Source organism: Lissotriton vulgaris, chromosome 1_1 (assembly GCF_964263255.1).
Source record: "Lissotriton vulgaris chromosome 1_1, aLisVul1.2, whole genome shotgun sequence".
In the NCBI taxonomy this organism is placed as follows: domain Eukaryota; kingdom Metazoa; phylum Chordata; class Amphibia; order Caudata; family Salamandridae; genus Lissotriton; species Lissotriton vulgaris.
The window spans coordinates 1917848190-1919001622 of NC_141685.1; the positions used below are offsets into that span (position 1 = coordinate 1917848190).

The following is a 1153433-nucleotide window of genomic DNA, read 5'->3' on the forward strand; positions in this document are numbered from 1 at the left end:
CCAGGCTGGAAGTTAAAATCCATTAATCAGCCCCTAATTCATTATTGTCAGTTGGGGCAGGGCAGGTGTTGTAACTAATTTTGCAACAATGAAAGCACTTAGCAAGTGCAAAAGATCACTAATCAGGGCGCACTAAGGAAGCAGGTGCCAGCTAAAAAAATATTCTGTGACACATTAATCAGCCCCAAATTAATTCAGGTCACTTGAGGCAGGGAAGGTGTGCTTTGCTTTGCCGAAAATAATGTACACTGGACAACCAGAGGGTGTGGTGATGAAACAGAGGGTGGCATGGGTGGGCCAGAGGGTGGCATGAGTAGTCAGAGAGTGGCAGTGGTGACAGAGAGTGGCAGTGATGAAGAAGAGTGTCCCAAACAGGTTGGACACGTAGAAACAACAAGTTCGCAAAACTTGCGACCCGACAGGTAAGTTCGCAAATTGCGAAATTGTAAAAACCCTCGCGAAATGGCAGAAACACGGGCGAACACAAAAAAAAAAAAGAATCCGCAAATTCGCGGGAATTCGCGGATTTTGCGGATTGCGAGTTTGCAAATCCGCAAATTCGCGGATTGCCAATCCGCAAAATCCGCTCATGACTAGTCAGGGAGGGCCAAAACAGACCACCAGATGTTGGAGGTTACAGTCGGAGGTTCTCAAAGACCCCATAGGAGGGGACTCACAAGCACAAGCCATGTCAACTTATTTCACAATAAGTTGGAAATCCACTGCCCGCAGGGCCGCATACTGGGAAGTCTTCAAAGCAGTTTTACGGGGAATGTGTATGGGACTCACTTGTGGGATGCGTCAGCAATTGCAAGCTGACCTACACGCACACAAACTGCGACTAGCTACACTTCAAAGGGAAGACCTGCAGTCTCCTACTATACAGAGGGCAGAACAGGACCTCATAGGCAGATCGAAGAACTATGGCTTAGACTCGAGAAATACACATTAAAGCAGTACTGCCAGAGACTACACAGAGAAGGGGACAAGCCAGGCTGACCCCTGGTATGGATACTCCGTAGGGAAGCCCCCACCAAAATGATACCATACCTCATAACCCCGGAGGGCACACGGGTAGTCAAACAGCAAAACATAGCAGATACATTCAAATCCTAGTTATAAACCATATATTCCCCAGACCCCAATGTCATACCGGCCAGATAGATCCCTTTTTAAGAAAGCCTGACCAACCTGTAATTAACAGTGGAAGGAAATGTCGAGTTGGAAGCTCCCCTGACACTCACGGTGTTGTGTCTAGCACTGACCATGCTCCCATGCTTCAAGTACCCTGAGGGAGAGGGGTTCACTGTAGAATTCTATCAAACTTTCCAAACAGAGGTGCTTGCTCACCTTTTAGATGGTTTTCACGAAGCCAACAAACAGAAATCATCCCACCGACCATGTGGGAAGGCGAAATATGCATGATTCTGATGCTGCGACAAGTGGCAACTCACCTGGTGGCATTTCGCCCAATAACGATTATAAAGGCCAATATAAATGTTTTAACCAAAGCATTAGCCAATCGGCTGCCCCCCGCTTATGGCCCAGCTAGTCCATGAGGACTAATGTGGATTCATCCCAGGCAGACACACCGGGATGAATATCAGGTGACTAACTCACATTCTACATGAAACAAGCAGTGTTCCAGCAGAAATGGCTATGGTCCCAGTCGAACTAGCCAAACCGTTCGACACAGGTGATTCGGGATACTTATTGGAGGTCCTCAAAATTACGGGCTTTGGGCCACTTTCCGTACTTGAATCAAGATCCCATATACAAGTCCCACTGCTAGAGTCTGTGTAGGTGGGACCAGATTGGGCAATTGGATATTGGGCCGTGGTATTAGACACAGTTGCCCCCTATCGCCACTACTGTTCGCTCTCGCAATTGAGCCCTTGGCTATCCAAGCGCAAAACCAGTTGAGACTGTACAGCATACATTTAGGCAACGTCCACCACGTCATCTCACTATATGCAGACGATGCCTCATTTTATGTCTCATCACCCGAATCACCATTCCGGAGCTACTGCACCTGATGGAGGAGTTCGTAAATGTGTCGGGCCTCCGTATTAACCACACCAATTCACTCGTGTTCCCTCCGGCTTCATTTATTGGGACCTCACCCGCCGGCCTCCCATCCCTGGGTCTGCCCTAGGCACTGACCTTATTCAGATGCTTGGGTATTCAAATTACGCACAATAAAAAATAACAGCTGCTACTCAATATGGGTAGAGTAGTGGAAGGTCTTAAAAAATCAATCTCTTTCTGGAACACGCTTCCACTCTCTCTAATGGGCAGGCTAGCCATTTCAAAAATGGTTCTACTACAAAACTCAACATGCCCCATACCTACCACTCTTTTCAGGCAGTGAAACTTGCTCCTTGTCTCACTTTTGTGGGCAGGAAGTTGCAGCACAGTGGCATTAACCACACTGAGTGGGCCCTACGAGAGAGGAGGGCTAGAGGTCCCACAACTTGATCTCTATTACTATGCAGCTCACCTCCAACATGTGGCCCGATGGCTGTAGGGGCCCCCAGTTGGCATACCTAATTGCTGGATTATGGGACGATGGCAGATCGTCTCCCTGAGTTGCTAATGGAGGGAACACAGTTCCCGCAGGAGGCCACCTACGTGGTGAGGCATACAGCCTTAGCCTGGCACCGATTCAAAGTAACGGTGCATGGCTGTGCTCCGTTTCATAGAGAACTCCCGGTGTAGAATGTAAAGCCAGTAAGACAAATGACACATAACATGTCCTTTCAGGAGTGGTAGGTGGGTGGCCGCAACCAATGGGGCTATCTCTACCCGGATGAACATTTCATATCATTTGAGGCTGCGTGTGCAGACTTTAATCTAGGCCGTGGCCAACTCCTACAACATACGGGACTGGCGGAGGTGGCCAGGCACTCCTGGCCCACTTACCCGGCGACCCCGCCATCCCACACTCTTGGGATCCTTCTCATGTGCGGTATGAGCAGGCACTTGATCACATTATTATACAAGGCCATGCGCCTAGATGCAAAAGATGCTCTTCAACAAGCCATGATAGCTTGAAATTGAGAACTAAATACCCCATTAGAGGAGATTGAATGAAAGCAAACCTGTGAGGAAACACATACCGTATCTAGTAATGTCCGTTTTAGAATCCTACATTACAATTTCTTACAAAGAACATACTTAACCCCCATAGATCTTCATTAGATAGACCCGGCTCAGCTGGACACATGTTCACGGTGCAACACCAGAGGAGCAGAATTCCTAAACATGGCCTGAGGTTGCAGCAATATACTCCTTCTGGCTCTCAATAGTTGAGAAACTGGAAAGGGTGACACACCTACACATCAAACTGATTCCCCAGTGTTGTCTACTAGGGCTGCTCAAATTACCCAGAAAGCACAAGATGACTTATAAATTTGGACAACTAGTGATGGTGCTAGTTAGATGCAGAGTATTCATCATGTGGCATTCCACACGCTCCCCGACATGTGACAAGTGGCATAGTGATGTAGCAGAGTGGGCACAGGCAGAGGAGGTGCATATGAGGTTAAGCAGGAGAGATGGAAAGCTAGAAGAAGACAATAACATTTGGAGAGCGCTAATAGATAATCTCCTAGCCCCCCATCTGAAGTAGAGTTCGATATGGAGTCGGATGTGGAGGCGGAAAAAATAAACTCAGAACAGCCCTGAGGGAGCGCAATGGGTGAAAATTCCAAATAGTTTAGATTAAAAACATATGAAAAAGGTTGGATCAGGGAAAACAATACACAAATGGTCAGAGAGGAAAGGGAAGACATTGAATAAAAGATTTACATTGGTTGACCATTCACAATAGGATTAAATTTAAATCCTTATGTTTAGTCTACAAGTCCTTAAACAACAGAGGTCCCCAATTTTTAAAGGACCAGTTGGTTCGATACCTGCCCCCTAGACAGCTCCGGTCCTCCAATCTCAATCAACTCATGGTCCCTCGGTCCAAAACAGTCTCATGGGGTGATCGTCGTTTCTTTACAGCGGCACCTAAACTATGGAACACCTTGCCCCAAGATATTAGATTAAGCCCATCACTCCTGCAGTTTCGCAAGAAACTAAAGACATGGTTGTTTAATCAATAATGGTTATCTCTGAATCTACTTGGACACTACAGGCCGCACTGATCAATAATTCTGCAAATCTCAGCGCCAAGACGCCCTCGGGTATAAGCCGCGCTTTATAAATGATAAACATAAACATAAACATAAACATTGAATATTCAGATACTAAAACACTACAAGGGCATGTACTTCTTATTATTACACTTGTACGTAGCACTGTGAGTTCATACATGTGTAACTTGCTTTCAACCTGCCAGTTGACTAAGTTAATAAATAAAAATGAAAATAAAGTTAATTTAAAAACATGCATATGTCTTGCACAGGGCTCCCAAAATCCTTAAGATGTGACTGAGCAAGAAATGCATCTCCTGGCTGCCAGGCACAAATATGTGTTATTGGATTATGTTAGGGCAAAAAGACCCCTTGCCTGCTTCTGCAGTGTGTCCTGGAAGACATCTGTGCGTGGCTCATCTTCTGGGTTGACTCTCTCACTGCCTCTGCCACAAGGTTTCAGGCAAAATCAGTTATTTGTGTCTGCCTCCATCTGGAATGGTGTTGTTGGTGTTGTTGTGTCTCAGACCTTGCAATAATAAAAACCTGACCTTGAAGCGGGTTCCTTTAAAGGAAAAAACACTTATTAATTCTGGACAATGACTGTAAAAACCGTTGAGGTAATCCATGTCAGCAATGTAGCTCCTGTGAACATTTCTTGTTCCAGCCAGCCCACCACCTCCAACTGGACACCGATCACGGCCGAAGAAACCGCCTCGACCATGAACAGTAGTCACTCGGGCCCCCACCAACCCCTGCCCCCCCTCACATCTACCACAGAGCCACTGCCGCCAATGCACGAGCTACAATTCACCATCAACACCACCTTCTAAACAGGCACCTTCCCAGATGACTGGAAGCGTGCAGAAGTCAGAACCCTGCTCAAGAAGCCCACAGCTGACCCCACCGACCTCAAGAACTATCGGCCCATCTCGCTCCTCCCCTTCGCAGCCAAATTTGCAGAGAAAACAATCATCAGGAAACTAACACGATTCATTGAAGAGAACGCCAACCTCGACCAGTCCCAATTCGGATTCTGAAGCAACCACAGCACAGAGACCGCCCAACTCGCCGCCACAGAAAACATCTGCACCCTCCTGGACCAAGGCCACTCCACAGCCCTCAGCAACCTATCAGCGGCCTTCAACACCATCTCCCACCGCACACTAGTAACCAGCCTACATGAGGCAGGCATACAAGGAACAGCCCAGGACTGGATTCGATTATTCCTCACCGCAAGAAGCCAAAGGATCAGACTCCTACGCTTCCTCTCCGACCCCACAAAAATCACCTGCGGAGTCCCACAGGGTTCATCACTGAGCCCCACCCTCTTCAGCATCTACATGGCCCCCCTCGCATCCAACTTCCGACCACACGGCATCAACATTGTATCCTACGCCGATGACACCCAGCTCATCCTCTCCCTCACCAAAGAACCCACCACTGCCAAACTCAATTTCCAGAAAAGAATGCAAGACGTCTCAGTCTGGATGACCAACAGCAGCTTGAAGCTCATGGGACAGCACCTGGTAGCCGACCGTATCTCGGAATCCCACCTAGCCCCTCAAACCAAGCAAAGAACCTCGGCATCGTACTCGACTCATCACTCAACATAAACCGACAGGTCAATGCCGTCACCTCCAGCTGCTTCAACACCCTCCGCATCTTCCGCAAGACCTTCACGTGGATCCCCTGAGTCAAGGAAGACAGTTACCCACACACTTGTCACCAGCAGACTGAACTATGGAAATGCATTCTACGCCGGCATCAACAAGACCCTACTTCGTAAACTCCAGACAATACAGAACACCGCTGCCAGACTCGTCCTCGGCTTCCCCGACATGAACACATCAGCCAACACCTACGAAGTCTCCACAGGCTCCCCATGGAGAAAAAAGAGTCACTTTCAAAAACCTCACTCACGCCTACAAATGCCTACACAATAATGGACCCAAATACCTCAACAACAGAATCAACTTCCAAGTACCCAAAAGAAACCTCTGATCTTCCAACATCGCACTGGCCAAAACCACACGCATCCACAGAGCCAGAGCAGGCGGAAGATCCTTCTCTCACATTGCAGCCAAGACCTGGAACGAGCTACCGCCAGACATCAGACGCACCCCCTCCCTGAACACCTTAAGGAAGACCCTCAAGACCTGTGTAAAGTTGATCACTACACAGAATAGGTTGATAAGTGTAGTTTATTAAAGGAACACAGGAGCAAGGTAGGGAACAACCTACACAGGACTTCTTCATCAGCAACTACCATAGTTGCTAGGGAGGGGAAACTAGGATACAATAGAACATAGGAAACATTCTGAAATGAATTAAAGGGGCAACATAACACATCTTCCCCTTTACAAACAAGGAAAGAAAAAGGAAAATAAAAAAAAACAATCAGCAAACAAAGTCTTCTAGCCACTTGGGTTTAGAGCAAATGCGTTTCCGGTTTGCAAATACATCACTGCTACAAGAAGGTATATTAACAGAAGTTGAATTGGAAACATGATTGGAAGGGAAGGGATCAAGTGTAGTAGAAGCACCAGAGGAAGGATCCAACACATCTATATTGGAAGCAGGGTCAACTACATCCACATTGGGAGGATTGGAGTTGGAGAAAAGGTTCTCAGATACACTAAAACCACCATGATCCTCACAAGCTATAGAAAGAGGAGTGGTAGTAGTAGAAAGTGAACATTTAGGAGAAATAACAGAGTCATTTGTCGAATTTTTTTTGCCTCTGTAGATTGCAATTCTTTTAAGATTCCACACTTTACCATCGCTAAGAAGGACAGCATTGCGAAGAATCTTCTTAACCATAAGGGGTTCAGAAAATTGAGAATCCCCCTTACGGACTTTCCAGGGCTTCTTCACTTTAACCCACATACCAATACTAACATCAGCAGTGCTAGAACAACATTTCTTATCAAAATTTTTCTTATACTCTAGGTGCTTATCAATGACATTAGTTCTAACTTTACTCATACATATGTCTAAACAGGATTTTTTGTGCAACCATTTGGGATTACATTTAGTTCTGGCAACACGACCTCTCATGATCTCGAAGGGTGACATTTTTAACGCATCATGAATATTGGTTCTATAGGACCAGACTGCTTTATAAGCTGAAGTTTCCCAATCCTCACCATTTTGCACAGCTATCTGTATGGCATTCTTCAGGACTCTGTTGAACCTTTCACAAAGTCCATTACCACTAGGGTTGTAAAGAGAGGTAGTCTTATGAATGATGCCAACACGCTCAAAGTAAGATTAAGTTAATTTGGATGTGAATTGAACGCCATTATCACTAATGACCTGGTTGGGGAGGCCTTCTTCAATAAAAACCCTGTCAATAAAATTTAAAACAGATGAAGAATCAATCTTGTCCACAATAGTGATATTAGGCCATCTAGAAAATACATCAATCATAGAGATTATGAATTTGTGATCCTCTCCAATTGGTCCCATAATGTCGATGGCAACAGTATGCCAAGGACCCTCTGGTACAAAAGGTTCACACATGTCGGGTTTGAGTGTGTTGAGTACTTTATCAGAATTGGAACAAGTGACACATTCTCGAACAATTCTCTCTGTAAGGACATCAATACCTGGCCACCAATACCATTGTTTAACATTTTGTTTGGTTTTTACAATGCCACAATGATCTTTGTGACATAAATCAATAATGCTATTTCTCAAAGATGAAGGAGGAATCGCTCTATCACCTCTAAAAATAGTGTCGTCACAGACAGTTAACTCATTTCTGACCTCCCAATAGGGCTTAAAATCAGATGACAAGTCTTTTTTTTCTGTCCAACCTTCCCGAATGAAGGAAATAACGGAAGTTAGAATTTTATCTTTAAGATAATTGTCCTTCCACAATTGTTTTTCAATACAAAAAGGGTTACTATCAAGAATATAAGCAACATGAAGAGAATCCCACTCATTCACCTCACATTCTTGTAAGTCAGTGGGCATCCGGGAGAGAAAATCAGCAATAACATTGCTTTTACCAGGTAGATATTCAATTTTGACGATAAAATCTTGTAACCGCATGGACATTCTCGCTATCCTAGCAGTAGCATTGTAAAGGCCTTCAGTGGAAAGGAGTTTGGTGAGGGGTTTGTGGTCTGACTGCACTATACATTCCTTTCCCCATACGAAACTGCGAAAATGCTCAAGAGCCCAAACAACAGCTAAGGTTTCTTTCTCAATAACAGAGAATTTACTCTCTGGAACGGAAAGTGCTCTTGATGCAAATGCAATAATGCGTTCTTTACCTGAGTTATCAATTTGGGATAAAACACTTCCCAGGCCTTTGTTGCTAGCATCAACTGTGACCACAGAGTTTAAATCTAAAGCAAAAGGGCATAACACAGGAGCATTAATAATATCTAGCTTGATACTGTTGAACTCATCTTCACAAGAGGGAGACCAATCAAATTTTACTTTGCTTTTTAAAAGTTGTCTAATGTTGAAAACCTTACTTGAGAAATTCTTAATAAATTTAGAATAGAATTCCACCATACCCAGGAAAGATCTTACATCATCTTTACTGGTGGGAGGAGTAGCATCTTTAATGGCATCAACCAATTTAGGTTTGGTTAAAACGCCATCACCACATAAAACATGTCCAAGATAAGTCACAGACTTGACTGCAAAATGGCATTTAGAAAATTCAATAGTTAAACCTTTTTCCTCAAGAATGCCTAAAACCTCCTCTAAAATGGCATTATGTTCATCTTTGTCTTTACCGTAAACCAGAATATTATCCTGAAAGAACTTAACTTTAGGATGTTTCCCAAATAGTTGGTGCATGATGCGCTGGAAAATGGCAGCCGCAGATGCCAAACCAAATGGCATGCGTTTAAATTGGAAACACCCCATGGGAGTGATAAACGCAGTAAGCTGTCTACTCTCAGTGTCTAGGGAAATCTGATGGTACGCTGAGGATAAATCTATTGTGGAAAAATACATAGCACCATTAACTAGAGACAACATTTCATTAATTTTAGGCAAGGGAAATTTGTCTACGACAATATTCTCGTTTAAGTGGCGGAGGTCCACGCAAAGACGGATTTTGCCATTGGCACGCCTTGCGATTACCACTGGCGAAATCCAATTAGAGAACTCTATTGGCTCAATAATGTCTTCTTTGACAAGTTTTTCTAATTCTTTTTCAACATCGCCACGAACCAGAATAGGAATATTTCTTGCTTCAAAAATTTTAGGGTCGGCATTATCTTTCAATACGATGTGGTGGGAAAAACCTTGCAAATTGCCGATTTTACCGCTAAAAACTTTAGGAAATTTTTTAAGCATGGAATCTCCAATCTCAGTTCCTTCATTAATAACTAAAACAGGGTCTGGACTGTTAGGATTTAGAACGATGTCTAAATCCCATTGATCTCTCCATCCTAGAACAGAAGGTCCAACTTTAGCAACATATAATTTGCACAAGGATTCTCTCCCTTTGAACTTGAATAATAAAGGTTTGTAACCAATTACATCGATCTTACCACCAGAAAATCCTTCAGCAGAGATGTCAGGAGAGTAAAGATCATTTCCTAAATAACGTACAAATTTAGAATTCCAAACATTTTCATTGATGATGGTATATGGGGAACCAGAGTCAGCATATATATCAATAGGGACCCCACCAATAAGCATACTACAAATAGGTTTCTTAAGGACATTCCTTTTGCCTGAGTCATTAATATTAAAAATGTAAACTTTCTCAAGAGGTTTAGGTATGCAGATATCATTCATAGAACAAGGTGTAATACTCTTCACACAATCATCATCAACATAACAATGCATAACTTTGTTACTTAAATCCTCTTCATCATCAGAAGATGAATCATAAACAATCTTAACTTTTTTACTTTTCAGTCTATTGCAAGCCCTGGAGTAATGTCCAATTAAACTGCAATTCGAACATTTCTCCTTCAATGCCGGACAAAGCTTGTAATTAGCTAAGTGCGAACTGCTTCCACAGCGAAAGCATTTTAGATTATCACTCTTTTTAAATTCAGTAGGTTTGTTTTTATATTGCATTTTTTGTTTATAGTTGGATTTGCCTTGAACTTTTGAAACAGTTTGATCACAAGTAGTTTTAGATTCAGAAATAGCCTTTTCCTCATTTTAATCGCTTTTGCCTTTCTAACAATGGCTAAAATATCTTTGAGGTCTGAATCTCCGTTTATCCAAAGTCTGTCCTGAATGGAAGGATCAGAAGCATGCATAACTACTTGTTCTCTAATAAATTGCTCTTGGAGATGGTCGAATTTACAATCTTCAGCTATTTTTTTAAGTTCGGCAATATAAACATCGATGTTTTCTCCAGGTCTTTGCTTTCTGTGAAAAAACTTATAACGAGTGATACCTATGCAAACCTTAGGAGAAAAATGACTGTCAAAGTCTTTTAGAATATCATCAAAAACATTAGAATCACCACTTCCACCATTTTTAGGCATTTCTTCATAAACTTTAAGGCCACCAGCGCCAAGTGAGTGTAAAAATAGTTTTTTCTTTCTTTCCGGTTTCATTTTACCATCTTCATCAATTGTGTCAATAAAGTTCATGAAATAAGCTTTCCATTGGAGCCATTTCATACATGGTTCTAAACCGGAAGGCCAAAAAGGTTGTGGCGATTGAATTGTAAAATTCTGTGAAGTCATTTTGAATAGTAACAGAAATCAGAAATAAATAAAATCTTACTTGAAGATTCTGGCTGGTGTAGAAGAATCTCTGGTGTAGAAGAATCTCTTAACAGAACGCTTCAAAATAATCAGAATGAAAATTAATAAGTTAAGATTAAAATTCGCTTTAACAGCAATTATGATAAAAACGAATGAATAATTTCGTTTTCAATAAATGCGCGCAATGTGTAGAAAAAGGCTATTCAAAAGCGTTACGAAAACGGAGCTTTGTTAATGAGGAGCGTTGTCAGCGCGTTGTCCACGTTGAGCGGAGATGATCCCTTTGCATGCAGCGTCAATGCGTGGAGGAGAGCGCTGTGTTTGATGACGTCACAGGAGGCAGGAAGAAGGAATCGGGTGAACGAGGAATGGAGAACGAGGCAGTCCAGAACGCGCTCCACTGAATTATCACGCGCTGAAGGTAACGGTCGCGTCTGTATTTTTTAAACGATGCATGCACAGAGAAAGTTACTTAAGCCTCCGATAATTAACAAAGTCAAAATGTACACAAGGCATAAGCGGGAAGGATTCAAAACGCTCAATGAAAAGGATTACTCACGAAGTTTTTGAAGGTTAAATTCCGAGAGCGTTTGTCAATGCCTCCAGAAGCTTCACTTACGAAGTGCTCATTAAAGTTTTTTTTTAAACGACGAAGAAGAAATTAGAGTGAATGAAGCTAGAAGCTTGATACGAATTTCCATCAAAATATCGTCGAAAAATTCTCTTGAAGTTTCCTTTTTAAATGGAGAGTTGTAGAAGAGAAAAATAAATTGTAGAATGGGTTCTTGAGATTCCTGGTGTTCCTTGAAGCCAAGTCGCCAAAATTGTAAAGTTGATCACTACACAGAATAGGTTGATAAGTGTAGTTTATTAAAGGAACACAGGAGCAAGGTAGGGAACAACCTACACAGGACTTCTTCATCAGCAACTACCATAGTTGCTAGGGAGGGGAAACTAGGATACAATAGAACATAGGAAACATTCTGAAATTAATTAAAGGGGCAACATAACAACCTGGCTCTTCGGCTAAACAGATCTGCAGACCATCCGCCTCAACGCCTTGAGACCCTCATGGGTGAGTAGCGCATTTACAATTCCCTGATTGATTGATTCACTTAATCTTGCATTTCCCAAGAGTGTCTGCTTTTTCTAGGATATTGTGTTTCTTTCATGTTTTTTCATACAACATGTATTCGCCTCTAGGTGTCTGTGTGAGATCCAGTTGCGGGTAGGTGTTTATAATCGGCCACCATTGAAACCACTTGAAATGTGCTTGAAGGCAGTGTGAGTTTCTCACAGTGCCTGTCAGTGGGTCTTAAGTGTTAAGATCATGTGCTCATCTAATCATTGATCTCTTTACAGAACATACAGAGCAGTAAGCATGTGTGGCAATTGAAATTGTGATTCTATGTGAAAATGTTCGAAGGAGATACACAGCTGTTAAAATCTTACCATGGCTAATGGAAAGGAAAACACACTGCTTAGAGGTGAGTAGGTGTATTCTGTGTGGGGGGGATGGAGGAGTGAAAGTGATGCAAGAAAGTACAAGCAGGAGTAAGTGGAAAAAGGGTGCTGAATAGAAAAGAGATGAGGTCCGGGATAAGCAGGTGGAGGATATGGGGAGAAAAGAGGTGTAAGTGTTAAACAAAGTAAGATGCTGCCAAGGATAGTCGTGAAAAGGAAAAGATAAGAGTGGTTGAGACTTTTAGAAGATCACTAACCCTTCTACAGAGCTTAGCAATGTTTCATTCACAGCTCCATATTTTCAGAATTTAAACATATTCAGTTCAGATATGTATTGGCAAAGCCATTGGGTCTTGTTTGTTAGGTGCATGTCCATTATTGTGTGATATGTCTGGATACAATATTGAAAGCTTAGAGAGAGACTAAAATAATGGGTGGTTGGCACATTATGGGACGTACAGTATATTAGATTACATGACTTAAGCCACGGCCTTTTGATATAGGACATGCCTCTTGGAAAGCATTCCTAATTTAACTTCTTACGGTATGCGCATTTCAGAGAACACCTCCTTTTTTCACCCCACTTAAAGCCCTGGTGGTGGCTATAGCAGGCAATTTATGGTAAGAGGCGTTTGTGACAGTGGATCGTGTTGCAGCTTCAGACGATTTAGTCTCTACCCCTGGGCCGTTTCTCCAAGAAGGCCTCTTTGATGTAGATACATTGCTGGTAGAGGACTCTTTCTCTCCTGCTCACTGTTCTGTGAAATGTCACTTGCAACAGACACACTCAGCTATAGACTTCACTTGCATTTCACATGATAATGCTAAACTTCGACTATTACGAACATCACGGGTGGAAATGACATCAGTGCACAAACTTGAATTATGTTAACAAACACTCTTCATGTGTTTTTATGCAACAGTGGTAAATGGAATAATCGCACAGCTTGTACAAAGCTGTGCGCCAATAGTCTTCTAATGGAGCATTTATAGCCCCACAGGTGTTCAGTGAACATATCTGCATTGTTGTGAACGTACTTGGACCCCCCTCTTCAACATCTGTGCATGCTCAATTTCCTTGTGCCTTTAGTGTAATATTACTGCAGTCAAATGTTAGGACAGATAGGACTGCATCATGGATGGTGCTGTATAAGGACCAAAAAACGTTGCATGTAGAGACAAGCCATGGATGACTACCCTACCTAGGATCAGGTTTGTGGAAAACTACTAAGCTATCACTCCTCCAGTGGCCAGAGTTTCATGACGATGCTTTGACAGGAGGTTTATCACTCTTCCTCTGGATGTCACCGAAACACTGTTTTCACTCCTCTACCATCGGGGGCATTGACCAAAACAGTGACACAATTCTGCCCCCCAATCATCCCAATTGTTGAGGACATCAGGTGAGCCAATATATTGGGCTCCCCCATTGTGTCCGAATCCACAATGACCAGCAGCTCAGTTTTGGTTAATGTAAGTTTACCTGTATGCCAGGTGCCATCGTGTTGATATGAGCTGATACCAAAATGTGTATGAATATGGGTATGGGTTGTTCTTTAGGTGCAAAGTTGTGATTTCTGGAGCCAAAATGCCTGCCAGGAGTCTTGCAGATGTTGTTTGCGGCAATAGCGTGAGCACATGTGTTGTGATGGCAGGAAACGGTTATCTAGGAAGTAGTATGTGTACTGGGCCACTGATGGTGATGGTTATCTGTTTCTAGCACTATATTGAGCATGCGCATGTGCAGTAATAATGGGCCAGATGTACAAAGCAGTTTATTATGGTCACAAACACTCCCATTCAGATCTTGCAGATGCAAAAATGCTTTTTGAAATGCACTTAACCCATTTTAGGAGCCTGTAACTTTTTTCTGACTCATGACGTGGGTTTAGGAATGGGTAAAAAATCGCTATTTTGAAGGGATGTTTATGAGACGTCACTGCCATCCCTATGTATCAATGGTTTAGGAGGAAAATAGGGCTCATAAACCATTGAAAAGTAACTGACCTATTAGTAACCCATTCGCAAGATGGAATGGGTGCCTTTTTGAGAAATACTTTAAATTTATTATCCAGCATGCACATACGTTTCTGATGTACTTGGATATATAAAGCCTGATTCATGAAGCAAAATTGCGCTCGCAATAGCTGCGACAATGCTATTGCGAGCGCAATTTACTAAATCGGTATTCACCACGAAAATTGCGAAATCGCAAACACAGAATAGCGAAATCACTAAAAGATTTGCAGAATCCCGGCAGTAGACCATTAGCGAATCGGAATTTGCGATAAACCACGGATTCTGCGAATAAAATAGCGATTTCGCAATACAATCGCAATCGGTAATCATGAAAATTCACAAATAGCGAAAAAACCCAAAATCGCAGTTAGCGAGGCGCAATTTAGGGACAACCCAAAGCAGGTGGTAACCATCAAAGCCATTGTAAAAAAAAAATTGAAAATCCGTTGCCCAATCAGTAACAGGTGCAGGCCTGACCAAACACACTTAAGGAGATGCAGCATCAGCATAAGGAGTCTCAGAATGCCAGGACTCTACATGGTGGTCAGGCGGCGAAGGCTACAGCGAGCAGCACGGAGGAGACGCAGAATCCAGGACAGGATATTCCGCCAGCGGGTCACCCTGCTGGGCCAAACCAGAGAGCAAATATACGCAAAGTACCGCCTGAATGGGCCGATGATCATCAAGCTAATTCAGGACCTTGACCCCCTGATGCAGCACCCAACAAGGCGGACCAATGCCGTGCCCACACATGTCCAGGTAATGTGTAGCCTGCACCTCCTGGCCTCTGGGAGCTTCCAGGGGATAGTTGCGGCTGCTGGGGGGATATCCCAGCCCACCATGTCCCACTGCCTACGGAGTTTCCTCGACGCAATACTGACCCAGCTACACCACCACATCAAATTTCCCACCAGACGACAGGACTTGGATGAGACCAAGCATCAATTCTACAATGTTGCGCATTTCCCACATGTGATAGGATGCATTGACTGTACCCACATCAACGTATGCCCACCAGCTGCAACAGAGTACATGTACCGCAATCGCAAGTCCTACCACTCCCTCAACATCCAGATGGTCTGCAATGCTAAGACATACATCACGGACATAGTGGCACAGTACCCGGGAAGTACACATGACTCCTTCATATTCCGGCACTGCGGCCTCCACACACGACTGGCCAGGGGAGACTTTGGTGAAGGACACCTACTTGGTAAGTACACTTTGCCCACAATGTTACACTGCGATTAAGTAGCTGCGCTGCACAGGCACTCACCCTCTGCTCCTCTCATTCAGGTGACAGTGGCTACGCCCTCCGTGAATACATCCTCACCCCATACCTCAACCCATACCTCAACCCTGCTAAACCATAGCAACGGCGTTACAATGTAGCACACATACGCACAAGGAATTGCATTGAGAGGACATTTGGGCTACTGAAGAGCAGATTCCGCATACTGGACAAGTCTGGTGGGGCCATGTACTACAGTCCTGATGTGTGCTGCCGCATTGTGGCTGTGTGTGCAATACTACACAACATTGCTACCAAGCGCCGGATACCTGTAGAGATCTCTGGCAGTGAGTCGGAAAGGGACGACCGGCCACCTGCACATGTGCATCATGCACGCAGGGAGAACCCAGCTGAAGGACACAGACGCCGCAACCACATCACAATGAACAGTTTCTAGTGCACCCACTCCCCTCACCCAACAAATCACATTTGCATGCCAATGGAAATAATGACAGGAGGCCGATGTATGATGCTAGAATAAATATTATTGTTGAGGCACAATAATAATGTTATGTTTCTATTCTTTAAATGCAAGCAGTATTGCGCCATACTGCTCCTAACAAAACACAGGACATGCTTGTATCATCAGCATGTCCCAGCCAATGTACATGAAACTCAAGTGCGCCTCAGGCGCGCAGCACCCAATTGCCTCTCTGGCTCTTCCTCTGGGACGGCACGTGTCCCTGCAGTGGGCCTGGTGCTGTGGCGTAACACCCCAACCTGTGAGGCAGACAGGCTGCTGACACTGGAGGTGCCCTCACTGGTGTCGTCCCCCCCGACATTGCCTGACCCAGTAGGATGGAGTGCCAGTACGGCAGTGGTGACCTGCTCCAACACTCGTGCAACATCCTCGCAGCATTGGACCATCTGCTGCTGCTGCGCCAGGGACCGTCGTGAGAGCTGGGAGGTGGCATTCCCAATTACATAGTTTGAGCGGGTATAGGCTGACAGCCGCGTAAGTAGCTGCCGGTGGCGGCGGCGGGCGGTGTTGCGCTGCGATATGAGCGCAGCAGTGTTGGCCTCCATGGCTGTCGTCATGCGCTCTATCCTGTCGGACACATTAGCCACATTGCGGCCAATGTTGTGGAGCTGCAGTTGGATCGCCCCTTGCCGTCGTGCCTGCAATTGGTGTATGCGTAGCATCCGGCGCTCTATGCTCAGGCCTGGCACGCGCACAGCCATCCCCCTCCTGCCACTGCGTGCTGTGTTCTGCTGGCGAGCCCTGCCATGCCTGCTCTGCTGGCTGGCCACAGTGGGTGTGCGCACTGTCACCGCAGTAGCTGCACCAGATGTAGAGGGTCCAGCTGGTGGTGGAGTTGTGGTTGTCAAAGGTGCAGCACCTGATGGTGGTGGCGCAGATGGTGTTGCCCTGGCTGCGGGGATAGGTGCTGCGCCTGATGGTGGTGGCGCAGATGGTGTTGCCCTGGCTGCGGGGACAGGTGCTGCCCCTGATGGTGGTGGCGCAGATGGTGTTGCCCTGGCTGCGGGGATAGGTGCAAAATGGAACTATATTTTTGGGGAGAAAAAAGTCCAGCCGGACAATTTATTACCCTGATACACCAATAATCATGAAACAATAAAACACAGAGTGTGATAGAAGCGGGACACCGGCCGGTGTCCGACTACCACACTAGGAGAACATACAACATGAAGAAAAATAGCAGGCAATAACAGGACATCTGATTAGAATAAATCATATACCAGACAATCTGTAAAATACACATATGCAGTGGAAAGTATAAATCAGCTTATGCATTTAGTGTAATAGTGTCGACGACGTTTCGAACCAAAGACAGTAAAGGTTCATCCTCAGAACAGAGGGTAGTTGCCTTAAAATTACACATTTGTAGAAGTGTTACTACAGTTATGTAGCACTCAATTTGTGAAAAACGAGTCTTTTGCTCAAGGGCAAAGACTCGTAAATGATTTACTTTGAAAAATGTCCAAAGTGGGCAGGATCCGAAATGGGTTGAATACGATATCCGGGTCTGGCAATGCAGTATACAAGTCCTCAATGGGGTTCTTGCTGGCACGGGGAATCGGCGCCATTTGAGATGTCATCAGTGATGTCATCAGTGATGTCACTAACCATGTCATGAATGATGTAATATGTGACATCATCAGCAGTGGATTGCGGGTGCGCGATATATAGTTAGTGGAACTAACTATATATGAAATTTCAATGGTTTTGTGTGAGTAAAATAAGGTTTTGAAAAGGCTAATCCCTAACTATATATGGTCTATAACCAATGGTTTTTTCAGTGAATTTTCAAGGTTTTGTAAATGCAAATTCCTAACTATATATGGCCTATAACCTATGGTTTTTTCAGTGAATTTCATTGGTTTTTTAATAGCAAATATCAAAAGCTGTAAAATGTCAAGTACGTGATAGATAAAAACTTTTTCGTGTTTATGCACGCTGATGTGCTTTGAACGCTGCCCCCCTCCCCTCTTTTCTCTTAGTAGTACTCTCTCTTTGCAGATAGTGAAGAGTAGTTAACGCAGGCCTTTACCCCCGTTGTAATCCGTCGTGCCTGCTTGTCTCTCCATTTGATTGATTGTTATCCAAGCATTTACTGTTTTACAATTGATTCTCTTTGGTTCATTCTCTATTTACAAACAAGCACAAAGTCGCAATACTCTGTTTAGTCTTTGCAGATAGTGAAAAATCGTAATAAAAGTAATCGAGCAAAATCAGTAGGCCACTAATTGGATCTCTTTTTTTTTTTCAAAACCAATTTTATTGAGCATAAAAGTATCAAGAATGTGGTATCTCCACACACCAAGATCACCACAACAGTATCAATGTAACGATGACATAGACAGTAAAGGATGAAGCAAATACCATATAAGCTCAGTTTTAGAAATGCCCCAGCAGCCTACTCTAACCCCCAACTACACCCCCCCCGTACCCAACAATCCCCCCCACCACACGTGTACAAAAGAGCAGCAATAAAAAGGAAATGCACAAAGAATAAGCAGGTAGAACGCAACCAGGGCTTTGCCGCATCAGGCCAGAAATGTCACTGTGCTCAAATGTCCTCCTCCTGCTCCGCCGGGGGGTCCAAGGACAGGCCACGGTAGTCGGCCCACCGCTTCCAAATCTTGAAATGTTTGCGCGGGCAGCCCCGCGCCTCGAAGACCGGCTTTTCCAGGCCCATAAAATAATCAAGCCCAGCCTTCCATGCAGACAGGGGGGGGCCCTTACGGATTTCCATGCCCGAGCCAGGTCGCATTTGGCCACAACCAGCCCCAGGAGCAACAGGTGACGCTTATATACGTTGCCCCCTACCCCTTCCATAATATGCAGCAGGCCCAGCCGGTGGGTACGAGGGAGATCCCAGCCCAGGACCTCAGCCAGGCAACTCCACACGCCCCTCCAAAACCCGGTCAGGCGACCACACGACCACACCGTATGCATCAGTGAGCCAGGCACTTCCCCACAGCGCAGGCATTCCGGTGACGCAATCAAGCCAGCCTTCCACAGACGCTCACGCGTATAATAAGCACGGTGCAAATATTTGAATTGGATCAGGCGGAGCCGAACCGCAACGGCGGTGCCGCGCGGGGATTCCAGCGCCTCCCTCCAATCTTCCTCATCAAGGGCACCCACGTCCATCTCCCACGCCTCCCGAAGGGAGCGGAGAGTGGAGGAGCAGTGGATAACAAGTGTCTGATAAATCCTAGAGACTTTCTTGTCTCCCAAGTCTCCCATAAAGACCTTCGCCTCAATCGGGCTGAACTCTGGCAGGGAGTCGAGGCCGGCAATGCTCGGGGCGAGGGCATGCCACAGCTGGAGGTAGCGGAAGAACTGGGACTGAGGCATCTGGAACTCCACTCGGAGCTCCTCGAAGGACTTGAGGGTGGCGCCGGACATGACCTGGCCCAGTTGTGTAACTCCAATAGCCTCCCAGCCCTCAAACCCAGCCAAGGCCGCCAGTTCCGGAAGCAGGCCATTGTGCCACAGCGGCGTTTCAGCTGTTAATTTGCCCCACCAACCCATGCGGCGCAGGGATTGCCGCCACACCGTAAAGACCACTTTAGTGACCGACAGCAATCCACGGCGTATGCGAGCCGAATAAAGAATAGTGTGAAGCGTGCGATCTCCCATGAGCAGTCGTTCCAGGGCATAGGCCGGATCCCCCCTGTCCCCATACCACCATTCATTGAGGACAAGTAGGTGAGACGCTTGGTAATAGGAGAGGAGGTCCGAGGTGGCCAAGCCACCACAGTATGTGGACAGAAAGCATGTCCTCAAGGCCACCCTGGCCGCACCACCATCCCACAGGAAGCGGCCCAGCACCGAGTTAACCTGGTGGAACCACTCCATGCCAATGGGGTGTGGGAAGTTCTGGAGTTGGTATAGCAGCCGCGGCAGCGCCACCATCTTAAAGATGGCCGACCTCCCAAAAATTGTGAGTGGCATTCTGGACCAAGTTTTAACGTCTGTCTGGACCCGTTCCCACACCGGCAAGACACCACGTGCCCAGGCCACAGCCCGCGAGTCCGAGAGGAAGACGCCTAGATATTTTAGGCCATCCGTCGCCACACGCAATTCGGCGGCCCATGGGTCAGCAACCACTCCGCCACCCAAGACCCACTGGGTCGATTTGTTCAGATTAAGGTGGAGCCCCGAGACCTCGCCAAACCCCCGCATGATCTCCAAAACCCGGGGACCCGAGCGCCGTAGATCAGTCAGGAATAGGAGAACATCATCTGCATACAATGCAATCCTATCCGCCAGGTCATTGTTCCAGACAAAGCCGCGTAGTCGGGCATCCGTACGTATCCGCGACGCCAGGGGCTCCATGGCGAGGGCAAAAAGGTAGGGGGATAGCGGGCAACCCTGTCGAGTACCACGACCGATGCGGAAGCGCCCAGAGACAGCGCCGGCCACGCGGACCGAAGCCGTAACATTAGTGTAGAGGAGACGAATATATGACAGGAAGACAGGCCCTAGATTAAGGCGGGCTAACAAGGCGAACAGATACGCCCAACTCACTGAATCGAAGGCTCGGTCCATGTCCGCAAGAAGGAGTGCCGCCTGTTCATCTCTAGTGCCCATGGCGTCAATCGCCGCCTGCGCCCGTCGGATGTTATGCCGGGTGGCCCTGTGTGGCATGAATCCGGCCTGGTCAGGGTGGACCAGGTCAGCAATGTGAGGCAAAAGGCGGTTCGCTAGGGCCTTCGCCAAGATCTTGGCCTCGATGTTGAGGAGGGAGATCGGCCTGTAAGAGTCGTGTCGGTCCGGCGCCCTGCCCGGCTTCAAGAATACCACTATCTCGGCATGACGCCAGTCCGGTGGCAACTCGCCCCGAGCCCGTGCCGCCTCCAGGGCACTGCGAAAGTGGGGTCCCAGCTGGACGTGGAACTTTTTGTAAAATTCACTAGGATAACCGCTCGGGCCGGGTGCCTTGCCAGTGTTCAATTGGCCCAGGGCCTCCCTGAGTTCCTCAGATGTAAGCGGGGCCTCCAAGGCGGTTCTGGTCTCGTCGGGGACTGCCTGCGGTAGCAGGTCATCCAAGTACGAGGCAATCTCATCTACCATCAAAGGATCACGAGGAGCGTATTGCGCCTCGTAGTAACGGGCAAAGCTTGCCGCCAGCAAATCTGGGTCGGTCATGACCGAGCCATCGTCTGCCGTGAGACCAGGCAGCACTAGGGGCTGGAAAGTCACCTGGCACAGCCTATGCAACATGATGCAGGACTTGTCGCCCCACTGGTACACCCTGCTGCGCGTGGCAAGCCACGCCAGTCGGGCCTCCTCGTACAGGACTGAGGCATACATCTGTTGGGCCTGCAAGAGCTGTCTCACGACGCCCTCATCACCCCCGAGTCGACTACGCTGCTCCAGCTCCTCAACGCGGGCCGCGGCAGTCACAATGGCCTCCCGATGTTTTCGCCGAGCTGCCACACACCAAGCTATATCAACGCCCCGGAGCGTAGGCTTCAGCGCCTCCCACACAACCAGTGCGTCGACATCCCCCATCAAATTCTCGCGCCAGAAGTGGTCAATCGCCTCGCGTAAATGGGTCACATACTCCGGCCGCTGCAGCTGCCAGGAGGACATACGCCAGCGAAAAGGTTGTCGTTTAGTGGGGAGGGTCACGGTGGCTAGGACAGGGGAATGGTCCGAGAGGCCTCTGGGGAGTATCACGGCATCCCTGACGCGACTCAGGCAGGCACCTGGCACAAACAAATAATCCAGTCTCGAAAAGGACCCATGCACCGCCGACACATACGTGAATGCACGCACCGCAGGGTGAAAATGCCGCCAAACATCAATCCAGCCCAGACCACTCACAGTCGCACACAATCTGGTGGGAGCGGCCGCGGGGGGGGGGTCAGACACAACAGGAGCTCGTCTCAGGCGATCTAGGCCCACATCCATAACCTCGTTCCAATCGCCCCCCACCATGGTCAGAACCTCCGGAATCTCGTCCCACAGCGCGAACAGCCGCTCGGACAAGGCCCACTGCAGGGGGGGAGGGGCGTACACACTACCAAAAACCACTGGCTCGGAACCCAGCAGGCCCTTGATAAAGACATACCGGCCCTGAGGATCAATCCATTGTTTCTCATGAACATAAGCCACCCTACGGTGTACCAGTATGGCCACCCCCCGCGACCCCCTCGTGAAGCCCGCATGATAAACCTGTTGATATCCAAACCTCTAAGGGCCTTAGAACCCAGCATGTGAGTCTCCTGGAGCAGAAGCACATCCACCATCTCCCTCTTCCCCCATCGCAGCACAGCCCCACGCTTGATTTTATCCAGGATACCCCTCACATTCTATGTCACAACCCGCAGAGTCTTTTGAGGAGACATAGTCACAGTATCAGCCATTATCATCACAAAGTCTAGAATCCGGCCCTCCGTCCCACCCTGGCGCAACCCGCAAATCAACAAAAATCAAAGCCTCAGACACGTGTGGTCCCACCCCCCCAGCCCATGCACTCAGCAACCCCCCCCCAACCCCGAACTCCCCCAACATTAGCAACACAAGAGCCACCCCCCACACCCACCACCCCAATACCTCAGAAAACTTTGAAGTATCTGTCGCGGCATGGAGAGACCCGGGTCCAAAACAGAGGACCCAGGGCCCGCCATACCAATGGATCCCAACAACCCAACCATGGCACACACACACCACCCCCCCCAACAACACTCACATCCGTGAGGGTCTGAGGCCCACAAACGGTACCCCCCGAGCCCCACAGTGTCCCCATGAAAAGCAACTGGAGTCCTCACATGGGAACCGACCGGCATACAAAAGACAGAATAGAACAGTCTCACCAGCCAAAGTAGGGCAACTCAACGTTCAGCAAAAAGAATCTAGTCCCAGCAATGTTCAGCTGCCCGCATCGGAGTGCTCCGAGTCCCTGGCACCACCCGACTGCGATGCACTGGCGGAGGCCGACCTCTTCTTAGAGCGAGACCTCCGATGGCGGCCCTTCCTGTTCGGGCGATCCGTCCGCTCTGGCGACGATCCCTGGGACCTGCCCGGGTCCAGTCCTGGCTGGGGGTGCGGCCGGAGTCGCACCGCTTCGTCGGTCCAGCGGAACACCTCCTCCGGTGAATCAAAGAAATGGGTCCGGGACTGATACACCACCCGCAGGCGGGCCGGATACAGGAGAGAGTATTGGAGCTTGAGTCCTCTCAGCTTAGCCTTAGCGTCCATGAAGGATTGTCTCTGCTGTTGCACCATCTTCGTGTAGTCCAGGAAAATCATGATGGTATGATTCTCGAAGGCGAGCGAGCCCTTGTTCCTCGCCTCCCGCAGGATAACATCCCGGTCATGGTAATTGAGCAGCCGGGCGATGACTGGCCGCGGGCGCTCACCCTCCGGCGGCCGCTGGGTCAGAGCTCTGTGGGCCCTCTCGATCACGAAGCACGTAGACAGTGCCCCTTCGGGGAGCCAGCTCTCCAGCCACTGGGTCAAGAACTTCTCCATGTTGTCCTTCTCGCACCGCTCCGGAAAGCCGATGAAGCGGAGGTTGTTTCTCCGCGCGCGCCCTTCGGCATCTTCCACATGGGCCGCCAGTGTCTTTTGAACTCCCTCCACCTCCGCCAAACGTTTCTTCAGGGCCCCAATGTCACCCTCGGTCGCTGTGATGCGGGTCTCAGCCCCGGTGATCCGCTCCACCGCGTTGCGGAGGTCCTGGCGCAGGAGCGTGACATCCGCCCCGACCGCCCCAATTTTAGCATCAAGCATGTCCCGGGACTGGGTGATGGCCGCCAGTATAGCTGCATTGTCCGGTCCAGGGCCACCGCTGCCCCCGGCCGCCCCAGAACCGCCACTCGGCCCGGTGAATTTGTCGATGGGGCCATGTTTAGGCGGGCCACCTCCTCTATCCCTGGTCATGGCACACGCCGGGCAGGGCGGACAACACCCCGGGACCGTTGGGCACTGTCGCAAGTCTTGGATGGAACGGCAGCAATGAAGTCACAGAGGAGATGGCGGGCCGGTCGGCACAGATCAGGTGTCGCGAAAATCGAGGTCCCGGCTTCACCCAGGTGGGACAGGCCTCGCCCACACTTGTCGCCACGAGCGGCCGTCCAAGGCTCAGAACTAAGCTGCAGCTCCGTGATCCGTGGGCCGCCGCAGCCAATGGGCCGGGCCAAGAGCGGTGCAGCGGATGCCACCACCGTCCGCCGGTCCGTCACCGGCCGCCTCGGAGCACAATGACCCCAGTCTCCAGCCGGCCACGGGGCCTCGCTGTGTCGTCGCCCCTCTCTGGTCACACAGGGGAAGAGTCGTCCTCTCGTAGAGTAGGAGCCAGTGGCGCCGTCCAGATCTCCAGGCGATCGTAGCTGTAAAGTTGAGCCAAGGGCGGCGCAGCGGATGCCACCTACACCCGCCAGATCGCAACCGCCACCAGGTGTCGCGAAACTCGAGGACCCCGGTCTCCGGCCGGCCACCAGGCCGCACGTCGCCGTCGCCTCCCTCCGATCACAGGAAGGGAAGAAATGCAGGATCGACACACCAAAGTAGACAGGAGACTTCGCCAGATCGATGCCAACCACTGGGTATCAACAGTGGGCTCGGGGGCCAGGATAAATGATCGGATTAGGTCCGGGCCGGCGGGAGCTCTACAAGGCTGCGACCGCCATCTTCGCCCGCCAAGCCACGCCCCCAATTGGATCTCTTTTTGACCTCGCTAAAATAGAAATATTATGAACAACCCTTCATGAGAAATACGAAAATAGTGAGATGAACTGAGCTCCACACCATGAGGGCTGCAAGACAGCTCGGCTCCGTCACCCACCCCGCCCAAAATAACGACAAACCCTATGCAAATATTAAAAATATAGACAACACACCAGCAAAGAAACAGGGTAAAACATTTTATTAAATAACTATTTACATAACTATTTTATACTTTTTATGGCCCGATCCGGCTAGCTCAATCGATCGAGCATGAAACTCATGCACTCTGATAGCAAGCGTTGCTACTGATGCTATGCAGACCAAAACTGGTTTTCAGTTTGTACATTTTTCTAGATTTTTCCATCCAAGGTTGGTTGACTTTGTAGAACGATGGCTTCAGATTTTCAACATACGGTGTGGTGGCGCGGACTGGGAGGGGGCGCTTCGCTCCTGCCCCCTCCCCAAGTAAGATTTTCATACGTGAAATTACGTTCATGGTTTTGGTCCCTGAGTTGCTTCAATGTCACTGCCATTCTCAAATGGCATAAGTTCTGGATGTTGGGTGCCATAGTTCAGAGTTCTGAGCAGCGCTTGTAACACTGTCTGAAGCTTATTTCCACCTACTGCAGCTTCACTATTCTCAAAGTAAGTGAGTGTGGTTTGTGGACCTGACTGCATTTGAAAACAATGTGATATGTTACCTTCCTAAACCGCTTGACGGAGGCCCCCGAGGGGCGGTGTAATGGCCATGGACTCGGAGAAGACGCTTGGCTCCGACCCCCTCCCCAAGTCTTATAGCACCGGTGTAGCCTGAGATCGCCCCCGACATAGGCGGCCGGCTCCCGGGGTCCGGCGGAACTTTTTGCCTTTTGATGACTCTTCTATTCTGGACCTTGTCCCACAATCCGTTTGACCTGAAAACACGCTGTAGTGGGGCGCCCCTTTACCGTTTTAGTTGCCATTCCGCCCGCTTTTGCTACACTGTGCCTCTTCCGCCATTCAGCTGTTTACCGCCCGCTCTTGCGACTACAACGTCTCGCTCACCATGTAGTTGAGTTGCTCCCGCTCTTGCGATGCAACGATAAGCGACTGCCACAGGACTCTCAAAATGGCGGCCGGCTCTTCAGATTTGGGCGTGGTCCACTAAAATGGCCCTGGGACACCTTGGAACTCGGACGCTTCCCTGATAGGGCTTGGGTCCCATTCTCGAAAGCGTCCCCTCAGCCGTGAAGATTCTACAAAAGTCTTGGGGGCCCCCGACTCCCGCAGGCTTCTGGTGGGGAGCGGCTGCCATGTTTGCTCGTGGAATGGCCACGACGGACCTACGAGATGGTAGTGCTCTCATGCTGACGCCAGCTTTAGTCTGAAACATCCAGAAACACTGTAGACTACCAATTCGATCAGTTCCGGTAGCGCCCCAACATGACCCGGTAGAGAAGAACTTGCCCTCCCCTCTTTGACTGATGGTTCTTGTTGCCTGTCCCCTCTGTTGTCATTTTACAGAACTTTTTGGACTGCTGAAAGGGGTTGTGTTCCGAACGCTGGTTGGTGGAGACATTTTGACTATATTCTTGACCTACATTGTCGCGTAATGCGTTATATGACACGCCGCGTTAGCGCACCCGGAAGTAATCCGGGGCGCGGGGCGCAGCGCGCAACGTAAGCATAACAGGTCATGTGACTGGTTAATAAAACTTTTTATTGGTTCATTTTACTTTTGTTATTTTAATAATGAAAAGCTTGGTCATATGACCTAAAAAATACGCTTTTTATTGATTTCGAACTTTTTTTTAAAAACATATATGTTATAATATTCCAGGCTAATGTACTTTCCCGGAAAATTTACAACTGTCCTGCAAGTAAAATATATTCCTTTTTCGAGAAAAAGGGCGTTTCTTCGTTCCATGACGGAGCCGTTGAGTAAAAGAGACTCGGCCTGCTGTCTTAGTCGCCGATACGCCTGATTATCAGATTCTTATCGATCACTTTATGTTGCAGAAGTGGAAAACACAACTGCCCTTGACCATTTATCTTTACTGCGTTCCTACATATTATACCTTTTATCCGTCATGTAATTGGACTACTTTATTTCACTTGCCTTTTACTGATTCGAAAACAGTGACTAAAAGTAAAAACTTTACCAATGTAAATACTACTACCATGTTTTGTTTTAAAAACCTTTATTGTGAAAATGTCAGTATACAAATACGGGCCTATAACCACTTGGGCCGGCCACGGAGCAAACTGGAATCGTATATGATGAGGAGACATTTACATTATAGAGGAACGTAACGAACGAGCCATTAGGTTGCAAGAACTAAGGTGTCTAACAGTTGCGGAATCGGTGGACGTACATTTTGTAATTAAAATACGACAGGGCCACTTACAAAAAAGTTATCTAGATATACATTTGCGTGCAAGTACCATGGGTGACGTTAATTCGAACTTTCAATAGTACAGTAATCAATAACACATCAGAACTTAATATCAATAGGGATGTCGAAATATTCAATCAATTCTCGTCCCCGCCCGCCATGAGCATCAAAACTGCATTCATATCTCGTGATATCAAGGTTGTTCAACCAGTACACAACAATGAGTTACGAGTCCCATTTATACCGGCGCCATTTTGGGCGAGGCCGGGCAGGTCCAAGATATAGTCAAAATGTCTCCACCAACCATCGGCCAGACCAGAACCCCTTTCGGCCCTTTATGCTACAAGATGGTGTCTTCCATTCAGAAAATATTGTTCGCAGCATTTTGAAAGGAAACATAAACAGCCGTTCTCCTAGTGAGTCTCACATTGTTACATTTAGGAAGAATGTTGAAGAGTAGTATGTGGAAAATCTGAAGCCATTTTTCTACAAACTCTCAATCAGCCTTGGATGGAAAAAAAAATCCTGAAGAATGTACAAACTGAAAACCAATTTTTGTCTGTATAGCATCAACAGCAACGCTTCAGTCAGCTTTGTGTCAAGCCGCCATTTTCATTCAATCAATAGCGTCCCCCTGCACACATTCAGGGACCTGGTCGTGTCTTCAGATGAAACGGATTGTAGGACAAGAAGCAGAAAGGAAAAGGAAAAAAGATCCGCCGGACCTCGGGAGCCGGCCGCCTATGTCATGTGCGACCTTTGGCCACACCAGGGCAATAGTGAAGCTGCAGCAGGTGCAAATAAGCTTCAGACAGTCTTACAAGCACTGCTCAGAACTCTCAACTATGGCACTCAACATCCAGGACTTGCCATTCGGATCTTGGCGCCTTGTGCTGGTTCCGACCTATTCACACATCGGTCCACTACTGACATCACCTCATAAGCCAACGGGGCACCCCACGCCGACTTTTGGCGCAGCATTGTAGGATGGCCACACCAGTGCTGCAACTTGCTGGACACCACCTCGGTGCCATCCGGATCTCGGCGCGTTCGAGTCACTGTACCGCAAGAGTGACCGCAACTCAGCTGGACACGCCGTCTTTCGGCGCAGCATTGTAGGATGGCCACACCAGTGCGGCAATTTGCTGGACACCACCTCGGTGCCATCCGGATCTCGGCGCGTTGTGCTGCCTTCGGCCTACTGTAGCCGCAAGTGCGGACGCAACTCAGTTGGACGGCGAGTGAAACGCTAAGGGGCGCCGCACTGCAGCCGAGGAGCCTCCATCTTGGGGGAGACGCACAGCCCCCACTGACTGACGCGACCTCACAGGCCAACGGGGCGCCCCACGCCGACTTTCGGCGCAGCATTGTAGGATAGCCACACCAGTGCAGCAACTTGCTGGACACTAACTCGGTGCCATCCGGATCTCGGCGCGTTGTGCTGCCTTCGGCCTATTCGCACATCGGTCCGCTACTGACGCCGCCTCACGTGCCAACGGATTTTCTGCGCTTTCTGTAGCCCTATGCCGCATAACAGGTCATGTGACTTGTTTATAAAACTTTTCATTGGTTCATTTTACTTTTGGTTTCCTAAAAATGGAAGGCTTGGTCATATGACCTAAAAATAACACTTTTCATTGGTTTAGAACATTTTTTTTTCCCAAACGATGAAAGCCCCACCTTGTTTCTGGATGATTCAGACTGAAGCTGGCGTCAGCATGAGAGCACCACCATCTCGTGGCTCCGTCGTGGTCATTCCGCGAGCAATCATGGCAGCCGCTCCCCACCGGAAGCCTGCAGGAGTCGAGGGCCCCCAAGACTTTTGTAGAATCTTCACGGCTGAAGGGACGCTTTCGAGAATGGAGCCCAAGCCCTAGCAGGCAAGCGTCTGAGTTCCAAGGTGTCCCAGGGCCATTTTAGTGGACCAGGCCCAAAACCGAAGAGCCGTCCGCCATTTTAAGAGTCATGTGGCAGCCGCCTATCGCTGCACTGCAAGAGTGGGAGCAACTCAACAACATGGTGAGCGAGACGCTGTAGCCGCAAGAGCGGGCGCAACTCAGCTGGATGGCCGCCACCTGGGGAGGCCCGTTCACGCCGCCTCCCCCACGCCCCCCCCCGGGCCGCCCCACGCCAATTTTCGGAGCAGCATTGTAGGATACCAAAACCAGTGCGGCAGTTTACTGGACATCACCTGGGTGCCATCAACATCTCAGCGCGTTCTGCTGCCTTGGGACTATTCGCACAACAGACCGCTACTGACGAGGCCTCCCTCCGCACCACCCTGGACGCCCCACGCTGTTTTTCTTTGCTGCATTGTAGGATCCCAAAAACCAGTGCGGCACCCAGGTGACATCACCTGGGTGCCGTCCAGAACTCAGCACGTTGTGCTGCCTTGGGACTATTCGCACAAAAGACAGCTTCTGACCATTGTTGCTTTTTTTTGTGAAAAATGTTTAAATGTTTTTACAGTTTTTGTTCCGTTCGTTATATTTAAAAGTTAATAAAGTTTTATAATCCTACTTTGTTGGAATGTTATATATTTTTTTAAAAACGGGTGAATGGGGCCTTGAATCGGGTTATTGTCATGTGTGGGCTTTGCAAGTGTACTGCTACAGGATCGGACATTTCAAACTCAAATGCACGTTCTTTTTCTTACCTTTCCGAAGCATGGAGCGCAATAGCAGGCAGAGAAAGGGTGATGCAAGTGTTGAACACTGCCTGGCCTGGAAGTTGCTGGCAGTGCCCCCCCCCCCCCCGCCCGCTCCTGAAAGAGGACACACACACACCGCCGCCCCGAGTACTTCACAGATCTTTAAAAGACCATGCGCTTGTTCATGAGGCTTTAATGGTTTATCACCCCTTCTAGAACCCCTATATCGACCCTCTGACGTTTCCTAGAAAAATTACCACGTAACACAATACCAAGCCCTGTCAGCTGAAACCCCCGAGGAATCGTGGGGCATATTATCAAGGGGGTTTATCTCCGCTTTTTTGACTTTAAAAGCCAAGAAAGCGGAGATAAAATTATCTCCCTATTACCAAGCTGTCGCTAACAACAGTTAGTGACAGCTAAAAGGAGATAGCGACCATCTTGGGCCCCGCTTTGCATGTCAGTGATATTTATCACTAATGACATGCAAAGTGGGCGTGCCAAGACTGGAAACAGTCCCTAACATCGCTATCTCCTATTACCAACTTTTGGAGATATTCGCGCTAAGCGCGAATATCTCCAAAAGCTAACACCTGACCTGAGCAGTTCTTAGCCATGTTATCCAATGGGAGGTGGATAACATGGCTAAGAGCATTTGCTCGATAATGCATGAATATCGCTGACTTTTCAGCGATATACATGCATTGCGGCCGTTTTTTATCGCATTTGCGATAAACCTTGCTAATAGCAAGGTTTATCTGAGATAAAAATCGCCGATGTGCGGCGATAATTTTTGTCTCTAAACAAGTTAGAGACAAAAATTATCGCTAGTTGTTGGTAATATGCCCCCGGGTTTTTGCTTGCAGAAATCGGGAGGCGGGAGACTAGCACTGAAATCCGTAGTCTCACGCCTGAATCGGGAGGGTTGGCATGTCTGGATTCTCTACAGCTGGGGCCATAAACTACATCCGCAGGGCTAGGTGATAGCCTGGGACCGGCCTGGCATCTAAAATGGCTGCCGTGCACGACAAAATTGTGGCATTGGAAAAAAGGCAAGATGGCGCAGACAATGTTTATCAATAAGGATTCATTTCTAACAAAATATTTTATCGCACTGACAAATTGGTGGTCAACACTTCCTGATTTCCATCGAATCGAACGTTAACAGACGTCACGCAGCAAAAAAAAAAAAAAGCTCACGCACAGCCGCTGGAAGACATGTATCAACATATATGAGCCTCCTCAGCCACCCTCAGAAAATATAAGGGATTAGGATACGTCTCCCGCACCCCCTTATACCTAGTAATTTAATTAAAACGAAGCACAAAATGGCGAATTCCCGTTTCGCTACCAGTTTGCGGCCCAGTTCGCGGCCCGGGAAGCGCTTCTACCGTGAAAAATAATTTTTTTTTATTTTCCCCACCGGACCCTTTAATAACCCCAACAACATTCCTAGGGGGTCAAGAGGGGTATAACTTGCCCCCTTTCATTAAATTTCCCCTTAGTTTTTCACCTCTTCTTCTCTCTCGATCCTACCGAGAGATAAGATGGCGGCCGCTCCGGACTGTTTAGAATGTTGACAGACACCGGGGAGCCAATCAGCTTCGCATCGCAAAGTTCCGTTTCGCGAAAAGTAAGCGGACCGGAGCGCAGCCCGGAGCGCTGTTACAGATATATATCTTGTTTTGAACGTTAATTTCTCAAAATCCACTGGAGCACATATATTGAGACCTAGCAAAGGCACATCGGGCTAACAGTCCCTACAATTTTGCCAAGTTTCGTGCAAATCCATTCAGCCGTTCGAGCTAAAAGTGAGGCCAAAGGCCCTATGGAAATTAACATGGGAAAAACACGTTTTGGGACCCCCCTTTTTTCTCGGCCCCCCCTTGACGAAACCCCCCCACATTTTCGGGGGCTGCTCAGAAACAAAATGTGCCATTTTCCTGAAAATTTCAGCCGATTCCGTCCACAAACGCCAAAGTTATTAGACATAGAATTTTCAAAAGTTCCATAGACAAAAAATCCTAACTATATATACCTACTGGCGACACGCCAGTAGGTAATATATATATATATATATATATATATATATATATATATATATATATATATATATATATATATATATATTCACTGAAAAAACCATAGGTTATAGACCATATATAGTTAGGAATTAGCATTTACAAAACCTTGAAAATTCACTAAAAAAACCATAGGTTATAGACCATATATAGTTAGGGATTAGCATTTACAAAACCTTAATTTACTCGCACAAAACCATTGAAATTCGCATATATATTTAGTTGCACTAACTATATATCGCGCACCCGCAATCCACTGCTGATGATGTCACATATTACATCATTCATGACATGGTCAGTGACCTCACTGATGACATCACTGATGACATCTCAAATGACATCACTGATGACATCACTGATGACATCTCAAATGATATCACTGATGACATCACTGATAACATCTCATTTGACATTACTGATCACATAACTGATGATATCATTTATGTGATAATACAATGAACATCTTCAGACTCTAATATAACCTTAGATACAATCAGTGTAAACAGACACTCACAGACTGTCACTTATCCATGGAGTTACTCACACACCTAGTCAGTCATGCAAAGAATCAATCACACCTCCATTTTCTCAACTATACAGTTATACACACCTTACTTATTGAAACATATACTAACACATATTTACTCTCGTATACAATCCCTGATAAATGTTCACAATGATCCATAAAGCCACTCACACATTCACTGGCTCTTATGCACAGTTATTTATATATGTCAACTCTCACATGTACTGTGTTTTACATATGTACTTACTTTGACATGTAGCACTGAGAAATCCATTCACTCACCAATACACTCATGCAGACAGTCAACCGCCCATACAGCTGTTTCCACATGCACTTTTGAACCCATACATATAGTGAATCAACTACTCACACATCTATGCACAGAGTCACACACCTCCCAGCCACCCACACACACACTCAGTCCGCCATACAAATACTTGGGCAACCAATCAATAACCCATATAGTTACTCATATAGCTACTGATCAACACATGCAGCAGTTTACAGAACAACAGACATAATGATGCACAAATTAAGACAGTTTAGTCACTAACCCATGCACTCAGTGAGACACATTAAATCACTCACTCATACAGTCAGTCATGCACCTACTAAATCCTTCATCCAGACACTTATACATCCACTCATTCTTCAATATGTAAGACATATTTTAACTTTACAGAAACATACAGTCACTGGGTGTTGTCATCAGTGATGTCATCGGTGATGTCATTTGAGATATCATCAGTGATGTCATCAGTGATGTCACTGACCATGTCATGAATGATGTAATATGTGACATCATCAGCAGTGGATTGCGGGTGCGCGATATATAGTTAGTGCAACTAACTATATATGCAAATTTCAATGGTTTTGTGCGAGTAAATTAAGGTTTTGTAAATGCTAATCCCTAACTATATATGGTCTATAACCTATGGTTTTTTTAGTGAATTTTCAAGGTTTTGTAAATGCTAATTCCTAACTATATATGGTCTATAACCTATGGTTTTTTCAGTGAATTTCAATGGTTTTTTAATAGCAAATATCAAAAGCTGTAAAATGTCAAGTACGTGGTAGGTAAAAACATTTTCGTATTTATGCATGCTGATGTGCTTTGAACGCTGCCCCCCCCTCCTCTTTTCTTTTAGGAGTATTCTCTCTTTGCAGATAGTGAAGGGTAGGTAACACAGGCCTTTGCCCCCGTTGTAATCCGTCGTGCCTGCTTCCCTCTCCATTTGATTGATTGTTATCCTAGCATTTATTGTTTTGGAATTGGTTCTCTTTGGTTCATTCTCTATTTACAAACAAGCACAGAGTCGCAATACTCTGTTTAGTCTTTGCAGATAGTGAAAAATCGTTAAAAAACTAAAGGAATCAAGCAAAATTAGTAGGCCACTAATGGGATCTCTTTTTGACCTCGCTAAAATAGAAACATTATGAACAACCCCTCATGACAAATACGAAACTAGTGAGAGGAACTGAGCTCGACACCATGATGGCTGCAAGACAGCTCGGCTCCGCCGCCCACCCCACCCAAAATAACGACAAACACTATGCAAATATTATAAATATATACAACACACCAGCAAAGTAACAGGGTAAAACATTTTATTAAATAACTATTTACATGGCAGCCTGCTGCAACATTGATCCAAACAAGCCTTTGTATTTTGGGCTCAAAATAAACCATCAATAGTAAGATTTTCATAGGTGAGTGTAGGTTCATGGTTTTCCATCCACAGACTAAAAGCCTGGAGTGGGAGTGAAAGAACAATAACTAGGTAAGAAGGAAGGCAGAGGTTGTGGGAAGGACTCTGGATATGGTATGTTACTTGGTCCCTGAGATGCTTCGATGTCACTGCCTTGCACAAATGGCTTTAAGTCCTGGATGTTGGGTGCCATAGTTAAGGGTTCTGAGCAGCGCTTGTAACACTGTCTGAAGCTTATTTGCACCTGCTGCAGCTTCACTATTCTCAAAGTAAATGGGGGCTGTTTGTGGACCTGACTGCATTGGAAAACAATGTGATGCAGTGCCTCCCTGAACCACTTGACGGAGGCCCCCGAGATAATTGCGCCTGCTCCACACCTTGTCCCACAATCCGTTTGACCTGAAGAAACGTCCTGCGGTGCCCTGGTCCGACCATCACATATACCTGCACCAGGAGACGGCGTGGGGTGCAGTAGAAGGGAGAGGCGGCGCGAACGAGCCTCCCCCACCTCCCCAGGTGGAGGTTTCTCAGCTACACCCCAACGCTTCACTCGACCAGCTGACTTGCGCCCACTCTTGCGACACAGTGCCTCACTCGGCCAGCTGAATTGCGCCTGCTCTTGCTATTACAACGTCCCACCCGCCATCCAACGGAATTGCACCCAATCTTGCGGTACAGTGACAGGCGGCTGCTACGGAGCTCACGAAATGGCGGTCGGCTCCACAGACTTGGGCCTGGCCTGCAAAGATGGCTCTGGGCAACCGTGGAACTCGGACGCTTGACTGCTAGGGCATGGGCCCCATTCCCAAAAGAGTCCCCTCAGCCTTGAAGATTCTACAACAGTCACCGGGACCCCCGACTCCCGTAGACTTCCGGTGGGGAGCGGCTGCCATGATTGCTCACGGAATGGCCACGACGTAGCCACGAGATGGTGGTGCTCTCATGCTGACGCCAGCTTCAGTCTAAAACATCCAGAAACACTGTAGACTACCAATTCGATCAGTTCCGGTGGAGCCCCAATGTGACCCGGTAGAGAAGAACTTGCCCTCCCCTCTTTGACTGATGGTTCTTGTTGCCTGTCTCTTCTCTTGTCATTTAACAGAACTTTTTTGACTGCTGAAAGGGGTTGTGTTCCGACCGCTGGTTGGTGGAGACATTTTGACTATATTCTGGACCTGCGTTGTCGCGTAATGCGTCATATGACAAGCCGCGTTAGCGCACCCGGAAGTGCTCCGGTGCGCGAGGCGCAGCTTCCCGGAAACGATCCAGAGCGCGGCGCGCAGCGCGTAACGTAAGCATAACAGGTCATGTGACTTGTTAATAAAAATTTTAATTGGCTCATTTTACTTTTGTTATTCTAATGATGAAAGGCTTGGTCATATGACCTAAAAATAACACTTTTCATTGCTTTCGAACATTTTTTTTCTCCCAAATGATGAAAGCCCCACCTTTTTTTTTCTCACTCTGACTTGTAAAGCAAAGGACCCAGATGCATTTACAGTTTATCACTAACAATGTTCCAGGCTAATGTATTTTCCCGGGAAATTTACAACTGTCCTGCAAGTAAAATATTCCTATTTCGAGAAAAAAGGGCATTTCTTCGTCCCATGAGGGAGCCGTTGAACAAAAGAGGCTCGGCCTTCTGTCTTAGTCGCTGATAGGCATGAATATCGGATTCTTATCGATCACTTTATGTTGCAGGAGTGGAAAACAAAACAGCCCTTGACCATTTATCTTTACTGCGTTCCTGCGTATTATACCTTTTAACCGTCATGTAATCGGGCTGCTTTATTTCACTTGCCTTTTACTGATTCGAAAACAGTGGCTATTATTCAAAACTTTACCAATCTAGGTACTACTACCATGTTTTGTTTTAAAAACCTTTATTGTGAAAATGTCAGTATACAAATACGGGCCTATAACCACGTGGGCCGGCCACGGAGCAAACTGGAATCGTATATGATGAGGGGACATTTACACTGTAGAAGAACGTAACGGGGGACCCATTAGGTTGCAAGAACTAAGGTGTCTAACAGTTGCGGAATCGGTGGACGTACATTTTATAATTAAAGTACGACAGGGCCAGTTACAATAAAATTATCTAGATATACATTTGCGGGCAAGTACCATGGGTGACGTTAATTCGAACTTTCAATAGTACAGTAATCAATAACACATCAGAACTTAATATCAATAGGGATGTCCAAATGTTCAATCAGTACTCGTCCCCGCCCGCCATGTGCTTCAAAACTGCATACGTATCTTGTGATATCAAGGTTGGGCAACAAGTACACAACAAGGAGTTACGAGTCCCATTTATACCGGCGCCATTTTGGGCAAGGCCGGGCAGGTCCAGGATATAGTCAAAATGTCTCCACCAACCAGCGGTCGGACCAGAATCCCTTTTGGCAGTCCAAAAAGGTTCAGTTAAATGACAACAGAAGAGATAGGCAACAAGAACAATCAGTCAAAAGAGGGGACGCTTTCGTGAATGAGGCCCATGCCCTAGCAGGCAAGTGTCCGAGTTCCAAGGTGTCCCAGGGCCATTTTAGTGGACCAGGCCCAAATCCAAAGAGCCGGCCAATTCAGCTGGATGGTGGGTGAGATGCTGTAGCCGCAAGAGCGGGCGTAACTCAGCTGGATGGCGGGTGAGGCACTGTACCGCAAGAGCGGGAGAAACTCAGCTGGATGGAGGGTGAGGCACTGTGCCGCAAGAGCAGGCGGAACTCAGCTGGAAGGCGAGTGAAACGCTAAGAGGCGCCCCACTGCAGATGAGGTGCCTCCACCTGGGGAGACGGGAGAGGCCCATTTGCGCCGCCTCCCCCCGACCCCCCCCCCCCCGGGCACCCCACGCCGTTTTTCGGCGCAGCATTGTAGGATGGCCACACCAGTGAAACTTGCTGGACACCACCTCGGTGCCATCCGGATCTCGGCGCGTTCGAGTCACTGTACCGCAAGAGTGGGCGAAATTCAGCTGGATGGCGGGTGAGTCACTGTACCGCAAGAGCGGGCGAAACTCAGCTGGATGGCGGGCGAGACGCTGTACCGCAAGAGCGGGCGAAACTCAGCTGGATGGAGGGTGAGGCACTGTGCCGCAAGAGGGGGCGGAACTCAGCTGGAAGGCGAGTGAAACGCTAAGAGGCGCCCCACTGCAGATGAGGTGCCTCCACCTGGGGAGGCGGGAGAGGCCCGTTTGCGCCGCCTCCCCCTCCCCCCCCGGGCACCCCACGCCGTCTTTCGGCGCAGCATTGTAGGATGGCCACACCAGTGAAACTTGCTGGACACCACCTCGGTGCCATCTGGATCTCGGCGCGTTGTGCTGCCTTCGGCCTACTGTAGCAGCAAGTGCGGGCGCAACTCTGCTGGACGGCGAGTGAAACGGTAAGGGGCACCGCACTGCACATGAGGTGCCTCCACCTGGGGAGGCGGGAGAGGCCAGTTCGCGCCGCCTCCCTCCCCCCCCCCCCGGGCACCCCACGCCGTCTTTCGGCGCAGCATTGTAGGATGGCCTGGCCACACCAGTGCGGCAACTTGCTGGACACCACCTCGGTGCCATCCGGATCTCGGCGCGTTGTGGTGCCTTCGGCCTATTCGCACATCGGTCCGCTACTGACGCCGCCTCACAGGCCAACGGATTTTGTAGGCTTTTTATAGCCCAAAGCCGCATAACAGGTCATGTGACTTGTTTATAAAAGTTTTCATGGGTTCATTTTACTTTTGGTTTCCTAATGATGAAATGCTTGATCATATGACCTAAAAATAACACTTTTCATTGGATTGAAACATTTTTTTTTCCCAAACGATGAAAGCCCCACCTTTTTTTTCTCACTCGGCAATCCAAAAAGGTTCCGTTAGATGACAACAGAGGGGACAGGCAACAAGAACCATCAGTCAAAAGAGGGGAGGGCAAGTTCTTCCCTACCGGGTCACGTTGGGGCTCCACCGGAAGTCATAGAATTGATAGTCTACAGTGTTTCTGGATGTTTCAGACTGAAGCTGGCGTCAGCATGAGAGCACCACCATCTTGTAGCTCCGTCGTGGCCATTCCACAAGCAATCATGGCAGCCGCTCCCCACCGGAAGCCTGCGGGAGTCCGGGGCCCGATGACTTTTGTAGAATCTTCAAGGCTGAGGGGACGCTTTCGAGAATGGGGCCCAAGGCCTAGCAGGCAAATGTCCGAGTTCAAATGTGTCCCAGGGCCATTTTAGTGGACCAGGCCCAAATCCGAAGAGCCGGCCGACATTTTAAGAGTCCTGAGGCAGCCGCCTATCGCTGCACCGCAAGAGTGGGCGCAATTCAACTAGATGGTGGGCGAGACGCTGTAGCCGCAAGAGCGGGCGCAACTCAACTGGATGGTGGGCGAGACGCTGTAGCCGCAAGAGCGGGCGGTAAACAGCTGAATGGCGGATGAGGCACAGTGCAGCAAAAGCGGGCGGAAAACCGCTGAATGGCAACTGAAACGGTAAAGGGGTGCCCCATTGCAGCAGAGGAGCCTCCACCTGGGGAGGCCCGTTCATGCCGCCTCCCCCCCCACCCCCGGGGCGCCCCATGCTGTTTTTCAGCGCAGCATTGTAGGATGCCAAGACCAGTGCGGCAAGTAAAGGACATCACCTGGGTGCCGTCCAGATCTCAGCGCGTTGTGCTGCCTTCGGACTATTCGCACAAAAGACCGCTACTGACGCCACCTCACAGCAGCCCATTGTTGCTTTGTTTAAAAAAATGTTTTTAACGTGTTTACTTTGTTGGAGCGTTGTATATATTTATAAGTTATTAAAGTGTTATAATCCTACTACTTTGTTGGAGTGCTATATATTTTTAATGTGACACATAATTGTGAAGACTTTGATGTACAAAAAGGTATCCCTGGAATCTTCCGCTTCAGGCTCGGTCCCACACACCCTTACAGTGAGAATCCCCTCCCCAATCACAATACAAGATCGTTATCAGATAGTAGGAACGCGTGTAGTGTGACGGATCTCATAGGGTGGGGGCCTTGATCTACTGTAACTCCTTTGAAGAGGGGTGATTCTTTACAGTTGGGGCCATAAACTACATCCGCAGGGCTAGGTGATAGCCTGGGACCGGCCTGGACAATAAGACACAGAGGAAGAGGAGTGTCAGAGGGTGCGGTAGTGAATAGGGTGAAAGGGAGGTGTCAGGCGGGCACAGGGTGTGATTCTCAGGGAAGAGCAGCGCAGATGGGGGGAGGTTTATGGCCCATGCATGAGAGAGAGAGCAGGAGTGAACAGTGCGTGGGGGAGATGCTTGCGAGGGTGGGGAGCCATGCTGTGGATCGGCGGCGTGCAGAGAGTGGGTCTGGTCAAGGCATCTAAAATGGCTGCTGTGCACGACAAAAGTGTGGCATTGGAAAAAAAGCAAGATGGCGCAGACAATGTTTATCAATACGGATTAATTTATAACATTTATTTTTAACAATATATTTACTTGCAGTGTCAAAATGGCGGTCAACACTTCCTGATTTCCTTCGAATCGAACGTTAACAGACGTCACGCAGCAAAAAAATAAAAATCCGTTCACGCGCAGCCGCTGGAAGACATGTATCAACATATATGAGCATCCTCAGCCACCCTCAGAAAACATAGGGGGTCAGGATACGTCTCCCGTACCCCCAGAGGGTGCGGTAGTGAATAGGGTGAAAGGGAGGTGTCGGGCGGGCACAGGGTGTGATTCTCAGGGAAGAGCAGTGCAGAGGGGGGGAGGTTTACGTCCCATGCATGAGAGAGAGAGCGGGGGTGACCAGTGCGTGGAGGAGATGCTTGCGAGGGTGGGGAGCCATGCTGAGGATCGGCGGCGTGCAGAGAGTAGGTCGGGTCAAAGCATCTAAAATGGCTGCCGTACACGACAAAAGTGTGGCATTGGAAAAAAGGCAAAATGGCGCAAACAATGTTTATCAATACGGATTATTTTATAACAATTATTTTTAACAATATATTTACTCGCAGTGACAAAATGGCGGTCAACACTTCCTGATTTCCTTCGAATCGAACGTTAACAGACGTCACGCAGCAAAAAAAATATTACGCTCACGCGCAGCCGCTGGAAGACATGTATCAACATATATGAGCATCCTCAGCCACCCTCAGAAAACATAGGGGGTCAGGATACGTCTCCCGTACCCCCTTATACCCATTTCTCACATTGTTTTTCCTCCATCTTGTAATTTATTTAAAACGAAACACAAAATGGCGAATTCCCGTTTCGCTACCGGTTCGCGAACCGGAAAGCGCTTCTACCGCGAAAAATCAATTTTTTTTTATTTGCCCCACGGGACCCTTTAATAACTCCAACATCATTCCTAGGGGGTCAAGAGGGGTCTACCTTGCCCCCTTTCATTAAATTCCCCCTTCGTTTTTCTCCTCCTCTTGTCTCTCGATCCTACCGAGAGACAAGATGGCGGCCGTTCCGGACTGTTTAGAATGTTGACAGACACCGGAGAGCCAATCAGGTTCGCTTCGCAAAGTTCCGTAACGCGAAAAGTAAGCGAACCGGATCGCTACCCGGGACGCTCTCACAGATATATCTGTTTTTTAAAACGTTAATTTCTCAAAATCCACTGGAGCACATATATTGAGACCCGATTCAGAAAAGGGGGTGGTGATGAACAGAGTGTCTGAATTAAGCAGACCACTCTTACCCATTCCAAAGATCAGGGCTTGATCCATCACCATTATTTATCTGAGCTGGGATGGTGCAGTGAGCTAAAAAACGGTGATGGATCAAACCCTGATCTCTTGACTGGGTAAGAGTATTCTGCTTAATTCAGAAACTCTGTCCATCACCACCCCCTTTTCTGAATCATATATTGAGACCCAGCAAAGGCACATCGGGCTAACAGTCCCTACAATTTTGCCAAGTTTCGTGTAAATCCATTCAGCCGTTCGAGCTAAAAGTGAGGCCAAACGCCCTATGGAAAAATGAATGGGAAAAACGCGTTTTGGGACCCCCCTTTTTTCTCAGCCCCCCCTTGACGAAACCCCCCCAAATTTTCAGGGGCTGCTCAGAAACAAAATGTGCCGATTCCGTCCACAAACGCCAAAGTTATTAGACATAGAATTTTCAAAAGTCCCATAGAGAAAAAATCCTAACTATATATACCTACTGGCGACCGCCAGTAGGTAATAGATATATATGTGTGTGTGTGTCTGTGATTTTACATTGTACAATTTTTTTCACTTTTTGTAAATTAACAAAATGTTAATCTTGTCATTTTTAAATGTAAACTGAACACACACATATATATATATATATATATATATATATATATATATATATATATATATTACCTACTGGCGGTCGCCAGTAGGTATATATAGTTAGGATTTTTTCCCTATGGGATTTCTGAAAATTCTATGTCTAATAACTTTGGCGTTTGTGGACGGAATCGGCTGAAATTTTCAGGAAAATGGCACATTTTGTTTCTGAGCAGCCCCTGAAAATTTGGTGGGGTTTCGTCAAGGGGGGGCTGAGAAAAAAGGGGGGTCCCAAAACACGTTTTTCCCATTCATTTTTCCATAGGGCCTTTGGCCTCACTTTTAGCTCGAACGGCTGAATGGATTTGCACGAAACTTGGCAAAATTGTAGGGACTGATAGCCCGATGTGCCTTTGCTAGGTCTCAATATATGTGCTTCAGTGGATTTTGAGAAATTAACGTTTAAATCAAGATATATATCTGTAACAGCGCTCCGGGCAGCGATCCGGTCCGCTTACTTTTCGCTTATCGGAACTTTGCGCGCAGAAAGCTGATTGGCTCTCCGGTGTCTGTCAACATTCTAAACAGTCCGGAGCGGCCGCCATCTTGTCTCTCGGTAGGATCGAGAGAGAAGAAGAGGTGAAAAACGAAGGGGGAATTTAATGAAAGGGGGCAAGGTATCCCTCTCTTGACCCCCTAGGAATGTTGTTGGGGTTATTAAAGGGTCCCGTGGGGAAAAGGAAAAAAAAATGATTTTTCACGGTAGAAGCGCTTCACGGGCCGCGAACTGGGCCGCAAACTGGTAGCGAAACGGGAATTCGCCATTTTGTGCTTCGTTAATTAAATTACTAGGTATAAGGGGGTGCGGGAGACGTATCCTAATCCCCTATGTTTCCTGAGGGTGGCTGAGGAGGCTGATATATGTTGATACATCTCTTCCAGCGGCTGTGCGTGAGCTTTTTTTTATTTTGCTGCGTGACAGTCCGGAGCGGCCGCCATCTTGTCTCTCGGTAGGATCGAGAGAGAAGAAGAGGTGAAAAACTAAGGGGGAATTTAATGAAAGGGGGCAAGGTATCCCCCTCTTGACCCCCTAGGAATGTTGTTGGGGTTATTAAAGGGTCCCGTGGGGAAAAGAAAAAAAAAAATGATTTTTCACGGTAGAAGCGCTTCACGGGCCGCGAACTGGGCCGCAAACTGGTAGCGAAACGGGAATTCGCCATTTTGTGCTTCGTTAATTAAATTACTAGGTATAAGGGGGTGCGGGAGACGTATCCTAATCCCCTATGTTTCCTGAGGGTGGCTGAGGAGGCTCATATATGTTGATACATCTCTTCCAGCGGCTGCGCCATCTTGCCTTTTTTCCAATGCCACAATTTTGTCGTGCACGGCATCCATTTTAGATGCCAGGCTGGTCCCAGGCTATCACCTACCCCTGCGGATGTAGTTTATGGCCCCAGCTGTAGAGAATTCAGACATGCCAACCCTCCCGATTCAGGCGTGTGACTACTGATTTCAGTGCTAGTCTCCCGCCTCCCGATTTCTGCAAGCAAAAACCCGGGGGCATATTACGAACAACTAGCGATAATTTTTGTCTCTAACTTGTTTAGAGACAAAAATTATCGCCGCACATCGGCGATTTTTATCGCAGATAAACCTTGCTATTATCGCAGAAAAGTCAGCGATATTCATGTATTATCGAGCAAATGCTCTTAGCCATGTTATCCACCTCCCATTGGATAACATGGCTAAGAACTGCTCAGGGCAGGTGTTAGATTTTGGAGATATCTCCAAAAGTTGGTAATAGAAGGTAGCGATGTTAGGGACTGTTTTCAGTCGCTAACATCTTGGCACGCCACTTTGCATGTCATTAGTGATAAGTATCACTGACATGCAAAGCGGGTCCCAAGATGGTCGCTATCTCCTTTTAGCTGTCACTAACTGGTGTTAGCGACAGCTTGGTAATAGGGAGATAATTTTATCTCCGCTTTCTTGGCTTTTTAAGCCAAAAAAGCGGAGATAAACCCCCTTGATAATATGCCCCACGATTCCTTGGGGGTTTCAGCTGACAGGGCTTGGTATTGTGTTACATGGTAATTTTTCCAGGAAACGTCAGAGGGTCGATGCAGGGGTTCTAGAAGAGGTGATAAACCATTTAAGCCTCATGAACAAGCGCATGGTCTTTTAAAGATTTGTGAAGTACTCGGAGCGGCGGTGTGTGTGTTTCCTCTTTCAGGAGCGGGCGGGGGGGCACTGCCAGCAACTTGCCAGGTCAGGTAGTGTTCAACACGTGCATCACCCTTTCTCTGCTTGCTATTGCGCTCCATGCTTCGGAAAGGTAAGAAAAAGAACGTGCATTTGAGTTTGAAATGTCCGATCCTGCAGCAGCACACTTCCAAAGCCCACACATGACAATAACCCGATTCAAGGCCCCATTCACCCGTTTTTAAAAAAATAGATAACACTCCAACAAAGTAAGGTTATAAAACTTTATTAACTATTAACTTTAACGAACGGAACAAAAACTAAAAACATTTAAACATTTCTCAACACAAAAAGCAACAATGGTTAGAAGCTGTCTTTTGTGCGAATAGTCCCAAGGCAGCACAACGTGCAGAGTTCTGGACGGCACCCAGGTGATGTCGCCTGGGTGCCGCACTGGTTTAGGGATCCTACAATGCTGCTCCGAAAATTGGCGTGGGGCGTCCCGGGTGGGGCGGGGGGAGGCCTCGTCAGTAGCGGTCTGTTGTGCGAATAGTCCCAAGGCAGCACAACGTGCAGAGTTCTGGACGGCACCCAGGTGATGTCGCCTGGGTGCCGCACTGGTTTAGGGATCCTACAATGCAGCACAGAAAAACAGCGTGGGGCGTCCCGGGTGGTGCGGGGGGAGGCCTCGTCAGTAGCGGTCTGTGTCCAGTGTCACATGGCTGACACAACATGTACGACAGGCACCCAGGTGATGTCCAGTAAACTGCCGCACTGGTTTTGGTATCCTACAATGCTGCTCCGAAAATTGGCATGCGGCGGCCCGGGGGGGGGGGCGTGGGGGAGGCGGCGTGAACGGGCCTCCCCAGGTGGCGGCCATCTAGCTGAGTTGCGCCCGCTCTTGCGGTTACAGCGTCTCGCTCACCATGTTGTTGAGTTGCTCCCACACTTGCAGTGCAGCGATAGGCGGCTGCCACATGGCTCTTAAAATGGCGGACGGCTCCTCGGTTTTGGGCCTGGTCCACTGAAATGGCCCTGGGACACTTTGGAACTCGGACGCTTGCCTGCTAGGGCTTGGGCTCCATTCTCGAAAAGCGTCCCCTCAGCCGTGAAGATTGTACAAAAGTCTTGGGGGCCCCCGACTCCCGCAGGCTTCCGGTGGGGAGCGGCTGCCATGATTGCTCGCGGAATGACCACGACGGAGCCACGAGATGGTGGTGCTCTCATGCTGACGCCAGCTTCAGTCTGAATGATCCAGAAACAAGGTGGGGCTTTCATCGTTTGGGAAAAAAAAATGTTCTAAACCAATGAAAAGTGTTATTTTTAGGTCATATGACCAAGCCTTCCATCTTTAGGAAACCAAAAGTAAAATGAACCAATGAAAAGTTTTATAAACAAGTCACATGACCTGTTATGCGACATAGGGCTACAAAAAGCGTAGAAAATCCGTTGGCACGTGAGGCGGCGTCAGTAGCGGACCGATGTGCGAATAGGCCGAAGGCAGCACAACGGGCCGAGATCCGGATGGTACCGAGGTGGTGTCCAGCAAATTGCCGCACTGGTGTGGCCATCCTACAATGCTGCGCCGAAAGACGGCGTGTCCAGCTGAGTTGCGGTCACTGTTGCGGTACAGTGACTCGAACGCGCCGAGATCCGGATGGCACCGAGGTGGTGTCCAGCAAATTGCCGCACTGGTGTGGCCATCCTACAATGCTGCGCCGAAAGACGGCGTGTCCAGCTGAGTTGCGGTCACTGTTGCGGTACAGTGACTCGAACGCGCCGAGATCCGGATGGCACCGAGGTGGTGTCCAGCAAATTGCCGCACTGGTGTGGCCATCCTACAATGCTGCGCCGAAAGACGGCGTGTCCAGCTGAGTTGCGGTCACTGTTGCGGTACAGTGACTCGAACGCGCCGAGATCCGGATGGCACCGAGGTGGTGTCCAGCAAATTGCCGCACTGGTGTGGCCATCCTACAATGCTGCGCCGAAAGACGGCGTGTCCAGCTGAGTTGCGGTCACTGTTGCGGTACAGTGAGTCGAACGCGCCGAGATCTGGATGGCCCCGATGTTGTGTCCAGCAAGTTGCCGCACTGGTGTGGCCATCCTACAATGCTGCGCCGAAAGTCGGCGTGGGGTGCCCCGTTGGCTTATGAGGTGATGTCAGTAGTGGACCGATGTGTGAATAGGTCGGAACCAGCACAAGGCGCCAAGATCCGAATGGCAAGTCCTGGATGTTGAGTGCCTCAGTTGAGAGTTCTGAGCAGTGCTTGTAAGACTGTCTGAAGCTTATTTGCACCTGCTGCAGCTTCACTAGGTCCGGCGGAACTTTTTGCCTTTTCCTTTCTGCTTCTTTTCCTACAATCCGTTTCATCTGAAGACACGATCAGGTCCCTGAATGTGTGCAGGGGGACGCTATTGATTGAATGAAAATGGCGGCTTGACACAAAGCTGACTCAAGCGTTACTGTTGGTGCTATACAGACAAAAATTGGTTTTCAGTTTGTACATTCTTCAAGTTTTTTTTTTCCATCCAAGTCTGATTGAGAGTTTGTAGAAAAATGGCTTCAGATTTTCCACATACTACTCTTCAACATTCTTCCTAAATGTACCAATGTGAAACTCACTAGGAGAACGGCTGTTTCTGTTTCCTTTCAAAATGCTGCCAACAATATTTTCTGAATGGAAGACACCATCTTGTAGCATAAAGGGCCGAAAGGGGTTCTGGTCTGGCCGATGGTTGGTGGAGACATTTTGACTATATCTTGGGCCTGCCCGGCCTCGCCCAAAATGGCGCCGGTATAAATGGGACTCGTAACTCCTTGCCCGCAAATGTATATCTAGAAAATGTTATTGTAAGTGGCCCTGTTCTATTTTAATTACAAAATGTATGTCCACCGATTCCGCAACTGTTAGACACCTTAGTTCTTGCAACCTAATGGCCCGCTCGTTACGTTCCTCTACAGTGTAAATGTCTCCTCATCATATACGATTTCAGTTTGCTCCGTGGCCGGCCCACGTGGTTATAGGCCCGTATTTGTATACTGACATTTTCACAATAAAGGTTTTTAAAACAAAACACGGTAGTAGTATTTACATTGGTAAAGTTTTTACTTTTAATCACTGTTTTCGAATCAGTAAAAGGCAAGTGAAATAAAGCAGTCCAATTACATGACGGATAAAAGGTATAATATGTAGGAACGCAGTAAAGATAAATGGTCAAGGGCAGTTGTGTTTTTCATTTCTGCAACATAAAGTGATCGATAAGAATCTGATAATCAGGCGTATCGGCGACTAAGACAGCAGGCCGAGTCTCTTTTACTCAACGGCTCCGTCATGGAACGAAGAAACGCCCTTTTTCTCGAAAAAGGAATATATTTTACTTGCAGGACAGTTGTAAATTTTCCGGGAAAGTACATTAGCCTGGAATATTATAACATATATGTTTTTAAAAAAATAATGTTCGAAAACAATAAAAAGCGTAATTTTTAGGTCATATGACCAAGCTTTTCATCATTAAAATAACAAAAGCAAAATGAACCAATGAAAAGTTTTATTAACAAGTCACATGACCTGTTATGCTTACGTTACGCGCTGCGCGCCGCGCCTCGGATCACTTCCGGGTGCGCTAACGCGGCGTGTCATATAACGCATTACGCGACAACGTAGGTCAAGAATATAGTCAAAATGTCTCCACTAACCAGCGTTCGGAACACAACCCCTTTCAGCAGTCCAAAAAGTTCTGTTAAATGACAACAGAGGGGACAGGCAAGAAGAACCATCAGTCAAAGAGGGGAGGGCAAGTTCTTCTCTTCCGGGTCATGTTGGGGCGCTACCGGAACTGATCGAATTGGTAGTCTAAAGTGTTTCTGGATGTTTCAGACTAAAGCTGGCGTCAGCATGAGAGCACTACCATCTCGTAGCTCCGTCGTGGCCATTCCACGAGCAATCATGGCAGCCGCTCCCCACGAGAAGCCTGCTGGAGTCGGAGGCCCCCAAGACTTTTGTAGAATCTTCACGGCTGAGGGGACGCTTTCGAGAATGGGACCCAAGCCCTATCAGGGAAGCGTCCGAGTTCAAAGGTGTCCCAGGGCCATTTTAGTGGACCAGGCCCAAAACCGAAGAGCCGGCCGCCATTTTGAGAGTCCTGTGGCAGCCGCCTATCGCTGCACCGCAAGAGCGGGAGCAACTCAACTACATGATGAGCGAGACGCTGTAGTCGCAAGAGCGGGCGGTAAACAGCAGAATGGCGGAAGAGGCACAGTGTAGCAAAAGCGGGCGGAATGGCAACTGAAACGGTAAAGGGGCGCCCCACTACAGCGTGTCTTCAGGTCAAACGGATTGTGGGACAAGGTCCAGAATTGAAGAGTCATCAAAAGGCAAAAAATTCCGCCAGACCCCGGGAGCCGGCCGCTTATGTCGGGGGCGATTTCAGGCTACACCAGTGCTATAAGACTTGGGGAGGGTGTCGGAGCCAAGCGTCTTCTCCGAGTCCATGGCCATCACACCGCCCCTCAGGGGCCTCCGTCAAGCTGTTTAGGAAGGTAACATATCACATTGTTTTCTAATGCAGTCAGGTCCACAAACGACACTCACTTACTTTGAGAATAGTGAAGCTGCAGTAGGTGGAAATAAGCTTCAGACAGTGTTACAAGCACTGCTCAGAACTCTTAACTATGGCACCCAACATCCAGAACTTATGCCATTTGAGAATGGCAGTGACATTGAAGCAATTCAGGGACCAAAACCATTAACGTACTTTCACGTATGAAAAACTTACTTGGGGAGGGGGCAGGAGCGAAGCGCCCCCTCCCAGTCCGCGCCACCACACCGTATGTTGAAAATCTGAAGCCATCGTTCTACAAAGTCAACCAACCTTGGATTGAAAAATCTAGAAAAATGTACAAACTGAAAACCAGTTTTGGTCTGCATAGCATCATCATGCTCGATCGATTGAGCTAGCCGGATCGGGCAATAAAAAGTATAAAATAGTTATGTAAATAGTTATTTAATAAAATGTTTTACCCTGTTTCTTTGCTGGTGTGTTGTCTATAATTTTTAATATTTGCATAGGGTTTGTCGTTATTTTGGGCGGGGTGGGTGACGGAGCCGAGCTGTCTTGCAGCCCTCATGGTGTGGAGCTCAGTTCATCTCACTATTTTCGTATTTCTCATGAAGGGTTGTTTATAATATTTCTATTTTAGCGAGGTCAAAAAGAGATCCAATTAGTGGCCTACTGATTTTGCTCGATTACTTTTATTTTTTTACACGATTTTTCACGATCTGCAAAGACTAAACAGAGTATTGCGACTTTGTGCTTGTTTGTAAATAGAGAATGAACCAAAGAGAATCAATTGTAAAACAGTAAATGCTTGGATAATAATCAATCAAATGGAGAGACAAGCAGGCAGGACGGATTACAACGGGGGTAAAGGCCTGCGTTAACTACTCTTCACTATGTGCAAAGAGAGAGTACTACTAAGAGAAAAGAGGGGAGGGGGGCAGCGTTCAAAGCACATCAGCGTGCATAAATACGAAAATGTTTTTATCTATCACGTACTTGACATTTTAAAGCTTTTCATATTTGCTATTAAAAAACCAATGAAATTCACAGAAAAAACCATAGGTTATAGCGGATATATAGTTAGGAATTTGCATTTACAAAACCTTGAAAATTCAATGAAAAAACCATTGGTTTTAGGCCATATATAGTTAGGGATTTGCATTTACAAAACCTTATTTTACTCGCATAAAACCATTGAAATTCCATATATAGTTATAAGCGCTAACTATATATCGCGCACCCGCAATCCACTGCTGATGATGTCACATATTACATCATTCATGACATGGTTAGTGACATCACTGATGACATCACTGATGACATCTCAAATGAGATGACATCACTGAAAACATCTCATTTGACATGACTGATAACATCACTGATGATATCATTCATGTGATAATACCATGAACCTCTTCAGACTCTAATATAACCTTAGATACAATCAGTGTAAACAGACAGTCACAGACTGTCACTCATCCATGGAGTTACTCACACACCTAGTCAGTTATGCCAAAAATCAATCACACCTCCATTTTCTCAACTATACAGTTATACACACCTTACTTATTCAAACATATACTAACACATATTTACTTTACTCTCTTATACAATCTCTGATACATGTTCACAATGATCCATACAGCCACTCACACATTCACTGGCTCTTATGCACAGTTATTTATAGATGTCAACTCTCACATGTACTGTGTTTTACATATGTACTTAATTTGACATGTAGCACCGAGATATCCATTCACTCACTAATACACTCATGCACAGTCAACCGCCCATACAGCTGTTTCCACATACACTTTTGAATCCATACATATAGTGAATCAACTACTCACACATCTATGTATAGAGTCACACACCTCCCAGCCACCCATACACACACACTCAGTTTCCCATACAAATACTTGGACAACCAATGAATAACCCATACAGTTACTCATATAGCTACTGATCAACATATGCAGCAGTTTGTAGAACAACAGATATAATGATGCACAAATTAAAACAGTTTAGTCACTAACCCATGCACTCAGTGAGACACATTTAATCACTCACTCATACAGTCAGTCATGCACCTACTAAATCCTTCATCCAGACACTTATACATCCACTCATTCTTCAATATGTAAGACATATTTTAACTTTACAGAAACATACAGTCACTGGATGTTGTCATCAGTGATGTCATTTGAGATGTCATCAGTGATGTCATCAGTGATGTCACTAACCATGTCATGAATGATGTAATATGTGACATCATCAGCAGTGGATTGCGGGTGCGCGATATATAGTTAGCGCTTATAACTATATATGGAATTTCAATGGTTTTATGCGAGTAAAATAAGGTTTTGTAAATGCAAATCCCTAACTATATATGGCCTAAAACCAATGGTTTTTTCATTGAATTTTCAAGGTTTTGTAAATGCAAATTCCTAACTATATATCCACTATAACCTATGGTTTTTTCTGTGAATATATATATATATATATATATATATATATATATATATATACATATATATACTAGCAGCCCGCCCCGGCATTGCCCGGGGCAGAAGGGGGCTGGGGGCAGAATCACAACAGGTGAGGCGCAGCAGAGCATACTTACAGTGTTTCCTTGCTCCCATTTTGTTGGTCCTAGCCGCTTCTGCCCACGCTCGTGTCCGCTTGTTCATTGCGCTCGTTTTCTTGGTCCTGGCCGCTTCTGCCGACTCTCCTGTCTGCTCTTACTCTGCGCTCCCCTAGGTATGTCGACGCTCCTCTACTCGCTCCGGACCTTGGAGGGTGTCGCTTCCGCTGTTTCTCTGCGCTCGTTTTCTAGGTCCTGGCCGCTTCTGCGGACTCTCCTGTCTGCTCTTACTCTGCGCTCCCCTGGGCATGTCGACGCTCCTTTACGTGCTCCGGACCTTGGAGGGTGTCGCTTAAGCATGGGCGAATTTTGCAAATCTCGCGTTCGCGAATTTTGCGGATTTGCGAACTCGCAATCCGCAAAATCCGCGAATTCTCGCGAATGTGCGGATTTTTTTTTTGTGTGTTTGCGCGGGTTTCTGCCAGTTCGCGAGGGTTTTGTACAATGTCGCAAATTGCGAACTTACCTGTCGGGTCGCAAGTTTCGCGAACTTGTTGTTTCTACGTGTCCAGCCTGTTTGGGACACTCTTCTTCATCACTGCCACTCTCTGTCACCACTGCCACTCTCTGACTACTCATGCCACCCTCTGGCCCACCCATGCCACCCTCTGTTTCATCACAGCACCCTCTGGTTGTCCAGGCAGTGTACATTATTGTGGCAACGCAAGCACACCTTCCCTGCTCAAGTGACCTGAAATAATTTGGGGCTGATTAATGTGTCACAGAATATTTTTTTAGCTGGCACCTGCTTCCTTAGTGCTTCCTGATTAGTGATCTTTTGCACTTGCTAAGTGCTTTCATTGTTGCAAAATTAGTTACAACACCTGCCATGCCCCAACTGACAATAATGAATTAGGGGCTGATTAATGGATTTGAACTTCCAGCCTGGCTCCTGCTTGTCTCCCTTAGCTGTAATTCAGGACCTTTGTGGCATATGTGTAACTATTCTGAGGTTCAGAGCAGGGTCACATAATAGTTGCAACTGGCAACTGAACTCTGGAGGGGCCCCTCAGGAAGCACTACAGGAAATGGCTACTAATGATGAGCCTGAACTTTTGAACCTGGTAAGTAGTTTCAGTTTTGCTAAGATCGTATTTCTGCAATTTTGCACTTATTCGCGGGGCGCGAAGTTGTACTGGGAAGCCGCGAACTCACGCGAACAGTGCGAGCAGTGCGAGCAAAATCCGCTGCTCGCGGATTTGCGGATTTTGCGGGAGATTCGCGAATCTCGCGGATTGCGAATTTACCGAAAATCCGCAAAATCCGCGAGCGAAACGGATTTTCCGCCCATGCTTAGTGTCGCTTCCATTCTCCTGTCCGCTCCTCGCAGGATGTTGCTTCCGGCTTCCGCGCTACCCCGTGATGTCAGCACGCATCAGCACGCACGTCGTTAGCTGGCGCTACTTCTAAGGGACTACTTTCCCTTAAAAATTACGTTTCCCTCCTAATATATATATTTTGGTTTTATATAGCCTATGTCCTTCTGCTTGCCCTGACGTTTTCAAAGATGTATTGGGTGTTTGGATTGGTGGTGTACTTTTCAAGTTTACCTGGCTCAAAGGACACAGTTCTCTCTTTATAATAGTAGTATAGATATATATATATATATATATATATATATATATATATATATATATATATATATATATATATCTATATATATATATATCTATATATATCTATATATATCTATATATATATATATATCTATATGTATATATATATATATATATATATATATATATATATACTACTATTATAAAGAGAGAACTGTGTCCTTTGAGCCAGGTAAACTTGAAAAGTACACCACCAATCCAAACACCCAATACATCTTTGAAATATATATATATATATATATATATATATATATATATATATATATATATATATATATATATATATATATATATATATATATATATATATATATACCAAAATTTGAAGGGTGCCAAACAAACTCCACATACCAATCTTGTGGTGCTGTATTATTTAAATCTGTTTCCAAAAACACACCATAGTATTTCTATGTAAAAACAAACATACATAAACTTCACTTCAAACACTGCACCTCACTCAGGTAGTAAAAGGGATATTTTAGCCGGTGTTCAAGAAAATAATTATCAGTTATGATTTAATTTTCATTAAAAACATGTACCTGTTCCTGTGGTAAGCCATACAGCATGCTGTACAGGGACAGAACCTCTGTAGTTAGCATCTCCAACTCCTCTGGCAAATAGTTTGTAGCCCTGTCTCCTGTTTTTCCAGGCCTTATAGCTCCTACAAGTAGGCAACAGCAACAATCGTTGAGGAGGTGTACCTAATGGCACTGTTAGGAGGCAAGTGAGATTTTTCAGAAAAGACTGTCTATGGAAAAGGGCACATCCATTGGCTTTCGTACTTTGCTTTCAAAGACATTAGCCAATGGTTGTGTCCGTCATGGAGTTTCAGACCTCTACCCGGTAAATTCAGCTTACTTCAATCTAATTCCAAATGTCCTAAGTAGTAAAGGTTTTAATTAAATCAGATCCTCCAAATATTGCAGGCCAACCTCCTTATGGGCAATCAAGGATGAATCAGAGACAGGTAAACATAACAGACATTTTTGGAATTTATTTTCGTTTACCTGGAGGGGATTATTTGGGGTATGACCCCACACTCCCACCCCAAAAGTGGCTGTGGATACCACTCTATCCTTGTATATATATACCATCTCCTTCAGAGGTCAGTTACCCAATTTATGGGAAAAGCTGGAAATTCCATGACTATTTCTACTCATCTTTGATCTAGCTTTTAGGACCTGCTGGGACCAGGTATTGTTTTTTGAGAATAAAATGCCCAAGTAACAGAAGGAATTTACTCTGGTTATCGGGGAGTCCCTAATGAAGAAAGGTCTGCAAATTTGTTTGTTTTTCCCACATGCCATAGTATACATTTTAGTTTTGTTAAAACCATTTTCTTAGCTATCATAAAGGCCCCAAAAGCATTCATCAACTTCTGCAGGCTGATATCCAAAATAATAACACAGGGTCATCGGCATATAATAACACAGGAATAGGGCTGCCAGCTACACTTGGTGCAGAGCCTGAAGAGCACCGTCTACTCCGTTAATACAAAGCGAGCACAGAAGGGGAGGCAATACACATCCCTGACTGATTCCTCTCCCGACCCTATAGGGAGTGGAGTATTCGACATGGTGGCTGTATGGGACCTTAGATGATAAAGTCCCAAACAGATGTGCAAGGAAGCAGAAGATCTCCTCCCAGGACAGCGAGGGAAATCAAATTTGTCCAGAGGATGGAGTGGTTGACCAAGTCGAAAGCACTGCTTAAATCGGCAAAGCATAAATAAAGGGATCCAGATACAGCCCCTTTCAATCAGAACTCCAGGTTTACATATTGCTTGACCATCCCAAGGCTCTTCCTAAATCCAAACTCTGCTTCTGATAAGATGGAGTTACTATGCACCCATTCCTCTAAACTCATTAGTAGTGTTTCATTCATCAGTTTTATTGATGAATCTAGATTGGAAATCAGGTGTCAACATTGGGAATATGAATTTTCACCCTTTTTAAGAGGGGGGAATCGTACATTTCGCTGCCACATTAAATACTTGTGTCAAAATGGAGCCCCATAAATCTCTGGCTGCTTTGAATGCATCAACTGGCCCCCCAGCTGGGCCTTCTCAAAACTAATATTTAAGGGGAGGGGATTCCTACTGTTATGTTTTATAGGGGACCCCAATATAGGCCTGATCATTCCCACAACCTTTCGCCTACATTCACCGTACCATTACACTACATAACAGGTTTTTTGTTTTGACCTATTACCTAGTTAAGCACTGCATAAGATGTTGTGTGGTTTTCCCCGAAAACTAGCCTCATTGATGATGCATGAAGATTGTCAAAATCACAGCAGGATTACCATCCTCTGCATAATAACTATGTATAAGGGTCATCCCTTCCATCATCCACAACCGACATGACACAGAAAGGTAGAATCCCGAGGGTACCTTTTGGGTATATATGCACCATATATTTGCCAGGCAAGTAGAGGAGAAAGACTTCCATGCTGAGACACTGAGGTTCCTGCACGCAGACACTCCAGCTCGCAGTGCTCTGACATCCCTCGTGGGGTGTCCGTCTCAAGACCAAGGCGGGGTCCCACAGTCTCTCACTTCAGTTAATAGGGTTGGCTTCAGCCTAGTGGGATTCTTGCTTTACACCTACATACATGATGGGTACACTTAGGTACATCTATTTTGGGTTGCTTCGTAGGTGTACACATTATTATTGTCATGTATTTACATGCTTGCATATATCAATAACTTTAGCACTATGGTAGAATCCATGGTGCTTAATATCGTTTATATCTGTGCCTGCCTTATGGTTGTTTCAGCACACCTATTTTACACTAGAATGATGCTAGTTCAATAAATACTTGTTGAAAACGTCCCCACCATTTATTTCTAAGTATCTCTCGGAGACAAAGTGAGCACGAGTGAGTGAGCAAAAAGTACTGTACTGTTTCCACGATCCCTGATGGGACAGAGATGTCATGTTCAATAGTTGCCAGGAACTATTCTCTCTTTGGTTAGAGGAGTTTTCAGTGGCACTGTGAGCTAGCTAGGTATACAGGCGAACATGCCCAGTGGGGGTGTCTGGAATCAGTCTGGACACCATTCACACAGTTTATGTTGTCTTAACGCACAGATCCTATATAGGTTTATAGGAATTATATGACATTGCGCCGCCAACGTTGTTTGGTACATATTTAACTGTCAAATCTGAGTGGTTGAGTTATGCTTTTCTCCGTGACCCCTACTCACATTATTCCAGAGACGCCTGGATTGGGAGAGGAAAATCCACCACAGCTGAGTAGGCATATGCACTGTATTTGCTGTAGGTTTATTTAAGCTTGAAGGACAAACAGTTCCTATTGTGCATAAAACCTTATCGCAGTTTCCTTGAAATATTTCAATAATGACTGACGAAGACAACACTGCGCAGGCACAACGTGAGAATGCAGTGGAGTAAGGAGTACAAGAAAGCGAAATAAACATTTCAGAAAATGCCAGAATCGCCCTTACTTTAAAACTAGCAGACTATGGATGTAACAGCTAGGGGTGGGACCGAATTGTTTGTGATTGAGATGCACAAATCCTATAGAACTGATGTATTCTATTCATGGGTTGGATTCCGTTGGAAATGGCCCTTTTGCAGGGTTACCCCTGTTATGTTTTCAATGCTTGTTTAAGTTTGTTTTTCTAGCTCCTAGCAACAAGGTTCTTTGTTGGAATCCTGGTTGTGGAGTCCAGCAGAGAAGCTTGGCTGTGTAGCTGAGGGGTTGGCTCTGAGGGTCGCTTGCTATATTCTTCATTAAATTCTTTTAACTTCATATTGACTCCTGTGTTCTCAAAAATGGCGACAATGATGGGATCCGCGTTATTGGAGTTATGAAGAGTAAGCTGTTTTGTCTTTAAGAAGCCAGAAAGCATTCTGAAGAAATTCTGGTATTTCAAAAATAATAAGAAAAATAAAAGAGGACCCTCAGAGTTTGCAACGTCTATTTTAAGGTCAGTGCGTCTCTCTTGATCAATAATATCTCCAATCTTGAAGCAGAAAAATCTACGAGGAGAAAAGATCTTTCTTGTCATCTTTTGAAAATTAACTGTTGCTGAATTTACCTGACGGAGTAACGTCACATCAAGTGTTGATCCAAGGCTGTGATTTCTTCTGGATACTGAGCGAGGAGCTTGGACACGAAATCTCGATGCCACTCGTGTTTCTGTCAAAGGTTGGTGCTGGAGATATTCTTAAGGCGTGATTAAGACATTTAATTACATTTTGGTGCGAGGCTATAGTCACTAGCATTAGCGGTTAAGAGCTCGCTCACAAACGCAAGACCTGTCGCGAGAAGAAGCGTGTTGTGACGTGGTAATACCTACGTATCACGTTTTGTTTACAATGAACATTTTGACGTAGGATACTAAGGAAGCTGCGTGATTGACGGCGCGGCACTGTTGCCTGGATGTTGCCTGGATACCAAGTCAACCCGAAGCGTGCAATTACAAAAAAGTGTGGGTAATTGCTTCAGTGTCCGGCGGGAAATCGGAGAGAACAGTTTTCCTTCATTACGTGGTGAAACCGTTTTCAGAAGAGAACAGTTTTCTTTATTTGGTTCTTTTCCATTTTAAAGCGTCTATTGATATAAACAATTAGTTTTATTTTTGGGAGTAACTACCACTGATGTTTATTCTGGTGACATGAGGAAGAACAATTGTATGAACAAGTTTTAATAGGAATTTATATAATTGAAATAAGTTCTTTTCTTCCTTTGCATATTTGTGTGTAATAAGAAAAAGAAAGATATTAATATTTACCCAATTATTTTTTTTTTTTATTTTTTTTTTAGTGCTGGCAAACCTTCTTTTATTGTGTTTGAGATCTAATTGTTTTAATTTTCCAAATGGCTACACAATCTTCCATTCCAACACCACCTACTTTTCCCCCTGAACCTGGCACTCCTTGTATGGATTGGGAAGATTGGAAGGAGGCTTTCATACCTTATTTGGAGGCAATAGGTGGTGATGTGTTTGTTTCAAAAAGGAAATTATCCATTTTAAAAGTCTGTCTTGGAGTTGAAGGCAGAAATGTGTTAAAAACGTTGCCAAATTACTGACACAGATAATGCTGACAATTCTTCAGATGATGATGAGGTGGATGTGTATGAGATGGCGTTAAATGCTTTGGCCGACAATTTCGGTAAGAAATTAAGCATTGTTGTAGCGAGACATACGTTTTTTTCACGTTCCCAAAAACAAGGTGAAAAAGTTGAACAATACGTAGCCGCGTTAAGGAAGTTATCCATTACTTGCAAGTTTAGAGATTTAAGGGATGACATTATCAGGGATCAGCTTATCAATAGGACTAATAACAAAAAAATACAAGAAAGTTATTAGATTTAAAAGATCCCACATTAGAAAAATCCATTGAGATTGCTAGACACATTGAAAATACTTCCAGGTATGTAAAGGAGTTATCTGAGAATGCTTTGAAAACTGAATCAAATATTAACAAAGTGTGTGCTGTAGACCCAAAGAAGATTAATAAAACTAATAGAGATGAAAACAACTCCTTTAAAAAAAGTACAGACACTGCTTACAAGAAAAATTGCTACAGGTGTGGCAGTAACAGACATAATTCTGATGCTATACAATGCCCAGCGACAAAGAGCCGTTGTTATAAGTGTAGAAAATGTGGCAATTTCCCTCGTGTGTGTAAAACTTACGACGTGTATGGTGTGAGGAGATCTGTAAACGCGATTCATGAGTCTGAAGTGGGGAACACTGGAAGTGCAGTGGATAATGAAAGTGATAGTGCCACTAAAGTCATGGTGATTGAAGATGTAAATAATGTACAAGACTGTACGGATGATGCGTATATTCCTCCTAAGTTTATGATATCTATTAATGATATAGATATACAAGTGTGGGCAGATTCATGTTCTCCCTTCACTATAATAGACAAAGACAGGTGGAGAACCTTAGGATCAATGATGTTGGTTACTTAAGATGTCAAGCCGATTGGTTATTGTGGAGTCAAATTGCCTGTTCTGGGATATTTTACAGCGACTATACAATTTAAAGGCCGCTCTACAACTGCTAAAATATATGTTGTACAATCTGGCAGAAGCTTGTTGGGCTGGAAGGAACAGAAAAGTTTAGGGATAATTTTAAATCTGAATCACCATTTACAAGTGTTATTGACTGAAACACAAGAAACAAACAAGTGGGTAAGGAACTTTACTAGTTTGTTCAAAGAGGAGTTGGGTTGCCTCAAGGGGTTCGAACACCGGATAATTATGAATAGAGATGCTAAACCAAGAGTACATAAAGTACGGTATGTGCCGATGGCATTAAGAGGTAAACTAAAGGAGTTACAGAGATTGTGTGATGCCAAAATTATTGAACCAATAGAAGCATCTGATTGGTTGAGTCCGATTGTAATCTCGCACAAACCTGATAATACAATTTGCATGTGTTTGGATTTGAGGAATTTAAATGAATCTATATGGATTAATAGACATCCTTTGCCCAAAGTAAATGTTGGCTAGTGTGGAATGAGGAAAATATTTTACGACGTTAGATTTATTGAGTGCCTACCAACAGGTACGGTTACATCCAGGTTCAAAACATTTGACATCCTTCATTACTCCGGAGGGTGCTTTTCAATTTGTAAGAATGCCATTCGGGCTGGAATGGGCATCTGCTGTTTTTCAGAGAATAATGCAAAAAATGTAAAGGGAATTAAGAACACATTGGTGTTGGTTTGGGTTAAAGATGTGGTTCAACATGATGAGATTCTAAAGTGTGCATTAACGAAACTAGAAGATGCTGGTCCACAGCCAAGCTTCTCTGCTGGACTCCACAACAGAGAAGCTTGGCTGTGGAGCTGAGTGGTTGGGTCTGAGGGTTGCTTGCTATATTCTTCATTAAATTCTTTTAACTTCAAATTGACTCCTGTGTTCTCAAAAACCCCCAACCATTTTGCTTCTTACTCCTTTGTTTTTCGTGACCTGTGGTTGTTGGATATAGGACTCTGGGCACTTTACCACTGCTGATCAGTGCTAAAGTGCATATGCTCTCTGTGGAAATTGATATTGTGATTGGCTATCCATGATTGGCATATTTGTATTACCAGTAGGTCCCTAGTAAAGTGCACTGAGTGTGCCAGGGCTGGTAATTCAAATGCTACTAGTGTGCTTGCAGCACTGTTTGTGCCACCCACATGAGTAGCCCTAAAATGATGTCTCAGGCCTCCCACTGCAGTGCCTATGTGTTGTTTTTTAACTGCCATGTCGACCTGGCCAGTGCACCCACTTGCCAGGCCTGACCCTTCCCTTTTCTTACACATTGGACACCCCTATGGTAGGCCCAAGGTTCCATCCTGGGCAGGGTGCAGTGTATGTGAAAGGTAGGACATGTACTAGTGTGGGTTACATGTCCTGATAGTGAAATACTGCCAATTTAATTTTTCACTATTGAAAGGCTATCTTGCCCATCGGCCAGAATGGGGAATGCTGTGTAACATGTTTAGCTGCATATCTTCCCATAGGAGTGAGATAGAAAATTGGAGTGTAGTATCCCTGAACTCAGAACTTAATAACACATCTTGTAGTAAACAACTCTGGTTTGAGAGTGGCAGGGGCTAGGGTGGCTCCTGGAGTCTGAGTGAGTCACCACTAGACTGAATAGACCTATCTGCATTTGGAGTGATGGGAGGAGTAGCACCTGGGCCTGAATAGGGCTGTGCCTGGCTTCCACAATGCTGGCTCCACCTCCTGTGGTGCTTCTGATGACTCTGGCCCACATTAACAACGGAGGAAGTTGTGCACTGGCAGAGTAAACCCAGAAATGGTTTGGACCGGGTCCAGGACCCTCACACATTGAGATCAAAGACGTCTGAGAGCTGAAACACCTGCATTTTAGACTACTTTGGAAATAAGGAGGAACCTTTGCTGAGGAAAAAAGCTGAAGAGCTGAAGGAGAAGTACTGCCCTTGCTGTGTGTTTGGGGTTCGCCTGCTGTTGCTATTTCTGTCAAAGGAAGGACAAGGGACTTTGTTTTGCTGCATACTGCGTACCCCTGCTTGACAAGGACTTTGCTGTGTGCTGTGTCCTGAAAAGAAAGTCTCCAAGGGCCCGAGAAGAGCTGGCCTCCTGTTGTGGAAACACAGGGATATATAAGTTTCCAACACTACTTCGTGATTAAGAGGAATCCCTGCCAAAGAAGATCAGCTGAAGAGACTGATGAGAAGTACTGCCCTTGCTGTGTGTCTGGGGCTGGCCTGCAGTTTGCTGTTTCTACTGAGGAGAGGACTAAAGGACTTTACTGTGAGCTGTGTCCCCTGCTTGAAGAAGGACTTTGCTGTGTGCTGTGTCCATCTGAAGAAAAGTCTCCAAGGTCCTGAGAAGAGCTGGCCTCCTGTTTCTGAAGTCCCAGGCAAAAAAAGGACTTCACCCCAGCTTCCCTGAACTTCCTTGCTGGGAGTTTCCGTCTGCAGGAGGGCCTGTAACTGTGTGCGAGGCCTTTTTGCTGAAAGGAGCTGGAAGCACGACGCAATGACAGAAGCGTGACGCAGCCGCAGCAGCCGCTGTTGCATCATTGAGGAAGCGTATCGTCGCTGCTGCTGATCGCCGCCGCAAAACTGGCGAAGCGTGTTGCAGTGTTGCAGTCACCGAGGGTGTCGCCGCATCACAGGGGAAGCTTGTCACAGGGCCTGGCTTGGCTCAGAAATCCACCAAGTTCTCTGCATGGCCGTCGGTCGGACGTGCACGCATGGCCTCCACATTGCTGCATCGCAGTAAAGACCCCATTTTCTCGCATCGCACTGCATCATCGCTACGCATGAAGGCGCCATCTTGTTGCATCGGAACTGGAGCAAAGGAAGAATTGACGCATCGCCCTCTCTTTGACGCTTTTGTTTGTTTTTTGTTACCCATCCATTTACTTTGTGAGTACAGTGTAGCATTTCATCATCTATAAGTTTATTTTGCAACAACCTTTCTAAAGACATTCTACTGAGTTTTGTATGTTGGAATTTTTGTCTTTTTTAGGTTAGATAAAGATATTTTATTTTTCTAAGCTGATGTGGTATCCATTTGTGGTGTTTTCACTGTGTTACTGTGAGTGTTGGTACAAATACTTTACACATAGCCTTTGGAATAAGCCTGTCTGCTCGTGACAATCTACCAAGGGGTTGAGCAGGGGTTATCTAAAGTGTGTAAATTCCTTACCCTGACTAGAAGCAAGGGTCCCTATTTGGACAAAGGTAACTACCTCTGCCAACTAGAGACCCCCATTTCTAACAGATTCCCAATAGCAGATGGAAGCACAAATACATTTCATTCTTACACTGAAGATGAAACACCAGAGGAATACTGTCCATTGAAGTTCCACTCACCTCACAGGAGCACATAAACTGGTTTAAAGGTGCACTCCCACATTCAAGAGATAAAGTAAAACTCTGTGCACTCTGCAGAGACGGAGCGATTTGGCCGGTCCTAGTAGCTTACACACCGCATCCAGACATTGACACAATGCCGGTAGCAGACTTATATCTGCTACACAAAAAAAAAATACAACTTTACAGAAACCTGACACAGGTCGTGATGAGAACACTCACACACCAGCCAACCAGAGCTACAGCAGCAGAACAGATTCAGGGATCTACAACTAAAATTACTCCACAAATGCTACACACAGTTATGGGTAAAATGCCCACTAGATGTGAGCAAATGCCATTCTGGATAGCTCAAAAAATAACACAGCTAGAGGCAGTATTTCCACACACAAGCCCTCATGATAAACACAGACAATCTGCATGTCAATGGGGATAGATACCCAGATAGAGGATTGTACATCTTGGGGGGTAGTTTTCACTGCCAAATATACCAGAACTCATGGCGTCCCTTTAATAGCAGTAAATCCAGATGTATTAAGACAAATATAGAAAGAGTATGGAGCAGAACCTGCTCTGAAATTAGGGATGAAATTAGTAGGTAATTTTGCCCAGGTATAAACTGTTTTATTAGCAAACATAAAACGGGAATCTGCAGCATTGACAATACACCAGCGCCTGAAGAATTTAACTCCTTTATAACAGGAGCGTTAATTACCTAAAAATATCGAAGATACCTATGCTGAATTAGGTAGAGATATTTCAGGAGCTAGAGAAACAAAACCTCAATTCATGGGTGGTCCTGAAAAGAGAAGACGGTCAGAACACAGGCCAGAAGACACACAGCATACTTCGGACTCTAATATCAGAAAAGAAGGGAAACCAAAATCAAAACCTCAATTTAAAAAGAAGAAGGTAGCAGGTTTTAAAGTTAGACATGCCCAGAATTCTGAGGACTCAACTTCTGAATGGGAATGGACTCTGGCAATGCTAGACAGCGCAGCAGAAGTTACAATAGCTTGCCAGAACCTGATGGAATTTCTGGTGACAGCGAAGTTGAATGAACACATCACGGTGGAAACACCTGATACAAGGGTAGATGTCCCACATCGGTTACATGAGATAACACTCCAATTGGAGGGGGACAAACCCAGAAAAATTAAAGGTCTCCTTTGGTAGAACCTTACTTTTGGCTTTGAAATCCTTTTGGCCCAAAAAGATAGGCCTCCTGTGATTTTTATGGAGTGCCCAAAGGTTGAAATGGTCATTTTACCAGCTTTTTCGACCTCGTTCCAATATACTTAAAACATACATATGTGCAGGAGTGGGCGGTAGCACTTGCTACAGCATCATATAGCAACCATGTAGGGCGGGATGCTGAGTCACCTCACCATGTCATCCCAGTAAAAACTACTCCAACCTTCAAAATCCCGAAAAAACGTACAATCCATATTGGGATTCCTAAATTTTGGCAGAACATACATTTTGGATTATGCAGAGAAAGTAACACCTTTCTACGATTTAATCTAACCTGATTTCTCAATTAGACACTGGACACAGGAACACACAGATATACTTTGTTGCTTGCAAACTAACATAATAGCTTCAAATCACCTACACACATGTGTAAATAACAAAAATTTGGTGATCCATGTAATCGCAGGTCAATCAGGGTACACTTACCTACCCTTCAATGAAGGCAAATCAGTACCCTTAGCATACAAATCACACTTGTACACAAACGCTGAAATGTGTTTTGCTTCAACAGAGAAAATTCAGACAGCAGTACAGACTCCCACAGTGAGAGAAAGAGCACTGGCTCAGGGGAAACTAATATTAGTAGTAACTCCAGTACTGGCCATGGAGGCTGTTATAAAGGCAAGCGTACCAAATGCTAAAGCATTACATCAGAGATGGATACAATGGGCTAATACTCTCACTGCAACAGATTTGATTCTACATTAAAAACACAAGCATTTCTGAAATACGAACAAGAATATTCTCTCCCAAATGAAATAATGCCACTAGACCAGTATGAACATATTATTTACACTGACTGTTCTGCTCAGCCTTCTATAGGAAGCAAACAGCAAAACAGCACCGCATGTGCGATTGGAAAAAGACGTATGCAGGATGGCAAGTTCCATGCTAGCAGTACAAAGACACAGTCTTTAGGAGATTGCAAAGCACAGCTGGCAGAATTAAAAGGCCTATTACTGGCACTAATACAAACTGATCATCAATTACCCATACTCATAGTGTGCGATTCGTTTTACTGTGTCCAGTCTTACATTGAAAATCTCCACTATTAGGTTCAAAATGGCTTTAAAGACACAAAAGGTTGCACAATAAAGCACAAAATGCTTTGGGAACAAGTGACAGAGTTGAAAAAGACTTGCTGAGCGCTCATGTGATACACTCGTTGAGTCATTAACGAGATGGCATTCATGTAGAAGGGAATACATTTGCTGACGAAGCCGCAGAGGGGGGAGTACGAACTGCCGCCATAGATGCAATCACTCATTCTAGTACGAGAATAGACGGACAGATAATGGTAGCTGTCAACGCTTCATGCAAAAACAGCACAGCCTTACTGAAAGGTTTTCCACTCAGGTAGTCCTACAACTTAGATGCAAGAAATATTCCACATGCTAAAATTCTAGAAGTGGTGGATAGAGTAATACCAAACATGGATCACAGGTTAGGTTTAATTCTAGCTGCATACAAGGGTCTGGGATCTGCAAACACAGAGGTTACTTCAACTGTTTCATTCCTAAATCAACACTATTGGTGGCCAGGTCTAACCAAACAGACGAAAGCATTTGTACTTAAGTGCGACATCTGTCAGCAGATGAAGGGTTCAACCCTAGAAAGCCCACCACAAAGACCATTACTGATATCGGACAGACCTTTCACTTGTGTCTATTTGGAACACTGTGACCCCTTACAATCTGAAGGGGCTTACAAGTACATTTTGGTGGCAGGGGATTCATGTTCTAGATTCCTGTGGGTTTGGCCTCAGCACTCAGCTGAGCTCAAACTGTTATAAAAGATTTGGAAGTCTTTATAGGGACATACGCAGTTGGCACATTACATTCTGGCCCTAGCTCCACGTTTAGCTCTCGGGCGTACAAGGAAGCCACAGGAAGTCTGGGTATTGCATTGCAATACTCCTCTCTGCACCATCCTGAGGGAAATTCGGTTGTGGAGAGGAAAATCTGTGACTTTAACAGGTTATTAGGTTGCGGTGGTTGTTGGGTCAATCACCTACATGTGTTCCAGAGAGCATTAAATAATATGCCAAGACGTTCCCTAGGAAGTGTCACCCCTTATGAGGTCCTAACTCGGGACGAGAATGTCTGTACCTGATCTCGATTATGAAAGCACAGTGGCGGGTGAAAAACCTTTTGATATCAATCAACGGTTGGCTGATTTACAGGATCTTTTGAATGAATTCCAGGCACAACAAAGCAACGTGCAAGTAAAACGCATCACCACTGGTGCAGTGAAATCAGTGACAGCAAGACCTATCTGGATACCAAAAGTCAGAGAAAAAATTGTGGACAAAAAAGAATTTGGGCCATCACACAGAAAGCTTGTACCTGTCCTGCCTGTTGAAGGAACAAGATCAATGCATCTTCCGCCTCTTGCCAGCAAAAAAGAGAAGAGATTTGTCTCAATTGATCTTATCAAACCACACTATGTCGCCGAACCTGAAAAGCAGGCCACGTAGGCTCCTAGGTAGCTGCAGCTTACCTCTTTCTACTATACAGGAAGTTCAGATAGAAAGATTTATAACATTGGAAGAGTATAGAATACGAAGTAATGGAGTTACCAACAATGAAATGGAACTCGTGCCTATTGAAACAGAACAAAAAAATTAATGTGAATTGCAAATATCAATTTGGCCTAACACCAACCTCTACATCAATATGCCTCTACAAGAGGCAATGCCAGTTCATCAAAACCTGCAGAGCTACCAAAGATAGATCGAACTGCATCTGACTACTTCATTGATTTCTACACCTTTTTTATGGATCCAAGAGAACCTGAGTCACCACCAGCTCCAGTTTCCCACAAAAACAACTTCATGGTTTTTAGAATTATAAAAAAAAGACATACCTTGTTTCACCATGGCTACAACTCTGGATAATAACAGGAATATTATTCCTACTATTTTGGATAGGTTTAGTGACTGTCTTTTCCTTGATTGTGAATGGACAGTATCTCCCAGAACGCTCTGCAGTATCAAATGTGAACTTGGTGCTGAAACCTCATACATCATCTCATCATGAACAAAAAGACCTGTCCTAGGTGAAAATTACAGTGGCTCCAGTTCCTGACAAAATAGTGTGGGACAGGGATAAATCTGATATATTTGGTCCCACACAACTTTTAACCCCTCCCATGCTGGCGACGAACCACAGCCGTCATGCCCCGCTTGTGCTGATGACGGCTGGGGTTCGTCCCGGCCCCGCCCTGTTCTTTTGTTTAACCGCACAGCAGTAAAATCGCGGCCACAGCGAAGGGGTTAAAAATACCACATGTATTTCAAATTTCTTTCAATGTACCACCAGTACATACTCTGATGATTGGTATTTTGAAACTGTGAATAATATGTTATCTGATTTAGAACTGTCTGCAACATTTTCAACAAATAAAATGTTTGATAATTCTTCTGGTTTGAACGAAATGTACTGTTATCAACACTATGGTCATCAGGTTTCAGGTTTTAAAGTCTTTATTTCGATTTAAAAAGAATCATAAAAGACGGATAATAACAATCATTAATTAATTGACAATAAATACACATACATTAAAAAGAATTAAACAGTTTGAAGACAGTCCTGAAACAAATTTTCTTTGGCGGAAATGGGATTACAGGTAGGTTCATACATAAGTTCATACAATCCAGGTTTAAACTATTGTTTTGCCCTGAGTATCCACGCCCAGCCCAGATATTTGGCTATACACGTTGTTATAATTTCAAGTGTGTTAGTTTTTAATACATAGATAGCCTCTTCTGATTTTCTTATGGGCAGGCACTGGAAAAGAGGTTTTAGCCATTTGGCCCTTGGCACATGATATCTGGGACAAGCAAACAGAAAATGGCCCTCTGTTTCCCTCTGGCCTGGGCACCATTTACAATGATCCGTGCAGTTTGAAAACCAGTTTTTCGTAAAGGTATTCAACGGCAGTGTGCCCACCCGGAACTGGTGGAAAAGTTTCCTATCTAAGAATTTGGTAACCGTGTCCCAATAATGTTCCCGTGTGGGGTCCAACTTAAAACAGAGGAACCTACCAGTGAGATTGGTAGAACAAGAGGCATTGATTCTGTTCAAACGGAGCGTGGACCAGTACAATTCTTTAAATGCCAATTTAGTTGGGAAAGTACTGGTGGCAGGGGAAATCCAAAGCTGCTCTAAACCCATATCCATCAGGATGGATTTTACCGTTCGGAACCAGGGAATTTTTTACGATCCCCTAATTGACCTAACTTCTACTACCCCGTTTGCAAATAGGATAAGGTCAGGCGAGGTCCAGAGGCGCCTCCAAAAGGCAACCAGTCTATATCTGGCCATCTCGTTAATTGGAGGACATCCTAAGTCCAAGCAAAGGGGAATGGAGGGGGACGACTGTGGCAAGCCTACCAAATTGCGGAGGAACTTGCACTGTATTTTGAACAGGCCCGTAAGGTCCTTATGGCCCCACAGATCTGCACCATATAGAATTGCAGGATTGATTTTTGCATCGTAAATTTTGAGAGCTGGTGTAACCCGCTTGGTAATGGATTTCCTTTGCTCACTGAGTAGGCAGCCAGTAAGTCGGGCAAGCTTAAGATGTTGGGCATCAACTTGTGTTTTCCATTTCAGGCGACTATCTAGCATAACCCCCAAGTATGTCATATTCTCTACTTGGTCCAGTTTGACTCCACCCATGCTAACTGTGCTCTGGACCGGGTAGTTCTTAGTTAGCACCATGAATTTGGTTTTCCCAACGTTCACCTTAAGATCGCTGATGACACAGAACTCCTCAAAACGGTCCAGGGCCCGCTGTAATCCACTGCGTGTTCTGGAGAGGAGTAAGGTGTCATCAGCAAAGATGAGCATTGGGAAACGCTGTCCTGCCAGCATAGGGGCATCGGTTGGGGTCGATTCAAAGAATTTTACCACTTGGTCAATGAACAATAAGAAAAGAGTGGGTGCCAATACGCAACCCTGGCGGACACCACGGGTAACTGGGAAGGGTTCTGTCACTTGGCCCTGCCCGCCCCATCTTACCCTCGCAAAGTTCTCCTCATGCAATTTAATTATCAAATCAAGCAGTTCTGCTGGCATTCCTAGAGTCTTCAAGACTCCCCACAGTTTTCCCCTCGGTACTAGATCGAAGGCGGACTTCAGATCGATGAACGCTGCGAAGATGGTACCACCGCCAAGCTGCACCACCTTCCAGTAGATCAGACAGAATCTGAACACCTGGTCGATGGTGCTGGTTCCCGATCTGAAGCCCGCCTGCATTGGGGATAAGATGTCCTCCATCTCGATCCAACCTTGGACCCTGCCCAGAACCATGCGAGCGATGAGTTTTTGCATAGAGTCAATAAGGCTAATCGGGCGGTAATTACCCGGATTAGACCTATTGCCCTTTTTATAAATCGGCAGGATCTCCGCCCCCTTCCAAGATTTGGGTATACTTGCACCTGCAGCTATAGAGTTTGCCACCGTGATAATGTACGGTATCCACAGGGCGGGATTAGCTTTAAACAAGTCGGCGGGTATAAGATCCATACCTGGAGCTTTCCCTCGCGTGGTAAGATTTAATGCGAGCTCGACCTCTCCTTCTGTGAAGATGATAGTCTCGCTTTGGGTGGTGGGGTGGAGTGTCATTTCTAAAGTACTAGGAGGCATGGAATTCACTGCACAGAACTGGGTTGCATAGAAGATCACCCATTCATTGGGGGGCACATGGTTTGTGGGGATGCGTCCGTCCGGATCCTTCCCCCACTTGACTATTTCCCAAAATTTGATGGGGTTATTGGACATGGAGGCCTCCAAGAGGTCTGACCAGTACTTATCCTCCCAGTCCCGTTTGGCTTCCCCTTGTATTTTCCTATAGGATGATCTGGCCGCTTTCACCAAACCCATATTCCGAGACTTAACTGCTTTAACCAAGGCAGTGTGTGCTTCCCTACATTTTTTGTTGTACCATTTATGAGGGCGAGTGGATGCTGTGTTGTTTCCCTGTCGGCGAGGTTGCGAAAGCAGGGTTTTTAAATCGTCAAAACAACGATTGTGAAGATTTATAATAAGGTCAGCTTTTCCGGGGTTATCCCCCAACTCTGCGTGGGTCAGCATTTTGTTATAAGTATTATTAACCACGCTAGTAACCTTATTTCTCAATATTTCATCCCCCTCAATTTTAGACCATTTTACCCTCTTCCTATCGTTTGTTAGGTAGGCGTCCCCCGTCTGAGCGGTACCGGGTTCCACTAGTCTCACAAGTCCTGGCAACTTTAGTTGCAAGGTCAGGGGGTTATGGTCACTTTCTGGACGGGGAGTTACCTCCATATCCACCATCAGGGACCAGTCTCCTACTTTCAACAGAATATAATCGATGCGGCTTCTTCTTAACCCGTTATCAAAGGTGCAGTTAGCTCCCTGGTCTGATTTTGTTCGACCGTTGCAGGCCCGAAAGCCACTGTTTAAACAAAAGGCCATCCAATTCACCGCTGCCTCTGTGGCAGGTACTGGCTTGATAGGCAACAGGTCGGGTATGCCCCATACTGCGTCCTCCGCAGAACCCCAACAGTCCCCTGGGTCTAGTAGAGGTTCAAAACAACAATTTAGGTCCCCTGCAAGCAGAATGACGTTGGTGTTATCAAGGCCTGCCAGAATAGAATCCAGTACCTCCAACAGGGGCGGCGTGCGGCCACCTGGCAGACCTCGTGCATATATGTTAAGCAGGATCAAGTCCCGATGGCCAGTCTTTCTCAGCCTAACAATGAGGAGATCCGGGTTTGGTACACTTATCTCCGTAATACAATATCCCAGGGATTGTTTCACCCAGATCAGTAGCCCCCCTGAGGCTCTCCCTTTGGCGTTCCCAATAGCACTTCGAGTAGCAGCTTTATGAAAATTTACATAGCCTTGCCTAAATATAGGATTGACAGCCCAAGTTTCCTGGAGTAAGATGATATCAAATTTATCCATGAACTCGAGCCAGTCTCCAGAATGGATGCGACTTTTAATCCCAGCAATGTTCCAGGACACTAGGGCAAGAGTTTCCGATGTAGGTACCAAGGTGGGGGCCACCACCTCAGAAGCTACAAACGTGTCCTGTCCTGCCCCAACATCCAGCCCATTTTCAGATCTCCCCACGAAACTATATTCAATAAGCGGCAAGGAGGTTCCCCCTGCCCTCGAGGGTGGTGTAACCCTCCCTGTTGGTGCTGAGACCCTCTTACACTCCTCTGCCATGATTGTAAGCTGGGTGGACGCCTGACCCTGCCTCTTACTCCCTACCCCAGGGTCAGCATTTTCTGCGGGTTCAGGTGTTTGGAATGATTTTTGGAGTCAATCAATGGCCTCCAGATCAGACAAGGGGCCAAAGCGGTTGAATAGTGGTGGAAAGATTGGGAGTTGCGGTGTCATGGGGTAGTTCCTAATGGTGGTTCGTCCCTGTTTGGGGGCCTTCTGGGTGTAGGCCTGTCTTTGAGGATAAAAATAAGAAAGGTCTAGTGTTTGGACATCCCCCTGCCTGGCAAACCTAGCTTCTCTACAGATTGTATCCACCACCCAGGAATCCCTGAAGGATATTAGAATGCAGTCACCCTCCAAATCCTTAGGACCCTGGCCCACCCAGTCAACCCTTCTTACAAATAAAATTTCTGTTGGCGAGGATGGAGGTAGGGGTCTGTTTTTATTCAACCAGAAGATGACCTTGTTACGCAGGTCATCATGAGTCTCCCTTTTACCGGATAGCAGTGGGGCTACACCGGTCAACACCATGGTATATGGTGTAGCCTCTATAGGGATGTCAACCCGAGGCGTAGGATGCCTGGGTTGTTTCCTTACCAAGGGATTTAGAGTACTTTGGTGGTTTGCTGAGGGCCTATGGGGGGGGAGGCTATGGGTGGCTGTACTAGGTTTTACCTGAGGGGGTGGTTTGGTTGATTGGCGTCTAGCGGGGGTTGGTCTATCCGGTTTAATCATAGGCTTCATCATATGAGAGCGTTGGGGCGGAGCCTCTGGTGCCTTGCTTGGGATATTTTTATGAGCACCACCTTTGTTCGAACTATCTATAACTGGCCCTGGTGGTTTGTGATTGCTGGAGTTATCAATAAGACTAGATGGAATATTAGTTGTTTTTGGGGCCGAAAGTGAGTGTTTACCCACCCCTGAATCTATGTCGGATAAAGACAATAATATGGCAGAATTCGCATTAACTACAGCCTCCAGAGAGTTTATTTTCAGTGTCATTAATCTAGTCCGCTCCAAGATAGGTGATAGAAGGTTTTTCATTAGAGCCTCGATCTTTGCCAACAGGGAATCATCGCTGCTTAGGCATGTTGGGCATGGGTTTGAGGAACCTAAGGAGATAAGGGAGGGGCATAAGGTGTTAGTCAGTATGTTAGTACATTGTTTTACACTGGGGTGGCCTGATCCCGATATAGGATTACCAACGGCGTCTTTAAGTTTGGGCATCTTGGATTCTCTCCCTCCCTTGTTACTAGTGTCTTGTTTTCTTTTCCTCGACCCCTTGTCTGTACCTATGAGATCTGTATAGACTGGATCGTTAGAATCTACATTGGGTGAATCAAGGTGTGAATCAACAGATTCCGAACTGTGTTTGGTGTTTTGGCTATCCTGAGTTTCTATTTCCCCTGATACTTCATGGTCGTCCAGGGGATGTTTTGGAGAGAGAGTAGTGTGAACAGGAGGATCAGTCCCCTCGCTATCCATGTGAACAATGGCTTCCGTGGTGTCTAGATGTATACAATTAAAAGCTGCATGTGCTTGTGCAGGTGGCACAGGGCTAGGAACCTTGGCCAACCTACCTAGTGAAGAGCGTTTTCCGCTGACTAAATCAATGGAAAGACGCTTCTCCACCATTGCTATTTCCTTTTCCAGGATACCCGTGGCTCGTGTAATAAAAGCGTCTAATGGACCTGATACCACTCCTGTGGGTGTTTGGATTTGGACATTGCGTGTTTTACCAGATCTTAAAACCATAATTTTCAGAATTAACACCAACTGCAATAGTCAGACCTAGACACGCTCTTTACACAAGTGGGGTAATAACTTAATAGTCCACACTGTTGATCAGTACGAAGTCTCGAAAGCCCAAACCAGCTCTGCGGCACAATATCGCCTATCTTACTTGTATCACAGCAAGCCAAGAGTTATGGGCCGGGGCCGTCCTCTGCCGTCCTCGAACGGCCCGCTCTTAGCCCGGTCTTCGCCCGAGCTGCGTCCCGCGCTGCGGGAGTACTAAGTCAATAAGTAGGTGACTGGGTGAAACAGGGGGGCGTGGCTGCGGGGAGAGCGGACCGGAAGTTGTCAAATGGTCTTGCAGGGACTCCTGGGCAATGGAGTCCCCTGCACGCTCGCAGCCCCGCTGACCACACTCACCCGGTAGCCTGCTGCAGATCCTTCCCGTGTCCCGGTGTCCTGATGCACGCATCATTTTTTGCATAAAACAAGTGCACCACATAATATTTTCGCATAATACATATGGGAACATTACTTAACACCACTGAAAGGTAGTTCACATATGTTTGCACAAAAGTTTGCTTATTTTTCTGGATTTAATACATCAGATCCATGCACATATTATTATATGCTTGCACCTTCATCTTCAAAGAAAAGTATGCTAACTAACACAAACAGATATATATTCAGCGTCCTTTATTTCCCAACTGTCTGGACAGGGTTTTGTCCTATGGAAAGACGCTATAGACATAAAACGGTCTGGGGGACTAAAGAAAGGCAGGTTCAGGGAACCGATGCACTATTTAGAGCATGCCTCATACCACAACAAATGATTTTCCTGAACAACACTGTGCAACAGACTTCCTGTCTTGGGTTAGCCAAGTGTAAGGATTTGAACATACCTTGCATTACTTCATGTTCACACTTCGGGGATTGGTAAAATTACACAGAAAATGGTGAGAGTACACTACATGACATTATGCAGGGCATTTCATACTTTTCACCAGACCCGAATTGGAAGGATGGTTAGTTTGGCCTATCGACACAAATAGGTGTCAGTCAAGATTCAGGGGACCACCGAAGGATTTAGTATTAATAGGCCTGTCTTCCGCTATGTACAACGAGAACATCCGGGGTTGGTGACATCATACAGTGTTGGGAAGTGTTAGATTTGGGGGTCTCTAGTTGGCAGAGGTAGGTACCTTTGACCAAGTAGATACCCTTGGGTCTAGTCAGGGTAAGGGGGTACACTCCTAAAATAACTCCTGCTCACCCCCTTGGTAGCTTGGCACGAGCAGACAGGCTTATCTCAGAGGCAGTGAGTAAAACATTTGTAAACACACCCAGTAACCCAGTGACAACACTACAGATGGACACCACACAAGTTGTAGTATAAAAATAAGTATATATATGTATTTATTTTTTTCACTCCTCATCTCACTGTGTCAAGTTTTTGTGCAACTTTTACAGCCGTACTCTCTACCTGTGGACCCCTTGGCTGACCACGCTTCACTTGGGTCGCCTGACCTCCTCCCCTTTAGTACCGGGGACATGGTGTAATCATTGGAGCGACTGCATCATTCTTAGGTTCCTTCCCCACCTCATTAGAGGGTGCCAGATGTTAGACCGCTTATCCTCTGCCCTCTCGTATTCCAGCCGAGCCATGATAAATGATGCTTTTAACCAGTCCTCACTTCTCTGGGGGAGGTGATCTTTCCATCTCCTACATATTTCCCTCCTTGCCAGTAGGATCAAGTAGAGTAAAAGCCCTTTTTCTTGCCATGTGGCTGTCTGATAAAATAGACCATCATCCCCAAATATAACCAGAGAAGGGTTAATTTTAACCCTGGTGCTAAAAAGTCCCGACAGTGCCAGTCCCACCTTCTTCCAGTATGATTCCAGCTCTTTACATTCAAAAACATATGAATGTCATCTGCTATACATTCCTGACACCTCGGGCATTTTTGTGGTGGTACGGGGGCAAATTTCCCGATTTTATAGGGGGTATAGTAGAACCTATTGACCACGAAAAAATTATTCTTTTTCAGACAGGCAGGCTTTATGTGTTTATATAATATCTTCAAAGATGGTTCAAGCATGCCCTCTGCCTGCGGTGCCATGGAGGAATTGTTCAGAGTTTTCACCCTTTAATAGATGTTGGTACCATACCGAGATTTTTTTTGTTATGGGTGTGGGGGATTGGCTGAGCCTTCCTAATTCCTCATTAGTTTTCATCTACCCCCGTTCCGCTGTATGCCAGGACACTAATTGAAGATATTTGATCCTTGATAAGTCTGTGCCTACCTTCGCCCTCAAGTACTCCCATGGGTGTATCCCTTCCTCATCCATTAACTCTTTCCATTTTGTGATCCCAGCTCTTTTAATAGGTATTGCCAGGGCATCTTTCAGGCAGTCCAGGGTACCGGGTGAATCCCAAACTGGAGCTAAATCTGAGTAGTACCCAATCCCACTGCTTACACTCACACTGTACCATATCTCTAAGGCAGTTTTTAATATCTTCAAACAAACTCACTTGAAGAATCTCAGAGATCCAAATTTATACATAAAGGCGTCATTTCCCCCTTCTACTCTTACCATCTCTCCCAGCAATTTGCCCCAGGATGAGTCATCCGGCTTAGTAAGTAGCATGCGTAAGCTCTTAAACTGAAAAGCGACTACATATAAGCTAATATCAGGGAGAGCTAACCCACCTTTTAACAATCTTCTTCTAAGTTTCTTCCAGGTCAGGCGCACCCCTTTGTCGCCCCACACAAAACTACCAATTTTGCTCTGTATCTATTGTATGTCTTTCATGGGGAATATTAGCGGTATTGTAGAAAACAAGTATAAAAGCTTGGGGAGAATAACCATTTTTACTAAATTCACTTTCCCTTAGATGGACAATGGGAGGTTCTTCCATCTGCTAAACAAACGGTCTATTTCCCTAGTTGTTCTGTGCAAATTTATCTTTGGGATCCGATCCAATTCCTTTACAATATATATTCCCAGATATCTAAATTCCAGACTCTCTGTGCCAGACCATTGATCCACGTTCCAACACATGACCTCAGTCTTGGATCTTTTCACCTCATACCCTGATAATACCCCGAACTCTGCTGTCAATTCCTCAATCCGAGGAATAGCTGTACCTGGGTCTCTCGTGTATAAAATCAGGTCATCCGCGTAAAGGGCCAGCTTAGAGCTATACTGGCCTGACTGGAATGGAGTTATTAAGGAATCAAGCCTGATTGCCTGAGCCAGGGGTTCAATATATAAATTGAACAGCAATGGACACCAACCTCGACATCTCACCCCCCTCAGTCTTTCCATGTTCCTGGTCCGACCACCATTTCATCTCCTTTCACCTTCATCTTCACACATCGTGTCTTTCCATTCGCACTAAGAACAAGATGGCTCGCAATTGGAAAAGGGCTAATCTTCCTGACTTCCATGCCTCTCTGGCATCCTTGGCACCATCGCCGCTATCCTCAGTAGAGCATCAGGCTGAGAAACTCGATGAATGGTTACGCCTGGCTAGCGATAAAGCTGCCCCCCTGAAAACAATCAAAACAATGCGCCCCCATGATGCTCAACGTTGGTACACGGACCAACTTAAAGCAGACAAACTCGCCCTGCGGCAAACAGAACGCCGTTGGCGTCGCCACTACGACCCTCACTTAAACTCATATACACTGAGTCCTTAAAAACCTATAAAAAATCTATTTTGGAAGACAAGACGGCCTACTTTTCACAAAAAATTCTGAATTCAAACAATAAAACGAAAGACATCTTTTCAATTGTAAATGAACTCTCCCTTCCAGACCGAGTCACCCCCCAACCTCAGCCGACACAAACTCTATGCGACTCACTCAATTCTTATTTTATAGAAAAAATAACAACCATAAAACATAATATCCCTACCCCTGCATCTCCTACGCCTCCTCCTCTGCCTCCCCCAAATACTAGCACCTTGACTAAATTCCCACAGATCTCTCTACAAGAATTTTCATCGCTTCTTCATAAAGTCAGTTCGGGATCCCCTAACGACTGCTGCCCCCCGCAGGTTCTTAAAGGAGCCCTTCTTGCTTGCCCGGGCCCCCCGCTAGCATTACTCAACAACTCTCTTGCTACCGGAGTGGTCCCATCCTCCTTCAAGCAAGCTGCCGTTTTACCAATTCTGAAGAAACCCAATGCAGACCCTACAATACTCAGCAATTACAGACCCATTTCCCTCCTCCCCTACTTAGGCAAGATTCTGGAAACTTACGTGACCCGCTGTTTGAGCTCTTTCATAGAGCAATCATCGTTTTTAGATCCTCAACAAGCTGGATTTAGACCCCTCCATTCCACCGAGGCGGTCATAGTGGCAGTCATGGACACCCTCAGGAAAGGAGCTGACAAAAACATCGCTCAAGCCCTTGTCCTATTGGATCTCTCTGCGGCATTCGACACGGTCGATCACACCATCTTGATCGACCGTGTCTCCAATGCCGGCATCCAAGGAGTGGCCCTTGACTGGCTCAAATCCTTCCTCCACCAGCGCTCACAGTCCGTCCACCTCTCCACTTTCTCCGCACCCTACACTCCCCTTCACTGTGGTGTCCCACAAGGCTCGGCACTATCCCCTCTTCTTTTTAATTTATATCTCCAACCACTGTTAGCCACCCTCCGCAACTTCCCGGTCACAATTTATAATTATGCCGATGATCTGCAGCTAATTTTCCCTGTCGATTCCCTCCCCTCTTCCCGCACCAACTTCCAGTCCACCATGCTAACCATAGCAGAGTGGATGTATCACAGCCACTTAAAGTTAAACCCCACCAAGACCGAGCTCGTCTTGGTGGGTGGCCCCAATCACCCATGGAATGCCTCCTTCTGGCCTACATCTCTGGGGACGGCACCCACTCCTGTGAGCTCCGTCAAAAGCCTGGGGGTGATCATCTCCCAAGATCTATCAATGAGACCCCACATCAACGCGGTAACTTCTGCCTGCTTCTTCCACCTCAGGCGAATTCGCAAGATCAGCAGGTTTCTTAACAAAGAAGCCCTGACCCAGGTTGTCATTGCGCTCATCACCTCCAGGCTTGACTACGCCAACATCTTGTACGCAGGAATTCCTGCATGTCACCTCCATCGACTTCAGTTGGTGCAGAATCAAGCTGCCCGCCTGATTTTCTGCCAGCCCAAACACCAGCACGTCACCCCCCTACTCCGTAGTCTGCATTGGCTCCCTGTCTCAAAACGCTGCATCTTCAAACTGGCATGTACCACCTTTAGGGCCCTCGAGGACGCAGCTCCTAGGTTCATCTCATCAGCCTTGTCCCGTCATATTCCTGCCAGAGCTCTTCGCTCAGCATCTTTGAATCTCCTTGAGGTCCCCAGATTTAAAAGAAAAAGGCACGGTGGCCTGAGCTTCTCTGTCTTGGCTCCCGCCACCTGGAACTCCCTACCCCTCTCTCTTCGTCTCTGCCCAAAGTACGATAGCTTTCGTACTCTCCTAAAAACTCTGCTCTTTCAAGCGGCATATGACTAATCCCCTTCCTGGATCACCGCAATCTTTATCAAGAGCGCCAAGAAACAGATGGTGATAGTGCGCTGTATAAATAATTTTAATAGAATAATAGACACCCCTGTCTGGTTCCTTGCTGAATGTTAAAGGCCGGTGTTAGTGTGCCATTTAAGAGAATCCTTGCAGATACACCTTTATAACAGTTCTTTAGATTATAAATAAATACTGGCCCAAACCCCATTATTTCCAGGACTTCCCACAGGTATTTCCAGCAGACTTTATGGAATGCCTTGGCCCCGTTCAAAGCTACCACGGCCAATGGATCCGATTTTCCCACTGCTAGATCTATATTCCCCAGCAGAAGGCGTGTTTGGTCTTCAATATGCCTACCAGCCACGAAGCCCTTCTGATTTTCATGTATTAATTTAGGTATTAGTTTGGCCAATCTCCTCACCAATATGCCCACAAAGATTTTATAGTCTGCATTTAGCAGGGAGATTGGTCTATATGAGTCTGCTCTTTGGAGGTCCTTCCCGGACTTCAAAATCAAAACAATGATAGCTTCCTTCCATGATTTCGGGACACTACCCATAGGTGAATATACAGAATTAAAAATGATTTCCAAGACAGGGCATAATTCATCCATTAAGTGTTTATATACTTCGCTAGGAAGAGCATCTGTGCCAGCAGCTTTTTTATTTTTTAATTTCTTTATCTGTGCTGCTATCTCTTATATAGTGATGGGCGCATCCAAACTATTTCTACCCTCTTCGGATAGTTTTGGCAGATTTCTACTGTCCAACCATGTGCGTAAGGCTTCAGTGGACGGATTTACATCCTCTCTATACAGATCTGAAAATAGGGAGAGGAGACAGCATTGCATGTCCTCTAATTTCCTCGAAGTTTCCCCATTGTTATTGATTATTAGCTCTTTAATATCATTCCTAACGCGGTCGGTTCTGGATTTCCAAGCTAATAACCCTCCTGCCTTTTCTCCGTATTCGAAATTGTCCACCCTACTTGCGTCCCACTGCGCTTTACACTTTGCATCTGAATTCCCTCTGTATAATTGTTTTGCCAGATCAAGATCCTGTTCAATCTGGAGAATCCCGATCTGTACTATGTGTATTAATCCTTTCCTGCTCCAGCTGACCAATTCTATTCTCAATCTCCTTCAATACCGCTGCCTCCATTCTGTTCTTAGCACAAATAATGGCGTGGAGCTTCCCCCTAAGCCCTGCCTTATAGGCATCCCAGATGTAGTCCAGAGTTGTAGACCCCATATTAAATAAAAAGAAATCTGAAGTGAAGGCCCGGATAGAATGTATTATCTCTGGGTTGGAGAGCATAGCCCTCTTTAGCGTCCATCTGGACTGCGTCTGGGATTGACTTTTCAAGTACACCAACTGTATAGGAGTATGGTCGGACAAGAGGCTGGGCTTCACCACTATCTTCTTGATGTCAATACTAGATTGTCTATCTACGAAAACATAATCAATCCTAGAGGCATGTTTGGACTTCTTGCTGTAAAATGTATACCCCTGGTGCGTACCCTGATTAACTCTCCATACATTCTCCAGGTCTAAATCATGCATCATGTTTCGCAGTGCACGCCGTATCTTTGGTGCCCCTATTAAGTTGCTCAAATTGGACCTGTCCTTAATGGGATCTAATAATACATTAAAATCCCCTCCCAGAATATAAGGTGGTGTCTCCAACATCAATATAGTTTATAATTTCAAGAGATAGGAGGGATCGTCCACATTGGGGCCATAGAAGGAAGCACATACTATATCAATATTATCCAATATCATTTTCGCTACTATCCGTCTACCAGAGGAATCTGTCTGGGCCCCCCTAAACGTGCAGGAAATACCATGTTTAACTAATATGGCCACTCCTCTGTTGTGAGCTGTCTGCTGAGATACCTTTATCCATTTGGTCTTAGAGAAAACAGACCGACTCTCCATTAAACTCAGGTGTGTCTCCTGTAATAGGCAGATATGTGCCCTCGACAACTCCAGATACTTAAGAATAAGCCTCTGCCTACGAGGGCACCGCATTCCATTGACATTCCAAGTCATAAAAATGGTCTGTTTACTCCCCGAACTTTGGTCCCCCATCATTCTTTCTATTTCCTAACAAGCATAATTTCCTAACTCTGGTGAGATGAGTATTCTTTTGGATTTTTTCCCTATGCTCCCCTCTTAAGTGCTCCCCCTGTAACCCCACCCCTTGCCAACCACCCCTGTGCCCTACCCCCCTTGAGGAGCCCTCCCTTCCAATAGGCTAAGCCTATCTGGCTAGGCTCCCTTGTCTGGATGTAACTTTATTTCCATTTTATTCAATATATGTGCTATCCTGAAATAACCATCTCTATATCTATATCGCGGCAGGAGAAGAGTAAAAAAAAAAATTAAAAAAAAAGATGAGCTAGGCTGAGCAAAACAGCGCTTCTATTCACTACCTTTTGATCCCTGTTCTTTCCTGATCTTCAAAATTAGGTTTTCTGCTTCTTCCCCTGAAACTAAGAGAAAACCCGCAAAAGCCCTCATGAAAGATTCCTTGAATGATGAGGTTGTCAAGACAGGTATGGCAGTCATAGCGGATATGGGGAGCGAGGAAACAAATGTAGACACTTTGAGTGTACACCCGGTTGCGAGACTATCAAACAACTACTCAGCACTGACAGACAGTAACTCTGAAGAGGGGGCTATCCCCCAACCATGCCACCCGCCTCTCGGGAAGCCCGAGATGCAGGGAAATCTAGCACATACCAGTACCAGTACCAGTAAACCAGGCATTACTAACTCCGATGTACCCTCTTCAACGTTGGCAGATATTCTCCTGACAATGAAAGAGGAAATAACTAACAGGTTTACCGTTTCTGAAAATAATCAAGCTGACCTGGCTAGTCGTTTCTTAACATCCGAAGCGAACCAGGCAGCTATCCAGGCATCGTGTCAAGATCTAGCAAAGAGACTGGACGATGTCACTTTAAGGACAGAAGCGTTGGAAAAGCAACTACCGTCAATAAGGGATTCTGTGCATGCCACGGATGAAGTAGTTGCGAAGGTAAGTGCACAAAATCAATAACTAAAAGATGACATCGAAAGGTTAGAGAACCATTCTAGATTAAACAACTTGAAAATACTCAATGTGCCAGAAGCTTTTGAAGGGACCGATCTGAAGGGGTTTGTGATATCGTTGATGAAGGGAACTGTTTTGAAAGGGGATGAGACAGTGGACCTAACACGGGAAATTCGGAGGGTACATCAAGACCCCTTTCGAAGGAATCCTGCAAGGCAAAAACCACGGAAAATTTTGGTAAATTTTCTGACTTACACTGTGAAAGAGCAGATTCTCTCGCCGGCCTTGAAAGAAAAATCAATTGGTTTCAACAGTTCTAACCCCTTCAGCTTTTGAATAAGGTCTGATATTTCTCATGTGACGGCTACCAGACAGTGGGAGCTCGGGAGAAGGCTGGATGAGCTGAACAGCTTGAGGGCAAGGGCACAATTAAAGTTTCCTGCACATTTAAGGGTGATGTGGAACAACCACATGCATGTGGTAGTATAAAAATAAGTATTAACACAAGACCACAAATGACAAAAATCCACAATACTGTACTTAAAAATGTTAGAATTAGCTTAGTTATCTTAAGATGTAAAATGTGCCACTTTGAGTTCAATATACCTTAGGATGCGTAACACTATAAAACGAAAGTGTTGCAGGGAAGGTGATGTGTTGGTTCCTTAGACGCAAGAACGGTGATGCGTCGAGTCCCTACTGATGCGTAGGGGATGCATCCGTTTCTTACTGTGCTTCCATGGCTATGCGACCAGCAGCGCCGTGATGCAATAAAGATCCGGTGCAATGAACAAAAATGACGTCTTCTCTTGGATGTGACACGATGCATGCACGCCTGACGGCTGTTCAGTGACTCAACGATTCTTCTGAGCCGCAACAGGCCCTGTGACACGCGTCCCGGTGATGCAGCAGCATCTGGTGTGATGTCGATTCTCTTCTCTGGCGATGCGAGGTGCTTTGGCGATGATGCCACAGCTGCTGCAGTGGTGACATGGTTCTCCGTTGAGGCGGCAGCATCTGATGCGACGTTGATCCTCTTCTCCGGCGATGTGACAACAGCGGCTGCGGCAGCGACACGCTTCTTCTTCGTGAGTCGTGCTTCCAGCTCCTTGCGACACACAGTCCCTCAGAAAGCCCAGCACATCTGCAGGCACTTCCATAGAACTCTTGGGGAACTGGTGATTGAAGTCTGTTGTCCCTGAGATTTCAGCAGGAGGTAAGCTCTATTACAAGTTGAATAAAAGTAGCACAAAGTCCTTTCTCCTCTCTTTGGCAGTCAGCCAACCATTGCAGGCCAATCCCTCACGCTTAGGGATAGTCTTTCCTAAGTCTGCCCTATTCCTCTCCTCAGCAAAGGTTTATTCTTGTTTCCCAAAAGTGATCTAAAGTTCTGGGGTCTGGGTCCCCATATTTATTCTCTTTGTTCTCTGAAGGCAGAAAGGCCTTTGCCTTGGCCACGCCAGTTCTGGTCAGTCCTGGAGCACTCTGTTGACATGACTCCTTCTTTCCTTCCACAGTGCAGGGCAGGGACATCAGACGCACCACAGGAGGTGGAGCCAGCATTGTGGAGGGAAGGCACAGCCCTATTCAGGTCCCAGGTGCACTCCTCCCACCCATATGCATGCAGATCTCACTGTTCAGGCCTGTGCTGACTCACCCTGTCTCCTAGAATCCCCCAACCCCTGTCACTCAAACTCCAGACAAGGAATACACAAACTAGCAGAGGCAGGCTTGGATAGTTAGGCAAGAAAATACCTACTTTCTAAAAGTGGTATTTTCAAACACAGAATGTTAAAACCAACTTCACTAAAAGATGTATTTTATCATTCTGAGTTCAAGCATACTAAACTCGAATTTCTACCTAATTCTCTGAGTCAGTTCGGATTATAAGATGTAATAATCAAACTGCTCATTCCGGCCTATGGGGAACAGGTAGCCTTGCAATAGTCAAAAACGAAAATGGCTGTAATTCACTATTAAGACATGCCACACACACCAGGGCTTGTCCTACTTTTTACCTACAATGCAACCTGTCCTTGGGCCTACCATAGGGGTGACTAACATGTAGAAAGGGGAAGGTTTAGGGACTGGCAAGTGGGTGCACTTGCTCAGTCAACATGGCAGTACCAGACTGCACACAGGCTCTGAAATGGCTAACCTGAGATACACTTTTAAAGGCTGCTTCCGTGGGTGGCACAACCAGTGCTGCAAGCCCACCAGCAGCATTTGGTTTACAATCCCTGGGCACACTCCGTGCACTGTACTAGGGTCTGACAAGTAAACCAAACCAGCCAATCATGGAGTCACTAATTCATACATCATTTTACAATAGGGAGAGCATATGTACGTTATCACTGATCAGCAGTGGTAAAGTGCCCAGAGTCATAAAACCAACAAAAACAGGTCAGACAAAATCCAGGAGGAAGGCAAAAAGTTATGGGATGACCCTTCAAAAAGGGCCAAGTCCAACAGGAAGTTATGCCTAAATTGGCTAAGAACTTCGACACTGTCTCAGTTGAAACAACACTTGTCCCTACTGTCAGATTACATGGATCTCAGGGATTTTTTACTAGGTCTCTGAAAGCCACGTCAGAAATGCTTCGAATATGCCACTTATAATGAAATTTGGAGAATCTCCCAACAGGAAGCTGCAATTAGATTGCGTGAAATTGACAGAATTAACTTGGAAAAGGCTTTGGAAAAGGCTTTGGCTGTGTTTGACAATGGTATGACCACACTAACATCCAGGATTCATTCACTGGGCAACATTGTATCTTCTGCTATAGATATAATGGAACAGGATCTATCCATTTTACAACACGGATAATCACAGTTACATTATATTATGTTATTAAGCTGGACGCTACAATCCCTGTGCTCTGGTATTATATCAACAGACTGTCTCTGTTCTCTGCATGTAATTTAACTGAAAAGCAGATAACAACGGCATAAAGAGATGCGAAATATACAATGCTGCGCATTGAAAAATCGATTTCTCCCTAGAACACCACCAGGTAGGCAGGTATGAAGCAATGGGTAGGGAATTGATCAATGAATCTTGGGAATTACCATATAGATTTAGATGCAGGAACGGGGACAGTGAAGTGTTTCTCAGCAGTAGAGATGGCGAGAATTCTTTGAGTGGATCTCTCATTTGCCAGGACATTATGATTCACGGGCCTGTAATGGTTCAGTAGCTATCTTATCCTGTCATTTAAAAGGTTCCCCAGCTACCGTGATTAATCCAGCATTTAGGCTGCTCTTGAATGGGAGTTACTTAATACTGAATGATCAAGGTTGTTGTTGAATGCTTCCAGGCATCACATATCTTGTCATTGTAATTTCCAGGATTACTTGTTGTATACAAGTATTTTTTCCACAGACCCGTACAATCAGGGAGGCGCCACTATGGCCTTCATTGAATGTTTCCTTTATACAGTTTGATACTCTGTGCCAAATGAAAGCCATGCTTTTGCAGAAAGATGTGTCCTTAAACTCAGCCCGAGAGAATTTTGATCTTCAGGTTGCCAGGTCCTCCATTGCACTGGCACAGGCACTGGTACGAATAAATTGCCCTTTCCATTTCGGAGAAATGGTACAACGTATCTTTAACATGTCTGATACGAAGGGTACAATACACCTTTTTAACACCATAGGTTCTGGACTGTTAAGCTCCTTTCAGACAGTCTTCGGAGGGATTTCAGCTTTCATACACTCCGTATTCGGGAGCTTTTTTGGAGGGCTTCCACTAATCCTGCTTCTGTTAGTGGGAATGCTGATTTCCTACTATGCAATGGATGTCCCAGCCACTCAGGAAATAGAATAGATGCTGTTGGAGCGGCGTTACTGTGATCACATGGTACTCCATCTTGGCCCACCTCGACTTTGGGATCCAAGCGAGTCTTGTTTTCTAATATTTCGGCCAGTCTGGATTGACTGTGTGCTGCCTGTTCTCCGCTGTCTATTCCGCAGACAAGAATGCGTGTTGGAGCTTTGTCTCACACTTCCATCGGTTGCACCACCGGAAGTGGATGCATTGCTGGACCCGTTAACAGCCCACATACTGCAGTGTACTCAGGGTATTTCAATGCTGATGTTGGCGTTCTTAGAGCCACCACGGGACTCTTCAGCTCCTATTGGATTTGATACTAGCTCTACCACAGGCACACAGGATCTGAAGAAGACAACAAACGTTGCCCCATCTGTGGGAACAGAGGAAGATCGTCTTTGCTCAATTGACCTGATCTGTGAGGTGTTACAGGGACTATTGTCTGCAAAGGAAAGCAGCAGTGATGTTGCATCTCCCACACAGGGCACATAAACATTTGGCTCTCCATGTGCTGGGAAAAAAAATCGCCTTTTTTCAAAACAACCAAATAGGATTTTTTTCCTTTTCTATACTATTACTGAGCTACATGACTTTCAGACGTACTCAGTGTCTCAGGCAATATATATAAACATATTTTGAAGGATTATTAGAATTTATTTTTGAAAGATTTTATGAACTTATAAGCATTTTGAAAAGCCTTTTAAAAAATGTTTACATGCTTGTTTAGAAGGGCATTCCCTTTTTAGTATGTTGTATGGTCGGATGAGGAGTGGGTATTATGTTTCATAGGGTACCCCAATACAAGCCTGAGTATTCTCCCAAGCTTTCCCCTACATTTACCATACCATTACACTACATAACCAGTTTTGTTGCTGACCTTTTACCTAGTTAAGCACAGCATAAAATGTTGTGTGGTTTTCCCCACAAACTAACCTCATTAATTATGCATGAAGATTCTCAGAATCACTGCAGGATTACCATCCTCTGCATAATTACTATGCATGAGGGTCATCCCTTCCATCATCCACGACTGACATGACACAGCAAGGTAGAATCTCCTGAGGGTACCCTTTGGGTATATATACACCATATATTTGCCAGGCAAGAAGAGGAGAAGGACTTCCATGCCAACACACGCGAGATGCTGAGGTTCCTGCACGCAGACACTCCAGCTCGCAGTAATCTAACATTCCTTGCAAGGTGTCCATCTCAAGACCAAGACGGAGTCCCGCAGTCTCTCACTTCAGGTAATGAGGTTGACTTTATCCTAGAGGGATTCTTGGCTTTACACCTACATACATGCTAGGTACACTTAGGTACATCTTGTTAGGGTTGCATTATAGGAGTACACGTTTTACTGTCATGTATTTTATATACTTGCCTGTATTAATTGTTTTAGCACAATGGTAGAAATCTACAATCCTTTTACTCTGCTAGTGCTTCTAATCATTTATATCTGTTTCTGTCTAATGGTTGTTTCAGCACACCTATTTTACACTAGAATGACGCTGGTTCAATAAATACTTCTTGAAAAACGCCCCCCCCGTTTATTCTGTGTGTCTCTCTGAGACAAAGTGAGCACAAGTGACTGAGCAAAAAGTATTGCACTGTTTCCACGATCCTGAGGGATCAGAGTTGTCATGTTCAATAGTTGCCAAGAACTATTCTCTCCTTGAAAAGAGGGGTTCTAGTGGCATCGTGAGCTAGCTGGTACACAGGCTAACGTACCCGGTGGGGGTGTCTAGAATCAGTCCGGACACCAATCCCACAGTTTATGTTGTCTACACACGCAGGTCCTATATAGGTTTATAGGAACTACACAACATGGCACCACCAACTTTGGTTTGGTACTTATTTAAGAGTCAAATCTGAGTAGTTCAGTCATACTATTCTCAGAGACCCCTACTCACATTTCCCCAGAGACGTCTGGAGTGGGAAGGGAACTATCAGCCACAGCTGAGTAGGCACATCCTATGTATTAGCTGTACGTTTATCAAGCTTGAAGGACACATTGTTCCTGTGGTACATAAAACCTTATCTCAGTTTCCTTGAAACTCTTCCTTGAGAAACCTTTTCAACCATGACTGAAGAAGGCGTCGTTGCTCCTGCACTTTGTGCGGGTGCAGGAGTTGAGGAAGGACTAGAAGTGGAAATCAACATTTCAGAAAATGTTAAGACTGTCTTTACCTAAAGAAACTAGCAGACTGTGGAGTCACAGCTAGGGGCGGGACAGTCACATTCGTTATTGAGGCACACAAATCATATAGAAAAGAGGCATTCTATTCATGGGTTATATTCTCACCAGCAAATCCACAATCAAAAACATTTCATTCTTACACTGAAGATAAAACACCAGAAGAATACTGTCTGTATGAGGACATTGAAGTTCCGCTCACCTACCAGGACCACATAAACGGGTTTGAAGGCGCCCTCCCCCACACAATAGACAAAGTAAAACTAGGTTCGCTCGGAAGAAAAGGAGACACTTGGCCAGTCCTTACAGCTTACACACCACATCCAGACATTGACTCAATGTAAGTAGCAGACTTACGGACACTTCATAAAGAAATAAGAAAACTTTACAGAAACCTGACACAGTTCATGATAAGAACACTCATACTTCAGCCAGGAAGAGCTACACAAACAGGACAAATTCAGGGATCTACAACTAAAATCACACTACAAACGCTATTCGCAGTTATGGGTAAAATGCACACTAAATGTGAGCAAATGCCATTCTGGATAGCTCAAAAAATAACACAGCTAGAGGCAGTATTTCCACACACCAGCCCTCAAGAAAAACACAGAATGCTAACAATCTGCTTGCCAATGATGATAGCTCCCCAGATAGAGGATTGTACCTATTGGGGTATAGTTTCTGCTGCCATATATACTAGAACTCATGGTACCCCGTCATTAGCAGTAATACCAGATGTATTAAGACAAATACAGAATGAGCATGGAGCTGAACCAGCTCTGAACTTAGGGATGAAATTATTAAGTGATTTTGCCCAGGTATCAGCTATCATACCAGCTAACATTAAAGGGGATGCAGCAGCAGTGACAATATGCCAATGCCTGAGGGATTTCACTCCTTTGCAACAGGAACGTGAATTACCTAAAATTATTGAAGGCACCTTTGCTGAATTATTTGGGAGCTAGAGCAACAAAACCTCAACTCATGGGTGGTCCTGAAAAGGATAACACCAAGCAAGCACCTGATTATTCCAAAAAGGAATGGGATAATAACAATAAAAAACAAAAGTATAGAGAGAATAGATCACAATCCAGGGGTGGGTCACCTAAACAGGAGCCCTCTGAAAGGAGGTACAACCTTAGGAACCGTGATAACATTTAAACACCTGACAGGTATCATGATACTGATACACATTCCTCCTGTTCCTTTCAGAGTTCATCAAGAAACTCTGAGCGATAAGGACGGTCAGAACACAGACAAGAAGAGCGTACTAAGTCCAGAGACATGATATGCACTTCAGAATTTACTTCTAAAAAAGCAGAGAAGCCAAAATCAAAACCTCAATTTAAAGAAGAAGAAAGTAGCAGGTCTTAGACATGCCCAGAATTCTGAGGACTCAACTTCTGAATAGGGAATGAGCTCTTATGATGCTAGATAGCGCTGCAGAATTAACAATAGCTCACCAGAAACTGATGGAAGTTCTGGATGACTTTCCCACATGGGTTACATGAGATAACACTCCAAATGGAGGGTGACAAACCCAGAAGAATTTAAGGTCTCTTTTGGGAGAACCTGACTTTTGGCTACGACATCTTTTTAGCTGAAAGAGATTGGCCACCTGTAATTGTTATGGATTGTCCAAAGAAACATTCATTTTACCGGCTTTTTTCAACCTTGTTCCAATATACTTAAAACACACATACGTGCAGGACTGGGCGGTAGCCCTTGCTCCAGCACTATATCACAACCATGTTGGGTGGGATGCTGAGTCACCTCCCCATACAATCCCAGTTAAAACTACTCCAACTCCGCAGAGACAATACCCAATAAAACAAGAAGCGAAAAAACAGGTCAGGCAACTCTTAGATAAACTTGAATACCAATTTGTAATTGAAAGTTGCACCTCTCCAATGAACAATCCTTAGTTTCCCGTAAGAAAACCCGATAATTCATACCGTCTAGTTTTAGACTACAGACATCTGAAAACATGTACAAAAACATTTGCAGTACAGAATGCACATGGTGCCACATCAATGAATAACATTGTGCCCAAAAAATACAAAATAACACTGGATATCTGAAATGGATTTTTCTGACTAAATATATCCCCTGAAAGCAGGTATTTGACAACATTCTCAGCGCTAGGCTAACAGAGTAAATTTTGTCCCCCCCCCCATTGTATAAGAATAGCCGTGGGTTGTTCTCAGCAAGGGTAACAGAGTTACTTCAGAACTCGGATGATGAGGCATTGTCCTATGTAGATGATATTTATCTGATTGAACCACATACGGGGCACACAGGAGACATTACCTCCGAGTAATCGCAGCCATTTAGTGCAATGGTCCCCTACCTATTGAGGCTTATGAGGCACCAATAAAGAAAACAACAAGTTTCGCTATTTGCAGAAACTTTTTTCTTCAAAAATTTGTAGGAACATTGTAGCCTTCACTACATTTCACTTTTTAGACTTAACAACATTTTGTTTAGTAATACGTGAGTAAGGTGGGGATTTGTGTACCCTGTTCTGAAGAAGGAGTTACGACCCCGAAACATGTTGACACACACAGGAGGTAATGTACATAGTACTGCTTGAGTACCTCTGACGACACCTTTTAATAGGAGCAGCCCGGGGGCTCATTAAAAAAAAATTCTGCCTACCCCACCAGCCAGTTCCTTTTTAACCATTCACTCACTTTATAACCTCACTACTCACGCACATATAAAACCCTCACATGCACCACACATAGTCATTAAGTAAGTGCTCCCACGTAGTCGTAGGTAGTAGCACGCCGCATCCTGTAGAGGGTGCGAAGACCCCAATGATGAAGCATGACACCAAGGGTCCTTTTGGTGTGTGAGGGGTATTTTACAAGCACTGAGTGCTCCCTACCACGTTAGGTAACACTCGTCACTATTCTAGGTGGATTGCTATTGTTTATGCGACATGCCACACACACCAGGGCATGTCCTACCTTTCACATACACTGCACCCTGCCCACAGGGGTACTTTGGGCCTACCTTAGTGGTGCCTGCTGTGTAAGAAAAGGGAAGGTTAGGGACTAGCAAGTGTGTGCATTGGCCAAGTCGAAATGGCAATTACAAAACTGCACTCAGGCTCTGCAATGGCAGGTCTGAGTTACCTCTTCAGGGCACTCACCTGGGTGGCACAATCAGTGCTGCAGGTCCACTGGTAGCATTTGATTTACAGGCCCTGGCACTCTCAGTTCACTTTACTAGGGACTAACAAGTAAATCAAATATCCAATCATGGAAACACCAATACATAACACGATTTACAAAGAGAGCATATGCACTTTAGCACTGATTAGCAGTGGTAAAGTGCCCAGAGTCCTAAAACCAACACAAACAGTCAGTAAATATAGGAGGAAGAAGCAAAAAGTTTGGGGATAACCCTGCAAAAAGGGCCATTTCCAACAGGTGCGATGCGACAAAATTTGGTCTTGGTTACAGTGCGACTACGGCAGTGCGGCGATTCAGTGAACTTCTGAGCCGCAATAGTCCTTGCCACGCGCTTCTCCGGGGATGCGACAAAGACCTCTGCGGCGGCAGCCCACTTCCCTGGTGATGCAATGCGCCGTGGTGGTGCGATGGCGACAGCGCCGGCACGCTTACTCAGCGATGCGATGACAACTGCTGCGGCGGCAACGCACTTCTTCTTTGTTTAATTGTGCTTAAAGCTCTCACAGACATGCAGTCTCTTAGGAGTCCCAGCACAACAGCAGGCACATCAATTCCCAGCAAGGGAATTCCGGGGGGAGTTGGTGGTGAATTCTTGTATCCCTGAGCCTTCAGGCAGGAGGCAAGCACAGTTCAAGCCCTTGGAGATTCTTCTTCAAGATGATGAAAGAACAGTCCTTTTTCACCTTTCTTTGGCAATGAAGCAACCACTGCAGGCCAACCCCCAATCAGCACACAGCACAGGGGAAGTCTCCTCCTTCAGTTTCCTGCTTTTTCTCATCAGTAAAGGTTTGTCTAGATTCCCAGAATTGATCTAAAGTTCTGGGGCCTGGGTCCCCCTTTTTATACACACAAATCCTTTGTCTCTGAAGGCAGAGAGTGTCTGTATCTAGTCCAAACCAGTTCTGGGTACATTCTACCAGTGCACAAGTTCTGCCTTTGTCAGTGTGGGCCAGGGTCATCAGATTCACCACAGGAGGTGGAGCCAGCATTGTGGAAGTCAGACACAGCCCTATTCAGGCCCAGGTGCTACTCCTCTGACTACTCATAATACAGAAAAGTCTATTCAGGCTTGTGCTGACTCACCCTGTCTCCTGGAGCCACCCCAGCCCCTGTCACTCACAAACCAGACATGGACTACAGAACCTGGCAGAGGCAGGCTTGGATGGTTAGGCAAGAAAATAGAAAATACCTACTTTCTAAAAGTGTTTTTTTCAAATACAGAATGTAAAAACCAACTTCACTAAACAATGTAGTTTATCATTCTAAGTTCAGGCATACTAAACTCGAATTTCTACCCAGTTCCCTGTGTCAGTTTGGATTATAAAATGTTATAATCAAACTGCACATTCTGGCCTATGGGAACAGGTAGCCTTGCAATAGGGAAAAATGAAATGGGCTGCAATTCACTATCAGGACATGCTACACACATCAGGGCATATCCTACCTTTAACATGCAATGCACCCAGCCCATGGGCCTTCCTTGGGGTGACTAATATGTAGAAAAAGGAAGGTTTAGGGACTGGCAAGTTGGTGCACTTGCCAAGTCAACATGGCAGCCCCAGGCTGCACACAGGATCTGCAATGGCAGGCCTGAGCCATAGGTTACAGGATGCTCCTGTGGGTGGCACAATCAGTGCTGCAAGCCCACCAGCCGCATTTTTGATTTACATGCCCTGGGCACACGCAGTGAACGGTTCTAGGGTCTGACAAGTAAACCAAATAAGCCAATCATGGAGTCACTAATCCATTACAATACTTTACATAAGGGAGCATTTGCACTTTGGCACTGAATAGCAGAGGCAAAGTGCCTAAAGCATCTAGACCAGCAAAAACATAGCAAAAACACAGGAGGCAACAGCAAAAAATGGAAGGGAGGCCCACGCCAATGGTGCCAGGTCTAACAGAATGTGTAAAGTATTTGTACCCAAACACACAGTAACATAGTGAAAACACCACAAATGGACACCACACCAGTTTAGAACAAAGTATCTTTCTAAAAACTAAACAAGACCAAAAACAACATAAATTCAACATACATGTATGAAGAATATGACTTTTAGAATAGTTACTTCAAAAATAGCACTATAGAACCTAAAGAGCTCTACCTGAGGCTATTACGACATCGTGACAGGTGCAAATCAAAAGTAAGGCGCTGACCGTGAGGTGCGCGGGCCGGCCACGGAGTCACACGGACTCCCAAACAACAGTAACTTAGAAAGGAAGTCAACAGGCGATGCACGGTGTTGTGGAGGTGAGGTGTCGGTGCTGAGGCGAAGGTGAGGAATCGAGTCCTCAAGAAGGAGAGGTGTTGAGGTCCAGGACAGGGAAGTTAGGCGAGATCGGCTGTGAGGCGCTGTGGCATTAAGGAGTTTGTGAAGTCACTCTCGTAGGTTATCATCTACCAATAATGGGATGCAGGCGTTGGCGGCGGGGGAGTGACCGCTGGCATCGGGAAGGTTGATAACTGCAGACTTTGAAAAGCAGTGGAGCTGCGGTACTGGCGGGGTGTTGCGTTGTGTTCTTCAGGAGCGATGTCCCTGGCCTCGTTGCAGGTTGCGTCGTCACTAATGGCGTCACTGACGGCATCTGAGTTATTTTTCTTCCTTTGCAGCACCAATCACACAATTCTCAGGGCCCAGGAACTGGAATTTGTGCCTTTTTGAGTGCAGGAGTCCACAGAGAGAAGTCCAGGTGCTGGTCAGTGGGTTGCAGGTGAAGTCTTTGTGAGCCTGAGACTTCAGAAGAGGAGACCAGTCCACACGACCTTGGAGATTCTTCTTCATGCAGGTTCACAGAAATGTTCCAGTCTTAGTCCTTTCCTTGGCAGAAGCAGCAGCTGCAGGCCAACCCAGCAAAGCACACAGAGCAATTGGGAGTACTCCTCCTTACAGCTTTCCAGCTTCTCCTTGGCAGAGGTTACTCTTGAGTCCAGAAGTCATTTAATTCTCTGGGGTTTTAAGGTCCAATACTTATACCCCATTTTCTATTGTTCTCTTTGTGGCAAGGGTCTCTGAACCCAGTCCAAACCAGTTCTGTCCTCTCTGGTGCAGCATGACCACACGAGATGGCGACAGCATTGTGCAAAGGAGACTTTGCCTATTCAGGTGCAAGTAAAACTCTACCCACCACTCTAAATGCAGCCAAGGTCTATACAGCCCAGCTACGAGTAACCCGGGAAAGGTATGACACACCTCAACCCCCCTTGTGGCTGTGTACAGTGAATGTACATCCCTAGCTCCTGTCACTCCAAAACCAGACAGTCAATCCACAAACAGCAGATGCACACAGAATGGGTTATTAAGAAACCTCTTACTTCCTTAAAGTGGCATTTTCAAACGCACAATTTAAAAATCATCTCCCTAAAAAGATGGGTTAGTTCAGAGAGTCTATACTCCATTTCTGTATTTTGCGCCAATGGAAAGTTATACTTGTAAGATGTTACCAAGCAACTCACATGTTAGCCAATGAGATAGATTGCCTTTCAATACTGAAAAAGAAAAACACAGTATTTCACTATCAGGACATGAAACCACAACTGGGGCATGTCGTAACTTTTACGTATACTGCACCCTGTCAATGGGGGTACATTGGGCCTACCTGAGGGGTGCCTTACATGGAAGAAAAGAGAAGGCTAGGGCCTGGCAAGTAGGTGCAATTGCCAGGTTGACAGGGCAGTTTAGAACTGTGTGTGTAGACTACAGTGACAGGTCTGAGACAGATTTATAGGGCTACTCATGTGGGTGGCACAATCAGTGCTATAGGCCCACTAGCAGCATTTGATTTCCAGGCGCTGGCACCCTTAGAGCACTCTACTAGGGACTTCCAAGAAAATCATTTATGCCAATCATGGATAACCAATCATAATAATAATAGACACAGGGAGCACTTGCAGTTTGAGACTGATTAGCAGTGGCAAAGTACCCAAAGTATCTAAGCCAGCAAAAACAAAATCCAGCATACCATCAAAAATACAGGAGGTAGAGGCAAAAAGTCTAGGGAAACCACGCCAAGGATGCCAAGTCTAACACTACTCCATTGACATAACCGTATCCTCAGTGCCCTGTGTAGGGTGACCAACCATCCGTAAATTTCACAGACCGCCCGTTATTTGGGCCTATTGTCCGTGAAGAATCACACGGACGCCTTTTGTCCGTAATTTCAGACTTTATTCATTTATTTCTATTTTAGGAGTTTTCTATAGCGCTGGCCAGACCCGTAGGTTTAGGAGTGCTTTACGACAGTCGTCATGCAAGAGTCATACAATCTAGCGAAAAGTATACATATTAGCTCAAGACGCTTTGAAAGTCTCAGAGCAAAGTACCACCTTGATGCATGGAGGTCAAGTAGTATTCAAGTTGTGAGCCTGTTGACTTGCATCAAGCCTCCTATAGGGAGGTGTGATATAGGCACCTCCCCTTGTGGAGGCGAGGAAGAAGAAGTCCCAATAGCTGAGAGCAGCAGTGTGCTGGCTTGTGAGCTTCGACAGCAGGTATCGGTTCGGGAGAGAACGATTGAGGAAGAGGTCTTTGAGCTGTCTCTTTAATTTTACAAAGGAGGTGATAGTCCTGATATGGACTGGAATGGAGTTCCAGATTTTTGGTGCATTTCCAGTGAAAGACCGGGCTGCGCTTTTTTATTTGCGTGTTTTGAAGGGATGATGAGTAGAGTAATGGTGCTCCTGTGGTTTCTTGCCTGGCCGGCTTTCTTCAGTTTGGAGGCTAGGTATTCTGACTTCCCTGTGTGCAGGGCTTTGTGTGTAAGGCAGGCAGTTCTGAAGCTGGCTCGCATTTCGACTGGTAGCCACTTTAGTTCTCTGTGTGCAGGTGAGATGTGATCGTATTTCTTAACTCCGGTGACCATTCTAGCTGCTGTTCTGAGGGGAGCCAAGTGGGGACCTGTGAGGATTGCATTCCTGTAATCGAGTCTAGACAGCACCAGCGATTGAGTCGCTTGTTTGAGGTCCTTGGGCGGAATGAAGGGTTTTATTTTGTTGAGTAGTTTCATGTTGAGGAAGGTGCTTTTTGCGGAGTTATTGATGTGTTTTGCCATGTCGAGTTTTGGGTCTAGGGTGATTCCCAGTGATTTGACAGAGTCAGCCAAGATGAGTTTGCCGTTGGGAGGATGAATAGCTTTTAGCCAGTCTAAGATTTGGGGGTTCTCTTCTTTGTTGGAAATGAGGAGGATTTCCGTTTTGTCTTGGTTGAGTTTTAGATGATTTATTGCTAGCCAGTGTTGGACTTCTCAGAGTGTTATTTAGTCTCTGAATGTCATCAATGGAGGAGGTTTCGAGGTAAATCTGGATGTCATCTACATAGCGGTGGAAGGCGATGTTGGCTTTTTTGAGTATGTTGGTGAGGGGTTCCATGTAGATATTGAAAAGTTACGGGGAGAAGTACTGATCCTTGGGGGACACCCCTGCTGACGGGGTGTAAATCAGACGTGAAGTTTTTGATTTTTATTCTTTGGGTGCGTTTGTGGAGGAAGGAGGAGAACCATTGTAAAACCATCTCATTCACACTTAACCCTTTCTTGAAGGACCTTGATGAGTCCATTATGGTCAACCATGTCGAAGGCTGCGGATAAGTCCAGGAGGATGAGTAAGCAGCATTGGTCCGTATCGAGTGACTTGTGGATATCGTCCATGACGTTGAGTATCACGGTCTCAGTGCTGCAGCCTTTTCTGAAGCCCGATTGGTGGAGGTCTAGAAGGTTGATGCTGTCCATGTGTTGTCAGTTGTAGGGGAATGCACCTTTCTAGGATTTTGGATAGGAGAGTGAGATTGGAGACGGGTATGAAGTTGTTCAGAACATTGGTGTCCAAGCCTGGTTTTTTCAGTAATGGTGTGGCTTGGCCGACTTTCAGGCAGTCTGGTATGTCTACGGTTCTTAGAGAGCTATTTATGATTTTGCTCCAGGGCGGGGCTAGGTAGAGTTTAAGTTTTTTGGCCATTTGGGTAGGAATAGGATCTAGGACGTGAGAAGAAGGTTTGGTGGAGGAGATTAGATTGACGATCTCCTTTTCGGAGATGGGGTTGAAGGATTTCCAGGGTTATGGGGGGTGTTTGGGTGTGGGGTCTTCTGTCCCTGGTGGAAGGATCTTGTGAGGGAGAATGAGGTTGTTGTCCAGTCAAAGCTCAAGCTTGGTGATTTTATCTTTAAAGAAGTTTTGCGAAGTTGTCACACTACTCTTTGGGGGCCTGACCTGGGGATGTAGGGGGCTTGGATGTTTGCTGCCTAATGAGTTTGAAGAGTTCTTTGGGCCTGTTTTTTGCGCTGTTTAGAGTGCTGCAGAAAACTGTGGATTTTTAGTTCTTTATGTGGTTTTTGTACTTCATGCAAACTGATTTGAGTTGACTGTGGAGGAGTTTGGAAGGGTTGTTCTGCCAGAGTCTTTCTGTAGCTCTAAGTTGTCACCTTTCAGCATTGATATCTGTGTTCAACCAGGATCTGGATGGAATGTTCCTGACTCTTTAGTTTCGATGGGGCAAATTGGTCCAGAATGGAAGCCATATTTGTGTTGTAAAGGGAGGTGAGTTCTGATGTGGAGAGATCCTCTGTGAGGATGGGAAAGAGAGAGCTTACCTTCCCTACTAGGTCAGCCAAGGGAATCTAATTTAGATTTCTCACCCATTTGGGGGGGGGGTCATGCATGAGGAATTGTTCTCGGGTCATTTGGTTGATGTGGAATAGGATGATGTGGTGGTCGAACCAGTCAACAGGCAGGATGTGGCCGATCGTGATTGTGTCTCTTCGGGCAATAATGGCATCTAGGATTGCTCCTCAGTTGTGTGTTTCCTCTGTTGTGTGTTGGGTGAGGTTGTTGGTGTGGAGGAGATCTTTCAGGGTTTGGATTAGCAAATTGTTTTTTTCATTGCAGTGTAGGTTGAGGTCCCCAGAATAAGGTTGTGTGCGTCACGGAGTGAGAAATTGGCAATCAGGTCATACAAGTGTTCGCCAAATATGTTGGTGGTGCATGGTGGATGGTAGAGATGACAGAGTAGTGATTTTTTGTCTCTTGTCTTGATGTTGGCAGTTAGGCAGTCAAAGGAGTTATAGTTGAAGGTGTTGGTTTCCGTATGGATATGTTGTTCTTGTGAATGATTGCTATGCCGCCTCCTCGTTTGTCCTTTCTGTCTTTATTAATGATTGTGAAGCCTGGTGGATCCTGCATATCCATGATTGGGTAAGAGAAATCATTTAGCCATGTCAAAGTGATGAACGTAATGTCTATGGTATGTGTGATGATTGATTCTGCTAGCTCGTTGCATGTTTGGTGGCTGATCTGCAGTTTATGAGCATGCAGTCGGTGGAGGTCTCCTCTTTTTTAGGATTCTTCATTAGGGGGGCCCTGGGGATGTTTATGAGGAAGGCAGGGGGTCTTGGGAATCTCGTAGGGGAGTAGTCTCTCCTGAATCCCGTGATCACCTGGATCATGGAGTTTAGGGTGGCAGTGGAGGAGGTGTCATATGAGGAGGCAGATCTGACGCTTCACTTGAGGACATTGCAGCTGTTGTTTTTTTGGGTCTCTGTGTCTGGTTCAAGAGGAGGATTGAGATCCAGGTAGGGCACAGAATCTTGGAATGCCTATATTGTGTTGAGCTAGGAAAGGTGGGGGTTAAGTGGAGGCTTTGGCTGGGCTTTCGGAGCATGGGAAGGTTCAGTGTGATTTTGCTAAGGCCTTGGATTATAGTTTCTAGCTGGGTGTCGAGCAGGGTGAGACGATGAGCTGTTTCCTCAGAGATGGGGTGGGGGAGTTCTGGGCGGAGTCGTCCTAAGAGTGGGAGAGTTTATGAGTTGTGGGACACCCCCGCGCCGCACGGCCACCAGCTGCTGCGTGTGCCCCAGTGCCTTGCCCTCTGCCTCGCTGCCTGCCTCGCTGCCGGTTGACCCTGCTGTTGTTCGTTTTTATATTGTTTTGATCGCCATTTGTGCCTGTTTCTTTTCTTTTTGTTATTCTGTGCCCGTGTTAGCGTTTTCCTTCCTGCTTGCTGTTGCTCGTTTTTGGTATTGTTTTGATCACCATTTGTGCCTGTTTCCATTTGTTACTTTGTGCCCGTGGTAGCATTTTCCTTCCTGTTTGCCCGCCTACCTCGCCGCCCTCCGTCTTCCCTCCCCGCTCCCCGCTCCCCGCTTCCCGCCACCACCGCTGACCCCGCCCCTTTTTTCCTTCTGTTCCCTCCCCGCTCCCGCCTCCCAGCTGCTCCGCCCACCCGCGCACTTCGCCTTATATGGCGACCGTGCGAACGCGCAGCGGTCACGCGCAGCGGGCGCGCCGATTGTGCGCCGAAGGCGCGCCAAAGGTAAGCCCGTCTGCGCCCGTCCGCGACCGGATCGCGACCAGCGCCAGGACCCCTGGCCCACGAAGATCCCGACCTACCCGCCTGTCGTACTCCGCCGCCACCCTCATCGCACTCAACACCGGCCGACTCCCAGAATGCCACCAAGCCACACCACGACGCACCCACGGACCTTTCAGCTGCCACGCCTGCAAATTCACCTGCATCCGGACCTGCCTCGCACTAGCACCCGCCAAGTCGAACACCAGCAGCACCCACCTCAAGTGCATCCTGCTCAACACCTGCTCCGTTCACAGACACGCCATCGAACTCTGGAACCTCCTAGACGCCACAGCCCCTGACGTTGCCTTCCTCACGGAGACCTGGATGAACGCCTCTTCAGCTCCCGACATCGCCATCGCTATCCCAGAGGGCTACAAGATCGTCCGGAGGGACCGCAACGCCAACCAGATGGGAGGAGGCATCGCCATCATCCACAGGAACACCATCCGTCTCACGACCAGCACCGACAACACCCTGACCAGCGCTGAACACCTGCATTTCCAGATCCACACCGACCCGAACACCACCCTCAGAGGCACCCTGATCTACCGACCCCCGGGACCACGCACACAATTCAGCGAGGACATCGCCGACTTCGTCAGCCCGCATGCCCTCCCCTCCGCTGACTACATCCTCCTGGGGGACCTCAACTTCCACCTGGAGAACAACAACGACCGCAACACCAGCACCCTGCTCGACAACCTCGCCAATCTTGGACTCAAGCAACTGGTGTCCACCCCCACCCACCTCGCCGGGCACACACTCGACGCAGTCTTCTCTTCCAGCACAGACATCGACTTCAGCCACGCCACAGAGCTTCAATGGACGGACCACAGCTGCGTCCACTTCACCTTCAAGAGAACGACGACCCACCACCACCAGCAACAGGCCGCCCGCAGAAGCTGGAACAAGATCACAGCAGACCAGCTCGCCACCTCCCTGAGCCAGCACCCTCCTGCCAGCTCAGCGAACCCCAGCCAGGCCGCCGACAACCTCACGAAGTGGATCAGCATCTGCGCGGACGAGCTCGCCCCGCTGAGGACCCCGCCCAGCAGACCCGGCAGCAAGAAAGCCCCGTGGTTCACCGACGAACTCAAGAGCTCCAAAAAGAACTGCCGAGCCCTCGAGAAAGTCTGGAGAAGGGAACCTACACCGGACAACAGGACCACCCTCAAGCTGGCCACTCGGAAGCACCACCAGCTGATCCGCGCCGCCAAGAAAACTGCATTCAAGGACGACTGGACAACAACGCACACAACAGCAAGGAACTCTTCAACATCGTGAAAGAGCTATCCAACCCCAGAGCAGGAAACAACGACATCACCCCATCGCAAGACCTCTGCAACTCCCTCGCTTCATACTTCCACAACAAGATCGCGGACATACACAACAGCTTCAACAACCAACCAACGCACACCATGACCGAACAACCACCCCCCACCACCACCCTCCACGCCTGGACCCCGATCAGCACCGAAGACACCATCCGCACGATGAACTCCATCCACTCCGGATCACCGACCGACCCCTGCCCTCACCACGTCTTCAACAAGGCCGACGCTGTCATCGCACCCCAACTGCGAGACATCATCAACACATCCTTCGACACCGCCACCTTCCCTGAGAGCTGGAAGCACGCCGAACTCAGCGCTCTACTCAAGAAACCAACAGCGGACCCCACCGAACTCAAGAACTACCGCCCCATCTCGCTCCTCCCGTTTCCAGCCAAAGTCATCGAGAAGACCGTCAACAAGCAGATGGCCGCCTTCCTCGAGACGAATGGATCCCTCGACCCCTCACAGTCCGGCTTCCGAGCCAATCACAGCACCGAGACCGCCCTCATCGCCGCCACCGATGACATCCGAGCCCTGATGGACAACGGAGAAACAGCGGCCCTCATCCTCCTAGACCTCTCCGCGGCATTCGACACTGTCTGCCACCGCACCCTAGTACAGCGCCTCAGCAACGTCGGAATCCAGGACAAGGCGCTGGAATGGATCATCTCCTTCCTCGACGGAAGAACTCAGAGAGTCCGCCTACCACCGTACAAGTCAGAGGCCTCCGAAGTCATCTGCGGCGTCCCTCAAGGATCCTCTCTGAGCCCCACCCTCTTCAACGTCTACATGAGCCCCCTCGCGGCCATCGCACGCCAACACAACCTCAGCATAATCTCCTACGCCGACGACACCCAGCTGATCCTCTCCCTGACCAACGACCCCGCCTCCGCCAGAGCCAACCTGCACGAAGGGATGAAAGAGGTAGCCGAGTGGATGACGACTAGCCGCCTGAAACTGAACTCTGACAAGACGGAGGTCCTCATCCTGGGCTCTTCACCCTCCGCCTGGGACGACTCCTGGTGGCCTCCCGCCCTGGGCACCGCACCCAAACCGACAGACCATGCACGCAACCTGGGCTTCATCCTGGACTCCTCCCTCTCCATGACCAGGCAAGTCAACAACGTCTCCTCGGCGTGCTTCAACATCCTACGCATGCTACGGAAGATCTTCTGGTGGATCCCCACCGAGACCAGGAAGACCGTCACCCAGGCCCTCGTCACCAGCCGACTGGACTACGGCAAGGCCCTCTACGCCGGCACCACCGCCAAGCTCCAGAAGAGACTCCAGCGGATCCAGAACGCCTCAGCCAGACTCATCCTCGACATCCCACGAACCAGCCACATCTCCGGACATCTGAGAGACCTTCACTGGCTCTCTGTCAACAAAAGAATCACCTTCCGCCTCCTCACCCACGCACACAAAGCCCAACACGACCAAGGCCCGAGCTACCTCAACAGCCGGATCAACTTCTACGCTCCCATACGCCACCTCCGATCAGCCAACCACGCCCTCGCCGCCGTCGCCCGCATCCGAAGAGCGACTACAGGAGGAAGGTCCTTCTCCTACCTGGACGCCAAGACCTGGAACTCCCTCCGACCGACCTCCGCCTGACCCAAGACCACCTCTCCTTCAGGAAGAAGCTGAAGACCTGGCTGTTCGAGCAGTAGCGGCACCCCCCCCCCCCTCCCCCAGCGCCTTGAGACCCTACGGGTATGTAGCGCGCTCTATAAGTGTCATTGATTGATTGATTGATTGATTGATCATTGCTAAGCTGCCTTTTGTTTTTTGTGTTGTCCATATTGGCTCTGTGGGTGTCCGTGGGCATAGGATGTGGCGGGTTGTGTTGTGGTGGTCGAGTCCTCATGTGTGTGGGAATAGAGAGGACATGGGGCGTCATAGGCTGTGGGTTGGAGTCGGTTGTTGTTCGCTGGAGGTGGTGATATTGTTGGGGTAGTGGAGGGGACGGTCAGCAAAGGGATGGAGAGCATTGTTTGTGGCGTCCCTCCGGTTAGTAATAGAGAGGGGGAGTGCATTGTGCCTGTTTTTAGCGTGGTGGGCGTAGGTGTGGTTGGTGCCTGAGGGGGAAAGGTCGGCGGTGTTGGTATAGGACGTGGGGTTGGTTTGTGGGCTCTCCTGTCTTGTCAGGCTGTCCAGGGGTAGGGAGTATGTCCGGCGGGGGATGCATGTGCCAGGGGGCGTTTCGTAACGAGGGGAAGAGGGAGTCAAATGCATAAGATTTTCATTACTGGCTTGAATCAGTACTGTACCGTTAGAGAAGAGGTATTACAGCTCTGCATAAGGCGGTTGGGCATTGAGATCGTCAGTTTGCAGCTATAGGGAGTGTTAGTTGTTTTAGATATGTGGAGTTGTGATCTGAGAATGGAGTTTCAGTTTTCGGGTCTTTCTATATGGAAAATGAGATCCATTTTTAGCAATCCTTTGAAGGAGCAGTGATAAATGTCAGTGAATAGTGTTTCTGGGTGTTCTCTGATCAGTCTGTGTTTGAAGTTTCTTCTCACTCTCAGTGAGAGGTTAGGGGGGAAATTGATAGAGAAGGAGGTCAGGCCATGTGGTTTTAGGTGGTTCGGTGTGGAGGGGCTGTTGTAGGTAGGAGTGGTAGATGGCATTCTGTCCAGTCAGATGTGAGGATTACTCCCTAAGGGGTTGGATAGTTACGTTACTGTGGGGGGAGTCAGGGGCTTTAACAGGAGGAGTGGGTCACATATGTCCTGGAGCAGCCATCTTGGTGACAGGTATTACGTGGTGTGGGGAGATGAAGTGAGGAGCGCCTTCCTTTCTTAGTGGTCTGTGATTTGCTGTTGACAAGCTCAGAGGGATGCTGGGACAGTGGGGATGGTGAGTGGGGTCGCCGACAGTACTCAGTTTAGTGATTATTAAGGTTGGAATCCACCATTTTTAGGACAGGCAGCAGGTTCATATGACCCATTTCTCATGATCTTGGGTCTGTGCTTCTTGTCGGAAAGTGGTGGTTCTTTATAGAGGAATCGTCAAAACTAACTTCTTGTTCTTGATGGGGGTGTGAGGGGGCCATTACTACCACTAGGGGGAGAAGAGATGTTTTCTGCTCCTTTAGAAACTTCTCTCCATTTGTCCTCTACTTCTTCACAATGGCCCCCATCTTTGGGTCTGGTGAGTAACCATCAAGTGGATAGCCCCAACAATGACTAATGGCTGTGGGCGGTTATTAGGAGTTTTGGTCTGGGTACAGAGTCGTGAGGCAGATTACCGCACCTCGCACTGTGTTTTATGCTCGCGCACTTGAGGTGGGTGAGCTTCACGTAGCTGCCGTCTTAGGGTCAACTGGACATTTCTATTGTAGTAAGAGGCCATTGATTGTTCAGCCTCCCAGTGATTTCCGGTTGTGGGTACTTCTATTTGCAACTAGTGCCAGCTTTGCTCCGGGAACAGTGTGGCGTGGCAGAGGGTCCCTTTCTCATTATCATCAAGTGGTTGATGATTATGCGACTGGTGATGGTGAAATGTACTGAACCGCCATCTTAAGGGCAGTCATACCTTACTGCGGAGGTTAGCGGGCATCAGGAGTTCAACCACCCCAGTGATTTGAGGTTGCAGGGGATCCTTGGGCAGCTCTTTGTGGCTTTGGTCTGGGTACAGCGTGGCGTGACAGAAATATCGGTCCCAGTTCTGAGTTTGCGCGTCAGTAGTGGGTGAAACTACACATAGTCGCCATCTTAGGGTCAGGCATCTGGGTTTATTATGCTGGCCCTTGTCTCTACATTTCAGTAGTCTGCGATTTAGGGGTGAGTGGCATTGGTGGAACTCAGTGGACGCTCCTTGGAAACTTTTTTTGTCTCTGGACCGGGTAAAGCGTGGTGTGACAGAGTATTGCTCCCAGTTCAAAGTCTAAAATAGAGCGTCAGTGGTGGGTGAAACTACACGGAGCCACCATCTTAGGGTCAGGCATCCGGGTTTATTCTTCTGGCCCTTCGATCTCTTCTTTTCAGTGGTCTGCGAGTTAGGTGTGGGTGGTGGTGGCGAAACTCCAGCGAAGACCGTCATTAGCTAACTTCCCCGGCTGTTTCGGTACTCAATGGCGTCATCTGCTTGTCCGTGAGAGTCCCGTGCAAGAGCCATGGCTGTGCATCACAAGGTTGCGGTCGATGATCGGTGTTGGCTCTGTGCCGGTCACTCCTTAGTCCAAGGGTTGCCATGTCAGGCTCTAGTTGGGCTCTCGCGGGTCCAGAGAGGGGCTGTCCTGGAATCGCCTAGGTTGGAACCCAATGCGGCGCTCACCTCCAAGGCATCCATTGCAGTCCTGGAGGTGTCACAGCGTGGATCGTCGCTTCCAGCTGAGGGTACGAGGTGATTCTGGCTTGTCCCTCCTAGGTAGAGTACCGGTGAGTCCTGGTTTTCATAAGGGCAATCCTGAACAACACCTTCTTGTGCGACAACTCAGCGCCCCACAGAGTCAATGTCACCAGGACCGGGAAAAGCTCCATAAAGGCAATGCTCCTCCCCCCACTCTTCCACTGCTCAGACCACTCCTCTGCACACAATCTGCCCTGCCAGTACAAGCCAAAACCATCACTGACCGCTGAGTCGGAAAACATTTGCACATCCAATGAAACGCACCGTCCCTGACCAGCGGTACCCCATTAACAGAGTGCAAAAAAGTCTTCCACATGTGCAGATGTTATGTTATGTTATGTTACATACATTTGTATTGCGCACAGCTGCCCCAGCTAAGGGGCGTCCTGGCGCATGGCAGGTAATATGCAACACCTACAGAGAACACAACAAAAAGAAAGAACAGAGGCGATTTATTAAAACAGAAACGTTTTTAAAGCTTTGCGAAAGACTAAAAGATCATCTAGCAACCGCATCTCTACTGGGAGCGAGTTCCAGAGCTCGGCCGCTCTGACCCGAAAGGATCGGCCACCGACCCGACACAGACTGTATCGGGGGATCACGGTAAGTGCTTGGCCCAAAGATCTCAGAGGCCGGGTAGGCACATACCAGGACAGAAGGTCCGCAAGAATTTGAGGACCCCACCCCTCAAAATCTTGAACGCCAAACACAGCACTTTAAACTGGATTCCTGCCCTGATCGGCAACCAATGCAGTGATCTCAATGTGCCGGAGACGGAACATGTTCGGGGTAAGCCAACAATGGCTCTCGCCGCGGCGTTCTGAACGCGTTGAAGGCGGGTAACCTCTGCCAGATTGGTCCCTACCAAAAGAGAGCTGGCATAGTCCAAGCGTGATAACACTGTAGCCTGGACTATCAGCTGCCTGGTGCGATGGTCAAAAAACTTCAGGACGGGACGCAGCGACCGTAGGATACAGAAGCAACAGGCCGCGGTTTTCTTCGTATGGCCCACAAAACTGAGGGAGGGATCCATCCATACTCCTAGGTTCTTTAATTCTGTGACCGGAAGGGGGGCCGGCCCCAGCTCCGACGGCCACCACCTGTCCCCCCATAATTCCGACCTCCTACCGACGATCATGATCTCCGTTTTCTTTGCGTTGAGCTGGAGACAGTTGCTCTTCATCCAGCTCGCCACCGCCCTAAGTCCACTCTGAAACCTGGTATCCTCCTTCAACCCCGCTGACAATCGTATATGGTGGTGTGGCAGATGATAACCCGCTAAAGCACACCTCAATCTCCTGCAGAAGGTCCTCCCCGCCCTGACCACCCTGCAAGCAAAATTGAGATGGCCTAACAGCACCTGGATATCCTTCAATGTTACCTTATGCTTAGCCAGTATTTCATCCAACAGCCTCAACATTTTTGTTTTCTTATCCACTGGTAGCTGCGCCTGCATTCTCACAGAGTCAATTTCAATGCCCAGGAACGACAAACTTGTACAGGGACCCATCGTTTTCTCTGGTGACAAAGTCACACCAAGCCCCCCCCATGAGTTCCTGAAGCATGGCCAACACTACCTGACACTCTGTGGAGCCCGGGGAACCAACAAAAAAGGAATCGTCCAAATACCAGCTCATGCCCACCGCGCTGAGTGAAACACCACTGTAAAAAGGAGCTGAAACACTCAAATAAAGAACAAGACATTGAACAACCCATCGGCAGCACTTTATCCACGTACCATTGCCCTTCAAACTGTATTCCTAAAAGGCTCCAATCATCAGGATGTACAGGAAGCAAGCGAAATGCAGATTTTATATCGCATTTTGCCATTTCAGCAGTTGCGCCCGCGGTCACCACTAGTGACATAGCAACGTCAACTGAGGAGTAAGACACCGAAGCAGCTTCCTCGTCAATGAAGTCATTGACTGAAGACCCTTCAGGCCACGAAAGGTGTTGAATTAGTCTGTACTGTCCAACTTCTTTTTTAGGTACTACCCCAATCGGAGAAACAATCAGGCCATCCGACGGCCAGTCACTAAAAGTGCTTGCCATCCGACCCTCCCGGACTTCCTTGTCTAATTTCTCTTGTACCACTGACTTGAGCTCAAATGCAGATTTCAAATTCTTAGCCCAACGCCTCTGCCGAGGACCCTTGTAGCCCAAATGAAACCGTTCCTCAAAACCTTCCAACAATACCTGTTCGGCATCCAAAGCCCCATAGTCCTTCAGAGCTACCGCCAATGCTGCCAATCTAATTGGTGTAGGAGCTCTTGGGCCCAGGCCCCTGTGGTCCCTTCCCACCTCTAGTACTCTGGAATTGCTGCGAAGCCCCCGCTGTGCTAGTAGCTGACTGTTGCCACCGGTGGCTCCCCTGTGGTTTGACTCCCCAGCACCTCCCAGGGTTGGTTTCCCTGGAAAGGGCCGGTATACTAAGGGTAAACCGCTGGCTGTAAAAATGGTTTTACCCCCCGCAGGCGCACCCATCGTGTGTTGCCATAAGTCAGCATCCAACTCCCCCCATTTTGCGTCCGGATCCCACGCCATCCGCTCTCTTAACTCTTCATCATACTGCGCCCACGCATAACCATTGCCTGTAATCTGCGCTTTCCGAATGACATCCATATATTTAAAAATGGCCACGCAGCACTCAGGAAACTTTTCGCAATATTCGCTGGCATAGATTAAAAACGCCGCTGTCCAATTCCCAATAGTCAATGGCACTTTAGGCCGCTTGGCCAACTCATGCTTGTCCTCTTTAGATCCTTCCTTAGACCGGACCTCCCTATGGAGCAGCTTCAGAATCTTAACATACTCCTCTTTCCAGATGCGCTCTTTAGTGGTTAACATCAAATGTGCCCCCAAAGGATTTGTCACGCCCATATAAGGCAACTTTTTAAACTTTAACTCTTTACTCTGCGCCTCCTTTCCCGTGACCTCTGGTTCAGTGTTCGTCCCACACTCCACCTTATTGCCTGCCACTGCCGCATCTCTAGTTCCCACACCCTGGTCTTTCACATATGTACCCCTATGGAGCTTACCACCCAGCTCCTCCCGAACATCCTCACCCCCTGTCCCCACAGACACCATCTTTGGTCTGGCCCATGGGACAGCTTTCTCACCTGATTCCAACAAGGCCGCCCGACCAGGCGCCGACCTCTATGCCACTTGCTCCACTGGGCCCACTGTCCGAGGAGTTCTTGTCACCGGGCAGAGCTCTCTTTCGGGTCCCAACGACACCGCCCTCCTGGGCTGCACCACCTCCGGTGCCTGTAAAACACTAGAACACAGATGAGAAGGCACCCCCCCTCCTCATTGTCCCTCAACTCCCCTTCCTCCAGACTATCCTCATCATAGTCCAAGACAATCGCTTCCTCTATCTGTAGAGGATCTGCTTCAACACCCACACTGCGGGCCTTAACTGACCCCACTTTGCATGTACCGCTATTGGTCCCTGAAAACCATCCTGGTGGGGGAGCCGACTGTACCCGCCGGTACACCCCCCTACGTTGACCTCCATAAAGTTCATGTCCAGTGGCCCTGAGGACCAACCCGTTCCTCTCGATGTTGGGGCCAGCGAGGTCGCGCCTGACCTTCATATGCTGGCCACGCCAAGATCCCCCGCTGGTACACAATGTGCAGAGCAAGGCTCCACCCTCCCTTGTCCTCGGCGCAAATGGGCCGCATTCCGCCCTACAGAGTCTGTGGTCCCACGCTGTTCCCTAGCCTGCAAAGAGAAAGGTTTGAATGGTGTGCTGGGCCGACCTGAAAAACCAGCTGCCCTACCTCCATGCCCGCCCCAAACAACATCTACTTCAGTACCTTCCATGCTATGACATGCGCACTGTGCCCGACCGGAACTTACCCGAGGGCGAATATGAGGGGAGGGGTCCTCCTCCAATTCGTCCCCACTGCATTCCAACATTGCCTGCGTGCTTGACCCGGGAACCACCGCTGCCTGGCCCCTCCTCCCCACCCCCTTTCTCTCCTCCATTGAGTCAAACCTTGCCACCACAGACCCCATTCCAGGACCTGCACCCACCAAATCCCTAGACACCTGAGGGGGCCTGACATACTCGCTGTGCCCACCCACCCAAAGCCCCTCACCCCTCCGCCCAGGCCAGAAAAATGTCGAGACCCTCCCACGCTCGATCTCCCGCTGCCGGGTCCAGCATTGTATCTGAAAGCCGGTAGGCCCTTGGCTCATTTACCTCCCCCTCTGAATCCTGACCTGCACCCCCCCCCAAAGGCTGTAACCCCACCACACCCACCAACCTGTGCCCACTCCCCCTTCCCCGGGGAGCCACCGCCCACTGAAAAAGCTCGACCCCTGGCCGTGGGAGACAGGGAAAAAAGAAGAGGGCTGACCGCATCCCTCCCACCCCGTGCCCCCAACCTGACCCCTCTCCCCCTTCCCTGTCCTCTTGCTCCTGTACAGCCAACGACACACCAGGGGAAACCCCCCCCCCCTCCGTGACCCATTCCCCTCCTCCACTCCTACCACTCGCCATCTCCCTCTGCCCCTTTCTGCTATGGGGGAGGAAAAATGACCTGGGGGTCACACTTCCCCCACCCTGCTCGAGCCCTCGACCTCCTGCACGGTCCCCAGCTGTGCTAACACACTGCGCTGCTCCCCTTCGCCACCAAAGCTCAGCTCCTGCTCCCCCTCAGTGTCACTGGCGCGCTACTGGCAGCTTTCAGAGACGCGGAGCGTCTCTTGCCGCCCCCCCCCCCGCAATTTGCTCCTCGCGCGGGGGTGGGTGGACGTTGCCCTCTGCCCTTGGCTCCACTCGACCGGCACGGCCGCAGCTGGCACTAACGAGACACTCCCGCCGGCTCCCAATGTTCGCCCCTCCCGCTTCCCCAGGCTCACCTCTGCAGGGCCTTCGCCGTCTTCCGCCGCAGTTTTCCACCCCGGGGCCGGATTTCGCGAACGCAGGTGGCCCTGATCCGCTGTCGGCACCAGTCTGAGTCTTTTCGGCGAGGTGCAGGCCACCACCTAGGCGGCCTCGCCGGGCGTGATGGCCCGGCAACATCGCCCTAGACCAGATCCAAGCCCCCCGCCTCACTCAGGAGGCGCAGGGCCTCCAGTACCTGCACGTCTTCAGCTGCCATGGCCCCCTGAAATACCTGCCTACGAGACAAAAAAGCACCACTACTACTCCGCTAACTTCCGCTCAACGCAACAATCCCTCACACGCCAAAAACCTAACCTACTGAATAAACTCTGTCCTAACGCTCCAGCCACCAGGTCACCAACGACAAAATGGTGGCTGGAGTCCGTAGCCCAACGCCTTTATACGTTGGGCTACATTGGGCTGGAAAAAACAAGCCCAATATAAAAAACCCGCCTAAGTCTGCCAACCCCCCCCGCCCCTCCCAAACAGCCCGGGGGGGGGACCTCCCTGTGGACGTCCACCCCCCCCCAAGCCTCCCGTGGGAAGAGGAAACATTGCGGGAATCTCCGAGAGCTGATGGGCTGACATTAAGAGACTCGCAGGGAGTGGGGCATAAAAGTCTGAAGTTATTGAACCAGAAGCAGTCACATTTTTCATCAGAAGTTCGCAAAGGGCACAGTTTGAGCTGCAATAACCAAGTCCGATGAGTAGAAAATGCCTGGTAGCTCACAGGGCCCTTACAAGCAGTGCTAGCGCGAGGCAGTGGTGTGCAGGCTAGCTGGGGGTTCTATTCTGCGGTACAGCTTCACAGTGCAGTGGGTAAAATACGGCAAATACTCACTTGGCTTTAATATGAGTCAAATGTTTGGTTTCCTATAATTGCATCAGTATTGATCCCATATTATTGAATGAACTAAACACCAATCTGTCGTAGGCGGCACTAACAAAATTAATATTTGGAAGTCTCTTTTGCAATACATATTTATTTCACGGGATGATTATATGTTGATAATTGTGCTGATGACACATTACGGTTTGATTTTTGAGCTACGTATGCAGATTTTACTGATCTGAAGCATTTATGGAGTTATTTAGCTGGAAGCGCATCTCCTTACTGTGACGGAGTTCCCTGAAGTGTGTTCCATCTACGGATTCGTGGTGATTATGAAGTGCTTGCTCCTTTTTTTCCGCTGAGCTTGTGGTGGACATAAGCCACCGGATTTGGAACCTGCTTGGTCAGTCAAACCAATCACAGCTTTACTGTTGCCAGCAGCAAAGTAAGTTACATTGATGGCAGATCTCCTTGCTTACACCAATAGATATTGGGTGCAAAACATCACGGTTGTCTTCATCTTGGGCTGAGCACGGTCTTAGGTTGGTCCTCAAGTTAACAGTTGTCACAAAGTTGAGCATTTTCAGTCTAGTGGAAACTGACCCTTAACAAGATAATCAGCGCTGACTGCCATCTGTTTCCAATTAACGCGACCGCGAGACGCGGGCGCGATAATTGGAAACAGATGGCGCTGCTGTTCGCTCCCGAGCACCCTAGGCCAGGGGAGAGAGAAGGTGGGACATGCACCCGCCTTGGGCCAATTGCCTGCTGTCTTTCTTAGAATGTCGCAAGCAAATGCCAATAGCGGGAGATTTTTAAAAAAGCCCACGCACGAGCATGTGTTTTGAGTTTCAAGCCCTTACTAAAAGCCTCGCAGGGCAGCGCATGTGCGCTGGCTCAGGCGAGCCCTAAAAACCATGAAGTGAACGAATATATGATTATACCACGATTTCAATTACCACGCATGGCTTTACCACGCGAATTTTACATCGCAAGTGGCTTTACCACGCTGGTATTTACAACGTAGGATTTTACTACGCGTAGAAACGTCTTACCTGCACGTCTTTCTCTATGAGCCCTTACTTCCATCCTCCATTGAAACAAGCGTCAAAACACGTATACCAAAATAAAAAAAGGACTGCTTTTTTTACGTACACGGCACGTCTTTGGGGGAGGCTCTTTCCTTTTTCTTTTAAATTTATGTTCGTTTTTTTTTAAAGTAACCTGCTTGTTATTTTTGGGGGGGAGACCCCCCCCAGCCCCCCTCCGGGCCCCCCCCCCTCTGCCCCCCCAAGCCCACGCAGAAAGACTTGAAGGAATACCACGTCTCCCCCCCAGCCCGTGGTAAAAACGTCGTGGAAGGCACCCTGCGTGGAAGGCACCCTGCGTGGTAAGTGTCACGTGGTAAACGTTAGTAGTGGTAATGCCTTCGTGGTAAATGATGTTTCCCGAAGTGCACAATTGTCTCAACCTAATATAAACGTATTTTGACTTGTACTTGTGTCGGTTCTCTATTTACTTTTGTAATATTGCGCAGCCTCCTCTGATGTGTCTGTAAAACGTACTTTTATCCCGATTTTTTGTACTGAATTTTGACCTTCAATCCTGAATTTTTACCCTTTGTCCTGAACTTTTACACTCACCATCCTGAAATTGCACCCACTCCAGTTGGTCACCCTAGCCCTGTGGCCCATTGGCGTACAGTGCTTGTGGTCCTTATTACTATTTGGGTGGAATAAAATGGGGTGTTTCCCAATAAATACCTCAATGTCAGGGACAAATATTTGTCATTTGTGAAAAATATATCCATACTCTCAGGTTTCAACGCGAAATTAAGGCATAACACGCAGGGTCGGGATCTATAACATCAAATTGGTATGGTTAATCTGTTTTCCCTAACCTCTAATTATTCTCAGCAGGTTTCACCTAATTCACGAGAAAATATGCAAAGGTGTGGTCATACTTCTCCCACAAAGTGAAGCCAACTCTGTATCGGTATAGTAGTAGGAGCTCATTTGTTTGTATTAGAGTTGCGTGAACAACGTAGATAAACAATACGATTGCAGCCGAGTAGTGAAAGTGTTGTGCATTGTGCGGAGCTCTGTTTTGAAGCGCACTCAGGACCCTTCTGTCTCTGCTGACGAGTGAATGAGCAGGCAGAGGTCGCCCCCTCTCCTCCGCCTCCTCCCCCGGCGCTTACCCAGCATACCAAGCGCTGGGGTTTAATACCAAGATGGCTGACAGCGGTATGGAGGAGTACGAGAAAGAGGCGAGCTGCGTCCCTGTGTTGCACCCCGAGGTGAGCGAGCTGGTGGCCCCCCGCCGCGTAATCCTTACCCTTGCCCTGTGACGGCAGCACCCGCTGGCAGGAGGGGCAATGTTTCATCCGGGTGTCATCACCCCGCGATTTTGGGTTAGGAGCTGCCGCAAGCTGCGAGGCTCTTGTGGGGGCGGAGGAGTCCTATGTGTGTGCCTCCGCTGCTGGGTGCAGGGCATGGTGTCAGGGCACCCATATAGCAGCCGGCCCTCCCTCACCTGGGGAGGAGCCGGGGACGAGGCCAGGTGACAGTTGTGTGTATGGGAATGAAAAAGGGCACCGAGTATCCGCTCAGCTGGTGTGCCCTCCATCCTTCCTGTCAGCTGTCCGCATCCATTGGCCTCCCCATCATGTGAGCTGAATTTCTTAAACGACAAGCCCAATCATCAATCCGAGGGGAAAATGCACTGCTTCCTTTGTGGTGGCTGTCCAAATAAAGTAAAAGATACGCGGTAGAGCTGTTGGACCCATGTTTATTTATGTCTGCGTTAGACCAAACAGTACATCCTCCTTTCTTCTGCACACAGTGGGGGATCTCACATTTTACAATCTGCTGCAAAAACGGAGTTTCGTACTGGACAATGATTCTAGTTGCGTTTCATATGTTTAACTTTTTTGGCCATGCCTTGTCGTTGTTCCCTGTGGCCTGTGAAAAAGGTGCGGGTGCTACTGACTCACAAACACAGATGACCCAGATTGTTTCCCATGTACTTGTATGCAGCCTTTGTTTATAGTAAAATGCCATAATGTGGTGCGATCACGACGCACTGCTACTCAAACCGATAGTCTTTTAAGTATTGTGTTGTTTTTGTACTTTTAGGACAGTGAAATGCAGCAGGTAGCCTGTAACGGGCTAAGGCAGTGCTAAATGCGTTGTTAGTAGTTCCTTTTTTTAAAAAAAATCTTTGCAATCATTTTACTGCTTCCCCCACCCATAACAATATTTTTCTCTTCTTACTCCTGACTCCTCCTAGGTAGAATAAAGATCAATCGCTGTACGGTGTTCATTACACTAGGGATGATTGTTTGGTGTTTTTTTTTTCCCATCGCATTCTGACTAGCTGTGTACTTCGGTTGCCATAACTATATCATATAGCTCCTTACCTGCCAATAAGGTGCGTGACTTATCATTAGTGCACATGCTACGAAGGTTTCACTGTACTGTTTAAAGGTAAGATGCTAAATTATGGTTTCAAAATAAAGGTAGAATTACACATCTCTATCAGAAATTCTGTATTATGCTTCCTTCTTTTTAGTTTTGATGCTGACCCAGGAATAGAGTGAGAGGGGTCGTACCACTTTCAACCCTATAAAACATTATGATCAACCATCCTTTTGTGTCATGATTCCTGAAGCCTGCTTCTGTTTATTTTTCTCTCCTGGGTCACGTGTCAGTATTCAAATATCCTACATTCATCTTCCGTGTTGCAATAATCTGTCTGTGCTGGATGTATTTTAGGTTTATCAAGTTTTCTTTTTGATATTTTTTTTTTCTTTGCGAGTCAAGCTTACATGCTTCTTATTCATTCTCTTTAATATTTCATGCATGACACCTAGAACATGACTTTCTCTGGAGGCTCTACTGCTCTTTTGTTACATTTTGGTGGTTTCATCTGACCGCCTCGGCTGTGTCTCTGTTCTTGGCATCTGGTGTCATTTCCAGGCAACTTTGTTTTGCCGTTCCTTCATTCTTTAAGTCTGCCTGATGTAATTTTATTCTGTTTTTAATATATCATAATCTTCAATAATCTTTTGAGCCTTAGCATAGCCTCTAATTGTGAAAGTGATACTTTGGATATGACCAGTAGCCATGTCTCCCTGTTTGTATGCGCCATTGTGAGGGGCCTCATGACGCTGAGAGCCTCCTCTTTACACCTCATCTTAGGATATGTTGCTGTCACCAGTGAACATAGGATGGGGGTAGTGCAACCAGGATTTAGAGAAAGGGGCCCCATGCTACAGTCTCAAATGATTGTACCATGTTCTCTAAATGTATCGTCTGCAATGGCATACTGATCAAACTGGTCCCTGCTCCGTCTTCTCTTGTGTCTCTTCTTGATTTCAACACAAATACTCTATGGGCCAAGTTCCCTGTGTTCTGTTTGTTCTTCAGCAGTTCCCAAATGCTCAGAGGTTTCTGGAGCTGACATTGGCAGCTCATCACCTTTTCCGCATGGCCCCCAGCATTGTGTGGGCTACGGATAAGCATTGTTTTTTTTTTACATACATGTGTAATATATATTTTTAAAACCCTCACTCATGGGCAATTTAAAGGCTCAATGGAGACACCACTGCTTCACTTGCAAAGGGGGATGGGGATTAAGTTGTGGTATCACCCTTCCTGCGGGCACAGCAGTGGGGCTGGGTGAATAGGTACAAATCGTACCCCTGACCTTGTGGAATGTAGGAATTATTATATAACCCCTCTGCCACTGGTAGGACAAGGGTAGAAATATCTTAAGCCCTTCAAGGGGCGGGGAAGGTACAGTGGCGCTCCAAGAAACTAATAACCGCTTCTAGTCAAACATAAAGAAGACAGGTTCTGAGACTCGAAATTTCAACAGAATTGTCATAATTCAAGATTCAAAATGTAGTGATTTTGCTATTATCATTTATAATATTTCTCCCGAAAAAACTCAAATTAGTTCATGGATAAACTTTAGTAATCACACGTTTCATGACTAATCAGTACATTGTTGCTTCCTCAGGGCCAAGTTTGTGTGAAAAAGATTATTGTCCCCAGAGATACATGAATGTGACATCCAGATTAGTGATGCAAAATTTATAAGTAGGTCCAGGAGTTAAGTCCTATGCAAAGTGTATGCGATTTCTTAATTACAATTTTGAGGTGAAATATATCCATATTTTGATAAGCGGCACACACGAGTTAGTGTTCAAATCAGTGGTGGTGAGCCGTAGGAGCTTGAAATGTGGTGTAAGTGGTAATTACATTCTGGGCACTTGTTCCTTATTTGAGAGCATCCAGATGTTCCTTCCCTTTCCCAGTCACTTTTCAAATTCCTAAGTAGAAGAAGCCTGCAACGAGGTTGGCAGAATTTGTGAGATTTACAGGGATCTTTAGAACTTTCACCAGCAGACTTGGCACTCCATTCTTCCCCTTTGAGTGGATCACCAGCAGGTACATATTGCTTGTTGTAGTGCTGCTTGTCTTGATTTGGGGAATTTCTTCTAGAAAATTGATTTGGTGATGCGGAACAGAGAACATCAGCCCTCATCCTCCTAGACCTGTCGGCCGCCTTCGACACGGTCTGCCACCGCACTCTAAAGACACGTCTCCAAGAATCCGGAATCCAAGAGCAGGCCCTCGACTGGACCACATCCTTCCTCTCCGGCAGTTCCCAGAGCGTCCGCCTCCCACCCTTCTGATCCGAAGCCACCAACATCATCTGCGGCGTCCCCCAGGGCTCATCACTCAGCCGGACGCTGTTCAACATCTACCTGGCCCCCCTCGCACAAGTGGCCCGACAGCACGACCTCAACATCATCTCCTACGCTGACGACACCCAGCTTGTCCTCTTCCCTCACCAAGGACCCGCACACGGCCAAAAGCAACATCCACGAGGGAATGAAGGCTGTCGCAGACTGGATGAAGAGCAGCCATCTGAAGCTGAACTCTGACAAGACGGAGGGCCCACCCCCTCAGCCTGGGACGACTCTGGTGGCCGACCAATCTAGGAGCAGCACCGACACCCACCGACCACGCACGCAACCTAGGATTCATCCTCGACTCCTCCCTCTCCATGTCGAAGCAGGTCAGCGCCGTTGCCTCCTCCTGCTACAACACCCTCCGCATGCTCCGGAGGATCAGCAAGTGGATCCCGACCGAAACCAGAAGAACAGTGACACAGGCCCTCGTCAGCAGCAGGTTCGACTATGGCAACGCACTCTACGCAGGCATCCCAGCCAAACACCTGCGTCGACTATAACGCATTCAAAATGCCTCTGCCCGATTTGATCCTCAACGTCCCCCGCCGCAGCCACACCACCCCGCACCTGAAAGACCTACACTGGCTCCCTGTCAACAAGAGGATCACTTTCAAGCTCCTCCCCCACGCACACAAAGCACTCCACAACACTAGACCAGCCTTCCTGAACAGCAGACTCCGCTTCTACACCCCCACCCACCAGCTCCGCTCCGCCAGCCTCGCCCCTGTCACCCGCATCCAACGAAAGACCTCCGGCGGTAGATATTTCTCCTACCTCGCTGCCAAGACCTGGAACACCCTCCTGACGCACCTATGGCAGACCTAAGATATACTCACCTTCAGAAGACTCCTCAAGAGCAGTATCGGCCCCCCTCCCCCCTGCCCCCCCTCAGCACCTTGAGACCCTCAAGGGTACGTAGTGCGCTTTACAAATTCTTTGATTGAAAATGAGTGCGGCAAGCCTTTGCAAAGCAAAAGGAGAGTAGATCTGCTGTGGATAAACCATAGCCCAAGGCATCAACACCTAGAAGTGTGGTTGAATTCTTTCTATCTGATCTACGAACCCAGCTAAAAGTCAAGCAAAACAAGGAAAGTAGACCGGGAGTGTAGGGTGGCTTTGAGACCAAAAACCATCAACAGTCTGCGTGTGTCACCATCGTCCTGTAAGTTGTGCCAGTAATTTCCAAGAATCCAGAAAATGGGGGGAGTGTGAAAAGCTTAGAGGATAATAGTGGAAACATTTAGGGCTTGGACAAAGCCGTGATATTGGAAAATATGGCCTGAATGCCTGAATTAATTTAATTGTGAGCAGAGCCAGACGTATTGAACTATTTCAGACCAGAATAATGGGTCTCTGAGCTGATAGTTAAACAAGTGGGGCTACCTGAGAAACAGAGGCCTCTGTTTTGGAGTGGTCTGGGTGTTACCACATTTGTTCCTGGCTAACGGGTATAAAGGGGCTACTATCAGACCACATGCCTGACCAACCAAGGCAACATATTTATAATAAGTCTCTTCTGCATGTCTGCTGAGGGAGATTGTGGAAGCAGTATCAACAAAGGGTATACTTTGACTACTTGTTTTTTAGAGACAAGTGTGGAGGATGTTAATCATAATGACGAGATCACAATTGCTCACCCTGGCTTTTGACACATTTTATCCTAATTCTCTAGTGTTGGGCGGTGGAGGAGGGGGGGTGGTGACAGGGTGGCGTGTGAGGCAGTAGCAGATTTATCCACCTTGATCATGTCTGTTAGTATTCTTGGAACTGACAACCGGTATCTCTTGAATTTATCTGGTTGAGCAGTCAGCAATGAAAACAATTCCATTCTTTCGGCAACCTATTTGATGGACACAAATACCGAGTCTCACACTGCTTTACAGAAAGGAAATACTTTGTTATCAATTTTAATAATTTCAAGAAGAACAATTTCATAATTTTTACACAGTCTCTTGGCTCGGCCCTAGGAGTAGAAGACTTCGATGTTAGCAGCTCCCCAAAGCAAAATTGATGCTAATGCACATATGGGCAAGGCTATATATTTAAGACTTTGTGCGATCCCACAAAAAGAGAATCTTCTGTAACAACTTGGCAGACTATGTCTATCACTGAGAAGCAACAAATCCGGTTTAGAATGAGTGAAAAAATGGGCTGCAAGTTACATCCAGTATAAATAGAGATCTGCACCTACTGGAGCATTTAAATGTACATGCAAGGACAAACGCATTAGCTTCCCCATGGAGTACAGATCTTTTTTTTTTCCCCCTCATTGGCAGATACATCAGATGTAGTAGCACCATAAGAAGTAAATAGAGAAGAGGATGAGGAGATAGAAGAGGAGGGCCCGCCAACACCACTCACTATATATAATTAAATCCACTCCCTCCCTGGTGTGTTTTTAGGGATAGCCGCGACCTTTTGATTTGACTAATATTAAACATTTAAAATGTTTACTTAGAATGAGCTTCACCATCCCTTTTCATCCATTTGTCTGTTGTCATTTACATGTTCCTTAGGCCCACTACAGCACAAAGCATAGGGCAGTGGGTCAGCCCACATCAGCAATTTGCTAACTTCTGTTTGAGTGATGACATTCTGCTCTTTGACGTGGAGCACATGTACACACAAAGTTGTTCTCTTTAGTGTCGGGGACTACTATAGCACTGTGTGCTTTTTGAAACCAACTTAAGGTTTTTTTGTTATGGCCAGGGCTGGCCGATTCCACAAAAATAAAGTTATACAAAAACAATGTTAGAACAAGCGTTGGCAAAGCCTAAAGATGTCTGTCAGAACCAGACTCATAGCCTTTGTCACTGTTAGCTGATCAAGGAATAATATTTGAGCTGATGGTTGTGTACAGGACTCCAGATTGGGTCTGAGCAACTGCAATCCATCTTATTTGGCTAGCTGAGTAAAAAGGGGGCACTGGCTCTGTCTAAGTAGTGATTATGGAAAACAACATTAATAAGAGGGGTTAAAAGAGTGAACCCCCTCCGCACCTGAACTGAAGCCCATGTCCTTGATTATTTCTGGACTCCTCCTTCTCCATCAAGAGGAAACATAAGCTGGTTTTGCAACTTCCACTAGGGTACATTATAAACTGCTGCTAACTTGCAACTTATCAATCAAAAAATGAGTAGGTGAAGTGGGAGAAAGTTGGGGCATTGGAGTAAGTATCATTAGGTTCAGTGAATACATCAAGAGTTCAGATCGGTCAAATGTCAGGAGTTCAGCACAAACTTGTAACCGTTTTTTGGTAGTCTGGAAGGAAAACCTAGTTGCCAAAAGCATTGATTTAAATTTTATGGTGGAGGTACAGCATGTAGAAACTCTCTACACCAATATACCCTAGGATGCAACTCTTAAAGTGGTGGAGGATTTATTGCATGCTGAAACCTAGTCATCTCCAACTTCAGTTAACTTTATCATTGAGTGTGCCACCATAGCAGTGAAAGGAACATTTCTTCCAGTTTGGAGACAACCTATACCACCAAATGCAAGGTACTTCCATGTGCCTGTGTCTTTATATGGCCCAGTTCGAAAAATAATGTATTCTTTGTAGCGAAAATCCCTACACTAAGAACATTTTGCTGTGATGTTGCTATATTGACGATATTCAAATCTTCTGGAATAGAGAGGCTAATATGTGTCCGAGCTTCACTACATGGATCTACTCTTTCAATCCTTACCTGCGTTTCGCAAAATAATTTCAGATAAGAACTCACTGTTTTTGGACTTCTGCATTACCATCAATAACGGTAGACTTTCTGCCACGACATACCAATAAGCCACAGATTGTAACACCCTTTTGTTGTATGATAGTCATCACCCCAGGCCCTGAGGGATAGCCTCCTCTATGGACAGTTCTCAGGCTATGCCACAACTCATCCGGTCACGCCTCCATGGTCATGTACTAACCAAGTTTCTTCAAGCAAATGTTGTCCGAAGGGGTTACAGGTTCTGAACGAGACATCTATCTTCATTGACGTCCCTAAATTTAGGGAGGGTTTCAGCTACATCGCCAACAACTGCTTCAGGCACTGGATGGTGCTTGGTGTAGAGACAGCTATTGAATACGTAAAAAAGCTAACCCAGGAAATAGCAGATATAAAAAAGGAAATACTGGAGGATAGTGCTCTCTCTAACGCAAGGGAAGCATTAGAGCGGGCGGAAAACGCTTTGGCTGAGTTTAATACAATAACTCTAAACCGGAAACTTGAAAAACTGGCAAAGCATGTTAGAAATTACGACAAAAAGTATACCTATCCTTACTTGGATGACGAGTACTATCCGCAAGATAGCCAGGGTTTCTTTTCAAACAGAAGTAGGCAGGGACCAAGGAGGTTTAATACCTTCTCGGATTACTCCTTTGGTAGTGGTTCTGACTCTGAGAGACCTTCCACGAGCCGTCAGGGGAACCCGGGCCAACAACAATTTTTAGGAGAAGGCTATCGCCAGTCAAACAGGGGTGGCGGTACGGAACAAAACTGGGACCGCCCAAGGGGATGGAACAGGGGCAGAAACACGCAACGAGGCAAACCACGGGTGCGATATTTCCCTTCAGAAACACACTGGGAGATCTCAACACTCAGGCAAACGTACAGCTGGTGAGAGGACTGACACCCACCACTGCAGACAACCTCATACCCCGGCAAACCCGTCTTTAAACCAAATTCACCAAACAAACGAAAATGATGCCCTGATACTAGGGGACTCTGCTGCTCAACAACAAAGTGATGAGAACCGCACCTTTGCACCTAACTCACTGCGTGTGGCCGGTGTTGTAGACATCTTGAATACCACTATAAGAACTCCAGTGGATGTTGCTATACCCAATCCTGAACTGAATGTTCTGACTATGGACCCCATTATCAATCTTTCAAGCTATACCATGTCTTTGGAAGAAAGGGAAGTATTGAGCAAAGGGCTGTTCTTTGTCCCTACCAGTATACCCGATTCCTTCACCATCAAACTTGAGATGCAAAAAATCTTTAGAAAGCTCAGACTTGAGTATTATTTCACCAAAAATGTGTCTAAACCTCTGACAGCGGCAACACCCTTCAATCCACATTCACTTTCACGCCTGGAGCATACTTGATGAGCTAACGAATACCGGCCTTTGAACAAATCGCCCCCCCAAGAAACAATGGAACTGCTGCAGGAATGGCATTACATAAAACACAATATCAGCAAGGATGAAAAACTGGCACTGAACACTCTACACCATTATCATCAAGGCGGCGGACAAAGGTGGGGCGGTAGTGGTGCAGAATGCCTCAGACTATGTGGACGAAATTGAACAACTGGGAGTGCGAGAAAGTTATCTCACCACACCAAGAGACCCCACGCTGTAGATCAAGTCCCTCATTGAAAAACTAACCGAGGATGGACTACAGAAAGGCTTCTTGAGCTCACCAGAGAAAGAGTTCTTGATTAAAACAGAACCATGAATCCCAAAGAGAGATGTGTGTGTGTATATATATATATATATATATATATTAGCAGCCCGCCCCAGCATTGCCTGGGGCAGAAGGGGGCTGAGGGCAGCATTTCCAGATTGCAGAAGGGGGCTGGGGGCAACATTTCATGCTTGGGTGCACTCCCGCGCCCGCCCGCCCCGACATTGTCCAGACCGCCTCCCTCCCGCCTCGCCTTTGCCTTACCCCGCCCGCCCAGACCGCCTCCCGCCTTTGCCTTACCTGAGCCGCCGCTCTTCCCCGCGCTCCGGACTTCACCGCCTCCTCGCTGCTAGTCAAAGCTCCTCCCCGCCTGTCGTCATCACGCACATTGCGAACATCGCTAGGTCGCGGCCAGCGCTGTAGGAGAGTAGGGTCTGCAATCCTATGATCACCCCAGATTTTTGCTTTTTGCTTCACTGGTTTACGACTTCTCTGGCTGTGGGCCTGCTAATCGGACCCACAGCCTTGCTGTTCTCTCACTAAATTGACACGTGTACCTTAGGTGCATTTACCAATTGGTACTGGGCCACCTTATCAGACCCTGTAACTCAGGGCTTAGGTGTACCCAGGGCCTACCAGGGGCTGCAGCATGTATTATGCCACCCCTCTAAATCTGACACAACTGGCTGCACGACAGCTGGGGCAAGGTGGTGTACACACCCCTTGCTGTAGATATAGTATACCTATATCTAACCCTAAAATGGACACCCGTATTTCTATCAGTCACTCCTATGGCAGGCCTTGACAATCCTGAAGGCAGAGTGCTTGGAATCGTGTGAGATGGTGCTCTGGCATGAGCTGAGCCCGTTTGCAGCTTGCGGAACCAAGTCCTAATAGCTGTTCCATGATAACGCATACCATATACTCTTAAGTGCATTATAATCCTCGTGGTTATTTGCCAACTCTGGTATCGCTTTATCAAAACATGTCGAGTAAGGTGTCATAGGAATTGGAATACTAACCCCTCGCCAATTCTGGCAACGGGGTTAGCATTCCACCCTTCTAGAGTGACACGACATGTATGTAACTGTGAACCCCGGTTAAAGTTAACTCAAGCCTCAGCATCACAAAATGGATGCTGCCACCACAGACACAAGTCTGACCTCCTGCTGCTGGGAGTCCTTCCAGCGAGGGAGGCTTGGACAAAGGGTTTCCTGTCAGGGGCGGTGCTAGCACCATCCCAGACAGGGTTTTGTGTATCCTGGGTAGGCAGGGCTTTAGAGGAAGGTGACTGCAAGTGGCACCCCGGTGCTCACTATGCATCTGCCGGCTAGAACCAGTTCCAGGGGCACACCAGCCCCTGAGCTGGGGAAAGTCCGGCATGGGAGAGGGGTGTAACCACCCCCCTTCCTGGTCCCACCCATGGGCAGGACCTAGTCGCGTGCCAGCCCCTTTTCCTAGTATAAAGATAGGAGAGGGCCCCCTTCCAAATTAGATCATCTTTGAATCCTGAAACTACTTTCTACGAAAGGAACTCAAGACTTCTTCTCAAGATTTCTCCCTTGTGACTAAGGAGTAGTCACCCTGCACTCGCAGGCACCATCTAAGAACACTGCGGTTTGCTGCACGTCCTTCCTCCGGAATCCGACCGACCAGCACGACGAGACCCGCTTCCCTGGCACCTCTGACCTCTACCTACATCGTCAGCTCAGCTGAGATCCGTGGGTGTGATGAGACCTCGAGGGACCGGCCATCTTCAGAACTGCACGACGCTTATCCAGCACGACCGCCGAGGGATCCTCGAGTGAGTGCTTTGGGGTTCGAGAAGCCCTAACCCTGAGCAGCTCCAGCACCGAAGTGCAGCCCCCCAGCATCCACCAGATCTGCGTGGGGCCCTTCTACTCTTTGCTGCTCACCGCGTTGTCCGGCTACTTGCCTGCTGGCTTGTGGCCCTCTTGATGACGCACCACGACGACAACACCGCTTATCTGGTTGCTCCAGACTGGCCCTTGCTCCCCTCCAACAGAGAAGCACCCCGGACCCTCCTGGTCCACTCCAGACGCCATTTTAAGTCCACCGCGTGGGCTTGCATTTGCCAAGACTTGTTGCCCAATCCTGGGTCCAGCGACGTCGACAGCAGATACCTTCATGGGACAGCTCGCACCTCCATCCTGGTCGCCGACAACGCCTCCTGGTCCGTGAGACTGCAGAGCCCAGCGTCGCCCACTCACCTGGTCGAGGTGACTCCATCCGGTGCCATCCTGGTGCCCATCTAATCACTGGCTAGTGATTCAGAACTTGGTCCCCTCTGCTTACAGGTGTCTTCCATCTTCGATCCAGGCTTGGATCACTTCGAACTTCAACACTGGTCGCCTGCCAGCAACTTCTTCTTTCAGGCTCCATAGACTGCAACGAGGATTCCCGACGTCTTTCCAGACCTATGCAGCCGCAGCCCCTGGGCTAGGTAACCTCAGCATTTCGGTGCTCCAGCATAGCATTACTATCCAAGGGTCCAGATCCTTTTTCGTTTCAGCTCTACCTAGTCTGATTCGTCCGATAACACTAACTTTACGAAATCTAGCATCCATAGACTTTGTCCCGCATCCCGCGTGAGAGTGCACACTCTGCACCCGATCTCCCTAGGCCTCCTGCTAGTAATCTGAAGGTTCAGTAGTCCAGTCCTAGCGATCCTAAAGCCTATTAGAGTAGTACTTACCTGCTAGTAATTTTGCATTCCACTTTTAGAGTATATGGTTTTTCGTGCCCCTCTGGCATTTGTGTAAATTGTGCGACTTTGAGTATTTTCATAAGAGTTTTGTATTGTGCTTAGCGCCCTGTCCTCAAAGAGTCCAGGGCTGTTGTGTTCTAAATAAATACTTTTATTTTCATAACAACTTGTGTGGTGTCCTTTCACTTGGTGTTCAAGGGGTATATGTGATGGTATAACAGCTGGCTTAACACGCCCTCTAGAGTCTAGCCTAAAGACTGCTCTTGTCCACGCTACTATGATAGCTGGTCTATGGTTGACTTACAACCAATCATCAATAAGGGTTGTTTGGGCTGATACACAGTGATCACTAGAATAGTGAGCACTGAATATCAGGCCAACTTCTCACAAGCGCTACGTCGCGGCCGGCGCTACTTTTAGGGGACTACTCTGTTTTTAAAGTTTAATTTTTTAATTTAAGTTTTATTTTATTTTATGCAGCCTATGTCCATCTACGCACCCTGAGGATTACAACAATGTATTGGGTGTGTGGATTGGCGCTGTGGTTCCCGAGTTTACCTTGCCAAAAGGTTTCTGTTCTCTCTTTATAATAGTAGTATATAGTAGTATAGATATACACCCTACCAAAGGTGCACAAACACCTGGAGGAGCCGCCAGGGAGGCCAATTAATTCATGGTTCGGATTTGGAACCCCTCAACCAATTCATTGACCATTTCCTGCAACCTTGGGTTACGGAGACTAAATCATACGTAAGAGACACAATGCACATTATCCAATTGCTGGAAGGCCAGGCGTTTGACATCCAAATACAACTACTCTGGACGTTTCATCCCTTTACATGTCGATACCACAGTCCAAGGCATTGGATGTAGTATGATCCACCTGGATAAACGCCCAAGGCCGCACTGGACACCGTCAGGTTTCCTGATTGCCATGTTAGAAATCACAATGAAGAAAAACTATTTCATATTCAAAAACCAGTTCTACTTCCAGTGTAAAAGAGTAGTGATGGGTGCCACTTGCGCACCTAGCCTGGCTAACATCTTCATGGACTACTATGAGGAGGAACACCTATACAGCCATGCAATCAGTTTATCGAGTCTATAGCAGTATGGAAACGATACATAGATAATGTGGTAATGATTTGGTCGGGCACAGAGGATGCACTCAAAGAATTTGGGCAATGGCTCAACAACAGAACAAGTGACATCCAGTTCACAATGACATACAACAGTGAAGCTATTGATTTCCTAGATCTCACATTCCGAGTTGATGAAGGCCTCTTGTACTGTGACCTATACCAGAAGCCCACAGAAAGAAATACGCTCCTCAAATATGAGTCACACCACCCACGCAACCTACAGGACCACTTACCTTACGGGCAATATCTCAGACTAAGGAGGAACTGTTTACGAAGGGAGGATTTCTTCAGGGAAACAGAAATCCTCACAAAATGACTAAAAGAGCGTGGTTATACAACAGGACTGCTATAACGCGCCTGGAAGCGGGCGTGGTATTGCCCCTGTGATCAACTACTGCAAACGAGAGAAAAAAAGATCAAGAATGAAAACATTGTATGTGTAACCACATTCAACTCCAAAAGCAATGATTATAAAAAAGATAATCAAAAAATATTGGAACCTGGTCGCCAACGAGTTGAACACCACTGAGCATCCCCGATTTGCCTTCAAAAGGGGCAGGAACATCAAAGATAATGTAGTCCAAGCCTACCTGGAGCCACCAAAGTTACCAGACTTGCGGAGCCAACTAGGACTTCCACCGATAACTGGGCACTGCAACACCGATAACTGGGCACTACAAATGTGGTTCATGCAAAGCGTGTCCATCAAGCATTGAGGGGGTAACATTGACATATAAGAATCTAACATACAAACTGCCACTGTTCACGAACTGTAACAGCATGAATGTGTTTTACATCATTCTCTGTCCCTGTAATTCACCATATATAGGGCAGACCACACAGAAGGTGAAGACAAGAATTCTCCAACACATTAGTAGAGTCAGGTGCAGGGAGCTCCCCTCGTGGAACACTTCATGACCCACAATCACCCCCCGCACCCCCAAAGAACATTAGATGGAGGATGGTTGAGAAAATCTGTCCTCACCCCTGAGGGGGCTCAATTTCCACGTCCCTAAATCTGAAGGAGTGCAGATGGATTCACTCCTTGAATTCAGTGGCGGCTGGCCTCAACGAATATGAGGAGACTGCAAAACAGACAGGCCTAGTATAGCCAATTGTACACTTTCGCATTCAGTAGTCCAGCAGGCAAAACCAGAAGTGGGGCACGTAACTATCCCAGTATGCTGCCTCATGGTAACTGCCCACATGTACATAACTGTCTGCATAAGGGTTAGCCAATCCCTGTATTCTGTGCTAACACTCACTAGTCACTCTGGAGCAGCATGTGATGCAATAAATCTTCCTGTATGTCATAATTGCTTTCATGTGCTATGTTAAACTTTCTACAAAACCTATTATTCCGTGCTGACAAGTTTTGGTGACTCTTGAACAACATGTTCCAATGAAATAACTGCTCTTGTGTACCATGGTGTGCCCTTTCCATAACTATTGATAAACACCATGACAATCATGCCATAGTCTTGAGCCCCATAATACTTTTTTAATGATTAAACTTCATTTATGTAATATTTTTTGAATAACTTAACACCCCTTTTTGTAGAATCATGCGAGCCACTTATTGTGTGCACCTTGCCCAGACTGGAGAGTAACTGTGGGATAACGCCATGTGAGTCACTGCCATCGTATAGGCTTGTTTGGACTATGTCATATATAAATACTCTAACACTGTTAAGAATAATCGTGCAGGCTTGTATGTATTACAATTCGCATTCACTCCAACACTATTAAGGATGATCTACAACATCTAACAATTACCCTTACGTGACCATACAGCGACTAATGTTCTTGCATATTTCTGTAAATATCTCTTGTCATTCTTATACATCCGGCTCCGCCGTGTGCAGGGACCGGAGGAGAGCAGAGCACACTGATTTCCAATTGAGCAGCGAGACTAGCCCCGTTGCTTATCAACCGGGGCTCCCGTGAACAAATGTAGTATGTACGCTGACTTCACGTCGGCGTGCTCTCGACATATAGGAGTCATCTATCACCTTGGAGACTCGCTGACGTTTCGCAGCGGCAGCACAGGACCGATGCCTGTTTGCCCCCTGTCACAAGACCGATTGATTCAACACAGACAAGATGAGCAACCACTGCCCCCTGGGAACGAGTCCTATCATCTAATTAGGTCACAACAGATCCCTTTAGTCATTCTGAATCGAATCACGGGCAGTTTCTAGAGGTAACGTTTAATGCTATGCACTTTGTTAAGTCAGCGCCTTAAGCCAACGCGCCTCTCAGCAATTTGAATGCCTAAATCCCCACTCTGTGCTGTATTGTATGCACTTGTACGCTGCTCACGATTTCCCGCATTTGCAACAGGACGCGTACACTCCACACGGCTATCCGTATTACCGGTTAACATTAAGCGCTTTGCTAGGCCATCACACCACGTCTGCACGGGTCATAGATGACCCAACACCAAACTAGTTGCTTTACCTTGCCACCATTGTAAGAATCCTAAACTGTACAACCTTCTATCCTATAGAGAAACAGACGTCTGGGTCCACCTTGATTTTACCGCCAGGGCGTCATGGCTTTTGTTGCCACCGCAGCTAAGGCCCTGTCCGGCTTACCTGGGGTGAGTTGTCCGCCCTGCCTTCCAAATCGTATCTCTCTTCTTATTAAACAACCAAACAAGTAAACACTTGCCTGTTTTCAGTTATAGGCGGTCTCTGTCCCCCCACCCTGTCCTGATGAAGACCCAGCGTGACTACAGAATGGAGCACACTATGGGTTGAAACGTCGACGATCACGCAAGGCCCAGATTGACCAAGGCTCTACACATCAAAAGGACCATTATCATTCAACAGAGTCATTGGTCTTACATAATTATCTGGCCTATCCCTCACATGTGGATAAAACTTTGACCACGCTGTATATATTGCACACTCATTGAGCACTGAGATGTGACATGATCACCTTTTTTTTATATGTAAATATTTCACTATATGTTGACAGCCTCTATCTGCTACATTTGTGAATATATATGAATGATTTAATTCTGATAAACAAAAAACTATAGACTGTATCTTGAGTCGCGTTTCACTTGTTTATAAAAAATGTGTTTCTTTGTCCAGGCGTTTGAGAAGCGGTTGCTATAAATTGAAATTAGGACACACAGTGCGCTGAAAAGTAACCGCCTTTAACCCGACAGAACCCCTTTTTTTTGCTTACTTATGTATACTCGGGTTCTGAGGGATACAGGGTCACCCCATTTTTTTTAAAACTGTGCCACAAATGCAGCACCACAGAAAATCTTGACCAGCAAGCCTTAGCCCGTACAGATAACCCGAAGGAGCGGCACTATCCATAATACACTGTCAGCCTACCACGCAAAAAGGCTGGGAATAAGCACCGTGCAGCACTCTTAGAATCACATCCCAGGCAACCGGATGATAAAAATCATGTGTGAGCACCCCTAAACCCAATTCTCATAACATTCAGAATATCATACACAAATGCTGGTTTGTCTCACAAACAGGTTCTCTCAATATCCATGTACCCGGTTTTGAATTTAAACGGACTAACAACTTATGGATATCCTAGTTCACACCAGACCGCGTAAACCTTCTATAACTGAGCAGCGCCATCTATGGGATCTTCCTCCTTTCACAAGTTACTACTCTTGTGGATCATGTAGAATTTGTCATCTAACAAAAGCTATCAAGGGTATAGTGTTAGACACAACTCATAACTGGACCTAAGGAACCACACTAATTGCAACACCAAAACATGTGTGTATATGACAACATGACAACATACACTTTTCATTTGGAGGGCTGTGGGAATGAGAGAGAAATTATGTAGGAACCAGTTTACACTCTCCCTTAAAAAGCAATAACTGGAGATTTGACCGGGGGGGGGCGAGGGGGGTATTTTCCAAAAAGAACGGGGTGGCCTCACAGATTCCCTGAGTGTCTTGCTTCATCATTTGCCATCCGGCGCTTGCAACATAGTACTATAGTGGGGGACAGCCATTTTTGGAGATCGAGGGACCATTCCAGGATTAGCTAGAGGAGTGGGGGGAGTCCAGACACCTAAAAACCCTGTGCGACTACCCATTTTTAAATTGGGTCATTTATTTATGGGTGGTGTACGGGTGAATAAAAATAAGTGTTGGACACTTAAGGAAACATTTTGCAGCTTGTGTCCTAGCGAGGTCAACCTGTTTCAGTCAAGAAGGACCCCTGCAGCCTCGCTAAGACAGGGCATCTCTGTTTAATTTATTGTGTCTTTGCCACCCCTCAACAGGTGTCTGACCTAGACTGTGGGCTGTGCCATGCAGCTACTACTAAGCGTGGGTGACATACTGTTTCATAGTCTTTGAATGTCACTTATAATTACTACTAAGCGTGGGTGACATACTGTTTCATAGTCTTTGAATGTCACTTATAATTACACTGAAATTCTGACAATGTCAACCAAAAGCAATCTGAAACCTTGGCAGCTATACATTGGTAAGTATAATAATAGACAAGATGGTCTAGTGCTGATTACCACTCAGGCAAAACACTGTGGGTAGAGTATTTGTACTTTAAGAAACCTTGTTAGGCCCCCCTATGCAGACATGTATATTATTGTGCCAACTTTAATATGGTACATATTTCAAATTTTATCTCTGGATACCTATTGATTACGTTGTAGGTAAAATGTGTTAGGCCTGACTAGGTATGGTGTGAGTCAATGATAAAAGATAGGCTTGATTGGTTCATTAGGATAGGTTATGTCAGATGAAATTTCACAGAATATTCTATTAGACAAAGGGGTAATGGTTACACATTTGACAAACCCTAGGTGTAGAAGATATGTACTGTGATAATCCTTGCTAGACCTATTAGGCAGACTTGCCAGGTAGGTATAGTGATTTGCCATGTTATTGTCACAAATAAGCATTCCTATTCTGCCTACACAGATCTATAGGTAGAGCGTCTTTGTCAGCATTTTTCTTTCTTTTCGAGTGTCATTCATGTTCTGCTTTCCAGGTGACTGAATACTACTTTGGGCAATGGGCAAGCCCATTTTTACCCTTGGCCGTTTTGCTCTCTGAGTGCCTGCATTTTGCCTGCTCAGGTGCACATCTGCCAGTAATTGAGTGCGCTTCATAGTCTGGCTTGTAACCAATTCTTTGAATTTTCCTTTTTCCTTTTATTAGACCCCTTTTTAGGTCTCGCCTGTCGATGCGCATCGAGCAAGCGAGACTATGGGGGCTCATCGACTCTTTATCCAACTTGCAAGGAATCGTGGCGATTCCTTGCAGTGCCCGTGACTTTTAAGCTCAATGCGCATGCGCATTGAGCTTAAAAGCGCGTGCACATGGCCCCAGCCGCCTGCCTTGCCTACTCTCCCGCCCCCTCACTTCTTGATTGCACGGCCGCTAGGCCGTGCCTCCCCTACTCCTCCTCCTACTCTCCTCCCCTCCCGTCTGTTCCCGCACTCCTCCCATACCCCCCTACTCCTCCTCCTACTCTCCTCCCCTCCCGTCTGTTCCCGCACTCCTCCCACACCCCCGCTCCGCCCCCTCACTCTCTCTGCCCGCCCGCTCTCCACTCCACGGCTTTCTTTTGGGCCTCCATAGCTACTGCCTCTCCCAGCCCCCAGCCTGCCCCGGTGTTGGCTGCATAAACACCGACCGTCTGTCTGCAACTTGAATAGAAAGAATCCCGAAAATGCTATTTTTTGTCCGCTATGCAAGGTACACGGGGCCTGTTTGTTTTGGATCTCCCCGGGCATTCCTTATCTGTCATTCATTCTTCCCCGCTCGGGGATTCCCGCGCTGAAGACGTCACAAGACTTCGCACCCACGGACACGCCTGGGCTTGTCCCGGCACCAGGGCTTGAAAAACACATTGCCACGGCCTGTTTCTTTATTTTTATATTCAGTAACTCGGACTCTGCTCTTTCTGTGTTCCAGTTCTGTAACGTGATGCGAAGAGCTGAACCGGGTCAACATTTATACAAGCACAAAACAGCACCCGCTTCCAATGTTAGAACCATATCCTATATCTGCATATGTCCCTAGTGGCTCCATGTCATGTATGACGCACTTCTCGAATTCCTGGGTTTCTGCACTTCGCACCCAGGCAATTTGAGCAACGCCATTAAAGCAATTTAAAAGGCTATTGTATGTAATGCACACGCAGACAGAGCCAATAGTTTTAGCTTTTGAAAAGTGAACAATTGTTTTATTTACCTTCGCTAAGGCAGCGTGTGCAAAAGCGATCACAAACATCCCTCACAGATCAGTTACAATACTGACAGCACTATCGACTGAGGGAAAACGTGCACCTCATAGGGATCATTTACAATACTGATAGCATCTCAAAACCCTCAGTACGAAGAGCAGACACATCTGGTGGCAGGAGACGTACTCAAAGAACAGATACAGCACTGGTAGGGAAAGTGCAAGCTTCCTTCACACACAACTCAGTTACAGTGCTGACAACCGTGGTACACATATCCTCTCACACAAAACAGATATGGAAGGAGTGCACACTTTTATTGCACTGTGAACATTCACAAGAAATACAGCAGTGTTTCAAGTACCCTCACACAACGAACAGAAACAGCACTGGTGGCAGGAGTGCACGTTTTCCTCACACAGAGACAGTTTACAACCATGTCCCCTCTTGTGCAAGTACCATCACGCAAGGAACAGATACAGCACTGGTATGAAAAGTGCACGTTTTTTTCACACACTAATCAGTTACAGTGCTGACAGCAGCGACACACATATTCTCTCACACAAAACAGACAGAGAACTGGAATGAGTGCAGACTTCCATAGCACAGCGAACATTAACAAGAATGACAGTAGTTTCAAGTACCTTCGCACAAAGAACAGACACAGCACTGGTGGCAGGAGCGCCAGTTTTCCACACACATAGATGGCTTACCACATTGGTACAAGCATACCCTCATACAAAGAACAGACACTACTGGTGGGAGGAGTGCAAGCTTCGCTCGCACATAAATATTTTACCACAGTGACCACACTGGCACAAGTATACCCTCACACAAAGAACAGATACAGCACTGGTGGCAAAGTGTAAGCTTCCCTCGCACATATATGGTTTACCACACTGACGATACTGGTACAAATATACCCTCATACAAAGAACAGACACAGCACTGGTGACAGGAGTGCAAGCTTCGCTCGCACATAAATATGTTTCCACAGTGCCCACACTGGCACAAGTATACCCTCACACAAAGAACAGATACAGCACTGGTGGCAAAGTGCAAGCTTCCCTCGCACATATGTTTTACCACACTGACGATACTGGTATAAGTATCCCCTCACGCAAAGAACCGGCAATGCATTGGTGGCAAAGTGCAAGCTTCCCCCACTCACCCTCAACCCCTCACCCTCACCCACCCTCAACCCCTCACCCACCCTCAACCCCTCACCCTCACCCACCCTCAACCCCTCACCCTCACCCTCAAACCTTCACCCTCAACCCCTCACTCACCCTCACTCTCACTCACCCTCACTCAGCCTCAACTACTCCCCCTCACCCTCACTCACCCTCAACCCCTCACCCTCAACCCCTCACCCTAACTCACCCTCACCCTCACTCACCCTCAACACCTCACTCACCCTCACCCTCACTCACCCTCAACACCTCACCCTCAACCTCAACCACTCACCCTCACTCACCCTCACTCACCCTCACTCACCCTCACTCACCCTCACCCACCCTCACTCACCCTCACTCACCCTCACTCACCCTCACTCACCCTCACTCACCCTCACCCACCCTCACCCACCCTCACCCACCCTCACCCACCCTCACCCACCCTCACCCACCCTCACTCACCCTCACTCACCCTCACCCTCACTCACCCACCCTCACCCTCACTCACCCTCAACACCTCACCCTCAACCTCAACCACTCACCCTCACTCACCCTCACTCACCCTCACTCACCCTCACTCACCCTCACTCACCCTCACCCACCCTCACTCACCCTCACTCACCCTCACTCACCCTCACTCACCCTCACTCACCCTCACTCACCCTCACTCACCCTCACTCACCCTCACTCACCCTCACCCACCCTCACCCACCCTCACCCACCCTCACCCACCCTCACCCACCCTCACTCACCCTCACTCACCCTCACCCTCACTCACCCACCCTCACCCTCACCCTCACTCACCCTCAACCCCTCACCCTCACACAGTGCAATAGGTCTCAGACCATTTCAGTTAGAGCTTTTAGAAATGTTTATGGCTTTTTTTATTTGTAATTCTTTAGCATTGGCTACAGGAAACAAAAATGCTAAACATTTACAAAAAAAACCCATAAACAATTCTAAAAACACTAACTCTAATGGTGCGAGACCTATTGCATTTCCAATGCTTGTTTTTGTTTCTTTCCTTCCCATCTTTTAAGACCATCCTGCAGCTCCCAAGAGAGTCCTAATGGGCAACTTGCCTGCTGGTCATTTATTTTATCTTCGGTGTGCTGCATCCAGTGCATCCTCTGTTTCTGCACTGGGCAGCCATCTTGTAGTGGTATTGTCTATTGTATATAGTTGTTGTACCGTTCCATGCGGGCCACTGTGTTCCAAAGCTATCTTGGATCAGTACAACAGTGACATACTATATACTTAAATGTTTGAAGATGGCAATCTAGTGCAATGTTTACTGAGTTGCTATCTTAAAATGTTTTTGCTCCTAGTTTACCATTGTTTTTCCTGCTCCAATATGGCCACTACTTTGCTTCTTAATGTGGCAGTAAATTTGGAACTTTAAAATAAAATATGCTCTTTACAATACCATAGCATGATGGCCATCTTTTACCATGTTCAATTTAATTTTACACCGAATTTAGGCAGTGATAGATTTTCTTTTTATCTACGTTTGTCTTTTTGGTTTATCTTTCATAAGCTTGTTGAATGTGTTTCTGTTTCATTGTGGTTGTGTATCAGTGGGTGGATACATGGGTTCACGAGTGCAAGGACGTGTGACACTGCATCAGTGACGACCTGTTGAGTGCCAAACTCTTTAGTGAATGAAAAAGCAACTTCACTTATAAGCTAGACTTGTTGACACTGTCAATGCTTTTTGGATAGTGTTTTTTTTGACAGTTCAATGAATAGAGTTAAGAGCCACCTCACTATGTTCCTGACCTACAATGTCGAATTTTGTTCAAGCTACTGTGCAGCGTTGGGGTCTGACCGTAACGATTTTATTAGACTTTTGTAGATTGACAGTTCACATTATTATTTAGCACAGTATATTTAGCACAGTAGTTCTTCTTTATAAATGCAGATTATCTCTTTACACCCGAATGTGAATGCTAAGATTAAACTTAAATGTAGAATGCCAATTTGTTTCCCTTGGCCAGGCAGGTCAATTTAGCAAATTAGTAAACCGGACGCAACCTATTTTAAGACTTTTTCCGGTTGCTTGAGTTTCCTTTCGTTTATACTATTAACATGATTACCCTGCTTGCCTGCAGCTTTTTAATTCAATTCAGTTTACGTTTCTAAAGCACCATTGTTTTCCCTAAACATTGCACAGTCTCTATGTCCCGTTAGTTGTCTCCATCTTGACATGCTGACAGAGGCTTAAGAACATCATACCAAAAGAAGTAGGGGAAACGATGTGCAGCACATATTCTCCGTAATCGCATTTAATTCGACAAATGGATGAGTAAATGCGAGACACAACATGTGAATTGTGAAAATATAGCTGCAACCTCCAAATGCTATGTAATGAAAGCAAAATAGATGTGCAGTAATACAAAAACTAAATTTATCGGAGCAAATGATTAAAAGAATAGCTATATTAAAAACTGTATTTGTAAGTGGAAAATGTTACACAGACTTCAACATTAGACACAGCACACTTATGCAGGTTTGATGTGTAATGGCGCTTGATCCATTCATAGCGAACATGTTGTACTCTATGCCTCCTCTAAAGAGCTTTGTGTCCACCTCTTTCAGCCATTGGCTTGAGATATTGGCAATTGCATTTTGGATGAGCCCACTGGAGCATTTTCTGCTCACCATATTTCTGTTGGCTATTTGGAAGTAGGTTTCCCCTTTCACTGCGTGAAGAACTATTTTACATCTGAAAAGTGCACACTTTAATCATTCATTTAATTGTCCATATATTGTATACCTAAAACATCCTCTTTTTTTTTTATTATTTTTTTTTTATTTGCACAACAGCTGTCTTTTTGGCTTTTGGTCGCTCTCAAGAACAACAGGCAAATTCTGTTGCCTTTGCCAGCATTTATCTATTACATTGCAAGATTGGAATAAAATGAGGCAGAATGGAAAGACCAGTTGAAAGGGCAAGGTTATGGAATATTTAATTAGGCAAGCAGTTTTATATTATGATAGCCTACTAAAATTCGGTAGAAATTTCATCATATGTAAGAAACAATATGTGTCTGCAAGTGGCAAATATGGCAGAGGATGGGGCTCTTCACATAGAATGTGGTATGCAGACCTATTTTATTCCTCTTGTGCGGAAAAAGGGGGTTCCCTTTATTCAATGTGGTTCGAACTTGTGCTTTTGAAATTTAAATTGTTCCTTCTGAAAAATAATAAAGTGATTTTTGTGTTTTGCTAACATTTGGTACAAAGGCATAGTTTTTACACGGACTGCTTTTAAAGTAGGGGTTCCTATAGAATTATACTCAAGACATATTGTTGGGCTCAAGGACAACAACTTTTCATGATTATTCAGTTCACTGGTCAAGTTAGCCCAACCCCCTGCAGCAGAGATCCTGTGGCTGTCAGTTTACAGTACCACATTATGAATCTGTGAAAAAGGAATTTTGCCACTAAAGCAAGATTTGTATCCGTGTGTTTAATTTGTTCAAACTTGTAGATATGGCTTATTAATTATAAGCCTTTACTATCAGGTCAGGCGCTCTAAGGAAATGTGGTGAGCTCAGCTTGCATCATTGACAGTGGTTCCACTACAACATTTTGCACTCATGAGGATACATATTATACCCCCCGAATGATTGCTGATTTTAAGCAAATCTACAAATAGGCCCAAAAGCAAGATTGATGATTGCTTACTTTCAAAATTAAATGTGCAGAACACATTTGCAACTTGAAAAATACACCTTTGTACAACTTGAAATACCATTTCTGTCGGGTATCATTTGGTAACACTTGTTTGATGCAAGTTTGTATTTTAAGAAACTAATACTAGATAACAACATTCTTAGCAATAATTAACCTCTAATGTAAATGCTCAAGGGAATTTGGCATTTAGATAGGGATGTATATTTTTTCCTTGACCGACTGTCGTCTCAGTGATAATATGCTACTGATGATGCTTTGTCTGCATCCTTGGCACACAGTGGGCATGTGAGAAAAGGAAGGTTGTAATCTTACCAGGTCAGATATGGAGGGATGAGAATACAATTAAAGAACAGAACCTTTGTTTACATGCACAGTCATGTAAGATTGACAACATATATCTTTCTTGTTTCAACCTACAAATATTTCTAGAATAACCAGTTGATATTTTCGCCCACACTGTTGTGTGTATTGTTGTTTTACTTCTTTTTCTTTAAATGAAGAATGCACAACCTTATTTCAGTGAGTTCACTTCAGCAGCTGAAGAACCGGATTTACCCACTTACTGGGCCTCGGCGGCGGAGGAACCGCCCAAGCCTTACATACCCTTCATACGTAGTAAGGAGACACGGGAGCCTTCATCTGCAGGAGGAACCCAGATTTATTCAAATAGCCCGGGCTATGGAACAGAGTCCCAAGCTCGTCAGAAACAAGACAGAGGAGGCTGCTTCTTTACTCCGCAGCTTACAAACCTTTTATACTTTTTCAACTCAGTCTTTTGGCCGTTATTTCATTGTTCAATCAGGGCAGTGTTTGCAGTTGATAACCAGATCCAGTTGATGATTGTAGATGGTGACCTGGTCAATGCTTGGTACACACATCATTGTTCATTCGGCTTGATCAAGGCTCAGTCTTTCAGGTCATTGTTTAATCAACTTGATCAAAGCTCGGTCTTTCAGGTCATTGTTTAATCACCCTGATCAAGGCCCAGCAGTCAGACCATTGTCCAGATAACCTGATCACGGTGTCAAGGATGTTTACCAGGCTGGGAGCAGGAGATGGAAAACAAATCATTTACACAGGGTGTGAGTGTCTCATGGCTTTCTGTTGAACTGCAAGAACAGGGGGTGTTGGGTGTGCAACAGTTCCTGGGCCGAGATGTAGGCTGCAAGATGGCTATTGTGTTAGTTAGATTTTCCTCCGGCATCAGCAGAAATGACCAGATGGGTTGTGTGGAAGTGTTTGACACGAGATGGAAATGAAAAAGCAGTGGAGTCTCGGTACAAATGATGCCGTTCAGAAGAACACTTTTCCTCAGACCTTCCTTTTGCCATTGAGTGGCAAATGCTTAAGAAATGTCAATGTTCATAAGACCATCGGTTTCTTGTTGGAGCATCAGCATCATATTGGTGTTGTGAATGTTAGAAGGGGGAGGCTTGATGTTCTGGACACACATTGTACAGAGCACTGGCAGACACTGAAAGCACAAACAGCAGGAGACCAGGACAGTTACTCCCAAGGCAAGGAAGATGAGGATCCTCCACCCCCACTGGGAAAGGAAGCCCCAGATCCAGCCTGTGAGGGACCAGTTGCCTTCATCCAGATGAATTTCGGAAAAAAGGCGATACAGACGTTGGATGGCATCGTACATTGTAGGTGCGTTGTCTGGGATGTACACGCAGCAGCTGGAGCCGTTCAATTTACACACACCACCATGATCAGCAAGGATGACATCTAGGACCATTCTGTTCTGAAGCGTTATGAGGCGGTCCGCCTGCAGCTCTGCCGTGATGTTGGAGAGGGCACCAGCTGTTATTGTGATGGTGGCTTCAAGGACCCTGGTCCGTCCTCGTACAGCCCGACTGTTGGCCATGGGGCCCCAGAAAGGAAGGAAACCTTTAAAGAAGTCCCCGGTTTCCTGGACTGCTCTATCCTCGGCTGATAGGACGCCCCTACGTGAGCAGCGCAGAGCGCCCTTCATTGACAGTTATAACCTTCATGGGTAGAATACGTTGGTAGAAGGAAGAAGGCCAGATAGCAGGTACCAGACCAGTTACGGGGGAGCCAAGCGTAGGCGGCAGTGCCACAGATGAAATAGGTGTTGGGGGATGCCACCAGCTTTGGAGGAGATGTGGAGTTTAAAGCTTTTGTGATATCACACGTACTGGTACCAACTTTCTTAGTCCCTAGGCCATGAATGCAGACACAGCCGTGCACATTTATGACATTCACAGTGTCTCGTTCATCAGGCAGTATCTTTCTTGTGCGGAATCTAGATAATGTTCGTGGATTAGTTGAGTTGAATACTACCATCTCACCGAGTTCATCTGGTGATAGTAGCGTTGTGGATGAGCTGGTCGGGCAAAATGTAGCATTGACTTGGCCAGACCTGTTCTGTCAGAAGTCATCCTGAAATGTTCCAAGGGCAGAATTGGCAGTACCATTGACAGTGTAGGCCTCCTGTAACAACATCCACCATGCAAGACAAGACCCAGAGATGGAAAAGGGATAGAGAATGAGACAGGGTGTATCCTGGAATGCGGCATCAGTCTACAAAACCAGCAGTTGGAAGTGTTCATGATCAGCTGTGATGATGCAACATTTGGATGAAGGTGTTATTGAAGAATTCTGCACGGCGGGGTAATTCGTGGGCTGGTAGAGTGAAATACTGGTGTTCTGCAGGAGTCAGGTTAGGAGTTGGTGAGGTAACAGGATGGTCGATTAGCAACAGCCAACCAAGGATATACAAGATGAGGGAGACGAACCATGCCACCACGGTGGCCATGAAACATTTACTATGTCTGAGACTGACATCTTTTTTCTGGATTTGGGTGTTTTGGACGGCTGCCATTGTGCTAAGCCAGGGACCTCTAGTGGCTGTCTGTGATTGGTGGTTGCTTCACTGGGTGCAGGTGCCAAGGGCCCTACGGCGTACCTTAGTCTGACACACCAGCACTACTCTCAGCCGGGGAAGATCACAGCCCTACAGCCTATAGGTACTTGGCGAAGTCAAGGGCAAGCCTTCCCTTGGGTACGCAAGTTGTATCAGTCGGAAGTAGGGACAGCATGGTCGGGAAACAATTGTTCTTGGTGTTGAGCAGAGTTAAGGGAGGGTTCCACCCTTCCTTTCAGTATGCTGTCACTCTCTGCTTCCGTGGATGTAGAATGCAGTCTGGCATCGCTAATGGGACAAACATCGGGACTGTTTCTGTCTCTCCTTGTACTTCCCTCACCCACTGATCATAGGGGAGGGGGAGAGGCACATGCCTGAAGTGCTACAAATTTACCCAATTCTTCCGACCTTCTACTTTCACTGTGGTGCGGGTGGCCAGTAACACCTGACTGATCTGTGTCCAGAGGGGCTCGAGGCTCTTAGCCAGTTGAAAATTTTTCACCAAGACCCAATCCCCAGGTTGGATGACGTGTCCTGGGCCCTCGCTTTTGTCAGGTATGGCCTCATGCACCTGGTGATAAGAGTGCGAAAGGTATTATTCAGACTGTACAGATAATCAGTTAATACAGGATATTTAACGTCAGACAGTTTCTTAGGCCGCGGGACACCCCATACATTGGCAGGCCTCCCGAACACAATTTCATGGGGTGATAGCCCTATTCTGGTGTGGGCCGTTGTTCTTGTGGACAGTAGGGCTAAGGGCATAGCATCAACCCAAGTGACACCTGTTTCGGCTACTATTTTGGCCATTTTCGTTTTTTAGGATGCCATTGTACACCTCCACTAGACCTGCTGACTGGGGGTGGTTATCTGCATGTAATTTTTGTTTTATACCCAATGCTGTACAGACATATTCCAGAATTTAACCCGTAAAGTGGGCCCCGTTGTCACTTCAGACCAAGCGGGGCAAACCGAATCGTGGGAGGTACTCTTTTAGTAGCACTTTGGCGGTAGTGATAGCGGTGCAGTCTTTGACGAGGTAGGCCTCCACCCATTGGCTGAAGGTACAGACCACCACTAGGACATGTTTCAAATTGTTACATCGGTCCATCTGGATGTAATCCATTTGGAGGACTTCAAAAGGGAAGGTAGGAGCAACTGTGCCTTTTCCTGGTTTATACATTAGGCAAATTATGCATGTTTTAACCAGCTTGTCAGCATATGCTGGCATCTCGGAGTTGTACCGTGTAGGTTCCAACAGTTTACATATCCCTTCTGCCCTGATGTGAGCAGGACAATGGAACATCGTAACTACTGGTAGCACGTGACTGTCGGGTAACATCCAATGTCTTTCCATAGTCGTATGGACCCAACAACCATCAATTCCCTCCTTTGCTAATTGCTTCTTCCACACCCTTAGTTCCTCAGGAGTAGTATGGGACTGAATATCAATCACACTCTGTACTGTATTTTCAACCATGCCCTCGTCTACCACCCACCTAGCTGGACCTCCTACATACATTCCTTCCCTTTTCCTAAGAGCTGTTTGTCTGGCCGTCTGGTCAGCCAGGGCATTGCCTTTCCCAACATCATCTGTCCCTTTCTTGTGGGTCTTACATTTTATAATGGCCACCTTTCTGGGGAGTGTCAGGGAGTCTAACAATCGGTGAATTAGGGGGCCATGTTGAATCTTGGTCCCATGGGAAGTAAGGGCATTCCTTTCTTTCCATAACCTCCCGAAGTTGTGGGCCACCCCGAAGGAATATTGGCTGTCAGTATAAATATTTGCCGTCATCCCTTTGCTTAACTCACAAGCTCTTGTGAGGGCCACTAATTCTGCTGCTTGAGCAGAGCACTGAGGAATCTGAGCTCTTTCTACTACTCGCCCTAATGTCGTGAGGGTGTAGGCGGCTGAGGTGTTACCATCTGGCGCTCTGAGACATGATCCGTCCACATACAGTGTACCTTCTGGTTCTGCTATCGAGGTGTCCTGTAAGTCAACCCGTCCCTTCGTCGTCTCCTCTGTCCTTAATATGCAGTCATGTGGGTCTAAGCGGGCATCCTGAGTATCCAGTGGGAGCAATGTGGCGGGGTTTAGTACAGTGCATCTTTTGATGTTAATGTGTCTGGCAAAGAGTGTCAGTTCATATCCTGTTAGTCGTGCGCTAGTGAGGTACTGTGTCTTGGTGTTATTAAGGAGGGTATCTACAGAATGGGGGACCAACAGAGTCAGGGGGGAGTTCATGACGATCCCCGCACTCTGACGGACCATGAGGGCGGCCGCCCGTAGGCATCCTGGGAGAGCCCGTGCAACAGGATCGAAGGTGGCTGAAAAATAGGCACATGGCCGATGGTGACCTCCGAACATCTGGGTCAAGACAGCGCATGCACAGCCGTCTGTCTCATGTAGAGAAATAAAAAATTGTTTGTTATAATCCGGAGTACCGAGGACTGGAGCAGTACACGGAGCATTTTTTTAAATCTTGGAAGGCCTGTGCATGCTCTTTAGTCCATGGAAAGGAACTGTCTGATATGTCTTTGAGGGCAAGAAGAGGTTTAACCATGTCCGAAAAATTGGAAATCCACTGTCTACAGTATGAGGTTAGGCATATGAAGGCTCACACCTGCTTTTGTGTTTGTGGGGCCTTCATAGCATTGATAATGAATACACGATCAGCGGTGAGCTGCCATTCCTCCTTCGAGAGGAGATGACCTAAATAGGTCACTGTTAGAACTGGGGTCTCTAGTTGGCAGAGGTAGGTACCACTGTCCAAATAGGGGCCCTTGCTTCTAGTCGGGGTAAGGAGGAAACCCTCTGAGAGAACCCCTGCTCACCATCTAGGTAGCTTGGCACGAGCAGTCAAGGCTAATCAGAAGGCAATGTGTAAAGTATTTGTACCAACACTCACAGTAACACAGTGAAAACACCACAAACTGACTCCACAACAGTTTAGAAAAATAAAGCTATTTAATCTAAACTACACAAGACCAAAACAACAAAAATCCAACATACACAGTTCAAGAATATGGTTGCAAAAGAGTTCTTAAGGTTGCGATAAAAATCCACAGTTGCATGGAAAGTTTAGTTGCGTCACGTTTCAGACACTGTACCTTTAGTTGCGACAAAGTTCCAAAAGCAGAAGCTGGTGCAGTAGAAAACAAGCGATGCGTTGCTCCTGAGACCTTGTGGAGGCGATGTGAGAGCCCTGCTGCAGCAGCGGGGGTATTGCGACGAATCCGGTCTGTATGGGGAGGAAGGCTACTTGTATGGATTCCGGTGCGTAGGTTCCGTAGGAAGTTTGTTCTCGCAAAGGCACGATGCGACTACCTCGTAGGGGCTGCGACATTCTCTGGGGCGACGATGCGCGATCCAGCGGCGATCTCCCTCTCTCGCAGCTCCTCGATGCGATGGTTCTGCGATGATGCTCGCAGTGACGTGATTCGGTCCGCAAGCGGTGCGGCGATCTCACCCAGCGATGACTTGCTCTGCGACGACACTCGCAGCGATGGTAATCTTCCAGCATCGGTCTGGTGCGACCCGCAAACGAAGGGTGCGACGGCTCTGGCAGCAGCAACAGGCGTTGCGACTATCTCGTCCTTCGTAGCGGTGGGAATTTCCTCGCACTGTCGAGGTTGCGCTCCGCAGCGATGCGATAACTTTTCTGTAGCAAAGTCTTTAAATCTTGGTTTCCAGCTTCCCAGCACAGGTACAACTTCCAAATGCACCACACATGGGCGACGCACTCCAGGAAGGACAGAACTCTCTCAGTAGAGCTCAGGGGAAGCTGGCGGTGAAGTCCTTTTTGTTACTAGGACTTCAGAACAAGGAGCCACCTGTTCTCAGGCCCTTGGAGATTCCTTCAAGCAAGGGGACACAGCACAAAGCAAAGTCCTTCTCCTCTCCTTGGCAGCAAAGCAACAGCAGGGCAATCCAGCAGAGCAACAGCAGGACAATCTTCCTTCTTCAGTTTCAGCTTTCTCCTTGGCAGAGGTTCCTTCTTGATTCCAGGATGATCTAATTTTCTGTTGTCAGGGGTCCTGTACTTATACCCCTAAAAGTCTTTGTTCTCTTTGTGCAAGTGGGCCCTGAGCCCGGTCTGAACCAGTTCTGGGTGTTTCTTGAGCACTTTGTTTTCCTGGCTTCTCCTTTCCTTTCAGAGTGAGGGACAGGGTCTTCAGCCGCCCAGCAGGAGGTGGAGCCAGCATTGTGGAAGGCAGGCACAGCCCTATTCAGGCCCAGGTGCTATCTCCTCCCACCACTCAAGTTGCAAATGCAGTCATTCAGCCTAGGGCTGACTCAGCCAGCCTCCTGGGGAATCCCCAGCCCCTGTCACTCTCAAACCAGATAGTCAATACACAAACAGGCCAAGGCACACAGGAAGGTCAGACAAGAGAACAGCAACTTTCTAAAAGTGCTGTTCTCAAACACAGGATTCAAAAACAACCTTTCCTAAAAGATGTGTTATTAAATTCTGAGTTCAGGGATACTAGACTCTTCTGTCCTATCTTGTTCCTATGGGAAGATCTGCTGGTAGCCACTGTAGCCAGCATCCCCTATGTTAGCCTATGGAGCAAGATAGCCTTACAATAGTGAAAAACGAAAATGACTGTCATTCACTACCAGAGCATGTCACCTGCACCAGTACATGGTCTACCTTTCACATACACTGCACCCTGCCCAGGGGAGTACCATGGGCCTTCCATAGGGGTGGCCAATGTGCACAAAAAGGGAAGGATTAGGCCTGGTCAGTGGGGACACTGACCAGGAGGACATGGCAGTTCACAGAGTGCACACAGGCACTGCAGTGGCAGGCCTGAGACACCATTTTGGGGCTACTCATGTGGGTGGCACAATCAGTGCTGCAGGCCCACTAGTAGCATTTGTCATCACCAGCCCTGACACACCCAGTGCACTTTACTAAGTACTTTGTGGTGATACAAATATGCCAATCATGTACATCCAATCATCATAACAATTTACACAGGGAGCACTTACTCTGGCACTGATCAGCAGTGGCAGAGTGTCCAAAGCATCTAAACCAGCAAAAACGAAATCCAGCACAGCATCAAAAATACAGGAGGTAGAGGCCAAAAATACAGGGGCAACCACGCCAAAGATGCCAGGTCTAACAGTCACCTTCTCTTGACAAAACTGAAGCTTTTACGAAGAGGCTTTGTGATTATGGAGGGCAAGGTGGCGTAGAAGAGTAGCTTCTTTACATGCTGGGCCAGAATTTGCAGCAAGGAGGAGGTCATCTACATATTGTAATAGTGTGGAATTATCAGGGAGTTCCAAGCAATGTAGTTGACTTTTTAGGGCTTGACTATAGATACTGGGGCTCTCAGTGAAACCTTGAGGGGCGCGGCAAATTCTAAAGCTCCGCCCACCAAGGGAGAAGCCAAAAAAATGTCTGCTGTCAGGATGTATAGGAATGCTGAAAAAGGCATTCTTCAGGTCTATGACAGAAAAGTGCGTGGCTCCAGAAGGGACCATTGTTAACAGGGCTGTAATGTCGGGGACAACAGGATATTGGGAGATTGTTATTAGGTTAAGGGCTCTCAGGTCAATCACAAATCTGTATATTTTAGGGGAGAGAGCGTTTCCATTGGTCTTTTTAAGAACGGGAATAATGGGACTGTTACAGATATTGCCACGTGTCTCCTCCACTACGCCCTTGTCCATTAATTCAGATATTATGGTTAAAAGGACCATTTCTCTTTCGGCGGGCAGTCGATACTGCTGGAGGTGTTGGAGAAGTGCACCTGGCTGGATGCGTACCACATGAGGGGATATGTTGAAACACCCTACATCAGTGTCTGATGATGTCCAGAGGGAGGAAGGTAAAGACTGCAACTTTGGTGGGAGGGGACCTGATGGATACATATAGGAAGCTGCGTTGGGGGAAATTGTTAGGGATACACCTTGGGGAATACATGATATGGTCGCATACAGAGGTTTCAGTAAATCCATGCCTAACCAGTTTTCACTGCAACCTGTAGTAAGGACCAAGGGAGCATCAACATGTGCAGGGCCAATATCGAGAGGAAGGGGTTCAGAGACAGGGCTGGTCAAAGGTTTTCCTGCAAAACCCACGGAGACATTCATATTGCCAGAAAGTGGTGCCTCCAGGACTGACAGACGTGCAATAGAAGACCTGGTGGCCCCAATATCCAAAAGAAAATTCTGATCGTTCCCCACAACTGACATTTGATTATGCGGGCCCCTTTGATCCACTGGAATTTGCACTCTGGTAATACCCCTTTCCTGGCTGTCCTATGATTGGTAGGACCTTGTTGCATCAACTTCGTCATAATCATCATTGTAATAAGTGCGTGTTGCTACGTACTCATCAAACCTATTGGCCGGGCGCTGCCGGATGGAAGTGTCATCCCTGGGCCTGCGTTCTTTATCCTGTAGATGGGGAGGGCCATGGTCCCTAGTCGGCCTCCCCTCCCTGGGAGCTTGAGGCCGAGTCTTCCCTGATCGGATGTTTTCAGCTAACACAGGACACTCATCTGTCCAATGGTCATACCCCTTACAATAAGCACACTGATCTGTTTGGAGGGCTCCTGTACGTTGAGGGCTGGGGGGTAGACTGGCGAGCCCTCGGAGGGGGTTGGGGTTGAGGGCTGAAATTCCCGCGGACATTGAGACCTCGGGAGGGTAAGCCTGCTGCAGAAGTGCCTTAGTCTTAAGATCCCTAACCTTCTTACTTTCCTTGTCTCTATCTTCATTCTACCTATTCTCGTGGTATTGTGCCATAGCCAAGATACCAGTCATAGTTTGGGCAGACCACGTACTTTCAACTTCCTTAAGCCTGGCGGAGATCTCAGCAAGTTTCTGACAAACTTATCGACAAATACTGGGCCAGAACCTGGGGTCCAGGGATCCAAACCACTATGTCCCTTGTATTCTGTCTCAAAACGGGTAAAGAAGTCGGCCACATTCTCATCTTTTCGCTGCCTGCAGGCGTTTATTTTATCCCAGTTAATGACAGTTTCCGGCAAAAGTGTTTTCATAAACATTATTTTACCGGGCAAAGTCAGGATGGCAGCTTCTGGTTTAGTCCCTCCTACCCTTCCATAGCCTCTAGGTCAGGCCATTTACCTCCCAGCGCTACTTCATGGTCAGTATGTCGAATTTTGTCCCAAATTTCAGTGGGGACAACTGTACCAAAAAGTAAATCTATATCCTCAAGAACGAGAGTACCTGCAGATATAATCTGACCTAATTCTCTGTAAAAGGCAGCCAGATTCTTCCGGGGATTTGGTAATTGTCCTTTTAACTGCATTACTTCTGACCTTTTCCAAGGAACATGAACCCAAAGCCTGCGCCAGTGTGCCTCAACAGCCCCTCGGCCATTATTTTGGGCATCGGTAAGTGCGTTAACAAAGACAGGGGCCGCCTCTCTCATTGGCATAGTTTTTTCTAGAGGGGTGTTGGGAAAAGCGGTCATATCACGGTAAGCCATTAAGGCAGACATAGCTCCAAACATCCTCTCTCCCTGAACATCGCCTCTTTTTATTTGCGACATAAGTCCATTAATCCGGTGGGTATCTGCATAAGCACATTCTCAAATCTTTGCATGACCAGGGTACACATGTATTCAGCCCATGTGGTCTGTTCCATAATCGTCCACTGGGAAAAGGTGGACCATATTTCTTTAAAGGCATAAATATTCCCGTTATTTATCCAACATTCACACTGTTGCCTCTGTAGGTCATTTTCTCGAAGGGACGAAAAGCTGACTGCAGAGCGCAAGGAGGCCAGTCGGGGGGAATTCAACAATTTATATAAATCCTGCTGAACTGTAGACCACGGGGAAGCAGGAAAAGGGCGGGTAGGGGTAAAGACGCAGGGGTTGGGCGGATAGAGACTTGTCATTCCCGCAGCAAGGACAGGGTTAGCAGGCATGGTCGGTTTCATAGGAAAAATCGGGAGGGATGGTGTGACAGGGAGAACAGTAAGAGTGGCAGTGGGGACAGGAGTGGGCTGTGGCGGGGGGACATGCGGGGTGTGAGGCGTCAGGGCAGGGTAAATTGGGCCATATGCAGGAGGGCTTTCTAGCATGGTATCAAGCAAGGAATCTCCTTCTCCCCGTTCTATATGGCCCTTTCCTTTCTCCTCACAAGCTGGATAACATTTTTGTACCCGGGCCCCATGCTCCCTATCGGCTATTTCTACTGATTTTGTCATTTGATTTTGTAAATTTTCTCTGGCGTGGTCGGCCATAGACATACGTTCTTGTTTTCTTTCTTGAACCTTCTGCTTTCTAGCTCTCAGCTCTATCTCTTTCTTCCAAAATCGGACAGATTCAAACATAGATGGGTGCATTTTTCTTTTCATTAATTGTTCCTCTAGGTCGGCGAGAACTTGGGAATTAAAGGAGCCATAAAGTTGCCACTGTAATTCCGCGCAACTTTGTTTCATATATTTTACCCAGAATGAGGAAAACATTCTGGCAGAGGGCCATGTTTAACATACATCATATGGCCAGGGGTCCCTTCTGGAGGAAGCGGACAAGCCGCCTCCAGCTGGGAGTCCTGCGTACACATACAACATAATCTCTTGAACTTACTACTAACTGGCATGCTTGAATACAGATAACAGACGCCAGCGGGTTTTAAAACTCACCTCGCTTGCTTGGCTTTTGCAAAAGCCAATAACAGCTTGGATTTTGCGAAAACCAATAACCAAATTATACAGACTTGGTGGGTGATCAGTCCACCCTTACCTTGTGGAGAAGTGTGGTTTAATGGTTAGAGTGGCAGACCCTGATGCAGAGGTCTAGCCCGGGACCAGGGTTCAATCCCCCGCCTCGGCGGGTCTTGGGCTCAAACATTCCACGGACCTGATAATTCTGGCCTCTGTGCTTATTCCAATCATGGAGTCCCACTCTGCAACTCTGGGCAATAGCTTGCTTAATCTCCACAACGGCCCCCACAATGCTAAGGATGCCTGGCCTCCACCTTGGGGGTGCCCAGGAGTGGACGCCTCACAGGGAAAGCCAGGATGGGTTCCACAGCGGTATTCGTACAATCGCCTTGATACCCTTGCGGGCGAGTAGTGCGCTTGTGGTAAATATTTGATTTACCGTCTTAATTTCTATGCAGGTAAGTACTTAAACAAAAATAACTCAATCGGAAAGAAAGAGGCAGAGTCCGTGGTGTTAGAGTTCTTAGGGGTTTTATTCCTTAAAAAGGAATGGTCATGGTACCAGATCGGATATCGGGTTCCTGCCACCACTGGGGTGCAGGAAGGGATAGAGCAATATTTTATTGACAATACATAGCTTATATACTTAAATCATATAATGAATACCAATACAGTAGGCGTAACAGCTGAGAGAAACAAGATAAGAGCACACACGTGGTAGCGATACGTAATTAGAAGGCGTGAACTAGGCTTGAACATAGAGGCGTGTGCTAGAAACGTCATATGTAAGTGTCACGAGTAGGTGGGTACTTAGCAGAATTTGGCAATGTCAGCAGAAATCTGAGGTCTGGATGCGCGCGCAGCTGCATGACGTGTGATTGACGTGAAACTGGAGGGTGCAGGGGACTTGACATTTACACTGGCGGAAAGAGACAGAAGTCTGGCATGTCAGATCAACTCGTACCTCTATCATATCTGGTATCTGATGTTTAGGAACCATATTATCTAGAAGGAAAAGGTCTCTGGGGCAGAAGCTATTCTATACTGACTGTGAGTGCGTGTATAAGCGTCTAAGTGTCTGCATGAGATGCGAGGGGGCATGGGCCTACCATGGTAACAGAGGCTATGAATTACTTGCACGGAGACAGTGAGGCCGGGCCCTTTGCTCTGCAGCTGGGGGGATGTTTACTTAAACTAGTAGGTAGGAATACATTTTCGAGGAGCGGAACAGATAATTCGAAGGTTGAATTCAGTCTTGGCAGGCAGCAGGCTGAGCTAAGCGCCGTTAGCCGCACAGGGAGTAAGGCAGAGGTCACGGGTACAGAGACAGCCCAGGCTGAGGCGTTCAGAATCAAAAGGCAGAAAAAGGCTCGATGGCAGAATTCAGGGCCTACTTCGCCAGAGCTGAAAAACGTGTAAAGTACACCACAAAAAGACGTTGGCATATCATACTTAGGAACGGAATATTCAACCCATTCAGGGTGGGTCTGAAAGAGGACATGTTAACGTTGGACGCAAATGTATTTGCGTCTTCATAGCTGGCACAGGAGGGAAGTTACATGCACTTTAAGCTGGTACATGGAGACGGTGGGGTACACGTTAGGGAACATTACTTGACCATAAAACTTATATTTCCTCATTCCCTCCTTGTTCCCTACGGACCCTTCATGATATATCGATCCTCATGAATCGGTCAGTCTGTTCTTGTAACATCATTTGCTCTTCCTTCTTCTTTTCGCGTTTTGAGTGAAAACTGGAATGTGCAATGCACGATGTGGCGCACAGACCACAAATCGCTGGCCCACACTGTAGGCACAGGCAGCAACTGAATACTATGACAAGGGCAATGCCTAGGAAGGATAGGATCTTCCATCCCCAAGCGGTCAACGTTGTCCAGAACCAACCGGACCAAGTCCAGGTGCCTGGATTCTGATGTATCAAACTTGCAATCTTATGAAGACGTGTAATAGCTTGGTATACCGTTGGCGCGTTTTCTGGAATGAAAACACAGCAACTTGACCCGATGACCTTACAAGCTCCGCCTCTATCTGCCAAGATGACGTCAATAACAAGACGATTCTGAAGAACAACAACCCGCATGGCGGACTGCTCCTCTGTTAAGTTGCCTAGAGCGGAGGTAGTTTCATTCACTACTGCTTCAAGTGTTCTAGTTAATCTACGTATTAGTTTACTATTTTGGACGGGGCCTGTGAAGAAAAAGAATCCTTTATTGAAATCTGTGTATTGCTCCCATGCCGTTTCAGTATAGTCGACAATCTGGAGATCTCTTCGGAGTCTATTCTTTACTAGATTTGTATTTCTGTGATAATCAGGAGGGGCTAGAAAAACAGGTGGCAGAAGGAATGCAATGTAACAGGTACCATCCCAATCTAGAGGTAAGCGTATGTATGCGGTATGGCCACAAACAAAGTAGGAATGACGAGTAGCTCTAAAGGAAGACTTGCCTTGATCACTGAATTCGACCACAGTAGTACATTTACTATGACCTAAGTGTACTGAACCCTTCTTTCTGACACATAAATCACCAGTGACTGGTAATACTGACATAGCAGGGAGAACTGGTGCAGCTTCGGATTCGACAGTAAGAATCATAAGGTTAATTGTATAATTACCTAATCCATATACTTCATTTTCTAGATCAGTTCCTATTCTAATGGGAAGTCCCTTCTTGTCAGGGTAACAGGCATTGAGCAGAACTAGGTTCAGGTTTCCCCAAATCCAATTCCCCTCGAAAACAGCAATATCAGGATCTAAAGAATTAATTAATCTAAACCATGCACCACAGGAGCCATTGTGAGTGAACGGGTACGGAAAGAGAGGCAGAACTCCCTTGTATTTCTGATAGGGAGGGAGTCGGCCGCATATCCAACAGTTTGTAGCATTGTTAGTCTGATGGGAGTGATGTAACATACTAATGAATGTATTGTTGCGCAGCGCAAGTCTGTAAGATAGTTCATGAGGAGGTAATTCACTAAAAGAATGTTCGGCAGTGACATTGTAAGCAGATTGTTCACGCTTGAAGATAGGGTAGTATATGGGAAGCAATATACTAGCAACAATAATCAGAAGACTTAGAAAAAACATAATCAATAGTGTCACTATACAGTGACTGCGGAGTGATTTACAATATGTACGTTTCTTGAGTTGTCTCTCTCTCTCTCTATCTCGATCTAGGGGATACATGTCAGAAACTATTTAACCGATTCACCTAGGGGAGGACTTAAACAATTAAACTGTCTGACTTGCTAGATCGAAGTTTTGTTCGATACTCCTCTTGGGGAGTTTTCTCTCTTTTTGGAACTTTGAAGTCTTTAGTATCGAGGCAGTCCTTTGAGGGGGTGGACGAGTCAGTTTCTGGCAACAGTTCATTACATTTTTTAATATGACTCGTGTGGATCCACCCCTTTCGGCCTTCCACTTTGATTGCGGTCCTCGTGGTAAGAAGGACGATCTTCGGCTCCTTCCAGCGGGGCTCCAGCGGGCTTTTCCTGTCGAAGTTGCGAATTAACACCGTATCCCCGGGACGAACATCGTGTGGCTTTACATCAGTGTTGTCGGGAAAGGCTGCAGCAACCTGTGAACGACATGATTGGAGTGCAGACATCAAGGAGGCAAGGTAATCTGTCAGCATGTTACAATCAACATCGGTTATTTTCTTAGGCATGGGCGTCCCCCACATATTCGGTGATCGGCCAAAGACCACTTCATACCGGGATAGTCCTGATCTCGAATGGGGGACCATTCTCATATAGAACAGTGCAACGGGCAGGGCGACTATCCAGTCGACCCCTTTCTCTTTACAGATTTTAGCAAGGCGTGTTTTCAGTGTCTGGTTATGCCTTTCTACAAGGCCAGCGGCCTCGGGATGTCGGACACAATGGAATCTCCACTGATATCCTAGCAGGAGGGAAACCTGTTTCATGAGCTCGGATGAGAATGGCTGTCAGTTATCTGAGTACACGATACGAGGCAAGCCGTACCGTGGGAAGAATTCTCGAACCAGCTGCCTGGCAGTGGTCGGAGCAGAGTAATCTGGGACTGGATATGCTTCGGTCCAACGGGAAAGTGCACAAACAACTACGAGGACGTACTTGAATCCTCGACAACGGTCCATCTGGATATAATCCATCTGGAGGACTTCAAAAGGGTGATCGGGAGGATGGAATCCACCTTGCTCTACAGGGACGCTTTTACCTGGATTGAACTGACAACAGATCATGCAAGTACGCACTTTCTGTTTTGCTGCTGCTCGTAAGTGTTTGTTGTACCAGAGATTCTGTAAACTGTCTAACATAGCTTTTTCTCCTAGATGTGCTGGACTATGTGCTGTATTTATTATGACTTGAACCATAGAGTCGGGGAGAAACCATGTAGATTTTCCCCTCGTCATCCAACCTTGATCTGTCTGAATCCCTCCTAGTTCAGTCCATTTCTTTATTTCATCTGGAGTAGCATGTGCCTGAATATCGATTACATCTAGCGTGGGATCCCTAACTGCCATACAATGTGTCGGTACTATGATCTTTGTCACGTCAGTTGTCTGGGTGTGAGTCAATGCTGTATGTTTTGCTGTTTGGTCTGCAGGTCGTTACCCTGGGAAACAGAATCTGTAACTTTAGTATGTGCTTTACACTTCATGATGGTCTGTCTCAGGCCTGTCTCAGTCTCTTATTAAGCAATTTATGAAAAAACGTAATATATATGCTTGAGTGTCAACTTTCTGATGTGCCAGGGCCTCCTTAATACTTTCAGGATTTTCCCCAGTCTGGACAAAATGATATATTCTATCTAGGTGATCAGTCATCCCTGAGAATAACACTAGTTAATCTGTAGCTTGTCGCAAGCGTAGTGATGCTATCAACATTCTATCGTCTTTGCCTGGTACTGGATCGTATCTGCAAACTGGAAGGGGTTCTTTGAGTATGTCGAGACGGGGTGATTGGAGTGTAGGGTGCTTCTGCATGTCCCTAAGGTGTAATCTGTGTGTTGCTGGCGGGGTCTGGAAACCCCCGGTCGCACCTCCTGAGGCGGAGGCTTGGGCATTATCCCTCTGTGGAGTCTGTATGTGTACTTGAACTTGTCTCTTAATAGGATCAGGCAAAAACGGATTTGGTATCTTAACCTTAGGTGTGGGAAGTGGTGGGGGTGGAGGGACAGGCTGTCGGACGGGGGAACTTTGTTGCGGTAATGGCGGGATATGGTCTTGAGGTGGGTTGCCATCTCCGTCACCGTCAGTAGGCGGAGCGCGTGAATTGGTGTAAGCGGGTGCTACATCATCTAGATAGGAATTCAGAAATATGTCTTTAGTAGTCCTGTGATTTACTTTAGTTGGAACCAATGGTGGCGGCAGATCTTTCGGTATTTCTGAAGTGGCTTCAGGCGAACCCTCGGCCACTAAGTACATGCCATTTACAAGATTGTTTCGTGCGCGGTCTACTTGTTCTGCTTTTACTCGGATTCCTTCATTAACTAATTCATTTTCTCGGACTTTATCCGACGCCTCTCTAAGTCTGTCTTCTTTTCGTAGTTCTTTCTCGGCTCGTTTATGTGATTCTTTACGCCATAATTCTATGGCATCTTTCTGTGATTGTCTGGCTTTCTTTCTCCATAGTGCTTCTTCTACTTTCAGGATGCACTCAGCATCCCACGTTCCTGTAACGGGCCATCTGTGTCTTTCTTCTAGGTGCTTAGTATAATCGGCCCATAAATCTAGATACAATATGGCGTCTATGCCATGCTTATGGTACATGAAATTTCCAGGCGTGTCCCTAGGGGGGATAGGAATTTCTTCCTCTAGTATCCCTTTCCTAGTTCCTATCTGCTTTAACTTATTGAAAAACGGCATCTTGTTTACTTAATACTGTATACTCAATCCTTGCTACTTAACTCTGAACACAACTAATTACACAAAAACACAATAATGCACATTAAACAATCACTCATACCACGACATTAATCACATGAAAGACATTTTGAACATATATCTCTACCCTAGATACTGGATGTACTGCTAAACAGCAGAGATACACTGTCGAAGACAGTGCAAGAACTTGAATAACTGATATACTGCTAAACAGTACAGATACACTGTCTAAAACAGTGCAGACCGCGTTTGTGTACCCAAACCCGTCTTTACCGGATACATAACAATGCACCCGTCTAGATACGTCCCAGCAATGGTACTCACCGGGAAGCACGGAATCGGAAGGCCTCGGAAAACTCGACTGGATTGGACCGGACTGGACTCGACTCGACTCGACACGTGGATACTTCGGAAACTGGTGGGCCTCTTGACACCTCGGACCTTGCTTCTTTCAGCTAGGCTCTGGTCGGGATCCTCCGCACTCCTCACCGCCTCGTCTGGGTGCTGATCGCAGTCTCCGTCACCTCCGTGGGCCTGAGGGAGATACAGGAAATCCTGCGGGTACGCGTAGTTCCGTCTTGACTGATGGCAGGGGGCAAAGCTTGCAACGCACCAACCGGCGCGTGGGGTGGGGGAGGGGTCCCTGTTCGGGCGCCAAAATAATGTGGTAAATATTTGATTTACCGTCTTAATTTCTATGCAGGTAAGTACTTAAACAAAAATAACTCAATCGGAAAGAAAGAGGCAGAGTCCGTGGTGTTAGAGTTCTTAGGGGTTTTATTCCTTAAAAAGGAATGGTCATGGTACCAGATCGGATATTGGGTTCCTGCCACCACTGGGGTGCAGGAAGGGATAGAGCAATATTTTATTGACAATACATAGCTTATATACTTAAATCATATAATGAATACCAATACAGTAGGCGTAACAGCTGAGAGAAACAAGATAAGAGCACACACGTGGTAGCGATACGTAATTAGAAGGCGTGAACTAGGCGTGAACATAGAGGCGTGTGCTAGAAACGTCATATGTAAGTGTCACGAGTAGGTGGGTACTTAGCAGAATTTGGCAATGTCAGCAGAAATCTGAGGTCTGGATGCGCGCGCAGCTGCATGACGTGTGATTGACGTGAAACTGGAGGGTGCAGGGGACTTGACATTTACACTGGCGGAAAGAGACAGAAGTCTGGCATGTCAGATCAACTCGTACCTCTATCATATCTGGTATCTGATGTTTAGGAACCATATTATCTAGAAGGAAAAGGTCTCTGGGGCAGAAGCTATTCTATACTGACTGTGAGTGCGTGTATAAGCGTCTAAGTGTCTGCATGAGATGCGAGGGGGCATGGGCCTACCATGGTAACAGAGGCTATGAATTACTTGCACGGAGACAGTGAGGCCGGGCCCTTTGCTCTGCAGCTGGGGGGATGTTTACTTAAACTAGTAGGTAGGAATACATTTTCGAGGAGCGGAACAGATAATTCGAAGGTTGAATTCAGTCTTGGCAGGCAGCAGGCTGAGCTAAGCGCCGTTAGCCGCACAGGGAGTAAGGCAGAGGTCACGGGTACAGAGACAGCCCAGGCTGAGGCGTTCAGAATCAAAAGGCAGAAAAAGGCTCGATGGCAGAATTCAGGGCCTACTTCGCCAGAGCTGAAAAACGTGTAAAGTACACCACAAAAAGACGTTGGCATATCATACTTAGGAACGGAATATTCAACCCATTCAGGGTGGGTCTGAAAGAGGACATGGTAACGTTGGACGCAAATGTATTTGCGTCTTCATAGCTGGCACAGGAGGGAAGTTACATGCACTTTAAGCTGGTACATGGAGACGGTGGGGTACACGTTAGGGAACATTACTTGACCATAAAACTTATATTTCCTCACGCTATACAAGTAGCAATTTACATTTACAAGGGTAGTTCTCTTCTGCAGACGTATGGCTGTGACCTGCTCCAGAAATTATTTCCTAGGGGACTCCAGCGAGAACTCGGTCATGTGGCCCATCCCGGGTGGGGAGGAACAGCGGGCGAGTCGTTCGGCTTACCGTATTTTAAGAATCACTCAGGTAGGGTACCTCCGTCGGAGTCTCTCTGTGCACCTCCTCACATCCACCGGGCCTGACCTTCGTGCTTGTGGAGTTCCTATTCGGGCGCCATTTAAAGAACCGGATTAACCCACTTACTAGGTCTCGGCGGCAGGGGAACCTCCCAAGCCTTCCATACCCTTCATACATAGTAAAAGGAGACACAGGAACCTTCGTCTGCAGGAGGAACCCAGATTTATTCAAATAGCCTGGGCTATGGAACAGAGTCCCAAGCTCATCAGAAAAAAGACAGAGGAGGCTGCTGCTTTACTCCGCAGCTTACAAGCCTTTTATACTTTTTCATCTCAGTCTTTTGGCTGTTATTTCATTGTTCAATCAGGGCAGTGTTCGCAGTTGATAACCAGAGCTAGATGACGTTTGCAGATGGTGACCTGGTCAAGGCTTGGTACACACATCATTGTTCACTCGGCTTGATCAATCCTCAGTCTTTCAGGTCATTGTTTAATCACCTTGATCAAAGCCCGGTCTTTCAGGTCATTGTTTAATCAACCTGATCAAGGCCCAGCAGTCAGACCATTATCCAGATAACCTGATCACGGTGTCAAGGATGTTTACCAGGCTAGCAGCAGGTGATGGAAAACAAATCATTTACACAAGGTGTGAGTGTCTCACGGCTTTCTGTTGAACTGCAAGAACGGATGGGGGGGGGGTGGGTTGGGTGTGCAACAGTTCCTGGGCAGAAATGCATGCTGCAAGATGGCTATTGTCGTGTTAGTTAGATTTTCCTCAGGCATCAGCAGAAACGGCCAGGTGGGTTGTGTGGAAGTGTTTGACACGAGATGGCAATGAAAAAGCAATGGAGTCTCAGTACAAATGATGCCGATCAGAATACCACTTTTCCTCACAACGAACACTTAATTTAATTCAAAGAAGGATACTGAATAAAAGAGTACAGAGCGTATATCTCAACATGGAGAACATAATATGCTTTTCTTTGGCCTTTAATGATCTCTTCTATTATCAGACACATCACTTGGTGTATGGGAAAATGGCAAAATTATGTCCATCCACCCTATTTAGTTTAGAGACTCTCATAGCAGAGAAAACATTCACCCAGACATAATGTAAATGGAGCCAGGAGAGACGAGATGTGAAGGATTCTCTCAATTTCTGGAATTACATTTTTAGAAAATGTATGCCTTCTAAAACATTAGACTTTTCTTAATACAAAGCCAGGAAGAGAGCCTAATCTTGTTTAAATCTGGTAGGTTAACTACACTAGAGGTAATCTTTTTATTGACCACAAAATACTTGGTTCTCCCATGATGTTTTAAAGCATTCTTCTCCACACAGCCCAAGTTTACGCTGTATAAAACTGCAAAAAATAGATGTTCTTGGGATTTTCATTAGCATAAATGATCTGGTCACCCACGAAAACCTGTGATTTATGGGAACTGGTGTGTGAAGAGGGATTGTGATTCTGTCTGATATTTAGGTCCTCAACTAAACAACCAGTCGATAAAATGGCATTCCACTTTTTATAGTGATATTAGTGTTTGAAAGCACCTCTTTCCAAAATGCACTATCACACTTCTTTGGGAAAATATCTAGTCACATCTTGTTACCATGTATTTATGTGAGTCGATTTGAGTTCCTTCTAATAGAGAAAAAGTAAAGTGTAGTGTCGCAAAACGTTTATGTTGGTGATCTTTGGCAAAAAGTGTCTCATAAATGGTAAAGAACTTGAAACTTGAGGTTGACTTCGTCATTGATACATTGGTGTAGTTTAACATAACCAAAACATTGAATCTTGTTCAAATTGCTGGTGTTAGAGAGAACTGTGGAGACTTTTTATATTGAAGAAGGTATTGTTGTATTAGTCTGTGGAATGTTTACTTAATGTCCCTTGATGGATGCGTACTAGAACCTGGCGGCTTGGTGATACGCTGGAGGTTTAGAAGTTGCAGTTTGATGTCGGTGAGCGATGGGCTCCTATGAATATGTATCTTCTCTGTCTCCTGCATGTCTGATATACTCCATATTGGCAAAAAGTGAAGGTCCTGGAGAAGGTACACCAACACAACAATAAAGGAACTGGGTGTGTTTTGTGCTGGGGGAATCTGGTGAGGTTAGGTAGATGAACTGTACCCAGCAAGAAACTTACTTGGAAAAGTAGGAGTGTTCCCATGTGAAAGAGAGAGGTAGAGAAGAAAATTAGGGAGAAGCCAATAGGCGTTGGAAGAGCTGTAGGCCCACTATGGTTGCACAGTAGGCCGGTATCGGCTGTTACATAGGAGAGCAATACTGGCCAGAGACGTCTGCGGCCATTTTGAAATCGGTTTGATGACAGCCAGCATTGGATTCATTGCACGTAATGGAACCGAACCCCAATCGTCTGAACCCAAACAATTGATTACCATGCTTTTTACCAAAATAATTTGTCTACGGTGTCTCCTGTTCAACTAGTGGTTAGAGACTACACTGCTCTTGAGGAAAACCTAATTTAGCAGAGTTATAAAGAAGAAAAAAAATTGGCAGCTTAAAGGACTGATGTCTATATCAAATATAGGGCAAAAAGTGTATTTATTACAAAATAGTCAAAATGCGATACAGAAACCAATGCATGAAATTCTAAGAAGACCCAGTTACAGAGGTACAGATGAATGCAAAATCATAAAACGCAATAATCTCTAGATGAGCAAAACCTAAGTAAAAATTCTAAGGGTCCGACTCCTAAATAGACAGCATCCCAATTTAAGGGCATAAGAGGAGCATGTCAAGTTGGCTATGATCAAAATAATAAAAAGAATCGCGCGAAAAATAAAAACCCAAATGTTTTTATAGACCAATCAAACACGCTATTAATAGATTCTGCAAATTGAGCACGGTATGACCATGGTTAGGGTTGTATTAGCAAATCAAAAACAACAATGTAATATTCTAAAACTTTAGTACTAACCCATTTCTTAGGGTAAGGGACATTTTTCGCCTGTTGCTTCAACAACTGCACTCCCAAGTTGTACAACACAAATGCAGCATTTTTAAAGAATGGGTTATAAAATTAGCACATATACACTAACCCAGCAGAAGTCCTTGAAAATGATACTTTGAGTACACAATGAAACTTTGTTTACAAAACACACTTTCTAACAATTTATACATTGCTAATACGTTTACATCATTCACTTGGTGCGCAGAAGAAACACCAGGCAAGATGGCTTTGCAGTAGGAATTGAACTGGAGCAAGCTGAGTAGAGCAGCTGAAACTACATCTGTTTTATAAATGGCGTATTACACGAAAATGTGGGATATTTATTCATAGAATTATTTACACTTCTAGGTGACCTAGGTAACTCGATCCTAGTGCTATTAGTGCTGATTAGCTTATCTGTTAAGACATTATGAATCACAACCTCCCACCACTAATTATCCCCCCCAAAAAAATTACGTGCTGTTTGCACATTTTGCATTTTTCAGAAACGCTACAACACACGCAAGGTGAAGGAAGGACTGCTGCTGACATCAGGTTTGGCAGTCGTCTTGGGGAGGCAGAGTTTATGGAGGAACATTTAAATAATGTAATATGCACACCGTCTTAGTTGATATTGTATCGGTAGCAAAAGACTTGCATGCACACTGGAGCAAAATGTCCAAAAGAGGAGCGACGACATCAATAGTGTGAAAACAAGTAACAAACACCCGCCCCCAGCATTTTGTGTGTCCAGGCATATGTTCTTCAACTAGTATACGATTATTTATTCATTACTTGTGACAAGGCCTGGTGCCACCACAGGAGAATCCACATCTTATTTTACTTCCTGTTCGAAGACCAGCTGTAGTTCTTTTTAATGTAGAACGGTGCTTTGGAGCAGGGTTAGATAGATGTGTGTAGTTCACGTAAAAATCGTTTTGTTGTTTGAGGTCTTGAGGGGTGCTACCCTCAATATACTCTTTAAATCTACCAAATTTGAGTGTAACCTGAAACTGCGGTGTTTAGTCAAATATTTGTTTATCTTTAGCAAACCGTGTTAATTATTTAAGGTTGCCCGACTGCCACTGCTTTGTAAACCAAAGCTACTATAATTGTACGCCCCAATTACAAAAAAATATATATATTTTTTAAGTACATTGGCAGTGGAGAGTATTGTCCCTTTCTGGCATGATCGCTTTTCCTTTATTTGCTCTCCTTAAAACAAGTGAGAACCATAAAGCAAATACATAAAACTCTTGATTCATGAACATTTTCTCTGAACTGCTACATTGTAACAGCCAAGAAATGAAACCTGACCAATGGTTAAATAGTTTGTATAGGTAGTCTCTACACTTTGAGCTTTCTTTGAAATGTTCAACTTTACGCAAGAGGTATTAAAAAGTCTGTGCATGGCGATGGCGTGGCGCTAAAAGGGACCCATGTTTACACGTCGTTGCTGGGTTCCGGGGCCAGCCAACCCGTGATCTTGTCATTCAGCCCTCCCAGTTCCCCTCTGGCCTGCACAGGTGATTGTGGAGTTGGCCCTTGCTCGGCCTGCCGTCGACCTTCCAAGATGACCACTGCCACCCGCTTGGGCGAAAACTGGAACCCAGCATCAGGTGAGGAGGGCATGCTGTTGATGGCGGGAAGCTTCTGTGGACCCTGCTAGGCTTCCGGTATTGATCTGTGGCGGCGAGGAGCTGCTTATGCCTTGCAGGAGTGCTTGCTGGTGGGACACTCTGAGGTGTCTGCAGCTCCTTTGATCATTGTGGCATCCATTCTTGGGTGGGCCAGAGTGGCGGGGCTATTATCCTGTCTGTAGCGTATTTCCCCTCGAGGAGACTGTTTAGACGGGTGAGGTGGTCAAACTACTGTGGGGTTTGCCCCCTTCTTGTGACATCCTACTAGGAGATGGTGGAAAGTGGCCGGAGTGTAAAGACTTTGCCTGGCAACTAGAGCCTGAAGGGTGAGGCTAGAAAGTTGGAAGGGCGGTTTCTTTTTATATCACACATACTTTTGGAGGCTTTGCCGCGGCCCTGATAGCAGCAGTGAGCCTCGGAGGTCTTTGGCTGCCTAGACCAGGGCGATCCTGTATTAACCAGTGCTCAGGTCAAGGACTAAAGGGGGCGCTCCATTAAGGATCTCGTGGGAAGTTCTCAACCGCTTGTGGAGCTCTCACCTCCTCCAGCAGATGATGCTGCCCTGGGAGGGAGTGGGGGCATGGACTCTCTAGCCATCCGAGGGGATATTCAAGAGATAGTGGCGGCCTTCACTAAGGAAATGGGCCTCATGAGGCAGGACTTTTTCGAATCTCTCAGTGAGCTTGATCATGTGGTGCAGTGCCTTGACACTGGAGTTGATTATTTTGAAATTTCAGTGCGGGTGACCCAATTGGATCAGAGAGGCCAATGGCTCACCAATAAAATGGAGGATAGAAAAAAATCGGGCCAGGAAAAAATAACATTTGGTTAAGGGGTATTCCTGAAACAGTCTCCGACTCAGACGTGATGGTTTAAGTCTTTTTCCTTGTTACTGAACCCCCCTCCAGCTTCGGTTGTTGAACTAGCTCTCACCCACAGGGTGTTCAGTGTTTTTCAGTACAAAAATAAGCTCACCCCCAATGTCCTTAACAGGGTCCGTCATTTCTGGCAGAAAGTGGATTTACTGTAGAGGGCTCACCAGCAGGACCAAATCGTTTTTCGGAGCTCCACCTTGCTGTTCTTTCAGGATATTTCCTGCCAGAAACCAGCAAAACTCAAATCTTTGAAAATAGTGACTGATTTCTTGCGAGCTCACAAAATATCTTACAGGTGGGGATTCCCTATCCTTTTTCTCATCAACTGCAATGATCGCCATGTTCCCTCCTCCACTAGACTGGAGGCCATGGACCTTTTTCAGCTGGGTGATGATCAACGCAAAGAAGGAGACCACCTTCAATCCCTGCAGTGATATGGCAATGCCAGCAAACCCATCGATCCAGATGCAAGTAGGCACAGTGAATGGTCCGGAGGCGGCTTAGTCCCCGTGAGCTACCTTCCCAGCGTGAAGACCAATGAGGTGGTGGTATGACTGACTGGGGGGGGGGGGGGGGGTTTGCTGAATGACTTCTCTTTGTCTGTAGGTGGCATTCGGGCACCTTTGTTTGGGAAATGTTGGTGGTGAGGATGGGGGTGTCTTCCTTTTGGTTAGTTGTTGGAGGGGGTTGGTTCCACTCTGCATTGGGGCTGCTTAATGGTGTGAGTGTGCTGTGGGTATGGGGAGTGAGGGAGGATTATAATGCATTGGGTCTTGGACCCGCCCCCTTGAGAGAGTTGGCCTGAATATGGAGGGCGATTAGTTCATGCCATTTTGGGGTTAGAAAAAGACCTCTGACATCTCCAGGCCATACAGGCGACTATATTGTTGTTCCACAGCTCTCTTCCCTTCCCCCCCCCCCCCCCCGCCCCCTGGGTTTGATTTCTTTTCATTTGTTATTATTTTTTTTCACAACCAATTTTATTGAGCATAAAAGTATTAAGAATGTGGTATCTTCACACACCAAGATCACCACAACAGTATCGATGTAATGATGACAGAGACAGTAATGAATGAATCAGGTGCCAATGAAGCTCAGCTTTAAAAATGCCCTAACAGCCTACTCTAAACCCCAACTACACCCCCCCGATTCATTTGTTATTGTTTGATGATTTTCAGCTTCCTGTTTCTTTTGACCTACATCAGGGATGCAGGGGAGACTTTGTATAATTAGCGGAATTGGAGTTTGCATGGTACACTGGGTCTAAAGTAGGTAGAGCACAGGACTTTTATCGGACCATTTCAGATGCAATGGAGGACATGCCAGGGACTCTGATTGTGCCAACCCTGAATGTCCAAGGGTTAAACTCGCCAGTGACCTGTAAATCCTTACTAAGTTGGCTACCTGTCAAGCAAATTGATGTGGACCTCCTACAAGAAACTCATCTCTTGGCAGAGCATATCCGGAGGTGTCGGTCTCGATATTTTACCCAACATTTTCACTCTAAAGCCCACATGAAGACGGTCAAAAGACATCCTTGAGGCTGGACACAGTTAAACACGACGGGGAGGGTCGCGTACTCCTGGTTCACGGTTTACTTCGGGATGGAGACATCACCTTGGTGTCGGTTTATAGCCCAAATGACTGCAAGGACCACTTCTACTCCTGGTTGTTCCCCTTCCTTTCTGCCTACTCGGGTGCCGAAATCCTTAACTTGAATGTAGCTCTCTACTCCGACCTGTATCAGTCCCACTCTGCATGGAAGACGTTTCAACTTCCAGCATCCCTGATACAGGGCCTCACAGACTTTCAGTTCCATGATATGTGGTGATTCTGTAATTCGGCCAACCGAGACTTTACATTCTATTCCCATGTCCATAAGTTCCACTTGCGGATTGACTATATTTCTGCCACCCATACTATCAGTTTGATGGTGGAATCTTCTGACATAGGGGCCCGAGTGTTGTCTGACCATTCCTGGGTTTATGCTACTCTGTTATTCTGCCTGTTGGTATCAGCCCCTGACAGGGTGTGGAGACTGAATGAGGTGGCCTTTTGAGAAAGAGTCCTTCGAGACCATATTCGGGACTGCCTTGAAAACTATAGAGAATGACATGGGGAGTGGTGACTCTTTGGAATGCTGTGAAAGCGGAGACTCTGGAAGTAATTCCTTAACCACAACAATGCATTTCTCTGTCTTGCTAGAGCTAGGCGACTAGAGCTGGAGGCTACTATTCACAAACTAGAACGTGAATTTAAGCGCTCTTGCAGTAGGAAGACCTATTGCGCTTTGCACACAGCCAGTGGGGAGCTGGAGGCATTACTAGCTAAGGACACTGCCCGGAAAAATTTGGTGATGAGGCAGTTGCACTTTGAATGGGAGGATAAAGCTGATGGGCTAATCGCCCATTAGCTGCGCATTCAAAGTTCCCAAAACCGTATAGCTCTGGTTAAGGATGAAGAGGGGCGGGGTTAAACAGAGACGCAGGGCTTCCTGCAGGCCTTTACAGATTATTATGCCCCTTTATATAGAGGAGATGCCCAAGAACCTTCCCTGGCAAGATCCCTGTCTTTCAGAGGTGCACTTTCTTGTGAGAAGACCTTGAATGTCCTATTACAGAGGTGGAGGTCCTACAGGCAGTAAAACTGCTCCCCAATAACAAAGCGCCGAGACCCAATGACTTTCTTAACACATTTTATAAGGCTTTCGCTGGACTTCTGTTGACTTATCTTATGAAGGTTTTTTGACTACCCCGGAGGTCACCCCAAGATGATGGATTCCACCTTGATCTTAATCGCGAAGCTTGGAAAAGTTCAATATGAGTCTGGTTCTTACTGCCCCATCGCTCTCCTTAATAGCGATGTTAAAATTTACGGCAAGCTTATATTCCAGAGATTTAATGATGTATGGAGGAATCTGATCTTTCCGTTTTATTTGTAGCCATCAGACAGGGGACAGAGCACTCTTGGCGATCAATGTGATTGATCTGGCAGAGACCACGAAGACCTGATCCTCCTTCTCTCTCTTGATGCAGAGAAGGTCTTTGGGTTGACTGGGCTTTCTTGACAAACTCTGGATGAAACAACATTGGGTTCCCCAGATAAAAAGTACGTCTAGCTAATTATGTGAAACAAACTACTAAGATTCGGATACATTCCAGGCTTTCTCAGTCGATTCCCACTGACCTGTGGGAAACGCCAGGGTTGCCCCTTCTCGCCCATGGTTTTTGCACTGATGCTGGAACCCTTGTTCGAACATATTCATTCCAATCTCTTCACTATGGGCCTGCACACAAAAATGGGCCAAGTAAAGATGGCCTTGTTTGCAGATCCACCTTTTGTTTTTTGTTTAATCCAGCAACTTCTTTGCCCACAATAGTCGAAGAGTTAGAACATTTTATGTGGTCTATGGCTTTAAAATTAACCATCACAAATCCCCGGTGATGTGTGTGGTTTGGAATGGGGACGAAAGCGAAGCAGTGGCACAGATATCATTTGACAGTCTCCCAGACTGGGATTGGGGACCTAGGTGTGGTTGTCTCCCAAGACTCGGCTCTTTATAGGTGCATTGTACCCCACTCTTCTAGACGCCTTGTTTAAAGATCTTCCTAGTTAGGGCATTTTAGACCGGTCATGGATGGGACGGATTAGCAGTGTCAAGATGAATTTCCCGTTTCCTGTATCGGTCTTGATACCTTCCGTTGGAGAGACCCCTGTCCATAATGCTTCTATCTGGAATAACAAACCACCCCATATAGCCAGAATCCTTCTTATGCGAGGCGCACTGAAGGCGTTTGGGAGTCCCTGATTTGGAAACTTCTATCCTGGCAGCGCAGTTGGTGCCGGTTTTTGCCTGGTGCTCCCCGGAGAACATACCATGGTCCCATCTGAAGCTGGACCGTACTCGACTCCCAGTGCATCACCGGTTATGATTGCTTCCCGACCCCAACCCGTGCGCTGCATCTTGGGGCCTTGTGCCTCATCAACTGAAGTGACACTGCACTACTGGGTAAGAGCAGCTAGGACACGCGGGGTGTTATATCTGGCATCCTTAGGGCTGTCTTCCCCTCCACTTTTTGCCTTTTACCTTCTGGTTTTGCAGATTTTTTTTTTTGGGCCTTAGGACTTTAGCACTGGTTATCAGTCGTAAAGTGTTCAAAGTGCATGTGCTTCGCCCCTAAATCTGATGACCTTGGTGTACATCTGATTGGCATATTTGTTGTTCTGGTAAGTCCCTTGTAATGTGGTATACCATATACACAGGACCTGTACTTCAAATGCTACTAGTGGACCTGCATCACTAATTGTACCACCCACATAAGTAGCCTTTAAAACCAGTCTCAGACCTGGGTCTGCCGTGCATATGTGTTTAGTTTACTGCCACTTTGACTTGGCATTTTAAAGCTAGTTGCTAAACTTCAAATTCTCCTTTTATAACATGAAATTCACTGCTATGGTAGGGTCTTTGTAGCTCTATGGGCAGGGTTCTATGTAAGTTAAAGGTAGGTCATTTACCTTTTTATCTTTTACATATCATGCTAGTGACAAACATCCTGTTTCAATTTTCACTATAATGAGGTCTACTCCTATCATAGGCTAGCATTGGAATTCCTTAATACACTTTCATGCTGTAATTCCTGATTAGAGAAGAGAGCTTTTTCGTGTTTCATATGTTTGAAGTGGTAATGATACATCCTCCTACTGGTGACGTTGGATTTAACATTACTGGTGGACATGTCTCTGTACTTTCTTCTGTGTGCCTGACAGCCTGTCTCCAAGACATGTCTGGAGTAGGTGACAGCTACACTTTGTGCATTCCCTCTAGACCGCCACTACACAGAAAGGATAGGTGTGTCTGAATACCTATCCACATACATATGCATTCTGATGGTCTTGCTGGGCAGGATCGAAGGGAGGGGCTAACACTTCATTCGAATAGGCTGTGTACTGTCCCCACTCAAAGGACCGATTACCTACCACAAATAGCCTGGCTGACAAGACTTGGTTGAAAGGAATATATGCAGTGGTAGAAGTTGGCGGGATCGGAAGGGCACGGCGTGCCCCTACTTTTTAAATTTAACGCAGTCCGTTCCCCTACTTCTTTATTTTAGACATGCGTCCCAGGATAGCAGGAATGGTTCGAATTAAAAAAAAAAAATAAATATTGCGTGATCGTCCAGCCCTGTGTGTTGCACATTAAGGAAGGCGTCTGCAGTTGCCAAGACCTCCTCCCCCTCTGTGTCTTGGGGCAGGGGCCTGTAGAAGCAATCAATCAGCACGCGAAAACGGCTACCTTTGGTGGCCCTGCTGCTAAGTGTGATTTACACCTTATTTAGTGAGGAGGCCCCATGCCTGCCCCCACTGTGACCAATAAAATGGTCACATCGGGATGCGTTTTAGGCACCACCCTTGACCTCATCTGCCCTTTATTTTCGGGCTCAAACAGACTGATGCCACAAGGAAAGGAAAAGCACTCCAGTGTAGAATTCCTGCCAGACTATGCCCAAACCATGGCGCTTTAAAAAAGAAGCATTTACAATATAATGGGTCTCGCATTTTCAAAACTTTGAGCTATTGGTATTGTAAATGACGAAACCTTTTTATTATTGCAGGTTTTTTAAACCTAAATAAAAGGCATGGTCATTTACAATGCCAATAGCTCAAAATCTCGCAAATGTGAGACCTATTGCATTGCAAATGCTTCTTGAAGTTGATCTTGGCGCAGAATAGAAATGAAGTGCCCGTGATACTGCTGACATTTCTACCAGCCAGAACGGATGCACTCAGGAATGGAAACCTCAGACCATTTGGAAAGTTGTCTGTGGGCCACCAAAGCTCTACAATGCCATATCAGAGACAGATAGAATAGGCAGCCACAGTTTTACCGGGTACATCTATATTTGCACTGTGCCCCCACATGCCACATTTGGAATATATGCCCAAGTTACTGCCCTTTTTGGAAGGTATGTTCAGCTCTCACTTATAAGGTGTGTTCCCAGGTCTTTTCTGTAGCATGTAGATGCTTGTAATATTGCCCAAATAAGGTGTGCCAGTGTGTGTATCTCCCATCTCATGTTATGCTTTGTCTTTTGTTTTCCCCAAACCACTTATTTTAGTCTTCCAGCCTGCTTGAACCCCTTTTGTGGAGCTCTCTCCTTGCCAACCTGTGTGTAGTCATCCCTCTAACTTCATTCTTCAGGCTTGAGAACTCACTTACTGACAACTGATCACATGGGAATACCTCTCTTCCTCTTACCAAACAGTGCATCAGCCGGTGCAATCTGTAAATATTTAATTTACTCTAACTGTATGTTTCCCATGTTCACCTGTCACTCACCACATATATAATGTCTTTGTATGTGAGCAACTAGCTGATACATTTAGTAAAACACATTTTGGCACTCTGGCCTGCATTGCACCAGGGAACCACACATTTAAATCAAAATACAGAGCAAAGTTATAGAAGCTGGCATTATATGCACAAGTACATCGATGAAGATAGTCCTGTATTTTTTCAAAGCTTTATTCGACAGCAGTCATAAAAGCATTTTGACCCTAACACTATACAATAAATACGAATCTAAAATACTTTCATAAAAACAAGTATTAAACAATTAATGCTGACGAAATTAATGTAAGAATATAAAATCATTCCATTACAATCTTTAGATTTGATAAAAAGAGCAACATTTGAGGTGTGTTTTAACAATTAAAAAACAATAGCTTTGTCAGTTTAAAATCATATGAATAAACTGCCGTTCAACTCTAGAGGGCCATCAGAATAGTCTACGTTTATGAAAGGTTTAAGGAGGTGTGTGGAGACTGATATTTAGTGAGGGTGTGGAAATGGGTCACACACTGAAATTCTTTGAGGACATTTTGGGTTGACTGCTCTTTATTCAAAGGTTCATATGCATAGTATTCCACTGATCCCATTAAGGTTGTAGTCCATGATTTTCCTGCTTGACCCACAACATTCACGTGATCTGTCTGCCCACTTGCAGCTATTAGGATCTGGGCCTAGATTACAGCTACATTGTGTCCATAGATTGTTGGGCCCCAACTTGGGTTGTGTGGAGTAAAATTCCCTTGAACCTGGGTGTTTATCTGCTAGTTACAAACCAGGAGAAAATGTACAGATCTGTATACGGACCCCTTGCAGTCACCGTGGAATATAGACAGGACCACTGGAATTATGCAACAATGATTAACCAAATTATGCAACTAGGTTGACTAAATTATGCAGCAAGAAAAGGCACGTTGGGTTATGCGGTGTAAAGCGGCACATTTTGTGGAAGTATTACTACATTATTATTTATTTTTGTGCATGTTAATACTTGGAAAAGGTTCCACCTCCTTCCTAACAGTGTAGCACTCAATTACTGAAATAGACAGAAGGTGACCAGTCAACTTCTGTGAAGCTCCCCACGTACGCCAACACGTCAGCGTGTTTTTTTAAAGTAAAATTTGATGCTTTCTTGATGGAAACAGAATTTTGTTTTGATAAAATCTGCAAGTTATGGATTATGTGCCTAATCCATAATTATGTGAAAAAAACACGCCTGCAGAATTGCATAGTTCAACCTGCCCGGGATATAAAGTAGAGGTCAACTAAATTACTACATAATCCGGTTAATTTATGCTGGCTATTGGAAGTAAGTGATTGTGCTGTTGTGGTGATTTCCCTCATAATTATGAATATGCTACACTTGCATAATTGACAATCTGCGGCATAATATACAGCTGTGACCCAAAACAATTTTGTTTCTAGCTCGCGCCGATGTGAGATTCATAAGAGACAGCACCCAATGTGGTATCGCAAAGTGTTAAACATATTAGAAAGCTCAACCAATCAACTTTAGTTACTGATTGCAGTATTTAGAGGATATTATAGTGGTACTAACGCAGAGAAATTTACACCCCAGCGGTATTCATTAGTGTTAAAATACCACCATGGGAAACGAATAATGTCACAGGATGCACTGTGATATACCGCATAATTTCTAATTTCAATTTAGACAAGTATGCTTTATAACCCGGAACTCCTTCGCCCTTCTACGCAGCTATTGCACCATAAGTCAGAGGAGTGACCTCTTCTGCTGTCCTTGTGGCACTGCTTACCTAATGCATCTTGGTCGCAGTTTGCGACACTCTTAGTCACCTTCACTTGCTTAGAGAGACCAGCAATAGCCTGTAATCAAATATATTTAAAGGTGGGCCGCCGGATAATATTGGTAACTAGTCCAGCTGCATTAGTATAAACAGTAAATGCACTCTGGGATCTGTAGTGCTAACATTAGCACTGCAAATTAGGTCTGCTTGTAAGTCCGTAGCGCATTGTGTCTAACAATTCCGGGTTGGTGGTAGCAGCCCGGCGCCATTATTTGAGAGACGCTGCATTACGGCAGACTGGACTACAATTGCTCACCTGATTTTTAACTTGTATTGTGATCTTGCTATGTGTTTTTAAACAGTTACTGTGTGACTGCAACGGTGTATCGGTTTGCGTGCAGGGCGGCTGACTCATAGCGCTATTTGCACCCTTACCTTAACAGCGGCCCCTCTGCCTTGGTCCATCGCGGCTTCTGCCGATTGTGTGGAGGGCGGCTCACCTACCGCGGCTCCTAGTGCCGGGCTGGTGGTGGGAACGGGCGCCATATTGGGAGGAGCCAGAGAGCGCAGGGACCTGTGGCAGCGGTCCAGTCGCTCGAGGCTCCCTCACATAAAACGTAATGTGGTGGAGGGAGCGCAGCGGACGAGCGCAGCGGGCGCGACGGAGGCGCGCCGGAGTCGCGCTAGAGTCAAGCTCGTCTGCGCTCGTCCGCGAGCGTCCGGGACTAGGGGCTAAGGACTCTGTGTGTCCTCTGGTGTATTCATCCGCTGAATTACTAGCGCTGAGACCTATCATGAAGTGCCCCCCCGTACCCCTCAACGCGGTGAAGCGGACATTTCGCCTAGGCATCAGTAATCCCATCAACCTAACTACGGACTCTGCCTCTACTTACGCGGTTTCGGCAAGCACGCCAGGTACCACTTGTAATTTTAGATGTGTTTATTTAAACACTCGTTCTATGACCAAACATCAGACAGATATCTTTCTGTTACTATCTGACACTAAACCGGATTTACTCCTGTTGACCGAAACATGGCTCACGCCGGATTCATTACCGGACATCTTGGCTGCCTTACCTGCTGATTATTATATTATCTCCGTGTTACGACCGGCAGGTAAAATTGGGGGCGGGGTGGCCATCATCTCCAATAAGAAACATCAACTTAGACAACTCCCTTCCTTGGATATTTCTAATGTGGAGAATATTGTTGCCAAATTGGATACTGTCAATGGGACACTTGTGGTGGTTTTACTATACCGCCCGCCCCAAACCATGGTTATGTTCCCTGCTACTCTTGCGGAGCAATTGGCCATGCTAGCTACTAATAATTCAAAACTGCTTCTGGTCGGGGATTTAAATCTTTGGTTTGATAACATCTTATCAGATCCCCAAGCAGCTGAGACTAGGGACCTTCTGAGTGATCTGAATTTAATACAACATATAGATACTCAGACCCATCAAAAGGGCCACAGTCTCGATCAACTTTGGTCATTGAATTTAGCTATTGATTTTATTGATATTAAACCTTGTAGCTGGTCTTACCATTTTACTATTAGTTTCTCATTTTGTGTTGAGAAAGCTCTTCAATTTAAGCTGAAGGCTACCAGTCTGACTCGGAAATGGTCCTCGTTGGACATGTCAGCTTTTTTAAATCTGTTAAAGTCTACTCTGCCAGAGCAGAGCTCAGATGTGGAGATAGCCGATTGTAGGCTTCAAGACTGGCTAAATTCGGCCATTAATGTTTGTGTTCCCCTCACTCGTTTTGATAACTCACGCGGCGCGGAGGCGCATAAATGGTTTACACCGGAGTTGAGGAAACTAAAACTTGAAGTGAGGCAGCAAGAAAGAACATGGCGCTCCAACTATTGTCCTCAAGCAAGGATCGCTTATTGTTCTACTCGCAAAGCCTACCAAAAAACGCTGCACACTCAAACTGCTTATTTCTCTTCTAAAATACTTAACGCCACCAACAAGTCGAAAGAAATTTTCAGGATTGTGACCGAGTTGTGCAATGATGAGAGAACTTCTCCTCCGGTTGTCCCCTCACAATTGCTCTGCAACTCGCTGAATGACTATTTTAATGACAAAATAGTGCTGATTAAGGACACTCTATCCAAGCTTCCAGTCTGTGCCCCGATAGACGACACTTTTTTAAACCCTTTTACCTTGCATTCCTTTCCCTTAATCACTCACCAAACCCTTCAAGACTTGCTCATTAGAGTTAAATCAGGATTTCCTCAGGATGCCTGCCCTCCCCAAGTAATGAGAGAAATTGGTCGGGCACTCCCAAGTAGCCTGATTCCATTGCTCAATAACTCCCTCGTGTCAGGGAATGTTCCTAATAGTTTTAAACAGGCCTTATTGATTCCTTTGAAAAAGAAACCTGGCATTGACTCCTCAGACCTTTCTAATTACAGACCAATATCGTTACTGCCTTACTTATCCAAAATATTGGAGGCGCATGTAACCAACTGCCTATCAAGTTTTGTGGAAGCCTCTGGGTATTTACAACCCAACCAGGCAGGCTTTCGGCCTGGTCACTCCACTGAGGCAGTGATATTGGCCGTTCAGAATACTCTAAGGTCTAATGCAGACAGGGACTTACACCAGGCTTTGGTGTTACTGGACCTGTCTGCGGCGTTCGACACGGTTGACTATACCATCTTGGTCAACCGTGTCGAACAGGCCGGTCTTCGGAACTCGGCCTTGGCCTGGCTCAAGTCCTTTATTTCTGGACGTACCCAATCGGTTCGACTAGGTTCCTTCACAGCCCCTAAAAAAATTTCCTTTTGTGGGGTCCCTCAAGGATCCTCCTTGTCCCCTTTATTATTTAATTTGTATATGCGCCCACTGTTATTCTCTCTACGAGAGTTTAAGGTTGATGTATATAACTATGCAGACGACCTGCAGCTGGTCTTTGTGCTAAACTCCCACAATGCTGCCGAGGAATTTCGAGCAACCATGTCTTTTATCCAGAGGTGGATGTCTCTAAACCACCTTAAGTTAAATCCGGGAAAAACGGAGCTCATTCTACCTGGGAAGAGTGAGATCAGTTGGAGTCCTAGTTTTTGGCCATCGGACATGGGCTCGCCCCCAAAAAAATCCCGCACAGTAAAAAGTTTGGGAGTGACTCTTAGTGAGGACCTTACCTTGGTGAGCCAAGTCGGAACTGTGGTCTCCTCGGGGTTTTTTCAATAGAGGAAGATCAGGAAAATAGCACATCTTCTTACAGGTCTGGCTTTAATTCAGACAGTCAGTGCTCTAGTCCTGTCCCACATTGATTTCTCTAATGGCCTCTATCTGGGGGCGCCTATTGGCCAACTTAAAAGATTGCAATACTTGCAAAATCAAGCTGCGAGACTTATCTGCAAAGTACCTAAGTGGGAATCAATCAGACATGGACTAGAGACCTTGCACTGGCTGCCTGTGGAACAGAGAGCCACTTTCAAGGTGGGTTGCATTGTGTTCAAGGCTCTGGAGGGCAAGGGTCCTATGTTCCTTAGATCACTACTGCGCAAATATACACCTTCGCGCAATCTGAGATCAATCCACAAAGATCTACTCGAGGTCCCTCGTTTCAAAAAGAAACGTCAGGGAGGCAGCAGTTTTCAATTTTTAGCCTCCTCATTGTGGAATTCCCTCCCTTTGACCCTGCGACATAGCAAGGACCTCCTTGCTTTTAGGAAGGCATTTAAAACTCTTCTTTTTTCCCAGGCCTATTGTAAAAAGTGATTGTATCTCTTTTATGCACTGTTATGTTTGATTCTCTCACCAGCGCCAAGAAGCCCCAGGGCGTATGCGCGCTTAACAAATAATAAATAACATAACATAACATTAAATATGATTGGTGGAATTTTAGTGCCGTTTTACCTGAAATTCACTATTATTTGTCATCATAAAATGTTATTGGTCTAATCAATGTGATCTTCCCCAGCCCAGGTGTGAAACAGAAATACATTGAAGCCGGAGTGTAATTTGCAAAAACCGCAGATAGATTATTGCGTAACATGTAGCATATACATAGCGCTTTTACCACTCGGTGTGTGTGGGGGTGCTGCAACACTTGCCCGCAGGCACGCCTGGCAGGCTGTGTGGTTGATAGGGTGTTATCCTTGTTTTGATCCCACGTGGGAAGTGCTTCCTTGTCATGCATGATGACCTCGTAGGTGTGGTTACCCAGTTATGGGAAGCAGGATTTAGCAGTGTGTCTAATGGATGAACAGTGGGAGAAATGTAGCTTAGCCAGTGCCTGTTTTTAGGTCTCGCGACCTATAGATGTGCGCAAGCGCATCGAGCGGAGCGAGAATTCAAGTGGCGAAAACATCGTGAAACCAAAGGGCTTTCAGCCCCGCGGTTTTCATGCAGTTCCCGTGTACATGCACGCGCATCGCATGCAAGTCCAGCCTCTCGCATTCCCAGGCTCTCCCGCCCCCATCCGGCATCAGGCTTCTCCTCCCCTAGCAGCACTCCTCCCACACCAGCAACTCCCCCCTCCCACACCACTCCCACACCAGCACCTCCCCCCCTCCCACACCAGCACCTCCCCTCTCTCTCCCCGCAACAGCACTCCTCCCACAACACAGCCTTGCCCTAGCAGCACTCCTCCCACACCAGCACCTCCCCCCTCCCACACCAGCACCTCCCCCCTCCCACACCAGCACCTCCCCCTCCCACACCAGCACCTCCCCTCTCTCTCCCCGCAACAGCACTCCTCCCACACCACACGGAGGATTCAGCAGCCGCTCTCACCAGCTTGTGGCTCTTGCAGGCAGTCTTCTCTAATCAGGCCCGGCCGATGCACCACGCTCCTGAGTCAGCCGTATTGCAGGCCTCACCCGGGCCTCATGTTGTCTGCCGCAGAGAGCTATCGGCACTCCGCATGTTCCACCCAATGCAGGGCGGCAGCAGATCCAGATCACGAGGGCGAGCCAGTCATCTCATCCCCAGTCGCCAGCAAACCGGTGGAGTTTCCGGGGTGCCGCACCAGGGGGCGCCCTCTCAGCCAGGCACTCAGAGTGAAGGCCAAGAGCCGGGTCGGCACTCCCAGGTTTGTGTGTGACCCCAGCCGCCGCCTCCCAAGCCACACCACACCGAGGATACAGCAGCCGCTCTCACCAGCTTGTGGCTGTTGCAGGCAGTCTCCTCTAATCAGGCCCGGCCGATGCACCACGCTCCTGATTCAGCCGTATTGCAGGCCTCACCCGGGCCTCATGTTGTCTGCCGCAGAGAGCTATCGGCACTTTGCAGGCAGTCTCCTCTAATCAGGCCCGGCCGATGCACCACGCTCCTGATTCAGCCGTAATATGTACAGTATCAAATCCCACTTTATCCAGGGTATGAATGCGCTGGTGAAATACACTGGATTTACAAGTGAAGATGCAATCACATGAGGTATCAGCTAGTAAAATGCAACTTTTCTTTACAGTAACACGCCACAAGACCCTAAAAGTAGACCGCAATCAGCTTTCACTAGAATAGTACATTTAAAAACAAGTATGCATGATGTTATGCAAAGCAACAGAAGCAAGCACTCCGGTAGCAGTGTGCTATCCCTGGGCCTTTGCAGCAATATTAATAAAAATTAAGCAAGTGTGGGAAGCGGACATGCGGGGATCATGACGAGTGGCGAAGCAAGTGACCCAGTAATAGTCTTTCAGACACGCAACGCCACTCACACACACGCAAGCCCACTATCACCCACGCAACGCCACTCACCCAAGCAACACCACTCACACATGCAACCCCACTCACCCACGCAACGCCACTCACCCACGCAACGCCACTCACCCACGCAACGCCACTCACCCACGCAACGCCACTCACCCACGCAACGCCACTCACCCACGCAACGCCACTCACCCACGCAACGCCACTCACACACACACAACGCCACTCACACATGCAACACCACTCACGTTGCCAATAGGTCTCGCAGTAGGAAAGTTGGAGCCATTACAATTGCAAATAACAATGCCTTTTATTTTTTTTTCATTTTAAAAACATAAAGGGCTTTGTAATTTACAAAACCAATAGCTCCAACTTTCCTACTGCGAGACCTATTGGCAACGCCAGTGCTTGTTATTCTATTGTTAAGTTTTGTTGTCATGAGTCAAATCCCTGCATGCACACCAAACTAAGGAGCATATTTACAAGGACCTTGCATCCAGTTTGCCCCACGGAATGTGGTAAATGCACAACGCAAATCTCCAAGTCATATTTATGAAGCTACTCCTAGCCACTTTGCATGGCTTTGAATGGTTTCATAAATATGGAGTAATGCGACACAGTGCAAATCGCCACTTTGCCGTCCTCTGCACAAGGGATGTGTTGCAGTGGGTGTTCCCATGCAGCTCCCATGGATTTTGATGCATTCCTAGATTGCATAAACCTATCAATGTATCAAAATCTTACGCCTCCCCAAGGGAGGCTCAACAAGGAGGAATATCTTTTTCTCCCAGTTGTTTTCTCTTTCTATGTGTGTAACACACATAGAGGAAAAAGCCTCTCAGGATTGTTTTTGTGCAGGAAGGCGACCCTTCCTGCACAAAAACAATCCTGCATGCAACAGGGTGCCTGCATTGGCGCTAGGCTGATGAAACTGCGCTAGCACAGGGGGGAAAAGACCGAAATGGACCGTATTGGATAAATACGGTGCACTCCTCCCCTTTCCCTGTGACGCAGGGCAGCATAGCAAAATATCTTGCTGCCCTGCCCTGTGCTACCATTTCCGTATATATACCTCTAAGTTCGCAAACTTCAGCCTTTCTGCTTCATGCACAAGCAGTTTTAACATGTGCTGCCTGCTTTGGGGCCACTGCAATTATGTAGCCTTGGATGACAAAATGATGTCGCAGTGTTGGCTAAATTATGCAGCAAAGAAAGGCTGCAGCGTAATGTGTGGTACATTTTCTGATACTTTATTATTTTGACTTTTTTACACATACTAAGATTAGATTAGATTGAAATATTTGTAACGCGCATGGCTGCCTCAAAGCAGGACGGAGTAGGGAGCAAGCGAGGAGTTAAAGTTGGAGAGAAAAGCCAGGTCTTTACAAACTGTCTGAAGACCTGGTAGGCAGGGTTGCTGCGGATGTGTAGAGGAAGAGTTCCATAAGGCGGGGGCCAGTCCCTTGAAGGAGCGACCGCCAGATCTGGTACTCGTATGCGTTGAATTCGTGTGAGTAGCAAGTTTGCTGAGTGCAACGCTGGCTGTGGGGAATAGAGGGCGCACAGGTCGTTTAGAATATCTGGGCCGATACCTGTGAGAATCTTGTGCATGCTACAGAGCGCCTTCGAAACGAACACGGTGTTCGAGGGGCAGCCAATGCAGGCGGAGGAGAAGGTTGGAAACACGGCTGTACTTGGGGAGGGCGAAGATGGCGCATTCTGCAGCGTTCTGGACCCGCTGTAGTCTGTTCAACACAGACTTATAAGAGCCCAAGATCAGCTTGTTGCAGTAGTCTAATCGTGCCAGTATAGAGGCTTGGATGATCAGCTGGCGCGTTTGGGCATCAAATAGACCAAGTATAGGTCTAAGGCTATGTAGTAGCCAGAAACATTTCCCAGCCACTGATTTGGCATGTGTCTCAAAGTTGAGATCTTTGTCAAGTATAATGCCCAGATTTTTCATTGAAGAATTAGGGGAAGGGGGTGCTCCAAGGTCCGGAGGCCACCATTCATTGTTTCAAAGATGGGAGTCTTTGCCAATCAGAAGAATAGCAGATTTAGCAGAGTTCAGCTGCAGTAAGTTGGCTGTCATCCACTCTGCAATGGCTAAAATGTCTTCTTTAAATTTAGCTCTATCCTGGCTAGGATTGTTAGACAGGGTGATCACCAATTGGGAGTCGTCAACGTATGACACCAGGGAGATTCCCTGTGCTTTGGCCTTCTATGCCAGAGGGCTCATATATATATTAACAAGCATTTACAATGCAATGGTCTCGGCATTATTAAAGGTAGAGCTATTGGCATTGCTCTTGACATTTTTTTTTTTAACATAAATAAATGGTATTGTCGTTTACAATGGCAATAGGTGAGCATTAGAGAGTAGTAGAGAGTATTTGCGGACACAGAGCCACACACACACACAGAGAGCCACACACACACAGAGAGCCACACACACACAGAGAGCCCCCCACACACAGAGAGCCCCCCACACACAGAGAGCCCCCCCCCACGGAGAGCCTCCCCCCCCCCCCCACGGAGAGCCCCCCCACACAGAGAGCCCCCCCACACAGAGAGCCCCCCCACACAGAGAGCCCCCCCACACACAGCGCCCCCCCACACACAGCGCCCCCCCCACACACAGCGCCCCCCCACACACAGCGCCCCACCCACACACAGCGCCCCACCCACACACAGCGCCCCACCCACACACAGCGCCCCACCCACACACAGCACCCCACCCACACACAGACAGAGCCACCCACAGACAGAGACACCCACAGACAGAGCCACCCACAGACAGAGCCACCCACCAAAAAAGCTACACGCACAGACACAGAGCCACCCACACAGCGCCACCTACCAAAAAAGCTACACACAGAAAGCCCCCCCACACACACAGAGCCCACCCACACACACAGAGCCCCCCCACACACACAGAGCCCCCCCACACACACAGAGCCCCCCCACACACACAGAGCCCCCCCACGCACACAGAGCCCCCCACACACACAGAGCCCCCCCACGCACACAGAGCCCCCCCACGCACACAGAGCCCCCCCACACACACAGAGCCCCCCCCACACAGAGCCCCCCTACACACACAGAGCCCCCCTACACACACAGAGCCCCCCTACACACACAGAGCCCCCCTACACACACAGAGCCCCCCTACACACACAGAGCCCCCCCTACACACACAGAGCCCCCCCTTACACACACAGAGCCCCCCTACACACACAGAGCCCCCCTACACACACAGAGCCCCCCTACACACACAGAGCCCCCCTACACACACAGAGCCCCCCTACACACACAGAGCCCCCCCTACACACACAGAGCCTCCCCCTACACACACAGAGCCCCCCCTACACACACAGAGCCCCCCCACACACAGCCCCCCCACACACAGAGCCCCACGCACAGAGCCCCCCCCCACACACACAGAGCCCCCCCCCACACACACAGAGCCCCCCCACACACACAGAGCCCCCCCACACACACAGAGCCCCCCACCACACACAGAGCCCCCCACACAGCCCTCCCCCCACGCAGCCCCCCCACACAGAGCCCCCCACACACACAGAGCCCCCCACACACACACATACACACACAGCCTCCCCCCCCCCCACACACACAGAGCCTCCCCCACCACACACACACAGAGCCCCCCCCCACCACACACACACAGAGCCCCCCCACCACACACACAGACCCCCCCCCCACACACACAGACCCCTCCCCCTCCCCCCCCCCCCCCCCCCACCACACACACACACATACACAGAATGCTGGACCTATATGTACCCCATGTGTGAGAACTATGAGGAAAAACACTGCAGTATGTAATGAGAAACATGGGAGTGAAAACTTAAAGCAGAAAGAATATGCTGCAGAAGACAAATGGGCACATATCTAAGCACGGTCCAAGCTGAAGAGCACTACTAATAACGAGATCACAAAGGCTCAAGGGGAGGGAAATAAACACGTGTACGAACCGAAAGAGGTCAAAAGCAACAGTAATAGTTGAATGTGGGTAACGGAGACGTACAAGGGCACATACCGTGTGTAATAATGAAGACTGATGTAGGTGGGGTTCCTGTTTAGGAAACGACCGAATATCGCTGTAGTAGCAGTCACGTGTCATATGGCGGATCCGAGGACAGAGAGTGCCTCCTTGATAAGGGCCCAATCGCGAATTCTGCCGGGGGAAGTAAAGATGTAATCAGCAAAACGCAAAAGGTATTATAAAAAATCAATAACACCCGGGGGTGGGTGGGGGTAGGGGGATGGAAGCAAAGTGTGTGGCCGCTTAGAAAGACAGAAAAGGGGGGGAGGGGTAGGCTGACCGCGTCGAGGTGGGGCCTAGTTGGGTTGGACTTGTCAGGGGTATGGAAACTGCGACTGTGCGGTCCAGGGGTGTCTGTCCTTGGGTGAAGATAAGAATGCGCAGGAGTCGAAAAGACAGATGGGGGTGAGGAATCTGCCATCGTGGTATGGGGCATAGGTGGCCGGACGTTATACTGAAATTGTAACTTCTATGGAGGTTTGGTCTCAAATAGAGACTGACTTGAAAATAAAGTGGCTCAGTGAGCCTACAGCATGCAAGGGGAGGACAATATGAAAAAGTTGAAGTCCCCTGGCATGGCTGACGAGAGTAGTGACGATGTTGGGCTTTGGCCTTGTATCACAGGATACCGGCTGCGCACAGGGGCAGGACAGCATGGTTGGTGGGAAGGTGCCGGGGCCAGTAGCAATGATGGAGCTGCGTGGGACTAGAGTGACGTGAGGGCAAGGCATGACCCCGTGTGATGCTGAATCTACACAGTGAGACTCCGACTTGAAATGAAAATAGCTAAGCGGGCCTACAACATGCAGGGGGAAGATAGTGTGATGAGACTGCAGCCCAAGTTGAGGGGCAGGCAGGGCAAAAGCCTCTGGCAGTGCTGGTGGGAGCAAAAACGGTGTTGGAATCTGGCTTGGAAGTGGGGCCATGAAGCACAGGATCCCGGCAGCACACGGGGGCAAGACAGTGTGGCATGAAGAATAGTGTGACGGGAGGCATGCGGGAAAAGTGGATGTTTATAGAATGCGAGGGCAAATGGGGTGAGGCTTGGTAGATTTCAAATTCTGGGCGGATGAAAACCCAAGTGATGAAGCGGCCCGCTTACCTGGAGCCGTAGAGTATCCGTGCCCCTTCCTTGCACTGCCTCTGGATGTAAGTGGAATCCATTGGTGGCGAGGCGGACCGGTATCTAAAGAAAGAAAAAAGCGCGCTCCAGAACATCTAACTGAACGAGAGACTCGTGGGGGCGTGACCCGTCACTCCGTGTATGCATCGGCTGGTCCGCCTGTGTGCATTGGAACGTACGTAATGCGGAACAAAAGCTTATGGGTTCATGGCGTCTGAGGTTACCCCACATGGCTAGGCTGAAACTGAAAAAAAGACTAGCACTCGGTGCATGCTGTGGAGCTCAGTGACCGGCCGGGAGATTGACCGGCGTTACTACATGCCGTAATACAGTGGATAATGGCCCCATGCAAATAGACAAGCTCAAAATAATGCTAGGCGGCAGCGTCCCATGGTGTTCGTGGGGGAATCAAATTGGTTCGAATAACGGGGAGGAAATACCGAGTGGGCATGTGCGTGCGCCGAAAGTTCTGTAACAAAAGACACACCGGCGTCATGTCATACCGTAGTATAAGCTATAAGAGTAAGGAAAGCCTTGTCCTGGTGGAGGGAGAAGGCACGAAAAACAGCACAAGCAGGATGCAGAGGCATTTCTGAATGCTCTTTCTAGATGCAATAACATGAAACCAGTACACATCTAATGCTGGCTTCATGACATGTTGCGTGTTGCGTGAAGCACATTAAAAAACGTAGGACTACAATTTTGCATTGACAGAGGGGCACAGAATAATGTATATAACAGTGCTCTCCAACATGTGGGACCTCCTGTCATAGAATTTAAACCCACATTTTATATTCAGAAATAGTTAGAAAAAGGGTGAAGTGTATAAGCGTTTTTGGACATTCTGTGATTGAAAATGTATCCCACATTGTAAATGTATTTTAACGTCATTAACTCTGGTATTGAATCTCAAAAATGTAAAGTCTCTTGCTATGTTTAACTGTGAATGTCACCTAATTGTATTATTGCTATATGTTTTTATCTGTGCTTTTATGGTATATTACCGAAATAAAGATTTTATGATGATGAATCTCAAATAAATGTGTATCCATTGTTTGTATTAAATAACATTATAAGCTGTAACTGGTCAGTGAAATGCCAAACATTCAAAAAATTGTTCTGGTTTGCTCTTTTTAGCCACACATCTGACGCAGTCCACTGACCCAATCCTCTGATTAATCCTGCCTCCTGATGCTCCACCCAGTTACCTCCTTTTTTTTTTTTCCCCCCACTTGGACCACTGGATACATGTGCACTTCAGAGAGCTGCTTTAAGTCACCTCATAATCGAAGGCACTTTTCGATATAAGTACTGGGTCTCTGACCACCTGTACTGCTTATTGCCCTGCTGCCTGCTGCTCTCCGACTCTACTGACGGAGGGCTGGACTCAAGACTTGTTGGTTTGCCTCCTGTTGCTTGAGACTCTGAGATATCAAAGTCTCTACCCCTGTGCCTGGCTCATTGGAAGTGGCTCAGATACTTTCAACATGGATTTCGATGCATCTCCTGTCTGTGTGTAACATAACTGTTGTGGTAGAAAAACTGGCACATGGCATCAGAACCAGCGCTTTGCCTCTAGACGTCGATGCAACGGACAACGTATCACCACCGCAGCAGCTTGGTGAGATCAACGCAACCCCCTCAACTTCCTCTCAGAATCTGGCGCATTGCTTGGCCCCTCTTGACTCTGGCACCCATCTTTGGAACTGCCAAATTGCCTGCACTGCATGGAGAAGACCGATGCATCTCGTTTGCAACCATTGAAAGTACTTTTTTCACTGGGACCTGAGTGGGTCCTGTAGCCGGCAGGTGCTTCATCGCGGTTGGCCTGAACTTTGCCCCTGTCCAGCTTCACCTAAAGTAGCACAACTTGCTTCTGTGTGCTTTACTGCATTTATTCCTTTAAAATTCAGTATCACAACCTCTTTTCATTGGATTTTGTCATTTTGGTCTTGTTTTATTTATAATCTAACCTATTTTTACAAAGCTGTATGGAGTCTTTCTGTGGTGTATTCATTGTGTTACTGTGTGAGTGTGTGTTGCAAAACATACATTATACATTGCCTCTTTTAGATAAGCTTGACTTATCTGTGCCATGTTACCAGATGATGAGCACAGGTTATCTTTTAGTGTGTATCCAGCTTACCTTGACTAGAGTGGTGGTTCCTGCCTGGCCTGGGTGCATACCTCACTCAGTCAACTATGAATCCCATTTCTAACATAGGGTTGCTACATATCCTTCCCTTCTGATACCAGTTTTAGGTAACCCGACCGCTCAGTCCCCCCCCCCCCCCCCCTCTTCTTCGGTCTTTGGAGGGAAATTATACATTATGTCTTGCCCAATTATATTACAGCGGGGCACCTAAAACAAGAGACCAGTGTGCCAATGATTTTCAGGTCCAACTTGCAGACCTTTATCGAGTCATGCAACTTTTACACTGGGCCCGTATTTCTACGGTGAGGGAAGGAGGGGTGCGGGAGATGACTGGTATTTAGGATACAGCTGTACCGTGCCTTGAATAGGCCTGTTGCTCTTTCAGATATGTCTTATGTGGAACATTGGTCCCAATCCCTATCTCTCACACTGACTGGTTTGGATTGGATTTTGATATGGGAGGGGGCAGCAAAGTTCTACCTCTCTCTGCAATGCAAGGTCAATTCCTTCAAGCTCATGTTACAGTGGAATCTCACCCCAGTCCATCTAAAAGCAGTATATGGCACAGCTGATGAATGCTGGAGTATTGCCAAGGGAACGTATTTGCATATGTGGTGGTAATGCCCGCTGGTACGGTCTTTTTGGGATCGGGCGTTTGTGCATAACCAACATCAGCGTTCCTAGGTCACCTCAGTCTGCTCTTTTAGGACACATTGATGGGGTGGACCTTGTCACGCCTTCTAAGGCAGAGGAAACGTTAATCAAACCTCTCTTCATGGTGGCTCGCCTTGTAGTAGCTCAGAGCTGGAGGAGCACTGCATCGCTAACTATACACCAGTGGTGGGTGTAGATCGGGTCCATTTATGCGATGGAACGATTGTCAGCTATCCTGAGTGACTGTGTATGCAGGTTTGAAAAAGTATGGACACCATTTATGGCCTGTTAAATGAGTCTTGATTCACCCGCCTCTTTTGCTGGGGCAAAGTCAAAGAAGGCTGTGACGGTGTTGGTCCGTGTCATGTCCAGCAGAGCCAAACATGTGACTAATCCTGCCCAACCATTCTTGCCCTTGAGCAGCTTCAGCTGGTTCTGAAAACTCTCTGTAGACCAGTTATTGTTTGGAATACATGCCTATCATTTTGCTCTTAAGCATTAAACTAAGCAATGAGAAGCAGTGTTCTATAAAGTACACTACATTTAATAAACCATTATAATAAAGGTCATACTGTCACAAAGAATAAGGTTGACAGTCAATTGTAAAAGGTATTGATTCTTAAACTCCTTTAGTTTATTGAAAATTGCAGCACCTGATGAGGTCTGACTTCGAAGAGTTTTAGCCTCCTGGTACCACTTTACACATCGAGCACATCATGTCACACCATGCAAAATACATTGAGACCATATTAAGAAAAGAGGCTTTGGATCAGCCCTCATCAGCCATTGACATGTTTGGGTGATCTCTCCCATTATCGTGGCCACTGGATTTAAGCAATTGTGCTTTGATTTTTTTTTGTATAATTATGGTTTTTCTGCATTTGTTATATAATTTGTTTCCTGCTGCCTATTCTGCAGATTTTAACAAAAAAACTTGTTTCTAGCTCAAACTGTTCAAATGTTACTAAAAATGCATCAACATATGTTGCTGCGACCTTTCTGTTGTTTATTCGCTATATTTGGGTGTTAAACGTGCCTGATAAGGTGCAACTAAGGACCACAGGTGCAACCAAGGACCACACAGCATTAACATTAACAAGTGTAAAAAATGATAAAATAATAAAGTAACTCTATCACCAAATGTGCTGCACTTTGCTTGCTGGATAATTTGCCATTTGCTGTCTCAATATTTCCTCAACCCTGCTGCATGATTTGACCCTCCACTGCCACTTAATTCCAGTGGCCCTGCCCATAATACATTGGCTATATGGGTTGTACGCAGACTTTAAGCTCAGTCCACAGCATTTTTCAAATGGTTACATTAGCATTTGCTTAGCATGAAAGTAAAAATAATGTTTAGGTTGTCTAACAAAAAATAACGATTTAGCCAATCCTATCTCCATACCACCTCTTCTACCCCTGCCACACTGTAGCTAAAGCACAAGGTAAAAGTAGATTCCTATAATAGTATTTAATGTGGTGCACAACTGCTTCATTGAGCCACACAAGAATGCAGCCCTCCCTGCCCACATACTTCTGCTCCTGACTCTGCCCACTGCCAACACGAGGCTCTAATGCATGGGAGCCCTGGTGCCATGGATAAGTTCTTGCCCCATCCCACATATTCCTCATGACCAGAAAAATCCAATGTGCATATCTGGTGGCTATATTGGATAGGTGCCCAGTACTGGTATCATAGCAGGCCTCTAGTTACTCATGTGGGAGGTGATCCAAAAGCCTGGTAGAGCCAGAACTAGTAAAGTGTAGGGGCCGGATGGCGGAGCCCTTCCAAGGTATGAGTAACTCCTCCAGGTCAAAGCAAAGTTCCTCAGATTTGTTGTTTGCCGTTCTGGCTTGGCCCGCAGAAGCTGCTCTGCAGTAAGCCAATCGGAAAGGTACTAAATGTAACATATTCCTAGTTCAGATAATAATTATGGCACTTTAATTAAATTGCCAATAACTGTAGAACATCAAACCAGGGAAACTGAGAGGTAGCTCAACATTAAGTCCTGCAAATTATTGACATATAATCAATTTGGAAAGAAGTGGCAATTAACATTTTGTTAGGAGGTTGTGGACAGTGAAATGCATCAACTGCTTGAAATTCCATTGATTCTCATATGTAACTTACCTACAGTACACAATAACACAATACAGTACCCAGCCTAGACATGTGAATTTTTAAGCTATTACATAAAATAAAGTGATGGCAGGTAGATTGATGGCAGAAGTGTCAGCGTGACTGCAGTTGTTCTAAGTTCCTGTTCTTTTGGGTTTACTGAGCCTCCAGAGTACTGGTACCATGGCTGGCTGTCTTCCCTCTGTTTCTCTTTTCAAGCAGTCCTGCTTGGCCCTTGCTGATTGTGGTATCTGAGCTCCCTCGGTGATGGTCTCCTTTCCTGAGGGACCCTGAGGATTAGCCAAGTATGGTTTTTAAGATTAAACACCCAATTTACAGGCTTCGTCATGAGCTATCCTGTTGGCTCTTGAAAGGTCATTGGATCTTTGCTCTCGTTTGTGAATTGGAGCTGGACACACAAACATAAACAATGCATAGATCATCAACAGTTAGAATTTTAAATGTTCAGTCCATAATGAGAGGTTGGTGGAGTTTTCATCAGTTTTTTTTATTTATTTTAAGGATTAGTATTTTTTGTCATCTTCATTCAGATTAGTCGGTTTACAGAAATATCAATAAAAAATTAATTCGTGACAGCATAAATCAACACATAGTGTTCCATAAAGGAAAGTGTCACTAAGCTAGCTAGGGAACTTAACTTACTCTAAATAGAACCAATAAAGAGTCAATTTCGGAAACGAGCATGAGTCAGAATATAAGAAGAACTTCCCATAAAGAGTTGTTTTGGACACTCAGTCGAATTCCCCACAGCTCAGTAGCAAGCACCAATAATAGAATGATCTTTGCAGTAGCATTGATCAGGGATAGGTTCTTTGGAGAAAAGGAAATAAAGTCACCTTTAGCAGAAGCTGTCGGCAGCAAAGCAAAAGATCACCTCTCTAGGAGAAGAGTTGCAAGGCAGAGGTGATGGATCTGGGTCTACTTCTAAGAATGCATCAAGTACACAATCCTCCTCCTCTCTCAGGCACAGTTATTGGGAATTAAGAGAGGGGAACCCATCAGTGGCGATTAATAGGTATTGATCCAAAATGCCTTGGATCTGATTTCGGAATTGTGACATTGCATTCTGGAATTGATTTGCATTAAACTTTGACATCTGATTTAAAGTAACTGTGGGATTCCCAATTTGGGTAGGAGCAATGAGCACCATTTGTGCTTGATTTTGCATGGGAGTCTTACCTTGAGAATTGTGCATTCATCCGCCAGCATTTTTAGGATTAAATTGACATTTCGTCCTAACAAGTGGTAACCTTTTTCATGAAAGCTATATCTGTTCGAGATCCCACACCTGCGGGAACACCTCTTCCACTACCATGGGGCATTAGCATCCCATTCTGATTTCCTGTAAAACCAGCCTGTGGAACAACCACTCCTTACATAATTCCCTTACTTCCTGCAAATTAAGGGTTCTGAAAACCTTTCATGGCTAATCGTGTCTGAGTCAACATTAATTTCTCCTTTATTTTCTTCTGCTTCATGTCCAGTTCATTGCTGCAATATTTTGCATAAAGCAAGATTTAATCTAGTGTTTTTGGCTGCCAGCAGATAACACTTTGTGAAATGTGAGCACTAATTTCAGGTTTTAATCCTAGGATAAACTGAGATACACAAATTCCTATATCCTTTTCTCTAGGATATTTATATCCACTGTGTCGTTAAAACACCTGGAACAACCTTTAGTAATACACATGAACTGTCTACCTCGGCTCTTGTTTGGTTCCCTTAATCTTTAACCAATCAGTGTATCTGGGGGGGACTTTTTCCTTACAAAAATGTAATTGCTGCTTCATATTTTTCCATCACCATGGGCGATTGTGCACCAGTTCCTCTCTTTCCTCTGGGTTTCTGCATTGGGCCACTGCACTGCTGCATTGTATTCTGCCCATAAATTAACTGGACCCACAATGTCGAGAAACTCATCCAAATCTCTCCCAACACCTTCGAAATCATTTTGAACCTCTCCACTTGTGAATACCACTGCACACGCTTGGCTCTCAATTTTGGAAAATTGTTCATAAATGCTGTCAAATCACTGCTGTTAAAGGGGACATGTACATAGGTACCTCAAACTACTTCCCTCAATGGCTATGCAGCCTCTCATCCAACCCATCCTGTGTCTTTTTGTGCTTCTTTGCCCAGCTATGTCCCAACTTTCCACATCCTTCCATGTGCGCATGCATTTTACTAGTTCAGTAATGTACAAATGCATTTCTGTAATTCACATGTTTTTCTGTTGCCTGATGATCCAACTCAACCCTGCCTATAGGTGCGATGCAGGTTCTTCTTTTTAAAGAGATCCATATCTTATTTCTTTACTACTTCTACCAAACTAACCCAGCAGCTCTCAGAGTGATCTCCCTACACATGTAGATTAATTCATACTCATGCCTTTGGTGCTGTTCTGGATGCTGAAACCTCAGTCAATCAACCCTTTATCAGCTATTCTAGATCTATTTTTAATCTGGGATTATCCAATGGTTTGTCTTTCTTGTATCTATATATTTTGGAGGCTTAGTACCTTCTGCCATTTCTGTAGTAATCTCTTCAAGTAATGCTGGTAAACCTCCATCCTCATTGCCAATCAAATCATTTGGAGCCAACAAAGTTGTAATGACTACGGTTCTTCCTCTATCTACTAGAGCCTGCACATGTTGTGGGGTCTCCAAAGAACTAGCTATCTATTTTGGGTTGTTGGTACATTTCCAACAACTGGTGTCGTTAAGACCCCTGAAATCCTCTGAATTTGGGCTGGTGCAGTAGGAACCACTCGTGGTACAACTGGATCAGTATCAAAGGGGACCACAGCTGTTGGTCTTCTCACAACTGGTGGGGCAATTTGTAAGATCTGGAAGAGCCATTTGACTGGAAGTGGATCTGATTCCACTGGAGCTGTTAATATTGTCTTTCCTGGGTCAGTATATTTTTCGAGTGGTGGTCAGGAAGTCAGCATCTGTTCCAATATTTCATCTCCTGAATCAGTATCGGACTCCTCCCCTTCTCGCTTAACCATGTCCTTATTCTTCTTCATATTTTCTGATGTAAGAACCGGATATAATCTGGTTACTTCAATAATACCTTTTCTCCATCATGCTGTTCTTCATCCAGTAGAGCATTTCCAAATTTTTACATTAATCTTCCTGTCCTTCTGTGATATTTTCCCTTCACAACCTTTTCCTAAGCTTTAAATGCCTCAAAGTGTATAGGCCGAGGTGGTGGCTTAATCTCATACAATTTTCCCTTCAAATGAGCTAGGATTCTGGTATTAAATGTCCCATATCTCAGAAAACATAAAGAACCCTCATTGTTTTGTAGTTCTCATTGTTTTGGCCATAGACATGAGTTGAATCTATCCTCTGAGTACACTCTGGAGGTGCAGTCTTCACTTTTCGGACCGGAATAGACAAATCTCCTTCACAAATTTCTTAAAATTCTTTAAGCATTTTATAAAGACAGTTGCATTTTCTAAATTGTCCCTTAAAAGCAAATGTTTTGATTCGGTTTGATATACGTCAAATATTTTGTTCACCAATTAAATGACAGCTTTAATTTCATGCAATTCTTTACCAAATCCAAATACCCAAATCAAATCAACCATGTCCAGTCACAGCACTGCACAGAAAAGACATATAGTCAATCACAGCACGTACCCCTATAATTTTTTTTATACATTCCCGCAGCATCTCACCCTCTTCCGTTTTCTTAGCTTCCACAGACTCTTTCAATCAACCTCTTAACTTATTTTTTACTCTCCTTCAGGAATATTAAGCATCACAATCACTCAAGAAAAATCTGCACATGCAAGTGACTTCTCGGCCAGCGAAAATTCACACAAATGAAGGCAGCTTTACCCATTTGTGCAGTTAGGTTCCACTAATATTAACCTAGATTAATCAAACACAACAGCTTGTCCCTACTGTTACCCGTGGAAGTGTTGGTACCTCACATTGCACATCAACTTTTCCTGCAAACAAGTTTGAACATTTGTTATTAACCTGGGATCTTTCTACTTCAATGAACCTGAAATCAACGTCTCCTCTTCAACAGCTCTTCAATATTTCTGATTAATCACTCAACCCACCTGAAAGAGAAAAGAGACCACCACTACACCTATAACTGCTTAATTTTCACCCTATTGATATTCACGCCTTCAAGACAGTCAATTGCCAAATCTCAACCGCTTTTCCACTCCGTCTGGATCTGAACATTGGAAACTGGAAACTGTAATCAAAGAATATTTTAAAATAGCTTGGGTACCAATTTTTAAAAGTTACATTCAGAGTGTGAACCAGAAACAGTGGGAGTCTAAGGATTAGCCAAGTATGATTTTAAGATTAAACACCCAACTTGTAGATGTCGTCCTTGGGAAATACTGGTGGCTCTTGAAAGGTCAATGGACTTTTGCCACTGGTTGTGAACTGGAGCTGGAACAAAAACATAAGCTAAGCATATATAATCGACTGTTAGAATTTTAAATGTTCAGTCAATGATTTGAGGTTGGTGAAGTTTTCAACAACTTTTATTTATTTTAAAGGATTAGTATTGTTTTGTCATCTTCAATCAGATTAAATGGTTTACACAAAATTCAATAAAACATTGATCAGAGACCGCATAAATCAATACACTGTGTTCCGTAAAGGAAAGTGTCACTAAGCTCGCTAGGGGACCTAACCTACTCTAATTAGAACCCATAAAGAGGCCTTTCGGAAAAGAGCAAGAGTTAGAATATAAGAAGAACTTCCCATAAGTAGTTGTTTTGAAAAAATGTGTTGCATGTAGAAAAGTTCTCATGAGAACCTTCTTACCTAAGCTAAAAGATGCGCTATAAGTTTCAGTGTTAAAATAAAGACTTGTCCGAGATGCAGAGGCATACTAGAAATAATTTTCTGATGAAGCACAAATAAAATGTCTAAATCAATATTTATTGTAACAGTCACAGCAAGTCTTATTGTATTAAGGTAGATACCTTAATGGGGCGAGGAAACTAAATAAAACACAAGTTTGAAGTTAGCATATAAGCAAGTTACTGGTGCTCAGCAAAATATTCTAAATAAGCATCAATTAAGCTGTGGGCAAGATTCAAGAGAAAAAGGCTTTGAGGCCTAACTAAAAGTACACATTCAAGAATGATGGCTTAGTCCAAAACGTTTTTTATACATATTATTCTATTTCCTATATATTAATTATTAATGCAATATTTTGCGTTTATTAATTATACATTTGAAGTATTCTTTCACGTAATGAAATGGACGTGTTGTGTACACGTGTCATTTTATATGTGATAAAATTTTGTGCAGCACTTTAAAGACTTTCTAAATTGCAATTCTAACATGGTCTGCTGGTCGAATTTTTATTTTCGAACTTATTTCCTCCACACATCAATGAAACTGAATACTGCTTTGGTCGTCCACTATCTGAAGTGTTTAGTTAGCTTGTGAAGTGTTGGTCCAAATAACAAAAAACACAAATATTTCCCATGAGGTGTTGACTTGTCTGTAATGAGCAGATTATCTGACCCATTTAATGAAATGGGTGAAACACTTGCTCTTCTCCCTCAACCCAAAGCACACCACTCTTTTTAACTCTAATATTGGGCTATGAGCTCATATTAGAATAGAAAGTGTGCAGGTCTATGTTTTTATCATACTAAACACCAGCTATTTCAGGAAAGAAAGGAACCATGAGAAAGGAACACCTAATTTACTTGTGTGTGCAAACTTGATTTGTTGCGGATATTTAATTCGACCACAGTCTATAACCATGTGTGCACTGGTGGGAAAAGACGTTCTTGGTTCTGGACAAGATTGGTCTGTGCGGTAATATTAGAGGACTTAGAGCATAGGCAATAGTTTGCTAACTGATAAAACAAGCTTTGGCAAAACCAATAGGTCTGCTTTAATGTACAAACCAATCCAAACATGTACATTCACAAATGCTCTCTGCATGCATTGTGAGCACAAATGTTGTTTATCACATTAATACCTGTCCTATCAGCTCTGCAAATGCTGGAGAAAAAGTAGCTAAAAAAATAAAATAGCTTTCTATGTAGAATCCAAATAGGTGAATAGGATCTGAATGTGACAAACCTAATTGAGTTTTTTTTTCAGATGTGAAATAATCCCTTCTACATTCTAATGAAAGTATTTCCTGGGGGGCATAATGATAAATAACCAGCAATGCAATGACCCATCTACCGGTTTGATCTGTCTGGACCGAACTTATTGTACACGTTATCCCTTTTTTTAAATTTTATTTTTTTAACTAAAATGGCAACTCCACGGGTATTCATCTCTTGATGGGAATAACAAAAACATTGGATCCATGGTATTTTAGAAAAAACAGATTCTGACTCTGTCCTATTCAAATGCGTTTTTTTTGCTATAGACAGACATGCGCGGGGGATAGTTCTAGATATTTAAATATTTAATCTTTGTCTTCATAAACACCTTAGACCATTCAAGTTCCAAGAGATAAATTGAATACTATGACCCCCCCCCCCCCCCCATCATTTTATCCTTATACAGTTTTGGTGCATCTTATCTGCGGTGAAATTGTATTTTGATTGATCAAACCCTAAGGGAGTCAGACAATTTGTGTGATGAGGAAATGTTTTTACCTATTGTACAACCCTCTGCCCCCTCTGTATTCCCCTACCCCTCCCCCTATCCATCTACTCCTCCCCGCACCCCAGTGCCCCCCTATATTGCCCTGCAGAATCCTACCCTCCCAATAGGTCGGCACCTATTCGGACCCCCCCCCCCCCCTCCCCCAAGTCTCCATGAGTGTATATATACAAATAATTCTAGTAAACATTCATGGTGGGGAAACCTATTCTCCTCCCTGCTATCATCCCCTACATCCCTCCCTGTTTCTCATTTTAAATCTTAGCAATGAGCATATCTGCTTCATTTGTGGACCGAATCATGTGCCTATGGTTATTCCACATTACTCCGAGTAGCCGGGAACCTTAATTGAGCCTTAGCCCCAAGACTGTTTAATTCTGATAATCTCTTCACCAACTCCCACTGTCTTTCAGCTATTATATGTGAAATATCGGAGAAGATACAGTTCATGCTTTTAAGGATGCTGATAATATCTGTTCCTTCACTGAGTAGGAGAGGAAATTGACCAATATTTTTCGTGGTTTCTGCCTTCCTGGGTTCCTTTTAAAGGGGTCTCGGTGTACCCTCTGGATTTTATTTTTTAGGTCCACATTCGAGAACCCCACTGAGACCTTAGGTTTCAATAGCAAGATTACAAAACCCTTTAGATCTTCTCCCTCCATCGCTTCTGGTATGTTCAAAAATTTCAAGTTGTTTTCACGTGAATGGTCCTCTAATCTCTCCACATCGTCTTTAACCTCTTTATTTTGCAGAGCTAACTTCTTGAGCTGAAGAGAGGAAGTCTCAATTACACTCTTCAACCTTGGAATCTCAGCCTCTATTGCTTCTGTTCTTGCAGTGACCTCTTCAAGTTTCTCTGCTAAAATCTCACATGAAGACTTAATAGCAGCCTGATTCGCCTCAAACTTAAAAACCTATTTGCCAACTCGGCTTGATTCGCCTCTGACACGTAAATCTGTCTGCCATTTCGTGTTTTAGAGCAAATAAAATGTCTACCAAAGAGTGAGAACGTAAGTTGGAGCAGGTGGCTGTACTTTAAGTCCGAGTCCCCTGAGTTTTTAGCGGAGAGCTAGGACTAATTTTACTTCCTAGGCTAGCTAAACTCTCATCCATTTGGATTGCCTGTAAAGCCATGTTTTTATCATTTTCAGACCCCTGGATGATGCCTGTTTCTCCACTGTTTTCAGAAGGTTAGACAAGAACGGATCCTGGACCTGATACGGGAATGGAAGATTCACCTAGATTTTTTGTATCCAGGCCCTTTCCTTGGTCCAACACCGAATATCTATTTGAGAGGGCTATGGCTGGATGAACTTTAAACTAGTGTCTGGTATCCCGGTGAGGTCCGTTGAATAAATCAGCACTGCCGGTTGTGAAATACTTTTGCCCTCTCAAGGATGCTTTTGCTTAACCTGTTGGGAAATACTGACGCCCTCACGAGGATGCTTTTGCTTAACCTGTTTAGTCCCTGGACTCTTTTATTTTTTTTGTTGTTGTTGTTTTTTTTTCTTTTTCTTGGGGTCCCTTGAGTAGGTACTGATATGAAGTCAACCAGAGCCTCAATACTTTGAGAGCTTGACTCAAGGTTTAACTCAAACTTGCTACCCGGTTTCCCACCCTCTTCTACTTCTTCAATGGACAAGGTGGGTAAATGTAATACCTTGGTAGTGGACATGGACATAACCTGATAGTAGGTTTTCAGTGAAAGGGTTATTTTTGATTTAGAGAAGATGTTGTTTTTTTTTTTATCACATACTTTCCCCTTACCTCTCTGGTTTCTGGGCTTAAATGGAGGAGTTGTTGGATTTTTACCCCCGACCTGCCTGGGCTGTTTTGCCAAAAGTTTTACCTCAGCCACCGGTAGGGATACAAGCTGCGATGAACTTGATTGTATAATCACGTTGTTGGAAGCCAAATGAGCAGCCCTAGCCCGCAGTGATACCTTGTAAGTTTAGGTGGAGATGTTCCCTCTTGCAATTCCACTCCCTTCTCCATACAGTCCAGCAGAACTTTGTAACATTGTCCTCTACCTTTTTTACTAACTCTGCTTTACTATTTAGCTCCTGATATAAACATGCATCCGGGTACAGAAACTCATTACCCCCCTCCCCGGCAGGAACCTACAGATTGCCCCCCTTCTGCCAGCACAGATGATCACACTGCATGACTTTGTGCTCCCCCCCCCTTGCTTCCTCTCCGACCTGATGTGGATATTGTGCGCTCTGTGTGCTCTGCAATCTGTAATTTCTCCCACCTGCCTTGGACAATGACCAGACGAAAGAACCACTTCGCCGCCACTTGGTGGCGGCTACCTTTCACCTCCAGCCCGAGCCCGGTATGCTGGAGCCAAGACCCGGTTTCGGTAAGCACCTGGATGGCAAAAAAACTAGAGCGCCGACTGTGCTAACGGCACAGTCCACTGCCGTACTCGCTACAGGCGCCTCCCGCATACCAGCTGCCAAAATGCTGAAACGCCGTCAGATGGAGAGGCGCCGATATGCCGGAGAAAACCAACCGCAAGATCGGGCATCCGCCGAAGAAGCGCCGCAAGTAAACACCATATAGGTTTTAGATGCACACTGTTTTTTCTGAATTTAGGGTTCAGGATGTGGGGCCATTAAGCCATTAAGCTTTCATACCCCCCGCCGTCAATCTGTAGGCCTTGGGGAGGAGCGTCCACAGCCGTTCACGCGGCGGCCGCCATGTTCCTCCGCCTCCTCTTCCTAGACTTTGAAGGAGAGAAGTTGATCTGTTTTTCTTACTATGGTCCGAATACAGACGATTCATCCTTCTTAGTTAAGTTGCAGGATAGGCTGATCTTGGTAAATCCCCCAATAATTTTAGGCGGAGATTTTAACGTTCGGCTGGATCCGGTAAAGGATGGATCAAATGTAAGCTGTGTTAATGGGACCCCAAGATCACGTAGGGTCATGAAAAATTTGCTATTGAACATCAATTTAGTAGATATAGGGAGAGCGAAGATAGTGGATGTGGATGGATTTAAATTTTACTGTAAAAAGAACCATCACTCTTCCAGAATCGATTATGCGCTGGTGAATAGGGAGAATACAGAGATTTTTACTAGTATATTTGTATACTCCTGTCATCTATCGGACCATGCACCCTTAGTATTTGTGTATTTTACAAGGATAATCTCTCAACAAGTCAGATGGACTCTAAATAGGTCAATGCTCTTGGTCCCGGAAATTAGCCAGGCAATTAAAAAATCCTCATGAATTCTTCCTTTTTAATCTTGGTTCTACTACAGTAGAAGTGTTTTGGGATGCCTATAAGGAAAATTTAAGGGGGCATATACGGAGCCTAATAAGCGCAAGGAATAAGATCAATGCATTAGAACTTCAGGCACTGGAGGGAAGAATCTCTTATGAAGAGGAAAGAAGTCATATTGTCCAGGGTGATTCTAGAGAGGTGGATGAGATAGAGGGAAAACTTGAGGAGGTAAGACGAGATCTACGGTCATATCTGGACCAGAAATGTAAGGCCCAGTGGAAGGTTCGCAATATGGAGACGTTTGAATATGGTGAAAGAGTTGGTGCCTTATTGGCATGGAAGACAAGAGTAGACGGGGCCAAAAACACCATTAGTCAGCTTATAATTGATAATGCCGAAACCAAATCCAGTGATGCAGACTTGTCTTCTGTCTTGGTTTGCGAACCTTTATAAGCAGGATATTGATCCCTCTTCAGAAGTTATAGGTTTGTAGTTGTCATGGAGGCTACCAGAGATCTTTTAGATTCTCCTATCTCAATGGAGGAGATTAAGGAGCAAAAAAAAAGGACAAAAACTAAGGAGGCAGCGGGTCTTGATGCCCTTCCTAGTGAAATGTATAAAATCTTGCTCGACGACCTTTTACCGGTACACCACACTTTATTCACAATGATATACAGCCCAGCAGGGAAGATCCCTAGCTTGTGGAAGGAGGCTACAATAGTTTTGTTATTGAAGCCTGGGAAGGACACTCTGTTACCTGACTCTTACAGACCAATCTCCCTGCTGAACGCAGATTACAAGATCTTCATGAGCATTTTGGCAGGGAGAGTGGGTAAATTAGCTCCAAGTCTGATTAACACCGACCATAAAGGCTATATGCCTGGAAGAGTCATACAGGAACAAATCCAACTGTTAATGGGCAATATCGATCTGGCCGAAAAAAGAGGGGGCTGCTTGGCAGTAGTGGCATTAGATGCCACTAAAGCCTTCGATCGAGTGTGTTGGAAGTATCTATGGGCGGTGTTGGGAGGGAATGGGTATGGGTCAGTCGTTTGTTCAGACCTTAAAGAATAGTTATTAAGGAGCATCTGCGAAGATTTTATTAAATGGCTCCTTGACCTCTAGCTTTGAAATGCAAGGGAGGATGAGACAGGGGTGTCCCCTGACTCCCCTCTTGTTCAATATCTATATTGAGCCCCTTGCGCAGGCAATTAGGCAGGATAACAACATAAGTCCTTTTAAGTCAGGAGATTATCAATCCAAAATTGCCCTGTATGCAGGTGATGTTATAATATATACTGCAAATCCCAACATCTCTATCCCGTACTTTGAAAATCTGTTGGCGGAGTTTGGTGCCATCTCAGGGTACATAGCAAAGTCCGATAAAACTGAGATTATGTGTTGGAACTCGGTGTATAGTCATGACCCAGTAAGTAAATAATTTAAATATTTAGGGATAAAGATTGTAAAGGATTTAAATAAAATACCGTTGATCAACTGGAAAAAGATTGAAAAAGATGTAGTCTTTCTCTTCGCCAGGTGGAAAAACGTCCCCTTATTGATTTATGGTAGGGTCAACCTGATGAAGATGTCGGTTCTACCTAAATTGACCTTTCTTTTTGGGGTGGTTCCTCTCACCTTTTTGCAGGAATGCATCAATAAGATCCAGGGGAAGATAAGTAGCTTTATTTGGGGGCAGAAAAGTGCCAGGCTATCTCGGAAGAAACTAAGAAGGAAGCTCTTGAAAGGAGGCCTGGCACTGCCAGATATAAATCTATATTTATTGGCCTTTCAATTTAAGGGCATAAGGATGCTACTAACTACATCGGTGGAAACTTCTTGGGGCATACTTTTGGGGAACTTGTAGTAGCAGAAGGTGGTAATGGACAGGATGGGTTTTTAGATAAGTTTAGGGGACCCAGATCTTTTAAGCGGGTACGCCTTAAGGTTTTAAAAGCTGCCTTGCAAACATAATATAAATTAAGGCATATTTGGGAAATAGGATATTTTTCCCCTTTTTCTCCAATCTGGGATTCACCAGGGACTCGCACCTGTCTGGGTGCTAGCTTAGCAACCTCGATCAGAAGAGCGGGTTTGGAGAAGTGGTCAGACTTTTTTGATGTCGATGGGGTCCTTCCTTGGGAGGTACTGTTAGGTAAAAAAGGTCCTGAATTTTCAAGATTTAAGTACTTTCAAATAAGGTCATGGTTTGAGGCTGAGGCTTGAGATACAGTTGGGAATTGGGAGTTTGAGCAGTTGTTCCAAGATGCCGGCTCAAGGAAAAAAGAGGTATCGTTGTGGTATACAAGTCTTTTAAACGCAGTAGATCATGAGGTTCCCCCACAGTCGGCAGTATGAAATTCTACTCCCCTTCTCCAAGATACTGAAAGCCTTTTTGAATTATCTATTAAGTTAATGTACAAATATATAAAACCTGGGAATATAAAGAAAAACTTTACCCAAGATAATTCATCAATATTGGCACAAATACTTCGATGGCTTCCATTTTCTAAATTGTTAATAATACTCCAAAATAGCCGTGAGTCTTTCGATTTACAAGCATTATGTAATTTGGACCAAGTAGTTTCATAATATGCTTGTTTGGCCTTCCAAATTTCGTTCCTATATCCTTTTTTCAATTTTCTAATTTGTTGTGCTATCACAAAATGTCGTTCCATTCGCTTTCCTATACATTGATCTTATTGTTTTATTAAGACTTCTTTTGAGGTATAATAAGCGATGGGAAAACCATCTGGGTTCCTGGAATTTAAGGTCATACCACCTGAGACTTTCAAATTAGAAAAATTAGACAAAAGCTCAGTACATAAACAAGGCCAAAGTTCTACCATAGGTTTACCTTCAGAATTTGCTTCTTGCACATCTACAATTCGACCAGCCAGCACTTCTAAGATGTCTTTTTCTATTTTATTATTCCATATAAGTCTTTTAAGGTTGAAAGCGGTGGACACTGTTTTAATTCTTCTCGATTCTGGCAAATAATCAAAAGAAAAAACAAAAGAAATAACTTGTGGATTATGATCGCTCTCAATCCTTGGTACTACATGATAGCTTTGGACTAACTTAACAAGTTTTTCCGAAATTATGCAATAATCGACTATGGAAGGGCTATCACTTTTACTAAATGTTGGTGTATTATCAGCATCTTTCAAAATATTTAAGTTCTATTTTATAAACTCAGTTAACCCATTCTAATAAAAGGTTTGAAGGTATATTCCGCTTTTTATATGAAAAAAGGTGCATGTTAAAATCCCCGGTAATGATCATTGAGTCTAAATGGTCATAGTATAACACTTTCACCGTTTCCCATAACTGTAAAAGTTGCATAGACCTGATCTTCTTCTTTTTTTGGTTTTTTCGAACTCAAATAGACATTTAGAAAAATAACGATTGTTTGGCAATTATTTTAACACACAGTAGCCATTTTACCTGTAGATCTATCTCAAAGTGTTTAACATCAAGATTCAAAGAAACATGTATAGAGAGGCCTCCACTAGGACGACTTATGAGGCCTCACGAATTGCCACGTTCAAATATTCTAAATAGCCAATAATAGTTTCACTGCACATATTCCAGGTTTCTTGTAGTATTAAAATATCAAAAGATTTCAGAAAACTCATTACATTAGAGTCTTCAAGAAGTGATTTAAAACCGTTTGTATTCCCAGAACAGTGTTTGAAAGGTTTTAATATTTTTTTCAGGGAAAGGCCGGCATCAATCTCTCTTTGTAGTATTTACCTTCGGTAGTATTGAAGGAAGCCAACTCCAATCCTCATTCGGATTGGGGGTAGTACTTAACTCTTCACATATTCGGGAACCTGACTGACCACTCCTGATCTTAATACCACGTAGCAGATTCAGCTCAGTTGATGGCCCTGAAGCACCTTTCAGCACTCTAACTGGTGAAGCCTGAGCTATTTTTTTGTCCGCCCTTTTTTAGGGCTAAACTACAAGGAGATTTAAGGAGATTTAGTAGGAATCAACAGAGTTGGTTATTGAGTCCTACGAATACTCCAGACTTTGATGCCCCATTTATCAAATGTATTATTATTAGCAATTATTTTGCTAACAATATCCTCACTTCGCCAGATAGTAACAGATGTTTCATTATTACAATCTTTATTAAACTCCACAGATTCCAGGTCATCTGATGTTACGCCCTTCAGCTCTGAGATTGCGTTAAATAACTTAAGGATATTTCCACGTTTCAGAATGTCATAAGTACCTCTTGTGGTGTACTGAGGGCAAAATTCTACTTTCCTCATTTTGACCAGACTATAAGGGATCTCTAGATCGTCCTTCACTCTAGAGTCTACCAGGACCCCTTCACAATAACAGGGTCCAAGACAGGCACTGCCTGTTGGCACAATGCAGGCCGCTCCTTTGATTTTTTGACTTGAGTGCAAGGGAGGTCAACATCAGCTTTTTTGGGGCCTTGTTGGTTAATAGTATTTACAATTTCCCAGTTGGGGGTAGTTTGCTCTCCGTGATGTTCAACCGATTCAACACAGGGCCTATCAAACATAATATCCCCTGTATGAGAAACCTTAGGCCACATACTAGCGTTAGCCTCGCCCTGCGTATAATTATTAATAGAATGACCATTTTGTTTATCCCTTAAGTCAGTGGTTCCCAAACTTTTTTGACACGTGGCTCCCTTGATCAAATTGGCAGTTGGCCGTGGCTCCTCCCCATTTTTTTACCGGTGGACAGGTGGGTGGGGATGTAAGCCCGACCTTGGGAGTACTTCCTGTTGTTTTCCTTAAATTAATTGGGATGCAATGAAGGTATTTAATCATATTTTTAACAAAATAAAAAGATAACCGTTGTAAAAGGGGAAAAACAAACTTTTGTTTTATGTGCTGATACGTTTACTCTCATCGAATGTAAATGCGTTGTGAACTCAGGCGTGGGAGGCTGTATTGAAGCCAGTGACCATACTGATGTTTCAGTAATATTTGAATGCCTTCCCCTTTCAGGGACCATCCGGGAGTTCTACTGGGTTTGGTCTAGAATAGTTTAGAAAAATTACGATGGCCCTGTCTGTAAACGCACTTTTGAAGATGTTTTTTAAACAAAATACACTTTCTTTTTATGTAATTGTAAATGCATATTCCTATTAAATATATGGAATATGCATTTGCAATGACATTTTTAAAAAGTGTATTTTGTTTAAAAAACATCTTCAAATATTCGTTTACAGACAGGGCCATTGGTATTTTTCTAATCTATTCTAGACCAAACCCAGTAGAACTCTCGGTTAATCTGGAGTAAAATTCCACCAAGTTAAGAAGGAGCCACTCTGTGTTATCATTGCATACTCGAGGAAAAATGCACACAACAGGCAAACACGCATGCCGAAATTAATTTAATACACCCCTGTCAACCCTCTCCCCCTGTCTGCCAGAACCCTGCCAGCCCTCTCCCCCCTGCCACCCTCTCCCCCTGCCTGCCAGAACCCTGCCAACCCTCTCCACCTGCCCCCGGATGTCTCCCGTCTCTTGTTTTATGCCTTGTGGCTGGCCCTGCGCTAGGATTGCCCGTTCTGCCCATGCTTGCTCCCTTCGTGACCTCACCTGCCCCCTCTACCCATGTCTGTCCCTTTTGTGTCTTGAGACTGTCACTTCTTTCCATGTCTGCTCCCTTTGTGTCCTCTGACTGCGTCTTCTATCCATGCTGCTCCCTTTGTGTCCATAGACTATCCTTCTGTCCATGCCTGCTCCCTTTGCGCCCTTAGTCTGCTCCTAGAGTTCATGCCTGCTTCCGACGTGCCCACAGACTACCCTTCTGTCCTTGCCTGCCCCATACCCCTGACTACCCCTACTGTCCATACCTGCCTCGTGCACTCCGACTGCTCCCTCTGTCCATGCCTGCCCCCGTGCCCTCACCTGCCTCTTCTGTGCATGCCTCCTTTCTTCGTGCACTCAGTCTGCTCCTTGTGTCCATGACTGTTCCATTTGTGCCCCCTGATTGACCCAACTGGTAATGCCTGCTCCCACTGTGCTTTCAGACTTCCCCTTCTGTCCATCCCAGCCCCCTTCCTGCTCTCAGACTACTTGATCTGTCCTTACCTTTCCTCCATATTTCAATGGCATCAATAAATAAAGTAAAGTGCAGCATTCCAGACACAAGGCATGCCTGTGCAACCAGTAAAGGTCAGAAAAGGTGAAATGATTTTAATGTTGAGGAGGTGCGTGGGAGTGAGCAGTGAGCAGTGATGAGGTGCTGATGCATTTGTGTTGCATGACTGCAGCTAGGTGAATTGATGGAGATGATCTACATAAAGAGTGAGAGCGGTGCATGAGGTCAAGGATTCCTTTGCACACCACTAATTGGAACTTATTCATAGTTTTATGAGATACAGTGAACCAGTTTGCTTGGTGCCTTTCGAGTTCAGGTGGGAGAGGGAGAAAGACATGAGAATGTATTTTCAAGACATTGAAAGGAGTAGTGGTTAAAATAAGGAAGATTTCACAGTACACCTGATGCTGAAAACTAGTGCCTTTTTAATTTTGAATATAGGTTGTATTGGTGTATCCTGCTAATTAAAAGTAACACACATTTTGGATGTGTGTGTTTGGCATGTTGATTCAGTTAAAATACATGGATGAAGACATTACTTGATACCGTTGGTATCAATGTTCTCTTTCAGTGTTTCAAAAATGTATATCTTATACCTTTTGCAAAAAATGAAAGCAGCTGAGGCATATCATATTAAAGGTCCGTGTTCCGGCTCTACAACCCTCTCATTCTATAATCCACTAAAAAAAATACAGTCGCGGCTCGCAACACCCATTGGACTTAAAGGGCTTCAGCCCCCGACCCCCCGCCCCTCCCCGTTGTGTGTGGCAGCCCAGGATGAGACAGCATCCCTGGTGCACACACAGCTGCACCCGAGCACTTCACAGGTCTTTTAAAGACCATTTACATGTTAATGAGGCCTTGCTGTTGTTTCACCCCTTCTAAAAGCCCCTGCAGCTCCACTCTGCATGTTGCCCACATCGTGCCGCGGCACCCCTGGCAACTTATAACAGCGCACCAGGGAGCCGCGGCGCACAGTTTGGGAACCACGGGTCTATAGTAAGCAAGGGTGACCAGGAACCGGTACACCTGCGTCAGTTGATGTAACTGAGTGTGAGAGTTCCTCACATGTCTACACAGTGGCGTAGCTAGACCTATAGAATGATGATGGATTAAACCCAGATCAGTTGACTGGGGTGAGTTCTTGCAATGTTCAACACTCCGTCCATCATCCCCTTTGGTTTTTCTTAGCTAGACCTATGGCGGCCCTGCATTTGCAGTCCCCCCCCCCCCCCCCCCCCCCCCCCCCCCCACCGCGATCGTGTGTAAGAGCTGGGGAGGGGTGCTGGCGATCTCTTCAATGGTCACACCGCCACGGCCGCAGGTAAGAGCAGGGTGGGTGTTGGCGATTTCTACCGTCCCCAAAACTCGTGCCACCCGGGCAGATTGCCCCCACCCCTCACACCCACCCTTGCTATGCCACTGTATCTACTAGAGCAGTGATCTACCAAGGATGGACTTTAAGTCCCTCATTACAAGTGGCAGAATTCACCCAGAACAATCACTTCCAGTGGAATTATGCCATTCGTAAATTATGAGTGTCCCGAGGTCTCTTGGCATACAATAATTGAGCCTGTAAATGCTGAATCTGACCATTCTGTGCTTGCAAACACCTGACTTTCTGTTTTGTGGGGTGGCGGACTGTAGGCCAGAGCAAATGCAGACCCCTACTAGACCCGTGCAGCAGTGCAGGAAGAACAGACTGTGCTCCTAGAACAGGATTAAGCTTGCCTCGAGCCCATTGACCCCCTCCCCCCATAAAACACCTGCCTGCCCCATCAGCCCTCATGGTGACACTTTCCACTTGTCTAAACAGGCAGAAAATATCACCTGTTTTCTCACTTGAAAGGGGAAAAGGTCCATGGAAATAGACCGTATTACTGGGTCCCTGTAGTTATTCCCCACTCGGGGTGAAAACATGTGCTTGCTGGGATTTAGTGCAGGGATAGCGGGCCCCTGGTAACCCTGCAACAAATTTCAGCACACTCATAATGAGTGCCTAAGAGCTATGAAGTTATTGTAAGATGGCAACTGTTGAACTTCAAAATACTTAAATAAATCAGTCGCCCAGAAAAGGGCCTACAGGCCGTAATGCCAGAAAAGGTGTCCTGAGATTCACACACTGTTATCTGAAAAAACAAGTGTGACTCAAAGGGCTTCAGCCCCGCGATTCCCCCGGACCCCCCCCCCCCCCCACCCCCCCCCCCCCCTCCCCCCCCACCCCGTCGTGTGTGGCAGCCCAGGATGAGAGCGCATCCCTGGTGCACACACAGCCGCACCCGAGCACTTCACAGGTCTTTTAAAGACCATTTACATGTTAATGAGGCCTTGTTGTTGTTTCATCCCTTCTAAGAGCCCCTGCAGCTCCACTCTGCATGTTGCCCACATCGTGCCGCGGCGCCCCTGGCAACTCATAACGGCGCACCAGGGAGCCGCGGCGCCCAGTTTGTGAACCACGGCCTTAAGTTGACTACAGAGACTTCTGCGAGTTAGAAAATCGAAAATAAGGCTTTTGTTTCAGATTCTTAGTTTTTTTTTATGGTTTGTAGTTACTTCCTCACTGGGGAGTTTTTTGTCCTGCAGAATTTTATTATGAGTTTTCCTTAACCTTTTTCTTGCCCTTTTAGATAAAATCCCAGGGTTTGCTGTTACACCCAAAACTTGGGTAACTTCCGGTGTCATTTTCACCTGAGAGTTTTTAATAACACTTGGCGGTTTATTTTACTCCAGGCAGTCACTTTTCATCTCATTAGATATCGAATGAAACTTGTTTTTACCACCTTTAACTGTGCTATTTATGCCTTCTTGTGATGTGGCTAGTTTGTCTTTAGCAACCCCCCCCACCATGAGCAGGATCATTTATAATATTTTGTCTACCAAGACGATTGCTGCGTTCTTTGTTACCTTGAACATTTCTAACAGCAGTTTTACTTCCTGTACTTTAGAGCTAACAATTGACGGTAAATCTGCGATTTTATCAATCAATTGTGCACAGGTGCAGGTTATTAATTGACATTATTTATCCTTTTGAACCTTAGTAATCAAGTTAGTCAGATGGAGATGCTTTTCATCAATTCCAACTACATGTGATGCCAAAGTGTTTAAAATGTCAACCTGCATGTCTAATTTGTCTGAATGAAAATTAAGGGCATTAGTAATAGAGTCCATAGTATGAAGTAAACAATCCCATGTTCCACACTCAGGACCAGAAACATTTTTCCTATGGTCCCGGATCTGGCCTGAAAATTCCCATCAAATTTGGTTAGCAAAGATAAATCCAGTGAGTTCAACTGATTATTTGTAACTATATTTGTGGATTTACTTTGCTCATTTACAATGGGGCCTTTTTCACCATTAACTACACCTGGAACCAATAATTTATTCATGAAAAAATTATTCTCCAAAATTATACATGACTGGTCCAGGTTTGTTGGATTGGCCATTTGGGCTGGATACTAGTTCAGCTGTTGCTAGTACCCGATCTTCAGAGATCTAATCTAATACAAAAACCTCCTCACTTATGTTCTGATCTAGACCTGAGGAGATATCAATGACCGATCCAGACTCTTTTTGACTTCCAGCTATCTGTTTTGCAGAACTCATCCTGTCTACTATGATGATGCCCATCGGCCCCCGTAAACTCAGTGCAACATACAACAGAATCATGCGAGTGAATTTGTGCTTTGTGAATTCGTGCTTTTGTCCTTGTCCGACCAGGGGATGGTAAACAAAGTTTGGACGTAGACGGTACCCCAGCTTTTTTATCCATGTCAACTCTTTTCACCTTTTTCACCTTTTCAACGTTATCAGAAATAATAATCCTATCGTGGCAGACAGCATCCTCCTTTGGTTCCTCTATTTCTATTGTGGACTCTATTGATACACAAGGGTGGGCACTTTTTTTACCTAATGGCAGGGAAGGCAAAGGAGGCGTTACACAGATATTATCAGACCCATAATTATTTCTTTGTTGTTTTTGAGACTGCTTTTGATGATACTTAACCCCTTCACTGCGGATGACGACCTGAGCTCGTCAGGTAAAGTTGCTTTTCAAAATTTGCCGCACACAGCGGGAAAAGCTGCCGTAGCGATGCGGTTAAAGAAAAAATTGTTAATGGATGGCTGAATAACATGAGTAACATGCAGTAAATTCTTAGTCTTGTCCTGAAATAGTGGAGGCACCAACCAATTTGGCAGGCTCATTCATATGCTCCTTTTTAAGATCCAATTTGGCTGCCTCCGCTGGCTCATTTGTATGCATTAAAGGAGCACAGACACCATTACTTTCTTCATTTTCTTGGCCTGGCTTAGTTTGGGCTGCAGCATCCACAATCTCCTCAGTCTTTTGCCGTTTTTTCTGTTTAGGCAGAGCCCCACGCTGAAGGCCTGATCTCATATCTACCGTCCACAGGCTAAGGTTTGCACTATATCAAAAAAAGAACAGGCACACGATCTTTACTTAGACTCCGCTCCGGGCTGCCCCCTCTTTATTTCTTGAAGTAGCCCACAATTTCAGCCAAGCTCAAGATTTTGGGACTTATCAAATAATTGAACCCGACAATGACAGAGCACAAACGTTCACTTTCACAGTTCCGGGGAAGCTCAACGGCTCAATGTCCCACTAATGAACGGACCCAGCAGTAGGTTTTGCTGATCCAGTTAGTGATCCTTTTTCCCTCTGCCGTTACCTCAGTTTTCTGCCGATAACTACTAACTTCCACTCCTTCCCCCACTTAGGTTCTTTGTCCACTAAAAATTGGAGGCTATAGATCCAATTCGGGCTGCACCGTGCCTGCTCAGATAGCCTAGTCAGCCTCAGATGTATGCAATATTATACAGTACTATTGCGTACAGTAATATTGGGGTCAGTACAAGCTTACAGGGCTCAGGGGACACAAAGGAACCAATGTGCCACATAGTCACCCCCCCCCCCCCCCGCACCCGCCCACACAGAGCTTACTGTTCTCACTCACAGGGGGCTGCACACCCCTTCTTCTCAGCGCCTCTCCTGTTCACAAGGTGCACTGGCTAGCACAGGGTAGCAGGGCTCACTTGATCACGGAGCGAGTGCACACGCCCTCCTCTCGTGTGTATCTCTCCTGCAGCTGCATGGACTCGACACACCCCGGCTCAGGGAGCAGCCTGCCCCCACCGCGTCATTCTCTTTGCGGCTCGCGGCTCCTCGCTGGTCTTCACACACGCTCCTTCACTACGGCCTCACAGAGCCTGCCACACCGCGTCTCTCTCCTCGCGGCTCGCGGCTCTCTGCTCCTCGCTGGTTTTCGCGGCTCGCACCCAGGCTTGCACCCAGGCTCGGACTCAAGCCACGGGTCTATGGGTGCAGGCTCAGCACCGGCTCGGAGCTTGTTGAACCGTTGAACACGCCGCTGCCGCCAGACGCGTCTTCACCTCACTTCTCTCTCACGTTTCCAACCGGAAGCGGAACTCCTAGCAGAGGATCCAGTCATTAGATTTAGCCTGGGAGAATGTCCTACACCTGTCTCAAAGGCAAAAAATCTTGGGATTACCTTTGGCTGACCTTTGATAGCCAAATCAACTGCCTTACCTCCAGTTTCTGGGCAATCCTTAAAATGATTAGGAAGATTTGTGCCTTCATTCCCCCTGAGGCCTTAAAAATAGTGGTGACTGCCCTTGCCATCTCCAGGTGGGATTACGGCAATGCACTATACTTGGGGATCCAAACTCAACTCTTGAAAAAGCTACGTCTGCAGAATGCAGCAGCAAGATTGATTCTTGATATCCCTAAACACGAGTCAGTCTCCCAGCAGCTTGGAGCGCTGCACTGGCTGCTGGTTAAGAAAAGAATAATATTTAAATCTTTGTGCATCACGTTCAAAGCGCTCCAGGGAAAGGGTCCCTCGTTCCTGACATCACGCATAAAATACTACATGCCGTCCAGGAACCTTCGACCTGCACAACAAAAACTGTTGCAAATCCCTAGGTTCAAAGAAGCACGCTGGGGAGGTTGGAGCTTCTTGTTGAGATCTGCCAAAACCTAGAACCTTCTTCCACCAACAATTAAAAACAGTCATGATCTGAAAGCATTCAGGAAGGCAGTTAAAACATGGTTATTTCAATCTGACATTTAGGGCTGCCTGCATTCTAGCCGCACATGGTCTCTGAGTCTTTAGCGCCAAGATGCCTCCGGGCATTCGTTGCGCTCTATAAATTTAAAAATCAAATCCCTCCAGACACGGGTACGGTGTGGGGTGGGTGAGGCATATCATTGCTCCCAGAGCTCTGGCCACTCCAGTGACATTGGATTCTGGTGGCACTTGCGGCAGAGCCTTGTTTTTCTTCTGCACGCACACCAGGGGAAATATCAACCTAATATAACACAATTGCTTCACCAACCTACAGGCCCTGGACAATACCGGGGGAATTTTAGGATCTGGAGGTTTAGTGCGATCCACCCTTTTTCTTGTTTTCTTTTAAAAGCCAAAATCTCAAAGCCGCATATTTCTGGCCCCTTTGGGGCGATTTTCTTAATCTTTGGCTTGTGTTGCTCCTGATGCCCAGACCTAGTTTCCAGGAGCATTTACATCAGGTCTCACCTGTGCTCTAAAGGGTCATATTTTGTGGGGAGATCCATTTTCTGGCTCCATGCTCCAACCTTGCCTGACTCCTGGTCTACGCTCTCTTTTTTGTTCCAGTGGGCCCTAGCTGTCCGAAACCAGGTGCCGTGTGACATGCTAATTATCAGATGCCGATTTTGTTGCTTGACCTGCTAAGGATAAGAAGAGCGAAATTGTACTTTAGGAAAGGTTTCGCCTAAATTTGCAAGACAGTGAAAACACTACAGACGTTCCAGTACGCGCTACAGACCTACATTGGAATGCCCACTTCTGTTCTAACTAGAAACAACTAGGGCTGGCTCTGATCAGTAAGGCTGAGCCTGATAAGCAAAACAGAGGAGAAATGCAAATACTGATACTGTAATTCATATGACAATTTGCCAACCAAATAAAGATTTCTATTCAAAACTGGGAGATGCTATTTAATAGCAGCTGGTCAACACCCCCACCAACTACGCCGGCCACACGCTCGATCCTATCTTCTCCTCCAGCAAGCACGTCTCCTTCAGTCACTCCACCGTACTCAACTGGACAGACCACAGCTGCGTCCATTTCAGCTTCGCTAAGAACACGGTCCACCACCACCCGAAGCAGGCTCCCCACAGGAACTGGAGCAAGATCACCGCCGACCAGCTCGCCACCTCCCTCAGCCAGAACCCACCCGTCAGAACAACGGACCCTAACACAGCAGCCTGCAACCTCACGCAGTGGCTGACCACAAGTGCCGACGACCTCGCCCCACTGAAGGACCCACTCACCAGACCCAGAAGCAAGAAGGCTCCCTGGTTCACAGACTAACTCAAGGACTCCAAGAAGGCCTGCCGCACCCTCTAAGACCTGGCTCCTCAACAAGACCACCGACAACATGACCGCCCTCAAACTCGCCACCCGCAGACATCACCAGCTCATCCGCACCACAAAGAAGAAATCTCTGAAGGAACGACTGGACAAGAACGCCCATGACAGCAAGGAGCTCTTCAACATCGTCAAGGAATTCTCCAACCCCAGCACCGGCAACAACGACATAACCCCCTCACAGGACCTCTGCGACTCCCTCGCCTCGTACTTCCACCGCAAGATCTCCGACATCCACAACAGTTTCAGCGCTCAACCCCCGCACCCACCGGTCGAACCTACGCACCCAGCCGCCATCCTCCAGACATGGACCGAGGTGACCCTCGAAGACACGACAAGCATGATGAACACCATCCACTCCGGATCGCCGACCGACCCGTGCCCCCACCACATCTTCAACAAAGCGGCCCCCACCATCGCACCCCATCTCCGAGACATCATCAACGCCTCCTTCAACACAGCCACCTTCCCTGAGAGCTGGAAGCACGCCGAGCTCAGCGCACTACTGAAGAAACCAACAGCGGACCCGACCGACCTCAAGAACTTCCGCCCCATCTCGCTCCTCCCCTTCCCGGCCAAAGCCATCGAAAAGGTCGTCAACAAGCAACTGGCCGCCTTCCTCGAGACGAATGGATCCCTCGACCCATCGCAGTCCGATTCAGAGCCAATCACAGCACCGAGACCGCCCTCATCGCAGCCACTGACGACATCCGAGCCCTGCTCGACAACAGTGAAACAGCGGCACTCATCCTCCTAGACCTCTCCGCTGCATTTGATACTGTTTGCCACCGCACCCTAGTCCAACGACTCAACGACACCGGCATCCAGGGGAAGGCCCTGGACTGGATCACCTCATTCCTCTCTGGAAGAACACAAAGAGTACGCCTCCTGCCGTTCCGCTCAGAGGCCACCGAAGTCATCTGCGGCGTCCCGCAAGGATCTTCGCTCAGCCCCTCTCTCTTCAACATCTACATGAAACCACTAGCTGCCATCGCCCGCAACCACAACCTGAACATCATTTCCTATGCCGATGACACCCAGCTGATCCTCTCCCTCACCAAAGACCCCGACACCGCCAAAGCGAACCTTCAAGAAGGGATGAAAGACGTCGCCGAATGGATGAACAGCAGCCGCCTAAAGCTGAACACGGACAAGACAGAAGTCCTCATCCTGGGAACATCCCCCTCCGCATGGTACGACTCCTGGTGGCCCCCAGCCCTAGGCACCGCACCCAAGCCAACAGACCACGCACGCAACTTGGGCATCATCCTGGACTCCTCCCTATCGATGACCAGGCAAGTCAACACCGTCTCCTCATCTTGCTTCCACACACTCCGCATGCTCCACAAGATCTTCCAATGGATTCCCACCGGGACAAGGAAGACGGTCACCCAGGCCCTCATCACCAGCAGACTGGACTATGGAAACACCCTCTACGCCGGAACAACAGCCAAGCTTCAGAAGAGACTCCAGCGCATCCAGAATGCCTCCGCCCGACTCATCCTGGACGTCCCCCGACGCAGCCACATCTCAAGCCACCTGAGAGACCTACACTGGCTCCCTGTCAACAAGAGGATCACGTTCAGACTCCTCACCCACGCACACAAATCCCTCCACGACCTGGGCCCTAGGTACCTCAACGACCGCCTGACCTTCTACACGCCCACCCGCCAGCTGCGATCGGCGAACCTCGCCCTCGCCGTCGTGCCTCGCATCCAGAGAGCCACCGCTGGAGGAAGATCCTTCTCCTACCTAGCAGCTAAGACATGGAACTCCCTGCCCGCCCACCTGCGACTGACCCAGGACCACCTCGCCTTCAGGAAACAGCTCAAGACCTGGCTGTTCGAGCAGTAGCAGACCCCCCTCCCCACGCGCCTTGAGATCCTTCCGGGTGAGTAGTGCGAGCTATAAATGCCATGATTGATTGATTGATTGAATAGCTGTTTATTCTACAAAATATATTGCAAGGTACAATGAATTTGATCTTAGTGCATAATGTCAGTGGAAAACAAGATAAAATCTCAACCATACAGTCTGATTGATTGATTAGCTTTATTCAATTTCAATGTTAAAAATCATAAAAGCGACAACAGTGTACAAATACACACCAATACATGTTATATCATAAAAGCTAACGTCTGTTAAAAAGAAAGATTAAATCAATAGAATTAATCAGCTAATCAATAAGCAACAGATAGAAGGAACAAATTAATTAAACGTAGGGGTAAAGTGGCCACTCGGTACAGGACCACTTCTGGCCGTCCAGTAGTTGCTCTGTTTTTTGGAGTTGCAACGGGGCATATAATGATCTAGGGTAGAATTGACTCAGACTCCAGATGGATATAGGCCCATCACCTATTTGTGGCTGCCAGGATTGGAGGTATGGGACGACATGGTTATTGCTAAATTTTACTAGTACCAAATCACCCACAATGTCTTTAGGGAGAGGTCCTAGCCAGCCCACCCTTCTAACGCTTAATATAGTACCATCTATATTGGGGGGCAGAGGTCTATTTTTGGTTAACCAGAACACTACCTTGTTTCTTAGGTCCTGCTGTCTTTCCTGTTTCCCCTTAGGGAGTTCTGGTATTCCTGAGAGGACCCACACAATAGGAGCGGCCTCAGGTGGCAAATGTAGGTGGTTGGTTTTATGTGATATGTTGACCTGATTGGCCGCTATTCTTTTTTTTGAAATGACGTTACTTTATTCAGCCCAGCTCTAGGGTAAGAGCTCCGTGGTGTTATGGCGGTTTTTGGAATATTTAAGGTTCTCATTTGTGGTGCAACTAATTGGTTGCGGGTGGTCTCGGTTTGTGTGAAGATATTCGATGTTTTCGTGGGGGCAGAGCACTGTAGTTGTACGGATCCTCCCATAGTTTTTATAAGTAGCGTATTAGCCTTTATAGCTTCCTCAATACCCAAGAGCCTGTCCACTAAGCTAGTCATTTTGTCAATCAACGGGGATATAATTGACCTTATCATGTTTTCAAGCGAGGCCAGTAAAGAAGCCTGGGTAGATGCTTTCTGTTTAGCAGTGCTAGGAGTATTGGGTAATGAGGGATTTGGGTTTAGTTTTTGTAGCTTGGTCTGACTACCCATTTGTTTGACCCCACCTCTCTTCCTTTTTACAGAGAGCGCCTTAGTGGAAACTGCAGATAATGGATGTGCTATTGGTCGTGACATAAGGGGAGTACCCTGTAGAATTTGTGTTAGTTGGGATGTACAGCTAGGCCCAGGACTAGTCATTGCTATAGGGGAGATGGGAGCTGTAATTTGCACTTTTTCTAATTCCAAATCCACTGGGGCGTAAGAGGATTTACACAAACTGTTTAATTCTTCCAGTAATGATATGGCTGTGGCTGTAACAGCGGTCTGTGGTGGTGAACGCATATTGAGAGAGCTAACCATGGGTGGGGATCGTTCCATTCTCTCTAAATTGCTTGCAATGGGCAATAATGCGTTCTTAATATAGTAGTCCATTGTTCCCCTAAGGAAGTCACTCTGGGAGGAAAGTTTTCTAGTGCCCCCCTTGCAAGTCATAGCGTGATTGCTTTTAAAAGTTAACACTAAATCGGTGAAAATAAAGAAAATCCGGGAATAGTCAGTAGGTATCTATACCTTTAGTCAGTATTCATCATTTCTTGGTGCAGAACCATGGGGGGTGACCCGACCCGGCCTCCTCTGGCCTATGATGGCCTTAGATGGTCCCGCCCTTGTCCCGGGCTTCTCCTGCGCACGTCCTCGCGGGACGAGGGACCTGACACGCCTCCTGGCGCGCTCTGTAGTGTCGTGGGCCCCAAAGGATCCTGGGGGATGTAGTCTCTCCAGAGACCAGCGTAGCAAAGCCCGGCCGGTCGTTTCAGCAGCAAGGGCGCAGAGTCAAGCCCGGCCATAGGTTCAAAGTAACCGGGACAACAAAGGTCAACAAAGCTCCCCGCAGCAAGGCTCCCCGCAGTAGCAGCGTCTGGGGGCACCAGGGACTCGGCCCCTGACGCGCTTTTATGCGCCTCCTGGCGCGCTCTGTAGTGTCGTGGGCTCCAAAGGATCCTGGGGGATGTAGTCTCTCCAGAGACCGGCGGAGCAAAGCCCGGCCGGTGGTTTCAGCAGCAAGGGGGCGAAGTCAAGCCCGGCCGTAGGTTCAAAGTAACCGGGACAACAAAGGTCAACAAAGCTCCCTGCAGCAAGGCTCCACGCAGTAGCAGCGTCTGGGGGCACCAAGGACTCGGCCCCTGACGCGCCTTTATGCGCCTCCTGGCGCGCTCTGTAGTGTCGTGGGCCCCAAAGGATCCTGGGGGATGTAGTCTCTCCAGAGACCGGCGGAGCAAAGCCCGGCCGGTCGTTTCAACAGCAAGGGGGCGGAGTCAAGCCCGGCCGTAGGTTCAAGGTAACCGGGACAACAAAGGTCAACAAAGCTCCCCGCAGCAAGGCTCCCCGCAGTAGCAGCGTCTGGGGGCATACAGTCATAAATCAGACATATCACAGTCATACCACGAACATTCACACATTCATACTAAGATACTTCTCACGGACTGGGGAATTAATACACCAGTGGGAGAAGTAGTAAGTCTGCTGTACACTGAAAGAAAAGTCAAATAAAGACAATACACTCCTTACAGTTAAATTAAATCAACTTTTTCAGTTTTTGACAAAAGTGGGTGTATAGGTATCAATCCCGGTGTAACACAGTTAAACACTAGGACAACCAAAAAGAGTGTATCCAAAGAAACAAATTCATAGTAGAAGGATCCTGCAGTCATTAAATGAAAATAAAAAGGAAAGAATATAAAAAGTTGTGTGTAAGAATGGTGTGACCTAAGAAGAGACACAGAATCTAATCATGAAATGTAGCCTGTGAGGGTACCTTTCTCATGGATGGTAGCGTGTCCTGGAAGGCAGGGGGATTAATGGAAACTGTCGAGGGACCTACATTGGAATCCAGGGTGCCTCCAGGTGTTGTAGTGCTCGCTAGTGTTCTTTCTGTTTAAAACCTGCGTACATATGTTCTTCTGTTTCTTCTTTTGCAGAGTGGTCTGGCTCTGAGGAGAATCCCCCCCCCCCCCCCCCGACTGCTAGGGATTCGAAACGCGTAGGCCCCTTTTCCCCTTGGTCTGCCTTTGGTTGTCCTAGTGTTATTAACTGTGTTACACCAGGTATGATAACTATACACCCACTTTTCTCAAAAACATTGAAAAAGTTGATTTAATTTAACTGTAAGGAGTGTATTGTCTTGATTTGAGTTTTCTTTCAGTGTACAGCAGACTTACTACTTCTCCCACTGGTGTATTAATCCCCCAGTCCGTGAGAAGTATCTTAGTATGAATGTGTGAATGTTTGTGGTATGACTGTGATATGTCTGATTTATGTCTGTATGGTTGAGATTTTATCTTGTTCTGTGTCCTTTTTAGGTTTCGCCTCGTCGAAAGCTGCGCACTGCGCAGCTTTTCGGCGCAGGCGAACTCTAATGTTAGAAACAGTGTGGCCTCAGTTCCGCCTCTGTCTTCCATTGGCTAGCTCCATAAATGGAGGCTAGCCATTGGAAGAGAGAGGCAACCGTCCTTCTGCGAGGCGAATTTTTCCCTTTTGCCTAAGTCAGTGCGGCGGTGGGCGGGGTTTATTTTTTCGCTCGTCGAGGTTTCATTTGGTCATTCCGCGGCCGACCGCCGCCGGAGGAAGTCCAGGTGAGTGCCTTTCTTGCCGTTCCCTCCCCCCTCCCGCTGTCCCTGTGCCTGCCCGCCCCCCTCCCGCTGTCCCTGTGCCTGCCCACCCCCCTCCCGCTGTCCGTGTGCCTACCCGCATAATCTTCTTGCACTATGACGTATACCTCGTGTTACAAGGTAACCATGATTGCCATGTTAACAGACGAAATGTCTTTAATGTTTTTTCTAACATATACCTGTCCCTGCGGTTAAGTTAGGGAACCGTAGACTAAGTTCAGGTGTCGGCCCTACCTCCGTGGCCCCTTCTGTGGCTTGTGCCCGTTCCTGACCCCCCCTCCCCCTGTCCGTGTTCCCGTTCCTGCCCCCCTCCCGCTGTACGTGTTCCCGTTCCTGCCCCCCCTCCCGCTGTTCGTGTTGCCGCCCCCTCCCGCTGTACGTGTTCCCGTTCCTGCCCCCCCTCCCGCTGTTCGTGTTGCCGCCCCCTCCCGCTGTCCGTACCCGCACCTCCTCCCGCTGTTCGTGTTCCCGTTCCTGCCCCCCCTTTTTTTGCTATGATTGTAAATAACGAGGGATACTAAACTGTAGGATACAATTCAATATCCTTTATATTTCGACCTTAGAAGGATGAAAGGCTGTGCTAGTGTTAGCAGATATCAGGAACGGGCATTTACCTTGTGAAGCCATCTTGCTGGAGACATTTTTAGTATACAATTAATCTGGCCACAACGAAGCAATCCTTTTCAATCCATAATAAAGCAGAAACCTTTGGCACTATAAAATCACAATTGAAATCGGTAAGCAATAGCATCATTAAAATCTTCTTGCACTTTGACGTGTACCTCGTGTTACAAGGTAACCATGATTGCCATGTCAACAGACGAAATGTCTTTAATGTTTTTTCTAACAACATACACCCGTCCCTGCGGTTAAGTTAGGGAACCGCAGACGAAGTTCAGGTGTCGGCCCTGCCTCCTTTGCCCCTTCTGTGGCTTCCTGTGTGTACGGATAAGTATTGTTTCAGGCTGAAAATAATCTGCCGCACATCTTCAGGATCTCTTGTACATGTCAGCTGAGCTGCGCTCAGGAGGGCCGGCCTCCGGCATGTGCGAGCCGGGCTCCCGCCCAGGGCGCAGGAGTCTGCCTACCACGTGGGGCCAATGAAACGTGTGTTTAAACTCTTTATTCTGAAGGGTGCTGGTGCCAAATTTGATTTTGCCCACGGCGCTCTTGGAGCAAAGGCTCAGACTGGATACCTATACAAGCAAGTTTTGGCAAAATGTGGAGGTCTGACTTTAATGTAAACACGGGCATGCACAGATTATTTTTCAATTGCCACTGAGCAAACCGGAAGTTTAGGGAAGTAAAAAATGTTAAGACTTAAGAGGCTGGTTGAGCAGTAACGTGGCACATATAGTGTGTGCACAGTGGTGCATATCTGTGTTTGCATACCTCAGCACATTAAAGCCAGACCTCTGTGGTTAGCTAGTGCTTGTTTGGTTTTCACGGCGAGACTCAGTCAGTTTATGGATCGCATGCTGCTTGTGGCGTACCTCCCAAACTCAGTCATGGCGCCCCCAAGCCCAATCTGGTCGGTGCTACGTGTTAGGGCGACCACGTGTCCGTAATGTTCACGGACTGTACACAAAATTTACACTAGGTATAATTTTTGCATTCTTGAAATCTATACTTTAGAGGCACTTCATCTTTATCATTAATTCAGATGTGCAATTCATGGCACCCTTGATTATACTCGGTGCAATGCATGTTTAAAATGAGTTACTCATTCGCAGTGGGGACCTCAGAGCACTGAATATACAGAAGTCACTTTTCTCTGCTGCACCAAACCGGATTCAATTCTATGGGCTGCTGGTTGTAATTCGCATTAACCAATAGAGGTTTCATAACATAAAATTGTGCATTTCCCACGGATTAGTTCAACTTTAATTTATTTTTCAGTTGAGGTGAGGTGTGTATTATTTTATATGTAGTTATTGGATGGTAAAAGTTCATTGAATAGTTGCCTCGCCTTTGATTTCGCCTCCGCAGTCACTGACCCGTTCCCATTGCAGTATTCATACTTTTTGGGTTTCGCCTGGCGTCCGCTGCACAGCAGCGTTCGCGCAGGCGAAAACCTTTGAGAAGAGTATGGTGCCTTTGTCAAGCCTCTCACTTCCATTGGCTAGCTCCATAAATGGAGGCTAGCCATTGGAAGTGAGATCTGTCCGTCATGGTCAGAGGCGATTCGTGGGCGTTCCGGCGATGTTTTTCTCATCCTGCCCCTTTTAGCACGTCATGCGGCGGTGGGCGGATGTTTTTTTAAAATGTTTTTGTTGGCCATTTTTAACGTGTCGTTTGCAGGTGTGGGTTGCGTGATGTCCAGCTGTCCGTTCCCGCTCCCCCCCCGCTGTCAGTGTGCCCGTTCCTGCCCCCCCTTCCGCTGTCCGTGTTCCCGTTCCTGCCCCCCCTCCCGCTGTCCGTCTTCCCGTTCCTGCCCCCCCTCCCGCTGTTCGTGTTCCCGTTCCTGCCCCCCCCTCCCGCTGTTCGTGTTCCCGTTCCTACCCCCCCTCCAGCTGTTCGTGTTCCCGCCCCCCCTCCCGCTGTCCGTTCCCACCCCCCTCCCGCTGCCCGTGTGGAGTGGAAGATGTGTACAGAGCTCACCCTCCCCATGAAGGCTCGTAATCTGCTGGGTGAGTACCTATCATGACCTACATTCACACGAACAAGTGTGAGTCCCCGGACACCGTCGGTGATAAGCTTTCTTATTGGCTACTCGGCACGTTCATTCAATCTATGTGTGCAACCACGACCATCTGGATAGTTGTATCATACCAAATACAAGGCTCTTATAATGGAGCACAAGAGAAGACTACTCATTGAAGCCCTTGGGGCTTCCCGTTCCATACTTAGGTAAGGACCAACGGTTTCTATAGAACCCGACATGGCCTATGCCCCAACCCATAACCGAACACCAGGCCAGGGCTAGACCACCTGCTGAATTCATTTTGCTTGGCCAAATAGGGACAAGTTAACGGTCCAGATTTGTACAATGAGCGTGCTCCAAACTGAAAGGCATCTGATTAAACTGTACAGGCCTGTGCTACTTCGTATTTCCTTCCTAGTTGAAAAGTTAACAACGCCACATGCACCAGATATAAGTAGTAGTCATCTGCATTAAAATGGTATTTGTTTCGAAATATGCCTGTTAGATTTAGAATATCTGTATTACGTGATGTATAGCCGTATTATGGGTTTTCTGCAGCTAATTTGGTCTCCCAGTACAAATCGGGTTTTACACCTCGTCTCCCTGGTTTACAAGATCCTATCGTTCTTTTTGTATTATGGTAAGTAAAAGAAGTGTAAGGATAGTTTGTGTTTTGTTGCTGATAATGAGGTTTTATAAGTTTGTTGGTTATGGCTGTATAAGGTTATGCCTTTCTCAAAATTGTGACCCTGGTGATCATGTCTTTGGGATACAAGGCATTTTTTCAGGAGACTAACAAAATAAACTAAGTGTTTTCTACATGCTCCTATTACATACAAAACAGCTGTTAAAATGTAGATGGCAGGGCCCTCTTTTTTGTAGCCAAAATGTAAAATAGCTTAATTGTGCATGGTGTCGTTTGCAGGGGTGGGTTGCGTGATGTCCCGCTCTGCACAAAAATAATTGCTCTGCCCGATTCATGCTTCCCGTCGACACTAACTCAATCACAGTTTGTCCAGTACTTTAAGTGCCATGATTATACACTCTGGCCATACCATCTCCACCCCTCCTCCTTACAGTTTTCTGTAGCCAACAATTAACTGCGCAAGCAGACCTATCAGATCGCTACATCTGCTCCCTATCTAGAAGTAACCAGTTCCTATAGCTGCAGGCTATCAACTCGCACTATCCAGCAGAAAGCAGTGTGAGTCTTCTAGGGAGAGCATGGTGTGTGGGAGAGCATGGTGTGTGGGAGAGCATGGTGTGTGAGGCAGCAGTGTGAGTCTTCTAGGGAGAGCATGGTGTGTGGGAGAGCATGGTGTGAGAGGCAGCAGTGTGTGAGAGACAGCAGTGTGAGAGACCTTTTATTTATGTTTTGGTTTTTGAAACATAAATAAAACACATTGTTATCTGCAATATCATTAGCTCAAACCCGCATAAATACGCGACCTATTGCATTGCAAATGCTATAGGTCTCACATTTGCGAGAGATTAAGCTATTGGCATTGGAAATGACAATGCCATTTATTGATTTATTTTCAAAACCAACACATGTCAATAGCTCAAACTTTTCAAAAGGCGAAACCTTTGCATTGTAAATGCTTGTTTCATTAGTGTCACACAATTTTCCACTGACATTATGCACTAAGGTCAAATTCATTGTACCTTGCAATATATTTTGTAGAATAAACAGCTATTAAATAGCATCTCCCAGTTTTGAATAGAAATCTTTATTTGGTTGACAAATTGTCATATGAATTACAGTTTCAGTATTGGCATTTCTCCTCTGTTTCACTTCTGTTATAAGGCGTTCCCGGGTGAGCACTAATCATTGCAGAGTCCCTTCTATGAATAACTTACTATGCGCAGATAGTGAGCTCTGCACAATGGTAGTCTCACATGCGCAGCCGCATTTACATTTGCTCACAAGTATCGGACCATTGCCCCTTACAATAGCTGTGAAGAAGTGGCATTATCTTAAAAGATAAACACTGTTGTTAACACACTCAGTCTAAATACTGTGAATTTACCATGAATAAGACTCTGGTAGTGAGATTCACAGTAAAAGTCCAAAAACCGGCTAGTTAGGCGGAAAATAAAGGTGGAGTAAATGGGCGGAACATTATCTCTAAAGGTGTGGTAATGTCAAGACAACTGGTTGTGAATGGTATTACTGAATTGTGGTGTGGCAGCAAAGCATCCAACAGTCTGTGAATGACTTCAGCAGAGAGACGGTTTTTATTTCTCCCAAATAGCAATTCAGCAGGGCTCCACTGTACTTGAACTGTAAAATGTTTTGAAACTGCTTTCACTGCTGCCCTAAATAAGATTTAAGCTTTTCCTTGTTGCTTGACACCACTAATGGACTTATAATGACATCTCTGATATCAGCTGGTAACTCTCCCACAGTGCTCCTGTTATAGGGAGTATAGCTGCTCGGAGGAAGGTAGTGATTAAAAGCATTAAGGATCACAAGTGGGGCCCTGAAGGTTGCCTTAGAAATTAGGATTTTTTGAAGGAATCCGTAATTTGAGTCCCAATTCTTCAAAATATTTTGCTTTTAGGCTCACCCTGCTTGCGGCAGGCACAGTCCTTAAGTGATCAATAAGTGGTAGTAAGGAGTTTTTATGGTTCAGGAATGTGTACTGATACTTGTTTAGCAAAGGGTATTTAGGGTTCAAAGAAGGGTAGCATTAAGGGATAGTTAGGGTTTGTAAGGTTTAGTGATGGTAGTGCTCTAAAGGGTTCTCAAAGTTCAGGTGAAAATAGCGCGAAGGGTAGCAAAAGGTTGTAAGGTTCAGGGATGGGTATTGTTAATGAGCAGGTAGTGTTTTCTTAGGGGTCAAGGAAAGATAATATCCAGGAGTAACAACGGTTTTTAGGGTTCAAAGATGGATAACATTAAGGGGTTTGTAGAGTTCAGGCAAGGGTAGTGTTAAGGTGTTTGTATGGTTCAGGTAAGGGTATCATTAAGGGGTAGTAAGCAATTTTAGGGTTCCGGAGGGCTTAGAGTTAAGAAGACAGTATGAGGTTTCTAGAGTTCAGGGAAGGGTAACTGTAAGGGTTAGTAAGGCTTCCTTGGGTTGAAGAAGGTGTCGTTTTTAGTGTTTGTATTGGAGTTTCAGAGTTGGCATGGAGTTTGTCTAGTTCAGGTAATGGTAGGTTTGGAGAGAATTAAGGGGTTTTAGGATTCAGTGAAGGGTAATTTAAAGTTACAGCATGTAACATAAATTAACTTAATATATATTAATATAGATTTAATTTACTTCAATTATTTTATATTAGTTTTTTAATCTTTAAAAATGAAATAAACTAAAATCACTAATTTGATCTTTTCGGAGCTAATCTTAAAAAAATATCTCCCCAGCTCATATAAAAAAACTAGGAATTTGGAAGAAAAAATACCATTCTCTCAAGGGTGTAATGTTAAGGAATCGTTAAAGTTGATAGAAAGGGAAGGTGGAGGTGGTTGGTACTGTAATAATACATTTCTCGTGACTGCCCTAACTTAACACGTCTACCCTGCTGCCTGAGAAGAATAAACACCATAATTATTTATTATCTAGGAGGCCTGTATCTTTTCAGTGGCATGTCCTTGATGTGTGGTCTCTGAGGTACTCCTGAAAGCTCTTTTTCTAGGTTGATTGCACAATGTTAGACAACAGCTGCACTATCGGGCCAGATCTAAACAGGCGACCACATATGCACACTTTTTGCCTAGTCTCTTTTCATCCTTTTTAGGTCGAGCCTAGCGCAGTGCGCATGCGCTGCTCTAAGGGAGGCTTATTGTAAGCACTCTAAACTTCTCTGTGTGGGTTTGACTCCTCCCACACATTGGATTGGCCTTTGCGTGTGTCTTTCAATAATGAAAGCTTGTAAATGGCCAAAGGCGGATGCATGTCCCACCTCCTTTCCAATGTGTCACTCCCACGGCGTTTTGCTCTCTGGAGCGAGCAACGGCACGCAGGGTGGCAGCTGCATTCCTGGTGGGTCAGGTTACGCGCAACGTGCCGTGGTTTCGCTTTTGCTTGTTTTATACAGTACTGTTGTTCGGCAGTGGGTTTTAACAGTCCGGTTCAATTCTAGGCGTGTTTCAAACATAGGGATGCAAAGTTTTGCGAGGTGAGAAAAGCTTATCTTTGAATTGCAAGCAAGCAGTGGAGCGGAGGAAGGGACAGAGAAGGATAGGCTACACATTTCACACACTATTGATTTGTAAGAGGAAGTTAAAGTTCTTCATATTGGCAGCACAGCACTTTACTGCTAACAGGCGGCTATCAGCGCATCTAGCTATTTATAGCCATCGTCATTCTTGCCATTGAGGAAGTGATTGTTTTTCACCAAATCGCAGCCCTTCATAGGACAAATTTGCTTCCGTCTCACTCCGTGCCTCTCACTCTCCTCCCTTCCCATGACTCGCACCACAGAAGGGCCTACACAATATGGCGTTCCCGCGGGCGTCCTAAGGTGTTTTTGTTTGCATACATCTTAAGCTCCATGCACTCTTTCCGTGACGTTTGCGGGTAACCTGTCGTGCCAGGTGGCTCAACATACAGCAAAGAATAGAAAGCCGTTCCAGGGAGTGTCCGAGCCATTCTTGTGTCTCATGTGGCAGTGTATTGCTGACGTGTTGCCTAACCTATTTATCTATTATGGCGCAAAACAACGTGTTGGACCACTGCAGCCGATTACACAGGAATGTGGAAACTGGCACTTAACTAAATGATCGATCATTGCGGCATGATCGCCCTCTTGTTCAAGCCCCACTGGAAGGGGAAAAGTTTGTTCCCTGTGTGATAAGACGGCCCCTCCATGTGCCTGAATGCACCCTGAGCTGGGTCTGTGGTGGACAGAGCAGAACGCAGTATTCTGGTTACTGGCGGCTGTGGTTTTAGAATTTGCATATTTGGGCGCTTGCTCACGTCAAATTTTGAGTAAATTGCTCTTAACTTAGAAACCTGCTCCCCTGACGCCACTACAGTTTCTCACTCGTCTTCCATTCTGAACCTACAAGTCTCAGGTTGCGTAGAACTATTGGCTTTTAACCCAGGATAATGTGCTGCATGGCTAAACAATTAGAACCCCAAAAGGTAAGACCTTTTGGCTATGCCAATGCTTGTTTTTTTTGCACTGTTTTATTTGTGGCCTCTTTTTTATTCCATATATTTACAGCGAAAGGAAGAAATTGTCAAAAAGACACGACACAAACCATGTGCTAATTCATTCACGCATTAATGTGAAACTTGTTGGCTTTGCTAATGCATGTTGTTGTTCTTATTACTATATAAATAGTGAGTAAGAAGAGGAAAAGTGAAGAAAAAGGGAGAGTGGGTGTTTGATTGTGGATACAGATATGAGTGGTAGGCAGAGTGAGATTGGACTAGGTGAGAGAATGGATAGTGAGGACCGGCTATATGTGGCAAGTGTTTGTGCATCTGTGTACCAGGTGGTGAAGCAAGAGAGTTGAAAGTCGCGAAAGGAGGCGGCCTAATCTGATTAGTAGGGACTGGAAGGAAAGGATAAATGGTATAGTGAAGAGCTGGTGTGTTAAGTCAGTGAGTTGCAGGCTTTAGAACTCAGCGGAGCAGGCAGAGGATGAAAGCAGTGAAGTGCATGTGGGAGTATTTCTGTTTTGAGATTTATAACACGATTTGTGCAATCTTTAATTTCAAATCCTCTTCAATCTTTGGTTCTGAGATAAGTGAATTGGTGTCTAGAATGTTTGACTAGGGAGCATTTAGATTCTGTTGCAATAGCGCAGTCTGGAGATCTGCCTTTGGCGATAATTTAATATCTAAATGCATTTGTTATTCAATAGAGTTCTCAAAATGACTTCTTTATCTTTCGCAGGAAATAAAGTCGCAGAGCCACTATACCCACGGTTACAGTGAATCTCTTGGACGCAAAAGCCACGTCGATGATTACAGCACCTGGGATATTGTTAAAGCTACACAGTAAATCTGTTTTAATATTTTTGAAACTGCACTGCATTTTCGATGCATCATTTAGATTTAACTTTACATTTTATGTGCCTGAGTTCTTTACCCAGGTTGAGGTCTATTAGTAAAACGTTTATATATTTTTTACATATGAGATTTATGCGTTACTGCTGTAGCATAGGCTGATCCTATTTGGATACTCAATGTGAACTAAGTTAATGTTTGGTAACTTTGTGTTATCTGGTGTTCAGTAAAAATATTGAATGGCACGGTCAATTTTTCTGTTCTATATGCAAACGGTGACTTCTATTGACAAATAGAATAGAAAAGCAGTTGTGCAATGCTAAGTTTGTTTTGCAATGAACCCCGCTCTGCATCACCCGGTGTAATAAAGAACCTCGATCGTTGAACGTTTCCCTCTTGTAAAATGTCAGTTTCAAACTCACTATTAAACTTTCATTTTAGATCGTCCCAACGGAGTAATGCGAAATGTTTACAGTTAACATATGTTTATATTTATTCTGATTATTCTTGATAAAGTAGCGTTATGTTAACTCCATAATTAATGTTTTACAGATGTGACATTTCGTCAGATGTGATAGTTCGTTAGGTGTGACATTTCTTTATGAGCATAAAACCTAGAACTTCTGTCTAGATGACATAGTTCATTGTACATCGCCGTTTCTCCTTTGTAAGAAAACGTGTTGCCTCTTAACCTTTGATGGCTATGGCCCCTTTTATTTGTAGTCTGTCTCCAAAGCCATTTTCCTATTTCTCTTCTCTCTACAACCACTCTTCAAATCTTTTATGATGCTTCACTGGAGAAAGTCTGTTTCTTTTAAATTTCATTGTTATTTTGCCGCCTCCTTTTGAAAATTACTGAGTTTTGCTAAATCGATTGGGATCTTATTTCTTTGTTTGACCTGAAGGGAGTTGCCAGTTCGTTGTGTAGAAAGGTGATCTATTTCAGAATGTTCTCTCCAGGCATAGTGCAATAGTGCGCATTAGAAAGGCTGACTAACACAATTTTCAGGATACTGAAATTCCTAACCTTTTAAGGAGCTATTGTGTAGTTCCTAGGAGTTCCACAGGACCTGCACGATTTGGATGGCCTAAACTGAGGGCTTGGTGTCCCAACTGCTTCCGGACACCCCCACAGCGTTTAGACCAGCTAGCTCCACAGGTGCACTACCACCTCCCTGTATCTTACAGTGGTGTAGGTAGTTTCTGGCAACCACTGAACATGACAATACTGATTGCTCAGGGATCATGGAAAACCGTAACAGTATGGCTTGCTTTCTCTCAGAAAACACACAGGATGGCGATTAGGACGTTTCAATAAGAATTTATTTGTCCAGCGACAGCCTTGTGTAAAACATATGTGCTACGACAATCAATATAAAGAAGCATACAAAAGAGATTGCTAATACCAATATAGTGAATAGTAGATACATTTCTACGATAGTGCTAATTAGATTAACAGAAACAGTTCAGATAAAAACAGTAGCACTTGCATATTCCTAACATGCACCCCCTAAGTAATTTTGCTAAAATGTGCTTAACCTGGATGGGTAGGTAGTGTTAGACCTGGCACCATTGGCGTGGGGCTCCCTTCCATTTTTGCTGTTGCCTTCTGTTTTTGCTGGTATTAAATGCTTTGGGCACTGTGCCACTGCTGTCCAGTGCCACAGTGCGAGTGCTCTCTATAGTAAATTAATGTATAAATTTGTGATTCCATGATTGCCTGGTTTGGTTTACCTGTCAGACCCTTGTACAGTGCACCAGGAATGCCCAGGGCATGTAAACCAAATGCTGCTGGTGGGCTTGCAGCACTGGTTGTGCCACCCACAGGAGCGGCCTGTAAAAGTGTGTCTAAGGTCTGCCATTGCAGAGCCTATGTGCAGTCTGGCACTGCCATGTTGACTGAGCACATGCACCCACTTGCCAGTCCCTAAACCTTCCCTTTTCTTCATATCAGACACCCCTATGGTAGGCCCAAGGGCAGGGTGCATTGTAAGTATAAGGTAGGACATGCCCTGGTGTGGCATGTCCTAATAGTGGATTACAGCCATTTTTGTTTTGAGCTATTGCAAGGCTATCTGTTCTCCATAGGCCAAAATGGGCAGTTCGATTAATACATCTTATAATCCTAACTGACTCGGGGAACATGATAGAAATTCGAGTTTGGTATGCCTGAACTCAGAATGATAAAATGCATCTTTTAGTAAAGTAGATTTTAACAATCTGTGTTTGAAAATACCACTTTTAGAAAGTAGGTATTTTCTTGTCTAACTATCCAAGCCTGCCTCTGCTAGGTTATGCTGTTGATTTGTGTATATTTCTGTCCATAACATATTTTGCTTGTACTTGATTTTTTCACTTTATCCCCATACATATATTTATTTATTGATTCATTCAATACAATATTTTTTCAGATAAATTTACTTCTCCGTGTGCTTTTTCCCCTTTTTTCCTTTATTTATCATTGATTGTTTCCATCAAAGAAAAGTCTTGTTGTTATCCTTTGGATACATTAGAGTTAGATCTTTGCTAACTAACTCAAAAATTGACTATAAGTGAATAGACAAACTAAATCCCTTGTAGACACCCTTTACTTCAATTATTTGGAAAAGCAGCACCCCCTGGTGCTCCACCCCGACAGTGTAGCCTTTGGGGAGGAGATTGGTGTCCAAGGTGGGTGGGGTCCCGCAGAGATGTCCCTTGTCTCTTTAGGAAACTGTGAGGTGGTCCCAGGGACCCAACTGCCCAACAACACTAAGAAATATGGGGAGTGGTTGACCATCAATGGCCATAAGCTGGAGGCTCTTATAGATACAGGAGCCAGTGTAACAGCTGTCAAGTGCCACCTGGTGTCTCAAGAGCAGATTGTCCCTCATGCATTTTGCTGAGTTGTTGCCGCCGACAACAAAGAGAGCCATTGTCCAATGTCTCAGGCTCCCTTTGAGAGGGGTGGTCTCTGGTACTCTTTAGGTAGCTGTGAGGCCCGCCATGCCTGTTGACTGTTTGTTGTTAAATGATTAGGAGAGCTCACCTTGGGGAAAGGTGGAGCGGAGAACTCATTTGGAGATGTTTGGTCTTCCTGACTTGGCGTGTGTGACCACCCAGTCAATGGCAGCCCGTAGGGATGCTCAAGAGGACCTGGAGCCTGAGAGGGAGGCCCAGGAACCTACCTTGGAGAGAGAAGTGGGCATGGGAAACTGGACCGAAGTACCCATGGTCCAGGAGGAGGTAGACCCTGAGGGGGGTGCCCTGGAGCCTACAGGGGAACAGGTAGCTGAACTGGGGGACCTGCCTGAGCTGACCCATTGGCAGCAGAAAGGAGGCCCCTCCAGGGAAGAATTCTGCCAGGAGCAGAAAGAATACCCTTCTCTTGAGGGTTTGCGGCAACAGGCTGCGTGCCAGGCATTATGTGATCAGTCTGGATCACATTGGATCTACTGGGAGAATGGTCTCCGGTATAGTGAGCCTAGGATTGCTGAGCCTTGGTCAACCCGTGTGCTGGTGGTACCCCAGCGCTTCAGAGCCTTCCTACTGCGGCTAGCTCATGAGGTTCCATTGGCAGGACATTTGGGGCACGACAAGATCTTTGAAAGGCTTGTCACCTACTTTCATTGGCCCCAAATGCGCAAGAACTCAGACACTCATTGCAGGACATGTCACTTGCCAGGCAAGTGGAGAGTGGAAGGAAGCAGAAGGCTTCTCTCCAGCCATTACCTGTGGTCAGCACCCCCTTTAAATGGATGGGTATTGTCATTGTGTGGCCACTGAACCCCAAGACAGCCATGGGCAACAGGTTCATCCTGGTCTTGGTGGATCATGCCACTCAATACCCTGAAGCCATACCTCTGAGGACAGTGACGGCCCCCATGGTGGGACGAGCACTGATTTTCACCAGAGTGGGATTCCCTAGAGAGTTCGTGTCTGACTGTGGAGCCAACTTAATTTCCAAGTATATGAAGTCCCTGTGGCAGGAGTGTGGGTTAACTTACAAGTTTACCACTCCTTACCACCCCCAAGGAAACGGGTTGGCTGAGAGATTCAACCGAACCCTGAAAGGCATGATTATGGGTCTTGAGGAACCTATAAGGCATAAGTGGGACGTCCTCTTACCATGCCTGTTGTTTGCAGACTGTGAGGTGCCACATACATCTCTAGGGTTCAGTCCCTTTGAGCTTCTCTATGGTCACGCAGTGAGAGGACCTCTGAGTCTGGTCAAGGAAGGCTGGGAGCAATCTCCCAGGAAACCTCCCCTGGATGTATATAGCCACATGCTGGCCTTCAGGATCCAGACTAGGCGTTTCAGGCAACTTGCTGAGGCGAATCTGGAAGCCAGCCAGGAGGAGATGAAGCGGTGGTACGACCATAATGCCACTCTGGTAGAGCTTCAGCCTGGTCAGAAAGTGTGGTTCATGGCCCAGTGGAACCCTGCACACTCCAGGATAAGTGGACCTGACCATTTGAGGTTGTGGAGCACAAAAGTCATGTTGCCTACTTGGTGGACTTGCGGTCTCCCAGGAACTCCTTGCGGGTCCTGCATGTCAACCGCCTGAAGCCCCACTTGGAGAGGTCCGAAGAACGCATGCTCCAAGCGACAGATTCTGGAATGGAGGAGGAGGAGACCGAGCCTCTGCCTAACCTGTCTGCGACAAAGCGCGATGGGTCAGTGGATGGTGTGAACCTCTCTTCCACCCTGACCCATGAGAATCAGAATGATTGGCGCCAGTTGCTGGGACAGGTTTCTGATCTGTTCTCCCTGGTGTCACAGATTGGTGCGTCCATGATGTGGACACATGAGACCGCTTACCTGTGAAGCACAAAACGTACAGGGTAACTGACTGGGTTAGAGCATGCATCAAAGAGGAGGTCTCAAAGATGCTTGCGTTAGGGGTGATTGAGTCCTCTAACAGTCCTTGGGCCAGTCCAGTGGTCTTGGTCCCAAAGGCTGCGGCATTGGATGCCACACCAGAACTCCGGTTCTGTGTGGACTACCGAGGGCTCAATTTAGTCACGAAGACTGACGCGCACCCTTTCCCAAGAGCTGATGAGCTCATTGATCGGCTAGGGGCTGCCCGGTACCTCAGCACGTTTGACTTAACGTCTGGGTACTGGCAGATCGCCTTGACTGATGGGGCAAAGGAGAGGTCCGCATTCTCCATCATCGGAGAAGCGTGCCTCAACAAGACGACCTCTTTATTTATTTGCACAAAAATGTCAACGCATCACCATCATTGTAATACTTTTGTTGCCCTGCATGTGGCATCTTCAGGTACATTGGCTCAAAGTGTCGCATTTTAAGATCTAAAGAGAGCTAAGCTAAACCTACCAGGATGTCTCTCTTTCAAGAGCATCTTCTTTAACCTATCTTTCTCTTGTCTTTCAAAGCACCTGAAACAGCAATTCCATCCCTTTGGAACAGGGGATCTGCCCTTTTTACAAGCAGCTTCAAGTTCCAAAAATCATGGAAAAGTGATATTCTGTACATTTTTCTTAGTACCCTTTGAAACAAAGTACTGTTGACTAACAATCTAGCATGGGCCAAATTAGACTCTGGCATGGAGGCACTTGATGTTCCCATTGATATTCTTTAGTTATCTCGTCTATATTCAAGTAGCTGCTGAGGAGTCAGGTTTGAAATTAAACCTGCTGTGTACCTTAGAAAATGTCTACTGAGCAGATGATTGTGGAGACTTAGTTGGCATCGAGTTTAATTTTTTCTCCAAAGAACCCGCATTATGTGATATTTTACGTCTACACTTTAAAAGGCGCTCGTGCTGTCTCAAAGAGACCTGTTGTATGTACTTTGGGAGCTTCAGCCTGCCCATCGAATTGCCATTTGCTGGCTCCAACATTGCTCTCCCATTCTTTCTCCCCATTTGTCCATGACATACATTTGTCATGCGGCTTCCTCTGTTTACTCCTCCCTGAGATTGGATCCCAATTACACAATCCCTTCACTATCCTTCATTTTATTGCCAATAAAAGAACTTCTTTTTTCTTTGTTTACCAACCCTCCTCAGGAGTGCTGGTGTTTTTTATTCGCTCTGAGCTGCCTTTTTTTTTTTTTTTTTTAAATTATTCCGTCCTGCTTTTCATTCGCTCCCATTATCGGCTAGGCGAGGGAAGTGCGAGGGCAATAGGTCACGGTGGGGGCATGGTTTCACCGTGGGAGTGTCACTAAATTACAACAGCTTTGTACTGGCGTCATAAGTTTGTTGTTTCATTGCGCACCGCATGGCTATACTACCATGAAATCCTGTGGGGTGTCACTTTCCGCTGTGAGTTGATTCCCTGTTCTTAGTTGTTGCTGTTCATTAAGGCAATTAGTAACTGCAAGGTAATGCGAGAGCTGATAATATCGACAGTGATTGCGCTCTGTTATCTGAAAACCAAATTAAATTTCCATTGCAATGCAATATCTGGCTAGCTGCAACTGCGGTGAAGGCTTTATTTATTAGGCAATGTTTGCTCGCTGCTGCCACCATGTGTTGCAAATTGTGAATTTCTTGTTACGAGCACCAAGCTGTGGCAGCGAGTGAGTGGCCTACATTTTCGGACAATAAATAATACTAAATCTATCATTTCTAGATATGTATAGATTGCCCTCTTGAATTTAGCGTCCATAGGTTTCAGGTGCTCCTAAACTATTGGCGTGTTCGTGTATCTGATGCATAGAAAATGAAGACTGACAATAATAAAGCATTGACTCATGACTGAGCCAATTTCATTTACAAGTGAGGTTTACGCTTTTAGTGTGCACTGAGATTGATGCCAGCCTTTGTAAGCAAACATTTCTGTATTTTCGATTTTTCAGGCTCACCTGAACATTGGAGAGGCGATTTAAAGTACGCATTCTCGAATATTCAATTGTAAATTACAATAAGGCCATGTGCAATTTGTAGAGTTTGTGTAGTGTCTATTTACTTGTTATCCCCCAACTGACTTTTTGATTGTAATGTACATTACATTGCTGTGTTTCGTTTGATACATGGCCCCGGGATTACAGAGTGGTAGGTTGAGGCTAAATGTGAAATAATGATCTTTGACGGTTGCTCTGTGTCCCGTTATTGAATATTTTTATGTAAAAAAAAAATGCTCCTTGGTGTACCTTGTCATGACTGGGCGTAGGAAGTGTGGGGGACGCGGGGGGACATATCCCTCCCCTCCCCCAGATTGACGGGGGACGAGGGACAAAGGAATTTCCCCTCTCCCTTCTGTTATTCACAGAGCCATTAGCACGCGAGGCGCTACCTAATGGCCCTGCACTTGACCTGCCTGGAGTCAAAGAGGCCACCCGCCCTCTGCCCTTTGTTATGCTGCAGGAAGGCTCAGCGGCGTTCTAGGAAGGGCAGAAAAGGAAAAAAAACGGTCTCTTTTCCTTCATGCCCAGAGAAGGCAAGGACAGTGTCCACTTTCCTTGATCTGTCTCTGGCAGCTGCCCTCTTCTCCTCTCTCTCTCTCTTTATTCCTCCATCTTTCTGTCTCTGTCTCACTCTTCCTTATGTGCTGATTTTTCTATTCCAAACAACAACCTCGGGACAGAGAGAAAAAAATAAATAAATACCTAAATAAACCAATACAGAGTAGTCAGAGGACAGGCAAGTTTGTTATTTACACCCACACACATTAGTGCCACTTTACATAGTTTACCAGTGAAAGGGCTACTTTATTGTTATCTTCTTTCTTTGAACAACATTGTTTTCCCAGGGTGGGGAAGTGCACCATTCCTAAAGGGACTGCAATACATGGTTAATGGATGGAGTGGAAACGTTTAATATAATCGTTTTCAACTGTTTTAATTATTTTAGCTTCTAAAATGTGTACCACAGCTCTGTGTTAGGGATGTGGTCTTTTTTAAACCAAACTGCTTATATTTTGTAAGGATATAAGCAATGGACTTTGAAATGGGCCCCTTCCTGGTCCTGTAGCAGAACTTTTCAGGCAAAATCATCTACTGATTTCTGAATAATGAGTTTAAAACCGTTAAGTTAACCATGTTGTTCCTGATTACATTTCACATGCTTTGCTTATTCTTGCATTCCCTATGAGTGTTTGCTTTTTTCTAGGGTGTTATTAATATTTTTCGGGCAGCATTTTACTTGTTGTCTAGTGCATAATTTGAATTTAGTTGTAGCACAATTGAGTTGTAGCTGAAGGCAGTGCCAGTTTTCTCTCTGTGGGGCAGTATGGTGTTCAGTGTGGGGGAGGATGTGGCACTCTGGCCAGAGCTGCTAAATTTGGAACTGGAGAACCATGTTCAACCTTCATGACCAGTCCACCAGACTACACTCCTGACAAAGCTCATTCCTATGCTACACCTTAGAAGGCCCTATAGACCTTAGAAGCTCTGGTATCTTAGCACCCGCAGGTGGACCTTAACAGTGGCAAGTGTGAGTTAACCTGGAAGGCCTGTCCTCCACAATCCATACTGCAGTTCACTTCCAATATTGCGCAGTGCTTAATTTGTAAACAAATAAGTGCTGGGGCCTTCGTGATGGGGCGACCACAGTTTGCACCACACATTTCCCCTGCCAGCGCTGCCAATAACAGAACTTACACAACTACTAACCATCACACTGCTACAAGTGTGAGAATTTAGACTCCCAAGCTTTAAAAATGGTTTGGGTGGCTGGTATTAGTTGTTTTAAACATGTATTAAATTAATAAATAACTGTTTTCCTGCTCATCTTTAAATGAGCAGCTGTTCCAAGTGCCGGTGCTGGCATATAAGTGCAGGTGCCGAGCGCCGGAAAGCACCGGCTCGAATTAAGCACTGGTCTTGCGGGCAGGCATACGAAGAAGCACACCCTAGATCGACAGTGACTGTCACTGAAGTCACAAGACCCTTGAGGCCAGTCCACCTCACCCATTGGTACCTCCATTGGCCTTTTTGAGCAGTAATAGTGCAACTTACTAGGGGTTGGCAATGCAGGATTTGCATGCACACCAAACTTAGAGGGTGATTATAATGGCGGAGGAACTGCCATGTCACCCCTTCGGTGGCAGTCCCACTGCCATCAGTGACTGCATCCCCGCCCACCATATTACAATGGCGGGCGGTTCCCTGACGGCCGGAAAGACCAACCGCCACGCACCCAATGGGCTCCTTGAACCCGCCAGTGCGGCAGAGGGGCTCGTGGTTCCATCAATGCTGGTGGTGCCTACCAGGCACTACTGTAGGAATTCTTCATCAAGGAGAAAGTCAAATTCAGCAAGGTTCAATCCTCCAAGCCTAAAGTCTGGAAAAGAGACCTGAAAAAACTCAACCCAAACTCCCTACCCCCGAAGAGTCATGACGTCCTACTCCCTCCGATTGGCGCCACGGACGTCCAATCCTCGACCGACCACTATCTCAACACCATGACCTCAATAATTGATGAGGCTGCACCCATGCAGCTAAAAAGAGTCTCCGCCAAAATCTCCAATCCATGGTATGACGGGAGTCTTAATGAGGAGATACGAACCATGCGGTTGGCAGAGCGCTCTTGGAGAATGGCCCCCTCTACACTGCACCTAAAAACTCTGAAGGAAAAGAGAAACGCCTACTTCAGGAAAATAAAGCGCTCAAAATCAGCCTTCTTCAGCCTTCAGCTTGACCAAGCAAAAAACCGCCCGAGAGAACTTTTTGAGCTAATCAGAACACAATCTAAGGAACAACCCCAACCACCCATCACTGTGCGCAAAGCACCCTCCTGTGAAGCCTTCGCTGCTTTCTTTACCCAAAAAACTGACAACATTAAGAGCGATCTCCTCATTGACGCAAGCCTTTACCCCAAACCCCACTGCACTGCATCCACTGAACCAAAAAACAATGCTACATGGTCATCCTTTGACACCTACTCTGAAGAGGAAATTGGCAAACTGCTCAGCACCTTAAAACCATCCAATCACCTCACGGACCCCCTCCCTGCTAACGCTGTCAAAGACTTCACCCCGCTGCTCCTCCCACTCTGGACTAAAATTATCAACAGCTCACTCCAACAAGGAACCATCCCTGACGCCCTCAAAGTCGGACAAGTGACTCCATTACTAAAGAAACCTACAGCCGACCCATCTGATCTAAACAATTACCGTCCCATTACCAATACTCCCACTCTCGCCAAACTCCTGGAAAAATGTGCACAACTACAACTGACCAAACACATTGATCAGTTTGATCTCCTCAACTCCCACCAATCAGGCTTCCGAGCAGGACACAGTACAGAAACCGCTATGACTCACATAATTGATGACGCCCTTCAAATCCTTGACCAAAATGATACCTGCCTCCTCATCCTTCTTGATCAGCATTTGACACCGTTAAACATGAGAATCTACTCGAACTATTAAACACAAGAATGGGTATATCTGGAAATGTTCTCAAGTGGTTCGCTTCCTTTCTACACAACAGGTCGCAGAAATTCAAGTGCAACAACCTTTTGTCCTCGCCAATACCTGTGTCGTTAGGCGTCCCCCAAGGATCCTCCCTATCCCCAACTTTGTTCAACCTAGTTATGGAACCTCTCACCACCTTGTTACAAACATCCAATGTATTCTTTCACATGTACGCCGATGACACCCAACTATATCTCAAAGTGCAATCCCCCAAAGACATTGTTCTCCTGAACTCAACGATCAGAAGCACCCAATCCTGGCTTGCCGATAATCATCTCAAACTCAATGCTTTGAAAACAGAGTTCCTTCTGATCACACCTCCTGCGTAGATCTCTACCACTCAAATTTGGTTTAAACACCTAACTGCACTCAATGTCCAACCAACCATCGTGGACTCAGCAAAATCTCTGGGCATAACACTCGACACCAATCTCGACATGCAGCAACACATCAGCAAGGCAACAAAGGGTGCAAACTATCAAATCAATACACTGAGGAAACTCAAACCCTTCCTCCCAGCCAAAGACCTCCAAACTGCAGTACAAGCACTAGTCACCCCTCGAATTGAATACGGCAGCACTGCCCTCTGCGGACTCCCTCTAACTACTACGGCACCCCTAATAGCTTCTCTAAACGCTGCAGTGAGACTCCTCACTGGGTCAAAAAAACACTCCCATATCTCCAATGACTTGAAAGCCCTGAACTGGCTGCCTTTTGAAGCCAGAATACATCTGAAAATCGCTTGCATGACACACAAGGCTGTTCACCTGAGCTCACCCGGTTACCTCGCCCAGAAGTTTACAATCTCTGGCGGCTCTAGAAACACTAGAGGCACAAATAATCTTCTGCTAAAATCTCGAAGATTCCTGAAGGAAAAAACCTATAAACGCTCCTTCTCAGGAATGGCACCCAGGATCTGGAACTCACTCCCTCCTGAAACTAGACTCATCCCCTCCATCACACTCTTTAGGAAAGAAGTAAAAGCCATCCTCATGGCTAAACACACTTGATCTATTAACATGAATTTTAAAAGTCTCTGCACCGATCTGTATTATCTATGATCCCTCGATTATTCGTATTACTTGCATTATTGAATTACCAGACTGTCTATGCTTACAACTACTTTTACTACTTGCATTATTGATGTACCTGTTTATTATGCTCCCCCATGTACATACCCCACCCCACCTATACCTACAACTGTGATGTACCTTATGGCCTGTTATTCGCCATCCTGGTGTTATTCTATGCTCTGTAAAGCGCTCTGATATCTGCAAGGATCTTGTTCGCGCTATATAAAACTTCTAAAATAAATAAATAAAATACGATATCCCTTACACGCCATAGAAAAGCTGGCAGAAAGGGACATTTGGGGGCTGTAGCAGGGCCCTTTCCCCTTAGCCCCCAGACATGGGACCTGGGGAGCACCTATGATACCCCCCTACATATCACTGCACTATGTGGCAGGCACTGCATTATGCCTGCCACGTAGTGCAGTGATATATTTAACATGTCCCTTTTTACATTATGGCGGATGATGCAGCCAGCAGCACCTACTGCAATGTAAAAGATAGGCGCTGCGAACGCCGGAGTGACGGCTGCATTGTAATGCCTATTGTGGGGCCGCCGCCTTGAAGGCCAGTGGTCCCATTTCCCGACTCGATGGCGGATGGACTGAAGTCCGCCTGTCATCGTTAACAGCCCCTAAGTTTACAAACTTAATGGTCTCTGCTTCATGCACAAACACTTTTAACACTTGCAGCCTGCTTTCGGGCCACCGGATTAATAAACCAATGGAGGCCAAAATGATGTTGCAGTGTTGACTAAATTATGCAACAATAAAAAGGCTGCAGTGTAATGTGGTACATTTGATGTTACTTTATTATTTTGACATATTTATACATACTAACAGCCTCTTCAAAGCTTTTGCCTCATTAGTACTTGTGTAACATACAAATGCAGTAGTAGGAAAGGTGACAGTCAACCTTTGGAAAGGCCCCTACACTTCACAGCAACATAAGTCACATTTCTTTAGTAATGTTTGATCCATTTGAGCTACAAAATTGTTTTGGGTGAAATCGTTAGATTATGCAGCAGATGGTGTATTATGTGGCAAATATGATCCGCCATACTTAAGTGGAAAAAATTTTTCCACTTAACTTAATTTTGCCCCAAACCCAAAAGTCGAGTTTAAGGACAATTTGTATTTTAAAATCAGTTCTACAATACAGGGCTACTTCTAAACTGACCGCAAGCTTCAGCAGTGCACACATGCAGGAGCACGAAGGACTGCTGGCCTCTAAACTGCAATTCCCTATTATATTCTAGGGACATAAAGATAGTTCTAATCCCCCTGGCCTATTACGTTTTAGGTTCTTATAGGAGAGGTCATGCCAATCATAGGGATACCCTAACTCATAGTGCACCCTAGTGTATGTAGGTAGTTTCACTGTATTTGTAAGTGACTCTTTCAAGATGGCACTGGGCCTGGTTAGGCAGAGGCCAGGGCCAGTCAGAGTCGGGTAGCACCTTTACCAGTCAGCAAAGAGTTGGGGAGTGCCGAGGGCGCAGGATGGCTTTGCAACACTAGAGAAGCACAAACTCAAAATGTAAAACATAACACCATGGTTGTCTGTGCTCTTTAGTAATCAGAATTCATTTCTATCCTAATTAACCCATTTTCCAACATTAGGACAAGGAAAGATTGGGGATAAAGGATAACGTTCTAGTCTATACCTTGAAGTTTTCATGCAGCTCTTTGATGGCGGTTAATAGCTCACTATTCAATGTTAGGATTTTAACTTCTAAACTGCAAATACCAAAAGAATCTCTCAGACAAAAGCAGTAACTCACCAACCTATTTACATGATATTCATTTCGTGATCTGCCTGGTACACGTTCTTTGCAGCAGGCATATTACCCCACTGTGGCTACCTTACCATGAGTCAAAACTTCCACTAGTGACTAGACAAACCTCTGATCTCTCTCAATAAAGAACATTAATCACCGAAGTTATCTTCACATTTTTATTGTTGCCTAAAAATTGCTGGAGACCAGGAATGCAGCAGCAGGTACTTTTCAAACATCCTATGTAACTGGTTATCATAGTCCTGATGCTTAAAATGGGCAATTGCATCACCCTCAACGTACACTAAATCACAGATAGTATCCCTCGTATGCTTACAAGGGTGGACATTAAATCTCCTACCCACAAGATAGTGATATGTTTTTAGAGGGTGCTCCGCACATGACCTCCATATTCTTCCAATGAATCCACCACAGAAGCCATATTCCACCACAATTATTGGTATTTTCATTAATCAATAGCCAGTCCCAATCTCCTCCACCTTCACATAGCCAAATATGGAACTAGGGACTGGGGCTCTCAAACGTTTTGATCATTAAGGACCGCATGCTGATATTAATTTTAGGTCACTCACTATACCTCCTCTCGCTCTACCTGCTGGGGAAGGGACTGCTGCCGTTTGAAATGACCGATACCCACTCAAAAATATTGGGCCAACTGCCCAGGTCTCCTGGAAACATAGGATATTCTGCTTCAAGACAATGGTTTTCCACTCTACATTGCCCAGCTTTTGACCAAGACCTGCTACGTTCCAAGGTGCTATTTTCAAATGTGAATTAGCTGCCCCTATTGACATTGCACCTTTCTGATTTACTGTTTCATGTCATTTGGCCAAGTGAGTATTTGACTCAGCCAGTCGGTCACAAGACTCCAGGTCTGCCCTTAATTTCAGGTCTGCTAATGCGTACATTGAGGGAGATGGGAAGGTGAAGCATAGCAGTAAACCTGCCAGCAGATTTGTGCAACAATGGTCTAATGGGGCTACAAAAATAGTCTAATAAGAGAGCAAAAATCTGTGTGTCTAGAGATGGGGCACTCAGAAGATCCCTTACCAGGTCCCCGGTCACCATCTGATCATTAAAGTTGACTATTGTACAATCTCCTGATGCTTCTTTAATTGAAGGACCTACCCCACTCTTCTTGCCATAATGATATGTCTATTTAGACCACCAACCCTTCTCACATGGGAAACATCCATTAGTACGCGGACCTTTCTTTGCGTACCATTACTGTACTAACGCATGCGATGTAACAACGCGTCTCCTTTAGTACGCGTGCTGTTACATCGTACTCAACGCATGCGTAGGGGGCGGGTGCCGCTTTTGGAGGTCGTCACAGCGGCAAGTTGCTCCCAGGGTCTGCTGCTTTTCTGGGTGCAGGCGAGGACGTAGGAAGCCCATGATGGAGGTAGCCGGAGGAAGCAGGAAGCAGGGAGGGGGAGAAGAATGGAACCACATGTGGAAAGAGGTAAGTGGGGCTGTGTAGATGCTGTGTAGGGTTGTGCACTTGTGCAGGGTTGTGCACTTGTGTAGGGTTGTACACTTGTGTATGGTTGTACTGTTTTAGGGTGGTGTCGTGCAGGGTAGTGTTTGGGAGTAGGGACGGTTGTGTAGGTGTAGAGTAGTGTATTTGGTATCGGGTATTGTAGGGGGTCGTGAAGGGTAGTGTTTGGGAATAGGAAACGGACAAGGGGTAGGGGCAGGGTTGTGCTAGGGGAGTGTTTTAGGGTTTAGGGCAGTGTTGTGGGGTTGGTGTAGTTTTTTTAGGGTTTAGGGTAGTGTCTGGGGTTGTGCAGAGTAGTGTTTCAGTGTAGGGACAGGTCTGAGGGTAGGGGCAGGGTCGTACTGGGGGTAATGTTACGGTTTAGGATAGTGTTGTGGGGTTAGTGTAGGGTAGTGTTTTAGTGTTTAGGGTAGTGTCTGGGGTTGTGCAGAGTAGTGTAGTGTAGGGCATCGTGAAGGGTAGTGTTTGTGAGTAGGGACAGGACCTGGGGTAGGGGCCCTGGTCGTGCTGGGGCTAGTGTTTTAGGGTTTAGGGTAGTGTTGTGGGTTTAGTGTAGTGTAGTGTAGGGTTTAGGGTAGTGTCGGGTGTTGTGCAGGGTAGTGTTTGGGGGTAGGGACAGGACTGGGGCTAGGTGCAGGGTCGTGTTGGGGGTAGTGTTTTAGGGTTTAGGGTAGTGTTGTGGGGTTAGTGTAGGGTTTTAGTGTTTAGGGTAGTGTTGTGGGGTTAGTGTAGTGTAGGGTTTAGGGTAGTGTCGGGGGTTGTGCAGGGTAGTGTTTGGGGGTAGGGACAGGACTGGGGCTAGTTGGGATAGTGTTTTAGGGTTGAGGGTAGTGTTGTAGTGTTAGTGTAGTTTACTGTTTTAGTGTAGTGTTGGGGTTGTGATGGGTAATGAAGGAGTGTAGGGCGCGGAGTAGGGGAATGTGTATGTTATTGCAGGGGGTAGTGGTTTAGGGTAGTGTAGTGGTGTTTCAGTAGGGTAGTGTTTTAGTTTTTTAGATGTGTAGGGTAGTGTATTTTCTATAGTGTTGTGTTTTACACTTTTTTTTTTTAAAACATGACCGTTTATTCCCCCATACCATTTTTATTACTACGCAAGTTTTTAATTCGCATACCATTTCATTGAAAGTGTTAATGAATGCAAAGTAACAACTTGCGTAGTAACGGTTATTGCTAACTAATAACTAACCCTGGGCGAAGAACTACGCTCCGTTCGCGGAGTTTGCGGAGTTTCGGCAACTCCGCGCTCCGCGGAGAACGCGAAGTTGTCGAATAGTCCGCAAACTGCTGCGTAGCTTAGTTCTCGCGCGCTCAATAGCATTTTCGCGTGCGCGAGGATGCTTGTCGTAAGATTGAGTTGCCGAACACGCAGAAACTGCGATCTGGCACAAAATAACTCGCGAACACGTTAGTAGTGACCGGAAATAAGGGGACGCGAGCGAGCGGGACAAACCTCATGGGTAACTTCGCGCGCTACACATCCCGAGCATGCAGGCAATCAATCAATCAATCAATCAGGATATTTGTATAGCGCGCTACTCACCCTGAGGGTCTCAAGGCGCTTGGGGGAGGGGGACCGCTACTGCTCGAACAGCCATGTCTTGAGTTGCTTCCTGAAGCAGAGGTGGTCTTGGGTCAGGCGGAGGTGGATGGGGAGGGAGTTCCAAGTCTTGGCTGCCACCATGGGAGGAAGATCCTTCTCCTACCTGGATCTTCGGATGCGTGGCACGGTGGCGAGGGCGTGGCTGGTCGATCGTAGCTGGCGGGTGGGAGTGTAGAAGATCAGGCGGTTGTTGAGGTACCAGGGGCCCAGGTCGTGGAGGGCCTTGTGTGCGTGGGTGAGGAGTTGGAACGTGATTCTCTTGCTGACGGGTAGCTAGTGAAGGTCTCTCAGGTGTCCGGAGATGTGGCTGTGTCGGGGGATGTCCAAGATGAGTCGTGCGGAGGCGTTCTGGATGTGTTCGAGTCTTTTCTGGAGTTTGGCTGTGGTTCCGGTATAGAGGGTGTTTCTGTAGTCCAGGCGGCTGGTGACGAGTGCCTGTGTGACCGTCTTCGTGGTTTCGGTGGCGAGCCATCGGAAGATCTTTTGGAGCATGCGTAGGATGTTGAAGCATGATGATGAGACGGAGTTGACTTGTCTGGTCATCGAGAGGGAGGAGTCCAGGATGAAGCCCAGGTTGCGTGCGTGGTCCGTTGGTTTGGGTGCGCTGCCCAGGGCAGGGGGCCACCAGGAGTCATCCCAGGCGGGAGGTGATGATCCAAGGATGAGGACTTCCGTCTTGTCTGAGTTCAGTTTCAGGCGGCTGTTCCTCATCCACTCGACTACGTCTTTCATCCCTTCGTGTAGGTTGGTTCTGGCGGTTCCTGGGTCGTTGGTGAGGGAGAGGATCAGCTGGGTGTTGTCGGCGTAGGAGATGATGTTGAGGTTGTGTTGGCGTACGATGGCTGCGAGGGGGCTCATGTAGACGTTGAAGAGGGTGGGGCTGAGTGATGATCCTTGTGGTACGCCGCATATGACTTCGGTGACCTTGGATCTGTACGGGGGGAGGCGGACTCTCTGGGTTCTTCCGGTGAGGAACGAGATGATCCACTCCAGTGCCTTCTCTTGGATTCCGATGTTGCTGAGGGGCTGCACTAGGGTGCGGTGGCAGACCGTATCGAATGCTGCGGAGAGGTCCAGGAGGATGAGGGCCGCTGTTTCCCAGTTGTCGAGCCGGGCTCGGATGTCGTCAGTGGCTGCGATGAGGGCGGTCTCGGTGCTGTGGTTGGCGCGGAAGCCGGACTGCGAGTGGTCGAGGCTGGTTGGGCGAGCGCAATTGGCGATCCACTGTGTGAGGTTGTTGGCTGCTTGGTTGGGATCCGTTGAGCTGTTGGGAGGGTTCTGGCTCAGTGAAGTGGTGAGCTGGTCGGTGGTGATCTTGTTCCAGTTCCTGCGGGGAACCTGTTGCGGGTGGTGGTGAGTCGTGGTCTTTCTGAAGCTGGAGTGGACGCAGCTGTGGTCTGTCCAGTGGAGTCCGGTGGAGTGGCTGAAGGAGATGTACTTGCTGGAGGAGACGACTGGGTCAAGCGTGTGTCTGGCGTAGTGGGTGGGGGTGTTCACCAGTTGCATGAGTCCGAGGTTGTCCAGGTTGTCCAGCAGGGTGGTGGTGGTGGTGGTGGTGGTGTCGTTGTTGTTCTCCAGGTGGAAGTTGAGGTCCCCTAGGAGGATGTAGTCAGCGGAGGAGAGGGCGTGCGGACTGATGAATTGTGTGCGAGGTCCTGGGGGTATGTAGATGAGGGTGCCTCTGAGTGTGGTCTTGGGGTCGGTGTGTATCTGGAAGTGAAGATGTTAAGCGGCTGTGAGGGTGTCGTCTGAGCTGGTCTTGATGCGGATGGTGTTCTTGTGGACGATGGCGATGCCTCCTCCTGTCTAGTTGACGCGGTCTCTCCGGGTGATCTTGTATCCGTCCGGGATGGCGACGGCGATGTCGGGCGCTGAGGAGGCGTTCATCCATGTTTCCGCGAGGAAGGCGACGTCTGGAGATGTGGTGTCGAGCAGGTTCCAGAGTTCCACGGCGCTCCCGAAGACAAAAAATGGCTCGCGAACGGGTCAAGCAAGCTACTACGCATGCTCGCGGAGCTATGCGTAGTTCGCGGAGTGCAAGTGCATCTTCGCGTAGCTCCGCGGAGTGCGGCTACGCGAACTACGCCCAGGCTTACTAATAACCACTTAGTAATAGCATGCAAAGTAATGACATGTGAAATAACATCTCATATTCTTCTCACATGCCTCGTTAACCTGTGTAATGCTTTGGCAAAAAAAGCTGCTCTGTTTCTCTCTGTCTGTCCCTCAACTTTGGGACATTTGCCAGAACTAGAACATATGGCGAGGCGGCTGCGGAGGAGATCTAATGATTGATACAGTTACCCACCTTGCCTCCCCACATTCGTAAAAACCTCCCCCTTCACTCTTTCCCTGTCATTTCCATTTATAATAGGTGGTCTGGTGTTCACCACTGCCCTGCCCACTGAAGCAACTTTTGGCGAAGGCGCTAGACTCATGGGAGGTTCGGTCATTTGTTGGGTGAGGTGGGCTCTGGGACCCTCTGTGAGCTAGGATGGATTGGATGGGTACTCAAGCACTCCTCTCCCCCTTCCACCTTTCCCCGCCCCCTGTAACAAGCGCTCACCCGGTGGAGTGGGATACTGACTTCGAAACCCCAAACCTGGCAGACTGACAACCCTTCCCTTAATAAGGTCAGATACACTCTCTTCAATCCCATCTGGCATTACCAGTTGGAGCAACAAGGAAACTACGTTTTCTAATCTTACACATAAATCAACGTTGCTATGCGGAGGTCTATCTTTTATAAACAGATTTGGGTCCTCGGTCTATAGCATTGGGTATTTTGGTAACTTTCAGTGTCTTTGTTTTTGCTCCACCCCATTTTTTTTTTTAACAATTGCTCTATTAGTGGGGAGGCCTGGCTCCATAGGGATTCGAAGAAAAACAACATGGCAGTAGGATGAGCCCTCTCATCCAACAGGCTCAGGTTGGCCCAAAAGTTCCTCCGGGGTTGGTGCTGTTAGATTCACACCTCCTGCCCTTCTACAGCAAAACGCGTTCTGTCAGTTCAATTTCTTGTGACAACTCCTTGACTGCCTTGTCAGAAATGAGTCAAGAGTGTTAACTATTTCGCTCCCTTGGCTGTTGAGAGGTCGCTTTTCTCTTGCCCATCGATGATCGGCTTGAAAGCTGTTCCCTGTAGCAGTTACATAGAGGGATGCAACTTAGAGGGGGGCCCAAGCCAGCCTCTTACAGGTGTTGGCGGGCCCGCCCTTGGACCCGGTGTGCGTCCACCACCGCAGAATGAAGATGCACTTTCATCACAAGAAGGGGCCGCAAGGTAGGCTGGGAGGAGTAGTTTTTCTTCTCTCCTGGACGCTCCAGCAAAACAGGTCAGCACCCCCACTGGCCCGAAACTTGCAGCGACTACACCGGTCCACGGGTTGAAGACGCGCTTTTCAATGTAACAAGGGGCCGCAAAGTAGGCTGGGAGTAGAAATTCTTCCTCTCTCTTGGACGTCCAGCAAAAGAGGCTGGCACTCCCACTGGCAGGAAACTTGCGGCAGGCGCATTCATTTTTGCAGGTATAGGGAGATTAAGTAATTTGCCCAGGATCACATAATGTTGAGCCGAGACTTGAACCTGGTTCCCCAGTTCCAAAGTGAGTAGCTCTGGCTGTTACGCCATATCTTCTCCCCTAAGTTCAGTTTACTAGAGCGCCTAAGTATTCTTATCCTCTTCTTCCCTCATAGTAGTCCCTACCCCCCTTTTATCTCCATTTGCTTCGGACTACCTAGTGCATACACATATTCCATAGGCTGTCCTACACTGTAGCCCTTTCTTAACCTGATAGTCGCCAGTAGTATTGAACTGTTCTGTGCCACCAGGGCAGCACTACAAACCTGGAACTATCCAAACTGAGTCTTCCTCCCCAAGCTACCATCCAATCAGAGCCCTCCTCGGCAATCTAAAGCTTGCCTAAGCTGTATCCAATGGGAGCAGACAAAGCGTTGGCCAATCAGGGCCTGAGAGTTCCTCGAGCTTGAGTGAAGGCAAACAAAAAGGAATACATACAGTACGTGGGAGTGCACATGCCACTCGATTATTTAATTTAACTTCAGTAATGCAACTTGCAGGTAGTAGGTTTCTCCCTGCCTCCTCGCATGTCAGTGAATGAGCAACTGGCCTGACGCACTAGAACTCAATTTTGAAGCATGTCACCAACTAGGTTTGTGAGTGAGGGTTCTTTTTACACTAGAGTAACTCTCTTGGCCTGTGTTATTTCTGTTTGGCTCCACTCTTTTGTTTCCGTTAGATAATACAAAAACACTCGCTGATCTTTCAGTACCAGGTTCCACTTTCTAATGTATGCTAGTGATCCAGCGCTCCTATAGAAAAACTGTCTCACAAACGCTACACAACACCTCAATACTCACCATTATCTATAAAACACTTCTACAGGCCCATAACACCAATGAGACAATTATTGAGCTGCTGAATCATGTGATTTAATTTATACTCTATTCACATATATTTACACTAATATGTACAACTGCAGTATATTCTTTATTCTCATGTTATAAAAACGATATTAAAAATAAATCAAACCACTATGGTTGATGGATCAACTAATGGAAACTAGACCATGAATGAACAAGACCAGCTTGTCATTTAAAATCTAATTTTATTAATTTTATTCTCATAAAGAAAGAGCATTTTTATGTTTAAGAAATCTTTATTCATAAGCAAAATGGAAAAACAGCATTAATTAAGGAAATTAAAATTAGAACTGGTATTTCAAAGCGAACTCAGAAACCTGAATCATTAGCAAAAATGATTGTTTCCATTCCCTAAATCTATTTCCCTGTCTAACTCGCACTTCACCTAAAAGGGAAGAAATTAATAGACTGCTGTCCTTACGTGCATCAAAAGTCCGACAGCATATCGCCTTCTCAGGAATCGGAATGTAAGAGCTTTTTCCCTACTCATGGTGTCAAGATTTATACCTTTTTCTCTAGCTAATCTCTAAATTTCACATTGTTTTAGGAATAAAAGTTCCTTATTGGCTGTTCCGTGTCACTCCACCGTTATGTCACATTAGTTTTTGACAAAGTCCGGGCCACATACAAGGCCCATTGTCTCTTGATATTCGCGTTTCTCTATTTCCTTAGAATCGTTACTTTAACTTGGGGCATAGGACACTCGCTTCCTAGCCTTGGCAACATTTCACGTTATTGTCCTTGGCTGGCCTCCGTCAACACATTCACCACGTCAAAAGGAAATGCTCTTTCAGTCACGTTGATATGGTAGCAAATCCTTCACAGCTGCGCATGTGCGAAGTGTCACTCTGGACAAGCTTTTCGTGTCTGCAGCTCTGTCAGCCATATTTTCGAATCCACTCTTAGGCCTCACTCCGGAAACTATTATTAAACAAACACAAGACATCAATTAATTAAAGAATTGAGACCCATTCTGTTACCCTCCCCCTTCGCTAATTAACAGGGCTAATTATGTTACCTAGCGAGCACATAAAGCAGCATTATATTCACCAATCCTTTTCGAAAATCTGGAACTCTTTGAGCTTTTACCACAAAAGACATGACATAGGCACACATAATAAGCACATGCCATTATTTAAAACTGCTGCATTGAATACTGACAAAGACAATAAACAGAATTAGTTTATTATTTTCTCTTTGCAAACAAATGCAACATAAAGCATATTAATCCCACGTGTAAACCCACGATGAATGCAACTTTAAACTAGGTTGATTAATGATTTCACCACAAACTTTGTTAATTTTGTTACATATATCAAGAGAGGTTAACTTTGCAAGTCAGAACAAAATTTTGTTCTTCATCTTGCTCCATCACTAGCATCCCCTCAAATCAATGTGAGACTGAACATGCCCTTGAACATTATATCATAAATGCTGTTTGTTTCCATCACATCTACTTTTAGATGCAAGCGAGCCAGCTGAATCTATTTAAAACAAAATTTTGCTTTGTATTCGACAAGTATTGGAATGCATTTATGTTCAACTAAATGCATTCCTCCTGAATCAAATAGTGGACATCTGATGTGACTGTTGTATCTTTCCCAACCCCAGCAACTATTAATCATGCCGGCTTCATTGTATATGTTGTTCTAGGACCAGAGTATCCGATTCTGCTCAAAGATCATTGGATCCGTGCAGGATTCTTACTATAACATCAGACTAAATGATTGTAGTTTGAATTTAATGTAGAAGTTGTCATACGCAGATACGTTTAAATTATGTTTTGCGGACTAATTCTGCGCCCCTATTTATAGAACTACCAATCTATGTATTGACTAATAAAAAGTGATCGAACCCAGTGATAATTAAATTACCTGCACATCTTATTTTAATGAAAGACGTTTATTTGTTGTGTTCTAAGATAAGACCTAGCACAGTTAACTTCTCTACAGCAGTTCAAATAAATTAATCAATGTAATTCTTAATCCAGTTATTCGTAATGAAATTAAATCGCAAACCAGCATGTGCCCCTTCTCGCTCTCTCTCTCTCTCTCTCTCTCTCTCTCTCTCTCTCTCTCTCTCTCTCACGTGCTCTCTCTCTCTCACACTTGTTCTCTCTCTCTCTCTCTCTCACACTTGTGCTCTCTCTCACACTTGTTCTCTCTCTCTCACACACACTCATTCTCTCTTTGTAGCAGAAAATAGATGCTGCTTGCTCTCTTTCTTGCTCTACTGAACTCCCTTTTCCAACCTCATCAGCTATTTCTGCTTGGGCAGCCACATAGACAATTTTAGTTGCCCTTTATTATCTAAGCTCAGTGTAACAATAATGTATTGCCATATTTGCTGAGAAACTCTATTCTCCAAAATCACAGGCTTGGCTAGACTTACATTACTACAGTATTTCTATATGAATTACAGAAGGTCGTTTTCTATCTGAAACTGTATGACTAGTTTTCTGCTCCCGTGCTTTTCTTTAAATCGTTCTCTAGTGCATAATATTGTCCACTAATATTAATTCCATTGAGATTTTTGGTTTTGCACTAAAAGGACAATTGGTTCCACTAAGTGGTATTTTTCAACCTTTAGTAGTCCGGTTCAGAGGAAAGTGTTGGCATTGCAGTGCTTTCATATGGCTGAGATACCCGCCACCCCCTCTCAACACAATCCCCAAATGAGGGAAACCGGAAACGGTTCTTGAAGTTTTTGGAAGTGGGAGGGAGTGACCCTCCCGGCCGTATTTATTAAAAACAAAAAATTAGAACATTTAAACATTAATGTACAATTTCATACCACACTGCGATGTTTGGCTAACCTTAACAGATTCTCTAATACAGAGGTTCTCCTAGCCGATCTAACATCCTACAAAACATTTACTTGAAATATTGAAATTGTACATCCTAACGTTTAAGGGCCAACGGCAAGGTCGTAACCGGTGTCAAGATCCCTAACCAGACATACCCCCCCCACTTGGGAGGGGCGACAGCACTGAGGCGTACTCACGTGCAACTACTACAATTTCCCTTGTCTTGACGGGGGCACTTATCAACTCAACGCCAGTTAAAGGTCGTTCGAAGACTCGTGTGAGGTATCTAGAAGGTATCGTAGACCTCCCCCCAACCCCACACAACTTACCGCATCTGCCGTCGCAGATGTCACTGGCCCCGGGAAATTCCCCAGGAGGGGGCTGTAACCCCTCCTACACAGGAAGGGGCCTTGACCGCCTTTCCTCTTCTTCCGGCGACCCATCCTTAGAAGGGACCGCCTCCCCGTTGAGGGGCCAAAGGCCACCTCCCCCGAGCGCTCCCATCCGTGTTGGGTGACGCCCACTCATAGGGATCTTCCAATTAGTGCTCACCGATCATGACCTTACCGCCTACCGCCTGACCGAAATAAATACGACAAGTGCTAACTAAACGAAACTACATTGGCCACTATGACCGAAAAACCTGTGTCTAAATGGACCTTAAATCCGACATACTTTAATCACCAACTTGTAACATTATACCAATCTTTATTACACATTAAATATCAACATAACACCAAAACAACCTGAAAACGAAATATAATAACTGATCAACTTTATTAAAACAACTAGCTGTCCCCAGGGGCTGGTGGGTGGGTCAAAATTGGCTCTTCGTTCCGTCTCGAGCTCACGTGCAGCGGGGAGGTGCAGCTTCAGAGCACAGGAACAAGAGGATGTCTTCTGGTCTTGCGTCTCTTTTTATCCATCTTCAGGGTGGGCGTAAACCCGCCCCTGCCTGCCCCGAGGGCGTGGCCGGCGGCGTCCGTGTCTAGGCCAGCCCACTCAAGGGCGGGAAAAAGCGCGCCCCGGCTACGCCGCTTCGGGCATACCAGCCGAGACGCGCCTCCCGCCCAAAAATGTCTTCCCGGGGGGATCGAGGCACTCTGCCATACGTTCGGGGGGACCGAGTGGTCGCCCCTTTCCATATGGCTGAGATACCCGCCACCCCCTCTCAACACAATCCCCAAATGAGGGAAACCGGAAACGGTTCTTGAAGTTTTTGGAAGTGGGAGGGAGTGACCCTCCCGGCCGTATTTATTAAAAACAAAAAATTAGAACATTTAAACATTAATGTACAATTTCATACCACACTGCGATGTTTGGCTAACCTTAACAGATTCTCTAATACAGAGGTTCTCCTAGCCGATCTAACATCCTACAAAACATTTACTTGAAATATTGAAATTGTACATCCTAACGTTTAAGGGCCAACGGCAAGGTCGTAACCGGTGTCAAGATCCCTAACCAGACATACCCCCCCCACTTGGGAGGGGCGACAGCACTGAGGCGTACTCACGTGCAACTACTACAATTTCCCTTGTCTTGACGGGGGCACTTATCAACTCAACGCCAGTTAAAGGTCGTTCGAAGACTCGTGTGAGGTATCTAGAAGGTATCGTAGACCTCCCCCCAACCCCACACAACTTACCGCATCTGCCGTCGCAGATGTCACTGGCCCCGGGAAATTCCCCAGGAGGGGGCTGTAACCCCTCCTACACAGGAAGGGGCCTTGACCGCCTTTCCTCTTCTTCCGGCGACCCATCCTTAGAAGGGACCGCCTCCCCGTTGAGGGGCCAAAGGCCACCTCCCCCGAGCGCTCCCATCCGTGTTGGGTGACGCCCACTCATAGGGATCTTCCAATTAGTGCTCACCGATCATGACCTTACCGCCACAGGCCGGATAGTTGACCGGCTATCCGGACCCCCCACAAAACTCCTACCTAAAGGTCATGTTTCAAAGATTTCAACCATGCTAAGAAGTCTCCTAAGAACAACTCATTCCCCTCCCAAGACAAATGCACACCATCCCCCGAATACATCCTGTCATCATTAATACAGCTATGAGAAATAGAATGCAATGTCCTGGAACGGAACAACCTACTCACTTTATTGTTAAGCTTCCTAACAGAGTGATTCAAAGCAGGTATAGAGATAGCCCCCCGCCACACCTTTCGTGGAATCAAATGGGACCATGCAATCGTGCACCCCGGAACTCTCCTCGCCAACCAACTTACCGTGGAAAGCATTGCCTCCAGGAGTAGTCGTCTACCGATGGTGACCAAATCATTGCCCCCAACATGCACTATAACTATAGACGGCGGTGACCTTGTCCGCCCTAACAAACCCTCAAAAAATGTTTGAAACTGGTCAATACAGAGACCGCCCCTTCCGTAGAAGGACATCCTGTACCCGTATTCCCCAGCTACGTGAATCATGTCACCTGCTTTGAATACGTCTGCGGCACGCCTCACGTATGAGTGGCCCACGACCCACACCTCCTTTTTCACAGCCGGTGATGTCTGACCGCTGGCCCGGTGTAAGGTCGACTGCATAGTCCGCCCCGCCTCGTAGGCTTGCGTAACTGAAACCAAACAAAAACAAGAAGCGTGAGTACAGAGTACATAATTACAGCTTCACAACATGTGCAACCGCACATATCTTTTATAACAATTGGAGGACCAACGCCCCATTCGTTTCACTTGCTCCACATTAAGACCCCTGGCTGTAGCTTCCGTAGCAGCCCCTATCCGAAAGGAATGGGTCCCAAATTCGCCCGGGTTCAAGCCCGCAGCGGCAACTGACATCGCAAGCACCCGCTGAAACTGAAATTTCGTCAGTGGGGTGGCGTCCGCGTGTCTTAACAAAGTCCCCCCCCATGATGCCACCCTTCGTGCTAGGTAATCCTCTAAACACTTTACCGGACATATGGAGGACCCTGGAATCCTGCGTATGATGACGCAGTCACCCATCCCATCCTGGTCAGTCTTAGACCTTACAAAGGAGACAGCCATTGTTTCTCCCCTGATCTGAACGTGTTCCCGGCACAAACCCCCCGCCACATCCAGTTTGTTCCTTGCAACTAGTTCGCCTACCCGCATTGCTCCGTGAAATGCTAGCGTAAACGCGGCTCGGAACAGCACTGCCTCAAACTGAGATGAACATGTGGCAGGAAGTGTAGCCAACAACTGGGACAATCTATCCAAACCTATCGGGCGCCTTTCATCTACTCTGCGACCCTCAAGGCGTTGCCACCCACGCAGCGCTTTCTGTACAACGAAGGACGCTGTTGGGTCCTGGATAGCGTGTGCTCTGGCAACAAAGGAAATGGCAGCACGATGCCTCTGGGCCGTAGCCACCGATTTCCCAGCCCTACGTAAGGACATCAGGAAATTCACCACCCATTCCTCATGACCCCAAAGTCGCTCTCTATCACTCCCCAAAAAGGCTAAATAGGCCCGAAACGCCCCTTCATATGCCTTCCTCGTCCTTGGTGCTAGACTCTCTCCCACGAGGTGACGAAGTTCGGGGCACCGAGAGACCAGAGAGCTTCGGTAAAGGGTGCCGGCTCCGGGTCCGCTGCGGGAAGGAAACCCGAAAAAGCCTGCATTTGAAAACGAGACAGTGCGTCAGCTGCCTGATTCATCACCCCTGGCACGTGTTTTGCTCTGAATAGCACGTTCAATTGCATACATAGTAAAACAATTTCTTTAAGCAGTCTTAAGATCAGTTTACAACGTGCTGCCTGACTATTGATGCACTCGACCACAGTCATATTGTCCGACCAAAATATGACCGAGTGATTTTTGAACCCATCGGGCCATGTTCTCAAGGCCACCAAGATGGGAAACAGTTTGAGGAAAGCAATATTACTCGTCAGACCCTTCTCATGCCACCAAGTCGGCCATCTTTGTGCCGACCATTTTGTGCCGAAAATGGCGCCAAAACCTATGCTTCCCGCCGAATCTGTCCATAGCCCCAGCTCCTCAGAAGAGACGGCTGGTTTGTTCCAGACGATTCTACCATTGAAATCCGCCAGGAATACTAACCAAATACGCATGTCCTGGCGGATCTCGGCCGATAGTCTCGTGCGATGATGGCCTTCTTTAAGGCCGACCATCGCTTGGGCAATTGAACGGGAAAAGGGGCGGGCCATTGGTATCACCCTCAGGGCAAAATTCAACTGTCCCACCACTTGCTGTAATTGTTGCAGCGTAACTTTTGATGCATTTATACACAGTTGCAGCGCAGCCCTGAACTTCAACACTTTCTCGGCTGGCAAACGGAAACACCCCTCAATGGAGTCCAACTCGATCCCCAGAAACTCGAGGCAAGTCGTAGGACCCACTGTTTTACCCGGCGCCAATGGCACGCCTAACTGTTTCATTAACACACAAAATTCGGCCAAGGCCCGGCCACATTCAAGACCCCCGGCTGCCCCCAGAAATAAGAAATCATCCAGGTAGTGCATTACATCTTGGAAACCCGTTTTCTTTGTGAAAACCCATTGTAGAAAACAACTGAATTTCTCGAAATAAGCACAGGATATAGAACACCCCATTGGCATACACCTATCCATGTAATAACAACCCTGAAACATGAAACCTAGGAGACGCTGGTCGTCTGGGTGTACCGGGAGCAATCGGAACGCTGACTCGATATCTGACTTCGCCATCAGCGCCCCGGGCCCCAGGCGATTCAAAATGGCTACGGCCTCATCGAAGGATGCGTACCGCACCGAACACACTTCTGGATCGATTGCCTCATTTACGGAAAGACCTCGTGGAGCTGATAAGTTATGAATTAGTCGGAACTCTCCAGGTTCTTTCTTGGGGACTACCCCTAAGGGAGAACAAACAAAATTCTGGACTGGGGGTACACTAAACGGGCCAGCGACCCGACCTCGAGTCACCTCTTTTCGGATCTTTTCCTGTACTACGGTTGTATGCTGCAGGACGGAAAGTTGGTTTTTACTCTTATCCACGCCCTGAAAGTCCCCTACCGGGATGCGGAAACCATACGAAAAAACCGTTTCGCAGCACCCCAGCAGAAGTACGATCCGGGTAGTCACTGAGCCAAGGGATCATTGCCAGGGTATCAATGGGAGTGGGTAAAGGCGCCCCTCGGACTATATTAGACCTGTTTGGCACCTCCTCTCCCCCCGTTATCACCCGCTCTGGCTCTGCACGAGGCCTCAGGATGGGACGACCCACAACCACTACATTCATGTTTGAATTTACACGATCCCTGCGGTCTCGTACATTTCCCTCTGTTGTAATTAAAACAGAAACCCTTTCTTCCGGTATTGCCGGTAGGTTTCGAGTGATCGTCGGCCCCCGAACCTGACCGAAAGGGCGTCCCCCCATATTGTCGTGAGGATTCACCCACATTACTTCCCACCAATGGCATTTTTAACATCCCTGACTCCTTCATTTTATCCCAGGTCAAGGCATCATAACAATCCCAGGTTAAACTTTTATTATGCTCCTTTTCCTTTCTGAACATATTATCACAACAAAACCAATGATTCCCCTGATGCGATGTCGAGTACCCCATGATTCGTGATTGGTAGATTGGGAACTCGGAAAGCAACTCAGGCCTACGTTCGCCCAGGATTGATGTAAAGATTCCCCAGGCATTGCCCCAATTGGCGATATTCTCATTCACTTTAAAGGCGGCCATTTTTGCGCGCCAAACACTCGGATGCATTAAGTCCTTCTGACTCTTTACATGCTCCACCTCATAATGATCAACAAGTAACGAAAAAATGTTCACATACTCCCCCGCCCAAATCTTTTCCTTAATTGCCAAAGGAACATGTTGCCCCAACTTTTCTCTCCGAGAGGGTGTTGACTCATCCCTCGCAATCGGCAATGGCCGCTTACCTGCACCTGACGCTGCCTCTGTGGTCGCAACCGTCCCTGGTGTCTTGTCCCCCACTGCAGCCGGCACGGGCACCTTGGCTGCTTCCCGCTTCTCACGCAATTGCTTAACCAGCTCCTGCGCTTCGACAGCCGTGGCGCCCTCGTTACCTTTTCCCAACCACGCTGCCAATTGTGCTGCCAACTCGGGCGGCATATCATACTCGGACACGGGGGTGATCGGATTCCCCTCCTCTGGCACGGGAGTTGGAGCCTCGAGCGGGGCACTGGGACCGGGGATCTCCTCTCCCGCTGCCCCCCTCCTGGGCCTCTTGTTTTTCCCTCCCGGGGCTGCTCCCGCCAAAGGACGTTTTGGACCCCTTTCCTCATTCATGTCCACCCGCTTCCTTAGCTCGGACATCTCCTTCATGAGAACACGCAGCATCTGGTCGGTATTCATGCGCTTTCCAACCTTCTTCGGCATTCTCCAACAAAATAACTGAAAAACAAACAAGAACGATTAAAACGCTCAAAATTGGCTCTTCGTTCCGTCTCGAGCTCACGTGCAGCGGGGAGGTGCAGCTTCAGAGCACAGGAACAAGAGGATGTCTTCTGGTCTTGCGTCTCTTTTTATCCATCTTCAGGGTGGGCGTAAACCCGCCCCTGCCTGCCCCGAGGGCGTGGCCGGCGGCGTCCGTGTCTAGGCCAGCCCACTCAAGGGCGGGAAAAAGCGCGCCCCGGCTACGCCGCTTCGGGCATACCAGCCGAGACGCGCCTCCCGCCCAAAAATGTCTTCCCGGGGGGATCGAGGCACTCTGCCATACATTCGGGGGGACCGAGTGGTCGCCCCTTTCCAGGTATGGCCAGCTACAAAACAGTGTCCTGTGTGTGTCATTTGGGGCCATTTTACGAAGTCATATGAAGCATGTTATGCTATCATGAGAATATCCTGTTTATAAGGCTTGATCCAAGGCTTCCCTATTTTAATGTTAAAGGTATTTATTTTTGGGTAATGACGCAAGTTATTTTTTGTTTTGCGATCCTTTGCATCAAATTTCATCCGATGATTTGTCCTGCTCTAGCACTAATGTGCTGTTTTTAATACTGCTTTGGAACTCATTTCAGAAAGTTACCTGCAAACTGGAACAGAGCGAATCATGTCTTACATTAAGAAACTGTAACCATGTATTTTCAAAGAATTTCCAAAATGCAGATGTACCTGAAAATCGACTTCTACATTTAGTCTACTTTTGCAAGTTCGTGCGGGATGGTGGTTCTTTAATTCATTGCCCTTCATTGTTACAAGCTGCTTATGGGTTGGATTGATGTGGAAACACCCTTTTCTGCTTTTTAGGTAGAGGTATCGGTGTGTATGCGTTGTCTGCGAGACCTGCTGTAATCACTCTATGGAGTGTAATCTGGCCTGCTTCTTGCAATTGGTTAATTTGTGCGTCGTTTTTGTTTCCTCGCTCCTTGTTAGTTAGCGCTCTGATACATAATTTCTGTTTTTTTGCGAGGCTCACCGACCAATTACAGTTCCCTTCCACTCGTAAATGTTGTGTTATTTGGGGACTAGTTGTTTATTTAATGCTTGTGTGTGGCACAGCGCATTTTCACTTTACTATAGCTAGCTGCAGCCCACTTTTATTTGTTTTTGCATAGCTCGCTTTCATTTTGAGTATGGCTGTGCTTGGCCGACTGCTTTTGTTTTCTTGTCAGATAGCTTCTGTCAACAGTGTGTCTTGACTGCAAATTGTATTTGGGCATTTATAGTGTGCCGCGTTTAATTATTAGCAGTCAATATGTAGTGTTTGTATTTTTCTTTTGTTATTAGCAGTCAACTCCGATTCAGACGAACAGCGCCTTCCCCCACCCCATGGTACCCTTTCCACCAGCAGAAGCTTAGTAGTAACACTCTGCTGACATGTGCACAGACCTTGTTACCACACAGTATTTCACATTTTTTGCTTCTAAATGAAATTCAGAAAGGAGGAACTCCCCTGGAGTAACATTACTAAACACTGCAGCGTGATTTTGCTTGGTGGTTGTTCCACTAAATGAACTCTGAACGCACTGATGACAAGTCTTTTTCATATAAGTGCTGGACAGTGGCCACATTTTTAAAAATCTCTGCTGTCTCAACTCTTAGATTTGTAAATACTGTATTTTGCTGTTCGCATCAGGAAGGACTCACAGGACCCAGCACATGGTTGCATACAGTTTGTGCTCAGCATGGAGTTGCATAAGCACAATTTTTGTGTTGGTCATTCTGTAGTAGGGGATCTCTGTGTATAGTCCTAATCTAGTGAATAGTTCCGCTCATGTGCGGGGACCCCGGAGCAATCAAAAAAATTCTCTTAAGCGGTCTTCTTTGTAGTACTGCATATACACTTAAGAGACAATGAAAGACAAATAATGCAGTCTATACATAAAAGGCTACACTCTCCAGTGCTTCAACTAGAAATGCAAGGATATTAAAAAAAAAAATCCCACTTTAGACCTGGCTGCCAGGTTTCACCATGTTAAACACTTCCCCCCCTTCACCAAATCCTTGGAATGTTAGAGAGGAAGGACAGGACGGACAAGCCCCCGTAGGCTGCCATTATGTGTCTTAAAAAGGGATACCGTGCCTTTAAGGAAACTTTCCAGAACACTCCTGGTATCCCAGAATGCACAGCAACCCCCTCCACTTTCAGTTCTTTTTTCTGGCTCCTGCTAGCAGGACCCTGGAGCATTGAGCTCTCCATTTTTTGGGTTTATTTTCTACTAATTGTGCACTTTTAAAAGTGTTAGAGTGTTCACTCTACGTGTTTTTGCCTGGTCTCATCTGTTTTGGCTTCTTTCATCAAATATGCCTGCATTATTTGATAAATGTCCTGAGTGCTCCAGAAAAAAGGCAAAATCGGATCCTCACAGGGTGTGCATCCTGTGCCTGCCTTCTCATGTTCCTGAGGAGTGTGATATCTGTCTGCAGTTCCCTAAAAGGACCCTCAAGGACAGGGAGAAGACCAGGCTCCAATGCTTGGAGCTGAGAAGGCAGCAAGGACAAGGTGGGTCTGGGCATGGAGGGGCTCCTTCCTCTGCCTGTGCGTCGGCCTCTGGTGGGCTCCCCAGTAAAGAAAAGGCCAGAAAACGCCACCGGTCTACATCGACGTCGATACCCACGACGTCGGCGTCTAAAGGAATGACCACAGTCTGTTCCCCGTCTCCCCGGGGCTCTGGGTCGAAGCGCTGTCGACGTTCGACTTAGAGGGGACTGACGTCTAGACCTCCGACGAGGTCGACGTCCAGGACTGGTTAGTCGTTGAGCTATCATTGACGTCGAAAGGGGTCAAGACGCCAGCGCTCGCCGTCGAGGCGACACCGCCTGTCACAATCTACCTCGTCACATAAGTCAGCGACGTCGAGACGAAGATCAGCGTCGAGACGGAGGTCGTTGACGCCAAGGAGATCCCCGTCGTCGAGGAGACGATCGACGTCGAGGCACCGCTTGTCGACGTCGAAGAGACGGCTATTGACGCCGAGCAGACGCTCGTCTGCGTCATGACGACGTTCGTCGACGTCAAAGAGACGTTCTTCGACGTCGAAAGGACGCTTAGCATCGAGGAGGAAGACCTAGACGTTCTAGGACTAGGACGGAGTCCTTTGCTTCAGCAAGCAAGCGGTCGCGGCAGCGACGTCGCTCTTCCACGAGGGGGAGGGTCTCTAGATCGCCCCCCTCTGGTCAGAAGAAGAAGAAAAGGAGAGTGGGACAGTCTCCGGGCTCAGAGTACTCTCAGGTCTACTCACCCTTCAAACCGAGGTCACCTACACCTCCTCCTTTACCTGTGGATCCTCCGTGTACCCCGACTCCTCCTCCACAATCTCCTACGCCTCCACCACCTCCGGTTCCTCCTCACTGCCCTCCTCCACCAGCTCCAGCGAGGTTTGTCTCTTTACCTCATTTGCCGACGCCGCCTACGGGGCTTCCACAGCCTAGGCTCACGGCTCGGCCTCCACAGCACCCTCCTTTCCGGCTCGCATACTGTCCAAGGCTGCGGAGATAGAGGTCTTGCTCAAGGCAGAGAGATAGGTCCAGGAGTCGCCATCGCTCATCTACAAGGTCCAGACGGCGCCATAGGAGAGACAGATCTAGATCCCACCACACGGACTCGTCCAGTGCCAGGGACTACTCGCCGACCCTGTCGGACTCCCCTCGGACGAAGGTGTCCCCGATAGACGACATTGTCTCCTTCCAGGAGGTGTTGCTGCGCATCACGCTCACTATGCCAATGCCCTTGACTTCCCTTATTTTCGAGACCCTTCACAAGAAGCAATTGTCTCGCCCATTGTTGCCTTTGGTGCCAGGGTGGTGGAAACAACCATGGAGCTCTTCCTCACCCATGCGGTTACTAAAGCAGCGCCTTCCAGGCTGCAGAAGAAGTATCGGGCCCCTGACACGGACCCTGCGTTTCTTAGCTTGGACCCTGCGCCGGATTTGGTGATTGTGACGGCGGCGAGGAAGCAGCACGCAACCACCCCGTAATCGATGGTGCCTCCTGACAAGGAGAGCTGCTGGATGGATTCCGCAGTCAGGAAGGTCTGTGGGACGGCAGCCACGTCTATGAATGCCGCGAGTGCCTCGGCCTTGTTGGGACGTTATGATCGGTCCCTCTGGGAGTCCTTAACACGGTTCGTGGAACGTCTTCCACGGGAGGATAGGGAAGATTTCCAAGAAATCCTTAACGAAGGACTGATGGTCTGCAACCAGGTGATCAGTGCAGCTGCGGATTCCTCCCCTCCTGGCAGCGCACAGATACTGCCATGGGGTCAACCTGAGGCGCCACGACTGGCTGCGTCTGACGTCCTTGAAGCCCGAGGCGCAGCAGAGGGTGGCCAATCTACCCTTCTCTGGTGAGACCCTGTTTGGAAACATGCAGATGAGGAGATAGCCCGTATGAGGGCCGAGGCGGAGACCTTGACGGCTGTCGGATTGGAAAAGCCGAATGAACAAAAGACCTTCCGCTTGTTCCAGAGATGGTACGGGGCGCAAGGTAGAGGGCAAGGTCGCCAGACTGGACAACAACAGCAGCAGTTCCAGCGGCACCCGTTCCAAAAGCGCCAGAGGGGCCGTGGTGGTCAGCAGGCTTCATCCGCGACCAAAGGCCTGGCTGGGTCTTGGCCCTGAGCTGTTACTTCCCCTTCATCCGTTACCCGCTCTGGTGGGGGGAAGCATTCAACATTACCTGGCAGAGTGGAGAAACATTACTCAGGACAAGTGGGTGCTGAATATTGTTTGCAATGGATACAGTCTTCGTTTCACCAGCCCGCCTCCAGCAATCCCACCTGTTGGCTCACAGTTCCAACTGCGCGAGCTCCAGGCGGAGGCAGATACCCTGTTAAGAAAAAGGGCGATAGAAGACTTCCCTCTGTCTCAAAGGGGAAAGGGTCTTTACTCGTGCTTCTTCCTAATACAGAAGAAGGATAAGAATGAGTTAAGGCCCATTCTGGATTTGCGACAAGCAAACAAGTGGATTCACAGGGAAAAGTTTTGCATGCTGTCTTTGCACCAGATCTATCCTCCGCTGCAGAGGGGAGACTGGCTGTGCGCGATAGATCTGCAAGATGCGTACTTCCATGTGCCCATTGCACGGAAACATCGGAAGTTCCTGCGCTTCCTAGTCGGCACCAATCACTATCAGTACACCGTACTACAGTTTGGATTGAAGTCTGCACCCAGGACTTTTTCAAAATGCATCGCTGTGGTAGCAGCGCACCTGAGAAAGAACAAGGTGTTTGTCTACCCGTACTTGGACGATTGGTAGCGCAGTTGAGGACGGCCGGCCTGCTGAACAGTCTGGGGTTACACATAAATCTGTCCAAGTCTGTCCCGATTCCTGTGCAGTGCCTGCAGTACTTGGGAGCCTCCATCAATACGTTATCGGCAAGCGTGTCTCCTTCAAAGGAGAGACACTTATCAATCCTTCGGAAGGCTCAGGCTCTCATAGCTGCTCCATCTACAACAGTGAGGACAGTGTCTTCTCTACTGGGATCGATGGCCTCTTGTATACTCCTCACTCCACATGCGTGCCTACACATGAGGCCGCTACAGGAATGATTGGAGGGCCAGTGGGACCAGAGGAAAGGGTGGTGGGACGACCGGATTCAGTTGTCTCTTCACGCCCAACAGTCCCTGAGATGGTGGTGCTCGGCAGAGAATCTACTCCGAGGGGTTCCTTTCCACAAGGATATCCCGACTTGGACTATCGTGATGGATGCGTCTCTCCTGGGCTGGCGAGCGCATTCAGACCATCTGCAGATCCAAGGACAGTGGTCTCCGGCGGAGTCCACGTATCACATCAATTTCTTGGAACTCAGAGATGTTCACTTGGCACTGAAGGCCTTTCTTCCATCCTTCCAGACCAACTCCTTGCTTGTACAGACGGACAATACAACCACGATGCATTACCTCAACAAGCAGGGGGGCACGAGATCGCGCACACTGTCGCAGGAGGCGCAGGCGTTCTGGCACTGGCTGCTAGCCAGAGGACTGACGATAATGGCGACTCATCTGCCCGGTGTACAGAATGTTCAGGCGGACACCCTCAGCAGGTTGCTGCAAGAAAACCACGAGTGGGTCATAAACGACGAGGTGCTCGAAGACATCTTCGCCGTGTGGGACACTCCAGACGTGGATCTGTTCACCAACGCCGAAAACAGCAAATGCAGCGACTTCGCCTCGAGGTATTACCAACCGGGGACTCTGGGGAACGCATTATGGATCAACTGGTCGAACAGCTTTCTGTACGCTTTACCACCCATTCCCCTGATTCCGGCGGTGCTCATCAAACTGGCCCAGTCCCGGGTGCGGATACTCCTCATTGCTCCGGAGTGGCCCAGGTAGTGGTGGTTCACAGACCTGCTTCATCGCTCGATTCTGCCTCATCGGCGGCTGCTGTGTCGGCCGGACCTTCTCATGAAGTTTGGGGGGCAGATGTTGCACCCCATCCTCTCGTCGTTGAGTTTGGCGGCATGGCTTCTGAGAGAGTGCAATATGGCCACTTAAATCTTCCTAAGGATTGCATGGACATATTGAAGGAGGATAAGAGGCCGTCTACTAGGACCTCTTATGCTTACAAATGGAAGAGATTCTGCATCCGGTGCATGTCTAAGAAATATGATCCTACCACCTGCAAGGAGGATGTCATCCTTCCATACCTTCTGCATCTGGCTCAGTCTAGCCTTAATTTCCATTCCATTAAGGTTCATCTGGCTGCCTTGACTGCTTACAGAAAATGCCCTTCACAGACATCCTTCTTCCAGATTCCTGTGATTAAGGATTTTTTGGAAGGATTGAAGCAGATGTTTCCTCCTGTTTGACTTCCTTCGCCGGCATGGGAACTGAATGGTGTGCTGTCCAGGCTGATGAGGGAACCTTTTGAGCCTATTCACAAGGCTTCGCTGCAGCACCTGTCTTGGAAGGCGGTGTTCCTCGTAGCCATTACATCGGCCAGCAGGGTGAGTGAGATTCAGGCGTTATGTTGCCAAGAACCTTGTACTTTGTTTCATGCTGCTAAGGTTGTTATCTGACTCACCCTAAGTTCCTTCTCAAGGTGATTTCTGATTTTCATGTTAATCAGACGATAACTTTACCAACTTTTTTCCAGAATCCTTCCACTCCAGCGGAAAGGTCTCTTCATTCCCTGGATGTTAGAAGGGTGTTGAAATTCTATCTGGATAATACCAAAGCCATTCGCAGGTCCGACCAATTGTTTGTCAACTATGGGTCGGTTAGGACTGGTCTGGCTACTTCGAAGCAATCTATCTCTAGGTGGATTGTGTCGTGTATCCAGCTTTGTTATCAGAAAGCGAATAAGACCTTCCGGGGTAAGCCTAAGGCTTATTCCACCAGGGGCAAAGTGGCCAGAACTGCTTTGCTTCGTAATGTTCCCATTGTAGAGATCTGCAAGGCTGCCACTTGGAAGTCGGTCCATACCTTTGCTAAACATTACTGTCTGGACTCTGATGCCGGGGCAGATGCTCAGGTCAGACAGGCTTCGCTGCAAAATCTGTTCGCATAATAGTGGTGTTGTCTTTTATTCCACCGCTGTTTTTGGATGGGCTTGCCATTCTATTCTCTAGATTATGACTATACACAGAGATCCCCTACTACAGAAGGAGTAGTTTCTTGCCTGTAACTCAAGTTCTGTAGTAGGGGTATCTCTGTCATAGTCCTAAGCGCCCGCCCTCCTCTCGGGTGGAGAAAGTGATGAAATGATGAGTGCTACAGGTCTAGCTGATACACCTCCAAAAAGAACTGAAAGTGGAGGGAGTTACTGTGCATTTTGGGATACCAGGAGAGTTCTGGAAAGTTTCCTTAAAGGCATGGTATCCCTTTTTAAGCCACATTATGGCAACCTATGGGGGGCTTGTCTGTCCTGTCCTTCCTCCAAGGATTTGGTGAAGGGGAAGTGTTCTCCATGGTGAAACCTGGCAGACCTGTCTAAAGTGGGATATTTTAGGAATATCCTTGCATTTCTAGTTGAAGTACTGGACAGTGTAGCCTTGCATGTATAGGCTGCATTATTTGTCTTTAATTTTCTCTTAAGTGTCTATGCAGTACGGCAAAGAAGAAAGTTTAAGAGATTTTTTTTTATTTGCTCCGGGGTCCCCGCACATGAGCGGGACTATTCACTAGACTATGACTATATCAGAGATACCCCTACTACAGAACTGGAGTTACAGGCAAGAAACTACTCCTTGTGTCATCCTTGCACCTACGGCATCCCTGCTCTCCCCACTCCTCATGGAGTGGACTCCTTCGGTTAAAATAGTAAACTGTATGTATGGCATTTATAATCTAAGTAAATTATTTTCATTGGGTTTGAAGAAAGAAGTATTATTGATCTAACTGTATTGTGCAGCTCCAAACAACTTGACCACTTGCCCACATGGGAAGAAAAACAAAACATGACTTTTCAGTTAAAAAAAAAACAAAAAAACATAGTATGAATCCGTCCTTATACTAAGAGTTGCAAATGCACATTTAAGTATTTTTTTATCTGTGAATATTTTAAATCGCCAAGTATTCAAATGGTTTAAGCTTGGATTTTTTTTCCTCAATTTGGGTTGTATTAATAAGCACAACTACCCAACATGTTTTTTCACAAATACAGTCTGCAACGGTTTAAGAGCATCTTGTCGCTGGAGCACTACCCATTAGTTTTAAATGTCCATGTCCTAGTACCTGGTGAAACTGCTCTGCCTGGCACAATTCATGCGTTTGCAATGGGGCTGCGGAGTACTGGTCAACCCTGATAAATGTGTATATACGTGAATACGCTCTCATCTGATGCTTTTTCCAAACCGGTACAATGGTAAATATAATAAAAGAAATGTAATATAATTACCAGTTTTTCTGAGTGTGGAGCAGATAGGAGCTGGGGATCCGGGTTCGAGTCTTGGCGCATCATCCTGTGATTCTGTGCAAATCGCTGAATCTCCCTGTGCCCCAGGGACAGCGCCTAGATACCCTCACGGGTGATGGGCCGCGCTCTATAAATGAAATAAAATAATTTATTATGCGGACATTGAAAACAGAATACATTTTCTCAGGAGGTCATATAATATTTATTTGGTTTTACAAACTTAAGTAAGGATAATTTTAACGGGAATATAATGACTCAAAAGCAAGGATAAACATTGTGTGCAGTAACCCTGTAAATGTAACCGCAAACTGCCACCTAATTCTAATCGGAGGTATGAATCGGAAGCTTGCAGCTTTCTAATGCTGTAACCTAGTCACACTTGGTATAGTTTTAAACTTGCATTTACATTAAGTCCACTCCCAAGCTGCACTTTGTATCAATCTTGTGTCTTCTAGCCTTAATCCAGTGCGTAATTTACATTTTCATGTGTTAAATGCAAATTTAGGACTACGAAGAAAGCGAGAACTGAGGTGAAGTTTAAACAAGCATTTGCAATGCAATAGGTCTTGCATTTATGCGAGTTTGAGCTATTGGCATTGTAAATGATTATGGCTTTTTTATGTTTTGGTTTTTAAAACCTAAATAAAAGGCTTTGTCATTTACAAAGCCAAAAACTTAAAGTCTTGCAAATACGATACCTATTGCATTCCAAATGCTTGTTTTTTAATTTTCCAATGTAATATGATTCTGGAAATGCTAGAAAAGAAATTGCCAATGCCACAAACCTCTTTCAGGTAGTCCTTGTGCTTCCTGAGGTAAGTTTACCTTTTCCATTTAAGTGAGTAAAATATATCACTAACATAAGTGCCTTGCTCTACCTCTCATAGAAAACACCCTTCATTAGAGAGCGCCATACTTTGGAATTGACTCTTGAACTGGTTTGGAGACTTATGCTCATACCTGGCACTTATACATTCCCATTCATTCAAGAGTCACATGTATTCCATTAAAAAAAATTGTTTAATGAGCAACAACATAAATAATGCGAGTCTTGTAGATTTTTGGGTAATTTCTGATTGTCTTTATGGCTAGAAGCAACTATTGGGTATAGTTCACATATATACGATTGCATATATATGAGTAACAATTGTGCTTTGTTTTTGACAAATTTTTGTTTGCAATGTTAAGCTTTTTTTTTTTTTTTTTTTTTTTAAAGGTATGGAATATATGAACGATGTAGAGAGCTGGTGGAGGCAGGATATGATGTCCGACAGCCAGACAAAGAAAATGTTACTCTCTTGCACTGGGCTGCAATTAACAATAGGATTGATCTTGTCAAGTAGGTATCATTTTTCATTAAAATGGCAAGGAAAAAAACTATATGAAATTAAGTATGCTGCTGGAGCATTTTCCAGTTTCATTTGGTTTTTCTATTTGTTCAAGTATTTGAGTATTTTATTGTGTGATATCATTTTATGTGACCTTGTATGAGGAACTCATTGGTGAAACCAACATAGACCTGTCCCCTGTGAATTAATGGCAACCTAGAAGCAAGTCTCTTGATCGCCTGTGGAATTGGTTTGGTTTCAGATGCTTGCTGGTGGTATCCTATTGAACCTGCCCATTGTTTAACTGTTGGACTAGGACTCAAATGCTTCTGGGACAATGGTATGTTCTTGCAACATTGTGTTAACTGTCAAAGGACTTTTTCACTTTAGGATCTAAATTGGTCTTTTTTTACAATGAGGAGAAATCATAACGGATCTCTTACTATTTTAATTCCCAAGAGTTTGCAACATAAGACCATATAGTTTGTGCTTCTGCTGAAAACTCCCAGTCTAGACCCCTAGGACACAAACAACTATTGCCCTTTCACTATTTTTCCGTCTAGGGAAAGATAATAGAGAAAATGGTATTCAAGGATTTATCTAGGTATCGTATGATGAAAAACCAGTGCCCATGGCAAGACTGGGTGTCGTCCAGGTTGTGGCTCTCAAACAACTCTGGCCCAAACCTTGATGAAGTCAGGCGGATCATCAACAATGGTGATATGGAAGGGATCCTATTGAATTCACTATGTTTGATGCAGGTGCACAGCCTTATTTCTTTCAAATGTTCCAAAATAGATTCAAAAAAGTGTAAATTAATTTTTAGGTGCTCCGCAGTTGGCATCTTCCGTCCAAGACGTCCTATTCAACACAAACAAAATGTGCTCCTAATGACCCATTAGTTTCATCCCCGTGGGCACTCAAATTCTGGTTCCTCCAAGAAAAACTGAGGACTCCACACAGTTCAATAAAGTTATTCACTCTTTCTTTTATTGATTCTTGAATTGGAATTCATAATTTTTGCTTAATGAAATTCATTTTTCATTCCATTTTGTTTATTCATCGTCATTCTTTTATAACATTGCTGCTTTGTTTGCTCCTATGCATTTCGGGCAAGAGAAAGCCCTTCCTCAGGGAGCGTCGATGTCTTTTAAATTTTTCAGTTTCACAAGTCTTGTTCGTAACGTCACCTCCGATGCGGTAAACGCAGATCTTCCCAAACTCAAAAATGTTATAAAAGAATGACTATGAATAAACAAAATGGAATGAAAAATGTATTTCATTAAGCAAAAATTATGAATTTTAATTCAAGAATCAATAAAAGAAAGAGTGAATAACTTTATTGAACTGTGTGGAGTCCTCAGTTTTTCTTGGAGGAACCAGAATCGAAATTTGCCTAGCTTACGTAACGGTAAGTTTCAATTCTATTAAGGACACGGAGGCGAGGATTATGCTATATCTTCCTTCGCTTTATTAACATAAAGAAACCACAGCAGCTTAGGAAAAGATATAATACGAACAAAAAATGCTTTAAACATAAAGCATTGACGTAATGTTCAACAAAAAATCAACAACAACTCCCAAGAGTCTCTTTGCGTATAATAATAGTCCATAGTCCTTTGTCTCTGTCCATCAACACTATATAACCGGACTTCCCATCATCTTCCTCCTCTTTCTTCGCGCAGATCACGCTTAAGCCTCATTGGTCCTGTTTAGCACCGTCGTTGCCTGTCAAAAAAGGAACCGCATCAGCGAGGTGGCCCAGGAAAATGCGACAACAAGGCGAGGAGCATTCAGTGAACAACACAGTACTGACAACGTAAAGGAAAACGCTTTACTTACTGCCATACGGGTGGGTAGAGACACCACTGTAGTCCGGGTGGGATAATCCTCGCCTCCGTGTCCTTAATAGAATTGAAACTTACCGTTACGTAAGCTAGGCAAATTTCGATTCTATGTCAGGACCGGAGGCTTCAGATTATGCTAGTTTAAAGCTTACTTACCACCAACTGAGCTAAATCCACCACCGGCTTAAAATAAAACCTCTTGAAGGTGGAATCCGAGGACCAGTCCGCCGCTCGCATAAGGTCCTCCAGACGAGCACCCACCGAGAATGCCTTAGAGGCCATGGCCCCCCTGGCGGAGTGTGCTCCAAAGAGAGAAGTATTGATGCCCGCTTCGTGCATGACCCACCGCACCCACCGAGCAATAGTGGGGGAGGAGACAGCTCTGTGTGGCTTCCGCAGGGCAATCAACAACTGACGCTCGCCCGGAGGGCGCAGATCCAAGGTCAGGTCCTCATATGCTTTGAGGCATTGCACGACACACAACTTAGGAGTGTCAGTAAAAGCTGGATAAGAAATGGAACGCGACGACGTCTTAGTGCGTCGGCCCACCGTAAAAGTAACCCCATCCGGGGAAAAAATGCGTGCAGAAACATCCAGCGCGCGCACGTCCGAGACGCGCCTACAAGAGACCAGACATAACAACATGGCTAATTTCGCCGAGAGCTCCTTAAGAGACAGATAAGAATTCGCTGGCCACGACAGGAACAGATTCAGAACCAAATTGACGTCCCAAAGGACGGAGTACCTGGGTTCTGGCGGCAGACCGAGGCGAACCGCTCGCAGAAGCCGGCACACAAGGGTGTTCCCCTACCGGATGGCCATCGATGTTAACATGGCCCGCAGATATCGCCGACCGGATAGCATTGATCGTCCTATACGCTAAACCCTTGTCGGCCAAATGAGCCAGGAAATTCAGCACGGGAACAAGGCCGGCGACCATGGGATCCAAATCCCTTCGTAAACACCAACGCATCCACTTAAGCCAAGCGGATCTGTAACGCTTCGTCGTACTATCGGCCCATGCTTTGGAGAGCAAGTGCGCAGCTGACCCCGAAAGGCCCGGGAGCGTCCAGCGTCTCCTGAGAGCCTCCACGCCACGAGGCGGAGAGTGTTCTGCATGACGAGAGGGTGAGGTTCCTGATCCGGGCTCGTCAGGAGCAGAGGAAACAGGGGGAGTAGGATTGGAAAATCCCAAGAAAGTTCCAGAAGAACCGGAAACCATACTTGAGACCTCCACAGCGGTGTAACCAACACCAGTTCCACACCCTGGCGGCGTATTTGAGCCGCCGTTCGCATGATCATGGAGAACGGGGGAAACGCAAACGGCTGTTCCCGACTCCAATCCTGCAAGAACGCGTCCGTGGCCTCCGCCAGAGGGTCCGGCCTCCAGCTGTAGAACCGCGGCAGCTGGTGGTCGAGACGGGACGCGAAGAGGTCCACCGAGAAGGGGCCCCAAAGGGAGTGTAGCCACCGGAAGACTCCCGGATCCAGTTTCCACTGGCTGGCATCCCTGAGATGTCGAGAGTGCCAATCCGCTACTTGATTGGATTGGCCTGGCAGATACTCCGCCGTCACCGCAATGTGACGAGACAGGCAATAATCCCAGAAGTCTTTCGCTAAGTCCGCCAAAGCGCGGGACCGAGGACCTCCCAGGTGGTTCACATATCGGACCGCCGAAATATTGTCCATCCGTAGCAGGACACAAGCCTTGACCGAATCTTTGGTCCAACAGCGAACCGCGAAGGAGCCCGCAAGGAGCTCCAAACAATTGATATGCAATTGTTGTTCTTCTGACGACCAGGCGCCGCCGGTGGAAAAATCCCCGCACCGGGCGCCCCAGCCCGACCTGCTGGCGTCGGATTCTATGATCAAGTCTGGAGCCGACCCGAAGATCGCTCGCCCATTCCATGCCTCCAAGTGAGACAGCCACCATGACATCTCCTCCTTCACTTCGTCCGTGAGGGGAACCCACTGATCGTAACACATCCCACGGCGCAAGTGCTGCGCCTTCAGGCGCTGAAGAGCCCTGTAGTGCAGCGGGCCTGGGAAAATCGCCTGGATGGAGGACGATAGAAGACCCACCACCTTGGCGACCTGGCGCAGTGACGTACGATCCCTCGCGATCGTCTGCCGAAGCAGGTGTCGAATCTTTGCGACCTTCCGACCCGGTAGGCTCAAGACCGCCTGTACCGAGTCCACCACGAAACCTAAAAAGGTGATCTGCTGAGTGGGAACCAAGACCGACTTGGAACCGTTGATGACGAACCCCAGTCTCTGAAGCAGGCCGACAGCTTGACGCAGCTGTCCTGCCAGTACCTCTGGGCACTGCCCCATGAGGAGGATGTCGTCTAAGTATACTATCATACGGACCCCTTGACTTCTGAGAAACTCCACTACCGGGTGGAGGACCTTCGTGAAGCACCACGGGGCCGAAGAAAGGCCGAACGGCAGGGCGGTGAATTCGAACACCTTGCCGTCCCACAGGAATTGTAGGAAACGACGATGAGGGGGGTGGATGGGAACGACCAAGTAGGCATCCTTGAGATCCAGTCGCACCATCCAATCCCGAGGGAGGAGCACGTCCCGAAGGAGGTGGATCCGCTCCATCTTGAAGTGACGGTAGACCAACCACCCATTGAATTCCTTGAGATTGATCACAGGCCTCTTGCCCCCATCCGTCTTGTCTACCAGGAAGACGTTGCTGAGGAACCCATGTGGGTGGCGCGTTGATAGACGGATGGCTCCCTTGCGCAGCAAGTCTGAGACTTCCCCGTCTATCAATCGCGCGTCGGATTCTGAGAAAACCATCGGGCGCGGGGGCCTCACCTGAGTTGGTTGGTCGTGAAACTCTATATGGAAACCTCTGACAGTTTGCAAAACCCAAGCATCGGCAGTGAGCAATTCCCACTCCCCGTAAAAGCTTGCCAGCCGCCCCCCAATCGGAACTTGATCCAAGCAAAGTACACTTACCGGGGGCATTTCCTTGTCCGGAGTTCTTCTTGAACCCTCTGCCACCATAGCGCTGTCCCCTCGTGGGGTAGAAATTGGTGTAGTTGGCCGAGGTCTGGTACTGACCTCTTCCGGAGCCCTGTCCACGGTTGTTGGTCTGCTGACCACGGCCGATCGCGCGGCCCCTGCCGCGACCGGCCCCTCCAGAAAAACGCTGGTGGAACACCCTCTTGATGCTGGACTGGGCCTTGTCCAGCGACGTGAACGTATTCACGAACTTTCCCAGCTCGCGGATGAAAGGCTCACCGAAAAGGCCACCCTGGGCCACGGCACCTGCCTCCGACGAGGCCAGGTCCCCCAGCTTCGGATCCAGCTTGATAAGGAGCGAACGCCGCCTCTCCGTGGATAGGGCACAGTTGGCGTTGCCCAAAAAGACGATCACCCTCTGGGCCCAGTTGGAGAGCACCTCCGGTGAAATGGCGGTGCCATTCGCTCGGGCCTCCTCCGCCATATCAAGGATCTTCGTGGCGGGCCCGACCGCATCCAACAGCTTGTCCTGGCAGGCCCGCCAGGACCGGTCGATCCCCTTCCTGGGGTCCTTCATGAATTTCGCCAGGAAGGTGGCCATCTTGGGGTCCAATTCTGGCGTCATGGCCACTTTCCCCTCCAGAGTAGGCCGAGGGCATTCCCCGCGCAGGCAACCCCTCGCCTCCTTCTCCAGGGGCTTGCGCAGCCTGCCCGCGACAAACTTCGCCACCGTCTCCCCCGGGGCCCAGGCCGCGGATCGGGGGTGGACGATCTCGTCCGGGTCCAGCATGCCCGACTCGTCTCGGGGCATCTCCTTTCCTGAAGGCGTCGGGAGCCAAGAACGGGTCGACTCCCCGTCGTCATCTGTGTCCGGAGAGTCGTAGATCGGGGAGGCGGGCGCCGTCGACAGGTCGCCCAAAGTGCCAGGGCCTACCAAGGGCGTCGGAGGCACCGCCGTCGCCTTGGCCAGGAAGGCGTCGCGAAGACGCTCGAAAGCGCCCTTATCCACTCCATGGGCCTCCGATGAGGGCCCTTCACCCCGGGGTCTCTTCGGAGCGGGCGGCAACCCGCCGGACGTCCCCGGGAGTTCGGGGGACGGAGGCACCTGCGTCGCTGCCAGCTTCGCACACTCCTCCACGATGCGGGCCGAAAGGCGGTCCTCCATGGGCCCTACCACCTCCGTCACACAACGATAGATGGAGTTGTCCACCGCCTGGCAAAACTTGTCATCCTGCAAGTAGGGGCAGGCCTCCTCCTCGTACTCCCCTTCCATCTCGGAACCAAGGGGCAAATGCGGGGCACCCAAGAGGGCGGCAACCGAGAAAGTTCTCGAATGTGGGCAGGCCCAGCGGCTGCGATCACGTTTTGGGCCAGCTGACGTGGCAGGTGGGCTGCACCAACCCCCAAGCGCGCAGACCCTCCTCGCCGGGACCGGGTCTACGTACCCCTCAAGCGCGCTAGGCCACACCCAGGTAAAGAGGTGCACAGATCTCGCCCGAAGGCGATTCACGCGGTCAAAACCGCTGTACAGACCCCAGAGGGCGTCAAAATTGTGAAAGTACAGACCCGGATCACCAGGTGTCAGAGGGGTACGCGAGGGTCGGCCCCTGCGCAAGCAGACCCCACGGCGTGGCTCCTCGCACTGCGGAGGCGCGCCGGAGGGTCGGCGAGGCGACAGGCCACCCCCTTGCGGTCTATGTACACACCGCACACAAGTGGGAATAAAGTCGCGTAGGAACGACAGAACGTTCCCGCAACCGGGGACTCTGAAAGGGAATAAACCATGCAAGGAGTCCCCAAAGACCGCACACAAGACAATCAATCACAATAAAAGAAGACAAAACAGAAAAGCACTTATCTGGCTGCGGGAGCAGCGAAGAAAGAGGAGGAAGATGATGGGAAGTCCGGTTATATAGTGTTGATGGACAAAGGACTATGGACTATTATTATACGCAAAGAGACTCTTGGGAGTTGTTGTTGATTTTTTGTTGAACATTACGTCAATGCTTTATGTTTAAAGCATTTTTTGTTCGTATTATATCTTTTCCTAAGCTGCTGTGGTTTCTTTATGTTAATAAAGCGAAGGAAGATATAGCATAATCTGAAGCCTCCGGTCCTGACATAGAATTTGAGTGCCCACGGGGATGCAACTAATGGGTCATTAGGAGCACGTTTTGTTCTATTGAATTCACCCCATTCTGCATTTGAAATGCTGAACTGTCGACTGCTCACGGAGAAGTGAGGTTTTGGATTGATCCTTCTCATTCTTGTCAGTAATGTTTGTCATTGATCCTTCCTACTTTAAAGTCAAATAAATTGATGGTACCATGTGTGATTATTTGTAGATATCAGTCTTTCTAGTATTACTTAATATTGACGTCCGGTTGTTTTCTGCCTTAATAACTTTTGGTTGTTGTAGCCTGTCTTATACTGACAATACTCGGCTAATAGTTATTAGGCTGGGCAAAGTAGCTCTCTTTTGAGCTGCCAGCATTTTCATTTGAATTCCCTTTGAATTTAGATCTGTCTACAGTAGTGTCTGTCTAGCTGTTTTCTAAGGGTAGGAAGGAGACTTATGCAAAATACCATAGTTGATCAAACTCACATTTGAGAGTGGTTGTGAAAGCAATTTCTATACATAATGTGGTAGATCCCATAATGGTGCATTACCTAGACTTCTCTCGGTATCAACACGTCCAGGACACTTGAGGTCTGATCCAGATGTTTCAACGTCACTCCTGGATCTCAGCGTGGGTGCCTCTGTGACTCACTGACCTTTTGGACTCCTGCATGCTGCTTGTCAATCGTGCCTGACAGCAAATGGGGGACTGCAGTGAGATCTTCAAGTCTCGGAGGGCGCAGCAAAAAGGGAAAATGTCAGTTTCTATTCAGGTTTTGAAGGAGACTGCAAAAGACCTGCACTTATGGCTGCTTGCCACAGTTGGACTGGCAGCAGACTCTTCTTCCTACCTCACATGGACTGTCTTCATTGGTAACACATGTAGCACTGCTGGGTTGGGGAGGTCATCTTGGAGGGATGAAGATCAGAGGACACTGCTCAAGGGGTTGGAGTTGTGGGCCATCAAACGAACAACACCACTACAATGTGGGATTGTAACAAGCAAGCGATGTGTGGTCCTGTACCACAAGGCTCCATCCCTCTAAAACAGGGCATTTCCCTGGTTGTGAACTACCTGTTTGAATCTTAAAGCACCAGGAGAGAGGAAATTCATCGGTGACGCCTATCAGACATGAATAGCCATTACACGAGTTGGCACAGGTCGGCTTCCAGCAATAGGGAGAACCCGAACTTGATTCCTTCAGCCCCGGCGTGAACACAAACACTGGCGTTCCCAAAAAACTGCAGTATACAAAGTGATGGATGGAATGCTTGAATGAATCTACGCCGTTGGGAATTACTCTGGCTGCATCCCAGTATATCATTATTTTACACACCATGTCAACCTTAGTTTGGACATATGCATATCAGTCCTAATCCTGCTTCAAGCGAACAATTCAGCGTGAACCAGAACACAAACCCCCTAGAACCTGATTAGGGCTCATCATCCAGGTATAGCTTGGTTGCAATGAGACATTGTGCAGAGGACCCACGTCTGGGCTGTAGTAGCAGTGTATGAAAAATATGATGTGTCCCTAGTAATAACCAGTGGCTGATATTAATTAAAGAATTCCACCCATCCCTTTTTTGTATACTTGTGTGTTGCCGTAAGTAGGACAGGTATGCCCAGATGTGGGTCCCATGCACACTGTGACACTGGAATCAAGCTATACCTAGCTGATGAGGCCTAACTAGGATGATGCCAGTCAAGAATGGCCTGTATTTCGGTTCATTGAGTACCTGGCGTGGCAGTTCGGCTGGACTGTTCCCATTGGAGAGTGTCCAGATTAATTTGCATATGACTGCTTCCAAAATGAGTTGCCATGGTTTGCAAAATAATGGACAGAGATGTGGTCCTCAATTACCAGTGGCTTGTATTAATTCAAGCATTCCATTCATCACTTGTTTTGTATACTTTGGAGTTCCCATCAAGGCATTCTGCTAAGAGGCGCTCTGGACTCTTGTATGAATTCCTGCCTCTGCCTCTCCTGCCCAGCATTCTAAAGGAGATCTGAACAACCAGACCCAAATTATGCCATAGGTTAAAATTGGACCAGGAGAATGTGGCTCCCAGAACTTATAGGCATAGGCATTTGTCCTCCCAACAGGCTGCTGCTTCAGGAGGATGGGTGCTGGAAAAAGTATGTGTCCTTGTGTGTTTCCCACAATATGGACCCATTACAGGGAAAGCTGTCTTGCTTTCCGTGTTGTCTTTAGCCCAATAAGAACTGTTAACGGTTATTTTTCTTCTCTTTCAGCCTTTCTGCATTTATCAGACCAACCATTCTTGTTAGTCTTTTTGTGGTGTGTTTCCTTAAAGATTAAATTCATATCTTTCCAGCTAAACCCTTTATGATGCCTTAATGGCACCTTATTTTGAGGCCTCACATTCCTTATGTGTACTTCATTTGAGCCAATGCACAACTTCCCTTTAATTCTGACTCTCAAAACAGTCTTTTTCATTGTGATGAATACTGCTCTGTAGAGAAGTGAGTGACAACCTGTTTTTGTCCAATCGCCCTACACCAACTTTCTTTTCGAACAAACTGGTTTTATGGGCCAGGGCAGTGTTGTTGCTGAAGGTGGCCACTGCCTTTTCATGTCAGTCAGTCTATTACTCTTCCAGCATTCTTTCTCCACCTAAAAAAGCAGGAGATAGTTTCCACTGTTTGGACCCCAAAAGTGTATTGAGCTTTTGCATTGACATTACCAAGGACCATTGGATGGACGATCAGCTCTTTGTGGGGTTCTCTGGGAAAAATAAAGGTACGGTGTTGTAGAAACGGACCATGTCACGATGTATAGTTCTTTTTAGATCTTACCTAGGCAGTGCATGTGTGCTTTCTCTCTGAGACATGCTGTATCTATATTATGGGATTCAAGCACCACCCATCTTTTTCATTGGCTCCTCTTACTGTCCTTCATAAATGCCAGTTTTTGTTTGGTGAAAGCACTTAGTCCCTCCTTTTGGATTTTTGTAGCCTCCCATGAGGACTGCCCCTGTTACATATGCTCTTACTCTTTCTGTTATTTATGATACTCTGTGAGCAGTCTTTTTTTTTTTTGCCTACCTCTGCTCGTGTTAGTGGCGTCCTTTGATAGTTCTTGCAGCCAGGCTCCAGAGTGCAGCCTTGATGGTCACATGACACCTCGTACGGCAGCTGCTGGGGCCTCTCCTCTGTTACATTGAGGGCTGGCCTGACGTTAGCCCACCCATGCAGCTCACAGAGCTGTACGGAGCTTACATGTACCAGAGAAGCTTGCAGTGACTAAAGGCAAGATAATGAAAAGACTTGTTGTATTATTGGAGTGTTTTTCCTTTTACTGTGCTTGGTGCCTGCACACTGGACCTACGGGGCTATATCTGCTCCTGTAGTCTCACCCACAGCGTGTGAAAACTGCGTCCCTTCCCTCTCTCTCCTTGAGACATGCTTATAATGCACTATCTTGGCCACCCCGAAGCAGGTGCCGAGGGGGTAACGTGGTCAGCAGCAGCGTTTGCAAAGCTAACGCGTGCACATTCCAAAGTTTTGAATTCTTTGAAACCAACAAAACGAATTGTAGACAAACAAATCTATCAGCACTGTATTTCTTGGTAATTGTATTTTATTGAAATTATGTAGTGGTTACTACCCCGACATGGGGGTCGATTCCGATGTCATACGGAAGGGCTCCGATCCGGAGCCCTTGTTTCAGACCGACTTGCTCTCAGTTCTGCACGGCCAAGTACGATGCCTGGAAACCATTAAGGCTGACCGAATCTTTTCCGAAAGGCATTTAGACCGGTCAAGCCGTTCTGGAGCCGATTCGTACAGCTCTGGACTCTGTTCCTGAACGAGCGAATACTATGACCAATTCGGACAACCTTTCCGACTCTGTTTACCTAGAACGAAACGGCTGCCGAAATCGGTCTTTGAGGGCCCCCCTTCACCCGTGGCCCTCCGAATCGTCCTGTGGGGGTACCCATGGTATCCCCTTTCCAACCACCCCAGTGTGGCAGCCACAATGGGGTGGCCGCCACAGGGTGCAAGGTTTTTCCCACCGATCGCTTTCTTCAATGGGCTCCAATTGAAGTCAAAGGGAGTCCGACCGAATCGTATCCGGATGCATGGTACTCGTTCGGTCGGACTCCACCAATCCGAATCGTAATGAAAGCATTCCTGAACTGATCGGTATCGGGCGAAGGTGTCTACGCCCTTATTATTGACTCAATGCCATGAATGCCTCCATTTAGATGATTGTGAAATTGTCCCTCGCTCTCAATATTTGATATCAACACGTTGTATGGGAGCCACTAATGTGAGCAGGCACCCAGGATAATCTGCTGCATGGCTAAACACTTATAAGGTTCCAAAGGCGAGACCTATTGGCTATGCCAATACTAGTTATTAAGATATGCTACAAATTGGCTAAGAAACCACTTCTAAAAAGGTCTGAGGACTTAGCGGATTTTATTTGTAGTATTTTTTAAAGAAACTTCTTTTGAAAGGAAGTTTATTTTAGAATTGTACTCCGGTGTTAAACTGTTAGGTAATTATTACATCGGTTGGGTATATTGTAAATTTTCATTTATGCACTTGTTTAAAAATAAGTTATTTACAGCAGAAATAAGACTTGTATAGGTGCTGAGACCAAAATTGGTGTCAATCTGTCTAGTGTAATACTATCCTAAATATATGGATTTATTAACTTTGGATGTGGGTTCCGTATGCAAGATTTGTATGGAAAAATGTTGTAATGGAAAGCTAATCGAAGATCAATGGGGCCCTGATTCAGGGCCAAGGAAAGACAAATTACCATGGAATTTTTCTCCCCCTGATTGAGTTGGTAGGTTTTCCCAAACCCAGATTTTGTGAATGTGGGAAAAACCCGACCTGTTTTTTTAATGTATTTTTTCTGCTCCCTTTTTTCTTATTGTTCCGGATGGCGACTGTGGATGGAAAAATTGTATGAGACTTTAGCTGCTACAGCAACAAAGTTTTTTTTTTTTCTCTGACTCTCTGCCAGAAGTTGCATTTTTCTTTCTCCCGACTCCTTCCGCCCCCAAAATACATATTAAATGTATACGTCAAACCCCATTGAATTGGGAATTCCAAGTGGTTTTAAGATAGTAAAAATTGATCCCATATGGTAATTACCATTCATTTGGATTTAACTCTTAATTTGGCTGTACTGGGATGGATTTACTGCGCAGGAATGGTACATTTCCATTACCCCCCCATAACAGCACAACCACACTCGCACTCACTCATAATTGGAGCCTTTGTGGTTAATTATGTTGTCCTCATCCAATAATTATTGGTAATTTGAAATGCAGAAGTAAATTGTGCTTTTTTAATTATAGGTACTACATATCGAAAGGCTCTGTTGTGGATCAGCTTGGAGGAGACCTCAATTCCACACCACTCCATTGGGCAACAAGGTGAAAGTTAAAGCATGTTTCAAATCTTTGATGTTTCATAATTATTTTAAAATGCAATATGATTAACTTTTTTTTAATCGAGGAAATCCTAAAAAAGCAGCAATAGGTGACTTTCTAGTGACAGTAAAAAAAAGCAGGTACTTCAAGTGTTTCTATGTAAGAAACACAGTGGTTTGAGAGAAATACAACGTTGTGGTAGAGGCAAATAAACTGTCCTTCAACCCTCTCGCCTATTTTCAAGCAGAGCTAATGCTCTCTTATGTTTCTGAACAGAAATAAAATAAAACCTTTTCTGACAAGTCTTCTCAAGGTACTCTCGCATAGTGTGCAAAAAAGATTTACTGGCATGCAACCTGAGTAATTAGCAGTGGTTGAGATTAATTCAAGCATTCCACTCATCACTTTTTGTTTGGTTTTGTAGTATAGTTGAAAGGAGGCAAGATGGCTCGGAGTTAAACTCTTCTTGAGGATGCCTAATGTGATCTGTGGATCATGAAGATGAATCCCAACAATACTACCTCTGCCCTCCATCTTTCTGAGTTTAAGAAATTGAGCACCATTAAATGTTGTAAAAGTAACAGTTGTCATAAATAGAGCTTCTAAGTAGGGGATGTGCAGGAAAGAGCACTATAAGTATGCACTTTTAATATTATTTTGCAATAGCACAAATCTTACACACACATAAATGTCTGCCTCTCCCTACTGAATCCCCAAGCACGGATCTACTCCACAATCACCAAGAATTAATGATTTGTTGGGGGGGGGGGGTGGGGGGGGGGATAGGGGAGGATACTCTTTCTGGCAATTGGGCAATGCTCCCCAGCGGCAAAAACTAATTTAGAAAAATGGCCTCTGATCCACAAAAGTATGCAGAACCCCAAATTCAGAGGTGCATAAATAACCTTTCAACAAAACCAATAACCTCAGTATCTTGTACACATTTAAAAAATAAATGCTTCTCTCAATCCCATTTTTCAATCATTAAATGTTGCCATATAAATTGTGTCATGAAAAAATAATTATAAGCTGCATGCAGCTCAGTTGTTGGCTCTGGGTGTTGTGTGTTTTTGGACAACCAACATACTATATATTTCACTGCTACCAGAAAGGTCTTACAAACATTACCGTGCACTACCTTTGTAAATGGACCATTGGGTAAAATAATTACAGGTGTTTTCACCAGTTGATTATTTGTCCTGCTTGCTTGCTATGTGGTTTGTATTACAACAATTATTTGCTTTAGGAAAACCAAGAACAATCTACACAAATTACCCCTTGCTTCAGTATAGGTCTCAGAAATGTATAGATTTCAGAATGAGCACATTAGTTTCACACTTGTTTTAGTCACAAACGCAAGTGGGTAAAAAAACACAAAAAATTGGAAAATTGTTAAACCGTTAAAAACTGGTTTAAAGGTTTTTCTTTTACCACTTTGCTTGTTGCTGAAGGCTGGGAATGTGTTGAGCTTAGAGCAACAGGACGTTTGTGGGTGTCATGTTTAGGAAAAATAAAAATAACACTTTTTTGCAGAAGAAAACCTTTGCTATATTTTGGCTATTTTCTCGGTTCCCTCAAAGGGAGTACACCTGGTTACCTTAAGAATCCTCAAGATGTGGGAAAAAAGGATGCACATTTGCCCTGGATTTCGTTTGTGGAAAAAAGTTATGGTGGGTTAATCACAAGCTACTACAAACATCAAAAATGTAGCTCCGCTTTGGGGCAGAAAAAGCCTCTGCAGCTAAGAGATTACGTTGTAGTGACTGGGTTTCTTCTTTACCCATTATGAAAATCCAATTAGCCTTCAAAATGAATTGTCCAAGTTCTGGACAGAAATCTTCCATATCTGACAGTTAGGATCCAGTAAGGCAGCCAGAGATGCTTACGTGTGGACCAATCCGCTTTCTCTGTTTATTTTATAATTCCTTCCTCTCAAGAGAACTGGTTCTAGGTCTTTCTGTGCTAGGGATAGTCCACCAAAAACACTGTATCCTGCACAGTTGAAGCTACTAGCTTAGACTTTAAACGTCTGTCCCTTAAAGAAATTGGATCAAGCGGCTTACCAGCAATAGGTAGTCCAACACAATGTACTCACCTGGGCCCATGCACACATTCACAACAACTTGGCAATATTTCCTGGGGTCATGTTTTATACATTTCCTACCATATCAAGATTAGTCAATTCTGGTTCTTAACTAATCTTTCACTGATCAAAAATGTTTTTTCCTCTGGTCGATGGACTATTAGTTGAACTAGTTGATGGTGAAATGACATAAATCAACTTACTTGCAAATATTAAATGATCACAGAGTCGGATGTATTTTAAATCTTTATCTAAGAATAATTTCATGTGAACCACTTGCAAAGTACAGAAGAGTCTCCGTCTATTCATTAGGAAGGAAGATTCAATAAATCAATTATAAAATGTATTCATTTTTACTACGCAATGACTATGCATGGAAAGTAGAGAATAGAGAGGAAAGGACATAGGCACATAAACAGACATATAATTATGGTAAAGTATGGTGTGAAAAACAATCCCCTGGCCAAGGGGCAGGGAAGGGTCCTCCAAGGAAAGATCTGGTAACCAAAGGCTTCACGACAGGAATCAGGACAGGACAGATGACCTCTCTATCACTGACGCTTGTGTAGCACCCCTCTTCCTCTTTGAGATTTTTCTGCGATCTTCTTCTAAATTAATTAGCCTAAGATATATGGTTCTGAAATTCAATCCTTCTTCAGCATCTCTCGTCACTTCAACAGCATCTTGAGCTCTGCAGCATTCAGCATCAACGTCTCATCGGGCAGCATCCCGTATCATGCTCTCTAACTAGCTAAGGACTACCTCAATTATACCCTACAATATTCATGTACCTCCCAATAATGTTTCAATATCATGAAACTTCTAACTGATTGGACAGGCAAGGGGAGGTGATAATCACACCATGCTTACATATTACGCTTTTCAGTTAGCCCTTTGTTAATAAACCCATCCCCTTTCATTCTTTATTCAAACCTTATTTCCCATCCGCATTCACAGTATTTTCGCAACATTTATAATGGCTTCCACAGTTTCTGCCATCCTGGTGAACTCTTCACCACTTTGTTCCTGGGCCAGGACACTCAGTGGCCTTGGCTTGTATTCAAGTTTGTAGTCATCGTTCCGGAGTCACTCTCAATAGGCATACACGGATGAACATTTCAGTCACATGATTCTGCTTGCTTCTGTCATACTCGAGAGGCCCAAAGGCGCACTAATAATAAAGTCAGGAAGACCGGTGTTATTTTCAAGAATAAATGATTTCACTGTATACCACCTATTTCTATTCTAACCCCATTTACTTATCAATACTTTCCCAGCGTTAGCATTAGTTAAATAACTTGATATGAAAGAGACACGTTAGTGATAGATTCCTTACCTTAGAATATCCCCAGGCGTCAGACTGGATCCGGAAATTTTTGCGAAGCACTACCCTTGCACGTCGGTAGGCGTCGTCTGCGGCTCCACGTCCGTCGGCGTCGTGGGCGCCGTGATGACGTCGTCGGAGTACTTAGATGCCGCCTCCGCGTGCTGACGTCAGTTCTGCGCTTGCTGGCGCAAAAAAAAGATCTGGAAAAAGCAGTAACCCGTAGTCATTTTTTGACTAACTTTTTGGATCATTTTTGATCATCTTTTTGAAGTCGATCGACCCCGGACGGTGCCTAGAGATGCCTGGTTTTAAGCACTGCGAGGATTGCGACCACACTATGTCGGTCACGGATCCTCACCGTCTGTGTCTCCTATGCCTCTGCGTCGACCACGACGACCAGACCTGCTCCGACTGCCGGGCCCTGTCTTCGAAAGCCATGCGGGAGCGGTACCGCAGGTGACTCGAACTCCGGCAGTCGGCCCGCACCGCGAAAGGTCCCGGTCCCACGGGAGGTCGAGGGACAGGTCGCGGGGTCGGAGCCATCACAGCTCCGAGAGTTGGCACCACTCCTCCGGGTCGAAGTCGTCGACAGGTAAGAAACACAAGAAGTCGAAGAGACGTCATCGCTCTTCTGACTCTCCCCGACGCTCGCACGACTCGGCCAGGGGTTCGGGTGGCAACGCCCAGGCGGCTCCGTCGGAGTCGCGGACGCGCGTCCTGCTTCACACCCTCCGGTCCCTGGGCAAGACGCGGCGCCAGAGGAGATCGAGCGCTTCCTCATGGCCATGAGGTCCCTCTCTCCTCCGACGGGCTCCGCGGCGCCTTCGGGCCCAGCGGACCAGTCTGGGGCCCCTAGCTGGTCGGGGTGCTTCGGCCTCGACGCCTTCGGGCCCGGCGCCGCAGGGCCCCAGGGTCCCGCCAGCGCCTTCGGGCCCGGCGCAGCAGGGCGCCACTGGATCCGCTTCGGGATCCGGGTCGTCGCCGGTGGACCTAACGACCCCCCCCCGGCGTAGGTCCATCAGGTGTCACCTCCGGCGCCGTCCTCGGGTGGCGCCGTCCCCCGATGCATCCCTCGCTCCGGTTCCGGCGTCGGAACTGCGCCGCTGGGCGCAGCTTCCGCGCCGCTTGGGGAGTTTAGCTTCTACAAACCGGCCTTATCGTTTGACGACCCTGACTGTCATTCTCGGCCGAGCCTCTGCTGCTGTTTAATGAAGCCTTGTCCGACGTTCTTTTGGGCACTTGGTCCAGGCCCGCTACGGGTTCGCCCGTAGATCGGAACGTGGCCAGACGCCACCGCCTGGTCCCGGGCGACCCATGTTTCCTGTCCACCCACCCCACCCCCGAGAGCCTGGTCATCCAGGCATCCAATTCCCAGACCGCATTCACGTCGGCTCCGCCGGACAGGGAATCCAAGAGGTATGAGCAGTACGGGAAACAGGCATCCAACTCCCAGACCGCATTCCCGTCCGCTCCGCCGGACAGGGAATCCAAGAGGTATGAGCAGTACGGGAAAAGATCTTCTCATCCCTTAGCTTGGGTCTGCGGTCTTCCAACACCGCATGCCTCTTGGGCCGCTACACCCACTCTCTGTGGGATACGGTTGCAGACTTGCTGCCAGAGTGTCTGTTGGAGGTACGGGCTAAACTCGGCCAAGCCCTTGTGGAGGGCCGGGATGCAGCCAGATATTCAATAGGGTGTGGGCTGGATACCACCGACTCTCTACGTAGAGCGATGGCAACGACGGTGGCGATTAGACGCCATGCCTGGTTGAGGTCCGCAAACTTTTTGGCCAATGTCAAAAACACACTGATGGACATGCCGTTTGATGGCCGTCGCCTTTTTGGCGACAAGGCAGACAATGCGCTTGAGCGCTTTAAGGACTCCAGGGCTATGGCCAAGTCCTTGGGCCTCTCGGCCCCGCGCCAGCTAACGGGTGCCTTTCGCTCCTTTCGTGGCCAAGGAAGGGGCGCCCCCACATGTGCCGCCAGCCACGCACCGCAGACTAACATCCAGCGCAGTGGCGGCTGTGGAAATCGCTGTGGAGGCGGTCGGGGACAACGGTGAGGCCAGTCCACACCCTTCCCCGCAGCATCCTCCTCAAAACCCTCCTAGTCAGTGCTTTTCGGCCCATGTGACGCCAGTGGGGGGCAGGGTTCGCCATCACCACTCTCACTGGTGCACTGTCACTTCGGACAGGTGGGTGCTGCAGATCGTCCGAAGGGGCTACTCCCTCCCCTTTGAGACGACCCCTCAAGCCATGCCACCGCAACACCACTGCGTATCGGGGGATCATTTGCGGCTTCTGCAGGAGGAAGTTTTGGCCCTCTTGGCCAAGGGGGCCATCAAGCGCGTTCCTGGGCCAGAAGTAGGATGTGGTTGCTACTCCCGCTACTTTCTGGTACCCAAGAAGGGCAAAGGGGGCCTACGCCCTATCTTGGATCTACGGAACGTCAACGGCTTCCTCCGGAGGGAGAAGTTCAAAATGCTGACTATGGCTCAGGTCTTAGCTGTCCTAGACCCAGGAGACTGGATGGTAGCGTTGGACTTGCAGGATGCTTATTTCCACATCCCCGTCCTGCCGGCCCACCGGCGCTATCTGCGTTTCATGGTAGGACACGAGCCCTTTCCGTTTACCGTGCTCCCCTTCAGCCATACCAGCGCCCCACGGGTGTTCACCAAGGTGATGGCGGTGGTCGCAGCTCATCTGCGCAGGTTAGGGGTTCAGTCTTCCCCCTACCTCGACGACTGGTTGTTGAAGGCGGGCTCGCCCCAGACAGTCGTCAGCCACCTCCAGACAACGGCAGACCTCTTGCACCAGCTGGGCAATGTGCCGAAGTCACACCTGTGCCCCTCTCAGAAGCTCCTTTTCATCGGAGTGGTTCTCGATGGTATACAGGCTCTGATTCCAATCATTCAGCCTTTATCCCGAGTTTCGGTCAGGTTGACGCTGCAGCTTCTGGGGCTGATGGCTTCCTGCATCCTTCTGGTGCATCACGCCCGTTGGCGGATGCGGGCTCTGCAGTGGGACCTGAAGTTTCAGTGGGCCCAGCATTAGGGCAACCTGTCCGACCATGTCCTGATCTCGGAGGGCACTGCGAGACAGCTGTGGGTCAGTGGCAGATCCCTCTCCCTTCCCCAACCGGAGCACGTAGTTGTGACGGACACGTCCCTCCAGGGCCGGGGAGGCCCCATGGGAGAGGCAGAGATCAGAGGCCTCTGGTCTCCGGCGGAGTCCTGGCTCCATATCAACCTTTTAGAGCTGCGGGCGATTCGTCTTGCACTGAAGGCATTCCTCCCCTCTGTCTGGGGGATTGTAGTGCAGGTGTTCACGGACAACACCACGGCCATGTGGTACTGCAACAAACAGGGTGGGGTGGGGTCGTGGACCCTCTGCCAGGAGGCTCTGCGCCTTTGGCAGTGGCTGGAACATCAGGGTGTGAGCCTGGTGGTTCAACACCTGGCAGGTTCTCTGAACGCCAGGGCGGACGAACTCATCCGCCGGTGCATGATGGATCACGAATGGCGTCTGAACTCGGACGTGACACAAGGCCTCTTTCAGCAGTGGGGAGAGCCTTGGTTAGATCTATTCGCCACCGAAGAGAACGCGCAATGTCATCAGTTCTGCGCGTTGGAATTTCCAAGGCGGCACTCGCTCGGAGACTCTTTTCGTCGCACGTGGAGTTGCGGTCTGTTGTACGCCTTCCCGCCTATACCACTTCTGCCCAGAGTGCTGAAGAAGATCAGGCGCAACTGTGCACAAGTCATCCTTGTGGCTCCGGACTGGGCACGAAGGTACTGGTATCCCGAGCTACTCTGTATGTCAGTCGATCCCCCAGTTTTTCTGCCTCTTCATGAGGACCTTCTGTCGCAGCAGCAGGGGACGGTCCTCCACCCGAACCTGTCCAGTCTCCACCTCCATGCTTGGAGATTGAGCGGCGACACATGAGGCCATTTGACTTGCCTCCTGAAGTCTGTAACCTCATTCTAGCAGCCAGGCGTCCCTCTACGAAGTCGGTATACGCCTGCAGGTGGAACAGATTTGTGGCATGGTGCACAGCAAAGGCTGTGGATCCTCTCTCTGCCCCTCTTTCTGAGGTTCTTCTCTTCCTTTTTTCTCTTGCCCAGCAGGGCTCTGTTCTGGGCACTATCAAAGGCTACCTTTCTGCTCTTTCAGCCTTTTTGAGGTTGCCTGATCAACCTTCTTTGTTCAAGTCCCCTATTGTTAATCGATTCTTGAAAGGCATCACACATACGTTCCCTCCTGTTTCCTTTGTGATGTCTCAGTGGGACTTGAACTTGGTTCTTACTTTTCTGATGTGCGCTCCCTTCGAGCCACTTCACAACTGTCCTCTCAGTCTTCTTACTTTGAAGACTGCCTTCCTGGTAGCCATCACCTGTGCCAGGAGAGTGAGTGAGCTCCAGGCTCTATCCTGTAAACCTCCTTTCCTTTCGGTCCATCCAGACAAGGTTGTGTTGCGGACAAGGCCCTTTCCAGCCCAAGGTAGTCACAGCCTTCCACATTGGGCAATCCATCACCTTGCCCACCTTCTTTCCGCCTCCGCATCCCTCAAGAGAGGAAGAGAGGCTCCACCTTCTGGACCCAAAACGTGCGCTCTCTATCTGGATTGCACACGCCAGTTCCGGGTGGATGACCAACTCTTTGTTGGTTACGTGGGCGCTAAGAAGGGAAAAGCTTTACACAAGCGGACCATCTCGCGGTGGATCATATTGTGTATCCAGGCGTGCTACTCCTTGGCTAAGAGTGAACCCCCTGTTGGGCTGAGGGCTCATTCCACTCGAGCCACTGCTACTACTACTGCCTTGGGCCGAGGAGTGCCCTTGCAGGACATTTGCCAGGTAGCTACGTGGGCCTCGCTGCACACGTTTGCAAGACATTATTGCCTGGACAGCCAAGTCCGGAGGGATGGCTTCTTTGGCCGTTCCGTCCTCCAGGACTTTCTGGTGTGATTATTGGTTCGCAGACCCACCACCGGGGTTGGTATTGCTGGGGTATCTATTCTAAAGTAAGGAATCTATCACGAACGTGTCTCTTTCAGATGCACAAGTTACTACTTGTGTAACGATATATCTGTAAGAGACATTAGTTAGTGATAGATTCCTTACCGACCCACCCATCCACCCCGTTCTGCGAACCGATATCTAGGATTAAGGTCATCTCCTTTCAGGGCCCTAGTTTCAAGGCACCAGTGTTGGTGTCTAAGAACTGACGTCAGCAAGCGGAGGTGGCGTCTAAGTACTCCGACGATGTCATCATGGCGCCGAAGACGGACGCGGAGCCGCAGACGACGCCTACCGACGCGCAAGGCTACTGCTACGCAAACATTTTCGGATCCAGTCTGACACCTGAGGATATTCGAAGGTAAGGAATCTATCACTAACTAATGTCTCTTACAGATACATCGTTACACAAGTAGTAACTTGTGCTTTTAGTTTCCTGCAAAGCAGATGCCAAGCATGTGAATTCAAAGCTGCCATCTTGTTAGCAACTTCCCAAGCAATTCCATCCAAGCGAAAGTACGTTATACTACGTAGATGCAGTAGATGCATGCCTACTAAAGATTCTCAGTTAGCGGCCATTTTAGAATCTCATGAGATACTAGTTAGTAAAACACATAGGCAAGTTTCTTCTTCCTTCGTGTAGTCTGTTGTGCATATTAATTTACACAATACAAGGTTAATACGGGGTTAAGAGTTGCGTGAGAGGATTGCATCCGAGCAAGTCTTTTTTAAGAATCCTTGCTCCATCAGATCCAAAAGGATTATGGTTCTCATTTTGAAACCAAGAGGTTCATGCTAGTTGACACTGTTCAGTTAATCCTAGAGTGTGGTAGAGCCAGTTGCTATTCTCACTTGTTCAGCATGCTTTCCAGTAAATTTGATTTAATAAGTATGTTTAGATAAGCTGTTGCACATACCTCAAGTTTGTGTGGATGGCCAGATTACCCAGGGCAAAGCTCACTTTTTTTTTCTTTACTAAAGATCTGTCCACAAGCATGCATTCAGCTTTTCTGAATTTCCAGAGCATATTCCTGTTATTGGGTTAGGGTTGCTTTTTAGTACCACAATACATTTGTTCCATGAATGCTATACTCTGGATTTAAGATTGGAACTCGGTTAATTGGTGGGGGGGCACTGTTTGTATGTAAGAAATTAACATGTTGCTTAGTCCTAACTACGTTCTCACCTGTTCCTTGTTGTTTAGTGATCATTTTCCAGAAATTTCAATGGGGTAGAAATAACTGGGAGGTAACAATAACCATTGATAGCAACTCTGCTCCACTTAGTCAGTAGTAATTAACTACTTTTACAATGCTCCCTCACGCAGGATGTGCTTGCCTCTGGCCATTAAACTTGCTCAGACGCAGGAAGGGTGTGCGTCAAAGGCACGCATAAGGCAAGCCAGTCTGCCCACGATTGGGGCCAAGGAAGCTGTCTGTTTGATCACAGGCAAACTTTGTTTGACTTATACGAGGCAGGCCTTCATGACCCCCTTCCCAAGGAAAGGTGCAATGGCGATAGATTAGCAATCCTGGATGGGGGACGATTGGGATCTTGTCCTTCATGTGGTTGGGCCACTGAGAACTATTTTGTGGGTGAAGTGCCGTCACCAGAGCTTATTTCCTCTAGGTACTTCTGTGAATATCATGTGGCGAGGATTCCCAAGACTAAGGATGTCCTCTGCTGTGCATTGGTGAATGCCGGTTCCCTGATAAAACACAGCCTAGAAATTAATGAGATGATCAGGATGAGGAAATCCCAGGTGGACTGTCTGTTCATCACAGTAACCTGGGCCAAGGATGAATCTGGCCTAGATTTTTGCTATTGCAACACCACCAGGCTATGGGGTGGCGAGAGCTGACAAACGCAAGGGTGCTGCCATTATTATCAGAGAACTGCTGAGCCTGCTTACTAGAGAATATCAACAATGCTGTTGAAGGTTGTGTGGTGGGGCACTTTAAACTTAATTAGCACTCAGTGCTGTTGGAAGGACTGCTGACTTATCGTCCGCCACATCCCAAATATGAATTAATTTTTAACTGCCACAAAGTTCTTGAGCCTGTTATTGTTAGCGATAACCTCTTTATTCTGGGAAATGTCAATCTTTACCTGGAGGAAGAGGGGGACCAAGGTACTAGGGCTTTCCTGGATCTCATGCGCAGTTTGAGCTTGACTCAGCGGGTCATGATCTTGACTCTTAAAGCCGGTCATACATTAGACGGGATCTCATCCAAACTAAAGACCCTGATAATGGGCGAGTGTCTGCCATTATCCTGGTCTGATCACAGTATGGTTTAATTTACAGTTTATAAGGCACACATGAGGGAAAGCTCCCAGAGCACCATTAAAAGCATCAGGAACTTGGGAAAGCTAGAGGTGGGGAGCTCACTAATGCACTTGAAAAGCCTAAGGACAAGGTTCTGCGAGGTCCAGGTGCACCCTCAATGAACTTCAATGAATGGGTCAGGTCTGCCGTGGAAGTGGTTGTGCCTCTGACTAGTGTTGGCCCAAAGGGTAGGAAGACACAATCGTCCCTGAGGTTTTCTAAGGAGCTCAAGGAGCTCCAAAGGCAATGTAGAAGGCAAGAGCGGAAATGAAGATTGGCTCCAGAGACTAGCAGAGAAAATTACACTGAGGGAGCTCACTTTCAAATACAAAAGTGAGATTAAAATAACTCATTCTGCATATTTCTCCCTTAGGTTAAGATCGGCCATCAATATCCCAAGAGAACTTTTTAATACTGCACGGCTCCTGATGTCACCTCCCATGTAGCAGGGGGTGGAAAGCTCCCAAGTCTTCTGCAAAAAAAAGTAGCAGTATTCTTCAAGGATAAGATCATGAAGATTGATGCTGATTTTCCACTTATCACCAATAGCCCTGTAGATTCTGGGATATTACTGCCTCTCTGTGAGGAAGCTAAAGCCCCTGCGCCTTCTAACCTCAGTTGTTTAGCCAGGTTCTCCCTGCTGACTGCTCCTAATAACATCTTGTTAGGTGGCACCACCTTGGGTTCTCCTGATGACCGCTGTTCCTCCAGTCTCCTGTGGTTGGTTCCAGACCTTATGGCAAAGGCCTTGAAGAAGATTTACTGGGATGTCCTGGGCTCGGGTGTACCTTTAAGGCTGGGAGAAGTCTGTTGTCGTTCCTTTAAAGAAAAAGCCAGAAGAGACTCTAAGCAATCTGAAAAACCTGCACCCTATTTCCTTATTGCCTACTAAGATATTGGGAGAAGCATTTAAACCAGGAACTAGATAAGTACCTATTAGTTCAAGAACTCCTGGACCCCTCTCAGAATGGGTTCAGGAGGAATCATAGTACTGAATTGACGCTTAGATCTACCTCTGATATTATTCGGTGGCAGGTAGATCAGGGAGGCACAGCAATCCTGGTTCTGCTAGACTTGTCAGCAGCCTTCGACACAGTATCTCCAGTGTTGTTGGTGCAGAGGCTGCGACAGGTGTGGCTGAAGGATGTGGCCCTCAAACTGTTGAAATCTTTCCTATGGAACAGAACAATCCGTCAGCTGTGGAGACTTCAGAGGAGCACCCTTTCAGCTTCCCTGTGGGGTTCCCAGAGGGTCTAAACTTGTTTGTCGCTCCTCTAGCAAACCTAGTATGTTTTTTTGGTTTCCAGGTATCTTCCAATGTCTCCATCTCTGATGACTGGGATGAGGTGGATGACAGGTTTAGGGCTTGTGTGTGGAAGATCAGCAGATGGATGAGGGAAGAACTGTCTCCAAATGGATTGTGAAAAACTGAGATCTTTGTGTTTTGGAGCAGACACCTCCATCAGTTAATCGTGTTACTTGTTCTGTCTCTAACCAGGGAGGCGAATAGTAGATTAGATCCTTTATACTTTCCTCACTTTCTTAACATAAAGGCTTAGTTCCAAAAGCTTAGCCTATAACCACATTAACCAAAACATTGCAGGCTGCTACTGAAAACTCCACTTGGTCTCATGGTTAAAGTTTGGCTTTGCTTTTGTTCAAAGAGGCCATTCCCCTCCTCTTGTCTTTGAATCACACGTTAACATACTATATTATTAGCATCCTGGTTGATGCTGAAAGATATATTTGTCGGTCAGTTCTGAAATGTCTCTTTCCAGGATAAAATTGCAAAATCCATGCGTACTGAGCTAGACAGTACTCAAAGTTTAACACAGTATAACACTTTAGAGTAGTAAAACACCATCGAAGTTCACAAACACAACTTTTAAGTGTTACCTGCCGGGTTTGCTTTTTTTCATACTTAAGAAGACCACTTGTTAAAAGAGTATTTAAATTGTTCAGGAGCTTATAATTTGCAACAGTTATACAAAACCGATTGAGCTTCAATTTAAATATACTTTGGTGCCATTTTAACATTATTTGGCGATAAAGTCAGAACGTTCAGTTTGAACCGTCCGTGATATTAAAAGATTTGCCGTCTCGGTTGTTCTGGCATTCATGTGAGCTGCAACCTTTTGGATGCCAAAGCTTATGCATCTCTTTAAAGAATGTTTGTATTTCAAGCAAATTTCTCTTTCGTAACATTATTCTCAGACATTTATTTTACCCAGTACTCAAGTGTCCCTAACTCTTTTTTCTAGGCTTAAAATATATATGATAAAATAGGATTTTCCTAATATGACCATCAAGATTTCTGAGGTTTTATTCAGACCATAGAGAGGATTCTTAAATTTAGCCCTTGGCTTTCTTTGAGAAAACGTATCAGCAAATAACGTTTAAGGGAGTACACAGCATATTGTATTTTCTTCTAGATTTCTTAAATTATACTTCATTGTGAAATTAATCACTCGACAATCTCTTTGCTTGAGCCCCCTGCTGCCTTCCAGTTTTGTTTTTTAGTTTTCAGGTTGTACAGCAAATTGGAGATGAAGCAAGTGGAGCATAAGGATGAGAAGTAATTCACCTATTGAGCGCTATTCTTTTCTCTTACCGCCCATCTTTTCATTTACTTAACAAATTTCATCTAAGTAACACATTAACTCTTTTGCTGTGGGCTCAGTATAGAGAGGAGTAGTAAGCCACTACAGGGATGTCTTGAGTTGGTGTGGGAGCGTAGCAGACGTGACTGGCACCGGTCGTATTTGATGGGACTGAATGCTGGTTCGGCTGACCTTGCTGTACGGTCTTCATCTGACTCTCTCCTGCACTGTTTTGCTCACTTGTGCAGTCCGTTTTCCTTCGTCTTGCTCCCCTTGTTTTGGCCTGTACCCTTTTGCATTATTTGTACCTCTCCCCTGTGTTGTCCTAGATGATGCCCGCCCGCTGCATGCAACTCTCATTTAGAGCCCCTAAAATGTTTCTGGAATTTAACGCCCTTACTGTACAACTGCCTGCTACTCTACATGTCATGCATTTTTCACTAGGTATCCCAGCTGATTTCTAGAGCCCTCTTCTTGGCCATTCTCGTTGTGTTTATGATGTGCAAAGTGAACTGTATTTTTTTTTTCCCAGACAAGGCCACCTATCCATGGTTGTACAGCTCATGAAGTGTGGTGCAGATCCGTCTCTGATTGATGGCGAAGGATGCAGCTGTATTCACCTTGCAGCTCAGTTTGGGCATACCTCTATTGTTGCCTACCTTATAGCAAAGGGGCAGGTAAGGACACTCTAAGTGAAATCATTTAAAATAGGTGGCGTACCTTATGTTAATGGAACATTTACGTTTAATGACGAATTTCTTTTGTAATGCAATGTATGCCTATGATGGAAATGTTTTTGTGATCTTATTTCCGGCAGTCCGAGTCTGAATATACATTTTATGTTTTAGTTACATTTTTATTGATATAAAAAGAAAGTACCAGAGTAATATTTAGCATAAGGTGAGGAATTGGCATTATAATGACATCATGTATACAGATATAGCAATAGTAATAAATACGCTTAACTGAATGCCAAAAAGACAGAAGTAAAAATAACCTTATGCATTAAGAAGAATAAAAAGGGATTAAATGTACTTATTAAAACAAGTAATGATATATATATTTTAATAAGATTGTGAAAGGAAAAAGAAGGGGGAAGGGTGGTAAAAAGTAATTTGTGTAAAGAAGGGTGTGAGGATAAAGAAGTAAAAGGGAGCCATAGTAAATCTGATTTAATTTTCTGAGATGGCGTTCGTGCAGAGACAGTAGAAATTCTATGTTCATTACAAATAAGATTCCACCATGTTAATGTACATATTTTAGAATTATCTTTCCAGCACGTTAAAATTATAAGAAAAAGAAATAGGCAATAGAAAAGGAAAACGGGAATGGAAAGGATAGAGATTAGTGAGAGGGAATGAAAAAGGAGTAAGGAAGATAGAAAAAAGAAGACTGATCAAGAACATGAAGCCTGATCTGAAGGAAAAAGAGAATGAGGTGTGAGACGGGCATGTCAGCACCAGAAGACGAGAACAACAGCAAACGAAAAAAAGACAATGTTAAACGAAGAACATTCCAACCATGTGACCTGAATGGAAGAAGCAGAATTAGTGAATAAAAGTTAATAGCCGCATTGTAAAGATATATATAAACATTTTATATTTGTGTCCATAGGTGACCCGGTGATGGTTTGCAGAAACATCTTTGATTTGGTCGGGTCTTCAAATGAGCAGTAGACACCTTTGTAGGTGATTTTGCAGAGACAGGGATGTAATATGCCATAGCGGATGTTCAGAGATCTCATTTTAGGACCTGGTGCCAAAAATTCCTTACATCTATCGTTGGTTGCATAAGAAAGGTTCTGAGAAATAAAGATGTTGTGACCAGCCTAAACAAAATGAGGTTTCTCTCCAGAACTCTTCAGTACTTGCATTAGATCCGTGAATTCTAAGAAGATCATTATTATACCAAGCGGTTTGTTGGAGTAGTTTGAGGACGACCAAGACGATGTGCTCTTTAGATGTTTAATGGAGCAGAAGACTGAAGACATAAGAGTTCAGGTCAAAATTTCTTCAAGAAGGAAAGTAGGTCAGGGCCTTCAATATTCTCCAGTAAACCATAAATACGTAGGTTGTTCCTTCTGTTACGATTTTCGGGATGCTTTGTATGAAGCTTAAGTTTTTGGATTTCTTGTTCCAGCAGAGGAATTTTAGGCGTCAAGTCTTGGATATGGCCCACACGCTGTTCTAACTCTGTGATTTTGCCTTCCATGTTGATCCATCGATCCTCAATTAACTGCATTTTCTCGTTGGTGGTGCTCATAAGTGGTTTCAGAGCACGTAGTTCATCCAGAATTGAACCCAGGACCAGGTTTGAAGATGACTGAATCAGAGATGGAGGGTCATTCTTGACTCTTTTTGGCTTGGTGCCAGAAGAGGATCTCCTGGAGTGGTTAAGCGAATCGCTGGACATTTTAGTGATGTGTGTTTGACGATGAGGAAGATTTTTAATAGGAGAGAGACTGCCCATAAAAGTATAAGAATGAATTTGTGAGATACTACCTCACCACAGCTGTGAATACACGCACTACACCTCAGGAACAGGCTCAAAGAGAAGTAGAGGCAACTTTGATTCCACTACGATTTGTGCTATGGATTTGTAGTAGACTTATGTAAAGACATAAGAAGGTTGCAAAAACCCGGCTTTAAATCCTTTGCTCTGTGGATACCAAATGAACACAAGTTCCAATAGGGATTGTATTAGTCCAGCAAATTGGTTCCTTATGTCATGTCCGCATTGGAAGATCCCCAAGACCAAGTGGGGTTGAAGGGTTTTTTTTAAAATCATAGAGGAAAATCCATGTGATACTGGTTTGAAACAAAACCATGGCAGAAGTCATGAATACATGGGGGATAATGAAAATGGTGAGAAGTGAAGAAAAGCTCACCAAAATATCACCATTCACATGAGGAACATGAGGAGAAAGAGTAGCGTGAGCGCTGCACTTCCCAAAATGGCAGGCGCTCGCAAAGAGAAGACTTGTAGAATGCCTAAAAACTGGGAAATTGATACTCCCGTCAGCTCAGAAGCATGTCAGAGCAATATTCTTCATGAGACCCACTTTGAAGGCACTGACCGTGATCACAATGCAGTTGAAAATCCATTCCGTTGCTCTGTGAAAAGACTGAGTTCAGCAAGCCGCCGCCATCTTGCCTGGATGTGTAAACCACACCCCTCCCTGAATATACATTTAAAGTGGGCTCCAATAGCAGTAACCTAGTTTAAAGGATGTGGGTGTTTTCAGGGGTGGGATTTGTACCTAGTTAGCATTTCGATTTGTACTGACAATTATGGGGTAAATGAGGAAGATATAGCTGCCAAGGTTTTAGAGTGCCAAGTGTGCCATTTTCATAACTTCAGTGTAATTATGAGTGACATTTAAAAAACTATGAGTTACACTTTATCGCGAGCAAAATCAAGCAATGAATTCAAGGGAAACGCATAAATATCAGAAATTACACCCCTTTGAGCAACGAGAAACTCTAACTTAACTGCTGCAAAACATAAAAATTATTGTTAAACAGCTTTCATTTATCAAACTTGCAGAAAATAGATAAAGCAGTGTGGAAAAAGTTAATAATTTAATTATAATCAGCTGATTGAGTACCAGACTCACTCGACTGGCGTTAGATGAGCAGCGCAGCTGCATTGGAAAGCTGCGAATGCGAAGCACTCATTTAGATCTTAGCTTATGATTTGTAAAGGTCTGTGCCACCTCGAACTGTGGAGTGGTCAGAGTCACTGTTATAAATTCCAATAGACCAGCCTGAGGCAGGAGACTCCAGCTTTATTTTAGCTACTTCTCGCTTCCCTGCTGCTGGCCCCAGAACAGCCCCACTCCAACACCCAGGCCTGGCCTGACAGCTTAACTGTCCCATAATGGTACGATCCTGTTTACGGGGCCCAACTGCGAGCCAGACTGTCTCAGCCCCTGCTGGCTTCCAACAGATCTGGACACCAAGGCCTTGGAGCAGAGCGGTGCAGGAGTTAATCTGGTCAGTGCGCTGCCTGCCCCAGCGAGGGGTGCACAGCTCCATGTCCGTTTCTTGAAACCGCCATGTGTGGAGGGGGTGCAGCTCCACCAAGGACAGGACGAGGAAAAGTGAGGCAAGGGGGAAAGACTAATGTGGCTGCTTCCAGTGCAGACCGCAACTCTGCCTCGACAAAGAGCCAGTGACCTGGACGACAATGGGATTAACTTAATCGGGGAAGAAATAATGCATCCCCGAGAGCCCTTGGGTCAGAGTATTCACGTCACAGTGGCGTATCTGCTCCGGGGATCTGGCCACGCAGTGCGAGCTCAGCTGCAGCTCCGGCTCCCGGCTGTGCTAGCTTCAAACTTTAGCAAATTAAACTCTAGTCTGGCTGAAACTCAGTCTCCATGTGACGGCCAGTAACCTTGCAGCGCGATAATGAAACAATGTAGCCAGCCCTTCCCAGAGCGAGCTGCCTGACCTGGCCCCCAATCCTGACACAGCAACATAAAACTGCCTGCTAATACCAAATTGGTAGTGGTACGCAAGCAACGCTCCGGCTTCTTGATAGCTGGGGTGGTGCTGGAATGCGTGACCATGCATTTCAGTACAGTGATGTAGAACACCATACTGAAATGCGTTTGTTTAATGCCTGATTTGTGGCTAGTTGCCCCTGTAAATCAAGGTAGTTGGAGTGCTACTTAGCCGTATGTTTTTCCTCTCACCTTTTATTATTTTATTGATATCAAGAACTCCGAAAAATATCCATCATGGGTACAGAAGAGATGGACGATCATCAACAGCAAGACATCTATACCCAACAACGGGGAGAGCAACATAGCTAACTGTTTGGGGACGACATGGGGGAGGGGTGGGAAAGGGAGAGAACAGAACTAGACCGGGTGAGAGAGAGAGAGAGAGAGAGAGAGAGAGAGAGAGTAGAGGGGAAAGAGGAAGGAGAGAGAAGAAAGTGGTAAGTGGAGAGAGAGGGATGGGGAAGCTGTGGGACAGAGGACGGTGAGCTGTGCAATCCGGTGGGACCCACAGGCAGCCTGGTGGCAGGGAGAGGACCAGGAAGGGGCAGGGAGGGATGGAGGTGGGAGAGGGGAACCCAAAGTAACCAGGATCGGCCCTGTGCTTGGTCAGTTCTCCCTCAGGAAAGGGTACTAAATACGGAGAAACAAGTCCGCTTTGCCCAGAAAGTTGTAGTTTTTAATTTTTTCGGAGGAGTTGGTTTTATGCATGGCCGCCATTCCTTGTGCGTTGGCAGCTGAGGGGAATGCCAGTGTTGCAGGACGCATGTCTTGGCAGTCGCAAGGGCAGCGGTGAGTAAGCGCTGAGCATCGTGTGCCAACTGGGGAAGATCCGCCAGCTCGTGAAGGTGGATTAGTGGTCCAAGGAGAGGTGTGGGTACATCAATGGATTCTCGTAATGTGGAACCCAGTGTAGTCCAAAAGGGGCGGTTGGCGGGGCAGTCTAAGTGGGTGGACTATGTCACAGGACTTGCGGTCGTACCACCAGCATGAAGAGTGGGACAACTGTCCCGTGGAATAGAGCTGCATGGGTGTCCAGTGACAACCTTGGAGTATCTTAAAGAGGCTAATCTGCATCAAGGCCTCCCAAATCCCTCTGCCCAAGTTCTTTAGAAGTTTGACCCAGTCCTCCTCATTGTAGTTCACTTGCAGACGGGCCTGCCAGGTTGCCCTTAGGCTCGCCGTTTGCGGTGCAGAGTGTAGATGGCGAATCGGGTGACTGTACAGTCCGGGCATCATACCCTTGCATTTACCCCAGGGATTGAGGTATGCGAGTACTGGGGAGTGTGGAGGATGGATCGGGGCTGCGGGCCAAATTAGCTGATCAAGCAATAGTTTTTTTTTTTAATGTCCTCATACGCCAATAAAGATATTTTTAGTATTTGATTGTACCAAGAATCTTTATGGGAGCTCTTTGTGCAGACACCCGGTAAAAATCTCACAGTGCCACCATGTGGGCAGTCAGCTCAGTCTCTCACTTTTCCAGACCCTTAGACTGATCTTCGGGTGGATCATTCCGCAAAAAGGGCTAATCATTGGACAAAGTTGTTATAAACCATCGAGCCAAATAATGCAGGGAGTCAAAAAATGCTTCCTTCTCTTCCATACCATACTATCCAAACTGAGAGTGTGCCTAATTGCCCTAATCCAATTTACATATGTCGGAACAATGGTGCTCACCCATAGTTTACATATTTCCCTGCGGGCTAAGACAATTAGATAAAAAAATAACTTATTATTATCTCGTGATACATTCTCATAATTAGAAGGAATTCCAAAAAAAACTTGTTGCGTACTAACCTGTATTTCATACCCAAAAAGGGCTTTCATACCTTCTTGTATATCAAACCAAAATTCTCTAAGTGCGGGACAGGTCATGAACATGTGCAGGTCATCTGCTTTTTCCAAATTGCACTTTGGACAACAGGGAGTAGGCCCCTTCGAAAATTTGACAAGCCTGGCTGGAGACCAATATACTCTATGAAGAGAAAACAAGTGATTCCGCTTTAAATTGGCAGGTGAGACCGTGAGATTTAATAAATCAAAGGATACTTGCCATAAATTCTGCAAGTCGGTATCCAGTACATGATCCCTCCATAGCTGATCTGGGAGGGCGAACTCTCCATCTTCTTCCTCAAGTATTGTCCAGTAAAGGACTGATGTTTTAAGAGTTCTAGGTTTCTTCATTAGGAGCTCGTCAAACAGTCTTGACACCTTTATCCCCTGTAACAGCCTGGGTCCAGCTTTTAATTTGAAAATACTTGAATTTAGATAGATTCTTATCTGTGAGAACAGAAATGTCTTCCCAGCTCAAAAGGTTCCCTCCAGGCAATAACTGGCCCCATGTTCTGATATTTGCATTCTGCAAAGCGATGGATAATAAATCTTTAGGCCACCAGGAGAGCCAGGAGAGTCCCATATTGGGGCGAGAGCGGAATAATATGGAATATTCAGCGCTCTTCTAGCTCTGGCCCACACATATGCCATGTGTCTAAAAACGTTTAGTCTCACTTTTTTAAAGTACCGCATGTCTCCAAACTTAAACAAAAATGCATTAGATCCTCCCTGGATCTCTGATAACATGTTTTGAAACATAAAGTCTGTTTCTGTCTCCCCTAGGGTGTCAAATAGCCTTATTCCCGCTTTCAATAATAGGGTCCAGGCATATACTCTCAGATCCGGTGCGCATAATCCACTCTTGCTTTTCTTCCTGCGAAGCTTTTTCCAAGAAATCCTTATGCCTTTAGAGGCCCAATTAAAGGAGTTCCATTTGGCTTGAATCTTACTTAGTTTGGCTTCATTGAAGGCAAGTGGAATGTTCTGGAATATGTATATTAATTTAGGTAGCAGCGTCATTTTAACTACATTGATTCTTCCAATTAGGGTCAGAGGCAGGAGTGACCAGCTTTTTAAGGATTCCTCAATTTCTTTCTGAATTTTAGAAAGATTTTTTTCTGCAAGTTGATTTATGTCCTGCGTGATTTGAATTCCCAAATATCTGATTTGATGTTTCAAAATTGGAATGGAGTTAGCATAGGTTATATTCCAACACATACATTCTGATTTGGATTGATTAATCAGGTAACCAGACACTTGACCAAAGTTCTCTGCTGCTTTATATATAAGAGGAATTGATTTGATAGGGTCAATAGTATACAACATGAGATCGTCCGCATATAAAGCGACTTTTTTCACCCAATTGTTATATTCAAAGGGTATAATATCTTGATCTTGTCTAATCTTTTCTGCGAACGATTCCATATATAGGTCAAAGAGCAGGGGGGAAAGCGGACACCCCTGTCTTGTTCCTCTCTGAATTTTTATAGAAGATAAGCTTTCATTTATTAGTAATCTAGCTGTCGGAGCCTGGTAAAATGCTGCTATTGCCCTACAAAAATTTCTCCCTAGATTAACTTTTTATAATACTTTGATTAAAAATGCCCAATTAACGCGGTCAAAAGCCTTGGCGGCGTCTAATGTGATAACCGCTAGTGGGACTTTGAATTGAGAGGCAACATCTATTGCACCCACCAAAGCTTGTGTAAGATCTTGTATAGAGCGGCCTCTGACAAAGCCTTTTTGGTCTAGATGCAATAGTTGGCCTGCTACCCCATTTAGTCTCTCTGCTAATATTTTTGCCATAAGCTTATAGTCCGTGTTAAGGAGAGAAATCGGCCTATATGAATCACACTGGGATGGTCTCTTCATTGGTTTTAAAATAAGGACCACTATGGCATCATTCCAAGAGATAGGAATTTTACCTCCTTCCTCATATATAGAGGTAAAAAGCAATTTCAAAACTGGTATTATTACAGGTGCTAGCACTTTATATATCTCGGAAGTTAGCCCGTCAGGGCCTGGAGCCTTACTTTTTTTAGCGGAATCAATTGCCGAAGCTATTTCAATGGAGCTAATATCTCTGTTAAGATTGTTAGAGGCCTGATCATCTAAAGCTTTAACCTGATATTGATCTAGCCATGACTGTATTAATTGCTGTTGTGGTAGGAGGTCTTCTCTATATACTTCATCAAAATGGTGGTAGAAAGCCTGATCAATATCTGTACTTTTATCTGAGATCACATCCGTGTTTGATATCTGTACTTCCTTAATAGAGTTCTTCTTGATATCTTTTTTTGTTTTCCAGGCTAAAAGTTTTCCGCTGGCCTCGCCATATTCGAAATGTGCTAATGAGCTAGCCTGCCAACGTTTCCTCAGCCTTTCATCTAATAACTGTTCCAACTGTAATTTACATGTTAGCAAATCTTTCTTATTATTCTCTTGATCAATCAGACTGGGATCTAGTGCATCCTGTTCAAGAGCTTTAATCCTTGTTTCAATCTGTGAGATTTGTGCCTTGTATGCTGAATATTTTGCGATCTGAAATGCTAATAGGCGCCCTCTCAAAAAGGCTTTATATGTGTCCCAGACAACCGAGAGTGTAGCTGTACCTAAATTAAAAGTAAAGAACTCGTTAGATTCCTTGAGTAACTTATCTATTTCACCTTCCAAGAGAATACTTCTGTCTATTGTGTATCTCTTAACCAACTGTGGACCTGACAATTTTAAAGTTAGAGTGACCGCTGAGTGATCAGAGATGTGGGCACCAAGATGTTTTATCTCCACCACTTGCTGAGCTAGGTGTTCCGCAATAAAAAAAAAAAGTCTAATCTAGACTTATTCCGTAATTTCTTATTGTGGAAAGTAAATTCTCTTGTTGTACCATTTTTTTGTCGCCAGATATCTTTCCATCCAAACTGGATAATCGCATTAGATAGGACAGCTCTAGTTTTGGAATTATGTGTGAACCTTACAGTGGTAGATTTATCTAACTGTGGATCAAGTACTAGATTAAAATCTCCTGCAAGAATTACCGGATCCTCATAATCTAAAAGTTCAACAAAGAGGTCTTTAAGAGGAAGGGTGTCATCCAGATTAGGACCGTAGTATCCCGCAATCGTAAACTTAAATGCTTGTTGCTTTACTTTTGCTATAACCCACCTTCCCTTTTTATCACACTTGGATTGTAACAAAGTTATCTCTGAATTAGATTTAATCAGTATAGCCACCCCTTTGGTAGTAGTTGGTTGCGAGGTGGTTATCACCTGCTGAATCCATTTTTTTCCCTTAAAAATATCTCTTCATTCTTGTTCGGTAGAGTGTGTCTCTTGTAGAATAAAGATTTTTTCAGGTGCATCCTTTAAGTACTGAAGAATTCTCTCTCTTCTATGCTTAACCCGTAACCCATTAACGTTCCATGAAAGAATCTTTAGGTATGATGAATGAGTTACCCTATCCTGCATTATTTCTCATAATGAATGTGTTTAAAATCAAACTTTGAATATGGCGATTTGGACATTCTTTTGTGTTTTTTTCCCCCGGATGCTCCCCACCCAGTGCCTTCCTCTCCCTCCCCCTCCATCCTGACCCTCCCGTGCTCCCCTGGAGAACCCCCCTCCTTTTCCTGGCCTGCTTGGGCCATTGAGACTCTTTCTCCCGGGTGTCTACTCTATATACATGGAGAGCATTGAAAATGTATAGCTAAATTTTAATGGTAGTAAATGCATGAGCTAAAATTCTCAGTGCTTTGACTGTTCATTGTCTTGCTCTCTTAAATTGTCATCTGTGAGTAATTGCAGGTATTCTTCTGCCTCATCCACCCTTTTTAGGACTTTAATTTTATTTTTCTACATCACTTTTAGTGATGCCGGAAATTTTAGCTGAGCGGTAGCGCCAAGTTGTTTAAAAGGTTCTAGCAGCTTACCAAGCTCCCACTTTCTAGATGCTGTGATGGAAGGCACATCTGATCTGATCTGATAAGAAAAGCCGTCTATCAAAAGCTCGCTGGTTCTTAATGCCCTATTGAGGATCTCTTCTTTTAGAGTGTACCTCAGAAAATGTACTATGATCTTCCTAGGCCTGCTCTTGTTTGGGTTCTGCCTGAATGGGTCCCTGTGAACTCGTTGGCTATCTTTTATTATTTCTTCTTCAGACATCTCTAGATCTATTGTTTGTTTAATCAAACTGGCCACAAAAGCTTTGATATTTCCCCCTTCTACACCTTCTGGAACTTTTAGCAGGCGTAAGTTATTTCGCCTTTGTGCGTTTTCTATGGACTCCATTTTTTCTTGGATTCCTTGCTCCTTCAGTCTGAGATCCTCAAGCTTTTTAGTATGTTGAGTAGCAGACTTTTTTAGTTCTGCTACTGAGGATTCTAGATCAGTAGTTCTAGCAGCTAAAGCATCGAATTTCTCCTTAATCTCCTGCTGATTAATTAGTGTTGCTTCGAAACCACTTTTGACCTCATGACTCAGGGCTTTTAGCATTAGTATCACTGACTGATCCATATCTGATATATTTATGGGGACTGCAGATAAGCTGCCCTCGCTGTTAGAATTCATTATATGTGTTAGAACTTCTTCTCTAGATTCAAAATCCTTATCCTCAGAACTATGTGTAGTGTTTTGTTTCGAGGTTTCTACAGGGTCAGGGACTTCCTCGAGCTCCAAGTCCATCTCTAGCCCCTCCAAAACTTGGTACTTGTTAGTAGTTTCCAAGCTGCTTATAGCTACCCCACCTAAAGCCTCTTCTGACAATTTAAGTTCTAATACTGAAGGCACGACTTTAAAATATGCCTTCAAGGAAGGAGGTGGTTTCGTCTTTTCAGCTATTTTCTGAGCTTTAGCACCTTTTTTTCCAGCTTTGTTTAGAGATTTTATCTTGGATTTTGATATAGCAATAGGAGGAGTGTCTAGAGAGGCATTTAGATTGGGTTGCTTTCCCCCCTTGCTCCTAAGAGTATATCCCGAAGCCTGGGAGCCTTGAGTCTCTCTTTCTGACATATGCAAGTCTGGGGTTAATAGAGCTAGATCCTTCAAAGCCTCACTTGGCCCGTTGCATTGTGGGTTTGGTGGTTTTAAATTCCATTTTATAGTTTCAATTTTTCCCCCTGGGTAGTAAAAACTATATCTATATCCAGCTCTTCTCCCCTTCTTAAGCTCGTATGCAGCCTTGAACCATCGTATTAAACCCTGTTTTGAGGCATCATATGTTCCTACCTCTAAGATGCAGGTAGCAGAACGTGGCAGAAGAGGAGTCACGGCCCCTGCCGTGTCAGTATGAGTGAGCCTCTCCAGACTGTATGTTTTTTTAAGCTCTGACACGAAGAAAATGATGAAAACGGCAAAAAACAGAAAATATCAGCAAATCTGTTCCCCTTCAATAACCTTCAGTAACCGGCTCTGCCTTTTCAAGCCGCTCTCGCTGCCACCGCCATTCAGTGCTCAGGAAGCTCAAAAAAGCCGGTGCGAGCACCTTGTGCCCCGGGCTCCGCTTTCCGCTCTCCGCTTTCCGCTTTCCCCCAGCCAGCCAGCCTGAGTCGTTTTGTTTGTTTAATTTGATCTTTGCGGCTGCTTGAAAAGCCGACGGAAACAGAGAAAACGCCAAAGCTCTAGCACAAAAGAAACTGCTCCCGCTGTCAACGTCGTAGAAGCTCGGGGCCGGTACAAGCACCCTGTAGCTCGGGCTACGGCTACGCCCGCTTACCTCCGCTCTCCGCCATCCAGCCTGAGTTGTTAGTTCGGTCCTAGTTTGGCGGCTACTGTATTGCTGTAGTAGTTCCCGCTTGCGCCGAGGATAGCCGAGGATACCAAGAAGAAAAAAAAAGGTTAGAACAGCATTTTTTACCGTTCGCTGCCCCGCTCATACCCCGCACAGCACAGACACCCGAGGCTCCAGAGTCTCCCGACTAGCCACGCCTGCTAGCCGCCATGTTCTCCCTCCCCTGATCAAGCAATAGTGCAGATATACGTATCGCCACTGCTGCACTAGTGGCAGACCAAATTCGTCCCGTGGTGCCACAAATGTCTTGAGCTCGCCGTGGAACAGCAGGTGAGCGAGGGTGTGGATCCCTGCCACTTGCCAGGGGACCTAATTGATCATATCTCCCCAATGTGGATGACCTCGTTATTTCAAATGGGCACTTGGTCAATCAGGCGTACGCCCATCAAGAGGAGCTTATGGGTTTATGCCCAAGTTTTGTTCATGGCCTGCAACAGTCCCGATGGTGGACAGGTCTTGAAGATGGAGGAAATGCAATCCCGGCAAGCCACCTGTCAGGCGGTTCTCAATCGTGACCCATTATGGAGGATTCTCGGACCTGAATATGCATGTATGCCAGTTGTGCTAGGTGAAGGGCATGCAATAATGTTCCACGGATAGGAGGCTTAGGCCCCCGGTGAATCTATGGGCAAGGATCCTCCTGACTGCCAGCAAGGCCTCTTTGACCCCCATATGAAGTCTTTGATAGTTCTGTTCACCCAGAGGAGTACTGAGAGAGTCATCAACAAGGAGAGCATGCCCAACACAAAGGTGAACCATGTACGGGTCAAAGTCTTTACCTCCTGAGTCCGACCCCACATAGAATTGTTTTTAAAAATGCTTCTGTCCAGATCAGGTTTATTAAATAATGATGTAACCGTACCCTTTTTATAGAGAGAGCAGCATCAAACCAGAGGTCAGAGAAGAGTTGATGACATAACAGATGTGTAACCCTGTGACTGGGCCCAAGGCCTGGTGAATTGCCTTTGGACAGGGGTCATATGAAGAAATGGGTATGGGTCATATCAAAGATGACCTCTAATGACATTATTGGTAGAGCGGAGATGTCTATATGTGCCCTGCACACTACCATCACAGATAATGGCCTGTCTCAGGATTGCATGATCAATGCTGTTCAAGATCCTAGTGTTGTTTTTACTTTGAAGAACAAGGCTGTGTGGGCTCAGGTCGTGTGATGCAGTGACCTTGGAGCCACGACGTGAAGGGAAACTATTGAGCCTGTAATGAAAAAAAGTAATGGTATAAACAACTTTTCGTATGAGCAGATCCACAAGGATTGTAATTTATTTTTATTTATTTAGAAAGTTTTATATAGCGCGAACAAGATCTTTGCAGATATCAGAGCGCTTTACAAAGAGGGGGTACATGAGGGAGCATAGTCAACCAGGTAAGTCAATAAAGCTAGCAGTACAAATAGGTGGGGGCAAAGCCAATCAAGTAAATCAATAATACAAGTAATACAGTTGGCAAAGGGGTCGAACAAGTAGTACAGATCGGTTCAGAGTCTTTAAGAGTCCGAAATAATAGCTCAGGTGTATTTAGCCATGAGGATAGCTTTTACTTCTTTCTTAAAGTGTATTGGAGGAGATGAGCCTGGTTTCAGGAGGGAGTGAGTTCCAGATCCTGGGTGCCATTCCTGAGAAGCAGCGTTTATAAGTTTTTTCCTTCCGGAATCTTCGAGGCTTCAGCAGAAGATTGTTTGTGCCTCTAGTGTTTCTAGAGCTGCCAGAGATTGTCAGCTTCTGAGTGAGGTAGCCGGGTGAGTTCAGGTGTACCGCCTTGTGTGTCAAGCAGGCGATTTTCAGATGTATTCTGGCTTCAAAAGGCAGCCAGTTCAGGGATTTCAAGTCAGGGGAAATATGCGAGTGCTTTTTTGACCCAGTGATGAGTCTCGCTGCAGCGTTTAGAGAAGCTCTTAGGGGTGCGGTAGTAGTTAGGGGGAGACTGCAGAGGGCGATACTGCCATATTCTATTCGAGGGATGACTAGTGCTTGTACTGCAGTTTGGAAGTCTTTGGCTGGGAGGAAGGGTTTAAGTTTCCTCAGGGTATAGATTTGGAAGTTCGCTCCCTTAGTTGCCTTGCTGATATGTTGCTGCATATTGAGATTGGTGTCAAGTGTTATGCCTAAAGATTTTGCTGAGTCCACAATGGTGGGTTGGACATTGAGTGCGGTTAGGTGTTTAAACCAAATTTGAGTGGTAGAGATCTTCGCTGGAGGTGAGATCAGAAGGAACTCTGTTTTCAGAGCATTGAGTTTGAGATGATTATCGGCAAGCCAGGATTGGGTGCTTCTGATCGTTGAGTTCAGGAGCAAAATGTCTTTGGGGGATTGTAATTTGAGATAAAGTTGGGTGTCATCGGCGTACATGTGAAAGTGTACATTGGTTGCTTGTAGCAAGGTGGTGAGAGGCTCCATAATTAGGTTGAACAGAGTCGGGGATAGGGAGGATCCTTGGGGGACGCCTAGCGATACATGTATTGGCGAGGACATCATGTTGTTGCTCTTGAATTTCTGCGACCTGTTGTATAGAAAGGAAGTGAACCACTTGAGAACAGTTCCAGATATACCCATTCTTGTGTTTAGTAGTTCGAGTAACTTCTCATGTTTAACGGTGTCGAATGCTGAAGAGAGATCAAGAAGGATGAGGAGGCAGGTGTCGTTTTGGTCTAGGATTTGAAGTGCGTCGTCAATTATGTGAGTCATAGCAGTTTCTGTACTGTGCCCTGCTCGGAAGCCTGATAGATGAGGGTTGAGGAGTTCAAACTGATCAATGTGTTTAGTCAATTGTAGTTGTGCTCATTTTTCCAGCAGTTTGGCGAGAGTGGGAATATTGGTAATGGGACGGTAGTTGTTCAGATCAGAGGGGTCGGCTGTAGGTTTCTTTAGTATGGGTGTGACTTGTCCAACTTTGAGGGAGTCAGGTATGGTTCCTTGTTGAAGTGAGCTGTTGATAATTTTAGTCCAGAGTGGGAGAAGCAAAGGGGTAAAGTCTTTTACAGCGTTAGCAGGAAGGGGGTCCGTGAGGTGATTGGATGGTTTCAGGGTGCTGAGCAGTTTGCCAATTTCTTCTTCAGAGTAGGTGTCAAAGGATGACCATGTAGCATTGTTTTTTGGTTCAGTGGGTGCTATGCAGTGGGGTTTGGAGTAGAGGCTTGCGTCAATGAGGAGATCGCTCTTTATGTTATCAGTTTTTTGGATAAAGTAAGCGGAGAAGTCTTCACAGGCGGGTGCTTCGCGCACTGTGCTGAGTGGTTGGGGTTGTTCCTTGGATTGTGTTCTGATTAGCTCAAACAGTTTTCTCGGGCGGTTTTTTGCTTGGTCGAGCTGGAGGCTGAAGAAGTCTGATTTTGAGCGTTTTATTTTCCTGAAATAGGCGTTTCTCTTTTTCTTCAGAGTTTTTAGGTGCAGTGCAGAGGGAGCTGATCTCCAGGTGCGCTCTGCCATTCGCATGTCTCGTCTATCCTCATTGAGACTCCCGTCGTACCATGGATTGGAGATTTTAATGGAGACTCTTTTTAGCTGCATAGGTGCAGCCTCATTAATTATTGAGGTCATAGTGTTGAGGTAGTGGTCAGTCAAGGATTGAACGTCCGTAGCAGTAGGTGGAAGTAGTAGATTGCAGCTGTTAGGAGGCAGAGAGCTTGGGTTGAGTTTTTTCAGGTCTTTTTTCCAGATTTTGGGCTTGGAGGATTGAACCGGGTTAAATTTAACTTTTTCATTGATGAAGAATGTGACAATATGATGATCTGACCAGTCACAGGGTTGGATGGGCTCGAGTTGGATATAGTCCTTTTTGGAGATAAGGTCGGGCTGTTGCATATTTGGGTGAGGTCAAGTGCATTGAGGACATTTTTAAGGCTATTTACCACCGCGTCATTGCGATCGTTCCAGTGGAGGTTGAAGTCGCGAAGGTATATTTGGGTGAGCTGCCGTCCGGAATTGTTTGAGATCATATCCATGATTTGTTGGGAAAAGGTGAGGTTGTCCCTGGGTGGGGGGTAAATGCCGTGAATAGAGCATATCAGTTTGCCCTCACTGATAATGTCGAGGCAGATGTATTCACAGGATGTAGGGGATGGTAGGGAGGTGGAGTTGACTTTCAGAACAGAGAGGTTCCTGTAGATGCATGTGATTCCACCACCTATTTTGCCGGACCTGTCAAGTCTAATGATGTGGTAGTTGGGAGGAACCAGAATATCCATTATAGGTGACGAAGATTCAGTTAGCCATGTTTCAGTTAAAAGGATTAGGTCAAGGTCGAGTGTTAAGATGAGATCAGCGATGGCGGCGGAATGTTTCGAGGCCGATATGCAGTTGAGGAGAATGCATTTGAGACGGGGTGTGTTGAGGGTGGTAGAGGGTTCTAGAGAGAGAGGGACTTTTCTAAGGTTATTAGGGATGGAGATTCTGCTGTTTAGAGTGGGGGGGTCTAAGGGGATTTGAGTGTATCGTGGGAATGGTGAGGTGTGTGGTGGATGTCTGGGGGGCTGGGTCGTAGGCGCGGAGGAGGGTGAGTGTGTCGAGGTCCGAAAGAGGGTTGCAGGGGCGATGAGGGCGGTTGTTGCGATTGCTAACAGGGATTGAAGTCCAGTGTGGGGAGTGTTGAGTGAGAGTCAACCGGAAGGGTGGGGGACATGTTGGGAGGGGAGGTGGAGGTGGGTGAGGGGTGTATGGGGTGTGTGGAGAGTAGTTCTTTGATGATGTGCATGTCTTCTTTGACCTGGATGAGGGTGGCCATAATCTTGTCCAACGTGGGGTAGGTGTTGGAGGTGGGAGTGGAAATCAGAGGTGAATGACTGAGCAGGGAATTAGCGTGCAGGTGGGGGAGTGGGCTGGTGTTAGTGCAGGGCTCCGTTGTGTCAGTGTACGGGATGGTGTTCGGGAGGAGAGAGGGTTTGGGCGGGAGGGGTGTGGATGAGGTAGGGAGGAGGTTGGTGGTATGAGTGAGGGCATTGGTGGTAGGCGGAGAGAGCAGGGTGGAGGATGGGTGTATGTTAGTGGTGGTGGGGGTGCAGGAAGGGTAATGGGGGCTGAGAATGGGGGGGGGAAATGGGATTGGAGATGGTCCTGTTGTGAGGAGAGGGAGTTAAATTAAGAGAGGAGGTGTGTTCTGCGTAGTTAGTTAGAGGGTAGTGGGGACTGAGAATGGGGGGGTAAAGGGTGGGATTTGTCGTTGTGCGTGTCGTTCTGGTGCTGAACTAAGTTAGATGTGTTGTGGGTGGGAGCTGTGATGTCAGGGGTGAGAGGAGTGTTAATGGTATGCGTGGAGGTCCGTGGGTTGGTAGGGGGGGAGGGGGTGGGGTTGTGGGTGAGAGCAGTGGAGTCAGGGGTGAAAGGAATGGGAGTGGTATGAGTGGAGGTCCGAGTGTTGGTGGGGGGGGGGGGTGGGTGTGCGGCTGGTGCATGTGGGGGAGAGATCTGTGTCTGTGATTGAGGAGTGTAGGGTAGCTACAGCAGGTAGGTCATTGACTAAGGTGCTGGGGGTAGAGGTGAGGTGCGTGTCGTTCTGAGGCTGAACTAGGTTAGAAGGGTTGTGGGTAGGGGTTGTGAGGTCAGGGGTGATAGAATTGGAGGTGATATTAGTGGGGGTCCTAGGATTGGAGAGGTGCTCTTTGAAAGTGGGGAACAGGTTTTCTAGTAGTTCCAGGTTCCTGTCTGTGGATTGGATTAGGACAATCCCGTTATTGTAGATAGTAATGGTAGTTCTGCCTGGGAAGAGTTGGGATGGTGTGATGGAGAGTTAGTCCATGAGCGGATTTCCTGGTGGTGGAGACAGTGAGTAAGGTGAGGAACGCTTTTCTCCATTGAGCTCTGCGTGTGGTGTGGAAGATGATATCAGTGTTCAGGGATCCATTGACCGGTGCGAAGTAGGTGTCTGCAAAGGGGGTTTCAGGGTGGGACCTCAGGAAGTTGTGTTTAAAGCGTTTAGCGGCTTTTTTGGTGATTGCGGGTGGGTAGTTGATTTTATATGTATGCCTGCCGATGGGATCCATGTTGGGATGGCGGTATAGGTAGGTGCGGCTAGGAGGCAGCGTACAAGCGCAAACAATAAGTTACATGGAACAAAAGTGACCATAGTAAGGAACCAAAATACATGAGGTAGTCATCGGTGCATTACAGGAATAAAAAGTGAAATGGGTGCAGTTTGCAGAAATGTACAGAATACAAGTAGAAGTATAATACTGACGATATACTTAAGCAAAATACAAATGCAGCAGTAAGTTACATGAATCAAAAGTGACACTAGTGAGCAACCAAAAATATATGAAGTAGCAATCGGAAGATATTCCACAGTATTGTGTAGTAGGTCAAGCTGTAGAAAGCCATGTGATACATCACTGTCGAGGATGAAAAAAATGTCACTAGCATCTCTGCCCCCCTAAAATGAATAAAAACAGAATCTCTTAGAAGCTAGTCAGCAAGCCACCCCACCTAGGGGTGGTATAGAAACGACAGATGTTCCACCTACTTGAGTTTAAGGCAAATGCTTGTCGGCAAACAATTTTGCTCATGGGACTCTACTTCCCCAGAGAGCATCGTTGTGGGATTCCATGTTGGAAATACACACACGCTCTAAAGAGCTTGAGCGTTGGTCCTGTAATAAGTCTGTGTCCCTGCCACAGCAGAGTTCCCAGCACCAGTCGAAGAAGCTCTGGCCCCTTCCGATCTTCATGCCGTACTGTCCCTTGTCTGTCATGTACTCCCGAACATGTACGCCCAGCTGCTGATATAGAAACGCCAGTTCTCCATTGGTGTTTGAATGTACTAATACATTGTCTTCCTGTAACCTTTCTCATCCTCTTCTAATGTGAAAGATCTCACCCTCTTTAGAATCCTTATTGCCCTCATTAGCTGCCTGGGTGATTTATTCACGTTATTTGGATCTACTACTCCCTTTCATAGATGGTCTACCTCCGGTGACTAAAATAGTACCACCCACTGTACGCAACTGTCTACATGCTCCTTGAAAAATGATTACATTGAGGGGTCTATTGTGCATAGGTAAAACATGTACAGGTTGCATGAGTTGACCATCTCCCACTGGTTATCACAGCCGTGGTTCTCATTTCGTGAGTTAAAAAGCATGTATGCACTTCCCAATAGTGTTGGATGGTCTGCTGGGGGTTGTGTGCTAGTGAGATGCTTTTTAATAATGAATGGGGATAGAATATCTTAAGGGTTTTTTTTTGTTCTTGTTTGTAGCTGGTCTGCGGTGCATCCATGTTCATTTATTTCTTCTAACTTGCAATTTTTGCCCTTTAAAAGGATGTCGACATGATGGATCAGAATGGAATGACACCATTAATGTGGGCAGCCTACAGGACACACAGGTGATATATGTTCAGTCTTGTTTAAGTTTAGATGGATGTTACATTCTGTCTATTGTTTTGCAGGTATATACTTGAATGGAGTTTGTGTGCAGTATGGAAGAGATCAATTCTGAAGTGTTTCTGTTATCAATCAGTCCTCTCCTTTTTAGGTCTCGCCTGAGACAGCGCTGTCTCTTTGAGACATTTAGTAAGTGACTTTTAAAAGTGCCACCAGAGGCTTTTGGTGGCCTACAGCTTGCGTTCACGAGCTTGTGCACGTGCACAGCTGCCATCGATGTTTTTATTGCTATAATCAGTCTCCCCTGCTTGCACTACCACCCCTCCCTTTTCCCCCTCCTTCCTGGTCAGCTTCATTTAGGTCTTCTAGCTGTGAACCATACTCCTCTGCTTGCACACCCCCACCTTCTCCCCCTCCGTCTTCGTCAGTTTCATTTGTGTCTTCTATCACTGAATGCTCCTGCTTCCACCAGGCACACACACCACCAGCCGTCTGTGCACGCTTCCACCAGGCACAAACACCACCAGCCATCCGTGCACACTTCCACCAGGCACACACACCACCTGCTGTCCGTGCACGCTTCAACCAGGCACAAACACACCAGCCGTCAGTGCACGCTTCTACCAGGCACACATACCACCAGCCGTCAGTGCACGCTTCCACCAGGCACACACACCACCAGCCGTCACTGCATGCTTCCACCAGCCGTCAGTGCACGCTTCCACCAGGCACACACACCACGAGCCGTCAGTGCACGCTTCCTCCAGACACACACACCACCAGCCGTCAGTGTACACTTTCATCAGGCACACACACTACCAGCCGTCACACAGTACCAGCTGTCGGTGCACTCTTCCACCAGGCACACACCACCAGCCGTCGGTGCATGTTTCCACCAGGCACACACCACCAGCCGTCGGTGCACGCTTTCACCAGGCACACACACCACCAGCCGTCAGTGCACGCTTTCACCAGGCACACACACCACCAGCCGTCAGTGCACGCTTTCACCAGGCACACACACCACCAGCCATCAGTGCACGCTTTCACTAGGCACACACACCACCAGCCGTCGGTGAACACTTTCACCAGGCACACACACACTACCAGCCGTCACACAGTACCAGCTGTCGGTGCACGCTTCCAATAGGCACCCACCACCAGCCGTCAGTGCACGCTTCCACCAGGCACACACACCTCCAGGCGTCAGTGCATGCTTCCACCAGGCACACACAACACCAGCCGTCAGTGCGCGCTTCCATCAGGCATACACCAGCAGCCGTCGGTGTACGCTTTCACCAGGAACACACACTACCAGCCGTTGGTGCATGCTTCCTCTAGGCACACACCATCAGCTGTCAGTGCATGCTTTCACCAGGTACACAAACACACACACCACCAGCCGCCGGTGCACACTTTCACCGGGCACATACACCACCAGCGCGCAGTGCACGCTTTCACCAGGAACACACACTACCAGCCGTCGGTGCACGCTTCCACCTGGCACAAACACCTCCAGCCATCAGTGCAGCAGGCAGGCTGTACTCAGTTTCTTGGTAAATATGTGTTCGATGCCTGGGAGGGAGTGGGTAGAGTTTCCTTAAACCGTGCTGAGTATGCAGGTGCAGTGCATGAACTCCTGTGTGAGTGAGTCATGCTGCCTGGGGCTCACTCACTCCACACTTTTAAATTGACCTGCACCAGGCTTTTTCTCATTTGCAGAGTTCGGCGCATGCGCACAGTTAGGCACCCCTACACCCCCGGGAATGACTGCTTCCTACAACCAGAATGGAAACAACATTCAGAGAAATGAAAACAAGTTCATTTGATGCAAAGAACTGTTAACAAAAACCATGTCCAGCTATTGTAGATCTGGCACCTTAAACAATACCCACAACAAAAAACAAACCAGCATTGGCATAGCCAATAAGTCTCACTTTTTGGGCCCCATAAGAATTTAGCTATGCAGCAGAATATCCTTGGTGCAACAACACCAACTGTTGCATGGCTAAACACTTATAAGGTCCCAAATGCGAGACCTATTGGCTATGCCAATGCTTGTTTTAATTCTACTAAACGTGTGCTGATCATGGTGAATGCCTGAGTTTCGGGGAGTTGCATTATTCCAACCAACTGTTAATGCGGACTCCAACTAAGCTGTGGCATTGTTTGTAAGAGAAATGACTCTTACTGTTCTTCAGCAAATTTGTATTTTGTGTCTACTACTCTTAGATTTCTTGCTTTGATGGCTTACATGTTTTTTTTCCATCTGCCTGACTGAACGATTTCTGGCTCGAGCCTGTCCCAGGTGAGGTCGCCCCACCTCCGCTGCTCCTGCCCGCCGTGGCCAGGACCCTGCCCTGCTGCCCTGCTGAGTGCTGTGCACTGCCTTTGCACAACCCCGTTCCAGCCGCTGTTTGTCTGCTGCGGCGTGCCTGCTTTCCCCCGGTGTTACTGTGCGCCTGCTGCTTGCACTGTCCACTAGCTCCCCTGGTATTTTTATCCCGTTTCCGCCCGTTCTGTTTTCTTGCCCCACTCGCCTCCTCACCTGCTCCCCCCCGCTATATCTCTTGCCTCCCTTGTTCTTCTCCTGTTTCCCCCTGGTCCTTAACCTATCCCCCCCCCTCGCATTTGCTAAACTTGCCACCCCCTTCTCTCCTTCTGTACCCCTTGTGCTGCCCTCCCCCTCCTGTGCGCTCCCTCGAGCCGCCCTCCTTCCCGCCACTGCCCCCCCGGCGTCTCCGCCCCTCTCCTGCCCATTGGCCGCCCCGCTCCCGCCACCCAGCTGACCCGCCCGCCCGGCTCCTCACTTATGACGCCCCCCCAGCGACCGCGCAGCGGACGCGCGCAGCGGGAGCACTGATTGAGCGCCGAAGGTGCGCCAAAGGTAAGCCGTCTGCGCCCGTCCACGCCTGGACCGCGCCCAGTGCCAGGACCCCTGGGCCCCGCAGACACCAGCCCACCCGCGGGACTTACGATGCCGCCACCCTCAACGCACTCAACACCGGCCGAATCCCGGGATGCTACCGAGCCACCCCGAGACCAACCCACGGACCCTTCAGCTGCCACGCCTGCAAGTTCACCTGCATCCGGACCTGCCCCGCACCAGCACCCGCCAAGCCGAACACCAGCAGCAACCACCTGAAGTGCATCCTCCTCAACACCCGCTCCGTCCACAGACACGCCATCGAACTCTGGAACCTCCTCGACACCACAGCTCCTGACGTTGCCTTCCTCACGGAAACCTGGATGAACGACTCCTCAGCACCCGACATAGCCATCGCCATCCCAGAGGGCTACAAGATCACCCGAAGAGACCGCGACAACCAGACTGGAGGAGGCATCGCCATCATCTACAGGGACACCATCCGCATCAAGACCAACACCGACGACACCCTGACAACCGCCGAACACCTGCACTTCCAGATCCACAGGGACCCCAAAACCACCCTCAGAGGCATCCTGATCTACCGACCCCCGGGACCACGCACACAATTCAGCGAGGACATCGCCGACTTCATCAGCCCGCATGCCCTCCCCTCCGCTGACTACATCCTCCTGGGGGACATCAACTTCCACCTGGAGAACAACAACGACCGCAACACCACCACCCTGCTCGACAACCTCGCCAACCTCGGTCTCAAGCAGCTGGTGTCCACCCCCACCCACCTCGCCGGACACACACTCGACGCCGTCTTCTCATCCAGCAAAGACATCGCCTTCAGCCACTCCACCGGACTCCACTGGACGGACCACAGCTGCGTCCACTTCACCTTCAAAAAAACGACGATCCACCACCACCAGCAACAGGTTGCTCGAAGAAGCTGGAACAAGATCACAGCCGACCAGCTCGCTGCTTCCCTGAGCCAGCACCCTCCCGCCAGCTCAGCGAACCCCAGCCAGGCTGCCGACAACCTCACAAAGTGGATCAGCAACTGCACGGACGAACTCGTCCCACTGAGGACCCCGCCCAGCAGACCCAGCAGCAAGAAGGCCCCATGGTTCACCGACAAACTCAAGAGCTCCAAGAAGAACTGCAGAGCCCTCGAGAAAGCCTGGAGAAGGGAACCAACACCGGACAACATGACCACCCTCAAGCTTGCCACCCGGAAGCACCACCAACTGATCCGCGCCACCAAGAAAACTGCATTCAAGGACCGGCTGGACAACAACGCACACAACTGCAAGGAACTCTTCAACATCGTGAAAGAGCTCTCCAACCCCAACACCGGAAACAACGACATCACCCCGTCGCAAGACCTCTGCAACTCCCTCGCCTCCTACTTCCACAACAAGATCGCGGACATACACAACAGCTTCAGCACTCAACCGACGCATGCCACGACCGAACCACCGCCCCCCACCACCACCCTCCGCGCCTGGACTCCGATCAGCACCGAAGACACCGTCCGCATGATGAACTCCATCCACTCCGGATCTCCAACCGACCCCTGCCCTCACCACGTCTTCAACAAGGCCGACGCTGTCATCGCACCCCACCTGCAGGACATCATCAACACCTCCTTCGACACCGCCACCTTCCCGGAGAGCTGGAAGCACGCCGAACTCGGCGCCCTACTCGAGAAACCTACAGCGGACCCCACCGAACTCAAGAATTACCGCCCCATCTCGCTCCTCCCGTTTCCAGCCAAAGTCATCGAGAAGACCGTCAACAAACAGCTGGCCGCCTTCCTCGAGACGAATGGATCCCTCGACCGCTCACAGTCTGGCTTCCGAGCCAACCACAGCACCGAGACCGCCCTCATCGCTGCCACCGATGACATCCGAGCCCTGATGGACAACGGAGAAACAGCGGCCCTCATCCTCCTAGACCTCTCCGCTGCATTCGACACTGTCTGCCACCGCACCCTAGTGCAGCGCCTCAGCAACGTCGGAATCCAGGAGAAGGCACTGGAATGGATCATCTCCTTCCTCGACGGAAGAACACAGAGAGTCCGTCTACCACCGTACAAGTCAGAAGCCACCGAAGTCATCTGCGGCGTCCCTCAAGGATCCTCGCTGAGCCCCACCCTCTTCAACGTCTATATGAGCCCCCTCGCGGCCATCGCACACCAACACAACCTCAACATCATCTCCTACGCTGACGACACCCAGCTGATCCTCTCCCTGACCAACGACCCCGCCGCCGCCAAAGCCGACCTTCACGAAGGGATGAAAAACGTAGCCGAGTGGATGACGACCAGCCGCCTGAAACTGAACTCTGACAAGACGGAAGTCCTCAACCTGGGCTCCTCGCCCTCCGCCTGGGACGACTCCTGGTGGCCCCCCGCCCTTGGCACCGCACCCAAACCGACAGACCACGCACGCAACCTGGGCTTCATCCTGGACTCCTCCCTCTCCATGACCAGACAAGTCAATGACGTCTCCTCGTCGTGCTTCAACATCCTGCGCATGCTACGGAAGATCTTCCGGTGGATCCCCACCGAGACCAGGAAGACGGTCACCCAGGCCCTCGTCACCAGCCGTCTGGACGACGGCAACACCCTCTATGCCGGAACCACCGCCAAGCTCCAGAAGAGACTCCAGCGGATCCAGAACACCTCAGCCAGACTTATCCTCGACATCCCACGACACAGCCACATCTCCGGACATCTGAGAAACCTGCATTGGCTCCCCGTCAACAAAAGAATCACCTTCCGTCTCCTCACCCACGCACACAAAGCCCTACACGATCAAGGCCCGAGCTACCTCAACAACCGCATCAACTTCTATGCTCTCAAACGCCATCTCCGATCAGCCAGTCACGCCCTCGCCGCCGTCCCCCGCATCCGAAGAACGACAACAGGAGGAAGGTCCTTCTCCTACCTGGCCGCCAAGACCTGGAACTCCCTCCCGTCCGACCTGCGCCTGACCCAGGACCACCTCTCCTTCAGGAAGAAGCTCAAGACCTGGCTGTTCGAGCAGTAGCAGCACCCCCCCCCCCCCCCCACCCCCCAAAGCGCCTTGAGACCCTCCGGGTAAGTAGTGCGCTCTACAAATGTCTTGATTGATTGATTGATTGATTGATTGGCTCTGGTAGATAAACAATTGACATCTATATTTTGAACCACGTTACCTACAGAAAACCCATAGCTTTCCGTATTTGGATCAGTTTAGTAACTCTGTTTTTAATAAACTTGTGTGCGCTCAACGTGTTGGTGTATGGTGATGTTTATGTGACTGAACAAGAGTGGGTGGGTTTTATGTAATGTAAAATATCCTTGGGGCAGATGTGTTACATATGAACTCCTTGAGTGGGAGGGTGGAAAATAAGGTGAGAGATTCCAGATTTCTCCCTTTAGTGCTGGAAATGGAGTAAATCCTCTTTTGCCTTATTCATAAAAGGACCACACAACGGCAAAAATGTGTGTTAAGGATGCAGGACCATTTGCATTGAACCTTGCCAAGAAGTTAAAATTGTAGGTTGTAAATTGGTGTTCATCTATGTTGACAACTTGCTCCAGCATGTTCTTGCTTATACATGCACACTTAGGTTAAATATTTAATGTTAAACTGTATTTGAGCGAGTTCTTCAGACCACCAATCTTACTGGTTACAAAAGTGTTCTATTTTATTTACTGCTTGGGTAGCTTTGTTCTTAAAAGTATTTTTATATTTCAGTGTGGATCCCACTCGACTGCTGCTCACCTTCAATGTGTCTGTGAATCTTGGTGACAAGTACCATAAAAATACAGCGCTTCATTGGGCTGTCCTTGCAGGAAATACTACAGTAATTAGCCTTCTTCTTGATGCTGGTGCTAACGTTGATGCTCAAAACATCAAGGTAAAAAGTGTCTCTTTTGTTTTGTTTAATAACCGACTCATAGGTCGGTACATGGAACCATCCTACTACTTTCAGGTCCAATTCATGAAAAAGCATGTATGCCATTTTTAAAAGGACAGTCGCGCAGCAGGTTTTTCGATGACAGCCAGTGAAATGTGCTTAGAACTCAAACGCCGTATTAGAAAGTGGTCCGGTTTTAGAAATTTGCCTGAATGTTTTCTATTATGAAGCTCCCGATCTGTAAAATAACATAAGTGTGGTGTGCCAAAACATTCAAAATGTGATCTGGAATGTCCCACTGTAAACGAGATTTCATGGTGGCATTACACGTCCTCCTCTGAGATTGTGGGGAATATTAGAAAGGAAAAAACATCAGAAGTTCTGGGGCATGGTGTTGAATGAGCTCCTTCCCACAGCCTAACCCATGGGCTTATGCTGCACTGCCCTAGATGTAGGGCATTTACTTAACTCAAGAAATACTTGCTTGCCATGCGGAATAAGATTAGGAGTAATAACTAGAGTGATGATTTGGCATCAAATAGTCACCATTCTGCTTGGCACAGCTATGATGCAATCTGGGAATATCAGTACCTTTTGGTTACCACAGTTGAAATTTTATTGGGCCCTAGGTGCTGTCTAGAGTGCATCCCGACCCTTGAAGTGTAACAACTTAACCACTATTTACTGCGGTGAGGCTCCCTGACAGCAGGCCGGGACCCTATGTGCCCGCTCTATGAGGAAGAAGAGAGACAACCTCTGTGGGGCAAAAATGCCTGGTCGCAACACGTGCTTAGACACTAAACCCCCGAGGATGCCAATAGTAGTGAAAGTTCTCCATGTAGGCAGTCTCTCACTTTCCTCCACTATCCCTCCAAGAATCTCAATGTGTCTAGCTGGTTCTGTATCCTCTGTGTCCATGCAGAGGTCTTTAGCTAGATTCTTGAAAACTACGGCTCAGTTGGGTCACCCTTCCAGCCAACTTTCGTTGATCATCTGTCAGAAGCCCCATATTGATCACCACTGTGTCAATTGTATACTAGAGATTCTCTCTGGATGTTCCAATTGTCCCCAGCATTGCATCCAATGTACTTTGCATTTTGTCTGTGCCTCTCGGTAGCTGAAGGTCTCCTGGTGGTACTGGATCCCGTAACAGAGGGGTTGCTTCTCCCACCTTTTGCGAATCTTGGGCTGTCTTCGGTAATCTCTGGCATGCCATCAGCCTGTGTGGGGTCTTGCGCCTTGAGGCGCTGTGTATGTGAACCAGCTTGTCTCCAAGTATTTCTCTATAACTTGCCCTTTTGAGATGGGCCTTGCCAGTGAAGTGGATGCACCAGCCCACAGTCCACCAAACCCGATTGATCGGACTTGTCGGGCATGCATAGGAACAGCAAGTACACTTGCAGTGCGTGAGAGTCAATTTTATACCAGGAAGGCATTTCACAACTGCCCTTGGGTCTGTGTTGGTCACATGTAGTCCGGGGAAATTTCAACCACTGCACAGCAACCCTCAAATGAAACACTTTTCTGTGTACGTTGATAGCTGGCAGTTTTGCCACTTCAACATTGTGGTTAGTGGGGCAGTAAGATGGGGACAAGGCAACCAGGAACCACCCTTCTAGATGACTGAAGCACTTCTCCCCCACCACACCATACCCCCTTATGGCATCTCATGTGTCCCATAAATGGTTCCAGGCCCAACCTTGGGCCAATACCATGTGTTCGAGGCATATGGGCTGCAGATGGTACATTATGAATAGATCGTCATCTGGTGTTGGGCTCGAATGATTGCACTTTGTTTTTCTCTTGGAGAGTCTTTTGTATCTTGGTGACTCCTCCCTTGGTTGGTAGTGCGCATGGGCATCGGCTCCATCCTTAGATTGTTTTTTTCCGCCATCGGGTTCGGATGAGGATCGAGACGCTCCAGATCAACTTCAGAAGAAAGTGATTTATCGGCGCGTATTCCCTTTCCAATTCGACGGTATTGTTATCGAACGCGTTCATTTCCATTCCGACGCGTTGCAAATTCAAAATCGAAGAGAAAAACTTGGATCTACGTCGAAGAACAGGAGGCCTTTCTCGACGCAGTCAAGCCCGGAGTCCATGGAAAGGACTCCATTCAAAAAATGTCCAACGTGTGGTGCTAAGTTCCCACACAAGGACCTACACGAGGTGTGCAACCTCTGTCTATCGCCTGAACACGAATCCAGGGACTGCGAAGCCTGTGCAGCATTCTCCTCCAAGCTAACGATTAGAAATCGTCGAGCTCGAAGACACGAGGTTTCCAGAATGCAGGCGGAAGCGATCCCGGAGCTGTTCGGAGACGAGCAAATCGAGGAAGAAGAGGACCAGTCGGGGTCGGAAGGGGACCAGTCGGAGGTTGAAGAACTCATCGAGCAACAAACCGTGAGTGACGACGTCCCCTTACCGAAAAACCGACCCCGTGCGGTAACGACCCCGCCCTCGGGCCCGGTCAAACCGCTGAAAAAAGTTTCCGACACCCCGCCCTCGGGCCCGGCAACGAAACCGAAACTGAAACCGAAACACTCGGACTCCCACCATGTCGGATCCGAGAAAAGGGCGACATCGACTTCGGCACCGAGGCTACATACAAAGGAGAGCTCGGTATCGAAACATTCCATGTCGAAACATAAATATTCCTTATCGCCCAAGATACACTCGATACCCAGAAAGTCGGAATCGAGCAGACATTCGGTGTCGAAAACAACAAGATCTGACGATCGAAAACAAAAGCACCTCTCGGAACCAGGACCTTCGGTACCGATTCAGGAGCAACAGACGGATCCCAAACAAAAGATCTTGTTTATTGATCCACAAACTGGGAAAGTGGTCACGAAGAAGAGAAAGAGTGAACAGTCAGAAGATAAACCTCTTCCTTCAAAAAAGAGAACAATGGGGACGAATATAACTCCTCCTGCTTCTCCTCGTCCTAGAGTCACACCCTCTTCTCCTATTCCTCACAATAGGCCAAATATTCCTACACCTTCCACACCAAGACCAGCTACACCTCAGTCAGATGTAGACAGTGATCTAGGGGAGGGAGAACCTCAAGGGGATGACGAAACTATCCCAGATGAGGAGGACCCATGGGAAAATTATGATGTAGGGTCAGATGAGGACAACGACCCAGAGCTATATCCCTCAAAGCCTTCACCACCTGATGATAACACAGGTTTTGTGCAGCTCATTAATAGGGCAGCAAAATATCACAAACTAGATATGCATACAGAACCTCAAATAGAGGATTTCTTGTTAGAGACTCTACCTAATGCACAGAGAACATCAGGTACTCTTCCTATGTTGAAGGGTCTTCTTAGTCACACAGAGGAAATATTCGAAAACCCAGTGAGAGCCAGGGTGTTAAACCCAAGAATTGATAAAAAATACAAAGCGGCTCCAAAGGACCCAATATTTATTAGAGGGCATGTACCTCTAGACTCGCTGGTGGTCTCAAACGCTCGTAAAAGAGCAAACTCATTATCTACAGGAGAGGCTCCTCCACCAGATAAAGAGTCGAAGTTAATAGATGCATCAGGCAAAAGAGTAGCATCACAGGCAGCGAATAGCTGGCGTATAGCCAATACCCAAGCACTACTCGCACGTTACGACAGGGCACATTATGATGAGTTAGAAAAACTTCTCGCACATCTCCCAAAAGAACATCAGAAAAAGGCAGATCAATTAATACAGGAAGGTAAAATAATAACCAATACTTCCATTAAGTGTGCATTAGACGCAGCAGACACTGCAGCAAGATCTATTAACACCAGTGTCATGCTGGGGGGCCGTGCTTTCTCCAACACGATCCCAGCTTTATGGAACAAATTGGATCCAGAGCTCAGGAAGGAGAGCAATCTACTTTCCTTCAGAAAGAAACTTAAAACCGTACTATTTAAACAAGCCTGGAGCAGGTCTTAGGTGCATAGCTGGTTTCCAAGTGAATTTAACATCTATCATGTAAATCTGGTCAGACCGCGCTTAGAGACCCCGGTGGTTATAACGCGCCATACAAATTAAATAAATAAATAAATAAATAAATAAATAAATAAATGCTAAGAAGGCATGCATGGCTTAGAATCTCAGGATTCAAACAAGAAGTACAAACAGCCCTACTGAACAAACCATTTGATCAGAAGACATTGTTTGGTTCAAGCACAGACGAGACATTAGAAAAAATGAAGAAAGATACGGAAACGGCTAAGTCAATGGGAGCATTGCAACAGCCAACACACAGAGGTTCCTTTCGTAGATCCACCTATAGAGGGGGCTCAAAGAACACAGGAACGAATCAGCAATCCACATCTTTCACACCAACATCACCCAGAGGTAATTCAAGAGGCAGTTACAGAGGTAACAGCAATAAGGGTAGAGGCCGCGGAAATAATAACAACCGCAACGCCTCAACACCAAAACAGTGACTTCATAAAGCTCCCCCCAGACCACATAACACCGGTCGGGGGACGTCTATCACAGTTCCTACCTGTCTGGGAAAACATCACGTCAGACAAGTGGGTGAGACAAATTATCCAACATGGTTATTGCCTAGAACTCACAGCTACCCCACCAAACATCCCCCCCAAACAGCGTCCAATGAGTCAAGATCATCTGACATTGTTAAGAGAAGAAGTTCTAGCACTTCTACAAAAGCATGCAATAGAGAAGGTCCCAAAAGATCAACAAGGAACAGGAGTATACTCTCTATACTTCCTGATCCCCAAAAAGGACGGGTCCCTAAGACCAATATTAGACCTCAGACCTCTCAATGCTTACATAAATTCGGAGCATTTCCACATGGTCACGCTCCAACAAGTACTCCCTTTACTGAAGAAAGGGGACTTTCTTTCTACACTGGATCTAAAAGACCCTTACTTTCATATCCCAATTCACAAAGCCCACAGGAAATACCTAAGGTTTGTGTTAGAAGGACAACACTATCAGTTCAAAGTCCTTCCGTTCGGTGTCACAACAGCACCAAGAGTTTTCACAAAATGTCTAGCTGTGGTGGCAGCACACCTAAGAAGACAACAAATACATGTCTTCCCATACTTGGACGATTGGCTAATAAAGGCCAAGTCAAAGGAAGAATGTCTTCACAACACACAGAAGACAATTCAATTGCTGCACCACCTAGGGTTCACGGTGAACTACAAAAAATCACACCTGCAACCAAACCAGATTCAGCAATACCTGGGGGCTACAGTAGACACAGAAAAGGTAATAGCATACCCCAACCCAATCAGAGTACAGACAATGGTCGGGTTAATACAAAGATTTCAACCACAACACTCACTACCAGCACGAGTGTTTATGCAACTATTAGGCATGATGTCCTCCTGCATACTGCTAATACCACATGCCAGACTACAAATGCGCCCACTACAAGAGTGTCTAGCGACACAGTGGAATCAGGCTCAAGGTCAGATTACAGATCTGGTGTTGGTAAACGACCGGACGTATCGCTCTCTGAAGTGGTGGAACACAGAAAACATTTCCAAGGGACGGTCGTTCCTAGAGCCAATTCCACAAGTGATAATAACAGAGGACGCATCGCTCTCCGGATGGGGAGCGCTTATGGACAGATACACAGTGCAGGGGAAGTGGAGTGTGCAGCAAAAGAAACTGCACATCAACTACCTAGAACTATTAGCAATATTTCTAGCACTAAAAGCTTTCCAAATGCAAATAACAGGCAAAGCAGTCCTGATCAGAACAGACAACATGACTGCAATGTATTATATTCAAAAACAGGGGGGGACACACTCTCTCCAACTGTCCAGACTAGCACAGGACATATGGAGATGGGCCATTCCTCAAAAGATCTACCTGTTAGCGGAACACCTACTAGGAGTTCAAAATCAAATAGCAGACATCCTAAGCAGACAGTCAGAACAAGTACACGAATGGGAGCTGCACGACCAAATACTACAGCCATTCTTCCAAAAATGGGGGCAACCAGAGATAGATCTGTTTGCCAATCATCAGAACGCAAAATGCAAAGAATACGCATCCAGGTACCCACACCAACGGTCCCAGGGCAATACACTGTGGATAAATTGGTCCAACAAATTTGCTTACGCGTTCCCTCCTCTACCACTAATTCCGTTACTGGTTCGGAAACTGCAGCAACACTCAATGACAATGATACTAGTGGCACCCACGTGGGCGAGACAGCCGTGGTTCACCACGCTGCTACAACTCTCACAAGTACCACATCAAAAGCTAAGGTTATTACCCATGCATCTTACACAGAACCATGGAGAAATAATGCACCCAGATCCCAAACAACTGAACCTAGCGATCTGGCTCCTGAGGTCATAGAGTTTGGGTATTTAGATTTACCACCAGAATGCATGGAAATCATTAAACAAGCAAGATGTCCTACCACCAGAGCATGCTATGCAGCAAAATGGAAGAGGTTTGCTATACACTGTAACAGTAAGCACATCAACCCTCTGGACGCATCCACTAAACAAATCATTTGCTATTTATTACACTTACAGCAATGTAACCTAGCATATACCTCTATCAGAGTTCATCTCGTAGCCATAGCGACGTACCTACAAAACAGGCAACATCTGTCACTGTTTAAAGTACCAGCAATTAAAGCTTTCATGGAAGGACTCAAAAGAGTCATTCCACCAAGAAGACCACCTTCCCCAGTTTGGAATCTCAACATAGTGCTTACCAGACTAATGGGGCCACCCTTTGAACCTATGCATAGGTGTGAAATACAATTCCTCACATGGAAGGTGGCCTTCCTCCTAGCTATCACGTCACTTAGAAGAGTAAGTGAACTGCAGGCTTTTACGATTCAAGAACCATTTATTCAGCTACACCAAAATAAAGTGGTTCTTAGAACAAACCCAAAATTCTTACCGAAGGTTATTTCAGCATTCCACATCAATCAGTCAGTGGAATTACCGGTTTTCTTTCCAAAACCACAAACAGTAGCTGAAAGAGCCCTACATACATTGGATGTTAGAAGGGCCATATTGTACTATATAGAAAGAACACAAACTTTCAGAAAGACAAAACAGCTATTTGTTGCGTTTTCTCCTACACATAAAGGCAATCCCATCTCCAAAGCGGGCATTGCCAGATGGATTGTAAAATGCATTCAAATATGCTACTTAAAGGCAAAGAGAGCATTAACTGTTCCTCCTAGAGCTCACTCTACACGTAAACTAGGAGCATCTATGGCATTTCTGGGAAACATTCCACTAGATGACATATGCAAAGCGGCTACCTGGGTTACACCGCACACCTTCACAAAACACTATTGTGTAGATGTGCACACAACACAACAAGCTAGAGTGGGACAAGCAGTATTAAAAACATTGTTTCAGACAGTTGCAACAGACACGGGCGACCACCGCTAGGGAGAGAACTGCTGTATAGTCTATTCATAATGTACCATCTGCAGCCCATATGCCTCAAACGGAATATGCTACTTACCAGTATGCATCTGTTCTTGGCATAGAGGGCTGCAGAGTGGTACATGCCCTCCCAGCCTCCCCGGAAACCTGTGTCTGTTCCAACATTATCTTATTTAGATACACTTACATGGGCACTCTTATCTGTATTTTACTATACTACTCCATCTAACCCTACTATGGCAAAACAATCTAAGGATGGAGCCGATGCCCATGCGCACTACCAACCAAGGGAGGAGTCACCAAGATACAAAAGACTCTCCAAGAGAAAAACAAAGTGCAATCATCCGAGCCCAACACCAGATGGCGATCTATTCATAATGAACCACTCTGCAGCCCTCTATGCCAAGAACAGATGCATACTGGTTAGTAGCATATTCCTTACCTTATCCATAGAAGGGTGGGGGCAGTAATAAGAAAGAGCACCTGTTCTCTTTTCTAGGTTCATGGCTCAAATCGATCATCTTTGAGACTTCTCCACCACACTTGTGGTCTCCACTGGGCAGCCTCCCCTCCTCGGGTGTCACTGCGCTGCTACCTAAGGTGGCAATTTTCTCAGTGGGCTATTTCACAGCTTCTCACCTCTAAAAGGGAGCGGGCCCTACAGCGTCGCATCGGGGCCAGTTGTCCACAAGTCTCCGTGTCAGCAAGGCCCCTCAGAGGACATATGGAGGATTGGACACAGACTGGGGGTTCAGGGAAAGGAAAGAAAATGAAATATTTCCTAGTAACCATGACGGAAAGTTTCAATTCTATTAAGGACGTGGAGGCGAGGATTATGCTGTAACTTTCTTTATTCCTTACAGCCAGCAGTGTTCAACTTCAACATTCAACAAAAAACTAGCATTCCCATGGTCCCTTAGACAGTCCATAACATCCACCAATCATCTCCTTCCGTCATCCCTGAGGGAGAGTGCTTCCTGTGGCAATTCCTCTTTCCAGACTGCAGCCAGAACAACTTTTCATCAGCTCATTCGTTTTTGGCACCCTCGGGAACCTGAAACAGATCAACCAGAAGGAGCATGACTATATTCTCCGAGACTGACAGACGAGCCCGAACAAAGCTTCATTATCTGATAACCCAAAGAACACATCTCCAGAAGAAAACACAAATCAAGCCATACATACTTATACCATACGAGGAATCAGCATCCAAACGGTAAAAAACATGTAGCCATAAAAGGGTGGGCAAAGGATATCGTTAGGGCCCTGGGAGGGAATAATCCTCGCCTCCGCATCATTAATAGAATTGAAACTTTCCGTCATGGTTACTAGGAAAATTTTCATTCTATGTCAGGACCGGAGCCAAGGATTATGCTCGTTCAAAGCTTATCCATCACCAGCGAGGCCATATCTATGGCTGGTTTAAAATAGAATCTCTTGGATATTGAATCCGATGACCAGTCAGCGGCGTTCAAAATATCTTCCAGCCTGGCTCCCAGATAGAAGGCTTTTGACGCCATGGCTCCTCGCTCCGAATGAGCACTAAACTGCAAGACGTTTTTGCCCGATTCTTGCGTCACCCATCAGACCCATCGTGCTATAGTCAGTGGCATAACCGCTTTGAAGGGCTTCTGCAAGGAGATTAACAATTGTCGTTCTCCCGGAGGACTAGTTTCCTCCGTCATACTTTCGTATTCCTTAAGGAATCTGACCACCCACAGTTTGGGCGAACCATCAAAAGCTGGATATGAAATCACCCTAGAGTCTGACTTAGTTCTGCGGACAATATGTAAAGGTAACACCCTGCGGGGTGTGGACTCGACCTGATCTGTCCAAAGCCCGAACATCGGACACCCTGCGACAAGAGACGAGGCATAGAAGCATCGCCAGTTTCGCCGAAAGTTCCTTGCGGGACAAATATTTATTGACTTGCCAAGAGTTAAACAGATGGAGAACTTTGTTAACATCCCAAAGGGCGGAGTACCGCAGTTCCGGGTGAGGCGTTAAGCGAATACCCCTTGTTAGAAATGAGATATCTGGTTGACTAAGGCTTGCGTCAAAGCCAGGCAGAAACCACCACTCTAGTCAGGGCAAGGGAGTCACACGCCAAGATAACCCCTGCTCACCCCCTTGGTAGCTTGGCACGAGCAGACAGGCTTATCCCGGAGGCAATTTGTAAAGCTTTTGCGCGCGCACCCATAAACACCCAAGGCCCACCACAAAGGAAACTCCACACAAGGTTATATAAAAAAAAATAGCCTTTGTATTATATCAAACACATTAGATAATAACCACACAATTTACAAGGTGCCATAGGCACGGGCAGAATTTACAGGGGATTATATACATGGGACAGGGCCACATGGACCACTGTCAGGAATAAGCACTTGGTAGAACTAGCACTTAGCACATAGAACATATCATAACTGTAGCGCCAAACAGCAAATGTAGCACACAACCAGTAACCACTGGTAAAAGGTAAGTACCACCTACGCAATCCTAAACACCTTAGGCAAATATCACCAGGGAATCATAACCTCACTAGCATAACCTATACTAGGAAAAACAACCTCCTAAGCATAAAAATACATTTCGGGGTGTAGACATGAAGCATTGCATAAATCCCATTAGGCAAGTAATTACATTTGCGCAAAATATCACATAGAGCATGAACACATACCCCATGCAAGGGCACAACACCTGAACTGTCCCCCAGGCCAACTGGCCTCTCAGGGCCGGAAACGCCCTGTGTCCAGCAAAGTCAGGGCAGGCTGCGCAGGCAGCCAAAGAAGGATGCAGGTGCCTAAACGAAGTAGCTGCCCACTTAGTGCTAGACAGCTGTAGGACCTGAGCCTGGCACCAGCGTGCCTCCTGGCTCTTCTTCTAGACTCTCAATGAACAATGCCCAAGCACGTGGAAGCCTCCCAGGCTCTATTTGAAAGTCATGGCCCCACTGGGGGAACGGCCCGCTGCAAGCTGGGGCCCCTCTACCCTCTAAATGGCCCCCAATGTGCATTGAGCCTCTCGGGCTCTAAAGAACAATGTGCCCCGTCGTCCGAGCCTCTCGGGCTCTAAATAACAATGTGCCCCGTCGTCCGAGCCTCTCGGGCTCTAAATAACAATGTGCCCCGTCGTTGGAGTCCCCCCTCTGGGGACTCTAAATCAGCAAATGCTGCCAACACTGTGGGAGCGGCCCGCTGCCAGCTTGGCCCACACATCCAGACAAAAAATGCCCCCGGGGTCGTTGGAGTATCGACAGGCTCTAGATTACCAAAAAGATGCCTCAGTTTACGCTGGAGTCCCGCTCGGGGGACTCGTGAAATGATGGCCCCAGGAGCCTCTTGTGGGGTCTAAATACAATTGGGCCGGTCGTTGGAGGGGCCCAGTGGGCTCCAAACAAATGCCCCCAATGCGTGTGGGAGTCCCGCTACGGAAAGGGACTCAGACGTTGTGCCTCGCTCTCAAGCCCCCACCCCCCCACCCACCTGCCTGGCAGCTCCACTCACCGGACTTGTCGCGGAAGGCGGCGGGGGACGCTGGCTGCCTCTTCGGTTTGCCGGAGCTCTTGGCAGCTTCACTGGTGCTGCGGGCGGGGCTCTCCTTCATCCGAGCCCTGCTGGCGGCGGCACTTCTCGTGACGTCCTGGGTGGCGGGGTAGGCTCCCGTGCTCCCTCTCACCCCTCCAATTCCTCTCTCGCACTGGAGCGCGGGGTGTGCTCCAGTCCGCTTCCGGTTTTGTGAACAGTACTTCCGGGTCGCGCTAGGCAGCGGCCCAGAAGTAATTCTTCTCGCGGCTCCACACGGGGTCGGCACCCGAGAATAGCACTCAAAGTCTGCAAATAAGCGGGGTAGGCACCCGCGCCGCAAAACTCTGCCAACTTGCGGGGCAAAAGTCAGGGTGGGCACCTGCTTTGAAAATAAGCCAGAAGGGGGATCCCCACGCTGGGAATCCCTCGGAAAAAGGGGATTGCAGCTCCGGGCTGCAGCTGGAACCAACAGCGCTCCCCTGGAGGAGAAATCAAGCGCTTCCCAGGCGCTTCAGGAACAGTCACCCTGCCAGGCAAAGCCCAGCAAAAACTCCTTAGGAAGGTAGGGGGGGCAAGGCCTGGCCCAGGGGCCAGCTCACAGGGCCCTTCAGGCAGGGAGGCAGTCCCCAGTGGTGGTCCTCCTGGCGCCCAGCAGCAACAGGCCCCCCCTCAAGACAGGATCAGGAAAGAGAACCCCCTCATGGGGTCACAGCCCATCTTTTATACACACAATTCCTTTGTCTCAGGGTGCAGGGTGGGGGAAAACCAGTTGCAGCTGGTTTTGGAGCACTCTGATGTGCTCAGCCCCTCTTCCCATTCACTGGGCAGGCTAGGGTCATCAGTCGCACCACATGGGGCGCAGCCAGCATTGTGTGGGGAAAGCCCAGCCCTATTCAGGTCCCAGGTGCACTCCTCCCTCACATCAATAATGCAGATCTCTCCACTGACCACCGGGGCAGACCCATCCTGACTCCTGGAGCCAGGCTCACTAGCCAGCTCCTGCCAATCACAAGCCAGACAGCCATTTCACATAAATTCCACAGACATGCCAACTTTTAGTAGTGGCACTTCCACACTAAACACATTAAAGCCGCACACATCATCGCGCAGCATTCAATCTCACGAGTTCGCACATACCAAACTCGAGCCTGCACTCCCCACACATCAGGAACTAACATGAAGACATACATTCCCCATGTATTCCTATGGGAGGGCAGGCCAACCTCACTGCACGCACTGTACCCTGGGACACAGTGGGAAAGTGCGCCAAAGCCAAAAACCACTAACGCCAGGTCACAAATAAAAAGCAAAAAGTTTAGGGGTGAACCGGCCAGAAGGGCCAAGTCCAACACCCCTCAGCAGTTTGCAGACCAAGGGATGTTCTCCAACTGGGCGACCTTGTATCAGCACATGGCCCGCTGAAATCGCTGAGCGGTAGGAATTGATCGTCCGATACGCCAAGCCCTGAGAGGCCAGGGAAGCCAAGATGTTTAGAATAGCTACCACCTCACACCCCATGGGATCGTAATCGTTCCGATCACACCAACTGACCCATCGAGACAGGCTGATCTCTATCTCTTGTTGGTTCAGTCCGCCCACACTGCTCCCAACCAGCACTGAGCCTCTTGCGAAAGTCTGCTGACACTCCAGCGATGCCGGAAAGACCCCAGGCCACCAGAGGCATTCTCCCCTGCTGGAGAAGGGGGTGAGGGAGACCCTGCGGATCCCTCAGGGGAAAAGGATCATGGGGTAGAAGGATTGTAGAATCCCAAGAGAGTCCCAGAAGAACTTGAAACAACACTTGTGACCTCCAATAAGGGTTAATCAGCACCACCCTTGCCTGCTGTCTGCCAACATGGGGGGGAGCCTCATGATCATCGTGAAGGGGGAAAGGCGTAGCTGGTGTCCCCGGACCCATCCTGGAGGAAAGCGTCTGACGCGGCCGCCGGAGGATCTGGCTTCCAGCTGTAGAATTTGGGAAGCTGGTGGTCTAACCCAGACGCAGGGGTCCCCCGAGAACGGGCCCCACGTGTCGTGCAACGGTGGTCGAAGCTACCACAAGCTCATGTCCCTCCAACTCCTGGAGCACCAGTCTGCTACCACATTGGACATTCCCGGGGGATATTCCGCCATCACTGAGAAGTTGTGTGAGAGGCAAAAGGTCCACAGAACCTTGGCCAGATCCGCCAATGCCTTGGACTTCGTACCCCTGAGGTGGTTGATGTAGCGCACCGCTAAGACGTTGTCCATTTTCAACAGGACGTTGCAGGAAATCCTGTCCTTGGTCCAGCATTTTATCGCGAAAGCCCAGGCAGTTGATGTGCAGCTGACTTTCTGCGAAAGACAACTTTCCACCGGTAAAGGAGTCCTCGCACCGAGCCCCTCAGCCTGATCTGCTTGCGTTGGACTCTATCACTAGATCCGGGTTGCAACCGAAAATGGCCCTGCCATTCCAGGCCTCCATATGGTCGAGTTACCATCTCATCTCTACATGAACCTCCTCCGTGAGGGGAACTTGGTCTGCATACTGCATGCCCTTGCGGAGATGAGAGGCTTTGAGACGCTGATGCGCTCTGTAGTGGAGCAGGGCCGGGAAGATAGCTTGAATCAACGAGGATAACAGGCCCACAAGGCGTGCTATCTGCCTCAACGAGATAGAAGAGCGAGCCAGGGTGCGTCGGAGTCCCCTGCGAATCTTGACAGTTTCTCGCGAGGGAAGAACTCTGGGTGTGGGCCACCGAATCGATTGTAAAACCCATGAATGTTACCTACTTGGACGGGGTCAGAAGAGACTTCTTGTCGTTGATGACAAACCCCAGGCCCTCAAGGAGATCCGTCATTTCTTTGAGCTGGGTGGCCAGACGTGCCGGGCACTGCTCCAGGAGCGGGAGATCGTCTAGATAGACTGAGACGCAGCCCCTTCACCCGAAGTGTTTCCATGACCGGCTTGAGGACCTTCGTAAAGCACCACGGGGCTGATTGGAAGGGTTGCAAACTCGTAGACCACTCCTTTCCAGAGAAACTGGAGGAAACGTCTGTGTGGAGGGTAAACTGGTACTGTTAAATATGCGTCCTTTAAATCTAGGTGCACCATCCAGTCGTTGCGTTGTAGGAGATCGTGCAAAAGATGGATGCCCTCCATCTTGAAGTGGGGATAGACGAGCCACCTATTGAACTCTTTGAGATTCATGACTGGCGCTGGCCACCGTCCGTCTTGTCCATAATAAAGACGTTGCTGAGAAACCCCCTTTGGTGCAGACTGGAAGGGACTATTGCTCCTTTTCGCAGACGATCGGTCACATCCTTGTCGATAAGGACAACCTTGTCTTGTGCGAAAACCAGCGGCTTGGGGCGAGTCCTGGATGGGAGTACTGTAGGACTCTATTTTGAAACCTTGTACGGTTTGTAACTCGTCTGAGGTAATGGCTCGCCAAGCATGCTCGAAAAGAGCCAACCTGCCCCCCACCTTGAGATGGTGTAAAGGTAAAAGGCTCACCTGCTGTGGCCAGAGATTGGCCTCGACCTCTGCTTCCCCAGCCTCTGTATCCACGGCGGGATTGAAAGAACTCCTGTCTGCAGGGGTCTGTGGTCTTCTTGCCGCCACGCTGAGGGGCTTGAGTTTAGAACTTGCCGGCCGAGCGTCCCCTGCAAAGACCAACACTGACAAAAACACGGGGTTCGAAGACTCTTTTGATAAGTCTGCGCCTTGTCGAGCGACGTAAAGGTGACGAACCGTGTCAGCTCCCTTATAAAAGGCTCCCCAAATAGGCCTCCCTGAGCAACAGCACCCGCCTCCGAAGAAGCCAAGTCGCCAAGCTTGGGATCCACCTTCAAAAGAAAGGCATGCTGCCATTCTGTGGAAAGGGCACAGTTAGTGTTTTCCATAAAGACTATGGACTATGGCCTTCTGGACCCAGTTGGAAATGTGATCCGGTGATAAAGAGGAATCAGTAGCCTTAGGCTCTTCCGCTAACTCCAGCAGTAAGAGGTCTAGACCGGTCCAGGAGTTTATCCTGACAGTTCTTCCAGGACCGGTTAATACCCTTCTTAGGGTCCCGAATATATTTCTGAAGGAAGGGCGCCATCTTAGAATCCACCTCCGGCATCGACGTGAAGGGTCGACCGAGGGCACTCCGCCCTAAGGCAGGCCCTAACCTCCTTCTCAAGAAGCTTGTGTAGTCTTCCGGCGACGAAATCTGAAACCTTGGGGGAAGGTGTCCAGGCTGAGTAACGTGGATGGACCAGATCCTTGAGAACCAACATATCTGAGGGTTCGCTCTGCTTAGAGGCATCTGAAGGGCTCACATCAGGGCACCAAGGTGTAGACTGACCCGCTTTGTCCTGTGATTCCCCTGCGGAGTAGTCGTCCTCACCGTCTTGGTCCTTGTCTGGGCTTTCGGACACTTCTGTGAGCTGGACTTGCTCTTGGGGGGGATGGCCTAGCCAGGAAAGCTTTCTTTAGTCTCTCGAACGCCCCCACGTCAGGGGCCGATGTGCTTTTGCACCTCTCAGCACGCTTGTGTCTCTCTGCCTGTATGGCATAAGCATACTGCATTATGCGGTGCTCAAATGGACCCATCACTACCTCCACTGCTTGATGTATGGATGCGTCGACTGCGTCGCAAAACTCATCATCCAAAGGGAAAACCTGCAGGGATTCCTCTTCCACGTAAGCCATCTCCATGCTTTAGAGAAAAGGACTTCCCCACCAGGACGTGCACCTAGGAATGGCAGACTACACACTCACGCGTGGACAGGCAAGGCCTGGAAGTAATGGCAAAGATATGAGCAGTGAAAATCGCTTTACTTTTGTGCCGTCGGGCAGCAGGTAGGCAAAATAGTTGCTCGGGCGACTCACCCTACAAATCCACGGGTGTCAGGAGGTCTGGGCCCGCCCCCACCACAGGCAAAAGGGCGCTTTGCAAGAAAAAGAAGTGCTCCTAATTTCAATCTGCCTCACAGCCGCAAACTGACCTGCTACACCAGGTGTAAACGCTGGGGCCAAAGAATGCACAGTATTCAACCCGCACTTGCAGGTGTCAGGGTTCCCAGACAACAGACAGACGCGTCAGCAGAAAGAACTGCAAAGGGCGTGTTTGAAACCGCTGATCCTCAGAGCGGCAGAGTGGCTCTTTAAACAGCAAGATCAAAGCGGCGCCCCCTCGTGAGCCGAAATGCGATACGCAGCTGTGCCTGCACTTGAGGGCCACGAGCAAAGCAATGAAACCCCGCGGCCTCGACAATAGGCAAAAAACCTAAAAGAAAAATTACCCAACGCCGGCCAAACACCCAAGCGGGCTCCACGCTTAAATCGAAACAGAGTAATGCTCCTCACAGAGCCGGCACTCGTGAATAACCATTCGCCTTCGCCACCGAAGCGCAGGAGGCGAAAGGACAACAGTCAAGTCAAGTCAAGTCAAGTCAAATAATTTATATAGCGCGCTAAATACCCAGAGGGTCTCAAGGCGCTTGAAGAAGGGAGGGGAATTATTTGTCGAATATCCAAGTTTTAAGTTGCTTTCTGAATGCTAGGTGGTTCTGAGTGAGGCGAAGGTGAGTGGGAAGTGAGTTCCAGGTTTTAGCTGCCAGGTAGGACAAGGATCTTCCTCCCATGGTGGTTTTGTTGATGCGAGGTACAGTAGCAAAGGCTTGGTTGGAGGATCGTAGCTGGCGGGAGGGGGTGTAGAAGGAAAGTCGTGTGTTGAGGCATTCGGGTCCAAGTTCGTAAAGTGCTTTGTGTGCGTGGGTTAGGAGGCGGAATGTAATCCTCTTATTGACGGGGAGCCAGTGGAGGTTTTTCAGGTGACCGGAAATGTGTTCTTTACGCGGGATGTCTAGTATGAGCCTGGCTGAAGCGTTCTGGATGCGTTGGAGTTTTTTCTGGAGTTTTGCGGTGGTACCGGCGTATAGGGTGTTTCCGTAGTCCAGGCGGCTCGTGACCAGTGCGTGGGTGACCGTTTTTCTAGTTTCGGTTGGGATCCAACGAAATGTTTTTTTGAGCATGCGAATAATGATGAAGCAAGATGATGAAACGGCGTTGACTTGTCTGTTCATTGAGAGTGAGGAGTCCAGGATGACGCCCAGGTTCCGTGCGTGGTCCGTCGGGATGGGTGCTTTTCCAAGGGCCTCTGGCCACCAAGAGTCGTCTCAGGCGGAGGGGGAGGTACCTAGGATAAGGACTTCTGTTTTATCTGAGTTCAGTTTCAGACGGCTGTGCTTCATCCACTCGGCTACTTCTTTCATTCCTTCATGTAGGTTGGTTTTGGCGGTGTTCGGGTCGTTGGTGAGTGATAGGATCAGTTGAGTGTCATCAGTGTAGGAGATGATGTTGAGATTGTGTTGGCGTGCGATGGTCGCGAGGGGGCTCATGTATATGTTGAAGACGGTGTGGCTTAGTGAAGATCCTTGTGGCACGCTGCAAATGACTTCAGTGGCCTCTGACTTGAATGGTGGAAGGCGGACTCTCTGAGTTCTTCCGGTAAGGAACAAGGTGATCCATTCCAGTGCTTTTCCTTGGATCCTGATGTTTCTGAGGCGTTGTAGCAGGGTGCTATGACAGACTGTGTCGAAGGCTGCGGAGAGGTCAAGGAGGATGAGGGCGACTGTGTTTCCATTGTCCAGTAAAGTATGAATGTCGTCTGTTGCTGCGATGAGTGCGGTCTCAGTGCTGTGTTTGGCTCGGAAGCCGGACTGTGAGGAGTCGAGGGATTTGTTGGTTTCGAGGAAGGCGGCGAGCTGGTTGTTGATAGCTTTCTCAATGACTTTGGCCGGGAATGGAAGGAGCGAGATGGGGCGGTAGTTTTTGAGTTCGGTGGGGTCAGCTATGGGTTTTTTCAGAAGGGCGCTGAGTTCTGCGTGTTTCCAGCTTTCCGGGAAGGTGGCGGAGTTGAGGGAGCAGTTGATGACGTCTCGGAGGTGTGGTGCTATGATGGAGTCTGCTTTGTTGAAGATGTGGTGAGGGCAAGGGTCTGGGGGGGATCCTGAGTGGATGGAGTTCATCAGGCGGATGGTGTCTTCAGTGGAGATTGGGTTCCAGTCGTTGAGGATGTTCAAGGGGGGTGAAGGTACGGCAGAAGGTTGGGTGGGTTGGTCTCCGGGTTGGTTGTCGAAGCTGTTGTGGATGTCTGCGATTTTGTCGTGGAAGAACGAAGCTAGGGAGTCGCAAAGGGCTTGAGAGGGGGTGATGTCGTTGGAAATGGCTGAGGGGTTGGTAAATTCTTTGACGATGTTGAATAATTCCTTGCTGTTGTGGGCGTTGTTATCTAGTCGGTCTTTGAAAGCGGTTTTCTTGGCAGACCGTATTAGTTGGTGGTGAATGCGGGTAGCGTTTTTGAAGGCGTCCTTGGTGCTGGTGTCTGGGTCTTTTTTCCAGGCCTTCTCGAGGGAGCGGCAGAGTTTCTTAGATTTCTTAAGATCATCGTTGAACCAGGAGGCGTTTTTTCTGCCTAGTTTGATTTGGCATTTTTTCAACGGTGCTAGGATGTCGGCGCTGTTGGTTAGCCATTGAGTGAGGTTAGTGGCTGCTTGGTTGGCGTTCGATGAGTGGGCAGGGGGGTTTTGAAGAAGCGATGAGGAGATCTGGTCGGTGGTGATTTTGTTCCAGTTTCTTCGCAGAGTAGGTTGAGGATGGTTGTAGTCTTATTGTAGATGAAGTGAACGCAGCTGTGGTCCGTCCAATGGAGGACTGTGGCGTGACTGAAGGAGACATGTTTGCTGGAGGTGAAGATAGGGTCGAGTGTGTGACCTGCATTGTGGGTGGGGGTATTGACGAGTTGTTTGAGTCCGAGGTTGGCGAGATTGTCCAGAAGGGTGGTGGCGTTACTGTCATTGCGCTTTTCCAGGTGAAAATTGAGGTCTCCCAATAGAATGTAGTCCTCGGAGGGGAGGCATGTGGGGGTGATAAAGTCAGTGATGTCATCACTGAATTGTGCACGGGGACCTGGAGGCCGGTAGAGGAGGGTGCCTCTGAGTGTGGTCTTGGGGTCGGTGTGGATCTGGAAGTGAAGGCGTTCAGCGCTGGCAAGGTTGACGTCTGAGCTGGTTGAGATGCGGATGGAATTCTTATGAACAATGGCGATGCCTCCTCCCGTTTGCTTGATGCGGTCCTTTCGGATGATCTTGTAGCCTTCCGGGATGGCAATGGAGATGTCTGGGGCTGATGAGGCGTTCATCCATGTTTCTGTTAGGAAGGCGACGTCCGGAGAGATGGTGTCTAGTAGATTCCAAAGGTCGATGGCGTGTCTGTGGACCGAGTGGGTGTTGAGCAGGATGCATTGTAGGTGGTTGGTGTCGGACATCTGGAAAAAAAAGAGGAGTTGCCACAGGAAGTACTCGCCCTAAGGGATGACGGAAGGAACTGATTGGTGGATGTTATGGACTGTCTAAGGCACCATGGGAGTGCTAGTTTTTTGTTGAAGTTGAACACTGCTGGCTGTAGGGAATAAAGAAAGTTACAGCATAATCCTCGCCTCGGGTCCGGTCATAGAATTCTTCTCCCCTCACCTTTCTCCTTACTTGATTGAGGCGATGTGCCACAATGAACATGTAGTCATGCTCTCCTTTTTTAGGTCGAGCCTGGCGTACGCAGCAACATTCACAAAGATTGGGTGGGATCCCGTCGGACTTCTCTCTGCGGTAGGGCAGGATTCATTGCACACATTTAAAAGGTAAAATACAGAAATTATAAAATGCAGATGCATAATGAATCAATGGCATTAAAGCTCTGTCAGTATATCGAAATATGAGCAGAACCAAGAAATATCCTAAGTTTCAATGGAGAGCAATATCAATAAAAATGTAAATTGATACTTGTATAAGAAATCTGGCAGCATCCCTAGTAGCATTGGAAAGTCTTCTGCCCTCCCCCACCCGAAAATCTGTGGCTTATGTGCCTTTTCTTGTATAGAAAAACATTAATTTCTGCAAAATCATCCTGGCATGAGTAGATGAATTCAACTTTTAGTAAATCAGTGCACAGTTCACGGAAATGTCATATTGCCTTACTATTTAATCACAATCCAATTACATGAATATTAATTCTGCCCACTCTATGCTAATGTCCTACTGAGGTAGCAAGACAAAGTAGTTACAAGAACAGCAGCAAAGTATTGTGATTGAATGCAGTACATTGAGCTAAAGGATGAGGTAGGCAGAAACGTCAGGCAGGCCGGCAGGTTGAGAAATAGCAACAGTACTGTGTCCATGTTGGAAAGTTTCGAGAACAGCAAGGACAACGTCAATGAAAATAAAACAAACATAATTTAGCTTGACTTGTGCTGCAGAAATGATGAACATGCAGAAGGAGATATCCATTTTGAACAAGATGGTGACAAGGTCTATCTGAGGCCTAGGTAGCATTAGCCAGAAAAAGGGAAAATTACACATCATACAAAAATAATTTCAAATGCAATAGCACCATTGCAGTGTGTACATGGACATTCAAGAGTAAATCCATTACACATGTTAATAATGGTAAAAACAAAACGAAAATTGCAGAACAACTCTAACATAAGGTATTAGCAAGTAAAAGCTCAGAATTATAAATACTTTGAGAAGCAGATCATGGTCTCCCCACCAAGTGTAAAGATACCTTCAATTGAGGAACTGGGGTAAAAGAATCCCCTTAAATGTAACTGTTTCTTTTTCATGCATTAATTTGACTTATTTACATTTATTTAGCTGCAGATGTATTTTATTGAAACCGTAATGCTATATTGTACTTTTTTGCTCCTTGTTTGTACTCTAGTATCCATTGAGGGAGGCGGAGAAAAAAGACTTTCATATTCCGCTCCCAGATGACTACTGTTCACCAATAGTCATTTCACCCCATAGCCACCTTCCCTTTGCTTCTTTTTACCCTTGGGTTTTCTTGCTCCTTGAGCCTCACCTTCCTTTGTCCTCTTAACTCGCTCTGGATTCTTCATAACTAAGCCATTGATCCAGTACCATTCCTGCCCACTGCTTCTCAGACTGAGTGGCATGTCACTAAGTTTTTCTTTACTGTCTATTATGTTACTAGCCACTGAAAAGCCCCGTGCTCACCCTTTTTAATGCCCTTAATTAGAACTTGCTAGCCGTTGAAAGCAGACATTTAATTCTAGACACTCTTGACAGACTACAGTGTATTTCCCCTAATGCATTTTTTTATTGTTTTATCATGAGATTGTGATCATTTTTTCGAATCTTCCTTTAAAACATACAAAGTATTTAATTCATATTTATTTCAGGACAGTTCCTTGTTGAAATCAACCCATGACTGGCATTCAATCCTTTACTGTTATGATGGATAGCATGGTTTTCTAATTTTTAATACGTGCAATAAGGGTCCATAACCTTTACTGGGCAATGAGAAATGTTTGAATGTAAAGCAAAATGATGAGCAACATCCCGGACCACAACAAGATGTATTCATATAAAAGTATTGGTAAAACAGTTGAAAGAATGGCAGAATGCTTTTTGCAACACACTTTAGGCCAGCAATACTGGTTGTAATTTGACTTAAAGATCAATCTACAACATGCTAACGCTATCTGTTAAGCTTTGAAGATTTAGGGCTCGCCTCCCAATTAATTATTGGCATTATCAGGGCCATGGTGTGTTTTTGAGCACATTAGATCAGAACCTTGGTAAAAGTTAGAACCTTGGTAAAAGTTATTGATCTAAAAGACCACTTTGTAAATGGGATGGTGGCATATCCCAATGCTTTCTTTAGGAAATGTAACTACTAGTGATCCTTTTTAAGTGGCAAGTCATTATCATTGGTAAAGCATGCAAGTCATTAAATACTGGTACACAAACAATGTTTGATGTTCTCCAATTAATGTTTGGATAATTCAGTTCCATGTTTAAAGTACATTTGTGAAAACATAACATTTGAATATTTTGTTTACTTTTACATTGTGCAAATGTAGCTGGCTAGAGAGCAGAATGCCTTTGAATTTCATAGTGACATTACATCTTGTGTTTTTTATTGAATTACATTTCACGGGGACGCTAGAGGGCGCACAAGCAGAATGGCTGCACTCATGTGAGGCTCCTGCAGCTTGGAAACAAAATCCGGCATTTATCCTGTGTATCTGACTCCTTTGCCCGTCCGGACCACCCTCGTGTGCAGTGAAGACTGATATGCTGCCTCGGTGAAAGTTTCAACGCTCCACGCCTCACCGCCACAGAGTTATTACAAGCGGAGTTTGACCGCGGGCTGAGCTGGTGCCAGACTGGCCGCTCTGTGGGGACCTGCAGCCTACGACAGACCGCGGCGCACCACGAGGCACATAGGCCTCTGAGAGAGAACACCGGGGAAGCAACCTCCCTTCGGCGCTGATTGAGGACCGGGCACCGGAAGAAACGGAGAAGTAAGAACGACGTTGCTGACTACAGCGTCGCCTGTAACTCCCCAACCTAAGGTTCGTGCGGCTAGCAGTGGAAGGCTCGACACTGGGCAGGACGAGCGGCCTAGAAGGAGGGACTACCAGACTACCGAAGCCCTGTAACGGGGCGTTGCCATATTTACGGAGCCGGCGAACCTCGCAGCGGGGATATAGAAAGCTTGAACACCCACCCCCTCCACTACTGGACATTGTTGATCAGGCTTCGGCAGCAGCGTGACCCGACCTGAGCACCACGCAGCCCCCCCCCTCCCCCTCTGCTGTAGGAATTAGGCCCCCTTGGGTAGGGCTGTCGGCGCCTCCTGAAGGGATACCGGGACTCACACTAGGCTTTGTTTGGTGGAATGAGACGCCTGCACCTACAGGGCCATCTGAGTGAGTCTCCACGCTCGCAGCGGATTTTACAGGGAACCACTGGGCAAGAATAGACTAGCCGAACACCGGGCCCGAAAGGCCGTTGATTACGGTGCAATACCTTCACGAATTGCCTGCTCACAATACGGGGGTCACTGGACTTTGCGCTGCTGTGGGGCCTGCCGTGGTTCGCCGCGACATATTCATTCGCTGCATTTTGCCTCACGTTCCTGCCCCCCCCCTTACTAGAGACATAAGGGGCTGCTTGCTGAGCCACGAGGGCAAGTTGCATTTCATACCTGGTGCTGCAGAGGACCACTTACGCCATTTCCCTGTTATCCCTGGGCGGTAGAGCTGGGTATAGAGAACTAACTTACCAACCTTGCAGCGTCTCCAGAGACGGGCGTTGAATATAAACTCTAGCCAGTGTCCAGCAACTGACATAAACTGCCCAGGCGCCTCCGCAATTAGAGGCAGAGAAACTAGTACGCTTGCCTCTTACTTATGAGCACAAGCTCAGGCCCTCACCGGGAAGACCGCGAAAAGCTATTCTCACCTACCACGACCAGCCCCTACAAGAGACCTACCATGGGCAAACCAGACAATCGGCAGACCAAACTGTCCTTCGAATCCACCACATCAAAGAAGGGGCTGCGGAGTACCCAAGTCGCAGGGAGCTCTCAGAGCCCATCGCCGACGGGAATGGGACCTAACTCTGCCACAACTGAACTGCAACAGATGATACAAGAAATGAGGCAGGGGTTTGCCACAATAGTGGACAAAGTCGACTGGATGTCATCAAGAATGGACGCTATGGTACAAAAAATGGATGTCCAAGAAGAGCGCATCACTGCAACTGAAAGGCGTATATCCGAAAATGACGACACCACGGCCTCCCACACAACGCAACTTTCGAGAATGGACAATGTCCTCAGAATTATCGCTGCGAAGAATGAGGAGTTGGAAGCCCGCAGCCGCCGGAATAACATTCGCGTAATAGGTGTGCTGGAATCCACTAACACAGGGCGCATGGAAGAATACGTGGAGAAGATGCTCACCGCTGCGATTGGACCTGATGCGTTCTCCAAACAATTTACCGTTGAAAGGGCGCACCGATCGCTTGGGCCGAGGCCTAAGCCTGGAGCCCCTCCAAGACCCATCATTGCACGGCTCCTAAATTACCACGATCGTGACACTGCGTTGCGGGCGGCTCGCGCCAACCAACACCTTACATGTGAAGGTGTCAATTTCTCCATTTACCCGGACTTCACGCCTCTAGTGCAGGAGCAACACCGCAAATTCCTGGAAGTCAAGAAAAAGCTCTGAACGTTACAAGTGGACTATGCGCTGTTATACCCAGCAAAATTGAGAGTGACACATCAAGCTAAGCAACACTTCTTTACAAACCCACAACAGGTGGGAGAGTTTTTGAAGACATTGAGACGAGAGCGTGCTGGAAATAGACGCAATGGCGATGAGAGGCAGGAAGATTTCCACTCAGCAAATGAAGATGAGTAATGTAAGGCGATGCTCACCGGGGTATTGAACTACCCGATGGGCTTTAACAGCAGGCCCACTGGAGTGATACATATGAAAGAGGACTCAGCTGCTCCTCGAGGATCTCAGGGGCGGACACTGGACTGCTGGTGGTAACGTATTCCAGGCACCACCCCACCTCTACCTAATGCGCCCAAATGAGGCCATGCAGGACGAAGGATGAGGTGCGGGGGTGGCTATGTGCGCACCTAGTATATACTCCATAGGGTGTACCCCAATTTACTTGTTGACTCTAATGCAAATGTTGGGATGTTTTGGGTTTGCTGAGGGAGAGGGGAGGGATGGGACTACTGGCAAGTTGGGGATGCTTCAGTGGGTGGGGGGTGGTGTTGCACTTTATGGGACAAACTGGGTTTTTTGTGCTATTATCCCTGATTTAGTTGAGTTACTTTCGGCAATGTATGGAACTGATTATTTGAGGCATGAACTCGGATGTTTAAGTACAGGAGTGAATAACATGTGCTACAATTTAGACTTGCATACTGATCTGTCTTGGATGTTGATATGGGATTGGATACGCACAATTGTTTTGCAATGGAGGGAGGATGGGATGCTAGACCTTGCACAGTATTTGATGGGGCTTATCACACTGGCAATTGACATTATTAGAGATGCTTCTATTTTTGGATATTTGGGGTTGTTTCCGAAGGGGGGAGGGACGCAATGTTTATTTCCAAGTTACGAAATAATGTTGGGCGCGATGACTATCGAAGAGATGCTACATATTGATACAATAGGATTTTTGTGGTAATGAAGTGCGAGAAGACATTCCCGCAGTGCATTTTGTACACATGAGCACTGATCTACAAACAACCACTGGCATGTATGTTGCTCTGGGGCCCGGAGAAATTGGTTGGTGGCCTATACCGTATAACCTCTTTAGGATTGAAACCTACACCACTCATGGGGGACACTTACTTAAATATCTTAACGTGGAACGTAAGGGGCTTGGGTGACCCTAGGAAGCGGCAACAAGTTCCATCGTACCTGGACCGCCACTCGGTGCACATAGCCCTTCTCCAAGAGACTCACTTCGGGGTGCAGACTGCTCATACCTTTGCCAGCAGATGGGCAATTCACAAAGTATTCTCATCTTACTCAACATATGCAAGAGGTACAGCGATTTTAGTAAAGAGAGGTACACCTTTTACCATGGCTGGTTCCAAGGTAGACCCACAGGGGAGATACTGCATGTTGTGGGGCAGACTGGGACACATCGCAGTCACACTGGTATGCTGCTACGGCCCCAACATTGATGATCCTGAGTTCTTCATTGAGCTGTGGGCTGCAATAGTGGGAACCGGTCCACATCACCTCATTTGGGGAGGTGACCTCAACACTACATTAGATCCTACCATGGACAGGTCACACCATTACACTAGGGCGGAATTGCGTGCGGCAATTACAGACCACAATTTAATAGACGCCTGGAGATACACGGGAGGGCACACACTTTACGGCACAAGCACGCTCATGGGCAAGGCTTGACTATATATTCCTAACACCGCAGCTCTATACTTCGCTTGTTCGGTCGCAACATCTCCCCAGAACATACTCGGATCACTCCCCTGTGAAGGTCATGCTGCGTTCGACGAACCTAGGTCCCCCGACAACTGCTTGGCCATTGCAACCCACAATGTTGCTTGACGCCACCTTTCAGGATGAACTGCGTGATGAATGCTTAGATTTTTTCAAGAGGAATAAGGACTGTTGGGGACATGGAAACTATCTGGGACGCGTTCAAGGTAACTCTGAGAGGGATTTGCATTGCTAAGGGGTCCGGGGTTCTAAAGAACATTGTGGCCTGACTGATGACGCTAGAAAGGGAACTGAAACACCTTGAGGTGTCATTGGCTATAGATCCCACTGATTCTGCCCTCTCGATTGTACGTGAGAAGGTCTCTGAGTACACTGCTGAAGCCACTAGGGAGTCAAAATGTAGGGGCAAGTACTGGACTGCTCGCCGTTATGGTGAAGGCGAAAGACCGGGAAAGGCCTTGGCTGCCACGATTAAATTAACACGTGCACCCAACATTATATTAGAACTTGAAGACCCGGGTGGTGGGGCGATTCGAGACACTGCGCAAATCCTCAATTCCTTTGTGATGCATTACAGCACGTTGTACACCTCCTCCAGAGTAGGGGATCTTCAACTGCAAGATTACCTAGCTGATGTCTCCCTTGGCTGGCTTAGTGATGCACAAAGGGCCTTTCTAAGTGCACCTTTTGAACTGGACGAAGTAAGGGACGCGATCATGGGTATGCGGTCAGGGAAGGCCACGGGACTATACGGAATCCCAATAGAATTTTATAAAACTTACATACATTTTATGGCCCCGGTACTGCAAGAGGTCTACGAAGAAGCTCTTGAGGTATGCCACCTACCGCCCTCTATGCGTGTAGCACTTATTACATCGCTACTTGAACCCGGGAAACCTGCGAACAAATGTGATTCTTATCGGCCCCTCTCCTTGCTGAATTGCGATGTTAAAATCCTTGTCAAACTTATTGCTAATCGTATCAGTCTTCTGCTCCCCACCTTGATATTACCCGACCAATCCGGATTCGTGCCTGGCAGAGCAACGTCACATAATTTACGTACTTTTTTCTCCGTCCTAAACTCGGTGCACGAAGACCAACCGATGGTTGCCATATTCCTCGATGCCACTAAGGCTTTGGACTCCCTTGAATGGGATTATGTGTTTAGGGTCCTAGAAAGGATAGGCTTTCCGGCAATATTCATTTCCTGGATTCTACTCCTTTATGAGCGTCCGGTGGCCAGATTACTTATTAATGGCAGACTATCCTCTGAATTCCCGGTCACCAGGGGGACTAGGCAGGGGTGTCCTCTTGCGCCTCTCCTATTCGCCATAGCTACAGAGCCTCTGGCCGCCAAATGCGACAGCATCACAGAGACAGCGCACTACGTTGTTTTCAGAGGCATATATTATTATTGATGTATGCAGATGACATCACTTTGTATGTGCGCGACCCCAGCGAATATCTGAGCCCCATTCTCAGGGAATTCATACGATTTGGTAGGCTCTCCGGAGTTCAGATTAATTGGGGTAAGTCTTGCATATTCCCGCTCACACCATCCACAACACAGTTTGGATTGGATTACCCCATTACCTGGTGCGAGGGTGATTTTAAGTACTTGGGTATCCACATAGAATAAAATAGAGATGAGCTACTTCGAGCCAATTATGGTACCACGATGAATCGCATTATTGATAACGTTACACCGTGGATTACCTTGCCTCTTTCTATAGCTGGCAGGACATCCCTGATTAAGATGGTAATCCTCCCACAACTACTATACCTATTTTTGAATATTCCATTCTACCCAGGCAGGTCCTTTATTCAACCACTTCGGTCGGAACTCATCAAACTTGTATGGGGCGGAAAATCGCCTCGACTGAAGTGGGACACCCTGAGTAGGCCCTATAATCAAGGCGGGTTTGGCATACCAGATTTTGAATTGTATTATCAGCCAGCTCAAGCTCATTATGCCTATTTTTGGATACATCAGCCCAGATACATGCCTCAACTAGCCGCTGAGCACTGGCTAGCCCATCCTATTCCCATAGAGGGCGCATTATACGATTTGGTACCTGGCAGGGATAAGACACCCACAACAGTAGTGAGCACGGTCACTGCATGGTCCTGACTGGCTGCTAGGTTGGAGGCCACTATGCTCTATGCTCCGCTGTTGCCACTGGCCTACCACCCGAATATGCACTTATTACAGGAAGCGGGATTTCTTAAGCTAATCCACAGGGTGCATGTTGAGACATGGGGAGACCTGTATCCTAACGGTACGTTTCGCTCCATGGAACATTTATATGACGGCATACAACCATCCCCGCTCGATGTATTCCTATACATCCGGCTTCGCCAAGGACTGAAAACCAGAACGCCTGACTTTCCGAATGAGCCCGTTGCCTTAGCTCCTCTGCAGCTTATACTTCAAAATGACACCCCTTGTAAGCTGGTGTCGACAATATACAAGTCAGTACACACACCAATAGATTACCCACCATCAGCTGCCAGACTGAAATGGGACCGAGAATTGGAAACACCACTCACGGACAGACAGTGGACATTTTGTCTCCAGCAGACAGAACGCATTTCTGCAAGCAGCAGATATAGAATAATAAATTATAAATTTCTGCACCGCATATATTACACCCCGGCCCGAATGTGTAGACTTCAACTTCGCACTACTGACAATTGTGACAGATGCCATGCTCCAGGGGCTGACTTTTTACATCTTGCATGGACGTGCGATGCAGTCCAGCTCTACTGGGTTCAGGTACTCACGGCACTGTCCAAAATGATTCATGCTGAGATAACTCCCTCTCCTGCACTGGCGCTATTGGGGTATGTGGAACCCCTGCAGGCGGCACCCCACAAGTTTGTTGCGTTAGCCCTTTTGGTAGTTAAAAGGAGAGTTGCATGTAGATGGGGCAAGGCTGGGCCCCCAAATTCAAGGAATGGCTGCGGGATCTAACCTATTGCCAGGAATAGTTAAATACATACTCTGAGTTGTTGCCAATAACTTCACGGCCCAGGGATGTCTGGACCCCCTTGCGATGTTACCTGTTGCAAGAAAATGCTGAGGCCGACTGTTTCAGGGCTCCCTTGACTGCCTCACTGGAGTGTCCCTCCAATGTACAAACATGTGTGGGACATTGAGAATGTGGACCCGGCCCGTTGCGTAAGAAATTGTGGGTGTGATTTCTGGAGGGGAGAGGATACTATACAGGAGAGCATTGGATCAACCGGTTCGGGGGAAGTTCATGAATTGAGCTGCCATGTGTTGAACATTCTTGTTCGAGATGTACTGCTTTCTGGAGACCTCCCTGGTGGGCGTATATAGTTGATATGGGAAGTCTGACCTGTGATAGGTGCAATAGTTGAATGCACTATCAGAATGACTGATAATATTGTACAACTATGCTGATGAATATGTCTCAGGTGCTCTAGTTACATACATGCAATGTGAATAATGGACTGAAATGTGTACATGTAATGCACTCTTCGATGACGTTTATTGCTGTAAATTTCAAAAATAAAGTTTAAAAAAAAAAAAATTACATTTCACATGTATTTGAACTTTAAGGCAAAATTGAGATAAATGGCCTGATTTAGATCTTGGCGTACGGGTTACTCCAGCACAACGGTTACTGATATCCCGTTGACTGTAATATAAATCCCAATATATCCTATGGGATTTATATTTCGGCAGATAGGATATCTGTCACTGTTGTAACAGTGTAACCCATCTGCCAAGATCGAAATCAGGCCCTATGTGATTTGCCAGTTATCACTATTGGTAAACCAGTATCACATATTGTTACTGCCAGACAAATGCTGGAATTGGGATATGAACCCAGTTCCTCTGATTGCAAATTCAGCAGCTTTGCAAACCACCAAGAAGAAGTACTATGGCAAGCCACAAACCAATGTTTTTCATGGAGTTCATAAGAATTACCAGTAGTGTAAACAATACAGATCGCAACAAGGTCTGTAGCAGTATAATAGAAGAGAGCATTGGCAACAGGTCTCTAAGGGGAACAATAATTAGTGAGTTATTCCCTGTATGGAGTTATTAGACTCGTCCATATATAAATCCTCATGGGGAAGATGTGGCTATCCTGGTTTTGCTAGACGGTTCAGCAGCCTATGACACTATATCTCCATCAGTGTTTGTGCAAAGACTGCGGCAGGCTAGGCTAAAGGATGTGGCCCTTAAGTTGTTGGGAATCCTTCCTGTGTGATATAACAATCCCAATCAGTTGTGAAGACTTCATAGTAGCTTCCTTTCAGCTTCGAAGTGGGGTCCATAAGGGTCGTCCCTAAGTCCTACCTTATTTAACCTGTATGTCGCACCTCTGGCGAAACTGGTACGCTCATACGGTTTCCAGGTGTTGTCCTCTGCAAAGGACAACCAGATAATCATTCCCATCTCCGATGACTGGAAAAAGATAGCGAACAGGTTTCAGGCTTGTATGCAGGAGATTAGCAGGTGGATGAGGGAGAACTGGCTCAAAATAAATGGGGAGAAAACCTAGATTGTGCTGTTTGAAAGTGGACAGTTCCATCTGGACTCCCCGCTGGTGGCCAGAAACATGGTGTACTTTACTTGCTCCAGTGATAGCAGCGAAACATCTGGGGATGATTTTTGATAACATCTTGACTATCGACACCCAGGTCAAATGAACAGTGAGCATCTTGCTTTTGGATGATTTGGGTCTTGAAGAAAATGCTGCCTCTTCCGAAAGAGCTCGGAGTGTCAGTGGTCATTGCACTCATCACCTCCCACTTATACTTCTGCAATGCCCTGTATCTGAACCTCAATCAACTCTTGTTAAACAAGCACCAAATTATTCAGAATGTGGCCAGATGCTTGGTCCTGGGAGTACCCAAACACTCCTCTGTTGGGGAATGATTGAGATGTCTTCACTGGCTGCCTTTTAAGAAGCGAGTGTCCCTTAAAGCGCTTTGCTTGACACATAACACCCTCTGCTTGCAGGGTTCTAGCTATCTTAGGACAGCTCTGAATTGGTATGTTCCTGGGAGACCTTTGGGATCAGCTGGACGTTGTCTGTTCCGCGATGTATTAAAGCCAGGTGGGGGGGACGTGCTTTCGCAGTGGCGGCTGCTAGCCTATGGAACTCCTTTCCTGAACATATAAAGAGCCTACATTCGCACCTGTTGTTTCGGAAGCAAGTTAAAATGTGGCTTTTGTCAGATTAGGCTTCAGTCTGGATGGTGATATAGAAGCTCTTTGCCTGCTTCGGATGCTCACTGTTCCCTTTCTTCTCTTCCGTTCTTAGCGCTTTGATGCCTTTTGCTCTAATGCAATCTAGAAAGACTATAAATACAAATCCTTGCACAAGTAGGTTACGTACTTTCAAATTGTTAGAAATCTGGGCCCACTAACCAGTGTTGATACAGCTTTCATTCAGGATGTCAGTTTTCATGATACTTGTGTAGGCATATTCTACCTTGAAAACATCTGTAATACTATGCACTCTTTCCAAACTCAGTAATGCCCGGAGTAGAACATTGTATTGCATTGTAATTGCATCTGCCTCAGAAGCACATTACATGTTTCCATAGGGCCCCTGTAACGGCATGTAGAAATCCAGAACTGCCCAGATATATTTTGCCATTTTTTTTTAAATACCCAATTTCCATGATTCTCATGTCAGCACATTTTGAACATTTCATTTTTAAGTTCCATAATATGTTGGGTATTACATTTTGCTGTTTTCCATAAATTCACAGGCAAAAACACATTTTAGGGTGCCAAGAGCAACACGTTGTGGACCACTGTTTTATTATGTGTTTTTTATTGAATCTAATGAATGCTCTTGTTTTGCTCTTTGGCAGGGTGAATCGCCCCTTGATTTAGCAAAGCAGAGAAAAAATGTTTGGATGATCAACCATTTGCAGGAAGCAAGACAAGCAAAAGGATATGATAATCCATCATTTCTCAAGAAGTTAAAGGCTGATAAGGTGAATCATTAGTACTTTTAACAAAAACTGCTTTTTGTGTTTTTAACAGACTTGTCCTTTGAGCTTCCCTTCCATGTTGGTGGTTTCCAAATAAAGACCCTTTTCTTTACATTAGTCACTAAATGTTTTATAGACTATTTTTAGCATTACCACAGATAGACTACATTAAGTAAGAAGATACAGTGTTAGTACAGAGTGAAGTATCACTATACTAAAAGAGGTCTTAACTGGTGGCTTCTTAATATTTTTCATTTTGTCCAAAACCACCAGAATTTGTATGGTATATTTTAGTTGGGTTGTATTTTTCTTTCTTTTTTTACGTTTGACTACTGTTAATCCTAATTACTATACTACTTTTCTATGAATGTGTTGTTAATGCATTATTTATACTAGAATTGTTTGATCTTGAGTATAGCCACTCTCTCATTGGAAGATTTTGTGTATATTTTTTCTCATCATATTAGGGAAGGAATGTTTCTTCTGCCAAATAAGATGGGATGTTATCGACTAAAAGAGTTTAAATACTGAAACTTCTTTCCTAGCCTGAAAAGTCAATTTGTATAATTTGGAATTTGGGATAGGTATACTGTCTTTCTGTTTTGGCATTTTTAATTTGACGGCACTGCTAATAATACAATTGGAATCTGCTTTAAAGTTTTTGTAAGTAGTAGTCTTCTAAGCTTCTTAAGTATATCTTTTCTGCCCCACTGAGAGCTGGTAGAGTGGTTATCATTTCTTTTTTTATTTTTGGTCTGGTCCACATAAGTCTGTGTAGTTAATTGTGGTGGATGTAGCTGATACACTGTATGATTGTGCAGTGCATATCGACGTTGATGCTACTTTTTACTTTTGGTTGTAGATGGATTGTATAGAATGTTCTTTTGTGTTTGTGTGCCCATTAGGGTATATTTCATGGAGATGGTTTGGGAGGTAGGGGTGAACGAACTATCAGCAGTAATGTGGAATGTCTTACAATGTAAGCACGCCTTCATACGTTTTGGGGGAAACATTTCTTTATTACAGATTTCAGAGTTCTTTGGAGGAAAATGTTAGATGTCCCCTTGAGTGCCACCTAAGTGATGAAAAACCATGCACTGTAATGATGGAAACCCGTTATGAACTAACTCTATCATACGAAAGCGCAAATTTGAAATGTTTACATTCTCAGGTTTTTAACATGATTTAATTGGTGGGAGGGGCATTTGACAAAATTATATATGTATGACTTAGCAGCATTTCTCTCACATTTCAGTAGGTTAACGCTTAAGGTTTCTTATAGTTTATGTATTTTGGTTTGAAAGTATGGCTAGAGAATACCATTGAAGGCCTGCTATCTGTAAATATCAGTCCATTATCCACTTTTATAAGTTAAGGCATCTACCACATAATCGAAATCTCTTTTGGGGCATAGCCTCCCCATTTAAAGGGCATTTTCCATTCTGGGACATAGGGCATAAATCCAGTCGAAGTTTGTATAGATGAGACTTACACCTATAATTTTTTAGGCATAAATGGCTTCGCATATATACAAAGCAAAAATCTGAGTTGGAGTAGAGCAGGCAACCAAAGTAGATGCTACAAAAGGAAATAAAAAAAGAAGGTAGACTTAATAGGTGTGATGGTCTTGTCTCAACTTCAGATCGAACAAAAATTACCGTGTGGATAGGCAGATTTCGAAATCCTTCCACTGTTCGAAAAAGGAAGCCGAAGTTTGATTGCCCTGTACAGCATCATATGAAAGCTCATGTTAGTTAGAATACATTTGTGTGTGCTGTTGAATTGATTTTTCTTATTTTTTCCATTTTATTATATGTTAAAGGTTCAGGGGTTCTGCCTATGGAGATCAGTAAAGACAAAACTCAAGGTAGAGAATTTATAGGTTTGCTTTTATGTTTAGTCTGTGATCCTAACTTGTTGATTTCCCCATATATCTTGATGATATTTATAATTAAAAAATTAATATTGGTTATCGGAAAATGTTTTACATAAGTGGTTAGTAACATGCTCCAGCCTGAATATATGCAGGAAATAAAAGGATTGTAGAAATGAAACGGTAATTTAATCTTATTGAAAAGAATGAATAGTTAATGAAATAAAATTTCTTTCATCAGGAATTCCGACAGAAAGTGATGTTGGGTACTCCTTTCCTGGTCATTTGGTTAGTTGGTTTCATAGCAGACCTTGACATTGATTCCTGGCTCATTAAAGGGCTAATGTATGGTGGTGTTTGGGCTGTGGTACAGTTTCTTTCAAAGTAAGTATTGTTTTTTTTCAATTAAACTGTGCCTTATCGCTTAAAAAGCAATGTTCTTGTGTGTATGTTTCCCCTTACTAAAAATGCCTTTGAATTTATACCTTGGCTGTGATATTTGCTACACAGTTAAGGTGGCTGTCTTGGCTAATGTTGTTAAAGGAAACCGTGTCTCTGTGAGTTCTAGGATGTACTAGTTTTGCAAGCAGCAAAGATGCTGCCCTTGTACCGTTGACAGACTTTGCAATTGAGTTAGCATTGTCGTTTTTACAGATCAAAGGTTTTCTGCCTTGATTAGACGATTGCAGACATTTAAAAAAAAATTAGGTTCTGTGAAAACCTATTGATTCATAGTTTGGATGCAAAGATGTACATGTAAGGCAGTCTCTGTATAACCTGCACATAAGAAAATCAAAATGATTGTTTGATTCTCTTTATCCTTTTCATGAACCTTTCACTAATTATTCTGAATAAAAATATTGTTGTTCATACTAAGGTGCTTTGGCAAACTCTGCTCTCCTTTCAGTCCAATCATTTAAATAGAATGTGCCGGCCATAACAAAAAAATGGGCTACTGGCCACTGGCCATTACCTTGCATCTGGCTGGAGTTTTAAGGCAGGACCATGATGATTGGGATAAAGATGTAGTTGCTCTTGAAAGCAGGTGAACACTGAAAGACCCTGGTGATTCCTTATTGGGGTAGCCTTGCTGGAGCAGGTGTCTGTGGGTGTAACATGGATGAAAGAGTTGGCCGTTGGTGAAGATGATTGTTGGGAATTGGTACCCGAATCGCACATCTCTTGAACTTAGTAATGTCTGTATGTGTGCTTGACCCCCACTCTTGCCATTTTATTGCAATCTCATTTATTGATGAAGGGCTAAGGCGGGTGTTCACATAGTTTGGGGGCAAAGGGTGAACTGAGCACGAGTTTTGTCCTCACTGACCTTACAACAAATCTTGAATCCTAGAACGCAAATCGTAATTTTGTAAACTTAAGGAGGAAAAGTACCTAGCAAAGGAACTTCTTCCAAGTGTGCTAGAAATTCTATGACGGGATGGGGCAGCAAAATAGTCCCATCAACACAACAGAATGACCTTAGGATGGAAGGACAAATGATGGGTACCACAAACACCGGTATTATTCTGCAGTTCATTAGTGGCACCGAACTGCCCAGCAAACAAGATTAGGGCCTTTCAAAGACAAGACCTCTGAAATGAAATTGACTGGGTTAAGGAGTTTGAGGGTCATGTTGTAGAGCTTAGAGGGTGAGGGGAAATTGATGCGGACTACAGTTGAGTGAATTGTGGCTTTGTTCCACTCACTGGAATGGGGCAGACAGAAGGCCAAACTTAGAGAAATAACCTGTTGATTGTGTAATTGTGAGAGGGATATGCGGGTGAACACCGGTGAAGTTCTTGGAGGACTGAATCCGGATGCCAATACCTGGAGAAGACCTGTCTGCCTGTTTTGTGATTGAAAGGATCCACAAAGCTCTATTACAGAAACCAACACCTGAAGTCTCCCTCCACTATTAGATGCCAGAAACCTCAATGAAGGGTCCAGAGTCACAACCCTAAAGATGGCCAGGGAGAAGACAGATATATTTTGAATCATCCCAGATCATGTTCTTTTCACCTTATACCAAACTGGTACAAAAACAATGGGAAGAGCCCTTGAGGAGGTAAAGCACAAAATGAAAGCACAAAATGAGAGAAATGTAGCTTCTGTGTGATCTCCTTTACTAGTCAGACTCAAGTTAATATTTAACTCAAAGGCCCTTGTTTTTGACACTCCAGAGTCTGCCTGTGACTAGGTTGTGAAAAGGAAGGAGTTGAAACTGCCGGTCTGCTCCCAATACAACCCCATAGCTGGAGGAACGACTAGTGGAAGCGTCGCAACACAAATGATGAGGAATCGTTGAAAGGAGAATGAAACACGATCCATGGGGCCAAGAGATGATGGAGAGGAATGAGAGAGCAGCGATTCGAGCTCGGACCAGGAACAAGGGTCACTGCTAGATGGGGTGGTAGCCCACCCTGACTAAGGGTCCTTTACAAGATATACATGATGTATATACTTTGGAGTGTGTTGAATTGTAGGTTTCATCTTGCTTGACTCACCACGGAGTACTACAACTATGGGTTGCACCTAAATGCTTTATGTTTTTTTTTTTTTTTTTTTTTTTTGGTAGACCTTTATTGTACATTATACATTTACACAGCGGTGTGCCTACAACCCGCTTATAGGGCCGGCCGCTATCAGAGCACCACAGAATAGGCAGGGCAAACAATACACCTTTCCAGTTCAAACGCATATGCCGTGTAAGCTAAGCCCATGAAGGCACCACAAATGTTTCAGAAGCAGTGTCCAAGGTACACTATCAATTTCGGCCGTATAGCCCTTATGTGATCTCGGTCTTTTTCCATTTTTTGCAGAACCAAAGTTAACCGACAACCAACCCCAACACCCTCCCATCCCTCCCTGTCCTGGTCCTAACGAAGACTCCAAATCTAGCAAGTGCATAGACCATATGTCAGCCGGTTCAATAGGGTACAGCAAGTATATGAACGAGTTGGGCTTTACCCCACAGTTTCTCTTACAACATCCACATTAGTACGGAGCAGCAAAGGGTAGCAAAGTCTCATCATTTCTCAGGGTAAGTGCGAGAGTCCCAGAGGGTACCACTAGCCATACATCCCACATAGCAGGGAAGTCCCACACATATTGAGTTCTCATTCAAGCAGACTCCTGGTCCCCCCCCGGCAAATCAACTATCTCACTCCTTTCGCTATCAGAATCGTCCAGTGACAGCACATATAGCGTAAACGGCTCCCACACATCCCGTGGGCGAGATTTCTCTGGCAGCCCCTCATAATAGCAGTGCAGTTGGTCGCTACAGTAGGCCATGTCATTCAGCCACAGCTGTACATTGGGCGCCCTTCTCCCCCCCCATCCAATAGCGACCCTCCTCTTAGCCAATTGTAAAGCCAGGACCACAAGCCGTCTCGACTGGGCTGTTACCCCAGAAGCAATGCCCAAGAGGCAGAGACGCACGTCCAGTTTTACCTCGCTGGAGATCATGACAGTCAGTCTCTCAGTCACCTCCTTCCAAAAGTCATACACACGCGGACAGCCCCAGGCCAGGTGTATAAAATCGGCATCGTCAGCACCACATCGGACACATTGGGCACTAGCCCGGAGCCCATATCTGACCAGCTGGACCGGCGTGTAATACCATTGGTGCAGAAATTTAAAGTGCAGAAGGCGAAAGTTGCCATTAATCACATATCCCCCAGTCATGTTACAGCATTCCTCCCATTCATCATCGCTCAGAGGTTCCGGTAGGTTCTTATCCCAGCGTGCCCTGGCCAAGTCCGCCCCTCCTCCTTCATCCTCCTGCGCAGCCTTATAAAGTTTAGAGAGTAATTTAGTTCTATCTTTGGCTGTGTAGAGCAGCTGTAACGCCCCAAGCGTTAATGGCTCCGCCGGATACGTCGGAAACAAATCTCGTACTGCTGCCCTCAAGCGTGCATAAACAAAGGTAGTCATAGCTGTGTTAGTGGAGCATGCTGTCATGTCCTGTAAAGTGAGAAAGGATGCCCCCGGGAAGAGATCCCCCATGGCCTGAACTCCAGCTTCCCTCAAAACCTGCAATCCCCCGGTCTCACTGGACACTGAAATATCTGAGTGGTACAGTAGTGGCATAGCCGGAGCATATAACGGCAATCTGGCAGCCCGTCTACCAAGGTCCTCCCAAGCGGATGCCGTGCGTCGCACAGTATCGATCTCCCCTTTCTCGAATACCGAATGTTTGTTAGCTATCATCGCCCTTAGTGGATACGGCAAGACTGCACTAGCCTCAAGCGCCACATGTGGAGTATACGGCGGAGCATGTATCCAGTAACTAGCAAATTGAGCTTGCGCGCATAGATAATAAAGCTTCATGTCCGGCAAGGCGAACCCACCCAGTGCATGCGGCTTGATCATGACTTCCCAAGTCACACGCGGTTTCTTGCCGGCCCAGGTGAGCGAAATCAAAAGTGACTTCAGCCGTGCGAAAAAATGCGACTTCAACGGGACAGGGATATTCACAAATAGATAAAGAAATTTCGGCAGCACTACCATTTTGATCAAAGAGGTTCGATCAGCGAGTGTCAGAGGGAGCCGAGTCCATCTCGCCACCTGATCCTCCAGCTTAGAGATGGCTACCCCATAGTTAGCCCTTATGACTTCCTGGCAGTCCCTATGCACCCAGATGCCCAGATAGCGAACCGATTCCGTCGCCCACTCCAGAGGGAACTCCAGCGGAATTTGGCTAGTCGCATCCGTGAGTGGGAGTATTACAGATTTGTCCCAGTTGATAGTCAACCCGGAGTGCCGACCAAACTTAATGAATTCGCGGAGTATATTTTCAAGATGAAGCACCGGGTCTCTTACATACAGGACCATGTCGTCCGCATACATCGACACAGCCAGAGATCTGAGGGGGAACTTCAACGCTGCTTCCGCATACCTCTGCCGCAGAATACAGGCCAAAGGTTCCATCATGATGGCAAATAATAGCGGCGACAGAGGACACCCCTGCCTTGTCCCCCTCTGGATCGGGAATGAAGAGGAGACATGTCCGTTGACCCTGACTCTTGCAGTCGGCGCAGTGTACAATAGAGCGATAAGTGAAGTGAAGAAAAAAGGCACCCCCATCCGGTGCAGGACTGTTAGCATATATTTCCATGCCACCGAATCAAAGGCCTTGGCCGCGTCTAGCATGACTGCAGCTGCAGGAAGGTCTGGTTTAAGCAGGTGCAATACTGCGAAAAGTGCCCGCAGATTATGCGTCGTGGACCTGAGAGGGATGAAACCTGATTGGTCCGGCAGGACCATGACTGGCAGGAGGAGACGCAGTCTCGTAGCTAACACTTTGGCAATGATTTTGACATCAGTATTCATAAGTGAGAGGGGACGATACGAATCACATTTATCTGGCGGTTTCCCAGGTTTAGGCAGCGCCACCAAGAGTGCCTCTCTCATGGTCGCTGGGAGTCTTCCGCGCTCAAACGCTTCTTCCAAGACCTGCGCCAGCTGTGGAATCGGGATATCCGCATATTTTTTATAAAATTCGGAGGGTAGGCCATCCGTGCCGGCCGCCTTCCCATTCGGAAGTGCCGCAATGGCGTCCCTGAATTCAGCTTCTGTAATATGGTGCATTAGGAATTCTTGCTGACCTCTGGAAAGCCACACCAAGGTGACTCCCTCTAGGTACCGGTTCACTTCCTCCTCGTCAGCCGTGTCCCTCTGTTCATAGAGTTGCGCATAATGCTTCGAGAAGCAAGCTAAGATACCCTCAGTGTTAGTCACCACCTCCCCCTGATCCACGATCTCTTGCACCGTGCAGTGACATGCCCACGGCTCCCTGATGCGATCCGCCAGTCCCTTTCCTGGCCTGCCCCCTTCTCCATAATATCTAGCAGTAGCGTGTTTAGCCAAGAACTTCACTTCTTGCTCCGGCAACTCATTGTACTCAGTGACCTTCAATCTGATGTCTGCAAGCATCGTGCCCTCCGCACCCCCTTCCAACCGTCGCTCGAGGGATAGCAACTCCCTTTCCAGCCTGGACATGGAGTCCCTGATGGACGTGAGTACCCCTGACCTTAAACCTATACATGCACCTCTCACCGTCACCTTAAAGGCCTCCCACACCGTACTTACATCTTCAACAGATCCCACATTATTAACAAAGAACTCCTCCACGATCTGTCCCAGGCGCTCAGAAAGCACTTGGTCGGTCAGTATCCCCGGAGAGAGTCTCCAAGTGAAAGGGGCCGGAGCATGTGATGGAATCTGCAATACCAGTGTAGCAGGTGCGTGATCTGAGATAGTGCGAGGCAAATGAGTAGCGTCCACCACCCAACCACTCACATCCCTAGTCGCCAGCCAGAAGTCCAGTCTGGACCATGTATCGTGTGCTGAAGTGTAGCAAGTACCCACTCGCGCAGTTGGATTACGTAGTCTCCACACATCCAGCAGTTGCAACCCAGTCATACCCTCGCACACCGCTTCCGCAGCCTTTCTGCGCACAACAGGTCTGTCATGTTTCTTGTCCAGTTCTGAATCCAGCGTGACATTCCAATCCCCCCCGCATAAGATAGCTGACGGTGCAAGCAAATAAAGTTTGTTCCAGAGCATAACATAGAAATCAGGATCATCAATATTTGGACCATACACATTTAGCAATGTGATCAGCGTACCACATAATTTGCCCTGTACAATAATAAACCTTCCTTCCTGGTCAATTTCCTCATGTACCACTTCAAAGGATATATTTCTCTTGATCAAAATCATCACCCCCCCGAGCATAGGAAGAGTACTTAGTGGCCAGTCGCACCCCCGCCCATTGTCTACCCACCATTTCAGCCGCCCTGCCCTGAAGGTGTGTTTCCTGAAGGAATACCACCTGTGCGCCATGTCGATTCAAAAATGCAAGCATTTGTCTTGTCTTTTGTGGCCTATTAAGACCCCGCACATTCCAAGTTACGCATGTGACCTTACCCCCCCTGTCCATATCTCCCTTTCTGTAAGCCTCCCAAAAGGCAATAGAGCAGCCCCCCTGCCCACCCCAGAAATCTCACCTCTGCACCCCGTAAACCATAAGCAACAGGAGTATCTCCGTAGAAAAAGCCGACTCTCAACCAGGGGAGTCGAGCGTATGTTATCAGCATCTCAGACCCCTCATCCCAGACCAGGAAAGAAAACAATCCCCCAACCGCCCTCAAATCCCCGTCCCCCATCCCACCACCCACTTCAGCGCACCCAATTTGCCAAAGCCATCCCGAAACCCAACTCTGCCCAACCCCCAACAATTCAAACAACAGTGTGTGGGGATCTCCCATATCGGGGGCGTAGTGGCACACTTCTCCCGCCAGGAAGTGACGGGAGTGCGGACCACACTCAATAAGAACATCTCCAACCTCACAACCCTTATCTCGTAATCAAAACACCCAGTAGTGAGCCAACAATTTGCAGTACATTGCCAGGAGAGCCCCTGATGTGTCCACAACCAATAGCGCTATAGACGCAGCTGAAAGCATTGCCATCCCGCAGGGCAGCCCCAGTATGAGCCCCCCCAGAGCCCACCACCCGGCCAGTCTTTCAATCATGAACACTGGGGACAGAGCCAGCCAATCGTAAGGCATCAGCAGGTATAAAGATGCCACCCGCCAGCTCCTCCCTCCTTCCACAATGTCCATGTTCTCGCTCTTAAACAATTCCGGCCTCAGTGGGCTCCTCAACTTTGTTAAGGAAAAAGCAGATGAGAGGCCGCGGGGGAGAACCCAGCAAGGTGCCCCGCAGCAGTGCCCTTGTCGTAGTCAATCAGTCGAAGCAGCTCACGCGGCCTCGTCCTGCCCCTCATCCTCAGCCACATGTCCCCCGCCCGGCTCTTTGGCGCGTTTTTTCAATTTTTTGGCGTAGTCCATTGCTGCCTTGGGGGAAGAAAAAATCTTATTATCCGACGGTGGCCCTATCCGCAGGCGTGCAGGATATAACATGGCGTACGCAACATCATTAGTCCTCAGCAGTTGTTTCACCGGGGCAAATTCTTTACGGGCTGTTTGCACCGCCATGGTGAAGTCGGGGTAGAACTCAAGCCGGTTGCCCTGATATTCAATGGAGCCCTTCTCCCTGGCGAGCCGAAGAATAGTGTCTCTGTCCCTATAGTTCAGAATTCTGGCTACTATTGGCCGCGGCGGCGCCCCAGGTGGTGGACGTTTGGCCAGTGAGCGATGGGCGCGCTCCACTCTGAAGACTCTAGACAGCTGATCCGCTCCAAATATGTCAATGAGCATCCTTTCCATATAGTCCTCCATGCGTCCTACGTTCGTGGATTCCGGCAGGCCCGTGACCCTTACGTTGTTCCTTCTGGACCTCCCTTCCAACTCCTCGTTCTTCGCCTGTATGACCGCCAGCACCCTTTCCATGTTGAATACTTTAGACGAGACGGTGGCCAGCCCGTCCTCTGTGGCAGACACCCTCTGCTCCACTTCCCCCATTCGCTCGTTTTGGCGGTCAAATTGCGTCGCCATTTGGTCGAGGCGGTGATTGACTGATTCCATGGTGCCCTCGATGGATTGTAGGGTTTTTTGCATAGCTACTAACGTGGATTCCAGATTCGGGGCGCCCCCCCCCCCCTGTTCAGTGTCAGCTGGAGCCTGGGAGGTCATGAGTGCAGTCTTTTTTGCCTCAAAGGTGATCTTCGGCTGGTTCCTGTCCGGTCGGCCCATGGTGGCAGATCACTCAGCACAGCCAAATACACAATTTAGCAGATCCGACGTGCCAGTCGAAGTCTGTTGTAATTACCAGGCGGCCTTCACAGTCTCAGCCCACTGCAGTGTACTTTTCTGCAGTTCAGTTAAGGTCTCCGCGCTTGACAGTAATCAGCACCCCCAAATGATCCTAGATGGCCTCACCGCTCCCCCCCCCCCCAGTGCTGCGAGTCGGGGTCTGCCAGCCGGTAGCTCTATGTTCATCAAGGCCCCCCCAGCAATCCTTCACCTCTAGCCTCGGGTCACAGCACACCAGTCGGTGTCCGGTAGCTTCAAGTCCGCGGTGTGAATCAGCAATTTGGCGGGCTCCCCATAGACGTTTAAGCAACCAACATGACCATGTAAGGCAGCAGTGTAGTAGTGTAGTAGCGGACAGCCTAGCTCGCAATCATCGACCGTAATCAGTGTCACCACCGCTCCGCTTTAGCACTCCGCCGACCCCCTCTCCCTGCCCCCACCAGAATCGGCTCACGCGGCGCGGCCCCGGCAGGCCCGGCGCCACCTCCGCAGCCCCGGGCTTGCGTAGCGCCCCGCCCCACTCACCAACTCCGGCAGGGCCGGGTCCAGGCCGCTCTCCGCTCCGGCGTCTCTCCGGGGCCACACCGCAGGATGACTCCGCCTCGATTCCGCCGGTCACAGCCCTCTCCTCCGCAGGCCAGCAGCTTCAGGATCCAGCGGGCGCCCAAGTCGGCCCGCAGCGGTAGTCCGGTTCCACGAGGCGCGAGTGTTGCAGGCGGCAGGCTCCTGGCTCGGAGCTATCCGTCCCCAAGTGCGCTCAGGACAGCCTCGGCCTCCGGACAAAAGGTATGCAGCGGGCCCCCGATGTCAGCGGGGCCCCCCCAGCTCAATTACAGGGTGCAGGCTGAAAAGAATGTAGGATTAATGGACAAATATTATGTGGTCCCGACAGAGCCTCACGCAAGTGCGGCCATCTTGTCTGGCGCCCTCTAGCGCCCCCATGCTTTATGGTTAATATTTATGCACTTGACTGTTCTTTCTGCTTTTAGGAAGTGTCAAAAATTGTTTTCTTTTAAATCGCACAAGACATTCGCAATGACACCGTGTCTGCCAGTGCAGCCCCTAGGTACCATCACGGCGACATCGCAACTATTGACGTCGTGGCGAAATTGGTGGAAATATATAAAAAATATTAGTGAATCCTTAATACTCACTGTTAAAGCTATTGAGATTCTGATAAATGTGTTTGTACAGTTATTTAGAGAGTGAGTTATCTACTGTGATGGTTAGAATTAATGATCTAGTTAGCAAACTTTGAATGTGGGAGTGGCTATTGAATTCCTGGTTTGTTTTCAGTTATCGCGAAGGGTTCCGGGGGAAGGGATCACGATTACTGACGTCATTGCGATCTCCGGACTCGCCGCCAATATATAAAATATGTTTTAGAGATGGTTTTTATAGAAACTCTCTAGAAAAAACATGACTTTAGAGAATACTGTAAGAAGCCCCTAGTTTGTAAAATACTGTAGGTTGTGTGTAATATGTATGCATATATGTGTTCTCACTTTATGGAAACGACGCGATCCTCACGGTTAACTACATCATCGTGACGTCCCGAATAAAACGGCAAAAAATAGGCCGGAATGATGGTTTTTAAAGAAACTTCGCAGAAAAATAAGAATTTAAAACATGCTTTGAAAGAAATATGTATATAGTAATATTTGTTGTGCAATGTTCAGAATGGATTTTTTTACATCTTATTTTTGGATGTGTTTGTGTCATTGAATGTCTGCCTTTCTGTTCTGTTTTCGGAACGTCTGTGGTGATTGCAAACATAAACGTAAAGAAAAAAAAGTTTATTAATCCACTGAAGAAAATACAAAGCTATAAAAATACCCCTCACAAAAGGCTTTTTAAATAGAAAATATAATTTAAAAACCTTAAAAATAAAAAAAATAAAAATCATAGGTTACATAGACTTTATAGTTCGGGAATAGAATTTGTAAAACCTTATAAATTAGCTGAAAAAAACCAAGGTTACAGGGGCGTTCTAGTCAGGAAATATAATTTAAAAAAACTTAGAAATTCAGTGAAAAAAACAGGGGTGTTACAGTTGGGCTGATATTTTACTTGTACACAACCAGAGAAATTTTGCAGTTATAGTTAGTCGAGCTAACTATAACTCCCGTTCTCGCAATGCACTGTTTATGACCTAAACCCATCATTCACAAATCGTGATGTCTCATCATTTGGGTCTGGCCTCCTCTCGCCAGGGACCTCAGTCTGGGAGATTGACTGGGGTACCCTTAGCTGATAGAAGAGCTAGAGGATGGCTGTTGACTCCATGAAACCCAAAGGCACAACTACATATTGTGTGAAGAGGATTATTTACTCAAAAGAAATAGAAAAGGCAGCGCTGAATGATACAAAACGGTGTGTTTAAAAATGACTAAGAGAACTCTATAACCAGTTTATTCTAAGAGTGCCATAGTCAAGATTAAAAAGCAGTATGCTAACACTTGAAGATGTCAAATGTTAAGCAGTGAAATTAGGTCGACATGTTTCTGCCCTCACAAGGATCTAACAATATCGGGGCATTCTTCAGGACCAAAACAATGAATTATTTAAAGCTGCTGCTAATAGTGAAAAACTATAAAGTGATAAAAATAAACTCAAGCATATACTCCACCGGTAATGTCCAACTGGGCAAGTTTGGAAGTGATTACCGGGTACCTGTAAAAACAATATACAATTAATAAAAACACCTACCCCATTCTCCAAAACAATAGCTGCTCTTATATGTGAGTGCTTCAATGAAACCCGAAAATGGTTTCAACCATGTATAAATAATACATACACTTACCCATATCAATTGGGTGTCACCCTCATCTCTACCTGGTCACTACTCAGGGAAGGGGGTCCGCTCTGTAACGAAAAAATTAATGCCCATGACGCAATCTGTCTAGGCACAACTATCCGTCATGTACTTCTCAATCCTTCAACGCCCAGCCACGTACAGTGCACCCTCAGTGAACCTGAAAACTCCTGTACTCATGGTTATAAACGCAACTCTGGTAGAACACAAGATAAAAACTAGTCTGATGTAATCCAATGCAAATAACGTATTCACTGAATATTTAAATGTGAAAGAAAAACAAGGGTCACATCTGTGTCATATATTAATTCTAGTGGCTCTGTTAGAGCGGCCAGTATAAGTGTCTTAAACAACTACCTATGGAAACCTGTAGGAAAATGCGTCGCAAATGTAGTAATTACCTGGTGTTGAGAAGCCAAGTCTAATGAACTGGCAATTCGGAAATCAGAAAGATTAATGGCTCTCGTGAAGTTCCATCAGTAACACAGTCTGTACTACTGGAAGACGAAAGGCTCTGAGTTCTTACATGAGCCAGCCTCTTAAATAGTCGTCTTGTATTTGTCATAAATGCTGCGTATATCTAAAGGATATAATTTTAGTGCTCATAGTGTGGAGACCTATCCCACTCTGGGTCAGAAGTCCTCATTACATGCGCTGCGTGTCACAAAGCACCTCAAGTAAAAGTTAACCCGTCAAAGATCGAGAAAGACCTAGCGAGATGAGGCCTTACCTGTCCGTCAGTACCCCAACAAGATCATTGAATAAAAACCTAAGAAATTCACTGAAAAAACCATAGGTTTCACACATGTTCTAGTTAGCTGGACATTTCACTCATACAAAACCATTGAAATTCCCCCGTTATAGTTGGTTCAGCTAACTATAACTTGCACGCCTTCAATGCACTGCTGATGACGTCTCATACTACATCACTCATGACCTGGTCAGTGACATCACTCATGACATTACTGATATCTCAAATGACATCACTCATGACATCATACTTGTGAAAGAGTGGCAGACCTCCTCTCACCCTAATATAACCTTTGATAGACACATTCAAAAATAGAAACTAAAATTTTCAAAAAAATGGAGATACCATTACCAGTTACCACAACCTATTCAGTAATTCCAACATCTACATACACATCCACTCATTCATCAACAGTTTCTATATAGTCACTCATACATGTACTCACTCATCATATCTACTCTTACACCTATACATCCTGTTACACACTGATACTCATCCATAGAGTTACTCACAAACATACTCACACATGCAAATAAACTATCAAACATCCATTTACTTGAATATACAGCTATACACACACCACTATACACACACCACTACACTTACTTCTACAGAAACGTACATATACTTACACTCTTAAACAATCACTTATAGAAACACATACTTATTTATGCAGGACCTCTTCCAATCTCTCACTCTCACATATACTCACTTATATACATCAATACTCTCCTATACTAGTTTAAAACATATGTAGTTTCTCATGAAGATACTATTGAGGCAGTCATTCACTCACTAACACACCCATGCACTCACTCATCCACCCATACAGTCCTGCACACATGCTGTCTTCAAAACACATACAAACAGTGAATCAGTCATTCATGCATCTGTGCGCTAAGAAATACCCCCCAACAAACCATATAGACACTCATTCTGATACTCAAAAAACCAACTAATAACCCATATAGACACTCATGTAGCTAATCACCAACCCATGCAGCCACTTATAGACAAATTGAGACACTGATACATATATTTACATATTTAAACATTACTCGCCAAGACATGTATTCACTAAGATACACTTAATAAGTCAGTTATACAATCAATTTTACAAAAAGAAACATCCATTTAGACACTAATTTACCCATTTAGACACTAATTTACCCATTTATTCTTCCATCGACCTTTAGATATACATATAAAAAATATTTTTTTTTTTTAGAAAGACACACATTCACTGGATGATGTCATCAGTGATGTCTTCAGTGATGTCATTTGAGATGTCATCAGTGATCTCACTGACCAGGTCATGAGTGATGTAGTATGTGACGTCATCAGCAGTGCATTGCGGGTGCGCAAGTTATTGTTAGCTGAACTAACTATAACGGGGGAATTACAATGGTTATGTATGAGTGAAATGTCCAGCTAACTATAACATGTGTGAAACCTATGGTTTTTTCAGTGAATTTCTTAGGTTTTTAAATAATTCCTTTTCAGTGAATAAATATATATATATATATATATATATATATATATATATATATATATATATATATATATATATATATATAATTTGCCAACCCAGAACATTCGAGATTACCTCAAGTAAGGTGGATAAAAAGAGCACTCTTTCGTTATAGTCTTACAGGAGTCCACAACAAGGAGTAAATAAAGACACATACTAGTTTGAAATGTTTATTTCTAACGCTGTAATCTCATGCACAGTACCTTAGATAATACAACCAAACATATTATCAGAGACCAGGTTGTCAGCATTGGTACTATTCCATAAAATACAAAGGGAGAAAGCATCTCATATTGCTAACGGGAAACAGGTTTTAAATATACCTACATTTCACCCTCCCTACCTACCAGGATAGTTTATAACTACAGAAGGTCTACTAGGATTACATGGACGGCCCCATACCTCTGGTACTCAGCAGTAGTGGATCACATTGAGTTCTGCACAAACTGTCAGGATGCGAATGTTCGCCAACTGTGTGTAATTATGCCTCCACAATACATTAATAAACGCGCCTTACTCGTCTGAATCCAATCACCTCAGGAAAATGCCCTTAAAAAACTGGCATATTCTGAAAACGGATCCAGTCATAAAGGAAGATATACCAGCAAGACCACAGGTAACTTTCTGTAAGGCGAGGTCTCTGAAAGGCCTACTAGTAAGGAGTCATTTTGAAAAGACGGCACCCAGAGTAGGAACACTTAGAGAAATGAAGGGCTTTTTCCCCTGTAGCAGGTGTAAGGCCTGTGCTGGAAGTAAACGAGTTTTAACATAGTCTACCTGGGACTGTGAAAACTAGAATGATTGATAAATTCATTACTTGCAGCACACCGTACGCAGTCTACTGTTTGGTCTGCCCCTGTGGCTTATGCTACATTGGTAGTACCATTCATCAGTTGAAGATTAGGATCCTTGAACACTTGAGGGCAATTGATAAGGCTGATCTGCTTATCCTGTCGCTAGACACTTTGCAGAAGTTCATCATAGCGATAGGAATAGACTGCAGTACTTCGAATTGGACTTCGTCCCAAGTAACATTAACGGTGGCGATAGGCTAAGGAAACTCAGGCGCCTAGAGTCCAGATATATAATAGATCTGATGACGACATCGCCCAAGGGTCTAAATAGTGGGGAAGAGCTGGCGGTACACTTGGGGAAATGATAGGAAACACACTTCTTCCCAAAGTATCTAACTGTTCAGAGAAAACATTTGCCCATTCGAAGTGGGGACATAAGGGTGACTATGTGATTGGGGGACTGTACGTCTGAAATAATAATTCTGCAATGATTTCTGGAAAGTAGTAAGGTCGCTGTACCCTTTGGATTATATGAGTGAAGTTATTGAACTTATGAATTATGAATTTTAAACGGGATTGACTGATGCATAGGGGTTACTTGCCGATACACTGCTTGATTCGAATTTGGTATGGTGCACTAGGAATGTACGGTGGGAAACATTTTCTACACATTACAATAATTGTGCAATAAAAGCATTAGATTGTTGGAGCACTAATAAGTGTGATAAATGTGGCGCAACATTCCTAGTGGCCTTCCCCTACAGATGTGGACTGTGGGGAGACTAGCCGATAAACGGCTATATATAAACTACGTGACCACTTGGGGAGAGACCGTTTGATAATTTGACGATTTGTGATGGTATAATCGAAGGATACAATTGCACTCGTTTATGGATACTATGTTAATATTTACTTGCAGTGAGAAATGCGAGACTCTAAGATGGCGGGTCGTTTCTCAATAGAAATGTGAGGAAATTTTAGGATGGCGGCTATTTTCCTCAGTGGTCCCTGTCTCCTTTTGATGTCAATGTATACAAACACAGAAACTTTATTAACATGCTGGCTGGTGGGATGTAATCAACACTAATGAAGGCTTGTAGCTGAAACGCGTTTGTCGAAAATAAAGAGAATTATGCTGTGTCCCCCTCTGTGAGTGAGGTAATTCTTAAATGGAATTTTTAAAGTTGGAGCGTTCATGTTTATTAATTTAAGTTCCATGCACATCATCTTATCCAATCAAATATGTTCTTCTGCTTGCTGTCCTCCATTTTAGTTCCCTTTCATCTTATAAACTGCCTCATTCTACTGCAGCCTTCTCTCCTGTGCTACTCCTCCTTCCCTCCAACATGGTCATAGTGCGGATTATGGGTCATACTTTAGTGTTTTGAGAATTGCAGATCCCAAACCAAAAGCACATATTACCAACGGCTTTTCCTCAACCAAAATCATTTATGTAAAACAATACCACATTTAATACAGTAGGCGTCTAACTGTCTACATGGGTATCTAAGAGAGTGTGGCAGTGCAACTTATGGGTCTGTGAGAAGATGTGCGAGTGGGTGTTTAAGAGGCAGTATGGTCTCTTACTGGATGTATGAGGAGTGGCAGTATGGACAGCGGACAGAGTTTGTGAGTGTGTGACTGCGAAAGTGAATAGATATTTGGCTGTGTTGGTGTGTGAGTAGGTGTCACAGACTAGATGGGTGTGTGAATAGTTGTGTGTGACTGGGTGCGTCAAGGGCTGAGTGGTAATATGGCTATATGAGTTGCTGTTTCAGGGGCTGCATGGGTGTGTTAGTGGCTCTGTGGGTGTGTGAGTGTCTTTGTGGGTCTGTGAGTGGGTATATGACTCTGGGTCTGTGAGTGGGTGTGGGATTGTGTGGGTCTGTGAATGTGTGTGAATCTGATTGGGTGTGTGAGTGTCTGTGTGGGTCTCTGAGTGGGTGTGTGAGTCCTCTATGTGTATGTCACTGGGTGTATGAATGCCTGTGTGGGTCTCTGAGTGAGTGTGTGAGTGGCTGTGAGTTCTTGTGTGGGTCTGTGAGTGGGTGTGTAAGTGTTTGTGCAGGTCTGTGTGTGGGTGCGCAAGTGCTTTTGTGGGTCTGTAAGTGGGTGTGTGAGTGGCTATATGGTCTGTTAATGGGTCTGTCAGTGCTTGCATGGCTGTGAGTCCTAACTTTTAACTGCCTACTGGAGACCGCCAGTAGGTAATCCATCTTTATAGATAGATGAATAGATATAATATGTACATATGTGGGCTTGTGGCGGTGACCATTGGGTGGAATCGGACCTCAGATTTATTTACGGTGTTACACAATATGGAGGGTGACTAAGCTTAAAACATTCATCCTTCTGCAAGAGGAGTGCAAGCTTCTGCAGTCCCAGCTATTCAGATTTGCACAGCTATGTTGAGCCTTAGTGACTTGCTGAATAGGAAACCATGGTATAGCTAATAAGGCTGACAAAATTAAATGAAATTAAATTCCACATTTGTAAAGCCTGAACTTAACACCACCCTAAGCGTATCCAGGCGCTGGTGGGTCGTCAGGGAGATTAAGTGAGCTATTGCCTAGAGTCGCAATATGTTGAGCTGAGCTGCTGCCGGGGATTGAACTGTGAGCCCCTGCGCCGGAGGCAGCCACTCTGGCCGCGACGCCACACTCTCCATTGCCTAGCGGGGAGGTGCAATTGATTTGCAGAACCCTAACAACATTCCCAAAAAGAACATGAATAACCTGGAGAACATGAGCTGGGGTGTGACATTAATGCACTAACGGGAACTGGCAATAAATGCAAGTCTGTGTTTTGTACAATTGAAACTACTACACAGGGCCTTTTATAATTGAAGCATGTTACTAAAATGCATTTAGCTGAGACAGCTACTTGCACGAAGACTGGGACTGAGGAGGACACTTTCTGGCGCATTATATGTTGGTGTCATGTTATCCAAGCTTACTGCGGGGGCATAACAAGGGAGTCATCTGCAATATTGGACAATGAGATTGCAATTATGACTCCAACATTTGTTTTACTGAGTATTTCAATAATGATTTACTTCTAGAGAGGATGCTGTTCTTCACTTTGAGGCTCATGAATGCAAAGAGCAACATTTCCCGTGAGTGAGGTAACTAGCACTGCATAGTGAAATTGAATTCACAAATTCAAATTTGAAATGTGAATGGAGGTGAGAGAGTTATGTATGAAAGTTGGGGGTGCCCTCAGAAATGTGGAAATGTTTGGGACCAATGGAGAGCCCGGTATGGCCTTTATTTGTATACATATTCTAGCACCCCTTCACCTTGCAACATTATTGGGTCACAAATATCTATGAACTTGTAGCCCGAACTGCAGAGATTTCAAGGAGTCATTTTCTAGCTCTAGTGCTTTCCAAAAGTGGATTTTATGCCACTACCAAGGCGTCCTATCTGCTTTGTCCATTTTCTCTAGTTAACCTCATTGATTACTACTTGGAATCAGTTATCCCTGGCTTACTTTTGAGCCTTATAGATGTAGTTATCAGATCTTCAACCGGTTTTTGAACACTCTCCAAAAACAGATTTCAGACTCAACACGATTGTCAGTCCCTTTTCAGTGACTGGTTTACCTCATACTTAGCAGGACAGAAACTAAACAAATGGTTAAAGAGCAGTTGTCGGTCTAAAAAAAAGTGTCTTACTGTTTCGTGGCCTGACCTAATATGTATGCAGTCAGGCTTAGGATTGACGTGGCTTTATTTGTATAATAATTGTTTTTTATATAACAGAAGTTGGGAAGGAAATGGGATAAGTGCCAGTGTCTGTTTTTATTATTTTACCTGATACTTAAATGTTTTTTGAAAACAAGTATTCCCAAAATGTTTCATTTGAATCAGGATTTAAAAGTTGATGTTATAATTGGTGCTGGAAAATACAGTTCTGGCAGGCAGGGGGCTTACATTTAATTTGCTTTGTGAACTGATCGTTACACATCATTAAATACATTTAGGACTTATTAGCAGATATGCTTGTACTTTATGTTCAGCTGTTAATAATGTATACATTGTTTTGTCTTGCTTATTTCACAGTGACTTTTTTGCATTTTGTTTTTTAGCGTGAAATATTGCTTTGTATATTTTGTAAAGTTTGGAATTGCAGACCAAAGAATCAGCCATGAGGTGACTTGAACTTTACTACAACACATTATAAAAATGTATACTGATGCTATATCCTTTTTCTGTTTTGCAGGGCATTCTTTGACCACTCCATGCACAGTGCTCTCCCTCTTGGAATTTACCTGGCAACTAAATTCTGGATGTATGTGACGTGGTTTTTCTGGTTTTGGAACGATATCCTTCTGATAAGTGTACTGCTTTTATTAAGCTCTTCAAATACATTTGAGCTTATATTGCAAGGGCAGAAGGTGAATTGAAATTTTCACAAACGAAAGAAAGCCTAACAATGTTTAAATCAATTGCCACTGCAGAACATTTTGTACTTGTTTTGTAAATTATCATTCAGTGTTTTTAGAAGTATATATGTTGTGGTTAAATGTATATGAAACTGCTAGTTCTTCCACTGAAGCATTGCAGGTCGGTGGTGTGTAGAAAATTGGCGGTAATCCACCTATTCTGCATGGAAATCCCTAATTTTTTACTTTGTCTGAACCCTGTTTTTTTGACTGATATTAGGGCTTTGTGCATTGTGGTAACTGCTATTTGGTATAGGTAAAGTTGGTGCCATAGATACCCGGGTTTAAGCAGAAAAAACTATTGTGGATAACCAGATCTTATTTCTTAAGTTGGTAGGGTTCACATTGTCCAAAATAAATATCCCAATTTCTGACTTGGTATAATTACTACATAGGTAAAAAAAACAAGCATTGGAAATGCAATAGGTCTCGGATTTATTTGATTTGGAGCTAATGGCATTGTAAATGGCAATGCTTTTAGCCATGTGTTATGGAGTGTATGCATGTGGTGTGTAGTGGAATTATGTGGGTTGGATTGGAATTGTAGCAATGGTGGCATGGTGCGCTTTAGATGAATATGTTTCAAAGTAAAGTGCACCGTGTTGCGATTGCTACAATAGTTAATTGTGGATGCGTTAACAATTGATGTGTGCACTGATGGCTGGTGTGTAAGCCTGTAGAAATTATGCACTGATGGCTGGTGGTTTGTGTGCCTGATGGAAGCGTGCACTGCCGGCTGGAGGTGTGTGCCTGGTGGAAGTGTGCACTGCCGGCTGGAGGTGTGTGCCTGGTGGACGCGTGCACTGACGGCTGGTGGTGGGTGTCCCTGGTAAAAGCGTACACAGACTGCTTGTGTGTGCCTGGTGAAAGCATGCACTGACGGCTGATGGTGTGTGTGCCTGGTGAAAGCGTGCACTGACGGCTGGTGGTGTGTGTGCCTGGTGAAAGCGTGCACTGATGGCTGGTGGTGTGTGCCTGGTTGAAGCCTACACTGACGGCTGGTGGTGTTTGTGCCAGTGAAACCGTGCACTGACGGCTGGTGGTGTTTGTTCCCGGTGAAAGCGTGCACTGGTGGGCTTACGTGTGTGTGTGGTTACGTATGCGTGTGTTATGTGTGTGTTACGTGTGTGTGTGTTTTTTCGTGTGTGTGTGTTACGTGTGTGTGTGGTTACGTGTGTGTGTGTGTGGTTACGTGTGTGTGTGTGTGTGGTTACGTGTGTGTGTGGTTGGGTGTGTGTGTGTGTGTGTGGTTGTGTGTGTGTGTGTGGTTAGGTGTGTGTGTGTGTGGTTAGGTGTGTGTGTGTGTGGTTAGGTGTGTGTGGTTAGGTGTGTGTGGTTAGGTAGGTGTGTGTGGTTAGGTGTGTGTGGTTAGGTGTGTGTGTGTGGTTAGGTGTGTGTGGTTAGGTGTGTGTGTGGTTAGGTGTGTGTGGTTAGGTGTGTGTGTGTGTGGTTAGGTGTGTGTGTGTGGTTAGGTGTGTGTGTGTGGTTAGGTGTGTGTGTGTGTGGTTAGGTGTGTGTGTGTGGTTAGGTGTGTGTGTGTGGTTAGGTGTGTGTGTGTGGTTAGGTGTGTGTGTGTGTGGTTAGGTGTGTGTGTGTGTGGTTAGGTGTGTGTGTGTGGTTAGGTGTGTGTGTGTGGTTAGGTGTGTGTGTGTGGTTAGGTGTGTGGTTAGGTGTGTGTGGTTAGGTGTGTGTGTGTGTGGTTAGGTGTGTGTGTGTGTGGTTAGGTGTGTGTGTGTGTGTGGTTAGGTGTGTGTGTGTGTGTGGTTAGGTGTGTGTGTGTGTGGTTAGGTGTGTGTGTGTGTGGTTAGGTGTGTGTGGTTAGGTGTGTGTGGTTAGGTGTGTGTGTGTGGTTAGGTGTGTGTGTGTGGTTAGGTGTGTGTGTGTGTGTGGTTAGGTGTGTGTGTGTGTGGTTAGGTGTGTGTGTGTGTGGTTAGGTGTGTGTGTGTGTGGTTAGGTGTGTGTGTGTGTGGTTAGGTGTGTGTGTGTGTGGTTAGGTGTGTGTGTGTGTGGTTAGGTGTGTGTGGTTAGGTGTGTGTGTGTGTGGTTAGGTGTGTGTGGTTAGGGGGGTGTGTGGGTGTGGTTAGGGGTGTGTGTGGGTGTGGTTAGGGGTGTGTGTGGGTGTGGTTAGGGGTGTGTGTGTGGTTAGGGGTGTGTGTGTGGTTAGGGGTGTGTGTGTGGTTAGGGGTGTGTGTGTGTGGTTAGGTGTGTGTGTGTGGTTAGGTGTGTGTGTGTGGTTAGGTGTGTGTGTGTGGTTACGTTGTGTGTGTGGGTGGTTACGTGCGTGTATGTGGTTACGTGTGTGTGTGGTTACGTGTGTGGATGCGTTAACAATTGATGTGTGCATTGATGGCTGATGGTGTGTAAGCCTGTCAAAATTATGCACTGATGGCTGGTGGTGTGTGTGCCTGGTTGAGGCGTGCACTGCCGGCTGGAGGTGTGTGCCTGGTGGAAGTGTGCAATGCCGGCTGGAGGTGTGTGTGCCTGGTGGACACGTGCACTGACCGCTGGTGGTGGGTGTCCTGGTAAAAGCGTGCACTGACGGCTGGTGGTGTGTTTGCCTGGTGAAAGCGTGCACTGATGGCTGGTGGTGTGTGTGCCTGGTGAAAGCGTGCACTGATGGCTGGTGTGTGTGTGTTTGGTGAAAGCGTGCACTGACATCTGCTGGTGTGTGCCTGGTTGAAGCCTGCACTGACGGCTGGTGGTGTTTGTGCCCGGTAAAACCGCGCACTGACGGCTGGTGGTGTTTGTTCCCGGTGAAAGCGTGCACTGACGACTTATGGTGTCTGTGTCTGGTGAAAGTGTGTGTGTGGTTACGTGTGTGTGTGTGGTTACGTGTGTGTGTGTGGTTACGTGTGTGTGTGTGTGTGTGTGTGGTTATGTGTGTGTGGTTACGTGTGTGGATGCGTTAACAATTGATGTGTGCACTGATGGCTGGTGGTGTGTAAGCCTGTAGAAATTATGCACTGATGGCTGGTGGTGTGTGTGTGCCTGGTGAAAGCGTGCACTGCCGGCTGGAGGTGTGTGTGCCTGGTGGACGCGTGCACTGAAGGCTGGTGGTGGGTGTCCCTGGTAAAAGCGTGCACAGACGGCTGGTGGTGTGTGTGCCTGGTGAAAGCGTGCACTGACGGCTGGTGGTGTGTGTGCCTGGTGAAAGCGTGCACTGACGGCTGGTGGTGTGTGTACCTGGTGAAAGCTTGCACTGATGGCTGGTGGTGTGTGTGTTTGGTGAAAGCGTGCACTGACATCTGCTGGTGTGTGCCTGGTTGAAGCCTGCACTGATGGCTGGTGATGTTTGTTCCCAGTGAAAGCGTGCACTGACGACTTATGGTGTCTGTGTCTGGTGAAAGTGTGCACTGATGGCGTGGTTACGTGTGTGCGTGGTTACGTGTGTGCGTGGTTACGTGTGTGCGTGGTTACGTGTGTGCGTGGTTACGTGTGTGCGTGGTTACGTGTGTGCGTGGTTACGTGTGTGCATGGTTACGTGTGTGCGTGGTTACGTTGTGTGCGTGGTTACGTTGTGTGCGTGGTTACGTTGTGTGCGTGGTTACGTTGTGTGTGTGGTTACGTTGTGTGTGTGGTTACGTTGTGTGTGTGGTTACGTTGTGTGTGTGGTTACGTTGTGTGTGTGGTTACGTTGTGTGTGTGGTTACGTTGTGTGTGTGTGTGGTTACGTGTGTGCGTGGTTACGTGTGTGCGTGGTTACGTTGTGTGTGTGGTTACGTTGTGTGTGCGTGGTTACGTGTGTGCGTGGTTACGTGTGTGCGTGGTTACGTGTGTGCGTGGTTACGTTGTGTGTGTGGTTACGTTGTGTGTGTGGTTATGTTGTGTGTGTGTGGTTATGTGTGTGGTTACGTACGTGTGTGGTTACGTGTGTGTGTGGTTACGTGTGTGTGTGGTTACGTGTGTGTGTGGTTACGTGTGTGTGGTTACGTGTGTGTGGTTACGTGTGTGTGTGTGTGGTTACGTGTGTGTGTGTGGTTACGTGTGTGTGTGGTTACGTGTGTGTGTGGTTACGTGTGTGTGTGGTTACGTGTGTGTGTGGTTACGTGTGTGTGTGTGGTTACGTGTGTGTGTGCGGTTACGTGGGTGTGTGTGGTTACGTGGGTGTGGTTACGTGTGTGTGTGTGGTTACGTGTGTGTGTGTGTGTGGTTACGTGTGTGTGGTTACGTGTGTGTGTGTGTGTGGTTACGTGTGTGTGTGTGACATGTGTGTGTGGTACGTGTGTGTGTGTGACGTGTGTGTGGTTATATGTGTGTGGTTATGCGTGTGTGGTTATGCGTGTGTGGTTATGCGTGTGTGGTTATGCGTGTGTAGTTATGCGTGTGTGGTTATGTGTGTGTGGTTATGCGTGTGTGGTTATGCGTGTGTGGTTATGCGTGTGTGGTTATGCGTGTGTGGTTACGCGTGTGTGGTTACGTGTGTGTGGTTACGTGTGTGTGTGGTTACGTGTGTGTGGTTACATGTGTGTGTGTGTGTGTGGTTACATGTGTGTGTGTGTGGTTACATGTGTGTGTGTGTGGTTACATGTGTGTGTGTGTGGTTACCTGCGTGTGTGGTTACGTGCGTGTGTGGTTACGTGCGTGTGTGTGGTTACGTGCATGTGTGGTTACGTGTGTGTGTGTGTGTGTGTGTGTGTGTGGTTACGTGTGTGTGTGTGGTTACGTGTGTGGTTACGTGTGTGTGTGTGTGTGGTTACGTGTGTGTGTGTGACATGTGTGTGTGGTACGTGTGTGGTTATGTGTGTGTGGTTATGTGTGTGTGGTTCTGTGTGTGTGTGTGGTTATGTGTGTGTGTGGTTATGTGTGTGTGTGTGGTTATGTGTGTGTGTGGTTATGTGTGTGTGGTTATGTGTGTGTGGTTACGTGTGTGTGTGTGGTTATGTGTGTGTGGTTACGTGTGTGTGTGTGTGTGGTTACGTGTGTGTGTGTGTGTGTGTGGTTACGTGTGTGTGTGTGTGTGTGGTTACGTGTGTGTGTGTGTGTGTGTGGTTACGTGTGTGTGTGTGTGGTTACGTGTGTGTGTGTGTGTGTGGTTACGTGTGTGTGTGTGTGTGGTTACATGTGTGTGTGGTTATGTGTGTGTGGTTATGTGTGTGTGTGGTTATGTGTGTGTGTGGTTATGTGTGTGTGTGTGTGGATATGTGTGTGTGTGTGTGGTTGTGTGTGTGGTTGTGTGTGTGTGTGTGGTTATGTGTGTGTGTGTGTGGTTATGTGTGTGTGGTTATGTGTGTGTGGTTATGTGTGTGTGGTTATGTGTGTGTGGTTATGTGTGTGTGGTTATGTGTGTGTGGTTATGTGTGTGTGGTTATGTGTGTGTGTGGTTATGTGTGTGTGGTTATGTGTGTGTGTGTGGTTATGTGTGTGTGTGGTTATGTGTGTGTGGTTATGTGTGTGTGTGGTTATGTGTGTGTGTGTGGTTATGTGTGTGTGTGTGGTTATGTGTGTGTGTGGTTATGTGTGTGTGTGGTTATGTGTGTGTGTGGTTATGTGTGTGTGGTTATGTGTGTGTGGTTGTATGTGTGTGGTTGTATGTGTGTGGTTGTATGTGTGTGGTTGTATGTGTGTGGTTGTGTGTGTGTGGTTGTGTGTGTGTGTGGTTGTGTGTGTGTGTGGTTATGTGTGTGTGTGGTTATGTGTGTGTGTGTGTGTGGTTATGTGTGTGTGTGTGGTTATGTGTGTGTGTGTGGTTATGTGTGTGTGTGTGTGTGGTTACGTGTGTGTGTGTGTGGTTACGTGTGTGTGTGTGTGGTTACGTGTGTGTGTGTGTGTGTGTGGTTACGTGTGTGTGTGTGTGTGTGTGGTTACGTGTGTGTGGTTGTGTGTGTGTGGTTACGTGTGTGTGGTTGTGTGTGTGTGGTTGTGTGTGTGTGGTTATGTGCGTGTGGTTATGTGCGTGTGGTTATGTGTGTGTGGTTATGTGTGTGTGGTTGTGTGTGTGGTTATGTGTGTGTGGTTATGTGTGTGTGGTTATTTGTGTGTGGTTATGTGTGTGTGGTTATGTGTGTGTGGTTATGTGTGTGTGGTTATGTGTGTGTGGTTGTGTGTGTGGTTATGTGTGTGTGGTTATGTGTGTGGTTGTGTGTGTGTGGTTGTGTGTGTGGTTGTGTGTGTGTGTGGTTATGTGTGTGTGTGTGGTTATGTGTGTGTGTGTGTGTGTGTGTGTGGTTATGTGTGTGGTTATGCGTGTGTGTGTGTGGTTACGTGTGTGTGTGTGTGGTTACGTGTGTGTGTGTGGTTACGTGTGTGTGTGTGTGTGTGTGTGTGGGTGGGTGGTGGACTTAGTTCGAGTTTTCGTACCCTGCACACTCACACACTGCCCCTATACACTCTCACACTGCTCACCCTGCACGCTCACACAATGTTCACCCTGCACACTCACACAATGTTCACCCTGCACACTCACACAATGTTCACCCTGCACACTCACACAATGTTCACCCTGCACACTCACACAATGTTCACCCTGCACACTCACACAATGTTCACCCTGCACACTCACACAATGTTCACCCTGCACACTCACACAATGTTCACCCTGCACACTCACACAATGCTCACCCTACACACTCACACAATGCTCACCCTACACACTCACACAATGCTCACCCTACACACACACACTGCTCACCCTACACACTCACACACTGCTCACCCTGCACACTCGCACAATGTTCACCCTACACACTCACACACTGCACACACACACTGCTCACCCTACACACTCATACAATGTTCACCCTGTACACTTACACACTGTTAACCCTGAATACTCGCACACTGATAACCCTGCACGCTCATCATGTGAATGTCTTACACATTGTTCATCAGACACATGAGCTGTTGAGCGTGATCTGACTGTTATGTGACCAATTTTGGGGGTGGGGGTATTATTGCACGAGGCTAGTGAAACAAGTACAGCTGTCTCTAGGCCAGACCTAACAAAGAGCACTGGTTAAGGTCAATAGTTTCACCCCAGAGCCCCTCCATTTGAAATCTCGGGACATTGTTGTGAGTAAGAGCCTGCTCTTCTACCATTGAGTGAGTAATGATACTTTATTTGATTTTTAAAAAATCATAAAAGGGTGGACTTGCCACGATGCAAGCGGTATTTACATCATAAAAACAACACAAAATCAACTTTAAATCAAGTTAAGAATTAATATCATGCTATACAAAAAAAGCGGGAAAAAGGTCTAAAAGGAAAAGAAAAAAAAACGAATGATGTGAGTTCTTGCTGGGGACACGTTAATTTTGACTCATGGTGAAAGGGAAAAAAATAAAAAGTATAGAAGAATAATGGTAGTTTAAACAAGAGGCTCGTTATTTTTAACTCATGATACAAAAAGACAACCGTTTGGAGAAGAGGGGAAGAGAGTGGAAGAGTCTGTGGCCTGCCAAAGCCTGGCCTATTGTCCAGAGACCTCTTTTGATGCTGCTCTTTTTTCCAGCTCTATGGCGGCGAGATTCAAAAATGTTATGGTTTTACATGAGAGTTCTATCCAAGATCCACTTGGGTATCTTATCACCGCCGCCCTGCAAGTTCTCACCTGGGCTTCTCTTAGAAGAGATCGAAGAAGCGTTTTTCTTAGATTTTGAAGTGCCGGGCATATGCATATAAGGTGCAGTAAAGACTCTGCGCCATTGCCACAGAGGCGGCAATCGGTAGTTGCCCACAACCGTAGCCATTTGGGAGTGAGGTCTTTGGACGAGAAGCAACCCAGCCTTAAAAGGCTTAATTTCCTTTTGTAGTGGTCCCTGAAGCATTCTTTCAAGTAATCCTGTGGTTTTAGGTAAGTATATGACGGACAAACGAACCAGGCGTGGCTTTTGCCAGCCACTGCTGCTTTATCCATGAGTAGTGATGTTAGTTTGACTGCTTTCTTGATTATCAGTTTGAAGGCAGAATAAGTCATGGGCAGACGCCAAGATTTTTCTAGTTTTAATGCCTCCAAAGCTTGCCTCAAGATCTTGTATGTTGAGTCTGGTAGCCCGGCCTGTTTTTCGACTTCTAACCAGCAAAGGTGGGCCAGGGATTCGTCTTCTGCGTCCCTCATACGCCAATAATATTTGGCGAGTGCTCCTTGTCTTGCTGGGAGCTGGTTAGTAAGACCGAACTCCAAACGAATTTGGGCTTGCGAAATATGTCTCGGGATTGAGAAAAGAGTTTTGAACAGCCTGGATTGGGCGAGATTTAACGCTGTGGCGTCCCGGATTGCCAGTAGTTCAGAGCCGTATGTCAGTGATGGCAGAAATTTGGCGGCTGCGATGTTAAGAATGTGGCCGGTGGAATGTCCGTTTAATTGCTTTTGAACAGTTTTGAAAGCAAATTGAAGCTGCTTAGCTTTGGATTCCCCCTGTTCTAGGTGCTGTTTAAACTTTAATTGGTGGTCCAATAAGATTCCCAGGTATTTATAATGGTCTACCTGGATTAGAGGGGTAGAATTTATCTTCCAGACGAAAGTTTTTTTTTTTTTCTGGAGCCACAGAAGCATATGATGTTAGTTTTCTTTAGGTTTATAGTCAGTTGTGCGTTCGAGAGGTACTGCGACAGTTTGGAGATCAAGCGTTGTATTCCGATGGGGGTTTTTGAGAGGAGCACAATGTCGTATGCGTATTGGAGACTTGTTATAGGTGAGTGGGCCAATTTTGGTGGGTCTCCCTGGATGGTGCTTAGGTCACTTTCCAGGACCGCGGTATAGCTGTTAAAGAGGCTGGGGGCCAGAACGCAGCCTTGCTTTAAACCGTTGGTTGTATGGAATTTCCTTGTCAGACGTCGACCATCTCCTTTTTTTACTTGGACCCAAGTATCTGTATAGAGCTCAATAATTGCTCCCAGCAACTTTGGCGGCACGCCCCAGGCTTTCATTTTGGCCCAAAGATTAGATCTTGGCACTTTGTCAAAGGCCGCTTTTAGGTCCAGGAAACAAGTGTACAGCGGGGTAGAATTGTAGATAGCTTTTTTAACAAGGAGGGTTAACGCAGATAGATTGGTCAAGGTGCCCAGTCCTCGCCGAAAGCCTGTTTGTGTCCGGGGAATTATCCCTGTACTGCTCACCCAGGATTCCAGTTCTACCAACAAGTTGGAAGTGTAGATCTTAGCCTCCACGTCTATTAAGGCTATAAGCCTATAGTTGTTAGGGTCTGAGCGGGACCCGGATTTATAGATTGGGTGCAGAATGCTGCCTCTCCATGATTCGGGAATGTTCCCGGTCTTTAGACTCTGACCAAATAAAGGTGTTAGTTGACTGGCCCAAAACGATGGGTCTTTCCTAAATAAGGCGTTGGGAAGCCCGTTTGGACCGGGCACTCCGTCTGCTCCCAATGATTTTATGGTGTTTGAGACCTGCTTTAGTGAGAACAATTCCATGTCTCCTGTAGTCTTTGGTGTCGGTAAATTCCCAGTGATTTTTGGAACTGGCATTTTACTCGGGCTGGACCGGGGAAGCTCCACAAGATGCTCAGCATTATTGTCCGTAAGTGAATTGTACGAGGAATTGTATAATCAGTCGATGTGACTACTCCAGAGCTGGTTCGTCATATCTGAGTTAAACTGGCGATGTTTGCCATTTAGCATAAAGTTTATTTTTGCCCAAAAATCTTTCGAATTCTGCAATTTGCTTGCATGGAGTATGGAGCACACTAGTTTTTCCCTGTGCATTCGCTTGGCCAGATTAATCTCTCTTTTTAGTTCTTTTTTTTAGAGATTCGATTGTATTCAGCGTGGGTTGTGAGAGCTGGGGATCTTTTTTGCGTTCGGCCCTGAGGAGAGCGTTTATTTGCCTTTTTAGTTGGCACAGTTTCGGTGCGTACCATTCCCCACCTCTTTTTATTATGGGTTTGCGTCATCTTTTATTGGAGTGGTGTTTTTTATTGATCTCCATTGTGAAGTTTTCCCAGGTTTTGACTATGTCTCTCGATGTTTCAGATAGTTGGAGCAATTCGTGGCATGATGCCATTAAGATAGAGAGATTTCCTTCGTTCCAGTTTAGCTGTTTTAGATTAAAGATTTGTGTGTTCAAGGACAAAGGCACGGCCTTCTCTGACTTTGTAGGTTGAATGGTCAGAATGAGGGTCTGTGGAAAATGATCTCTTTCTACGCGTTCCTGAATCCGGAAATCGCTAATGTGGTGGAATAGGTCGGGATCAGCCATGGTGTAATCTAAGGTAGAGCCTGAGTTCTTAGAGACCATCGTTAGGGCGGCTGGTCTGTCCAGATGGCCTCTCCCATTTAGGGTGTACAGATGAAGAGCTTCCAATTCAGAGGCACATTTCCTTCCCAATGCACTTTGTCTGCATTGATTTTCCTGCCGTGGCTCGATGTGAGCGGGGAGGGTTCCCTCCTGTCCACGAGTTAGGTTCAGATTAAAATCTCCCTTTATAATCATGTTTTCGCTTGGGTAGGTTGATTTCAGTGTCTTGATTGTGGTGACTAGTTGTTTTATCCTTTTCCCTTTGTGTTTTCCGCTGGGGTACATGTAGAGATTCACGATCAGGAGGCCTAGGTTAAGGGAAACTTCCACTTTGATACATTGCATCCATATGGAGTCTAAGTCGATGCAAATTGGTGACCAGGTGAAATCTGTTGATGTGAAGATGGATAGGCCCCCTTTGGCCCTACCGGAACGTCCCTCCTTCTGGGCTGGAACAAAGACTTCTTTGTATCCCACTAAAGGCGAGTTTTTGGTCTGCCATGGTTCTTGAAACCGTAGTATTTTAAATTGGGTTATGAACTCAATAAAGTAGTCTTCCTCCAGCTTTGTATTTAAGCCATTGATGTTCCATGAGCAGATCATGCAGCCCTGCTTTTCCCCCATCGTTGGTCTGCTATCAATTCAAGCTGCGTTCCTGTGGGATTGTGCCCGAATAGCGTGTTGGGGCCTTTCGGGCATATCTGCCTCTTAGTGAGCGAAGGTGATTGTAATTTGTCTTAGTTGCTGCACTTCCACTTTGGTACTGCTTCTTAAATCTGGCCCTTTGGCATTTTTTAAAAGGCTTATTTTTGGGATTTATTTCCGCAGCGGGCTGGGATATCGTGCAGGCTCCACTTTTTTTAGTTCAATGCCCCATGCTGCGAAAACCTCCCTATGGGACAGGATCTGATCTGTGATGGTATGATTGGTCCAAGTTGTAATCGTCGAGTCTGAGCCTAATTGAAGAGGGTTTGGTTGAACTCTATTGATTCAAGGTCGCTCGATTTTAAGTAACGTAGACCTGGAAGTTCTTCTAGAAGTCTTAAAATGGCCCCTCTATTCAGGATATCGTAGAACCCTCTTGAACAATATTGTGGAATAAACTCTATTTTGTTGCTTGACATGGACTGCTTTAGGATTTTTGGTCGACTGCTCTCCATTAGCTGGAGGGGCCGTTCCTGCCTGGTCAACCTCTAGCTCTGATGTGTGTGAGTTTGCCATCTGTACGCTGTTGGCGAGGTCTTGTCCATTGGGGACTGGAACCTGAAATTCGCCGCCCTGTGTGTCTTGTGAGTTGACTCCCTTGAACTTTGCGGCATTAACTAAGATAACTTGGCTGTTGATATCTGGGACTTGGCTAGATGAATTCTTGTCGCTTAATTCCGTCCTTTGATTGATGATTATGTTGATTCCAGGCTCTTGAAATGGTACCTTACAATCTGGTTTTTGTCCCACAGGTTTAAAGATACTGAACACTTTTAATGTGTTCTGATTTGTCATAGTGTGACCTGTTGCTCCTTTTGAAATTGAGGGTGCCTTGGTGGGTGAAGAATCCCTCGGCGTGGTCCCTTGCTCTGACATTGTTTTAGTTTGGAGTGGGACGCACTCGGAGTGCTGTTTAGCTTCCTTGATCACGGAATTGTTGATGGATTTTTCCGGAGAGGTTTGAGGGGCCCTTCGGTTGTGTACTTTTGCGTTTCTGGCTTTCCTTAGTCGCTTCCGTTCTCTCTTTGTAAGCGTTGGAGCCTGTTTGATGTGATTAGCGGTTTGTCGCGACGTTGGGAATTGGCTCCTGAATTAACTCGGCTGCCTCTATACGGTTAACCAGGTTGTTGTCGTCTAGGCTTGCTGGCGACCTGTTTTCCTTTGCTGGGGGGGAGTGTGGATAGTCTTGCGATTCCAGGCTCTCTTCGCCCCTGCTAGCAATGGTCAGCCTTGTCAGCCTACCGGGGTCCTCTTTAGAATGCTGATTGCCAGTTGGATCACTTGATGTTGTGGTTGTTTCCGTGGAGGAGTCTTTTGACGAATCCTTAACAGCCCCCAGTATTTGGGTCATCAGACTGGGTACTGTGGCCAATTTGTCTATTATATTGGAGCAGTGACAAGTGTAGAGCGTATGATCTTTATTCAATTGAACCTTGGTAATCATGGTATTTAAGTCTTGAAGGTTTGCTTCAATCCCTTGGACGTGAGATGCCAGGAGGTAGAGCAGGTCGACTTGAGTGTCCAATTTGTCCACGTGGTAGGACATGGCGGCTCCTATGGTTTCCATTGTCTTTAGTAATTGCGGCCAAATGGAAACCGTTTGTCTGTTCTCTGGCGATTCCCCCCGAGAGTGTCTGAGAATGGAGATCGGTGATATAGCAGAGTAGACTAAGTGGTGTGGTTGGATGAGATGCTCATGCATTTGGTCGCACCCTGGTCTTTTGTCGGTGCTCTCTTCCTTCCCAGGACCTTGATTGTGTTGAGCTGATAACTTGCACGAGCTTCGTTCGAGTTTTTCAGTCTCAATTGCTGTTAAATTTAGTTGCTTTAGCTTCAGTATCGGACTATCTTTGATAGCATCGGTGTCTTCAGTGACTCGTCCGGTGGAAATAGAGCAGTGCTTTTTTTTCCAAGCCCATCGTAGGATGACTGGACGTTGGACTGTAAGAGTTTGCCTGTGGCGTTGGGCACAGTTTTTTAATGTGGGGATACACCTGAAACTGCGGAGGGGATTCCTCAGTTGTAGTCATGGACGTATTCTGAATTGGATGTACATTCTGCAAACTCGGCTCTTGAAAAACCGAGTCATCAGCTGCGTCCGGGGCCCAGTGTACTAGGGCGCGCGCCGGCAGTATGTTGGTCATTTGTGGTGGCTGAATGGGTGGTTCCCCCTTAACTTGCTCTAAGGCTTTAGCTATTTGTTGGATCTTTAAAACGTTTGACCTGAGAGGGCCGGACCCCTTGCACCCAGAATTCCTTCTTGACTTTGTAGTCTGGGCTTTGCAGGGTTCGCTGTAACACCTTGGCCGGTATGGTGGTGATACGGACCGTTGGGCTTCCTTATTTGTGCCCTCCATGTTAGCGTTATGTTGTAAGCTGTTGCATTTAGAGCCGGAGTCTTGTAGAGGGGGTACCTTCCCGCTCCCGCCCCAGTGGAAAGTCTTTGACAAACCTTGAGGAAGTCCATGATCAGTGCCCTTTTGCCTGCTTTTAAATGCGGGGCCTGTTCACTATGTGCCAGGAGTGATGTTACATCTCTTGAATTGTTTCCCTCATTATTCACTGCAGGGCTGCTGGTTGTGCTGTCCTTGTTGTTGATCCTGTTGGCTCCTTCATCCGAGCTTAGTAAACCAGGAATGTCAGATTGATATTGCGTGCCCCGGGGTATTTTTTTCGAGGTCTGCAGAGTCAGTTGCGGGGGCTGTTGTGCTAAAACCTTGAACTTCCTGGGCTAACTTTGTGGGACTCTTACCCCTGCCCATGGCTGTCCCTTCGACTTCCTCCCCACCTCTTCCGCCACCCCGTTGGTGGTCATACATGGGGGATCCCCCCTTAACTTTCTTTGTCTTCCCCTGTGATGTGGATGGTATGGCGTCCTCACCTCGTAGTCTCCCCGACCTCATGCTGCTACGAAGAGGGCAGTGCAGATTGACCCTTTGATTGATAATGAGATGGGATGATATGCAGGCTGCGTTGATAAAACAATGTTCGCCTTCTTTGTTGCTTTGTTACTTGTATCTCTGTTAGCCGTTAGCTGTTGACTTTTTTAACTCTGTTCACTTTTGTAGTAAGTTTGTAATGCGTTGTGGCGAATAGTGTTGTAGGTTTATTGTCAATATATCTGGTTTGTTGTCTAATTTGCTGCTGGTTTGGTTTTGCCGCTGATGAATAAGAGTGGCAGAGAATGGCAAATGACGGAAAATATCAGCAAACTGCGAACTGTAAGTTGCGAGTGGCAATCGGGCAACGGTGGGCAAACAAGCGGAGCACACGGGGGGCCACAGGCTGGGAGGACCTAGTCAACCCGCCTCCCTGGGTCCACCCCCGGCTCTTACTGCTGCGGCACTTGTTTTCGTCTTTCCCTCCAGCCTCCGCCTCTCACCTTACAGGCACCTGTTCGCCTATTTTCCAAGGCGCAGTTGGCGTCTCCTCCTCTGCTGACCAGCTGAATGCGAGAAAGTTTGTCAGCTGTTTTGCGGGGGGGGGGGGGCAGCCCGACTCACCAGATGACCCACGGGATAGCTCACTGTGGCTCCCAGCTCCCGCCTCCGTCGGGCCGCTACCGCTACATTTGCGGTTTTAAAAACCCTCAAGGAGCTACTGAAATGTCTCCTGGGCAACTCGCTATGACTCCCGCCTCTCTCGTGCCGCCCCCGCCGTTCCGCCCAACTTTTCAGCAAAGAACGCCGCCTGCACCTGGAAACCGCCGTAGCTGTCAGGTGTCTCTGTGAGGCGATAGCGGTCGGTGGTCGGCTCTGGCCCCTAGCAGGCGGGCGGGCGACGTTGCCTGTGAATCTGCAGAGTAGCGAGAAGGCGTCTGTCCTCTGCACATGCGTGTTAGGAGGTCCCGACTGGAGAGACTGGCTACCATTGTGCAGCTCCTGTCTCTTTAAAAGCTGGGCAGGGAGCTAGTCTGAGGAAGGAAATGGTTTAATCTCTGCTCAGCTACAGAACATGAAACCTGGGCACTATACAAGGAGCTCTCTGAAGAGCTGCCTGGGCCCGTGACACCTTTATTTAGGTCTAACTGTGAACTCAAGACAGTGGGCCGAGTCACAAAATTAAAAAAATAAAAATGTATATCTAGCTACACCTGCAGAATTGCTTCTATGTGTGGGTGTAAGATGTGATTTATTTTTTTTTATTCTGAAAACAGGTGTACTGAGAATCTGTGAGGGCCTCAGCTTTCAAGGAGAAGTCCCGAACCAAGGTAGTTAGTTTACACATGCCTAATGTAATACAGTGTGTTTGCAAAAAGAGCATTTTCTAAATGTTTTGTTTCTAGAGGTATTATATGTTTGCCCAGGGAGAAACGCATTTCTAATTACAGCCCCTCAATTTCGCAGGTGATCCTGAAAACATATTTATTTGTGCGTTTATCAGGAGTATGTTTTACTATTTTCAGGGAGAAAATGGTGGAAAAAAATATTGCCATATAATCAGACTCATGTTTGTGAGTGTGCACAATCACCTCTGTCCCCTCTGATGAGAACGGTTACTCCCCGCCTGCGGTGGCGCGCTTACCCTGGTGTAATATTACATCATACTCTGGTGTAATATTACATCTTGTTGGTGTAATATTACATGTAAGTAGGATGTCATGGATATAGTAGTGATTTCAGCCCATGTAATGATGCTTCCGGGAAACTCCTAACCCGTCTTGGAGACTGTTATGGGATCAGTTTAAACTTTGTAAGTTCTTCGGGAGCGGTTAGGTTACAAGAGATGCAGTACTAAACATATCGGTGACTTTCATTCAGCAAACTGGTGCTTTCTGGGAGTTGCAGTCTTGGTTCATGATGCAACAAACTGAGCTACAGGCAGTGAATTGCAAAAGTCAGTCGGCCTCGGTCCGCAGTAAGGCTGTAAGTAGTGCACCCTTTGACGTCACAGGGGCACATGGACCCAGAAGGGATCTTCTCCATTTCACATGATTGCCATATTTTCTTCCCGCACCATTGAAACAATGAGTGCAAGTCCCAGAATGCACCTGCTCAATGATGTGGCATTGAGACATGTGGTAATGACAAACACGGTGTCCCTAATGACGTCACCCCAAGGTGGTATATTTGCCGCATCCCCTGATAAAGGATGCATTTCATAGTGACATTACTCTCTAGATGTCTTTGGGTAGGTAGTATGGCTGGTGCAGCAATGAGCAACAAACACAGTTGTCAAGCTATCTGGGAGCGGCTCATCGATTTCCGGAGTTTACTCTGTACACCGGTGTCCAGTTTGGGAGCACTTCAAGTACCAGATTGCAAAGTAAAAGCACTTCTATGGATGAGACATAGAAAAGACTGAGCGTTCTGCTGATCTACGAGTAGAGTCCAGCACGGACTGAGACACCCCTCACTAGACAGCGAGAAGTGAGTTTTGTGGTTATTAGGAAAAGCAAAATATCTTTTTTGTATAATTTAAGTTTAGTCCCTTTACATGATTATGATGGATGGAGGGGGCGGAGAGTGAGAATTTTGGGAGGGAAAGAAACTGCATCACAAAAGATTTGAGGCGTGGGGCCTCAGATAGAAGTAGAGAGGATTGGTAGGTGCTGCAGGCTCAGAATTTCATCTTCCCAAGGCAGATAAAAGGAGTACCATTGTACTATATAACCGTAATCAACACGTTATTTACGAAGCAGCAAGTACCAAGGAGCCCTATCCGAGTGACTATTTTAACTTGTGTGCGCACCAAATGCTTGCTTTAGCACTTTGACGAGGTGAGGAGCCCCCACTCTCCAGAAAAACACCACTGATGCTTTCGACAACGAATAACCAACTCTTAAAATTGAAACTTAAATACGTTTGTATATGGATGGTATGCGACACAGCTCTGTTTGAATGAAACCATAGCAGTATTAAGAACACTCATGGTATGAACGTCACTTACCTGCCAGATAACCATCAGGATGTTCACGGTGAGTACAGTAAGTGGCGGCGTTAATCAGGACTGGTGCAGATGAGCAGGGGTGTAGCTTCCGAGGGTGGGAGGGAGTGTGTGGGGTGTTACACCCCTCCTAATACATTTATTTGCAGATTAGCAACCTTTGAAGACAAAATTTTAATATAGAGCAGTGGAGCACAATGGTGTTGGAGGGGGGGAGGGAGGAACTGTTGGATAATGGGAAGAAGAACCAGTCCAGACAAAGTTCCTGACATTTCGGAAAGCACATGCAAGTCAGGCGATTTCAGAATAAAAGCAGCAAATTAAATCTGAGGACCAGACAGAATAAAGCCAAGGACAAAGAACGCAGGATGGCTCAGAAGATTTAAAAATACTACAGTGAAGCGGGTCAGAGAAACACTTTCAACATCCAAGAACTAAAGAAACGAGGACATGAGAAATGAAAGCGATCGAAAGCGATCGCGAACTACAAAAAAAAAACCCCGCCACTTTAAGCATATGTTTTGAATTATCACGGCTGTCATGCCGCGATAATTCAAAACATATGGCCTCTGTTGCGCGTAACAGAACACGCAATAGGCCATGGGCGGTCGCATAGCTCTGCCCATGGCCTATTGGTGTCAGTTAAAAAACAGCACGCACGCCAAGGCCAATGAAAATGGACCTTGGAAATAAGACGCACAAACTGCGTGAAATTTCTAGGTCCATTTTCAAATCCCCGGGAAAAGGACTCTCGCTGCGCGACTCTGCATGCTTGTGTACGGCAGGCCCGAGCCCTAAAAAGGGCAATATCCGAATATATGGGCATTTGGTGTGGTTTGGTTTGATATTTGGTGAGGATGGAAATGAGAATGCGCTGCAGGTATTCATTGCAGATGTGGAAGCTCTGCAATTTTGTGCCATCTAGTATTGGGTTTGGATTATTGAACCTGAACCTTCTTATCAGTTTCAGGGAATAAAATCACTGGCTATCATGTTCCCAGTGTGACACAGACCCTTCCTTCCTGTAACATCAGCTATCGCTAGAAGGTCTTCAGTTGTTTGCAACCTCTGCTTTTTACCAGTGACCATGACAAGTCTGAATTCTGGGCCTATAAACACTGTAAATGCATGAATACAATTCAGCTGTAGATAAAAGGTGTTGAGCTCATTGTCCAAAGTTGGCTTAAGAAGTCTCCACTATGTCCCTTCATACAACATTTGAATGTGTAAATTGAAAAAGGCAGGGAAGATTTTCATTTGAAACATCTGTTATAATTGATGTAGTTGAGAAGGAACAGTGTATTGCCAATAGAAGAAGTATGAGGGTCCAAATGTGTTACTCGAGAAATATCTAGAGAAACAGAGAGGGCACTGGACCAAGACTCTTTTTCAGACTGCACCATGATTACAAATGACAAAAGCCTATTATGATGCTTTTGCCTTGTGGTCTATTCTTTTTTTATTACAATCAACTTTGAAGCTAATCTGATAAAGGCTGGCTCTCCTACTCCAAAAGAGGATTGACCCTAGTTATAGGATCAGTTTCAACAAGAGCCTCAACCCTAAAGGTTGATCAAAGCTTACGGTGTAATTTGTCTGAAAAGGAATTAGACTTTGAAGAGTAGATCAACCTTAAATGGAGGTTCAAGTTGTGGTTTGATTAGAATCAATAGTTTTGGTGGAAAAGACAAAAGTCTACCTAGAAGGGGTAAAGAATACATTTTACTGTGTTAGTTCACAAGTTGCCGAAGACGTAAGAGAAATAGCGTAGTCAGATATAGGAAATCTTCCAACTAGACAAAATATCAGGCAGTGCAGTATTTATAGTGTATTGTAGAGTCGTGGTGTTATAGAGCATCCTTCCCTTAGGCTACCTTCCATTCAGTTGCAGCCAAGAGAGTCTGAAAAAGGAGATGTTGAGCAGTGCTAATATAGCTTTTTCCCATGAGCTGGGGAATTTGCCTCTTCCTAAGAAAAGGAACATTACTTGAGCGGGAAAGCCGCCTTAACCCATTATGCACTGGAACCAAGCTATACCTGGCTGATGAGCCCTAATAAGGGTGAAACCTGGCCTGGATTGCTTGTGTTCCAGTTCAGGGATTAGCTGGCCTGGCAGTTTGGGCTGGACTTGTTCCCAATGGAGCAGCATTAAGATCATTTTACATATAGCCGAGTCCAAACAAAGGTGGTATAGTGTGCAAAAAACGATGGATATGGATAGCATCTCAAGCGATTGCCAGTGGCTGAGATTAATACAAGCATTCCATCCATCACCTTGTGTTTTTCACCAAAGATGCCTGCATCCCCAGAGCAAACCAATTCTGAAGCGGACATAATACAACAAGATGCAGGTAAAAACTGGATGAAAATGATGCCTTTAACAATTAGCAGCATGAAGGTTTTGGTATGCAGCCTATCACCAAAAGAAACATTAGCCTACCATTGCATTATTCAACACTTCACTGTACTGTTCATTACAGTATAGCAATGTTGGCTGGTGAAGATGATTAACACTTTCTTTGAAGCATTTATTGAGTACCATCATTAGTCGCACCTTGTGCACCATTTCCAAGCTTAGCCTTTTTTCCTTAACCTTTTTTCACATCTGAATTTTCTCTTTGTACATCTGCCGTTCCTTGCTAACAGTGTTGCACTTTTCTACAACTTTGGAAAATCATGGAAATCTGACCCAGGAATAATCAAAGCCACAGAAGAACAAAAGAAGAAGGTAACGTTCTAGATGTTTTAATGAGTTTTCCAAAAACATTGAGTAAGGTGTTGTGAAATACAAATGTACAGCTGCAAAGTGCTGTTACAGACACTGAAAAAAACGTAATAATCGAATGATTACCCATTCATAGTTGTTTTCTTTCACGCGTACTCTCACAATGCACGAGCATCGCATCTGTTGTCACTGTGCATGGAGCACCATGTTTGAGAAATATTGCTTATAACATACAGTTAACTGTTGTAGATGATATTCCGTCCTTGGAGGTGCACAACTGTTTGGGGTATGTGTGTTATTTTTCTATTTAGTGTGTTTGACTTCTATGTTTGGAGACTGTTGCAAAGCCTACAAAGATTGTTAAAAATATTCAGTTAATTGATCCATTTGAAATAATTAATTCATTGATCCAACAGAACCACAGATTTTTTGTAATTTAATTGGCCCAGGTTTAGAAGAACACAGGGTGACCCTGTTAAGTGTTACAACTTATCGACAGAACGTAAAGCAATCTTTCTTGTTTTATTTTGTCATTTTCTTTTATGGCATGCCTTGCATTTCACAACTTGAGATATATGGAATATGTACTTTTAAGTTCCTTTATGCTTTTGAATGCCTATTGAAATTTGATCTGCTATTTACTGTTTCCGAGGGCTTAAAAAATGGTTCTCAAGTTATGACTTTGTTAGCATTGGTCCTTATATTTGAAATCGCTACATTTATATTGTTACACGCTCACTCGTGATTAACTTGTAAAAACTGCCTTCCATCCCTGTGGACCCTTCATTTCCAAAGATTCAGCCATATGCTTCTGAATTCTTCACTGTGGTACTTATCTGATACCCCAGTAATAGGCAAAGTTTTTTACTTGTGTAAGTTGATATGGTTGAAATTTCTAGCATCCTATTTATCTCCTTGACAGCATAAGACACAAACAGCTTAACTTTGCTCCTTGGTGTTTGGGATTTTCTTCTTGCTCCATATCTTGCCCCATTAAATATTGTAGGCATTCGGAGTGGACGGGAGATGAGACAGAACATTAGGTCTTAGCCATGAGTCGCACACTGATATGGTTAAATCCAAATATGTTTATGCCAAGATCAAGAAGATAGAGCACCCGATCCACTTAGATCCTCCTCTCCTCCAACTGCCAGAGCATCTGACCCCAACATTACAGGTCCTACCATAACAATCTGGTACTACTTAAAGATTCTGCATACACAACGGATACCACACACCATCCCCTCTACAAAATCTGACATATGTACAGATAATCCCTTTAAACAAGTCCATTGCAAGAGAAATGGAACAATGACGTCCAATTTTCACATAGTCTTGTAAATAAACAGGTTTCTTGCACACACGTTGACTCTTCAGTTTGGGAAGACCACCAAAGAAATAAGTCTCTTGATCCATCCATTTTAGTCTTTCTCACATTGGTTCAGCCAAAGTGCTGGCTCAGGAATAGGGCTAGCAAGGATAATACCTTGCTAACTTACCATGATTCTAAATTCTATGTTCATCCATCTTAACAACTTTCTTAAACCCCTTCATGGGTTTACTGAGCTTCAAAACCTTACCCTCTATGTGAAGACATTTTTTTTACCTTATTACCAGCTTTTACCATGATTGCTGTAACTACTTTGCGTTTATCATAATTCAGCTTTCTTTTCAATATTTTTAATTTTCTTTTCCTCCCAACTATTATCACACAACTCTTCACCCAACATACTCAGTTGTCTATCATTCACCCACCTGGAGTACATGACACAGTTAGCCTTTTTCTAAATAACACAAGAGGAGTAGCCCCTGTGGTGGAATGCGGTGTCAACCTATATAACCTCACCTTTCTTCATCATTTCATCTTTCAAATTCAAACCATACCCACAGAATGTTGAATCGACTCCTTTGCCACTTTGTTGAAGCTTTCTATCATACAATTGAATTCAGGATGATACAACGCTGTCTTCCTATGCCTGATTCCTCTTTCATTTAGAAACTTTTCCATAAATTTGGACGTCAATTGCAAACCATTGTCTGTCAACAAAGTAAATGGGAAAACTCCTCCCTCAAATAACTCTTCAAGGAAATCCACAATATCTTGTGTTTCCATTTAATTCACAATCTTTGCTTCTGTCCAGTGTGAGTGCCTATAGATACAAGTAATTATCTACTTGTCCAAAGAAGAAATCCGTGATGGGACCTACAATATCTAAGGCAGCATCAATCCATTATCCTGATGTAGGTTCCAGCACAACCATACTTTGAGTCCTGCACTTCAAAACCTTGTAATTATTGCCACTATCCAAATACACTCTTATTACTCTTTCAACTTTCATATCCATTCCTGGCCACCAATACCTTTCTCTAAGTCTCCCTTTAGTTTTGGATATGACTCCTATGAGCATCATCGACTAACCTATCCCTCAACTTACTCAGAGGAACAAACTTATTGCCCCTATAATCAGCCTTCACATTCCAATAACACTTAACCTTATCACTGCAATCATCCTTACTCTTCAGGTGATCATTAAACCATTCAATGACCCTTTGCAAGTAATTATCCTTTTCAAGTTCACTTCTCCATTCCTCCTTAAGGATGATCACACCTGTAACCTTACATACACTGAACTCATCCTGACATATAATCTTCAAAAAATTCACTGTTACAATTTTCTTCCTCAGAGTGGGACTTGCACAATCTTGAGAAGCAATCTGCCTCTGAATTTGTCACTTTTGGCACCTAACGATACCACAAAATCAAAATTCTTGAAGAGCAACTATTCACCTCTGAATTCTACTAGATAAGAAATCAACTCCTTTTTGGTGAACATTTTTCTAAGGCGCTTATGATCCATTTAAACGTTATAGCCCCAGACAACCTTTCTCAGTATTGACAGAATAATTGATTTCTGCCCCTCTCAAACTTTGTGAAATAAAATGGTTTTCTCTGAACCCTCTGACTTTTGCAAAAGTAGAGCTCCCAATCCTGTAGAATTGGCATCTGTCATCAAAACGGTCTCTTTGCTGGGTACGACTACCCAAGCTTGAAGCGGTTTCCAAACTCCCCTTAACATGGTTCAATTGCTCCTCACATGCTTGAGCCCAACAAAACTCTACACCTTTCTTTAGCAAACCTCCCAAATGCTTAATTTATTAGCAAATGATGGAAGAAATTAATTTTAATACTCTGCCGCCCCCAAAAACTTCAACAATTCCTCTTTATTCTGCGGACTCAGCATGTTACGAAGAGAATACACAAGTTGAATACCATGCCCCGTAATCATATGTCCCAAATGTTCTATTTCTGGGAACATTAGACTTACACTTTTCTAATTGTAAAGAAAGACCACTCTCAACCTTCTGAATACCTCACGCAATCTCGTATCACGTTCTTCCGCACATGAACTAAAAACTAAAACGTCATCTTGATAAGTTTTAACTCCATCGACACGTTCCAACACATGTTCCATGACTCTTGTCCTACATTATGGCAAGTTCATGGTTTGCCTCTTCTTATTATAAATAAATGCACGTTATGAAGATCCAGTGGCCGGTTGTGCATTTACCAAACCAGGACGTTGGGCAGCCGTCCTCGCCTTGGTGAACGGGACAGACGGCGGGGTCGCTGGGACCCATTACTAAGTTAGTCTGCAGCATTGGATGAGCCCAGAGCGTCGAGACCGACCTTAACGACTCTCGTTAGTTGAGGCGTCAACGGTCCATATTTACTACTATCACTGCACCTGGGGTGTCTGTGGTCAACGCAGTTTGTGCTTACCTAGGAAGCGTTGGGCACCTCTTCTGTTCTTCCTGCGCTCATTTCTGTTTTTGCCTAGCCTGGGTTGGAGACGACTTGATCCGTATATGTAGTATGCCGCCAGTGCTACATGTGAGGCTGGCTGCTCAAAATTACGCCAGGTGCCCTCTGCTGGTAGCTGGTGGAAATGGCTCCACATAAGAAATGAATCAGCAGGATAGAAGATAAAAAAAATGCTGCCAGGTCTAACATGTGAGCAATAAGCATGCCCTGGCAGTTGACGTTCCAGCAGCTTCAGAATTCATTACATCACCATAACAGGGACAATAGTAACTTGGTAGGAATAATACTTGCCCAGCCTTCAAGTAACTTGGCTCCTAATTAAGCAATCAGCCAATCAGTATTTTTAAAGTGCACTAATTACCATAGGGTTAACAAGGCGCTGTGTTGGGCAGAGCTATTGGAACATCCAGGTCTTAAGCAGCTCTTGAATTCGGCAAGGGTGGAGGAGTTTCGGAGGTGGATGGGGAAGTTCATGCCTTAGCAGCGAGGTGGGAGAAGGCGCATCCTCTGGCTCCAGTACGATGGATTCAGGGGACGGTGGCGAGGGCCAGGAAAGCAGACCACAGGTGTCTGGTGGGGTGTTGGAAGGTCAGTCGTTGTTCAGGTATTCAGGTCCTATGTTGTGGAGGGCTTTGTAGGTGTGCCTGAGCAGTTTGAAATGGCATCTCTTCTTGATGGGGAGCCAGTGCATGTTGAGGTGGGTGGTGGTGGTGGGGGAGGGGGGGGGGGGGAGTAAAGTGGACATGCCTTGGGATTTTGCAGAAGATTCTTGCTGCTGAGTTCTGGATGGTTCAGGGGTACTTGAGGAGGAGGGTGGTAGTTCTGGCTGAGAGGGCGTTCCCGTCGACTAGTGATGAAAGCTTGTGTGACCGTTCTGGTGTCTGTTGGAATCCATCTGAAGATCTTGCGGAGCATTGGGAGGGTTTTGAAGCAGGCGACTGCTGCCGAGTTAGCCTGTTGTCTCATAGAGAGCTCCTGTCGAGGATGATGCAGAGATTGCGGGCGTGGGTGGTGGGGGTAGATGCTAGTCGGAGGGCCACTAGGTATCGTCACACGGTGAAGGCGGTCTTCCGAAGAGTAGTACATCGATTTTGTCTGTGTTGAGCTTGATGCAGTTGGTTCTCATCCTGTCGGCGACGTCCAACATGGCGCTCTGGAAGTTCGCTCTAGTGGAGTCTGTCTCTTTGGTGAGGGAGAGTATGAGATGGGTGTCGTTGGCATATGAGATTATGTTGAGCTTGTGGATATTAGTGGCATCATGTAGACGTTGAACAGTGTGGGACTGAGAGAGGAACACTGGAGTACGCCGCTAATTATGCTTTTGGGATAGGAGCTTTATTGTGGGAGGCGGGCTCTGTGTGCAGCCGGTGAGATAAGAGAATAGTAGCTTGAGGGCTTTTCTGTCTGCAGATGCTGAGGTGGTGAAATCTTTGGATGAGGAGGTGGTGGGAGAATGTTTCGATGGCTGCTGGCAGGTCGAGGAGGATCAGGGCTGCTGATTTGCTGTGGTTAATAATGGCTCTTACGTTGTCTGTGGCAGCTATAGGGTGGTTTCTTGCTGTGGTTGGAGTGGAATCCAGATTGGGAGGGGTAAGCAGGTGGTTGGATTCTAAGTAGTCCGTGAGTTGGCTGTTGACTGCTTTCTCCAGCACCTTGGTCGGGAAGAGGTGGTGCGAGAGTAGCCAGTAGCTCTTGAGGTTGGGTGGGTCCGCTGTTGGTTTTTTCAGAAATGGTTTTACTTTGGTGTGTTTCCATGATTCTAGGATTGTGGCGAATTTAAGCACTTAGTTGATGCTGGTGAGCGGTGGTCCGATTTCTTTATGTCCGAGATTGAAGGCGTTGTGAGGGCAGGGGTCAGTTGGAGCTCCGGAATGGATGGAGGACATTATGGATGTTGTGGTTCCGGTGTCAAGGGGTGTCCAGTCGCTCATTATGCTGCACATGGCTGTTTGTGCGTGTTTATAGCCCTACAAAATTAAAAGGACGCAACTGGGTCCCTAACCCACTGTGTTAATCCATACTGCGCTTGGCCTCTACCATGATAGTTACCACCCCACTGCCTGCCTCCTAGTGTGACTGGGGCTCAGGCCTGGTTTGATACCCTCTCCAATCAGGGACATTACAGGAGGCCTTCTAGACAGGTTGCCCACCTGGGCGGCGTGCCTACCTGTTACATCCTCGGGATCTCAAATTGCCTAATTCCCCACGGCCACTATGGGCTGACCAGAGTACCAGGAGTCAATCCCGCCCACCCTCACCAGCAGCTCGATCATCGAATCGGATGGAATGTAGTGACTTGGGACCTGCCCTACCCCAAGCTAAACTAGATTACATGCCATCGAGACCCCATGCACATCTGTAGAGTTCTGCATAGAGGAAATTTGAGTGGAGTTCAGACCCCTGCATGAAGACCAGCAGAAATTACCTCGCTGAGATGAAGCCATGTTTTGCAAGACAAGCTCACACGGGATCTCCTCAATTGAATGCAAAGACTGGAATGTCTTGTGAAGGACGCTGAAGGGAGGGTACTGGGAAACAAATACGAATAGTGGGTCAACCATAGGGTGTTGAGGGATCTCAGACAATGGTTGAATTTATAGAGGAATGTGAGAAGATCTTCACACCAACCCAGTCACAATTCCCACATTTCTCAATGGATAGAGTACACTGGGTACCCTGCTGCAGACTTCTGCCTAGCAACCACCCTCCCAGTTCAATGGTGGCAAAGATACTCTGCTACAAAGATAGAGATGCCATCCTACAGGTGGCTAGATGCACAGCTGCTCTAAAATATAAAAATAGATGCATATTGGTAGGCCCATACTACACAGTGCGGACTCAGCAGCAATGCTCCTCCTTTTTCAAAATAAAGCGCTTCCTCTGACACTTAAATGTTCAATACTCTCTTCTATTTCCAGCTAATATGAGGGTAATGCATTACCAACAAGCTCACTTCTTCACTGAGCCGAACTAAGCCTGGGACTGGGTGGGAACCACTTTGAGTTCAGCCATCGCCCCCGAAGATAGCATTAACCCATCCCAGCCCGGCAGGCGTAGACACAGAAGAAATAGACTTTGAAATCGGCCTGTGGCACCCCTAGGCTGTTCTCACCTCATGCACTCGGCCAGAATCAACATTTGGTAAGACTCATCACTGGGACAACAATCCTTGTGGCCCCAGCATATTGACTCCAGTGATACCGCATGCGAGGATAACTTGGCTCGGCATGAGGGGCTTTTTTTAGGCCCGGTTACAAAGCCACAAACAGAAGATGATCTACTATAAAGTTACCCCCTGACCGCCCAGGAACCCCTGACGTCCTACCTCGACTTAAGCTTCTTTTTCTGCTATTTTTCCAACATTAGTGGCTCTCCAGGAACACCCCAGTTTTATTTACTGGCTCATAGAGCAAAGTTTTGAGCATGCTGCCCTTGGATGCAGGCTCTGGTTTTGGTTACAGTTTTGTTTGTTACCTGTGGTTTTTATTCCTATTGCCCAAGACACCAGTGATACCCTTCTTGTGGGCCAGAATTGACACATGGATTCCCGGCCCTCCCCTTTCCTTTACAAACATATGTAACATTGATGTCTATCCCAGGTTGCCAATCTTCAGCACATGCTTTGGTCTTACCCCAGCATAGCGCGTTTTTGGCGCACAATACATACTTCATTAGCCACTTTGACAGAACTTACCTAGTTAAATTCTTGCGAAGCTACTGCTTTAGGTATTTTCTACCGACAAAAAAATCACATGGTTTGGGTGCGCCTCTCCAACCTCTCCCTCTTGCTAGCCATTCAGTTACTAACCATGCACTGGAGAGCCCAACACCCCCCAGCTCTCTCCCAATGGTGCAAGGTACTGCTTAGATGGGGTGATGCCGAAAGTGCTGCACTGCATTGGGAGGAGGTATGTTGTGTACGCCGGTGACCTATAGCTGCTTTCTGTGATACAATGCTTATTCAGTACAAGGGAGTGGCTCAAGAGAGGAAATCTGATCCCCTCCCCAACACCCTCCCACCCACCCCCACCGCACCAATCTTAAAGGCCACAGTTCCCTGGCTACACTCCGCCTCCATCATAATATTCAAAGCATTATTACATTATCGCTTGTGCTTTCCCTGGTTTCTTTTTCCAAGTTCTGCAACCCATCCCCATTTTTTATTGGTTCCCTCTCCTCTTTCTATGACATGCAGGGAGGCAATTTTTACACAGCAGCGTGTGGCCAGAGGACTCAGACATTTTACATAATTTTGAGCCACTGCAATTTACTACTAGCCTATTGTTTGTGCAGATATTGAACATTGATTTCTTTCATGCGCTCAAATTTTACTCGATCTCAAATTGCTACATATTTTTGTTCTTATCCACTTACAAATGTTAATGTCTATAAAAGAATGGCCTCCATTTCCTGCTACAATTGCTAATGTCTAAAGTTGATAAAACTGAATAAAAATTGTTTAATCATGAAGATTTGTTTGACGCTCATATCATCTGGGGAGTTCCTGGTGCCTAAGAAGATGGGGGATGGGAGGCTCATCCTGACTGGGTTCAAGTGAAAAGCCAGTTTTTCAGTTGCTTGCAAAAATTCTAGGAGGGAGGTGGAAGATCTAATGTGTAACAGGAGGTCATTCCAGGCTTTAGGAGCTAGGTGAGGAAAGGTGCAACATCGGCAGGACGTTTGTGATGTGAAGGTGTCTGTTCGGGTGTATAAGGTGATGCTGGTGTTCAGGGATTTGGGGCCTTGATTGTGTAGTACTCTGTGAGGGTGTAGAGTTTAGAGACACCATGTTTGTGTATGGGGAGCCAGTGGAGGTCTCTGAGGTGTTTGGATATGAGAGAGCTGAGTGGGAAATTGTGAGTCATGCACTGCGTTTTGAATGACCTAGAGTCTTTTGGGGAGTTTTGTGGTGATTTTAACATAGAGACAGTTTCTGTAGTCCAGTCGGTTGGTGATCAGAGCTTGATTGATGGATCTTCAGGTGTTTAGTGGGAGCCATCTTAAAACCTTCCTCAGGCGTTTTAGGGTATAGATGGGAGCGACCGTGTTGACCTGGCTAGACATTAACCTGTACTTGTCGATCACCATCTCTAGGTTTCTTGCAGAGTTTGTCGGGGGGGATGTTTGATCCAAGTTCTGAGCACCATCAGGCAGAGCACCAGAGGGCGGGTCTTTTACATAAAGGGCACTTCCATCTTGTTGGAGTTGAGTTACAGGGATTTGGTCCTCATCCAGTTTGCGACTTCTGACATGCATTTGGTGAACTTCATTTGGAGGTGTTGTCGAAAAACGGAGCTGATGAGCAGAGTGTCGTCTGCATATGATATGTTAGGTCCTGGGATCGGACGATGTCGGTAAGGGGGGCTGTTGAGACGTTGAAGGGCGTCTGGCTGAGCAAGGAGACTTGAAGGTCTCCACAGATCAGGTTGGAGGCAAATGACGATGATGGGGCCGGGCTTTTGGATTGGGTGGGTAACTGGAGGAAGGAGCTGATCTTGCAGAGGGTGGACTCATGTTTTCCGGTGTCATGGATGAGATGGGAGATGGTATTGAAAGTAGCTGAGAGGTCGAGTAAGATGAATGCTTCTCTATCTTCTTTCTTCTTGATTAGGCATCAGTGGAAGCAATGAGGGCTGTCTAGGTGTTCTAGTTTGGTCAAACTCCTGACTTAGCAGGGCCCAGGAGGTGGTTGACATTGATGTGGTCAACAAGTCGCTTGTTGATGTTTTTTTCCAGGTCATTTGACGGATGTGGGACGAGGTAGATAGGTCTGGGGTTCATTAGTGTTTTTGTGGCTGCTGGGATTTTTTTCCAGGAGAAGTAGACACATTGCATGTTTTCCTCAGTCTGGGAAGGTGGATGTGGTGGGAGAGTTGTTGAGATTGGTGTGAGAGTGCTGCAAATAAGGTGGAGTCCTTTGACAGTGTAGTGCAGGCATGGGTCCGAGGGAGCTCCTGAGTGGATGGAGCGTTTCGTGGTGGAGGTTTCCCTGTGGGTGATAATTGGCCAGCATTTCAGGGTAGTTTCTTGGATGTCCTAGTTATGGAGGACAGCCAGTGCAGAAAGACAGTTGTTTGCAAGGTTGTTATATGTGGGGGTGATTTTGGTGCTGAAATAGTGGGAGAACAGGAGCAGAGTTCCTCTGATGGAGTGATGGTCATGGAGCTGGCAGCGAGGGATGTGAAATACTTCAGTGGCAAAGATTTATTTTGCATTGTTGGAGCGGTTTTCAACTTGTTCAGCGATTGTGACTTGCTTTGTAATTCATAAGTCATTGGTGATAGATCCAGACAGCTTCTTTGTCTGTGTCTCTGTCAAAGGCGTTGCTGAGGTGTCCTCAGTGGCATTCCAATTATATGCAGAGGTGTTTGGCCATTCAGTGGTTGCCAATGTACCACCTTGCCTGTGCCTTGTTTTGTACTGTGAGGAAGGATCTGAGTGGTGGCAAGATTCCTGCACAGGAGGTAGTACAAGACAAAGCAGGCAAGCTCCAGAGGTTTGTGAGCATTGAGGTAGGAGTTCTGAGGTCCAGATTTTCTCCGAGTCCTTATTCCAGTTGCATCGGGATTTTTGGTGAGTGTTTTTCCGTGTTGGTTGGGTAGTTGAACTGAAGCAGATGAGGGCTTCGTCAGTCAAGGTGAGGGTGTTTGGTTTACCTCTAGTGAGGTCTTCAAAATTTAGGAAGACCGGGTTGAGGAGGTGTGCGCTTGCGTGGGGGTGTTTTTTTTTTTGGGTGAGTCCCATTAGCTCAAATCTTCATGGAGTTGGTGGTGTTGGGTAGTGTTCTTGCAGAGAAGGATGAAGGAGCTGGAGTTGAGCACCAGCAGAACAACGACTTCTGCAAGGATGTTCAAAAAGTTGCCAGTGGGTAAGGGAGGTTGATAGAATAGGGCTCTTCTTAGAGTGACATTGCTGGAGGTCCTGATCTTGAAGGCTATGTGCTTGAGGTGGTCGCTGGACTTGACCGATGTGATGGCACAGATGTTTTCCTTGTATATGATAGCTATTCCTTCTCCGGGTTTTCAGGTTCGGCGTGGTCTTGAAGTCTTGTAGATGGGAGGAATGCACATTTAGTGCTGGCAGGGGAGGCAAGGATGCACTGCGGGATGGGCGTTGTGTTCATGGCATTGAAAGCTTCAGCATAGTGGATTCTTGGGCTGTGGTGGGTAGTTGTTGGACCAGCGGTCACAGTGTGGATGTGTGCAGATGGGCTTGCCTTTGGCATGCCATCATGAGGAATACAAAAGACACACAGATGATGGACCGAATGCAGAGGAAATCAAACATTCTCCCCCAGTCAATCGATCTGGGTTAAATCAAAGCAACAAACGATGGATTTAGGCCCAGATCTCTGTACTGGAGTGAATGTATGACATTGTTCTGCATTCTTTCCATCAGGTGTTCTTTTTGCGTTATGAGCAATACAGCTTCAACCTTTTCTGTGCCCTCAGTCTATTGCAGAAAACCTCTTCTTGGTCTTTTGCCACTGATTGCCTAATTTCATGGTTTCTATTGCCGTTGTTTGCATGCCATCAGCCAGGGAATAATCCCCGAAAATATTCACCCATCATGAGCACAGAAAGCACCTTAAAAAGGTGAAGTGCTCTTCTTAGTTAGGGAAAGTGTCCTGCTTCTGGGGTCTTTCAAAATCTTGATGCATCTTCCTGATGCAGGACTACTCCATTGTTGGACAAGATTCAGATGTTAAAAAATATGGCACCAGGATTTCTTCATGTATAATCCCATCCATTAGAGGTCTAGGCCTTCTGACTGATTGTGCTGTATTTGTTCAGGAGGTTTCTGGCACTCTGGGCACCCCAAAAGAGAAGTCTGATTATGTGGACTTGGATAGTCCAGCAGCTCTGACCCAGACATCTCTCAATTCTGAGTCTCCATGGGTTGACGTCCAGGTGCTGAAAAAGAAGTCAAACCTACAAATGTGCCAGGTTGGTTAGAACCTCTTTCTGCACCAACATAGATGTGGTCCACAGAACTGACCATGACCCGCCCTGAAATCCCTTGACATTAGGAAATGAATTGTGTGGAGTGAACTCAAACGAAGACAAAATTCAGGGCCTTGGTCCCAGCACTTTCCACTGGCTCAAATGATTCCCCCAGTTGAGGAGGTATTTGACTCAGATTCCATGGCCCACCAGCCAATGACTATTGCTGCACAAAGTATAATAAATTGAAGGCTTATAACCTACTTGCCCACTTTAATACTAATGCTGACTTGTATCCAGACCGAAAAAAAATTGAGTTACCGGGAAAGATATCTTGCATCTCTGCCCATGCTTCAGAGAAAGTTTTTCACTTGCTAGTTTGAAAAGTGGTGTGGAAATAGTTTTTAGAAGAATATCTTAAGGGGCAGGTTTTACAAAATCCAAATATGACTAAAGGCATTACTTACCTTGTTATTCTGAGGAAAGGTGAAAATGATAGCAAGTTTCTTCGTATGCTCAAGTGTTGGATGCAGACATTTGAAATAGCTGCAATTTAGTGGATTACAGAGGGCTGAATCGCCCACGGTATCAATTTTTCTTAACATTTGACTCTGCTTAAGGCACTAGCTCATACAGTGGAACCACAATTGCCTGTCCCAGCATGACAACAATTCTAACCTTTCCAATTGTACAAACATCATCAAACAGCGGTGAGGTAAGATTCCGCCTTCATCTCTGGGCAGGACCAGAGATGAAGGCGGTCAATAACAACCATGAAAGTTATCTAGGTACTTCAACAAAGTACTCCAGATGCAGATTAGCTGCCCTTTAAAGCATTGTGGGGAGATAGACCTAAAAAGAATGAATCCCCAAGTGCTTTTAAAAAATTGTGACCCTTGTATGATCGCTTTGAGGTCTTCTGGAAGGATATTTCAACAGAAGGTGCTGTTTAGAAGCACAAGTTGCAGAGGGCTCAACTGTTGGACAAGGTGGTTGGATTTCTTATGGACTACATTTTATCTGATTCAGCTGGTTGCTGTGATTAGAATACTTAAAATAAGGTAGAAATCATTGCATCAGTATTGAAAATGTGGACAGAGGGGGCCCTTTAAACCCCCTCCACCTTTAGCTCTTGCCTAAACGTTTCCATTTCATAGGCCAATGTACGTGTGCAAGAATAAACTAAGGAGGCAAAGTATTTTGATGACCAAGCAAGACAATAACCTCCCTTCCTGTACTTCAATGTAAAAAAAAGACCTACAGCATTTTTGACATGCTGTTTGACCACCTTTATTATCATCAGATTCTTCATAGAAGCACCATATATCAAATCTGTGAAGTATTTTAGAAACGGGTGCTCAAGATCCGTAATGTGCTAACAGTATGAACTGCCCCTTAACCTTCCATAGAATTAATGTGCTTATTCCCATAACCAAACATGCACCTGTACAAGAGACTGTATTTGAGTAATAGGGGTTCTGTTACCTCCAAACAGATCCACCATTTGTGTGGTGTACTATTCAGCCTACTTGACCTGTTCACGTTTAAAGTTCTGCTTGTAGTTGTGTCTTGTAAAGTGATATTCTTTGTCAGGGGCTTACCGGCAACTCCTTAGTGAAGAGAATTGCTCAGCATGCCCCCTACTTCATTCTAGTTGGGGCACATTTTTGCAATTTTTGTCATGCCCATGAACGCTCTGTTCTCTCTTACTGAAGGTCTGAGGGTTTTCTGGGCCAGCGAAATTCCTTTGTTTCCTTGGGTATTCGTGTTCATGCCATGATTTCCTTGGTTGATGTAGTCCACTGCTACTGTGCCACAACCACCTTCTGTTTGGGAGTCTCAGGAACCTTGTGAGAGGTGTCTTTTGAGCCGACTAATGGGCCATACTCATTGGTTGCATACAACTACCATAGTTACAAGGAATAACCTATTACAGAATACAGTGTCTCTAAAGAAATGGCTAGCACTCAGTTGTTACCATAGAATTTAAGCACATTGCAAGTCTCAGGCAGAGGCTGTTTGAAACCAGCAGGAATCAGTTGGCTAAGTACTAGGCGAACCAGGTGAAACAGCTTGTGTGTGACTTGGTTCAAGTTGTGTCAGGATTGGGTCAACCGTTCCCAGCAGAAAGGCACACTTAGCTTTAAAATCACAAAGTTTTTCTTCTGAATATCCAATAAATCACAATAATGTTCTCCAAAAAGTCTTCTCCAAAACGTGTAAGTGTTGGTTCATGTCTTTACTTATGATTCACAACAATGATTTTTATGATTCAAAATCCTTCATTGTATTAATCCTAATATACACAGTGATCATCTAATAACCGAATGCATTTCGGGTCATCTCAGACACTTCATCAGGGGTTTCTTAATACAGTCTGAAAATGAAAGAGAAAATCTCAATTCAGGCCTCAGTAGCCAATAAGATGATATATTGATAAGTGATGGGTTAAAAAGATACCAGATGTCATAGTGAACCGCCAACTATGCGTATGGTGACTGTGATGTTTAGTATGATAAAGTTATTTCAACCATAAAAAACATGCCCGCTCATCCATGCAAATTGCGCAACTACTCAAAAGAATATGAGCCCAAACGGTTCCAACCAATGTGTATAAAGTAAAACCTGCAATTAGTATGCTCTTTGTGCTTAAAACATGCTCTGGGAAATCTAAAAAATAAAGCCTAAAAGATTCTAAACAGCTTTTAGTATGCTATTGAAACCGAAGCATGCTCCGTGAACTCATGCGATTAATAACGGGCCTGTTACGTGAACGCAACGCAAACTCTACTGCTTTCAAACCATATACCGCGAATAAATAATTAATAACGTGCGCGTTCTGTGGTCTTATCCCAAAGTGACTGGCCGGCATGCAAGCAAGCTTACCCGAATTGTGTAAATTCATCGTGTTCCGGCCATGGAACTGTGAACGTTCTCTTCAGGACAGTTAAGTAAACGAATATGTTACGTGGCTTATGACCAAACGTACTCTTAAAGTGAAAATGACAATATAAAGAAGACGTGGCTTACAACCTACGTGCTGTGTGCTCTTAAAGTAAAAGTGACAGCGCGCAATAAAGAGATCGCGAATGCCTGATTAAACAAAACTGAAAGGTTAACAAAACTGTACAGTTGACTAAACTAGAAAAGCCTAACCCTTCATCTAAACTGAAAAGTCTCACTTAAATACAAAACCCAATAACATAAAGCATTACATCACTACGTCATCATTAAAGTCAGTTCAAACAAGTATAAGCCTAAAAAATACAAGAATACCTATAAAGAAAATTGCATTTAAAGAAAACAAATAAATTCTAGTCTGTCATTCATCCCATGTGGTTGCAAGGCATTAAGTTTTTTTTTTATCCAAAAAATTCAGATCTTGCAAGTTGTTTCTGATGATCAATATCCAGGCGAATTTTTAAGGGCTCCAAATATGGTAAAGCGCAATTGTGCTATATTGTGCCCCACCTGTTGCTAGTGCATTGCCACTGTAGATTTCACATTGAGTTCTTATGTTGCTTTTATGCTCCGATATCCGTATTCTGATCTTTCGCTTAGTTCTCCCCACTTATACCTTTCCGCACAGGCATTTCAAGACATATACAACATTACAAGTGTCACACGTACTAGAATGTTGTAAAATAATTGTGAAACCTTTTGTCGGTGAGTAAACTGATTCCGAATGATAACATTGTTACAATGTACACAGTTCGCACACCTTTGAATTCCTTTACGGGTGCTGATATCTGTTTTCTTCTGGCTAGTTAATGTTTTAAGATTTCTAGATCGTTGAAAGGCGAATTTTGTTTTTTTGTTCAAATATGTTTTGGAAATCTGGTTCCGTTTGAATCATGGCCCAATGTTTCATAATTATAGATTTAATTTGATGAGATTTGATTGAATGTTTTAATACACAAATCGTGGAACTGTCCTTGGTGGATTAAGTCTTCTGTAACAACTGTCTGTCCAATGTTAACACTGGGTTGATGGATTTCTCTATAATGTCTTCTGGATATCCGCATTGTTTAAATTTAATTGCAAAACCATGTATTATATCCAGTGCTTTTGTCTTATGTTATTCGTTTCAGCCTGATAAATTTAGAGTATCGTAGATGACGCTTAAGTGACTTTTGATGAAAGCTTTTGTAATGTAAACAATTGTTTCCGTCAGTTTTCTTAGTGTACACATGTGTTTTGATTGTGTGAATCAATCTGTACTAAAACATCAAGAAATGCAATTTTGTGCTTTATCAATGTGAAATGTAAATTTTATATGATCATGGGACAGTTTCGACTCTGAGATGTTATCTTGTAGCAATTGTACATCACCTTTCCAAATTATGAAAATGTTGTCAATGTATCAAATTCAAACAAGCTTTATTTGGTATATAATAATATATCCATAAAAGCATTCTATAAAAAAAATCAGTTCATCATAAAAACAGCAATATTCTAGTTATTTTCCAATATGTACCCTCCTGCGAACATTTTTACCCTAATAAATTTGCTTGAAACACATTTTCCACATTAATATAAATACACCATATCAATCATTATTTACATATCGTCATGCAAAAATACGTACAATAATTTTTCTTAAAAAGATATACAGTCTATTCTATTTCATAATTCAAAGATTCCAGATATGGAAGTTCCTTCCTTCGCTTAATGGCCAATTGAGTAAAAACAATGACCGCATTACATATTGACACGTTTTCCAGAAGGCAAATTTGATTGAAAGCGGTTTTGTAGGAATACAATCTATTAGCCGTAAAATGTGGGCTTAAAATTGATTTCCTAAAATCCCTATAAAAGTTGCAAAACAATTAGAAGTGCAGAATACTTTGAGTAGACTTACCATCACAAGAGCGCTTTGGTAAGGTTGCGCTCTACCTACCCATCTTAGGAAATGCTGTCTGGTAGTGGAGCGTGTCAGTGTATCTTTTGTAAGCTATCAGATGCTCTTGCCACGATTCTTTTTCCAGTATGTGCTCAAGTTCAAATATTGACATTAAAAATTTCACTTAGGATGGTGCCCCTGCAAAACCCACGGATGTTCCATTACATTGAGCATAAAAGTTCTCTTTCCATTAAAAATTGCTATGGAATAGCGCAAAATGCAATAATTCCAAAAGAAAATTGTTGCTGGCTCCAATGGTTTCTTGTTTTAAAAGAGCTGCAACGGAAATTTAGGTTTTGATTCAAGAGGCTAGACAATTCAGTCCTCATGTATCCACCACTACACAATTGTTAAAATAACTGGAGTTTTTAAGTAGGAAAGAAATTAATCAGAGACTACACACCACAACTTTAATACAGTATTTATCATAAAGGCAAAATAAATTGGTTCAAGTTGTGCAATGACTTAATGCCCTGGGAGGATGTTTTTCTTTTTAATCCATTGTATTCCCTCTTTTTACCTATGTATCATTTGTTTACTCTATAATGATTATGCATAGAGCATTTAAACTAATGGGAAATTCAAACTCTTCATTATTCAACTCCCACACAGTTGGCTCAGCATCGGAACCTTTCTGTTTATTACCCCGAATATGGTTTGTTTGACTTTTGGTGTATGAGAATAGGATATGAGAACTAAAGAGTAGTCTTTCTTTGATCTAAATATTTTTGTTATATTGCTGATACTGACAGCTTTGATACCCGTTTTCAGGTCATCTACCAGACAGCACAAGCTTTCCAGTTGCTAAAGAGCTATTGTGAACTTAGAGCCCACCCCTTGCTTACCATTGGTTGGCGTTATTGTCACTCATTAGTGTGCTTCTTATTCAATGGCTTGTATTGCTAAGTTCTTTTATATGTATGTGTATAGCGTCACCACACCTGGTGTATCGACTTATTAGATGTCTAAGGGGTGGTTGGGAAAGTTGAAAATCAGAAGAGCCAGGTTTTCAGCTGATTTTGAAAGGATATAAAGTACTCTGTTAGCTGCATGTCTAGTGGTAGGTTGTCCTAATGGTGTGCTGCATTTTGAATAGTCTGGAATTTCCTCAAAAGATACTTCTGGGTGCCCACCCACAGGGCGTTTTAAAAATGTAAATAGCTGGTCAGCATTTGCGTGACTGTTTTGCTCGTCCCAATTTGGAGAAATTGCGGAGCATCCGAAAGATGCCATAGCATTAGGCAGAAGCAGAAGTCACCTGATATTTCATAGACCAGTTTTTGTCCAGTATGACCCCGATGTGGGAAATGGGGTTCCTAACTCTTTAGATCACCGTTGCTTTGATCAGAGTTTGGCAGCTTTACAGAATAAGATAACCTCAGTTATGTCTCTATTCAGCTTTAGGCAATTCTTCTCATCTCATCCTATATTTCAGCAATGCATATGATTGGCTGTGTGTCATCAGCATATGACACTTTGTCAAAGCCAAGAGATCTGATACTATCAACCAGTGGGGGTCATGTAAATATTAAGATTTGTGCTCAGGGAATAGAGGGACTGCATGTCATTTTTAGGAGTTGTAAGTTAACAATAGAAGTCAGGCCATGTGAACTCTGCTGCAGAGAAATGTTTGGAGCCAGTTCAAGGCATCCATTTGTTTGCCCATGTTGTGCAGATTGTTTAAGTAGAGTGGTGTGTAGCACAGTGTTGAATGCTGCAGAGAAATCAAGTAGGATTGCGGCTGCCGGATTGCCCTTGTCCAAAGTATATCAAATTCTAAACCCCAACGTCAAGTGCTGTGTGGCTTCTCTGAAACCTGACCGAGATGGATATAGCAAGTGATTTGCTTCCAAGTAACTGGTCATTGATTCGATTTTTAATCACCTTCGCTGGGTACGCCTGGAGGGACATAAATCTGCAAATTTGCCAGATTAAGGGGTTTCTGAGGAGGATTTTTTTCAAGCAAAGGCAGGATGTAGGCTTGCTTCCAAGCAACTGGAAGTTCTGTCATGGACCGGGAAATATTGAATAGTGTAGTAGGAGTGTTCTTTAAGGTCTGCATGAGAGGAAAAGATGAAGTTGGGGCAAGGTTCGTCAGGAGAGCTCGATTTGAAAAATTGAATGGCTTTAACCACTAAGATGAAATTTAACAGGATTAATGTAAAATTTCCTAGCTATCATGAAGGAAAGTTTCAATTCTATTAAGGACGTGGAGGTGAGAATTATGCTTAACTCTTCCTTTATTTTACCGCTCAGCAGCCTCAACAACTGAGTCAAAACAAAAGACTACAATCCCATGAGTGTTTGCATTGAACCAGAACAAACAAACAATCAATCAGGGGTTTGGAAAGCGCTCTACGCACCCGCGAGGGTCTCAAGGCGCTGGGGGTGGGGGGACGGCTCTGGATCAGTAGAAGAGCCAGGTCTTGAGGTCCTTCCAGGACGTTTGCAGGGTCAGAGAGCGTCTGATGTGCACAGGGAGGTCGTTCCAGGTCTTGGTCGCTATGTAGGAGAAAGTTCTCCCGCCGGTTCTGTTCCTGCGGTTGCGGGAGACCTCTGCCAGGGCGTGGTCGGTGGAGCGGAGGTTCCTCTTGGGTACGTGGAAGGATACTTTCTTGTTGAGGTATTTGGGTCCGATTTTGTTGAGGGATTTGTAGGCTTGGGTGAGAAGTTTGAAGGTGACCCTCTTCTCGATGGGGAGCCAGTGGAGGCCCCGTAGGTGTTGGGTCATGTGCTCCTGGCGTCGTGTTCCGAGGACCAGTCTGGCTGTGGCATTCTAGATAGTCTGGAGCCTGTGCAGAAGAGACTTGTTGGTTTCCGGTGTAGAGGGCGTTGCCGTATTCCAGTCTGCTGGTGATTAGTGCGTGGGTGACGGTCTTTCTGCAGTCTGGGGGGGACCACTTGAACGTCTTATGGAGGGTGCAGAGGCAACTGAAGCTAGTGGAGGCGACTGCGTTAATCTGGCGGTTCATGGAGAGGGAGGAGTGGAGGATAATGCTGAGGTTCCGGGCGTGGTCGGTAGGGGTGGGTTGGCTCCTGAGGGCAGAGGGCCACCAGGTGCTGTTCTAGGCAGAGGTGCAGGGTCCGAGAAGGAGGACCTCTGTCTTTTCTGAGTTTACCTCAGTCTTTTCTGCCATAGAGATAGGTCCATATAAACAGTAGCAAGGAACTGCACTTCTCTTTCTTTGGGCGAACAAGGTTATCCTGTTTTCCGATCAGTAATCTTGCTTCTGGTCTGACCCTGCGAAGGCAAAGAGATCGCATCAGAACACCGGCGAACCAGCCAAATGTACAATCACAAGGAACAGCAAGTTTCAATGTACATCATGGACAGTGAAATCGGTTATCATGGCAAACATCTGAAAACAAAAGCATCTTGTTCGATTTAAAAAAAGAAAAATGCAATCATAGAAATATTTATCCAACAGATACTGGAGAAAGTACACAGGGAGGGTACAAGGAGGCAAAGTGCAATGGGAGGGAATAATCCTCGCCTCCGCGTCCTTTATAGAATTGAAACTTTCCTTCACGATAGCTAGGAAATTTTACATTCTATGTCGGAGGCTCGGATTATGCTAGTTCAAAGCTGATCTACCACTAGCGACGCCATGCCTTAGATAGACTTGAAATATAACGCCTTAAAAACAGAGTTCGAGGACCAATTTGCTGCCTTGAGGATGTCCTCTAAACGACCACCTAGTACAAAGGCTTTGGACGCCATGGCACCCCTCACAGAATGCCCCCCGAAGGTGGAGGTGTCTATTCCAGCTTCCTGCAGTACCCATCGCACCCAGCGTGCAATTGTGGCAGACTAGACTGATTTGAAAGGTTTCATTAACAGAAAATGTTGTGAGGTCCCAGGGAGGCAATACTCTTCCGTCAGTGTTTCATAAGCCTTGAGGCATTGAACCATGCACAATTTGGGATGACTGGGGAAGGACGGATAATGTACGACCCTAGTATTGAACTTTGTCCTTTGGCCAATTGTAAAAGACATGCCCTCCGGCTTGAAAACACGAGAAGATACCTCTAGCGCTCGCCCATCTGATACTCGTTTGCAGGAGATCAGACAAAAAAGCATAGCCAACTTCCCTATCAGTTGCTTCCGCGAAAGATATCGATAACAGGACTGGAATAGTTGGAGGACAGTATTTGCATCTCATAAGGAGGCATACTTCAGGCGTGGAGGAAAAGACAGTTGAATACCTCTCATCAATCTAAAAGCAGTGGGTGTTCACCCACCGGGATCTCATGCAGAGGCGCATGACCTGCCGAAATAGCAGAGCGGCTGGCATTAATTGAACGGTAAGTCAAGCCCTTCTCAGCCAGCTCCGACAAGTAGTTCACCACGTGAATGACCCACACCCCCACGGAATAGTAACCCCGTAACTTGACCATGGACTCCAAATAACCCTTTCTGATAAGGAAGGGTAGCCCTCCGAAAGGCCAGGGATTTCCCAACGACCCCTTTAATATTCCATACCATGAGGGCCTTGAACCAGAGGGTGCATTTCGCGGTTCGAGCTCGTCAGCAGAAGAGGAGTCTGGGGTAGTTGGATTGGAAAATCCATAGAAAGTTCCAGGAGAACTGGAAATCGGACTTGCGCTCTCCAAAGCGGTGTCACCAGGATCACCTCCGCTTTCTGACGTCTGATTAGAGCCGTGAGCCTGGGAATCATGAAGAAGGGGAAAAGGCGTACCCCCGAAAAAGAGTCCAGTCCTGGAGAAATGTCAGTCGCCTCCGCGAGAGGGTCCGGCCTCCAACTGAAAAAAACGTGGTAGTTGGTGATTAATGCGCAACGCAAAGAGATCCACTTGACACGGACCCCAATGATCCATGAGTTCATGAAATACCTGGGGGTCCAACTACTAGACACTGTAATTTGCAGGTGCCTGGAGTGCCAGTCTGCTGGTTGGTTGAGACTCCCTGGGAGATATTCCACGTGACGGACCGATTGTGCCGGAGACAGTAGTTCAAAAAGTAATTGGCCAGATCAACCAGAACCTTGGACCTTGTGCCCCCTCAGGTGATTGATATACTGCACCGCGAAGACATTGTCCATCTTTAAGAGAATAGCACAGGATGCCTTTTTGGCTGCTAGGCTCCGGATCGCAAAAGAGCCCGCCAGGGGCTCCAAACAATTGATATGGAGAGACTGTTTGTATTTGGATCACTGACAGCCCTGATGTAAATGTTGCGTTTTCAAGCGTTGCAGCTCCCTATAGTGAAGAGGTCTGGGGAAGATCGCCTGGATCGAGGCCAACAAGCTGACGAGCCAAGCCTAATGTCTCAGGGAGAAGGTACCCTTTGCTAAGGTCCAGCGCAGCTCCCTGCGAATCATGCAAATCTTTGGCTGGGGTAATTGCAGGCATTGGTGCACGGTTTCGACGTCTAACCCCAGAAAGGTCAAGCATTGTGTGAGAATGAAGACCAACTTCAGGTCGTTCAAGATAAATCAGACATCCTGGAGAAGGGATTGAGTCATTCGCAGTTGAGAGAGCAACACCGATTCGTTCTGGTGCATCAGGAGGATGTCGTTGTCGAGATAGACTGAGGCGTACGGCTCGTGTCCTGAGCCATTCCATAACCGGTCTCAGCAACTTGGTGAAGCACCAAGGAGCGGATGACCGGCCGGACGGAAGACAAGTAAATTCGTAGAACCGATTCCTTCATTGAAACTGCAGAAATAGTCTGTGTAGAGGAAAAATCAGCACGGTCAGGTAGGCATCCTTCAGGTCAAGCCTTACCATCCAGTCGCCTGGTAAAAGAACGTCCCTGAGAAGGTGGATCCCTTTCATTTTGAAATGGCAGTAAACCACCCACTGATTGGAGCCTCATAGATTGATCACTGGCCTGAAACCCTTTCCTTTTTCTTTTCGACCAAAAAGATTGCTGATGAAACCCCAGGGATGAGGGGAGGCATGAACGATGGCTCCTTTTTGGATGAGTTCCACCACCTCCCTGTTGACCAACTGAGATGCTTCTCGCGAAAAAACCAAAGGGTGAGGGCAAGACCTTTAACGCGGTGTGCTGTGGACCTCTGTGAAACCCAGAGACCGTCGGAAGAACCCACGTGTCTTGTGTAATCTCTGTCCACTTGTGAAGAAACCCCTGTAGCCTTCCCTCCCACCTCTGGTAGGAAAAAGGGGTAAGCCTTACCTGTGACAATTCCTGGTGCCTTGTTAGCTCCTTGGAAGCCGCATTTCCCACCACCGCTCTTGACGCAGCCTCTCGAGGGGTAGAAGCCTCGGAACTGCTTCTGGTCCTGCCATTGCAAGGAGCGTTTAGTCTTGAGCCTGTGGGGGTTAAGATTTGGACGTGGGACCGGAGGAGTGCCCCCTACCTCTTCTGGCCCCTGCAAAAATTTGCTGGCTGAACACCTTACTAACGGATGTTGAACCTTGTCATGGGAGGAGAAAGTGTTTACAAAGCCCCAAAGTTCTTTACCGAATGGCTCTCCGAAGAGGCCTCCGTTCGCCACATGGCCAGCCTCCATAGTAGCCAGTTCACTGGGTTCAATTTTGATGAGCAGAGAACGTCTGTGTATGAGTACATGATTTTTTGTTTTCTGTAGTGATTGTATTTTTTTGCCATTACTGAGACATATTTTAGCAACGTGGATAATAATCTGTGGCCGGTTTTTCTACGTCCCCTCTTTGTTCTTATAATACCTCGCGTTTTTGTTTGTGTTAATATTAACATCTATATAACATGGTCCAAGTTGGAGGTAGGTTTTTATAACCACTTTTATTTTCATCTTGTTTAAAATCTGATCTCCTTGAAAAGGGAATTCTCTCTTTTTTGTGCTACACAGATCCGTCACTTTTGTAAAGTATTAGGGTACCTCCCTTATTTTGTTTGAACTAGAAAATAAGATTCCATTGTTGCTATGTCTTAGAAGTTAATATTTGGGCATTCAAAAACCTCTAGTGATGCTGAAGATCTAATTAATACCTACATTAATTCATTTTAAGCATTACTGGAAGCGTTTGAAAGTGCAGTTGCCTTTTTTATGAGATTTGTTTGAAGTGGTGACATTATTTAATAACTTTAATCATTTGAGAAAAAAGAGCAAAATGGGAACATCAAGTTATCCTAACATTGTGTGCATGATGTCTATTTGAGTAAATAATGCCCATGCAAAATTTGGTAACTGGGCGCAAGTATTTACCATACAGGTTCAAATGTGCATTATAGCTTGCATGTTTTGCGTATTTCATATACCCGTTTAGGCAACAAATGATATGCTGTCAAGATGCAAATTGCCTAGTTTATACCACTGCATCAACACTTTTGTTTATTGTCCTTAAGTTTGATTTTCTTGGCTATATTATACATATGTTTTATATGCAATCTTAGATCTGATCCTGTATGTACATGCTTCTCACAGTGATTGTTTTGCATATTATTTCTTCTATTTTTAGGAAAAAAAAGTTCCCTAAATCCAACAGCTGTTCAGAAATATGCTAATTCTTCATTTAAACACAATAAAGCCTTATATTTTCATCTTGTGTAACTAATTGCAACATAGTTTCCTGTTATCAAATCATTCCATCAGACAGTGAGGCAAAATATATATTATTTTTCTTTCTATTCACAGACAATAGTTGAACTTGCAGAAACAGGGAGTCTGGACCTTAGTATTTTCTGTAGTACTTGCTTGGTGAGTATGTCATACTGTTATGTCATGCTGTCCGATGCATTGATAGTATAACTTAAAATATTTTTTTTTTAAATAACTTTTATTGTTATTTGTTCATCAGAGTAATTGAGACATCATAATTTGGCCCATTAACAAAAAAGACATTTGTAGCATATTCTCCATCTTATCCGTATGTTATGAGTTGAAACAAGCCTTTTCAATCCACCCCCCCCCCCCCTGCCTTCGCTCTATCTGAGTGGTCCAGCAATGGCTCCCTTTGATGCCTGTAGCCTATGCTCGGAGCAGAACTGGTCCAAATGTGTTTGAAGCGTATAACCGATCGGAACTTGCAAAAACCCTCTATGCCGGTGCTTTGCAACAACATTGTTATTGGAACATTTTAGAAGACACTGATAACTTACTTTTAAGGGTATCTGATGTCAGTAAGCAGTGACTTTGAACTGTATTTGGTAAGTGAAAGAAGTAATTCCATTCCACAGGGAGTGTAATGCGGTAAATGTTGACAGGACAGAGGGCGATGAGTGTTCAGCTGCAACAGCAGGTGATGATACTATGCAAGGAACTCCTGGGTATGTGCTAATAAGAGATAATAAGAGGCAACAAATCTGTGTATATCTGCATCTTGGGCGAAAAAATTATTTGAAGGCATAGTACTGTGGGCTTTGAACATGAGGACGTTATTTGTGAAAAGCATTGGGATGCTACGTTTATTTAATTGCAGTTTTCTGGTGCACGAAGAAGACCCAATGGGTTGTCACAGCACTTTACTATAGAGTAAAGTTTCCATCTTTGTACAAGCATCTTACTAAGGAAGAGTTACAGAATGGGTAAGCAAAGATCTTATTCTGATCGAAGGAATAAATAGCTACATAACAATTTAAGGTAATATCTCCACTTTGATGTCAGTGAAACCGGTTCTTTACAAAGTTCCATGATGTTAACATTACTATTTTTTATCATTGGAATTAAAGCAAGCCTACCCGTTTCATGGCCACCAGCTCTTGCAGAGTTTTGGGCTGGATCTTACTCTCGGGTAGAAAAGCGATAGTTCCAGACTTGAACACTCTTACTATTTTAACTCAATTTTTAAGTCAGTTTTGTTTTGCATTTGATAAATTAATGTATTGGTATTAACCAAATCTACATTACAAGGACATTATTGTACTTGTGGTTCATGCTTTGTACAAGACATTACAAATAGTATTGTGTGAAGACCATACCATTTTTCCTAACTCCATCAGGGAAACCAGTAGTTGGACAAACTAACAAAAAATGAAACTTCGTTGCATTATCCCTGACATCAGCAGAGGTGTACATCAAAATTTAATGAGTGAAATGTAAACATTTATCCCAAACTGATGTGAATCCAAGGAAACCTATCCAAGTTTTGTGAATGCTTGCGGTATCAGTCTGTTTTAAGGAGCTGAAAATGGTAGGCGGTATATCTTTAAGGGGAAAGCTAGTATTGCTTCTAGGTTGGAGGGGCAAGAAGCAATTGCGAATAAAATATAATCATAGTGCTCTAAAGCTGTTGATGACTGGAGAAGATGGCGCTGACGGTGATGATGCTTGGGACATAAGTATTTAAGCCACAAAAGAGCTGCTCCTAGCGGAAAAAAAACAAAACAAAAGTGAGCTAAGTGTAAATGTTCCTTAATTTAAAATATTGGCATCTTACAAAAAGTGTAAGACTGGTCTCACACACCACCTGGTGTCATGCTTCATCATTGACCAGTCCTCGCCCTCCAAAAACTCGGTTTGATGGAGGGCGGGCATGCACCTGACGACAGGGATATAAGTATAACAATGTCAATAGTTTTAAAAAGGTTGAGGGAAATAGTGTTTCTTTCATAAGATCACCTTGAACAAGGAGATGGTAAAGGCAGGGTACGAGGTGCTGCCTGTGTTTAATTTAAGGTGGAACTAGATAGTCAAAAAAATCGAGAGACTAAAGAAGGGGCTGTGTTCTAAAATTAGTACAATGTTCTGAGAGGGTTTGCACCAGTGGTGATTTTGCCACCAAAGGTGTAAAGATTCATTTGCTTTTGTTCGTGGATTTTGGAGAGGCCCACCACACCCTCATCCCCCATTTTTCACACCACAGCGCCTATCCCTATTTCTTTCTGATTTCATTACCTCCTACTGTCTCCTGCCTCCTCAAGGATCTGGTACCTCATCAATTGATAGCCGATTAAACAACAACAGCGTATAGCTCTATTTTCTCGCTGTTTTCCTAACTAGAATGCCAAGAACTAGATTGTTATTTGGAAAATTATTACCATTTCAGTTGTTCCCTGCATATGTGTTATAAATGGAGAATGGTCACATGTTTTATGTGATCAGAAAGTTTATAAAACCTCTTCACTTTTCTTATCTATTTCTGCTGTATTAAAGAAATGCTTTATAAAAAAAAGATCAACAAGTCAATGTGAGTGGATATCCAAACACTGTTAGTCAGATGTTGGCTACTCCGAGAGAATGCAGCTTTTGTTGGAATTAATCTGTCATCAACATATCACAAGGTAAGGCACAATTCTCAAGCATAGGTAATTAACATAATATGACACCAGTATAGGCATTCAAATTTTGTCGAATGACGTTTGGGTTAGCTTCAGATGTGCCGGTTTTGAAAAGACAGATGCATCCCAATTTTTTTTTTTAACTGGGGTCTGTCATTTTACAGGTTCATGTTGTGATGTTAGAGGATAATGAGGCGTTTGATGTATTAAAAGTGGTACGAGGCAGTTAGAGGTAGCTGTACTGAAATTCAAGAAAGAAACATGTCAGCTCAGGTGTTGTGAGTGTCTTAAGTACAAAGGTTATCTTAGTGTAGGCTCTACTTAGAACCTCAAACCAACAGAGAACAGTTAAAGGAATTGCAATGTGAGTGTTTGCTTGACAGTGAATGTACATTAGAATGTTTTGGATTGACCAGCCAGAGTTGGCGCTTTACACTGCAAGAGGAAAGACCTGAATAGCTTTTAAATCACATCCTCTAAAAAAGTTTCTCCCTCCTCAGTTTGGGCCTCTCTTTAATATACTTGAGACTACGTACAGAAAACAGAAATATGAAACTAGCCACACTTAGTTATCATTACTGTAATCACCTTCTGGGTGAATGCTTACAAATTTGACCGAATGTTTCATAACGCACCACAAAAAAAATCGAAAATATGCCTAGATGGTAAAATATTGTTGTACACTTGTGTGAAACTTCGGATTATTCAAGGCGCTAATCATGCAGTGCATGTTTATTTTAACCTCAGTAGATGCAAAACTTATGAAGAGGTATTAATGGAAACGAATAAATTAGATGGCATACTGCCACTCTGAAAATACGTCCTTTCTACATACAAGCCTGGGTTCGCTCCCATCGATCCTTTTTAATGTTTACAAAAGCCATTTTATTATCTGACTTTTGCATGATTCAGTTCCCATGGTGTAGTAGCTGAATATCAAAATTTACGGATTATTTTGTTCTCCAGCATTTTGAATGCGCTCGCAGGTTTTTCTCTCTTTCAAACTTTCTGTGAAATTTGTAAATGCAAATTAGCAAACAACTGTTGGGCTTTCCAGAATTTCAAATTCACATATTTTGGTTTATTTCTGGACTGCAACTGATATTATTTGTTGATGTTTTGAACATTGAGTCATTTGTTATGCTTGAATTGACTCAAGTTGTTGGACGCTTTTTCTCCTTTGGCAGATGGCCTCTATTTGGCTAATATTTCTCAACAAATGGCAACTTAGTCTTAAAAAAACTAAAATAAAAGAAATTGCAAGTTCAGAAACCCTAAACTTGTGACAATGTCATGTATTATATTTAATATATGTTAAATATTGTATATCATTCAAAAAATACTCTTTCTAAACTTCGCTATTGTTGATATTGTGTATTTTGGATGTGTGAATAACTGAGCTTCACAACACGCTTTTGAACCATACAATCAGGCTTTGACCATAATACTTGTTTTCAAACTATCAGTTTTTTCACAAATCCTAAAAAAAACAATTTTTTATGCGAGTTGTCCTTCAAAAAAATTTAACTTTAAGAGTGCAGGAAACATTGGAAACAACTTTAAAGAAACATTTATTTCAAGAAGGCCATATGAGAAATGTATGTATTATAAAGAACATTTGGTAGAGACATCTTTCAATTTCCCAGGCATCAGACTAGATTCCTAAGATTTTTCTTCGAGGAGTACTCCTGCGCACTGGTTGGCTCCGTGTGATTTCGGCTGCATCATCCGCGCCGTTGTGACGTCCGCGTCACTTGTATAGGCATCATCTCAGCACAGTGATGTCAGGTTTTTTTGAGCCAGAACCAGCGCAAATCCGCAAAGAGAGCTACCCTCTGTCACTTTTTGACAGGCTTTTTTAAAAAATGTTTTGTCGATCCCTTGTTGGTGTGTAGGTTTTTTCCCTCATGTCAAAGAAGATTCTGGTTTCAAGCCGTGCCCTGCCTGCCACTGTCCCATGTTGGTGACAAACCCACACCGGGTTTGTCTCTGGTGCCTGGAGCACGACTCAAAGTTGTGCTCCGACAGCTTTGTGAAGGTGGTCCCAAAAGTGGTCCCAAAAGCTGTGTGGGCCAGCGCTTGGCACCGTGTCGTTATCCCTGGAGGTCTTGTTTTCCCTGGCGGTCGTTTACGGTCCCAGTTGAGACTAAGTCCAGACACCGTTTCAGGAGTCTCAAGTCTTCGTCCTCCAACTCGAAGTCTTCGAGTCAGTCGGGTAAGAAGCAGAAGGAACCTAAGAAGTTGAAGTGTGCTTCGACCTCTCCCCGTCTGTCAGCCAATGCGATGGAGGAGTCTTAACACTCTAAGCCTTATTCCTCGGAACCTGTGCCTCGGTCTACTTCACCCTTCCCAGCCTTCAATGGAGCCGGAGCAACCCTAGCCCAGCTCAAGGAAATTTAATGATGCCATGTGCCTCATAGTTGGGTGGCTTGACCCAACTGGCGCGCTGTTGGGCTTGGAGGCTCAGAGGGGGCTCCATCAGTTTCTACACTGGCAGGGCCAGCCCGGCACTGATGACCCTACCCCCACAGATCCAGCGATGGATCTGAACAAACACTAGTCATACCATTGCAATCTTCTCCGGCGCCGAGACTCCAGGCACCCCAGTATCAACTAGCAGTGCTAGTCTCATGCGACCCAGAGCTAGACTTAGAGCCGGATCAGCGCCTACCAGCGCTGCTAGAACTTTGAGGTTCTAGGTTGCTTTCTCAGCCCTATTCTGAAGAGCTTGGAATGGAGGAAGATTGGGAGGGGTCGCTGTACCCTTTAAAAGGCCATACTTCTCAAGAAATGGATTGGTATTCGGAATTGCGTGAGAACGGCAGACTGGATATCTCTCCAGATTCTAGTCTGCTTTCTCCCCCTACCATGGCTAAAGAGGAGGGAGCTGCATGTGCTATGGTGGTGATAAGGGCAGCTGAGGTTCTGGACCTTCAGCTCCCTTCAAGACTTCAATTCAATGGAATTCAAGACAAACATCTTGACAGAGGTCCTGCAGCTCGGTGTCTACGCCTCTGAACCCCTCCTGCCTTTCAACGAGGCCTTGACTGATGTCCTTTTGGTAACCTGTTCCAAGCCCAGCACACGGGATCCTGTGAATAGGACAATCTCCAACTGCAATCGCACTGCACTGGGCGACCCAAGATTGCCAACCACTCTACCCCTGAGAGCTTGGTGGTCCAAGCCTCTACCTCACAAGACACGTTGCCTTCCTCACCCCCGGATAGTTAATCGAAGAGGCTGGATAGTTGGGGTAAGAAAAGCTGGTGTTCACAGACACCACCTCGCCATGTGCTACTGCAACAAACAGGGCGAGGTGGCATTGTGGATCCTTTGTCAAAAGCCCCTGTGGCTCTTGATGTGGCTGGAACAGCAGGGTATATCCCTGGTAGTTTAACACCTGTCAGGTTCTTTGATCGCCAGGGCGGACATACTCAGCAGTCGATGCCTAGCATATCATTATTGGCGTCTCTACAGAGAGATGACACAAGCTCTCTTTCAACAGTGGGGAGAGCCTCGGTTAGATCTGTTTGCCTTCACCGATAATACGCTATGTCAGCATTTTTGCGTGCTAGAGTTTCTAAGGCGGCTCTCGCTCAGATACGCTTTTCATCTCAAATGGAGCTCAGGCCTCCTTCCCGCCAATACCACTCCTGTCCAGAGTGCTCAAGAAGATAAAGAGGGATTGAGCCCAAGTCTTCTTTTGGCTCCGGACTGGGCACAGAGAGTCTGGTATCCCAAGCTTCTCCAACTGAACATCGATCCTCCGATCAGGCTGTCCCTTCTAGAGGATCTTCTGTCGCAGCAGCATGGGAGGCGCCTCCACTGAACCTGTCAACTCTACACCTTCTTGCGTGGGGATTGAGCGTCGGCAGTTCGACCTTCATCTTGAAGTCTGTAATGTTATTTTGGCAACCAGGCATCCCTCTACCAAGACCCTGTATTCCTACCGGTGGCTCCAGTTTGTAAATTATTGTATAGAAAAGCCTATTGATCCTCTTTCTGCTTCCCTTTCTCACATTTTGATTTTGCCCCTTCCTCAGAAGGGCTCTGCACTGGGCACTCTCAAAGAGTACCTTTTGACCTGTCTGCCTTCCGGAGGCTGCCAGACCAACCCTCATTATTCAAATCTTCCATTGTAAACAGATTTCCCAAAGTACGTGTACATGTTCCCACCATCTCCTTTAATTATGCATCAGTGGGACCTTAATTTGGTTCTCACCTTTTTAATGTGCTCTCCATTTGAACCTTTTGCACAATTGCCCCCTCTGGCTGCTTACTATAAAAATAATCTCATTGTGATTAACAAAAATGAATGTGTTTATCTGTAATTAAACTGGTGCTCATGTAAAGCTCTCTGATACCCGATATCTCGGGTGTAGGATGTTGAGCGAATTGCAGGCTCTGTCATCCAAGCCGCCTTACCTGACAATCTTTCCATTGATAAGTTGGTGTTTCGCACTCAGGCCCCTTTCTTACCGAAGTGGTAAATACCATTCCATGTGGGGCAGTCTGTCACTTTGCCCACTTTCTCCTCTTCTCCGCACCCCTGTAAAGAAGAGGAGCAACTCTATTGCCTGTCCCCAAAAGAGCATTGTTGTTCTATCTTAATCACACTAAAAAGTTCTGAGTGGATAACCAACTCTTTGTGGGGTATGTTAGATCAAAGAAAGGTTTTGCGGTGCAGAAGAGGATTATCTCGCAATGAGTCGTCATCTGCATTTAAATATGCTATGCTCTTGCCAAAAAGCAGCCTCCTGAAGGCTTAAGAGCTCATTCCACCAGAGCTACGGCTGCTACCATGGCATTGCAACGTAGAGTTCCAGTCCTCAACATTTGTCAGGCAGCAGCGTGGGCATCCCTGCACAGGTTTACCAAGCACTACTGTCTGGACAGTGAAGTCCGTAGGTACAGCCTTCTTGGCCACTCTGTCCTGCAGGATTTCTTGATCTAAAACTGTCCACAGTCCCTCCTCATGGGATGGTATTGCTGTGGTTTCTATTCAGAGATCAGAAATTCTTCGGCTAGATGGCTCTATCAGATGAATACGTTACTTACCTTCGGTAACGCCTTATCTGGTAGAGACATGATCTACATGCATATTCATTACTGACCCACGCACCCATCCTCACTGCACTGCAGATTGGTTTTTAGAGTCGGGGTAGTTTCATTTCAGGGCCCTAGTTCAAAATTCACCAATGTCAGTGTGTTTCTGGCGTGGAAAGTTGTGAAAAGTAACTGGCGTCAGCGCGCCAAAGTGGTCCCTATATCGGTGACACAGATATCACAATGGCGCCGCCAACATTACGCAGGGCTGACTGATGCCACCTACCAGCATGCAGGGGTATTGCTTGAAGGACAATCTTCCAGATCCAGTCTGACACCTGGGAAATTCAAAGGTAAGGAATCTGCAGCTAGATCATGTCTTGGCTAGACAAGCCCTTACAAAAGATAAATAACTTATCCATTTTTACTCTTCATATTTTCTTTTTTTCAAATATAATCTGTTTCCATATTAGGCTACTAAGCTTGGACTTAGAATAAAGGACATGCTTGTTTTCTTACATAAAATTCCTGCCATTTTACCCATCACGCATATGCCTTTTGCACACTGTACCACATACTGTAAGTGTATGTTGATGATTTGCCCACATGATGTTTTTATACATTGTACAGTCACATGATATCAGTCAAAATTTCGTTTCTTTCCTCTGTGTTAGAAACAAACCTTTTTCCATAGGAGCATAGGTGGCATCACAATCCTGAGCCAAGATATGCCCTGGGATCCAGGCCAGAGCGTAGAAAGGGGCGGATAAAATGGCACATTCTAATAGTCAGGAGGATCACTGGTTCCTCTTGATTAACTCATAAAAAGGGAGGCAGCATACATAGTTATTTGAGCTTTTTAAAATCCTATACAGATCGAGAGCATTTGTTCCTCTATAATGAAGCTGACTAGTCCGTATCTTCAAGGTGTAACTGGACATAATTGTTTAATATTTTAACAAATGCTATAAATAAATGTCTTCATTACGGTTGTACTTGATAAATCACCATAAAATGTTGTACAATCTAACAAACACCCTTTAAAGTAAGCTCCCTAAAAACAAAAAAATACCCATTGATTAAGTTGAAATATTGAGATCTTCTGTGGTCTTTCTCTGCCTATCCTTCACACACCTCCCCTTTATTTATCCTGTTCAATAAGCGTACATTTTTTAAGATTGCGCTGTGTCTTCGAGACCTGTTGTATGCTGTTTTGTGTGCTTTAACTTCACCTTTGCTTTTTATTAGCTACTTAGATTGCTTTTCAAAATATCTTGGTTTCTACTGGTTTGTTGCCCCTTTTTGTCGCGATTTTCTCTATTTAGTTACCACCCGCAGAGCAGCGCCTAACTACTCAGTAGCTTTCCACTGGAGATCTTATCTGTTAGTTCAGGCACACTCTTTTTCTGTTAGTTTCCTTCTCTTCAAGCAGAGTGGTGTGTGTGCAATCTTTGCCACAAGGCTGTGTGCACAAGTGGAGAACCGCGTCGGACCATGAGATGGTGCACCCAATTGTCGCCAGCCTCTGTCAGTAGGTTGTTGCATGACCATTACACTGCTTGACTCTCTGATAAAACTTTTACCACCTTGGTTGTGTGCGAGCATGCAAGAAGCGGCGTGCTCTGCTTGACAGCACCGTGTCTAAGTGGACAACGGCGTCGTAGTACTTTGGCAGAGTTTGAGACTACATTGGCATTTATTAATAAGCGATTTTCACAAGCGTTGTCATTTATCATAAGGGCACTTTTCACGACTTCTAAAGATATGCCCCGCCCTCTCTGACTTTTTGGGCATGCTACACTGCTCCTTCCTTGCTGTGACACTTCTGCCAAATACAGCTCCCTGCCCTTGGCTCTGTCATTACAGCCCCCATGCAGTGTGTGCACGTCGAAGCGAAGGCGGCTCAGCCCGTGACTCTTTTTATGCTGTGTCCCTTCTGCCACTTAGCATGCCCTGCCCTCTCCTGCTTAGTGTGTTGTGGCTGTGGTGGTTTCGCTAACCCCACCTCCCAACCCAGTTGGTGCTGTATTGCAACCCCCGTTCTGTGTGTGGGCTTGGTCAGGTAGGCGTTACTGAGGAGATTCCACTTATGATTCCCTTGTTTGCCCAAACTCTGCCCCTGGCAGAAGCAGTTTCAAGTTGAATATATGTGTTCCTCATACCCAGCAGATGCTGAGATGTGAAATGTCCATCAAGCTAATTAATGTTCTCTGATTGGCACATGCAGTGGTAGTTCGGCAGACTCAAGGCAAGCAGAGATACAATATTAATGGATGTGGTTTTCATTCTGGTAATGTCACGGCGCGAGTAATAAAACAGCTATAACGTCCACCTACCGGGTCATTGTAGGTGACCACGACTGCCTGTTTATTGTCTCCGTTCCTGGGGCACGTTCGCATCAAAGAGTCAGTTAGGGTTGCATTGATACTGCCAGGACCTTCTTGACACGACGGTTGTTCTGAATGGACAGATGGCGCTGTCTTTCCTTGAGTGCAGAAGTCATTTTATGGCAATTCCCACAGCTTTATTAATTGCCCTGATAGACTGATTCATTTTACCAGGCACAAGCGACCCCAGAGTGACTGCCATTGGTGGTTTAGGGCTAACAATGGAAGACTCGTTCAGAAGGGGTAAAGGTTCCACTCTGTTTATCAATAGTTTTGATTGCAATGACCAAACTACCAGGCATTGCCACCTCTTTTAAGCTATGCATCCTTCTTACTGGCCTGTGGCTGCTTGCAGATTTGGTTGTAGGCAGAATCATGGATGTCAATAAATCAAGATTTCAGGGGTGGCGGAAGTGACATCACACACTTAATGACATCACATTAGGAGACACCTTATGACAACTTCTGACACCACAGCATGGTGATTAGTGTGGCACAGCACTGCTATGGAAGCTCATGGTCCCCCTTGCTAATACGGCACCAAGTCAAGGGAAACGGTGGTGTGGTACGGTCTAGCTGTGGTAATCGAGAACACAAAAACAGTTTAGGTAAAAAAACAGACTACTTTTTCAAGGATCTTGGTTTCTTGGTCATGCAGTACATGATGCAGGGAATGGACTAGCAACCCATTTCTTTGGGTAGGCGTGGTGTGCAACTCTGGTCATGCCTCTGTCCACAATCCTTCCTCCATGTACTCCAACATACAGGCTGACCTGAAGGCAGTGGCTTAGTTAAACACAGGTGAACTCAATCCTTCGTGCTCTTGGTGATTTCACACAAGATGCATATACTTAGATTTCCAATGGCTTCTGGAGGGAGGGAGGGAGGGAGGGAGGGAGAATGAGAGAAAGGAGAGCAGTATAGGAAACCGATAAGGAAAAGGAGGATAGCAGTTCTGACTACCAGTAAACCCTGTTGATGACCCTGCAATTGTAGGATCTAAATAAATACAGTAACACTCCCAATGTGGGTGTGCTCCTCCAATCATTTAGCTGAGATCTACTCACACACACAATTCGTACTAGTTAGGCTAGCCATGATAAACCGCATAGATTTACACAGGGAGAGCTGGTCATCATTCTCTGTGTGGTTTGATCAGCTGTTACTAACCATTAGTTGTGTCTCATGAGGCTGGTCGTCATTTGTAATGTACCACTACTCCCCATCAAAGTCTAGTACTCTCTCGGTGAGTAACCTTCAAAATCATATATAGCACCCATCAGGAGATTTGACCCGGATCTCTAGCACAAGAAATCGTGCTATCAGTCAGCTGAAACAGACTAAGATTTACCAGCTCTAGCGAGCCGTGTCCACCCTAGGCCCTGAGCACTGTTCAAGGACTCGCACATGGTCACATATGATCTTTAATGATGATATTACATCACTATTCACATATTTGATGATATCACTAAAATGACAAGTGATTTCTCTTTTCTTCATGTTTGCTGACAGTGGAAATATAGCTGTTTAATTGAGTAACCATTGCAGGAACATCTACATGTTTTGATAGTGCAACCTTCCAGCCAATTTTAATGTCTTAGAATGTGTATTGGTGGAGATTCGCAGACCACAAACATTACCTTTAATCAGTGAAGACATTGGTTATGAGTGATTTTTATTGTCTACTGCAGAACACAGGATAATGTTAAGGCTTTATTGTTAACTACTGCAGTACCTTGTTTTTTTTTTTTACATGCAGCCTTAAACACCGATCTTGAATAAGTGATTCAACTGGGCTTTCTCGTCAGCCTGAGACTTGCTACCTATCCCGTTTTTACACTAGTGCTCCATGTTTGACAACACTGAAGGGCAGATTTTCGGTCTAAGTCCAGTTTTTACTGTTCATCTGAGGATTTGCGTTTGAAAAACAGGTATTAAAATAAAAGTACATTTACCATCAAACTGCACAACACCAAATACCAGTCAACCTACTTACACTCCATAAAACATAATCCTGCTCCATATAATTCCAGTATACGCAATACCACAAAATTACAATCCACATAATTCCATTGCACACCATGCCACATAATTCCACTACACAAATCCTCCACACTATACCACACAATTCCATGCCATAGAATTCCACATCTAACAATTCCAGTTGAACCCACATAATTCCACTACACACCACATGCATACACTCCATAACACATAGGTAAAACACATTGCCATCTACAATGCCAATTGCTGTAACTCAAATACATGCAAGACCTATTGCATTTCAAATGCTTGTTATTATTCTGATTTAACTTATCAGAATAATCATCAACTATATATTTTCAGAGTCATCAACATTTATCATCTTTGATAGTTATTACTGCTGCTATAATCTCTGGCAATTGATCCACTAGCAATTATTTAAACAAATCCTCCTCCCTCATTTCCCTCCCCTCCGTCTCCCTCTTTGGCTGCAGGCCCCCAATTGCCTCCTTCCCATTTAGTTAGACCGGACTTTGTGAGGAAGCAGGATATTAATATACAGGATGTCAAGTCTCACTTTTGAAATTGTATGTCTTTGCAAGCGGTGTAGGAAGCTGGCTCGGTATATACTAAACCACAGTATGGTATAGTATGCACAGAGTCCAGTGGACCCCCCAAAGGCTTACAGAGGTAAAAGTAGATAATGCCTTACTCTCGATTTGTGGTATTGTGGGCGAGCAGTAAGGCTTTATCAGAGGGTAGTGTTAAACATTTATTGTTCACACTCAGGCAAGAAATGATTTCACATGCTCAAAGACTGAACTCTGACCAATTGTTTTGTATAACAATATTTCTTAGTTGTATTTTATCTTTAGAACCAAGCAGTACTTGGTGCAGGTAAGTAAAGAAATACTTTTCAAGAATAATACAGCTGAATGCAGTTGGATTTCTTACAGGTAGGTCAAATGTTCTTACACAGTTGAAATTACTTTGCAGTTACTTTGTAATTACTTTTTTTGTCAAACTTATTTTTATTAACATTTAATACACACATTATAACGCTACCTCAAAAATAGCATGCCAACAGTTTACATAATTTAGCATAGTAAATTGTGCAGAGGTTGAGCTTCCAAACCTCACATAAACCAAGGCCCATCCCTATTTAGGATACTTAAATACAGGCACATCTTTCAAACCATGTAGAGGCCCTAGGTGTGCTATAAAAGAGGTGTGTACTCTCAACCTGCCTTATCGTTTGCGACAATTCCCTCCAACCTGGAAGGTCCCACCCACCCCCCCCCCTTTCCCAACTAAAAACATGAGTGCTGGTAAGTATGTAGTGGATTCTGTAGTCTCATCGTGTGAGAGGTGTGTCTTTTGTTGGAGTGTGGACTGTATCGTTCATCTCTGGATTCCTCTATTGGGGTGTCCCTGAATCAACAGCCGGTGTCCGTGGTCACAGGGTCTAGAACTGAAATAGGTGCATATCCCTAATGGGGGTGGGCATTCCGCCAGGGGCAAACCTTGCGAAAGATAGGTGACTAAGGGTCCCCACTTGTATTAAAAGTTTTTATAATCGTCCTTGAAGATGTCTGTCATCCGCTCAAGGCAGAGTATTTTCCAGAGCCGAGAGTGCCACATGGAAAGGGTGGGAGCCGCCTTCTTTTTCCAGGCTGCTGCAATCGCAGCATTAGCCGGCCCCATGCAGATCCACATAATGGCCTTGTCCACTCTGGTTTGACGTTCTAGTGACGTGACTCTAATGCCCAGGAGTACACCCTCCATCGAGTTGAGTATGGGGTATCCCAACATGAGTTTAATCTGTACCAGAATTTCTTCCCAACAGGATCTAATGGTGGGACAGTCGCACCAGATATGTTGGAAGTCACCAAGAAGGCCACATCCTCTCCAACACATGTCTGATACAGCTGGGAATATTTGAATAGGTTTGTTAGGGTAAAGATACCAATCCATCAGAGTGTTTAAGTGGGCTTCCCATAGTTCCAGTGAGTGATTACATTTGGTGATATCTGACCACAATCCCATCCATTCCTTGTCCGATATGTCTCTCTGCACCACTCCCTCCCACATGGATATATATCTAGGTCTCGGAGAACGGGTGGCGGCGAGTAAGGGGCTGTATAAGAAGGAAATTACCCCCCTCATTGAACCTATTTTTTGGACAAATTTTTTAAAGCTCGTTCTCTCTTGTGGCACCCTCTCAGATCTGAGGGGTGAGAGCCCAGTGTTTGAGCTGGAGATAATGGAAGTGTTCGCAAGGTTCTAGTTGGAAATCCCTCCGAACTCCCCCAGGTAACCCCCTCCCTTCCCCAGGGTCGGCCTTTCCAGCATTATTAAAGACTAACTGACCCTCCTCAACTTGTATGCTTCCAATGTATTTCTTTTCTCTTTTTTCTTTTAGTTGTCGGGCCAAGTGTTTACCTATTTTATTCCCCTGTGTGCAGGAAATGTGACGCAGCCTCAATAGCGTGTATTCTGCTCTGTTGTTGTATATCGCCTTAAGCTTCCCTCAGTGTGGTGAGTGTGCGTTGTAAAACCCTAGTAGGCTTGCTCTTGTGCTTTCTCGGCCAACTCCAACTCTTCCTCCAGTCCCTCTCTCTCCCTGGCTCTCTGCTTGTTTAGGGCAGCATTGAATTCTATACATTTTCCCCTAATGATCGTTTTGAATGCATCCCAATTAGCGAAAACCGACGTGTCTTGTGGTGAATTCAGGTAAAAATATTCTGTTATCGCGCCCCTCAGGTCATCCCTCATCACTTTGTACCTTGTAAAGGAAATCGTGAAATACCACTTTGACTTCTTGGGCGCGACTGAGCTCCAACTGAGACAAATCGAGACTGGGCAGTGGGAGAATCTTTGCTTCTTGGAGTGAGCCCAATAAAAATGTAGTCAAACCCGGAGTAAGTGTGGTGCACATGGGAGTAGAAAGTGTAATCCCCGGTTGAGGGGTAAAGCTAATGCCAGGCATCTCTAAGACCCAGGTCATGTATTGTCTGTTTGGCAGTTGTGGGGAAGGAGCTTGCTACTGATCTGTGAGTGTGCATGCTGTCCAGCTCTGCTTGCCAGGTGAGATTAAAGTCCCCTAGGACGACGGTCGGACCCTCTGCAAACCCACCCACCTGATCTAGAAGTGATTGAAAGTACAGAGTCTCCCGCTTAGTGTGCCCTTCACCATAATCAGCTGACCCTCCTTGTCCGAATTAACAGCCTCTGGCTGAAATTTGGTCGAGCTATAGAAAAGTAATGCTACCCCACGTTGCTTAGTGACAGCTGATGACCTATATATGAGGGGATATTGTTTATTGCGTTGTCTCATCTCTTCAGCCCTTTTGAAATGTGTCTTCTGAAGAGTCACTATCTCGAAACGGTGGTCTGTGAGATATTTCATACTTTTTGCCACTTGTGAGGCAAATTTAGACCCTTAACATTCCATGATACTATGGAAATCACCATGGCACTATATCTGACCCTCCTCTCCTTTAGGTCATCCGAAACCACATGCAACTCACCGACCCCTTGAGTTCTAGTCGTTAGACCCCCAGTATCACCCCACTGGCATGATCCATTCGAATCAAAATGCATAATTGCCCATATAGCTGTGAAGCCACCACCATTCACCTCTTCCCCCCAACAAACAGAAAAAGTAACCCCAACAATACGAACGTCAGTGATTGTCGGATTGATGTAGAATTTCCGATTGCGTGGGTTGCAACCCATCTGGGCATGTTGGTGACTCGACCAGAGTCCCTGTCCACCCCGGACCCGAGCTTCAAAAACCTCGCCATCTCTAGTCATTCCTCTGTGAATATGCGCATTGTAGCTTCCTTGTGTTCAAGAGCTTCTGCTCTACCCTCCGGGAGTTCTTTAGTCGGGCGTGTCTGACCATTTCCTAAAGTAACATTTCTCCCTTGGTCACTGTTCGAAGTTATAACCAGATCCCTCGGTCAGCTTTTCATTTATGAGCCCCCTTTGTGCTTGGACTCCACTGCGCTTTCTCCATACCGCCACGATCAGTTCCCTTCGACGTTCCTTGTGCCGTCTCGGCCACCACAGGGGGGGGAATCGCTGCAATTTTAGCCCTTCTGCAAGCTCTATGATATGTCTTATCCTGTTATTATGTTCAAAACTCAGTCCGAATGGGTATTTCCAACTATGTTTTACATGATCTTCCCGAAGCTTCGTGGTGATCGGCCTGAATTGCTTTCTTCTTTCTAGAGTTGTCGGTGCCAGATCCGGGTAGACGGTGCAGCTGTGACCTTGGAATGAGATCTCTCTTTTTCCGGGCCTCCTGTAGAACCGCTTCCTTCACCTTAAAGGAGTGAAATTTGGCCAGGATATCTCAAGTCCGTCGACTCTCTCTGATAATTGGCCCCCCTACCCGATGTGCTTGTTCTAACTTAATCTTGAGCTGTCGCCGGTTGATAATTTCCGCAAAGAGACACTCCAGGAAGGCCTCGAGATCTGGCCCTTCTGCCCCTTCCTCCAGGTCCCGAATCCAAATATTATCCCTCTGTGCCCTGTTTTCTAAATCTTCGGATTTCAGTTGGGCCAGGTGTAGTTGAATCTAGAGATCTTGTAGTTTTTCTTGCGTGTCCGCCACCTGCTTGTTCATCTCTTGGGCCTGAGTGTCTAAGTTAACAACTCTTGTGCCCACTGAATCAATGTGTTGCTGCAGCGTGGCCATATGTGTATTCAAATCTGTTTTAAGTTGCTCATAGAGGCAATAATGGCCTGGTTAATCTCGGCGCGTAGCTCTGTTTTAAATTCCCTCAAGAAGGCCATCAATTCTCCTTCGTGAGTGCCATTGTGCCCGTTGATCCATCCTGCTCCAGTGACTGTTGTTTCTAAGCAGGCGTAAAGAAGTTGTAGACCTTATTCTGCACCTTCGGCGGCATAGGGGCGTGCACCGCAGGTCCCTCCGCGCTTCTGCTTGTCGTGGATAGGAGTCACCTCTTCTTTCTCCCACCAGTTGGTCATCGCTTACAGGTGGCTGTGACAACAAGATCTCCTCACTCCCTCAGCGGACTAGTGTCATTATAGGCAGGGAGGTTCCTTAGGGGGCTGACTTTTGTGCCATCAGAACTATTGAGGAGCGTTGTCCTTGCTCATCTGTACGCAAGGGGAGTGCATGGTACCTCCTGACTTGTATTAATCCTGCTTTTCTTAGGTGCTTAGGTGCCATGTACCCAGGAGCGTGCACTGTAATTGTTCTTTTCATTCAGCGATTCGGTGGAGTGCGGCCAGCATTTTTAAGTCCGGCATGGTCAGACGCGGGGCCGTTATGCCGCTGATTCTGCAATTTTAGTGATATAGACGGCGCCCGCCATAATCCCTCTACTCTGTGCTCTCTTCAGATTGCCGCCCTGTGGTTCCACCTCACCCACTGTGAAGGAAGTTGGGGAGACGTCTCCTTGTGCGAGTTCCGCGTTGCTCGCGGCGCGTCTCACCAACCTTTCTGAAATTAGCGTTCCTTTGGCTCTGCACACCGCTGCTCAGTCCACTCTCTCTCTGGGCCGGTGCCGGGGACAGCAACCCTCCCTCTCCTGAGTCGGTTCTGATGGGGAGCGCTCAGCCAACCCGCCGGCTCCGTCCGCCGATCGTGGAAGCCGCCATTTTTGGTTGCTCCGCAGCCGCGTTCTCCTCAGGCTGGAAAAGGGGACAGCTCCACAGTATTTCGTCTCCCTTGCCTTCTCTAACTGCTCCTCTGTAACCGAGGCGCCTTGGTGGTGAGTTTAGTGCTGTCTATTGGCGGGAAGCAGTCATGGACCGGGAGGTGAGACATTTCACGTCCGCTCTGCCATCTTGCCCAGTCACGCCCCCTCTTGCCCGGTCACGCCAACCTGTAATTACGGGAGCGAGCAGCGGCACCATCTGTTAGCAATTATCGGATCTGCCGCTGCTCACTCCTGTAAGGTAAACGTTGTACATGCACGTCTTTAACTTTCACGGCCACAGGCCGCGCTTGTCTTTCAGCGCTTGTTTCCTTCAGCTTTCGGTGCCCAGTTCTTCTGTATGTCCACAAGAGGGCAGCACCACATTGCAGATTTATTTCCCACTTTTTTCAAGTTTTGCCACATGCATTACATTTAATTTTCCCATTAAAATGTTAATATTTGGTGATTTATAGGGACCCCACTGGCACACGTCTAGTGGGGCGTTTAAACCAAATGTGTTTCGATCACTCCATCCAAATGTTCTCGTTCCATTTTGGAGACAACTGAAGTGTTTAGTCAATGAGTGTTAACTAAAGCTTATAACGCACTCTGAAAGATAATATATTAAATCTTTGCATCGCTCTCAACTTGAAGGTTGTATTTGCTTTCCCTCAGGGAATTTCACTGATTCTTTTTCACACCTCTCACAGTGAGTGGATTTGAGAGTGAAGCGCACAGACGCTGTGTTTTGGAAGGGGCGTCTGCACCTCTCCCTCGCGCCCTCTTGCTGCGTGTTCTGCACTGCCACTTCATGAGCACTGAGAGCTCTGCGGGGTGAGGGGGCTCGCTCCCCACGCAGCCAGAGCAGGAGCTTCCCAGCGCCAGCCTGTAACCAGAGGCAGCTGCAGGGCTGGGTCTGCCTTCATCCCAGCTCTCCTCCCTCCTTCAACCCCCCCTTCTCCTACTCCCACCCCTCAGTCCCCCACCCCCGCATCCTCTGCCCCACTTTCCTCTCTTCCTGTGCTGCGAACAGAAGATCCCGCTCCTCATCTGCGGAAAGGTAAGTCCCTGGTGAACCGATCTCTTGAACCGACTTGCGATTCTCCTCTCATCTCCTGTCTTTCTTCCCTTTCTTTCCTACAGTCCACCTCTGGTGCTTACTTTCTTCTTTCTTTCTTACTCTCCGCCGCCATTCTCAGTTTTCTGCCTGGGGCACAACTCTCACAGTTACCCGCAAGACGCTCTGTTCTCCTTACATAGCCCCTTAAAGGCAGCGGGCCAGGAGCCCCCCTTTCATACAATTACTCTCCCCTCCTTTATACTATTTTTCTTTCCCTGTGCAGTTGCGCCTTTCTTTTAACCCTCCTCCCTTTTCTGTTCTGCCCCGTTCCCTTGTTATCCTCCCATGCCATTTCTTGCGCTCTATCTTTTTCATTCTGCCTTCAATTCTTCTGTGGTTGCAGAAGAGCCCCTTCTCCTGCCGCACTCAGTTGTTTGGGGAATGGGGTCCCCTGAACCCGCAACTTACTCCAGAAGTCTGGCGCTCACTCCTACTCTGTGTGCCCCCGCAGTACCACTAACCCCAGAGAGCCCGCATCCTTCCGGGTGACTCTGCTGGCTTATCACAAGGGGGATAAGAGCCCCCCTCAATATAGGAGCTCCCATGCAGTTCCATCCGCCATGCAGGGTGCACCTCGTTTCAAGACACCTCGGGGAAAATGTACTGTTATTTTACTCAACGCACGTTGTTCTGCTCAATTGTGTGAAAGGGCGAGAGGGGACACATAGATGGGGAACCACTCTCTTTTCGTTCTCTGCTGCACTTTCAGGCTGCATAGCACCGCACACACACTATTGCACCATACCATAGTGCAGCTCAGAATTCTACTTTGTTTTACCTTTGGTGACTTTTCACTTGCGCAGTGAAATTTGCCTCCTGCTTCCTAAGCACCCAGCGGGCTTCCACATAGGAGAGAGCATCTCCTGTCTCAACATAATTAGACACCGCCCCCCCCCCCCCCACCCTCCCTTCATCACCGTAGAGCAATTCTTTCATTTGGCAGAGGGTCTCTTCTCGCCACCCAGCAGAGGAGCTGTGGGCCCCAGTGCAAGCTCAGAAATTAAGCACCTCTCTGCAGTCTACTTAGTAAACAAGCATTGGCATAGCCGATAGGTCTCGCTTTTAGTACCTTAGAAGTATTTAGTTATGCAGCACAGTGTACTTGGTGCAACAACAACTGTTGCATGGCTAAACACTTATACACTTATAAATAGGTCCCAAAGGCGAGACCTATTGGCTATGCAAATGCCTGTTTCAGGGGGCATCTCTAAGATGCCATCTAAGTGCATACTGCATTAAATCCCACACTGGCATCAGTGTAGGTTTAATCTGCTTAGAAGTTTGATACCAAATCACAGATTTCCGTAAAACCATTATGGTGCTGTGGAGTTTGTAATGACAAACTCCTAGACCAAATACTCTTTGCGGCTGTACTACACTTACAATGTCTAAGAATAGACTTAGACACTGTAGGGGTACATCGTCCTTGCACCTGCACCCAAACTAGTGGTATATTGCACCCAGCTAGAGGGGTGGCTTATCTATTCCATAGACAGTGGATTGTAGGCATGGCACACAGGGATGTATGCCATGTCGACTCTTCACTGTGCTCTGCACCAAAACATGCAGAGTGTGTGTGTGTGTCTGGGTACAGGGCTTATAAGGGTAGCACAATATGTGCTGCAGTCCTTGGAGGCCTTCTCTGGTCACAGGGCCCTTGGTACCCATGGTACCATTTACAAGGGACTTACATGTGGCCAGAGAGTTGCCAATTGGGTGTGCAACAGTACAGTTTTAGGGACCTGGTTGACAGTAACCCAGGGCACACTTAGTCAAAGAGCAACATCAGGTAAAAAGTGGGGGGCAACCATGCAAAAAGGGGCACTTTCCTAGAACTAGTACACACTTCCTTAGAGGGATTAGATGCCGACCCCTTAATCTAGGTGGTTATGTAGTCTAGCTACAATCTTTGCTTATATATTCCGGCACTGGCTGCCATACAGTCAAGAAATATTCTCTATTTGATCAGGTTCTAGGAAAAACACTCCAATGCCTTAGCCTCCCAAACTTTATTGTACCGTTTATTTATCCTGGGTGCTTGTAGGAAGCTGGCTCTTTATGTGATATATAAAAAATCAGATACAAAATGTAAAGAGTCCAGGGGTTCCCCTATGAGTGGAAAGGGGCCTGCTATTCAAACCCAAAATGCTCTGTTAGGGGGGTAGTGTGTTTGAGCAGGCTTAGGCTTAAGACAGAGGAGTGCATGACATCTGCAAATGCACACAATGATCAATAAATGAGACACATGACTCAAGAAGGAGATCCACATTTTTGCGTTCCTGCAATGTTATCCTAAGGAAGGAAGAAACATTTCTGCAAACAGCTACAGTCCAGTGGCTTATAGGACCAATCTCCAGGAGCTAAGGTGAGTGGTGGGCAAGGTCCAAGCCAGCAGCAGCAGTACACCACCAGCGGCACAGGGGTGGCCGGGTGCAAGGCACAAAACTGTGTCAGGAGCCCAGTAGGTTTCTGTGGAGAACGGTCCCTGAAAAAAGAGACTGCAGACTCAGGCTGGAAAGACAGTCTGGTTCGACCAACGGGTGCGGGGAGGGGGGGGTCAAGGCTTGCAATGCTCTAGAATGCATGGACACTTTATGTCCTCTTCTTCACTGCCCGGGGCAACAGATGCATAGGTGAAATTACTGGTGGGTTTTCATACAGAGAGCAGTCCTGTTCGAAGGGGCCTGTTGCAGAGGCTGCAGGTGACATGGGTGAGTCCACGAGGGGTGTCACCATGATTGAGTAGGGCTCTGGCGGGCTGGGGGTCCTTGGCCCACTTCAACTCTGCTGGGGGCAACGGGTGCATTGGTTGCTTCAGGTATCTGGTTTAGTTGTTTCCGGAGGCCTCACAGACTGTTTGGGAGTTCCTGCAGGGTGCAGGAGAACAAGTCCGCTGTTCACTGGAGGTCTTGGGTCTTTATCAAAGGCAGGCAGTCCTCTGTGGTTTCCGGAGTCTACAGCTTCTGGACAAGTTGACTGCAGTCAGGTCGATAGTCCTGGTTCCAGGCCAGCTCCTTCTTCTCCTCTTTGCTTTTACGGCCCTTCAGTGTCCTCTCTTTTCTTAGGTCATCAGGAACTGCTTCTCTGGTGTCAGGGACTGTCCTAAATACTGATTTTTGGGGTGTTGGGAAGTGTAGGGTAGTAAGCAATGGGCCACTGACCCTTGCGGTCACTACTACCCCTATATGACTGCTTCCTGTGGGAAGTGTGCATAACCATGTCCTAGAGTTCCTAAGTATGCCATCACATAGATGATTACTTCTGAAAAACGGTGTCCCCCCCTCAGTGTAGCCCACGTTAGGGGTGGTACAAGCCTCAAGGTTACCTGACTGGCTAATTTTCCCACCTGCCCAGGAAGGTCAATCAGCAGGTCATCCTGTGGGAGTGGGTGATACACCGTTTTGCAGACAAGCTTTTGTTCTGGGACTCCTGAGAGCGTGGCTCTCACACTAGGAGGTCAGAACAGCATCTCTGGTTGCAGGGTGGCAGAAACCGGTCTGGGAGCACACCAGAGGCAGGTGTCTTTTCAGGGGGCACCTCTAAGGTGCCCTCTAGGTGCATGTATTGATAAATCCATTTCTGGAATCAGTGTGGGTTTATCAATATGAGATGTTTGATACCAAACATCTCTATTTTCAGTGAAGCTATCATGAGTTTGGGAATTAATTTTCACCAGTGTCTTTCCCTGTCTACTTGCACTGGCAGTTATGGGACTGACCAGCAAAGGGCATATCTGCTCATGCAGGTATGCCCTCACAGGTGATATTCAGCACCCTGCCTTAAGGCTGTCAGGGCTGGTGTAGGAGTGACTTACAAATATCAAATTCAGTGTTAGGAAACATGTTACACAGGGATGTGTGGCATGTCTTGTTTTCACTTTTGTCGGCACTAAGACACGCAGTCTGCAATGGCACCTTGCTTGTGCTTGGTGAGCGGTCCCTTAGGGTGGCATAATTCGTGCTGATGCCCTTATGAACCCTTTTTAGTATCTTAAGCCCTAGGGTGCTAAACATTTTGCCAATTCGGGAATCAATTGTAAAGTTTTGGGAAAGAACTCTGGCACTGGGGACCTGGTTAGCAGGAACTCAGTGCACTGTCAGTCAAAATCACATCAGTTACCAGGCAAAAAGCAGGGATGCCATGTCAAAAATGGGCACTTTCCTACAGTGCAGATTTTTGTTTCCAGTGTTGTGCAAGGACCAATTTCGTCCAAATCAATAATGGAAAGATCAGTGACAGTCTTTATTCTTAAGCTCTTCCCAGCCGGCCAGTCAAAGTCCCAGTTTTGGTGCCTAGCATTGTAACCACTACTGCTTTACCCCATATGCTCTTTAACATTCTTCTAATGATTCTGAATGCCAGGGTTTATTCTGATTGCCTAGTTTGGCTGGTGTAAAGTCTGTGTTATGGTTTATGGGTATCGGGTTGAGGTCTGAAATGTTGTTAAAATCTGTACCATGGCAATGAAATACCATTTCTTTAGTGTTTTGCCTATAATTTTACTATAATACAGCCTTTGGGTTTACACTGCGTTAGGTATTCACCGTTCATCCCATGAGGTTTTCCTGCCAATGTTCTATCCCTAAATACCCAATGTTAACTAGTGTACCTTTGTGACCATTCTCGTATGATATATATAGTGTTCAGATGCCCTATAATAAGTGCTAACATATGGGAGTCCGAGGACCACTCATAAACCTTACCATTTGCAAGACTTCAGGATACTTGTGAAGGATTCACTCAAACACACAAAGTTGACTCGCCTTCTGCAAATCCATAAAGGTGCCTGCCTAAGTTTTTTATTTTAAGTACCTGACATTATTTGAATAGCCGTTAAACTATTATTGTTATAACTGTGGTTATTATGCCCACAATATAAAGTGGGTTCCATCAGTGTAATTCTTTTTTAATCTTTAGATCAGTGGACCAAGGGATTTCAAAGGTACGGTATATCCCTAAATATTTACAAGAGCCAGTCTCAATCCTAAAAGTAGTCTCAATTTAAGCGTGTAATTTTGTTTTCTCATTTGAGGCGTTTCAATGAGAAGCTGTGATTTCTCCAATTATCTCTTTACCTGGATATTGCTCTGAAGTAATCCAAGAGCTGCAGCAAAAGAAGAATTGAGACCTGGGGCTCAGTCAAAGACAGGTGGACATCCTCTTTAAAAAGAGATCTCTAATGAGTCACCCCTCCACAATTCACAGAACAATGTCTTCACCTTTCTTATTATTGCTGCTAGTGGTTCAGTGACCATTGGAAATGAAAGGAGACCGGGCATCCTTGTCTGGTGCTCCTACTGATCTTATTGTCTGAAAAATCAATGTAGGGTTATCATCGTTAATATCCAGCCCTCTCCCATTCCAAATTTTAGCATCACATTCTTTATGAAAAACTAACCTACCCTATCACATTCCTTTTTTTAACATGCAAAGCTAATCAAATTAATGATATTTGAAATAAGTTGTTTTTTTCATCATATTGTCTCTCTCCAAAAGCCTTCTACCCTGACAAATCCTGTTTGATTCTCGTGTATAAGCTGTGGTAGAAACAAGGATAGCTCAGGGCTAGAATTCAAAGGTGAGTAATTTTCATGAACTACTTCCCACCCAGTAAGTATTAATCTTAGTTTGTCTTGAAGCAAGACTGCAGCTCTAATCTCTGTTCACTCTTGCTGTCCTCCGCAGTACACCCTTCTGCTGGTTTGACATAGTGATGCAGTCCCCATGACCTGTCTGTCATTCATTAGCCATGTTTCTGTGGCAACACTCATGCTCCTGCTGGCATTTTCTTGCCTCCTGGCAACATCTGCTCTCATTGGCCCTGGCCTTTATTCCTTTGGCTATCTCACGTCCACCCCGGATACATCCAGCCCACCCCCTTTAATCCAACAACCATTCTCTTGTGCTCTTTGTGTTTTTCAGCCTCAGGTTATGTAGGTCTTGCACATACTGCAACCAACTACTCAATTACTCCTCTAGATACCATCAGGCTGACCAAGTCAAAGCAGCCAGTCAGATGCAACCAGTGCATTCAAATGCATCAAGTGATCCCGGACCACGCTCCAGCCATCTAGCAGTTACCACCTATAATTCCTGTTAAGGCGTGCAAGATGAAACCTCTTCACTACAAAGCATTCCTCACCTGGTTGTCTGAGCAAAGAGCGGAAGAGTTTAGGGGCATGAATATCACCTCTTTGAGATTGTTCTGGGCAGGAAAATCCAAAGGCCAGAAGTCCTCCTCCACTGTGACAACAACGAGCTCCTGCTAGAAAATGTGGCATTTTGTGCCTCACCGAGGACTCCACACAATCTATTGCAGGAAACACTCTCACCACATTCTCAAAAAACACATAATTAACCTTGTAGACACACCCCTCTAATCACCATGGAACCTCTAACTACCAAGCAATTCTGTATCATGCTCCTAAACATACTCTGTTGCCCTCCTCTCTCCAGACTTTTTTTCATCATCTGTCTTCAAAAGAAGTGAAATTGCTGGATTTCCTATCAGTCATCTGCACAGGAAGTGACATCACTGGGTTTCCAGTCACTCGTATGCATCAAAAGTGACGTCATTTGTTTCCTGCCAAAATGGCTTTAAAAGAAGCTGCCAAGCAAGAGCCATTATTTCCATCACCCATGTGCACAACAAATGAAATCACTCTTCTCCCCTTCCAGGACCTACTTAATGGCTGTCAAATGATGGGTGCGCAACGGGCGCTCCCCTAGACTGCGCCCAGTGCCAGGAACCATGGTCCTCCCACCATTACAATGCTGCAACCCTCCCTACTCTGAACTCTGGCCGCTGGTCCACATGCAGTTGCCTCACCGTACCATGCAACACAGAGGGAGCATTCTCCTGTGGAAGTTTTCATGCATTTATCCACACTCAACATTCACCGCACCAAAAGCACTCAACACCTGACTCTATGATACACTGTGCTGCAACCACCCACACAGCAATCCACACTCACATGCATGCTCCGCCACAGGCGCCCCCTCATCAAACACACCACAGAGATGTGGGATCTGCTCCATGAGAATGCTTTTGACCTACTTTTTATCATGGAAATCTACTGAACCGTGCATCAGCACATGACATTGCCAAAGCCATCCACCCGGCTTCAAGATTGCCTGATAAGACATAAGTCACAAACTCCGAGCCGAAATCACCATTATCTACAAGAACAGCATCAGCTGCACTACATCCACTGACACATTATCCAACCTGGAACAGCAGTCATTCAAGCTCAGCGTCACAGCCAACTTCACCATAGGCAGCACTCTCATCTACAGAACACTGGGACCGCTCACCAACTTCACTGTCATCATTACAGACTTTGTCGCATCACTCACCCTCGAGGCAAGCAATTAGATCCTACTCAGATACTTGAGCCGCCACCTGGAAGACCACACCAACTCCAAGAGCACTCATGGAAAACCGTGGAAGCACTGGGCCTCACCCAAAGATAAATGAACCTACCCATGTCTCAGAACACCTCCTGGACCCTATTTTCACCATCTTCTGCAACATCTGAGTTGACAAGCCCACACTAGTTTCCTGGACAGTCCAAACCCTCCTTAAGTTCAGCATCCCCGTCTTGGGGCAACATGCGCACCATTGCCAGATCTGTCCGCCAAAACTGGAACAGTGTCACTGACCAGAACTGGAATGCCGGTTTTAACTCCTATTGACTAGAACAGAGCAACCGCCTCCTCAAAGCCACCACAAATTTCAATAATTGTATCACCTCCAGTGCCAACTCGCTGGCCCCGTTCAAACACAGCAATACAACAAGATCCGGACCCTAAGCCCTTTGGTATATGGAGGAACTCAGACTGACGAAACGGCACTATAAACAACTGGAGCGCAAATGAGACTGAGCCAGGACAATGCAGATTGATGCACATTCAAATCAGACCTCAGACACTTCCACCAGATGATCCAGACCACCAAATGTGCCACTCTGGCCGAAGGCATCGATGATGGCAGCAGCAGAATCAAGGAAATCTTTGCCATTGTTAAAGATTTCACCTCCCCATCAGTTCCTCACAGGATCTCTGCAACAATCTCTCTCAATTCTTCAGCAACAAAATCACCGCCATTTACATCAACTTCAGCCCGCAACCCGATGCAGCAGACCTAGACAAATCTCGACCTTATCCAGAGAACCAATGCTAACCACATGGCATGTCGTCAACCCAGAAGAAAACGTTCTACCACGACCTCCATCCACTCAGGAGCCCAATTGACTCATGCCACCACCATGCGAACTCCAGAGGACTACAACCCATTGGCACCATGCTCATCTGTTCTAAATGCCACCACCTCTTCCGAAACCTTCTCAAATGCTTAGAAACACACAGCTGTCTTCCCATTGCTGAAGAAACCCTCTGCTGACCCATCAACACTCTCCAACTACAGACCGATCTCCCTACTACCAGTCCCATCCAAGGTCCTAGAAAAAATCATCAGTAGACACCTCATAAAAACTCCGCGATCACCAACTCCTCGACACCACTCAGTTTGGTTACAGACCCCAACCATAGCATGGAAACTGCCCTCATTGCTGCCACGATGACATCAATATGACATTTGGCATAGCGGCCACTGTGAACCACTTAGCATTGGACAGAATCTCCCTCCTTATCCTCATATAACTCCTACACAACTCTGGAATCCAAGGACACACACCCTGATGGATCTACTCCTTTCTGACAGAATGGGCCCAGTCAGTCAGCCTGGCGCCATACACCTTGAACATCTGTGACCTCATGTGCAAAGTTTTTTTTTAAAACCTTTATTAGTTGCATTCAGCACAAAATCATGACAGTGACAGTATCTGCAGTCCAATAAAGCAATAATCGTGGTACAATCAATAGAGAGGTATCAGCTTCACATGGTCTAATACAATACAGGCATATTTTCTCATGTCCATCAATGGGATGTCAGTATACTAGGAACTTCCCCCCCTTCCACAGTCCAGGGCGTAAGGAGGATGGAACTCTCCTCCCCCTCGCATTCAGGCGTGAAGACAGGCAAGTAGGGGCGGCAACTCCACAACCCTCCAACCCCCAATTGTCTACGTTCTGTCAAGTCAGCCGGCTACGCCATTACGTGCAGCAGTGCTCCATACGTGTATCAAGTGTGTGCATCCTCGCCAAGCAGCGCAGCTGACATCCAGTGTAGGGAGATTTGGGATATACCATAGTGTGAAGCGGTGCATAGCGCCCCCCTTCTCAAGTGTCATCTGCAGCAGCGAGCAAGTGTAGCTATCAGTGTGTGCGTCTCCCACCACTATCCCAAGCAATGGATGGGTCAGAGAGGCCCCTCCCTTAAACAGTGTCACAAGGCCCTCGGGTATTCCCAGTCTCCCCATCATCAGTGTTTACCCAACTGTTACGACTACCCATCGTATGTTAGGCGGTGTAAATTATCTTCCATCATGTGTAAAGTAGTATGGTGAATGCAATATAAAGCATCTATACGCTCACAGGCCCGGGACCGGTTCGTCATCTCCAGAGGAGTCGCTGTGTGTCGCCTGAGACATCCAGTACACCTGCAAGGGGGACCAAAAATCGCTAGGCTTGCACCGGGCGGGCAACAGTTCCGCATATACGCCATGTTGGTCCTGGCAGTATGTGAGGTCGTCGAGCCACTCCTTAAATTTTGGTGCTCTCCCCCTCCCCCATCTACAAGCTATTCTCCGCTTAGCGAGGAGCAACGCAATGTCAACAAATTTGCGGTCCGGCTTGGGCACGTGTTTGGTATAACCCAGCAGCATCACTACTGGCTCCATGGGCAGAGGGCCAGCAATCATTATCTGAAGCGCGGCGTGCACCTGTTCCCAATACGCCTGTATGGCTCCACATTCCCAGGCCAGATGAAGGAAATCCGCGCTGACCGCCTGGCATCTAGCACACCTATCATCCTCCGAGAGATGAAACCGCAGTTCCCTGACTGGGGTATAATAGTAGCGTTGCACAAACTTATAGTGAATAATTTTCAACCGACAGCTGGAGGAAACCCTAGCCGTGACCGAGCAGCAATAACTCCACTGCTCATCTGTGAGTGCAGAAGGCAGTTCAGTGTCCCAGTTAGTACGAGCTTTCGGCAGTACCATTGGGCGCTGCTCACGTACAGCGGCATATAGTTTGGACACCAAGTGCCTGCCATCCGATACAAGCATGACATGCAATGGCAGTACCGTCCCAGGTTCTTCCGGGAAGTTGGGGAGTATGTCTCGCATACCCTGTCGGAGTCTGATGTAGTAAAACACCTCCATGGGTGTCGGGGGAGTAGTCTGGAATATCTGTTCCTTGGTGCGGAACGTTCCTTCATGAAATAAGTCACCCCATGTAGTAAGGTGTACGCGTTTGCACATGGACCGAAATCCGTTTTCCGTTAAAAGTGAAAGTTTCGGGTGATAAGCAAGAGGCAGTGCCGGGGAATAAAGCATGGGGGCGTTCAGCAGTTTAGTTACCCTCCGCCAAGCATCAATGGTACAGGTAACAGTGGTAGCGGGCGTCTCAACATCCCCAATCAGTCCCATCAGCATGCCCTTAAGCGGGAGCGGATGTACGATCCAGTCCTCAGCAGCCACCTGTGGCATAAAGGGAGCGGGGTTAACCCAGTGATAGGAATGTTGAGCCTGAGCACTGAGATAGTATATTTCCATGTCGGGCACATCGAATCCTCCCCTATCGTATGGCTGTGTCAAGACCCTCCAGCTAAGGCGTGGTTGCTTTCCACCCCAGAAAAGGCGCAGTAGCTCAGAACGGAGCCGTTTGAAGAAATAGGCCCCCGGGTAATAGGGAATGTTTTGCAATAGATATAAGAACCGTGGGAGGACGACCATCTTGATCAGGGAGGCTCTTCCTGCCATCGAGATCGGCAGGGCCCGCCAGCGGGACACATTGTCAGTCAATTGCGAGATAGCCACCCCATAATTTGATCGGATAGTGTCGTCTTTATTGAGCGACACCTCTATGCCCAGGTACCTTAAGTCAGAGCTGCACCATTCCAGGGGGTAATCCAACGGAAAACGGGCTACTGATGCCGTGAGGGGGAAGAATTGCGACTTCTTCCAATTAATGTGTACCCCGGATATGCCGCCGAACGCCACGAATTCCCTCAGTAGCGAGTTAAGGTGATCTTGTGGGTGACGCACGTACAAAGTAACGTCATCGGCATAGAGGGAAATACTTATCTGCCGCTGAAGACAGTTAAAGGCTCTGGCCTTGTGCAATTGTCGGACCCTACAAGCCAACGGTTCTATCGCCAAGGCGAAAAGCAGGGGTGACAGGGCATAAGTGTCGATAGCACCCCATTGACGACGACCCTGGCGACCAGTGAGGTGTAGAGCAGTTTCACCCAGGCTATAAAGATCCGGGGGAACCCCATTCTGCTCAGAATAGCCATTAGGTAACCCCACTCCACCGAATCGAACGCCTTGGTAGCGTCCAGAAATACAGCAGCGATCGGCAAGTCGGGCGAAATGGTGGGTATTAGGGAGAACAGTGTACGTAAGTTATGGGACGTAGCTCTCCCCGGGACAAAGCCAGATTGGTCCGGCAATACCAGGGTGTTCATTAGTAGGGACAGCCTAGTCGCCAGCACTTTTGCAAGGATCTTCGCGTCGCAGTTTAGCAGCGACAGGGGTCGATATGCATCTGTGTCTTTCGGATCCTTCCCGGCTTCAGAAGTGACGTGATCGCTACCTCCCTCATGGAGCCCGGCAGTATCCCTACCTCGAGCGAGTCCTCGAAGACCTCCTTCAGTACCAGCGCCATGATATCGATGTAGCATTTATAAAATTCGGCCGGTAGACCGTCCAGCCCCGCCGCTTTGCCATTGCTAAGGGACATGATCGCCTCTCTGATCTCGTCCAGTTCGAACGGGCACCCCAAGAACGCCCGGTCGCTATCACTTAGCCAGCAGAGTGCGATGTCATCCAGGAAATTACCGAACTCCACCTCGCCTACCTGCTGCGTGGAGTATAGACGCTTGTAGTGCTGTAGGAAGGTGTTTTGAATTCCTTTAGAATCCTGGTAAGTCCTACCCTCCCCATCAGAGACCTCCAGGATGTGGGTGGCGAAGCGCTGGTGCCTCGTGGGAGCAGCCAGCACCTTTCCCGGACGGTCCCCCTCACAGTAGCGCCTAGCCGTCCAGTATTTGCCCCGGAATTTCGTTTCCCTGGCTGCTTCTTCCTCATAGGTCGATAGTCGAGCCCTGAATTTCCCCGCTAGGTCAGGGCAGGGGTTATCAACCATCTCTGCCTCCAGCGCCTGAAGCTCTGCTTCAATTTTAGTTAATGTGCGCACTATGTCCCTCAGTATTCCGCAGATTTTAGAGATCGTGATCCCCCTCACTGTTACCTTAAAGGCTTCCCAGATTGTTTCGACCTTGTCGACCGATCCCTTGTTCCTCGGAAAAAAGGCTTCAATCTCCTCTCCCGGTTCATGCCGAAAGACCGGGTCCAGCAAGGGAAAGAGCCGCCATGGTGGCCGCACTCTAGCATACCCCGGCAATTCCAAGACCGTCAAGACAGGACAATGGTCCGAGTAGGTACGAGGCAGATGTTTCACCCGAACGACACCCCCAGCTAGGCCTCGCGAGACAAAGCAGTAATCGATCCGCGCCCATGAGCGTGCATGTGCTGTAAAATGTGTACCTTCCCTAATCGCCGGGTGTGTGTGCCTCCAGCTATCCACCAGTCCAGCTTCTGTTAGTATGCCCTGAAGTGTATCTCTGGCGTTCGTGTTGTATTGTACACTACCGTCCGATCTATCCGCTATAGGACATAACGATAGGTTGAAGTCCCCCCCCCCAAATAATGTGAGTGGCTTCAGTCTCCAGCACATGGCCCCACAGCGACAAAAAGAAACAAGGAGTGTCAATATTAGGTGCATAACTATTCACAAGCATTATTACATCAGTGCCCAATCTCCCCCAAAGGATGACGTATCTCCCCTCCTTATCCGCCCGCACTCCCAGCTTTTGAAACGGTAGTTGTTTGTTGACTAAAATAACAGTCCCCCTAGAGTACGTGGAATAAGAGGAAAACTCTCTCACACTCGCCCATCTGCTCGCAAACTTAGGGACACTATTCGGGTTAAGGTGAGTTTCCTGGAGCATCGCTATCTGCACATGGTGCCGATCTAAATAAGCAATCCCATTCCTGCATTTGCGGGGGTTATTAAGGCCACGGACATTCCAGGACATTATGGAGACAGTATTCGACGTATCATCACCTGTGTTTGTCGCCGTATCCCTGAAGGAAGCCTTTGGCCAATGCTTCAGCCCTCAATCTAGATGTACCAAGTGCCAATCTTTCAGCTGTCCAGAACATTCTCTTCACACGAACAACCATACTTTCATATACCCGAACTCCAGTACCTGCACACGTCATGAACGCCATCCGCAACAACAGTTCTACTTTCAACAACTAGCATCCCAACACCCAAGTCCCACCGGTCCCTCCATGCACAACAATCCACCCTCCGATCTCCAGCTCCCCCCCCACCCACTGAAGCAACCCAATCTTGCCAGTACCACATCCCCCCCCCCCCCCCACCCCGAGCCCAACAACCAAGAACAGTAGAAAAACCATTTGGGGAATCCCCTCCTAAGGACACTAGAGGAATGCACCCGAACACCCCAACTCTCCCCTCTCGACCCGCATGCGCCATACGGGGAAGACAGAGAAGGTGGGGCGGTGCCTGGCATGTGTTAGCCCTGCAGGCTAGAGCCCATACATCAAGTCAGCTTCTCTCAACACCTCCCCTCATGCCGGAAAAGTCATCAAAAGGTCCAGGAGGTCTGTCCCAGGAGCAACCGCTACTCAGTCCAGTCTCTGTTCTGCCTCCGGATTGCCCAGTCTTAGACCAACTCCAGCAGAGGGGCAAATATATACAAACGCTGTTGTCGCTCACTAGTAGACCACAATGTAGCAAACCAACCACCTACGTTTCTACAGGCAGGACCGGGTCTCCCCGACGGCAGCAGGCAACACAAATCTAAGACCAGCCGCCGTCCCACCACTTGGAGCCAGTAATCGAATGGTCACAGGGACACAGTTAGGACTCCTCGTGCTCGGCAGGGTTCACGTCTGCCTCGTCCTCTTCCTCATTTCGTCTGTCCCTTCTGGCAGTGCGTAGCCTCCGAACATAGTCCTCGGCCTGCTGAGGATTTGTAAAAAAGTGTTGTTTGCCCTGGTGGGTCACCCTGAGCCGCGCCGGGTACAGGAGCGCGTAGTCCACCTGCATGTCCCTCAGCTTCTTCTTCACGTCTAAGAATTTCCTCCGCTGGTCCTGCACCATGGGCGTGAAGTCCGGGTACAGGGAGAACTGTACACCGTCACAAGTTAGGTTCCGATTCGTGCGAGCTGCGCGGAGTGCCGTGTCGCGGTCCCGGTAGTTAAGCAACCGGGCGATGATGGGTCGCGGCTGCGCCCCTGGCTTGGGGATCGGACCCAGGGAGCGATGCGCCCGCTCGACAATAAATTGGCTGGAGAAGGCCTCTTTACCCACTGCCGTGAGGAGGATCCGCTCCACATAGTCCTCCATACGCCCAGTGTTGGTGGATTCCGGAACCCCCGTGACGCGAATGTTGTTGCGCCTGCTCCTCGCCTCCAACTCCTCGTTCTTTGCCGCTATCACTCTCAGGATATTGTCCATTCTAGTTAAGCGCGTATCGTGGGCAGCGGCCGTGTCCTCTGAGGTAGAGATGCGCCTCTCCGCCTCCAGCAAGCTCTCCTCGTGGACCTCTAGTTTCTGCGCAACCCCATCCATTCTGGATGACAAGCGGTCAACCTTGTCAACTATCGTGGCGAAGCCCTGCGGCATCTCCTCCATCAGCAGTTTCAGCTCCGGGGCCAAGGGGGTAGAGGGGGGCTCAGCGCCTGACTGTCCCGGGGCTCCACTGGTTCCCGCCATGCTGCGCAACGGTTTTCTGGCAGCCGCAGGTTCGAAAGAGAGCTTGGGCTGTTTGTGGTCATTTTTGCCCATCGCGCCTCGTCTGTGAACACCCACTGGGCTCTGCGACTGGTGCTAATGTCCGTGCCCACCGCTCCTAAACAAGCAGCGTATCCTGATGGCCCCCCGCGCGGTAATCGCGTCCGAGGCGGTATCTCCTCCTCGAGGCCCGAAGTAACCCAGGTGATCTTTCACCCCCAGAGACCCCGCTCCGTTGATGCAGCTACGGGTGAGGTGGCGAGGCGCCGTATCAAGCCCCGCGGTCCGGAGCCCAGGAAGTGTCAGCGGGGGGTGGTGGTAGGCCGCTGGGCGTGGGGGGAAGTCAGCGCGCCAAATGCGGGGGACAGGGTCCGCAGGCCGGGCAAAACCTATGCCCTCCGGAGGTCCACTGATGTCTCGCAGGCCCCCACTCCCAGGCGGCAGCAGGGCACAGGGGCAGCTGCAGGGTTGCAAGGTGCGAGGCCGGGGAGACGGCCCCCCTCCCGCCAGATCCAGGCGGGCGCCGCGAAGTTCTCCCGGTCACTCAGCGGTCCTCCGGGGCAACGCGCAGCACCTCAGCGCACCGCAGTGGCTCCGCAGGGGGAGAGACTCACCTCCGCCGTCACACGAAGGCCTCCAGCAGGGTCCTCCTCCATCAATTCAAGCCCCTCAGCTCCGAGGCCCAGCTGCCTCGTGGAGAGCCGCGGCCTCGCGTGATCCGGTGGCCGGGCGCCTCGGCAGCTCTCCGCAGCAGAGTTCACCGGTCCAGTCACACAGCCGGGTAACTCAGGCAGCTGATGTCGGATTGCTCCCAAAGTCGGACCGGAGCTGCATCTCAGGTAGGTCCACCAGTGCTGCTATTCCTGGGCGTCCACCCGCAGGTTAACAGGATAGATTAAGGATCTTGCTGGCCAGGCAGCCAGAGCCTCACTAGAGTGCGGCCATTAGCTAGTGCGCCCTCTAGCGCCTCCTCGACCTCATGTGCAAAGTTACACAAGGATCATCTCTGAGCCGGACCCTCTTCAACGCATACATGTGTGTGGGGAGAAAAGTGTGGCTCACTGGTTAGAGGAGGCAGACCTGGAAGCAGAGGTCAGCCCGGTACCAGGGTTCAGGTCCCGGCTCGGCGGGGTCTTGAGTCCTAAAATGTCCATGGACTCGACAATTCTCGCTCCGGTGCCTACTCGATTCACGGGTTCACACACTGCGCAATAGCTTGCTTAATCTCCACAACGGCCCCTCGCGGCGGGATGCCTGACTTTCACCTTGCGGATACCCTGCCGAGGTTATCTCACAGGCGAATACCAGGACGGGTTCCCTAAGCAAGCGCTTAGAAACCGCTCGGTGATTTGCGCTATATAAATACCTGTACATTTACATTTACATTTACATACATGATCTTTCTAGCCAGCATCATCCGCTCTCACAATATCAGTGTTCTCTCCTACGCCAACGACATGCAACTCGTTCTCTCCCTCACTGACCAGACGCCCATTAGCCGGATCAAGTTTAGTGCCTGCATGACTGAAACCGCCCACTGGCTGAAGACCACCTATCTAAAGCTGAACTCTGACCACATCAACATGGTTATCTTGGGAAGAGCAAATCACCCTGGGGCACCACCCGGTAGCCAGTGGAGCTAGGACGGAACCCCACCACCCATGCCAAGTACCTTGGCATCATAATTTACTGCAAACTCAACATGACCACCCAATGGCATTCCCATCACTGCTTCAGGCTGCCGTTGTTTAAAGATTCTGAGGAAGATTTTCCAGTGGTTACCCAAACTGCATGCGGAAAACAGTCACACATCCGCTGATCACAAGCAAGCTGGACTACAGGAGCACCCTCTATGCAGAGATCAACAAAAGAACTCACCAGAAGACCGCAGACCATTCATCACTCGGTGGCTAGAATCACTCTCACCCTCCCAAGCTACACTGATGTCACAACACACATGAAGGGACTCAACTGGCTGCCCATTCACAACCAAGCACAATAAAAACTCCTCACCAATACTTTCAAAGCACTAGATAACACTGGCCAAGCATACCTCAACAATTGCATCTGGTTTCACAAACCTTCCACACACCTCCACTCTTCCAGACTCCTACTTGCACAAATCCTACGCATATGGAAAGCAGATCCGGCAGTCGAGCCTTCAAACCCTTTCCTGAAGCATGGAATGAACTGATGCTACACATGCAAGCCTCCTCCACACTTCTTGAACTCTGCAAGAAGCGGAAGACCTGGCATTTGAAGTGCTCAGCACCAGGATACCCTCCTGGGCAGTACTGCTGTCCACAAATCTGCATTACATAACTTATAGACATTATCACCAACACAACTTCATTGTACTTTTCATCATGGATCACCCTCACATAGTCACACACCCTAAATGTCCTGTTTCCCCATAGGCTGCAGAAATCATTATGCTGACTGTAAGTAGGAAGCCATAGCATCATCAACTAGACATCCTGCGCCTGCACCCTACAACCATATGCCCCAGAGTTTACTGCAGATTAGTTCTGCCTTGTGTGTTCCTTTCCTGTCACCAAAAACTTCTGGACTATCAGTCTTTATGCAGATTCCAGGATTTTCCGAACTGTGTAATGTCAACCAAGAGTTAGTGACCTTACCATAATCGGAGGGATGCCCCTGCTGTGCCTGTCCTCCGTCACTTTTACACCCAGCAGTGGTTAATGTGTACAAAAAATAAGTGCTGGGGCTCTTGACGGGAGCCAGCTGTTCTCCTATCAAAGCCTGGTAGCTCCTGTTAAAATAGAACCTACTACTAACCATGAAAGGGTGGGGGGGTTGGCATAATGACCAGAGCTGCAGACTTCGGAGTTGAGGAACCAGGTTCGAGCCTCAACATTTCCTCAACATCCGGTGATTCCGTACAAATTACTTAATCTTTTCGTGCATACCATAAATAAACGTATCCTTAACTCGTGCACATGAAAAGCGTTGGTGTTGATTATTAAGTGCTGGTGCTGACCACCGGCTCAAATTAAGCACTGGCGCCCAAGTTATACCAGTTTATTCCCTCGCAGCCAAAACACTTCAAAGTGAGTGAACAGAACTGAGCTTTTTAGAATGTTGCAACCCTTTTCCCTTTATAACCGGTTAGGGAGCATACAGCCAGCAAATACTACTTAGCCATTCGGTAGTCATCTCATATAGCAAACTGGTTTGGTTACCCATGATCCCAGTTCTCCTAGCAATAGAGTACTGAACTATGAATCCCTACTGAGCGCATTGGTGCTCCCTTGAAGATGTGCTGAAGTTTTCAGCCGTTTACAATTTAAAGGCAACCATAATTTTGTACTGTACTCTTTGAAGACCATTCGAGATATCCCCCTTCCAAGAACTAAAGAACATGTCCCTGTGAGGTCAGGATAAGTTTGACCCTATGAACTGCTAAGTTGATTCTCTTCATGTTCACTGTGCTGCTATTGCATATCCTCTGTTTCTGCAGGCTCGGTCTCGACCTACAAACACCATTGGCATTAAGCTTGATCTTCAAAAATGTGGTCACTTCATACAGGCTAGACATCCTTTTCTGACCTCTTATGTGGAGGAAGCGTACAATTTATTATAATCTTGACTTACTTCATCCTTAGATGTATTTATCCCTTCTAGGCAGGTTCCCATAAAGAAGCCCACTGCTTCCTGGTTTAAGGAGACTCTAACTGTGGCTAAAAAGCATTGTACAACTTCAGAACGCGCCTGGAGGAAAACTTATGACCCCCCCCTACTTAAAGCCCACTATAGATTGGCTATTAAATCTTACCATAAACTTATTATGAAATCCAGGGCTGACTACTTTGCCAAAAAAATTGGGAATAGCAAGAATCTGCCCAAAGACATTTCTAATCTAGTGAACAATCTTATAAAGCCTGTGCTTTCTGCTGATCCCATTGACGTCTCTAGCCTTCATTGTGAGAAATTAGCAGAATATTTTATTAGTAAGATTGATGATGTGTACTCTTGCTTTCCTTTGACTCCAGACATTTAGTGAAACTCCATAATGCCACCAGCAGTTAGCAACCCTATTGTCTTGTTGCCTTCACTTTCCCCTCTGTGCTTTTCCTCCTTCTTATCTCTCTGTATTCAAGTGAAATCTGCATCACTCAATGACCCAATTAATCTGGATCTTTTTATTAAACTCAAAGAGTTTCTTCTTTCACCGTGCCTAGAGATTGTGAACCTTTCTTTGTCTTCTGCCATTGTGGCCACTCTCTGGAAGCACGCTAAAGTCAGCGCCCTCCTTAAGAAGCCAGCTCTGGACGCTTCTAAGCCAGAACATTTCCGTCCTATTTCCGTTTTACCCTTCCTCGCTAAAGTTTCGGAGAGACATGCTAATGGCATGCTCACTATGTTTTTAGAAGAGCATCATACCCTTGATATATCCCAAAATGGCTTTGGGCCGACACATAGCATGGAATCCACCCTTCTTTCGGTCACCGAGAACCTCCGCAGTGTCTTGGATCAGGGTAGCTCTTCTGTCCTGATCCTGCTTGATCGGTTTGCTGCATTTGATACAAAGTCTCATAAAATTCTTCTTCAGTGCCTACAAAGCATCGGCCTACTAGGGTCTGCTCTGCACTCATTTGAGTCTTTTCTATTGGGCGCTCATTCCAAGTAATTTCTCCCCCTTCATGGCTTTCATCCACACGCCGTACACCATCGTTCATCGCTGAGTCCAACTCCATTCGATTTATATGTCCAACCATTCTCTCAGGTAATCAAATCTTCAGGACTCATGCTGGTGTCTTATGCATACGACACCCAGTTTATTATTTCACTCTCTTAAGATACCACGCAGGATATGGCTGTCTTTCAAAATGATATTCTTGCAGTGGCAGAGTGGATGAATGAAATCTGAAATTCTGCTATTGGGCAAACTGTTCTGTTCTGTGATGGTCACTGTTGGCCGCCTTCTCTTGGTCCTTCCCCTAAGTCAAATTCCTCTGTAAAAAAAACTTGGTAGTTTGGATGGACAACTCATTGGTGTTTGAGACCCAAGCTAAAACTGTAGCAGGTACCTGTTTTGGGCTCCTGAGAAGCCACTAGCCCATCTTGGGTTTCTTTAATTTCTCCACTCGTCAAACCATCATTCAGGCGCTGATTTTGTCCAGCTTGGATTTTTGTAATGTACTGTATCTGTGAGCCAATAAGTCAGTCATCAGAAGACTGCAGCTGACCCAAAATACTGCTGCCAGACTACTCTTTCTACTCCTCATTTTTTTATATATACCTGTCCTTCTTTGTAAGCTACATTGACTCCCTGTGTATAAACGTATCAACTTCAAGACTTTGTGTATTGCTCATAAGACCTGGTATTCCTAGGGGGGGTTGGAAATCCTGATTAATCTTATTTTTTATTACCAGCCTTCTTGTCTCCTACACTCTGCTGACCTCTACGTAGGTACGGTACCTCGAGTCAGAAGTGCAAGAGCGGGTGGGAGGACCTTCTGTGCTTTGGCTCCACTCTTTGGAACTCCCTCCCCCCCTTAGGAAAATCCAGAACCACTTTCTCTTCAGAAAACCTCTTAAGACCTGGCTTTTCTCTATCTAGCCTGTCTTTCTCTCCTTCCTTCAAGAAGGTGCAGCATGTATGTTGTCAGGTTCTAGCACTGGGAAGCCCTGTTTAGGGGAGCTATGCGCTTTATAACATAACATCTTCCAAGACCAGCTGGATTCTCTACAGAGCCATACCATGTAGCACCCTGCCTCTCTGGCTTGCAGAACTTATCTCCTATGTCTTTCTGCATAATGGCAATCCGGGTGATTCCAGGAGGTAAAGAAAGTACAGAAAAGAACAAGCATTGGTAAATTCAAAATGTCGGCTTTGCAACCTGTTGGATTGAACAGTGCTTTGTTCCTGTTAAGCATTGGTAAAAAAGCATTGGTACAAACCAAAATGCTTATTTTATTCCTGTGAGGTGTGGGTGAGCAATGGATGGGCTGGTGGGAGAGCAAAGGATGGGATTTGGGGCAGCAACATTGAGTTGGGGTAAGGATAAAAAAGATTATACCGGGAGGAGGGGAAAAACCGCACACAAGGGCGGTGTATTGTGTTGGCAGATGAGAAGCACACGAGAGAAAGCAACGACATTAATGGGGGAGAAGCACATGAGGGTGAGGACTTGGAAACACATGCACACTCATGGAGTGCTTAACGAAAATGAACTGTTGATTCGAGGCATATGACCTGCAGATTCTACACTTTGCATTAGATCGCCACCTGGTGTTGGGCTCGGATGATTGCATGTTGTTGTCATCTTGGAAGAAGTCTTTTGTAGTCACGAGATAGGTGACTCCTCCATTGGACGATGGTGCGCATGGGCTCCATCCTTAGATTGTTTTTTTCCGCCACTGGGTTCAGATGAAACTTTTCCGCTCCGGTTCGAAATCTACTTTTCAAGTACTTTGACACGTAAAAACTTATTCAAACTTCACCACACTACTTTCGATATCCATCAACTCCACTCCATCAGCTCGATTCCGGTCTTCGACGCGGGCCGTTTGTCCTATCCACGCTGTGAGGCCTACACCTCATGGAAAGGACGCCATTCAAAAGATGCCTTGAGTGTGGAGCAAAGTTTCCACACCGTGACCATCACGAGGTTTGTAACCTGTGCTTATCGCCAGAACACGACGAATCCAGCTGTACAGCCTGTGCATCCTTTCTATCCAAGAAGACCATTCAAGATCGGAGGGCCCGTCGACACGACAAGCAGAGATTGGCACCGGAACCGGTGGATATCTTTGATGAAGTTCCGCTTGTCCCCGAAGGAGATTCAGATGATCTTCAAATCGTATCCAGGGCAGACGACTCTGATGACTCCATACCATCGGGTCAGCGCGTGAATACTACTGCCCCTGCCCCATACCCAGCACCCAAATCGAAGGCAAAGGTCAACACTCCTCCGGGGCCCAGTCTCGACCGAAAAAACACTTTGAAAGCCCCGCCATTGAGCCTGGCTCCGAAGAAAATACTCAAGCCTGCCGGTAGCTCCCTACCGAGCGAGCCGCACGTGCCGATCCCACCAGCTCCCTCGGCACCGAAACCGAAAGACGTCCCGGCACCGAAACCGTCGACTTCTAAAGACAAAAATAGGAAGCCAGCATCTGACGCCTCGAGGCCGCCGGGACCAGCTTCTATATCTTCGGTACCGAAACCTACAAGGCCTGATTCCGATGCGCTCAAACCCTCGAAACAACCTATGACTCCGAAAACAATACCTTTTGGTGCCGAAATCCACGCCAAAGGACATAGTAACAACTCCTAAAGCTAAAGACAAGGAGCAACCACGCCCGGAACCGAAAAAATCTGTGCCGGCAAAGGTTACGCAAGGAGAAGACCTTTTCCAACTTGATCCTCTACAAAAGATCTACATTGACCCAAAAACAGGTCATGTATCCACTACACCACACAGGAAGAGGATGTCAGACACAGCACCTACACCTGCAGTGCCCTTCAAGAAGAAGGACTCTGCCACATCTCCTGTGCACCCTTCTTCTCCTATACTTCCTTCTTCTTCATCTCCTCTTCCTCTTAACATTTCACCTCAAAATTCTCCTGAAAACTCTCCTCCTCATTCTTCACCACATACACCTCCAAATGATGATGAGTATAGCATAGGGGAGGGGTAGACCCAGATGAGCCTTTTCCCTACCCTATTGATGATCCAGATTGGTAGTACCCATACCCACAAGATTTGCCAGATATTCCTGACCCACATTCATATCCATCAAAACCACCTCCCCCAGAAGACCATATTGGTTTTGGGCACTTACTAAATAGGGCTGCCATCTATCATGGGGTTACCATGCATTCACAGGAGGCAGAGGAATACTTTTTATTAGATACGTTTGAACAATCACAAAAGTCCGTTCAAATTCTGCCTATGATTAAAGGGGTCATCAAACATGCTCCAGAAGTATTTAAAGATCCTGTACGTGCTAGTATTCTAAACCCTAGAAGTGAGAAAAAGTACATGCCTACTCCTGGGGATCCTGCCTACATTAAAGGACAGCTACCCTTCGATTCCCTAGTCGTGTCAAATGCTAGAAAAAGAGCAAACTCAGACAGCAGGTGAAGCACCACCCCCTGATAAAGAATCTAAGGTGATAGCTTGTGCAGCTATGCTTTTGCCTGAAGCATCTAACAATACATGGCGTATAGCTAACACACAAGCCCTCCTTGCAATATATGACAGGGCTTACTATGATCAGTATGAGACACTACTACAACACCTACCTGACCAATATAAGGCGCACGCAAACAACCTTATACAAGAAGGCAAGTTAATTTCAAATGCCTCAATCACGTGCACACTTAATGTAGCAGACACTGCATCTAGAGCTGTAAACACTAGTGTCCTACTTAGATGTCATGCGTGGCTACGCATTTCAGGATTTAAGCAGGAAGTGCAAACTACCATCTTAAATCAGCCATCCAACCAACATCAATTATTTGGACCAGAGGTAGACACAGCACTTGAGAAAATGAAGAAAGACACCGATACAGCCAAATCTATGGGAGCTTTGCAATCCACACAAGCTAGAGGCTCCTTTCGTTGCTCCTTCTATAGAGAAGGCTCCAAACAAACTGGAGCAGAAACACTGACTGGGGGCATTTCGTGTGTTTTACCTGCTGCTTTGCGTGGACCCTGGACCTTCAATCCTCCGGTGCCTGTGTAGCCCTGCTGTGTCCCCCTCCCGCCGCCGCAGCTCACCATCCTGTGGCCGCCGAGCGGAGGGAGACCACATCTCCCAGGCTCCCCAGCTCCCCAGCACCGGAAGTGACTCTGCCTGGTTGGCGCCCGGAGGCGCTTTAAAATCACTGCAGCCCCGGTGAGCGGGCGGTGCAGAAACACTGACTGGGGGCATTTCGTGTGTTTTACCTGCTGCTTTGCGTGGACCCTGGACCTTCAATCCTCCGGTGCCTGTGTAGCCCTGCTGTGTCCCCCTCCCGCCGCCGCAGCTCACCATCCTGTGGCCGCCGAGCGGAGGGAGACCACATCTCCCAGGCTCCCCAGCACCGGAAGTGACTCTGCCTGGTTGGCGCCCGGAGGCGCTTTAAAATCACTGCAGCCCCGGTGAGCGGGCGGTGCAGAAACACTGACTGGGGGCATTTCGTGTGTTTTACCTGCTGCTTTGCGTGGACCCTGGACCTTCAATCCTCCGGTGCCTGTGTAGCCCTGCTGTGTCCCCCTCCCGCCGCCGCTGCTCACCATCCTGTGGCCGCCGAGCGGAGGGAGACCACATCTCCCAGGCTCCCCAGCTCCCCAGCACCGGAAGTGACTCTGCCTGGCTGGCGCCCGGAGGCGCTTTAAAATCACTGCAGCCCCCGCGTCGCGGGACCGCGTACGGGCATCTCCGGACTAAGCCCGGGCAAAGGGCGGGCCCTCTTAGGCCCTCAGAGGCCGGAAGAGGCTGGGCTGGGCCCGAGGTCCTGGCCAAAGTCCTGTGTAAGTACATTCACTCTTACAATCATTATCATTCCCAAACAGTTTGATGGCTACTGCTGCTGTTACTGCTGCCACTACGGGCTCGGATAAATCTGGGAGCATATTAAACAGAACTTTGGATGATTATTTCCCCAAGGCTGCTCCAGAGGGTAACAAAGAACTATCACTTGCCGAGAAGCGGGCGGATAGGCGTCGCTCTATTGAACGCATTAAAAACAGGACACTGTCTGAGCCCATCTACTCTGTCACCTTGGACAATGATACAAATAGTATCCCTACTGATAATGTATCTCCTACTGCTAGTGTGCCCTTACTGCTTAAAGAATGTCTAGCACCTGCCATTTCACCAACACATTCTTTGGCCGAGTCACAAAATGAGGGTCCAGATCTCCCTAGCACACCTAACCCCGCTGCTATTTTGATTTCACCCACAATCAGGCCGGGAAAGGTAGTAAGAGGGAAACATCAGAAGACATTGGCTAACAAAGTACATGGGCCCCCACCCCCTAAAAAGAGACGGACAAAAATGGACACAAGTAAGTCCAAGTTTAGCTACTCGGATTTTGGTAAGAAGTCTAGTCTTACCTCTACCATGACCTTGGGAAAGTCAGTTAATAAACAAACAACGGCAACTGCCACAACTCCGTCAAAATCCACAACACCTCCTTCCCCATCAACCACACTGCCTGACATCACCCACTCTCCAATGGAAGAAGGTTCGCAGACAATCTACCCGAAGAACCTACTGGACAATATTGAAATGATTGTGCGAACCTATATGTTAGCTTTATCTGATAGACTAAAGGGAGTGGAATCAAGGTTGGGGAGGATTGAGTTGGACTTGGTAGCTCTTGGGCAATTGGGAAGGCCATCTAGCCCCCAGAACACAACACAGCCCCAAAAAGCTCCACATACAATGTGTACTACCTCTATTGAACGAGCAGCTGCTAAAACTACTAATTCTACTACTGATAGCAACATAGTAGTGGCTAATGCAGCTGCCCCTAGCCACCCAACAATAGGTGCCCATTCTGTTAGCAAACCACCCAAAAACACTGACCCAAAACAAATACAATCTACTAAGAGTAGATCTATTATAACACCCAATTCTACGGACACCCTAGTTAACATCCAACCTAGGGAACCAACCATTCTCCCAAACTGTCTGCTCAGAGTTGAAGAGAAAGAGGTTGGTTACGTAAGAGGGGGTCAGGGAAGGACACCACCTACAGAACTCCCACCGGAAGCACTACCGTATGTAGTGGTGCTTACCGGGGTTCCTGAGTTGACAAGTGGAAAGCGGGAAGGTTACTTTCAGTTAAAGAATAAGATCATGCACTGGTTGTCACTGTACAGACCTAAAGCCAACTATGTAAATGGCGAAATAGTTCATGTGCGCCGTCTGTCATGGCTGGGTGGCAGAACAAAGGATATAGGGGGTGACATTGTAGTTGTAAATTTCAGGGATAAGAAGGCGGTCCAATATATTCTGAATTGGCCTTATGGCAACGAAAATAACTGTATAGTGCCACGCCCATTAACTTACTTTTATCCAAGATCAACTGTATTCCCCCCTCAACATGTAACTAGCTTCATTCCCTTTAATACACAACCTTTAAATATGGAAGTAGCTAGGAACCCTGCTTACTTACATCATCCTGTTCCACCCCCTCTAATCCACGGGTGGAACACTGTACCAACTAGTCACAACCTAAGAGGGAATGGTAATATGTCTAATCTCATCCCATTTACTCCCTTGGAACTAACAAATAGGTTTGAGGCATTCGGTGGTTTGGAAGAGTGCGATTGATGTTTAAAGAGCACGGAAGAGAATAGGGGTACTGCAAATGCTTCATGTATATGGGAGTGTATTGAGGAAAATGGATTAAGTTGTTTGAAGCCAGGCCCATACACTGCCTTTATTTGTGATGAAACAACCAAAAATAGATTGTCTGTTGCATCTCCTGTGGCGTCTCCTGGGATAAATGAGAGCTTATTCTTGCTACCGTTTGTCCTGAGTAAAAAAAGCAGTGATGCTGGGGGGATTGAAAATGTGTCATGTACTTTGGGACCTAACCACCGAAAAGAAGGTGATAGTAGATCTAGGGAGGATACATGCTCAGTTACTATAGGTCCAGATGAAGTGATTAGGAGCCAAATAGCAGCTGCACCCGCCGTGCCCCATGACACGAATGAGGGATCCTCCCTATTTACACTCGTCTCATGGAACACTGCGGGGGTGCGTGCAAAATTGAATGATCCCGACTGGAATACATACATAAATACATTCGACATCTGTGTGTTGCAGGAAACTTGGGCTACAGTACAACTGCACAGGGTTGGCTATAAAACCTACCAAATAGAGGCTGTCCCTTCCTTGAGAGGTTGTGCATCTGGAGGCCTCTTAGTATGGGTCAATGTTTCCATTAAATTAGCTATCAAAATGATCAACACCGACTCCTTAGACATTCTTTGTCTAGAAATAACAACAGTGGATAATAGGGCGTTCTATTTATTTAATGTTTACAACAGCCCCCAATCTTCCCACAAGGAATCCATGTGTATAGGGAAGTTGGAGTCGCTCATGGATTCACTAAAATCAGAGTCAGGTGTCATTCTATGTGGAGACTTGAACTGTAATTTTGAACCAATCTCAGGGATAGCCACACTGTTTGAGGAGGAGGATAACGCCAATGCAATACCTGCCCTGAATGAGAATTGTACGGTTGCCGGTACAGCATTGGCGCAACAAATCACACGGTTCCTGACCTCACATGGTCTGAGAGCATGTAATGGCCGTATGCCCTCAGACAGCCCTAAAGCCCCTACATTTAAGAGAGGCAATTATGGGAGTAAAATAGATTGTTATTGTCTCCCTTGATCTCTGGCCCTTTACAGTGGACCTAAAGGTCAAAGAAAGATACGAAAGTGACCACTACCCCTTAGAAATGAGTTTTCTATTAAGCATGGTTATGGAGCATGACAACATGGAGGGAGGTCATAGTATAGCAACCTCAACCATTGCTGATAATATTGTTCTTAGTAACAATCGTAGGGCGGTCAAATGGGCATTTGTCCTAGAAAAAGAGGATTTACTAGCCAATATTTATTGCATCTTTGCAGATACCCTGGACCAATATTGCCCCCTTAGCTGCACTCCTAAAGAATTTTTCGATTTACATAAATCCCTTTTCAGACAATTATTAGAAATTCTTACTAAAAAACCTAAAAGAGGTGCAGGTAGGACTAGTGCAAAATCCGTAGGCAAACCTTGGTATAACAAGGAATGCCGCCTTGCCAAAACTGCACTGATTAATGCTGTTAAAGGGGAAAGTCCGTTAATAGTCAGAGAGAAAAGAAAGGCTTATAACAAAGTAATATTAAGAGCTAAATCCTCATGGGATGAGGAACTGTGGCTCAATATGTTAACAGCCGCTAGAAACAAGGACCAGAAACAATTCTGGGAATTGTTTTCCTTAGCTGCCAAACGAGAGAAAGGCTCCAGGGAGGTCTATTTAGATGAAGACACTTGGGTTAAGCACTTTTCGTCATTGTATGCAGCCAAAACCTCGACCGAGGCAGCAAATGATGTACCCCCGCTTATACCATCAGCTAACACTCACCAGGTAGTGTTTACCTTAAAAGAAACAGAGGCAGCAATTAGCTCAATTAAGAAAGGGAAGGCGCCAGGGCTTGATAGAATCCCTGGTGAACTGTATTTGTATAATATTGATGTCTGGGCACCCTATTTAAATCATTTATTCAACATAGTTGCGGCTAGTGAGCACATACCGGATACTTGGAATGGCGCAGAAATCATCACCATTTTTAAAAAAGGGGACCGTGGTGATCCAGCAAATTACCGCCCCATTAGCCTTTTAGACATTACGCAAAAAATATATGCTAGGCACATTCTAAATAGAATAAATTCATGGTTGGAGGAGGAGTCAATTTTATCCAAATACCAGGCGGGATTCCGAAGCAAAACAAGTACTATTGATCAAGTATTCAGGCTATGCTGCTTGTACTGGAAGTATGTCATCATCCGCAAAGGTCACTTGTATGTGACCTTTGTTGACCTGCGAGCAGCATTTGATCTCATTCCACGAGATCTACTTTGGGAAACCCTGAATAGGCAAGGGCTGCCAGGCGACTTATTAAAACTTGTAATAGGATTGCATCGGGAGAATTACGCTAAGGTTAGATGGGGCCCAAATGGGGAACTCACAGACCCGATCCCGATAAAAAGGGGAGTGCGACAAGGCTGTGTCCTGGCCCCTACTTTATTCTCCCTTTATGTAAACGACATTGCAACCTACATGGAAAATTGCGATAATGATTCTCCTCGACTGGGAGGGGAACGAGTTGCGTCCCTCCTCTTCGCGGATGATACAATCCTAATATCGCAAACGCCACGTGGACTACAGATCCTTTTAGACAGGTTCCAACAGTACTGTATCAATAAAGGATTAGAAATTAATATAAAAAAAAACAAAATATATGGCACTGAACCCGCATAAAACTTTTAAAAAGAACTTAATGTTAAATGGGCAAAGATTAGATTACGAGCACAGTTTTACCTACCTGGGGGTCTTGATGGACTCTGCAATGGGATGGGGCCCACAATTGGAAAAATCTAAATTGGTGTTTAAACAAAACTGCTTCCCTATAACACAGAGATACAACAAAAGTGTGAACAAAGCAGTTACTCCCGCGATAGAGCTCTTTAGATACAAGGTACAATCTGCCTCCTTGTATGGGGCAGAAATTTGGGGACCAGTATGTAAAAAATCTTTTGAAGTACTGGAAAACAAATTTGTCAGGGGTTTATTAAAAGTCCCAACCAACACTCCCCTGATACCCCTATTCCTAGATCTTAACATTAAACACACAGATCAGCACGCTGCACTGAGACCATTGCTGATGTGGGTCAGATTATGGACAACCTTGGAACTATCTGACTATAGAAATGGGATGAATGAAGTATTAGAGCTGGATAGAGATAATAAGATCTTTTGGTTCAAGCATGTAAAAAACTGGCTTACCAAGCTCGGATTATCACACTTCTGGAACGAGCCTGAATCTCTAAACCTAAATTCCAAAAAATTGTTAAATTAAGCTTCTGGTCATTTGTGAATCATGAATCTGTGTATTCAAGAACCCATGGCCCCCTTACTGAAAAATTTCTTATGGCAAAAAATGAGGCTCTATTCGAACAATTTCTAGATGATATTCAACCTCCACTGGCAAAATCTTTATATCTAAAATTTAGGTATGGAACGTTGAGAATAAAAGTAACTGAGAAAAGATGGGGGAAGACTGACAAAGAACATTGTACCCTGTGCACCAATAACCAAAGGGAGGACATTTTCCACATCTTGTTTTTTGTCCTAGTTATGATAAAGCCAGGAAAAAGTGGATAGTCCCCTTGTGCCGCAACATTGGCTCTACTTCCCACAGGGAAGCTGGCAGAATCCTAAGCATGGACACCAGTCAAGTTATTGTGTTCGGCATTAGCAAATTTCTATTGTCCACTTATTTTGTCAGAAGGAAATTATCTCTTTCTTTTTAAACTAAGAAAGTTGTTATTTATACTCCCCGGAACCATGAACTAAGCCAATGCATTGTATCTTAATCCTGGTTGTAAACTCAATCTAATGTTTAATGTTTTTTTAACTTTTCTACTCTTTTTAAAACATTTTAAATATTTATTGATACTGTGTCAAACTGAAGTATAAATCATGCGCTTTATCAACGAAATACAAGCTAACGTGTTACAATTGATGAAATGTAGAAGGGAGCCCTTATAATGAATGTTATATTGTTGTATATTTTATTATGAACTGTATTTTATTGTTATCTTTTATGTTGCAATGCAACGAAATAAAGATTGAATTGAATTGAACTGGAGCAGACAATACAGCTTCCTTCAAATCCAATACACAGACATCCTCCAGTAAAGGATATTTTAGAGGAGGTTATAGATGCAACAACAATAAAGGAAGAGGTTGAGGTAACAACAATAATCAAACCTCTTCCACCACAAAACAGTGACTTCCATCTGCTCCCCCAACAGCACTCCACTCCTATGGGGGGCAGGCTAACACAGTTCCTACCTGTCTGGAATTCCATCACAACAGACAGGTAAGACAAATTATCCAGTATGGCTACTGCCTCGAAATTACGCTACCCCTCCACACATACCACCCAGGCAGTGTCCTATGTCTGCAGAACATCTTACACTGCTCAAACAAGAAGTCCTATCACTTCTTCAAAAGGACGCAATAGAAATAGTTCCTTTACAACATCAAGGAACAGGGGTTTTCTCACTGTATTTTTTAATACCCAAAAAGGATGGGACACTAAGACCAATTCTCAACCTCCGGCCCCTCAATCACTTTATACACTCGGATAATTTTCATATGATCACTTTACAACAAGTGCTCCTATTTCTGCAACAAGGCGACTTCGTTACAACACTAGATCTTAAGGACGCCTACTTCCACATGCCTATACATCCTTCTCACAGGATGTATCTGAGGTTTGTACTGGAAGGACAGCATTATCAATTCAAAGTCCTTCCATTCGGGGTAACAACTTCACCAAGAGTGTTCACAAAGTGCCTAGCAGTAGTAGCAGCACATCTCAGAAGACAACAGAAATATGTCGTCCCATATCTAGACGATTGGCTCATAAAAGCCGAGTCATTCAAATAGTGTGTCCAACACACATCTCAGACAATTCAAACATTGCACGACTTAGGGTTCACAATAAACTACACCAAGTTGCACCTACAGCCCTCTCATGTACATCAATATTATGGGGCTACAATAAACACGTCTACAGCTCTAGCATATCCCAGTCCAGCAAGGATACAGAGCATTCAAGCCTTAGTCACAAAGTTTCAGCATCAACACTCTCTCCCAGCCAGAGTGTTCATGAGACTAATAGGCATGATGGCATCTTGCAAGATTGTAAATGCGTCCGTTACAGGAATGTCTAGCACAACCGTGGAATCCGGCTCAAGGAAAACGAATAGACCTGGTGTTGGTGGACAGCCTCACACATCGCTCTCTGCAGTGGTGGAACACCCAAAAATTGACAAAAGGGTGGCCGTTCCTCGAACCTGTTCAACAAATAGTACTTACAGCAGACACATCTCACAGGATGGGGAGCCCATCTCCTACATCTCGAGGGCAATGGACCATTCAACAAAGATCGTTCCATATCAACCACCTTGAGCTGCTAGCAATATTCTTAGCGCTCAAAACTTTCCAAGTACAAAACAAAGCTGTCTTATTCCAGATGGACAACATGACAGCCATGTACTATATACAAAAACAGGGGGGACACACTCTACAGTTGTCCCAGCTTGCACAGAACATTTGTAGATGGGCCATTCCACAAAACTTGTATATGTTAGCAGAACACCTTCCAGGAATTCACAATCAGATAGCAGGTCTGTTAAGTCAACAGACACAACAAATTAACGAATGGGAACTACATCCGCAAGTTCTTCTACCATTCTTTCACAAGTGGGGTCATCCAGACATAGATCTGTTCACCACACACAAACGCAAAAAGCCCAACCTTCGCCGCCAGGTTTCCACACCCGCTGTCCAAGGGCAATGCGATATGGATGAACTGGTCAGGAAGATTTGTGTAGGCTTTTTCACCACTACCACTAATACCACTAATAGTGAGCAAGCTATGACAACAGTCGCTCAAACTGATTTTAGTGGCTCCCACATGGGCACGCCAACTGTGGTATACAACACTGCTAGAACTATCCCTAGTTCCACAAAAAAAACTACGTCTGACACAATCCCTGCTAACGCAGAACCATGGAGTCGGACATCCAGACCCAAGCCAACTGAATCTGGCGATCTGGCTCCTGAGGTCTTAGAGTTTGATTATCTTAACCTACCACCAGACTGTAGGAATAAAATTTAAGAAGCCAGGAGACCTACTACTAGAGCTTGCTATGCTACCAAATGGAAAAGATTTGCCATTTACTGCATCAATAACCAAATTGATCCCCTAGATGCTTCCTTCCAAACTATCATTTGCTACCTTCTACACTTACAAAGATGTCATATGGCATATTCATCTATACGCCAACATCTGGCAGCAATTGAGGCATATTTACAAAATAGACAACAACTGTCTTTATTTAAAGTGCCTGCTATTAAAGCATTTATGGAAGGATTATAAAGAATCATTACTCCCAGGTTACCAACCTTTCCAGTGTGGAACCTAAACATGGTTTTACAAGGCTCATGGGACCTCCTTTTGAACCTCTAAACAAATGTGAACTGCAATTCCTCACATGGAAAACAGCTTTTCTAGTAGCTATTACCTCTCTTAGAAGAGTTAGTGAGATTTATGCTTTCACTATACAAGAACCATTTTTACAATTACACCGTAATAAAGTGGTTCTCAGAACAAATCCTAAATTCCTTGCAAAAGTCATTACTCCGTTTCATTTAAACCAATCTGTAGAGTTACTGGTGTTTTTCCAAAACCCAAACTCTGCAGCAGAAAGAGCTCTACACACCCTAGACGTTAAAAGAGCTCTTCTATATTATATAGATGGGACCCATCCTTTTGCAAAACAAAGCAACTGTTTGTAGCTTTCTCTCCACCACATAAGGGCAACCCATCTCTAAAGCTGGAATTGCAAGATGGATTGTAAAATGTATACAAGCTACCAAAAAGCAAAACGTACATGAACAGTTCCTCCTACAGCGCACTCCACACGCAAACTATGACCCCCCATGGCTTTCTTAGGGAACATTCCCCTAGAAGACATCTGCAAGGCAGCAACATGGTCTACAACACACACCTTCACTAAACACTACTGTGTTGATGTGCAGGCCAAGCAGCAAGCTGCAGTAGGCCAAGCTGTCCTAAAAACTATTTCAAACTACTGCAACGGATACAGGTGACCACTGCTAGGAGAGAAACTGCTGCACAATCGATGCAGAGTGTAGAATCTGCAGCTCATATGCCTCGAACGGAAAATGCTACTTACCAGTATGCATCTGTTCTTGGCATGTAGAGCAGCAGATTTCTACACGCCTTTCCGCCTCCCCGGGACCTGTATCTGTTCCAGCTTCATCTTAATTAGATATACACATGGACATCCCTTCTTTATTTCTACTAACTCCATTATTTCCCATCATGGCGAAAAACAATCTAAGGATGGAGCCGATGCCCATGCTCACTGTCGTCCAAGGGAGGTGTCACCTATCTCTTAACTACAAAAGACTTCTTTGAAGACGACAATCATCCGAGCCCAACACCAGGTGGCGATCTAATCCAAAGTGTAGAAATCTGCAGCTCTACATGCCAAGAACAGATGCATACTGGTAAGTAGCATTTTCTTTTCTTAATAGGGAGCAAAGTCAGCCAATCAAAAGATGGTTAAGATGCCAAACTGCATGGGAGGGACATGCACAAGAAAAGGAAGGAAAACCATTGAATATAAAGCAAGCAAATGAGTGACAAGAAAGTTAACCAATGGAAGCATTGGGCGGGCTTTAAGCCTACTGTAAGTTTTTTGTGTGGCTGAAGTGCTGTGTTAGGTGAAACAGGCCTTCTCTGTCTACACACTCAGGATGTGGAAAGACAAAACTCTAGTGATGAAAATTACTCTAACTCTTCAGTTTAGCAGTGAATTGAAGACCCACTTCTTCAAAGAACATTACATCTTGATGTATTGAAAAGTCCACTCCCACCTTATAACCAGCAACTATCCCACAAAGTTAAGCTTTCTATTATTCACTTTTGCCTTTCACCCTGTAGCGTGCCCTACTGACTCCAGCTAGGTTTGTACTATGCAAATCCACATACTTACATACATACATACATTCATACATACATTCATAGCTAGCATACCACACTGAAACAAAGTGACATAACACTGCATTCTGTGTTTTAAAATATACCATACAAATAAATTACTAATAAAAGCTCCCCAGAGTTCTTTGGAAGTGCCTGCTGCTGTTTTGGGCCTTCTGAGGGACTGCATGTTGCAAGGAGCTTGATGCGCGACTCAACGAGAAGAAGCATGTCGCCGTCGATTGTGCCTGCCGTCGCAACTCCAAAGGGGGGTGTCGCCGCTTGAACTGTTGCACTGCACCGCATCGGAAAGAAGCGTGCCGCAACGAAGAGGAAGCGTGTCGCGGTCGCTGCTGCCATCTCAACTCCGAAGGAGGGCGTCGCCACTGTAGTTGGTGCACTGCACCGCATCAGGAGAAGAATCTTGCAATGAGGTCGGAGCGTGTCGCCGTCGCTGTGCCTGCCATCGCAACTCCGAAGGAGGGTGTCGCCGCTGGAACTCTCATTGCACTGCATTGACCAAGAGCACCTTGCATCCCCGAAGAAGCGCACCGCCGTCGGAACTGCTGCCGTCGCATCTTGGATGTCGCTGCTGTAGTTGTCGCATCGAGAGGAAGCTTCACGCATCGTAGGGGAAAAGCGTCGCCGCTGGAGCTGTTGTCGTCGCATCGTAAGGGTGTCGCCGCTGCAGTCCACGCATCGAACCAAGGACTTCTCGCATCCCCAAGAAGCATGCTGCATCTGGAAGATCTTCACGTCTTTATTTCTTTGTATCTTAACTTTGCCACATTGCTGGGACATTGCTTGTCGTGGAAGCACAACGCAACCTAAGGTACATTGACGCAGAGTGTCGAATCTAAGAACTGAACTGAACTAAGCTTAAATATACCATCTTAAAGTAATCATAGTGTGTATTTTTGTCGTTTACGGTCTTGTGGTAACTCTTTATAAAGTCTACTTATTTTTTATATAAAACCTGTGTGGTGTCCATATGTAGTGTTGTCACTGGGTTACTATATGTGGTCACAACTGCTTAACTTACAATGCCTCTGAAGTAAAACCATTCTGCTCGTGCCAAGCTACCAAGGGGTGAGCAGGGGTTATTTTAGGAGTGTAATCCCCTTATCCTGACTAGAGGAGAGGGTCCCTATTTGTCACATGTACCTACCTGTGCCAACTAGAGACCCCCAAATCTAGCAGCTGGTGTAGGGAAAAAACATTTTAAAGACACTTTGAGACTGCTTTTAAAGGTTTTTCAATGCTCCATTAAACTCCTTCTGTCGTGGTCACCAGTACTTTTGAAGTTTTTCCTGAAATAATACACCCTGAGATTTAGTTTTCATTTTGATGTAGGGCATTGTTCACAGCTATCCCATTATAAGCCATACATAGCATAGTATAGAATAAAAAGCGAGTCTAGACTATTTGAGATTTACATTAGATCATAAAGTCCGGTGCTGCATCTAGATGTTGCGATTAAGGACTCTACCATTAAAATCCATGTCCCACCAAATGAATTTGTATGCCATCATTTGTTTAAAATGTTTAAAGCTTTTCTACCACTGTTTTAAGATGTCAAATTTTATGAATAGTTTTAGCATCTGTACTTATTGTAATTTTATATTGTGGATCTCAGATGAAGTCCGAAACAAATTAAAAAAACAAATTGAAAATATTTGCACCCCATTGGCCAGGACATCAATCTTTATCACCTATTACCTTCATTTCTACATGTACACTAAGAATCCTCAGAACTTTCTTTGACTGCATCGATGCAGCCAGTGAGTGTAATATCACATACTGTCTGTAACACACACACTGTTCTGGAAGGAGGACAGTTCACTTGTTTGAGTGGAGGGTGGGGGAAGGTACTCTTTGAAAATGGACCCAACCCTAATTCATTCTTGAGATTCACATGGCCTTGAAAGGTTCAGACAAGTCACTACCCTGACCAGGAATGCAAAAAGCATTCTTTGACACTGGAATGCCCTTTGTCTCTCAGGTAAATCAACTTGACCACCAATGACCGTAACAAATAGAGATGTGCAACAGGAGTAGGCAGGGTAGATTCAATTGGGTGTTCAGAAATTTCCAGGGTAGTAACTGGGAAGTCATTCTGTTACCTGACCCAAAAGAGTTTAACATATTTACGTGAGCAAAACATGTGACTCATGTCTCAGCAGATCCCAGAGTGGACCAACCCAAGCTTGAGTTTAGCTGGTGTCCAATATGTTTTTTGAATGGTCCTTATGATACTCAGAAGATTTAATTGTTGTTAATGACTGGGTGTGTGAAGCCTTTTTACTGACTCAGGATATGGATGTTCTTGACTTTCTAGGACTGGTACTGATACTCACTTTGACTGAGCACATTCAGAAAAACTTCATATGCCACTGTAAGCTCATTACTCCTTGTGCATAACACTTTGAATCAGTTGTATTTATTATGGCATGGGCCCATTGGTTATTAATATTGCCTGGTGACATTGTGGTGACTTCAAAAAGAACAGTTGATGGACAGAATACTGAACAATGTCATACATTCACCCCAGTACAGAGATCTGAGCCTAAATCCATCTTTTTTTTGCTCCCCATGCCATTCTAGTTTAGACCCAGCCATATGCAAATCAGTTTTGACTCTATTCCCCATGGGAACAGTCCAGCCCGAACTGCCAAGCCAGGTCCTCCCTGAACAGGAAACCAGCATCCTTGGACCAGTTTCGGGGTTTCATCCCTCATATCATTTCTTTAGGCATTGGCATAATGACTTTGGCCCATTAGAGGTCCTTTGAGCATAGGATTATACAATGTTATATAGAACAATTAATAACAAATGAGCCGGTGTAGGCAAACCAGCAGACCACTCTGTTTGCCCTTTTAATACTCTGTGGAGGTATTTCCCTTTTACAATTTCTAAGTGTAATTATAAGTAAAGATTATTGATTTCATTTTCCTGATATTATAGAGGGTGTATTGTAATTTTGTATATGTCAAAAAACAGTAAGGTTAGGAAAATAGCATGATATGGGTGTGACTTCTCGTTGGCATGGTACCTTTGTTTTGTGCGTTTCCTCTTTTGAGGTTTTGTCTAGTAGACTGCAAAAATACAGCTTTTTTTAAATAGAATCCTAGACCTTTAATTCTTCAAATAAATTTGCTTAGTCATGTTTCAACTAAGGGAAAAATGTTTTAGAAGTAGGTCAATGATAGTGAGGGTGGAGGACAGTGTAGATTCATCTCCTAGTTTTTTTGTGTCAGCAATACTTCAAAAGAAAGTTCTAGTTGTAGTACTGATTACATTTACATTGCCTAGTTTGTCAATTCCCCATAAGATCTTTGGTCTTATGTTCATTGAGCCTTTAGTGTAATATCTTCTGAAAACTCAAGGTCATCTAAAAATACCATCACTCTGTCCTACCTAGACGTTTGTTTCAATTGAATACACTAAGACCTTCCTATTTTACGATCGGTATACTAGAAGTGGGAGCTACACTTAGTTTTGAGTAATGTAGTTGGAAATCTGTCAATATAATAAATGGGGACAGCAAGGTGTGTTCATGTAGAGGTCTGCGTATCGTAAATTATTCAGCCAGTTTACTATTGATGCGGTTTCCTGACCATGGATTATTGCAGACTAATTATTATAAATGCACTTAGTAATTATATTGATCTGTTTCACATTCGTAAACTTTTCAGAATATGTCCGGAATCTAGACGCCTGCTTCTGATTTTGTTTTAACATTAATTATTGTTTGTAGACTGGAAGTGTGTTTAACCATTGCTGGCTCCTATTTAAATCAGTACCAATCTAAAAATTCCTGCTGTGATGCATACATTTGCAGTCATTGCTTTCTTAAGTGATGTAACCTTATATATGAGTGCATAAAGTGGCATTTGACTTAAACTCTCATTCCAATATTAACATCTGTAATGGCAAGAAGTATAGATTTTCGCTTAAACTAATATGTCTCCTACCTAGAATGTTTATTGGAAATAGCCATCAATGCTTTTGCTTGTGTGGTAGGATTATAGTCCTCATTTATCATTACTTCTATTCCCAAATTGATTCCACTTTCTTTCCAAGTTGTCATTTTTGTAATGTTTATTATAACTTTCTTCATTAACATTTATTTAACAGATACGGAAGCCAGTGAGGTCCAAGCATTGTGGTGTATGCAATAGATGCATAGCAAAGTTTGATCACCACTGTCCTTGGGTGGGTAACTGTGTAGGTAAGTGAATGAGATAATAATTTCCAGTGTTTTCTAAATTGTACCTGCTAAATGTTCAGAACAATGACCACTGCAGAAAATGAATCTTATGGCATTGCATTTAATTTCAAGTTCAGTACTTCTAAGTAGCAAGATCAAACTCATTAGTCTGTTGTTCTGCATTGTTAAGATTTTGCATCTGCCTCTGGACTGGGTTTGTGTGAAAAAGCCAATACTTAGCATCAGATGAGCAGGAAAAACGACCTCTCTCCTGTATTCTCATATTCTGATGATTTCCATGTCTGTTTGGTGGTGCACATGCTTATCCTTGAATCAGTGTACAGCAGCTGTACACAAACTCAGACTGATTTCATTATGGCCATGTCTGAACTGGGGTGGTGTGGAGTGCAAAACAACGATGGATTTAGGCCCAGATCTCTGTACTGGGGTGAATGTATGACATTGTTCTGCATTCTGTCCATCAACTGTGGTTTTTGCATTTGTCACCCCGAGTGGGATGGGTATGCTCAGACGTGAGTCTCATGCTCTCCACACCACTGGATTTAAGCAAGCCGGGCTGAAGACGGCTGGAATGCCAGAAACCGGTCCTCGGAAGCTTGTTTCCGGCCCAAGGAAGGCATGGCTTGGCAGTTCGGGCTGGACTGTTCCCATGAGGCACAGGGTCGGACTGATTTGCATATGGCCATGTCTGATCTGGGGTGGTGTGGAGTGCAAAAAAAGATGGATTTAGGCCCAGATCTCTGTACTGGGGTGAATGTATGACATTGTTCTGCATTCTGTCCATCAACTGTGGTTTTTGCAAGTACACAAACTCTAAGCTCTCTTTGAACAGACTTGGGGTAAATTAAAAAGAAAAGGGATCTAATGGGTACCTTCTTATGGAATTTTAACAAGGCCTATCAGCCATTTAGTTTCATTTTATAAATAAGAGAAGTGTGCCTGATAGCAAGGAAAACCTTAAAAAGAGGCAGTGTGAAAGTAAAGAGAAACTTTTTGATATTGTAAAGATGAAAACAAAAGTGTGGTATTTAACGAGCTCAAATCAGGATACAAAGATAAAATCATTTCTGACGAGGTTTGAAAATACCATAACCAAACAAGAATGCATTACTGCTGTGTTGATCAAAATTAATACAGTCTCACACACAAGCACAATATTTCATAAATAGTACATAATCAATATCTATGAAAGAAAAATTCAGAAAGTTGGAAAGCTTTTAAAAATGCTAAGTTTTGATGGACACTTCTAACCGCGGATTCCTCACCTTCAGAATATCCCCAGAGGCTATTCTGCATCCTGAATATTCTTCTAGTAATGCTCCTGTGTGCCGGTAGGATGTTCCATATGGCTCCATATTTACTTCTTAATGCTCTGGAAGTGACTAAACAGAGCCTCATCCAATCGCCATCACTGTGTACTAATGTACGTTCCTTTCTTTCCATGCTCTTTAATGCAGATCTGGATCTTTGCTCCCAGTTAGATCAGTCTTCTGACTACACCAAAAACCTTTTCCATCGTGTGCTAGGGAACAGTGTCCCCACCCAAAAATTGCAGGATTTAAGCTGTGCTGAGATTGCAGGAAGCAGATGTGTGACTTAGATGACACAAGGTAGGTCTGTAGACCTCTGACCTCCTGGTCAGAATATTGCTCTGTCTCCCTCTCGCAGCACCACCGTAGAGTGCCAGCCCCCAGCACTGCAAGGTTTGGTGTTTGAGGCTTCTGTGCTTCTTTCTGCTCCTTTCCTGTGTTTACTCTTGCCTTCTCAATCTTCGTTCTGTCCCTTCCTCTGTTACTGTTTTTTCATGTCCTCTTTGCCTTTTTCCTCTGCCTCTCTGCCTTTTACCTTGTTCCTTTTTTTTTTTTTACGGCTCCGTTCCAGTTTTCGCAGCTGCTGCCCCACGGCCCCTCCCTCCAGCCTCCCAGCTGTCTCGCCCTAACATTGACTCCTACTTAATGGCAGCCGCACGCAACAGATGTGCCGAAGGCGTGTCAAAGGCAAGCCCATCTGTGACCGTCCGTGACGTGACCAGCGCCAGGGTCCTTGCTCCCCTACTCACCAGTGCTACATCTCCTCGGCTCTCTATGCACTCAACAACGGCGAGGACAAGAACTGCAAGCTTTCTTCACCAATCGACAACCACGAGCCCTTCACCTGCTGACACTGTTGCCACTCCTTCGCCTTCACCCAGGACCCACCGCAACCCTCCTACTACAACTCCACCGCACACCAAACCCTGCATGCATCCTCCTCAATGTCTTCTCCCTCTACAGACACGCCATGGCAATCTGGGACCTCTTCAACAGCACATCCCCAGACGTCGCCTTCCTCACTGAAATCTGGGCGAACACCGCCTCTGAACCTGACACCGAGATCCCCATCCCCGAAGGCTACAAGATCACCCAGAAGGACTGCCCCAACCTCTCCGAAGGAGGCATCGCCTTCACTCACAAATCCAACTTCCAACTGAGCACCTACACAGACGTGCCCACAGACCTGATGGAGCCACTTCACTTCAAGATACATATCAACCCTACTATCACCCTCTGAGGCACCCTCATCTACAGACCTCCCGGACCCAGCGCACCTTTCTCCGACTCATCACCGACATCACCCCGCAAGCCATCACCTACACAGACTACACCTTACTAGGGCACTTCAACTTCCACCTCTGCAACCTTCAAGACCGCAACTTCTCCTCCCTCCTGGACAACCTCCTCAACATCGGACTCAAACAGATCATTCCTGAACCCATGCACTCAGCAGGACACAAACGTGGCCCCATTTTCACAGCAAGAAACTCCGTCACCTTCAGCCACACTTACGGACTCCCATGGATGGACCATCATTGCGTCCACTTCTCCTTCATAACTAACATCACCGCAAACGACCAGCCCCGCTCCAATGCAGGAATTGGACCAAGATTCCCTCAACAGCTCCGCTCCCACCGCCAATGACTACGACCCAACCACCGCCGCCCGAACCATGCACAATTGGATCACTGACTGCGCCAAGACCACTGCCCCGCTCAAGAAAACCACCAACCCATACACCAAGAGAGCCAGCTGGTTCTCCACCCAACTTCAAAACCACAGTAGACCATGACCACTTCAAAGCAGCCACCGGCACCCACTACAAGCTCATCATATACACAAGGAAGAAAGCACTCTGGGACAGACTCTCCGCCCACGCACACAACAGCAAGACACTCTTCGACATCATCAAAGAGTTTGCCCAACAGTGAGACAACCGACATCCCCACATCTCAGGACCTCTGCGACAGACTGAGCGCCTTCTTCCATCACAAAATCAAGACCATCTATGACAACTTCAACGACAACCTACACGTGGACCCTTCTCCTGCCATTCCCTACACCACGCAGCCTACACTAGACAGGTGGACCTCCCAAACCATTTAAGACACCCTGAAGACTATGAAGCAACCCACTGCGGGCCCCCACGGACACCTGCCCCCTCCACATCTACCAGAGAGACATCAAATCCTCCGAGCTTCGGTGTATCATCAACCGCGCCTTCGGGACCGCCTCCTTCCCAGACGACTGGAAACATGCCTAGATCAACTCTTTCCTGAAAAAACCCTTGGCCGGACCCACCCAAACTCAAAAACTTTAGACCGATCTCCCTACTCCTGTACCTGGCGAAAGTCATCAAAAGATCTCTCAACCACCGGCTCACCTTCTTCATAGATGAAAACGAAATCCTCAACTCTGCCCAATCTGGATTCAGGAAAGACCACAGCACCGAATCTGCCCTTCTCGTGACAGACGGCATCCTCTTCCTTCTCTACAGAGGAGAGACTGTGGCCCTCATCCCCTTGGACCTCTGCGTAGCCTTAGACACAGTCTCTCACCGCACCCTAGCCCTCAGACTACATAACACTTGAATTTGGATCAATGCTCTCGACTGGATCCGCTCATTCTATCCAGCAGAATGTAGCAGGTCAGACTCCCACCCTTCCTCTTGTATCCCATAACGACCACCTGCGGAGTTCCCCTAGGATCCTCCATCAGCCCCACACTGTTCAACGTCTACATGGCCCGCTCGCACCCATTGTCAGATACCACGGACTCGACATTGTGTGCTACGCAGACGACACCCAACTCATCCTCTCCCTACCCAATGTACCCAACACCTCCGAACACAACTTTCAAGAAGGAATCGATGGTGGCCAGGTGGATGAAGAACAGCTACCTACAACTTAACTCGGACAAAACCGAAGTACTCATCATGGGCCCCCACTCTGATGCCTGGAACCACACCTGGTGGCCCCCACCCTCGGGAACCCACCCTCGCCCACTAGCTACGCACGCAATCTCAACTTCATCCTGGACTTCGAACTCAAAATGGACCGCCAAATCGACGCCGTCTCCTCCTCCTGTTTCCACACCCTCCGTCTCCTACATAAGACCTTCAAATTGGATCCCCTAGAGCACAGGAAAACAGTCACCCACGCCCTTATCAGCAGACTGGACTACAGCAACGCTCTCTACCCGGGATCAGAAAGAACCTCACCTGCAAACGTCCAGAACGCTCGCAGACTAGTCCTCAACCTATCCCTGCCACTGCCACATCACCCAACACCTGCGGATACAGCATTGGGTCCCCGCCAGCTAGAGAATCACCTTCAAGCTACTCACCCACGCGCACACGCCCTCCTCAACACCGGACCTGCATACCTGAACCACGGCCTCTCGTTCCATGCACCCCAAAGAACCCTCCGCTCAGCCCAGCTCTCCCTCGCTACGGTGCTGTGCATCAAGAAAACCAGAATAGGAGGCCACTCCTTCTCCTTATTCTCGGCCAAGGCATTGAACACCCTCCCTATCCACGTCCGACAGACACCAACACTCTCCAAGTTTATGATGGCCCTCAAGACCTGGTGAATCATTGTGAGCTGGCCCCCTCACCCCCTTTCGGGTAAGTACTTGCGCTCTACCAACCCTTGATTTATTGATTGTAGTTCTTGGCCTCAGACCACGACTCTGTAGTACAACAAGTGTGCCGTTATGAACCCTAAGGTTATTCTGAACCAGAAAGCTAAACTAAGCTACGTCTCTGTGCATAAGAAGAGGCTGTGGCCAAAGCAGAGTTTCAGCTCCCTTCAGGATCATGGTCCTGGTCTTGAGGTCTCTCCTGTAAAAAGTCAGCTCACTGCTTGAAGTGTCTTGATAAGTCAAAGTCTACGTAAAAGCGTAAAAAGTCCAAGTGGGATTTAACGGCATTACGTCACTCAAAGTCTTGCGAGAAGATTCAAGGATGTCATGATGAAGATTGCTTCTTCTTTATTTTGACAGTATTGTCATAAAAGAGATCACATTACAATCAGCAATAAAATTAGCACAATCCATTTCATTTCAACACATTAGGAAGCTAAAATTACATCATGTCCATTGGGCAATTTCATCACAATAAAGTATGAAAACGATAAAAACAAGTAAAAACATAATCAGCAGATAGCCCCCCCCCTCTCTAGTAGGTGTTCAAGCTCCCTAGATCTGTACATGTGTATACTATATCCCATTGAGACAAGCATTCACATGTTTCCTTCTAATGTTCCACATGGCTGCTAAAAATTTGGTTACAGCAAAAACAATTAGAGGAGAAAGATCAGTCTTCAATATTCGATAAGATTGGGAGCACTGCCTAATCCCCAGGTTTTTACAAATTGGAACAATCCACTTCTTCCTGGTGGCCTGGTAGGTGGGACTAAAGAACAGGATGTGCAATTCAGTTTCTGACTCAACAGAACAACCTGGGCAATATTTAGGAGTAGGTGGGCACCATTTGAACGTGATGGCTCTAATTGGCAAAGAGCCGTAGCTCCATTGGAGATACAGCTTCCTAAGACCAGCTGGACTAATACCATCGAATACACTCTCGCATTTGTAATGGTCTTTTTTTATGAAAAACGTGCTGGACAAAGTTCCCATTTGGGCATTCGATGAATGGGCAGATAGATTATATTCATAATACAAGTTAACCAGCTGTTTGCGCAATATGCTTCTACAGGCTTGCTCCGGATTAATCCACATAAGTGGGCAGCCTAACCTATCAAATTCCTGTCTTATATATTTTAGCCAGGGAAGTTTCCATGCATTCGTCAGTTTTAATACCTCCGATAGTTCTTGCCTATAGTTGTTAAGCTCTGGGGTTATCCAGAGTCGCCTCCAAAAAGTTAGGGGTTTGAGGCCCAGTTCCTCTTTTAGTGGTCTGAGGCCCAGGTCCAACCTGAGGGGCTGCAAGAGTGTACTAGATGGCAGTGATACCAACTGCCTAAGAAACTTATTTTCCGTGACAGTAATTGCAGGAACACAATTGTGACCCCACAATTCGCCACCATAAATTACTGCCCCGCGTGCCTGCAATTTATAAATTTCCAGAGGTGATCCGATAGGTTTTACCTAGGATTTACTTAGAAGTTTGAGGATGCCCCTGCCTTTTGAGAGAGCTTTAGTTGTGATTTAATTTGGTGTTGAGCCCAGGTCATACTTTCGTTAAGGGTAAGACCCAGGTACTCTAACGTCTGCACTCTTTCAAGCCGGACTCCTCCTATCGTGGGGCTTGGGCGTGTTGTTTTCGGAGGATTAAAGATCATGAATTTCGTTTTTGATGTATTTATTTCCAGCCTCCTATCATGACAAAAGGTTACAAAACCATCCAAGACTCGCAGTATACCCATAGGGGTCTTGGAAAGTAGTAGGGTATCATCTGCAAACATGATTGCAGAGATCCCACATCCAGCGAGTCTTGGAGCATCTCTATTGGGAACCGCATTCAGGTGGGGGATTACCCCGTTGACATAGAGGCAAAACACGGTGGGCGCCAAGACGCACCCCTGCCTCACCCCCCTGCCAACGGGGAACCTAGATGACAGATTAGCTTCTTTCCCACACTTAACCTGTGCGAAATTCTTAGTGTGAGTCGAATTATAATGTTCAGAAGAGGGGCAGAAATGCCCAAGTCCGTAAGGACGCTCCACAGCTTCCGGCGCGGAACCAGATCGAAGGCCGCGATGAGATCCAGGAAAACAGTGTATAGTGACCCGCCCTCGACCTTAACCGTTTTCCAAAAAAGCATAGTTAATCGGAAAATCTGGTCTGTGGTGGATACGTTCTTTCTAAAGCCTGCCTGGTACGGGCTTAAGATTTCAGACTCCTCCATCCAGCCCAGAAGGCGGTCTAGAATCAGCCTAGCGAAACGTTTCTGTGATACATCTATAGTAGTTGGCTGGGAGCAGAGGCAAGTCCTTCTTGAAGATGGGGGACTAACTCTGCTCCCAGCCAAGTACTTGGAACCGCCATACCCCCCAAAATTGCATTAAAAATCATCAATAGATAAGGAGCCCAGATCTCTGGTTCGTGTTTTTAAAAAGATCGCCGGGGACCTTGTCCTGCCCTGGGGCTTTATCAGCAGGGAGATTAGAGATAGCAGCCAGGACCTCACCTTCAGTGAACTCAATCTCGGGCGAACCAGTGGCAGGGCTGGGCACTGTATCAGCAAGGGGCAAATCCGTGAGGGATTTATCCTCCTGATACAAGGTGTGAAAGTGTTCTTCCCACACCTCCGCTGAGATATTCGGCGTTACTGCCAACTCCGGTTCAGCCGATCCAGTGCTCACAATCTGCCAGAACCTCCGAGCATCTTTAACGGCTAAAGCAGACGTTGGCTTCACCCAATTCTCATTCTCCCACTCGGTCTTAGCATGATTAATTAATTGCCGATATGCTAGCCTCCTACGCTTTATAAGTGCCCTGTTATTATTATGTTTCAGTGCCTCAAGAAGTTCGCTTTTCGCCAGTCTACAGGCCTTATTGCACCAGCTGGATTTAGTTTCTGCTCTTGTCCCGCTGGAACCTGGGGGGTTTAAGATATCTGACAAACTATTAACTAGTGTCCTATTGAGTTCTGCCAGCCTTGCATGTAATTCATGTGGGGGATTTTGTACCTTTAGGGCACCAGCGGCTTCTAATACTGGGATAACCCTAGCATATAACTCCGCTACTTGATCTGGGTTGGTGACCAGCTTATTCCGTCTGTTGTTTGAAAGAACGGCCCTATTACCTGGTCCGGACTCCATGGCTGCACTGCCCTTGGAGATACCGGGCAAGGAAAAGTCTAGGATCAAAGCGTTGTGGTCACTCTCTCCCCTGGCTACCACCCTGAAGTCTTGCACTCAACAAAGATATAGTCAAGGCGTGCCTCCCTCCCAGGTTTGTTAAAAGTACACATAGGAGGGTTATCCGACTTTACACAGCCGTTACATGCCCTGATTGAGTGATTCAGTGTCAGGGTCGTAATTTGTATGGCCAATGGTGCCCATGATCTTACCGAGGGGCCGCCGCTTGTGGGATTTTCCAAACATCGTCCTCCTCCTGGTTTACACCATCCAGCAGACCCTCAAGGGGTTCGAAGTGGGAGTTGATGTCTCCCCCTACCACAATCGTGACTCCCTCAGGAATCTCACTTGGGAAGGAGGAGAGCTCGTCAATGGCTCCAGACTCGGATGTGACACTCACAGGTCTAGAGTAAACATTGACCAAGGCGAGTCTGGAGCCATTCTGCCACTCCAAGACCACACACTGCACGTCCTGTGATGCCGTATCCATTACACTGGCACTACAGCCCAGATGTGCTCCTATCCAAATCATTAGTCCCCCTGACGGTCTGCCTCTCCCCCTCCCCCCCCCCCCCCCCACCTTGCAGCGACCGAGAATGAAGCAAAACCTGATCAGAATTGCTCTTCCCGTGCCAAGGTTTCCTGGAAGAGACATATATCATTCGAGTCTATAAAGGAGCCACACTCGGGGCAGGCCAGTTTGTTGCTGAGACCTGCCACATTCCAGGAAAGGATTTTTAATACAGTTGAGCCCGAAAGGGTACATTGGGCTTGCAAAGTATGTTCTTCAACCGTAACACCCATCGGGACGTGGTGCAAGGGTTCTTGGTACAAGGGCCAATTATCAAGGATATCCACCGCTGTCCTCATCTGAGCCTTTCTCCCATGACCTGTTTCCTGGTTACTACACAGATTTGGTGCGGCCGCACCCCTGTCTCTACCCCTGAGGCCTACTTCACTCTGTAGTCAGTCTACCTAATCAAGGCAGCTATACCTGTTAGTGTGTGAATAATCAATGGGCATAAATGCTTCATAATGATTGGTCCTATACCATCTGCTTTGATACCTTGGACCCACCCTGGTCCACCCTTCTTCGAGCCCTGGGTACAGTCGACTATTTGAAGGTGGATAGAAAAACGACAATGGGAATGGCTGAATTACTGAGTCTCCCAGGATGCCCAACCAATTGCAGATATGAGAGGCGATCACTGGGTTCCTAAAGTTTACCAGGATACAGTCACCTTTAATTTTCTTCGCAGTGTGTCCCACCCACGAAACCCTCCGGACCATCAATATTTCACTTTTGATATTGGGGGGGAAGGGGCCTATGGATATTCAACCAACTTGCCACTTTGTTTTTTAAGGAGTCAAAGGTTTCAAGTGCAGGATTACTTAGCTCAGGGACACCAGTTAGAACCACTACATGAGGAGCAGCCTCTGGAGGTAGATTAACTACATTTTTCCGGTTTGCTCTGCTGGGATCATGGGCAGGACGATCACCAGTCACCGTAGTCTTTCTTGCCAACCTCAAATTTGTGGGTGGCGCAGACTCTGAACTCTGCACTAAAGAAAAGGGGATTAATTGCGCAGAGGCAATTACCGGGATGTGGGGGTTGGGTGGATGTGCAACAGCTAAACTTGGGGCGCTAAGTGGTTGATCAGTTACTGAAGACAGGGGTTTAGGTGGCTGGGCAATTGCCGAACTGGGGGGGTTAGCTGGAGAAGCAGCCCCCCATTAGCCACAGACACTCTCTGGGTACTCCCCATACTATTCAGTTGGTCCACAATGCCCCCGTTGGCCGTTTCTATTGCTTGTAGCCTACAATCAATACGGTCAAACCAAGCCACTATAGGATCTGACAGAGTTTTCAAAGTGTTACCAAAAGTATGGGTAAACTCTCCACCCCCCCCCCCCCCCCCCCCCCCCCCACCGGTGGACCCCGCCCCAAATCTGAAAGGGGCAGGCTGCACCACCGTCAGAGCTTGGGGGGGGGTTGGCTGTAGCTATCATTAACTGGTGGAAGGGGTATCCAGTCCACTGTAGGACTCGTGACCGCAGGAATAGCAGGGCCATGATCTAATTTGGCCTTTCCCCCCCCCCCCCCCCCCTTAGTGTGCCCCCCTCGTTTCCTTTTTGGGACAGCCCCTTCCCTCATTCCATGTGACTTGGGTGTACTAGACACTCACCCCTCCTGATATCAAACCAGCTTCAGTAAGTGGGGCCTGAAGAGGGTCCCTGTGCTGTAGTGGGCTAGACCTTAACTCATGCAAAACAGTTGTTATCGTCTGGTCAATACTGTCTAAGGGGGCTCTGTGGGAAACATTGGCCTTTTCAGGGGTTTTGGCATTGGCCAGTAGGCCCAAGGAGGAAGGTCTGACACTTTCGATTCCTTGCTAGAGTCGTCTCTCTAAAATGATTAGTTCATTATTCACCAGTGAGTTAGCTCTGATGATAAAATTGTCCAAAAGTACCTGCCACCATGGAAGTTGATGTCGTGGCTTTACTTCTTGTTTCCCTGGATGTTATTGCCCTTGCTCTTGACTGAATCCCCCACAAGAACTGTGATGAGCGCAATGAATTCTGTCGTGCCTCCTGGACGAGTAGCCACGGGCAAAGAGAAGGGGCCCGGTCCGGTCTTGATCGATCTTGAGCGGGCTTAAACGGGCCCGCCCTTGGCCCGGGCTTCGCCAGGCGCGCGCCCGTGTCGCGGTATGGTGAGCCAATAATATAGGGAAATAGCGGTGGAGGCGGGAAGAGGACTGAGCGCTGCTGCGCGGGCTGCCGGTCCTCGCAGTCCCGCCGGTGCTCCAAATAATGCCCCAGAAGAGTTTCACCAAAGTTCTGCCTCCAAGCGGCCCCCGCGAGGTGCTGTTTTGTCCTGCCAGGTGCGGTGGGGGCGGGTAGTGGACGGAGCGCTGCCGCGCGGACTGCCTGTCCTCGCAGTCCGGCCGGTGCTCCAAACAATGCCCCAGAAGAGTTTCACCAAAGTTCCGCCTCTGAGCGGCCCCTGCGAAGCGGGGGCCGCGAGGCGCTGTTTTGTCCTGCCAGGTGCGGTAGGGGCGGGAAGAGGACGGAGCGCTGCAGCGGGCTGACGGTCCTCGCAGTCCCGCCGGTGCTCCAAACAATGCCCCAGAAGAGTTTCACCAAAGTTCTGCACTCCCCAGATGTTTCCTGCTTCTGATCCCGTCCCCCAATTGGTCGTAGTACACTCCAACGTTCCTGTGTAGTCATCTGCCCTGCATCCAATAGGTGTCTTCAGTCAGACGGTATTTAGCAGATCCCCCCCCCCCCCCCCCCCATTAACCCCTAGAAAGAGTTTACCCCCTTTCAACCTGCAACCAGGACTTTACTGACTCCCATACTGAGGTCTAATCTTTCACGAATGTTGGCATCTGTTCCTTCTGTACTGGCAGGAATGACTGCCAAAGCAGAACAACGTACATTCCAGATGCCGGTCATCCAACCCAGAAAAGACATAAGTTTGTTGCAGTCCTATGTTGAGCTATTGTTAGGAATTGGATTTTTATTTGGGGTGGGTGACTCATCTCAAAGAACAATTACAACCCTTTTCAAAATTTGCCGAAGGTCAACCCCTGGGTAGCTGTGACACAGAGCTGACAGACTTAACTTAGAGTAACGTGTTTATGCACCACCAAAACAGTAATAAAGTGAAAATGCAAAACAATAAAAAATCCAAACTGAATTGGATGAATGTAGCTAAATTAAATAAACAGAATGACACCATATGCTGAAAATCCAAGAAGGGCAACGATAGTCAATGGTCCCTAGTGTCCTCCAACATCTAACACTAAAATTCAGTGTGGGCAGGCACTGTACCCACAATAAACTCAAAGACTAAAGTTGGATAGAAAAAACAGAGTGCATCAACAACCAAACAGTGGATTCACATAAGTTGTTTTGCCATCCTGTTGCCGTCCTCTCAAGTGTACTCCGAGTATTGTATGAAAAGCCCAGAGACAGTCGTCTGGTAGGAAAAAGCACTGTTCTTCAGACAAAAGGCTGTGGAAATACATGAATTGTTTTGGCATCCTGTTCTTTGCCTTTGAGTTGCGCCCCAGTGTGTATATCTAAACCCAGCAGACTTGTCAACCATGATTTGATACTGAAGCTGGATTTGACATTGTTCTGTCAAAAAACGATGCGCACAACCCCCACCCAGCATATGCAGTGAAGGTCAGATGAGTCCTCTCTACCCATTCACATCAACCTATTGTTTGTTCATGGGAGACATTTCACACCAGTTCAAATGTTAGTCCCTAGCTGGGTGACGGTTCAGAGCCAATGTTAATTAGCCTCCAGGAACTCCAGGCAGGGAAAAGGTAACTTTCTAAAAGTAGCTTTTTCCTTAAAAAATTAGGCTTAACCATTAAATTGGATTTTAATAGGTTTTACAAATAGATGCTTAAATAATTAAGGAGGGCTACCTCGTGCTAGTCACTGTAAGGAAATGTTAACATTACATTTGTACATGCTCTACTTTTTAAATAACTATGCTCCCTGCCTTGCGTTCTACAAGACCTACCTAAGGATGATTTATCAAAAAAGGTTTTTTCTTTTCAAAAAGTTTTATTTGGCAGGTCCAATCGCAGTATTCAAACTTCCACAGTCAGGCTACATTGATAGACCTGAAGACATGTTTTACACTTTTACTAATAGGTAAGTTAAGTATACCAATTAAGAATATGCCAATTTAGCCATGTTTAAGGGGGCGTACAAGCCCTTAACCACAGGTTGGCATGGTTAAAGTACAGAGATTTAAATCAAGCAGAGATCTAGGATCCAACAAAAGGTGAAAAATATGGGCTGACCACACAGAAAATGTGGATTTCCTATAGCTACGAAATCGCAAATGCTCAGCCAGTGGTTATACAAATAGATTCCTATCCCAGACCTCATCTTCAACGCCAGTGTGATCACAGGATTCATACTCCCTTTAGCTCCGTTTCAGACCCAGTGCAAGAGGCCAGCATCCCTTATACTGATGATACATTGTGTTTAGACATGAACAACTCTAGAGGGCTAGACATCTTCTGAAATGGATCTGTTAGCTCCACTTGGGCCACTAATGGAGGAAAGTGCTTCATTTGTGGTAGTGGTTTGGAGGACAGCCAGGGTTGTAGAATCACTGAGATGAAAACAAATCTTTGTCTTTTGTGTAGGCACACCCAAGCAATAGTGGCTGAGGCCAGCAATATCTTGCTGGTTGTCTTGGAGGATTAGAGGGCTTCATTGGCCCAAACAAGTCATGATGGTCTGGATGCAGCCAAGTATGTGGTCTGAGCTGGCTTGAACACTACAGACGACATCGACAGAGCTATTGGCACCAGTGTTGGGCTCAGAAGAGATGCCCTTCTATGTCTCTAAGCTCTTCTGAGATAAAACAAATTTGGCACTGGAACGATTTAAGGACAGTCATGTGACTGTACTATTTTTGGGACTGTTGACACTATCAGAACAATATCCTCACAAATACTGAAAATTTAGGGACTATTCCAAGGGCTAGCTTACAGAGAGCACGTGCCCTCCCGGCGTGTACTACGGCAACCAATCCAGTTCATTAGAACAGGTAGAAATTGTTCAAACCAGCAGAGGCACCAGTTCTCGGATTCTTATTTTCCTGCTGTAGCGGCCAACAACCTGCTTTAGTTTGCTCTCTCAGAAAGAGGCAGAATACAACAATTACTCTTTATCTGAAGATCCGTCATATCGGACAGATGGCGCACATATATTGGTGCTATGCCCTTCTCTTCATCCCCCCACTTTGCCTCTCTCCCACACTAGAACAACTTTCGGCAGAGAAGTTTGCAATACTTATGCAGGAGGTCACCCTTCTGTTTTCTAAGGGTTCCATTAAGTGGGTATCAGCTTCTGAGAAGGGGCAAGGATGGTACTCTTCACTTCCTTGTTCTTACTGGGAATGGAGGCCTCATGCCTGTTCTTGACCTCTGCCCAATGAACGCCTTTCTGAGGAAGGATATGTTCATAAAGTGTGAAAACAATAAGGAGGACCCCACTCTACATAGTAGAGGACGGTGGGGAAAATGTCATTAAAGAAAGAACAGACGTCCAGGTTCGTGGGACAAGATGTTGTCTCTTGGTATGGAACCAGTGGGTATCACTTTCTATGAACGAGGGTGTTTGTTCCCCTGAGGAAGGCAAAGCGAGTACACACCTATTTTGACATTTTCAATCAGTACTGACAAAAATTCTGCTGTATAGACATATTTAGTATTTAAAATAACTTTGGAAAAATTGCACGTATGTGGGTTTCAAAAGACAGGTCATAGGGCATTGACAATGTTTATGGGCTGTTAGTTCAAGTATCTATAGTCAAAACCGTACATTCACTTAATAAATGCTCACATATATGGAAAACTCTTAAATTAAAAACATATATCAACTCAACCGTTTGGTCACAGTATTAAATTTTATTACACATTGCACAATGTAAAAAACATATTAAAAACATTTATCCATAAATAAGATCATCACAATGTTAAAAAGTCAAAGAATCACAGGGTCGACGCGGCGTTTCGGCTTTTTTCTAGTATGCCTTCATCAGGACAGATTCTAGACAATTAAAATCATAAAACACAGAGTTACCAAACGAGTAAAATATGCCCAATACATTTTTTTCTTCATCAGTGAGCACTCTTACATGTCTAAGCCCTTTGATTTGAAATAATCAGTTTTTCTTACTTTCTATACATATTCTCAGTGCAGTCCACTAAACATTTTTCTTATTTCTATTTTCAAACAGTGCAATTGACAGATTTTTCATATGTCTCCTGCTATCTCTTTTTTGCCTTCCCCTTGGACCTATGTACCCCCCTGATGGGGACCCCCAGTGATTCCAATTACCAAAAAAGAAGAAGTACCTCCCATGAATTTGGTGCGTACCTTGTTTATCCAAATGGATCTGATTATCCATGTGGTTTGAACTGTATGGTTCTACCAGGAGTCCTTTTTGGTGATATGGACCTCGGTGCTTTGCTTCGCTAATATTCGCAAAGTTGCTCTGTTTTATAAGTAAACACACATATGCTTAATAAGTATTATGTTAAATCATTTTACACCACAAATTTAATTACTTGTTTATAATGAGAACCCTCTTTCCTACCGAAGTTGTGGGTGAGTTAAATTTCCACTCCTTCAACTTATGCTTGTATTCCCAGTGGTCAGAAAGTTTCTTTCCCTCTTTAAGTCTACCTAAGGGTATAAAGGTACAGATGAATATCCCTGTTTTGTACCCACAAAATTGTATTTGTGTCCTCACTTGTATGTAGGTAGACACATACCTTGATGGGGCTATGTATCTGCCGTGTATTTAACTGCCAGGAGGAGCCACCGTTCTGTAATTTAGGTGCCAAGTTCCCTGTAGGGTGAGTTTGTCTATTGATAAAATGATTTTTCTTTTAGTTTAATTTTATTTTTTAATTTTACATTTTATAACCCAGTGTAGTACATATCTTTTTCAGCTACTCACCGTGGGAACTGTAGAAATAATTATGGACCTCAACCTCTTTCAATTAGGTAAAGGTAAGTTTCGCTGACATCTTCATCTGTCATTAGCTGATATCTGTAGGGATTGCATTACCACCATTAGAATTTTATTTACTCAAAAGGTTTTGTTCTTAAAGTTCTACAATTAAAAATAGATTTTGAGTTTTTTTAGCTTTTTTAGCTGCTCCCACTTTTACTCTAACCTCTACCGTTTTTTTGCCTTGTTAATTTTTAGCCTTTAATGTTATGTTCTAGCGCTAAGCTAATTCATAAGACTATTCTTCCAAGGACGTTTAGTTTTAAGAGCAACGGTAGCGCCTCTTACCCGTGATGTATCAGTCGGCCTCCCTGCTCCTTGCTCCCTGACAGTTCTTTCTTTCGACCACCGCACGGCGTTCTGTTGTGAATGACCAGACCGTGTGTTGCACTAGCCTAAGTAGTGATTGATTTGGCGCCAAAAAGACGCCGCGGCTGCAGAAACTCTGACGACCGCCTGGGCAGGGGCGTAGCCGAGTTGCCGCGTTGCCATGGTTACGTTTGATAACGTTGCTATGGTGACGTTATTCTCTAGACGGCACGTAACTTGTGCCGTCGTTGATTTCCTCTCCGTACCCTGTGTGATTCCCGGGCCATTTATCCACAGAACCTGAAATTCCTAGGCGTCCCTATTTCATTTATGTTTCGATGGTATTTTGTTTTATTCAGTTGTTTCGTTTTCCGGGTGGGTTCGAATTCTCGTAGTCTAGTCCCCATTGGTTATCTCCGCATTCTAAAACCGGCCGCTATTGGATAGGTGGGCGATCGGACCCATGATGAGGACTGTGATAACGCGTTACTATGGAGATGATGAAACTCCATTATAAGGAGTTTACATCCCGAGCCCGTCTCTCGTGTTTATTATAGGTCTACCTGATGCTGTCTTAAATATTATTATATCCACTCTATCCTTTGGGTTTGAGATTTACTAGCGAGAGATAGTGTTTATAAGGCCCCTGCTCTATGGCTAAAGTTCGCTATTGGGTGTTTGGTTTAAGGTGACCAGGATGTAAACTCCTTATAATGGAGTTTCATCATCTCCATAGTAACGCGTTATCACAGTCCTCATCATGGGTCCGATCGCCAACCTATCCAATAGCGGCCGGTTTTAGAATGCGGAGATAACCAATGGGGACTAGACTACGAGAATTCGAACCCACCCGGAAAACGAAACAACTGAATAAAACAAAATACCATCGAAACATAAATGAAATAGGGACGCCTAGGAATTTCAGGTTCTGTGGATAAATGGCCCGGGAATCACACAGGGTACGGAGAGGAAATCAACGACGGCACAAGTTACATGCCGTCTAGAGAATAACGTCACCATAGCAACGTTATCAAACGTAACCATGGCAACGCGGCAACTCGGCTACGCCCCTGCCCAGGCGGTCGTCAGAGTTTCTGCAGCCGCGGCGTCTTTTTGGCGCCAAATCAATCACTACTTAGGCTAGTGCAACACACGGTCTGGTCATTCACAACAGAACGCCGTGCAGTGGTCGAAAGAAAGAACTGTCAGGGAGCAAGGAGCAGGGAGGCCGACTGATACATCACGGGTAAGAGGCGCTACCGTTGCTCTTAAAACTAAACGTCCTTGGAAGAATAGTCTTATGAATTAGCTTAGCGCTAGAACATAACATTAAAGGTTAAAAATTAACAAGGCAAAAAAACGGTAGAGGTTAGAGTAAAAGTGGGAGCAGCTAAAAAAGCTAAAAAAACTCAAAATCTATTTTTAATTGTAGAACTTTAAGAACAAAACCTTTTGAGTAAATAAAATTCTAATGGTGGTAATGCAATCCCTACAGATATCAGCTAATGACAGATGAAGATGTCAGCGAAACTTACCTTTACCTAATTGAAAGAGGTTGAGGTCCATAATTATTTCTACAGTTCCCACGGTGAGTAGCTGAAAAAGATATGTACTACACTGGGTTATAAAATGTAAAATTAAAAAATAAAATTAAACTAAAAGAAAAATCATTTTATCAATAGACAAACTCACCCTACAGGGAACTTGGCACCTAAATTACAGAACGGTGGCTCCTCCTGGCAGTTAAATACACGGCAGATACATAGCCCCATCAAGGTATGTGTCTACCTACATACAAGTGAGGACACAAATACAATTTTGTGGGTACAAAACAGGGATATTCATCTGTACCTTTATACCCTTAGGTAGACTTAAAGAGGGAAAGAAACTTTCTGACCACTGGTAATACAAGCATAAGTTGAAGGAGTGGAAATTTAACTCACCCACAACTTCGGTAGGAAAGAGGGTTCTCATTATAAACAAGTAATTAAATTTGTGGTGTAAAATGATTTAACATAATACTTATTAAGCATATGTGTGTTTACTTATAAAACAGAGCAACTTTGCGAATATTAGCGAAGCAAAGCACCGAGGTCCATATCACCAAAAAGGACTCCTGGTAGAACCATACAGTTCAAACCACATGGATAATCAGATCCATTTGGATAAACAAGGTACGCACCAAATTCATGGGAGGTACTTCTTCTTTTTTGGTAATTGGAATCACTGGGGGTCCCCATCAGGGGGGTACATAGGTCCAAGGGGAAGGCAAAAAAGAGATAGCAGGAGACATATGAAAAATCTGTCAATTGCACTGTTTGAAAATAGAAATAAGAAAAATGTTTAGTGGACTGCACTGAGAATATGTATAGAAAGTAAGAAAAACTGATTATTTCAAATCAAAGGGCTTAGACATGTAAGAGTGCTCACTGATGAAGAAAAAAATGTATTGGGCATATTTTACTCGTTTGGTAACTCTGTGTTTTATGATTTTAATTGTCTAGAATCTGCCCTGATGAAGGCATACTAGAAAAAAGCCGAAACGCCGCGTCGACCCTGTGATTCTTTGACTTTTTAACATTGTGATGATCTTATTTATGGATAAATGTTTTTAATATGTTTTTTACATTGTGCAATGTGTAATAAAATTTAATACTGTGACCAAACGGTTGAGTTGATATATGTTTTTAATTTAAGAGTTTTCCATATATGTGAGCATTTATTAAGTGAATGTACGGTTTTGACTATAGATACTTGAACTAACAGCCCATAAACATTGTCAATGCCCTATGACCTGTCTTTTGAAACCCACATACGTGCAATTTTTCCAAAGTTATTTTAAATACTAAATATGTCTATACAGCAGAATTTTTGTCAGTACTGATTGAAAATGTCAAAATAGGTGTGTACTCGCTTTGCCTTCCTCAGGGGAACAAACACCCTCGTTCATAGAAAGTGATACCCACTGGTTCCATACCAAGAGACAACATCTTGTCCCACGAACCTGGACGTCTGTTCTTTCTTTATGTTCATAAAGTGCTCATTCGGCTCAGATCCTGTGAGGTCTAGAAGCAGGAGACTGGATGGTGTCCTTAGACTTGCAGGACGAAATTCCCATATAGACCTCCTACAAGAAAGTGATGGCTGTTATCGCTGCTCATCATCAGAAGTTGAGATTCTACGTATTCCAGTACATCGACAATCTGTTGCTGAGGGCTGTGGTGGTTGCTGAAGGTTGGCTCTCTGCAGTCAGTTGTAGACCACATAATAAAGTAATTGGGTTTTACCATCAGTGAGCCCATGTCCCACCTGAGCTCTAGACAGATAATTCTATTCATCTGGACAATTTTGGACACTGGGGCATTCAAGGCCTTTCTTCAGGTGTACTTAATCTTGGGCCTTCAAAATATGATCCCAGTGTTTCAGGATCAGACCTAAGTTTCGGGGAAGATGGCCCTGAAGCTTCTTTGTCTCCTGTCCTTATGTATCCTCCTTAACCTGAACACCAGGTCTCATATGTGGGCCCTGCAGTGAATCTTCCTACTCTATTTAGATCTTGAAGCAGAAGGTACTGGATCTGCATTGGTGGCTGACAGAGGCTAACCTGATCCACAGTAAACTACTCTCCCTTTCCTGACCAGAGCTCACAGTAGTGACAGATATGTTGCTGGTGGATTGGACAATGACATCTGGAAAAGGTGTAAATCATTGGCCTCTCATATCTGACGGAGAGCTGGCTCTATGTCTATCTTTTGCAGCATTCAGCGATTTTGTCTGGCGCTAAAAACCTTCCTGCCACCCATAAGTAGGAGCAGGTGCAGATCTTCATTCATAAAAAAACACTACTGCCCAGCGAGACTGCAAGGTGCAATAGCGTTGTGGCCTTGGTTCCAGGAGGTTCTACTCCTTTGGATGTGTCTGGCTCAGTAGAATAGCTTTCTGGTTGCCAACAACTTGGCTGGGTTCCTTAAGTGCCACAACAGACAAACGGAGATGCATCACTTGGCAGATCACAAGTGGCACCTTAACCCCAGGATGGTGCAGGGCCTCTTCGATCAATGGGCTAGCCCTCTTCACCACTGCTGAGAATGAGCGTCAGCATTTCTGCAACTTGGAGTCTCTCCAAGACGCTAAGAGAGGACACATTCTCACTCGAATGGATGGACATACTAGACACATTTCCTCTGCTGCCTCGTGTTCTAAAGAAGATTCTGCGTGTTGATTTCCTCCAAGGCAGTTGCAAGACAAATGTTCTGCATGGTATAGACCTAGTGGCTCCTGTATATATTTCTTCTACTGCCCCTCCCACCTCGAGTTATGCGGAAGATCAAGACTTACCTTGGCACTCATTCTCATCACCCTAGGCTGAGCCAGTAGAGGGTGTTTTCCAGAGCTCTGGAGCCTTGGTATTTGTCCTCCATTCAAGCTTCCACTTCAGGAAGACCTCTGTCTCAGCAACATGGTAGATTCCTGCATCAGTTTCCACAGTCTACACCTTCATGTGTGGAGACTAAGCAGCAGCAAATAAATACTTTTGACTTTGCGACTGAGGTGGTTGATGTCATCCTTGTACCCAGATGTCCTTGCACTAATCTGGTTATTTTTCAGCCGTTTTGGCTTTACTGTGTTTACCTGACCAACCATCTTTAACTCAACAGTTGTGATGCATTTTTATAAAAGCATTGATAGATACACCTCCCCCCGCCACTGCCAACCATTTATTCTACCCCATGGGATTTTACCTTGTGAATGACATTTCTCATGCGCACCATTTGAGCCTATGTATGACGGCTGGTTAAGGCCCTAACACTTCCTTATTGCAGTTATTTCTGTGCGACGCATGAACGAACTGCAGGCACTTTCAGTGAAGCAGCCCTATACCTCTTTTTGCGCACAAATGTGTATGGAGGACTGTGATGCCTTCCTCCTAAAGCTTGACTCTCTTTCATGTTGGTCAGTGGACCACTTTGCCAGCGTGTTTTGGCCTGTCTGGGCGTTTGTCGTAATACATGTGACATTCAAACCAGGACTGATTGCATGCCAACATGAGAACACTTCGAGTGTGTGTATGTGTTGGGCCCACTTAGAGGCTAGAAATATGTTGTACCTGGTTTCTCCTCCTTTCTAGTTGCTCAAGCCAGTGTGAGTGTGGTGTCTGTGTGGAATGTTGGAGTGCGTGATGTCGGTGAGTTTAGAATGTGAGAGTGCCTGTGTGTCTGTGGAATGACAGTTGAGCTGTGTGGGCTGAGCTACTAACATCTTGCTCCTGATGGGACTGACTAATTTACTATCTACTTACTATCTATGGAACTTAAATTACCATCCTCTGTAACTTACATGGAACTTGTTCTGATCTACAAATAAACCTATATCTTCGGTAAACTACTTGGCTTCCTCCGGATTCATATCTTCTTTTACCCACAACAAAAACTATTTCAAAATGTAATGCTAAAAGCATGTGCAAAATAACCATTATTATTTTAGACCTTATTTTCAAAGCTGTGAATTAACATTGGTCACACTAAAAACAGCTGAAATTGTGTGATCACTGAAATCTGCAGGACTGTGTTCAGTTATCAGATGTGCAAGGCCATCTGTCTCAGATAAATCAGGCTTGGAAGGAAATCAAAATGGCAACATTTGCCTTCCTTCTGTCTGTTTCTGAAACGGAGGCATTGCTAGTGTTCCGGAGCGATAATACGAGGAGCTGCGCAGATGTTCCCCCTCCTCTCACCATAGAGCATCATTAGTGGAAAAGGTATAAAGATAACCAAGGATGTGGCCAGGGTAGAACTACTGCTATCTTACATCAGGCCCAATGTCTTTCCAAGCAATGCAGATATACGTACATGGCTTACATTATTATTATTATTATTGCATTTATTGAGCGCACAGCTACCCGGAGGTTTACCGGCGCTTGCCTTGGGAACCCGTCCTGGCTTTTCCCTGTGAGATAGCCCCTACAGGGCATCACCAAGGTGAAAGCCGTTGTGGAGATTAAGCAAGCTTAATGCCCAGAGTTGCAGAGTGAGAACCCATGATTAGAGCAGGCACCGAAGCGAGAATTATCGAGTCCGTGGACATTTGAGCTCAAGACCCTGCCGCGTCGGGAATTGAACCCTGGTCCCGAGTCTGACCTCAGCTTCCGGGTCTGCCTGCTCTACACCGTGAGCCACACTTCTCCACACCACATGTAAATAGTTAGGGAACGCTAATATTAATGTAACTAATATAATAGCCAGGAGCCTGATAACATATATGTAGGTATTTGTTAGCGACAAGACTAAACTAATAGAGAAATTAGAGATTACTGTAATAAATATCATCCTGATGCATAAGGTTAATGTATGAAAAGTGCATAAAAACCTTTTATTATAAAAATACAAACAGCAGTGTGTCTCTAATGTTTCTAGAGGGCAGGGTAGTATTTTAGTATTTTGTATCTATATACAAAACTGTCCCTCAAGATGAGAGATACTCTTAAAACGCCTTAACTGAAGGAGCATAACTTGTAGTGAGGAGTGAGAAATACATGGCATTTGTGCTTTTCTCTGAAGAGGATGTGCGAAGTTTAATTCCTTATGGGGCATAGGTGATGTAGTAGGTTGTGCCCCCTGACCGTCTCACTCCTTGAAGCAGGTCGAGAGACTCCATTGATTTAACCCTAAGAGACATTGAGCTTTTTTTACAATCGTACAAAGATTCATTGTGTGCATGACCAGCTCTTTGTGAGATTTCCGTGGGCAAAGAAGGGCCTGAGGGTGCAGAAGAGGACCCTGGAGAGACGGATAGTCCTCTGCCTCAAAATCTGGTATGCACTGGCCAGGAAGCAGCCCCTGGAGTCCTGCAGACCTGTTCCTCCTGGGTCAAAGATGTTGCAATGAGTAGTGATTTTCTTAGAGATCTGCCGGGCTGCAGCACAGATATTGGTGCTAGGGCTTGAAAAATCTACTCACTTACTCACTATGGCGAGTCAGATTTTGTCTGTTTGAGCGATTTTTAGCACCTACTCGTCCGTTCTGGCGAGTGAATTTAAGCTGGAAGGAAACAGGTGTGTTAATTCAGAAAGTGAATGAGCAATAATAAAAACTCCTTTAAATCTTGTTTTTACTTTGACACATTTTCTGACTGTTTGACTGAGGTCAAATGTCACTTTCTCTTCTTACTAATTGTTTCTGATCTTAGCCTGGACAACTGTGTACTTTTCTTTCTCTTATTAGAGGTTTTTGTCAAGTGAGCTGTCTGACAATCATCGTGAAACAAAAGGCTTTAATATGTCATGCTTTTTTTTTCTAACACCCAGCATTTAAACCGCTTGGAAATTAATAATTTAAAAATAAATCTGAATTAAGAAAACATTTTTGGTTAATTCAGAAGTGAGATGCAAACAAAGATTTATATAGGCGCAAAACAAATCTGAACACTACTTGGTGATGCGCAAATGACAAATATGTGTAGAAATTTGATTTCCAAATATTATACACAATATAGTTTTATCAGTAAAATCATGGCAGTGGGAAATGTTGTGCTCATTTCAATGGAAGACCTGCTGATTGCAAATAAGTGTGGTATCACTCCATGCTTTCTGGTTTGTATTTTTTAAAAGTGATAGTTTTAAACATGATTTGAGAAACATTCCTGCCCCTGCCCTGATGACAGCACGGTTAATGTGAACTAGGAGGCTATTCAGTGGCCATGCGTATCCTATATGTGATTTTGTATTCTTTATGGAGCAAATGTTTAGTCCATTAAATCAAACAAAAGTTTTTTTATTGTGCAGCAGACATGCTGAATTTGTGTATTTGATGGTGCTCTCATATGTGGCTCAGTGACTAAAAATATTTGCCCAGTACCACATGATTTGAAACCAGTTTATGGGTCAAGAGCATTATTATTAGGTTGAGTAGATTATCTAAGTCACTAGACCTCCAAGTCTAGTAGCATTTTAATGATTTTTTGAGGCTGTGGTGCATATATAAACAAAACACTACTGCCTTGACAGTCAGGTCTGACTGTAAGGTCACGTTGCCGGTTTGGTTCTGCAGGACTTTTTGGTCGGAGTCCACTTCCCAGACCCCCACTTTTGGGAGATTCTGTTATATCGATTATGAAGATGAGGAGTCTGCGATTAGAAGTATCCATCAGAAGAACGAGTTACTTACACCTTTGGTCATTCTCTTTCTGTTGGATACTTTATGTAACAGATGATTTCTCAAAGCCCTTCCACCTCCTGGTCCTGTAGAGTGGCCACTTAGACAGTTTGTTCTATGCTCTATATCTGAGGTGCAGAAGGAGAATGACACAAAAAACGTACATCAGCATGCATGTCTGGTGCTTGTATCTGGCTTTTCTCCATCACTTTAGGCTTGGTGTGGACTCACCGCAGAGCCATACAGCATCCCTTACTGGCATTCAATAGCATTGTTGGAAGAATTCTCCTGGCACCTGTGGATATTCTAAAGGCGAGGAATCTGTTGGTAGATTATCCCCAAGAAAGAGCATTACAAAAGGTAAATAACTTGTTTGTGTTTTGCACATCCATCGTTGAGTTTGTAACATAATACAGAGGTTGGTTTACATTCAGAACCTTTAAAAGACCAACATCGCCTCAAATAAAATCATGCTGGACACACAAAACATGCTTGTATTCTTGCTTGGAAAACTTGCGCAGGCAGCGAAGCACAACTGTACATACTGCTGTACATCTTGGATAGATTATGCATCAAAGGAAGCCATCAGTTTTGAGACTTTTAATCCTACAGGTTTTAGGTCCAGCTCAAGGAAAGTTACTTGAATTGAAAGACTTTTCTTAACATTCATCAAGGAACTTCAGATTCTACCTTCCACTCTGTTCCGAAACGCATATCTTGGATGTGATTAACATTCAGTTCTGTACAGAATAGTTGAAATCATAAACTGCTCACAGACCTGAGGAATGAATGTTGCCTTTTTCAGTAATATGTATGTGAGGACAACTCCCACATTTTTTTAGAATGGAACCACTTCAGCTTTAACCACGCAAGTATCATCTAAATTTGGATTTACTGGAGTTCTTAAACCTCATGATCTTGAAATTCTTTGTGTTGCTCTTCAAATAATGAGTTAGATTGGACAGCAAACCGTCCATATTGGAGATTAAAAGGTGTTAGAGGCAGGACCACGACATCATTTGCATAAAACTGTACATTTATACCTTTGCCTTTAGTAGTTGATTGAATTTCATGTTTATTATTTAATTTCTCCGGTAGGATATAGATGTAACCGGAAAATAATAAAGCTGGAAGCAAACTTCCTCCTGTTATAGAGTATGTGCACGGTCATTCCTCTATTTGACCTATATATTCTCTAGTCCAGTTGTTGGTATTTTGAGCCATTAGTACCCTAAGCAATTTCTGCAATGTCGAGGGCAGCTAGTTTGTCATAATGCTGCCCTATCAGCCTCATTAAAGGCTGTCGAAAAATCTGTGAACATGTTGCATATACCGGCTGCCCCTTTCTTTCCACATATTTCTCATAAATTAATTGAATTGTTGAAATTTTTCTGGTAGAAGCGTACTAGCTCTATCAGAAATATTACCTGATAGTTCACTCAAGTTTGAACATTTGCCACAGAAAATGCTGCAAATAGTTTACTAATTGCATCAAACAATGTAATCTTTCTATAATTTTTATGTTTTTGTTATGTTTGAAAATGGGTATCCTTCTTGTGACCAGGAAGGGTAATACCCCTCAATAAGTGGTAAACCATCTTGTGTTGACATGGTTTACCACTTTATTCGCTTTTACTAAAACTATGGGGTTGGCGACAAGTTCAATAGCCATGATTGCCTGCACTTCTCTTTCTGAGAATTGTATTACTTCTTTAGAAGAGTTTAATCCGTCCATTCATCTGCAGGCGTTGCAACTGTTATATTTTAGCTTTTTGATCGAGTGAGTGTGGCTAAAATACCAAAATTATGTAGAATTATGTGGTTGTAGGTGGAAACTGCATTAGGCATAGGACATGAAATTTGATTTACATGTTTTTCTTTAGCCACCACGTCACTGATTTTCAAAATGCTGTCTTAAGATATTAATTTCTGTGGGCTAGTCAGCCTCTTATTTTAAGAATTGAATATGTATTAGTTTATTAGATCCCTGCTATAGTGACATTCTTCACCTGTGGAGTAATTGCGTTCTGGAAGCATTCTTCTTCCAGCTTATTTATTTATGCCAATATTTGCTATGTTGATTAATTGCCTTCCTTAACAAACCCCACCCTAGGAAACTGGTGATATATATACAATGCCCAAAATACACAAGAATGTGTCCAATCCCCCAGGCTGCCCCATCGTATCTGGATGTGGTTCCATCTCATGAGGGGTTGTGACGGCGCAAGTGACACGTGAGGAAGTATGTACAGCAATGATGGCGGGCGCAACAAAAAACAAGTGGAGTTAAAATGTACATATTTAGGATATCCGAACAATAAATGATAATGAATACAAAGATCATCAAGAGGGGTATCCTGGAAGGGGGCCAAGAATTCCGCTGTAGAAGTCGACGGCGTTTCTGCCTGTAGAAGTATTAGGCCATCATCAGGACCAGGTTACAATTACTTATATGGCAGTGCTGAGATAAAAGGATACATATATCTCTATACATGTGATCATTCCGTGGTGGACCAAGCAAAAGGAACAGATAAGAGAGAGTATGAGGGTTGTTTAAAAATTGAGCCCAAACAGGGGTGGGGAAAGGATAAAAAAAAATGAACAATTAGAACGCCGCAGACAATTACTGTGTGATTAGGCTCAAATAAGGATTGTCTGAGAAAACCCGCTATTTCACACGCAGGACAATGACTTGCGCGAGAGGGCGCACTTCCAGAATCCGGGTGTGGTGAGATCCAAGTTAATTAGGGAGAGGGCCTGCGGATGTGTTGCTTGGGGGAAGGGAAGAATGAAGCCAGATGCAGAGTGGGGAGGGTCAGGGGGTGGCACAGGGGGAAAGTTGTGTCCGTAACTTACTGGGAGGGACAGCAATTGGGGTCCCAGGAGAGTCAACAAGGGACACAGGGTATTGTTCCAGTCACGATAAACCCAGGGGCTGCTGGTGTGTTCACCTGAAAAGTAGAAGCAAGAACAAGTAGGACAAGTGGGGGGTCCTGTGTGAGGGCAGTTGAGGCCCCTTATTGGTATTCCTACCAGGGGGGGAGGGGGCGGCCATAGAGGGCCACGAGGGAAAGAGAACCTGCCCGGTACAAAAATTTGCTGGCAAGTCCAGGGCTACGCTGATCCGATGAGCAGGGAACTGCCGGGCTGTGAGTAGGGTGAGGAGGGGGGTGGGGGCGGGCGGCGAAGATCACCTCCATGGACAGGCGCTTAAGGAGAGAGGTCTGTCGCAATCAGGGAGGACTGTCGGTCAAAATTGCATAGGTAAACAAGAGCTGAACACTTGGAAAATGGTAGCGAGCTACCGGTAATCCTAGTAGTACCCCGGGGGGATGTGCCCGCCGAGGAAGGAACAGGCGGCTTTGAGCACTTGATCAGGTGGCGGTTAGGAAGGAGCCGATCCTGAAGTACGAGCGAAGCGTAAACCGCACTCGAGGGAGAGGGTAGCGGATGGACTTATTTGATGGAGTCTGCGGGATGTGTGGCAAAGCTCATCACAGGGTGGGCAGTAGTCCGGCTCTGTTTGCGGTTCAAAAAAACAGCTGGGTATGTACACAAGAAAAATCACGTGGGGCGTGCTGACTAGGGGACACTAGAGCACGTGCAAAAAATCAGAGGGAAATAAGAAGACTGGTGGTAATCGCATTGGTGATTTGCGAATGGAACATACAAATCTATATTTATGCAATACTTACATATGTACATTGGTATTTAGTATTTTAAGGTGTAGTTGTCATTATACTAGTTGGAGTGTTAGCAAACCCACTGGGAGAACCTCAGGAGCTTTAATTAGCGGAATACGTTATGAATCAACAGTTTGGCATAACATTAGCAGTTGTGAATGGGACATATAACACCACAATTATACAATAATCACAAATGTACATTAGTATTTAATACTTCGAGGTGTGGTTGTCAAAATAACAGTGGGTCTGAGCAACGCCACTGGGAGAAACTCAGGAGTTTTCTATGGAGGAACACGTTATGAATCCAAAGTTTGGTGGGAACAACATATGGAAAGCATAGTATGGACCGGAAACTGCGGCTGACTCATAAAGCTTGAGTGGTCTATGAAGGAAGATAGTTACCACCATGTAGAGGTAATGGTAAAAAGTAGATCAGCAAGCCACAAAACTGTGAAAGTAGGAGTAACTAAAGAAAGAAAAAAGGCAAAATGGTAGGAAAACTGTGTGATCAGGTATGTCCAGTGAATTTATGGATGACTCCTGTCAATGTGGTATTTCATTCATCCAAAGTGTTCAAGCCATGTTCAATGGTATTGCAGCGGACTATCCAGCGGCATTTACATCTATTCAGGAGCCTCAGAATGTCACCGCCCCTGGTGGGTAAGGTTGGTTGGTCGATAACCATCCAGGTAGAGTCAGTGTCATTATGGTTGTGTTCCAGGAAATGTGTGACAGGGGGTGCTGTCAACGCACCGCATGTTATGCGGCTGCGATGTTGAATTATTCTGTCCTTGACCATTTGTGTGGTTTGGCCAACGTATAGGAGATTGCGGGGACAGCGTATTGCGTAGATGACATTTCAGGATCGGCAGTTGGTAAGAGATCTTAGTTGGTGTTTCTGTCTGTTGTGCTCAAAGCATTTCGTGTTAAGTGAAGTGGAGCATGCTGTGCATCTTTATTTGTAGTGTCCAAGTAGAGGCGGAAGGCCCCATGGGCCCCTTACAGATTCGTCTCTGGTGTTTGTTTTAGGACATGTAATGGCATGTACCAGGTGGTCCGAAAGGTTTTATCCCCTGCGGTATGCGACCAATGAAGGTTCGCTGAATATGTTTAGAGGGGCTAGTGTGTTCCAGTTTCTTTTAATGATTTTTGAAAGTTTGTTATTGGTAGAGGAGAAAGTTGAAACAAAAGGAATGAGTGAATTCACCCTCTTTTCCTTGGGCGTGAGTAAGGTTTCCCGATTCACCGAGGGCAATGAGCTATTTAGTAAGGAGTGCAGCTTCCCTGAAAAAATCCTTCCTCCATTTACAGTTGCAGCGGATCCGTAAAAACTGTCCAAAGGGTAAACCATTGTTTAATCCCTGTGGATGGTAACTGGAGTCTAGCAGTAAGGTGTTTCTTCCGGTCGGTTTCCTGAATAATGCTGTTCCAATTTTGTTGTCTTCTACTTGTAGTGAGAGGTCAAGGAAGGGTAAATGTTTGTCTTTAGGGTCAATAGTGAACCTCGAGTGATGTTTGCAGGTATGTAGCCAATCCACGAATTGTAGCAGATTCTGTTTATTTCCTGTCCAAATGAGCAGAATATTGTCTATGTAACAACGCCAGAAGGAAATGTTGGCCCTGTAAGTATTGAGGTCAGTGAGGCACTTAGTTTTCCCACCACCAGGGATAAGAACTAAAATTCAACAAATTACGGCACTGGCAAGGTCCAATGATATCATAACAGACAAAGAAGCAATTTACCTAAACAACAACCACCCCCGCACCCCTGTGCTCTTGTGTAGAGAGAGGGCAAAAATGGCCCAATTGCATTTAATTTTCATTTTAATTAGTTATACAAACAAGAAATGCATGTCATTAATAGAGAATGGCTACTGAAAAAAACTTTCCCAAACCTTTATTTAAAAGGAAAGGGACTAGGAGGCATTGTTACCCGGTTGGTTTCCATTCAAACAATAACACAGAAAACTGGCAGTGTGCCTTTAAGAACCTCACAATGCCTCCTGTATCCTATCATGCCCCAAAGGTGACTGTTAGGTCAGTAATTTTCCCGGCTCTTACTGTTAGAATCCCAGAGCACTGAGCTCTGCCTTTTTTTGAGAAATTTGTCAAAAATAACATTTCTTGATTTTACTCCATACCTAGAGTACAAACAACCCTTTTTCTGACAAAAATGTTTTTTTCCCCTCAAGAATTGCCTTCACTCTTCGTGAAATGTCCTTCCTCTGAAAAAAAGGTTAAGACCGATCCTCACTCAGTCTGTATTGTCTGCCTGACAGAGTCCTATCATACTGGCACCTGTCCTTGCTGCCATAAGTTATCCAGGCGCACCCTCAAGGACAGAGAGATCTGGCTTCATGGACATTAAGAGAAAGGACCAGCTTTTTCATCAAGAGGCCATGAGGAACATCATTCTTCCTCCAAAGAGCTTTCATTTTGTCCAAAAGAATCACACAGAGAAAGACCTCAGAAAAATGTTCACGATCAACGGCAAGAGGAATGGCTTCGAGAAATATCACAGTATGTTCCCTGTCGATGTAGAATACACTGTTAAATGTGGGGGCAGGTCATTGATGTCTGAACATACTCTCCACTTGACGTTGAGATTCACATCGTCGACAAGGAGGCATTATCTGTCGACGCAGAGACATTCACTGACCCCCGAGGCATTCATCGCCGTCAAGGTCTCATGGAACGCTTTCTAGACAACCATCAACATGGAGGCCACTGCCGTCGTCAACGGACAGGAGACTTTCTTCCATGTTAGTCAGTCGACATCGAGGTCTGTGTAGGAAGTTTGCTCAACGTTAATTGAAAAGCAGGCATATATCCTATTGACGTCTAGTCAACAGAGGCCTAATTTGTATCAGCAGGCTTGGCTGAATCTAGACATCTCTCTTCTTCAAGGTCCAAGCCACAGTCAATGTTAAACATCTCCCCATGGTGGTTGGAAAATTTACAGAAAGGCCTGTACCTCATACCTCTGATGGTGAATACTCACAAACATACTCTCCTGCAAGACTCACACCACATAGGCCAGCTCCTAAACAGACACCTTCTCTGAGGTTCTTGTTGGGTATGCCATTGGTCCCTCCTACGATCTTTCCAAGAGTTACACCGCAAAGGAGTACACACCATATATATGTCTCCTTATAGGTCCTATATGTTATCGGTTTAGATCTAGGACAACTTCTAGAACCAGATCACGATCTAGAAGATCTCATACCTAACCATCCAAGCATAGGAGAAGATCATCTTCCTGGTCTACCACTTTGTGCTCCTCAGTGAGAGATTATTCTCCTTCATTATCGGACCCACATCCAGCAAGAGTATCACCAGTGAAGGATCTCTTGACTTTCAATTATGTTTTGATTAGAGGTGCCACCAAATTAAACTTGGAAATTCCTTCTACTACAACCACTTCATCTGTTATCTTTGAGACTTAGCATCATAGAACGGTCTCAAGACCACTTCTGGCACTGGTACCTGGACTTTTAGAGCCTGCAATGCAATTATTTCTACCTCCAGCATAGCTAAGACCTGCCCCATCTCTAAACCTTCAAATAATTGTCCAGGACCCTTTATTTCTCAGAGCGGATCCTTTATTTCTTAGAGCGGATTCATCTCCTGATTCCGTGATAGTGGCAGTCGCAGGGAATTTGTCTTCTTCTTTGATTCCATCTGCCAAAGAAAGTAGGCAGGTGGATGCCATTGGCAAAAAGGTGTGTGAAATATCTGCATCTTGTATGAAGGTAGCAGGTGCTATTACTTGGAAGGTACGACGGATCCCTATGGAACTCACTTACCAGATTAACGGAAAACTGCATAAGGAGGACAGACAAGATTTTCAAGAAATTTTGAATGAAGTAAGCCTGGTGTCTAATCAAATTGTAAGTGGGGTGCGTTGGATCTATCGGTGCATGGTTACTCACACGTCATCTGTGCAAGGTGGTCATCTTGGCTGCATCTCACTGACTTGAAACCAGAGACATATTAAAAAAAAAAGCCAAAGGGGACCCCATAAGGTTTGCAGTATGGAGTGGGACAGGGAAAACCAAGCCGAAAAAAGAACCCACCGCCAATAAATGCTCGGCAAAGAGTCATACAGAAGATAAAACAATACAAAACTTGTTGCTGTAGCAGATATGTCGATTTCTTTTTAAAATTATATACTAATAATCAATGTTTGAAACATATACGTGTGTGTGTGTATATATGTGTGTGTGTGTGTATATATATATATATATATATATATATATATGAGTCAGCACTCACGAGACGGGTTACTTTCCCAGTTCTTTTATTTTCTTTGTCAATACTCCAGCAATTTCAAGTACAAACCAACGCGTTTCGCAACAGCAGTTGCTTGTTCACGGTCAGAATGGCAAGGTACATGCTCCTCCTATATTTTGAAGGTGAGAAACCGCAAGCAATCAAAATTCCAACGAGATAAGGAGGATTATACACAGGGATGTATTTTCACATATGCCAGAAAATATGAAATTTTCAAAAATCAAGGAACAAAAGGTTTTAACCACCAAAGTGCATCAAGTGTGACTACATTTACATCGACTGGAACAAGTGAGGATGGATCAGAAACTACCAATCAGATCAGTAAGGATTTTTTTAGGAGATATGAGGCTAGTCCTCCAACAGCGATCATGGGAATACAACCAGAACCAAGCAACAAGAGGAAGAGGACGAGGGCGCAGATGGGTGCCCAGATCAGGAATACCGTCAAAAAACAACAAGGAGAGGGCAAAGAAAAATATGGCTCAGAAAAAGTGGGAACAGAAACGAGAGCCATGCGCCAGAAGAAACAGAAATGAACGGATCAATGGAAGGAGAACTGGTAATGTTGAATCTGTCAAATCGAAACATCAGTGAAGATGAAACGTCCTTACTGAAAAAAGGAATAAACTTCTGTCCCACAGAACGCATGGATATGGCACTAACTAGAATAGATATATACAAGTATATCAGAAAAATTAAATTAGCAAAACCTTTGAAGAAAATTAAAAAATGGCAAACTATGTGAAAAATAAAAAAAAGACACATATTGATATGACTGCTGGAGGAGAAGGGTTAACATCAGCAGACTTACCAGCGCTGGTGGCATTGACAAATTTAGACACAAACAATGAGGATGAAGCCATCTCTGAATCAGGAGTGACTCCCCAAAAAGGAGCCGGTTTGAGTGGAATGTAAGTACCATCCAAATATTATCCATAATTACCCCAAGGGAACAAAATTTATATATTTCAAGAGGCAATCATAAAAGATATTTACAAAATCAAAGGAGCAAAATACAAAGATAATTTAACCAAAGAGGAGAGAAATGCCTTAAAAAAATCTAATTGATGATAAAACAATTACGATAAAAACAGCAGATAAGGGTGGAAACATAGTCATCCTAGACACAAATAACTATGTGACAGAAGCACATCTACAATTAAATAACAAAAAATACTATAGAAAATTGCAAAATAATCCAACAAAACTTTTCAAGGAGAAACTGGATCAAAAACTCCAACTTTGGAATAATCAAAATTTGATTGTTCTGGATGAAATGAAATTCCTTAGCACCGACCACCCAGTAACGGCGACTATTTATTTTCTACCAAAGGTGCATAAGAACCCACTTAACCCCTTCCACACTCATGACGAGCCCAGCTCGTCATGGTGTAGCCTCCTCGCACACTGATGACGAGCCCAGCTCGTCATGAAATGATGTAAATCTGAAAAGTTCAGCACTGGGGGGGAATGGGTGCAGCGGCGATGGTGTTATACCACCAGGGAGACCAATAGTGTCATCAAAGGGGTCATTGATGGAACCGGTGGCAAACTATATAGACTTCTTTCTTATGCCGTTTGTAACCAACTTGAGTTCATACCTAAGAGACACAACAGATCTCCTAAAACATCTTGAGGATCTATCTTGGCAACCTAATTTTCTATTGGTCACAATGGATGTTGTCTCTTTGTATACAAATATTGACAATGCTATTGGTCTAAATGCGTGTGCATCTTTCCTGAAAGAACGAGACATCCAGTTTAATAGACACAACCAAATGTTAATAGACATGGTGGAGATGTGTCTAACACAAAATGTATTCTTATTTGGAGAGGAAATGTATCAACAAATCCATGGATGTGCCATGGGTTTTTCTTTCAGCCCAGCGTACACCTGCCTCATAATGGGATGGTGGGAACAGCAAGTGGCATGGCACCCAGACAATGACTCATATGTGGAAAAAATTGCCAAATGGACAAGGTACATAGATAACCTTCTAATTGTATGGGAAGGAACAAATCAAGAATTTGAAAGTTACTTCCAAATCCTCAACTCTTCTACATCCAATATCAGATTCACGTATAAGATCAGCAAGGACAGAGCAATTTTCCTTGATACAGAGATTTATATCCGGGACAACAAAGTAGAAACAACACTACATAGGAAAGAGACTGCTACCAACTCCACCTTACATTTTGGCAGTTTCCATAAACCATCTGTAAAGGAAAACATACCATATGGGGAATTCCTCAGATTGAGGAGAATCTGCTCAGAGGAAGAGGAATGGGTAAAAACCAGCAATATCATGGCCCGGAGATTCAAAAACAGAGGATACAACAAAAAAATCATAATGAAAGGATGGCAAAGAGCAAACATGAAGAATCGAAGGGATGCTTTAACAACTAAACAAAACACCACAGAAGATTTGAATTCTGGAAGAAAAATAAGACTAATCCTAGATTACAGTAGGGAATCCAAACAGATTACAAACATTCTAAGGAAAAACTGGAAATTATTACATCTTGACCAAACAACTGGGAAAATAATGGGCAATCATCCATTAGTCACATTCAGGAGAGCAAGGAACCTAAAGGACAGACTAATTCAGAGTCACCATCGAGACCATACGAAAAAGAAAAAAGGAATCCAATGGCTCAATACCAAAGGGTTCATAAAATGTAAACATTGCAAGGTTTGCCAAATCGCAGTAAACACAAAAGAAGTAATGTTACCCAACAAGAAGATGTGGCAAATAAAACAATTGATTGACTGCATGAGTACACATGTAGTATATGTAATAGAGTGCCCATGCTCGCTCAAGTATATCGGGAGCACTAAAAATGAATTAAAAAAGCGCATCCTGGAACATATCGGAGCGACTACAAATAAAGACAGAAGCAATGCAGTCGCCAAACATATGGAGGTGGCACATAATAGCGACTGGAAACTTTTGAAAACTTACGCACTTGAATGTATATTGCCACATGAAAGGGGTGGAGATCAGGAACGACAACTAAGATGCAGAGAATCTAGACAAATCCTGAATTTCCGAACAATGACCCCTTGGGGATTAAATCAGAGCGAAGAACTATATGTACATTTATAAAATGTGGAGGGAGGGCTGTGTTTGATATGAAAATGATCTTTGTAATATATGAAAAGAGAAAGCAACAGAAACAAAATACTAGCAAAAAAGGTGTGATGTAGATTTAAATGTAATAGTTGTTTTATATGGATATGGTATACACTATGAATTTGTGATGAATAGGTGATCTAATAGATATAGCGTTTGTTACGGGTAGCCAACCAAATTTGATTGCAAGTGATACTAATGAGTAAGATGTGTATCAAAAACAAAGTTATAGCCATCAGACTCGTACGGATAAATTAGTATAGAGTATGGCTTATGCCCACTAGAGGGCTCCAATGTATACACAAAACTGATGCTTTTAAGTTCTGTAGATGGTTGAATAATTGATCTTGCCCACCAGAGGGCTATACTACATTTTACTTATTGCTAAACATTTGACGACTAACCCGTATGGATAAATATTTAAATACTGCATATGAATGAAATCGATAGTTAAATTAGCACATATATATCTTTGGAAGAAAGATTATGATCACCCGCAAAAGTGTTTGACCTGTTTTAAACCATACACATTTAAATTGCAAAATAACGATCTAGGAATTGTAAAAACTACATTTCCCATCTAACTTCCTGTTACCAAACAGGAAGTGAGATCAGAATCTCTAGCGGGTCCTTCAAAATATAGGAGGAGCATGTACCTTGACATTCTGACCGTGAACAAGCAACTGCTGTTGCGAAACGCGTTGGTTTGTACTTGAAATTGCTGGAGTATTGACAAAGAAAATAAAAGAACTGGGAAAGTAACCCGTCTCGTGAGTGCTGACTCATTTTCTTGGGAAAAGGGATTCGTGGAATATTTGAAAGCGGGGCTCTGCTAAGGAGTCCAAGCACCAGTGGAGAGAGCGCCACTGGATTGCATAACTGAGCCGAATCTGTGGATATATATATATATATATATATATATATATATATATATATAAAAACACAAGAGTTGCCTGCAATGAGGGGCCCACAAAGGTATCTTCTTTTAGCCACAAACTTTAATGGAAAAAACTGCATACAGCTTGCCAAGTTGTTTCGCCAAAGTTCCAATTCCGCCCGACGCGTTTCGTGCGTGAGCACTTAATCATGGGCTGTAGGTTTCCGGGGCATGTAATCGGCAGTTCATCAGCACCCTTTTTCAACAAAAAGTCTCTCCGCCCAGGTGGGCGTGGCCACTCAGGTGGCCTGATGGTTACTGTAGTGCTGCTCGTTTTCCTCATGTGAGTCGCCGTTCACAAACAGTTTGTCAAATTATTTCCCCAGTGGGTTGCGGGTAGCAGCTTGACAATGCTGAGAGCTCGTGATGTTCTTCCATCCGGCATACCTTTTCCTTGTTGCTGCCACGCATAACTGTGACAGCAGGACTGCACAACCTGTACAGCAGGGCTCACCTCGCGGCTCAGACTGCGCCGCTAAATATAAAAACACAAGAGTTGCCTGCAATGAGGGGCCCACAAAGGTATCTTCTTTTAGCCACAAACTTTAATGGAAAAAACTGCATACAGCTTGCCAAGTTGTTTCGCCAAAGTTCCAATTCCGCCCGACGCGTTTCGTGCTTGTGAACGGCGACTCACATGAGGAAAACGAGCAGCACTACAGTAACAATCAGGCCACCTGAGTGGCCACGCCCACCTGGGCGGAGAGACTTTTTGTTGAAAAAGGGTGCTGATGAACTGCCGATTACATGCCCCGGAAACCTACAGCCCATGATTAAGTGCTCACGCACGAAACGCGTCGGGCGGAATTGGAACTGTGGCGAAACAACTTGGCAAGCTGTATGCAGTTTTTTCCATTAAAGTTTGTGGCTAAAAGAAGATACCTTTGTGCGCCCCTCATTGCAGGCAACTCTTGTGTTTTGATATTTAGCGGCGCAGTCTGAGCCGCGAGGTGAGCCCTGCTGTACAGGTTGTGCAGTCCTGCTGTCACAGTTATGCGTGGCAGCAACAAGGAAAAGGTATGCCGGATGGAAGAACATCACAAGCTCTCAGCATTGTCAAGCTGCTACCCGCAACCCACTGGGGAAATAATTTGACAAACTGTGTTTGTGAACGGCGACTCACATGAGGAAAACGAGCAGCACTACAGTAACCATCAGGCCACCTGAGTGGCCACGCCCACCTGGGCGGAGAGACTTTTGGTTGAAAAAGGGTGCTGATGAACTGCCGATTACATGCCCCGGAAACCTACAGCCCATGATTAAGTGCTCACGCACGAAACGCGTCGGGCGGAATTGGAACTTTGGCGAAACAACTTGGCAAGCTGTATGCAGTTTTTTCCATTAAAGTTTGTGGCTAAAATAAGATACCTTTGCGGGCCCCTCATTGCAGGCAACTCTTGTGTTTTGATATATATATATATATATATATATATATATTTATTTCAATACCCCCAAACAACAAAGGAAAATTCCCTTCTCAGTATCAAATTCAATACCCCCAAACAACAAAGGAAAATTTCCTTCTCAGTATCAAACTTTACATACCATATTTAAAAAGGAAACATTAAATAACAGTAATTAACCTGCCATTCTCAGGTAACATTTTCTTTGGTTCCCATGCGGACTAGATGATGTCCAGACTTAAGACTGAATTTGACAGTCTTGAGGCTGTTTGTCTGGAAAAGAAGAAGGGATTTCGCAGAAGGTACAGACCATATGACTGGAGATTATTTCCACAGAGGGTTCAAATGCCTCACTGGCAATAGCTTCACCATCACCTCTAACATCCTCACATATCATCTAGAGGGAGAGAGCCACAACAGCAGCCACAACAGCAAGTAGCCGCAGGAAAGCCTCCTTCTAAACAATGAGTCATCACTTCTCCATTACCCTCGCCGGTGGGGGAAAGCATCACCAGTCACCTGTAAGAGTGAAGCAAGATACATGAGCGGTTTCCTCTCTAGGATGTGGGGGAGTTGCCCCTCCACCACCTCCAAGTGCCAGTGCTTAACTGACAGTACCTGGCCTACCACATCCAAGGACTGGATCCTGGCAGTGGAAGTTAGTTTTGCTATTTGGTGCAGGCGTCTGCATTAGTGTTTAAAGCGATACAAAAGGGGATGATGGACGGAGCGTTTGAGTATATCAAACACTCACCCCCAGTCAACTGATCTGGGTTTAATCCATCACCATTCTGTAGCTCACTCCGCCACCCCAGTTGAGACATGGCCATATGCAAATCAGTCTGACCCTGTGCCTCATGTCCATCACCACCCCCCTTTTGTACCGCTTTTGGCCGCCATAAGTGTGGCAGGGTATACTCAGACGTAAGTCCCTTGCTCACTTTGCCACTGGATTCAAGCAAGCCAGGCTGAAGACGGCTGGAATGCCAGAAACCGGTCCTCGGAAGCTTGTTTCCGGTCCAGGGAAGACATGGCTTGGCAGTTCGGGCTGAACTGTTCCCATGAGGCACAGGGTCAGACTGATTTGCATATAGCCATGTCTGAGCTGGGGTGGCAGAGTGGGCTGAAGAACGGTGAAGGATTAAACCCAGATCATTTGACTGTGTGTGAGTGTTTGATTGGTTCAGATGCTCTGTCCATCACCACCCCCCTTTTGTACTGCATTAGTGTTCAGGCAGGGCGTAGCCAATCCTACTGATTAAGAGTGCCAGCGTTGTCTGAAATCCAATGTCAGGTTGGGCAGGTCTCAGACTGTCAACCAGACATGCGCACCTCAGGCTATGGAGTCGTGGAACACAGCTTGGTCCCCCTGGTGTCCGTTGGAATACTGAATTCACCTTCTCAAACCAATCCTTGCTTTGCTCTCATGCAGTTTTAAGTATAAAATGCAATAGGGCAAAGCTTGGATTGGTGCTGGGCAGGCTGACTTCTCCCCCGTGGGCCTAACCCGTGTGGGATGTTAAAGAGCATGACCAATCGCGATGTGCTTTTATTTGAAATCCACACAATGATCGATCATGTCCTTTAACGGTGACGGCATGCCATGGCAATGCTCTTCACCTTTTCCACTGTGCCAGTGGCTGCATTGGGCTTGAGGGGAATAGAGAATAGCAGTCACCTTATTAAGTGTCCTGCAGGCCCCATACGCGGAGTACATGCTTACAGGCCTGGTGGTAGACTCAGGTACAGGCCTATAGGACTCTCCGCCATTGCCCTGCGGCATCATTTGGATGACCGCATGTACTCCCGGTGAGTGTTAATTAGTATGTCTGTTGTGGAGAGTCAACGTTATGCCTTACTTTTAAAACTCAGGAGAATCTGTAGTGTGGTGCTACTGACACTTGAAGTAATTAAAATAAAAACATTAAAAAGCATTGCAACAAATGGTAGATTGATGATCATAGAATATCTCCGTTCCCACTGAAAGGGCTCAGCTAGTTAATGCCGGTTCTGATGGCTGAAGAAATGTCTTTGTTGCAGTGCGTTGAATCACAGAGATGAAAACAATGGTTTGTGTATCTCTGAGGAAGAAGCCTGTAAAGCGAGCAGTGAATTTTGACAGCATGGAGTATACCATTATATTTCCGTGCACCTACTTTTAAAAATTGTTTTACAGTCAAATTGCCTTTGTGGGATTTTAGTTTGCGGACTGAACATCATCTGCGCCATCTTGTCACTCACGTACAATATGCACGGCAGCCATTTTAGGTACCATAGTCTCCCTGTTCACGATTGATCGCCAGCGCGCTCCCCTGACCCTGCGAGCATCCCCCGCACACCGTGGCTGCCCCCGCTCTCACATGCATAAGTCATAAACCCTCCCCTTCCGCATGACTCTGTCCTTAAGAGTCACACCCGCGCCTGACCAACACCTCCTTTCCCTTCATGAATACCCCTCTTTTGATAAACCCTCCAGCTACGCTCAATTGTCCACGCGGACCATTCCTTTCATGAATACCTCTCCTTTGACGACCCCTTCCACTGAGCCCGATTGTCTGCACGGGTCCCAGGCCATCCCCTAGCCGGAGGATACAGTTTATTGCCCCTACTGTATGAAGTCGCCCCTCTTCAAAGGGGCTACTATTGATCATGGCCTCTCCACCCCCTGAGATCCGATCAGGCGCACACATTCTAAAGAATCGGCGGAACATCCAGCTTCTGCAGGGAGGCATTAAGAAGGTCCATAATTAATTTGAAAGAAGATGTATCAAGTTGCTGCAACACCATGGTAGGTAGAAGGTCGCAAGGGGAACCTGATTTGATGCTACCAAAATTACTATCTAGGAGCGACCAAAATTGCAGTTTGTTTATAGGTTCTGCCATAGCAAGACTCAGGACTGGATTTTTGCTGCGTAGGCATGACTGTCTGAGAGCTGCTAAGCATTGAATGAATATGCTTTACTTTGGTCACAAAAAAATTTGCTAAGTCATCGCCCTGTGATCTATCTAGGGCGGGGGGCGGGGGCTGACTGTGGAGCCCGATAATTTTTTTAACCATTGTGAACAGAGTACGGGAGCAGTTCTGTGCATTGGAAATGGTGGATGCAACATAACTTGTACAAGCTGATTTACAGAAGGCTTGATATTCTATTAAGGCTTTTTTTATATTTTAATTTAGAATCAGTTGCATAGTTTCTCCTCAAATGCCTTTTTTCTGTTTTTAATTGCTCCGTAAACCAAGGGACAGGGGAGCGATGATTGTATGTCTTTTTGATTGATGTAGGAAGGCATGAGACTTGATGAATAGAAGGGGCACTATCGGAGAGGAGCTTATTGAACATTTTTATATCCAGTATGCTCCAATTCCTAGTTTTCTGCTGTGTTCGAGAAGTAGCTGAGTTTAAAATGCGCTGGAGCTGTGCAATGGAATTTAATTGCATAGTGATCTGATTAGTGTATAGGGAGAGATGGCAGACTATGAATATCGGACAGGTTGTAAAAATGGGATCCAGTAGATGACCTGCTGTATGAGTGGGGTCTGTGTTGCAGAGCAGCAGATTCATTGCTGCAAGGTGAGATCAGTGTACTCCTGGTGGAGCATGCAGGGTTATCAAGATGGATATTAAGGTCACCTAAAATAGTGAAGTTGGCTGCTTTAAGAACATGAGGGCAGATTAACTCCGGAAAAGAAGCAGCCCAAGGGGCAGCCGGTCCAGTGGGGCGGTAGACAAGAATACCAGCTAAGGTGAAGTATGGGGTCATCACAAGTTTAAATAAGCCTACCTCGCATCCCGTGAAAGGTAATGCTTTTAATTTGCATGAATAGGATCTTTTAAAAATTATGTCAATGCCACCCCCATCTTAAGTTCTCTATCTTTCCTAACTATGGCGTAAATGGAAGGTAAAGCAGAAGCCACATCCAGGCCCTAGCTCGTATGCAGCCATGTTTTGGTTAAAAAAATGGCATCAGGCTGTTTGGTACTTAGCAGGTCAAAGATGTCCATTTTGTGCTTGGGAAGGGAGCGACAATTAATATTCCAAAAAGTGAAAGCCATATTGGAAGACATGCAGCGCTGTGGGGAGCAGTTGTCCTGTGGGGGAGAGGCGGTAGCTGTAAATGAGCTACTCACCTTTCTTGGAAGTAATTTGAAAAATTTGAAACTGCAACAGCACTTGGTGACCTGATCCAATGGATCGAGTTGAACGCACTCAGACTGGGTTATACTGCGATAATTCTGCAGCTGTGCGAAAGAATAGCTTATTGGGAAATAGGTTTTGATGATTTTTGGCCAGGGGTTATGGCCCCTGGTCCTTTCGGGGCACGGACGGGCGCAGACTGGCTTGCCTTTGGCGCCTTCGGAGCGCCTCTGGCACGCCTGCTGTGCGTTCAGCAAGGCATCTGGTTTTATCGAGGGAGGTAGGGACCGCTAGAACGCCAACCTCCCTCGCGACCGGAAGTAGCCTAAATCCGTCCACAACAAACAGGAGAAACCTACGGTGGACCTGGGATAAGGCAATAAGTGTAAGTGACGAGGTTAAAAGCAAAATGAAAAGCAAAGTAGGCGAGAACACAATTTAAAACAAAGTTAGGCAAAGTTTGAGCACAAAAGTGTAAGAGAGGCAAATTCAAACGGGTCTCAGGCTGTCAGCTACCAAGTGTAGCGAGTGTTTAGCTGACTCGCGCGATTAAGCTAAACTCCAAATCAACTTCCGAAAGTCTACATATGCCCAGTTAAAAAATTACAATACCTGGGAGCAACACTGGATACACAATCTGCAAAAGTGTATCCTTTGCAGCACTTCAGATTGATTGATAATTGTGTCTCCTCCAATCATCCACAAGCTAGCCATCCATCAGCGAGACAAATTGCACCTTTACTGGGATCAATGGCATATGTATAGTGTTTAGGGCTCTGCACGGATCGGGTCCTAAGCCTCTACAGAAGAAACTGGTTTGGTACACTTCCACTCGGAGACTCCGCTCCTCCTCTGCGTGCTTGGCAAATGTCTCAAGGTTCGAATGGGAGGGAGGGCTATTAGTACTGCTGCTGTGAGGCTACGGAATGAACTACTACTTGAAATTAGACAATGCAACATCTTGTCTCTGTTTAGGAAAAGGGTCAAAATGTGGCTGTTCCCCAGAAACTGAGCTCTTGTCTTAAGTTCTACCCTCTTCTTTCTATGATTGTTTGAGTCTCCTACCATAGCGCCAGGGTACCCTAGGGTGTTTGTTGCACTTTATAAATGTTATATACAATACAATACAATGGCCTCATGCATATTCATAGTCCCTCAAGCAAGACTACACATGAGGACCAGTAAAATCAACTATCCAACTGCTGGGAAGACAAATTGCCTTTATCTCAGGCTGCAAGTCAATCTCTCCCATGGTGTTCTCAGCGGAGGAACCTGCTGGTAGGAGTGTCATTTCATCAGGATGTACAAACTAAGACACTAGTCACAGAGGCCTCTCTCCAGGGATGAGGTGCTCATATGAGCTCCCTTCAGACCTAGGGAGTTTGGTCGGACAAGGAAAAGACATATTGCATCTGGAATTGAGTGCAGTTTATCTGGCTCTTAAGTCCTTCTTTCTGTCGATAACAGTACAACAACACGGCCACATCACCCCCCTCCCCCCTGAAAAACCTGCACTGGCCCCCCGTCAACAAGAGGATATCCTTCAAGCTCCTCATCCACACACACAAAGCACTCCACAAGACTGGCTTAGCCTACCTCAACAGACGGCTCTCCTTCTACATCCCCAACCGCCAGCTACGCTCTGCCGACCTCTCACTCACCACCGTCTCACGCATCCAAATAACAACCACTGGTAGGAGATACTTCTCCCACCTCGCTGGCAAGACATGGAACACCCTCCCACTGATCCTATGACAGACTCTAGACCTGCTGACCTTCAGGAGGATTCTAAAGACCTGGCTGTTCGATCAGTAGCGGTGCCCACCTCCCCCCTCAACCCCCCAGCGCCTTGAGACCCTCGCGATATGTAGTGCTCTTTAACAAATGACTGATTGATTGATTGATTGGTTGATCTCCCAGGGTTCAGTATACCCCAGCAAAATCTCTCAGTTGACATTTCCACGTGAATTACAACTGAATTTTCAATGATGAGGTCTTGAAAGACATTTTTCCGGACTGGTGATACCCTCAAATCGACTTGTTTGCAAACACAAACAACAAAAAATACCAAGATTATGCATCCAGGCTCAGGTAAATGTTTAGAGCTTCTCTTGTTTTCTAGGCTGAGCTTTGTGGGGTGGGTTTGCTATTCTATTCCGTGTTTGACTGTTGATGAGGATCTTCTGGAAGAGAAGGAAAAACTTGCTCATCTTTAATCCTAGTTCTGTTCTAGGAGAATCCTCGTCAAGTCATAAGCAACCCTTCCACCTCCCCGGATGGAAACTATTGCAGCTCTCAATAAATTATGTGCACAGGATTCCTGTGTAAAAATGATCTGACCTACCCGTCACGTGTGGGGCAAGATGGGATACAGAGGATACCATGAGGTTCTTGAGGTCACAGTGCCAGTTTTCTATGTTATTCTTTGAATGGCAGCCTATTGATTAAGAATGCCTCATATTACCAAAGTGAAAATAACATGTAATCTGGCCATTCATGCCCTCTCTATAGGTGCATAGATATACTACATATATGATATAGATATATATATTTTTTATTATTTATTACCTACTGGCAGTCGCCAGTAGGTAGTTATAGTTAGGACCTATTTTCCATAGGAAATTCGCAACATTCTATTTCCAATAACTTATTCCCAATAACTTTGGCGCTGATTGACGAATCTTGACGAAATTTTCAAAACTTATGACCCACTCTGGTTCGCTCCTATCTTGAAAGTTCCGGGGTGATTCCTCAAATGGGGGGGGAGAAAAAATGGGGGGTCCATTAACGTGTTTTCCCCATGCAATTTCCCATAGGAAACTTTAGACATGGCTACAGCCTGAACTGCTGAACGGAATTACCCCAAATTTGGCAAAGAGGTAGTTCTTGGTTCAGAAAGAACCCTTTTTGTCAAATGGTGTGAATCCAATTTAGTAGTTGCTGAGACAATCAAAAGTAAAAACGCATATATCTATGGTGGAAGAGGTGTGGCGTAGGGGACAGGGTGACTGACTCCGGAACCCCGGGGGCTCACGGTTTGATGCCCGGCGCCAGATTAGCCCAGCACCATGTGACTCTGGGCAATAGCTTGCTTAATCTTCCCGACGGCCCCCAGCGCCTAGAGACCCTTACAGGTGATTGTTCGCTCTTTACAAATGTGGATTATTATTATTATTATGGCCTTGCAGGATCCGCGCACCCTCCCGATCACAAGCTTTATGCTAATTGGCTGTCAACACTACAAACCAGGAAGTGTTGGCAGCCATCTTGTACCTCCGTAGAACCGAGACACAAGAAATCAGTCAAACAAGTGTACAAAACACAAAAAAGGGTCAGGGTAGAAACACCCTGACCCCCTAGGCCTGCTTAAGGGGTCCCACAAGGACCCCCAGAGCCCCAAAAAACTATTATTTTTAAAAATCGACAAAATCCGCGTAGGGTGCGCGGATCCTGCCTAGAAAAACAAATCTGAGCCCGTGCTTCGTTAATATTCAGCCCCCAGGTGGGCCAAATCCCAGGGGCAAAATTTGTATTGGGTTGGGCCCCCCCCCCTTCAGCCCTGGAGTCCGCCACCCCCCGGGGCTGGGGGGGCTGTGAGGCCCTCCGCAATTATGTTAGTTAAGCCCCCCACCCCTTGGGGCTTAACTAACATAATTAAACTAACATATTTGCGGGGGCTCACGGCCCTCACGCAGCCCCATGGATCGCCACCCCCGGGGCATGATTGTTGTTTAAAAAAAAAAATCTGTAAGGAGGGGCTCAAACCCCCTTACCTCCCCGGGGCTCTAAATATTAAAATTGGACCACCACCCCCCAGGACTTTGTAAATTGTGAGGGGGGGCTACACGACAACCCTCCTGGAGCCTTGCCATGGCCCTGGGGACTGCCACCCCCCAGTGGGGCTCCTGCAGTGTCCCGGGGTGCCCACCCCAGGGACACTGTAGTTTCCTCGCGGCTCCTACCCTACCATAGCAAACTGCTTTGGTTTTTGGAAGAGCGAGAAGGGAAACCTGTTCTCTCTTTCAAAAACTGCTCCCTCTTCCAAATACTGATTGCTTTTCCACAGGGGAGCTGCATCTTAGCAGCTCCCCATGTGGAAAAGCAATGCCGGGATGCGGGGAGCCGGCGGGACCGTGGGAGGATTAGGAACCCCCCTAAGGTCCCCAACGGAGAGGGCCAGCCCCGGGGGATGGGGTCCCCGGGGCTACAAGTGGCCCGCAAGGGGGGCCACGCAGCACCTCTCCCCAAAATTTTAATGAAAAAAAAAATACAAAAACAAAGGCCGGCCCCTAGGGGATGGGGCCTCTGGGGCCATAAGTGGCCTGAGGAGGGGGGCAACGCAGCCGCCCTCCAAAAGAATTAAATAAAAAAAGTCCATGCACGGGGGATGGGGTCCCCGGGGCCGATTAAGGCCTCGGGAGGGGGGCTACAAGGCCCCCTTCCTAATTATTTTATTAAGAAAAAATTAGGGGACAGGCCTTGGGGGATGGGGACCCCAGGGCCAATACATTAGAAAAAGAAAGGGGGCCACACAACCCCCCCATCATAAAAAAAAATAAAAATAAGACCGGCATCGCGCCGGAGGTCACGCTCCCTCCTTGCAGCACATGTGGAACAAATTCCCCTTGAATACTGGGGGTCCATGGGGGCCAACTAGCCCACCAGGAACCTTTAGTATGCAACAGGGGGGTGCCCTGCAGAGAGGTTTTCCGAGGCCATGCCCCTTTTTACACCTCCATGCAACGCAGCTCTGTGGCGCTTAATTGGAGGTAGCTGGTGGGCTAGTTGCACCCCAGGGACCCTCCGGATTCAAGGGGAGTGAATCCCCCAACTTAAAACACGCCACAGGGTGCATTTGCACAGTAGTGAAGGGAGGGGGCGGGGCCTGAGGTGACATGTGTGCAAACAAGCCCTGTGGCTCGTTTTAAGTTGAGGTTAATTCCTCTTCAATCCAGAGGGTCCCTGGGGGCCAACTAGCCCACCAGGTACCTCCAGTAAGCGCCACGGAGCTGTGTTGCAGAGTGTTGTAAAAAGGAGCGTGGCCTCTGAACACCTCTCTGCAACGCAGCTTTCTGGTGCATACTGGAGGTACCTGGTGGGCTAGTTGGCCACCAGGAACCCTCAGGATTGAGGAGGAACTAATTCTCCAACTTGAAACGCCCCAAAGGGCGTGTTTGCAGACATGTCACATCAGGCCACGTCCCCTTCCTTCACGATTGTGCAAACGTGCCCCGTGGAGCGTTGTAAGTTGGGGAATGAATTCTCTTTCAATACTGAGGGTCCCTGAGGGCCAACTAGTCCAACAGGTATCTTCAGTATTTGCCAGAGAGCTGTGTTGCAGACAGGTTTTCAGAGGCCACACCCCTTTTTACACCTCTCTGCAACGCAGCTCTGTGGTGCTTACCGGAGGTACCTAGTGAGCTAGTTTGTCCCTTGGGGCCCTTAGGATTCAAGGGGAAATAATCTCTCAACTTAGAACGACCACAGGGCTCATTTACACAGTGGTGAAGGGAGGGCTGGTGGCCTGAGGTGACGTGTGCAAACACGCCCTGTGGCGCGTTCTAAGTTGGGGACCTAATTCCCCATCAATCCTGAGGGACCCTTGGGGGCCAACTAGCCCACCAGGTGCTTCCAGTAAGCGCCACTGCACTGCGTTGTAGAGAGGTGGTGTAGGCGGTGCCCTTTTTACACCTCTCTGCAATGGTGCTTACTGGAGGTACCTAGTGGGCTAATTTGACCCTAGGAACCCTCAGGATTCAAGGACTTAATCTCCCAACTTAAAACTTCCTCAGGGCGTGTTTACACAGTGGGGAAGGGAGGCGACAGGGCCTGAGGTGACATGTGCAAACACGCCCTGTGGCGCATTTTAAGTTGGGGAAATAATTCCCCTTCAATTCTGAGGGCCCCTGGGGGTCAAGTAGCCCACCAGGTGCTTCCAGTAACCGCCACTGCGCTGCGTTGCAGAGAGGTGGTCTAGGCCGTGCCCCTTTTTACACCTGTGTGCAATGCAGCTCTGTGGCGCTTACTGGAGGTATCTAGTGGGCTAGTTGGTCCCCAGGGACCCTCAGGATTCAAGGGGACTTAATCCCCCAATTTAAAATGTGCCACAGGGCGTGTTTGCACACGTCACCGCAGGCCCCCCCCCCTCCCTTCACCAGTGTGCAAATGCGCCCCGTGGCACGTTTTGAGAGGTAGTTTTGATCCCCCTGCTTTATTATATACCAGGGGCTTACAGAGGAGGTCATGCTAATCACAGGGGTACCCCAACGCATAGTGTTCACTAGTGTATGTAGGTGTTTTAACTGTATTCGAAGTGTCTTTTAGCTTAGCACTGGCTCTAGGACTGGTTAGTCAGTTACCACCAGTACCCATCTGAAAAATGTTGAGGGTACAGGATGATTTTGCTACAAACCCTCTTTCTGCTCCTCTGTTTGTTCTTTCTGCACGTCTTCCTTCTTCCTGCAATTTTCTTCGTCTTTGACGACTTGTGTTGCTTCTTTCTGCATTTCTTTTGCATCATTCTGTGTGTTTTTCCATCTTTCTTCACATGTCGTACCTCTGTAGGCATTGGTAGAAACTAGCATTTAAAAACCTTAGAAATTCACAGAAAAAACCATAGGTTTCAGGCACGTTATAGTTACAAATTAGCATTTAAAAAAACCTTTGAAATTCACTGAAAAAAACCATAGGTTTCAGGCACGTTATAGTTGGGAATTAGCATTTAAAAAACCTTAGAAACTTGCAGAAAAAACCATAGGTTTCAGGGGCGTTCTAGTTAGCAGGACATTTCACTCGTACAAAACCTTTACATTCCCCTGTTATAGTTAGTTCTGCTAACTATAACGTGCACGCTCGCAATGCACTGCTGATGACGTCACATATTACATTACTCATGACATGGTCAGTGACATCACTCATTACATCTCAAATGACATCACCGATTACATCACTGATGACACCATCCAGTGAATGTGTGTTCCCCTCGTTAACCCTTCTCTCCCCAGCCAGGTTTTATTTTTGTAATCCCCCGCCACTCCCTGTTGCTTCCCCCAACTGCTCCTCTGTTGCCCGCCTATCCCTCGTGATCAAGTGATTTTACAGTTCAATGAGAGCCTGGCAACCCCCTTCAACTGCCAGGTATCTAAATGCGCTCAAGCACATTTGAGAACAAACTTTTTTTTTTATTTAGCATGCCAAGTAATGTCTGCCATCTTGGATCAATAAGTAAAAAATCATAGTTGTTTTTGTCTGTACAGCATTGCCAGTGAGCACTAGCAAAGCCAGTAGGCCCCACAGGTGAGACCTGTTTTCTTTGCCAGTGGTATTTTATGTGATGCTTCTGATGTTAATTCTATGTTTTCTTCCTGTTTCATTGTCAAGATAGTTAATTTATTTTTCTGATGTCCTTGTTTGAAAATTGAAAGTAGATCATTAATTGGTTATCCAGTGATTACCAATGGAAATAAGTTTGTGTCATTCATGTGCTTATCAGTCTCACCAAACTATATATAAAATTTATCATGGTAGTCCTTTCTTGGAGCACACGAAAGTCTCTAAATACTTTTTATGCTTCGTATTTTGGACACCTGATTTCATGTCACAATTCAATGACTTGTTTTGACCTTAACCGGTGGCCATTCATACTAATGAATCCAGTTTGAGTTGACATTTTCCCCAGGTGAACAGATGATTGAGTTGCAAATTACGTATGTACATATTTTGATCTGAATAGTCGAAGAAAGTGTTAGAACCTTTCACGATCTGAGTTACTATATTCATAGAGTAATTGGAGTTTGGTGTGGTTCCTCCATTTGTTTTTGTGGGAGAAAGTACTCAGTTGAGTGCAACCAAAGGTTTAAATACAGTCACTGATTCACCAGGTTGATAATACGAATCACATGTTTTCAAATTTGCTAAATCTGATAAATGATGCTAAACCTCTTCTGTACATTGGTTGACACATTGATCCTTGGGTGATCCATTGTCTCCGAACCTACCACCCTATATTGCAGTATCGAAGGACCATTACCTGCTTGATTGAAACTTAAGGGTAATGATCGAAAGTTGATTTTCAGAGATTGTAAAATCATGAGAACAAATATTTTACATTTATTTGATTTTTTTAGTTTTCATGAGGGAGACCCAAACCAGAGGGAAAAATGTGTAGAATTTGTTGTTGTGCCAAGTGGTGGGAATGGTGCCTTCTGACTTGTTCCGTGGAATCTTTGTTTGGTCCAATCTGGCCTTGTACTATTATTCTTCCATTTAGCGGATATTGTTGTTACTGGCTCTGATACTGTCTTATTGAGACACCGTTTAAAATTAAATAGGGTCTCCTTTTCCCTAATTTACGTAAATAGAAGAACATTTTTGTGGTAGAACTTCGAAGGGGGAGTGTTTCTGACTAAAATGGTATGGCCATGTAACCTCTTAATATAAAAACAGATGGTAATACCAGAAACAAACTACCACCAGATTCAGAACACTAGTATGCATAATAAATTCCCTGAAATGTTGACAAAGTCCAAAATTAACTCGATGTGTAGCAAGAAAAATTATTTTTAAAAGTGTTTCAAGCAGTTAAAATCTTTTCAAACTCAAACTTGAAAGGAGTCCATGATTTTGGATATAAACATTTTAATCATAAGAAAAGAAAACTCCACAGACAGTAGGACGTGTATTCGCCCCGAAGTGGCGAGTCATTCAGAGTCATGGAAACTAATAAATAAGTAGAATTAACTTAGAAAAGGGCCTGCTGTTCATTCAGATTAAAATACTAACAGACTCCCTTCTCTTTGCAAAACTCCTATCAGGCTGTTAATTATACGAATACACTGCTAGTACGCAGCCAGCCTCAATTGCAGCCTTTTCAACCGTCATACAATTAAATTATGAGGACATGGCTCATACAGCTCTTTTGAATCACACTTGGCTGTAATCATTCTTGGTTCCAATTTCGGAATCCCACTATAACACTGATGTGGTATAAACCCTAGTCGATTCCTCGTATCTACTTCTGTTCACGCCTAGTGTTACCACAGTCTCTCTCTCTCTCACACACACACACTCTCTCTCTCTCCACAGTCCTCCCAGATGGGGTGATGGGAATCACAGAGAAGATCAGGGCAAGAATTAGGTTAGAACGAAGAGGCAGACGAATGAGAGTAGACAGGAGACTGGATAGGCATTCAGGTAGAAGAAAACACTGAAGGGATAGTGTGGCTGCAGCACAGGCTGGGGATACAAGTGTACTTTGTTGTTTCCATGACTATATAGGAGAAGCAAAGAAGAGGGTTCCTCAAGATTTTCAGTTCAGCATGGCATTTTTTACCATTTAGTAAACGTTAATGGCAGTAGCCAAAGGAACGCACCCCCCCCCCCCCCTTAAATGTAACCCCTGTACATATTTGGGATTTGCTTCCCTGCACAGTGATCTGTATCCTTGGATATCCGTAGATATGCATAAAAGGAAGTCGAAAAGTCTAGTTGTTTGTGGAATCCTATATATATGCCTCCAACCTGTGTTCCTTCTGGCCCTTCCATGTTTGGGTTACACCACCTTTCTGGTGGTCATTTTTTATGGTGAAGATCAAATTGTGTAGGTATGCATTGTCTCTATCTAATAAAAAGAACTGAAGCCCGCGCCTCCATGCGTGGAGATTGAGCGGCGGCAGTTTACAGCTTTTGATCTTCCTCGGAAGTCTGTAACATTATTCTGGCGGCCAGGTGGCCCTCCATCAAGACTGAATATGCCTGTTGTTGGCATACATTTGTATTATACTGCACTGAGAGGTCTATTGACCCTCTATCTGATTCTCTTTCTACTGTCCTCTTTCATTCTGACCCTTGCCCAGCAGGGCTCTGCTTTGGGCACCTTAAGGGTTACCTTTCTGCTCTTGTCTGCGTTTTTGCTGCCGCTAGACCAAACTTCTCTCTTCAAATCTCCCATTGTGCATAGATTCCTAAAAGGGCTGGATCACCTATTTCCACCTACGTCCTATGTGATGCCACAGTGGAGTCTTAATGTGGGCCTCACCTACCTGATGTGCGCTCCATTTGAGCCTCTGCACTGTTGTCTCCTCCGGGTGGACGACCAACTCTTTGTGGGGTATGTGGGACTGTAGAAGGGAAGGGCAGTGCAGAAAAGGACCATTTCTCGCTGGGTCGTTCTCTGCATCATCTGCCATGGCCTGGTGAAGAAGCAGCCCCCTGAGGGATTTAGTGCCCATTCCAAAAGGGTAAAGGCTGCGACTACAGCCTTGGCTCGGGGTGTCCCTGTGCAAGACCTATGTCATGCTGCAAAGCAGGCATCTTTGCACAAGTTTGCATAACACTGTTGTTTGGATGGTCCGGCCCGAAGGGACTGGCATTTTGCTCACTCCGTCCTGCAGGACTTCCTAGTTTAGCAAATTGGTCCACAGCCCTCTGTCGGGTGGTATGGCTTGGGTATCTAATTCATAGGTAAGGAATCGGCAGCTAGAAGTCTTATCAATTTACTTACCTTCTGTAATTTGTTATCTGATAGATACTTTAGCTGCAGATTCCTTACAGCTCCACCCATGCCTCCCTGCTTTGCGGACTAATGTTCTAGGGCTATTCCCCATTTTCAAGTCCCTAGTTTAGCACACGACTATGTCAGTTACTTTGTGGCTCTGCGCTACTGGTGTGGAAAAAACAAAAAGTACTGAAGTCTGCATGCTGGGTGCACCTATCTAGGCACCTAGATGTCATAACCGACGCTGTCGACTCAGACAACGTCATACGGAGCCGAATGGAGCCACCTGGTGCCGCGCGCAAGGGTATTGCTCAGCAAAAGTTTCCAGCCTGATGCCTGGCAATTCAGAGGTAAGGAATCTGCAGCTAAATAGTCTCTACCAGATAATGCGTTACCGAAGGTAAGTAACTTGTTCTTCCTCACTGTGGGGCTGTGAAACTTTTTTTATTTTTCAGCAAAATATGTATGTTCGAGGCATATGAGCTGTAGATCATACGCCTTAACATAGATCGCCATCTGGTGTTGGGTCCGGATGTATGCACTTTGTTTTTTTTAAGGAGTCTTTGCAGTCACGAGGTAGGTGACTCCTCCTTTCGGTGATAGTGTGCATGGGCATTGACACCATCCCCAGATTGTTTTTTTCCGCCATCGGGTTCGGATGTGTATTGTTGCGGTTCGGTATAGTTTTCAAACCCCTTCGACGCGCAATCTTCTACCCTCGACTGTATTGTCGTTCGATCGCGGTTTACCATTCCACGCGTATCTTGTACACTGTAAAATCCTGCGATTTGGGACTTTCAGGCGGGCCTTCTGGATTCCCTGTGCTGACCACGCCAGCAGTCGATGGAATGGATTCGTTTTAAGCTATGTCCCGGGTGTCGTGCTAAGTTTCCACGCACAGACTTGCACGAGGTCTGCAACCTGTGCTTATCCCCAGTACACTCCTGCGAAGCGTGTCGATCATTCCAGTCGAAGAAGACCATCCGTGATCGTCTGGCTCGACGCCACGAGATGCAATACGGCAGTGGCTCCGTACCGGACATCTTAAGCGAAGACCTAGAACACCAGCCTTCTGCCGAAGAAGAAGAAAAACTGGTCTTCGTGTCTGAAGCCGACTCTGACATGGAGGAAGACCTGAACGTCACTCCGGGCAACGTACCGTGGGAACAGATCCCCTTGTGCCCACTCAAACAAAAGATAAGGCTCCAGTTGGCTCAGAGAAAGTTTCAGATGCCCCGCCCTCCAGCCCGGCTATGAAACATAAGCACAAGCCTTCCTAACCCAGCTACAACTAAGCATTCGGATTCCAAACTCTCAGCACCCAAAGACACTGAGCCCAAATCTTCAATGCCGAAATCCACTCCTAAAGGATGAGATACTCCTTCCAACGAACTTCCATCAGAAGATTCACCTCTGATTCCAAAAAAAAAGAAGTAATATTGATCCGGAAACTGGACACCTTCTGGTTATTCTTCCTAAAAAACTGAATTTAGACCTCCCAGGAGATGCCCCTTTACCTCTGAAGAAAAAAAGAGAGATGGGTACTAACCAGTCTCCCCCTTACATACCTCCTTCTCCTCCTCCTATTCCCAATTTACACATCACACCATCAAATTCTCTACCTCCAATGTCACCCGACTCGCCTTATGACGATTTTCGGGATGGGGATGACTATCATCATACCCCACAAGATCCGGACACACCACATGACACTGATCCTTGGGATGATTATGTTAAGGATCCAGATCAACCTAATGACCCTGGCCTATATCCCGCCAGACCTTCCCCACCTGATGACAACATTGGCTTTGCACAACTTATCAACAGGGGTGCCCAATATCATGGGGTGGAACTACATACCGACCCTCTAGAAGATGATTTCTTTGTGGAAACATTCACACACTCACAAAGGTCTACTAAAACTTTACCCATGCTGAAGGGTATGTTAAAACATACTGACGAGGTATACAAAGACCCAGTTAGAGCCAGGATACTGACACCTAGCGTGGATAAAAAATACAAGCCCGCTCCTACAGACCCTGTATACATAAAATGTCAGTTACCTTTTAGACTCTCTTGTTGTACCGAACGCCCACAAGAGAGATAACTCTCAAACTACATAAGACGCCCCTCCTCCTCAAACTACATAAGTCGCCCCTCCTCCTCATAATGAGTCTAAACTTATTGATGCCTCTAGCAAGAGAGTAGCTACACAGGCCTCTAGTTATTGGCGTATTGCCAATGCTCAGGCTCTGTTAGCAGGCTACGACAGGGCCCACTATGATGGGTTGGAAAAACTCATAAAAAATTTGCCAGAGGAGTATAAAATTAAAGCGAACGACCTCATTCAGAAAAGTACGCTCATCACCAACACTTCCATAAAATGCACCCTAGATGCAGCGGACACAGCTTCTCATGCTGTCAACTATAGCATACTGTTGCGGAGACACGCTTGGCTTTGAATCTCTGGATTCAAGCAGGAGGTACAATCCTCCATACTTAATCGTCCTTTTGATAAAAAGCATCTTTTCGGTCCAACAGTAGATACTTCATTAGAAAAAATGAAGAAAGACACTGAAACTGCAAAATCCATGAGAGCCCTACAATTATCTTCTAACAGGGGTTCCTTTCGTCACTCCTTTTACAGGGGTGGCTCAAAAACACTATCAGAAAATCCCTCCTCCTCTTACAAAGTCAACAACCAATCTAATTCTTCCAGAGGCTAATTTCGAGCAGGTTACAGAGGAAATAATAACAAGGGAAGAGGCAGAGGTATGTCCACCCGCACTTCCCCTGCCAATAAACAGTGACTTCCCTGCACTACCCCCAAATCATTCCACTTCTGGGGGACGTCTCTCACAGTTCCTACCTGTCTGGCATTCATTCACCTCAGACAAGTGGGGAATACAAATTATCCAATATAGGTATTGCATGGAATTTACCAGCACTCCACCAACAAACCCTCCGATAGAGCGTGCAATGTCACTAGAACATCTCACCCTTTTAAAACAAGAGGACCGCTCTCTGTTAGACAAAAATACAATAGAAGAGGTCCCATTATGTCATCAAGGGACAGGAGTGTACCCCCTATACTTTTTGTTTCCAAAAAAAGACGGCTACCTCAGGCCCATACTGGACCTCAGACAACTAATCGTCTACTTTCAATCAGACCACTTCCACATGATCACCCTTCAACAGGTGCTCCCATTGCTTCAGTAGGCGACTTTATTTCCACTCTAGATTTAAAGGACACCTACTTCCATATTAGACACTTGCAAAGCTCTAGTGTACCACAACCCAGTCCGAATACGCAACATGTAAACCCTAATATCACAATTTCACCCGCAGCACTCACCACCAGCCCGAGTGTTTATGCAGTTGATCGGAATTATGGCGTCTTTCATTCGAATTGTTCCCTACGCAAGACTCCAAATGCGTCCTCTCCAGGAATGATTAGCACCTCAGTGGAACCAGGCTCCAGGTCAGTTAACCGATCTGGTGTTGGTGGATGGCCGCACTTATCGCTCTCTGCAGTGGTGGAATACATAAAACCTTTCCAAGGGGCGGCCATTCATCGACCCGGTTCCACAGATCGTGCTCACAGCAGGCTCATCCCTCACTGGTTGGGGAGCTCATCTACAAAAACATACCATTCAGGGCATGTGGACTCTATAACAAAAACAACTCCACATAAACCATCTTGAGCTGCTAGCAATTTTTCTCGCTTGAAGCTTTTCAGATAAATCTAGGAGGCAAAGCTATACTAGCTCGCACAGACAACATGACAGCAATGTACTACATACAAAAACAAAAAACGGGGGGGAGGGGACACACCCTCTACAGCTTTCACACCTAGCTCAAAGCATATGGAGATGGGCCATACCTCAAAAAAAATATCTCCTTGCAGAACCTCTCCCAGGAGTAAACAATCAGATTGTAGATCTGCTCAGTCGTCCAAGACAACAGATCCACGAAAGGGAACTACACCCTCCAGATCTTCTCACATTTTTTCAAATGTGGGGCTACCCAGACATAGATCTGTTTGCCATACACCTCAACGCAAAATGCCCAAACTTTGCGTCCAGGTATCCACGCCCATTGTCCAATGCGCTAAGGATCCATTGGTCAGGGATATATGCTTACACTTTTCCACCTCTCCCGCTAATTCCATTACTGGTTATGAAGCTCAAGCAACATTCCCTCACAATGATCCTAGTTGCTACCACATGGGCTCGACATCCCTGGTTCACAACCCTGTTGAAACAATCAGCAGTTCCTCAACAAAAACTACACCTCTCCCCCAAGCTTCTCACTCAGAACCATGGAGAGATAAGGCACCCAAATCCCAGTCAACTCATCCTTGTGATCTGGCACCTGAAATCATAGAATTTGGCTACCTTAATATCCCGCCAGACTGCATGAACGTCATTAAAGAGGCTAGATGCCCTACCACAAGAGCATGCTATGCAGCAAAATTGAAACAATTTGTAATTTATTGTAATAAATATCAAATCAATCCACTTGATGCTTCAATTCAAAATATCATTTGCTATCTCTTACACCTACAGCGGGCTAGCTTAGCATATACATCAAATATACTGAATCTTGCTGCAATAGCCGCTTACCTACAAAAGACAACAAGTGCCTTGTTTAGTGTACCCGCTATCGTAGCCTTTATGGAAGGACTCAAGAGAATCATTCCTCCACCTTCTCCTGTGTGGAATCTTAATATAGTCCTTACAAGACTCATGGCCCACCATTTGAGCCTTTGCATAAATGTGAACTACAATTTCTCACTTGGAAGGTAGCCTTCCTCATAGACGTCACATCTTGCTGACCTCCAGGCACTAACCATACCAGAACCATTTTTACAAATTTACCAAAATAAAATGGTTCTTACGACTAACCCCAAATCTTTACCCAAAGTTGTTTCTGCCTTTCATCTCAACCCGTCTGTTGAGTTACCCGTGTTTTTTCCTCAACCAGACTCAGTGGCAGAACATGCTCTTAACACATTAGATGTTAAGAGAGCATTACTTTATTATATTGAAAGAACTAAATCTTTTAGAAAAACCAAGCAAATCTTTGTTGCTTTTTCACCACTGCATAAAGGCAATCCTATATCAAAAGCAGGTACTGCACAGTGGATAGTTAAATGCATACAAATATGCTACATTAAGGCTAAACGCACATTAACAATGCCCCCTAGTGCGCACTCATTATGCAAACTAGGGGCATCTAGGGCATTCTTAGGAAACATACCCCTAGATGACATCTGCGAGGCTGCAACATGGTCTACACCACACACATTAAGAAAGCACTATTATGTAGATGTGTTAGGAAAACAACAAGCTAGTGTGGGTCAGGCCGTTTTAAGAACACTATTTCAAACCACTGCAACAGATACAGGTTTGCCACCGCCTGGGAGATAACTGCAGTGTAGGCTATGCTAAAGCATATGATCTACAGCTCGTATGCCTCGAACGGAAAATGCTACTTACCCGGTATGCATCTGTTCTTGGCATATAGAGCTGTAGAGACAAATGCGCCCACCCGCCTCCCTGGGTACCTGTTGCAGTATTATCTTAACTAGATACACTATACATACATGATTTAAATCAAAATGGTTTAGGCTCCCTTGTGGGGTGCCCCAGAGCTCATCCCTGAGCCCCACTTTTGTCGCTCCCCTGGCTCATGTAATCAAAACTCATGGTTTTGAAATGGTATCATACGCAGACGACGCGCAGATTATCATATCGATTTCGAGCAAAAATCATGATACAGCTTTGAATTTCAAGGAGTGCATGAAAAGTGTTAGAAAATGGATGGCTGAAACTGCCTTAAGTTAAACTAAAAAAAAAACAGATATTTTCCTTTTTGGTAAGGACATAACATTCTGGACCTCAGACTGGTGGCCATTTGAATTGGGGACTGTTCCCGTCCCAGTTACCAAGGCCAAAACTATGGATTCATTATGGATGCCACGCTATCCTTCTCTCAGCATGTAAAAATTCTTACTGCATCTATTTATTACACTATGAAAATTCTGAGGAAAGTGCTCCCATTTATACTGACAAATCTGCAGAAAACTGTGGTGTCAGCCTTAGTGTTATCGAAACTCGATTACTGTAATGTGCTTCTGGTCGAAGTAAACAAATCGGTCGTAGCAAAGCTACAGGTACTTCAGAACTCCGCTGCGAGATTGCTCTTTGGATTAGCCATTTACTCGTCCGCTAAACATGCTCTCAATACTCTGCACTGGCTACCTATGGAGAAGCGCATAAGGTTTAAAGCCTTATGTATTAGCTTTAAAGCATTACAAAATTCAGGCCCTAGTTACCTGATAAAGCGCTTCAAATGGCATACCCCTGCACGTACACTTTGGTCGACCTCCCTGAAGCTGGTAATAGAGCCTACTTTCCGTCTCCAGATATGAGGTGGTAAAAGTTTCTATAGTATTACTGCAAGATGGTGGAATAAGCTTACATTCTATTAAAAGAATGCTTCTGATCTATTGTCATTTAGGAAGGGACATAAGACATGGCTCTTTACTCTGTAATTCTGCCGAAGGACTGGAAATATAATGTCTAGTGTGTTGTGTGCCTATTCTGCAAGTGCCTAGACGCCCTCGGGTAGTAGTGTGCTTTATAAATATTTAAATAAAGAAATATACATGGACATCTCTTTCTACTCTTACTAACTCCATCATCACTGTTACGGCAAAACAATCTGGGGATGGAGTTGATGCTCATGCGCACTATCACCGAAAGGAGGAGTGACTTACCTTATGACTGCAAAGACTTATTCTAACAAAAACAAAGTGCAAACATCCGGATCCAACACCAGATGGCTATGCCAAAGCATATGGTTCTACAGCTCTATATGCCAAGAACAGATACACACTTGGTAAGTAACATTTTCCTTCTTACCTATTTGCTCGGAATACCCGCTCATTCTGTTCAATAACTGATTTTTTTTTCTTTTAATGGAGTGGATGTGTCCCTACTGCCCCATTTAACAGGGAAAACACTGAACCTGCCCATCCTATGTGAGAGTGCCTAAATTACATGCTGATGAGTATGTTTAATGCTTCTTAAGGAATATCATAGTCATAATACCCACTTATGTTTTCAATCCTTGCATCGATTGGCATAATTGATTGCCATACCTTATAGAATTATTGGGAACATTGTATTTATTAATTTCTACCACTTATCTAGTTCTTTTGTCTTTGGTATCTAATTAACTAAACATGTACATTTACAATTCTAATATTGAACCTCTCATCTCTAATATTTATTTTTATTTTTAGGAGCGGGCAATCATCGCTACTTCATAGGATATTTGTTCTTTTTACTCTGTATGATATGTTGGATGATCTATGGTTGCATTTGCTGTAAGTATATTCTTTTAGGATATTACAGTTACAAGCTAATCATTTGTCAATAATCCAGCATCACAAGACGTTTGAATGTGTGATGTTGCTTGATGGAAACAACAATGAATAACCTACTAGTTCTGTGTTTTTGCCATACCATAAAATTGTCATTGAGTGAACATCTTTATTAGATATACACCATAAGAAACACAGGGGGTCTATTAGCTAACTATTAGAGCTATGCTATCACTACGGAGTCACCTAGATCTCAACGTGTGTGCAAAAGAATAAGGACAAAGTAAGAAAACAAGTGGATACAAAGGTGAAAAAGAGATCGATACATTATAGACTATTCATCAGTGGCTGACCAGTCCAAAAGAGTGATGTAGGGTTTCCATCAAAAAAGACTTTTGTGATCAGTCATATCATCTGGCCAAACCCTGGAGTGTGAACGGCTAGTCCCCTGATCAATGGGACTGAACCACACAGTGTTGATATCTTAGGATTTGGTCTACCAGTACTGATGAAACATCCGCAATGACTGATCTATTGATGGTTTTGAAAAAGGTGCAACAAAACAGAAAATGTGACTTAAAATAGGATGGAATGTCCTCCTTTACGCAACTTTATTCTATGGACAAGACATGCCTCCTAATTAAAAACAGAACAGTGCAAGATGACAGTAACAAATATCTGTCTGTAAAGGGGCCAACATGTTTCTGCCTATTGGGTGTCTAATCCCACGGCATTCATCAGGGCCTCTGTTCTTATACTCGTTGCACTCTTACAAGTGAAAAAAGTTCACCTCCACCATTAGAAGAAATGGGAAAACTGAAAAGAGATGGTTCACTACGGTACAACCTGTAATAACCATATGTTGTCACCCTCCGACTCACTCGTACTCTAGTGAATCCCTGACTGATGGGTGAAGCTACCTCACCTTGCCTGGACACTGCTCAGGTATAGGAGGCACGCACTAACCGTCGGTACCTCAAGCTGTCATATGAGGCTTGGGGGAGGCCTCCCCCAAGCCATACAAGGCCTCCCCCAAGCCACAGCAAGGTTCAGCAGTATATTCTTTGTACTTTGATTCCAAAAAAGGACTGGTCGCATAGACCAATCCAAGAGCCTAGACCTCTAAACCACTACATCCTATCAGAACACTTCCATATGGATGCAATTCTACTTCTCCAACATGGCGAGTGTATGGCAATGCTAGAGATAAAGGACGCGGACTATCACATACCAATACATCCTGCTCACCGCAAATACCTCACATTTGTTATAGCAGACGAGCACTATTAATTCAAAGTACTTCAGTTCGGGGTCACTACGGTGCATCCGGTGTTCACCAAATGCTTGGCAGTGGCCGTAGAACATCTGCGAAGACAAAATATCCACGTATTTCCATACCTGGACAATTTGCTGATCAGGGTCAGCTCACAAACTATGTTAACAACACACTCTCTTGACAATGAATGTACGTCACAGGCTGGGGTTTACTATCAATACCCCAAAGTCTCACCTTCAACCTCTACAAGTTCAGCCTTACTTGGGAGCAATCCTAAACACTCTGTACAGATTAGCATACCTGTTAGAAATGGGGATCTTTAGTTGGCAATGGTTTGCACCTTTGTCCAAATAGGGACCCTTGCTTCTAGTCAGGGAAAGTGGGAAACACTCCTAAAATAACCCCTGGTCCCCCCCCCCCCCCCTGGTAGCTTGGCACAAGCATATAGGCTTATCTCAGAGGCCGTGTGTAAAGCATTTGTGAAAACATACAGTAATACAGTGAAAACACTATAAATGGACACCACACCAGTTTAGAGAAAGTAATCTTTACTAGACTTAACGCAAGACCAAACGACAAAAATCCACAATACGCTATCAAGAATATAACTTTAAAATGGTAGAAATAGCTTCGTTCAATGTAGATGGTAAATTCAACACTTTACTGTCAAAGTACCTTGGATGTGTCACGCAAACCAAACCAAAGGGTCGCAGGAAAGGTGATGCACCGTTCCTTACACTCAGGGGAGTGGATGTGTTGGTTCCTTATTGCTGCACAGGGGCGTAAATGCGCCGCTTCCTTACTTTTTGTGGAGTCCATGCTCGGTTTCTTACTGCGCCCGGTGCGACAAAAAGTCGTCTTTTATGCGATGCGACAAATTGGATGCGATGCGTGCACGCCTCACTGCCGTGCACTGATACGGTGGACCCTTAGGCCGTCTTCTCCGGTGTTTCGAAGCAAACCTCTGCGGCCGCGACATGCTTCTCCGGCGATACGACACGCTTCTTTAGTGGTGCGTCTGGAAACAGCTGTGGCAGCACGCTTCTTCTACCAGCTCCCAGCGACAGTCTCTAGAGGTCCAAAAAACAGCAGCAGGCACCTGTCTGCAGGCAGAATTCCCAGAAAGGAAATTCAGGGGAGCTGGTGGTGAAGTCTTTGTGTCCCTGAGACTTCAGAACAGGAGGCAAGCTCAGCTTCAAGCCCTTGGAGATTTTCCTCAAGATGACAAAGTACACACAAAGTTCCTTTTCTCCTTTCCTTAGCAATAAGTAACCACTGCAGAACAAGCCCAAACAGCACACAGCACAGGCTACCTTGCTTTCTCTCCTTGGCAAAGGTTTGTCTTGATTCCCAGAAGTGATCTAAAGTTCTGGGGTCTGGGCCCCTATATTTATACTACTAAATGTGTTGTTCTCTGAAGGCAGAGAGTGTCTGTATCTAGTCAAAACCTGCTCTGTCCTCCTTGGTGCAGCTTCCTGGCAGGGGATGAAGACCTCGTTATTGAAAGCAGACCTGGTCCAGGTAGCTGAAAGGAAATCTCTTCCCCCCCTACTCTCTATTCTATGTAGGCTCAGGCAAGTGATAGGAAATCTCCTCACCTACTCGCTATTCAGCCCAGGTCCTATTCAACCCAGCCCGACTCATCAGACTGCTGGAGCCATAGCCCTCTCCAGACCCCTGTCTCTCACTAACCAGACATGGAATACACAAACCTAGCAGAAGCACACTGGATGGTTAGGCAAGAGAATACCTACTTTCCAAAAGTGGTATTTTCAAACACAGAATGTAAAAATCACCCCCGCTAAAAGATGTATTGTAACATTCTGAGTTTAGGTATACTAACTCGTTTTTCTATATAGTTCCCTGGGTCAGTTAGGATTATAAGATGTTATAATCAAACTGCCCAATCTGGCCTATGGGAACAGGTAGCCTTGCAATAGGGAAAAACGAAATTGGCTGTAATTCACTATCAGGACATGCCACACACTCCGGGGAATGTCCTATCTTTCACATACAATGCACCCTGCCCATAGGGGAGACTAACATGTAGAAAAGGAAAGGTTTAGGGACTGGTAAGTGGGTGCACTTGCCAAGTCGACATGGTACTCCCAGACTGCACACAGGCTTTGCAATGGCAGGCCTGAGCCACACTTTATAAGCTGCATATGTGGGTGGCACAATCAATGCTGCAAGCCCACCAGCAGCATTTGATTTAAAGGCCCTGGCCACACATGGTGCACTGTACTAGGGTCTGACAAGTTAATCAAATAAGCCAATTATGGAGTCACTAATCCATAACAACAATTTACACTAGGAAGCACTTGCACTTTGGCACTGAACAGCAGTGGCAACGTGCCCAAAGCATCTAGACCAGCAAAAACATAGGAGGCAACAGCAAAAAATGGAAGGGAGACCCACACCAATGGTGCCAGGTCTAACACTACCCCAATCCCACTCAAATTCAGAACGTTCAGTAGTTTTACGACCGTTCCAACCAAACAAAACACTCACAGTAAGGACGGTCATGCTTCTGCTAGGAATGATGACTTCTTGCATTGCCATATGCCTGGTACTCCACTCTCATGAAACCAGGGGGTACACAGATGTGGGTCACGCTTTGGCAGGTGTATTGTCCTCCATGAGGGGGACTGGATGGAAATACCATTCCTTGAAGAATAAATTCTAACAATCTGACAAATGTTGCGTTGAGCGCATTATTCTGCCCAGCCAATCAGTATGAGAAAGGTATGGCACCAAGCATTAGAAACCTGGGACTGTTTAAATGATACAAATACATGGTTGTACTATGTTTCCATCCAGCACAGGGGTAATACCTACAGTCAAAAGGCAATTGACAATTCACTTTCAGCTTTTTTCCAAATTTCTCAAATGCACTGCACCCAGCTATTGCCTAGCTGCAGGGGCTCACAGACGCTGCCTTCCTCGATCCCCTGCAAGCGTGCAGCTTGTCGGGCCCAGCAGCAGAGAGACCAAGTTTCTTGGAGCGTGTTAAAGTAAAAATAATATAATAGCAGGAGACGGTTTCGATGACCTGAAGAGTGTGCTATAACCACTCGATGCCTGCAGGCGACCACCTGGCCTGATCCACTCATGCAGCCTCATCCATGTCTGCAGGACGACAATTGATCCCCTTCAACCTCCCGGCCTGCCAGGCCCGAGGACTGGGAGGCCTGGAGATTGTCCATGTGCTGTGGAGTGAGAAAACAAGCTGTGCGCCCTCTGCTGTCCCCTTGCTTCCAACTTTCTGTGGCTCAGCCAACAGGTAAGCAATTGAACCTGGCGCTAGCTGCTTGGGCAGACAGACGCTGCCCAGCCCGTAGTGCGCGGCTTGCTGGACCTTGGGTCTGGGAGACACTGTCGTCCATGTGTTTGAGAGTGCGAAAAGTTTAATAACAAGAGGTGAGCCTGCACAGCCCCCTGCTCTCAACTCTCATGGCTCGCTTGACCTATCCCCGGTGCATACCGAATTTGGCAGGTAGGCGAAGCACTGTCCCTAATGCCGCTGGCCAAGGGACTACCTCTATCAACCTCAAGCACGCAACTCGCCTGATGCACGGACAGTGAGGAGACGCCTATTTCTCTCTTTAAGCCTCCGCTGCCCTCTCTCTAAGCTTCTCAGCAGACTTCTCTGCCTGACTGGCCCCTGCTGCTACGCTATTTGCAAGCGAGCAGGTCCTCTTTTTTGTGTGTACTCGAATCAAGGGACCGGTGCCCCTTTCATTATGCCTGGAGCTGCGACGCCCGTGGACTCAAGCTTGAGCCCACAGACCGGCTAAATGTGCATGCGATCCACCCCTTGTGGCTAGCTCCCGCCCACCGTCTTCTCTTGTCATGACTTGCCTGCTACAGTTATAACCAGTGCTTTAAATGGAAAAGTGCCGGTACTCGCCAAAAAGAGCAGTGGACGGAGTTTAGGGCGGGGCTAAGGGGGAACAAGGGGCGGGTTCGCTTTTTGACTGTGCCAAGGTTGTATGCACGAAATCTGCATGCATTTTATCAACTGCCTAGGGATTACATGCTGCTTCAGCCTGCCTTAAATCGAAACGGTGGCCTACATCCCACTGAGCCATCTGTCCAGTACTGGTACTCTTTTGTAACATGCACACGTCACTTTTCTCTTGTAACATACTGTTTGCTACCTCTTACATTTTGTTTGCATTAGATACTTACGCAAGTGCCACCATTGCCTCATGTAACGTTTGTTCTTGTGCTGGAGTGTCTGCCATTTATTGCAGAACTATATCTCTACTTGTACTTTGTATGCTTTTGTAACCTGCACACATATCACTTTTTCCTCCTGTAATCGTTTGCTACCTCTTGTATTTTGTTTGCTCACAATTGTCATTTTTGCTTCATGTAACTTAACTTTTGCTTATGTAATTTGTTCACTTGTAATTTTCTCCTCATGTATCATTACTGTTCCTATTGTGAAGCGCTCTGACACCTTTGGGTAAGGTCCGCGCTATATAAAAACGCATAAAATAAATAAACAAGTCTCTCCTGGAACATTTGTAAACCGGAGTTAGGGCCAGAGCTGACAACGCCTGTACTGGGGAACCAGGTGCCAATCTCCACATTTTTGATTGGTCTTCAGGTCTGTCCAAGGTCGATGAAATAGAAATCGGTGAGTGTGGAAGTGGAAGTGTGCAAGAAAACAATTCAGATGCGTGGCCCCTGTAAAAGCCTTCCCATACGTTCTTTCGTTATGTCCTGAATAGGGCCTCCCACCCCCACCCATTAGATTTTACGGCCCCCTCTTAGTGCCCACTGTGAAAGATCTTTGGATAAGCAAATGACTCAGCAGACACACCCCTGCTCTGATTTACAAAGCAGCTCACGCTGGGTCCTGGTGACGAGCTCCATTGATTGATTCCGTGCAGTGCTTGAAAGGTGCTGCCGTAGTATAACTTGAGGGATAACAGGAGCGCGCTGCCTCGGTTAAAGTCAGATCCCCATTAGTACTGGTACTCTCTTTCTTCTAGAAAAAAAGTGCCGGTACTCAAGGGGAGAAAATGAAGAAGTGCCGGTACCGGTGAGTACCGTCCCATTTAAAACACTGGTTATAACTGCATATCAAGGCCACTGTGTTCTGCCTCCAACAGTTCCCCACCTCCTCCGGAACCCTGATACAGCAGGGAGTGATCTTTAAGTGAACTGTTGCCCCTTTGACCCCTCTACTGCAATTCACAGCAATTTATTTAAAATCAGCATATCTGAGCCCACTGCTCCACTACGACATCCGTCCTCATGACGGCCCTCACTACCTAAGAGCACCCTCCCCCTCCCCCCCCTGCTCACTTGCCAGTCTCCGCCTTAATTAATTAATTGTGGGTTTCTAACGCGCTAAAATCGACTCCCGAAGGAGTATCTCTGCGCAATAGACCGCTGGGGAACCCGTCCAGGCTTTCCCTGTGAGATGGTCCCTTCTGGGTATCTCCAAGGTGAAACCAGGCATCCCCGGCGTATGTGGGGGGCCGTTGTGGAGATGAGGCAAGCTAATGCCCAGAGTTGCCGAGTGTGATCCCTGGTTAGAGTAGGCACCGAGGTGAGAATTATCGTGTCCGCTGACCCTGGTCCACGACCCCACCGCGTCAGGAATTGAACCCTGGTCCCGGGCCGTTCTCTGCTCCTGGGTCTGCCGCCTCTAACCAGTGAGGCACACCACTCCACTCTTATGCGAGGAACGCTCAGCACAGAGTGCATGGTTATCTCTCCTTGCTCTGAATAGGGGACTCCCCGCACTATGTCTCTGGTGCCTCTGATATGGGCGTTCTTTGCGCTTGATAATCACCCTGGCCTCTGAGCTGGGGCTACCCTCCACTGCATCTCGTTTGTGCCACTGAACTGGTGATTCTTTACCTATGATGATCACTTCTGACTCTGTATTGGGGATTACCTGCATTGTGTTCCTTTTGTATCTGATCTGGGATTTCCTTGCATTGACAACCACCTCACACGATTAATAAATACTGCCCACAATTACACGATTGCCTACTACCCCACGTGGAAGCGTAAGCATTTCAACACTAAAACTTGGTATTGTACTCCTATTGTCATCTTGCGCGTATATAGTGTCTTTATGTCTACCCTTTTAGTCTACATTGTTGTTTTATGCCTGTTAGGTGATTTGTGGTCCATTTTTCATAAATACTGTTATTTTATGCATATAGCGTTCTTTTAAGACAGTGCTATCTTGTGCTACCTATTTTACCTTGCGCCTGTAGTAGTGGCCCGGTTTTTCAATGTTTACTGGTCCATGCTGACTCTGATAGCTACCTATGCTGTGTGTATATATATATATATATATTGTATAAATGACCTCGAATACAAAGGGCTCTCCTGCAGACTGGCCTATACACCCTTTCACAACCCCCAGCTCCTAGATACTGTGACCACCAAGAACCCGGAAAGGCCCACTGATGCTTTTTGGCATTCAGTGACCCTTTTCCTTATAGGATCCCACCAGAACTTCTTGGCGAACTCCCCTCTTCATGCCACTGCTCAAAAAGGCAGCCATCTCAGCCATTGGAGGCCGCCTCTTGACCAATATGCACACCTCTTATTGCTTCTCCTAAAACCTAACTTTGGCTATCCCCAAAAACAACTTCCAATTATCAAATCAAGTTCGGGAACCTACTGCTGTGTCAATGTCGTGCCGCAGCATCAACATGGAAAGAGATAGCCCACATTTTTTATATATATATATATATATATATATATATATATATATATATATATATATATATATTATATAAGCTGTTTTGTAACGCACACAATTACTACCGGAGTATCCTGGCGCGGTATACCGCTGGGGAACCCATCCTGGCTTTCCCTGTGGGATGGTCCCTACTGGGAGTCCCCAAGGTGGAGCCAGGCATCCCTCGGCGTTGATGGGGCCGTTGTGGAGATTAGGCAAGCTAATGCCCAGAGTTGCTGAGTGGGACACCTGGTTATAGTAGGCACCGAGGCGAGAATTATCGAGTCTGCTGACCCTGGTCCACGACCCTGCCGCGTCGGGAATTGAACCCTGGTCCCGGGCCGACTCCTGCTTCCGGGTCTGCCGCCTCTAACCAGTGAGCCACACCACTCCACACTCATACTGCATTACATTTCCACCGAACCTCTCCAAACACGCCACTTAAAACTTCAAACACAAAATCCTCAAAGAGCATACTTAGACGCTAATAACAAACATCTTCTACAGTCCAACACACGGGGGCCATAAAATGGGCTTCATCTTCTACACTAAGAAACCGGCCAAATGTAGAGAACTTTCTACAACACTCTCACTTAACTAATACTACCAACGTTCCTTATGATTCTAAACTCTCCATATCCCCATCCCAGAACTTCAGAGAAGAACTGTCCATAACCCTTTACAGAAATGGGAGCATCCTAATGCAAGCGTCTGAACAAAACCTATCCATTTATTGCCACTTCCCTACTCTCTGTGCCTCCATGCCATCCACTCCCACCATCATCCCTCTACCCTCTTCGAGAAAACCTACCCCTACACCGCCTCCTCTACTAGCTGTACCCTGTTCTCCCAGTCCCCCACACATTGTTTCCACCTCCACCCCCTCACAGCCTCTTCCATTCCCAGATGCTCTGAAACTTTGGTTTCGCTTCCAGATTTTCTTTCCCTCTCAGTCCTCCAACCACAGCAAACCGGATTCTACCTTCGCCACCAGCTCAACTCTGACGACATGTATCATATTCCACTCCCCCCCACAGACCCAACCGACTCTACGCTAATCCCTATAATAGCCTGTCTAAAACTTCTAATCAACAATATTCAGGATGAAATTTCGTTACTACGCAAAGACAGAACACATTCTGTCCCAACCTCATGCATCTGTGGCGCGCTTTCCCTTACCTACACTCATCACCACCTAAAACCTAGATGCACCACAACCGGAATGTCACAGCCGGAAGTCAAAATACTAAGCAGCACATATGACAGTGCTCCTAGCCAACCCTCCCCCGCAAGATTTCAATCTATCTGAAAAACACGTTGATTCCTTACCTTAGAATTACCCCCAGGCGTCAGACTGGACCGTAAAGTTTTTCGTCAGCAGTACCCCTGCGCGTCGGTAGGCGTTGTCGTGCGGCTCCGCGTGCATCGTCGCCGTGATGACTTAGATGCGCCCACGCGTGCTGACGTCAGTTTTTTCTTTTTCCGCGCCAGCAAGCGCAGATCCGCGAAGAGCAAGTACCCCCAGTCAATTTTTGATTGACTTTTTCAAGGCCTTTTACCTAATTTTTCTAATCGTTAGACTCCTGGTGTCATAGGGATGCCTGGTTTCAAGAACTGCGGGGACTGTCATCGCATGATGTCGGTGGCGGACCCCCACCGCGTGTGTCTATACTGACTGTGGCGCGACCACAACCCCAAGTCAGGCTCTGACTGCCGGGCCATGGTACCGAAGACTTTGCGGGAGTCGGCTCCGTGCTTGTTGAGGTCCCTGTCCCGTGGCAGGTTGAGGGACCAGTCGCGGAGTCGTCGTCATCACCACTCCTCTGGATCCAAGTCTTCGCACTCTGGGTTAGGCAAGTCGCAGCATTCCAAGTAGAAGTCGAAGAAGCATTGACGCACTTCAACTTCCCCTCGCCCGTCGTGCAACACAGCTGAGGGTGCAGGCAGTGCCACCCGTGGCTCTGGCGGAGCCTGCGATGTCGCCCCCAGTCTACTTCCCTTCCCTGGTGCGGGGGCGTCACCTGCCCAGGTGCAAGAGTTTCTTGCAGCCATGGCCTGACTCTTTTGGCCACGGGCCCGACGGGGGGTTCTGCTTTACCATCTCCGGTGGCTCCAGCCCCGGTGTCGCCGGCGCCGCAGGCCCCACAGGAACCAGAGATCGGACCCCGATCGATGTCGGTTGACCTTGTGACACCTCCACCGGTGCCCGTTTCTGACGTCGCCCCCTCCTCGGGACAACGTCGTCCCCAGCTTATTGCGTCGCTCGATGCCGATACCAACGAAGTGCTCAAACCGGAGGCTACCTCTTCGGAGCACTTGCTGCCGTTTAATGAGGTGCTGACGGATGTCCTTTTGGGCACCTGGTCCAGGCCCACCACAGGGGCTCCTGTGGATAGGAATGTGGCCTGACGCCATCGCCCGGCTCCAGTCGACCCCCTCCTCTTCCTCACCCAACATCCCAACCCGAGAGCTTGGTGGTTCAAGCCTCAGCTTCCCAAAGCGCATTCCCTACCACACCGCCGGATAGGGAATTCAAGAAGCTGGATCAGTTTGGCAAGAAACAGTTTTCATCTGCCAGCTTAGAGCTGCAGTCGGTGAACACTGCATGCCTCTTAGGCCGTCATACCCACTCTCTGTGGGGCACGGTTTTGCAGGTTCTGCCCAACTGCCCAGAGGAGGCCCAGGCAGTTCTCTCCCAAGCGATTGCAGCCAGGAGACATGCAGCAAAGTTCACCGCCGACTCACTAGGCAGGTAAATTTCCACGACGGTGGCGCTTCGGCGCCACGCATGGTTAAGGACAACTAGCTTCTCCGGGGATGTCCAGAACACCTTGATGGACATGCCCTTTGATGGCATGCGCCTTTTTGGCAATAAGGCAGGCAGTGCGTTGGAGCGCTTCAAGGACTTCCGGGCTACGGCCAAGTCCTTGGGCCTGCTCTGCTGCTCGGCCTCCCACGCCTTCTGTTTTTCGCTCCTTTCGTGGCCACGGAAGGGGCGCCCCAAAGCGTTCGCAAAGCCGCATGCCACAGCAGCAACAACCTCCGCGCGGACGCGGGAACAGTCTAGGCAGTTTGGGGGCCTTCCTAATCCGATTTTCAGGCCCATCCGACGCCAGTGAGTGTATGAATACGCCATCATCTCCACCACTGGCGCGACATCACTTCGGACAAGTCGGTGCTGCAAATTGTCCGAAGGGGCTACTCCCTCCCCTTCGAGGCAACCCCTCCAGCCATGCCACCTCAGTACTACCGCATGTCGGGGGACCACTTGGCGCTCCTCCAGCAGAAAGTTGCGGCCCTCTTGGCCAAGGGGGCCATCGAGCGCGTTCCGACACCAGAAGTAGGTCATGGCTGTTATTCCCACTAGTTTCTGGTCCCAAAGAAGGACAAAGGGTGCCCGGGTCCTATCTTAGACCTCTGGAACGTCAATCACTTCCTCCGGAAGGAGAAGTACAAGATGCTCACGCTGGCACAGCTCTTGTGTGCCCTAGACCCGCAAGACTCACTGGTGGCGTTGGACTTGCAGGACGTCTATTTCCATGTCCCCGTCCTGCCCGCCCCCAGACGCTACCTGCGATTCACGGTAGGCCACAAGCATTTTTAGTTCACTGTGCTCCCCTTTGGCCTTACCAGCGCCCCTCTGGTGTTCACAAAAGTGATGGCGGTGGTCGCAGCTCATCTGCACAGATCAGGGGTTTCAGTCTTCGCCTATCTCGACGACTGGTTGTTGAAGGCGGGCTCGCCCCAGTCAGTTGTTTCCCACCACCAGACGACGGCCGATCTTCTGCATTTGCTGGGTTTACCCATCAACGTGCCGAGGTCGCACTGGATTTCCTTGCAGAAGCTCCTTTTCATCGGAGCGGTCCTCCTGAACAGCGAGTCTGGGACATTCAGGCTATGATTCCGATCTTTCGGCCTCTGTCCCAGGTTTCTGTCAGGCTGACCCTTCGGTTGCTGGGTTTGAAGGCCTCCTGCGTCCTGCTTGTGGATCTTGCCAGATGGCATATGCAGGCTCTGCAGTGGGACCTGAAGTTCTAGTGGGCACAGCATCAGGGCAACCTGCCCGATCACATCCAGATCTCGGAGGGCACAGCACGTCAATTGCAGTGGTGGCTCACAAATTACGATTGGGTCAATGGCAAATGCCTCTCCTTCCCCAACCGGAACATGCAGTTGTGACGGACGCCTCCCTTTGTGGATGGGGCGGCCACTAGGGAGAGGCGGAGATCAGAGGCCTCTGGTCACCGCCGGAGTCCCAGCTCCACATCATCCTGTTGGAGCTTCGGGCGATCCGACTGGCACTGAATGCATTCCTTCCCTCTGTCCAGGGAAGTGTAGTGCAGGTGTTCCCAACAACACCACCATAATGTGGTACTGCAACAAACAGTTCGGGGTGGGGTCGTGGACCCTATGCCAAGAAGCTCTGCGTCTCTGGGCTTGACTGGAACACCAGGGCATGTCCCTGGTGGTTCATTACCTGGCAGGTTCTCTGAATACTAGGGCAGACGAACTCAGCCGTCAGTGCATGTTGGATCACTTTTGGCATCTGAACTCGGACGTGGCACAAGGTCTCTTTTAGCAGTGGGGAGACCCTTGGTTAGATATGTTCGCCACCAAAGGAAAGGCGCAATGTCATCAGTTCTGCGCATTGGAATTTCCAAGGCGGCACTCGCTCGGCGACGCTTTTCGTCGCGAGTGGAGATGAGGTCTGTTGTACGCCTTTCCTCCTATACCACTTATGCACAGAGTGCTGAAGAAGATGCAACCGGGCCAAAGTCATCCTTGTGGCTCCGGACTGGGCTCGAAGAGTATGGTTTCCCGAGCTACTCAGTATGAACAGCGACCCCTCCCGATCAGTCTGCCTCTTCGGGAGGATATTCTGTCGCAGCAACGGGGGACGGTCCTGCACTTGAACCTATCCAGCCACCACCTCCTTGCGTAGAGGTTGAGCGGCGGCAGTTGATGTCTTTCGACCTGCTTCCCTAAGTCTGTGATGTTATTCTAGCAGCCAGGCGTCCCTCCACAAAAACGGTATACGCCTGTAGGTGGAATAAGTTTGTGGCATGGTGCACAGCAAAGACTGTGGATCCCCTTTCTGCCCCTCTTTCAGAGGTCCTGCTCTTTCTTCTTTCTTTGGCCCAGCAGGGCTCTGCTCTGGGCACTATCAAGGGCTATCTCTCGGCCATTTCCGTCTTTCTAAGGCTTCCAGATCAGCCTTCCCTTTTCAAGTCCCCTGTTGTAAATAGGTTCTTGAAAGGCATCACGCACACGTTTCCTCCTGTTCCTTTCGTGATGCCTCAGTGGGACTTGAAACTAGTTCTTACCTTTCTGATGTGCCCTCCCTTTGAGCCACTTCATAATTGCCCTCTTCGTATTTTGACTCTAAAAACTGCTTTCCTGGTTGCCATCACCTCTGCCAGAAGAGTGAGTGAGCTCCAGGCTCTTTCTGCTAAACCTTCTTTTCTCTCTGTCCAGCCGGACAAAGTTGTTCTGAGGACTCGTCCTTCCTTTCTACCAAAGGTTGTCACAGCCTTTCACATGGGGCAGACCATCACTTTACCCGCTTTCTTTCCTTCTCCGCATCCTTCTAAAGAGGAAGAGAGGCTCTAACGTCTGGACCCAAAACGTGCTCTCTCCTTCTATCGAAGTCGCACACAACAGTTCTGGGTGAATGACCAGCTCTTTGTTGGCTACGTGGGCGCCAAGAAAGGTCGGGCTTTGCACAAACGGACCGTTTTGTGCATAAATGCTTGCTACTCTTTGGGTATAAAGGAGCCTCCTGTAGGGTTGCACACCCATTCTACCAGGGCGACCGCAGACACTACTGCTCTGGGACTTGGCGTTCCCTTGCAGGACATTTGTCAGGCAGCTAAGTAGGCCTCGCTGCACACGTTTACCAAGCACTACTGCCTGGACAACCAAGTCCGGAGACACTGCTTCTTTGGCCGTTCTGTTCTCCAGGACTTTCTGGTGTGATCTTGGTTCGAAGACCCGCCACCGGGGTTGGTATTGCTGGGGTATCAATTCTAAGGGAAGGAATCTGTCACTACATGTTTCTTTCGGTAACAATATATCTGTAAGAAACATCATTAGTGATAGATTCCTTACCGCCCCACCCATCCTCCCCGTTCTGCAAACTGATTTCTAGGCTTAAGGTCATCCCTTTCAGGGCCCTAGTATTTTGGCACCAGTGGTCAGTCTCTTGCATGGCTCTGCGTTCCTAGCGCGGAAAGTCATGTACAGTACTACAAAACTGACGTCGGCGCACGTGGGAGCGTCGAAGTAGCTCTGACGTCATCACGGTTCCAACGACACACGCGGAGCCGCATGACGACTCCTACAGACGCGCAGGGATACGGCTGACAAAAAACTTTCCGGATCCAGTTTGACGCCTCGGGGTAATTCTAAGGTAAGGAATATATCACTACTAATGTTTCTTACAGGTAAATCGTTACCGAAGATGAGTAACTTGTGTGCAGACTTGGACCTGAACACCACACACCCTCCCATGCTGCATGCCAAACTAACTTTCATTAAACCCAATCAACCTGGCCCGAGATCATCACCTACGCTTTGCTGTATGCTACTAAATTGTCTAGCAGCCACTGACAAAGCAGAAACTATCCTACACCACAAAATTGACAGCTGCTTTCCTACAAAAACCTTGCTGAATGACCACTGATCAGCTTTCAGCGATCTCCTCACCCCACCGGGCTGCTGAGTCATTTAATGCGACTCAAGGATGGCTTTGGCGGTGGATTAGCCATTATACACAAAAAAGATATGTGCTTAACTCCCTTCCACAACATCATATACCCCTTCTTTGAATATTTAGGAGCTCAGCTCTCCTTTAAAGACTCCAGCCCCATCAAATTTCATGTTATCTAACATCCTCCAGGTGAAAAACAACAATTCCTGGAATACTTCATAGACTTAATAATGCTACTCTCCTTAAAAGGCAGAACAGACATATATTCTAGGATACCTAAACCTTCACTTGAAAAAGGCAGGACACTCTATAGTACAAGCCCTATCCATAATCCTGTAAGTGAACGATCTCACCCAACACTGCAATATGCAAACTCACTATAAGGGCTCTACCCTTGACGCAATCATCTCTAAGCATAACACCTTATCCCTCCACTCTATCCAGCTCACTGACTGGACTGATCACCATCTAATTCTTTTCGTTCTCAATGCCATCCAATCAAAGGCTCACCCCCAAACTATCAGTCCCAAGCACTGGCTGAGGAACATACATCAAATCCCCCAGGCCGAGTGAAAATGATTAGTCGGCTCCCAAATACCACCTCAACCCGACCACACCTCTGTCAATGACCTTACCACCTACTACAACACAAAAATGGCAGAACTCCTTGACACAGTCGCCTCTCTAAAACTCAAGCAAACAAGGAATATCCCTTCCAGATCCTGGTTTAAAATAGACCTAAATGAAACAGAGCGACAACTTTGATTGGCTGACAGAAACTGGAGACAACAGCCCTCATTAAGAAATCTTTAGAGAAAAATCCTCCTTCTTCCGAGCCCAACTTGACAGATCTAGGAACAGGCCTAAAGACCTTTTCAACATCATCAGACATCAAACCTCCTCTCTCCCTCAACATCCAATTAGTGACTCTACTAAGCTCTTCAATGAATTTGCAGCATTCTTCTCTGAAAAAAGTATTTCAACATTGAACTCTCCTGTGCTACCCACCTCCCCACCCGACACCAAGTGTGCCCCTGAGCAACAAGGCTCAACCCAAGACCTTACTTTCAACTAAGGTTGTTTCCCCAAACCTATCCTCTCAGCAATGCAGAACATCAACCTCAACCCCTTGCCACCAGGACTGAATTCGACTAAATCTTCAAATGACTCATCTGCATGAAGCTGACACTCCACATCTCTGACCCCTCTCCCTGCTGCGCTTCTCAAAAATCTGTCTCATCATCTGCCCCATATGGGCCAAAATCATTAGCTCCTCCTTATCGAGCGGCTCCTTGCTGGCCTTCCTTAAACACAGGCAATTCACCCCCTCGTCAAAAAATCAGACACCGACCAGAACAACCTTAACAATTTCAGACCTTTAACTGACCTCCCTCTCCTTACTAAAGCCATCGAATAATGTATGCTTCCCCTACTCAATAACTACATTAAAAAATACAACCAGCAGAGTGCCTTCCAATCTGGGTTCAGGAAAGGCTGCAGTACAGCGACTAATCACACAAATCTCTGGATGATGGCAGGCCTACCTCCTAGTTCTCCTGGACATCTCGACTGCCTTTGATACTGTCAACAATGACATCCTCCTAAACACCCTCAAGTTCCCCAAGGATCAATCCTGTCTCCTGCCTTAATCAACCTCTATGTGGAACCTCTTGCTAGGATCCTGCAACAAGCCAAAATTGCCTATCATCTCTATGCAGATGACACCTAAGTCTACATCAAAATCTCGTAATTTAAAGACATCCAGCAGCTAAACAGCCCTCTCTCCATGGTTCAAGCCTGCCTAACCTCAACCATCTTTAGCTCAACCCCAACAAAACCGAACTCCTCCTCATCCAACCGAAAGAAAGGTCCTTTCCTGTAGTTATCTGTATAGACAACCTCACTGCATTAAACTGCAACCTATCCATCTCCAGCTCTGTCAGATCTCTGGGGATTACACCTGACACAAAACTGAACATGAAACAGCATATCTATTAGAGACATTTAGCTGCAGATTCCTTAATTTAGGATCCTCCACCAGGCGCACGACTCGATCCAGACATTTTATCTACAGCACGTCTGCATGTCGGAAGAGGGCATGCACGCAATGCGTCATCGATAGTCCATATCACCCCCTCGCTGACGCACAGATGTCCCTTCCTTGTTTTCCGCTCTCACAACGCAGATCGGGAGCTGCTAAAAGGCTGTTTTTCAGCCTATCTCCAAATTTTGTGTGAGAAACTGTGCCTTTAGCAATGCCTTTAGGGTTTAAACACTGTGGATCTTGTGACAGACAGATGTCAGTCACAGATCCTCTTACCATCTGTTTGTGGTGTCTGGGAGACCACCATGACTCAGAAGAGTGTGGTTCCTGTCAGCGTTTTTGCCCGAAGGTGCTGAGAGAGCGTCAAATGAAACTTCTGGCGGCATGACTATCTGAGACACTGCTGCAGCGTCTTTCCTCATCTAAGCCCAGAGACCGGTCGAGGAGTAGTGTGTGTGAGATGATGTCAAAGGAGGCTCTGAAGCACCAACAGTCGAAACGTAAGTTTGTTTCTGATGCTGGCTCCCAACCTTCAGCTGCACAGCGTTCTTTGGAGTCCACCCCACACCTCCCTAAATATCCTGGAGCCAGGGGGACTCTAGTTCAAATTGTGCTTCCCTGCATAAAGTCTTTGGGTCTCAGTTCTCCTCTGGTGCACTTTCTAGCCACAAGGAAGTGTCCCTACTGGATCCTTGCCAATGGGTTGGCCCTCTTTGGCAGTCGGTCCTTCTGAATCTGTTATCGGATTCGAGACTGCACCGTGCAAGGCCCTTCCGGGTCTTAACCTTCAGAGTCCGGTCAGCCCATGATATTGGTGGCATCAATCGAGGTTACTCCAAGTACTCTTCCCGACGTTGACACATCGTGGTGTCAGATGCGGTACCAATGGAACTATCCTCTTTAGGCAACTCTCCATCTGCCGTCATACAGCCTGTTTCTGCTTTTCCTATGGGAATGATTAGTTTGGCAGGTGAAGGGGAGGATATAGGGCATCAGTAGCCTTTGGACAATACTGTCCTTTGGAGGAGAAAATCTGTTTCCGGAATTATCGGATAGTCTAGAGTTCGAGGCATGTGGGCTGCTGAATTCATATCTGTGCATAGATCGCCGCCTAGTGTTGGGTCCGGATGATTGCACATTGTTGTCCTGGAAGAGTCTTCGAAGTATCACGAGATAGGTGGCTCCTCCCCTGGACTACAGTGCGCATGGGCATCGCCTCCATCCCCAGATTGTTTTTTTCCGCCATTGGGTTCGGATGTGTTTCGGTTCCCTCTGTCGGAATCGATAGTTGTTTAACTTTCCTAACTTGAGACCAAAAGGTCTTTAGGCTTGGCGTCGGTATCGTTTTTCGTTCGGGTTTGACTATTCTTCAGCTCCGAACTCTTGCTGCCCTTCCGCGTGCTGTCGGCGCGGACGGGCCTACACGACGCTCCAGACATGGAACGAACTCCGTTTAAGAGGTGCCCGGTGTGCACCTCAAAGTATTCACACCTCGACGTGCACCCAGTGTGCAACAAATGTCTGTCGCCGGACCATGATGAGGCCAGGTGTATGGCCTGCTCAAAGTTCCGGTGTAAGAAGACTCTCAAGCTTCGTCGGGCCGCTAGACTCCAGGCCCAGTTATCAGCGCCCCCGCCAGACAACATCTTCGAAGAAGACGTTGGAGACGACAATGTCTTTCAAGTTTCGGACTCTAGCCCGGCGTCGGAGGAAGAAAACTACGACGCGGGAGACGAGGAGTTTGATAAAGTCGTCGGTGAGGTAGGGGACGACGATGGGGCCATTGCCACCGTGGAGGATAGCTCAGAGGAGGAGCATCCTCAAACTGACTCAGGGGTCAACCCCCACTATACGGCCCAGGTCGAGGGATCGCCTTCGGGCCTTACCCAAGACCTCGTTAATCGTCCCACGGCCTCGCCTCCGGCCACGGACATTTCTGATGGGCCACTCCCGTTGAAGAAAACGAAAGTGAAGCCATCGGGGTCCACACCAACGGTTTCGAAACCGAAAGTGAAAGTCGCACTGGTGGGACAGAAGGCTCCAGAGGCCTCGAAGTCTAAGAAATTCAAAATGGCCGACAGCAAGAGCCACGCCAAGATGGCCGACCCGAAGACCCCGGTGTCGAAGCCGAAGGCGAAGACGACCGACGCGACCGCGTCGGCACCGAAGGTGGTCGAGGTCGATGACCCGAAGAAGGCTCCGAAGAAGCGTCAGGACAACGCCGAAGCTCTGGCTGCGCCGACTCCGGCCGTCAAGGCCAAGGATGGTGATGTGTCGGCTCCGAAGACCGTGCCTTTCGCCGACCCGACTCCGGACTCGGGGAAATCGCTCGAGCCGGTCCAGCCCTCCCCGGCCTTAACGAAAAAGGTCGTGGAGTCCCTGCGGCGGATTCGGAAGGACGCTGTGGCTCCCGACCCGAAGGATGTGGTGCCGAAGCCTACACCAAAGCCGGCAAAGGCGCAAACGCCTATCCACTTCACGCTGCCGCCGAAGACGACGCCGAAGGCTTTCGCTCCGAAGCATGGGGCCGGGGTGCCTTTGAAGGTGGTGTCGACGCCCAAGGCGTCATTGGTAGTGCCGAAGCCTCGGCTCCAGCCACTCGCAGATGAGGAGCGTCGAGAGGTTATCATCGACGCCAACACCGGGAAGCTCTCTCTCCTCAAACGGAAGATCACCACGGAGCCGGTGTTGGAGCATTATCGTATTCCACTCAAAAACAAAAAGGACTCTGCGGGTACTTCTGCCCCTATAGAGTCTGCATCTCCACATAATTTGGAACTTTCACCGATGCATTCAAACGCTGGGGAAGGTGACGGAGATGAAGAGGACGAGTACAATTATCCAGCATACTCGGATCCAGAGGAGGTACACGAACCTTGGTCTGCCGGAAGCGACCCTGAGGACCCTCAGTCGGGTCATGAACCGCAGCTTTTTGCAGCAAAGACTTCTCCAACAGAGGACTCTGCAGCCTTCAACGCTCTGATTGAGAGAGCTGCAGCTAATCATGATGTCGACCTACATTCAGATCCTGTGGATGTCGATTTTCTGTTTGACACTTTCTCAGTTGCTGAAAAGTCAGTCAAGACATTGCCTATGCTCAAGGGAGTGCTGAAGCACGCGCCAGAGGTTTTCAGGGAGCCCACTCGGGCACGAGTCATCAATCCTCGTATTGATAAAAAATACAAGGCGGCGCCCTCGGATCCAACGTACATCAAGGGACACTTGCCACTGGATTCTTTGGTTGTATCAAACGCACGTAAGCGGGCGAACTCGCAGACCACGGGTGACGCTCCTCCCCCAGACAGAGTCAAAAATATTTGAAGCCTCAGGGAAACGAATTGCTGCGCAGGCAGCTAATATTTGGCGCATTTCAAACACTCAGGCCCTACTTGCACGCTACGATAGGGCGCATTACGACACCCTAGAAACACTTCTGCAGCACTTACCTGATCATTACAAGGAGGCAGGTGAAATGTTGATTCAGGAGGGGAAGCTGATCACCAACGCTTCCATCAAATGTGCGCTGGACGTGGCTGATACCGCCTCCAGGGCGATCAACACTAGCGTGTTGCTGAGGAGACATGCATGGCTTAGAATATCAGGCTTCAAACCAGATATACAGACAACCATCTTAAACCAAACAGTTAATCCTGACCACCTGTTTGACCCCGAGGTGGATGCGACACTTGAAAAAATGAAGAAAGACACGGACACTGCTAAGTCTATGGGGGCCCTCCAGTCTCAGCAGTTTCGGGGTGGTTCCTTTCGCCGCTCCAATAACAGAGGCACCTCAAGGGGTCAGGCATCACAATCCACACACTACTATAAGAGCAACACCCAAACCTCATACACCAACAAAGGTAGAGGTGGTTACAGGGGCAACAACGTCAAAGGCAGGGGACGTGGAAACAACAGCTCCAGGTCCTCCACCGCCAACAAACAATGACGCCTTGTCACTGCCCCCCGACCACACAACACCGGTCGGGGGGAGACTCCAGCAGTTCCTGCCCGTGTGGAAATCCATCACCACGGACAGGTGGGTCAAGTCTCTTATCCAGTACGGTTACTGTCTGGAACTTACTTCCACTCCACCAAACATACCTCCAAGAAACCGTCCTATGTCCGGCGAGCACTTGCACTTGTTGCAGCAGGAAGTTCAAGTCATGCTGCAAAAAGGGGCAATAGAGCTTGTCCCACTGCAAGAAAGGGGAACAGGAGTTTACTCTCTGTACTTTCTAATCCCCAAAAAGGACGGATCCCTCAGGCCCATCCTGGACCTCAGGCCCCTCAACTGGTAAATTCTATCGGAGCACTTCCATATGCTCACGTTGCAGCAGGTCCTCCCCCTGCTTCGACAGGGGGACTTCCTGGCTACGCTGGATCTGAAGGATGCATACTTTCATATCCCCCTGCATCCTCCCACAGGAAGTACCTCAGATTCACGATTCAAGACCAGCACTACCAGTTCAGGGTTCTGCCTTTCGGGGTCACCACAGCGCCAAGAGTCTTTACAAAGTGCCTGGCGACTGTGGCGGCGCATCTACGACGCCAGAACGTCCACGTCTATCCCTATCTGGACGACTGGCTCATTCAGGCAAAGTCAGAACAGCAGTGCGCCGACCACGTGTCCCGCACCATTCATCTCCTGCACGATCTGGGATTCTCGCTGAACTATCCAAAATCCCATCTCCAACCCGCCCATATACTGCAGTATCTGGGCGCGACAATAGACACTCTGGCAGCCACTGCGCAGCCAAATTCAGTGAGAATCGCTAGTATCCAAACGCTGATCCAACGATTCAGACCTCAGCACTCGCTTCCGGCGAAGGTGTTCATGCAGTTGATAGGCATGATGGCCTCCTGCATCTCCATCGTCCCGCACGCGAGACTACATATGTGTCCGCTTCAGGAGTGCCTAGCACGTCAGTGGACTCAGGCTCATGGGCAACTGACAGACCTAGTGTTGGTGAGCGGTCGGACGTACAACTCTCTGCATTGGTGGAATCCACAAAACCTTTGCAAGGGCCGACCGTTCCAGGAGCCTGTGCCACAGATTATCCTGACAACGGACGCTTCTCTCCAGGGATGGGGAGCGCATGTACTCCACTACACAGTGCAGGGACTATGGACACTACAGCAAAGGAAGATGCACATCAACGTTTTGGAACTGATGGCAATCTTCATGGCCTTGAAGGCATTCAAAGTACATCTGTGCAACAAGGTCGTGTTGATCCGGACGGACAACATGACGGCCATGTACTACATTCAGAAACAGGGGGGCACACACTCTTCCCAGCTGTCTCATCTGGCTCAGAGCATGTGGAAGTGGGCCATTCAGAGGAACATCTTCCTCATGGCGGAGCATCTCCCGGGCAAGGACAACCAGATGGCGGACCTGCTCAGCAGGCACAGCCACCAAATGCACGAGTGGGAGATACATCCATCAGTACTCCAACCGTACTTCCAAAAGTGGGGTCATCCAGAGATAGACCTGTTCGCCACAAAGGAGAACGCAAAATGCCAAAGCTTCGCCCCCAGGTTCCCACACCCGCAATCGCAGGGCAATGCGATGTGGATGAACTGGTCAGGCAGATTTGCGTACGCTTTTCCCCCAGCACCTCTGATACCGCTGGTGGCACGCAAACTCAGGCAGCACTCGATGACTCTCATCCTGGTTGCTCCAACGTGGGCTCGCCAACCATGGTACACCACGTTTCTTGAACTCTCCGTGGTACCGCATCAAAGACTTCATCTCACTCCCAGCCTTCTGACGCAGAGCCATGGCGACATTCAGCACCCAGATCCGCAACAGCTCAACCTGGCTATCTGGCTCCTGAAGTCCTAGAGTTTGGCTACCTCAATCTTCCCCCCGATTGCATGGACATCATTCGGGAGGCAAGGAAGCCCACTACTAGAGCTTGTTATGCGGCTAAATGGAAGCGGTTTGTCATTTACTGTGTAAACCACGATATTGACCCGCTAGATGCTTCCATTCAGAACATCATTTGTTACCTGTTCCACCTGTACCAATGCAATTTGGCGTATTCTTCCATCCGCATTCACTTGTCTGCAATGGCAGCATACCTCCAGAATAGGCAACACCCATCACTTTTTAAGGTCCCTGCTATCAAGGCTTTTCTGGAAGGACTCAAAAGGGTCATTCCACCACGGACACCACCAGCTCCGGAATGGAACCTCAATGTGGTTCTTACAAGGCTGATGGGTCCTCCCTTTGAGCCACTGCACTCTTGTGAGCTTCGGTTTCTGACTTGGAAGGTTGCTTTCTTAGTAGCAATTACATCGCTACGGAGGGTTAGTGAGTTGCAGGCGCTCACCATCCAAGAACCTTTCTTCCAAGTACACGCTAACAGGGTGGTGCTCCGCACTAACCCTAAATTCTTACCCAAGGTTGTATCTCAATTCCACATGAACCAGACAATTGAGTTGCCAGTGTTTTTTCAAAACCCAGAGTCGCTGGCGGAGCGGATGCTCCACACCCTTGACGTTAAAAGAGCCTTAATGTACTACATTGACAGGACAAAAGATTTTCGTACGACCAAGCAACTTTTCGTTGCATTTGCCTCACACCACAAGGGAAACGCTATCTCCAAAGCTGGGATCGCTAGGTGGATCGTGAAATGCATTCAGATCTGTTACGCTAAGGCTAAACGCACTCTCACAATTCCACCAAGAGCCCACTCCACCAGAAAGTTGGGGGCCTCTATGGCTTTCCTAGGTAACATTCCCTTAGAAGATATTTGTAGAGCAGCCACATGGTCTACCACACATACATTCACTAAACATTACTATGTAGACGTGCACTCCAAACAGCAGGCAGCTGTTGGTCAGGCTGTTCTCAAAACACTTTTTCAGACTGCTGCAGCTGGCACGGGCGGCCGCCAATAATGGGAGGACTGCTATGTATTCTATGCACAGATATGAATTCAGCAGCCCACATGCCTCGAACTGCAAATGCTACTTACCAGTATGCATCTGTACTTGGCATGTAGGGCTGCTGACATTCATATCGCCCACCCTCCTCCCCGGCGCCTGTAGCAGCTGCAGTATTCATATATATATATATATATATATATATATATATATATATATATATATATATATATATATATATATATATATATATATATATATATATATATATATATATATATATATATATGCTCATAGCATGGGCATCACTCACATACTTCACTCCATCTCTGCTAATGGCTAAAAACAATCTGGGGATGGAGGCGATGCCCATGCGCACTGTAGTCCAGGGGAGGAGCCACCTATCTCGTGATACTTCGAAGACTCTTCCAGGACAACAATGTGCAATCATCCGGACCCAACACTAGGCGGCGATCTATGCACAGATATGAATGTCAGCAGCCCTACATGCCAAGAACAGATGCATACTGGTAAGTAGCATTTGCATTTTGGATTGAAGTGAAGGAATTGGAGAACTGGAAGGTCATTAAGTAGAAGCACGAAGTATATGAGGAAGACGTTTGGATTTATTGCCTTGATCGTTTGAAAGTTGGGTAGAGAATTAGAAGGTTTGAGAATGGAACAAATATACTAGTGAAAATTACAGTGAATAAAAATATTTTTTATAAGCCCTGATGTCCCAATTGGGGACGAAACGCGTTGGCTGTTAACTTTGTTGTATCAATGATATTATAATTGCTTGGAAGCTGACTGACATCAACCTATTATTCTGAATAAAGAAAACAAACAAAACAGCATCAGCCTGGAGGATTGCTTTTTGGAGTTAATTTCCGAATACTAATGTGAATTTGTCATCACAATATTTTCTGTTTTACTTTTCACGCTCCTTCTGTGTTTTGATTTATATAAAGCAAGCTGGGGGATTTTGGACGGTGTGCCCCTAGGAAGTTGAACGGGTCGGGATATATAATCAGGAATTCATTACTTCATTTTGAATGGATAGCTGCTCAGTGCACACATTAGTAGCCTACATGGTCTGGTCACAGAGGAATGGAGATAATTTGTTGACTGACCTGTGTGAGGCTTGGGGTCTTCAGTCCTCCCTAGTTTCAGATTTGCTCTCTCTGTCCGGTATAGCAACAGAGGTGAGTTCCTCTTATTCTGCTGTATTAAGGAGGGCAGCTGTTGTCTTAGATTGCCAGATCCCCTCAGTAAAATTGTCCGCAGACACTTCAGTGGATGTTCTTCACCAGGGTAAGATGGGAGTGGAGTTCTTAATTACTTATTATGAGTCTCTCCACTACATATTGTTAGGGGCTTGGGTAAGGAGTGCCTGTAGTCCGGGCTATATCCCATAGGCATCAGTCTGCCCCTGGGGACCCTAAAACATCCCTCCACAAAAGGTCTGGTTGTGCAAGTAGCTACAGCTTCTGCGGTCCCAAATGTCCTCCCTCTGGTTCCATCAAGCACCAAGTCCAGATGGCTGGAAAGTTGTGGGAGGAATATTTTCTCTTCCATTAGTGCAGCATTAGTCTTTGAATACTACTTGTTTTCTCTGCAGGTTTTCCCATACATTATGGGACTCAGCTGAGAGTTTACTGCCCTCTCCCAGAGGAAGCCAAAAGTGATCTGTTACAGTTGGTGCATGATAGCCAAGATGCAGTGATATTCACCATTAAATGTGATATGGACACCAGTGATTCCATGGGTAGATGTATGTCTGTCCATTGCACACGCAAAAACCACAGTTGATGGACAGAATGCAGAACAATGTCATACATTCACCCCAGTACAGAGATCTGGGCCTAAATCCATCGTTTTTTTGCACTCCACACCACCCCAGTTCAGACATGGCCGTATGCACATCAGTCTGACCCTGTGCCTCATGGGAACAGTCCAGCCCGAACTGCCAAGCCATGCATTCCTGGACCAGAAACAAGCTTCCGAGGACCGGTTTCTGGCATTCCAGCCGTCTTCAGCCCGGCTTCCTTGAATCCAGTGGTGTGGAGAGCATGGGACTCACGTCTGAGCATACCCATCCCACTCGGGGTGACAAATGCAAAAACCACAGTTGATGGACAGAATGCAGAACAATCCATCGTTTTTTTGCACTCCACACCACCCCAGTTCAGACATGTAAATGTAAATGTAGTGTATTTTGTAAAGTGCACAGCTGCCCCAACGGTGGGTCCCGGCGCTGTATAACGCTGTGGAACCCTTCCTGGCTCTCCCTGTGAGGTGCCCCTCCGGGGCAACCCCAAGGTGAAGCCAGGCATCCCAGTGTTGTAGGGGCCGTTGTGAAGATTAAGCAAGCTATTGCCCAGAGTTGCAGCGTGGGACCCATGATTAGAGTAGGCGCCGAGGCGAGAATTATCGAGTCCGCGGACATTGTGCCCAAGACCCTGCCGCGTCGGGACTTGAACCCTGGTCCCGGGCCTGATCTCTGCTTTAGAGTCCGCCGCTCTAACCAGTGAGCCACATTTCTCCAGACATGGCCGTATGCAAATCAGTCTGACCCTGTGCCTCATAGGAACAGTCCAGCCCGAACTGCCAAGCCATGCCTTCCCTGGACCGGAAACAAGCTTCCGAGGACCGGTTTCTGGCACTCCAGCCGTCTTCAGCCCGACTTGCTTGAATCCAGTGGTGTGGAGAGCATGGGACTCTCGTCTGAGCATACCCATCCCACTCGGGGTGACAGATGCAAAAACCACAGTTGATGGACAAAATGCAGAACAATGTCATACATTCACCCCAGTACAGAGATCTGGGCCTAAATCCATCGTTTTTTTGCACTCCACACCACCCCAGTTCAGACATGGCCATATGCAAAACAGTCTTACCCTGTGCCTCATGGGAACAGTACAACCGGTCCTCGGAAGCTTGTTTCCGGTCCAGGGAAGGCTTGGCTTGGCAGTTCGGGCTGGACTGTTCCCATGAGGCACAGGGTCAGACTGATATGCATATGGCCATGTCTGAACTGGGGTGGTGTGGAGTGCAAAAAAGCGATGGATTTAGGCCCAGATCTCTGTACGGGGGTGAATGTATGACATTGTTCTGCATTCTGTCCGTCACCTGTGGTTTTTGCATCAGTCCATTGCACTGCGCGGATATGCTTGGCTGCGTCAATATGGGGTTTTCAAAACCCTTTATAGAATAGTTTCAATAATATGATGTTTGATAGTGAACATTCATTTGTTGTACATACTGATTCAGCTTTGCGATGATTTAGAGCAGGACAGAATGATGAAGACACTTACACATGTCTTTAAAAGCTCTGCTTTCTTTCTTTCTTTCTTTCTTTCTGACTTGTGTAGACAGAAGTGTTGATTCATCACTGGGTTGCAATATATATTCTTGTTGCAATCGTTGCGGTCTTTCTGCTTACTGCAGGAGTTTATGGTTGTTTAACTAACCCTGCGATTCTTTCCACCTTTCTGCCTGACCCTTACTCCAGTTAGTTATGATTATAGTAGTGCATTTATTCTGCAGTACAGTTGTGCTCATGACAATATATTCCACGATATGTGGCTCTCTGGATTACTGTTGCTGCTTGGCGTACAGGTTGTGCCTTTCTTCTTCATCTACTGTCGTGGACAGTTTTTCAGCTATTTACTTGTTTGGGTTTTCATTAATACTTGATATACAGGTCTTGCAGTGTGCTTTACTCTGCAAAAGAGCTCAGGCTCAAGAGTTGATACCTTCATGGTACATTCCGTACTCTAGGTGGAGTATTTTTTGTATGTTATGCGAGCATTTCTAAATATATATATATGTTGAGTTGGGATTCTCAGCTTGTGCACCATGGTACACTTATTTGGGGGTGCAGAGTTTCACCCTCTGTGTTAGGTTATTTCTCTGCTCTATGATATCATACATTCGGGAAGTTTGGTATCCCTTGTACATGCTTTTGATTTTTGTACCTCCATCATGAGAGTCTCAGTAGATGTTATTGTTGGGCTCAAGAATGTCATCTTGCGAGCCTTAAACACTGTGTTTTGCTCTTCAGGTTCTGTTTTATAGCTAGTGCTATTTATTTGCTCTTCAATCCCTCCTCTAGACAGGGTTAGGTTGTACATGTCCCTTGATCATAATTGTTTCCGGAGATACTGTCAGGCTATTATTGCTCTCCATGGAGAAATGTCTCTGTTGATTCTACTCCTTCTCTTATGAAGAGTACTTAATACCCTTGACCTCTTTGGAGTTGTTAGCGCCAAGACACCTTTGGGTATTCATGCGCTCAACAAACTCAATTAACATAACATTATAACGCTTTGCGTTATTACTAAGATTTCTTACTTTTGAAGGTAATTTCTCTCCAATGATGTACTTTTTAGTCTCTCTGAAAGTATTCTTACATGTGGCCATGAGGGGAGTAGGCATATGCCTCATAGCTCCTACTTTTTGTAGATGGCTTTTATTCTTTTCTTACTGGAATGTTCCTCTTCTAAGGGACAACTCTTCATCATATACCGAACTCTAATTGTAGTTGTAGCTCTGGATTCCATTGCCCCTCTTACCCCTCTGGCGTCTGCCAGATCTCGCCCTTCGGCCCCATGGTTTTCCCCCTTGCTACGAGAGGAAAAGAGTAAGTGCAAAAAGATGGAACGCAAATGGCGCCAGGACTATGACCCTGTGGCCAAACTGGCATATAAATCTGCTCTAAACAAATTTCAAACACTCAAACGTTCCTCGATGAGAACCTATTTCTCAAACCTCATCCAACAGGCGCAGAATTCTTCCAAAACTCTCTTCACTATTGTGAAGGATTTTGTGAACCCTACTGCCATGAAAACCCAATGCATTCCTACCCAAGACCTATGCAACGGACTCTCTGACTTTTTTCAGGACAAAATCATCAAACTTGCCTCCTCCTTGGTCTCTGTCTCTCCCAACCCACCTTCAGATGTTCCACACCCCTCACACTGCTCCTTTAATTCCTTTAGTGAACTTACTTTTGACTCTGCTCTATCACTGCTTCATAAAGTCAAGTCTGGCTCACCTTTAGATCCAGTCCCTGCTAAAGTGATGGGCAATCTTGCCCCTGTCCTAATCAATCCCCTCCTCTCCATCTGGAATTCCTCCCTGACCCACGGTCAATTTCCCTCAGTTTGGAAACAGGCCAGGTTACTTCCCATCCTGAAGAAACCCGATGCTGACCCCTTTCAATTCTGCAGCTATCGACCCATCTCGCTCCTGCCTAAACCTGCCAAGGTGTTGGAGAAAGTGGTTCAGAAACAACTGGCCCAGTATTTAGAAACAAACAAACTGCTTCACGACTCTCAATCCGGTTTTCGAACCGGTTACAGCACCGAGACTGCGCTGCTGGAAGTCTCCGAGACAATTAGGGAATCAGTGGATAGGGGCGAGGAGGCCATGTTGGTCCTCCTCGACCTATCCGCTGCATTTGACACGGTATCCCATGTCATTCTTACAGCTCGACTACAACAGCTGGGGATTGATGGCACAGTCCTTGCATGGATCAAATCCTTTCTGTCCAGACGGACCCAAAGGGTACTGCTACACCCATTTCAATCCGAAGACAAACCCCTCTTGTGCGGTGTGCCTCAGGGCTCAGCCTTGAGCCCTCTATTGTTTAATGTTTATCTGGCCCCTCTTGCCAAGGTAGTTGAGTCTTGGGGAGTCAGAGTGGTCTCTTACGCTGATGATACCCAGCTTGTCTTTTCATTTAGAGACCATTCAGACTCCCTTTTCTCCAACTTTTGAAACTGCCTTGGCAACATCTGTACATGGATGGCGGCCAATCATCTTGCCCTCAACACTGATAAAACTGAGGTTCTCTTTTTTAACCAGAAATCGACTCCCCCTGCTACTTTATGGTGGCCCACCGTCCTCAATCCACCACCCATACAAGTGCAATCTGCCCGCAACCTTGGCTTCATATTTGACAACACCTTGTCCGGGAAAACCCAGGTCAATAAAGTTACGGCGGCCTGTTTTAATAAATTGCGTATGATCACGAAGATCTTTCCCTATCTTCCCCAGACCTCCCGTAAAACGGTGGTCCAGGCACTCATTACGGCACTATAACACAATAAAGGGGGCAAGGGTGGGAAAATATTTAATGACCTTGCATTGTCGCAGTCCCTATGACTATATAACAAACAATGTGCAACAATGGGTCAACGTAAAAGTGCAGCAAACTATGTGACTATGCGTGAAAGGGGGGCACTATTCCTGAATCCCAAGTATCCTTGGTGGAAAAAGTGTTCCCATCAGATACCCGTCCTGTACCGCCCTACATCACTTGGGATCCTTCACCCGAAGGAAGTGGAAAAAACCACTTGGGATTAGGTAAAGTGTGACCTAATCAGAGTTGTAAAGTGTGTGGGTTTGAACTTAGTGTGGGTATCAGGGGGTACAAAGAATTAATTAACATAAAGCAGTGCATGAAGTGCTCAATGTGGCAACTAAGAGTGAAAAAATTAATATTGGGTTGTGGGAGTGGAAAATAGAGTTTAATAGAGTCCTACCCACACCCAAGGTTAAAAAACAGTGCAAGTAGTGGTAACAAATAACTACTCAGATGGTAACTAGGTCGACATGTTTCTGCAGTAAATTGGTTCAAGGGATACCAGTCTGCTTCCTCAGGACCTTCTTATTGTTTAAGTGCAACTGCTGTTTTCAAAATTATAAGTGTGTGAAAAAGAATCATATCACCCAAATTTTGGGGAATGCATTCATTCATTACGGCACACCTTGATTATGCCAATAGCCTATATGCCGGCGCCCCCCAATATCTCATTGACCGACTTCAAATTATTCAGAACGCGGCAGCAAGGCTCATTGGTAATATCCCCTCCCGCAACTCGGTCAGAGCGTACCGAGATGAGCTACACTGGCTCCCCATAGCCCGTCGCATTGACTTCAAAGTTCTGATCCTTGCCTTCCGGGCAATCAATGGCACTGGCCCAGGCTATCTGAGCAAAAGGCTCAAGGTATCATCCTCAGTAAGGCATCTGAGATCTAACAGTCTACGCTTGCTGATCGTCCCCAGATTCAGGCTCACGCGATGTGGTGGCAGAACTTTCACCGTTACAGCCGCCAAGCTCTGGAATAGCCTACCTTTAGATCTTAGGTTTATCAATTCTGAGCAAGTCTTCCGTCGCAAACTGAAAACTTGGCTGTTTTCCAAACACTAACTAGCAAGGTCCCCTGCAGCCCTTGCTCTTCTTTCGGATGGACATGAACTAGGCAACCCTCTCTGTGATAAACATGTAGCCTCAGCGCCGGGACACCCCCGCTGGAGGTAGCCGTGCGCTCTATAAGCTTCATAATAAATAAATAAATAAATAGTTAAGTTTGTGCTTTACGAACTGTGGTCCCTAGATGGCATATACATATTGATGTTTTCTTTATAGCTTGCTCAGATTATTTTATTATAGAGACCTCTCGGATTCCCCAGTTTCAGCATGAGGGTTTTTTTCTACATCTGTAGATGGGTCTCTGTTCATATTGTAAGATTACGTACTAACCTTAGGCTTTGCTAAGCTTTAAGGTTTATTTTTCATACTTTATATCTAAATCAGTTTTATACTCTATTGCTTGCTGATTTTGACATTTTGGATGGCTGTTGCTTTTCTATGTTGTATGATGGGCTGTTTGGTTTCCATTCTAGTATTTCAGCATTGTCTGGCTGATTATTCAGCTTCGCTTAATTTCTACATGCAATATTGTTTCTTGTATATACATATGTTTATTTAATTACTTCTATGAAGGTGTCTTTTTTGGAGATATCCTAGCAGATTTTGTATTATCTTTTCAGGGATATGACTCCTTATGTGCCCTTAGTTGCTATTGTCAAGCCTGGTGGCTAATGAACTGTGCGTCCATTGTAGGGGCTTGTGCTAACATTATGGTTGCAGGTTCATATCTCTGTGACTCAGTATTTCTTCATTCTGAGGTTGATAACTTGGATAACATTCAGTTGGGTAACCTTAACACCTTGGCTGCTAGGTGTTTTCCCCTCCTGTGCTGCAGGCTCCACTTTCCCATTGTTCATGACGAGCTCAGCGCGTCATCAGCACAGCTCAACCGTGCATCATGACGAGCTGAGCTCGTCATCAGCATCAAAAGGGTTAAACATCTGTTATCCGTGCCAAGATACCCGTGCGGCGGACTTGTGCTTTAGACCACACGTTATGTAGGTTTTCTTTGAATCTTTTTTATAGAGTTTTCGTTCTCCTTTCTCACATATGATGGACCTTGCTTACTCCTTCAGTGCAGGGCTGACTAGGCTCGGGTTGAATGCTTATGGCACAGAAGCTTTCATCTGTGACGTCAGCTCCTGTTCCATGTGTCACATATATCAAACACACTGTTTGAGTTTGGATATGTGCAACAATATCTTTATTTCATAGAATTATTTGGAAAGTTGTCCTGCTATCATGGGTAACGTTCTTCCCATGCCTTCTTTGTCTCTATTCACTCTTCTTAATGCAGTTCCTTCCGCAGTGCCTATGTGGGGAGCATGCATGGGTTCAGATCCACTTTAGAATGCAAGTAGTTTTGTTTTCATCTTCTTGGCTGGCTTCTACCTCAATTGTCATTCTAAAGAACAAGTTTCTTACCTTCGGTAACGACATATCTGTAAGAAACATTAGTAATAGATTCCTTACCTTAGAATTACCCCCAGGCGTCAGACTGGATCCTGAAAGTTTTTATCAGCAGTACCCATGCATGTCGGTAGGCGTCGTTGTGCGGCTTCACGTATGTCGTTTGCGTCTTAGCCACCGCGATGACTTCGCTGGAGCTACTTAAACGCGCCCATGCGCGCTGACATCGGCGACTTTCCGCACCAGGAACGTAGAGCCGTGCAAGATACTGACCACTGATGTATTAAAACTAGGGCCCTAAAAGGGATGACCTTAACCCTAGAAATTAGTTTGCAGAACGGGGACGATAGGTGGGGTGGTAAGGAATCTATCATTAACTATATATCGTTACCGAAGGTAAGTAACTTGTTCATCTGAAAAACACTTCAGTGATCGATTCCTTACCTTAGAATAGATACCCCAGCAATACCAACCCCGGTGGAGGGACTGCGAACAAAGATCACACCAGAAAGTCGCGGAGAACAGAACGGCCAAAGAGGCCATCTCTCCGGACTTGACTGTCAAGGCAATAATGCTTGGTAAAAGTGTGCAGCGAGGCCCACGTGGCTGCCTGACAGATGTCTTGCAGGGGGACACCACGTCCCAATGCAGTAGTGGCTGCCGTCGCCCTGGTAGAATGGGCGCGCAACCCCACCAGAGGTTCCTTTTTAGCCAGGGAATAACAAGCTTTGATACACAAGACGCTCCAGCGGGAGATAGTTCTCTTGTGTACAGCCCGGCCTTTCTTGGCCCCTACGTAGCCAACGGAGAGCTGGTCATCCACCCGGAACTGTTGTGTGCGATTCAGGTAAAATAAGAGTGCACGTTTTGGGTCCAGACAGTGGAGCCTCTCTTCCTCTCTGGAAGGGTGTGGAGCCGGAAAGAAAGTGGGCAAGGTGATAGTTTTACCCGATGTGGAAGGCAGTAACAACCTTTGGCAAGAAGGAAGGACGAGTGCGAAGCACAACCTTGTCCGGATGAACCGACAGAAAAGGAGGCTTACAGGAAAGAGCCTGGAGCTCACTCACTCGCCTAGCGGAGGTGATGGCAACCAGGAAAGCGGTCTTCAAATCCATAAACTAAGAGGACAGTTGTGAAGCTGCTCAAAAGGAGCGCACATCAAATAAGTAAGAACCAGATTCAAGTCCCACTGCGGCATTATAAACGGAATAGGAGGGAAAAGGTGGGTAATGCCTTTGAGAAATCTGTTAACAGGGGACTTGAAAAGAGAGGGCTGGTCAGGGAGCCTGAGAAAGGCCGAAATTGCAGAAAGGTAGCCCTTAATCGTGCCCAGAGCAGAGCCCTGCTGAGCCAGTGAAAGAAGGAACAAAAGGACTTCTTGAAGAGGGGCAGTAAGAGGATCCACAGCCTTTGTTGTCCACCATGTCAAAAATGTGTTCCACCTGACTTGGGCCCGGTCGTGCCTGATCTTCTGCAGCACTCTGGGCAGAAGTGGTATAGGCCAAAGGGGTACAATAGACCGCAGCGCCACTCGTAACGAAAAGCGTCGCCGAGCAAGTGCCGCCTTGAAAATTCCAACGCGCAGAAGTGATGACATTGCGCGTTCTCTTCGGTGGCGAATAGATCTAACCAAGGCTCTCCCCACTGTTAAAAGAGACCTTGCGCCACCTCCGAGTGAAGACGCCATTCATGAACCATCATGCACCTGCGGCTGAGTTCATCCGCCCGGGCGTTCAAAGAACCAGCCAAGTGTTGAACCGTCAAGGAAATGCCTTGGATTTCCAGCCATGTCCAGAGACGCAGGATCTCCTGACATAGGATCCAGGACCCCACCCCGCCTTGCTTGTTGCAATACCACATGGCGGTAGTTTGTCCGTGAACACCTGCACTACTCTTCTCTTCCCTTGAAAGAGGGAAGGAATGCTTTCAGCGCAAGAAGGATTGACCGGAGCTCCATAAGGTTGATATGGAGCCTGGACTCTGCCAGAGACCAGAAGCCTCTGATCTCCGCCTCTCCCATGTGGCCGCCTCATCCCAGTAGGGATGCATCCATCACCAATGTGTGGTCTGGTTGGGGAAGGGAGAGTGATCTGCCGCTGACCCAAAGTTGGTTCTTGAGCTACCACTGCAACTGTTGCGTAGTGCCCTCCGAGATCTGGACGTACTGAGACAGGTCCCCTTGATACTGCGCCTACTGGAACTTCAGGTCCCACTGCAGAGCCCGCATATTCCATCTGGCACGATTGGTCAGCAGGATGCAGGAGGCCATGAGGCCCAGCAGCCTCAAGGTCATCCTGACCGAAACCCAGGAAAAGGCCCGAAAGATCGGAATCCTAGCCCGTACATACTGCGCTGTGTCCAGAACTGTTTGATGAAGAGGAGCATCTGAAAGGGAATCAGGTGCGACTTTGGCACGTTGATGGAGAACCACAGCAAATGCAGGAGGTCGACTGTAGTCTGGAGGTGGGAGATGACTGCCTGGGGCGAGCCCGCCTTCAACAACCAGTCGTCAAAATAGGGAAAGACTGAAACCCCTGATCTGCGCAGATGAGCTGCGACCACCACCAACACTTTCGTGAACACCAGAGGGGCGCTGGTAAGAACAAAAGGGAGCACAGTGAACTGAAAGTTCATTTTGGTTTTATAGCTGCCATTGTGTTGATACTGCTTCATGACTTATCGTTTTTTTTGGGGCACTGTTTTTCCAATATGCAAATCCCCATTGTCCCACAGTGTAGATGTAAACTTCAGGTTACGTTTTCATTGACATGTTCTACTTCATGAGGGGCTCAATGAGATTTGTTAACAAATAAAATGTTTAGACACTAGTGTGTACCTCTGCTCTTCACAATATAGCGGAAATATTTAATATTTGAGTGAGGGATTGCCATCTGGAAAGACGTGTGAGGGATAAGCTGCCTTTTTTCATTCACTATATAGAAGATGGACTGAAGAAATGAAAAATTCTTCCTGGGGGATTGATAAATATCTTCAGCTCCAGCACCAACTTAAGCAAATTATCTGTCTGCTAGCGAAATATTAAAAAAAGTTGAATATTTGGTTTGTGGTAGGCTAAGAAAATGTAATATGACAATAGCCTCCTTTGTTTAAAGAAGAGAATTTGGATTAGAAAGCATCCTTAATGGGCCAGAAAAACATAGGTAGTGCTAATACTGTTTCATTTACCATGGCCCATCTTTAAGCTTTCGATAAAACCTGGAATGATGCGCATGTTACATTTTCTGCACTAGGAGACACAATGACCTTATGAAAGTGCTACAATTGTGATCAATAAGTAATAGGCCTCACATGTTTACACACATAACTTTGCGTTGATTGTTGATAACTCCATTTTAGTTTTTTTATGGGACTCTTGACTCAGATTCATGTAATGGTAACGGAAATAAATTGTATTATGGTTGATGGACTAAATCATTGTTTGGTCTGAAAATTGCAATATCCTAAGCATTCTTAAAAAGGAATAGCTCTGTGAAATTTAACTTTGTTCTAGTGATGTCCCAAAAACGTGTGTAATTGTAAGTATAAACAACAAGCTTTGACTGGGCATGCTAAGCAGACACCAAGCCAAAAATTAATTTACTTATCCTTTGGTACTGAAGGTCACCTTTCTTTGGAGGTGAATCAAATCAATATCTGGAGACAAACACCACACTTTGCTCAGAATCAAATATTTCTTATGGAAATGAGAAGAAACCTAGGTGTCCAAATGGATCTGGAAACTTTAAGGCTCTCCTGCCGCCAGTAGGGGCCAATGGCTTCAGACTACTCTGGATGTGATGTCCAGTTACATCCTACAAGCCATATAGCACCTGCCCCGGCACAGCTTTCAGATCTATAAATCTTTTCCCAGCCTTTGACGCTAGCAGATAAACTGACATTGACAGAGGTGTGCAGTCCCAAAATATAAATTTGAATCTTATTAACTTTGTGTGTAATCACACTGGGGATCCAATGGAGAGGCCCTATCTAGGAGAACGTACTGTTCCCTATCAGAATAAAAACTCACAAAAAGTACAGGAAATTAAAATTGTCTCCAGGAAGCCTCGGGACCTACACAAACCGGAGGACGCGGACCACGTTTGCAGCCGTTCAAGTAGTGGGGTCACATACAAGGCTGGAGAGAGGTACTTTGCCTAAACCTTTTAGACAAGATGGTGGACCTTTTTTCTCTTGCATTCTCCTGGGCCATCACTCCACTGCGCAGACTACCTCCTGTTGGTGGATAATCTATTTCCTTACACACTATTTTTGACATTAATGTTGATCCTTATGATTTTGTAGCAGAGTGACTGAACATCTGTCCCTGAAGAATGCCCGCGAACCCTGTCTGGGGTCACCAAGGGCAGAAACAAGTTGACCTTTTTAGGGGTATTGTCCTTTCTTTTTTAACCCTGTCCCAGTGGTCTGCAGAAAAAACATATTTGGCCTCCTGGAGACAGTTTTAATTTCCTTCCCCTTTTGTGCACTATAGTCCTCACAACCCAGAGCTCTGGTCCCTCCCCTGAAAACCCCTCAACTCCTCTTTAAACCCAAAAGAATTTTAGCCCACATCAGTGGCCTTGCAGCCCTGGCGTGAGGAGAGAACCCCATGATGAAGCATGTCACCCTCGGGTGATTGAAGGTTCTTGTCCTAGAAGAAGTTTCCTCTCACACACAGGACACTCCTGGTGCACAGCACCCCCAATCCACTCCATTTGAGGACTGCTCATTATATTTCGTCTGTTGCTTCTTTGCACCATTGTGAGACTTACTTTTTGTGTGTTATTCTATTAACTTTCCCTGTAACAAACAGAGGCATGCTTGTTGGTGAGAAATGTGCAGGTATATCAAGTATACATCACACCTGTAGAACAGATGTCCTACCAATTTCCTCCCTCTCTCCCCCCCCCCCCCCCAAAAAAAAGGGTTGACTGGTGGTTAGACAAGGAAATTCAGCAAAACAGAGCTGGCAAAGTGTCAGTCCTTACATGCCACAGAAAACAGGCAGTAGTTCTTATCGAAGGTGTGTAAGGCCGCCCACATTTTTCTCTCAAATCCAAATAATTTTGGGCATTACTGTGTCTCCCTGAAAAAGTCAGGGTTTAAACCCTGTAGGGATTGTGAGGGACAGATGTCCATTACAGACCCCACACTATCTGTTTCTGGGGTCAGACCATGAGTCCCGGGCATGTGCTTCCTTTTGAATCATGCACCCTGTGCCGATTAAGGAGAGAGTAGTGAAGTTCATTATAGCCTAGGCAAGAGAGGACCGAAGTAGACAACACTGTAGATCACTATCCCAGTCACCTTTTTCCTATCCTGGGGGAGAAAAGAAGGAACATAACCACAAAATGCACTCTAGAGGTAAGTTTATTTGTTGTTTTCAGTCTCCCACAGAGCCAGCTTCCTCAGAGCCAGAGCTAGTTGACTTGTATCTGGCGGTTTCTTCGCCAAGCGTCCCCGCTCTAGTGACTCCACTGAACCCAGCCCCAGATTGACCTCCAACATCCCTGGATCACCCAGCTCCAGGCCCATCAACTCCATTGCTTCCCAAGCCAGCACCAGACTTCTTTTCTGGCGCCAGAACTGATCCTGCAGCATTCTTTAATGTCATGTATTCCATCTTCGCAATGGCATCCATACCACTCATCTGAAAGAGACACGTTAGTGATAGATTCCTTACCTTAGAATATCCCCAGGCGTCAGACTGGATCCGGAATTTTTTGCGTAGCAGTACCCTTGCGCGTCAGTAGGCGTCGTCTGCGGCACCACGTCCGTCGTCGGCGCCATGATGATGTGGTCGGAGTACTTAGACGCCGCCTCCGCGTGTTGACGTCAGTGGAGTGGAGTGGTGTGGCTCACTGGTTAGAGGCGGCAGACTCGGAAGCAGAGGTCAGCCCAGGACCAGGGTTCGATTCCGACGCTGCAGGGTCTTGGGCCAAGGTCAGCGGACTCGATAATTCTCGCCTCTGTGCCTACTCTAACCATGCATCCCACTCAGCAACTCTGGGCAATAGCTTGCTCAATCTCCACTTACGGCCCCATCAGCGCCGGGGATGCTTGTCTTCACCTTGGAGATGCCCAAGTAAGGACCATCTCACAGGGAAAGCCAGGATGGGTTCCCCAGCGGTATACAGCGCCGGGACGCCCCGTTGCTGGGGTAGCCGCGCGCTTTACAAGTATACAACATTTACATTTACATTCTTCTTTTTTTCCGCGCCAGCAAGCGCAGATCTGGAAAAAGCAGTAACCCTTAGTCATTTTTTTACTAACTTTTTGGATCATTTTTGATCATCTTTTCGAAGTCGATCGACTCTGGACGGTGCCTAGGGATGCCTGGTTTTAAGCACTGCGAGGATTGCGACCGCGCGATGTCGGTCACGGATCCTCACCGTCGGTGTCTCCTGTGCCTCGGCGTCGACCACGACGACAAGACCTGCTCCGACTGCCGGGCCCTGTCTTCGAAAGCCAGGCGCGAGCGGTCCCGCAGGCGACTCAAACTCCGGCAGTCGGCCCGCGCCGCGAAAGGTCCCGGTCCCACGGGAGGTCGAGGGACAGGTCGCGGGTCGGAGCCATCACAGCTCCGAGAGTCGGCACCACTCCTCCGGGTCGAATTCGTCGACGGGTAAGAAACACAAGAAGCCGAAGAGACTTCATCGCTCTTCTGACACCCCCTGTCGCTCGCACGAAGCGGCTGGGGGTTCCGGTGGCACCGCCCAAGCGGCTCCGTCTGAGTCCCTGGGCAAGACGCGAAGCCGGAGATCGAGCGATTCCTCATGGCCATGAGGTCCCTCTCTCCTCAGACGGGCTCCGTGGCGCCTTCGGGCCCAGCGGACCCATCTGGGGCCCCTAGCGGGTCGGCGGCTTCAGCCCCGACGCCGTTGGGTGCTTCGGCCTCGCCGACGCCGTAGGTCCCCAGGGTCCCGAAGCCGCTGGCGCCTTCGGGCCCCACTGGATCCGCTTCAGGATCCGGGTCGTCGCCGGTGGACCTAACGACACCCCCGGCGTCGGTCCGTCATGTGTCCCCTCCAGCGCCGTCCTCGGGCGGCGCCGTCCCCGATGCCTCCCTCCGGTTCCGGCGTCGGAACGGTGCCGTTGGGCACCGCTTTCGACGCCGCTTGGGGAGTTTAGCTTCTATGAACCGGCCTCATTGTTTGACGACCCTGACTATCAGGGGATGGGTGAAAAGGAGCATTGGGAGGGTCTGAGGACCCTCTTACCCGAGAGTGTCAGTCTCAAGAGGACCGGACAGGTGGACTTGGGGATGCCAGTGGTCTGGACACATCTCCAGACACTGGTTTTGTCTCATCTCCTACCGTGGCTTCGGAGGAGGGGGCAACCTACAGTGTGGTGTTGACGAAGGCAGCCAATGCCTTGGGTCTTAAGCTCCCCATCGCGGCCATGAGGACTAACCTCCTCACTGAGGTCCTTAAACCGCAGTCATGCTCGGCCGAGCCTCTGCTGCCGTTTAATGAGGCCTTGTCCGACGTTCTTTTGGGCACTTGGTCCAGGCCCGCTACGGGTTCGCCCGTAGATAGGAACGTGGCCAGACGCCACCGCCCGGCCCCGGCGACCCTTGTTTCCTATCCACCCACCCCACCCACGAGAGCCTGGTCATCCAGGCATCCAATTCCCAGACCACATTCCCGTCTGCTGCGCCAGACAGGGAATCCAAGAGGTATGAGCAGTACGGGAAAAAGATCTTCTCATCCCTTAGCTTGGGACTGCGGTCTTCCAACACCTCATTCCTCTTGGGCCGCTACACCCACTCTCTGTGGGATATGGTTGTGGAAGTGCTGCCAGAGTGTCCGTTGGAGGTACGGGCCAAACTCGGCCAAGCCCTTGTGGAGGGCCGGGATGCAGCCAGATATTCAATACGGTGTGGGCTGGATACCACAGACTTAATAGGTAGAGCGATGGCAACGACGGTGGCGATTAGACGCCGCGCCTGGTTGAGGTCCGCCAACTTTTCCTCTGATGCCCAAAACACACTGATGGACATGCCGTTTGATGGCCGTCGCCTTTTTGGCGACAAGGCAGACCATGCGCATAAGCGCTTTAAGGACTCCAGGGCTTCGGCCAAGTCCTTGGGCCTCTCTGCCCCGCGCCAGCATACGGGTGCCTTTCGCTCCATTCGTGGCCAAGGAAGGGGCGCGCCCACACGCCACCAGCCACGCACCGCAGACTAACAACCAGCGTGGTGGCGGCTGTGGAAATCGCCGTGGAGGCGGTAGGGGACAACAGCGAGGCCAGTCCACCCCCTCCCCCGCAGCATCCGCCTCAAAACCCTCCTAGTCCGTGCTTTTTGGCCCATGTGACACCAGTGGGGGGCAGGGTTCGCCATCACCACTCTCACTGGCGCACTGTCACTTCGGACAGGTGGGTGCTGCAGATCGTCCGAAGGGGCTACTCCCTCCCCTTCAAGACGACCCCTCAAGCCATGCCACCGCAACACCACCGCGTATCTGGGGATCATTTGCAGCTTCTGCAGGAGGACGTTTCGGCCCTCTTGGCCAAGGGGGCCATCGAGCGCGTTCCTGGGCCAGAAGTAGGATGTGGTTGCTACACCCACTACTTTCTGGTACCCAAGAAGGGCAAAGGGGGCCTACGCCCTATCTTGGATCTACGGAACGTCAACGGCTTCCTCCGGAAGGAGAAGTTCAAAATGCTGACTCTGGCTCAGGTCTTAGCTGCCCTAGACCCAGGAGACTGGATGGTAGCGTTGGACTTGCAGGATGCTTATTTCCACATCCCCGTCCTGCCGGCCCACCGGCGCTACCTGCGGTTCATGGTAGGACACGAGCACTTTCAGTTTACCCTGCTCCCCTTTGGCCTTACCAGCGCCCCACAGGTGTTCACCAAGGTGATGGCGGTGGTCGCAGCTCATCTGCGCAGGTTAGGGGTTTCAGTCTTCCCCTACCTCGACGACTGGTTGTTGAAGGCGGGCTCGCCCCAGACCGTCGTCAGCCACCTCCAGACAACGGCAGACCTCTTGCACCAGCTGGGGTTCTCCATCAATGTGCCGAAGTCACACCTGTGCCCCTCTCAGAAGCTCCTTTTCATCGGAGCGGTTCTCGACTCGGCGCAGTTTCGGGTTTACCCACTCGAACAGCGGGTTCGGGATATACAAGCTCTGATTCCAATCTTTCAGCCTTTATCCCGAGTTTCAGTCAGGTTGACGCTGCGGCTTCTGGGGCTGATGGCTTCCTGCATCCTTCTGGTGCATCACGCCCGTTGGCGGATGCAGGCTCTGCAGTGGGACCTGAAATTTCAGTGGGCCCAGCATCAGGGCAACCTGTCAGACCATGTCCTGATCTCGGAGGGCACTGCGAGACAGCTGCAATGGTGGCTCACGGACCGCGATTGGGTCAGCGGCAGATCCCTCTCCCTTCCCCAACCGGAGCACGTAGTTGTGACGGACGCATCCCTCCAGGGCTGGAGGCCCCATGGGAGAGGCGGAGATCAGAGGCCGCTGGTCCCCGGCGGAGTCCCGGCTCCATATCAACATTTTGGAGCTGCAGGCGATTAATCTTGCACTGAAGGCATTCCTTCCCTCTGTCGGGGGAGTGTAGTGCAGGTGTTCACGGACAACACCACTGCCATGTGGTACTGCAACAAACAGGGCGGGGTGGGGTCTTGGACCCTCTGCCAGGAGGCTCTGCGCCTTTGGCAGTGGCTGGAACATCAGGGTGTGAGCCTGGTGGTTCAACACCTGGCAGGTTCTCTGAACGCCAGGGCGGACGAACTCAGCCGCCGGTACATGATGGGTCACGAATGGCGTCTGAACTCGGACAAGGCCTCTTTCAGCAGTGGGGAGACATTTGGTTAGATCTATTCGCCACCGAAGAGAACGGGCAATGTCATCAGTTCTGCGCGTTGGAATTTTCAAGGCGGCACTCGCTCGGAGACGTTTTTCGTCGCGAGTGGAGTTGCGGTCTGTTGTACGCCTTTCCGTCTATACCACTTCTGCCCAGAGTGCTGAAGAAGATCAAGCGCGACCGGGCACAAGTCATCCTTGTGGCTCCGGACAGGGCACGAAGGTACTGATATCCCGAGCTACTCAGTATGTCAGTCGATCCCCCGGTTCGTCTACCTCTTCAGGAGGACCTTCTGTCGCAACAGCAGGGGACGGTCCTCTACCCAAATCTGTCCAGTCTTCACCTCCATGCTTGGAGATTGAGTGGCGACAGTTGAGGCCATTTGACTTGCCTCCTGAAGTCTGTAACATCATTCTGGCAGCCAGGCGTCCCTCCACGAAGTCGGTATACGCCTGCAGGTGGAACAGATTTGTGGCATGGTGCACAGCAAAGGCTGTGGATCTTCTCTCTGCCCCTCTTTCTGAGGTTCTTCTCTTCCTTCTTTCTCTTGCCCAGCAGGGCTCTGCTCTGGGCACTATCAAGGGCTACCTTTCTGCTCTTTCAGCCTGTTTGAGGCTGCCTGATCAACCTTCCTTGTTCAAGTCCCCTATTGTTAATCAATTCTTGAAAGGCATCACACATACGTTCCCACCTGTTTCATTTGTGATGCCTCAGTGGAACTTGAACTTGGTTCTTACTTTTCTGATGTGCGCTCACTTCGAGCCACTTCACATCTGTCCTGTCCGCCTTCTTACTTTAAAGACTGCCTTCCTGGTAGCCATCACCTCTGCCAGGAGAGTGAGTGAGCTCCAGGCTCTATCCTGTAAACCTCCTTTCCTTTCGGTCCATCCAGACAAGGTTATGTTGCGGACAAGGCCCTCTTTCCTGCCCAAGGTAGTCACAGCCTTCCACGTTGGGCAATCCATCACCTTGCCCACCTTCTTTCCGCCTCCGCATCCCTCAAGAGAGGAAGAGAGGCTCCACGTCTGGACCCAAAACGTGCGCTCTCTATCTGGATCGCACACGCCAGTTCCGGGTGGATGACCAACTCTTTTTTGGTTACGTGGGCCCTAAGAAGGGAAAAGCGGTACACAAGCAGACCATCTCGCGGTGGATCATATTGTGTATCCAGGCGTGCTACTCCTTGGCAAAGAGGGAACCCCCTGTTGGGCTGAGGGCTCATTCCACTCGAGCCACGGCTACTACTACTGCCTTGGGCCGAGGAGTGCCCTTGCAGGACATTTGCCAGGCAGCTACGTGGACCTCGCTGCACACGTTTGCAAGACATTATTGCCTGGACAGCCAAGTCCGGAGGGATGGCTTCTTTGGCCGTTCCGTCCTACAGGACTTTCTGGTGTGATTATTGGTTTGCAGACCTTTCACCGGGGTTGGTATTGCTGGGGTATCTATTCTAAGGTAAGGAATCTATCACTAACGTGTCTCTTTGAGATGAACAAGTTACTACTTGTGTAACGATATATCTGTAAGACACATTAGTTAGTGATAGATTCCTTACCGACCCACCCATCCTCCCCGTTCTGCGAACTGATATCTAGGGTTAAGGTCATCCCCTTTCAGGGCCCTAGTTTCAAGGCACCAGTGTTGGTTTTTGGCATAGCTCTGCGTTTCTGGCATGGAAAAGCTGTGCCTAAGAACTGACGTCAGCACGCGGAGGCGCGTCTATGAGTACTCGGACGACGTCATCACGACGCCGACGACGGACACGGAGCCGCAGACGACGCCTACCGACGCGCAAGGGTACTGCTACGCAAACATTTCCGGATCCAGTCTGACGCCTGGGGATATTCTAAGCTAAGGAATCTATCACTAACAAATGTCTCTTACAGATATATCGTTACACAAGTAGTAACTTGTGTGACGCCCCTTTAGGCCCCTCTGCTACACATGGTTAGCAAATGTTTATACATATGGCTCCAATACCATTGATGGTGTCCCATCGTATCTGAAACAGACTCAACCCTGTTTTAACCTTACGCTCCACTACATGGGACCGCAACCTTGGATGCCTTGGACAGTTCTGCTCCCACTGCCCTGCCTTCACATCTGCCTATGGTGCCAGTTCCCGAAGTTCTGCGCAAAGCAGATCCCATTGAGAGGGCTAGCATCTTGTTGAACAGAAGTAGCACAGACTACATGACATATTCTGAGCTGACTCAGATTACCTCAGTCTTTACCCTTATTGAGATACTGGTTTGGAGGAGGAGATAGGGGAAGGCTTCCAAGGTCTCTCTTCCTCCAGTAAGCTGGGCACCTCTCCTGAAATAGCTATGGAGTTTCCCACTGGTCCACCAATGCTAGAGGTCATGTCCTTCCATAACGTAATGCAAAAGGCCACAGAGGTGCTAAATCTACAACTTCCAAACATGGATGTCAAATCTGATGTCCTGTCCTCATTGAGGTCCATATGTGGAGATACTGGTGGGCATTGGGGTCAAGGTTAAGGCTTCCAATGTCTGTCTTCCGCCAGTAGCCTGGATGACTCCCCTTAATAGCTATAGAGTTTCCCATTGGCTCACCAATCCGGAAGTCATGTCCTTTCATAAAGTGGTGCAGAAGGCTGCATAGGTTTTAAATCTCCAGCTTCCAACCACAGATGTCAAGACAAATGTCCTCACCGAGGTCCTTTTGCCAGCAGCACCAACTATCGAACCACTACTACCATTCATTGATGCCCTTTTGACAGTACCTACAGAGAATCGAAGCATCTGGAAGGCTAGGGTATGAAGGCCTTCTCGGCCGGGAGCATGGCCCTGAAATTCATCGAGGCCAACTGCCTCCTTGCACGATACATCCATACTTTGTGCAATACGGCGCAAATGGTGGTGCCTCATGTTCTGGAGAATATGAGGGCTCATTTCCAAGTACTCGTACATGATGGTCTGAATGCCTCCAAACATATCAAGTCTGGTTTGAACACCGAGGACTCGGTGGTCCAGGCTTTGGGCACTTCCATCTCTGTCTGGAGACATGACTGGCTCCAAACTTTTAACTTTCCACCAGACATCCAAGCTAGCCTGATGGATCTGCCCTTTGATGGGGCACGGTTTTTGGTGATAAGTCAGGATTGGCACTAAAGCTATTCAGTCAATGAATCAATTTGTAAAGCACAGCTAATCACCCATAAGGATATCCAGGGCTAGGTTCTTGATGGGCTCAGTCCTAAAGCCAAGTCTTGAGTCCCTTTCTGAATTCTGGAAGAGAGGATGATGTTCGGAGGTGGAAGGGAAGATCGTTCCAGGAATTGGCAGCGAGGCAGGTGAAGGAGCATCCTCCACTGTAGCTTCGGCAGAGGTGGGGAGTGCATGTGAGGGTGCGGAAGGCAGAGCGCAGGTGTCTGGAGGTTTGGTGTAAGTTAAGGCTGTGGTCGATGAATGCTGGTGCTTGGTCATGGATGGCCTTGTTTGAGTGTATCAGTATCTTGAATTAACATCTTGTCGGTATGGGGAGCCAGTAGATGTTCCTGAGGTGGGGGTGATGTGGTTCTATTTGAGAAGGTCAAGGATGAGTCTGGAAGCTGTGTTCTGTTTTGTCTGGAGTCTCTTTAGGAGTTGTGTGCTGATTTATGCATAGTGTGTTGCCGTCCTCCAGCCGGCTTGAGTGGCGCTTTTCTTGGCGTTGACTGGGAGCCATCTAAAGATTTTTCGAAGCAAGTGGAGGGTGTGAAAGCACGGGACAGGAGGCTGTGTTGGTCTTGTGTTAAATGTGGTTTGCTGTCCAGAATGATGCCAAGATGGGTGTGGGTCTGAAGGGATCAGGCCACCAGGTGTCATTCCATGGGGAGGTGGTGTTCCCAAAAATCAGCACTTCCGTCTTGTCCATTTTGAGTTTCAGGCAGTTTAACTTCTTCTAGTCGGCAGCACTGGTCATGCAGTTGTGGAAGTTTCTCCTAGAGGTGGTGGGGTATTCTGAGAGCAGAGGATGAGCTAGGTGTCATCTGTGTAGGATATGATGTTGAGGCCCTAGGTACTGACTATTTTGGTTCAAATCTAGTAAGGCTACAGCTCACTTCCTAGGACTGATAACTGCCGGCCCCCCTTAGAGATACTTGCCAATTCTGGAATTTTCATGGCTTCTCGTGGGGCTTCTCGTTTTGCTAACAGCCACAATATCAGCCTCCGACCAGAGGCATCCCAACCTGCTGGTTAGACAATATTGAGGTAGAACTAGTGGAAAGCACTTTGAATTTGCCCAACAACCCTCCTCCAATTCCTCCTCCTAGCTTGCTACCCCATTTACACTCCGAGCCTGCAGACGCGGTGAGTGATCTGCTTTCTACCGTCCTGTAAGCCCATTATTTCGGCCCAGTGGGTCCTTCAAATTGTGAAAAAAAGTTACTCTTCTCTATTTTCAGGCTCCAACCCTTATTCCCCATTCGCCCCACCTCCAAACCATCTTGCCAAACTACAGCAAGAAGTCGTAACACTCCTGCATAAAGGAACTGTGGAGCTAGTGCCAGGGCAGGAAAAGGGTCAGGGTTGTTACGCATGTTACTTACTAATACCCCAGAATGATGGCGGTCTGCGACTGATCCTGGACCATGACATTTTCCTCAAGAAGGATAAGTGTAAGGTGTTGCCTCTAGTTCAAGTGTTGTTAGCGTTGGAACTTTGAGACTCAATGGTGTCGCTCAACCTGCTGGATGCATATTTCTATATTCCTATCCTGCATTCACACCGGAAGTACTTGAGGTTAGTGGTGGGATTTACGCACTACCAATTTGTGGTATTTCCTTTAGCTTGACATCAGCACCTCTGGTCCTCATGAAGGTGATGATGGTTGTTGTAGCCCATCTCAGAAGATTTGGTATCCCCATTTTGTTTGTATCTGGATGACTGGCTATTCAACGCTGGTTTGCCAGAGGTGGTATAGAGCGGTCTGCAGTTTCAGCATCCCTGCTGTTTGACCTGGGCCTTTCCATCAACAAGGCCAAATCCCACCTGTGGCCCTCCCGGCGAGATTTGGGCTGATTTGAGAAATGAGGACTGATCAGGAAAACGAAGAAAGGCAGATAGTAATGCCTTGCCAGTCCAAAGATGAAACAAACAAAAGGACATTGGATAATCTCACCTTTAGTGGTTCATCCTGTTTCCCTTCACACAGGTAACAAATTTGGACAGTTTGAATAAATTGACATGGTAGGACTGTGAGCATCCAGTTTGGCATTCTTCACTTCTTAAGGAAAATCGAAACACGATAATTAAAAACATTTCTATATAATACTGCTACTTAGAAGATTAGACGACTTAAATATTGTCTATGCTGTAGACGACAAGAGACCTATTTACAACTACAATGTGTACAAAATCAAGTGGCCAGAATGTTTCTTGCCCGGAAATTGGACCATATTTACCCTACGCTCAAACAATATCCTTGTCTTGCAGTAAAACTGATCACAGTGCAGGTAATTTACATTTTATTCTCTAAGTAGTTCTGAAGGACCATGGCTCTAAATGCTTACAAGCTTTCTTCCAACTGTAGATGCCTAAATGTGACCTAATATCGGTTAGAGCAAACTTTATTGTACAATCCAGACAGAATCACAAGAAACAGTGAGGGAGATCGATCCTGGCACTGTGTGCTCAATTCTATATTGTGTTCTATGTAGAACCCTGGGTACTCCTGAACTCCCACGAACTTGGGTCAGGACTGAGGCACCGACTGGTAGGGCGGGGTCTTTTAATACCGGAGTAGTTACCAGGTGAGGTGAGGCCAAATACCTCGCACGGGACAGGAGTGGAGATCACCATGCCTCTATGGAGGTATTTTGATTTATCACTATTTGTGTACATTTGTTAATTTCACTAATTGCAGTAGCTTAAACTTGATAGGGTCCTGAAGAAAGCCAGGGCGAGAAGCCCCATCTGGCTGAAACTAGTAGACCGTCTTCAAAAACAGCGGCATATTTGTTAAAAGCCGTTCCTGCACTATTTTTAATAGGTTTGCAAGCAATACTCCAATAAAAGTATTTGTTTGCCTACATATCCTTTTTAAATCTTCACATTACTTGCACTGCACTTTTTGCCTCTGTATATAGGATCGTAGGCGGATGCTGTCTATACTAGCGATCTAATAAGTTCCAGTTCTCTGTATAGTATGCCACTCATACCACAGTCACCTCCTTGGTTTATGAGGTGCTGTGGCAGGGAAGCTGGAATTCCAGATGATGTAACTGGCCACGAAGAGTAGTTGATGGAAATCCTATAGCCACTTTCCTATTCTACAATGGGTTCACTTGAATGAACAGTTTTGTTGATGTAACACATTTTATAGGGAACTGTATGTTCAGCAATTGCATTTCCTCGTAGTTCTCGTATCTTAGTCTTATGTTTTGACAACCAGATTCCATTTGTGTTTTTGTAATCCTGAACTCCAACTTGTTCAAAAAAAAGTGAAAACCTCATCATTGAAATAAGAGCTCTAAGCCCTCCGCTCACATTCTGCGACTATTCCCTTCCCATTCACCCCTATTTCAAGTGATAGGTAACCATCGTTCTAGAATGACCAACACAGCCTCAACTTGTCACGCCAGACCCGAAACAGCCTCTGGTCACCCTCTTTGATGAATGGGCCAGAGTGACCCAATATCTTCTTGACATTTCTCAATAGCATTATGAAATGGCTCCCATTTAAAAATTAGAAATAAAAAAGAAAACGGAGCTTAATATCCAATTTCAATATAAGGAAAATGTGTTTACCTCCATGATGCTTTATAAAAACACCCAACTAACTGGAAACAGTAGAATCTAACTTTAGAAATTACATTGTGAGAGTAATGGCACATCTATTCTACTCTTATTAGATGCTTGGTAATATTGTAAACAAGAAGTTAGTTATCAACAATGACCCAAAAACTTTTTTTAAATAAATTTGTTGTAGTGGGTCTGTTAACTCCTAATTTAAGTGAATGTTAATGTTTTTTAAGAATGTAAATTCAACAGAAGTTTTCTGAGTGAGTTTGTGGGCATGTTGCCGCATGAGCTGCCATCTATGTGTTGTATTGCATGATAAATTGAGTGTAAAGGTTTACACGTTAACATATAGGAAATTCCCAAAATCTGTGTGGAAGGGAGAGGAACATTTGGACTCTCCTCATTTACAAAGGAGTGGTGCAGAGCGTATCATTTACATGTGTATTTTCAGTACAATATTTTTGATGGTGTTTTTCCTTTTCTAGATTGGGGCATTCACTGTGAGACAAATTACACAAAGGATGGATTTTGGACCTACGTCACGCAAATAGCCACATGTTCACCCTGGATGTTCTGGATGTTCCTGAACAGTGTTTTTCACTTGATGTGGGTGGCAGTGTTGCTTATGTGTCAGATGTACCAGGTAGGGAATAATTTTAATAAAGCCGGATTTTGTATCATATATTTGTTGCCTAACTTTTCATCTTAAAATCCTATGCCTTTATTGGATCATTTAGTATATTGTATTTTTAGGGCTTTGTATTGAGGAGGAATGTGTTGTAGCAGTATTTCTAAAATGAGACCACTGGAGGCAAAAACTGACTAGCTGAATTACTGAAGATTCCACTTATGGCCGACTTTCAAGAGAGTGCTGTCATGGCAATGCATCATCAAAGCAATGTTTCATAGAAAATTAGATATCTGAAACCGCTGTGATCATATTAAAACGTCTGTGCCCTAGCTTGAGACCTTGACTCTCCTCTATCACTTTTCAGTTAAAACAGAGTTACAACCCCTTTAGTTTTTTAAATTTCCCATGTCTATTGAACAGAGTCTTCCAAGCTGCCTAGCTTGATCACCTGCATGAGCGATCTCTCTACTGCCACACTCACATCAGAAACTGTCAGTGGATGTAATAGTACAGTCAGAGGTACTCATCAACAAGGACATGGCGCTCTGTACCCCTCGTATTACCACGCAGCCTCTGGCAATTCAGACTTGGGCAGTTATTAAAAGCAGAAATGTAGGATTGCACCACTCATTCAGTTGCTTGCCCTCCCCCTGCTACCCTACAAACCTAGCTGTGGCAGACATACCAATCTTACTGTCACTATTTTTACAGAGTGTTGTCCTATGTTAAATTTTGTATACAGTTGTCATTAGAGATGGGGTACTGTGCCTTTAAGACCTCCAGGAGACCCCTTGCACCCATGATGCACCACAGGCGGCAGTTGCTCAGTTCTTTTTTCCGGCTTTTTCTAGAAGGATCCTGGAGCTTGAGCTCTTCAGTTTTTTGACTGAAAGTGATTTATTTGAGATTTTCTCAGAAAGCGCAACATTTTCTGACTTCTAAAAGCTTATTCTACTGTTTTGTTTAGTTTTACCATAAATTTTTCTTTCAGAATGCCATCCTTATTCAGAAAATGTCCTTCCTGTGGCAAGAAGATGGCACTGGCAGATCCACACTCAGTGTGTATTGTGTGTCTTCCATCCTCTCACAATCCTGACCAGTGTTACCACTGCCAAAAGTTTTCCAGGCATACTTAGCACGACAGAGGGCACATTAAACTTCATGCTCAGCTGGAGAAGAACAGAAGCCGTCAGGAGGTGACCATGGAGACTTCAGACCACCCTCTTCAAGCAAACAACACCAAAAACGGCGACATACCACCTCTCCTGAGTACAGAAAGAAGAAGGTGACAGGAGATTCGCTGTCGAAGAGACCCAGGCACTCTTCGGCATCGAGGGACAAATCGCCATCTCGACGTCGAGATTCCCCGCCGCACGCAGTAAGTCGGCATCAAGGCACAGCACTTCAGGCTCGAAAGCTGTGGGTCCTGAGAGATCTGGAAATACTCAGTCGACGTCGAGGCTTCGGTCGATGTCGAGACACTCTCTGCCACCCTCGAGGGGGTCGGCGTCGAAAGTCACGACAGCAAACATCTCGCCGCAAGTGGGCTTGTCGACGTTGAGAGCGTTGTTGAGGTCTCATCACTCGAAGTCGAGAAGATCGACGCCAACACAACGTCATGGGAGATCGACGTCTAGGTCCCCAATCTGTCATCGGAGGTTGACGCCAAGGTCAACCTGCATCGCCATAGGCTATCTACGTTGAGACCACCGTTGAGAGCGGGACGGCGTTCCCATAGCAGATCACCTCAATAGACGCCGATGGTGACGCAGACTTCATCGACGTCAAGGCATTCGACGTTGAGGGAAAAAATTGCAGTGGTCACAGAGGAGACCCGGCGTAAGTCGATATCCAGGTCCAGATTGTCATCTGGGGCCCCAGGACTGCATGATGTGCAGATTTCACCGGAGAAATCTCCCAGAGCTGGAGAGAAGCGGGCCTACGGTCTTTCACCCCGATGGCTGCAGGGTGTCGGTACAGATGACCGCAGAAGTCCGGGTTCGGACTACTCTCGCACATACTCTCCTTTCAGGACCTCTCCTCAGAGAAGCGCTCCTGCTAGACCCTCCAAGTTTCCCCCCAGAAGAACAAGATCACCTTCCACGCACCGATCACGGTCCAGGGGTCGTCACAGCTCTCATCACAATTGTCCCCATAAGAGAAGACGCACAAGATCACCCACATGGTCTTCCTCCACGAGGTCCTCTGTCCGGGACTACTCTCCGACATTCTCCTCAGCTCCTCCATCGCGGGTGTCTCCCATCTATGACATCGCGACTTTCTCAGATGTCCTGGTTAGGGGTGCAAAGAAATTAAACATCACTTTGCATACCCCTGTAGTTTCCACATCCATCATCTTTGACACCCTGCACCATCGTACAGCTTCTAGACCTCTGCTGCCTTTGGTACCAGGATTTTTGGAACCAGCTATAGCCACATTCCTCACCCCTGCTACGGTGGGTTTCGACTTATCCAGGATCACTAAAAAGTAGATGGCCCCAGCCGAGGATCCGTTATTTCTCAGATCTGACCCACCCGCGCACTCAGTCATTGTTGAAGCAGCCATGACGTCTCATTCAGCGTCTGCGTCATCTTCTGTCCCCCCGGAGAAGGACAGTAAGCAGATGGACTCCTATGGCAGAAAAATGTGCAATACTTCGGCTTCATCCATGAAGATTGAAAGTGCCTCAGCCCTTCTCGGGCGATATGACGGGTCTCTTTAGGTCTCTCTGGCAAGGTTTACCGAAAAGCTCCCCAAAGAAGACCGGCAGGACTTCAGCGAAATTCTGCTAGAAAGAGGGCTAGTAGCCAATCAAGTTATAAGTGCGGCAGCGGACGCTTCAGATCTCGCCGCACATGGTTACTCCCATGGCTTCTGTTCACGGCTCTCAGCCTGGCTGCGCCTCACAGGACTCAAGCCTGATGCACAGAAAAAGATTCTAAACCTTTTGTTTAATGGCTCCTCCTTGTTCGGGGCTCACTCCGATGAGGAGATAAACAAGATGAAAACAGAGCTGGATACTGTCAAGGCTGTTGGTCTGGAGAAGCAAAAGAAATTCAGAAAACGTTTTCGTCAGGGTGACAAACGTTCCTTCCAGCAGAGGGTTCAAACCCCTCAATGGTACTCCCAGAGCCAGCAGAGGTCCCAATTCCACCAAAAGCACCTGGAAGAGGGAGGAGGAACGACAAGCAGCAACAGTCCACCTCTAGTCAGCATCCCATACAGTGAGGCATTGCTTCCTCTGCACCAGTTCTACACTCCGGTAGGAGGGAGTATTGTTTTTCACCTGGAAGAGTGGGAAACCATAACAAGAGACAAATGGGTGCTGAAAATTGTGCAGCATGGTTACTTGCTGATGTTCAAGTCTCCCCCTCTGCAAGTGCCCCCACAATTGAAGTGCCTTCCTCAACTTCAAAGTCGGCTGTTACAGGACGAAGTGACTATCTTCCTCTTCAAGAGGGCCATTGAGGAGGTCCCACCTCTCCAAAGAAACAAGGGGGTATACTCTTGGTACTTCCTAGTCCAAAACTGAGGCGTAACCAAAGAGTACAGACCTACCCTCGACCTGCGCCTGCTGAACAGGTTTATAAGAAAGGAAAAATTCTGAATGCTAGCCCTGCATCAAATCTTTCCGCACCTTCACCAGGGATGTGTGCCATCGACCTGCAGTACACATTCCTGTCTCAGTGAAACATCGCAAATTTCTCAGGTTTCAGGTCTCTCGCCACCACTATCAGTATCGAGTGCTGCCATTTGGACTCGAATCCGCTTTGCGGACATTCTCCAAGTGCATGGCGGTTGTGGCTGCCTTCCTCCGCAGGCGGAAGATCTTCTATCCATACCTAGACGACTGGCTCATGTAAAATTCCACACCTGCGCTACTCCAGAGCCATCTCTTGTATTGCTTCAACCTGCTGCTTTCCACGGTGTTGCAAGTCAACTGCAAGAAGTCAGTCCTCAACCCCACACAACGGATACACTATCTGGGTGCCTCCCTGGACTCCGCAAAGGCAAGCGTGTGTCCTTCGGAGGAGAGGTTGTCATCAATGCTTAAGTGCCACACTCTTCTCGACGCTGCACGTCCCACAGCCAGGTAAGTGTCCTCACTGCTGGGATAGATGGCCTTGTGCATCTACATTGTGCCCAATGCACGGCTTCACATGCGGCCTCTACAACAGTACCTCGAAGATCAATGGTCACAGAGGTCAGGTCGCTGGGAAGATCGTGTCTCTCTCCATCAAGCTTCCAAGGACTCCATCAGATGGTGGATGAAACGTTTTCACCTTCTACAAGGAGTCCCTTTTCCTTTTCATCAGATGCCTCCAACACAGACAGTGGTCACAGATGCCTCAATGCAAGGCTGGGGAGCTCGTATGGGCCAGCTTCAGGTACAAGGTCTCTGGTCCGAAATAGAAAGAAGTTATCACATCAACTTCTTGGAGCTACGGGTGGTCCATCTTGCGCTGAAGTCCCTGTATCCGTCACTTCAATCCAGCCACATCCAGATTCAGACGGACAACCCAACAACAATGTTCTATCTGAGCAAGCAAGGAGGCACCAGATCACAAGTCCTGTCTTTGGAAGCCCAATCCATATGGCAGTGGCTGCTGGCGAGGGGTCTCTCAATCGCCGCAGTCTATCTTCCAGGAACCCTGAATGTGCAGGTAGAAGCGTACGACTAGGTGCTCAACGACAACGTCGCTCAGGAGGTCCTTCGGCAATGGGGAGTGCCGGACATCGATCTGTTCGCAGACGCGGTAAACACGAAATGCCCCGTCTTCGCGTCCAGATTTCCCCAGCAGGGATCACGGGGATTGCACTTTTGATGAGCTGGTTGCAGACATTGCTGTATGCTTTTCCTCCACTCCCTCTGATCCCTGCAGTCATACAGAAGTTCTACAGGACCAACACCAGAATGATCCTGATAGCGCCAGAGTGGCCACGCCAGTGGTGGTACCCGGTCTCCTTCAACTGTCAGAGGTTCCACACCAAAGGTTGCCCTGCCGCCCGCACTTGCTGATCAAGAACGAGGGGAGAGTATTTCAACCCAACCTTCCCTCTCTCCGATCAACTGCATGGGTCCTGAAGCCATCCAGTACGGACATCTTGACCTATCGGCTGACTGTATGAACATCCTTAGAGAAGCAAAGAGACCCTCCACCAGAAAGCCTTGTGCTTTCAAGTGGACGAGATTTTACCTATGGTGTAAGGACAACGCTCTTGATCCGACTCAAGGTCAGGAGCAAGTCATTCTTCCATACTATCTGCACTTGGCGAGGTCAGGCCTGAAGTACCCCTCCATCAGGGTCCACCTAGCTGCTATCGCAGCTTATAGAAAGTCTCCTACCCAGACCTCATTTTTCCAAATGCATGTGGTCAAAGATTTCCTAGAGGGGCTTAAGAAAGTGTTCGAGGCATATGAGCTGCAGATTGTACACGATGCATTAGATCGCCACCTGGTGTTGGGCTCGGATGATTGCAGGTTGTGGTCTTCTTGGAAGAAGTCTTTGTAGTCACGATATTGGACAATACTGCGCATGGGCATCAGCTCCATTCTTAGATTGTTTTTTTCCGCCACTGGGTTCGGATGAAAGTTTCTCCGCTCCGGCTAGAAAAAGACTTTTCAGCAACTTCGAAGCGCAGAACTTCCTCAAACTTCAAAAAAACTACCTTCGACATCGAATACAATACTTTTCAACGCCATCAGTTCCATTCTTGTCATCGACGCGGGCCGTTGGGCCTACGACGCCGTGCGGCCTACACCACATGGAAAGAACTCCGTTCAAGAGATGCCCGGTATGCCAAGCAAAGTTCCCACATAGCGACCACCACGAGGTCTGAAACCTCTGTCTATCGCCGGAACACGACGAGTCGACCTGCACAGCTTGTCCATCCTTCCGATCGAAGAAAACCATCCGGGATCGGAGGGCCCGTCGACAAGAAATGAGATCAACTCCAGCACCGGAAGACATCTTCGACGAAGAGGTTCTCCTCGTTCCCAAAGAAGACTCACCTGATCTCCAGATCGTATCAGAGGCAGACGACTCAGATGACTCCATTCCATCGGGTCAGCGCGTGAGTACTACTGCCCCTGCACCACATATTCTGCCCAAACTGAAGGCAAAGGTTAGCACTCTGCCCAAAGTGCCCAGTCGAGACCGAATACCTGCTTCGAAAGCCCCGCTTTCCAGCCCGACTCCGAAGAAACCAACTAAGCCTTCTAGTGCCTCAAACCCGAGCAAGCATCTTCCATCGGCACCAAAACATAAAGATGCCTTGGCGCCGAAGACAAAAGACCCTTCGGCACCGAAGCCAAAAGACCCTTCGGCACCGAAGCCAAAAGACCCTTCGGCACCGAAGCCAAAAGACCTTTCGGCACCGAAGCCAAAAGACCCTTCGGCACCGAAGCCAAAAGACCCTTCGGCACCGAAGCCAAAAGACCCTTCGGCACCGAAGCCAAAAGACCCTTCGGCACCGAAGCCAAAAGACCCTTCGGCCCCGAAGCCAAAAGACCCTTCGGCACCGAAGCCAAAAGACCCTTCGGCCCCGAAGCCAAAAGACCCTTCGGCCCCGAAGCCAAAAGACCCTTCGGCCCCGAAGCCAAAAGACCCTTCGGCCCCGAAGCCAAAAGACCCTTCGGCCCCGAAGCCAAAAGACCCGTCGGCCCCGAAGCCAAAAACCGTACCGGCACCAAAACCAAAAGAAGCACCGGCTCCGAAGCCGTCCACTTCTATATCTTCGACATCTCCCAAGGCTAAAGACACACGACAACCTCCTCTGGAACCGAAAAAATCGGCGCCCAAGAAGGTTGTAGAGGAGGAAGAACTTTTTAGACCAGATCCTCGACAAAAGATCTAAATAGACCCAAAGACAGGTCATGTAGGTGCTACACCTCACAAGAAGAGACCAGCAGATGCACCACCCACACCTGTGGTTCCTGCCAAAAAGGACTGTGCAACATCTCCTATGTACCCTTCCTCTCCTATACCTTTCTTTCCTTCTTCTCCTGTTCCTCCTCATATATCACCTCAAATCTCTCCTGTACATTCTCCATTATCATCACATTCCGCACAGCAGAATGATGATGAATACAATTTGGGTAGAGGGGAGGACATGCAAGAACCTGATTCATACCATGTAAATGAGGGTATATGGGACTTTTCAAACTCCAAAAATGTGCCTATATGGGACTTTACAAACCCACAAAATATGCCTGACATTCCTGAACCGCAGTCATACCCATCAAAACCTTCCCCTCCACAAGATACCATTGGTTTTGGTCATCTGTTAAACAGAGCTGCTGTTCACCATGGAGTCCGTATGCATTCCGATGACATAGAGGAGGATTTTCTCCTGGATACCTTTGAGCAGTCTCAGCGGTCCAGTGGTATTTAAAGACCCTGTACGCACCAGAATATTAAACCCTAGAATAGAGAAAAAAATATAGACCAGCAGATCAAGTCTACATTAAGGGTGATCTGCCACTAGACTCATTAGTTGTGGCCAATGCTAGGAAGAGGGCAAACTCTCAAACTTCTGGCGAAGCACCACCACCTGACAAAGAATCAAAAGTAATTGACGCGTCAGGTAAAAGAATAGCTGCACAAGCTACAAACATTTGGCGTATAGCAAATACACAAGCCCTCCTCTCTCGTTACGATAGGGCTCATTATGACCAATTAGAAAAACAATTTTAGCACCTATCGGATCAGTACAAAGATCAAGTAAATGACCTTATACAGTAAGGCAGGTTAATATCCAATGCCTCAATAAAATGCACACTAGATGTCGCAGACACAGCATCTAGAGCTGTAAATACCAGTGTCTTACTCAGGAGACATGCGTGGCTATGCATTTCAGGGTTTAAAAAAGAAGTGCAAACCACCATTTTAAACCAACCATTTCATCAGAACCAGTTATTTGGCCCAGAAGTAGACACTACACTGGAAAAAATGAAGAAAGATACCGACACCGCAAAGTCTGAGGGCTTTACAGTCCACACCAGCTAGAAGCTCCTTTTGTCGCTCCTTTTACAGAGGAGGCTCCAAACAAACTGAAGCAGACACTACAACATCTTTCAAATCCCAAACATCCTCTAACAGGGGATACTTTAGAGGAAGATACAGAGGCAATATTAACAAATGAAGAGGTCGCAGTAACAATAACAACCGATCCTCTTCCGCCACAAAACAGTGACTTCCCTCTTCTCCCCCCACAGCATTCCACTCCTGTAGGGGGCAGATTAACACAGTTCCTGCCTGTCTGGAACTCCATTACAACAGACAAGTGGGTAAGACAGATTATCCAACATGGCTTCTGCCTAGAACTTACAGCAACCCCTCCAACCATACCTCCCAGGCAGCGTCCAATGTCTACAGACCATCTGACTCTGCTTCAACAGGAGGTTCTATCACTTCTACAAAAAGATGCTATTCAAGTAGTTCCTTTAGAAGAACAAGGAACAGGGGTTTACTCGCTGTACTTTCTAATTACCAAAAAGGACGGAACACTAAGGCCAATTCTCGACCTCATGGCCCTCAACCACTACATACAATCAGATCATTTTCATATGATCACTCTACAACAAGTGCTTCCACTGCTACAACAAGGCGACTTCCTTACAACACTAGATCTAAAGGACGTCTACTTCCATATCCCCATACATCCTGCCCACAGAAGGTATCTAAGGTTTGTACTGGAAGGACAACCCTATCTGTTCAAAGTCCTCCCATTCGATGTGACAACGGCACCAAGAGTATTCACAAAGTGCCTAGCAGTGGTAGCAGCACATCTCAGAAGACAACAAATACATGTCTTCCCTTATCTAGACGACTGGCTCATAAAAGCCAAGTCATTCAATCAGTATGTCCAACACAAACATCAGACAATTCAAACATTGCACGACTTGGGGTTTACAATAAACTACTCCAAGTCTCACCTGCAGCCTTCACATGTACATCAGTATCTAGGAGCTACAATAAACACGTCTACAGCCCTAGCGTATCCCAGTTCAGCCAGGATACAAAGCATTCAAGCCTTAGTCACCACTTTTCAACACCAGCAGTCTCTGCAAACCAGGGTGTTCATGAGACTAATAGGCATGATAGCATCTTGCATCTTCATAGTACCACACGCAAGATTGCAAATGCGCCCAGTACAAGAATGCCTAGCGCAACAGTGGAACCAAGCTCAAGGTCAACTAACAGACCTGGTGTTGGTAGACAGCCGCACGCATCGCTCTCTGCAGTGGTGGAACACCAAAAACTTGACAAAGGGCCGGCCGTTCCTTGAGCCGTTCCACAAGTAGTACTCGCAACAGACGCATCCCTCACAGGATGGGGAGCCTATCTCTTACAACACATAACTCAGGGCCAATGGACCAATCAACAAAAACTGTTCCATATCAATCATCTAGAGCTGCTAGCAATATTCTTAGCACTCAAAACTTTTCAACTTAAAGTACAAAACAAAGCTGTCCTAATCCGGACGGACAATATGACAGCCATGTACTATATACAAAAACAGAGGGGTTCACACTCTCTGCAACTGTCCTAACTTGCACAGAACATTTGGAGATGGGCCATTCCTCAAAACATTTATCTGTTAGCGGAACACCTTCCAGGAGTTCACAATCAGATAGCAGATCTGTTAAGTCGGCATTCACAACAGATTCACGAATGGGAACTACATCCACAAGTTCTTCAGCCTTTCTTCCAAAGGTGGGGGCACCCACACACAGATCTGTTTACCACTCACGAAAATTCAAAATGCCCATTCTTCGCCGCCAGGTTTCCTAACCCACTGTCCGAAGGCAATGCGATATGGATGAACTGGTCAGGCAGATTTGCGTACGCTTTTCCGCCTCTCCCTCTCATTCCATTAGTAGTGCGCAAGCTCAGACAAAAGTCTCTCACATTGATCCTGGTAGCTCTCACGTGGGCACGCCAACCGTGGTTCACCAAGCTACTATATCTCTCTCTAGTTCCACATCAAAAGTTGCAGGTCACACCCTCCCTGTTAACACAGAACCATGGAGAAATCAGACACCCAGACCCAAACCAACTGAATTTGGCGATCTGGCTCCTCGAGTTTGGTTATCTAAACTTATCACCAGACTGTATGAACATCATTAAAGAGGCTAGGAGACCTACTACCAAAGCGTGGTATGCCGCGAAATGGAAAAGATTTGCCATCTATTGCAACAATAACCAAATTAATCCCCTGAATGCTTCCATCCAGATTATAATTTATCTTTTACATTTAACAAGGTCTAATTTGGCATATTCTTCCATATGCCTGCACCTTGCAGCAATTGCAGCCTATTTACAAAACAGGCAGCATCTGTCTCTCTTCAGAGTACCTACAATCAAAGCATTCATGGAAGGATTAAAAAGAATAATCCCACCCAGATTGCCACCTTCTCCTGTGTGTAACCTCAATCTTGTCCTTACAAGACTCATGGGGCCCCCTTTCGATCCTCTACATAAATGTGAACTGCAATTCCTAACATGGAAAACAGCTTTCCTTGTTGCCATTACCTCTCTCCGAAGAGTAAGTGAGATACAAGCTTTCACTATACAAGAACCATTTTTTCATATACATCCTAACAAAGTGGTTCTTAAATCTAATCCAAACTTTCTTCCAAAGGTCATCACTCCTTTTCACCTAAATCAATCCGTAGTTACCTGTGTTTTTCCAAAACCCAGACTGTGGTGGAAAGGGCTTTACACACATTAGATGTTAAAAGGGCTCTTTTATACTATATAGATTGAACTAAATCCTTTCGAAAGACAAAACAACTGTTTGTATCTTTCTCTCCTCCACACAAAGGCAACCCCATCTCAAAAGGTGGGATTGCAAGGTGAATTGTAAAGTGTAAACAAATGTGCTATATTAAAGCTAAACATACAGTTCGAGGCATATGGGCTGCAGATGGTACATTATGAATAGATCGCCATCTGGTGTTGGGCTCGGATGATTGCACTTTGTTTTTCTCTTGGAGAGTCTTTTGTATCTTGGTGACTCCTCCCTTGGTTGGTAGTGCGCATGGGCATCGGCTCCATCCTTAGATTGTTTTTTTCCGCCATCGGGCGGATGAGGATTGAGACGCTCCAGATCAACTTCAGAAAAAAGTGATTTATCGGCGCGTATTCCCTTTCCAATTCGATGGTATTGTTATCGAACGCGTTTCATTTCCATTCCGGCGCGTTGCGAATTCAACATCGAAGAAAAACTTTGATCTACGTCGACGAACAGGAGGCCTTTCTCGACGCAGTCAAGCCTGGAGTCCATGGAAAGGACTCCATTCAAAAAATGTCCAACGTGTGGTGCTAAGTTCCCACACAAGGACCTACACGAGGTGTGCAACCTCTGTCTATCGCCTGAACACGAATCCAGGGACTGCGAAGCCTGCGCAGCATTCTCCTCCAAGCTAACGATTAGAAATCGTCGGGCTAGAAGACACGAGGTTTCCAGAATGCAGTCGGAGGCGATCCCGGAGCTGTTCGGAGACGAGCAACTTGAGGAAGAAGAGGATCATGAGGATCAGTCGGGGTCGGAAGGGGACCAGTCGGATGTCGAAGAACTCGACGTGCAACAAACCGTGAGTGACGACGTCCCCTTACCAAAAAACCGACCCCGTGTGGTAACGACCCCGCCTTCGAGCCCGGTCAAACCGCAGAAAAAAGTTTCCGACGCCCCGCCCTCGGGCCCGGCAACGAAACCGAAACTGAAACCGAAACACTCGGCCTCCCACCATGTCGGATCCGAGAAACGGTCGACATCGACTTCGAGACCGAAGCTTCATACAAGGGAAAGCTCGGCATCGAAACATTCCATGTCGAAACAGAAACATGATTCGACGTCCAAGACTCACTCGATACCCAGGAAGTCGGAATCGAGTAGACACTCGGTGCCGAAAACACCGAACATTGACGATCGAAAACATAAGCACCTTTCGGAACCAAGGCCTTCGGTACCGATTCAGGAGCAACAGACAGATCCCAAACAAAAGATTTTGTTTATCGATCCGCAAACTGGCAAAGTGGTGACGAAGAAGAGAAAGAATGAACAGACAGAAGATAAATCTCTTCCTTCAAAAAAGAGAACACTGGGGACAAATACAACTCCTCCTGCTTCTCCTCGACCTAAAGTCACGCCCTCTTCTCCTATCCCTCACACTATGCCAAATATTCCTACACCTTCCACACCAAGACCATCTACACCTCAGTCTGATGTAGACAGTGACCCAGGGGAGGGAGAACCTCAAGGGGATGATGAAACCATCCCAGATGAGGATGACCCATGGGAAAATTATAACGTAGGGTCAGATGAGGACAACGACCCAGAGTTATATCCCTCAAAGCCTTCACCACCTGATGATAACACAGGGTTTGTACAGCTCATTAATAGGGCAGCAAAATATCATAAAGGAGATATACATACAGAACCTCAAATAGAGGATTTCCTGTTAGAGACGCTACCTAATGCACAAAGAACATCAGGTACTCTTCCTATGCTGAAGGGTCTTCTCAGTCACACAGAAGAAATATTCAAAGACCCAGTGAGGGCTAGGGTGTTAAACCCAAGAATTGATAAAAAATATAAGGCGGCTCCAAAGGATCCAATATTTATCAAAGGACAGGTACCTCTGGACTCGCTTGTAGTTTCAAACGCTCGTAAAAGAGCAAACTCATTATCTACAGGAGAGGCTCCTCCACCTGATAGAGTCAAAATTAATAGATGCATCAGGCAAGAGAGTAGCATCACAAGCGGCAAATAGCTGGCGTATAGCCAATACACAGGCACTACTTGCACGTTATGACTGGGCACATTATGATGAATTAGAAAAACTCATCACACATCTCCCCAAAGAACATCAGAAAAAGGCAGATCAGTTAATACAGGAAGGTAAAATAATAACTAATACTCCCATTAAGTGCGCCCTAGACGCAGCAGACACTGCAGCAAGATCCATCAACACCAGTGTCATGTTAAGGAGACATGCATGGCTTAGAATCTCAGGATTCAAACAGGAAGTACAAACGTCCTTATTGAACCAACCCTTTGATCAAAAGACACTTTTTGGTTCAAGCGCAGATGAGACCTTAGAAAAAATGAAAAAAGATACAGAAACGGCGAAGTCAATGGGAGCATTGCTACAGCCAACACAAAGAGGTTCCTTTCGTAGATCCACCTATAGAGGGGGCTCAAAAAATACAGGAACAAATCAGCAATCCACCTCTTTCACACCTACATCACCCAAAGGTAATTCAAGAGGTAATTACAGGGGTAACAACAACAAAGGTAGAGGCCGCGGAAATAATAACAACCGCAACGCCTCAACCCCAAAACAGTGACTTCATAGAACTTCCCCCAGACCACATAACACCGGTCGGGGGACGTCTATCACAGTTCCTACCTGTCTGGGAAAACATCACATCAGACAAGTGGGTGAGACAAATTATCCAACATGGTTATTGCCTGGAACTCACAGCTACCCCACCAAACATCCCCCCAAACAGCGTCCAATGAGTCAAGATCATCTGACATTGTTAAAAGAAGAAGTACTAGCACTTCTACAAAAGCATGCAATAGAGAAGGTCCCAAAAGATCAACAAGGGACAGGAGTATACTCTCTATACTTCCTAATCCCCAAAAGAGACGGGTCCCTAAGACCAATCTTGGACCTCAGACCTCTCAATGCTTACATAAATTCGGAACATTTCCACATGGTCACGCTCCAACAGGTACTCCCTTTACTGAAGAAAGGGGACTTTCTTTCTACACTGGATCTAAAAGACGCTTACTTTCATATCCCAATTCACAAAGCCCACAGAAAATACCTAAGGTTTGTAGTGGAAGGACAACACTATCAATTCAAAGTCCTTCCGTTCGGGGTCACAACGGCACCAAGAGTGTTCACAAAATGCCTAGCTGTGGTGGCAGCACACCTAAGAAGACAACAAATACATGTCTTCCCCTACTTGGACGATTGGCTAATAAAGGCCAAGTCACAAGAAGAATGTCTTCACAACACACAGAAGACAATTCAATTGCTGCACAACCTAGGGTTTACGGTGAACTACAAAAAAATCACACCTGCAACCAAACAAGACTCAGCAATACCTGGGAGCTACTATAGACACAGAAAAGGCAATAGCATACCCCAATCCGATCAGGATACAAACAATGGTCGGGTTAATACAAAGATTTCAACCACAACACTCACTACCAGCACGAGTGTTTATGCAACTGTTAGGCATGATGTCCTCCTGCATACTGCTAATACCACATGCCAGGCTACAAATGCGTCCACTACAGGAGTGTCTAGCGACACAGTGGAATCAGGCTCAAGGTCAGATTACAGATCTGGTGTTGGTAGACGACCGGACGCATCGCTCTCTGAAGTGGTGGAACACAAAAAACATTTCCAAAGGACGGTCGTTCCTAGAACCAATTCCACAAGTGATAATAACAGCGGACGCATCGCTCTCCGGATGGGGAGCGCATATGGACAAATACACAGTGCAGGGGAAGTGGAGTGTGCAGCAAAAGAAACTGCACATCAACTACCTGGAACTATTAGCAGTATTTCTAGCACTAAAGGCTTTCCAAATGCAAATAACAAGCAAGGCAGTCCTGATCAGAACAGACAACATGACTGCAATGTATTATATTCAAAAACAGGGGGGGACACACTCTCTCCAACTATCCAAGCTAGCACAGGACATTTGGAGATGGGCCATTCCTCAAAAGATTTATCTGTTAGCAGAACACCTACCAGGAGTTCAAAATCAGATAGCAGACATCCTAAGCAGACAGTCAGAACAAGTACACGAATGGGAGCTGCACGACCAAATACTGCAGCCATTCTTCCAGAGATGGGGGCAACCAGAGATAGATCTGTTTGCCAATCATCAGAACGCAAAATGCAAAAACTTCGCATCCAGGTACCCACACCAACGGTCCCAGGGCAATGCACTATGGATAAATTGGTCCAACAAATTTGCTTACGCTTTCCCTCCTCTCCCACTAATTCCGTTAGTGGTTCGGAAACTGCAGCAACACTCAATGACAATGATACTAGTGGCACCCACGTGGGCAAGACAGCCGTGGTTCACCACGCTACTACAACTCTCACAGGTGCCACATCAAAAACTAAGATTATTACCCATGCATCTTACACAGAACCATGGAGAAATAATGCACCCAGATCCCAAACAATTGAACCTAGAGATCTGGCTCCTGAGGTCATAGAGTTTGGATATTTAGATTTACCACTAGAATGTATGGAAATCATTAAACAAGCAAGACGTCCTACCACCAGAGCATGCTATGCAGCAAAATGGAAGAGGTTTGCTATACACTGTAACAGTAAGCACATCAACCCTCTAGACGCATCCACTAAACAAATCATTTGCTATTTACTACACTTGCAGCAATGTAACTTAGCATATACCTCTATCAGAGTTCATCTCGCAGCTATAGCGGCGTACCTACAAAACAGGCAACATCTTTCCCTGTTTAAAGTACCAGCAATCAAAGCTTTCATGGAGGGACTCAAAAGAGTCATTCCACCAAGACGACCACCTTCCCCAGTCTGGAATCTCAACATAGTACTTACCAGACTAATGGGGCCACCCTTTGAACCTATGCATAGGTGTGAAATACAATTCCTCACATGGAAAGTGGCCTTCCTCAAAGCTATCACGTCACTTAGAAGAGTAAGTGAGTTGCAGGCTTTTACGATTCAAGAACCATTCATGCAGTTACACCAAAATAAAGTGGTTCTTAGAACAAACCCAAAATTCTTACCAAAGGTAATTTCTGCATTCCACATCAATCAGTCAGTGGAATTACCGGTTTTCTTTCCAAAACCACAAACAGTAGCGGAAAGAGCCCTACATACATTGGATGTTAGAAGGGCTATATTGTACTATATAGAAAGAACACAAACTTTCAGAAAGACAAAACAGCTATTTGTTGCGTTTTCTACTACACATAAGGGCAATCCCATCTCTAAAGCGGGCATTGCCAGATGGATTGTAAAATGTATTCAAATATGCTACTTAAAAGCAAAGAGAACATTAACTGTTCCTCCTAGAGCTCACTCTACACTTAAACTAGGAGCATCTATGGCATTTTTGGGAAACATTCCACTAGATGACATATGCAAAGCAGCTACCTGGGTTACACCGCACACCTTCACAAAACACTATTGTGTAGATGTGCACACAACACAACAAGCTAGAGTGGGACAAGCTGTATTAAAAACTATTTCAGACAGTTGCAACAGACACGGGCAACCACCGCTAGGGAGAGAACTGCTGTATAGTCTATTCATAATGTACCATCTGCAGCCCATATGCCTCGAACGGAATATGCTACTTACCAGTATGCATCTGTTCTTGGCATAGAGGGCTGCAGAGTGGTACATGCCCTCCCAGCCTCCCCGGAAACCTGTGTCTGTTCCAACATTATCTTATTTAGATACACTTACATGGGCATTCTTATCTGTATTCTATCATACTACTCCATCTAACCCTACTATGGCAAAACAATCTAAGGATGGAGCCGATTCCCATGCGCACTACCAACCAAGGGAGGAGTCACCAAGATACAAAAGACTCTCCAAGAGAAAAACAAAGTGCAATCATCCGAGCCCAACACCAGATGGCGATCTATTCATAATGTACCACTCTGCAGCCCTCTATGCCAAGAACAGATGCATACTGGTAAGTAGCATATTCCTTACCAGGTCATCCTAGAGCGGACTCCTCTCGCAAACTAAGAGCCTCTATGGCTTTCTTAGGAAGCATTCCCCTAAAGGACATATGCAAGGCAGCAACATGGTGTACACCACACACCTTCACGAAAAACACTATTGTGTTGATGTGCAAGCCAAGCACCAAGCTGCAGTAGGCCAGGCTGTCCTTAGAACTCTCTTTCAAACTACTGCAATGGATACAGGTGACCACCGCTAAGGGAGACACTGCTGCACAATCGATGTATAGTGTACAATCTGCAGCTCATATGCCTTGAACGGAAAATGCTACTTACCAGTATGCATCTGTTCTTGGCATGTAGAGCAGCAGAGTTGTACACGCCGTCCCGCCTCCCCGGGACTTGTATCCGTTCCAGTTTTTCATCTTACTTGGATGCACACGCATGGACTCCTTTTTTTCTTTACTTCTACTAACTCCATCATTTCCCATCATGGCGAAAAACAATCTAAGGGTGGAGCCGATGCCCAAGCGCAGTATTGTCCAAGAGAGGAGTCGCCTATCTCGTGACTACAAAGACTTCTTCCAAGAAGACCACAACCTGCAATCATCCGAGCCCAAAACCAGGTGGCGATCTAATGCATAGTGTACAACTCTGCAGCTCTACATGCCAAGAACAGATGCATACTGGTAAGTAGCATTTTCTTTTTCCACCCGTGAGGTCTCCCTCTCCTCCCTGGGAGCTTAATATTGTCCTCTCCAAGTTGATGGGCTCTCCTTTCGAGCCTATTCATAAAGCATCTTTACAGCTTTTGACCTGGAAGGCTGCTTTCTTAGTACCATCACTTCAGCCCGCAGGGTGAGTGGGATTCAGGTGATGTGCTGCAAGGAGCTTTACACTGTGTTCCACGCCAATAGAGTGGTGTTGTGGACTCATCCGAGCTTCCTTCCCAAGGTGGTCTCAGATTTCCACATCAATCAGATTATCACACTGCCCACATGCTTTCCTCAACCAACCACTCCCTCTGAGACATCTTTACATTCTCTAGACCTGCGTAGGGTACTGAAGTTTTACCTTGCTAAAACCCTTCCACTTAGGAAGTCTGACCGGCTCTTTGTCAACTATGGTTCTACAAATACCGGGCTGGCTGCTTCCAAAATACCTATTTCTAGATGGATCGTCTCCTGTGTAGCCTTGTCCTCCCAACTAGCCAACAAGACTTTGCAGGGCAGACCACGAGCACACTCTACTAGAGGGAAAGCTTCTACCACAGCTCTCCTTTGCAACATTCCTATATCTGAGATTTGCAAAGCGACTACATGGCGCTCACTACATACCTTTACACGCCATTACTGCCTAGATTCGGATGCACAGGCCGATGCCCAGGTGGGGCAGGCCTCTTTGAGGAATATGTTTGCATAACTGCTATTTGAATGTGATGTTACTTCATGTTCTATATGCTCTGTTGCTCATCCACGAGACTTTGGGTATGGGCTTGCTACTCTATTGATAGATTATGACTATTGATGAGTATCCTCTGGATGAGAAGGATTAGTTACTTACCTGTAAACCTAGTTCTCATCCAGGGGTATACTTATCAAAGTCATAAACGACCCACCCACCTCCACGGACGAGCATTCTCTTGAAGTTATTGTATATTGATGACAGATCTACTCAGGTGCATATGCACCATCAAAAAGAACTGACCTAACTGCCTCCTGTGGTGCATCATGAGAGCAAGGGGTCTCCTGCAGGTCTTAAAGGCTTAGTCAGTTTTTCTTTCTTTCATAGTTCTCTGCTACAGCCTACAGGCAGATGCCTGCAATTACAAGCTTTCTTTATGGCAATAAAGCGTTGTTGTTTGACAATTGTTACTGCTTCTTCTTTTCCTTATGAGTTTGGAAGGTATAGGTACTACAATGCAAACCTAGGTAATTTCAGCATTTTTGCCATGTTGGTAACATTTTAGGCTGCATGTACATGTTTTCACATATGCATATATATGTGTGTGTATGTGTATGTATATGTGTGTATATATATATATATATATATATATATACTTATTCTTCACCTCTAATATCAGTGCAAGCACTGCAGAGTTTCTTGATGTCTCCATCAATATTATCAATAATCAGATTATCACTGCCCTCCACAGAAAATCCACTGCTGGCAACAGTATTCTACATGCCAGCAGTGGTCACCCAAAACATGTTATCATGAGCATCCCGCTGGGCGAATTGCTGCGCCTAAAGCGAATATGCAATACTCAGGACAAGTTTGAGGAAGGGGCATCCGCAATGCTTGCAAGACTGGAGGCAAGAGGATACAGTAAATCCTGCCTTGCTACTGCATTGAGGAAGAGTAATGAAAGAACTAGGGACTCTTTACTATCACCTAAACCCCTTGACACTGACGAAACCTCTAATCCCAGCAGACTAATAACTACGTATAGTAGACAGCATCGCAAGATCACATCCATAATAAACAAACACTGGGCAGTTTTAAAAACTAATGGAGTTTTACGTGATCTAACCCCTGAAAAGCCTACAATTACATTCAGGCGTGCGTTTAGCATGCGCAGCAAGCTAGCACAATCTAGCCCTGAATTGCCTAGGATAGATCAATGGTTTGGAAGAAAGGGATTTCACAAATGTTCCTCCTGTCGGGCGTGCAAGTTTGGACAAAATACCACTCATTACCGCACTCCGTTTTCTGATACTGAATTTTCAATTCAAGGTAATTACAACTGCCGTACGGAGTTCGCGGTTTATGTCCTAACTTGCACCTGCGGCCTACGTTATGTGGGCAGTACCGGTGCACAGGTGCATGTAAGAATATTGCAGCACCTTAGAGCTATAGTCAATCACGACGGGGTATACCCGGTGGCGCGTCACTTTAACAGCAGGCATGACAGGGATCTGTCATGTCTTACCTACTATGTCATTGACGCCGTTGCCCCCTTGAGACGGGGGGTGACCGTGATAAACTATTACGCCGATTAGAAACGCAGTATATCATTAAACTCGACAGCAAACAACCTAACGGGTTGAATGCGACGGAGGACCTGCACAACTTCCTGTAGGAATCTAGATTTTGCACACATACTCTGCAGATAATTCATATAGTGGATACAACGTGAGAACAATTAAAGAATTGTATATAGTTTGTATATATATGAAATCCTGTATTCCAGCACCTATTTTAGGTATCCTGTAGTCCTATCTCCTAAAACAGATCTGTCTGCTTAGTTTTCTGAACAGCACAGCTTTTTTAAACAAACACTTGGGAAAGTTTTTTTGGGTGATTTCGTTACACTGTATATTTACTTGAGCACTCTTTTTTTATACACATTTTTGCTGTATATAGTTCTTATATATTTATGATATTGAGAAAAATGGATAATATAAAAATTCTTTTTTGATAACATGTACATAGGACTATAATGTATATATGTGTGTTTTTTACACAAAGGTGCTGTTGTTGGTGTCACATGTTAATACTTTTGGTTGTTTCTTGCTAGAGTAACAAACTACATTGCATCGCTGTGATTTGCATCTTTATAGTTATGTTTCAAGCCTTGGTTAGTCAATAATTCTATATTCTTAATGGAGTTCTGTGAAGTTTAAAATGCATTCAAGCATGTTATTATTTGCAGGCAAACCCCATAAGATATTTGCGCATTCATGCGGCTATTTTTTGACACTAAGCAACACACTACTGTATATACAATTACCTGTACAGAATCCTTGTTTGATTTATGCAAGCACATCAATAGGCTTGCATTATTGTTTCTATTCAGGATGCAACAATGTTATAAGAACATAGCGTCATAATGCACTGTTTCTTTAAATTATGATTGTTTCTGGCCTTTTTTTGTGTTTCAACCATGTGACTCACGTTTGGGAGGTGTGGCCCGGAAGGGTGTGTCCTCACTGCATAGATAAAAAAGTTTCCGCTTTGTGCAATGTGGTGTGTGAACAAGACTAAGTCAGTAGTTGAAACGTTGCATTTTGGAAGGCACAAGGATTGAATAAACATCTTGCCTGGAGAGCGTGGGGTCTGTCTCTTCTTTCGCCGCTGTGAGTGGAGGTCTGAAGATTTTGCAGATATATATATATATATATATATATATATATGTATGTATGTATGTATGTATGTATTTTCTATATGCTCCGGTATCCCACACATGGGTGGGGATTATTCGTAGATTATGACTTTGATGAGTATACCCCTGGATGAGAACTAGGATTACAGGTAAGTAACTAATCCTTCTAGTAGCTGGGGTGTGATTGGAAACAGGAATTGGTTACCATTCAGTCCCTTAATACAGATTCTGATGTCTCTTCTGGTAAACCCTGCAAAAGATGTTTGTTGGTCGATAGAGCTTCCATTGGACAGAGACATTACCAAATGATGCAGCTAAATATGCAATACTACTCATTTCCAAGCCTGTCCTCACATACAGCATTTAGTGTAAGCCGTAATACAAACTTTATTCACACATAGGCAGAAGCAATAAATCTTCCCTCGCACAGAAACTGTTCAGGTTTTCTTAGTCCAACAAGCTCAGCTTAGTCAGCAACTGCTCCAGATTCCCTCACATACAGAACTACAAAAAAAGCAACACTGCGTGCTTCCTTGAAAATAGCACACATGGAACAGCAATGACCGAGACACTCCCTGTTTCTGCCACTGCATTCCCCTTACCCAACCGCTTGGTCACCTAACGCCTGGACAACTCCCTGTCCCATCACCATCATTCTTGTAGGAGTCCCCCTTACTGGGTATTTATACTGAGACGGGGGTTTCCCCTCCTTGGCATGGAAACTCACTCTGTCTGCTTTTTTAGTTTGGGCCTACCAGACAGTGGTGCGAAAGACCTATTATGGGCTTACCAAGAATAAACAGTGGTTTGCATCACACCCATTGGTTGGTTTTCCTGGGACTCTTAATTACTTTGTTTCTTTTGGATGGCTTTCCTTGTTTAAGCCTTTGAATCTTTGTCCCTCCCTTGGAGCATTGCCTATTTATCATCTCATTGACTGATTAGTTGACTTCTATACTCACCTTTAGGGATCTATTTTTTATTTTATTTAAGCACTTCATTAGAGTGCATGGGTTTCCAGGTGTCTACTTCGTGAGCTTTTTTTCTCCCCTCCATACTGCTCTATCCCCCCTTATGATTCTCCCCAACTTTCTCCACATTGCACTCTCTTCTTGTGTTTGTCCCTCAAGTTACTCCACTCGCTCGCTCATTTACTTTTTAGTGCTCTTGCACTGCACTTTATACAAGCAATCTTGTACCACTATGCTTAATTTACCAATCCATATCGGAACAGTAAAAAAAAAAGTTAGTTTTGTGTGCATGTGTGCTGAACGACTGCGTGTGCCTCCAGTATGACGCAGCACACGCAATGCTGTACAGCCTGACAAAAAATAATTGGCAAAGGCAACAGGTCTGGTAGAGGAGACCTATTAACTTTGACAATGCTTGTTCATTGGTGCAGCCTCCCATGGTAGGTGGGAGTCTCTCTTCCTCCATCCATTTTAGTGTTTTCCAATATGCAATGAAAGGAGGGATGCTAGCAGGGTCAGAAAAATCTGAAAATGCTCCTTATGCCAAAGGGATAAGAGAGAAAATGAGCTTTGGGGATCAGCAGAGGCTCATCAACACCACAAATTAAGGTCATATTAATTCAAATTTAAATAGCCAAATCCTGGTGGTACTTCAGGGGTCGTTTAAACCCAAAACTAATATGAATTGTTTGAAAATGTGAGAATGATTTGATAGTGGCCTTAGTCTTCCATAACTTAATCAAGGGTATGACAAGGGGGGCCAATTTGCGAAAGACCATGTTGAAGCATTGGAAATTTGTTCTGATACAATCGCTACTGCATTTGACAAACCTTTCTGACTGTTAAGGAATACCCATGACTTCCAGGAGTAACCTGCAAAACCTCCTGTTCCTAGGTTTTGAGGAGTACTCACTTAGGTATCATCATTTGTGACACAAGTCTGCAGTTACACCTTTTACCTGAGTTAATTTTTTTCATGATGTGAACGATATTTTTCCTAGTGGACGAACTACATCACTTGAACTCCATTAAATATTGCAAAGTTACTTTCCACCTTGTAAACAATCTTACTCATGCAGCTCCCTTGACCAAAGGAATGTGCAGTCATTGCTAGGGTAGCAAGTGTCTTGTAGAAGGGAACTGTGACTGCTCACAAAAGTGCAAGTTTATTTGCGTCTCACCTACCTTTACAAGACCTGTGTGGAACAACCACACACCTGCCTGGCTCTAAATTTACAAATATTGGAGGAAAGTAAGTATCATCAAACTGTTTATGATGAGAAATGTGCCAATACCTTTTTTTTTGTCTGGGGTTTCCCTTGCGGATGTATTTATTTGCGCACGGAAGTTAAGTGCACAAAAGGCTGTGTAAAACAAGGCCAGTATGACTTACTCAACAGACATACTGCAGGTTTGGTTTTCATAAAACAATTGACTCCATGTGGCCCAGAAACATATTGAGGACATAATGATGATATTTCTCGTTGGTTTAGAAGAAAAGGTAGTACCCCCTGTAGTCTGGTGCTCCTGAATCTTTTAAAATACCAGTCATTTGTCTAAACCTCGGTATGACGTTGCTTAATCCAATAGTTAGTTAATATGAACATGGCTCTGAAAGTAGGTTTCATACAGTAGGAAACATGTACTCCTTATTATGTCCTGTCTTTCACAGAAATCTAAGTGCTCCGAGTATTAAGCACATGGGGAGATGGGAGAAAAGTTTAGGCGATGTTGCTCACTGTCGCTGCAATTTAATGAAGATTTGTTAATGTGTGGCTAATGAGCTCTTCAGTTTTGATATCTTACTTACCCGATAGAAACTTGTTTCTTTTTACAACTGCTGGAAAAGCATAAGCAACTTACAAATGAAGGTGTGTGGGTGGTCACAGTGGTAAACTGTTGGTTGCTCAGATTGTAGGGCACAAAGTTAAGAACTTGTATATTGAGCTTTAAGATCCTCTAATATTTCTTTTCACAGATTTCTTGTCTAGGGATTACAACAAATGAAAGAATGAATGCAAGAAGGTACAAGCACTTTAAGGTTACAACTACATCGATTGAAAGTCCATTTAAGTAAGTAGTCCTGTGAATGAGCATTACGATCCCATGAATGTGCTGTTACTTCCCCAATTATTCTTTCTCCAGCATAGTTCAGTGTATTGTAATGCAGACATAGACTGTTCTGTGCTGTAGCATTTAAATAGTGTTCATCCAACAGTATGGAGCAGTGTGTGATTGGCAAAGTGATGTATTTATTTTGATTCTATGTTGGAAATGTTCTGGTGTCATACATGAATTTCCAAAGTGGGTGTGTGTAAACAAATTGGGTTATTGGTTGAGAAGGGTGGAAGCCGCACTCAGGCAACAACCACAGTCCTAGTCAGGGTGAACCACAAAAGTCACTAGATTAACCTCTGCTTAAACCTCTGGTAGCTCAGCACAAAGCAGCTATGCTTAACTTAGAGGTAATGTGTAAAGTATTTAAGCAGCACACAAACCAAATTTTAGATAATAAAATGTTACCAGAATGACAAACATCCAATCAACAGAACCGGAGTTATTAAATTCTAAAGTTTTTTTGTGTGTATAGCACCTAAAAGCATCATTAATGGTCTTCAGGTCGGACTAGCCTGGCAAAAGTTACAAGTTAAGGCAAACCATGATGGAGCACAGGCCGGATAAAAGTACCAGGTTAGTCCCACTGAAAAGTTATCTTTCAGGGTCCAGCGCAAAGAGTTCCATTAACGGTGATGGCGAAGGCTGAGTATCGCAAACTGTCTACTTGTAGCATGGCGAGTAGGTCAGCGTCCTGGACGGTCGTCGGTGTAGCTTCTCGTATGCGGTCGTCCAGACTGGTGTTTCTATACTGCAAAGTGAAGGTCCCGCATTTGTGGTCATTGCAGGTGGCAGAATCGTGCTGCAAATGGCGCTGTTCGCTGTCACGAAGATCCCAAACTTCAAGATTTGCTCTTTTTCTTGAGGATGAATACACTCGGATGCCAGCCAAGGGTCCTGAAACTGCGCTGCACTTCTTGGGGGGTGTCTAGGATTCATCCCAGCTGAGGCCTGCAGACCTCAGGAAGGTCCAGTTGCAGAACGTCAGCTGGGCAGTTGCAGGGAGGTCTCTGAAGCTTATTGTGTCTCTGTAGCTCAAACAGGAAATCTTTCAGCTTGCCCTTTGAGTCAATCTGGTTAGCCTGGGATAAAGGCAAGCAGGTCCAGCCTTTCTTCTTAGACACCAAGGCGGTCCTTCAGGCAGCAGGGTAGTTCTTCTGTAACTTCCACAGGTCTAGGAGTGTTCTAATGAGTGGCTCTGGAGGCCCAATACTTACAGCTGGTGCCAGTTTTGTGTGGAGAACTCCCTGCCCTACCGCCACATCTGGTTCTGGAAAGTTCTGTTAAGGCTCAAAACTATCTGGTGTTTCAAAAGATAGGACAGGCATCGTGTCATATTCCTCTGTGTGGGCAGGAGGCAAAATCCTTAATTTAATTTAATTGTGGGTTTATATAGCGCTAGAATCGACTCCCGGAGGAGTATCTCCGTGCTTCGACCGCTGGGGAACCCGTCCTGGCTCACCCTGAGAGATTGTCCCTAATGGGTATCTCTAAGGTGCGACCAAGCATCCCCGGCGGTCTGGGTGGGCCGTTGTGAAGATGAGGCAGGCTAATGCCCAGAGTTGCCGAGTGTGGTCCCTGACTGGAGTAGGCACCGAGGCGAGAATTATCGAGCCCGCTGACCCTGGTCCACGACCCTGCCGCGTCGGGAATCGAACCCTGGTCCCGGGCCGTCCTCTGCTTACGGGTCTGCCGCCTCTAACCAGTGAGCCACACCACTTCACTTGCAGTCTAAGTGGAGCTGGGTACAGCCTATCCACAGTCATCCTGCCAAGATGGCCCATTTTGTTCACACCTAAGCCCCCTTTGTGTCACTGTCTAGAAGAAATACACAAATTCCAAAAGCAAAGCCAGTCAGTCATATGACCCAGATCACTGGCAGGAGACACAAATGGTTGGGACAAGAAAATGTTAACTTTTTAAAAGTGGCATTTTCAGGATTGTGACTTTACAATCCAACTTTACCATGAAAGAGGATTTTAAATTGCAATTCATTTGATTGTAAACGGCATATCTCTGTCTGCTCCCAGTCTAAAGTTATCACTTATTAAATCCAAAGAGTTAACCCAGTATCAATGGGAGATATTTTCTTTCCAGCAGTGAAAAAAGGCTTTTGGAGTATTTCACTGCTGGTACATGTAAAACTTTAGTACACAAGTCCTACTTTTTAAACACAAGCCACCCTGCCCTGTGAGCTTTTGGGGCCTTCTGTTGGAGTAGGCATGGCAAAGGGTTTACTCGGCCTGGGGTAGGCCTGGTAAACGGTTTACTTGACCAGGTTGACTTGGCAGTTTAAAACTGCACTATATGCTGCAGTGGCAAGCCTGATACATGTATTAAAAGGCCACTTTAGTGGGTGGCGCAAGGAGGGCTGCAGGCCCACTGTTAACATCTAATATGCAGGCCTTAGGTACAGGTAGTACCATATATTAGGGACTTGCAAGTAAATTAAAGGTGCCAATTAGGTGTAGTCAAATTTTACCAGAACTTTAGCACTAGTTAGCAGTGGTGTAATATAAGATGGATTTCTAGAGTGTTGCTTGCCACCCATGAGGGTATTCATCTGCTGTTGTAAAGTGCACAAATTCAGAATTCTCTTGGGACAACGAAAGGTTTCTCAACCAACACATACATTCATTTAACTCCCAACATACAATGGGCCAGAAGCACACAGTCCTTGCACACAATGTTTAAAACGGTCCCTGTTTGGCAATTATATTACACACACTCCTAACTACCATAAAAAGATCATAGATTGATCAGATTTACAACAATATATTACAAGCATTTGCAATGCAATAGGTCTCGCATTTGTTAGAGTTAGAGCTATTGGCATTGTAAACGGCAATGCCTTTTTTGATTTTTTTAAAACAGATAAATAAAAGGCATTGTCATTTACAATGTCAATAGCATGAACCCTCGCAAACACGAAACCTATTGCATTGAAAATGCATTACCAGAGAGAGTGTCCTGCCTTCACGAGTCCAAAGTCAGTCAGTGAAAGGAGGAGTTGCAAGGCAGAGGTAAAAGAAGGGAGAGCAATTAATTGAGGAAGTGGGAAGGATGAAAGGCGAGAATAAGGGTATGTGTATATCGTCACCATAGTGGCCCTTGTCATTCGTGATATTTTTAGTCAATCTGGGCTTTCAGCTACTAGCATGTTGCATTCTGGGACTTGTAGTTTTTACCCAAGGCGTGCAGTGGTGCGAGGTAACTAGGAAACGTTATTGTTAGACTGAGACTGAAAGAGCGATGTGATGTAAGAGCACTTTACAGGTTATTACTGAGCAACATCGAAACTCAAAATGGCGCCCCACCTTGCGACATTTTGTAAGGCTAAATGCCAGACTCTGGCCACTCCTACCCTTCAGGGCCCGAAGAAGCATACCATACTCAGCTAGGAACCAGCAACAACGAGCCTATCGGAGCGGCAACTCCGCATTCTGCAATGTGTAGCCAATGTGAGATAACTAGGATTGCTTGCCAGTCTTTGCATACTTGTATACTTGCACATTTGGGGGAGCAATGTTTTTCCAATCACATATTTAAGCTCCCTTGGTTTATCTGGATCATTTGTCCTTCATCGAGAGGCAACTGCTTTTCAAGAGCATTTATAGGCATTTGGTTAAATGAGTAAGATGCACTACTTTCACTGTGACACCCTCAACGGTCACCTTTGCTTTTGGTATATTTCACTGCAAAGTTTTGTACAATGCACTGATGTTTTCTTTTTGAACTCTGGTGATATTGACAGTACAAGCAGGAACATCAAAAGAGAAAAAGCATAACTGAAGACAACACATGGACGTCAACTAGTTTATTCACAGCAGCAGGCCTAATTGCAGACCAGCGTCAAATTGTGTTAGTCTGAAGCAAATATATACATTTAACCTGATAGTTTGCACAGGGCGGGGGAAGAGGTGAATAAAGAATTCCTCAATTTTCCTTCTACTTGGGTCATATTAAAATAGTTTTGCGTTTCGATCTGGCACTGGGAAATCCTACTTAAGTACTTTGATATTTTGTCCCGTTTTGTTCATCCCATTTTCATTTTTCCTTCCCCCACCCCTCACCTGCTTGTTACCATTCTTGCCTGCTTCCTCTGGTGTGATGCCACAAAGCTAGTCCTCTTTCGCTAGTCTCTGACGTCACTTAAGTGTGTTAAAATGGCAAACCTGTGAAATAATGCAGCACCAGGATGTGTAGCATTACGCTGCACAAGTTGCCTTTTCTTCGCACATAGCTTACTTAACCCTGCCCCATATTTTGGCCCTTCGTTGCTGTATATTCTCACTGGCCCTGGCCTGCTAGAAAGCTTACACAGTAAGGAAGACTAAAATCACTTTTATTTTGTGTACTATGGTGTTTACACAATGATATCAATCACATACAGGCAGCCTCCTTAGGTATGATGCAAAACCGCCTCGACACAAACTCATTTTCCTGACTACAGGTAGAATACTATAGCTGCAAAAACAACTTTGCGGTAATTTACAATGCCCAAGGCCACAAAAGAAAATTTTTGGTCTGGTTTGAAGTGCATTCTTCATTTTTTGATGACAGCTTTCTGAAGAGGTATGCAGTGAAGAGGAGGTGAAAGACCATGCAACAACAAGCAGGGCTGCTTCACAGCGGCTGTGTGATATGTCTGATCTCTGAAGGGCTCTTCCACCTTCCTGGCTTAATGATACATGGAAAAATGCATCCGGGACTGGGGCCAACCCATTGAGAAATCAGAAGCACAAGAAAGGACGTGCTGCATCGATGGATGACATAGATAGTTAAGGTTGGGAGGTATATACACTCTGGCAGGTTTTGATTCATGGATACTTGGTGTAAATATGATTCTTAATCCAATTAGGAGTGATTGAGCAGTGTTTTCTGACACCTCCTTCTTTCACTGTGCTCCACTGCCCTCTGTTTCCTTGACAGATATCACTAGGAGTTTCTGATTGATCTAGTTGTTTCACTAAAACTCTCTTGTGTGATCACTCCGTACCAGCGGATGGGAGGTACCGTCTCTCCACCCATTGCCAAATACCCCCAGTAACTACCCACGTCCAACACTAAAGACTTCACTGCCTCGAACAAACAGCACTGCTTGCTCGCTGCCCTCTATTTGCAGCCTTCTCAGTCTCCTGCCTCCTCATCTGTTGGCCTCTGACACAAAATTCTGCTCTCACAGATGCCCCACGGGGGTTAGACACGAACATTTGGATCATAAGAATCTCTGCAAACCTGGGGATCTCAACAAATGTTTGGATAAACCCGCATTATTGTGGCATCATCGTCACTCCTAACACTTAATACCTGGAATATCTGTTAAAACTAAATAAAGGAAAGCAATCACCATGATTTTAAACACAAAAACATATAACAACTAAACAAATAAGAAACGTACCTTTTCGGCGTCTTAGCTGAATGTGGTATGTGTGCTTTGCTGAAACAGTGTGCGGGGCGCTGCCTCGCTTTACTGTAATGACGAAGCCTCTCAATAACTGCGGCTTAGTCTGATATGTATTGCTCGAGTTAGGGGCAGAGCAATCAAAACAACATGAGTACGCCAAGCTGTGTGGGCAAAGACTCATGTAAGTGGAGGGTCTGGGTGTTAATCTGAGTTGGAGCTGCCAAGAAAAAAATAAGATTGCTGAGTCATCATGGGGCTGTGGCGCGTGGCGGAGACTCTGTCGCCGTGAGCGTGCACATCGGCAGCTCCGAGACTGACTCATGCGTGCGACCAAATCCCATGCACGCGTGGCCAGCTCTTGTCTCTCCCGCTCCCATTGGCGATGCTGCGCGCGTGGCCAGCTCTTGTCGCCACTAATTGTCTGCTGAGCCGACGACTATAGTTCTCAGCGAGATCGCGCTTCTAGCCGAGACCTAAAAAACCACAGTACCATACATGTGCAATTTATGAGAGACACAGAAAAAGTGCAATCTATTAGTCACATCACATTTAGGTTGTTCCACATGGAATTCATTTCATTTGTGTGTTCCAGTGTCCATCAATAAATGCGAGCTTCAGCGTTTATAATAAAACTGGAAGAAGCATGCGTATTGGTCGCATATCGGAGTTGCCGCATGAGACGCCCAGGACCGATACTGCATTTTACAGAGTGCAAGGTTCCCTCGCACATTGGCGAAATAAGGGGTCCCCTACCTGTATGCGGGAGTAACCAAGACCAATAGGCGTGCATCTTCCAGTTTTATTATAAACGCTGAATTTTTCATTGCCTATAGATGTTATTTATGGGAACAACATGGAGTACGGTGAACAGTCAGCTGGAGCTAAGATATTTGAGGTGCAGCTTCTGACCATTTATTAGATTTTCACATCGCGTTGGAGCCCTAAGGAGCCCCGCGTATTAAGGATATCATTACAAAACCTACCTCTGGAACTGATGAGGTGTTTTTATCATGCTTAAATACAAGAGAGACTATTATTCTTTGTGTCTTGAAGAAGGTAATTGCTATCAATAGAGTACCACCGAAACGCGTTGACGCCTTTCTAAAACCAAATTAATCCACAGTGGTTTGGCTTGCAATTATCAAAGTCGGGGTCAAACATTATTTTACTGTTGTTTTGACAGAAAACGTTGGCGCCTTTAGTAAATAGACAGTCTTACCACCCTGTGTTTTCACATTTCTCTTGATTGCAACGCTACTCCACCCCAAACCCCTAAATTGGAATGGTCACAACTGTAAGCTGTTTAAGACCTAATTTACACCACTTTAACTTGAAACGGCCGTAGTCCCTAATGTATTTATTTTTTAGAAGTGTAGGAATGCTGGGTGGTAGGACTTCTGTTTATCCCCACAGATGTAGGAAGTTGCTCTAACATAAATGTGAGGAAAAACTGTCATTTTTGCCTACATTTGACATTTGTATAGCATTCTGGATACAAAAAAGTGTTGAGATCTGTATAAGATATACTACCTTGGACTTCCTTGGGTGTCTAGTTTTCAGAAGTGTCCCATGTTAGTATGTTGTCCTAAGACCTATGGCCAGAATACCATATCTTCACACATTGCCAAAAAGACTAACATTCTAAGTAAAAATCTAACCATCTCTACATTTCACAAGTGGGGAACAGTATTTATCCGGAGAAGTGTGAGAATGCTAGGTTGAAAGACTTTTGTTTATCCTTGCAAATTATCCTCTTAGAAATCTTCAGAAAATCTAATTTTAGCTAAAGGTTCCTGTTTGCATGGCATTCTGGGTAAGAATAAGGTGTGTGTTCCTTGTAAGCTGCACCTTCCTGGTCTTTCCTGAGTGTCTAGTTTTCAGATGTGTCTAGCTTTGGTATGTTTCTTTTGGTGTCCATGACCCTGGGACCAACTACCAAAGGCAACCCTCATGGTTTTAAAGATTGAAATTCCTAGTGTAAACGTTGATGCCTTCTTGGTGCTTCTGGCAGCCTTTCCCACCGTGGGAAATCGACCATACCACACAACTTGGGAGCAATTTTAATATGGAGTAGTGTGGAACCAGAATACTAGCACACTTGCTATTATCTATTTCGTTTTTGGGCTCCAGATGTAAGTCAACGTGGAAGAAGGAATCCATTTTGCTAACCTACTTCTCAATCGCATATTATGGGTAACCGCTAATTCAGAGTGGTAAAAATGACCACAGTTCAATAACTCAGATTCTTGGGTACATTTTTAAATAATGCATAGCTTTCATTCATACTCATTTTAAGTGCATTGGATTTTACCTTAGAAATTGATGCATGATCGGTACACAATAAAAAATAGGTATAAGCTGCAGCTCATCTATTGGTGCTTGGTATTGTGTATTTTTGGGCAAAAACTATATGGCCCTGTGATCAAAAGAGTTTGGCGTACAGACCTGCATGTTACTTTTATATATCTGCTATTGAAAGAAAAACTGGCATATACAAACATTGACACCTATGTTGGAGGCATGTGGGCTGCTGAATTCATATCTTGTGTATAGATCGCCGCCTAGTGTTGAGTCCGGATGATTGCACCTTGTTGTCCTGGAAGAGTCTTCGAAGTATCACGAGATAGGTGGCTTCTCCCCTGGACTACAGTGCGCATGGGCATCTTCTCCATCCTCGGATTGTTTTTTTCAGCCATTGGGTTCGGATGTTATTCCTAAACTCCAACTTCGGAATCGAAACTAAACTTTTCTAGAGGCCAAAAGGCCTTCGACTTTGACTGTATTGTTCTCGCTCGGTACTTCTTGACTCGATCAAACTTTCCATCCCGATCCGGTCGTCGACGAGGGCCGTTGGGCCTTTTCGACTCCACGTGGGCCTGCTGTCGATGGAAAGGAGCCCGTTCAAAAGGTGCCCACAATGCCACTCCAAGTTCCCGCATACTGACAAACACACAGTATGCAACAAGTGCCTATCACCAGACCACAAGGAAGAAACCTGCTCAGCCTGTGCCCAATTCCGTTCGAAGAAAACCATCTGGATTCGACGGGCCGCTAGGCAAGAGATGCAGTGACAGGCACCGGAACGAGACAACATCTTCGAGGATGAACAAGAACTTCCAGAAGCTGAAGATTCGGATCTAGAGATCGTCACTGTCGAGGACCACTCTGACTCCGAAGACGAAATCCAACCGGAGCAAACCGTGAGTACATTCCCCGACACCAATTACCCCGTTACAGAAGGCTTCGGTCGAGACATCGCCTAAAGCCCTTAGCCAAGATCCAAAACATCATTCAGCAGCCCCGCCATCCAGCTTGGCTCCGAAAACAAACATTAATCCTTCAGAGACCCCTGGTTCAAGTAACGTTATCCCAAAGAAGGTTCAACAACCCAAAAAGGTCGTAGACCCGAAGGGCGGGGAACCGAAGAAGGCCGTACAGCCTAAGGGCGTTGACCCGAAGAAGGCTGTCGAGCCAAAGGGCGCCAAACCGAAGATGGCCGTCGAGCCAAAAAGCGCTGAACCAAAGAAGGCCGCCGAATCGAAGGGCGCTGAACCGAAGAAGGCCGTTGACCCAAAGAAGGCCGCTGTGCCGAAAGTCATCGAACCGAAGAAGGTCGTCGACACAAAGGGCGTCGTACCGAAGCCTGTGGTCCAGCCAGAAAAGGTTATCGAGCCAAAGAAAGACATCGAACCAAAGACAAGTGCTCCTAAAAGACCGGTCGATCCGAAAAAAACCATTGACTCAACAAAAGACAGTCAACCTAAAGAACCTGTCGAGCACAGAAAGCGTATCGAACCTAAAGATCCGGTGGATCCGCAATCACTCGTCTACCCGGACAAAGAGCCCGAGCCGAGAAAGAGCAATAAGGCACCGAAAGTCGTCTAACCAAAAAAGGTTATCGACCCGGAGGCAATAGTCGATCCAAAAAAGACTAAGCCAAAGAAGTCAACGACACAGCCACGGACAGTGGAAGAAGAACTCTTCCATCCAGATCCATCAGAGGAACAGACAAAATTATATATAAACCCTGAGACTGGTAAAGTCACAATCCTACACAGGAAGAAGAGGCCATTGGACAAGGACTCTCACTCCCCCATTCCTCTAAAGAAAAAGGACCTTGGGACTTCTCCCTCTAGACCTTTCATTCCTTTCTATCCCACAATGCCTACTACGCCTTTTGCTCCTTACTCTCCTACGCACTCTGGTTACAATGAGGATGACACAGGGGAAGATCCTCAACATGATTGACTATCCAGAGGATCCTAACCCTCAAAATGAACCATGGGATGATCAGACTGATCCATATGACACGCATCCCATCCCTGACACCACCTCATACCCAACAAAGCCGTCACCTACTGACGACACCATTGTCTTCAACCAGCTAATAGATAGGGCAGCGCAGTGCCACAACGTAGACATGCACAATGACCCTATAGACGAAGACTTTCTATTTGACACATTCCCTACTTCAGAGAAAAATGTCAGAACACTTCCTATGTTGAAAGGGGTATTAAAACACGCGCCATATATATTTAAAGATACAGCCAGGGCACGTGTAATCAATCCCAGGATTGAAAAGAAATATAGAGTGGCCCCTACAGACCCTACTTATATCAGAGGTCAGTTACCATTAGACTCACTAGTAGTGGCTAATGCACGCCAAAAGGCCAACTCACAGACAACAGAAGAAGCTCCACCTCCTGATAAGTCCAAAATACTTGAGGCCTTGGGTAAAAGGGTAGCATCACAAGCTTCCAATTCATGGAGAATTGCAAATACACAAGCTCTACTAGTTCGATACGATAGAGCACACTAGGACCAGCTTGAAAGTTTAATGCAACACCTGCCTGAGCCTTTCAAAGCCCAAGCTAATGACCTCATACAAGAGGGGAAATTTATTACAAACGCCTCCATTAAATGTGTGCTTGACGCAGCTGGCACTGCAGCCAGGTCCATTAACACTAGCGTCTTACTACGCAGACATGCATGGCTACGTATTTCTGGCTTTAAGAACGAGGTGCACTCCGCCATTCTTAACCAACCAGTCAATCAAGACTTCCTTTTCGGCCCTGCAGTCAACACCATTTTAGACAAAAACATAAACTGCAAAATCAATGGGTGCATTGCAGTTTCAACAACACAGAGGTTCCTTTCGACGCTCCTCATACAGAGGAGCTACACGGGGCAATACTTTACAAACCTCGTCTACATACAAAAGCAACACCCAAGGCTCCTTTAACAAGAACTCCAACAGAGGAGGTTATAGGGGCAACAATAATAAGGGAAGAGGACGTGGAGGCAATAACACCAGAGCCTCCACTGCCGCTAAACAGTGACTTCATCACACTACCTCCAGACCATTTAACACCGGTCGGAGGCAGAATTCAACAATTCCTACCAGTCTGGAACGCAATTACCACAGACAGGTGGGTGAGACAAATTATCCAGTATGGTTATTGCCGAGAACTCACTTGTACTCCACCCAACATACCACCTAGGCACCGTCCTATGTCCAAAGAACACATCACCCTGCTACAACAAGAGGTGAAATGCATGCTGGAAAAGAGGGTCATAGAGCCAGTTCCTTTCCAACACCAAGGGACAGGAGTATACTCACTATACTTCCTTATTCCGAAGAATGACTGTTCCCTCAGACCAATATTGGACCTCAGACCCCTAAATCAATACGTACTGTCGGGGCACTTCCACATGATCACACTGCAGCAAGTGCTCCCGTTGCTCCAGCAAGGAGACTTCCTAGCAACATCAGAACTCGAGTATTTTCACAAACCCATCCATCCAGCTCACAGAAAATATCTCAGGTTAACAATAGAAGGTCAACACTACCAATTCAAGGTTCTCCCCTTCGGGATACGCACAGCTCCAAGAGTGTTTACAAAATGCTTAGCGACAAAAGCTGCACATCTCAGGAGGCAACACATCCACGTGTTTCCATACTTAGACGATTGGCTAATACAAGGAAAATTGTACAAACCGTGTCTAAGACGCGTCTCAAACACTTCAGCTGCTACACAACCTAGGTTTTTTAATAAACTACCCAAAATCCCACCTACAACCATACCACACATAACAATATCTGGGAGCTACTATAGATACCTCAGTGGCAAAGGCATATCGAAACTCAGCGAGGATAGCCAGCATGCAGATGCTCATTCGCAAATTTCTGCCATAACACTCTTTGCCAGCTCAAGTCTTCATGCAGCTCATAGGCATGATGGCCTCTTGCATATCATTGTCCCCCATGCCCGACTTCAAATGCGTCCACTGCAAGAGTGGCTTGCAAGACAGTGAAACCAAGCTCAAGGACTACTAAAAGACCTAGTGTTGGTAAACAGTTGCGCTTACAACTCTCTGTAGTGGTAGAACCCACAAAACCTTTCCAAGGGGCGACTGTTCCAAGAGCAAGTTCCACAACTAGTACTAACAGCGGACGCATCACTGACAGGTTGGGGAGCCCACCTCCTTCACTACACAGTACAAGGGCTCTGGACAACCAAACAAAAGAAACTGCATATCAACCAACTGGAGTTGCTAACAATATTCCTAGCCCTGAAAGCATTCCAAAAATACTTGTACAGCAAGACTGTGTTGATCTGGACGGACAACATGACAGCCATGTACTACATCCAGAAACAGGGAGGAACACACTCTCCTCAGCTGTCCCACTTGGCACAGAGCATGTGGAAATTGGCAATTCCAAAAAACATCTTTCTCCTGGCAGAACACCTCCCAGGAAAAGACAATCAAATAGCAGATCTGCTCATCAGACACAGCCAACAACTACACGAATGGGAGATTCACCCCCAAGTTCTCCAGCCATTCTTCTAAAAGTGGGGTCACCCAGAGATAGACCTGTGTGCCACAAAAGAAAACTCAAAATGCCAGTACTTTGCCGCCAGGTTCCCACATCACAGGGCAATGCGATATGGATGAACTGGTCAGGCAGGTTTGCGTACGCTTTTCCCCCAGCACCACTGATTCCGCTGGTGGCACGCAAACTACGGCAACAGTCACTCACAATGATCCTAGTTGCTCCCACATGGGTGAGACAGCCATGGTACACGACGTTCCTGGAGCTTTCAGTAGTTCATCAAAGGCTACGCCTTGCACCCCATCTTCTAACTCAGAACCATGGAGAAATCAGACACCCAGATCCCAATCAGGTGAACCTAGCGATCAGGCTCCTGAAGTCTTTGAATTTGAATACCTTAACTTGCCTCCAGACTGCATGAATATCATTAAGGAGGCAAGGAGACCAACTACTAGAGCATGCTATGCAGCCAAATGGAAGAGATTTGTTATTTACAGCAACAATAACCAAATCAACCCATTAGATGCTTCACTACAGAACATTATATGTTACCTACCTACTGCATCTTCAAAGATGCAACCTAGCATACTCTTCTATAAGACTACACCTCGCTGCTATAGCAGCATATCTCCAAAACAGACAACACCTTTCACTGTTTCGGGTACCAGCAATCCTGGATTTTATGGAGGATCTCAAAAGGGTGATTCCTCAAACACCCACCTTCACCAGTCTGGAACCTAAATGTAGTACTCACCAGACTCATGGGACCTCCTTTCGAACCTCTAAACTCATGCGAATTGCAATTCTTAACGTGGAAGGTGGCATTCTTGATTGCCATTACTTCACTCAGGCGAGTTAGCGAACTACAAGCACTAACAATTCAAGAACCCTTCATGCTAACAGGGTAGTACTTAGAACAAACCCTAAGTTCTTGCCAAAGGTCATCTCCACTTTCCATATTAATCAATCAATAGAACTGCCAGTGTTCTTCCAAAATCCACAGTCGGTAGCGGAAAGAGCCCTACACACACTAGATGTAAAGAGAGCTCTGCTTTATTATGTGGACAGAACTAAATCATTCAGAAAAACAATTATTTGTTGCTTTTTCACCACAACATAAAGAAAATCCCATATCAAAGTCAGGAATAGCCAGATGGATAGTTAAATGCATTCAAATATGCTATCAAAAAGCAAAACGCACGTTAACTGTCCCCCAAGGGCACACTCTACGCGCAAAATGGGGGCATCCATGGCTTTCCTAGGAAATATTCCTCTTGAAGACATATGGACAGCAGCCACATGGACTACTATACACACTTTCACAAAGCACTACTGTGTAGACGTACAAGCAAAGCAGCAAGCTGCGGTAGGCCAGGCTGTCCTCAAAACTCTCTTTCAAACTGCTGCAGCTGGCACAGGTAGCCACCGCTATAGGAGATACTGCTATACAGTCTATGCACAAGATATGAATTCAGCAGCCCACATGCCTCGAACGGAATATGCTACTTACCAGTATGCATCTGTTATTGGCATGTAGGGCTGCTGACATTCATATAAACCGCCCTCCTTCCCGGTGCCTGTTGCAGCTGCAGCATTATCTTTTACATGGCCATCTCTTACTTTACTATCTCCATCTCTGCCACAATGACGAAAAACAATCTGAGGATGGAGAAGATGCCCATGCGCACTGTAGTCCAGGGGAGGAGTCACTTATCTCGTGATACTTCGAAGTCTCTTCCAGGACAAAAAGGTGCAATCATCTGGAGCCAACACTAGGCAGCGATCTATGCACAAGATATGAATGCCAGCAGCCCTACATGCCAAGAACAGATGCATACTGGTAAGTAGCATATTCCTTCAACATTTTTCCTAACTGTCATTGATTTTTGATTTCAGGGATTTGTTTCTTTGTGAAGACCATGAGCAATTGACTCCTTCTAAATTCAAAATGTTGTCTACTTTTCAAAAAAGAGCAGCTTCCAGGATTCACTCATGAGTTTTACAACTATTTTCCCTCACAAATTGCCCAAGCAGGTTTGAACTGCAAATATAGGAAACATTGACTCTCACTTAAAAATTGCTGAATCTGGTGAAAAAATGTGTTTTTTTTTGTTTTTTACAACTCTGCCTTTCTCTGTAAGCTGTGAAGAGGGTGATGTAAACATGGCAAACCTTTTCTTGATTTAATTTTTTGAAGAAAAATAACATACTTTCTGACAAAGAACTTTTTTTTCAAAAAAGGCATTTTTTGAAAAAAATGCTATATTTTGGCAATTGCTTTCTGTTCTTTCAAGGAAAATCCACAAACACCCGAGTCATTTTAGAATATCCTGTATGTGGTAAAAAGGGTACAGATTTGGCCGGTAAGCCTTTTCAGCCAAAACGTTATGGAGGCTTAAATGGGAACTGCACCAAATATCAAAAAAGGGCTCAGACTGGGGAGGAAAAACCTCAAATCGTGAGGGGTTGAATTTAGATTGCATCGTTTTTAAAATAGTAGTGTTTTTGGTTGTGTTTCCAACTATGTTTTTATTAGAATTTTTTTTAAACGAAACGTTATCCTGTTTCTTTTTTACTTCGCCACTTCTAGGAGAGCACTAGGTGTTTGTTGCAAGTAGCCTTCTTATCATAATCTTTAGTAAGTCCTCAATAACTGTAATAGTCAGTGTGGATGTAGTTCTGCATGAATTTTGCTTTGCACATTGAACCTCAATTTAGGAGGAGATTCTTAGTCTCTTAGAAGAAGTGATTAGTTTGAACTTCATAATATTTCCCAGAGAAGATACTGCAAAAACAGTGTGTTCGAGGCATATGAGCTGCAGATCTCACACTGAGCATTAGATCGCCACCTGGTGTTGGGCTCGGATGATTGCATGTTGGTGTCCTCCTTTGGACGATAGTGCGCATGGGCATCGACTCCATCCTTAGATTGTTTTTTTTTCTGTCATGAGGTTTGAATGTAACTTTTCCGCTCCGGTTCGAAATCTACTTTTCCAGTAGTTCGACGCGTAAAAACTTTACCAAACAACTTTCTACATCAAGAACTATTGACTCAACATCATCCCATCTATTTCGGTCGTCGACTCAGGCCGTTGGGCCTATCCATGCCATGAGGCCTACAACTCATGGAAAGGACGCCGTTCACGAGGTGCCCAGAGTGTGGAGCAAAATTTCCACACAGCGACCATAACAAGGTGTGTAATCTGTGCTTATCGCCAGAACACGATGAGTCGAGCTGTACAGCTTGTGCATCATTTCGATCCAAGAAGACCATTCGAGATCGGAGGGCCCGTCGACACGATATGCAGAGATTGGAACTGGTGGATATCTTCAAGGGTCCATGCATCCCAGAAGAAGAGTCCGATGATCTCCAAATTATATCTGAGGCAGACGACTCGCGTTGACCCGAAGGTATGGAGTCATCGATGAGTACTACTGCCCCTGCCCCAGCACCTACACCTAAATCGAAGGCAAAGGTCAAAACTCCGTCTTCCGGGCCCAGTCGCGACTGAAACACTGCTTCGAAAGCCCCGCCATCGAGCCCAGCTCTAAAGAAAATATTAAAGTAGCTCGGGACCGAGCAAACCACACGTGCCGATACAACCAGCTCCCTCAGCAGCGAAACCGGAAGAAGTCCCTGTTCCGAAACACACTCTGAAACAGTCGACTCCTAAAGACAAGACAGCTCCGAAAACAATGTCCAAAACAGCTTCCAGCCCGAAATCAGTAGTGCCAAAACCCACAAAGCCTGCTTCCGATGCTTCCAAGCCCACGAAACAGGCCTCGACTCCAAAGACAAAAAACGTTTGGTACCGAAAACTACGCCAAAGGACTCTATTCCAGCTCCTAAGGCTAAAGACAAGCTACAACGATGCCAGGATCCGAAAAAATTGGCGCCGAAAGAGGCTCCTCAAAAAGAAGAGCTTTTTCAGCCTGATCCTCTACAAAAAAGGATCTACATTGATCCACAAACAGGACATGTCTCTACTATGCCACACAGAAAGAGGAAATTAGATACAGCACCTACACCTCCAGTGCCTGTCAAGAAGAAGGGTTCTGCCACATCACCCATGCACCCTTCTTCTCCTGTACCCTCTCCTTCAACTCCTCTTCCTTCAAACCTTTCACCTCCAAATTCTCCTCCTCATTCTTCACTTCCACATACACCACCTCAGAATGAGGGTGAGTATACCATAGGGGAGGGGGGGAGACCCAGATGAGCCTTTTTCTTAACCAAGTGATACACCAGACTGGGAGTACCCAAACAAACAGGATGTACCAGATATCCCAGATCCACATCCATACCCGTCCAAACCATCTCCTCCAGAAGACAATATAGGTTTTGGACATTTACTTAATAGGGCTGCCATCTAGCATAATGTCACAATGCACTCAGATGAGGCAGAAGATGATGTTTTGCTAGACACTTTTGAACATTCCCAAAAGTCAGTTCAAATACTACCTATGATTAAAGGGGTCATTAAGCATGCCCCAGAAGTGTTTAAAGTTCCTGTACGAGCTAGGATCATAAATCAAATAATAGAGAAAAAGTATAGGCCTGCTCCTGGGGATCCTGCCTACATTAAGGGACAGATACCCTTAGACTCCCTAGTCGTTTCAAACGCTAGAAAACAAGCAAACTCACAGACATCAGGAAAAGCACCACCTCCTGATAAGGAGTCCAAGATAATAGACGCTTCAGGCAAGAGAATAGCTGCCCAAACTAGTAATATATGGAGCATGGCTAACACACAGGCCTTCCTCGCAAGATACGACTGGGCTCACTATGATCAGTTAGAAACACTTTTACAACCTCTACCTGACCAATATAAAGCACAGGCAAATGACCTTATACAGGAAGGGAAGCTAATCTCAAATGCCTCCATCAAATGTGCACTAGATGTAGCAGATACAGCATCTAGAGCATTAAACACTAGTGTCCTACTTAGACGACATACATGGCTACGCATTTCAGGATTTAAGCAGGAAGTGCAAACATCTATCTTAAATCAGCCATTCAACCAACAACAATTGTTTGGTCCAGAGGTAGACTCAGCGCTTGAGAAAATGAAGAAAGACACTGATACAGCCAAATCTATGGGAGCTCTGCAGTCGACCCAAGCAAGAGGCTCCTTTCGTCGCTCCTTTTATAGAGGAGGCTCCAAACAAGCTGGAGTAGACAATTCAACTTTTAAAACCAACACACAAACATCCTTCAATAGAGGATATTTTAGAGGAGGCTATAGGGGCAACAATAACAAGGGAAGAGGTCGAGGAAATAACAATAATCAAACCTCCCCTAACACAAAACAGTGACTTCCTTCTGCTTCCCCAACAGCATTCCACTCCTGTAGGGGGCAGACTAACACAGTTCCTACCTGTCTGGAATTCCATCACAACAGTAAAGTGGGTAAGACAAATGATCCAATATGGCTACTACCTAGAACTTACAGCTACCCCTCCACATATACCACCCAGACAGCGTCCAATGTCTACAGAACATCTAACAACATACACTCAGATCATTTCCATATGATCACTTTACAACAAGTGCTCCCATTGTTGCAACAAGGCGATTTCCTTACTACACTAGATCTCAAGGACGCCTACTTCCACATTCCCATACATCCTTCTCACAGGAAGTATCTAAGGTTTGTGCTAGAAGGCCAACCCTATCAGTTCAAAGTCCTTCCATTCGGAGTCACAACTGCACCAAGAGTGTTTACTAAGTGCCTAGCAGTAGTAGCAGCACACCTCAGAAGACAACACATCCATGACTTCCCATATCTAGACGATTGGCTTATAAAAGCCAAGTCGTTCAATCAGTGTGCCCAACACACATTACAAATGATTCAAACATTGCACAACTTGGGATTCACAATCAACTACACCAAATCACATCTTCAGCCCTCTCATGTACATAAATTCCTTGGGGCTACAATAAACACAGCTACAGCTCTAGCTTATCCCAGTCCATCCAGGATACAGAGCATCCAAGCCTTCGTCACGAAGTTTCAAACACAACACTCTCTCCCAGCCAGAGTGTTCATGCGACTAATAGGCATGATGGCATCATGCATTTTTATTGTTCCATATGCAAGACTGCAAATGCGCCCATTGCAGGAATGTCTAGCACATCAGTGGAACCAGCTCAAGGACAACTTACAGACCTGGTGTTGGTAGAGAGTCGCACATATCGCTCTCTGCAGTGGTGGAACACCAAAAACTTGTCCAGAGGGCGGCAGTTCCTCGAGCCAGTTCCACAAATAGTACTTACAACAGATGCATCCCTAACAGGTTGGGGAGCCCATCTTATGCACCATACAACTCAAGGCAAATGGACCACTCAACAAAAAATGCTCCACATCAATCACCTAGAGCTGCTAGTAATATTCCTAGCACACAAGTCAAAGTACATGTACAGAACAAGACTGTCTTAATCTTGACGGACAACATGACAGCCATGTACTATACTCAAAAACGGGGGGGGGGACACTCTCTGCAACTGCCCCAGCTTGCACAGAACATTTGGAGATGGGCCATTCCACACAAGATATATCTGCTAGCAGAACACCTTCCAGGTGTTCACAATCAGATATCAGATCTGTTAAATCAGCAGACACAACAGATTCACGAATGGTAGCTACATCAGAAAGTTCTTCTACCATTTTTTCACAAGTGGGGTCATCCAGACATAGATCTGTTCGCCACACACGAAAACACAAAATGCCCAACCTTCGCCGCCAGGTTTCCTCACCCGTTGTCCAAGGGCAATGCGATATGGATGCTGGTCAGGCAGATTTGCGGACGCTTTTCCGCCACCCCCATAATACCACTAGTGGTACGCAAGATAAGACAACAGTCTCTCAAGATAATCCTAGTAGCTCCCACATGGGCACGACAACCGTGGTTCACAACTCTGCTAGAACTCTAAATAGTTCCACACCAAAAACTGTGTCTAACACCATCCATGCTAACGCAGAACTATGGAGACATCAGACATCCAGATCCAAATAAACTGAATCTAGCGATCTGGCTCCTGAAGTCTTAGTTTGGTTACCCTAACCTACCACCAGACTGTATGAATATCATTAAGGAAGCCAGAAGACCTACTACTAGAGCCTGCTATGCAGCAAAATGGAAAAGATTTGCTATTTACTGTAATTATAATCAAATTGATCCACTGGATGCTTCTATCCAAAATATTATTTGCTACCTTCTACACTTACAAAGATGTAGTCTAGCATATTCATTTATAAGGCTTCCTCTTGCAGCCATTGATACACACCTACAAAATAGACAACATCTGTCATTTTTAAGGTACCTGCGATTAAAGCATTTATGGAAGGATTGAAAAGAATCATTCCTCCTAGGTTACCACCCTCTCCAGTGTGGAACCTAAACATTGTTCTTGCTAGGTTCATGGGACCCCCTTTTGAACCTTTACACAAATGCGAACTGCAAATCCTCACATGGAAAACAGATTTCCTTATTGCTATTACCTCTCTCAGGAGGGTAGGTGAAATTCAGGCTTTCACTATACAAGAACCATTTTTACAACTACACCGTAACAAAGTGGTTCCAAGAACAAATCCAAAATTCCTTCCTAAAGTCATTACTCCTTTTCATCTAAACCGGTAGAGTTGCCAATGTTCTTTCAAAACCCAGACTCTGTAGCAGAAAGAGCTCTACACACCCTAGACGTAAAAAGAGCCCTCCTATATTACATTGATAGGAGTAAAACATTTTGAAAAACAAAACAATTGTTTGAAGCTTTCTCACCACCACATAAAGGCAACCCCATCTCTAAAGCTGGAATTGCTAGGTGGATTGTAAAATGCATAAAAAAAGCAAAAACGTACATTGACAATTCCTCCTAGAGCACACTCCACACTCAAATTAGGAGCCTATATGGCCTTCTTAGGGAATGTTAGAACCGGCTGTCTCTAGTTGGCAGAGGTATGCACTTCTGACAAATAGGGACACTCCTTTTCTAGTCAGGGCAAGGGGATCACACCCTTCGATAACCCCTGCTCACCCCCTTGGTAGCTTGGCAGCGCAGACAGGCTTATCTCAGAGGCTGTGTGTTAAGCAATTATGACCACATACAGTAATAAAGTGAATACACTACAAATGGACACGACACAGTATCATTATAAAAATAAGTATTTTTATATAAGGCTTAGCACAAGACCAAATAACGACAAAAATGTACACAATCGTAATAAATATTCTGGGAAGGAAAAAGGGATAGTTCAAAGGTAGGTTCTTCTTTAGTACAAAAGTCTTTAGTATCAAAGCAAATCTTCTTCTTGGCAATACAGTTCTTAGCAACAGGGTAACCCACACGGGGGCTACACGACGTCGAGGCAAAGTTAATCCAAAGGTTCGGCGTCGACCGCGAGGAGCGCTACGTCGAGCCCGGAGTCACACGGACCCCCAACAACACAGTACCTTTGGAAAATGAAGCACACGATGATCAGCGGCGTCGAGCAATACGGCGTCGCATCTTCGGTGTCGATCAGGCCTCAGCAGGCGTCGTCGTCGATGATGCGGTTGCACAGAGTGAGCAGCGCTCACGACGTCGAGAGGGCACGCAGTTGATGCGATCAGCAGCGGTGCGGACACAAGGTCCCTTGGAGCTGGAGCCGTACTCCCACTCACTGGCGTTGCTGCTGGCGTCGGTCGGGCCCGGCGGCCGGTCGTCGAGGAAGCGGGACACTGGGGCCGTTACCCACTATGTCGAGCTGGATTCGGCCAAGTCCGTCGGCGTCGAGGTTGCCGGCTCTTTCAGAGGTGCTGGATTCACAGTTCCAGCAAATAGCACTTTAAGCAGATGAAGTCCTTTAGCCCTGTGACTTCAGCAGGAGACTGGCACTCTTCCAGTCCTTGGAGATTTTCTTAGCAAGTGTGAGAGTACACACACAGTTCCTCTCTCCTGGTTCCTTGGCAAAAATAAAGAAGCACTGCAGGATTCCCCCCAGCAAACAGCACACTGGCAGAAGGGGTAGGCAAGTCCTTAGATCAGCAGGCCTCTTGTCCTTGGTTACAGGGTTCCTTGTCAGAAGTGATCTAAATTCTTGGTTCAGGGGTCCTTCTCTTATACCCCTTTTCGGCTTTGATCCCTTTGTCCATGCCGGGGAGTTTCCCAACATCCTGGGTCTGTTGTGGGTGGAGCCAGGCGGAAGCACCTGGCCTATTCATTGCGCAGGGCTGGGTCCTCAGACGCCCAGCAGGAGGTGGAGCCAGCATTGACACTGGCAGGAGCAGAGCTATCGGCCTCCTGGCAGGAGGTGGGGCTAGGATCGTCCATGGCAGGCACAGAGCCATCAGCCGCTTGGCAGGAGGTGGAGCCAGCATTGTATCAGGCAGGGCCGGCTATCAGCAACTACTCCCCCCCCCTACTCTCAACGCAAATGTCCCACTCATCCCACACTGACTCATCCAGACCTCTTGGAGCCACCCAGCTCCTGTCACACACACGCAAGACCAGCAGAAACCAGATATGGTTAGACAAGAAAATAGACACTTTCTAAAAGTGCTATTTTCGAACCCAGAGTCCATAAACCATCCACACCATCGGATGCGTAATTAAACCCCGAGTTCAGGGATACCAAACTCGACATTGCACCATGCTCCCCGAGCCAGCTAGGATCATAGCATTAATAATCCCGGCGGCCCATTCTAACTAATGGAGAGCAGGCTACCTCGCAATAGTGAAGAACGAAGATGGCTGTAATTCACTATTAGGACATGCCAACTTGGTCAGGCGTGTCCTACCTTATACTTACAATGCACCCTGCCCGTGGGCCTACCATAGGGGTGACTAACATGAAGTCAAGGGAAGGTTTGAGGGGCTGGCAAGTAGGTATACTTGCGCAGCCTGCGTGACAGCACTAGGCTGTACGTGGGTCTCGCAATGACCGACCCGTAGACATTCTTTTACGAGGCCGCTCTTTGTGGGTGGCACAACACGTGCTGCAAGCCCACGAGCGGCATTTGTATTTACAAGCCCCGGCACTCCTGGTGCACTAGACAAGGGACTGACAGTAAACCAAATAAGCCAAACATGGATACACTAGATACCACAATTTACCATAGGGAGCACTTGAGCCGTGGCACTGATCAGCAGTGGCACAGCGCCCAAAGCATATACCAGCAAAACATCGAAAAACAGTGGAGGCAAACAGAAAAAATGGAGGAGAGACTCAAGCCAATGATGTCAGGTCTAACAGGGAACATTCCTCTAGAAGACCTATGTAAAGCAGCAACATGGTCTACAATACATACCTTTACTAAACACTATTGTGTTGATGTGCAAGCAAAGCAGCAAGCTGCAGTAGTCCAAGCTGTCCTCAAAACTCTCTTTCAAAGTACTGCAACAGATACAGGCGACCACCGCTAGGGGAAACACTGCTGTATATTCAATACTCGGTGTGAGATCTGCAGCTCATATGCCTCGAACGGTAAATGCTACTTACCAGTATGCTCTGTTCTTGGCATGTAGAGCTGCAGATTCTAACACACCCACCCGCCTCCCCAGGACCTGTATCTGTTCCAGTTCTATCTTAATTAGATATATACACATGGACATCCCTTTTTTTCTATCTCTACTAACTCCATCATTTCCCATCATGGCGAAAAACAATCTAAGGATGGAGTCAAAGCCCATGCGCACTATCTCACCCATCTCGTGACTACAAAGACTTCTTCCAAGACGACAGCAACATGCAATCATCCGAGCCCAACACCAGGTGGCGATCTAATGCTCAGTGTGAGAATCTGCAGCTCTACCAGCCAAGAACAGATGCATACTGGTAAGTAGAATTTACCTTTTTAGATTGATCACCAGATATCTTACTTCTTTGTTGAGGTCCTTCAATGTATTCTTTATGCAGATGGTCAATGCAGTAAGTACATTTTTACTACTTTTGTTATGTTTGGTATAATTGCTCATTTGTAGGCTGTTTGACTGAATCAGATCCTTTTGGATTGAGATCGATAGGAGCACAAGACCCCAGGTTGATGGGGATAAAGGGGAGATTGGCATTTCGAATGCGGAACGTGTAGGGATTGTGTTATAAAATTGGGAAAGGTCAGTAGGTGCTTCATTATATGTTGCAGCAAGATTAAGGGTTCTCAGAGGAGTGATACGGTGGGTAGTCTGGGGCTCAATGTCTTCAAGCAGGATGACTGGTAAATAGGGTATCTCTTCAGGCACTTGTGTTTGCAGATCTTTAGTGGACCTGATAGTTCATGGGTAATTCTTATGGATTTGAGCTAATGTTTCGAGGCAAATAGTACCCTTGGACTCTTCTGATCAGAAGGAGATTTTTGTCAATTTTGGAGGTCCTCAGTTAAGGGGTAAACAGCTTTTTTTCACCTAGTTAGCAATTTCCAGCCAGGTACGCTCAAAGTAGCGCAGCATTAGTTCTGGACAGCTTGAGCTGCATATCTAGTTGTCTCCTCACATCTGTGAGTTCCTCTTCCCTGTGGTGGCACAATTTACGAAGAAATACAATACTATGCCAGCCGTTGTACACAGAAGTGTTGACACCTTCATTCAGGTATCTTCAAGCTGCTACTTCTAATCAATTCTTCTGGTCCTGCCATTTGAAATCTTCTGCGACTGAGAAATAAGCATAATATCTACACTTTTAACTGGAAAGAAGATACATTAATTTTTCTTTCTTTTGTTGATTTCAGATGCTAGGCCTAAAATGTTCTCTTGGGAAATGTCTTAGCTGAGTAGCGTAGGGTGTTTCTTTTCCATTTAAGTCTGTATTCCGGTTATAAATTGTTTTCCGTTGCTGTTGAGAATATGCTGATGCTCGTTATTGAACTTCACAGTTGTGCAATTGAGAATGGCCATCTGAATACAATACAGGGCTTGATTTATAAGTATTTTAAACTTTTCCTACTGTGAAGAGGACATTTGGTGCCAGATTCTTATCATGGAATAGTTTAGTTTTTGACATTTCATTTTTTTCTGTTTTTGAGCTCTCACCAGTAGCCCAACCTATGTTCTTTAATTACTCTATTTATTTGGTAATGATTGTTCATTGGGGAAACCAAGCTAGAACAGGTATTCAACTGTGGAGATTAGCTGGTGAATTTGTAATTATTCTGAAATAAAATTACTTCCATAAGGATTTGGTCATAAACCAATTTAATTTGATTTACTGAAGATTTGTTTTCTACGTGCTACTTACATAACACTTTAGGCCAGCAATGTTGAAGGAGGTGTGAGGTATAGAAATATTGCTAAACTGTGTCATATTAGAAATATAGCAGTAAATACAAGATTTTCTGTTGTGCACTTCTATCTGGAGATTTCTCACTTCTTAAATCTATCCTGAAGCCAGACTTGATCTGGAAACATTTGCAGTGTCTTTTTTTACTGTCTTGGTAGCTGGAGCCACAACTCAGTTTTAGGACTGTAATCTCCCAGGATATAACGTCTGAGTCATCCAAAACAGCACACAAATATCAGTTCTTTTTTTCCGCATCCGTCTGAGGGGGTCCAAAGCTGCTCTTCTGGAAATGTATTTCAATAAATTATATATTGCAAAATGCCCACCTCCTAAAGTTGGCAGGATTTAAGCAGTACTACACTTATGGTAACTCTTGGACCCCATGACATCTGTTTTCGGTGACTGAGCACCAAGCATGTCTCCAAGTGTTGCAAACAATGCAACGGCATAAACACCAAGTCTGTTGAAGAGAGGAGGCTTCATTTTTGGGGTTCATGCCCTGGGATGATCTCAGAGGTAAGGAGCCCGCTCCAAATTTCGTGTCTTGTCTCACTCCAGCTTACCTTCTGCCAGATCCTTGGAGTGGGCCTCCTCCAGAGGGAGTGGAAGGTTTTTTGAGAGTGCTCGAGTTGTATAAGAGCAAACCCTTATCTTCCAGATGCTGATCACATTTCAGTGTCCCGTCTGGTCATCCACAGTTCCATTTCCGAGCTCTGGCCTCATCTTACACAGTGCCATACACTAGCTCTGGCCTCAGCATTGACTTAAGTGCTGGATTTGCTAGAGGTGCTGGCACTGAATTCAGCCATAGATCTGAAATGGAGCCTTCCAATGTGCTTTTAGCCATCCCAGAACATGGCAATGACACTGCAGATCGCAGCCTACACCCAAGCCATGCAGATCTTGACTCGAAGGAACTCTAAAGTGGTTCACTCTGATGCATCTCACGACCCCAAGGAGTCTTTGGTCCTTTGATTGGAAGTCAGCAGTTGGCGGCAGGAGGCCTTGCCAGCTGCCATGCCATTGGCACCCGCCCTGTCTTTAAATCTGTTGCACGCTCTAAAAATTTCAGACGACTAAGGCCATCCTGGTCAAATTCAGACATAGAGTACAACGGTTTTTGGTGGAGGCCTCAATTAGACATTTGCTCCGCAATGAATATTTTGGCAGGCTTGGGGAGCTCTTTGTTTTGGATTCTGGTTATATTCAGATACATAGTGTCTGTCATCCTGTCACAAGGACAAGAATTGCAGTAAGTCGGGACAGAGTCTTCCCCCACCAGCAAAGATACAGTGGACTCGGTGTCATGATACAGATTGCCATCTCCTGTCATGCTTGATTGTGCTCCACTAGATTATTTTGTGATATCCCAGTGAATCGTAATGGTTGCACTCCACTGGGTTCTTGGGTGATGTCCAAGCAAACCGTACGGATATCCCCTTCAGGGCTCACTTTTGTGGTGAGAAGGCCTACTCCGTCGTTTCAGGCAGGATGCTCTTCTTGCTGCCCAGACAGTCTTGCACCTTCTGGTTATTCTTACCCCCAGCATTTTGCTGGTGACTTATGCACAATGGTGCATTCATCTGCCCCAGTTGTGAGGGTGCGATTTTCCTGGGTTAGTCTCAGGATATCTATTGGTGCCTGGTGGTGGACCACCTCACATGCAGGAAAGTGTTTTGCCCTGTGTCAGCGATAGTCATGGTGATGACTTATGCTTCTTCCTTTTGAGTTGGGCAGTCATCGATTTAATGTCCTTTCTTCTCTCTCAGTTAAGTCTCATGACAACCTTCTAGAACTTTGTTGGATTCGCCTTGCCTTTAAGATGTTCCTGCGTTCCTTTTTTCATCTAGTCAGTTCAGGTCCAAACACACACAGCACTACTGTATGTATGTATAGGCATTTATATAGCGCACTACTTACCCGGAGGGTCCCAAGGCGCTTCGACCGCTGCGAAACCCTTCCTGGCTTCCCTGAGAGATGGTCCCTTAATGGGTGTCTCCAGGGTGAGACAAGGCATCCCCGGCGGTCTGGTGGGGCCGTTAGTGAAGATGAGGCAAGCTAATGCCCAGAGTTGCCGAGTGTGATCGCTGATCAGAGTGGGCACCGAGGCGAGAGAATTATCGAGTCCGCTGACCCTGGTCCAGAAACCTGCCGCGCCGGGAATCGAACCCTGGTCCCGGGCCGTCCTCTGCTCTCGGGTCTGCCGCCTCGAACCAGTGAGCCACACCACTTCTCCGATGTGGTATGCCAACAAACAGGAAAGCTAGAGCTCATGTCTCTGTGTCTGGAGGCTCTGAGGCTTTGATCTTGGGCTCAGGCTCACAAAGACTGGCTTATCGTCACTCCCTGGCATCATCTCTGAATATGCAGGTCAACGATTTCCGTATGGACCACCTTCACCCAGAGGTGTTCCAGCCCGTCTTTTCACATGTTTGAAGACTGCAGGGGTGGCTACTTTGCCAGATCTGCGTTCCAGGACTTATTGGGTTGATCATCTCTTCAGGCTACCCACCCTGACAATACAACTTCAAATGGTGAGGAATCTGTAAGTAGAAGTATCCATACGAAGAATAAGTGCACTTAACTTTGTCAACCATCTTTCTGGTGGATATTACATCTCGCTGCTTATTCCTTGTCAATCCCCCTTGCCTCCTGTTTCTGAGTGCTAGTTCCAACAGTTCACAACAAAGCGCTTCAATATATCAAGTAACAAATAATAGTGACTCTTTTTTTGCTCCTCTGCAACATAGTTATTCTTCTGTGAGAGTTGCCCTTTCAGAACCATATCAACTACTTTTCCCCTTTATGTGACCTATTAAGAAGACACCTTGGGTCCGAGATCCCATGATCATTATCAAGTGGCAAATGAACTGTTTGGCAGCTATGAGGAAAAAAACAGTCTAGAAAAACCACTAGAGGTAAAATAATGCACAGGATGTGACATAACTGTGTCCACTACAAAATTGCTGTTACAGGTAAGCAATTAGTTTCATTCCGGGTATAGTTCTCTTACTTGTTAACCAGGTAATAGCTGGCATTAACAATGATTTTGCTGACTCTGAAAAGTAGATGTTTATCTCAACTGATTTTCCGGAGTTATTGCTTAATGGTGATTGTGTGAGTAGCCCATTTAAACTTGGGTACCTTACAATTTGGTTGATTGGGATCCCTTTCTACATATGCTCTTCCTAAACATTCTTCTTTGCTTTTGCAGTATTTCGTTCGTATTTCGTAGTGTGAAAATAATTTATATGCTGTGCTCCATTATTCTAAAACGTTATTATTAAAACTATATATTTTTTCCTTTTAGCCATGGATGTATAAGAAACATTATAGACTTCTTTGAATTCAAATGCTGTGGTCTCTTTCGCCCTGTTATTGTGGACTGGACAAGGCAATATACGATAGAATACGACCAAACTACGGGATCAGGATACCAACTGGTGTAGCCTCAGTCCTCGTGGGATCTTATCATACCTAAGTGGTGCCTGAACGTTTCTCTACTCAATCCGCGCCCCTTAAACTGTAGCATGCTATTTGTGGGGCCAACTAGGAATCTGGCGATACCTTCTCTTTGTCAGGATTTTATTAATGAAAGAAAACCTGGCCAGAACCATCTGCCAACACTGATAAAGGAGGAGGAAGATAAAGATGGGATTTTAAACGTTCTTAATAAGGAGGCTATTTGGAACACGTTTGACAAAAATGGTGTACATCGTTTATTATTTTTTTTATTTAACACCTTTCTCATGAAATATGACTTTTCAGTATTGACATTCTAAGGTCACACTGCAGTAAGTGGGGGAGAAACGACTCCAGTTCCTGATTGAATAGCCCTACCGGAATGACAACCTACCCCCCGGAAGTGAACTCTGAAACTTGAGCCAGACACGGCGGCGTCATTTCATTCCTGTAATGTGATCATATACCAGGGCACCTTGGTGTTGTGAGTGTGTGTAAAAATGTGCTTCGGAATTAAGCAGTACAGTGCTAAAAGATCATGTGGTTTTGTTGGGCGTCTTTAGTTATCCGTTAAGTTGGTGAAGCAGGCCTCACAAGGAGAGCCCTTGACAAACACATGTGCGGCCTACGTTTTATAGCGATCACCTGTCAACGCCATATGTTCTGTCAATGCTATAACACACGTGTTACGAGATTGTATTCTGAAAGTAACCCGTTGCATGGCCATGAAGCTCCTTGCAGCTATTGAACCTTGCTTAAATATGTCTTCATTTCATATCACTACAACACGTTGGGTTTGCAGTTCTAAAGTCCTCGGGTACATTTTTGTCATGGAGGTGATAGTTTCACTTTTTATTTTAATAATTAAATCTTTTATCACTCAATGGTTCCTGCGGAATTGTCATCCTCGTGGAGAAATTAATTTAATCTCCTCCCTCATTGATCAGTGCCTTCTGATTGATGTGTGAGAGATGAAATGGTTACTTGCCATAGCAATGATTTGTTTTCAGTGCCTATTTTTATTCTTCTTTTGCTCTTAAGTCATTTAGATGAATCCTGTTTGAAATTGATTGGTATGAAATGCATTTGTTATCCATGTCACGCTCTTATATCTGTTTATACACATTGTATGTGCAGTCGACAAGTCAGGCACATAGCCAAAGTCCCCCTTAGGGCGCAGTAAAAATGTTACCTTGCACATTCTGCTGGCACATTTAGTGTTGTTTACTCCGGATTGTGCGGAAGGAATACAGATGCTCTTAGAGTTTCACAACACCTTGTCATGTAAATACCAACCTTTTGACTAGGTTTACTTTTTTTTTAATATGGTCACCTAAATAACCCGCACAGTTATGCCAAGTGTCACTTGACCCGTTTCTTGTACATATATTGAAAAGGATTATGATTAACATTTTGTTTTTAAAAATCAACTTCATGTTATTTGTTACACTTTTAAATATGATTGAAAGTACAACATAGCTGTCCATATTTAGGAAAATAGGCACCATTCTCTGGTGCGTTTGGTCCGTAGCCATGCCTTGTGAAAACCTACATTGTCTGCATGTTTCAAATGCAGATGTCCTTGTAATACAGTCTGTTAAATCGGAGAGCTCTATATACAGGAAGGCAATGGACCCTTTGCTCGCTGCTGAAGAAGAGTGTATCCTCCCTGATTGCTTATCGCTCTGATTTTGCCGCTTTTTCCACTACCTGCATTTTTTTGCAGCTAAAGCAGGCAATAGCTGTAGGAATAATGTGGAAAAATGGTTACAATGTCAAGTAAGATTATATGCAAAGTGGCAGCATTCAGCTTCTACAAATTCTCTGGTTGAATCTGTGCTATAGAAGTTTGCTTGGAATTACATTTCCATAGGTAGAGCCAAAGATATGCGATGTGAACGAGTAGTTTCAATAACATAGACAAGGAAGCTTAATCCTTAATGCGGTTTCATATCAATCAAAGACGTGTGGCCATTGTCACTCGTATCAACAGCCCAAGAATTAATCACTGGAATCGAATTATATTTTGTTCACATTTGTATCAAATGTATCTGGCTGGAATGGGGACCCTAATTTAGGATGTCTGGCGAGGAAGCTGTGTTCATCGGTTAGGTAAAGAAAGTACTTTATCATTTGTTGAAACTACAAATGCCGAAATGGCAGGTCTAAATATTTAGAACGTGCATTCCAGTGGGGTTTTTGGTTAATGGATGCGTTGCACTGATAATACTTTTTTCACTTTCTTATACACATTTGCTCAATTATTTACTGCTCCTGAATATTGTTTACAGAGCCACTGAGATACGGATTATTCCTGTAATGCTGTAGAAATGGTAGTGATTCGAGAAATCCTATTGGGAAATCTCCTGAGAGCTGGTCTGGAGACCACTGTAAAGAATGTGTATCTGTATATAAATAATTTATCAAATCTGTTTGTCTATGTGGATGTATGTGTTAGTGTATACAAAGCTGCTTATTTAATTTTTATTCACTCTAAAAGTGTAGGAGATAACAAGTGGACTTCAAGTGATGCTCAATATGCTGTCATTAGGCATTATACCCAATACGGTCACTGCATGTTTATGCTTGGCATAATAGCATTCCCTGTAATGTTTTGAATTGCAGGCATTTAAGCAACCTAGTGGTATTGCCGCCCCTTGCCTTAGGAAGAGGAGCAGTGAAGCTGTAAATATTTGATGTTCAGTATTTGCAAGTAGAGATTTATTTCCTTATTCCTTTGATGGCACAATAAATGAATTGTTTGCAGTATCACACCCCAAGACTTACAGAAATGCATAATTAGTGTAAACAAATACCACCGTCAAGCATCACCTTTGTTTTCCATAGTTATTGTCTCCGTGGGGATCGAGGGGTGAAGACAGGCTACAAAAGATGTCACTCCTTCACAAACTGTTTATTAGCATAATAGATGAAATGCTGATACTTAAGTCAAAATTGTCTCACCTGCTTGTATTTTTTCGTTTATCAGTGTTCAAAACAAAAGCATGCAACATTGATCTCAAAGTCCTTTATTTTAACACTCTGCAAATTGTTTTATAGCATTACTCTCAATATTTATTATTTTCCATTACCTTTTGCAGTCAGGTAATGAAAATAAACCTGTGCAAATCTTATGGAGTTGGTTGTGGTTTCCATTACGTTTCTGCAAACAGTTGTACTTGCTCCTGAATATAAATTAAAATTGACTGCCTCTATCTAAAGCAATGTTTATTCTGAGTTTTTGAAATTGAAACGTGAACTGTGTGAGCATAATGTAAAAATCAAGTAGAAAATACGAAGATATTTTCTGATAGACCAAGGTAATTTTCTGGCTTATAAATATTTGAATCTCTATACAAAATATAGAGGCCTGTAAAGCGAATTCATTGTGAAACCTTTACACTTTGGTAAATTGTACAAATTCTTTATATTTAATGATCAAATAATGTGATCGCTGTAACTAAATGTATCACTTAAAATTTGGATTGTAGTGGGCCAAACGTTTAGGAAACAATAATGTGCTCACTTTACTTCAAGAAATTGTATAACTTTCAAGTAATCCACCCACTTTTAGATTATTGACATATTGTAATATGTCCCCTTAACAGTCAGTAACTAAATAGACTATTTTCAGTTTACATGCCAAAGATACACCGAGATGTACTGTTGCTGCCAGCTGTGATGTAGGCCTTGGCAGACTGCGTATCTGATGGTCCCTTACTTTTCCCACGCTACCTGATGTATACACTGGAGAACATTATCCATTGTATAGGAAAGATGTGTTTCTAATCCTTCACATCCTGGCTCCTCTTAAAGTTTTGAAATTTAAATGTGTGTGTGTACCTGTCCACAGAGCATGTCACTTACTAAACTTTTAGTTGTATTTGGGAACAAGGCATGACTGTTCCTATTGTAAGATCAGTAACTCTCTCACAGACAAGGCACTGGATCAATGTGAAAGAAGGTTCCATAGATATAATTAATGTTGGAAAATTCTGCTGCAAGAGTAAAGACCAATTAATCTGCAGCAGAGGTTGCATGTCTAGTTCCCTCAATCGTGAGCCTCTTTCAGTTTCCAAGAATTTTTCTTTCTTTCACCCCTTCCCCCAAGTACCTGCAGTTTTCTCCAATTGGGAAAAGAGAAACAAAACATATAGGCTCTGGAGCAAATGCAAGAGCCTTAACATCTCTATGCTGTTGTGTTGTCCATAGATTGTCACTGCATTCTCGGTCCAGGAAACTACTGAATTAAGGGAAAGCCTTATTCCCCTAGAATTTTGTTAATCCTACCAATGCAGGGATTCAACAGAGCCATGCCCTCTCTCAAAATGACTGCAGGTAGGTGTTGGAGTTTTCTGATGAGTCTTCTGATGAAAGTACACCAAGCCTCTCTCCATCACCTCACAATTGAAAGATGATTTATCTTTAAAGTTAGGACTTTATCCCTTCCCATTCCAAACTAATTTGTGTGCCCATTTGTGGAACTCTTCAGGCTGTAGAACCCATGAAAAACATGTTTGCTGCGGTTGTATTTGAGACCCCAATAAGATTGGATTATAGCAATACAATAATGATGAGAAGCTGATTTATACGGAGACTTTTACATAACTAAAACATGAACCTGTTATTGGGGAGGGCGGAACTCATGGAGTTTCACACAGGAATTCCACGGAGTTACATAAAACCTCTGTGATCTGGTGGAATTCGGCATGCCACACTGCTGGCTTTGATTTTTATTGCCAGAAGCTGGTGCCATACTGTAAAATCCATGTGAGTGGCACCACGCGGCTCACCAGACAGCACTGATTGTTTCTGCCGCTCAAGTAGATTTTCTATTCGAGCTGCAGCTTTCTCAACACGCACAGTCGCGACTTCCCAAAAACGCCTATGTTGAGAAATCCCACTAGGAGGCTTTCTAGTTCCTGAAAATCCCGCTAGGGGACGCAAATTCTCGCTTGCCAACTTAACTTAGTGCGCAAGAAAAAACTCCTCTACCTGGCGGTTGACAGACTTTTGTCAGAACGTGGAGTGGGCTAAACTCTGCCGGCTGTGCAGGATTTTCCAACCAGCTCTACCTATTGTACATGTGTGGAGAAAATTTGAAAGATAATATAGCCTAGGCTATACCGGCCATTAAAGGCCTGTGCTGAAGGCGAGGACCTTTAACAATGGAGTGGGACTTTAATGGCCGGTATATCCCAGCTACGTAGAGCTATAAGGCTATTAGAACATTCTGCCACTAGAAGGCAGAATGTTTTGACAAATAAAACAAAGGCCTCTCAGAGCCCGAGGGGATTTAAATCCCCGGGCTCCGAGAGGCCTTTATTCGCAGCTGCAGCTGTGAATGTAAAAAAAAATTGAATGTTGCACTGCGGGCTTCTACCGGTCTGTGGAAGTGCGGAGCACTCCATTGTCTGCAATGGATTGCTCAACATTCTAATGTTCTAATTTGAAGTATGTATCTGGCAGGTAGGAGGGTTTAAACTCCGTGGAGCACAGCACCCGCCGAGCTCAACAACTGGCTTAGGAACTAGAAAGCTGTTTAACTCCTAATTAAATCCACAAACTTGTTTATCCTTAAAACTTTATAAGGGAATTACCTTGGCGGATTTTTTTTTTGATTGCGAGTTGAAACATATATCTTGATTAGACCTTTGTACTCCATCACAACACCCTCTTCTCCCGACTCCAAAACCTAAGATTTTGTGGCAGATATGATTATCAGTAATAATAACCCTCCATGCTTTGCATTGTAACATAAAACTGTTACTCAAAATTCTTCTTATCATGTAAAGTTCGCACGTACCTAGCTGTTTGTCATCTATGTTAGAAAATGTCTGTACCCAGCTGTTGCATACGTAATATGCATATCTGCCTTATGAACATTTGACAGCAGAGGACTGGGTTCTCATAATAAAAAGGGGCATGATCCTTCAGCCATATTACGCGTAATGAACTGTCAATCAGGTTCTGTTTGCCATTCTAACATCATCCCTACTTTTTTCAATTTAAATAAAGTTGAATTCTCCCTTTACCAATGTTTGCAATTTCTCAAAAACAGTGCGATTATACAAGAGGACTTAAAACTTGTTTATTATGATTTAGTGGAAGACCTCATTAAACATATTCACATGCTTCATATATGGTGAAATAACATAATATTGCTTTTTTGTCAACTTAGCTTTAGCAACTGGGTCTAGTATGCTTTTCGCTTGCATTTAAGATGGGTTAAAAAAAAAAGGGAAAGACAATATTGTTTTGCATCTCCCAGTCATTTAATTTCTTGATGTATCCCATTTCTTCGTGTTTGCAGTTGTAGACACATTTCTCTTGTAATCTCTTAACATGTTTTAAAGCTTACTCTTTTAGGTAAAACTTTAGAATTCTGTACATACAGTAGCCGTCCATCAAGTAGCATCTTTGATTTCCAAGTTTACAGTTGTAAGTACTGACAGTGTTGTTTCAACTCCTATTAATTAAAATTGTTGGTAGTAGCAATGCTGTTTTCTGGGTACCACCCTCTTATTCGTTCTCTTGTTTTTGTGCTTTTGGTTATTTTGCTGTTGCAATGTCCTTCTCGCCTTCTTGAAGAACTTGGTCCACGTCTTAACTTGCTTCTTTCTTTTATTGATCTCTTCCTTTTTGGAAACTTCAATCTCATACCTGTAGCATCCATTTTCTCCACAGCATCTCAGTTCTTAAAGCGCTGTTCAACTCACCACCGCTGCTATCTAGCAAGCCTCACTTAATTTTCTGCATCATTTATGTATCATGTAATTCTTTTTCATCATGCACCCTTCCCAATTCACATTCCTTCTGACTCCTTGCTTGCTTTCCACAACTTAACTCTTGCACTCCTTTCTTATGCCTGTCTAGTGGTTCTTTTTAAGCGTTTTAATTTCTGAGCAGCTGACTCGGTCACCTTTGCAAAGGAGATATTGACAAATGTCATTTCTTTCACCTCCTCCTTTTGAGAATGCTTTCTAAAATTCCCCCCGTTGATTCTCCCCACTCTCTCGCACTGTATGCACAAGTACTTTAAGCCCTCAATCTCTCTATTATTTATCCAGCACAAAATATTGCTCCATTCTGAACCTAGCTTTAAACTTTTCACTGGATTTTACTATGTCTTTTTTTCCTGGTAGATAATACCAGATCCTGTTATCATGCCTCTCAATCCCACTTTTTGTCTTCTTTCTTTAACTATCTACTCAACCCTCGCATCCCTGATATTTTTGCCAGTACTTTTCTATTATAGGCACCACCAACTACTTCCTAGATAAATTGATTATTTCGTTTACGCATTTGCCACATTTTCTACTCTTTCATACTACCCTGCTTCTGAGTCATTCCAGTTTTTCCTGATCCATTGATGGAGCACGCGGGACCACTAGCTCGATTTACCATACTCACCTGGGCCCATATACATTCACACTTTGACCTAGTAGTCCTGCATTTCTATTACTTACAGTCTATCAGTACTTTGAGTCCTTTTAGGATTTATACCAGTAAACCATTACTTACCAATCCTTGTCACTTATGCTATAAGTCCTAGTGATCGAAAAAGGAGTTAGAATAATGGGGAGTTCTTTTTTAACAATTAGTCTAAATGCTTACCTTTCCTGAAAAGAACCACAGATTTGGGAGAAGTTTTAAACACTTTATCTATGCAAGGTTTTCTGAGTCAAAGGCCACAATACAATGACCATAAATTTTACAAGCAAGAATATAATCAATAGGACATAAAGTTTGCAAGAAATCACAGTAACACCTTTAGACATGGGAACCTGGGAAAGGTGAGAAAGGGAAATAGTACTAGGACATACCACGTGGATTATATTTACCTAGAATGGTGCAAGGACCAATCCTGGCCACGGGCTGGGGCCAAAGACAAGGCTCCCGACTAATCAGGTGCCTACAGGTCAAGCCAGGTGCAGTTCAGGACAGATGACTTCCCCTAAGTGCAACGCCAGCGTCACACCCCTCTCAAGCAAAATTTGGTACCCCGACTGGGTAATCGATAATTTCCTCCAAACACCTCGAATTTTCTGACAGAGTGCTCCGCCAGCGCCTCTGCTCTCGAAATTCTATAGTGTGTGTTGGGTCAGTGACAGTTCAGCTATTCGGACAAGTGGGACAAATTCTCTATCTAAACCTACCTTAGTTATACCATTTCCAGGGCAATGTACCACTCCTAATGTTTAAAATCTATGGGTTCCCCTTCAGTGATTGGTCAGAAAGACCAGGATAGGTCTTCGCACCATACTAAGGTGAGATAATTCTTCATTAAGCTGTATTGATCAAGTTTCCGCCCATAATTTATTTTCTCACGATTCTATTCCACGCAGCAATATTGGTGTACAAATTAAATACATTGTATTTGTTTCAGTCTTTTCGCTTCCCCTTTAGAGGACAGATAAGCAGGTTCCCAGGAACATTGTGGGTAAGAAGGGTGTTGGCATTCAATGAGAGTGACTGCATGGCTTTCAGGGATTCTTTGCGGAGGCGCAGCTTTTTCAATATGGAATTTCGTGTCACTTTAAGGCCCAAATACGAGCTAGTAACAAAGTCAAAGAGAAACATATTAGAAAACAAAATATAAATGAATGCACTGTATACACTTATCTCTACTCTAACCCCATTGCTTTATTTATACTATAGCATTAATAGTTAAGCAGAACGAACAAGTTTTAGTATAAGCAGCAGCATGTGCTTTAGTATGAGTAAGTATGAAGTGGCCATCTTGGCACTAGTGCGCAGAAGCAAGAAGTTTCCCACCAAAGCAGAGATACGTCACACCAAGTAGATGTGGCGAACGCATGCGAAGTAAAGTTCCTGCGTTTTCGGCGGCCATTTTTAGGACACTCTGGTTACTTAGTAAAAGCACATAGACAAGCTTCCCCAGCTTACTAAATGTTGTGTAATGCAAATATTAATGAACAAAACATGTTGATTAATATGTTAAATGTTATTTTGTGAGGGCTGAGTACGCGCAAGTTTCGGTATAGGTGAAACCTTGCTCCATCATCCATGAAACAAGTGAAGGTTATGGCTATCTTTTTTATTTACCAAGTTCTTTCTCATAGACTCTTGCCATACCCCATCCTCGTCCACATCTGATCTGTTCATACCTTTCTTTTTTTCTGCTCAATTTGTAGCTCTTTGAAACATCATTGTTCTACCCCTGGCTAAAATACGTTCTAATGACTTGTTACTTACAGCTGAACCGCTCTTGTAAATTTCTAAGCTTTCCGGGTGTGATATTCACTTCCATCCAAATACCTTGAATCCTATTCTGTACTCTTCTCAACCTTAACTTCTTTTATCTTGACTGCTGTTTGCCCACTATAGCGTGCAACATTTCTCTTGTTCACTAATGATGTTGCTGTCATTTGACATTCATAATTATCTACTCCTCATAGTCTATTGGCTACTTTTCCAAAGCAAAACTGGTACCTCCTGTTGAGTGCTGAATGATCTAACTATTAAAAACATCTGCAGATCTGGCCCATCTTCCCAGATGCTGCTATGTACCCTCTCGCAGTTTAATATCTTTCGATTCGATGTCAGTGTTCAAACAAATGCTTTCCATGTTCATTAATAAGCACAGTGTTTCACAAATTGATTTGGGTTTCTTTATTGAATAAGTAATGGGATTTCAAGTATGTGATTCTTCAGTTGCCTATGTGTAGAGTGTATTTTGGCTCTGCAGTTTGAACTTATTCCATGCACTTCAGAAGCAAAAAAATCATTTATTTACAACAGGGAAATTATAAAATGACATGAATGATCGATTAAAAGTGCACATCATAATCTTAAGCATGTACGTTCGACTTTACAAAACCTAGATTACTCCCCATGTATTTTCAGTTGCCTTCACTCGTTATACATACTGGCAGTGTAGCCAATCAAGTAATTTATAAAGCAAGAGTCTGTAGTGAGACATACCTGGATGATAACTTGGCTAACTGTAAACATAAGTATTTTGATGGGGACTTCGAACCGTAGAGGCCTCGCCGTTTGAATATCCCAGGCACCGCACTGGACCTGGAAGTTTTCTTTACAGTTGCTTCTGTGATCTGGTAGGTGGCATCATTGGACTCTGTGATAGTTTCGACCACCTCCGAAAGTTACAGTAGTGGTTCCACATATAGGCGATGCGTGCTCATGTAAGTTCCTTTCTTTCTGCACCCTTCTACTGCGATTTAAAGCTCCGCTTTTTAATTGTCAGGTTTATTTTTACTCTCCTTTTTACAGAAGGTGTGCCAGGGAAATGTCTCCCCTGAAACCTTTCAAATCGTGCTGTGACTGCAATAAGCAGAGGCCCTTAATACATCCACACAAAGTCTATGTGTGGACTTTAGACCCGATCCAAAGTTGAGACAAATGCTCTCTGATGCACCTGAAGGCAATCAGGGAGTAGGCTTCCGAACTAAACTTTGTGAAACACAAGAAGAGAAGTATGTTGCAATCCAAGAATCAGACCCTTTTCATGATGCAAGGCCGCTCTAACTTCAAATCCTGCTCTCGCTGTAAGTGTGTCTAAGGAGAATCCGAATACTAATGTCCAAGGACAGCTCGCCGATCTAAACAAGCATTGGAAATGCAATAGGTCTCGCATTAGGAAAGTTTGAGCGATTGGTATTGTAAATGACACTTTTTTTATTTATGTGTTTTTTGAAAATAGCAAAATTAATAGCTTTGTCAGTTACAATGTCAATAGTTGTAACTTTCGCAAATGTGACACCTATAGCATTTGTAATGCAATGTGTGTTGTATTTACGTGACTTAGATGCATTGATATTACAAATAACAATGGCTTTTCATTTTGTAAATAATTAAATAAAAGTTATTGTAATTTATAATGGCAATAGCTTAAACGTTTGTAAATAACTTTTGTGAAGATTATGTTCAGTGTATTTTATTGTGACGAAAATCCAAGAACATTGCATTTGCACCTACACACACACACACACACACGCACACACGCACACGCACACACACACATATAGATGTGGTGGTGGTGGATCTGGGGGATATGGTGGGGGTGGATGTGGTGGTGGTGGTGGTCATGATGGTGGATGTGGTGGTGATGGTGGTGGTGGTGGTGGATGTGGTGGTGGATGTGTTGGAGGTGGTGGATGTGGTGAAAGTGGTGGTGGATGTGGTGGTGGAAGTGATGGTGGTGGAAGTGATGGTGGTGGATGTGGTGGTGGTGGATGGGGTGGTGGATGTGGTGGTGGTGGTGGTGGATGTGGTGGTGGTGGATGCGGTGGTGGTGGTGGATGTGGTGGTGGTGGTGGATGTGGTGGTGGTGGTGGATGCGGTGGTGGATGTGGTGGTGGATGTAGGGGAAGCAGTGGTGGTGGATGCGGTGGTCGCGGATGTGGTGGATGCGGTGGTGGTGGATGCGGTGGATGCGGTGGTGGTGGATGCGGTGGATGTGGTGGTGGTGGATGTGGTGGTGGTGGATATGGTGGTGGTGGATGCGGTGGATATGGTGGTGGTGGATGCGGTGGATATGGTGGTGGTGGATGCAGTGGTGGTGGATGGGGTGGTGGTGGTGGTGGATGGGGTGGTGGATGTAGTGGTGGATGTAGTGGTGGTGGATGTGGCTGTGGATGTGGCTGTGGATGTGGATGTGGCGGTGCATGTGCATGTGGAGATGGATTTGGAGGTGGTGGTGGATGCGGTGGTGTTGGTGGATGTGGTGGTGGTGGATGCAGTGGATGTGGTGGTGGATGTGGATGTGGTGGTGGATGTGGATGTGGTGGTGGATGTGGATGTGGATGTGGTGGTGGATGTGGATGTGGATGTGGATCTCCCAACACTCTCCACTGCTACTCAATTATGTGCTTCACAGAGACTCCATGAACGAGGACTACGAGCGGGTAAATAGGTGTCGTTTTGCTATTCTATTGCAACCACGTGGATTGAGTTATCCTGCGTACCTTTTACCACTTTCTCGAAAAAGTGACCGTATCTATATGCCGAGAGGTTTACTAGAAAACCAACACTTTCAAACGCCGCAAAATTGTGTTAGTTCGCTGCGTGTGAAAACACGACGAAAATCGGTGATTAACTTTACAGCTGATCTTGTAAATCCGTATAATTGTGTAGTCCGAAAGCCAGTCAACAAAACTCCAGGGTGGTTACAACACGGCGAAGAGGGTAATCCAGCTGCAGATCGTGGTGCAAACAGGTACTTCACGAGCTTATGGCCCACTACTTTCCATATAGGGCGAAGCAATATTGAGCGGCGGCACACTAGCCCTGCAAGCAGACCACTTTGGTCTTGTTTTCATAAAAAGAAGGCAGGTCACTTCACGCCGCACGATTTCCCCAACTCGGTAATTATGCTAGCATCTTTCCTGCTTTGGGGCTAGGAAGACGTGACAGTAAGAACACGAACAACCACTTCGGCTGTTGCAAAGAATACAAGTCCAAGCGTTGCAAATGCGCAGAACGAAAATTCCGAGGGGGGCATCCGAGGTCACAGTATAGCCCATCACCGAATGAAGAAGCTGCAAAACATCCACTGCCTAGAGGGCGATCCAGACCAGACACAATTATCATGTGAATCGGGTCTGATTTGAATGCCGTTTTCTCATTACAAAACTGGGTGACTCGCCCAAGATCACACGCCCTGCGCCACTGTTTCCTTGGGAACGCTTATAAATAGACTAGGCCATGCATCAAACACTACTGGTTAACAGGTCGCACTTCGGTTGCGTCTGAATGCGCGACTAACGTAATGCAGGAAGCTTTAAATTCTATCATTCATCGTACAGAGCATAGGGACGGGAGTCTGGGTGGCGCTTTCATGTCAAGCTGGGTTTGGGTCTATCCTAAAATCGCCGAGAAGACGCGCTGTTTTCTAGCAGAAATACGGTGTACTGCTGCGAAAAAAGTTACGTGCCACCCAATTACATCACGATTGAGACCTCTACCATATGTCATGTCTCTTCTACATCAAACAATGCTTTTAATTAGGAAATATTCAGAAAACTACCACAAAAACTACAGCCACACAAAATAAACGATTCAAAGGAAGAGTTAGGTTTCTGCAGCTTAGGGGGCGGAGCGGGGAGAGCGACGATGAGGGTGTAAAGCAGCAGGGGCCTTTGAAGTGAAGCTAAGCTTCACTTCAAAGGTGTGGGAGGAGTGCGGCTGAGGGAACAGATGGCCATTTGATGATGTGCACTTGCGCATTGACCTAAAAGCGCACGAGCACAGCACCAAATCGCCCAGTTGGGTAAAGTCTGTTTAAGACGCTATTGTCTCGCTCCGCTCAATGTGCATGCGCATTGAGAGGCGAGACCTAAAAAGGGGATTACCTTTTGTGCAACTGCCCTTAGTGGTATTATTGCTTACCAAGAAACAATGAGAATGCACTAAACAGCAACTTTTAAAATGAGCGAGTCTTATCACATTAGATAAAAATTAATAATGTCTCACTATATGTAGAGATTTAACCACATTTATTTTATGATGTCAATTCGTATATTCCACGTATATAAAATCACACACTGGATTAAATACATTCTTCTTAAAGTCCAACCCTTTCTAATATTTTATATTTTTTTACAAATCTTTTATTTTTATGTGCTAAATGCATACAAAAGTCAATACTACAACATTTAGTCGCATAAAACAAAGCCATCTCCGATGGAGTCCCCCCACCGTATCATATTCATTTAAATAAGTACTGCTGCCATTTCGTGGAGCCCGACCTCCCCTTCAGGCCCGGGAATGAGGATAACCTGATATGTTCTCCACTAGGATGGGTCTCTGTGCCTGATAGTGGTGGCACCCCATGTAGATTGTGGTGTAAGCTCTTACGTGGCCTCCCAAAGATCTAGGCCAAAGTGCTGTCTCCATGGACCCCATACTTTAAAGAATTTTCTGGGGAAACCCCTGCTTAGGTACGTGGTATGTTCATTTGCCATGTAAAGGTCCATCCAGCTTATCCATTCCTGAATTGTAAGGTTCTCCACCACACCCCATTGTCTAGCCACATCTCTCTTGGCTACCAACAAACCCAGAGAGGCGAATGTTGAAATCCACCTGGCTCGGGATCCCCAGGAGGACAAATTCAGGTTCGACCAGGAATGTCATCCCCAGTATTGTCCCTAACATCTCAATTATAGCCTGCCAATAGCCATGTATCGCAGGGAAAGCCCATATTGTGTAAAAAAATCGCCTTTGACATTTATTCAGGTAGAGCAGCATGGGTCTCTGATCTGCCCATCTTGTGTAATTTTTCTCTATCATTGTATATTCTATGTAGTATCTTATATTGAACAAGACGCAATCGTGCCGTGATAGCAATCTCTCTGGGGTGCATTTATGCCGCCTCTTAATCTGTCTTTCAAGGGCCCAATGTAATTTTCTCACACTTCTCACAGTCCCCCTAATCTGTCTGGCATGTTATTGTTGATAGTTTTGTATGTTAGAGAGAAGGCCTTTTCGACGAGTTCCTCCTGTAATAATCTTCCCTCTAATGAGGCGTACACCGGGAGGTTCGTGCACTGTATGCCCTCTGCCCGCCATGCCCCAACTGCACGTATTTGATGTATTGGGATTTTTGTATGCCATAATCCTGCTAAGCCTGGGCCAAGTTTTACGTTCACCTATCTCTATAATGTCTCCTATCGTGGAGATGCCCAAGAGATCTCAGGCTTTGAACCCCTTTAGTTTGTTAATTCCTTGAAACCTCCGAGAGCGGCATGGGCTTTGTAGCCCAGTTTACCTATCCTCTTGCCGTCGTTGGTGTCACCCTTGCCTCTATGGTGACTTGTCTTGCATGCAGTAAATGAGAGGTTCCCTTCCTGCCATAAAGATAGTATAGATGCATATGAGGCGCCGTCAATTCTCTCTCTATTTATTCATTTATGGGACAAGGTGGGAGGCCCAATAGTAGGCCTCAATATCTAGTAGCACAATCCTACCATTGTAGGGGTTTCGCTGTTGTGTTTTGATTGCGATTCTTGGGTGACCTCCCTGTCGTAATAAGGATCTGAGTCCATATTCCGGCGGACAGTGGATCACCCGAGTTCGAGGTGCCACGCTGCTGTGCTGGTTATCTACTCTAATTTTTAATGAGTTTTGCATAATTATCGGCACCTTTTAAAAAAGCGAATTGTATTTGAATGCATTTTCTGTTGCTTGGGGCATATTTTAATCTCTTTTAACAACTGTATTGTGTGTATTTTGTGTTTTGTTTTTTTTAGCTTCGCCTCATCTTTCGGGGGTTCTTAATCTCAGGCTCTTGGGTTGGGGTGACTTAAGGGTCTTTCACTCCTTACCCGGTCCACCGTGGCTTGCCGATTCTTGTGGAGGGAAGTGAGTATTCTACTATGCCCCTCCCCCGCATTTCCTGCTTCAGCGCCACGGGCAGCGCTCTAGTCTTTTTGCGGTCCCAGCTACTTAACCACACACTGGCCCGGACATGCAGCCTAAGGCAAGCCCGTCGGCGTCCACGCCAAGTTTGCGCCTTGCGCCAGGAACCCTGCTTATTTTCCCCAAAATGCCGATAAACGCTGTGTCTACCCCAGGTAACAGCTCCTGGAACTGCAATCTCAGGAGCAGGGGGTTTGCAGTCCTGTTAACTTTCAGGCTCTGGATGGTAGTCACAGGTTTAAATGTGCCAATTGTGAGGCGTCTCTTACTGGGCGCAGCTCACTATCCTGCTAGGGACAGTTGTTGGCCCTGCTCTGCACCGTTGAAACACTCTTTTACTGGATATTTTCTTAATGGTAGATCCCTTATTAAACATGCCACTGAATTTAATGACTTTAATGAAGTGTCTCTTCGAAAACTTGATTGGATCTTTATTACAGAAACCTGGGCTAGAGACTGCTCAGGTCCCGACTTAGTGGAAGCAATTCCTCCTGGGTATCTCTTTGTCAGACTTGATAGGGAGGGGAAGGTGGGCGGTGGGTTAGGTGTATTGTATAAAGACATTTACTCCTGTCTTACAGAGGCCCTCACCTCTCCTTCAGACACCTATCAGGCCCTTTATTTCTCCCTGAAGGTTCTTCCAACTGAAAGTTCCATTGAAGTGGATACCTATTGGCCTCCTGGACCCAGAGCCCCGTTTTCCCAGAGTTTTAGTAACCGGATAGAGCCCTACATAGCTAGCCCAAAGGTGACGTTTCTGGGTGATTTCAACTTTCATCTGGAAAAAACGCTGTGCCCTGAAACGCAGGCCTTTTTGGAAGTTATGGATTCTTGTGGTTTCCCTTAACTAGTGAGGAACCCTACGCATACAACAGGACACATCCTGCCTGGGATCTTTTTGAATGACCCTAGGCTAAAGGTCATGGACCCTATTCCTCTCTCGTGGTCTGACCATTTTACCATTCCCTTGGAAATGTTAGTATCTCACCATGTCCCCAACATCGAGAATAGGGTGGAGTCAAAGAGAAACCTCAGACAGATTAGCAAGGAGGCTCTCCTTGACAAACTTAGCAATTACTGCTACTCCCCCTAAGCCAATATCAATGTCTATGACGAGTTAACAACAGCCTTGGATTCCCTTGCAATAAGCACTATGAGGCAAGAAAACGCCTCTCTGCCCCTTGGTTTTCTGAGAGACTGAGAAAGCTCAGGCAGGTCTGTCGACATCAGGAAAGAAAGTGGCGGATGGATCCCACTATAGCAGAAAGGGATCTGCATAAACTCCGGCTAAGGGACTATAAGCAAGCTATTCGCGAGGAAAAGGTCTCCTACTATTCAACAATGACAGAACCCATTAGATCCTCTCGGGAACTTTTTACCATGCTCAATTCCTTCTTAGCCCCACATGGAAACAAGGAAGCGAGGCTATTGCACCTCCCCTGACCGCTATTCTCAATACCGCCATCTCCTCAGCCCAATTTCCCACCACATAGAAAACCGCGGTGGTAAAACCTCTGTTAAAAAAGGCTTCTCTTGACCCGACAGAGTTAAAAAACTATCGACCCATTTCCCTGTTGCCCGTTCCAGCCAAGATCTTGGGAAACATCTTAACCGCCATCTCAGCTCCTACTTGGAGGAATTCCATCTGCTCCATGGTTTCAGGAGTGAATACAGTACGGAGACGGCATTAACTGTTGTCTTTAACAACATTCGACAACAGGTTGATGCCGGTCACACTATTCTACTGATCCTCCTGGACCTGACGGCAGCCTTCGATATGATTTCTCCATGTAGACTGGTTGGCAGGCTTCGGGAAATTGGGATAGAGGACTCTGCACTCAATTTGCTTTCATCTTTCCTCACGGATCGTTCACAAATAGTAAAGATGGGCCAATTTCGTTCTGCCCCGAAACGACTGTTCTGTGGAGTCCCCTAGGGATCCTCATTGAGTCCTACCCTCTTTAACATCTATGTAGCCCCGCTCGCCACTGTGGTTAGGTCTTTTGGCCTAGAAGTCCTTTCCTACACTGATGACACTCAGATTTTGATTTCCGTCACTGAGAGTGTCTCAGGCTCAGCAGTAAATTTAAAAAGCGGTTTGCTGGCGGTGGCTGCATGGATGATTGAGAATTACCTTAGACTCAATGGGGATAAAATGGAGGTTTTAATCTTTGGAGACCAGAGGGACATTGGTTGAAGGCCTTTTGGCCTATCTCTCTCGGATTTTGCCCCTCCCCCTGTCTTAGCGCCAATAACCTAGGCATCATTGTTGACCCCTCTCTTTCATCGAGTTCCCAAATTAACAGAACTGTCTCTACCTGTTTTGGGATGATACGAACTCTCAGGAAGATCTTCAACTTTCTTTCCCTTCCAGCTCGGAAACAGGCAGTGGTGGCCCTTGTGGTGTCAAGGTTAGATTACTGCAACGCCCTTTATTTAGGGATAAACAAGGGAGTCCTACATAGTCTACAATTGGTGCAGAATGCCGCCGCTAGGCTTGTGATGGATCTCCCTAAATTTCATTCAGTTTCAGCCACTGTCAGAAGTCTTCATTGGCTCCCGCTGGGGAGGAGAATTGTGTTCAAAGCCCTCTGCTTGGTTCACAAGGCTGTCCACAATAGGGAGTCAGAAGGCATCAATAAAATGTTGCAAAGATACCTTCCCGACAAGAATTTGAGATCTGCTAGTAAGAATCGGGTAATCGTTCCCAGGGCTAGGAAAGTCCGGTATGAGGGGAAATTTTTCATTGATAGGGGCTAATTTGTGGAACTTGCTTCCTTCCCCCAATTTCCACTCTGGAAACCCATTCTTCATTTCATAAGTCCTTGAAGACCTGGCTTTTCACCTGTCCCAATCTTTCATCTGCCCTAATCTTTTAGCCCTGAAACATATTAACATCTGATACTCTGATCTCTGTCAGCAGCGCCTTAATGCCCCTGGGCTTAGCACTTTAGAAGACTTATATTCATTCATTCATACTCCAGCCTGGTAAACACTACCCTTGGGAGTGGGTGGTATGAATTGTGAAGGGCATATAGCAGGTGGGGAAAGGTAACAATCTTGAGGTTGGCTTCTCTTCTGAGCAAAGAGAAGAGAATCTTACACCTCTCTCTATATAGAGTTACAAAGATCCCCAAGTAGTGTAGGCCTTCATAAACTACCCTTGGGTCTCTAGGCAACGGCACCGTGACTAGGTACTGTTAGGGCAATAGAGTGTGGACTTGTTCCAGTTTATTTTATACCCGTAATGACGGCTGTACTCCTGTAAGGTATTGAATAGGATAGGAATTACACTATCTGGGTTGGTGACCTATAGAAGGATGTCGTCGGCGTAGAGGGAAATCTTTTCCTCCTATTCGTCAGTGGGAACCATTTGAAAACCCCAGAGTTATGGGTGAAGTTGGATATCACAGGCAAGAGACTCGAGAGTGAGCACAAAACAGAGTGGCGAGAGGGGGCATCCCTGTTTTGTCCCCCGGCTGATTAGGAAGGCTGTCCATTTCACCCCATTTACTCTGACTGTGGCGATGGGCTGATTGTAAAGTAATGCTACCTAGCTACGGAATTTTTGGCTTATTCCAAATTTGGCCAGAGTGCATTCTAAAAATGACCAGTGTACAGAGTCTAACGCTTTTTCTGCGTGTAATGATAGGGATATGTGGGGTGTGTTACAGTCTTTACCTTCATTAACAAGTTGTGGGTCCTTCGAAGGTTCATCTGGGTGGCTCGACCAAGCATAATGTCAAATAAGTTCATGGACTAATGATGTGATATGTTTGAGGAGACAGGTTGCTCAGATTGTGGCCAGTTTCTTTACTTCAATGTTTAATAATGAGATAGGTCGATATGAGTCGCATCGATTGTGTGGTTTGCCTTCCTTGTGTGTGACAACAATTGTTGCCGATGTCAAGTCAAGTGGTAGAATACCTTCCTTGTGTGCATCTATGGAGAGCCTTAGCAGATTGGGGCCTAGAAGATCTATATAACTTTGATAGAATTCGTCCAGTAGCCCATTGGGGCCAGGGGTCTATCCTGGGCGCAGCTTCACCACTACCTCTGGTATTACCGTCAAGCTCAAGTCAGCCTCCAGCTCTTGCGCCTCTTCCGTCCCCATCAACGGGGTCGGAACTACACCAGGTAGTCTTCTATATCTGCGTGTGACCTGAGGGGAAGGGCAATGTAAAAGTCCTGGTAATAGTTGGCAAATGCCCCAACCACATCAATGTCAGTGGTATGGGTGGTGCCCTGACTACAATTTCCAGCACCCATCTATCTTGCATCCCTTTCTTGCCGATCAAGGCCAGTAGTTTCCCTGCCTGGTCCCCTACTTCAAAAAGGCGGTGGAGCGTTGTTTACAGATTATTTTGGGATCTTTCCCTCGAATCACCTGTTCTTCAAGCTCTAGTATCTTTTATTCTGTGACCTCTAGGCGTTTACTCCTCTTTCTTTTCTTAGGCAATATGATTTTGGACTCTATCGCGCAGCACTGTCTTGTATGCCTCCACACTATCACCCCCGTAGGGACCGAGGTCTAATTTCCATGAAAATATATTTGTGTTGGCTCGTATGACTCAGTCTGCAATTCCCTCCCTGCTGTCTGGACCCCTCGTTTCTATCCATACAATGAGGGGGGAGTGGTCAGAAGGAGCCCTCACAGAGTATTCAGTCTGTCCAATCTCATTTAATTCATCACAGGGAATAAAGACGTAATCTTATTTACAGAATATGTTGTGCGCATCTGAACGATACGAGAATTGCTTCCGCCGTGGATGTTTATGCCGCCACGTGTTGACCAGCCCTAGAGTATTGCCAGAACTCGACAGAGGAGTGGAATTTGTTGACTCATCACCTACCCCCGAGCACTCCCTACTATGCGTAGGGTAGAGGGAGTCTCGAGTAGGATGTCTACGATCTTGCTCATAGTGGGTGCTTGGAGTCTGGGCGGCGCATACTCACATATCAGAGTTACATCTTTCCTTCCCCATTGCCTAATCACTGCCACATATGTCTCCATGGGATCCTGCCAGAGGCACGTAGTCTGATCAAATGAACCCTGTGGTGTAACCTGCATATGCTAACACCGCGTAGGCGCCCCTGCCGAGAAATTTGCATTGTGTGCTCTGGAGGTGTTTCTTGGAGCATCGCCATCTCAGGGTGAAGTCTCTTGATAAATTGCATCACCAGTCCTCTTTTGAATTTGTCAGCCAGCCCATTAACATTCCATGTCAATACAGTAAAATCCGGGTTTTGGGCTAGTGCATGCATGGCCATGGGACGGAAATCTAACCTCTCCTGTTTAAGCTCTGCCATTGAATCTCTGGCGGTGCATGGTTATGGGACTCAACTACCACCTGTGTGATTACCGTTTAGATTGAACTAATAGTAATCCTAAATGAATGCTGGTCGAAGGGCTTCACATGGACCATACAAGAGAGGGCTTAGAGTTGAATACAGTATTAAGTACTCATAACCTTGTTTTTCCTACGGATAAGTTAGTGAAGTCCGCTAATGCATTTTTTTTTGGGGGGGGGGGCAACGTTTAAAAGTAGGGGCTGTGCTCCTATAATAGATTCTATTTTTGTGTCAGCTCCTCTGTTTTAGCTTATCTATAATCTAAATATAGTTCACAGCCCTTTTAGTGATCACTAACCCCTGTCCTTAGCCATTGGTGGATAAATGGTAGTTTTAGTAATGTGCTTTTTCTCTCTCTAATCAAGGTAGGTGGCCTAGATGGTCTCAAGTGGGCCCCACACAGTTTTAAAGTGCTGCTTTTTTCAGGGAGTGAACAAGTGATTGCCAAGTCTTCATTTATCCTCCTTTAGTGGGCCTATTTTGTTGGCATTAGCGGGTATAGCGCAGAAGGTGTATATTATTTTGAGCTCAGTGGAAGCGAGGAGGATCAGGGTGAACCAGCGGGGCATCGAGCTAATCTGGTTAGAAGTGACCCAGGGCATTAGGGTATTATCTCGTAACAAGGCCCCAGGACCTGATGGGATACACCATGATCTGTTTTTTATGACACTGGGATTTAGGGTCTCGCCTTGATGCTGGTCCTCAAGCTGCTATGAGGGAGGGCGCACCGCCCTCTTGGGCCCCGCCTTGATGATCCTGGTTTTTAAAAAGGGAGACTAGGAATATCCACAGTGCTATCGGCCGGTATCACTGATTGATGCATCAAAGAAGGTCTTGGGGAGGGTAATTCTAAATAGGCTGATATTGTGGGCAGAGGAGAGTGATGTATTTTCTGAGGTGCAGTATGGCTTTAGACCTGGCAGATTGACAACAGAGCAATGCTTGAATGTATATCTAATCCTAGATAAGTACACTGTTGCCCAGCCTGAATCACTTCATTTGCTATTTATGTACCTCACATCGACTTTTGAAAGGGTCAATCGCAGGAAGTTGTTGGAACTGCTTCTTGTGATGGGGTGCATCTGGACATCGTGCTTCTCTTATCAGAGCTACATGCCCACGTCTCTGCACGGTACTTTCAGGGCACACGCAGATTGTACCCAGACCTTCAGAACTAGCAGGATAGTTCGTCAGGGATGTATTCTTGCCCCTTTTTTGTTTACACTTTGTTAATGGTTTGGAAACCCATCTCTCAGTGAAAGCAGACTGCCCAAATTTAGGAATGAGATCGCTTCCGGTTTTATTGTATGCAGATAACATGGTTCTCATGACAGACTGCCATTGGACTGCATTATTGGATATGGTTGTTTGTCTTTATGGCTAGTTTGGATCTCCAAGTATATTACCTAAAACCCTGTTATGGTAGTTGTCCCGCGGTCTACCAGCTGAAAAATATTTAAGGTAGAATATCATATCCTGGCTAAAGTCTCTGTCTTCTCATACCTTGGAGTGTTGTTCAATGTGAACGAAAACTGAGAGAAAGAAAGCAGAGCTTGTTATGCCACAGATGCAGTGGCCAGTTTTGCCAGAGGTTAGGCTCTAGGCCACCCAGCACTTAAGCTAAGATTGATCAAGCTAAATGTGTTTCCAACGCTCTATATGGCAGTGAGGTAGAGGAATATATGAAAACCGACACTATTCAGGTGGCTGAAAATATGTTTGTAAGACTGATGTTGCAGGTTCACAAAAGTACCCTGGCTTACACTGTCCATAAGTGTATGAGACACAATTGCTCTTAGACCCTTGTTATGTTGGATCAAGGTCTGGTGAGGGAGCTCAATTGAACAGGCATATTCTTTCTGATTCTTTGTCCCTTGTTCATGTGCATAAAATTCCTTGGAGTGCTTATGTGAAGGCAGCTTTTATTGGTTTGGGCAGGAAGGATATATTATATAACCCCAAATCCCTGCACCCTTCGGAGCTGACAAGGGTGAGGGTCCAGTTTTTAGAATACTAAATCTAACAAAGAGAACAGACTGAGCTGATAAAATCTGAGTTGCTGGGGAATATGCTTTTAAAAACCGTGCAGGCTATGTAGCCACATCTATCTATTGTAACTAATGAGAGGTACAAATTTCTCTTTGTCAGATTCAGATTTAATATGTTCTATCTTCTTATGGCATCTCCCAGTGGATGGACCCCTCCTGGCACTTAGGGTCCAGCTGCTGTAACAATATGTCTCTGCAGGACATCCTAAATTTTTTGATGTTTTGCATATATTTCAGCGTGCCCAGAAGATTGTTTATTATCATGTTACTGGTATCCTTGAAATTCAAGTTCCTTATGTTCCTTCAGCTCCTATCTAAGCATGTTACATTTGCTGTCCCGGCTTCTTAAGAGCTGCTTTGAGACCTTGGCAATCCAGACCCAATTCATTGTGGTACTGCTACTGGGGGATTTTAATATTAGGACTGCAGTTTTAATGGGGTCTTTTATCTGATGTTTTTTTCTTTATTATGGTTCGTGTTCACATTGAGTGTTTTTACTTTTTTTGACATGTATGTATCTTGTTATTGTGCACTTATGGTTATTTTCGTAACCGAATAAAGACTTATGAAGATGATTTCTCCACTCAATGGTATATTCAAACAGTGGAAGGGGCCACCACCACCCGCACCCTACACAAATGGATCACCGACTGCACTAACCCTCCCGCCAAGAAGGCCAGCTGGTTCTTCACCGAACTCCGGAAATCCAGATGAACCTGCAGACACCTCGAAAATCTATGGAGGAACTCCAAAACCCCAGTGGACCATGACAACTTCAAAACAGCCACCACCGCCCACCACAAACTCTTCAGACATTCCAGGAAGAAAGCTCGCCAGGACAGTCTCCACCCACGCACACAACGGCAAAGAACTCTTCAGCATCATCAAAGAGTTCACCCAACAGTGCGTCCACCGATATCCCACCCTCCCAGGACCTCAGCGACCAACTCTGCGCCTTTTTCCATCACAAAATCAAGACCATCTATGATAATTTCAACGACAACAACCTCCATGGAGAACCCACACCCACCACTTCCGACAACCCACAGCTGATAATGAGCAGCTGGACCGCCCTCAGCCTTGACTAAAGACTATGAAGAACACCCACTCAGGGGCCCCCACGGACCCCTGCCCCCACCACATCTACCACAGAGCCGCAGACATCATCGACCCATAGCTACAAAGAATCAACTGCTCCTTCGAGACCGCCTACTTCCCAGAGGACTGGAAACACGGCAAGATCAACCCTCCTGAAAAAAAACTCTGCGGACCCCACCAACCTCAAGAACCTCAAACCGATCTCCTTACTCCTGTACCCAGCAAAAGACATTGAAAAAGCTGTCAACAGCCAATTCGCCTCCTTCATTGAAGAGCACAACATCCTCGACTCCTCTCAATCAGGCTTCAGGAAGAACCACAGCACTGAAACCACTCATCGCCACAACAGACATCCGCTTTCTCCTTGACAAAGGAGACTGTGGCCCTCATCCTCCTGGACCTCTCTGCAGCCTTCTACAGTCTCACACCACACCCTAGCCCACAGACTCCATGATGCAGGAATCCGGAACAAAGCCCTCAACTGGATTCTCTCATTCCGCTCCAGCAGAATAAAGCAGGTCAGGCTCACTCCTTTCCTCTCGGAACCCACACCGACCACCTGTGAAGTCCTCCATCAGCCCCACCCTGTTCAACATCTACATAGCCCCACTCGCAACCATCGTCAGATCACACAGACTCAACATCGTATCGTACGCACAGACGACACCCAACTCATCCTCTCCCGGACCAACGAACCAGACACCTCAAAACAAAAGTTTCAAGAAGGACTGGAAGCCTTTGGCGGGTGGATGAAAAACCATGCCTACAACTGAACACAGACAAAACTGAAGTACTCATCATGGGCCCACATCCCAAAGCCTGGAACAACACCTGGATGCCCCCCTGCCCTTGGGAACCCACCCATGGACCACGCAAGCAGCCTCGCCCATAAAGCCCTCCACAACACTGGTCCGCTTACATGAACCACCACCTCTTGTTCCACGCACCTCAAAGACCCCTCCGCTCAGCCCAGCTTTTCCCTCGCAATGGTGCATGCTTCAAGAAGTCCAGAACAGTGGCGCTCCTTCTCCCTCCTCGCGGCCAAGGCATGGAACACCCTCCCTATCCACCTCCGCCAGACACCAACTCTCTCCAAGTTCCTGAAGGACCTCAAGACCTGGCTCTTCGCCGGATCACCATGAGCGTCTGGCAACTGCACGAACACTGGTGGACCCTGGAAGACCTCAGGACCTACCTGGTCTCCTGACAGTACTCCGTAAGCACCTAGGAGCTGCGTGCACCCCCCACCCAAGCGCCTTGAGACCCTCCAGGGTGGGTAGTTGCGCTTAACAAACCTTTGATTGATTGATTGATTAAGGGGCAGAATCGACTTTTCCTACACAGTGGCTTGTCATTACATCGGATTGTGGGGGTGTTACAGAAGGTGTAGATAAGTTTTGCCACCCTCCGATATTCCACCTGTATTCTCTCACACTTCATTGGATCATGCTGCTGTCCTCCTGCAGGAGGTTGTCACTTTTGGCCTTTGGGAGCAGAGCGTATCGAAGATGGGGAAGGTAAGGGGTGTTACTCTATTTCTTTGTCCCCAGAAATAATACAAGGCTCAGACCGGTTTTAGATCTTTGCCTTCTGAATGCCTTCATGCTGAAGGACAAATTCAGAGCGCTGGCTTTGGCCTATGTTCTCTCTTCCCTGGATCAAAGGATCTTGACTGCACGAAGTATTCTTAAATGTGATGTCCTGCAGTCCCACAGGCAAAACATTCTGTTTATAGTTGAGGCATTCCAATTTTCCATTCCTCCTTGAGTCTCACCTCAGCTCCTTTTATGTTTACAAAGGTGATGGCGATTATCGCTGCCAATCTTCCTTAGTCAGAATGAATGTATTCCCATACTTCATGACTGCTGAAGGCAAGATCTGCGCAGTCAATCATAGACCACCTCGAAACAATGGTAATCTTTCTTTCATCCCTGAGGCCAAACTCCCGTGATATCTGTACAGAGGATTCCCTCCATAGGGGGCCTCTCTTGTATGTGGTGGAGTTCAAGGCTTTACTTCCCCCACAATGAGTCTGGGATATTCTGAGACAACCCAGGACCTTCAATTGTGACAAGTGGACACCACTCTGCTTCACGGCATTCCGCAGCTCCAGGTAATGATAGATTCATTGTCTCTGCCATCTCAGCGAAGTGGGGAAGTTCAGCTCGTCATAGAACAAATGCACACCACAGGACCCACACGGCCCCATTTTCAGTGACAGCATTAAATACAACTCCAGCTCACATGGACCGAACACTCCAACATCCACTCCCAAATCTGCTCACCTCAAGTCGACACTCCTACCATGTTCAGCACTCCACACTGTTGCTGGAAAAAATCACAGAAACAGACTGGCTCAACACTGATTACCTTAGCCCTACAGACAAACTGTTCACACTCATTAAACCCAAGTAGATAAACAAATCTGCGACATTGTATCCAAATTTTTGCACAGCAAAATCTGAAACCTCTACAGCAAACTCGCACAACAACCCAACCCCAGAGAGCTCATCGCTAACCTACCCACCATCAATCAAGATGGGCAGCTGACCGAATGGGCAACCCTCACCAGAAACGACACAGAGGTAATCATGCCGACCATCCACTCAGTGGCCCCAACAAACCACATCTACAACCTGGGAATATCACCAATTGGCACCACCCTGACCCACTTCATCAACACCTCCATCACGTCTGCCTCTCCTAGATGAATGGAAACTTTCAGAAATTGACGCCCTCCTCAAGAAACCCACTGCTGACCTGCATCAACTGAGCAACATCCGACCCAACTCCATGCCCCTCCATCTAGCCAAACTGATTGAGAAGGCCATAAACAAGCAACTCACAACCCACCTCCACTTTATCATTGTTTGACCTGGCATCCTTGGCATGGTTTCCCTGACTTTTTGCCTCTGCCTCCTGTATTTTTGACAATGTGCTGGGTTTCGTTTTTGCTGGATTAGATGCTTTGGGCACTTTGCCACTGCTGATCAGTGCCAAAGTGCAAGTGCTCCCTGTGTAAATTGTTATGGTGATTGGTTATTCCTGATTGGCATATTTCTTTACCAGTAGGTCCCTAGTAAAGGGCACTAAGTGTGCCAGGGCTGGTAATTCAAATGCTACTAGTGGGCTTGCAGCACTGATTGTGCCACCCGCATACTTAGCCCTGAAAAGAGGTCTCAGGCCTACCACTGCAGTGCCTGTAGCAGTTTAACTACCATGTCGACCTGGCCAGTGTACCCACTTGCCATGCCTTACCCTTCCCTTTTCTTACACATAGGACACCACTATGGTAGGCCCAAGGTACCCCCCTGGGCGGGGTGCAGTGTATGTAAAAGGTAGGACATGTACTAGTGGGGGTAACATGCCCTCATAGTGAAATACCGCAAATTTTGTTTTTTACTTTTGAAAGGCTATCTTGCCAATAGGACAGAATGGGGAATGCTGTGCAACATGTTTATCTGCATATCTTCCCATGGGAGTAAGATGGAAAATTGGGGTCTGGTATGCCTAAACTCGGAATTTAATAACACATCTTTTAGGAAGGATGGCAATTGTATTGTTCAACTTTTCTGTGTGCCTCTGCCTGTTTGTGGATTGACCTTCTGGTTTGAGAGTGACATGGGCTGGGACTGGGTGGCTCCAGGAGTCTGGTTGAGTCAGCGTTATGCTGAATAGACCTATCTGCATTTGGAGTGATGGGAGGAGTGGGATCTGGGCCTGGATAGGGCTGTGCCTGCCTTCCACAATGCTGGCTCCACCTCCTGTGGTGTGTCTGATGACCCTGGCCCACACTGACAAAGGAAGTTGTACACTGGAAGAGTGCACCCAGAACTGGTTTGGACTGGGTCTAAGACTCCTCACATAGAGAACAAAGACTTTTGGGGTATAAATATGAGAGCTGAAACCCCTGAACTTTAGAGTACTTTGTGATCAAGAGGAACCTGTTGCCAAAGAGGACAGATGAAGAGACTGAGGAGAAGTACTGCCCTTGCTGTGTGTCTGGGGCTGGCCTGCAGTTTGCTGTTTCTGCTGAGGAGAGGATCAAGGGACTTTGCTGTGTCCCCTGCTTGAAAAGGACTTTGCTGTGTCGATCTGAAGAAAAGTCTCCAAGGGCCTGAGAAGAACTGGCCTCCTGTTTCAGAAGTCCCAGGCACAAAAGGACTTCACCCCAGCTTACCTGACTTCCTCGCTGGTAGTTTTGACCTGCCCTGAGGTGCCTGTAACTGTGTGTGAGGCCCTTGCTCCTGGGACCTGGAAGCGCGACGCAACGAGGGAGAAGCATGACGCCACCACAGCAGCTGCCGTTGCATCGCCAAGGAAGCATGTTGCCGCTTCCACTGCTCGCCATCACATCACCTGTGAAGCGTGTCGCCGGACCGTCGCTTCGCTATGGAAGCGTGTCACTGCTGGCGCTGCTCGCCATCACATCACCGGAGAAGCATGTTGCAGGGCCTGTCGAGGCTCAAGAATTCACCGATTTCGCTGCACGCCCATCGGGTATGCAACCATTGCATCCACGTTATCGCACTGCATCAGAGACACCATTTTATCACATCGTACAAGATCATCGCAACGCATCGAGGCGCCATCTTGTCACATTGCAAACTGAGCGCAGGAAGAGTCAGCGCATCGACTTTTCAGCGATCCTTTTGTTTGTTCTGCGTTACTCATATAAGGTACTTTGAGAGAAAAGTGTTGATTTACCATCTACAAGTTTATTTTTGCAACAACCCTTCTTAAAAACATTGTACTGAGTCTCTGTATGTTGGATTTTTGTTGTCTTGGTCTTGTTTAGTTTAGATAAAGATATTTTATTTTTCTAAACTGGTGTCCATTTGTGGCGATTTCACTGTGTTACTGTCAGTGTTGGTACAAATACTTTACACTTTGGCTTTGGGTTAAGCCTGTCTGCTCGTGCCAAGCTACCTAGGGGGTGGGCAGGGGTTATCTAAAGTGTGTATCCCCTTTACCCTGACTTGAAGCAAGGGTCCCTATTTGGTCAAAGGTGCCTACCTCTGCCAACTAGAGACCCCCAGTTCTAACATTGGTGCTCAGCGGTGAGGATTTGAACTTGTATTTGTACTTGACCCACAGTGATTGGTGTACATCAATGGACTAGTGCAGACCACCATGCACCCACATACTGGGTTTGATTTTTTGGTTCTATTTTTGATCTGATCCCCGAATCATCCACACATCATGTCTCAAGATGGTAAAGCAGCAAGTGAGAAAGCAGAATTGGAGTTTTTCATTGAGGATTTTTATTCCTACAGAGTAGATCAACTCAAGCAATTTTGCAAGGATTTGGGATGTCCCATTAGGAATAGCTCTAAGAAGGATGAGCTACAGAAGGCTTTAAAGGCTTGGTGGGAGACCAAAGAAGCTGAGGAGATCGAGAATGCAGAGGTGGATGAAGATGCACAAGGGGATGGGTTCAGGTCACGGGATATACCTGTGCCAAGAGGAGCCTCCAGGGCTGGCATCGGCCACTCCGCTGGAATTTACCCAGAGGAGCGGGAAGAGAACCAAACAATAAGAGAGCATGAGTTGGAAGTCATAAGACTCCAGATGAAGTGAATGAAAAGCAAAAAGAGCAGAGCAGAGGAGAGCAAGAGCGCTCTCGCTTTGGAAGAGAGGAAATTGCTTTTGGCTCATGAGTTGAGCATGAGGGAACTGAACTTCAAGGCCAAGCAACTGGAGTCCAGTTCAAATGGTGGCAGTGCACATTCAGTGCATGGTGTATATACCCAAGGATTTAGTACAGAATTTCCAGAAGGGAGATGATATTTATGATATTTATGCATAGTTTGAGTCATAGGAGCTTGCATTGAAGATGAGGTGCCTGAGAAGAACTGGGGGGCGGGCCTATGGAAACACTTTGAGGCTTCTTGGAGGGATGTCTTCCCACTCTTAGAGAAGGCGGTTACCCAGACCTACACCAATATGAAGGAAGCCTTATGCCTTAGGTATGGACTTACCCCAGAACAGTACAGAGTGAAGTGCAGAAATTTCAAGAAGTGTGATTCAGACACTTGGGTTGAATGTGTGAGGTTGTACAAGCGTGCACTGGAAGGTTGGATGAAGGGCAGCAAAGTAACTGATTATGAGGGGTTGTGCCATTTAATTAGTTGGGAGCACTTGAGTAGTCTATGTGTTCCAGAGCTGCGCCAGCATCTTTTGGAAAGTAAGCTAACTGATCCCAGTGAGCTTGCTAAGGAGGCAGACCGCTGGACTAGCACCAGGGTCCTCAAGGGGATTGTGGGTACCACAGCCAAGGTTGGGCAGGGTCCCCAGCAGAAAAATGGGGGGGGACAAATGTAACCAAAAAGAGTTCTCTAAAGGGCCCCAAAACAATTTTGAGGGAAAGGAGTCCCAGCTCCCCCAGCCTAAGACGTCACAGCCCCTTAAGGATCGACGTGACCAACAGGGTCTCCCATCTGTTACTCATGTGGTGAGAAGGGCCACATTGCCCCTTAGTGCCCCAAGAAATCCCAAGCACCCGCTGGTGCTCAGTCACCGGGTTTAGTGAGTGTAGCGTTGGGGGAGAAATTTGTTTCCAGTGAAGGGGAGGAGCAAGCAGTGATGACCCTTGTCTCTTTAGGAGACAGAGAGATGGTTGAGGAGTCCTACTTGCCTGAGAACACTAAAACGTACAGGCAGTGGGTGACCATCAATGGGAGAAAGGTGGTGGCTCTGAGAGACACAGGAGCCAGTGTGACATCTGTATGGTGTCAATGCGTGTTTGAGGAGCAGGTTATTCCCAATGCACTTCACCCTGTAGTTGCAGCAGACAACTCTGTGCCCCTATGCAAGGTGGTGCTAGTTCCCTTTGAGTGGGAGGGGGTCTCGGGTTCTTTGAAGGCCTTTGTTAGTCCATCCATGCTTGTAGACTATAAGCTTAGAAATGACCTGGAGGGTTCCCAGTGGAAGGAGGTGGAACGCCAGGCTCATTTGGAGATGTTGGGACTGCCTGAGTGGGTCTGTGTGACTGCTCAGTCAACGGCATCCAGTAGGGGTAAGCAGGACGACCTGGAGCCTGACACAGAGGCCCAGGTGCCTGCCAGGAGGAGAGGGGGCAGGGGCATGGGAAACCAGCCCCAGCTCTTCCCACGGTCCAGGAGGAAGCAGAACCTGAGGGGGATACACTAGAACCTAGAGGGGAACAGGTAGATCTGACTGAGCGGGTCTGTGTGACCGCTCAGGCAGTGGCAGCCAGTAGGGGTAATCAAGAGGACCTGGACCCTGAAGCAATGGCACAGGTGCCTGCCGGGAAGAGAAGGGACAGGAGGCATGGGAAACCAGCCCCAGCCGTTCCCACAGTCCAGGAGGAAGCAGAACCTGATGGGGATGCCCTGTAACCTACAGGGGAACAGGTAGCTGAACTGGGAGACCTGCCTGAGCTGACCCATTGGCAGCAGGAAGGAGGTCCCTCCAGGGAGGAGTTCTGCAAGGCACAGATTGAATGCTCTTCTCTCATTGGTATGCGGCAATAAGCTGCAAACCAGGCAGCAGGTGGAGAGTCCGGAACACATCTCATTTACTGGAGAGATGGATTACTCTTTACTGAGCCGAAGGTCGCTGAGCCCGGTGCAGCCCATGTGCTGGTGGTACCTGAGCACTTCAGGGCCTTCCTACTGGGTCTGCCTCATGACGTGCCTCTCGCAGGACATTTGGGGCATGGCCAGACCTACCAGAGGCTTGTCACCCACATTTACTGGCCCCAAATGAAGAAGCACGTCCCTACACATTGTAGGACTTGCCAGACTTGCCAGGCAAGTGGCAAGAGTGGAGGGAAGTGGTTCTCAAAGGTACCTACCTCTGCCAACTAGAGACCCCCAGTTCTAACAATCCTCTTCTAAACAACACACAATCGGAATTCAGAAAGAACCACAGCACCGAAACAGCACTCATTATAGCCACTAACTACATTTGAAATATCCTAAACTGAGGAGAAACAACGCCCCTCCTCCTGCTCAGCCTCTCTATGGTCTACAACACTGTCTCCCTTTACACCTTCATCAGAAGGCTCCAAGAGATTGGCATCTCAAATGGATATTTTCCTTCCTCGCGAGAAGAACCCAAAGGGACAGGCTGACCCCCTTCACATCAGAAACCAAGATTCTGATATGTTGTGCCCCACAAGGACTGTCCCTCTTAGCCCCACTCTTATTAACATATGGGTGACACCACTCGTCAACAATCTGATCACAAGACATTACCAGCATGTACAGTGATGACACCTAACTCATCCTCTTCCTGTTGGACAAGACCAACACCACCAGAACCAACTTCATCAACTGGTACTGGTCTCCGGCAATAAGGCCTCCCTTCTGAGCTAGGACCAATACCCACAGTCAGAGACCATGCACGAAATTTAGGGATCTTCCTAAATGACAAGCTCAACATGGCTGTTCAAGTCAATGCAGTGTGCACCCCCTGCTTCTGCATCCTAGGCATGTGGTGAAAGATTTTCAAATGGTTGCCTCAGAACACCAGACAGACCGACATGCATGCACTCATCACCAGCAGTGTGGACTATGGTAACACACCGGTGGAAACTTCAAACAACTCCTACACAGACTCCAGACCACCAAGATTGCTGTTGCAAGACTCATACGTGCCCTCCCACGCCGCACCCACATCACACAGCACCTCAGGAAATCTTTGCTGATTCAGCATTCAGAAGCGCGTGCCAAATCAAACTTCTCATGCACAGCAGAGAGCACTACGCAACACAGGACCAGAATACATGAACAGCCACATATTTTCACCAACCCACCAGACACCTACGCTCTGCCTAACTAGTGCACATGCTCCACATCCTCAAGATCAAAACTGGAATTCTCTCATTCTTCTAAGACCAGGAACTATCTCCCTCAACACATCAGAGCCTCCTCCCTATCTCCCTCAACACATCAGAGCCTCCTCCCTATCTCCCTCAACACATCAGAGCCTCCTCCTTACTTACTGAGTTCCCCAAGAATCTGAAGACCTTGCTCTTCATAGTTGCAACTTGGGGCAGTTCATCGACACCATGCCCAAGCGCTTGGATGCCCTCTTGGGTGATTAGTGCACAATATAAATCAACATAACATCAATGGTCTTTCGTCACACATAAGAAGTGGAGCTCCATTCAGTTGGCTCTGAAGTCCATCAAGGGGAATACAGTTCAGGTTTTGATGGATAGCACAACTGCCATGTGGCACTGCAGCAATCAGTACCGTGGGTTCATGGACAATGATTTGAGAGGTCCTGTGCCTATGGAGATGGCTGGACCTTCAGGGTATCTCCCTGATAGCAATCATTTGGCAGGCTCAATGATCTCCAGGTCAAATGAAGTCAGCAGATATCAGCTGACATACCACATATGTTTTTTTCATTCGATGGTGGATTACATGCTTTTTAACCTACTGGATTTAGACTTGGTTGGTTCTTTTTTCCTGTGCCCAGAGCATGCAGTATCTCAATTATTGTGCACTGGAGTTCACCCTAGGTGCTTCCTGGGATATTCATTATGTTTGCATTGGGTTGCAGGTATCCAGTATGCCTTTGTGCTGCCACCACTCCTACCCAGAGTTCTGAAGATCAGAAAAGGACCAGGCTCAGATCATCTTGAAAACCCCTTATTGGCCATAAGCATGGGGTACCCCGATCCGTTGACCCTGAGAATTTACCCTCTGATCCATTTATCGCTTTGGGATGCCCTCCTGTCTCAGTAAGGGGACAGAGTCTACACCAAAGTCTCCATATCCTACACCTAAATGCATGTAGATTGAGGAGCGACAAATGACCGGTTTCAATTTGCATGCTGTAGTGGTAGATGTTATTCTTGCAGCTAGGTGCTCATCTACTAAATCTATTTGTTCTGGTTGTTGGGGGAGGTTTTTGGCCTAGTGCTGAGAATGTCAAGTTGACCTTCTGCAGGCTACGTTTTATTGCATGTGCTATCTGAGGCCCAGCAAATTTTTTTGTGGTCACAGCTGAGCTATTTATGAACTCTTTCTATATTTGCCTAACCCAATATTCTTTTAGTCACTAGTTTTAAAACTTTTTCCAAAAGTACAAGTATATGTTTCCGTCTACACCTTTGATTATGACTCATTGGGAACTTTACTTGGTCCTTCTGTTCCCACTGTGCATGCCTTTCGAGCAGATCCCTGTGGGTGCTGGCATAATGGTATTTCTCATCGCAATTACCTCTGCGCACCACAAAATGGAGCTTTAGGCACTGTCAGTTTAATTTTCTTCTCTGACTCATTGGTCCTTCGGAACTATGCTTCCTTTCTGCTTGAAGTTGTGTCACCCTACGACATAGTTCAATTTATATCCCTGTGTTTTTGTCTCTTCCACATCCTTCTAAGGAATAATAAAGTCTTCATCAGCTGTACCCAAAAAAGCCTGTCCGCTTTCACATACAGCACACCTAGGAGTACCTAGGCAACAACCGGCTATCTGTGGGCTTTTTCGGTGCTCAGAAGGCAGTGCAGAAACAATCCCTCTCCAGATGATTGCCCTGGCTGTGGCCAGGAAGAAGCCCCCTGTGCACTCCTTACACCAGAGCATAGGCTGCCGTGATGGCATTGGTGAAGGGTGTTTTATTACTGGACATCTGCCAGGCTAACTCCTTCGTGTCCGTGTATATATTCACCAGGAACACTTGGCTTGACAGTCAAGTATAAAGAGAGGGCAATTTTGCCCACTTGCTCCTCCAGGACATCTTAGTGTGAGTCCACTACTCAAACTCCCCAGCAGATCAGACTCCAAATTCTAGAATTGGTAACACAATCCCGTCTGAGTGGAGATATAGAGAGAAAAAATGTAGGAGATGAGGATGGTTTTTGATACACAGACTATATATTCAGACATCTGTGTATGACTGCAATAAACTTTTCTATAACCCAAATATTGAATATTTTATCATCCTGATGCGGCCTTCCTGGGGTTTAATATAAGTAGCTAATGTTTGTACAAAGCTACTTACCTTTATACGTGTTTGTTCAAATCAAATTGCAGATGTTTCTGTTTAAGAAAGTTGCACTTGATAGATAAGTCCTTTCAGTGAATTGAATATCTGAAAATGAAGTAATTTGACCCATCTTCCACATGTAGGTGATATAAATATTTTTCTTCATTTGACAAATGTCGCACTTAGGTAATCAGAGAATTGAAAAAATGTATAGGTTGACTTGTATTGCAAACTAGAGTTAATGGTTATATTCTGCTTTGTTATGCACTGACTTTTTCTTTAATACATTTTTGATTCTACCTGTTTTCCATTATAATATTGAATCTCTCAAACTATTTTTGGTTGTTGAGCTAGCAATTAATAATTACCAGATTTGACGTTATGTTTATATGTTAACTTATAAAGAATTGAGAGTCTTATGTATTGCCCCGGGATCAAACATTTGGCGGGCTCACATCCCCTTCTGCATCTTATTATCACCCCATACTGTGCCCATAGAGAGCTTAGATCAAACCATTTCTTTCTTCTTGCCATTCCCAGAAATAGGAGTTGGGAGTCGCTCATTTGCCTAACTGGTTCACCCAAAACAGCCCAGACCCCAACTGAAAACTAAGACAACATCACCTGTAGCATAAAAGGCCACTTTATTCATAAGATCAGGCAATTTTCTAATATCAACTTATTAACTCTATGTTTTATATATTTAATATCGAAACCATACAGTTTTGCACTTTAATCCAAAACCTTACATTTCTTTTAATCTTTATTCCTTGTAACTGTTATTTTCCAAAACCAAAACATAAGCGTCATTTTCTGAATTCACCCCATATTTGAACATATTTCCATTTCCTTGTTTTTCCTTCCTTTTTCCCCCATCCTGATCCTCCCCCCACCCTCTCTCATGAAGGACGGTCAAGTCCGCTCTAGACATTGACCCCCCCCCCTATTCCGCCACTCAGGAAAAACCAAGGATTTTTCCTGACCCCACACCAACGTGCACTCATCATGTTTGTTTGTTTTTTTTTGTACCCCTCTCGCAGAGACCCATAAATCCACCTTCAAACTCCTTAGATAACACGTCTCATATTTCAAGAATATAATAAGCCATTCCCAATTGAGTCGGATGCACGCCATTATCCCTAAGTAAATGGCCTTCTCTACCCGTGATGTTGTCATGCGAAATGGTCTGAATACCCAATGGCCAACCAAAAATTTTTCATGGCCCTATTCAGTTTTTTCCGGCCTTTCTCCATTGCCGCTTGGTTTCTCGTATTCCTACAGTGGTTTCTGAACGCAAATTCAGACTATACAATTCTAGTACCCCGGCCAGTTGTTTTTTAGCACCGCTAGATCCAGCTGCATCTTCTTTATTAATGCTAAACCGGACAATGCTACTAAGTCATTTTCTCCAAAATGTAGGAGCAGCAGATGTAGGCCGCCTCTGTCATATCTGATTTTTTCAAGCAAAGGAAATAAATCTTCCCACCTCATCCCACCTTTACCGCACCAGTAAAGTTCGTGTCCAGCGCTGGGGATGCCCAGATTTCGTTCAGCAAAAATCGCGGCTCACTTGATAAATAAATTACCTATAATCCATATTCGTTGTTTACTCGTACTCAAGCCCCTTACGTCACCTAAATGAAAGAAAAATGAGTGTTAACACATGAACCTTTAACTAAACCACGTTTTTTAATTTTTTTTTATTTTATGTATTTATTTATTTATTTTATATCCGGACATATTGCGTACAGCACGCTGAACGCCATCTGCCTATCTTTTTGATTGCTCCCCAACCCAAACCCAATCTAGCCGCTTCCGAAGCTGACCAAATCCTGAATGAGTGAGTAGCAAATTCGGTTGGGTCCCTACCTAGGAGTAACAGAGCTATTCGTAGTACTTACAGCAGCTGATGGCTAGAAATATTGTCCCTTGACTTGTGCACAAAATCGATCCATCCACGAAAAACTGGTGCAGGCTTAAAAAACCCTCCACTCACCCACGGGACAGCACCCTTCTGTGTGGCTAGTATGCAAGTGTATCCACGTAACCCGCCCTAGCTGATCTGTTTTTGACTTCTTCAACCAGATTTTTAAAACCTGCCCTTCCAAGAAAACGTCAGAGCCCTCTAAAGCAGGCTCCCCCCTTAAACCTAACAATTCAGAAACCCGGAATGCTCCGAAAAATAACCATATCATGCATAATCTGAACAATCTGACTTTGTGGGAGTCATAACAGGAGCCCGGTTATTCTCTTACATTAATCTGTTTGGAACCTCCTCTCTGCAAACCTTTCAGCATTTTTTTCTTTTTTTTTTTGCTATAACACTGTTGACTGGGTTAAAACCCCAAAAAGTTGCCCATAAAAGGAGACCCCCGCCAAGTTCCCTGCTATCGTCGTATGTGACAACCCTTTATTAACTAACTCCAATATGAAGTCTAAAAGAAAAGTCGTAAACATCTGATCAGTGTGTATGTGCTGTAAAAATATGCCAATAACTTATGAATTCATGCCATGCGAACCTGTAGCTTCGTTGAGTGGCCGCTGCACCTCTCGTTCCTGGTCCCCCAGGTGTGCACCCCCCCCCCCCACCGTATTCTTCCCTCACCCCAAGCCCCCCACCACTGCGGCTTACCCTTTGGTAGTTGCTCTGCTCTCCTTCGGAGATCCGCTTAAGATATCTGCTCTTGATTCTCTTGCTGATCCGGGGGTGCCGCTTCATGCAGATCGACCTGAAAAGATTTAGCAGATTTCGTTGACCCACTCCCCCACCCCCTTCCCGCTTCCTTATGTGTGACCACCTCCCTAGATCCCCAAGCACCTTCCGCACTTTCCCCTTCCCCAAATTCCACTGCAATTTCACCGTCTCTGTTCCACGTACTCTGAGGGTAAATAACTTGTTGGGTTCCTCCTAAACGCTCGCCGTCCCCCACCCCCATCATATGCTCTCCAATTTTAAAACAGGCCTTTGCTCTAAAAACCTGTCCGCCTGAGAGGAATCCGCTGAAAATTCAACATTTAAGCCACTGTGCGCAGCAGCCGCCCTGTTATTGTCCGCTGCTCCGCTATCTGCTCCTGCAATAGCAACCTTCTTCTTCTTGGGATCAGTAAGTCTGTGCAGGGCACTCCCTTCCCAACTCCCCACTACCCCCTCTCCACTATCCATGCCCCCCTTGTTGCTGTTGCCACGATGTTTGTCCTGCACCTGGGCGTGCTCAATCCTCCATTGTCCACTCTCACTGGAATAATCAACTAATGGTAAAATGCCTGCGGCACCTCCGTGCCTGCCTCCATTCTAACCTCCACCTGCTTATCAGCCTCCGGAGGGTGCACCGTGCTCGTAAACTGGGGAAGACTGAAAAATGCCACTGGCCTGGGCCATCCAGTCATATCCCTTCCCTATGTATATAGAGATAACTCTAATCACTAGTATATGCAGTAGACCGATGTGCTCTCTACCATTCCTATGTGACTCTTAGAGTATATCCATTCCCTATGTATATGGAGATGGCTCTAGTCACTAGTATATGCAGTGGACCTTTGTGCTGTCTGCCATTCCTGTGTGGCTCTTCGAGTATATCCATTTGTATGTCCTTGTGTGACTTTACATCTTGTACATTTGCAATGTTTTTCTGTTTGTATCCTTAACGTAACGCATGTAATCCTAAGTCCTTATGTTTTTCAACTGGTCCTTATGGAAAGCGCTCTGACACGTTCGGTAAAGTTTGCGCTATATAAAATCGCATAAATAAAATAAATAATAAATAAATACCCGCCTATCTGAATCTGTATCTGCAAAACAGCTTGGCTGTACTCCTGTAAACGCCACTGTCGCAGGCAACCCGCCCCTCCCAGAGACAGCCCTCCTACATACAGGGGCCCTGAAACTCACCCGGCAGCCTCGTGGACCAGCCAGGCCCCCTCGGATAACCTGGGGAAAGCGAACACGCATTCCGGCTCCCCAACGCAGTCAGCTGGTTGCCTCTCACCGTCGACGCCTTCCTTCTCTCGCTGCACCCGCCCTCCGAGGCCCTCTGCTCTCTGCCGGCAGCACCCTGCATGCGCCCACTGCTCGCAGTACTCCTTCTCGGCGGCCTGACGGGGGGGGCGCCTGCATCCACAGTTCCTGCCACCAAGAGGTCATTTCTGCCAGTTTCCGCTATCACTTGAAGCGCCGCTCTAAGCGCCTCGTGCGACACCATTTTCCCTGCTCCTCGGGAAAAGCTTCGGGTATTGCTGCTCTGCTCCACGCCTCGCAAAAGACCCTCTCTGACTCCTGGCAAACTGCGCAACAAATGCGCTCGCGCCTCCTTAACTATCACCCTGCCTGTCTCTCTCTCTGCTCCCGGCCCTTGACCAATTGCGTTGATTGGTCTGGACCATCCAGGCGTTCGCCCCCCGAGGATCCCATTCTAAGCTCTGGAACTTTCTTTCGATTCATCTTAGCTCAAACAGTATTCTGCTAAGTGTTAGTAGGCAATTAAAAACACACCTCTTCATTTAAAGCAGCATATTCCTTCACATGTCATGGTTTGCCCCGGGAAGCCCGTTTGTGGGTGACTGCATGCTCTATTAAACAAGCATTGGAAATGCAATAGGTCTCGCATTAGGAAAGTTTGAGCGATTGGTATTGTAAATGACACTTTTTTTTATTTGTGTTGGTTTTAAAAATAGCAAAATTAAAGCTTTGTCAGTTAAAATATCAATAGTTTTAACTTTCGCAAATGTGACACCTATAACATTTGTAATGCAATATGTATTATTTACGTGACTTAGATGTATTGATATTACAAATAACAATGGCTTTTAATTTTGTAAATAATTAATACTTAAATAAAAGTTATTGTAATTTATAATGGCAATAGCTTAAACGTTTGTAAATACATTTTGTGAAGATTATGTTCAGTGTATTTTATTGTGACGAAAATCCAAGAACATTGCATTTGCACCTACACACACACACAGAGCCACACACACACATATAGATGTGGTGATGGTGGATCTGGGGGATGTGGTGGTGGTGATTGTGGATGTGGTGGTGATTGTGGATGTGGTGGTGATGGTGGTTGATGTGGTGGTGGTGGATGTGGTGGTGGTGGTGGTGGTGATTGTGGATGTGGTGGTGATTGTGGATGTGGTGGTGATTGTGGTGGTGGATGTGGTGGTGGATGTGGAGGTGGTGGATGTGGAGGTGGTGGATGTGGTGGTGGTGGATGCGGTGGTGGTGGATGTGGAGATGGTGGATGTGGAGGTGGTGGATGTGGAGGTGGTGGATGTGGAGGTGGTGGATGTGGAGGTGGTGGATGTGGAGGTGGTGGATGTGGAGGTGGTGGATGTGGAGGTGGTGGATGTGGAGGTGGTGGATGTGGAGGTGGTGGATGTGGAGGTGGTGGAAGTGGTGGATGTGGAGGTGGTGGATGTGGTTGATGTGGAGGTGGTGGATGTGGAGGTGGTGGATGTGGTGGATGTGGTGGTGGTGGTGTGCGTGGTGGTGGTGTGCGTGGTGGTGGATGCGGTGGTGGTGGATGCGGTGGTGGTGGATGCGGTGGTGGTGGATGCGGTGGTGGTGGATGTGGTGGTGGTGGATGTGGAGGTGGTGGTGGTGGTGGTGGTGGTGGTGATGCAGTGGATGTGGTGGTGGTGGATGCGGTGGTGGATGAGGTGGTGGATGTGTTGGTGGTGGTGGTGGTGGTGGATGCGGTGGTGGTGGATGCGGTGGTGGTGGTGGATGCGGTGGTGGTGGTGGATGCGGTGGTGGTGGATGTGGTGGTGGATGTGGTGGTGGATGTGGTGTTGGTGGGTGTGGATGGATGTGGGTGGGTGTGGATGGATGTGGGTGTGGATGGATGTGGTGGTGGATGTGGTGGTGGATGTGGTGGTGGTGGTGGTGGATGCGGTGGTGGTGGTGGTGGATGCGGTGGTGGTGGATGTCCCACATAAGATCAAAAGCAAGACAACCTCCATCCACCCGGTGCTTGCTCCTACTAATGTAGCTAGGCGCTTCAGAGCCCCAGAAAGGGGTGGAAAGCGCTATATAACCGTTACTTTACCATCTGAAACGCACACAAGGATGAATAGACTATGCAAATGAGGAAACAAACCCTTTTCTTGCAAGTTTTTCTCAAAAGGACGTTTTCCAGATTTATGGCGCTTGAGTTAAACTGGGAGAAAGTGAAAGAGTGAGGGAGGGGGTAAAGACGGAGACGGGGGGCGAGAGCGGTCGCCCAAGAGTAAGGGAACATTGAGTGAGTGGAAAGAAGAAAGGGGGTGAGAGCGAGCAGCCAAGTGGGGAGACCCAGAGGGCAGAGCACGTGCAAGAATGCGGCCCCACTGGGGGGCTGCTGGGAGAGGAGGAATGGACAGGACAGCCTGACAATAGCGCGGGGAGGGGGCAGGATGCGGGGTGTGAGGGGCAGGACGAGGGGTGCGGTGTGGCGGGGGGAGGTGCGCCTGTGTTTGCATTGTGTGTGGCTTGTGCTCTCAGCCCAGGGAGGACGAAGGACACCCCCACGCACTTAAGTCGGTTGGAGGAAGGTGCTGATAAGCGCAGCCCATGTCTTGTCTGTTAACCCTTTGCCGGCGGGGGACAGACCGGAGGGGTTACTCACTGACTGCGCGTGCGGCCTCTGGGGCTGGGCACCAGCGGGGGGTGACGGTGGTGCCTCCCAGCACACGGTGGGCAGCTTGAGGGGCCCCACTGGGTGTGTTTGTGACTTTGTGGTTGGTGGGAAAGCACGTTTGTGTCTCATTGCTTGTTGCAGTGCACGTGGGGTGCACATCGAAACCAGTGCGGTGGTGAGCAGTGAGAGGCATAGCAGGGAGAGCAGTGGTTGTGTTTACATTGCGTGTGGTTGGCCACGAGGTCTGCAACCCTCTCCCCCCCCAGTTCACAGTCTCATTCTAAGGGAGGAGGGGTACTATGTTTGGTTACATTGCTTGTGGCAGGCCGTGTGTGGGCTGTACCTCCCAGCACTGTGTCATTTAAAGATGTGGTCATCTCCGTGTTTCCCTTTTGGCAGGCAGGCCATGTGAGTCTCTGGTGTGCCTGTAGATGGAGGGCAGGTGATGGGGCGCACTGAGGAATGCTTGTAGGTGTGTGTGTAGGCAATGAGGGTGTGAAGCAGCAGGAAAAGACAGCACCAACCCTAACGAAGTCGAGTTAAAAAAATAAATAAAACAAGACGGAGGGCATTGCTGTGGGGAGGGGGGAGGAGAAATGCGACATGGCGGGCAGGGGAGGGGGCGGAGCGGAGCGGGGAGAGCGGCAATGAGGGTGTGAAGCAGCAGGGGCCTTTGAAGTGAAGCTAAGCTTCAATTCAAAGGTGTGGGAGGAGTGCGGCTGAGGGAACAGATGGGGACTTGATGATGTTCACGCGCATTTTAGGTCAATGCGCTTGCGCATTGCCCTAAAAGCGCACGGGCACAGCACCAAATCGCCAGTTAGTTAAAGTCTGTTTAAAGCCCTATAGTCTCGCTTCTCTCAATGCGCATGCGCATTGATAGGTCACGAGACCTAAAAATTGAAACCTGGCATACACTGCAAGTCTTTCTTCCTCCCTTACCTTCCTCCCTCATGGTTAACTTATAGCTTTTCCTGGCCTAAAGCTTGCGTGCATGTGCGCGTGAACGCGCGCAGCCGCCATCTGCCTTTCTTATCTCATTAAGCCTTGTTCCAATGGCTCTTCTGCTCGCACTCCCCCCTCGTCAGCTTTGATGTTCTCAGTGAGCCGAGTTACTTTTAGGGCCAATGCTTCTTTGAGTGGCCCTCACTCACGAGGCAACATATTTTGCTTTATAGATTTAAAACAAAATTCAGTTTACCTGATTACATCCACTAGATGGCGCAAGATAGTGAGCTGTCTCCCTAAAGATCAGATTTAACATTTTGAAACAAGTTCTCCACCTCTAAACAAAAGGCGAAAGAAATATATGGGCTGGGGTGATTCAGCACCCCAGAAATGCTGGAGAGGAGTGAGAGATCGGTTGAAAAATGAACAATTGAGAAGCAATCAAAGGCGTTGTTAGGACTCGCCTATGCCGCGAGTTCCCTATCCTTAAGCTCAACCATGTTTACAGTGATTTTCAGTTTCCTGCTTGAAATCTGAAAAGTAAACATGGCAATTGGGAAAAATTGTTTCAATATGAAAGAGTCACGATAGCTTTAGAGAACGGTTTCCTTTATTTTGTTTATCTTACGTCTTTTCCTAAAATGCCACCATTGGCAATAACTTAGCACTTGGATTCTTAGAGGAGAGATATTGGCGTTACCATTGCGCTTTAAAAAAATAAATAATAATTCTGCTTTGGGACTTGATGGACAACCTACTTACATAGTTACCAACAGTATTCAGCAGTCTTCAACAAGCATTTACAATACAACGGTTTCGCCTTTGAAAAAGTTAGAGCTATTGGCAATGTAAATGACAACATTTTTATTTATGTGTCGGTTTTCAAAACAGATAAATAAATGGCAGTGTCATTTACAATAAAACTGCACGTGGAAAATGTTGAATTATAAATAGAGAAGGAGCAATATCGTTTTAGAGCAGACATGGGGCTTTAACATCTAGATGACGGAGTTTGGGAAAGAGTTGCTCACAGGTAAACAAGATCATTAATTGAGGCATGCTGGGATATATAGTTTGGAACGAAACGGAGTGGGATAATGCGGAAGGATTTGTAATCCATGGCATGGTTTTGAGGCTACAGCTATACATATGACATAGCACCTGGTGGTAATTGAAAGGACCGTTTTAAAATGGAGTAAATCTGTAGCAGTTAAGGTGGGTGTTGCTGAAACAAAGACGGGTGCTTTGGCACACTATGAACACAGAGCTATGTGATGGCTGTTAGGACTCTAGTGGTCACGCTGTAGCGTTTGAGAATGCAGTTTTTTTAAACGAAATACATGCCATGGTGAGTGAAGGGAGGGCTGGCAGTTTGGAGGGGATGATTAATGAAGGGGTGTCTGTTCATTTAGACAGGATGTTTAAAAAAAAGAGGGGATTAAGGTGGGTGGTTTGAACCACAGTTTTATAGAGGTTCAATAGAGTGGGTACTAAAGGAAGGTGGGGGTGAGAATCGGAGGGATAAGTCAAATTAGTTATAAGGCAAAGCAATACGTGTTAATATGCATACTGCATGTGAAATGTGAACTGAGTGCAGTTAAGTTTTTTTTACGTGTGTTTTCATAGAAGCAGGCAAAGTCATGATGTATATTGACGGTGGTGTTTGATCATGTTTTGTTCTGTGGATACCCCTGATGAAGGGAATTCAAATTCCCGAAATGCATTGGGTGAAGTGATTAAAGTTGTGGCATGCGGAAACGTACACTCCTTCTGTGCTGGTGTTATTATTTACAACATGAAAGACGAAAGAGTAAAATAAATCGATCACAAAACGAGAAAAGTTGAGAATAAACATAGAATTAACAAAGAGTACACAGAAGAAGGATCGGTAGAGTTGATTTATTGGATTCATGCAGTCCAAGAAGCGGCTGTGCAGCCGGAATGGTTCCAGAAAAATGGTTCCTTAGTGTTAAGTTTACGTTGCAAGCACAATGGGACTCGCCGCGGATCGTGCTTGCACGCCAATATAAGCTTTAATCAGTTAAACATTTTGAACAGTTAAGATGATGCAAAAAGAAAGGTGTGCATCTCGTCGCAGGACGCTTGCAGGGGCTTCTGAGCCTTTGAGCAGCTCATCTTGTTTCCGGACACTGGACCCTGGGCTATTTATCCCCTGACCACCTCTGACCACAGGCACTCTTCGTCTCCCTCCCGCCGCCGCAGTTGTCATCTATCGCGGCCGCAGTGCGAAGGGGGGCGTTCTATACTACATTTCCCAGGCTCCCTCTGCTGTGGACAGACGCCACACCATCACGCCGGGCAGCGCATAAAGCAGGCGTCACTCCGGTGGAGCGGGGGAGGCTTGCAGGGGCCGCTTGCAGGGGCTTCTGAGCCTTTGAGCAGCTCATCTTGTTTCTGGACACTGGACCCTGGGCTATTTAACCCCTGACCACCGGCACTCTTCGTCTCCCTCCCGCCGCCGCAGTGGTCATCTATCGCGGCCGCAGTGCGGAGGGGGGCATTCTATACTACATTTCCCAGGCTCCCTCTGCTGTGGACAGACGCCACACCATCGCGCCGGGTGGCGCATAAAGCAGGCATCACTCCGGTGGAGCGGGGGACGCTTGCAGGGGCTTCTGAGCCTTTGAGCAGCTCATCTTGTTTCCGGACACTGGACCCTGGGCTATTTAACCCCTGACCACCTCTGACCACAGGCACTCTTCGTCTCCCTCCCGCCGCCGCAGTGGTCATCTATCGCGGCCGCAGTGCGAAGGGGGGCGTTCTATACTACATTTCCCAGGCTCCCTCTGCTGTGGACAGACGCCACACCATCGCGCCGGGCAGCGCATAAAGCAGGCGTCACTCCGGTGGAGCGGGGGACGCTTGCAGGGGCTTCTGAGCCTTTGAGCAGCTCATCTTGTTTCTGGACACTGGACCCTGGGCTATTTAACCCCTGACCACCGGCACTCTTCGTCTCCCTCCCGCCGCCGCAGTGGTCATCTATCGCGGCCGCAGTGCGGAGGGGTGCGTTCTATACTACATTTCCCAAGCTCCCTCTGCTGTGGACAGACGCCACACCATCGCGCCGGGTGGCGCATAAAGCAGGCGTCACTCCGGTGGAGCGGGGGACGCTTGCAGGGGCTTCTGAGCCTTTGAGCAGCTCATCTTGTTTCCGGACACTGGATCCTGGGCTATTTAACCCCTGACCACCTCTGACCACCAGCACTCTTCGTCTCCCTCCCGCCGCCGCACTGGTCATCTATCGCGGCCGCAGTGCGGAGGGGGGTGTTCTATACTACATTTCCCAGGCTCCCTCTGCTGTGGACAGACGCCACACCATCGCGCCGGGCGGAGCATAAAGCAGGCGTCACTCCAGCTCCGCGGGACGCGAGCGGGGCGCCGGGCGAAGCCCGTGGCAAAGGGCGGGCCCTCTGTGGCCCTCAGAGGCCAGAGGAGGACGGGACGGGCCACCCCACCTGACATTTCCCATAGGAGGAGGTATAGCTACGCACTTTTCCTACTGACTTACACTGTTTTGCTTATTGCCGCTTTTTGGGGGTATTGTATATAAAAAATGTCCATCTGGGAGGAGCTCAATGCCCTGTGTGGCACCTAGTATGTCCTGGATGCATCACCCCCCCTATTATGGGCAGTAATTCTGACAACTCAGACGGCACTCCGCGGGACCTACCACTACCATTAAACAAAGACAAAACTCTAGCCAATGCTCTGCCTCGGGGTCTCAACATTAAAAGGAAGCACAACGGGGAAAATGTCGATGATAATCAACCTAAAATCCAAAAACTGTGCACCAGCTCTACATCATCCCCCTCTAACCCAATCAAATCAACGGGGGATATGGCGGTGGATAAAATAGATGACCCTGTATCGTCCTCCCATCTGACTTTACTGGCTCAGTTCGAGCAACTGTTACTATCTGTCATATCACCTTTGGTTATAAAAATTAATGACCTGGGGGACAGGCTGACTAGCATTGAGAAAATAATTAATTCTTCACCAACCAATAAGATGGCAATACCCACTTGCCCTAAGCCTCCCATTACCCCCGAAAAGTTTCAATCAATTATACGTAAGATTGTCCAAACTCAATTACTATCTCCTAATACACCTATCGCAACAGGCCCTAAAGTAGCATCAAACCTGCGTTAATAAATCACACAGTGTACAGAACCGATCCAGAAAGAATGCCACGTATTAACTTACCTCCTGAAGCCGCCCCATATGTGACTGTCCTCTCTGGGGTCCCTGCACTTAGCCAGGGAAAACATGAAACACATCAGGACCTGCTAAATAAGGTTATTTTTTGGCTACAGAACAACCAACCTTTGCCACCTGATCTAGATGGTGGAATCCTAAGCGTCAGGAGGGTGGGGTGGTTAGGTACGCTGCCCAAAGACACCTCTGGGGACCTGGTGTTCATTAAATTTAAGAACAGGAACATCGTCCCCTACTTACGATTTTGTCAGTCCAAAGAAGGAGATGGCCTCATTTGCATTTTGGACTTGCATGACTTCTACCCGAGCTCCCTACACATCCCGTTACTAAGTTTAAAGGCAAAGAAATACAACTCATGGGGAAGGGGATCTTGCACACCGTGCGCCACTAACCTCCTAGCCTCCAATAGATTTGAACCACTGTTTAAAAATTGTATTTTCTGAGAACCAACTACAAAGGGGCCACTCATGAGTACTAGCTTAATTGACACGGTAGCATGTAACTAATAAGTAAACAGCTGAAATATGTTTGCCCGACGTTCTTCCCCTGAACCTTAAGCTATTTTGTGGCTCTGTATGCATAACCCTTTTTGTTCTTAGAGTTGTCCTACTTGATAATGAAATGTTTTATATTGATTAGCTGATCCGTCATACTCATTTAATCCTGCTTTAATAGTTGATATTAACTTTGTAATGAAATGTTAAGGCATTTATTTATGTATTGTTGCTGCTTTTATGATTTTAAAACCAAAATCGAATAAAGCTAGTCTGAACAGGTAAGAGCTGAGGGCACAGGTAAGAGCAGAGAGCAAAGGGGTAAGCGCTAAGGGCACAGGTAAGAGCTGAGGGCACAGGTAAGAGCTGAGGGCACGCCACGGGGGTAAGAGTTGAGGGCACAAGGGTAGGAGCTGAGGGCACAGGGGTAAGAGCTGAGGGCACAGGATGGAAATCACAACAAAACAAGCCGGGCTCTTCTCAAACCTGTGCTTACTGCAACAAAGGAGAGACTTTCTGTGATCTCTGTTCGTCCTTGTACCCACTCGGATTCATCATGTAGAGTTGGCGCTAGTATTATAGTAGAGTTAGAATACAGACAAGCACACGATTTTGTGGAATAAGTAAAAATGTTTAAAAATTCAGATTATTTCCCAGAGCGGAATAACCGTCTCAGGCTATTTGGCCCGATATCCGTTGGAAGTAGTTGCGTGGAGAACTCTACTGCCTATTAGAAACTTCACTACACTACACAAGGGTATGGCCCCTTTTTCCATCTCTGGGACCCCTGAGGTTACGAAGGAACAGGTTCGGATTGACAATTTCCCCCTCCCTCTCTATGAGGAGTTCTGCCAATTGGCAAATGGTGTCTCCTCTGGATCTCCTATGGATCTACCGCCCCATAGACTGTGGAAGGGGTTTCAAGAGATATTGTTTCCGCCTCTGTTTCCCATCTGTTGTCAATCTCTTAACACTGCTACGGTTCTGGATAGTTGGAAACTGGCCATGGTCTCTCCCCTCCTGAAGAAGGCAACACTAGACCCCTCCTGCCTGGGGAATTATCAACCAACTTTGTTGCTTCCATTTCCGATTAAGATTCTGGAAAGATGGGTCACAAGACATCTGTCCAGCTTTTTGGAAACCAATTCCTGGTTGGACATGGCCCAGTTCGGCTTCAGGCCTGCCAAGGGCACTGAATCTGCGTTAGTGGTTGTCCTGGACGATCTTCGCTCGCAGGTCGACTTAGGTCATGCAGATTTTTTAGTGCTGCTTGATATGTCGGCTGCGTTCGACACGGTCAGCCACGATATTCTCATCAGCAGATTGGAGGAAGCCGGGGTGGTGGGCCTGGCCAGAGACTGGCCGGTCTCCTATCTTCGGTTTCGACACCAAGTAGTGGCTCTACCGCCTTTTAGATCTGGCACTAAAAGAGTGGGGCAAGGGGTACCTCAGGGGTCGGCCATCAGTCCCATTTTATTCAACCTTTACCTCCGCCCCTTAGTTAAGCTGATTAAGTCATTTGGTATCTCGGTTATTAACTATGCCGATGACACTCAGCTTATTTTTTCATTGGAAGGTAAAGAGGCTGTGTCTCAGGAGACTTTTCACCGCTGCATGACAGCCACTGCAAATTGGCTGTGCACCAATTCCATTCAGTTCAATGGCTCAAAAACTGAGGTGTTGCACTGCTACTTGGATCGCATTCCACGGCCTCTGCCAGCGGATTTTTGGCCTACTGCTTTCCAGGGCACAGCTGCGGCAGCAGACTCCGCCTGTAATCTGGGCGTTACGTTTGGACCTAATCTGCAACTGAATGTTTTTGTAAATAAAACTGTTGCCACTTGCATGGGGCTGCTCCGCATTCTGCGCAAAATTCTCTTTGCTTCCGGCTCAAGCCAGACCAGAGGTAGTGCATAGTATTATCATTAGTAGGCTTGACTACTGTAACGCACTACTTCTGGGTGCCCCTGGCACTCTGATCGAAAAACTGCAGCGGATCCAGAATATGGCCGCTAAACTGGCCCTTTCTCGACCGCGCTCAGCCTCTTTATCCCAGGCGCTTAGGGACCTCCACTGGCTACGTGTCCATCAGCGCATCTGTTTTAAAGCGTTATGCATAGTGTTTAGGGCCCTCCATGATCAGGGCCCTGTCCCGCTACAAGAGCTTTTTCCTGGTACTCGACCTCCAGAACACTGCGCTCTTCATCCGCACACTTGGTTACAATCCCTAAGATTCAGAGGATACGGATGGGAGGCCGTTCCTTTGGATACACTGCGGCCAAACTTTGGAACGCTCTGCCAGTGACCCTAAGGAGCACGGGGGAATTCTTTTCATTTAAAAAAGGGCTGAAGTCCCACCTATTCCCCAGGGCAGTGTAGTGATGTGTTCTGTGTTGGTCTGTAAAAGTCAAAGCACCAGGATACCCTTTGGGTGACAGTCTACGCTATACAAGTATGCAATACATACATACAAGAAGGGGTGAGTAGAGCACATGCAACAAAATCCTTCATTTATTGACTACTTACAACTTCCCTCCACTCTGAAGGTGACCACCGTGGCATAGCAACCCGTGGAGAGGTCTGTCAGTTTTTTGCAGCATTTGCTTCGTCATTGTTCAAGAACATTTTTGTATCCACTATCAGGTCTCAATTAACAGAGATCTTTATCAAAGGCCACCCTGTACACAGTTTGAGATGTTATCTGACGCTCTGACGAATGCTCAGAAAATGTGCACTTTAGTGATGCAATCAGTTGCCAACCGTATTTAAAGGAAACCTATATTAACGAGGCCTTTGGTCACTCCAGTCCGCGCTGAGTCATCCTTGCCAGGCATCAATCTTGCTGTTAATTATGCCTGCCTTTCTGTTTGCATAAAATGGAAAAACTGTGATGTTTCAATTTTGCTAAAAGCAGTGCAATTACCACTCTTTCACCCACACACTGTGTTCCTCTGGCTGAAATTATGCCCGAAAAGCATATTATCAATCAGTTATCTTACAATCACTTTTCATTTGTAGGGATCGTTTTAAGCATGTTCTTATGTGAGGGTGTTGGTTATTGTGAACATCAAACTTTGAAGCCTTTAATTTGCATCACAAATATTGCAGAGACCCCAGTTTCATTTGTACAAATAAAAATCCTATAGCCAGAGGTCTGCCACTGCAGCTGGCATTAACCACAGCTCCTCCAAATGCCAGTGTCTGTATTACTGTGGCAGCATTACTTAAAGAAGCTGACATTTTGCACAATTCCAGGTCGCCCCGAGCTTTAGGAAAGGCCCCACAGTGCTATTTCTATTTATGTTTTTATAGTATATTGCATTGTTTTGCTAAAAAATAGAGAGACGGCGTCGCCTTGTGGTTTACTGTTCTAAGGGCCATATGTATCATCATGACCATTTGCGATTTCTAAATAGCGATTTTTAAGGAATCGCTATTTAGAAATCGCAAAATGGTATGTATGTAGGAAATCGCTTCTTTTTAGCGATTCCTTAACATTCCTAAATTGCGATTAGCAAATTGCTAATCACAAATTTCCCATTCATTTCTATGGGCCAAGAGGCCCATAGGAATGAAGGGGAAATTTGCGATTAGCAATTTGCTAATCGCAATTTAGGAATATTTTCAAGGGTGCAGGGGTGTCTCAAGAACACCCTGCTGCACCCCTGAAACTGACATGTGTGGGCATATGGCGCACATACATGCCCTAAGGGCATGTATGAGCGTCATATGGCACCTTTGGATTTTAAATAAATTGCTTTTTTTAAAGAATTCGCAACTTACCACCAACTAGAAGTTGGTGGTAATTTGCGAATCCTTATGGGCATTTTTGAATTAATTTTCCTTTGATACATTGCATTTAAGGAATCGCACAATTTGCGATTCCTTAAGTGCAATCGCAAAATAGGGAATGGCAAATTTTGCGATTCCTTATCTTGCTGCCAAAATGTTTCATACATACCATTTAGCAAATTAGCATTCGCAAAGGCTGAAATTCTGTGAATTTCGGCCTTTGCGAATGCTAATTTGATTGATACATATGGCCCTTTATAATTGTCGGTGTTTAGAAACAAGCAACGGTGCCGATCATGGGCAAACACTGGAACTAATTAACCAATGGCAGTGGCTCAAAACACGTCTGAGGATCCTAGAGCAACCTGCTGCATCAACCGCCACCAGTCGCTACTACCTCCAGTCTTAAGGACTGCTGCTGCTGGAGCAACTACCTGCTGCTGCCATCCCCAGCCAAATGCTACAGGTGGAGCTACCCACAGAGATCAACAGCAGTGTCATAGTAATCAGACAAAGATGTGAACCCGTTACACACAAATATATCATGCACATATCATCAACCAATAAACAACAAAAGACACAAATGAATTTGCTGCGAATTCTCACCAATGGTAAAGTACTGACGGAAGCCTCTTCCTGAGGGTGTCCAGAGCTCTTGACAGTCTGTGGTGGCTCCACACTGGAAAATTTAGTGATTTCACGATATCAAGCACACATTGTGCCTGAACTTTCCTAGTGAGGCTTTTCTTCCTTTTACGTCCAGACAAATTGATCCCCAAATATTTTCAGCTTATCCTCCTGTCCCTTGGAGGCTTCGCGCTCCGAGCAACACCAGTGAGGGGAGATCTCCACACTCCTGTTCGTTCACTGTGGTGCTTGGCAAGCGGCTTGTCTTCCGGAGGCGGTCTGCTCTGAACTACGCTCAGAAGAAGGATCTATGCTGAGGAGATGGCTTGTCTTCCAGAGGCAGTGTGCGCTGAGCCATGCAGCCGTGTCTCTCCGGACACGGCATCTTCCAGAGGAGGCAGGGTGGGCTCCCGGCCTCTTCCTGTGGTCCCGCAGTCCCGCCCTCGGCCTGCCTGACTTCCGGTTCGGGCGCCGGGGATAATCTCGGTTAAACGAGGGGTAGGCACCCTCTCTAATTTAAATATAAAGCGAGGTGGGCACTCGCTCGGGCAATAAACAATAAAAAAGAAATCGCCGCAAGGTCCCTGGTGGGGTGGGCACTCGCCAGGGATTCAAAACTTGGCAATTAGCAAGGAAAATGCCAGCGCTAAAGGCACAATAAAGGGCTTCCCAACCCGCCCGCCCCAGCTCCATGATAAAATGGCGGCCGCAAACATCCGGAAAAGAAAAAAAAAGGAAACACCCACAATGGGGGCCAGCGCTGCATGACGTTGTAAGAGGGCGGAGAGAGCATAAATCACCAGAACGCCCACGAATCTGCTCGGACAATTACTGACAGATCTCTCTTCCAATGGCTAGCCTCCATTTATGGAGCTAGCCAATGGAAGAGAGAGGCGGGTGAAAGGCCCTTACTGAAAATCAAAAGATTTTGCCTGCGCGATACTGCTTGCGCAGTAAACGCCAGGCGAAACCTAAAAAGGACTGTCATTTTTGGTGGCTACAAGGGAGCTAAAGTAAGTGTGACTCTAAGTTAGCGGGAGGGCGAGTACTGGATGTTCACAGGGAGAAATCAAATCCTGCATGAATTTGTGCTGCAAATTGTATCTTATTCTTTGCAGGCTCTTTCAATTGAGCTGTCACTCTTGGATCAGTAAGTATTCACTGGCTTAATCCAGTTTTCATCTTGCATACCAAGAATACTTGCTTCCTAATAGTCAAACATTCTGAGTAATTCTGTGTACAAAGGCAGTACCGAGTTCTAAACCCAAGAGGTGCACAACAGGATGATGGTGCCTAAAGCTGCAGGATATATATTTTCAGATAGCAGTGTTTCTAGGTCAGGCTCTATTAACTGTGTAGAAAAGGCTGTTTCAACTTAAGGTATTTTTCAGTGTGAATTAAGCAGTGGGTTATGTTATGCAATCTTTATTTCTGCATTACGCCATAAAAGACAGAAAACAAATAAAAGCATTCCAAATACAAATTCTTACATAAAAATCCATAAGTAAAATTAATTTATTATCCTTCTCCATATTCATTCAAACATTAAGAATGTTAAAAGGTCTTTAAAAATTAGATTGACACAACTTCACATACTGATTGTCCATATGTGATTGGTGATGTGTGGGTAGTAACCCTCAAATAGGTGATTTAAAAGTACATATCCCATGCATACCAAAACACTCAATATAAATATTATTTTTCGAAACATTAATGATCAAATATTGGGACAAAGCCCATGATCTTTTGGAATTAAAGTGTCTGTCTTTTTTTAAATTGTTATTGCTATGTGTAGCCCTAGGTGTTGCCGTTAACTGAAGCAGATTAGATGGACTTCTTCCTAATACACCATATTGCTAATAAATATTTTGACACTGCAAATACAATATGCTGGCTAGTGTTAGTTTGGAGCATTCTCAAGGCCTCAATATGCCATTTTGACCTAGCCAATCGATACCTTAGGCAAAAGTACATAACGTGCCCCAGTTTCAGTAGACCTACCACAGTCAGGCATACATGATCATCTCCATTAGAACAAGCATTGGCATGGCCAATAGGTCTCGCCTTTGGGACCTTATAAGTGCTTAGCCATGCAACAGTTAATGTTGTTACACAAAGGATATTGTGCTGCATTACTAAAGACTTATAAGGTCCCAAAGGCGAGACCTATTGGCTATGCCAATGCTTGTTAGAGTCTGGCAATCGTTTCAGGTTGTGCGTGGGAGCAATGAGATTGGGTTATGGCTCAAGCTCAGACCACGCTCACAACAATAGTTTTCTTAAACTCTTAAACACAAGTTAGACTTTTATTTGCTTGATGCTAATTCAGGAAGCACATGGCACATATTGATCTGCTTGCGTTTAAATTAGGTATTGATAATCTGGCTCTGCCACTGCACGTATGGTGACGTGAACCTACTGTGGCCATTTTGAATGCCTCGGAAAAATTCAGGTCAGTGCAGTGGGAGCCTGGGAAGCCATAGCTTGGGCATTGAAATTGCGACCTTGAGGGGGAAGCATAACAAAAATGTATGACAGGTTTACCTGCCCATCGCTATATCGGTCCGAGGTGAATGTGAGTTTGAGGGATTCATAAAAATTTTAAGAGAACTTTGAATTATATTTTTGAATATGGAAAGTGAGATGGAGAACACATCTATAGAGGATATACTGATTGATGAAAAATTATAGTCAATGTTTGACCAAGCTTTTGTGACTTTGGCAGATACTCTGGGCAAATGAATGCCCAGAGTATCTATGTATTTATGATAGTGTGGAAAACGTATTCCTGCTAATAAGCCAATATTTATGGATACTGGTAGTCACACAGAGGAAGATAGTTTTTGGACAGTAGCAGAATCTGAGGCTTTAGTTAGTAATTGAAAACAAGGTAGAAAAATTACACAATGAGGTTGAAAGGAACACTGGGTGACGTAAATGGAGGAGTCATGATTGTTTAAGGTTGGTATGGAGAAGGTTGATAAAGGAAATGAAGAAAATGCTATATCAATCAATCAATCAAGACATTTATAGAGCGCACTACTTACCCGGAGGGTCTCAAGGCGCTTGGGGGGGGGGGGAAGGGGGTGCTGCTACTGCTCGAACAGCCAGGTCTTGAGCTTCTTCCTGAAGGAGAGGTGGTCTTGGGTCAGGCGCAGGTCGGTCGGGAGGGAGTTCCAGGTCTTGGCGGCCAGGTAGGAGAAGGACCTTCCTCCTGTTGTCGTTCTTCGGTTGCGGGGGACGGCGGCGAGGGCGTGACTGGCTGATCGGAGACGGCGTTTGGGAGAGTAGAAGTTGATGCGGTTGTTGAGGTAGCTCGGGCCTTGATTGTGTAGGGTTTTGTGTGCGTGGGTGGGTGAGGAGACGGAAGGTGATTCTTTTGTTGACGGGGAGCCAGTGCAGGTCTCTCAGATGTCCGGAAATGTGGCTGTGTCGTGGGATGTCGAGGATGAGTCTGACTGAGGTGTTCTGGATCCGCTGGAGTCTCTTCTGGAGCTTGGCGGTGGTTCCGGCGTAGAGGGCGTTGCCGTAGTCCAGTCGGCTGGTGACGAGGGCCTGGGTGACCGTCTTCCTGGTCTCGGTGGGGATCCACCGGAAGATCTTCCGTAACATGCGCAGGATGTTGAAGCACGACGAGGAGACGGCGTTGACTTGTCTGGTCATGGAGAGGGAGGAGTCCAGGATGACGCCCAGGTTCCGTGCGTGGTCTGCGGTTTGGGTGCGGTGCCCAGGGCGGGGGGCCACCAGGAGTCGTCCCAGGCGGAGGGCGAGGAGCCCAGGATGAGGACCTCCGTCTTGTCTGAGTTCAGTTTCAGGCGGCTGGTCGTCATCCACTCGGCTACGTGTTTCATCCCTTCGTGAAGGTTGGCTCTGGCGGCGGCGGGGTCGTTGGTCAGGGAGAGGATCAGCTGGGTGTCGTCAGCGTAGGAGATGATGTTGAGGTTGTGCTGGCGTGCGATGGCCGCGAGGGGGGTCATGTAGACGTTGAAGAGGGTGGGGCTCAGCGAGGATCCTTGAGGGACGCCGCAGATGACTTCGGTGGCCTCTGACTTGTACGGTGGTAGTCGGACTCTCTGTGTTCTTCCGTTGAGGCCAGAAATGGGACAACAAAGTGGCAGATGGTAGTGTTGTTGTGGAATTGAGCTGTTCTTCAGATATTTATTTTGAAAAAGATTGGGGTGAGTGAAAAATAATTATAATAGAAAAGGCAAAGAAAGGGGATGAGGATCCGAACTTGAAGGATCCTTGTGGGAGTTACATGATGGACCCATTATTGATACAGCACCTTCTTTCTCCTCAGTGAGCACCAGCCCACCATGTAGCTTAATGTGTTGAACACTGGATTATGAGATGATGCCTTAGGAGGTTCGGACATGTATGAGGCCCAAGAGTCGGAGGCCTATTTTATCTAACAACATGGTGTTACCCCGAACTGAATCCAAAGGTGATTCAGAATAGGTTTGGAAGGAATCCAAGAAAAGGGCCTGGATAAGGGCATAAAATGATGTCAGGATACACTCTGAGCTATATTAGGTACATTGGCAAAGATCTTTGATATCACTGGTGAGGCTTTCTTAGGCAATTCAAATTAGTAAACCCCTGCAACAGTGGGTGCAAAGGGCAGTTCGCCTCCAGGTCGATGCAGACGCTGCTTTAAGTAAGGAGGGACAAAAGAGTCTTTTAATAAATATTGACCTCAAGTTGGCTGAATTGCTAACAATAAAGGGGGTTCTTCTTTGATGACTTCGAGAGCAATATGTCTCAGTGTATGGGAACCTTTAGTTCCATTCAGAAGGTACAAAGAGACATTAAAAAAAATGTTCGGAGACAGGGCTTTCGGTGTGGCCAGTAGAAAGTGAGGTCAATTCTCTGGCCATGGCTAAGGCATCACACGTGCTACATTTGAATAGTGTATTTAGACCAGTTAGTGGCAACAAGATTATTCTGGATTCTACCCACTACGCCAAAGGAATTTGGCTTGTTATGCCGAGCAGAAAGGAGAGCTAACTGAGGCTCTGCTATGTTCTAAGAAAGATTGTATATCTACCCCTCTAAAGTTGAGTGGCAGACTAGCCCAAAGTGTGGGCAGATGGAAATATAAGGCAGTTGGATGTGTGGGTTTTAAAACAGTTCAGAATAGAATTTGTAGGTCATCCTATTTACTACCAGGAATTCAGAGTTCTGAAATTCAGGCCAGAAGGGGAAACATTGGTAAATAAGGAAGTGGAGACATTGTAACAGAAAAAAAGCAATAGAACTGATGACGAATGCCTCTTGGCTTTGTGAACAATATTTGCTCAGTAGAAAAAGAGGACAAAGAACAGAGACTAGTGATAAATATTTGAGACCTAAACAATTGGGTGGATCTGAAAGAAACACGTTAGTGATAAATTCCTTACCTTAGAATTACCCCCAGGTGTCAGACTGGATCTGGAAAGTTTTTGTCAGCAGTACCCCTGCGCTTCGGTAGGCGTTGTTGTGCGGCTCCGCGTACGTTGTTGGTGTCGTAGTCACCAAGATGATATCACTGGAGCTACTTAGATGCGCCCACGCGCGCTGACGTCAGTTCTTTCTTTTTCTGCACCAGCAAGACAGATCCGGAGAGAGCGGTACCTCCAGTCAATTTTTTACTTAGTAATTTTTAGGACTTTTGTCTCTGTTTTTTGAGTCTTTGACTCCTGGTGTATAGGGATGCCCGGTTTTAAGTCTTGCGCGACTTGTCCCCGCACGATGTCAGTGATGGACCCGCACCGTGAGTGTCTCTACTGCCTGAGGCATGACCAGGAGTCGTGCCTTGAATGCCGGGCCCAGGCTCCGAAGAATTTGCGGGCGTGGTCCCGAAAGCTGCTGGACACCCAGGAGTCTGCTCCGTGCCATTCAAAGTTTCAAAACAGGGGCTCCTGTGGATAGGTACGTTGCCTGACGCCATTGCCCGGCCCGGGCGACCCCATTTTCATCTCCCAACACCCTACCCCATAGAGGTTGGTTGTCCAAGCCTCTGCGTCCCCAAGCGCATTCCCTTCCGCACCACCGGACAGGGAATCCAAGAAAATGGAACAGTTTGGGAAGAACATTTTTTTTTTTTTTTGAAGCACCTTTATTAACAAAACATGTGCATTACAGACGTGCGCCTACAACCAATACATTGGCCGGCATTTCCACAGTTGTCACAATACATAGCACCCTTACAAAACCTAACTTCAGAAATCGTGTATGCGTTCTGTTAGAATGACCTCGGGTTGCTTGTGTGCCACTTGTGCATGACTACCAGCATAGCATTGAGAGCAAGCGCAACATATTTGGTGCCAGTTTTTCATTACAGTTCCATGCAATATGCTGTCAGTGTGCATGACCTAATCCAGTGGTCCCCTCTCTTTATGTCTGAAATGTATATTATATAACTCAATACAACATTACTAACTCAAAACTTGTCCTCAACAGACCAAGGGCATAAAACGACAGGGTATCAATATGACCAGTACTATACACATATGTAGATCGTTCATCTATAACTTCATCCCTTCTCCCAGGTGGGTGACCAACACTCCTGTAATCTTTATCGTCTCTTCCTTAGGGTCGCACGCTCATTCCGCCTGAGTAGGGGATCCTCCCCCTGACTGGGTTTCACTACTGCTCAGTAAATATACACGGAGAGGGGCCCATATGTCTCTGGGTTTTGATTTGGTAGGCAGTTCCTCCGCGTATTGTTCCAACTGATCCCTGCAGTACACCATGTCTTTAAGCCATGCCTCTACTTTTGGCCGACGTTTGCTGTCCCACGTGAATATAGTGCGCCATTTAGCCAATAGGAGTGCCACTTGTATCAACCTGCCCATTACCCCCTTCACGCGTGGTACAACGCCCAACAAACACAGTTCTGGGACATTCTGTAGCTCAACCCTAGTCATCTTCGCTATGCATTTCAATACTTTTTCCCAATACTCATGAACAGTGCCACACTCCCATGCTAAGTGTAGGAATCCCGCCTGCCCCCGTCTACATCTCTTGCATGTGTCATCTTCCCGCAGTCCTATCTTCCAGAGTCTATGGGGTGTGTGGTATATCTGGTGTATGAACTTTAGGTGTATAATTCTCAAATTACTGTTAGGGGTCAGCCTTCCAGTTGTCATGCAAATTCTTTCCTAATCTGCAGCAGTCAGTTGAGTATCCAATACCCTGTTCCATCTCTCCAAACTAGTGTCCTCAATGTGTGGCGTGTCAGCCTGTGTCGCTTTGTACAGTTTAGTGATCATTTTCTTTTTGGTGGGGGCCGTTATGACAGTCTGTAATGGTAATGAAGTCTCCGGCTCTGTCTGGAATGTGGTGTAATGGGCCTGCATCGCTCTCCTCAGCCTGTAACAGGTAAAAGTAAACAACGTTGTCGGATTGGCTATGTATGCCAGTTCCTCCCCCGTAATGTACTGCCCCTCTACATATAGATCCCCCATGTGTGTTAGACCGACGTCCCTCAGTAGTTTGATAGTTCCCTTATCTTGCGCTACTGATAACGCTGCATGACCCTCTATAGGCAGCATTGGGGCATATAGTGGCAGTTTTTTCGTTATGCGTCCTATCGCCTGCCAGGCAGCCGTTGTAACATTAATCGTATTAATCTCCGCCTTAGGCGTGTGCCTAGCATAATGCGAAATAACTCCCTTTAGAGGTATAGGATCAGCCTCAGCCTGTTCCACCGCTACATGGGGCACGTAGGCATGCGGTTTGTACCAGTAGTAAGCATATTGTGCCTGACAACACAAATAGTATAAATACATGTCCGGAGCTTTAAAGCCTCCTCTCTCAAAGGGGAGAGTGAGCGTGCGCCAACTGATCCGTAGCTGCTTTGTACCCCACACCAAACGTAATAGCTGCGTTTGTATTGTTTGAAAAAAATGTTTAGTTAATGGAACCGGGACGTTGCAAAATAAATACAGAAATTTAGGCAGTATCACCATTTTTATGACTGCTATCCGGTCCGCCAGTGATAGTGGCAGGCATAGCCACTTATCTACCTGTGCGACCAGCGCCGTGTATGCTGCCCCATAGTTCTCAGTTATTACTAATGCCGGATCCCTATGCACCCACATTCCTAAGTATTTGACCGGTTCAGCCAACCACACCAAAGGATATTCCACCGGCAGAGCTCCAGTGCTTGCCGTCACTGGGATGATCACCGATTTTTTTCCAATTAATGTGAAGGCCCGAATACAGACTGAAGTGGACATATTCACGCAGTATAGGGTATAACTTGGTGGCAGGGTCTTTCACATACAGCACCATGTCGTCTGCATACAGTGAAATCCCGATCGGCCGCAGTTCTAAGTTCAGCACTGCGGTTTTGTGGAGTTGCCTAATTTTGCATGCTAGGGGCTCCAGCACTATGGCAAATTGTAGTGGGGACAATGGGCACCCTTGTCTTGTACCTCATTCAATGCGCACTGGGTCTGATGTGTCCCCCCCTATTCGCACTCTCGCCGATGGTTCGTTGTATAATATTTTAACCCAATTTATGAATATGGGAGGGAATCCCATTCTGTGCAAAATATGTATCATGTATCCGCACTCTATCGAGTCGAATGCCTTCGCGGCGTCAAGTAGCACCGCAACCGCCTGCATCTCAGGGTTCAGTACATGGAGTAGCGAGAAGATAGTGCGCAGATTCATGGCTGTTGAGCGATCCGGTATGAAACCAGCTTGACCACCAGTGGCATCAGTGGCTGGAGTCTCACCGCCAGAATTTTTGCCAGTATTTTCGCATCTATATTTATAAGGGAGAGAGGTCTGTACGATTCTTCTTGAGCAATGTTATGATCATAGCTTGCCGGAGTGAAGGTGGCAACTTGCCCGTCTCATAAGCCTCCGCATACATACCCAACAAATGGGGTGCAAGCATCTTCGCATAGGCTTTATAGAACTCTGCCGTTAGGCCATCCGGCCCAGGCGCTTTCCCATTGGAGAGTGAACGTATGGCGTCCTCTACCTCCTCCACATCTATTGGGTGGCTTAGGTACGCTCTATGCGCATCCGAGAGCCAAGCACAGGCTATATCTTCCAGATATGCGTCCAATGTTCTACTCTCCGTGCCTCCCCCAGAAGCATAAAGAGTACTATAGAAGGAACGAAATTGCTCTAGAATGTGCCTGTTCGTGTGGTGTTCCTGACCGGTGCTGTCAATTATCCGCTCTATCGGAGGTTGCATAGCTTGTGATGTTAGCCGGGAAGCCAAAGACCTACCAGACCTCCCACCTTCTCCATATCTTCTGGCTACATGTCTTTTGGAAACATATTTAATTTCAGTGTCTGCTAACTCATTATATTTGTCTATGCTCTCATGTATCTCTGCCAGTATCTCCCTGTTTGGCACTCTATCATATTGTGTCTCCAAGTCTCTCAGCTTGCTCTCTATAGTCCGTAGTTGAGATCGTATATCTTTTAGTATCCCTGCTGAGGTAGCAATGCATGTGCCCCTAATTGTGACATTAAAGGCTTCCCACAGTGTCTCTATGCTATCTACAGTTCCCACATTGTCTTCAAAATAGTGTTCTATGGCCACTCTTACAGTCTCCGCATATGAAGGGTCTAGCAGTGCCTCCGCCCTAAATCGCCATGTGAAGGGGGGTCTTTGTGTCTTCGGCAATGTGCATTTTACCATAACAGGGTTGTGATCAGACAAGGTTCTTGGCAATATCTGCATGGCCTCAACCCAGGCGTTTATCTCCTCGCTTACAAGCCAATAATCTAGTCTAGACCAGCCGTTGGTCGCCGGAGTTATGTGTGTACCCAGTAGTGTCTGTGGGTGTCTACGTCTCCACGCATCTACCAGCCTGAATTCTACCATGGCATTCGTGATGCACGCCGCTACTTTGAGCATTCTGGCACCTTGTGGATTGGACCTGTCTACACCCGGGTCCAGCTGTGTGTTCAAATCTCCCCCCCACATGATCGGTGTGTCAGGCCATGTCCTTAGTACGCTGTATAGGCGTTCATAAGCTGAAGAATCATCTACCACCGGCCCGTACATATTTATTATCGTAATCGTACTATGGCCCAGTTTACCCATTACCATCACCCATCTGCCCTCCATGTCCTTGGCCGTATCTAGCAGCTTGAAATTTACCCCTTTTTTATCAGAATTAGAACACCCCTATCGTATGTGGAGTATGAGGATGCAACCCTGTGGCTTGCCCATCTCCTAGCTACGTGTTCCTCAGATTTCCTGGTTAAGTGCGTTTCCTGCAGAAGTGCTATTCCAACTCTGTATCTATCTAGCCACGCTAACACCCTTCTAATCTTCTGTGGAGTGTTGAGACCTCTGACGTTCCATGTCACTGCTCTAATCTGTTCACCCATTTAGGCAGTCCCTGCATCTCTGTTCCAACAACGTGTGTTCCAGGTCTACCTTTACCCATAGCAACTCACAATAGAATGTAGTAGCCCTCAGTGCAATAAAAGAACATAACACCCCCCGCCCTCCACCCACTTCAGCATACCCCAATTGCCAAAGACATTTTCCCTCATGAACTCCCTCTGTGATAACAATTCAAACAGATGAACAATAGGTTGAGGAATACCCATCGGGGCTCGTGACAGCTACCACCACTCCTTTGTAAGGTATGGGAGGGGAGCCATTGAGTCAGTCTCAGTGTCCAATATCCCTTCCTACACCTCCGGGGGTGTCCACTCCATTTGCTGCACATATGTCTGTCTGCTGCGTTCCGGCCTGCTCACAGTGTATCTCAACTCATCCCCCCATCTTACGACCACCCCATTTTCCATCTATATGCACAAACCACCTTACTTGTCATTCATCAACGTCCGATGTCTGGCATGCTGCCGAGTCTTTCTTGTTGCGCAGCAACACCTCCGCATAGTCCATCGCCTGTTTCGGAGTTGTGCATATTTTACCTTTTTCAAAAGTTCCTATTCGCAGTTTGGCGGGGTATAGCATTGCATAAGCAATTTGTTCTTTCTGGAGTAGCTTCTTTACATTCGAGTATTCCTTGCGTGCCGCTTGTACCGCGGGTGTAAAATCCGGGTAGAAGGACAAATTGTTTCCCTGGTGATTGATGGCGCCTTTTTGTCGAGCAATGCGCAATATCGTGTCTCTATCTCTAAAGTTTAGCAGTCGTGCAACAATCGGCCGTGGCTGCGCTCCTGGAGGGGGCCACGCCGCCAAAGATCTGTGTGCCCTTTCCACAGCAATTAGGGGGGAGAGTTCGTCCTTACCACATATGTCCAGCAGTAGCGTTTCCATGTAGTCCTCCATTTTCCCCACATTCGTTGATTCCGGAAGGCCTATTAAGCGAATGTTGTTCCTTCGGGACCTTGCATCACCGTCCTCGCTCCTCGCTTGTATGACCTCCAGCAGTTTCGCGTATTCCCCTGTTTTTTCTGCTATCTGTTGAATCCCATCTTCTGCGTCCGAAATCCGCTGTTCCGCTTCATTCAATCATGCAGAGTGTTTTTCCAATATGGAGGAAAACTGGTCCATGCGTCCCGTCAGCACCTCAATCTTCCCATCTATGGTCTGCAGGCTGTTCTGTATGGCTGCCAGTGTCTTTTCTAGGGCCGTCGTGGGTGCTGTGTCCTGCTCCGTGTCTGACCCAGTCGTGCGTTGTGACCTTCCCCCTTTCTCACTTCGAAGGTCAGCTTTGGCTGGGCCTTATCCGGTTTACCCATGGCGGCCCCTTCAGGGTCTGTGCACGTCACTTTCGGTGTCGCCTGTACTCGGCGGTCTCTGCTTTCGCCTTGCTCGGGCCTGTTATTACACCAATGCTGTATTATCGCTGTGCTGTTTGTACTGTTCTTGGTCTATATTTTTTATATTAGGTGGCCGCCTTCCCACACTGTCCACAGTTCACTATCGGCCCTTACAGCCTTCAGGTCTCAGGCCCCAGCTGCAAGTGGATTGCGCTTATTTCCGCCCTCTCGGGGCAGCACAGCTTCTCAGCTCTCGTGCCCCTTGTTACCTTCTACAGTATGTAATGCCAGCAAAGTGTTCCCGATAGCACGGTCTACATAGAGCAATTGGCCCAGGGGCAGTCCCTCCGTACCTCACTCCAGCCTCGTTCTCTCTGCCTTCAAAAATGGCATGGTATTTTCTCCCTGCAGTGTCTCTAACGGCCGTTCGCGGCCTGCTTTCACCTCTACAGCCGATGTCTTCTCCCAGAGCGTCTCGCAGTCACAGCATCTCAATCAATCAACCCTATGTGGCCCTGTGTAGTGTGTCTGCACGTTATTCTTAGTGGCGTCGTAAGCTATGGCGTGTCCTAGCTCCACTGCGGTATCGGTCTCGTACACCTTCACGAAGCAACCCGTGCCCGGGGATATCTGGCCCCCCGCTCAGCACTGGGCCTCAGCGCGCATCTACGGCCCGCAGTAGTTCCCCGCTATTGATCTTACCAGCTCGCGTCTTCAAACAAGCCCACGGCCTTTCCTCCCTGCCGAAGCTGGTGCCTGGCGTACCTCCCACTCCGGCGTCTGTGCTTCGTCGTGGCCAGCAGTGTTGCCCCCTCGTCTCGCCCTCAGGCAGCTCCCTGGGTGGCGCTCAGTCCCGTCTTTATCAAGCGCTGTGCGGGAAACCCGACGGGCTGTCTGCAGGTTCCCTTCGCTGTCTGGAGTCTCGTCGCCGCTCCGCTCAACCCGGCTTCTTCAGTGATTAGCGGGCCACCTCCATTTTGTGCTCGTATGGTCTTCAGCTCTTCCGACCCGTTACTACACTGCAGCTCTCTCCGTCCTGATCAGAATTTCACGGCAGGGGTCCCGTCATCTCACGTATGCATTCCGGTGGTCCCCACTCGGTGCTCCTCGGGATATCAGGCAGGATTTTAGCAAATTTAGTTCAATGGCTGGCGGAGCGGCACTACAGTGCGGCCATTTTCGCTGAGCTCCAAGCCACGCCCCCTTGGGAAGAACATTTTTACTTCCGCCAGTTCCGGGCTGCGGTCTGTGAACACCACACGCCTCTTGGGCCATTACGCCCATTCTGTGTGGGACACGGTTGCACAGGTGCTGCCTCAGTGTCGGGAGGAGGCCCGGACGGTGCTCTCTCAAGCTATTGCTGAGGGGAGAGACGCAGCCAAGTTCACTATTCGTTGTGGCCTTGACACCGCCGACTCGCTGGACAGAGCAATTTCCACGACCGTGGCGCTATGCCGCCACGCCTGGCTGAGGACGACTGGCTTTTCCGAGGATGTCCAGAACACTCTGATGGGCATGCCCTTTGATGGCACTTGCCTTTTTGGTGACAAGGCAGATAGTGCGTTGGAGCATTTTAAGGACTCACAGGCTGCGGCCAAGTCCTTAGTACTTAAGGGCACGCGCAGTCCTTCCGCTTCTGTTTTTCTCTCCTTTCGTGGCCAAGGAAGAGGCACCCAAACACGTTCATTTCAGAGCCACAGGCCTGTGCAGCAACAGTCTCAGCGCAGCCACTGACGTGGGACCCACTGATGTGGGTCACGGGGCCAGCGGGCAGGTCAGTCCACCACCTCCCCTGCTGCCACTGCCTCCAAACCTTCCTAGGCCGGATTTCAGGCTCCCCAAACACCAGTGGATGGCAGGATTTGCCATCACCTCCCCCACTGGCACACCATTACTTTGGACAAGTGAGTTTTGCAGATAGTCCGACAGGGCTACCCGCTCCCCTTCGAGACTACCCCTCCAGCCATGCCAACTCAGTTCCACCACATGTCTGGGGATCACTATGCACTTCTCCAGCAGGCAGCTGTGACCCTCTTGACCAAGGGGGCAATTGAGCGCATTCCGATGCCAGAAGTAGGTCGTGGTTGTTACTCCCACTACTTCCTGGTTCCACAGAAGGACAAGGGCCTGCTTCCTATCTTAGACCTTCGGAAAGTCAATCCGCTTCCTCTGGAAGGAGAAGTTCAAGATGCTTACACTTGCTCAGGTCTTGTCTGCCCTAGACTCGCAAGACTGGATGGTAGCGTTTGACTTGCAGGACGCTTATTTTCATATCCCCGTCCTACCGGCCCACCGGAGTTACCTGCAGTTCAGGGTAGGCCACAAGCACTTTCAGTTCACCCTGCTCCCTATTGGCCTTACCAGCGCCCCTCGGGTGTTCATGAAAGTTATGGCGGTGGATGCAGCTCATCAGCGCAGATCAGGGATTTCAGTCTTCCCCTATCTCGACTACTAGTTGTTGAAGGCGGGCTCGCCCCAGGCAGTTGTCTCCCACCTCCAAACTACGGCCGACCTCCTGCATTTGCTGGGGTTCTCTATCAACGTGTCGAAGTCGCACCTAATTCTCTTCATCGGAGCAGTTCTGGACACGGTGCAGTTTTGGGTTTATCCTCCAGAACAGCGAGTCCGGGACATTCGGGCTATGATTCTGATCTTTCGGCCCTTGTCCTGGGTTTTGGCAGGATGACCTTGAAGCTGCTGGGCCTCATGGCCTCCTGCATCCTGCTGACCAATCATGCCAGATGGCATATGTGGGCTCTGCAGTGGGACCTGTCCAAGTATGTCCAGATCTCAGAGGGCACTGCGCAACAGTTGCAGTGGTGACTCATGAACCAGCGTTGGGTCAGGGCAAGGACAGATCACTCTTCCTTCCCCAACCGGAGCACACAGTGATAACAGATGCATCCCTCTTGGAATGGGGCGGCCACATGGGAGAGGCGGAGATCAGAGGCCTCTGGACTCTGGCAGAGTCCAGGCTCCATATCCACCTTCTGGAGCTCCGAGCGATCCTATGTGCACTGAAAGCATTCCTTCCCTCTGTCAAAGGGAGAGTGGTGCAGGTGTTCACAGACAAAACAACCGCCATGTGGTATTGCAACAAGCAAATTGGGGTGGGGTGGGGTCGTGGACCCTATGTCAGGAGGCTCAGCATCTCTGGACATGGCTGGAATGTCAAGGCATTTCCTTGATGGTTCAACACTAGGCAGGCTCTTTGAACGCCAGGGTAGACGTACTCAGCCGCAGGTGTATGATGGATCACGAATGGCGTCTTCACTAGGAGGTGGCGCAAGTTCTCTTTCAACAGTGGGGAGAGCCTTGGTTAGATCTATTCACCACTGAAGAGAACCTGCAATGTCATCACTTCTGCACGTAGGAATTTCCAAGGCTGGCACTCGATCGGCGGCACTTTTCATCACGAGTGGAGCTGCAGTCTATTGTACCCCTTTCAGCCTATACCACTTCTACCCAGAGTGCTGAAGAACATCAGGCGCAACCGGGCCCAAGTCATTCTTGTGGCCCCGGACTGGGCTTGAAGAGTTCGATATCCCGTGATACTCAGTATGAGCGTGGATCCCCCGATCAGACTGATTTTTCGGGAGGATCTTCTGTCGCAGCAGCAGGGGACGGTTCTCCACCCAAACCTGTCCAGCCTCCCCCTACATGCCTGGAAATTGAGCGGCAACAGTTGATTCAATTTGACTTGCCTCCTGAAGTCTGTGATATCATTCTGGCAGTTAGGCGTCCCTCCACTAAATCAGTATACGCCTGCAGGTGAAACACATTTGTGGCATGGTGCACAGCATAGGCTGTGGATCCCCTTTCTGCCCCTCTTTCAGAAGTAATTTAGTTCTTTGTTTCTCTGGCCTGGCAGGGTTCTGCTCTGGGAACTATTAAGGGCTACCTTTCTGCAATGTTGGCCTTTCTCAGGCTCCCTATTCAGCCCTCTCTTTTCAAGTCCCCTGTTGTAAATAGATTTTTCAAATGCATTACTCACCTTTTCCCTCCTATTCGTTTGTGATCACGCAGTGGGACTTGAATCTGGTTCTTACTTATTTGATGTGCACTCCTTTTGAGCTGCTTCACAACTGTCCTCTTCGTTTATTGACTTTGAAGTCTGCTTTCCTGGTTGCCATCACCGCTGCTAGGTGTGTGAGTGAGCTCCAGGCTCTTTCCTGTAAGCCTTCTTTTCGGTTGGTTCAACCAGACAAGGTTGTGCCTCACACTCGTCCTTCCTTCTTGCCAAAGGATGTCACGGCCTTCCACATTGGGCAAACAATCACCTTGCCCACTTTCTTTCCGCCTCCGCACCCTTCAAGAGAGGAAGAGAGGTTCCACTGTCTGGACCCAAATCGTGCACTCTCATTTTACCTGAATTGCACACAACAGTTCTGGGTGGATGACCAGCTCTTTGTTGGCTACGTGGGTGCCAAGAAAGGCCAGGCTGTACACAAGAGAACTGTCTCCCACTGGGTCGTCTTGTGTATCTGAAAGAGACACGTTAGTGATAGGTTCCTCACCTTAGAATATCCCCAGGCGTCAGACTGGATCAGGAAAGTTTTTCGTCAGTAGTACCCCTGCTCATCCGTCGCTGGCATCGTAAGCACAGAGATGACATCACGGAGACTGCAGAGGCGCCGCCCATGTGCCCTGACTCCAGTTCTTTCTTTTTCCGCGCCAGCAAGAGCAGATCCGGTTAGAGCATGTACCCTAAGTCACTTTTTGACTAACTTTTTTGAGACTTTTTGTCTCTACTTCATTTGAGACTTTGACTCCTGGTGCCACTTAGGGATGCCTGGGTTTAAATCCTGCGGTGCCTGCTGTCGTATGATGTCTGTGGCTGACCCCAATGGCGTCTGTCTCTACTGTCTGGAGCGCGACCATGACTACTGGTCATGTTCTGACTGTCTGGCCATGGCTCCGAAGGCTTTGTGGGAGCGGTCCTGAAAGCTTCTGGAGAACCGGCAGACGTCTCCGTGCTGTTCTAGGTCCAGGGGTCGCTCAACAGACCAACCGCAGAGCCATCATTATCGCCACTCGGGGTCCAAGTCTTCTCGGAATCGGGTAAGAGACGTCACAAGAAAAAGTCAAAGAAGCGCGTACGCTCTCCGACCTCCCCATCAGTCTCCCGACGTGGATGAGGGGTTCAGGGGTCCTTCCCCAACAGCTCCTTTGGAGCCTTCGAGTACCGCACCCTACCCGGGTCCATCAGGGACTCCGGCCCAGGTACAAGAGTTTCCTGCTGGCATGGATTGCCTCTTCAGGCCTAGGCCCCCCACCAGCGTGCCTTAGGGCCCTGCGGTCCCTATTGAGGGCCCTTGCTTGCCACCATCTCCGGCACGGCAAGGTCCTCCGCCGCCGGCTCCGGCCCCAGGACCCCCTGCAGCTCCGTTCCCGGCACCGCAGTGGTTTCCGTTCGTCCCACCTCCACCCTTGCCCGAGTTTCCAGGCAATTTTGCTCCGGCTGGGACCCTAATTGGCACATGGAGCCAGATCGGCGCATCCCCAGCACCGTTCCTGATGCTGTTGGAGCATTTGTTTTCCCCTGTGCCTCCCCCGCTGCTGCAGCTTGTGCCTTGGCTTGGAGGGGGGGATGACTGGGAGGGGTCAGAGGACCCTCTTGCATTACAGTGAGAGTCCGAACATGAGTGGGCGGAGGACTCGGATGCAGGTGGCCTTGACCTCTCCTCTGAGCCTGGGTTTGTGTCTCCTCCCGCTGTCATGGAGAAAGGCATCACATACACTGTGGTGTTCCGTAGGGCAGCTGAGGCTCTTGACCTTGATCTGCATACGGTTACCCTCAAGACGAACCTCCTTACTGAAGTGCTTCTGCCGGCGGCAAGTTCTATGGAACCTCTGCCCCAGTCCCCAGAGGAGGTTCAGGCTGTACTTTCCCAAGCTGTTGCGGAGGAGAAGGATGCCGCGAAGTTCACCATTCGATGTGGGTTGGACACCGCGGACTCTTTGGGTAGAGCCATCGCCACGACGGTGGCCTTGCATCGCCACGCCTGGCTGCGGTCCACTGGATTTTCGGGGGCTGTCCAGAGTTCCCTCATGGACATGCCTTTTGATGGTACTCGCCTGTTTGGCAATACGGCAGACAGTGCGCTGGAGTGTTTGAAGTACTCGGGCTACAGCCAAGTCCTTGGGCTTCTCCACCATATCTACCTTTCGTTCCTTTTGTGGCCACGGAAGGAGCGCCCTTACATGTTCATTCAGCGAGAGGCCTGTGCAGAACCAACATCAGGGCAGCCGCGGGTGTGGTGGCTGCCGTGGCGGGACAGGGGACCAGCTTTCGGGTCAGTCCACCTCTGCTCTCGTAGCGTCCACCTCAAAGCCTTCCTAGTCCAAGCTTTGGGGTGCACCCACGCTGGTGGGTGGCAGGATTCAACATCACCTCCCCCACTGGTGCTCTGTCACTTTGGACAGGTGGGTGCTGCAAATTGTCCGAAGGAGCTACTCCCTCCCCTTCAAGTCTGCCCCCCAAGTCATGCCACCTCAGTTCAACCGCATATCAGTGAATCACTTGGCGCTTCTCCAACAGGAAGTCACGGACCCCTTGGCCAAGGGTGCCATAAAGCTCGTTCCTGGGCCAGAAGTAGGACATGGTTGTTATTGCCACTACTTTCTGGTCCCCAAGAAGGAGAAAGGGGGCCTGCGCCCCATCTTGGACCTCAGAAACGTCAATCGCTTCCTCCAGAAGGAGAAGTTCAAGATGTTGACTCTGGCTCAGGTCTTGGTTGCCCTCAACCCCGGAGACTGGATGGTAGCGTTGGACTTGCAGGATGCATATTTTCACATCCCCATCCTGCTGGCCCACCGGCGTTACCTGTGGTTCACGGCAGGCCATGAGCATTTTCAGTTTGCCGTGCTCTCCTTTGACCTTACCAGCGCCCCTCGGAGGTTCACGAAAGTGATGGTGGTGGATGCAGCCCCAGATCAACCTTCTGGAGCTCCGGGCGATCCTACTTGCACTGAAAGCATTCCTTCCCTCTGTCAAAGGGAGAGTAGTTCAGGTGTTCACAGATACTACCACCGCCTTGTGGTATTGCAGCAAGCAAGGCAGGGTGGGGTTGTGGAGCCTATGTCGGGAGGCTCTAAGTCTCTGGACAAGGCTGGAAAGACAAGGCATTTCTTTGACTGTTCAACACTTGGCAGGTTTTTTGAACGCCAGGGCAGACGAACTCAGCCGCAGGTGCATGATGGATCACGAATGGCGTCTTCACTCGGAGGTGGAGCAAGGTCTCTTTCAACAGTGGGGAGAACCTTGGTTAGATCTATTCTTCACCGAAAGAGAACATGCACTGTCATCACTTTTGCGCGTAGGAATTTACAAGGTGGCACTCGCTCAGTGACACTTTTCGTCATGAGTGGAGGTGTGGTCTATTGTACGTCTTTCAGCCTATACTACTTCTACACAGGGTGCTGAAGAAGATCAGGCACGACCGGGCCCAAGTCATTCTTGTGGCCCCAAACTGGGCTAGAAGATACTGGTATCCCAAGCTACTCAGCATGTCGATCAATCCCCCGATCCGACTGCCTCTTCAGCAGGATCTTCTGTTGCAGCAGCGGGGGACGGTTCTCCACCCGAATCTGTCTGGCCTCCACCTTTATGCTTGGAGATGGAGCAGCAACAGTTGACAGCTTTCGATCTTCCTTCCGAAGTCTGTGATGTCATTCTGGCAGCCAGGTGTCCCTCCACTAAGACGGCATACGCATGCAAGTGAAACAAGTTTGTGGCATGTGCACAGCAAAAGCTGTGGATCCCCTTTCTACCCCTCTTTCTGAAGTCATTTTGTTCCTTCTCTCTTTGGCCCAGCAGGGCTCTGCTCTGGGCACTATCAAAGGTTATCTTTCGGCCATCTCCGCCTTTCTACGGCTTCCAGATCAGGCTTCTCTTTTTAAGTCCACGGTTGTTAATCGTTTCCTCAAAGTCATTACGCACACGTTTCCTCTATGCCTTTCATAATGCCTCAATGGGACTTAAATCTTGTCTTGACTTATCTGAAGTGCGCTCACTTTGAGCCCCTTCATAACTGTCACTTATGTCTTCTCACTCTAAAGACGGCTTTCCTGGTAGCTATCACCTCTGCCAGAAGAGTGAGTGAGCTCCAGGCTCTTTCTTCTAAACCTCCTTTCCTTTCTGTTCATCCGGACAAGGTGGTTTTAAGGTCCCGTCCTTCTTTCTTGCCAAAGGTTGTCGCGCCCTTCCACATCGGGGAGACCATCACTTTGCCCACCTTCTTTCCGCCTCTGCATCCTTCAAAAGAGGAAGAGAGGCTCCATTAATTTTAGGCCACAGCCGTAGCGTTGTAGAATCCCTTTGTGGATTAACAGTGACTATGCACTGGGAGTTTCTCTTGGTAGAAGATTAGAAAAGCGGGGCAGCCCTCCGGGCATAGAGTCAGAAAAAGCTGCGTCAGTCAGCTTGATCTGGTACAATGACCATGTCAGAGGGGCCATGAGCCCCTCTGGCCTACCTACATACCCCATTGGATTGACAGCCTGTCCTCACATTGAGTGCCCGGACGGGTCGTCATGTGAGTAAACCCTTTTCCTCTATTCTTCACGCGTGGCACATAATTTTCACAAGGCTGCACAATCATAAATTCAGATGTCCCTTCATCAATAGTCCTGAAGAGACCCCACATTGTTTTGAGGGTCGAAACGCCATCGACAAACAGAAGAAGCAAACCATTTTCCCAGCACATAATATTGTATATAGCTGCAGTTCACATGGAATTATTTTGATAATGGTCAACTTGTGCAAACTGTGGAAACATTGTATATAATATTCACATTGTCACTTAGGTTTAGGTTCCCTTTGTCATTTGGGACACTATGCACAAATGTTGTTTTGATGTATAATGTTTACTCCTAACTTTATTATTTAAAAAATCCATAAAATATACTACACTGGAATCAGTGTGTTAGTGGTTCCTCCGAGCTCTGCCATTATCGAACCCTCTATATTACGATTGTGCTTATGTATCATAATCTCATAGTATATCATTCCACAGGAACCACTGTTTTTCCTATATAACACCCTACCAGGGCAACAGTAGCTACTACTGCCTTGGGACGCGGCATTCCCTTGCAGGACATTTGTCAGGCAGCTACGTGGGCCTCGCTGCACGCGTTTACCAAGCATTACTGCCTTGACAGTCAAGTCCGGAGAGAGACGGCTTATTTGGCCATTCTGCTCTCTGTGACTTTCTGGTCCAATCTCGTTTGCAGACGCACCACAGGGGTTGGTACTGCTGGAGTATATATTCTAAGGTAAGGAATCTATCACTAACGTATCTCTTTCAGATGCATAAGTTACTACTTGTGTAACGATATATCTGTAAGAGACATTATATAGTAATAAATTCCTTACCGCCCCACCCATCCTCCCCGTTCTGTGAACTGATTTCTAGGGTTAAGGTCATCACTTTCAGGACCCTAGTTTCATGGCACCAGTGGTCTACTTTGCTCACTTACGATGTTGTCAAAGAGTTAAACATGTTCTATTGTGTGATGCTGGATATGGTGGTTTTGCAATCGGTGAGGTTCTGAAATATGAGAGTTTAAATGTTTAGATGGTCATTACCTTTCTTGCGATGCTGAAGTATATTCGTTTTTGGGCTATCCGAGGGGTTATGGTATCTTGTAGAAAGTGTTTTGGTATCTTCATTGGTGCGCTTGTCATTCACTACAGATGGCACCATTTGGGAATGGCTGCCGGCTCGCCTGGTGTCCTGAGGAGGACCGTCCCGTTTCTATGATGGCATCTGCGCCTGTCTCCCGGGAGAAGCACTGGATGCCGCGCCTCTACCTGCCCTGGGCCCGCCTCTCGGATCGGCTGCTGGGTGTTGCTCTGACGGGAGGTGTTTGGGTGTGGCGGGGTTGGGTGGAACTGCACTAGGGGCTGTAGAGTGAGACATGGAGTGCTCAGTCGGGGGGCGCTTCTGTAGCCCCGGGGGCTCTGACGGGGGTGTCCTGTGCCTCTGCTGGGGGTGCTTTGTTGCTGTGACATGCCGAAGCACTGGGCCCGTGGCTGGGGTGCTTCACCCTGATGCCCCTGAGGTGGGAGGGGGGCTTCGAGGTCTGGGGTCCTGCCTGCTTTGGATCTGGGCCACCGCTGGGGGCTGCAGCAGCACCCGGACGGGGCTGCTGATCTTGGCCTTGGTTGGTGGTGCTCTTGCCCCGGGTCTTTGCTGGGAGATGTCCAGGCCATGCCACCATGCCGGGGGTGGTCCAGCTTGGCTCCTGATGGGGCATTGCCTGCTCTGGCTCCGAGTTTCCAGCTCTGTCGTGGAGGGTTTTCCTACCCTATCTTCTTGTAGGTGAGTTGCCGTGCCCTGCCTCCTTGCTTGAGGGGGATTATTTTTACCATTTCTGCTTGCTGACGATGGCTCCTTTTTGGGGGAAGAGGGGTGTCGGCGGTGGCAGCTGTTCTGCCTCTGCTTCTAGCACATGGAGTGTCTTTCTCCAGCTCCTCCGATTGGCATTCTCTCAGCCTGGCTTTTGGAAGCTTTGTCCTTCCCTTGTTCCCTGCTGGAGGTGCGATCCAGTCCAGAAGGTTGTCCTGTATTTATTGGTGCCGGCGTTTTGATGATTTGCCACATGCCACAGGGTGTGGATGCTCCGGCTCTGAGTCGCTGCTTAGGGGTGCCTAGGAGTTGGGCCGCTGATTGGTGATGCACTGGCCTGGGGTCTCCCCTTGAGGTTCCTTTGGGCCATTGCTTTGAGATGGTCAGCTGTGGGCCCCTCTGTGGGCTAGCGCCACACCTTCCACTCGAGGATCGCGGGCTCTAGCTGTCTACAGGGAATGTGCAGGTTCTGGGTTCTGTCTTGGTGGGTGATTGGGCTTTGAAGGGAAGAGGCTTCAGGAATGGTGTGGTGTACGCTGCTGACGGTGTGTGTGTTCGCCGGATTGGTCTCCCTTCTTGGAGGTGCACTATCACATTTTGGTTGTTGTCTCTGGGCGTGCTTGGAGGAGGGGGGAGACTGGCCTGGGCTCCCTCTGGCATCAGCTTTGGGCGCTTCTAGCAGATAGTTCTCTGTGTTGGAGGTTCAGTCCCTGTGTGTCCTCTGCAAGTTGTCCTGGTTCCGTGTGGCTCTCTGTGTGTATGTGTGGCTCTCTGTATGTGTGTGTGTGTGTCTCTGTGTGTGTGGCTCTGTGTGTGTGTGGCTCTCTGTGTGTGTGTGGGGGGGGTCTGTGTGTGTGTGTGTGTGTGTCTCTCTGTGTCTCTGTGTGTGTGGGTGTGTGTGTGTGGGTGGGTGTGTGTGGGGGGGTCTCTGTGTGTGTGTGTGTGTGTGTCTCTGTGTGTGTGGGGGTCTGTGTGTGTGTGTGTGGGTCTGTGTGTGTGTGTCTCTGTGTGTGTGGGGGTCTGTGTGTGTGTGTGGGGGTCTGTGTGTGTGTGTGTGGTTCTGTATGTGTGTGTGTCTCTGTCTGTTTGTGTGGGTCTCTGTGTGTTTGGGGGTCTGTTGGGCTGTGTGTATGTGTGTAGGACTGTGTGTGTGTGGGGGGGGCTGTGTGTATGTGTGTGTCTGTGTGCGTGTGTGTGTCTGGTTGTGTGTGTCTGTGTGTGTGTGTGGGGGGTCTGTGTGTGTGTGGCTCTGTGTGTGTGTGGCTCTCTGTGTGTGTGTGTGTGTGTGTGTGTGAGGCTCTGTGTGTGTGTGTGTGTGTGTGGCTTTCTGTGTGTGGCTCTCTGTGTGGCTCTGTGTGTGTGTGGCTGTGTGTGGCTCTGTGTGGCTCTGTGTGTGGCTCTGTGTGTGTGTGTGTGTGGCTCTGTGTGTGTGGCTCTGTGTGTGTGTGTGTGTGTGTGTGGCTCTGTGTGTGGCTCTGTGTGTGTGTGTGGCTCTGTGTGTCTGTGGGGGGCTCTATGTGTGTGGGGCTCCATGTGTGGGGGGCTCTGTGTGTGTGGGGGGTGCTCTTTGTGTGTGGGGGGGCTCTGTGTGTTGGGCTGTGTGTGTGTGTGTGTGTGTTGGGCTCTCTGTGTGTGTGTTGGGCTCTGTGTGTGTTGCTCTGTGTGTGTGTGTGTGTTGGGCTCTGTGTGTGTGTGTGTGTGTGTGGCTCTGTGTGGCTCTGTGTGTGTGTGTGTGGCTCTGTGTGTGTGTGGCTCTGTGTGTGTGGGGGGAGCTCTGTGTGTGTGGGGGGGGGGCTCTGTGTGTGTGTGTGGGCTGGCCTCTGTGTGTGTGGGGTGTTGGGCTTTGTGTGTGTGGCTCTCTGTGAGTGTGGGGGGGGGCTCTGTGTGTGTGTGTGTTGGGCTCTGTGTGTGTGTGTGTGTGTGTTGGGCTGTGTGCGTGTTTGTTGGGCTCTGTGTGTGTGTATGGGGCTATGTGTCTGCTAATACTCTATACTACTCTCTAATGCTCACCTATTGCCATTGTAAATGACAATACCATTTATTTATGTTTTAAAATAGAAATAAAAAAATGCCATTTGCAATGCCAATAGCTCTAACTTTACAAAGCCGAGGCCATTGCATTGTAAATGCTTGTTTTAGTTGCAGACTGTATCCAGAAGCAAAAGGAATAGATCGATTTCTGCAACCTTGGCGGCCCAACCATCTTTATCTGTTTCCACTATTCGCTATTATTCCACTGGTGTTAAAAGCGAAGAAAGTGTGTGACTCTCGTTCTAGTAGCATCATTTGGCAGTTTCGGCCTGGTTACCGGATGTGATAAATATGTTGGTGGGAGACCCGATGTTGTTGCCAAGGATCAGACGTCTGGCTTACAAGTCATTGTTTTGGATTTCACCCAACTGCACTATTATACCAGCATTTTAGAATGTTTACAGACATTTGATTAGCTATGGTTGGCAACTGGGAAAGAGAATCTTACATTTTTTTAAATTGTACTAGTAGGAAGAAAGACTTGTAGTACTAAAATCAGAAAGATCCGGAAGATGCAAAACACCTTTGTTTCTGCAAATGCTGCAGCTAGAAACTTGGATTCAACGGAGGTTTGCATATTTCGCCTTCTTTTTCACACTTATCTTTGTGACTGTAATGTTACATCCCAGTGAGAGAAATTTTGAGAAGTATGTTTGTATTCTTGTTTACACAAGGTAAACATTGACGGCAAAGACACCTCTTTCTGGGGGATAGTTTGGTCAATTGTGCTAGACAGTTATTCTATCTCTTTAACAAAGGAGAAGTTGTAGTGTCCTTGGTTCAGCTTCAAAATGTCAATAGCTAATAATTTGGAGAGCTATGCTGATATAGAATTGAGTTTAGGCTGTTACGCATTCAGCTCCGCCCCCTTAATCCATCCCTCCCCACCCACCCTCCCACTCTATTTCACTAAGGCTTAAATCGCAGTGAAATACTTCACATCCCTTCTCAATTACAGATTGTGTCTGCAAATAAAAGTATTTGGGCACCACCATTGACTCAAAACTAAACTGGTCCAATCATCAGGAAATAAAAAAATAAAGCCTCCATTGTGACCAAATGTTCTGACAATTACGGCGAATAAGCCATCCCTCTCTCACTCGCAGCTCTGAAGCCAAACCTCTCCTGATTCACCATTATAAAGCCTTCTTGGCATTTTAAGACAAACGGATCATAGAGCTTAACATCATGCAAAATATCAGACTCTTGATTTACTTACGATCCCTACCCCAGAGATACTTCTTTGTTTAACACGAAACTTAAAACCAGTCATTATTCAGCACATGGATTCTTTGATTCCCTTCGCCAATGAGTGTTAGTTGGCACAGGAGGACATTCTGAAAAGTTGATATATATGGACCTGACTCTTAATACCCCAACAGCGTTCTGCCTTATCTGCAGTAGTATCAATCAACTGGTCTTTCTTTATTCGATCTTCCAAAAGCAGATCATAAAAGATACATAAATAAAAACATACAATTAAAAGACAAACATATCAAAAAATATCTACAATAAAATTATTTGATTACATTCTATTTAAAAAGAAAAAAATACATGGATCTTGGTCCAATGACTTAATAGGAGAATAGCAGCATAAAATATGAATAAACTCATGAACCGCAACATCAACTTTAGGTAATCTAAAATACATAAATCAGAATTCATCATCATGATAAAAGACCAACTACTCATGGTGTAGTTTTTTTTTAATTACCTCATATCGCGAAAGAGTAGATAAAAAGGTATTTGAGAGATTTGACGGTTTTTCCAAAATGTTGCCTTCACTGTCCCATTGTTTTCCAGCTGTTACTTGAAACCAGTCAATGTACTCCAATTTACCTTTATCCTGCTCATGGTGTAGTTATATGTATATACACTATTATTAAAACAGCATACTCCTCCTTTGTGCTAAAATGCTTTTCAAAAAGCAGGCAGCTAAGTAACAGTTGTCATAATCATTGAATTGCTGTAAAAAGAATAAGGCAGCTTTACACTTAGAAAAAGAGTACCAATGCAACAGCAGTAGTAAAAACCTTTTTCTAGGAGGAGCCTGGCTCGCAACCACGATGGCCGCCTGACTCCTCGGCTCCGCTGACCCTTTTGCCACTCTCCCGGTTTCCGCATCATCCTGCTTTCTATCCTAGCATTGCGCTACACCAGCGGAACCGGGAGGCGAACCCGGTCATGCCGATGTGCTTTTTTCCTCGATCCCGGCAGTAGAAGCCCCGGAACGCCCTCACCTTCACCAGACGCCGATCAGCTCAGCCCGAGTCTTTGTTCCGCGGAAGAGACCGGCCCTGCATACAAAGACGGCGGCCATTACAGGTTGGACAGAACCGGCTGCTGTACTCCGTCGGCTGCAACTAAATCGCTGCATTTGGCTCCGCTGCTTCTGGATTCTGGGCACCGCCGCTACCGGAGACACATTGTATCCACTCTCCAGCCCCGGGACGGCTCCTACGCAACATTGTTTCCTCTAGCGCCGCTGCGAGCGCCATCTTCTTGCCTGCCATCGGCTCCTACCAGCGTGGACCCAGGGCTGCCGGTGCGGACGCGGGTGTCTGCCCGAGCCACTTCACGACTGCGCCCGGATGGAAAACACTGCCCTTGTGCTCCCAGACTGTTTCCATCGTGCCTCGACTCGGCAGGGTGCTCGAAGGATTGCTGAGGGTGATAACGATCGGATACCGGGACAGCCCCTCGTCGGCCATACCCAAGTGCAGGAAGGAGCTGCGTCCTTGTCCTCTGAGGCGCCATTGCAACTTGGTGATATATTGAGCGCCCTAGATGACCTCAGGTCTGCCATGTGTACTGCTGCTGGTGAATTGGGGGCTCGGCTGGAGGTTACTCTGCTTGCTACCCCCCAGTCTGACCGCGAGCGGGACACTGCGCCACACCCTGTAGCTGATTCCTATGGTTCCTTCGCCCTGGTCGCCATTGAACCGCTGAGGTCGCGAGACCCCGTCATTGCTGAGGTACTGGCAGAAGCACCCTCAAAGGGACACAAACTTTCTGGGGTGACGTTCTGGCTTGGGAGACGCCGCGGGACACTACGCCTGGTGACTTCTTCGTGGACTACTGGCGGACCTCCGTTTCTCATCCTGAAGCGGCCATTACCATGTGGACTAGCTGCCTTTGGTGGACCTCTGTCGTGTTACGGATCGTCTTCTATGATTGTGGACCACATGGTTACGTCTTGGCTGGACTTCGGTGGCCCTCCTCTCATTCAGCTGTGGTCTCTTTGTTCAGTCCCTCCTTCCAAGATGTCTATCGTGCAGCTGGACTGTGTCGTTACACCGCACCGTAGGGGACAGGGTTGAGGGTGTCCCCTCCTGAATCAGGACTGTCTCTCTTGTATTGCTGGGCTGCTGACGGGCTGCCGGGGATATTGAATATTGGTATTGTACTGGTCTTTGGGGTCGGGGTAAGGACGGCCTGAGTAATATATGCTAATAGTGTTGGATATACTTGTCTGGCCCTCCTCCGGTCTTATGTGAACTGTATTCTTTCTTCCTTTTCCTTTTTCCTTTTCTTGTTTTCTTTCTCATTTTTTCTCTTCTCTTGCTGTATTTCGGGTTTATGGGGAGACAAACACTCTGCTAGGGGGGGGGGGGGTAGGCCGTAGCCTCTGCATGTGTGTAGGGTGGGGGGGTAAATTTTAGTTTGTGTTTTTTTCTATGGCGCCTTCTTTTGCTCTTTATAATTTCTTCTTCCTCTTTTGGCCCGTGTTAGGCATACTGGGGGATGGGTGGTAGCGCGGTTGTGGATGGGATGTTGCGCCTATTTTCTCGTGGTGTGAATAATTTGTGGCCATCCTCTGGTTGGGACCTGCATGTTGCGAATTGTACTGATCGGTAAGGGTGAATCTTGTCGTGTCCCACCTACATGGACCTCGTTTCTTCTTTTCATTTGTATAAGTACGGAGCAACATGACCTGATCTTAATGGCTGCAACAAAACCTTTTAAAATTAACCTTCACTGATTCTGGGACATGGTAATATGGTAATTAAAGTGTAACTTTTTAATGCTTGCTCAAAATGAGGGGTAATACTGTGTCGCCGTAACGCTGCATTGGTGCTTAACTGTTTCCGTGGCCGGCCGGTAGGTTGTAGGCCCGTACTTGTTCTGATTCGATGCACAATAAAGGTTTTCAAAAATTTAAAAAAAAAAAAAAAAAAAAAACCCTTTTTCTAAATGGTAAATAATAGCCACAAGAAAAATAAAAAGTGCAATAAGATGCCAACGGCTGCAGATTAATATTGTCTTAATAATGGAAAGCATAATAGCCATCGTATGGAATCTAGCCTGAATCTAGACAATAATGTTCTCTCATGAACATTTGTCACCTGAAGTAGGGACCGATCACTTGCATCATCTGAATAATACAGTACTCCCTGACCAGGGGTTTAGCCAATTCTGTTAACTCCCTAGTGGCCTGTCTATGCTTGGTAAACCTATCCTGGACCCAATATTTATCTTTTTTCATAAAGGACTGAGGGTGCTCAAACAGATATAGACTGCCAAGAACTAGAAAGGACCATGTAATTGACAGGCCATGGGTGCACGACAGTCAATCTCTAATGACTGCCCAATTAAACTCGGCTTCCTTATTAGCCTAAATTGAGCACCAAATTGAGCACCAAAGGACCAAGGGGGCAGAATTATTAATATCTTGCACATACTCCATCCCTAGCTCCTGGTGCAGAGAGTAATGCAGTGTCGAAGGCGGTACACCTAATAGCGGGCAGCAGAATCTATTCTCCGCCGGCATTGATTCTGCATCCCCAAATACCCATGCCCTATGTAAGAGTTGGCAAGCATATACAGGTATATATCTCTTAAATCGGGGCAATCGTTTTTTCCCCAATAGTCATGGCAAGCAATAAAGTAGTGCCTACTGCACAGGTATAACCAGTTATCCTATTTTTAATCCAGGATTTCCAGGTGCACCCATCATCGAACTCCAGGCCGAGGTATGAAAACGAGCTAACCCTGTCCAGTTTTTTCCACCTATACTTAAGGTGCGGGTTTTTGTATTTCTAGGGCCACATACCATAGCATATGTTTTTGTAAAGTTAGTCTCGAGTACCAAATCTCTCACAAATAATATATAACTAGAAATTAAAGTCTTAAGGTCATTGGCCGTTCTGGCAAGAAGCACCGCAGTAGTAATGGGAACTGTCTTGTTTGACGACAACCTGCCTCCCCTGCTACATTACCAAGTCTCCTGAGAAGCCGCTGCAAACGGCTCATAAGAAACTTCATGCCCCAACTCAGTTGCATCAATAAGGCTAGTCCCCCCCCCCCCCCCCCCCCCCCCACATACAAGCACAGTTATTTACTATCAAACTGCTGCTGATCCCTAAAATAGCCGTATTTTGACTCGGGTTTAGAGGCTGCCTAAAAAATCAAATACTTTCGAGGTCGTTGTTCATTCCTGTCGAGGAATTTGCTGGCCCCTGGTAAGCGTCTTCTCTCACGATGGTTGCAAACTCTATACATCTGAATCGTTTGTCCACATACTATTTGTCCACACTTACTGGACCTGAATAGTAAGCTTCCTCGCCAATCCTTTTGAAAGAACAATGTGAGAACAGCTGAGGAAGTAATAATCTACTGTTGTCCCTTGAGTCGAAAGGTTTGTCAGCAACCTCGAGCATTGTTTAAACTCGGCCCAGCTCAGGTTGGCAGGGTGTTAAAATCAGGTGCCTCAGGGAAGACTTCGAGCAGCAGTCCCGAGTTCAAGCTCAGCTGCCGAGGCCTGCTGATTCCGATCTTACGATGCATTTATTGTTATGTAAAGGCATATAAAATGTTACCATTCTGTAATTTATAGATTTAAATGCAAGACTATTTTATCTAACTGCTAAATAATAAGATGACAGAAATGTCTAGTCTGTTGATGAATACTTGGGGTCGGTTATAGGTCTGAGCTAGAAGGTATAATTAGTAACCCTGGTTCGCGTAGTAGCGCTTTGCGTAGCTACGTGAAGTGCCCTACGCAAGCTACGCAGTGCACTGTGCAAAATGCTGTTCACACTGATTGCACAGCACAGGATGCTTGTCCGCACTGTGCAATGAGTGCAAACCGCATCTTGCACAGTGCCAGTGGTCGTTTTCTGCCGCTCGAGTAGTTTTCTACTCGAGCGGCAGCTTTCTCAACACGGACTGATAGTTTCTCATCGTGAGCGGTCATGAGCATACGCAACCACTCGTAATGAGAAACCCGACCTCCCCGTAATGAGAATCTCGCCGGGAGATTTATTTTCCATGCTCGCGATCGGCAACTTGATGTTGCTGATCGCGAACGAGGAAAAAGTCTTGCGGGGATGTCATTTTGCTCGCTTGCGGTCGCCAACTTGCCGTTGAGGACTGCGAGCAAGCAAAGAATGACCGCTGCGCTACGCGTGTTTGCACTGTGCTACGTGCAATTTGCGTAGTGCAAAGTAGCACAAACTACGTGGGCGTAGCGTAGTCCTCGTCCAAGGTTAATAATTAGCAGGGAGACTGGTTCAGTTACCAATGAATGTATAGAAGGCAATCTTGTAAGTTATTGCATTATGATTTACAAACTAGTAACATTCCTTGACAGAGCTCAAGATGTGATGGAAGTTAAACACCTTTACCTTGTTGCCAGCTGTATTTTGAGTGACTCTGCAAAGGGTTATAAACTGCATTTCCTCATCTACCCTGCCAGTAATATTTTTTTCTATTGTACGTATTATCATGCAGCTTCCGGCAGGAAGATATATTGGTACACTTAGGAGAACATGTGGCTTTCTTTATTGTGACTGAGGATCATGGCTTTTTGCTTAGTTAAACTTGTGTATATGGTTTATGTGTGTGCTCTTTCTGGCAGAGGAATCCACTAAGTGGTAATGAGTTTTTGCATTGTATTAATTATCTAAACACACACAATAATCTGAATTTGGGGTATCTTTCAATTCCCCTATTGAACCCCGTGAGCCTACTTTTAATACTATTTTATTTGTGTCCCTCTTGCTGGCCAGAAGTACCAGCCACCTCTAGGCGTCTTACTCTGACTCGTCCTATACTGCTTTATACAGGGATTACGTGGGTTTGAAAATCTACTTCTACTGAACATATTTTTGCACAATATCATTTATCAGAACCATTTTAGGAAAACGAAACACCATTCAATAGCTATTTGAGAAATGGCCAGGTGGAACTGATTAATAGTACACTGTACATGAATGAGATCTGTTCCTGGAGGCTTATTCCACTAAATTGCAAGCAACGAGGAGCGAAGTCTATTAAATATTCTTTTTTGCACATGGGCAACCTAGTCGAGTGTGAGTTATTTTTGGACTGCTTAAAGAGCCGAACAGTTGCCACCATCGCTTGGTAACTGATTAAAACCATTGACTGGCTTAGGTCTGAACGTCTTACAAACTTGTGCTTAATGTTCTAATCTGCAGCCCTGAAACTCTAAAAGAAGGGTGGTTGCCTTTGGAGTCTCATCACACACCTAAACTTCTGCTCAGTAGATGGTCCTAAACTAAGAGGTCTAGTTACTGGAAACAAAGAGTCTGCATTTTCAAATCCAAATATACCATCCACCCATGATTCGCAGGGAGACACCTGGGCAATCCCATCCTTTATTTAAATTTCAGGAGTTCGCAATGTGTGATATCACAACATTCACCAATGCACTTAACGTCTTGCAACACATGAGCGATTCGTGTTCCCCTTTGCCCCTGTCATGTTCAAAGAATGTTGTAGGATCCTCGCGGTCATTGTCACAGACTTTATTTATTGCTCATTTAGCACTGGTCAGTTTAGATTTTGTTACATCTGTGGCACCGAGAGAGTGCAGTAACTCAGGCATGCTGGTAATGTTGGCTCAGTCAGTTGTCTTTGACTGCTGGATTCTCCAATGTTTGTGTCCAGTCTGAGGGAGGGGGAGGTGGTTGAGTTGTCAGAGTTGTGTAATTTATTGGGGTTGTTAGTCAATCCATGTTACTGTAAATCTCTTCTGTTATGAACTACAAACATTAATATCATGATCTATAAATGATGCGAAAAGTGGTCGGTAGAACTGTGGTGACTATTTCCATACAAGAGCATATTTTCACTACTTAGATCAGATTACTCTGGCTAAGACTTAAGGCTCAGATACAATTAAATGACTTAAGTCAATAAGGCCGTATTAATATCACTATCAATTCAACCCAGATAGTTTATTTCTAGGTACAAGCTAACGTGCTTAGAGAGGGGTTGAAGCCTTGGCTAGTGGTTGTTAGGTTGGCTAAGACTACATAAAACAACTTGGCACACTCTCAACTTCTAAGATCGAGATTATGATTTTTTTTTTTATTTAGATCCCTTATCCTCTTTTTTTTTAGATAGCACGAATTTACGCGTGCATCAGTTGCGTTACATGAGGGGACATTCGTTTTTGTTAGGTACTGGGGAGATTAAGTTATTTGCCCAGAATCACAGGATGTTGCGCGTCCGGTTCCCTAGATTTGAGGTCGACCTCCCTAGCCCTTCTTAGGCCAACTCCTCTCTCTCTTTATGTTGGATGTAGGTTTGATGGTGCAGTAAAAGTGGTATTGATGATAACATCCCCAGCTGGTGTGCAGCTTTGGTGAGAGTGGGGGGGGGGGGCTTTAAAGGAATTACAACAATCAATATGAGACCTGATGTTAGCATGATCTACTAATTTGAGGCCACTGATGGGAGGAAGTGAGATAGTTTCCATAAATTGAAGAAGCAGGATACCAACTCACAGCCAGATTTAAAACCCACATTTCTAGCATAATCTGAGGGAGAAGGACCAGAACCTAATTATAAAGGCCACCAGAGGATGCCAATTGTGGGCATGATTATTGTGTTTCAAACAAGGAACTAACACAAATAAGCATTGAAAATGCAATAGGTCTCGCCCTCGTTTAAGTTAAAGCAATTCTGTTTGTAATTAGGTGGCTTTTTAGCTTTGCTGTTATTTGTTTTTTTCCAAACTTTCATGTACATAACATGCATATGTATACATATATCCAACAAAAAGGTTGCCCCATTTAGAAGAGTCAGCATTCAGGGAGGTTTTGTAATTTCGTTTTTTATTTTCAGGAAAACAGCGTGGAATGATGAAAACAAAGTCCATGCAATTTACAAGCCTGACGCGTTTCATGCTCCCCTGAGCATTTCTTCAGAGGCTTCTGTAAACTCTGTGTGGAGCTTTCAGAGTTTTTAAATGAGTAGCACCTGCTCACTGGAGCGTGATTTATTGAACTACTAGAACCAGCAGGCTCTGGGGGCGCCAACGCCCACTGGAGCAGGTGCTACTCATTTAAAAACTGGCTGCAGCTTGCTCGGTGACATGTAATTCTGTTAATAGCATTAGATGACATGTCTCTTGCGGAGTTTCTAGTAGAGGGTTGGTCCGTTTTTCATGAGAGTTTGGCTGCACATTCCCACTGCGTTTCTTGCATTTTCCTCATGAAAGCATTACACATTTCCTTTTTGAAGTTGCCAAAATAATTATTTTAATAATTGTAGCAGGGGCAGAGTCTTTTCGTATATCCAATTACTCACAGTTGCTTATGCTTAAATACACGCGTTCACCACTTGCGGCTTGTTATGTTGATTTTCTCATGAAAATTGCGAATTTCTTCAACCTTTCTTGCATACACCGGTTTCACACTTTTCCTCTTGTTACTTGCCACAGTTAGATGGGTTCTTTTTTTTGGTGAGGTACTACTCTGGTCTTCCTGGTCTTCTCCTTTGGTCTGCCTCTGGTCTGGTCAGCTCCAAACGTCGCCAAAATGTTGTAAACAGAATTAAGTAGACAGCAGGACACGTCTTCTTGTAGTTAGATGTATTTATTAAGTTACAAGATAAGTTAAGACACAGAGCAGAGAAACCCCACAGCTGACCAGACCAACTGCCAGGGCTGGAATCCTCAACACCGACAGAGAATGAGAGAACACTAAGAAAGGACTAAGACTACAGGCAACCGCATTACATGAAGAAACAATGTACAACACTTGACTTGGAAAGTGATGATCAGTTTGTTCAGCCAAAAAAGTTTACATTCTCGTAAAAACTGAAGGTCGACGCATCCTTTCTCATGATTGCAGTCTTGAGTACTTGTGTGCTTCCTTTGTTTCCTGAAACATGTAGTTCTCATTGAAAACCTGTATGTAATAACTGTCTATTTGTGTCGTGTCTTTGCTAAGCAGCATTCAATTCAAACATTTTTTTTTTTTTTAAATTTTGAAAACCTTTATTGTGCACAAAGACAGTACAAATACGGGCCTACAACCATCCGGCCGGCCACGATCTCACATGTAGCACTAGTGCAAGCAATACAGCGCCAAGGTAATGCGGCATGGCAATGGTTACGGTGCGAGAACAGACTGGAAAGCGCCGCCATACCCAGGCACAGGAGCAATGCAGGTTAATTTTAAAATCTTTTTTGTGCAAATATTAAGGTCAGGTCATGCTACTCCGTACTTAAACAACGAAAAAAGGAAAAAGCAAGGTCCATGTAGGCGGGACTTGACAAGAGACATCAGTTTCTGGCAGAGCAATTCACCACATGCAAGTCCCGACCAGAGGATGGCCACATTATAGTCAGTCCACAAGAAGCTGTCTCAACAACCCACCTTCATTTGCGCCGCCACCCATCCCCCAGCGTACCTAACACGGGCCTAAGAAAGAAGGGAAAAATCATAAAAGAGCAAAGAGAGGCACCATAGAAAGAAAAAACCGAACTAATAATTAACCCCCCACCCTACACACATGCAGAGGCTATGGCCTACCCCCCCCCTAGCAGAGTGTCTGTCGCCCCATAAACCCGAAATATAGTAAGAGAAGAGAAGAGAGGAAGAAGAGAAAGCAAAAGTGTAAGTAAAATAAAAAATATAATCCAATGACATAGGGAGTAGGAACAGAAAACCCGTCCCTAAACGCCCCTAAGAGAAGATCCGGGAGGAGGGCCAGTTAAACATATGCGCAAACTCCGCCGGCCCAATAAGCATTCCCCGCCCCAATAGCAACATCAAATAGAGCAGCAGTAAGCAATCAATTGGGGAGAGAGTCAATGCACAATCAGCGATGAAACAAGCCAAATTCGAGGTCCACCCTACCTCCACCCACCCGCCCGGGTGCTAAACAAAGAAAGTCCCCTATCCCTGGCCAGACCTGGGACTCAGTCTCTCACCCCCTCCGCTCGCTAGTTCAGTGCAGTGCAGTGCAGGAGAACAAAGGAAAATGGCCGCTCGGGGGAGGGGGAAGGTGCACAGCCGAAGGAAGAATGGCGTCCGGTCCCAGGAAAGGAATCTACCTCGGTCCCAGTCCTCTCTGGCATGGTCCAGCCGTTAAACTCACAAGTCAAAGCAATCCGAATCCAAGGCGAGCATGCTGGTGATGAAACAGGAGGGCAAACCACTGGTAGCCAGATCCACGATCTCTCGATTAGCTGCACACAGTCAAGCATGGAGCAAGGGGGAAACACTGTTTCGGTGATTGTACTAATAAGTGGCAACAGATCACCACCAGCCCCAGCGATGGCTACAGTATCATCCACTGCGTCCCCTTGAGACAATGTTGCGGTGTCAGGCTGCAACAACTCCCGTCCGGAATTTTGTAAAAGACAATGCCCCTGCTCCAGGCTGGAAGCTTGGGCACAGGCATCGAGTCGTGCCCCCAGTGCGCTACAGCTGCTCCTCATCTCCAATTGCAACTCACCCAGGGCTGCCACAACGTCTGCAAGGGTGAATGCAGGCTTTAGAGACCCCATTTTCGCAGTCCCGTGGGGAGGAGTTGCTCCGATCCCTTTCGCGCCGGGGAGCTCGCTGCTTTGAAGGGAGGCTGTGTAGAGTGTCCGTCAGTGGCCAGCCGTCTGCTGCACCATCTTGATTCCTGCCCAGCGCGGCAGTGCGGGGGGAGACAGGGGAAAGCAGCGGGACGCTATCAGGCGGCTATCGATCACCCACAGGCTAGCAATGATCCGCCCTGCTCAATGGATCTCCCGAGGGCCAACAAGTGTGTGAGGAGGCACACAGATCCGGTTAGGGCTCGCCGTCGTAAGCCAGAGGGACTCGTGGAGCGGAGCAAAAGTATGGCGGCCAAGAACAAAGGACCCGCTGGCAAGGCGCCTCAGCCGTCTGTCACCATTCAGTTCAGGGAGTGTACAGCGGTCCCCGTCGGCAGGCAGTGCGCCGGTCGTGTTCCCAGAAGGAAGCGCCGTCAAGTCGCATCACCCCCGCTGCAGAGCAACTGCGGGAGGGGGCGCGAGGGTATCGGGGCGTTGTGGAACAAGCTGGGTCTCGGGCCAGGGCGCGTCTGTCCACAGCGTCGGAATCCGGGCGGGTGGAGAGGCCGGCGGAACACCGGCAGCAGCAGCTCCGTCACCCGCACCTTTTTGAACAAAAACTGGGTAGCCGGGCAAGCAGGATCGTGGTGCGGGATTCCGGGGCCGGCGGAGCCGAAGGCTGCACGTCCGTTCAGGTCGCCATCTTGGCTCCTCCCCCCTCAATTCAAACTTTTAATGGCTGATCGGTATACTTGTCAGATGTATACTATACAAAGATTTAATTTTTTTTTTATAACATTCAAAGGGGCAGATTTTTAAAGAAGTCATGCAATGCAGTGCAACAGAGAAAAATGCTGTGCTGTGATGAGTGACAGGGAGGGAGCAGAGGAGCAACATATCTCTAGAGCTATGGCTCTCTTCTACCCTCTCCTTAGTGCTAGCGCCGATTTTAGCTGCTGCTTGCCATGCACACACCTTAGCGTTATAGCGCTAAGGTGTCTGCCTGAGTCTAGCATAGGTTTGGTACAGGAAGGGCACCCTTCCTGTACAAAATACTATGTCGAGGCAAGTTCAAACACTTTTCCCACTTTGTATGTGTGCTGCACAGTGCAGCACACATGCAAAGTAGGAAAAAAAGGGAGAAATTAAAACTTTTCTCCTCTCCACACCTCCTTTCAGATGTCATTAGCTTTTGCTGCCAAACCCTGTCTACAATTGTTTGTTTGGACATGGGTGGTTGCATGGAAACGCTCGTGTACCACCCATGAAACAACCCCTAGGTGCTAAGCAACACAAAGCAATGCTTTACACTGCTTTGCGTTACTTGTAGTGTACTTTCTGATGCACTACAAGTTTTGCGCTGGAAAGGAAATTAGCGAAAAAAAATTTGCGCTGGTTAGAGTCACTTTTGTGATGCTAACCCAGCACAAAATGTTTGAAAATCTACCCCTCTGACTTCATTTGTCCTGAGAGCTGGGATTCATTAACAAAAGTAATGCTTTGGTAACGCCCCATGCACCAGCACAAATGCCAGGTGAGCAGAAAAGATCAAATAGGAAGAAAAGTAGTAAAAAGGTGCATCTATAATTAGTGAGTTTGGGAATGTGCAACAGCATTTGGATCTCACCTCCACTGCTTTGAGATCCATATGCTTAGGTTAAACTTTGTGGCATTGGACAGCTGCATTTTCTGGCGACTGGCACCACAGTGTACCGCATAAACAAAACAAATGCCAACATGCACTCAAATATATATGGAACTCAATGTTCTGCCAATGTTCTTACCGTGTGCTTCAACCATCAAGGCCTTGGACTGCATGACAAACAGTCTCCTGTTTCAATTTTTTAAAGAATTTATTGGGCAACCCCTGATGAAGGGTCAATGGATGACCCAAAATGCATTGGGTGAATAAAGATGCGAATTGATTGAATATTGAACGTACCATGATGGATCATGCATGATTGATTAATGCTTTGATTGAACATTAAAAATTCAAGAATTGGATTCAGCATTGGTTTAAAGGGTGTTCATTTTTAGAAGGATCAGTTTGAACTTGTTGATACCCAGTGGCATTGATAATAGTGCTCCCACCAGCAAGAAACGTTCCCCCTCCTGCACACTCACCACCACAGTGTACTGCACCAGATCCGACTCTTAACAAAAACTGTTAGGGGCAGATCTACAAGGAAGTGCTGCAGCGTGGCAATGCAAGCCCTTTGGCTGCACCACGCTTCAGCACTTCTGAAGCACAGGAATGCAACATATTTACCATAATATGTTGCATTCCTTTGCTTTCCCCTGCGCTGGTGCAAAAACTGCAGCCTTGCGCTCGCATAGGCACCCTTGCACCATAGTGCCAGGATGCCTGCGTCATGGGGGAGATTGTTTTTGTGCAGGAAAGGGCACCTTCCTGCAGAAAAACAATCAATACAGGCATTTTCCTCTTTTAATACGTGCTGTAGAATGCAGCACGCTTTGAAAGAAGAAAAAACGAGGAGAAATGAAAACATTTCTTCTCGTTGTGCCTCGCTACACCTCCCCTGGGGAGGCGGAGCAATGACACGCATTTCCAGATTTACAATTTCTCATAAGTCTGGAAATGTGTCTCGTTCCATGGGTGATCCATGGGACCATACACAGCAACACCCATGGAATGCTCCTTCCACGCAAATTGCTGCGTGTGAAGGGGTCATATTTATAAGGAGAGGAAAAGTCACGCAGGGTGGCTTTTCCTCTCCTTGTAAATATGGAGAAGTGAAATGTGCCTCCAGTACATCACAAAAAGTGATGCACTGGTGGCACAGGGGGCTTGTAAATCTGCCTCTTAGTATTTGGGAAGCGGAGTATTCAAATGATTTGCACCTTCGCCATTCATTGGTTGGTCTCCCACTCACTGTATTTGGATCTTTGTGCTTTTCAGGAAAAGGCAAATCGCCTTCATCTAGTGATAACCTTGGATTATGCAAGTTGATGAATTCCAGTTTTGCAATGTATGTAGAGTTGGAAGTAGTCTGCATACATATCAAATTTGAGATCGTTTTTAGCGAATAGCTGCTAAAGTGATCTAAAAAAATATTGAGCAATAAGGGTGGGAGAGGGAATCACTGGAGAACCATGCTTGGTATCTGCATCACTGGTGGCAAGGAAGAACCCTTTCTTCCATAAAAGTTGGTATCGTATGGTCACGAGTTCAAAACCATTTTTAAGCAGCTATTGCTAATCTTTCTACCCAGATTCTGAGGACAGAAGTGGAACACAGATTTGAATATTTTCTGTCTAAATTGATCATAAATTGAATGATTCATAGAGTTTCAGCCCCTTCAAACATACAGTCAGGCATGCATCACCCAGCAACTACAATGTAAAACACTGTCAGGCCTGTAGCACATATCCACAATGTAATTGATTATATCAAGGTGATGCATACACAAGAAGGGCTCTGAGACAATGCAGACAGATGGCAAGAGATCAAGAAGGCTTTGGATTCAAAGATAGTAGAAGCTTTTGGAATCTGGTTCATTCCGGGAAAGTAGAGGGTAGAACCACCCTTGATCCAAACATCGATGAGGACGCCTGGCATTCAACTACATGGAATTATATTCCTGCTCCAACGTTGACATAAGTGCGAGTAAGATCCCAGAGTGTAATTTTAATCCTGAATTTGTATGTGAAACACCCCCAAGTACTATAGGAGAGGTTATATCTGCTTTAGCTAAGTTGCAATCTAACAAAGCCCCAGGATTGGATAGAATCCCGGGTGATTTGTTTAAAAGCGAACAGACAGTCTGGACCCCTTATTTAATATCATTATTTAATGCAATCTTGAATGGCTTCCCAGCGCCGCCTATATGGGCTGGCACCGAGATTGTTCCAATTTATAAAAAAGGATCTCCAATCGAACCATCTAATTACAGGCCAATTAGCCTTATTGCTGTATCCCAAAAACTTTTTGTGAGGGTATTATTAGGAATATTACAGGAGTGGATGGAAGACCGTGATATACTAACTCAGTTGCAAGCTGGCTTTAGAGCCAAGATTTCAACTGTAGATCAAATTTCCTGCATTAATGTTTGCGGATGATACCCTGCTCCTCTCAAAGTCACCTATGGGGATGCAACGAGCCTTAAAGGAATTCAGTCAGTTTTGTAACAAATATTAACAAACCAAAACACATGGTCTTTATTGCCAAACCAACTACATACCCGCACCTATTAATGGACGACATGCCGGTTGAGCGAGTCCACATTTTTTAATATTTGGGCCTAATCCTAAATGATAAAATGGGTTGGGGCCCTCAAATTGATAAGGCTAATCTGAAGCTTACCCAGGCAATAGGTGGACTATTGAAAGTCCGGAAGAGCTGTTCTTCTAAGGTTATAAGCCCACCGCTAGACATATACCAAGTACAAGTGCGGACGGCTTCTCTTTATGGGGCCGAACTTTGGGGGCATAGCCCAATAAATGAATTGACCTTCACCGAAAATAAGTTTATTAGACGCATCATGGCCTTGCCAATAAATATCCTCCCAATGGTGGACCTAACATCGAGCCGGCCATTGCTCTTTTGGCGACAGTTATGGAATACACCTGAGCTGAGACACCAAAGGGAGGAACTCAAGGTATTGTTATCATCACTGGGGGCCGTTGGTAGTATACTGTGGTTGTCTTTTGTGAGGGATGCTTTTCGTGCTATGGGTAGGGAGGACTTAGTGGAGAAGTGTGGCTCAATGGTTAGAGTGGCAGACCCTGATGCAGAGATCTGGCCCGGACTAGGGTTCAATTCCTGCCTCGGCGGGTCTTGGGGTCAATTTCCCCGGACCTGATAATTCTCACCTCGGTGCCTATTCTAATCATGGGTCCCACTTTGCAACTCTGGGCAATAGCTTGCTTAATCTCCACAACAGCCCCAACAGCGCTAGGATGCCTGGCTTCACCTTGGGGGTGCCCAGGAGTGGGCACTTCCCAAGAAAAGGCCAGGAAGGGTTCCACAGCGGTATGTGCACAGCGCCTTGAGACCCCTTCAGGGGTGATTCGTGCGCTATATAAAAGCACTATGTTTACATTTTACATTTACTTATGGATCACCTCGGAAGATTCCTGCTCAGCTACCCCAAAAAAACCCTAGCTAACGCATTAAAAGATTTTAAATGGACTGGTTTAATCCAGTCTACCAGAGCAACAAGTTTGACGCATGGGTTTGGGGATTTTAAGTCACATTATCAATTTGAACAGGTCCAAGATCTAATACAGCCCGCATTAGCAAGGAAGCTGTTTCTCCAATTTAGACATGGGACCCTTTCACATTTTGCAACAACTAATAAGTGGTCAGACGAGGCCTTTTACCCTTGCCCTGGATGCCAAATGGCGGAGGAAACAGAAATCCCCGTACTGTTCTTCTGCCCGGCATACAAACAGGCTTGGTCGAAATGGGTTATACAATTGTGCAGAAATTTGGGTATTAAGGATTACCGTGTATTGTATAGGATTTTAAAATCTGATACAGACCTAGTGTATGTGGCTGTAATCTTTAAATTTTTCCTAGCTATGTGGCTTAAACGAAGGTATCTGTTGAAAATCGATAGTTAGTGAAGTGTGACCGCTCAAATTCGTTGCAATTATTCTGGAGCAAGAATTATATGATATGTTTTTAATGTTTTTAATGTTTTTAACCTAAATTATATTCTTAAAACGAATTCTTACTTAAAACGGTTTTTACTTGCAAAAATTAGTGAAGGTTATGCATTCCTACATATGCCAATGTCACCACGAGATTGTTCTGTACAATGTTATGGGATATGTATTATTGTCTGTTTAACTTTAATGTGCTTTTATGGCTGTAATAGCCGCAATAAAGTATTTATGAATGAATGACAATGTAGGTAAAAAAAGATGACACACGACCAGCCAAAGAGGAAAGATTTCTTAGAGTTATATAGCAGGGAAATTCCAGCCATCTTCACAGTAACTCCAATTCTCCCAACTATTTAACAGGAACAACCAAGCCATTGATTCCTAAACATTCCAGAACAGAATGACTGGGGCTAAGATGGAAGTGTGTTCCATAGCGGGCTTAGCAGGCACACTGCATTCAGGTACAACATTAAGTACCACAGCTCCTCTTCCAGTTTATTCTCAGAATGATTGCTTCACCAGAGTTCTCCCGACACAAAAAACAAAAGCATGAAGTCACCCGGCAGGTCATTTTGATGCCATTCACTGTGCAGTTGATAAGGGCCATCGCTTAGGCCAGGCATGCCAGCTGTCTTGCATATTGAGTGCAGCTTTGGGCTTCTTTTCTCGATCTTTCTTTACCTCACACTTACCTCCATGTCTCCTTCAACACAGTTGTTATTACGTCGTGAGCCTGCTAGGTGTCTGTCACCTTCTCTAGAAGAGCTTTAAGCTGTTACAGAACAAGAGAATAATAGAGCAGGCCTTCGTTAACTTTACTTATAAGAACTCTTCTTGGCAACTCCATCTAATGTGGATATACAAGAAAATGCAGGAGGGCTCCAGCACTTTTAGACCTACTTTGGAAACCCATTTTTGTAGTCCTTGATCACTAAATAAGAGCTGGTGACAAAAGCCTACTACATTTTTGTCCCACATACTCTGTGGCATTTTTGTGCTCCCTCTTTTATTGTTGCTTGTAGCAGTATTACAATTAAAACAAGTGCTTCAGAAAAACAATGTTGCTTGAATTTGACGAAAGGAAACAAAGGTCTTTATTGTGGGAAAGGCGTTGAAAACTAGGGAGGATATTTAATAACACTTTGTGCCCTGTTGGGGTCACAAAAGTGGCACAAACCGACACAAAGTACTGAACTGGGATGCGCTGGAAATTAGCCTAAAAGTAACACTTTATGCTACTTTGTGTCAGGGGACATACACATAGAGGTACATGGGTGTTTCTGTGCAGCCACCTATGGCTTCTAATGTAAGGCTCTATCTACCAATAGTTGGAGACCGGGCTTTGCAGCAAAAAAAGAACATCTTTCTCAGTCTGACATTAACTAGTAGAATTGTTTTTATTTCTCAAAACTTTGCATGTGTTTTACAGTGAACACACATGCAAAGTGAGAACAGTGTTAAACCATGTCTCAGCATAGTGTTTTGTACTGGAAGAGTTCTCTTCCATCACAACACCTACCCTTGACATCACACACACACCCTTACATTATGGTGCAAGGGTGCGTTTTAGGGCATGGCAGCCTAAAGTGCACCAGCATAGGGACAAGGAAAACAGAGCTATATTTTAGTAGATATTGTGCTGTTCTGCTCTATTCATTTCAAGGAACGCAGCCCCTTTGGTTGCTGCGCTGCATAAAAAGTTGGTAAATCTGCCATTATGATTCATTCAGATGATTTACCAGATTATTTCACTATATATACATATATATTTATATATATATTACCGCACTATAAAACCTATGCACACATTCCCTTCAAATATTATGATCTGATTCTTATATTAAAGTTGCTTTTTGGTGCTAAATTGGTTGGGGTTGCAGAGGGGTAGGGGTTTTTAAAAGAGAATTTGTGAATAGTTGCAGAATAAGTTGGTATATTCGAAATTACTCAAATAAACTATTTTTAGGAACTTGTAAGCATACCCAATAATACACATGGAGAGCTGCGCCAGGCACAGGTTTCTAGGCATGCTACTGGGAATGTCATGCGACCTTCCCTAGACTCCCATAATTCTACATAGCTCAGGCATAGGCACTGGAGGAAATAGAGCCAGACATGTAAACTCGCATTTTCTTTCTCCACAGAGAAAACCTCCCCCACCCCCCTTGAAACCACTTTCACTACATCTCCTCCAAGTTTGCAGGTGGTCTGATTCTCTTCCTAACTTTGGGGAAGAAGATTTACTTAATCGTACTGCTGTCATCAAACTCAGACAATTTCAAGGGTGAGAAAGGATCCGAGTTTATCCACGACCTGAAATGTACAAGTTGTAAATGAACACACAATTTACAAGGCTTCACACTTCTTTTGCCCCATTCCTGCCATTTGTATGGGGGTTACTACAACATATTAATGCCCTATTTTACATTATTTCCCCTATAAATGGTAATGTTCAAAAAACCTATTAAGCTGCTGTGGGATGTTTGTATTTATACTATGGAAAGAATAACAAAAAATCTACTCGGCCACTCCACATCTAGCTGATATTGAAAATATTTTAAGATTTATATGTGAACAAATGTGTTTTACATTAAATGTTACATTTCGACACATGGATGTGTTGCAATGCATTTACGTAGGCTGAGCCAGTGAAGTGCTCGTCCCCAGGGTTTATTTTTGTGCGGCAGATGGCGTCTTTGTGAATGTTAGATACAAAAGACTTTGTGTAAAAAGTACAAAGATGTTTTTATTCCTTGTTATATTTCACAATACGCTGCTTAGGAAGCAGCACGGTGGCCATCTCCATTCCTCTGCTGTCAAAGAAAGGCCTTTAGTCTCGAGCATTAAGATACATGTGTGGTTATGCATACAATGCTATTTAACAAAACCCATTCACGCCATCTCCAGTCAGTGTAGTAGATGAGCGCTGCGGTATGTTAAGCAACATATGATTGTCTAGTCTGCAATACCCTAGGGCAGTGGTCTTCAAACTTTTCAATGCCACGCTTTCCCAGTGGGAAAAGAAAATCACCGCCTCTAGCCCTCACAATGTTTCACAATTATTCTATTAAACTGGCAATGTTTAAGTATGTCTAGACTTATTTAAACATTGCAGTTAAGTTCTGGTTTTGAAGAGTGGTTGGAGACCCTTCCCTTTTGACAGCTCCTCCCAGACCATTCCCTTTTGACACCTTCTCCCGTACAGGATATACCATTACAGAGCGGCTTACTACTGCTCATTTTTGGTTCTGCTGAAAACAAAGCACTATTATCAGCATAATGGTTCTTTTGGCCAAAGTCTGGTGCCCCCCCTGGAATCACTTAAGGCCCCCCCAGTTTGAAGACCCCTGCCCTAACATATTCTGGCACATATGTAACTTAAGGGGCATTGCTAGTGTAGCTCCTGGTTAGAATACAGAAGCCAAGAAACAAATGTTTTTTAAAGTTATTAAAAACACATTGAATGAACCTCCTCCTTCAATTTGCTGGGAATAGTTTCCAAATAGCGGTGTCATTTAGAAACCTGAAACTATGAAAAGTTAGGATGGTGCCATCCATTTAGGAATGTAGGGGCATATTACCAACGAGTAGCGATATTTATCGCTAACGAGGCTTTGCAACGATTTTTTTTATCGCTAAGCATCGCCGGAAATTATCGCTGAGATCCTCACGCTAACTGCCAAATGAGAGATTATAGCTTGAAAACCAACGATAATCTCTCGAAGTTTGGCGTTAGCTTGGTGATAGGGGCTCACAAACTCAGCCATGATATCCACCTTCCATAGGATATCATGGCTAAGTCAGGAAAATACCAGGGGGCATATTACCAAGCAATAGCGATAATTATTGCTATTGCTTGGTTAGCGTGAAAAAATTATCGCCGAGCTGCGGCGATTGTTATCGCAGATAAACCTTGGTATTTATCGCAAATGCGATAAAAATCGGCAATAATGCATGAATATCGCCAAAATATCAGCGATATTCATGCATTACCGAGCTAATGCTCTTAGCCATGTTATCCACCTCCCATTGGATAACTTGGCTAAGAACTGCTCAGGGCAGGTGTTAGCTTTTGGAGTTATTCGCGCTTAGCGCGAATATCTCCAAAAGTTGGTAATAGGAGATAGCGATATTAGCGACTGTTTTCAGTCGCTAACATCTTGGCACGCCCACTTTGCATGTCATTAGTGATAAATATCACTGACATGCAAAGCGGGGCCCAAGATGGTCGCTATCTCCTACTAGCTGTCGCTAACTTGCATTAGAGATGCAAGGGGAAGCGTAGAGAAAAAGGGTGCTAACATGCGAATATGCGTGTTAGCACCAGCTAATAGGGAGATAATTTTATCTCCGCTTTCTTGGCTTTTAAAGCCAAAAAAGCAGAGATAAATCCCTTGATAATATGCCCGGTGTTATTTACAAGGAGACGCTACTCTGTAATTGAGATGGGTGCTCTAGTTTGTGATGCAAGTTGCATGTGGTGAAGCACGCAGTACAACTGCAACCCTGTGTGGGCCTTCCCACTGTACAGTAATTTAATGTTGACTTAAACAGGGGTTAGTCTACAGATATCTGTTCTTGAAGTCAGACTACTGGTTACTGGGCCATATTGAGTGTTGCACATCCTAAAGATGGATGATCAACCACAAAAAGCTGAAACTTGTGTGTTGTGACAGGTAGTAATTAAGTAAGTAAATCTTTATTTGCATAGTTAACTAAAACCGTTGCAATACAAACATATATATATTTAATAAAACTGTCACATACATGCATAAAACTTGTTCCTTGAGAATACTTAAAAATCTTAAAACCTTGTTATAAATTTGCTAGTTTTAGGCTTTAGCAGCAAAAAAAAATGTTTTCTTGTCATTTCTGACAGGGTTCCTGATGTTTCTATTTCTGGCATTTTACTTTCGCACAGTTTCAAAAACTTTACTGCTCTGCAGTTCAGTTGGGGATCGCTAGGTGCTAAGCATGCAATCAGAGCTTGCCTCCTTGTTCGAATTCCTTGTTAATTAAATAGTTGTTTCAACAAATTCTTTCTTTCTTTGAGAAGTTCTTTACAAGAGCATAGTAGATGCAGCAGATCTTCCTGGGCTGTTCCGCATAATCGGCACACAAGCCCTGCTTTTTTCCGTAGCCATGGTGGAAGGTGCTGGATACAAGGAAGCAGGCCTAATCTGTATTTCATAAATGCAATTTTTTATGTTTGTTATATCCCAGATTAAAGTAGTCTTGCATTCCTATCTTCGAGTATGTATTCAGAGTCATCTATCCATGAGCTCTCTGTGAAAGTGCGGCCTTGTCCACCAACCATGACAGTAGTTTCATCGTCTTCCACACTGTTTTTCTAAAAATAATGGTGGTTGTCGATGTTTCCCAAAGTTGATTTAGCCCTAATTCAGCTAGGCTGCTATGAAGATATTTTACAGCTGGTAATGTGGTGTGCGTTTGTAGCTCTTTCCACAGCTGGTCATTTAACATTCCCCGAGGAGTTTTTCGTACTTTATCCCATGCGATGACGAAGGCCCCTTCGAGACGCCAAACTCAAGTCTAATTTGAGCAGGTGAGGTGTATTTCGGGAGCCCAAAGATAACCCTGTGTGCAGTAGTTACATTGGTGTTGAGTATTTCCGTGTCCTTGCCTTTCTGTGCCTCACTGCCATAGGTGATTGATGGTAGAAGTTTTGAACAAACCACCACTGCGAGTGGCAGGATAGAAGGGCCAGATAATTTGGAGTTCACGATTTTTAGATATGTTGCTATTATTAAGCTTTTTTTGCCTTAAGCTATTCCTCTGCACCAGGAATTGTCCCCCGGAGTCCAGCTTCACACCAAGGTATTTGTATTCTGTTGTTCCTTTTATTCTGGTCTCCTCCCAAAAGGCAGGTTGCAGTTTGTCGCCTTTCTGGTCTTCCCCCGAGGCCAGGTTGCAGTTTGTCGCCTTGTGTTGTGACAGGTATTTGCAACTATTGATAGTCTTTGTTAGGATTTTGTCAGCAATTGAGAGAAATCTGTTGACAGGACAAGGAGTATTACAATTTTTAAAAAGTGATTATTGGTGTTCCCTTTATTGCAGGAAGATGAGCTGTTCAGAAGGTTCACAAGGTCTTTGGTGGTCTACAAACCTGACTGGCAATTACCCAGCACATGGCCTGGAGGCCTGTCCAAATTTGAGTGCTACATTGTCTAAGTTCTTGAGAAAATTCTAAATGTGTTGGATGTGGCAAACTATGTTGTTCTGAAGGTAGTTGGAAGGAGTGATCTATGGAATAATTGGCAGGCAATTAATTCTTGGTTGTATTGATTGATTACATCTGATCATTGGTTGTTGTAACAGTTTATTTAAGAGATCTACTAGTAGAGTGGGGCATGGGGGGGGAGTGGTAGTGCTTAAGCTGTATCCGAGTATACAGAGCAACCTCGTCAGAAAACCCCAACAGTACCTGAGATGCATAGCTCATTTTTAGTAGCAAGGACCCTACTCAAATTTCTTCAGAAGCCGGTGTGGTGGGGAATTGAGTTGGCTTAGAGGTACAGGAATCTACAATAGAATGGAATGGATTAAATAATAAAGAGCTTCAGGCCATTATACATAATAATTAATTAATTACCACCAAACAGTTGGAGAAAGCAAATTGTACAAAAACTAAATCAATATCAAGTTAGGGAGACATCATGTAGGTCAATAAGAAAAGTAAAATGTCAGTAAGCTTCCAAACCGTCATTGTGAGTTGTCCGGAGCAGCATTCTCAAGCGAAAGTACCACTGTGGGTAACTACAAGTTTTCCTGAGTCTCTGGGGTCCAAATTTATCAGAACCTCAAACACCGGAGACTTTGGAGGAACTGTAGTCAGCTGCTGCACCTGGCCATTTCTGCACTCATACTCCAACTACAGGAGAGTGGAAATAAAAAATCTCCCCCCAGCTGAAGTGAAAGGATCTGTGCCCTACTACTGTTACCCCACCCCAGATCACCTCTCAAGGCAGAGTCTCTCTGCAACATTTACCACCTGCTTGAAGCAGGAGATAAATGTTTGTAGACTTGGGGCAATGATTTCCCCCAGAAAGGGGACAACATGCAGAATTGGGCAAGGCAATACCAGGTCTGCATGGTATTTCCCTTTCTGAGGGAATATTTGCAATTCCAGTTATTTCACAGGGAGATGTTGTCCAGTATTTTTTTTTTTTTTGTCCTCATTTTGCAGCAGAAACACCATTCCATTGCCTGTTCTTTGGTTTTCCTGCACTTTTGCTGTAAATGAGAGAATAAGGGTATTCAAATTCGTGACAGCCCTTGGAATGTGAAAACCCCTTCTCCTGACCGCTGTTCCCACATGCATTATCTCCCCGATAGGATATACGCAAGCTGAGGTGGATAAAGGCTTAATCATTGGACTCCTCATCTAACCTGTTTCGTCTTGCATCCAACCAACTTATGAAAGGTTGCCATTGGTCATGACTTTTCTGTCTATTTTCAGATGTGTCCAAGCTAACCATGCTATTTATAGCCAATATCCAATCCTCATATTGAGGAGGGGTTGAGACTACCTATTTTTTACAGATTTCCCTAAGTGCGAGTAACAACTGCTGAATCTTAGGGCATGATAGAAACATATAGAGATTGTCCACCTTCAGTAACCCACATTTCGGGCAGGCCACGTCCCATCCTTTACCGAATACCGAAAGCCTTATTGCGGTCCAATACGCCCTATGAAGTGTAAACAAATGATTTCTCCTTAAATAGGCAGGTTTAACTGTGTTATAAAGCATTGACATAGATACTTGCCATAAGTTCTCCATCGTGGACTCCGGAAAGCACCTTCACCATAATTTTGAAGGCAGCGTGAACTCCCCATCTTTCTGGTCCATCATAATCCAGGACCAGGTGGATATTTCTTTTTTCATGGGTACTCCTGACATCAGCCTCTCTTCGAGTTCATTTGGTGCCCCAATCAACATGCTGGACGCTTGATACCACCTCTGTATTGGTAGAAATGTGAATCTTGACATTCTATTGGCCCGCTTCCCTCAACGGTTCAACCAACTTATCTCTAGTCCAATCCAGAGAGCCCAGAGAGTCCCAATTTGGAGCAAAATTTGCAAAATATTGAAATTTGAGAGATTTTCTGATACTGTATCAAATCTCGACCATACCCCGCAGGACTTTAAGTCAGACTTTTTTTTAATATTTGGGTTCAGTGTACTTATACAAGAACCCACAGTCCCCACCTTTCACCTCCGTCAACATCTCAACAAATAATCTGCCTATGTCTGAGCACCCCTGCCTATCTAACAGCATTTTCCCATTTTTCAAAGAGAAAGCCCAAGCGTAGAATTTTAAATCGGGTAACACAAGCCCCCCTTTCTCTTTTCTTCTTCTCAGCTTGTTTCACGCTATATGGGGAACTTTAGAGGCCCATAGAAAACTGGAGATATAACCCTGCACCTTTCCCAACCACTCCTTCTTAAAAGGAAGCAGAATGGAATCAAAAAGGAAAGTGCATTTTGGCAGGACAGACATTTTTATCAAATTTGCCTGACCAAATATGGTTAACGGGAAATGCAACCAACTCCCCATTAAGTTACACACTTCCTTCTTGGTTTTCTTGTAATTTACCTTAGCCAGCTCTGAAATATCTTGGGTTACCATGATACCTCAGTACCTCATTTCTCTTTTCACTGCTACCCCTCCTTCCTCCAAGTTCCAGGCCATTATCTCTGTCTTCACACTGTTGATTTCATAACCTGATATCCTTCCAAAATCGGATGTTATTCTCATCAGCTGGCTCATAGACTTCTGCAAGTTTGTTGTATAGATCAAGAGATCATCTGCGTATAGAGCTAGTTTCTTTTCCCGGTTCTTGAACTTGAAAGGCAAAATGTCAGTGTCAATTCTGATTTTCCTAGCTAAGGGCTCAATGCAAAAGTCAAAGAGTAGCAGCGATAGGGGGCAGCCTTGCCTTCTACCTCTAGTTATTTTCAGAGTGTCTGTCAACAAGCCGTTCACCAATACCCTTGCTACTGGAGAGGCATAGATCCCTGCGAGTGTTCTACAGAAGTTTACTTCCATATTCAAAGATTTCAGAACTGTTTGTAGAAAGTCCCAGTTAACCCGATCAAATGCTTTTGTGGCATCTAGCGAAATTACTGCAAGGGGCGATCGTTTGTGGTAGCTAAATCTATAGAGCCCACCAAACTATATGTCAGTTCTTTTAAATATCTCCCTTGTATAAATCCTTTCTGATCCTCAAGAATAAGATCTGACATGACCTCATTCAACATTTTCGCTAAAATGTTCATAAAGATTTTATAATCGCAATTTAATAGCGAGATCGGTCTAAAGGCGTCACAGTTTTTTGCATTTTTCAGTGGCTTAAGAATTAAGGTGATAGTGGCCTTCTTCCAAGACTCTGGCAACCTATTGTCTCTCTGAAATAGTTCATTAAACATCTCTGTTAATATTGGAGCTAGTGTACCTGCCAGTGCTCTATATATTTCATGTGGTAACCCATCCAGGCCGGGGCTTTCCCCATTTCCCATCTTTAAGGACTTGATCAACTTCCCTTACATTTAGCTTCATGTTTAACTCTGCCTCCTATCATATTTACTAAAGGAATTTTGGCCTCTGTAATTTCCTTCAGTACTTCCTGGAGGATTTTCTGTTCTACATTTGGGGTGACCAGTTTCTTTTCTAATTCATGGATTTGCTTTTCCAACTTTCCAACTTTTTCCCGATAGGTCCTCTTTCTAGCAGCTGATAAGCTACCAATTCGGTCTCTAAGATAGGCTTTATATGTGTCCCAAATGACCCCTATTAAGGCAGAGCCTAGATTGACTACAAAAAAATCTGTTGTTTACTTGTTTAATAGCTCCACTACTAAGTATGGGCGGAAAATCCGTTACGCTCGCGGATTTTGCGGATTTTCGGTAAATTCGCAATCCGCGAGATTTGCGAATTTCCCGCAAAATCCGCAAATTCGCACGCAGCGGATTTTTTTTTTCTTGGTGATACAATTTTGCGGCGCGCAGCGTTTATCATCGTTTGCCGAGTTGTTTTTCTCGATATTTTGCGAGTGCTGCGCAAAATATCGCGGCTTGCCAACTTTTGCAGCGAGCGTTGTTAACGCGAGTACGGCGAGATCACGTCTCGCGGTACTTCGCAATTGCGAGCTTTAAGATGCGGCGAGCAGCAACAATCTCGCACAAGCGAAAATATAAAATTTGCAATTCTGCACAAGAAATCCACCAGCAAGCAGCATAAACCTTCTTGAAATGATGATTTTTATCTGAATAACTCCTTAGGTTGACATTTGCCTGCACTTTTTTAGCGAGGAGTCCATTTTGGGGAGGGGGGGAGGGGGGAGGGGGGTGGGAGGAAGGAAGTGCCCCACAGTCTTCAACTTCCTGTTCCTGTCCAGCAGGCTCCTCCCAGTGCTTTGTCCATCTCCTGGTCACTTTTCATTTGGATCTGGAGCTGGAAGGATTACTTTTTGTGGATGCTGCTGGATATTTGGATTTGAGGCCTTTTTGACTTTCTTTGGATCACTGTTGGATTAGAAATTTTACGAGTAAGTTTGTTTGGGGCATTACAGTTGCTGCAACTACAATTTTGGAATTTTCGATTTTTGGGCTGTTTTGGGGCCTTTTGCCCAGGGGTACTCAGTGGTGGGTGGACTGAGTCTTTCTGTGGGGTGTCTTGAACTTAAACATCATGGAGGGCATGGATGGATTGGGATTGTGCTGATTTTTCAGTGATTTTCGTTTTTGGGGGCTGTACTTGTGGCCTTTTCACCAGGGGTATTTGAGTCTAGCATGGGCCTAGTCTTTCTGTGGGGTGTCTTGAACTTAAACATCATGGAGGGCATGGATGGAATGGGATTGTGCTGATTTTTTAGTTATTTTCTTTTTTTGGGGCTGTACTTGTGGCCTTTTCACCAGGGGTATTGAGTCTAGCATGGGCCTAGTCTTTTTGTTGGGTGTCTTGAACTTAAACATCATGGATGGCATGGATGGAATGGGATTGTGCTGATTTTGCAGTGTTTTTCGATTTTTGGGGGTGTTCATGGGGAGGGACAGGCCATGTGGCTGGGGGCCATTTTGAGTGCTGCTACAGGCCCTGGCCATGTGCTGGGAGGCAAGTAGCCATTTTGAATGCAGGCATTGTTGTTAGGCCTGCAACCATTTTGCCTACTTTTCAACCTTTATGCCCAGGGGTAGTGAGTCTTGCATGGGCCTAGTCTTTCTGTGGGGTGTCTTAAATTTAAACATCATGGAGGGCATGGATGGAATGGGATTGTGCTGATTTTGCAGTGATTTTCGTTTTTGGGGGCTGTACCTGTGGCCTTTTCACCAGGGGTATTTGAGTCTAGCATGGGCCTAGTCTTTCTGTGGGGTGTCTTGAACTTAAACATCATGGAGGGCATGGATGGAATGGGATTGTGCTGATTTTGCAGTGTTTTTCGATTTTTGGGGGTGTTCATGGGGAGGGACAGGCCATGTGGCTGGGGGCCATTTTGAGTGCTGCTACAGGCCCTGGCCATGTGCTGGGAGGCAAGTGGCAATTTTGAATGTAAGGCATTGTTGTTAGGCCTGCAACCATTTTGCCTACTTTTCAACCTTTATGCCCAGGGGTAGTGAGTCTTGCATGGGCCTAGTCTTTCTGTGGGTTGTCTTGAATTTAAACATCATGGAGGGCATGGATGGAATGAGATTGTGCAGATTTTTCAGTGATTTTCGTTTTTGGGGGCTGTACTTGTGGCCTTTTCACCAGGGGTATTTGAGTCTAGCATGGGCCTAGTCTTTCTGTGGGGTGTTTTGAACTTAAACATCATGGAGGGCATGGATGGAATGGGATTGTGCTGATTTTGCAGTGTTTTTCGATTTTTGGGGGTGTTCATGGGGAGGGACAGGCCATGTGGCTGGGGGCCATTTTGAGTGCTGCTACAGGCCCTGGCCATGTGCTGGGAGGCAAGTGGCCATTTTGAATGTAGGCATTGTTGTTAGGCCTGCAACCATTTTGCCTACTTTTCATCCTTTATGCCCAGGGGTAGTGAGTCTTGCATGGGCCTAGTCTTTCTGTGGGTTGTCTTGAATTTAAACATCATGGAGGGCATGGATGGAATAAGATTGTGCAGATTTTTCAGTGATTTTCGTTTTTGGGGGCTGTACTTGTGGCCTTTTCACCAGGGGTATTTGAGTCTAGCATGGGCCTAGTCTTTCTGTGGGGTGTCTTGAACTTAAACATCATGGAGGGCATGGATGGAATGGGATTGTGCTGATTTTGCAGTGATTTTCGTTTTTTGGGGCTGTACTTGTGGCCTTTTCACCAGGGGTATTGAGTCTAGCATGGGCCTAGTCTTTTTGTTGGGTGTCTTGAACTTAAACATCATGGATGGCATGGATGGAATGGGATTGTGCTAATTTTGCAGTGTTTTTCGATTTTTGGGGGTGTTCATGGGGAGGGACAGGCCATGTGGCTGGGGGCCATTTTGAGTGCTGCTACAGGCCCTGGCCATGTGCTGGGAGGCAAGTAGCCATTTTGAATGTAGGCATTGTTGTTAGGCCTGCAACCATGTTGCCTACTTTTCAACCTTTATGCCCAGGGGTAGTGAGTCTTGCATGGGCCTAGTCTTTCTGTGGGGTGTCTTGAATTTAAACATCATGGAGGGCATGGATGGAATGGGATTGTGCTGATTTTTCAGTGATTTTCGTTTTTGGGGGCTGTACCTGTGGCCTTTTCACCAGGGGTATTTGAGTCTAGCATGGGCCTAGTCTTTCTGTGGGGTGTCTTGAACTTAACCATCATGGAGGGCATGGATGGAATGGGATTGTGCTGATTTTGCAGTGTTTTTCGATTTTTGGGGGTGTTCATGGGGAGGGACAGGCCATGTGGCTGGGGGCCATTTTGAGTGCTGCTACAGGCCCTGGCCATGTGCTGGGAGGCAAGTGGCCATTTTGAATGTAGGCATTGTTGTTAGGCCTGCAACCATTTTGCCTACTTTTCAACCTTTATGCCCAGGGGTAGTGAGTCTTGCATGGGCCTAGTCTTTCTGTGGGTTGTCTTGAATTTAAACATCATGGAGGGCATGGGTGGAATGGGATGGTGCAGATTTTTCAGTGATTTTCGTTTTTGGGGGCTGTACTTGTGGCCTTTTCACCAGGGGTATTTGAGTCTAGCATGGGCCTAGTCTTTCTGTGGGGTGTCTTGAACTTAAACATCATGGAGGGCATGGATGGAATGGGATTGTGCTGATTTTGCAGTGATTTTCGTTTTTTGGGGCTGTACTTGTGGCCTTTTCACCAGGGGTATTGAGTCTAGCATGGGCCTAGTCTTTTTGTTGGGTGTCTTGAACTTAAACATCATGGATGGCATGGATGGAATGGGATTGTGCTGATTTTGCAGTGTTTTTCGATTTTTGGGGGTGTTCATGGGGAGGGACAGGCCATGTGGCTGGGGGCCATTTTGAGTGCTGCTACAGGCCCTGGCCATGTGCTGGGAGGCAAGTAGCCATTTTGAACGTAGGCATTGTTGTTAGGCCTGCAACCATTTTGTCTACTTTTCAACCTTTATGCCCAGGGGTAGTGAGTCTTGCATGGGCCTAGTCTTTCTGTGGGGTGTCTTGAATTTAAACAACATGGAGGGCATGGATGGAATGGGATTGTGCTGATTTTTCAGTGATTTTCGTTTTTGGGGGCTGTACCTGTGGCCTTTTCACCAGGGGTATTTGAGTCTAGCATGGGCCTAGTCTTTCTGTGGGGTGTCTTGAACTTAAACATCATGGAGGGCATGGATGGAATGGGATTGTGCTGATTTTTCTGAGTTTTTTTTCGATTTTTTTGGGGTGTATAACTGAACTGATGTTCCTCTGTCTTCCATTGTTTTTAGGTGCACAAGACTCAAGAGAACCACCAGTGCCAGGAAGAAGTCCTGCAGCGGTGTGTGTGTGCAGCATAACGTCACGCGACGTCACGTCTGGCCTCAGACAACTCTACAATTCGTGCAACTGCGGCCTGCTGTCTGACCTGACCTGAAGAAGATGGCCCCAAAAAAAGGTCTCCGTAGCTCTTCGAGCAAGAAAGTTGCTAGTAAGGAGCAGAAGAAGCAAGTTACAAAGGAGGCTGGTGTGCCAACCGCCACGTTTTTTGGGAGCAAAAAAAAAAGTACGCCTGCAGCAGCAGGATCTGCTGGGGACCAAGCTGGGAGCAGCACCCCCGCTCCATTGGGTTCAGTGCCTCCACCACCACGCCAACTTAAGTCAAAGCCCTTGAGTGCTTCGAGGCAGTCAGTGTACTTCTCCAATCACCATCGACCAGTGATGTTGATCGCAAGAAAGTAGCAGCAATGTCCCTGAATCAACACAGGTTGTTGTAACTCATCTGACAAGTGTTGAACAACCACAGCCGCAACAACAACATGTGCAAGTAGTACAAGCCCAAGTACATGTGGAAGGAGAGGCAGCGCAAGGAGATGCGCAAGCAGAGGTGCATGGAGGGTCACAAGTGCCCACAATAGTTGTTCCTCCCGAAGTAGGGACACATCAGGAAATTGACAATCAGACCGAGGTATCATTTGAGGAAGCCACTCCTCCTGATGATCATTCATTGTCTTCCACATCCCTAGCAAGGAAAAGATCAAGGGGGGTGTCTACATCTTCTTCAAGCCCACCTCCTACTGATGATCTGGATCACGATTGGGTACCACCACGGCAGCCTGAGAGTGAGGCACACCATGATCTGACAAAGATACCTAAGCGTAAAAGGAAGGTCGTCCAAAAACTCATAGCTATGGAGTGTGATGAGGCTCAACAAGAAGTGACGCATACTGCTGCTGATGAAGCCCTTCACGACGACGATCCAGTCATCATAATGGTCACTGCAGCCCCAGCGGGCATGCAGCGAAGAGACATTTTGACCCTATCCCGAGAAGCTGCTGAGCGTGATGATGATGTCGACGAGGAGTCAATGGAAACACAACAATCATTGGATTTGGAGTTAACTAGTACACCAACACCTACCGCTTCCATATTTCTTCCTCGCAAGAAGGGACTTCCATCCACCTCGACCTCAATTAGTGGTGGTGAAAGTGCAAAACGTACTGAAGTACGGCAATCCACATCCTCCACTTCATCTGGCATTAGAAGCAGGACCACCACCACCAGTATCGCCGCCTCCTCCGGCCCCCAAAGACATTTCAAGTCTCCAGTTTGGGACTTCTTTAGTGTTTGCCCAAGAATGGAAAACGTAGCCATTTGTAGCATGTGTAAGCTTCGAGTTAGTCGTGGTAAGTTTGGTACCAACTATGGTACCGGAGGCCAGAGAGGTCATCTTAGGAGAGCGCACCCTGTCCAATGGTTTGCGCACCTAGAGGCGGTCAAGGAAGCCCGAATTGCACGTGATGAAAACGTTGATTTTTCATCTGATGATGACGAGGAGGAAGAAGACGATTCAAACACTTCACTTACACCCAGTACCCCTGTCAGCAGCACACCCCATGTGAGCCACACTAAGAGTGTGGGAGAGAGTGAGACATCAATGCGGAAAAGTTCATCAGCGAGCGTAACTGGGTCGAAGATATCATCATCATCCCGTAAATCCTTGGTCCAGGGCAACATTAAAAAGATGTTGTTTGCAGAAGCGCAATATGAACGCAACCACCCACTGACGCGTCTGTATAACACTAAGCTGGCTAAAATGCTAGCTCTGGACCTTCTCCCTTTTTCTTTTGTAGAAGGGGTTGGTTTTCTAGAATTAGTGGCAGCACTCTGCCCTAAATGGAAGGTTCCTAGCCGGTTCTATTTTGCCCGAGTTGCGGTTCCAGCACTACATGAAGATGTTCTGAAGGTGATTGGGGCAGCTTTGCAGAAGAGTGCTGTTCACACTATACATCTGACAACAGACATGTGAACCAGTGGCGCAGGCGCTGATTACATGTGCATCACTGCACACTGGGTCTCTTTTTCAGGGGCTAAAGCAAAGCTAAACGCAGGTGTTGACGCGGACATTGTTTTTAAAGCTGCTCGGAAACATGCAACAGTAGCCATGTTTGGTTTGGAGAAACGTCACACAGCAGAAAACATTTTGGATGTCTTTAACACAAAGGTCCTTAAGTGGCTGTCCCCAAAAAAACGCCAGGTTGGTTATGTTTCCACGGACAATGGCGCCAATATAATTAAGGCCATGAGGCTGGGTGACTATTTCAGAGTGCCGTGTTTGGCGCACTGTATAAACCTGGTTGTCCAAAAATTCTTGGGTAATAAAGGCAGTGCAGCGTACAGAGTATTGGACACCTGCCGAAAAATGTGCAACCATTTCAGCCATTCTTTTAAGGCCCGGAAGCAGCTGAGGAGCCTGCTATATCAACGTCAAATGCCAGTGAAAGCACTCATCCAGGAGGTGGTAACACGTTGGAACTCAACCTTCTACATGCTTGAGCGTCTGTATGAGCAGTATACGGTACTCGATCAATATTTCTTAACAGAGGGTACAGCTCAGGAGGACCTGAGGTTGGTTGCGGCGCAATGGAACATAGTTCAAAGCCTGACACGCATGCTTCGTCCTTTTGAGTTCTTCATGCGTGCAGTCAGCAAGGAGGACTGTAATTTGGGAAAAGCTATCCCATTGTTGTACATGCTGGAGCACCAACTGAAGGAGGTGTGTTCTGTGTTTGAAAAAGATGTAAAAAACCAAGACTCTTTTGTTCTGGCTGAGAAATTATTAGAGCTCCTACAAGGTGATGAACGTCTTAAAATGATCCACTCAGAAGAGCATTACATTTGTGCTACTATTCTGGATCCACGCTACAAAAAGGCGCTGGCAGGCCAAGCATTCTTTCCTTTTGATGATGAACATGTTCCAAAGTACAAACGTTGGCTAGCCTTGTCAGCCAAGAGGTTTGAAAGAGAACGGCAGAAAATTGAAGGAAATGGCAGTACAAAACAATCCACTTCTGCACCTGTGGCTGTGGCACAAGTGACCTCTCAGCCGTTAAAGACACCATCAACCGGATCATCTGCACCAGACACAACAGAAACATTGGAGGCTGAAGAGGATTGGCTAGCTCGGCTTGGGTATGGTTCTCAAAAGGTCAGAGGCACAGCAACAGCTAAGCAAAGTGGAGGAACCTTGGATGAGGACCTTGAGTCGATGGTGAAGGACTATCTGAATGACTCAACAGAGGTCTATGTTAATGCTGACCCATTGGCGTATTGGCATGTGAAAAAAGAATTGTGGCCAGAGCTCACCAACCTGGCTTTAAACTACTTGTCTAGCCCACTCGCAAGCGTGTCTTCTGAACGTGTTTTCAGTGCTGCTGGTGGCATTGTAACTTCCAAACGAAGCCGCCTCTCGCCCAAAAATGTGGAGAGGTTAACAATGATCAAGATGAATCAGCACCTCATACCACCAGATTTCAGAGTACGAGAAAGCGCGCCGGATGAAGACGAGGTGGCCAGCAACATAGATGAGGGAATTTCTACTCTGTCAGGTGACACTGAGCTCACCCTGCCTGAATTCGCAGAGTATGATGACGAAGCCTTATTCTTATTCCTGGACCGTGATACCGAGCCCTGAAAATGAGACAACGAATCAATAACTTTCTTTTTCGTCCTTATTCACTTTTATTCCTGTGTGTCTGTCTTTCTTTGTTGTGCACAGTTAATATATTTCAAACTTTAATCAGATAATCACAAAAACAAGCCCATCAGCAGAACTGTCTTCACTGGTTTGCTAATTGATTTGAAGGTTCCACAGTCTGCATTCCTCAGGTTCACAAGTTCAGAAGAACATGCTCCTCTATCCTCCTCCTCCAGACTCCTATTTCCATCAAAGCAGAGGGCTGGTTTACGCCCAATGAAGAAAGACTCAGCACTTGTGGGGGTGTTGGTCTACCTCTTTGCAGGTGAGTTGATGGCTCTGGGACCATTGTTGGGAAGCTCTAATACCGGATAAAAGTGGTTTGGAACAAATCTGAGGCGCACATTTTTTAGTGTTTTTGCTGACTTACTTGCCTTTGAGGTGCTCTTAGGGGGGGTTCCGTCTGTTTGTGGGTGAGTTTTGGGGTCTGTCAGCACTGCTGGGACACTCTAATCTTGATTGCATTTGCTTTTCAGGAAATCCGTGGTGGCAACCCCGACTTATGGCCTAGCTACGCAGCGCGTTTGGACCGAAGGCCGAGAAATATTGTAAGTAGGAGATGTTGGTTTTGGCCTGTTTGGGGGTGTTATGCTTTTTGGCGGGTGGGTTGGCGGGTCTTGGGGCATTCCTGGGAAGGTCTAATACCGGGTAGAAGTGGTTGGGACAAAATCCATGCCGATTTTTCTTTTGCTATTTCTGACATTTTGCTCAATGTAGCGTTTTCGGGGGCCTGTTTGGGGGGCTTCCTGGTGTTTGTGGGTGAGTTTCGGGGTCTGGGAGCACTGCTGGGACACTCTAATCTTGATTGCATTTGCTTTTCAGGAAATCCGTGGTGGCAAACCGGACCTATGGCCTAGCTACGCAGCGCGTTTGGACCGAAGGCCGAGAAATATTGCAAGTATGAGATTTTGCTTTTGGCCTGTTTGGGGGTGTTATGCTTCTTGGCGGGTGGGTTGGCGGGTCTTGGGGCATTCCTGGGAAGGTCTAATACCGGGTAGAAGTGGTTGGGACAAAATCCTCGCGGAAAAGCCTTTTGGCACTTTTTGTAACTTAGGGTTCGTTAGGGTTAGCCCTAGCAGCAGGATTGCATGTGTTTCGGGGTGTTCTAGATTTTTGCAACTGAGTTCTGGGGTCTTAGAGCACTCGTGAGAATGTGTAATTTTGGTTGCAAGTCATTTGAAGAAAATCCATGGTGGGAAAGGGGGGATTTGGCATAGTTAAAGAAAGCCTTTGCCACTATTCTTAACTTAGGGTTCGTTAGGGTTAGCAGTATTTCTATTGCATGTGTTTGGGTGGGGGGGTTTTCGAGTCTTGGAGCGATGCTGGCTATGGATACTTTTGCTTGGTTGCTTGCAAGTGGTTTGAATGCAATCCACGGTGGGTAAGTGGGTACTTGGGCCTACTTTTACTTTCAAAGTACGTTTTGTCACCAGTTTTCTGCTAGGCCTCGTTTTTTGAGATTTGATTGGGGGTCTTCTACATTTTTGCGACTGGCTTTAGTAAGGGTCTGGGTGGGAGCACTGCTGGGAAGATCTAATTTTGTTCTAAAACACAGTTTACAGGACACCTAGCTTGAGGGGAAAGATCCGCTACATTAATTTGCCCATACTTATTTATCCTTCAAAAGGTGACTCAGACAGAGTACGCACTTTCAAAAATATTGTACTGTCTACTAGGAAAATCAAAGTGTGACTTTTTGCACTCCACAGCCTACATACCTTATATTTATTTATCAGTGGTGTTGTAATATTATATCACTTCCTGTTTTTCGTTGAATAATTACAGGCCGGGTTTCAGTCTGTGCAATGGGGAAAAAAGGATGGAGTCAGGCTTCACATTAGCAAGCCACAATTCAGCATCAGGCAGGCAGTGGACAGGGTGTCTTCTGGTCACCAACATTGATGGACGAAGCGTCAGCTGCAATGGAGGAGTGCCGCTAATGAGAGGAATTTTTTTCTGCATGCAACTTACTTACCAAATTCAACAGGACAACTACAACAACATACAGATACTGTATCCTTTGTCTTTTTCTCTGACTGTGACTGCATTTCTTGGATCTCTCTCTGCTTCTAAATTGATCCCTTAACACATCACTTAGTCCACTCCACTATCACATCTGCACCACACATAGTCATTTGTAAGTGCTCCTACGTAATTCGCAAGTCGCAGCACGCCCCAGCCCGTAGAGGACTGGGATGGCCCCAATGATGAAGCATGTCACCAAGGGGCAACCCTGGTGAGTGAGGGGACACCTAGAAAAAGAGCAATTTCTCCTTTTCTATCTACTATACCTTCCAGACCAACCCCATTGAGTGTTGTGAATGGATTTATAGTGACCAGCAAGGCTCTCAGGTATCTGGCAACAGAGACCTTATGTTGAATATAGTTATCAATAATTCCACACACGCCCTGTACTGTCGCATTCTTTCTTCCACAGTTGTCGAAAGTACTACTTACTTTTCACTGACATGCATGCAGTAGTGCATGTACTTTCAAAGATTGATGGATAGGTTTGTACCCAAAGATTTGTTTATGTTCAATTGTTTGTCCATGCTGTGCTTTTTTTACAGGGTGTCTTCTGGTGACCAACATCGATGGACGAAGCGTCGGCTGCAATGGAGGAGTGCCGCTAATAAGAGGATTTTTTTTCTGCAGGCAACTTACTTACCAAATTCAACAGGACAACTACAACAACATACAGATACAGTATCCTTTGTCTTTTTCTCTGAATGTGACTGCATTTCTTGGATCTCTCTCTGCTTCTAAATTGATCCCTTAACACATCACTTAGTCCACTCCACTGTCACATCTGCACCACACATAGTCATTTGTAAGTGCTCCTACGTAATTCGCAAGTCGCAGCACGCCCCAGCCCGTAGAGGACTGGGATGGCCCCAATGATGAAGCATGTCACCAAGGGGCAACCCTGGTGAGTGAGGGGACACCTAGAAAAAGAGCAATTTCTCCTTTTCTATCTACTATACCTTCCAGACCAACCCCATTGAGTGTTGTGAATGGATTTATAGTGACCAGCAAGTAAGCATGAGCGAATTTTGCGGATCTCGCGTTCGTGAATTTTGCGGATTTGCGGATTCGCAATCCGCAAAATCCGCGAATTCCCGCGAATTTGCGGATTTTTTTTTTTTGTGTTCGCCCGTGTTTCTGCCAGTTCGCGAGGGTTTTGTACACTTTCGCAAATTGCGAACTTACCTGTCGGGTCGCAAGTTTCGCGAACTTGTTGTTTCTACGTGTCCAGCCTGTTTGGGACACTCTTCTTCATCACTGCCACTCTCTGTCACCACTGCCACTCTCTGACTACTCATGCCACCCTCTGGCCCACCCATGCCACCCTCTGTTTCATCACCACACCCTCTGGTTGTCCAGTGTACATTATTTTCGGCAAAGCAAAGCACACCTTCCCTGCCTCAAGTGACCTGAATTAATTTGGGGCTGATTAATGTGTCACAGAATATTTTTTTAGCTGGCACCTGCTTCCTTAGTGCGCCCTGATTAGTGATCTTTTGCACTTGCTAAGTGCTTTCATTGTTGCAAAATTAGTTACAACACCTGCCCTGCCCCAACTGACAATAATGAATTAGGGGCTGATTAATGGATTTTAACTTCCAGCCTGGCTCCTGCTTGTCTCCCTTAGCTGTAATTCAGGACCTTTGTGGCATATGTGTAACTATTCTGAGGTTCAGAGCAGGGTCACATAATAGTTTCAACTGGCAACTGAACTCTGGAGGGGCCCCTCAGGAAGCACTACAGGAAATGGCTACTAATGATGAGCCTGAACTTTTGAACCTGGTAAGTAGTTACTTTCAGTTTTGCTAAAATCGTATTTCTGCAATTTTGCACTTATTCGCGGGGCGCGAACTCACGCGAACTCACGCGAACAGTGCGAGCAGTGCGAGCAAAATCCGCTGCTCGCGGATTTGCGGATTTTGCGGGAGATTCGCAAATCTCGCGGATTGCGGATTTCCCGAAAATCCGCAAAATCCGCGAGCGGAACGGATTTTCCGCCCATGCCTACCAGCAAGGCTCTCAGGTATCTGGCAACAGAGACCTTATGTTGAATATAGTTATCTATAATTCCACACACGCCCTGTACTGTCGCATTCTTTCTTCCACAGTTGTCGAAAGAACTACTTACTTTTCACTGACATGCATGCAGTAGTGCATGCACTTTCAAAGATTGATGGATAGGTTTGTACCCAAAGATTTGTTTATGTTCACAATTGTTTGTCCATGCTGTGCTATTTTTTCTTGTCTCCCAAAACCTTTCCCAAAAACCCCCGTACCCATCCATTTTTCAAACCCTAACCCTCTTCCTCCGGGCTGTGTGGTTTTGATTGATGTGTGACTAAATTACAGCAATAAATCCACACACTTGCTGGGGAGGATAAGGTGATAGCAACAGGCTGGTGAAGAAATCCGAGGATATATTCTTACTCTGCTTGACAAAGACCCATGGCTAATGTCAAAGAACTTCAACCGAATTAGTTATACTTTACCATTTGTTAGGCTACAATGTGGCACTGTTCTAGTGTACTTCTGTCACCTGCTATATTCTCTATTGTACCGTTGTATTGCTCAGGAGGACAAACCAGATTTCATTTTCTTTTTTTTCATAGGCATGCAACTGCCACTGTGTCACACCACTAGTACCACCGCTATGAGGAAATTTTATCCGCCCAGGATTGCCAACCTTATTCGCTGTTTCCCGTGGAGCCAGCCCTGGGCCTAGCCCTACTTGCAAACAGAAATTACAGGTAAGAAAGGCGTTTGGTTGGAGGTAGTATAATGGAGTATTAGGAGAGACGAGAGATTGGATTGACGGTAGTACTACTAAAGTCCTAGGACTATTCAGGAAAACAAACTTACTGTTAAACCCCCACCCACCAGACTCAAAAGCAGTAAAAAAACAGGTATGGTCAGATAAAGTTTCAAAAAGTATATTTTTATAGCCCTAACAAAATAATCTCCCGCAAGACCCTCCCTAACCCCAACGATTGTCCTTCAAAAGTCCCCAAAAACCCAACTCCCAATTCCCACCCCCCCAAAAGTCTCTAAAAAAGGGGCAAGGGACACTATGGCAGGGTGCTGTTGGATTTAGCAACCAGGGCATCATGCTCCTTGCGGAGGGTGGCAAGTTCGAAGCGGAGGCCCTCCACCGAGCTCTTATAGTTATGGACCTCCTGCTCCAGGTAGGACAGTCTGAGGGATAAGCGGCGCCGGTGTGCCTTGCAAATCCTGTGAGGGGCAGCTGCTTTCTTTGCTGCTCGGCGGTGGCGTTTGGCTTTGGTAGCCCGGCTCCGTACCGCTGGAGCACTGCGCTGGCTGGCAGCCCACACGGAGGAGGATGCAGCTGCCCAGTGGACGTTGTTGTTGTACCAGACTGCGTCTCCTCCTCCTCCAGGGCCACCAGCCGCCGATATTCAGCGACAGTGGCATCCAGCCTCCGTTGCCGGGCCATTCGAGCCAGCTCCTTCCTCCTCGATGGTGTCTTGGATTTGGAAGGAGCAACTACATGAAGAAAGAAAGACATAGTCTGTAACCAATGCTCCTTAAGATTAACACAAAATGATTGAGCAGAAAGTTGTTACAGTACAAGTAGCAAATTGAAAGCACAGTACATAACTATTGAGGACAGTATCTATGTAACCTCCGACTTCTTCATCCTTGCTCTAACATTAGTGGGAGTTTAAGGAACAAATTCTACGAGCACTATGGACTTCCATTACAGTCGACTATGACAGTACACCACTCTTATTCTTCTTCTTCTCTCTTGTTTAGGAAAATTGGTACGTTATCTTATGCAAGCCGGCATAATGCCAGCGCAGTGAACTTGCACCCGAGAAAAACAGACGCACACCATGGTGAGTGAGACAGACTTGCGTTACTGTACCGGTCCAGTACATGCAGGTGGTGAAGCTCTTACTTTTCTATTACGGGTGGCACTGAGAATATTCTGTTAAAAGGGCTACTGCTTAATTAATTTAGCTTTCACCCTACAGTGCAAATGAGTATTAGAAAAGGAAAATGAAGAAGCTACATTATCTGATTATCTATCACTTCACATGGGATGTATTTGATGACATATGGGATGACTTTAGGTGCTTTGCTTATTATTGAGTGAACAGTGATACCCCCACACATGAATGACGTACTACTACTAAACAAAAGTTATTAAGAGAGGTAGGGAGTGTCCACCGTAATAACCGGATATATGCTGTGCTTGCAGTTGCAATACAAACTACTGCTACTATTCATGGTAGTATTTGGACAACGTTACAACTTCTTTTCCTTGCCTTTCCTACACTGGAACGGACGTGCGGGTGCGGTGTTACATGCTCTTCAAAGTAACACTTAGTTCATCCAGTGACCGTCTACTCTCTCTAGATACACATATGCCATCTAAGAGTCAGATAGTACCATGAATGATCCAGGCATCCATCCATTCAAAGTATATGCACACATACAGTTTCTGTCTCACCCACCCAGGCTGTTCTCCTTCCACCCATCCTTGCTTCATCATTCACCCAGCCATGCACCATACCATATTCTTTCCTTCCCAGCCACCTCGGGGACCAAGCAAACACATATCATTCTTCTTTGCCAGTCATCATTACATTTCTCGTCCTTCCACACTTACTTACACCCTTCTTTCACTTTTCGTTCATCCCATCCATCAAGTTCACCTCAGATCTGATTGGGATTCTTCTCGCCAAAAACTTCACAGCTAAGTCGAAGTACATTTAGAGGAGGCTACTACCTGGTTTATTTATAATACACCCGTGCAGAAAGCACACTCTGCAGTCTTCAATCTCAATGACTAAGGAATGTATAGCTTACCTCTGCCCGCCACCACCGTGTGAACCCTCACAGGCATGTCCTTGTCTGGCACTTGCACCGCCTCCTCCCCAGAGTTGTCCTCCCCGTCCAATGCCACCACCACCTCCGCGCTGGCCCCGTCTCCAGATGTTCCACCTACAAAGTACATTTAATAATGTTAGAATACACCACTCACTACTATATAATATTTGGTCTAGGAGGAAGAAAGAAATGTGAAAAAAACAGTATACAATTTAATAATTTATGACTGTGTACTCTAAAGTAAAAATGTCCCTTTTTCCAGGGAAGGCTGCTGTCTTGCTGCACTTTTTGGCACAACTGATGAATGTTTTTTACTTTTTAACACGCAACACTTTTTCTCCTAACAGACAGAAGCTTGACTTCTAAGAACACGAGCAGGATCAAGTTCAAACCAGGTGAGAGCTCGGCTCGACCACAAGAAATGTGTCCAATTAATCGTCAGCACTAAGCACTTTTCCATTTTCAGTTACACGTTCACTTTTATGACAAACTTGATTTTAATAAATGTGTTTACTTTTAATAAAGCTTTTAAACTTAAATGGACTCTGTGGTTTTTGGTCCTCCAGACTAGAGTGGATGAGCTAAAGGTTTTGGAATTTTTGCAAGCATGAGTCCGTGCCTCTGCCATCGGTGACTTTGGGAGCTAAATGACTCTGCCACACTATCTATTCAGTAAGGAGATTGGGGGTTCAACTGCAAAGTCTGTTATCACTGAGGTATGTGGAAAGTCTAACAGCACCTATTATAATTGATAAGCTAAGCAATGCATTATTTAGTGTCCATAGTTCTGTTTGTGCAGATGTGTCCCTGCAACAGTAGTAGAATGGATTGTCCTCCTATCCAAACCAAAAGTAAAGTAGTATCTTATTCTTTCTTGGTGGTCATTCACCTTTTTATTGTTGGCAATGGTCAAAGCATAAACATTTAGAATACTTGAAAAGACATTATGGACAATCCCAGAGGACTGCACTCAGTGCATAGAGCTATTGCTGACTAGAATGGGAGTCCAATGGAAATGCCAAATGTGCAATCTTAGTTAGCTACACAGACAGACTAATAAGAATAATCTAGTAATACCACACGGAGTCATAGTCGAGGCAGGATAAGAATTTAGATCCTGTCTACAAGAAGATCAAAGACGATTTAGAAAAAATCGAATGAGGAACGCTAGGAAAAAATAAGTACTCTATATTAAAATTAAAACTTACTGGGGCCAGCAAAGGAGCCCTCGCCTGCCCGGTCCTGGCCTGCATCGTCAACAGCACCCTCCTCCTCCTCCTCCTGTGTCCTCCTCTTGCCCCTGGGGGAAGCTGATGTACAACATGAGAGAAAGAAAAACAGAAAACATGGATGATATTTCTCAACCAAATCAAACATTTCAAAAGAACTAACAAAATATTTTTGCGAAATAGCAAATAGGGAACGACTCCACGGGATATATTATTGACCAATCTCATGTGGTCGACTAAGTTATTACTTTAGTATTGCTTGATTTGCGGACCATCGAATTGGAAACTACCCTATGTAACTCACTAAACAAAGTACTAAAAAGGTTTGCCTAGGATTGGCAGGCAGCAGTCCGCAGCACGCAAAGTGACAGCCAAAGTCCATTGTAATTGAAGATCAGCGACAACACTAAAGTTTCCTACTACATTAACCAGTCATTAAAATACTCAAACTATTAATCCACCACCACTATTTCTTCTTATCGCCATGTGTACAAAGGAAGGACTGGACTTTAGTCTGTAGGGGCTGATTTAGAAGCCCCTTGCGGCTCTTTTGCTCCATTGTTGCGTGACTTTTGTGACGCAGCGACAGCACAAAAGAGGCGCAATGGTGCGTCGTATATTAACAACGTGACGCATATGGGAGATGCATCACGTTGTAAAGCCCTGCGCCAATAGGGGGCGTTCCGGCGCAAGGGAGGGCGTTCCTGCGCAGGAACGCATCCTAAAAGGGGCTGAGGGAAATCTACAAGATTTCAATCAGTCACTTTGAGGACAATGATGCTTGACTCAAACCCTGCGCCTGCTTGAAGCAGACGTACGGCTTGACACAGCATTGGGGAGATAGGGCACCCCAGAGCATTGATGGAGCTGCACCATCGTTGCGACGCAACTCCAGCAATGCGCCGCCTTTACGGCACAGATGCGTAATGCTTTGGTGACGTTTTGGGCCCATGGTGCGCCGCATTGTAAATACGGCGCACCATGGGTGATGGTGGCGTGACGCACAATTACTGGCGCATCCCTGCTACTTTGCAGGGATGCGCCGGTAATTAAAAATCTGAACCTTAGTGTGTAGCATTACGCAGTTCTTTAAACTACACTCATACATAATTTCACAGGCCAATGAGTTGAACACAAAATCTAAAACAAATAAGCATAGTAGCAACACTACTGAGAAGAAGGAGAGCAGTGTACCTGAAATGCACAGAAGATTTTGAAATATAATTTATCTAATGTAATGAGCAGCATTATTGCTCTTGGTAAAAAACAAAAATTTGCAATATAATAACACAGCAGGAGAAAACATAGTAGTAAAGAAATAGCTACTACTACTCACCAAGCCCGGGGATCTCAAGGCCAAGGAGGTCGAGCAGATCTCGCTCACGGGTCAGGACATCCGTCCAGCGGTGGGTGGGCTGGTTGTAGGTGCGCCAGACCCGAGAGTGGTGGTAAATGGCCTGGCACACCTTCTCCCACCGCTTCCGGCACTCCCGGGCCCGTACCCGGCACTGATCTTGCCGCCTCCCATGATGGTCCTGGGGAGGCGGCGCTGAACATAAAAAATGAGTTGGCCCACCTCCTCCGGGGTAAAGATCTCCCTGGGTGCGACCTCCTCCCCCCTCAAACGCCCGCACGGTAGCCGGACACGGGGTGCGGGACCCTTCCCCTTCTTGGGATGCTTCCCGGCTCCCTTCACCATGGTCTGGGCGGAAAGGAATAAAGAAAATAGAATAGGGAAGAGAAGAAAAGAAAAGAGTTTAAAAAAGTAGTTTAAAATTAACCAAAAGTAGCAGTAAACACAAAAATATAGGGCTAGAAAAATAGAGGGATAGATAATAAGTAAAATAGATAAAAAAACTTCAAACAAGCAAAGGATGGCAGAGATTGACAGAGGATACAAAGACCATGCCCAGAACCATAGCAATGAATGAGAAACAAGATGGCCGCGCCCGTTCATGACCGCGCGGGTAAGTTCGCGCGAGATTTTCCTTGCGAACACGCGCGAAACTGTACTGGCAAGCCGCAGACTTTGCGAGATTACACTTCGCGCCCGGAAATGGAAATACGTCAGGCAAACAAGATGGCCGTGCCCTTGAACGACCGCAAGGGTAACTTCGCGCCTTGCGCTACGAGCGGCTCGCAAAAACGCACAAAACCTTGCCAACTAACACGCCGCAAAAAAACAAATTGCATATTCGCACGAATTTGCGGCTTCCGAATCCGATCTCGCGCGTGCTCGCGCCCCGCGAATCCCGCGAAATTGCAGAAAAACGAGTTTTTCAAAACTGAAAGCACTCGGCAGGGGCAAGAGTTCAAACTCATCATTAGTAACAATTCCCTGTAGTGCTTCCTGACTGGGGCCCCTCCAGAATTCAGTTGCTAGTTGCAACAATTGTATGACCCTGCTCTGACCCTCACAGCAGGCTCATAAAATAGCAACAAGTAGGCCACAAAGGTCCTGGGGAAAAAAATGCACTGCAACAGAAAGCAAAATTACAGATAAGGAAGCAGGTGCCAGACTGGAATTTTAAAACAGTGACACATTAATAAACTAACCCCAAATTAATTCATGTCAGTTGAAGCAGGGCTGGTGTGCTTGCTTTCCCCCCCCCATAATCTACAGTAATGATGAACCAGAGGGTGGCATTGATGTAACAGAGGGTTGCAGTGGTGAAACAGAGGGTGCTGGGAACCTGTGATGATGAACCAGATGTAGAAACAACAAAATCGCGCTCGTTGCGTGCCGAAATGTAAGTTCGCAATTGCGAACTGGTACGAAACCCTCGCGAACTGGCAGAAATCCTTGCAAACACAAAAAAAAAAATCCGCAAATTCGCAAGAATTCGCGGATTTTGCGGATTGCGAGTTTGCAAATCCGCAAAATTCGCGAACGCGAGATTCACAAAATTCGCCCATGCTTATCCACTACCTCCTCCTCCATTAACAGAGTGCGGTCCAATGTCCACCTAGTTTGAGTGTTCTTCGCAGTGATGTTTAGCTCTTACATCACTGATGAGTGGTCTGAAAGATGTGGACCAGTATGTTGAATGGCCTGCACCATATCCTTTAAGTTTATGTCTATTAAAAAGAAATCTATTCTTGATTGGTGGAGGTATTTTCTATTATTGTGTAACCTCTCTGCAATCTTGCCCTCTGATGCCAAATATCACATAAGCCCATTTGCCCCATGATTTGCCTTATTTGTCCTGCCGTTTTGAGATTTACCGCAGCTCTACTGTTTATGGCTCTGTCGAGAACATTATCAAGAACTACATTAAAATCTCCTGCCATGTTAATTGGGTCCAGGAAGTTTCATAACTCTAATGAAACTTCCCCAAGGGGAGCAATATCATCTTGATTCGAACCATAGTAGCCAACCAATGTAAAAGCTTGCCCCAAAACCCTGAGTTTGGCAATAACCCATCTTCCTGCATTATCTGAGGCACTTTCGCTAATAGCAATCTTGCAGCATGTTTTACCAAGATGGCCACCCCCTTTGTGACAAAAGATTGTTTTGTGAAAACTACCTGTTGCACCCAAATTTTTTCCTTGAAAACCTCTAGACACTCTTTTTCTGTTAAATGTGTCTCCGGTAAGATTATAACCTGCACCTGGCAATCTTTTTTGTACTGTAGTAGCCTTTCCCATCTCCCCTTACCCTTAAACTATTAACATTCTAGGATAAGATTTTTACACCAACTGTTTGCCTATCACCCATTTCCGATACTGACTAAGTGGCTGTAGTTACTGCGACCCCTGAGGACTATTTCTTTTATTTTCTTTCACATGCTCCCCGCCCTGTGACCCTTACCCCTATTCCCATACCTGACTCACCATGGCTAACGCCTAATGGGAGCCCCCCGAGTGTGCCCTAGTTTAGTTTCAAGAAAGAAGAATGTTAAAGAAACCAAATCTAAAGGTGCAAAAAATGTATAAAAAATATGAAGCCGAGTTTATTCTGTATGCTCAGACCCCAGAATGCATACTCTTAATGAATTCATTTACTTCCCTAACTGATCGGAAGTTAAGCATTTTATTGTTCAACATCACTTTCAAGACCGCCGGGAATTTTAGCTAAACTGTAGCTCCCAATGCCTTTAATGGATCAATTATTTTTCCTAATTCCCATTGGCGGTTAGAGGTGAGGTTTGACAAATCTGACCTAATCTCGCTCTTAGCTCCATCAACATCCAAAGTTTTCCTGCTTAGAGCCTTCGAAAAAATGTTTTCTGTTAATGTGTAAATTAGTATTCACCAGTATTCTCCTTGGCTTAGTTCTGTTGGTATTTAACCTAAAAGGATCTCTATGAACCCTCTGAATATCCATGGCAATATCCTGCTCCGACTCTTCCAAATGCAATTAAGTTTTTGATCAGTTTGACTACAATTAATTTAATGTCTCCTCCCTCCTTCCCTTCCAGCACTTTCAAAATACTCAAGTTGTTCGCTTTTCGAAATTTTCCACTCTCTCCTGTCTATCTTGCTGCACTTGCTCTTTCAATTTTAATCTCTCGATCTCTGCCCTGTTAACTTTCACAGTACCTTTGAGATCGCTAACAGTCTTTTCCAAAACCACTGTCCTACTTGTTAGGTCATCTAATTTTCTCTTCAGGTTTTCACAGGCTAACCTTATTTCTTTTTGGTTTAACTCTGACACTTCAAACCTTGATTTAATCTCAGAGGAAAGTACCCACAGGAGAGAACCCACCGAAGGCTCCTCACTTTCTAAAATTCCATCCCCTCTCTCCTTTTCCTCTGGGGCGTTTTTCCTCTTGAGTTGCCTAGGGTCAGGGCTTGGGCTTGGGGTCCCTTTGCTACTGGATGCTGTCTCCTGAACATTTTCAGCTCCTTCCTCTGTGGCTGTAGCAGATGAAACATCTTCCACCAAAGGTTGGAAGTGGTTGGATTTAACATGTCTGAGAAAACTGCAATGTCTGAATCTACCAGGGAGTCTGACTTCTCCTTGTCTGCAAGCTTACTAACCACATCCTTATTTACTAACTTTGCCATAACCACATTCCACCAAAGGTTGGAAGTGGTTTGGATTTAACATGTCTGAGAAAACTGCAGTGTCTGAATCTACCAGGGAGTCTGACTTCTCCTTGTTCGCAAGCTTACTAACCACATCCTTATTTACTAACTTTGCCATATCAGCTTTATTGCACTCACTTAATATTAGTGTTTTAGGCAGCACCTTGAAATAGGTTCTAAGGGATGGAGTAATCCTAACTTTCTAGTCTAAATTCTTCTGTTTGTCTGTTTTCTGTTTAGTCTACAAAACTTTTTTTGACTTATTTGTTTATATGTTAATGTCTTTTTACCAACAGATGGACTAATGTCTTTCTTCCCCCCCTCCTTACCTCCTTCTTTTAGCACCACAAGTCTGATACACCCAGTGTCCCCGGAACCTTCACATCTCCAGCACTCTTCCCCAGCAGCTCTCTTGCTCTCCCCAGTGTCTTCCCACTGAGATAAGGAGGCTACCTTTTTTTAAAATTCATTTGAAGAATCTCTCACGAAAAACATAAAGTGGTTTGTAAGCATGAATTGTAGCACATGAAACAGAGGCCAATGCATATAGTATTTCTTAATACATATTTATAATTGTTTGTTTTTCTCTTTTTTTAGAGTCTCCTTTTGGCATGTATGTTATGTTCATATGCATTTGTATTTTTCTTCTACTTTTATTTTTTCTTTGTGACATCACCAAATACATACAACAAAGGAATCTCAGCTGAAGATTGGCACCTCATCTCAAAACCCCAGTGTTAGACCTGACAGCCTTGGGAGGATCTTCCCCGAACTTTTCACCTGCCTCCCTCCATTTTTTGTACCCGTTTTGCTGGCTCAGGGACTCTGTATTCTCTCATCTAAAACATGGCAATATTGGATGGTACCCAATTGGCATATTTAATTTACTTATAAAACCCTAGTAACGTGCGCTACAGATGCCCAGGGGAATCATGTCTCAGGACTGCCATGGCAGGGCCTGTGGGTGCAGTTTGCCATGAAAAACTACTTGCCAAGCCCTGAAATTCCCCTTTAATTACATATAGGTCACCCTGAACGATGACCCTTAGTGACCCAGAGGGAACTGTACTAGGTAAGCACAGGAAAGAACATGTGCTTGTATGCTTTACATGTCCTTCTAGTGAAAAACAGCCTATTTAGTTTTCACTACATTTATTTATTTATTTATTAATGCCATTTGTAGAGCACGTACAATTACCCTTGGGCGTCTCGGCGCTAAAAATGCAATAATGTCTCACCATGATCAGGAAGTACAGAGATGTGGATTACTGATTGAATAACCATGTTTTCAGTTTTTTTCTGAACTGAAGAAGTGTGGAACTTGTTTTTATATGGTTAGGTAAGGTGTTCCAAAGTCTGGGAGCCGCATTTGAGAAGCGGCGATCGCCCCAAGAGACTGTTCGGCTTCGTTGAACCACTAACTGGTTAAGAGACGTGGATCTGAGAGTTCTGGTTGGGTTGTAGGGTATCAGTTGATTTTTGAGAAATCGAGGTCCTTGATCCTGTAGAGACTTATATACTGTACACAGAGATTTGAATTTGACCCTATTATGGATGGACAGCCAGTGATAGCTTCTAAGCGTGTCCGAAATGGGTGCAAACTTGTTTTTTTTTGACAGAACGCGAGCGGCAGCATTCTGCACGGTCTGTAGTTTTTTGGTAACTCTGCTCTGCGCATTGAGCAGCAGACCGTTGCAGTAGTCTAGCGATGTGAGCACTAGAGAGGTAACTAGAGTTTTTGCTGCAGAGTCTGGTAAATAAGGTGTGATTTTTCTTACCATTCTAAGCTTGTAATGGGCGTTAGCTGCCACCTTGTTTGCGTGGGCCATAAAGTTAAGCTGGTCGTCGAAGGTAACACCCAGGTTTCTAACTTTGACCGTGGGGGTGGGAGGTGTGCCCAAGGCCGATGGCCACCAGGTTTCCGACCAGGCTGGAGAGAGATTACCAAAAATGACCACCTCCGTCTTATCGGAGTTAAGTTTTAGGCAATTCCTTGCCATCCACTCGCCGATAGCAATCATCCCACTTTGGAATCTCTCTGCCACCCATTGTCCATCGCCCTTGATAGCCAGCACCAGCTGAGTGTCGTCAGCGTATGAGGTTAGGCCCATCCCGTGTGCTTTGATGACACTAGCAAGGTCCGACACATATATATTAAATAGTGTCGGACTTAGGGATGAGCCTTGGGGTACCCCACACAGTAGCGACAGATCAGCCGACTGGAAGGGGCCCACTGTGACCGCCTGAGTTCTGTTGGCCAGAAAGGAAGCAAGTAAGTCCTTAGCCGTGAGTGTGATGCCCATCCTCTCGACACGGTCGACCAAGATCTTGTGGTCAACCGTGTCGAAAGCAGCTGACAAGTCCAGGAGAACTAACAGAGCAGTTCCTCCCTGGTCGCGGATGACTCTTATGTCATCAGCTGCTTTGATGAGAGCGGTTTCGGTACCGTGATGTTTGCGGAAACCGAACTGCGTATCATCAAGCAGATTGTTGTTTTCTATGTAAGCTGATAGCTGCTGGTTCATAGCCTTTTCTATGACCTTGGCTAAGAAAGGAAGACTTGCTATAGGGCGGTAGTTTTTTAATTCACCTTTATCTAACCCAGGCTTTTTGAGCAAAGGCTTAATCAAGGTGTTTTTAAGAGAGTCGGGGTAAAATCCAGAAGCCAGAATTGTATTACAAACCAAGGTTATAATGGGGATGATTGTCTCTGGTACAGTGGCTAGTACGGAGGTTGGGCATGGATCCAGGGCAGAACCAGCTTTAATCGTGGTTACTATGCCCTTAATTTGGTCAGTGGTAAGGGGGCTAAAACAGGTCAAGGTGGTTTTGGAACTGGCCATGGGAGTAGTAGCGCTACTACTGGCCTGAGAGCTACTCCCCTCAGTCTAGCTTTGGCTATTCCCTTACATGCTTCTAAGTGGTAATTACTGACCCCAGGGGGGTAACCTTATCATGTTTGGTATGGGTGGAATAGTAGTTATAAATGTGCTTTGCTGTTAAGGTGGCATTTGTACTACTGGTACAGGAATGTCGCTTTCAGACAGTGGGAATTTTTCAGCTCTTAACTTTGCTCTATTTGACTTCCAGCCTGTCTCCAATAAACAATTCCCATTTGTGTATTTCTCCCGACAGCCATAAACCCAGGAAGGCCATGGTTGACTGAAAACCTCTCCACATAAATCTGCATTCCGATGGCTGGCATGGGCAGATGGGAGGAAAGGAGGCTCACACCTAGACATCAAGAAGTAATGATCTGACCCCACACAAATGGCTGGTGATCCCCATAGATAACCTGCCAGACAGGATTGGCTTGAAAGCGGTGCTTGGACACTTCAAAAACACTCTTTGCAGTCTCCCCCACATCAAAGGCACATTTGGGTACTGGGGGGACGATTACAAGAAACTACAGCAGCGTGGTACAGTAAGTCATTCTACTGAGCCACGCTGTGTTAGCTTCGAAGCACAGGGATGCAGCACATTTACAACAATATGTCGCATCTCTGGTCTCCCCCCTGCGCTGGTGCACCAACTGCTGCCATGCACCAGCGCAGGCACCCTTGCACCATAGGGGACAAAAACAATAATTTGAGGTGATTTCCTCTTCCAATGTTTGCTGTAGAATGCAGCACACATTGAAAGGGGAAAAAAGAGGAGTAATTAAAACATTCCTCCTCGTTGCACCTTGCTATGCCACCCTAAGGATGGCACATGGGTGTTGCGTGGGAACACCCTGCATGGGAACACCCATGTCACGCCCCTAACATGCAAAGTGTTGTGTGAAAAGGGGCGATATTTACAAGCACAAGTTAAGTCACGCAGGTTGGCTTTACGTGTACTTGTAAATATCACTCAGCAGGTTGTGCCGCTGTTGAGTCACGCAACATGATGGATCAGTGGCGCATGAGGTTTGTAAATATACCTCAGGGTCTCTGACCCTCCCAAATCAGACATTTCTGGACCTACACTGAATCTCTGTCAGAAGAACTGCAGTGCTGCTCAAAGGACTCAACTGGACAGTTTTTCTGGAAGGGCTGCTCTTCTGCTCGTTGCTCTGCTGCCTGCTTTTTTCTGACTCTGCTGCAAGGAGAGACAGACCTTGCTGGAATTCCCTGCCCGTCTCTTTGAGGAAAAATGGCAAACTACTAGCCTTCAGGAAGGAGCTGAAGTCTTGGCCGTTTGCTCAATAACTCTTTTGTCCGCTCATCTGCACCTGACCTCTGCATCGGGTTTGTTAAAGCGCCGGGACACTCCTCGGAGTAGCTGAGCGCTATATAAAGCCGATTTTAACATTAACATTAACATTAACAAAGTGATATTCAAGAGTTTGTTAGCTTGCATCCTGTTTCTGAAGTTTCAGGGACACAAAAGACTTCCTGCAGTACTGCTGGACTCTGCCATCTGTAAATCCTACCTTTGCTTGAGGTGCCCCCTTCAAGTTCTGGGCCTCAGAAGTGCGTTCTGCAGCTGAGTTTCTGCCAAATCCAATGCAATGTAGTGTGAAGCCCCCAAAGCCTTGCAGGACAGCTGACAGCTCCGGAACTGACCCCGTATGACACAAAGCCTTGCAAAGCCTCGCCGCACAGCCTCTTGGAACCGATACCGGACAGCGCAAATCTTTGCCATGCAGACTGTTCCCAAGGAAACAAGGTACTATGTTCACTGTACTACTGTAGCTGGTACATGCTCCATCGAGGTTAGCCTGAACTTTAGAATTGCACTGGTCCCGGCTTTATTGCATTTATTTCTTCAACATTCAATATCTTGACTTCTTTCTGATGGATTTTGGTCTTGTTTTACTCTGATAAATATTCTCTATTTTTCTAAACTGTTGTGGGGTCTTTTTGTGGTGTGTTTACTGTGTTGTTATCTGGGCTATTGCACAAATACTTATATATTGCCTTCTAAGTTAAAACTGCCTGCTATGTGCCATGCTACCAGGGGTTGAGAACAGGATAATTTGAGATTGTATTGTGACTTACCTTGACTAGAATGGTGGTCCCTATTTGGACAGGGTGCAAACCTCTGTCAAATAGAGACCAGATTTCTAACACCCAGCATACAAAAAAACACATAGGTGATGTAGTGTCTTGTAAATAAAAAACACTGGAACTCTTTTGGCTCCCACTGTGCACCACAGACCTATGACATAAGCGTTGGAGAGATGAGTTGAAACCAGGCTAAGAATGTTGAGTTGCGAATGAGGCAGCTGAAGAAAGACATGTAAAATTACTTTCCATGTGTGGTGTTGTTCTTGGCAAGTACTTGGGCTGGCAGGACACTACAACTTGTGACGAGATAGGGGATACGAAGCCCATACACTGAAAGCGTTCTTCCAGAGAGTTTGCTGTGTCCAGCAACCTGCTTGTGCATGCCACGTGTGCCACAGTCTAAGTGCAGATTCAACGCTAGTACCAGTGGAGTCTCAGTGCAATGCCAGCCTGTATAAAGCGCTTAAAGAATTTAATAAGCAACATTGAAAGTCTACTTGTCAGTGGCCAGGAACTGGATGAAATTGTCGCAAATAAAAGGTACTGTGCCATTACGCAAATTTAGTGCCATACGCAATATGGAGTACGAATGCTAAAGGCGGATACAACCAGGTTACAAAAGCCGCGCATAACAATATTTCAGTACAAATCAAATTGAAATTCATGTGCTATGAAGCAGAGATTAACCAGGTGTTTGTGAAGAAACATTTAAGAACAAAACCAACCAATGTTATCTGCTTTAATGGCAGCTGTTTGGGGCATGAAAGATTGTACAAAATCGCAGATTATTGAGGATAACCTTTTAAAAGGGTCCTTTCACTACCAAAGTCATGTGCCAACTACAAGTGTCACATGAAATTGAGGGCCCGTTATATCACCGATTTAATTGCAATGGACCCGATCCTAATGTGGCACTCAATATGGCAAAAGGAGACCCTTGCTTTTACGAGAGACATCATAAAGGATGTCTTGAAACTAGATGGGGTAGGTAATATTACTTGGTTAACTTTTGTTGAATTGACATTGAAGGCAGTTGGGCTACATCACCTTTTTCTGGATCCTACAAAATGCAGTTCCAAACTGACTTAAAAGCCTGGTTACATTCTAATCGACAGATAAGAAGGAATTACTAAAAAATGAATCTGTCAACGGTTAAAACCTATTTGGCCTCCCCTAGTATAAATTTAATGTATTCAAGCATAACATATCTATCTTTCGTTACTATTCTGCAATATAGGTACATTCTGGTGAGGTTTAGGTTAAATTACATTCCACTTATGTTGGGTTACCCCCGTAATGTCTATGGTGTTTCTGAACTTCCATTCTGTAAATTTTATCATGATGAAAGAAAACTATTTACTATCCCTATTATGCGCAAAATGAACTTTAATCAGTGTTGTGTAGCCCTTTATTATCTGCAGCTACTACCTGATGCTTTAATCTGATTTTCTCTTGTGACCTTCTTTTTATCTGCATTGAAAAAGAGATGTACATCCAGCTAAATCCCCATCCCCATAAATGAAATGAACTTACTATTGTGTTAATAATTATGAATTTGTATTTTTAAATGTATTAGTTTTTAACATTGTTTATATTTTAACTGTATTATAACAATGTGAAAAGTCCTTTTTATACATAGTATACTTTTTATGTCTAAATTGTGTTGGTGAAATAAAGTTATTCTGACTGACTGTACTTGTAGTGTACAAAGAGTTATCTACTAACCTAAACCATTAGTGAATCATCGTGCCACAATTTGATGCAGAGCAGCCCCAGAAAGAGGGTCGGAGGGGTTGTGCTTGTGCTTGCGGAGCTGTTCCCAGATGAAGCAGTGCACCACCTAAGCTGCTGAATAGGGGCTCAAAACAACTCTGCAGACCGCCATCAAGTAGGGAGAGCTCAGATATAGAGCCTGGGTGAGATCCAAGCTCCAAAAGTCATTAAGGCTGACCCCGAAGCTGAAACATCATATGGGACTAGACAAACTCTATCTAATCATGTGCCACAGGAAACTCCTGAGAGACCACTGCTGTCCACCAATGTACATATGGCTGCTGCATTCTTAAAACCTCAAACAATAGAGGGAGGTAAGAGGAAACTCAATGAGAGGGCCCGTCCTTTAATCATCAAATTAGAACAAACAAAGGAAGTCCTGTCCATTTTGACGTAAAGTAACTCTCCACAGGGTGGTAAGAAGACCCTTTGATTTACTTAAATAACCCTCACCCACCAGGGTTGCCCATTCATGACATGGTTTATCATCGGGTTCTTCCTGTTCTGCTGTGGAGCAGGGCATGCTATGACCTACAATGTATGCAGGAGCACTGAATAGTTTATTATGATGATGGGAATGAATAGGAGTGGGAGTGGTCTTATGTAGAAGATTAAAAATACCTGCCTGGAAGGTTAGTGAATCCTTTAATCTGTCCTTTTGGCAGTATGACCCCCAAATGCCTCCTAGAGCTGGACGGTGGGGTTTGAGATTACAAAAATTACTATACGATCAGAATCCTGCTGATTATTTTTCAAGAATGCCATTACAATGCCCTGGCACTCCATCTAAGACAATGGAGGCTTACATCAATTTTATTGTGAAATCGAGCATACCAATTGCCATGTCTTTAGAAAAGATTGTGACTGCCATGAGCCAAGATAGTGACATGTTAAAGTTAAAAGACATTATTGCTCATCAGTCGCGGAACTAGCACCCTAGACACCTCATTAATGACAGTAAGTATTTGAAGTTAAAAAATGTAAGAGATGAACTTTCAGTGACTCAAGAAGGCCTCGCGTGGACATGTCATACTTAGGTGGTCTTCACCCAACTTTTTGACTGTTTACCTCTAATTTTTGCTGTATCTTTTTGTTTGCTTTAAGACTCTGAGCACTTTGTCACTGCTGAACCAGTGCTAAAGTGCATGTGCTTCACCCATGAACATGGCGACATTGGTTTACACTCGATTGGCATATTTAGTTTACCTTGAAGTCCCCTGAGAAGTGGTATACCATACACCCAGGCCCTGTAATCTAAATGGTACTAATGAACCTGCAGCGCTGGATGTGCCACCCACACAAGTTGGCTTTCAAACCTATCTTCGGCCTGCTATTACAAGGCTTGTATGCAGTTTACTGCCACTTGACTTGACATTTAAAGCTACTTGCCAAGCCTTACACTCACCTTTTATTACACATAGGTCACCCCTAATGCAGTCCCTAGGTAGCCATAGGGGCAGGGTGCTGTGTAAGTAAAAGGTAGGGCATGCACTTTTAAGGTTGACATGTCCTGGTAGTTACAAACAGGCAAATTAATTTTTTACTACTGTGAGGCCTACTCCTCTCATAGGCTAGAACTGGGAATTCCTTAAGACTCTTCTAAACTGTAATTCCCGATTAGAAATGAGTAGCTACATTGGGTTTCATATCTTTGGAATGCTAATGATAAATCCTCTTTAGTGATAAAGTTGAATTTGACATTACTATTTTAGACATGCCATGTTTAGAAAGTGGCTATTTCTCTGCTCCAACGTAGCTCGGTGCGCCTGCAGCCTGTCTCCATTACACATCTGGGATGGGTGACAGCTACACTTTGTGACTGTCTAGAGGGAATGCACAAACACAGGAAGGATGGGTGTGACTGAGGATTCATCTGCATTCCGATAGCCTTTCTGGGCACAAAGAGGGAGATGAAACATCTGAATGGCATGTGTCCTGTCTCCAAACAAAGGACTCATTACCCCCTGCCTCCACACAGATAGCCTGGTAGACAGGGCTGGGATGAAAGGGGACCTGTGCAGTGCTGCTTTGAAGTCACCCTCCCACTTCGAAGGCAAATGTGGGTATAAGGACTGAGGCTCTGGCCCTACCAAATCAGTACACTACTGGACCTGTGAAGGATTCTACCAAGAGTAAGGACTGCTGTGTCACTCTGCTTGACTGACTCATGGAACTGCTTAACTTCTATGCCAAGCTGCCCCTGCTGATGGACAAGGACTGGACCCATCTAACTTGAACCCAGAGTGACTCAAGAGCTTTCCTCCTGTTTTCTGAAGTCTCAGGGACACAAAATACTTCTTTCAATTCTTCTGGTGCTGCTGAACTCTGCCATCTGTGAGCCTACTCTTGCCTGATGTGCCCCCTCAAGTCCTGGGTCTCATAAATGGGTTCTGCAGCTGATATGCTACAAAATTGACACATTGTCCCACTGTACTGATTGGAACTAACAGTGCCAATCCGGAGTGCCGATCCAATGGCAGCTAGATGACATGGGACCTGACTGCGAGGTTCAACAAGGACGCAGCACCGATCTGAGGTCCCAACTGCAAGGCTCAACTTCAACTCGTTGACCAGACTGAGTGAATCAAAACTGATGCATTGAATGCGCGGTGACTATGCTTTACTCAATCAAAGGTATTTTTTAAGTAACCCTGCATGAGTCTTGTAGCCGGCCTGCCCCCCATTGAAGTCAGCCTGAACTTTGGATTTACCCTGGCCCAGCGCAATCTCAAGTCACCTTTTAGCACTATTGAGTTTGAGCACTGTATTTGGATTTAATCTTTAACAATTCATATCTCAACTTTTCCTTAATGGATTTTTGTCATTTTGGTCTTGTTTTACTCAGATAAATATTCTCTAGTTTTAGGGTTTGCTTGCACTCATTAAAACAGTTGTGTTACATTTCTTATCTTTTCATCATGACACCACTGAGGAGTATTCATTTGATCTCGCTCTACATTTCATGAAGGCTTAACTCGTGAACTTGATTTTATGACTTTGTTTTGGGCAGTTATATTAGTGTGCCTGCACAAGCCGTGTGAAGATCTCACATCACTCTCTCCACATATTGGAAGAACTGGACACCACTGCCACCTACTGGTTATATATTTTTAATGAGTTCAAAAATTGCTCTTGCATACATTCTCTCTTTAGGTGTCATAAAGTACTGGAAGTCAACTCAGATATATTTGTTTTTTTAGATTTCGTCTTCACAAACAGCTCATTATTTATCTCATAGGTGAAACCTAATGCATTTACCACTGCTTGTTCAAAACCTGTTGAGTCTTTTTGTGGTGTATTCGTTGTGTTACTTAATACAGTGCTGCTTTAGATAGGCCTGCCTGCTCTGTGTGAAGCTTCCAGAGGCCTGAGCACAGATTAAAACGGCGATAATGGGCTTGATAATATGCTCTATGGAATTCCAATTGAAGCCCATGTTAGATGTGAATGACATCTAACCTGAGCTTCAATTGGAATTCCATAGAGCATATTATCAAGCCCATTATCGCCGTTCTAGCAGCAGTTTTGTGCCGCTAAAGTGACAATAATTTTATCGCCTGTCTTGATAATATGCCCTTAATTTCTAACAGCCTCATTCTGCAAGGTACATTTTTTATTCCTGAGAGTCCACGAGAACAGGTGATCGACGTAGCCCATGAGGGACATTGAGGAATAGTTGCCACCAAGAGAGCTCTACGTGACAGAGTCTGGTTTCCATTTTTCGATGAAAGGGTAGAAAAAGAATTAAAGACTTGTCATGTATGGAACGGTCTTTCATCTCAAGTCATTCAGCACCCTTTAGATATTTCAGAATTGCCACATCATGCTTGGGATAGAATTTCTATTGATTTCTTTTGTCCTCTCGAGAATAGACATCTTTTAGTCATGGTTGATGAATACTCCTGTTTTCCATTGATAGAAATCCTTTCATTCCCTACACATGCAAAGGTCATTCAAAAACTAGATGGCATCTTTACAACATGGGGTGTACTTGCACTATTAAAGTTTGACAACAGCCCAACCTTCAATAGTCGAGAATTTAAAGACTTTCTAAATCACCTCTATTTAAAGCATCCAAAAAGCACTCCCCTTTGGCCTCAAGCCAATGGCCTGGCAGAACACTTCATGAGTACTCTAAGGAAAGCTGTTTAGCGTGCTGGATTGGAGAAGCTTGACCTCAAAACGGTTCTAAACATTGCTCTTCAAATTACCACTCGACGATTGAAGAATTAGGAAGACATTCACACTACAGACTTTGGTAGCAAACAGAAGATGAAATAATATGCTGGCCAACTACGCACATCACTTATACAAGAATAAACCAAGTGCATGGTACAAAATAAGGAAGGAAATCTGATGCTCCTTTTGCGGTTAAACCTTTTACTATCAACCACACCAAAGGACAGATGGGGACTGCCCAGAATCCTGGGAAGTTCCTTATGAGACTTTTTCATTTTCGAAATTTGGCTCATCACTCACCAAACATTGATGTCAATGCAGAGACTGGGTTTAGGTAGACTGTTGATGAATCCGTTTCTGCTAATAATCCCACTTCTCTTGTAGAAATCACCGACACTTCAATTGCTGGTTTCCAGTGACCTGATCAAGACGTGTGATTCAGGCGCCACAACACTTAATTGAAGAATTTTTTATGTAGCTGACAATCTTAAAAAGCATTTTTTCATTACTCGCAGTTCAATTAAAATATTAATTGGGACAGGATAAGCTAACACAGCCCTCTTTCATACAACATTAGCTGAGCATACATTTCCTCTCACTCAGCACTTTTCTCAAAAAAGTTGCTATCCTAAAAACACTGTGCTTATTGTCCAAATGTTGTAGTGCCAAGAAAGCAGGTCGACACTGCCGAAGGCCGAACCACTTTCAGATGGGTACTAAATAGATACTCCTCATTTGGGAATAGCATTTACAAAAAAGGACAACATGAATAGTAGATTGGGCAGAAATGGTATCGCAGGGACCTGGTTGGAGATCATGAGCCCAATTGTTCATCTTAGGGTGGGTAACTAATCTGTGAAGAAAAAAAAACTAAATTGGGTTAATCAGAACCTGTTGTGAGCTCCTGGTACAAAGATTAAATAGGGTTGAATGTTAAATGAAGTTAAAAACAGTTGGTTGTGCAGGACTGTGGGTTTTATTATTTCTGTTGACATTCTAATGGAGTCTAGCAGCAGAATACCCTTTTTTCTTAAATCCTTCCTAATTATTGACGGAATGGTATTCTGGCTAGTAAAATACTCAAGATAGCCTAAATCTTTTAAAAAGTTGTGGACATAACTAATCCATGGGATCTTCAAAGCCCCTTCTAGTTTCAGGGTATTCAGAAGGATATCTCTGTTCAATTTAGCCTCTTCTTTAGTCCAGAGTCTATGCCATAATAGCACAGGCTCAAGTTTAATTAGATCAGAGATGAAGGGGAGCCCCAACTCAGCATGACATATACATGGTGAAGTACCATTGGGAACGGTAAGAATGTATCTTAAGAAAGAGTTTTCTGCTTGTTGGATAGGGAGCGAATCAGTGAACCCCCAGACTCCTGCCCCTGTACACTACCGCTGAGACACACTTTGCCTTAGAAATAGCAATCAGCTCCTTTGGTGTTCTTTTACCCAGTTTCCTGGCAAAGGTAGTAATGGTGGATGTTGAACGTAGGAGTACTAGTTTTTTAGCTCAACTGTATGAGCCCATTTATCATTGTGGGTAAACAAGATACCCAGATATGAAAACCTCTTGGCTACCCCAATCTTCTGTCCTGACACGAACATATCTCTAGATTTTTTGGTGACAGGGCCACAACGCATAATGAAAGTCTTGGAGAAATGTATCCTTAAACCAAGATCATTAATGAATAAGCTAAAGCCATCAAGCATGTTTTGAAGGTCTACTTGTGTGCGGGACATCAGCACTGCATCATCTGCATATAGGAGTGCAGGTATTGGTCGTCCAGCCACTTGGAGGTAGTGGTGGTTATCCTTAAGAAGGGCCTCCCCTAAACCATTGATATAAAGATAAAAAGGAACGGAGCCAGGACACAGCCTTGCCTGACTCCGCTCCTAACCGGAAAGGCGGCTGGGCATTCACCCTTCAGGCCACCGCACACACGTGCCTTGGCATCACTGTAAAAACATTTTTAAAAAATAGATAATCTGAGCATCAACTCCCATATCATCTAAAATTGACCAGAGCTTACTGTGAACCACGCAGTCAAACGCGGCCGTAAGATCAACAAATGCTAAAAACAGGTTCCTCTTTTTAGCCCTTGTGTATTTCCCCACCAGGATGGACAGGTTTAAACCCTGCTCCACCGTCCACAATACAGTTCGAAAGCTGTACTGGAGGTCAGACATAACAGAGTTTTCTCAGCCCAATCCTGGAGCGTTGTAAAATTATTCTGCCCGCTACCTTAGTTATCGCATCTAGTAGGGATATTGGCTTATAGCAGCCAGTCTATCCCCTTTTTAAAAAATTGGCACAATTGTAGATTCAACTCAGGTAGGTAAAAAAGCAGGGCTACAGCTAGAATTAAGCACCTGAACTATAATAGGCCCACACAGAGAAGAATTTGCTTTGAACAAGTCTACAGGGATTCCATCAGGCCCAGGGGCCTTGCCCCCTTTGCTGACAGAAAGTGCCCGCTCCACCTCATCCAGAGTAAACAGTAGGTCATGATGTGAGGACCCCCAGGCTGTTATCCTCACTAATATGGTTATCTATCTCCACCGGGTTTACCTCCCACATATATACTCGTGAGAATTTATTAATCCATAGTTCCTCACAAATAGCAATTTCAGGGAGGGGCCGTTATTTGCAAAAATAGTGCCTTGATGGCTTTCCAAAAGGCAGCGCTGTCTTTGGCCAAAAAGGCCGTGTGTAATGCCTCCCATGCCTCCTTTTTCATAGTGGTTTTTCTGTCCCCAATTGCTTGCTTATATTCTAGCCAACCTAATCGTAGTCAGATTTCTCGGAATCTGCTGCAATTCTTTTTTTAGGTGGGACTAGGCTTGAGTGCACCTAGAGTCAAACCATCCCTTTGAGTTCCTTTTACTGCTTTTCCGTCTGAGGAGGGACTCTTTTACTGCGTTAGAAATCCTAGAGAAAGGGGCTAAAATGTGAGCTGTTTCACTCAGACATGTCTATATGGCAAGTTTACACTTACCCACCACTGTCGTGATTAATGTTGTTTGATCTAGCATGTTCCAGCGCAGGGAATACCCGTTAACACTCCCAATTGCTAAATTTTCTAACAATTGATCTTTATTTTTAGACGCATTAGTTTTGCTGTGGGGTAGTTTGATGGCCAAGCATAGGTGAAAATGATCACTAAGTAAATTATCTGAGACTTAAAAGGAGTATAGCCTATGTGCTTGACAGATAGATATTAAAACATAATCAATTGTCAAGTAAAAACCTCTGCCATTTAATGTCCAGGACATAGGAATAGGTACTGGGCATAGTTTGTTGGCAAAGCCCAGATCAAGACTAAAAATTAATTCATTAAAATACTAGTTGCATGCCGAAAGTGTGAAACACATGCCCCTTCTTCAATTAGAGCTCCACATAACTAACCCCAGCATTGGCGCATAGCGCGCAGTTAAAGTCCCCTGCTAATATTAACATATTATCAAGTACCAAATTGCTCCCCACAGATTTCAGCAACTGCAACATATTATTAACACCAATTCCAATTTGCTATGCTGGAATGTTATTATAAAAGTTAGTCAAGACAATAGAGTGTTAAGCATCAATGTCCAATCTAACTAGTTGGAAATAATGTTCGCTAGCAAGCAACAATATGTTTTTTACATTCATGGAGCACGATATATGTGTGCTCAATCCACCCTTAGCCCTACCGCTCAGACCATCAATTGCTGGGGTATGGAACGTCCTGAACCCATTTAGATGGGTGGCCTCCTTGGTCCAGGTTTCTTGAAAACACAACCTCGCACCTCGAAACAAAATCCCTCCATTGGTCGCTGCCTGATTTGGAGGAGATACCTGCAATATTCCATGGGATGTATTTACAAAGAGCAGGCTTGCGAGTGTCCAAAAGGTTAGTAGGGGATACGGTCCAGAGTGGATCCTCAATTACATTGCTACATGGAAGAGGAACGAGTAATGAGCCATCCCTTATTATATTGCATTGTGGAGGTGAATTAGTTGATCTAAGGGTACAGCGTAAGCTGCAAACTCTAGGTTGGATATCTTAGGAGCCTCATCTGTATCTCTATTACTATTGTATGTTGGCAAAAGATCGGCATTATCAGGTTACGTCAGTCCAGAGTGGCCCTCATCATTTGGCATGCTAGCTTCAGGGCAGGGGCAAGCAAACATCTTTGGATTCAGTCAATCGATGTCTTCCAAGGGATTCAGGACATCGAAACAGTTGCGCACCGGGACCGAAAATCTAAGCTCTCTGGTACTCATTTCATTGACTCCTGTATACAAGTGACCTTGGAGATTGGGGGGATTAAATGGTTGATAAAAATAACCAAGTGGAACTATGTTTATCTCGTTAAAGTTAATGTGCCCATTATTTCCCCTCTCTAAGATTTTGTGCACCAAAAAGGGGAATCTAAACGTTAAGACTACACAATCACAGCAGAGTGATTTAGGTGAGGTGCCCACCCACCATATTCTCCATGCCATTTTAAATTCTGAGAAAAGGGAGTTTTTGATGCCGGTCCTTGTACTTAAGTAGTTTAATGATTTGTTCCTTAAGTCGACCAGTGTTCGAAAACATTGTGGGGTAAGGAAGGAACATTAGCCAAAACGATGGTGTACGGGGATGCTTCTGGGGCAGATTCAAATAACGTGGGGAATTAGGAGACTTATCTTGTTCTTCAAGGGTGTTTATCTCTCTTTCGAAGTTAGGATTAGTTGCCGTGATTGCTGATAAATTACAACTGATCAGATCCTCCACTTTGCTTAGTCTAGTTTCGACAGTATTAATTTTTGGCAAAATGAGTTCCAGCAGTGTTGACATTAGGGTTTCAAGTCTACCCCAAAAATTCCCCTCTTGTACACTATCGGCAATGTTCTCTGGCGTGATGGGGGGGGGGGGGGGGGGGGGTGAATTAATAGGCGCTCATTAGGTGCACTTTCAATTGAGGCTGATTTCACTTTCTTACCATTTATTCTTCGGGTGGGTTTATTGTGCTTTTGCGCCCCTCAGCTCTTTCTTTCGTTCAGTGGAGGTTCGTTGCTACGAACCAACCCAAATTTGGCATTCTGCCCTCTGGTGGGGCTGGGTTCTGAATCCGGGGATGAAAAAGAGACACTCAGTCACTGAATCTAATAACTGGTGTGGTGACAGGGTCATCCAAGGTGGAATTACTTCTTGGTTGTTCGCCTCAGAGATTTCAGTGAGTGCAGGGGTCATAGAAAGACTGTTCTGAGAGGGTAGTGGCGCACGAGAAAGCCTTAGTTCTGAAAGCCTAATCTCATTAATAAGGGCCGATTCTGCCCTCAGTAAGGAGGCATCTAACATTCCTACAACACCCTTGCCTGTACTGAAAGTGCGTTTACTCATGGTAGTAGTGTGAAGTCAAGGCAATATAATGTTAACCAAACCGTGCCAAACAAAAGCTACACAACACAGGAGTGCCCTCATGGTCAAGTTCTTAGGGGGGTTGCCCAGCCCGGCCTCTGTCAGTTCCTGACTGGCACAGACTGGCCTGCCCTTAGCATGCCACGGGGGTAATGGCAGGGCTTTATAGCACGGTGATCACACCGGCCCCCACGGCAGCTGATGGTAATTAGGGCAATGTAGTACACCCTGGGACTCCGAGTCCCACCAGGGTGTGGCGATGATGACAGGGAAGCAAAAAATCACTCAGGGCAGCAGCCAAAGGGAGTTCAGCACAAAGAAACCTCAGTAGAGAAACAGGAAAATCCTCTAGCATTTGCCTTTACTTGTATTGTAGCATAATGGGGATTAGGGGGAGGCGGCTGATCAGCGGGAGGCCTGCCTCCCCGGGTAGTTTTGGGGCAGTAGGGGAGAGGGGGGTGCTAGTAAACAGGAAAGGGTTCTTTGGGCTCCTTGGGCTGGGGGAGTTCAGTTGGGCTGTTTTTGGGCTTTGTTAGGGCTTGTGGGTGTATATGACCGGACATTTTGTGTCGCTGCCCACCATTTTGGTGCGCAGTGACACAGCAGCCGGCTAGGGCAGTTGGGGGCACAAGCTTTTTGATTGTGGAAGGCCTGTTGCTCCGTGTGGTGTAGTCTTGTGGCAGTGTGCGGCGCTATTTCGGACGGTACCTGGTTGCGGCGGGGGACCCTGGTGACGCGTGTGCCTTCGATAGCTCAGTGGGTTGAGGCGATCCTTGGTGCGCTCCATTGACGGTCCCGGAGTGGCGAGATGGTGGCTTTAGGGGACCCCCGTGTGCAGGAGGCTTTGCGGCTGCTGGGGGAAGCGGGACACATGGACTTTGTGCGGCCCGACCTCCAGGAAAGGCGGCCGCGGCGCGCTGCCAGCGGCGCCGGGGCAGCGGTGTTGGCCTGTGAGCCTCCGCGGTCTCGGCTACGGAAGGCTTCTTACGGCAGGAGGGGAGGCGGGGGCGAGGGAAGGAGGGAGGGGAGGCCGTGCCGCGAAGCGCCGGAGCACGCGGGGAGGGGCGGGGAGGGGCTGGGGCGAGCAAGGGGAGGAAGGCTCGAACCGCGCTGGTGTTTGTGGATGGGGCTGGAGGGCAGGGGGAGCCGCCTGGGGGGGGCCCAGGGAGACAGGGCCTGGGTGCTGGGAGCAGGGAAGGGGGCAGTGGAGAGGACCTGGGGTGGGGGGAGGGGACATGGCTGCCAGTGGAGGTGGGGGCATGGGGAGGGATAGAGGGGGGCCACAGGGGGATAGGGGGATGGGCAACTGGAGGGGGGAGATGCTGGGGGGCAGGGTCCCCGCTGTTAGTGGAAGAGTCTGAGCTGGAAGAGGAAGGGGGTGGGGGGGTTGGGGGGAAGGAGGGTGGGGAGAGCGAGTTGGACTGGGGGTCTTCGTCTTCGGGGGAGGGGGTGAGCTAGGTGGGCCCGAGCAGGTCTCCGTGGGGAGGGGGCGGGGGGAGGGGATGCGAGGAGGGGCGGGTAGTGGCCTGTTACCAGGGGGGCAGAGCAGAGAGATGGTGGGGGCCGGCGGAGTGGTGGGGGGCTGGGGGGTGCACGGTGGGGGAGCGGGGCTGGTTGGGGGGATGGGGGTGGGGGGAGCTGGGTTGTGGGCATGGGGGTGGGGGGGCCGGTGGGTCCACAGTGGTGGGATTGGGGGTGGGGGGCAGGGGGCGGGGGCGCGGGGCACCCAGTGTGGCGAGGAGGACACTCAGTGGGTTGGGGGCGGGGGCACAGTGGGGTTGGGATAGGGGCAGCGCATGGGGGGATGAGGGGCCTTTTTACCCCGGCATGTTGGACTCCACCTCCTTTCCTTAGCAGGAACTGTTGGCGAGGCGCTCGGGTGAGCAGCATGCAGCTCTGCTCCACGAGAGGATGGGCCGGCTTCCCCTTGTACGGGCGGTTGCGCTCCAACGCAGAACATGTCAGGGGACCACAGTGGACGGAAGCGGGATATGCCTCCGCCAGCCCCCCACGAAGGGTCGTGATGGTCGCCGTGGGTAGGGGGAATGCCTGTGGACGCAAATACTTCAGAGTTTGGTGAAAGTGCAGCGGAGGGGCTCGGGGAGAGTGTGGAGTTGGTTGACCTGATGCGGGTGTGTAGAGAGAAGGCGGGGTTGAGCCGGCTGGAGCCCCTAAGGGGTGGCCGGGATATCCGGGATGTTGGTGCAGGGGAGTCTGAGGAGGAGGGGGAAATACGGGAGGGGAGGATTGATTAACCTTGTTGACAGTGTGTTACAGGTACAGTCAAGGCAGGACGCCCCCCTCAGCTCCACTGGTTAGGCTGCGGGACCCAGCGCGGATGCGGACCTTGACGCCAGGTAAGGTTGGAGACGGAGTGGAGAGTGGTGCGGGCAAGCGGCTCTGCGCGCAAGTGTTGGTGGGGACAGACACTGGGGGTGACGATGGGGGGCGGCTGGTGAAAGGCCTGTACGTGAAGGACGCAGCTGTGGGCAGGGACGGCGGGGCATCGGCGGTTGGCGTCGGGGCGGGCGCTGGTGGGGAGACGGCGGCGGGCGGCGCAAAGGTGGGGGAAGCCCAAAGTGGGGGGAAGGAGAGTTTTGTGGTGCCGGTGCTCAAGCTCCCGTACATGGGAGTGACGAAGCTGCTGGGGGCGCACCTGTTGCTAGCTACGAAGGAAAAGATCTGGAAAGGGGAGTACATAGACATCCTGAAGCTGTTGCATAGGGAGTAGACTTCAAAAGAGGGGTCTAAGGAGGAGGAACAGGAGTTGGTGAGGTGCCCAAAAGTGCCTCTGACGATTGACAATTGGTCGGCAGCCTTCCTAATATACGCCAGCGTATATTGTGAAAAGTTTCCGGATCGGTCCATAGCGCTGTTTAAGTACATCGACGTGGTGCGGAGGGCGCAGGTGACATACAGTGGGTACGCCTGGTCCCACTATGATGAGGAGTTCCGGGTGCGCATGGCGGCCGACCCAGACGCGAAATGGGGGAGCTGGGTTCTGACTTATACCAGCAGACGATGGGCGGGGCCAAGTTGGGCACACCGTCTATACGGCCAGTGGTTTGCCGCTGGTGCTGACCCCCTTTTCGGCCCACCCCACCCGCGGGGGTGGTGGGGCAGAGTGAGACATGTGTCCAGGGCACGGTCGGGGCTTGCTGGGATTTCAATAAGGGGGCGTGCGGTCGGACAGTGTGCTGTTTCCGGCACGAGTGCTCAAAATGCGGGCGGCGTCACCCAGTGGTGTGCTGCTCGGGGGTCGGGGGTCTGCCAGGGCAGCAGCCCGCGCCGGAAGGAGCGCAGAACAGGGGGGCGCAGGGTGACGGGCAGGGGGGAGGTCGGGGGGCCGGAGCCTTGGAAAAAGGCTCATACGCCAGTTAGACTGGAGCGGATGGAGCCTTGGCTGGCGGCATATCCGCAGGCGGATGATGCGGCAGTGTTGCGTCAAGGTTTCCGGGAGGGATTTCGGCTGGGCTATGAGGGCCCACGGATTGCACGCTGGGCGGACAAACTAAAGTCAGTGAATGCTCATAAGGGAATTGTGTGAGAGAAGCTGTTCAAGGAGGTCAGGGAGGGCCGGATGGCGGGGCCCTTTGTGGAGCCACCGCTGCCAGGTATCATCATCTCCCCGATCAGGATGGTGCCCAAAAAGGAGCCAGGCCAATTCAGACTGATCCAGCACCTGTCATGGCCCGAGGGGGAGTCAGTGAATGATTACATCTCGGCAGACCTGGTGTTGGTGTCCTACTCGTCGGTGGATGTGGCTCTGAGGCTCGTGTCGGCAGTTGAGCAGGGCGCTCTGATGGCATCAAGTCAGCATTCCATTTACTCTCAGTCCACCCGGCAGATCACCAGTTGCTGGGGATTCAGTTCGACTGTAGCATTTTTGTGGACAAGGCGCTGCCTATGGGGTGCTCTATCTTGTGCGCGTTGTTTGAGCGGTTCAGTTCCTTTCTGCAGTGGGCTTTTTCCAGGCGCACAGGCTCTGAGACAGTGACGCACTACCTGGATGACTTTTTCCTGGTGGGGCGGCCCGGTGCGACGGACTGCCAGCAGCAGCTGGACAGTTTGGTTGAGATGATGGGGGATTTTGGGGTTCCCCTGGCGCCAGAGAAGACACACGGTCCCAGTACGGTGTTGTACTTTCTTGGTATAGAGCTCGACTCAGCGGCCATGGAAGCACGCCTGCCGGAGGACAAGAGGTCGGCACTGTTGGCCTTGGTGGACGTAATGCTGGCAAAACGGAAAGTGATCGTACGGGAAGTTCAGGTCCTGTTGGGGCATCTTAACTTTGCGTGTCGCGTTATGCGGGCGGGCCACACTTTTTGTCGGAGGTTGGGTTTGGCATTGTCAGATTTGACCCTGCCTCATCACCATGTGCACCTATTGGTAGGGATGAAGGAGGATTTGTGCATGTAGCGGGTGTTCCTGGGACGCTTCAATGGGGTGCCCATGGCACCGGCAGAAGACTGGGAGTGGGACGTCACGCTGTATTCTGATGCGGCGGGTGTTGGAGGCTTTGGTCTGTATTGGGCCAGGAGATGGTGCGCGGAGCAGTGGCCGCCGCAGTGGTAGGTGGGGGGGGCATAGTATTGCTTTCTTGGAATTGTTCCCGTTGGTGGTGGCCATCACGGTGTGGGCGGCCGAGCTGGCGCACAAGAGGGTCTTGTTCCGGGTAGACAACATGTCCGTCGTGCAGGTGGTGAACAGGCAGTCGGCTCGGGATCCGCAAGTGTTGAAGTTGATAAGGGTGTTTGTGCTGCGCTGCCTGGAGAATGACATTTTGTTTCGTGCTCGCCACGTCCCGGGGGTAGACAATGACATCGCGGATGCTTTGTCTCGTTCACAGTGGTAGAGGTTCAATGGGCTAGCCACGGAGGCGGAGAAGGTCAAGACGCCGGTCCCGATGGAGCTCTGGTCGGTGGGAGATGCCGGGTCGTTCAGCTGGTAAGGATATCAGTAGCCGCGTCTACTTGGAAGGCATACGTGCAGGCCTGGGAGGAGTTTTGAAGGCCTGGTGAGGTGAGGCAGGGGGATCGGTGGCAGCGCGAGGAGCAGGTGGTGCGGTTCATGTTGAAGTTGATGGAGAAAGGTTTGTCGCGGGTGACGATGGCGGGCAAGTTGTCGGCGGTGGCGTTCATGGGGAAGCTGTGGTGGGGGTACCCTCCGTCGGCGGGAGAGTTGGGGGCTCGATTGCTGGAGGGGTGGGAGAGGGAGAGGGGTGCGTCAGCATCGGCTGATTACAGTGGCATTACTTGGGGGGCTGATTGGTGCGATGCCCTCGGTGTGCAGGGATGGCCGTGAGACGGTTTGGTTTTCCACCCTAATGTCCTGGCTGTTCTTTAGCACGTTTCGGGTGTCGGAATTGGTGGGTCCAAAAGGGGGGAGTGGTATCCTCTGGGAGGATGTGGAGATACGGGCCCGGGAGGTGGCGGTGCGCGGGGAACAACCTTTATAAAGAAACTTTTAGCATGCAGTGCTATTACAACGCAGACTTTAAAACGAAGACCATTGCAACGCATTACACTGGGGGGCGCTCTAGGATAGGGAATAGTTTTAATTTACTATCCAACACCTTCCCTAGTGTCCACGGGGACTGGTGTTGGAATAGTAAATTAAAATATTCACTATCCAGCACCCCCCAGTGTAATGCGTTGTAATGGAATGCGTTTTAAAACTTGCTTTGTTACAACATGCGTGGTAAAAGCATGCGTTGTAACAACGTACATCAGCGGTGCGCTTGCGACGCTCCAAGACAAATCAACGGGGAGTGGGGGCATGGGTGGTGCTGGGCCTGGGAGGACGGGAGGGGCTGTGTCCTGCGGCGTGGGGACGGCAGTTGGCAGTGGGTCAGTGTGCTTTAGATGAGGAGGTCTTTGGTCGACGACGCCGCAGCGGGGTGATGGCGGCTCAGGCTTTGGGGGTTCTGCGGCATGCCCTGCGGTATATGGGTGAGGACCCGAAGGCTTTTGGGACGCATTCCTTTTGGATCGGGGCAGCGACAGAAGCTGTACGGAATGGGTGGGGGAAGTAAGAGATCAAACAGTTGGGGAGGTGGAAGTCGGATTGTTACCGGACATACGTCAGGATGCGGGGGTAGAAGGGGTGCTGTGAGTTTTTTGCTGTTCGCCCTCTTACATGTGTGTCTTTGTAGGTGCTGTGGCGGGGCCGGAGGCGGCAATTTTGAATATTTACATTGTGGGACACTCCTTTGTCCAAAGAGTCCATCTCCCGCCCTTCCTCGCAGAAGCCACCAAGATCATCTGCGGCGTACCTCAAGGCTCCTCGCTCAGCCCCACCCTCTCCAACGTCTACATGAGCCCCCTCGCAGCATCACACGCAGGCACAACCTCAACATCATCTCCTACGCCGAAGATACCCAACTGATCCGCTCCCTCACCAACAACCCCACATCCGCCAGAGCCAGCTTCCAGGACGGAATGAAAGACATCGCAGACTGGTTGAAGCTCAGCCTCCTGAAACAGAACTCAGACAAGACGGAAGTTCCCATCCTCGGCCCATCCATCTCTGCCTGGGACGACTCCTGGTGGCCCCCTGCTCTGGGCCCCCCACCCAAGCCCACGGACCATGCACGCAACCTGGGCTTCATCCTTGACTCCTCCCTCGCGATGGCCAAGCAAGTTAACGCCATTACCTCCTCCTGCTTCAACACTCTTTGCATGCTCCGTAAGATATTCCGCTGAATACCCACTCGGAAAACGGTCACCCAGGCCCTCGACACTAGCCGTCTGGACTACAGGAACGCCCTATAAGCTGGGACCACCGCCAGACTACAGAAAAGACTGCAGCGAATCCAGAACGCCTCAGCACGACTCGTCTTGGACATTCCCCGACACAGCCACATCTTCGCCCATCTGAGGGACCTGTGTGAAAAATAAATACAAACTTAGTGAACATTATCGGCGCCATCTTGCCCCTTTTCCAAGCCCATTCGTGCGCGTAAGCGGCAGCCATTTTGAGCACCATGACCTCCCTGCCCCTCACTAATAGCCAGCGCGTCTCTCTCTCTCTTAACCTCGCAAGCATTCCCCCGCACGCTGACAACCCCCGCTCTCTCATGCCTCGGGTCATAAACCCCTCTTCAGCGCAGCTTCACCACGGAATCCCATCCTGTTCCCAGCGCGACACCTCCCCTCATTCCTTTCATGGCCTCAGATCCCTCTGATACAAACCCCTTTTTTCCTGTGCCCCCGTTTGTCTTCCCTGTTCCCAGGCCGCCACCTGGCTCTGCGGATACTGTTTATTACCCCGTACAGTAGGAAGCTTCCCCTCTCCATCAAAAGACCCCCGAACCGATCAAAGCCCCCACCCCATGAGATCCGATCAACCCCATGCATTCCGTGAATCGGCGGAATGCCCTGCTGTGCGACGACCATCACCTGTTGTGACCAGGGTGGGGAATCCAACTGTAAATGTGTGTGGGAACGGGTCTGAAGGGGAGATTCCGAGGATGTTCTTTCAAGTTCTAAAGTATTGCGAGAATGTGTTATGTGCAATAAAGGTCGTAAACCCTAGTATAAGAGGCCAGGCCTCAGAGATGTGGTTAGAGCACCTCGTGACGATACTTGCTGTCTGAATTGATGTGTTCTCCTCCGGAGAGAATAAAATCCTCGTTTCCCGCCTTCCAGTCTCCAGCGCCTGCTTCTTCATTGATTAATATTGGTGGGTCATAGAGGCGATACTGCCGGGCAACATAAAAGGGTCTTTGGTTACCGGTTGTCTTTGGAACCCTTTTTAACAATTGGCGTCCCAAACGTGGGGCCCATCAGTGACTCGTGGATCCAGTGGGAGAGGTCCCGACGACAGAGTGAACGACTGCAACGATCGGAAGGTACCCTGTCCGATAGACCCTCGTCTGACAGCCGATCATCCGAACTTCACTGGTTCCGAACAGACCTCTCTCGAGTGATCTGCGGTCCTGACTGGGAACCATCAGGAGTGCCACGAGAAGTACGAAGAGAAGAGGACGATCGGGCGCTGGATTCGGAAGACGAGAAACTGTCCATGCGGTCCGGGTAAGGTCGTGTAAACACGACGAAATTGCGATAGTGATAGATAATAGGAAGTGATTGATAATTGTTGAGAAAATACTAGTATTACTTTTTGTTAATTTATTGGAGATTCACTGTCTACAAACGGAGAAACAACAGGCTCTCCCTTTATAAACAGCGAAGGATAGGTACGCACCCGTCGGACCTATCTTTCTCCCCCACTGAACAATTGCCCCTTCCCCCCATTGATTAACTGTTATAGATTGTTTTCTGGAGATTCTCTGTCTGCAAACAGGGAAAAATAGGTCCCCTCTTTGCAGATAGCGAAAAGGTAGGTGACGCGAACCTTTGCGAGCCTACTTATTCTTCCCATTGACCATATTGATTTTTTATTTTTGACCTAATATTGATTGCTCAGAATTGGTTCATGAGGTATTCACTACGTGCAAACAACGTAGAATAGAAATATTCTGTCTAGTCTTTGCGCGCAGTGATAAGATAGGTAGTGCTGACTATTATCCCATTGCGATCCGTCATGCCTGTCTTCTCCCCACTGGTCAATAGCCTGTTTAACCCGGACCGCTTATTAGAGATGAACCATCCGGCTCCGCTGGAAGGCACCCCTAATAAGGACATGTTCATGAAGCATGGATTAATCGCTATAGCCTATAGTGAGCTGTGGCATAAATATACGAAAAGGGATCGAGAAAGACAGTGGCCACTGAGAGGATCCTTTGATCTCGACAAAATAGAAACAGTAGAAATAGCCCTTCGTAGGAATGAAACAACACCTATTATGCTCGATAGTCTCGGTATGTGGCGCAAAGAAGCCACGCAACGAAGGGAAGGCGACGAATTTAGAAAAGGTGAAGGGACACGACGGACAACCCTCCAAACGTCTAGTAGGCAAAGGGAAGGACCAGCGATGGCACAGCCCCGAGGAGTAGACATGAAAAGCGAATGGTGTAAAGGGATGTGCCGACAAGCCAACCCCGGAACACAACGACCCGAAGGTAATCCCCCGACATTACGCACAGGACGGACAGATTTAAAACAAAACCAATGTGCTTTCTGTAAATGTCTTGGACACTGGAAAGCCCAATGCCCGACTCTGCAAAGCATAGGTAAGAATGGAGGGTTGACAGAAAGGACGGACCGACAGAAAGGAAAAAGACGTGAGATAAAAACCAATCAGACTAGTGCAGACAGAACAGACAGGACCACCCCGTTCGATTATGCTCGGTGGCACAGATTTCGTCAGACCAATTTTAACGACATGTTAGAGTTCTGGGACTGATTGCTCTCTGTTGCTCCCCCACTCTGAAAAACAAACACAACTGCAGGTCAGTGTAAACAACCCCCCGTTAGAGAAAAGATTCAAGAAAGCCAAGCGTCTATTATATAACTTAGGATTTAATTACGGTAAAACACACAACCAACAGTAAATAGAATAACTAGTAGAACTCTCTAAAAAGCAAACTTGACTAATAGGAAAAATACAAAACATGTTATGCTCACTCCGGAAGTCCTCGAAATGTAACAGTTCGATGGTCCCGCCCATCCGAAACACATAGCACGTGTGGGGCGGGGCCTGCCAGCAACCATGAGCCCAAAAAGAGATTGCTGGCGAGAAGGTACTGGAGACCCCACACAGCGGGCAATGAAATGGTCTTCCCATATTGCCCTTCCAGGGATGGCGTCCCCCGGACCGCGAGTAGGGAGGGGGCGGATGAAGGTGACCCCCTCCCTTGTATCTCCTGGTCCGGCCATCACGAATTCCTCCATCGAACGGATGCAGGGTGGGCAGGGAGGAAGAGGCGACGCGGACGAGCCTCTTCCACCTCCACAGGTAGGAGGCTTCCCTGCCCTGGCCCGACACCGATGTCCTCCAGCCGGGCGACGGCCATATTTCCGCAACACAGGACACACAATGCCCGACTCGTATATTTTCTCAGTACAGGATATACAAGACCCGGCTGGTATACTTGCGTGGTACAGGACACACAATGTCCGATGGGCATATTTACGGAGCACCGGATGTACAGTGGTCCCCCAAGAGTCGGAATCAGGGGTGTAGGGTGGTCATCATGTGCGCCCCTGATTCCAAGGGACGGTGTAGGATGCGCCAGGAGAGGGAGACGGCACAGACGAGCCTCCCTTACCTCCCCAGACGAAGGCTCCACCGCTGCACCCTGGCGCCCCGAACCAAAATGTCCTGCTCCAACCGCATGATGCTCTGTTTTTCGCCATCACAAGAAGTTTTCCTCCACTCCTGATGGATACGGCAAAGGTTGCTGCAGGGCCTCAAAATGGCGTCTGGGCCCTCGAAAGGCGGGTCTAGGCCGCTGGAGTAACTTTGTCCGAAATTGCAACTCGGGCGCTTGCCCACCTGGGCGCAAGCCCCCACCATCGACAAACATCCCCTCGACTTTGAAGATTCTACCAAAGTCCCAAGAGCCCTCGGCCCCTTTAGGCTTCCGGTGAGGAACAGTTGCATTGATCTCAAATGAAATAACCACGGCACAGCAACAAGATGGCGGTGCTCTCGTGTCTGCATCAGCTTCCGTCTGAACCACCCAGGAACATTATGGGCTAACGAACTCGAGCAAGTTCCGGCTGAACATCAACATGACCTGGTAAGAGAGACTTTACCCCCTCCCTCTCTTGATTGACGGTCCACACCACCAGCCCCCTTTGTTAGCACAGTTTTCTTTTGGACTACCGAAAGGGACTCTGGTCCAACCGCCAATTGGCGGGGATATTTTGCCCCTGATGCTACTTCCGGACTAAACCGGCCTCGCCCAAAATGGCGCTGGTATCAATGGAAACTAACGGATGCCTCGTGGTATTCCTTAGCTAATGAAACTGGATGTACTAAGATATATATATATATATATATACGAACCATTGCGCACTCGATGTTAAAGGGAGGAGGGTTCACTTGGCGAACATTTAAGAAGGGTTCCGTAAAAATGTTGATTTCAATGAACAATTTATTTTTGATATTTGTTGTAACTGATACATAACGTCGCTCATGATGCACGCCCGCGGTTTTGCATTTAGGAAATGTGATTACGATGAGCTTGACTGTGTTTCCATCTATGAACTGAAATGCCCCTGATTCCTTCGTCACGCAATGAAATGTTTTTGGTTACTTACAAATAATTAATTAGACCTTTTTTACATGTTCTTGTACTACAAAATAACCCCCTACTGTATGTGCTTCCATCGACGACATGTCAGGCCAAAATATGAATTGCGCTCTCACATTTTACGTACTGAATAATTCTACAAATAAAAGTCTTAAAAGCTATGGATAGGCATCGCGTACTTTTGTAAATACGGGTATCGGTGGGAGGGTTTTTCTGTGCGCAACTGTTCTGCTCTCTTTTTAAGGTTATCCGAGAAATGGTTGTTCGGCCCTGGGTTGATGGTCAAATCGAAGGTATGAAACGCTGCCTCCAAGATATGCGACTAAGCTCAGGAACTGACGTATGAAGAAGGACCTCGACTTCAGAGAGTGGGTAAAGTAAAATGGTGTGATTGATAAATTGTTATAAGGATATGGTGGTCGAAGGTACTAAGGTACAGTTGAACGAAGAACTGGTATGCCTTAAGAACATCACAGCTTTGGGAATGATTTAGGGACCCCGATGACCGGATACATCTACGAAACCGGGTACCTCGCGCTAGGCACCTCCGATTCCTCTTTTTAGCGTTTTTCACTACACACGATCCTTAATGCCATCCTCGAACCTCCCCATGAACCACCTATCACATTGCCTGCCCCCATGACTTTAAGAAACCAGAACCCTAAGGGATTATATCCCAAAGAGACAAGTACGAGTATGTGGTAAGTAAAGGATTTTCGTGCCCTTACATTTGATGTGTTCGAATGTTGTCCCCCTACCTCCCCTATTTCTCCCCCCTTTTTCCTCTGCAGGTTACATTAGAATCCCGATTAGAGTATCATAAGGGATCTGGAACCACGTCACGCCCGATGCATGAAGACGGACTAGCGCTACAAAATGGCACAACAAGGACGCTCTCACGACCTTTTTACCAAATCTAACGCTTTTCTGTCCCAAAACTGCATGCTTCCTACCTCCTAACACAGACCCGAAACGTCTAACGTTGGGTAACGCACTGAATAGCCCAAACAATACACGGTCATTCTCTATGTCACACGTGTACTGTTCGGCCTATTGTCTCTCTCTCTCTCTCTCTTACTCTCTCTCTCTCTCTCTCTCTCTCTCTCTCTCTCTCTCTCTCTCTCTCTCTCTCTCTCTCTCTCTCTCTCTCTCTCTCTCTCTCTCTCTCTCTCTCTCTCTCTCTCTCTCTCTCTCTCTCTCTCTCTCTCTCTCTCTCTCTCTCTCTCTCTCTCTCTCTCTCTCTCTCTCACTCACTCTTCCACCCCTCCACACTTTCCCTCTTCCTAGCAACTGACACCTAATTGGCGAACCTGGTGCACCTCCTGATTGGCCCCAAATACCACAAGTATTTGCGCAAATTTGTCCTAAATAAAATTGTATTGGTACCACGTTACTACCTCTCCTTTTCTACTAAAATATGGATGAAATTTAAATTGGCCGATAGGAAAGGGACAGGTAAGACGACTAAGGTTCCCTAAATTTGACCCACTCTCAGGGAACTATTTGTCAGTGGCTCCTATGATAAAAATGTGTCTGTGGTAATGCGACCATCCCCATTGAAAATTGTCTCCGTACCCCAAGCTGTAAGAAATGATCGAGACACCCCCATCTACCCAAAATGCCCCCAGTTTGGTATCCATAAGATCCCTCCTTCCCCGAGGATAAGTTTAATAATTATTGCAAACCACCCCTCCCGAGTTTTTGTAGTAACCAGGTTGCGAGGATTTATATAGAAAGTTAGAAGGATGTGTGCAAAGTTGAAAATTAGATTGAAAAACGAAAGAACTTGTTGCAGTAAGCATGGTTGAAAATAAGATGCTTTTATGTAATGCAGACTTGTTTAGCCTATGTTCATCCCTCAGAAGGATGCCTATCAGACTATGGTGAATAGCACGTTGCACTTTTTGTAAAATACAAGGCCCTGAAGACCAGCCTAGCCTTTCAAGACTTGTACTAGGGAAATGGGTCTCTGCCAGAAGAACTGACATCTACTATACTAGACATATGACAAATGAACGAAATAATCATCAAAGCGCCAAAGAATTAGCCAGCGAAAGGAAATTGTAAGGAATCCAGCAAACCCATCATCAATTGTTTATACGTTAGCCGCAAGAATCTCCAATGTAGCGAGTGCTTACCCCAGTTGCTTGGTGTTGGGAGAGAAATAGACTTATGTAATTACCTTTTTCTGCAAAATCTCTAAAGACTGTCTTTTCAAAACTCATTTAAGGGTATCACTGTCGGAGGAGAAAGAGACCGGATGTGGGAGCACGCGGCCTGACTGCGGATTGTGGAACATCAGCGACGGAGGCCGAGGCGAGACCACAGCAGTAAGGAGTCGCAGGACGGGGCACTGTTTCAAACAAAGCTAAGGAAAGGGCTGACCTGAAGCCCCTGCTCTATGATCAACGTGTGCCAAGAGTCCCCGCTCTCTGAACATGGTTACGGACTCGCCTGTCGCAAACTCTCCGCCTCCCCCTGATCTGTCCCCGACTTGGCCTTGCTCCATCCCCTCCTCCTCCGACCTACCATAAGGACTGTTCACACCCGCACCTTTCCATCCGAACTCCCAAATTCCTCCAAAACCTACTGAGCTACCCAGAGAAGAGTACTCCCTGCGTCAGAAAGGGGGGGAGCTCCGACTAAGTAGACCACGAACTATGTTAAATCCCAGAACGGTGACCTAGAACTCCACCAAGGGTCACCCCCGAAGAAAAGATAAACAAAGTCTGTGGTTCTGCCCGCTACCAAGCACCTTGAAGATGATGGAAGCAACAGGAAGTGCCCACCACAGAGACTCAAGGAACGAACAGATCTCACAGTTCTGGAACAAATTGCATTTTCCATTGCAAAATCTGTGCTCTGCATTACGGAAGAAGATGCACCTGCCCCAAAACCGTAACGCATTGCTCCTATGAGGCCTGGCGAAACAAGACAAAATGTACCCCTGCCCGCAGACCTCCAACGACTCAATCCACATGAACATTCCTGTTGATGGACCGAATTGTAATCCAGGTGCTTAACAGTGCCAACAGAAGATGACAAAAGACAACGAGAACTCTGATATTTTTACTGTCTCTCCTTTCTCTCCCAAGCACCATTGGACTGACTATGCACTCGCCGTATACAAAAAGGACTTACTCATATGATAACTTACCAGTTCTTATTCTATGATCTGTACCCAACGCCCTCGCTACGTAATTCTAGTCTGATATTGCATTACGATGACTTTTTCCTGCAATCAACTTAACGATGAACCCGCCTACTAACTGATGAGATTTTTCAATATGATGTTTATAATGTGATGTTTACGTACAGTTCTTTCACCTAAGTCCCCTCTCCCTTACTTATGATCACTGCATATAGGGGTAGATAGGAAATAGGCCAGCAAGATGTCTTGGAAATGTTAAAGGGAGGACTGTGAAAAATAAATACAAACTTAGTGAACATTATCGGCGCCATCTTGCCCCTTTTCCAAGCCCATTCGTGCGCGTAAGCGGCAGCCATTTTGAGCACCATGACCTCCCTGCCCCTCACTAATAGCCAGCGCGTCTCTCTCTCTCTTAACCTCGCAAGCATTCCCCCGCACGCTGACAACCCCCGCTCTCTCATGCCTCGGGTCATAAACCCCTCTTCAGCGCAGCTTCACCACGGAATCCCATCCTGTTCCCAGCGCGACACCTCCCCTCATTCCTTTCATGGCCTCAGATCCCTCTGATACAAACCCCTTTTTTCCTGTGCCCCCGTTTGTCTTCCCTGTTCCCAGGCCGCCACCTGGCTCTGCGGATACTGTTTATTACCCCGTACAGTAGGAAGCTTCCCCTCTCCATCAAAAGACCCCCGAACCGATCAAAGCCCCCACCCCATGAGATCCGATCAACCCCATGCATTCCGTGAATCGGCGGAATGCCCTGCTGTGCGACGACCATCACCTGTTGTGACCAGGGTGGGGAATCCAACTGTAAATGTGTGTGGGAACGGGTCTGAAGGGGAGATTCCAAGGATGTTCTTTCAAGTTCTAAAGTATTGCGAGAATGTGTTATGTGCAATAAAGGTCGTAAACCCTAGTATAAGAGGCCAGGCCTCAGAGATGTGGTTAGAGCACCTCGTGACGATACTTGCTGTCTGAATTGATGTGTTCTCCTCCGGAGAGAATAAAATCCTCGTTTCCCGCCTTCCAGTCTCCAGCGCCTGCTTCTTCATTGATTAATATTGGTGGGTCATAGAGGCGATACTGCCGGGCAACATAAAAGGGTCTTTGGTTACCGGTTGTCTTTGGAACCCTTTTTAACACCTGCACTGGCTCCCCGTCAGCAAAAGGATCACATTCAGACTCCTCAGCCACGCACACAAGGCTCTCCACAACTTGGGCCCCGAATACCTCAACAATCGCCTCACGTTCTACACGCCAACCCACCAGCTCTGCTCTGCCATCCTCATCCTCCCCACTGTCCCACGGATCCGCAGAACCTCCACCGGAGTAATATCCTTCACCTACCTGGCGGCCAAAACCTGGAACACCTCCCCCACCCACCTACGACTCACCCAGGACCATCTCTCCTTCAGGAAGCAACTCAAGACCTGGCTTTTCGAGCAGTAGCAGCCCCTCCACCCCCCACCCAGCACCTTGAGACTAGCGGGTGAGTAGCGCGCTTTACAAATACTCTTGATTGATTGATTGATTGATTGTCAAGCGGGCAGAAAGGGCTGAGAGGGACAAAAACCGGAAACTCAACTTGGAATTGGATGACAGATTGTTTCGATGTCATTGGCGGGGAAAAGGGGGCATGCGTTGGCATGAGTTGATGCCTTTACTGAATAATGTGGTCGGGGGGGTGTGTGCCCGGATGTGGTGGTGATCCATTTGGGCGAAAATGACCTGGTACAGTGTAAGGGCTTAGCGCTGGTTAAGCAGATGAAGAGGGACCTGTTAGAGATAAGGAGGCAATGGGCAGGTTGTCACCTGATTTGGTCTGAGTTTATACCCAGGCGGTTTTGGAAAGGAGCTGAGCGCCCAGGGGCTATTGATAGGGCGAGGCGGAAGATTAACAGGGAGATGAAGGATTTCTGTGCCAGGGAGGGGATAGATAGGATAGAGCATCCTGAGCTTAGGTACGGGGTGGTGTACTTTTTTAGGGAGGATGGGTTCACCTCTCTACGTATGGGATGGAGTTATACATCGTTCAGTTGAAGAACGCGCTGGATGCGGCTTTGGGGGTGCGCAGGTATCCAAGGGGGCTGGAGTCCTTTGGGGGGTCAAAAGTCGCTAAGCGGCTTTCGAGTGGCACTTCTCCTAGCTAAGAAAGGGGGTATTTGCAGGAGGCCTAGGCTGTTTCGGTAGGTGGTGGGGGACACTGAGGTCATTTACAGTTGGTAGGTAGGGGGGTATGTTACAGATGGGATGTTGAAGGATGTTGCAATGTTCGGGATCCATTTTAGGGGTGGGGATGGGGGCTGTCAGGCATTTGTTTATTTAGTGAGGTATAGTTTTGTTGGGCACAGGCCAAGGAGGGGAATCTGCAGGGTGCACCTGATTCCAATAAAGCGGCCTTTATCACACCATTCCTGTGTCTGTGGTCAGTACTCCCCCCCCACCCTACTGGTGGGACCCAATGAACAACTTGAAGACTTGGCAAGGGAAATAACATTACAAAAGAGTCACAAATGACAACACATGATTGGCAAGTGAATGAGAAACTTGCAGGAAGAGCAACCATATAAGGTGCAATAAACATTAGGTGGAACCACTACCTTGAAGTGAAGCGACAGCCCGTAGAACTAAAGCAACGAATGTCAGTGCCGTGGCCCAGCCTCTTCCAGTCGATGACAGGCACGTCCCGCGCTGCGGGTGTGGAGAGCGCTTTTGTAGCGCTAGACTGTCTGAAAGTTCCTCCCGCCAGGAATAGCAAAGATTGCTGGTTGTTGTAGTCCCCAGCCAGTAATCAGCAAAACCAAACATCAAGGCGTCCCGCGCTGCAGGTGTGGAGTGCACTTTTGTAGTGCTAGACTATCAGAAAGCTCCTCCCACCAGGAAGAGCAAAGATTGCTGGTGGTTGTAGTCCCCAGCCAGTAATAAGCAAAACCCAAAACTAGTTGTGTTGGAACTGTTATTGGCAGTGCTAGGATAGGCAGTGTGAGGTGTAAGCTGCAGTGGTCTCCTGACGAGAACCCTGGCACTTATTGTTTTTCAAATTAAGCACAGATGTGTACTACATTAAACAGATTCTCTGGAAAGCTTGGATTAGAAAAAGGGTTGCAAGTGATCGATGAAGATCAAAAATAAGATTACAGGTCATCAAAATAAAGGTGAGGTTTTCACATGGGGTATATTGCATTATTCACACCTATTGTTTATTAAATTGGATATGCTGATCCAACCGGGCTGTAATGGGGTATGCAGCAGTCTAGTGGTAGGGGGGTGGAGTTGTGGGAGGGACAGGACCAGTAAGAGTCAGGGGAAACAGGATAGGGTTCAGAACAGAGTAGGGACAGAAGGTGAAGGGTCGTGTTGAACAAAGCTCCGTCAAGGAAGTACCTGCGTCAGCCTCATTATTGTTGAGACGACAACTGGTGACGAGGGTGGGATGATTGTGCTGTGCAAATGCGCTAATCCCTGAAGCAATCGACCCTTTCCTGTGTGGTGCGTCTTTAGTGTCGCCGTCACGACGAGCGTGCCCCCCCTTCAAGCGCATGCCGTGGCAGAGGTGAAACCGCCAGCAGCCCGTCCCTGGGACCTGAGCTCCACGACCTGGAGGTCGTGTGGAGCGTGGCCCTGCAAGCGCAGTTGTGCGCTGAAAACTGGATGCCCACCCCAGCTGTGGAGAGTGAATGCACGACAGCCCTGACATTGGGAGCTCACCCTGGTCCTACCTGCGCATGAGAAGCCTGTCGGTGAGGAGGTGAAGTAACCCTGGCCTTCACCAGCGCGGCGAAGTCGGAATCAAGCATGGTGAGAGCCCGCCTGCATGCTGAGAAGCTGGGAGTGACGTGGATCCAAATCTCACGAGAACGAGATTTTGAGGACGGCGGCCATCTTAGAGTCATCCCCTTTCAGGGATATTGAGCCGCCATATTAAAGTCAGGCGACCAGGGGTTTGCAACAAGCAAATTCAAGATACAAATGCAACAAGCAAATGCAAGTCTCGAATGTAACAAGCAAATGCAAGTCCTGAAGTAGATATTCAGCACTGAGTGAAGACAATTAACTGAAATTAAAGGAAGAGAGAAAGTAAATGATCTAGGAGCACTAGTGAATAAGTGTAAAAGAAGCTTTCTGTCATTAATTAATTGACTGGTAACCTGCATAAAGCCTTGACAAAACAAGAGCAAGATGTCGACATCGCCACAAATAAAAGCACAAGCTCCAGCTGCGATTAACAGATTAGGCATGATGGGCGTCTCCTATCTACGCCCTCCGGAACCACTCGCACTTGTAGCTGGAGGAGGAATGGGCCTCAGGTGGCAAGAATGGCTTGAGGACTTTGAAGATTGTATGCAAGGCTCGCAGGTGACGGAGGAAGATCAGAAATTAATTGCTCTGCGTAACTTGGTGGGGAAGGAGATTAGTCAACTCATCAAAGAATTGCCTACTGATGACGCGGGGTCATATGTCAAAGTACGTGACACCCTGAATGAAAAGTTCCTACACAAGAGGAATGCAGACTATGAAAGATACACCTTCAATTTGGCATTACAGGAAAAGGAGGAGCCCATGATCACATTCATCACAAGACTTCGGCGCCTCACCCGATATTGTGAATTTTTCCACTGAAGATGCCATCAGACTACGCGTCATAGAGGGATGTCAATCAGAGTCTCTCAGAAGACGCCTCCTGAGGAAAAGCCACACATTAGATTAAATCGAAGAGATGACCAGAGTTCATGACCAGGCAGAGGAGCATGCCAAGAAGATGGAGGCGGGACGCGTGGAGAAGCGAGAACAAGCATTCCGACTTCAAGCACGTACCACTCGCAGACACTCTCGTGATAGGCGGAGGACGTCAAGACCTAAATCTCATCACAAATATACAGGGCACAAACGTCATGACACCAGCAGAAGAGACAAGAGACGGGAGCGTCCTCTCAAATGTTACCGGTGCTGATACGACTTCCCTCACATGGATGCATGTCCAGCGCTTGGGCAGCAATGCCGGAAGTGTGGTAGAGACAATCATTTAAAGAATGACTGCGGAGACTATCGGAAGGACAGACAGAAAGACCAGACAAGGTTGTCTCGCCCAACAACTACGTGACATCATGCCAAAGCAGTCCGAGACCGCCAAGGATCATCCTCTGGATCCACACAGTCGAGCCGAGAGTCTCGCAAGTCGCAGTGGTTGAGACAGTCACCTTCACAAGAGTCGAGGTCGGCGTCACCTGTGTCACAGGACAGTGATGAGTACATCTGCATGGTGGCTGACCCGGATCAGCTCAAGAAGTACCCACGATTAGACATTCGCGTAGGAAATCACGCTATAAATTCGTACTTGACAGTGCCGCTTCCCTAAATTACATCCCAGTGACTGAATACTGGAGAATGAAGCCGACCCCTTCATTGAGCCCAGCACACGTCAGAGTGTACACTTGGATGTCTAAAAAACCACTTCCATGTTTAGGAAAGTTCGCAACCACTCTCACTCACAAGGACCACTCTGTGCCCGCTCACATACATGTGATTGAAGGACCAGAAGCGGATTGTCTCCTCAGCCTCCCCACCGCCGAACGACTGGCTGGTGGAAATTCTATATTGAGTAAACGATGACCCAGAAATCATTCACAAGTTTCCCAAGTTGTTCACCGGACTCGGGAAAATGGCACAATGTCCAGTACGCTTACACATAAATGAACAGGTGACACCCGTCGCTCAACACCACAGGCGGGTCCCATTCCACCTTCAGAAGGCTGTGGAGGACGAACTACAAGAACTATTACAAGCTGATATCATCGAGCGAACTGAAGGTCCTACCCCGTGGGTCTCACCAGTGGTGATTGTGCCAAAAAAGGGTACCCCAGGAAAAGTGTGCCTCTGCGTCAACATGAGGGTCCCAAACACGGCCATTGAGCGAGAGCGCCATCCTGGGTCGCATTTGAGTGATATGATCGCGTCTCTCAATGGAGCTCAAGTCTTCTCCAAGTTAGATCTAAATAAGGGATACCACCAGCTTGAACTGCACGAAAAGTCACGATATATCACCACGTTCGCCACTCATATTGGACTTTTTAGATATAAGCTGCTCAGTTTCGGAGTCTCCTCTGCCGCGGAGATATTTCAAGAATCCATAAGAAAGACAATTCACCACAGCCCAAACGCACTGAACTACAGTGATGACATCTTGGTATATGGCGCAACTATCCAGGAACATGACACGGCACTGGATAGAGTCTGCCATGCTCTCCTAGAAGCGAATCTCACACTTAACAAAGAGAAATGTGAATTTCACAAGTCCACCTTGAAATTCTTTGGACACATATTCTCTGGAGCCGGGATGAAACCCGACCCTGAGAAGGTAGCGGCCCTGATTGACACGAAAAGCCTGCAAGATGTTGGTGACATAAGGTCTTTTCTAGGAATGGCGAGCTACTGTGCTAGGTATATAAGAGACTATGCCACTATTAGCTATCGGTTGCGTAACCTCACCAAGCAAGGACAGCCGTTCAAGTGGCACCCCAATGCGAGCAAGCTTTTCAGGAGATCAAAAGGCCCATTGAATTCGCAGACAATCTGGCCTACTTCAGTCCCAAGAGGAAAACAGAGATCACGGTCGATGCCAGCCCTGTTGGCCTAGGGGCCATTCTTGCGCAATTTGATCATGACACCGACCAAAGACACATTGTCGCATATGCCAGCAGGAGTTTAACAGACACCGAAAAGACTTACTCTCAGCCAGAGAAGGAGAGTCTTGTTGTTGTATGTGCTTGGAAAGTTTTCATATCTTTGTGTACGGCAAGCATTTCATGTTGGTCACGGACCACCAGGCAATAGTCACCATATTTGACAACCCAAGAGCCAAGATGCCTCCCTGGATAGAACGCTGGGGTCTACGGCTGCAGGAGTACACTTACACCATCATACACAAACCCGGGAAGTCTGCCAATCCTGCTGATTATATGTCGAGACATCCCAGAACTTAACGTGCATCAGGGCCGTCACTAGCGGAGGAATATATTCATTTTGTTGTCGACCAAGCCAGACCACCGGCTGTCCCGCTGGAAGCCATCTGTGAGGCCACTGCTCAGGATGCTGTCTTGCAACAAGTGAAACTCCGACTACAAATGAACACGTGGCGACATTCCAATGATGATGACAACAGAGATCTCAGTGAAAGACAAGAACTAAATGCATTCAAACATGTGAGAGACGAACTATCAGTCACAACGGAGGGGCTCAGACTCAGAGATCAAAGGATAGTCATCCCTATGCAACTTCGCCAATTTAGCCCACGAGGGTCATCGTGGAGTGGTGGCAACTTAAAGAGCGCTCCGAGAAAGAGTGTGGTTCCCACTACTAGATCAGATGGTTGAACTTACCCTCAAGGACTGCCCTCAATGTCAACTGGTGAACCAGGGAGAGCCTCCTGCTCCTCTTCAAATGTCTACCTTACTGAGTGGTGTTTGGCAGGAAATCGCCTTGGATTTCTTTGGACCTCTTCAATGAGGGAAATACATTCTAGTCCTTATGGACGAATACTCAAGATTCCCCATTGCACAGTTTGTCTCGTCCACCAAGGCCACTAGTACCATTGCTGTCCTGGATGAAGTATTCGCCGACTGGGGTATCCCAAAAGAGGTCAAAACAGACAATGGACCACCGTTCAATGGTCAAGAGTTCGGGGAATTTGCTAAACACCTTAACTTTAAGCATCATAAGATCACTCCCCTGTCGTCACAGGCCAATGGAATGGTGGAACGTTTTATGGCCACTCTGAAAAAGACACTCCAGCAAGCAGCCCTGGATAAGAAAGACCCTCAAGTTGCCTTGAATGAAGTATTGCTGGCTTATCGCACAACTCCACATGCAACAACTGGTAAATGCCCTGCCACTCTCATGCTGGGACGGCCCATCCGGACCAGAATACCCACCTGGGAAGACACTTTACAGTCTGCATCACCTAACTGTGAACATGAGGACATCGCTAACACGGATCGCAAGAACAAGGAAAAGATGAAGTCCTATGCTGACGCTCGGCGGAGAGCCAAATCCCCGTCCATCCAAGAAGGGGACTGGGTGCTAGTCAAACAGGAGCAACAAAAGAAAACGGACTGTAGATATCGGGCTGAACCCTTGGTAGTCACTCAACAAAAGGGAACTATGATAACAGCGGAATCTGAAAATAAGAGAATCACACGTAATGAGTCACATTTTCAAAAGTGGTCTCCAGCTGTCAAAGAGGCTCTTGCCAAGACAACAGAAACCTCAATCAAGGAGATGGCAATCACAAGCCCGGCACTGCTGAGACCTGAGGAACAGGCTGAGTCTGAGAACGAGAACGTAGATGCACCTCTCAGACCCCGACGGACCATCCGCAGACCTGTGCGGTTGATTGAGGAACTGTAAACATTTTATAATTCTATTTTGTTTTATTAAGAAAGAGGGAGATGTAATGGGGTATGCAGCAGTCTAGTGGTTGGGGGTGGAGTTGTGGGAGGGACAGGAACAGAAGGAGTCGGGGGAAACAGGATAGGGGTCAGAACAGAGTAGGGACAGAAGGCGAAGGGTCGTCTTGAATGAAGCTCTGTCAAGGAATTACCTGCGTCTGCCTCATTATTGTGGGGACGACGTGACACGGGCATATGTGATTTTCTGGTTGTTAATTATGCAAATTGACTTCACTAGTGACTCACGATGGAAAACAATTAAGTATTGCAGCCCGAAGGGTTATTTGTGTCATGTCTTGGTTTGTATGTATTGTCGTAATTGTACAATAAGTCTTTTTTTTTTTTTCAGATGTACTGCTGGTATTTTTTCAGGCTGGGTAGTAACTGGCTAACTGCTCACAGTAGGGTGTGAGGTGTTTGTATTTTGCAGGGTGTACTGCACCCACTACAGGCCCATTTGAAAAAGGGGCAACTGCAGCATACCTTGATGCTTTATTTATTTTTACATTTCAGACCTCCTCCTGAAGCAAGGCCTGCCCATGCAGAGGAACAAGCCTTTTAGGTCAAAGCCAAGTAGACCGTGAAGCTGTCTGTTTGGAAAGACATATTAGGGACAAGTTGAAAGCTTCCCTAGGAATGCATATCTACATTTGGCTTTGTGTTTGCAACTCACATTTGCTTGCTTTCCATTTACTGCCTTAATTTGTTTTAGGCTTTCCAAATTGTTTTTGTCTCTTCTGTGCTGCATAGTGTATTTACCACCTCTGATTGGCTCCTTGTATTCTTCCACAAGTGCTTGCTTTCTGGGAACTGCAGGAGAATAAGTGTTTTCAGTCGTCTCACTTATCTGCTAGTTCAGGAAGCTGTAAACCTGCTGTATTTCTTGGAAAAGACTTCCTGCCTCTTAGCTTTCTGCTTGACTGAATCTAGTTCTCTCTACCACATTAATTCTGCAAGCCTGCAAGGTACAATGTTTTACCCAAGAGCTGTTTTATTTTGGTCGGTGCTCTTTACTAATAGCATAACAAACAATCCTCCTAGAATTCACACCCATCCCATGAACTGTACGTACCCCGAAAATCACCATGCTGGAGTTCAGAAGTGGCCATAAACAGGCCTTTACATTTTGACACATTTGGTGTGCCGTCAAAGAGAGAGGTCAAATGTCAGTCTCAGTCTTAGGAGGGAGGTTGGGGGTTTACTTTTCTTGCTCCGACTGCAAAGTGAGAGGATTTATGTCACAAGCTCGCTGGGTTCTAGGGGTGTGAAAGGGAAAGGCAGTATGGTATTTCTTTCTATCACTCAACAGAATTTTATTTCTATTAAATTTCAGAATATAACAAATTAAAAAGCACAAGTGAGGCACATTTTTTGTAAATCTGATGTGTGGTGGAAAAAATATTTTAATAGAATCAAAAATCGATGCACTAAGTGAGGATTTCCACTGATTGTTTGTATGCTGTATACCGATTAGTAAAATTGCATGTCTGTGGAAATGTAATAGTAATTTAAATTCAAAATGCGTTGTCTGTAATGGCAGTGTGCTACCACACCATGCAAAGTCCACTCTATGCCACTCCCCGCCATTTTACTCCACTCTATGCCGCTCCAGGACACCACTCCAACTTTCCACTCTACACAACACTCAACAACAATCTCCGCTACTTCACTCCATTATAGTTTATAAACCTCTACAGCACTCCAATACTCCATTCTACAACACTTCACTCCACGACACTCTACTCCATTCCACTCAACTCCACACAACTTGGACACTCTATTTCAGTCGAATAGTTGGTTGAAGAGGGTGTAGTAGCATTGAATGCAATGTCCTAGCTATGCTGGTGTACAACATGGCTTAAACACATGGCAAAGTCAATAAATGCTTGTTTTGTGAGGCATGTGCAATAGTTTAACCATCAGGAGCATCTCCGTCTCCTCAGAGAACTCTACAAACGTGTCATTAGCTCCAGTTTCCCTCCTTACTGTACAACTATCAGGTGCGCTTAGCACAGCCCCCCTTGATAAACTGCTCATTTCCAAGCAGGCAAAAGGAAACCACACACGAGCATGAGTAGTGAAATATTGTTTATTAATCAGAGCTGCAGACTACATATGATCCATTTACAATCCCCAAATGTCACTCGTATCCAGACTTCAGTCTTTTACATCACAAGCCACAAAAGTGCAACACGAAACGTGACAACATGCTACACTAAGTGGCAGATTTACTAAAAGATAGCGCATCAACCAAAGTTGCTGCACAAGCGGGAGAGTGCAGATTATATAAACAGATTCATTAAATCGGACCTGCTTCTGCTCTACTCCTGCAATGGCACACAGTCAGGCTGCACAGAACCATGTATACACTTGCAACCTGGTGCAACGATGTGAGAGCGAGGTCTACCAAAGGTTTTTTGCTGGAAGCATTCTGGGAAAAAAAATCTCCATTTGCTCACCTTCAAGAAGGCAATTTGTAAAACAAAACCAGTCTGACAATTCTGGTAGCTAGAGCTTCACATCAAAAAAGCATGGGCGCTTGAGCTAGAATCCCCAAGTAAAACTCTTGTAACGCCTCCTTGATGCAAAATAGCACAAAGCTCTGTTTGTGCTGAAAAAGGACATGCCCAGTGCAAACAGTTTGTCGGAAAGTAAAGAGCCTTTCAAGAATTTGTGTGACTTTGCAGCACACTGTGTGAATTTCAATGTCTAATAACTGTAGGCCCCAATTTTCTTTTTTTGGAGTGGGGGGAGAGAAGTGCTAGAGTAATTTGTTTCTTGTGGTTGCTCTATAGGTTTTAGGTGAAGGCATCATTACTTTGATATTCCAGTCATTTTTTCTATATTTTATTGGCATTTAAAATACACGTAAATAATCGAGCAATGCATCAATGAATCAGGCAATGGCGTATACAATAGATGATAAAAACATCAATGGCAGTGGTATATCTTTCACAGCAAGTTATAGGTTACACAAACCCCTTAGTGTTTGTTATGTCGTGCGTCGTGGCACTTGTCCTGGCAACCCTTACCTTCCTGGTCACTCGCTGTCCTCCGACACCAGTTCTTCCAGAGGGGTTCACAAATATCACAGCGGAATCTATTCCATTTTTTCCGTATCCGACCCCATTTTATGGGACAACCCCGGTGCATAAGAGCTTTCTTGATGTAAGTGTTGTGATTTTGTTGGTATTTCAAATTTACATAAAAATAAAGAAATGGTGGACCTACTAATCTTGCATTGTGAGGTATTGGGAACTTTAGAAGACTGAGTTTGTGCACACATTTGTGCATGTCTGTGCGTGTGATGGTGTGTGTGTGTGTGCATGTATCTGTGTGTACGTCCTTGGGAATTTTTGTTCTGGAGCATGTGTGCTTTTGTTAGGTCTCGCGACCTATCAATGCGCATTGAGCGGAGCGAGAATTCAAGTGCTCAAAATACTCGTGAAACCACAGGTTTTTTCGTGCGGTTTTCTTTGAGTTCACGTGGCCACAGGCACGCGCTTTTGGGCAATAAACTTTCACGGCCATCTGTTCCCCAATGTCCCTCCCACCCTTCCTTTGATCTTGCCGCGAGTTCTTACAGGCTAATGGCCCTCCCCCTCCCCCAGCACAGAGCGCGCATCGCTTGTTTACTCCCGTCTGTCTATCCTCGATCACTCCGCTGCTCTCTAGCTATGCTTGTTATTTATTTCTTTTCGTGTCCGTCTGTTCTCCATGTTACTCTCGGCTTCGGCTGCTTCTCTCCTGCCCTCTTCTGTGGCTGTCTATCCTCGATCACTCCGCTGCTCTCTAGCTATGCTTGTTATTTATTCCTTTTCGTGTCCGTCTGTTCTCCATGTTACTCTCGGCTTCGGCTGCCTCTCTGCTGCCCTCTTCTGTGGCTGTCTATCCTCGATCACTCCTCTGCTCTCTAGCTATGCTTGTTATTTATTCCTTTTCGTGTCCGTCTGTTCTCCATGTTACTCTCGGCTTCGGCTGCCTCTCTGCTGCCCTCTTCTGTGCCTCACCCCCTTATCTATTCTCCTCTGTGCCTCTTTCTCATGTGTGCTTCTCGTTCTGCCCCATCTCTTCCCCCACTGTATCTGTCACTCCTGTCTGTCTATCCTCGGCCCCTGTGTCTCCTCTCCACTGCTGTCCCCCCCTATCGTTTCTCCTCTCTCCGTGCAGCCGCTCCTCTGTGCCTGTCTCTCTTCTGTGCCTGTCTGTCTCTCATCTGTGCCTGCCTGTCTGTCTCTCCTCAGTTCTGCTCCTCACACGGTTACCCTGCATGCTTCGAGTGCAGCACTCAGCACGCTGCTCGCTTCCTCATTCCTCCGACAGAGTTTACCAGAAAGGTGTTGAGGAGAGGGTGTCTCAAGAACTTGTACGACATCAGCGTTCTATTTCTCACACTTCCATCTTCTTGCCTTTCCACCTTTCCTCCCTTTTCACCTCTCCTTTTTTTCTTCTTCCTTTTTCCCCCTCCAGCTGTTTCTTTATTTTTCTGTTTATTTCATTTTTTTGTTTCCTACTCCTATTTCTTTGGCTTGTGTTTCTTTCACTTCGTCCCCTATTTCTTTCTTCCTATCACATCTATCTACCTTCTTCCGTTCCCTCCCTTCCCTTTTTTTGTGTAGCACACTTTTACAATGTATTTTTTCCTTGTTTTGTGCCAGGGCTCTCTTTGTGTAGGGGTCGCCCTCAATAAGCAGCATTCCATCCATTTGATTAAAGTGAGGTGCACTATGAGTGAAGTTTTGGAGAGGGAGGTGGCTACTTAGAACTCGCTAGATTGTGTACAAACGCAACAGAGCAAAGAGACTGAAAGATTCAAACCTGGATGTGGTGCCACGCAGCTTGGGAGTGGATAGTTAACCAGATTAACAAGCATTGGCATAGCCAATAGGTCAAGCATTTGGGACCTTATAAGTGTTTAGCCATGCAACAGTTGGTGTTGTTGCACCAAGGATATTCTGCTGCATAACTAAATACTTATAGGGTCCAAAAAGCGAGACCTATTGGCTTCATTTATACAGGCACGCGCTTTTGGGCCATAAACATTCACGGCCATCTGTTCCTCAGCTCCAGCACCTCCCCTCTCTCTCCCCGCGCACAGCCTTACTTGCATTTCTCCTCCCCCTCCCCAGCCAGCTTCCCCAGGCCGTGTTCCCTCCCACCTTTGCTCCTCCCTCCCTGCTGGCATCCCCCCTCCCTTCTCGCCCAGTCCTTCTTGTTTGAGTCGGTCTTGCCCTTTGCCCTCTTCCTTCCTCCTACATTTGTCCTGGCGCCTCCATTTCTCACCCCGCTTGGCTGCACCTCTTGACACCTCCCGGCTCCTGCTCACATCTCTGCTGTAACGCATTAGACCCACGATGGGTATTCGCCGATTCATCGCTTTCCTGCCTCTTAGACTTCCAGTTCCAGCGCTTAAAAGCCTCTTTCCCCCCCAACACCGTCTGGTCAGGCCTCCATTGCGTTCTTTCTATTGTCACTGTTATGACTCCATGGCGTCTTTCCACATAGGTGTCCTTTCAGTCCGAATCTCTGCCTCCAGTTTTTCCCCATCCTCAGAGTCTATTTTACGTTTTTGTCTTTTTGCCGATCTCAATTCATCCCCCGTAACCCGTCTCCAACCATCTGTTTACTTCCATTCCTCTTCCTGTAGTCCCTTCACTTCCATCTGCCGTGGCTCCCCCTCGTCTCCTTTCACATCGTTTGCTCTCCCTTGTGCTTTTCTATCCTTTTCTTTGTCCACTTCCATCCCACCCCCGGTCACTCATCTAAACCCAATTCTTCCGTTATGTTTAATCCCCTTCTATCTCGCCGAAATTTCCCATGTCTTCACCTTTACTCTCATTCCGTTCACGTCAGACTAAATTCTCCCCTCATGCTGATCTAGAAGTCCTATCTCCGCCATCTAGGTTTCAGTTCTATCGCCACCCTCGTTCACTGACTAATATCTCTCCCAGGAGTTGAGTTTCTTGAAGTAAGTGGGCGGTCATGTGGGCGCTATCTGCCAGCACCAAATGTGCACACCAGGGGCCGTGGATGCTAAAACACCACGGTGAAATGAAGTCCCCACAGTACCCTCGTGAGCCTTCTACCTCCTCCCGCATGCACGACCTGACCTGCCGGTGACTCACGCGCCACACACTCTCTGAACCTCGGCCGGTCACACTCCGAGCTGAGACGTGCGCCTTTATTCCCTCATTCTACCCGAGCTGCGCTGTCTTCACAGCCGGGTGATTGACGCTGTAAGGACTTCCCCAAGGAGAATGCCTTTGAGTGCCCCAACCGATCACCGCCGCCTCTGGGGGTGTCTAGTTACACTGGGCTGTACACGCCGCTCAGATGCCTCATTGTATTGGTGACCCTTCTTTAGTTCAAGGCCTCTGTTTGGTGCATGAACGAAGCAGGCACTAATATTTCTTTAGGTGTTTTTTAAAGCACCTTTTGTAGATTTATACAGTTTAAGTGCCAGGTCGTTCATAACAATACATCTTGGCTTTGGGGATAGATGCTCCACTGTGGAGGTGCACGTGTGTTCTTTTACATCTAAACCAGAGTACGGTGTACATTTCTCAGCAATCCCCATACAGACAAGCATTTGCAATGCAATAGGTCTCGCATTCACGAGAGTTTGAGCTATTACAATTGCAAATAACAATGCCTTTTATTTTTGTTTTCATTTTAAAAACATAAAGGGCTTTGTCATTTACAAAACCAATAGCTCCAACTTTCCTACTGCGAGACCTATTGGCAACGCCAGTGCTTGTTTTTGGTAGTTTCTGTATGTGTGCTTGTGTGTCTGTGCGTGTATGAGAGTGTGTGCGCATTTGTGAGTGCATGTGATGGCGTTTGCTTGTGCATGTACTTGGGTGTTTGCTTGTGTTTTTGGATCTTTCTGTATATGTGCTTGTGTGGGTGCTTATGTGCGCAATGAGAGTGTGTGCTTACATTTGTATGTGCTTTTGCATGTCTGTGCATGTGATGGTGTGTGCACGCTGGATTTTTTATTCTCTGGCAGCCACTGTCCTGGATACTGACTAACTGCCAGATGCCTGACCTTAAGATGACCACCAGTGTACCATACAGTCCCCTGCCTGACCCCAAGATGGCTTCCATAGTGGTCCCCTCCACGTTGTTTTACTTCCCTGGGGCAACAATTGGACATTGACCAGACCTTGAACCTATCCCCTAACCTGCGTACACATCAGGATTTGGTACCTGCGGAACTTACCCCAGACTGTAGAGACCAAGCGATTTGGCTTCTGCCCAGTGGAGCTACCATATAGCTAAAGAGGAGATGGTTTGTGGACTCCCCCTTCCCCCCACCATCACCTATCCAGCCGAACATTGGGCAGATTTTCCCCTTGTCTCTATGTCCCAACTTCCTCCTACTCATTTACCCTATCCCCTTACCCTTCCTTACGCCATTCACCTTGTCCCCTATGTTCTTTAAATGCTTTTCTTGATACTTATGTAACTTTTAACTGATGTAAATTGCAACATTATTGTTCCTCATGTGAAGCGCTCCATTTCCTTCGTGTCAAGCCAGCACTATATAATAACTCATTAATTAAATATGTTCCAGGCACTTCCGGGGGCAGGTTAGTGGTCTAGATGCGGAACACGCAGCTATTTATTGAGATGCCCCAGAGCGCGCGCAGCGGGCGCTCCGCTGGCACGCCGAAGACGCGCCAAAGTCAAGCCCGTCTGCGCCTGTACACGGCCGGACGGGGCTCGGGGCCAGAACCCCTGGTCATGGCGGAGTAGAACACCAATATTATTTACAGGAACTATATGATCTTCGCCCCCTTACAAAAGACCATTGCAAACACAGTATAGCAGGTGACAGCAAGAGGGTGGGCTGCAGTTACTGCCCGTTCACGTTTAGAGGGGAGAGGGAGGTGGAGGAGGAAATTACTAAGTTGCACTGTTGTTTGCTGAACTGCTGGTCCCATAGGAAACAGACTGGAGGTCCACGACCAGCTAGTGGACGGCCAGTTTGATATGTTTCTCACGGAGACCTGGCTGGACGAAGAGTCGGCTCTTGACATTTTAGAGGCTGTTCCTAAGGGCTACGTGATTGGTCGAATAGATAGAAGGTCCGGCAGGGGGGCAGGATAGCGATGATCTATAAACACCCCATTCAATGCACTTTGGAAGACATCAATATCGCCGATAGTGAGGCGGGGATCTTCACGATTAAGGTGGGCCTGAGCTACATTGTAAAGGGGGGTCTTCATCTATAGACCACCGGGCCACTCCAAGGGTTTCTTGGCAAGCTTGCTGGACTAGCTTATTCAATCAGCTTTGCGATATGAGAAATTCATGATGCTTGGGGACCTCTATCTGTATTTTTAGGATACCGCCTGCACCGCGGCCACTGAACTTTGCCAAGAAATGGCCACACTGCAACTTAGGCTTAGATCAAACGCCCTACCCATATAAAGGGACACTTACTGGACTCCTTGTTTACGAATTGGGAAGACATTGTAGTCCACCCCCGTCTTCCTGTCACTTGGACAGACCACTCTCTGGTCCCCTTTGCGGTTATACGTCCTGGACTAAAGCATCGAGAGACTGTTAAGAAGAGCATAGTCTGTCTGAGGTGGGGGAGATTCTCGCAGGGACAATTCAGCAATGCCTTGGCACAGGAGGGTCCTCCTGGCGGTATAGATGCCCAAGAGGCATGTAGGAACTTGGAGAGGCGGATCACGGAGGCTCTAGATTGTACTGCTCCCTGGGCACGAAGGAAACCAGGCAGAGCTCAGAAATCGGCCCGTGGTTTTCAGAAGCCTTGAGAGAAGCAAAAGCTGGGTGCAAACGTCTGGAAAGGCGCTGGAGGGCTGATTTCTCTGAACAGGGGAGAAGGCGCTATAAAGAGGCACTAAGGAGTTACCATAGGCTCATTAGAGGGGCCAAGGCAGCCCACTATCTGGAGAGAATTGATTCCGCCAGTAATTCGACTCGGGAACTATTTTAAGGTCTACAAGGAAATATTCTCCCTAATCACTCTATCTACACCGGCAGTGGGCTCAGAGGAGCTATGTAACCGGATAGCGGAGTTCTAAGTGCCGCCTTTGACACGGTGGCCCACCATACACTAGTGCAATGTTTGAAGCAGGGGTGGGTGTTGGTAGTGCCCTGAGGTGGTTGAAATCCTTCCTGACTTGGCGTTGCTTCCAGGTGAGAAAGGGTGAGCACTACTCGCGAGTTGTGAAGCTGAGTCAGGGGGTACCGCAGGGATCGACCCTGAGCCCGACCTTGTTTAATCTCTATGTGGCTTCTGTAGCCAGGATTGCTGATGGCACGCAGTTGGTGGTTTCCCTGACTGAGGCACCAGAGACGGCTGCCTCCAACTTCACTGCATGCCTGAAAGAACTGGCTGCACGGATGACAAAGAACTGCCTGAAGCAGAATGGTAACAAGACGTCGGTGCTTGTGGTGGGAAGGGCCCCGCCGGTGTGTCCTCTGCGTGGTGGCCCCAGAATCTGGGGTCGACGCCCACGCCCTGTGCGCAGGCAAAGAATTTAGGAGTGTGGCTGGACTCCAACCTCTCCTTTGACTATCAAACCAGGCGGGTGGCAGGCACCTGCTTTGGGGTCCTGAAGATCCTGCGGAATACACTGGACCTACTGCCTGCGATGGCCAGGCAGACTATGGTTCATGCCTTGGTGACGTTGCGCCTGGATTATGGCAACATTCTATATCTGGGTGCGCCAACCAAGTGCATGCTCTGACTTCAGGGAGTGCAGAACGCGGCGGCCCGCCTGATTCTTAGGTGCCCTAGAAGGTAGTCTGCAAGAGCAGCTCGGGCTGCGTTACATTGGCTCCCAATAAAAGAAAGAGTCCTCTTCAAGGCACTCTGTGTGCGTCACCAGATCCTGCAGGGGACTGCTCCATCGTACAGGTCTGATCTGCACACCCCCTATGTGCATACACGCCAGCTGAGGTCAGGTGGAGTGGGCCTGGTGCGTGTGCCTGCTGTTAAGAGAGCCAGGACGGGCGAACAGTCTTTTCACCTTCTGGCCACTAAACATTGGCACGCTCTCCCGGTGGGCCTCCGGATGGAGGCTCAGGAGAGCTGCTTCAGGAAATACCTAAAAACGTATCTCTTCCCGGAGATAAGTAGGGTGGCAGAGGAGGGTAGCAGAACCATGGGCAACGTAACCGCAGTGCGGGACACACTGTAACCATTACGCTTCATAAATGCGACTATTTTTTATTATTACTCATCCTCACTTGGTCTAATTTCCTAGCTGCTATCCCCTCTCCCCTGAATCTCTCACATTGCCTGCTAATTTGCCTAGCCTCTGGTCCTTTGTGCTCTTTGACTAAGCACTCCTTCTCCCCTTGTTGGGGAAAGATCCAATATTTATACTCTGCAGTCTCAGCAAACCCGCTGAGAGAGTCCACTGCGCCAAGGGAGCCCCTCACAGCTGAGGTATGGTATGGCACCCCTTGCCAAAGCACTCCCTCTCCCCTTTTTGGGGAAGGATTCAGTATGTAGGCCTTGGAGTCCCAGAGACCACTCCGGGTCCACTGCGTAAAGGGAGCCTCCCGCATCAGAGATAGAGAAATTATACCACTTCCCCTGGGATCACAGCTTACTGGACTTTGTACGTTGCTTTGACTCGTCTACCGGTTTGTGTCCCCGTCGCCCTTCCCCTCCTCTTTCCATGCTGTGTCCTTCACCCTCCCCTTCTCTTTCCCACCTTCATTAACAGTGTATTTCCCCAGCTCCTACCCCCACCCCTGAATCTTTCCCCTTGCCTGCTTTTGCCCTTACGTATTTGTGCTTATTGTTTGATCTCAACCTTACAAGTAACTATGTTGCCATGCTCTAATAATTGTGTAACCTTTGTAACTATGTAACCTGTAACTATGATCTGCTGCTCATGTAAAGCGTTTTGATACCTCCGGGTCTAGCCAGCGCTATATAAAACCTTTAAAATAAATAAATAAAACTGTTGAGGTTAGGTATAGCGCAGCCAAGTATCTAATCCTCAATGGGACCGGGTGCTGTGTTTCATCGTCCACCAGGAAAGACCGTCTGGCTGATTAGACTACATACAGGAGTACTTGATGCCCGTTAGCCATGGGATTGATATTCCCTTAAAATCAAGACTGTAAAGTAATACAATGTTATTGAGAGGAATCTTAGGAGGAGGCACTCAGAATCAATAGGATTTGGTTATCTTGGGTGTACTAGTTCAAAGCATGTTCTGGGTAATGGGGCAAACTTACAACTAAAGAGTGGATGGAAGAAGTCTGATTTTTGAAAAGTGTTGTCCTTCCAACTATGCATTGTGCAACTTCTTGCTGGGTATGGCGCTGCAAGCGTATACCACCAGGACAGTTTAAGGCTGGCGGTTCATTACTTAGAGGTCATGGAGTTGCTTCAAGAAATTGTTAAATGACTTCTATGTAGTGATTCCGTCAGTATATTTAAGATAGACTGCATAGTACTAGCAGTTGCATGGTAATAGTGCACAATTCAAAGTACAATTATTCTTGTTCGTTTTTCCTTACTGGTTGATCATTTATTTCAATTACAAGTTCAGTGATTTCGAAGAGTCACCACATATTTAATTATGCCAACAATAAAGCATTTGCAAAACACCCTACAACTAATATTTTGTAACATAAGGATTATCTGGAAAGAGGGTCATGGGCACACAAGAAATATCACATAACTTTGTTAACGATTATTAGTTTTTTCCTTTCAGGTATTCCCAATTTATGCATACTGATTATTAGTAAGAGGTTTTTTAATATAAAATGCACATTTATTCAGGTTACTGATTTTTGCCATTTGTCAAGTCAGCTTGAATATATTCATATTAGTTTGCATGCAGCAAATCTACTGTTCCGTCTGATGGGCAAAGTTTTATGCAAAGTGGGCAAAATGGGCAAAGTTTGTTAATCTTCTGAACAAGGAAGCCACCCATAGCAAGGGACATTTGCTAGATCCTGTTTTCTCAAATAATACCCAGCTCCTAGCTAAATCGCCTTTGCCCCTACCATGGTCCGACCACTTTGTAGTTCCCTTTTTTTGGGAACTCCGATCGGAAGAGATTAGTGCCTCCCGCCCACGTACTCTTCAAAGAGCCTGGCCGAAACTTTCGGTGGAAAATCTGAAACTTGCCCTCGAACAATCAGCTCCGGAGGCAGAGTCTGATGTCTTGCTTGCAGACCTGAATTTTCAGAACTGGCTTAATAATTCCCTGAACATGGTTCTGCCTCCAAAAATGGTGACTAAGAAGAGCAGTACCTTTAAATCTCCCTGGGATACTACCGAATTAGGAGACCTCAAAAAGGCCTGTAAAAAGGCGGAACGCAGCTGGAGGAGTGACTGGGCCCTTAACAGCAAAACTTCCTACCAGGCGGCTTTGAGACTCTATAAAGCCGCGCGGCAAATGACTAAGGCCTCCTTTTTTGAGGAGAAAATTAGACTTTCAGCCAATTCCTCCAGGGAAACGTTCAAAATCGTCACTCAGCTGATTAAAATCCCAGCCCCGAACACTTCACAAGATGATACCGTATCAAGATGCGACTTGCTAGCAAAGTTTTTTGATGAAAAAATACAGAAAATTCTTGACAGCCTTCCTCATACTGCCATAACTTCGATCACCGATGCCCCCCTTCCCTCAACTACAGGCCCTCGACTCGAGGCGTTTACTTGTATCACTAGGGAAGACTTCTGCACTACTCTCTCCAACATTAAAAGCGGCTCTCCCTCTGACCCAGCTCCTATGCACATTCTCAAACAAATTGTGAGCACCATTGCCCCTCTCGCTACTGATCTATTGAATACCTCATTCACCACAGGCATCGTTCCCCTGTGTTGGAAACAGGCTAAAATTAAAACCCTCCTTAAGAAACCAGGATTAGACCCTGCCGATCTGGCAAATTTTCGCCCCATCTCTTTGTTACCCGAATTGGGCAAAAATCGCCGAAAAGCTGGTGAACCGGCAGCTCTCTGGATTTTTGGAGAGTAATGGCCTTCTGAGCGAATCCCAATCGGGATTTCGCCCTCGACAGGGCACGGACACAGCACTTATAGTGGTGGCGGAAGAGGCTAGATGCATCTTAGATTCAGGGGGATCAGCGGCCCTGATCCTCCTGGATCTGAGCGCTGCATTCAACACCGTTGACCACGCAACCCTTGTCCACCGTCTCACTAAACTAGGCATCGTGGGGTCAGCCCTTAGATGGCTGGAATCTTTCCTGGATAATCAATCCTTTAGGATCTGGGAAAATGGTACTATGTCAAAGTCTACTCCCCTCCAATGTGGGGTTCCTCAGGGATCTTCCCTGAGCCCCACATTGTTCAATGTTTACATGGCCTCGCTGGAAGATATAGTAGCCCCTTTCGGGATTAAATCCATCAGCTACGCAGTCGACACGCAACTTGTCGTCTCTCTGACTCAACAAGGGGGATGTCCAGACATCCTCTCGAAATGCCTTACCGCAATCTTCTCCTGGATGACCGACTCAAAGCTTAAATTGAACGGAGCCAAAACGGAGATTATGCTCCTAGGTCATCATTTTACATCTCTGCCTTCCGAGCACTGGCCGCCCTGTATGGGTGATTTGCCCCCAGCAAGGGAGAAAATCAAAAGCCTTGGGGTCTGGTTTGAACCCCAATTAACATTCAGGACCCATGCACAGAAAGTCGCAGGCAGTTGCTTTGGTCTGTTGCGCGCAGTACGGAAAGTGCTCCCCCTCCTGCCTTTTCAATCAAGGAAGCTACTAATCCAGGGTCTAATACTATCTAGACTGGATTATGGCAATGCTCTCCTTTTGGCTGCACCTAAAGCCACAATTAACACCCTGCAGCGGGTACAGAACGCCGCAGCTAGACTGCTTATGGGGGCATCTAGAAGGGCCTCAGCCAAACCATTACTGAGAACCCTTCACTGGCTCCCCATCCAGGAACGAATTGCTTTTAAATCGCTGTGCATCACTCACAAAACATTGCAAGGTAAAGGCCCTCCTGCCTTAAGAAAGCTGATCTGTCCCTACAAATCACTGCGGACCCTTCGGTCTGACGGGGAAAACCTGGTCACCATTCCTAGAGTGAGAAAAGCCCGTACCGGAGGTCGCCGGTTCTCATTGAACGCGGCAAGACACTGGAACGGTCTCCCCAGGGAAATCCGGATGGAACCCTCCTACCTTAAATTCAGAAAATCCCTTAAAACTTTCCTTTTTCCTAAGGTTGCATAATTTCTTCCTTTTCTTCTTTTTTCTCTTCTCAGGGTTCTCTGTTATTAGTTAAGTTAGCGCTGGGACGCTTTAGGGCAGCCATGCGCTTTATAAATCCAATTTCATTTCATGGCAAACTGATGAGCTCATTTTTCTTTTATTGTGTGTATAACAAAACCACAGTTTCAGAGAATGTTAGTAAGTGAAAGAGTTCAAAGGTCTTTTTCTACTAATTCTTTATTCTGAAAGATTCAACAATGAATAGACATATTATATAAACTAAGAACAGAGTGAAAAGACATAGGACACTTCGTTCCAGAGATTCAGGACCGAATCCAAGCAGAATCGCATCATCTTCCTTGGCTAAAGGATGTAGGGAGGCACCCTTAGCCTTCACATTGTGAGCTTATCTACCTGCTTTTCAATGAAGAAGAGAATAACGGACAATACTATTTCACTGACCATTGCATAATTGTTCAGGGGATATGTGGGTGTGATCTAACTTTCAAAATAGACTTAATCCCTTGCTTTGGTGTTTAGCCAAAGAGGTAAGGGTGGGTTTGTAAATCTGGACATAACGGAAGCTTTGATGACTTCACCAATATGTTACATTATTTTTTGCTGTGATCACTTGATAAAACATTGTAGCTACGGTTTTACTGATCTTTTTAGTATTTACAATTCATATCAGATGCATTGGGATAGGATTTTGATTTTAAAATTACAACTTTAAAATATACCCCTTCTTTCCTAATGTTCTTGAGTGTGTCGATCCATGGTGAAAGTGTTAGTTTTCCACTAGTTATCCCTGTGACATCATTCAGTATTGATTGTTACATGAAAGAAATCTCACTCTAACATTGCTCAGAGGGCTGTGGGGTGGTTACAATCCAGCTAGTTATCGGTCTTAGTTTGGCACATTGACAAAGTCCTTGGTGCCGATCTAGAAATACTAATCTGGGACGTGTTCTGGAATACCCAGACAAAGTTAGTTTCCTACATGTATGAGTGGACATAATTGGAGATGGAAGGGCATTGCCAATAAAAGCACAAAATGAATGCAAGAGTTTCACAAGACAGTCATTTACCAGAAATATCCCCATCTCATCTTGGTCACTGACAGACGCGCTGTGGCATCTGCAGAAACCAACATGTACAACCATTTTTCCATGGTTCATATTTGGAAAGGAGCATAATGTGTTAATGGGCTTATTGATAGGTTAGATTTTAAAGAGAGTGAACATAGCTTTCCTTAAACAGGAGCTGGTTTGCACAATTAGCGGTTATGTTGGATTCGTTTCTTGAAAAACAAAGGTGTCTTAGTTGAAGACCCAAACAACTACCTGTTAAGATTGCCAAAGCACACTAAAGTTTCCCCACTATCCGCCCTATCCCATTGCACATTTACTCGATGTGGCAGCCAGACCATATAGTTAGTAGCATGGCTTGCCGATAGGGTCAGCACAACAATATCTGCTGCATTAGATGAAGGATTATTTTACTGCCCCATGCAGCCCAGCAAGAACACAACTTTTATTGTTCGGTGTTAATCTGGCATCCATTCAACTTGATCCTTTGGCAGCAGTTTAGTCTTTGAATTCAAGAACATTTACTTTACCTACGAAATGCCAATAGCGAAAAAACAGTCACAAGGTATTCAAACAATATGTACTTAACGCAACCAAAGTCAAAAAAAGTATTTTCATACGACAGTTTATTTATTCACAGACTCAATAGGAGACTTTAACATTATTGCATTGAAAAGAAATATTAAAAACATAGAAAAACTTTATTTGCATCATAATATTAGCATTTATAAGAGAAATACTCTACCTTAGCAACATTTTTGTCTCATACATTATTTAGAATAGTTTTAACAAACCAAGAGGAAAAAGACTGATTTGTCAGCTGGCATTTAAACGGCATGATTCGCCCTCATTCTCTGGCAAACGTGTTTTTATGATCGTTTAAGCCAGCAACCAAAATATAGATTAGCCTAATTAAGCGTTATCCCTGGAAGGCAGCAGAGTTTGTTAAATCCACATTGTTTGCAAACTAGTCTAGGTTACTAGCATAAATGGCACAGTATGCCCCGGTTTGTACTGCAATGACTGTTCAGGTTTGCGGCATGCACTTCATCACTGAGCATGAACGAGGGCACCAGCTCCCTGGCCATAACCAAATCCCTTGGGTCCGAAGTTCTTTGCGTAGCAAGCTGAAAAAGAAGGATCATAATTACTGGAAGTAGAACAATACCACTACACTGGTATGTAGACAGCACCAGGGACAAAGTAGGACATTTTCTAATAACCAATACTCTTTTGATGTTCTGCTTTCGAGTGAAAAGGTGCCCACTGGAATTGGTACAGAAAAGATTTTAAAATTGACTTTTGTATTACTAGAAAAATACTTATCGAGTCCTTTGCCTAATGAGACACAAGAGAACAATTGTGGGTGTTTGGTGCTGCTGAAAGAGGTGACTGGAAGTAGGACTTTTCTTCAGTATTTCAGTCTCTAGACTACATTGCTTTGTTCAGTTACAATTAGGTGTCTGCACAGAATAACCCCACTTGTGCCTTTAAGGATATATCTTTATTGATTTTTTTTTTAATACTGAGCACAAAGGTCAGTGTGGAGGAAAGTCCCAACTGCACATGTAACTAGGGACAAACTCTAAACAGTTATTTTATGCACGACATAAAATTAGTTTGTGTTGACATAATTTAGCGTCTTAAAAATCACATTCTTAAATCTAGAATTCCTCATCTCACCTCAAAACATCACAGGGTCTATTAATCTCGAAAGACACGTATTTTATGCACCCCTCCGTTTTTCCCTTTCACCTCTAGAAACGTTTTGACAAGCCTACCTAGCCCAATAGAGCTACAAATGGATAATATGTGTTTAGGGGAATGCATATACAAACTGGACATTTACAACTACCTTCCTTGTTGTGATCTTTTTTTTGTGGCCAGAACTCTGGTATACACTTTTAAATCTACACAACCTTTAAAAGTCGCCGTTCTCATTTTGGCAGGAAAATATACACTTGCCCTTTGAAAGAACATTTCAGACCTCTCTGGTTGTGGATTGAAATCGTATATAAAAGAAACTTACCTTTGCAGTAGATTTCTCCTTCTTTCTCGGTTTGAGTTGTAGATTCTAAGCTCTTGCCACATTTTGCACATCTAAAACAATTTTTGTGCCACGGCTGCAAAAAAAAAAAAAAAAAAAAGTAAAAAATGCATTCCGAGCTACTATACTTCTATGAGAAAGAAGAGATTAACTATTCGGTATATCCCCACAAGCACAACAATAGCAAAGCAAAATTATTTGACGAAGAATTTATTTTTACATTTTGAAACAACTGAGGATATAAAACCATCCACCATCATTTGGCAGTTTAAGCATCGAGCATTAACATGCCAGACTCTGTACTCCATGGAATGCATTAGTGTGGCAACAGACAATGAAGGCGGTCTGCAACCAGACAACAAACCTTGCACATTCACTAGTTCTGCAGTTTCAGTTACAATGTGTCAATGTTAGAAAGAAAAAAAAAACTGTAAATGCCTACAAGATAACCATTTGGAATAAAGTGTGTGTATATATATATATATATATATATATATATATATATATATATATATATATATATATATATTCACTGAAAAAACCATAGGTTTCACACCAGTTATAGTTAGCGGGAAATTTTACGGACATAAAACCAATGAAATTCCACGTTATAGTTAGTTGGACTCACTATAACTTGCGCGCCTGCAATGCACTGCTGATGACGTCACATATTACATCACTCATGACATGGTCAGTGACATCACTCATGACATCACTGATGACACCAGTCAGTGAATGTGTGTCTTTCTGAAAAATAACTATGTTTTATATATGTATTTGTAAAGGACGATGGAAGAATAAATGGTTAAATAAGTGTGTAAATGGATGTTTGTTTTTAAAAGAATTGATTGGTTAACTGCCTTATTAAGTGTATCTTAGTGAATACATATATTAGGAAGTAACTTTTAAATACTGAAATGTATGTATCGGTGTTTCACTTTGTGTATAAGTGGCTGTATGGGTTGGTGACTGACTCACTGTTTGTATGTGTTTTGAAGACCGCATATGTACAGGACTGTATGGGTGGATGAGTGGGTGTATATGTGTGTGTTAGTGAGTAAACGACTGTCTCACTAGTGTCTTTTTCAGTAACATATGTTTTAAACTAGTATATGTGAGTATTGATATATATAAGTGAGTATATGTGAGAGTGAGAGATTGTAAGAGTTCCTGTTTAAATAAGTATGTGTTTCTATAAGTGATTGTTTAAGAGAGTAAGTATGTGTAAGTTTCCTTAGAAGTAAAGTGGTAGTGTGTGTGTATAGCTGTATATGCAAATAAATGGATGTTCAATAGTTTTTTTGCATGTATGAATATGTGTGTGAGTAACTTTTGGATGACGGTTGGTGTGTAACAGGATGTATAGGTCTATCACTACATATGATGAGTGAATATATATATGAAGGACTATATAGATAGAACTGTTGGTGAATGAGTGGATGTGTATGTAGATGTTGGAATTACCTAATAAGTTGTTGTAATTGGTGTTGGTTTCTCCTTTTTTAATAAAATGTTAGTTTCTATTTTTGAATGTGTGTGTCAAATGTTATTTTATGCTGATAGGAGGTCTGCCACTTTGTCACAAGGATGTTGTCATCAGTGATGTCAATTGAGATGTCATCAGTGATGTCATGAGTGATGTCACTGACCATGTCATGAGTGATGTAATATGTGACGTCATCAGCAGAGCATTGCAGGCGCGCAAGTTATAGTGAGTCCAACTAACTATAACGTGGAATTTCATTGGTTTTGTGTCAGTAAAATTTCCCGCTAACTATAACTGGTGTGAAACGTATGGTTTTTTCAGTGAATTTCAAAGGTTTTTTTAATGCTAATTCCTAACTAAAAGTCTCACTTTATAAATAAGACTGTTAGCGCTCTAGTTGTTCTTTAGAACACTCTGGTACATACTATCATTGGGCTATAGTTGCGCTACATCTGGCTGATATTTGGGCTACATTTGTATTTTTTTGTGTCTGGTGGCAATCTTTGGGCTACATTGGGCTACATTTGGGCTCTAACATATATATAGCCCAATATATATTTTTTAAAAGTTAATTTTCTTAAAAACAACTGGAGCATATATCTTGAGACATAGCAAACGCACATCGGGCTACCAGTCCTTACAATTTTTCAATTATTTTTTTGTATTTTATTTTGTTTTTTTTATTTGTTTTGCCCTGGAGCGCTCCCGGTGCGCGCCCCGGAAAGCGTAATATTTTGAAGCGCCCCGTGCGCGAACCGGGAAGCGTCCCGTTAGCGCCAATGTTGCGATCGAAAGCAACATCGTGACGCGTCGCGTAAGCGTGACGTATCTCGTAGCCGCGCGGTGTGTCTTATGACGCGCTGCGTAAACGCCCCCCGAACGCGGCGCGGCCCGGAGCACGTAACGTAAGCGCGCCGGAGCGCGTAACGTAAGCGCATCAGGTCATGTGACTTGAAAATAACACTTTATTGGTTCCCATAATTTTTTTCCTCCAAATAATGAAAGCCCCCTCCTTTTTTCATCATTCTTACTTTCTTCATTTGAGAGAGCAAGAGCTATTTTGAGCAAACAATGGCATCACTTGAGCTGGTGCACCCCCAACACCACCCCCACCATCAAGAAAAGAAGGTCCACCACCACAGTTTCTTGGAGGACAAGAAGAAGAGGAGGAAGAAGGAGGAGGATCAACAATCAAGGCGCTTCCTCCCTGCAGAACCAAGACAAAGGCACGTTAAAGTGCACTTCATTTGGCAATTCTTCTCTTTTCCTGATGACCAAAAAAAGGTGAACGCACCCAAAGTCACCTGTCTTATGTGTGACAAAGTTCTCTCCAGGGGCAATCCCACAAAGAAATATTCTTTTGGTAATTTTACCATGATCCGCCACATGGAGAGGTGGCATCCCAATAATTTAGCCCAGGCTGAAGTCCAGGAACTTCGAAACAACCCACCCCCTGTGGCCAGCACTTCCTCTACTGTACCCTCACTTTCTGGTCCGGAAGAACGCCAAATGGTGCCAAATATTCAGCAAAAATTTGGCAACCTCAAATTTATTTGCATTTTCTGTGGCAAAACATTATGCTATGATGAACTTAGTGTCACCTTAATAAATAATGCTGTAGACAACCACCAATGCAGCAAGAAAAGAAAACAGTAATTCTTTTCTCTGCTCCTGTTGAGCCATTTCCAATTCCCTGTTTTTTGTTTGTTCCCTTAAAAAAAACCCAAAAATATAAAATTGTTCAAAAATATAAAAAAAAGTTCAGAAAAAGGATTAAAAAAAAAAAGTTCTTTTCAGAACTACCTCCCATTTATAAAATATTGCCAAAAATGTTAAACTAAAAATAAAATATTTTTTTTCTCTTTTGTGCGTACCGGGCGCTCCCTCCGCGACAATCGAAAAAGTTTTTTTTTATTGCTCCGCGAGGCCCTTTTATAGCCCCCACATCAAACCTAGGGGGTCAGGGTGGGTCTACCCTGCCCCCTTATGGTCATTTCCCCCTTTGTTTTGGCCACCTCCTGTGTCTCGATCCTACCGAGACACAAGATGGCGGCCGCTCCGGACTGTTTCGAATGTTTACAGACACCCGAGAACCAATCAGCTATCTGCGCGAAAGTCGAGTGGCGCGGTCCCCGGTGCGCGTACCGGGGCGTTGCCATAGATATATATATTTTTTCAACCTAAATTACTCAAAATCGACTGAAGCACATATCTTGAGACATAGCAAAGGCACATCGGGCTACCAGTCCCTACAATTTTGCCAAGTTTGGTGGAAATCCATTCAGCCGTTCGGGCTAAAAAAGTGAGGTCGACCGCCCTATCGAAATTAACATGGGGAAAACACGCTTTGGGACCCCCCTTTTATTTCGCCCCCGCTTGACAAATCCCCCCCAAACTTTTGAGGGAAGGACCGGGGCGCCGCGAGGCCATTTTGAGGAAATTTTCAGGCAGATTCGTCAACCGGTGCAAAAGTTATTCAAAATAGAATTTTGAGATTTAACATTGAAAAAAATCCTAACTATAACTACCTACTGGTGACCGCCAGTAGGATATATATATATATATAAATATATATATAGTTAGGACCTAGTTACCATAGGAAATCCCCAACATTCTATTGGGAATAACTTTGGCGCAGATTGAGGAATCTGCGTGTAATTTTCCTTAAAATTGCTTTGCTCCGCTCCTTCCCTGAAAGTATCGGGGAGGATTCGTCAAGCGGGGGCCGAGAAAAAAAGGGGGGGTCCCAAAACGTGTTTTCTCCATGTTAATTTCCATAGGGACCTTTAGACACGGCTACAGCCCGAACAGCTGAATGGAATTGCACCAAACTTGGCAAAATGGTAGGGCCTGGTATGCAGATGTGCCTTTGCTATGTTTGGTGAAAATCCCTCCAGTAGTTCTTGAGAAAATTGAATTTGAAATTTTTCAAACAGCATTTTTTATGGGACCTTTAGACACGGCTACAGCCCGAACGGCTGAACGGAATTACACCAAACTTGGCAAAATGGTAGGGACAGGTATGCAATAGTGCCTTTTCTATATTTGGTGAAAATCCCTATATTAGTTGTTGAGAAAATTGAATTTGAGCAAATTATATATCTATATGCGCTCACCGTAAGCGCACGGTACGCGTAAAGTACGCGTACGTGTGCGAACCTTACGTGCACGAGCGAGTTTCTGATTGGCTGGCAGTCAACAGTCAACATTTTAAACTGTCCAAACCAGGAAGTGTTGGCCACCATCTTGTTTTTCAGGAGAACTGAGGCACAAGAGAGCCCAAAACAAGAGTGGAAAACACGAAAAGGGGGCAGGGTAGAGACCCCCAACCCTCTATCTCTTCTCAGGGGGTCCCAAAAGGACCCCCAAGGGCAAAAAAAAAACAAATTGTGGGGTATGCGCACCGTACGCGATTAAACCCAGAGATTTAAAAATCAGGGGGTCTCAACCCTGCCCCCTTTTCCACTCTTGTTTTGTGCTCTCGTGCCTCACTTCTCCTGAGAAACACGATGGCTGCTCAGGTGGTCCCAGAAGGATAATAACATATATAAACATTATCCGCTAATAGAATTAGCATTTACAAAACCTTTGAAATGTATTGAAAAAAATATAGGTTTCACGCCTGATATAGTTAGGAATTAGCATTTAAAAAACCTTGCAAATTCACTGACAAAACCAAAAGGTTTCAAGCCTTATATAGTTAGGAATTAGCATTTAAAAAACCTTGCAAATTCACTTAAAAAACCATAGGTTTCAGGCCTTATATAGTTAGGAATTAGCAATTAAAAAACCATTGAAATTGCTCCTATATAGTTAGTTCTACTAACTATATTTCGCGCACCCGCAATCCACTGCTGATGATGTCACATATTACATCATTCATGACATGGTCAGTGACATCACTGATGATATCATTCATGTGATAATACGATGCACCTCCTCACACTCTAATATAACCTTTGATACACCCAGTGTTAAATACAGACTACCATTCTTGAAACCATTGACACACCAATACCAGTTACTACATACGCACTCACTGATTCCTAGGTCTACACACACATTCACTCATTCACCCATAGAATCACTCATACATACAGTCACTCATCAATACAACACTATCATATGCACTCGTACACCTATACAGACACTCACACACTGCCACTCATCCATGGAGTTACTCACACACCTAGTCAGTCATGCAAAGAATCCATCACACTTCCATTTCCTCCAGTTATACACACACACCTTACTTATTCAAACATATACTAACACATACTTACAATCACTGATACAAGTACACAATGATCCATACAGCCACTCGCACATTCACTGGCTCTCATGTATAGTCATTTATATATGCCAACTCTCACATGCACTGTGTTTTATATATGTACTTACTTGGACATGTAGCACTGAGATAACCATTCACTCACCAACACACCCATGCACACAGTCAACCGCCCATATAGCGGTTTCCACATGCACTCTTGAACTCATACACCTAGTGAATCAACTGCTCACACATCTATGCACAGTCACACACCTCCCAGCCACCCACACACATACTCAGTCTCCCATTCAAATACTTGGGCAACCCATCAATAACCCATATAGCCACTCATAGCTACTGATCAACACATGTAGCAGCTTACACAACAACAGACATACTGATGCACACATTCAGACAGTTTAGTCATTAACCCATGCATTTAGTACGACACATTTAATCACTCACTCATACAGTCAGTCACGAACCTACTAAATCCTTAATCCAGACACTTCTACATCCACTCATTCTTCAATAGGTAAAACATATTTAAACTTTACAGAAACGCACAGTCACTGGATAATGTCATCAGTGATGTCAAATGAGATATCAGTGATGTCATTTGAGAAGTCATCAGTGATGTCACTGACCATGTCATGAATGATGTAATATGTGACATCAGCAGTGGATTGCGGGTGCGCGAAATATAGTTAGTACAACTAACTATATAGGAGCAATTTCAATGGTTTTTTAAAGGCTAATTCCTAACTATATAAGGCATGAAACCTATGGTTTTTTAAGTGAATATACATATATATATTATATATGTGATCAAAGCAGGGATCTGCCTAAACGCGTCGTGAGGGCTGGTGGCGTTTTAACAAGAAAATAAACTAAATTGCACCAAGTTGGGTCTGCCTCATCTTCTTTACGAACCCGGCTGGAGTGAGTAATATTGGAATATATATATATATATTACCTACTGGCGGTCGCCAGTAGGTAGTTATAGTTAGGATTTTTTTCAATGCAAAATCTCTAAATTCTATTGTGAATAACTTTGGCGTCTGTTGACGAATCTGCCTGAAAATTTCCTCAAATTTGCCTCGCGGAGCTCCGGTCCTTCCCTGAAAGTTTGGGGGGATTCGTCAAGCGGGGGCCGAGATAAAAGGGGGGTCCCAAAACGTGTTTTCCCCATGTTAACTTCCATAGGGCGGTCGAACTCACTTTTAGCCAGAACGGCTAAATGGATTTGCACCAAACTTGGCAAAATTGTAGGGACTGGTAGCCCGATGTGCCTTTGCTTTGTCTCAAGATATGTGATCCAGTGGTTTTTACGAAAATTAACTTTGAAAAAATATATATTGGGCTACATTGGGCTATATATATGTTAGAGCCCAAATGTAGCCCAAAGATGACCACCAGAGACAAAAAAAAAACAAATGTAGCCCAAATATCAGCCAGATGTAGCCCAACTATAGCCCAATGACAGAATGTCCCAGAGTGTTCTAAAGAACAACTAGAGCGCTAACAGTCTTACTTATAACAAAAGTATGGCACACCTGAAGTCATCTTGATTGGAATAAAGTGTTAACACTTAAAACATTTAATTTGCAAAGGAACAAAATGAGGGGGTTCATTTTGTCATAGAAATTATGATTAGTGCTGAAGAAAGAAAAATTAGGGCACATTTAGAGTGATTTCTCAAATCCTCTTATATTTCATTAAAAAAATTCTGATATGCAGTCTCCCAAGATGGCCACCAGAGACAAAAGAGCCCAAATGTAGCCCAAATATCAGCCAGATGTAGCCCAATGACAGAATGTCCCAGAGTGTTCTAAAGAACAACTAGAACGCTAACAGTCTTACTTATGACAAAAGTATGGCACACCTGAAGTCATCTTGATTTGGAATAAAGTGGTAACACTTAATACATTTATTTTGAAAAGGAACAAAATGAGGGGTTTCATTTTGCCATAGAAATTATATATATATATATATATATATATATATATATATATATATATATATATATATATTCACTGAAAAAAACAGGTTTCTCACCAGTTATAGTTAGGAATTAGCATTTAAAAAACCTATTAAATTCACTGAAAAACCATAGGTTTCACACCAGTTATAGTTGGGTGGAAATATTACTCGCATAAAACCATTGAAATTCCCACGTTATAGTTAGTTGGACTCACTATAACTTGCGCGTGCAATACACTGCTGATGACGTTACATATTACATCACTCATGACATGGTCAGTGACATCACTCATGACATCACTGATGACATCTCAATTGACATCACTGATGACAACATCCTTGTGACCAAGTGGCAGACCTCCTATCAGCATAAAATAACCTTTGACACACACATTCAAAAATAGAAACTAACATTTTCTTAAAAAAGGAGAAACCAATACCAATTACAACAACTTATTAGGTAATTCCAACATCTACATACGCGCAAGTTATAGTGAGTCCAACTAACTATAACGTGGGAATTTCAATGGTTTTATGTGAGTAAAATTTCCACCTAACTATAACTGGTGTGAAACCTATGGTTTTTTCAGTGAATATATATATATATATATATATATATATATATATATATATATATATATATGAAGGTAGATGGAAGAATAAATAGGTATACAAGTGTCTAAATGGATGATTTTGTTTTGTAAAATCGATTGTATAACTGACTGATTAAGTGTATCTTAGTGAATACATGGGTTAGTAAATCATGTTCAAATATGTAAATATCTGTATCAGTCTCTCACTTTGTGTACAAGTGGCTGCATGGGTTGGTGAGTAGCTACATGAGTGTCTATATAGGTTATTAGTCGGTTAGAGTGTTTGAGTGTCTGTATGGTTCGGTGGGGGGTATTACGTAGTGCATAGATGCATGAATGAGTTCCTGTATAAATTAGTATCTGTTTCTATAAGTGATTGCTTGAAAGTGTAAGTATGTGTAAGTTTCTATAGAAGATATTGTTGTGGTGTATGTATAACTGTGTATGCAAGTAAATGGATGTTTGATACTTTGTTTGCATGTGTGACTGTGTGCGAGTAACCATCGAGGACTGTCAGTGTGTAACAGGATGTACAGGTGTACGAGTACATATGATGAGTGAGTACATGTATGAGTGACTTTATAGGACTGTTGGTGAATGAGTGGATGTGTCTGTAGATCTTGGAATTACTGAATAGGTGTGTTGTAAGTGGTATTGTATGTCCATTGTTTTGAAAATGTGAGTTTCTATTTTTGAGTGTGTGTACCAAAGGTTATATTAGGGTGAGAGGAGGTCCTCCACTCTATCACAAGGATGATATCAGTGATGTCACTGACCATGTCATGAGTGATGTAATATGTGACGTCATCAGCTGTGCATTGTAGGCGCGCAAGTTAAAGTTTGTTGAACCATCTATAACTGGGGAATTTCACTAGTTTTGTATGAGTGAAATGTCCTACTAACTATAATGCCCCTGAAACCTATGGTTTTTTCAGTGAATTTCTAAGGTTTTTTAAATGCTAGTTTCTAACTATGCCTACAGAGGTAGGACATGTGAAGAAAGAAGAAAAAACGCACAGAAAGAAAAAAGAAATGCAGAAAGAAGCAACAGAAGTCCACAAAGACGAAGAAAAGTGCAGGAAGAACAAGACATGTACAGAAAGAACCAAGAGCAGAAAGTCCTCCTGTAATCACAACTTTTTCGGACAACCTCTCTGCAACGCAGCACAGTGACACTTACTTGAAGCACCTGGTGGGCAAGTTGGCCCCCAGGATTGCAGGGGAATTTTTTCCCCGAACATTAAAAACGTGCCACAGGGCGTGTTTACACGGTGGGGAAAGAAGGGGACGGGGCCCGAGGAACGTGTGCAAAAGTGCCTTGTGGCCGTTTTAAGTTGGGAGATTAACTCCCCTTGAATCCTGAGGGTCCCTAAGGTCCAACTAGCCCTCTAGGTACCTCCAGTAAGCGCCACAAAGCTGCGTTGCAGAGAGGTGTAAAAAGGGCTGTGGCCTCTGAACATCGCTCTGCAACGCAGCTCCCTGGCGCATACTGGAGGTACCTGGTGGGCTAGTTGGCCCTCAGGGACCTTCAGTATTGAAGGGGAATTAATTCCCCAACTTGCAACTCGCCAGGGGGCATGCTTGCACAATGGTGAAAGAAGGGGGCGGGGCCTGAGGTGACATGCCAGTTTTTTTTTTTAAGAAAGGGGGCTGTGTGGCCCCTCTTTTCCTATTTTATTGGCCCTGGCGACCCCATCCCCTAAGGGCTGACCCCTATTTTTTATTAAAAATTGAAAGGGGACTACGCGGCCCCCCTCCCAAGGTCATAATCAGCCCCGGGGACCCCATCCCCCGGGTAATGGCCAGTTAAAAAAAATATATCTTTGGGAGGTGGGGTAACATTACCCCCCTATTCAGGACATTTATGGTCCCATCCTCCGGGGCCGGTCTTTGTCGTTTTTTTAATTTATTCATTTTGAGAAGTGTGGCCTCGATGCTCCACTCCCGGGTCACTTCTAGCCCCAGGGACCCCATCTCCCGGGGCTGGCCCTCTCCGTTGGGGACCGTGGAGGGGTCTCCAATGCCCCCACGGTTCCACCTGCTGCCCGCCTCCTGCGGGAGCCGGCATTGCTTTTCCACATGGGCAATCGGCTTTAGCTTTTGGAAAAGAGAGCGGAGCAGAGTTCGCTATGACAGGGTGGGAGCTGCGAGGCTCCCGCCCTGCCATAGCAAACAGCAGTGTCCTGGGGCACTGCAAGAGCCGGCCCCGGGGAGGTGGCGGTCCCCGGGGTGTGTGGGGTAGGGGGCATGAGCCCACCTGCACAATAATTACAGAAAGCCCCAGGGGTAGCGGTCCCCAGGGCGGGGGTCTTTGAGGCCCTCCATAAATTTTAAAAAGAAGCCCTGGGGACTGCGGGGGGCTGTGTGCCACTCGCAAATATTTCTAGAAAGCCCCGGGTGGTGGCGATCCCCCTGGGCCCCCGCAAATATTTGGGAGATGCCCCCGGGACTTGGCCCACCGGGGGGCTAATTAATAACAAAGTGCTTTTTATTTTCACGTCTGGATCTGCGGATCAGTCGCACATTTTGCTGTTAAAAAAAAAAAAAAAAAAGCTTTTTTTGGCCCTGGAGGTCCTTGTGGGACGCCCTAAGCAGGCCTAGGGGGTCAGGGTGTTTCTACCCTGCCCACTTTTCTTTCACATTTGTTTTACCGATTTCTTGTGCCTAGGTTCTACAGAGGCACAAGATGGATGCCAACACTTCCTGGTTTGGAGTGTTGACAGCCAATTAGCATGTAGCTCGTGGTCCAGAGGGTGCGCGGATCCTGCGCGCCTCTATCGATAACAGATTTACACCATTTAACAAAAAGAGTTCTTTCTGAGCCAAGGGGTACCTGCCAAAGTTGGTGTAATTCCGTTCAGCAGGTCGGGCTGTAGCCGTGGCTAAAGTTTCCTGTGGAAAATAACATGGAGAAAACACTTCTTGGGATCCCCCTATTTTCTCAGCACGCTTTCCGAATCACCCCGAAACTTTCAGGATAGGAGTGCCCCACGAGTTTTGAAAATTCCATGAACATTCGTACATCGGCGCCAAAGTTATTGGGAATAGAATGTTGCGATTTTCCTATGGTAACTAGGTCTGAACTATAACTACCTACTGGCGACTGCCAGTAGGTAATGTGACATATATATATTATATATATATATATATTTTTATATATATATATATATATATATATATATATATATATATATATATATATATATATATATATATATATATATATATATATATATATATATATATATATTTTTTTTTTTTGATTGATGGAGCAAGGATTCGCACGAGAAGAGACTTGCTCGTACTCATGAACCTCGAATAACGTTAACTATGTAACTAACATGTATGTTTTACTAATTTTACACCTTTTACATTGACATCGGATGTCCGAGTGAAGCTTGCTTATGTGTTTACTAACCATAATACGAGGGAATCTGGAGGAAATCTGTCGCATCTGCGCACTAGTGCTAATATGGCTGCTCTGTGTTCTCACATGCGAGAAGCTTGCACTGCTGCTTTTGCTAAGCTGCTTGTTCTGCCTAATGCTGTAGTATTATATAAAGTAATGGGTATAGTGTAGAAATTCATGGTACACAGTGTATTCATTTATTCCGTGTTCTAAAACTGTTTCTCTTCTACTTTTCATGTATTGTATTCTTTGGGCCTGGGAGGTGATATTACTCCATTTTGAAAATCCTTCTGCGCATGACAGACTGCAGCGAGAAGATGAACTCTTTGGCATTGAAACCGAGCCAGAAGACAGTCACAGCCAAGATGCGCCTGGGATGCTCACATTTGACCCCACTAGAAGAAGCCAAATTGCATACAATGTATTTGTCAATAGAACAACCATTGTTAGGTGGAAATGCAATTGTCATGTGAAAAGAAATTGATGGGGCGGGAACGAAAAACTAATATTCAACATTAAAGTAACAGAATTTGGGGTGGTGTGATGACCTGTCCTCCTCCTTTGTCCAATCGAAATTGGGGATCCTTACACTTGCAACATTAGGGGGTGGTACACTGCCCTGAAACATAGTATAACTAGAGTAGGTTTTGCTAGTTAATTTGTCAGACTTGTCCGAAAAGCTAACCCGTCGTTGACCCAACGCACTCAATAGGTGATTAAGAGCAGAGGGCTGCGGACGACTGTCAGAAGATTCGCTGACCCAATCGGGGTTCTGGGAAGCTGAAGTGCTGGCGAAGCACTTTGCAAGGAATCAGCCAAAACCCCGATTGGGTTACAGCATTCACCAGCAGAGAGGGAGTAGCGCAGGCGTTGCAAATGAACTGCGGGGCTGGTCTTAACCTTTGGTGGTCTGGTCCTGATCCAAATCTGGGGTTTCCTGTCGTGATTTCTGAACTGCACCTGCTGGCCTACTGGCACGGTAACCTTTGGGGTTCTTCTGTCCTTTTGAACTGACCCGTGGCCAGGGTTGGTCTTCACACCATTCTAGGTAAATATAAATCTGTGTGGGTAATTGTCAGTATAATTTGCGTCCTTTTCTTTACCCTCCCTAATTTCTGCTAAGGTTTAATTGCATATGTTCCTTTTCTTACCCTTCCTTGGATAAATGATAAACTTGTGTTTTTTTGTTTAATAGCGTGTTCCATTTTTCTTACCCTCCTTGTAGTTAAATGCTAAAATGTTATTCATGATTGCATAGATGTTTCCTTTTTCTTTACCCCCTTTTTATTTACCCTCCCTTTAAAGTAATCAAACTTGGTTCTTTGATTTAAAAGGGTGTTCCATTTCTTACCTTCCCTATAGTTACAAGCTAAAAGTTCGTTTTGTTATTGCATATTATGTTCCCTCTTTATACCCACCCTTTGACAATTGCATAAAAGCTGTGTTGTTTTAGTATGTTTCTTATTCTTTACCCACCCTTAGAAAATTGTGCAAGTTGGTTTTAAAAATAATAGCTTGTTCCTTGTTCATACCTTCCCGTTAGACTTTTGCTAAATGATTGGCATATTATATCTTTTGCATAGTTATACACTGTTTCGGATTTTGATTATTGATAGTCTTATTGCTTTCAATCTGTGGATCATGACCTTTGATGATGATTAGAGTTTAAAACTTTCCTGAGTCTGTGGTTATTTTATGAGTACAAATGCTATTTGTTATTGGCTACCTAATTTAAACTAATTCCCTGATCCAAGAGGTTACAGGTACCAGTGACAAGGATTGGTAAGTCAATGATATAGGACCTAGTGGAATAAAAATAAACTGATAGTAGAGCGAAGGTTACCTGATTGAATAAACATTTATAATTGAATTATGGGCCAGGTGAGTAATTGGTAGAATTTATAGTTGGGTGACCTGCGCGCTCTATCAGTATATATATATATATATATATATATACACACACACATACACACCTTTAGTTTTTTCATGGCTTCATTAAAAAACAACCCCCATTTAGAGAGACTTGTTAAACATTAGTAGGGGGAAGAAGTTAAGTTATAATATCCGGGCATAAGTTTGTTCTTAGATTTTTTTTAAATGGTTAACCTACTGATGTAGCTATGATATGAATCTTTCCGAAGATATTGGTCTAGTGTTTTTTGGGGATTGGGTTTGTGTGGTAATACCAACTCTGTGGTTAAATTGAAACAGTATGAACGCTATTGTATAAATTTTGACTGCTGCATCTGCCGTTTATTTTTTTTTATTTTTTTGTGTTCAAATCATCTTTATTGAGAAAACAAATAAGGCACTAAAGAAGAATAAGGCATACATACATTGGTACAAAAAATGGATAGAATGCTGATAAATAATAAAATACACAATAAATAATGAATAAGTGAAAGAAATATAAATCAAATACAAGATAGGATGCACATCAAAGTCCAAGGGTGATGACCATTATACATTTGTTACCTGGGTACGAGTTGGCATGCACACGATATCTTCTAGAGCCCAGGATTACAGTTGTTGTGGGAATTCAACTAGTTAGTCGTCAACTTGGATGAGTGCTTTAGGTAAAAGTATCGCCATATACCCCTTGCTGATATTCACAACTTTTTATGGGGGGTCAAATGAAAAGGAAGAAGCATCAAGGGATTTCCAAAGCTTCTTATTTGCGATACGCCAGGGGGAGGAGTGCAGAGCAGGATTATCCGCTCCTCTGCTGCAGGATACCCATTCTTGCCACATCTTGAAGGATACCTCGGAGGCGCTCTTCCACTTACACAAAATCACCTTACACGCCAAAGTGAGGAGCAAGTCCAGCAATTGGCGGTCATTATCATTTGCCAGCCTTGGGTCCAGGACACACAGTAGAACATAAGCAAATTCCCTTGCAGGCTTAATTTTGAAAATATGTTCTATACAATCAAATATTCTTCCCCTATAGTTCCCTAGCGAGGGGCAGTTAAAAAGCATATTGGTTAGGTCTCCTAAATCTGAGTTGCAGTTCCAACATTTGGGGCTGTCCCTTAGTTGAAGTTTCAAAAGTCTGTTCGGTGTCCAATATGTCCTGTTAATTAGCATATATTTAGTTTGTGATAATATAGGGGAGATTCTGTTTACAAGGGCTGTCGCATGAATTATGTCCCAGTCAAAGGTAATCCCCGTTGAGTTAGGTTCAGCTTCCCATCGCGTCTCATTACGCTTTTGGGCTTTCCCTGGTGAAGGGAGGAGAAGTTTATATACCCTTATATACCCTTGATACAAAATGACCAGCTGCTCCAATACGTGGCAGATGGGTCTTGAGCCATGGCTCGGATGGCTTGAGGGAGCGAGTGGACAGTAGTGCTTTTAGTCTAAGGAAATCGTAGAAGTCCATCGGTGTTGCTTGGATCGAGGAGAACGGAAGGGGGTTTAGTCCGTCATATAGATCACACACACTAAGTTAATACGTTTTGCGGACCAACAGTCCCAGTGGAGAGGTTCCCAGTAGATTTTAAGGGCAGGATTATGCCACAGTGCCACCGAAGTTGTGTTTTTAAATTCGAGGCCATTTTTGAGGGATTGGTCTAATCTTGTGTTTAATAGTATGTATTCGGAATGAGGAAGGTGTGTCAAGTTCATGGTAAGTAGCGCAGGGAGAGGGGCGTTACCAATGAGGGATCTCACTAGATCTAGCCAAAGCGGGACATATGCTGGATCTTCAGCCAGCCACTGCGCCCCTTGCTTCCACAGGAAGGCTGTTTGGTAATTTCTAAAATTTGGGAGACCCAGGCCGCCTTTATCTTTAGCTAGCTATAGCTTTTTCATTGATATACTGGGCTTCTTACCTTGCCACAAGAATGTACCAAATAGTTTATCCATCTTGTGAAAGAACTCTTCTGAGAAGGTCATCGGGAGCATACTTGCCAGATAGTTGACCAGCGGTGTCACCATCCTTTTCAGGGTCTCAGCTCTCCCCCACCATGATATATATTTAGGGGACCATTCCTCAAGTAGTTTGGACATTTTCTTTAGGAGCTGATCTTCATTTTCTTTAGGAGCTGATCTTCATTAGTATATAAGGTAGCAATAAGGTCCTTATCGAAGTCTAGCCCCAAGTACTTAAAGCAGCCCGGCTGCCATGTTAGGCCAGAGTCCCCTAGGATTTCTTTACTCCCTTGGTTATTTAATAATTGGACTTCTGTTTTGTCTTTATTTGACTTGTATCCGGACACTTTCGAGAACTCCTCAATAGTGCTCATGAGGGCTGGTATAGCCTCATCTGCCTTTTCCGAAACAACCAGCACATCGACTGCATAGGCTGTTATTTTTATTGTGCAGTCATTAAAATGTATCCCGGAGATGTCTTTATTATTGCATACGTGATGTAAAAATGGCTCTATGGCTTGAAGGAATAGCGAAGGGGAGAGGAGGTACCCCTGTCTGGTCCCCTGTTGCAGTCTGAAAGATGAGGAAAATGACCCACCCGCTCTAACTCTGGCTGCAGGGCATGAGTAGAGGGACATTGCTAATTTTGTAAAGGATGACCCTAGTCCAAATTTATGTAGAATAGCCTCTAAGTACGTCCAGTCTACTTTATCGAACGCCTTCTCTGCATAGAGTGTGATTGCCGCAGTTGATATTGGATGGAGATTCGCTTTTTCAAGGACGTGTGCTAAAGTCCTAGTATTGTCGCTGGATATACTAAGTTTCAAAAAGCCCGCTTGGGAGGGATTTAAAGGTTTAGGCAAAACCTTCTGGAGACGATTGGCCAGGATCGAGGCTAGAAGCTTACAATCCAAATTGATAAGTGAGATGGGTCTATAGTTTTTGGGGAGCGTGGGGTCTTTCCCATCTTTGGGTAGGACAGCTATGATGACCTCCGCTAGTGTGCCCTGTTTCATTGATTTCGTGAAAGAGGTGGAGGAGTGATGTAGATAATATAGAGGAAAAGCACTTCTAGAATCTAGCCGTGAAACCATCGGGTCCGGGAGCCTTTCCACATTTTAGAGACTTTATTGCTTCCTCGACCTCAGTGATTGAAATTGGGCTATTGAGATCTTCCTGATCTTCTACCGGAAGGGACGGTAGTGTACAATCCTCCAAGTATTCTTTAATCTGGCCTCTTTTCACGTGTACGTTATTGGCATACAGTTCTTTGTAAAAGTCTTTAAATATCTCTGCAATTTTGAGGGGATCCGAGCAGGCCACCCCCGATTTATCTGAGATGGAATTAATCGTGTTTTTCTGAATTTTAAACTGGAGATAAGCTGCCTAGCTTGTCAGCTTTATTAGACTTGCATATTTTAAACCGTTTCAGTCTATTCAACCGGATACCTGCCCTTTCGCGTACTATTTTATTGTATTCATATTTTCTGTTAGCTAGTTTGTTTAGCGATTCCTCTTTCCTATCCCTCAAATATTTGGCCTCTAGAGTGGACATTTTTTGTTCCAGGGCCTCTGGGGCCGCATTGTAGTTCTTGTTCATGGCGGATTTAATTTTAATGATAACCCCCCGGATAGTGCTTTTTAGTGCCTCCCAGCGGGTCAAGCCAGTGGTGTCCCCTCTCTTATCGTTTTCCAGGTAATCTTCGATAGCCACTTCAATGGTTTCTCTTTCTCAAATACTTCCTCATTAAGGCGCCACAGAGATTGGCGGAGTGACGGTTTCGTATTGGAGACAGTGAGTGTTATGCAAGAGTGATCTGATAAGACCCTTGGCTCTATAGTCGTTTCCACTATTCTGGGGATGGCATTTTTTTGTAATAAATAAATAATCAATTCTGGAGAAAAAGTTGTGTGGAGAAGAGTAAAACGTGTAGTCCCTCCCATCAGGGTTTTACATTCGCCACGAATCCACAAGATGAAACCTGCTACACAGAGTAGTGAAGGCTTTATGTGATTTGCTACTTCGGAAGGCGCATCTAGAGTCCCTATCAAGAGTCGGGTCGAATGGCAGTTTAAAGTCCCCAGCTAGGATATGAACGGCGGAGTCAGGATTAGTATCTAATTCTTTCGTTAGATCTGACCAGAATGTTAAGTCACAAGTATTTGGGGCGTAAACGTTTGTGACGTAGAACTCGGTGTTGTCCTTGAGCAATTTGGTTGTAACCCACCTCCCTTTAGTGTCAGCCGTGGAGGAAAGCAACTCAACATTGGAATTCCTGGCTATTAGGGTTAGGACGCCATTCTTTTTCGCAATCGCTTCTGACCCTATTCAGTGTGAAATTTGTTCCTAAGCGTGTGGAATTGTTTAACATCCAGTTTGGATTCCTGTAATAGGACAATATCCCCTTTCTGTCTACGTAAATAATCTAAGATTTTTTGACGCATGACCGGTTGGTTGAGCCCTTTAACATTAAGGGAGAGAATTTTTAGGTTTCCTACTATTGTTACCCCCAGTGGTGTATCTACTATGGACGATGCCATGAATATTTAGTAGAGTATCAATATAAAAGAGTACACCAAACGTCTGTTTATTACGCATACTTTCTTAACTGGGGGGCATTTGCATATGTATAGTAAGGACCTGCGAAGCATCGCTCTTCTCTGTTCAAATTGGTCAGTAGTCAGAGTTAGGACAGTATTGATTACATAGTAAACGAAGACAGCACCCAAGTGACAATAACGTGAGTACCTTGGCAATGACATGCAACAACTAGAGGAATCATAGGCATAAACAATGACAAAATTAAATCCAAAGAGCAAGCAAAAGGCCATTAATTTATTTTTATTATGGCGATCCAGGTTTGGCATAAGCGTGTAGTTAATCTCAACATAAAAATTGAATATCTCATTCAGCAAAATTTCAATCTTTATAAATAGAAGGAATGTGTTTCCATCAGTAAAAAGATCCATATTTACATACGATATTGAAACTACATAAAGCCAATATGACCCAGTAAGAATTATATGCTGGAATCCTTAAACTCAATTAAGTATACATCCAGTGCAAAGTTAAACTATACAATAACATTTTAGTTATAAGCGTATATATCAGATATGTTTAAATTAAAGTAACAATGTGTTTGTAGCCAACTGCATTCAAACTTTCAGTCAAAGCGAGCCTGTCTAGATTCCAGAGTTAGGTAAGACAGTGCTCCAATAAAAAGGAGCTGCTTAGTATTGGAACCTCTTTCATATGGCCATGGGGCACTCCTGCTGTCCAGGGGCCCGACATATAGGATCCTGAGCAACTGGGCCCAGTATCCCATCTGCACTTTACTCTCAGTAGTAGATGTCAACGAGCAGTCTAGGGCTCCCTCTGGGGTATGTTGGGGGTATGGTGTGGGAATGGGGGAGAATTGGGGTCGGCAGTGTAGCAACGGATTAGAAAACAAAACTCCTAACTCAAAAAGCATGCAGCAGTATAAAGATTAATGTCCAGCCAAATACTTCCCCTTGAGGTCAGGGCTCAAATATGTAATTGGCAAGCCACTGTCCATCCCATTCCTCACAATGAAAAAGGGGTTATTATCCATTCACTTGTGGCCACATCAAGGCCTCGTCTCAAGAGTCCATCCTGACTGTTGAATACAGTCAAAAAAGTGTTAGCACCGCAGCACTTTCAGCAGCAAGTCCACCAGGGCCCAGTAGGCCTGTTAAAAGTTTTACACTGGTCTGGCAGGATGGAAGTGTATGGAGTATTGTAGGATACCCAGTCTGCATGAAATCTTAACAGCTATGGTCCTGCTCAGGTGAGTCTGCTGCACACATGCTTAGCTGTGGCACAGGGCCTTAGCGGCAGCACTCTCTCCTTAGCCTACGTAGTCGTGATCTGGCAGCAATCAGAAATGTTTCCAGGCTCCTCCTGCGAGGTAGGTTTCCACGCTCCCAAGGGGAGCAGGGCAGAGAGGCATTGCAGATGCTACTAATATTGATCCTGCTTGGCGGAGGACAATTTTTGGGGTCTCAACCTCCCATTCTTGGTTTAAGTTTAGTGATATGCCGGTACTTTTTCTTCTTTCCCTTCCATGCTTTTACCCGTATACACTCAGATTGAGAGGCACCATCCCCAGGGGGATCAAAAAGAGTATCAACCTTAGACTGTTTAATAAAAGTGGGAGCAGTTGTGAAGGCTGGGTCATCCGATGTACTAGGGTTTCCTTTTTTAAATATTGGATAATTAGGTGAGGAATTTTTAAGTGCTAAACCCTTTGCATTTTCCCTTGTAATACTGAGCAGGCGATTATCCACAGAAAGCTGATTTTGGGGGGGCAGTGCAACACATTGTTTAGTGTTGTAGTATCCCCAACCCGCCTGGTTGTGGGAACTCCCAAGTCACCACAAATTCCCACTTGGACTCAGATTTCCCTTACCACTATGTTATTCTGGGTAGCCTGAGCATTCAAATCAATACAGATTTCAGCTTTTCCTAGGTTGGTCCCAGCAGAAGTGATGTGCTGCACACCCACAAAAATCGGGGACAATACATCCAACACATGATCAGAGTTAACAGTACATTTTTCTGACAAAGATAACATTGATGAGAGAATTATCTTGAAGGCACTTAATATCAGAGTTATCCCTCCCTCCCCTATTCTCATTTAAAGCCTCATTCCCATTTACACCCTCGGCCATTAATTGCCATATGTTGTGTGCCCCTTTATTTAGGGTCTCCTCAGAATTTGATCCCCGATGAATGATAGAGAAACACACTTGAAGGAGTACTGCTATAACCCCTTCGGGGCTGATGACGAGCTGGGCTCGTCATGGCGTAGCCTCCTCGCACGCTGATGCCGAGCCCAGCTCGTCACGTAACATGGGATTTAGTAAATCATCGCGTAGGAGGGGAATTGCGCTAGCGCGCATGTGGATAAAGAGCTGGCATATGTAGACAACTAGCAGGACAGTCCGTTGACAGTCTGAAATCTAAATTGTGAGCAGTCGGTGATTTTAAGTTGGCCTCCATTACTTGTTTTTTCCCCCAAGGGTATAGTAATAGCCGGTAGTGTAATGTCCTTTGAATCCCCAGAGTCAAAGCCACATTCATTCCCACAATGTTCGTTCTGGGGTGTCTGAGACAACTCTCTTAAGTGGAGGCAATCTCTGCCTCATTTATGGTGTCAGGTATAACCACAGAGTTCAGACTTCCACGAAACCGCAGATTTGGGGAACAGTTTTTTTTACCAGCGTCTTACTTCAAAAATAACTTTGGCATCTTCGATGTCTGCTTCATATCATAAAGAAACAGGTTTGACTAGTGTTGTTCACTAGACTGGATAGGGTGAGCTAAAACGGAGGGTTCCATCAAGTTTTGCGCAATAAACTTACTCTGGTGTTGAACTAACAATTGTGAGATGACCAAATTAGTTACCAACTCATCAGCATTAACCATTCCATGGGATGCTCCCTCTTTGTTAATCCGTAATGTTTTGCTCCTCAAACCCTTGGTGAACATAGTAAATCCGCGGGATGAGAATTCAAAAAGGGATAGATGGTCTTGGGGCTGCTTTTGCTTGATGGTTTTAACCACTTGGATGCTATGGCTCCTCTGGCTCTTCCATGTAATTTCCATTGAAATCAATGGAAACTCCATGACGAGTTACCCTTGTCATTAGCGGCGAAGAGGTTAAATAATTTAGGGGAACTAGAGCGATCAAATGAGTTTCCAACCGATCCGGAGGTGGGCTCTCATGGCCCTGCTGATTTAATTAGCCAACCGGATCATAAGCGTTTAGAGAGCATGTCCAGTCTTTTCAGACTATTCTTAATCTCACTACGGGCCAGGGAAATGGAACACGTTCTAATGGGTCATAAAATCAATGTGAACAGGTAACGTGATAATACAAGAGCTCAGTTCACGAAGGACCTGGTACACGAAGAGGGGAAATTATATATATCTCCCCAGTTTGGCTCCGATTTAGCAGACCCCTGGCGCTGCTTCACTCCGGTGCGTGATCTTTGGCCGAAAAGACGCTCAAAGTTCTACCCACAATTACCACCAGGCAATAAAATTGATATATTCCAGGAGGCGATCACCAAGGAAATTTATAAAATCAAGGGAATAAGATATAAAGATAATCTTAAAAAGGAAGAGAATGGCGTTAAAGGAATTGACGGAGGATAAAAGTATAATCATAAAAATGGCGGACAAAGGAGGCAATGTGGTCATCCTAAACACAAAAGATTATGTAGCGGAGGCTCAGCATCAATTGGGAGATAAGAGCTATTACAGAAAATTGGAGAATAATCCTGCTGAACTATTCAAAAAGAAATTAGATGACAAACTCAAATCCTGGACGGAACAAAATCTATTAGATCTGGACGAGGAAAAGTTTTTAACAACGGACCACCCAATACTCGCCACAATATACTTTCTTCCGAAAGTCCATAAAAACCCACAAAAACCACCAGGGCGTCCTATCGTTTCTTCCAAAGGATCACTCATGGAACCGATTACCAATTATATTGATTTTTTCCTAATGCCCTTTGTAACCAACCTAAGCTCCTATTTACGGGATACCACAGACTTGTTAAAACAACTGGAAGAATTACCATGGCAATCCAATTATATGCTTGTTACCATGGATGTAATATCATTATATAGTAACATTGAAAATGATATTGGACTGAACGCTTGTGCTTACTTCCTAAAAGACCGGGATATACAATTCAAAAAACACAACCAAATGTTAATGGAAATGATTGAACTGTGCTTGACCCAAAACATATTTCTGTTTGGAGAAGAGTTATTTCAGCAAGTCAAGGGATGTGCTATGGGCTTTGCCTTCAGTCCGGCATATGCATGTCTTACAATGGGGTGGTTCGAACAACAAATTGCCTGGCACCCTGATAATGATTTTTTTGTGAACAAAATTGCCAAATGGGTCAGATACATCGATGACCTTCTCATTGTTTGGGAGGGTACGAGTCAAGAATTCGAAGCATATTTCCAAATCCTGAATTCATCCAGCACCAACTTAAGATTCACATATAACATCGATAAAACAAAAGCGATATTCCTGGATACGGAAATTTACATCAACAATGACCGAGTAGAAACGACTCTGCACAGGAAACAGACTGCAACAAATTCAACATTACATGCAAGCAGCTTTCACACACCTACGGTGGTACAAAATATCCCATATGGGGAATTCTTAAGAGTGCGAAGGATCTGCTCAGAAGAGAAAGAATGGAAAAAGACAAGCTTTGAAATGGCACAAAGGTTTAAAAACAGAGGATGTAACAAAAAAGTCATTGAGAGATGTTGGAAGAGAGCAAACAACAAAGGAAGAAGGGAAGCACTTACAACTAAAAAAAAAAAAGAAGAACACTGAACAAAACATGCAAACAAATGACAGAAAAATAAGATTGATCCTTGACTATACGAGGGAATCCAAACAAATTGTCAACATAATCAGGAAAAATTGGAAACTGCTACAATTAGACCCGGCTACAAGCAAAATAGTGGGCAAGCACCCAGAAGTAACATATAGAAGATCAAAAAATCTAAAAGACAGATTAATTCAGAGCCATTACAGGGACAACACCAAAAAAAAAGAAAGGCATACAGTGGATGAAAACGAAAGGTTTCATTAAATGTCAGCACTGCAAGGTGTGTCAAATTGCGGTGAATAAAAAGGAAGTAATGATGCCCAACAATAAAATATGGAAGATAAAAGAATTGATAAATTGTGTAAGTACTCATGTGGTATACGTGATAGAATGCCCGTGCTCACTCAAATACATCGGGAGCACTAAAAAGGAATTAAAAAAAAAAGAATTCTGGAACATGTGAGAGCGACAGTGAATAAAGATCGCAATAACGCTGTGGCCAAGCACATGTAACAACTACATAATGGGGACTGGACACTTCTCAAGTTCTATGCCTTGGAAACAATCCTCCCACATGACAGAGGAGGGGACCGTGAAAAAACTTTGAGATGTCGAGAATCACGACAAATTCTAAATTTTAGGACGATGACTCCGACAGGCCTCAACCAAAGTGAAGAACTTTATGTACACTTATGAGTTGGGACTCTTCACGTTGAACTATGATCCTTTGGCTCAATGTAGTCAGATAGGACAATAGAATTCAGTATGTTGTATATTACATGGGGGTATGTGGTTCAAGTGGCTACGAGTGGTTATGTAATTATGAAAAAAAGAGTTGTTACAGAATCAGACAAATGTGTCAATGACACATAGTATGTAGTCATAGCCCACTGGAGGGCAGAATAATTAGACGACTAAGCCCACTGGAGGGCAGTAAATTCATACACATATCAAGGGAGCGGGGCCCACTGGAGGGCACTCACGGGTTGTCATAGAAATATGCATTAATTCATGTGCTTTGAAATTATCGGCGATGCAAAGTATAAAACGTTTGACTGCATACCATATATGTAAAAATAGTTGGCTTAACTCGTAGCAAGTAGAGGAAAGTAATCTATATGGTTAATATGAACTACAATTCCCAGCTCACCTCCATCATTATCACAGGAAGTGACGTTTTGTAAATGTTTTTGGCGGTACCCTATTGAAATAGGAGAGACTCACTAATGTTTTTTGTATTGACCGTGAGAAAGCTGTGAGTACACAGCGAAACGCGTCGGTGCTTTATTGCTGAACAACTGAATGCCATTTGTTAAATAAATCAAAGGAAAACGATTTGACACCGGGAGTGCGTTTTCATTTCTTCTTCTCGGAGGAGAGTTGGATATTATATATATATATATATATATATATATATATGGGTTAGAGAAGACTGCACTGCCTGGATGAGTCACATGGGTTCTGAGTACTGCCCGCCTCAAATGGTCACCTGCCACTTGACCACAAAAATGAACAAACAAGAGGAGATATGAGAGGCAGGCGCGCAACACCCATTGAACTCACCGGGCTTCAAGTCCCCCCCGTCGTGTGTGGCAGCCCGGGATGCGACAGATCCCGGGCACACACAGAGCTGCACCCGAACATTTCACAAGTCTTTAAAAGACCATTTGAATGTTAATTAGGCCTTGCAGTTGTTTCACCCCTTCTAAGAGCCCCTGCAGCTCCACTATGCATACTGAATGAAGGTTCAGCCCCCCCCCCCCCCGAAATTTGGCTCTAGTTGCGCCTCTGATGAGAGGCAATATATACTGAGAGCAGGTACGGACAGTAATATATACACAATTTGAAAAAACAATGAGTAGGTGTTTTCGTGGTGATCTTTGTGCATCTTTATATCAAGTATGCTCGATTTCAGATATAGACAGCCAACGCGTTTCACCCACACATGGGCTTCTTAGGGCAAGGTAAAAACTCTGAAGTCTCGTCAAGTAGTATCTGTAAGTCGCTGTAAGCGCAGAAAGTCCATGTTGGGCCATAAGCAAGGCTGGAAAAGACCCCCTCAAATTACTAGGGACCACCTATATGTCCATATAGGGGACGATCCCATGCCAGTGTGGGGAGTAAATCGTAGTGGTATCCTAAGTGTAAGGGGAGACTTGTGACCAAATTGATGTGTAGCGTGGGACTGTGTCCGGCAGCATCCTGTCTCAACGAGAGGGGACTCAGTGTAATTCTCCCCTTAAACGGAGGATACCACTACGATTTACTCCAACACTGGACTGGGATAGTCCCCTATATGGACATGTAGGTGGTCTCTACTAATTTGAGGCAGTCTTTTACAGCCTTGTGCATGTCCCAACACGAACTTTCTACGCTTACAGCAACTTACAGATAATACTTGACGAGACTTCAGTATTTTTACCTTGCCCTGAAGAAGCCCATGTGTGGGCGAAAAGCGTTGGCTGTCTATATCTGTAAATAAAGCATACTTGAAATAAAGACGCACAAAGACCACGAAAATGCCTACTCATTGTTTTTTCACTTTGTATATATTACTATCCTTACAGGCTCTCAGTATATATAGCCTCTCATATCTCCCTATATATCTCTCTAATGCATTCACTAATCAGACCATATAAGATGCACAAGGGATGGTTTCCTGACGTTATAAGACCTTTAAGAAGCAGAACCAGAAAGGACTGTGCAAAACTGAGCAAACCTCCGGTGGTGGGGACGGGAGGGGCCAACAGACCTACTCCACAAACTGAAACCGGTACTTAGTGGGCCTCTTCCTCAGGAGTCGGGGGCAAAAGGTACTCTCCCTGTAACCAACTACAGTTGCAATGCTCATGCCAATCTGCAGATGGTCTCAGTGGGTCAGGCTCAGAGATTAAGTTCGAAGTCAAGGCCAAGAACGAGGATCCCTATGCACCTCTTTTAGCCGGATTTTAAGGCTAAAGCAATGAAGTTGCGCCGCCATGCCCAAGCATCAGCAGCAGCAAATTATGGGCTGTGGCTGTGGCTGTAAACTGCGGCTGTAATATAAAAAACTAGGGGTCCAGACTCAGTTCAGACTAAGACTGAGGCACGGAAGTTTGGAGGGAGTGGGATAGTGGACCGAACAGGAGTGCACCAGGCCCCCCCACAAGACACAACTAGACCTAGCTGCCCACCCCCTCTCCCCGCGGAGTCTTAACTACAGTTTAACAGGTTAATCCAATAACAGATACCTCGGTACAGCCACATCCTCTGCCCTGCTGGCTTGCTCCGGGGCCCTGCATTCACGCTGCGTTCAACACCAGTACACAAATTAAAACACTTCAAATTTGGTGAGTAATAAAAATATTTTAAAACCACACACACACAAGTAAATTGTGTATGCCCATGGGTGCTCTACAGCTTTCATTGAAGCAAATAGAGCTCTAAATTTCTGATTCCACAGAAAAATGTTAAATAAAATTCAAAGTATGCTTTATCATGAAATTCTTTTGAACGCTATGATCAAGAGCAACAGGCTTTCTTAAAGATTTCACCAAGGCAAACAAACCTTGATCCTACTGTTTACTTCACAAAAAAGATGTACTGTAATTTGCTCTCCCAATTTTACAATTGAAACAAAGGCATTTCCCAAAAAAAGAATAAAGGGGGTAGAAAAGAAAAATGTACAGGGGAGGCCTGAAATAAATCACATTTACAAACACCATACCCCCCCACTCAAGAGTATGAAAGGGAAGTATTACCTCAAAAGAGCCAAACGTGCTGCTTGTACTGTTTCATGGCAGCAAATGTTTTGAAATATTAAGATTCCTGGTCCAATTCAGAATCGACTAAACACAATATTACCCAATCGTGACCATCTAAAACATGGATATCGTTTGAGCACAGCCCGCTACTTTGGAAGAGCTCTATTTGTACTCCGTTCAGTTTCAGTACCGGGTCCTATGCTCAGGCTTTCTGGGCAACAGGCCCACATTATCTGCAAACGCTTACACTTTTCTTTTTTTTAGAGCCAATAAATCCCTCGAAGAGTGTGTGCTTTATAAAAGCCAGAAAAGCTGGCCTTCTCTGCCTCTTTAAGGCACCTGAAATCTGAGCATGCTACTCCGATGTCAAAGAATGTTCGAACAGATGACTCAAAGGAAGAATCCTGAAAGACCGGTGATCCGCTTTCAGGAAATGACTAGACCGGAACATACCTTGATAGGCTCATGAAGTTACCAAAGTTCTGAAAATGCCTACCTTCGGCTTTTAATGATGCTTTGAGGGGCATCCTCAAAGACAGAACAGGCTGCCTCCTTGCCCTCCAACGAAACCCGGGGATTGGGTGTGTGCACATACTGAATACTAAACCAAGTATTCCTGTAATGGACTCTCCAAATTGGAGCACAAGTTCTTGAATACATAAGATCAACACCACAGGCTACATGACACACCTTTGGCTCGTTTGACAAGACCTACCATGAAGCAACAGAGGGACTATCGCAATAAGGTACATTATCTTCCAGTTTCAGAATGAGATATGCCCTTCTTTTGGTATGCCACATATGGTGCACAAGTTGAAAAGTGGCAAGCTTGAAAGTCTTAAATTTTATTTTAAACAATTATTTATCGGACTGATCATTCTCAAAATCAGTTTTCGATCATTCTAATATCTCTACTGTAGTTCGAGGAAAAGTGTTCATCTTCTACTATTTTATTTAAAAAGTATATTGACTAGATTAAGGAGAATTTATTCTCACTAAATAGGATTCCAATAGAAATTTAACAGTAGAGCAAATTATTGCATTTCCTTTATCCATGGAATTGTAGTAATGGGAGTGGTTTTCCTCAAGACAAACCTGCATGCTCCTAATTGAAATATTATTTTCCTTCTGTTGAAAACCAAGATATTTTAAGTGTAAATAATGGAATGGGTTGACCATTTTATACTGGTCTGAAAATAACGTAAATTAAAAGCATCGGAGTTAATCTAGCTATCTTTTTCATAAGGAAAAACAATCTGACAAATAAATGGATAAAATTTAAGGTGCCAAGTGTGTTTGCCATTTTTTTGGCGCACATCCATCTACAGCATAACGAAAGAGTTTACCACATTCTGCAACTGGTTGTTTTCCTTGACGACTGGGATAGTTGATGGTAGCACAGACAAAAGGATATACAACTAGAAATTATTACATTAACAAAAACATTTTTGGAAAATTAGATTTAAATGGATAGATTATGAATGTGGGAAAAATTCATTGCCTTGCACATTTTCTTTGGCCGAGATCTTTCAAGTAGTAGTTAGGGGTTCTGTAAAGAACCTCCACATGTTGCCCGAGTAAATTAATCGACAATTATGTAATACCTCCCCAGGGTTCCCTACATCTTCTGAAATAGCAAACTTTATCACAGGGAAACCACAGAGAAACCACAGAGATTTAAAGATACAAAATGAGTGACGGTACGCATGAGAAATATTTGCATTGCAGTGAATGCTTTGGCCTATTTATGTTGTCAACTTTACAGGTGACTGCATGTGAATTTAGGAGTGCGATCACGATTGCCAAAAACCCTGCCCCCTCAGAACTACGTGTGTTACAAGACACTGGACTGTAGCACATGTGCAGGGATCAAAGGGTAACTTTGGGATCCTGAAATCCAGATATCACAGCCTTCAGTCAGGTTGTGCAATAAGGAATGACTTCCGCTCCTTCCCACCACAAACCATTCTGCAAAAAAAGTGCAGTGATCTGGTCTACACTGCAAGATCTTGCTATTAGGAGAGGATTGCAAAAAGACCTGCACAAAGGTAAAAGTTTGGAAGATGAACCCTTAGCAGGTAGTAAGTGTATAGATTCAGCTAAACCAATCTCTTACAAGCAGAAAAACAAAAGTGGATTGTGCAAAAGTAAAAACATTTTACTCACTTCAATAAAATGAAAGTTGAAATTGTAATGCTTATGAACACAGCAGCATGAACTCAGAATGAATGGCCAATGATAATCATGAATACTAATCTCACTCGGGTAATACAAATGCTGACAGCTATTGAACAACCCTAGGTTTTGTGGAATTGTTGCACACAGTAAAAAGTCAAAGAAAAACAAGGATGAGAATATGCAGACCCAAGGGCAGCTGGCGTATTGAGGTAAGCATGCTTGGAGTGCTGTGTCATCTTGCACCCGGGATATCGTTCCACAATTGAGGTCACATTAGCTTCGAGTCTCGCACACCTTGGAAATGGTACATCTTATACATCTTAGAGTGAGTCGTTGACCTTCTCCAACTGAAAGCATTTAGTGTTACCACCCATCACTCTGGGCTTTATACACAGGGAATTTATACTGTTGGATTTTTGAAACATCAGCTGAGCATTTGAACAGCTAGCACGGATCAGGAGAAATAGCCAAGTTAAATCTGTGTCCTGTAATATTAGCTATTTGCTATTTTCGGTTTTGCAGAGGCTGTGAAGGACTTGGTGCGAGCGTCTCGGGAGCGGACAAAACCGGCCGCGGTAATTAAATGAACAAGACGTGACCATAGGACACAAGGTTCAATCCACCCTGGGAAGGTGGCTGCCCGAGGGATTTATGGTTTAGAAACGAGTAACTGGGCAGCAACACCATCAAGTTGGAAACATCAGAAGCATTGATTTAGTGTCCCATAGGCAAAGGAAAAGGTCAAGCGGAAATCACGCCGCACAAAAGATCAACGAAGGGTGATCCATAAGGTGGAGTGAGGGCTTTTTCCATAAGAATAAACAACTAGAATATTAAGAACAAATATAGGACCATTAAGTGTCTATCATAGAGGAATCAGAGAACCTGGAGAAGCACTAATAATGATTATGTAACCAGGAAAAATCCTCAAAGTGGCAACCAACCTTATAATAGGAGAAACTTATCATTTAGTCTTGAGAAAGATGGTATATTATCAATAAAAGCCATCGAAACGAGTCGACGCCAATACCTGCACAATAAAGGGACCAAATCTATCGTGCAGACAAGACATTTAGCGGGTCCAGGGTTAGATTTTTCCGACTATTAGGTTCCCAGATGTACAAACTTTATGACCAATAAGAAGTGTCTGTTTGTCTCTCCTTTCTTTTTCTGTGTAGCCAATGGAGTATAACAACACGTTATGGTCTGTAAATGTGCTTTCAAGTAGTAGATTGATGAATTTATGATAAAATTGTAAATGTGTTTAATTGTTAATTATAATTTGTTGTTTTTAAGAAGTGTATTTACCTAGGATATGATGTTTAACAAAAAATAAAAAGCGACATACAGTACAGTTTGTTGGTGTATTACATTGTGTTAGGAACCACTGCTAATATATGGGCTAACTAGACAAGCACATAGTATATGACTAATCTTGAATTTTGTCCGCCAAGGGAAAATTCCTTTCAATATTTTGAACATACACATATGGACTCAGTTCAGAACTTTATTCTGCATGTATTTTGCCATAAAAAATGCAGAACAAGACAGTCCATAAAACATTCAAATAGACCAATTAACAGAAGCATCAGTGTAATCAATACATTACAAACAAATACCGCTGACAAATACTGTCCACATTGCACCATAAAAGGGTAAATAACCTACCAAAACACAACGACCATTTCAGTGCTCCCTGTACCCTAAAAAAGGCTGACATGTGTAAGGTAAAGTCCATTTTCCAAAGTTCCTTCATTTGCAGAGACTGCATAATGAGCTATGTAATTTGCTCTATTAAAGATTCTCAAGATCTCTGCATTAACCAACACTGTATTTCACCCTAGCTATAATAGGTAGGGAAAGATCTTTACTTCTACGATGCAGGGCAGGTACAGTGTGAAGGCTTGTGCGTTTGACACTTGTGGCACAATGGTTATTTTGGTGTCGCCCTTTAGATGGATAAAAAGACCAAACGATGATGCAAATGGACAGCTGTAACAGCCCTTCAGGGCTAGTCAACCTATTAATCTCTTCCATGCTCATGACAGCCCCCAGCCGTCAGTCACAGTGGGCGTGTTGCGCACCAGGGCCGTCAGAGCCACGCCCAGGATTGGAATGTCCCTACTAGGGAATGTTGCCTACATTTAGGGATACAGCAAAACCAAAGGAGATGGACGGAGTGTTGAACATTGCAAGCACTCACCCAGAGTCAACTGATCTGGGTTTAATCCACCATCATTCTTTAACTCACTCCGCCACCCCAGTTCAGACATGGCCATATGCAAATCAGTCTGACCCTGTGCCTCATGGGAACAGTCCAGCCCAAAATGCAAAGCCATGTCTTCCCTGGACCATGATGATGGATTAAACCCAGATCAGTTGACACTCCGTCCATCATCCCCTTTAGTTTTGCTTTGTTCGCCCCAAGTTGGAAGGGTATGCCCAGACGTGGGTCCCTTGCTCACTTTGCCACTGGATTCAAGCTAGCCTGGCTGGTGACAGCTGATTAGCCAGAAACCGGTCCCAGGATGCTTGTTTCCGGTCCAGGGAAGACATGGCTTGGCAGTTTGGGCTGGACTGATCACATGAGGCACAGGGTCAGACTGAATTGCATATGGCCATGTCTGCACTGGGGTACGGAGTGAGCTAAAGAATGATGATGGATTAAACCCAGATCAGTTGACTGGGGGTGAGGGCTTGCAATGTTCAATACTCTGTCCAGCAAAACCTTTTGGTTTTGCTACATCATCCAAGGATACGTGAATGAAGTGGTCTCCTGCTCCAGGGAACATGTTTATAGAGTGGAAAATTCCTCTGCGGCTTGTTGAGGTTAATGACCTCTGTCCATCCAGGAGTGGATGGACAGAGGCCATGCATGCACAATATCAGAGGAGTGCATCATAAATGGTAGAAATGCATGCAGTAATGTTTACGGACAATGTAAAAGCAGACAGGCTGCTGCTGCTCTTGGGGTGCTTCCAGTGCATGCTTCTGCGAGTTCATCAGAAAGCAATATTCTGAATAATTGCAAACTCAGGAACTAACCATTAACTGTATTTCACCACTCAGTACTTCAAACAGTAAAGCATATGTAGTTAAATGTACAGTTTGCAATACTGCAGCAAATCCTTTTGCACTTAATGGATCAGTTACTTTAATTGTTAAAGCGGAAACAGAATAGATGAGACAGAACACTGGATGTGGTGTAATTTATGTACATAGTTTCCATTTGACACAGTTTTCAACTCATATATTCCAGTGGGCTGGTGTAATTGTAGCATATATTTCTACAAGCCATGGGGCTGTAAATTATCCAATGTAAATGTTTTATGTCTCGCCTATGCAGAGCGCAAGCGCTGTTTTGCAGTGACCTCTTGGAATCACTCCGGACTTTTTCAGAAACTCGTGCATGTATTGCACGGTTCCAATGAGCACTTGTGCATGTACAGCGTTTACCTTACAGGAGCGAGCAGCAACGCCAGCTGTTTGCAATTTTCACGCCAGCGCTTTGGAAACAGATGGCGCTGCTGCTCGCTGCCGCAAGGTAAACGCCACACATGCTTGTGGGAACTCGCTCTCAATTTCATTCGCTCCCAAGACTTTCAAGCAACGGAAGCGCAGTGTCTCGGTGCACTTTTGGTTGTGTCAGTTTCTCGTCTTGGCGTCCTGTGATTGGCCCGACACTCACGCTGTCCTCCCTAGCCGGGGCTTGGTCAGAGGAGGTTTACTTAGTCGTGACCTCTCTCTCTCCCACTCCCGCACCCCACTCTCCAGCTGCTAGCAGTGCCAGTGACCGCTTCATTAAGCCTCATTAAGATGTCTTTTCTCTGTGCTCCCAACCCTCCCCCGCTGTAAATAAACCTGCTGGCTCTGCCTGGCACATGAGGGCTTGATCCTGATGCAGGCCTGCCTTCTGCACTGGCCGCTGTGCCTTCCTGGCCTGGGAGCCCTGCCCTGTGCGGCTTATAGAAGCCCGACCTTCACACCGCAGCGATGCCCGCACTGCCCTCCCACCTCCCTCCCTCACGCAAAAGGGCCCTTTTGCACTCCTGACACTCGCCTCACCCAGATACCTCCCTCTTCCCTCAAGCGATCACAGCAGTGCCCTTCCACCTCCCTCCTGCACGGGCCCTTTGGCACTCCTGACGCACGCAGCTCACTGTCACCTCCCTCTCACCTCCAGCGACGCCCTTAGTGCCCACACATCACCCAGCAGCATCACAGCAAGGTAGGCAGAGGAGGTTTGTGGAGGACTGGGGCACAGGCTGTGGAAAAGGGCAGACTTCCTAGGAAGTCACTCCCACTGAGTTAGAAGGTTGGCTCCTGCCTTTTACCAATACTAGTACAACAAGTGGGGGGCTCTCTCAAAGGAGAGTGGGCGATATAATTAGGCAGTGGCATAAAACACCTACGGTACAAATCGGTGCTTAGCATAGTGAGCCGCTGGACTATTTTGCTCCTTCTGCCATTGCACCCAGATCTATAATACAACAAGTAACATTTATTATACTTCTAAGGTCCCAAAGGTGAGGACTATTGGCTATGCCAATGCTTGTTTTTTTTAGTTGCCTAGACCAGAGAATCAGCAAAAAATCTGTAAATAATTCTGCGTCTTAGGCTGTTGCTACAGTTTTTTCTAGCTCAGGTTTTTGTGGTATTCCATTTTTATTTATTTTTTTAAACTCCCACTAAAATGTACCACGTCCATCTCATCTGAGGAAATTTCGCATACAAATTTTCATATAGCCCATAATAAAATTGTTGCTTGAATGTGCAGACCTGGACAGCAATTTATACCCAAGTACGTAAATTTACTCTAAATACTTGTTTCTCTTGATATACTAGCCCGGTGCATTTACATCACCGGGAACACATTGAAAGCATTTATCTCAGCACGGCTCTGTGCCACTACAGAAAAGGAAATGCAAGGATCATACACATGGGTGTGCCTTTTCAGCGCCCAATTAGGTTTCACGTACAGACAGCTTTACTAGTTCATAAAGTGAGGAAATATAAATTTTTGGTCAAGTTGTGTTCCCTAGCGCGTACCCCACCGACTCCATGTACCAGCTTAAAGTGCATGTGACTTCCCTCCTGTGCCAGCTATGAAGACGCAAATACATTTGCGTCCAACGTTAACTTGTCCTCTTTCAGACCCACCCTGAATGGGTTAAATAGTCCGTTCCTAAGTATGCTATGCCAACGTCTTTTTGTAGTGTACTTTACATGTTTTTCCTGCTCTGGCAAAGTAGGCCCTGAATTTCTGCCATCGAGCCTCTTTTTCTGGCTTCTGACTATGACAGCCTCAGCCCAGGCTGCTTCTGTACCCGTGAACTCTGACTTACTTCCAGCGCGGCCCCTCGCGCTCAGCTCAGCCTGCTTTCTGCCAAGACTGACTATAACCTTCGAGTTATCTGTTCCGCTCCTCGAAAATGCATTCCTGCCTACTAGCTTCAGTAAACATCCTCCTGCAGAGCCAAAGGGCCGACCCGTCTCCGTGCAAGTAATTCATAGCCTCTGTTACCATGCTCCCATGGAAGGCCCCGTGCCCCACGCTTCTCATGTAGACACTTAGGCGCTTATACACGCATCCACAGTTAGCATAGAATAGCTTCTGCCCTAGAGACCTTTCCGCCCAGATAATATGGTTCCTAAACATCAGATATCAGATATGATAGAAGTACAAGTTGATCTGACATGCCAGACTTCTGTCTCTTTCCGTCAGTGTAAATGTCAAGTCCCCTGCACCCAGTCAATCACACGTCATGCAGCTGCGCGCGCATCCAAGCTTCCGATTTCTGCTGACATTGCAACATTTCTGTTAACGCCACCCCTTGGTGCCACCCACTTGCGTCATCTATCAGTGACGTTTCTAGCACACACCTCCAGTTCACGCCTAGTTCACGCCTCTTGATTACGTACTAGTACCACGTGTATACTGTTATCTTGTCTTCTCTCAACTGTTACGCCTCCTGCACTGTTACTTATGATGTGAATTAAGGATATAAGCTATGTATTATCAATAAAATGTAACGCTCTATCCCTTCTGACACCCCTGTGGTGGTCAGAATCCGATATCCTGGTCATGACCATTCCTTTTTGAGGAATAAAACCCTTAGAAACTCTAACACCACGGACTCTGTTTTTTTTCTTCCGATCTGAGTTATTATTGATTAAGTACTTACCTGCATAGAAATTAAGAGAGTAAATTAATTATTTACGTCATTTTGGCGCCCGAATAGGGACCCCTCCCCCACCTCACGCGCCGGTTGGCGCATTGCAAGCTCTGTCCCCTGCCATCAGTTAGATGGAACCAACGCGTACCGGCAGGATTTCCTGCATCTCCCTCTGACCCACGGAGGTGACGAAGACTGCGATCAGTGCCCAGACGAGGCGGTGAGGAGTGCGGAGGATCCCGACCAGAGCCTAGCCGAAAGAAGCAAGGTCCGAGGTGTCAAGAGGCCCACCAGGTTTCCGAGGTTTTCCGAAGTTTTCCGAAGTTTCCCGAAGTCGAGCCGAGTCGAGTCCAGTCCAGTCGAGTTTTCCGAGGCCTTCTGTTTCCGTGCTTCCCGGTGAGTACCATTGCTGGGACGTATCTAGACGGGTTTGGGTACACAAGTCCGGTCTGCACTGTTTTTAGGCAGTGTATCTGTACTGTTTAGCAGTATATCTAGTATTCTGAATTTCTGCACTGTTACACCAGTGTATCTGTACTGTTGAGCAGTACATCCAGTATAGGGGGGTAGTATGTCTCAAATGTTTTTTTTGTGTGATTAATGTCGTGGTATGAATGTGACCGTTTAATGTGCATTATTGTGTTTTTTGTATAAAGTAGCTGTAACCAGTATTAAGGAGTAAGGATCGAGCATTCAGTAATAAGTAAACAAGATGCCGTTTTTCAGCAAGTTAAAGCAGATAGGAACTAGGAAAGGGATACTGGAGGAAGAAATTCCTATTCCCCCTAGGGACACTCCAGGTAACTTTATGTATCATAAACATGGCATAGATGCCATATTGTATCTAGACTTATGGGCCGATTATACCAAACACCTAGACGAAAGACACAGATGGCCTGTTACCGGAACATGGGATGCCGAATGCATCATGAAGGTAGAAGAAGTATTATGGAAAAAGAAAGCTAGACAATCTCAGAAGGACGCCATAGAATTCTGGCGTAAAGAATCACATAAGCGTGCTGAGAAAGCACTCCGTAGAGAGGACAGACTTAAAGAATCAGAAAAGGCCCAAGAAAACGAGTTAGTTACTGAAGGGATTCGAGTAAAAACAGAACAAATAGACCGTGCCCGAAACAATCTCGTAAATGGTATGTATCTCGCGGCCGAGGGTACACCCGAGGCCCTATCAGAAATACCGAAAAACTTACCGCCGCCATTAGTTCCAACTAAAGTAATGCATAAGACTACTAAAGACATATTCCTAAATTCTTATCTAGAGGATGTAGCACCGGCTTACACCAATCTGCCTGTTCGTGCCTTGCCTAATGACAGGGACGGGGGTGGCACCCCGCCCCCGGATCATGTCCCGCCAGTACCGCGACAGACCTCCCCCGCTCCGCCAGCTCCGCCACTTCCCGTACCCAAAACTGACCTACCGAAACCACATCTACCTGATCTTACTAAACGACAAATTCAAGTTAAGATCCAGACCCCACAGGGAGATAATGCCCAAGCATCCGCTTCAGGAGGTGCGGCCGCGGGTCTTCGGACCCCGCCATTAACACACAGATTCAATCTCAGGGATATGCAGAGTCCTCTCACGTTCAGGTCACCCCGCCTTGATGCATTAAAGGAAAACATTTCAGTTTGCAGATACGATCCAGTACCCGGAAAAAACGATCTAATGATATTGGCATCACTACGGTTAAGATCTGCTACTGATATCTTGCTATGCTATGTAGGGATGAAGGACCGTCTAGATAGAATATATGAATTTGTTCAGACAGGGAAAGACCCTGACAGTATCAAGGATGCCATGGAGAAACAGAAGGTTGATATTCAAGCACAGATACTACGATTTTTCATAAATTGTTTAATAAGAGAACGAGACAGGCCCGGAACAGATCAAAGTGAATTAGATGCACTGAACAAGTGGGGTCAAAATATAGCCGATGGAAAACATGACAGGGGGGCTTGCATAGCCAGTATGTACAAGAAAATTAGAAAAGCAGTGATAACGGTACACCAGAAGGGGAATGATAAAGCTTCCTCCGAGGAGGAATAAGAACCTGAAGAACCAGAAAGGACTACAGATACTATAGCGTATGTAGGTAAAGGAACTTACCTTAGGAAAGGCATCCGTCCAGAAAACAAGAGAGTTTTTCTCTCTGCTTTAACAAACCCGAATTCCTCTGAACACCAGTTCCAGGAGACTGATAAAAGACTACGAGAAAGAATGGGGTACCATGTACTCAATTCGATGGATGAACAAGAACTAGCCCGGTCAGCCATCTTATGGGCCGAAAATCCAGACATATATAATGATGATACCTTAGCACAGACGTTTCTAAACCTTTCCCCAGAGGAACAGAAATTAGCAGGTGTATACATGATTCAGCACCTCCTCACAAAATACAGAAATAAACATTCCGATCCAGGACCCTTACACGAAACATTAGAAGCACTACTCATGGACAGATGGAGAGGTTTCAGTACCAAGTTAATACAAATAATTCTAGAACAACTACATAGATATAACACCTTCATAAGCTCCGAATATGTTCCGGCCCCGCCTCCAGAAAGGAAAATGTACCACATGCAATGCGGAAGTGGCATTGAAAGTCAGAACCCCTTACGAGAAGTACACCCAGTTATGGGTACGGATCACGTCTTGAAACGTGTATATGTGCACACGCCACTGACTAAGTTAGAACTGTTGGAAATGAAGAAACTAGTCCCGTGTCATGATAAAGACCCTGCAGGTTTTCACAGAGAGCTTAAAGACATGTTATTAATGGGGGATTACACGTATGATGATATTATGAAAATGTTAAAGGTACTGTTGCCCACGGGCATTTACGAGAAATTAAAAGAAAAAGAATGGGAGGTGGGGGACACAAAGATTGCATGGGCAGAAATAGAAGACGAAGAAAGCAAACGGATCCCAGGGGTAGGCCTTGGGGACAAGACTAAAGCATTACCCGGATTAATAGTACAGGTTTTGCCAAGATTATTGACAACTAGAAAGGAAGATTGGGACGCCATCTCGTCCTGTAAACAGAAACATGATGAAGATACTAGCGACTTCTATTCAAGATTCGAGAAATGTTTCATTATAAATAGCGGCCTACAACCGAGCAGCGAATCATATCCACACCTTTTTGTATCAAAACTAGTCGAGAACTCCCTACCATTAGTTAAAAATAGAGTGTACAAAGTTGAAAGTACTTGGCAGGCAAATACGCCATCCCAGATGTTACAAATGTTACAATATCATCAGAACAGAATTAGAGAAGAACAAGATCAGGAACAGAAACGTATGAAAGACACCAAGATGAAAATGTTAGTAGCTCAGACGGTCCCAGCCGACGGACAGAGAAAAGGTGGGACCCAGACAAGTCACACTACAGCTTCCGTTAAAGGGACATGTAATTACTGTAAACAGCCAGGTCATTACGTACATGAATGCCCAGTCCTGAAACATAACATAGCAACAGGTAAAACTAAAGAAAGACCGCATCCACCTAGACAAGATCAGGTTCAGCAACAGACCTCACAAAATGTACAGCCAATGCAGAATACACAGCCTATGCATGCTCCATCTCATACAGCACAGACAGTAGCAGGACCACAGCCCATTGCCGCGACTCAGCAAGTCTCGCAACAGATGTACCAGTATGCCCAATCCGCATATCCAGATTACCCCCGATACACATGAAACAGCCTAGAGAGGGAAGGTGGTTTGCCTCTTATTGAAATTCCTGTAGATCAAGAAGGTCCTTATGTACACAGTCACGTATTGGGAAAAGACAGAAAGTTTTTAATTGACACAGGGGCAAGTCGCACTACCATCAGTCATAATGAAGTCCCAGGGGCACCCCTCTCAGGCTCACAGAATGTTTCCCTTGGATTTTCAGGACAGCCTATTGTAAATGAAGTATCGGAACCAGTACCCTTGGCTGTGGGTCCATTATCACGAGTTACAGATTTGTTACTTACAAATTCATGCCCAGAAAATCTGTTAGGAATTAAAACACTGAAGGCTCTAGGAGCTATAATATGCTGTTCCCCGGAGGGAGTCAGACTCTTTCTACGGGATTTCAAGGGTCATTATGTTTTACGAGAATTTGATGTCAGATTGAAAAATGTACCAGATCACCTATGGGCAAAAGGCCCAGCTGACGTAGGTTGTATGCATATCACTCCATACCGTGTTTCACTCAAGCCAGGAGTTGTTCTACCCAGAATCAGACAATACAAGTTACCACCCGATGCTGTAGTGGCTTTACTGAAAATCATTGAAGAGCTTATTGCCCAGGGAGTGGTCGTAGAGACCGACTCCAATATCTGTAATTCACCTATCATCCCAATTCTTAAACGTACTGACCCCAATGCACCGCCAGTATATCGGCTGGTGATTGATCTTCGAGAATTGAACAAATGCATTGTACCACAGTACCCTGTGGTCCCCGATATCTCTTCCCTATTGACTGCTATTGATTCAGAAGCAACGTTCTTTACTGTAATTGATCTCAAGAACGCTTTCTTCAGTGTACCTATTGATCCGGAGAGCCAATATCTCTTCGGATTCAGTTTAAATGGACGAAGTTTCAAATTTTCCCGCGCACCTCAAGGATTCACAGAAAGCCCCAGCATCTATAGTCAAGCACTGAAAAGACAACTAGATTGTATCCAAATGCCAGTTAACACCGCTTTACTGCAATACGTCGATGATCTACTGATCACCGCACGAAGTGAGCCCGAATGTGAACAAGCATCACTGACAGTTTTACATTTTCTGGCAGACAAGGGACACAAGGTGTCTCCTTCGAAGCTACAATTCTGTGTTCAGCAAGTTGTATACTTGGGTCACTTGCTGTCCAAAGTGGGGAGACAGCTCACTCCCGATCGCATTCAGTTAATTGTAAACATGCCACGACCCCAGACAAAAGGAAGTGCGGGCCTTCATAGGCCTCACCTCGTACTGCAGACAATGGATTCCTCAATATGCATTTCTAGCTAAACCACTCATCCAGTTAACGACGCAGGAGGCAGTATCTTCGACTGTCCTCCCTTGGACTCAGGAACACACACAAGCCTTTGAGGAATTAAAGAAAGCATTATGCCAAGCACCAGTTTTAGCGACACCATGTTACAGCAAACCGTTTACACTTTTTGTTACAGAACGTGATGGTACAGCATTGTCTGTCCTCACTCAAGATCAAGCAGGTTCACATAAGCCTTGCGCTTATTTTTCAAGTACATTGGATTCAGTAGCTCAGGCACTCCCTGCATGCTTAAAGTCAGTAGCAGCAACAGCGTTAGCAATAAGACAGAGCGATTCAATTGTTTTAGGCCATCAGTTAACAGTACAGGTTCCACACTCTGTAGAGGTTCTTCTAAACAGAACTCAGACTCAACACTTGACTATAGCACGACTGACAGGTTACGAATTGACACTATTCCAGCCACACATAGAAATCAGACGCTGCAGTATCCTGAACCCAGCAACACGGTTACCTACCATTATGACAGATCCAGCTCCGCATGATTGCATAGAGATCATTAATGCAGTAACAAAGCCCCGACGAGACTTAACAGATGTTCCACTGACTAATCCAGACCTGACACTTTATGTGGATGGTTCATGTATGAGAACAAGTACAGGAGAGTTAGTGGCCGCGTATGCCGTGACCACTGAAACTGAAGTTAAAGAAACACATCGTATTGACACACTATCTGCTCAAGCGGCAGAGCTCATCGCTCGGACCCGAGCCTGTATTCTAGCCAAGAACAGAAATGTCAACATATACACTGATTCCCGTTATGCGTTCGGAGTTGTACACGACTTCGGCATGCTATGGCAAGAACGAGGTTTCCTGACCTCTCAGGGTACCAAGATCCAACATGGTCCCCTCATTCAAGCACTGTTGGAAGCAATACATATGCCTTCAGGCATATCCGTCATGAAGTGTAAAGCACATACTAAAGTCACAGATTCTGTTTCCCAGGGTAACGACCTGGCAGACCAGACAGCAAAACATACAGCACTGACTAACACTCAGACAATTGATACGACAAAGACAATAGGACCGACACATTGTATGACAGTCAGGGATCCCGCACTAGATGTTATTGATATTCAGACACATGCTACCCCAGAAGAAATAAAGAAATGGATTGAACTAGGAGGGATCCAGACAGATCAAGGTTGGATGACGAAGGGAAAATCTACATGGTTTCTCCCTGACTCTATGGTTCAAGTCATGATAAATACAGCACATAGCCCAGCACACCTAGGAGAGAAAGCGATGTTAGACAGTTTACAAAATCTTTGGAACAATAAACACTTACGAGCAGCAGCGAAACAGAAAGTGCGTACTTGCATGATCTGTTGTCAGTTCAATCCAGGTAAAAGCGTCCCTGTAGAGCAAGGTGGATTTCATCCTCCCGACCACCCTTTTGAAGTCCTCCAGATGGATTATATCCAGATGGACCGTTGTCGAGGATTTAAATATGTTCTCGTAGTTGTCTGTGCTCTGTCCCGCTGGACCGAAGCATACCCAGTCCCAGATTACACTGCTCCGACCACTGCCAAGCAGTTGGTTCGTGAATTCTTCCCACGATACGGCTTGCCTCGTGTCGTGTACTCAGATAACGGTCAGCCATTCTCCTCTGCATTAATGAAAGAAGTTTCTTTATTACTGGGATACCAGTGGAAATTCCATTGTGTCCGACATCCCGAAGCCGCAGGCCTTGTAGAGAGGCATAACCAGACACTAAAGATCCGCCTTGCCAAAATATGTCAGGAAAAAGAGGTCGACTGGATAGTCGCCCTGCCAGTGGCACTATTCTACATGAGAATGGTTGCCCATTCGAGATCAGGGCTATCCCCGTACGAGGTGGTCTTTGGCAGACCACCGAATATGTGGGGGACGCCCATTCCGAAAAAGATTACTGATGTTGATTGTAACATGTTGACAGATTACCTTGCCTCCTTGATGTCTGCACTCCAATCATGTCGTTCACAGGTTGCCGCAGCCTTCCCTGACAACACTGATGTAAAGCCGCATGACGTCCGTCCTGGGGACATCGTCCTAGTGCGCAATTTTGATAGAAAGAGCCCGTTGGAGCCCCGCTGGAAATCACCGAAGACCGTCCTTCTCACCACGAGGACCGCCGTGAAGATCGAAGGGAGAAAGGGGTGGGTTCACACGAGTCATGTGAAAAAAATTTTTGGACTGAAACCTGATCGAGACTCGTCCACCCCCACCAAAGACTGTGTTGAGCCTAAAGACTTTACAGAATCTGAACGAGAAAAAACTCCCCAAGAAGAGTATCGCATGAAACTCCGATCTAGCAAGTCAGACAGTTTAATTGTTTAAGTCCTCCCCTAGGTGAATCGGTTAAATAGTTTGACATGTATGCCCTAGATCGAGATAGAGAGAGAGAGAGGCGAATTAAGAAACATGTATACTGTAAATCACTCCGTAGTCACTGTATAGTGACACTATTAATCATGTTTATTCTGAGTATTTTAATTATTGTTGCTAGCATCCTTTTACCTATCTACTACCCTATTTTCAAGCGTGAACAACCTGTTTACAATGTCTCTGCTGAACACACTTTTAGCAAGTTACCTCCACATGAACTCTCTTACAGACTTGCGCTGCGCAACAACACGTTCATCAGTATGCTACATCATTCCCATCAAACTAACAATGCTACAGACTGCTGGATATGTGGCCGACTCCCTCCCTTCCAGAATTACAAGGGAGCTCTGCCCCTCTTTCCGTACCCGTTCACTCACAATGGCTCCTGTGGTGCATGGTTTAAAATAATTAATTCCTTAGATCCTGATATTGCTGTTTTCGATGGGGGCTGGGTTTGGGGAAACCTGAACTTGGTCCTGCTCGACGTCTGTTACCCAGATAAGGAGGGACTCCCCACTAGAATAGGAACTGATCTAGAAAATGAAGTGTATGGATTAGGTAACTATACAATTAGCCTCATGATTCTTACTGTTGAATCTGAAGACGTACCTGTTATACCCACTATGCCAGTACTGCCAGTTACTGGCGAATTATGTATCAGGAAGAAAGGTTCAGTACACTTAGGTCATAGTAAATGTACTACTGTGGTCGAATTCAGCGATCATGGAAAATCGTCCTTTAAAGCTATCAGTCATTCGTACTTTGTTTGTGGTCATACCGCATACATACGTCTACCTCCAGATTGGGATGGTACCTGTTACATTGCATTCCTTCTGCCACCTGTTTTCCTAGCTCCCCCTGATTACCATAGAAATACCAATCTAGTAAAGAATAGACCCAGAAGAGATATCCCACTTGTCGACTACACAGAAACGGCATGGGAACAGTACACCGATTTCAATAAAGGATTCTTTTTCTTTTTAGGACCTGTTCAGAATAGTAAATTAATACGTAGATTAACTAGAACACTTGAAGCAGTAGTGAATGAAACTGCCTCCGCCTTAGGTAACCTAACAGAAGAACAGTCCGCCATGCGGGTTGTTGTCCTTCAGAACCGTCTTGTTATTGACGTCATCTTGGCAGATAGAGGCGGAGCTTGTAAGGTCATCGGGTCAAGTTGCTGTGTTTTCATACCACAAAACGCACCATCTGTATATCAAGCTATTACACGTCTCCATAAAATTGCAAATCAGATACATCAGAATCCAGGCACCTGGACTTGGTCCGGTTGGTTCTGGACAACGTTAACCGCTTGGGGATGGAAGATCCTATCCTTCCTAGGCATTGGCCTAGTCCTAGTATTCAGTTGCTGCCTGTGCCTGCAGTGTGGGCCAGCGATTTGTGGACTGTGTGCCACCTCTTGTATTGAACATTCCAGTTTTTTATCAAAACGTAAAAGAAAGAAAGAAGAACAAATGATGTTACAAGAACAAACTGATCAATTCATGAGGATCGATATATCATGAAGGGTCCGTAGGGAACAAGGAGGGAATGAGGAAATATAAATTTTTGGTCAAGTTGTGTTCCCTAGCGCGTACCCCACCGACTCCATGTACCAGCTTAAAGTGCATGTGACTTCCCTCCTGTGCCAGCTATGAAGACGCAAATACATTTGCGTCCAACGTTAACTTGTCCTCTTTCAGACCCACCCTGAATGGGTTAAATAGTCCGTTCCTAAGTATGCTATGCCAACGTCTTTTTGTAGTGTACTTTACATGTTTTTCCTGCTCTGGCAAAGTAGGCCCTGAATTTCTGCCATCGAGCCTCTTTTTCTGGCTTCTGACTATGACAGCCTCAGCCCAGGCTGCTTCTGTACCCGTGAACTCTGACTTACTTCCAGCGCGGTCCCTCGCGCTCAGCTCAGCCTGCTTTCTGCCAAGACTGACTATAACCTTCGAGTTATCTGTTCCGCTCCTCGAAAATGCATTCCTGCCTACTAGCTTCAGTAAACATCCTCCTGCAGAGCCAAAGGGCCGACCCGTCTCCGTGCAAGTAATTCATAGCCTCTGTTACCATGCTCCCATGGAAGGCCCCGTGCCCCACGCTTCTCATGTAGACACTTAGGCGCTTATACACGCATCCACAGTTAGCATAGAATAGCTTCTGCCCTAGAGACCTTTCCGCCCAGATAATATGGTTCCTAAACATCAGATATCAGATATGATAGAAGTACAAGTTGATCTGACATGCCAGACTTCTGTCTCTTTCCGTCAGTGTAAATGTCAAGTCCCCTGCACCCCGTCAATCACACGTCATGCAGCTGCGCGCGCATCCAAGCTTCCGATTTCTGCTGACATTGCAACATTTCTGTTAACGCCACCCCTTGGTGCCACCCACTTGCGTCATCTATCAGTGACGTTTCTAGCACACACCTCCAGTTCACGCCTAGTTCACGCCTCTTGATTACGTACTAGTACCACGTGTATACTGTTATCTTGTCTTCTCTCAACTGTTACGCCTCCTGCACTGTTACTTATGATGTGAATTAAGTATATAAGCTATGTATTATCAATAAAATGTAGCGCTCTATCCCTTCTGACACCCCTGTGGTGGTCAGAATCCGATATCCTGGTCATGACCATTCCTTTTTGAGGAATAAAACCCTTAGAAACTCTAACACCACGGACTCTGTTTTTTTTCTTCCGATCTGAGTTATTATTGATTAAGTACTTACCTGCATAGAAATTAAGAGAGTAAATTAATTATTTACGTCTGTAAATAATTCTGCGTCTTAGGCTGTTGCTACAGTTTTTTCTAGCTCAGGTTTTTGTGGTATTCCATTTTTATTTATTTTTTTAAACTCCCACTAAAATGTACCACGTCCATCTCATCTGAGGAAATTTCGCATACAAATTTTCATATAGCCCATAATAAAATTGTTGCTTGAATGTGCAGACCTGGACAGCAATTTATACCCAAGTACGTAAATTTACTCTAAATACTTGTTTCTCTTGATATACTAGCCCGGTGCATTTACATCACCGGGAACACATTGAAAGCATTTATCTCAGCACGGCTCTGTGCCACTACAGAAAAGGAAATGCAAGGATCATACACATGGGTGTGCCTTTTCAGCGCCCAATTAGGTTTCACGTACAGACAGCTTTACTAGTTCATAAAGGCCTACTGTATTAACTAACTACAAGCTTTTAATTGTCACTTGTTCATGGTTTGATAACTGACGGTTTTAACTCTCTGATCTTAATAAAACGGCTTTCCTTCCATATTCTTGTGTTTGTTCCAGTCTCACTGCATTTTCATTGGAAGAGCTGTATCCTTACATTATGGACTTCAAGACCAAGCACTGTAGTGACGAGGAACCATTTTCTCTCCCTCTTTTTCCTCTTAACTCTTCTGCGCCACCCTTCCCCTCCAGTGCTCCATCTACCACCTGTGGCACAGCAGCAAAAGGCCATCTTTAGGATTTTTTTCCAACCATTTCTAAAGTGTGGCCCACCTTGGAATGCTAGGGTCGTTCTTTGGAAAATAAATCTACCAAAATGGACGCCAGGGGCTGAGCATGTACAGTCACCATCTTGGAATGTTTGCATGAAACATAACAAAAAGCATTCACAGTTGGCTACCATGCATATGCCATACATATGCACACTGTGGTCATCATGAAATGGTTTGTTAGGCATTAGGAAAAAACATTCAAAGATGGATACAGTTTATACATAAGCGTACATGCATGCCCACCCATCATATCATGGATTTTTTTTTATACATAATGGCTATATATCAAAACGAAACCCCGTCGGGCTTAAAGTGACGCATAAATTATGCAAAAAAAGAAGCAGAGAACTCTGGGCAGTTCTCAAGTTTAGGTAGAAAGCAGCTCCAGGAAATAGCACTCAACATCAGCGACTCTAAATTTCCTCACCTCAAATATCTGCTTTTCTATCATAGTCTTTAAGCATAGGATTAGCACACTGCTATCCTTGCTGAGCTGTAAAATGGCCAAAGCCTTTTACCACTCCAGGCACAGTATTACAGCTTTGGATTGGTAAAATACCATCCATACCGACCTGAAATGAATAAAAGCAACCCCGAACACGAGTTTGGCTCTCAGACAGTTGAGGTGAGCATATTTTGAGTGTCTCTGGTGTTGAGAGGGCTCTATACTCGTGCTGCTTTCCACCTAAACCTGAAAACTACCCAGAGTTTTCTGCTTTTTTTTGCCTATATCTCCATGCCGTTTTCCTAAATATATTCCCATTTCCAAACACTTATATAAATATGGTATCCAGTAGAGTTTAGTTCATTTATAATCTTGATTCATAACACCTCCAGCTTCACAGCTCTAACCACCCTTCACATTCAAAGCAAAACATTCCACCCATGCAGATGGTTCTATATTCCATTAGAAAGTAAATACATCTCTACAGCTTATCTTTATATTATTATAATTACATTATTTTCTAATTAAAGGACTACTTTTAAATTAACATGTATTTTCTAATTATATTTAATGTTAAGCTAGTAATTTGAATATGCCCCAACTGTGGCAATCAATTATTTTTTCTAATGTATAGCTTTATTAAGGTTAATGTTTAAAATATATGGAGATATAGCGATTCTGACTTAACTACAATGTAATGATACCCAATATAATGTTTGTAGAGCAAGGACTCTAGATGTGGAGCCCTGTATATAATGGTGGTTAGAATACCACAGTTATTCACCTCAGATTTACTTTATTTCTATAATTTGTAATAGTGTTTAACACATTCTTCATTAGTTTTTTAAAATCATAAATTTATTGGCATTTGTACAATAATCAAAATACTGGCATACTGTAAGCACACTTCGGAATATCGTGCAGAATTACAAAAAAGTAGTCCAAGTCCCTAATCCCATCCCCAAAGACTCAATTTATTCTATGCATTATCAAACCTCATAAAAAGTCTTATTTCAATGGAGAATGTACTATTATGCCCTCTGCAATGTATAAGATTAAGAACTTTCATTGTTTCCCATTGTAGTAAAATCTTATGTGTTACCTAACTCTATTTCACATTGTAGTTGGTGGGGAAATGGGGGGTGGGGGGGCTGGGTTATGACTTCTGGGGCTCCAGTAGCTCAGAGCTCAGAGCATTGCTGTACAAGCCTACAGGTCGTCCACGCGTTGATTATCTCTACATGTTTTACACATGTAGCTCTCCTAGACATTTGCCCATTCAGCCATACCTCTCATCCACTTACGACGTTGAAATACTGGGGACATCCACCCAATAGCAATTTTGCATTTGGCCAGTATGAGGCCCAGCAGGAGGAACTTCGTACAGACATTCTCTGGGTGTGGACCAACCAGTGGCCACATTCAGGGATTTCAATATTGCCTCCCAATACTCCTCTAATTTAGGGTAACCCCAGATCATATGCATAAAATCTGCATCAAGCCCCGTCCAGCAGGGGCAGGAGGAGGGTTGTGCAGGGTAAATGGCATGTAGACTACTAGGAGTGAGAAACCGATTGTATTATATTGAACGAAATTAACTTGAACACACATTAGCGGTGGTCCTCACACACTCATGAATTACGTCCCATTCTTTGGTTGAATGTGGCACCTCCAACACTACATGCCATTTGGCTTGTATCAGAAGTTCCTTCAGAGGTAAGTCCTCTCTCAATGCCCTATAGATCTAGGAGATCAACCTTCGACCCCATGCTAGATTCAACAGAGTTACCAGAGTCTGGGACTTCTGTACCATCGGGGGGGGAAGAGGGCATACTATGGGATAGAGTGCCATATTCCACAGGCTATTGATGCCATTTTTTTTTGCAAATTGTAAGAACTGACCAGTCCCTAGGTGGATTGTCTCCATAGCATCTGTCAAAGTGATATAGCGACCATCAATTTCCCGCAAGGTTTCACAGCCCCCCTCAGTCTATCGAGATCGATTTAAAGAGAACAAGCCTAGTGCCCAAATATTCATGGCACATACAAATCAATCAATCACAGCATTTATATAGCGCACTACTCACCCGGGAGGGTCTCAAGGCGCTGGGGGAGGGGTAAGTTACTGCTCGAACAGCCAGGTCTTGAGCTGCTTCCTGAAGGAGAAATGGTCTTGGGTTCGCCGAATGAGGGTGGGGAGGGAGTTCCAAGTCTTGGCTGGTAGGTAGGAGAAGGATCTTCCTCCGGCGGTGGCTCTGCTGATGCGTGGTACGGTGGCGAGTGCGTGGCTGGTCGATCGTAGCTGGCAGGTCGGCGTGTAGAAGGTCATGCGGTTGTTGAGGTACTTGGGGCCCAGGTCGTGGAGAGCCTTGTGAGCGTGGGTGAGGAGTCTGAACGTGATTCTCTTGCTGACGGGGAGCCAGTGTAGGTCTCCCAGGTGTCCGGTGATGTGGCTGTGTCGGGGGATGTCGAGGATGAGTCGTGCGGAGGCGTTCTGGATGCGTTGGAGTCTTCTTTGAAGTTTGGCTGTGGTTCCGGCGTAGAAGGTGTTCCTGTAGTCCAGTCGGCTGGTGACGAGTGCCTGGGTGATGGTCTTCCTGGTTTTGGTGGGGATCCATCTGAAGATCTTGCGGAGCATGGGCAGGGTGTTGAAGCATGATGTCCTCCAGCCTGTTTCAGTTGAAGAAAATTAAGAAAATCGCTCGGTTCTTCTCTCTGGAGGCGCTCACACAGATTGTCATCTCCCTGGTTTTGCCCAGACTGGATTTCTCCAAAAGTCTTTATCTTGGGCTCCAGGCCGGTGAGTTAAAACGCCTCCAGCTGATTCAGAATCAGGCAGCCAGACTAATTCTCAATCTACCTAAGAGGCAGTCCGTCAGACTGGGCCTAAAACAGCTACACTGGCTGCCTGTTGAGCAACGGGTGGCTTTCAAGACCGGGTGTACTTTTTTTTTTAAGTCCTTACACCAATCTGGCCCCCTATTCATCAGAGACCTGTTCAAAAAATATGATCCCCCCCCGCAATCTTCGCTCTATGCACAAACATCTTCTGACTGTCCCTCTTTACAAAAGGAAGCGTCTTGGAGGTTGCTGTTTTGACCACCTTGCGGCCACCTTCTGGAACTCCCTTCATCTTCACCTTAAAATGTGTGACAACATTCTTAGCTTCAGACACTCCCTCAAAACATGGCTCTTTTCCCAAGCGTTCTGATGAGCTCTTTGCTTCCTCTGATTGATGCGTTGTGTTCCTGTCTATAGCGCCATGAAGCCCCCGGGCGAACGAGCGCTCTATAAATACATTTCAATATCAATATCAATATCAATGAGGATGAGACGGCGTTGACTTGTCTGGTCATTGATAGGGAGGAGTCTAGGATGAAGCCCAAGTTGCGTGCGTGGTCCGTTGGTCTGGGAGCGGTGCCCAGGGCCGGGGGTCACCAGGAGTCGTCCCAGGTGGAGGGTGATGATCCCAGGATGAGGACTTCCGTCTTGTCTGAGTTCAGTTTAAGGCGGCTGTTCCTCATCCAGTCGGCGACGTCTTTCATCCCTTCGTGTAGGTTGGCTCTGGCGATGGTGGGGTCGTTGGTGAGGGAGAGGATGAGCTGGGTGTCGTCGGCGTAGGAGATGATGTTGAGGTTGTGCTGGCATGCGATGGCTGCGAGGGGGCTCATGTAGACGTTGAAGAGGGTTGGGCTGAGAGAAGATCCTTGTGGTACGCCGCAGATTACTTCAGTGGCATCGGATCTGAACGGAGGCAGGCAGACTCTCTGGGTTCTTCCGGTGAGGAATGAGATGATCCACTCCAGCGCTTTCTCTAGGATTCCGATGTTGCTGAGGCGCTTCACTAGGGTGTGGTGGCAGACGGTGTCGAATGCCGCAGAGAGGTCCAGGAGGATGAGGGCCGCTGTTTTCCCGTTGTCGATCAGGGTTCTGATGTCGTCGGTAGCTGCGATCAGGGCGGTCTCGGTGCTGTGGTTGGCCCGAAACCCGGACTGCGAGGGGTCGAGGGATCCGTTTGTCTCGAGGAAGGCGGCAAGCTGTTTGTTGACAGTCTTCTCGATGACTTTGGCCGGAAAAGGAAGGAGCAAGATGGGACGGTAGTTCTTGAGGTCGGTGGGGTCCGCCGTTGGTTTCTTCAGGAGGGCGGTCAGCTCGGCATGCTTCCAGCTCTCCGGGAAGGTGGCGGTGTGGAAGGAGGAGTTGATGGTGTCTCGGAGACGGGGTGCGATGGTGGCGTCGGCTTTGTTGAAGACGTGGTGTGGGCACGGGTCGGTTGGTGATCCGGAGTGGATGGAGTTAATCGTGCGGGTGGTGTCTTCGGTGCTGACCGGGGTCCAGTTGCAGAGGGTGGTTGTGGCGGGTGTTGGTTCGGTGGTAGGGTGCGTGGTCTGTGCGTCGAAGCTGTTGTGTATGTCGGTGATCTTGCGGTGGAAGAACGAGGCGAGTGAGTTGCAGAGGTCTTGCTAGGGAGTGATGTCGTTATTTCCGGCTCTGGGGTTGGAGAACTCTTTGACGATGCTGAAGAGTTTCTTGCTGTCGTGGGTGTTGTTGTCCAGTCATTATTTGAGTGCCGTCTTCTTGGTGGCGCGGATCAGCTGATGGTGTTTGTGGATGGCGTGCTTGAGGGCGGTCCGGTTGTCTGTGGTGTGGTCGAGCAGCCAGGTTTTCTCGAGGGTGTGGCAGTTCTTCTTGGATTCCTTGAGTTCGTGGGTGAACCAGGGGGTTTTCTTGCTGCCGGGTCTGCTGGGCAGGTTCTTTATTGGTGCGAGGTCATCGGCGCAGGCGGTCAGCCACTTGGTGAGGTTGCTGGCTGCTTCGTTGGGGTCCGTTGAGCTGGTGGGAGTGTTCTGGCTGAGGGAGGCGATGAGCTGCTCGGCAGTGATCTTGCTCCAGCTTCGGCGGGGGACCGGTTGCGGGTGGTGGTGGGTCGTAGTTCTTTTGAAGCTGAAGTGGCGCAGCTGTGGTAGGTCCAGTGGAGTCCAGTGGTGTGGCTGAAGGTGATGTGCTTGCTGGATGAGAAGACTGGGTCAAGCGTGTGGCCGGCGTAGTGGGTAGGGGTGTTCACCAGTTGCTTGAGTCAGAGGTTGGCGAGGTTGTCCAGCAGGGCGGTGGTGTTTCTGTTGTTCTCCAGGTGAAAGTTGAGGTCTCCTAGGAGGATGTAGTCGGCGGAGGGAAGGGCGTGCGGGCTGATAAATTGCGATGTCTTCGCTGAATTGTGTGCGTGGTCCCGGTGGTCTGTAGAGGAGGGTGCCGCGGAGGGTGGTCTTGGGGTCAGTGTATATCTGGAAGTGCAGGTGTTCGGCGGCGGTTTCATCGTAGTTAGTTGAGATCCGGATGGTGTTCTTGTGTACGATGGCGATGCCTCCTCCAGTCTGGTTGACGGGGTCCTTCCGGGTGATCTTGTATCCGTCCGGGATGGCTAAGGCGATGTCGGGCGCTGAGGAAGCGTTCATCCAGGTTTCAGTGAGGAAGGCGACGTCCGGTGCTGTCGTGTCGAGCAGGTCCCAGAGTTCCACGGCGTGCCTGTGGATGGAGCGGGTGTTGCGCAGGATGCACTTCAGGTGGTTGCTGCTGGTGCTGGGCTTGGCGGGGGCGATGCAGGTCCGGAGGCAGATGAATTTGCAGGCTTGGCAGGCGAAGGGTCCGTGGGTGCGTCTCGGGGTGGCTCGGTAGTAGGCAGGGTTCCGGCCGGCATTGAGTGCGTTGAGGGTGGCGGCGTCGTAGGTCCGTCGTGTGGTCTTGCATCGGCGTTTGGGACCAGGGGTCCTGGCGCTGGGCGCGGACGGGCGCAGCCGGGCTTACCTTTGGCGCACCTTCGGCGCTCAATCGGTGCTCCCGCTGCGCGCGTTCGCTGCACGGTCGCTCTGGGGGCGTCATAAGTAAGGAGCCGGGAGGGAGGTGCAACTGGGTTACGGGAGCGGGGCAGCAAATGGAATTGCAGGGGGGCAGGGGCCGCAGGGAGGCAGAGGCGGGAAATCCAAGATCAGCGGTCAGCGGGAAGTCCCATGAGCAGCAGCAAGGCAGGCAGGAGCGGCAGCAGCGAGTGGGGCGACCAAGCCCTGTGGAGGGCTGAGCGGTCCCCACGTCATACCAGTTGGACCGTCATCACCCAAGTCCTACAAACCAGTCTGCCCATATAGGGCATGGAAGGTGGAACCCTCTCACCAATTATTAATTCAGTCATGGGGATGGCATTCCAAGTACCCCTCAGCAATCTGGATTACCAATTTTCAGGATCTTCCATCTAATGCACCACATGTTGGAGTTGGACTGCAAGATAATAAGCTTCAGGTCTGGCAATTTGAGACCTTCCTTACCCCATGTGCGCTTAAGAGAAGACAGACTGACCCGCTTCCTCCCTGAGGTCCACAGAAGTTTTGCTATCAGCATATCTAGGTTCTACAAAGTATTTTCTAGGTATCTCAAATAGGGTCCCCTGAAAAAAGTTAAGGGATCTGAGCAGGATTTTCATTTTACACCAGTTTCCACATCAAGGATAAAAGCAGAGTGTTCCAAGATCTTATTGATGGTTTTAATTCTTCAAGTACCCTCCCTATATTTGCGCTTCAAACTCCAGTGCCCCATGTGCAAGTATAATCCTCAGATTTCAAACACTGTTAATTTTCTAGGGAAGGTCTTTCTCGGACCGGTCGGAGAATTCCCCTAGCAGGTGCAGTGTAGATTTAGAGTGGTTGATGTGCAACCCGGACACCTAACCTAATTCGGTGGTGTGCCAGCATGATGAGTATATAGGCTGAACAAGGCATCATTAGAGTATAGGGAGACCACATGCATATTCTCCCCACTCGATTTCCCAGCCTCGTATCACAACCCGGAGCCGGCACACCAGGGGCTACATCGCCAGCACAAAATAGAGAGGAGACAGAAGGCAGCCCTGTCTGGTCCAATGATGGAAGGAGTACCACTGCAACACCATCTCTCCTACCTTTACCCTTGCCGTCGGGTCCCTGTATAGCAATTGCACCCATTTTAAACAATGGTCACCGAATCCTACTTTCGGCAGCACCGTACACAAATCCTCCCAAGACAAACAATAGAGCGTTTGTTTGATGTCAAGGAGTGCTAGCGCAAATTGGCCTTCCTGGAGAGCAGGAGCATGTGTGTGACTGGAGAGCCTCCTCAAATTGCAGAGAGTGTTCCTGAGCAGTACAAATTCACCTTGGTCCTTACCAATTGCGGCTTTAGCTTCAATAGTAGAGATGCCAGTAATTTACAGAGGATTTTCACTTCCATATTTAGCATTGACGGGGACAATTTGATGTCACCTCTGATACATCCTTATCAGGCTTAGGAAGCAGCCCTCTCCCATAAGCCTCATTAGTCACATCCAGTAAACCATCTGCAATTGTCCTTGCCATGCGCTGGAAAAATTCAGCAGGCAAGCTGTCCCCACACGGGGTTTTGCGATCTTAAATACCTGTACCGCTACCATTATTTCTTCTACAGTTAAGGAAGCATCAAGACCAGAGGTCTTCAAGCTGTAGGGCGCAACCCCCAGGGGGGTGGGGGGCGTGTAGTCCTGGGAAGGGGGTCACCATTCCCCAGCTTCATTTATGCCTGCAATCCAAAACGATTGCTTTCATTTAGGAAAAGACAGCCATGCAGGGACGGCTAATTTAGATCATTATCAGCTGAAGTTTCATCAGTAGAGTGTCTTGTGGTGTGAAAATCTTTCCTGCCAGGGTGCCTGCTTGCTTGAAATGCAAATATGTCTATCCGTTAATCTGTGTAAAAGGTTGCTTGGGAGCAGGTTCTGGCTTTAATTGTTCAAATCCCTCCAAGCTTTGTGATGACAAAGATCTGTTTTTTTGAGTGGTGGTGCAAAGAGTTCAGATCCGGGCTGTGAGGCACTTGCTTTTAATTTTAACTGCATTTTACACAGCCTTTAGTACCTCTAAAGAGGTGTTGAAGGGAAAGTATATATATTACCTACTGGCGGTCGCCAGTAGATATATATATTTAGGATTTTTTTGAATAGAGATTTCTGACAATTCTATGTTTAATAACTTTGGCGTTGGACGGAATTTGCTGAAATTTTCAGGAAAATGGCACATTTTGTTTCTGAGCGTCCCCTGAAAGTTTGGGGGGGTTTCGTCAAGCGGGGGCCGAGAAAAAAGGGGGGTCCCAAAACGTGTTTTTAACATTGAGTTTTCCATAGGGCGGTTAGACTCACTTTTAGCTCGAACGGCTGAATGGATTTCTATGAAACTTGGCAAAATTGTAGAGACTGTTTGCCCGATGTGCCTTTGCTAGGTCTCAAGATATGTGCTCCAGTGGATTTTGAGAAATTAACTTTCAAAAAAAATATATATATCTGCGACAGCGTCCCGGTTCGCGCCCCGGTTCGCGTACCAGACGCGTAACGGAACTTCGCGAGGAGAAGCGGATTGGCTCTCCGGTGACTCAACATTCTAAACAGTCCAGAGCGGCCGCCATCTTGTCTCTCGGTAGGATCGAGAGACAAGAGGTGGAAATAAACGAAGGGGGAAATGAATGAAAGAGGTAAGGTAGACCCCTCCTGACCCCTAGGATTGAAGCGGGGGCTGTTAAAGGGCCCCGCGGGGCAAAAAAATAAAATGCATATTTTTTTCGATTTTTCGCGGTGGAAGTGCTACCCGGTACGCGAACCGGGTAGCTCACCGGTAGCGTAACGGGAGTCCATCTTGTGTTTCGGACGAATTTAGTCACAAGATGGAGGATAAACAATGTTGGGAATGGGTATAAGGGGGCACGGGAGACATATCCTGACCCCCTAGGTTTTCTGAGGGTGGCTGAGGAGGCCCATATATGTAAAAAAAAAAAAAAACCTTTTTTTCCCAAATTTTCGCACGGTTAGCGCCCCTTCCGCGCACCGGGTAGCGTTCCGGAAAGCGTAACAAGGGGAAAACCAAGGGAAATAGTAAAATAATATTTTAGAGTGCTTTGAGGTAGGGTAGATCTGAATAGAGCTGTTGTGTGGGTGATGTAAGTACCAACATGTAGGTACCAATGAAGAGTCTAAAATTCAATGTACACCGTCTCCTCTGTAGATATTTTGTATGTTCTAATATGAGTTATTTAAATGTAAATGTGTGGAAAAGCACTTCATGCTTTAAAGCAATTGTATTTTTGAACTGATTGTTCTTTCCTCTTAGTCCTCCTCTTTGGGGTTTTCCCCCACACTCTTCTTAAGCATGATAGTTGATAAATTTGTTCCCTCAAAAAATGTATATACATAAAAAAATTATCTTAAATACATATAAAATATATTTTTCCTTTAAAAGAAGAATACATGTTACAGCTTTTGATATTTGCTATTAAAAAACCATTGAAATTCACTGAAAAAACCATAGGTTATAGACCATATATAGTTAGGAATTAGCATTTACAAAACCTTGAAAATTCACTGAAAACATAGGTTATAGACCATATATAGTTAGGAATTAGCATTTACAAAACCTTATTTTACTCACACAAACCCATTGAAATTCGTATATATAGTTAGTTGCACTAACTATATATCGCGCACCCGCAATCCACTGCTGATCATGTCACATATTACATCATTCATGACATGGTCAGTGACATCACTGATGACATCACTGATGACAACATCCAGTGACTGTATGTTTCTGTAAAGTTAAAATATGTCTTACATTTTGAAGAATGAGTGGATGTATAAGTGTCTGGATGAAGGATTTAGTAGGTGCATGACTGATTGTATGAGTGAGTGATTAAATGTGTCTCACTGAGTGCATGGGTTAGTGACTAAACTGTCTTAATTTGTGCATCATTAGGTCTGTTGTTCTGTAAACTGCTGCATGTGTTGATCAGTAGCTATATGAGTAACTATATGGGTTATTGATTGGTTGCCCAAGTATTTGTATGGGAGACTGAGTGTGTGTGGGTGGATGGGAGGTGTATGACTGTGCATAGATGTGTGAGCAGTTGATTCACTAGATGTATGGGTTCAAAAGTGCATGTGGAAACAGCTGTATGGGTGGTTGACTGTGTGCATGAGTGTATTGGTGAGTGAATGGATATCTCAGTGCTACATGTCAAAGTAAGTACATATGTAAAACACAGTACATGTGAGAGTTGACATATATAAATAACTGTGCATAAGAGCCAGTGAATGTGTGAGTGGCTGTATGGATCATTGTGAACTTGTAACAGGGATTGTATAAGAGAGTAAATATGTGTTAGTATATGTTTGAATAAGTAAGGTGTGTATAACTGTATAGTTGAGGAAATGGAGGTGTGATTGATTCTTTGCATGACTGACTAGGTGTTTGAGTAACTCCATGGATGAGTGACAGTCTGTGAGTGGCTGTTTACACTGAGTGTATCTAAGGTTATATTAGAGTCTGAAGAGGTTCATCGTATTATCACATGAATGATGTCATCAGTGATGTCATCAGTGATGTCACTGACCATGTCATGAATGATGTAATATGTGGCATGATCAGCAGTGGATTGCGGGTGCGCGATATATAGTTAGTGCAACCTATATATGCAAATTTCAATGGTTTTGTGTGAGTAAAATAAGGTTTTGTAAATGCTAATTCCTAACTATATATGGTCTATAACCTATGGTTTTTTCAGTGAATATATATATATTGCATATGCTCTGGTATTACTAAAAATCAACATTTTGGAAGCACCATTTCATTGTTAAACTTTTTGCATGCTTTGCAGCACTCTTACATTGTGTGTAATGAAAGTATAAAATAATGACTTACATATTCACAGTGCTTTCGGTCATAGGCTATGACCTCGTAGCACTAAAAATACACGCCACTATTCTACCCTGCACCAATCAAGATTTAATCCTGTGGCTCTCTGGCTACACACAGACCTCTGCAGTGCATTAACTAATAGAGGTTTTATAATGTCTACAGTACATTTCCCACTGAGTAACAACTTTGTGAATGTATTTTTCACTACGCTACCCAATATTTTATATGCAGATAACGTATGGTGAAAGACCTAAAAAAAAAAAACACGTACAGGATATTTTGGAGCTTATTATTGGGGCTTATTTATGAGAGGCTTCCATCGCCAGCGTATCACTTTATTGGTGCTCTGGCGGCGCAAGGGTCGCAACCATACCAATGAGGCAATGCAAAGTCACCCTGCATGGCTTCATAGTTATGGAGTAAGAGATAGCGGTGCAAGTTCCTGCTTAGCCTTATTCTACGTCAAGGTGGTGTTCCAAGGGCTTTGCGTGGGGTTCCCAAACAACACCCACGGATTTTCATGTTGCCCCATTATTACAAAATCAATTAAACCTGGGGCAGTTCCAAAAACCTATGCCCCCCCAGCAGAGGCGTAACAAGGAGCAATATTTTCATTTCTCCTAGTTCGTTCCTCTATCAATGTTGGCTGTATTCTGCAGCTCACATAGCAAGAGGAAAACGCCTCTCTGGATTGTTTCTGAAGGAAGGTGCCCCTTCTTATCCAAAAACAATCCTGCCTATGTTGGGGAAACACAGCAATGTGTGCACCAACGCAAGGGAAAAGGACAGGAAAGCACAGTATTTCATAAATATGGTGCATTCCAGCCCTTTCACATTGGCATAGGGCAGCACAGCAAGAATACTTGCGGCACTGCTCTAGTCAATTCTTCATAAATGAGGCCCTTTGTTTTTAGCTATACCTTTGACCAGGCCCCCAAGCTCACTGACCTTTGGTTTGCAAAACACAGTTTAATATTTCCCCACAGTAAAAATTATTTACTGTGGGAATTTGGGGCATTTGTGATTGTCGATGATGAGGATTACTAGGTTCTAGAAATTTTTCAGAAGGGGGTCCTTTTGCCTAAATAATTTGACAAGGGGGTCTCGGCATCAAAAAGGTTGAAGACCTCTGATCTAGACTTGCTCTCTCCGCTCTCGAGAAGGCAATCCTCAACGAGATACTTTCACCCGTGGGGTGTCACCTAATGGTGCAGCATAAACCCCCTGCAGATGCATAGCAAAGACTTCGGTTATGCCTCACTGTGTGCATATCATCTGCTACTGAGTGTCGCAAACCACCACCAGTGAAGGACTAGGAGTTTAATTATGGAGGAACGTGGCGAGTAGTCTACTAGCCTCATCACCCTTGATGTGGAGCCGTGGTCTGTAATTAGTGTGAACAATTTTTTCTAAAAAGTCCTGGGTCTCCAGTAATTCCCGCTTACATTCATTCCATTCAGGCAGCATTCCAGGTATTTAAGTTTCTTTTACAGGACATCCAAGGACCTGGATAGTTGTGGTTTCACACCATAGGTCCTTTTCAGGCATTTTCCATGCAACACCAACTTCATGGCATCCCATGCCATGGATTTTACGGACACACTCCCAGTTCTCAGTGAAGTAATGCTCCGAAACCTCCACCACCACATTGGCAAACACTGGGTCCTACAGGGCCTCAGCCTTTATCGTCCATAGGTCCATAGACCTCCAAAAAGAAACCAGCAAATGCAAATAGTCCGAAAGGCATCATGCTAAATAAAAGACATCCTCCGCATATTGGGGCAAGGCAGCAGACAATAAGCAATAATCGCGACAACTATGCGCCCCTGTGGCAGATATGAAGTAGGAGTACATTCTGTCTTGCGGGAATCTCAGCCTTCATACTGTAGGCCTACACCAGCCATAATTTCAGAGCTCTCCTCATCGCAGGTTTGGTGTCCATTCTTGGGGGGAGATGGTCCAAACAAACCACCATCCAACACACAGTTCAGGTCCCCAGCTAGATGGATCGAAAAGCCAATATGGCTTACTACAGACCCAAAGAAGTCAGAATCATCCTCACATCTTCAATTCAGTCTTCCATGCATGATGCAAGCATATGGAGCATGGAAACAGTCTTCTTCAAGGTCTCCACTTCTTGTTGGAGTGCTGTGACATTCTTTGGTTATCCTCTCTGACATTTTGAGGAAGCCAACATGTACTAGGATCACCTCCAGTGCCACCATGTAAATCTTCACCAGCAGGACTTCTCAGGAGCACATTATTTCTGCCACTGTGGGGACCTAAAGTGCACTTGTGGGAGGAACTGGTTTTACCTGTTCCCCCATAGATCCAGCGGCGCCGTATAGATGCAGCCATCAATTTTGTTGGTCTGTAAGTTCTTCGCAGGCTTATCCATTGCGCCTCCAAAAACAAGAAGAAAAAAAAAAACTCTGGCTGGTATTTACAGTTTGTGGCCTAGTACCGTTGTTAGCTAGGGGCCCATCACACATCTCCAAATCCTAGTGATGGAGCAAGGATTTGCACGTAAAGCGACTTGCTCTCACTCATGAACCTCGCCTAACTTATAATCATATTAATCCAACTGTCCGTCATTTATTTAGCAGTTTCCCCAACACACGGGTGTCCCCGAGAGGTTTGCCGGTGTGTCTTTTCATCCTAACAATGCTTGCACTAGGAAAAAAGCTGCTTTGCTGAAATTCAGTCTGCGCATGCGTCGGTCACACTCACGTGATGTGACGCACTCGCATTCTGGAGGGATTATGTTGCTCATGCGCACTGTTGCAAACATGGCCACTTGTCTCTCACCACGCTCTCTGCTTGCTACTGCTGCTTCAGCCTATCTGTCTTTTTGCACTAAACTTTAATGCTATAGATATTATAAAATAAGGGGTGTAGTAAAGTCTATAACGGTATACAGTGTGATCATTTTTGCGTATGATTCTAATTTGTTCTCGCTTACTTTTCATGTACCGCGTCTCTGGGGGCTGGGGAAAACGGGAGCTGCACCATACTTGAAGCTCTTCTGAACCCTGTCACGTGACATGGGAGAAACCCCACTGCGCAGAAGCTAAAACAAGCCAGCTGGCTCCTGAAGCCCGATGCGCCTGGGAACCCATCGCGAAGAAGCCATATTCTACCTTGACTCAAGAAACACTGTTGCTATATACTGTGCACTTGTATTGTCTTCTGTATTCCTATGCCTGGGAACGTGAACCCAAGGGGCGGGTATGCAAAATTTAATAGTAATGATGTGAACACGAAATTCTAGGAGGTGACAATGTCCAGATCACCTCTCCTGACCAATCATAATGTGGGAAACTGTCACTTGCAACATTTGTGGGTGGTCTAAGGGTCCCCAAACCGTATAACTGGCCTAGTGTAGCTTAGAGAAATTGTCAGACTTGTCCGAGTAGCAGACCCGTCACTGACCCTACGAACTCTATAGGTGATCAATCTAGAGTGCTGCGGAGCACTCTGTCCATACTTTCCACAAACTCCTAGGGGTGGAAATAGTCTTAAGTGCTGGCGAAGCACTTTGCTGGGAAATTCGAAAACCCAATCGGGGTTACTGGCGGATTACTTGCAGAGAGGGGTAACGCAGGCGTTGCATCCGAAGCTGTGGGTGTTGGTCGTACCTTGGTGAGCCCAGTCCTGACCCAACCTGAGGGATATCCTGTCCTGATTGTTCGTGAGCTGTACCTGCTCGCATTCTGGTATTCCATTCCTTGAGGGTCCTTGTCCCCGTCTTTCCAAACTGACCCGTGGCCAGGGTTAGTCTTCATCCCTAATTAGGTAATTATCAATCTGTGGGTTTACGTCTTCCTATCTCTCTTTTCTTCTTTTCTTAATAAAGCACTCTTGCCTGTGATATTGCCCTATCATCTTGAAATGCAAATTATATGCAATTGTTTATTAGACATGTTCCACTACTCTCCCTACCTGTAGGATATTATTAAACTGTCGTATTTTGTTAGTGTGTTCCAATTTTCCCCTTTCCTTTAGCATGGTTGCAGTGAATTTAGTAAGAATAGCATAAGTAGCCTAGTTTAAGTACACATTCTAGGTCCCGTTCATGTCCCTTGCCTTAGTTTAAACTTGTGCTGAATAGCGTGTTCACTAAATGTTCATACCCTGTAGTGTTCCCAAGTATTTTAATGGTACTTGCCCTAATCCATAGTTACATTGTGGCATTAGTTCTACTGATTGATGTGTTACTTTGTATTTGGCTTATCATATTGGCATATTCATTCTGAAATTACTTGATAAATCTTTAAACTCATCAGGTGTCTGTGGTCATTTACATTATAAAGTGTGGATAAACGTACTTGGTATATAGAAGTTTTTCCCTTTTAGGAATCTTGTCACCTATCCACTGCTAGCTCCTGATCCGTCAGGAGTAATGTGCCTGGGGTAAGTCAGGTACATGAATAGTAAGTAGTGTAAGAGGCACCCCCCGAATTACTCATAGTAGCGTGTAAGAATCACCCGGTTCACGCAATCTCAGTCATTTCATATGCGCTCCAGGGCCCAGTGCGTGGAAAATTGGTAAACCTGTGACCCGGGTGACCTGCGCGCTCCATCACTAGTTCTTCGATCCCCTTACATGAGGCAGTTCTGGTCCCACCACCCCATCTGGGCCCAGCAAAGGGCAAGAGGAGTAATAAAGTCTGCTACAAGCACTAATCCTTCCTCACCATCCGCTGGCTTTTCGCAGGTTCAGCAATGCACAGGTAGTGCTCAAGAGTATGGGGGCCAAGGTGAAACCACAAATGGACAACACTGGTCCCCTATTCATGGGGAGCAGCTGGAGGATGTGTGCTGTCTCCTTATCCCCTTAAAGGGGCCTACAAGAGTTCACCCCACAATTCAAGTCTGAGATCCGCTTGTGCCCACAGGGGCCCAATTACTCCCAGATGGCAGGATCCTGTCAACAGGGTTCGCCCACCAGCCCACGCCTTCCTTAGTCACTCTCGCACTGCACTAGGCCCCAAGTCATCTTGTAGAGGTGTGTCTTCTTCACGAACACATCATACACATGAGTGGTTAAGAAGTAGCTTATTCAGGAACAGACATGTAATAGGACCCCATCCAGCTGAAGACAACTGCCAACCATTTAACCATTGCTAGGCAGCGTGAACAGTTAACATTCCAGAACACACTGCTGCACAGAGATGCAGAGATGATAACGCCACATCACCTCCCCCTTCTTCAATCAATAACTTTTAGCTAAAATAAGAAAATTGAAACACAAGAAATAACAATTAAAAAAAAATATTTAAGTAAGGCAATCTTGTAACTGCAGAGGAACTCGCTTAACACAAGAAGATCTGGATCTTCCTTCACTAGTACCAGACTCTGGGGTCTCATAATGTGTAGAAGGTACAACAGTTCCATCAAGGGATGTGACAGGGTGAAACTCTGCAACTCTGTTTAGGTTCCAAATCTTGTGATCAGTTTTCTTTATAGCATTTTTTAACACTTTGATAACCTGAAATGGCTTGCTAAACTTGGATACACCACCCGTTTTATTTAGGGACCTGATTTTTACCCAATCTCCAATACAAACAACTGTAGTCTTCACACCTTTTCTCTCGTCATACCAAACTTTCAGTTTATCCATCAGCCTTTTGTCTCCAACCATCCGCGCTTCCCACATTATCACACACCAAAGACCTCTTGTCACACACCCACAAAGGGACTGCTTCAGTACTAGCAATCCTTCATTTAAACAAGTGAAAGGGAGCTACACCTGTGGATAAATGGACCTTCAGGAACCGAATAGTCCAAATAAAGATCTGAATTCTATTTTATTTGCTTGTGCAAGATTAACCATAGCTAGAGCATGGATGCGCCAGACCTGCCCCACGTTATGGAATGGTGGGACTTGGCGAATGAAATACACACCATGGAGATTGATTTAGCTAGACAAAGAGGGCCTAATTCTCTGAGGAAAAAAGAAAGGGTTTGGGACATTGTATTTGGATCAGAAAAACCTTCCAAGATTAGATTTGATGGTTGAGACCACATTGTAATTTCTTATAGCTTTATGGTTATTTTTTCCTCTGTAATGTTCACGTAGCCTGCTTCTCGTTTTTCTTTTGGAAAATAGTTACTATACAATTATGTTATAATTATGTTATGAATTGTAAATGTATTTATTTTATGTGCCTCTTGCAATATCAATAAAAATGTTTTTTTTTTTTAAAAAAAGAGATGTCAGAACAAGCACTTGCTCCCTAACAATGGGTTGCGTTCTGCATTTGAGTATTTTAAGGCAATTTGCACATTCCACACAATCGTTAACAATCCTTTCCACAAAAACATCCATGGCTGGCCACCAGTACGCTTCTCTAATTCTTTTCTTAGTTTTAGCAATCCCCATATGAGATGCATGAGCATTATGGACCAATTTACTCCTCAATAAAGGAGGAACAGTCTTGCTCCCACGTAAAAGAAGTTAATCTACTAAAGCCAATTCTTCTTTCACATTCCAAAAACCTTTGAGATCTTCAATACAATTTTTTTTCACACCAACCATTTTTTACCATAGTGATAACTTCCTGTAAGACAGCATCATCCACAAGGCATTGCTTCCACTCGCTCTAAGATATTATCCCTTCAGTATTCAAATACACATTAACCTCTTCCTCAAAACACTCACCAGCAAACCATTCTACATCATCATCACTAGCAGAACTAAGTCTTGATAGACAATCTGCGATGAGATTATTTGCACCAGGTAAGTAAGACACATCAAACACAAATTCCTGAAGAGCTACTACCCACTTGCGAATGCGATGGGAAACAAAGTCGATGCCTTCCTTAGTAAAAACTTCCTTCAGAGGTTTATCGTTAGACAAAACCTTAAACTCTTTGCCCCACAGAAACTTCCTCAATTTTCTAATAGCCCAAAACACACCAAGAGCCTCTTTCTCAACAACGGAATAATGACATTCAGCACCCTTTAAAGGCCTGGAAATAAACAAGATTTTCCTTTCTTCCCCATCCTTACTACGGGAGTATAAGACATTGGACCGCAGTAGAGGGGAGGAAATCAGAACAGTCCAGATCAATGCTAATAGAACATCCAGAGAGAATGAGAGGAAACCCAACCTTAACAACCTACAATAAGTCCAGCTAATCACTGAGCCGCAAAATCTGAACCCAAGTAGCACTGGGAAACCGCTGAAATGCCTACTGCTCAACTGTAGGTGCGCAGCTAAACATGCTTCAGACCTAGCGGACCTCATCATTAGCCAGAAAAATTGACATGACAATCCTTACGGAAACATGGCTATCGGAATCATCCACTCAGTATAACATTGTGAGACTTGGTAGACTAAAAAAAGACAGGGGGTGGTATAGCCTGCATCCACCGTTTGGATATAGAGATATGCCGAATACAATCAGAACCACTCAAATCCTGTGAATACCTAGGTCTCAATACAAGATCGGCTAACAACCAAAGGTGCAACCTACATGCGCTTTATCACCCACCAGGAAACAATGGGTCTTTCATTGACCAACTAATGGAGATTATCACGGCTAACCAACACGGACACAAATAACATATTCCTTGGGAATGTTAATCTACACTTGAACAACAGCAATGACAAAAAGGTCAACGCTTTCAAAGACTTTTTAGCGGAGCAAAACCTCTCCCAAGCATGCACACAACCAACTCACTCGAAAGGAGCTACCTTGGACTGGATAATTTAAAAAAATAAATAAAAAAAAAAAACGATAACACTTTAGTACTCTCAATAGAGCCGTGCGACTGGTCAGATCACCAGGCCATAACCTTCCTGAAACCCACATGGAAAAAGTACAAGAACACACAACCTAAAGCTCAAAAAGTGGATGCGGAACACTAAAGACTCGAACATTGAACTACTATTAGAAAGCTGCGAGAAGGACCTAAATCCATCTAACAACTTGTGGAACGTGAATGATCTAACGGACGCTACACTTCATCAATAACGAATATAGTCAACACCACCATGCCTCTAAAACAGAAAAGAGTTACAGAGAAGGTTAAAAATCCATGGTTAATGGGACACTGAATGAGGAAAGACGGAAACTGAGACTGGCGGAAAGAAAAAATGGAGACAACACCCATTATCCCCCGAACTGAAATCCCCCAGAAAAAAATCAGAAAAGAATACAACAAAAAGATACTTAACTCCAAAAAAGAACGTATTAGATCAGAACTGGATAACACCAAAAACAGACCACAGAAACTATTCGAGATCTTAAAACAATAATCCATTAAGTTGGACAAACCGGCCCAAGAAAAATCACAAAAACGCAACTAAGTTGTGAGGAATTCTCAACAATCTTCACTGACAAAGCCAACACGTTTGAAAGTGAGCTCAGGAGGGCAGCGGATAACCTGGACAACCAAACACCCTCAATGAGCAATACAAACACTAATATTAACGATGATAGGGCAAAAAACAAGGCACAATGGGATATCTTCAAAGTATTACACCAGAATACCATCACCAAAACGCTATTTGATATCAAACCTAATAACCACTATAATGACCCACGCCCATCAAAATGCCTGAAAGAAATCAGACATATCGTGATTCCTATATGGACGATAATTATAAACGCCTCTCTATCAGAACAGGACAGCACGGAAACGGCGATCCTACATATTGTCGATGATGCTCTACAGGCCCTAGACCACAATCGAACAGGTCTACTCATCCTCCTAGACTGGTCATCTGCATTTTACACAGTAAATCATGAAAAATTACTGAACAGGCTCCATGACAGGAAGGGAATATCGGGTAATGTGCTGAAATGGTTTGAATCCTACCCCCAGAATAGAACGCAAAGATTCTTGATCAACCAATCACTTTCACCATTGTGCCCCAACTCAATTGGAGTCCCTCAAGGATCTACATTATCTCCATCACTGTTTAACCTGTATGTCGAATCTCTTAAAGAAATTCTCCGAAACTCCAAAATATCCTTTCACATGCACGCAGATGACACGCAGACATACATCAAGATCGCGTCTTTGGAAGACATCAGGTTAATGAACAAGGCATTAAAAAAATTCATTGCAATGGTTAACTAACAATCATCTGAAGCTAAACGCACAGAAAACAGAATTCCTACTAATCTCACCCCCAAAGAATCACACCGAGGTGAAGGAATGGTCCAAAATGATCACAGCGCTTAACTGCACCCCTACCCTAGTTGACTCGGCAAAATCACTAGGAATCATACTCAATGAGAACCTAGACATGAAAGCCCACATCAAATCAATGGCAAAAAGTTCCCGTTTTCATTTAAACTACATTAGAAAAGTGAAACCATTCATCTTTAAGGCGCATCTCAAACTAGCAGTCCAATCACTGGTTATCTCGAGGATTGAATATGGATGCACTACTTTAGCAGGTCTACTAAAAATTTCCACAGCACTACTAACAGCATGCCTCAATGCAGCTGCAAGAATTATCACCGGATCGAGGAAGTTCGACCATATCTCACCACACCTGAAATCATTAAACTGGCTACGTACGAAGCCAGAATTCAGCTAAAAATGGCACTTCACTACAATACACCAAGATACCTTGCCCAGAAAATTGAAGTATCTGGAGGAAATAGACCAGCTAGGAGTGTCAAGGATCTGGTACGGAGGCCACCCATTGTCCGGAAGAAAACTTATGATTCAGCTTTCTCAGGAGCAGCCCCCAGAATATGGAACTCACTTCCGCCAAACATTAGAAAAATTCCAAACACAGCAACCTTTAAGAGGGAAACTAAGATATTTCTAGTGAGTAAGCTGCTTCCATAGACAAGATAGTTCATCATTAGCACCGTGACATAGTTTTGACCAAGTCATAACAACAAGGAAAGTGAAAAGAAATAAACAAGCTTTTTGGGGATATCCGCCGTTGGTACTACACTAATCCTGACCCAGGATTGGAGAATATGGAATACACAGGAAAGTCAACTAAAAACTTTTGCACTTAGGTTTATCCCAAATCTACCTCATAATCACTGTATATACTGTATTAACCTCTTATAGTTTTACAGCTGTATGGGGGATAGCCGCGATCAGTACTATTCTTATCTTTGACCCAGAATTGAATAAAATAGAATGAACATTAAAAGACTTTTGCAGTCAGGAAGACCCAGTACACTATATATATATATATATATATATATATATATATATATATATATATACATATACATACATATATATACACTAGCAGCCCGTCCTGACGTTGTCCGGGTAGGAAATAGAATGTGCGTAATAGGCAAGGGAAATTTATTTTAAAATCTTGCGGTAGACAACATTTTTAGCATGAAGTGTCACAATAGTTAGGCATGTGTGAGCAGATACTGTGTGTACCTCGGACTAAGAAGTATTAGCAGATGTCTCTAGTGTGTATGTACTCCACTTCTGTAGGTAAGCGTGTGTGAAAGTGCATTCAGTTGTAAATTTCATGTCCCAGCAGGCACGCTGAATCGACTCTTCCCCCACTTGCGGCCCGGCTCCAGTTTTGCTTGATGTTGTTCTTGTGGTGTAAAGTCGTTGATGCAGAGTTGAATGGGTGACAGCGCACGCTGGAGACGCTGCGCGTGTGGGAAAGTGCAGTCAGTTCAAAGGTTAGTGTCCCAGCAGGCACGCTTACTCGCTTCATCCGCCGCCTGAGCCCGGCTCCAGCCCTGGTTGATGTTGTGCGCCTGGTGTCAATTCGTTTATGCAGAAAGTTGTGTGTGACAGCACGAAGGAGACGCTGCAGTTAGTGTCCCTGCAGGCACGGTTCTTTATGCAGAAAGTGGACTGGCTGACAGCGTGCAGTAAACTGTGCAGTTATTGTCCCCGCAGGCACGATCAGTCGCGTCTGCCCCCGCCTAAGCCCTGGCAATTGCCACGCCCATTGGCCACGCCCCTTGCTTCCGAGCAATTGCCGCACCCATTGGCCTTGGCCATGCCTCCGGCCCAAAGCACAAGTTTGTTTTCCACACGCCCTCAAGGCATGGTTTTTTTGGAGATGTGCCGCACGATTTTGCTGTTTGTCGCGCCCATTGGACACACCCCTTGGTGCCGCGCAATTGCCGTGCCCCTTGGCCTTGTTCACGCCCCCAGCACACGCCGCAGCACAACGCACACGTTTAAGGAACGTTTTTTTTTCTCCTCATGCCGCGCCCCGCCCACGCCCACAAGGGACTACTTTGCCGGTAAGGTTCTTTTAAGTTTCTAATGTATATGGTGGGCAGCTGTATAGCCTATGTCCATCTGCTGCAACTGTCCTTTCCAATGCTGTATTGGGTGTTGTGATTGGTGCTGTGGTTCCCGAGATTACCCGCCTCAAAGGTTTGGGCTCTCTCTTTATTATATTAGTATAGATATATAGTTATATCCCAAATCTACCTCATGTCAATATGTATATATATATATATATATATATATATATATATATATATATATATATATATATATATATATATATATATATATATATATATATATATATACACACACACACCCACACACACACACACAGTTATCCGTTGAATTTTGTTTAACCATTTATGGATGTATGCTTACCTACATCATATCACTGCGAATCGTTCTATTATACTAGACTGGTCTTTAATCTAACTCATGTAATGTAAAGCGCTCGGATACCCAAGGGTCTTGTTCGCGCTATACAAAACTTTAGATTAATAAAAACCTTTGGTAACAAAACAGCTCCTAGCCCAGTTGAACTTGCATCAGTCATGATGTAGGAAATTTGTGTAGGATCAAAGCTACTGAGAGACGGCGCATTACTGAGATAGTTTTTTTATACCAACAAATTCCTCCTCACAATTTCGTGACCAGATAAACTCACAACCCTTCTTCAAAAGACATACATTTGTGGTAAAACTCTGCCATCCCCAGAAATTTCACCAACTCCTCTTTGGTTGATGGGGAACGCAAATCAAGAATGGAATTAGCCAATCCCTTTTGTGGTCCAATACCTTCTGCTGAGACTACATGGCCAAGGTCTTCTATTTCTGGAACATTAAATTTGCACTTTTCAGCACGAAGAGTAAGACCGGCATCTTGCAAAAGATTTAGCACAGACCTCAACCTCATATCAGGTTGACCAAGATCTGCTCCAAAAACAAGAACATCATCCTGATACACCTTAACTCCTTCAAGACCTCCTAGTATGCTTTCCATGACTCTGAAAAACAGAGGTTGCTGAAACTAGTCCGAAAGGCATCCTTAAGCATTTGAAAGTCCCAAAGGGAGTTCCAAAAGTAGTGAGGTCTTGTGAAGAAGTGTGAAGTTTAACCTGGTGGCAAGCGGAGGTTAGATCCAATGAAGAGAAGTATCTCGCTCCTTCTAGAGAACATAACATTTCAGTGGTGTTTGGTAGAGGATAGTGATCCACAATCACTGCTCTGTTAAGCTCCGTCAAGTCAACACAAAGCTGAGCCTCTCCATTGGCCTTTCGAGCTATCACCACAGGAGAAACCCACTCTGTTGCCTCAACTTCTTGAATTATTCCCTTCTTTAAAAACTTGTCCAACTCACACTTCATACTATCCCTCACTAAAAGAAGTACATTTCCTACTTTTGCAACCTTTGGTTGAACATTTTCCTTCAGTGAAATGCGATGCATATATGTTTTTTAGACATCCTAACTCACTTCTAAAAACTGTGGGAAATTCTTTGATCCAAATCAGGATTAGAATAAATCAACCACACTCACAGGGGGTAATTCTTTCAAGCGAAGAGAGGGTTTTTCTTTGGGATAAAGATAGATCTAAAGTACTCTCTGGTGAAACCAGCTAATAAATGAATCACCCTTCATGGAAACATTTTCCCAGGAATGATTCTTCCTATGAAATAAATTGTTCCCCAAAAGTATCCCAATAAATCTATTGGAACACCACCTTATCCTTTGGGTCTAATGTCCGGTTTCGTAAGAGAAACTTGCCCAATAAATGTTACTCATAAAATGTTTTCGGTATAAGAGTTATTCTTGCTCCAGAGTCAAAAAGCATATTAACAGGTGCATCATTAAGAAATACAATTTCATTAAGACCATCTGAAGACCCTCCTAAGATATGAGAAAATACAATCTCTTCTTCATCATCTTCTACAAAGAGAATAACCTCACAAACTTTCTTTTGACCTTTGCTTGATCTACAGCAGTTTGATGCATGACCGCTCTTATTACAAATCTTACAAATAGTCTTCCACCCAGAACAGTCCTTGAAATGTGCCAAATGACCTGAATCCCCACATCTGAAACATCTACCCTGAAAAACTTTGAGATGATGCTTTCTGAGAAAGATTGTTTTTTAATTTGGGTTTCACCGCTTTGTCTTCTGACTTGTCTACAAAAACCAACTTTACTTCACTGGCTTGTTTCTTTTCAACTGAAGAGTCCTTCTTAATAACCTCAACACAAGCCTTCGATTGCTCATGGCTATTGTTATGACTTCTGACAGAGTGGGATTGTCTTTTTGCCAAAGGCATCTCTGGTTTATCTTGAGCACAACCCAACATAAACTGATCCCTCACCCGTTCTTCCAAGCTGGTACCAAAATTACAGGTTGAAGCTAATTTAAGAAGCACAGCTATGTATTGTTGGACTGATTCATCTTCCCTCTGCATTCTCCTTCCAAAGTGGTAGCGTTCAAGAACAGTACTTATTTTAGGGAGAACATGTAGATCAAGCTTTTTTACACACATCTCGTAATCATTAAGTGAAGATGCATCATTATCATCTAAATCTGGAAGATGTTCGAACACCTCTTGCCCTTCTAGGCCTAAACAGTGCATAAGAAGAGATTTTTTTTCTTTCCGCACTAAAGGATGTGCCACAGACTCGTGCATAATGCACAAAAACTTTTTTCCATTTCTGCCAAGAAATAGGATCACCTGGAGCAGTTAGAAAAAATGGCATCCCTGTGACATTCTGCATATTGAGCTGAAAGTGAGTGTAGTACAAAAATATATATTTATACCACAAACAGAACTGCAATAGTAATATATGCGCAAAAGCATGTTAAACTGTGTCTATCAGAGACTATTAAGACTGTACAGATCTGCTGTGTGCATAAATGTTAAATAGTTACACAACAAAAGTAAAGAATCACTGTACATTTTGACAAGCTGTGTGCACTAAATTATCAAATTAACATTTTTAGGGGGGTGGGAATGCACACCTACTTTATACCAAATCTTAATCGGATTAATCCATGCGTATTCTGAATGTGCGTGCAGCTTGGTCAAAGGTGCCTTGCCCAATTGACACCTGGAAATGGGCAGAACTGAAAAACAGGGCGTATCTGCGCCCCGAAACCAAACGCACTGCGAAAATGTGCCACATTGGCGAAAAAATCATTCCTTTTAAACCGTTTTCAACTTCTTTCAATATTCCTTGTACTCTTCTTCTTCATTTTACTCTTAATTTAAACGTACCTACTCGACAACAAAAGGCGTATGATGCATTTGGTTTTTCAGTTACACTAAATTATCACAGCACACTCCCAAACCAGCACAGTAATTTTTAAATAAGCTGTGTGCATCAGCGCTCCCACATGTGATCTTGTAAGTGCTAGTGCGAAAACTGTGCACAACGATGATATCAATGAAATTTTATAATCTTTACTGTGGTTTTAAGAAGCTGTGCGCGTCAGCGCTGTGACAACAGAAGCCATGCTCGACAGCACTGTTTCCTCCAAGCTTGAAAGTCAAGAGTTAACGCCTTTTGTAAATGTTACGTAAAAGTAATATTCCAGCGCTGAGTTATTGAGCATGCGCAAACAGAATGTGGTACTTCAAGATGGCGGCTACTGCGATTTCAAAATGGTTTCTGCGTTCCAGTTGCACGTTCCAGCAACCTAGATGAATTTCAAGCATGCGCAGAATACCGATTTGTCTTTTCAGTCGTTCAATAAAGACGAAATAACCTCCAGCAGAAGCTAATCAAGCTCACCCCCGGATGTCTGTGGACAAGAAACTTTAAAAGTCTTTTTAAGCAGTCAGAAGTAAACAGGTAAAAGAAAAAAAAAAAATTTTCCTACCGTCTTCCGATGCCTTGTTTCAATGTTAAAGTCTTTCGTTGGTGTCTGAATTGATAGTTTTATTTCTTTTGTGCCACAAACTCATTTTAATGTATCCCTGAACATCCGGTCCGTGGAGTTGATGTTAGATACTTCTTTTTATACTTTGCTGTTAAGGTCCCCGATGTCTTTTTCTCCCCGCGTAGGTCAATCGTCGCCAAAATGTAGAAGTGTCTTCTTCACGAACACATCGTATACATGATGAGTGGTTAAGAAGTAGTTTATTCAGAAACAGTTATGTAATAGGACCCCATTCAGCAACCAGCTAAAGACAACTGCCGAACATTTAAACATCGCTAGGCAGCGTGAACGCCTGACATTCCAGAACACACTGCTGCACAGAGATGCAGAGAAGACCACCACATCATCCCCACGGGACCCCCTGGTGTTCAGCCAGCACAGTACTCATCGAGACCTCTTCGTTCCAATGGTCTGTTCTTCTTGTGGGCCAGAATGTGACAGGCTGCTCTGTCCCCCAGGGCCTGTATGGGGGAAGTTTCCGTCATGGACAATCGGGCTCGTACAGCCTCTGCAGCACCCACTTACTTGTGTGGAAAGAATGTGCCCTGCATCCCGCTCTTAAGGCTCTAGAACAGTCCTGCTCCTGTGGGGACAGATGCAGCGACACTCTCTCTCCTCACACCACCATGGCTATTGCAGCCGCAGACCTGCCCTGTTCGGTCATCGGCCCAGGTACTGGTCGGGCTGACCCAGAGCATGTTTGCACCTCCGGACCATCTCCGGAGCACTCTGGGTGTGTCAGAAGATGGCCGGCAGGTCCATGAGGCAGCAGTGAGCCCCAGATGCCCTCTGTTCATGGGCACCAAATGCTTTGAAGATTCCTAGACCGCCTCCAACCATGCTGGCTCTGCCCTTTGTCTAGGTCTCTGCCTCTTGGGGACTCTGGCATCCCATGGCAAGTATTTTTGGGCTATTTAAATAAGGATGAGGAACGGATTGATATTTTGCCAGCAGTAGCTCTTGGAAAACTCCGAGGGGGCATGGCTTTGCAGAATGGCTGCCCGGCAATCATTTATTAGTGCTGAGCGGTATCATCATTTTAAATGAAGCAGTACATTTAAAATAAGAACTAGTCATGAGTTTGACCCACACAAACTCAGGGTGAGTTTGCTTTGAGAAGTCTGCTTTGCCTTCGAGACTTCCAAGGCATTTTTGTTGTTTTAATTAGCCTGGATATTCCCCCAGTCTGCCAAAAGGAAATCCCACATGGTTGATATCATATTTGCTTCAGTCCAATCAACCACCAATTTAGAAAACAAAATCCGTCACATCTTATCTGTTTAAGATCACAGACAAAAGCAGACAGGCCGTTCTTCTTTGGGCCCAATCGGCGAGGTATTGTTTGAATCTCTATAGACCAACACCAGTGTTCCCTGTGGCTAGAGAAGGATCAACAATCATTAGGACAACAGACTGTACAAGTCCAATGACTCTTCCACCCTACTAGAGCAGAGTACTGACATTTCTTGCAATGTATAAGCTTTCCCAAATCACAGCTTCTGGTTTGACCCATTCAAACCGGATGGTTCAAACCGCGAGCTTGTATTCCAGACAGTTGTTTGTTAAAATCCACGATAATAATGTAATAGAATTTGTCTTCCACCATATGAACGTCCACAGCTGTGCAACAAGTAACACCAGTTCTGCTTATGACAACTAGGGGGAAGTTACCATAGATATTTATGCTGCTAGTCCATTGAGTGAAATTTCAGTATGCCCTTAGTTGTGAACATTTCATAAGGAGCCTCCAGGGTGGTTGGTTTAGGATTCGACACAGTGAAATTTACATGGATGTAGTATGGTAGAATTTCCGGGATTTCACATTATGCTTGTGTAACAAAATACTCTTTTTGAATTGCCACCCCCTTTGCTGGATTTTGCTATTGTATTAACTCTTAACACTGTGGCACAGCTGCACCACACCCAGTGTATGTACTCTGACCCCCCTAAAGAACATTTAGAATTAGGTAATTCCTAATTGGCATATTGATTTACCCGTGAATCTTTGGTGCACAGTTTTTGGTGTCGTCAGGGCATTTAAATTAAATGTCACTAGGGGCCCGCAGCATCTGTTGTGCTACATCTTAAGTGACAAGTACAAGCATGCCTTCAGGCCTGCCCCTGCTGTGCTGCCCAAGTGTGCAGTTTTAACACTGCAAATTCAATTCATCATAGCAAAATAAGCCTTTTGCCAGGCCTACGCCCTCCTTTTTATGTCGAGCCTAGGTAGCGTGCAAGCACTGTATGCAAGACGGGTTGTACCATATTGACTTATGTCCAGACTGCTGCTTACCATAGGTGGAGTCCACTGTCGCTCTTCTTTGCTGCCTCCTAACAGGTTCATGCAGCAGACACGCCATTTACCGTGAAGGCTGAGGGGCATCAGCAAAGTACAGTTTCCCCATGTTTTAAGGGTCATGTGTTTGGGAGAACTTTTTTTTTCTCTGTTGCCCTTCCATGCACTAAAAGCCCAGCTCTCGTCTTGTGCTGCCCCCCCCCCCCCCCTTACCACCAACACCACCTCCCATAGCTGCGTAGTTACAGTCTTGCTGCTTTAAAACCCTAGAGCAGGAACCAGCAGCTTTGCTGGTAAGGCCAGTCATGTCTCTTCATCCCTCGCACCCAGAGCTGCTTGCACAATGTTTCCCCGACACGCAGCCAGGATCTTGTTTATACAAGCACACACATTATACATTTAAACTAGTCAGCGCAATGCTTAATCTTCAACCATTTCGGCAGCACACTTCATTGTGTTCTGAGACAGCAGGCTCCATGTGGCTGTAGCTGCACACAGTGTGCACTCCAGATGCCTGTGGGCACGGCGTGTGCAGCTGCAGTCACATGCGATATCCCCAAGCACGCCCTATGAAAATGTACCTCAACACATTCTTCTGTGCACTCATATCCACCCCATGTGCAGCCCCATGCTGGTACAGCCAGTGTGCTCCATGTGGTCTCAGTGCACTGCACATGCAGCCACTGAACATCACTGTGAAATGGCTAGTGGGGCCCTGGCTCATCCACTGTCTTTCCTGCAGCCCTGGTACACCCTACAGATAGCCATTGTAGAACCCATCCCATCATGCAGCCAGTGCCACATCCGGTCTTCCCTGCAGCCCACATAACTTTCTGCTGCCCCATACACACAATCACTCCAGATCCTACCCCTCCCCCTGCAGCCAGGTGTGCCCAATACAGCCCTCGTGGGGCCCCCGCCACATCCACTGTCTTTCCTGAAGGCCTGGTGCACCCTAAACCACCCAAGCTCCAAAAGAACATTTTCACAAACATGCACTTTATGCTCTAACCCTCTGTGTTGCAATTTCACAGAAGGATAGAGTCCATTTAATAGGCTTTGAGAGGGTCACTACCTGACCCTGGTATTAGGACTTTTATTAAGATGAATTATTATGTTGCTCCCTCTCTCTTACTGTAGTCAATATATGTTTTTATGGACACAATGCACATCAATTTTTAACCAATTGCTTTTGATAATTGCAACATATCTCAAGGGTATAATAGTGTATCTTGATGGATCGTTTGTATATCTAACTTTTATTATGCTGTTGTACAATACATTTATTGTGTAGGTTATCTTTAATATGTTTTTATAGCTTTTATGACACCAGTTGTCGAAATAAATCTTATAGAACAACAACAATACCCTAGGTATTGACTCTGAACTGGTGGAAAACAGAAGGACTGCACCTGCTGTTGATTCTCTGGAGAGAACCCCAAGGGCTGGACATACTCCCCACCTGTACTCAAGACAGAAGCACAGACTCCAAGGGGTAGATGGATAGCCTCCTGTTTTTCAAGGAACATAAAATATGCAAGAAGTCCAAATCTCTGCTGAGTCCAGCTGGCCAGTTCCAACTAGATTTCCCCAGTACCCTTCTGGTGGTTTCTGCAATATGAAGGCCTAACCCCCAAGGGGTGCCCAAAAGATCCTGGTCCCTTAGCTGGTGTTGTAATGTAGTTCCTATTTTCCCTATATGCCCTGCACATTGGAATAACATAAACCGCAGTTTAGACGTAGGACTGTGATCTTCTGGGTCTCTACTGACTATGTTAGACTTAATTTAGGTTTGCGCCGGCTAGCTCAGAGGTCACTTGAAACTTTCTTGACTGAATAGGAACTGATCAGCTTCCCTGGCTCAGACAAGAAGGGATTCAGCTTCTGACAACCGCATAAACATGACAACTTTGCTCCCCAGAATAAGAGTCAATCTCTAGAGTCGTGTGAAAACAATAAACAATTATTTCACGCAGTCAGACGTGCGTTCTTAGTTTCACCAGAGTGCAGAGAAGAGAGAGACGGGCGTTTTCAATAAAGGGTATGATTTATTGAACAGTCTTTCTTCTCATGCAAGAGAAATGGATTGCCACAATTGCAATACTTAATATGAAGTAAATTACATACAGTAAAAGGAGTATTATGAAATAATACTGTAAAAGCATCGATATGGTTTCTTAGCCATAAGATAGTTAAAATGAATAAAATATATACAATATATATATTGGCTAATTACCTCAACTGGTGCTTCTAACTATGCCTACCCCGGTGTACCTGATCTAAGCCTAATACGTGGGAGGGAGTAAGTAGCAGTTTAAGTTAAGTTGGTTTTGCCAAGAGTTTGATCTAAGAATTCTCTCTAAGGGTGTATCTTTGGAATAAAATGTAGGAGGTCTGGTATCTCCCTCTCAGGACCCGATATCCCAGTCACCCGCAAGGTTAGGCTGGAAACGCCGGAGCTGGATTTTTTCGGCAGGAGAAAAGACAGCGTCTTTCTAAGCGCGTCAAGGAGGAGGGGCAGCGTCCGTGGGCTTCTCGAGTCTGCTGGGCTCTCTGCAAGGGGACAGCGGTTCTGCTCCAGTATTCACCACCGTGTGTTTGCTTAAGGCAACGTTGGTATATTTATACCTGAAAGGTGCCGAGTTTGACGTAAGTTTTGGACATAAGACGTCAATAAAGATGTCACTAAGAACTGGTCGTTCTTACAGTGCTCGCAGGAGTTCTATTACAAATCAAAAAAAAGCAAGCGGGGCTTTCCCAGGTTGCTGGGGGTTTGGTGTGTCGAAAGAACTCTGTGTGCTCTCTAGGAATCTAAGGAAGTAGCTTCTGCTGTGTCATGGACTGCAGAGGCGAGTTACTGAAATATGGCTCTGATTATTATGCCATTATAGGGTTATTTATTGATTATAGCCGTATAGGGGCATAAGGTCACAATATTGATCGGGTTCCAAGATAAAACACATCAGTGTTAAAGTGGGCACTTACCCCGCTAAAAATGTAAGGCTGGATACTTACAAACTTCTTCCGAACTTTCTGTAAAAAAGTCCAAGGCTGCCACTGATGAAGTGATCCAGACTTCCAGAAAAGTTACCAATTGTGTATATAGAGGGTTTCACCAGGACCAAAGCAGAGCAGCAACCAGATCACTCCTTCCTGTGCCCAGACTTCGGTCACTTGGAGTTTTACCACCTTTAACATCAAGAGCTACGAACATCCCACCAGACCAGAGGCTTCACTGAGGTCCTGTGCTTATGCTGGCAGCCACTGGTGCAGAGTCTCTATACAAAACCAGCTGGCACCATAACCGGCTATTAACCTCGTTGATGAGAATTTTCTCCAGAAAGAAGATCAAAAGTAAAACGTTCTACTGAGATGAGCTTAGTCTCTGTATCTGATAATCACGGTCAGCCTTCGCTTGGCTTACTCTCGGTCTAGCACCCAGATACCTATAGCTGGTGGTAGAAGTATATAAAAAAAATGAAAACTCATCTCTGGTCAGGTGCACCAGATCTGTTGTTTTTGGTGTCCACTTACCCATTGAAATTATTCCTATTATGTTTATACAATTAAGTGCGATTTTTATTGTATTATATTTTCTACTTTATAACCGTTTTGGTACTGATAAGTGCTTTACACATTTTGCTTATGTTTGGTAGCTGTAACACAGAGTCAACAGAATAAAGGGCTGATCTCAAGTTTCAATTGATTCCGAATGGAGCCTAGTAAGGAACAATGTTTTATTACTTGAAAAAGACTACAATCCATTTGAACTAATAATCCACTTTCTAACATTGGTGTTGCAAGAAATTGGGTTATTGGTAAAGTGAAGTAAAAGCGCCACTGAGGCAACAACCACAAATCTTGCCAGAGTGAACCACAGAAGTCACTAAATTACCTTGTGCTTAACCCTCTGGTAGGGTGGCACAAAGCAGTCAGGTTTAACTTGGAGGCAATTTGTAAAGTATTTATGCAGCACACAAACAGTAATAAAGTAAAAACACAAGAAAAATCCCAAACCAATTTCTATAACCAGTGTAAATCAATAAAATGATACCAGATTGACAACAATTAATTTAGTAGAACTAGAGATCTGCAATTTTAGACTTTAGGGGAAAAAAAGTGCCAACAGCATAAAGGGCCAACTGAGGTTATCTGGTTGCACCGGACCGGGACAAAATCACAACTTCAGGCTGATCAAGGATGTAGTGTGGGCCGGATACAGGCACCAGATTAGTTCCACTGTGTGTATTACCTTAGGTCCTTGAAGCAAGGCTGCAAGTCTTCCATCAAGTTGTGTTGCACTGCTTTAATCCGGATGAGGAGCAGCAAGGATTTTGAGGCCCTGCATCTAGTGAAGTCCGTCCCATTCAGGAGCTACGAGGTGCTGCAATGCAAGATCCTGCGTCTGGTTGCATCGTACAGTTAAGCAGGAAGAAGTACATTCTGATGCCAGCCAAGATCAAGGAACTGGGGAGGCAGCTCTTGGGAGTAAGGGTCTCACTCCAGCAGGTCTCACACAGGTCCATTTACAGATCCAACCTGGTCTAGTGAAGCAGGTTAGCTGGGCGGTTGCAAAGAGGACTCTGGAGCTTGCTGGGTCCCTGTAGCTCACATAGGAGTTCAGCCAATTGACCCTTACAATCACTCAGGTTAGCCTGGGATGAAGATAAGCAGGTATAATGTTACTTCTCGGATAGCAAGACAGGCATGTAAGCAGGACAATCTTTCTGTAACTTCCACAGGTCCCGGAGTGTCCCGTAGAGTGGTTCGTAGGGTCCAACATATATACCTGGTGCAAGCTTTTGTGTGCGACAGACACCCCGTCCTACCCACACATCTGGTTCTGGAAAGTTCTTCCATTCCCTTGTCAAGGCTCAAAACTGTTTAGGGTGTCAAAAGACTGGTGTCACATTCCTTAAATATGTGCCGTAGGTTAGCCCCTTTGAAGTTTAAGTGGGGCCTCGCACCCTCACCATCCTTGCGAGATGGCCAATCCTTTTCATAACTAATTTCCTTTTGAGTCACTGTCTGGGAGGAGTACATAAACCCTCAAAAGCAGGAGGTGTTTTTCTACTAGGACATGTAAATCTTAAACCCAAATGTCTTACTTTTTAAATACCATGCACCCTATCCTAGGAGCCTTTAGGACCTACCTCAGGGGTGACATCTGTATGAAAAGATAAGGTTCAGGCCAGCCAAAATGTTTATTTTGCCAGGTAAAAATAGCAGTTTAAAAGTGCACTATAGGGTGCTGTGGCACGCCGGAGATGTTTTAAGAGGATATTTTAGTAGTTGGTGCAAGGAGTGCTGCAGGCCCACTGGTAGCATTTAATTTACAGGCCCTGGGCAGAAGTAGTGCCAATTACTAGTGACTTCAAGTAAATTAAATGTGCCAATCAGATGTAGGCCAAGTGTACCAAGTTCGAGAGAGACAGCACAAGCCCCTGAGCACTGGTTAGCAGTTGTTAAGCTAAGAGCCCTAAAGCCAACAAAAACAATTTCAGCAAAACAGGATGGTGAAGGGAAAATGTCTGGGGGTGTCCCTGCAGAGAGGGCCGGGTCCAACAAGTTTCCAGCTGTGGGATCCAGGACTTGTGTTTTAGCAAATCTACTCAGCTACTAAGGTTAAAAATAAAATGTGCTAAATTCACTGAATGAAACAATTGTTTTAATTGGGTAATTTTTTGATTTTTCGAAATTATCCCAATTCATTACGATTTTGTACCTTTTAAAAGTCTAAATGGAACACAGAGTTTGATCAGTCTACCCATTCTGCCCAATTTTCATTCCCTCTTTGCAAACCGGAAGAGGGAAAGCGTCCCAACCCACCCCTGAGATTAATAAAATTGGGAACCCAGGTGGATAGAGTCCCTTTGACGGTTAAGTGCTCGGACTGCTGGCATCGTTTACCTTTCTCAAAGGCATAGAAGGGGAAGCTGCCGGTCCCAGGAAAAAGCAAACACTGGCCTTTGAATTGCGAGGGGGGCGGGGGGGGGGGTGGCAACTACCTGCAATAAGTCTAGATGGCCTCTAGTTGGGACATGGACCCATAGAGTAAGCTGGTGATCACAGAGGAGCCAAATCTAGGTGGTCACTGCCACAGCTGAGATATAGTGCCAGCCAGACCATGGGGGAACAGTCTGGATTCCACACAATATCAGACATGTAAAATCCATAGGGTGAGGAATGCATATGGGAAGGAGTCCTTACCCCTGAACTGCGCCCTTGACAATTCTTGCTTTAGGATCGGAAATATTTCATAAGTAAATATCCCGCTTTCCTGGAAGACCCAGCTTTTCAATGAAAGCTGCATGAGTGAAAATCTAGGTAGCTACAGTGGAGACCAGAACTGCATCTTCCAGGAAAGTGGGATATTTACCTATTCAAAGGATTTCAGAGCCTACAATAATCATTTTGGGACTTTTCGGAAAGAACCTTAAGCTCTTTCGGCACAAGTAGGGGTGTGAGCAGTACATTCCACATAAAACCATGGTTGACTGGGTTGTATTAAAAACATTTAAAAAAATTAAAAGGACATTCGGTACCAGATTCAAGCTACAAACATACTGTAACTATGATCCAGAGCAATACATCTGTTGATTTGCAGTCTCAAAGTAGGCACAAACTAATAAATAAATAAAAGGCCATGTAAACTTACTTTTCCAGCACCCATTATCTTTTCTGCAGCATACACAGACTCCCCACATCTAGAGCATTTTTCAGTACCTCCAAATTTCTGAGCAAATTTAGAAGTATTGGTGTTGGTGATTGGCCTCTGGAATGCACTTCTGCAATTGAAATATGTTGATTATTTAATAGGGAGTACGGAAGATGTTTTAGACTATGAGAAATGCAATAGCTGGTTTAGTACTGAATCTATTGAACATCAAAACCCTTGTCATAGACATTCTCTCAAACATGAACAGAGCTAAATAGAAAAAAGAAATAAAACAGAATGACTGAACATTGATTGAAGTCTTACTTATTCTTTAACAATAGTGGAAAATATATGTTACCAGTTTTCTGTAGCATGCACTACCCCTCAAGGAGGTGACCCAGTGCATTTCATGGAATAACATAGCTAAATATATAACATACTAACAATGGAAAAAAGAGTTCTAAAGAGAGGCATCTTATTAAGAATAGCATAGGTTGATATTCCCAGATTTCAGGCTAGACTAGTTTTGTACATTTGAAATTGGGCGAAGATGGTGAAATCATACCAGAGTGTTCCCAGAATACCATCCCTACTCAAAACCATATTCAGATAGACAAATTTATTTAGCTAAGAGGCCCAGTGGACAAAGGAGACATACATCACTGGTAGGATAGGTGGATCACATGGTAACATTCTCTAGTGAAGAGGTCTACATGGGTGAAATAACAGCATGGCTATATAACATTTTCATCCACTAATTGCTTTGTCAAGGGGGCGTGGTCCACTCACCAACCATGCTTGGCATAAGAACCACGACAGACTGTATTGTTTAGAGATGTATGAATACGATATCTTGAGGAAGATTCTCACATTAAAAAAAAGAAAAAAAAAAAAAGGGGGCTACTAACAGCACTGACTTTTTGGTCTCTGCATACTTCAGCCCATGGGGGGCCTCAGGGGTAACTTAGTACCATATACTAGGGACCGATAGGGTAAATCAGGATCCAATCTGGGATGTACCCAAGTACTTGCCATAAAAAATTAAGGGAGAAAGAGATTGGGGCCCGATTAGCAGGCTCCCAGTCAGACTAGTCAATACCAGCTTGGCACAAGGCAAAAAGTGAGGGTAACCATGCAGAAGGATCCTACCTTCCTAACACGTGGTTTCTGCTTGAGTAGGGGTTTACCCTGCTCAAACCAATTTCTCACATAAGATTTTAAATAAATCAAAATATTTTTTTTTTATGGCTGTCAAAAAAAAAAAAAAGTTAGCACAGATTTTAGGAAGAACAAGCAAAATACAAGGTAAAGGAAAAACGGCAGAGTAAGAATCTTCAAATGCAAAAATATATATTTTTAAAGTGTCAATATCAGATAGAAAAGTGGTCTTTGTGAAAATGAAACAGTAGAAAGTGAAGAAAATGGTTTCGAAATTAAAAACATTGCAGAGAGGGGTTCAATATGAAACCAAACGAGTGCTAGAGAAAGCTTACTCCACTTCCTGGAACTGATGCCGTCTCTGTAAACCTTGGAAATATCTGCCACTTTTATGGAATATCTCATTCCGTGAAGAATTTACAGAGCAGTGTCAAATTTCAGAAAACTAGGTGCACATAACGTTGTTTCCCATTTTCCTTATGGGAACTTTAAAGTTTAAAAAAATATTCACTGTATGCACCTTTTTAAACATCACCCACACTCAAACACCTTGCTTATAGGTAAAGAAATAAAGCAGAGACAGAAATATGGTCTCCCTCAAACAAATAGATAAAAGGGAATTATAGCAAGTAGTCCATAATGTTCTACTTCTTTTCCCAAACCTTTGTTGATATAAATCCATAGGTATTACAGTGAAATAATGCACCAGAGAGGGAGAGCTAGTGAAGCTGGCAAGACCCTTATTTACACAGTGCACCTCCACCTTTATAATTCAAACAATGCTACTGTGCAGCCAGGCAGCACGCCCCGATAACAGTTTCACAGTAGCATTGTTTGAATTATAAAAGGTGGAGGTGCACTTTGCAAATAAGGGTCTTCATACATAAATAAAATAAATAGCTAAAATGATATGTTACGCACAGCAAGAGGATGCAATTCTCAGCCACCGACCGCATCGCACAGCAGCATACTCCGACGACATCTGCTCACCTCCACGGACTGGTTTGTGGTCATCAGCCAGATTCCGGCTCCCTTCTACACCGGACTCCCGGTTGTCATCCTCCAAAATCACAGATTACGCTGGTTGCGGGACGTGATATCCTGATATCATAACACGCCAGACCCTCGCCTTGGGCAGAATCCTGCATCAATGACCACAGTCTGCTTTCGATCCAAGGTTACCATTATCTAATCATCGGCTGCCCGTATCCAGCTAAAAGATGGACCCCAGCAAGCACGCTCATTCCAACCGTGGGCTACTTCCTAGGCATCTTTTTTAAATTTCAATCCTGATGATGATGATCCCAGAATTTCTCGTGGGATCGAAAAGTAGTCTACACCTGCATCTTAACTCTATACTTTAATTCATTATTTATGTGGAGCACAAGATGTATTTCTCATTGTGACTTTTGCATATTCACATTTTTCTTTCATAAAAGTCACTTTTAAAGTCACTTGACTGTGGTAAGGAACTCGGCTGATTTCCTATTACCCAGTCACGTCTAGCTCACTCCCTTTGCAGATTTTGTTGTGCGTTTCTGTTGGACATGGCCCTTTCGGCAGGTTCACCCCTAAAACTTTCCACCTTTTCTGTGACCGGACATTGGTAGTTTTTGGCCACTGCGCACTTTGGCATTGTGGCCCAGTGTAAAGTGCGTGCGCGCTATGAGTGCGTTCGGTGAGATTGGCCTGCCATCCATTAGGAATGCATGGGGGATATGTGTGTTCATGGTAATTCCTGGTTTGAGAGGAGTGCAGGGGCGAGTTTGGTATGTATGAACTTGTGAGAATAAATGCTGCGCAATGGTGTGCACAGATTTATGGTGACTGGTGGAGAAATGGCACTTTTAGAAGTTTGCATTTCTGTGTGTATGTATCTGCCTGCCTGATGTGAATTGCATGTCTGACTTGTGAGTGACAGGGGCTGGTTAGGGTGTGTGGCTCCAGGAGCCAGGGGGGAAGTCAGCCCAGTGGTGAATAGAGAGATCTGCATGCAGATGGGAGGGAGGAGTTGCACCTGGGACCTGAATATGACTTTGCCTTCCCTCCACAATGCTGGTGCCACGCCCTGTGGTGAGTCATATCCCTAAGCCCACAAAGGAGAGAGGAGCTTTGCAAAACAAAGTGCTCTAAAGCTCCCCCAAACCGGTCCTAACTGGTATACCCAAGCCCTGTGCGGTGACGAAAAGGGTGTATAAATGAAGGGGCTGTGACCCCATGAAAGTGTTCTCTGGTGTGCTGTTCTAACTTGAGGGGGGCCGGCTGCTGCTGCTGTGCTCCAGGAGGAACCACCACTGGGGACTGTCTCCCTCCTGGAGGGCCCTGTGAGCTGGCCTGCCTGGGCCTAGCCCTTGCCCCCTTCCTACTCAAGGACTTTACTCTGGACAGACCGCCTACCTGGATTTTTGCTGAAAAGCGCTACATCCTTACTGAGGAACAGTGTGCTTCGTGGGAGCAGCGCTTTCATTTTGTCCCGCTTGCCCCTCTGATTGTTTGCTGAAGGCACTTCTATTTTTAATTTGCAGCACGGAGAGGTGCCTGGGGAATTCCCCAGTATTTTATATTCTTGCGGGAGCCCACCCAGCGTCTTGGCCATTTGTTTTGCACATTTAAACAGCGGGTGCCCACCCCACTCTTTCCTGCCTCCAAGCGGGTGCCCATCCCGCATGCGGACTGGTTTTTGTTGAAAGTACACTTAGCAGGTGCCCACCCCGCAAGTGTTTTTACTTAAAACGGGAGCCTACCCCATATTGCCCCTGCAGGAAGGAATCGCCTGATGGGTTCCAGTTCCGCTTCCCCTTGGAGGGGGAAGACATGCAGCACCTCGCGGGTTGCCTGGAAGTCCCAGCTCCACGGAGACTGTACTGGAAGTGGTAGAGGCCTGAGCTGGGCTCCCGTGAGTCAGGAGAGAGCCCCGGAGCCCCAGAGAAGTCAGAGTGTTGCATGCTCCATGTCATCTGCCCGCCGCCAGCAAGAGGAGACCCAGGACTGCCGGGGAGCAGGGCAGAGCAAAGGAGACTGGCAGTGCTGAAGATGCCCGGAAGAGCAGAGACCGCAAGGGAGTCCCAGGTGAGTGGGACGTTACCTCCCAGAGCCGGTATAGGTTGGTCTTCAGCAGCCCCTGCAGGGCAGCGGACCGCTCCAACTTTGTGGCACTTGACATCTAGTAGCCCCAGTGGGGGCTCTGTAGGACCAGTGGTGCCTGGTCTCATTTTGTTGTGGGGCTTTAGTGGCACAGTGAGTGCTAGTGCCGGTTTTGTTTCCAGCTGCACTGCCGGGCAGCTGCACCGTGGGGCAATCTTCAGTTTAGGGTCCAAGTGGGGGGGACTCTCAGAGTGTTGCCCGTGCCATATTCAGCTGCCCTGCGAGCGCAGGGGCAGCTGCAACGTTTGGGCACATTTATTTCGTGTAGAGTCCCAGAGAGGGGATCAGGGGCACTCTGGTGCCCGGGCTCATTTTTACAACTGCCCAACAATTAGTGGGCAGCTGCCACGTTTAGGCAAATTCATTGCACACTTTTACTTCACTGCATGTGCAGCCAGCCCTGACTTTTGCAGGACATAGGGCCTTCTGAGCCCCTGAGAGAGGCCAGTTGGCTGGAGGCCAGTTCCAGGGTGTTGGGCCCCCGATTGGGGCACACTGTGTTTATACTGATTGTTGACCAATGTGTTTATGCTGGTGACGCCTAGTACCTCATGTGATATATGTTTAGGAGGTTGGCTCATAATGTGGTTTTATCCTAATGTGTTCATGCCGAATGTGATAATGCGGAGGTCATTATTGTGCCAGTCATTACTGGTGGTGTTCCAAGTCTATGATAAATCTTACTTTTACTATTTCTACTGTGATTATTCTGACTGTGGTCCATGTGGCCCGGTCTTGTGTTTATAATCCCCTGTAAACATTGCCCAGTGCCAGTTGGTACAGTATATATTGTGTGATTACCATCTAATGTGTTTTATGATAATACAAAGGCTATTTTTTATATAAACTTGTGTGGAGTTACTTTTGTGGTGTGCCTAGTGTGTTGCTGCTGTGTGTGTTGGCAAATGCTTTACACAGTGCCTCCGGGATAAGCCAGACTGCTTGTACCAAGCTACCAAGGGAGGGAGCAGGGGTTATCTTGGTGTGTAACTCCCTTGCCCTGACTAGAGTGGTGGTTTCTGCCTGGCTTTGGCGCAAGCCTTAGCGAACAAGAAATCCCATTTCTAACAGTTTCATTATGTGTGAATAAATATCTTGATACTGTTAAGACAATCATTTATTGTGATAATTTGGCTAAAATTGTTCTGATTATCTTATTCAAAGGGACCGCTGTCTCTTATAATTAAATCAGCAAGAGGATGCAACATAAGATTCCATACGTTTTTGTTTAGTAAGTGCAAACATACTCATCTGGCTTAATGCCTAGTCGCTCTCCTCGGTCCATATTGAGTGTGCCTGCTCCTTGCCCATAGCCGTAACCTTTCGGGCCATACTTCTTGCCATAGCAAGACCTACAGTAGATCTCATCATCATGAATTGCTACTGTTGTGCTGTCCAAATTCTTTCTGCAAACCACTGTAAGAAAAACAAACATACATTTAAATAAGAAAACAAAAAATGTTGACATTAAAAGAACTTTGAGATTGGAAAAAGATGAACGTTGTAACAAAAGAGGTTTATGGTGTTGTAAAAGCACACAGCTAGGCGTTACTGCTGTACTATATGCCCCTTGTCATGTCACAAATTTGGCGATCAGAGATTGCATGTATGTAATAGGTCACAAAGAGGTACGTGTTGGAAGATGCTATTGTTTTGCAAATCATTACATTTGACAATTTTTGTGTTTTATGTTTTGAATTGTATTGTAACCATAATGCACCTTCTAGAGAGGTCTTGGTCATTTCTGGGTTTCACAATATTGATCTTAATATCAAGCCATTGATTAGTTTATACATTTCTCAGTAACTGCCTTTTTGTGTGGTAGTACAATTTTTTCATCTAGTTAACCCTGCTCTATTTCCGACTAGAAGATACAGCCTTTACAACACATCATTGACCATGCATATGCCTTTACAAAGAAGATGGAAGTATACATCAGGTAAGTGAAACCACGCCCCCTTTTAATTTCAAATATAAGGAATTAGCGTAAGGGGGTTTTAAGGGTTGGGTAGGGCTATTGGGTGGTAAGAGTATATGTAAGGTTTAGGGATGGTCGAGTTTAGGGAGGGTGATAAGATTATACACACACACACACACACACACACACACACACACACACACACACACACACACCCCCCCCAACCCACTTACTGACAGTCACCAGTAGGTAGTTATAGCTATCCCCTAGTTTCCATAGGAAGAGGGATTCGTTTTGCTAATAACTTTAGTGCAGTTTGATCAATCTTCACTAAATTTGCAAGACTAGTTTGTCAGTCACTTTGGCTGTTGTCTGGAATGTCCCAATCAAAACCTAATATTTTTTTTTCTTTTAAAGAATCCAGTTAGGGTCAGACTAGTTGGGGCTGTTTTATGGTCTGGTGGGCTTGCATTTCCTGATGAATCCCCGAAAACATTGCTTGCTGCTAGAACAAATGCATGCAGTCTCTAAGCAATACCTTGCAAACACCAAGGAGTATCTATAAACATTTACAAACCTGTCCTGATGTGCAGAAGTAGGACACTTTAGCTATCAGATTTGCTAATGGGATGGGGAGTGGGGGGGCACAGGGCTTTTAATTTTGGTGCCCGGGTCCATTTTCTGTCCCGTCCCGACCCTAAATTCAGTAGTATGTATATATATATTTTTTTTATTTGCACTCAGAATTTCACACCGCTTCTGACCCACTGTCGGTAACCTTACAGACTATGTGTACCAATAGGTCGCAACAGTGAACTATGCTCTCTATAAGACATACTTTACACCACACGTGACGTCACATACGACTTTATAGAAAAAATGGTCCTAGACATTTAATGTCTAGGACCATTTTTTCTATAATACTTGACACCCAGGTCCCCAAAACACCTGCCAGTTTCCAAAAGAGGTGAAGCTTGTTCCTAGGGTAGAGCGTCATATTTATATGAACGCAGCCTTGGCCCAATTTCGGTGGTCTCTGTGATGGAAAATGTAGAGACATGGGCAGTGCACGCAAGTTCATATTTTTTTCTAACACTAATTCAAATAGACATTAAACTTACGAACATTTCGCGCAATAAAAGCATTTTAAAGGAATATGTATGGAAGTGCAATGAGTGCAAGAGTAGAAAGGGATAAAGAACTTTTACTCATCTCTTCAAATCTTCAAACTACGTGCATAGCTAGAAACCAGGGCACGAGTTCACAACTCTTTGCATACAATTTAAACCAGCATGAAAATAATTGCCCCTTTTGGTGTGCACTTCTGCAATTGTCTAAGCATCTTATGAAAGAAGGCTCTTCAATATTAAAACAATATTCTTTCAAAGTGATTGAGCCCATTTTAGGATTACAGGCAGTGGCCCCTCAACCCACACCCCTTTCCACGTTACCCCAGCAGTCAAGCTCTCGTTTCTCGTGGTCAAAATATGCCCAACACAAGAGGAGCGTCGCGTGACTCTGGAGAGCTGGCAGGCATTGTCCTGTATCCTTCATCAGGCCAGCACTGCTCATGTTTCAGCTAGATCCGTGTAGAAGGTACCTGAACCTTGGATACAAAGCCTGGGGTAGGTACAGCCTACATTAAATAAGCATTTACAATGCAATGGTCTCGGCATTATTAAAAAGGTAGAGCCATTGGCATTGCTCATGACTTTTTTTTTTAATCATAAATAAATGGCAGTCATTTACATTGACAATAGCTTAATCGTTAAATAAATGGCATGGTCATTTACAATGCCAATAGCTTTATCGCTCGCAAATGCGTGACCTATTGCATTTACACCCACATAGAGCCACCCACACAGAGCCACCCACAGAGTCATTCACACAGAGCCACCTACACAGAGCCACCCTCAAGTCAAGTCAGAGAATTTATATAGCGCACTATGTACCCAGAGGGTCTCAAGGCGCTTAGACAGGGGAGGAGGATTACTTGTCAAATATCCACGTTTTGAGTTGCTTTCTGAATGCTAGGTGGTTCTGGGTAAGGCGAAGGTAAGCGGGGAGTAAGTTCCATGTTTTAGCAGCCAGGTATGAGAAGGATCTGCCTCCCATGGTGGTCTTGTTGATGCGAGGAACAGTGGCGAGGCCTTGGCTGGAAGAACGTAGTTGGCGGGAGGGAGTGTAGAAGGACAGTCGTGAGTTGAGGCATTCTGGTCCGATGTCGTAGAGTGATTTGTGTGCGTGGGTTAGCAGTCGGAAAGTGATTCTCTTATTGACGGGTAGCCAGTGGAGGTCTTTAAGGTGACCAGAGATGTGTTCGTTGCGTGGGATGTCTAATATGATCCTGGCTGAGGCGTTTTGGATTCGTTGGAGTTTCTTCTGGAGTTTAGCGGTAGTGCCTGCGTAGAGGGTGTTTCCGTACTCCAGTCGGCTCGTGACCAGAGCATGGGTGACTGTTTTCCTTGTTTCGGTGGGGATCCAGCGAAATGTTTTTCTGAGCATGCGAAGAATGTTGAAGCAGGAAGAGGATACAGCGCTGACTTGTCTGTTCATTGAGAGTGAAGAATCCAGGATGACGCCTAGGTTCCGAGCGTGGTCTGTCGGGATGGGTGCTTTTCCGAGGGCTTCCGGCCACCAGGAGTCGTCCCATGCAGAGGGGGATGTCCCTAAGATGAGGACTTCTGTTTTGTCCGAGTTCAGTTTCAGACGGCTTTGTTTCATCCATTCGGCAACTTCTTTCATTCCTTCGTGTAGGTTAGTTTTGGCGGTGCTGGGGTCATTGGTGAGAGAAAGGATTAGTTGAGTGTCATCCGCGTAAGAGATTATGTTGAGGTTGTGCTGGCGGGCGATGGCCGCGAGGGGGCTCATGTATACGTTGAAGAGGGTGGGGCTTAGTGAGGATCCTTGTGGTACGCCACAGATGACTTCAGTGGCCTCGGACTTGAATGGTGGGAGGCGGACTCTCTGGGTTCTTCCGGTGAGGAACGAGGTGATCCATTCAAGTGCTTTTCCTTGGATTCCGATGTTATTGAGGCGTTGTAAAAGGATGCTGTGGCAGACTGTGTCGAATGCTGCAGAGAGGTCGAGGAGGATGAGGGCGACTGTGTCTCCATTGTCCAGTAGAGTTCGAATGTCGTCTGTTGCTGCGATGAGGGCGGTCTCAGTGCTGTGTTTTGCTCGGAAGCCAGATTGTGAGGAGTCTAGGGATTTGTTGGCTTCGAGGAAGGCGGCGAGCTGGTTGTTGACAGCTTTCTCGATGACTTTGGCCGGGAATGGAAGGAGCGAGATGGGGCGGTAATTTTTGAGTTCGGTGGGGTCAGCTGTGGGTTTTTTCAGAAGGGCGGTGAGTTCAGCGTGTTTCCAGTCTTCCGGGAAGGTGGCGGAGTTGAGGGAGCAGTTGATGACATCTCGGAGGTGCGGTGCTATGATGGAGTCTGCTTTGTTGAAGATGTGGTGAGGGCAGGGGTCTGTGGGGGATCCTGAGTGGATGGAGTTCATCAGGCGGATGGTGTCCTCAGTGGAGATTGGGTTCCAGTTGTTAAGGGTGTTCACGGGGGGAGAATGTACAGCAAATGGTAGGGTGGGTTGGTTTCCGGGTTGGTTGCCGAAGCTGTTGTGGATGTCTGCAATCTTGTTGTGGAAGAATGAGGCTAGGGAGTCGCAGAGGGCTTGAGAGGGGGTGATGTCGTTGGAGTTGGCCGAGGGATTGGAAAATTCCTTGACAATGTTGAAAAGTTCCTTGCTGTTGTGGGCGTTGTTGTCAAGTCGATCCTCGAATGCTGTTTTCTTGGCCTTTCGGATTAGTTGGTGGTGAGTGCGGGTGGCGTTTTTGAAGGCGTCCTTGGTGCTGGTGGTTGGGTCTTTTTTCCACGCTTTTTCAAGGGTGCGGCAGAGTTTCTTGGACTTCTTAAGATCATCGTTGAACCATGAGGCCTTTTTGCTGCCAGGTTTGCTTTGACGTTTTTTCAGTGGTGCTAAGGTGTCGGCGGTGTTGGATAACCATAGGGTGAAGTTGGCGGCGGCTTCGTTTGCGTTAGAAGAGTGGGCTGGGGAGTTTAGAAGGAGCGAGGCGGAGATCTGGTCCGTGGTGATTTTGTTCCAGTTTCTTAGCAGAGTTGGTTGGAGGTGGTTGGTGGGTTTTGGCTTGTTGTAGGTGAAGTGAACGCAGCTGTGGTCAGTCCAGAGGAGATCCGTGGTGTGGCTGAAGGAGACATGATTGCTGGAGGTGAAGATGGGGTCGAGTGTGTGACCTGCGATGTGGGTGGGGGAAGTGACTAGTTGTTTAAGTCAGAGGTTGGCGAGGTTGTCTAAGAGGGTGGCGGTGTTGCGGTCGTTGAACTTTTCAAGGTGAAAGTTGAGGTCTCCCAGAAGGATGTAGTCTTTGGAGGGGAGCGCGTGTGGGGTGATGAAGTCCGTGATGTCCTCACTGAATTTTGCGCGGGGTCCTGGTGGTCTGTAGAGGAGGGTGCCTCTGAGTGTGGTCTTGGGGTCGATGTGGATCTGGAAGTGAAGGTGTTCGGAGTTAGCGAGGTTGGCGTCAGAGCAGAGGCACCCTCACACAGACAGCCACCTACACAGAGCCACCCTCACACAGACAGCCATCCACACAGAGCCACACACACAGCCCCCCCCACACACACAGAGCCCCCACACACACACACACACAGAGCCCCCCCCACACACACACACAGAGCCCCCCCCACACACACACACACATACACGTGTTACCATCCTTGTGGGGACTATGTGTTTTCACCTGCCTTGTGGGGACTAACCCTTCCCAATGTTTTAAAAATATACCAATAACAGAAAAATGTTAAGAAAAAATTCATAATACAGGATCCTGCTTCAATTTTACAAATATGTTATTTAGTCACGCGCACAGAACCATCATTGTGGGGACTTGGACATGTGTTACCATCCTTGTGGGGACCTACTCAATAATTCTCATTTCTGATTGAATACACTCATTATCTAATAGATAAATGCTATTTTTCAGTGCCATACATACACAACATGATACTTTAGTCAAATTTGAATAGGGCACTATGTCCTAGGTGCACCTAGAACAGAGATTTGTCTAATAATGCATTTTACAGTAGAAAATGATCTTATATATAAAGTGCATGGACAGGGATTCACGGATGTTTAGCTTATTACTGAGTGCACACAAACATTAAGGAATATGAAAACAACACAATGCTAAATTAATTTAGAGGCTTAAGATCCTGCAATGGGGTCAGATGGCAAAACCAAGTTGCCATCTGACCACCTAGTTGTTTTTCATCAACCTCACCAATTGGCACCATCTACGTATGGCTGTGCATTAATAGTCCCCAAAGAGATGGCATGATTTTATAACAATATTCTAGAGCTGACAGAGTAAGTGTTTGATGATGATAATTTTCAAGCCCCCACAGAGATATTGCATGATTAGATTGATGCCCAAGTCCCTACAGATATTGTGGTTTTGGTGTACGATGATAGTCATGCTGCAGTTCATGCAGAAATAATACTTACAGTAATGCACACATCCCACAGAGATAGTTTGTGATTATAGGAATACCCAGGTCTCCACAGAGATAGTGTGGTATTATAGCCATGTTCAAGTCCCCACAGAGATAGTGTGTGATCATAGTAATGTTCAAGTCCCCACAGAGATAGTGTGTGATCATAGTAATGTTCAAGTCCCCACAGAGATAGTGTGTGATCATAGTAATGTTCAAGTCCCCACAGAGATAGTGTGTGATCATAGTAATGTTCAAGTCCCCACAGAGATAGTGTGTGATCATAGTAATGTTCAAGTCCCCACAGAGATAGTATCTGGTCATAGTAATGTTCAAGTCCCCACAGAGATAGTGTGTGATAATAGTCATGTTCCAGTCCCCACTGAGATAGTGTGTTACTATAGGAATGCCCGGACCCCCACAGAGATAGTGTGTGATTATAACCATAATAAAGTCCCACATAGAGAGTATTATGATAGTGTTGTTCAAGTGTTGTAGAGAAAGTGTACGATGAGTCATTCTGACATTCATTCAGAATTCGTATAGCGCTTAATTATAGTCACTCTCAAGACCCCGTTGACAAAATGTGTGATTATATTCATGTTCAAGTCCCCTCAGAGATAGTGTGTGATTATTGTTATGTTACATCTCCGCAGAGATAGTATGTGATTACAGTCATGTTCAGGGCCCCACATAGAGAGTGTTATAACAATGATGCTGAGGTGCTTGCTGTTATAACAGTCATGCCGAGGCTCCTGCAGAGGTAGTATGTGATTATAATGATGCCTAGGTCCCTGCTCAGGTAGTGTGTAGTTACAGTCATGTTCAAGTGATGTTGAGATATGTTGTGATTATACTGAAGCTTAGGTCCCCAAAGCGATAGTGCATGATTAGGGAGGCCCACTAAGATGGTGATTATTGACCTATAGAGAAAGTGTGTGATGCATGTAAAGTTCCAGTCCCTCTAAAGACAGTCTGTTATGATATACATGTTGATGTCCCTGAAGAGATAGTATGTGATGACAGTCATATTCAAGTCCCACAAAGTTAAAGTATATGAACCCCCTTCCCCACAGAGATAGAGTGTAATTATAGACATGCCAGGTCCCCATAGAGATATGTGTGATGAAATTCATGTTCAATTACTAAAAGATAGCGCTTGATTGATTATATTGATGCCCAGGTCCCCACAGATATAGTGTGTGATTATAGTGGAGTCCAGGTCCCCACAGAGATAGTGTGTGATTATAAGGATGCCCAGGTCCCCACAGAGATAGTGTGTGATTATAAGGATGTCCAGGTCCCCACAGAGATAGTGTGTGATTATAAGGATGCCCAGGTCCCCACAGAGATAGTGTGTGATTATAGGGATGCCCAGGTCCTCACAGAGATAGTGTGTGACTACAGGGAAACCGGGTCCCCACAGAGATAGTGTGTGTTTATATGGATGGCAGGTCCCCACAGAGATAGTGTGTGATTATAAGGATGCCCAGGTCCCCACAGAGATAGTGTGTGATTATAAGGATGTCCAGGTCCCCACAGATATAGTGTGTGATTATAGTGGAGTCCAGGTCCCCACAGAGATAGTGTGTGATTATAAGGATGCCCAGGTCCCCACAGAGATAGTGTGTGATTATAAGGATGTCCAGGTCCCCACAGAGATAGTGTGTGATTATAAGGATGCCCAGGTCCCCACAGAGATAGTGTGTGATTATAGGGATGCCCAGGTCCTCACAGAGATAGTGTGTGACTACAGGGAAACCGGGTCCCCACAGAGATAGTGTGTGTTTATATGGATGGCAGGTCCCCACAGAGATAGTGGCTGTTTATGGGGATGGCAGAGCCCCATAGAAATACTGTGTGTTTATAGGGATGGCAGATCCCCATAAAGATATGTGTGATGATAGTTATGTTCAATTACTCAAAGATAGCGTTTGATTGGTTATATTGATGCCCAGGTCCCCACAGAGATAGTGTGTGTTTATGGGGATGGCAGGTCCTCACAGAGATAGTGTGTGATTATAGGGGTGCTAGGTCCCCACAGAGATAGTCTATAATTATAGAGATGTCAAGCTCCCCACAGTGATAGTGTGTAATTATAGAAATATCCAGGTTCTCACAGAGTTGGCGTGTGATTATAGCATTACCACAGTCCCCGCAGAAATAGTGTGTGATGACAGTCTGGTTTAATTCCCCACAAAGGTAGTGTTTGATTGATTATATCGATATCCATGATCCCACTGAGATAGTGTGTGATTATAGACTTGTTCAAGTCCCCACAGAGATAGTATGTCTCCACAGTGATGTCTGTGATTATAGGTTTTATGAAGACTTAAACAGATAGTCATAATCTAGTGGTTTAGCAAACTAATGTAGCCACTTCAACAGTGGCAGCTGCTCCACTAAGGTGGAAAAGCGTCGCCCCACTGCTTTAAAGCAGGGCAATGGAAAAAAGGAAAGGATAATAATGGACCGTATTATCATTTTATTTTTAGTATTCCAGTTGTTTGACATGGTGTTTCTGGTTGGCTAGGGTATGCAGGTATGGTAGGGCAGAACCCATCAGTCTAGTAAGGGTAAGATAGTAACACATCAAAGACAACTCCTGGCAGAGCAGTCAGGCTTATCCCAGAGGCAATGTCTAAAGCGTTTGCACAACGCACTCACACAACAGTGACACTTTAGGCACACCATAAAAAGCGACTCCACACAAGGTTACATAAAAATATCTTTTGTATTATTTATTTTTAAAAAGTTAGACCACAATCACATAAATCACTGTGCCACTAGGCACTTTGTCATGACATCACATAAAGTCATACAGCACTTTTGCCAATTGGATAATTGTCATAATTAACAATGTTAGTGAACTTTAGTAAATACTTAGAAGTGAACACCACACTGAAAACATAAGGCCTAACATTACAGTTAGTGCAATCAAGACAATAACGATTAGTTAAACATGTTTCCACTTGAACCGGTGTCACCAGTCTGACAGGGCAATCTTTTAAGATAGTTGCTTCCAGCTTTGTTAACACCCAACTACATCCCCTCTACATCCCCCTGCCTCCTTCTACATGAAAATGCTCCACTGGTTCCCGTAGAAACAGAGAAAATGCCAGGAATTACAGAGACGCCCTACGGGGCAAGAAAATGCCAAAAGATCTCCTGCCTGCACGACGGGGAGAGAACACGGTCTATGAGTGCTTGTGCTCACCAGTGTGATAGGGCCACTGGCCTGCACTCTCTGCAAGGAAACACTACCGGTTTCCATGGAAGCAGGGGAATGACAGAAGTACAGGGGTGATCTGCGGGGTAAGGAAACACCAAAGGATCTTACTCCTGGAGATCAGCCCAGTGGGAGGTCTGTTTGTTGGTGCGAGCACACTATCCCTGGGTGCTCGCACTATCTAGCGTGATGGGTCCACCTGCCCCCACTATTCACAACAACAGAGCCAGAAGCCAAGGGGAGCCAAATGCCTCCGGTACAGCTCCGTAGTGTGGCATGGGTACGAATCTCTTCATGTTTCGCTGCAAGCGGCCAGGTGCAGCTGGGAGGCTCTTGCCTTCCTTAGCAATGCCCGCACCCAGGGGCTCACGTCGGCCACCTAGGGTCTCACATCGGCTGCATGTGGAAGCATCCGAATGGACACGTGAGGCTCTGGTCACTTCCGGGTGTGGCTGGGCTACATCTTCTGACATCCAAGGGAACTCCCGGGCTGATATTCCTTGCTGCTTGGGCATGGCCTCGCAGCCATGTAGCAGAGCCCCGGCTGCTGGCCCACATAAACAAAGGCAAGCAATACGAGAGGGAGAGCGTTTTGTTCCGTTCACCTCCTCCTTCTCAATGTTCAGGCCCTAGATGAGGGAGCTGTGCTGCCCATGCTGCAGGGTAAAAGCGCTCCTGTATGGGGTTAGCACAGCCAACTCCTTGGGCAACAGAATTGAAAACGCTTACCACGCGCTATTAGCAAACAGGGAGGCAAGCACTACCTCGTCTCTGAAGACACTGGGGCAGAGAACAGGGCACAGGCTGGCTAGCACGGAAGGTCCCTTAGCAGAGAGGCAGTTACTTCAGCCACCCAGCAGGCAGCAGGTTAGTTTCACAAGAAGGTATTCACAAACGGCGGTTCCTCCTGGCACACAGCAGTCATTGGGTACGTGCCCCACATAGTGTCTTTTTATTTTCATGGGGTCATAGCCCCTGTATTTATAGTGCCAAAGTCTTTGTTCGGAGGGAACGTCAACCACATATTAGAAGTGCACAACACTGCCATTCATATTGAAAGCCTTGGCCCCAGACACACCACAGGGGGTGGAGCCATTATTGTGGAAGGTAGGCACAGACCTATCCCCCAGCATGCTCCCCGCTCCCTCCTTATAACCTGACGACCCACATGAGAATCAACAACAGAGATTGGTGTGGGTGTAAAACGGCCATGTTTAATATTTTGACATTTCATAAACATGACAAGGCATTTCAAAATTCATTACATACAGTTATCAACACAATTTTATTCTTGACTTCCTGATCTTCTTCCGCTAGATTAAGATTCTAATCCTCCAGCACTAAGAGGGCTTCAGGCTCCCCTCTTCCATGCCGTGCATCCACGCGAGGTGGAACCCACCTGCGCCCCATGAGGAGTGGGCCCCCAACCTCTGATCCTTGTCCGCCTTCTCCAGGGGCCCACCCTCTGACCACCAGGCTGACCAGGAACCCAGGAGGCTCGTAACCTGTCGCCCTAGCCTCCCCAGCCGGGGCCCTATTTCACAGCGGAGAGCTTACCGTCTACCCCCTCAGTGCTAGCCTAGGGAGTACGCAAGGCGGACTCCCGTCCATTCCGTCGGTCAATTGTACTGTTCCAAGGTCTTTCTACCGCCACAAAGGTGATCCGGGCCCACAGGTCCGTCACCTTCCCCACCTGCGCTCTGCATGAAAGACCCTAATCCTCTAACCCAGCTCTATGTACCGATGCCCGATAACTGCACTTCTTCCCGGGGCCGCCCGCCCCGACACAGGAACCCTGTTCCCTTCAGGCCTACCGGCCATACCACTCGCCACTGCCATAGTCGCCTTGCAGCTTGTCGCATGAACGAGTGCCTCGTGCCACCACCAGCTTCGCGGGCACACTACTGAACAGGAGAGAAATAGAAAAGTCAAGTATGGTCATTGGCAAATCATTAGCATTTCTGACACTACCATTCTGGCCAAATGGGTCTCATGCCACCGTTGGACGACCAGCGCCCGACCTATTCCATTGTGCTGTCTGGTAAGCCTGCCTCTGCAGTTAGGGTTGCCCTACCTATCCTGCCCGAGAGGGCCGGGGTATCCCAACACGCTCAGTCCCAGTCCCGCTAACACTACTCTGAACGGCTTGCTTTGGTACTGCTACAGACAGTCAACATACTACAAGTACAACCCCAGGCCTGTCCAACTCCTGCTGCGCGCCAGGGAAACTGTTCTATACATTTCTATGGAAACGGACAGCCCGTTTTATCCTGTGTATTCCTGAGACAAACTAAGTGAGCCCGAGTGACTGTATAGTTTCCATGCTCTTGGGGATCAGGGCTGTCCTGTTCCGGGGATGATAGAAACTAGGCGGAGATTCAAGAGACTCTGTGCGCTCGCTGATCCATATAGCCTAATGTATACGGAGGGGGTGCATGGAGGCTGTCTGCCTACAAAACCTAGTCTATGATATCACAACCTGACGGACCTATCTAGGGTATATGGGAACTACACGCTAATTGAAGGTGGGGTCCTATGTTATCAGACAAGGCGACCAGACCAGTGAAATCTAGCTACTTCTTATTTACCCGAATCTGGCCTACTTCCCAGGATGATAATTGACATATGGGGGGGGTCTTGGAGTGAATTAATAACGCAGCTTATCATATGGTTTCCACTCCGGAATTAGCAGTACCGTGAACCATATGTACACGATAGACAAACTAAAAGCCACTGAGACTACTATGCAAGGTACCCACATGGCGCTATCCTCATTTGTCTTAAGTACTAGCAATAAACCTCTTTACTCAATGGTAAGGGAGCACTCCTGCCCTATTTAGATCACACAGAGCTGAACTTCAACTCTTGCACGTTCTGCCCCTACCAATCCCTTTGTTCATTAATAAATACCCACTGACAACCAATAAAGACTTGCCCCCCCACGACAGTCTGTTCCCATTAAGTTCCTCTATGGTCTTATTGTGGATCTGCAAACCAGATGCACCTACCAACCAAACCCAGCCATCGGGAGCAAGATGTGAACAAACAATGGCCCTTATTTACATCCAGGTTTGATTACCGAAATTCTCATAGGTGCAGACACAAAGGTCACAGTAATTCAGTGTGGGTCCATTAAAAATGCTAAAACCACAATTTTCGAAGAGATAAAACTCGTCAGCCTTTGCCTTGTAACACCTACGCATCCGAGAGCCACTCCTCCGAGGACATCGTTCACGAAGCATAGTTTAGAATGATTGCAAATACTGGACATTTTTGCATTCACCCCGATGAAAACATTTCAGTTGCCCAACTAAAAAAAAGTAACGCAGTAAATTATGACGCCTTTTTCTCCTGTAATAAAAGTAAGTCTTTCGGATTTTGTCACACTAATCAAATAGCATATTGATTTTTGCACCATAGTGTGATGCATCATTGCCCAGTACCCTTTTTTGATGCATTATCCTGGAACCATGATAGGCTGATCCATTTGTGTTCTTATGGCACAGCAATAAAGATGTAACATTTCTCAAGACATACACACCGAACATTATGACGTCCTGGCACGTTACTGAGTTCCTAAATATCATCACTCATATTCTAGGTCATACTTGCACTTTACATCCTATACCAGGCATGACTTTATATGTGGCATATGTATTGTGCCCCTAGCTGGGCACCCTGTTAGCATACCACGGTATCTGTAGACTAGGAACTAGCCACCCTGCAGGCACCTTGGGGTTTGGGCATACAGATGAGGTAAGTGATGGCGCAACCGATGGAGTCCGCAAAATGTTAGCAGCTGAGGGTTAAAATTCCTTACATAATTCGTAACTACCTTCAAAACAATTGATAATGGAACAATGAAAGAAATTACATATTTTGTCTTTCAAACTCATGGGCAATTTCATAGACTCCATATATAACCAAAGTACGCTTCTCCATTTCCGTTTTGCACTTTTTCAACTACAATTGTCGATCTTTTAATCCCAAAGCCCCCAGAGTGACGAATTTCACGACATAAATTAAGGTCATTATTATACCTTTTACTTTATATTCAATGTGTAAAATGCATACATTTCATGTCTAATACCTAACTGTTTCGAAATACCGCTTCAGAATGCATTAGTGTCGTTTCTACGTGCTATAGATATCCACTATTACCATTAGGTAAAATCTTAGTATTAAGTTTATCCACCTTTAATGTCTGAAAGGCTGAGTCAGCATAGCAGAAAAGCAGACCCTTTATCGGCACATCACAGCATATCACATCACTAGCTCGTTTCACTGAGTCATCCTGCTACTTCTGTGGAGTACCACAGTACGAAGTCTCAAATTTGCAAAATTTGCCACGCACAACTATGCAAACTGTTATATTATGGCCATTATCACCAAAATTGCTGTGCGAAACCTCTTGGGATAACAATGGGTGACAGTGACAGATTGATGTTACATTTGTACTATTTATAGCGACGAATCTTGCACTACGCCCTTTCAGGTCTCTGCTGCAGTGCCTAGAATATGGCGTTGTTGTAACTTGGCGCATTTCAAACACGCAGAAATGAAGCACCTCTTCCCTACCAACTTGTTGCTGAGGCCACCCGGGGACCAGGTGGTGCCAGATTGAACCACGACAGACGGACGAGGGGGAGGAGGGATGGAAGGAAGTACACAGAGTCCCCAACAAGCTGTGTGCTGTGGCAACACAGTCCGCACAGAACGGTGTGTGTGCTTTACACTGATTTCACAAGCGCTTCGGAGGAGGAAGGGACCCGCAGCACTGGTTACTATCAAACACGTCTCCTTAGTTAACAACAGAGATATTAATCACTGCCTTGAAGGACCATGCGCTCACTAGTCCTATGAAGTACCTCGTAAGCGGTGCTATATTTTATCTGAGATGGGACCCAGCAGTAGTAGGTTGAGTGCCTGCTGCCAAGATCTGAAAATACCTTGCTCATCACAAACCCTCGCAAATTGTTATTACAATAAATAATTGTATTCTAAATATAGAAATGATTAGAAAAACCTAGAAAATACTAGAATGTAGAGCAATTCTAATAAGTATATCCGGTATTTTCTCATTTTAGAACATGAAAGCCCCGCCCGTTTGGCCCCGCCCACGCACTTGCGGTATGCACTGTCTTCCCGCCATTTAACCACTATGATGGACGGCTCACTCAAGGGACCCCTGCGCCCTTCGGCGCGATTGCATAGTAACACACACATGGTCGCTCGAACTAGTTGAAGCTCAAATTTCGTGACTCATTCATTAGCCCAAAAACAATCGTGAGCGTCGTCGAGGCTGGGCAGGTGTGCCTTCTTCCCAAATCTACCGAGGAACATCAGCTGTGATGCTGGATAGAGGCCTTTGCATCCTTGACTTTCACAAGCGCAATACCCGTGCTGTTCCTGTGACCAGGAGCTTCTTTCTCTTCATCTGCTGAACTGATCTTTCTCTGACCTTTTATACACACAAGAGGCATGTGAACTCGCATGGAAGCCACACCATCCCAAGGCTCGAACCCTGGTCTCCCCTCCCGGATGTCTGGACATTTAACGAAGCAGCCTCGCTGAAGGCGGGAAACGCGGAAGCCGATTCCGTGCGGGCAGGACCCGCCCGCAAATCTGACTCCAATTACACTTTGCCTGTACAGGGCCTTCTCTGCCGGGCCCTAAGTGGCCCAGGTTCAGTTTTCCCCGTCCGCCTATCGGCCAGGCGAGGCCACGAGACCGTCCTGGGGATGCGATGGGGGACACTCCCCGCCCCCCTCAGCCCGCCCACGTCGACCAGGAAGGAGCCCGTAGGCCCAGGTGCCCTGCCGGCAGCCGCAGACCACAGGAGCAGACTCCATACCATCGCCCGCCCCAGATACCCCTCCCGCAATCCGCGGCTGCACACAGGCCCCCCCGGCAACCCCGACTCCTTACCTGGCGAGATGGACGGCTGCAACCTGACGCGCATCTCCTCCTCGTCGCCTCCCACCACGCGCTTGGCTGGGTTGAATCGTCAACCCGATGAACCTCCAACTCCGGACGAGGGGATACGAGAAAGTTTAAAACTAAACAAGGGGCTGAAGGAGGGGGGATGCTTCTGGGAGGCGGCCAACGATCCGGTGCAACAGAGGAAGGAGAGGCCGGGGTCCCTGCCCCTAGAACTTAAATAGGTCACCAGGCTCAGCCCTCTGTCGCACCGGAAGTGCGTCCCCCTGCCCCGGAAGTGTTAAGCGGCTGGTCGCCCATTGGGGCAGACCGGCCGCCCCTATCTAGATAAGGTAGGGGGCGGGGGCCGGGGGGCCGGGTCCTAAGTGCGCGCTTGCCGATGCGCTGCTCGCGCTTGGCAAATGAACTAAAGGACACCTCTCCCTTCCCCCAGCCCTTAGAAACTCGCTACGGGCTGCAGTTTCAACATTTAGACAGCCAAAGAGCTGAAAGCGAGCATCAGTGTAATGCAAGCAGGGAAATAGCAAACTAACGAGTTAAGTTACTTACTTTTGACTCATGCACCTGTGAGAATCCTCGAAATAGATAAGCCCTGTGATTTAATTGTGTTAGGTGTTCATTAAATTCTTACCTATAAAGCAATGTATAAAGTGGTTTATAAGGTCCAATGCGGCTAAGTCATCTGGCGGTCCTTGTTCACTTTTTCATTTTTTATTAAACCATTTCTTTTTGTAATTATAGTTTAGAAACCAAATATTGCTTTCAGAATATATCCCATAAGTACCAAGAAGTCTGAAGTACGTAACAGACAAAGAACCAGTTTTACATGTTAGTGCATTGTCCCTGTCCTTGCACGTTTTTAACACAGTTAAACATCTAATCATGATTAAAGAATATAATTTAACAGATTTCTTCAAACATGAGCGGGATGACAAAACACCCTCCTGGGATATTTTGATCTATGCACTACTGCAAAAATGACCGCAAATGCAAATTGTGCCGTTTAAGCAATACCACTGATTAGTTCAAATTTAGATCGCTCCTCCATTACCACTGGAAAGTACCCCCAGGTTTTACTGAGTTGTGTCTGTTTATTCTATTTAGGAGGGAGTAAGCAATAATATTATATGCAAAGTGAATGTTATGTTATGTTATAAAATATTTTATTACGCGCTCTGCTACTACAAAGTATCCTGGCGCGATATGTAGGCACTAAACTGACCCAGTCCAAAAAGAAAGAAGCAGAGAACTAGATACTAAGATTAAAAAGATGGGTTTTTAGCCCTTTCTTAAATCCTGCCAATGTGGTTGCTGATCGCAGAGAGAGCGGCAAGGCATTCCAGGCCCGTGCTGTTTGGACTGAAATTGACTGACCGCCCAGTCTCGCATATCTGATTTTAGGCATAGACATCAGACGAAGATTGGCCGATCGAAGAGCACGATGAGGCGTGTAAAAGGAAAACCTCTTGTGCAAATATTGTGGGCCTTGCTGATGCAGGGCCCGAAAGGCCAGAACCAATGATTTAAACATAATGCGATGCGCCACAGGGAGCCAGTGGAGCTCACGAAGATGGGCACGCGCGCTGGTTCTTCGAGGAAGATGGAACAGAAGTCGTACGGCCGCGTTCTGAATAATCTGCATTCGCTTGACAAGGTATTTGGGGAGACCACTATAGAGAGCATTGGCATAGTCAAGCCTAGACAGAATCAGAGCACGCAAAACAGTCTCCTTCGCCTCCCTATGGAGAAGTGGAAGGAATCGCTTGAGTGACTTTAAGGTGGCAAAACAGGTTGCAGTAAGTTTTTTTAGATGGGCTTCAAACTTAAGATCCTGCCCAAACCAGACCCCCAGGTTTTTAGCCGGGCCTCCATGGTAGCTAGGGCATGCAAAATCTGTCGGCCAAATAAGCTCTCTAAAATTGGCCGGAAAATTGCCATAGAATAGTAGCTCAGACTTGTCCTCGTTGCATTTAAGCTGGGCTGAGACAAGCCAACGGAAGACATTGGTCAGACAGGAACAGACTGTCTGAGCGTCTAAGCAGTCCTTAGGCCAGGTGAACAACAGCTGCGTGTCGTCAGCGTATGACATTATTTTGGCTCCCCACTGCTCAGCCAGATAGATCAGCGGAGTCATGCAAACGTTGAACAGCAGTGGGCTCAACGTCGAGCCCTGTGGTACCCCGGTGGTGAGCCTCTTGGGTGATGAGGAGAAAGGAGGCAACCATACCTGCTGCGACCGCTCAGACAGAAATGAGGACAGCCAGGCCAGAACCGCACCCGACAGCCCCACCTCTGCCAGCCTAGTCAGCAGCTGGGCATGGGGCACCGTGTCGAAGGCGGCAGATAAGTCTAGCAAAACCAGGACAGCTCTGCCGCCTCCGTCAAGACACTCCCTAATGGCCTCTGAGACTTCCACCAGAGCAGTTTCAGTACTGAAAGCAGCCCTGAACCCTGATTGAGCCGGGTGCAGGGCATGAGAGGACTCGATGAAAGCATTCAATTGCCTAAAAACTACTTTTTCGGTCACTTTCGCTAGTGCCGGGAGCAGAGATATCGGACGATAGCTAGCGGTAGACAGGGGGTCCAGGCTGGGTTTCTTCAGCAGGGGAAGAAGCTTCGCCTGTTTCCAACAACGAGGCACTGAGGCAGAGGCCAGAGACATGTTAACAACCTGGGTAACCTCCTGATACACCAGACTAGCCGCTCCCCCCAGAACCCTAGCAGGGCACGGGTCAGAGGGTGAGCCAGACTTTAGCGACTCCAAAATGGCCAGCACATCAGCTTGCTGAGCAGGCTCAAAGGTGGAAAATTGACTAACATGTTGCTCCGCATCCATAGCAATATTAGGTGGTGAGGGCAGAGGAGGACTATCAGAGTTTAAGAGCTCCTCTTGAATTTTTTTAATCTTATTATCAAAGAAACATGAAAGTTCCTCACACCACAAGTTGGAGGCCGGGAGAGCTGGGGAGACAGCGCATGGTGAGAGGAAGCTCTGAACAATGGCAAAGACTTCTCTGGCATTGTTATCCGCCTTCTCAATCCTTCCTGAAAAGTAGCTACTTTTAGCGGCCTTGATTTCAGCATAATAAACTTTCTGCGCCTTCCGCAGCTTGCTCTTAAGTTCGGGGCAGAACTCAAGGCGCCAGGCTCGCTCCAGCTTTTTGCACCCTAATTTAAGTTCTCTAAGCGTATGAGAGAACCAGGGTTTGGAGGGAGACGAATGTCAAAACCTGTTTGCGCGTGTTACTTCCTATTTCATTGGAAGCAGATGATAATTGGCTGCAAATAAAAAAACAAGCATTGACAAAGCCAATATGTCTCGCTTATTAGACATATTGACTTGGAGAATGAGTTTCAGCCATGCTGCATCTTATGATTAACGTTATTATAAAATTAGGTTCCCAGTTTCTGTTATGCTTTATAGCATAACATTTGTAAATAAAGAAAGTTCAGGCCTTGGCACAGAGGTGGGAAAAGGCAGGTCTTTCGGTTCAAGTACAATGGATTCGTGGGACTTAAGCGAGGGCCAGGGAGGCAGACCACAGGTGGCTGGTGGGGTGGTGGAAGGTCAGGCGGCTGTTCAAATATTCTGGTCCCATGTTGTTGAGGGCTTTGCAGACATACATGAGAAGTTTGAAGAGGAGAGTCAGTGCAGGTTGCAGATGTGGGAGGTGTAGTGGACTCACCTTGGCGCTTTGAGGATGATTTTTGCGTTCTGGAGGGTGGTGGTTCTGGCATAGAGGGTGTTCCCATAGTTAAGTCGAGTAGTGATGAGGGATTGTGTGACGATTCTACTGGTGTCTGTTATAATCCATCTGAAGATCTTATGGAGCATTCTGAGGGTGTTGAAGCATGTGGCAGCAACCGTCTCACGGAGAGCCCACTGTCGAGGAGTGATGCCAAGTTTGGGGGTGTTGCTAGTCCAAGGGTGGAGGGCCACCAGATGTCATCCGATGGTGAGGGGGGTCCTCCAAAGAGATCTTTGGTAAAGTACATAAGTGCATATCCTCACACTGTCATCTCCCCAACAGCGACCAATCTTACACCTCTACTTTGCTATGCACACAAGGAGTTGCTGCATAGGCCCTCGCCTCCTACAAAGAAAGTCAGAGGTAGGGATGTTACTTTGATGCACACCCATTCTGTGATGTTGCCCGCTTTGTTCTGTTTGCACTTTGAAGTCATTTCTGATAATCACATGTAACTTCAAATGGCCTGTGGGGTACTCTCAGCTTGTTCTGCCTCTGCACCAGTACATCGGGACCGATTCCTCAGAGCTTTTCGTGGTGCGGTGGCTCACATACATGACATGTGCAGACAGCTCCTCCAGTTATTGCCGGACTTTCCTGCCTCCAGTCACCAGCACCTCTAAGGAATTTCCTCAGCCTTTCCAATACAACCTGCATTCATGAAACCTCAATTTCGGGGAATTGTGTGGCTGTTATCTCGTGGGTTGACCATGAGTGATGTCAAAATCAGCTTTCCTCCTAAGAGATTACAAGTTACCTCTAATAAGGACCTAAGAATAAGAATTGAAGTTACCCACTTCACTCGCTACTTGCCTAGGATTGCAAATTCTGTAACAACAATTTGCTTTGTTGTTACTGTCAAACACATATATTACAGATGACTGTAAACTGCTAGAACCTTTTGTTTCTATTTTTCACACCTACTCATTTGAAATTATCTTATGTTTCTGCTGACAATTACTGGTGCACTTTTTCCTTCTGATTTCATGTCTTCAAAGCATTCCCTTCATTCTGACTTTAAATGCAAGTCCGTCTTAAACTTTCCCTTTAAATACATTGGGCATAAATGTCTACTAATGCAGAAGTAGCAGTGGTTTTACCAACTGTCACACATCCCCATTATGAAAAATGTCTTGGAATCCAGAGTTTTCCTTTCGTTTTCTCCACCGCCGTAACCGAGGAACACAGAAAGGCAGCACTCCAGGCTGTAGCACCGTCAAAATAAAATTACACACATATATATAGGCAGAAGAGAAGCAGCGCGTTGTCCATATTCATAATCAGCAACCCGAAGGTATTGAAAATAACGGAAGGAAAATGACAGCAAGCACCACTAAGGATTTAAGAACTACATGAACAATGATGCATAGCGCCCTATGGGCGGGACTACCCAGAAATATTGCGAGATTCAGCTTAATTGCAACTGCTGCCTATCCACCGAGAAGCCAGAACCAGTGAAAAAGGGCGACAACACGCTCGAAGCGCGTATGGGGTTATTGGCAAAATTCTGCTGATGAAGAAATGAACATTGATGCGGCTGCCTGTCTTACCATAAAGGCTTAGAAAAAAACGGCGCGTGGGTGTCTTCAATTGCGAGAGAAAAATTGGTTTTATATATATATATATATATATATATATATATATATATATATATATATATATATATATATATATATATATATATATATATATATATATATATATATATATATATATATATATATATATATATGTCACCCCATGTTGGTGGCTGGCTATTTACTATCTGATATTACCTCGCTGAATAAACATCTGCCTGATTTCTCCATACAGCTCACAGTTTACTCTTCAGGCCAGATCAAAATCATGAACCCTTTCAGTGCTTTAAACCTTACTTTTCGAAAAAAAGGTGACAAACAGGTGCCTGGCATTGGAGGGTGGTGGCGTCTGCCTGCTAGGTATAGATATGCTAATAGGATCATTTAAGCCTATGTTTATGTGGGCTACTGCAGGGGGGAAGGTAGTCTACATCAGCTCATGACAGGTTAAGCACTCCGACATTGGCTTGGTTATAGATGATTACTTCCTGTTGTGAGGGGCACACAGACACATCATTTTCTACCTGATCTGAAAGTCTCTAACAAGTCAAAGAAAAACAGAGAGCTGCAAAGGCCAAATTTGAAAGTTAGCCATGTACGCATTTGAACTACAGCTAAAAAGTTTTGAGTAAGTTGCACAGCATTTTATTTTGCAAGAAATTAATCTTATTTATTATTTGGCATCTGTATTCTCTGTGCGCACTTCAAGAGTGGGACAATGGTGTGGTTAATTACACACTATGTTTTAAAAGAATCTACACGCTTGATAAAAAAAATTACAACACTGAGGGCAGACACTTTTTATTCCTGAAATTCAAAATCTTATTTAAGAAGGCATAATGAACCCAGAATAATGAGTGAGAATGATGCTTCATTATGTTCATCTTCTAATGTTTGATTTTATTGTAATTTAAAACAAACCTACAGTCCAACCTCAACAGTTTGCTTTGATAAAATGTGCCCTTTAGGAGAGCATTGGATTTAGCACCGACAACTTCCTAGAAACTGATCTAAATATTGTGAAATACTTGTGCTTCCTAATAGGGCAAACATTGGCATCGTCGGTGTTTGAATGTTTAAGACAGGACTGTTGACTTTGCCACTGCTTCTGGAAAAAGTCATCATATCGTATAAAAACATACATTTCTTTTGTTGGACATTTACACTTTCACATAAATTAAAGGATGATAAATGGTTGCACTTTCGAAAACATATTTTCACCGCAGACACGCTTGCTTTAAGATTGTGTTTGGGCTGTGCTAACGTCGGAGTGACTTCAGATTATTGAGAAGTGCTGCTGCTCAATGGAAAAACACAGACACAGGTGCCCCTCGGTGAATAGGACTCGGCAGGAGCTGGGAGTGTCAAGGTCTAGGCCCTTTGACATTCAGAGCTGCCTGGGACGGCCGCATTCGCACCTCTTCGTCAGCTATAGGCATGACAATAGAAGCCCGGCACTCGCACATCAGCAGGAGGGGGATGGGGCTGCTTCAGTTCTTTGGAAGTTCAATGCTCTCCTGTATACAAGGATGGAGAAAGGGGACCCCCGTTCTCAGGTCTTTGAAAAGCGTCAATTTCACCACAGTCTTAGAAATTATTTAAAACATCGACTACAGCTCATTTCTGTTAACATTGTACATTTCGAGCATACCATAGAATGTCTCATCTCAAATCTGTATGTATATATATATATATATATATATATTTATTTTTTTTTAAAGAAAATCTCTACACTTACATTACTTTGAGGGGTGACAACACACTTTGAAAGCTCTGGATGTGCTTGTAATTTTTCCCTTGTTTGAATTTTCTCTCTGATAATGTTTGGCTTTCAATCTGTGCTGTCTTTGTGATTTCTCAGCACTTGGTTGTAGCAAGTCTCCCTTTGAAATGGGAAGCTAAGTGCGTACACGCTGGGCTTTCATGGAGTAGCCTATAAAATCCTGGTATTATCCTTCAAGTTCTGTAAATTGTAGTTTACCTTTTCCAAACACAATGCAGAACGATAAGCCCTGGAATGCAACAAGCATTGGCAAAGCCAATAGGTGTGGCCAGCATATTCAGCTGCAATCCAGAACTACTGCTTTTGTTTTAGTTTTATTGTGCTAACACATTCGCATAGGATAAAAGGTAGTGTAGCAGCCTGAACTACTGCAGCGTAGTGTTAACAAACCTATCCAGCCCTCGGCTCCACCTCACCCCGTTGCTTCGGTCTGTGGTAAACAGAGAGCAACAAAGCAGCACAGACTGATGGATGCACATAAAAAGGCTCTACCTCAATGCACTGCTGTATTGGCGAACATGCAGCATGCAATGCATGGCGGCTTGTTCTACTGTTATCAAACAAGAACCGCTCGGTATTGTGTCTGACACAGCTACTTCTTTGCTGCTGGTGCGAGGCATGGCAGCTTCCCTGTCTTTGCATTGGAGTGCCTTCGTTACCTACCATGGATGCCATTTATAAAGATGTCAGACAGAGCATTCCCAAACCCAGACAGGATCTACGCCTCCTTATCTATGGCTGTTTGGTTGTTACCCATACAGGGCCGGACTGGGAACCAAAACCGGCCCTGGCAAAGTGCTTGGCCACCCCCCGGGGGTTGGGGATGCGGTCGAGCTGTTTGCCACAGCCGGTTTCGGCCAATTTCGTTACAGCAACTGATATTGCAGCTATGCTGCAAAACTGCCCCTGTAACAAAATCAGCCCCCAGGGGCCCAAAACTGGCCCCAACCCTGGTGGGCCGCCAGGGAAATGCATAGTGCCTGCTTCAGCCAGTCCGCCCCTGTACCAATAAAACACCACCCTGATTTCAAAGTATGGATAAACAAATGTTATATGACGAAGTTCTATGAAGTTTTCACCAAGCAAAGTGATTGTCACTATAAACAAGAAAATGATTGCAAGCCTTTAGAAGGCACCCAAGAAAGAGTGTGCATATATATTTGTATGAAAATAATGATATTGAAGAATATCAGTAAGTGCACATAACATTTTTGTAGTTAAGATCAGTTTATTTATTTATATTTTGTATTCACAAATTTGTAATTATTTTTGTCTGACATTGTCCAAGGGGCAATGTAGAACTTTTGAGAGGCCCATAAACAGTGTAGTTAAATACAGAGTAAAGCCGCTTCTAATATTTAGTGGGTAATTCATTGTTCCATTATAAAGTAGTCTGTTTGCAATTTCCCTGTTAATAAAAACACTATTTTACTCAATGCCACTTCACTGCACTGTACACCACTGTACTATACGTAATTGCAGTGTACACCACTCCACGACACAACAATTCACTGTAATCTATTACATTGTATACTGTACAGTGTACATTGTACACTACTCCATTCTACTTCACTCTAATCTACACTCTGTCACTACACTCTGTGCTATTCCTCTGTACCACACTCCACTCTACACTATTCTATGCTTCTCCACTATATGCCACTCAACTCTGTCACTACACTGTATACCATTAAAACATACAATATTCCACTCTACACTGCTCCACTGTACATTACTCCATTGTATGCCACTCCACTCTATGCCACTATTCTCTATGCCACTGCACTCTAAGCTATTCTACTGTACAACACACCACTCCACGGTGCGCTATAGCACTATATGCCACTACAATCTATCCCAATGCACTTTACCTCACTCCACTCTACCACACTCCACTTTATGGTTTTGCATTATACAACAATCCACTCTATGCCACTCATCTGTATGGCTGCGCCCAATGCCAGGAACCCAGGTCCAAACACCTCCTGTAGCTATACTGCTGACTAACTCCACATGCTCAACCCTGGACGCTGCTACGAACGCTGCTGCTGAGCTGCACCTCAGTCCACAGTGGGCCCCTTTGCCTGCTGACATTACCACCTCACCTGCCTCCACACACCCACTCTCACCTCCCACACACAGACTGCACTCCTCACCAAGTCAGAACAAAACAAGGTAAAGTAAGTCCTATTTGGGGCGTGGATCGTGAGAAAAGGCATCATAGATGAGAGAGTTGCCCATGCTCTTGATGGCGAAACAGAAGTGTAAATGCGTGAGTGTAACCTGAAGGGTATATCGAGCTTCTGAAGTAGTGGCCCTATGGGCAGGAGCCCGAGACACCCCTGGGACCTAGGGGTGAGGAAGGATAAAAACTGAGGGAGTACTGCCACGTCCTCTGTTAGAGGAGGTCATCTTCTATTTGGGTGGTAACGCTGGGATGTGACCCAATCTCTTGTAGCACACCAGAGGAAGTATCTCCATTTTCCAAGGCCTCAGAGGAGGAACTCTGTGGTCCCCGGAGAATTTGTGGAATGTAGCTGCTGGCGTCTGGGTTAACTGCCTGCCGCTGTGGACCTACTTGACCCCCAAGGCATGAAATTACTCTTGACTCCAAAAAAGCGGCCCTCTGTCTCTGGATGGCAGTGTAATGAATGCAGAAAGCAGTGATTGTCGACCTATATGGGGTCAGGACTCAGTGTCCTATCGAGTATTATATTCCAGTCCTTAAAATGTAGTATTTGGGCCACTATGGAGCATGGAGGGCTGCCCAATGAGGCAGTAGGCCAGCACTCAGGTGGCCCTTTTGATGGAAAAGTAGGATGTTAAGCTGTGGGGGGGACCAAGTCTTTTTACTAGGTAGTCACTCATATTGCAGCTATCTGAACATTGTTGACGGAAGAGCGGTCCTCTGAAACTTCTGCTCTGTGTTCCAGAGTACGTCCCACGTCCTAAGCCCTGTATGAAGGTCAAATGTAGGTAGCTGTAGCTCAGCCAATGTTCTCTCTGAGTGGCTGATGTGTTCTGCAAGCCATCTGTGATTTTTCCACAGGAGTTTCACATCAGTTACCACATAATCCACCTTTTTTCCAGGGAGATGCTGGAAATATCTATGGAGTTTAGTATAGTTTCTAGTTTGTCTGATTCGGTGGCTGCCAGGCTGGTGAGGGGGGGAGGGTCTGTCTAGGCAGTGACTGGCCCCAGTCTTTGCTGTTTTGGCGCATCACATAATTTAGGCACGTGGTGGAGCCAGGAAAGTAGGGGAGATTGGGGGGTGAGTGGACCCACTTGCAGCCACCAGCATGCGAGCCCCAGAGCGGGCCAGTCACGGGGCTTTCCTGTTACATAGCTGTGTTATGTAGGGCAGCCACACAATGGAGGTCACGGCTGAACCCCCAAGTTCAAAGACTGGAGAGTGCCCCCTGTTAAGTCTCTCAGCACCCACCTTCTGGGTACCAATAAAACTAGGCCCAGCAGCCAGAGTTCCACACCACAATCAGACCTCCAGACCAGTGTTCTGTGCTCTCCATGCCACTGGGGTCAAGCTATCATGGCTGACGAGGGGTGAAACGCTGAAACCAGTCCAAGGATGCTTGTTCCTGTCCAGGGAGGACCTGGCCTGGCAATTCGGGTGGAATATTCCCATTGGGCGCAGGGTCAAGACTGATCTGCATATGGCTGGGTTTAAACTGGAATGGCATGGGGAGCAAAACGATGATGGAATTAGGCCCAGATCTCTGTACTGGGGTGAATGTAAGACATTGATCTGCATTCTGTCCATCAATTGTTCTTTTGCATTTGGCCCCGAGTGTCATGGGTATGCCCAGACGTGGGTCCAGTGCTCCCCATGCCACTGGAGCCAATCTATCCTAGCTGATGAGGGGTGAAACCCCAAAACCGGTCCTAGGATGCTTATTTCCAGTTCAGGGAGGACCTGGCCTGGCAGTTCGGACTGGACTGCTCCCATTGTGCACATGCTCAAGACTGATTTGCATATGGCTGGGTTAAAACTGGAATGACATGGGGAGTAAAAAAACGATGGATTTAGGCCCAGATCTCTGTACTAGGGTGCATGTATGACATTGGTCTGCATTCTGTCCATTAATCGTTTTTTTGCATTTGGCCCTCAGGTCATGGCCTGTCTCTCTGGTCAAAGCAAAACCAAAGGGGATGATGGACAGAGTGTTGAACATTGCAAGCACTCACCCCCAGTCAACTGATCTGGGTTTAATCCATCATCATTCTTTAGCTCACTCCGCAACCCCAGTTCAGACATGGCCATATGCAAATCAGTCTGACTCTGTGCCTCATGGGAACAGTCTAGCCCGAACTGCCAAGCCATGTCTTCCCAGGACCGGAAACAAGCATCCTGGGACCGGTTTCTGGCTAATAAGCCGTCATCAGCCAGGCTAGCTTAAATCCAGTGGCAAAGTGAGCAAGGGATCCACGTCTGGGCATACCCTGCCAACTTAGGGCAGCTCTGCTGACTCGCTCTGTTGGTCCTCTAACTCCCTACAGTGATTAGCAGTAGGGGACCACAGTGAACCAGACCCCCAGGACCAATTGATTTCCTCCGGGAAGCATTACGCGGGTCACTTCATCCAGTCAATAGTGGCATTGCCAGGCCGAGGCGTCCACGCTTTTGACCCCGGACCATGAGGTCCAGCGGCCAGTTCCAGACTTTAGGTCAATTAATGACCCAGAAACAAGTGGTGTGCCCTCCAGGCCCTCCAGCACTAGGCCACAGACCAGGGGTGAAATTACCATTGAATGGACAGATATTCAGGGCTCGTAAAATCCAAAAAATTGTACTAGTCTTGCAGGACTAGTACCTTAAAAAATGTCCTCGACCTAACTGCAATCTACTTGACCTCAGTCTCTGAAAGCGGAGCAAATGTGACAAGATAACCAGATTTAAAGGCATCTTTATTGCTCAATTGAACAATAAAAATGCCTTTAAATCTTGTTATGTTGTCACATTTGCTCTGTTTTCACAGACAGAGGACAAAAGTTGTTTTGTTTTCCTACTCGCCAGAAAGGGCGAGTAGGACCTAAAAACAGCTCGACCTTGTTAAATTTAGCTCGACTGTGAGAGAGGTCGAGTGGAATTTTTGAGCCCTGATATTAGCCTGATTAAAAGAGCTTTAAGCTGGGAGACTTGCTTCAGGTGTTTGCAATGTTGGCTGCTCAGGCCATGCCCCATGAGATGAGCATCACTGTAATCGCATGCAGATTTTGGGGGGACTTTAACTTCACTTTATCAACACTGTGTGCACTTGAGCATTCCTGTAACTACATACAGCCTCTGTTTGGACTTGAACATAATTAGCTTCACACTTACAGTATGGGTATTTAGAATTTGTCCTCAAATAAATATTTCAGTGGAAACTTAAATACAATCATATTTCCACACTGTCTCTGTGGGGACCTGAGCATCACTATGATACCACAATATCTCTGTGGGGACATGAAAATCATTATGATACCACACTATCTCTGTGGGGACTTGAACATCATTATAATTACACACTATCTCTGTGGAGACCTAAACAACACTATAATAACATACCTTCTCTGTGGGGACTTGAGAATTCCTGTAATTACATACAAGCTCTGTTTATACTTGAAGATCATCAGCTTCACATTCTCTGTATTGGGCTTTGTGACTACTGAAAAGTAGTAAAGTTAGTCTTTTGGTCTAAGTTTACCTTCGTGAATAACCAAAAGTAGTAAAGTTAGACTTTTTGTCTAAGTTTACCTTTGTGAATCGGGCCCTATTTTAATGCAGACTTAAACACAATTATCTTCATGCACTATCTCTGTGGGGACTTAAACATCGCTATAATAACACACTATCTTTGTGGGGACTTGGGCATCACTATAATAACATACCATATCTGTAGGGACTTGAGCATTCTTGTAATTACACACACGCATTGTTTGGACTTGAACATCATCAGCTTCACATTCTCTGTATGGGGCTTTGTGAATACTGAAAAGTAGTAAAGTTAGACTTTTTGTCTAAGCTTACCTTTGTGAATCGGGCCCTATTTTAATGAAGACTTAAACACAATCAACTTCCTGCATTCTCTCTGTGAGGACTTACACATTGCTGTAATAACACTTTCTCTGTGAAGACTTGAACAACACTAGAATAACACACTAGCTTTGTGGGGACTAGTACATCGCTTTAATAACATATCATCTCTGTGGCAGTGGGGAAAAAAAGTAGGGAAATTGTGGGCAGAGAATCAGAGGGCAGGAATAACTCTAGGATTGGATCAGTGGGTGGAGTAGCTTCCATTGTTATCAATGTGATGTCACTCTGGTAAGGACAGCACTTATTGCATTTAAGTGTTGGTATTGGTAATTAGTATGTGTACCGTGCTCAATCTGTCATTAATGCATCTGGCAAATTGGAGCTATTGTCTCTCTGCAATGTTCTGGCAAAAATGGATTTAAATAGGGGCACAGATGATGAAAGGGTAAAAATTACAAATCGTTAGTCTCTTTAAGACTTCAAAAGAGTGAGAACATATTTCCTTTCCTCTTTCTTTCTATGTCAACAAACAATACTGCTTCTCATTTCACCAACACCCATTATTATCATTTGTCATCATTTTTAGACCTGGAAAAATTTAAATTACATGCATATGTTACATAATTTTGGGAATTTTGGGGCATATTACCAAGCAATAGCGATAATTATCGCTATTGCTTGGTTAGATACAAAACTTTACTGCTGAGCTGTGGCGATTTTTACCGCAAATAAACCTTGGTATTACCAAGGTTTATCGCAAATGCGATAAAAATCGCCGCAATGCATGAATATCGCTGAAAAGTCAGCGATATTAATGCATTATCGAGCTAATGCTCTTAGCCATGTTATCCACCTCCCAATGGATAACATGGCTAAGAACTGCTCAGGGCAGGTGTTAGCTTTTGGAGATATTCGCGCTTAGCGCGAATATCTCCAAAAGTTGGTAATAGGAGATAGCGATGTTAGCGACTGTTTTCAGTCGCTAACATCTTGGCACGCCCACTTTGCATGTCATTAGTGATAAATATCACTGACATGCAAAGTGGGGCCCAAGATGGTCGCTATCTCCTACTAGCCGTCGCTAACTGGTGTTAGCGACAGCTAGGTAATAGGGAGATAATTTTATCTCCGCTTTCTTGGATTTTAAAGCCAAAAAAGCGGAGATAAACCCCCTTGATAATATGCCCCTTTGTTCTATGCTTGTTACAAAAAATGCCCAAAATTGCTCCACTTCACATAAATAATATCAGGCTATTTTCAGCATACAATTACCACAAGTGCATGGGAATAATGCGAATGGCTTGAACATGAGCAGCTGTTGCTTGTACCACTTGTGTTTTTTCATGCTGTGTTTTTACAGCAAAACTAATTTTATACAATGTAGCATTAAATAATGGGTTCTCATTTTACATATTCACATGTGATTTAGTGTAGTTGTCCTGAAATGTTGCATAATTACACAAAATAAAATTGAGAAGATCGCACATCCTATCATTTTACACATTTTTTAAGGATCTTTACCTTGCAGACTTTGCCAAATGGATTACTAGGCCTTCTCTGATTATCCCCTTTTTTAGTGCACATATCAAATAGGCACTGTTCCCCAAGGTAAGATAAGAGCCCCTTACTGGTCACTCATCTAAGAAATCAGAACACTTCCAATAGAAGATGATAATAAATGCAACACTGTGCCAGCCATTCATTCCCTCATGACATAGTATGATACTAGCCCAAAAATGTGCTTCTGCACCACACATGAAGCACTGTGGAATAGCAGAGCCCCTAGAAGCAAGCTGCTGCCCCCCCCCCCCCCCACCTGTTGAACCTAGCCCTTTTTGCAAGGTCATTCCCAGACGTTTTACCTTTCTCCTACATTTTCCTGAATTTCTTTTGTTTCCCTTAGGACTTTGTGCAATTTACCACTGCTAATCAATGCTAACGTGCTTGTGCTCTCTCCTTAAAACATGATTACAGTAGCTTATACCTTATTGGCATACTTAATTTACTGATAAGTCCCTAGTAAGTTGGTATTACATGTGACAAGGGCCTGTAAATTAAATGCCACTAGTGGGCTTGAAGCACTATTTCTGCCACACACTTAAGTAGCCCTTTAAACATGTCTCAGGCCTACCACTGCAGAGCCTGTATGTGCAGTTTTAACCTGTCATCTTGACTTAGCAAAATAAACCTTTTGCCAGGTCGAAACCTTCTTTTAAGTACATATGTCACCCTTAGTCAGGACCGCAAATGACATCTTCTGAAAAAAAACATTGGGTTTATAGCCACAGATGTCCCTCACACAATACTCTGGAGAGAAAGCCTTCAAGATATTTCTGTCCTGGACCACCCTCATTAAAATGGAGAATTGAGATGGCTCAAGATGTCATTCTTGGTACTTAATCAAATGGTTCAAAGTGGAGCGGAGGGTGACCATGTGCAGCAAGTGAGCGAAAACTAGCTGGAAAGAGTCTGCCTTCTCCAAGCAGTCATCCACATACTATAAAATATCTATTCCCAGTCTGCAAAGATGTCCTGTGGACAACACCAGGACCTTAGTAAAAACCTGAGAACCTAAAGGGAGGCCAATAGGATGGACTAAAAACTGGTAGTAGTTCTAGCCTGCAACAAATCTCAAGGACTGCATTATGAAACTCGGCATCCTGTGAGTCCTAGGACAACATTGTTTACTGAAGGTCCAGGACCTGAAGAGCTTGGCTGATGAAGAGCACTTATAATTTTTCTTTCCTCATGAAGGAGGTGAGGGCACTCTGATCGCAAATATGTCTCAGGCTCTATTCTTCCTTGGAGACGAACAAGTAGCAGAAGCTGCACCCAGGTCCCCTCTGGCCCTTTCATACTTCCCAATAACACCACTGGTAAGAAAGTTTAGGATTCTCTATGACAAGATAAGGCCATGAATGGCTGGAGGAGAAGAACAGATTGCGGGGAGACTTTGGGTTGACATATCTTGGAGGGGAGAGCATATCCTTTGTTAATGATTTGAAGGACTCACAGTTCTGAAGTCATAGTCCTCTAGTGGTCCATAAACTTAGACATCTGTCAACCAGTCTGGTGATTGTGTTCAGCAGAGACAAAAGTAAATGTTTTGAAATAGTAATGACTGAAGGATCTGGACAAATTAGTCCATTTAGCACTAATTCACGAAAACCGTAAAAGGTAAGAAACACTATTCTGTGTAGAAAGGGCTGGATTACAATTTTTTAGATCCACATTTTTGAGTTACATTTTTAAGATTAATGAAAAATCTGACTGGGAACAGGAACAGTGGTACGTTTTTAGCTATGAAAGTCTATTTCTGTATGCAATAGCACGTCTTAGTTTTAGAACCAGCGATTTTTGTGCACAAACCAAATATGAAGTGCAGAACTGGGCTTGACGGTCTTCTAAACCATATATTCTAAAACTAATTAGCTTATCATTTAACAAAAGAAGCCCTTCATCCATTGCCCTCAAGTGGCCCTCATTTAGGGGATGAAAATCAATTTTTTACCTAAAAAATGACTGCATCATCACCACATGTTCATCTCAGAGATTAATTTTTATACACTAGCCAGGTTCGGATTTACTAAGATTTTGTGTCGGGGTTGCAACCCTTATTTGGCGCAGTCCAGATGCAAAATCCATTGTAGATTTAAAAAGCCATGAAAATCCTGATAAGCGTGGCCTTGTAAAAAAAAAACAAAGTAAGGCAAGGCAGCACAAAGAACACTCCTCTGTAGATGGCAGATGAACATGACTAATGGAAACCTACATACATACTAAGAAACCCTGGGCAAGCTATTTAGAATGCTTAACAATGCTAGGTCTGTCTCCTTCCAAAATCAGAAAGACACACACTTAACGATCTTCTTGCTCCTCCTAGAACAGCTATGTCTGCATCTTTACTCTCTGCACCAGACTTTGCAACCAGTCTCTCGTTAAAAATCACCATCAGATGAACCCTAGCCTCACTACTAACTTTTCCTCTTTCCACGCTTGGTGACTTTGCCTGTACAAACCACTGGACCTTTCTCTGAAACTGTAAACAAACATAAAACTTCCTTCTCAAACCTCTAGAGTACGACTGTCTGACAACCTGACATCTATATTCCTCACTCTCTCCTATTTGACACCTACCCCATATACTTTAAAACGATGTTGGAGATCCCTTTAAAAAAACAGCAAACCCTGCCCCCCATCCAATTTCTCTACTGCCCTTCTTTTTCCAAAAATCTAATGTCTCATCTTCAAGCACCTTCAATTCTTACAACCTGTTCCATGTGTTCCAGATGGGATTCTGAGCCCTCCACTCTACTGAAATTTCCCTCGTTCACATAGCTAACTTCATAAAACCAGCCTACTGCAACATCCTCAGAGCCATCTATAGTCCTGGACTATCTGCAACATTTGACAGCATTAACCACCTACCTTACTTGACATCCCAAGGCCCCTAAGCATCATAGGCTCGACATAGAACTGGTTCTCCTACCTATTTTGCGGGACTGTCTCTGTGGACTGGCAATCCATCAAATCATCTCACTCCCCCCCCCCCCCCACCCCCCCACCCCAACTACCAGCTGGTGTCCACCAAGGTTCTGACTTTGGTCATCTCCTTTTCTTGCTTTACACCACCTCCCTTAGCGATATGATCTACTTTATTGTGTTTGCTAAGACATTTATGCAGACAAAACCTTTTTACCCCTTTTCTTTCACCCCTTATGAAGGCTCAGTTATTAGACTGCCTTGTAGCAAGACATTTTCTGCACAAACCAGTCTTATGTAGGCAAACTATGACTATGACAAGTCAGGCGCAGGTCGGTCGGGAGGGAGTTCCAGGTCTTGGCGGCCAGGTAGGAGAAGGACCTTCCTCCTGTTGTCGTTCTTCGGATGCGGGGGACGGCGGCGAGGGCGTGACTGGCTGATAGGAGGTGTCGTTTGGGAGCGTAGAAGTTGATGCGGTTGTTGAGGTAGCTCGGGCCTTGGTCGTGAAGAGCTTTGTGTGTGTGGGTAAGGAGACGGAAGGTGATTCTCTTGTTGACCGGGAGCCAGTGCAGGTCTTTTAGGTGTCCGGAGATGTGGCTGTGTCGTGGGATGTCGAGGATGAGTCTGGCTGAGGCGTTCTGGATCCGTTGGAGTCTCTTCTGGAGCTTTGCGGTGGTTCCGGCGTAGAGGGCGTTGCCGTAGTCCAGTCGGCTGGTGACGAGTGCTTGGGTGACAGTCTTCCTGGTCTCGGTGGGGATCCACCGGAAGATCTTCCGTAGCATGCGCAGGGTGTTGAAGCATGACGAGGAGACGGCGTTGACTTGCTTGGTCATGGAGAGGGAGGAGTCCAGGATGAAGCCCAGGTTGCGTGTGTACTGTGAGAAATATGTTGCAGTACAACATGGAGAATTTCGAAATTGTTGCTAGTGTCATTACATTAATATCTTTGCTTACTACTGAAAGGCAGCAAAGCCTAGTATAGATGGATAGAGGCGGGAAACATCCATTACCACGCTGGCATTGCATCGCAATGCCTTTACATCGCTGGTATTACAACGCAAGTCGTTACAACGACTTGCGCTGGATGGCGCTCCAACCTAAGGAATAGTATGATTTACTATTCCAACACCTTCCCTACTGTACGTAGACTGGTGTTGGAATAGTAAATCATTCTATTCATAAGTCCAGCGCTCTCCAGCGCAAGTCGTTGTGACGACTTGCATTGTAAAAACTGCGATGTAACGTACCACAATCATTTTGATCGCGTTGTAACGTCACATATTCGATAGAAGTACATAAATAGTGAAAGCAACCCAAGAAGCGACTGCTTAGGGCACAAGGATAAGCAGATCATTATCAGGTGCTTTGCAAGTTTCCAACTTGCTACTCAGTTGAGACCCTCTACAGGTCATTGTCCCAAGAGCATAGCAGCAGATTAGAGATGCATGCTGAGAGAGAAATCTGTATCCCATTTTCTTTCTGACATGAATGTCACTAAATGTGATTTCCTTATTTTACAAAACTGTACACCTTGTATCAAGAAGGAATTCAATGAACAGAACATGTTCAGAATATAGCTATTCCTCTAGAAACAAATATCACATTTTCAAGTTTACATGGATGTGTTTTTACTATCAAGTATGTAATTATTTTAGGTTGTGACAGAAAGCCTTTTTCTCATTTTTTCACCTGAAAGAAGTGAAGCATATACTTTAAGGGGCATCCAAGAACTGTGTTCAAAGCAGGTTATGACATTCACCCATTGCAGTACATATGCCATGGCTGAAATCCCATTTTGATGTGAGGAATAATTTGAAAAATAGCTGGTCTGTGAGAGAATTAGATTTTTGAAGTTTGTAAATCTGAAATATTGCTGTTTTCCATGAAAGACAACCACTCAATGCTATATGTAAGAAGAGGGGAATCGCTCTGTGTTATGCATGAGCCAGTAATTTGTACTGTGTAATACCTGATCCTGAGATAGGGTCGAGACAAGAGCCAGTTGATTTTTGTAACCTGTGGATTACTATGGCTTTGTAAGGCTTCTGAAAAGAGCATATGTGGAGCAGTGGTTTAGGGGTGATTAGTATGTGAATTGGGGGCACTCAAAGAGTACCTTCTAGTGTGTCGGGCCCTAAGGGTTTATGTCACTGGAATAGAGTGGCAGGGTCACTCGGGTATATCAGTGAAGGTTAGATGTTTTCAAACTTTCTTTTGCTTTGTTATATGCAATATACAATCAGCACAAGTTTAAAAAATATTTCTTGTCTGCATCGACCATTTAACATATCACCTATCCGTCCTCGGTTATACAATGCAGTTGCCTAGAGATTGCAGAAAATTTGTTGACACAGCGTTGCTCTTGGCCAAGCGGCGTGTTGCTTGCCGCTGGAGCAGGGGTAGAGCGCCCAAGTTCAAGGACTGGCTAACTGACTTGACATATTGCCAAGATCAGCATACCACCTTTGCTGAGCTACTGCCTCTCTCATGCCGACCCAGGGACATATGGGATCCTCTGGTGCACTACCTGCTTAGGCGCTCAAACACAGACATGCAGTCGGGTGACGGACCTATCACTCCACAGCACCCAGAACTCTCTCCCAGAACTTGACTTGTAGCTCCGGATATGGCTTGTTGCCTTCCCTCTTTATGTATGGCCCTCTGCCCCCATGGACTCCCCGATGGTGTGGGTGCCCTGCCTCGACCGTGCTGCCCCCCTCTCCCTCTCTATGCTTATACACCCTCCCTCGCCATCGCGACACGATTTCACCCCTCTGGCAAGCGATGTCCTGAACACCCTGCGATTTCCAAAGTTAACACTCTGCAGACTCCAACAGCACTGGGGCGGAAGCTCTGGACACATTTCTCCCCACGCGCCACCACCTGCTAGGACTACCACAGTACACCACTTTCACACCTCACTGCTGCACGGTCATGCACTGCCTCTTCGTTGTTACCTGGTTGGGGTGTTTTTGGTTCTTGTTTTACAAACTACAAAACAGTAGTGAGACTCTTCTCTCGCTCAAAAAAACCTGTTCGACTGCTGCTCATCCTCACTTGCCCTACATCACCGGATGCGGATCCAACGCCATATAAGTCTATAATGTGCCGCCGGGCCCCCGGGATGCCGGCTTCCAGGCTGTGTATTGTTAATCTTCTCCTGCTGCCGGCCTCCGGGTTGTAGGCGACACAAGCTGTGTACCATACTCTGTTTATTTCAATAAAGCAGATTTGAACCCCCCCAAAAAAAAAAAAACATATCACCTATTGATCTTATTCTGCTAATACAACAAAGTGAATAATCTAAGGGTGAGGTGAATTAGTGTTACGGCCAAAACTGCTGACTTTGGAACTGGGTAATCTGGTTTGAGTCTCAGCAGCAGCTCAGCATCGTATGATTCTGGGCAAATCACTTAAGGAAACGCTATTTGGTAATCGCAAATGCCTATACATGTAGTATAATAAAAAGTGCAATTCCTTATCATTAGCTAATAGCGATTGAGAAATTGCAAATCGCTATTAGCTAATGTGACCCCATAGGAATGAATATATGGATATATGAGAATATAGCGGCACAAAAACATGAATTTAGCGGCACAGAAATTGTAATTTAGTGGCATTTTAGAGGCAAATGATGTTTGTTTCTTTTTAATAGCAAAACAAAAATTGACCCCAGTGCGCCCAAATTCTTTCTTTTAAAACAAAATAAAAATGTTCCCCCCTCTTTCTCTCACTCTCTCTTTCTCTCTCCCTTCATTCTGTGTCTAGCTCACTCTTTCTCGCCTACTAAAAACTGAGTTCAAGAAACGGCGCTATATACTTCATGTAAGCTGTTCCTAAGCACTAAAATAATAAAGATTACCATTGCTAAGTTTATGCTACTCAATTCACCTACCTAAAAAGGATAAAATACCGAGGATGCCTTGATGGGACTCAAAATCATGACCTTCAGAACACTGCAGTTCGTCTGACATTGAGGCCTAAGTGCCCCAAGACTCACATTGTATGCCTCAAGTTTCCTATGATTTTAATGCTGTGCTTTCAGAAAGTTAGTGCAGTGAAAGGATTCTTCCCATCTGTCATTTGCAATGTGCAACCTTGACTTTTTTGAGTATCATCCCATGCTTGGATACTGGTTACGACGACTTGCAAAGAGTCACTCCCAAACACTATTTTCTTGAACGGGCTCCACCACACCATAGAGTACCCTAACATGAAACGAGTACCCTAACATGGTTTACGGTGCTATGAGGTTTTGAAGTACTGATGCGTTGCCCAATGACTGCTAATTAATTCATGGCTTAAAATGGGCACCATTATCAAAGCAATACGCTCGGTGACAGACCTTGGGATATGGGTGAGCAGAGACATAGAAACCCTGTCACATAAGTGCCGATTTCGCTGGCACTTTTGTAAAAATCGCCGTATTTTTACAAAAGTGCCGATGTCGCAGGCACTTTTGTAAAAATAGTGGCATTTTTACAAAAGTGCCGATTTCGTGGCAAACTGCACAATCTTGGAGGGTCTGCATAGGCCTACAGGCCCATAGGAATGAATGGTAATGCATTCGGAAATTGCGATTACCAAATTGGTAATCGCAAATTGCAAATGGAAATCCAAGGGTGTCTGGGGGCCTAAGGCACCCCCTGCTGCACCCCCCAACGAAAGGTAAGTGTGCACATGTGAAGCACACACATGCCCTTACTGTGTGCTACATGGCACTTTCAAAAATCCATTATTGTGCATTTTTCAAAGCATGCAGAAATTACCATCAACTTGAAGTTGATGGTAATTAGCATTTCCTAAATGCACAGTTCGTATTTAGGAAAGGCTACATGCATCAGCAAATAGGGATTCGCAAATTTAGGTAATCACAAAAAATTGCAGTTCCCTAAATTGTGAATGACAAAAGTTACCTGCATCTGAAAAGGCCTTTTTCCATTTACAAATGGAAAAAGGCTTAGTGCCTGTGCCCCCAAATCTCCCCATGCCTATGAAACAAATCTTCCCGCCATCAACCGCCGAATGACGTAAGACGCCGTCCGCCTCCGGTCTCTCTTGGCTAAGCACTATCAATGCTTTTAGCCTTGTGAAATTACTGCTTATCCGTGCAGTTTTACAAATCCGCATTTTATTGATTTACCAGAAAATTGAAATCTACGAATTTTATATATTATTGATATACCGGAGGTCTGAGGTCCCCGATTTTGACATACTAGAAAAATACAAAAGACGTCCATTCATACAAAGCGATATCTTCACTATCAACTAAAAGTGGCGCTTTATGTATCCATGAGTGTCTAAGCTGCGTTTTTATCACCGTGTGAAAATCAACAGTTGCGTCATCGTGAGAATTAAGATATTAGGAAGAGTTCATCATAAAACGAATACGTTTGAATTAATAATCCATATGAAAGGAACTATCTTATATCCTTTTTTTATACAGGTGAAAGTTGTCTAAGTAATACGTGGCAATTCCTGAGGAAGGCGCTGGTCGCCGAAACGCGCGTCGAATTTGAATTGACTGTTGTGCCAGTTGCTGTGTTTTTCTGTTATTGTTTTACTTTGTGATTTGTTCCTTGACTATTGTCTGATTTGATCTGTATATTTTATAAGGAAACAAAGTCCTTTTATAGAACATGTGTTTTTAAACATAACTTTGTTAATAAACAATCAGAACCTTAGTTTTTCTTAAGTATTATTTTAGGTGTTAGTTTGTTTGCCTCTCCTAGATGTCATTGGACAGACAAGACAATACAATTGCCTAGGTGGTTATTTTTCATATATGAAACAAATGTGTACTTGTGTAATGTAACTGGTGCTCATGTTAAGCACTCTAGTACCTTCAGGTCAAATTTGCGCTCCATAAAACTGAGAAATAAATAAAGATGAATGTGCTAAATTAGTATGCAACTACCTTTATCTCACCCACTCCCCTAAGAGAAAATGAGTAACTTCCCAATAGCCGAATGCTAACATGTGAAAACATAGAAATAACCACTAGGACGCTTCTCAATTTATTTGGTTCAGAAGCAGAACACAGCTGAAGGGAGTTAAGGAGTTGGCTGTCTCCATACAGTGAAAGGTGATGGTGTTCCCTTTAACCTGAGGTCGTGGGAGGAGGGGATGACATGCATTTCATTTTGAACAGAGCAATTACAGCACCTTGAGCGAGCTGCTCCTACGCTTTCACATGCAAATTGGCCTTGACATCGGAAGGTGTTTTTAACTTCCCTGACTGGTTTCACTTCATTCCTTAGAATGAACCAGGAGGGTATGACTATTTTAACTGCAGGAACCCGAGTGGAATTCATTCTTTCATGCTTTAATGAGATTAGAAAGACCGTCATCCTTTGCCTTCCTGTATTCCTGAAATTGCACTTTTGCACGCTGTTTAAACTACACTATGACAAGACAGAATAAAAACGCTTTCAGCTTTGTAATTCTTTTCCAGCTGCAAATGAAAATATGCTTTCATCACGTTTAAGTGTCCTTTCTCGTGGGCTGAGAATTCAGACACAGAATGAAATAAACAGCAGGTTAGACTGAGGAACATTTTTGCGCAGGAAATACATGGTTAATGTAACCATCCGAAACTCTTCATATTTACAAATGTTATACTTAAGAAATAATGCAATATGACCCACATGCTTCTATTTGTGTGGTTTACAAACTTTGGAAAAAGATTACGTGCATTTAAAAAGGTCACTGTATTCAAGTTTTATGATTTCCGATAGGTTTGCTTCCTTCAAATCACTATCCTCTCTGTTGCTAAATGAGCTCCAAATCCTGAAGTGTGTTTAATATGCTAAGTGTGTTTAAGGCTGCAGTACCACCTCCTGTCTACAGGGGCAGAGCGAGCAAAAAAATAAACACACTTGGTGAAACACAGGTCCCCACAAGGCATTTTTTTAAAAAGTTGTAAAAATTGGCACAGATGTTTTTTAAGTCATTTCAAATGATTTAGAAGACATTGCCTTGTGGGGACTTGGGTTCAGGTCCCCACAGCGCAATCAAGTCCCCACAGCGTGAGTGTGTTATCACACTCAAGTCCCCACAAGGATAGTAACACAAACCCAGAGGCCCCCACACACACACATACAGAGGCCCCCACACACACATACAGAGGCCCCCACACACGCATACAGAGGCCCCCACACACGCATACAGAGGCCCCCACACACGCACACAGAGCCCCCCCACACGCACACAGAGCCCCCCCACACGCACACAGAGCCCCCCCACACGCACACAGAGCCCCCCCACACACACACAGAGCCCCCCCACACACACAGCCCCCCCACACACAGAGCCCCCCCCACACACAGAGCCCCCCCCACACACAGAGCCCCCCCACACACACACAGCCCCCCCCACACACACAGCCCCCCCACACACACACAGCCCCCCCACACACACACAGCCCCCCCCACACACACACAGCCCCCCCACACGCACAGAGCCCCCCCACACGCACAGAGCCCCCCCACATGCACAGAGCCCCCACACACACAGAGCCCCCACACACACAGAGCCCCCCACACACAAAGCGAGCCCCCCACACACAAAGTGAGCCCCCCACACACAAAGCGAGCCCCCCACACACAAAGCGAACCCCCCACACACAAAGCCCCCCCCCACACACAGAGCCCCCCCCACACACAGAGCCCCCCCCCACACACAGATCCCCCCCCCCACACACAGATCCCCCCCCCACACACACACACACACCCACACACACAGACCCCCCACACACACACAGACCCCCTCACTACAAATCCCATGACAATCGCTACCACCACTCAGAGCCTGCTGGTATGACCCACACTTCCAGGATTCCCAATCTGCATACAGCTCCTTGGTGCAACAGTAATCTTTGCTCCGCCACACTGCAACGAGTCTTCAGGGCTCGACAAGAGGTAGGCACGCGCTGTAGAAATGAGGTGGAAACAGTCAAAGCTGACAATCAGGCAGGTGCTGGGTGGGCCACAGAATAAAAGACTAAACGCAACGTCACTTCTATGGACCCCATCAGGAGCAGTAACTATCAGAGCAACCAGACATCCACCCTCTAAAGGAAGGTGGAATGATCCCCTGGCAAGAAAGATGGCCCTCCCTCTTTTTCCAACGATCCCAAAAAAAAAACCAAAAAACAATGGCCAGCTTATTCACCGAACACTGCCATGCTACAAATAAATCAAATGGCAAATGGGAAGGAAAGACTACTCTGTGTGCCTGGAAGGAAAAAGATCAAATTCATAACACCACTTGCACACAAACAACCACCTCTAATGGGTAGGTAATGATGCCACAAACACCAGGGCACATACAGGTTAACACCTGAACAAGAACTGTGCCTTTGACACACCTTTCATTTTTGTTATTATGGCAAATGTATGCAAAAGTCGATATCAATTCTAAAACATACTAACGGTAGTGCACAGGTTTACAAAAATAAACAAGAGGCTCTTTTCCCCTGCAACTCTACATCAGGATGAGCAATGTGAAAAAGGCATTTGTTTAGCCATCAACAGCTAAATAAAGATATCCTTTACAGTATTCACATGGTTGATTGCCAAATAGCATACAATATCTGCTTTTAAGACAGCTGCTAGATGCACAATTATTTGTTTCTGCTAGTTATCTGCCCCTGTCTAAACAGCAGAAAGTACAAACTATTTGGCCAACTTACTTCAGTTAATACAGATGTAACCATTTAATTGCTAGTACCGACTATTGCAAAAACGTTTCAACGGATTCTCTAGCGATTGATAATATAGATTTAATCATTTTTAAACTTTCAATTTTTCAGTATAAATGGCAATTAAATGAGGACATACTATCTAAAAATAGGGGCTACACTACCTAAGTGTCATCTAAAACAGGATTAGTTACTCATGACACAAACACCACTGTCCATTTAAGGCGCATGGGCCACACCAAAGGTTACCATTTGTAAGCATTGAGGAATCATGGAACAAGTGAATGGTGAAAATCCTGCATTAAACAAGGTCTTTTTTAGTAGCTGTTAAATGCAAACTCCACAAGATTCTGCATTTACGTATGGGCATCAATATAAACCTGAATTTTAAGAAGCCTTTGTCTCAGAAAGAGAAGTAACCATAGACACCCAGGCTAAAACCACAAGTAAGTGCGATCTCTAGAGGCTAGTTAGTATTTATATATATGTACTGTAAAGGGGGATGGTTAGGTTTACTCTTGTTCTACCTCAACTTTCCATACATCTTTGTAATTCAGGAGAGCATCAAGGGATGCGCACACCTGTTCACGTTTTGTTACACATTCCCTAGTACACAATTAGCACACTGTCCGCCCCCTGCAACACTACCTTTCCCAATTCAACAGCTCTGTTTGTCCTTCCCTTGACGTTTTTTGGCGGAGCTTGCCTGCATTCACATACCTGCTCATTGCATTATATTGTAATGCGTTCTCATTCTCTCTCTCTGATAATAAAATCTTGCAACTAGAGACGGCATCCTACCACCTAGTTTGTAGGTCACGACCCGCTGCACAATCCTAATGAAGGAAAAAGACTTACTTCCCTTACAGCTAAGAAACTGTCAATAATCCTTTCATCTATCCACGGACTGTCAGCCCTCTTTCAGACCCAGGAACAGAACTTCGTGGATTGACCTGAACGCCGGCGCACTGAAGTCACACGCCGATTCGCTGTTGAAGAGACTATTCCACGGACTCGTCTCCCGCTTCCTAGTCCCTGGTCCGATTTCCACGAGGGCAAGACGATGGACGGACCTCAGGGCAGGAGCTGAGTAGAGCATACCTTAAGAGCTTGGTGGAGCGGGCAGGGAGGATGTAGGCGAGGCGAGGCCTTAGCGCCGTGGTTGTCTTCCAGCAGGCAGGGAACCTGCCGGTGTTCGGCCGGTAGGCCTTGCACGCACGCCTTCTTTGAAACGAACCGCTGAAAGAGCCCAGTGAGTGGGGGGTAGGGGGCGAGAGAGGGGGGGCAGAGAGGAAGGGCATGCGTGCGTGTGTGCGTGCGTGCGTCTGTGTGTGTGTGTGTGCGTGTGCGTGTGAACAGCGTGCTGCGCGTGGCCATCTCTTGTCTGAATGCTGGTTTGCCTGCAGGACAGGAGATGTGCACGTGGACGTGCCTGTACGTGCTCGTCCAAATACCAGAATCACCGCTCGTGCCCCGGGTTATGTCCCTTGAGAGCGAACTCCATGACAACAGGTCTCGATGCCGAGACCTAAAAAAAGGGAGTTTCAAGACTTTGAGGTAGACCCATCTCATAAGTAAAGGCTGGGACATGAAAGAAGTACGCACAGGTAGCAGAGCGCTCCAGGGACAAAGGTAGTAGTTTGTACTTAGTAACCTGAAAAAAGTTAACAAATAAATTGGTCTGCAAAAAGGAGTCCTCTGAATTAATAACAGTTTGCATACCATTTACAGAAACTATTTGAGATCTCCTGCAAAAGTGGAAGGTAAAAATATCAACGAGTTATAAATAAAGAGGTACAGGTAGTCCTACAGAATGCGCAGTGCCTGTTCTTTAGAGAAATGGAACTAGGTCTACTCCTCTACCTAATAATCTTACAATAAATAAAAAATAAAAATGTAAACACCCAACCACACCATTTTGTAGTTACACTCCCACAAAACGATTGATGCAGCCCGCTTTCTGCTTAATCTTTAACCAAGCTGTACAGCAACGAGGATGCTGCTATGCAGTATCCCTAAAACCATTGGCGAAGCCAACAGGTTTCAAAGGCAAGACCCATTGGTTTTGCCTTTTCTTCAAATATGCGGGCTCAAAAGCAGTGGGTTTACACAAATCAGAAGAGTATTTCGGAAATATGCCATTATGTTTGCGTGCAACACATTCGTCAGGAGCATCATTTCTCTTCAGCACCAAATCGGCTTTAATAGTTGAAGGGTTAAGGCTCCACTGCGGCCCATCCAATGTCACGTCATGGTTTCCCCCACCGCCTCCCAGGGGGCCACTCCAAGCTAGAAATAGACCATTGCTGAATTTTACTTACTACATAGAAAACAGCATCGATGATAACTGTTCCCATCACATTGTACCTCTTCAGCGTGGTACACGGTCCTGCCACAGGAGCCACATTTGTTACCACCTCCCCAGTTAGGCATTTCTCGTCTCTGTGGAGCAAATAAAGAGAACAACAATTACACCAACGTATCAAACTCATTTCGAAAATTGCACTTTACTCCAGATGTTCTCATGTAGACCATGCTTTGCCTTCACCTTCAATAAGCATGAGAAATCCAACAAACATTTTTGCTATCTGAGCTAGAAATAGATGGCAATAGCCAGAAATTAATTGCAGTGAAGGCTCGCCGTGGAATGAATTCGGCAAGGGGTTCAGTTAATGGAAAGAACCCAACACCCACCCCCATCTGATTACATGATTTCTGTGACGGATTGCAATGGAAGAACAGATGATCCTCAAACTCTGTAAAGAGATACTTACTTGTTAAGTACCACTAACGGGACAACATCAGAGTCACAGGTCACCGCTGAGATGGTCTTGTCACCAGAGGCAGGAACATAGACGGAGGACCCCATGAGCGGAGGTCGGTTTACACTGCTTGAGTTCTTATGCACCCATCAGCCCCCCACAATGCATTAGTTAGTAGAGCTACGATTTGTAACCACAGGAGATACTGCTTGTACCGATGATAGTATTATATACAAGATACTCCTTGTATACCAGAATTATGCCCTGGAGTATAAATGTATTTGTATGCTTATGTGATCTTATATATCGAACAACCTTTTTCTTGCCAAGGTTGTGTTTGAGTGGTATGCTTTTGGTTTTTATGCTGAAAAAAATTAAATTGAATTAAAAAAAAACAAAACTCTGTAAAGAGATTCGGTTCCTTCAAAGCTTGACGTGGTTCTAAAGCCACACCTATGCACTGGGCAGGTCAGAGAACTGAATCTTTAAACAAAATAAATATATAAATAAATCACCTCACCTGAATTATTACAGTAATCTAAGGGCAGCGGAAATACGTTCCTAAGAAGGTATTACATATTGGAGGGCCTTAAAGTGGAGTAAAAGTTTACAAGTCGAGGTTTATGTTCTTGCTGCTGTCTTCCGTAGAAGTACTGTTGTTTTATCAACAACAGATCCACCAGAATGCATCATTAGTAACATTACCTCATTTATGAAGCTGAACAGGACTCAACACGAAATGACTGGACAAATGCGTGACTTTAGGAAAAAGATGCCACCCCTCTGCCTTCTGGGCACGGCAATCATGAAATAATGTTCATTTTTTTTTTTAAAAAAAAGACCGATTGGAAGGAACTGGAAAGTGTTTACATAGTCAAACTCTAGGTACTACAGACCGTTTTGCTCCAAGTATACAAAATCTTCGTTTATTTTTGCAGGTCTAAATTTGTAATGGTCTCCACATCACAGTAAGCACACCTTGAGTGATATAAGCATTGCGCTGAAGATACTGCTTCTTGAAGGATGCCCCTCAAGACGTTTTCTCTGTATAGATTAGCAGCACAGAGAATATTTGTGATATAATTTGAGGCCAATACTAACCTATGTACAGTGTGAATCATGTGCTCAAAGCAAATCCATATTTGTATAAAAGATCTCTTCTTTAACATGAAATAATTCTTAGTGAGCGCTAGCTCAAATAACTGTAGGATGAACTCTATAGGCGAACCATAGTCAGTGCTGTTGAGTTCTAGTATAATTAATATGGCTGCATTTTGGGAGAGGATTGTGTACAATGTCTTGGGTCTCTGCATCAATAGTGACTAAGATATTGCTCCCAGTTAAATTACATATGTGAGATAACATTATGGCACCCACCCACCTTATCTGCTGGTTTGAGGTTATCTTTGTATTGTTGCCTAGAGCCAATAAGGCCACATTCTCTCACTTTGTCATTTTGAACGCTGTATAAGTGTATTGTTTCTCCAACTAGCTCACTGTTTTCAAAACCAAGAAACGCTGCTGTTAAACTATGGAACCAAGGTAGATAGCAGGTGAAGTCCGGTTTTCTTTTTTCTTGCCTTATCTCTGACAACTTAGCCTAACTCTCAAATGAGGATGTCAATTTCGTCATGGATCAATGTGTATGTAGATATACTGCAAACAGGAGAGGATATTCTCAGCAAAAGGGGCTTCCTCTGGTCTGTCTATAGTTACCAACGATACACACACTTTCAAAGTTGGATAAGACCTGGCCAAAGGGGTGGTCTTGGATTCAAGATTAAACATTTTCAAGTAGATGTAGATGGTTCTTTAATTTCACTAGGAAAGGTGGCGGCACCGATCCTTTGGATGACTCGCACCATTTTGTTTAGTTCTTTAGACAAAGTTCCGTAGCTGCACTAGATCTAAATTGTGTTATCCAATCTGATTACACAATGGCTTATTGCAGTTTACATATAGGATGGTATAAGGACTATGAAAGATTCACACATTTTTGTTTATATACTTGGATAAAGTTTCATGGCACTATTAAAATAAAACGAGTGTAACCGATTTGATTACACAATGGCTGGGGGCTGGTAATAAATTAACTGCAGTGTCCATAAGTGGTGCCAATATTCGGTGCCACCTTATATGAGCATTCTATAGCACAGTTTTTGACATCTATAAATGCTCAACGAATGGATTGTGTATACAAATCCCAGAACACTTAGTAACAAGTAAGAAGTGTTTTAGCCATTGTGGCAAAAGGAATAAAACATTTATATATTTCTGGGCTTAATAGGCTTTGACTCATTGACACAGAGTCCATATAGGCCTTTTACAGTTAGTGTGTTGGGGGGTATGCACTAAAGACTGAGTCATTTGCCAAGAAGCACAAATTGTTCAGCCGACCCGAGATTCTTGCTACATCTCAAAGCGCCTCAACAGGTTCTCACTATTACTTCTACATGTGTTCATCAAGACATACATCACCACATTATTTTCCAAGTGTAGTACACTCGTCTGGGAAGGATACCCCGAACCTTTGTTATTCACTCTTATGACTTGCCCACATTCCATTAATTGGGTATAAAGTTTAGTCTTGGTTATACTAATAATCCCTGATGCTTGTCTCATTAGCTGCTCTTCATGCTCCTCAACTCTGAGGCAGTGCTAGACCATTTCTGTTTCAGGCTGCTAAAACACACGATTACTCTTTCCCACAAGCTATTAACAGGAACCTCTTCACATCCTTTGCTGAAGTTCTCCTTAACCTCACTTCTTTAGTAAGCTTCTGCACATGACTACAGCCCCAGCCATCATGGCACTTATCTTTGATCAGGCAGCCTCCACATCTCACCTTTCTCAACAAGCAATCTCTCTAAAAGGATGCCACCATTTGAGCAGGAATCAGTATTTATGCAGCACCTATATGAAATTACGCCCTGACAATCTTTACGAAGTTTGAATGTTACATCTTGTGTTACTATTGGGGATTCCATACTAGAGGGCACCAAAACATCGCTGACATATCTTGATGGATTTTTCAATTTCCTTTTTATAGCCTCAGTTATTCATGGAGATACAAGGAATTTCCTATACTTCGCCCTGAAGAAGTCCCACACTGGGACGAAACGCGTCTCCTGTACTGTTTTCCCTACCACATGATGGAATAAATAGATCAAAACAGAGGAACCTTTCTTTCGTTATCTTTTGGATTTGGACTTATAATCGTTCCATTTAAATTGTATAGTGGTGTGGTGCACCCGTGCTTTTGTGTTCGAATTGTCGAGTTCCGGAAGATACAAGCACTGTGATGGTGGGTGCTGTTCGGTGTGCACACGAACCACTATAGAGACAGAAGGGGATATATTATTGGAGTAATACTAGGTTAGGTGCTGGCAGCGAGGAGGTTCCACTGTCAATCCAAGTTTTATATGTATAGATGGTTGAAAGGTGGATGAAAGGCTTTTGGTTTAATCTATTCTTCATTAGGCTGCAGCGTCTAGAATAGGTACAGCCTCCGAAATCTGACCACTTTTTTGGTTTACAGACGTCCAATAGCACCCACCCACAGGGGTGGTGGGAAATGCAGATGCCACCTCTCCCAACTTCTCCCACCTTCCAACCTCCTCCCCCACCCCCCCTTTCCATGGGCTGCCCTGCAATATGCCTCCACCAGGGAGGTCTGCAAACGCAAATATATTCCAACAAGACCAAAGAGGAAGGTATGTTTTCTTCCAGGGAGGGATCAGGAAGAGCAGAGAGGCACCAGCAATAGTGGTTTCCTATTGCCCCCACCCCCCCTAACCATATCTCTTTGTAGTGCATTCCTGCTGCGTGATCTCAGGTGGGGCAGCGATTGAGCAGCAGGAATGCACCCACTAGGCCACCAGGGTTTTTCTTTTGGATAGCGGCCCTTTAAGGAAGGGTCGCTCTCATTTATTTGCCCACTAATTTTGGCTGTTTATGCCCCCCCCAGAGGCAAATTGCTCATATTCTTAGGCCGATCTGCTCCCAAGGGTGGAAGCAGAAAGCCACTAGACACCAGGGATAAGTTTATGTTCATGTTGGGGAGTGGTCACTTAGGTAAAGGTCACTCCCCTTTATTGTGGTGCTGTTTGCTGCATTGTGCAGTGATTCACAAAATTCATGCCACCCAGCGTTCTCCCACTCATCCAGACAAAAACGCTACCCCATTTGTGTGCCTAGTGGCCATGACAGGAATAGATCACACAAAGGTCAACTGCAGTCCTTGCATGAGGACTATTGTTGACCTGGTGTGATGCATTGCGGACACAAGAACTAGGCCCAGGCACACAAGGTAGATGCCTTACTCTCATTAGTCCCACATGGATCAGTAAGTCTTGTGTTAAGGCAAGACTATACAGAGTCTACTGGGTGACCACCAGAACAAGCATTGGCATAGCCAATAGGTCTCACTTTTGGGACCTTGTAAGTGTTTAGCAATGCAACAGTTGATGTTGTTGCACAAAGGATATTGTGCTGGATAACTAAACACTTATAAGGTCCCAAAGGCGAGACCTATTGGCTATGTCAATGCTTGTAATATTATGCCAACAAGGGCTTCTAAAATAATTATTTTTAATCTCAAAGAACAGGGCCGCTTGAGAGAAAGTATCAAATATAAAAATCACTACAACTGGTCACCAGCTCCCAGAATTCGAGCTGCTTGGCACATTTGGAGATCAATAAAAACAGTGCTTTGCAACGTGTTCAGCCTCTGTTCAAATACAAGTTTATGGCCATGCTTTGCTTTTACGTTAATTGTGTTTCCGCTTTACATATTTCTGCCAGCTCATATGGAAAGAAGTTATTAACATTCCAGTAAAGTATTGTGCTTACATATTTCTAAAAATACAATCATGGTGCTTCAGCAAGCTGTTCACTGTTGATTGAGCTGTAAACCGAGGGGGGGGGACACGGCAAGAGTTCACTGCAGGACAGCAATGAAAACCATCCATATCTATGTGACTTTCTCAAGAGAAGGAAACACGCAAGCGAAGAAAGGGAGACAACGAGGGGGAAATAAGGTAGACACATTAACCTGAATCTAATATTCAGGTTAATAGCATCCTTGGTGAGAGAACTGGAGATCGACAATTAAGCATTGCATTTTCACCCAGAAAGACGCGTTACTTGGGCTTTCTTCTCTTGATGGTGTAGACAAGAGGACCCGAGGCAAAAAGAAAGGGAGGGAAAGAAAGAAAAACGAGGGTGAGAGATGTTAAGAGTAGGGTGGTAGAATGGAATAGCGAGAGGAAGGAAGAAATTAAAAGGAGGGATGGAGAAAAGTGGTATGGAAAGAAGAATAGAAAAAAGAAATGAAAGATGGAAAGAAGGAAGAAAAGGAGGAAAAAGGAAACTAATGCAGCAAATAGAGCAACAACAAGCCTTGGCCACGCAGTCGTGAAAGTGATTGATGCGCTTAATGAGCTATGACGAGGAAAGCTAGATGGCGCCTCTGCTCGTAATTTTGCGCGTAACCGCACGCTCTAGGCTCAAAAAGTTGTGGTCAGCTTTTTAAAGCACACTCACTAAATGTCGCAACTGTCAGCGCATGCGCTGGCTCAGGCGAGACTTAAAAAAAGGACATCTTGCTGCTCCAAAAACTGTTCCATGGCTGGTGGCATGGGAATGGTGACACCTATCAACTTGCATGCTCTCACCTCCTGCCCGAGCTGAATGCGACTCAAATGAGCTGTCAATATGCCGTAGGTGTACATGACCCATAACCTGGCAACTCTGGTAACTACCTGGAGCCTATAGGGATAATGGACACCTCTTAGGCAATTGATAGGATTCAGAGGAAATCATCTGCATGGCCCCATTCTTCTTCCTCCTTGTGATGCAGTCTTATTCTTCATCCAAGGGAGCTATTGCTACCTCATTGACAGATCAGCTATTGGTACAGTCTCTTACGAGCCAGAAGGATAAGAGAATGCACATAGGCTCAGTGAAGGGATGTAGGACGAGCCCAAAATGATCAAGCATCAGAGGGATTCACAGCAGTGTTACGAAAAGCCTATGTCAGTTTCTTCAATAAACCGGATTTAAATAATGGATTTAAATGTTAATTTAGTGTATAAAAAAGTAAGTTAGTTTTGAATGTATATCCTGCAGGCTCAATTTGAGAATCCTGAGCCACAGTATTAATGAGCAATGAATGCCAGGCAAAGATTTCACAACTGAAAGCAAGTCCATACATGCCTTTATTTTACATTCGGTCCTAGACAATGGAGACATGCATAAGCAGCAATGCCAGTGTACCAACTACTAGTCAACATCAGCATTTCCAAAAACTAAGGAGTGCTACACCAGTCCTGGTAAAGTCAACAGTAAGGCTAAGCATTCCATATAGAGCAACCACTCTAATTCACGGGGCCATTAAAAATCGAGAACACGATGAAACATGGAACAGCAAACTAAAAGAGAAGACACTGCACTGGTAGAGCAAGAATTAACACAAGAGGAGAGAAACAGTTGGTAGCAGCACAGTCCTGTGCTTAATACGCAGAGACGGCTGGTATTAAGGGGCAAGTTGGGCGTCGGCCTGCCAACCTAGTGGAGTAACAAACGGGTGAGAAGAAACAGTAGATGGCAATAAATTGTGCTTGCTGCTATGTGACAAAGATGTGTAGATCTGTTTTTTTTATGGGGGTGCGGGAGAATGGCCCTTAGCCCTGCGCATGCATTGGCTGGGTTAGGTTTTCCTCAACCTGAAGGCATAAGTCAGGGCAGCGACGACAGACTATTGGGTGTGTTACTGCTGAGGATAGACTTTCTTTGGGCATTATTCACATGGCCCAGGGAGGAGCCAGAAGACCTCCATTAATTTCAATGGCTGTTGGCAGGCTGTCTGAGAAAACTTAGGAGTGGGTGTGTCGGTGGCCTCTGCCTCTTCCAAGGAGACCCAGCAACTCCTGTTGATTTTGTTATGATAGATGTGCTGGGGCTGGGGCTGGGGCAGGGGCAGGAGTCCAGCAGCTACCTTCCAGGTTCTTCAAAAGTGTACGTTAATAGTTAGTTCATGCCACTGCAGTGCAGTCCAATCACCAGGCCCGGGTACCTCGAAAAGTGAGTTTTGTAAAAGCTAGCCAGCAGAGAGTCACTGAAAGGGCAGAACACAATTTAGAGGCGGCGCCACAAAGGGCCCTGAAATTAGCCGTGCAAGGTCTTAAAGGAGTTGTAAAAGCACTTTTCAGAGGGTCTTGTGTATTACAGTACCCACAAGACAACCGTGAAAATATTTTGAAGAGCGAGGGGGTTCAGCCACCAACCTCATTGATGCCTCATACAGCAATGCGGTTACACATTTTCTGATTAATATTAGTGTGCTTCAGCTGGTGGGGGCTGCTATTCGGATGAATAGTGCTCAATTCCCATTTGTTACGTGAAGAGGTTTCTCCCCGTGATCCTAAAAGGGCACTGAATATGTATATTTTAAGTACGGAGTATTTCAGATTCTTAAATTCTGATGGACTGCAGATGAACAGAACATTGTATTCTGATCAGTAAAATAAATGTATAGACCCACGTCTGTGCCTGACATCACCCTACTTTCCTTCTTAGAGGAAAAAAGAAAAAGTTACATAAAGCAAGACCTTCACACACACTAGAGACTCCACAGTTTCTCTAAACCCAGATATATCACCCTAGCCTTCCTGTTTTTTCCCCCAATGACCAATCGTACAGCGTTCACGTGTGCGGTAAGAACTGCAGAAACTAGCCTCAGGTCACCAAAAGGGAGAAGATTTACTATAGACGATACCTTCTGTGTGAAGATGTGGATGGAGCATGAAGGTCCACAGGGACCTGCCACTGCTGCCTGGAAAACATTGCGAAAATCCGGTTATGCTCCCATCCTTCATGCATTCTTTAGGAAATACGAAGATCTAATGAACAACTAGGCGTTGTCAAAAGTTAAGGGCATCTACAGCGCCGTTGGGACTAATACATACGAAAGTGGTCTGTCACTGGAATAATGTCAAAGGACATAATGCAAACACGGTCAGTAGGGATCTTTGAAGAACTTTTTTTTTGTATTGCCCATTGCTGTAGACCGGAATTGGTGGGATAATGATGAATATGCCGTATGCTACAGCTGGCCCTCTGCATTAGGTGCCCCCACATTACATGATCGTGATCTGAATTAAAACCGAACATTCGGGTGTTTAAGCATCTATGGAGAGAGTACCTAAAGACACAGCTACATTGAACTACACAAAAGTATGGCGGTAATATTGCGGAGATTCAAGTTTCAGATTTAGTTATTTTCTAGCACATGTCCATATAGCCGGTGCTTCATAGATATGCCATATAGTTGGATATCAATCTGCGGACAATAGCATGTGCATCTAATACCACCTGAATTTGTAACAAGCAACATTTAACAATGCCCATTAGATCAAACAGAGCACAATAGGACACACCACCTTACAACAAGACTCATTTAGAGGGAATTCAGTTCAAGAGATTCCAATATACAACATTCACCAATTAATATAAAATGTGTTGGCTGGATGACACATGCCACAGCTGTACTATCATTTCTAAAGAGTAATTATATATTTCATTGCTACATCTGGTCATCAAAAACAGACTTTAATTTGGCATGGGTCTTTAATGTGCCCATTAAAGATGGATTATAAAACTTAACTTTTGAAATGTGCCTCTCTTGGCACACACAGTTCTTGAAAGGTCTATTGAGCAGCAGCACTACAGCTAAACTGCATGCAAGGCATTGACTGATTGTGCTTGCACAGCAGCAGGCATCAATCATGGTGAAACAGCAAACTGAGTCTTCTGTTAAACCCATCCGGCTTGCTCTGCGTTTTCTAGACCATTGGCACTGCAGCAAGGACTACACAAGCTACATCCCCACTTAATATGCATGACAGAGTTGAGGTCAGGTGGCAGCCAATATTAAAAAACCAACAATGCGCTTACAGGTCCAATACATTAGAACTGTAGCTTAGTAGGCTACATAAACAAGATGCCCAGGCTATCCCTAGAATATACCCCACAGCCCCATATTTACCTACCTCAGTGAGAGGACAGTGGGGAAGGCAGACTACATTTTAGAATAAAGATATTCACAGTTGTTAAATGCCTCCTTTAATTACTATGCTACACAAATGCCTAGATACACCCAAGCTTTAACTTGCACATAAATACCAGTACAAAAAAAATATAATACATTTTAATAAACCTCTAATTTGAGCAACAAGGAAGAATTAAGCCCTACCTATACTCAGGCTCCTTATCTCAGTTGAGAATATAAAAGCAACTAAGCAAGCTATATAACGCTGCGACACTGCACCAAAGCACTTCTCAACCAAGAACAACTGAAGCGTAGCCATTAATAGAGATGAAAGACACAGTGGCTCCCGGGCTGGTGGTGTTAGGGGCACACTTCACCTTTATTAGTGGCGGTCTTTACTACAAAACCAAGGAATGGAGGGTCCAGTTTCTTTGCTTGCATTACAGCCGAGGGAGGCCTTGCTACACCACTGTAGACATGGAAAGAATAGAAAATATTCAGAGACTGTAGTTTTTGTTTCATTGGTAGTGTTGACGGCGAAGTTATAAAGCCTAATAGCCAAATCAAGATGGCATATTATGTTAAGTGAATTTGTAGAGAGCGTGAGCTCTCCGGGAGGGGACCTTTAGGAGTGAGTTAGGAGAAAGTGCTACTGCCACTTTGGTCTGTTTGTGCAGGGGATGTGTGAGAGTAGGAGTGACTGTGTGAATGTGTCTGGTAGGCTTACATAAGCCGATGTGGTTGAGGTAAGTCTTTGAAAGTGTGTGTGAGGATTATGAAGAGGGCTTGTTTGTGGCTGGGGAGCCAGTGGAGCTTTTGAGATTCAGGCGATATGCGCGCAGGGAGGGTGAGCATTGATGCTGCATTCTGTAGGGTCTGGTCATCTGGTCCATTGGGTGTTGAGTCCTGCGTACACTGCAAGTCAGTTTTCTCGCAATTAAGGCTTGGGTGAGCGTTCTGCAGGTGTTGTGGGAGACGATAACAACTTTAGTCTGTAGAAGGGGCTGGATACTGCGTATACATGGTTGGACATGGGGAGCTGTTTGCTGATGACTATCCTAAATTCTAGGCATGGGTTGTAGGAAGGGGCGGGCCAGAATTCCCAGGCCACCAAGTGGAGTCCCAGGGTGAGGTGAGCATGGCGAAGATCACAACTTCCATCTGGTCAATGTTTATTTTGATGCAGTTAGTTTTCTTCAATTTGTGGATTTTGGTCATGTGAACGGAGAAGTTGGCTCTGGTGTTCAGTGTATTGTCAGAGAGGGAGAGTAGGAACTGGGGTCTTCAGTATATGAGTAGCATATTCAGTTAAGTGAAGGTCCTTGGGTGCAAGTGTAGACATTTTATTTGTTGCATATTAATTTACGGTATTAAACAGTGTGCAGAATAATAATAAATACTCAAAGTTCCAAGTACACATTTAGGAGATGCTATTGCCGTTGAAATGATTTAGCCTGTTAAAATACTTTTTTGGGCTATTGGTAACTATCCTCAGCTAGTCCTCGACGCAATGTTAATAAAAATGGAAGCCTCATCCTGCTTTCAGTTAATTTTTTCTGCATTTAGTCAAATAGTTAATTTCTGAATTAGCGGTTCTCTCGTGGCTTACTGAGGTTTCACTTTTCAAGACTTCCTCCGCCTGTTTGCAGGATTGCATTCATTCACAATGGCTTATTGTTGATTTGTAACTATGAAAATGTCATTTTGATATGTCCGAACAAAATAGAGGGGGCTGGATCTTGTAGTGTGGTGATGCCTAGGTGCTAAGGCTGTATGATGCTCTAAAATCCAAGGCTTTGATTTGTTGAAATTGTATTCTTTTGTTCACACTATGATGAATCTGCAGTTTCAATTATCTCCAAAGAGAAGATTTCCCTATATAACCCCTGAATTTGGATGTGAGCCAGAGACCTTTCGGATGTTGCTAGGGATGCTGTCCAATTTCTTACCGATTTTGCTGCTCATTGAGAATTGGACTATTATTGATTACTCCTATTATTCTGTATTTCACTATTACTGACAACCAGCATGGCAATGACTATGCATCACAGTACAATTTCTGTACAGTACCTTTTGAATTTTTGTGATAAAATTCTTAAAAATTTCTTAATTATACCCTAGAACTCATTTATTGAATCAGCTCCTTCTTAATGGAGTCCTTCATGTGCTGATTTTGTATCTGGTCTTGAGACGCACTGCCTCATGAAATGAAGGTTTAACACTGTACTTGATCAATCCAGCCATGGGCGTGCAATTGACGTGTCTTCATGTGTAAGATTTCAGGGGTCACACTTGCTGTCGAAAGTTTGAGGGAGATAGTGGTGGGATTGTTGTGGTCTTCCATGAGGAAGTTTAGATCACCAAGGTGGGTGAAGGTGCTGGAGTCAAGGATCAGGAATGCGTTTAATCCATGGTTTCATTAGAGAGGCAGAGCTCGTAATGTCAGGCCTAAATTAAAATAAAATGTCAACTCCTGTCAGGCCACTCCTGAGTCTCAGCATCTTTCTAAAGACCTCAAGGGGTGCGTTAGTGACTTGAGTGGTAACATGATCAATATAAAATAGCCATTAAGCCCTAGATTTCCTCTGTTTCACACTGCATGGTCTCCAAATGTGTGTAGTAGAAGCTGCATGGATCACTTTCTCCTCACTATACATGGCAGCCAGGCATGAAGCTGTGTGTTCAAGTGCTTCCGTAACGCCTAACAGATCACTGCTTTCGGAACAGAATGTGGGCGTAGCAGTGACAAAATTTGTAGAGGAGCACTGTTCCCTGTAAGGTGCACGCCTGCGCACGCACCTCTGTCCTCCCAAGCGCGCAGTGCTGTGTGTGAAGTGCGCACACACAGCACATCCCCGGAGGACATTCGTGCTCCCAAAGGGAGAAAATGCTCTCTCAATTGCTGCTTTTCTTTTGTATCTAGAGTATAGCTGCTGGCTGATTGTGGGCCTGTTGAAATTATTTGTCACTCAAAGCGCCCGTCAAGGTCTGCATTTAAACAAATCCTTTCAAACTATCAGCCCTGCTCCATTTAGAAATTAAATAAATCAAGTTTACTAACACGAATGAGGTGGGCTTTCAGAATCATCTGAAGGCACACGTTTGTGCTTTTGCATTTCAAAAATGTTTTTATTGGAAATTTCAGGGTTTAGTAGCATACAAATCAGAAGTTGCAATGTACATATAATCATTACATGACATTATATATTATGCAAAGAGGATATAGCGCGAGTACTCGCATAGCAAGGCTATAGGTCCCTTGATGATGTTCATGGTGCTGGAGGCGGTCTCTATGGTATTGTGGCAATCAGCCGTGAAGCCTGAGATGATAGAATACAGTAGGGAATGGAAGGAAATGAAGTAGGTAGGAGGAATAAGAGCAGAGTAGCAAGAGAGAGCAAAGGATAGGTGTTATAGGTAAGAGGAAAAGTGTACGATAAGAGATGCGAGAAGTAAGGTGGAACACCACGATGCAGCATGGGTAATCACGGAGGTTTATGGGTTTTGAAATATATATCCAGCGAGTTCCAAAGTTTCCTACGTGAAGGGCGACCTGGTGTGTTTTGCAGAGAGATGTTGTCAGCCCCTCAAAGGTTAATCACCCAGTCTAGCCAACAGGCAAAGCTTGCCTTTGTGTTTTTCCAATTGTTTAGGATGACTTTCACTGCCGCCGTGAGGAGGTTAAGGAGGGCCCTGTCGGTTACTGGGATTTGGGTCTCCTTTGTAAAGCCGAAAACAAGATAGGAGAGTTCTTTGGCAGGTGATATGTTAAATACTTTGCGGATGAAGTCAAATACCCTATCCCAAAACGTTGCGACGCAGTCGCATTGGAGGATGAGGTGGTCCAGGTCTCCTTCAGCCCTCTTGCAGTTCCAGCAAAATGCATCAGGGCTGACTTTATGCATGAGCCAGAATTTGGTTTGTGATAATGTAGGGCTAATTTTATGGATCATGCAAGATTTCCACGCCGCGGACCAGTCCAGCTCGGAGATGGAGAAGAAGGCGAATGACGACCAGAACTGTGTTGTTTTGGCATTTAGCATGGATGATTGTGGGCTCAAGAGTTTGTACAGCCTCGAGACCTGGTGGCCGATTTTATTTAAGGAGGAGAGGAGTGATGGAAGAGCCGGTTGTTTGGATGTCAATCCTGCTTTTGTAAGAGCAGTTTTGATGTTAAGGAATATGTAAAAGTCGGAACTATCTATCCCAAAGATCGATTGGATTTTTGTAAAGGGCAGAGGATAGCCATTATCATAGAGTTGGTGGGGGAAAATAATTCCTTTCTAGATCCAGGTTGGGTTGAATAATGGTTTACTTTTGTAAGTGATTGAGGGTTTTTTCCAAATCACTTCCCACCTAGATTTTCTTATCGATGATTCTAGCAGTTTATCTATTCTTAGTAAAGCTATTTTGGTGTTCGTGAATATGGGTTTCGAGCACGGGAGTTGATTCACATTCATTGATAAGATCGAGATGGGAGGAATGCCATCCAGGAGCGCATTTTCAATGTCCAGCCACACCGTTGTATAATCCACTGGGGGGGGGGGGGGGGGGGGGGTTACAGCCAATAGGATCCCTGTTCCGCTAGAAAGGCTATTTGATATCTCTTAAAATCTGGGAGATTGACTACCGATGGGTTTATCTATTCTCAATTTTTGCAGGCTGATACGTGCTTTTTTCTCCTTTCCAAATGAAATTGTTAATCATTTTTTCCAACCTATTATGAAAGTCTTGGGCTAGCATCAAGGGGAGCATGGTAATTAGGTAATGTACTAGTGGTGTAATCATCAACATCTTGATGGTCTCTAGTCTGCCCCACCAAGTGATGAATCGTGGCGACCATCCGTCTAGTTGAGTTTTTATTTTCTCTAGAGTAATTTTTTCATTGTGTTGGAGAGTCTCTAAGATGGAACTTCCAAACTCTATACCAAGGTATTTAATGTGATTATTTTGCCAGACTAATCCTGATGTACCTAAAGATTCCTTATTAGTGAATACATAGAGGAGTTTTACCCCAGATTTTTCGCGATTCAGTTTATAGCCTGACTGCTTAGCGTAGGATTCTATCGAGTTCATCAGAGCGGCTATAGAGGTTTCAGGATTCTCAGTGACTATCAGGATATCGTCTGCGTAAGCCGCAATTTTAATACTTTTATCTCCGAAGGTGATGCCACTGATATCTGCATTCTGTTGTATGTCGCGGAGGAGAGGTTCCAGTGATAGAAGGAATAGAGCGGGAGAGTCTGGTTCCTTGTTCAAGACGGAAAGGTTCCGACAGCGAACTGTTAATGGCAATTCTAGCCGAAGGGGAGGCATACAATGACATGACCATGTCGATAAAAGTGTCACCCATGTTGAATATGTGCATGCATTGACGGAGGAAGGGCCACGACACCCGATCAAACGTCTTCTCCGCGTCCAGGGTGATTGCTACTGCGGGGGCATTCGATATTTTCGACTTCTCCAAAACATGGCATAGGAGTCTCATATTGTCGTTCGAAAGGCAGTGTTTCAGGAACCCCCACCTGTGAGTTATTTATTAAGGAAGGTAGAACGGCGTTTAGTCTGCTTGCTAAGGCTTTCGCGTAGATCTGACAGTCCAAGTTTATGAGGGATATCGGCCTATAATTCTTAGGGAGTAAAGGGTCCTTCCCCTCCTTAGGTATCACTATTATTGTTGCTTCACTCATTGTGGGGGTGGTTCTGTTTGATGCTGAAAAGGATTGGAACAATGAGGAGACGTGGGTTAAGTTGTTCCTCAAATGTCCTATAAAAATTTGCCGTGAAGCCGCCAGGACCCAGAGCTTTATTGTTTTTTAATGTTTTAACGGCGTTCGAGATTTCTGATATGGTCAATGGCGCCCCAAGTTTTGCTTTGTCAGGGTCGGATAAGCGTGGGAGTTGGATAGAGTTTAGATAATTGTTACATTCTTTCATGTTGAATTGGTTGTTATTCTTGTAAAGATCCTCGTAAAAGGAGTGGAATGTGCGGAGAATGTCCTTTTGTTTGGTTTTGGTGGTATTGGACTGGTCCCTAATAGATGCTATATGGAATTGCTTCCTTGTGTTTAAGATGGGAAGCGAGGAGCTTCCCTGCTTTGTTACCGGCACATAGCCTTAATGCCTTGAATTTATTAATCCACACTCCTGCCCTTTTACTAGGGGTGGCGTATTTATATTTCAAATTGGTCAAACGGTCGATGGTAGCTTTATTATTCAGATCAAGGGAGTGTTGCAATTCTAGCTGCTTGATTGTTTTCTCTGAAGCGTCTAGTTCGGAATTTAATTCTTTATTTATATGAGCCATGATACCTATCAGCGTACCCCTTAATGTGGCCTTAAACGCGTCCCATACTAAGGCGGGATCTGTTTCCGGCTGTGAGTTTATCTGGAAGTATTCTTCTATGCATTGTTCTATACTTTTCTTATTCTCCGGCACTGATAAGATCTCATCATTGAAGCGCCACCGTCTGGGAGGGATAAGTGAATGTGAGCCTGCCAATTTCATATGGATAGCTGCATGATCTGACACCAATATGGGGCTATGTCCGTTTCATCGATGAGGTGTGTGTGCTAGTCAGATATCAATAAATAATCTATTCTTGAATAAGAGTTGTGGGGAGGGGAGTAGAAAGTATAGTCACGGCCATCAGGGTGTTGGAGGCGCCATGAGTCACGGAGGTGGAACTTGGAACAAATTCTCTTCAGTGCTTCATGTGCGCGTGGGGGGGTGGTATGTACTCTTGGATTTCCTGTCTAGCAAGGGATCTAGTGGTAGATTAAGATCTCCTCCAACCACTAGGAGTTCATCTTGAGGAATATTTTCAAGCTCTTTCGATACATATTCCCAAAATTCAGGCAGGTCGGTATTAGGGCCATAGATATTTGCAATATAGATATGATCCTTGTCTCTTTGCAGATGTGCAATACTCAGTCTACCTTCGGAGTCTGTTGAGTGATACCAGGGCTAAGTTGGATTTTTTAATCAATCAGGGTGATCACCCCTCTTTTCTTTTGGGTCGATGGGGAGCAAAGTGTCTGCGAGATCCAGTTTTGTTTAAGGTTGTCAGCATCAGTCTGGGATAATTTGGTTTCTTGCATGAGAGTTATGTCTCCTTTAGTCTTGGCCAGGTAATCCAGAATTCTTTTGCACTTAACCGTATGATTAAGCCCCTTAACGCTTAGTGAAACAATATGTAGAGAAGTTGCTAGTTTTTTATCTGAAACCATGGGTATAGATTCAGTATAACGTGGTCGTGGGGCGTAGCGTGCATCTCTGCACACACAGATACATTGCATTTACAAACACTGTAATTGGCATCGATGGGCGCTGAGGAATGACCTGGAGTATGTGGCACGCATCGTGGTGGTGGATAGTAATTAGTTAGTAAGAGGTATCTATGAAGGCATGATAGGAAAAAAGAAAGAAAGAAAGGAAAGAAAGAAGAGTGAAGAATAGGTCAGATATAGTACATAACTGGGATGAACCTGAAACACCAGTTTTTACAACCCTGTTGTCCCCCCCCCCCCCTCTCCGAGTGAGTCAGCCCCTCCTTGACAACCCACTCTCCCCTTGGAGGCTCCCCCCCCTGTCTCCCCTGCCCTCCCTCCCTCCCTCCCCAAAACTCTAACTGAAGAACTGCGATAGCAGTGCCGTCGATGCTCACACAGGGACATATATGAAACATTCTGATAACATTTGTGTGAAAAACATCCTGGGAACGTTTTGTTTAACATTAATAGGTAAAGCAACCTTTATGTAACGTCACTATATCAATATCTTAGAACAATAGACTTTGCCCAATGATAGGTGACGTAATAACTAAATTTAAGAAAATTAGGTAAGAAACAATGAGCTTACTAATTAAAGAAACCCTCATATTTGCGTACGGCAAATATAACTGCTGTAAGCAGTTCCAGTCTTGCGGAGGTACCTTAGGTATCTAGAAAACTTGTAGAGTCTAGAGATTTTATATGCAGAACAATATAGCGTAAGTCTGTGTGCAGCAACATAAAATAAATCGCTTACCTAAGGAAAGCGAAACAAGTGCACATGAAATTAAGCTCATAGTAATTTAACCGCACATCACATTTAGTAGTGGGAAGCACGAGTCAGCTGAGCACTGCAAGTATAACAGAATAGAGGTGGGACCCACTCGCAAAAGGAGTAGGGCAATAGACTCCTAACCAATTACCTGGGCATAGCGTAAGTGAGTTCTAGGGTTAATCCAGACCATAATTAAAGCGTTCAATCACTGAGGCTCAGTCCCGCCTCTGAAAGTTAGTGAGATACTTCGGTCAGGATGTCGAAGCTGGAGTAGTAGACCGCCTGTGTATACATAAAATAGTTCACTAGTTAGGCATGCTCATTGAGAGGTTTCGAATGCTGGCGGCTAGGGATAGACCCAACTGCCTTTTTCTTGTGCCTCTGTTTTCCTTTTATTAGATTGAACCCCAGCTGTGTCGATTTCTTGTTGTGGTTTGACACTGAGGTAGCGTGATAAATCATGCGGATTAGTGAAGAGATGAGAACGACCATGGTCTGAGATCTTGAATTTCGTCGGGCCTGCAAAAGAGAACTGAATATCTTTCGCCCGTAGTCTCTCTCTCGAAGGGAAAGGAAACATTTTCGTATTTCCACCGTTTCTCTGGAGTAATCCTGCGTAAATGTGATTCTGTTACCTTCCCAAACGATGTTGTGGTTTTTTCTGGCATACTTTAGGATGTCTCCCGTGTGTTGGAACCTGAGTGGTTTGCATATGAGAGGTCTTGGGCCTCTCGCCGAACGGTGCAGGAAGGTCGGCACTCTATGGGCTCTGTCCAGCTCCAATCCATGTTGGAACTGTATTCCCGTGACAGATGGGATCCACTCTTCTAGAAATTATATACAGGAGTCTGCGTCTTTTTCTGTGTTTTCCGGTATCCAGAAGATTCACACGTTTCCACTTCTGTTGCGATCTTCCAATTCTGAGACTTGGCGTCTGAGATCGTTGGTGGCTGTTTGGAGATGCTGCGTGATTTTAGCGCCATTTGTGGACTTGTCCTCGATATCGTTAATTCTCTGCTCTTCTTCGTCTTGGCGGAGAGATTACGAGTTCATGTCAGCTCTGATCGCGGTTAGTTCAAGTTGCATCGCGTTGGTGTTACTTTTCGTCGACTCGGCAAGGTCATGAACGTCCGCCAATTTCTTCAGAACCAGGTCTAGGGTGCTAGCAACGTCACCCCTGTTCTTAATAGGTGAGTCTGAGGCAGAGGTTTCTGGCCGCACCTTCTTAGGGTTTTTGGATTCTCTATCCGCCATTGTCCGTGCTCAGCTGGTTCACTTAATCAGTAGATAGAACTTGAGCAGGGACGACTGGCTGCAGAAGTAGGTTAGGTGGAAGTTTGTATTCTCTTTCAGGTCTTTGTGACTCTTTTATGGGTCTTGTCAGGGCTTATGCCGGTCTTTTCCAGGTATTGTGCAGGTCAGGTCTTGTGTTGATTGGCTTTATCGTGTATCAGCAATCGCATCTGGCTCATTGCCTATTGACTGCCATCTACTTGGTTGCTAGTGCTGGCCAGATAGTGGTAGGGTGTGATTAACAGGGATAAACAGGTGCTGTCCGTAACACAAGACGGAGAAGTAGTACAGATAGCCCTCATATTATTTACTTGCTGGTGCTGGCTGGTACCTGTTGGTACAGGCTGGGTGCGTGTGTTTCAGGGACCCTACAGTCTTATGTCGCTACTGGCATAGATCTGCCTTTGCTGAGGGGAGGCTTCCATGAACCCTGTGTCTTTACTGCGATGTGAAGACATTTTCGCGCCAATTACAGGGGTTAATTTCTGTAAGAGTCGCCATCTTGATGTCAGACATCGTTTGGGAAAACAAAGGCATATCTGGGTACTCAGGACGGCAGAAGTAGATCCGTTAGGCAGGTCTGTGGGGTTGAGTGATCTGTGGCTGGTAATAGCGCTATGGTGGATAGTAGGGCGTAGGTTTGTAGCATATAAGCAACCGCGTTTCAATTACCGGGCAATCCGGACGCCATTTTGAGGTCAGGCAGGTTAGGTTGGTTGTAAATCGGGCGCTCGTGGCCCCCTTACTTGCAGACGTTGGGGTAAGCGTCGCTGCCTTTCTCCTTATAGCGCGCTCACCTTAGGATTGAGAGAGCTCATTTGTGGAGGGCTGGGGTCCCGCTCGACTCCGGACATGTTCCGCGGACTCAAGATGGCGGCCCGTGTCTCGCGTCTCCCGGCATAGACCCAAGCATCGGTCTAGGCGTCTATAGGCGGTCGGCAGTTGTTTCAACTGTCACATGTGCAGGAGATGTTGCGGTGGGTGAGATCACCTTTGTTCTTCGTTTTCGGTTTCTGCATCACACTGTTTTCGCCCCGTAATTATGTCCCTGTGTAGCGCGAAGACAGACTAGGCGGCCATTCACTCTGCCGTCCGACGTTTGTGCTTTTAAACTGGATGCATTTATAGAGAGCAGCTGTGGGGCTGATGGTTTGCATTTTTTAAAGTATTTGTTAGATGCAGCCCATGACAAACACTGATTAACAAATTATTTCAAAAGGCCCACAATCAGCCCCCCGAGCTGCATTAATAAAATAATTGTAGCAAGTTTAATTTTTTTTTGTTTTTTAATCATTCATTCAAGAAATCATCAAAATTTTATTTTTTAAGTGTGAATACATAGCCACAAGTGTCTTAGTTCAAACTTCGATTGCTACCAAGTACCATCTAAGAGCCAAGAAAGACATGCATTTGTCAGATGTCTTTTGCAATTTCTTCTGCATCTTCGATAGAAGTAACATAACTGTAGAAAGCCACAAGAACACTGCGTCTGGGACGAATTGTATGGAAACGCCACAGCATTAAGGTGCCATGTTACCCCCAAAGAATTGTGCTGCACAAGCAAAAGATCATTTTCCCTAAAGAACTTAATATCACTGAATCATTCTAGTGTGAACTTCCTCTGAACAATCAATTTCTCTTCTCAAGAGCTGAACATCTTACACCCGCTAACCTCGACTCCGATCACACAGAGCTGGCTCTTGCTAGATGTCTGCATCATTTCTAAATATTATACTACTTTTACGAGGCAAGCCACGTCAACATCTGTCTTACATTAACTTTGTGACCGATGCCTTAAACAGTTCTTCTGAATCAAATCCCCAGCCTTTCATTAGTGACCCTCCGGAAAATCTCCACTAACCTGGAAATCGCCATGAAGTGGAGAATAACCTCATACTTAAACATTCCTCCCACCTTTTGAACTGTCAACCAAAATACACCATACTCCCTACAAACCCACCTGGTCAGGCTAAGCGTCAGTTAACACAGGAACCCCACTTCTCAACCCAGACACTCAGGAAACAAAGTGTCATTCACCAGCATTGGAAAACACATGCATTTTGAACATAGCCTAGGAGTTGTCAAGGATACCTGTAGATTGCACACAAAGAATGCTTTCAGGAGGGCACATAGCTAGCAGGAGTTACTGTGCTCAACCATGGGTGTTGAGCCTTTTTACTCTGGATGTCCTGCGGCCCGATCTACAATGGGCCCCAAGTAACTGGGAAAAAGACTACCCCTTCTGCACTTGACTCGGTGGTAGTGCAGGTCAAGCAGTTCAAGCCATTTTGTCAGGTGGTTTAGGGACATGGTATGCATAAGCTCAAAACTTATAATACCCACAGTGACTCCAACAAGTTGATTCCAGTCCAACACAGCGGCCCCTTCTTTTCAGTTCTCACCAATATGAGTGTAAGATAGCAGTGATCCCTCATAATGGCTTTTGGTCCAGCTCCCAAGTCACTTTGCTGGTTGCGGGGACTCCGCCAAGTGCAACAGCCCCAATTGTCCTAGTAGTCCGCCCTAGCATTCGATAGTCACTGGCATGGGCAACAGCCTTCTGTGCGTTAAACATGCAATATTAAAGCATCATAGATTGTAGGTACGTCTGACAAACTGTGCCAAGTATGGAGTGGTCCAAATACTCAGCCTGCGGCTCTCGTTTAACATATTAGTCAATTGTGGGGATTGTGTAATAAAATGTGCTTACAAGGCTGCACCTAAATGTATAGTTTTGCAAAAACAGTTCAGCCTTACCAACATTAGCTGCTGTCATTACAAAGTAACTGTAGTGTAGTTCCTATATTCCCAATAGGCTCTGCGCAATGGAGTAATATATCCTATAGATTAGACAAAGGACTGAGGTCAACTAGGTCTCTATCGAATATACTAAACATAAGTGTGTGTGCCAGTGCAGACTTTCAAAGCATTCCTTGAGTGCACCCACCCAGCCTAATACACTAAAGCCTGTCTGGGGAGGTAGTTACACCTCCCTGTGACAGGAAACCTATTGTCCAGGCCTCCCCAGCCGGAGTTTCGGTCAGCAGCAGGAGGCCAGACTCGAGTCTGTGGCTGCAGCATCCATTTTGTGATGCCAGGGCTCGTTTAAACTATTACCGGGCAGACCAGTGTGTACATGTCTCTCCTTCTAGAAGGGTAGAATTCTACACCCGCCACCAGGACTGGCGGAGGGTAGGATTCCAAAGTGTTTGACACCAAACACAACATGTTTCCATGCAGCCATACCAAAGTTAGCATTTACCATGAGGTTATAATGCACCTAAGAGCATATGGTCTGGCTGTATCATAGAACAGCTTCAGAGAATAGGCTCTGAACGCTGCAGAGGGATCCTGCTCATGCATGGGCACCCTCTCACACAAAACCAAGCACTCTGCCTTCAGGATTGATAAGGCCTGCCATAGGAGTGACTGATAGGTTTATATGTGTCAGTGATATATGTGTCAGCGATTAAAGGTAGATATAGGTAACCTATATCTAAGTACGGGGTGCATGCACCACAATCCTGTGGTGTAATTTTGGAAGGCTTCCCAGGAGTGGCATAATACATGCTGCAGCCATGGTAGGCCTCTGGGGTACCTATGCCCTTAGTACCCAAGGTACCATATACTAGGGACTCACAAGTGTACCCCAGTAACCAATCTGGAGTGTACCTAAAGTACATGCAATCAATTTAGAGAGGAAGTAGCTAGGCTGGGGTCCTGGATAGCAGGGCCCTAGTCAGACTAAAGTCGAAAAACTGTGAAACGCCAGCAAAAAGTGGAGGTAACCATAGTAAGAAGATCCTACTCTCTTACAGGGAGCACATGTTAAAAGTGCTTGTGTATGAAGCAGAGAGACTGAAGTTGGCAAACTCAGTTTGGTGTGCGTGCAACTCCTGCATTGCCGATCTTTGGTGAGTTGCAGCTACTACTGCTGAAACAAGGCCAATGGAGGTATACCAATGGGTGGAGCGGACTGGCCTCGATGGCAGGGCCGGCTTTACTGCTGTGGCGCCCTGTGCAACAATGCTTGTTCGTGCCCCCAATGATCACCTATGCCTCAGACTCCCTCACTAGCACCCTTTAACAGTCCCCCACAAGTCTCCATAACCACACTTATTCTCAGATGCATTTAATTTGATTTACAGTGCCACTCATACCAGTGTACGGTGTCAGAGTACTTTACATCACACACACAGTACACAGAGACAATCATTTATAAGTGAGTAAATCACTGTATAGGAAAAGTTACATAATGCAAAGGACTGCAAGGTGTAGAAGCCACATGACAACCATACTAGGCAGTTTAGTTGAATAGCTCACTTTTCTAGGTTAGGATTTGAACTTATAAACTGGAAGTAACAAAGGATCTCCGGGAAAAGCAATAACCCGCTCACCTAGTTAACATTATGAGCACATTGTGATCTGCATGTTCTTTGCAGCAGGCACATTAACTCTCTGTGCTACCTTCCCAGGAGTCAACCCTTCCACTAGACAAAACTCCTATCACTCTCTAGGAAGAATATTAATCACCAAAGTTACCATGACATTTTTATTGTTGCTGAAAATTGCTGGAGGCCAGGAAGGAGGCAGCAAGGTTTTTTAAAACCATAATATACTTGCAAACACTACGCACCCACCCGAAATAGGTACCCAGTGCGGTCACATCGTTCGCACCGTCCTAACCTGCTGAAGGTTCATGTGACCTCAGTGGGAGAGTCACAACGACAGGATCACTGTTGCTCTAGGGTGTGCTGCTTCATAGGCCTGCCCGCAAGACTAGAGATGAACTTCTGTATGGACTGTGGTGGAGAGGCCTTCATGGTTAACCCACAATTGACACCACTCCTGCTTGTGCTAGGACATCAGGACATCTAGTGGGGCCTTCTAAGGTCTAGCATGGGAATATGCTCTCGCAGTAGAGTGGTCTGGTGGACTGGTCATGAAGGCTGAACAAAGTACCCCAGTCCCAAATTTGACAGCTCTGGCCATAGTGCCACATCCTCTCCCCCACTGAACACCTCACTGCGAGAAACTCGCACTGCCTTGAATAATTTGCTGCCTTTAAAAAAAAAAAAAAAAAAAAAAAACAAACACTCATAGGGAATGCAAGATTAAGTAAAGCATGTGAAATGCAAGCAGAAACAAGACGGTTACCTTAACGATCTCTCACTCACTATTCAAAAATCAGCGAGTGGTTTTACCTGAAGTTAAGGCCATGACTACAGGGCCCTGAAGGGAACCGTTTCAAGGTCCACTGCTTATAATCTTACAAAACATAAGCAGTATGGTTTAAAAAGACCACATCCATAAACAGAGCCATGGTACACATTTTGTTTTCCAATCCACCCATCAACCAGGCATTGCAATACATCCAGGAATGGTGCACTTCCCCACCTGGGGACAACAATGCTGTTCAAAGAAAGACGAGAAATCAAAAGTAGCGCTCACTGCAAAGTCTGTAAAGTGAGGGCGATGTGTTTGGATGTGAATAAAACCAAACTGGCCACTTTCAACCACTATGTCTTGCTTTATTTAGTTATGTATTCATTTTTCCTATTAAAAACCTTTTATCTAGCTCCATCCAGAGGCTGCACTTTGGAATAGAAAAATGTCAGAAAAAGGGCATTTCCCCGAAGGGGGTTTTTCTTTTTTGAATCCATTTCACAGGTAAGCAACTAAATGAAAGAAGGAAAGACGTTGTGGGCCATTTCTTCTAGTCATGGTTTTCAGTAAGTGAGAAGCAAGACAGAAAGAATGGGAATAATAGGAAGAGGGGGCGGGGTGTAGGGCAACTGCCAGCACAGAAAAGAAGAGGACCTTGTCAGTGTCCTTGCTGGGCAGTAAGGAAGAGACAGAGTCCTTTTCCTTCTCTGCCCGTCACCAAACGTCTAGGAAAGCAAGCAGGGCCTTCTCTGAATTCCTTTGCTATTTCTGCCGTTCTCAGAGACAGTTTTAAAAAGAAAATGTAGGGGAAAGGAATTTTTTTAATAAAAGAAGTAGGGACACACTGTGTCCTTCCGATCCTGCCCACTTAGACTACTGCCTACAGAAGAACGTGGACCTCGAGCACGGGAGAATTGAGGAACGTGCCCAGGGCACTGGTGTCGGCGAGGTTCCTTTGAAGTGTTTTAAGAACGTTGTCTTCTGAGGTGGAATATACATCACAGTCCGAGTTATGGTACAGGGAAAGAGTGTTGGGAAAAAAATACGAGTACCAGAGTGCAAAGGAAACATGACAGGAAGCACTCACGCATGGAACCGGGAAACCTCGGAGCTTTCCAAACAGAGCTTAACCTCAACCTTCATATTGGGTAGCTTTTCAAAACCGAGAATTTTAGTAGCTCTGCTTTTATTCCCCTTATCCACAAGGTTTTTTTGCTTACTAATCATTTTTCCTCAGCCAAACTATTCGATCATAAAGGAGCTGGCTACCATCTCTTACAAGGAAACCATACCTTTTAAGCATACAATGTATGGTATGGTCCACACCACAAACAGATTCATTTCGAGCGTCGCATTTCCCCTCTTCCAAGCTTTGAGACTAGACCGGCGGTCAACACTCACAGTTAGATGAAAAGACTTTAAGAGACCAATTACATTTTTAAAAGTACCCTTTTTAGTGGTTGTCATTGATCAAGCAGCCTAAGTGTTAATCCACAACAAACACTAACTTGAAATGTTGCATTTGAAGGGAATGCATGTAGAGAAAACGAAGAAACGGCAACACTACCTGCTTGTCTGGGTCTCTTCAGTTTGGAAACGGTTGCCCAAAGATGGAGATGAACTGCCACTATTTAAATCCAGTTGTCCACTGCGTTTCTGGAAAAAATATTTTTGATGTTTTTTTTCTTAACGTGTCACTCGAGGAGCTCTCGTTACGTCTCTTCACGCAGCGGTGCACTTTCTGCAGTTTCACTGCAGGAACAACAGGTGCTTTGTATAAAATCGCCCTTCAAAAGAAAAGCTCCAAACAAAAGAAAGAATCCAAGAGCTCCTCTGCTCGCTAAATAAATTGATATCGTACAATCGAGCACTGCGACATGTGTGCAAGACATCAACCACGTGCCAGCCCTGGGGCGTCTTCGGGCAGACCAGCGGGATAGATGTGTTTACCCCACCAGCTCAAACGACGCAGCATTCCCAAAAAGCACCGAAACCTGCGGTTATCTAAAGCGGACGACTGTTGACAACGACCCCTCCTTCTGAACAAGGTTGAACATTAATTTAAAGGAGGCACGTATGAGTGGAAACGCGTGATGGTTAAAAGGAGAAACGTAATTCATAATGTAACTCCATGGACCACCGTGCACGGTTAACGTGGTCTCCTCGACTGTCTGGGTCTAACTTGCTACTAAAATATTAAACACACAAAAACAACGCTGGTTTGTCCTTTTACAGCTTAGGTAGGGAACGGTGACAGCGCCAGGTATCACTAAGGAGGGAGATGGCGGGCGCATGTAGTAAATTGCTATTTTACACTTAAAGCGACTGGTCGTCTGTACGCCCACATCGGTGGAAACCCAGCACAGCTTCTTACATACATTTCTTCCTACAACTAGCTCCCATGCCGCCCGGCTCCCTCAGAGCACGCTCTCCCCGCACTCACCCCTTAGAGCAGCGTTCCTTCACCTGCAGCCCGGAGCGGTGCGGCTGGAACACCTTCAGACACTGTCGCGTGGGAAAGAGGCGAGCTTTGCAAGCAGCCGGTAAGGCACTGCTCACAACCTCCAGAGCTCACATTCAGATTCGGTGCCCCTGCTCGAACCCAAATTACAAACGGCTGATTGAAAAGAAATGCTCCGGAAAATATTTCCAACTCGATTTCCCTCGCCCCAGCAGCAGCTGGTAGAAGCAGCTGCAGACTTGGCTTGGGCAGTAAAATGGAAACATCGTGCTCGGTAAACTAACAGCTCTGCTCAGCAGCGGGAGGTGCACGGCCTCCAGTGTGGACTATGCGAGGTCAGTACGGCGAGAAGCACTGCTACATACACCCTGCTTCAACACCGGTCATTACCCCGCGCATACCCTTCCCTTCCCTCTCCGTACCAGTGTGATCTGCAAAGCACCCGTCAACTTCTGCAGCCAGACGATGCTCCTCTCTCTCGGTGAGGGGTACTTTGCACTGCAGTCCCCCGGGTAGTTTAAACCCCGTCAGATCTGGGCGGGCAGACGGGAGGAGCCTGGCTCAACAGCAGTCCTGAACAAGCCCCGCCCCCCATGACTGGTCTCAGCAGCATCCCAGACAGAAAGTGAGTCAAGGCTTTCTGCACCCCAGAGATGACATGAAGCATTCCTGCTCCCAGCATACACACCTCAAGGGTACGCGTTCTGTGGGGAGGTCAGTCTCAGACACCAAACTCTGTGCGTCTTTTTCATCTTTGCCATACAACTAAAGAGCCAGCCTGAAAAAACAAGCAATCGTAATGCAATCGGTCTCGCATTTGTAAAAGTTAGAGCTCTTGGCCTTGAAAATTCGTTTTTTTTAACTTTTGTTTTTTTTATTTTCAGTTGTGTGATCTATTTACATAGACTGTTGCCATTCATATGACCGCGGGCTGGAGAAACAGCAAATGGGTCATAGGTTATGAGCGAGTGGTAAGGAGTAATGTGCTGCATTTAAAAAAAACAGTAAAAACATCATGGAAAAAGCAAACACTCATAGGGAATGCAGCTTTTAGTAAAGCTTGTGAAATGTAAGAAGGAACAATCTGGTCACCATAACGTTTTACTCTTATTATTCAGTAATCAATCAGTGTTTTTGCATGAAAAGTTAAGGACATGGCCACTGGGCCTGGAAGGGACCAGTTTCAATGTCCATTGCGTAAATCCTTACAAAATGTAAGTAGCATGGTCAAAAAGACCACATTCCTATACACATATATTGTATAAACTAAAATAAGGAAAACAGCTGATAAGGATCACAATAAGCGTACTCCACTTTACACACCAACCAGGTCTTGAAGTACCACCTGGAATGGTGCACCCCCTGTCCCCGGAGTAAACAATGTTTTTCTACGAAAGACGAGAAAACAAAAGTAGTACTTCACTGGAAAACTCTGTAAAGTGCAGCTAATGTGTGTGGGTGTGAATAAAACTTGTTTAGCCAATTTGAGACCACTCTGTTTTGCTGTATTTCCCAAAAAAAGGTTACAGGGACATTATTGTTAGACTCAGATTTCACACGTACAAAACCATAGAAATTTAGCAGCTAATGTTACATGAGCTAAAAATAACTTACGCCCTTCAATGCACTGCTTATGACCTCACATATTACATCACTAATGACATTACTGGTAACATCTCAAATGACATCACTTATGACATCATCCACAAAACCATTCGCCAGTAGGTAGTTATAGTTAGGATGTAGGTTCCATAGGAAGAGCGTTTTTTCATTTGCCAAGAACTTTGGCATTGTTTGATGAAACCTCATGAAAGTTTAAAAACTAGTTTGCCATTCACATCAGCTGCTACCTTGAATGTTGCTGGGTAATCAGCCAAGCAGGGGCAGAGAAAAAGAGGGGATCCCAAAACGCGTTTTCCCCAGGTTAATTTCCTTGGAAAACTTTATACACAAATTACACCAAATTTGGACAAAAGGAAGCTGCTGGTTCAGGGAAGTGCCATTTTGTGATTTTGTGTAAATCCGTTCAGTAGTTGCGGAGTCATTTAAAGACATTTCCAATTGTATATATAGTGACCAATAGGATCTGCAACCCCTTCCGATCTTGTGTTCAGATCTGATTGGTTGCCAACATTTCAAACAGGAAGTGTTGGCAGCCATCTTGGGACTCGGCTTGAGGCAAGTCCCAGAAAAAACATTAAAAAAATTAAAAGGGAGCAGGGTAGAAATACCCTGACCATTCCAAACTTAAACTATCCCAACCCGATAGGGCTCAAATTCCAGGGAGGGAATGTCAATTTGCCCTGAAGAAAGCCCTGGACCTATGAGGCCATTGACTAAGGGCTGAAACATGTTGGCACATCTTTAAGGTCATAGGACTATTACCTCCAAACAACTCCATGTATATATATATATATATTGCAAAGTCCAAAGTTTCCCCAACCTCCGTTCGGCGATGAAGAAATGCATGAACTCCAATTGTGGCGATATTAGTTGTTTTTTATTTTCAACTGCTTACTGTGCTCCCACAACCTGCCATTACGAGTTTCGGCCAGCTAAGCTGACCTTGATCACATGTATAATATACCTATATATATTTTAATATCCACTGCGTCCTCGCCAATAAAGGGATACCTGGGGAACACAGTAGGATTTTTATCTTTAGACCCTCTGGCCTACATCTTCTAAGTGCTCCCTGAAATACGGTCGAGCCCACCCTGACCTTTAGGAGTTGGGGTGAACCCTATGATGAAGCATGACACCAATAGGGTGTGTGAGGGCTGATTAAAAAAAATAGGTTACCTCCTTTCCTGCACTGGAGCCAGGTACGCCACGTAAGTCTACATTTGAGCCCTATCCGGTTGAGATACTTTAAGTTTGGAATAGTTAACTCGGGAGGGTGTATCCACTTCTCTGTAACACCTCTCTTACCCCTTGGTTTTGGTGGAGAGCTCCCTAATACCATGACTCCTTGGGCCTCCTGGGGAGGGGTGTCCGCAGGGCCCAAAAACAATAATTTTAAAACAATTTCAGCAGGATCCACGGATTGAAGTGCAGATTCCGACGCTTTGTTAATTATCATCCCCCAAGTGGGCCAGGTCCCAGGGGGCATTTTTTCAATAAGGGAAGAGGGGGGACAGACATGCCCCCTTCCTGGGGCTTAACCCCTTCGCTGCTAGGCCTTTTCCCCTCCTGTGCTAAGACTTTTTTGGGCTATTTGGGGTAGTGTGCGCTTAGGCCCCTGTAACTTTTTGACCACATAAGGTATCCAGGCCAATTTTGCGCCCTTTTCTTCCAACATCCTGGGGATTGTAAAGGTACCCAGGGTTTGTGGATTCCTTTGGCGGGGTCCCAGAAATTAAGCAAAATACAGTAACATTTGTGTTTTTTCCAGAAAAATTGGAAAAACCGGCTGCAAATTATGGCCTCTGGGGTTTTCCCTGCAAATGTTATCAAAAAAGGGTTTGTGGGGCTGAAATCACAATTTTATCAGCTTTTAGGGAATGACAGTCTTTTGTCAGAGAACCAACATTTTTTACACAGTGTTCGCATTTTTCTCGGACATAGCCTATTTTTGCTATTTTTAGTGCTTTCAAGCTCCTTCCAGTTAATGGTAAAAACGAGTATGAAAGAAATAATGGATCCTGGAAAGCTATACTTTTTAGAAAATTAGATAAAATTCCTAATTCAGAAAGGGTCATTTGTCTGAATCCATGAAGGCTTCTTAATTGAAACGAACAGTTAAATATTGGAAAAATTGAAAAATAGTTGAAAAAACAGCCTTTTGTCTCAATGTTTTCCCCTGTAACTTCTTTTAATTATGACAGATCTTTGAAAGCAATATACCGTTACATCTGCTGGACCTTCCTGGTTGTGGGGATATATAGGACTTGTAGGTTCACTAAGAACCCGACGAACCCAGAGCCAAAAACTGAGCAGCAACTTGCAATGGTATTTTATTATGCACCGGGTATAGAGTAATTTTTCTGGGAAAATGTATACATGGAAAAATAGGTATGAAAGACACCTATGTATTTCTGAATTGGGTATACATTATAGAGTTTAGAAACAGTATATATTTGCACATTTTCAAAATTGAGAATACTCACACTAGCATGAGAATTATTATTATTTTTTAAAATGACTTCTTTTTTACACAATGTCTTTCATTTGGAAGGGAGAAATGCATGAAAAATCAATAGGTAATAACAGTTGATTTACAAATCTGAATTACCCTAAGTCTCCCGATAAAAACGGTACCTCACTTGTGTGGGTCGGCTTTGTGCCCGCGACAGGAAACAGTGCAAAACGCAAAGTGGTCACACCTCAATTTCGCAGTGAAAAATGACCCTTTTTTGGCAAAGTGCCTAGCTGTAGTTTTTGCACACTAGCTCTGCCGGCACCTAAGTAAACCTAGCAAACCTATACATTTTTGAAAAGTAGACACCCTGGGGAATCCAGGATGGGGTGACTTGACTGCCTCCCGCCAGGTTCTGTTACCTAGAATCCCTTGCAAACTGAATTTTTTTTTAAAAACACATTTTCCCACATTTCTGTGGCGGAAAGTTCTGGAATCTGCGTAGATCCACAAATTTCCTTCCACCTTTTGTTCCCCAAAGTCTTCAGAGAAAAATGGTACCCCACTTGTGCGGGTCAACCTAGTGCCTGCGACAGGAAACGGTGCCAAACGCAACATGGTCACACCTCAATTTCGCAGTGAAAAATGACCCTTTTTTGGCAAAGTGCCTAGCTGTATTTTTTTAACCCTAGCTCTGCCGGCACCTAAGGAAACCTAGCAAACCTATACATTTTTGAAAACTAGACATCCAGGGGAATCTAGTATGGGGTGACCTTACTGCCTCCCACCAGGTTCTGTTACCCAGAATCCCTTGCAAACCTAAAGAATTGTAAAACAAAAAAAAATTCCCCACAATTCTGTGGTGGAAAGTTCTGGAATCTGCGTGGATCCACAAATTTCCTACCACCCTGCGTTCCCCAAAGTCTTCCGAGAAAAATGGTTGTGTGGGTCGGCCTAGTGCCTGCGACAGGTAACGGCGCCAAAGGCAACGTTGTCACACCTCAAATTCGCAGTGAAAAATGACCCTTTTTTTGGCAAAGAGCCTAGCTGTAGTTTTTGAACCCTAGCTCTGCCTGCACTTAGGGAAACCTAGCAAACCTATACATTTTTGAAAACAAAATACATAGGAGAATCCGGAATCTGGTGACCTGACTGCCTCCCACCAGGTTCTGTTTCCTAGAATCCCTTGCAAACCTAAAGAATTGACAAAAAAAACATTTTCTCCACATTTCTGTGGTGGAAAGTTCTTGAATCTGCGTGGATCGACAAATTTCCTTCCACCCAGCGTTTCCCAAAGTCTTCCGAGAAAAATGGTACCCCACTTGTGTGGGTCCATCTAGTGCCTGCGACAGGGAATGGCGCCAAACGCAAAGTGGTTACACCTCAATTTCGCAGTGAAAAATGACCCTTTTTTGGCAAAGTGCTTTGCTGTAGTTTTTGAACCCTAGCTCTGCCAGCACCTAGGGAAACCTACCAAACACACTCATTTTTGGAAAGTAGACACCCGGGGGCTTTCAAGGAGGTATGGCTTTGGTGGAGCCCCCTACATTTCCTTACCTAGAATCCCTTGCAAACCTCAATTTTAGCTGAAACAATTAGTTTTATCACACATTTTTGTGTGGGAAAGTGTGGCATCACCGGGCTCACACAAATTTCCGACCACCAAACGTTCCCCCAGGTCTCCCAATAAAAATGGTTCTTCACTTGTGTGGGAGGCCCAAGTACCCGCGACAGGCAAGGGCCCCAAATGTAGTGAGGCGACATCAAATTTGCCTATCTCAAAACCCCCTGCTTTTGCAAGGGGGGTCACCTGGGTTTTTGGCCCCGTGCTCGACGGCCATCTAGGGAAACCTACCAAACCCACACATTGCTGAAAAGCAGACACCTGAGGGCTTCCAAGGAAGTATGGCTTGCGTGGATCCCCCAATATTTCCTTACCCAGAATCCCTTGCAAACCTCAATTTTAGCTGAAAAAATCAGGTTTTCCACACATTTTTGTGTGGGAAAGCGAGGCATCACCAGGCACACACTAATTTCCTACCACCCAGCGTTTCCCCAGGTCTCCCGATACAAATGGTGCCTCACTTGTGTGGGAGGCCCAAGTACCCGCGATAGGCAAGGGCCCAAAAAGTAGTGAGGCAACTTAAAAATTGTCTATGTCAAAACCACCTGCTTTTGCAAGGGGGGTCACCTGGGTTTTTGGCCCCGTGCTCGATGGCCATCTAGGGAAACCTACCAAACCCACACATTTCTGAAAAGTAGACACCTCGGAGCTTCCAAGAAGATATGGCTTGCATGGATCCCCCAACGTTTTCTTACCCAGAATCCCTTGCAAACCTCAATTTTAGCGGAAAAAATCATTTTTTTCCATACATTTTTGTGTGGGAAAGCGCGGCATCACCAGGCTCATACAAATTTCCTACCAAACAGCGTTCCCCCAGGACTCCCAATAAAAATGGTGCCCCACTTGTTTGGGAGGCTCAAGTACCCGCGACAGGCAAGGGCCCAATACGTAGTGAGGCAACTTCAAAATTGCCTGTGTCAAAACCATCTGCTTTTGCAAGGGGGGTCTCCTGGGTTTTTGGCCCCGTGCTCGACGGCCATCTAGGGAAACCTAGCAAACCCATACATTTCTGAAAAGTAGGCACCCGGGGGCTTCCAAGGAGTTATCGCTTGCGTGGATCCCTCAACGTTTCCTTACCCAGAATCCCTTGAAATACTCAATTTTAGCTGAAAAAAATCTGTTTTTCCACACATTTTTTTGTGGGAAAGCGTGGCATCACCGGGCTCACACAAATTTCTTACAACCCAGCGTTCCCCCAGGTCTCCTGATAAAAACTGTACCTCACTTGTGTGGGAGGCCCAAGTACCCGCGACAGGCAAGGGCCCAATACGTAGTGAGGCGACTTCAAAATCGCCTATGTCAAAACCACCTGCTTTTGCAAGGGGGGGTCACTTGGGTTTTTGGCCCCGTGCTCGACGGCCATCTAGGGAAACCTACCAAACCCACACATTTCTGGAAACAAGACTCTAGGGGTCTTCCAACGCACCATTTTTATTGGAAGACCTGGTGGAACGCTGGGTGGTAGGAAATTTGTGAGAGCCCAGTGATTCCACGCTTTACCATACAAAAAATGTGTGAAAAAACTGATTTCTTCTGCTAAAATAGAGGTTTGCAAGGGATTCTGGGTAAGGAAACGTTGGGGGATCCATGCAAGCCATACCTCCTTGGAAGCCCCAGGATGTCTTGTTTCCAGAAATGTGTGGGTTTGGTAGGTTTCCCTAGATGGCCGTCGAGTGCAGGGGCAAAAAACCCTGGTGACCCCCCTCGCCTTACTACGTATTGGGCCCTTGCCTGTCACGGGTACTTGGGCCTCCCACACAAGGGACGCACCATTTTTACCGGGAGACCTAGGGGATCGCTGGGTGGAAAGAAATTTGTGTGAGCCTGGTGATGCCACACTATCCCACACAAAAATGTGTGAAAAACGGATTTGTTTATTAGCTACAATTGAGGTTCGCAAGGGATTCTGGATAAGGGAACGTTGGGGGATCAATGCAAGCCATACCTCCTTGAAAGCCCCCAGGTGTCTACTTTTCAGAAGTGAGTGGTTTTAGTCGGTTTCCCTAGATGGGCATCGAGCACGGGACCAAAAATCCAGGTGACCTCCCTTGCAAAACTAAATTGTTTTGGCATAATTACAACTTTCACAAAAAAGGGGCAAGTGACACCCTGCTTCAGAAAGAGAAAAAAGACAAATATTACTGCACAGCCATCTAATTCTCAAGCACACACACATACTGGTCGGATTTGGCACGAGGGTGAGTGATGATTCAGTATGTACAATTGTATTAGCAAGTCATTTCACAAAAATGAAATGCACAGTAAATAATTCAAAGGAAGAGAAACTGAACCATTGACTCACAGCTCGTGAGCTGTAAAGCCACATCAAGGCACCAACCTCTTTACAGGCCATTCATACACCTTTCATACATGTGACACATACAAAACATTCACACTGCCAGCCGCGGGCTCATCACATTACAACACTCACACCAGCAGACAGCGCCATTCAATGGCTCATCACTTTCACGTGCCCAAATTCTTGACACAGCAACTACACAAAGTGATGGACTGCTTGGAGTGGCGCTCAGCTAGCAGTGTGTGTAGTAACCAACAGAAAGTAACTACTCACACACCGCCAGCTGAGCGCCAGTCCACCCACACTGCCATCCAAGCACCAGTCCACACACACCGCCAGCCAAGCACCAATCCACACACACTGCCAGCCAAGCACCAATCCTTGCACTCCGCCTGCCAAGCTCCAGTCCACGCACACCGCCAGCCAAGCACCAATCCTTGCACTCCCCCAGCCAAGCGCCAGTCCACGCACACCGCCAGCCAAACGCCACTCCACGCACACCGCCAGCCAAGCACCAATCCATGCACTAAGCCATCCAAGCGACAGTCAACGCACACCGCCAGCCAAGTGCCATTCCACGGACACCGCAAGCCAAGTGCCAGTCCACGCACACCACCAGCCAAGCGCCAGTCCACGCACACTGCCAGCCAAGCCCCAGTCCATGCACACCGCCAGCCAAGTGCCAGTTAACGCACATGGCCAGCCAAGCGCCAGTCCACGCACACCGCCAGCCAAGCCACAGTCCACCCACACCACCAGCCAAGCACCATTCCATGCACACCGCCATCCAAGCACCAGCCTGCACATACGGCCATCACATTTAGAATTAAAAAAAAAAAATAACACAAACCAATTGCAAATACATACAAATCTGCTAACACAAAGTCTGAAACTAAATACATTGCACTAATGCCAACCTTGAAACAGAATAACAAATATTAAACAATACAGACCAGGCAGTTCACTTTACCACTCATGGATACTCCCAAAAATTCTTATGCGTGTGGTACGATTTAAAACAAGCTGACACACACAATCCAGGTTTAGAAGGAAAGTCGGGGCAGTACATACGAGTCTCCCTCCGCACACCTCTTTGCCAACAGACTCTACATCTCCTAGTGGGAAAGTCTTTTGAGGTTGTGGGAGGAATGTATTCAGGAAAGTGGCGATCTTTCAGTCTAGCCACATCCTCCACCACTCTAACTCTAGGAACACTTGCCTGTTCCACTAGAACAAGGCTGCCTATTATAGACTCCTGAAATTTAACAAAAGACATCTTTGACTCAGGACAAGAATTCTGGAACACAACAAAAGCATTAAAGGTTGCCAAGTGGAAAAGGTGAATAACCAACTTCTTATACCGAGTGTAAGCCTTACAAAGAGCAGCATAAAGTTCCAACCTCTGATCTACTCTGTCAACCCCACCCATGTGCCTATTATAGTCTAAAATGCACACAGGTTTGCGCACTTCAGCAGCCTGACCTCAAACAGGCACAGGTGCAGTGCTTTCATCATGATTGGTAGTCAGCATGTACACATCTCTCCTGTCCGAAAACTTCACAGCTGGAAGCTCCTCACATCGCAACGCACACACTGTCCCCCTACAAGCTTTTGGTAAATAAGTTCTTTTGGGAAACCTTTACGGTTACAGCGCATTGTGCCACAAGCAACAGTGCCCACTTTGGCCAATTCCTTGAACAACCGCACACCAGTGTAGAAGTTATCTACACATAAATGGTGGCCTCTGTTAAATAATCTTCTACCTAGTTCCCACATAATTTTCTCAGTCACTCCAAAAGTGGAAGGACAACCAGGGGGGTTAATGCTGGACTCCTTACCGGTGTACACCCTGAAATTAGAGACATATCCAGTCCCAATGTCATACAGCATATAAAGTTTAATTCCATAGCGTGTCCTCTTACTAGGAATGTATTGCCTAAAAACCAAGCGGCCCTTGAACAACACCAAAGACTCATCCACTGCTATTTCTTTACCAGGAGCATAGAGCTCATAAAAACGATCAACAAAGTGATCAAAGACAGGCTGTTAGAACTGGGGGTCTCTAGTTGGCAGAGGTAGGTACCACTGTCCAAATAGGGACCCTTGCTTCTAGTCAGGACAAGGAGATAACCCTCTTAGATAACCTCTGCTCGCCCTCAAGGTAGCTTGGCCTGAGCAGTCTAGGCTAACCAGAGGCAATGCGTTAAGTATTTGTACCAACACTCACAGTAACACAGTGAAAACACCACAAACTGATTCCACAACAGTTTAGGAAAATAAAGATATTTATTCTAAACTACACAAGACCAAAACGGCAAAAATCCAACATACAGTTCAAGGATATGGTTTCAAAAGAGTTCTTCAGGTTGTAATCAAAGTTCTTTAAGTTGCGATCAAATAATCCACTGATGCGTGAAAAGTTCACAGTTGCGTCACGTTGACTCACAGTACCTTTTAGTTGCAACAAAGTTCCACAAGCAGGAAGCTGGTGCGGTGGAAACAAGCGATGCGTTACTCCTGAGACCCTGGGGAGGCGATGCGACAGCCCCGCTGCAGCAGCGGGCGTGCGGCGACGAATCCGGTCTGTAAGGGGAGGAAGGCGGCTTGCGTAAATTCCGGTGCGTAGGTTCCGTGGGAAGTCTGTTCTCGCAAAGGCACGATGCGATGATCTCGTAGGGGCTGCGACGATCTCCGGGGCGACGATGCGCGGTCCAGCGGTGACCCTCTCTCTCGCAGCTCCTCGATGTGATGTTTCTGCGACGATGTTCGCAGCGACGTGATGCGGTCCGCAAGCAAGCGGTGCGGCAATCTCACCCAGGCGGCAGGCTCTGCGACGACACTCGCAGCGATGTTCGATTCTCCCGCACCGGTCTGGTGCATCCCGCAAACGAAGGGTGCGACGGCTCCGGCAGCGATGTCAGGCGCTGCGCCGATCTCGACCTTCGTAGCGGCGGGAAACTTCTCGCACTGTCGGGGATGCGCTCCGCAAGCGAGCGATGCGACACTTTTCAGCTTCACAAGTTTCTCAGCTTAGTCTCAAGCTTCCCAGCTCAGGTTCAACTTCTAGAGGCCCCACAACTGGATCAAGCACTCTACGAAGGACAGAACTCTCTCAGCAGAGTTCAGGGAGACTGGGGGTGAAGTCCTTTTGTTCCTGGGACTTCGGAAACAGGGAGCCAGCTCTTCTCAGGCCCTTGGAGATTCCTTCAAGACAGGGGACACAGCTCACAGCAAAGTCCTTCCCCTCTCCTTGGCAGCAAAGCAACAGCAGGTCAGTCCAGCAGAGCAACAGCAGGACAGTCTTCCTCCTTCAGAGTCAGCTTTCTCCTTGGCAGAGGTTCCTTCTTGATTTCCAGGATGATCTAATTTTCTCTTGTCAGGGGTCCTGTACTTATACCCCTAAAGTCTTTGTTCTCTCTGTGCATGTGGGCCCTGAGCCCGGTCTGAACCAGTTCTGGGTGGATCCTGAGCACTTTGTTTTGCTGGCTGCATCTTTCCTTTCAGAGTGAGGGGCAGGGTCCTCAGCCGCCCAGCAGGAGGTGGAGCCAGCATTGTGGCAGGCAGGCACAGCCCTATTCAGCCCAGGTGCTAACTCCGCCCACCACTCAGGTAGCAATTGCTTCATTCAGCCTAGTGCTGACTCATCCAGCCTCTGGGGGAATTCCCCAGCCCCTGTCACTCACAGACCAGACAGTCAATACACAAACATTCCCAGGCACACAGAAGGGTCAGACAAGAGAACAGCAACTTTCTAAAAGTGCTGTTCTCAAACACAGGATCTAAAAACCACCTTTCCTAAAAGATGCGTTATTAAATTCTGAGTTCAGGGATACTAGATACTTATGTCCTATCTTGCTCCTATGGGAAGAAATGCCGTTAACCACTGTAGCCAGCATCCCCCATGTTAACCTATGGAGCAAGATAGCCTTACAATAGTGAAAACGAAAATGGCTGTAATTCACTCCCAGAGCATGGCACCTGCACTAGTACATGCTCTACCTTTCACGTACACTGCACCCTGCCCAGGGGGGTACCTTGGGCCTTCCATAGGGGTGACTGATGTGCACGAAAAGGGAAGGGTTAGGCCTGGCCAGTGGGGACACTGACCAGGAGGACATGGCAATTCTAAACTGCCCGTAGGCGCTGCAGTGGCAGGCCCGAGACACCATTTTAGAGCTACTCCTGTGGGTGGCACAATCCGTGCTGCAGGCCCACGAGTAGCATTTGTCATCACCGGCCCTGGCACACCCCGTGCACTTTACTAGGGACTTCATGGTGATACAAATATGCCAAACATGTATATCCAATCAGAATATCAATTTACATAGGGAGCACTTACACTCTGGCACTGATCAGCAGTGGCAGAGTGTCCAAAGCATCTAAACCAGCAAAAACGAATCCAGCACAGCGTCAAAAATACAGGAGGCAGAGGCAAAAAGATAGGGGTAATCACGCCAAAAGATGTCAGGTCTAACACGTGTCCCCTCCAGCTGAAAGTGGGGAGAACTACCCACCCTCTTGGGAGTTCTCTTCACTAAGGCGGAAAAACCTGGACAGACCATCAGCGTTGGCGTGTTCTGTACCAGGGCGGTGTTCCACCGTAAAGTCCATTCCCTGTAGGGAGATGGACCACCTCAACAGTTTTGGATTTTCACCCCTCATGTGCATTAACCACCTGAGGGGCCTGTGGTCGGTCTGAACACGAAAGTGAGTCCCAAACAGGTAGGGCCTCAACTTTTTCAGAGCCCAGACCACAGCAAAAGCCTCCCTTTCAATCGCACTCCACTTCTGTTCCCTGGGGAGTAGCCTCTGACTAATGAAAGCTACTGGCTGGTCTCCATTCTCCTCAGTGGCTTGTGAGAGTACTACTCCCACACCATGCTCTGAAGCGTCCGTCTGAACTATGAACTCACTGGAAAAGTCAGGTGCCTTGAGCACCGGTGCTGTGCACATCGCAGTCTTCAGGGCCTCAAAAGCAGTTTGGCAGGCGTCAGTCCAGTCAACTCTTTTGGGCAACTTCTTGGAAGTGAGTTCTGTCAAGGGGGCGACAATGGTGCCATATCCCTTGACAAACCGTCTGTAATACCCGGTGAGTCCTAAAAAGGCCCTCACCTCTGTCTGGGTCTTGGGGGGCTCCCAAGCCAGAATGGTATCGATCTTGGCCTGTAGGGGCACCACCTGGCCGCTCCCCACCTGGTGTCCCAAATACACCACAGATCCCTGCCCTATCTGGCACTTGCTGGCCTTGATAGTGAGGCCTGCCTTTTGCAGAGCCTTCAACACTTCGCAGAGGTGTTGCAAGTGTTCCTACCACGTGGAGCTGAACACAGCAATGTCATCCAAGTATGCGGCGCTGAATTCCTCCAGCCCGGACAGTACCTGGTTAACCAGTCTCTGGAACGTGGCAGGGGCATTCTTCAACCCAAAGGGCATGACACGGAACTGGAAGTGCCCCTCTGGCGTTGAAAATGCTGACCTCTCTTTGGCCCCGTCAGTTAAGGCAATCTGCCAGTACCCCGAAGTCAAATCGAATGTACTGAGGTACTTGGCAGCTCCCAACCGATCCACGAGCTCATCAGCTCTGGGGATAGGGTGTGCGTCAGTCTTCGTGACCGCATTGAGCCCACGGTAGTCCACGCAAAACCAGAGTTCTGGCGGGCCACCGGGGGTAGCAGCTTTCTTGGGGACCAAGACCACTGGGCTAGCCCAGGGGCTGCTGGAGGGCTCAATCACCCCTAGCGCCAACATCATGGAAACCTCTTCCTTGATGCTGGCCCTGACCTTGTCAGCTACCCTGTAAAATTTTTGCTTCACAGGCAGCTGTCTCCAGTGTCCACGTCATGGACGCACCAGTTGGTGACTCCTGGGGTCAGGGAGAACAGAGAGGAGAACCGACCCAGCACTTGGCGACAGTCATTCTGCTGTTCTGGGGTCAGGGTGGGCGAGAGGACCACTCCATCCACTGACCCATCGTGCTCTTTGACTGCCAGGAGGTCAGGGAGAGGATCGCTATCCTCTTCCATCCCTGCATCTGTAGCCATGAGCATGGTTACTTCAGACCTCTCAAAGTGTGGTTTGAGGCGGTTCACGTGCAAAACTCTCAGGGGCTGCCTGGGAGTCTTTAGGTTAACCAGGTAGGTTACCTCGCTCTTCCTTTCCACCACCTCGTATGGCCCAGACCACTTGTCTTGGAGCGCGCAAGGCTCCACTGGCGCCATCACCCACACTTTCTGCCCAGGTTGAAACTCGACCAGGGTGGTATTCTGGTCGTACCATCTTCTCATTTCTTCCTGGCTTGCTTCCAGGTTCGCCTGAGCGAGTTTCCTGAAGCGTTGTGTCTGGTTGCGGATGGCCAGCACGTAGCTGAACACATCCTGGGGGGTTTTCCCACGGGACTTTTCCCAACCCTCCTTCACCAGCGAGAGAGGTCCTCTGACAGGGTGGCCATACAGGAGTTCGAAGGGACTGAACCCTAAGGACTTCTGAGGCACCTCCCTGTAGGCAAACAAAAGGCATGGTAACAAGACGTCCCACTTCCGTCTCATCGGCTCCGCTAGGCCCATAATCATACCTTTCAGGGTCCGGTTGAACCTTTCAACCAGCCCATTTCCTTGAGGGTGGTAAGGAGTGGTGAACTTATAAGTTACCCCACACTCCTCCCACAGAGACTTCATGTACCTAGAGATGAAGTTGGTACCCCGGTCGGAGACCACCTCTCTGGGGAACCCCACACGGGAAAAGATCCCCATCAATGCACGGCCCACCACGGGTGCTGTGATTGTCCTGAGAGGGACTGCTTCCGGGTACCGGGTGGCATGGTCCACCAAGACCAGGATGAACCTGTTGCCTAAGGCTGTCTTGGGGTCCAGGGGCCCTACGATATCTATGCCCACCCGCTCTAAAGGGGTGCTCACCACTGGGTAGGGTTGAAGGGGGGCCTTCAACTTCATTCCAGTCTTGCCACTAGCTTGACAGGTTTGGCAAGATCTGCAAAAGGAACCGACGTGCTTTCTCATCTGGGGCCAGTGGAAGTGGGTGACAAGCCGGTTCAGGGTCTTGTCTTGCCCCAGATGTCCTGCGAGAGGCACGTCATGAGCCAGACCCATTAGGAAGTTTCTGAAGCGCTCGGGTACCACCAGCACACGGGCTGCACCGGGCTCAGCAAACTTAGGCTCGCTATAGAGTAGGTCACCTTCCCAGTAGACATAGTGATCTTTGACTGCTCCACCTGCTGCCTGATCTATGGCCTGTTGCCGCAGACCAATGAGGGAAGGGCATTCCTTCTGCGCCTGGCAGAACTCCTCCCTGGAGGGAACACCCTCTTGCTGCCAATGGGTCAGCTCAGGTAGGTCTCCCAGTTCGGCTACCTGTTCCCCTGTAGGTTCCCGGGCATCCCCCTCAGGTTCTGCTTCCTCCTGGACCGTGGGAACGGCTGGGGCTGGTTTCCCGCGCCCTCTGCCTCTTCCTCTCCTGGCAGGTCTCTGGGCCACTGTTTCAGGCTCCAGTTCTGTTGATTCACCCTTACTGGCTGCCATAGCACGCGTGGTCACGCAGATCCACGCAGGCAGACCCAACATCTCCAAGTGAGTTCGGTGTTCTATGTCCTTCCATGGAGAACTCTCCAGGTCGTTGCCTAACAGACAGTCCACAGGCAAGGCACCACTGACAACTACCTCCAAAAGACCAGAGACTCCTCCCCATTCAAAGGAAACCTTCGCTAACTTGCAGAGGCGCACTGAGCTGTCAGCGGCCACTACAGGGCGGAGTACGCCAGGGATGATTTGCTCGTCAGACACCCACTGACACCTCACGGATGTCACACTGGCTCCGGTGTCTCTCAGTGCCTCAACCTCCCTCCCATTGATGGTCACCTTCTGCCCATATTTCTTAGTGTTAGAGGGCAGTAAGGTTTCCGGGACCATCTCTCGGTCTCCTAGCGAGACAAGGGTCATGACTGCTAGCTCCCCCCAATAACTAGAAACCAAATCCCCACCCAAAGCTACACTAGCTAACGCTGGGGCGGGAGCACCAGTGGGTGCGGGCGTCTTCTTGGGACATTTCGGAGCAATATGGCCCACCTCGTTGCAGTGATAGCAGGTAGGGGGGCCCTGGTTATTTCTCTTGTCCCGCCTACCCTTAGAGGGCCATGGCTGTTTAGGCTTGGGGGTTTGGGAATCTTTTTCCGGGGAAGTACTTTGGGGCCCTTGTGAGAACTCCTTTTGGTTACCCTTGTCCCCCCCACTCTTCTGCTGGGGACCCTGCCCACCTTTGTGTGTGGTACCCACAATTCCTCTGTGGACCCTGGTACTGGTCCAGCGGTCCGCCTCCTTAGCAAGCTCAATGGGGTCTGTCAGCTTGCTGTCTAAAAGATGCTGGCGCAGCTCTGGAACACAAAGACTACTCAAGTGCTCCCAACTGATTAAATGCAACAACCCCTTCAAATCAGTTACTTTACTGCTCTTCATCCAACCTTCCAGTGCACGCGAGTACCCATTCACACACTCCATCCAAGTCTCAGACTCTTTCTTCTTGGAGTTTCTAAACTGCAGTCTGTACTGCTCTGGAGTAAGGCCATACCTGAGACATAAGGCCTCCTTCATATTGGGGTAGGTCATGGCACCTGTCAACTCTAAGGGCTCTAGAGCACTCCTCCCAGATGCCTCAAAATGTTTCCACAGGCCCGCCCCCCAATACTTGTCAGGCACATCATTCATCTTCAATGCAATTTCATACGAAGTGAACCAGGCATAAATATCCTCACTCCTATGTTAATTCTGTACCAGGTCTTTGGGAATATATACTTTACCCCCATGCACTGGCTGCGCGCTGCCACCATTAGAACTGGCATCCACCTCCTTGTTTTTTAGATCCAGCTCTTTCAGTCTCAACTCGTGAGCCAAAAGCAATTTCTTCTCCTCTAAGGCGCGGGCATTCTTGCTCTCCTCCGCCGCCTTCTCTACTTCCAATTGCTTCATTTTCATTTTCATGACCTCCAGGTCATATTCTCTTATTCTTTGATTTTCCTGTAACTCTTCGGGGGTGAGGCCCCTACTGGAGTGGTTGCTGCCAGCTCCTGAGCCTACTCTGCCCACTGGCAGATCTTTGCCTTGAAAAGTACTGTCTACATCCACAACATCATTTCCTTCCTGTGCTTCCCAATAGGTTTTCAAGATTTTCTGCAGCTCCTCCTTCCTGTAGGCGCTCTTTATGGGGCACTCAAACTGCTGGCAGAAGTACCTAAGATGCTTTACCGGGTAGGAGTACAGATCTCCAATCGAGAATTCCAAATCTATCTCTGCCTCCTCACTGGGCGCCTTCCCATTCAGAGACATGATGCTTTTCGAAGAGTTACTCAACAATAGAATTCAAAAACTCAAAAACCAATAGTATGCGGTGGCGTAGTGGTCTGCACTCACTAGTGATGTACACCAATTACTGTGGGTCAAGTACAAATACAAGTTCAAATCCCACCGCCTGACCACCAATGTTAGAACTGGGGGTCTCTAGTTGGCAGAGGTAGGTACCACTGTCCAAATAGGGACCCTTGCTTCTAGTCAGGACAAGGAGATAACCCTCTTAGATAACCTCTGCTCGCCCTCAAGGTAGCTTGGCCTGAGCAGTCTAGGCTAACCAGAGGCAATGCGTTAAGTATTTGTACCAACACTCACAGTAACACAGTGAAAACACCACAAACTGATTCCACAACAGTTTAGGAAAATAAAGATATTTATTCTAAACTACACAAGACCAAAACGGCAAAAATCCAACATACAGTTCAAGGATATGGTTTCAAAAGAGTTCTTCAGGTTGTAATCAAAGTTCTTTAAGTTGCGATCAAATAATCCACTGATGCGTGAAAAGTTCACAGTTGCGTCACGTTGACTCACAGTACCTTTTAGTTGCAACAAAGTTCCACAAGCAGGAAGCTGGTGTGGTGGAAACAAGCGATGCGTTACTCCTGAGACCCTGGGGAGGCGATGCGACAGCCCCGCTGCAGCAGCGGGCGTGCGGCGACGAATCCGGTCTGTAAGGGGAGGAAGGCGGCTTGCGTAGATTCCGGTGCGTAGGTTCCGTGGGAAGTCTGTTCTCGCAAAGGAACGATGCGATGATCTCGTAGGGGCTGCGACGATCTCCGGGGCGACGATGCGCGGTCCAGCGGTGACCCTCTCTCTCGCAGCTCCTCGATGTGATGTTTCTGCGACGATGTTCGCAGCGACGTGATGCGGTCCGCAAGCAAGCGGTGCGGCGATCTCACCCAGGCGACAGGCTCTGCGACGACACTCGCAGCGATGTTCGATTCTCCCGCACCGGTCTGGTGCGTCCCGCAAACGAAGGGTGCGACGGCTCCGGCAGCGATGTCAGGCGCTGCGCCGATCTCGACCTTCGTAGCGGCGGGAAACTTCTCGCACTGTCGGGGATGCGCTCCGCAAGCGAGCGATGCAACACTTTTCAGCTTCACAAGTTTCTCAGCTTAGTCTCAAGCTTCCCAGCTCAGGTTCAACTTCTAGAGGCCCCACAACTGGATCAAGCACTCTACGAAGGACAGAACTCTCTCAGCAGAGTTCAGGGAGACTGGGGGTGAAGTCCTTTTGTTCCTGGGACTTCGGAAACAGGGAGCCAGCTCTTCTCAGGCCCTTGGAGATTCCTTCAAGACAGGGGACACAGCTCACAGCAAAGTCCTTCCCCTCTCCTTGGCAGCAAAGCAACAGCAGGTCAGTCCAGCAGAGCAACAGCAGGACAGTCTTCCTCCTTCAGAGTCAGCTTTCTCCTTGGCAGAGGTTCCTTCTTGATTTCCAGGATGATCTAATTTTCTGTTGTCAGGGGTCCTGTACTTATACCCCTAAAGTCTTTGTTCTCTCTGTGCATGTGGGCCCTGAGCCCGGTCTGAACCAGTTCTGGGTGGATCCTGAGCACTTTGTTTTGCTGGCTGCATCTTTCCTTTCAGAGTGAGGGGCAGGGTCCTCAGACGCCCAGCAGGAGGTGGAGCCAGCATTGTGGCAGGCAGGCACAGCCCTATTCAGCCCAGGTGCTAACTCCGCCCACCACTCAGGTAGCAATTGCTTCATTCAGCCTAGTGCTGACTCATCCAGCCTCTGGGGGAATTCCCCAGCCCCTGTCACTCACAGACCAGACAGTCAATACACAAACATTCCCAGGCACACAGAAGGGTCAGACAAGAGAACAGCAACTTTCTAAAAGTGCTGTTCTCAAACACAGGATCTAAAAACCACCTTTCCTAAAAGATGCGTTATTAAATTCTGAGTTCAGGGATACTAGATACTTATGTCCTATCTTGCTTCTATGGGAAGAAATGCCGTTAACCACTGTAGCCAGCATCCCCCATGTTAACCTATGGAGCAAGATAGCCTTACAATAGTGAAAACGAAAATGGCTGTAATTCACTACCAGAGCATGGCACCTGCACTAGTGCATGCTCTATCTTTCACGTACACTGCACCCTGCCCAGGGGGGTACCTTGGGCCTTCCATAGGGGTGACTGATGTGCACGAAACGGGAAGGGTTAGGCCTGGCCAGTGGGGACACTGACCAGGAGGACATGGCAGTTCTAAACTGCCCATAGGCGCTGCAGTGGCAGACCCGAGACACCATTTTAGAGCTACTCCTGTGGGTGGCAAAATCCGTGCTGCAGGCCCACGAGTAGCATTTGTCATCACCGGCCCTGGCACACCCCGTGCACTTTACTAGGGACTTCATGGTGATACAGATATGCCAAACATGTATATCCAATCAGAATATCAATTTACATAGGGAGCACTTACACTCTGGCACTGATCAGCAGTGGCAGAGTGTCCAAAGCATCTAAACCAGCAAAAACGAATCCAGCACAGCGTAAAAAATACAGTAGGCAGAGGCAAAAAGATAGGGGTAATCACGCCAAAAGATGTCAGGTCTAACACAGGCCAAATCTTAAAAATACGGTCACAATCAGGGTGATCTCGTGGCAACGCTAAACCATTATCGACAAAATGCATCATCCGAAGCAGAAGCAAATACCGATCACGACTTATGACTGCTGGAAATATAGCCGTTGCCATCAAGGGACTAGTGGACCAATAGGGAGACATTGATGACTTCCTTAGCAAGCCCATCAAAAAAGTTAATCCCAAAAACGTCTTCATCTCTTCAAGATTTGTGGGAGTCCACCGGGTATCTCTAGAATGGGGCTTAAGGCTGGCACTGATGTCCCTCAAAAACTGCTCTGCAGACAAATTAGTCTGCTCTACAATCTCTGCCAAAACACATCGTCCATAAACAACTGAAAAAAATGCATTGGCAAAAAATTCTCAGCACTCACTCTACACCCTTGAACACCAGTAACGTCTGGCAATGCCGGCTGCACCATGCCAAGGGCAACCCAGAGGCCACCACTATCAACTGGAAGTGCAGCAGCCCCAGCCTGCAGCCCAGATGCCTCTTGCCGCACTACACCAACGGGAAGTCTAGCAGCCTCAGATGCCTCTTGCCGCACTACACCAACGGGAAGCCTTGCAGCCTCAGATGCTTCTTGCTGCACTACACCAATGGGAAACCTAGAAGCCCCAGATGCCTCTTGCCGCACTGCACCAACAGGAAGCCTGGCAGCACCAGATGCCTCTTGCAGCACTACAGCAACATGAAGTCTTGTAGCCGCAACCTGCAGCCCAGATGCGTCTTGCCGACGTACACCAAAGGGAAACCTTGCAGCTCTAGGCTGCATCCCAGATGCCTCTTGGCGCACTACCGGCAAATCAATGTCCTCCTCTAACACAGACATTTCATCAGCACTAGAAGAAGCTTCATCATCCTATGATTACATGTGAAGAGAAAACTCACTGCCTGAATCTTCCCCTCCTACTTCTGCCTCAAAATCGAAGTGAGTCTCTGAACCAAGGTCAGAAGAAGACTCAAAAAGCATACCAACAACCTGCTGAGCAGTAATCCTGTGGCTAGCAATTATACTTACTAACAAGGGAGACTGCACAAACAAGTCAACAACAACCAACACTGTGCAAAGTAAGTAGTAAATAAGGTAAGGCTTTAACACAAAGATCTATACACTCCAAAACAATATAACTCTTACCAAAGATAGCTACACTCACCAGCACCTACTCTGCAGAAACACAGCAAAAAGCAATGATATCCCACTAGAAAGAAAGAAAAACAATTACACATTAGACAACAAAGTACACATCAAGCACTAATGCAAAAAAGATTTTGACAATCAAAACACAGAAGCCAAACAAACTGCTATTACTACACCATTTACAAAAACACATTCAAGATGGCATCCGCCGCGCGGATGTGTGTATGAGGAGCTCTCTCACTAGGACTCGGCTTACCTGTCGATTTAGCCGTGCCAGCCAGCAGAACGATCCAGGCTCACAGTTGCTTTACTTTCTGGTGGTGGAGAAGTGTGAAAGTGTTCGGCAACAGCAGCAGGAGCAAGTGCTCGATAGATCCGGAGTATGGCGACTGTAAACTGCTGACCGCTGGTAATGCCGGATTGTGAACCCGGAGCTCAACGCGGGGAGTGATGCCTCGGCTGAGAATACCAGTCAGCCCAGCGCGCACACCTGAGGATACTGTAGCCGAAGCTGTAACTTAATATTGCAGGATATTGCAGGATTCTTTGGTTGCTGTATGGAGGTTCGCGGCAGCAGATGGAGAAGGCAGTCGATGGTCGTGGGAAATGCTGACCGTTGACGGCAGAGAATGCTGAATAGGGTACCGCAAGCCTAACTCGGGAGTGACACTTTCGGCGGGTGAGTGAACGCCGGCTTCATTAGTACATTAGAGGCTGCCGCAGCGGGGAGTAACTTGAAAAATAAACTTTTTGATGCTGGTAACAACGGTGGCAGCAAGGTTTATTTAAAACTTACTTTATTTGATGCAATAACGCAATAACGCTTCTGAAGATGGCTTAGCTGGATGAATCAGTGCCTGGCTGTTGTAGTTGAAGGCAATAAACGCTGAAGCTGAGGATTAATATCGCTGAAGGTCCGGTGCGGTATGCCTGCATGTATTTGGTGAGCTGCGGTGATACCAGCGGGGGCCTTACCCTGTGGAACATTAAAACTGCTAGAAAATCCTCTAAATCGGGCAGTATAGCGTAAGTTTTGTTAGTGACTTACAGGTTGCGAGTTACTGGTGCTGTATCGACCCCTGGATAGATAACATGGGTGAAGGAGGACTATCATTGTTTTTGGTATCGGTCGCTGCTGACTTAGCAATACTATGACCGGGTGTGGTCTGCTATACCACCCAAGGCGGCCCGCAGTGGGAAAACCAGATCTGCTGGTGAAGGGGCAGTTGGAACACATGCAGCGCTTGCATGCAGGGCATTCAAGACTCTGGGCATGTTGGGCAGGGCAAAGACGCAATTCTAGGTAACCCTAACATACCACAAAGTTTTCAGTCGGCTGCTGGGGCGAAAAAAATCAGTATTGCTGCTTCCAGTCCTAACTTTGAGTATGATGTAATTAGAAATGGAGAAAGTGTGGAGCAGAGCCAGCCTTCTCAAATATCTTTAGAGATACCCACGCCGCTATCTGGGACACCTCATATTTTGGTAGCGACTGAAGCAGGGCTCAAAGGTTCGGGTGCACTGGAGGATGGTGCAGACAGCGAAGAAGAAGCCCATAAGCCGGCAAGCAGCAAAGATGGCAAATTTTATTCACTTTCGGAACAGTCCGAAGGGTCAAATGTGGAAGAAGAACGAACGCTTCCAGATGACGGTGATGGAGATAATACCACTACTATGTTGGATGGTAGTCAATATAAAAATACCCTTTCCGGGGGGACTTCAGCTCAGGCTTCTACTATTCGGAAGAAGGATAGGGGAGGTAGTGTAGGATCGGCTATCACGGAAACAACCGACTGAGATCTTTCTGAAGGCACACAGCTACTAGAAAGACTAGATCTATCAGGTCAAGCCAGTGGGGGTGCAGATGTAGAGGCATCCAGTCAAGTGTCCAGCCAAGTATTGTTGGAGGAAATTTATAGATCTACTAACCACCATAGGCTGGAGGCCCGAGCTGAACATTTGAATACACATACTGCATGTAGAAAGTTACAAAATACTGTTCGACGCTTGGCCAAAACATGTAATAACTTTACTGACAGAATGGTGGAAGCAGAGCCGCGGATATCATCGTTAGAAGATCAGATGGTATCTCAAAAGGCTGATGTTGCTGAAATTAAGGCACATAAAGTTGATGTACATGACAAGATTGCTCAACTGGAAAATCGTCTTTGTCGTAATAATCTTCGCCTACTTGGGGTCCCAGAAGGTCTCGAGGGACAGGATGTACGGAATTTTGTTGTAGACTATTTGAGGAAGCGTTTCCTGAAGTAACAGAATGGAACAGGGCTCGCGAGATTCAGCGGGCCCATAGATTTCATTTTCGGCAGCGGCCGGCAACAAGTGGGCAAGCAGGACTCCAGCAACCGAGGGCCATCTTGATTTCATTGAACAATTTTTGGGCAAGGCAGATTTTGTATGATATGGCTAGACCTGACAGGAAGCGAACTGGCAAAGGAATACAGTTTTTTGTTCGGCCCGACTTCTGCCATTCCACCGTTGAGAAGCAATGGAAATTATGGCAACTAATTGTTCCTTTTCAAACAAAGGGCCTACAAGTATTTTTACTACAACCAGCAACTCGTTACCAAGGGCCAGATTAGTTTTTTCACTTCTGAGGCTGCTGCGAAAGAATACCTGGATACTTTGGCTTGATGGCTTGATGGATTAGTATACTAATCTGGACATTCTTGATTTGAAATTGACTTTTTTTCTTTTTTCTTTATTTTCTGGTTTTGTGTTTGTTTTTCTTTTGTGGATTTAGTGAGCAGAGTATCTAGAGAGCCACTCACCGAACATCATAAGGGTGGTCAGCCCTATTGCCTTAGTTAAGGGGGGGGGTCGCCTTGGGGGGATGGGGCGTTTGGTGTTGTGCTGTGTGGGTTTAGGGGGAGAGGAAGGGATAGGGGTAAGGGTAGAAAATGATAAAATGTCCGTTCATAGCATTAGTTTTAAGAATTGTGGAGTAGTTTTAGCCTCTTGGTTAGTCGTCAATGACCAGCAATTTACAAGTTTTGATGATGGCTAGGAATTTACAAATTTGCTCCTATAATGTTTGTGGTCTTAATAATGTTTTGAAAAGGAAACGTGTGATTAATGAGCTGCGCCTAATTAATCCTGATGTTCTTTGTTTGCAGGAAACCCACATTCCTTAGTCTAACTATAAGATTTTATCCGAATTGGGATTTACTTTGCTAGCTGTATCTAGACAATCTACTATGAATAGAGGCGTGGCCATAATGGGTAGTCGGGCGGTAGTCGGTACGGGTAGGATGCAGGCTGACAACTTTGGTCTGTGAGCGATTAGTGAATGCATAGTAGGGTAGTACCAAGGTTACAATGTGTACAGTGTATGGATCTAATCTAGACGAGGCAGAAATTTAGGAGTTTTTAAACGTTAAATTAGCACAGTGGGCAACCCCTTTGATACTACTCGTGGATTTTAATATACATGGAGATGCCCAAACATGGGACCCTAACTTTAAGAACTATAAAGGCCGCAAGCGGAAGGTATATAGGGCTTTAAGCCAGTTGATATCACACCATGGATTAATTGATGGCTGGTCAACGTTAAAACCTATGAATCCAGGATATACTTTGTTTTCATCTCCCCACTCTAAACTTGTGAGGTTAGACTACATTTTCTTACCCCGATGTCTAACTGTTGGTGCAAAGATGCAAACAATGCCCCAAATTACTTCTGATCATAGCCCGGTAGTTATAGATTTGATTTGCTTTAATTTGGTACGTGAAGTACGAGCATTCACCTTTATTAAAAAGCTTATCAGTGATGACGAATATATAACTCACAGCAAGTTATGGGCTAAGCAGTTTTTAGAATATAATAGAGGCACTGCTACCCAACCAATGGTCTGGGACTCCTTTAAAGCTGGTCTTCGGGGGGAGACATGTAGCTATGGCTGGGCCAAACAAAAACAACAGAAAGCCTTGATAGTGGGTTTGATTGAGGAACTTAGAGTGGCAGAGTGCGAGCTTACTGCCACAATTCGATCTAATACCTATTCTCAAATTGCACAAACCATGGTCGCTAGTTGTAAAGCCACGATTAATGGGGTATGGAGTCTGGATATAGCTGTTCTGTATAATATTCACAAAGCTGAAAGATATGAATATGGGGAGGCAATGGGGAGATGCTTGGCCCAAAGAATGCGGCTCAACGTATTGAGATACTGGAGAATGACAGAGGGGATGCGGTTGAAACCATGGACGGTATTATGGAGGTATTTCGGAAGTATTATAAAGCACTATATACTCAAAATCCTGTTGCTGAGGATCTAAAGAGGTATTCCTCCAGGACTTCGACTTCTGTTAACTTGGGGCTTCTGAGCGGGATACGCTGGAGGCTCCAATTTCTATGCAAGAGCTACAGTTAGCAGTAAAAGATTTGGCACTGGGGAAAGCATCTGGCCCGGACAAACTTCCTTTGGAGGTTTATCGATTGCTATTCGGTATTATTAAGGAAGGTATGCTTGCTACTTTTACAGCAGCTCGAGGAGGAAATCCTCTGATATCTTGGAACAATATTAATATAGTAGTCTTTAAAAAAAGGACAAACCCCCCGATCTCCTGGGTCATACAGGCCCATATCATTAATTAATGCTGATGCCAAAATACATTCTAAAATATTGGCGGCTCGGCTTGTGAAAGTTCTTCCGTCGCTTGTATCTCGACATCAGCACGGGTTTCTCCCAGGTAGAAGCTCGGTTAATCACTTGCACAGGGTTATATCGTTATTAGATTATGCAACCACATTACAAAAGAATATTGGTATTATTTTATTAGATGCTGAAAAAGCATTTGATCGTGTTACATGGGCTTTTTTATGGGCTACTATGCGCAAGATGGGGTGTGGACCTCAGTTTTTACAGGCATTACAAACCATGAATAAACGTCCTCGAGCTAAAATATGCACCATGGGCCATGAATCATCTTAAGTGTATATTACCAGGAGCAATGTAAGCCTTACAGGGGGTAAGGACAAATCCTGGGCACTCTGGTAAGCACCGCAGTGCGTGGTTATGATCAATAAAGTTCTAGATTCAATGTTGAACAAAAAGTTTTGAGATTTATTTCAACAAATCTTTTTCATAGTGATAATTTGTTTTCACAGTTCAATATTTCCATCATCATATTATGGTCATATGATCAATAATGTAAGGTATCAACGTTTCTGTAGAATTGTACATTCAAATAATCCCCGATGCATTTCGTGCAGAGGTGCACTTCTTCAGGGGGAATCTAGAAGGTAAAAGGAAACATATGTAGGGCGCTAGTACAGGAGTCCTAAATACACAACATATACTCATGAGAAATTAATGCTAAATGGAAAGAGTTACCAAACCAATGGTGGATGAAACGATGATACAAAAAGTTTGGGGTCACAAATGGTCTGCGAAGTGGAAAGCGAACAATAGAAGATAAAAAGTGATTAGAAAAGTCAGGAATATACTGTGGAAAGATGAAGTACTCCAAGGAATCCAAACCCGAAGTAAACGTGTAGATTTAAAAAAACGGCAGTGCTCAAGTGAATTAGTGATAGCTTACGATCGGAGGGAGCGTGATGGAGGATCGTGCATTCTTACCGATTATCTTAAGGTGAGATACATTCTAACCGGTGTGGTCCAAAGAAACTCCGTGACGGTGTCCGTAAACCCGGAAGACGCCGAGCATGCGCATAAAGGTGAACTATGTACACGAGGAGCGTAGAGGGTGAAGACAGACTAAGCTGCAGGAACAGTGACATACGAGTGAGAAATAAATGTAAAGAATGAATAGGAATAGGGTGGAGAGTCTGAGGAGGGTTCGCCAAAATGGAGAGTAAACATTTATAGAAGAATAATAATAATAAAAAAATAGTGAGAGACGTAAAAGAGAAGTTATCGTCTATGAATAGACAGAATAAGGTGACAGGAAAGAAAGAAGGTAAATAAACGGAAGTGAAACGCACATGATAAGGTGGAAAAAATGAGTGTGATGGTGAGCAATAGTGTATAACACAAAGAAAAGGAATAATAACAAGGTACAGTGAGGTAACAATAGTAACAATAGGAGATCTGAGACATATAAGGAACAAATATGGGTAAAAAGCGTCAAGGGAGATCAACCAAATCAGCAATTCAAGGTACAAGAGAAGCAGTTTTAGATACTAGAAGAATTCTAGAGGTAACAACTGTATTCCAGTCTATCATTTAATCCCTTAGGGTGCATGGCCAGAAGGCGGTGTATCCAGTATAGTTCACGACGTAACAAGTTTTTGTTGTTGTCTATGTGTGGATGTTTTTCCACTACTTCCAAGATGAGGAAGCGAATTTGACTGGGATTGTGGCCGTGTTGGATGAAATGAGCCGCTACGCAGGACTTGAGATTTTTAGTACGTATGTTGCTGCGGTGCTCCGTCAGTCTTACTTTAATTTTACGTTCAGTCTTGCCTACGTATGGAAGGCCACACGGGCATTTCAGCATATATACAACGTTCGTAGAGTCACAGGTGGCATTAACTCTAAGTCGAATGGGCGTCCCTTGAGTAGGGTGTGATACACAATTCCCTGGAATGATGCTGCTGCAGTGGCCACAGTTGTGGCATGGTACGGTGCCTTTATAGGCAATTTGATCTTTGGTAGGAGATTGTTTCAACATGGACGCAATGTTTTTAGAACGTTGGTGTGCAAAAATGGGTGGTTTGTCAAATATTTTATTGAAATCCGTTTCAAGTTGTAGCATTTGCCAGTGCCTGCGAATAGATTGTTTGATTTTGATGGATTGTGTCGAATATTTAGAGACAAACACAACACGGGTATCTGATTCTGTGGGCTTTTCTCTAGGTTTCAGAAGTTCCTGTCTGAGTTTACTCGAAACTCTGTTTTTAGCTGATTCAGTAAGTTCATCTGGGTAACCCCGTTGTTTGAATTTAGTGATGATTGTGGTACTATTTTGATCATAGTTTTCTGCTGTGGATGCAATCCTTTTGGCCCGCAAGAGCTGCGAGTACAGCAAGTGTCGTTTCAAGCTAGGTTGGTGGAAACTCCGATAATGTAAGTAGTTGTTCCAGTCGGTTGCTTTAGTGTGTATTGAAGTGACAAATTGATTATTCGATAGTACGATTTGTACATCAAGGAAAGATATAGATTTGGAATCAAAACTGTATGTGAATTGAATGCGATCGTCTACATGGTAAAGTTCACTGATAGCTTGATTGAGTTGATTCTCATTTCCTTTCCAAACAAGGAAAATGTCATCGATTTATCGATAGTAAGCATGTATGTATGGTTGCCACATTTGATGATTCAATATGTGTTGAGTCTCGAATGAGTGCATGAATAGATTCGCATACGCAGGAGCTGCACAATTACCCATGGCAACTCCTGATAGTTGTTGGTAGAATTGGCCGGTAGAAGCTTTGAACTAGCTGTGGTGTAATGTATATTGCATTAATTCCATGATGAAAACTTGTAGGTCCATAGGTTTTTGGCTTTGTACCAGGGCAGTTTCTAATGCTTCCAGTCCCAAGTTGTGAGGTATTGATGTATATAGGGAGTTTACATCGATGGTACATAAGATCACAGGTTGGTTGGGTGGAATGTTGATATTTTGGAGCTTGATCAGAAAATCTGTGGTATCCTGTATGTAAGTAGACATGTTTATCACAGATTTTTGCAAATGTTTATTGATGTACTTGCCGGTGGGTTCATTAATGGAGTCACATGTACTCACTATGGGTCTGAAGGGTGGCTTGGTAGCATGCTTGTGGATTTTGGGTACTAGGTAGATGTATGGTATCTGGGGATGTTCTTTGATTAGGAATCTTTTATCTTTTTCAGTGATAGTTCCAGATGAGACAGCTTTGGTGACAACAGTAATCAGAACCTGTTTGAATTCGTGGGTGGGATCAGTGTTCAAGGGCATGTACAGTTCAGGATTATTCAAGTGCATGTCTAGATTTTGGTTGTAGTAGCAGGTGTCTAAAGCTACCAGTGCTCCTCCTTTGTCTGCTTTGCAAATTTTTACATTACAATTAGAAGAAAGTTGTCGTAGTGCTTGAAATTGCTCATTGCTCATTGCTCATCATCACACTCATTTTTTCCACCTTATCATGTGCATTTCACTTCCGTTTATTTACCTTCTTTCTTTCCTGTCACCTTATTCTGTCTATTCATAGACGATAACTTCTCTTTTACGTCTCTCACTATTTTTTTATTATTAATATTCTTCTATAAATGTTTACTCTCCATTTTGGTGAACCCTCCTCAGACTCTCCACCCTATTCCTATTCATTCTTTACATTTATTTCTCACTCGTATGTCACAGTTCCTGCAGCTTAGTCTGTCTTCACCCTCTACGCTCCTCGTGTACATAGTTCACCTTTATGCGCATGCTCGGCGTCTTCCGGGTTTACGGACACCGTCACGGAGTTTCTTTGGACCACACCTGTTAGAATGTATCTCACCTTAAGATAATCGGTAAGAATGCACGATCCTCCATCACGCTCCCTCCGATCGTAAGCTATCACTAATTCACTTGAGCACTGCCGTTTTTTTAAATCTACACGTTTACTTCGGGTTTGGATTCCTTGGAGTACTTCATCTTTCCACAGTATATTCCTGACTTTTCTAATCACTTTTTATCTTCTATTGTTCGCTTTCCACTTCGCAGACCATTTGTGACCCCACACTTTTTGTATCATCGTTTCATCCACCATTGGTTTGGTAACTCTTTCCATTTAGCACTAATTTCTCATGAGTATATGTTGTGTATTTAGGACTCCTGTACTAGCGCCCTACATATGTTTCCTTTTACCTTCTAGATTCCCCCTGAAGAAGTGCACCTCTGCACGAAATGCATCGGGGATTATTTGAATGTACAATTCTACAGAAACGTTGATACCTTACATTATTGATCATATGACCATAATATGATGATGGAAATATTGAACTGTGAAAACAAATTATCACTATGAAAAAGATTTGTTGAAATAAATCTCAAAACTTTTTGTTCAACATTGAATCTAGAACTTTATTGATCATAACCACGCACTGCGGTGCTTACCAGAGTGCCCAGGATTTGTCCTTACCCCCTGTAAGGCTTACATTGCTCTCATATTAAACGCACCTTTTGGACCTAGAAGGTGACTTCCTGCGCACCTATTTAACAGAATACCTACCTTACCTGGTTTAAATTCATTCACCTTGGAGTGCAGCCGCTTTTCTACATTGTATATTACCAGGAGGACACGGCCCATGTTCTCCCTTGCTCTTTGCTATTTATATAGAGCCATTATTACAGCTGTTGGAGTCTACAAATTCTATACAATCAATACCAGTGGGCGAGTATGAAACACGCGTCCTTGCTTATGCTGATGACATAGCGGTTGTGACATCGGATCCCGCGCCAGCATTAAGCAAGGTTGAACGCTTGACGCAAGCGTTCGGACAGGTTGCGGGATATAAATTTAATATCTCCAAAACCCAAGTTGTGTGTACGGCAGGGCTGTGTCAAGGTGAGCCACGAGTAACATCAGAGGCTAAGTACGTGGGGATTAAAATTAGGATGTCCATTCAGGAAATAATTGAAGTAAATTGGACTGATATATTAGGGTCTGTTAAAAGACAGTTAGAAAAGGTAGAATGTTTACATCTGACAATGGTTGGGCGCCGCAACGTATTAAAGATGTGTACCAAAGTGCTTTATTATTTTTGGACGGTTCCCTTGGAGTTGTCACGGATACAATTAATGCAGCTTCAATCAATTACAGATAGGTTTGTTTGGGGGTGGAAGAAAGCCCGCCAGGCTTCAAAATATATGACGCTACCATTGACACGTGGTGGGTGGGGGATACCCAATTTTATTTTATATTATCTAGTGTGCCTAGTAAAAAATTCAAAGTATATGGTAATAGGGAGGGAGACACGGCAGTTTGAATTGCCTAACATTTATCAGATAATATTAGGGAACCAGGCGTGTGAAGCTCTGTTTAAATTCTTTGATCCGAGTTATTTTAAACGTACTAGATTTAAAACTATGATTGCAGCTTATAAGGGGTGGAAATTGCTTTGCAAAATCTTGACTATAAGAAGGATTAATTTTTATACACCCCTTGACTCTACGAAATATTTACGTTGATATTTTGGGATACAAAGTTGAAAGTATGGAGAGATAAAGGGGTTCGTCGTTTAGGGGATATCTTCAAGGATGGAGCATTGGTGTCGTTTGTGGATTTAATGGAAATATATGCAATAATCAAGAATGATTTCTTCAAATATTTAAAGTTACGTGTTTTCTTATACAAACATTGCAGATCACAGGGTATTTTGTGTAATGAATTTATTGAAGCTTTGTGTAAAGGGGCAAAGATTGGGACTTTATATGAAATATTACTTTCAAAACAACGAGATGATATTGCTATTCAAGATACAAAGTGGCAGACTCGATTGGGCTATTCTGGTTTCGTATTGCAAGAATCAATTGACATGGCGGGCGAAGTAATCTTGTCCGCAAATTTACGTACCCAACATTATAAGACTCTTTTTACCTTATTACATACGCCAGCTAAAATGATGAAGTGGGGTGATATCTATGATGGAAAATGTTTCAGGTGTCAAATGGAGGAAGCTGATATTGTTCATATATTTTTTGATTGCAATGTACTTACTCAGATTTTTTTATGTATTGAGCAATTCGTGCTCGAAACAACTAAGGTGCAATGCTCTAGAAGTCGGGAATTGCTGCTTTTTGGGGTGGGTAAAGATGGAGAAAGTACACAGAACTGCTACCCTTATTGTAATTTTATTTTTATGGCAATGGCGGTGGCTAGATTATGTATTGCCATAATGTGGCTGAAACCAGAGGCACCAGCATACGAAATGTGGCGAGCTAAGTTGTATAATATGTTCTATCTTGAATTTAATTTGTATCGCATTAAATCTTTGAAGAAGAAACAATTAGGGCTGAAAATATGGCAACCCATGCTCCAACATTGAGAGATTTCGCTGTAAAAAACAAAAAAAATGTTATAAAGATGTATCTATCTCTTTGCCCTGAATGTCATTTGCCTTGAATGTCATTTGCTTATTTGTTTGTGTTTTTGTGTATGCTATGAACTGAACAATATAAAAAAAAACTCATTCATCTAGGGAAATTAAACTACTTTAGAGTAAATAGTACAAAATACATTCACTTACCAAGCACATGCAACTACACAAGCTGCAAAACAAGCAGTAACAAAACTGCAACCTTCAACAATCCAAACAGCTAAAGCCTTGAACTAGAATAAAATAGAGAAATAAAAAAAATTACTATTACATTTCACAAACAATATAACAATTAAAATTATAACAATGTCGCTACCCAAATGGACATTCGTCCAGATGGGCATTCAAATAGGGCTGAGACCAATGGGGATTAGGTGAGGTTTTCCACCAAGACACTGGTTATATTTTTGGATGTTTTTTTCTGCCCGCCCCCTTTGGTGCCAGTCAGTCTTCTTTTTGTCCTTACTGTACCCCCCTCACCCTGGGGCAGTAAGGACAAAAAAAGACCGACTGGCACCAAGGGGGGTGGGCAGAAAAAAAATCCAAAAATATAACCACCTTTGGAAGCGAACCTTGCCCAAGGTCTCACTTCCACACACTACAAAACACAATCCCTAGGGTCTAGTGGGCCAGAAAGGCCAATAAACAGCCGAAAAAATAGGGCAATTGCCCCCCGGGGGGGGGGGAGTGGAAAAACATTCCTAAAAAATGTCCCCTCTAGGCAGCAACCCTTGCCCAAGGGGTCGCTTCCATTGCAAAAATAATGGCCCCATCACAATCCCTGATGCCTAGTGGCATTTTCTGCCCTCCCCCTTGCGGGCAAAATGACAAAAAAAATGGGCCTATTTGCCAAAATATATATATGGGTCCCCACCTGGAACGACACTTGCCCAAAGGGTCGCTTCTGTGCTAATGAAATTGTCCCAAAAAATCCGCGGTGCCTAGTGGCATTTTTCTGCCCCCCGGGGCAAAACGGCTGAAAAAACGGGCCGATTTGCCCCCAGGGGAGGGCAGAGAAACATTCCTGAAAAATGCCCCCTCTAGGAAGCGACCCTTGCCCAAGGGGTCGCTTCCGTCGCAAAAAAAAATGCCCCCATAACAATCAAAACAAATTGTTTGTGAAAAGCCCGGAATAAAATTAAGACCTCTTTTGCCAAAAAAGATGGGTCTCTTGTTGACATATAAAATCTCTTGTTGACATATAAAATCTCTTGTTGACATATAAAATCTAGGCCCAGAGCTCGCAGTGCTTCACCAGTTCTGTCTCTCTTCGCTCGATCATTCAACCCCCCAATATTAACCGTACAGAAAGTTAGCTTACCCATCCCAATATCTCCTTTGATGTCTACTTCGCCTACACTGTTTCATGAGCCAATCCATCCGACTGACTTGACCCCCAAATCCATTCATTATACTGTGATCTGCTTTCCTGAATTTTTCCTTTTGTTTTTTCTCCCGCCTTCTACCCCTCCCCCACCCCACCTCCCCTCCCCAAGTTCCCAAAATAAACTAGAATTGCCCGGGGTTTGGCATCGGATCGGGTTAGTTGTCACAAATTAAATGGTACTCAGTGTGCCCTTTGGATTTCCTGGGGCCACCTCCAGCCTTCTAACTCTGGAAAGGCTTATTGCAACATATGCACCATGAACTCTCTCATATCTGACCCCTCCTTCTGTTCTGGAACCCCCAGGAATCACAAATTGTTCCTTCTTTGCCTGTTCTCGCTCTCCTCTAGCTTCCATTGAATGTCTACGAGTTGTGCCTCATGTGCCTCAACTTTCCCCTTTGAGCCTGCAAGATCTTCCTCGAGGGCTGTCGTTCTCGTTTCCACTTCGGTCATCCTGTCACAGATACTACTACAAGTTCTCCCAATTTTCCTCACTGCCCCTTGTAGTTTTCGGGCAACATTTTGTGCTCGCTTACTCTCCATTCGAGCTTCTTCACGATGTGCCACAACGCACTGAAGGATTGATTCCAGTGTAGGGGGGGGGGGGATGTGGGTTGCTGCCCCTTCTTTATTCACTTGATTTTCTGCAGCTTTTTCAGACCCTAACAGTTGGCTCCCAAGGGAGTAATCCCATCTTAGCTCCTGTGACTTACGATTTTCTGTTCTGTAGGCTCTGATGTTTGACTTTTGGGTGGCCTTCGTGGGTTGCCTACCACTGGCGCGTTTTTCTGAGCCACTATCCTCATTTGACTCAGCATTAGATCCTGACTCAGACTCCAGCCTGGACCAAGTAGCATCCAATAAGGAATAAAAATCATTGGCCTCAGAGTCAACTTCCTTCTACCCTGGCGCCTTGTGTGTTTTTTGGGACCATTAGATTCTTTCTCTCCACCTTCTCCAGTTACACTGGTCTGCCCCCCTCCGGGAATCCCTGGAACGTCTTCCAGGCTTGAGGGTGCTCTTTGCGCATCGGAATCCTGTTGAGGAGACCTGCTCCCCTCATTAACAAAGTTAGGACTGCCTGTGTTGTTTGTGACACTGAGCGTGTTTAAAAGGATTGGTGAACTCAGGGTGCAGCACTCACCAGTGGGTAGCTATAAGCAGTCATTTTTAGCTGGTTCCTCTATCTGGACCTCTTTTGCGATCATTCGCTCTCCAGAGCCCCCAGGGTCTCTCAAAGGCTCAATGTCAATTTGTACAGAGGAAGATACAGATGCCGCCTCATCCTCCATCTCCAATGCCCCCCCTGTATCACTTCTGTATCGTGCACCACTTCCCCTATCCCTGCTGGTGGCTTACCGATAACTTTCCTCTTTTTTGGTTGCCAGTCCCTGCTTGTTCCTCCATCCGCGCTGTGTGCTGTCTGCGGGCCGCAGTGTAGCTCAATGACTGTCTGCTGCTGCTGTAAGCCCGAGCCCCTCCCCTTCCGTTCCAGAGGATTCTCTGCTCGGAGCCTCCTCTTTCTGATAGGGGTCGCTTCGGGAGCTGCCGCGTCCCCTTTAGGTCAGCCAAGGGGGGCAGCTTGCGCGGGTCCCCCCTTACCCTTTACACTGCCCTTGGGATCATCGGAGCGGCTTCCACAACTCCGCCGATTGCCGGATCCCACCGCGGAACTCCAGCAAGGCTGCTCTCGAACGCCGCACAGCCGGCGATCAGAACCTCTGCAGCTGCCGTCAACGTTGCCACCCACTCTCTAATGCCCGGTGTGAAGGGTCCATTCTGCTTTGCGAGGAGTGCCTGCATTTTAAGGTAGGGAATACCGGGGGGGATTTTATCGTCTTAATCCATATTTTGTCACCCCCTGTGGGAGCCACCTACGACCATCTTCACACGGCCGCCATCTTGCCACACATCGACACCCATACACTCAAGGATCGTGTCACACAGCCACTCACATAGCATATGTCATAAGTAGTATCACTCAATAGTAGTACACCCAGTATACTAATGTAACTTTTTAGTAAGTTATTATATATTTTTAACACCTATAAACTCTTAAAAACACGTACACTCACTTTATGATGTTATTAGTGATGTCATTTGAGATGTCATCAGTGATGGCACTGCCCATGTCATCAGTAATGTAATATGTGAGGTCAGAAGCAGTGCATTGTGGGGATGTAAGTTATAGTTAGCTCAGGTAAATATAACTGCTGGATTTCACTGGTTTTGTATGAGTGCCTTTGGCTTTTTCAGTGAATGTATAGAAGGAGAGTTGAGAACCAGTGGTGCTCTACTTTCATAAAATGGTTGAAGCTTCATCTTTAGTCCAGGATAAACATTCAGAACATGTTGAGGATGAGGAGGAAGAAGATACACCACGTAGAAGAAAACAAAGTGTGGTCTGCAAGCATTTTACAATACCTTCAAGGAAAAAGAAGGTTACAGCTAAATTTGTGCAGTGCTGTATTTGATTCAAGCACTTATCCAGGGTCACTGCCATGAAGTATTGACATGGGAGAGGTTCCATGTGTAAATACTAAAACACAATTCATGAAAGAGTGTACAACTGGATGATGTGAGTGAGAGCAGGTGCAGCAGGACAGTCCACTTTAACAGCACCCTTGGGAGAACCTTCACTTTCTGCAGTCATTAAAATACCAGCTGCCTGTGAATAATTGATGGTTACTCACTAGGAGAAATGCCACATTCTAGTCACTGTAAAAATGTCTTCTGTGGGTGCATTTTTGGATACAGCGATGCGTAGCTGTTATTTTTGGTATTTTATTTTGCTTCCAGTTACCACATAATGTTTTTTGATAACTGAAGCAAGTTGATTCTTTGCATTTCCCTATCCTTACCATTTTACTACCCTGTTTACTTTTTGTTAAACAAAAAACAAGAAAAATAAAAACTTAACCCTTCTACAAAAAAACTGTTTTTAGAACCACCATCTGGTCAAACAAAGAGCTAAATCTGTGTTTTCAATTTGTCAGAGACCATATCGGTGTGTGTCTGAGTATGTCGGTGGCTGTATTGGTGTGTCCCTGGGTGTGTCAGTGGTTGTGTCAGTGTGAGCCTGGTTCAATCAGTGGCTGTATTAGTGAATGCTTTGGTATGTCAGTGACTGTATTAGTCTGTGCAGGGATGTGTCAGTCTCTGATTGGCTTTAACAGTGTATGGGTGGGTGCGTGTTTAGCTGTATTGGTGTGTGAGTGGGTGTATCAGTATATAGCTCAGTGGCGGCTAGCAGAGGGAGTGTGGTGCGGCGGGGGATTGGCAATGTGGGGGGTAGTGGAGTCGGACATAAGACGGGCAGGCGTAAGGTAAGTAAATAAATAAATAAAACTGTTTACCTTGCGCTTGCTGCATCACCGAGTTGGCGATGCAGTCTGTACACACCAAGCAGAAATATACAGAACCTCAGTAAGGACCTATATTTCTTTTTTACATTGAATAAATCTAGTTATTTTTTGAAAGATGCCAAAGAGAGAAACTAAAAATTATTATTTAAACAGATTTATTAATATTTTTACATTTTTTATAAAAGAGAATTTTTTAGACACATTTTTGCAATTGAATTGTTCATTATAGAGATAACGGAGAATTAATCAGATTAACATATATACTTTCTTGAAAAACAAAACATTAAGAGTGCCCTCTAATGACAATTGATCTAAACATTCATACAAACATACTCACATATCAATCATACATTATCTATTCTAAAATGACATATCTTTCATCACATACACAAAAGACTAAATATTACAAGACAAAAGACTAATACATTTGGCAGCTCTAAGGTGTACTATGTGGAATACACATGGGAACCAAGATGGTATAGTTCATCTAGTTATGATGGGGTTAACTAGTTCGTATCCAAGATAGTTGATGTTATGCCGACGTACGTTTCGGTGAGAACCACCTTCCTCAGGGCCAAGGACAACATAAACAACAATTTATCAACAAGATGTATTAAAAGGGATTGAGGGCATCAAACACATTTCAATAATATAATCTTTGTAGACACTGAGTGTGTGGTAGAGCAGATCCTGGTCAGTCTTTAGTTAAAGCTAGAACTCTAAAGATGGTCCGCGGTTTACAAGTAATGGAGACTGTATTTTCGAAAGGCAAGACGCATCCGTGTGGATGACATATATTCTGATTGTATGTGATAGTAAATGATTTTAAGGTCTTTCAGTGCGCCTTTAGTTGTATTCAGTTTAGGAGTTCTACAGCACTTAGAACTCTAGCGATGGCGCGGGGTCTATAGGTTATGAAGACTGTATTTTCAAAAGGCAGGAAGCTTCCGTGCGGATCGCATATATTCTGATTGTGTATGATTATAGATGTTTATAAGATCTTTCAGTGCGCCTTAAGTTGTATACTTATTTTAAAACTTGTAATTGCCGCTACTATGGGTTCCTAGATTTATAGCCCAAGCTTGGAGATATTCGTCACGGAGCCTCCTCCATAATCTTCTGTTACCGCGACCGGGGGTTCTTGGGACTGGTCCCAGGGAGAGCTTTCGAAAATACAGTCTCCATTACTTGTAAACCGCGGACCATCTTTAGAGTTTATATTATTGAAATGTGTTTGATGCCCTCAATCCCTTTTAATACATCTTGTTGATAAATTGTTGTTTATGTTGTCCTTGGCCCTGAGGAAGGTGGTTCTCACCAAAACGTACGTCGGCATAACATCAACTATCTTGGATACGAACTAGTTAACCCCATCATAACTAGATGAACTATACCATCTTGGTTCCCATGTGTATTCCACATAGTACACCTTAGAGCTGCCAAATGTATTAGTCTTTTGTCTTGTAATATTTAGTCTTTTGTGATATGTCATTGTAGAATAGATAATGTATGATTGATATGTGAGTATGTTTGTATGAATGTTTAGATCAATTGTCATTAGAGGGCACTCCTAATGTTTTGTTTTTCAAGAAAGTATATATGTTAATCTGATTAATTCTCCGTTATCTTTATAATGAACAATTCAATTGCAAAAATGTGTCTAAAAAATTCTCTTTTATAAAAAATGTAAAAATATTAATAAATCTGTTTAAATAATAATTTTTAGTTTCTCTCTTTGGCATCTTTCAAAAAATGACTAGATTTATTCAATGTAAAAAAGAAATATAGGTCCTTACTGAGGTTCTGTATATTTCTGCTTGGTTTGTCTCTCCCCCCTCTGGACGTAAAATTACCTGGGAGAACTCTTTCTTATTTTATTTGATGCAGTCTGTACAACCAGTAAAGGCTCCAAATGTTTAACCTTTTTTTTCCTTTTAACTGGGCTTTCACGCACTGGAGTTGCTGTAGGTAAAGAAAAAGGGCACTGAACGGGGGATGAGATAGATGGACTTCTATTAAGTACATGATTTTTCTGACTGGGGTCACTTGTTGGAAGAGCTTGTGCAGTAGCCTCAGCAATAGGGCCAGTAACAAAGACCAGCCAAACCCCCTTCCACTGATAAACATCGCTCTGCATCCTGAATCTCCTTGTGGATGGCCTTGACGGCCTGTAGGAGGAAGCAGTCAAGTGTAGAGTTTAACAATTGTTTTGGAGTGACCGCTTCCCCCCGTCGATTTTAGTTTGGCCGCCATTCTAAATAGGGGTGCATTATAAATGTAAATCAGACTTACTCATGCAAGAAGACTCTAATCCTTGTGTTGCAACAGATATTGAAGTCAGTTAGGTATCCGAATCCAAGAACCAAGAGACCGGGCCCAGCCCAGCCTCTTCCGGGCTCTGACAGGCAAGGACGGGCCTGCCCTTGGCCCGGGCTTTGCCAGGGCGCTGCCTGCATGCGTCTAGTGCTACGGGAGCCCGCGTTGGTTTATATCTCAGGCCTCCTAGCGCTGGGTGTGACGCTATGTGCGCGGTGTAGCCTGGGGCTCTGAGTCCTGGCCCCCAGTCCTGGCAGGAAAGCTGGTGTAGAGAGGTGCAATCGGGAGTCCAACGCTGCGGGAGCCCACGTCAGTTCATATCTCGCACCTCCTGGCACTGGGTGTGAGGCTATTCGAGCCGTGCAGCCTGGGGCTATGAGTCCTGGCCCCCGGCCCCGGCAGGAAAGCAGGCGTAGAGTGGTGCAATCTGGCGTCCCGTGCTGCGGGAGCCTGTGTCGGTTTATATCTTGCGCTTCCTGGCGCTGGGTGTGATGCTATGTGCACTGTGCAGCCTGGGGCTCTTAGTTCTGGCCCCCAGTCCCGGCAGGAAAGCAGGCATAGAGAGGTGCAATCGGGCAACCCACTCTGCGGGAGCCCGCGTTTATTTACATCTCACACCTCCTGGCGCTGGGTGTGACGCTATGTGCACGGAGCAGCCTGGGGCTCTGAGTCCTGGCCCCCGGTCCTGGCAGGAAAGCAGACGTAGAGAGGTGCAATTGGGCTTCCTACACTGCGGGAGCCAGCGTTTGTTTATATCAAGCGCCTCCTGGCGCTGGGTGTGACGCTATGTGCGGGGTGCAGCCTCAGGCTCTGAGTCCTGGCAGGAAAGCAGTGTAATATTTACTGTAAGCAGTTATCCTGGGGCACTGCCCCAAAGTGTTGACATGGGACAGGTTTCATGTGGAAGCACTTAAAAACAGCACATGAAGGGGTCTACAAATGGATGATGCAGGAGAAAGCAGGTGCAGCAGGGCAGTCCACCTCACCAGCACCCTTGGGAGAACCATCATCAGCTGCATTCATTACAATACCAGCTGCTTGCAACAGTTGAGTTAGATGGTTATTCACTGTGAAAAATGCCACAAGCTTGTCGCTGTAAAATTGTCTTCTGTGGGTGCATTTTTCCTTTTTTACTGTTCTCAAGTTCTATACTCCAACACCATAAATGATGTACAGTGGAAAGAATAATGGGGGGAAAGAATCCTGAAGATTGTAGTAAAAAACAAAAAACCCTGCACACTCTGGGGTCGATTACGATGCCGTCCAGAAAGGCTCCAAACTGCAACTGCTTTGGTCGAATCCAATTCCGAAGCCTTGTTTCAGACCGACTTGGGCACATGTCCGGATGACCGATCATGATGTCCATACTCAGTTCCGAACGGCTTTTGGAGTAACGGTATTGTTCGGAGCAGACTCATACAGGTCTACAGACCGCGTTTCTTGATGAGTGATTAGGATGTTGGATTCGGACACCCTTTCCGAGTCGAATGTTCCGACATGCATTGGCTGCTGGAATCTGACTTTAGGGGCTAGTAGAAGGCCCACCTTCACATGTTGCCATGCAAATCAGGACCGTTGGTGTACCTATGGGTCCCCCTCTCCCTGCATACACAGTGTGACAGGCACCATGTGCTGCCTGCCACAGGGTGCAAGGTTTTCCCTAAGCACCCATTTTCTTAATGGGATCCTCTGTTCTCGTGTGGAACACAGGCTCCCTTTGAAGTCAAAAGGAGTCCGACGAACGGTGTTCTGACACACCGTAATCGGTTAGTTGGACTCCCCAAACCCGAGTCTTTTGGAAAGCATTGCAAAACTGATTCAGTTGGACTGCTTTCGGGACAACATTGTAAACTGGCCCTATGTGCATATAAGTAGGTGTTTGCTTGTTTAAATGGATGTGTAACTTTATATGGGATTTTGAGTGGGTGTGTGAGTGTATGTGCAAGTGTGTGAATGACTATATTGTGTGTGTGTGTGAGTTCCTTTATGAGTACCTGAATGGGTCTGTTCGTGACTCATGAGTTAAATGAGTAATATACATTTGTATAACTTTACATATACATTTTATGAACACATTACAATACAATTTAAACCAACAAATAACAAATAAACATAATCTATTTAACTATTTAAAAATATAAGAACACACCCAAACCTGAACTTCTTATTAGCTACACAAAGACCTCACCGGTGTACTTGCAGTATTGCTGTCTATTTACTTAATGTCTCCAATCTTGGTAATCGTGATGGAAGCCAACGTGAGACCAATTAATACTGGTATCATCTTCATGGTGAGCTGAAGCCTATGTTATGAAATTTAGAAACACCAACTTGCTTTCTAACCCTCAGTTGTCCAGAATATCCATGGGATGCCTTATAAGAATTTTTGAGAGAAGCAAACCCTAACATTAAAGGCATTAACTTAAAACACCAGGAAAGCTTAAAGATAGAGTTGTGTATTTGCCAAATGTAAGCAGTTTAAACACATGCATCAAACAATTATCAAGAGAGACTGGTAAAAATAATTCTTATGGGACAGGTTCCATGTGAAAGCATCTTAACCCCATTCACGAAAGAACAAACAATAACTTGATGTGGGAGAAGGCAAGTGGAGGAGAACCACACTCATTGTCTGTATTAGGCTTGGGGGAACCTTCATATGTTCAACAAATAACACTACCAGCTTACTGCAACAAGTTATCTGAGATAATAATATTAATATACATTTTAAATTTAAACAAATCAATTAACAAATAAACATGACATAACTTATTTAACTATTTACAAATACTCTTTTGTGCACAAGTACTTCAGATAGATGCAAGTATATCTTTAGACCAGCAAGGACAACCTGACCTTGTACTGCTTAAGTAGGAAGAGATTCCACTTTTAAACAAGCATTTGCAATGCAATAGGTCTCGCAGTTACCCAAGTTTAAGCTATTGGTATTGTAAATGTCAATGCCTTTTCTTTATGTTTTAAAACAAAAACAAAAATAAAAGGCATTGCTATTTGCAATTTCAATAACTCAAACGCATAAATGTGAGACCTATTGCATTGGATGCATGCATGATGGGTGGATGCATGGATGCATGCATGATGGGTGGATGCATGCATGATGGGTGGATGCATGCATGATGGGTGAATGCATGCATGATGGGTGGATGCATGATGGATGGATGGATGAGTGGATGGATGGGTGGGTGCATGAATGATTTATGGATGCAGGGTGGGTGGGTGGATGGATGGATGGGTGGATGCATGAATGATGTATGGATGGATGGATGCATGGATGCATGATGGGTGGATGCATGATGGATGGATGGGTGGGTGGGTGGGTGCATGAATGATGGATGGATGGGTGGGTGGGTGGATGGATGGATGGGTGGATGGATGGATGCATGAATGATGTATGGATGATGCTTGCATGATGGGTGGATGCAGGATGGATGGATGGGTGAATGGATGGATGGGTGGGTGCATGAATGAATGATGTATGGATGCAGGATGGGTGAGTGGATGGGTGGATGCATGAATGATGTATGGATGGATGCATGCATGATGGGTGGATGCATGATGGATGGATGGGTGGGTGCATGAATGAATGATGTATGGATGCAGGATGGTTGGGTGGATGGATGGGTGGATGCATGAATGATGTATGGATGCATGCATGCATGATGGGCGGATGCATGATGGATGGGTGGATGCATGAATGAATGATGTATGCAGGGTGGATGGGTGGATGCATGGATGCATGGATGCATGCATGATGGGTGGATGCATGATGGGTGGGTGCATGAATGAATGAATGATGTATGGATGCAGGGTGGGTGGATGTATGGGTGGATGTATGAATGATGTATGGATGCATGCATGCATGATGGGTGGATGCATGATGGATGGATGGGTGGATGCATGAATGAATGATGTATGGATGCAGGGTGGGTGGGTGGATAGATGGGTGGATGCATGAATGATGTATGGATGGATGCAAGGTGGTTCGGGCTTGCTCGCTGCGCTCGATCGCTGCGGTGCAATATGCAAATTAGTTTACGCCTGACCACTTTCAAATGTCACCAGCCGCCCCTGGAATTTAGTACTTTTTAACTACGCACGCCAGCCCGGGAAAGTGATGTATCACCAAAAGGCACCGAAAACAATGTTTTCAGGAAGATGAAAACGGCTGCCACACACAGGGAGAAAGACACACTAACATAAACATTGTGGCACACACAGATGCTTATACTGACACACAACTGGGCAGGATGGAACACACTCACCCAAACAGGCACACATACTCACATAAGCGCATTGGGAGGCCCAAAGGCATGCCGCCATAAGCACAAAGCTACACACAGTCCTTACCAAAACGCACTGACGACTTCTGACACAGAAAAACACTTGACATTTACAGTCACGGACACAAACCCCTTCACACACACTAACTGAGTCACTCAGAGAAACATATCACATATACAAGGGTCAAGGACCCAATCAGACGAACACATATGTCACAAAGACACTGAAACAAACCTGCACACAGACATATTCAAATGCATAAACATTTAAAAACAGGTGTACAGATTCATGTTAACAAAGTGTGCAAACTTTTTACAAACACGTAAATGCAGACACACAGATTTGCAAAAACATGCAGACACACAAACACTCAGACACAAACAAAACACACGGAAGCTTATATACAAACACACACAACTTTAGAAAAAGTCAGGAGGGTGAAAACGTGATGTATCATTCACCCTCCCGACTTTTCCAAAGTTGCACAAACTCGCCGATCAACAACGACGTCACTGACTGTGTGTGTGCACGGGCGCGAGGTAGTGTGAGACAACGCTATTTTATTTTTGCTTTGCTAACAAATTTACTTTTTCGTTTACAACCTTCACGACCCCCTCCTTCCCTCCCGCCCCCCCCAATAAAAAAAGTTGAGTAGATTCTCAATGAATGTGCAACAAAATATCCAGAATAATGAAAGAGGTTGTGGGTTGGTTCCAAAAACAGTTTGTTATGGTAATCCCATAGTGAGCCTTTTTCTTGAAAACAGCACAAAAGGCTCAAGAAAAACTCACCAAAGTTGGGCCGCCGTTTTAGTCACATGTGCGTGACCTACTGAGCTGCATTGTGCACATAAAGCTGCAGTCGCTCAACTTGTGTGCCAAATACATCCAACCATATAAAAATGAAGTGAGGCACTAGCGGTCACACCTGCGACATGCAACTAACTAAGTTGCCGTTCTCAGTCATATGTGAGTAACATACTGGGCTCCATTGTACACTGTAAACATGCGTACAAACCTCCTTGGGCCTCCACTATAAACACGCGTGCATAGCTCCTTGGGACAACAGCGTGGAACGAAGCGTCTCAGGAGATCTGGCTACTTTGTTACCTGCCCTGCTTATTTATAAAACTACCGCGTGGAACGGAGCGTTTCAGTCCCCTTGGGCTGTCTCCTGCGACCTGCAGCTGAGTCGCCGTGCAGCTCAGTCCCTGTTCTTAGTCATATGTGTGTGACTCATTAAGCTGCATTGTCCACTATAAACACGCGTGCATAGCTCCTTGGGCCCACAGCGCTACAGCGTGCAACGGAGCGTCTCAGGAGATCGGGCTATTACATTGCATTATTTTCGTTTTTTATTTGTACGGCACATAAAAGTCCCCAGGGAACGATTCAGAGCACATTGCGGGTAAAAGTATAACAATAGAAGGGGCAGCACTATACACACAGATAAAGAGATATAGCACATGTAAACGTATCAATTTGCCTTCAACTTATCAAAAACAATCAACCACCCACAAATATGTTCAAAGTTTTATGTGTAAGGCACTCGCGTTACTTTAAAACAAAATATATACCTGAGGTGTCCATGTTTTAGTGTATGTGTGAGTGGTGCGGAAGAGAATAAAGGGATCAACCGAACACACATAGCACAGCAAACAAACTCACCGCCGCAGCCCGGCTTCAAAAGGAAGCCAGGCAACCTTTGTTGGGACGGGGGCGGGGCCGGACAAAAACAGGAAGCAGGCGCTCCTGTGCCCGCCGGCGGATTTCCGTGTTAGCTAGCGGGGCTCCCGTGCTCGTTGAGAGCCCCGCGGCCCCCGCCTGCTAACCTGAATGACCCGCTGGCTGCCGAGGGACACGCAAGAAGAACATGGTGAGTGGGGTGTGAGGGGGATGTGTGCGCGCGCGCGTGTGTGTGCGCACGTGTGTGTGTCTCTGGTGAGGTAAGGGGGGGAGCGTGTGTGTATGCAGTGTGTATGTATGCGACGGCGGGGGGTGGATTCTCTGTATGTATGGGTGCGTGCATGGGCGCTTGTGTGTCTCTGTGTATGCGCATGCGTGTGTGGTGCTGTGCGCGCCCTCACGGAGGAATCAGACAGCGACGCTCGTGCGTGAGCTTTGTCTTCACATTCCTCCTAACACGCCAGCAACAGATGTCTCGCAGACAGCAGGCTTACGCCTGCTTTTTACGTCTGCGAGACCTAAAAAGGAGAGTAATATTTGGAGATATTTCAATATTCCTTCGGGAGAGGAAAAGGTTAGTGGCAAGTTTGTCCAGAGCAATGTCTGCTGCAAGCAATTGTTGAGACAGACTGGGAAGAAGTATTCCTATGAGACAGGTTCCATGTGGAAGTACATCAAAAATATCCATCAATGCATGTACCATTGCATAATGCTGGAGAAGGCAGGTGTAGCAGAAAAACAATAATTATCTGCAGTAGCCTTAGGAGAATCATTATCACTGGCTGTAATAACTGTTCCAGCTGTCTCCAATAAGTTATCTGAGATAGTAACTCACTGTAGCAAATGTCAGATGCCTGTGGCTCTAAAGATGTTGTCCGTGGCCAAATATCCAGATATAGTGAAGAATCACCATTATTAATTATTTTTTTGCTCCCTGTTGAACCTTGATGTTTTTCACAGACAGACACCAGTTGCTTCAGCCCAGTTGCCTTTCATTACCCCTTTAATACCTTGTTTATTTTCTTACGAAAAAAAAACGATATAAAAAATATATAAAACTGTTAGTGCTGCAGGCCCACTTCTGGAATTTAATTTACAGGCGCTGTGCACACGTAGTACCCTCCAATAGAGACTTACAGGTAAATTAAATATCCTAATTGTGGTGACGTCAATCAACCTATGTTTAACGGAGAAACACAAATACTTTTCCACTGTCTAGCAGTGATAAACTGATCACATTCCTGAGACGGACTGTCTCTCAGTATGCAACTAGATGTCTTAGTGACCGTATCGGTGTTGAAATGGGTCTGTAAGTGACTGTATAGATTGGTAACAGTCTGTGTTAGTGGATGTTTGGGTGGGTAACCGTTTGTGCAAGTGGCTCTGTTTGTAGTGGATACATAAGTACTGTGCGAGTATTTGAGTGGATATGTAAGTGATTCTATCACTTAGTGGATGTGACAGTGGCTGTATGTTTGTGCCAGCATAGGTGGGTTTCTCGCTGTATAACTGGGTGTATGGGTATGTAAGTTTGTGTGTAGGTGACTGAAACCTAAAAGTACACGTTACTTTTTAACTAGAGAGCATCCTGCCCATTGGGCTACCTAGGGCATATCTTAGGGGTGACTTATGTGTTAAAAAAGGAGAGTTTAAACATTGGCAAGGGGTATTAAATGGCAAGTTGAAGTGGCAGTAAAGTGCACACTCTTGCTCAGGAGGCAGGCTTCAGTCAAGTTTGAAGGGTTACTGGTATGGATAACTCAATTAGTGCTGCAGGCCCACTACAAGCATTTAATTTACAGGACATAGGTAGTGCACTTTACAGATCAATTAAATATACCAGGTGTGGATAAGTCAATGAAACCATGTTTAGGTGAGAAGCACATACACTTTACCACTATCTATTAGTGGTAAACTGCTCAGATTCCTAAGGTGAACTGGGTGTCTCAGTATGTTACTGTGTGTTAGTGACTGAATGAGTGTCCAAATGGGCATATGAGTGACTGTATGGTTTTGTAACTGGCGGCGTTAGTCAGTGTTTGGCTGTGTGATTGTGTGTGCTAGTGGCTCTATTAGTAGTAGATATGCAAATACTGTGTGAGAAGATGTGCAAGTGATTCTGTTATTATCTGACGGGATGTAACAGTGGCTTTATGATTTTCTAAATAGATATGTGTGTGGCTGTATAGGTGGGTGACTGGCTATATGACTGGGTCTGTAAGTGCATAAGTGAGTGAAACTTAAAAGTACATGTCTAACCTTTTGACATCACAGCACTCTGCCCATTGGGCTACATAGGCCATACAATTATGGGTGGATGGTAACCTCAGCTCCACACAGTTTGCAGAGTTTTTCCACTCTGTGTTCAGAGATTACCAGTGCCCACCCCTAATAGAAAGTGCAGGCTGCTGAAGCTTTGGCCACAGGGATGAGCAACATGTCACCATGAGCTGACACAATTAGGTAATGCACTTAGCACTCCAATTTTTAGTTTAGAGCTCCAAAGTGTTCTCAGACAGTGAGCTAAATACTCCTCCTCCTATGCCATTACTGAGAAGCTCATTCTGACCAGTAAGAAAGTGACGGAGCTGGAAGTAGGTGGGGGTAGCAGTGCCGGGACATGGGAAACATGGCTATCCTATGGAGGGGAGATGGGAGTACTGAGCTTATGCCCTTTTCCTAAGCCACTTTTTTTTCTGGGATTCAGAGTTGGTAGCCCACCTTTATTAACTCAAACATGCACTCTACGCATTGCCCACTGACTGCCTTCACCGCAGAGCTCCAAAAATAAATCCCTGGCTGCAACCCCAGTTCGTACAGTCCACACAGCACCTTAATTTACGCACCCAATATATCCCCTTACTCCACAGTACCTCCTTTCTCTACTTCACACCCAGAGCCACCTTCAACAGCACTAGCTTTCCTCTTCATTGGCACTGATCCACGTAACCTTGTCTGCTCCAGCGCCCTAAAACTTTGCTGCAGTCACCCCCCCATCACCAAACTGGTCTTCAGAAGTGAACAAAAGGAGCAGGATGGAGGTTGTGGGAGGTGCAAGCACAACGGCCTATTGTTTGGGAGAAATCGCAGGCCTCTGGCGTTCCTGTTGTAATCAGATGCTGCTTGCCTGACCCTCACTGGCAGCAGGAGCCCAGCCATGCTGCTGACACTGCTGCAGTGCAGATGTGCATTCACCTCTCGTCCCCTCAGAGCACCGCAGAGGGTTTACACCTGACTTTATAATGACAGACCTGAAGATACAATAGTGAGCATCCACACCTTGTCTCCACACAACAGTAATGATGAGGAGGAAAAGAAGAAACTGCCTGTTCCTGCGCGTCTGTATCTAAGGTATTATAAATTGTCTGTGCTATTCACGTTTGCATCACTAATGGTTATCAGCAGTTCAACGTGGATGGACCCATAGAAGAATCCTTAAGCAAGGACGACTCTTCTATAAATCTTGGAGTGCCAAGAATCACTAGGTTTTTGAAGAAGAACCACTAGGATTTTGAAGAAGAACCGTCACCCACTAACAGTTGGTGGCATACTTCATCATCAGGTTCCCAGCTGGGCATCCGAGTGCACCGAGCTGTGCTTCGACGCCTGAATTACAGCGGAGCAGGTTTTTGTTTTTGTGTGACTGGTGCTCAAAAAAAGTGTGGTGCGGTTAAAAATGCCCCTGGGACTCTTTGCTAACACCATCTTTTATTCTCAACGGCCCAGCACATGTTTAAAAGCAAACAGGGGATATAGTGAAGACTAGCAACTGGTCTTCATTATCCATCAAGTACTGGTCGACATGTTTCAGCCTCATAAAACAATTTTGAGGCTTTTTTCAGGACCATCTATATACCAACGAGAGAGATAGGGCTCGAGTAAACACTCCTGTACCCCATAAAGTATATCAGAAACAACCAAGGAGTGCTTATATGAAATGTAACATACGTGAAAAGCAAAAACAAAATCAAAGTGACAGGTTGTTCCAGGACCCCTACCTGGTTCAGGCAAAACTAGGATTCGGCATGTCCAATCCTAATAATCAGGAGGCAACAACCCTGTGGACAAGAATGACTGCATCCAACAGGGCAAGGCAAGTAACCTCTTGTTTAGAAGGACCCTCACTCACCACTAGTTGGTGACATGCTTCATCATCGGGTCCCCGTTGGGGTGGCAGAATGCCGCCCCAGCGTGCTACAACGCCTGAGCTACAGCGGAGCGGGTTGATGGTGAGTGCAATAGTGATTAAACTCAAAAGAATGTGCAAAATATGTGAGTGCAAGGTTAAAAAATAAAAGGTTGGAACCCAAACAAAATATTTAATGTGGGCCAACCTGTATTAGGGTTAAAAGCATGAAAGTCGGACAACCAAGGGTTCTTTATTAGGAGACCTGGTCTGCCAAGAAAGCCGCTTTCAAAGACCGACTAGATAACAACCTCCACAACAGCAAGGAATTATTCAACATCGTCAAAGAATTTACCAACCCATCAGCCAACTCCAACGACATCACCCCCTCCCAAGCCCTATGCGACTCACTAGCTTCCTTCTTCCACAACAAAATCGCAGACATTCACAACAGCTTCGACAACCGACCCGGAGACCAACCCACTCAACCTACTGCAGGACCTTCACCCCCCTTAAACATCCTTAACGCCTGGAACCCTATCTCCACTGAGGACACCATCCGCCTGATGAACTCCATCCACTCAGGATCCCCAACTGACCCATGCCCTCACCACATCTTCAACAAAGCAGACTCCATCATAGCTCCACACCTCCGAGACGTCATCAACTGCTCCCTCAACTCCGCCACCTTACCGGAAAGCTGGAAACACGCAGAACTCAGCGCCCTTCTGAAAAAACCCACAGCTGACCCCACCGAACTCAAAAACTACCGCCCCATCTCGCTTCTTCCTTTCCCGGCCAAAGTCATCGAGAAAGCTGTCAGCAACCAGCTCGCCACCTTCCTCGAAAGCAACAAATCCCTCGACCCCTCACAGTCCGGATTCCGAGCCAAACACAGCACTGAGACCGCACTCATCGCAGCAACAGACGACATCCGAACTCTATTGGACAATGGAGACACAGTCGCTCTCATCCTCCTCGACCTCTCCGCAGCCTTCGACACAGTCTGTCATAGCACCCTATTACAGCGCCTCAGAAACATCGGAATCCAAGGAAAAGCACTGGAATGGATCACCTTGTTCCTTACCGGAAGAACTCAGAGAGTCCGTCTCCCTCCTTTCAAGTCAGAGGCCTCTGAAGTCATCTGCGGCGTGCCACAAGGATCCTCACTCAGCCCCACCCTCTTCAACGTATACATGAGCCCCCTCGCAGCCATCGCACGCCAACACAACCTCAACATCATCTCCTACGCTGACGACACTCAACTGATCCTCTCACTCACCAAAGACCCTAACACCGCCAAAAACAACTTACACGAAGGAATGAAAGAAGTAGCCAAGTGGATGAAGCACAGCCGTCTGAAACTTAACTCAGACAAAACAGAAGTCCTCATCTTAGGCACCTCCGCCTCCGCCTGGGATGACTCTTGGTGGCCAGAGGCCCTTGGAAAAGCACCCATCCCGATGGACCACGCACGGAACCTGGGCGTCATTCTGGACTCCTCACTCTCGATGACCAGACAAGTCAACGCCGTCTCATCATCTTGCTTCAACATTCTTCGCATGCTCAAAAAGATATTTCGCTGGATCCCCACCGAAACTAGAAAAACGGTCACTCACGCACTGGTCACGAGCCGCCTGGACTATGGAAACACCCTATACGCCGGTACCTCCGCAAAACTCCAGAAAAAACTCCAACGCATCCAGAACGCTTCAGCCAGGCTCATACTAGACATCCCGCGTAAAGAACACATCTCTGGTCACCTGAAAAACCTCCACTGGCTCCCCGTAAATAAGAGGATCACTTTCCGCCTCTTAACCCACGCACACAAAGCACTTTACGAACTTGGACCCGAATGCCTCAACACACGACTGTCCTTCTACACCCCCTCCCGTCAGCTACGATCCTCCAACCAATCCCTTGCCACTGTACCTCGCATCAACAAAGCCACCATGGGAGGTAGATCCTTCTCCTACCTGGCAGCCAAAACCTGGAACTCTCTTCCCACTCACCTACGCCTTACTCAGAACCACCTGGCATTCGGAAAACAACTTAAAACTTGGATATTCGACAAGTAACTCCCCCCCCCCCTTCCTGAAGCGCCTTGAGACCCTATGGGTATGTAGCGCGCTATATAAATCCTGACTTGACTTGACTTGAAGGTACACCCTCCCGTGAGGCACTTAATATGAAAAATATAAAAATAGAAGAGTGAAAAGGTAGTTACTCACTGATATTACCCATGCCGGCACACTGTGGAGTACAGTAGCCAAAGGTACAGGTTCGAGGAAGAACATTGACTTCCTGGGTCAGAGCGGAGTGGGAAATATTCATGCGGCGTCCTTTCTACGCTCGCGACTCCCCGCCCAGCACCTATGTTCAGGGACTGCTGTCTGCCCGAAAGTGAACCATTCAACATGAAAAAAATGGTGTTATGGCAAAAATAAGCCACGTGTATTTTTCCAGCACACTCGCAAAGGTGCACTGTGAATGCAGTGATGGAACCGTACTTACGGATCTACCATCTGATTATATACCTGTAAGACAAAAAACACAACATAAAGGACACACACAACAAGTACAGAGATGGTAAAAAGTACTTCATTTTGGTTTAACATCCTTTTGCTCATGGTGCGTTTGTCTTATCAATAGCACTCTTAGAGTCCAGAGTCGTTCGTTCATTCTGTACGACTCGTACCAAACACCTTACAACTAGAAATTACATACGGATTGTCTCCGGGTGACGCTGTATGCTACGTCCGTACGTAAATTGGCAGCCATTTCCGAACCAGGAAGTACGGCCCTTTTGCTACGAGAGCTGTAAACAGCCGTAAAAACGGAGTCCGGCCGGAACTGCACCCCGGTACGCGACATACACAACATGAACCCCCTCCAGCGTGTCATCCTAGCCCTGTACCCCTAGGACCTCGTATATTGAACTCGACGACGGCGCAGACGGTGAGTACAACGTACCACAACAACGGAAGTATACCTGTACGGTCCGCCACACGCTAGCGCATATCACCATTGCTACTGTGATACGTGCCTCACATACGCCATTAACGTCGAGGTACGGTGCACCACACGCTAGCGCACATCACCATTGCAATAGTAATACGTGCCGCATATACGCCATTAACGTCGGGGTACTGTGGTAAATAGTTTTACCTAATCATTTTTTCCGTATAATAATCATTACAAGACAGCTCATAAAAATGAGAGGCAGAGTCCGTGGTATCTGAGTCTTGCGGGTTTTAATGGAAAAACCTCGAGGTTGGAGATCATGTTCCGTCACCACTAGGGTTCGGGAAGGGACAGTCAACGTTTTATTAACATTACACATTATATATAGTAAAGTAACATAATTGAATCCAATACAGTAGGCGTAACAGGTGGAAAAGAGCAGATAAGAACACATGTGCGTAACAGGAGGCGTGAAAGAAGGCGTGTAATAGGCGTACACGGAGGCGTGCACTGTACATGTCAGAGAAACGTCATAAGAATCGTCACATGTGGGTGGGTGCACAGAGAAAGTTGCAGGATCAGCAGAAAGTGCGGATGCGCGCGCAGCTAGCATGACGTGACATAGACGTGTAACTGGGGAGAACTTTAACACTAGTAGAGGAGACAGAAGTCTGGGATGTCAGAACGACCTGGACCTATAACATATCTGGTATCTTATGTTTGGAGGATGTATTATCTGGAGTAAACGGTCTCTCGGGCAGAGGCTATTCTATACTGAATGCTAGTGCGTGCATATGTGTCTACGTGTCTACGTGCAGGGGCCATGGGCCTACTATGGCAACGGGAACTGTAAATTACTTGCATGGAGACAGGAAGGCTTGCTCTTTGCTCTGCAGCCGGGGAGATGTTTACCTAAATCACTAGACAGGAATGTATTTTCGAGGAGGCTGGACAGATAACTTGAAGGCAAAATACGGTCTTGGCAGGCAGGCCAGGTTGAGCCAGGCACCGCTTCGCTTGGCAGGAAGTAAGGCAGAGGTCAGGGATACGTATCCATGCTGCAGCTTTCAGAGGCAGGAGGCAGAAAGCAAAAAGGGCTCGGAGACAGAAATCAGGGCCTAGCTCGGCAGAGCCAGGAAAAACGTAAAAGTGTACCATGTAAAGACGTTGGCATGGTATGGTTAGGAACTGAATTATCGATCCATTTATGATGGATCTGAAAGAGGACATGTTAACGTTGGACGCAAATGTATTTGCGTCTTCATATTCGGTCATGGAGGGAAATTGCATGTACTTGAAGCACGTACATGGAGACGATGGGGTACACGTTAGGGGACATACTTGACCATAAAAATTTTGATGACCTCATTCCCTCCTTGTCCCCTACGGACCCTTCAGGATATATCAATCTTCATGAGTCCATCTATCTGTTCATATAACATCATTTGTTCATCTTTTTTCATTCGGGCACGAGAACGTGGACTTGGATGGGGAATACATGATGTGGCGCACAAGCCACAAATCGCTGGCCCACATTGTAGACATAGGCAACAACTAAATACGATGAGTAGGGCTATTCCAAGGAAGGATAGGACTTTCCATCCCCAGGCTGATAACACACTCCAGAGCCAACCGGACCAGGTCCAGGTGCCTGGATCTTGGTGTATCTGACTTGCAATCTTGTGGAGCCGAGTTATGGCTCTATATACTGACGGTGCCTTATTTGGAATGAAAATACAACAACTGGATCCGATAACTCTACAAGCCCCGCCCCTATCTGCCAGGATGACGTCAAGGACGAGACGATTCTGAAGAACGACAAGTCTCATAGCAGACTGTTCGTCTGTTAAGTTACCTAGGGCAAAAGTAGTTTCATTTACTACTGCTTCAAGGGTTCTGGTCAATCTACGTATCAGTTTACTATTTGAGACAGGGCCTAAATAAGGAAAGAATCCTTATTGAAATCTGTGTATTGTTCCCATGTCGTTTCAGTATAATCGACAATCGGGAGATCTCTCTTGGGTCTAACATGAATGAGATGAGAATTTCTATGGTAATCAGGTGGAGCTAGAAAAACAGGTGGCAGTAAGAATGCAATGTAACAAGTACCATCCCAGTCTGGAGGCAAACTTATATAAGCTGTATGGCCACAAATGAAATAGGAATGTCGGGAAGCTTTGAATGTAGACTTGCCCTTATCACTGAATTCAATAACTGTATTACAATCGCTGTGTCCTAGATGTACTGAACCATTCTTTCTAACGCATAGATCACCCTTCACTGGTAAAACTGAAATTGAGGGTAAGTTCGAACTAGTTTCTGATTGAACATTCAAAATCATGAGGTTAAGTGTAAAATTACCTAATCCATACACTTCGTTTTCTAGATCGGTACCTGTCATTTGGGGAAGACCCTCCTCGTCAGGGAAACATGCCTTATGCATAACTGTATTCAGGTCTCCCCATATCCAATTACCTTGGGAAACTTGGGACTTACTATCTAACGAGGACATTAATGTAAACTATGCACCACATGAACCATTATGTGTAAACGGGTAAGGAAAAAGAGGCAAGGCTCCCGTCATTTTCTGGTAGGGAGGGAGTCGGCCACATACCCAGCAATTAGTGGCGTTGCTGGTCTGGTGAGAATGATGTAACATACGGATGAATGAATTGTTGCGCAGCGCAAGTCAATAAGAAAGTTCGTGAGGGGGCAGATCACTAAACTGTGGTCTGCAGTGTCATTGAAAGAAGAATGTGCTTGTATAGGAAGATATACATGTAAAACATAGCTTAAACATATAATTGTAAGACTCAGAAAAAACATGACAATTAAAGTAACAATACATCTACTTCGGAGATTCTTGCAATATTTCTGTTTTTTGATCTCCTGTCTATCTCTCTCTCTATTGGGGTCTAGCTTATACATGTCAGGAACCTGTCTAACCGCTTCACCCAGGGGGGGACTTAAACAATTAAACTGTCTGACTTACTAGACCTCAACTTTAATCGGTACTCCTGGGACGGAGTTTTCTCTACCAGGGGGAGTTTAGTATCAACGATTGGAATGCGGCAGTCCTGGGAATCAGTTTTTGGCGGAAGTCCATAGCATTTTTTTACATGGCTCGAGTGGAGCCAGTTTTTCCTGCCCTCTAGTTTCACAGCAGTCCTTGTAGTCATTAAAACGATCTTCGGCTCCTTCCAACGGGGCTCCAGAGGGCTCGACCGTTCAAAATTAGGAACATACACGTAGTCCCCAGGGACGATCTTGTGTGGCTTCACCTCGGTGTTGTCTGGAAAGGCTGCTGCGACCTGTGAACGACATGATTGTAGTGCAGACATCAAGGAAGCAAGGTAATCAGTCAGCATATTACTGTCAACATCAGTCCATTTACGGGGCAGAGGCGTCCCCCACATATTCGGTGGCCGGCCAAAAACCACCTCATACGGGGATAGCCCTGTCCTAGAATGGGCCACCATTCGCATATAGAAGAGAGAAACTGGAAGGGCTACTATCCACTGTCTACTCCTTTTTCTGCACAGACCTTGGCAAGACGTGTTTTCAGAGTCTGATTGTGTCTTTCCACTAATCCAGCTGCTTCGGGATGCCGAACACAGTGAAACTTCCATTGATAACCTAACAAAAGGGAAACCTGCTTCATGAGCTCGGACGAGAATGGCTGTCCGTTATCTGAATACACGACACAAGGCAAACCAAACCTCGGGAAAAACTCGCGAACCAACTGCTTGGCAGTGGTCGGGGCAGTGTAATCTGGGACTGGATATGCTTCTGTCCATCGGGAAAGTGCACATACAACTACGAGGACATACTTGAATCCTCGGCATCTGTCCATCTGGATATAATCCATCTGGAGGACTTCAAAAGGGTGATCAGGAGGATGCAATCCACCTTGCTCTACGGGAATGCCTTTACCTGGGTTGAACTGACAACAGATCATGCAAGTACGCACTTTCTGTTTTGCTGCTGCTCGTAAATGCTTGTTGAACCAAAGGTTTTGAATACTGTCTAACATGGCTTTTTCTCCTAAATGTGCAGGACTATGTGCTGTATTAATGATAACTTGAACCATAGAGTCAGGGAGAAACCATGTGGCTTTTCCCTTCGTCATCCATCCCTGTTCTGTCTGGATCCCTCCTAGTTCTGTCCATTTCTTGATTTCGTCTGGGGTAGCATGTGTCTGTATGTCAATTACATCTAGGGCGGGATCCCTAACTGTCATGCAATGTGTTGGAACTACTGCCTTTGTCATATCAGTATGAGTCTGTGCTGTATGTTTGGCTGTTCGATCTGCCAGGTCGTTACCCTGGGAAATGGTGTCGGTGACTTTCGTATGTGCTTTACACTTCATGATGGCTATTGCTGTAGGCAAATGTATTGCTTCTAACAGAGCTTGAATGAGGGGACCATGCTGTATCTTGGCCCCGTGTGAAGTTAAGAAACCTCTCTCTTGCCAAAGGACTTCGAAGTCGTGTACAACTCCGAATGCATAACGGGAATCTGTGTATATATTAACTTTCTTGTTCTTGGCTCAAATACAGGCTTGGGTCAGAGCGATGAGCTCTGCTGCTTGGGCAGACAGGGTGTCAATTCAATGTGTTTCTATGACTTCAGTTTCAGTGGTCACTGCATACGCGGCCACTAACTCTCCTGTACTTGTTCTCATACATGAACCATCCACATAGAGTGTCAGGTCTGGATCTGGTAATGCGATATCTGTCAAGTCTTGTCTGGGCTTCGTCATAGTGTTAATGACTTCCACACAGTCATGTGCCATAGGGTCTGTTGTACTTAACGGCAAAAGTGTAGCAGGATTCAGTGTATTGCAACGTCTGATTTCTATGTGTGGCTGGAATAATGTCAATTCAGAACCTGTCAGTCGTGCTATAGTCAAGTGCTGAGTCTGTGTACGGTTTAAAAGAACTTCCACGGAATGTGGAACCTGTACTGTCAATTGGTGTCCTAATACTATGGAATCACTTTATCTGATTGCTAGAGCTGTTGCTGCAACTGATTTCAAACACGCAGGCAAAGCCTGGGCTACTGGATCTAATGTACTGGAAAAATAGGCACATGGTTTGTGTGAACCTGCTTGATCTTGGGTGAGTACTGACAATGCAGTACCTTCGCGTTCTGTGACAAAAAGTGTAAAAGGCTTACTGTAACATGGTGTCGCTAAAACAGGTGCTTGACATAGGGCTTTCTTCAAGTCGTCAAAAGCTTGTGTATGTTCCTGAGTCCAAGGGAGGACAGTCGATGACGCTGCCTCCTGGGTTTTCAACTGTATAAGGGGCTTGGCTAGATATGCGTACTGAGGTATCCATTGTCTGCAGTAAGAGGTGAGGCCTATAAAGGCCCGTACTTCTTTTTGTGTCTTGGGCTGTGGCATATGTACAATTAACTGGATGCGGTCAGGTGTAAGCTGTCTCCCCCTCTTGGACAGCAAGTGACCAAGGTACACAACTTGCTGAACACAGAATTGCAGCTTCGAAGGAGACACTTTGTGTCCCTTGTCGGCCAGAAAATACAGGACTGTCAGAGATGCTTGTTCACATTCTTGTTCACTTCGGGCGGTGATCAATAGATCATCGACATACTGAAGTAGGGCAGTGTTAGCAGGCATGTGGATACTGTCAAGTTGTCTTTTCAATGCTTGGCTATAGATACTCGGACTCTCCGTGAACCCTTGAGGTGCACGTGCAAATTTAAAGCTTCGGCCATTTAAACTGAATCCGAAAAGGTACTGGCTTTCCGGATCAATGGGAATACTAAAGAAGGCATTCTTGAGATCTATTACAGTAAAGAACACCGCTTCAGAATCAATAGCTGTCAACAGGGATGAAATATCTGGGACCACTGGAAACTGAGGTATGATACATTTGTTAAGCTCTCTAAGGTCAATCACTAGACGATATACAGGAGGTGCATTTGGACCAGTACGTTTAAGAATCGGAATGATTGGAGAATTACAAATATTTGAGTCAGTTTCTACAACTACTCCTTGAGCAATAAGCTTGTCAATGATTTTCAATAAGGCTGCTACAGCCTCAGGTGGCAATTTGTATTGTCGGATTCTGGGCAGAACGACTCCTGGCTTGAGTGTGACACGATATGGTGTGATATGCATACAACCTACATCAGTGGGGCCTTGTGCCCATAAATGTTGTGGTACATTCTGTAATCGGGGATCAAAATCTCACAACACATAGTGACCCTTAAAGTCACGCAAAAACAATCTCACTCCTTCCGGAGAACAACAAATTACAGCTCCTAGAGCTTTCAGCGTTTTAATACCAAGCAAGTTTTCTGGACATGACTTCGTAAGCAATAAATCTGTAGTACGGGACAATGGACCAACTGCAAGGGGAACTGGTTTCGATACTTCATTAACAATAGGTTTTCCTGAAAATCCAAGGGAAACATTCTGTGAGCCTGAGAGGGGTGCCCCTGGAACCTCGCCATGACTAATGGTAGTTCTGCTTGCCCCTGTGTCAATCAAAAATTTTCTGTCTTTTCCTAATACCTGACTATGTACATAAGGACCGTCTTGATCTACAGGAATCTCGATGAGAGGCAAACCTACTTCCCTCTCTAGGCTGTTTCATGAATACTGTTGGTAATCTGGATACTCTGACTGTGCATACTGGTACATCTGTTGTGTAACGTGTCGTGTTGCGGCAATGGGCTGGGGCTGTGGTACCGCTACGGTCTGTTGCTGGACATGTTGTGGAGCAGGTTGCGGATTCTGTTGAATATTCTGTTGAACATATTCTGGTCTAGGCTGACGTGGTCTTTCTTTCGTTTTGCCTGTAGCAATATTGTGTTTCAGAACGGCACAATCACTAATAAAATGACCTGGCTGTTTGCAATAATTGCAATTTCCTTAAACAGGACCTGTAGGACGACTAGTCTGGGTGTTTTGCAAGTTACCTCTCTTCTGACCATCTGCTGGAACAGACTGGGCAACTAATACTTTCATTTTAGTGTCTTTCATGCGTCTCTGTTCATGATCGTGTTCCTCTCTAATCCTATTCTGGTGGTACTGTAACATTTGTAACATTTGGGAAGGCGTATTAGCTTGCCATGTACTTTCGACTTTCAATACTCTGTTCTTAACCTGGGGTAAGGAATTCTCAACCAATTTGGTTACAAAAAGATGTGGGAACGACTCGCTACTTGTTTTCAGGCCACTATTAATAATAAAACATTTCTCGAATCTAGAATAAAAATCACTAGTGTCTTCGTCTGGTTTCTGTTTGCATGCTGAAATTGCATCCCAATCTTCCTTTTTAACTGTCAATAATCTAGGCAAAACCTGTAATAACAATCCTGGCAATGCTTGAGTTTTTTCCCCAAGACCTAGACCTGGGGTACGTCCTTTTTCTTCATCTTCTCATTCGGTCCACTTAATCTTTTTATCTCCCACCTCCCAATCCTTCTCTTTCAGTTTCTCGTAAATCCCCGCTGGCAATAATACTTTTAACATTTTAAAAATGTCGGAATATGTGAAATCACCCATCAGTAACATGTCTTTTAATTCACGGTGGAACCCTGCAGGGTCTTTATCGTGACAAGGTACAATTTTCTTCATTTCTAATAATTCCATTTTAGTCAAAGGAGTGTATACAAACACACGTTCAAGCGTGTCATCTGGCCTCCTGATTGGATGTACTTCTCGTAAGGGATTCTCTCCGTCTAAGTGATATGGTTGTCTTACTGGGGGTGGAACGGAAACAAGACGTGGAGTCAGGAACGTACTATATTTGTGACGTTGTTCTAGAATGATATCAATTAAATCGGTACCTAGGCCTCTCCATCTTCTCAGGAGTAAGTCTTGCAATAAATTATACAATGGACTTGGATCGGACTGTTGGTTTTCATACTGGATAATGAGATGTTGGGCCATGTATATACCAGCTAATCGCTGTTCTTCTGGAATAAGACTTAAAAACGTTTGCACTACTAGATCATCTTTATATATACTGTCATCCTCGGCCCATTGGACTGCTGACCGGGCTAGTTCCTGATCACGTAAGGTAGTGAGTTCATGATAACCTATTCTTTCTTTCAGGATTTTATCAGTAACTTGGAATATGTGTCCAAGAGAACATTGCTCTGGTATTGGGGAAAGGTATCGTTTCTTGCTTTCTAGACGAATGGGTCGGTCGGAAGGACTACTTAAAGGATACTGTTTAGGAGGTTTCACTCTACCTACATACGCTATCGTCTCTTGAGTCGCTATTGCATTCTCTGGCTCTTCCTCCTCCTCGGAGTCTTTATCGTCTGACTCTACTGCCCTATCGGCATTCTGTCGGGTATGTATGGCTACTATTTCTTTACGGACTTCCCTAGACATGGCATCTATACAGTTCTGTCTGTCATGTTTACCATCTGCTATATTCTGACTCCATTTAGTCAATACATCCATCTCTTCTTGTACAAAACCTGGTCGATCTCGTTCTCTTATCAAACAATTAATCATGAAACGTAATATTAACCCTTGTGTCTCAGTTTTCTGATGTGCCATGGCTTCACGGACACATTCAGGACCTTTTCCAGTCTGAATAAAATGATGTATCCTGTCTAGATGGTCTGTCATTCATGGTAGTATAACCAAATAATCTGCAACACGTCGTACACGTAACGAGGCTAACATCATGGCCCCTTGCTTGCCTGGAACGGGATCATATCTACAATCTGTAAGATATTCTTTAAGCTTTTCAGAAGGGGCCGCTTTCGGGGTATGTTGTGTAGCTAATTCTCTCATTGTCAATCGGTGTGGTTGTGGTGGGGTTCGGTAACCTCCTACGGCACCTCCCGATGCGGAAGCTTGAGCATGACTTGACGTCATTGCGTGTGGCAAAGACACATTTAACGGGGACGACTGAGTCGTATCTGTACCAAAAGGGTTAAGAGGACCAGAAGTAGGGGGAGCAGTGGCAGCAGCAGAAGGGGAAGTGACAACAGGTGCGGGAAGTACTCCTGGACGTGGAGGGGTCGTGGCTCGATCAGCAGGAATATGCTGTGGCAGATTATTATTAGCAGGGTGTACGGGTACATTGGTATATGCAGGAGCTACATCATCTAAATAGGAAGAAAGGAAAATATCTGCTGCGGTCTTATGGTGACGTACTTTAGTCGGGACCAATGGTGGTGGCAAGTTACTGGGCACTTCTGGGGTCGCCTTAGGCAGGCCCTCGGCAAGAACTGGATACATGTCTGTAATAAGTGCATTTCTTTGACGGTCTAATTGTTCTGATCTGACCTGCTCTCCTTCTTCTAGTAACTCCTTTTCTTTGGCTTTTTCGGATTCTTCTCTACTTCTCTCTGCTTTTCTGAGTGCTTTTTCTGTTCTTCTATGCGATTCTTTACGCCACAATTCTATGGCATCTTTCTGGGATTGTCTGGCTTTCTTTTTCCATAACGCTTCTTCTACTCTCATGATGCACTCGGCATCCCATGTCCATGAGACAGGCCATCTAAACTTCTCTTCAAGATTCTTAGTATAGTCCACCCACAAATCTAAATACAACACAGCGTCTAAGCCGTGTTTGTGGTACATAAAATACCCTGGAGTGTCCCTAGGCGGGACAGTAACTGCTTCTTCGAGTATCCCTTTCCTAGTTCCTATCTGACGTAACTTCGAAAATAACGGCATTCTTACTTTAACTCGAACACAATAAACACAGTAATGAAAAGCAAACAGTCATTCATACCACGACATGAAACACATTAAAACAATTCGAATGGACACTGGCTAGTACATACAACACAATACTTGGAATCACGAAGAATAATGCTTGAAGGCTTGAATACCGAATCACTGAATCACTGAATTACTAGATGCACTGCTAAACAGTACAGACCGGTCCCATAAAGAGACACGTCATACCGTGCTCACCTAAGTGAACACGTACGGACCAGGACTGTGTACCCAGACCTGTCTTTACCGGACACAAACTAATGCACCCATCTAGATGCGTCCCTAGCAACGGTACTCACCGGGAGCAATACTTGAACTTGAACTTGAAGGCCTCGGACTGGTCTGGACTTCTACTGGAACTGCTACTACGCATGCGCCTCGGCACGGCACGTCGGAACAGGTGGGCCTCTGGATACCTCGGACACTGCTACTCTCGGCTGGGCTCTGGTCGGGATCCTCCGCACTCCTCACCGCCTCGTCTGGATGTCGAACGCAGTCTCCGTCACCTCCGTAGGCCTGAGGGAGATACAGGAAAACCTGCAGATGCGCATAGGTGTCCGTCACGGCTGTGGCAGGGGGCAAGGCCTGCGACGCATCGCCGGCGCGTGGGGTGGGGGAGGAGTCCCTATTCGGGCGCCAAATTATGTGGTAAATAGTTTTACCTAATCATTTTTTCCGTATAATAATCATTACAAGACAGCTCATAAAAATGAGAGGCAGAGTCCGTGGTATCTGAGTCTTGCGGGTTTTAATGGAAAAACCTCGAGGTTGGAGATCATGTTCCGTCACCACTAGGGTTCGGGAAGGGACAGTCAACGTTTTATTAACATTACACATTATATATAGTAAAGTAACATAATTAACTCTTGCCAAAGGACTTCGAAGTCGTGTACAACTCCGAATGCATAACGGGAATCTGTGTATATATTAACTTTCTTGTTCTTGGCTCAAATACAGGCTTGGGTCAGAGCGATGAGCTCTGCTGCTTGGGCAGACAGGGTGTCAATTCAATGTGTTTCTATGACTTCAGTTTCAGTGGTCACTGCATACGCGGCCACTAACTCTCCTGTACTTGTTCTCATACATGAACCATCCACATAGAGTGTCAGGTCTGGATCTGGTAATGCGATATCTGTCAAGTCTTGTCTGGGCTTCGTCATAGTGTTAATGACTTCCACACAGTCATGTGCCATAGGGTCTGTTGTACTTAACGGCAAAAGTGTAGCAGGATTCAGTGTATTGCAACGTCTGATTTCTATGTGTGGCTGGAATAATGTCAATTCAGAACCTGTCAGTCGTGCTATAGTCAAGTGCTGAGTCTGTGTACGGTTTAAAAGAACTTCCACGGAATGTGGAACCTGTACTGTCAATTGGTGTCCTAATACTATGGAATCACTTTATCTGATTGCTAGAGCTGTTGCTGCAACTGATTTCAAACACGCAGGCAAAGCCTGGGCTACTGGATCTAATGTACTGGAAAAATAGGCACATGGTTTGTGTGAACCTGCTTGATCTTGGGTGAGTACTGACAATGCAGTACCTTCGCGTTCTGTGACAAAAAGTGTAAAAGGCTTACTGTAACATGGTGTCGCTAAAACAGGTGCTTGACATAGGGCTTTCTTCAAGTCGTCAAAAGCTTGTGTATGTTACTGAGTCCAAGGGAGGACAGTCGATGACGCTGCCTCCTGGGTTTTCAACTGTATAAGGGGCTTGGCTAGATATGCGTACTGAGGTATCCATTGTCTGCAGTAAGAGGTGAGGCCTATAAAGGCCCGTACTTCTTTTTGTGTCTTGGGCTGTGGCATATGTACAATTAACTGGATGCGGTCAGGTGTAAGCTGTCTCCCCCTCTTGGACAGCAAGTGACCAAGGTACACAACTTGCTGAACACAGAATTGCAGCTTCGAAGGAGACACTTTGTGTCCCTTGTCGGCCAGAAAATACAGGACTGTCAGAGATGCTTGTTCACATTCTTGTTCACTTCGGGCGGTGATCAATAGATCATCGACATACTGAAGTAGGGCAGTGTTAGCAGGCATGTGGATACTGTCAAGTTGTCTTTTCAATGCTTGGCTATAGATACTCGGACTCTCCGTGAACCCTTGAGGTGCACGTGCAAATTTAAAGCTTCGGCCATTTAAACTGAATCCGAAAAGGTACTGGCTTTCCGGATCAATGGGAATACTAAAGAAGGCATTCTTGAGATCTATTACAGTAAAGAACACCGCTTCAGAATCAATAGCTGTCAACAGGGATGAAATATCTGGGACCACTGGAAACTGAGGTATGATACATTTGTTAAGCTCTCTAAGGTCAATCACTAGACGATATACAGGAGGTGCATTTGGACCAGTACGTTTAAGAATCGGAATGATTGGAGAATTACAAATATTTGAGTCAGTTTCTACAACTACTCCTTGAGCAATAAGCTTGTCAATGATTTTCAATAAGGCTGCTACAGCCTCAGGTGGCAATTTGTATTGTCGGATTCTGGGCAGAACGACTCCTGGCTTGAGTGTGACACGATATGGTGTGATATGCATACAACCTACATCAGTGGGGCCTTGTGCCCATAAATGTTGTGGTACATTCTGTAATCGGGGATCAAAATCTCACAACACATAGTGACCCTTAAAGTCACGCAAAAACAATCTCACTCCTTCCGGAGAACAACAAATTACAGCTCCTAGAGCTTTCAGCGTTTTAATACCAAGCAAGTTTTCTGGACATGACTTCGTAAGCAATAAATCTGTAGTACGGGACAATGGACCAACTGCAAGGGGAACTGGTTTCGATACTTCATTAACAATAGGTTTTCCTGAAAATCCAAGGGAAACATTCTGTGAGCCTGAGAGGGGTGCCCCTGGAACCTCGCCATGACTAATGGTAGTTCTGCTTGCCCCTGTGTCAATCAAAAATTTTCTGTCTTTTCCTAATACCTGACTATGTACATAAGGACCGTCTTGATCTACAGGAATCTCGATGAGAGGCAAACCTACTTCCCTCTCTAGGCTGTTTCATGAATACTGTTGGTAATCTGGATACTCTGACTGTGCATACTGGTACATCTGTTGTGTAACGTGTCGTGTTGCAGCAATGGGCTGGGGCTGTGGTACCGCTACGGTCTGTTGCTGGACATGTTGTGGAGCAGGTTGCGGATTCTGTTGAATATTCTGTTGAACATATTCTGGTCTAGGCTGACGTGGTCTTTCTTTCGTTTTGCCTGTAGCAATATTGTGTTTCAGAACGGCACAATCACTAATAAAATGACCTGGCTGTTTGCAATAATTGCAATTTCCTTAAACAGGACCTGTAGGACGACTAGTCTGGGTGTTTTGCATTTTACCTCTCTTCTGACCATCTGCTGGAACAGACTGGGCAACTAATACTTTCATTTTAGTGTCTTTCATGCGTCTCTGTTCATGATCGTGTTCCTCTCTAATCCTATTCTGGTGGTACTGTAACATTTGTAACATTTGGGAAGGCGTATTAGCTTGCCATGTACTTTCGACTTTCAATACTCTGTTCTTAACCTGGGGTAAGGAATTCTCAACCAATTTGGTTACAAAAAGATGTGGGAACGACTCGCTACTTGTTTTCAGGCCACTATTAATAATAAAACATTTCTCGAATCTAGAATAAAAATCACTAGTGTCTTCGTCTGGTTTCTGTTTGCATGCTGAAATTGCATCCCAATCTTCCTTTTTAACTGTCAATAATCTAGGCAAAACCTGTAATAACAATCCTGGCAATGCTTGAGTTTTTTCCCCAAGACCTAGACCTGGGGTACGTCCTTTTTCTTCATCTTCTCATTCGGTCCACTTAATCTTTTTATCTCCCACCTCCCAATCCTTCTCTTTCAGTTTCTCGTAAATCCCCGCTGGCAATAATACTTTTAACATTTTAAAAATGTCGGAATATGTGAAATCACCCATCAGTAACATGTCTTTTAATTCACGGTGGAACCCTGCAGGGTCTTTATCGTGACAAGGTACAATTTTCTTCATTTCTAATAATTCCATTTTAGTCAAAGGAGTGTATACAAACACACGTTCAAGCGTGTCATCTGGCCTCCTGATTGGATGTACTTCTCGTAAGGGATTCTCTCCGTCTAAGTGATATGGTTGTCTTACTGGGGGTGGAACGGAAACAAGACGTGGAGTCAGGAACGTACTATATTTGTGACGTTGTTCTAGAATGATATCAATTAAATCGGTACCTAGGCCTCTCCATCTTCTCAGGAGTAAGTCTTGCAATAAATTATACAATGGACTTGGATCGGACTGTTGGTTTTCATACTGGATAATGAGATGTTGGGCCATGTATATACCAGCTAATCGCTGTTCTTCTGGAATAAGACTTAAAAACGTTTGCACTACTAGATCATCTTTATATATACTGTCATCCTCGGCCCATTGGACTGCTGACCGGGCTAGTTCCTGATCACGTAAGGTAGTGAGTTCATGATAACCTATTCTTTCTTTCAGGATTTTATCAGTAACTTGGAATATGTGTCCAAGAGAACATTGCTCTGGTATTGGGGAAAGGTATCGTTTCTTGCTTTCTAGACGAATGGGTCGGTCGGAAGGACTACTTAAAGGATACTGTTTAGGAGGTTTCACTCTACCTACATACGCTATCGTCTCTTGAGTCGCTATTGCATTCTCTGGCTCTTCCTCCTCCTCGGAGTCTTTATCGTCTGACTCTACTGCCCTATCGGCATTCTGTCGGGTATGTATGGCTACTATTTCTTTACGGACTTCCCTAGACATGGCATCTATACAGTTCTGTCTGTCATGTTTACCATCTGCTATATTCTGACTCCATTTAGTCAATACATCCATCTCTTCTTGTACAAAACCTGGTCGATCTCGTTCTCTTATCAAACAATTAATCATGAAACGTAATATTAACCCTTGTGTCTCAGTTTTCTGATGTGCCATGGCTTCACGGACACATTCAGGACCTTTTCCAGTCTGAATAAAATGATGTATCCTGTCTAGATGGTCTGTCATTCATGGTAGTATAACCAAATAATCTGCAACACGTCGTACACGTAACGAGGCTAACATCATGGCCCCTTGCTTGCCTGGAACGGGATCATATCTACAATCTGTAAGATATTCTTTAAGCTTTTCAGAAGGGGCCGCTTTCGGGGTATGTTGTGTAGCTAATTCTCTCATTGTCAATCGGTGTGGTTGTGGTGGGGTTCGGTAACCTCCTACGGCACCTCCCGATGCGGAAGCTTGAGCATGACTTGACGTCATTGCGTGTGGCAAAGACACATTTAACGGGGACGACTGAGTCGTATCTGTACCAAAAGGGTTAAGAGGACCAGAAGTAGGGGGAGCAGTGGCAGCAGCAGAAGGGGAAGTGACAACAGGTGCGGGAAGTACTCCTGGACGTGGAGGGGTCGTGGCTCGATCAGCAGGAATATGCTGTGGCAGATTATTATTAGCAGGGTGTACGGGTACATTGGTATATGCAGGAGCTACATCATCTAAATAGGAAGAAAGGAAAATATCTGCTGCGGTCTTATGGTGACGTACTTTAGTCGGGACCAATGGTGGTGGCAAGTTACTGGGCACTTCTGGGGTCGCCTTAGGCAGGCCCTCGGCAAGAACTGGATACATGTCTGTAATAAGTGCATTTCTTTGACGGTCTAATTGTTCTGATCTGACCTGCTCTCCTTCTTCTAGTAACTCCTTTTCTTTGGCTTTTTCGGATTCTTCTCTACTTCTCTCTGCTTTTCTGAGTGCTTTTACTGTTCTTCTATGCGATTCTTTACGCCACAATTCTATGGCATCTTTCTGGGATTGTCTGGCTTTCTTTTTCCATAACGCTTCTTCTACTCTCATGATGCACTCGGCATCCCATGTCCATGAGACAGGCCATCTAAACTTCTCTTCAAGATTCTTAGTATAGTCCACCCACAAATCTAAATACAACACAGCGTCTAAGCCGTGTTTGTGGTACATAAAATACCCTGGAGTGTCCCTAGGCGGGACAGTAACTGCTTCTTCGAGTATCCCTTTCCTAGTTCCTATCTGACGTAACTTCGAAAATAACGGCATTCTTACTTTAACTCGAACACAATAAACACAGTAATGAAAAGCAAACAGTCATTCATACCACGACATGAAACACATTAAAACAATTCGAATGGACACTGGCTAGTACATACAACACAATACTTGGAATCACGAAGAATAATGCTTGAAGGCTTGAATACCGAATCACTGAATCACTGAATTACTAGATGCACTGCTAAACAGTACAGACCGGTCCCATAAAGAGACACGTCATACCGTGCTCACCTAAGTGAACACGTACGGACCAGGACTGTGTACCCAGACCTGTCTTTACCGGACACAAACTAATGCACCCATCTAGATGCGTCCCTAGCAACGGTACTCACCGGGAGCAATACTTGAACTTGAACTTGAAGGCCTCGGACTGGTCTGGACTTCTACTGGAACTGCTACTACGCATGCGCCTCGGCACGGCACGTCGGAACAGGTGGGCCTCTGGATACCTCGGACACTGCTACTCTCGGCTGGGCTCTGGTCGGGATCCTCCGCACTCCTCACCGCCTCGTCTGGATGTCGAACGCAGTCTCCGTCACCTCCGTAGGCCTGAGGGAGATACAGGAAAACCTGCAGATGCGCATAGGTGTCCGTCACGGCTGTGGCAGGGGGCAAGGCCTGCGACGCATCGCCGGCGCGTGGGGTGGGGGAGGAGTCCCTATTCGGGCGCCAAATTATGTGGTAAATAGTTTTACCTAATCATTTTTTCCGTATAATAATCATTACAAGACAGCTCATAAAAATGAGAGGCAGAGTCCGTGGTATCTGAGTCTTGCGGGTTTTAATGGAAAAACCTCGAGGTTGGAGATCATGTTCCGTCACCACTAGGGTTCGGGAAGGGACAGTCAACGTTTTATTAACATTACACATTATATATAGTAAAGTAACATAATTGAATCCAATACAGTAGGCGTAACAGGTGGAAAAGAGCAGATAAGAACACATGTGCGTAACAGGAGGCGTGAAAGAAGGCGTGTAATAGGCGTACACGGAGGCGTGCACTGTACATGTCAGAGAAACGTCATAAGAATCATCACATGTGGGTGGGTGCACAGAGAAAGTTGCAGGATCAGCAGAAAGTGCGGATGCGCGCGCAGCTAGCATGACGTGACATAGACGTGTAACTGGGGAGAACTTTAACACTAGTAGAGGAGACAGAAGTCTGGGATGTCAGAACGACCTGGACCTATAACATATCTGGTATCTTATGTTTGGAGGATGTATTATCTGGAGTAAACGGTCTCTCGGGCAGAGGCTATTCTATACTGAATGCTAGTGCGTGCATATGTGTCTACGTGTCTACGTGCAGGGGCCATGGGCCTACTATGGCAACGGGAACTGTAAATTACTTGCATGGAGACAGGAAGGCTTGCTCTTTGCTCTGCAGCCGGGGAGATGTTTACCTAAATCACTAGACAGGAATGTATTTTCGAGGAGGCTGGACAGATAACTTGAAGGCAAAATACGGTCTTGGCAGGCAGGCCAGGTTGAGCCAGGCACCGCTTCGCTTGGCAGGAAGTAAGGCAGAGGTCAGGGATACGTATCCATGCTGCAGCTTTCAGAGGCAGGAGGCAGAAAGCAAAAAGGGCTCGGAGACAGAAATCAGGGCCTAGCTCGGCAGAGCCAGGAAAAACGTAAAAGTGTACCATGTAAAGACGTTGGCATGGTATGGTTAGGAACTGAATTATCGATCCATTTATGGTGGATCTGAAAGAGGACATGTTAACGTTGGACGCAAATGTATTTGCGTCTTCATATTCGGTCATGGAGGGAAATTACATGTACTTGAAGCATGTACATGGAGACGATGGGGTACACGTTAGGGGACATACTTGACCATAAAAATGTCGATTACCTCAGTACGGTGCATCACACGCTAGCGCATATCACCATTGCAATAGTGATACTTGCCGCACATATGCCATCAACGTGTGTGGGGGCATGGTGCGCCACACGCTAGCACATATCACTATTGCAATAGTGATACGTGCCGCACACACGTCTGAAATGTCTAGTAAGGTGCGTCACATCTGAATGGTGGGTGGGAAAGACCCCAGCAGTGCCCAGCCATGGGAGAGGGGTGTGTACAGGACCCCCAGCAGTGCCCAGACAGGACAGGGGTGGGTGGGTATGACTCCCAGCAGTGCCCAGACATAGTGAGAGGGGTGTGTACAGGACTCCCAGCAGTGCCCAGACATAGGAGAGGGGTGTGTACAGGACTCCCAGCAGTGCCTAGACATAGAAGAGGGGTGTGCACAGGACTCCCAGCAGTGCCCAAACATAGGAGAGGGGTGTGTTCAGTACTCCCAGCAGTGCCCAGACATAGGAGAGGGGTGTGCACAGGACCCCCAGCAGTGCCTAGACATGACACAGGTGGGTGCATATGACTCCCAGCAGTGCCCAGACATAGGAGAGGGGTGTGTAAAGGACCCCAGCAGTGCCCAGACATACATAGGAGAGGGGTGTGTACAGGACTCCCAGCAGTGCCCAGACATAGGAGACAGGTGTGCACAGGACCCCCAGCAGTGCCTAGACATGACACAGGTGGGTCCATATGACTCCCAGCAGTGCCCAGACATAGGAGAGGGGTGTGTACAGGACCCCAGCAGTGCCCAGACATAGGAGAGGGTGTGTACAGGACCCCCAGCAGTGCCCAGACATAGGAGAGGGGTGTGTACAGGACTCCCAGCAGTACCCAGACATAGGAGAGGGGTGTGTACAGGACCCCAGCAGTGCCCAGACATACATAGGAGAGGGGTGTGTACAGGACTCCCAGCAGTGCCCAGACATAGGAGACAGGTGTGCACAGGACCCCCAGCAGTGTCTAGACATGACACAGGTGGGTGCATATGACTCCCAGCAGTGCCCAGACATAGGAGAGGGGTGTGTACAGGACTCCCAGCAGTGCCTAGACATAGGAGAGGGGTGTGCACAGGACCCCCAACAGTGCCTAGACATGACAGGGGTGGGTGGATATGACTCCCAGCAGTGCCCAGACATAGGAGAGGGGTGTGTACAGGACCCCCAGCAGTGGCCAGACATAGGAGAGGGGTGTGTACAGGACTCCTAGCAGTGCCCCGACATAGGAGAGGGGTGTGCACAGGACCCCCAGCAGTGCCTAGACATGACAGTGGTGGGTGCATATGACTCCCAGCAGTGCCCAGACATAGGAGAGGGGTGTGTACAGGACCCCCAGCAGTGCCCAGACATAGGAGAGGGGGGTGTACAGGCCCTGCAGCAGTGCCCAGACATAGGAGAGGGGTGTGTATAGGACCCTCAGCAGTGCCCAGACATAGGAGAGGGGTGTGTACAGGACTCCCAGCAGTGCCCAGTCATAGGGGTGTGCATGTCCAACAGCTAACCTTAAGTACATGCCTGTATGTGTACATCCCTAACTGGGAACACTCATAATAGTTGCATAGCAACACATCACATACAGCAGTGACCTACTGCACGGAGAATGGTATCCTGTCACACACTGTGTGGCACACCACATTTAGTGTATTGTCAGATCCCACATGTATATCCACCCATCTAGTTCGCTGGCACATCCTGACTCAATAGTGTGCAGTCATGTACTAGACCACCAAACAAATGAAGCACAAATGTAATAATAAAGTGTCCTCTACATCCCGGACATGATGTGAATGTCCAGGTTGTGCAACATTTACTCCCTCATGGATGTAACAGGGTAGAAATTCCCTAGATACAAAGAAACAAATTCTATTTTGTGTGTCCAAAGATTAGAAATGTACAATCTGAATCATAACGTCAAGGCTGATAAAATTGTCATGCATAGTCTGATAAAGTATGATGGTCTCCCTGAAGGCATTACTACATACTACAAAATCAAGCACAGTGAGTAGCATGGATAGCACTGACAAATTATCTGAATTCATTTGTGAGCAGGCATGGCCATTGATGAAGAGAAGGTATAAATCTATAGGGAATCAATAGAAACGTCATCACCAGTAATGTGTAACTGTCCGTAGTGAACATCACATGTGTCACTGAGGAAGGGACACTCTTTGGGACAATGTCTGCATGCAAACTGCAGACACACCAATCTAGACAGATTGTTGCAACATTGGGATAGCACAAACATACCATGGTCCAGCTCATTACCATCAGGAAATAGATATATGTTACAGTAAGCAAATATGAACATCACAACAACTCGTAGGCACACAGCAGTCAAAGCAATGTCCTGAAATGCAAAAGTCGAGAATGAAAAATGAAAAGCTTTATTCAGCGCCACAATTGAAAAACTAAAAAAATGAGTCCAGGCTCACAGAAGGCCAATGGCCAGTCCAAATAAATGTCCCCAACAGTGGTGGGGTTGTGGATGTTGTCACACCCAAACTTGTCTGCACATGGAGATCAGATGTTTGTGGACACATGGGGGGCATCATCGGGGTAATTGTCCGGCACTGCAGGGACAAGAGAGGGAAGGGCAGGTGTAGTGGCTGCAGGTGGAGTGGAATCCTCCACAGTGTCTAGTGCAGCGCCAAAGGATGACAAATGTTCAGCGCTGCACACTGCTGCCAGTTCTGACAAACTACCACCTGAACCCGGGGACACAATGGGGGTGAAGGAGAGGGCTCTGAGTCAGGTGTCGTGTGTCTGTGGATGCGTGTGTGGCATCTGTCCCCTCTCCCTGTGGGTGTGCCTACATCCCCTTGAGATTGGGTGCGTGGAGATTTGTGTTTTGACTGCCGTGTGGATGTGCTGGGTGTTGCTGTTGTGGTGCCTGACCTGTGGCGTCTGCGTGTAAGTTGGACAGGTATGGGAGAGGGTGATGTGGATAGGTCAGAAGGAGTGGGGTGGGCTGACGCTGCAGGATGGACAATGCTGCCGTCAGTGATGACTCTATGGCTGCCAAACTCCGACTTTGGCCAGACATGGCTGATGACATGCCCTTCATGTATGACAACAACTGGTTCATGATATGTTTTTGGCCATGGAGGACAGTCAGCATCGATGTATGACCAACTTGGATCTGCCGGAGCAGGTCCACAGACTCAGCACTGAGGGCAGCAGGGGAGACTGGGGCAGGGACTGCATTTCCGGGGACAAAGGAGACATGGGGGTAGCACGGACCCTAGGGACCCTAACAACTGGGAGAGTGGAGATGGTTCCGGAGGAGGAGGGGACAGGCAAAGTTGTTGCAGATGGCATAGCTGCATATTCCCCCTCCTCCTTTGAGTCAGAATCCGAGCCGTCCGCATGGTAAGAGGTGTCGTGCTCATGAGGTCAGGCCGTCTGACTCCCCTCGCCCCCTGTGCCACTGCCTCCCTCTGACTCCTCAAAGCTGGTGGCACTGTTGCTGGGTCCCTCTTTACGGTCCGTGCCTGTGTCTACTCCAGATTGTGGTGATGATGCTGTTGGCAAGGAGAAAAGACAAATATATCAGTCGCCTGTACACATCAGACATATCAACAACAAATCTTTTGTGGACATTTCTAATCATGGCACGCATCATGAGTCACATGCCACATAACTGAGCACATATATAAGTCTAGTAATGCATAATTGTAATAGACACAACGCTCATTGTATACAAAGATGCAAGTAACAGACAAGGTCACCACTTGTATGAGAGTCACAATGATAAGCCACTGCCTGTCAACAGGATAGGTGTTAATCAATCAATGATCAGTTGCCCACTATGCCATCCAAGGCCAGACATGGTCATGTTCAAATCTGTTTGACCCTGTGCCACATGGGGATAGTCCTGCCCGAACTGCCATGTGATGCCATCCCTGGACCTGAAACCAGTTTTCACTCACCTCTCACTGGCATCACAGCTGTCTACAGCCAGGCCTGTGTGAAACACAGATGTGTATACAGACAAGCATGGCTTAAGATGGCTGTAATGCCAGAAGTGGTTCCATTAACCTTGTTCCCAGTCCAGAGAAGGCATGGCTTGACAATAATGGCTGGACTGTATTTAAAAGCAGAAATTATTCCAATAGGACTAATAGTAAGAAACATCCCGGGTATATTTACTGATAACCCGAAATACATTAAGGGCTTCAGTCACATTGGCACGACTTGCTCAAGACACTGGCTCATTTTGGGTATAGAGATAGCTACTGAGACACTGAGCACTTTACTAGTCGAGATTGAAGAAATTGAGAAAAAGATCAAAGACGACAGTCTAGTCCCTGATTCCCAAAAACTTTTAGATCAGGTCCAAAAAACTGTTGATGAGTTTCAAAGAATCGAGCAGAACAAAAAGACTAACAAAGTCAAAAAAGATATCAAGTCCTTTCACATTGAGTCAGCGTACCCATATCTCCAGAAAGATTTTTACTTGGACCGTTCTTACTCCAACCCCCGCAACTCAAGACCTTGGGGTAGGTTTAATCAACGCCAAACATTGGTTGGCTTCTCTGATTCCTCGGTTGACCTATCTGAGAATTCAGACTCTAGTGATAACTCTGGCCCCTCAAATAGAAACCCTGCCCAAAACAGGAATAGTTTTTTAGACAGAGGACAATCCAATACTCCGGCCAGGGGGAGAGGGAAAAGGGTTCCTCGTTGGCACAACCCTCCGGGCGAACTGCAGACGAGACAGAAATTCTACAAATGGTAGATTCCACAATGAATGATTCCCAATCTATCCCCATATTCAATCTGTCTGCACACAATCTCTCCATTGTTGAATCTTCACTGCTCAGCAAAGGCCTCTCATTCATACCTACAATCCGCACTGATTTTTTAGAGCTCCAAACCGAACTTCTCAGATTTTATCGGAAGGTGCGCTTGGATGCTTTTTTTCAATTGAATCCCACACCAATGGCTGTGTCTAACACTCCATTTAGACCACCCTCTACCTTTCTTCCTACGGCTTCCATGGTGCCCCCAGAGGTGATTACTTTTGAAAAATTAGTTACTAATGATCTTAACATTTTGAATGATAGGAAAAGATTTATCCCCTACAATCTACCACTGGCAGAGAAGAAAGCTATTAACTTGCTTAAAAACCTAGGAAGTCTTGTCATTAAAAGTGCAGATAAGGGCGGAGGTATTGTTTTACAGAACAGAGATGAATACACTGCTGAAATTTTGAGACAGCTAGCCAATACTGACCACTATATGAGACTCCCTACCAACCCCACAAAAGAACTACAGACAACCATTCTGAAAGTGACCACAGAGGCTCTTGATTTAGGGATCATTAACCAAAAAGAGCACCAATTCCTTAACATCAAATCACCTCGAATGCCTGTAATTTACACCTTGCCTAAAATACATAAGAGCATTACTGCACCGCCAGGACGCCCAATTGTATCCGGTTGTGGCTCGATCCTTGAGCCTCTGGGCAAATATGTAAACTATTTTATCAAGGACTTCGTACCAGACACTCAATGTTATGTTAAGGATAGCATGGCCATGGTCAATTTCATTGAGGAATTACCCTTTACTGTAGGAAACCAGCTGCTGTGTACAATGGACGTAGAGTCCTTGTACACAAATGTTCCCCAGACTGCTGCCCTGTTGGTCATACGTGATATCCTTGACACCAGGCCTAGACCACACCGTGTCCCAACTGTCTTTATACTGCAACTGTAGGAAATCTGCCTAATTAAAAACTTCTTCACCTTTGACCAGCAGTATTTCCAACAGGTTAAGGGAACTTCCATGGGGGCTGTTTTTGCCCCCAATCTGGCAATATTGTTCATGGATCAAATAGAGACCTACTCCATCCTAACAGCTTCCAATCCGTTCTCATCAGATATCTTCATTTGGAAGCGTTATATCGATGATATTTTTTTAATCTGGAACAGTGATGTAGGCAACTTGAATCAATTCATTCATTGGTTAAACAATAACTGGGCTCACATTTACTAGTGCCATTAATACCGAATCCATCCCTTTTCTGGACCTCAATATATATCACCTTGATGGCCATTTACACACTAGGCTGCACCACAAACCTACAGAGAGGAACACACTGTTATCTTATAACAGTAATCACCCCAGAGCCCTTAGAGACTCGCTACCCTATTCACAGTTCCTCCGCATAAGAAGGAATTGCTATGACAAGGAAGACTATTTTAAAGAAGCTGCTGTACTATCAGCCAAACTCAAACACAGGGGCTACCCAAATAGATTGGTAAGAACAGCGGTCAAGCGTGCCTGGTATTGCCCCAGGGAAGCGCTCCTCTGTCCTAAAGACAAAGAGTCCACCACAAGACTGGCCTGTGTAACCACGTTCTCTCCTGCATCCAATGAACTGAAAAAAAGTATACTGAGACACTGGCCCACTCTCAATGCGGGCACTTTACATTATGACCGCCCTCTGTTTGCCTACAAAAAAAGTTCTAATTTGAAAGATCATTTGGTTCATGCTGCTCTTCCCAATCCTCCAAATTTAAGCACAATAAACTCCCTATGGACCCAAATACCACTAGTAGGGCATGTCAAATGTGGTTCATGTAATGTCTGTGAATTTACCATTGAAGGCAAATCTTTTGTGTTTGATAAAGTCACCATTGAATGTAAAAATTTCACCAATTGCAACAGTAGTGATGTGATTTACTTGATCCACTGCCCCTGTAAACTTATATATGTGGGTCAAACAAGGCAAAAAGTCAAGACAAGGATTTGCCAGCATCGGAGTAGAATTCGTTGTAAAACTCCCAACGCCCCATTGGTGGATCACTTCAGCGCCAAAGGACATACAGGCAATGATCTGAAATGGACTGTCCTGAAAACTGTGAAGCTACCACCTCGTGGAGGTGACATCGGACTGTTACTTAACAGAGAAGAACTCAAAATGATTCTACTTTTGACAGTATTCGTAATGGCTTGAACCGAAATGAGGATTGGACCTCACTTCTATGAAAATCAGCCGCCTTGACTCCAAGACATTCAATATATTGTAGAACCTAATGGCACCCTGGCCCACTTCTATGATAACTAGCTATCTTGTCTCTAAAACTATCAGCACATTGCAGATCATAATGTTGGGTTCCTTCCCACTTCCTTGCCATAATTTTGTAAACGAAACCATGCTTGTAAATAAGGGAATGTGATTTGAAAGTCACCTTAGTCACCTGCATGCCTTGTGTGATCACTTCGCCGTTTTATTTTCCCTTCACCCCCCCTGTTATCGACCTTCTGTCACCTAACCAACATGTCAGCTTCCCCAATGGGTCTCTGCCACCTCCAATATGGCTGCCACGTCCTGCCAATTCCCCTAGTAACATGGCCGACGCGCTTATTTCAATCAAGCACGCCCACAACCAGACGCTCCACGGCGCGATCGTGCACCGGGACGTTCTCCTCAGTTCCATTGTGAACCAAGGTAAGCAGGATTTCCAATTCGCTTGATGGGAATTCCTCCCAGCTGGGTCCCGGTAATTATAGGTTCCCTTTTCCCCTTGTAGGAGCCCCGTTACAGGCGACTGCGCTCCGCATTGGAAGCCGCCAAATCAATTTTAAGGTAAGATGCCCCCACTTCAGCTCACTCCAACCGCTAGGTTTATAACTCACCACGGCCACAAATGTACCAGTGGTTTTAATTTTCCTCATTTCGGCTTTAGGTCCACTGCCGATTGCTGCTACCAGACCCCTTCCAGGAGCCCCAATCTAGGCTACCTGTCCTGCCAAACAAGCCGTCTTCTATTCTAGAAACCAATTCCCGATACCTTAGGTAAGCAGTGACGGGATCGGCTTGCATACCCATACTAAGTTCATTGACTCGGGCATAATCCATTAGTAGCTGATACCATCCAGGTTAAAAGCTATCCTTGGGTCACCGGTTAACGTTCCTCTCTAATATGTTGTACCCATTTTGTACTACCAATCCAGTGTCAATTACCTCGATGGTTGGCCAATCCCAATAGACGGTAATTTTATCAACTTATACCTTCCAGATAATATGTCCCTTGAATGCTTTTGCGCCCAACTCAACCCTAGCCTTTTAATCAGAACAGGCTCCTCACTGGATACCTCACAACCAGGGTGCAAGGTAAGCCAGACACCCATGGCATTCGAACCCTAGCTGTCCCCTTGACATCTCAATCCCATCCTAACTGTTGCCCCTTTTAAAGGTGCTTTACCAATCGCTCTAATTGCACCGTTCGGAACAGCCCCAGCATCTCCACAGACGACAGGTGAACAGCGCGGTTGGCATCCCGTTCCCCGCGTTCATGTAATTATCCCCTGTGCTTATCCGGTTCTCCCTTGACGACTCACTACCCTCCGTAAAATAGTGTGGAATATATCACTTCGGCATGCCTTAAGCACTGAAATTGATACATGATGGTCACGACTCGACACAAATACCCCCCATGGCATGAATTGATCACAATGCGCCGTGGATGACTAGCACATGTTGCCTGACACCTCTCTCACAAGAATGACCAAGTAGCACCTTAAAGCATGGTATGAGTTTACTTTAGAAGTATCCTAAGAGTTACACAGATGATCAATGTACTGCCATATGTCCCCTTCCTCCCTGTCCATACAGGCTTTAAATTCAGGCAGGCAATGGTTGTCCTGATGATGATCCACTATTTTTAACTGGATCGAAACGCCGTCGACATGATATGTGGGTTTAACACTAGTTCACTATTATGTGCCTAAAATGATGTGTTTCCCACATATGTGAAGCAAATACACTGTAAATACTGCCTTTTTGCTCCTGTTCCCTCATATGCCTGAAATACCTTATATGTATGTATTGTCTAAATGTACGTGTAGCATTGTGGATGCAGGACTGTGTCCCACTGTTCCATTGTTTTTCGCCAGAATCAATATATTTAATTATTGAATAAATCCTAAAGTCCGGCTGGACTTTTTGTTCATGATAGTGCATATTGTGGCCTATAATTATTATGACTGTTATTTTCCTTGTCAAGGACCTTTGTTTCTTTAGGGACTGTTCCCATGAGGCACATGGACAGACAGATTTGCAGATGACCATGTTTGAACTTGGGGGGAAGAGTGGGCAACAGAGAGGTGATGGATAAAACCCTGACCTGTTGACTCTGTGTGAGTATATGATTGGTAGAGAGGCTCCCTCCATCCCCACACACTGTATTGACACTCCTCACAGGGGCAACTATCACCACACCATACAGTTGCTAGCACAGAACACACACTGGCTGTCAATTGAAGTGGCCCACATGTCCAAAATTCCGAAAATGACAAAGCTAATGTGCGTACAATTGTGAATGTGAAAAACATTGATGCATTCTTGACACACCCGCAACCACATGGGAAATCTGAATACTGTAGTGTACACACCAAGAAAATACTGTGTTGCACCACCAATCCATACATGTAGCAATAAACGATGTGGAACAATAATCTCTGGAAGCCAATAACATTGCCTGTAAATCCAACAATGACTGCATTGTCCAGCAGCACAGGCTAAGTGCACAGTGACAATTTCACATCAGAAATAACATACACAGCACACCACTGACAAGGCCAAACAGGCAGGCCCATCACACCTCCCATGCACAACACCCCAATCACTCCGTCAATGTGAGTGATACAGCTCAAGTAGTGAGAACTCATAATCTGGGTATCATTAACTGGGCAGCTATATCAAGTAAGCCAAGGTCACATTGTGTGGCTGCCCATCAATATTACTTACAAACAACCTGCAACATTTCTTGTGAATATGCACACACGCACTGCCCAGTGGGAGTATGCACCAGCCAAATTTTGTATACATGGACAGTGTGCACGTTTAGCTAATACATGAGAAGTACAAAGTATACCAGGGACAAAGGCCCCTGAGGCAGACCCCTGCTGAACTCCATGTAGAGACTCATGATCAGTGCCAAAATATCATGAAGGGCAAACACAGTGCACATGTCGTGCAACAGTTAAGGTACCAACAAGTGTCACAGACCTCCCTCCAACATGATTATGTCATAAGCAATATGCATACTAATACATAGCACCCTAGGATGATATGCACAAAAATGAAAGACCCAAAGCAGGGGACAAATGTGGGGGAGGGGAAGGGATGTAAAAGAGCATCTGCTGAATATGGGCCATATAAATGACAATGCATAAAGTGCCTGTCTGACCACACCACCCCAACTGTGGGAGTGTTACCAGGCTTCGGAGCACTGCAGGTAGAATGTGACACACATGACAACAAACAGACATGTACCTACTCCCTCCTTGCTGCTGTCCCTCCTGCAACTGCCTATGGAGGTCTGGGAAAACCACTTCCAGGACCCGGAACATGTGGGGGGTGAGGTGACGGGTGCCGCCATGCCGGCGTGGAGCTTCAAGCTTCAGCTGGACCCGGGCGATAAGGCGGGTCCAGCACCGGATGTCCTGCCACCTCTTGCAGATGTTACGTATGCTCCGGCGAGGGCCCCCTCACTTCTGACAGCTCTGGCTATGGCCAGCCAGATCTCCCCCTTCTCATAGGCAGATACCTGTCAGGAAGATAAAGTGAAACAACATCAGTACACCTGGTCCAAGTCCCAAAGACACACACTTGCACCACATTGAGAATGACAACAGGGCATAGGATGCTGACCGTACTTGCATCATTGTCCATGTGAATGTGGCCTGTGAGCAAACACCAATGCACTACATGTCTTAGAAAGGCTACAGATGTCATAAGGGCTGCAAACCACTTATTGAGAATGGCACACACTGAACAAGATAGGCTACTTCAGGGTGTTGGACAGCACGTGACATGCTGTCACATATCCCACTACACATAAGAACCCTCAGCAGACCACACATGCACACCCTGGCACAGATCATTTGCTTGTCATTGTCAACAGTGTATACAACCTCTCATTGCCAAATTACACAAAGCCAAAATTGCTCAGTATTAAGGGGGCGACCTAATTGGTAAAATACTGGCCTACAAAACTGCGGATGACAGAACTCAGACTCCTATTAATAGTATTAGGGGCCCTAATAATGTTATATACAACCAGCCTGCACAGATATTGGCTCAATTTGCTGAGTTTTACAACACTTTATATACTCCGGAGAATCAGTCTTGTGCATCAGATATCTTAGATTATTTGAATAACAATATTAAGGGAAAACAAAATACACCCGGGTTAGAGCACTTATCAGAGGAGATCAATTTGTTGGAGATCAGACTAGCAATGTTATTACTACCACTGGGAAAAGCAGCAGGGAAAGACACTATCCCGGTTGAATTTTATAAATTTTGCATTGATGAAATTATTCTACTTTTTTCCATGGTAATTCAATCTATAGGGAAAACTGGGAAGGCCCCTAATTCATGGAATATAGCGAAAATAATTTTTTTTCTGAAAAAGGCAAACCGGCAGACGAGTGTGGGTCTTATAGACCCATCTCTCTGATTAACACCGACGATAAGGTTTTTGCAAAAATTTTAGCAACCCAATTGTCTCCGCTAATTCCTAAGATTGTAAATACGCAACAACACGGATTTGTACTGGGCAGGGACACGACGACCAACATTAATACAGCTATTACAGTTTTTGACATCGCAGAGACAGAATCCACCCCACTCGGTTTGATCTTATTAGATGCCGAGAAAGCTTTTGACCAAGTGGGGTGGGACTATCTCTGGTCCGTGATGTCCTTTTTAGGTTTCAAGAGTCAAATCTTAAGCTGGATACGGGCTCTTTATGATAGATCCACAGCAAGTATTGGTTATGCAGGTTTGTCGTCATCTTCTTTCGCTATTTCCCGGGGCACTCGGCAGGGGTGCCCGCTGTCTCCCCTGCTGTTTGCCCTGTCAATGGAGCCATTTCTTTCAGCTCTTCAGGCTCATCCCAGAATAGCCCCATTTCGGTCTGGGTTACATTGTCTGAAAATTACCGCGTATGCGGATGACATTGCGATATATTCCACCAATGTCGTAGCAGCTTTAGAGGGTATAACGACTGAGGCTATAAAATTTGGGCCTAGATGTATCAAGCCTTTTGCAATTCGTTAAGGCCGAAATTCGCAGAATTTCGGCCTTAAGGAATCGCAAACGGACATTTAGCATCTTTTGGGATGTATCAGAAATTAGCAAAATAAGGAATCGCAAAAAATTGCGATTCCTTATTTTGCTTATGCATTTAAGGAATCGCAATTTTGCGATTCCTTAAATGGCATGTATGAAACTTTTTAAAATTGCGAATTTGGGTTAAGGAATCGCAAATTAACACCAATTTGAGGTTCGTGTTAATTTGCGAAATCCTTTTAAAAAACAAAATATGACTATTTTGAAGGTGGCATGTGACACACATACATGCCCATAGGGCATGTATGTGTGCCATATGCTCACACATGTAAGTTTCAGGGGTGCAGCAGGGTGTCCATGAGACACCCCTGCACCCTTGAAATAATTCTCAAATTGCGATTAGCAAATTGCGAATTCGCAATTTGAGAATTACTGCACAATCATTCCTATGGGCCTCTGGGCCCATAGGAATGCATGGGGAATTATTCATTATTTGCGAATTCGCAAAATGCGAATTCGCAAATAAAGATAATTAAGGAATCGCAAAAAAAATGCAATTTTTTACATACATTCCATTTTGCGAATTCTAAATTGCGATTCGCAAAAAATCGCTATTTAAGATTCGCAAAATGGAATCTTGATACATCTAGGCCTTGGTGCTGTCTCAGGCTACAAGCTGAATGAAAATAAAACACAAATAGTGGTCAATTACAACCCTTCGGTCACAGTCTGTGGAATCTGTGGGGTCGCTAACTACCTAGGGGTAAAAATTTCATCTATCAGAGATATAATTCCTATAAACTATGATGTTTTATTAACCCCTTCGCTGCTCATGACGAGCTCAGCTCGTCTTGAGGCACGGTTGAGCTGTGCTTATGACGATCTGAGCTCGTCATGAACAATGGAGTTCACCAAGGATCAGCACAGGAGGGGAAAACCCCTAGCAGCCAAGGTGTTAAGAACAACCATTTTGCTATAAAAAAAATGGCATACACTTCCTTTAAATATCATTAGTAGAATCAATCTGATTAAAATGAAAATCCTTCCGAAATTCCTTTACTTATTTCGATCTATACCACTGGCACTTAATAACTCTTTTTTTTAAAAACTTGATGGAATTATTAGTTGTTTTATCTGGGGATACAAAAAAGTGTGTAGGTCCCTGTCAGCACTTACAGGCTTCCTAGCTACGGGGTGACTTAATTTTCCTGATTTCAAGCTGTACTTCTGGGCCACTTTTATCGGTCGTCTTCGTTCCTTGCTTAATTCGGATAAGCAATTTTTTTTTCATACCATTATGCTGAACTCAGATTCTAGAATGTTATTGTTAAGATTGAATGACCCAAACTTTTACAAAAGGGTCAAATTTAAGACCGCCAGAGACACAGCCAAGATTTGGTTCAATATTTTTTCCTTTTGTAAAACATCTTTTTTTCATCCCAAACTACGGCTTTGGGGAAACCCGGGACTTCCCGGGATTTTTAACGACGGACGGGCAAACAAATGGTCTGCCTATGGAATTTTTACTCTGGGTGATCTCTATGGCTCTAATGGCTTTTTAGATTTTGCTGCACTTAAAAACGTATATAACTTGACCGAGGAAATGAGGTTTAAATATATTCAAATCCATGTCTTTTTGATTCGAAGGATGAAAATCTTTGGAATCTCAGATTCTGATATCTGGGATTGTTTTTACTCATCAAAGACGAAATAATAATTAGCACAGGATACAGCTGCCTGATTTCGTACAAAAAAACTGATTGCTCTAAATTAGACGAGAAATAGAGTTCTAAGCTGAGCCGGACCATAAACTCGGATCAAATAGCTCACTCTTTCTCAAAAATTAACAATTTGGTGCAATCATCGAGCTTAAGACTGCAACAATTCAAAACCACGTGTATGTTATATCATACCCCTGAAGTGATTCTTAAGTGGTCAGCAAACGCTTTATATAGTGACCGCACCAAATGTCCCAAATGTGACATCATTGGGGCTAATTTGGAACATATGCTATTTTCTTGTCCGTCGTTAAGGGAGTTTTGGTCTGCCATGAACAGGGTGCTGAAAATGAAATTGGCTATGCCTCCCTCACTTTCGGCTCTAACTGTACTTTTAGATATTCACGATGTTACCCTTCCTCAACAGGCCTTAACTACCATCTTACTATCCTGTGCCAAATTAACCATCGCTCGCGCTTGGATCTCTCCAGAACCACCACATGTCATGGAGTGGTGGTCTCTGGTTAATGAAATTCACGGCATGGAGGCGGCTTTGGCCCGACTCAGAGGCGCTGGGTCTCTATTAAAATTTAATAAAATCTGGGGTATTTTATCTAAACGTTTCTTTGGCTTATATGAAAGGCTTAATTTAAAATGTTAATGAGGTATGTTTCTTTCTCTCTGTTTATTCAGTATATGTCAAAAAGGAAAAAGTGTACTTTTATACAGTGTTAAAAAAATAATTATTTATTATTATTTTTTTCTTTTTCCTTTTTTTTTCTTCCTGTCTGAACTGGTTTATTTTTTGTTGGCTTTGTTCCATTTTCGTGCTGCTAATAAAAATCTTTAAAAAAAACAAACCTCTCTCTGCACATGTCACACTTTAGGAAGATGTGACACAGTCCTCATGATAACTGTCCAAGTCATGCACACAGCACTGCATACTTGTCACATCAGATGGGTCTGTGGCATACGTCATGCATCAGTGTTGCTAAACAGCACATACACAATTAGCCAGGTTACAAAGAACATTCACACTCTTCAATGTCCATGACTTCAAAGCATGCATTTGTCCAGCATCCACACAGGTGATGAATAACAATCATCAACAGTGAGTACATTCATCTGTCACTCTGGGGGGAACACTGTCACACCTCAGTAAATCATGCCACAAAAACTTGCAAGGTGAGGCACAGCAGAGAATGTGATTCACATTGCATTGAAAGTAACAGTTAGCACAATGCAGATGAGAAGTAAACACAATTTCACCACATCATTCACTGCATGGGAGGTACCACAATGTACACACCCGGCACTCACTCAAAACGACATTGCATCTCAGTTCCATTAATACACAATGGCTGTAGTGTCACATACACAACAGGTGCACAGTCCAAGGTAGTGCAGTCATCACTCACCTGCTCCCTTGGTCTCCCATAAGGCTTGCTGTAGTTTGGCAGGAGGGCATCCAGCAGGGCCTTGTTCTCCTCCTCACTGAATGCAGGATCCCTCTCCATGCTCAGCAAAATCAGGGTCCAGGGAATGCAGAGACAGCAGCAGTGTTGTCCACTCCAATGTTGTGCAGGCAAGTGCCCTCTCACAACCACATGCAGCCTTAAATCGGTGCTGCTGAGGGGCTGTCAGCCCAAGGAGTACAGTGTGATAGGCCAGATAACTTTGCATCCTATGTTTCATCCAATCCCATTACACATAAGGCCATGACACACATTTGCATGGTTTAAAAACTGAGCTTGAGCACCACAACAAATTTTGCAACATTGTATAGTTTTTCCCAACTGATTTTTCCAGAACACTTGTAGAACACAGTTAAATCTCTGTTTCCTTGACAACTAGCCTGCATTCTGGGCATTCTATTCGTCCCCTAGATGTTCCCAATGTATTATCTGGAACCCCCACACAAGTACGGTGCGTTTTTCCGTTGCGAATGCAACTCATACAATAGTGAAACGACCCGTACACACAAACGTACCATTGGGGTACGCTCTGCTCGCGTATGTCTACAGTGCAATAGTGAAACGACCAGTACACACGCACGTAACATTGGGGTACGCTCTGCTCACGTATGTCTACAGTGCAATAGTGAAATGACCCGTACACATGCACGTACCATTGGGGTACGCTCTGCTTGCGTATGTCTACAGTGCAATAGTGAAACGACCCGTACACACACACGTACCATTGGGGTACGCTCTGCTCGCGTATGTCTACAGTGCAATAGTGAAACAACCCGTAAACAAGCATGTACCATTGGGGTACGCTCTGCTCGCGTATGTCTACAATGCAATAGTGAAACGACCCATACACACGCACGTACTATTGGGGTACTGTGCGTTTCACACGCTCTAGTGAATGCATGTGTACAGTGCATTCAGCAAGCTCACGCATGGCACCATTACTATAGTGAGAACAGGAAAACACATGGCAGGGATGTGGGTGTGGGGTCATCATGAGGATGTCCATGTATGTGTTGGCATGGCATACTTACATGAGCTGCCCTAGGTGTGGCACATAGTTCTATAGCAGAGGGCATGTGATCTAGTGGCACAGTTGATATGTGATGGGCTGTGGAGACATGACATTTGTGATGGGCCACTATGTCGTTCACATTACCTTCACACTTGTCACATGAGTAACATCATGAACATGTTGTTATTCACATGAACACTGGGATGTCACACTCTTCAATACGGGCATCTGTCACATGATGCCAGGGACAGGGGCACTGTCTCACTTGACCAATTGGCGCTCAGCATTACCCTGTGTGACAATGTAATGTGTGTGCCATGTAACAGATTGGACATGCTGTTTGTATCGGGAAAACATAATCCTCTTTAGGTGCATCTGTGATGGGTCTGTGTCGTGATTGCAAGTGTCTCACATGTACGCACACCATGCCACAGGGGCATTTCTACAGCTCATGTGTGTGATGGCATCATAGAACATTTGTCCACAGACATACAGATCTGCATTCTGAGGATGGGTGTGGTGTAGTTTAGTCAAATGCACAACTCAGGCACAATATCACAGAAATATTAAATATATAGCACATGTGACGTGTTTGTGTTCCTTGCAGTCAGCTGTCTGGATGTGTTGACAACCTTCTCATGCAGGTCACGTGACGTGTGTCACTGACGTGATACATTGTTCTGGTAACTCAGACCAGCCCAGCTGAACATTTCAGTGCATGTCATGTCCATCTCACTGACAACAGGTGAATCAGTTTTGTTGTAGGAGTGCCAAATAGCTAGCATAAGTGTCCATGATGTATAGCCCACGGCAGAATCATTTGTGATTTTATGTGTTGAAGCAGTGTTGATTGTGCTATGTACATTGTAATTGTTGTTTGCTGATAGTTGTACACCTTCCTCCCCAAACATGTTCTGCAGGGCAACCCCTCTGCCAAGGCCGTTGCCTGACTTGGATGCCATGAAGGAACGTGATTGCATACGCCGCTACAGATTCACTCGCGAGTTGATTCAGAAGTTGACGGACAGGCTGCAACCACATCTCCAACCGCGACACAGGTATCCAACTGCGCTGACACCCAAGGTAAAGGTGATGGCAGCCCTACATTTCTTTGCCACAGGTACGTTCCAATTCACCATAGCTGATGTGGGGGGATGTCCCAGCCCATGTTCAGCCATGTACTACGTGATGTCTTAGCTGCTATGTTGGAGCACATTGATGAATTCATTAAGTTCCCTACTCCAGAAGAGTTGACCAATGTCAAGGGTGAAATATATGACCTGGGACACATGCCACAAGTAATTGGGTCCATTGATGGGACACATGTTGGACTGGTGCCACCACAGGCTCAGGAGCAGGCCTACCGCAACAGGAAACATTACCACTCAATAAATGCCCTGATGGTGTGCCTTGCTAACATGATGATTTCCCATGTTTGTGCACGTTTTCCAGGATCGTGCCACGATGCATTCATCATGAGGCGGAGCAGTGTACCACAGATGGTGCTGCAGCTGCGCAACCATTGTGCATGTTTTGTTGGTGGGTAAACACTGTTTCTCATGTATGTCTTAATGTGATTTGTCTCTCTCACGGCTTCTCTTTACACACTCATTGCCATGATGTATTGTTGTAGGAGACGCTGGATATCCAAACATGCCGTGGCTCATGACTCGACTACACAACCCCAGAACTGCTGCAGACCAGCGGTACAATAATGCACACGGGCAGACCAGGCGTGTGATAGAGCGTATGTTTGGACTCCTGAAGAGCCGGTTCAGGTGTCTCAACAAGACAGGCAGATCCCTACTATACGCCCCGCTCAAGGTGTGTAACATCTTCATTGTGTGCTACATGGCAGTGGAGAAGGACGTGCCACTCATCCTGGATCCTGATGATGAGTAACATCCACCCGTTGAGGATGAAGGCCTAGGCCAGGATGCAAGTGATGAGGAGGATGATGATGATATCCGGAGTCAGCTCATACGCAACTTCTTATCATAACGGTGAGTACCTGTAAAAGAGTGTTCATGCTACTACCATGGAGTGACATGTGTAGAGTACTGTGTGTCCAGCAGACTGTCTACAATGTCACTTTGATGTTTGTGTTGCAGTGTCACACAAGTGCCGATGTGATGCCACACACATAAGCGCAATGAGTGAACTTTGAATATACAAGTGTACTGCATTGTAAATGTTCTGTACATGACCATGTCAGAATTAATATATCCAGGACGTGACCCCTTGTGTGCCTGTCCTTTTCAGGTCGCCCTGCCTGTTGTCTGTTTGTGTCATCTTGGTCCTCCTACAATTCCTCTTGATGATGGCAACGTCGGATGAATCTGCGCTCCCTGTACGGACATGTGGAAATGTCAGTTTGGGTAAGGATTACAAACAGGCAGTTTATTGTTGGTATGGTTCATAAATGTGTGGAAACTGTTCATGCGCATGTTGTAGGCCCATACATACATTGTCACGTTACCATGTATCAATTTCATGTTGCGCCACTCCCATGACAAGACACTCACCTTTCTTGACAGTCATCTGTAGTTGAGTATTGACTTTGGTGACTGCATCAATGGTAACAATGACCCTGACACATTGCGGATAACATGGCTTGCCATTGTGTGTGACATCACAAACACAGGCTCCGTGGAGAATTGCATGGTAGCAGCCTCATGAGCATTACACTTGCTTTGTTCAGGTGAGAAACTGTACTACCTATTTATCTGTTGGTGTTGAAGCATCTGATCTAGTCTCATTGCTAAATCTGTGATCATACATAGGGTAAAGTGCTAGTGGTTACACTTCACAAGTGTGACTGGTACAGTGTAGGTCCAAAGGTATTCTGTGATTCAGTGACAAAAGTATTGAATCCTTATGCATGTTTAACTTTGTTTCAGATCTCCCTCCATGCAGTTCCCATCCTCTTTTTATTACTCATGTGACACAACAGACTCTTGCTCCAGCCACCCTCCACACAGTGAACACCAGACAATCAACCACCTGGTATCACGCTACCACAAACACACCCATGACAGCTTCTCAGCCTGTGTGTGCAACTCATACTGGCAACATGATGCAGCCCCACCTAACAGTGGGCTACATGCAACCAGGATGTGGGCCTCGTACAGCACACACACAACTGTGTTACCTCATCAACACAACTGCACGACACATCGCCTTCATTACTGTAACGTAGTAGTACCCAACATCAGAACACCACTTCTACATAGCCATCACAGACGGATAGTCCAAAACCCACAGGGACCACAGACCAAAACTAGGATTATGATTGGTCCAACTTAAGGAGGTACACCCTCAGAGTCACATACAACACCAAGGACACACTCCGCATTGTCAAACATCTCCACATCCGGGATCACACCAACTGCCTATCCACCCTCATTGTAACTATCATCTACAGCTCTCCAATCCTACACACACAATTATGCTAAGCCATCTATCAAACAATCAATCTATTCAATTTGTAAGCGCCCTACCTACCCGTGAGTGTCTCAATGCGCTGGGGGGGCTGCTACAGATCTAAAATCCCAGTCTGGTGAAGTCTTCTGAAGGCCAGCAGGTCCTGGGTCAGTTGTAGCCTTGTAGGGAGTGTGTTCCAGGTCTTTGAGGCAAGGTAGGAGGAGGATCTGTCACTGACGGTGGTTTTCTGGAAGTGAGGGAGTGTGGCAAGTGCGAGGTTTGCAGAGCGGAGGCTGTGGGTGGGTGTGTAGAAGCTGAGTCGGTTGTAATGGTATGATGGTCTGGCGTGGTTAGGAGCTTTGTGTGCGTGGATGATGAGTCTGGAGGGGATCCTGTTGTCACAGGGAGCCAGTGCAGGCCTCTCAGGTGTGGTGTGATGTGGCTGTGTTGGGGAAATCGACGATCATACGTGACGAGGCGTTCTGGATGCGTTGCAGCCGTCCCATGTGTTTGGTTGGTGTAGCTGCATAGGGGGCGTTCCGGTAATCCAGTGAGCTTGTGGAGAGGGCCCACATGAGTGTTTCTCAAGAGTTTGAGGTGATCCATTTCAAGATCGTACAGGGCATGCAGAGGGTGTTGAAGCAGTATGATGAGATGGCGTTGTCCTGCATGTTCATGGTGAGGGAAGATTTGAGGATGACCCACAGGTTGCGTGCGTGGTTGGTGGGTTCTGGGGCAGTTCCTAGCGATGTTGGCCAACATAACTCGTCACAGGCTGAGGTGGTGGGGCAGTGGATGAGGTCCTCCGTTTAGTCAGAATTGTGCTTCAGCCTGCTGTCCTTCATCCATTTGGCAACGGTCTTCATTCCTCTGCGGAGGTTTCCTTTGGCAGTCTGTGGTTCTTTGGTGAGGGATATGATCAGCTGTTTGTACTTGGCGTAGGAGATGATGGTGAGGATATGTTGTAGTTGAACATGGGTGAGTGTTGCCATGTGGCTATTGATCAACGTCGGGCAGAGGGATGATCCCTGTGGGATGCTGCGTATGGTCTCAATGGTCTTGGAATGGAAGTGTGGGAGGCAGACGCTCTGGGCCCTGCGGTAGAGGAAAGATGTGGGCCAGGGCAATCTCCAGGATTCCGGCGTCATGGATGTGGGCTGTTAGGGTGTCTTGGCAGACCATGTGGAAGGATGGTGATAGGTCCAGAAGGATGAGGGTGGCTGTTTCTCCTTTGTCCATGAGGATGCTGATGTCGTTGTTGGCGTTGATGAGGGCGGTGTCCGTGCTGTGTCAGCAGCGGAATCCAGACTGGGATGGTCCCATGATGTTGTTGTCTTCGAGGTAGCGGGTCAGCAGTCTGTTGACGATCTTCTATGTGACCTTCTCTGTGAAGGGGAGATGGCCCACAAGTTCTTGAGGTGTTTGTGGTCCGCATTTTGTATATTCACTAAGACGTTGAGCTCAGCATTCTCCCAGCTCCCACTGAAGGTAGCTGTCTGGAAGGTAATGTGGATTGTTTTTGGGAGAGGAGGTGCGCTGGCTTAGCTGCATTTGTTGAAAATGTTGAGAAGCCATGTGTCAGATGAGGATCCGGAGTGGATGGAGTCCATGGTCCTGATGGCGTCTTCATTGCTGACGTAGTACCGGGCGGTCAGGTTATTTTTGTGGATGTTGTGGGGGGGAGGGTAGCGGAGTGGAAGCTGTTGTGGATGTGGATTATCTTACAGGGTCAGAAGGTGGACAGTGAGTCACACAGGTCTTGTGATGGTGCTATGTCATTGGTGTTGTAGGTGGGAGTTGTGAGTTCAATCACAATGTTGATGTGCTGTTTGCTATTATGTGTGTTGTTGTCTAGGCTGTCCTGGTGGTGGTCCTGATGAGTTGGTGGTGTCTGCATGTGGCGCTCTTGTGTGCAGTGTAGCTGTATGGTGTTTGGTTGCGGAGCCAGCTCCTCTTCAGCTTCCAACAGGTGCACTTGTAGGTCCTAAGGTTTTTGGTGAACCATGCGGCTATCTTTTTGTTGTGAAGGTGGAGGAGGCCTTGAGTGTGGCGAGAATGTCGGCGCAGTTGTTGATCCACTGTTTGAGTTTGATGGCAGCAGAGTCGGGGTAGGTGTGGTTGGCGGGTGGTCCCAGGGCGAGAGTGGCGGTCACTTAGTCCACGGTGGCCTTGCACCAACAGCGGCGTGGCATGTACTGTGTGCGGGGTGGTGTGGTAGGTTTCCGAAGATGAAGTGGAGGCATCTGTGGTCTGTCCAGTGGTGTAAGGTGGTGTCGTTGAAGGAGACGTGTTGAGTTGCAGGTCCTGTTGAAGGACTGGGTTATTTAAGACCCAGCGGTGCCAGGGGACAACACCTGAAACCTTCGTGGGTTACCTGTTCCGGCGTACAAATGACAGAGACACGGGACACTTCCTTCGGCGTCAAAGATTCGAGGTTTATTTACTGCAGGGAACACAGAAGTCACGACAAGTACAACACGTGCAACTTGGGGAGACTGCTTCAACTTGCTACAAGTGGGTCGCTCCTTTTATACACAATTTAATCATAGGACAACGTGGTACACAAAGGTTTACAACTAGGTTCCCATAATTATCCCCGAGAGGGGTCGCTTTGATGCATTCAAGGTCCGGAACATAAGTGCGGAAACATTTGGCGGTTCCCAACTGTAAAAACCCATCTTCCCACCATTAGTACATTCCAATCGGCAGTAAAACAGATCAAAGAAGGAACAAGAACAGGTGTAGAGGAAGGCAGATACAGTGGGGAGATCGGAAAGGGTGTAAAAAGGGGGGGGTATCAGAAAACACGAGCTACAGGCATCGAAGGGACGTGCCTAATGAGATGCACGGCTGAGACAATAGACAATAGACCGGCACGGCAAGATGAGCCTCGAGCGGGGCCATCTGCCTTACAGTATCATCCCCCTCGTCATAAAGACAATTTCAAAAGGACATGTGTCTTCCGCAAGAGTCTTGGGAATCCCAGGGTCGCGAGGCGGACAGCGTCCGTTCGCTGGCTACTTGAGGGCAAGAAACAAAATGGATGCCATATCTAAGATGGAACCCGTGGGTACAGATGAAAAACCCACGTAACAAATGAACGGTTTAGGTTAGCACAGCGAAACTGCGCACACCCACTAAACTCGTCATTTGCGGTTCATAGATACCAGACTCGACCATATTCGTGCGAGTCGAAAACACCACTTACAATCGTCACGGAACCTCAGACGCTCCTTTTGCCCTCATGTAGGCAAGCACTAGTCGGAATCATACTCGATATTCATCAGACCATCTAGATGTTGCTGCAGCATAGCTCTGTCCAACCGAGTCCCCTTGGTAACAGGTGGCTGTCTTATACACGTTGTAGCACAGAGGCCACATAAGGCAGGACCACACTGCACACAAAGGCAACACGTGAACAGGAACACTACAACAACCCCAATGATCATCAGAATCTTCCAACCCCAAGTCGACATCAGGCCCCAAAACCACCCAAGCAGCGTCCAATCCCCTACGTCCACGTGTATGGACTCAGAGATCTTATGCAACTTTGAGATGGCTTGATAGACAGTCGGAGCGTTATCTGGAATGAAAATACAGCAGCTCGAATGGATCACCTTACATACCCCACCTCGATCTGCTAAGATCACGTCTAAAACCATACGATTTTGTAACGTCATAAGCCTATCCGCCTGAAGTTCTGTGGTGATATTACCAGGGGCACCGGCAGTAATATTAGCCGTCGATTCCACCACTCGAGTCAACTGTCTCAGGTTCCTACTATTAACCATAGGTCCCCAAAACGTGAGGAAACCCTTGAAAAAGTCTCCTGCCTCTTGACCGGCAGTGTCCTCTTCGCTAATTACGCCTCTCACAACTCTAGTTTTGTGATAGTCTGCGTCTACAGTGAACGTCGGAGGCAACAGATTTGCGATAAAACATGAGCCCACAAAGTCGGAGGGCAACCATGCATACACACGATCATGGCAGACAAAGTATGTACCCTTGGCAGCCAGGAACACAGGGGACGAGACCATCGGCAGAATGTAATTCTCGGTGCAAGCACTCTCTCCAAGTCGGGCTTTCGATCTTCGGCCACGACCCATTAAACAAAAATTACCAATGTGGGGTACGACCCATATTGGAGGCGAGCTTTTAAGCTGTTTTTCACTCGTGAGCGCACTATACTCGACCTTACTCAGGACCCTATAGGCTTGTACCTCTTCTTCTGGGATGAGCGACGGCTCGTAGATATCTCTATCCAAATCTTCTATCGCTATAGACAAAGGCTTATGATACGAGCCAGGGCCAAAGTAGGGAGAACGTGGCTCTCGACTGGGGTAAGAATCTAGTGCACTTCGAAACATTGTTTGAAATGCTCGAGCTGAACCCTGGGAACTATACGGTAAGACCAGATATGGAATTCCCTTATCCGTGGTATGTGGCATCAGCCCACACACCCAACAATTAGTAGTATTAACCACTAACTGATGCTGATGAAGGAGCTGAATAAAGGAATTATTTCGGAATTCTGCACGTCTAGCCTGTTCGTGTTCAGGTAGGATATGGAAAGAATGAGGGGATGCAGTGGAGGTAAGTTTAGGATCAGAAGTAGGAGTAGGTATGGCAGAAGGTAAGAAATACGACATCATGTAATACACCCCACCCGCCAATAGTGCAGAAACAGTCAAAAGTAATACGAACATTTGAAACATGAAACATTTGGTACAAATAAGTTGTTGAAGTTTGAACCTTTGCGCCTGAGCTTCTTCCAAGTCCATCAGCTTTGAAAACGCCATCCCCTATGACCGTCCGCAACGTTTCTTGACGCACTTCGTTCTGTGTAGCAGTAGTCAATCCCCAGGAGTTCCCAGGAACCGACGGTCTTTAACCTAGCGTCAAGACCTACTAACCAGAAGGAAGTACACGCGCGGCCCTACGGCCTTTATTCACAATGTATGTGCAAAATGTCTCTCAGCTGTGGAAGCAAAAATACATATGGAACAAAACTCAATATATACAAAAATAATTACAATTATTCGGGTGTTCAGACTGATCGTGGAAAACGGGAAATGCAATTGTCAAGGGACAGAACGAAATCTTTTATTTGTCCTTAGTGCTGGAACGCAAAAAGTATCGAGTTTTCCCAGGACGTGTATGTTCATCAAACAAAGGATCCGATGAGGGAACAGAGTCCTGTCGATCAGTCGAATGTTCTTGTCTTGAGTCTTTTGCTGGCGAACGTTCAACAATGTCTTTCTGCTGCACTGAGGATTCTCCGACAAGTTGTGCGTCGCTAAAAGGTACAAAAGCCGGCAATCCTTCGGATTCAGCTGAAGCAATGCCCCTCCTCACCCACGAGTCTGCCGGTAACGGTATAGGGACTTTCTTCGTATGGGTGGCATGCACCCAATTTTTCCGGCCTTCTAAACGGACGGCAGTCCTCTTGGCAAGGAGGACCTGGTAGGGTCCAGTGAAGCGGGGTTCCAAGTTCTTCTTACGGGCAAAGTTCCGCGTTACCACCCAATCTCCGGGCTGGAGTTGGTGGCCTGGACCCTCCGTCTGCGTCGGCAATGCTTCGTAAACCTGTTGGTGAATTAACCTCAGTTTAGCAGTCAGATCATGAAGATAGTCAATCAACATTGGATACTCAAGACTGGAGAACACACATTAGGGACCCCCCAAACATTCGCAGGACGACCGAACACTATTTCATAGGGACTGAGCCCTACTTGGGAGTGTACGGTTGCCCTTGTTGACAGTAAAGCTAAGGGTAAAGCGTCAGGCCACGAAAGACCAGTCGTAGCCTGAATCTTCGCTAGCTTTAGTTTAAGGGTGCCGTTATACCCTTCAACCAAACCAGCTGACTGGGGATGATTGGCGCTATGGAATTTTTGATTAATTCCAAGGCCCTTACACACACTCTTCATCACACTCCCCACAAACTCACTTCCGTTATCAGACCATACAATCCGAGGCATTCCATACCGAGGAAAGTATTCCTTCAGTAGGATTTTCGCAGTCGACAGGGCAGTATTGTCTTTGAGAGGGTAGGCTTCGATCCATCGGGAGAATGCGCAAACCACAACTAAAACGTATTTCAGGTTATTGCATCTCTCCATATGGATGAAGTCTAGCTGGATTACTTCAAAGGGATATGAAGGGGGAGCAAAGTGGCCAGGAGGTGTTGGGGTTCCCTTACCAGGATTGTACAACATACATACCATACAATTCTTAACCAATCGTTCAGCACATTTCGTGATACCATCATTCTTCCACACAGGGGATAGCAACTTACAAATACCTTTCGCACTAATATGTGCTAACCCGTGTGCCATTGTCACAACATGCCATTGTCGACATCAGGCCCCAAAACCACCCAAGCAGCGTCCAATCCCCTACGTCCACGTGTATGGACTCAGAGATCTTATGCAACTTTGAGATGGCTTGATAGACAGTCGGAGCGTTATCTGGAATGAAAATACAGCAGCTCGAATGGATCACCTTACATACCCCACCTCGATCTGCTAAGATCACGTCTAAAACCATACGATTTTGTAACGTCATAAGCCTATCCGCCTGAAGTTCTGTGGTGATATTACCAGGGGCACTGGCAGTAATATTAGCCGTCGATTCCACCACTCGAGTCAACTGTCTCAGGTTCCTACTATTAACCATAGGTCCCCAAAACGTGAGGAAACCCTTGAAAAAGTCTCCTGCCTCTTGACCGGCAGTGTCCTCTTCGCTAATTACGCCTCTCACAACTCTAGTTTTGTGATAGTCTGCGTCTACAGTGAACGTCGGAGGCAACAGATTTGCGATAAAACATGAGCCCACAAAGTCGGAGGGCAACCATGCATACACACGATCATGGCAGACAAAGTATGTACCCTTGGCAGCCAGGAACACAGGGGACGAGACCATCGGCAGAATGTAATTCTCGGTGCAAGCACTCTCTCCAAGTCGGGCTTTCGATCTTCGGCCACGACCCATTAAACAAAAATTACCAATGTGGGGTACGACCCATATTGGAGGCGAGCTTTTAAGCTGTTTTTCACTCGTGAGCGCACTATACTCGACCTTACTCAGGACCCTATAGGCTTGTACCTCTTCTTCTGGGATGAGCGACGGCTCGTAGATATCTCTATCCAAATCTTCTATCGCTATAGACAAAGGCTTATGATACGAGCCAGGGCCAAAGTAGGGAGAACGTGGCTCTCAACTGGGGTAAGAATCTAGTGCACTTCGAAACATTGTTTGAAATGCTCGAGCTGAACCCTGGGAACTATACGGTAAGACCAGATATGGAATTCCCTTATCCGTGGTATGTGGCATCAGCCCACACACCCAACAATTAGTAGTATTAACCACTAACTGATGCTGATGAAGGAGCTGAATAAAGGAATTATTTCGGAATTCTGCACGTCTAGCCTGTTCGTGTTCAGGTAGGATATGGAAAGAATGAGGGGATGCAGTGGAGGTAAGTTTAGGATCAGAAGTAGGAGTAGGTATGGCAGAAGGTAAGAAATACGACATCATGTAATACACCCCACCCGCCAATAGTGCAGAAACAGTCAAAAGTAATACGAACATTTGAAACATGAAACATTTGGTACGAATAAGTTGTTGCAGTTTGAACGTTTGCGCCTGAGCTTCTTCCAAGTCCATCAGCTTTGAAAACGCCATCCCCTATGACCGTCCGCAACGTTTCTTGACGCACTTCGTTCTGTGTAGCAGTAGTCAATCCCCAGGAGTTCCCAGGAACCGACGGTCTTTAACCTAGCGTCAAGACCTACTAACCAGAAGGAAGTACACGCGCGGCCCTAGGGCCTTTATTCACAATGTATGTGCAAAATGTCTCTCAGCTGTGGAAGCAAAAATACATATGGAACAAAACTCAATATATACAAAAATAATTACAATTATTCGGGTGTTCAGACTGATCGTGGAAAACGGGAAATGCAATTGTCAAGGGACAGAACGAAATCTTTTATTTGTCCTTAGTGCTGGAACGCAAAAAGTATCGAGTTTTCCCAGGACGTGTATGTTCATCAAACAAAGGATCCGATGAGGGAACAGAGTCCTGTCGATCAGTCGAATGCTCTTGTCTTGAGTCTTTTGCTGGCGAACGTTCAACAATGTCTTTCTGCTGCACTGAGGATTCTCCGACAAGTTGTGCGTCGCTAAAAGGTACAAAAGCCGGCAATCCTTCGGATTCAGCTGAAGCAATGCCCCTCCTCACCCACGAGTCTGCCGGTAACGGGATAGGGACTTTCTTCGTATGGGTGGCATGCACCCAATTTTTCCGACCTTCTAAACGGACGGCAGTCCTCTTGGCAAGGAGGACCTGGTAGGGTCCAGTGAAGCGGGGTTCCAAGTTCTTCTTACGGGCAAAGTTCCGCGTTACCACCCAATCTCCGGGCTGGAGTTGGTGGCCTGGACCCTCCGTCTGCGTCGGCAATGCTTCGTAAACCTGTTGGTGAATTAACCTCAGTTTAGCAGTCAGATCATGAAGATAGTCAATCAACATTGGATACTCAAGACTGGAGAACACACATTAGGGACCCCCCAAACATTCGCAGGACGACCGAACACTATTTCATAGGGACTGAGCCCTACTCGGGAGTGTACGGTTGCCCTTGTTGACAGTAAAGCTAAGGGTAAAGCGTCAGGCCACGAAAGACCAGTCGTAGCCTGAATCTTCGCTAGCTTTAGTTTAAGGGTGCCGTTATACCCTTCAACCAAACCAGCTGACTGGGGATGATTGGCGCTATGGAATTTTTGATTAATTCCAAGGCCCTTACACACACTCTTCATCACACTCCCCACAAACTCACTTCCGTTATCAGACCATACAATCCGAGGCATTCCATACCGAGGAAAGTATTCCTTCAGTAGGATTTTCGCAGTCGACAGGGCAGTATTGTCTTTGAGAGGGTAGGCTTCGATCCATCGGGAGAATGCGCAAACCACAACTAAAACGTATTTCAGGTTATTGCATCTCTCCATATGGATGAAGTCTAGCTGGATTACTTCAAAGGGATATGAAGGGGGAGCAAAGTGGCCAGGAGGTGTTGGGGTTCCCTTACCAGGATTGTACAACATACATACCATACAATTCTTAACCAATCGTTCAGCACATTTCGTGATACCATCATTCTTCCACACAGGGGATAGCAACTTACAAATACCTTTCGCACTAATATGTGCTAACCCGTGTGCCATTGTCACAACAGCTAGCACATACGCATCCGGCAACATCCATCTCTTATGTTCCGACAAATCAACCCAACAACCATTCGCATCCAACTTTCCCGTACTTTCTTTCCACTTCGTCTTTTCAGTCTCGGTGGCTTCATTCTGAATTGCTTTCACACTCTCGATAGTGTCCTCACACATGCTAGTCTCTGTAGGCCACCTAACCGAACTCGTCACATACATTCTAGTGCTAAGGTTCCGGGCAGTCTCCTTAGCAGTCTCATCCGCAAATGCATTACCACGACCAACATCATCCGTCACCTTACGATGCGCACTACATTTAACAATCGCTACCTGCTTAGGCAACGTAAGTGCATCCAAAAGATCATTCAAAGTTGTCCATGCTGAATCTTCGTACCATGCGACGTCATAAAACCTCTCTCTCTCCACAATCGTCCAAAACTATGGGCGACGCCAAATGCATATTGGCTGTCGGTAAACACATTCACACGTTTCCCTTTCGCTAACACACACGCTCTAGTGAGCGCAATCAGTTCTGCAGCCTGGGCAGAGTTCTGATTCAATCTTGCAGCTTCCACTACAGTATTCAACGTTACCACAGCATACGCAGTCGTCACATCACCATTTGGCAATTTAAAACACGAACCATCCACATACAGAGTCCCATCGGGATCTTCCAAAGGAGTGTTTTTAAGGTCCACTTGACCTTTTGTTTCCTCTTCTGTTCTCAAATAGCAGTCATGGGCTGCTATTTCATCTGACTCTGTGATAATTGGTAACAAGGTCGCCGGGTTCAGAACATTGCAACGTTTTATCTGAATATGACTTGCCAACAATGTCAACTCGTACCCTGACAACCTCGCACTCGTCAAGTGCTGAGTTTTCGTACGATTCAAAAGAGTGTCAACTGCGTGCGGAACCATCACCGTAAGCATATTATCCATGACCAATCCTGCTGATTGTCGGATGGAGACCGCGGCTGCCGCCGTTGCTCTTAAACAACTCGGCAATGCTCTAGCTACCGGGTCCAAGGTCGAGGAAAAATATGCACATGGACGCTGCTTATCACCGAAAGGTTGCGTTAAAACACTCAACGCACAACCTTCCCTCTCGTGAACGTATAGTGTAAACGGCTTGCTATAGTCAGGGGTACCTAACACGGGAGCCGAACACAATGCGTCACGCAATTCAGAAAAACTTTTCTGACATTCGTCCGTCCATGGTAAAGGAGTTGAAACATCCTTGCACGTAAGAGCCACCAATGGTTTCGCTAACAATGAAAAATTTGGAATCCACTGTCTGCAGTATGACGTGATACCTAGAAAGGCACGCACATCTCTTTGGGTTTTTGGCACGGATATGCGCGCAATTGCTGCAATTCTTTCTGGGGTCAACCTTCTTCCCTCCTTTGACAATAAGTGACCTAGGTAGGTTACTTCTTGACAACAATATTGAAGTTTAGAAGGAGACACCTTGTGATGCAAGTCACAAGGATGCTGCAACAACGATATAGTGGCAATTTTGCAAATGTCCTGAGTATCGGCAGCCACCAATAGGTCATCGACGTATTGGATTAAGGCCGCACCGGCCGGCAACACAAACGCATCCAGTTGACCTTTCAAGGCTTGACTGTAAATAGATGGACTTTCACAGTAGCCCTGAGGAGCACGTTTAAACCGGAAGCTGCGACCACCAAGAGAGAAACCGAAAAGGTCTCTGCTTTCTTCGGCAATCGGAATGCTAAAGAAAGCATTCTTCAGATCGATCACCGAGAACCATGATGCAGAAGCTGGAATCAGAGTCAGTAGCGCCGTGATGTCAGGCACAACAGGGAACTGAGGAATCACAATTTTATTTACCTCCCGTAAATCGATAACAAAACGATAAACAGGTGGTTTCGAAGGATCAGTACGTTTCAAAATAGGCAGTACAGGGCTATTGCACACGTTTCCCCGAGTCTCTTCGATAACATCTTTCTCGATCAAATCATAGATGATCGCTAATAATGCTCGCTCACCATCAAGAGAGATACGATACTGGGGAATACGTGGCAATCGCACATTAGATTTCACGTGGACAACATAAGGGGAGATGTCGAGCAGGCCCACGTCATTGGGACCTGTTGCCCACAAAGATGCAGGAAGAGAACTCAATTCCGGTGGAAGCTTATCGAGAGACAAGTACATAGGAGAGACAACCCTCTCACCTAATGTAAGCTTTACTCCCGCAGGAGAACAATACAAAGTCGCATACAGACGTTTAAGCAAATCCAGGCCCAAAAGATTTTCACCACAACCAGTAGTCAAAATCAGCGGAGCTTCAAGCTCACGTGGCCCAATTGTAAGGGGCAAAGGGCACGAAACTGGGTTGCTAACGGGGGCGCCAGAGAATCCAACGGAAACATTTGTTAAGCCAGACAAAGGTGCGCCAGGGAGTTTTGAATGCATTATGGAACTTTTCGCTGCACCAGTGTCCAACAGAAAAGGCTCAACGACGCCCGATGTAGCAACTGCGACGTAAGGCCCTCTCTGATCAACCGGAGCTGATACCACTCCCTCTCCTTGTCTTTGGCTGTCCTAGTAATTACTGTCGTCAGTTCCCTGATCGACGTAATAATCATCTACATTGTACTGCGCAGATCGTCCTTGCGATGATCCACGTTGAGCAAAACAATTGTTAGAATTTGGTGAATTGTCTGAACGATCATTGGGAGCACCTCGACCTCTACCACGTGATGTCTGCTGAGAACCACCACGACCTCCTCTAGATGTGTTACCACTATTACGCTCATTTAAAGCAGGACAATGGAATTTTAAGTGACCCTCTTGTCTACAATAGGCACACTGATTGTACCCTAACGATGATCTCTGCGAAGAGGAGTCATTTCGCGATTGCGACCTATTAGATTGCGACTGCAATCGATTACGTTGTTGCGAATCATTCTGATTCGAACGCGGAGGATACGCTTGCTGCAACAACACTTTGGTTTTAAGTTCTTTCGTCTTCTTATCAGCACGATCGTTCTCTTCTTTCTCCCTATTCTCATAATATTGAGCCGTAGCCAATATTTGAGCAGATGTAGAGACAGCCCACGCACTCTCAGAATTTTTTAATTTATTGCTCAAGTCGGGCAATAAGTTAGAGACAAATTTATCCACAAACAACCGTTGACCACCCTCAGTACCCATATCCTGACCACTGTGGTCAATGAATGCCTCCTCAAATCTCGTAAAGAAATCGGAGACACTCTCGTCTTTCTTCTGTCTACAAGCTGACAATTTGTCCCAGTTCACCCTCATAGCTGGCATAAGCGTTTTCATCAGTGTGATTATTCTCTGAGGGAGAGCAGCGATCAACTGTTCGGGTTTAGCACCACCAGTTTGCAACCCATCCGCCGCTATAATGAAAGCCCAATCACCACCTAATTCGTTTGCATGATTTTCCTGACGAATCTTAGCCCATACCGGTTGCGGTACGACATTGCCAAACAGCATATCGATATCGGCAAGATTAATTATCGTAGCGTCTACGAGCGGCGACAATTCCTTATAGTACCCTGCAGGGTTCTTGCGAGGGTCAGGCAAAGATTGCTTCACCTGTAATACTTCCGATCGCTTCCATGGGAGATGTATCCATACTCTCTGGAAATGTGGCAAGATTGGGGGTACGTGGGCGACATCACCTGGCATCCACACTGGTGGAACTTCGCGCATGGGAAACTGACCGGACGCATCGAACTGGCTCTCAACGTCCTCAACAAACAAGGCTTGAGGTATAGGAGTGGGACGGAAAGATAGCAACCGCTCAACAGCACGTCGAACATTGGTATCCACTATCAGTCCGTTCGAGAACTGAAGTTGTAGATCAGACAAAGCGGTCAACACATCGTCAGGTGCATCGGCTGATATCTGATCGCGCAGAACCTTGCACATTTCTTCGAACACAAATCTTTTTGTCGGTACATTGAATTGACAGAACATATTAAGTACAGCACGTGGAGGATTTCTAAGAGGGTGTGTCATCCAACCCATCGCCATGTTATATAGGGCAGCACGTTTCCTGTTACCGGGGAGCTGACTACGTCTCTGAGGACCGTCTGAACCAGCGGACCCAAGAACAGGTCCAAGAGAATGAAAGAAGCTTGCCGCAACAGGAGGAGTACGACTTCGAGTAGATGAAGAAGTATAGCACAAGGGACTAACAAGAGAAGGGGTAGAAACAGAAGAAACAATAGGAGTTAGTAGAGCAGGAGCAGTAGCGGGGGCAGGAGTATGTGGAAGCGGAGGAGCAGTAGGAATAGCAGTAGGCAAAGGAGCAGGAACAGTCGGAAGAACGGGAGCAGGTTGAGGAACAGGTGGAGGAGCAGGTACAGGGGGAACCACAGGAAGTGCGGTACCCTGTACATACGGAGGTGGCGACTTCATAAGATAAGACATTAAGGGATCCTCAACTGATTCTTCCTTCTTATCCGACTCCGTAGGCAAAGCGGGATAACATTTATCTATGGACATACACTGTAGCCTATCAAACACTTCCTTTTCCTTATCCTCCTTATCACGCTGAAACTGCTCTGCTTTCTTTACAATTGTAGCAACACCATCTCTCTGATTACGTTTAGTCTGTCTGATCTCTTTCTGTCGGGCTTCTTTGCGCCACAACCGAAAGGCATCAAACATGGCCGGCCTTGACTTTTTCTCAAACAATTTAGCCTCGAGGTTATCTAAAATGGGGGTCTCAAAACTACCGTGAGGTGGCCAACTAAGGCCACCGTCCTTTTTAGTATAACAAATCCAATATTCATTAAAGGTGATCGGACCTAACCCATGTTTACTGTAAAGTTCATAAGTTGGAGTCCCAACCGGAGGTATCGGACACGAGTCCTCCAGTCGGGAATCCGTACCACAACGTCTGAAACAACTAAACAGAGTACTGCGACCAGGCATCTTGCACACTAGCCGAGTTTCACAAACGTCAAGGGTTACGGGATTTACCAAGTCCCAGCAAAGAGCGAAAACCCTCGGTTTTTGGCAACTGCAGATGTCAAATAATACAACAAAGAGCCAAGTACCAAGAACCACAAATGCAATGGAACCATGCAACAACTAAGAACCACAACTAGGACTCTGGGAGCGACCCACAAATACTTAACTCAAAGATCGATGGCGTCACCAGGAAGGCCCGTCAATCGTCTCGCTGTACCAAGGTCTACGCCAGGCGCCAAAACAGGTCTACAGTCAGGGCAGCAGTCCGTCGCAGCCGTCAGGAGGCGGGAATCTTCGCGGGAAAAGTCTTCGGGCCACTTGTTTCGACAACAGGATCGATGAAGCGGAGTGCACCTTCCCTCGGATATTTCACACGAAGTTCCTCACGATCGTCGGGCTTGGACCGGTACCACTGATGCAGCCCCACGTTGGGCGCCAACTGAAGGACTGGGTTATTTAAGACCCAGCGGTGCCAGGGGACAACACCTGAAACCTTCGTGGGTTACCTGTTCCGGCGTACAAATGACAGAGACACGGGACACTTCCTTCGGCGTCAAAGATTCAAGGTTTATTTACTGCAGGGAACACAGAAGTCACGACAAGTACAACACGTGCAACTTGGGGAGACTGCTTCAACTTGCTACAAGTGGGTCGCTCCTTTTATACACAATTTACTCATAGGACAACGTGGTACACAAAGGTTTACAACTAGGTTCCCATAATTATCCCCGAGAGGGGTCGCTTTGATGCATTCAAGGTCCGGAACATAAGTGCGGAAACATTTGGCGGTTCCCAACTGTAAAAACCCATCTTCCCACCATTAGTACATTCCAATCGGCAGTAAAACAGATCGAAGAAGGAACAAGAACAGGTGTAGAGGAAGGCAGATACAGTGGGGAGATCGGAAAGGGTGTAAAAAGGGGGGGGGGTATCAGAAAACACGAGCTACAGGCATCAAAGGGACGTGCCTAATGAGATGCACGGCTGAGACAATAGACCGGCACGGCAAGATGAGCCTCGAGCGGGGCCATCTGCCTCACAGTATCATCCCCCTCGTCATAAAGACAATTTCAAAAGGACATGTGTCTTCCGCAAGAGTCTTGGGAATCCCAGGGTCGCGAGGCGGACAGCGTCCGTTCGCTGGCTACTTGAGGGCAAGAAACAAAATGGATGCCATATCTAAGATGGAACCCGTGGGTACAGATGAAAAACCCACGTAACAAACGAACGGTTTAGGTTAGCACAGCGAAACTGCGCACACCCACTAACCTCGTCATTTGCGGTTCATAGATACCAGACTCGACCATATTCGTGCGAGTCGAAAACACCACTTACAATCGTCACGGAACCTCACTGTGTGTGTCCAGCTGTGTGGGTGGGTGTTGTCATGAGTACTTTTACTCAGAAGTTGATGAGGTTGTCGATCATGGCAGTGGAGCTTGCGTTGTTGCTGTTCTCAAGCTGGAAGTTCATGTCCCCAAGGAGTATAGAATCCATGTAGCCAAGGCCATGCATGCTGATGAGGTCAGGGATGGGGTTGATTGGTGGTGTCGTGATCTAGGTGGTCTGTCGATGAGTGTTCCTCTGAGGGTGTTGTTGGCGTCAGTGTGTATCTGTAAGTGCATGTGCTAGGCGATGTGGAGTGTGTCGTTGGTGTTGGTGGTGACTCTGGGAGTGTTCATGTGGATGACGGCGAATCCCCCTCCCACTCTGTTGGTGCGTTGCCTGCGGGAGATCTTATGGTCTACTGGGATGGCTGTGGCGATGTCTGTTGACGAGGTGGTGTTCAGCCTGGTCACCGTCAACGACTCCAGCCAGCCCAACTACAGCAAGAACCTCTACACAGGTTCAAGTACCAGACTCCAGGAGTACTTGTGCAACTCCCGGGTGCATGCACACACCTCATCCTCAGCATCCCCTGCTACTGCCACATGACCGTCCACCTGAGATACCTGCAATAGTCCCACAGTCAACTGCAGGTTCTCCTTCATGATCCTCAGCCACACTCAGTAGACACTCCACAGGCCCAGGCCAATACACTAATATGGACGTCTATCATCCAACACCCCGTTGCCCGTAGTCCGTCCTGCCACCCTTGGCCTGGACACCATTCATGACATCCACAGTGCAACTGCATGAGGCTGATAGTTCTCATACCTCTGTACTCCCTCCGTGGACACCTACATATTACCCATGATCTGTACACCTCCAAGTGACTCTTCTGTACCTGTCTGTAATTGCAGTATTGCAAGCCAACCCCCCTTCTGCATTTTGTAACCATCACAGGTGTGTATTGCTATCCATGTATGTAGTTGTTGGAATATTGTGACCTATGTGTGTCCTCAACAGGACTCAGATCCCAGTGTGTGGATGGCTGCAGTTTGTTCAAAACTCTTGTATTATTTCCATGTCCCCACACATATGTTTTTGCATCTGGGTACAAAACGTCTCCACCACTGCGTATTATGTTATTTACAATTATTTTCAGATCTTGTGCGTGAGAAGTGAGTAGGTGCTGTACAAAAAGGGGGAGAATCCAAAGTTCACAGCTGGAGATGTGATGCCTTACAGGTTGAATCAACAGAGTCCAGGCTACAGTGCTTGGCATCATTGGGCAAACTGAAACTAGCAAGTCCATGTGGTCGAGTCAGAAAGTCATTAAGGTGATGCTGTTGTACACGAAGGCAAGATGCCAGACCAGGTGACCTGGGAGTTGTGCATGTCTCTTTGCCTCTCAACATCTTGTCCGTGGACGACCCACCTTCCTTCGGGGACCCTCGCGTGCAGGCCTTGACGATGCGTGGCATGTTCCGTCTGACAAATCCTCCTCCTCCTCCTCCCTCCCTGTGCCTGTTGTTGGTCTTCGCCTAGATGTTTCTGGCCTTGTGACACAGGGAGGGTGCTGCATGTTGGCAGCGATCAGACGGAGTGATTGGTTAATTTCCCTATGCACCGTCATGAGCTCATATAATCTTGCCTCCATCCATCCCTGGTGTTGTTCTTGACTGGCATGTAGCTGAGCCTGCTGATCTGTCATTTTGTTGAGGGCCTCCACTACCAGGCCGAACTCCCTGGTGTCCCGCCGGTATACATCCATGATGTCTCTGAGATCTGAGAGCCCTGAGGGCCCTGCAGCTGGCTGGTAAGGTTCTCGCCTCTACCTTGCGCCACTCCCACCACCCCTGGCCACACAAGCACGGCCTGCGTTTGTGGGCACATCAGGTCGACGGGACCCATGAGTGCTGGCAGTGGTGGTGTCATCTGCCACCTCGTGGGTGCCCGGCGAACCTTGTCCCTCATTGTCAGACTGGCTCTGTTGTGGATTATGGTCAGGGCTCCCAGATGTCTGCTGGGATGTGGCGGGAATGGGTGTGGTGGTTGGCACAGATGTCTCTGATCCAGCTGCTGCATGGGTTTGGGATCCAGAGGGGCCGGGTTGGTTGGGGGTCAGCAACGGTGTGTTGAGAGGCGTCGCTGTCGGTGTGGTCAGGGTCCTGCTGAGCCTGGGACTGGGATCCATCTCCCCCCTGGTTGGGGTAGTTTCCACACGTTCCCCTGTGGGTGTGAGAGACAAAAACTGTTAATGCACTATCATGCAACATCCAATTGTAAAACCATTGCCGTTAGCACTGTTCCACCTGCTTTGGATTGTTGTAATTGTTCACTTGTGTATGGGTATGTTGTGGGATGAGATTGACATGTGCTCAGGGGTGCTTGACATGTTGGGTACTGTTTACGGTGACTGGCAGAGCCATTGCTGTGGCTTGTGTCGCAACCACCACACAGATCCAGCTGTGCTCTGTGTGGGCCAATCTGTACTATGCAGCGTTAATCCTAATGCCTGGTTCAAGCATGCACAGGGTTGTAATGCAGCATGTTTATGATGTAGACTGAGTGGAATTTTGCTGATTTCATTTAGCCACTTTTGAGGCCACCCACTGCCAACCCCCCAGAACCAGCACACCTACTTCTGGCAGAGGGCTTTAGAACGTGTCACTTCTCCAAGATGCATTACCTTGTCAATACCCAGGTCCATGGTGCTACTTGAGTGCATCCACAGCGTCACAAAACTGTGGCAACAGCATTGTGTGAGTGGCACAATGGACTTGTGATTCTGCACTGTGCTTTTTTTGCTTGGATGCGTCATCAGATCAATATTTTGTATGTTGTATTGTGACAGTGGTGCACTCCATTGCCTGTCCCCAGGGGATCAGTTCCTGTAAGGGATTTGTGTCACACCCCATGCTAGTAGTTTGAGTGTGATCTGCAAGTGGGCATCCCTCGTGCTGTGTCTGTCCCCCCATGAAGCTGCCATGATAGTGGTTTTGAGTTCCTGTGCAGGATACCTGACCTTGCCCTGGTGTTAGTGTTTGCACTGGTCACAGGAGGCACTTGTGCTGCCTACATCAGGGCCCAGTGTCCGATATCTTGTCAGTACTTTCACAGTCCAAGTCCATGTGCATTGAGCATGGTGCATGGGTGGGTACCTGGGCATATGGGTTGAGTGCAGCCTCCTACCCTACACCTTGCACCCTCTCACCCACTCCCATACTGTTAGGCACTGCTGGGAGTCATGGCCATACCCCCCATACTGTTAGGCACTGCTGGGAGTCATGGCCACACACCCCCACATCACCCCCATACTGTTAGGCACTGCTGGGAGTCATGGCCACACCCCCATACTGTTAGGCACGGTGGGAGTCAAGGCCACATACCCCCACACCGCCCCCATACTGGTAGGCACTGCGGGGAGTCATGGCCACACCCCCCACACCACCCCATACTGTTAGGCACTGCTGGGAGTCATGACCACACACCCCCACACCGCCCCCATACTGTTAGGCACTGCTGAGAGTCATGGCCACACCCCCCATACTGTTAGGCACTACAGGGAGTCATGGCCACACCCCCCCCATACCACCCAATACTGTTAGGCACTGTTGGGAGTCATGGCCACACCCCCCATACTGTTAGGCACTGCACAGAGTCATGGCCACACCCCCCATACTGTTAGGCACTGCTGGGAGTCATGGCAACACCCCTCCACACCACCCCCATACTGTTAGGCACTGCTGGGAGTCATTGGCACACCCCCCACACCCCCCCATACTGTTAGGCACTGCTGGGAGTCATTGGCACACCCCCCACACCACCCCCATACTGTTAGGCACTGCTGGGAGTCAAGGCAACAAACCCCCACACCACCCCCATACTGTTAGGCACTGCTGGGAGTCATGGCCACACCCCCCCCACACCACCCCCATACTGTTAGGCACTGCTGGGAGTCATGGCCACACACCCCACACCACCCCCATACTGTTAGGCACTGCTGGGAGTCATGGCCACACCCCCCCACACCACCCCCATACTGTTAGGCACTGCTGGGACTCATGGCCACACACCCCCACACCACCCCCATACTGTTAAGCACTGTTGGGAGTCATGGCCACACACCCCCACACCACCCCCATACTGTTAGGCACTGCTGGGAGTCATGGCCACATCCCCCACACCACCCCCATACTGTTAGACACTGCTGGGAGTCATGGCCACACCCCCCCAAACCACCCCCATACTGTTAGGCACTGCTGGGAGTCATGGCCACATACCCCCACACCACCCCCATACTGTTAGGCACTGCTGTGAGTCATGGACACAACCCCCATACTTTTAGGCGCTGCTGGGAGTCCCCACATGTTACATGAGTTGTTCGAATACTCACCAGGCTCCACGGCTCCTTCGATTCCGTGAACTCCCACCGGTGGTAGCAGGGCCATGACTTTCTCCTCCCAGGGATGGTATTGTCGAGGTCTGCGAGGAGCACCACCTCCAGTGTGGTGTGCATTGGTGTAGTCTTGGTCCATCTTCTTCTTGACCATCCTCCGCAGATCGTACCACCTGACCTGGCATTCCTGCCTGGTGCGCTTGATGGGTGCAACAGCATTGACCTTATCAACTATCCTCACCCACAGGCGTGTTTTGTCTGCTATGCTTGTCTGTCTGACCAATGCGCCAAACAGCTGTGGCTCAACTCTGATGATTTCATCTGTAAGGATCTCCATCTCCGGGTTAGTGAACTTTGGATTCTTTGGTGTGGTCATGGTGTGGGGTGTGTGTGACTGGGGGGTGATGGTGTGTATTGATGAGGGTGTGTGGGTCTGATTGTGAAGGGGTGGTGTGTGTGTGAATGAGATAGGGTATATGTGTGACGGTGTATGGCTGCAGTTGTTGGTGTGCTATCAGTGTCTTTGCGCAAATAGGTATGTTGCAAAGGATGATGGTTAGTATGTGTGGGCCCTTTAATTGGTCCATTTGTGGGTGTGGCTTTTGTGGAATGTTTAGTGGGTGTGTTATAAGGGGTGGGTGTGACTTGAGCCCTCTGTTTGCATGTGGCCAGGACATTGTTTTCCTATGGTGTGTGCACAGGAGACATGTTATGTGGGGTTGTGCGACTCCTTTGCACCCTCCTTGTGCTGGTTTCGGGGTTTGTGTGCGCTTTATTAGTGGGGGTGTGCAGTTCGATGTTATTGTTGTTGCTGGCTCATAAGGGACGTTTTTGGGGTGTTCGCGTATGCTTTATTGAATGATGTGCGGGTCGTATTTACTGGTGCTGCTGGCTGTTACGGTCCGTTTTCCGGGTGGGGGTTTGTGTACGCTTCATTGAGGGATGTGCGGTTCAAATTTGATGGTGCAGCTGGCTGTTACGGTCAGTTTTCCGGGTGGAGGTTCGTGTACGCTTCAATGAGGGGTGTGCGTGTCGTATTTGTTGGTGCGGCTGGCTGTTACGGTCCCTTTTTCGGGTGGGGGTTCGTGTACGCTTCATTGAGGGGTGTGCGGGTCGTATTTACTGGTGCAGATGGCTGTTATGGTCTGTTTTCCGGGTGGGGGTTCGTGTACACTTCATTGAGGGGTGTGCGGTCATATTTACTGTTGCGGCTGGCTGTTACGGTCCTTTTTCCGGGTGGGGGTTCGTGTACGCTTCATTGAGGGGTGTGCGGGTCGTATTTACTGGTGCGGCTGGCAGTTATGGTCCATTTTTGGGGGGGTTCGTGTACGCTTCATTGAGGGGTGTGTGTGTCGTATTTGTTGGTGCGGCTGGCTGTTACGGTCCGTTTTCCGTGTGGAGGTTCGTGTACGCTTCATTGAGGTATGTGCGGGCCGTATTTACTGTTGCAGCTGACTGTTACGGTCCGTTTTCCGGGTGGGGGTTCGTGCACGCTTCATTGAGGGGTGTGCGGGTCGTATTTACTGGTGCAGCTGGCTGTTATGGTCCGTTTTCCGGGTTGGGAGTCGTGTACTCTTGATTGAGGGGTGTGCGTTCGTATTTGCTTGTGCGGCTGGCTGTTACGGTCCGTTTTCGGGGGGGGTCGTGTACGCTTTATTGAGGGTTGTGCGGGTGGTATATGTTGGTGTGACTCGCTTATACGCAATGTTTTCCGTACAAATCATGATTCTTGCGTGACTACGTTTGCCCGTACAAATTGCGTACTTGGTCCCCGGTCTGTATCTTACTTGTTAGTTCACACGGCATGTTTACAAATCGTACGGATTGGGTTACGACGCCATTTCGTACGGGTCTTCCATTATGGTTCGTATAGTTCGCTGATATTCGGACGTATTTTCGGGATACGGATCGTACTATGTGGTTCGGACAATCTTTTTAAAATCGTACGGAGAGGGCTACGAATACGAATCGTACGACGGTTATTTATCCCGAATCAGAATCGGGACCTTAGGGTATGCAAACTCATGCATGGTGATTTGATGCAAGCATGCATGCCTTGTATATTTGGTGTTATTTTAGCATGAGAAGTCACATACAAATGTGAACGTGATGTAGTCTTAACTTTATTTCGATTTCATGTAGAAACCATAAAAGTATACATAGACAAATTTAAAAAACATTACAATTAATCAACCATAAAATCACAGTACGTGTTTACACAATTTTTAAAACCAGGATCCATCAATCTTCATGTTGCATATTTACAAAATTTACAATAGTGCTCAAAAAACATGCATGTTTCGTCAGAGAACAGGACCTAATTGATAAACAATCACTACTATTAATTGTCTGACATTAAGACCGGACATATAATGTTCTGGGGTAAAAATCATTTAAAGCCCAAACTGATATAGGACCATCCCCTATTTGTGGCTGCCAGGATTGCAGGTATGGTACGACATGTTTATTTCTAAACTTTACGAGTACCAAGTCGCCCGCAGTGTTTTTCGCGAGAGGTCCTAACCAGCCTACCCTTCGGACACCTAATATGGTTCCGTCTAAATTGGAGGGAAGAGGTCTATTTTTGGTGAGCCAGTACACTACCTTATTCCTTAGGTCCTGCTGTCTCTCGAGTTTTCCCTTTGGGAGTACAGGTATTCCTGAGAGAACACATACAACAGGGGCTGCCTCTGGGGGCAGATGTAGATGACTAGTTTTGTGGGGTAAAGTGTCGTGACTAGGCACTATTCTTTTATGAGTTGAGTTGTCTTTATTCTGCCCCGCCCTAGCCCTAGGGTAAGAAGAATGTGATGGCATGGTGGCTTTTGGGATATTTACAGATTTCATGTGTGGAGCAACTGGTTGTATACTGGAGATCTTGCTTTGTGTGATGGAAATTGGCATATCTATAGGGGCTGGGAGCTGTGATTGTACGGGTTCTCCCATGATTTTAGTGGCTATTGTTTTAACTTTCATAGCTTCCTCAACACCCCTAAGCCTATCCTCAAGGCTAGTTATTTTATCAAACAGCGGAGTTATGATTGACTTCATCATGGTTTCGAGCTCCATCAATAAGGAGGCCTGTGTAGGTGCTTTCAAAGTCGCCATACTAGGAGTATTGCATGATGGTGGATTACAATGAACTTTTGGTGTTTTGGCCTGATTGCCCGCATGTTTAGGCTCAACTCTCTTCCTTTTAGCAGAGGGCACCTGGTTGGGGGTTACTGGTAGAGAGTTTGCTGTTGGTTGTATTATGCGGGACGTTACCTGTGGAGTGTGAATTGATTTTGAAGAGCAACTAGGCCCTTGATTAGGCGTAGATATTTCTGGAGACAAAGGGACGTAAGAGGTTTTGCACAGTTGATTAAGTTCATCCAGTAATGATAAAACCGGGGCTATATTAGCAGACTGAGGCGGGGAACCCAAAGTGAGAGAACTGTCTGGAACAGGGGATCGTTCTATATTATCTGAAGCACTTGCAGTGAGCAGTATGACACGCTTAAAATATGAGTCCATTGTTCCCCTGTGTAAGTCACCCTGGGAGGAAATGTTTCTGGGGTCCACTTTACAAGGCATCAAGTATCCGCTATCACCAACAAAAATTAATGGTAGTAAGACAATAACAAGAACCTTGGAAGGGGCCTAATAAGAGGACCGGAAATGGTCAATGGGTAACAGTACCTTTAGTCAGTGATCCTGTAGGATTGGTGCAAGGACCAAGAGGGGTGCCCCGACCCGACCTCCTCTGGCCTCTGATGGCCACAGAGGGCCCGCCCTTTGCCCGGGCTTAGCCCGGCGCTCCCGCGCGCTCCCGCGACGCGGGGCTGATGAGGGTCTTTGTAGCGCCTCCTGGCGCGGAAGTGGAATCCCGCGGCTTCCTACCGCAAAGCAGGCTGGGGATTGTGGTTTCCCCTGCACGGCTGCCGCAGCGCGATGGCAGGGGCTGCGGCGGCGGGGGGAGACAGCTGACAGGGTCCCGCTCGGGAGAGAGGTGAGTGCACCAAGCCACACGGGGCTTCGCTGGTCCGGTTTCTTGTGGCCGCCCGCTCCCCTGGGACTGCTGAGGGTCTTTGTAGCGCCTCCTGGCGCGGAAGTGGAATCCCGCGGCTTCCTACCGCAAAGCAGGCTGGGGATTGTGGTCTCCCCCGCACGGCTGCCGCCGCGCGATGGCAGGGGCTGCGGCGGCGGGGGGAGACAGCTGACAGGGTCCCGCTCGGGAGAGAGGTGAGTGCACCAAGCCACACGGGGCTTCTCTGGTCCGGTTTCTTGTGGCCGCCCGCTCCCCTGGGACTGCAGAGGGTCTTTGTAGCGCCTCCTGGCGCGGAAGTGGAATCCCGCGGCTTCCTACCGCAAAGCAGGCTGGGGATTGTGGTCTTCCCCGCACGGCTGCCACAGCGCGATGGCAGGGGCTGCGGCGGCGGGGGGAGACAGCTGACAGGGTCCCGCTCGGGAGAGAGGTGAGTGCACCAAGCCACACGGGGCTTCGCTGGTCCGGTTTCTTGTGGCCGCCGTGATGCAGTCATTTGTGCTTGAATTGAATGGCCTGGCTGCGTTAGAATTTTATTATATATTCTAAAGTATTCTAAGTGTATGTAGTATGTCTCCTGTATGTTTGTTGGTACACATGAATGAACGACTCTAAGAGTGTGATTGATCAGACAAACGCACCATGAGCAAAAGGATGTTAAACCGAAGGGGAGCAGTTTTTACCATTTATGTACTTGTGTGTGTCCTTTATGTTGTGTTTTTTGTCTTACAGGTATATAATCAGACGGTGGGTCCATAAGTACGGTTCCTTCACTGCAAGAACAGTGCACCTTAACGAGTGTGCTTAAAAAATACACGTGGCTTGATTTTGCCACAACACCATTTTTTTCACGTTGAATGGTCCTGAAGAAAACCTTGAAATTGTTTTATGAGGCTGGAACATGTTGACCAGTACTTGATGGATAATTAAGACCAATTGCTAGTCTTCACTTTATCCCCCTGTTTGCTTTTAAACATGTTCTGGGCCACTGATAATACAAAGTTTTGTTATCAGGAGTGCCAGAGGCATTTTTAACCTCACCACACTTTTTTGGAGCACCAGTCACACATAAACAAAATCCTGCTCCTCTGTAATTCATGCGTCGAAGGACAGCTGGGCTGCACTTGGCTGCCCAGCTGGGAACCTGATGATGAAGCATGCAACTAGGTTGGTGGGTGAGGGTTCTTCTTCAAAACCCTAGTGGTTCTTCTTCAAAACCCTACTGGTTCTTGGCACTTCAAGATTTATAGAAGAGTTGTCATTGCTTAAGGATTCTTCTGTGGGTTCGTCCACGTTGTTTTTGAGTATTTAGCAGGGGAAAGGGACACACCCCCTTCATAGTCCTCTCTCTCTATTTTGTTTCTTGTGTATCAGCAGTTCAAAACATGCCTGGCAAGACTGATGTCCTAAAATGGCAACTTGTGTAGCCATTGTTTTTGTCTTTGTGTGTGTTTTATCACGCTACGTGCCTCTAAGTGATTGTTGGGAGCAGCTTAAAAAGTCAGCTTCAATGTGCATGCTACTACACTTGTAGAATTGTCCTAATTAAGGAAGCTATACTAAACATAATTACCAGGCAGAAAAAAATAATCAATGGCACCATGATCGCTGCAGTATGAAATGTCATCAGGAATGAGAGGACGATTTTCTTGGCAGTAGCTCTAAAGTGTTTCAGGCAGCTTCCCTTGCACTTGCCACTAGACTCCATGTGGGTGGAACTCTGTGGAATCTTGCAGAGTTTTTATGTAACTCCATGGAATTTTGCAGAGTAAATCTCTGCGAGTTCCACCCACCCCTACGTAAGTTAGAGGTGACATAAGTGGGAAAAAAGGAGTTTAAACATTGGCAAGGGGTATTAAGTATCAGGTCAGTCTAGCAGACATGTTTAAAGAGCTACTTGTTTTGATGGGTGAATAGGAGTGTCAGTACTTGAGCATATAGCTGAGTGACTCTATCAGATCCTCTGTGGGTGTGCCACTGGATATGTAAGTAACTATGGGCTAGATGTAGGTGGGTAAATACTGGTCGGTAAAACCAAAATTCAGTAGATTTCTGCATTACCGACCGGTATTTAGCCCTTTGCGATGTAGGTATTACCGAATGCCATCGGTAATAACGATTCGTTAAAGTAAAGGGAAACCAGGTACCGATTCCTTATTTACTGATTGACCGAAACCCCAAAATACCGAATCAGTAAATAAGGAATCAGTAAAAATTTGGTAATGCTAAATTTGTACAAATTCGGTATTTAAGAATCTGTAATTACCACAGACCCAGAGCAGGTGGTAATCAGGTGTAGTGCATAAAAACAACCCTAAAATGCAACAGTGTGAACACAATGGCGGCCCTCTACGTCATAGCAAGGCGGCTACGTTTGCGAGCAGCAGGACAGAGGGTTTGGAGACGGGAAGAGCATGTGTACAGACTGCGTGTCACACTGTTCCAAATGACTGAGCCAGAAATACATGACAGGTACAGGCTACACCCACACACCATCCTAGACCTGATAAGGGACCTGCAACCATACCAGGAGCATCATTTATTTATTTTTATTTATTTATTTAGTTTAGGTTTTTATAGAGCGCGTAGTCACCCAAGAGTATCCCAGTGCTAAACCTCGTGGTCCTGATGGAAGGGTATGGGGGTGAAAGTAATTTACGGGAACAGAAGGGTTTTAAGGGATTTCCTGAAGCGGAGGAGGCTGGGTTCTGATCTAAGTTTCAAGGGGAGCGCGTTCCATTGTTTCGCTGTGTGGACCGAGAAACGGCAGCCTCCTGTGCGGGCCTTTTTCACCCTGGGAACCACAATAAGATTTTCATGGTCCGATCGAAGCGCTCTTGTCGGTCTGTAGGGTGTGATCCAGTTGTTGAGAATTGGTGGGCCTGCGTTATGGAGTACTTTGTGAGCCAAGCATAGGGCCTTGAATCTCACTCGTTCCCTGATCGGAAGCCAGTGTAGTTCTTTCAGTGCGGGTTTAGCTGACATTCTGGCTGGGGTATCCGTGAGCATCCGGGCAGCGGCGTTCTGGGTTTTTTGTAGTATTTGGAGAGTGGTTTCCGGGGCGCCTAAATAAATGGCGTTGCTGTAATCCAGCCTGGACACAATTAGGCCTTGGATCAGCAGTAGTCGGGACTGAAAAGGGAGAAGTGGGAGCACCTTTCTACAAGATCTAAGTAGGCCGTAGCAGGTGCCAGCCGTTTTCCTTGCCTGCGTTCTGAAGGTGAGACCTGTCTCTAACCATACTCCTAGGCTTTTAACTTCCGTCTTGGGGGTAGGGGGTTCACCCATACAGACGGGCCAGATGTTTGGGGGTAGAGTCAGTGATTTTTGGCCGAGGAGAAGGATCTCTGTTTTTGAGCCATTTAATTTTAGTGCTGAGTCGCTCATCCATTGATGTATATTGGAGAGGCAGTCATGGAGGTTGGAAGGCTCTAGCTTGGGGTGAGATAGAGTTACCACCAACTGAGTGTCGTCAGCGTAGCTGACGATGGAGACTCCGAATGGAGAGACCAACTCCTCCAGTGGGGCCATGTACACGTTGAATAACGTGGGGCTTAGTGATGAGCCCTGTGGCACACCACACCGGAGGGGGATGGCTGGGGAGCGACCTTCACATTCCCAGACTTGAAAAGAGCGTTGGTAAAGAAAGGACGAGAGCCATTTCCGGGCCGTGTCTATCACTCCGATGTTTTCTAGTCGTTTGGAAAGGACCTGGTGGCTGACAGTGTCGAATGCCGCGCTCAGATCCAGGAGGACCACTGCCACCGATCCTCCTGTATCGAGAATTTCCCTGGTCCTCTCCACTGCTGCGAGGAGAGCGGTGTCAGTGCCCTGACCTGGTCGAAAACCCGTCTGGGAGTTCTTGAGGAGATGGTTGGTTTCCAAGAATTGCGACAGTTTTTTGTTTACCAGTTTCTCTGCGACCTTACCAATCCAGGGGAGGAGGTAGATTGGTCTATAATTTGATAGATCCTCAGGGTCTAGTGATGGTTTCTTAAGGAGCCCTTTCACGACCGCTTCCTTCCAACTCAAAGGGACTTCACCTTGGGCTAAAGAGGTGTTGATTAGGGCGGTCAGCGGGGGGACTATGATATGGGTTATGTCTTTGAGAAATCTTATGGGCATCAGACACCAAGGGCGCACCCAATACCCACTCATGTACAGGTAGTATGTTGCCTGCACCTCCTGGCATCAGGAAGTTATCAGGGTGTGATAACAGCAGCAGGTGGTGTGTCACAGAGCTGCCTGTCCAGTTTCTTCAACTCCTTTCTGGACGCCATGATGCAGATAATGCATCACTACATACGCTTCCCCAGCACACAAGCGGAGCTGCAGAAGACAAAGCTGGATTTCTACCAAAAGGCACAATTCCCACATGTAATAGGCTGCATTGATGGGACCCACATACCAATCAGCCCACCTGCAGCTACAGAATACATATACCACAACCACAAATCCACTCACTCTATCAACGTGACATTACTGACATTGTGGACAAATTCCCAGGGAGTACCCATGACTCCTACATATTCAGGATCATTGGGATCTATACACGTCTGGGTGCTGGTGAATTCGGAGAAGGATACCTTCTAGCTAAATCAATGTGACACACCCTGATGTATACCTTGGATGAACGTATTGGTGATCCAAATTATTGGCACTTTCTTTCCCATTCAGGTGACAGAGCATATGCTGTCCGGTCATTTATACTAACTCCATACCTCAACTCATCCACCCCATGGGAGAGGAGATACAATGTGGCACATAAAAGCACGCGCATCGTTGTGGAGCACCTTTGGACTACTAAAACGCAGGTTTCGTTGCCTCCACAAAAGTGGAGGTGCACGTCAGTACTGCCCCATCATCTGCTGCAAAATAATAGCAACAATGTGCAATTCTGCATAACCTTGCCACAAAGAAAGGAACAGCAGTGGAACTAACTGACTCTGAGGACAAGGGTGAGGACTATCCACAGCCGGAGCATGGCGCAGCTAGTGTGGCAGCAGCACTGGATGGGAGACACAGGCGGGTTGAGATAACATGCAACTATTTCTGGGTGAGTAAGGAGACATAGCCTGTATTTGAGTGATGGTGTTTAATGAACAGTGCACACCACCAAGATCAGAAGCTGTGTCCATACACCCATGGGTTACATCACCCATGTCAGTACAACCATAGCATGGCTGTCTCTCTTTCTTGCGTCCATGCGATGCACTGTCACGTTCCTTTGTCCCACTGTCTGCACTGCCAGTTTGTCCAGGGCCAGCGCTGTGGCGTTTGCTGCGCCTGCTGGTCTCGGTGGGAGAGGGCGTAATGCTACTATGGCTAGTAGCCTCCTCACTTTCACCCCATCAGCTGTAGTGGCCACCTTGTCAGTTTGCAGCAGTTCAAGAGCATTGGTCATTGTGACCATCCCCCTGGCCACATCCCGACTAGAGTGTGCCATCTCCTCCTGCATAGCTATTGAGCTTCTGCACATGAGAGAGGTTGCAGTGGACAGGCGGTTCACCGCCTTGGTGTAATTGTCCAGCTTCTGCCTCTCCCTGTGCCTAGACAGGTGATACTCCTCCAACTTGCTGCAGAGCTGCCTCACACTGACGTAGCGTCACTCATTCCCTCAGCCATGGTGGTGTTATTGGTACTGATGCCCTTTTCGATGTGATGCATGTGAGCATTCATGTGTGCCATCTCCCGCTGCACTGGCCTGATCGCTCTCCCTTGTAGGCGCTGGACCTTCAGCATGTAACCTTCAAGCCCAGCAAACATGCTGTCATCTTCGCCCTGGATGTGAGGACTGGCTGCCCTTGCCCTGCGGCGTCGGGAAGATGTTTTGGGCACGCACTGTTGGGGACTGTGATCTTGCCCTGTTGCCATCATCAGCCACGGTCGACTGTTGGCCCCCTGTGCTATACTCCTCAGATACCTCCATCTGCTGGGGGTGGCCACTGCATGCCTCCTGCCTTCCGGTGGTGGTGGCGTTGATTGTGGCGGTGGTGAAGGTGGAGGCGTTGTTTGGAGCTGTGGTGATGGTGGTGGTGATGGCGTTGATGGTGGTGGTGGTGGGGTTGTGTGCCCTGCAGGTGACTGGTCCTCCTCCTCTTGTCTCCCCTCTGGCCTGGGTGCCTTGCCTCTGCCCCCCTCTGCTGCACTGCGAGATGTCTTGCCTGTGAAGACAGAATGTTGATATGCTTACTTATCTGTCAGCATTTGCATTGTAATAAACATTATGCCTGCCAATCACACTGACTGTCCTCTGCTTGCTAATTGCTGTCACATGCCTTTGGGTTTGCTAGACTGACTGTTCTGAACATGTGTTACTCCTGACTACATCTCCCATAATGCATTGCAGGTTATGAGTAAAACATGGACTGGAGTGGGAGTCCCTATGCCTCTCTGGGGATTGGGGGAGGGGAGGGGGTTGCACAGCATGCTCTGCATGCATCTTACCTTGTTTGTTGGCAGCTCTGGCCGAGCTGTCTGCGTCGCAAACGCCACTCACACTCTATGGCTGGAGGGTGGACTCAACCATGAGCTCGAGGGCTGTTGGTGCAGGTGCTCTGCTCCTCCTTCCACCAGTTTTGCTGGCCTGCTGCTTCCTCTCTGCCATCCTCGCCTTAGCAGTCTTCCTCACGTCATACCATCTTTTTTTAATATCCTCAATGGAGCTCTGGGCGACTCCAATGTCATTGATCTTGTTCTGGATGGCAAGCCAGATCTGTCTTTTTTGGGATTTGGGCACATGCAGGGACTGCTTGCCAAACAACTTGTCATGGTCCTTGGTGACATCTTCGATTAGGACCTCCAGCTCCCTCTCGCTAAATTTCTGCTTTCTCTTCCTTTCTGCTCCCTCCTTCTCCCTCTCATGGTTTGCCATTTTGCTTGGGTTTGTTTGCAAGAAGAGGCTGTGTTGCTCCTGGCTTCTCTGCTCAGCTCCCTGCCTCACAGTCAGCTCCAGTGCAGCTGCCTGGGCGTGGCTACTTCCTGTTTGGGAGGTAATTGGGATGCACAGGATTGGCTGATTCCACATTTTCCGAATTTTTTAATTACCGAATCGGTATTTATCGATTCAGTATTGGGATTCGGTATTTACGATTCGGTATTGGGGTTTCGGTATTTTTCTTTTACCGATCCATTCCGAATCGCTATTTTTACCAATTAGTACTGATTCAGTAATTTTTAGTGAATATTTACGTACATCTGCGATACCGATTCCTTAATACCGAATCGGTAAAGTTCAGTATTAAGGAATCATTATTTCACGATTACCTACATCTAGCCCTATGTCGCTATATGACTCGCTCTCTTAGTAATTCTATGGGTCTGTAAATGTGTATGTAAGTGGCTTTATCGATTGCTTACCATCTTTCTTAGTGAGTGTTGGGGTTTTTAACTCTGTGTGCAACTGGCTTTGTTACTGCTGGATACATAAGTGCTATGTGGGTGTGTGAGTGAATGTGTAACTGCCTCTGTCGCTGTCTAACTGGGTGAGCTAGTGGCTCTATGCTTTTGTGTATAGATGTGTGAGTCACAGTATGGGTGGGAGACTGGATGTTTAACTGGGCGTATGGGTCTCTAAGTGTGCATGTAACTCCCTGAAAGTGCATGTCTTACCTTTCAAGCACATAGTACCCTGCTCTATGGCCTACCTACGAATGTATGACGCTACAACACATACATTCACAACGCATACCATCACAACACAACTTTTACAACGCAAGATCCATTACAACGCATGCCATTACCACGCAGATGCTATTACAACGCATGCCATTACAACGTAAGTATAGATGAGTATATAATTTTATTAATATTAATTTAATTTTAATTTAATTACAGTTTTTTAAAATAATTTATTCAAATTAATTTGTAATTTTATTTAATAAAATTTAATTTACTATTCTAAATCCAGGGGGTTGTAAAAGTAGGGTAAGTGCTGGATAGTTTAGGGGTTAAAATTACTATTCTAACTCCAGGGGGGGGGTGTAATAGTAGGAAAAGTGCTGGATAGAGTAGGGGTTAAAATTACTATTCGAACTCCAGGGGATTGTAATAGTAGGGTAAGTGCTGGATAGTGTAGGTGTTAAAATTAATATTCTAACTCCAGGGGGGTGTAATAGTAGGGTAAGTGCTGGATAGTGTAGGGGTTAAAATTATTTTTCTCACTCCAGGGGCGTGTAATAGTAGGGTAAGTGTTGGATAGAGTAGGGGTTAAAATTACTATTCCAACTCCACGGGGTGTAACAGTAGGGTAAGTATTGGATAGAGTAGGGGTTAAAATTCCTATTCTAACCCCAGGGGGATAAATTAAAATAAATTTAATTTAAATAAAATGTAATTAAAATATTAAAATGTATTATAATACATTAAATTATAATTATTTTACGAAAATTAATAAAAAAATAAATTAATATTATTTTAATTAAATACTTACCCATACTTACGTTGTAATGGCATGCGTTGTAATAGCATCTGCGTTGTAATGGCATGCGTTATAATGGCATGCGTTGTAATGGATCTTGCGTTGTAAAAGTTTTGTTGTAATGGTAGTCCGTTGTAAAAGTTGCTTTGTCATGGTTTTTCCCCCTACCTACGGCATACCCCTTGGGGTGACTTGTATTTAGTAGAACGGGATTGATTTTAAGGCTTGGTAAGTGGCTTTGAATCCCAAGTCAAGATGGCAGTAAAACGGCATACACAGGCTCTGCAGTATCAGGCCTGAGACATGTTTTAAGGGCTACTTGTCTGGCTGGGTGTCTAGGAGTGTCAGTACATGAGTACATATCTAACTAAGTGTATCAGTTCCTCTGTTAGTGTTTCACTGGATATGTAAGTAACTATGCCAGCATATGACTGGCTCTCTTAGTAACTTTAGGGGTCTGAAAACGGTTGTGTAAGTGGCTGTATGGATTGCTTACTGGCTGTGATAGTGAGTATTGGGGTAGGTAACTGTGTGTTCATCTAGCTTAGTTACTTCTGAAGATTCAAATGCTGTGTGGGTGTGTAAATGTATGTGCAAGTGTCTCTGTTACTCTCCCACTGGGTGTGTGAGTGGCTGTGTGGTTTTCTAAATAGGTATGTGAGAAGCTATGTAGATGGGTGACTGGGTCCCAGTGGTGGATGGAGGTTAATAGTCCTCACTGGTAGCCATTTTTGACTCCCACACCAGCAAAAAACGCTGCCTGCTCTGCACACTACCCTCTACCTCCGAGGTGTCAGAGTGAGGGGTAGGTCATCGTGCCAACCGCATGCTTGTAAGCAGAAGTACGTGTTCTCCTTCACGCTTACTAGATACGTTTGGTGCGTAGGATAAGTCTTGTTTGACTTCTTTACAATTCTTTACGTTTTATCCCACAAACTTAGCTCAGCCTCTGCTATCACCGGATGGAGCCATATAGCTACCAAAGTTGGGTGAGTTCCCTGTTGTAGATAGATTTCAGGACACTTCTAGTTAGTTACAGGTAGCTTTATTGTAGACACAGCTGAGCGCACACCTCGCCAGCTGACCAGACCATCAACTGACAAGAGTAGAACACTCCGGTACAAGTTAAAACACATATAGGTATTCTGAGAAGCTGAAAGAAAGGGCTACTGACCACTGGAAGCCATATTACATGAATAACTAATATGCAACACATCTTCCTCCTTTACAGAGAAAAAGAAAACAAATAAACAAATCACAAAAATGAAGCTTAATGTATAGGAGACAACAACAATATTCATTACGACAAGTAGAAGGTCTACGACATCTTGAACTAATTCTAGTTCGCAAAGGCAAAGGACCGTTTAGAGGTAAAGAGTGTCAGGAGTGAAAGGTGAGGTGAGAGACATCACCCATAACAACTAACAGGCATCACCACCACGTACTCCCCTTAGATCGACAAAAACTGAAAAAAACAGTCCACTCTCTCCAATCTGTCTTTGTCCACAAAAAACAGGAAGAGACAGTTCACTTTCTTCAATCTGTTTCTATCCACAACCGCCTTCAACTCCAAGTTGAGGATGAACAGCTCAACAGATGCCTCCATGCTTTACAGATACTACAGTCCTGGGTACACTTCTAGATTTCCAAGTGTAGTACCGCATGTGATGATTGAATTTTTTTATTTTAGCTTGACGATTACTTCCTCGGACAGAGCAAATTACAAGTAATTTTACTTGTAATTGGCTCTGTCCAGTCTCGCTTTTCTTTTTTTCTTTATGGTTCTGAGTCCACGCCCAATTTCTGGATTCTTTGCCACGGGCCTAATTTTCTTTTTCAAAGGTTCTGAACTCCTAGACCCGGTTTTAGATCTGGGCTTCTGTCTCCATTCTGGGTTCTCCGTCCTAGTTCTGGAACCTTTGCCCCCATTAGGTACTGATTCTGTGACCTTTGTCCCCTCTCTGTTCTGGGACTTTTGTCCCCTCTGGCACTCGTTCTGGGACTTTTGTCCCCTCCTGGTTCTGGGACCTTTGTCCCCTCCTGGCTCTGGGACATTTGTCAATTGCCGGTTCTGGGACCTTTATCTCCTCTGGTTCTGGGACCATTGTCCCCTCCTGGTTCTGGGACCTTTGTCCCCTCCTGGTTCTGGGACATTTGTCCATTGCCTGTTCTGGGACCTTTGTCCCCTCTGGTTCTGGGACCTTTGTCCCCGTTGTGAGTTTGTTCGACCCGCCACCAGCTCTGAGACCCGGTGTCTCATTTCAGCTTCTCGGTCCAGGTTCTGGGCTCACTCTGGACTCTCTAACCCGCTTCTGGGCTCGCTGTCCCGGTTCTGAGCTCTCTCCCCAGTCCTTGGCTTTCCTGAGTTTTTTTTGGCTTTCAGTACCAGTACTATGTTCTCTGTCTTGGTTCTAGTTAGATGCTCAGTAGCGATTCTGGTATGATGGGCTCTGTGACTCACTAAAATTACAAGAACAGCACCAGGTGAGACTGCCGTACATCTTGGGGTAATGATACAATTGTGATCTGACTTGGCATAGTATAGGAAGTGCTTGAACTTGCCATTAATCATGTTATACTATTGATTCATCTTGCTGCCTACTTGCCCTGCTTACTGTCAGTTCATGCTATATTGCGCTTCTTCCTACATGCCTTAACATGTCTCAGGAGAGCACCACCTGGGGAAGAGCATCAAGGGCTGTTAGAACATTATGAGCTTATCGTTTTGTGAAGAGTGAGACTCCTAACTCCACTATGCCAGGTCCTACTGTGCTTTCCTTATCACTGACTGCGGTGATTGTGAATAGCTCCATTTGCTCTGGATGAAGGTTTCCACTGCGACTTCAAAGAAGTTCATCACACACGCACTTCATCAAAGTGTTATTCTTATACCTTTGTCGAATTCCCTGTGGACCGCGGCTTACAAATTGCTCACACATCCCAAAAATTTTATTACAGCGTGACTTCAAAGACGTTGTTCTTCATGCGCACATTATCTCTACACATACAAGCTTTTAATCGCGACGTCTAACATTTAGTTGTAGCACGGCTCACAGCTCACGAACAATTTAAAAATGTAAAATATGGAGGATCAGCTCTGTATTCACGAGCTCCAGAGCATGCAGGAGTGGCGCAAGGAAACGCAGCATTGTTACTCGGTGTAGTGTCCTAGCATGGACACGTTCTAGTGTTCAGGAATGATGTAATATACTTTACACCCACCCACCACAGACGTCCTGGTGTCACATGATGCTGCCAATAAAAGAGGCCGAGCGCACGTGCTTGTGGCCATTCTTACCACCATTTACCGAGTGTCTGTGTCAGGTCATTAAAGCAGCATGAGGGCCTGGAGCCCATCATTACACTGACGATGAGGTCGGTAGTGAAGCCCTTGCGTGCCACTGCCCAAATTTGATGGAGAGGAGGAGAGAGCTGCCCGCCTAGAGGGGAACCCCCTGCAACACGGCGCGACACGCTGAGAAGCCTGTGGGCACGTCGGAGCACCGCGACACAGCCCGCAGTGACCGGGAGCACACCCTACCCCCCGGGAGGCCCACAGTGAGTCGCCCCTGCCCGAGAGTGTCTGGGAGAAGATAAGCGACCCAAGCGGAGCCCACCCGCATCGGTCGCGACAGAGTGAGTGCCCAGCGGTGCCTACTCCGCATCAAGGTGCCTAGCAGAGAAGCAGAGGTACGTCGGGACACAGCGGAGCCCACCCCCGATAGCTGCAACGCCAGCCACTCCGAAGGTGAGCCCGCAGGCTGCCCGAAAGTAACCAGGGACTGATAGGAGGTCCGCGGGAGTCCACCCCGCCTCCGCGACTCTCACGAACAATGAGGGGAAGGGAGTGGAGTAGCTAACCACCTCCCGACCCCCCTCGCAATGAGAGTGAAGCGTGACTAAAAGCGGAGCCCACCCGCAACGGTCCAAACGGCGTTAATGGCTGCCGCTAGCAAGCGTCAGCGAGAGCAAGTGCAAGCAGAGCCCACCCGCTAGACATTAACGTTGACTGCCCAGGAATCGAGCAAGGCCAGCGGAGCCCACCCACGGCCTGCTTCCAGCGCCCCCCCCTGCCGCGCAGCGCACGTGAAAAGGGAAGCTGCGGTGGCGGTGGGCAAGAGCAGGAAAGCGGTAATCTGTCTGCCGCCGGAGGGAGTGAGCCGTCCCCAGCGCTACATATGCCCTGCCAGAGTCGAGCGCGAGTCCGACGCTCAACACCCCAGGAACCGAAACGGGAAGAGGCAAGCCATCAGCGACGGGAACACTGCCCGGAGTATATTCCGAAGAAATCCCAGCACTACACCCACCCCGCCCCCGCGAGGTGAGCTGCGGCGGCAGGGGAGGAGGATAGACAGCCACGGTGCATGCCCAGGACTAATGACGGCTGCCAGCTAGCGCCCCTTTGATGGGACATCAAAGCGGAGCCTGCCTGCGTAGAAATGGTGCCCTGCACAGCGTGATTGTGGACTATACCCACCCGCTCTCCGTGTGCCTAAAGCTGCCACGGTGGAGGGGAAATCACATGAAAGGCCCCGCCGGGTTTGGGCGGCCGCGAGAGAGAAGCGGCATCAAGGAAGCACACCGGAATGCCCTATGGCGCCTGCCCCCCACCCGGACAACTCAGCCAGTGCCCTGAAAAGACAGTAAGGAAGCGACCAGCAGTAAATTCGGGTCTCCCGGTGGTGTCTGCATTCTCGCGTGGTCCCGGATGAGTGGCCTATGGGTGTCACAAGCAGCAGCCACTGGGAAGGGAGCCCCATCCACGGAGCAGGAAAGGTCCCAGAAGCACTCCCGAGGCCTGGATCACTACGGAACCCCGCGAGGTTCCAGAAGGAACTGAAATCCAAACAGCCTCACTGCCATCTGGTACCCAAAAGGAAAAAGTGCACCTGCCACCAGAATTGAACTCAGCAGCAGAGCTGAGGAAAGTCCAAGAGGAGATCAGGGCAGTATCACAACTGTGTCAAGGGGCAACAGACTAAGTAGCTCCACTCCAGTAAGGCATATACACACACTCTGCAAGCAAGTGTGCAGCAGCTCAGGAGACACCCACGCACAGCAAGGAGTCTGCGGCTGCCAATTCCAGCGCGACGTGGTAAAGAAAGCAAACGCAAAGAGGACAGTGAGACAAAGTGAAGCACTAGAGCCTCAAGTAGCAAAGAAGCACTGGAAGAATTCCTAGGGAAAAGACTGCGTGATCAGACGACGGAGAGAGCAGTGACGCCTTGTGGCCACAGGCGCTCACCGCAGCATCAACTACTCCCGCCAACGATCCAAAGCAGCAAGTACCCGACGACACGGACAAACAAGGGCGCAGAGTGCACGCCCAGTGGCTGTCAACGCCACCGCAACCAGGTGAAAGTGCGCACGGAGTGACTGCGCTAAAGAAGCTCTACAAAGGTACAAGTCAACACCAGAGAGCGAAGAAGCCGCACCCAAGCACACCGAAGAATAAGTGCACAGCCCATGCACCACGTGGCGACACGACGCCACCTCAAGGGGGAAGAAGAGCGCATCGAGTGCCATTGCGCAGGAAGGTATCCCGGACGATGACACGACGTGATGCATCCCAGAAGCCGACCAGCCAGATGGTCGCACAGCGACGCCAACCTTAGAGCGCATCGAGTGCCATTGCGCAGGAAGGTATCCCGGACAGTCACACGATGTGACGCATCCCAGGAGCCGACCAGCCAGATGGTCGCACCGTGACGCCAACCAGCCAGGTGGTCGATCACAGAAGCCGACCCACCAGGGGAGTCGCGACAGGACATGGACCGGCAAGTGGTCCAGGACGTTCAACCACGAAGAGGTCTACCGACGTGGACCCACGAACGTCACCCAGAAGAAAATCGATACAAGAAGGTTCGCAACATTAACTCTGGCTGCTGAGGAAGAAGGAGAGAGTGTCCTCCGACAAGGACAAGACCAGGGAGACACATGCAGAGTGCGCGCGCTGCATGGAGAAGCCAGGCAAGAGGAAACTAGATTGGTCCAAGTTATGTCGCGAAGCGAAAGAAGAAAAGGAGAGATCTGAGTGGCACGTCTGCCACTGCCAAAAGGAAAGAAGAAAAGGAGAGATCTGAGTGGCACGTCTGCCACTGCCAAAAGGAAATAAGAAAAGGAGAAATCTGAGTGGCACGTCTGCCACTGCCAAAAGGAAAGAAGAAAAGGAGAGATCTGAGTGGCACTTCTGCCACTGCCAAAAGGAAAGAAGAAAAGGAGAGATCGGAGTGGCACGTTTGCCACTGCCAGAATGGAAGGAAGTATATCGGAGTGGCCTGTTGCCATGGTGAAGACTGAAAGGAGAAGTCAGTGTGACGCGATGTCCCCACAGCGAGCCAACTGAGGAAAGAAGAGAGGAGCGTAGGAAGACAACTCACACTCCCGAGGATAAGGAAGGCGACAAGTGCCATGACACCGGAGCACAAGTCCTGGTGGACGCCATGGCACCACGAGAAGACCGGCTAATCCACGATGCTCCCGCACACCCAGGATCTGCCCCGATGAGCAGGCGAGACCGTTTGTGACACCCACCTCTGGGGTCACATGGACACTGGACAATGCCAGCCGTAGTGGCCCAGGGGCAGAGGCCTCCGGGACGACAGTCCCCACGACGAGAGATGGTCATCAGCCGCCCGTCCGCAATGGCCCGGGAAGGGCGAAGACATCGCAAGCAGAGACAGGAGCCAACAGCTATCCTCTGGAGGAGGCTGCGGACCCTGAGGTGAAACCCATCATCTCCTCCATACCCCCACTGACGGCGGCGTTGGAGTAACATGATACGGTACACCCAGCCCAGTGCAAATCTGGAAAAGAGGGTCTCAGGGATATCCCGTGGCAGGGGAACACTTTCGAGAGGGGCAATTCTGGTGAGAGGGATGCCTTGCAACAAACCCGTCTTTTGCCAAATAGAATGCATGCTGCGGAGGAAGACAAAGCCAGGACTGGATAATGCACACCAACGTCTAGCGGCGAACCACAAGAACTCCAACTACGTTTGTCACCACAGAAGGAAGGTAATGAGACTGTGAGGACAACACTGGGGCAGAGTCGACAACAGACTGAATCCGTCGAGCACCCCTGGCTGATACCCGAGTGAACTAGTGAGTTCTGTGGCCGACAGAACATCGTCTGCAACAGCCAGCAGCAGCGGATGAAGAGACTCTGCAGTAGTTTGATCACTGTACTACATCCAAGTAACATGTGGTTTATTTTTCTTCACAGGTTTGAACTTTGGGCGTTGGGTTTTTGTTATTAAAGGTTAGGAGGAATGTAGGGGCATATTATCAAGGGGGTTTATCTCTGCTTTTTTGGCTTTAAAAGCCAAGAAAGCGGAGATAAAATTATCTCCCTATTACCTAGCTGCCGCTAACACCAGTTAGCAACAGCTAGTAGGAGATAGCGACCATCTTGGGCCCCACTTTGCATGTCAGTGATATTTATCACTAATGAGATGCAAAGTGGGCGTGCCAAGATGTTAGCGACTGAAAACAGTCGCTGACATCGCTATCTCCTATTACCAACTTTTGGAGATATTCGCGCTAAGCGGGAATATCTCCAAAAGCTAACACCTGCCCTGAGCAGTTCTTAGCCATGTTATCCAATGGGAGGTGGATAGCATGGCTAAGAGCATTAGCTCGCTAATGCATGAATATCGCTGACTTTTCAGCGATATTCATGCTTTGCGGCGATTTTTACCGCATTTGCGTTAAACCTTGGTAATACCAAGGTTTATTTGCGGTAAAAATCGCCGCAGCGCTGCGGTAAATTTTTGTCTCTAATCAAGCAATAGCGATAATTATCGCTATTGCTTGGTAATATGCCCCGTAGTGTCCTAGCATGGACACGTTCTAGTGTTCAGGAGTGATGTAATATACTTTACACCCACCCACCACAGACGTGCTCGTGGCCATTCTTACCACCATTTACCGAGTGTCCGTGTCACGTCATTAAAGCAGCATGAGGGCCTAGAGCCCATCATTACACTCGGCAACATTTTAACAAACCGAGAACGCGCTCACAGATGAAAGTGCTTGTCACTGTTCCCTGGTAACCTTTCAACATGCAGAGACCGCGCATGCACTCTGTAACTGACTCACGGTTTAGAAGTGACGTCAGGAGTGCCTCATAAGTAATTATTTCAGGTTTTCTCTTTTCTTATGTCGAAGTTCAAGGCAGAAGTAATTAGATCGCAGATTTAATGATGAAGAGATTGCGTGCTTCCTGAGAATTTTCCTTCTCTTCACATTATGTGCTCAAACTGCCAAACACTGTTAAACAACGCTGGGGGCCCTATCCTTGCCCCCGATCAGCACTTTTCAAGTGCAAATCTTCAGAATACTTCACCACTTCACTCCGGGGTCCGACCTTTGCTGCCACACAAGAATTTAAATGACACTGGGGCTCGTACTTGACGTCAGAGACACTTGCAATCAGTTTCCTCAACTTTCTCTGCCCAAACCCAAATACGGAGCAGGATTACAGCGAAAGGATTCTATGAGATACTGCTTCTCCACAATGCACTGTGCATGTATAAGTGGCGCAAGCAGGGAGAGACAAATGCAGACCAGAAATTGACTCACCGTTGAGGCAGGTACTCGCTTCTTTCTATCTCTTTGTATTTTCAAGTTTTCTTTGGTTTGGGTTTTCTTTCTGAGTTTCCTATTTCTTTTGGTCACATTACTGGCAGCAGATGGGTGGACTGCAGTGGGTTCTTGGGTGTTGTGAGGTGCTGCTCCAAGCTGTGATGGTTTCCTCTCTGGTCTGGTCAGCCAAATTGTCACCAAATTGCTGAAAGATAGATCTCAGGACACTCCTAGTTAGTTACAGGTAGCTTTATTGTAGACACAGCCGAGCGCACACCTCACCAGCTTACCAGACCAACAACTGACAAGAGTAGAACACTCGGGTACAAGTTAAAACACACAAAGGTATTCTGAGTGGCTGAGGAGGTAAGAACACAAAGAAAGGGCTACTTACCACTGTCAGCCATATTACATGAATAACTAATATACAACATTCCCTTTCTCTACTCCCCTTGGCTACACATTCACAAATCACTGACAAAATATCGACGTAGAAAATATCGACCGTCAGGAATATCGATGCAGAAATTTCGAAGGCAAGATTATCGACAACCTATCTACAACATGGTAAGTACAAAAATATCCCAAAAAAATAATATAGATGTTAAAAATATCGAAGTTAAAAATATCGTTTTTATAACACTAATAAATAAAATAAACAGTTAAAAATATCCAATGTTTAAAATTAATCAATAATACATATATAATAATAATACATTGATTAAACATATACAGAAAATATATATTATATATGCACTTAAAAATAAGTTGTAATAATTATTTTAATCATTTATAAATTCATAAAAAGTCATAAAACATAAACATAAATAAAAAGTAAAGAATTATGTTTAATAAATTTAAAACATTAAATATACCTTTAATATTTTTAAAATTAATCATATACTACATTATCTAAATTTATACAAAAAAAATGTAATAACTAAATAAATAAAAATACTATTCAAAACCCATAAGTAAAAAAAATACATTCATAAAAATGTTGGATAGCATAGAACTTAAAATTACCATTCCCACTCCAGAGAGCACAATAGTAGAGAAACCGCTGTATAAGCGTAGAGGTAAAAATTACTATTCCAACTCCAGAGAGTACAACAGTAGGGAAATCGTTGGATAGGGTAGGGGTAAAAATTACTATTCCCACTCCAAACAGTGCAACAGTAGGAAAAGCATTGGATAGCGTAGTGGTAAAAATTACTATTCCAACTCCAAAGAGTACAACAGTAGGGAAATCGTTGGATAGCGTAGGGGTAAAAATTACTATTCCCACTCCAAACAGTGCAACAGTAGGGAAAACATTGGATAGAGTAGTGGTAAAAATTACTAATCCAACTCCAAAGAGTACAACAGTAGGGAAATCGTTGGATAGCGTAGGGGTAAAAATTACTATTCCCACTCCAAACAGTGCAACAGTGAGGAAAACGTTGGATAGCGTAGGGGTAAAAATTACTATTCCAACTCCAGAGAGTGCAACAGTAGAGAAAACGTTGGATAGCGTAGGGGTAAGAAATTACTATTCCAACTCCAAACAGTGCAACAGTAGGGAAAGCATTGGATAGCGTAGGGGTAAAAATTACTATTCCCACTCTAGTGAGTGCAACAGTAGGGAAAACATTGGATAGCGTAGGGGTAAAAATGACTATTCCAACTCCAGAGAGTGCAACAGTAGGGAAAGCGTTGGATAGCGTAGGGGTAAAAATACTATTCCCACTCCATAGAGTGCAACAGTAGAGAAAATGTTGAATAGTGTAGGGGTAAAAATTACTATTCCAACTCCAGAGAGTGCAAAAGTAAGGAAAGCATTGGATAGCATAGGGGTAAAAATTAGTATTCCAACCCCAGAGAGTGCAACAGTAGGGAAAACGTTGGATAGCGTAGAGGTAAAAATTACTATTCCAACTCCAGAGAGTACAACAGTAGGGAAATAGTTGGATAGCGTAGGGGTAAAAATTACTATTCCCACTCCAAACAGTGCAACAGTAGGGAAAACGTTGGATAGCGTAGTGGTAAAAATTACTAATCCAACTCCAAAGAGTACAACAGTAGGGAAATCGTTGGATAGCGTAGGGGTAAAAATTACTATTCCCACTCCAAACAGTGCAACAGTAAGGAAAACGTTGGATAGCGTAGGGGTAAAAATTACTATTCCAACTCCAGAGAGTGCAACAGTAGAGAAAACGGATAGCGTAGGGGTAAGAAATTACTATTCCAACTCCAAACAGTGCAACAGTAGGGAAAGCATTGGATAGCATAGGGGTAAAAATTACTATTCCCACTGTAGTGAGTGCAACAGTAGGGAAAACATTGGATAGCGTAGGGGTAAAAATGACTATTCCAACTCCAGAGAGTGCAACAGTAGGGAAAGCGTTGAATAGTGTAGGGGTAAAAATTACTATTCCCACTCCATAGAGTGCAACAGTAGAGAAAATGTTGGATAGTGTAGGGGTAAAAATTACTATTCCAACTCCAGAGAGTGCAAAAGTAAGGAAAGCATTGGATAGCATAGGGGTAAAAATTAGTATTCCAACCCCAGAGAATGCAACAGTAGGGAAAACGTTGGATAGCGTAGAGGTAAAAATTACTATTCCAACTCCAGAGAGTACAACAGTAGGGAAATCGTTGGATAGCGTAGGGGTAAAAATTACTATTCCCACTCCAAACAGTGCAACAGTAGGAAAAGTATTGGATAGCGTAGAGGTAAAAATTACTATTCCAACTCCAAAGAGTACAACAGTAGGGAACTCGTTGGATAGCGTAGGAGTAAAAATTACTATTCCCACTCCAAACAGTGCAACAGTAGGGAAAACGTTGGCTAGCGTAGTGGTAAAAATTACTAATCCAACTCCAAAGAGTACAACAGTAGGGAAATCGTTGGATAGCGTAGGGGTAAAAATTACTATTCCCACTCCAAACAGTGCAACAGTAAGGAAAACGTTGGATAGCGTAGGGGTAAAAATTACTATTCCAACTCCAGAGAGTGCAACAGTAGAGAAAACGTTGGATAGCGTAGGGGTAAGAAATTACTATTCCAACTCCAAACAGTGCAACAGTAGGGAAAGCATTGGATAGCATAGGGGTAAAAATTACTATTACCACTCTAGTGAGTGCAACAGTAGGGAAAACATTGCATAGCGTAGGGGTAAAAATGACTATTCCAACTCCAGAGAGTGCAACAGTAGGGAAAGCGTTGAATAGCGTAGGGGTAAAAATTACTATTCCCACTCCATAGAGTGCAACAGTAGAGAAAATGTTGGATAGTGTAGGGGTAAAAATTACTATTCCAACGCCAGAGAGTGCAAAAGTAAGGAAAGCATTGGATAGCATAGGGGTAAAAATTAGTATTCCAACCCCAGAGAGTGCAACACTAGGGAAAACGTTGGATAGCGTAGAGGTAAAAATTACTATTCCAACTCCAGAGAGTGCAATAGTAGGGAAAGCGTTGGATATCGTAGGGGTAAAAATTGCTATTCCCACTCCAGAGAGTGCAACAGTAGGGAAAACGTTGGATAGCGTAGGGGTAAAAATTACTATTCTAACGCCAGAGAGTGCAACAGTAGGGAAAGCGTTGGATAGCGTAGAGGTAAAAATTACTATTCCAACTCCAGAGAGTGCAACAGTAGGGAAAGCGTTGGATAGCTTAGGGGTAAAAATTACTATTCCAACTCCAGAGAGTGCAACAGTAGGGAAAGCATTGGGTAGCGTAGAAGTTAAATATAACATACATATAAATAATTAAAATTTTCATTTTTAAATAAATCTACATCATTTGCAAATACCCATTAATAATTACTAAAAACAATTGATTAACAATAAATTAACAATAAATACCAATAAATATTATTTAAGAAATATACATGACCAAAATAATAAATATTGAACACTAAAATATTTTTTTAAACAAAAAAACATATTAATAATTAAAAACTGATTAACAATTAAAAAATGGTAAACAAAATTTTTTTTAAATAAAAAATATTTGAGTGAAAATTATTTACCAATTAATAAAATTAATTTCCAATTAATAAAAAGTAATTAAAATATCAACTCCCAATTTAGAAAAATGAATTACCAATTTAAAAATGTAATTACCAATTAGAAAAATGTAATTACCAATTTCAAACCTTAATTACCAATTAAAAAAAATGAATTGCCAATTAACAAATTTAATTACCAACAACAAACCTTAATTAATAATTACAAAAATTAATTAGCAATTGAAATAATTAATTACAAATACATTTTAAATTATAAGTAAAATATTTATCAATATCAATTAAAAATAAATAATTTCTTAATTGCAATTAAAATACTTCCCACCCAATTCCCCTATAAACTCACAACCCGCTACAGAATTTAAATGCAAAAATGAATTTAAATTAATTTACAATTACTAAAAATTAATAATTAATTTACCATAATTAAATTACTTCCCACCCTATTCCCCTATAAACCCCAACCCGCTCCAGTACTAAAACATAAAATTAAATTGAATATAACATTTTTTATATATTAAAAATAGTACACATATAATTTAAAACAAATAAAAAACTTAACAAAAAACATATAACACATACATATAAAATACATAATAAAATACGTAACAGCAAACAAATATCGATATTAGTAACATCAAAATTAGTAACATCAATATAAAACAAATCGATATTACTTACCTTAGGGTTAATATTCTGTCCTACGATATTCTTGACCTTAATATTCTTCACCTTCAATATTTTGAACTCGATATTTATGTTGGTCGATAATTTGGAATCGATATTTTGACTGTGCACACACATTCACAAGTGTGTCCAACTGATTGCTGATTTGGGTTATGTGGGTTGTCCACAATGTATCACCTGTTAGTGCGTTTGTTTACTTGTCAAAATACCTTGCAACTTTTGCACCTACACTATTAAGGGCTGAATTGCTATGGCATGCATTCATAACCCATGTGTGATATCATATTGTCATTATGTTTACAGGTATGACTGTATACCTGTACTTTTGATCTTTCACCCTTTCTCATTTCAGGTCGTTTTTTATTAAGACCAAGGTATATTATACACATAGGTTTATCTTGAGCAGATTGTGATTGGATATTTTTACAGACACACCAACACTAACTCAATCACTTAGTAGATTAGGTGTCTGGTCCTGATAAATTGCCCTTGATCAACAATGACTTTATAAGGCAAGAAACATGTCAACTTTTGTATGCACAATTTTATTAGCTGGAAGGGCCCATTATTTGTGCATTAAGCCACCCACAGCTTTTAACTTGGACAAGAGGACCCACATATTAAAATTGCCAGTGTACCCTTTTAGTTTATTGTAACTCACATACACCAAGCTACACTCTGAGCACCTACACTCACACTTCACATACATCAAAAAATCAAACGATTGCCAGCCTAGATCCCCTCATGGGGCCTTGTGGGCATTGCAGCGCAGGTCCAACATGGAGCTGCCCTTTGATAAAGGATGACACCCATCTGGATATGTGAGGGCTCTTGCTCCTAAGCAATAAGATCCTTCTGATTCCTCAGTTCACTACCAACCTTCTTCCTAAAAGAACTGCATAGTCTTTTCGTAGACTTATTCCTCAAACACACCCAGAGGTGAGGGTACCTCTACTTTGACACTTGAATTATTTTGCAGATAAATGTCAAGGCCTCGGGATCATTCCTCGATACTTGGTGGCCGCAATCTTCCAATCAGGTTGTGGCCAGCCAATCACGGGGTTGCTTGTGGCGCATGACTTCATGGATCCACTACTGGCGATCTGCATCTCTAGATATTCAATTTTGTTGTTCTTTTAGTATTCCAGTAACTACTGAACGGATTTACACCAAATCACTAAAAGGGCTTGTTAGACCCGGGATCCCTGGTTGGCTGTGGTAGGTACCTAAGGCCAAGTAGGGACCCACGCTCCAACGTCAGGCAAAGGAAGGTCACCTTCGTAGATAGCCCTGCTCACCCCCTCGGTAGCTTGGCACGAGCAGCCTTATCTTCAAGGCAAATGTGTAAAGTATTTGCAACCACGGTCACAATAACCCAATGATGACACCACAAATAGACTTCACACGCGTTGTATAAAAACGAGTATAAACTGTATATAAAAAGATATACGATAAGACCACACAATATAAATCCAACATTTGAGGTTGTGTACTATTTCTTCTGGCTGGTTGTTAGCCCAGCCTGCCCTTGTAAGTTCTGGCGATGATAATGAGCACTTCTAAACATTCTCCTGTACTCCTAATATAATGTCATACAGTTCATAATGCTAGAATCAGGCACTTTTGCAATGTAAAAATACTGTAAGACGTAACACAGCTATCCAACATTCTGCAATGAAAAGAATGCAATGCGTAATGCAACAATCAGGCACTTTGCAAGGTAAAATAATGAAATGCGTAATACAACCACCAGGTATGTCATTATGCAAAAATAAGGCAATGCGTAATACACTAATTAGGTAATTCGTTATGCAGGAGCAATGCAATGCGCAATACGCTAATCAGGTAGTTCGTTATGCAGAAACAATGCTATGCGCCATACGACAATCAGTTAGTTCGTTATGCAGATAAAATGCCGTGCGTCATACACTAATCGGGTAGTTCGTTATGCAGGAATAATGCAATAACGAATACTCTAATCAAGTACTCCGTAATGCAGAAATGATGCAATGTTTAATACGACAGTCAGGTACTCCGTTCTGCAGAAATGTAATAATGCGTAATACACTCAGGCGAGATCACCGGGCCTTAGGCGGTCTCTCCGCCTCTCCTTCTGACATGCAGTCAGCCTCTAAACATTTGCTCCCAATATGGGTACGATGTAATCAAAAGTGCAGCTCCGCTCTCCAGCACCCGTACTGCCACGCCCTTGGCAATACGGGCTGCGATACGAGCCGAAGTAGAGGCTCATGCTGCCAACACGAGAGAGAAGCAGAGGGCGTCTTCCTACAAGCCTGCACCCCGCCCACCCCAGGAGTCAACACATGTTACCTGGGGGGCGAAAACTCACTCTCCTCTCCTCGTCCAGCAGCTGGGCCTCCAATGCAGCTCTGTGAATTGGCAACCGCGGCGCGGGACAGCTACTCAGCTTCTCCGGAACTGCAGTTATGAAGATCTCAGGCTGCCACAGAGCACACACACACAGCGTCACTGAGTCTTCCTTAAGCTTCAGGTGCACGATCACTGGGTACTCCACACACAGGTCTCAGGCTGCACGAAGATCACACGCACAGTGTCGCTGAGATTCACTTTAACTCCAGTGCACATGATAACAAGGCAAATCCTCAAGAAAGTCACATGGTGCGCAAAGCACCAGCACACAGCGTCGATGAGACTCACTTGGATTCCGGTGCACACAATAACAAGGCAAATGCTCACAAAGGTCTCACGGTGCACAACGCACATGCACACAGCGTCGATGAGACTCACTTGGATTCCGGTGCACACGATCACTGGACAATCCTCACAAAGGGGTTCAGGCTGCACAAAGCAAATGTACACCGCGACGTTGATACTTGCTTGGACTCCAGGTACCCACGATCACAGGGAACGCCTTACGAGGGTCTCAGCTGCAACAGTCACGCACTCACAGTGTCGCTGAGACTCTCATGGAAACATTTATGTTCCTGTGTTTCCGAACAAGGAGCCAGCTCATCTCGGGTCCTTGGGGATAAGTCACTTCAGGACACAGCACACAGCAAAGTCCTTCAAGCAGGGGGACACAGCAAACAGCAAAGCCCTTTAGACTTGCCTTAGTTAAAACAGCAAACTGCAAGCCAGCCCCAGAACATACAGCATGGATCAGTCCTATCCTTCAGTCTTTTCAGCTGTTTCTTCCTTGGCAAAGGTCATCTTGACCACGAAGTAGCTCCAGTCTTGTTCACACTTGACCAAGCCATTCTCCAAAGTTCAGGGGTTTCAGCTCTCATAGTTATACCCCTCAATGGCTTTGAAGTCTTTGAGTTTCAGGAGGCACTGACCCCTGTTCAAACCAGTTCTGGGTGCCTCCCTGCCAGTGACACCTTTCTACCTTTGATTAGTGGGGGTCTGGATTCTCAATCACTCAGCAGGAGATGAGCCAATTGTTTTGTAGCAGCAACCCGGGCCTCTTCACCTCTAGGAGCTTCTCTTCTCCCTACACTCCAGATGCAGGTCAGCCTGTTGCTGTCTCACCTCCTCCTCTGGGTCAAGACATTCCCCAGATCATATTGCTTTCAAATCCAGACAGTCAATCCACAGCCAGGCAGAGACACACAAAAATGTTGGAGCACAAAAACTCAGCCACTTTTAGGAAAGTAGCTTCTGAACACACAATGCAAAAAATCACCTTCATAAAAACAAGTGTTATTACATTATGAGTTCAGGCATACTAAACTTCACCTTTCCATCTTAAGCTACTAAGAAGATAGGCTGGAAAACATATTACGCAGCCTCCCGATTCTGTACTATGGGCAAGATGGCCTTTCAACAGTAAAAAACGAAATGGAGATGATTTCACTGTCAGGACCTGACACACACCTACATGTACATGTTCTACCTTTCACATGCACTACACCCTGTCCATGGGGTTCCCTAGACCTACCATAGGGGTGACTGATGTGCATAGAAAGGGAAGGGTAATGTCTGGCAATTGAGTGCACATGACAGAACAACATGGCAGTTTAACAAACTGCGCACTGGCCCTGCATTGGCAGGCCTGAGTTCCCTTTTTAAGGCTACTTGTGTGGGTGGCACAAATAGTGCTGCAGGCCCACTAGTAGCTGTTGCATTACTAGCCCTAGCACACATAGTTCACTTTACTAGGGAATTTACTTGGTAAGGCAAACATGCAAATCATGGACAACCAATTACCAATACACTGTATATAGGGAGCACTTGCACTTTGACACTGTTTAGTAGTGGCAAAGTGTCCAAAGCAACCAGGTCAGTCAAAAATAGTGGAGGTAGAGGCAAAAAGTCAGGGGTAATCACGCCAAGAATTGCCAGGTCTAACAGGGCTCTTTCTGGACCAAGACCTACATCTCTGCCAAATTTGATTTAATTCCGTCCAGCAGTTCGGACGTTAGTGGTGTTCAAAATCCCTACGGGCAATTGCATTGCATTTTTTGACCCCTCCCCCTTTTTTCTCACACCCCACTTGATTAAATGATCCATGCAGAAGAAGACAAACCGTGCCACTTTTTTGAGAACATTTCGTGAAGATTAATCAAAGTGTGCCAAGGTTATAAGCAACCCAAAATGTTTTTACCTATGGAAACTAAGTTGTAACTATACCTACTTACTGGCGAACCTGCACATACATTTAAAAATGGCTAATCCACATCAGCTCCTTCCTGGAAAGTTATGGGTTGATCTGTCGAACAGGGGCAAAGAAAAAGGGGGCTGGTCTCACAACAAGTTTTCCCTATTTGTTTTCATAGGAAAATTGTACAGTGATACCACAAAAAGTGCTTCACGGTATTGCTCTAACCCTGGTCCAGAAAGTGCACTTACTATCATTTTGTGTGAATCTGTTCAGTAATGTTTGAGAAATTAAGGTTCAAAAACATTATATATCATACCCCAGAGGATCTGCAGAACGAACAGATATCAAGACAAGATCTGATTGGCTGTCACCACATTAACACTGATGTGGCGGCAGCCATTTTAGCACGTGGGATTCAGAGCCCTGTCCTAAAAATAAGGCAAATAAAAAATATAGGCGTGCAGGGTAGGCATACTCTGCCTCCCTAGACCTAGTGGGAGAGTCTGCAAATCTGTGATTTAAAAAAAAGTGCAGGCTTTTTAAAAAAAAAAAATAAGAAGAAAAGGTGTACCATGGCCCTGTGGATGGGGTGGCAAAATAGGTTTATTGGGGGGGCATGGACCCACCTCCCTGAGCCTCAATGAGGCCCCAGGAACCCCATGGGCTGATATGTAAACAAAGGGGAGGGGGCCATGGTCCCCCTCGCCCAGCCTCCTTGAGGCCGCAGGGACCCTATCCCCAGCGGCTGAGATTTAATTAAAGGAGAGGGGATGTCAGTCACCCCTTTTTTAGCCTAAATGATTCCCCTGAAACCCTTTCACTCGAGGTTGCAACTTAAAATTATAGGAGAAGGTGCAGACCCACTTTCCGAGTCTTAATGCATGTTTAAATTGTGATGACTGCCAAACTAATAAAAGTATATATTGAACTTAAACGTGAATTCAATAAAGTGCATATATCATCAGATACATTGTGGACATATAAAAAGGCCACCAAATAGAGTACATGGTGTCTTCGTCCACCATCATGATGGAAATGTATAACAAATATCAACTTTAGATGGCAGCATTTAATTACTAGGAAATTAATAATTTTAAGCACAATATCTCCAACATCTGTGATACACTTACGCTTTTAAGTTTTTGTCATATACATTTTCAGTGTTTCATAATCCACTATCCAATCTGAAAAAATATACCAAATGTACACATATACCTATGTAATGCCTTACTTAATTATGCCTACTACCTCTACTGGGGTATAGGCCATCAGCTAGGACTCTCCAGCCACCTCTGTCATGAGCTTTTCTTTCAATCTGACTCCAGCTGTAACCCATTTCCTTGAAGTCAGCTTCAAGACCTCAACGCTAGTTGTTTCTTGCACTTCCTCTTTACCTTTTCCCTTGAGGGTTCCAGGTCAGGACTTGCCTGGTAGTGTTTGATGTGGGCTTGTGGAGGGCGTGACCTATCCAGCTTCAGTGTCTTTTCATGATTTCTTCTTGAGCAGGGAATTGGAAAGTGTGCTGCCATGGAAAATCGCTGCTGATGGTTTTTGACCAGGGGATTTGGAGGATTTTCCTCTGGCAGGTGTTGATGAAGGACTGGAATTGTTGGTGGTCATTGTTGTCCTCCAAGTTTCTGCTCCATACAAAAGGCTGATTTTACGTTAGTGTTAAAAAGCCTTATCTTGGTTTGTAGTGTTAGGTCCTTGGAGCTCCAGATCTTCTTTGGTTGAATGAAGGCAGCCTAATGTGTAATGTGTTACCACTGTATTATGTATATCTTTTTTTTAAACTTTGCCCTGTCTGAGGATGATCTCAATAAATGTCCTGCTCACCTCCGCTGTTATCTTAACATGCCTCACATATGTAATTGATATGTTTCTTTTAGCTAGGCAATCCAATTAAAAAATAATATGCTAAACTCTTTTGCGTAACACCTCTTTGCAAGATCATATTGACACATATGTCTAGGAAACTGTAAATCACAGTAGGCAGTGTTTGTGCATCAGATGTAACGTGTGTCCTAACAGCACTTGTTGGAACTACCGAAGTAGTGATACATAGAAAGTCTTTTGCATTCCCTTATAGGAAATGTGCAGTCAAGTTTAGCAATATGTAAAATTAGAGGTGTCATCAAATCATGTACATAAGAAACGATTAATAGCAGCAGAATAACAAAGCTCAATTTAGACTTCAAAATGTATTAAGTGTGTACTCCACTTTTAAATGATTTAAAAACAAATAAATCTTGAACAATGTGTCTGTGTACACCAGAGGAATAAACACATTTGTATGGAAAAATAAAATGTATTAATTAATGAAATACTTCTCTCAAATATAAAATAATTAAACAATATAATAACACATAACATGCCCAGGATCACAATCCCATATAGCAATCTTGCCTCCACACTTAATGGCATCCAAATTAGCTCCCAGCAAAGAGGCAAATGTCACTCCAAGAACATAAAATTGTTGGCAAAGCACCTCAATTTACCAATCGAGACGAGGGATGGCCTTATCTTTAGGGGTTTGGGAGGAGTAAGTGTGGTTTGGGAGGGAGGAGGAAGGGTGGATGGGATGGGTGTAGAAATTAGAGGTTGTAGGAGCAGTGGTGGGTGTGTGTGTTGTTGTGCAACTGAATGTGTGTCAGAAGCGCCACAGTGATGTGTGGTTGTGCTTTTGGGTGTGTGCTTGGGTGTTTTATGTAATGTGAGTGATGTTTTGGATTGGGATGAGTGTGCTTGTTTTGTGGACGTAGTGGTTTTAGATTTGTGTTTCTGTGGTGTTTGTTTGGGTGACAGTGTGTGCTTGTCTCCGGGTGCATGTTTCTGTGTTTTATTTGGGTGATGGTGAGTGCTTCTCTGAGGGATTGCGTTTCTGTGGTCTTTGTTTGAGTGATGGTGTGTGCATGTTTGAGGGTGGTGTTTGGGTGATAGTGTTTGAGGGTTTGTGTTTCTGTAGTGTCAAATGTTTTTGTGTGGTAGTGTGTTTGGATTAGGTAAATTTGGATGAGGTTGTGGTCATGGTTGTGGGGGTGGGGGGTTGAAGGGAGGTGGTGGTTATGGGTGCGTTGTTGGTTGAGGGTGTGGTGATGGTAGTGGGTGTAGTGGTGGTGGTGGTCGAGGATGTTGCGCTAGTGTCCGTATCTCTTTGTGTGTGTTTGCGCACATATTTGTCTTTTGTAATAGGACTGTCTGTGTGTGTGTGCATGTGTGTATGTGTTTGCCTGAGTATCTGGGTGTGGAGATAGTAGCTGTTGCTGGGATAGAGGTGGTTTGTGGGGTTATGATGGAAGGAGGATGTGTTAGGGGAGAGGAAGGATTTTGAGAGGAATGTGCAGAAGTTGAATGGTGGGAGGCAGCGATGTCTGAGGGGGGTCTTAGACATGCCATGCCCTTTCATATAGCAAACACTGCACTGTGCCGCTGGGTCCTTCAGTTTTGGTGGTACACCTTCAGACTCCCAGTAGACATCTGATTCCCCATTTTCTTGGCGAACATCATCTTGCTTGTTCATAAAACCATTTGGAAAACCATTTCAAAGGTTGCAGCCATTGATCTGCTGTTCATGGTGCATAGCACAAATATCTCATTACATCATTATCCTGTGGACAGCATGACCATTGACCATCGCAACAGTCTTATAGTAATGCCTGTGACACCGGCAAATATTACTAACCATGTTCCTTTAAAAGTTAATTTAGCTCTAACAGTTAATGTTAAATCAGTGCACATGTATATTCACCTTCTCTGACTTCCTGTTAGTACTGCTCCTTCACCACTTCAAAAGAGACACACCTCAGTACAATCTGTATCTATAGATTTTTTTTGCATCAATATCATTAGCAATGTCAGACCAATTTGCAAACTTCATCTAATTTACAACCCTCCTGGAAAAAACCTTGCTTTCATAGAATAAATCATGGAAGTAATCTCAAACAGTGCTGACCAACAAACTAATCAGTTCTTCCTTGGAGACTTCATCCTTCAGTGGAATGACCTGAATGACCAATTAGTCAACACCTTCTAAGTCTTCCTATCAGACCTCGAGTTGGCCCAAATCTGTGATTGCCCTACCCACAATAAAAACGAGACCATAGACGCAAAACGGGGCTCCACTCCACTGGAGCCCATTCTGCCTTGAGATTGGACAGACCACTATCGTATTACCTTCCTCATTAATGCCAATGTGACCCCAAAAAAGCTCAAGTTTAAAAAACAAAAACACTGAAAACGAAATCTACAGATGATCGTAAATCTCAATGACCTATCGGCCCTTAGCTACAACTACCTGACCCCCTAGGTGGGCATGATGGACGTCCACGACCTATTAGAGCATTGCAATACCTCCATCTTGAACATCCTTGATTCGACCACTCAGCTACAACTAAAAAATGTATCCACCAAAATGTGGAAACCCTGGTTCAACGAAAACCTCAACAATGAAAGACGCCATTTGAGACTAGCAAAAGAGCCTGGAGATCTTCACCTTCCATGGTAGATTTGGAAAGGCTTAGAGCAAAACAATAAGCAACTCAAAAGTCAATATCTTTAGAACCCAACTGGACCTAGACAGAAATCAGCCCCAAAAAGCGTTTTGAAATTGTCAAGCAACAATCTAACAACCAAGCCTTCCTGCCCCATGTCAGTTCCAATAAGCCTCCTAATTGCGAAGAATTTGCTTCCTATTCAGGAATAAAATTATCAATATTGAAAAGGAGTTACAGACAATGAGGGAGATCTCATCATCCAACTTCCCCACCATTAAACACCCATCATAGTCCTAGTGGGTGCTGGTGACATTTGAAAGGGGTGATGCGTTAAACTTTTGGGTACTGCAATGCGGCGAGCGAGCCTGAACAACCGATGGAGGGTTCAGGGGTATTCACCCCTAGAAATTTTTTAATAAAGAGTAGATAAATGGTTCCTTTTTTAAGCAAATTTGAGGAAGCAGGTAGGTTAATAAAGCAGTACGATTTCATTATTTATCATTTAAGAAATTGTATGACATGGCGAAAGGAATGATTTTGGGATCTTTGCATGACAAGCCTAATGCAGGGCTAAGGCTGACTAGCATGTGCGCAATCTCCTTCTCCTTCTGTAATACCACACGACCTAAGATACAACAATGCTATGAAATATGCCAGTGGTTGAATGACTGAGCGGTCCACTCATTTTGATGCATCACCATTTTGCCGTGTGAGTCTCACTAGTTGCCCCCAATATTTACTTGCTGTGCCAATAATTTGGGTTAGTACACAGAAGGTCTTGTACAGATGAGGATTCTGGGGCTGTGCATGTTTATTAGACTAGACTTCTGTTACATCTGGGATTCCTTCACAGAAAACTGCACTCTCCCCAGGTGGTTTGTCACTCTCTCCTTTCCCCCAGGAATGCGCTGCTCTCCGCCGAGTCACTGCACTCAGCCCATCTAATTAGTTTTCCTCCGGAGGCTTTTGATAGAATTACCTTTGATTTGAAGAAGCCTCCTCTCTCGTTTTCTTCCCAGGGCCCTCTCTCACTGGCCCATCATCCCCTCCCCTGAATGCATTTATCCCTTTCTCCCTCCCCTCCATTAGATTCAGTTAATTGGTTTGGGGTCGGACTTCTCTGATGACTCAGGTTCCTAATAGGTGTCAATTATGTGCTCTACGGGACTACCAGAATCCGCAGTATAGAAGGGTTTCCTTTTCTACCAGTGATGCCCATACCGTAAGGAGGCCTCTTACTGACTGTCTGGACTGGCTATCTTTTTGGAGTGGCCATGGAAATCTGGCATAGGCATCATTTCAAGCCCATGAAACCAAAAGATACCTGATCAAATTACAGATTTCCCTTTTATCAAATCGCATTATTCTGAGCAAATCACTTAGCTGCCTCACATTATTTCCCCTGCCCACACAAACATTTTCAAATATGTAATACCTAGCGTCCATGATGAAATGTAAACATTTGAGTTGTTTAACTCATGGTTTGCCAGTAGTGGCGTATTCCGTATGTCAAACAAGTTAAGTTACGCAGAAGTCATGGTTTGTGTACCCGGAAACAGTGTTGAGCTGACTCACTAGGTCCGTGGATTACACTATTCTTTACTGCACATGAATAGTGTAGTGCAATATTTACACTTCTATGAAGTTGCATGAGTGCAGCGCAAGCTTAAGTTATCAACAGAACTCAGTGTGCTTCTCTTTTACTGCTACCCAACACCTGTCCCATCAACAGCCCTGCTCTAGATAAGCTACTGTCCACCACGTGCCCTGGAGCTTGGCCTCCTTGCTTTTTATGTACACTAATGCAGCCAGCCAATGCGATGTATAACCTGTGATTCTGCATCTGCTGCAGATAAAAACATTTCATACGGACAACAGAGTTAGCCAGTCGATGCATGGACGTGACTATCTCTGTAGCTTTTTAAACAAACTACGTTTAAGCGAGATGAGCCACAATGCTGTGCAGACTGGAGGGGTGTCAATGAGGGAACAGAACTTTTTAAACAAGTGAAAGGTGTCATGCGCGTGTTATGTAAAAACCTTTCTCCGACCTGGTGGTCAACAGGGTTGGGGGCTGTGGGGCTCCACACCATAATAGGTCCTGTTTCAACTCCTGGCACCCAGACAGTGAGTGAAGCATGCACACACGGCACACCAGAGCTAATGGCCTCCATGACAAACTACAGCACCGGTAGCAGTCACCTCAAGTCTACACAGTGTGTGTTCAAAAGACCTGATGACATACTGCACAGACTCGATTTCTTAGCTTCCCATCTGCAGACTCTACCCTTCCCTTTCCCAACTCGTCACAGTGTGGGGAACCATCCCACCATGTGACGAGTTGGGAAAGGGTGGGGGGACAGTGCTCTCCACTCCCTGATTGACATGAAGATCCAGCACTTCCGGGCTTCACACCGAAGTGCCGGGGATTCACTTTATCCCCACGTCATCAGGTGGTGGAGACCAGTCCTTCAGGCTATGTCTTTGCCGAGCTGATGACCTCACAGGCCTCAGGTCTGTGCGATCTTCCGCTCTGCAAATAATATAAACTTCAGGACCTCAGGTTTTAATGGTCACTCGCCATATGAAATGTCATTGCACTGCACGTTAGTGGCAGACTGCAGCCGCTCTGGCCTCAGCTAGAAGAAATAATGATTGTGTGTACTTGCTGCATTGATTTAAAAACATAACGAGCACTTTTATTTTATTTTAGGAATTACTCTAATTGGGGCAAAAGTAAAGGGGGCGGAGCCCCGACGACCTTGACAAGAAACCGCCACTGCACAGTCCGCTATCCAGATCGGTCACCCTAAGCTCTCCCCCAAAAACAATACCTCCTGGCACACATTCACCCCCTCAAGGAAAGTAACATTCACTACTTGCTCACGTTGCTAAAACCATTGAATCACTTCATTGACCCTTCACCTCCATCTATCTTTAAAGAGATCCAACTGTCTATCCTCCCTCCATGGACTAAGATCGTAAATGCCTCTCTCCTCCAGGGCACCAACCCTGATTGTCTAAAGGTAGGACAGTTAAGCCCCATCCTAAAAAAAACAACAACAGACTGCACATACTTAAACAATTTCCGTCCAAGCTCCAACAATCCCACTCTGGCGAAGCTTATCGAGAAATATGTACAGATCCAACTCTGCAATCACATAGATCAGTACCAACTCCTAGACCAACACCAGTCTGGTTTCCCCCAAGACCACACCTCAGAAGCAGCACATAGTGGATCACACCCTATCAATGCTGGATCAGAATGAAGCGTGTCTTCTTGTCCTCCTTGACTTATCCTCAGCCTCTGACACTGTGAAACATGTCAACCTTGTAAACCTACTTATAAGAAGGATGGATTTATCAGGATCTGTCCTTCGATGGTTGACTTCATTGCTCCATGACGGAACCCAAAGAATCAAGGTCAATCACTCTCTGACAAAGTCTTCTACAGTCACATTGGGAGTCCCACAGGGATCTGCCCTCTCTCCCATTCTTTTGAACCTATTCATGGAATATTTAGCAGACTCCTTAGCATCCTCCAACATCCATTGCCAAATCTATGCAGATGACACACAACTGTACCTGAAAATCTCCTCCCCTGATGACTTCAATACCCTCAACATTATCCTACAGAATACTCAGAACTGGCTCACGCTCAACCATCTCAAACTTAATGCCATCAAAACGGAATGCCTCCTCATTACCCCACCCAAACACAGTCTTAAGATCGTCTTTCAGATTAAACATATAACTGCTCTCAATTGTACTCCTCACTTTGTAGACTCTGCGAGATCTCTGGGAATTATACTAGACAAACATCTGCACTTGTAGAACCACTTCAGTAATGCCACTAAAGGAGCAAATTACCAAGTGAGTGATCTAAGTAAACTAAAACCCTTCTTGCCCCAGGATGATCTGAAATCGGTGGTCCAAGCCCCAGTCATCCCGAGGCTTGAGCACGGAAGTGCCACGCTCATTGGCCTTTCCAGATACAAACTGGCCTCTTTACGGGCCTCTCTTAAAGCTCTGGCCAGACTCATCACCAGAAAAAAAGAAACTGTTACATCACCCCTGACTTGAAATACCTAAACTGGCTCCTGTATGAAGCACGGATTCATCTAAATATCACTTGCATGACCCATAAAGCCATACATTTCAACACCCCAAGATACCTAGCACAAAAGCTGGAACTATAGTGAATGTAGGACATTGTGTAGCAGTTGCTCCAGTTTGCTGAAACCACAGATTTGCAAGAAGAAAACATGCTACCGAGCTTTCTCAGGCATCGCATGGAAACTGGAATTCTCTTCAGGTGGAAATCGATGTGATTGACTCTACCACCTCCTTCAAATCAGAAGTGAAATCATTCCTGATGTCTAAATGGTTAGACTTAAAAGTCTTCACAATACTATTTATCAATCAAACTTACCTGTTGGACTCTTATTCTGATGATCTCGACCACCTCCGTCTGAGCTCCTAAGAAGATCGCGCTCCTAGATTTGATACTCTTCTATGTTTATATTTCTATCATAAATGCACTTTATTATTGTCTTTTACTGATGTAACCACTCTTCACTCTTGTAAAGTGCTCTAATACCCTCACGAGTCTTGTTTGCACTTTATATATTTTTTTAAATAAATCATTAATGGGACAGCAACATACAACATCTATGAGAAACAGGCATGTTATTAACAGTGTGTATAATCCTCCCCCACCCCTACCCCACCCCTGCACTACTCATCTATACCCAATATGATTGATTATTGGAGTAATACTATATCAATGGAAAACAATCAGAAGTTCGAGTTAATACCTTCATATGGATGATCATGCCTTTTGTATACATCCCGGGTTCTTGGGGTCCAGACATAACCACTTAATCCAGTTATTATAATATAAAAATGTCTAGCAATTTATAGCACCACAGTGTCGGACCACAAATAGCAATAATCTACTGTGGTGTTGTATTGGGTGGGTCAAGTTAGTCAGCCAGCATTGACGCCCATGCCCATTGATCATCTTCCAGCTTGGTATCCTTCCTACATTTGTACGTATGCCCCATCTCAGCCATAGCCTAATCAGCCACTTCTTTCACCCAGGACCGTACCTTGGGGGAAGACAGGGAAAGCCAATGAATAGCAACTCGTCTTTTTGCCAAAACTCAACCCCAAACCAGGAATTTCCTAATCAGAGCCTTTTTGTATGGACAGGAAGTAGGCCCAAAAGGCATTGCTTAGGGTCTCACTTGTAGTACTTGATGTTGCTTTTTGGTTTTTTGGGCATGACGCGAGTGCTCCAAGAACGTTATTATGTGCATCTTCTCTTTCCATTGTAACACACATGATTTTTCTTCAGCTCGGCACACTGTTATAAATGATTTTTTTCCCACAACCTTTTCAGACCTGTCCAATGGCTGGGCATTCACCTTCATGGGGAATTTAAAATCCACATCAAAAGCATAGTATTGATTTCTTTAAAGATGTCGACATACGTGCAAACGTTTCGGCTTGTGCTTGCTTTTCACAGTCAAGGCTGATTCATTGTGGGCTGTTCCTGCTTCCATGTCAGCGGATTGTCAGTATGCTCATTCTTCTGCTATCACAGCCATCAGTACTTTCTCCAAACTGTGCATTTCTCTCAACATGTTTCTTCTAAACCAGTCTGAAAGGCAGCCGTCGATGATTCTGAGATGCATGGTTTCTTTGTTGGTGAAGTCAGAGCTTGCAATGTTTAATAAGTGAATCAAGTCTATCAACAAACTTGTCCATTGTTTTACCAACCTGCTGCCAGGCTTGGGTGAAGATATACTTTTCATAGTCGACATTCAGCATTGGATTGGACTTGGCTTCTAAAACTTCTTTTACCTTTTGGTACAATTTTACGTCTGCTTGTGAGATTTTCTTTAGCACTTCTTACAATTTATCGCCTGCAAGGTTTTTCAAGTATTTGATCATCTTCATTTAATTTTCTTCTAGTGCATCTATGAAGTCATTGAATGTTTTGATCCATGTTCCCAGTGCTGTGGAAGGTCTAGGGATCCATATTCCGGATAAATGCCCAATAGTTTAGGTTTTAAGTAGATGAAGGAGATTCACTTGAGGCGCTGGCCCTTTCCAGCCTCACTTAGTTAGTTTTGCAGAAAGGTATGAGTATTTACTCCTCCTTGGTTAGCTTTTTCTATAAATATCCACAGAAGAATCCCATTTAATTTGTAGTACAACTGTTTGTTTTATTCTTCTTTTTATATTTTCAGTTTAAACAGACTTTGTCGGTTACATCCTCATTTATCCAGGTTGTTATTGTTATTGTTATTGTTATTGTTGTTATTGTTATTTTAATTTTATACCGCGCCTAATCACCTGCAGGCCTCTAAGCGCCAGGAAAAGATGGTACAGGACAACAACATAACGAAGTCAGAGCAAAGAGCAGCATTCCGGTTATGCTATGCTCAGGCTTCTCCTAAACAATAGCGTTTTTAAGCTCTTTCGGAATCTTAGGAGGTTTCCTTCCTCGCGCAACCCTCCAGGCAGACTGTTCCACAACTGGGGAACCAGTACTGAAAAAGCTCTCCCTCCCTTCGTCGCCAGCCTATAGCGAGAGCAGGTCAGCAGCTGCGAGTCCGAGGACCGAAGTGATCTCGTCGGACAGTACAGCTGCAGGCGCTCCTTGATATAGGCTGGGGCCTTACCGTAAATTGCCTTATGAGCTGTACACAAACTCTTAAATTCCACTCTCTCTTTAATTGGAAGCCAATGTAGGCTTTGTAGTAGGGGAGTGGCTCTAGACCTCCTAGGAAGTCTAAAGATCAAGCGGGCAGCATCATTCATCAAGACCTGGAGCCTGTTGGTAAGGATTTTCGGTAAGCCAAGATAGAGAGCATTTCCGTAATCGATTCTGGAAATGATGGTGGCAGCCACTATTGATCGCATCATGGGCTCTGAAAGGATAGGGGATAGCTTCCGCAGTTGCCGAATGATATTAATACAGCTGCCTACCACCGATGCGATCTGAGCAGCCATTGACAGGTCGGCATCCAGTTTAATCCCTAAACTTTTCACAGCCAGGCTTGGTTTTGGGGCAGGGCCCAACTCCATAGGCCAGTAAAGGTCACTCCAAGGTGAAGAAGTGGATGTCGACCTAGCTGATAACTATGACGCAACTAATAGTTTTTTTTGTTATTCATTGGTCTATGTTTAATATTCGCGGGATCACAGGGAATAAAGTAATTCTTATTTAGAGACCAAGAGGTATTTTTAACACACCACTTCATCACACTTACACACACAAAAAAACAGCTCCTCTGTAATCAGGTGTCGCAGTGCAGCTGAGTAGGATTCAGCTACTACTGGATGTTATATGGAATACATTGTAAGCACTGTAGCAGCAGACATGTGTTTCACCCTGTATGGTCAACTGATCTTAAAAAGGAATGTATCTATTACTCATGAAGGTACCTATTGAGTTCTATCACCTTGCTGTATTTGATATCCAACCACAAAGCATAATTAAATATACTATGGGTACAGCCCAACATGATGCCACCTAGGTCACAATGTACACACCTAACAGAAAGAATTCTGCTATTCAACAGAATAAATATTCAATGCATGACTAACCTATAGCTTTAATCAAATTAAAATATCTGCATACAATCACTGCCAATAATCATTAAACTCATGATAAATTGCATGGCCTGCACTGTAATACTAGCTTCTTTACGCTTAGAGCTAACAAACTTCTTTATTGGTGTTGTTCATTCATTTTTTTAATTTTTTCACTTTTTCTTTATTTGAAATCAGGGTTTGCTCTGCACACTATGGTGTTCATTAGCTCTGCACATTTCTTTTTGGGAACATACTCTGGGCTCTTTAGATACAGCCCTTTCTAATTGGAATCTCACTTTCAGATATAGTCAACATGTCCGTCCCCTTCACACTGTGTACTTGATGGGGTGTTGTTAATCAGTTTCATGATTGACATTGATTAATACTGTTTAACAAAAGTTCTGTTATAGCCTTGAGAAAGCCCTTGTCGTATTGACCATACTGGGTGAAACACGTGCCGGCTGCTACAGTACTTACAATGTATTCCATATAACAACCTGGATAAATGAGGATGTAACCGACAAAGTCTGTTTAACAGTTTTTCTACAAATCGAATGGGATTCTTCTGTGGATGTTCATAGAAAAAGCTCAGATAAACAAATGGGAGAGCTAGGACTTTGTGTGAGCCTTCCTTGTCCCTCTGTAACTATTATTAAACAACTGGGACGGACTTGTCTAGCAGTATGTCCGACATTGCAGTGCCTGGCACCGCAAGGGTTTTGTAGAAGAACCCTTGCACACCAACCTAGTTGGTGTCATGCTTCATCATCGGGGTCCCAGCTGAGTAGCTGAATCCTACTCAGCTGCACTGCAACACCTGATTACAGAGGAGCTGTTTTTTTGTGTGTGTAAGTGTGATGAAGTGGTGTGTTAAAAATACCTCTTGGTCTCTAAATAAGAATTACTTTATTCCCTGTGATCCCGCGAATATTAAACATAGACCAATGAATAACAAAAAAAACTATTAGTTGCGTCATAGTTATCAGCTAGGTCGACATGTTTCAGCCCATGAAAAAAATTGGATAGGGGTTTCATCACGACCTTTCTCACAGTGAATTAACATTGTGGTGTAAGTGAAAAAGTGAAAAGTGAGTGCCAAAAAATGATATGCTGATTCCATCATCTATTAAGAATATGGTGGTGTTTTGTAGCACTTAGTGTCATTCGGACGTGTGGTGACAATCCTACACAAATCATGCAATCCATATGCTATTATGAATGAAGAAAAACATGCTTGTGACAGAACTAGACAAGGCGCTGGATTGTAATTATTTTAATACAGTTTCAATTTGTGTGATTGGTGAGGTGCAGAAAATACGTGAAGGCTCAGTAATATACAGCCTACTTGCGGCGATTGAGAAATCGTGTGCTGTCCGGTGAAAAATGCGCTGTGCATGATTGAGCTCTATCAATCTATTAAGTGATGTACGCAGCCCATGACTTTCTTATGGACCAAAGGGTCTGTTGTCCTTGATATTAATGAAAAAGGGCGGAGAAGTATAATTACGTTGTTTCCGAAAATACAATGTAACTCTTGTCCCGGAAGGGGAGTACCCCTATCTCACTCGCTGTTGGGGTTAGTAGAGAAAATGCAGCGCTTAGCATTCCCATTTAAATGAGGAGGGAGGAAACACAAAATTTGGCTGTGCGCAATGGTCGCACACTTCAGACTTAGCTGTGAGGACTTACTTGCTTTGAGGAGCTCACCCGCATCTGCACCTACTCCCGTCTCCACGGGAACAGGAAGGTTCTTGTGTGGAGTCCCGGTGTTGTGATTTGTACTGCAAATGCCCTGGGACAGCGCGTCACGTGTACTGCGTGTCTGTCGGCGTTTAGCATGTATAAACTAGAACGCCAATCAGCATAGCGTGATATGCTTGGAACGCGAGGGGGAGTCTATAGTGGGCAGCGTGTTCCATGCGCTGCGTTTTAATAGGCTTGTACCGTGTGTAGACTAGAACGCCAACCAACAAACGTGATGTTCTTGAAAAGCGCATCACATGTGACGCGAGGAGGATGTTCATGGCCCCGTATTTTACCGAGCTTCCCTATCAGATAATGAGTCTGCTGGGAAAACACTAGTGCCATATTTTAAGGGGGGTCAAGTGCAGTGAGTATGTGCCAGTCGACGGTGCATGCGGGTATCCTTATGGTTTTATGTGTGGAAACCATGTGCTGTGCTGTGAAAAGAATATTTAGTTATGTGTTTGTCTGAAGAAACACATAAATATTAAAAATATTATTAACGGGGTACATGCCATTGTGGTAGTTTTCGGAGCAGGGGACATAAAGAGTAATTTAGGAGGCTCACTCTTATTTGTATAAGTATTTTATCACAGAAAGAGGCTGTTATTACTCTGCGATTGTTTAATCAGAGGGAGTTTCTTGGTTACAGATCTAACTTATTTCTGAGTGGTTGTTTTAGCAGAAATGTCTGCCGGTCAGTGTGTGGGCTGGATCATTTAGTTAGGCTGTTCCATGGAATGTTATCATTAGGCCCATGGAGATGGGTGGACAATCGATCTTTCCATTGCAGTTCTTTCTTCTGAAGTTGTTGTTGGGTGTTGTTGATAGTGATTTCCAGGTGTTCAATAATGGACCATTCCATGTCATTTGTGGTATGGCCCTTCTCTAGGAAATGGTTTGTCATCCACGTTGTGTTTCGCTTACAACAAATATTACTTCTGTGTTCACGGATACGTGCCTTCACTTTCCGACGGGTCATGCCACCGTACCTTAAATTACAGGGGCACATGATTAGGTATATTACATTGGCAGTGTTGCCATTTGTGTGTTTACGTATTTCCCATACTTTGCAGGTTCCAGATTCAGAGTTTTTGTGGATTTTGTTAAGTGGCACACGCTGCAATCCCCGCAATGTTGGATACTTTGTTAGATACGGCTTTGAAAGTAGTCACGCAGGTGTGAGGAATGGATTGTTCGGTTGATGGTTTTGGTTCAAGGAGTGCCTCTCTGTTCTGATTGCACACCCTTTTCCTTGCTCTTTCAGTGATCTTTTTGGGATAACCTCTTTCTTTCAGCTTGTGTAAGAGAGTTTCTGCTTGATCCTTATAATCATGGAGATTGCTACAATTCCTACGCAGACTCAAATACTGTCCATATCTCAGCTATGTCCTAGGATGGAAACTGGTATAATGTAACAGAGAATTTTTTGCAGTGGTCTTGAAGTGTGTTTTTGTGTTGAGCTTTCCATTGGCATGGGAAATATCTAAGTCTAGGAATGTGATTGCTTGCCGGCTTTTGCTGTGGGTAAATTTAAGGTTGGGATCTCGACCATTTATCCACATGAAAAAAGACTCAATAGATTCCTCAGTGCCTTCCCAGATGAGGAGGACATCATCGATGTATCTCTTGTAGAATCATATGTTGGTTATGGGTGAATTGTTGGCATTGAATAGGTGCGTGGTTTCAATGTTATAAGCATACACCATGTTATAGACGTTCACCATGCCCGATCCGAGGTTTTAGAATGCTTCACTTGTCTTTGACAGTCAGTAAATTCTCAGTTTCTCGTACCTGGATCTCGCTGCCATTATCTTTCTGCTTTGTTTGAGTAATTGCCCGTATTTGTGGCATAGCGCAGAATCTCAATCAGCCAATTCACTGGCGGTTTGGCAAGTGTTTTGAATGTGCTCCTCTGCAGTGCCTTTACTTTCTTCTTTGGCCGTATATGGGCAGCAGCAGGCCTTGACTCCACTTGTTCCGATTGCAGACTTCTTTATATCGATCTTGGGCACATGTGGCATGCCCAAGCAGTTTGCTGTACCATTTCAAACTCTCAAGGAGAGCAACCTTGTTTTCTTTAGAGCACATATCCCCTACTTGAGGATGTGACATAAAGGCTAGAGCTGCTGACTTTGAAGCTGGGGAACCAGGTTTGAGCCCCGCCGTCGGCTCACTATCTTGTGATTCTGGGCAAATCATTTAATCTCCCCATGCCCAAAAATGAAAAAAAAAAATAATATGTCTTTGTGTAACGCAACTGGTGCTCATGTAAAGGACTCTAATACCTTCAGGTCGAGTTCAAGCTTGTGATTCTGGGCAAATCACTTAATCTCCCCTTGCCCATAAATCAAAAAATTAATGTGTCTTTGTGTAATCCAACTGGTACTCATGTAAAGTGCTCTAATACCTTTGGGTCAACTTCACACTATATAACCCCCCGCCCCCCAAATAATAGATGTAGCGTCTTCCCCAGTCCTGGAGCATGCAGTTGCAGTCCACCACACTGGCGCTGTAGTTAAACACTTCTTTATTCTTCAGCATACACTCATGCACAGTGCATTACATCATACTTTTCAGATAACCACACACTGACACCTCGCAGCATATTACGCAGAAACTGTGTAGAGTCTGCCCTAGAAACACGAAGGTCAAGGGGGCATATTACCAAGCAATAGCGATGATTATCGCTATTGCTTGGTTAGAGACAAAAATTTACCGCTGAGCTGCAGCGATTTTTACCGCAAATAAACCTTGGTATTACCAAGGTTTATCGCAAATGCGATAAAAATCGCCACAATGCATGAATATTGCTGAAAAGTCAGCGATATTCATGCATTACCGAGCTAACGCTCTTAGCCATGTTAGCCACCTCCCATTGGATAACATGGCTAAGAACTGCTCAGGGCAGGTGTAGCTTTTGGAGATATTCACGCTTAGCGCGAATATCTCCAAAGGTTGGTAATAGGAGATAGCGATGTTAGCGACTGTTTTCAGTCGCTAACATCTTGGCACGCCCACTTTGCATGTCATTAGTGATAAATATCACTGAAATGCAAAGTGGCGCCCAAGATGGTCGCAATCTCCTACTAGCTGTCACTAACTGGTGTTAGCGACAGCTAGGTAATAGGGAGATAATTTTATCTCCGCTTTCTTGGCTTTTAAAGCCAAAAATGCGGAGATAAACCCCCTTGATAATATGCCCCCTAGAGTGTATAACCACTGTATGCAACATTGATGAAGTAATGTAAAATGTGAAATGCATCGGTAAACTCGGGCAAATGTTCTATGTAGCATATTATGAACTTATTTGTTTACTTTCATATTGTGATGTGTGCAATCTCAAAACGAATGCACAATGGTGCCTGGAGGAAATAACGGCCACATCTGACATTTCTTAAAAATATTCATATTCTTCTGCTGGAAGTCTTATTTGTTCACAGTTAAGCACATCTATATGACGCCCCAGCTAAAGTACTCGTTTAGCAGTATATTTCTTCACAGGAGGATGGCTTTGTCATGTGGTGCTTTTGGCATGGATATTTCCCAAATATCATCATCAAAAAGGTTAGCAAGGCCCTGGTGATGATAGTAACTCATTAGCCCTAAAATGTTAAGGATACACAAAGCTAAATCTCAGGTCCTCTTTGGGAGTTTCAGCAGGAAATCCTATGTTTGAATGAACATGGAAACTAAAACATCTCATCACCTCTGCATGTGGTTCCTCCTGAGATGAATTGGAGGATGTTGACAAGAAAGACTGCAGAGAGTTTGTTTCTGCTCCTCTGACCCTGACTAAGGCTTTCCTGCGCATACATATGACATGTGCTAGTTTTATGTCCTGGCCACTCTCTCGTCACACACATTGCTCAGTCAGTTGAGCGGTATCACTGACAATCACCGTTTCCGGCGTGTACATTTGACTTAAAGTCTCTGAACTTTGCCAACAGTCGCCTTATATATCTTTCTGCGCCCTCCAAGATGTCCATTTACAAGGAAACATGTCCACTGTGCCCGCCATTGAGGAGTGCGCGTGAGTCCTGCCTTCGGGTTGTGCTATCAGCATGAACAGCATTGGTCACGACTTGCTGCTTCCCACGCTTGCTGCTTTGTGGTTTCCATCAATTGCTTGCGTGGCCCATTTGTTGCCAAGTTGTAGCTTTGTTTTACGACAGCAGTCCAAGTGAAGAATTCTTCCGAGTTCCAAGTCTGTGAGAACAGCATCCGACAGTAGCAAATGCCAGATGGCCTCTATGGGTTTTCTGTAACGCTTTTTGTGTCAATTTGTGATGATTTCTGTATGTTTGAATGTGACACCCAGCCAGTTGTACTATGCAACACTCAGATACTATTCTGAAGCTGCAATGACATTAGCACACTGCATTGGCTTTGGGTATATGGTTGCTATGCATCAGAGTAGGAATACTTTGCGGTAATGTTACCGGGTGTTTTTCTGCATTTATGTGGCCATAACAACCCGTCTTCTGCTGGCAACCTGTCACACAACATATGCGCTTACTTACTGTATCCTACCAAATGCATAAGTGGCATTAATATGTGTTACTATGTGGAGCGTCTGGTACTAACCTGCTCTTTAATGTGGGGACGCAAAAAATGTAGTCAACGCCTTTTATTCTTCATTCCAAGGTAACCCGGAAATGTGCAGTGTAATTTTTATATTTAATTTTAGCGTCCGGAAGCAGTGGACGCCCTTGGATGGTTTCTGATTAGAGGGCACCTTTGAGGGCGTGGGCATCAAATGTGTGTCTCAATGGTGTACGATTATTAAACATGTTTCTTCTGTCGTTTTTATTGGACGACTAGTTCCCTTTAATAATGCTGGTTATAATTTGTGCTAGATAATGGGCCCGCGTGATGCAATTAACTTAATATTAAACGTCTTTGGTAACCTGATTAATGCACGTTTCTGTCATTACAACACCAGTTGAACTACGCCCTTTGTAATTGACTCTACTCACAAAACAGTTTCAGAATGCCACTTGAGCATCAATCAATTTGTTTTGGATCCGCCTGCAATGTACTCCTTATCACAAGTCGTGCAGGCCTCCTCCTCTGCCAGACCCTATGCCGCGTTTTCACTTTGGCACGTTGTTGTAACTATGATCTTGTTTCACCCTCACCCTTCCCCTTCCCTTTCCCCCCTCCTTGTTCAGGAAAGTTGGTATCATCCATGTGTCAGCCGGGCGCTCGCTGTGGAATGTTGACACAGTGACCCAGGCTTTGAGTGTGACAAGCTGACGGCCGTCTACTATGAATCTTAAGGCAATAAAGCAACTCAGTTATACTCCACGTTGTCTCTCCTTACTACATCTTTTCTGGCGACGAGGTTGAGGAAACTGAGCCAGGGACAGTGACTGCCGTTTCCCTGGAACCGTGATTGCTTGTCATCCAGAGGAGCAGTTTGGCGCCTGCCACCAGTGTCAAGCGAGGAGGTCACCGCTTCACTGGAAGGAGCAAGAAGAAGTCACAGCAAGTAAGGATATTCTGTTGAGCTACCCCAGCGTAGTGCAGCCCTCTTGAAATGTGCCGGCTTTGATCGGGTGTCAAATCGGACATCGCGAGGGGTGTAGCGATCTTGCCTCGTGATCGTGAGAGGGTGATGTTAGCTGTTGTGGTATAAGCTTGAGCGCTATTTTCGGGTGTCTAATCGGGCATCGGTGGGCATCTAGGGAAGGAGTGCCGTGTAGCGCATGCTGTGTGAGGGCGTTGGCAGCAGGTCACAGACTTGAGGGAAGGCAAGCACAAGCTCTGTCTAGGAGAGAAAGTGGCCACCGTCTCTCTCAGTGTCTATTCTGAGGAGAATTGTCCTTCGCTTGCCACGGTGGTGCATCGGTGCGCTTTAAGGCATCCCAGCGTGAGGCACGGGAGTGCGCAGCTCTGACTGAAGGCGCTCGCCCTGCTATCTCATGAAACAAAAGAAAAGAACCTAGCGGTGTGCTTACCATCGGGAAATTCGAGCGCGGAGAGGCTTGCTTCAGCGTGAGGTTGCCACCTCGGCAGAAGCGACGACCATTTTACTCGTTTCGCCGTTTCCTTTGGGAACATCTCCCGTTTGTACACAGCCCAGCCGCCTGGAAAATCTCCTCACGCAGGCACTCGATGAGGGAAGCCCTCAGAACAGGAAGTCGACGCCAGTTCTTGGGAGCAGAAACCCGATAGGAGAGTTAAAAAAGTGCCAGTAGAGGCAGAAAGGGGACTACACTCTCGAGTGTGAATCACTACAGACAGATCTGGTGCTACTAACTGTGTTCAGATAAAAGTAAAGGGAGAATAAGTGTGGTGGTTAAAGCTTAGGGGTGAAGTTCATGAGCGGGCATTCCTCCTGAAAGTAAAAGAAATAGAATCTTGTTTTTTGGAATCAAGACTAGCGTGAAGTAGAGAGTTGTATGGCCATGGCAGGAGCAGGAATGAGCCAGCCTCCCCCTTTCCTTAACGAGTTGGGTGAACCAGTGATTCCTTGGAGAAGGTGGGAAGGAATATTTAAGTCATACTTGATAGCTATTGGAGGTAGTAACTACACCAATGTGCGTAAACAACATATACTGTTACACAATTTAGGTACTCATGGCAGGAAAATATATGAGGACATTACGGGTAGACTGATTGAGGATGAAGAAGAGGTGGTAGAGGAAGGTGTTAATGTCTACGAAAGCACCCTGAGAGAACTAGCAGCTCATTTCAAGGAAAAGATAAATGTGGTAATGGAAAGGCATAAGTTCTTTAAGAGGGTGCAGAAGAGAGAAGAGAAAGTGAGCAATTATATAGCTGTGTTGAGAGGTCTGTCAGCCACATGCGAATTTGGGCAACTTACGGACTCTCTAATAAGAGATCAACTTGTCAGGTGCACTAATGACACTAAAATACAGGAGGAGTTACTTACTAAAAACCCCAATCTAGAGGAAGCGATTAACCTAGCCAAGGGCCTAGAACACACGGCGCGCTGCATGAGAGAAATGAAGGTATCAGAGGGCACTAACAGAGAAAGGGTTGATGGTAGATCTAATTCAGAGAGTGAAACTGTTTGTAAAATAGGTGAAAAGGCAAAGGAAATTACTCGCAGCAAGCCCGTGGCTTCAGTGTGTTATAAATGTGGTAGTCCCAACCATATGGCCAATAATTGGAAATGTCCGGCCAGGAATGTTCAGTGCAGGAAATGCAATAGGTGGGGTCATTTCTCAAAAGTGTGTAAGGCTTCAGGGAAAGCAGTACATGTTATAGAGGAGACACCACTGGATGAGGAAAGGGAAAAGTTGTATGTATTTCAAGTGGGGGATGAGGACAATAATGATGATGTGTATCCCAAATGTGATGTTTTACTGGATGGGGTCAAGTTTTGTATGTATGCCGATTCATGCTCCCCATACACTCTAGTAGACAAGAAAGTTTTCGATGATAAATTTGCCAACCACCCTGTCAAATTGCTACCTCCTGATATAAGTCCTAAGGGTTACAATGAGGGGAGGATTCCTCTTGAGGGAATGGCAATCATGAGGATATCCTTCAAGAACAGGCACACGGTTGGGAAGATTTATGTTTCCACTAGGGGTTCTACACTATTGAGCTGGAGGCATCAGAAGCAGTTGGGAATCACCCTAGACCCTAACAATAGAGAGCAGGTGTTGCTAATTGAACCAGAAGGAATATCTGAGGACCTTACCAAAGAATTTAAGGAAGTGTTCAGTGATAGATTGGGGGTCTTCAAGAACTATATGCATAAAATTGTGTAGAAGGAGGGGGCGGTGCCTGTGGTGCACAAGACTAGATCCATACCTTTACGCATGAGGGACCCCCTCCAGCAAGAACTCAAGAGATTAGTCAGTGAAGGGGTCATCACAGAAATTGAGAGTTCAGAATGGCTAGCGCCCATTGTCATCATGGCCAAGGATAAAGGAAACAGTATAAGACTCTGTGTAGACCTAAGAGACCTTAATGCAAACATCCTTGTTGACAGGTTTCCCCTTCCTAGGATAGGAGAGATGCTAAGCACTATAAAGGGGGCAAAGTATTTCAGTGTGCTGGATTTATCATCGGCTTATTATCAGATCAAACTACATCCAGACTCCCAAATCCTCACTGCATTTACTACCCCATTTGGAAACTTCAAGTTTCAGAGAATGCCATTTGGATTGGCATCAGCGGCGGCTGCCTTCCAAAGAGTTATGCAGCATGCATTAAAGGACTGCAAGAACACCCTCTGTTTTCAGGATGACATACTTATCTATGGAAGTGGAGAAGAAGAACACAACAAAATGGCTAGGAGAGTGTTGGAAAAACTAAAGGAGGTGGGATTCACCACAAAACCTTCGAAATGCAGATTAGGAGTGAGTTCGGTAGACTACTTGGGACACACGTTATCTGAGGAGGGAATGAAACCTAAACTGGACTTGGTGAGGGCAGTGGAGGATGCACCGAACCCGAAGAGTAAAGAGGAAATATTGTCTTTCCTGGGTTTGGCAGAATACATGGCCAAATTTATCAAGGACTTCGCCATAGTTTCGCAGCCCTTGAGGGACCTCATAAGGAAAGACAGTGTGTTCGAATGGGGAAAGGAACAGGAGCTGGCCCTGAAGAGTATCAAGAAAGCCATCATCGAAGCTCCGTTTATAGGGAAATTTGACCCCAATGGTGTAACCATTATCTCCACAGATGCGAGCAACAAAGGCATTGGAGCGACCCTATCACAAGAGGAAGGAAGAAAGATAAATGTCATAGCCTTTGCGTCCAGAACCCTCACCGTGGCAGAGAAGAACTACTCTACTATTGAGAAGGAGGCCCTGGCAGTATATTGGGCCATACTCCACTACAAATTCTTCATTTGGGGTACTACTTTTGAAGTACGCACGGATCATAAACCATTGGTTGCTCTGTTCACAAAAAAGGACATGGAAAGCATGACACCCAGGATTGCCAAATGGGCAGTAGGCTTACAAGCCTACAACTTCGCTGTATCATACATTCCTGGGCAACAAAACAGAGTTGCAGACTACTTGTCCAGAGCACCCACAGTGGGAGAAGAAGAAGAAGAGGAGAAGAATAACTCGATCTTGGAAGTGCGTATGGCAGCTGTAGAAAAAGAGTCATGGGAAACCCATATGGAACAGGACGAAGACTTGAAGAAGGTGAAGAGGTACATCTTGGCAGGATGGCCTAAGAAATGCAAAGATGTGGAGACAGAGATCCAACCCTTTTGGAATGTGAGGGAGGAGTTATCGGTGGAAGGGGATCTCATAATGAAAGCTGGAAGATTGGTCCCACCAGAAGCTCTGAGAAACCAAGTAGTGGAACTAGCTCACGAAGGACATCTGGGGAGAAGCTTGTGCAAGGCCAGACTTCGTGCAGACTACTGGTTCCCCACCATGGACAGAGAGATGGAAGACAAGGTGCATGATTGTTACGCATGTGCTGAGAGCGACAAAAACAAAATCATAAGAAGAGCACCACTGGCACCAGTGGAAGTACCAGAAGTGCCGTGGAGCAAGCTAGGATTTGACATTGCTGGTCCTATTCATGGCAGAGGTTTGCAAGACTGTTATCTATTGGTCCTAGTAGATTATTTCTCTAGCTGGATAACTTGCAAGTCAGTACACAGTGTAAGCACTAAGGTTATCGTTGAGTTCCTCAAAGAGGCGTTTACACAGGAAGGCATCCCCACAACATTGGTCACCGACAACGGTGTCCAATTGGTGTCGGAAGAGATGAAGGACTTCCTCAAAGACTGTTCGGTGAATCACATTCGCACCCCTCTTTACTGTCCCAAAGCCAACGGGAAAGTGGAAAGAGTAAACAGGATGTTAAAGGAATGTATTCAGTTGGCCAACCGTGCAGGGGAGAAAGTGGAAGAGGCCATAAGAGACATGCTGTGGGCGTATCACACCACGCCAAAGTCCACTACTGGAAGAACACCGTTCGAGCTACTGAGGGGAAGAAAAGCAGGCACCAAGCTCACCCCAGGATGGATGGGGAGAAAACAGACAACGGAAGTTGACCTCAGCGAAGTAAAGAGAAGGATAGAAGCCAGCCAACGCAAGTACAAAGAATGGTACGATAAGAAGTGGGGAGTGAAAGGAAGAAAACTTCAGGAAGGACAAGGAGTCTATGTCAAGAAACCGGAAAGAGACTGGAGAGGGGGCGACAAGTTCTATGCCTCAAAGACCATCCGCAGACCCAATAGAAATTCCGTGGTTCTGGAAGATGGAAGGTTGTGGAGCCATGATCGTGTAGTTCCGGCAGAAAGAAGAGAACAGGGGGCAGGAATGAGTAGGGTAGGAGGAAATGTTGTAAGAGAAAACATAAGACAACACAGAGCGAGCGATAGACTCAGAACACTTCCCCAATGGCACAAACAGTACATAATGAGGTAGACTCACAGGCAGGCTTCAACCCCAGACAACTACATCCTTGGTTCTTATATTGTTTTTTAATTTCCCTTAAGGGGGATGATGTGTTGTAACTATGATCTTGTTTCACCCTCACCCTTCCCCTTCCCTTTCCCCCCTCCTTGTTCAGGAAAGTTGGTATCATCCATGTGTCAGCCGGGCGCTCGCTGTGGAATGTTGACACAGTGACCCAGGCTTTGAGTGTGACAAGCTGACGGCCGTCTACTATGAATCTTAAGGCAATAAAGCAACTCAGTTATACTCCACGTTGTCTCTCCTTACTACACACGTATAAGCGAGAAAAGTCGAATCCTACTGTACTGGCTGAGCAGAGAAGCTCTTTTTCAAGTTTTATTTAATGGATTCTTTCTTAGGAGAAGGCGCGGTACATCAGCTCCTGTTATCTGAAGTTTCACGTAACTCTTCCTTTGCCTAGTTAAAGAAAATGTGTAGAAGTATTGGCATTTCTACTAGTTGTGTTAGTATTATATTCTCTACAACTTTGTGAGGGTGAAGCCACAATCAGGGCTACCGGGCGCTATGGAATGCTGCTGAGCTGGGGGCTGATTTCGTTGATGAGGACTGTACTGAAAAAATTCGTTTTGATGTAATTATTTCGAAGCACACGCAGGTCTCCAAGAACGAAATCAGCCCCCAACGCAGTGAAAGCAGCCCCTAGCTCGGCTAAATTCCAAAACGCCCGGTAGTCAGTCCGGCCCTGGCCACAATGGTAGATATTGTGACTACTATAATGGGCATATCACGTGCAGTTCGTCCTCACCACTTTTACCCTATATTTTCCCCCTTTGCCCCCTTTTCCCACCACAAAACACTTTACAAGTGGTTGGTCTTCACTGCGTAGCTTTATTGCTTGTCAAATATCACCATCTTTATTTGTTGATGAACCGTCAACATTTGACAAACTTTTACTAAACCAAATAAACACACATTGCTGAACATAAGATTGCGCAGTACACATTTGTGCCACAGGTTACCATGTATATGCAATTCGGCATCTCCAGATCCACTCGTGAGGTGTGTTATACCAGCAGGCCACAATCCATCCCCTCTCCACTACTTCCATTTGAGGTAACTATCCGTTTTCTACGCCTTAGACGCAGCCATCAGAGCACTGCTTAGCACCTTCCTGGCACATCCGCTCTTCTCATCTTGCTACCTCCAAGCAACGGCTGCTAGGGTAGGGCCGTAGAGTCCAGGACCACCAGCAGGATGGCCCCCTCTACCACCAGCCCATAGCCCCAATGAATGCCTCCCTGTTGCAGGGTCAGACTGTCCTAGCCAAAAGGAGTCCCTACCCTTTTCCCTTGCCCAGGACCCCGCCAATTCTACCATTAAACTTAGGAATTGGTGGGTGGGCAAATTGCTCCAGCTGCGACCCTCTGGCAACCCTGAGGCGAAAGGACGAAGAGGGCTACTCCCTGGAGTCCAGTACTTTTATTAACTTTGGGGAGGGATCGCCAGCGCACCTCCCTGCCTTCTCACATTTCCTGGTGACCCTCCCCTTGACCAATTCCCAGGAAACTAAACTATTCCCTATTGCCCGAAATCCCACTAAAGGCACACCACCCCTAGGCATGGGGTGTGTCTCTCATAGTGGGCATATCACGTGCAATTCGTCCTCAACACTTTTACCCTAAATCCCCCCCTTTGCCCCCTTTTCCCACCACAAAACACTGTACAAGTGGTTGGTCTTCACTGCGTAGCTTTTATTACTTGTAAATAACACCATCTTTATTTGTTGATGAACCGTCAACATTTGACCAACTTTTATTAAACCAAACCAACACACATTGCTGAACATAAGGTTGTGCATTTATACATTTGTGCCACAGGTTACCATGTATATACAATTCGGCATCTCCAGATCCACTCGCGTGGCTTGTTGTCCCAGCAGGCCACAAACCAACCACTCTCCACTACTTCCATTTGAGGTAACTATCCGTTGTTTATCCCACAGACGCGGTCATCAGAGCACTGCTCAGTGCCTTCCTGACACATCCGCTCTGCCCATCTTGCTTTCTCCAAGCACCGCCTACTAGGATAGGGCTGGAGAGTTCAGGACCACCAGCAGGACAGCCCCTCTCTTGTCAGCCCGGAGCCCCAATGGTTGCCTCCCTGTTGAAGGGTCAGACAGTGTCCGCCAAACAGAGTCCCCGCGCTTTTTCTCTTGCCCTGGACCCCGCCACAGGACGAGGAGCCAACTGGCGCTCTCGCCCTCCCCCAAAAGCTGCTTCACCTTCCAGATGTAAAGCTATGGCCCCCAATATGGTTTGAGCGAACAATTCCAACCCTGTCCTGGACAGATGCACCCCATCTGCCCAATACAAATCTGAGTTTAATGCCTGCAGCAAGCTATGCGTAATGGAAAATATCTGAGAACCTATCAACAGTTTTGCTATCTCCAGATACAGTTTTCTCGAAGACATGTTCACAGCGGCTGATGGCGCATTGTCACCCCACACTTTCCCAGTGAGCACCTCCGACCAAAATATGGTGGTGTCTGGCAAAGCCCTCCTTACCCATGAGAATGTAGAGAACAGATACTCCTTCACTCCCCTCCTGCCCCCCAGAATCATGCTTTCACCTCCAGAAGGAATCACCAGCACATCTGGAATGGGCATGCCCTTACCTAGCACACTCTGCAAATGGGCTGCGAGATTCTCCAAATTTTGCCCGTCAATCCCTATCCAATGTTGATTGACTCCCTTGGCCCTTTGCGCTCTCTCTTCCCCGGATTTGCTGAACCATTGCCCTGCTCTGTATATGACAGAATCTCCACACCAGCATACCTGCGTCCACTGCCTTGTAACTGTTAAAATCTAGTTTGCGACATCAACATTATCGGCGCCATCTTGTCCCTTTTCAGGCTCATATGTGTGCGTAAGTAGCAGCCATTTTGAATGCCATGGCCTCTCTGCCCACTGCCGATAGCCAGCGTGTCTCTCTCTCTCTCCCTCTGGCCTCGCAAGCATCCCCCGCACGCTGACAACCCCCGCTCTCACATGCTTGAGCCATAAACCTCCCCTTCAGCGCGACCCTGCCTCGGAGCCACATCCCGTACCCAGCTAACACCTCCCTCCATCCCTTTCATGATCACGCATCCTTTGATGAACCCCCTTTCCTCTGTGCCCGATTGTCTGGCTCGGTCCCAGGCCACCACCTGGCCCTGCGGATGCGGTTTATTGCCCCTATACAGTAGGAAACTGCTCTCTTCAAAGGATCTACAACTGATCAAAGCCCCCACCCCATGAGATCCGATCAGCCGCACACATTCCGGGAACTGGGGGAATGTCCAGCTGCGCGACAGTCATCACCTACTGAGATCGGGGTGGGGACTTCTACTGTAAATGTGTGTGGGTGTGCGGCTTGAAGCAGGGATTCCAAGGATGTCTTTCCGTACTTCAAAGTGTTGACAAAGATATGTTTCATGTAATAAAGCCATAAACCTGTGTATAAGAGGCCAGGCCTCAGAGATGCGGTTAGACCACCTCGAGAAGATACCCTATTTGTCTGATTTGATGTGTTCTGCTCCGTCGGAATAAACTTCTGTTTCCTGCCTTCCAGTCTCCAGCGCCTGCCTCTTTGTTTTTATAATCTCGAGTGATATGAGAGGCGGCTAACGCCGGGCAATACTTAAAGGTTATCGGTCGAAATCGGCCCTACCTTTTACATAACCACTGAATGAGAGTCCAAGAAGTATTAGAAAGAAAAAGAGGGGCATAGTTGCAAGGCCACCGAACCCTGACCCCTGCTTAAACTAGCTGTGGTCTAATGTATCGCTCAAAGCAAGATGAACTCCATCTTCCCACCCTCTTGATTGTTTCCGATGAGAGGCCTAAATTAGCTGCTATAGTGGCAGCCCCAAAGCGGAATGAATGTGACGTGAAATGGGCAGTTTCCTCACCCAACAAACCCAGAGTGCGCTTACATAGTTGCGTGAACTGAAATCTTGTCAGCAGTGTTCCGTCAGCATGTAGAAGGAGCCTATCATCTCTGCAACCAGGCCTTATCTGCAAGAATTTCTCTATCAGTGCCACCTGGCAATAACCCGCTCCTTGTACTGCTCTTAGCTGGACCCAAACACCTTTCCCTAGGTGTCTGTTTTTGACCTCCTCACTCTAACCTGAAGTAAGTCAGCGGCCACTACCACATCACCCATGCTAATTGCCCCTTCCCTATCCGCCTTAGAGCTTGGTATAAGCCCCGATTTCCGAAAGGCCACGAAAAAGGCTAAGGAATACGCTATTCTCAGCAGGTAAGCTTCGTATGATGACACCTACACCTGCGGCAACACTCCCAAGATATTTACCAGCCTACTGGTATCTATGGGTCTCCTGTTATCCTTCATTGTTGGTGCCAGCCGTTCCCAACCTTTCATCGCCCGTTTGACTTTGATATCCTTAGTGGGGTCCGTCACCCCTTTCAATCCTGCAAAGAAGGCTATTGCAGACAACTGCCTCCTAACCAGAGACAGTGACCTTCCATTCTCTCTCTGACGAACTATGAAAAGAAGCACCCCCTGCGGTGTAAATTCATGCGCACAACCTGACCTTAGGACTGCTAAGTATACCTTCCAAGCCTTCTCATACATATTCTTAGTCTTGGGCACAACGTAAGCCGCTATCAGGTCAGGAGCAATGGGGCACCAAGCTTCCACAGGCTTTCCGGGATGACTGTCATCTGAACATCCGTTTGTGGCCATCAAGCTCTGAATTCTGTCAACTTAAAACGAGACAGGGCGTCAGCTACTGTGTTATCCACACCTGGTACATGTTTGGCAGTAAAATACACATTGCGCATGAGGCAGCCCCGCACCAGTTCTTTTAGCAAATGGAGCAACCACGGACATTTTGCCCTTTGACTGTTCACTGCCATCACTACTGACATACTGTTCGACCAAAACAGGATGCGCTTGTTTTCCAGCAAAGTGTTCCATAAATGAAGTGCCACAATAATGGGAAATAGCTCTAAGAATGTGATGTTGCGGATCAACCCCATCCTGACCCACTCCGCTGGCCAATGCTGCATACACCACCTTGGTCCTAGCACTGCCCCAAAACCAACACTTCCAGCTGCACCCCGCTCTAGCTCACTGTTCGCTTGTGCTGGTTGTTGCCAAATCACCAACCCATTGAAACGCACCAAGAAATCTCTGCATGTGCCCAAGTCGTCCTTCACCTCTACTGATAGCCTAGTGTGATGGTGTTTCGCCTTTAAGCCTGACATTGCCCTGCAATATTCCTCGAAAAGACACTGCCCATGGGTATCACCCGCAGTGCAAAATTGAGCTGCCCCACCAAAACCTGCAATTGGTGCAAGGTAACCTTGTGTGTCCCATAAGACTCATCCACTGACGTTTGAAAAGCCGTTATTTTGTCTTGGGGGAGTCTGCATACCCCGTCCACAGTGTCTATCTCAATGCCCGGGAAAGTTATGCAGGTCACTGGGCCTTCCGTTGTTCCCTCCGCCAGGGGTACCCCCAATGCCTCTGCTACACGCTTGAAGCCCAGCAAGGTCTCCCGACAGGCTGGCGAGCTAGGTGGACCCAGCAACAGGAAATCATCCAAGCAATGCACCACATCTTGCGTTGCCACCACATCCCGCACAGCCCATTCCAGCAATGCAACACCCCATAGGCATACATAGATCCATGAAGAAATTCTCCTCAAACGTGAAACCTAGCAACCTAGTGTCTTCTGGGTGCACCGGCAGGAGGCGAAAACCCGACTCAATATGCGACTTGGCCATCAGCGCACCCTCACCTAGCCTCTGTAAGTTCTGAATAGCTGTGTAAAAAGTGGTGTAACACACTGCACCCAATTCTGGATCTAACTAGGCATGGGCGGAAAATCCGTTCCGCTCGCGGATTTTGCGGATTTTCGGGAAATCCGCAATCCGCGAGATTTGCGAATTTCCCGCAAAATCCGCAAATCCGCGAGCAGCGGATTTTGCTCGCACTGCTCGCACTGTTCGCGTGAGTTCGCGCCCCGCGAATAAGTGCAAAATTGCAGAAATACGATCTTAGCAAAACTGAAAGTAACTACTTACCAGGTACAAAAGTTCAGGCTCATCATTAGTAGCCATTTCCTGTAGTGCTTCCTGAGGGGCCCCTCCAGAGTTCAGTTGCCAGTTGAAACTATTTGTGACCCTGCTCTGAACCTCAGAATAGTTACACATATGCCACAAAGGTCCTGAATTACAGCTAAGGGAGACAAGCAGGAGCCAGGCTGGAAGTTAAAATCCAATAATCAGCCCCTAATTCATTATTGTCAGTTGGGGCAGGGCAGGTGTTGTAACAAATTTTGCAACAATGAAAGCACTTAGCAAGTGCAAAAGATCACTAATCAGGGCGCACTAAGGAAGCAGGTGCCAGCTAAAAAAATATTCTGTGACACATTAATCAGCCCCAAATTAATTCAGGTCACTTGAGGCAGGGAAGGTGTGCTTTGCTTTGCCGAAAATAATGTACACTGGACAACCAGAGGGTGTGGTGATGAAACAGAGGGTGGCATGGGTGGGCCAGAGGGTGGCATGAGTAGTCAGAGAGTGGCAGTGGTGACAGAGAGTGGCAGTGATGAAGAAGAGTGTCCCAAACAGGCTGGACACGTAGAAACAACAAGTTCGCGAAACTTGCGACCCGACAGGTAAGTTCGCAATTTGCGAAAGTGTACAAAACCCTCGCGAACTGGCAGAAACACGGGCGAACACAAAAAAAAAAAAATCTGCAAATTCGCGGGAATTCGCGGATTTTGCGGATTGCGAATCCGCAAATCCGCAAAATTCGCGAACGCGAGATCCGCAAAATTCGCTCATGCTTAGATCTAACCCCTCATTCAGTGACAGCCCAGGTGGACAGGATAGAATATGAATGAGGCAATACTTTCCCACCTCCTTCTTTGGTACCATGCCCAGTGGCAAACACACTAAGTCCTGCCTTTGCAATTGCTGAAAGGGCCCAGCCATCACCCCCAGCGCTATTTCTTTCATAATTTTCTCTCTGGCCACCCCTGGATTTTTTAGCACTGAGACCTGATTGCACGGGGTAACTGTGGTGGGCGGGATATGGGAGCCAAATTTAAAACCTTGATACAAAAAATGAGCTTCTGCCCACCTCTCATATCTGTCAAGCAGGTGGGCCAGCACATGCAGGCGTATGGGAGTAGGCAAGCTCTTATGATGGCTGGTCAGGGCTGCCCTTGATTTGTGCATTGTCTGGGGTGCGCTGTTCCTTTGGTTTCCCCACTTTTTTGTAGCACTTGGTCTCTGGGTCCCCGTGCATTCCACAGAAGGAACATATGTGCCTTAACTTACATGCTGCTCCCCTATTACATTCATTCTTTTTGAACTGCCAGCACGCTTGCTTCTTATCCTCCGCTCCCCTGTCTCCCTGAAAGGAATGCGTGGGCTTCCTGACTGGCGCAGCTGAGTAAAATTCCCCATGCCATATATTGATTTCCCTCTGATCCCACGCCACTTCCAGCCTCACTTTCTTCATCTGCCTGAATTTGGTGTCATATTGCAGCCAGGCCGTGCCCTGATATTCTGAAGCTGACCCATGAATCAATGACATGTAGCTTATCAACTGGGCCACCAGCGCAGGGAATCGCTGTACCATGATTCCTGCATAAATAGCAAAACCGGTCGCCCAATTCTTTAAAGACCATTCCACCCAAACTTTCTTCTGTTTAAATTCACCTTCTTTGCCTGCTCTGCTCTTCCCTGGGACCACACCCGCATTGATCAGATCATAAACGTCCACATATTCGCCGCTGAATATCTGTTCCTTGGTTTGCGCCGGCACGTGGCAAGTTATACTTTCTGATGGTGCTACTGCAAGAGATAAGGAACCGTACCGCACCGTGCTCTGTGAAAAGGGGGTCGGCACCGATACCACCGTTGCCGGAGGTACTGACTGCGCCACTGCAACCGCACCAACCCCTGATGCCCCTGTAATATTCACTGGTCCTTATGCCGTCATAGCGACGACCACAAGCGATTGTAGTACTCCTCCTGACTGGACCCACACCTGTGCCCCACCACCACCTTCTTGCGCCACTACTGGCACGGTAACCTGTGCGGTAGTCGTTAGAACCTGCACGGTAGTCGTTGGCACAGCCATTACCCCACCTTGTGCTGCTAAAGTTTGTTGGCTATTTGCCGCGACCGGCGCTGGCAATTTGTAAAGGGCACCGCACTCTGTGTAAGCCCCCGCACTGGAAGCAACTCAACCTCCGTCAGACCATTCGGTGCAGCAGCGCCAGAACACTACCTATTGTCTGTGCATACCAGAGGCTGGCCCACTGCCACCAGCTCACCAGCAATGTTCGTCAGTTATTCTGCGACCTGTTTGACCTGCTCCTGATGCACGTCCTTAAAATGTTCTGGCGTCCGCCTTATGCGTTTAGGTAAAGGGGGCTCCTACTGCGAGCTCGTTCCTTCACCCTGAGCAAGTGTCTTCAGTGCCCAATCGATGCCGTATTTCTTCGCGACCTCCCACAATGCCGACTAGGATCGAACATCCTCTGCTGTCGGCGGGGCCACCTTGCCCCCATGTCCGCTTTGGCGGCATCCTGCCCACTAAAGAAATAAAAAGAGAGTAAAACACTGACCAAGCACCTTCCTTTCACTCTTTTGAGAGGCCTTGAGCCTGCGCGCTTCCATTCCTACATGCATGTTACGCCCCCATGGGCCGAGCACTAGGGATACTTACTACCTCAGTGTCCCCCTGCACGATGCCCCTCATGCACAAAGATGAAGAAACACCCCACCATAGGATACTCAGCATACTCACTAGCTGAATACCCTGGGTTATCATGCTCTTCCCCAAGCCATTGTCTTTCCCTGCCATGTATCACATCACACCCCTTCCCTGGGGAGCGCTCTGCCTGCCCACTAACCCAGCACCTCCAGGTGCCATGCTTGCATGCGTCATGCAACCTCCATCTGTTAATATCCAGGCCCACCCTGAGCGAGAAACATTCAAAACTTCACCTTTTTTTTTGCCCTGCACCATGGCATGTACACGCGTTGCCCTTACGCACCCGTAAGGCTTATAACACCCGGTTGCCAACTTGCGCTCCCTGAGCAATGTCAAAACCACCCCTTTGTATTCTTCCCCCTACCACAACCTTGATTTATGCAAACATGCGCTCCCCGGCTCATTAATCTCTTAATAAAGGGTATGAGTGTCGCGTCTGTAACGCTCGCCCCACCCCTTCTTAAGACTCCTGCTGCCAACGCTTCTCGCAAGCGTACTTAGCTCCTCCAATTAGCGGCCAAGCCACACCCCTTTGCCGGCCCTCCATATCACAAGCCCTTAAAACGAAAGCATGCCTCTGAGCTTACTCAAGGAACCTACTTTTACTATCCCCGTGTTTGCCAACCACAAATAGAGACCCTTCACATTCCACCGAGGCAGCAAGCAGGTACATCATGCCTCTGCTCCTACCGCTCACCGTATCTGCCACAACTGCATGCAAGCGCACTTCGCGCCACTCTCTCTCCTTTGGTAGGCTTCGAGGCCCTGAGAGCGCAAACAATTACATCGCACCTCACACATTACCCACTATATTTGCATACGCCTGTTCCTCGCGCCACTACCTCGTCTTTCTTAGCGGCCCAGCGCGTCGCACCCGTCGATCACCAGCATTTTAGTAACGTTCCACAACTACTGAATGCCACTAAGCATTCCTTGCCACACCAATACGCTGTGAGGCCCCTCACCTGGGTGAATCACCACAATTGCCGCAGGCCGGGGAACAGCAATCACAACGCGGTTTTTACCATGGTGTGCCATAACATCGCATGCGTTACAACACATGCGATGTAACTACGCATACCATTACATTGCATGCACTGTTACAACGCATGGGATGTAATGCCGATTCACCTCGTTGTGAGGAAACTGAGGCTGTTTCCTCAAAACAACGTGCACCGGACATGAAGCAGGAAGAAGGATCCGGGAGCAGAGAAGACGATGCTGGAGAGGAACCACAGGAAAGAGAGGTAAGGGTGATTGTGCTTGGGGTGGGAGTAGTGTAGGTAGTGGTTTAGGGTAGTGTTGTAGTGTCTTAGGGTTTAGGGTAGTGTAGGGGTGTGAGAAGTGTGGGTAGTGGTTTAGGGAAGTGTTGTAGTGTCTTAGGGTTTAGGGTAGTGTAGGGGTGGGAGTAGTGTGGATAGTGGTTTAGGGTAGTGTTGTAGTGTCATAGTGTGTTAGCGTTAGTGGTGTTTGGGTAGTGTAGGGGGTCATCCTAGGGTAGTGTTGTTTTAGGGTTAGGGGTAGTGTAGGGGTGGGAGTAGTGTGGGTAGCGGTTTAGGGTCGTTTTGTAGAGTCTTAGGGCTTAGGGTAGTGTGGGGGGGCGGAGTAGTGTGGGTAGTGGTTTAGGGTAATGTTGTAGTGTTTGTGTAGTGGTTTAGGGTTTATTGTAGTGTTGTAGTGTTTGTGTAGTGTAGTGTTTTAGTGTTTAGGGTAGTGTTGTAGTGTTGTGTACTGTTTTAGGGTTTAGGGTAGTGTAGTGTTTGTGTAGTGTTTTAGGTTTTAGTGTAGTGTTGTAGTTTTTGTGTAGTGTAGTGTATTAGGGTTTAGGGTAGTGTTTGTGTAGTGGTTTAGGGTGTAGTGTTGTAGTGTTTGTATAGTGTAGTATTTTAGGGTTTAGGGTAGTGTTGTAGTGTTTGTTAGGGTTTTAGGTTGTAAGGTAGTGTTGTAGTGTTTGTGTAGTGTAGTGTTTTAGGTTTTAGGGTAGTGTTGTAGGGTTTGTGGAGTGTAGCGTTTTAGAGTTTAGGGTAGTGTTTGTGTAGTGTAGTGTATTAGGGTTTAGGATAGTGTTTGTGCAGTGTTTTAGGGTAGTGTTGTAGTGTTTGTGTAGTGTAGTGTATTAGGGGTTTGGGTAGTGTTTGTGTAGTGTAGTGTTTTAGGGTAGTATTGTAGTGTTTGTGTAGTGTTTTAGGTTTTAGGGTAGTGTTGTAGTGTCTGTGTAGTGTAGTGTTTTAGGGTTTAGGGGTAGTGTTTGTGTAGTGTAGTGTTTTAAGGTTTAGGGTAGTGTTTGTGTAGTGTAGTGTTTTAGGGTTTAGGGTAGTGTTTGTGTAGTGTTTTAGGGTTTAGGATAGTGTTGTAGTGGTTTTTTAGTGTAGTGTTTTAGGGTTTAGGGTAGTGCTTGTGTTGTGTAGTGTTTTAGGGTAGTGTCAGGGGGTCGTGCAGGGTAGTGTTGTGTTATTGTAGGGATTGGACTGGGGATCGGGGGAGGGTTGTGTGGGGGTACTATATTAGGGTTTAGGGTAGGGTAGAGTAGAGTCACTTACCTTGCAAACTTTTACCACAACTATAGCTTTACCACGCATGCCTTCGCTTTGTAATGGCATGCGTGGTAAAAGCATAGTTGTGGTAAAAGTTTGCGATGTAATGGCATGTTGTTGTCATTGACATTGAGTAGTAATACCCACGTTGTAATGGCACGCGTTGTATTGGTATGCGATGTAATGACGTACATTCCCGCAGGCCAGCCGTCCCCCTCCACTCAAATTGCTCTAGCTGCGACCCTCCGGCAACCCCGAGGCGAGAGGTGGAAGAGGGCTACTCCCTCAAGTCCAGCACTTTTATTAATTTTGGGGAGGGATCGCCAGCGCACCTCCCTGCCTCCTCACATTTCCTGGCAACCCTCCCCATGACCAATTCCCAGGAAACCAAACTATTCCCTCTTGCCCGAAATCTCTCTGAAGGCACCCCGCCCCTAGGCATGGGGGGTGCCTCTCAATCTCTTTGCTTTCTTTTAATAAACAAGTTCCAGACTTCGCGTAGACTGAGAGGGCAATTTTACTTAACAATTCTGGTGCTTTAGTCCAGGAAACTGGCTACTCTCCGCCTATAATTGAAAAGGGCTCGACCGGACTCCACACCATGACCCTATGCACCAAAGGTAAGGGAGATATTCTCCAGGGGAACTGGGATGAAGACGGGTGTTGCACATGATCCGCTCAATTGAGTCAGACAGCATTTATGCATCTAAAAGAACCATAATATGAAATCTGGACATGATTATTGCTCTAGTTCTGTATTTACTATATATGCTGTTTTCGGAGGAACAAATGATATTGCCTGGGCAGCAAATTTGCGCCAAGTCTGGCCTGTTTATACATGGCAGCCTTTGAGGATGAAACTATCTTCTCCACCACCAATACATATGCTAGCAATATTGCACTTTGGCGCAGATACATTGATGATATCTTAATCCTATGGAAAGGGCTAGGACTACATTTTATGCTTTTTTCGAATGGGTACATTCACTCAACCCCTTTCTCCATTTCACGAGTAATATCTCAGACAGGGCCGTGCCTTATCCAGACTTGATGAAACACTTGGGGTCTGTTGGTAAATTGACAACTGCCGCATTAAAAAGCCCACGGACTGCAACAGTCTCTTTTTTTTAATAAATCTTTTTATTGAAACAAAACAATAAAGGCACAATAATATAGATAGCCAGTTGACTACAGTCAAGCACAGTGCAACCGAATCTTACTCTTTGAGAGCCATCATCCGAAGGCACTGAGAGAAAATCTCCCATATGGCCAATTTTTGCGATTGCGTCATAACTACAGCTCCATCACTGACTACGATACCCAGGCAAAAGAACTATCTAAAAACCTAGATACTAGAGACTACCCTACACACTCTGTCAAGGTGGCCAAAAAATGGGCAAGGAATAATAACAGAGAAGCTCTCCAAGGAACGCACTGAGAGATCACCTACTGACATACTAACCTGTGTCACCACGAACAATTCCTAATAGAATTCATAAGATCATAAGAAAACACTGGAATATTTTAAGTTCAGGTGAACTTAGTTTATCTCCCGCGAAGTTCGGATTTAAAAGCACCCTCACCATCAAAGACATGTTAGTCCATACCAGACCACACAAACCTAACATTCCCAACCAAAATACTCTGTGGTCGTCACCCGAGTGACGGGTAATTTCCCCTGCGGCTCATGCTCAGTTTGAAGCCTCATTGCAGCCACTAAAGAAATTAAACTTATGAGTACGTTCACTTGGACGCAGAAGCCACACACCAACTGTAACAACAAGAACATGTATTTACACTGTGACATGTCCCTGTGAAAAAAAGATACATAGGGATGACAACTGGCCCTGTGAAAACTCGTATTACAGAACATCGTAGTAATGTGAGATGCCAGAGGACCAGCATTAAGATGTGTGCCTATTTTGATAATCAAAAACACTCAGCATATGACTTACCCCACCTCAAAAAGAGTGCCATTTTTGGAAGGGAACAAAATAGGATTTTCCAATTATACACCCATATATATGGTCTGAATTAAGACATTCCTTGGGTTGAGGTGTACTTTTGAATCCCAGAGCATTTCTACGTACCTACTACAATCTGCTCACCACCCACCAACTTCAGGGACCCCATTCAAATGGTTGGGCCATGACATCATGTCCCCCTTCACATCTTCCCTACTTAACTTACGGCCACAGACATACCGTATACAAATTCTACCAATCACACAACAAACATGAACATGCCCCACACATAGGTCATAATCCACATTGTGACATTGCATCTTGGGTCCCAAGCCAAGTAACCTACCTTGAATGTTTACTAAGACATCACTGTAGCACTGTGTATAGAGGATACTTGCCTTAGAAACTCTACATATGAGATCAACGCTCGAGCAGAAATACTAGCGTGGTGAAGAGAACGTCAGTTGGTGCCATGAGGTGATATTAAGCGCATGATAAACGAAAAACATTTAGACTTAGAGTTTCACAATGTGTACCTGTTTGGAGGAATCTCAAGACAGTGCAAATGTATTGTGAGTAATTGATGTTGTAACAGATCTATGGCTATATCCTGAAAGACGAGGGCAATGTTAATCTGATTAATAAGCAGTTGAGTTGGCCACTGGAAGGAAAATTAGTTGATCAGTTATTCGTGTGGTATTTGGTGAGAATGAGGACCAGAAACACGAAACTTACAGCCTGATTCATAAAGCTTTTTTGCGCTCGCAAAGGGCCGGATTCTGAGAATCCGGCCCTTTGCGAGAGCGATTTTTGCATTTGGGATTCAGCATCCCAAATGCAAAAATCGCTAATTGCGATGTCGCAAATGTGCGAGGAATGACATTTAAGGAATCTCTATTAGAGATTCCTTAAATGCAATTCAACATCAAATTTAAATTTGCGAATTCGCAATTACTTGCCGCTATTTACCGAGAGGTCAGACCTCTCGGTAAATAGCAAAAACATAGAAAAATGCTTTTAAAAGCATTTTTCTAAGTTGCATGTTGCACACACACATGTCCTTTGGACATGTGTGTGCGCAACACCTGTTCAAATGTGCATTTTAGGGGTGCTACAGGGTGTCCTTTGGACACCCCTGGCACCCTTAAAATCGCTATCTGATTTGCGAGTAGCAAATTGCTACTCGCAAATAAGGGATACTCCCCATTCATTCCTATGGGCCTTTTGGCCCATAGGAATGAATGGGGAGAAATTCCTTTTTTTGCGAGTAGCAAATTGCTACTCGCAAATAGAGAACATGTAGGATTCGCTATTGATTTAGCAATTCCTAGATGAATGCCGTTTTGCGTGTCCTCAATAGCGAGTCGCTATGATTCGCTATTAGGGCCACGCAAAACGGCCCGTACATGAATCAGGCTGTTAGTACCTCATATTAAGTAGGTGCATAATGTAGGAAGCACGAATGCCAAAGCACAGAGAAAGGAAAATATTGTGGGCCTGTAAGGTTTACCTGTAAGGTAAAACGTGGACGTCTTGGAGAGATCTAATGAAAAGAAATGAAAGTAGTAAGGGGAAACTAATAAAAAAGGAAACGGTGAATGATGTTTGAAAAAAGGAATATAGTTAGCAGCTTCTCACCACTCTGCCGGTGATAATTCCGACCCAACTGATCTGGTTAAAGTATAAAGGGATAAAAGGATTCGTCCTTGTGGGTCTAAAAAATGAAGTAAGAAGCTCCTGAAATGGAAAAGGGACTATGTTGAGTATAGATGCATATAAGTAAAAAAAATGCGCGAACAGAAAACTGTGAAAAAGAAACCTTACTGGTGTACCGTAGATCCCAGGAAGTAAGTGCCTGTAATCTAGTTGAGTGGCGGGTCCGCCGCTACAACAGAACCTGTAAGAGCAATGTGCTTAGAAGTGCTGGTCCTGTTCAAATGACTAAATGAGCAGTATCAGCAACATGGACTAAAACCTTGAAGAAAAATCACACGCGGGCTTACCTCTATGCTGAGGCGAAGCACAGGCACTGGTTCACCTCTGTACCGGAAGTGGACAGGGAGCTGAACCGTAAGTGCCTTTAAATACTGTTGGTTGTGGAGAAAAACTAGAGCACAACCATCAGTAAGAGTAAAACAAAACTGAAAACCTCATCGGTTCTCACTAAAGGGAATACAAGAACGGGGGTGGAAAAATAAAATTTTTAAAACAGCGTGTGGATAAAATAGTGGTAGCAAAACGGGAGTAACCAAGGGGGATCCAAAAGACTCAAGGAGCCAATGTGCAAAAATAAAGCACCAATGATGGAAATCAAAGGGGAGAGGAAAAATAATAACAGTTAATAAAAAAGGGTGTTTCTAAGGCATGAGAATAAATATGTTGAGATGGTGCAACAACAATTTCAACAGTCCGCCTACTTGAGGATATAAGAAAAAAAGGGGGGGTGGTTATAAAGGACAAACGGTGCAAAAAAAAACGAATATATAATTGCATCAGAAAAAAGAAAGGGTGGGGTAATAGAGAAGCATGGAAAGGAGGCCAATTGCAAATGATCCAATACGGAGATCTAGAAGGTGTTGATGTGAGTTATAGCGTAAATCATGGAATACAAGATACAAATGTCTGTGCATTCTTATTGTAGTTAACAGTAATATTCCTCAAATTCACAACAGAGTATGTGCATCACGTAAATAGTACCTGGAGTAGACGCATGCTGGCGTAATTGAAAGCTTAAAAGGATGCAGTGGATATAACAAAAGGAACTTTTTCTTAGTCCTGCGATTGATCGTGATGCGTAGTAATCAATTGCCAAGAAAGTATTCCATCTCATGATCATTGTTCTATCTGTGTTTCACTGTATAAAGACGCATGATCCAGGTGGCTTCTATGCATCTCAGTGTTAGATCCTTGTTGCCACCTCAAATGTTTGATTCCGTTATGTCAATGCCATAGAAAGAGAACCTTTTTTGGGGACTTTGGTATGGGCAGGTTGCACCATGCAAGCCTACAGAGCGAAACACTCTGCTAGAATACAGCAGCCACCACCCCAGGGCCTTACGGGACTCACTCCCCTTTTCCCAGTTTTTGCGCATCAGGCGTAACTGTTATTTTGATGAAGATTACTTCACAGAGGCCAAAACACTCAGTAAGAAACTCAGAAACCGTGGCTATCCCAGAAAATTGGTACGTCGCTCCCTCAAAAGGGCTTGGTATTGCCTAAGAGAAGCCTTCTTGGAACCCAAACAAAAGAAAGAACAAGATAGGCTAATCTGTGTGACCACCTTTTCCCCTGTTTCCAATGCAGTCAGAAAAAGTGTGTTGAAACACTGGCCGGTTCTCAATGCAGGTCAACTGACTCTGGACTGCCCCATGTTTGCTTTTAAAAGAGCCAAGAATATAAAGGACCATCTAGTGAGAGCATCCCTACCACAGCAACCCCTCAAAACCACAATAAATGATGCATGGGGTGTGCCGCCACTCTTGGGCCATTCAAAATGTGGAAACTGTGTATGTTGCGACTCAACCATTGAAGGCAAAACTTTTGAGTATGGAAATATCAAATTTGACCGTAAATACTTTTCTCACTGCAACTCTTGTAAATGCTATTTTATGTCCGTGCATGCTCAATTACATAGGCCAAACGAGCCAGAAAGTGAAACTACGGATTGGCCAACACAGAAGCAGGATAAGGTGCAAGACAGCTAATGCACCGCTTGTTGAACATTTTTCAGAAAACGGTCACAGTGACAAAGACTTGGTATGGACTGTGATAACAATCATCAAACCCCCTCCTAGAGGAGCAGACATGTCCCTTTTGCTCAACAAGGAGGAACTCCATTGGATCGTTAAAACCAACAGCATCAGGAATGGCCTGAATCGTCTCGAAGATTGGACCTCCCTACTGTAAACAAAGCTTACATGAAATAACCCTCTAAATGGTATTCTATGTACTGCAATGCACCTGATTAACTTGAACAATGTTACTCTTTTCACAATATTCACCACCTTAAGATGGCCGCCGCGTCTGCACACCGTGACTAGAGGTTTCACTTCCTCAGTCCTTTTTCACTGTTCACAGCCTAACCGGCTCTCACTTCTGCAGTCCATCATCGCTTTCTGCAGACCACATGGTCCTTTTAAATAACTTGCCACACGCCAGTTCTCTAACACCAGAACCCCACCATCAGCCACAGCGCCGCCGACTTCTGCATGTAAGTAACCCGCACACGCCGTTTCCTTTCACTCCAGTCCCACCAAGGGACCCACCATGGGTAATTGACTCCACTGAACTTTCTCCTCAGACCGAGCTATTATGCTCCCGATCCAGACGACTCTCCACGCTGGACAAGGCAGTACCGGTAATTATTCTACCAGTAGCACGCCATGCCGCTCACCCCCCTGGTCGCACTCGACCCTTTTAATGCTCTACCATTACTTTTCCAGATTCCTCCTACGATCATGGTATCTGCTGATCCGATGAATTGCCTGTTGTAATACGCGTAGGTTTTAGTCTCTGTTTTTGCCAGTCGCATGCTCCGTATTTATGTTCACCTGCATTCATAACGGTTGTGCCCTTCACTACATGACTGCCCCACGGAACCCGGTTCAGCCTCCATCTATAATTGTGTTTTATGGTTTATAGACCTTCACTGCCAACATTTCCGACAGATCTCACTCCGGTCACTGTGTCACATCGAAATTTGGAACACTTGTCTCCATCACTGCGCCTAAATAGTCTGCCCTCACGGTACTTGATAATTTGCTCCTCAATGCGCCGTTATTTTGTCATCACTGGCACTCAAATACACCCCTCTTACACTATGATGTCTTTCGCAATCCTGGACACTGAGTTCCACCATGCGCTGTTTTTCTCCACCACGGGCACATGAATATACTCTGTTTTAATGGAAGAGATGAGGTTGCAAATTTCCAATACAACATGCCTAATTTCATGTAATTCTTCTCTCCCCTTTTCTCCTCCTTTTTCCCATGTAATGTATAAATGTATAGAATTGCGTTAAAAGGCAGTGAAATATTTAAAGACAACAATGACTATATTTTTGTCCTGATGATGATGCCCCTCATTTAACTTAGGCATCGAAACGTCGTCGATCAAAAAACTCCCTTATGCAATATGACATTTAAAATATTGTGAAATGCAATGGTGTGGTTATAACAATCTCTGTCTGTAACACTGACTACAAGTACACAGACATATTTTTGCTTTCCTCTTTTTACCATTCTGTTCGTTGTTTTGTCTGAATGTTGTGGGTCACGGCTGTGCCCACTTGTTATTGTGTTCATTCAGTTTAATTAAGAAAATTGTTAAATAAATTCCTTGTCCGGCTGGACAAAAGACATAACACTTATCAGGTGTGTGATTATTAGCTCAGTATACCATTGTGTCCACGAGTAGGGACCACTGTTTTTTGTAGCATGATACTGCCCAAGGTCCCTATGGCATACCTTTTGGGTTCCCTTGTCTTTCTTAAACATAGGGTATCTGGCATTTTGTTGATGAAGAGCTTTTGCCTGCTCGCTGATTCTTTCCTTGAGTGGTCTGATGGTGCTTCCCACGTACTGACCCTTGCATGTACACTCTATGATATACACCACTAATTTGGTGGTACAGTTGATGTTCTGCTTGATGTTGTAATTGTTTCTTTTGTCAAAGCTAGTGAAATCCTTGATTCCGTGTTTAGCCCATCCGCATACTCCACAGCAACCACAGTTGTAGAAGCCTCTTGTGTGTGCTGTGAGCCATGTATTGTCTATAGTAGTTCGTGGAACTGTAGGACTGAGCCTGTTCCTAAGTGTCGTGCCTCGTCTATAAGTGATCTGGAGTCGGGTGGTGATGAAGTCACTTAGTGTTTTGTAAGCTTGTAGGACTGCCCAGTGTTTGTTGAAACTTTTCCTTATCATCACGCTCATGTCAGTGTAATCTGTAACTAATCTCACTGGTTGTCTGTGGGTTTGGTTTCTACTCTTGTCGCATAGTGTGTCCTCTGCTTGTGTTATTGATTCTGTTCTTGGCTAAGTTGCTCCGGTGTATGATTGCATTGTTTGCAGCCTATGTGTTTATGTTACTTTTTTGTATCCTTCCTAGCCCTGAAGAAGTCACCGGATACTACCCATTGTGATGAAACATGTGTTGGCTGGCAGTGTCCATTGATGATAAAGATTAAACAATTGAAGAAAGTCTAAACTACCTGAGTGGACCTTGTATGTTAACTTTCTTGATGCAAGAGACTTTGCTAACCATTGTATTCACGCAGTAACGTGTGCCCGGGACTTTGTTTTGCTAAATGTGTGCGGATTTCTACCCACACACATAAAGGGGTTATAGGGTTTTTCCCCATACCTTGTTGCACCGTGTCACAGTTATAGCGAACATACTATTCGTAAATATTGCAAGGCACCATACTTCCTGGCACATCTTAAACCCCACCTTTCAGACAATTGCCTTACTCTTTGCCTCATTTTTCTCTTAGTCAAATCCACTATTTACTTCTGCCAGGACAACGGGGACAGCCATATGTTCCTGTAGACATATATTACATACCAACAACATGCTCACATGCAGTTTCCTGTGTACATAATTTCTGGTTTGCTTCCTGGATACTCAGTGCGCCAGTAATCAACACAAACATGTGCCGTACACAATTTGACATTGTGGTACCTTCACATGAGATCATGTATGGCAAACTGGTTTCAATGCATGTTTTGTTTACTCTTTCCCATGTTCATAATTTTGAATTCAATCCGATTACATCGTACACCTCCACTCTAAGACGGCGCCCATTATGGGCCGCTTTTCTCATACTTTACCGGTGGTTCAGTCTCTGTGTATTGAACCGCATCAGTATGCTATTAATGCACAGGACACAGCTCCTCACCGTCTCGTAACCCAAAACACAAAAGGTTTTTAAGCGACCGTCTAGCCACAAACCTCCTTCACGAGGTGCTGGAGACAGGATAGGTTGCTGCGAGATCATCGAGATAAGTATATTTCCCGCTATTAAGAATGCCGACAGGGCAGAGGCCGCTTTAAACTATTTAGCAGTACAAATTCTGATATTTAACTGTTTCCATCACATTACGCTGAGTTACAGTATGCCGCTCCAGATGCCATCAACGAGGCAAATACATAACCCTAATTGTTTAAGTGTTAACCCCAAAGACTTCTCCAAATTCTCGAGACCACCCGTTGAAATTTTAAAAGGTTGTATGTTAGATGTGATTGCATGTTTCCACTTTGTATGGTTATCATTACACCATGTGTTCTCATGGTGTTAAGCATGCCAATTGTGCATGTGGTACTAGATTTTATATCATATTTCCCTGTGTAAACTATGCAGGTTCTTCCTTTTTAATTGCTCCTTTGCTCCCTGACAGGTCAGCCTCATTAGGGTCCTATAATCCCGCCCAATCAGGTACATTTCATATTTTTATGGAACACTTCGATCACATGTTTGATAATATTGGTTCCAAGCATTGTGTAGATCTTAGCTTCCCTTCCATTTGGTCCTGAAGAATTGCCCCAGATCATTGATAGACCAACATAGGCAAGAAACATGTTTGACCTCATGATTTTGATAAGTAACTAGAGATCAATGCCTCTATGAGTGGCACACTTAGTTTTTTAATTGGAGAGGCAGACACATTGAATAAATAATCTTTAATCTTGTGATCCACCTGATCCCTTTTTAGTCACCTACCTTTTTATACTCTGCCTACCCATCTACACCAAGGGCCCTACACAGACACTTCACATACGGCTTTGGATAAAAGATCCCCACAGAAGAGCCCCCTAGAGGGTGCCAGTTGAGCTTTGCGGTGCCTGCTCGATGAAGCGAACGCCCTATGATGAAGCATGACACTCACAAGAGTGTGTGTAGCGCTCTTAATCAAATAAGGAACCACCTTCCTGGTTCCTTACTTTTACTGGCCTGTTAGAAACCCATTCCCTTCCACCTCTATAGGAACTGCATACCCATGTACTGATAAGTATTCGATTGGAGCATGTATGCTGGACCTTCATGCGCTCTTGGTCCCACTTTGTTGTAATAGGTTAAGAGAGACATCACCATATTGAAATGGGATCTCAGTGCCAATATTGCCAATAGTTTCTGCTGTACCTGCCCTTGAACCAGTTCCTGCAACTCTGAAGTCTTGTCAGGACCCCCTCTCGCCTGAACCGTTGCCCCCCCTCTTTCTGCCTCCTAGTTGTTACCGTGATAACCTCAGCCACCGAGGAACACCCTTGTGTTTCACGGAGAAGACTCCGGACCTTACGCCCCCTTCTCAACTCCAGGGCGGCTGAATACCAGTGCAAGAGACCCTGTTGTAGTCCTGGAAGTCCTGGAAGGAAGCGTTGAGGTCTAAGAAAATTTGTGAAATCCGCCAAGACCGCCAAATCCAGCTCCTGTACCTCTGGCCAACACATGAATGCCCAGGACAGGAAGCCTATTGCCGAAAATAAAGGATGTGAAGGAGGGAGGAGAAAAAAGCCTTCTCAAGCTTCTTCAAAAGGAATCCTGCAACCTTGCCACATCCCACAACTCCTGACAGCCTGCTTAGCTCAGCCAGCTCAAATGACACACAACCCCCGGGGTTCCCTAGTGCCTGCTGTGTCGGCCGGGAAGGCTTGCGCAAACAGTCCATTACCTATGCTTGGGCGCCATTGATCCCCGAGCGCATTTACCAGATGTTCCGTCCGCCGCTCGTGAATGCTCGACAAGCGGCAAGACAGCAATCCACAACGCTGCAACTCCAGGCCAGGGTCAGACTCCTCCCCCTCTACTTCTCTGCTCCTCCGAAGCCCGGCGCCGACAGAATCCGCCGCCAGGCCAGCCAGAACCACTCCAAAAGCTCCACAAAACTCCTCTGATGCACAGAACCCAGCGGACAGACCACGGGGGTAAGTGATCCCAATCCCGATTCGTTAGGCGAAAAGAAATGCCCTATTGCATCGCTGTAATCTTTTGGCAGATACTCTGAGAAGCACCTGGATTATGAGAGTGCTATGGCAGCTTCCTCGCTGCCGCCATGTTTCCCCCAGTAGCTGCCTATGATTGTTTATGTGCAGGAAGGTCCCCCTTTCTGCACATAAACAATCATTAATAATAAATGCAGTTTTGCAACTTCTAAGTGTGCTGCATTAAGCAGCACACATAAAAGTTACAAATCTGCATTTAAAGACTGTTTATGTGCAGGAAGGGGGACCTTCCTGCACATAAACAATCTTGCCCTCAACACAGGCACTATGGTGCAAGGGTGCCTGCGTTGGTACTAGGAAGCTAAAGTTAGCTCCAGCACAGGCGGAAACGCAGTGCTGCACCATCTTTTTGTAAATATGATGCAGTCCTTCATTT

At 46.0% G+C, this 1153433-nt stretch overlaps 2 protein-coding genes across 2 annotated transcripts; one reads left to right on the top strand and one right to left on the bottom strand.

The window, feature by feature from the left end:
• Positions 1-111550: 111550 nt before the first annotated feature.
• Positions 111551-632276, top strand: ZDHHC17 (zDHHC palmitoyltransferase 17). Its single transcript, XM_086919563.1, has 17 exons — positions 111551-111774; positions 222075-222178; positions 262253-262375; positions 274651-274728; positions 288613-288757; positions 307473-307537; positions 314157-314319; positions 345940-346065; positions 348177-348319; positions 366770-366870; positions 386377-386501; positions 410769-410831; positions 467982-468075; positions 527631-527714; positions 577035-577192; positions 600961-601055; positions 628904-632276. The coding sequence occupies exons 1-17, from the start codon at positions 111709-111711 to the stop codon at positions 629040-629042; spliced, it is 1872 nt and encodes a 623-aa protein (XP_086775689.1). The 5' UTR covers positions 111551-111708; the 3' UTR covers positions 629043-632276.
• A 175608-nt stretch (positions 632277-807884) lies between these two features.
• Positions 807885-967262, bottom strand: CSRP2 (cysteine and glycine rich protein 2). The gene is made up of 6 exons (XM_086919568.1): positions 967070-967262; positions 940191-940311; positions 896191-896359; positions 890642-890771; positions 809305-809398; positions 807885-808402 (listed from the first exon to the last, which is right to left on the bottom strand). The coding sequence occupies exons 2-6, from the start codon at positions 940300-940302 to the stop codon at positions 808326-808328; spliced, it is 582 nt and encodes a 193-aa protein (XP_086775694.1). The 5' UTR covers positions 940303-940311; positions 967070-967262; the 3' UTR covers positions 807885-808325.
• Positions 967263-1153433: the final 186171 nt, after the last annotated feature.

Coding starts and splice junctions, on each gene's coding strand:
- ZDHHC17 (XM_086919563.1), top strand. CDS start 111,709: ATGGCTGACAGCGGTATGGAGGAGTACGAGAAAGAGGCGAGCTGCGTC. Junction 314,320..345,939: donor TTGATGCTCAAAACATCAAG/GTAAAAAGTGTC, acceptor GCTCTTTGGCAG/GGTGAATCGCCCCTTGATTT. Junction 346,066..348,176: donor AGAAGTTAAAGGCTGATAAG/GTGAATCATTAG, acceptor TTCTTTCATCAG/GAATTCCGACAGAAAGTGAT.
- CSRP2 (XM_086919568.1), bottom strand. CDS start 940,302: ATGCCTAACTGGGGAGGTGGTAACAAATGTGGCTCCTGTGGCAGGACC. Junction 896,360..940,190: donor TCGATGCTGTTTTCTATGTA/GTAAGTAAAATT, acceptor TTTTTCTTACAG/TGGTTTGCAGAAAGAATTTG. Junction 809,399..890,641: donor AGATAATGGGTGCTGGAAAA/GTAAGTTTACAT, acceptor TTTTTTTTGCAG/CCGTGGCACAAAAATTGTTT.